Source organism: Lepisma saccharinum, chromosome 22 (assembly GCF_977018435.1).
Source record: "Lepisma saccharinum chromosome 22, izLepSacc3.1, whole genome shotgun sequence".
Taxonomy (NCBI): domain Eukaryota; kingdom Metazoa; phylum Arthropoda; class Insecta; order Zygentoma; family Lepismatidae; genus Lepisma; species Lepisma saccharinum.
In genome coordinates, this window is record NC_139250.1 from 21,721,571 (window position 1) to 22,805,372 (window position 1,083,802).

General features: G+C 38.0%; 10 protein-coding genes and 1 non-coding gene across 18 annotated transcripts; 7 read left to right on the forward strand and 4 right to left on the reverse strand.

Moving 5' to 3' along the window:
* The first annotated feature begins 78,306 nt into the window (after positions 1 to 78,306).
* Positions 78,307 to 230,211, forward strand: Oseg2 (intraflagellar transport protein Oseg2). 3 transcript variants are annotated; one of them, XM_083143793.1, is made up of 31 exons: positions 78,307 to 78,408; positions 85,029 to 85,128; positions 98,584 to 98,727; positions 100,407 to 100,519; positions 104,834 to 105,019; positions 108,180 to 108,267; positions 111,928 to 112,142; positions 115,145 to 115,312; positions 118,988 to 119,332; positions 122,131 to 122,246; positions 126,561 to 126,739; positions 130,306 to 130,449; positions 137,856 to 138,144; positions 141,982 to 142,128; positions 151,628 to 151,808; positions 154,193 to 154,395; positions 159,473 to 159,630; positions 163,423 to 163,567; positions 165,629 to 165,819; positions 167,326 to 167,508; positions 175,530 to 175,676; positions 179,250 to 179,404; positions 199,644 to 199,824; positions 200,778 to 200,969; positions 207,986 to 208,103; positions 210,989 to 211,133; positions 216,351 to 216,555; positions 218,293 to 218,466; positions 220,258 to 220,473; positions 221,434 to 221,658; positions 227,936 to 230,211. In XM_083143793.1, the coding sequence occupies exons 2-31, from the start codon at positions 85,090 to 85,092 to the stop codon at positions 228,194 to 228,196; spliced, it is 5,253 nt and encodes a 1,750-aa protein (XP_082999919.1). In that variant the 5' UTR covers positions 78,307 to 78,408; positions 85,029 to 85,089; the 3' UTR covers positions 228,197 to 230,211. The 3 variants fall into 3 exon arrangements, with proteins under 3 accessions (XP_082999919.1, XP_082999921.1, XP_082999920.1); XM_083143795.1 differs by lacking the exon at positions 78,307 to 78,408 and adding an exon at positions 78,475 to 78,676; XM_083143794.1 differs by lacking the exon at positions 78,307 to 78,408 and adding an exon at positions 78,475 to 78,656.
* Positions 230,212 to 230,436: 225 nt separating this feature from the next.
* On the reverse strand, positions 230,437 to 321,662 carry vir (VIR_N domain-containing protein). The gene is made up of 17 exons (XM_083143792.1): positions 321,592 to 321,662; positions 315,074 to 315,186; positions 303,094 to 303,229; positions 300,790 to 301,023; positions 298,862 to 299,014; positions 294,685 to 295,819; positions 270,240 to 270,541; positions 268,097 to 268,186; positions 266,186 to 266,429; positions 260,223 to 263,118; positions 254,730 to 255,144; positions 248,221 to 248,320; positions 247,687 to 247,844; positions 244,587 to 244,770; positions 235,726 to 235,916; positions 233,622 to 233,727; positions 230,437 to 231,474 (listed from the first exon to the last, which is right to left on the reverse strand). Exons 1-17 carry the CDS (start codon positions 321,646 to 321,648, stop codon positions 231,119 to 231,121), a joined length of 6,870 nt encoding a protein of 2,289 aa, XP_082999918.1. The 5' UTR covers positions 321,649 to 321,662; the 3' UTR covers positions 230,437 to 231,118.
* Positions 321,663 to 321,730: 68 nt separating this feature from the next.
* LOC146004968 (regulation of nuclear pre-mRNA domain-containing protein 1B) lies at positions 321,731 to 355,320 on the forward strand. Its single transcript, XM_083144045.1, has 6 exons — positions 321,731 to 321,904; positions 327,990 to 328,229; positions 334,252 to 334,457; positions 340,367 to 340,466; positions 350,912 to 351,087; positions 354,956 to 355,320. The coding sequence occupies exons 1-6, from the start codon at positions 321,754 to 321,756 to the stop codon at positions 355,100 to 355,102; spliced, it is 1,020 nt and encodes a 339-aa protein (XP_083000171.1). The 5' UTR covers positions 321,731 to 321,753; the 3' UTR covers positions 355,103 to 355,320.
* A 51,424-nt stretch (positions 355,321 to 406,744) lies between these two features.
* On the forward strand, positions 406,745 to 716,122 carry LOC146004954 (E3 ubiquitin-protein ligase ZNRF2). The gene is made up of 4 exons (XM_083144021.1): positions 406,745 to 407,269; positions 642,631 to 642,726; positions 700,724 to 700,829; positions 706,610 to 716,122. Exons 1-4 carry the CDS (start codon positions 406,900 to 406,902, stop codon positions 706,665 to 706,667), a joined length of 630 nt encoding a protein of 209 aa, XP_083000147.1. The 5' UTR covers positions 406,745 to 406,899; the 3' UTR covers positions 706,668 to 716,122.
* Prp16 (ATP-dependent RNA helicase l(1)G0007) lies at positions 456,617 to 856,630 on the forward strand. 4 transcript variants are annotated; one of them, XM_083144017.1, is made up of 24 exons: positions 750,045 to 750,160; positions 754,948 to 755,085; positions 760,287 to 760,438; positions 761,735 to 761,873; positions 762,599 to 762,819; positions 766,713 to 766,896; positions 769,789 to 769,923; positions 774,307 to 774,419; positions 776,392 to 776,606; positions 783,057 to 783,242; positions 787,033 to 787,191; positions 793,012 to 793,170; positions 797,376 to 797,618; positions 798,993 to 799,139; positions 822,849 to 823,059; positions 825,462 to 825,680; positions 829,061 to 829,220; positions 830,677 to 830,827; positions 831,643 to 831,814; positions 834,075 to 834,216; positions 844,109 to 844,269; positions 847,337 to 847,491; positions 852,355 to 852,572; positions 856,453 to 856,630. In XM_083144017.1, exons 3-24 carry the CDS (start codon positions 760,294 to 760,296, stop codon positions 856,532 to 856,534), a joined length of 3,717 nt encoding a protein of 1,238 aa, XP_083000143.1. In that variant the 5' UTR covers positions 750,045 to 750,160; positions 754,948 to 755,085; positions 760,287 to 760,293; the 3' UTR covers positions 856,535 to 856,630. The 4 variants fall into 4 exon arrangements, with proteins under 4 accessions (XP_083000146.1, XP_083000143.1, XP_083000145.1 ...); XM_083144018.1 differs by lacking the exon at positions 750,045 to 750,160 and adding an exon at positions 750,347 to 750,474; XM_083144019.1 differs by lacking the exon at positions 754,948 to 755,085 and having other exon boundaries at positions 750,056 to 750,160.
* Positions 720,190 to 720,260, forward strand: TRNAT-GGU (transfer RNA threonine (anticodon GGU)). The gene has a single exon. It is a non-coding gene; the product is annotated as a tRNA-Thr (tRNA).
* Positions 808,297 to 818,091, reverse strand: l(1)G0469 (lethal (1) G0469 NlpC/P60 domain-containing protein). The gene is made up of 4 exons (XM_083144023.1): positions 817,901 to 818,091; positions 816,282 to 816,463; positions 815,255 to 815,347; positions 808,297 to 809,703 (listed from the first exon to the last, which is right to left on the reverse strand). Exons 1-4 carry the CDS (start codon positions 818,046 to 818,048, stop codon positions 809,569 to 809,571), a joined length of 558 nt encoding a protein of 185 aa, XP_083000149.1. The 5' UTR covers positions 818,049 to 818,091; the 3' UTR covers positions 808,297 to 809,568.
* An 11,000-nt stretch (positions 856,631 to 867,630) lies between the features above and the next one.
* On the reverse strand, positions 867,631 to 940,305 carry LOC146005044 (uncharacterized). Its single transcript, XM_083144190.1, has 5 exons — positions 940,281 to 940,305; positions 909,542 to 909,650; positions 885,322 to 885,575; positions 882,096 to 882,275; positions 867,631 to 869,257 (listed from the first exon to the last, which is right to left on the reverse strand). The coding sequence occupies exons 3-5, from the start codon at positions 885,559 to 885,561 to the stop codon at positions 868,202 to 868,204; spliced, it is 1,476 nt and encodes a 491-aa protein (XP_083000316.1). The 5' UTR covers positions 885,562 to 885,575; positions 909,542 to 909,650; positions 940,281 to 940,305; the 3' UTR covers positions 867,631 to 868,201.
* Positions 940,306 to 940,542: 237 nt separating this feature from the next.
* On the forward strand, positions 940,543 to 972,936 carry LOC146005016 (uncharacterized). The gene is made up of 6 exons (XM_083144142.1): positions 940,543 to 940,695; positions 947,170 to 947,399; positions 952,608 to 952,787; positions 957,004 to 957,424; positions 966,989 to 967,184; positions 972,399 to 972,936. Exons 2-6 carry the CDS (start codon positions 947,199 to 947,201, stop codon positions 972,484 to 972,486), a joined length of 1,086 nt encoding a protein of 361 aa, XP_083000268.1. The 5' UTR covers positions 940,543 to 940,695; positions 947,170 to 947,198; the 3' UTR covers positions 972,487 to 972,936.
* A 9,453-nt stretch (positions 972,937 to 982,389) lies between these two features.
* On the reverse strand, positions 982,390 to 996,572 carry LOC146005004 (glucose-fructose oxidoreductase domain-containing protein 1). 2 transcript variants are annotated; one of them, XM_083144113.1, is made up of 3 exons: positions 996,420 to 996,572; positions 991,864 to 992,995; positions 982,390 to 985,457 (listed from the first exon to the last, which is right to left on the reverse strand). In XM_083144113.1, the coding sequence occupies exons 2-3, from the start codon at positions 992,962 to 992,964 to the stop codon at positions 985,437 to 985,439; spliced, it is 1,122 nt and encodes a 373-aa protein (XP_083000239.1). In that variant the 5' UTR covers positions 992,965 to 992,995; positions 996,420 to 996,572; the 3' UTR covers positions 982,390 to 985,436. The 2 variants fall into 2 exon arrangements, with proteins under 2 accessions (XP_083000239.1, XP_083000238.1); XM_083144112.1 differs by having other exon boundaries at positions 982,390 to 992,995.
* Positions 996,573 to 996,920: 348 nt separating this feature from the next.
* On the forward strand, positions 996,921 to 1,023,925 carry LOC146005003 (uncharacterized). Of its 2 annotated transcripts, XM_083144111.1 has the most exons (5): positions 996,921 to 1,002,792; positions 1,005,597 to 1,005,724; positions 1,014,879 to 1,015,008; positions 1,015,614 to 1,015,718; positions 1,019,255 to 1,023,925. In XM_083144111.1, the coding sequence occupies exons 1-5, from the start codon at positions 997,419 to 997,421 to the stop codon at positions 1,019,413 to 1,019,415; spliced, it is 5,898 nt and encodes a 1,965-aa protein (XP_083000237.1). In that variant the 5' UTR covers positions 996,921 to 997,418; the 3' UTR covers positions 1,019,416 to 1,023,925. The 2 variants fall into 2 exon arrangements, 1 of the variants encoding a protein (XP_083000237.1); XR_014443978.1 differs by lacking the exons at positions 1,015,614 to 1,015,718; positions 1,019,255 to 1,023,925 and adding an exon at positions 1,012,595 to 1,012,783.
* The last annotated feature ends 59,877 nt before the right edge of the window (positions 1,023,926 to 1,083,802 follow it).

The window sequence follows — 1,083,802 nt, forward strand, 5'->3', positions numbered from 1 at the left end:
ACCATGTAAAGGTATCAACAAATATTGATGAGCAACTGCACTAGGTTAAATCAGCCCTGGCCCAAAACCATGGTAACGGTTGAAGTTTTTGCGTGCGATGACGTGTAACCGGCCAAGTGAATGCATCACTTCAATGTGAAGTCACGTGAAATGATAGAACGACAGTGCTGCAGTATGCAGATATTAAACACCAGAACAAGAACAATGTCTAGATGAGGATGTGTACTACAGGCTGTGGAAAAGGAGATACGATAGCCACTAACGCCGTCAAACCGTTGGGCGGGAACTTTACGTCACATACCATGAAGAAGTAATAGGATCTGAGCTGATTATGTCCTTTGCGATTAGTCCACTCAGAAGTAGTTCACTTCATCAAATGATTTACTAAATCTCATCAATTTACATTGTCGAGTTCATTATTTGTGTTATTTTTGGTTTAGGTTAAACATCTTCTCCGAAGAGAAAATTATGCTCTTTTCTTTGTTTTCCTTGTCCCTGTACATCCAGGGTCAAGGAAGTCAGTAATAAGGTGTGTTACATACAGTGTACACCTATAGATTGAATTGTATCTTCTCCAACTATGATGTATAAAGAAACAAACTGCCGGATAACTAAGTAAGGTGAGTGTACATTTTTATATTACTATTATAGTTAGTGGAGCCACAAGCAAAGAAACCTGTGCAGACTCGCGACTCCTGTGCACCGTACTCCAGTGTGGAGGGGAGGGGAGAGTGGAGCAGCTCTCTTATAGCCCGAGTTGAACGGAAGATGAGGAACGTGCGCGGGGACTTTTCGACGAAGGTTCTTTTTCTTGTAGTCGCTCTTATAAGGAAGGGGAACTGTGATTGGACATTCATCTATTTTATCACTTCTTCATCATCTCAATTGACTTCAATGGCCGGAAGAGCAAAGTAAATTTATCAAATATAAATGCAAACACGTGCAGTTTAATAAATAACCAAAATAGAATGAAAAATTAGCAGTTTGTATTTTTATTGCTTTATGTGAATATGTAGAGAAAAACGAGAGAGAATTGTACACCAATGGCAAAAGAAATGGTAGGCGAATTGTCCATCAACATTTTCTTCCAGTCTGTTTTCCCCAATCTGGTGATCACAAATTGAAATAAGCAGAGGACGACACCTGCTTTCCATTATTTAAAACAACACAGGATGTAGAAAAAAATGAAAATAACGATGGACAATTTGCCTACTATTATCTATCTCTTCAAGAATAAAAATACATCTAAATTTAGAACCACACTAAGGAGCTTGCTAATGTAACATTTGTTATATAGAAGATTATTTGTGTCATATTTTCCATTAATGGACATTAACTTTAAAACTTTTTCTTATTATTACAAAATACACTACATTACTTCTTAACTTTCTTAAAGTATTATTGTTTTACTAACGTAATAGATAAAACTAGACTATAGGTTAATTTCCTTGTATTCAAAATTAGACATAAATATTATTGACATATCTCATATCATAGTGAAACTTATACTTGTATCATCAAGTGAATGGAACTCAATGAATTAATCTTTGTAGTTGGCTGTACGCCTTTAATTTTGTTTTAAATTAATGTTTCAAGAAAACTATATTTCTGCCCTGAAGAAAAAAGTATTGACGGATTGAAAGTATTCCAATCAAAATTTATGTGTCTTTACTCTTTACAATTCGTTTAACTCCATTACATGCCCGACTATTAGTAATTATCCTTAGGAGTGCACAATTCATCCACCTTTCTCCAATTCATATTTCATATGATTGTTAAGGACCGCTGCTGCGAGACTTCATATCGCTAATTATTCACGCTATCTATTGTCACGATTAATACTACTATTCATTTTCATTAATTTCTACATAATTCCCACATAGGTATGAGGATGAGTTTAAATAAATATACCTTGTATCATCTTAAACTTAACTTCTGACATGCAAATGAATGATACTATCATTGCTTCAAATGTTCAAGTTATGAAATATCAAATTTATTGCTTATTTGCACGGCATAAATATATGATTAGAGGACAGGGGCGGCGCCAGAAATTTTCGACCGGGTGGGCAGAAGCTCCTTATTGATAGATTAGGGTGGGCAGTATAAATGTAAGACCATACATAGTTTATATGTGTATGTAAGACTTATGTATCCCCCTTTCTCTTACACTCCAGATTTTCCTCTTACTTCTTTTCCCTTCCCTTTTCTTGTTTTCTTTTTTATTCTTTTCTAATCATATGTCGCATCTTGTTCCATTTCCTTTCGCTTTGTCTCTGATCGGCACAATTATTTCAAGGAAGTGTTTACCCATGCGCAGCCATATCCCAGTCATACATTCTAAATCACATTCTTTCATGCATGTTAATACAGTGAAATAAATGTGAATTAGGTTTAAGGTTGTGTTGCAAATACAAGGCACATACTTGATTTTATGTATTCGGCGACAATGATAGAAAGTGCGACGGTAGATAATCGTGAAGTTTCTCGTAATTTAAATGCATGTTCCTGAGCATAGTATTTTCATCGTATGAGTTTTTAACTGAAAGAGTTTTCTTACTCCTTGGGGGTTACTTTTCTTACCTTACAAGGTGTGTACAACTGAGAAATCTATCTGAATGTTTGTAGTAGCGGTGATTGGGTGCCAACATTTGAGGGGCAAGGACAATATACTTTTTCTTAGTAGAAAAGGCTTAGCATAAAAAGGCCATAGTGCGGGGGCAAAAAGTGGCAAAATTTGGCGAGGGAACTGCATCCCCCACTTCCCGGTCCTCCTAATCGCCGCCACTGAATGTTTGTATTAAAATGAACGTCTTATTAGGAATGATTTAAAACATACACGGAAATCAAATTCTTTGTTCATTGTCCATGAAGTACTCCTAGGCTAATGAAAGGCTATTTTGACAGAATATCACTCACAAACAAGTAAGGTCAAAAAATCTGTTCAGAATTGAAGAGATTGTTAGCTAAGTTGCTATTCGTTTTCTAAACTGTCATGCTACCAATGCGGAAGAAGCAATACACGTAGGGTTACATGGACATATTTTTTGAGGTAACAAAATTATTTAGGACACAAGGAATTCATCGAAGTTGATCACCGTGCCAGTAATAATTCATCTATTTTTCATAATGACTTGGGTTGCATGGCGTGACCATTTCGAACACACTAGAATGTCAACCTCTATCCTGTGCAGCACACCCTGGAAACTTGATTCTTTCAGGCAACGAGTCCCTGGTGCTTGGAACCACTGTCAAAGTAATAATATATGAGGGTTTGTATTTTAAGTGTCAGCTTGTGTTTGTTTTCACCCCTTCGTAACTTTAATCTAATCACCATTCAACCTTATCGTCGTCATTATCAAAATTAGCAGAAAAATGACTTTAACCTTTAAACAGCCAATGGGTCATATATGACTCATGGTGCCGATTACAACATTCACGTGCTTTTAGGACCTTCATACTTGTATGTGAGGTTGTAAACGCTGACAGATGTTGAGACAAGACTTTGAAATGTCATGTGGAAGAAAACCAACCCCCTCCCCCTCTCTCTAATATGGAAATTAGCTATTTTTAGCCAAAATGCAGGATTGTACATATTGGGTGATATTTCAGCCTGTATGAGCACTAAGGACTTGAAACAAGTTTCACTTTGTTGCAAAACGTCTATTCTTTGAAAACAATGCAAAAGTTTGTGTCCTTTTTCCAAAATAACGGGAGAAGAGGGGTCGAACGTGATTTTTTTATTGAAATTTGGGGACTTGGCCCTTCCGAACCCCGTTTTTCTCACTTGGGCTTTCTAAATTGTACACGGTCGCGTGCTCCGATGTTTTTGTTTTCAAACAAAAGTTATCCGAAGTAGATTACTCTAATAGTCTCCGAGATATAACGTTTTTTTTTCTGAAATAAGTGTAAAAAATTAAAAATCGCGCGCAAAGGCCGCGGCGAGAAAGGGGTTACTTTCGAAAACCGGCTCGGCTGTTTAAAGGTTAAATATAACAAATCAACCACAACTTACTCTTCCAAAAATGGAGTTGCATTAGTTCATACCTCTTAGAAAGTTGAGATGGTAGTTTCAATTGCACAGCGTTTCATTAGTGGATCAAGTCAAGGCAGCTAATTCCGTGAACAATGATATAGTTTTCCGAAAGTCTCAAATATTTGTCTCAAGCAATCACCCTCCTAAAATGGAATCATCTTCTGTGGTGATAAAGTGCCACGTTTGGTGCGAGTTCTTTCTGTATATTTTTCCCCAAAGGCATAACGCTGTCGCATTATAATGAAGACGTCCTGTGTTCGACTCCCCCTCTCCTCTGGTGGAAGCACAATGCACACTGGTTCCACGTTAAACTGTAGGTTTAGTCCCGATTAGCCTATCTGAGCATAAAAGTGGATTTAGAAACAAACTAATAAAATGATCTTCTGGATCCTTCGTGACATAACTTTTTTTCTTTACTTCAGCTGCATCTACAGATTCTGTTGACATTTTCGGCTGATTCATGTGGCAAAATTTATGTATGGAACGAGGATTTCTAAATAGGATAAGCCACTCATTAACAATTGAATAATTCTGTAGCTTTTTCCATACATAACTGGTTTATTAAAATATATTCACTGCAGTATTGTAGTGATTATTGTGATTTCTTCTTATTAGTAGAATGAATATAAAGTTGGTATTTCGCATACCATATTGATATTTGAAGATAACACGTATATAAAAATTGTAATGAAATAAAAAAGGGGACACTTCTGGAATTTTAATACAGAGCTAATTAAAACTATATTATACTCTCTAGCATAATTAAACCCGAAGGTTTATTGCTTCGGCAACAGAAGCCTTCCATCTGTCCCTATTCAGGGCAAGATCAATCCAATCTTTTCGATCCTTGCCGATTTCTTTTAGGTCCATCTCAACGTTATCCCTCCAGCCTCGTCTTGGCCTTCCTACTGGTCTCTTACCATCAGGTTTCCCAACAAGAATCCTGTAAACTATTTTTTCCTCTGCCATTCGTGTCACATGGCCTGCCCATCTAAGTCTTCTTGATTAAATTATTCTAATAATAATAATTAAAAAGTCAAAATAATGTATTGTGTTGCTGGAGGAAGTAACGCAAAGATGATGATTTGATTTGTTTATTTAGAGATTATTTTAACCATACCCAAGCCGGTATATATATACGCATGTGGAGGCCTGGAGCTGCAGTCCTCAAGTTCGACCTAAATTCTGATCTAACCTTGATCATACCCTGCATAATTTTGAGCCTCCTAAGCCTACTAACTGCTTTTAATCATGGAAGTATTCATTTGATCACATTTTTTGTTTCAATAGCTCTAGTATTTACTTTCACTATCTAATGACAAAATTTGCTTTTTATGGGTTGATAATATGTGAATATTTCTAGCATAGATAATATTCACAACTAAAATATACATGTTATGAACACCAGAATACACTTATTTATCGAATTATTGATATATCTCCAAGTATATGTACTTATTGAATTTGATTGGGTGGGCAATCGGGTGGGCACAGGAATTTTTGGGTGGGTGCTTGCCCACCCGGGCCCACCCCTGGCGCCGTCCCTGTTAGAGGATGAGAATGTGAATATATTTTACATTTTATAACAATTAACAGTTTGTCAGAAACATAAGTGGAATGCAAGTATCATCATTTGTTAAAATATAAACATGCACAAACATGTTGTGCACTGAGGAAAAAATACAAGTGCATAGCCTAGTGTAAATATAGCGTACATAAATGCTCATTTGAACTTTTCTTTTCTGGTATGCACAGCATATTATGTTCAACGTACTTGGAAGATGTATCTTGTGCTGAGCTAAAATAAATAATAATAACAAGTGGTGTGCGGTATCTCGAAACGTCGGGACCGGGATCGGAAAGAAAACTTCCGTCCCGATCCCGACTTCAGCAAATGACTTCCCTACTTTTCTGGATCCCGAGCAGTCGAGAAATACCGAATGGTCATTTTAAAACGATATTAATTCTTGACGTTTTCTACATTGCAAGTGTCTGGAACTTATGGGAAATTGTTAGTTTTCATTCCAGATATGCAAAGACAATCACTTAAGGTGAAAATGACGTGTAGAATTTGAGATTTCCAGAGCCTCGGGAAATTTCGGAAATTTCCCGTCCCGAATGTCGGAATTTAAAAACAAATACCGTTCCGATCAATAATATTCTGTCCCGCATAACAATAAGTAGCCATCGATATTTATTTTCAATTTGTCTGAAGCCACAAAATGTAAATGGGTGGAAATGCTCATTTTTGTACTCGATTTCGTGTGTCCAGTTTCTGGCATGGTTTCCTTTTCCTATCTGCATAGTGCAACACTAGCGCATAGATTTGGAATTCATTTCATGGATAAATTCACCTCTTACCGTCGTTTCGTCATCACGAGTAAACAACGGATTGGCCCAACCTATACTTCTAATAACCTTGGGTTAAATAGTCGAAATTTGCACACTCGTGGTTTTGGCATTGATCGACAATATGTGTTGCGTGTTGCAATATGTTCTGCATGAGGTTAATATATGATATAAGCGATTTGTTGATTTTATGTTGATATGATCGTAGGATGGAAATAAAAATGTGCAATGCACTTTGCTTCTTATGTTTTGTTCTTTGGCATTGTAATTCACAATTATGGAATTTTGTTTCATATAATTACCCCATAAATAACCACAATTTCTAAAAATCTGATGTAGTGAAAGCAATTTTGGTCAACTGAAGAGAAATTGTTATTCATTTCAAACCAATTGTATAGCATAGAATGTGATAATTGAGAATGAGAGTGGAACCATGATTGATATAATGGCAGAGTAGCTAGATATACATATTTTCTCTTTCTATCCTTCAGCATCAAATATAAAATAATGCATGCAGATGGGGGGAAGGAACTTGGAATTATGTAGGTAGGAATTGCTATTTTTGCTTTGTTGCATTACTGAAGGTCTGTCAGCAAATTAGTTTTCAAAAATTTCTCTTCTTTTAAAAACCTCATTCCAAATTGTGAGAAAATATTTACAGTTCCTTCTCGGAAATTCAAGTTCCATCTTCCTGTGGTTTGTTTTCAGTGAAACAGATGAGGGGGAGAAATTTTTGAATAGTACTTTGCTGGCATGTACCAAAGGCCCAGTGCACTTTTTTCACAGCAACATATTTCAAGCGAATCTTAAGGAGCTGCCGTGAGAGAACACCTTAGTGATCAGCATCTATGGTAATATATATATATATATATATATATATATATATATATATATATATATATATATATATTGCAAATAAATTCAATTCATGCCATAATGTTTGGTGTGAATAAACTGTAGAGGTGAGTAACATGAAATATCTGTATGAATTCTGTTTTGAAACTGCTACCAACTATGATGGCAAGTGCAGTTTCTCACACCTTGCTCATTTTGTGCAAATAAAATGTAACATTTCCAGAAGTACTGCATTGATTTTTGCAAGTGCAGTTGGATGTTCATGTAATTACAGGTATCAGTAGACAAGGGACGCAACTTAGTTCTCAATGAATTAGAGGTTAGAGATTTTTAAAAAAGGATTGAAACCTAATCTTGCTTAATACTTTACAGAATTTTCATTTCTGCCACATTTTATTTGTGAGTGCTTTCATGAAATGCAGTGATTTTCTTGTTATGAGCATGTTTCACCTGTCACAAACTATTGCATTGTCTCTTTGAGAAGCCATCATGGAGGCCAAATCTTGTGAACACACAGAATTCAAGCAAGTGGGCTGGAGATTTGAACCTTATTGATGATGTACTTGGTGCAATATTCACATTCTTGAATCCTGAATTCAATGCACTTTTCTGCCATTATAGTAATTATTATTCATTATATATAATGTTGTTCAAACAAGTTCACTATTTTTTCTTACACATGGCACAAAATTGGCCAGGAACATGGTGACTGTGCATCACAAGAAACCCACCTGTTGAATCCTGTAATTTTTTCATGATAGATTCTGCTAGTTTTTGCAACTAGTTTGATCAGAAATTGCATTCTGTTACTAACGTAATGTGATGGAGTCTCAAATGTTTTATTTTATAGTACAGTTCTGCAAACATACAATTATAGTCTGTACAGTTTGTTGTAGGTTTTATTTTTCTACCGTGTGTTATGAAGATACACATACTAAAGTTCAAAACTACGAAATCCATACTCTTGGTTAGGGTTGCCAAATATCCTTTATTGTGCAAAATTGTATATTATTTCAATGTAATAAGTAATGTGAATTTAAATGTATGAAATATATCACCTGTGTGTTAGTGTAACTGGTTTTTATGTACCCGTTCTGTGTGCAAAAAGAGAAATATGGCAACCCTTACCTTGGTGTATGTGTAAGTATTTTCTTCATCTAGAATATTTCTCGTGCAGAAAAAGAAAATTGAATACATTGTGAACAGAATTTTTCGGAGAAATTTAGCTATTTGTTTTTGCCTAAAAATGTATTTTAGGAACTCATTGAAGACAAAAGATTATTCTTATTACTTTTCACGAAATTCTAATTAGTTAATAAAAATAAATTTATTTGTCTAAAAGATAAAATATTGGCCTATTTCTTCGAACGAAAAAGGCTTTCTTTGCGAAAATGGAAACTCAAAGCAGACGATGGGTGGTTCTGAAAGCAAGCAGACGAACGGTGGTTCAGGGAATGCTGTGCGTTGCCATGGTAACGACATGACTGAACCACGTGACGTCACGCTCCCGGCGATACTAGCGCTGCGGCGACAGGCGGAAGAAGCACGCTAGCAGACGACAAATGATTTCCACGGGAGGTATAGGAACATTCCCATCTGTAAAACCTATTTCTAATCTGTGTTGAGTACACTACCCCATGGGAAGAAGATTTCCGCTTCTGTGAGTAATGATTCATTGACTTGCTTATTTCACTTTTTGGGCCACTTTTGGCTAATTTGCTAATGAGGATGAGTGATGATGATATGATGAAATTGATGAATGAACACTCACAAACATCCATGCTCAGGTCAGGATTCGGACGCAGGACCCTGGCGTCGTATCGCAATGTGCTAACCACTCTGCCATCTTCCTTGTATAATTATACAAATGATAACAGAAACCGCTTTAGAATTTTAAAAGTTAATGTATCTAAAGCGTGTAGTTCATTGTTAATAATTTAGTACATACCTCGTTATCTTTCATAAATGAGGGTTGGCTTATTCTTCATTATAGCCATGTGTTAGCGGCAGTCCCCCTCCCCCTGAAGTTTTATCTTGCAACATCTATCACGCACCGCACTATGACTGTCTCCGTAATATGAGACAGGAATGAAAATTGTTTCCAAAGAGCTCCGGAAGGAGTAACGTCGATCCCGAGGGACATTTGTTACCGCTTACCAGTCAATCGGCCGAATTTTGACCTGGCAAGGATGAAAAGTACATTTTCAAAAGACCTCCGAATTCCCTTAACGCGACTGGCTATAAGATCATTAGCGGCAGCTCCTGCGTTGCATCTGTTTTCGACAGGTAGGAAGTAGAAAAATGAGTGCAAGTCTTGCTTTGGCGTTCATGCCGCGGAAAATTTGGGACCAGTGTTTCAAACTGTAAGCAAAATTTACTGAAGAACAATTTTGCAATATTTGCCATTAAATCAAAATTTCCAGTAAAATACAGAAACATTTGCCGGGGCCACATGGGCGTTTGCGGGGGCCAGTGCCCCCTCGTGCCCCCCTCTAACGACGTCCCTGTCATCTTGTGTCACTACGTTTTTAAGAACCAAATTTCTTTAATATGATTCAAGGGGGAAAAATAACTGATTTGACAGTCTCAATGTAGTTTCTTATCGCAGAAATTCCGAAACTATCAGGAAATTGCAGATATTGGTCTGCAGTCCCATCTGGTGTGTGGAATTACGAAATTTCCTTCCCATCCGTATCCCGTCCTATACGTATCTAATTTAAGAGAATGAAATAAGTCCGAATTAATTTTTTATGAACAAGCGGAAAGAACAAGGAAACTGATAATTTTAATGAACCAAATAAAGAGGGGGATCGGACCCGTTGAATCCCCCTTAAATACGCCCATGGTTATACACATTATTTACTTGTAATAATTATACATAAACTAATTATAGATATGTACTGTGCAATTAATGTAATCTTCTCAGTGTATTTTCTCTTATCTGCACAAAAATATTTGATCATAATTTGCGCAATAGAAATGGAACACAAACTGAAATCGCTTTATGGAAAAGAAAGTTAAATAGGCTTTATAAATAAAGTGAAGAATGTGAAAATTCCTATTTTCCACTACATAGGTTACGGTAAATATAGATAAATATAAGTTTAAAAAATATTTTTGAGTGTCTGGTCAGCAACCAATTTTATAATCAATATTTTTCGCATGGCCTGAGAACACACACGCAGCTGAACCCTTTCATTTATCTTGCACGTGAGCAGCACGGATATTTCATAGAAGAATGATCATTACAAAGCATAGCTTTCCTTTCTCCTATCGCTCCTTCTTCCATTATTTAAATCGGTACAGATTTGTAAAACTGCTGCACGTATTCGCTCACCGTGGGCTACCCATCCGGAACTGCCGTAACATGGCGGCGGCGTGTTTTCAGCGCAACGCTAGCCTCGCAACTTTGGAAGTCTCGTTTCTGCCTTAAACTGGACGCAGAGAAACACGAGAACTTGCAGGGGTAATTTTTCCAGGGTGTAGTTTTTAAAATTGTTGTAAAAAAAATTGAGTGGAAATGTCCATTACGACCCTTGAAAGTAGGGTTCAAAATGGAAATTGTCACGAAATTGAATGCTTTACTTCCTAAACATCATGATGTCTTGTCTCTGCGGTTACTACAGAGACGAGATTAACGACTAGTGAAAGTAAGCACTCTATTACAATTAATAATAATTAATATCATAATATCTACACAAATGTAAAATACTGATTTTCTACCCTTTATAAAGTGGGAACAGACGGAAATCGTGAATGATATTCAGTTGTCATTTCTGACGAGACGGAACGGAAAGGTTCCAGATATTCACGAACCGGAAAGCAGTTCCGGTCCGCTCCGGTCCATTTCGAGCCCTGCTTGAAAGTCATGCTATATTACTTATAATAATAATAATAATAATAATAATAATAATAATAATAATAAATTTTCTTTATTCAGCGGGCGAGGTTCAGCCAAGGGCTGCTCTGCCACCTAACCCTTGTCAATATGATAATACATATGAGATTATTATAAACTTATGGAGCAGTAAGCTAAACGTAAAAAAAAAAAATAATGATAATAATAATAATAATAATACAAAAAAATAAAAAAATAAAAATGAAGAAAGAAAAAAAATACATAGGAATTAGTTGCATACAAAAAAAAGTGTAACTAGAAATACAAAAGACAATAGTAATAATAATACAATAATACAATTCCTTTTAGTGAGTGACTTAGGACCGGTTGCACCATCGCCACTTAATCTGCCACTTTACAAAGTGCTGGATAACGACAGGCGGGAGATTTAGGCGGCGGTGGGTTGCACCAAGCATTTTTATCCTCGGCCTTGTAAGGTGGAACTTTCACCTGCTTGCCGTACGACCTGGCAACAGAAACTGGAGAAAGTTGTGTTTTCGATTGTGTTTTGTTTGTTTATTACGTGCTAATATCTGGTTGTCAATTCCAAATGCATGCTTTTTAAACTGAAATATGTTTAAAAAAACTAAATATTTATTGCAATAAAATGAAACAGCTCATAGAAGTAGGTAATGCATGTGTCGTACTCTCATTTAATATCAAATGTATGTTATATGATACAATATAACCCGTAATCTTTCGAAGTAGTGGGAAGCTTACAAAATTTTCAATTTATTTTTCACGTACTCCAATTAACATAATGCAAAAAAGAATATTCCTCGTCTTATCTTTCAGTAAGACATACGGTCACTTTTTAAAAAATATTAAACACTACTAAACAGTGACCAAAATTTTACGAAGTCGTAACAAATGCAAGTTACATTTATTCAATTTTTAGTGCAAGGCTGACATATCTGAGTTTGTGTAAATATACGGAATGAGAAGAGCAATCTTCTATTCTGCTCTTACTAATTTATCATTCGTTTCTGTTAATAATTTATCAATCCGTAACCCCTTCTTTAGCGAATAGTATTAGTATTATCAACGTTGACCATCTTATAGGTTTCTTCTTTATTTATAATGCAGCTTTTGTGAAAGTTCGTTAACGATGCGGATGAAAATTAAATTTTTGTATTCAAAACAAATTCGAATAGCACAAAAAAATATCGTTAATCAACGGTTCCATGTACAAGGTACATTTTGGGAATTACTATCATCTTAGCACAAAAGGAAGAATCAAATAGTAATATAAAGTACCGTAGTACTGTATGTACGCATGTTTTATTCTTATTAAGAAAAAAGAAGAAACTCCAGGCTGTATGTACTTTCAGCTAGGTAGTTTCGTGCAACGTTATATGCTAGTGCAATGCAAGAACGTATATATTTCTTTACAAAAAACAGTAATATTCACCAGGAAAATATACATTGTACATACGTACAAGCTGTGGTCCTTTTTAGACGAGCGGATAGGGACAGTATTAGCACCTTGGGTAATACATGCTAACAACACCAAACATGGCCTGCCTAACCTATCCACGTATGTATATAATAGCTTAAATAAACAAATTATAATTTGCCAAACCTATTTACATGCTTATTTATGGTATTATATGCCTACGTGGATAGGTTAGGCAGGCCAGGTTTGGTGGTGTTAGCATGTATTTCCCAAGGTGCTAATGCTGCCCCTAGCCGCTCGTCTTTTTAGGCCAGTTATTTTGAAAAATCAAATACAAGATCATGTGTATTGCATATGAATGTTAAAAAAGAACAGAAAAAACTTGAGTGCACGTTTTATGCATCTTCAGGCATGTAGATTCGTGCAAGGTTTATTACAATGGTGCATTTTCTTTGTATCTACGAAACGTAACACCATTCGGAAATTGTTCCTTGTATATACGTATCAACGCCGTAAAGATACTGCTGTACCTGTCTCTATTATTATTATTCTTTGCCAGTTTTAAAGTTAAAGTACAAAATCTCGCACAATGTAATTAAAAATATGTTACTTCGTATAAAACGTTTCCTCTAAGTAGTAAATACCGAAAAAAAAAACTTTGGCATGTACGCTTATGCTCTCCCACGAATATTAGGGTAGGGTTCGTTAGGTTAGGTACAAAACCAGTAGGAAATTGTTCCTTGTACATGCATGTCAACATCGTAAGGATGCTTGTTAACAGTAAACTTTTTTTTTGCCAATTTTGGAAGTTAACATACAAAATCACACATATACAATGTATACGTTTCTTAAAAGATTGGTATTACGTCTTATGTACTACTAGGTAAGTAGTTTCTTGCAAGGTTATTATTGTAAATGTGTGTGTTTGTAAAAAACACACCACCATTCGGAAATTGTTCCTTGTACGTACATATGTATGAACTGGACGGTAAGAGTAGCTACTGCTAAATATTATACGTGCATTCTTTGCCAGTTGTTATTCGCAAACAACACATTACTTGTTTATTTGCAATGTTACATTCACACCAATGGCGACGGAAGTGACTCTAATAATATTACACGTGTTTTAATCTTAAAGATTACAAATTACCAGGATTGCGAAAAAGCAACTGATGCATGGTGTACATTTCGTGTATTGCGTTTGGTTGAAAAAAATTGTTACAGCAAACGCACATTCATTTATTTGGAACGGCATTTTAATACAATTTTGCAAGCATCAAACGCATTACTTTAACCTGGTTTTATTTTCTGTACCCTCATGCACTCAAATCCTACATACGAAATTACAGTGAAATTGCTAATGCTAATATCAATATACAACATTTTCGGAACACACACGAAAATGACCACCTAATATTCATTTTTACACATATATTTACAAACGTTGCTTTATTTATTGCCGTTTCTGGGACAATTAACAAATCCGCCTTTTTTTGCTGTTATTTGGTAATGCAAAACATGCAGCAAACTTTCGCAATTTGCAACAGCTGATCGAGACTTTGCCATTTTATCAACTATAAAAGTGTAAACACAGATTATACTAGGTGCTGCACGTATCTGTTGGCTGCACAGTGTACTGCTTTTCCATGTTTACCTGGCACTTAACGCGTTAGGCGGAGCCCCGACCGCCACTTACGTTACACGGAACTTTAAGTGCTAGGTAACGTTAGGCGGACATTGAACAACCGCAAAATGGTGTTAAGTGGGGGATAAGACGTTGAGCGGAGATGGTGCAACCGGCCCTTAATACCTTCAGTATGTGCCCCGACTCTGCATTTGTTCCATTAACAGCAGATCTTTTATTTTACCTTTGAAATATAATGGGTTGTTTACACTAGCGATATTTGCAGGCAATGCATTCCATGCTTTGGGAGCCGAAAAGGAGAAAGATGATTTGTAGGCCGTGGTAGAGTGATGGGGTAAATCGAAGTTGTTCCGCTTGCGGGTAACATACTGATGGATTTCCCTACGGGAATGCATCTTCTCAAACAGGTACTGCGGTTTACCTTCTGTCAGTATGCGGCGTATAAAACAGAGATAGTGCAACTTCCTTCTGTTTGCCATGGTAAGAACCTGATTATTATTTAAGAATGGAAGAATATGATCGGATCTTTTTGCTTGAAAAATGTATCGGAAGCAGGCATTTTGCACCATTTGTATTTTTTTACTGAGCTTTTGCGAGAGTTGAGGGCCGTAAACATTATCACAATAGTCGAACAAAGGGTAGATTAATGCTTGGATGAGTCTTAGCTTGCATTCCGCAGGGAGGAAGTCACGGAAACGATTCAGATTCCTAAGTGTTCCATAAGCTTTCCTACATTGCGTCTTTACATGTTCTGTCCAATCAAAAATTTCGTCAAAAATCAGACCAAGATTTTTAGCAGTGTTATTCCTGACAATGGGCAAATTGTTCATTTTGAGCTCGATCTTCATATTTTTAATTAACGACCTTGAATAATTAGAACCAATGATTATGAAAGTGGATTTTTCTGGATTTATTTTAAGACCGTTAGATACACACCAGTTACTGACGATGTTCAAGTCAGAATTTAGTGACTGAAGCTTATGTTCCAACGAAGCGTAATGATCTGAGAAATATAACTGGGTATCGTCTGCGTAAAAATGTGGAGTGAAGAATTTTATGACTTGCTGCAAATCTGCAGTGTAAAGGGTGAAGAGGAGGGGGCCTAATATCGATCCTTGCGGCACGCCTGCTTTCAGCGTTATAGGTTGAGACACGTGAGATGGTGAGTTATGTAATACGACCCTTTGACGTCTGTTAAATATATATGTTTGAAACCAGTTTAATGTTGAAGGAGAAAACTTGTAATATTTAAGTTTGGCTAATAATAAATCATGCTGCACCGTGTCAAAAGTCTTACTGAGATCCAGAAGTACTAAACTAGTGACTTGCCGTTTATCAATGGCATAGAGAATATCATCCACAACTTTAGCAAGAGCAGTGGCTGTGCTGTGTTTCTCACGAAATCCGGATTGCAGCGGGGGCAGTAAATTATTCGTGTTAACGTAGTTTAACGTCTGCGAATGCACTATTTTCTCGAGTACTTTAGATAGCACAGGCAAAAGACTGATAGGCCTAAAGTCATTGTAAGAAGTGGCGATCTGCTTTTTCTGAAGTGGCAGGATTCGTGCTTCTTTCCACATTTCAGGAAAGACGCCACTGGAAAGAGATGAGTTAATGACGTGAGTTAGCGGAGATAAAACATAAGGCAAAGAAAGTTTGAGCATTTTAGTGCTGATACCATCTACTCCAAAACTATTTGAGCGTATACTATAAATAGTTCTATGTACATCTTTTTCAGTTACCTCAGTAAAGCTAAAATATTGTTCAGCGGTGGAACAGGTTTTGTTCTCGAAATGCTTTATTTGCTGAGCCTTAAGTGGAGGAGGAATTTCAGATTCATTGCAAATTTTACCAAAATGGTCATTAACAGCATCTAAATCTTCAGTGGTACTTATGAGAGGGAATGTATTATCGTGAGACTTTTTATTGTTAACAATACCCAATTGTTTCAACTCATTCCATGTTTCTCTCCGGTTTAAATTTTTCCCGCCGAATTTGAAGGTAAGATAACATTTCTTTTCTTGTCTTATGACAGTTGTTGTAAAATTCCGGAGTTTTTTATATTGTTGCCAGTCGCTTGGATCGTTCGAACGTTTGAACTTTCGTAGCGCGTTATCTCTGATTCTCATCAACAATTTAACATTACTGGTGATCCACGGTGCATTTTTCTTATTGTGCTTTACGATTTTTAGAGGTGCGTGCGTGTCAAAAACATTTTGTATATTTGAGGTCAAAAACTCCACTTTATTATTAACATCATCAAGTGAGTAAAGCTTTGACCAATCTACATCAGTTATATCTTTTGCAAAACTTTCTTCGTTGAAGGTATTAAAATTTCTACAATAAACGTAACTCGCTTGAGGTTCCGGTTTCTGCAACAAGAAATCAGCGTACGCAACGCAGTGGTCTGATTTACCGATTGGGACAGTGACGTCAGTTTTAAACAGTAATTCTGTATTGTCGACGGCTATGATGTCAAGCAGCGTTTTACTTTTTTCGGTGATACGGGTTGGTTTATTAACTATTTGCGTTAGACCAAATGAATCAAAGATCGATCTTAAAAGCCGTGTTTCTGGTTTATTCGGGGTGAGATAATCGCAGTTTACATCTCCTAACAGGAAGAGATTATCAACTAGTGGATAGATTTCGGACATTAATTCTTCGAACAATGTAAGTTTTGTGTATGGGACATTGGGCGGTCTGTATATGGAACATACACCAAACTGTTTATTCATGTACTTCAGAATCAAAGTTAATGTTTCGATGCCTTCAGTATTTACTTTCGTCTCTATTGTTCGAACAGTTAAGTTAGATTTATGAAAAACTACAATTCCGCCACAGTTTTTCTTGGTTCTATTTTTTGTTAGCGTTTCATAACCCTGTATACTAATTAGAGATAGTGGTGTTCCGTCCTTTATCCAGCTTTCTGTAATGACAATCAAGTCGAAGTCTCCCTCTTTTACAACAAGCCGCAGTTCGTCCATTTTCGGAACTAGCGATCTGACATTCGCGAGAGCGACACGGAAAAATGAGTCATTGCTTGGCCCTCCCCTTCCCAGCAGCTGGTCATTACCAAGGAATATAGAAGGGTCATTACCTCGGGGGTTAACGGGAACCGTCCTCATATTTGAGCCCTTGCAAGGAATGCAGTGAAAAACTTTGGATGTTCTCAGGCTTACCTTGTCTCGTGGAACAAATGACAGGTCGGGCAGGTTGATATTTGGACACTGAGGTAACACGATTACACACATTTTCTTCATTACGTCACTCTTAATAGGAAAAGGAAAAAATATATATATATAAAAATAATATGTTGAATGATGTTCTTTAAAGTATTTTCATTCTTTAGCGACTACGGATTGATAGGATTTCAGGTTCGTTCCGTTCCTCAACTGCTTCTCGATATATTTCTCAGCAACCGGATACAAAACGACCTTATAGCGTATCTGCATAATCTGATGATAAAAAGTATTGCAGCTGAGATTGCGGGGAAGAAAGTGTCAATTAGAGCTGACGAATGACAGAACAAGTGACTCTGTGGACAAGGACACCATGAGGCTGTAGTTATTCCATCTATGATAGAACTGTCGAACATATCATGTCGTTATTTTGTTGTTGCGTAATTTAATGTGCTATTCTCTTTCAGGTGAGCAATTTCAAGGTAATCTAGTGAAGACTTCACATTCTTGAACATTTCTACATTGTGAAAACATGGGATATTGCCTTGCATCGTGATGTATTAGATGGTGGTCATGTATAATTGCTCATTAATAGTTATCAATTCCGCTTGTATTTCATACATGACGTCATTACTGTGTTTACTTCCGGTTTATGGGGTGTGAACGCCTACTTTGAAAACAGCGTATTATGTCTATGCAGCGTACCCTATATCTAATCTGTGCAGCGTACGCTGAACCTCGCCCGCTCAAGATATATTATTATTAGTAGTAGTACTGTACTGTGGTAAGTATTTGAATTTTTCATTTCTTAATTCGTATATATTTATATTGGCGTCTCGTGTAAATAGCCAGTAACATGTATTTTCGTAAATTTATGCAATCATATTTCCAACACCATGTAGCAATATGGTAGCATTGCTCTGTTCTAATTTACCTTGCACTTGCACGTAATTAATGACATTTATATATGTTTTGTATTCTGGGATGGAAAGTACAGTATTTAGAAACATTAAGACTTTGCGCCACAGAAATACAAATTATTATTATTGTTTTGGTAGTTCTTAGATTACACAGTTCTCAGCATTGTACATCCAACATCTCAAGCGTTTGCACGCCCTCAATATCCACTTAATACACAGATAGGTTAATCGGGACTGAACCTGCAGTTTAAGGTGGGTTCAAACCACTATGTGTCTCCACCAGGTATTGAACTTGGGGACCTGTTGATAATAAGACGATGGTGTTACCATTACACCATCACTGACGTGAGGCCTAGATTTACAGAGCCATTAACTTGTTGTTTGTATGTGAGTATAACTATAGGAGAAGAGCAGTTGTCTCAAGCAAGGAAGATAGGGGATAAAGGTTCTGAATTCAGTGCAGGGCATGTCATTCGATTTGTGCCCTGGGAGCAGAAATCTCTAGCTGTGGCTTTAGAGACAAGGGGACTAATGAATTTTAAAATTCAGTAAATCCTTTGTTATGACAGTATCAGCACCTCTTTCAGTGCTTGCCTGTTACATACGGTACCAGTTTCATAGATTGGAGACACATTAAAATCGGATATTTTGTTTCGCATGGTTCGTTCTTAGAGTCCAGCACACATATTTCTGCCGTGCGATGCGCGTCACAACTCAAGAAGCAGTGTTGCTAATGGAGCAGATAGAAAAATCGCTGCAGTGCACCGAGGCACAGTTATTACGTACAAGAAGAAAATTAGAGAATTCAGGTCTATCTAACATTGAGTTTTAAACGTCATACATTATACCAGGACTAGGATTAATATGTACTAACAAGTGGCTTTGTATGTAGATACATTCCTATGGACTAAAAATTCGCAAAATATGGATTAACACACACGTACAATTACCAAAAATGCTGCAAAGAAGACTTCTTCATAGTGATTCCTTATTTGAGTGATTTCAAATAAACACTTTATTATTTTCCATTGCATTAATGCACTGGTGGCGTTCTAACTGTTCACTCCCAAAACTCGTTTACACTGGTACGGAACACAGGCCCTTAGCCAGGAATTCTTTGTAGGGGGGCGAAGTCAATCCTAGAGGGGGCAAATTTTTAATATATTGTGTCGCATTGGCAGATGTAGCAGGGTACACAGAGGCACTTTTTTCCTTCCCCAAAAGATATAAGTATCAGAAAAGGGATGATGTCTTGAAACTGCAACGAACAAAAAAACAACCTTCCAGCAACATCAAATAGCAATATTTCCAGATTGCTAAACAATATAAAGTTTAACATAAATAGGCTAATAGGGACTGTATCTACTTGATATTTACCGGTCGATAATGGTAATAGGCGAATTAATATGTACTACCAACAGCCTTGGGCCTGTCTGCAACTGATTAAGGGAGCCCTGTATAAATCGTGCTTGATGATGTTTCCCTCTAGTTTCCAGTATGCAAGATTTTTACGCACAAAGGAATCTAACGAGAATCCAACAACACCATTGTGTTGTGTTATGCAAGGAAAATCAAATTAATTAAATAATAATGGTTACATATTATCTACACTTTGATGAATTGTGTAAATATTTGAATGCATTTTTTTGTACTTGCTAAAACATTAAAACATGGGTCATTAGTCCACCACGGACTCTATTTCCTTCAAAGGGAAGACTCTTGCATCACTACAGACAATGTTTGCCTACCGGTTACGTTAACCATTTTGCAAAATAGTGTGTAAATTGTATTACATTATAGTTGAAATACATGTTTTGACACCTGACAAACAAATATGAATCCTTTGATTGATCAATGACTTCTTGGATTACAGTGTCATCATTAATATTTCATATTAAGTTTAATAGAAAGAAATTGTTTTAATAGGGCCCAATAATTTACGGAGCGCCATGGTATTCTGTTTAACACTTTTTTCATATAGATCGTATGGCTCCCAGGGTCGACTCCCGCTGCCCCATAGCTTTGGCTCTGAACTTGGACTATAAGAAAATTTTACGAAATGTATTTTTATTTGTATAAATTTGAAATCGATAGGGGGCAATTGACCCTCTGTGCCCCTTGCAAGTGCCCTTGACCGTCTGGATGAAAAATGCAAGGAACACGTAAAAACTAATTGCATCATGGGTATCCAATTGTCCTGCTATTCTTATATTCTCCTAGTCTTGTTTTTTTACTTCAATGTTTGCTTTCCCTAGAATGAACTTCCGTCCAAAGTTGGGGGGGACAATGCCATCTGCACACCTGTGGTTGCGGCACTGTTTATGTCTCTTTATCAATTTCACGTCAATACTCATTGTTGCAATTAGCTAGAAGCATAGGCGCCGACTCCATGGGGCTTGGGGGCTCGAACTCCCCCCCCCAATGTTAACGATGTGGTGGCAGAGCCCCCCAAATAATTTTGCTTAAGAGGATCTAATGTATTATTTTGCTTCTCTTGTAAAGTTTACTTTGAATTGTGCCACATGAACTTAACTTTAAATACACATTTTAAATGTTATAGACCATCAACTTTGGGGGGGCTATGACCAGAGACAGCAAAACACATGACTTATTACTATATACTAATAGTGTTGCCCACGGGACGAGGCGGGACAGGCTTTTAAAAATTCGAGACAAGACGAGATTGATCATGTGCCCCTTTGACAAACGAATATTTTCGAGACGAGACAGCATTTCACAGCATTTCCACGAGACGAGACAGGCCAAAGTCTCGTCTCGTGGGCAACACTATATACTAAGTATATAATTGTAAGTATTGTTAACATTTTTACTAAAAAGAGTTTCAAAAGACGATGTGCATGAACTAGGAGAGTGGATGGGACGTTTGGACTACAAATGGCTCTCACATGACATTCAGAACGAGATAATTGATATATTAGAGAGATCTGTTTTGCGCTCCGTGGTAGCAGATATTAAAAGTCGGGAATATTTTGCTATTATGGTTGACGAAACTTGTCTTATCTTAACTTGACATATCCATCCGTAAACAATTGACATTTTGCATTCGAACTGTAAATAAAAATAATAATATTTTTGAGGAATTCATGGGCTTTTACGAGAGTCCGAACACTGAGGCCAAAACTTAAAAAAAGGAAGGAGTGAGTCATTCATTATTTTTTTCAGTGATCAAAGCCCCCCCCCCAAATAATTTTGATAACAACTGTCCCTGGCAAGAAGTGCAGAAAAAGCAACGCTAAGTAACAGAAATCAAATATCCACTCCCTCTCTCTACCACATGAATCACTATTATCAAAAGGTAGACTTGGGTAGACTTTAAGCAGTTTTAAGTTCATAGCAACACATCCAAGAAAAACATCCGAACACATTAGGCACCTTTAATACAAAAATACTCAAGATGCCACAACTGTTCTAGATACTGAAAATTGCGATATCATTTACCAAAGTCTGAATCTGGAAGGGAATCACCCTCCCCCCAGATACGACATTATACGGAATCCCATACACCCTAATAAATCACAAAATCTTTGTTATGTTGCTAGAGTAATACATGATATAATTGTAAAGATTAGTCAGAATTAGAGGTAGAAATGTGTTCTGTATTTTTCACAGGGGGGCAAAGCAGGCTCTCAGGGGGGGGGGCAGTTGCCCCCCAAGCAGTATTATTGCCTCTCTGTGATCGGCGACAGTCGGTTGCCTTTGTTGTACATTTACAAACGATGCCGGCTTCCACAACAATAACAAGTGTATACACTGCTACTAGACAATAAGCTGCGCGACTTTTTTTTTTTTTTTTTTGCTATGAACTTGTCACCCATCAAAGCATGGCAATTTTAACACAGAAAACAATATGCATCGCATTAAGCAGCAAAAATGACAGCCTCCACTACGCAATTTCTACAACAACACGTGCCGGAGCCAAGAGTTGAAATACTCATGGAGCCACATAATTTATTTCTTTTGAACAATTCCAAAATTATGAAATATGAACAATTTGTGAATTTCACGAGCTTGGCTATGCAAGGTTTTTGATTTCAACTTTGACAGAACTGGAGGCATTATGGAATTTAACGTTCATTAACAAACACACACTTTCACATACACACGCAATACACACACATAACGTCAAACCGGTCAAATATTTAGTATAAAATAAAAATATGGTGCTTCCAATCCAACAAAACTCACTTTCACTTTAACTGCCTTTCCCCTTCCGTGACAGAAATAGTGCTTCATTATTACAGTTGGCAACACTAGTTACTAGCTAGCCAATGAACATGCACTGCATAAAAGAAGCAACCACTACGCCGTGCTATATTGCCACATTACCGTCCCTGCCGAACGGTGGGAACCGCGAGCTGGAGCGCTATTCAATTGTTTTCAACGATGTTTGCGCGAGTGTGTCCAGGAATGGAATGACAATATGGCAACAATCGCGAAGGTTGGCGAGCAGCGTAGAACATGTGATGCTAAGAGAGAGAGGGAGACGAAACGAAAATTGGTTTGTGCGCAACGGCAAAGATATGTGTGATGCACTCTACCAATTGTGTATTGTGGAACATAGTTCAAGGTGCCATTATGCTTTTTACACGAAAACAAACGTAATTTTTCACATTCTGAGTGCTTTTTTTTTTATTTCTTTCTTCATTTCTGGAACACACAATATGGCTGGCACATCTTGAATCACGTGGGTATGCAGTGTTTCAACCTTCTTCACCGAAAAATACCTACTATCGTGTTCGTCACTGGTGGAAATTATACATTATGCACGGGTAGCTGATGGATAGCCCCACGAACCATTTCCGATAAGGTTAGGTTAGGTTTGGTTACGTTAAGCAAGCATAGTAAAAAAATGGGTTTGAAACACTGAATATATTTGACCGAGAAATCATGTATTTTTCAAGAGAAATATCTCACTGACGCACAATTGCCATTGCTTTCATTTGCTTGTCCTACGACAACCGGATGCTGCGTACGTTTGATGATGTAAGCCCCTGTCAGTGTTTCAAACCCCCTTTTTTTTACTATGCTTGCCTAACCTAACCTTATCGGAAATGGTTCGTGGGGCTATCCGTCAACTACCCGTACATAATGTATAATTTCCACCTGTGACGAACACGATAGTAGGTATTTCGTATTTTTCGGTGAAGAAGGTTGAAACACTGCATACCCACAACATGAGTCAAGATGTGCCCGCCATATTGTGTGTTCCGGAAGCGAAGAAAGGAATAAAAAAAAAAGCACTCAGAATGTGAAAAATTGAGTTTTGTTTTCGTGTAAAAAGCATAATGGCACCTTGGACTATGTTCCGCAATACACAATTGGTAAGTAAGAACCATGCGAAACACAAAATATGTGGTTTTAATGTGTCTCCTATCTATGAAACTGGTACCCTGTTACTGTTCTAAGTATGTATTATGGGATATAGTGTAATACACAGCCACGGACTGTCCACTAAGCTGGGCTTACACTTTATTAGTTCCAGTAAAATGTATGTATGCAATTATATGGCAAAATTCGTAAACAACTTGAAAGTTCAACTCTGGTCAACACCAGTGCTCGAGATCCTGTTTGTTAGATTGCAACACTTCAGTACCAGGTGGCCACGGGATCTCCCACCTTCTGCTTGTGTATTTTGTCTTTCAAATTGGTGACTGCGAAGGAGCAGGGCCTAGGCCTACCGTGTCGGGGAGCTTATTATTGAAAGTCAACATCTAGCTCACGAGTGAGTCTTCTCATTCGGTGGCCAATTCGGTTGCGTGCCGAAAGTCTAATTATTGAAACTGAACGAGTTGAGCAGCTAACGAGTTCGGGGTCTCGACTTGGATATGAGTGAAAAGTTGGTTGGCAAGAGAGGCTACTGTACCATTAGCCAGTGGCATTGCGACATTTTCCATCTCGGTCATCGCACAGCTGGTTGCGGACAATTTTGTTTCATCTGCAATGAAATACCCAATGCAGGTATCAAAGAGATTGACATGTTTCAATACTCATTTTCACGTATGATTTTAATGCACGGATGTGTTGAGTGTTAAATGTCGGTAACATCGCATACAATTAATGACCATGCTGTGCCATCTGGAAATTGCACTAAAACTCTTCCACGGTTGACAAAGATATGAAGAATAAGTGAAGTTCTGTTGCAGTGTAAAGGCAAGTATCCATTCTATTCTTAATATAAAAATAATTATTGTATTTGTTGAATGAAAATCACAGTGATGAGTTTATTAAAACCGTATGCACCATTCATAAGCAAGGATGTCATCGATCTAATCTAATTTAAATTGTTGCAAACATGGGAAATTGTGCGAAGACGCACAATCTAATAAAACGGTGCCTAGTGGTGAGAAAGTTTAGTTTGCTACACAAAAGTTAATCAGGACTGGATGTTGTGTTGTCAAAACATGCCCTTCAAGGGCCGCGTGCACCAACGCCGATTATTCCGAAGTTCAGATGAACGAGATCAATTTTAATCCACTCTAAATGAACTTGGTTTAAAGATTTGCATTGCACCAACGAAAAACGATGTTCAGGAGATTCCGTTCAACTGATCCGAGAATATTTTGTAATGCTATACCTGATTGGTTGGCTAAAACAAATGGCGCTGAACCTCGCCCGCTCAAGATATATTATTATTAGTAGTAGTATTACTGTAGTGTGGTAAGTATTTGAATTTTTCATTTCTTAATTCTTATATATTTGTTGTGTCGTGTAAATAGCCAGTAACATGTATTTTCGTAAATTTATACAATCATATTTCCAACACCATGTATCAATATTGTAAACATTCCTCTGTTCTAATTTACCTTGCACGTAATATATGACATTTATATATGTTTTGTGTTCTGGAATAGAAAGTACAGTATTTAGAAACATTACGACTTCGCACCATAGAACCACAAATTATTATTATTTTGCCAATTTTTAGTTTACATAGTTCTCGAATTATCAGTATTGTACATCCAATGTCTCTAGTGTTTGCACGCCCTCGATATCACTTTCCGCTGTTTTTATATTAAACAACTGCCTGCAGTTGAAGCGCCAGTGTCGTGAACCAGGATCAGACACCAAAATGGTGGTGAATGGCCGATCAGAAGATAAACTCATTTTGATGTTCCTAGATCGCGATCAAGTGTTGAACCATCTTCGTGCAATGGAATTTTCCAGTGATCCTTTTCCGATCCGAGTTTAAAATTTGATCCTCGTTCGTGCACACGGCCATAACTCATATTACTCACAGACCTCATTTCTATTATTGCTAGACACAAAAATACTCCAAGCAGAAAGTAACCACAAAAAAATACAACTTGTGCTTATGTGTGTGTGTATTTTTCTTCTTTTCTATTTTAAGCCACTTTTCCGCATTTTTAGCCTGATTTTCTTATTCCACTGTGAAAGCTTGTATTACTTTGAATCTCCACCTGTATTTAAGAATGATTTTCATTATTGTTACTGTGTTTTTCCAATTTTACAATTCCATTGTTATAATGATACACATTATTTTCTACTTGAATCGAATTCCGTACCTCACTATAAGCACATGTTGAACATGTTTCATTATTATTTAACTCGTTTTTATGTGCAGATCGATTTTTCAACATGTTTCTATAGGCTTACATCAGTAGGTTAGGGTTGGTGCCCTTAGTATTATAATTATACTCATATGTGCATACACATACAGTATTACTAATTTTACATTTTAAGTAGGTTTGGATATTTTAACATTACCTTGATGTGCTACACAAATGTAGAACATTTTTCATGCATCAGTGATTTGTGGCCGAGTAGCCTGCACAAGCTACTTTTCACAACAATTCCTCATGGATTAATGCATTCTTCATATTTAAAATGTACAAATTAGTTTCTCATTAACAGTTTAGTACGTATATCGGAGACACATTTAAATTGAATATTTGTGTTTCGAATGGGTCGTACTTACCAATTGTGTATTTGCCATTATGCTTTTTACACGAAAAGAAACACAAATTTCCACATACAGAGTACTTCTTTTGATTCATTTCGTCGCTTTCATAACACACAGTATGGTGGGCTGAGGTTGACTACCGCAGTGGGTATGCAGTGTTTCCAACCTTCTTCACCGAAAAATACCTTCTATCGTGTTCGTCACATGTGCAAATTGTACATTATGCATGGGTAGCTGACGGATAGCTCCGTGAACCATTTCTGATAAGGTTAGGTTAGGCAAGCATAGTTCAAAAAAATGTGTTGGAAACATTGACAGGAGCAATCATACACAGCATCCGGTTCTTGTTGGGGAAGCAAATGAAAGCAATGGCAATTGTGCGTTTATGAGATATTTATCTTGAAAAATACATGATTTCTCGGTCAAATATATTCCACGATGAAAGAAAATACCTCGACGAACGTTGTAAACCTTGAAGAAACTTATTTCCGTAAGTACCCTTGACCCTCTGTACCTGTGAAATGTTTTTCTGTGAATATTTTCAGTTGTTTTTATCTCTCAGAAACGTGTTATTGTGAAGTAAAGTACATTTGTTACTTTACTGTGAAGGAGCACAGCTTAAAGACTTCCCAGCCGTGAATATAGCACCCAACAAGACATTCCACAACTATGTTAGGTGCCTTAGGTTTGGAGCTTATAGAAAGTTCCATGTTTTTTCATTATTTTAGTGTGCATACAAGCATTTTTTACTAATAAGCAAAAGTATTCAGAGATGGCAGGTTTCTACTTGTGCTGGCCATAATTTGGGTTCAAATATCTGTTATTTGTGTTTTCTGCATGCAATAATCAGTTATATATTTCGTAAAGCCTCAAAATTTGTTGATTAAAGAGGAAAACATTAACTTTCGAAGGGATACAGTGGTTGAAAGTACATTTCTTATTATTTTCTGGAGACAATGGTTTCTGTAACAAAGCTGCCGTCATTCATTTGTTGGAACTTGAAAGGACAAATTATGTGGACTGTTCCTTTCAATTATAAGAAATGTTTCTATTTGTGCTTGAAAGTGTTTTAAATTTGTTTTCAAACACAACAATTCACAAGAAAAAATATTTCAAAGCTTTTTGCAACCCTTTGGCTGACATCCTATGGGTGCGGATGAAATATCTGCTTGGATGTCTTTGTGCTGCTGGCATGAGAAGTGAGACATTCGTGAATGCCTTTTCTGAAAGATCTGTGTGTTTCAAAAGGAGGGAAATGTACTTTACAACTAAGGTGCTGACATTTATCATAGATGAGCTTGACATACATGGTGAACCATTCTTTCGTTAGCTCTGATCAAGTCCTGGTCGAGCCTGCATTTTTCGCTTAACATTTTACTTGGTGAACCATCGTCTATCTGAAATGAAATTTCGTCCTAACTTGGCTACCAAAAGTTAATTCTGTCACCATTTCCCTCCCCCTGATACTCTTTATCAGTTAGCCTTGTTTACACAGCCACCCTTCTGTCTTAATGGTTGTGGAAAGCACCATAGAAGCTGGAGGGCTCTTATTTGGTTGTGAACAACTAAACGTAGCATATTCATAGGGTCTATTGAGAGTAAATGAGAGTTCTTGATTATATGTACTTGAAATTTGATTTGCATGAGGTGAATCGGTCACACAATGTATGCTGTATTCAGCAAAAACTTAATGCCACATAAACAGCACAACAATCACCTATGTCAACATCCCAAGAAATCTCTTCATCAATCAATCACCCATGTTGTTTTCTGTTATACATTTTACCTCAAACAGGAAGTTCCATGGTGATGAAAACTTTTCCATCTGTTCATAAAATGTGCCACGGTTCAGTTACTGCAGGATTCACCAAATCAAAACTGACAAGCAATTAAGCTTAACCTGCTGTACCTTTTTCATTGTAGGCAGCACCTTGGTCAATATTTTAAAAAGCAATACAGCAGAGCCGCTCTTGGTTACACACAACTAAACCATGACATTGATTGCCATGCTGGGGGCATATTTAAATATATTTTACAGAAAAAAACCTTACATTAGTGTGCAAAAGGCACCAATCACACTGCCAACCTCAACTTTTGTTAGAGTATTTATACTCTCAAGTAAAATTACAGATATTTTTACCAATCCAATATATCTATAAATAGTCTGTAATTTACTGCAAAATTCTGCCATTATATTATTTTTGTGAACGTATCTAAATTAATAGTCCTCCTCCGCAGCCATGCCATCTAAGGCACCTTGCTTTGGACGGCGGCTGTGGGACGGTATGGGTTCAATCCCGGGTTCAGTCTGGAAATTTTTGGCCTGTGTACAGGGCCGGTGGTAATCCACCATCATGAGGAAATTGGGGAGCTTTGAATGAGTAAGAGTAATCCGGTCGCGAAGACCTACTACAACGGCTGGGGATACGTCACACTGACCCCCCTGACTATTGCAATCCTGGTTGAAGATCTCCACACTTAGTGGTGATGAAGGAAAGTATGGGATGGAGAACGACAGCTGGTAGGTAAGCCAAGGCCCTTCATGGGCTATTACGCACAGGATTATTATTTTTATATAAATTAATAAATCCTACTTTTCTATAATAGTACTTTATTTGTATCCACAAATATTTCATCAGTATTGGTCCATCAGTATTATATATACGAAGAGACATATACACTTTCCAGAGAGAAAAAAATGACAATTATTAGAAATATTTATGCATATGGGACATGATAAAAACAATAACAAAAATGTTAGATATTCTCTATTGCCAAATATATACACTCCATCAGAACAGTTGATCTGTAAATGACCAAACTGCACCATACACAATAGTATATTTAGAGAATAGATTAGTCTGAATTCATTGCATGGGTTTAGCATTTCCACTGTTGTCAAAACAGCATTCCTAGCTATTCATTGACAAACAAAAAATTGTTTGCACAACACACTTGAAAATTTTTGTCTGTGTTACATCACCTGGTTTAGCACTGACAAATTGGGCAGGTATTGTTGATATCAGGATACTATATTTTCTGTGAACAAACAAACCTATCCAATCACCTGCTCAACTTGTTTTCTGAAATTTGCCAGTTTCCTAGTGTATTGCAGATAGAAAGTCATATATACATGACATTTGACCACTTGTCTACTATTCAGGATGCTGAACAACTCCCATGTGCACTCAACACATGGAAACTGCCTTTAAAATGGTCAACTTGCTGGGACCACTATAAAACTGCACTCTTTCTCCGCTCTCATTGAAAGTCTTCAGTAAAATTTGCCTTTGACACTTGAAATCCTTTGCTAGTTCCTGTAATCTGACATCACAGTGTCAATATGTTCCAGTGTCATGTCTGTCTGCCATGCAGTATATTAAATTCCTAAAAAATAAAGAATATAAATAGTACATGTATCACAAAGAGAAAAATGGAAAAAAATATATGGTTGGGGAGGACCAATGTGATATGCTCACGTTATCTGCTACTAATGCTTAACCATTAGGTCTGTCCCATTCGTAACAAACAGTGATTATAAAAATATATATTGTACACATAAATGGAAAAAAAGTTTAACCTGTGCCGTGGCGTTCAGTCTGTGTCATGCATTGGGCTGGGATGTGCATAGGTTTGGGTCTCCTGGGGGAAGTGTAACAACTTTTCCTGAGATTTCAGCCTGTGTATGGAACCCATGGCCACCAACCATCGTGAGGAAATTGGGGAGCTACGAAAGAGTAGCGTAACCTGCTCATGGAAACCCACGACAATGATCAGGGGTTCGTCGTAGATGGGACTGAGGCTGGCAGTCTGTAGATAGGCCCTGGGCCTCATGGCCCGTCATGCCATGGAGAAAAAAAAACTTTCCCACTTATCTCTGGATTTTTCATTTTTGTTTACACAGGATTATTAAAAAAAAGAAACACACACACCAGCTTGATAACAGCAGCATGTGAAATGATGGTTTTTACAGCAATAATGTCCTATGAATAGTATTCTGATTCATTTAGCAAAAAAAGTTATTTCACGCAACACATTACAGAGGTAAGGAAATTCTAAATCTAATGAATTACATTTCAATATGATGAAACCAACAAAAATAAGAACTTAGTTCGTTGCATTTATTATTCTTCTTCCCTACAAAATTCATACATGCTTTTCGTAGTTTGGATTTCATATATTTATAACAGATATTAGAAACTATTACTTCTATATGTAGAAATACTATGTGTCTGAAAACACTCCCCGTCAATGGTTGCATGGATCCCTGTTGTGCTCCACTGAAATGTGAGCTCCATAACAAGTCAACAATGGATATATTTCACATATTGGCTGAACAGACTTTCTGCACTCTTCCTCGAAGGTACATTGGGAGTCAAAGTGATTAGTGTTTCCAAACTACAGAAGCATGTGAAAATAAACGATACACTGGGAGTCAAAGTGATTAGTGTTTCCAAACTACAGAAGCATGTGAAAATAAACGATCCCCGCAACCACTGTAGTGTTAAAAAATCGATATTTTCAAAGATTTACTGGAATCATTTATGGCATAAGTTTGTCATTATGTACCAGAACAACAATTGTGGTCTTCTAAATCCATAAAACTTGACATCATAATATATATATATATATATATATATATATATATATATATATATACGCACATATCTAATATTGGCTTATTGGTTCTGTTTAATTGCGATTACATGCGCAGTAAATACAAATTGGATGATATTGTTAATGCAAGGGGAATTTATGTGTGCGTCAAGTTCATATGAACATAAAATCTTAAGATTGAATATAACTTAAGGACCTCAAAAGGGAAGTTACTTCCACAGAGCCATTTTCTAAATACTTTCTAAAATACTGTCATGCATTTCATCTCTGATATAATTCAGCAAGAAATTTGTTATTTAGAAGCAGATTTTTTTAGCAGCAAGGTATTGTGAGTATTGTCAGTTATAAACACAGCAAATCTAATCAGTGTTTATTAACTAACATGTTATGTAGCTACATTAACCATCCAACTGTCATGTTAGTTCAGTCTCATAGCCATAGTGAGAGAAGAGGGGTTCTCAGTATCTTCCAGTCAACCATGTTCTTAACTGCTTAGGATAAGTTCAGACATTGACGTTACCTTATCTCTTGTTTATTTTGTTTCTTAAAGTCTAGTGAATACTGGTGTCATGATTTATGTAATACATTTAATTGTAACTGCTATAGGTTTTAGTTTGAGATTGAGTTTTGTTTTAAGTTCACTTTTATGCACAGATAGACTAATTGGGACTGGACCTACAGTTTAAAGTGGAATCTGGAACACTATATGCCTCCAACCAGGTATCGAGCCTGGGATGCTTTAATTACAAGGCGAATGCATTACCGCTATGCCATTGGGGAGGCTGTTATGGGTTTCAGTGATGATGACAAGGAAGGTTATATTAATACAAGGTATATGTGTCAGACACAGAGGAATAAGTTGACGTTCCAATGTTTTGTTTGCTACATATTTTTAAAAATTCAGATTATATTAATACTTACATTACTGATGTGTAGTATATCTTTGTGTATATATTAATTTTGTTGGCCTTTGCCATTGTCAGTATAGGATCAATGGTTATAAATAGGTGGAACACCTCTAAATGTAAATTTTACCACATACCAATGAAAAATAGAATGCCTACATTCGCTTCCATGTGTAATAAATAAGTTTTTCTACATTTCTTTTGCAAAAATTACATTTCTTAAATTTTGGAAATCATGAATAAATGTGTTGAAAAAGAAACTCATCCTCTCCACTGTATTCTGCCCTGCTTGGGAGAAAGTCATGCTTGATGCAATTGCTGACTGTGATCTGGGAAATGGTAATTCTGCAATTTCTTGCCACTGCCAACTAGTAGCTGCCTGTTGCAAAAAAGCAAATATAAACATCACTAAAGCATGCTAAAAATGTTCGAATTTAGTTCTACATTACTATATTAATGGTACTCAGTAGCAAGAGTGTATACATTTGCATTTTACATCCATTCCATTATTTGAAAATTTCTCTATACATTTTGTAATTCTGATCAACACGAATAGTGCTCTTGTAGTTAAACATAATTCAGATTAGCTGATAGTGTTCTATTTCTCAATTATGACCTTTAAAGTGCTTCTGTATTTTCTTTTTAGTTTTGTTATGTCGTTTTTCTGCCATATGGCTCCATCGCGACAATAACTGCAAACTTATGACATATCCAGAGCATCCCCTGACATTCGCTACGAGACTCGGCATCAAGCGGGCCGGCATCAGCGCTTGTCTTTCCCGGTGAAAATTGTATGCACTATTATCTGAAGGAGCTTGACCTAAATTAGCAGATTAATGAAATCAAATTTTCAACTCGAATTATCAAAACTTTTATCTCAATGTACTATGTTAAAGTCTAATCTGACTAGCTCGCTCACTACAGCAACGACTGCAAGCACATTCCTTCCTCATCCATTGTGCCTGTACGAATGTTGCTTGACCCTCTGAAGTACTTAAGGCAGACTAAACAGACATCCGAGATAAAGATAGCAAGGAATTCAAGAGGATTAGATTCGTTATGTATCCAACGGCAATGTTCAAGTTGGAGAATATGTCTACGGCTTAGATAAAGTTATCAACAAATTTTCATCTAGGACTAATCGGTCTAAATAACTAAAAATTAAGTTTACTTATATGCAATGTACACAACAATATACATTTCATGGTACTACTTTCAATACGATGAAGTCCCACGTCTTATAGATACTAAAGGTGTACATTTCCTGGAACTTGGCTATGTAAGATATTGACTTGTTGAATCCCTCCTACCCGCCTCGCCTTGATAAAACATTTCCAATAATTAACTATTTTCATTATCATCGTCATCATCATTCACCAGTCTTCCAGAAGCTTGTATAGTTTACACATTCTCTGGGTGTTAGACAACGATGAAAGAAAACTATAATTTCAATCAAATGGCATTTGATGTAAAATTGAAAAAAAAAATAAATTATAAATCAATAAATTTCTCCAGCTATGTTTACGATTTTGAGTCCAGGTCAAGCCTGTTATCTATACTTGTCCCTTCACCAAGTTTATCTACTCATCACCTATTCTCATCGTCACGATTTACCAAAAGGTGGCAGAAAACGACATTGGGAAACAAAAGTACAAACGAATAACATTCGTCTAATGAAATTCGATGATCGCAGCAGATTATGGATGCACTCACAAGCACCTACCATTTTGTTATCATTAGTTTCTTTAAATTCCATAATTGCTGTTAAGGTTATTCTCACTACTACAAACGAGAATTGGACCACATAGTTGCTTGTGAGTTAACAACTTTTATTTGACTCATTAGTGCACAGAAAACCAAATCAACCGACTTTGAAGATAACCAACGAAATCTGGAATTTCAGAGGGAGCTAGACGGTTTTGTTTCAATGAATGTTTGTAAGTTGTGCCTGACTTTCAGTGCTTCAGCAGTTGGCGATCACGCTTTTACAACTCAGAATGCATCACTCAACATGGTGATAAAGAAACTGGAAGTACTCAAGTGACAGAATTTGTAACGAAGTTTAAAAATTTCATTATCATATTAAAGATAATATCCAATGAGATATTGTGATATTGACATCCATTGTGACTGTACGAATGTTGCTCGGCCCTCTAATGCACTTAAGACAGACTCAACAGACATTTGATATAAAGGTAAGAAAAAGATGAAAGGGACTACACTCGTTATGTATCCAACGGCAGAGTTCATATAAAAATTAAGTCAACGGCTTAGATTCTTCAGGTTTTCTAGAAAATGGTAACAAGAAATTGCCAAGGTTTGCATTCTTTTCAGATATAACGGCATACTTAATGTTTCACGTTATTTCTACAGCGTTTACTCAGTTTCAAGAACTGCGAGAGCAACATTTGTCCGCAAATCCCACCTCCTCCTAGTACGCCAACGAGTATTGCGAATTGGAAGTTAGCATTTGGATAATATTAGATTTTAAACTCGAATTATCAATGCCTTTGTCTCAATGTATGTTAATGTCAAATCTGACTAGCTCGCTCACCACAGCAACGACTGCAAGCACATTCTTTCCTCCTCCTTTGTGACTGTACGAATGTTGCTCGGCCCTTTAAAGCACTTAAGACAGACTCAACAGACATTTGAGATAAGGGTACGAGAAAGTTGAAGAGGACTAGACTCGTTATGTTTCCTACGACAGAGTTCAACTTATAAATGAAGTCAACGGCTTAGATTCAACAGGCTCTCAAGAAAATGATAACAAGGAATATGCAAGGTTTGCATTCTTTTCAGATATAATGGCACACTTCACCTTTTACGTAATTTCTACAGCGTAGACTCAGTTTCAAGAACTCAGAGAGCAACATTCGTCCGCACATTCCACCTCCTCCTAGTACGCCAACGAATATTGCGAATTGGAAATTTACATCTGGATAATATTAGATTTTCAACTCGAATTATCAATACTTTAACTCAATGTACGTTAATGTCAAATCTGACTAGCTCGCTCACCACAGCAACGACTTCAAGCACATTCCTTCCTCCTCCATTGTGACTGTACGAATGTTGCTCGGCCCTTTAAAGCACTTAAGACAGACTCAACAGACATTTGAGATAAGGGTACGAGAAAGTTGAAGAGGACTAGACTCGTTATGTATCCAACGGCAGAGTTCAAATGAAAATTAAGTAAACGGCTTAGATTCAACAGGCTCTCAAGAAAATGATAACAAGGAATTGGCAAGGTTTGCATTCTTTTTAGATATAATGGCACACTTCATCTTTTACCTAATTTCTACAGCGTAGACTCAGTTTCAAGAACTACGAGAGCAACATTCGTCCGCACATTCCACCTCCTCCTAGTACGCCAACGAATGTTGCGAATTGGAAATTTACATCTGGATAATATTAGATTTTCAACTCCAATTATCAATACTTTTATCTCAATGTACGTTAATGTCAAATCTGACTAGCTCGCTCACCACAGCAACGACTGCAAGCACATTCCTTCCTCCTCCATTGTGACTGTACGAATGTTGCTCGGCCCTCTAAAGCACTTAAGGCAGACTCAACAGACATTTGAGATAAAGGTACGAGAAAGTTGAAGAGGACTAGACTCGTTATGTATCCAACGGCAGAGTTCAACTTATAAATTAAGTCAACGGCTTAGATTCAACAGGCTGTCGAGGTAATGATAAAAAGGAAATGGCAAGGTTTGCATCCTTTTAATTTATAACGGCACATGTATGCTAACCTTTACGTTATTTCTAAAGCGTACACTAAGTTTCAAGAACTACGAGAGCAACATTCGTCCGCACATTCCACCTCCTTCTAGTACGCCAACGAATATTGCGAATTGGAAATTTACATCTTGATAATATTAGATTTTCAACTCGAATTATCAATACTTTTATCTCAATGTACGTTAATGTCAAATCTGACTAGCTCGCTCACCACAGTAACGACTGCAAGCACATTCCTTCCTCCTCCATTGTGACTGTACGAATGTTGCTCGGCCCTCTAAAGCACTTAAGACAGACTCAACAGACATTTGAGATAAAGGTACGAGAAAGTTGAAGACGAATAGATTCGTTATGTATCCAACCGCAGAGTTCAAATGAAAATTAAGTCAACGGCATAGATTCAACAGGCTCTCAAGAAAATGATAACAAGGAATTGGCAAGGTTTGCATTCTTTTCTGATATAATGGAACACTTCACCTTTTACGTAATTTCTACAGCGTAGACTCAGTTTCAAGAACTCCGAGAGCAACATTCGTCCGCACATTCCACCTCCTCCTAGTACGCCAACGAATATTGCGATTTGGAAATTTACATCTGGATAATATTAGATTTTCAACTCGAATTATCAATACTTTTATCTCAATGTACGTTAATGTCAAATCTGACTAGCTCGCTCACCACAGCAACGACTGCAAGCACATTCCTTCCTCCTCCATTGTGACTGTACGAATGTTGCTCGGCCCTCTAAAGCACTTAAGATAGACTCAACAGACATTTGAAATAAAGGTATGAAAAAGTTGAGGACTACACTCGTTATGTATCCAACGACAGAGTTCAAATTATAATTTAAGTCAACGGCTTAGATTCAACAGGCTGTCGAGATAATGATAACAAGGAAATGGCAAGCTTTGCATCTATTTAAGATATAACGGCACATGTATGCTAACGTTTTACGTTATTTCTACAGCGTAGATTCAGTTTGAAGAACTACGAGAGCAACATTCGTCTGGACATTCCACCTCCTCCTGGTACGCCAACGAATATTGCGAATTGGAAATTAGCAGATTAATGAAATCAAATTTTCAACTCGAATTATCAAAACTTTTATCTCAATGTACTATGTTAAAGTCTAATCTGACTAGCTCGCTCACTACAGCAACGACTGCAAGCACATTGCTTCCTCATCCATTGTGCCTGTACGAATGTTGCTTGACCCTCTGAAGTACTTAAGGCAGACTAAACAGACATCCGAGATAAAGATAGCAAGGAATTCAAGAGGATTAGATTCGTTATGTATCCAACGGCAATGTTCAAGTTGGAGAATATGTCTACGGCTTAGATAAAGTTATCAACAAATTTTCATCTAGGACTAATCGGTCTAAATAACTAAAAATTAAGTTTACTTATATGCAATGTACACAACAATATACATTTCATGGTACTACTTTCAATATGATGAAGTCCCACGTCTTATAGATACTAAAGGTGTACATTTCCTGGAACTTGGCTATGTAAGATATTGACTTGTTGAATCCCTCCTACCCGCCTCGCCTTGATAAAACATTTCCAATAATTAACTATTTTCATTATCATCGTCATCATCATTCACCAGTCTTCCAGAAGCTTGTATAGTTTACACATTCTCTGGGTGTTAGACAACGATGAAAGAAAACTATAATTTCAATCAAATGGCATTTGATGTAAAATTGAAAAAAAAATAAATTATAAATCAATAAATTTCTCCAGCTATGTTTACGATTTTGAGTCCAGGTCAAGCCTGTTATCTATACTTGTCCCTTCACCAAGTTTATCTACTCATCACCTATTCTCATCGTCACGATTTACCAAAAGGTGGCAGAAAACGACATTGGGAAACAAAAGTACAAACGAATAACATTCGTCTAATGAAATTCGATGATCGCAGCAGATTATGGATGCACTCACAAGCACCTACCATTTTGTTATCATTAGTTTCTTTAAATTCCATAATTGCTGTTAAGGTTATTCTCACTACTACAAACGAGAATTGGACCAATTGTTGCTTGTGAGTTAACAACTTTTATTTGACTCATTAGTGCACAGAAAACCAAATCAACCGACTTTGAAGATAACCAACGAAATCTGGAATTTCAGAGGGAGCTAGACGGTTTTGTTTCAATGAATGTTTGTAAGTTGTGCCTGACTTTCAGTGCTTCAGCAGTTGGCGATCACGCTTTTACAACTCAGAATGCATCACTCAACATGGTGATAAAGAAACTGGAAGTACTCAAGTGACAGAATTTGTAACGAAGTTTAAAAATTTCATTATCATATTAAAGATAATATCCAATGAGATATTGTGATATTGACATCCATTGTGACTGTACGAATGTTGCTCGGCCCTCTAATGCACTTAAGACAGACTCAACAGACATTTGATATAAAGGTAAGAAAGAGATGAAAGGGACTACACTCGTTATGTATCCAACGGCAGAGTTCATATAAAAATTAAGTCAACGGCTTAGATTCATCAGGTTTTCTAGAAAATGGTAACAAGAAATTGCCAAGGTTTGCATTCTTTTCAGATATAACGGCATACTTAATGTTTCACGTTATTTCTACAGCGTTTACTCAGTTTCAAGAACTGCGAGAGTAACATTTGTCCGCAAATCCCACCTCCTCCTAGTACGCCAACGAGTATTGCGAATTGGAAGTTAGCATTTGGATAATATTAGATTTTAAACTCGAATTATCAATGCCCTTGTCTCAATGTATGTTAATGTCAAATCTGACTAGCTCGCTCACCACAGCAACGACTGCAAGCACATTCTTTCCTCCTCCATTGTGACTGCACGAATGTTGTTCGGCACTCTAAAGCACTTTTGACAGACTCAACAGACATTTGAGATAAAGGTACGAGAATGTTGAAGAGGACTAGACTCATTATATTTCCTACGACAGAGTTCAACTTATAAATGAAGTCAACGGCTTAGATTCAACAGGCTCTCAAGAAAATGATAACAAGGAATATGCAAGGTTTGCATTCTTTTCAGACATAATGGCACACTTCACCTTTTACGTAATTTCTACAGCGTAGACTCAGTTTCAAGAACTCAGAGAGCAACATTCGTCCGCACGTTCCACCTCCTCCTAGTATGCCAACGAATATTGCGAATTGGAAATTTACATCTGAATAAAATTAGATTTTCAACTCGAATTATCAATACTTTAACTCAATGTACGTTAATGTCAAATCTGACTAGCTCGCTCACCACAGCAACGACTTCAAGCACATTCCTTCCTCCTCCATTGTGACTGTACGAATGTTGCTCGGCCCTTTAAAGCACTTAAGACAGACTCAACAGACATTTGAGATAAGGGTACGAGAAAGTTGAAGAGGACTAGACTCGTTATGTATCCAACGGCAGAGTTCAAATGAAAATTAAGTAAACGGCTTAGATTCAACAGGCTCTCAAGAAAATGATAACAAGGAATTGGCAAGGTTTGCATTCTTTTCAGATATAATGGTACACTTCATCTTTTACCTAATTTCTACAGCGTAGACTCAGTTTCAAGAACTCCGAGAGCAACATTCGTCCGCACATTCCACCTCCTCCTAGTACGCCAACGAATATTGCGAATTGGAAATTTACATCTGGATAATATTAGATTTTCAACTCGAATTATCAATACTTTTATCTCAATGTACGTTAATGTCAAATCTGACTAGCTCGCTCACCACAGCAACTACTGCAAGCACATTCCTTCCTCCTCCATTGTGACTGTACGAATGTTGCTCGGCCCTCTAAAGCACTTAAGACAGACTCAACAGACATTTGAAATAAAGGTATGAAAAAGTTGAGGACTACACTCGTTATGTATCCAACGACAGAGTTCAAATTATAATTTAAGTCAACGGCTTAGATTCAACAGGCTGTCGAGATAATGATAACAAGGAAATGGCAAGCTTTACATCTATTTAAGATATAACGGCACATGTATGCTAACGTTTTACGTTATTTCTACAGCGTAGATTCAGTTTGAAGAACTACGAGAGCAACATTCGTCTGGACATTCCACCTCCTCCTGGTACGCCAACGAATATTGCGAATTGGAAATTAGCAGATTAATGAAATCAAATTTTCAACTCGAATTATCAAAACTTTTATCTCAATGTACTATGTTAAAGTCTAATCTGACTAGCTCGCTCACTACAGCAACGACTGCAAGCACATACCTTCCTCATCCATTGTGCATGTACGAATGTTGCTTGACCCTCTGAAGTACTTAAGGCAGACTAAACAGACATCCGAGATAAAGATAGCAAGGAATTCAAGAGGATTAGATTCGTTATGTATCCAACGGCAATGTTCAAGTTGGAGAATATGTCTACGGCTTAGATAAAGTTATCAACAAATTTTCATCTAGGACTAATCGGTCTAAATAACTAAAAATTAAGTTTACTTATATGCAATGTACACAACAATATACATTTCATGGTACTACTTTCAATACGATGAAGTCCCACGTCTTATAGATACTAAAGGTGTACATTTCCTGGAACTTGGCTATGTAAGATATTGACTTGTTGAATCCCTCCTACACGCCTCGCCTTGATAAAACATTTCCAATAATTAACTATTTTCATTATCATCGTCATCATCATTCACCAGTCTTCCAGAAGCTTGTATAGTTTACACATTCTCTGGGTGTTAGACAACGATGAAAGAAAACTATAATTTCAATCAAATGGCATTTGATGTAAAATTGAAAAATAAATAAATTATAAATCAATAAATTTCTCCAGCTATGTTTACGATTTTGAGTCCAGGTCAAGCCTGTTATCTATACTTGTCCCTTCACCAAGTTTATCTACTCATCACCTATTCTCATCGTCACGATTTACCAAAAGGTGGCAGAAAACGACATTGGGAAACAAAAGTACAAACGAATAACATTCGTCTAATGAAATTCGATGATCGCAGCAGATTATGGATGCACTCACAAGCACCTACCATTTTGTTGTCATTAGTTTCTTTAAATTCCATAATTGCTGTTAAGGTTATTCTCACTACTACAAACGAGAATTGGACCACATAGTTGCTTGTGAGTTAACAACTTTTATTTGACTCATTAGTGCACAGAAAACCAAATCAACCGACTTTGAAGATAACCAACGAAATCTGGAATTTCAGAGGGAGCTAGACGGTTTTGTTTCAATGAATGTTTGTAAGTTGTGCCTGACTTTCAGTGCTTCAGCAGTTGGCGATCACGCTTTTACAACTCAGAATGCATCACTCAACATGGTGATAAAGAAACTGGAAGTACTCAAGTGACAGAATTTGTAACGAAGTTTAAAAATTTCATTATCATATTAAAGATAATATCCAATGAGATATTGTGATATTGACATCCATTGTGACTGTACGAATGTTGCTCGGCCCTCTAATGCACTTAAGACAGACTCAACAGACATTTGATATAAAGGTAAGAAAAAGATGAAAGGGACTACACTCGTTATGTATCCAACGGCAGAGTTCATATAAAAATTAAGTCAACAGCTTAGATTCTTCAGGTTTTCTAGAAAATGGTAACAAGAAATTGCCAAGGTTTGCATTCTTTTCAGATATAACGGCATACTTAATGTTTCACGTTATTTCTACAGCGTTTACTCAGTTTCAAGAACTGCGAGAGTAACATTTGTCCGCAAATCCCACCTCCTCCTAGTACGCCAACGAGTATTGCGAATTGGAAGTTAGCATTTGGATAATATTAGATTTTAAACTCGAATTATCAATGCCTTTGTCTCAATGTATGTTAATGTCAAATCTGACTAGCTCGCTCACCACAGCAACGACTGCAAGCACATTCTTTCCTCCTCCTTTGTGACTGCACGAATGTTGTTCGGCACTCTAAAGCACTTTTGACAGACTCAACAGACATTTGAGATAAAGGTACGAGAATGTTGAAGAGGACTAGACTCGTTATGTTTCCTACGACAGAGTTCAACTTATAAATGAAGTCAACGGCTTAGATTCAACAGGCTCTCAAGAAAATGATAACAAGGAATATGCAAGGTTTGCATTCTTTTCAGATATAATGGCACACTTCACCTTTTACGTAATTTCTACAGCGTAGACTCAGTTTCAAGAACTCAGAGAGCAACATTCGTCCGCACATTCCACCTCCTCCTAGTACGCCAACGAATATTGCGAATTGGAAATTTACATCTGGATAATATTAGATTTTCAACTCGAATTATCAATACTTTAACTCAATGTACGTTAATGTCAAATCTGACTAGCTCGCTCACCACAGCAACGACTTCAAGCACATTCCTTCCTCCTCCATTGTGACTGTACGAATGTTGCTCGGCCCTTTAAAGCACTTAAGACAGACTCAACAGACATTTGAGATAAGGGTACGAGAAAGTTGAAGAGGACTAGACTCGTTATGTATCCAACGGCAGAGTTCAAATGAAAATTAAGTAAACGGCTTAGATTCAACAGGCTCTCAAGAAAATGATAACAAGGAATTGGCAAGGTTTGCATTCTTTTTAGATATAATGGCACACTTCATCTTTTACCTAATTTCTACAGCGTAGACTCAGTTTCAAGAACTACGAGAGCAACATTCGTCCGCACATTCCACCTCCTCCTAGTACGCCAACGAATGTTGCGAATTGGAAATTTACATCTGGATAATATTAGATTTTCAACTCGAATTATCAATACTTTTATCTCAATGTACGTTAATGTCAAATCTGACTAGCTCGCTCACCACAGCAACTACTGCAAGCACATTCCTTCCTCCTCCATTGTGACTGTACGAATGTTGCTCGGCCCTCTAAAGCACTTAAGGCAGACTCAACAGACATTTGAGATAAAGGTACGAGAAAGTTGAAGAGGACTAGACTCGTTATGTATCCAACGGCAGAGTTCAACTTATAAATTAAGTCAACGGCTTAGATTCAACAGGCTGTCGAGGTAATGATAAAAAGGAAATGGCAAGGTTTGCATCCTTTTAATTTATAACGGCACATGTATGCTAACCTTTACGTTATTTCTAAAGCGTACACTCAGTTTCAAGAACTACGAGAGCAACGTTCGTCCGCACATTCCACCTCCTTCTAGTACGCCAACGAATATTGCGAATTGGAAATTTACATCTTGATAATATTAGATTTTCAACTCGAATTATCAATACTTTTATCTCAATGTACGTTAATGTCAAATCTGACTAGCTCGCTCACCACAGTAACGACTGCAAGCACATTCCTTCCTCCTCCATTGTGACTGTACGAATGTTGCTCGGCCCTCTAAAGCACTTAAGACAGACTCAACAGACATTTGAGATAAAGGTACGAGAAAGTTGAAGACGAATAGATTCGTTATGTATCCAACCGCAGAGTTCAAATGAAAATTAAGTCAACCGCATAGATTCCACAGGCTCTCAAGAAAATGATAACAAGGAATTGGCAAGGTTTGCATTCTTTTCTGATATAATGGAACACTTCACCTTTTACGTAATTTCTACAGCGTAGACTCAGTTTCAAGAACTCCGAGAGCAACATTCGTCCGCACATTCCACCTCCTCCTAGTACGCCAACGAATATTGCGATTTGGAAATTTACATCTGGATAATATTAGATTTTCAACTCGAATTATCAATACATTTATCTCAATGTACGTTAATGTCAAATCTGACTAGCTCGCTCACCACAGCAACGACTGCAAGCACATTCCTTCCTCCTCCATTGTGACTGTACGAATGTTGCTCGGCCCTCTAAAGCACTTTTGACAGACTCAACAGACATTTGAGATAAAGGTACGAGAAAGTTGACGAGGACTAGACTCGTTATGTATCCAACGGCAGAGTTCATATAAAAATTAAGTCAACGGCTTAGATTCAACTGGCTGTCGAGATAATGATTACAAGGGATTGGCAAGGTTGACATTCCTTTCGAATATAACGGCACACTTAACCTTTTACGTTATTTCTACAGCGCAGACTCAGTTTTGAGAACTCCGAGAGCAACATTCGTCCGCACATTCCTCCGCCTCCTAGTACGCCAACGAATATTGCGAATTGGAAATTTACATCTGGATAATATTAGATTTTCAACTCGAATTATCAATACTTTTATCTCAATGTATGTGAATGTCAAATCTGACTAGCTCGCTCACCACAGCAACGACTGCAAGCACATTCCTTCCTCCTCCATTGTGACTGTACGAATGTTGCTCGGCCCTCTAAAGCACTTAAGATAGACTCAACAGACATTTGAAATAAAGGTATGAAAAAGTTGAGGACTACACTCGTTATGTATCCAACGACAGAGTTCAATTTATAATTTAAGTCAACGGCTTAGATTCAACAGGCTGTCGAGATAATGATAACAAGGAAATGGCAAGCTTTGCATCTATTTAAGATATAACGGCACATGTATGCTAACGTTTTACGTTATTTCTACAGCGTAGATTCAGTTTGAAGAACTACGAGAGCAACATTCGTCTGGACATTCCACCTCCTCCTGGTACGCCAACGAATATTGCGAATTGGAAATTAGCAGATTAATGAAATCAAATTTTCAACTCGAATTATCAAAACTTTTATCTCAATGTACTATGTTAAAGTCTAATCTGACTAGCTCGCTCACTACAGCAACGACTGCAAGCACATTCCTTCCTCATCCATTGTGCCTGTACGAATGTTGCTTGACCCTCTGAAGTACTTAAGGCAGACTAAACAGACATCCGAGATAAAGATAGCAAGGAATTCAAGAGGATTAGATTCGTTATGTATCCAACGGCAATGTTCAAGTTGGAGAATATGTCTACGGCTTAGATAAAGTTATCAACAAATTTTCATCTAGGACTAATCGGTCTAAATAACTAAAAATTAAGTTTACTTATATGCAATGTACACAACAATATACATTTCATGGTACTACTTTCAATACGATGAAGTCCCACGTCTTATAGATACTAAAGGTGTACATTTCCTGGAACTTGGCTATGTAAGATATTGACTTGTTGAATCCCTCCTACCCGCCTCGTCTTGATAAAACATTTCCAATAATTAACTATTTTCATTATCATCGTCATCATCATTCACCAGTCTTCCAGAAGCTTGTATAGTTTACACATTCTCTGGGTGTTAGACAACGATGAAAGAAAACTATAATTTCAATCAAATGGCATTTGATGTAAAATTGAAAAATAAATAAATTATAAATCAATAAATTTCTCCAGCTATGTTTACGATTTTGAGTCCAGGTCAAGCCTGTTATCTATACTTGTCCCTTCACCAAGTTTATCTACTCATCACCTATTCTCATCGTCACGATTTACCAAAAGGTGGCAGAAAACGACATTGGGAAACAAAAGTACAAACGAATAACATTCGTCTAATGAAATTCGATGATCGCAGCAGATTATGGATGCACTCACAAGCACCTACCATTTTGTTATCATTAGTTTCTTTAAATTCCATAATTGCTGTTAAGGTTATTCTCACTACTACAAACGAGAATTGGACCACATAGTTGCTTGTGAGTTAACAACTTTTATTTGACTCATTAGTGCACAGAAAACCAAATCAACCGACTTTGAAGATAACCAACGAAATCTGGAATTTCAGAGGGAGCTAGACGGTTTTGTTTCAATGAATGTTTGTAAGTTGTGCCTGACTTTCAGTGCTTCAGCAGTTGGCGATCACGCTTTTACAACTCAGAATGCATCACTCAACATGGTGATAAAGAAACTGGAAGTACTCAAGTGACAGAATTTGTAACGAAGTTTAAAAATTTCATTATCATATTAAAGATAATATCCAATGAGATATTGTGATATTGACATCCATTGTGACTGTACGAATGTTGCTCGGCCCTCTAATGCACTTAAGACAGACTCAACAGACATTTGATATAAAGGTAAGAAAGAGATGAAAGGGACTACACTCGTTATGTATCCAACGGCAGAGTTCATATAAAAATTAAGTCAACGGCTTAGATTCATCAGGTTTTCTAGAAAATGGTAACAAGAAATTGCCAAGGTTTGCATTCTTTTCAGATATAACGGCATACTTAATGTTTCACGTTATTTCTACAGCGTTTACTCAGTTTCAAGAACTGCGAGAGTAACATTTGTCCGCAAATCCCACCTCCTCCTAGTACGCCAACGAGTATTGCGAATTGGAAGTTAGCATTTGGATAATATTAGATTTTAAACTCGAATTATCAATGCCCTTGTCTCAATGTATGTTAATGTCAAATCTGACTAGCTCGCTCACCACAGCAACGACTGCAAGCACATTCTTTCCTCCTCCATTGTGACTGCACGAATGTTGTTCGGCACTCTAAAGCACTCTTGACAGACTCAACAGACATTTGAGATAAAGGTACGAGAATGTTGAAGAGGACTAGACTCGTTATATTTCCTACGACAGAGTTCAACTTATAAATGAAGTCAACGGCTTAGATTCAACAGGCTCTCAAGAAAATGATAACAAGGAATATGCAAGGTTTGCATTCTTTTCAGACATAATGGCACACTTCACCTTTTACGTAATTTCTACAGCGTAGACTCAGTTTCAAGAACTCAGAGAGCAACATTCGTCCGCACGTTCCACCTCCTCCTAGTATGCCAACGAATATTGCGAATTGGAAATTTACATCTGAATAAAATTAGATTTTCAACTCGAATTATCAATACTTTAACTCAATGTACGTTAATGTCAAATCTGACTAGCTCGCTCACCACAGCAACGACTTCAAGCACATTCCTTCCTCCTCCATTGTGACTGTACGAATGTTGCTCGGCCCTTTAAAGCACTTAAGACAGACTCAACAGACATTTGAGATAAGGGTACGAGAAAGTTGAAGAGGACTAGACTCGTTATGTATCCAACGGCAGAGTTCAAATGAAAATTAAGTAAACGGCTTAGATTCAACAGGCTCTCAAGAAAATGATAACAAGGAATTGGCAAGGTTTGCATTCTTTTCAGATATAATGGTACACTTCATCTTTTACCTAATTTCTACAGCGTAGACTCAGTTTCAAGAACTCCGAGAGCAACATTCGTCCGCACATTCCACCTCCTCCTAGTACGCCAACGAATATTGCGAATTGGAAATTTACATCTGGATAATATTAGATTTTCAACTCGAATTATCAATACTTTTATCTCAATGTACGTTAATGTCAAATCTGACTAGCTCGCTCACCACAGCAACTACTGCAAGCACATTCCTTCCTCCTCCATTGTGACTGTACGAATGTTGCTCGGCCCTCTAAAGCACTTAAGACAGACTCAACAGACATTTGAAATAAAGGTATGAAAAAGTTGAGGACTACACTCGTTATGTATCCAACGACAGAGTTCAAATTATAATTTAAGTCAACGGCTTAGATTCAACAGGCTGTCGAGATAATGATAACAAGGAAATGGCAAGCTTTGCATCTATTTAAGATATAACGGCACATGTATGCTAACGTTTTACGTTATTTCTACAGCGTAGATTCAGTTTGAAGAACTACGAGAGCAACATTCGTCTGGACATTCCACCTCCTCCTGGTACGCCAACGAATATTGCGAATTGGAAATTAGCAGATTAATGAAATCAAATTTTCAACTCGAATTATCAAAACTTTTATCTCAATGTACTATGTTAAAGTCTAATCTGACTAGCTCGCTCACTACAGCAACGACTGCAAGCACATTCCTTCCTCATCCATTGTGCCTGTACGAATGTTGCTTGACCCTCTGAAGTACTTAAGGCAGACTAAACAGACATCCGAGATAAAGATAGCAAGGAATTCAAGAGGATTAGATTCGTTATGTATCCAACGGCAATGTTCAAGTTGGAGAATATGTCTACGGCTTAGATAAAGTTATCAACAAATTTTCATCTAGGACTAATCGGTCTAAATAACTAAAAATTAAGTTTACTTATATGCAATGTACACAACAATATACATTTCATGGTACTACTTTCAATACGATGAAGTCCCACGTCTTATAGATACTAAAGGTGTACATTTCCTGGAACTTGGCTATGTAAGATATTGACTTGTTGAATCCCTCCTACACGCCTCGCCTTGATAAAACATTTCCAATAATTAACTAATTTTCATTATCATCGTCATCATCATTCACCAGTCTTCCAGAAGCTTGTATAGTTTACACATTCTCTGGGTGTTAGACAACGATGAAAGAAAACTATAATTTCAATCAAATGGCATTTGATGTAAAATTGAAAAAAAAAAAAATTATAAATCAATAAATTTCTCCAGCTATGTTTATGATTTTGAGTCCAGGTTAAGCCTGTTATCTATACTTGTCCCTTCACCAAGTTTATCTACTCATCACCTATTCTCATCGTCACGATTTACCAAAAGGTGGCAGAAAACGACATTGGGAAACAAAAGTACAAACGAATAACATTCGTCTAATGAAATTCGATGATCGCAGCAGATTATGGATGCACTCACAAGCACCTACCATTTTGTTATCATTAGTTTCTTTAAATTCCATAATTGCTGTTAAGGTTATTCTCACTACTACAAACGAGAATTGGACCACATAGTTGCTTGTGAGTTAACAACTTTTATTTGACTCATTAGTGCACAGAAAACCAAATCAACCGACTTTGAAGATAACCAACGAAATCTGGAATTTCAGAGGGAGCTAGACGGTTTTGTTTCAATGAATGTTTGTAAGTTGTGCCTGACTTTCAGTGCTTCAGCAGTTGGCGATCACGCTTTTACAACTCAGAATGCATCACTCAACATGGTGATAAAGAAACTGGAAGTACTCAAGTGACAGAATTTGTAACGAAGTTTAAAAATTTCATTATCATATTAAAGATAATATCCAATGAGATATTGTGATATTGACATCCATTGTGACTGTACGAATGTTGCTCGGCCCTCTAATGCACTTAAGACAGACTCAACAGACATTTGATATAAAGGTAAGAAAGAGATGAAAGGGACTACACTCGTTATGTATCCAACGGCAGAGTTCATATAAAAATTAAGTCAACGGCTTAGATTCATCAGGTTTTCTAGAAAATGGTAACAAGAAAATGCCAAGGTTTGCATTCTTTTCAGATATAACGGCATACTTAATGTTTCACGTTATTTCTACAGCGTTTACTCAGTTTCAAGAACTGCGAGAGTAACATTTGTCCGCAAATCCCACCTCCTCCTAGTACGCCAACGAGTATTGCGAATTGGAAGTTAGCATTTGGATAATATTAGATTTTAAACTCGAATTATCAATGCCTTTGTCTCAATGTATGTTAATGTCAAATCTGACTAGCTCGCTCACCACAGCAACGACTGCAAGCACATTCTTTCCTCCTCCATTGTGACTGCACGAATGTTGTTCGGCACTCTAAAGCACTTTTGACAGACTCAACAGACATTTGAGATAAAGGTACGAGAATGTTGAAGAGGACTAGACTCGTTATATTTCCTACGACAGAGTTCAACTTATAAATGAAGTCAACGGCTTAGATTCAACAGGCTCTCAAGAAAATGATAACAAGGAATATGCAAGGTTTGCATTCTTTTCAGATATAATGGCACACTTCACCTTTTACGTAATTTCTACAGCGTAGACTCAGTTTCAAGAACTCAGAGAGCAACATTCGTCCGCACATTCCACCTCCTCCTAGTATGCCAACGAATATTGCGAATTGGAAATTTACATCTGAATAATATTAGATTTTCAACTCGAATTATCAATACTTTAACTCAATGTACGTTAATGTCAAATCTGACTAGCTCGCTCACCACAGCAACGACTTCCAGCACATTCCTTCCTCCTCCATTGTGACTGTACGAATGATGCTCGGCCCTTTAAAGCACTTAAGACAGACTCAACAGACATTTGAGATAAGGGTACGAGAAAGTTGAAGAGGACTAGACTCGTTATGTATCCAACGGCAGAGTTCAAATGAAAATTAAGTAAACGGCTTAGATTCAACAGGCTCTCAAGAAAATGATAACAAGTAATTGGCAAGGTTTGCATTCTTTTCAGATATAATGGTACACTTCATCTTTTACCTAATTTCTACAGCGTAGACTCAGTTTCAAGAACTCCGAGAGCAACATTCGTCCGCACATTCCACCTCCTCCTAGTACGCCAACGAATATTGCGAATTGGAAATTTACATCTGGATAATATTAGATTTTCAACTCGAATTATCAATACTTTTATCTCAATGTACGTTAATGTTAAATCTGACTAGCTCGCTCACCACAGCAACGACTGCAAGCACATTCCTTCCTCCTCCATTGTGACTGTACGAATGTTGCTCGGCCCTCTAAAGCACTTAAGGCAGACTCAACAGACATTTGAGATAAAGGTACGAGAAAGTTGAAGAGGACTAGACTCGTTATGTATCCAACGGCAGAGTTCAACTTATAAATGAAGTCAACGGCTTAGATTCAACAGGCTGTCGAGGTAATGACAACAAGGAAATGGCAAGGTTTGCATCCTTTTAATTTATAACGGCACATGTATGCTAACCTTTTACGTTATTTCTAAAGCGTACACTCAGTTTCAAGAACTACGAGAGCAACATTCGTCCGCACATTCCACCTCCTCCAAGTACGCCAACGAATTTTGCGAATTGGAAATTTACATCTTGATAATATTAGATTTTCAACTCGAATTATCAATACTTTTATCTCAATGTACGTTAATGTCAAATCTGACTAGCTCGCTCACCACAGCAACGCCTATTAAAGGAACCTTTATGAGCAAAATCTTTGCTGCAAATTGAACACATAAAATCCCACCTCCTCCTAGTACGCCAACGAGTATTGCGAATTGGAAGTTAGCATTTGGATAATATTAGATTTTAAACTCGAATTATCAATACTTTTATCTCAATGTACGTTAATGTTAAATCTGACTAGCTCGCTCACCACAGCAACGACTGCAAGCACATTCCTTCCTCCTCCATTGTGACTGTACGAATGTTGCTCGGCCCTCTAAAGCACTTAAGGCAGACTCAACAGACATTTGAGATAAAGGTACGAGAAAGTTGAAGAGGACTAGACTCGTTATGTATCCAACGGCAGAGTTCAACTTATAAATGAAGTCAACGGCTTAGATTCAACAGGCTGTCGAGGTAATGATAACAAGGAAATGGCAAGGTTTGCATCATTTTAATTTATAACGGCACATGAATGCTAACCTTTTACGTCATTTCTAAAGCGTACACTCAGTTTCAAGAACTACGAGAGCAACATTCGTCCGCACATTCCACCTCCTCCTAGTACGCCAACGAATATTGCGAATTGGAAATTTACATCTTGATAATATTAGATTTTCAACTCGAATTATCAATACTTCTATCTCAATGTACGTTAATGTCAAATCTGACTAGCTCGCTCACCACAATAACGACTGCAAGCACATTCCTTCCTCCTCTATTGTGACTGTACGAATGTTGCTCGGCCCTCTAAAGCACTTAAGGCAGACTCAACAGACGTTTGAGATAAAGGTACGAGAAAGTTGAAGAGGACTAGACTCGTTATGTATCCAACGGCAGAGTTCAACTTATAAATGAAGTCAACGGCTTAGATTCAACAGGCTGTCGAGGTAATGATAACAAGGAAATGGCAAGGTTTGCATCCTTTTAATTTATAACGGCACATGTATGCTAACCTTTTACGTTATTTCTAAAGCGTACACTCAGTTTCAAGAACTACGAGAGCAACATTCGTCCGCACATTCCACCTCCTCCTAGTACGCCAACGAATATTGCGAATTGGAAATTTACATCTTGATAATATTAGATTTTCAACTCGAATTATCAATACTTTTATCTCAATGTACGTTAATGTCAAATCTGACTAGCTCGCTCACCACAGCAACGACTGCAAGCACATTCCTTCCTCCTCCATTGTGACTGTACGAATGTTGCTCGGCCCTCTAAAGCACTTAAGGCAGACTCAACAGACATTTGAGATAAAGGTACGAGAAAGTTGAAGAGGACTAGACTCGTTATGTATCCAACGGCAGAGTTCAACTTATAAATTAAGTCAACGGCTTAGATTCAACAGGCTGTCGAGGTAATGATAACAAGGAAATGGCAAGGTTTGCATCCTTTTAATTTATAACGGCACATGTATGCTAACCTTTTACGTTATTTCTAAAGCGTACACTCAGTTTCAAGAACTACGAGAGCAACATTCGTCCGCACATTCCACCTCCTCCTAGTACGCCAACGAATATTGCGAATTGGAAATTTACATCTTGATAATATTAGATTTTCAACTCGAATTATCAATACTTTTATCTCAATGTACGTTAATGTCAAATCTGACTAGCTCACTCACCACAGCAACGACTGCAAGCACATTCCTTCCTCCTCCATTGTGACTGTACGAATGTTGCTCGGCCCTCTAAAGCACTTAAGGCAGACTCAACAGACATTTGAGATAAAGGTACGAGAAAGTTGAAGAGGACTAGACTCGTTATGTATCCAACGGCAGAGTTCAACTTATAAATGAAGTCAACGGCTTAGATTCAACAGGCTGTCGAGGTAATGACAACAAGGAAATGGCAAGGTTTGCATCCTTTTAATTTATAACGGCACATGTATGCTAACCTTTTACGTTATTTCTAAAGCGTACACTCAGTTTCAAGAACTACGAGAGCAACATTCGTCCGCACATTCCACCTCCTCCTAGTACGCCAACGAATATTGCGAATTGGAAATTTACATCTTGATAATATTAGATTTTCAACTCGAATTATCAATACTTTTATCTCAATGTACGTTAATGTCAAATCTGACTAGCTCGCTCACCACAGCAACGACTGCAAGCACATTCCTTCCTCCTCCATTGTGACTGTACGAATGTTGCTCGGCCCTCTAAAGCACTTAAGGCAGACTCAACAGACATTTGAGATAAAGGTACGAGAAAGTTGAAGAGGACTAGACTCGTTATGTATCCAACGGCAGAGTTCAACTTATAATTAAGTCAACGGCTTAGATTCAACAGGCTGTCGAGGTAATGATAACAAGGAAATGGCAAGGTTTGCATCCTTTTAATTTATAACGGCACATGTATGCTAACCTTTTACGTTATTTCTAAAGCGTACACTCAGTTTCAAGAACTACGAGAGCAACATTCGTCCGCACATTCCACCTCCTCCTAGTACGCCAACGAATATTGCGAATTGGAAATTTACATCTTGATAATATTAGATTTTCAACTCGAATTATCAATACTTTTATCTCAATGTACGTTAATGTCAAATCTGACTAGCTCGCTCACCACAGCAACGACTGCAAGCACATTCCTTCCTCCTCCATTGTGACTGTACGAATGTTGCTCGGCCCTCTAAAGCACTTAAGGCAGACTCAACAGACATTTGAGATAAAGGTACGAGAAAGTTGAAGAGGACTAGACTCGTTATGTATCCAACGGCAGAGTTCAACTTATAAATGAAGTCAACGGCTTAGATTCAACAGGCTGTCGAGGTAATGATAACAAGGAAATGGCAAGGTTTGCATCCTTTTAATTTATAACGGCACATGTATGCTAACCTTTTACGTTATTTCTAAAGCGTACACTCAGTTTCAAGAACTACGAGAGCAACATTCGTCCGCACATTCCACCTCCTCCTAGTACGCCAACGAATATTGCGAACTGGAAATTTACATCTTGATAATATTAGATTTTCAACTCGAATTATCAATACTTCTATCTCAATGTACGTTAATGTCAAATCTGACTAGCTCGCTCACCACAGTAACGACTGCAAGCACATTCCTTCCTCCTCCATTGTGACTGTACGAATGTTGCTCGGCCCTCTAAAGCACTTAAGGCAGACTCAACAGACATTTGAGATAAAGGTACGAGAAAGTTGAAGAGGACTAGTCTCGTTATGTATCCAACGGCAGAGTTCAACTTATAAATGAAGTCAACGGTTAAGATTCGACAGGCTGTCGAGGTAATGATAACAAGGAAATGGCAAGGTTTGCATCCTTTTAATTTATAACGGCACATGTATGCTAACCTTTTACGTTATTTCTAAAGCGTACACTCAGTTTCAAGAACTACGAGAGCAACATTCGTCCGCACATTCCACCTCCTCCTAGTACGCCAACGAATATTGCGAATTGGAAATTTACATCTTGATAATATTAGATTTTCAACTCGAATTATCAATACTTTTATCTCAATGTACGTTAATGTCAAATCTGACTAGCTCGCTCACCACAGCAACGACTGCAAGCACATTCCTTCCTCCTCCATTGTGACTGTACGAATGTTGCTCGGCCCTCTAAAGCACTTAAGGCAGACTCAACAGACATTTGAGATAAAGGTACGAGAAAGTTGAAGAGGACTAGACTCGTTATGTATCCAACGGCAGAGTTCAACTTATAAATGAAGTCAACGGCTTAGATTCAACAGGCTGTCGAGGTAACGATAACAAGGAAATGGCAAGGTTTGCATCCTTTTAATTTATAACGGCACATGTATGCTAACCTTTTACGTTATTTCTAAAGCGTACACTCAGTTTCAAGAACTACGAGAGCAACATTCGTCCGCACATTCCACCTCCTCCTAGTACGCCAACGAATATTGCGAATTGGAAATTTACATCTTGATAATATTAGATTTTCAACTCGAATTATCAATACTTTTATCTCAATGTACGTATGTCAAATCTGACTAGCTCGCTCACCACAGCAACGACTGCAAGCACATTCCTTCCTCCTCCATTGTGACTGTACGAATGTTGCTCGGCCCTCTAAAGCACTTAAGGCAGACTCAACAGACATTTCAGATAAAGGTACGAGAAAGTTGAAGAGGACTAGACTCGTTATGTATCCAACGGCAGAGTTCAACTTATAAATGAAGTCAACGGCTTAGATTCAACAGGCTGTCGAGGTAATGATAACAAGGAAATGGCAAGGTTTGCATCCTTTTAATTTATAACGGCACATGTATGCTAACCTTTTACGTTATTTCTAAAGCGTACACTCAGTTTCAAGAACTACGAGAGCAACATTCGTCCGCACATTCCACCTCCTCCTAGTACGCCAACGAATTTTGCGAGTTGGAAATTTACATCTTGATAATATTACATTTTCAACTCGAATTATCAACACTTTTATCTCAATGTACGTTAATGTCAAATCTGACTAGCTCGCTCACCACAGCAACGACTGCAAGCACATTCCTTCCTCCTCCATTGTGACTGTACGAATGTTGCTCGGCCCTCTAAAGCACTTAAGGCAGACTCAACAGACATTTGAGATAAAGGTACGAGAAAGTTGAAGAGGACTAGTCTCGTTATGTATCCAACGGCAGAGTTCAACTTATAAATTAAGTCAACGGCTTAGATTCAACAGGCTGTCGAGGTAATGATAACAAGGAAATGGCAAGGTTTGCATCCTTTTAATTTATAACGGCACATGTATGCTAACCTTTTACGTTATTTCTAAAGCGTACACTCAGTTTCAAGAACTACGAGAGCTACATTCGTCCGCACATTCCACCTCCTCCTAGTACGCCAACGAATATTGCGAATTGGAAATTTACAATTTGATAATATTAGATTTTCAACTCGAATTATCAATACTTTTATCTCAATGTACGTTAATGTCAAATCTGACTAGCTCGCTCACCACAGCAACGACTGCAAGCACATTCCTTCCTCCTCCATTGTGACTGTACGAATGTTGCTCGGCCCTCTAAAGCACTTAAGGCAGACTCAACAGACATTTCAGATAAAGGTACGAGAAAGTTGAAGAGGACTAGACTCGTTATGTATCCAACGGCAGAGTTCAACTTATAAATGAAGTCAACGGCTTAGATTCAACAGGCTGTCGAGGTAATGATAACAAGGAAATGGCAAGGTTTGCATTCTTTTCAGATATAATGGAACACTTCACCTTTTACGTAATTTCTACAGCGTAGACTCAGTTTCAAGAACTCCGAGAGCAACATTCGTCCGCACATTCCACCTCCTCCTAGTACGCCAACGAATATTGCGATTTGGAAATTTACATCTGGATAATATTAGATTTTCAACTCGAATTATCAATACTTTTATCTCAATGTACGTTAATGTCAAATCTGACTAGCTCGCTCACCACAGCAACGACTGCAAGCACATTCCTTCCTCCTCCATTGTGACTGTACGAATGTTGCTCGGCCCTCTAAAGCACTTAAGACAGACTCAACAGACATTTGAAATAAAGGTATGAAAAAGTTGAGGACTACACTCGTTATGTATCCAACGACAGAGTTCAAATTATAATTTAAGTCAACGGCTTAGATTCAACAGGCTGTCGAGATAATGATAACAAAGAAATGGCAAGCTTTGCATCTATTTAAGATATAACGGCACATGTATGCTAACGTTTTACGTTATTTCTACAGCGTAGATTCAGTTTGAAGAACTACGAGAGCAACATTCGTCTGGACATTCCACCTCCTCCTGGTACGCCAACGAATATTGCGAATTGGAAATTAGCAGATTAATGAAATCAAATTTTCAACTCGAATTATCAAAACTTTTATCTCAATGTACTATGTTAAAGTCTAATCTGACTAGCTCGCTCACTACAGCAACGACTGCAAGCACATTCCTTCCTCATCCATTGTGCCTGTACGAATGTTGCTTGACCCTCTGAAGTACTTAAGGCAGACTAAACAGACATCCGAGATAAAGATAGCAAGGAATTCAAGAGGATTAGATTCGTTATGTATCCAACGGCAATGTTCAAGTTGGAGAATATGTCTACGGCTTAGATAAAGTTATCAACAAATTTTCATCTAGGACTAATCGGTCTAAATAACTAAAAATTAAGTTTACTTATATGCAATTTACACAACAATATACATTTCATGGTACTACTTTCAATACGATGAAGTCCCACGTCTTATAGATACTAAAGGTGTACATTTCCTGGAACTTGGCTATGTAAGATATTGACTTGTTGAATCCCTCCTACCCGCCTCGCCTTGATAAAACATTTCCAATAATTAACTATTTTCATTATCATCGTCATCATCATTCACCAGTCTTCCAGAAGCTTGTATAGTTTACACATTCTCTGGGTGTTAGACAACGATGAAAGAAAACTATAATTTCAATCAAATGGCATTTGATGTAAAATTGAAAAAAAAAAAATTATAAATCAATAAATTTCTCCAGCTATGTTTACGATTTTGAGTCCAGGTCAAGCCTGTTATCTATACTTGTCCCTTCACCAAGTTTATCTACTCATCACCTATTCTCATCGTCACGATTTACCAAAAGGTGGCAGAAAACGACATTGGGAAACAAAAGTACAAACGAATAACATTCGTCTAATGAAATTCGATGATCGCAGCAGATTATGGATGCACTCACAAGCACCTACCATTTTGTTATCATTAGTTTCTTTAAATTCCATAATTGCTGTTAAGGTTATTCTCACTACTACAAACGAGAATTGGACCACATAGTTGCTTGTGAGTTAACAACTTTTATTTGACTCATTAGTGCACAGAAAACCAAATCAACCGACTTTGAAGATAACCAACGAAATCTGGAATTTCAGAGGGAGCTAGATGGTTTTGTTTCAATGAATGTTTGTAAGTTGTGCCTGACTTTCAGTGCTTCAGCAGTTGGCGATCACGCTTTTACAACTCAGAATGCATCACTCAACATGGTGATAAAGAAACTGGAAGTACTCAAGTGACAGAATTTGTAACGAAGTTTAAAAATTTCATTATCATATTAAAGATAATATCCAATGAGATATTGTGATATTGACATCCATTGTGACTGTACGAATGTTGCTCGGCCCTCTAATGCACTTAAGACAGACTCAACAGACATTTGATATAAAGGTAAGAAAAAGATGAAAGGGACTACACTCGTTATGTATCCAACGGCAGAGTTCATATAAAAATTAAGTCAACGGCTTAGATTCATCAGGTTTTCTAGAAAATGGTAACAAGAAATTGCCAAGGTTTGCATTCTTTTCAGATATAACGGCATACTTAATCTTTCACGTTATTTCTACAGCGTTTACTCAGTTTCAAGAACTGCGAGAGCAACATTTGTCCGCAAATCCCACCTCCTCCTAGTACGCCAACGAGTATTGCGAATTGGAAGTTAGCATTTGGATAATATTAGATTTTAAACTCGAATTATCAATGCCTTTGTCTCAATGTATGTTATTGTCAAATCTGACTAGCTCGCTCACCACAGCAACGACTGCAAGCACATTCTTTCCTCCTCCATTGTGACTGTACGAATGTTGTTCGGCACTCTAAAGCACTTTTGACAGACTCAACAGACATTTGAGATAAAGGTACGAGAATGTTGAAGAGGACTAGACTCGTTATGTTTCCTACGACAGAGTTCAACTTATAAATGAAGTCAACGGCTTAGATTCAACAGGCTCTCAAGAAAATGATAACAAGGAATATGCAAGGTTTGCATTCTTTTCAGATATAATGGCACACTTCACCTTTTACGTAATTTCTACAGCGTAGACTCAGTTTCAAGAACTCAGAGAGCAACATTCGTCCGCACATTCCACCTCCTCCTAGTACGCCAACGAATATTGCGAATTGGAAATTTACATCTGGATAATATTAGATTTTCAACTCGAATTATCAATACTTTAACTCAATGTACGTTAATGTCAAATCTGACTAGCTCGCTCACCACAGCAACGACTTCAAGCACATTCCTTCCTCCTCCATTGTGACTGTACGAATGTTGCTCGGCCCTTTAAAGCACTTAAGACAGACTCAACAGACATTTGAGATAAGGGTACGAGAAAGTTGAAGAGGACTAGACTCGTTATGTATCCAACGGCAGAGTTCAAATGAAAATTAAGTAAACGGCTTAGATTCAACAGGCTCTCAAGAAAATGATAACAAGGAATTGGCAAGGTTTGCATTCTTTTTAGATATAATGGCACACTTCATCTTTTACCTAATTTCTACAGCGTAGACTCAGTTTCAAGAACTACGAGAGCAACATTCGTCCGCACATTCCACCTCCTCCTAGTACGCCAACGAATATTGCGAATTGGAAATTTACATCTGGATAATATTAGATTTTCAACTCGAATTATCAATACTTTAACTCAATGTACGTTAATGTCAAATCTGACTAGCTCGCTCACCACAGCAACGACTGCAAGCACATTCCTTCCTCCTCCATTGTGACTGTACGAATGTTGCTCGGCCCTCTAAAGCACTTAAGGCAGACTCAACAGACATTTGAGATAAAGGTACGAGAAAGTTGAAGAGGACTAGACTCGTTATGTATCCAACGGCAGAGTTCAACTTATAAATGAAGTCAACGGCTTAGATTCAACAGGCTGTCAAGGTAATGATAAAAAGGAAATGGCAAGGTTTGCATCCTTTTAATTTATAACGGCACATGTATGCTAACCTTTACGTTATTTCTAAAGCGTAGACTCAGTTTCAAGAACTACGAGAGCAACATTCGTCCGCACATTCCACCTCCTTCTAGTACGCCAACGAATATTGCGAATTGGAAATTTACATCTTGATAATATTAGATTTTCAACTCGAATTATCAATACTTTTATCTCAATGTACGTTAATGTCAAATCTGACTAGCTCGCTCACCACAGCAACGCCTGCAAGCACATTCCTTCCTCCTCCATTGTGACTGTACGAATGTTGCTCGGCCCTCTAAAGCACTTAAGACAGACTCAACAGACATTTGAGATAAAGGTACGAGAAAGTTGAAGAGGAATAGATTCGTTATGTATCCAACGGCAGAGTTCAAATGAAAATTAAGTCAACGGCATAGATTCAACAGGCTCTCAAGAAAATGATAACAAGGAATTGGCAAGGTTTGCATTCTTTTCAGATATAATGGAACACTTCACCTTTTACGTAATTTCTACAGCGTAGACTCAGTTTCAAGAACTCCGAGAGCAACATTCGTCCGCACATTCCACCTCCTCCTAGTACGCCAACGAATATTGCGAATTGGAGATTTACATCTGGATAATATTAGATTTTCAACTCGAATTATCAATACTTTTATCTCAAAGTACGTTAATGTCAAATCTGACTAGCTCGCTCACCACAGCAACGACTGCAAGCACATTCCTTCCTCCTCCATTGTGACTGTACGAATGTTGCTCGGCCCTCTAAAGCACTTAAGATAGACTCAACAGACATTTGAAATAAAGGTATGAAAAAGTTGAGGACTACACTCGTTATGTATCCAACGACAGAGTTCAAATTATAATTTAAGTCAACGGCTTAGATTCAACAGGCTGTCGAGATAATGATAACAAGGAAATGGCAAGCTTTGCATCTATTTAAGATATAACGGCACATGTATGCTAACGTTTTACGTTATTTCTACAGCGTAGATTCAGTTTGAAGAACTACGAGAGCAACATTCGTCTGGACATTCCACCTCCTCCTGGTACGCCAACGAATATTGCGAATTGGAAATTAGCAGATTAATGAAATCAAATTTTCAACTCGAATTATCAAAACTTTTATCTCAATGTACTATGTTAAAGTCTAATCTGACTAGCTCGCTCACTACAGCAACGACTGCAAGCACATTCCTTCCTCATCCATTGTGCCTGTACGAATGTTGCTTGACCCTCTGAAGTACTTAAGGCAGACTAAACAGACATCCGAGATAAAGATAGCAAGGAATTCAAGAGGATTAGATTCGTTATGTATCCAACGGCAATGTTCAAGTTGGAGAATATGTCTACGGCTTAGATAAAGTTATCAACAAATTTTCATCTAGGACTAATCGGTCTAAATAACTAAAAATTAAGTTTACTTATATGCAATGTACACAACAATATACATTTCATGGTACTACTTTCAATACGATGAAGTCCCACGTCTTATAGATACTAAAGGTGTACATTTCCTGGAACTTGGCTATGTAAGATATTGACTTGTTGAATCCCTCCTACCCGCCTCGTCTTGATAAAACATTTCCAATAATTAACTATTTTCATTATCATCGTCATCATCATTCACCAGTCTTCCAGAAGCTTGTATAGTTTACACATTCTCTGGGTGTTAGACAACGATGAAAGAAAACTATAATTTCAATCAAATGGCATTTGATGTAAAATTGAAAAATAAATAAATTATAAATCAATAAATTTCTCCAGCTATGTTTACGATTTTGAGTCCAGGTCAAGCCTGTTATCTATACTTGTCCCTTCACCAAGTTTATCTACTCATCACCTATTCTCATCGTCACGATTTACCAAAAGGTGGCAGAAAACGACATTGGGAAACAAAAGTACAAACGAATAACATTCGTCTAATGAAATTCGATGATCGCAGCAGATTATGGATGCACTCACAAGCACCTACCATTTTGTTATCATTAGTTTCTTTAAATTCCATAATTGCTGTTAAGGTTATTCTCACTACTACAAACGAGAATTGGACCACATAGTTGCTTGTGAGTTAACAACTTTTATTTGACTCATTAGTGCACAGAAAACCAAATCAACCGACTTTGAAGATAACCAACGAAATCTGGAATTTCAGAGGGAGCTAGACGGTTTTGTTTCAATGAATGTTTGTAAGTTGTGCCTGACTTTCAGTGCTTCAGCAGTTGGCGATCACGCTTTTACAACTCAGAATGCATCACTCAACATGGTGATAAAGAAACTGGAAGTACTCAAGTGACAGAATTTGTAACGAAGTTTAAAAATTTCATTATCATATTAAAGATAATATCCAATGAGATATTGTGATATTGACATCCATTGTGACTGTACGAATGTTGCTCGGCCCTCTAATGCACTTAAGACAGACTCAACAGACATTTGATATAAAGGTAAGAAAGAGATGAAAGGGACTACACTCGTTATGTATCCAACGGCAGAGTTCATATAAAAATTAAGTCAACGGCTTAGATTCATCAGGTTTTCTAGAAAATGGTAACAAGAAATTGCCAAGGTTTGCATTCTTTTCAGATATAACGGCATACTTAATGTTTCACGTTATTTCTACAGCGTTTACTCAGTTTCAAGAACTGCGAGAGTAACATTTGTCCGCAAATCCCACCTCCTCCTAGTACGCCAACGAGTATTGCGAATTGGAAGTTAGCATTTGGATAATATTAGATTTTAAACTCGAATTATCAATGCCCTTGTCTCAATGTATGTTAATGTCAAATCTGACTAGCTCGCTCACCACAGCAACGACTGCAAGCACATTCTTTCCTCCTCCATTGTGACTGCACGAATGTTGTTCGGCACTCTAAAGCACTTTTGACAGACTCAACAGACATTTGAGATAAAGGTACGAGAATGTTGAAGAGGACTAGACTCGTTATATTTCCTACGACAGAGTTCAACTTATAAATGAAGTCAACGGCTTAGATTCAACAGGCTCTCAAGAAAATGATAACAAGGAATATGCAAGGTTTGCATTCTTTTCAGACATAATGGCACACTTCACCTTTTACGTAATTTCTACAGCGTAGACTCAGTTTCAAGAACTCAGAGAGCAACATTCGTCCGCACGTTCCACCTCCTCCTAGTATGCCAACGAATATTGCGAATTGGAAATTTACATCTGAATAATATTAGATTTTCAACTCGAATTATCAATACTTTAACTCAATGTACGTTAATGTCAAATCTGACTAGCTCGCTCACCACAGCAACGACTTCAAGCACATTCCTTCCTCCTCCATTGTGACTGTACGAATGTTGCTCGGCCCTTTAAAGCACTTAAGACAGACTCAACAGACATTTGAGATAAGGGTACGAGAAAGTTGAAGAGGACTAGACTCGTTATGTATCCAACGGCAGAGTTCAAATGAAAATTAAGTAAACGGCTTAGATTCAACAGGCTCTCAAGAAAATGATAACAAGGAATTGGCAAGGTTTGCATTCTTTTTAGATATAATGGCACACTTCATCTTTTACCTAATTTCTACAGCGTAGACTCAGTTTCAAGAACTACGAGAGCAACATTCGTCCGCACATTCCACCTCCTCCTAGTACGCCAACGAATATTGCGAATTGGAAATTTACATCTGGATAATATTAGATTTTCAACTCGAATTATCAATACTTTTATCTCAATGTACGTTAATGTCAAATCTGACTAGCTCGCTCACCACAGCAACGACTGCAAGCACATTCCTTCCTCCTCCATTGTGACTGTGCGAATGTTGCTCGGCCCTCTAAAGCACTTAAGGCAGACTCAACAGACATTTGAGATGAATGTATGAAATAGTTGAGGACTACACTCGTTATGTATCCAACGACAGAGTTCAACTTATAAATTAAGTCAACGGCTTAGATTCAACAGGCTGTCGAGATAATGATAACAAGGAAATGGCAAGGTTTGCATCTATTTAAGATATAACGGCACATGTATGCTAACGTTTTACGTTATTTCTACAGCGTAGACTCAGTTTGAAGAACTACGAGAGCAACATTCGTCTGGACATTCCACCTCCTCCTGGTACGCCAACGAATATTGCGAATTGGAAATTAGCAGATTAATGAAATCAAATTTTCAACTCGAATTATCAAAACTTTTATCTCAATGTACTATGTTAAAGTCTAATCTGACTAGCTCGCTCACTACAGCAACGACTGCAAGCATATTCCTTCCTCATCCATTGTGCCTGTACGAATGTTGCTTGAGCCTCTGAAGTACTTAAGGCAGACTAAACAGACATCCGAGATAAAGATAGCAAGGAATTCAAGAGGATTAGATTCGTTATGTATCCAACGGCAATGTTCAAGTTGGAAATTATGTCTACGGCTTAGATAAAGTTATCAACAAATTTTCATCTAGGACTAATCGGTCTAAATAACTAAAAATTAAGTTTACTTATATACGATGTACACAACAATATACATTTCATGGTACTACTTTCAATACGATGAAGTCCCACGTGTTACAGATACTAAGGTGTACATTTCCTGGAACTTGGCTGTGTAAGATATTGACTTGTTGAATCCCTTCTACCCGCCTCGTCTTGATAAATCATTTCCAATAATTAACTATTTTCATTATCATCATCATCATCATTCACCAGTCTTCCAGAAGCTTGTATAGTTTACACATTCTCTGGGTGTTAAACAACGATGAAAGAAAACTATAATTTCAATCAAATGGCATTTGATGTAAAATTGAAAAAAATAATAATTATAAATCAATAAATTTCTCCACCTATGTTTACGTTTTTAAGTCCAGGTCAAGCCTGTTATCTATACTTGTCCCTTCACCAAGTTTATCTACTCATCACCTATTCTCATCGTCACGATTTTCCAAAAGGTAGCAGAAAACGACACTGGGTAACATTCGACTATCGCAGCAGATTATGGATGCACTCACCAGCACCTACCATTTTGTTATCATTAGTTTCTTTAAATTCCATAATTGCTGTTAAAGTTATTGTCACTACTACAAACGAGAATTGGATCACATAGTTTCTTGTGAGTTAACAACTGTTATTTGACTCATTAATCCACAGAAAACCAAATCAACTGACATATAAATCATCACAAAGATAATCTAGGAATATAATTAATTATTCCCCTATTAATTAATATGCTACGACTACCTAATCGTTCATAAGTAATATTTACTTTGAAGATAACCAATGAAATCTTGGAATTTCAGAGGGAGCTAGACGGTTTTGTTTCAAGGAATGTTTGTAAGTTGTTCCTGACTTTCAGTGCTACAGCAGTTGGAGATCACGCTTTAACAACTCAGAATGCATCACTCAACATGGTGATAAAGAAACTGGAAGTACTCAAGTGACAGAATTTGTAACGAAGTTTAAAAATTTGATTATCATATTAAAGATAATATCCAATGAGATATTGCCCAATTACCCAAGAAAAAACATTCTAAGAAATACTGCTAGTTAGAGCATGTGAAAAATAGCATAGAATAATGAATAAGCGTTACAATATCATCCAAATATTGCTCACAGGGAACTAAGCCAATGTTGTATTTTCCTTTTTGCACCCAAGTTAAACTTTTCTACGGTTTATCACCTAATGGTAAAAATTTAATGCAAAATTCATTTTTATTTGAACTCTGCTTCTGTTGTAATATCTCCGAGTATTTTAAGATACTTGTTTTTCGACGAACTACTTCCACGTACCATTCGTCTGGCAACAGGACTAGGCTCTTGTTAAGTAGTATCACAACAATATTTGGCAATATCAATGAATTGTGATCATTTATTTGAACCACTAATTCTACTCGTACTGGATTGAATAAAATATTCAAATTGCCCAAAATGAAGAAACAAACTAAATTAAACGAAGGTGAAAAGAGCCTACCTCTGTAGCTGAATGATTAGCACAGCGCTGTAAGACGCCAGATGCCCCGGGTTCTAATCCCGGCCTTGGCATGGGTGTTCTTTGTGGAGTATCTAACTTATACTCTTCTTCACGATTAGCCAAAAGTGGTATAAAACGACGTTAAATATGCTAGGCTATGCGAGTTCAAATTTGGATAAATCAAACTTTTGCCTCATACCGTAACGTTTTATTTCTACGACTCAAATGTCATTACTTTAAAATATATGCCTAACATACATTACTTACCGCAAAGTATTCTCAATGCACAAAGTATACTTTGTACCACTCGATGTTCAACTTTTTCCTGTTTCCACCAACATAGTCTTCTATTCAGAATATCTTGTAGCGTTCCATCATAGCGCAATGCACTCATGTGGTAGTTGAAAAAGTGGCTTCAACTATTAGGAAGAGATCACTCTATACTACGAGTACTTCAGTGTGACTGCTTCCATTGCTTTCTACTTGTTTAAAAATCTAAACATACTTGAGCTCTTGTTTTTTCGGTGTGGCGATTTTCCATATTCTGCTTCTTTTATATCGGGGAATAAACAATGGTTCTAATGTTTGGGTTATATTCAACAATTGATTGTGAATTATGCTTAGCAACATGTTTTAACAAGGGCAAGTCATAACAGTTCCAACAATTCCAACAAATAAATGCAAAAAGTTAAATCAATCATACCGTTGCTACGGGCAGAATAAATACAAATAGAAATATATGTATGTGTGTGTGTGTGTGTGTGTGTAAATCTAATAGAGTAGAAATGATCAGGTCTCTACACTGTAATACAATGTTAAATGCCCAATTAGTTGGTTTGATTTGATTTGCTGTTTTTAAGTCTACTTTATGCACAGTAAGGCTAATCGGGACTGGACCTACAGTTTAAAGTGGGAGCCGAACCACTTGTGTCTCCAACGGGTATCGAACCCGGGACCCCTTGATTACAAAGCAATGACGCTACCACTGCGCAATGGGGATGCCCAATTAGGACGACAGTAGTGCGAAAGAGTAAATATCAAAACTAAAGCAAACCAAGACATGGAAAAAAAATGTAATGTTGCCGAAACTTCAGCAAAATGCAAACCATCCATGATTATTCCTGTTCTGTCCTATCCTAGACTGCAAGTGAAAAACAAAGATGCCTATGTTGTGGCTAAAAAATTACATATGCCTACATAAAATACAGTAAAATGTTTATGTTATATTTGACAATAAATTAAAATGGAAATCGTATGTATAAAAGAGATAGCGAAAATGGTGGAACTATTTTTATTTCGTTCCATGGCTACAAGAAAGTAGCGATGTAGCCCAAGTATCATCATTTATTTTTATAAAATTTATTAAAAATCAACAGTAGCATGCGGAATGATAGTGTATAACATAGCCTCGAAAGAAGTACAGTTGTATTACGAACACAGATAAACTATAATACGTTTATCTGTAATTACGACCCTTGAAAGTAGGGTTAGAAATTAAAATTGTCATGAAATGGAATGCTTTACTTCCTAAACATCGTGTTGTCTTGTCTCTGGTTACTACAGAGACGAGATTAACGACTAGTGAAAGGAAGCACTCTATTACAATTAATAATAGTTAATATCATAATATTTACACAAATGTAAAATAATGATTTTCTACCCTTTATAAAATGGAAACAGACGGAAATCGTGAATGATATTCAGTTGCCATTTCTGACGAGACGGAACGGAAAGGTTCCAGATATTCACGAACCGGAAAGCAGTTCCGGTCCGCTCCGGTCCATTTCGAGCCCTGCTTGAAAGTCATGCTATATTACTTATGTAATTAGTATATTCCGTTCGTTCCTCCACTGCTTCTCGATATACTTCTCAGCAACCGGATACAAAACGACCTTATAGCGTATTTGCATAATCTGATGATAAAAAGTATTGCAGCTGAGATTGCGGGGAAGAAAGTGTCAATTATACAGTATGTAACATTGTTATTCGTACACTAGAATTTCCGAGGGAAAAAATGTCATATCTACTAGTACACATAATCATTTTCATACAGTATGTAACATTGTTATTCGTACACATAGAATTTCCGAGGAAAAAATGTCATATCTACTAGTAAATATAATCATTTTCATATGTACCTGAAAATTAATGTTAATGAAGGTTTCATCAACAAATGTCAATAAAAATGTATGTTCAAAGTGTATAAACAGAGCATATAATTTGTGTGAAAAGAGAAAAACACGCTGTTTCATGCAACATTGTTATTCGTACAGGCAAGAGTTTCAATCTACCTCGCATACAACGTCACCACTATTCGAGCGATTTCGTGCAGCTTGCAACTTCGTAACAAGTTTGAACATGCAGGCGCGCTCCCCGTCAATGCTGACGGAATGCTGGCGTAGGTATTGTTGTAGGCCTATCGTCTATCTATCTAATGTGCAAGGTGAAGGAACTTGAATTATAAATTTGGCTCTTAGAGGTTATTCGTTAAGAAAAATAGGACAACAGTAAATAAATCACACTCCTCAGTTCAATACATAGTAAACAAATTTAGAGAGGAAGTTTCAACACAGAATTGCCGAGAAAACCAAAAGAGAGACGGTTGAATAAACGTGACGAACGCTTTATTTTAAAAAGAGTGCGAGAAAACTCCCGACTAAGTGTTCCTCAGTTACGACCGTTAGTAGAAAATGTTGCTGGCAAGATGATGTCCTATCAAACTGTCCGACGTGCCTTCTGGAAGCATGGATATCATGGCAGAATACTACGAAAGAGGCCGTATGTAAATAAGGTGAATCGCAGGAATAAACTTTCATTCGCGAAAGAACACATCCACAAGGACCAGGAATTTTGGAATAGTGTCTTATAGTCAGACGAGTCCAAGATTAATATGTACGGGTCAGATGGAATAAATAGGGTCTGGAGAAAATCAAATATAGACAATGATCACATTAACACAGTTCCAACAGTTAAACACGGTGGTGGGTCATTAATGATTTGGGGCTGTATGTCGTCCAAAGATGTTGGTACCATTCAGTTTATTGATGGTATCATGGATGCATATGTCTATTTGGACATATTGAAGAACAATGTAAAGCAGAGTGCCCAAAGAATGGACATGCCGCCTATCTACAGATTCCAACAAGACAATGACAGTAAGCATAAGGTGCGAATTAACATGAATTGGCTAATATGGAATGTGCCCAAACTACTACAAACACCAGCTCAAAGTCCAGACTTAAATCCCATTGAGCATTTATGGGTAATTTTGAAGAGGCAAGTCCCTAAAGCAGACGTCAAGTCCAAACAAAAACTGTCAGTCAATTTGCTCTGAATATACTTCTTTCTTTTATATTATTAAGTGTACGAATAGAAAAGTTGTACAAAAAATGGCATGTTTCTGTTTCATTTAATTTATTATTGTCATTAGTTATTCAGAATTTGGGCAAGATTTTATGTTCCTAATGGTATTAGTTATTGAATTGTAAATAAACAATTTCAAAAAAGTATATTTCGTTTCAGATATTAAAGCATTTTCTTTGAAAATCCGTGTCTACGAATAAGAATGTTACATACTGTAGCTGACGAATGACAAAACAAGTGACTGTGTGGACAAGGACACCGTGAGGCTGTAGTTATTCATAACTTGTGTGCTAACAAAATCGGCCTGTGGAACATTTTATCTACGTGAATCGCATAGGCGCTAACTTTAGGAGCGCAAGGTACTTTCTTCTTCCCCTCCAATTCCTCAAGTAGTACATACATAAAAAATATTGTTGTCAATATAACGTCCCCCGCCCAATATTTATCTGAAGTTGACGCCTCTGCTCAAGAGCCATCCAGCGGTAGATGCTAGTACTGTTTTTCATGCTATGTCGGAGATTGTTTTTCAAGTGAACTTTAGTTGGGAATTCATTTCCCGTAGTCGGGATCGGGACGGGAATTTTTTTTTCACGACCTTGGTACCCACTTTTCGCGGTCTTAACCCCCTAATCAGGGCTGTATAATATAGTTTGTAACTTTATCTCACTTGATCGATTTTCAAATAGACTGATATAGACAAATCCACATTTTTAATAGAATATTTCTGCTAAGTAAGAACATAGAATAGTTAGGGTATAAAAGCTTACCCTACATTTAAACCTCGCTGCGCTTTGAAATTGCATTTCCATCGGTGGCTAATAGATGGCGCGGCCGTCTTCTTTTGCTGTTTCCAGCACAAATTGGGGGGAGAGCTCTTTCGGTGACAGTCACGTGGGTTTCAAACGTCCTTATTGGTCAGATCTCTTGTATCCCAGCAAGGCTGTTACCAATGGCAAGGGCCAGTGGCGCCGGAACGTCTTTCATTTGGGGGGGGGTACAAAATTCAGCCTCCCATATATACTGTAAACACACATACTAATGCACCTAGAAATACATTTCGGGGGTCCAACCAAGTGTTGCAATAATAATAATAATAATAATAATAATAATAAATAATAATAATGATAATAATTAGAGTTAATTAAAATATTAATTAAATATGTAAGTTAATTAAAATTGTATTGTTGTTATTACGTGAATAGGTAAAAGATAGTAAACGAATAGAGATATAACAGCATCTAGCTTGCATATAGTTAAGATCGCCAAGATTTGCATAAAAACAACTGCCCTGGCAAGGAATTTAATGTCAAATAGAAAAATAATTGAATATTTATTGAATAATAAACAAAAGTTAGATCCAATTAACGAAAAGTAAAGTTTCTGATTAATATCTTATGGATATTATCATTAGCTGTGTGCGTAAATCTTTGGAACCTTTCAAAGCCGTATGAGCCAAATTCCTTGACTTCCAATAAGTTCAGCGGAAATAACCATCGATTATATAACAAATGCTAAACAATTATATTTTGATTATTTACTTTTACTTCTTGGTAAGTCTTTCGGGGAAGTGTCTGGACCCCCTCCTAAATACGTCCTTGATACTTAGGTATAATGTGAAGGCATGGGAAATATTCTATTTTAGAACAGCACACACAAATGTCCTGTTATTTAATGCAAAATTTGCATAACTATTTTTTTTCCTTTATTTTTCTTAGAATTTATGTTTCTTTAAACAGATTTAAAACCAGATAACAATTCTGAAACATATATAGCTCTGGACTTCGTTCTGGGCTTATTTGAATTTAACGGAACGGAAAATCAGGAGTTCGAAATGTGAAAATTGCGAACAAAGACACATCTATTCATTTTAATGCAGGTTGAGATTAAAGGGGGTGAGGAGGATCTTGAACCACCCCAACCAGGAATAATCATCTGGATATAGAAACCACATTATCAATATATCATACTTATAGAGTTCCACTTCAGTTCATTCTAATTTTAAATTCCCATACCTACGCATAAAAAATATCTTTAAACAATTTATGGCAGATGTGTACCACACCCAATGTCTTTTAGAAGCCATGTATTTGGTATTTACTCAGACATCTGTAATCTGAAGGGCGTTGTATTAAAAAAACAAAAAGACTGACTTGAGATGGTTCCCGATCAACTCGTAAGAAGTCTAACTTTGAAATATTTGTGAAACATTTGACAAAGCATTTACTTGTTATATAATTAGCGGTACCTAATGACACTCTTCAAGCACTGATATTACATATACTAAAACCGAAATTCTTCAGATCTCGGAGGAAGCAAGGAAAGCCATATGCTCAAAAGTTTTGTTTTCTTTTCAATCTTTGGTGGACCATATGAAAACCGGCCAAGGTTTCTTTTTGTATGTAGTGGTATTAAATGCAGATACATGCGTGTATTTTAGAGTGACATGTCAATATCTCGTTTATGTGAAAAGCTAAACTTCAATATAAGCAAAAGCATGTGCGCGTCACAGTTAAAGATTTTCGCATCTACAAAGAAAATCCAAAACACATTCCCACCTCGCCGGCCTCCGTGGCGGAGGGGTTAGCTTAGCGTGCTAAGACGCCAGAGATCCCAGGTTCGAATCCCGGCCTGGGCATGAGTGTTATTTGTGAGTATTCATCAATTTCATCATATCATCACTCATCCTCAACTTCGCGATTAGCCAAAAGTGGCAGAAATGAGAAGTAAAATAAACCAAATAAATCAATCAAACATTCCCATCTCACTCAAAGACCTTGCGAATCCAATCCAAAATCTACCAATAGAACCTGCAGTGAGTTTAGTTTATCTCTTGCATTCATCTGACTACTGTAATTTTCTTACAGTTTAAATTTAGGATATATCTTAAAATGGCGTTGTGTTTGTGTTACATTCGATATCAAAATTTGATTTTAAGTAATTAATGTCCAATTATAAGTATACCTAATACATAGGTAAAAATAATTCCCTCCCCGCTCCTCTGATAATATCGCAAATTGAACCCTGTTTAAATATCTAAGAAAAAAATTCATTTCACCTAGGAATGATATCGCGATGCGATGAGTCGAGAATTGTCACAACCTCATCTCGTCTCCTGTGTGGCGAGGTCCTTCTCGTTCATGTTTGTGTTCATTTTTGTTTCGGTTTACACTCAGAAGTTATTAAAACTTATTCTAGATTCACTTCATGCTCAGATAGGCTAATCGGGACTCTATTTTCAAAATCTCTCAATATATAGGTTTAAGTATAGTTTTCCGAACACCCCCTTACGAATTTATGAAAAATATGGGTGATGTACAGCAGTACATTGTACCCCCAAGTTGGTCTGTAGTGTCTCGTCTCGTTCGTGTAAGTATTTCGTTTTGGAAAATTCCATTTTAAATATTCAAAAGAAAATGGGATCAGTCATGTACTCTTCTCATGATGATTTGTATCTTATCTTCAAATCGACGCAACCACTTCTTTAGAAAAATGTACCCCCCATCCCCCTCCTTACGCAAAAGAGCATTCGTCTGCAGCTTGATTGTCTGAGAGCAAATCTGATTCCATCGTTCCACACACATTTTAAACAATCTTCATCTCCTTAAAGAGGTTTCCAAGAACTTATGTCAATGAACAAACTAGTAGCAACCACAATGTAGTAGAATTAGTTTACAATGGTTTGAATTTCTGTGGTAAGGAAGATAATGTTTAGGCCTATAAGTTATAAACAATATACACTTTTTTATTGAGCGAACTTAAAATAGGTTCTTTTAACAGTAGCACCTTGCGTCTGCTGTCAAATTAGCAAGGGGGTACAGGGGGTACAACTCGATTTACGGATTTAGGGGGTACAGTACCCCCCTTCAAAAAATTAGGGGGGTACAATGTACCCCTGTACCCCCCCCCCCCGTTCCTGCGCCACTGGCAAGGGCTTTGTTTTTCGCTGGTTCCCTTCCAAACACCGCTATTAGGGGTGGGGTGAAGAGATGGGATGGGTGATGCGTTTCCGTCACCGCAAAGTTCTTCGGAAGTTTTTACCCGAAAGTAAGGTTGCCTTTCCTATGCAATTGTTAACAGATTCTTTGAGTGTTTATTTGAAGGCGAAATTGGGAATGTAAAATGTAGGCATTTTCAACTGGCGCCTGAATTTTCAAATTCAGTTCTCAAAAAATTATTTTTTTAAAAAATATATATCATTTTCGCTTGTTGAAATAACGAGTACAGTGTGTTTTTTTTCTACATCGTGTATCATTAAATCAGAATAACAACCATACCAATAAATTCTTCAGATTTACTTGAAAGATGCCTCCCCGATGGCGCAATGGTAACGTCGCCTTGTAATCAAGGGGTTCGGGGTTCGATACCCGGTGAAGGCACATAGTGGTTCGGATCCCACCTTAAATTGTAGGTCCTGTCCCGATTAGCCTTACAGTGCATAAAATGAACTTAAAACACCAAATCAATCAATCAATTGAAAGTAAGACTTCGACCATATCATGGTTTCAAGTGCCGGACCCTGTGGCCGAGTGGTTGCCGGACCCTGTGGCCGAGTGGTTGTCGGACCCTGTGGCCGAGTGGTTACCGGACCCTCTGGCCGAGTGGTTGTCGGACCCTGTGGCCGAGTGAGTTGACCTCCGTGGCCGAGTGGTTAGCAGAGCGCGCTGCAACACCAGGGTTTCCTGGTTCGAGTCCCGGGTAAGGCATGGGTATTTGTGTCCGTCCAGATGATAAGAAATGAAAATTGAGCTAAAATGAAAAATGAAACACAGTGAATAAAAGTGAAAAACAGCGAAAACTACCGCTTAGGGATATTCCTATAAAAAAAAATAATAAAGGTGGTTATCTCGTCGCGCTGCAATGCTAGGGGTCCCGGGTTCGAATCCCGCTCGGGCTTGGATGTTTGTGTTTGTCCGAATAATGAGAACCAATGTAAATACAGTGAAACTTGACATGTGTAAAAGATTGTGAAAAATGTGTGAATGACGGGGGATACTGCCGATTAGGGGTATTCCTTTTTTTTTTTTTTTAAAAAAAAGTGAATAGCACATCGCGCTGCGACGCCAAGGGCATGGTTGTTTGTAAATGTCCATTCATCAATTTCATAATTCTATCCCTCATCCCCATCTTCGCAAATTAGCCAAGAGGCACAAAACGCGAAGTAAAATTTTAAAAAAAAACAAATGAATCAAATCAACCATGGTTTGAAGTGCATCGCCATTATTTTAATTTATCAGTCGTGGCGAAGTCTGAAACCTTATTAAAGGTAGTAACAGTTTTTTGAAGACACCCTTCTGACTTTTTAAAACATATATATTTTTTCCTTTTCTTCTAGCCTTTCGGAATCCCGATTCAAATTTACGAAATTTCCTTCGTTCCCTAGATATTTAATTTCTTCATATAATTCCGATTCTACGCATTTGCACACACTACTGTCTCAAACAAGAATGACATGAAAATTGTTGGCACTCTGGCATAGTTGTAAAATGTGGCAAAATGCCCCTTCCCCGTCTGCGGGAAACTTCATTATCCTAACCAAGTAATTTGCACTGGAATTCCAAATGATGAAGGCCCTCAGCAGCACTGAGCAAAAGGAAAAAATGACGATAACTCATAACTGAAGTACAAACTGGTGGCGGCGACCTCTTTCACCGGCGGAACAATCATTTATTGGCTGCAACAATCTTTACTCGCCCCGCCGCACAAGAAATGAAAATGAAATGAATAACGTGATTCACATAATTTTTGTCTCACTTTGCTCGAAATAAAATTATTTCTTTAAGATAGGGTGACCATTCGTCTCGTTTTGATCCGGACAGTCCCGTTTCATAGGCGTGTCCCAGTTGTCCCGTCGATATTACACAAAAAACACTATTTATCCCGTTTTTTAAAAGTCAAGGAGTTAGCTTGAAAACCAAGTTCCTGTGTCTTGACAGAAATTCAAAAGACAAATCCAGCGTTTCGTGTTAGATATTGATAAGTGATGCAACGTTTTTAGGGAGTTCTGCAAATACTTCTGGCACTCGTCTACTTCAGCGTAGGACTAACATCAAAGGTTGATCAGAAGAGTCCAGAAACACTATGTAGTCAAACCGGGATTATAAAAATTAATAGCTCTAGACAACGAGAGATCATATTTTACATATATATTGTTCATGATGTATCATTTATGTGATACATACTATATAAATAAAAAAAAGGTAAAGTGCTCCCCTGTGCTTTGCACCACGCCATGAATGCTTATAGGGGGTGTGGAGTTAGGGCCCCACACTTTCTTGATCTCGGCCGAAGCTTGGAGTGATGTGATCAGCACCACACCCCTGGCCGCCTTTACCCCCCAGAGTTTCCTCCAGATTTCCACTCTATACAACGATGGGTGAGCGCCGGAGCCTCATGAACAGGTGGAAAAAGTCCCGGTTATCCCCCACCGGGGATCGAACCCGGGCCTCTCGCATGGTAGTCAGACGCCATACGGACTTTTTTTATATATAATAAAGGAATACCCCTATTCGGTAGTCTCCCTCGTCATTCACACACTTTTTCTCAACATTCATACATATCAGTTTTTCCCTTAATTCTCGGTTTCTCTCAAACATGCAAGTCCTAGCTGGGATTCGAACCTGGGACCCATGGCTTCGTAGCGTGCTATGCTAACCACTCCGCGACTACCGACTGAGCTACCGCGGCTACTATAATAAATTATAATTATAATGATACGTTAATGACAATTAATGACAATAATTTTATAATTAGTCCTAACCAATTTTTCAGAAGGGGGTAAAGTGACCGCCTTGGAATGTCTCGTTCTTGGGTCAAAATATTACGGTAACCCTACTTTAAGAGCAACATCAAAACGTAGTTGACCATGTTTTTATGTTTAAATTTTTGCAGCTTTTAAAAATTACGATATACCTACTATTGATGAAATCCTATGAGCAATACTTGTAGTTTCCTCGACCACTATAAATTTTAATTCACCATACTCCTAAAAACTTATAAAAGTATTGCTTTTTTATTTTATGTTATTTATTTTCTTTTCTTGAAGAGTGTCAATTGTCAATTCAACCTGTATGTGGAGTGAGTTGACTATATGTTTAGGGTCGGTTGACAATACTTGTCAACTTACCTTTGAAATGCCTTAAAATTACAGATTGCAAAAATGTGATCTAATAAACAGCATAAATGTTCCAAACCAGGGTTCGAAATCCGGGGGGACGGGGGGGGGGAATTCCCCCCACCAACGATCTTGTCCTGAAATTTCCCCCAATTAGTTTGAGATTCGAATATACATGACTGGAATAATATCGAGAACATACAAAAAGAACTGACAACAAAGAGTCTCATCTCTAAGAACACTGAACCCAGCAACCCCCAGAACACAGGAATTGGACCGACTTGATATTTCTTCTCCATTTCTCATCGTCTTTCGTTAGCAACCACGAAGTATATAGATATATTAATAAAACACGTAATAGCATTTATATGTGAATTTTATACAGGCAACTATTATCTTAACATTTTGAATGAAAGACAGTATATTTTATAATATAATTTGATTACTTAATAATTGACACACATTTAATGACATTATATAGTATATTGTGTGTGTGTGTCTGTTTGTCTGTCTGCTCCTTCCCCCCCCCCCTACACCAATCTGCAGTGATTTCACACCCTGTTCCAAACTAAGGAAAAAATAACGATTACAGCTAGAAGTGTTTACTCAATTTTTTACCCAGTGTTTTGACGCATATTCACAGAAATCTGCAATGTTGCCAATTCTCGTCTGGTAGGAAAAGGACACAATTTGGAAACTCACCCCAGTCTCCCCCACCCCTACCTACTGATCGATTTCATTTTTGATTTTGATTTGCTTATTTTTTCTTCGCTTTTTGTGCCACTTTTGGCTAATTTGCGAAGATGGAGATGAGTGATGATGAAATTGATGAATGGACACACTGACTTATAGAAAACACTAGAAGTGATAATTAAATGAATGAGCATTTTCTGAAAAGGCAAAACTGTGAAATAATTGGTAATCATTTTTATGAAGTTGTTTCCTGCTATAGCTGTATTTATTACGAGACAAGAAGTATTCTTATCATTGATTATTAGTGTCAGTTATTAAATAATACCTCGCTGTTGTATCAAAACGACTCACAAAGAAAACATTACAGGAAAAGTTGTTCTCCTTGATGTTGCCTACGAGTTGAGAGAGTTCAGTTATGTTGTATTCTGGATACGTCGCTTAAACATAACTTTAAAACTAAACTAAACTTCGCGACGCAACAGCCCTGTACCCGGTGGAGTAACATAGTGGTTCGGATATATCTTTAAACCGTAGGTCCAGTCCCGATTAGCCTACCTGTGTATAAAGTGGAGTTACTCAAACTCAATCAACAGTTCTGCTTGGGCTATGGCTGCCAGGGCGTTCTTCTGTTCATTCGCTGATGCGTGGTCAGCTCATCGAGTCCCATCGCCGATGTTTCTGTGTTATATTATTATTAATAGAAAGCAATAGTTAAATAAAACCTAATTCTTATAAAAAACATTTAACCTATCGTTTGATTTCTTGACATTTTAAACCAGTTGCTAAAGAAATAATATTACTGATTTACATGAATAAATGTACGAAATTAATTTCTTTATAAATATTTAATTATTTAATAATTGATATATTACATGACTGTACCTATAATATACATAGTTTCGGGCTTGGCCCACCTCCTAAAAATCCTGGATACGGGCCTGACGTAACCCCTCCCTTAAGTAAATCCTGGGCACGCCACAATTCTCTACATTATGAAACCAAAATTCCTCAATGACTGCAATACGAAACCAACCATATAAGGGGGGCATTTAGCGTTCCACCCGCACCGCAAGGTCTGGTCCCTTTTCGCCACCACTGAGCAGAAGGACAAAAAGACTTTGATTTCTTTCTCCAACATCGGGCTTTTCTGCAACTGATGTAGGTCCAGCCAGTCAATGTCTTAGGCTTAATGAATATAATGTAAACAGGAGAATCCACTTCACAGCAGAATCGTTGCTAGGTCTTTTGCCAAAAAATTGCCTGAAGTACTTTCAACAGATAGTGTTATTTGTCCAAAACACTCAAAAAATTAAATGTAATATGATTAAAGAGATTCTGACAATCGGAATATATTTTACTGCTACTTTTCTTAATTTCTATTTGTACTTGTCTTGATCATAAATACACACGGGGTGCGACCGTACAACAGTGACAACTTTCACAGTGTGTAGATGATATGAAGGTCAAACAATTCTGAAAATGGCATTTTGTATCCCCCATGCATGCAATCCCATTCAATAGCTTCTTGGTTGCCACTGCCATTTATTTTTACTGTAGAATTAGATTCTAAAAGCGAAAATACTCCATGAAACGTTATTATGCCAACACACACACTGCCAGAAAAAATTCATTTACAGGGGTCGCACTGGCCTGAAAATCCTGGATGACTGGAGAAGTCAGGAAAACAAGGCTAGGAATGAGATGGTCATTGGAAACACAGAAAATTTATTATAAGCGTTCGGGACTCGGGGGAATTTTTATTGCCATATTTGGTAACCGAAAATACATTTCGTTTTATCTTACATAGTGATTAATATATTTACAACATTAATGAACATAATGTCCTTCTCCAGAGAAAATTTTTAAATTCCACCTATGGGTCTGCCCCCTCCCTCCAGAAAATCCTGGGTACGAGCCTGACCCGTGCCGTACCTACCAACTGACTGCTGGCCTCACTCCTACCAGCAGTTGGATATTATCCAACCAGTTACGGGGGGAGATGTGAATTGAAATTGAAATCGTGATTTTGGGTGCGTCAGCACTTAGGTTATTTTGCACCAATCACATTATACGAAGCCCAGCTCCTTGCCATATATAAAATATAACTAACATAACAATACTATAATGTCAGAGGACTAAAATATTTACTTGAGTTAAAACAGGGCAACACAGGATTTATACTGGCTGTAGGTCAGCAAAATGCGGTCCAGGGTATATTACGTGAAAGTGAGGTTGGCAATTGATCCAAAATGGCTGACATTGCTAAACGCATATCTTGCGTACATGCTCCCTGAACAACAAAAGACTATCGATGAGCGTTGTCGCGTCGGTCGCATTCCAAAACAAACAATTACAACTTGTGCCTTGGCGTTCGTTTTGAAGTTTATTTGTGTATTAGCCGATACAAAGTAATTAATGGTTCAGGTAAATTCTACAAATTTTACATAAAAGTGATAACATTCCTAGCTGTAAGTGAGTGTAAGGATTTTAAATAACAGTACAGTATAATTTTTAAGTGCAAGGGAGAAAACGTAGGAAGAAATAAAAATTAATGTTCCTGTGGACCAAGATACTGGGGGTACAGCGCCTTAAATAACGTAGTGTGGAAAACGACCCAAGAAACTAGTTCCCCAGACGGATGACAAACATAGATGGCAGTGCGATCGGACCAGGTGCTAATTTTGTTATGAAAGTAATGCGGCTTAGTTAGTTTTTGGAATATATTGTGTAGATTTGTTTGTCTAGAAAGGCGGTAAGTGAATTGATGGAAACAGTTATATTTGTGGAGTGATTTGCAGTCACGAAATGGCATTAATTAGGAAAGAAAAGTAAAATAAAATGAATAAATAAATAGCATGCGTGCGTAACACAATTAGAAATATTGCAATGTGATTCCGGACGTCAGGTCTTGGACTGTGTATTAGAGTTTATTTTTCTATGTTATTATAATATAAATAATATCGTGAGAGATATTTCATACCGAGGCGACAAACAACAAGTGTCGCTTGAAAGCGAGCAGTCGGAAATCAATGCAGCCTTTCGAACCGTAGGGACACAAGCTCTGACTGCACAGTTTCCTCAAGGAGATTTTACACCAAACCGACACGCGACAAACGATACGAGGATTTCACACCAAAGCAACATGGGTCATTCGGTCCAAGGCAACTTTCATACCGAAGCGACACATGTTGCTTGGAAAGGAGCCAATCAAAAGCAACATTTCACATCGTAGCGGCATGACGGGAAGCACAGACCAACGGTCGGTTGGTGAAATCCTCAAGCGATAAGTGTCGCATGCCGCTTGTCGCTTTAGTGCACAATCTCACTAAAGCAAGACACTCATTGCATCGCGTATGCGCGAACAACAAACCACGGTAACAGGTTGCAAGCTATTGAGGAAATGGCCCAGTTTGAGCGATGCAGAAGCGACAAAGCGACACATGTGGCTTATCGTGTCGCCTAGATCTGTTGTTGTAATGTGCGGTTTATAGTATCGCTTATCTGTTGTTCGCAAGCAACGCTTGCTAATAGACTGAAGGCACCATGTTGCTTGTCACTTAGTTTGGAACTCCCCCTGTAGCGCCTCGCTTCGGTCTCAGCATCCTTACTTTAAGGAGCTTTCCGACCGAAGTAACAAGTAGCATGCAAATACGCCATATGAACGTGTCGTTTGCTGTTTGGACCCTCATGTGCAATGAATGCTATTTTACAATCTGGAAGTGTGTGTCACTACTGTGACAGTGTGAACACCCCGTGTTGCTTGTCTCATTGGTTTGAAAGTTTCCTTACACTCATGTCGATGGCACTAAGAAAGTTTTGTGGGGTTCCCCTTGTCGTTTGATGCAATCATCATTATCATCATCGTCGCGATTAGTTTAAAGTGGAAGAAAAGAGACAGTAAATGTCAAAAATACAAATGCTTCAGTGTGTATATCTTTAAAAGGAATGATGATGATGATAATAATAATGAACCTAATTCATACACAAAAATTTAGTTGCCAAGAGCATTCCAAGCGTATTTTTTCTCCCGTATTATTAACGAAAGTATGACGATTTGGAGTGGGTATGCAGTGTTTCAACCTTCTTCACCGAAAAAATACCTACTTTCGTGTTCATTATGTCATCACAAACCATTGACAGATAGCCCCAAAAACCATTCACGATAACCCCACGGACCATTTCCGGCAAGGTTAAGTTAGGTAATCTCGTAAAACAAAAAAGGCACTTTTGGAAACACTGGCGAGACCTTGTGACTTTCGACGCTCGCGCCATCTGCAGGTAAATAATGGAAACAACGGCATAATGTTGTTCCTTTACAGAAAATGCAAGTTCCTTACATAAAAAGTGATTATTTCTTGTTCTGCAGCATTCTATGGTGAAGTTTTCAGTTTCTGCGAAAGAAAATACCTCGAAAAACTTCGACAATGCTACAGAAACTGATTTCAGTAAGTAGTTTCTCCTGTAAATTTTAAGAAATCCATTCGGGCGATATCGCATATTTGCCATCTTCTTCTTTCATCGTGGAATATATTGGACCGGGAAATCATGTATTTTTCAAGAGAAATATCTCACCAACACTCAATTGCCATTGCTTTCATTTGCTTGCCCTACAACAACTGGATGCTGCGTATGTTTGATGTCGTAAGCCCCTGTCAGTGTTTCAAAACCCCCTCTTTTTTTACTTTGCTTGCCTAACGTAACCAAAACTAACCTAACCTTATCGGAAATGGTTCATGCGGCTATCTGTGAGTGGTTTGTGGGGCTATCCCTGTATGGTTCGTGGGGCTATCTGTCAGCTACCTGGGCTATCCGTCAGCTACCCGTGCATAATGTACAATTTGCACAAGTGACGAACACGATAGGTATTTTTCGGTGAATGATGTTGGAAACACTGCATGCCCACTACGGTAGTCAAGATTTGCCCGCCATATTTTGTTTTATGGAAGCGAGAAAAGGCGTCAAAGAAATTACTCTCTATGTGAAAAATTGTGTTTTTTTCGTGTAAAAAGCATAATGGCACCTTGAACTATGTTCCGCAAGACACAATTGGTAAGTACGAACCATGCTAAACACAAAATATCCGATTTTAATGTGTCTCTGATCTATGAAACTTGTACCATACTGAGGCCCAGTACCCAGTATGCTTTTTACACGAAAATAAACACAATTTTTCACATTCTGAGTGCTTTTTTTTATTCCTTTCTTCGCTTCCGGAACACACAATATGGCGGGCACATCTTGACTCACATTGTGGGTATGCAGTGTTTCAACCTTCTTCACCGAAAAATACCTAGCCTACTATCGTGTTCGTTACCGGTGGAAATTATACATTATGCATGAGTAGCTGACGGATAGCCCCATGAACCATACACGGATAGCCTCACAAACCATTCACGGATAGCCCCACGAACCATTTCCGATAAGGTTAGGTTATGTTTGGTTACGTTAGACAAGCATAGTGTTACTAGACGTCCGGATTTTCCCAGACGTGTCCTACATTTTAGCCTTATGTCCGGCGTCCGGGAGGAATTTGAAAAATACCATAAATGTCCTACATTTTGAGCATCACATAATATTAATTAGGAAAATACGTAACAGAAAAAAGTCATGCAAATTACAAGTCTATGGACTGCGCTTCCAAACCCAATAGTGAAATTTATTTTGATTCGGTCATTGCCCAAAAAGAAAAAAGTTAGTCCTGCTATTAAACAAACGGGAGAATGGAAGCAATTAATGAACAAAGTTTTGGGACCACTTTCTGATAATGTCACTGTTTAATGCCAGAGCAGAATTTCTTGCCTTAGGGTTTATACTGATGGAACAAGGTGTTGCCCATTCTTATTCAATATAATTTGATTGTAAAGCAGGGGTATAGAGAACAAAGTTATTCAGGGTGTCTGCCAGTCAAGAAAGTCATGGAAGTCAAGAAAAAATAAAAAATCAACAAGTAGGTCAAGAAGTCACAAAAAAGGCAATAAATTATTCTTGTGGTCAAGAATTTTTGCTACTGATTGGTTGATTTATTTTATTTTACTTTACTTTTTTCTGTCTCTTTGGCTAATCGCGAAGATTGGGATGAATGATGGTAATATAAAATGGATGAATGGATAGTCATATACATATAGGGACAACCGACACAAACCCCACATAAGATTATACTGGCTGTGAGTCCAGATGCCAGAGCCTCGCTTGTCTGCCAAACACAGTTCAGGATGCATTAATACGAAATAGCAGATCTTATTCTCTTCTTAAATTCAGCTTCAGTTTTCATCTTAACTGGCCCTTTGGTAGGGATTTTCATTAAATAAATATTTATTTTCTTAATTACTAAATTCCAGTAATTATTTTTCATAAACTCTGTAAAATGTTTGGTATTGGTCCCTATAATTTCAACGAGTTTGACTGTCCACTCTAACATCAATATATAGTTTGACTAAACCTGAAGTTTTGATAAAAATTGTCTCTGAGAAGTACCACTTAAATCAAGTAGTAAAAGGTGCATTGATTAGTATGATTGCAAGTTGAAATTTTGCATTTAAACATTCGTTGGGAAATATTTTTTAAAAAACTGAAAAGTGTCATTTTTCAACTACTTCTTAATGTGTTCAAAGAAATATGTATTATTTATTGAGAATGTGTTGCATCCTACATTTTGACTTAATGTCCTACATTTTGGGACATCATGTCCTACATTTCCCTTACAGCGATCTGGTAAACCTAGGCAAGCATAGTAAAAAAAAGGGGGGGTTGAAACACTGACACGGGCTTATGTCATCAAATGTATGCAGCATCCGGTTGTCATAGGGTAAGCAAATGAAAGCAATTACAATTGTGCGTAGGTGAGATATTTCTCTTGAAAAATACATGATTTCTCGGCCAAATATATTCCACGATCAAAGAAAATACCTCGACGAACGTTGTAAACCTTGGAGAAACTCATTTCCGTAAGTAGTTTCTTGTGTAAAATTGAAGAAATGTGTCTCCGATGTATGAAACCCAAATTTATTTATGTGCGTCACTGGAATTCATCACAATCATCATTACATTCCAGTTCAGTCTCCCAATTACCTTCTATAACCTCTGCATTATAACAGACACAAACGAACGCTTATCACTGATGATATGGTATTCATTGCATTCTCTGTCACTACTGCAGAGCATGCAACGAATGAATTCAGCATTTTTCTGGATCCCAATGGTAAATTCTACAAGTTACCACTAACCCGAATGAAATTGAACGCTCTGTATCTCACAGGCACAAACAGCCTACTAAGTCCAGACACAAGGCATCTATATTCATGCAAAGAGGAAAGCAGCTGCTGGGAAGCTTAGAACTGCACGCCTAATCTTTTCCGAGAAAATAAACAAATTTAGTCGCATGTATCTCACAGATACAGCACAACCAATGGAGGATAAACAGATCATGATTGCGTTCAATTTCTCACATTATTGAACTGAACAATAGAGGCATTACATATATGCCATTTCACACATAAAATACAAGGTTCTAGACACGAGATTGGATTAAAATATTCATAACGAACTAATTTTATAGAATTAGAATTATGAAATACTTGCTGTTGTCTGCTAACAAATTAAAAAAAAAATAATATGATGACATAGCCTGAATGCATGAAAAGGATTAATGAAAATATGTTGTGTGTGTGATGCTTTAAAATGTAGCAAAGTTTCATTTCATTTGTCTGTGAAGCATATAGGCTAATAATTTTAGTTGCTGCAATATATGAATTATGTGCATTCACAATAATTTAAACCTTAATACAATTAAAAACAATAATAATTTCCAGAATAATTAACTTTGTTATTTACAAGGAGTAGTAAATAATAGTATTCCTACTTTGTGGAAATTTTAGTAGTACAATATAAAAAATGTGTATATATATATATATACTATGAAATACTTATGTTTCATGAGTATCTGTTTTACGAAAAAACAACGTTTCGGGATCCTGCTGTTCCCTTCTTCAGGTTTTCGTTAGGCCAGTATGATCACTACATAGCCACGTCAATTAAGGCAAGGATTGAGGTGATAGGTAAAACTGGTTAAAGAGAATGAAAAGTTGACTCCATACCAACTGACCCCATACACGTAAATCATTCATGTTCTAATCCTAACTTTAAAAACTCCAAATCTCAAGTCCGTAAAAAACTTTACACACAAAACACGTTAAAAACCCTTTCACACTGCCATGCTCTCTGTTACGAAGTATGCGTTGAATTGTAAGTATTTCATAGTTTATATATATTTTTTATATTGTACTACTAATATGCATAACATGCCTCAAAGATGAGTTTGTACTTTGTCGAATATCCCCAATAACATGTGTGAGGAAGGGATTAAAAAAAATATATAACTTTATTATTAAATATTTTTCTTTGGAAATATTTAGTTGTTTTGCAACAACAATAATATAAGCAACCACCATATCTGAAGTGGTGGGGAGAATAATGTATACTTCGAGTGGATGATTTGGCTTGTAATGACCCCAACCATTTTGAACTGTTTCCATGCAGTACATATGTAGTAACCACTAAATGACAAGGTATAAATTTGGTCACTTTGCTACAAACGCAAATAATGAAGAAGGAAGGAGTAGTGGGAAATGTTAGTGTTTGTTTAGTAACCAATCTGATTTCATAGTTTCCAAAAATTCACATACCTGCATGTGATGTCACATCTTGGTAGTTCTTGTGAATATGGAGTGAGCATAAAAGTGGAAAAGGGAAGGAAGTAGAAATTAATAGTAAACATATATTTACCGTCTTTACTCAGAATTTGTGTCTACTGCTTCCAATTTTGGTATTTTGTAGGTGTGACAGTGTTCCCAAATTCAGCATGAGTGTTTTCGCTGTGAATGGTGGATATCTTTCATTGTAGTAACTGGCAATTCTGTTCATACATCACGACAAGGTTAGGTTGTTATTGAGTCTGAAACCAACTTGACAATGCCAATTATATTAAGGCACCATTTTCTTTTTGTAAGGATCATCACACATATTTACTGTTTTTTTTTTCGTTGCAGAAAATGTTGTGAACATGCTTGCATCTATGAACAATATTGGTGATGTCCATGATTGGTAGCAATGCAGTTGAAGCACATAAGAAGTATCTTACCCCCTCAGGTATCTATGAGCAAGGTTGTTTTGAATGACAGTTTAGTTTCTGCTTGCCCTCTCCTCCCATTTCCTTCACAAACATACCCCTTAACACTGCAGGGCAGCTGTGGCATTGGTTCCTAGTTATTTATGAGTGGGCTCATTTTTGTGTGAAGTACGGAAATTGAGATTTTATATGATACTAGTTTTAGAAATGGACCAATATGAAACACAAGAATCTCAATGGTTCATTGATCTCTTAATAAATACAGGGTGTCCCAATAAAAGCGACGGATTTAATATGCTTAAGAAAAAACTGTATATTTACAAAATGGCAAATATGTTTACATCATTACAACGGGTAAATGTTTCAATTTAAGAATGAAAGAAGACATCTGGCATACGTCCCCCACGACTTGTTCGAGAGTGCAGCATTTTAATGTCTGCTGTCGAACCTGTTTCCTCAAATTTCTTGATCAACTTGCGAACTGTACTCTCACTAGGTGCACTGTCATGTCCAAGAATTGCACAAAGCTTCCTAACAGTCGCCATTCTTGTAATGAGTTTTCACTATCAAAACTCGTTGTTCCTTTGTGTAACGCTCCATGTCAACTAAGCTGCAACAATCACTGATATAGGAACTTGTAAGAACATTGTTACCAACCCAACCACAAGACATGTTGCGTAAAACAAACTTGGCATTCTTAAATCGAAAGTGTAACGTACAATTGTAAAGGGGATTCTTTTTGAATCTAATGTCTGTGAAATAGGGGGGAAAAGACTGATACTTGTAATGTAAAGCAATTTTGTATGTTTTATATGCATGTTATAATGGACAAAAAAAAGGATTAAAATCTGTTAGGTCCAAAAATAAATAATAAGAATAGTAATAATAAATCGGAACATTTACCCGTTGTAATGATGTAAAAATATTTGCCATTCTTTTTAAAAAATATATTCTATTAAACATATTAAATCCGTCACTTTTGTTGGGACACCCTTTAAATGTTACCAGATAACAATACAAGAGAAGCTTCATATTTAGACATTTTAAGAAAAAATAGTAGGGCATAGTATGTACACTTCGCAACATCTTATTTGACCGCCCCGAAATAATTCTAAGTCCCGAAATCGTAAACTTAGCAACATTGCACTTCAGCTCCAGGTGAGAGTAGCCAACTTTGAGTAAGTCCTTCCACTAGACGAAAAACGCTGCGGTGATAGGTTTTCAATTTAACACTTTCCATGAACTTAGAAACTATAAACCGCTATTATAATACACAATGAAACAGAAATAATAAATTGGAAAAATAACCTTGAAGGATATTTACGATTCTGCTTGCTCGACTTGAAATTTGGGGGGCCTGAAACACTGAATAGAGTTTTTCTCCACCTGGAGGAAATTGCCATCACGTTTGTGCAGAAAGAAGCAAATTTGTGAGAAGTTTATGCGACATTTTATTTACAACACCTTGCATAATATCGAACAGTTCTCAAAAACATATTTTGCACGACTTGTCGAGAAAATGTGCTTGAAACACAGGAAGGTGGGAGTCTTCATAAATGCCAACATGTTTTTAAGGGTATAACGTCATTGAGTTAACGTAGAGCAGTTGGTTAGGCGCTCCTATCCTTATTTTTCATCAAGCGTGAAAGGTAGCGGGTTCAAATCCCACCCTCTCCTCTTTCTTTTTTCTCTTTTTTTGTTTGCTGAACAGATACCGTTGATATTAGAATATTTAAAAATATGAATCCGATGCACACTGCGCATATTTCCCCTTAGAAGTTGGAGATTTCCAGGATTTAAAGTTAAAACTTTTCTTTTTAGTTATTGTTCATATGTTGTGTTAACACACACATCATGATTAATTCACAAATCACATATATGTATTCAGGATGCAAAATGTAATGTTATTTAAGTTATGTATTGTTTGTTCTTCACTGACACCTAAAATATTGATTACTTGATTTCGATATATTACTTGTTGAAGATCTCCACGCTTAGAGGTGACGAAGGAAAGCGTGGGAGGGAGACCGGCAGTCGGTAGGTATGCCTAGGCCCTTCATGGGCTGTTGCACGACGGATTATTATTATTTAAAAAAAGATATACAGTAATGTTAAGTAGTGATGTAGTGCAGTACTGTAACGAAGGAGAGTGTTTAATGAGTTCAAATTACTAAGATTGGTAATTTTATGTCCGTTCCTTCTTAATGACTGTTGTCAATACTAATTAACATAAATAAATTGTTATTGCGACGAAGGCCGATTCGATAAGAAACTACTAATAAGTATTTATATAGTGAGTGACAAACAAAAAATTCAAAACCTCATAATGATCGTTAATTCCTCACTGCTTTGTATCTAAAATGTTTGTCTTCTTTGAACAGAAAGTACGAGTATCAGATATAACAAACTTTCCGCACTAACTTTGCAATATTCGAAACCACCATTACAGACTTAGCTCTATGTAACTTGATTCTGCGCATTCCACGTGGCATGAGACTTCCTCCTATCATCGAAATAACTTTCTCTTACTATTTCCTTTCATCTCGTGAAATACAGAGACCAATGTTAACTTCTTAGCACGGTGGATAAACTTTACACCCAACGATATACTCCTGAAAAAAATCCTGCCTAGGTGGAGAATCGAACCTACGACCTCCCTCGTAAGAATCAAGCACGTTACCTTTTCTCCAGGTAGCTCATGTTAAAATTTGCTACCAGTTTGAAGAAACCAATTCACACATAATGTCGTATCTATAATTTCCTCATGGCAATTTTCATGAGGAAACGAATTCAGATAAAATCGAGAAACGCTGAAAGGGAAAAATGATGAACATATCTATTGTAGTTTTGTCGAATTTTGTAAATTGTGTAAAAATTAGGTGTTTTGAGAAGTATTTTGTTGTTTGTTTAAAGTAGGAACAGGAGAGCGAAAAGGAGTCATTTGAACCAGACCCCATTTGACAAGAAACTTCAGCTTATTTCCAAAGACTGTATGAAAAGAGATACGAACGTATGAAATATAAAATATGTGTGAAATTAAAACAATGGAAACCTTGAAAGATAATACTAACGAACTTCAAACTATGAAAAACATATTTTCGTGGTGGAAAACTCCAAGGCGTTTTCGAAATATGAACTTGATGTTTTTCTATATTATGAAGTGGAGATATGGGACGATACGATCCCTCAGCAAGAAAATTTTAAGTAAGCTACCTCCAACATTTTCAATGGTCATAATTACTAATTAGGGTCCGGAAGTTGATGAAAAATCAACTTTTTCTGACCCTTAAAAACAATGCTAAACCTGATATAATGTCCGTTTCCCTTCCGTTAGAGCCGGAAAACACTTTCAATTTTATATATATATTTTTTTTTTTTTTGCATTTTTCGACCTTTTTTGGCTTTTAGTTTATTTGTCAATATTTTTTACAGTTTTTGTTTCATTTTTACTTATTTTTTGAGGTTTATTTTTCTCCTCCCGTGTTGTTTCGTGCATTTTAAATGCATTTACTAGTAAAACTTACATATTTAGATTTCTTGACATGGTCCTTTTAGCAAATTCACCATGAATCGAAAATACGGTCAATGGAAAAGCATAATATTATTCTTAACTGAAATGTTTGGCAATGGATTAAAATACTTTGTGAAAATCTACTTTGACGTTCTTTTTCTGGACACTATTATCGCTTTAATCTGTAGTTTTAAAGTAAAATTAGTCACAATATTAAATGGAATTACACTCTGGTATACGCGAAGCAGAACTGTATTTTCGGATGCTGGCCGACTAATGTATCATAGAAGGAGATGAATTGGTTGATTTGGTGTTTTAAGTCAACTTTATGCATAGTGAGGCTAATCGAGACTGGACCTACAGTTTAAAGTGGGATCCGAACCGAGTGCATAAAATAACGTGAACCGTGTGGTGTAGGGGGGTCGTTTGCTTTTGGAATGGAAGGTCATGGGTTCAAACTTACTTTTTTGCAAAACCTTTTTCGGGAAGTAAACGGCTTTGGACGAGAATCCTTATCTACGTTTCTTTGATATTTCCGTTGATATTTATGTGATATATGTCCAGCATTTCCTAATGGAGAAAGTTGACATGTAAGTTCTTAATATGTGTTAACTTATAACAGCTGAATGAAAGGAAAAGTATTTCCTAAAATCCTGCCAATCACTGAAAGATTAAAAACACTAGTAGAAGCATTACTTGAGGCATGCACAGTGCCGATGATTATGGAGTGTGGAGGAGCAGATGACCCCGCACTATACTTAACATTATCTACCAAGGGAAAGGAACTGTCCTTGCCCCCGCCCCCGCCCCCAACCCAACCTTGCCCCATCAGTTTTGAAACCCAATCGCCGCCACTGAGCATGCATCGCATAAATATTTACAGTAATATCATATAATATTATATTACGTTATTACAACACTTCGTACTCGGTAAATAAAAAAAAATAATAAGGAAAGGGTGGGATTTGAACCTACGATGTTTCGATCTTTACGAAAACAGTAAAAAAACGAAAGTGTTGTCATCTAACCAACTACTCCAGCAGATTGCTAATAGAAATATGAGTAAAACACGTTAATCTCAGTTGAAGCAACCTTGTGCCGGAGTTTCGAACCATTTTTCGCAAGAACCAAGGAAAAGACACACTTTGCAGAATCGTTCGGTGTTGTGCAAGGTATCTTTACTAAACATTTCGCATAAAATCATCATAAATTTGCCTTCTTGCATTCAAATGTGACTGCAATTCTTTCCAGGTGGATGAGAACCTGTTCAGTGTTTCACAATGCACATACATTTTCCTATTTTCAAATTCAGAACGAAGAATCTTGAAATATTTTCAACATTCGTATTTCTACTTAACATTTTTTTGTCTACTGATATATTTTATTACTGCTTTAGGGTATCTTTACTTTATGGAATGTGATAGAATGGAAAAAAAATTACGAGCGTTTTCATTCAGGAAGAAGAAATGTTGCAAAGTTGGCTACTCTTAGTTGGCTCTGAAGCGCTATGCTGCCAAATTTACGAATTCCGGACTTTGAAATTTTTCAGGGCGGTCAAATAAGAAGTTGCGAAGTGAAGCATAGCGCTTCAGAGCCAACTAAGAGTAGCCAACTTTGCAACATTTCTTCTTCCTGAATGAAAACGCTCGTGAATTTTTTTTCCATTCTTTCACATTCCATAAAGTAAAGATACCCTAAAGCACTAATAAAATACATGAGTAGACAAAAAAATGTTAAGTAGAAATACGAATGTTGAAAATATTTCAAGATTCCTCGCTCTGAATTTGAAAAGAGGTAAATTTATGTGCATTTTGAAACACTGAACAAGTTCTCATCCACTTGGAAAGAATTGCCGTCACATTTGAATGCAAGGAGGCAAATTCATGATGATTTTATACGAAATTTTTATGTAAGATACCTTGCACAACACCAAACGATTCTGCAAAGTGTGTCTTTTCCTTGGTTATTGGCGAAAAATGGTTCGAAACTCCGGCACAAGGTTTCTTCAACTGAGATCAACGTGCTTTACTGAGGTTTTCGTTAGAAATCTCCTGGAGTAGTTGGTTAGATGACAACACTTTTCATTTTTTACTGTTTTCGTCAAGATCGAAACATCGTAGGTTCAAATCCCACCCCTTCCTGATTATGTTTTCTTTTTTTATTTACCGAATACGAAGTGTTGTAATAACGTAATATAAGATTATATGATATTACTGTAAATATTTATGCGATGCATACTCAGTGGCGGCGATTGAGTTCCAAAACTGATGGGGCAAGGTGTCAAAACTGGGGGTTTCCCTTGGGAGATAAGGTTTAGCATAGTGGGAGGGCAACTGTTCCTCTACCCCCCCCCCCCGTCTAATCGTTGCCACTGTGCATGCCTCAAGTAATATTTCTACTAATGTTCTTAAACTTTCAGTGATTGGCAGGATGTAGGAAAGACTTATCCTTTCATTCAGCTGTCATAAGTTATGTTAACACATACGCGTATTTTAAGAACTTATATGTCATTAATATATGTTCTTAAACAGGATGTTGTAATCAAGGGGTCCCGGGCTCAACACCCGGTGGAGGCACGTTGCTTCGGATTCTAGTTTAAAATATAGATCCAGTACCGAATAGTCTGTCTGTGCAGCAAGTAGACTTAAAACAACAATAGAGAAACATATACAAATCAGCGGCGTATACTCTGGGTCATCTAGGTAATAGCAGATGACCCGGCTGTATTTCTTTTTTTTTAAAAAAAAAATGTATATATATACACATTTCTTCCCAATTTTCTTCCAAACCAATTTCGATGCATACATTTCCTTGCTTCCAGCGCGCGAATACTTCCAATCGTTTGCCGCCGAATGTCCGGGAACCTTTCTCCAGCCGGTGGAATGTCTATAGGGAATCTCACCCTGACGTCATTCCTCCCGCTTCCCTTGCAACCCTTGGCGAGGAGGGAGGAGAAAGGAAAGAGGGGGAGGAAACATTGCTTTTCAGGTGCGGTGATTCCGTGCCCAGGGTAAGCTCCTTCTTGTGAGAGTCCACCGGTCGCACTCTCAACCTTCAGAGCCTCTCCATTCCCTCCGCTGAATAGGGAAAACATACCCGGTAGAGTGCGAAGAACAGGAAAACTGAATAACATGGGCAAACCAATTCTACGCTAATTTTCACTTTACATTTGCTTCTGTCTTGCTGATTTCTGTTACTTGAACATAAATTTATCAAAAGGGAAAAACTTAAATATTGAAGATGAAGCAAACTGAATTAAAATTCAAAGCTTAAGAAATTAAAGCACCTATTTGCTGACTCCCCCCAATCCTTGTATTTACAAAAATAGTGATTGTTTCTCCTCTCTAATCTTCAAAAGCAGCGAGAATACTTCTTTCACGGAACTGAATATTTTTTAAAGGGAAAGATATGAAAAATAAATTATATATATTAGTTAATTTAAGTTGCTATATTCCGCCTGTTTAGATTAATAGTGATGAAGATGAACGAATTAAACATAAACGAAAAAAACACATCAGGCACGTAACCAGGTGGAGGACTCGGGGGGGCTGAAACCCCCCCTCCCCGAAATCCTACAAATATCTAATTTAAAAAGTGTATAGTGATAATTAATTTTACTTCATTAGCAGGATTAAACACTTTCCATAATACGTTGTAATAATCTGAGATTCATCTTCAGGACTTCTAACCCCACTGTTTCAACTTTATGTGGCGGCTGCTAATAAGGGATGATTCTCATCCCGAAATAAAATTCTGGCTCTGACCTGCAATGATTCGAACTTTTAAAAATCTGTCATTTCGAGCTCGGAAAGGGATTTTTTTTTATCATTCATAGGGAATTTCTTTCTGAGCCAGGAGCACAACAACAGAAGTTTGGCACGTGAAACTGAATGCGTGTAGTCGTTGGCTTCGTGTTTATTATTTATTAAGGTGTTAGTGTTTGTCGTGATAGTGCTGTGTTAAAGGGTAATGGATGTGGTACAAGATTTGCTGGTGAAACCTTTTGGAACAAGATCTTTTCAGGAGAAGTTGCAAATTGTTAATACAGGTAGGCCAGTGTCATCGCTTGAACTTATTTCTACACACAAAGACAAAAATCGGGAATATGTGAGGCATATTCGCAAGCAAATTATGACAAAACACCATGGTTGACAGGAAGTATAAGTGTTAATAAGCTTTGCATTTTTGTTGGCCGTGCTTACTTTTCGGGGCTGAAAAGAATGTATGGACGCGTGGCTGATACTGTAATCTTTGCAACACTTGTGTCAAACATGAAAAATCCAAAAGTCACATAACTTCCTTTGTTAAGCTGCAATCTTTCGCAAAGACACGTATTGACGTGAACTGGACAAACAGCGTGCTTTGGATGTGGTACGGCACAAGTGATCGGGTCCTGGAGTAAGTTGAATTTTGCACTTAAATTAATATTGCGGGTTTTTATTTCACTAGTGCACGTCTTTCATTTTATATTTCACAGGCTGTTTTTTATAGCTTTATAATACTGTCTTGTTTTATTATTTGAAATTCTACTCGTATAGTAAACTGCAATAACGAGAATTAATTGATTGTGATCGTAGCAATAAGACAAATATTCCGACACAATATTCCTAAGTCCAATATGGAGCTTGACATAAATTGCACGGAAACTTTTGGAGTTTGAGGATCAAAAGGTCGGAGATTACCCACTCGTTAGAACCAGCATACACCACTGATACAAATAGAATGTTCTTTGCTTGGAAGTTACGAGTGAGTAGCGTAACCCGGTCATAAAAATCTTCTATAACGGCCGAGGGCTCCACGTGCTGACCCCACGTCACCTCATACCAGTTGAAGAACTCACACCTCTAGGTAGAATTGTGGGAAGGAGACTGGCAGTCGGGAGATAGGCCAAGGCCCTATATGCTCGTCAATACTCGTCAGAAATTCAATCAAATTCATTCAGCTGTGCGTCATAAGTTGTGTTAACACACATTATGAGTCAATAATAATAAGTTAAGAAATTGACAAGACGTTTCTGTACTGAAGGTAACTAGAGGTTGTTTTCTTGTAACGTCGTTACTGTGTCCAGCTCGGCATTGTGATTAAAATTACTCTATCTGCATGTTCACTTTCCTCTTACATAAGTTTTCCTTTCGCGAAAACATCGTTCCATAGTTTCCAGTTTCTCAATATATTTTTCTATGAAGTGTTGAATATAATTCTAGCCTGCTTTCCACAAGCTACACAACTTCTTCCTCTCTCTCTCTCTCTCTCTCTCACTCAGAGGTGCAATGTAACATAATTTAAGAAGGCCATTGTTGCACAAACGATAAACGAACATGTGTTAAATTCGGTAAGATCAGCAGGTAAGGGAAGCTCGATTTTAGCTGCAAATCAGTGCCTTCGTTATAGGAAAATCCCCAACAAAGCAAGGAAATAACTAATGAATGGTTAGATATGCTTTACGATCTTTAGGGTTAAAAATAGGTGATCTAAATCTTTAAAAGAAAACCGTTTTCCAGATAGAATAGGTGTATGCATGAATAGAAAACAAAAATTAAGATATTGTATTAGCTGTGGAGTTCATTCTGTTGTAGCTTTGTGGCACATCCGGTAAAGGCACCCATTTCCAGTTCCACTTGTGTCTTTGATTAGGGTTCGAGCCTCACTTCATCTGGATATTTTTATTTATATTGAGGCCTGTAAGACAATAATATATGAAAGGTTCCAAATTATTTCTTACACGAGTGTATTTTTTTTTTAATTTGTTAGTCCTGAAAAGGACTGTTTGGGAAAATTGAACATTTATTTAATATCTTGTCCAGTAGCCACCTGCATCTATGACATGTCTCAGGCGTCGAGGAACGGATTGCACAAGATGTCGAATATACCTGTGCGAAGTGCACACTTCATTCCAGGCATTGTTGACGTGGTCAAATAGTTCATCACTTCTGCGAGGTGGTGGATCGGGCCAGCTTTCTTTCAAACATCGAACGACCTCGGCCCACATATTTTCAATTGGGTTGATGTCGCATCCCATGGGTGGCCAGTCAATTAGATGTATGTCGTTTCGTTCAGAAAACCAACGCTGAACGATGGCTGAATCATGGATGGAGGAGTGGTCTTGCTGGAAGTCAATATTTCCCTCGGGATACAAAGCTCGCACGCCAGGAACCATAACATGCTCCAAAATGTGCACATACTGTATCCCGTTGAGACGTCCTTCTATGCGGTGTAGGTCACCTCCGCCACCGAGAGATATCCAACCCCAGACAGGCACGCTCACGCGTCCACGCCGACGTGAGTTAGCAAAAAAATGGGGATCAAATCGTTGTCCTTGACGCCGGTAGACCAGAACCGGACCATCATTTGCAGTAGAAAATACTTTCTCGTCTGAGAAGATTACTCTATCCCAAATCCTATCAATATTTTCTTCAGCAAATGCTAGCCTATCAGTTCTGTGTGCATCCGTCAAGACCTCCTTCTTTGCTGCCCTTCGTGCCCGTAAACCAGAAGCAGCCAGCCTCCGCCGAACTGTCTGTGGGCAACCAGGAAAATCGGCCCTTGCCTTGAGTTGAGTGGCTGACTGGAATGGATTGGCTTCACACTCCGCTATCAGCCGATCGTCTTGCACTGGTGTCGAAACACGGCCCCAGCTCTCGCGTCTTTTCCGTGATGCCTCACCAGTTTCTTCGTATCGAGCCCACCACCTCCTTGCTGTCCGTGCTGGAACGCCATACTGCTCGCCAGCTAAACCAGGTGACAATCCAGCTCCCTCGATCAAACCGATCACTCTTTCTCTTGTGGATTTGTTGTAGTGCTCCATTCTTCGCGAGGTTGAAGAAAGAAATGTTGCATGCCTCTGTTTAGAGCATAGTTCAAAGGAAATAAGGTCTTCTATTGGTATAGTTAATCACGTGATGCTGCAGTTGGTTCAAAGACGACTTCCAATTACATTCAGCCATGAAAAGTTTCGTACGAATTCATACCAGAAAAGGATGTCAAGAATAATAAAATAAATTTAACCATTATTTACAATTACATTACTTTCATTTAACAAATAAATAAAGAATAATTATGACAAATGTGCTACAACGAGTGCTCTTTACATCCATGTGTAAAAGTATTTGGTATTACTAAACACGCACACACGTTCGGAACATCTGTAGCGTAGTTGTAACGTTTCAGACAAGCATACATCTTCTTACGTTCATCTTTTCTCTTTGAGGTATTGGTTCAAACCCGGCTCAGCTTTCACGTTTTTTTTTATGTAATACTTAGTAAAGTTTTTGTCACAATTTTTTCGTCCACAAAAAAACAATAAAAACAATAATTAAACGATCTTCTCCCCAAAACAATAATTGCAACATCATATTTATTCACATAATAAATCTATTCCACTCATAAAATTGATTCCTTCGGGTCTTAATGCAACATCACCGAAACATTCAAGTTTCAATGTTCATGTTGGAAATTGAACAATAAACAGTTTTGGGGACACATTGCTTTATATAAAACCTCATGTTATTATAGAAATATACACAAGACGTCGAATGAAAGTATGCGTAAGGAATACTCTTGAAACTCTAGAGTTGTAATCATGCGATTTGTTTTTCATAGAGTAATCTGTTATATTCAAGGTTAATTATTTCAAATTTTTTGTATTCAGTAAATATCGTACTTCTGTGTTCACTTCAACAGAAAAGAAATTGAGCGGCTAGGATTTGAACCTGTGATCTTTCATTTTAGATAAAAAAAATACACGTCTTACCAACTGTTCTACAAGGAAATAGACAAAAAGTTTCCTAACATGGTTGCGGCAACAACCACCTGCCAGTGCTCCAAACATTTCTTTGCCACAGATTGTGGATAAGTTCCTCTCTACACAAATGCCCGGTATTTTGCAGTGTATTTTAGCTCAAATTTTGCCTAAACTCATGCGAACTTTGATGAAGAGGATTTACCGGGATATCAACGAGGTTATTTCTGGATAGGCTTCCGAGGTTTCGAGAGCTCTTTTATCTTCAGGGATTGAAGGGATGACGGATAACGTGCTTGTTACTGGCAAGCGTGGTCGTAACTGCGATTCCTCATGCTGCCGAATTTTATTTTCGGAAGGAGTATGGCATCGGACGTAAAAAATATATATACTGTTCTTGGATGATCTCTCTGTGTATATCAGGAGGTGGCAGTAATGATGAAGCGTTTAGAATTTTCGGAGACCATTTCAATTATATTACTGAATCACGTGCCACGTGGAATGGTAGAATCAAGTAACGTATAAGCAAGTCTGAGGGTGGCTGTTTTGAATATTGCGAATTTGGTGGAAAGTTCGATAGATATACTTTCTGTTGAAATAACAGTATTATTTTCTTGAAATTAGACAAGTATTTTGGATATAAAGCAGTGCCGAATTAATGATCATTCTCAAGTTTTGCATTTATTAGATGTCACGTAATATATAAATAGTTATTAGTAGATTTTTATCGCATCGGCCTCGGTCGCAAAAGGTATTTACTTACGTTTATTGGGGATTTATTATTAGATTTAGATGCATTGGAAGATCGAAGTGAGGGGAACAAGAACAGTCATTACTAAATAAACGACATCACATAACCAATCTTAGCGAATTGAATACATTAAACTCTCCCGTTCGTTACAAAAATTCAATACATCAATGTAGTGGATTATTTCCTATTATAATTGTGTGTGTTTGTGTGTTAGTATTTTGAAATAATTAATATTTTAGTTGTGGAGTGAAGAGCGTACACAATACTTATCTTAAATTCCATTACTTGATTGATGATTTGGTTTAATTTACTTCGCCTTTGTGACGTTTTTGGTTCATCGCGAAGATGAGAATGGGTGATGGGATGATGAAATTGATGAAGGAACACTTACAAAGAACACCCATGCCTGACCAGGATTCGAACCCAGGATTAAATACCATTACCTACAGCATCCTGAATGCATATATATTATATGTAAATTAGTCATAATGTGTGTTAACTCAGCTTATGACGAATAGCTAAAATACAAAAAGTTTTAACCTTAAATCCTGGCAAGCAACTGAATAAGCATTAACCTTCTTAGGGAGAAAATGTGCAGAAGAGACATCCCTTGAAGTGTGCATCGGATATTTTACAGTGTTGAAATATCAATTGTCTCTGTTTAGCACACACACACACAAAAAAAAAAAAAAAAAAATAGAGGGTGGGATTTGAACCCGCGACCTTTCAAGTATGTTGAAAAATATGGATACCAGCGTCTAACCAACTGCTCTACGTTAACTTAATGACAACATTCCCTTACAAACACGTAGATGTTTATGATAAAATCGATCTTCCTGTGTTCCAGCATGTTTTCTCCACAAGTCGTGAAATAAATGATTTCTTTTAGATCTGTTCGATATTGTGCAGGGCATTGTAAATAAAATGTCGCATAAACTCCTCAGAAATTTGCCTCTTTCTACTCAAACTTGATGGCGATTTACTCCAGGAGGAGAAAACCCCTGTTCAGTGTTTCAAACCTATGTGATATCAAGTCGAGCACGCAGAATTGTTACAATTTCGCACGATTCTCATTCTTATTCTTATTTCAATTTACTATTTCAGTTTCAGTGTGTATTATATTAGCGATTGATAGTTTATAAGTTCATGGAATGTGCGAAATTGGAATCCTTTCACCGCAGCATTTTTCGTCTAGTTGAATGACGAACTCAAAGTTGGCTACTCTCAGCTGGCGCTGAAGTGCAATGTTGCTAAGTTTACGATTTTAGGACTTAGAATTCTTTCGGGGCGGTCAAATAAGAAGTTGAGAAGTGTACCCGACATTATATTTATGGATATATATCATATCAGTAAAATTATCAATATATTAGCCGATACTGATAGAGTACAGATTAATCTCTCTCATCACTAAATTCTTTTAAATATCTTATTTACATAGGTAATTTTATGATTTTAAATTATATTTCTTTTTGTAGGATGGAGCAGCCAAGATAGCAGCAATTGCATGGTCACCAAACAATCTGAAGTTAGCAATTTGCTCAGCTGATCGAGTGATAATACTATTTGATGAAAGTGGTGAGAGGAAGGACAAATTCTCCACCAAGCCTGCAGATCCCAAGGTGAACCTTTGAATACTGCTGATCGTAGACATATTACAGAATTTTGAAAGACCCTTGTTTTTGTGTCCATATATTACCTAAAATAGCAAGAAGTATTGTCCATGTAACGTAACGTCCCTACAAACACTTGGCATATCTTCACTCAATAGTGCCCCTTGCAATCACAACAGAATATGCCACAGACGAGCACGAACTTGAGTTTCAGTTAGTTGGGTTTTAAAGCCAGAATCACACGGAACTGGATTTCCAGTAGGAATGCCCTAGTTGGCACTGGACTGGCTACCCATTTGCTAGTTTTTGCCTCAAACGGTATTTGTTACCATCCTTGTCAATAGACTTTTGTTTCCATAAGACATTGCGCAGAGCAGACAATGTAAAGATGGACGAACAATTTGAAGAATGTTGTAAGGGAATTACTGCTTTGTGCTTTTATTAAAAATTAATAAAGAAAAGTATGGACTAGAGATTGGCTCGAAAAAAATATGGTAACCAGTGCATACCGAACAAGCTTTTTGATGAACTCAGGTGTGCATAATCATACATAAGATTCGCAGGATTCATTCACAAATAAAAAAGTCAAACGTTTATTAATACACTTGTAATAATAAGGATTTTCATTTTCAGGTAATCATATTTGTCACGTACACATCTCATCGCTTTGCATAAATATCTAAATATTAATGAACTGAACACGAACGCACTGCATGTCATCTATTTACTTTTTCTTTATCGAGAAACGGAGAAACTAACAAAGGCAGCCAGCATGAAACCACAGACAAAAAACTCTACTTTCCAAACTGACAGAATCCAGCCAAGGAAAGTCAGTAGCAATTAGAACATGTCCTATTCCTCCAAACCAGTCAAGCAGGCAGCCATCACTTCTGGTCAGGTAGCCAGTTCAGTGCCAACTAACTGGATATCCAGTTCCGTGTGATTCGGCCTTAACTTCACTTTATGCACAGGAAGGTTAACTGTGACTTGGCCTACAGATTAAAGTGGGATCCGAACCACTATATACCTCCACCAGGTATCAAATGCTTTATTACAAGACAAGCACGAAGTTACCAGCAGTGATGTGTCATAAATTATTAGCCTACAGTTGTGTCGAAACATTGATTATCTCTCAGGGTAGAGCTGAATGTTACCTTAAATTCAGATATTTGCGAACTACTGATGTCTTTTGTTCATCATAAGACAAATAGAAGTAATGTCACCTCAGTGGCCAGAACACTGTTTGGTCAAGACATGAAGGATCTGTGATGGAGTTTTGGTGTGAGCATGTCTGTGTCACTTCATTAATTTAATGTAATCATCATTCATCTTCATCATTGTGATTAGCATAAAGACATAGGAGGGGTGTAAAATACAAGACATAAATACATACAATTCAAGCATGTGCTAGTAGTATATCAACATTATAATGGTACCTACATGTAAAAACTAATGCAGTGACACAGAGGTGAAAAACTTACAATGTGGGAACATTTTATAACATTTTGCACTGTTAGAACTATGAAGATTGAATGTATAATATGCGAAAACATGAAATGTAGGTAGATAAAATTGAGTTTCCACTGTAGTTGTTTTGCTAAAGCTAAAAATGTTTCTTAACAAACATTTATTGTTCTCAAGTGAAGGTGATTTGTTTCAATATTTTTTTTTTCATTATCTTATTTTAGTATGGAAAGAGAAGTTACACTGTGAGGGGTTTGGCCTTTTCTCCCGATTCAACCAAAATTGCAGTTGGGCAGACTGATAATATCATTTTTGTATATAAAATTGGCGAAGAGTGGTGAGTAATGATTCGTAGAGGTACATATTTTTGGTAAATAAAAAAAGCAAAATTTCGTTGTTACAGTGGTTAAAATTCAGGTCAAAATCAGTGTATAAAATTACATTTCGGCGTTAAAATGATGAATATAATCCATTAACTGATTAATAAAAATTATACAAGAATCATCAGATGGCTGAAAAGTACCCTTTATTTACAGGAACAATAATAAACCCAACTTGATTAAAATACAATTGAAAGCCAATCTAGGTATATACGAGAGCCATTTTTCATGTAGTGGCAACACTGTTTGTATATGCTTGTCAGTTGTTGCTGGGACAAAAGACGACCGGGTCTTGTACAGTCTTGTACTACGGATCGTGTGTAGGTGTTGAATAGTACTGTTGTGTGGTAGTTAGAAGACGTTAAAGTGAAGTGTGTGTATAATACCGCCCTGAACAATGTTCATGCGTGAAGAACAGCGGATATTCATCAAGTTTCAGGTTGCACGTGGAAGGAATGCGTGGCAAATTCGCAAGGGCTTACGCGAGGTATGGGGGGGACCATGATTTACCATATCGTACCATTTCCAGATGGGCCAAGGCATGTGAAAGTGGTCGTGAATTGGCTGCGAAAGAACATGGCGGCGGGCATCCTTGCATGGCAACAGATCCATATCACCTTTATGCACTTCGCAGATTGCTGGAGAATGATCGGAGTATTTTTGTATGTATGTACGAGGTGTTGGAACACCCCTTTATTCTTCTGACATGAGTCCCTGCGACTTTAATTTTTTTTTTCCAAGATGAAGGGACCGCTGAGGGGAAACACTTTCCAGGCCACAGGAGGTCTCTGTGCAAACTGGCACAAAGGAAAGCTATCAATGGCATCCAACGACTGCCAGATGTTTGGAAACGTGGTCATGCAGCAGGAGATTTCATTGATGGATTGTAATGATTCTAGCTATGTATCTTCTTTCATGTCTCTTTCTCATACATGTTGCCACTACAAGAAAAATGGCCCTCGTATTTAATTATCCCCCTGTTAATTTGATTTAAACACTGCACTTATTATACAAAATAAACAAATCCCTTCTTTTAATCATGTAGTTACCAGAGTATTAAGTTTATTCCTGTGTAAGGGAGTCCATTTTTGCTTCTCAAATATTTACAGCAGAATTTAATAAATTTTCCGTGAATTGCATAACTTACAGGATAATTCAAGCTTCAGAAGGTGTTGCGTTGCTAAATAAATTCTAAATTTCGTGTTTAAGAGTTTATTTCACATTTTGCAGTACATGGTGCATCGTTTTGTGACAAAACAGAGCAGTAAAATGCACCTCAACACCTTTTAGATACATAAAAAATGAACATTACAAGATGTTATTTCACATTTCGTGTTTCCGTCAAAAACGAAATATTCATGCCTCTAGGGACATGCAAACATATTTCATTTATTAGGCACTTGGCAATGATAACAATGCACTTGGTGCATCTTGGACAGAATTGGTATTTCAGAACCTGTACTAGAATTACAAGCAATCCGATATTTAAACTGGGACTGAACTTACACTGATGTTGATACCTGTAGATGCTTTTCCAGAATCTGGGTATATTTTATGCAACAATTCTATACTTTAATTATCCTGGAAATTATGCAAAAATGGTTCATTTTGTTTAAAGTTCTTAAATATTTTGAAGCAAAATGATGTAGTATAATTGTTAACAACTTTCTAGTTTTGGTATTGATAAAAATCTGTAAGAGTAATGGCATGGGTATGGATGCTGGTTGAAAGTGGTATTGGCTAAGTCCCAGTTTATATCAATTCCAATATTAATAAAATATGGTATGTTGTTCATAATTAATACAGTATAGTGTTGAAAAACTCAATATGCTGACCAAGGAGAAGCATCTTAAGAATAGCGAAGAATGCAAACAAGAAAAAGGAAAACACAGAAGAGGAAGGGATTATCTATGAAGTGAAATGTAAAGAATGCCAGACTGTGTACATAGGAGAATCGAAAAAGAGGATGAAAGACAGGTTAAAACAACATAGGGATGATGTAGGACTTAAGAGAGAAATGCGATATTTAAACACACGAGAGAAACAAGACATGACATAGAGTGGGATGAGGCTAAGCAGATAGAAAGGGAGAAGAGAATACTAGTGAGAAAATGGAAGGAGGCCAAGGAAATAGAGAGAAAGGTGAAGAAGACACAATGAACTGGAATGGGGGACTGAAGATAAACAAAGAATGGAAGAAGGTGTTAGAAAGAGTGGATAGGACAAGAGAGAAAGAGGAGAGAAGAAGGAAGAAGAATGAAGGAAAAAGAGCATGAGATAAAGAGTTCAACCACATTCTAGATGGAAGTAAATAAGTTTAGCCTTTTAGGTGAAAGTACAGTTGACAAGGGAAAGCCACCTGCTAGAATGTTCCAGTACAACTTTCTAATAGTCTGGAGGGGAGTAATGTTTGTCTATATATATATCGTCCTGTTTTGTACCTTGTTACATTTGTACTTGGTGCAGAGTCTGAAGAAGACCTTGCCAGAAGGTTGAAACGTTACGTTTAGTTTGTGTTTTATAATAAAATAAATTTCTGCCTTGGTCAGCATATTGAGTTTTTCATATCATGGAAACAAGGCTTAATGGTGTTATTGTATAGTGTTGTATATTTTGTGTCCTCCTCCATGGCCATGCTGTCTAAGGTATTGTGCTTTGGGCTCCAACTGCGGGATGGCATGGGTTCAAGTCCACCTGGGTTCAGTTTGTGGGTTTTCGGCTTGTGTATAGGACCGGTGACAACCCACCATCAAGAGGAAAGTTGGAAGCTACGAGTGAGTAGCGTAACCTGGTCTCAAAAATCTCCTATAAGGGCTGAGGTTCGACATGCTGACCCCACGTCACCCTATTATCGGTTGAAGATCTCCACATCTCCAGGTTGGATTATGGGAGGGAGACTGGCAGTCGGGAGATCAGCCTAGGCCCTTCAAGGGCTGTCGAGCCACGGGTTATTTTATTATTTATTATTATTGTTGTATATTATGTAAGGGAAAAAGTACCTAGGTATTGTATGTTTAAAACTTGGTTTTCTTTGAAATCTTTCAAATCTATCACACTTTTTTTTTGTATTTATACATAAATGTATTTATAATGTAAAGATACAAATTTTTATAACATTCATATTCAGAATACTGGAAACACCCCACTGTGTTTCTACGATGCAAACTATTGAGAAAATGATTTAGTCCAAGTGACATACAAGCGACAAGTGTCATGTGCATCTTATCGTGTCACTTCGGTATGAATGGTTGCCTTTATTTCTGAAGGTTCATTTCCAAGGGACATGCATCACATATCAACACTGTCTTATCTTAAGAAAACTGGAGTTGTACTTGTTTCTCCAAGCTCATCATAGAAATCAAACCATTTACAAACTGTAGCACAGGATGAAACTAAACTGGAAAGAAATGCAAAAAAAGTGTAAGGATTATTTCTTAAAAAGGCACACTTAAGTGTGTAATTTTCTGAACGAGTTGCTACTGGAAAATGTAGGTTTTTCTAGCAGAACAAAATTTACTGAAATAATACACTATTTTTTGTCTCCTGCTTCTTTTATGCAGTATTTTTTCATAGAATTGCTGTCATAGTTCATGACAAATGTAAATAATACAATTATACAACAATACATAGCATGTTGGTATGTATGTACATCAGGTTTATGCAGTATAAATTTTTCTGGTGTGGAAATCCTTGAAACAAGTGCAACTTAATGTCCACATCATGCAAACTTAATTTTTTGAGCCGTTTCGGTTTTCTAATACATTAGAACTACACCACAGGAGAGCAGGCAACTTTTCGTACATCTAACTTTCATTCTTCTTCTTCTTCTTCTGTTACTGTTTTTGTTTTTACTACAGCTAGCACAATCTCGCCTAACATGAATATATATGCCACCTGCAGTCAAATCTACTCGAAGCAAACACAAGGCCTTCTGCACTGCAACAGCACACTATATACATCATCCGTTAATAATAATCACTTTTGAAAATCTATATTTTTCCCATGGCTTTTCACCATTGCAAAAAGTATAAAACTGACCCTGTTTTATTAGAAACCATCATACCTGGCAACATTGCTGTGCCATCTTTCATGAACTTGTAATGTACTTTCACCTCATATTCATTCCTTTCTTTTATCCTCTTAACCAGGGTGCAAAATCCTTGAAATGACAGTAATTTTTTAAAGATTGTAATTTCTGTACTTTGTTATTTCTTATCCCGTTTTTAATACAAGTGGACGAGTTTGTTCTTACATGATTTATGTTTATTTAGGGGAGAAAAGAAGATAATATGCAACAAATTTGTTCAGCAGTCAGCTGTTACATGCCTTGTGTGGCCTACGGAAGGTTCTTTGGTATTTGGACTGGCAGATGGCAAAGTACGAACTGCCCACTCCAAGACAAACAAATCGCAAACACTCTATGCAACTGATTCGTATGTGGTTTCACTGGCTGTGAAGTAAGTAAACTTTTTCTTTAAAAATGTAAGTCATAGTGTTTTATTAAGATTAGGACTGAGTTGATACTGGTGCTAAGGTATCTCTGTGTATATGATATTTGGTTTATTTACACAATTTACGACAATAACGTTCTTCCGTTCAGTTCACATCATAAATTGTGTTAACACACATTATGAGGAATTTGTACATCATAAATATTCATTCTTAAACAGGATGTTCCAGGCAATTCTCATTAATGTTCATTGTTGTTAGTGCTCTTCACTGCACTGCACATCTAAAATAAATGTTGGATTTCAAGAAGACTTTGTGAAAATTACAACCAAAATCTTTCTGCTACCTCAGAATTTATGTTACTTCATGATTCTGCACATTCCACTTGGTATCTGATTGTCTACAATGATCCAAATGTTGTCTGGAAATTGCTGGAACTCTTTTAAACTGTTGTGAATTCCAGATATCAATGAAAATTTCACAGAAGTGTAGAAGAATTTGGCCTTCCCAAAAAGATTCTACCAAGAAGCAGTTTTGAACCCATGACTTTTCACCATTCCATTGATTATGGTCTCTCTAGACCAGGCTACTTAAGTTGAAGTAAGCAGTCCGTATGAGGGCTGTAATACATCCACATTTCTATTAGTGGCAGCACTTGAAGTGAAAAGTGTTGGATAGAGGGTAGTAGGGCATTATGGCAAGTAAATGACTTCGAGAATGGGCCATGGAAATTTTCCTTGTTTGGGTCAGGGGGAAGAAGTTCTAGTTCAATTATGTTAAAAAAATCAGATTGATGTTTCGAAAATATCGAAGGACAAGGCCTCTTTTTTTTCATGTCTTCCAACATGGCTGTGTGGTCTTAGGCACTGTGCTTTGGACTCGACTGCGAGATGGCATGGGTTCGAGTCTGCCTGGGTTCAGTCTCCAGGTTCTCGGCCTGTGTATAGGACCTGTGGCAACCCACCATCGTGAGGAAATTGGGGAGATACGAGTGAGTAGCATAACCCAGTCTCCAAATCTCCTATAACAGCAGGGGTTTCGACTTGCTGACTCCACACCACCCCATTACTGGTTGAAGATCTCCACACCTTTAGGTAGGATTGTTGGAGGGAGACTGGCAGTCGAGAGATCGGTCTAGGCCCTTCAAAGGCTGTCAAACTACGGGTTATTTATTATTAGATTTTTCACTAAAATGCACTTTCAGTCGTGCACCGTGGGTCTAAGGCATCATGCTTTGGGCTCTGGCTAAGGGATGCACACAGGTTCAAGTCTCCTGGAGGAAGCTTAACAACTTTTCTCTTGAGATTTTGGCCTGTATGTGTGTGACTGATGGCCACCCATCATCATTAGGATATTGGGGAGCTACAAATGAGTAATGTAACCTGGTCACGGAAACCCACAATAACGACTGGGGGTTGTGCTGACCACATGTCACCCTGTACGACAGTCGGTGTGTAAGCTCTGGCCCTCATGCACTGTTGCGGCACAGGTTGTTATTATATTATGCACTTAAAAGTTTTTGCATTGTTTTAAATAATTTCATGCTTGTCTTATTTATGTCAAGTTGAATCTTTCTTGTCTCTCTTCTTTTTTTTTGTCCTCTTTCCCTCTCCTTCTTTTGAATTTTTTTGAATTTTGAATTTAAAATTTTGGGTGCATCAGCACTTGATACGGGGTCCAGCCCCTTACCTAAACTAAAATGTAACTTATAACATACTGTGTGGTCCAAAAGTCCCGGAATGGTCAAATATCGTGAGAGATACACATCGAATCGGAAAACAAAAAAATACGTGTTGAATAAGTGAAAGAAAGCTATTGAATGATGTCACACTTGAAATTTTAAATGGAAACCCCCATTTTATATTGTAGAATTGGAAAGAGGACTGCATTCCGAGTCCAACAAGCTATCAACCATCCTCCTAGCTCAAATAGGAACGGAGATATGGCAATTTTAAATCTTGGGGAAAAAAAAATAATAAAAAAATATCATAAAACCCAAAATTTTTTCAAAGGGACGTATCTCTGCCCCTAATTGAGCTAGAGTGAAATCGATTGCAGATTCGGAATCTGCATGTCAAGACCTTTAATAGAGTATATGGAAGCGGGGGGGGGGGGCATGGTGGTTTACGATCAGATGCAGATTCCATATCTCCGTTCCTAATTGAGCTAGGAGGATGGTTGATACCTCGTTGGACTCGGAATGAAGTCCTCTTTCCGATTCTACAATACAAAATGGGGTTGCCATTTAAAATTTCACAGTTGCCTGCCCCCCCTGCCCCACCCCCAGGGGGCGGGGGTAGGGAATCAAATGTGATATCATTGAATAGCTTTCTTTCACTTATTAAACACGTATTTTGTCGTTTTCCGATTCGATGTGTATTTCTCATTATATGTGACCATTACAGGACTTTTGGACCACCCAGTATGTAACGTTGGGAGACTAAAATATTCTGACTTAGGTTAACAGAACTAAAATAAACATAACTAATGTCGTGTCGTAACTAAAATATTCTGACTTTGGTTAAAAGCTGAGGCTGTAAAGAGGGACTCAGCACACATAAGGACAAGACACAGGACGACACACAGAATTATACTGGCCAGGGCCAGTTGCCAGAGCCTCGTTCGTCTGCAAAATGCAGTCCAGGGTGTAGGATGTGGAAGTGAGATTGACAATTGATCATACTATGTGGAAGACCACCCCTCTCTCTCTCTCTCTCTCCTTCTGCCTGTCTGTGAGAAGAATCGCTGAAATTATTACAGTGGAACCTCAATTTTACATTTCCAGGTTTTACATTTTCCTGCATTATACATTCAATCTTGATGGTGCCAACATAACAAAATGTTATAAAATTTTCCTAAATTTTACGTTTTCCCGCATTTTAAGTGTCTTTAGCCTGGTCCCCTGAAAAACATAAGATCGAGGTTCCACTGTGTTAAAAAACTTATTACATTCAGAATCCTCAAAAATTTCATGTTTGTTCATTCCTTTTTTTTTATGACTTTGTTTACACAGTGTTCTTAAGGTTATTTTACCATGATGCCAGTAAAGTTATTTAAAATATCTAATTGTGATCATATTAGACATGGTCTCATTAGCATTTTACATTGTACTTTGCGAAATCTGTAGTTCATTAATTATATTATTTATGTATATTTCATTTCCTTCAGTTCACATGGAACAGGAATTCTCTCAGGTCATGCAGATGGGACCATTGTGAGGTTCTATGTTGCCGATGATCCTTCACCTGAGCCACAGGTAAGTGTCTTCGTTTTTATGTTGGGCAAGGGTAAATATTTCATATTGTTGGTCCATCCTTACTGAAAAGTGCAAATGGGACATATTAATTAGTACAGTAACCTGCCGAGTTACGTAAGTAATGCGTTCCGTAAACCTTTACGTAACTTGAATTTTATGTAAGTCGAATTTGTAAATTGCTTAAGTGTAACTTTGTAAGAGACTGCAATATTTATTATTATTATATGTATGTATATTATTTACACAGTATTATTTTATAAATGAAACATCATGCAGCAGTATTTACTCGGATATAAACTATAAAAGTATGAAAAATATATAAAAGAATATAAAAACAAACTGAAGTCACACTTTTCAAATAAAAAAATGTCTTGTGACTGCTACGTACAGTTGTTATGTAACTGTGAATTTATGTAACTCGTGTATTACGTAAGTTGGGAGGGATTACTGTACTCTGTCAGTATTGTCCTATACACACATATTAATGTTTCAGTTTATTGGTAAAATTACTGATAATTTCTAAAAATAGTCTGCAACTTAGTCACTGTTGTTACTATTTTCATGATTATGAAGGTGTAATTTATATACCCTTGTTCACCTTGTAATCAAGGGGTCCCCAGTTCTATACCTGGTGGAAGCACATAGTGGTTCGGATCCCACTTTAAACTGTAGGTCCAGTCCAGATTAGCCTTACTATGCATAAAGCTGACTTAAAGCACCAAATCATGAAATATATACCCTGGTTTTGTAAAGTAAATAAAGCAAGAACCAGTGAAATCACTTGATAACTTGATTGATTGATTGACTTGGTGTTTTAAGTCCACTTTATGCACAGTAAGGCTAATTGGGACTGGACATACAGTTTAAAGTGAGATCCGAACCACTATGTACCTCCACTGGGTATCGAGCCTGGGACCTCTTGTTACACTGCCACTGCACCGTCAGAGGCACCCTCACTTGATGACACACAGTAATTAAAGAGGTGAATAAATTATTCAGATTCTTCATGTAAGATGTGCAAATTTATTCCGGAGTGGTAGAATATTTGTTATTGTTTTTGGGAAGTCTTATATTTGTACTTTATTAGTATCAGCTCCTACTTAAAAGTGTCATACATTTCTTGCTACTAAAGGTATCAGTGGAAGAGTTGGAAAGTAGCTAAGTTGGTAGAGCATTAGCTAAGAACATCAGGGACGTAGGTTAGATTCAGTTTGATCCACATTGGCATGATGTAAAATTCTGATCCAGTATTTCACAAAGTTCATGTGGCTTCTTCAGGAATAAATTCTAAAATTGAAGCACGTACATGTTCGATAATGTACTGATAAAAATATTGTAAACCATAAGATATCCATAGGAATTTTCTTGGAGCTTACATATGGAAGGTGATGGCTAAAATGTGTAGTACTGCAACTATTTTTACTTTCATGTGGATATCCTTTTTAAATACAGGGAGTCCATAAAGTCCTGCAAAAAACTAAAACTCTCTAACTTGAAAACTATTAAGTTTATTAACAAAATATTTTGTGTGTACTTACAGCAAGGTTCAAAGTTTATTTCCTGCTTGTTAGGTTCATCGCCAAACCTCCAATTGTGCACCATCCACATCCAAACACTGTTGCAGTCTTTTTGTGAAACTGAGAATTGCGTGCTGACGGTGCTCTCCTGGGATATTCAGAATCACATCTCTTATTTTTTCTTTTAGGTCATCCAGATTAGCTGGTTTCTGTGAATACACCTCAGTCTTTATATGTCCCCACAACCAATAATCGCAAGGTGTCAAGTCTGGTGATCTTGCAGGCCAAGGTGTGGGCATTCTTCGGCCAATCCATCTTCGTCTTTCAGATCGTGTACAAATTTTAACTTGTAGGGCCGGGCCTCCACCTTCTTGCGTACGATCTTGTGTAATGTTGACTTTGGTATTTCCAGTTCCAGTGATCTTCGTTTCAGTGATTTCATTGGACTCCGATGCACCCTGTCCTGCACTGACTCAATCACATCGTCACTCGATCCTGGCCTTCCACTGCGTGGCAAATGTGACACACTTCCCGTTGCCTTGAACTTTTCATACCATCTCTTGATACTTGAATTTGCTGGGGGTGGTTTCCCATATGTTGTCTGGAACTTTCTCTGCACCGAAACACAAGATTTTAACTCTGCAAACCACAGAACACACTGTGTCTTTTCCTGGATGGACGCCATCTTAAGTCACATGGTCACGTGATTACCAGTGCAAGCGTCACTGAGCAGTGTGGCCAGAACAAAACTTTAAACTTCCACCCTTCTCACCCAATAAATGTGTAGAGTTTTAGTTTTTTGCAGGACTTTATGGACTCCCTTTATTTTTATTGCCACATTCTCGAACACTCCAGTTTTAGAATTTATCCGTGAAGATGTCAAGTTAATGTAGCAAAATGTTGGAATACAAGCTTTTATGAAAATAATATAAGGTATAAACTGTAATCTAGATCTGTTCCAAGAAATTGGGTTGGAAATTTAATAGTGGCAACACTGCTGTATATACGCCATGAAACGGAACCGGCGCTTCTCACTTATACCACATGTTAGTTTGATACCTAAGCTACCTCCCAGTAAATGGACTCTTCCTTCCAACACTAGGTGCATGCGCAGTGACGAGAGGAATAGAGTATCGTTGGAGTTGGCGGTCTAAAGTTGTGTAGTCAGAACCGCACTAATGTGAAAGTTCTGATGATACTTGCCATACCTCCAGGACAGACTGTCAATGAGGAGTATTACTGTACATTTTTGGAACATAACCTGTGACCTGCATTCTGAAAGAGGGGATACTTGCTGCTGAATCATCCCATCATTCGGCAGGACAATGCTCGGGTGAATGTAGCGTAACGTGTGGCTGATTTGTTAGCTGGATGAGGGTGGCAGGTGCTCTACCAGCCCCTGTGACTTTGATTTGATCCCTAAGATGAAGCTTCCAAACTGTTCCAGAGATTCTTCAGCAATAGACCGCTCCATTCAAACCATCAACAGAACAGGCACTGCTACAGAAATACTACAACTTCCACATCACTGGCAATGGTTGTACACATTGCTGGTGACTACATCGAAGGGCTGTAAAAGTTTCACAGAGATATCTCTTTCGTATCATTTGAGAATAAATAGTTGCCACTATAAATTTCCAATCCACTTAGTTTTTAGACTTATGCATAGGAAAAAAAGCGTATGCGTTTCATATTAGACGTGCATGTTACATTGCTTGTATATACTTTATGGATAGTACGGATTCATATATTGGTATTCACAAATGTATACAATATAACCGTGGTTTAATATACTATTTATTATGTGAATCATTATGCTGATTCATAATTATGATCTGTTTATCGATGTGTTGATTTGTCATTTACATGTAGACATGTAATTCATATGGCTTGAATATGTAAAATAGTCTAATTGCACAGCTTCATTTTCATCCACTGTAGTAACAAACATTAATTAAGAATGTTAATGGGCCATTCATGCATTCTTTAACGAATATTTATAGTCTTATATTAGATGGGTACAATATTGGTTATCAGTAAATTTTATATTAGTACTTCGAAAAAATTCATAGTTTTCTATCTCTAATACATTTATAATATATACTATTTGTACTTGCTTTTTAATTTCATACTTCTTTAATAGGGAAGAGTAGCGAAACATCCTGTTCCACCTTATGCTTTGGCTTGGCCTCTGGGTTGCGTGATCGTAGCTGGCTGTGACAAGAAAGTGCTCATATACAGCACAAGTGGACAAGTTTCGCAGCAGTTCGATTACAGTCGAGACCACACTGAAAAGGAATTCACTACTGCCTGCTGCAGCCCGAGTGGTCAAGCGGTGGCCATTGGAAGCTATGACAGGTAGGTAGTCTGTGCCAGGTGTTAGCATCTTTGCTTGAACATCTTAAACAACATTTAATGAAGTTACTGGTCGAACAAATCGTTCCAATTCCTACTGCTGTAGGTGATCCATTGATTGATTTGCTTTATTTTACTTCGCTTTTGTGCCGACCTTCGTGGTTAGCACCTTGCACTATGACACCAGGACTCCTGGGTTCGAATCCCAGTCTGGGCATGGGTGTGTGTGAGTGTCCATTCATCAATTTCATCATATCATGACTCATCCCCATCTTCGCAATTAGCCAAAAGTGGCACAAAAGTGAAGTAAAATAAAGCAAATCAATCGAACTCAGGACCCCTGGTGTTGTAGCACGATGTGCTAACCACTTCACCATGCGAGCCGGCTCGTAAGAGTTCAGTGTGGTGCTTTATGGGCTTTTGAGATCCTCGCCACAAATAAGACTGTATTTGTCAGAAAGGAAAGAATAAATATGTGCCAAGTACTGTTATCATTTTCTATCATTTCTCTTACAATCATCTTACAATAATGTGTTTGTTTCCTGTGTTTTCTGTGATTTGGGGGCTATACATAACAACCTGCTTGCTGTTATTACTCGCTGCTAACAAATGATGGGAAGACGGATGGAGAATGTCCAGGCAAAAGTTCTTCAACAACTTTCCTTGGGTGTCAAGTGGTTTATTGTCTGCACTTTTTTTTTGTTTTGTTTTGAGTGGTACTGGAAGCTGTGACAAACCAATAAGTGGTTTTGTTTTGGTGTGTTCCACAGGAGACTTTCAATGCTGGCTGGAACATTCTTCTGCTGTGTGCCGCGAGGAAACTCACACCGTACTATTAAATAGGGATTACCAATAACTAGGGGTGCATATTTTGTTTTTGACGAAAACATGAAATGTGAAATAACACATTCTAATGTTAATTTTCAATGTTTCTGAAAGGTGTGAGGTGCATTTTAGTGTTTTGTGACTAAATGATGCGAAATGAACTGCAAAATGCGAATTAGACTCTTAAACACAAAATTTAGAGTTTATTTACCAATGCGACAATCCTGTGAGTTATGCAATTCATGGAAAATTGATTAATTCTGCTGTAAATATGTGAGAAGTAAGAATGGACCCCTTTATACAAGAATAATATTAATATTCTGCTAAGGACATAAATGTGCTATTAGAAGGGTTATGTTTAGTATTGTAATAAGTGCAGTTTTTAAACCAAAAATTTGGATTATGTTCACAATTTTAGAACCAAAATGTCATTTTATATACTGCTTTTGATCTGTTTTTTCACTGCTGTAACACCAAAATTTTATTTTATTTACCGCTTTTGAACCCGAAATTGACTGTTTTCGTACCGAAATTTGGCTTTTTTATTTACCAAAGAAATGTTTTTTCCAGTTTTTGCATCATTCAATTTATAGTGTGCTAGAAACTGCTTGTAGCGAAAGTAGTCTGACAAGGACTATACATCATGTAAATACACATCTGGTTTTGTCTTCTTAATTTTCGGATCGACTTTGATCCTTCTTGATGAATAGGATGAAAGAAAGAGGCATGAACCAAGGTTAAATATGTGAAAAGGCCAACAGTTTGCTTCAGCATGTGAGGTTAAGGAAACCATTTCAAGCCATTTTAACCATCTTTTAGCCATGATCATGCTTCGGTTCTCCCATCCCTGAAGAAGATGCCAGGTCTATAGAGAAATTCGGGATACAAAAATGAAGTACATATTTTGATTGTATTAGTTCATGGCACAAGCCATGAAATATCATCTTTTTACATAAATATTATATCATCTCAGGCTGGCGACTCATAATGAGATGGAGTAGAAAGAACTGACAGGACACACTGCAAAGTCTTTTACCATCTGTTTTTCACTTTTTATTTTTAACTACACATAGCTTCACATGTGTTTAACCCGTGATAGGTCATGCTTCATAGTGCTTCACTTGCTTTCAATTTTAATGAAGCTGGAGTGTGGTTAGCACATCTATGATGCCAGGGGTCCCGGGTTCAAATCCCAGCCAGGTCATGGATGTTTGTGAGTGTCCATTCATCAATTCCATCATGTCATCACTCATCCCGTCTGCGCAAATTAGCCAAAAGTGGCACAAAAAGCAAAGTAAAATGAAGCAAATGATTTTTAAATCATTTAATCAATTTTACCATTTTAACAGTATTTATAATATTGGCCTGTGGTGCTCTCTAGCTGACGTTTAGAGTGTTACGTGTGACCTGATCACATTCTAATGACATAAACGGCAGCATGAGAGAGACCATTGTTGTTGAACAAGTGTTGTCAGATTGAGCGCAGAGCTCACCCACGACCAATTACATGACATTTTTTCTTGTTTAGATTTGTGCATTATTTAGTCAATAAGTCTATGCACTTTCTAGTGATTTTTCGTACCTTTATGTTTTTGTCGTGTTAATAGAAAATACGAAAAGTGTAAGGGCTTTTAAATTATATCAGATTTATGGAGCACAGAACTGGCCAGAGTTCTTCAGGGCAGATTTGAGGAACATGCACTTTTCTTTAGTGCTAAGAGTTGTTCGCTTCGATGATGTATTATTCTGTTTGGAAACAAATAAACCTTTTGAAACAAAAATGTAATAAAGAAGAAGGGAAATAATAAACAGATCATTAGAAGTACAAAAGAATAAAATTTTAAAAATTAAAATTGGTGGAATATATCTGAAAAGCAAGGGTGAGTGCTACAGCTGAGGATGTGACTAAAGCGAGTGTGACTGATTCTGGGTTAACTTGATTATTATATACACTCCTCATGGTGTGGCAAAAGTTTGAGTACCTGGGAAAGTAAGTACACATGCCTAAAGGTGAATGAGCTCCGTACTTAGTGAAATGATGACATGTGGTGTAAATTATGCCTTACCAAGTAATTTATTTTACGTAGTAAATGAAATATATGTATATATTTGTGACAACAATAAAAACAACAGAATTGTATGATCAACTGGTGTATTTATAGTATCTGTATTTTATGCAGAATACGAATCTACAGTTGGAACCAAAGGAAAGCTTCGTGGGATGAAAATCCAGCCAAGGAGATCCAATATTTGTACAGCATAACAGCACTGGGGTGGAAGAGAGATGGCTCACGAGTAGTTTGTGGTACTTTGTGTGGGGCGGCAGAGCTTTTTGAATCTGTTCTTAAGTGAGTATCACAAAAGATTAACTAATTTTGTGCCAGGTAAATCTTTTTTCAATGCTACTGCTGGTGCAGCTCTTACGTTTATAATTCAATATTTTCGTTTCATGACTTATTACTAGGGCTAAGTTGATACTGATATCTATACTTTACAGAATACCCCCAGTGTTCATACTTAAACATTGTAACAACTTAAGTAGTTCAGAGCATTTGTAAGTTTTAATATGCAAATAAATGAATGAAAGATTTAGTTTAATTAACGTCCCAGTTCTTCCACTTTTGGCTAGTTGCGATGATGGGATGATTTGTGCCAAGATGAAATGGATGACGATAAAATCACAAAAATACCGGTTGTTTCATAATTGCTTGAAGGGTTACAAATATTTATTGCAAATAAAGCATTGAACTTACATTAATGGAACCAGTCCAGAGAAGAAACTCAGTTTTTTTTAACACCTGCAAATGTTCAGGTGACACAGGTGACACAGTACGCAGCAACACGAGTCTACTTCTTGCAACACTTGCATCATCATGGGCCTGTCTATAGTGTCTATAACTGCAATGATTTTGCTCTCTTAGGGCTGCGATATCGTGCAGCAACAGTGAGACGAATACCCTGTCTTTGATGTAACCCCACAAAAAGAAGTCACACAGTGTAAGGTCCCTCGATCTTGAGCACCAATACATTGCACAAAACACTATGAGTGATGTGGGGGATGAAATCTCAGCTTAACGAAACGTGCACACACAAACTGTTTGTGTTCCTATTGTGTTGATGCCTTCTGTGTCACCCGTGGTGCATACATTGAACATTTCTAGGCATTAAAAAAAAACTGTTTGAGTTCCTCGTTTCTTTCTGGACTGGTTTCATTAACGAAACTTCATTAGTTTATTTGCAATAAATTTTTGTAACCTATGGTATCCTGGTATATATACGACACAACACAAGTCCTACAAAGGATTACACTGGCTTTGAGTGTCACTTTAGAGTATGTTTCGTGAAGGTCACCCCTTACACCTCAAATTTTAATAAGTAAGTATTCAGTTTCAACTATGTCATATGAATCCGTCACATGTGAGACAATCATAATAATCCGTGGCTCGACAGCCCTAAGGGCTTTGACCTATCTCTCAACTGCCAGTCTCCCTACCCCAATCCTAGCTAGAGGTGTGGCGTTCTTCAACCAGTGAATGGGCAATGTGGGGTCAGCACATCAAATCCCCTGCCGTTGTAGGAGATTTTTATGACCCGGTTACGCTACTCACTCGTAACTCCCCAATTTCCTCACGATGGTGGGTTGCCACCGGTCCTATACACAGGCCGAAAACCCAGGCAGACTCGAACCAATGCTGTCCCGCAGTCGGAGTCCAAAGCACAGAACCTTAGACCGCACGGCTAAGGAGGAGGACGACATGTGAGACAATCAATATATAGCTTTCATTTACAGTCGTATTTCGGTTGTACATTGGAGAAATGTAGAATCGAGGAAAATGTTATCTGTCCTATTGGGACCATGAGGATTGAATGTATAAAGCAGAAAAAGATTCTCTCGGGCTATCGACCAGGTGAGTTGTGGAAAGTCTAGCAAAGCAAACTCGAGGTTCCACTCATCATCATCATCATTAGAGCCCAGAAGTTCAGGCATTTATTTTCGTTAAAATAGGCAGGCAAAAAGGCATTTATAATGTGGAAAATAGGCACTAAAAATGAAAAAAAGGCAAAATAAACCGAAAAAAAGGCACATTTGGAAGTCGTTTACTTTTATCTATAATTTCTGGCAAAATGTTAAAATCTACATTGGGAAGAGCATTTCAATTTTCACCGAATTCACGCACGTAACCATGTAACTTACAACTTAATGGCACACTAAATTTCGGCATGATGACAACTACACGATCCTTTCCCTCCAAAGTGCAGAACTAAACTAAAGATAGAGAACTTGATTTTGGAATCCATTGAAAGGCCCTTGGGCATTAGTGCTCTTTCTTGTCAATAACGTCCTGACACGGACGCTGGACGTGATGACGTAATTGTGCAGATGTTCTGCAACAGATTTTCAGCAGTCAATCATTCACAAGGAAATGTTAACCGAAAGGCAATATCCTAACTCAGCATGAAATACTTTTTTCTCACACTTTTCTCCTTCAGCAATGTTGAAACATGCGTGAGTTCAATATTACTTAAATAAGGCGAAAATTATTCACATAATAAACGGAAGAAAAATAAATGCCAACAACGTTTTTTTGGGAGAAAAATAATTTATATACACACTTTTTTTAAAAAAAATGTTCCAATTTCATTGAAAAAGGCAAAAAAGGCATTATAATTAAAAATAGGCTCTGGGGTCCCAAATAGGCAAAATAGGCAAAATGAAAAGGCTCCTAAAACATTCGAAACAACATAAAAAACGTATATCCGGAAAAAATTATCCAGTAGATAAAAAGAGGCATTTTGCCAAACTTCCGGGCTCTAATCATCATCATCCTTCGAATCACAAAATAAATTTTGTGATCAAGGACAGTTTACTTTTCTTTGTAGACAAGGCTTAACATTACAAGGCCACGGTGCAGGGGTAAAAGTGCCAAAAAGTGGGGAGCAACCGCCACCCCCACATCCCTGAATTGCTGCCACTCGTGGGTACCATGTATTAAATTACATTTCATTTTCAGCAATGTAACTAATATAGTATAATAGCAAGATAACTACAGAACTTCAAACACATATTGTGCACCACCTGCATATTTTCCTTCAATTTGGATGTTGAGAGATGACCGCTTCTGCAAATATCTAACGCAGGCCCCGTAGTCGTCAGCTTGCAATTGCTGTTTCCGATGGTCTTGGCATCCACTGAAGTACGAGGTCCGTGAACACTCCACAACCATGTACGCCTCTGTACCACGGACTGCCACACTTTATAACGGAATGCCAGTGGGGCATACTCACTTAGACATTGGGTCATTATGGGCTGTTCTTGTCACTGTGAGAAGAAAGCACAAATTAGCAATTAAATTCTACCTGGCACGTATCTAGAAATTATAAAAAAATTAGTATTATATTAAATTAATAGGTAAAAGGTAAAAAGTCGGTATTCTAGTTTAACTATATAACTATAGTTAAGGTCAGCAAAACTTTTAACAAGAAAACAACTGACATGGCAAGGAAATTAATGTCAATGAATAAAGATTTGAATATTATTGAATATAAAAAAAATATGTTAGATCCAGTTGACGGAAAGTAAAAAAAAAATATGTTAGATCCAGTTGACAGAAAGTAAAGTTCCTGGTTATACTTTATGTATATTATTATAAGTGGTAATACATTTGGCATAAAACTTCTTTGGTACTGTCATTAAAGTCATATGATCACAATATAATCCTTGCCTTCCAATAAGTTCAGCGGAAATGAATGACCCTTGATTAAACAGCAAGTATATTTCCATTGTTTAATTTTATTATTTCATTGTCTTTCTTTTGGAGGGGTGGTCTGGACCCCCTGGAACTCCCTTAAATACATCCTTGCTCTTCAGGGATCACAGTGCATCTTGTTTCGTGCAAATACAGTATTATTTACAAAAGTTATAAGTATTTTTCAATGTGGAGTTGCTTTCCTGCCAACCTGTATGTATATTCCAGATATTAATGCATAGTTCTCAACCTTGTAACTTACTTTTTTATTTTCAGACGTACAATATATAAAAACAAATTTGAACTGACATATGTAGGACCCAGTCAAGTTCTTGTGAAACCTTTAGCCGCGGGAGTGAGAGGAGTTATCCTGAAATCACAGTTCGGGTATGAGATTGAAGATGTTCGTATCATGGGGCAAGAGAACTATCTCGTTGCCCGTACCACTGAAACACTCCTATTGGGTGATCTGCAGAGGAACTTGCTGAGTGAAATTCCTTGGAACAACACAGGCCACAATGAGAAGTTTTATTTTGAAAATCCCACTGTGTGCATGATCTTCAATGCTGGTGAGCTTACCCTTGTGGAATATGGAAAGAATTGCATCTTAGGATCAGCGAGGTTAGATTTTTTTAATTTCTCTATGAAGCAGTAATTTTTAGAATAAGAAAACATTCATAAGCCTAAGATATTTGAATTTGTAACTTAATGATAAGGTGCAGTTCAAATCTGTTTGAGTTATGTACTAGGTTGTATCAAAAAGTAAGGTGAATTTGTCTGTAAAACCCAGAGTTTTTTGTGTAGCTAATTAAATTTATTGTATGTGTGAGATACCAAGGTGATGCAAGTCTGATGGCAATTACAGTCTTCTACGTCAACCCGTCTGGTACCTAGAGCAATTCAAAGATGATGAAACGACTTGAATTTTCGATTTATTAAAAAACATGCATAGAAAAAAATATGAAACTGTAGTATGTTTGACACATGGTATCACACTAAAATTCAACATAGGAACCACTGCCTTCGTGGGCATATCATGTGAGGTGGGTCAGGGAAATGCCCATTCGGTGGTGTTTTTGGTCCTCACTCAGATTTTTGGGCACACATTTTCCTGAAGCCAAGTTGGTTATGGACGATACTCCTCACTGAACCATATGAGATGTTCAATCCATCAGCAATGTCATGCAACCTGACTCTTCTGTCTTCACGAATCATCACATCCACGTCTCACACATTGCTGTCGGTGATGGACGTTGCTGGTCTGCCACTTCTGTCATCGTCTGTCACACTACTCCTACCACTTGCAAATGAGTTACACCACACATACACTTGTTTCTACGACATAACACTCTCTCCATAGACCTCCAACAATTCTCGATGAATTTCAGATGGTTTGTTTCCCTTGACCCATAAAAAACGAATAACACTGCGCACCTCCTCCTTGGAGTAATGTTCAAGTCATTGCACCATCTTTGAATTTCTCTAGGTACCAGACGGGTTGACGTAGAAGACTGTAATTGCCGTCAGACTTGCATCACCTTGGTATCTCACACATACAAAAAATTTAATTAGCTACACAAAAAACTGGGTTTTATAGACAAATTCACCTTACTTTTTGATACAACCTAGTACTTTGATTCAGAGGTAAATGTGCCTTGCAGCTTCTCCTTGAAATGTTTATGAATTTCATATTATAATGCATTAGGCCTTAGAAAGAGCGTTTTGCGGGCTAACAGCAGACGTCGCTCGCACACTATTGCCGATACTCTCGTGTCGTCTGCTCCTCAGCCGAACAAACAGGCCGAGGTAGCAAGAGGCAGAGGTCACTCACCCTTCCAGAAGGGTGCAGCGAGAGCTAGCTGTGGCAACCGGGCTCGCTCATTCGCGGACCTGATTGGTTCTCGCAGACACACCCCCCTATTGTTGTCTGCTGTAAGCCCGCGAAGCGAACTTTCTAAGGCATTCTGCATTATAGATTGATCTATTACTGGTATCAGTAGCTACAAATTTAATAATAGTAATTTTCCAATATTGTAATCAAGTTGAAGTTATTCACATCTTTAATGATGTAACTGCCCTGTGGAAATCATGTGTGTATATTGTAAAGAAATATTTATCAAAGACGGTAAAAGGAAACACTCACCGGACAGTAGAAAAATTCAAAATTTTCGCTAACTTCGTAGCATCATCGGTGTGAGGAGAAAGAGACGGAACCGGAAGTTGGGGCCCTGCAGAGTTGCCAGGTCCCCATCGAAGAAGAAGTGGTGCGTAGAACGAACCAGGCTCATCAGAAACTGTGAGTGGGCGGGATGGGTAGGGAGAGAAGGAGGGATGAGGTATGTTGGGAGGGTGGGATCAGGTGGGTTAAGGTAGGGACATTACTGGTTGGCCTTGTTCAGGCCAGGTGGAGTGGTTGCACTCGTGGCCGATATATATGCCCTCTCCCATCTTTTGTGAACAGAGGTGTTGGCTGTTTGGGGTAAGAGATGGATGATCGCTACCCAGAAGCAGTCATTGAAAGGGATGTTGTGGTGGTTGGTGTGGACAGCGTCAGTGAAGTCCAGGTTGTGGGTGGAGAAGCGGTGGTTATTGATGCGGAGGTTGAGGGCAGTAGATGTTTCCCCCAGGTGAAAATCATCACAGATTTGTTATACATGGTTATTATTATGTCTATGAAAGAACTATGCACCAGCGTAGTTGCGAAAACAGTCCTTAAAAACACTACAGCTGTAGTCATGGTGGAAGACCAGGTTTAAAAACATTTTATATGCTTCAATTTGCCCACAGCCAGTCAACTGTAAGTGTGCAACAAACTTTCTGTACCAAGTACTGGTAAAATCTATGAGCGGACAATAGTATAATGAAGTACAGGAAATTTGAGGAAATGGGTTTGTTTATGCGATGCAAAATCTTTGGGCTGATCTGGCATATCAGAAAAGATAGTGTGTGACAAAAATTTTGGAGAATTTGTCTTTTATTTGGCGTATGGTTCACTACATGTGACCGCCGGTTCCCGTGGCGGAGTGGTTAGCACATCACGCTACGATGCCAGTGGTCCCAGGTTCGAATCCCAACCTGGGCATGTATGTTTGTGAATGTCCATTCATCAATTTCATCATATCATCACTCATCCCCATCTTTGCAAATTAGCCACAAAGGAGCACAAAAAACGAAGTAAAATAAAGCAATTTAATCAATCATTACATGTGACCGAACTGTTTCATCGTACTGGTTTTTAAAAATCTTTCATCCTCCACAGGCACACTGTATTGACCATGAAACCCCCCATAAACTTGTATAATCAATTTTTTATCATATTCATAGCTTATTAATATTTTATATTGGAAGTGCCTATGTATAAATATTAGGTAATAACTAATAAATAATGTGTTGAATATGATTTATTTTCTATTTCATAGAACTGAGTTCATGAATCCTCATCAGATAAGTGTGAGAGTTAATGAGAGAAAACAACATGGTGTGGAGGACAATAAGAAATTGGCCTATTTATTGGATCTGAAAACAATTTGCATAGGTACACATATATTTTTCTTATTTTAATCCTGCATTTTGCATTTATCTGTATAATGCAATAGACTTTATGTGCAATGTTTATGTATTGTTTTATTACTTTTCTAATACTTTTCTCCATGCGAAAATTGCAAGAAGAACTAATATTCAAACACCATTGAGCATTGTAGATTCCAGTGGCACCTAACCTCATCACATTTTATATTTTTCTCATTGCTTCATTCATTAACCTATTGCAGATCGCCGCTTCTGACATTAAATTGTGAAAAAGTTGCAGTGCTTATGTATGTTTCTTCTTCTTTGATTCAATATTTCATTTCAACACTTTACACATTTGCCTTCATCAGGAACTTCATGCATGTATGTTTAAACACTGGGTATATATATGTCATCCGCAGTGTACTGTTGTTGTGTGGAAGGTGTGTATATATGCACTTTGTGTTTGCTTCAACTAGGTTTGACTGTAGGTGGTGCATGTATTCACCCAGACATTGAGAATATAACAATCAGGGTAGGTGATATTGTGCTAGTTGTTGTAAAAACAAAAACAGTAACTGAAGGGGAATAAGATGAAAACGAAAACGAAAACGAAAGAGAGTATAAGTTAGACGCAAGATAAGTTGTCTGCTCTCAAGTTCATGCGTGAAGAAAAACCGAAATATGACTCAAAAACGAAGTTTGTGTGATGCAGACATTGAGTTACACTTTCTTCAAAGACTTCCACACTGGAACCTGAAGTACATACATGCTGATATTGTATGTATTATTGTATAATTATATTTGTGTATTATTACACTGGTCAAAACAATTAGGGGAGCAAGCAAGAAATCCCAAAACCAAAGTTGGAAAGTCAAAAGTAGCAATGTATGTTGATGAAGTGAGTGTGTCCTCAACCAGTACAATTCATCTGTGATGAATCATTAGCATGAAGAGCTCTCTAGTGACACCATAAGGCACGTGGCAGAATTTGTGATATGAGGAGCAATCACGAGGTCACTTGGGAACACCGGTTGTTTGGTGCTGGCAGACCGTAAGTGCAGGTGGGATTCAGTTGAGTAGTGTTGAATAGGAACGATGGCAGAACAACACGATTTAGGGGAATCTAGCGCATGGAGAGCCATTGGGAGGATGGAAGCAGGGCAAACACAACGTGAGGTGGCTGCAGCCCTTGGTGTGTCACGCAGTGTCATTTCCAGGTTGTGGACACGATTTCAACAGACAGGTAAAGTACGAAGGAGGCCTGGGCAAGGTCGCCCACGGTCAACAACAGTTAGGGAAGACCGGTACTTAGCATTGTCAGCTCGCAGGAATAGGCAGCAAACTGCAACTGACTTGCAACGCGGCCTTGTTTTGGCAACAGGACGAAGAGTCTCGGGCCAAACTGTACGAAATTGCCTGCGGGAAAGGGGTCTTTATGCAAGAAGACCAATGGTGTGTGTCCCTCTGAATGCCCAACACCGTAGGGCCCGCAGACAGTGGGCTATGGAACATCGTGAGTGGGGACATGGAGAGTGGAGTTCAGTTCTCTTCTCGGATGAGTCGCGTTTCAGTCTCCAGTCAGATAATCGACGCATTCTCATCTGGAGGGAACGTGGGACTCACAATTATCCCGCACATGTGCGCGAAGTGTCTCAGTATGGTGGCGGTGGCTTAATGGTATGGACAGGGATCAGTGTTGGTCGACGTACCCCCCTGCACATTATCCGGAACGGTACTTTGACAGCCTTACGGTACCGGGATGAGATCCTCAGGCCTCATGTTGTCCCAATGGCTGCAGATATCGGTGATTGTTTCATTTTTGTGGACGATAATGCCCGACCTCACCGAGCACGTTTGGTTGACGCCATGCTACGGGATGAGGGTATCGAACGAATGGTATGGCCAGCATCCTCCCCAGACTTGAATCCCATTGAACATGTGTGGGACACACTCGGAAGACGCATTGCTGCTCGGCCAGCGCCGCCTACAACTCTGCAACAGTTGGAAATGGCCCTTCTGGAGGAATGGGTGAATATCCCGCAGGCTGTCGTTGATAACTTTATTGGTTCCATGCAAAACAGATGTGCAGCTGTCATAGCAGTTCATGGCGACCACACGCCTTATTAGAGGTATGGATCTGTTGCGTATCTGTCCATTTCTGTTGTCTTATCACCGGTGCTGTTCTCCTGATTTTGTGCAGTACCTTGCAGAAATCACCCCTAGAACTCTGTTGTGCTAATGACTCAATAGACATGTATTGTACTGGTTGAGGACACACTCACCTAATCAAAATACATTGCTACTTTTGACTTACCAACTTTGGTTTTGGGATTTCTTGCTTGCTCCCCTAATTGTTTTTGACCAGTGTATATTATCTACATTTGTCATGGAATATGGATGTAATTCTATTAAAAAATACTACATAAAAGAAGGCAGGAAAATACTAGTGTTTTATGTCAGTTAATTTTGATCAACAGAATGCTGTTAAGAAACTATGTTTTCCAGTAGCTAGTTGATAAGAAAATTACTGACTTACGGGGTTAAAGAAAGGTTAAAATCAGGTTAAGAACATGTAAAATAGGAAGTCATGACTGTTTATTATTCACTATACTGGAAAATAGTAGCACTTATATACAGATCCAATACAGATCCACACTGGAAGAAACCTGAAACCATTTGTGTTTCAAAGGCAACAGATCCCATTGTGGTAAGAATGACCGAGTCATTACCACACAGGTATAATAGCAGCAGTGAAAGAACTGGCAAAACCAGGGGTGTCTTGGTAGCTAAGTTAGTAGTGTAGTGGCATGATATGTCAGAGACCTGGGAATAAGTCCTGATGAAGGCTGCATTTCTTGCTGAAATGTCTATGTCAGTCGTTCCCAAACTTGTTCGCTTCACGGTGCCCTTACTGTTTCAAGATCTCTCTGTGGCACTCAAGTCAGAATGTAGGCTTTATCTAACACTTGCAATGCTCAGTTAGTGTCAGGAGCCTATATTCCAGGCTAGCTAGCTAGGCTATCTGCGAAGCCTGAAGCCTAAAAAGTAAAATACTGAAGGTAATGGCGATTCTGAAGTTGGCAACCTGAAATTCTTATGAGTTGGCAACCTGATTTTCGTTGGGATGGCAATGTGGCTTCCTTCAAGACCTCAACAATGAGCCTAGTCTTCTCTCCTCCTCCATAGCCTAGGAACAGGTGTCATAGTGAGCTAGTCCATGTCTTAGAGTCAGCATACGCCACTAGTTTAGCTAATCTATGTCTTAGAGTCAGCATACGCCACTAGTTAGTGTAGTAAGGTTGCTTGCTTTAAGTTAAAAAATAAACTCACTTCAAATTCAGAAACATTTTATGTGTAAAAGGTACTAAAACTATGCATAGACTAACAAGCAGGGATGTGCCGAAGCTGATTACAGATGTATGAAAATCGGCAGAAATTGACATATCGAAATCGGCAAAAATCCGATATTTAAACCGGTACAGATTATACTAGAGTTTACCTTCTAATAAGTTTTATATTCTAGTTTTGTAAGATTTATTGAAAATTTGGTTATGATTCGTCATTATTGTAGAGTTTTTGTAATAAAATTATTGCAAACTTGCATTCAGAGGATCAACCTAACTATAAGTCGGAAATAAAACAGTTCATTGCTGAACCAGGATCTGCTGTTGTATTGGAAATTCAAACATGAGTATTCAAACCTGAAGCAAGTGCTGAGAAAATACTTGAGCATACCTGCTGCATCAGTATTCAGTGATTGAGTGTTCAGTGTTGCTGAACAGATTTGCGGTAAGAGAAGAAGTAGGTTACTTCCTGAAGTGCTTCCAAATCTCGTATTTCTGAAGTTGAATCTGGCAGAGCAGGAATTCAGTTTGCATTTCAAAGAACTGCTTGTTAAGTCTGTAGGTTCACATAACCTTTTGTATTTTGTAGATGCAAATGTACATTCGCAACTCTTGAGAATATATATGTATATACATATGATATGCAATAGAAATGTACATACCAAATTTATTTTTGTCATGCAGAAAATAACATCCCATTTCTGTTTAATAATCTTATGTATCGGAATCGGTTAAATTTTGGCATTGGTATCGGTTCCAAAAATTATCAGTGAGTACATCGGCATCGGTAAATTTTCAGCTTCGTCACATCCCTACTAACAAGTAAGTGTGATTTCAGTGAAAATTTTGGAACATTTCACGGTGCCCCTGCAAGCCAGCCACGGTGCCCATCGAGGCGCACACTTTGGAAACCACTAGTCTATGTAGTATCGGTACCAGCAAATATTTCATATTGGTCTATCTCTAGCATGTAATAATCTGAGTTTATATTTCAGTGGATTTGGCAGTTGGCGTTGCCCTCAGTCAAGTAAACCACGAATCGAAGATTGATTGGTTGGAGTTGAATGAAACTGGTGCAAAGCTTCTTTTCCGAGACAAGAAGAGCCGACTCACCCTTTTTGATGTCAAGAATGATCACGGGACTTCTATTCTCAACTACTGCACATTTGTTCAGGTATTGCCCATTGATATGATTTGATCGAAACTATAAAACATCAAACTTTATGACTCACAGGTACTATAATCTTCATTATAGTAGTATTTATTTAGTATGAAACTTGATGCATCGATCACAAGTCATCCAATGAAAAACGACCTCGGCTCTCAATGGACTTTTGCGTATAGGACACAGCCATCTAACGGATGGTCACTTGCTTCAAGGGCTGGACCCTCCGATGTGTCGTGTTTGTAACATTGTTTTAAGTGTTCTGCATATTCTTATTGAATGTGCCGACGTTGCTATCCTCGGACAGACTTTTAATCTTCCCAGCTGTATGTCATTCCTGTTGGGTGATGACAACAGTGTTTTATCAAATGAAGGGCTCTGTTGTAAAACATGGTAAGTGACATTTTGGTCATTTTTGAGTTACTAAGTAAAATGTGCCATCATTCAATTTTTGAGTGAAATTGCCATGTCATACAATTTGCATTGGACTCAGTGAAACCTTCTGAAATAGGTAAACACAACACGAAAACAATTTATGTATAGTGTAGCTTCTAATAACCTTTCTTCTTAATGAACTCAGAAATAATAAAAATGTCACCATGTTTTACACCCGAGCCCTTCAAATCCTTTTAGATTTTTCCGAAGAGCTGGTCTCTTCGTCTGTGAGGAAGCTTTTATTAACTTCTGACTTTTTAATGTGTTGTGTTTGTCTTGTGCAGGTATTTTTACAACCTTGCACTTTTAATTTTTCCCAATGAGCTTTTTACACCCCTTGTTTTAATCTCTTAAGTCAGAATTTTACAGGGTGGATTCTCACCGGGAATTCCTTGAATTCTGGGAATTATGTGTGAATTCTATGTGAATTTTCCTCCATAGACGTTAAAAATTGCAACTTTTATTAATCCAAATCACATTGAGTTTATTCATATTTATAAATACATTAAGACAATTTTTTCACATTTAGCTTGTATTTTTATCGAGGAAGGAAAATAAAAGAAAGCTGCGTGGAAAATAAATCAAAATTCTCTTAATCTGTTTCCTTCATTAGTGTCCTTTGTGGAACAATAAACTATATGACTGATGGAAGATTATTGCAAAATAATATAATATCTTGAATTTGATTAGGTAAATTTGATTTAGAAATTCTTATTGGACATTTACGTATATTAGTATATCCTGTAACATTTGTGACTTATGTTTTTAGATGGGGTGTAAGGGGTGACATTCCATGTAGTGCACCCAAATGTCAACCTCACTTCCACATTAGTACACCCTGGACTGAAGACTAACAAGGCTCTGGCGACTGGCCCCATGGCCAGTATAATTTTGTTTGTATTGTCCTGTTGTCCTTACGTGTGCAGAGTGCCCATTTAAAGCCTCAGCTTTTAACAGAAGTCAGAACATTTTAAGATTTTTAATTATGCAACGTTAGAGTTGTTCTTTGTAATGATAAGGGGCTGGCCCCCGTATAATGTGACGGGAGCAAAATAGCCTAAGTGCTGACACTCCCACAATTTTAAAATCAAAATTATGTTTTTAGATGTATTTCAAGTCTGAGTATGTGAAATTGCACTGAATTTTGCCAGCAACTGCACACCTGACCTGCTCTCAGGTGGGTCTGGAATACAAGTGAGCTTGCACGCCATGCTCAACACATAATAGGCCATCTGAAAGTCCCCTCTGTGACGTCACAGCCTTAACTCTTTCGCTGCAGAATTCTCTGGCACACAATATCCCTTGGCTGCGTAATTAAATTTAAAAAAATATTTTTTTTATAAACAAATAGTTTTCACAATTACATTGCGTTATATATGAGAGAGAACTTACAAAATTCATTCTTGCACTGGAATACCATTCTGTAGTCCCTGGTGGTATGATATTTTGAAAAATTTTGAAATTTTGAAAAAAAAAATTTAGAATGAATAATTTTAAAAAATTACATTGCAAAATATGTTATAGAGAAATTACAAAAGTCATTCCTTGCACTGGCAAACCATTCTGTAGTCCCTGATGGTATGGTATTTCTCAAAACACGGGATGACACAGAGTGGTTGAGCGGCGTGGAAATTCGTAAGTAGTATCAAGATACTGGGTGGTGAAAACTTCAGTTTGTTCTGCTGTGTGTTCAAATACTGAGCGGGGGAAATATTTGATAAAACAAGAAAATGGTGTGCTAAATACTGTACTGTCACCAAGTAACTTAGCACTTGCCTGTGTCGAACTTCCCGCACCTAGATCAATGCTGCTTTGCACTCTGCTCCATGATGTTACGGGCGGCGGTACAAATTCTTCATCAGATACTACACAATCACTGTCACCAATTGAAGTCTCATAAAAACTGTCGCTATTATCGTCACAATTTTATTCACCTGATTCAACAGTTGAGTAACATCATTATCAGACAAGTGTTGACGACTTGACGAAGCCATGTTGTTTACATTCAAACATGCATTTGAAACTGACATGTCAGAGCACTCAACGCTCGTATTCTAAATGGAGGCGTAATTAGCGACATCATATGGATATAAACAAAACTACAAGTTCAAATAGTTCCAAATAGTATCTACAGATGTCTGAAGGCTACTAAAAGCGGAAATGCGACACCCGCAGCGAGTGGAAGTATGAACTCGCAATAATGCGACTTCCGCAGAGCAAGGCACCTGGCGTGCTGTGCATAAATGCGACGACCGCAGCAAAAGAGTTAAAGGCTTCTCATTGGCCAGCTGGAGTCCTCTGAGACTTTTCCTTGTCTGTGGGAGTTCCACTTTCTCCCACCAGATGGCAGAGTTATCAATTCCTTGCAAAGTGTAAACAAAAAGTTTTTTTTCACCTTTTCTGGCTTAATTATGCTAGATAATTGCAAATGAATGTACTTTTCATAAATTAGGCATTATTGTACCTATGGGTAAGTGTTATCTTTGATTTTCAATAAAAGATAAACTATTTAATAAATATGTAATTTGGGGCACATGGTTTTTGGTATTCAAGATGGCTACTGTCAGCCTAAAAATTGTTGTTTCTTTATAAACAAAGCACTTCTACCCCTCCCATGAGTGTAACAAATGGTTTGTAAACATTACCCATGATTCTAATTTGGGGGGGGGGGGTGTAAGTCTTCGGAAAAATAGCTCTCGCAAGCTTTTTCTGATGCTGACCTGATGGCCCCATGTACTTAGGTCATGGTCTGTGGTTATTTGTGTGTGGGCATGTATGCCCAATGCTGATTGGTCATACATGAACGTAGAATGGTCAACCTGTTTTAGGTAAGGGGATATTTCCCCGAATATATTGAAGGGTGCTAAATGGCCTGAAGTGCCGACGCACCCAAAAATTTTAATTAATTAATTCATTCATTCAATGCACAGTTGCGCCAGGAAGTTTAGTTTAGTTTAGTGTACTGTATATGGAATAATATACAATGAATATTTTCAGTAACATTATGGATACAGTAAGTTTGAGAAAATCTTATAGTATTGAAGTTGGGTGGATGCATCACAATCTCAGTGTGCGTGTATGTATATATGCAGAAATTATAAAACATAAAACTTCAATGATCAATTTTCTTTCATCTATAGTGGATACCTGGGAGTGATGTTGTTGTGGCACAATCAAGAAATACCCTCTGTGTATGGTACAACATCGATACACCGGAGAGGGTAACAATGAACCAAATTAAAGGTGATGTTGTTGATGTTGTAAAAGAAGATGGAAAAACGGAGGTTAGTTGTAATATTCTTTTTGAAGTGTTGATTCATATTCTGAATTGTGGTTCTGTGCAAATGAAATAAAATGCACCACTAACAACTTGTGGTAAAATTTAAAGAGTGCTTCAGTATTTTCTCTTTGAGTGTAAGGACCTTCCTTGTAGTACACCCAATTGTCAACCTCACTTCCACGTAGTACACCCTGGACTCCATTTTGCAGACTAACAAGGCTCTACAATTCTGTGTGTTGTCCTGTTTTTGTCCCAATGTGTGCTGAGGGCCCCTTTACAGCCTCAGCCGAAGTCAGAATATTTTTAGATTTTAGTTCCACAACATTACAGTTATGTTATTTTTGTAACGGTAAGGGGACCCTGTATTCTACCAAAATGAATGGTTATTATTCAAATAAGCAACTAAACTATTGATAAGAACTACTATTTTAATTAGTATATCACTATTAATCTTGTATTATTATGACAGTAGAAAACTTCTTATTTCACGTGCCGGCAACATATTTGTTAAAACACCAAAATAACACACAAACAGCTTCCGAGCTTTCGACTCCTTCACGGACAGAGTCGAAAGCTCGGAAGAACTCCTAAGTGTTTTTCATTGTGCTGTTTGTGTGTTATTTCAGTGTTTTAACAAACTTGTATTATTACTTGCGAACCTCACTAACAGCAATATTAAAAAACCAATATATGAATTATTAATAATAAACCACTAAATCTAAAAGAACAAGTACTATAAGTAATTACAATTTTCGTATCAATTTATAGAATTTAATGTAATGGGTGCATATAGTCTAAGTGCTGACCACCCAAACTTTTAAATTGAAATTCAAAGTATTTTCTTTTGTGTTACTGATACATCAGATACTTTAAGCTTTTTACATCATATAAAATACACAAATTAACATAAGAAAAATGTTTACTTTATTTCACTAATTGAATGAAGCATGTTGTAACGGAACTTATAACAGCAACAAATTACCTTCTAAAGATATTTTACTTTTGAAGAACTGCACTTACTTTCAAAATTCTGAACAGTTATTTGCTTAGAATTATGGGCAATTCCATTGTGACAGATGTGACATTCAGACAACTTTACATTCATTTTAAAATTATTTTATTAGCACCTTCAAATATGTAACTCTATCACTTCATGTAGTTTCATTTTGCTTGAAGAAAGTTATTTAATTTCAGCATATTCCTCAGCCATCTCAATTTTCAGCTACAGAAAATACATTTTTTTTGTAATTATGACGGGTGTGACACTTCTGAGACTTGATTCTTCGGGCCTTCCTCAGTCTTTCAGAAATTTCTGTAAAATATATGGGTTTACTGAAACAATTCTACTTTATTTTCAAAAAGTAAAGTTTACTCGACATTTAGATACTTTTAATTTCTATAAATATTACTACATATTTCTTTTGTAAAAATTTTTGCATCTGATGGGCGTGACAAATTTTGTGATTGGTGTGACATAATGCACATGTAGGATTATGGAACAATGCAATGGCTATGAAAATTATCATAAATAGATTCTTAAGGTTTGTTTCAGAAATGAAGTAGGATAGAAACAATCAAAGACAATTAGAACAAAATTAGAATTAATTTAATTTTCTTAAGGTATAATAATGTATCATAATGAAACTAAATTAAGTGGAAACACCACACATAAAATTCTATTTCTATTATAAAAGCTAGGGATGTGCCGAAGCCGATTACAGATGTATGAAAATTGGCAGAAATTGACATATCGGCAAAGGCAAAAATCCGATATTTAAACCGGTACAGATTATACTAGAGTTTTAACTTCTAATAAGTTTTATATTTTAGTTTTCTAAGATTTATTGAAAATTTGGTTCTGATTCTTCATCATTGTAGAGTTTTTGTAATAAAATTATTGCAAACTCTCATTCAGAGGATCAACCTAACTCAAAATCAGAAATAAAACAGTACATTGCTGAACCAACTAGTCCACGTGAACAGGATCTGCTGTTGTATTGGAAATTCAAAAATGAGTATTCAAACCTGAAGCAAGTGGTGAGAAAATACTTGGGCATACCTGCTGCATCAGTATTCATTCAGTGAACGAGTGTTCAGTGTTGCTGGACAGATTTGCGATAAGAGAAGAAGTAGGTTACTTCCAGAAGTGCTTCCAATATCGTGTTTCTGAAGTTGAATCTGGCAGCAGTAAATTTCCAACATTAAGAATAGTAATTAATTTTGCATTTCAAAGAACTGCTTGTGTACTAATGTTAAATCTCTTGAGAATCTATGTTCTTCTATAAGGTTCACATAACCACTTTTTGTAGATGCAAATGTACATAGCAAATTTATTTTTGTCATGCTGAAAATAACATTCCATTTCTGTTTAATAATCTTATGTATCGGAATCGGTTAAATATCGGCATCTGTATCGGTTACAAAAATTGTCGGTGAGTACATCGTTATCGGTAAATTTTCAGCTTCATCACATCCCTAATAAAAGCAACAGGTTTGAAACAATATGCTATTTAAAACAGGGTGTCTACCATTGAGGAATGTCTAGAAAGTCAAGAAATCAACAGGTAGGTCAAGAAAGTCAAGAAATTATGCTTTTGGTCAAGAAATTTTGCTATTTTTTTTACAGTATAGTGAACTTATTACATTGTTACATACCTGTACTGGGATTTGATAAAATTGAATATTTGGAAATTTAAAATTGTATTGAGCTGTTGTTAAGATTTGTTCACTTTGTTTCTTAAGAATTATGTTTTTGTATGCTTGAAGTTTTGTAAAAATATTAAATAAAGTATTGGGTTGGTGCAAATGAAATGTCAAGCCCAGGTGTGTCATTGCCAAAGATAAAAAAAATCAAAACTACAATACCTGGTTAATCAAAATAGTCGCCGTCTGCAGCCACACACTTTTGTCATCGCTCAGCCAATAATTGGATTCCATGGCAAAACAAGTCTGGAGTCTGCGACGCAAAACACTCCTCAACGGCATGTTGCACCGCCCGATCATCAGGGAAGGTCTTCCCTGCCAGGAAGTGATCGAGATGTCGGAAGAGATAGTAGTCAGTGGGAGAGAGGTCGGGAGAATATGCTGGATGAGGAGGGGTTTCATATTGCAACTCATGGAGAGCCTGCACTGTCCTTAACGCGACATGTGGCCGAACATTGTCGTGCAACATGAGGACACCATGTCTGTGGACCTTTGCTGGATGCTTGCGGAGAAGTTTGCGGTGCATTTCATGGAGTTCAACACTGTAACGATCTGCATTGATGGTTTCAACTCGCCTGAGAAAGTCATGATGGATCACACCCACCATAGATGACCATACCAGCAACAACACCTTCCGTGGGTGGAGAGGTGGTTTCGGAAACCGCCCTGGACGTTGATCACGATCCAACCATTGTCCTGATCGTTTATGATTGTCATAGCAGATCCATTTTTCATCTCAAGTGACAAACCGGTGCATGAAACCATCCAGGTTATCCCTCCAGATGGCGAGTCTTGTTGGCTGGTGTCAAATCATGTGGTACCCATGAGTCCAACTTTTTCACTTTACCGATCGCACGGAGCTGCCAAACGACAGTAGTATGGTGTATGCCTAACTCGTCTGTAATGGACCAAACACTTTTCCGAGGGTCCGCTTCCACAGTGTTCCTGAGGAACTCATCCGAACATGATGTTGATCGATGGCCACGGGGTTCATTTTGCAATGCTGTGTCACCGGAACGAAATTTGACATACCAGCGGCGAATGGTGCATTCATTTACCATTCCTGGCCCAAATGCACTTGTTAGTGTTTTGTCGGCATGCTGAGCAGAATGTCCCAGTTTGAATTCATCAAGACAAATCACTTGCAATTGTGTGTTCTCCATGGTACACTTTCAGACGACCCTGTTCAGCAACACACTGCCTCCTGACTGTCTGGGTGCTCCAGCCTGTTTGCTGGACGTATACAGAGTTTATGACGTTAGACCCGTGACCTCAGTCAATCCCTGTGTTGTGTTGTTGAGGTGAGTTTCCCACCAGACGTCAAAGCGGACATTTCATTCGCACCAACCCAATAATATGGCCATTCCCCATCCAGGATGAAGTCTAAAGAATTAATTTCTACATGCATTAATAATGAAAGTAAGTCTAACTCTCTTGTTAAAATACAGCTTCAGTTTTCATTTGGGTTTATTCTTAACTTCCAACTATACCTAAATAGGAGACTATTAAATAAATACAATATTAAGAAAAAGTCATGAAAAATTCAAGAATTTTGGATTTGTTATTTTGGTTGACAGAAAGCCATGAAACTAATGTTTTTTTTTGTTAATGATCCCAAATTCTGCATAGATTCCTCTTTAATTTCATACATAATAACTGATACTTTCAATTAAAATAAATTAATGTTGTTTGTCCAGTTTCACATGGAATAGCTCTTATATGTAGTCATCTCATGGCTCTTAAACTTATTTGCTATCACAGATACTTACACGATAGTGAATGCAAGCCAAAGTTTTACCTGAAAGCACATGCAAAGGATCTTGTAAACAATTTGAATGTCTGCATGTTGTTTAAACTATAGACATTTACAAGAATATCCTTGCTAAGGTAGTATCCAGGCCCAATAGACCTTTAGCTTCTATGCTACAATTATAATTAGCCAGAAATAACTACCATCATCAGTCGAAGAAAATGCTACCATGCAGAACAAAGCTTACTATAAAAATGGAATGTTTTGAACTTTTTTATGTTTTCTCTTGTGTTCTCGCAACCTTGATAGTTGAGAATGTTGACTGCTTGACTCGTGGTACCACTATTGAAAGTGTGGGTGTTTGTGGTATCTCCTTGTTAGTCTCAACTGATTGTCAGTCATCCTCAAGAGAGACAGAAAAGTCACTTAAAATTAGGGATGGAACAAATTAATTGGTACGGTGAATCGGTAAAATTAACGATAATTTTACCAATGCAAAATATTTATAAATATTTTATAACTAAGTGCAATATTCTGCCATTTTGTTTCAATTTTATGGTTTTAAACACATAATCTACATGTCCTAGTTTTTTAGGAGTAAATGTCTAAATATATAGCTTCTTTGGTAACATGGAAGCATGTATTAATTAGGTCAATGAACCATTCAGGTTCTTCAAGGACTATTTGGAATTTTATACCAAGTCAGTAGAATATTAGTTATCAGTATCAGTACTTTATAAGTTGTAAGGGGTGACCTTTCATGTAGTACACCCAATTGTCAACCTCACTTCCACATAGTACACCCAATTGTCAATCTCACTTTCACATACGAGGGCCACTATTTATATTTTGAGCCTTGGCAACACTGATTGAAGTTAGGTGCGATTTGACGTTTGCACGGAATCGTCTGGCATTATTGACCATAACATACTTCAAATGTTTTGTCAATAGCTTGATTTGTGTTGTTTATGTTGCCTTGGAGATTGCGCGACAACAATAAAATGGAATTAACTCGTGAACATTTCCGTGCGATGATTTTTTACGATTTTCGACGTGGATTATCAAGACAAGAGTGCATCGATCAACTTACTTCCACATTTGGCGATGAAGCCCCATCCTTTGCCACTGTGAAATGCTGGTATAACGAATTTAATCGTGGCCGCCATTCGCTCACCGACGAGATTCGCGAAGGTCGTCCAAAATCAGTTGTTGTTCAAGAAAACATTGATGCTGTGCAAAACCTAATACTGCAAGATCGTCATGTGACATACTGTGAGATTGAGGCAACCATAGGCATTAGTTCCACCAGCATATATAAAATATTACATGATCATTTAGCTGTGAGAAAGGTATGTTCTCGTTGGATCCCACACAATTTGACAAAAACTCAAAAAGACGCTTGTGTCAATTGGTGCAAACAAATGCTCAATAAATACAATCGTGGTGCTTCAAAAGACGTATATAAGATTGTAACAGGTGACGAATCATGGATATATGCATATGAGCCGGAACGTAAACAGCAGTCGACTGTATGGGTGTTTCAAGATGAACCCAATCCAACAAAAGTTGTTCGCGCTCGAAGCACATCGAAACAAATGGTCGCCTGTTTTTTCGGGAAAACTGTTCATGTGGCAACTGTGCCTTTAGAGGAACGTAGAACGGTCAACTCTGAATGGTACACAACAATTTGTTTGCCAGAGGTCTTCGGTCAAATACGGAAAACAAACAAACGCCGTCGGATGATTCTTCATCAAGACAATGCCAGCTGTCACACATCTCGTCTAACAACCGACTTTATGAACAGTCAAAAAATCGAATTGATGGGTCATCCGCTGTACAGTCCTGATTTGGCACCCAATGACTTCTTCTTGTTCCCGAATGTCAAGAATAAATTGCGTGGACAATGATTTTCGTCGGCGGAAGACGCCGTTGATGCGTTCAAAAACCATATTATGGAGGTGTCTCAAGAAGATTGGAAAAACTGCTTTGACAAATGGTTCGAACGAATGCAAAAGTGTATTGACCATAAAGGAGAATACTTCGAAAAAGAATAAAGCAGTTTTCAATGCCAAATTCCTGTTTTTTCACTGTTAGGCTCAAAATATAAATAGTGACCCTCGTAGTACACCCTGGACTGCATTTTGCAGAGTAACGAGGCTCTGGCATCTGGACCTACGGCCAGTATAATCTTCGTAGGACTGTGTGTATGTTGTACTATTTTTTGTCCTAATGTGTGCTGAGTGCCCCTTCACAGCATCAGCTTTTAATAGAAACCAGAATATTTTCATATTTTAGTTCCACGACATTAGAGTTATTTTAGTTATGATAAGGGGCTGGACCCCGTATCATGTGATGGGTGCAAAATAGCCTAAGTGCTGGCGAACTCAAAATTTTGCTGGCCCCCGTGGCAGACGCCAGGGGTCCTGGGTTCGAATGCTGGCCTGGTCGTGGATGTTTGTGAGTATCCATTCATCAATTTCATCATATCATCACTCATCCCCATCTTCGGAAATTAACCAAAAGTGGCACAAGAATCGAAGTAAAATAAAGCAAATCAATCAATCAAGGAACCAAAATTTTAATTTCAAATTCAAATTCAAACTTTATCAGTATTGGCCAAAATTTCGTATTGGTCCATTCCTACTTAAAATATAAATAATAATAATAATAATTGTATGCTGCTTCATAATAAGTAAATTCATGGTCTTGTGCAGCAAGTGTAGTGAAAATATTGCATACGTAAAATTCTGTATTTCCATGTTGCTCTTTTTGTTGTTGTCTGATTGGCAGATTATTAAAGGGCATAGATGCCAAATGCCACAACCTATGTTAATGAAGGCATTGGTCCTTAACCATAAAAGGACAGTTCTACATGCAGTGTTGGAAGATATTTATTGAGTTGTTGTTATTAATATTATTGAACTTTTCTACAAAGTTATTATTTTATCATCTTGTAGGTAGTGGTTCAAGAGGGTCATCGCCAAATTGGCATTGAGCTAAACGATGGCTTAATACAGTTTGGCACTGCCATAGATGATGGGGATTTTGTTCGAGCAATAACATATTTGGAGAGTATTGGCAATACCCCGGAAGCAGAAGCCATGTGGCGCACTCTGGCCAATATGTCGTTGGAGTTCAAGCAGCTACGAGTGGCAGAGAGGTGCTTTGGTGCTCTCGGGGACATTGCAAAGACGCATTACTTAAAAGAAACAATAGAAGTTGCAGAAGACTTTGCAATAAATTATGGTAATTTTGTAGAATGATTTTTCTATATTTTGTTTATTAACCCTAGGAAGCTAGCATGTCCTGTGCGAAATATTAAAGCTAACCATTCGTCTGTTGGCCTACTGATTTCTTCAGAGTTAAAATGCAGCCTAAATTTTGCAAAAACTTTTTTATTTACCACAAAAGTTAGTATTGACTTCCAAAATACATGAATAGCATGCCAGGAATGAAAAATTACATTTTTATAAGTCTTGTGCGCACTAAAAAGAACACTTTGACTGGTGTTCACCACACATAGCTTTGGATGCTCAGCATCCTCTTGCTTGAGGAACAGATTGCACAAATTTTCCATCCTTGTTGTTGAGCATCTGCATTAGTTTTTTGCATTTCCACATTTAGGATGATAGCATGTTACGGAAGTTTTGGTGTGAGTAGACACTAATGTTTCGTCTGCCAGAGGACCGCAAAATTAAAAACCGTTAAAAGCTGACTGAAGCAATGCCTGTAAAAGGGTACCAATACTTCCCTGCCAGTCTCTCCGATGCAAATGATGGTAGACAGGAGGGGGAGCAGAAGATTTTAGTGGAAGGGTGTGAAACAAGAAAACGGCCCCATCAGCATAGTCTGCCAGATGACACGTTAGGTTTCTAGGGTTAATACAGTGTAACCTTGATTTTTCAGTTTTTCAGCGAACAAAGGTTAAAGAAGTTAAAATGCAGGAAAATTGAAAAACTGGGAAAATTTTGCTCCATTCTCTCTCACCCACTCACTCATCAGTAAAGCCCGGATTTCTATGTAATTACATATTTTTTCCTTTATATGTACAAAATATATTGACGAATTACGTCAGTAGAGATGTCACAGTGAAGTTTTATATTACATATTTTTACATATTTTACTAAATCTTACATAGTCCTAACATATGAAATATTTTTTACATAAAACAGTCCTTAAGAGGAAAATCCAATGAACTTTTGGCTTACTAGTTAAAAAAGTATCTTCTCACTTCCCCTCCCCATTTCCAGGTCTAAAAAAAATATAGTAACTTAAAAGTGCGATTTGCCTTCGTTGTACGTACATAGCAGTTTGTTGATTCGCCGCATCGTAACAATTACATCAAGATTCGACAGTGTTTCAGTTTCCAGTTTGTAACATGGAGCGGCAAGCAACACACAGCGAACGAAGAGAACCAACAATGGAAGGCGGCAAGTACAATGCTGAGAGGCACTTACCTTTCATCCGTACATTGTTGTGATCGTTTTGATTTTTGCAGCCGGCGGCGACAAATCTTGAATGAAGTATTGTTAACTCAACCGTAGAATTTCGTATATATATTTCGTCGCCTTTTCATTTTAACCATTGGAGTTTTAAGAAGAGCTTGCCTCAGTATTTAAACAGTGTTTTAGCTGTAGAAAGCTGGAATGGCTCCGCCTACCTCCTCGTTATCTCAAAAGTTGCGATCTTGGATGGCAGTCGATGATGCATTTACTACGGATGGTAAAGTTATTTTTTGTCGAGTGTGCGATAAAAAAGTTGGGTGCACTACGAAGTCTCAATTAGACCAACATGTTCGCACTTCACTTCATGTGAAAAACAAACAGCTACGGAGTGAAAAGAAGCAAGTTTTACTAACCCAGATGCAAGAGGATTCTTCATTCAGTGTGTTTTACAAGGAAATGTGCGAAGCAATGATTGCAGCAAACATCCCTTGGTATAAAATTCAAGTACCGAAGTTCCGGGATTTTCTGGAAAAATATTGTGGCCGTAAACTTCCTGACGAGTCAACCCTTCGAAAGCGATATCTTCCACATTCCTACAAAGAAACTTTAGAATCAATTAGGGCAGAAGTAGGCAGTTCCTATGTGTGGATTTCCATCGACGAAACAACTGATGCTTTGGGACGGTATGTAAGTAATTTGGAACGCTAATTGCTGATTCTCCATCTACACCACATCTCATTGCATGCAAAGTTCTAGAGCGTACTAATCATTCCACCATAGCACGATTTGTGAATGACAGTCTTAAATTGTTGTATCCGGATGGCGTACAAGAAAAGAGAGTTCTTCTCATGTTCACAGACAGTGCGTCATACATGTTAAAAGCTGCTACGGCACTTAAAGTGTTTTATCCTAACTTGATCCACTTTACTTGCTTGGCACATGCTCTCCAACGCATTGCTGAGGAGGTGAGAGGCAATTTCCCGGAAGTCAACCAACTTATTTCTTCCACGAAAAAGGTGTTTCTGAAGGCACCACAACGTGTGCAAGTTTATAAGGAACAATTGCCAGATGTACCACTAACCTCCGGAACCTATTCTTATTAGATGGGGCACTTGGATCCGGGCAAGTAAGTTTTACAACGAACATTTTGAAGAAGTGAAATCTGTGCTTGACTCATTTTCAGCAGACTCAGCTGTATCGGTACGCACTGCTCAAAATCTCTTCAAGGACACCAAACTTGCTTGCGATATGGCATACATAAACAGCAATTTTGGTTGGATTGATACAAGCATAAAAAAACTTGAAACTGTTGGGCTTCCTCTCCTGGAAGCCATGGATATATATGAGGATGCAAGAAAGAAACTGTCTGCTGTTGGAGTAGATGTGGGAGAGAAAGCTCGAAGAAAATTTGACGCAGTGACTGAAAGAAACCCAGGTTACATCAGCTTATTTACAGTGAGCCGCATTCTCTATGGTGAAACAGTTAACCCTCCCAATGATATTTCTCCCGACCACATTCACCTCCTGAAGTACGCTCCGGTTACTTCTTGTGATGTGGAGAGAAGTTTCTCTGCGTACAAGAACATATTATCTGATCGGAACATTTGGAAATGTACCTGGTAACATATTGTAAGTTAAATAATTAAATACAGTGCCTGCCCCAAGATCAAAGGTAACCTGAATTTTTGTAAGTGCTTTTTGAGTGAAAAATTTGGGCAACGAAAATTTACTACTGAACATTTTGAATGGTACCTGGTGACATTGTATATTAAATATTGAATATATTCAAATTGTGGTTAATATTTTTGCTCTATAAGAACATAAAAAATACTTAATGTAAGCATTGTAATATTGTAACTTCAATTTTTGTAAGTCTTTTTGAAATAAACATATCCCTTTGTGAGCAAAAAATGTAACAAAAATAGGAAGTAACGTTTGGAATAAATATTTATAGTACATATTTCATTATGAATGTACATATTTTTTACATATTTCAGACATTTTTATTACATATTTATGTACATATTTTAGGGGTTGATATTACATAAAAATCCGGGCTTTACTCATCAGACAGTGAAAAGGTTTAATTTTTCGTGGCTGCATCTTCAGATATAGGTAAAAGATGATGGAAATGTAAGTAAGTGTTGAACCTGCAATGTTGCCAAGTCCAGAGTGAAGATACGGTTGGCACAGAAAATGTAGTTCTCTTGTCAGGCTTGTTGAAAATTGTGAGTGATATGTTGGGTGTGGTGCATATAGAGGGGGGGAGGTAATGTGGAGGGAAGGGGGAGAATTGAATTTTAATTTTGAATTGTTATTTTAAGACCACTTTATGAACAGATAGGCTCTTCCACCAGGTATCGAACCTGTGACTCCTTGATTACAAGTTGGCGATGTTACCACTATGCAGTTAGGGAGGCCTTGGTGGACGTTTGAGAATGGAGATGAGATTGGGTTTGGAAAGTCACTATGTGACCTTATTCATTGCATGGGGTGTAGTTTCACTTGTGGCTTATGTGTAGGCATGTAATCTCCCTTACAACTGATTGAAGTGCAACTTTTGTTTCACCAATCACCAATATGTCTTAAGGACACTAATAAAACTGCGTAGTTGAGCACATACCTTTTCGTTTTCTAGGTGGCAATGGTATGGATTGCCCAGAGGTCTATGCTAGATTGGCCATACTGGACAAGCAATTAAAAACAGCAGAAGCTATTTATCTGGACCAAAATCAGTTGGATAAGGCCCTACAAATGTACCAGAAGTTACATAAGTGGGATGAAGGTAAGTGGAAGTGGTTCTTAGTCATGGTATGGCTGCTTACAATAACAATAAATAGAAATGGGACAGATTAAACATTATGAGAATATGACAATACAATTTCCGAACACATGTGATTATTTTGTGTTGCTAAGTAATAGATACAGTTGAACCTGAGTTATACGCATGTCAAGACGAAGGGAAAATAATACATCTAAGTGAGAATTACTAACAAATCAGATTTAGATACCATGTCATATCATTAAATTCTGTTGTTGTATTTATTTTGAGGAATAAGATAAACATAATACCTGTTATTTCTGTCATAAAGGTACAAATTAACGAATCTAAAAGTTTGATTCTTAAGTTTTATGTGAATTAGTGTCCACTTCCTGCATAAATTTTACTTTCTGGTCAAGCGTGTAACTTTTCTTCTTGCTGTTCTCCATGGCCGACCAGTAGCTACTGAAAACATTCACTGAAGGAACCGCTGTTCTATTTTTATTATGGAACGCAGCAAACGTCAGCTATCGGCATCTTTTTAGTGTGTGTTCTTTCATATCGTTATTACGTAGAAACGAAAATGGTTCTCATGTTCTACACAACTGCTGCAAATCATCTTCCTCTGATTTCATGCCTCTCGCTGACAAAAAATATATACTTCTGTAGCATTGTACATACAAATCATCTGTATTTTATTAAAATTAGTTCGTACAACACCGAATTACCTATAAATGCATTACGTACAAATACAGTTTGATTAACATGTTTTTAAATTATATTTTGCCGGGACGTACAGTAATTTACGTATAAAACAGAATTACACAGAACTGAGTTATGTATAAAGCAGCCTCTTGCTTTCTTGGCCAATTTAGTATTCGTATCTACACATAAGGAAATGCAAAATCCCCTCCATTTAACACCCTTACCATATATCAGTAAATTGAAAGGGTATGAAGAAGCAGGAAATGTATAGATTTCAGTCTGCTCATTGATTATTGTTTGAACTAGTTGCGCCAGTGATAGTTGACCAATTTTGATATGTTTTGAGTTGCTGTTTTAAGTCCAGTTTATGCACAGTAAGGCTGATCGGGACTGGACCTACAGTTTTAAAGTGAGATCCGAACCACTTGTGCCTCCACCGGGTATCGAACCCTAGACCCCTTGATTACAAGGCAATGATGCTACCACTGCACCATGGGGGAGGCCCAATTTTTTTTGTGTATATCGTCTTTCCAATGCCAAAATCTCAAATGTGCTAAATCTTACCTTTGAGATGAAAGCATTTTAATATTCAATATCCCGGAAGAAACAAGTTTTATATTTGAATAAATGTTGTCATTGCTAATATACGAGGTTTGGCTAGAAAAAAACCAGACTGATGCTATGAAATTGTAGCGACAGCCACTGTGGTGTAGCGAAAGCCGCTGACTTTTGCTGCCACCTAACAGTGGGAGAAGGAACTCCTTCCGCCTTACCAGACGCGAGGTCTGGAAGTGACCCCTGGAAGCAGGGGTGAAAGACAGGGGACGAAAAAGAGCATAGAAAGACTCAAGGCATCGCGGAGACAACGACGGGAGCGGTCTCCTTCGGTATTACTCAGTGTTTGTAGTGTAGCTGTAGTGTTCATCTAGAATAAACAATAAGGTAAGACAACATCCTTTGATTTGGTGATTCTACCCCAAAATATCTTTTATTCGGCATTTTGTACAACAGGAACTTTATCTCCTTGAAATTACTCCCCTGCACGATCTGTACACTGCTCCATACGAATTTTCCATTGCTGGAAGCAGTGTTGCCAGTCATTTTCGGAGATCATGTTCATTACATCCGTCGCTTTTCTTTGCACAGCTTCTAAAAAAAAAAAAAAAGGTAAAGTGTTCCCCTGTAAAGTGTTCATGGCGTGTTGCACCACGCCATGAAGGCGTATAGGGGGTGTGGGGGTAACGCCCCACACTTTCTTGATCCGGTCGTGAGTGTGGGTGATGTGATCAGCATCACGCCCCTAACCGCCTTTACCCCCCAGGGTTTCCCCCGGGTACCCATGTTATTCGACGCTGGGTAGGCGCCGGGGCCGCTTCCACTGTTAGAAAAGTTCCCGGATTTGAATGCACAGCTTCTACTGTCTCAAATCTGGTTCCTTTTAGGGTGGACTTCACTCTGGGGAATAAAAAGAAGTCACAGGGAGCAAGGTCCGGCGAATACGGCAGATGTTCTAACACTGGGATTCCATATTTAACCAAAAATGTCTTCACTGACAGGGCCGTATGGACAGGAGCATTGTCTTGGTGCAGAATCCATGACTTCCGTTGCCACAAATCAGGTCGTCGTCTTCCTACTCGCTCACGAAGGGTTTTCAGCACATTAATGTAATGATGTTGGTTTACAGTTTGACCCTTCGGGTACCCAATGAACGTACACAATGCCTCGAATGTCGAAAAAGACAATCATCATGGCTTTGAATTTGGACTTGCTCATGCGAGCTTTCTTGTGACGTGGCGAACTCGGGGTCTTCCAATGCATTGATTGGCGCTTTGTGGCAGGGTCGTATGTGAAAAACCACGATTCATCACAGGTTATCACTCTCTCTAAGAATATATGGTCTGTTTCAATGTTCTTCAAAGTGTCCGTACAAATGTTCACTCGAGCTTCCTTCTGTTCCAATGTCAGGTTCCTTGGCACGAGTTTTGAACACACTTTACTCATGTTCAAATTCTCGTGTAAAATTTGTCGAACACTTTCTTTGTCTATTCCTGTGATTTCAGCAACTGCTCTAATGGTCAATCGACGATCTTTTCGAATCACATCACTCACTTTTTGAATGTTTGTTTCCGTTTTCGACGTGCATGGTCGTCCTAAACGTGGGTTGTCTTGGATCATTTCCTGTCCTTCTTTAAACCGTTTAAACCACTCAAACACTTGTGTGCGTGATAAACACTCATCCCCGTACACAGATTTTAACATGTCGTACGCTTCTGTTGCGGATTTCCCCAGTTTGTAAAGTTACTTCATATTGACACGCTGTTCCATTTTAATACTCAGCATTTTTCCGACGGAGCACAGACGCACGTTCCGCTTTGTCCAAGTGCCACAGCGAAACTGAGAGGCCTGCACCCAGGGCAATTAGTCATTCTGTAGGCAGGGTATGGTAGTATAGAATCATGCATTGCTCAACCTTCGCGCATTCGTTGTTTGCCAATAGCAACATCAATCCGGTTTCTTTCTAGCCAAACCTCGTATGTAACTACTTATGACTGTTTATTAGGCCATGTAAGTTTTCGTCCGAATATATCCAAACAAAGAAGAAGAAAATAGTTTGAAACTGCACTAGGTGAAAAAGTTAAAATTTGCATATTCGTGGTTTTGGCATTCAAACGACGATATGTGATTTTTACAGCCAAGATTCTTCTCTAAATGTCTATTTAGTTCCTGTAAACAGATTCGTAGACATTCAATACAAAGTTCCTGCATCTGTACAATGGAACCTCATTTTTAATTTTTACATGGGACTGAGGTGAAAAACTCAAAGTATTCAAGAATGCAAAGTCTGAAGTTTTCCCGTATGTTGATTTATTTGGACCGTGAAAATTGAATGTATGTATAAAATTTACCGATACCAATAAAGTACCGATATCGATAACCGATATTCTACCAATCCGATATAAAATTAGAAGTGGTACTTGAAGAACCTGAAATGTTCATTGATCTCCTTAATAAATGTATGTTTCGAGGTGATTGTAGTGCAATAGAAGTTGAATATTTAGACATTTACTTTTTTAGAAAGCAGGACATCAAGATTATTCATAAAAATTACAACAAAATTGCAGAATTGTGCACTAAATTATAATATATTTATCGATTTATCGGATTGGTAAAATAATTGGTAATTTTACCGATACACTGATATGCCTATGGTCCCATCCCTAAAAAATATATAAACTGGGAATGTAAAATTGCGGTTCCTATGTGTATTCTGTGGTGCTAAAACTGACTATTTTAACTAGGGTTGAACTGATACCCTCACCGATACTCTTATAGGTTCCCACTGATACCGATACCAATGCTTCAAAATTATAATAATTAAAAGTTGCTCAAAATATTGATATTAGTTTGTAATTATGCTGCTCTAATTATACGAGGGGGTATCAAAAAGTTTTGCCTGTTGAGGTATAATTGTTTGATAATGGAAAGATTGAAACAATGAACATACCTATAGTTTGCCTCTAGTGTCCTCTACTCAGAGCTACCGTTTCAGACAGTTGCCATCACGTTCGATGCAGTTGTGCCAGCATTTTATCCAGCCCTCAAAACCAGTTTGGAAAAATTCCACAGAACACTCGCTGCCCCACCGTTCAGAGCTGTTTTAAGTTCCTGTAGGTCATCGAATCTCATGCCACGAAGAACAGACTTAGTTCAGACTTAAGTAGTTAAGTTCAAAGTGGGAGAAACTGAAAGTGTGGACATGACAAGGAGTGGCAGGCCATCAACGTCGTTGACCGACGACAACCGCCACAGGGATGATGAGCTCATTCGAGAGGATAGATGCATGACCATCAATACAATTTCTGATGCAGTGCACATGTTCTATGGGTCAGCACATGGGATACCATAAAGTCTGAGCTAAGTCTATGCTTTGTGACATACGTTTCGATGGCCTACAGGAGGTTAAAACAGCTCTGAACAGTGGGGCAGGGAGTTTTCTGCGGAAATTTTCCAAACTGGTTTTGAGGGCTGGATAAAACGCCGGCACAAATGCATCGAACGTGATGGCAACTGTGTGTAAGGGTAACTCTGAGTAGAGGACACTACAGGCAAACTATATGTATGTTCATTGTTTCAATCTTTCCATTATTAAACAAATTATACCTCAACAGACTAAACTTTTTGATACCTCCTCGTATGTATCAATTTACCAAGAGTTTTGCTTAGAAACATTCAAGAATTACATCTTCAAAATCCAGTTTTTTTTAACACAAATTGGTGCAAAATTAGAAGAAAATTGGAATTTTGCGTGATTTCCAGTGTAATTAGACCCTGTGAAACTGTTGTATGACATTTTTGTAGATCCCGTGAAAGTGTAAAATCCCGGAGAATTATTGATCGGTATCTGTAAGTAAATTACAAACTATACTTCCCAATACCGAAACATCAGCATCTGGCTCAGCCCTAATTTTAACTGTTTAGTACCTATAACTGCCTAGAATCTTTAAAAGGAGGGAACACAGTATAAGGTATCAATAGAGGCACATATTTTTGGTAAATAAGAAAGCAAAATTTTGGTACAAAAACAGAGTCAATTTTGAGTTTAAAAGTGGTAAATGAAATAAGTTTTTGGTGTTTTAGCAGTGAAAAATTGGATCAAAAGCCATATATAAAATGAATAATAGTTTTTCTTGTATGTACGCATTGCTTGCATTGTAGAATTATTTTCCTGTAGTTTATGGTTATTACAAACATAAGAAATCAGTTTTTCATTGTGACGTTTCAGGAGAACACACCCTCCCTTCATTAGACATTTATTTTCATTTTGACTAAGGATATAGTTATAACAATGGTTAGCAATTTTTTAAACAAAAAGAATCCATTATATAATGGATGTTGTCAATGTTACATTGTTGTAATATTATATCAACATAACTGTGAAAGGAAGCAAGCAGTCTGTTTTATTTTTATTGCAGATAAAAAATGCTTGATCACATATTTTTTTATTTAAAATTATGAATCCCAAATATCATCAGGTAATTCAAATTCATCATTGTTTTCACAAAGTCTCTTGATGTTTTCTGTTACATTAAATTTTAAAGATGGTGGCTTACTCCATTTGTGAAAAAGAAAACTCCATACTGGATCTATGTTACCATTTTCATTATTTAATTTATTCCAGTGTTCTGCAATGAACGAAGCTTCCCAGACATTCAACTTTATGTTTCCCGTCAATCTTTTTAAAACCTTTCTCTTTTTAATCAAATGCTTCTCATCAATGGTGTGAGCTGACAAACCTGTTCTTGGGTTTAGATTTATAATGTCCAAATCGTGTTCATGCCATTTTCCTTGCTGTTTGTCCCACATAATCTTTTGAACATGAACAACTTATATTATATATTCCTGTGGTTTCCACATCTGGTAGAGTGTTTCTCATTTTGAATTCATTAAATGTACATTCCAAACTTCTTGGTGATCTCAAAACAATTTTGAAATTAAATCTTATAAAAAATTTTGCAATTTTATGTGAGAATCCCTTGTGGAATGGAATGCACACAAATTTCTTTTCAACAGATGAAATACAGACAAAGATGAAAAATCTGATGAAAAGAAATTTGTGTGCATTCCATTCCACAAGAGATTCTCGCATAAAATTGCCAAAATTAAGATTTAATTTCAAAATTGTTTTGAGATCACCAAGAAATTGGCTTATTACTGCACTTATTACACAAAATAAACATATTCCTTCTAATAGCACATTTATGTAGTTACCAGAATATAAAAAAGGTAAAGTGCTCCCCTGTGCTTAGCACTATGCCATGCAGGCGAATGGGGGGTGTGGGGGTAACGCCCTACAATTTCTTGATCCGGTCATGAGTGGGGGTGATGTGATCAGCATCATGCCCCTGACTGCCTGTACCCCCCAGGGTTTCCCCCAGGTACCCATGTCATTTGACGCTGGGTGGGCGCCGGGGCCGCTTCCAATGTTAGAAAAGTTACCAGAGTATTATGTTTATTCCTGTATAAAGGGATCCATTCTTGCTTCCCAAATATTTGCAGCAGAATTAATAAATTTCCCCCGTGAATTGCATAACTTACAGGATAATTCAAACTTCAGAAAGTGTCGTGTCTGTAAATAAACTCTAAATTTCACGTTTAAGAGTTTATTTTGCATTTTGCAGTTGATATCGCATTGTTTCGTCACAAAACAGGGTAGGAAAATGCACCTCACCTTTCAGAAACATGAAAAATTAACATTACAATGTGTTATTTCACATTTTGTGTTTTCGTCAAAAACTAAATATGCATGCCTCTATGTATCAAATATGAATTGTGTGTTTTTGTGCTGTCGTATTGGGCACTTAAATGTTACAATAACACCATCGAAGTACCAATTTTTTGTAATGTTCATGTACTGCAAATCAATTACTTCGCATCATTATTAAATTCGTGTGCCAACACTGTGGCCAAGCACATTTAGTGCTCAACTTTTGATCTCATCACTGAAGTTCTCAGGTTCAACTCCCAGCCAGCGCATGGGTTGCCTTTGTGAGTGTCCCTTCATCAACTACATCTGATGTGTATGTACGCAGAGGTTAATGTATGCACCCACCTAGGTACTTTATAATATAATGATTATTACGAGATTTTAAAGAAAGTAACGGTTAATACTAAACTTACAAAACCATTTCTAAGATTGCTCAACTTAGAATTTCATGACTTTCATATTTCTATGTGCGAATTACTCACAAGATATTACAATTTTACTTACTTTTTTTGCGAGTATGATACGTTTTCTTCAATAACGATGTTTTGAGAGATAACTTCTCTCTTCTTCAGGTTTTGATGTTATAAGCAATTCATAAAGTCATAGCTTCGTGAAAATGTTTCTTCAATAGTCAACAGGATCAAGGGTTAGGTGAAATGTAAGCGGGGAAAAAGTATAGGTTATTTTCGTGGGTTATCAGAAAAAATGGGAAAAATAGTAAAAGGATATGGAATTAAATGTGGAATGAGGGCCCCTAAAACTCTAGAAAAACATTTCACGAAATATAAAAAAGGAGATAAAGGAAGGAAGGAAGATGGAGATTTGAAGGGAGTGTATGGAATAATATGCGAATGTAATAAAGAGTACATCGGCCAAACGGGGAGAAACATGGACATAAGTTGGGGGGAACATGATAAAAACATAAGAGAAAAGGTTCCCAAAACTCGTTTGTCAGACCATATCCTCGAAGAAGGCCATGTAATTGTGGAGTGTAGAGTTTTAAGGGAGGAGAGTAAATTAGGAAGAAGGAACGTTTATGAAGGATCATATATTTGTAAAGAAAAAGAGAACAAATTAAATAGGGACGATGGGAATATACATGAAGTTTGGACAGGAATGTTTAAAAAATGGGATAAGAAAGAATATAAATGCCTTGGATTCCAGGTCACCCCAGAAATTTTGCACAAGGCTTCGAAAGAGGAAGATTTTGAACTGGATATGATGTAATCAAGAGGGGAGGGAGGGGAAATGATGAACAAAAGACAGCCGGTTCGACTGCTTCCACATTCGCAAGGGAAGCTCATTGCAGACAACTTGACTGAAATAGTGGACAGTTTTTAGAATTTTAAAGCTTTTTATAGTTTTTAAAAATTTATACAGGAGGACAAATAAGTTTGTATAATAGGTTTTAACTTAGGTAAACGACGGCTTTAAAGCACGTAAATTGTCAGTGTGTAATCGATCTTCCTATACTTTTTCCCCACTCACATTTCATAACCCTTGATCCTGTTGACTATGGAAGAAACATTTTGACGAAGCTATGACTTTATGAGTTGCTTATAACATCGAAACCTGAAGAAGAGAGAAGTTATCTCTCGAAACGTCATAATTGAAGAAAACGTATCATACTTGCAAAAAAAGTAAGTAAAATTGTAATTTATATTATTAGAATTTCATAATAAACAACTTTACAAACAATTGAATGTTGACTCAGATATTATGCACACTTAACAACATCTAATCATCACTCATCCCCATAATCCAGATTTTCAAGAAGTAGCAGAAGTGCAACATAAAATAACAAAAATACAATGCAACACAGTATTCATATTTTGGGAAGTGAGAGACGTGGTAGCAGATAGGAAAAAAGAGTTGGTTAACATTATTTGTATTCATGTGCAGATATTTTTAGAATCATTAAATCAAGAAGACTTAGGTGGATAGGACATGTGGCACGAATGGGAGAGGAAAGAAGAAAATTCTTGTTGGGAAACCTGATGGTAAGAGACCTGTAGGAAGGCTAAGACAAAGATGGAGGGATAATGTTGAGATGGACCTAAAGGAAATCTGTAAGGATGGAAAAGATTGGATTGATCTTGCCCAGGATAGGGACAGATGGAAGGTTTGTGTTGCTGCAGCCATAAACCTTCTGGTTTACGAAGGCGGAGAGTTAGTTAGCTAATAGAACATAACAAAAAAACAGTTTTGCAGATAAGTGAGTACTTCAAATCTTTATATCTACAACACAGTAAATTCCCACTTTTTTTGTAGCTTGTGATATGTTAAGTATCCTTTTAAGATCATTGGTCATGAAGTCTTATGGTTAAATTATATATTGTGGTAAGCTTGTCTGTTATTTGAACAGTGGAACCCTAATTTTATGTCCCCAGATTCTACATATTATACATTCTACTGTCATTTTTTCAAGAGAGTATAATGTCATAAAATATTCCCACATTTTAAGTTGGTGTTATCATTGTCCCCTAAAAAACGTAAAATCAAGGTTATTTATAAAATATCAAGTCAGCAAATAATTAACTTCTTTTCTTGCAGCTTTAATCCTAGCCCAGGCAAAGGGACATCCAGATGTAGAGCTTCTGAAAGAAAACTATATGAAATGGTTGACGGAGACTAAACAAGAAGAGAAAGCGGGGGAGTTGAAGGAGAAAGAAGGTGATCACCTTGCCGCTCTTAATTTGTATCTGAAAGCTGGATTACCCACTCGTGCCTCAAGGTAAACCATTGCCGAATCTCACTTGCTGTAAACTTGATGCACACGTTCTCACCTTAAGGATTTTTTTGTACATTTTATTAGAACTGGTCTATAAGTGAATATTTACAATTCTCACTGACCTGGGAATTCCAGAAAAGTTCTGGAAATCAACTTATGTGCAAAAGGCCAGGCTATATTAATGAATTTTAATAGGGACTTTTTGTTACCTGTATTATAATATTACGAGGATATCAAACCACTGTGACCTGATGCTAATCCAATGCTGATACTCCTACAGATCCTCACCAATATGATACTAATTTTTGAAAATTGAAACAATTTAAAGTCAAAATATTTAAAAATTTTGAAATTGATTTTCATTGGAACTCCCAGAGTTTTGCCTTAAAGTATTCACAATCACATTTTATAATATTATTTAATCCATTTCCCTCCACAGTGTTGTTGCCAAAATAATGAAAGTTATGCATTTTGCATAATTTCTAGGATATTTCAACCCTGTGAAACTGTTGTGCTGCATTGCAGACCCCACGAGATTAATTCTGAATTAACCTATACATCAGCACCAGTATTGGGTCATTCCAACTATTTACTCTATAAGTAACAATGTTCTAATCTGGTCGAAAACCATCCACCTAAGATGATTGATTTGGTTTATTTTACTGCACTTTTCTGCCACTTTTGGCTAATTACGAAGGTAGGAATGAGTGATGATATGACAAAAGGACACTCTCAAAGAACACCCATGCCGAAGCCAGGATTCGAACCCGGGACCCGAACCCGGGACCCCTGGCATCAAAGCATGATGTGCTAACCACTCTGCTATGGAGGCCTGCTGAACAACTACTTGAGTAGCTCATGACTAGAGGCACATATTTTTGGTAAATAGAAAAGCAAAATTTTGGTACAAAAACGGAGTCAAATTTTGGGTTCAAAAGCGGTAAATAAAATAAAATATCAGTGTTATAGCGGTGAAAAATTGTATGAAAAGTGGTATATAAAAAGACATTTTGCTTTTAAAATTGTGAATTTAATCCTAAATTTTATTTAAAAACTACACTTATTCCACAGAATTAACATTTCACTTCTAATAGCACATTTATGTAGTTATCAGAGTATTAAGTTTATTTCTGTGTAAAGGAGTTCATTTTTGCTTGTCCAATATTAACAGCAGAATTAATAAATTTTCCGGGAATTGCATAACTCTCAGGATAATTCAGACCTCAGAAGGTGTCGCGTCGGTGAATAAACCTTGAACTTCGTGTTTAAGAGTTAATTTCGCTTTTTGCAGTTCATTTCGCATTATTTCGTGACAAAACATGGTCACAAAATGCATCTCACACCTTTCAAAAACATGAAAAATTAACACTACAATGTGTTTTTTCAAATTTAGTTTTTTTGTCAAAAACGAAATATGCATGACACATATTGAAATTGAAAATCATCATCATCCTTTGCTGTTTCCTGCCTCTGGCTGGGTTGGCATAGAAGTCAAACCTCTCCATTTTTTCCTGGTCTTCCACCACTCCTTTCTTTCCACGATGTTCCAATCTTGTCCTCTTCTCCTAACACTCTCCGCTATCTGCTTTTTCCACCTACATCTTGGTCTCCCCCTTGGCCTTATTCCCACTCCTTGTGCATGGTAATCTCTTACTGGTAGTCTTTCTGCATCTATCCTCTTCATGTATCCGAACCACCTTATCTGTGCCTGATCTATCCTGTCCTGAAGCTTCACCACAAACATTGAAATTAATGTATAAAAAATGTTCCAATAAACTCAAATGAAGCCGTGATTGCATTACATTTCATAAAGTTATTTCCATGTGACCTATGTCTATTATGCTATTTTTTAGGAATGGGACCGATTAATCGGTACTCTATCGGTATCGGCCGATATAGGCATATTGGTGTATCAGTAAAATTACCGATTATTTTACCGATCCGATATATCGATAAATATCTGATAGTTTAGTGCAAAATTCTGCCATTTTTGTTGTAATTTTTATGGATAAATCTCCATGCCCTACTTTTTTAAAAAAGTAAATGTCTAAATATGCAATTTCTCTTCCACTGCAGTCACTTTGAAACACACATTTTTTAAGGAAGGTCAGTGAACCTTTCAGGTTCTTCCAGGACCATTTCGAATTTTATATCGTATCGGTTATCGGTATCGGTAAATTTTATATCAGTACTTTATCGGTATTGGCCAAAAATTTCATATCGTCCCATCCCTACTATTTTTTAAACTTTAGTTTAGGAGAGACTGACAAAAAAATCATTACTGATTCTGCAAACATTTACAATACTTTTCTCTAATGAACAAACAAAATGAAATGCATGTGATGTGGGTTGAAAACAATTCCTTGATCTGCTCTTTGTATTTACAGGTTAATACAAAGCACTCCACACATGCTAGACAATCAGGATCTTGTGGCCAAAGTTGCTTCTGCTCTGTTGAAAGGAGAATTCTATGAACAGGCAGGGGAGCTGTATGAAAAGGTAAACAGCACAGACCAGGCTCTGGAATGCTACAAGAAGGGCCAAGCGTACAACAGGGCCGTCGAGTTGGCAAGGATTTCGTTTCCTACAGGTAAAAGTTTTGTTTTTGTTTGAATTGCAATGATTCCATATGGCAAATTTACCACAACACCACAAGAAAGGTGGTGAAATCACTCACAGTAATTTAGTGGAACCACAATTTGACATTCCTGGATTTTACATTTTTCAGAACTGCATATTCACGCAGCAAGTAGTTAAATAAAAAAAAATCCTGATTTTTCATTTTAGTTTTTTCACCTTGCTCCCTGAAAAATGCAAAATCTAGGTTCCACTGTATATTTTTTATTCAGAACAGTAACAATAAGAAAGCCAAATTTTGCACTAAATTACATGTTATTTATAAAAATATTAGATCTGTAAAATTATCAGGAAGTTTACTGATAAATCCAATACACCTATTAGAAAGGTGATATTTCATGTCATGTGCCATCAACATAGTAATAAGTGTTAGACAAAGTGACAGCATGTATGTTTACTTTCTTGGTATTCCTAATTTTCAAATGTACTTTGGTTCTTCTTCAGGAATGGAAGACAAGTACAAGGCACAGTAAAAAGATTAAAACATGGTTACAAATGACTTAATGTATATTAAAGGGTGTAAAAAATTTGATCCCATGATCATGTTGGTGGAAAGGGCAATTGTTGTGGAATGATAACTGCTTCACCTATCAGATGGCATTTTCTTTTTCCTCTTATTGTTTTTTAGAAGCATCTGCACCTGACCCCACTTCAATGTTCTTTCCTTTCAGGTCCAAGATGTGTTTTTGTAATCCTGGCCAAAATTTTTGTATTGTGCCACCGTTGTCATTAACGATGCTTGTAGTTTTATTGATATATAAAGCTTCCTTTTTAATTATTTCTGTAAATGAGTTGGCATTGCTTAATCTTTTTAATCTCCCATACTTTAATGACATGTCTCAATTACATATGTAGCTAGTGCAGATTTTTTTACCATGCCGTGTACTTATCTCTCATCCATGAAGAAGGATTGAGGACTATTGTTACACCAGTACTGCTTAATATATCCAATCTCAGATCACAATATTAAATATAACTTTTACTTCATTAATGAGGAGCTGCAATGGTCTAGTTGGTAGAGCGCCTGACTGCCATGTGGGAGAGACTGGTTTGATTCCCAGAGTGAATGATCTAAGTTTGGATTTTTTCAGCCTTGTCCCTACATAAAGTAGCTCCGGGGTTCACCCAACCTCAAATAAATAGGTACCTGGTGGCAACTGTCGGTGGTAAAGGCAGCTGGAGCATGGTGCTGATCACATTATCTCCAAAATGACAGAGACCAAGAATGTGTGGGGTCATATCCTCACATCCCCTAAATGTTCCTTCATGGCATTGTGCTACATAGGGAACTTTAATTATAATGTCTAGTTTTGCCACCAATTTTGGCATTTACGTAATGAAAATTCTACATTTTGCACAGTTAAAGAGTGTAAAAACTTGATCCCATTATCATGTTGGTGAAGAGGTCAACTGTTTTTCATGCAACTTTGGTGGAACGGCAGCTGCTTCAAAAATTTGAAATCCATGAAAGGATCAGGAGGGAAATTACCCATATCATGATGGACACCGATAAATAGTTGATTTTACAGCTAATACCTTACTCAAAATTCTGTCTACTGTTTTCCGTAGATCTATAGGTGTTTTCAGTAGCTGAACTGTACTGCTAATGTTTTCTACTATTTTTGGTAGTCCTACTGTGTCTACTGTCTTAAGTAGCTGACTGTACTCTTAATGTTTCCAGTAACATAAATGCACATTAAATATTTTTTTATTGTGTTCAGTATTTTGCTATGTGAAAACAGAACTATTATCAGCAATGAAAAATTTATTATCTATACAATGACGAAAATAAATGTATGGTAAAGCCTGTGGAATTTGCAACTTAGGAATACTTTCACACAACAAAGAAAATCAAATATAGTGAACCCGTTTTTAAGTGTGTAGCTTCATTGTGGTAACACACCTGTATAAAATTGAAAACATACTGTTTTATTCATAAATTGACATGTTGATCTTCCTATATTCACACAAAAACAGCAAAAAATTAGTTTCAACAAAGCCTGACCATCAATGCTTGAAAAACCAAAACAAACAGACACTATTGAGTACGTTGATCAAAAGATTGCTCCTTTCTGCAATTGCATTACACAGATATAATAATAACCATGGAAATTCGATGCTGGAAGAAACAAAAACTGATGTGATCATGTATTCAAACTACTATCTGCGTTAAGGTTGAGTTATTTCTTAAGGAAGAGTTGTATTAACTCACCCCCATGCAGATATGTAATGAACTTGGAGCTGAACGACATTGGGAGTGTCACTATTCATCTTAGCAACCCCGAAAACTATGGATTCCACACTAATATCGGTTGTTTTCTCAACACAAACTCATATCAGCCTGAATGTTAGACAACCCGAGAAACACTATCGTTGTGCGGGATGCATACAGTCACGGCTGATTTGTGCGTAATTTAATATCTGTCATTTTCTATTATTTTTACATGTCACCACTTCCCACCCCCACCCCTATGCGTGCCAGGGGTGTCTTACCCTCACAGTATTTCTTTCCACATTGTAAGTGATATGTGTACCAAGTTTGGTTGAAATCGCTCCAGGGGTTCGAGAGTTATGGCGGAACAAACAAACAAACAAACACACACACACACACACACACACCTCTACCTCTACATATATATACATACATACATAAACATACATTTTTATATATTAGATAGATTAGATTGTAGCAAGTATTATGCATTGTTGGTCACATTGTTTTTTTTCAGTACAGTAGCACTACTGTACAAAACAGTAGACTTACAATTGAATTTCAGTGCATTTCATGGTACACAGTAGAAGGCATTTGAAAACAGTAGAATTTTGTAACGTCGTTCCTTGGCGTACTCATAATAATAATAATAAACGCGTGTACTGGGTGGGCTACCATATGCAGAGTGCAAATACCGTGATGATATTTCCGACGAGGAACAAACAATTACATTTATACTTTCAAAAGGGATTTTTGCTGACAAGAAAATATCATTAATTTTTCCCATAAGCAACCGAGCGAAAGGATAAACTTATTCACACAATCCCAACAAATCCACTGTTATGCATCCCTTGAACAAACTACATGTACTAATTGTACTGAAAGCAAAGAATTTAAGGTATAGTGAACCAAGCAATTTATTCATTGATGAATAACTAGAGGCACATATTTTTTGTAAATATAAAAGCAAAATTTCGGTACAAAAACAGAGTCGATTTCAGGTTCAAAAGCGGTAAATAAAATAAAATTTCGGTGTTATAGTTGTGAATAATCACATCAAAAGTGCTATATAAAATTATATTTTGGTTTTAAAATTGTGAATATAATCCTAAATTTGATTTAAAAACTGCACTTATTACACAAAATAAACTTACCCCTTCTAATAGCACATTTATGTAGTTATCAGAGTATTAAGTTTATTCCTGGGTAAAATGGTCCATTTTTGATTCTCAAATATTGACAGCAGAATTAATCAATTTTCCGTGAATTGCATAACTCACAGGATACTTCAGACTTCAGAAAGTGTCGCGTGTGTATATAAACGGTAAATTTCGTGTTTAAGAGTATATTTCGCATTTTGCAGTTCATTTCGCATTATTTTGTGACAAAACTGGGTAGCAAAATGCACCTCACACCGTTCAAAAACATGAAAAATGAACATTACAGCATGTTATTTCATATTTCGTGTTTTCGTCAAAAACGAAATTTGCATGAAATTGATTAATTCTGCTGTAAATATTTGAGAAGCAAAAATGGACCTCTTTACACAGGAATAAACTTAATACTCTGGTAACTACATAAATGTGCTATTAGAAGGGATAAGTTTATTTTGTGTAATAAGTGCAGTTTTTGAATCAAATTTAGGATTATATTCACAATTTTAAAACCAAAATGTAATTTTATAGCCTATAGCACTTTTGATTTGATTATTCACTGCTATAACACCGACATTTTATTTTATTTACCGCTTTTGAACCCAAAATCAACTCTGTTTTTGTACCGAAATTTTGCTTTTTTATTTACCAAAAATATGTGCCTGTAACGATTTAATTGAACCTGCAATGATCATGATTATGCACGTGCTTAATTTAAGTCAAAATTCTGTGAGTTTCAATGTAGCACCAATATTTCACAAATTACGTTCAATATAACAAGGTTCACGTATCGTAGCACAAATGAATAAATGTGGCACGCACTTTCAATAGTAACCTTTCTTTCGGTTGGTGCACAGTACACTTTATTCATCACAATAGCACACATTTACATACCTTATCAAATCCATTGTGCAGATTTTTTTATAACCGAAGCACACACTTCAGTATTCACATTAAATCCAGACATAGAACAATCTTATGGTCCGTCGTATTTCACTTGTCTTAGTTCGAAGTTGAAATATCGTATTTCGGCATGGCAACTAATGTACGTTTGAAAATTCTTACAAGTGCCGAACAAAATCCATTTCTATCAAGAGCACAAATAACGATTCGCCAATTTAGTTACTTCCTTGTTAATGTACATAATATGCAGCAAAAATTATAACAATATATAGTATGAATTCAAGGCAATATAAGTTTTATGCAAGTTAAAATTCACAAACTTCATCGTAAAATGACAACGCAGAATGCACTTGAATCACAGACTAAACACATTGCGATCGACAAATAAAAATTGCACGATGTTTGAGAATGGACAAACGGTGCGTTTCTTATACAGAAAGAAATATAAAAGTGTATGTTATGCAGAGCGATGTTGAAGAAGAACTGCTGCGCAACTTTCAACACAATGATAGGTCTGAATACGATCACAGCACCATCTATCAGGAGATTTCAGAAAACAAAAACAAAATTAACCTCGAGTGAATATTCTGGTGGGAATTTTTACCTGAGGGAAAAATTGAATTACGTGTATCGTGATGACGTAAATAGCGAAATTTTAGCTATGTTTGTCATCACGTTACAATTTGTGTACTGTAAACAGTAGAAATTTCCAGCAGGGTAGTTACACGTGTATCTAAAATATCATGTAATTATTGTTACAGAGGTTGTGGTTCTGGAGGAGGAGTGGGGAGATGAATTGGCCAGCAATAAGCAACTGGACGCAGCCATCAATCACTACATTGAGGCAGGTAAAACAATCAAAGCATTGGAAGCTGCAATGAACGCTCGACAATGGAAGAAGGCTGTACAAATAATTCAGGTAATGTTAGAAAAACTAATTTCTACTTCACTCGATTTGTTATAAATAGGGTTTGGAAGTTAATGACCTAAGAAATCTCAAGAAATGACCTATACATAGTGACGTGAAGTTTTCGTTTTAACGATAACACTGAAAAGTTGAGGAAAGCAAAGTAAAGTGTTTAAAAAGTATTTGCGTAGGTTAAGGAGGCAAGTGTTAGGTGTTTTGGAATCGCGAAATAACGTGAATTATGCCAATTTTCAGAATAACACCGAATTTTACACTTTAACTTGAAAAATGTCATGAAATATGCAATATAAACTGGGGATAACACTTCTTCTGTTCAAAAAGAAGTACCCGGAACACTATTCTGTCATTTGTAGTATAGCTGGTGATAGTTCGATTCAAGAGATATTATCACACTTCATTTATTGCAGTTTCGCGCAGACATCTCTGACGGTGTCTAACCTGAAATAGAATTCGCCCCTGGAGGGGGAGGGGGATCTTCCCAGAAAGGAAATTTTGTAGGTACGGGAAAATTTTCAGGGAGAATCACCTGTTGATTTTGGAGGGAGGAGTGAGGCACGTATGTGTGTGTACACAACCAGTATTTTTGAGGTCGCAGAGGGATTTGTTTGGCATTATTATGGAAATGTGATGTGTATGATAGGGAGACAAATTTATGGTAAATAAAAACTGAGGAGAGCGGTAAATAAAATGTTAGATCAGCGGTGGAAAAAAAACAGACTAATCTTTTCGCTGCTACAGCTAGCAAGTTTAATGAAACTGGAAGTTAAGTAGGCATTCGGGGGAAGAAATGAATGCAGCTTGACAGGGAGCGAAGTTTTCGAACTGAGATTATGTGCATGGGAAATCCCAATTTGCAGCGTCTTCCTGATGTGATCGAAGATAAAACGTTCTTCAGCTGCAAGTGGTAGGAAACTTTAGGCAAACGTTTCGTTACAAATCGACAGTTTGCGCGCCCAATTCCGATTGCCGGTTTTTGCATGTTTTCTACTTAATTTGATAGTATTTCACGGTTATTTCGCGAAAAAGCATTCATTTCGTGGAAGAGCACACATTTCGCATTACTTTGTGAATAAAACTCATGCAGCATTCGGAGTGTAGTTACGTCCAGAATGTTCAAAATTGCATATTTTTTTCACATTTCACGATTTCGCACATCGCGAAAATTTAATATCCCTAATGATAGTGTTCAAAGATTTGGGTGTTTTATCATTCAATAAACATTTCATATTTAGTGGCTGATGAGATGAAATAGTTTCCCAAATGGAAGAAATTTGGTCATTTCTCACAAAGGTAAGCCATTTTTTTTTGTCATTAAAACTAAAATTTGTAACACTGTTGAGCCTTGTTTCCATGTTAATAAAACATTAAAATTTATTGTGAATCTTCGTCTGAAGAAGATCCTGTTAGAGGGTGGAAACGTTACGTGTTTAGTGTATATTTTTTTATATACAATAAATTTTGCCTTGATGAGCATTTTAATGTTTTATTAAAATTCGTCTCAATTTTCAAAAACTAAATCAACGTGAAAACCTTAAGCATAGAAGGAACAGTAAAAATGCATGTAAGAATAACACCAGTTTTAAATTTATAACACCAAATTTTACCCTAAACTGTGAAAAATAACACCGAATTGCAGTAGAAAATAACATCGAAATTTAGGGGAAAATAAAATGAAAACTTCATGTTCCTACCTACAGAATGACCTTAATATTATTAAAATACAGGGTGGTGCAGAAGTCAGTTTACTCATAAACAAATTCAAGTTTATACACAAGTATACATACAAAATACAAGTAGATACACAAAATTGCAGTTTCAGTGGTTTTCTTCAAAGTGTCTTCCATTGTTTGCAATACATTTTGTTCAACGATCCAACAGAATTGCAAATATGATGCAGTAAACTTGTATCATTGTTGATGACATAAAACACATTGATAATTGAGTCTTTCAATGCATCCAAATCTGCTGGTGATGATGAGTGTATCATATCCTTAACAATTCCCCACAAAGCCAAAATTGCATGGCGTCAAATCACAACAGTTTCACAACACAATCGCAGTTTTCAACACGTCACAGACCAGAACTTGCTTGCAAACAACAAACAACCACACTACAACAAGCCGGAGACTCAACTGTCGACAAAAGAAGAACAACACGACAATGTTACCAACTGTATACCTCAAAGATATTACTTAGCACAAGAAGCACATACACTATCGTAATACTATTATCAATGTGCTTTTTGGGTAAACTGACTTTTGTGCCACTCTGTATAACTTTAAGATTTTTAAAAAAATGTAGGGATGGGACCGATTAATCGGTACTCTATCGGTATCGGCCGATATAGGCATATCGGTTTATCGGTAAAATTACCGATTATTTTACCGATCCGATATATCGATAAATATCTTATAATTTAGTGCAAAATTCTAACATTTTGTTGTAATTTTTATGGATAATCTCCATGCCCTTCTTTCTAAAAAGGTAAATGTCTAAATATTCAACTTCTTTTGCACTGCAATCACCTTGAAACACGCATTTATTAAGGAGATCAATGATCATTTCAGGTTCTTCAAGGACCATTTCTAATTTTATATCGGATCGGTAGAATATCGGTATCGGTAAATTTTATATCGGTACTTTATCGGTATCGGCCAAAATTTCATATCGGCCCATCCCTAAAAAAATGAACTAAAATTTAGTTTAGTTGTGCTCTTAAATTCGTAAATTACAAGGGAGTAGTTGAATAATTTGATAAAACCCATTGTTTGATGGTTTAAACTACCAAATCAAAAAGAAAAAAGGCAATTAAGTGCTAATCTTTATTTTCACATAAAGTTTACATAAAATACACCAAAGGTATTTTTCTGAATAAGTTATTCACCTTCTTTTAGAGTGCATCTTGGTGAGCATCTGAAAATACAGTTGTGTTTTGCGTGGATCAATTGTTTATGTTGAAACTAATTTTACTTTAAATTCAAAGATTAAAGCGACAATAGTTGCCAGCATGAGAACCTCAAAGGAGGCTTCACCCAAAGTATTTTAAGTTTGCTGAAGGAAAAATTAATTATTTAATCCATTGTCAAAGATTTCAGTTAATAATCTTGTGTTTTTGCATTGACTATATTTTTGATTAATGGCATGTAAGTTATACTAGAAATTGCATGTAAAATCACAAAATAACAGGCAAGGTGGAAAAAGAAACTTCAAAGATGATCAAAAATGGCAAAAAATTCTGAAAAATAACCTAAAGGCCGAAAAAGGCCAGAAAATGCCCAAAAAACCTGCAAAATCAAACAATGTTTTCGGGTTCTAACTGAAGGGAAACAAACTACTATAAGGTTTAATATTGTCTTAAGAGCCCAGAAGTAAATATTATTTTTCATCATCTTCTTGGCCCTAGTTGTGAATTTGGTTAATCATCACTGTTAACTCGTTTATCTAAATTAAGGCTAAACATCACATCTTTAGCTGAGCCTATTTGATCTAGAACTGATATCAATGCCGATACTGATACTGGGGCCGTCACCTTGTAATCAAGGGGTCCCGGGTTCAATACCTGGTGGAGGCACAAGTGGTTCGGATCCCACTTTAAACTGTAGGCCCAGTCCCGATTAGCCTTACTGTGCATAAAGCTGACTTAAAACACCAAATCAATCAATCAATCACTTATACTGATACTGATGCTCTTATTGATTCCCACTGAACAAATTAGAAGAAAGGATAAATAAATACATTTTGTTGTTTTACATTTCTCGCAGTGCATGTATTTTTACTTTACAGGTGATTGAGGATGCAAGTTCCGTTTCTGCATACTACCAGAAGCTAGGCCAGCATTTTGCATCTGTTCAAGATTACCAGATGGCGGAAAGGTTCTTCATTGAAGGTGGAATGCATAAGGAGGCGATTGATATGTATAATCAAGCTGGTGAGTTATGGTACTACCAGTTTGACTGATGTTCTTTACTTTTTTTCCATTTTTATTTTGTGTCACTCTTCTACATTTTCAGTTAATCGTAACTATGAGGATAGGATAAACACTGACATATCCATGTCTTACCCAGGATTCGAATCTGGAATCTTTTGTAGCATGTTAAGTCTGTCTGTCTGTTTGTCTTTCCATCTCTACCTACTAGTTTTCTTCACTTACGTGAAATTTAGAAGATTTCGTACTTCCGCGTTGCACAAATTAATGGTTCAATCCTATTAATTTCGAAGATCCACTGTCTTCATTCACAAAAGGGTACGGCGTTTGAAGCGCGCTTTTGTGAATGAAGACAGTGGATCTTCGAAATTAATAGGATTGAACCATTAATTTGTGCAACGCGGAAGTACGAAATCTTCTAAATTATCTAAAAATCTTCAATTTCACGTAAGTAATTTTAAACCGCGTTTACCGCAACCACCATGAATAGTTTTCTTCAGTCACCTGCATTTCAATACCAATTACAGAAACATTTGAAGAAATATAAAAATGCATGTTATGAAAAAGGCATTGTTGTATCTTTTTAGAAGTGCTAATTGTCTGAAAACTTACGAAAAGGTAGGGTGACCATACGTTTTGTTTTGACTGGGACAGTCCCATTTCAGAGGCATGTCCCGATCGTCCCATATTATTAAAAAGTCACTATTTGTCCTGTTTTATAAAAGTCTATGAATTATCTTGGAAACCAAGTCTCAATTTGAGACACATTTCATGCTAAAAAGTTGCATTGTTTTGTATGTGTTTCGTTATTTGTAGAGCAAAATAAGCATGCAGTTTCTTTACAGAATTGCAAAAAGAATTTAAAGTTCCTGCATCTTGACACAGGATATGTATAGTGTATAAAGTTTTCAGGGAGATTTATAAACGCTTCATGAAGAATAAAGCTGCTCTCAAGAAGGTTGATTCTTCTGCTAAATCTAAATACTTCTGGCATTACTTAACTTCAGTATAGAACTAACTTCAAAGGCAGATCAGAAAGGACAAAAAATGCTATGTAAATCATACCGGGATTATAACAATTAATACATTTTGACAAAGGGAGATCATCTTTTATTTATTGTTTATGATGTATCATTTATGCGATCCATTCTTTAATAAATAATAACAGTATGTTAATAATAACAATAATTTTATAATTAGGTCTAACCAATTTTTCAGGAAAGGGGGTTCATCTTCTTGGGATGTCCCATTTTTGGGTCAAAATATTATGGTCACCCTATGAAAAGGTGCAGTGCATATTTAATTCAGATGTGACATGACATATTTTACGATGCTATTTATTATTGATGCAATATATTAAACTGAATTAAATATTAGAATAGCTTGGCACACAGAAGATTTATAAAATTTGAGACTCAACTAGGAATCAATCCTGCATCCATTCTGTGCCAATACTCTATCGCTGAGCTAAGAAACCACCCTTGACTTCACCCTAATTTCACAGCTTAGGTCATTGATTTGGTTTATCTTACTTCGCTTTTCTGCCACTTTTGTCTAATCGCGAAAATGAGGATGAGTGATGAAATTGATGAAAGGACACTTGCAAAGAACACACTTGCCCAGCCAACTTCCATGGTAGAGTGGTTAGAAGAGCATGCTACAATGCCAGGGCTCCCGGGTTTGAATCCCAGCTTGGGCATGGGTTCTTTGTGAGTGTCATGAATTTCATAATATCGTCACTCATTCTCATTGTCGCGATTAGCCAAAAGTGCCAGAAATGTGATGCTAAATAACAGAAATCAAACACCAATGCCCAGGCAGGGATTCGAACCTGTGACCCCTGGCATCCATGTAATTGAATCAAGACTTACATAATGATAATTGAGATTGAAGCCAGAGATTGGCTTGGTACCGAATACCAAAGATCTAGGTGAGTTCCTGGTTTAGCCTAAAAGTGTCACTAACTGTTCAGTAGGTTAAAAATGTATTTTACTTCTTTGCATTTGCATTATTGGAATTGTAAGATACATTGAATACATTTTATTGCTGCATAATTTTTGGCAGGTCAATGGGAGAAAGCACACAGGCTGGCCAGCCAACACCTTCGAGCAGAAGAAGTTTCAGAGATGTACGTGAATCAAGCTCAGACTCTGGAGGACCAAGGGAAGTTTAGGGAAGCTGAGAAACTTTATATATCTGTATCAGAACCTGATTTGGCGATAACTATGTACAAGAAGAACAGGCAGTATGACCAGGTATATTTTTTACCCTTCGCGCAGTTTCAGTGTACACTGAATCTGGAGTCACTGTGCACTTAAAATATTTTTAGTTGCTTATTCAAAGAAGTTCTAAGTGCCATACAACCTCTTATCAAATGAGGACATCCAGGTAATGGCAATTGCAATACAGTGTTGATCATATCATGTAGTGTTGGTAAGCTTGTGAGGAAAATTAACATCCATTTTGACAGCTATAAGCTGTATGAGGGGAGAGTGAAAAGTTTTGAGCCTCACATGGAAGGGGTAGGTAGTTAAAATTTTGGAGGATGTAAGGTTTGAGTTTTAGGACACTGTGCAAACTTTTATGAAATTCACATCTTTTCTTTTATTTTTTTGTTAGGTTGGAAATGAATGAAGTGTAGAGAAGAGAGGGCCGTGATTAGGTACCTCTGTCAGAAAGGCCTCAGTGCACAGGCTGCTTTGGTCGAGTGTGGCTTCACCGCACTTCCCCATCCACCTTATTCCCCTGAACTGCTCCTGTCAGAATTTTCTCTTTTCGCTGCTATAAAGAATTCATTTCGAGGACGTCACTTCCACATGGACGAAGGCAGTCATTGAGTGTTGTGAGACTCAGGACAAATCATTCTACCAGACGACTGTAAACAAAATTGCAGCATAGAATGCATAAGTGCATTGATCTGGAGGGAGGGGTAATTATAGAGATTATGTGATTATGTAGAGAAATCATGATGAGAAACAACCCTTCCCTGTGAAGCTCAATACTTTTCACTCTGCCCTCGTACAATGGAGTACTGCATGGGACCACTTTCGCTAGCATATGCTCATTTGAGTCTCCCACACCCAATCGTTTACAATGGAATATCATTTTAATATGACGACAATAATCATAGCCGCATATATGTAAAATATCCACCCTGGCCGTTTCAGCCCACAATCATCTATTTTATTTTCATGTATCACTGTATTGGTAAGATAGACCAAACTACAATTTAACATGGAGTTGAGCATATACCACTTGTTTTGCCTGTTCGAGCATTATTTGCTCGAGTGGAAAAGCCATCGATTTCGTATGCTATTTAACGTCAAAGTGCAAATTATCTGGAACTCGAGCGAAATGCTCTCCATGCAGCACTCTACTGTACAATAATAACTCACAATGAAAAGAAAATAATTTGACGTCATTTAATCAGATGGACTTATAATTATTCCAATTCTGATTCAAATCATTTATGTTCTTTATTCTTTTATAAATAATTTTTAAAGACGAGTGCAGGCTTTTTTTCTCAAGAGATTTAAACTGATCCATTTTATGTGTTATGAGAAAGATGCCAACATGTGGTGTTGAAATGTTGAATGAATAGACAAAACCAAATCACTGAAGAAATTGTCCCTAAAATTTATCAAGAGCAAGTCATATACCAATCCCAGTTTTGTGATTCTGTGCACAGAGGAATATCTTTCAACTGGTGTATTAAAATTTGCATGCATGGTAAACAGAGATGTGTATCTATAAACTTTCAGATGATGCGTCTTGTAAGCCAGTACCATCCAGATTTGGTGCAGACGACTCACCTCCACCTCGCCCAAGAGCTGGAGGCTGAAGGCAATTGGAGAGGAGCAGAACAGCACTACCTCCAAGCAGGAGATTGGAAAGGGGCAGTTAACATGTATCGTGCAGCAGACATGTGGGAAGATGCTTATAGGGTAAGTGAAAACTCAATATGCTGACCAAGGCAGAATTTATTTTATTTTAAAACATAAACTAAACGTTACGTTTCAACCTTCTAGCAAGGCCTTCTTCAGACTCTGTACCAAGTACAAATGAAATAAGGTACAAATCAGGAAGATATATATATATATACAGGAATAGGGTCAGAAATGGTGCCAGAAGGGCGGATAAATACAAATTATGAAGGAGACAGTAAACACTTACCACACGAATAGAAATAATTCAATATTTCGCGACCTGTGTCGCATTTTCAAGAAGGAAGATAAAAGATCGACGACACTTTGAGTAGAGGCACAGAATATTGACCGTAGCGTCTCTACGGTCAGTGTTGCCAGAAATAGTTGATAGGAAACACGAAGTACTTTAGCCAGTGTTTACTGTAAGGTGGGTGGGTAGTTTCGGGGAGGAGAGGAAAGAGTTACTGGTTGGCTAGGTTGAGTCCAGGGGGTATAGTGGCGTGCATGCCTGCTATATAGGCCCTTTCCCATCGCCTGCGGAAAGATGTGTTGGGGGGGGGGGATTAAAAGATGGATGATGGCAACACGGAAGCAGTTATTGAAGGTGGTGTGGATGGCAACTGTGAAATCGGAGTTTTGGGTGGAGGAACGGTGATTATTTATCCTTACATTCAAGGGAGTGGAGGTTTCGCCTAGGTAGAAGTTGCCGAATATTTGGCAGATGAGGGTGTAAATTAGGTTGGATGAGTGGCAGGTGCCCTTAGGGTGAAGGGTGAACTCACCTGCCACTGTGGGGATCAGGAGGGTGGGGGAGGTGATGAGTATGGGGCAGGTCTTGCATCTGGGTTTGTTGCACCTGTGGGCTGGGGGAAGTGGTGCGGAAGGGGTGGGAGTGTTTGGAGGTTGGGACCAGAGACATCTTTAGGGATAAACCTAGGGTCATCTTCTGTCGCCCCCCCCCCAACCTCCACAACATCTTGGCCCGAAACACTCCCACCCCTTCCCCCAGCCCACAGGTGCAACAAACCCAGATGCAAGACCTGCCCCATACTCATCACCTCCCCCACCCTCCTGATCCCCACAGCAGCAGGTGAGTTCACCCTTCACCCTAAGGGCACCTGCCACTCATCCAACCTAATTTACACACTCATCTGCCAAATCTGCGGCAACTTCTACCTAGGCGAAACCTCCACTCCCTTGAATCTAAGGATAAATAATCACCGTTCCTCCACCCAAAACTCCGATTTCACAGTTGCCATCCACACCACCTTCAATAACTGCTTCCGTGTTGCCATCATCCATCTTTTACCGCCCCCCCCCCCGACACATCTTTCCGCAGGCGATGGGAAAGGGCCTATATAGCAGGCATGCACGCCACTATACCCCACTGACCGTAGAGACGCTACGGTCAGTATTCTGTGCCTCTACTCAAAGTGTCGTCGATCTTTTATCTTCCTTCTTGAAAATGCGACACAGGTCGCGAAATATTGAATTATTTCTATTCGTGTGGTAAGTGTTTACTGTCTCCTTCATAATTTGTATATATACACACACACACACACACACAAATCACTCCCCTCCCCCCCCCCCCGACACAAGATTATTAGAAAGTTGTTTATCTGGAACATTCCTTTCCAGGTGTTCCAGCAGGTGGCCTTCTCCTGTCAACTGTTGTTTCACCTGACAGGCGATTTAGATAAACATTTCCTTTTATCTGGAACTTAGTTGGACTCCCTTACCCTTTCTTAACAACTTGATTAAGTATTAGAAATGACAGTAAAATTTAAATCTTTTTAATTCTTCTTATTATTATTCAGTATATAATAAACAATAACTTTATACAAATTTTGAATTTACCAAGACTGACATCAGTGCTTGAAGATTGTAACAAATATTCAAAATATTGATCAGTACAGATATGTAAGTACCCCACTGTGTCCTGTTATGTAATGAATTCATTAAAGTTTTTAAAAAAGTCTAAAGTTAGAGATGTTTCGACATTCATAAACAAACTTACAGAATGCCTTTCCACCCAAAGTCAACACCGAATACTCATTCCTCTCTTTTTATACAACGGTTTTGTCAAGCTAGGTTTTCTATGTATGGACAATTAAAATTTATACGTTGTGATTGTTTCTGTGCAACATTATTTTTTATACATTTTAGTACAACTCGACAACTGTCATAGTAACAATGAAAGCTATTCGAAATATTGATCAGTATTAATATGTAAGTATCCCACTGTGTCCCGTTCTGATCCCTCACGAAAGCTACTTCTTGGTTTTTAATTTGAAATTTACTTATTTTATTTCATTTTTCTACCTCTTTTAGGTTAATCAATGCGATGAAGCTTAATAATGATCAGGGTGGCGACAGACCTGGAAAACCTGGAAAACCGGGAAAAGTCAGGGAATTTGAGGTGTCAAAAAAAGTCAGGGAAATGTCAGGGAATATCGTCTTCATTGACTTCGAACATTGTTATAACTCGGGCACTATGGGAGCAATCTACTTCGGATAACTTTTGTTTTGCAGCTAGAACATCATCGCATGCAATCTTGTACAATTTAGAACACCGGACCGAGGAAGGGGGCTTGGGGGGCACGTCCCCCGAATTTCAATGGGAAAAACAAAAATCTGAAGTTTGCGCCCTCTTCTCCCGTTATTTTGGGGAGAAGGCACAAACTTTAGTATTCTTTTCAAAGAATGGACATTTCTCAAGAGAATGAAACATGTTTCATGTTCTTGGTTTCCATACAAGTTGAATAATAAGCCAAAATGTGATTTTTTTTTAACGAAAAATAGGTAATTTGCATTTTTGGAGGAAAATTGTTATAACTCTGACACTATGGGAGCAATCTACTTATGATAAGTTTTGTTTTGCAGCTAAAACATCATAGCATGCAACCGTGTACAATTCAGAACGCCGTACCGAGGAAGGGGGTTTGGGGGGCGCGACCCCCGAATTTCAATGAAAAAACCATAAAAATCTGGAGGTTGCCCCTCTTCTCCCGCTATTTGGGAAGAAGGCGTGAACTTTAGTATTCTTTTCAAAGAATGGACATTTCTGAAGAGAATGAAACATGTTTCATGTTCTTGGGTGTCATACAAGTTGAATAATAAGCCAAAATGTGATTTCTTTTTTTTTTTTTTTTACGAAAAATAGGTAATTAGCATTTTTGGAGGAAAATTGTTATAACTCGGGCACTATGGGAGCAATCTACTTCGGATAAATTTTGTTTTTCAGCTAAAACATCGTACTATGCAACCGTATACAATTCAGAACGCCAAACGAGGAAGGGGGGGGGGGTTGGAGTCGCGACCCCCGAATTTCAATGAAAAAAACATAAACATCTGGAGTTTGCCCCCTCTTCTCCCGCTATTTGGGAAGAAGGCGTGAACTTTAGTATTATTTTTAAAGAATGGAGATTTCTGAAGAGAATGAAACATGTTTCATGTTCTTGGGTGTCATACAAGTTGAATAATAAGCCAAAATGTGATTTCTTTTTTTTTTTTTTACGAAAAGTAGGTAATTAGCATTTTTGGAGGAAAATTGTTATAACTCTGGCACTATGGGAGCAATTTACTTCGGATAAGTTTTGTTTTGCAGCTAAAACATCATAGCATGTAACCGTGTACAATTAAAATCGCCGAACCGAGGAAGGGGGTTTGGGGGCGTGACCATCGAATTTCAATTTTAAAAAATCTTTAGTTTGCCCCCCTCTTCTCTCGCTATTTTCGGAAGAAGGCGCAAACCTTAGTATTCTCTTCAAAGAATGGACCATTCCAAAGAGATTGAAACTTGTTTCATGTTCCTGGGTGCCATACAAGTTGAATAATGAGCCAAAATGTGAGACACTTCGGAAATGTGTCATGGATATGTTGCGGAGCGGGGGGAGGTTGGTCATCAATATGAAATTACCCAGGCTTGCTCCAGAGCTGTGTCAGAGTTTCAACTCAAACAGAAGAGTTTGAGGGTCCAAAAAGCACATTCATTTCGTAATCTGCACCATGATACCATATGGTTTCATCGGGCCAGAACGACCTTACTCTGATGATACCATATAATAACATCGGGGGAGTAAAGGTTAAGCCTCTAAATATTACGTGGAAAATGCATTGAATTATCATTTTTTCTTGTCCATATGGGAGAGTAGTAAGGAGACCGAACTGTCAACAGATGGAGGGGATGGGAGCGGGTGGCGCCGTCCGATAGTTGTCGGACGTCGTAGTAAGCATTTTGTTGGGCAAACTGAAGGAACATGGAAACAAATAGGTTCCATTGATACATACGATTTTTGTCGAATATCGCCACCCGACAAAGTATCTCACTACAACATGTGACAGAAATTGCATGCATGGGACTCTTATGATTTTTGTTCGATGTCTTCGGACTGTAACATCCAACAAAAATCGTATGCATAAACAAGAAGAGCTTTAGACTGCAAATATGCTGCTGGAATTGTATTACTTTTCTGGCTTGCTTCACCTTGTTTAATGTAGCAATGCTTACAAAGGTTTTCTTACATCATCCTGATGTATGCATGTATGACATTGCACTATTCTTAGATATCAAGAAGAATCCAACAAAACTGGATATATATTGAATACTATCACGAAAAAGTGAAACATAAACCTGCATTGGTGAACGTTATAAAAATTGGCAAGTGCATGCTCCCAACCTCAAATTTACTGCAACACTAGTATTGCAATGAAATTAACACCATTCTCTGCCCTGTCTGTTTAAACTCGTGAGAGATGGTCATTAATCTCTCACTGAGTAAGGTTAATGTCCAATATTATGAAATAAAATACTAGTAATAAATACGTAAATATTTTAATATGATATTTACTCGAATCATTCAATCATGAAAGCATCACTTTCTTCAAGAAATGACTTTTTTCTGCCAGCCCTGCTAAATTTTCACTTTCCATCTACTGATTTATACGAGGGGTGGCCAGAAAGTAATTTCCGATTGATTTTTCGCAAACGCCAAAACCATGAAAAATGGTAATTGCTGCGAAGTTATGTTTAGGAATGAGCAGTGATGTCTGGACACATTTTTCGCCCTTTCTAAATATCAAAATAATGCGAATTTGGCATAAAACGTGAATTGTTGGCGTTTTTATTGATTTTTTTTAAAGAAATGACCTAAAACAACAAAAAATTCCATGAAATCCAACATTCTTGTCTTTTCTAGGCCATGTTTGTGTACATAGAACATGCAAGTTTTCCAACATTTTACTCAAGAGTAAACTATTGAGTTATACTTACATGGAATAATTCCGACAGCCACATTAAATCATGTATTTCCCACGATTTTTTCAACTTCTATCAAAACCATTTGCATCACAGCGAAAAGTGGCAGGGTTCTAACAGGAGATCGAGTGCGTATCTACTGTCACACGGGATCCATATCCTCATAGTTGTCGCACGAGATATGTTTTCAATGTCAATGTCGATCTCCTGCGGGGGAGAACCGGGATGTTTTCCACCTATTCAAACTGCTTCGGCACCCACCCAGCATCATATGAAGCTGGTACCTTGAGGAAACTTTGAGGGATAAAGGTAGCCAGGAGCATGGTGCTGATCACATCACCCCCACCTTTAGCCATGATCAAGAAAGTGTGGGGCCCACTCCACACCCTTATACACCTTCATGGAAAAGTCCAGGGGAGCACTTTACTTTTACTTCCTCAAAAATCTGTTCCAACATATCAAACTGTCACGAAAATACATAGATCATGTGATCTACAATTTTAAATAATCGTTTAAAAGCACAATGGAGTATTAAGTTTCGGTATATTTGGCAGATAAATGTTCTAAAACAAAAACGCGAATTTTGGGAAATGTAATACTGACAAGTCAAAAAAATGATAATGCCAATTTTTGGTGCCATAATATATCGGTATCTGTCACGTGAGATTGATTGATTTTAATTTTTTGGGTACATCGCCACTTATGGTCATTATCCACCCTTCAGTATATACGGGGGAAATTCCATTATCTAAAATCCTTACCTTAAAATTTAAAAAAAGGTGTATCGAAAATAACTTTCCCAAAAGAACTTTCAAGATCTCAAACTCTCACGAAGAGGCGTAAGCCATGTGACTTACAATTTGAAACAGTAGTTTAAAAATACCATGAAGGAATAATTTCAGATGTTTGCCAGAAAATGCGCTAAAATGAAAATGTGAATTTTGAGAAAAATAACACCGTATAGTAAAAAATAAAAAATAAGAAAATACACCAATCTTTTTAAAAAATAACAAAATATCAAGGTCCCTACCGATTAGGTATAAATAAAACATGAATATCAGTTGTAATTTATTGCATTAGTAACAGTGAATCTTAACCTAATTTTCAGCATAATCACGACCGTTATTCTGGGATTTGTAGTAGCATGCCACTAAATTTTGTATGCCCATGGTATATGTGTCGGACAGCAAAGACTGGAACTATCTCTACCTCAGTGTAGCTGTCAAATCCTTACCCTGCCAGAAACCTCTTTAGTTAAAGAAAGAGATGAAAGTCGGTACATTCAAGGCCAGGGCTGTACAGGGAATGGTCCAAGATCTCTCACCTGAAGTGATGCAAAGGGCCCGTGTGTACTCAGCTGTATGGGGTTGTGCACATTCGATTGGCCTTCCGTGAATTGTCTGCACCATCGTCTGACCATACACGACGTCCTGTCTGCACACCTCACACAATTGCTGGTGGCTCTGTGCCAAATTCTGAGTGTACATTGTAGGCTAGGCTCGGTGGGAGACTGTATGACAGGTGCAATCTTTAACCTAGAACTTTCCTAAAACGGCTGCATTGCAACTGTACCAGATTAGAGCTACATGCCACTTCTTCCTGCCTGCATGTGTGTGTGTCGCTCTCCGACCACTAGTGCTGCGTATAGGGGTCATTGGACCTTTTTTCAGGATGCCCCTCGTATATGAACTTTCAGAAGCTTTTATTATTAGTGTGTTCCTGTTTTAATGTGTGGTTAGCTAAGTCAGGTACCTATACAATGAAATTCTATAAATTGCTTGCGTTAAATTTCTAATACCTACATACCCTTTTCGTCAGCATTAATGGTATAACTGCATGTAGTCAGTTTCACAGTACTTAACTTGGATATACTGTACTGAAGCAGAAATCCCATTGATAATGTAAGGAAATATGACACTTTATTTTATTCGATTCAATTGTTTCACTTACATGCAAGAGTTAAGTTGTTTGCTTTACAGAGAAGAGAGCTTTATGCATTGAAAAATGAGTCCGCACTCATGGTTCTTGCAAGCAGAGGGTTCCAAACCTCAGTGAAAATATCAACATATAGTACCGAGAATGTATAAGGAGACTGATAAATTACAAATTGTATTTCTTAAATCAATCACTCTAATTTCATTTAGTCGTAACTTTAAAAATAATCAAGTATTTTATTTTAAACTTACTGCGTATGACGAAATTCCGTAATCCTTCCCTAGCTTGTGAATTGTAATAATTTTCCAAATTCACTATTTTGCAGTTTGAATTCAAATCATAGAGAATAGAGAAATTAAGTCAATTTCATAGAAGATAATATTGGTACTTAACAAATCCATACCTGGATCTGTATGAGTTTATTATTTCCATTTGCAAAAACATCGATTTAGTTTAGTTTGTAATTGTCAGGGAAAAATGCAAATTTTTGTCCTGGAATACCTGGAAAAGTCAGGGAATTTCATTTCTGCTTGTTTGTAGCCACCCTGATGATTAGCTTAAATCAGTGGAGAGGCAAAAGAAAGAAGATAAGGAAAAAAAAAAAGATGCAAGACTAGAACTTAACAAGGCAAGGTATTGAGTCAACTCCTCAATGTGCTTAGACACTGAGGGGTCCTCTTGTTGATTTATTTATACTGGTACAACAACAGGTCAATGTTATGGGTTCAGACATGTTAAACACTCTCCCAATGCACAGCAATGTGAGCCAATATATGTTGTTTTCCTCGTGGAATCATTTTCTGCAGTTTATATAATTGACATTAATTTATGTGTTTCATTTGTGCAGGTGGCAAAGAGCAGTGGAGGACCGCAAGCTGGACGACAAGTGGCATTTTTATGGGCCAAATCATTGGGCGGAGATTCAGCAGTCAAATTGCTTACGAAGTTTGGGCTGTTGGAGGCCTGCATTGACTATGCTTGTGAAAGCTACCAGGTAATGTACACATATATATTCTTTGAAACATCATATCTATGTTGGTGTTTTTTCACATTTTTTAATACTAGTTGAGTTTCAATTTTTTACGTAGTTTATATTTTCTTTATTGCATGTGTACGTGTATTATGTTACTTATTAATCATCATTCTAGGCATGTTAACAGTTGTTTCTAAAGGGTGTTCCGTATAGGATGCCAAATTTGAATCGAGTGCTATTGTTTTGTTTCGAGGTTGGCAGATCTGTTCTTACCAATGTTGTCATCTGTTGTCATGCCGATTAATGTAGCCTCAATTGTTTTGACTCATTTTTGTGCTTATGATATGGAACAGTTTACGATTGACCAACGTGTTCTCATTGTGGAGACATTTTACCAAAGTGGTGACCAGGAATGGCCGGCAAGGTCATGTGACCTTACACCCTGTTATTTCTTCTTATGGTTGTTTGGGAAATCACAGGTGTACGCCAACAAACCACGAACCCTTTTGGAGCTGAAGGCGGAAATCATACGGGTGATTGGAGGCATCGGGACAGACATTTGCGAGAGGGTTATCAATAATTTTGTGGAGCGTATAAATGCATGCAGACTCAGTACGGATGGACATATCCCGGACATTGTCTTTCATACGTAAATGGGAGATGTAACTGCTTACATTATATGTGAAATATAACTATTTTCATGATATTTTCCCCATTTTTATTTAATTTTCTAATTTGCCATCCTATACGGAACACCCTATATTTTGGTTAATTTACATTGCCTTTCTACCTCTTTGGTTTATCGTGAAGAGCTTGAATGATGAACAGATGAAAAAGATGATGACAGAAGCATATATTCTAGGCTAGCTAGGCTATCTGCGAAGCCTGAAGCCTGGAGAGTAAAATACAGGAGAAAAATCTATTAGAAACTTTGAATAAATTTACTCATTTCATTAAGAAAATATTGGTGATTCTGAAGTTGGCAACCCGAATTCTTTGGAGTTGGCAACCTGAAGTCTTAGGAGTTGGCAACCTGAAGTCTTAGGAGTTGGCAACCTGAAGTGTTAGGAGTTGACAACCTGAAGTCTTAGGAATTGGCAACCTGAAGTCTTAGGGGTTGGCAACCTGAATTCTTAGGAGTTGGAAACCCGAATTCTTAGGAGTTGACAACCTGAAATCTTAGGAGTTGGCAACCTCAATTCGTAGGAGTTGGCAACCTGAATTTGTAGAAGTTGGCAACCTGAATTCGTAGGAGTTGGCAACCTGAATTTGTAGGAGTTGGCAACCTAATTCTTAGAAGTTTGCAACCTGGCTGCTGTTGGAATGACAACGTAGCTTCCCTGAAGAAGTCAAAAGCGAGCAAAATGTGTGTCTAACCACTTATACCGGGGATTTATGCGAGCCAAGTCTTCTCTCTTCCTTTATAGTCAAGGGCTACGTGTCATCTTTGGACTCAGCATACACCACTGGATGATGAGAGAAACACAATTATGCCTTGGAAATGGTTTGAGCATGGAATCTGTGGCTTCATAGCCTTTTCATATACACTATGTTGCCATTCATCACCGGACACCCCTCAAAAAGTGCTTGGGATCGTCTGTACACGTCATACAATCTATAAAAGGCATTGCCGGTTGAGAATACACTCATACCAGCTACAGCAGTCAATATGGACAGACGATACGAACTGAGTGAGGCAGAAAGAGGGATGATCATTGGAGCCCACAGGTTTGGGCATTCGACCCGTGAGATTTCCAACAAATTTCAGATACCCCGGTCGACAGTGAGTGATGTTATCGTGAAGTGGAAGCGAGAGTGGGTCATGACATGCCGACCCAGACCCAGTAAACCGAAAATAATAACAGATCGTGACCGTTGATGCTTGAAACGTGTGGTGAAGTCAAACCGGAAGGCGTCGTTACAGATGGTGGCACAGGAGTTTCAATCGGCTTCCAGTAGTGCTGCAAGTGATCGTACTGGCCGCTGGGAGATCATCACACTTGGTTTTCATGGTCGCGCAGCAGTTCACAAGCTGCATATCACAGCCCGCAATGTGACCAATTGGTTACAGTGGTGCAAGGAGCGCTACCAGATTTGTTGGTCCGATGGACGTGTGTGGGTGTGGCATATGCCCGGTGAATGCTGTTTACAGGACTGTATTGTACCCACAGTGAAATTCGGCGGAGGTGGCATCATGGTGTGGTCTTGGTCCTCTTGTTTTAATTCGGGGAAACATGAATGCCGATGCGTACCAAAAAGTTCTGGACAATTCTGCGCTACCGACATTGTGGAAACAATTCGGTATTGGCCCATACCTGTTTCAGCACGACAATGCTCCATGTCATACCGCAGGCATTATCAACACGAAGTTTGAGGACATGGGTGGGCAAAAACTTGATTGGCCAGCCCAAAGTCCAGATATCAACCCCATTAAACACCTTTGGGACGAGTTGGAGCGCCGCTTTAGAGCCAGGCCATGCCGCCCAAAAAACACCACTGAGCTGTTTGCTGCTTTGCAGGAGGAATGGGGCAACATTCTCGTCGACGTGTATCACAAATTGGTGGAAAGTCTTCCTCGAAGGGTTGCGGACGTCATTGCGGCGAATTACACGATACTGATGTGGTGCTGCGACCGGATTAACGTACTGGTATGGGGTGTCCGGTGATGAATGGCAACTTAGTGTATTATAAGGATGCTCAAAACATTCTTCTGACTTGCTGAAAGGCATTAAGGCAGTAAGAAACACAATTCAATTGATACGCATACTTTGTAACCAAGGTGGTTTGATTTAAATCATAAAGATTTAAAACACTTTAAAGAAATAATTTATAGAATAATGTACATAAGGAATATGTAGATATCAGAAAATCTCGTAACCAGTGAATGGTGATTATTAGGCTCTAAGAAAGAAAAAGAAAGGAAACAAAATATATGTGCTGATGGAGTGAAGCTCATACGAAAGGAAATGTAATATGTAAACTGTAAACACAGTTAAATTTCTCATGATTTAAGATTCAATCATTTTTATAGGCAAAAATAGAATAATATACAAAATACTAATCATGTTAAGCAGTAAATAGTGTCATTATCATTAAATTGTAAATAAACATGGCAGTTGATATTTTGCGAACTATCATTAAAAAAAATGCCAAAATTCAGCTACAAAAAACTATAAAAAATATTTTAATTTTAAATTATACAGTACACCAGAATGTTTTATTTTCACTATAAGAAAAGTTACTGAAATTATTATAGCTTCATTAACACCCTCAACAAATATTTCTATAGTTGGTTCGTATACACAGTATCAGGAAAAGAAAAAAAATGTATTTACATATTAATTCTTTATTTGCTTTAATAAACTTTCTATAAAAGAAGCCTTTCTATATAAAAAGATAAATCTATGTGTATGGTGCCAAAACATATAGGCAATTTTAAGCATGTTTTTGAAAAATTAAAAGAAATCGATTTACATAAATAAATCATCAAAAATGATTTTTTTAAATAAAAATCTTGTTTTTTTTTCCCACCCTGTCTGTAACTCATACACAGTGTTAAATTTATTTCCTTCTAATATTTGATATTATTTTCAGTTTGAATTTGCGTTTGACCTGGCTCGAACTGCAATGAAGCATAAGATGTCGGACATCCATTATAAATACGCCATGGCTTTAGAAGATGATGGGAAATTTGCTGAGGCTGAAAAAGAATTTATAAAAGCTGAGAAACCAAAGGAGGCTGTATTAATGTAAGTAAACTGAAAATTACTAGCATTATGAATACAGGGTGTTCATAAAGTCCCGGTACCGTTACAAAAGCATAGCTTGGAAACTACATGCAATAGAACAATGCTGTTGATTGCAAAATGAACTACAACTCTCTACGTTTATATGCCACACACCTCAATGTGCGCCCCACTAGTTGCTCTCAGAACATCAAGGCGGTAATCCACTTCTGCCCATACACGCCCCAGCATAGTTTGGATTCTCTCCGTTATTTTTCTTCGAAGAGTAGCAACATCTGGAACAAGAGTGCGGTAAACACAATCTTTGACATACCCCCAGAAGAAGAAATCCAAGGGTGTGATATCGTCTAAAGTCTAAGATTTTAGGGATCGTAGATGGGCTATGTGAGAGCCTGGTATTCGAAGTTTATAGGCAGCGAGAGCTGGGTGGGTACAACTCTGAAGAGCAACATCAACACTCAAACAAGCAAGGGGGCTTGCCCAGTGAATTAAGAACACATGCACATTTATGTAAAACACTTCACTTGACCGAACAGGCGGGGTGAGGAAAGACATAGGAGATGTTCGTTACCTGTAGCCGTTTTGAAAGATCTTGTCCTTGGCGGTCCTGACTTCGACGGGGTCCTAACCTGTAATAAAATGCAACTAGGGAGCGTAACTCGGTTTCTGGCAAAACTGCTCTAACGTAATCCTGATATCTAAACGATCACTTTCGCTTGTACTTCTCTCCTTTCCTTTTCACTTCTACTATTTAGGAGCTCAGTTACTAAGACCTAATTCAATGTAATTACTGTATTTGCTGAAAATCTAAAGGCAACTAAGAACAAGCTTTTCTCCCACGGACTATTTATTTGGAATTTGAACATTCGATCGTTAACTCAGTTGACTTCAGCGCATCCTTTGCCAACCATGATTTCTGAGGATAATGCTGATTTACCGATTTTCCTATTTTTCTGGTGTAGTGTTATATCAGCGGAACTTCCCAACTGCGATCCGCGCAAGAGACAAAAGACAAAGACATAAAGACAGACGATGGATTCGGGAGTTGAATGGCTTTGTCTACGCGGCTGGTCCAGGGATACGTGCCTCCAGGTTATGTTGCCGAACAATAGGATAGGCTAACCTAACCTACTCACCCACTTTGGGCTTGATTGAACCTATGAAACTACTCTGCTGTGCAACCTGGACGCACCCATCCCCATGCAGCTCTATGCTGTCCTCCAGTGACCATTAACATGGAGGATGTCCCCAGTAGACCAGCATCCATTCCGAGGAATGATTGCTGGTGTATCATAGGGACTTTCAGCCTAGTTATTCCGGAGCGAGAGGTACGCTTCCCGGACTTACCCGCCCAAATATGAATTGATAAATCAAGATGTTGGAAAGACACATTTAATATTCGGGGTACTAATACATTTAACTATATACAAGCACTGCACAAACTTATAAGATTGTTTTTACAATTGGAACCAACAAAATGGGTAATAAAAACACTGTACTTACATATTCTGCATTCACCTTACCACACCTGGGCCTTGTTGCACACTTGTCACTCCAACTATAAATGGGGAGATTTTTTGTGGGTCTGCACTAAAAATATAGCGGTATCTTAAGACATATGGGTATTGTCTTGCAAATGAACGGTTTCAGGGAGCTATATCACAAAGGATGTGCCGATTAATTATGGATGTCTTTGGATACAAAGCATCATGGTTTCCTGGAGGCTCATTGTCCTCACCATGTGCTTTTGAGAATTTCAGAATTTTCATGGATATTGGTTCCATGCACTTTAAGACACTTCCAGTGCTGTAATTCGTTCATATTATACCCTACAGGACTATTCCTAAGCCCTTATTGGATATTTCACGCACTGGTGACTCCATTGTCCTCTCTCCACTGGCCTACTCTGGCCCAAAACTTGGAGCGATGTTAACTGTACCAACTGTTAGCAAGAAGTGAGATCAAGATGGCTTCCTCACATGTTAAAAGCTATCACAGACTCATTGTCTGGTAGCCACGCCCATGAGGCCATCTGATTGGTCCACAGCACCTTGGGTTACTTGCCTTCATCAAGTACCTTGAGAAGCCCAATAGATGGCAGTCTAGTCAGGGCTAGTTCCACTGACTCTCACCAGATGGCTCTGGTGCTGTGAGACCGATTGTCTTTTGTCCAAAAACATCGATTTTTTGATGTTTTTGTGGTTTGTTTGCACATATAAGTGTGACTTGGAGTTATTTTCAGGGAAAGCAAGTTAATTTGTGCTTGCACAAATATTATCCTGAAAATATCTGTATTAATAAAAAATTTGCATGAAAAGTAACATGTGCTCTCTGAATTCTCCTATCAACAAAAGGTTGTTTCTTTGATAACCAATGAATTTTGGTCTGGGGCTTATTAATTACTTAATATTTTGATGTTTTATCATACTTTTACTAATTAGGCCTAATTTCTGTTAATCTTAACATATCTGGGAATGTCTATTCCTATTAATTTTACCTGAATTGAATTGGCCTTGTACTTTGGTTGGAGTGGAGTGCTGCCTGTATGTATTGGGGATGTATACCCAACCTTTGGTTGGTTATACATATCCCGGGCCCTCGGGAAAAGAAAAAGGATACGTGAAGCGGATCATTTTTCTTTACCCTTTACTACACTATACCCAAATACATACACAAAATATTTATATACACACTGAATTGTTAAGACCATGCTGGTCCGAAAAGAACATATACATGAAAGAAAATAAATTTGCAATTATTCTTGCCCGTCACTTGGATCTATGTTTGAGATATTGTTCTGTCCGATATATCGAATGATTTCCTAGACGGTATATACATGGTTAATATAACACACTTAAAAGTTTTCAATAAATGATTTTAGTCATTCATGTTATATCTGCTTATTGCCGCACTGAATACAGTTTTTGTATTCGAACTGCTTAGTAGTTTTTAGGTACGTATCTAATGTCTCTGCCCCTCATTCACTTGAGGGTGCAGTACCTTCAAAAAATGTTCAGCATACACCTTGGTATGTTGTCCACATTTGATCACCTCACAATTGTTCTTCAATATCTCCTTAGGTGGAGATAGCTGTCGCCTGGCTTTGTGCACTTTGCGTGGCCATCAAATGTTTTTGTTGCTCGCTTGGCGGAACAATGCTTCGACCTGGCTGTCCATTGGGATTGTGTACAATCTGTGGAATGCACTCATTTTGTGAAGTCTGTAGGATTGTCATGGTGGTTCGTTTCTGGATGTCATTGTTCGATTACGAACCCCTGACACACTCCCTGCTTCCCCATATTGTTGGAACGCTGAAAAGATTGTCTCTAGTTCCTGGTATAATATGCTTGGGGGTCTGCTGCTGCCTATGACACCATGCACTTTTGTATGTTTGCTCCGGGGTTTTGTGGTGACACTGAGGGGGAGTTGGAGTGATGTACTCACTGGCCCCACTTCACATGCAGGCTTTGACCTTACCCTTGTTGGTTTTTGGGTTGTTCCTTATAAACAACCCTATATGTTTGGGGGTGCTCGCATATTTTTATTACTGCTAACCCTGGTTTGGTCGAACCCAACCCATCGGTAGTGCAAATACCCAATGATTGCTAAGCAATATTTTGCTTGATTGGTTGTGAGTGATCTAGCATAGATTTGTACTCATAGGGAAATAAACCTCTATATGATGGTTGGACTCACTTTTGTGTCCAACAAAGAAATGGTCTGGGTAGACAACAATGAAATTACCCTTTATACCACAATGAAATTGCCTTGGCATATAATACTGAAGGAATACTTTTGTATACAACAATGAAATAATACTTTTGTATACAACAATGAAATTGACTCTTACACTCAACAATAAAATAGGCTTTTGTATATAACAATGAAATACTCTGGTATACAACACTGAAATTGACTTTTGCATACAATGATAAAATAATCCCTTACACGATCTTGACAAAAAATTTCTACCCTATGTACAAATGGGTGAATGTCACAGACCAGACAGAACCTCATCCACAAAACCTCTGACCTTTAACATATATTAATACTAGTGTTCGAAAAATGTGTAGCTTTTTCTCCTCATCTTGTACCTGTTGTACACTCCTATCCGTGCGTCTTACCCTGGATGCGCTAGAGGGATACCAATACCTCTTATGCGACTAATACTATAGCGCAGGAGCCGTACCGTCGCGTACTTCTCTCCTAGGTCCTACTGATATCGGGTTTAGGAAGAAACGTAGAGCTGACGAGCAGACATCTACAGTTTCCATGGGGAAGTATCACAAGGGTACGAGGGTGGAGCCATTTGTGCGCAGTTACTCGTCTTACCAACAGACAAAGCAAGTCGTAGGGAAACGGCTGCACCCCGTCGGGATTGAGGTTGAGTCCTCGTTGAATTCAGAGGCCCCTTGGCTTGAATTAACTTCTTTGAGGTACTCTCGATGCTAACACCGGATGTAGTAGTCTGAGCTTCTCAATGTAATGACTATACACCTTATAGCTACACCTCCACAACTTCATGTTATTGACATGTTGGTTGGGTAGGCTCTTACCGCTAACACAATGAACAAGATTAAATATGTTATCCGTCACCTGATCACTACAAACTAATGGACCGAAGAAGGTGTGGAACAATTTGTGGGTCTGTCCCTCTAGAGCTTTGCTTTGGAGATGGGATTTAAGAAAAACTAAGTCGTACACTTTGATCACAGTTCTGTTTTGCTGTGATTCATTTACCTTATTGTTGGCTTTGTTTCGCCTTTCGGCCGTCCGGGATACAGCCATGAACAATTGCTGATCCCATTCGGTTTGTTCACCTGTCGGAATATGGAAGTGTTCCCCTGAGTGAATTGCTTGGCCCTAACTGGGGACCATTATCTACTATGATTCTTTGAGGAAGTAAAAATTGTACAAAAATATAAATCAATGAGTTTCCTCACTATTAAATTCCATGCTTACTAACCGAGTAGGAATTGTTACACCCTGGCCACCATCACCCCCAGCGAGAATAGCACAGGCTAGTTTCCCGAGGGTTGCTCATAGGGCAGAATGGCATTCATCTCACTCTGTTGAGATTCCATTTGTTTACCCTTGGGTGTGTGACCTGGTTTGGTGAACCATTTTACCTCATCGAGTGCATTGAGTATGGCATCCATACCTCGTGGGCTGAAGTGAACCAGGTCGGGTCTCATGTTTTGACCGTAACCCATGGTTTCTTCGAACAGCGACATGTTCATTTCTTGGCCCTTGTGCACAAATTTCGATGAGGAATCCAGAACCCTTACATTGCTATTATCATCAAGGGATAATATTTTTGCAATTAGTGAGTCATACATGGCCCAGAACCTGTGTCGGTTCTCATTGGCTAACCTGGGAACTGGTGGAGGAGTCAGAACAATGACCTTCTGAGCACCTTTCCTCTTTAGGGTGTAAATGATATCCTGGAGGTTCCGGAACACCTGGTTGGTGTCCTTCCCTCGGAGCATATCATTTGTGGATACCATTAATAACACATTTTTATGAAGACACTTTTCCCTTCTCAAAGCACTGAGCAACTGCGCTGAGGTTTGTCCAGATATGCAAAGTCCGATGTGGTAATTACCATCACTGTCTCTTTGGACAGGATACCCGAATTTTCTTTGCGCAAGACGTGACAACATTGAATCACCCACTGCCTGATATTGATTTATCAGTGGAGTGTGCTTGCATGAATCTGAACATTGTGGGACAGGTTTAGGTTTGGCATCGCCCTTCCCCACGTCAGGACGTTGCCTACCTAGTTTCCCTGGTTGTGCACATTTGGATGCACCTCAGCGAGATGCTCGGAAGACCCGTGTGAGCTGGCGGAACTCTTACGCTGGGACGTTCCACCCTTTCTCCGGTCTACCTTGGTTCTGTTTGGGTACTCCTTAGGCCGGGAGCCCCTCGCAGATTTGCACATGTGAGCGTCCTCCTTTTTGGATGAACCGCTCGCTTCACCCTGACCACGACTCACATAGGTCCGGTTAATGCGAGTCGTAGTTTTCCCGTAATTGGGTCGTGCTGGCCTTGCAACTTCCCTCTCAGGATATTGTGGCACTTGCACACTCTCATACCGAAGTATGGAGTTGGCCACCTCCTGAAGAGAGACGAAGGGAGCCAGGATTAACTGGTCCTTCAAGCTGCGCGGCAGCTGTTGCACAACGTGGGTGAAAACCTGGTTGTCGGCGATTTCTGGCAACGCAAGCCTAATCATTTTGACTTGGCGCCAGAAATATTTGTGCACTGATCTGTGCTGGGATGGGTTATACCTTTCGTTGAGAGCCTTCGCAAGGGAAGAAGCTCTCCACCCATCCCCTTGGAAATATGAGAGGAACTGCCTTTTGAAATCCGAGTAGGACTTGAACTTTCGTTCGTTCCTCTCGTACCACTGCCCTGCCTCGTCCCGTAGACAGAACGAGATTATTTGGAGGGCATCCGCCAAATCTACCTCCAGGAGAGTGAGATCTCTCTCAAACTCCTGCACGAAATCTGAGGCCAGCCTGTTCCCCTGCCCGTTAAAGGTTGGGAGCTGTTTGAGATCAGCAAACCTAACCCTAGGTTTGCTCTTGTTCCTCCTCCGATTCTTCCTCTTCCTCTGGCTGCGGACTTCGGCATCCGAGCTTTCGGAATTGGATTCCGGGGAGTTACCAAGTGGGTGGTACTTGTTAGGGGGAGACACATAGCCACTACTCTGGTCAGAGCTTTCGTAACCCTTAGGTCTTCGTTTGGTTTTGTGCAAGGCATGGTAGACAGACACATTCCGTGCAGGTGAGACGGGCATGGTGGCTGACGTAAGTGGAAGGGCGGACTGAGTTATTCGTCTCTCCATCCCTTCCAGGCAAGCAAGAATCCTCATCAGGCTTGCATCGTCAGACCTTTGTTCTGCTGGCAGCTGCTCCTCACCAACCCTTTGTTGTGAGGAGGTGCGCTGCTCAGTGACTTGGCCCTCGGAAATGCATACATGCGAGCTGCGGCCTTCCGCCTGACAGTTCGGCATTTCCTTCCTCACTTGCTCGAGAACCCTGTTCTCGATCGTGACCATGTGGTCACTGCAAGTGAGCTCTCTGCATATGTTTTCTAGGGCATCCAACCTCCCTAGAATCTGAGCTGTGGTGGTCTGATTGTCACCGCCTTGCACTTCGCCAACGAGTTCCCTCAGTTGCGAAATCTGGCCTGACACTTGTGTAAAATCCCTACCTAATCTTAACTCTAGGTCATTACATTGGACCTCTATTTGGTTAATTCTATTGGTGTTGGTCGCTACTTGTTTAGTTAACAATTCTGAGGTCTTCGTGGTGGCATTGTGGATGGAGTCCAGTCTGGCCTGGAATTCCGTCCTTACGGCTTCAAGTTTCTTATTTACTTCAGCCGATGCCTTGGCAAATTCCCTCCCCTGAACATCAATTTTCGCCTCAAGTTTCTGACTAACATTTTCAGAGACTTTCGCTTGCTCCTGGAGCATTGCCACAATGAGGTCAAGTTGGGGGTTACTACTGGTACTTGCACTACCGTTGGGTGGGAACCCACGACCTGCTGGCCGTTCCAACGACCTTGATCTGGTATTCATATTTGGGGGGTGCCGGTACTGAGTCTCATAATCTTGCGATCCGCGCAAGAGACAAAAGACAAAGACATAAAGACAGACGATGGATTCGGGAGTTGAATGGCTTTGTCTACGCGGCTGGTCCAGGGATACGTGCCTCCAGGTTATGTTGCCGAACAATAGGATAGGCTAACCTAACCTACTCACCCACTTTGGGCTTGATTGAACCTATGAAACTACTCTGCTGTGCAACCTGGACGCACCCATCCCCATGCAGCTCTATGCTGTCCTCCAGTGACCATTAACATGGAGGATGTCCCCAGTAGACCAGCATCCATTCCGAGGAATGATTGCTGGTGTATCATAGGGACTTTCAGCCTAGTTATTCCGGAGCGAGAGGTACGCTTCCCGGACTTACCCGCCCAAATATGAATTGATAAATCAAGATGTTGGAAAGACACATTTAATATTCGGGGTACTAATACATTTAACTATATACAAGCACTGCACAAACTTATAAGATTGTTTTTACAATTGGAACCAACAAAATGGGTAATAAAAACACTGTACTTACATATTCTGCATTCACCTTACCACACCTGGGCCTTGTTGCACACTTGTCACTCCAACTATAAATGGGGAGATTTTTTGTGGGTCTGCACTAAAAATATAGCGGTATCTTAAGACATATGGGTATTGTCTTGCAAATGAACGGTTTCAGGGAGCTATATCACAAAGGATGTGCCGATTAATTATGGATGTCTTTGGATACAAAGCATCATGGTTTCCTGGAGGCTCATTGTCCTCACCATGTGCTTTTGAGAATTTCAGAATTTTCATGGATATTGGTTCCATGCACTTTAAGACACTTCCAGTGCTGTAATTCGTTCATATTATACCCTACAGGACTATTCCTAAGCCCTTATTGGATATTTCACACACTGGTGACTCCATTGTCCTCTCTCCACTGGCCTACTCTGGCCCAAAACTTGGAGCGATGTTAACTGTACCAACTGTTAGCAAGAAGTGAGATCAAGATGGCTTCCTCACATGTTAAAAGCTATCACAGACTCATTGTCTGGTAGCCACGCCCATGAGGCCATCTGATTGGTCCACAGCACCTTGGGTTACTTGCCTTCATCAAGTACCTTGAGAAGCCCAATAGATGGCAGTCTAGTCAGGGCTAGTTCCACTGACTCTCACCAGATGGCTCTGGTGCTGTGAGACCGATTGTCTTTTGTCCAAAAACATCGATTTTTTGATGTTTTTGTGGTTTGTTTGCACATATAAGTGTGACTTGGAGTTATTTTCAGGGAAAGCAAGTTAATTTGTGCTTGCACAAATATTATCCTGAAAATATCTGTATTAATAAAAAATTTGCATGAAAAGTAACATGTGCTCTCTGAATTCTCCTATCAACAAAAGGTTGTTTCTTTGATAACCAATGAATTTTGGTCTGGGGCTTATTAATTACTTAATATTTTGATGTTTTATCATACTTTTACTAATTAGGCCTAATTTCTGTTAATCTTAACATATCTGGGAATGTCTATTCCTATTAATTTTACCTGAATTGAATTGGCCTTGTACTTTGGTTGGAGTGGAGTGCTGCCTGTATGTATTGGGGATGTATACCCAACCTTTGGTTGGTTATACAACTACACTGAAGCCGCTGGCAAGATTTGCTTTTAAGAAGCTCTTTTCCAGCTATTCACTGGGGCCCCTTTTTATGACGTGATTAGCTTATTAATTTATGATGCTCGGGGTCCTGGGTTGGACTCACGCCTGCGGCGTGATACGGCTCACCGGCCTGGGGCAAAAAATTGGTTCACGAAGGGTAGTTATTTTTTTGTAAATATGCTGCTAGAAAAAAAATTGTCACGGGTACCCAGCCTGGTCAGTCAAGGGTAGAAGACAGTATATTTGAATTAAAAACAAAACAATTAAAAGGTAAATGGAGGTATTCAACAAAAACAAACCCATACACTGAATATTCAAAACATGTAGAAGTATAAACAAACAATTAAAGCATGCGTATGCTGAGAGGTCAGCCAATGGTGACTCGCAAATTCTCATGGTGTTGCCATAATGGCTGTTTATCACTGAACACACACACGGAGCACACGAAAGCACTGTAACACACATATAGTACGGCGGATATGTGTAAAATTGTGCAATTTAGTGATAAAAGCATGAAACTTGGAATGTAGTTTAATATCCATCTTAATATCATTTTAAAGATTGGAGGCATTTAAAATATCTTGTTAGTCAGCAATGGTGGATGTTTTCAAAATAGCGTCAGATTTATTTGTACAGTAGTCTCGCTTGTCCGACATAAACGGGCCGGCAGAACATCGGATAAGCGAAAATGTCAGATAATAGGGAGGTGTTAAGATAAAGCCTATTAAACGTCAAACTAATGTTATATTTTACACATTATGAACCTAATACAGTAATCATGTTTTACAACAAAACAGAAAAAAATAACTGGAAAAATGAACTTACAGTTACAGAATTGTCTGAAGTTAAACACAGTACGTACGTAGAGTCGGGAGAAACTAAAAATTAGGGATGGGACGATATGAAAGTTTGACCGATACCGATAAAGTAGCGATATAAAATTTACCGATACCGATAACCGATATTCTACCGATCCGATATAAAATTAGAAATGGTCCTGGAAGGAACTGAAAGGTTCATTGACCTCCTTAAAAATGTGTGTTTCAAAGTGACTGCAGTGGAAGAGAAATTGCATATTTAGAGATTTACTTATTAAAAAATAGGGCATGGAGATTATCCGTAAAAATTACAACAAAAATGGCAGAATTTTGCACTAAACTATCAGATATTTATCGATATATCGGGTCGGTAAAATAATCGGTAATTTTACCGATACACCGATATGCCTATATCGGCCGATACTGATAGAGTACCAATTAATCGGTCCCATCCCTACTAAAAATAGACTACGCTCACGCTTGCAACTTGCAGTTCTTGTTGCCGATAGATGATTTTTTTATTCCTGTGGTATGTCTGATAATACGGAATGTCGGATAAGCAAAGGTCGGATAAACGAGACTCTACTGTATATCTTTTGACACAAAGGGTGTAAACAAACTTTTATTGGTCCTGTTTGAAGATTTATCTCTGTTATTGGTCAGAGGAATGGAAAACTTTCCAATAAGACCTACAATAGCATTCTGCAGAGGTTGTTCGCTTTATATCCGACCATTTTCGATTTGGTGGTGCCACCTGGCTTATCATGCTGGAACTATGGGTCTGCTGGCGGGAGCAGTGTTCTGTCTGACCTTGTAGGTGCGTGAGTGTTGGTAGTGAATGTTATTAAATGACGGCGCCGAAAATCAACCGGTATGGGAGGATTACGTAATGGCCCTTTTCCATGCTAAGTTTTCATACGTACGCATTGTGAAACAGTGTCGTGAGAATGGGTTAACACTCGGGGTGACTACTGCGAAAGCTATTGTGGCCCGTTACACACAACAGGCTCTCCTTGCGAAACATTCACCCACGAAAACCACCAGGAGAAGAGCTGCAAGCAAAGTGTCACCCGTAGTGCGAAGGGGGATCCGTCGATTGGCATGCCAAGAAAATTCCCCGACTCAACGTGATATGGCCCACAGATTTCACCTCGCACCGTCAACTGTGAACAAAACAATTCGCAAGCGTCTCAGGTTGAAGTATGTGCAGAAGGTCCGTGTTCACCACCTTCTACCGCGTCACATTGCCGAACGTAAAACAAACTGTAGGAAACTGTATGAAAAGTACCTGGCGGGGTCCAAATGGAAGAAAGTTGTCACAATGGATGAATCATATGTCCATCTCACTGCTGGTGGTCTCATTCGGGCAATCACATACCGTGACAGTTGTTCCTCAGTTCAGGGAAAGTTTCCCTGGTGGCTTTATGGTTGTGACGGGATTCGGATATGAGGGTAAGTTGATGATACGCAAGGTGGACAAAAACGTGAAGGTGAATGCCAGATACTTCCAAGACTCCATTCTGACACCTATCTATCGGAGAGACATCCCACAATTGTATGGGATGGACGCAAACCAGGTGATGATCCATATGGACAAGGCTTCGAGTCATACCGCCAGAACATCACTATGTTTTTATCAGGAAATAGCAGAGAAATTAGGAATTCGTGTCATTCCATTTGAAGACTTTCCTGTGAAAAGCCCAGATGCCAGTCCAATGGATTTTTGCGCATTTGGACTGTTGAAACAACATCTTCAACATCGCCGGAAGTGCACCCTGGATGGTCTATGGAACGCTTGCAGGGAGGAGTGGGACAGAATTCCCATGCCTGTCCTGCGCCGGAGCTTGCTGCAATGGAAACTGTGATGCCGGGCGATAGTCCACAATGCTGGGGGTCCAATAGAACATGATCGGTGGTGGCGGCGCGGTATCTCTTAAGGTAAGTACCCATCAAAAATGATCGGATATAAAGCAAACAACCTTCTGTAAATGCATATTAGTGTCGAAAAATACCTTGATTGCCTATGTTTAGGGGACACGTTTTTTCAAGATTGTTTATAATAGCAAGTTGCTGTTCAAACCACTTCAGTTTTGAAGTCTGAAGGTTGGAGGCATTGATCATACCCCATAAAGGGAGGGGGGGGGGGGGGGGTGAGGGAGCATTTTCCAAATGGCCGTCATAGGGATCCTCAATACATCATATGGGCTACATTTTGACACTATCGTCACTTCTTTTATATTGTCGTCTCGGAAAATAGTGCAGGAGACTTTATAAAAGTAATAGTACATTTTAGCAAAGACTTCTGATAAAAGGCAAATGCTGATTGTTTAATTTACAGGATCTATACTTGAACATTGATACACTATGATTTGCCTGCGTCATAGAACAGTTATATCTGCATAGTTGAAATTTTAAAAATAAATAAAAGGTTCTTTTATGCCAGATCCATTGAGGTTGCTTCAGCGAAAAACCCTATAGCAAAATAATAACGTTATAATCAACCAGCTATATGAAACCTGCAGATTCTTGTCTTGATGTCATCGATAACTAACAACACCTTTATAGTATCACAATGAGAGTAATATACAGGGTGTTTCGTAAGTTTGTTTACAACGCTTGGGAGGTGATTGTACGAGTGAAAATAAGGTGGAAAGTTCATGTAACGAAATTCCGGAAACGGCTTTGTTGCCGAGTTATTGACGTTTGGAAACGTGGGAAAATGATTTTCCGAAGTGAATAATGGCAAAACGGGTGGAGAGAAGGCGTCAGTGTTGGGCGGTCCACTAAGAAATTGGGTACGCTCTTGTCAAAAAATCACGCGGCAATGTTGTGCAATGTCGGCGCAAGGGATTCCCCAAAGGATGCGAACGAAGATGTTGACGGGAGTAGGGTGGGTGTGCATTCTGCGTGAGCTGGTATCGACGAAAATTGGCATGTGTTGAATGGCACAAAAAAACAAAAAAAATTTCCTGAGCGAAGGGCACCATGGCGTAAAAACAAAAAAAATAACTGTCATAGGTTGCATACCCTGAAGGGCACACAGTATGCTTAATGGAGATGTGAAGGAAACCTCATCACAAACGGTTTTCAAAGTGTCCACCATGTACTTCCAAGCAGAGGCGACAACGGCAAATCAACGATTGTCTAGTGCGACTCAACAACCCCGGTGTTTCTGCTATCGATGCTGCAGCTACATTGATACGGGCAACGAGGTCCTCGGCTGACACGACAGGTGTTTCGTAAATGAGGCGTTTCATATCTCCCCAGAGGAAGAAATCCAGGGGCGTAATATCAGGCGATCGAGGGCCATGCCCTCCCCTGCCAATGCACTGGTTGTGGAATACGGTATTGAGGAAATGGCGCACATTCCGATCGAAATGTGGGGTGCACCGTCATGTTGAAACCACAGTCTTTGTCTCAGTGCCAAGGGCACGTCCTCTAGTACTTCAGGCAAAACCTCACTGAGAAGTGCTTGATAAGTGGGTCCACATAGGCAAACAGGGAGAATGTACGGTCCAATCAAATGGTCATCCAGTATCCCGCACCACACATTCACTGCAAATCTGTGCTGATGATGTGCCACTAGCAGTGCATGTGGATTTTCATGTTTCCCACACTTGACTGTTTTTACTATTGAACACACCAGATTTCGTGAAATAGCCTCATCAGTCCATAGTACCGTATTCTGAAAATTGGGGATAGTTTCAATTTGATGAACAAACCATTGGCAAAAGTCCTCACGTGGGCCAAAGTCCTGAGGTAAAAGGTCTTGCACTTTCTTCAATTTGTACGAGTGCATCCCTTCTTCTGCCAGGACTCGCCACACATTCACATGGGAGGTGTTTCGTTCGTGGGCTAGTGCGCGCGTACTGGTGCCTGGATGAACCATCACTGCAGTTATCAGATCTTCCACAAACCGTCGTGTTCGCACACTTTGCGGTCGTCCAACTTCTCGACGAGGTGGCAACACTGATCCTGTTTCCCGAAGTCGAGTGTCAACAGTTTGAAATAAGGTGTGCGATGGTAACACCCTCTTTGGAAAACATGCCCCATACAGACGCTTTGCAGCACGGCTATTACCTCCAGCCTCCCCATAAATCAGATGCATGTCCGCCAGCTCTTGGGACGTGTATGCAGCCATCCCTTACACCGGGCTACAAGTGTTTATGGCCGTTAACACTAGTACACTTCACACGAACACGATGGGCTGTGGCTAAGAATTAACACGTAACACTGCTAGGTCAAATGTTTGCCCAACACTACTGTCCAAGAACCTCACGTCTTTCCATTCAACCGTGAATGTTTAACAAACTGCTGCTGGCACAGCACCTGAAGCACGAATGGTACAGACACGTGCGCTTCTTCATGAGGAAACCTACATTGTTGGCGCCCCTAGCGGGAAATGTGGTACTTAACGTCAGATCACACGGACACCCATCTGCCCTTCAGGGTATGCAACCTATGACAGTTCATTATTTTCTTTTTTACGTCATGGTGCCCTTCGCTCAGGAAATTTTCTTTGTTTTTTTGTGCCATTCAACACATGCTAATTTTCGTCGATACCAGCTCACGCAGAACGCACACCCACCCCACTCTCGTCAACATCTTCGTTCGCGTCCTTTGGGGAATCCCTTGTGTCGACATTGCCACGTGATTTTTTGGCAAGAGCGTACCCAATTTCTTAGTGGACCGCCCAACACTGACGACTTCTCTCCACCCGTTTTGCCATTATTCACTTCGGAAAATCATTTTCCCACGTTTCCAAACGTCAATAACTAGGCAACAAAGTCGTTTCCGGAATTTCGTTACATGATTTTTCCACCTTATTTTCACTCGTACAATCACCTCCAAAGCATTGTAAACGAACTTACGAAACACCCTGTATAGCATCACCAAACCTAACGCCTGGTGAGCTCTATAGTATTAGCAGTAATTACATCTGCTTTGAATCATGTTGAATCGAAGTCATTATATTTGTTTAACGTTTTATGTGTTATTGTACCTCTCAGGGAGAAAATTACTACAAACATTGACAGAAACACATTTTGCAGACTTCTTATATGTAGATTTTACACTTTCCTGGTTTTCTGTCGAAGGAGGAGGAGATTTATTTGAAAGCTTCTTAAGTTTTCAAATATTAACATCACAGTTATATACATACAGAGCAGAGTAAGATTTGGTTGAGATTTTCAAACAATTATGCCAAATACGCACATAAGTATCTTAATTGAACTTTAACCCCTTGAGATTCCACTGGAGTCCAGTGGTGAATAAAGTTAATTGTAATACTTAAAATATGTATAACGTAATTGTGGCCTCCATTGACGGTATTTTACTTCGGGGTTAAGTCCCCGGAATTTGGTCTTTTTTTTCCGGGTTGTAAGATTTAAGGTCAATTAAGGGGCCCCCTTAGATATTCTCTGTTAAAAGTTAGTAAACACTTTCTCTCAGGGTTATTATTATTATTATATTTTCTTTTAGGTTTTATTTTCAATCTCAAAGTTTTATTGTTTATGAGTTAACCTGAGAAAGCCCATGACTTTATTTCTGTGAGTTTTGTGATCATATTAACAGTGTTTATTGGTTTTGCATCAAAATGGAATAAAATGAAGAAAAAATAAAGATTTTATTATCCTGCTCGAAAATACAGGGGTGTCACCTGTAGGTGACATTGGGCATTCAAGGTACCAAAATGAACATAACGTGAAACTTACACCATGGAACATCTCTGTTTTATACCTCCCTTTTCATTTTTATGTAACACAGATGATATTAACAATGTCAGAACTTGACATAACACTTTACACTTTTTCCTGTTCCTGTATGTGCATGAAATTCGTACCAACAGTGTATGTGTAATGCTACATCGCACCTCATACATATTATCCGTGTCCTCTTGTGGCAGTGTTCACATCTTCTTTGAGAACACTCTATCTGTACATGTACTGCAATGTTGATGTCTTGTCTGACTTCATTTGGTACACGCAAGGACACAGAACCAATTTGGGGACTTCTGTATGGAGGGTTTCCATGTAAACTGCAGTATGATTCCACCAGTGATCGTCGGAAATCACAATATGTCACATTTTTGCCATTCACTTTCTTGAAAATCAACCATGCATTGTGGCATGCTGCATCTATTCCAAAGGCAAACAAGGAGAACCACAACTTTTTACCCCTGAAACTGACCCTCAAGGAGTGAATGTTCTGGTCGAAACGATCGATACCACCCATGAACATGCCCTCCCGATTCGACTAGCATCAATTGTTGTCTCTTCAATTGTTGCTGTCTCTTGTGAATCATGATAACTCCTTGTGACAACTTCCGCCTCGGCGAGGAGCATTGCTTGACATCTGTGCAATTCTCATCCCCACAGTCTTCATCTGTGAATCCATCATCATCAGGTGGGAAAAGAACCTCATCAATGTCATCATCATTTTCTTCAATAAGTTGTAATGCTTCATCCAAATTCAACCTGAAATGTTAGTAGATTCCAAGTTCAAAAATTTATATTATTATTGTTTTATTAGTACTAGACTGTAATACACATACCACAACATAACAGTGTATATCAGAATAAGATACTATAGCATTGTTTTACCTCCAAGGTTTATCATGATTATTGATGAGGAAAGCATTTTCTTTGTGTTTATTTTTCAAGTCTCGATGTTTTTATTCTTGTTTTTACAATAATTATAAATCATGACTCACTGGAGGACTAAAATTATTAAAATCATATTTTATTATTGTTATTATTTTTACATCATTGTTACAATATTATATTGTAATTATATTATTACTACAATTATAATTATTAAAATTAACGCTAAAATGCAATTATGTCCTAGTCCTTTATACATTTATGACTTCCAAATGTCACCTACAGGTGACACTACAAATTTAATCAACAATTACACCAACTTATTGTTCAGGGAGAAAATTTATATTTACCAGGCATAAACCTTAAACCTTAAAGAGTAAGTAAAAGTAATAAACTTCTAATCATCTTACCATTTTGATGTCTTTGAATGTCCTTCTCCAGGAGCAAGTGATGCGTCGTCCTTCCTAAGGGCAGCCATCTTTACATCAATAGTTCAAGAAAGTTCCACAAGATGTCCCTCAGTTCAAAATTGCAAAAATTCAGTTGAGAAAAAGTGAATGAACAGTTTGACATAGAATAAATATATACCCGGCCACAGCATACAATAAAAAAAATATCTTAAAAAGCTGTCACCTACAGGTGACATTGGGCTTTCTCGGGTTAATGAAGAAGGTTATTTAGGTTTTATTTAGATTTTATTTAAGTGCATTTATCTTTTGTCGATCCTTGTCAGGTAGTCCTTGTGCCTGAAAAGTTAAAAAGGAAGAGAAATTGAACATATTTCCTCTACAACTTCATCTTTGAGTAGCCTGCCATGCTGGCCAAGAATGGGGTTGAGCCCTAGAAAAGTCTAGAACTATTCATGCTTGTTAAAGACTGCGAATGGAAGCTGAAATGGCTAATACTGCCACCAGAGAGTGAAACCTGGGAGGAAATTTTGAAGTGTGCCTATGCTGATAAATGTGCAAGTGATTTCCCAGCAATGACCCGATCCTCACGACGTTCGAGCTCAGTTGTGAGTTCCGTAGCCTGAGCTTTATGGAGTTTAAGAGCAAGTAGCATAAAGTGAACGTTCGCGTGGTCGATTCCTTGATGCGACTTGTCCCCCTAGTCTTTAAAGCTTCACAAAGAGACCAATTCTATCCTTTTCCTAATGATTCCCTGTAAACCTTCCGTGTAGCCAAGTATGCAGATGTGGTGGCTGTTACGAAGGAGGAGACACCCTTTGAAGATGTCAGTTATGATTTTGTGATGTTCCTAAGAGCATTTATTGATTGTATTCATATTTTCTCAGGTACTGATTATAAGCAATAATTTAAAAGGATAACATTTAATACTGTTGTAGATGTGCAAGAGACTCTTTCAGGTTGCATAAAATGGTTCAGTCTTTGTGTTTTTGCACCTGGAATTTATATAACCCATATATCCACATCCGTGAAATATGATAATTAGTATCTAAAGTGCTGATAATTAACGATTACACTTCAGACTTCAAAACCGAAGCGGTTTGAACAGCAACTTGCTATTATAAACAATCTTGAGAAACATGCCCCTTAAACATAGGCAATCAAGGCATTTTTAGTCACTAATACGCATTTAGAATGCTTTTGTAGGTCTTATTGGAAAGTTTTCCTTTACTTTGACCAATAACAGAGATAAATCTTCACACAGGACCAATAAAAGTTTGTTTACCCAGTTTGTGTCAAAAGATATACAAATAAATCTGCCGCCATTTTGAAAAACGTCCGCCATTGCTGACTAACAAGGTATTTTAAATACCTCCAATCTTTAAAATTATATTAAGATGGATATTAAACTACATTCCAAGTTTCATCCTTTTATCACTAAAATGCACAATTCAGTCAAATATCTTCACATATCGGCCGGACTAGTAAGAAAAAAGGTATCTTCGCTTCCTAGGCAAGATCAGTTCCATTGCACACAGTTCAGAAAACGCGGAGATTGTTTATACACTTTTAACTAGTAATGATGCCTGTATGTCCTAAAAAAACTTGGTGGCAAGACCCAAGAAAAAAAATGTAAATGCAATAAGATACAGAAGTAGAGACCTGAAAGGTTCACCTGCAGAGTGTCTCACACATACACAAATACCATACACAAACAAAGTAAAATTGAAATATTTGATATATGTACATGCGGCGAGTTGCCCCCAAGAACCATTGTCTGTTTATTTGATACACATAATTTAAAAACAATAATATTAGTGGCAGAAATTTACGTCGAAAGTTGTTGAAGTCTTTCTGATGGTCAGAAAAAAAACTGTTCCCCGATGTTACACTGCAAGTTTGTGTTTTTGACATGGAGTACTGGCTGAAGATGTTGGGTGGCCAGTGGGAAATAGAAAAAAAGACACTAGTTAGTGTTCTTTGTTCACTGACGTAGGGTGCTCCATTAGCAATCGCGGTGGTGAGCGTTCATTGCTAATGGATATAAGGTCCGGCAGCGGGAAGTCAAACACACAGACACATGAATCGACGCGAACACACGCACTCACACAGATGAGGTTCCGGAACTGGAGACAAGACTATGAGTCCGGAAAACGTTACCGAGAGGCTATTCCTGGAAGAAAGTTCTGGCTCGCGTACAGTGGGAGTCCGTAGGAACAGACACACGAAAACGGCACTGCTAGATCATACATTTTCACGGATTTCGGTTTGCAGCATGGGATGGGTGCATGAAAGAGCCTTCTAAGGCCCACCGTCAAGGGCCGTAAGAAGATTAAAGGTCGGTGTATGATGAAGACTGGCGATCTGAAAGGGGGGGGGGGGTGACACTGGCGACTGCAGAACTTGGTGCTGTCCTCTGGATTCGAAGTTGAGAGATATCAGGAGAGAGTGGTGGCCAGGGTAATGTAATAATACTGGGACTTTATGAACACCCTGTATATCCACTAGGTCTGAACCAATACCAGGCTAATACTTCTCCAGAGTCCATAAAAATGCTGCACAACACTTTCATGGAGTCCAAGAATCCTGGAAATTATTCAAATGCATAATTTTCATTATTTTTACAACACTGTGGGAAGAAAAGCATTTTATGATTAAATGATTATCTCATTGCAGTTAGGAGTATTTTAAAGGAAAACTTTCGTAAATTGCTATGAAAAATTTGTGTATTAAGAGTTATAAATATTCTGGACTACTTTGATGTATTAACATTGATTTATCTATTGATTATTAAGTCCACTTCATGCACAGAACTCTGGAAAATTATTGGTCAATATTAATGAACAGTTCCAACCAATACTTCCCAATGTCAGTCCAGTACTGATACAGTATTGGAAAGTACTGATACAGTATTGGAAAGTACTAATGCATTGTTATTGGCTCAGCTCTATACAAAAGTACTAGTGATATAAGTGGAACTTTTTTAGTTTTGAATAGTCAGATTTTCATATCAGCCATAGTAAAAACTTTTTTTTACCCATATTATCATTTAGCAATATTTTAATGTAATATTGGCTAGGAGTTAACTCACTACTGAGAATATTTGAAAAATAATCATAGAATTGACATTGAAATCTAGGTAAAAAGTATCTGTTGTTTCATTGTTAGGTATGTGCATAATCAAGATTGGGATGGTGCGCAGAGGGTTGCGGAGAACCATGATCCTGACTCTGTTGCTGACGTTCTCATTGGTCAAGCCAAGGTTGCATTTGAGGAGAGAAACTACGCACGGTTCGAGGCACTTCTACTCCGAGCTGAGAAACCAGAACTAATTGTTAAGCAGTATCAGGTAATTAAACCCAAAGCATTGGTATACAGTGAAACCCTGATTTTATGTTTCTGGAATGTACATTCAATCTTGATGGTCTCATAAAATTTTCCTCGATTTTACCTTTTCCCACATTTTAAGTTTTTTCAGCTTGGTTGCCTGAAAAACATAAAATGGAGGTTCCACTAAATTTTCTTGATAGGGCTGTGACAAAGTAGGAAATGTCTGATTTTGCCAGTATCTTTTGGAGCGATCTCGGGTACAGAAACAGTTCTCACATGTTTATGAGAAGGAATAAAGTGGAGAGATTTGAAATCATTATGAGTGAACAGAACTTCAAATACACAGTTCTTGGTAATTCTTTTCCTCTAGAGAACAGTACAGCACTCTACTGAATATAATTTTTCCAAAATACAGGATGTTCTCTATGATTAAAATTTATGTGAAACTGAAAAATCAGAGAAAGCCAGGGCTGGCTAGGTAGCTCACTTGGTAGAGCATTGGCACGGTATGCCAGAGACTTGGGTTCGAGTCCTAGTCAAGACTTCATTTTTTAATGAAATTTGTACATAGTACATCTCCAGTGTGTGCCTAATCTTCATGAATTTACATTCTTTGCTGGGAGGAACCAGGCAACGTCGGCGTCTACAGTGTTTCAAATGCAACAGATCCAGTTGTGGTAGCACTAGGAGAGATGATTCCAGCGAATGGTATGGTTTTCAATGGTTTGAAACAGTTCAAATATGGTGTAAAGAACATGATCTACTTTAAGCATCAATAATTACATTTATTAATAATTACAAAATACATTTTCGCACATTTTAAGTTTTTTTTCACCCCGGTTCTGAAGAACACAAAATTGAGATTCCACTGCATGAATTCCATTTCCAAAATATGTCATGTAGAATGATGAGCTCTACATATGAAACATACAGATCACAAACATATATTAATTTGTAACTTTATATTTTCAGGATATAGGGATGTGGGTGGAGGCCTTGAAAGTTTGCAGAGAATACTTACCTCACAAGTTGCCTGCACTGCAAGCAGAGTATGACAGAGAAGTTGGTTCCAAAGGATCAAGAGATGCAGAAGGCTTGATTGCACAGGCTAGAGAATGGGAGGATAATAGAGAGTACAAATGTGCTATTGATTGCTATATGAAGGTGAGGCTGTAACAAAATCAACATCATAGCATGTGCTTACCTTGCATGGAATCTAACAAAAAATATATATATTTTTTACTGACACCAGAGAGTTGTTCTACTTTTATTTGAAAATGCATATTCTGAAGAAGCTTATAATTATTGCAGTGTAGTAGTATTTTCATAACATTTACAGGGGATTGACAAAAATATGGAACACCATGACATCGGAATGGGTGAAATTGATACAATTTTTCCACTTGAAATCAGACGAGGTGCCATTGTTTTGCACAATGAGATAGGATCCTGTCAGACCAGTAGGTGTCGACAGTTGCACTGTAGACAGCGTGAAGTGCAGTTGATGCTGAATCATGTCCAGGCTGACAATATTTCAAAGAGGGCAAATTGTTGGTGCCTGCCTCTGTGACCAAAGTAGCCATGTTATTTGGCATATCGAGAGGGACTGTATCCAAGGTTATGATGGCATAGTGTGTGTCCGAAAAGACGTCGTCAGATAAACACCTGCGTGGACAAAAATGTACACTGAGTGACAGAGACAGAAGGACACTGAGGAGGATTGTGACCATCTCTTGCATGAAGAATGGTGCAAGATCCCCTTATCCACCATCCAGGACTTGTATTTATCCATTCCTCGGAGACTGCAGGCTGTTTTGGATGCTAAAGGTGGTCCTATGCCTCATTAGCTACAGCATTCCATCTTTTCGCAGGTGTTTCCATATTTTTGTCCATCCCCTGTATGTAAAACACCCAAATGTCAACTTCACTTCCACATAGTACACTCTCAGCTGCATTTTGCAGAATAGCGAGGCTCTGGCATCTGGGCCCATGGGCAATGTAATCCTCTATGGAACTTGTGTGCTGTCCATATGTGTTTGTGAATGTCCCTTTATCTATTTCATCTTATCACCTTTCATCCTCATCTTCGCAATTAGCAAATAGTGGCAGAAACACAAAGTAAAATAAATCAATTCAATCAATCAAAAACATTGTTTCAAATATGTGTTAATAGCACAGTAATTGTCTATAAGTGCATTTAAAAGAAAGAGAAGCTATATCCTGTGTGAAGTTCAACATACCATGAATGCACATGGAGCTGTGTAGTTAGGGCCTCAGGCATTCCATAGTGAAGGTGATGTGATTAGCACCATGCTCCAGTCACTTAAACCCCCAGAATTGTCAGGAAAAATTCCATCCCAGGAATCGCATCGGGGTCTCCTAGATGGTGGCCAGATGCCCTATTGGCTGAACACCATGGCTCATTATAAGTATACATATACAGGGACCACAGAAACGTATAGAGGACATCAAAACAAACAACTTTTCTCAGTAATATTTTTCTCGTTGGTGCATCGTTTCGGCTCTACAGTCCTTCAAAAAAGCCCACTTTGCCACCTGAATGCTGGCAACCGCACACAACATTTGATCGCATCTATGGCATCATTTCCTGCACGGCAACAGTGCATGGCAGTGTTGCAAGGAACACACAAATTCTGGGCAAAATGACATACTACCAACCACATTCTGAGCTCTAAAATGAAGATAGGAATGCTTCCAGTAGACCGAACATCTATGGAAACACAGCCTACCTGTCAGAAGACGAGGGGAAGGGCAAAGTGAACCAACGATACGAAAAATGGTAGAAAAACAACGTATTCAAAATAAAGTGGCAATATCGAATTTTGTCTCTTAGCCTATGTCAAATATAATCAACAACAATAAATTTTTTGAACTTACAGTTTAAATCTGGCTGTTTACGCCCAGCTACATGTCAAATATTTGCAAATCTCGTTGCAAGGTTGATATCTACAGGTTTGTATATCCATTTGTCCTGATACATGCATTGTGGTTTTGTGGTGCTGATAACGGAAGTATCCAAGGTTCACGTTGTTACATTATGACTGAAACACGTACAACCACAGCAACAACCTAATAATGAATCAGCAGCGAATATACTGCCATATTCACAGTTGCAAACTACTGTATTACATGTGTATCTGGTGCATAGATAAACACAGTCGTCGGAGAGCTTGTTTTACTACTATTTATATCTCTTTATTTTCAACCATTTTTGTTTGCACCTTGCCGCATAATGCCGTGAACATGCATTACATTGCATGTTACTTACCTTTGGAATTTTGAGTTCTTTCATTTCTGTTATGTCAACTGTTCAGTGTGTCACAGACAACCAGTATCAGAAGGATGAAGTGGATAGACTAAACTGTAGATGACAACTTGGCAACGAGATTTGCAAATATTTTACATGTAAGCTGAAACAAAATTCGATATTACCACTTTCATTTAAATTCCTTTCTTTTGTACCATTTTTGGTATCGTTTGGTCACTTCCTGTTGGGTTACAGAGCATCTTTTCTCACTTTGTTTTACGGTACGTAATGTGGCTCATTGTAGCTATGTCATTTTTCACAGAATATGTGTGTTCTTGGCAACCCTGGAAAGCATCGCTTCGCGACAGGAAATGACGCCTCAAATCAATCAACTGTTGTGTGTGGTTGCCAGCATTCAGGTGGCAAAACGGCCTTCTTTGAACGACTGTAGCGCCGAAACAACGCACCAATGAGAAAAAATGTTTCTCTGAGAAAAATTGTTTGTTTCGGTGTCCTCTATACGTTTCTGTGGTCCGTGGGCACCATTAAAATGATACTCTGTATATTATTGCTAGTGTAATAGTGATTTCCAGAAGGCATCATGCAAAATAGTAAACAATCAACTGTAACATGTATTATTCACTTCTTATATAAAAAGAAACAAAATCCACTTGCACAATACAGTCTGTTTTTCACCTGTCTATTTTGGTGACTTGTTTTCACCAATCAGAAATAGTCTCTTTGTTTTGGACCTACTCTATTGATTCAAACAGCCTTTTCATGAATGGTGGCATTGAGTCGCTCAAATATACACAGTAAAATCACATTTTAACATTCCCGGATTTTACATGTTCCCACTATATACATATATATTCATGATCACAATAGAGTAAAGTGAATAATAAATTCTTGAATTTTACATTTTCCAGCATTTTGAAAAATGTACAGTTGAAGATCCACCTTGTATCCATGTGTAATTAATTAATTTAAAGAAATTGGAAACACCAGATACGGAAAGAAGTTTCAAATATTCATGGCTGCATGCTACATCATCAGGCATTGGCAAAAGATGCTGTACACAGAAATCAGCATCAGACCTGCAATGTTGGCAGGTCAAGAGTAAATATAAAACTGGTACAGAAAAACATTTCCTTTCATCAGGCTTGTTGAATGTGTGAGGGGTTAAAATTACTGGACGATCTTGTTCAGTCCTTTTCATACTGAGATGTTGGTGGATTTGGGTGAGAGATGGACGATCGCTACCTGAAAGTAGTCGTTGAAGGTGGTGTTATGACTTGGTGTGGACTGCAACAGAGTAGTCCCGAGTTTTGGGTGGAGGAGCATTGGTTGTTTGTTGATCCTGAGGTTGAGAGCTGTGGACAACAGATGTTCCAGGCCAGGATGTAAATGAGAATGTAATAGAAAAATAGTCTTACACCAAAGATGGTGAAAATTAATCTTCAATCGGGGTGTCTACTCACCTGGGAAACCTGGAAAATGCCTGGAATTTTACCAGAAACCTGGATTTTTCTCAAAATTACCATTTTCACTACATATGTCCACTTCACTTAGGGTCTTATGTTTTGTGAGTACGTGGATGGCAACCACGGGGATACCTCAGCAGAGTCTGTCACTGCCTCCACTTGAATTTTGGGGGAAATGCTGCGATTCAAGGGATTTATTCGTTAATTTTGAGAAAGTCAGGGAAAGTTTGGTCCTGGGTATGACCAAGTTTGTATGAGTATGAGTAAAATTTGTAAAAATAAAGTAACTGGCCATTCGCCATCCAAGAAGAATATGCAGTAACATGTAATTATATAAATTAACGTATGCTTAGAATTTAAATTAATAATTTTTAGAACTTTTGTAGTAAAAACAAAATGTGAAAAATATACTACTAGCAAGGGATATGAATTGCACGGCAGTTAAAGGCGAGAACTCAGCTTGCTTTTGTTAGTTAGTGCAAATTTTTCCCAACTGGCCTTCTGGTAGGGGTTATCAACAATAACAACTTTTCTTTGTTTAAAAAGATATAGACCTGGAAAATAATATAAATAGACCTGGACAAAGCTGGAATTTAAAAACAGACATTTAGTAGACACCCTGTGTGTGAAATCAGTATTGACTTGCCTTTAATATTTATTTACAGCTGGAGTATGTTCACTTCTTTGATAAATACAGGGTGATTATAAAGTCTAAATATTTTACTGATATCGTGACAAAATACATTTCTTTTGCATGTTATGTGAAGTAATGCTAACCGTAGAAGAAAAAACAGTGTTGTTTCTATTTGTCTGTGTGGAATGACACATGAACAGGTGCGGATGGACTTTGCCCAGAATTTAAGAAAATCAGGTCAAACCAGGCTGGGCATCAAGAACCTGGGTAAAAAATTTAAGCGAACTGGTACTGTTGTGGATGAAGGGCATCCTGGTAGAACAGTCATAACACCACAAATTGTGCAAAGCATACAGAATGCGATCACACGTAGATCCACCACATCTACCATGAGACAGCATACTTAATCCCATCAATGCCCAGCTGTGGCTCAGAGCATGGTGGATTGAGGAACACTACAAAACATCTTATTTTCTAATTGTACGAGTTACTCACTTATGATAAATATTAAAAAAATATATTTTTTGATAGAATTTCGAAACTACATTTCGGGGTCGGGGTTCAACTGCCCCCTTCTTCAGGCTCTTTTTCTTCTAGGCACAAATTTGGAGGAAGGATGGGTGAATTTTTTTAAAAAATGGGATAGAACAAAGAAAGAAGATCGTAAGATAGGATTCCATGTCACTCGGGAAGTGGTCCGTGCGGTTGAGGTAGAACGAGAGTTTGAGTTGGATTGGTGACGCAGGGTAGGGGAAGGTGGAACAGCATAGGAGGGGAAGTAACCATCATGGCTTCTCGCTCAGGAGTAGATCGGCAGAGCAAGCAGAACAACGGAATGTGTTTAGTCAATTTAATAGGATCCCATGCAAATGAGGTTTGACGGAGAATGGGGAACACCTTATAGCAAGATTTTTAACTGGGGGTTTTAATTGAATGGTGACCTGTTTTTAATAAGTGTTTTTCAACCAAACCTTTTAACCTAATCCTTTTAACACTCTTGACGCAGCATAAAATGATTTGTGCCTAGAGGAAAAAGAACCTGAGGAAGGGGGCAGTCAAACCCCGAAACGTAGTTTTGAAATTCTATACTCACTCACGTAAGTAAGTCTATTTTGTACAAATTTTGTATAGTTTATACAAGCATCTTTCTGTGCACCAACAGAATGGGGCACCACCCCCTTTTGCCATTGTCTGCCATCACCTAAATGAAATTTTCCATGGTAGATGGATTGGTCTGATTCGCAATGGGGAGTTGTATCCCCTCCCTCTCGACCTGCTCACCTTAGACATTTCATCTGGGGGTTATCGTGTCTAGGATATACATGACGAAGATCCACAGTGCTGGCCAGTTGAAACAATGCATTACGGCCACAGTTGCTGAGATTACACCAGCTATGTTGGAGAATGTGTTTCAACCTGTGGTGGATCACTGTCATCTGTGTCTAGTCTTCAGGGTGGTCACATTGATTTATACTGATTTTGTAACCTACTGTGATGTATGTTTCAGTACATATTGTATTTTTTGCACCTGTTCATGCAGAAATGTATAGTGTGTTTATAACCACCCTGTGGTACTTTTATGAAAAAAAGATTCATATCAGTTTTGGTTACCCACTGTCACCATTCACAGAAGCCTGTTGATCAGTTGAGGCACAAGACTTTTTGGTTGCAGGTGGGCCACTAGATGGTTTTCAAAGATGTATGCTGTTGATTGACATTTTTAAATATATGACCAATTTTGCCCCAGTTTTGCTTCTTGATATCAGGCTCTTTCACTAGATGTCACTTGTGTATATGTTGAAATTCTTTGTCGTCTTAGTTTGTACAGCAAGAAAGCAGACTCAATATACTCAACAAACAAAATTAAAAGAAACATAGCTAAAATGAGGCTTCATTTATCACCCCGAAGTAGTGAATAAATTTTCATGGTCATTTTAGACATGTATCAAAGAAACCTTTGAGTTTTTGTTTTTAGGTCCACTTTATGCACAGATAGGCCAATCAGGACTGGATCTACAGTTTAACGGAACTACTATGTGCCTCCACTGGGTATTGAACCCAGGAGCCCTTGATTACATGGTGACAATGTTACCACTATGGCATCAGGAAGGCATTGCCAAAGAAACCTCAAAACCAACTTCCATGTAAAGGACAAGAATTGAAGACAAATGGTTGTGGAGAAAATGAACACTGCAAGTGCAAATGATGTGGTATGCAATTGTAATCAGCATTACCTGACCCTCCTTCCCTCTCCCCATTGGTAGAACCACCCTGGACAGAAAACTTAAAAGAAACAGAACTCTCAAAACACATTAAGGCATTAGGACATATTATCAACATCAAGATTTAACACAGGGGTGACATGTGAACCTGATGTGTTGTAAGAGAAACATGTGAATTCCTACCCAACAATTCAAGCCTGATGAAAGATAGACCCACCAACTTTGGTAACTAATTTCAAAGACAATTACAAATTAGCAACATAATAATTTCATCATAAATACAAGTGACATCTACTGAAAGGACCTAACATCACGAAACACAACTATGGGCAAAATTGGTCATATACTTTGTCTTATTTGTCTATTATAAAATTATTATAATGTGAATTAGTAGCTTTCAGTGAATCACCGAAATCAGCAGGTGAATGTGTTAAGTTCTGCACAAAATCAACATGAAATTATTATATATTTGTGTGAAAATGTGAATTTCTACTGTGTTGTGCAATTAATTTAAATGTAAAATATTGTTTGCTTATGTTTCAGTCAATAAGATAAGATAAAATTAATTTCAGATAAATACCTCCAACACCACTGATCACAATATTTTGAGAAAGGCCTGGCAGAAAGCAGCTGATTTGACTGTTAGGTTTCTGGATGGGGACCAGTCTGTGGAGGTGACAAAAATTCTTGGTAAGTTTTTTTGGTAATTATGCGATATCGCCCGAACACCTCTCACTCGTTTATTTAGTTAATTTTAGTATTGATACTTACCTATTCTGCATTGCGGAAGATTCTTTAAGGTGAAGTTATGCCTCATTGCGGAAGATTCTTTAAGGTGAAGTTATGCCTTTTCCCATAAAATAGTGTCAACTTTTCATATTACGAGTCATTATTTGTCTTCCTTGTTCCGCTTGAGTAACAGACAATATGGCATGCACTCGTCATGGATCATCGTGTGTCGTGCTTGTGTTTTGTTGATTTGGAGTGGGTATGCAGTGTTTCAACCTTCACCGAAAAATACCTACTTTTGTGTTCTTTATGTCATCACAAACCATTGACGGATAGCCCCTAAAAAAAACATTCACAATAGCCCCACAAACCATTGACAGATAGCCCCAAAAATTATTCACGATAGCCCCACGAACCATTGATGGATAGCCCCAAAAACCATTCACGATAGCCCCGAAAACCATTCACGATAGCCCCAAAAACCATTCACGATAGCCCCACGAACCATTGACGGATAGCCCCACGAACCATTGACAGATAGGTCCAAAAACCATTGATGGATAGCTCCAAAAACCATTCACGATATCCCAAAAACCATTCACGATAGCCCCATGGACCATTTCCGGCAAGGTTAGGTTAGGTTAGGTAAGGAGAAAAAATTCTCGTAAAAAAGGCACGTTTGGAAACATTGGCGATGCTCGAGCCATCTGCAGGTACATAATGGAAAGAACGGCATAATGTTGTTGCTTTACAGAAAATGCAAGATCCTTCCATAAAAAGTGATTATTTCTTGTTCTGCAACATTCTATGGTGAAGTTTTCAGTTTCCACGAATTAAAATACCTTGAAGAACTTTGACAATGCTACAGAAACTGATTTCAGTAAGTAGTTTCTCCTGTAAATTTGAAGAAATCCGTTCGGGCGATATTGCATATTTACAGTTGTTTTTTTTTTAAAAAAAATGTTTTATACGAAGATTACAGTTATAAAATGTAACTTTACTAAGGTTTAGCTCATGGTACTATGAAGTAATACCAATTCTGATGTCAGCCCTTTCCTATAGCATAGTGCCTAATGATGCTGCCCTTTAATCAAGGGCTTCTGGGTTCAATTCAAAGTGAAGACACATTCTAACATTGGTTTGGATCCCACTTTAAACTGTGGGTCAGTCCTGGCTAGCCTGCCTGAGCATAAAATGGGCTTAAAAACAAATTGACCAATTCTGATATAGATACACTCAGTTATTTCTTTTGATATATGGGCATTATTTAAAATTATTCATAATAGTTTTAAAGGCTTGAATATTATTTTTGGAATGGAACAGATTAAATGGTCCTCTATCAGTATAGGCCAAATATTAATTCGTATTTGGGAAATGAGAGACATGGTGGTAAATAAATACAGCGAGCCTTAGTACCTATGTTTTCCACGAAGCTGCTTTTCGTACTTCTATTAATTTTGGTGGCCACTGCCACCATCCTCATACGGACTCCAGTTACCGATAATTTTTTCAATTCAATATATCCATAAAGTCTTATAATTTAGTGCAATATTCTGCCATTTTGTTACAACTGTTATGGATATAAACATGTTGTCTCCATTCCATAATTTTTTAACAAAGTATTCACCTATATATTATTTTGCATTGTAGTCATCCTGTAACACACATTTATTAAGGATGCCAATGACTCATTCAGATTCTTCAAGGACCATTTGTAATTTTACATCGCATCGGTAGAATATTGGTTATCGGTATCGATAAATTTTATATTGGTACTTTATCGGTAGAGGCACATATTTTTGGTAAATAAAAAAGCAAGATTTCGGTGCAAAAACAGTCAATTTCGGGTTCAAAAGCGGTAAATAAAATAAAATTTCGGTGTTACAGCGGTGAATAATCACATCAAAAGTGCTATATAAGATGACATTTTGGTTTTAAAATTGTGAATATAATCCTAAATTTGATTTAAAAACTGCACTTATTACACAAAATAAACTTATCCCTTCTAATAGCACATTTATGTAGTTATCAGAGTATTAAGTTTATTCCTCTGTAAAGGGGTCCATTTTTGCTTCTCAAATATTTACAGCAGAATTAATCAATTTTCCGTGAATTGCATAACTCACAGGATACTTCAGACTTCAGAAAGTGTCCTGTCGGTATATAAACGATAAATTTCGTGTTTAAGAGTCAATTTCGCATTTTGCAGTTCATTTCGCATTATTTCGTGACAAAATAGGGTAGAAAAATGCACCTCAGACCTTTCAGAAACATGAAAAATGAACATTACAGCATGTTATTTCATATTTCGTGTTTTCGTCAAAAACGAAATTTGCATGCCTCTATTTATCGGTATTGGCCAAAATTTCATATCGGTCCATCCATAATAAATATTAGATAGCAACACTTTATCATGCCCCTGTTGAGGTCTTGATCTGTAAAATAAAATATTTATTTTCAACATTATTTCGGTATTTAAAAAATTAAGACAATAATTTTAAACAAGTTTACATTTGCCATTTTGTCACAATATTCATAAAGGTTATTGCAGTGTGTACAGGTTATCTGGGATCCGAAATTATATCAGATGATATTTTTCTTACCTATCAAGACCTTAAACATGGAAATGTGATACCATTGTTTTTACATTTTGAACCAATGCCTTTTTAATACCTACTCTGTGATAATGTCTGCTCAGTTTCATTCATGAAAGGATTGTCTGGGGTAGAACTATAAGAACTACTTGTTTACTCAAAACACACCGTGCGCAGAATCTACAACAAGACATCATGTCAAAATTCACATTTTCCGTAAATTATTATACAGATTGTTTTGGATATTTGCAGCTCCAAGATTGCTAGATATAGAGGAATATGTTGCTGCAGCACAGTTGTACGTAGGAGTGGACATGATCAAGGAAGCCATAGACGCATTCATAGAAGCAGGAGAGTGGGGCAAAGCAAAGAAAGTAGCCAAAGAATTAGAACCAAGGTAAGGCTTTGGAAATTTAATGTTAAAATGGAATGCTTTCAAACTGCAGTTAATATAATTTAAATGAAATTCTGTACAATGTGTAGTTTATTTATTACAGCTGCACCCAGTGGTATGGGTATCAGAAGATATCAATAGGAATTCAATCACTGATATTAGCCGATACTTTTAGAGAGTCCAGAAATTTCACAGGTCCTCAAAAATGCTGCGTGACACATTTGCAGAGCCTAAAATCCTGGAAATTATGAAAATTACATAAGTTTCTTTATTATTGCAGTGCCATTGTGGTGAGAAATGGGTTTTGTAAATAACTTATTACTTCATGTAACTGAAATTAGAACAAAGCTCTGATAAATTGCTGTGGTGGTTTCCAATGGAAAACATATACAGCATTTACTCATGTATACTGTGCAGTTTTTCCAAAATTTTTGCCCCCAAAACTGTGGTGCATATTTTGCACAAAATACTTTGGACAGCGAGGATTAAAACAACGCATGTTTTCACTATGGCACTGCATATAACATGTGTATATCAACAGGCACAATACCAGGTTGAATTTCTTTAGTAATATTAAAAAAAGAAATAAAAAAACACTGTAAAAAGTGAAATGGCCATTTCCCATGATTTTTCATATTGTAACTGAAGTTGTTGCTACACCGAGAAAAGCAGCGCCATTCTGGCAGAATTTGAGCATGTATCTCCTGTCACATGGGATGCATATCAGCGGTATTTGTCAGGTGATAACTTCCTGAGCACTGCAGATCCATAACATATTTTTGATCTTGCTTTCTTCTACAGAATAAATAAGGTGGTTACAGAAGTGAAAGCATTGGGATGCTAAACACAGTAGAGGGAGAGACTCATTGAATAGGCATGATGTAATTCACTCTTTGATCGGCATAGCAACAGCTTTACGACCTACAACTAAGAATGAGCCTGAATTGTAGTATGCATTATATGCAAGATATAATTGCTTCGTGCTTTTCCCCATCAAAAACCAGGGTGCACATTATAAACATACACACATTGACATTATACACATATTATACATGTGTGAATATGGTATATTAAAATTTACAAAAATTCTCAACAACTTTGTATTGTTACAATTTTCAAATACATCAACATCATTATTAATGGGAATCTGTAAGACTATCAGTAATATCATTGGTATGGGTTCAGGTCTAGCTTATAAAGGGTGTCTCAGAAATATTTTCGTTTTTAAAACTAGTAAAGTAAATACTTAAATTTTTTGTAGATAAATTTATTACCAAAAGAAAGCTTAAACATTAAATTTTTATTTGTGGAAAAGAGTATTGGACAAATGGTGATCGTTAATGTTTTCACATTCAATCATTCTAGAAATAAAGTTTTTGATCACTCGCCGAAGCATTGCACGAGGAATAGCATTGATTTCATCTGTAATGCTTTGCTTCAATTCTCTCACATTTTGTGGCATTGGGGTGTATACCTTACTCTTAATGTAACCCTATAAGAAAGAATCTGCTGGTGTCAAATCGGGACTTCTTGGTGGCCATTTAATGTTATTGTAACCATTGAAGTGATCTCTCATTGTTCTACAGAACTCTGATTGATTGGCCAGATCTTGTGGTTTTAATTCTTGTGTAATAACAATTTTGTATGGGTGGAAATGTGTATCCTTGTGAATAATGCGATGAACTATCGACTTATGCACATTTAAAGAAGCTGCATGCAGTCTTAACAATTGGCAAGGATCCTCACTAACAGACTGGCGCACACGGGCAACGTTTCTGTTCGATCTTGATCACCTTGGCAGTTTACTCGTCATAGTGCTTCCAGTGTTTTCAAACTTTCTCACCCAATATTTAATTAAATTTGCACTTGGGACGTCTCTCATTCCTGCCAGGTAATAATGATGCTGGTACAAACGAAGCACAACAACATAAAATCATTATTTTTATAAAATGCACGAACACAAAAAGCACGTTGCTGCCCCATAAAATGCTCCATGGCAAATTAAATATTAACAAGGTTGCGTTCTATCTCATTTCTCCGTAATGTGCAAATTGCCCCAGAGGGCAGATTCAAAAATGAAAATATTTCTGAGACATTATTAGGGATTGACTAATAGGAAATTTTAACTGTCACTGATACTAAATTTACTCATACAAATAACCATTATTCAACTGTGTCTTCAAAAACGAAGGGTAATACATTAATTCTTAATACACATAAAAGCAATAACTCAGGTTATGTACAGAAATATCAGATTAATAAAATTATCAATAGTTTAACAAAAACATTTGCCTTTGTTGGGCTATACTGTTACATGAAATTTGTAACAATTCCAAGTAGTTCAGAATAATTCTTTATAAATTTTCCAGTGGAACTACATCAGCAATCTACCAGATTTTCTGCTTTAAAATATTTGTAATCACACATGAAATATTTTCTTGTAGTTTACGGTTATTACAAGCATAAGAAACCAGTTTTTCATTGTGACGTTTCAGGAGAACACACGCTCCCTTCATCAGACATTTCATCAAAAAACAAGTCGCAAGAAAACTAAAGGAAAAGAGAAATACAGACAAAGATGAAAAATCTGTTGGAAAGAAATTTGTGTGCATTCCATTCCACAAGGTATTCTCACATAAAATTGCAAAATTTTTTAGAAGATTTAATTTCAAAATTGTTTTTAGATGACCAAGAAGTTTGGAATGTACATTTAATGAATTCAAAATGTGAAACTCTCTACCAGATGTGGAAACCACAGGAATATATAATATAAGTTGTTCATGTTCAAAGGATTATGTGGGACAAACAGCAAGGAAAATGGCAATAAGATGGCACGAACATGATTTGGACATTATAAATCTAAACCCAAGAACAGGTTTGTCAGCTCACATCATCGAAGAGAAGCATTTGATTAAAAAGAGAAGGGTTTTAAAAAGATTGACGGGAAACATAGAGTTGAATGTCTGGGAAGCTTCGTTCATTGCAGAAGAACACTGGAATAAATTAAATAATGAAAATGGTAACATAGATCCAGTATGGAATTTTCCTTTTCACAAATTGAGTAAGCCATCATCTTTAAAATTTAATGTAACAGAAAACATCAAGAAACTTTGTGAAAACAATGATGAATTTGAATTACCTAATGATATTTGGGTTTCATAATTTTAAATAAAAAATAATGTTATCAAAATTTTTTATCTGAAATAAAAATAAAACAGACTGCTTCTTTTCACAGTTAGGTTGCTATATTACAACAATATAACATTGACAACATCCATTATTTAATGGTTTCTTTTGTTTAAAAAATTGCTAACCATTGTTATAACTGTATCTTTAGTCAAAATGAAAATAAAATGTCTGTGTTGTCCTGAAACGTCACAACAAAAAACTGTTTTCTTATGCTAGTAATAACCGTAAACTACAAGAAAATAATTCTACAATGCAAGCAATGCGTACATACAAGAAAAACACATGAAATAACCATCTAATCACAAAATCAATTTCTTCCCACTTTCAGGATGTTTAAACTCCTGTTTAAAGTGTCACGCTTGATTTTTGCAGACTCCCTGGAACACATGGACTCAGTATTAAATTAATATGGTATCGGCATGAGTTCACCATTATACCGCGTGTGTCAGAAGTAATTGAAGGGGGTGAAAATTTTATTGGAAGTAAACTATAGAACTTACGTTAACGAAACCAGTCCAGAATGAATGAAGAACACAAATATTTTGTGTATGTATGTTTTGTTAAGCTGAGAGTCCACATTTCTACTGCTAGGCGACACTCAATCACAGTGTTTTGGTCTCCAAAATCACGGGACCTTACATCATGTGACTTTGTTTTTGTGGTGTTTCATCAAAGACAGGTTATTCGTTCCACCGATGGCACATGATATTGCAGATCTAAGGGAGCGTATTATCGCAGCAATAGACACTATCGACAGGCCCATGTTGATGCGAGTGTGGCAAGAACTAGATTTTCATGTAGATGTGTGCTGTGTCACCCATTGTGCACACATTTGTAGGTGTAAAAAAAACAACTATGTTCCTCGTTCGTTCTGGACTGGTTTCATTAACTTCAGTTCAATACTTTACTTGCAATACATTTTTGTAATCCCTCAATTATTTCTGAAACACCTGGTGTATTATTACCTAATAAGCTGCTTTTAATTTCATATTTAACATAATTAAATTTGTTAATACTGATCCTAAGTACTTTTGAATTTGGAGACTACTGGAGTTTTCACCATCCAGCGCAGCGATCAACAGTACTCTCGACATTGTTTCACCGAGCCATCACCATCAGCGACACAGAGCACCTTCAAGAGGAAGCAAGACACCTGCACACAGCCTTCAGACGGAATGGATACAGTGAAGGCATTATCAACAAGACTCACAAGAACAACCAACAAACAAACCTGGATCCACCAGATGACCAAGAAGACCCCATACACCTTTCTGCAGTCATCAGCTGCATTCTTTCAAAACACAACATCAAGACGATCCACAAACCGCCATCGAAAGTCAGAAGCCGACTTCGAAACCCCAAAGACGACCTAGGACAGAAAACACTGGGGGTTTGCCGTATCGCCTGTGCCTGCGGTAAAGCGTACATTGGACAAACGGGGAGGACAATCGAACAACGCTGCAAAGAACACGCCAGCTACATAAAGAATTTTCATCCGGAAAAATCAGGGTTAGCAGAACATTCAATCCAGGAGGGTCATAGAATTGACTTCACAACCACCGAGAACATCAATAAATCATCAAATTACTGGGACCGTCTCATCAAAGAAGCAATAGCCATACACGGGGAAAAGGACAACCTCAACAGGGACACTGGACTCGAACTGGACCCAGCCTGGTTAGCGATAGTGACTGGGAGCGCAGACGTCGGAGAAATGCCACCTGATTGGCCAGCCACCTACACCGGACCCCTACCACACCAAGTACATATAACGTCATCCTGACTTATCTCTGCACTTCATTCCCTGAAGATGAGAGTGACGTTAGCTCTCAAAAGCTCGGAAGCCTTTCCGGAAATTACCTGACTGATTGCACGAGGAAATCGCTTTAATATTCGCCACCAGGAAAGCTTCAAGTTGTTATGAATCATTAATTTTCTTTTGGTAAAAATTTCATATAGGGATCTTTCCCTAATTTGTATTTAGTATGAGGTGAATTCACTTACCAATTCATGTTTTTCACTGCATTACAGTTTTGAACCATATGTCGACAATGCTTACAAAGAATCATTACGCAAGCAAGGCCGTGTCGATCAACTAGCAGACGTCGATATCATTGGAGCCCTGGATATGTTTGTCGAACAGGGGCAGTGGTCCAAGTGCCTCGACACTGCTCAACAGCATGGTCCCCAGGTGTTGCATAAGTATGTTGCACTTTATGCAAGCCAGTTGATTAAGGTTAGTGAAAGTATGTTTTATATGAATGCTATGTGGTAACGATTCAGAGAGAGTAATGGATGTAATCATATGATTATTCGGAATCTACATTATGTTTTGCCACACACAGGAAATGCAAGGAAGAATAGATTCAGTACTAAGTTATCTTTCATCGGCATTTTAAATGCTTGGATTTCATTTCTACACCAGAGAAGTTCATTAATTCCATATATTTAAAATTGTGCTGAGATTTAGTAGCATTCCTGAAACATTCAATAGAACACAAGACAAAATAATAGGAATACAAGGTCTGACAATTAAGTTCGCAAACTTATCCTAGAAAATATGCCTTATTGCTGAATAACGTGTGGTCACCTACAAAGTACAGCCCATCGTAAGCTATACACCGATGCCAGCGCCTACTCCACCCTTCGAAGCAATTTTGGAACTCTGTTTCTGGAATGGCCTTAAGAGCTGCCGTCGCATTAGCCTCAATGTCATCAAAATGTCTTCCTTTCAAAACTTGTTGGATCTTTGGGTAAGGAAAGAAGGCATTAATGGGGGCAAGGTCAGGTGAGTATGGTGGGTGGTCTATGAAAGTTATTTGTTATTTGTTGTTTTTAGTTTTGTCTACCCCTGAGTATACAAGGTCTGACAATTAAGTTTGCAAACTCGCCACCATTTAGTGCTGAAGGCAGCACTATACAAACAGCTCTGTAAGATTTTGTAACCTTGATAGTTCAGTGTTCGCGTGGCGGATTTCTGCTGAGTGGCATGCATTGTTCCCCTGTGGAGCATGGTGCCGATCACATCACCTCCAAATATGATCGAGATTGCGCATATGCAGGACCCTACCTCCATATCTCCAGTGCAATGAGCACAGGTTAACTTTACTCTAAAAAATCATGATATATGTATATATATGAATTTTCATATTCATTAAAACAGTGGAAGAATTTTTCTCACAATTACAGGCTATTTATAGAAATGCTGAATTTGTGAAATCATTGGAAATTTTATGATAAATCGACACACTGATGTGCATGTATTGGCTGATACTGATTGAGTTGTTTAAGTCCACTTTATGCACATTAAGGCTAATCGGGACTGGACCTACAGTTTAAAGTGAGATCTGAACCACTATGTGCCACCGGGTATTGAACCCGGGACCCCTTGATTACAAGGCAACGATGCTACCACTGCATCAGGGAGGCCATGATACTGATTGAGTGCCATTTAATCTGTCCTGTGACAAACAATTATTTTAGATCAGAATATAAAAAAAAAAACTGCTGAAATATTATAAAATTAATTTTGAAGGAAATATAACCATGTAAGTTGGTTGTACTACTTGTTATCATTCATGATATTGTAAAAATTTACTGGAAAAAAATTGAGGTAGGTCCAGGAAGCAAAGAACTATGCAAAGGGGATAGAGAAGAAGCCATTGTGTTGTATTTCACATCATGGAGTGAGCTTACACATCTTGTGTAAGCTGATCTTTATTCTTCTGTGTTTGTTTGGTGCAGAATATATTAGACTTTTGTGCATCTATAGGCTGTTATTTCTTGTGACTAGTATGTTCCATCTCACTCTTCCCGAGGTGTCATTCCAGTAGCTTTATTTGAACATTGCATTTGTACACCCCATAATCTGGTCACAAAATTACATATATCTAATTGAGATGCAGTCTCAGATACATAAAATATGACAGTATTTGTAATTTTTGTTTTGTGATGTTTCTTTTTTGTGCAATAGGAGGGTCATCCGCTGGAAGCCTTGCGTTTATACACAAAATATGGTGCACCAACGTATTCTCAGAACTACAACATCTACAAACGCATTGTTATGGATGTGTTTAACATGAAGGGGCTGTCCAATGCTGATGCTTACAAAAGTTGGGCACAGTTAAGAAACATGCTGTTTGATTTGGTAAGTTGGTATCACACTGTGCTATAATAAGACAATAGCAATTCATATTTTCTTACATTTGTGGACATTTGTTTTTATCTATATTCCTGACACAGCATAATTAAAATTAATTTCTTTGTGTAAATTAATAATAATTTCATATTGCTTGTAAATAAATATCTCATTGCTCAATGATTTAGGTTACCCAGACACCATTCATAATCAAAGAAGTGGAATAGTTGTAATTTTAAAATATGTTATTAGAATGTATTAGAATGCTAGAGTAAAGGTAAAGTAAAGTGTTCCCCTGTGCATAGCACCACGCCATGAAGGCGTATAGGGGGTGTAGGGGTAACGCCCCACACTTTCTTGATCCGGTCGTGAGTGGGGGTGATGTGATCAGTATCACGCCCCTGACCGCCTTTACCCCCCAGGGTTTCCCCCAGGTACCCATGTTATTCGACGCTGGGTGGGCGCCGGGGCCGCTTTCACCGTTAGAAAAGTTCCCGGATTTGAACCGGCCGGGGATCGAACCCGGGACCTTGAGCATGGTAGTCAGACGCGTTACCGACTGAGCCACCGCGGCCTCTATTAGAATGCTAGAGGCTAGACAAAAATATATATACATTTTATGTTGTTGGGTAAATGCTCAATCGATAGAACATCTCCCCGAGATATGATCGTCACCATTTCAAGGTCAGCACGGAGTCATATAGATCGCTCATGGGCACAAATGTTCAATGTGACGCACTCTGGCAAGTCTAGCAGTGTACGCCTGGCAGTCAACATGTGGACTGGATCTGGAACTTTTGTCCTGTACACCATGTCCTTGATAAACCCACATGCAAAGAAGTCCAGCGGCTTCAGATCTGGAGATCGAGAGGGCCAGGCAGAGGAACCTCCTCTTCCGATCTAACGCCCAGGAAAAGTGGGATGGTCCACATTCCATTCTCTTCTTGCACGTTGCTGAACACATGTTACCGATTTGAACTCTGCTAACCATAGCACACACTGCACGTTTCGTTGTGGCGTCCACATGTTGACTGTTAGGCGTACGTTGCTAGACTTGCCAGAGTGCGTCACATTGAACATTTGTGCCCATGAGCGATCTATACGACTCGGTGCTGACCTTGAAATGGTGAAGATCAAATCTCGGGGAGATTTTCTATTTATTGAGCATTTACCCAAGAACATAAAATGTATAGTTCTTTATTTATAAGCATATATTTTTGTATACCTCTAGCCCAGACACCCTGTATTGTAGAAATTTTGGCTGATAATGATCAAGTACCGATATAAAATTGCAAATGGTTCTTGAACCTAAATGGTTCATTGACCTCCTTAATAAATGTGACTGCAATGCAAAAGAAGTAGCATATTTATACACTAAATTTTTTTAAAAAGTAGGGCATGGAGATTATCCATAAAAATTAACAAAATGGCAGAATTTTGCATTAAATGATGATACTTATGGATATATGGGATGGGAAAAATAATCTGTAATTTTGCCAGTAAACCAATATGCCTATGTTGGCTTATAGAGTAAATTATAACTGAGCCAATACTGATGCTGAAGTATCAGTATTGCTATCTGATAGTATTGATTCAAATTCAATCACCGGCCAATAGTTTTCCGTAGCCTTGGAATTTCACAGGTTCCACAAAAATGCCATGCCACACTTTCATGGAGTCTAAATATCCTAAAAATTATGCATAATTTTCTTGTTGTTTTGCTAATCACATTGTGAGGATATAAGAACTTTTCCTTTTTTCTTAGTGCGTATTAAATATCTTGCTTTCTTCTTATTGTAGACAGAAAACATGAAAAAATCTTCAGATGCGGGGAGTTCCATCCATGACGAGTTTGACCTTCTTCTATTAATTTGCCATTATTACGCTACACGCTGTGCATGCAAGGGGACAAAATCTCTGGAGAAAATAGCTGCAAAGATATCAGTCTCTCTCCTAAGGCATACGGATATCATTCCAGCAGACAAGGGGTTTTACGATGCAGGAATTGATACCAGGGTAAGTGTGTTTCTCAAGAAATGAAAGTGTTTCCTTGTGTAGATTCAAAAATAATTACAATGTAAAAATAGATTGTGCATTGTTTTCAGAAGCAGTGAAATGTTCTCTTAAGTGTGAGTGCATGACAACTATGGAAGTAAAGTAACAAAAAATAAAATAAAATAGTTCTTCCTTTGTACCAAGCTGTAGCAGCTTGTGTGTGTGGATATAGGGCTTCACACATTCTAGATTTTGTCCATAGTGGGGTATGATTCACATTATGCTCTAGGATATCTATTGATGACAGGCTGTGTTCTTGAACCCCAGAACTGCATCTACAATAGGGATAAGAAAGATTACTCTATACCCTATTGGTACTAGCCATTATAGACATTTTGGTGTATTGGTGACATTATTAATATTTTACTGAATTGTTATATCTATTGTGGAATGACTCAAGGGAGAATCTGTAAAAAGCTAAAATCTCTCCAGAAATCGGTATTCGACCAAGCCACAAAAACACCACACATTAACATTCCAGCAATAGCGGAAGCACATGATGTCAGGAGGCACTACATTCTACTGCACTACCGGGTTCAAACCTGTCATCAGCTGGCAAATTTGGAAGAGCTGAGCATGCAGCTAGGAAGTATTTGCTAGCAGCTTAAATGAAGGTATCAACGACAATCAGGGGTCATTCATTCACTCATTATTCTTGGTTCGTGAGCCATCGCTCGTCAGCAATTACCAATTCTCTGAAACTTCAAGTAAACAAGTAAGTAAACAATGTAAACAAAATATATTTTATAAGTGGCCTTGAGTACATATCTATTGCCCACAATTTTGCAGATTAAAGAAATACAATACAAATCAAATACAAAATCAATTTAAATTCAGAACTGTTTTACTCCATATGTCCACTTGTTATTTTTGTTTCAAAGTGTTTTTTTATTTTCCTAATTTGTTTTATTGCATCTTCAGGAAGTTGGTTGGGAGAGCATGGCATTTGTGTTCCTAAACCGATACCTTGATATTTGTGAAGCGATTGAAGAGGGGAATTTGGAACTTCTGGATAACACTGATTTTGCTGGCACTGATATTCCGTTTGAAGTTCCTTTGCCTTCAACGCCCTATCTAGATCCAAGCGAGCACGAGGAAGTCAAAGAATGGGTGCTAACGGTTTCAATGGACCAAAAAGTAGAACAGGTCAGTTCAGTAGATGCAAATTATATGTACAATAAGTATTATCGTAGGCTATTCAGAAATCAACCATTTTGCTGGCACGTGTGCATGGGTTACTGCATGTGCAGAAGTAATCGGTCACGTGTTGGTTCACATCACCCCAAGTGGTCTGTTACTGCATTCAGTGCTTAAGTGTGCAGCGAGCGGAGAACGATGGCTGGTGTAATCACTGCTCCCGCCAAAGGTGAGGTTCGTAGTGTGATCTGCTTTCTTCAGCCTGAAGGACACACAGCAGGTAAATTCCATCTCAGAATGAGTGCCATGTTCAAGGAGAAGTTCATGAGTGAAGGTTGTGTGAGGGAATGGTGCCGGAAGTTTCGAGAGGGAGAACCCGATGTGCACAATGAAGGTGGCCAGGGAAGACTGTCTATCATGACGGATGGCATTGTGCAACGTGTGGACAGTGATTCGTGAGCACCGCCGCTTCACGATATCGGACTTGTCTTCTGAGTTTCTGGAAGTCAGGCGAACAACACTTTACGAGATTGTGACTGTAAAGCTGGGTTGTCAAAGAAAGAAGTCGAAACTGGATGCATACGAACTCGCCAAACCAACCCAAAATGGTGCGACCAATGTTGTCCAAGAAGAAGTGTTTTGGGACCGACAGGGGGGTCTTGCTGATAAGACTTTATGGAGCCTAGTACGACCATCACTGCGAAAGTGTACAGTGAAACCCTTAAAATACTTCGATGGAACAAGAGATGAGGCATGTTATCCTCGGGGATTGTTTTGGTTCAAGATAATGCACGCCCACACACAGCCACAGTCACACAAGCCTTGCTTCAGAAATTTCGATGTGAAGTGTTTGACTTGACCACCCTCCCAGCGACTTTCATTTGTTCGCAAAGATGAAAGTATGGTTGGGATCAGGAGCTGATGGACGGGGTTCGGGAGTGACTGAGTAAATAGCACATGTATGTATGCAACGTTTGTGCATAATACATTTTAGTTGCCTTTATATCTGTGTTATTTCATGCCTCCCGGAGGTTGATTATCGAATAGCCCTTGTAGTACCGAATAATTTTAATTCAGGATATATGAAGCAAATGTTACATAGTGATTTGTTCAGTTGATAACAGTGTATTGATATCAGAACATATTAGTTGGAATTTCAAGTTCTATAAAAATGCGACACTTTTTGCAGAGTCCAAATATCCTAGTAATTATGCAAATTGCTGCAAAAAGAGTTTTCATTATTTTTGTAACAGCATTGTGTGGAGAAATTAATTTTGTGGTAAAATGATTATCTCATATGGAACTATGTATATTTAAAAACCGCACTAAGCTAAATTGATAAAATTTATAAATATTTCAAACTAAAGTTCAAATCACAAACCCTGAGACCTTCTGTAAACAAAACCACGTGCATGCAGAAAGCATTGCAAACTCATAGAAGTAAAATAATCCACACGAAAATCCAGCGTTGTTACAGGATTCATTACGTAAGGTAAAACAATGGCCAATTTGTAGTATGGGATACGCTGCCGCAAATGACATCTCACTTTAAACCCAATGATCTTTCTTTTGTACTTATTGCTTCACCTTTATGGTTAACTCTTTGCACCAGTAATCATTTCCCATAAATTTGGCTTCTTTCTTGCATGTGAATTGAATATATTTTACTTGCATTTTTTTAGACAAAATGATATAACATGGTAATGTATATTTCTAAGGATGATATAGATAGGAGTGTATTTGAAATTTGTTTGTAGATTTTATGTAAATAAAATATATAATGGGCATAAACATACATTGCTGTAAGTCCAATAAATATATTGATGATGATGATCAAAACAAGACAAGAAGTTCGTAAATTTATTGTGGTTGGAAACTTTGACAAGCATCCTAATAACGATTTTTGTTCCGCCAAATATAGTGCACTTCGTAAAATAACTTGGTGACATGGCAAGGCAAGATAAGTGTGAACATTTTGTAGTAATATGCATTGTAACTTTCAATGAGCTTAGAGATTTGTGTACATAATGATATTTTATAACATTGGTTATTTTCTAAAAATAATCATGTGAACAGCAAGGAAGTAGTGCAACTTAGTAATATTGCCTGACTTATGCTTAGAAAAATAACATGCCGAGTTCTATGCATGCGGGAAAGTCTCCTTGTTCTCTGAGCTTATTTTCAAAGCACCAAAGGGGCGAGAAACAGATTGTACTCAATATTTATGTAACGTTCTGTCAGTGGTATCCTGAGAAACCAGTAAATGAAGTGGTTAAGTTCGTATCCCAGTGCAATGGTGTGTCAGTGTCTGCAGTTTTAAGGGTTATGAAAGAGAGAATGACCGGGAGAGTAACAATGTATGCGGCTGCATATTCGTTTGATGTTTTGAGAGCGGGTTCTCACATTCAGAGGCTCTTATATAAAATGAATAGGTGCGGCAAACTATGAGTGTAACAGCAGATGATTGTGGTCATGAATCAGCTGACGCGGAGTGATACATCGAATCGGCGAGACCATTTGTTTACAGAAGGTCTCAGGGTTGGTGATTTACACTTTACTTAAAATTGTTGGAGTTTCAATTGTTGTATTATCATTGGTGTCAGTTTAAAGTGGTCTCAACTCAGCTCTACAATTAATCCATTGCTAGATGACAGGTAGAAACAAACGGGTTATACAGGCAAGAGAAAATTGTCATTGTTATGGAATCATTAAAACATGCCCGAAAATTCTAATAATTTGTGTCCTTTTGTGATTAAAAAAAACATCTAGGCAACCGCACAAGGCAAGATATTGTTTTTTAGGATAAGGTGGGAGTTATAGGAATTTGTGTCTTTTTCAATATGTACTTAATAGCAGTTTACTCCGGACAGTATATAGAACTATGAAATTAAAGCTCTCGCCACGAAAACAGTCCAGTCAAGGTCGGAGCATCCCCTTGCCCCATCCACACCCCTGCCCCTCCAGGGTTGCCACACTTCTTCTAAGCTGCTCAGTCGACACTTCGTGCGTTGTATATGAATGCTGTTGATTTTGTCGGTTGAAAGTGTTGCTTATTGGCAACATTGTAGTGGTGTGACCTTGAGTGGACCGTTTTCGTGACGAGAGCTTTGATGCTATACAAATTGTTAAATTTGAACTTTTTTCATACTTTTAGCAGACAGAGCCTTGCATGCGTGTCTAGCCTCTCCAGACCACAATGTGGAAAAAAACAAACTAATTGTCATAGAGAGATTAAATTAGTTTTGTTTTCTTTTGGAATTGCAGGGCTTTTAGCAAAGAAGAAATTTACACATTGTACCTCCCAATAATGAAAGTTAAAGGAGGATGAAAAAAAAAATTGCATTTTTTTAAAAAAAATGATATTCGTCATGCCCTGTAGCTACAACAATCGACCAAAGTGAATGAAAAAAAAATGTATGTTGCAGTGGTATGCTCCTACAACTATGCAGTTCTAGTAGACCTATCTTCAAGGAATATTTGTAATTTTATATTGGATGGGGAGTGTCAGTTATTGGTCAATCACTGTTACTAGTAAATTAATTACCTCCATCCCAGCATGGATTCAATCAACATTAGTGATGTGACGAAGCTGAAATTTTACTGATGCCGATGTACTCACCAAAAATTTTTGGAACCAATACCGATTCCGATACGTAAAATTATTCAACAGAAATGGAATGTTATTTTCAGCATGACAAAAATAAATTTTGTTAAAAACATATCTAATTGCATATTAAATATACCAGGTGTATAATCTTAAATCTGCTGTTTGCTCATAGATGGCGTTAGTGAGCATATGAAGCTACCATGGGCACGCCATACCTGGTGTTTGTATGAGTTGGACATCTGCCAACACGAATCAGTGCACATCGTCAGCACGTGCAGACAACAACAGACAGTGTTCCTGTGGTAAGCATGTCTAGTTTTGTGCCAGACAAAGAGTATGCGGGAAGCTCTGCTTTTCTGCTTCCATTTGAAGAAATCGGCGGCTGAATCGCATCGAATGCTTGTGGAGGCCTGGTGACAGTGCTGTATCGGAAATAATGTGCAGGGATTGGTTTCGTCGGTTCAAAGACGGCAATTTTGACCTGAGCGACAAGAAGCGTGAAAATCGGCCCAGGAAGGTTGAGGACCATCAATTGCAGGCACTTTTGGAAAAGGATGCTTGCCGAGCAATTGGGTGTTACTCAAGCAGCCATTCCCATGCATCTACGTGCCATGGGAAAGGTTCAAAAGATCGGAAAATGGGTGCCGCATGAATTGACCGATCGGCAGCTGGAGAGACGCCAAAACACATGCAAAATCTTGCTTGCCAGACAAAAAAGAAAGTCTTTCCTGCATCGGATTGTGACTGGCGATGAAAAGTGGATATCTTTCGAGAATCCTAAACGCAAGAAATCGTGGGTTGATCCCAGCTAACCATCAACATCTTCCTCGAGACCAAATCGCTCCGGCCGGAAGACGATGCTGTGTGTTTGGTGGGATCAACAGGGTATCCTCTACTTTCAGCTGTTGAAACCTGGTGAAACTGTCACTCCCCACTGCTACCACCAACAACTGATCAAATTGAACCATGCTCTGTGTGACAAAAGGCTGGATTATCAACAAAGACATGACAAGCTGATTTTCCTCCATGACAACGCCCCATCGCACACGTCAAGACTGGTCCAAAACTACTTGGAGACATGCAACTGGGAGGTGCTACCCCATCCTACCTATTCACCAGACCTGTCCCCTTCCGACTACCATCTGTTTTCATCGATGGGCCACGCCCTCACTGAACAGCACTTAGATTCGTATGCAGACATCCGAAAATGGCTTGATGAGTGGTTTGCCTCGAAAGAGAATTAGGACTTTTTTTGGCGTGGTATCCACAAATTGCCCGAGAGGTGGGCAAAATGTGTAGCTCGCGAGGGCAAGTACTTTGAATAAATTTCTTGTTGCTTTCTATGAACAAACCATGTGTTTTTCTGACTACAAAACAGCAGATTTAAGCTTATACACCTGGTATATACTTATATATTCTCAGAGATTTAACATTAGTACACATGCAGTTCTTTGAAATGCAAAATAAATTCCTGTTCTTACTACAAATTGTAAATTTAATGCTGGCAGATTCAACTTCAGAAACATGGGTTTTGGAATCACTTCTGGAAGTAACCTACGTCTTGTCTTATTGCAAATCTATCCACATTCACTGAATACTGATGCGTTAGGTATGCACAAGTATTTTCTTGCCACTTGCTTCAGGTTTGGATACGCATTTTTTAATTTCAAATACCACAGTGGACCCTGGTTATGTGGAATAGTCATTTCAGCAATGTACTGTTCTATATTTGATTTTGAGGGAGGTTGATCCTCTGAATGAGTTTACAATAATTTTATCTTAAAAGCTCCACAGTGATGAAGATCCATTAACCCAATTTTCAATTAATCTTACAAAATTAAAATATACAACTTACTAGAAGGTAAAATATTCAGTATGGTCAATAAATAACCGGATTAATGCCGTGAAAAAGCGAAATAAAGTGACAAGAGCGATGAAACTTACGGGATATGTAGGCCAGCTTGGGGTACGCCACATGTCTGCGAGACGAGTTCCAGACTGCATCGCTAGGTGGCAGCACTGGCAGGGAAGGGAGGTTGTGTATGTGCATTTGAATCCAAGGTGCCAGTCGGTCATTCAGTGAGGCGAGGCATGGCATTCACAGTGTCAGGTGCATCAACAACACAGGGGAGTATGCCATTATGGATGAGTCCATTTCTGACATTGATGACCTCATACGGGAGTGGCGGGGGATTAGTCTGAACCACATTGCAACCAAACTCAGCATTAGTCATGGTACAGCATACACTATTGTTCATGAACACATTCCCTATGCTGGTGCCTTCTGCCATCAAAAATTGTATCATGGATCGCTGAACGTCCTTTGTGGCATTGGACACTGAACACCATGACTCACCTCATAATTGCACATACACAACCTCCCTTCCCTTCCAGTGATGCCACCTAGTGACACGGTCTGCAACTCGTCTCGCAGACATGTGGTGTACCCCAGCCTGGCCTACATATCCCGTAAATTTCATTGCTCTGTCACTTTAATTCGCTTTTTCACGGCATTAATCTGGTTATTTATTGACCCTACCAAATACTAGTATTATCGGTACTGGTTTAAATATTGGATTTTTGCCGATGCCGATATTCATACATCGGTAATTGGCTTCAGCACATCACTACTCAACAGGTTGACCGAAAGTGTATAAATATTTCACTCATCTTCCTCAGGTCCTTCCTGTTGATGAGCGAATGGTGTATGAAGCCTCACTGAAGACACCTGATGACAGGACCTCTCTTCCATGTGTTATCAGTGGGTATCCAGTGCTGAAAAACAAGGTTGAATTCAAGAGGCCTGGCAAGGCTGCTTCCAAGGAAGATTGGAACAAGGTCATGATGGCTACAAAAATGTCCCCCGAAAGTGATCTGCATGATGTCCTCAATTTCATTAGCAACTGGTGTGGAGGAATGCCGAATTTCTCTTTCCAGTAAAGGTATGCTGCTTTTTCGCACTTCTTTAACAGAAAGTATGATAGGAGAAAATGCACACTCGGCCTTCTGAGGATATAATATATATATCTCGATCTTCACCCACCTTTTTTGTTTTTTCAATCTCATCAGTATTTGGGCTATTCTTGACCCATGCTAGTCATGTTGTACCGACACAGTGCTACAAGGTAGAGGGAAAGAAAATAATATAATGCCCTCAAATTAAGGGAGAATTCACACCGAAGTGACAAGTGACACGTGTTGATTGAGGATTTCATCTATTAGCACAGGCATGAAACATTGAATACTGATTGGCTTGACACGTTTTGCCTTGGTGGGGTTTCTCCCCAAGGGAGTTTTCACACCGAAATAACATGTGTTGCATGTCATGCAGTTGTGGTGTGAAATTTGCTGCTAATTGGTTCATTCCCTAGTGTCACATATCACTTGTCACTTCAGTGTGAAATCTCCCTAAGGAAGAAAAAAAAAAGTGTCCAGTGCCTTTCCTTCCTTTAATCTTGGTAAAATATCACCACTGTTTTGTAATAAAAATAGTTGTACAATGTAATACGTAATCTAGACATCACCAATTGGAGGAATAGAAACAGAATATTGTAGATTATTTTCCTCCATATAGCTGCCTTATAATAAAAAAAATGTGATATTTGATATCCGTCCATGACAACTACATATTTTTTTTAGATGTGAATTATCAATGCAATATTCAAATCTGATATTGCATATGTATAACCTAAAAGTTTCTTAATCTTGGAGAATGAATCATCACTTAATTAAGTTCTTGTGAAGTATTTGAAGCATTATTTTTAATGTTACTCGCATGTTCTTTCTTGTAAAGATTATTATTACATAAATTCCATATTTGTTATATTTTCATAAATGAGGCAGTGTTAAAGAAAATAAGTCACCAAAGCTCATACAAGAAATAACTTGCTTAAGAATATGTCAGGATAATAATAATAATAGTGTATACATTATTGTTATGCACCTGGCAAAATGTATGCTGTCATTTACACATATTGTGACCTTTTTCTCTAAATTTTCAAAGAAAAATCAAAGTTATGCAAGGAATTAACAAATAAGAACTTATCAACTGCAGTTTTCAAAGTGTAATTTCAAGCAAATCTGACAGATTGATTAACAGTAGGGTTTCCTAATGTTGGGATTATTATCAATTGAATTGTGTTTTGTGATGTATTGGAAACATTATTTTTAGTTACTGTCATGTTTAAGCAGACTAGAACTGCCACTTACAAATTATCACACCTAATAGGTTATTTTTTTTAAACATCTTCAGAACAGCAGCATTTATGCACTGAAGAGGTAATAAAAGTTATAATTTATAGATACTTGTACAGTATGTGATACTAGTATATTTTTAAAATAAAATTACTACTTTCATTTGTATTCATGAAAATATGAGAAAGATTCAGAAGCCGCCTTTTAATTCATGGTTTACGTTGTGAAACAAATTTGAGCTTTGTTAATGAAAACTGATGATTATAAGACAAACTTGTATAGTTGTTTGAATTATTAAAACTAAGTTTGTTGCATCTTATGAAATAACTTCATGTCAGTTGCTGGCAAATTTGAATTTGCCACAATATGAATTATTCAAATTATGAAACCATGTCATTGAGTTTTGTGTGTGTTGAAATTTATTTTTAAATTACGATCTTACAAGCTGTACCGAAAAAAAAAGACACTATGAAATTGTTTTATCTAGTCATTTACACCAATGTTGTAATTATAGCTCCTTTCCAGTCTTACGGCGGCTGCCCTATAAACTGGCAAGGGAAGCGACCAATTGAGCGCAATAAGAAACGCAGCAGCCTGTAGAATTAGGTTCACGTAGTACTTTTTTCTGCCTCGTTGCTCCTCTTGCCAGAACTAGGACTGGAAAAGACCTTTAAAAATAAATACTTTATTTTGAGCAAATTTTGCATTTTTAGTGATCTGAGTAACAATAAATCAATTTCCTTATGTTTTATTGAAACAACTGGAAGATGTTACTTTACAAAAGCTTACTGAAACTGTTAACTGTTTCTTCAATAGGTTGTAATAAACATCCATCACTCCTTTTTCCTGATGGGAGGTTGGTTATCTTGCATGTTATAACAACAATGCAACAGAATTGGTACTAACACTACTCATTTGCTATTTTTTAAAAAAAAACCACATAAGGTAGTTATGGTAAATTATAAAAATGCACTTAACTATCATATTTTTTTAATTCTGAGAACACTTTACTTTGGATGTCTACATCATACACATTAATTACTTGTACTGAATTAATCTGAATGTTTTTTATTTGCACTGTGTAATCTAAAAATGCATTTGCTGAAGCAAAAATTCTTCAAGCATTGTTTTGTGCAATCGCAAACGTCACTTTTTAAATGCATTTTATATTATGTCAAAGATGGAATTCGTCACTTTGTAATCAACAACTAAATATCCAACAGACTTCACAACAGTCTTCAGTGTCAAAACCATAGAAAACAAAAATTAACACAATTCGCTGTGTTAAGGCTTCTTGCTACTTGTTCACTGTCTCCGTATTATTATTACCAGGAATATTACAAATTGGCTCCTTTATAGAGTACATATAGATATTATTCACTAAGCTTTCCTTTAAAAAAAAACTGTACAAGTCATTACAGAAATAAAATCGTTTTCACCGTAAACACAAATACTTTTCACTGCTTAATTTCAGACACCAAAATGCAGTGGCAACAATAAACACTTCATTGAAGAAAAAATAAAATCCATTACTACATAATTATATTTCTGCAGGAGTAGTAAGTGCATTAACATTCATTGCAGTACAGTCTGTAGTAATGACACTACACAGAATGAAGGATATTACAATTTGATTTCCATGTCTACATAATTTGAAAAGAGTTTTGCTTATCTAGTGAATGAGCGAGCATGACGGTTACCATCTCGCCGCCCTCTGTCCATCGGACGAACTGGCCCACCGAAACGTTCCCTGTCCTTTCCTCGCATAGGTCCATTGGGCCCGTTCCAACCTCCTCTGCCACGGCCGCCAAACCTACCCATTCCACCACCTCCGGCACCTTGCCCACCAGCAGAGCCACCTCCACCGAATTTTTCTTCCGATCGAGTCAACGCACGCATCTCGCGTGCTTCGATTCTATTGTCAGGAGTCCTAAACGAATGCTGGTTCATGCCAGATTCGTTGCGAAGTGGCCAATTTGATGCAGCCCCTCTACCACGGTTCACTGGGTTGCCACGTGCTGCACCTACAGATTAAAAGGAAAATATGTAATGTTTGTCACTGTTAAGAGAATTACTACTCTCTTACGAAACTAGATACATTTAGTACTAGATTGGCAAAGATTGGTTCATAGCTAGTAGGGACCTTGATTTTTTGCACATGCAAAACAACAAAAAATGTTAATTGTTGCAAAATAACATGTGGCTTTTCACGAAATTCAATAATTTATGCTTCAAAAATTAAAAATAACATGAAAATCCAACCATTTTTACATGTATAACATGCACATTTTCTATATTTTTATCCCCCTCCCCCCCAAAAAAATGGTGTGCATTATACATAGAATAATTCATGACAGTTAAACCGTGTTTGGTACGTCCTGTCACGTTTCACGTGCTTGCACCCCGTTGGCATTTCTAGCAGAAACCACGTGGCATTGCCACTGTAGACAGAGTGAACCCTATGTTGGGGGAAGCCGATCGTCAAGTTGTGCATAAAATACGTGGAAATGCACAAATTCAACACCACACTTATAAATCAAGCTTCTCGCTGACACAAACAAAACATGTGAGAGTTACACCACAACGAGGCAACAGCATCTGTGTAAGCGCCTCTCTTCTGGTTGCCATTTGCTTCTCATTGCCCAGCAGACAACTCTTTTCTGGTTTCTCATTGGCATCGAGATTGTCGAGCAATCGCTAGTGTGGGAAATATTACAGGTTGTAACAAACGCGGTATACATGAAACCATGTGTAAATGTATGTTTCTCTTGGAGAGTTTTGCATCACCGAGCAAAGTAGAGGGATTTTACAGGAGATTGTGTGTGTACATAACATCAAAAGGGAGCCGTAACATCGGTATTGGTCTAGCAAGAAATATTTTAGTGCACTGAGCAAAGTGGTGCAATTTTGGTGGAGATTGAGTGTGCATCTACTGTCACACAAATATCGGTATAATTTGCAGAAAAGTGTGTGCTAAAATAAAAAAAGGAATTTTGTGTATAACGCCAAAAAATACAAAAAACAATACTGGAAAATCAAGTTCCTTATTCATAGCCGAAGCTATCTGGTAGACCAAGTTCCAAGATGCATGGACAAAAATTCTCCACTATTTTCAATTGCTCACAACTCTCAGGCATTCCTAAATCCAAAGATTTATTGCCATGGCAACATATGTCTGCCATCTATCAATACTCTGGCAAGATTAGTTTCACTCTTGACCATCTTTATACATACACTAGACTCGTCCAATCTTGCTTGGGCGTACCTAGAGACTATGATGCACATTCTGAATTAATAAGGTTAACCAAAATTGCTGTAAACCCACTTTATGTTTGGTTCAAACCACCGTATTACCTATTCTTTGCATCAAAAGAGCAATGAATCTACGAGAATATTATTTGTATCTTTCAAACGATCTCTGCCTGGTATCTTGTAATTTCAAATTGACCACCCTTGAAAGAATCCAGGTTTCCAGTCATTTACTACTACTTGTCTATGGGTGAAAGTTACCACAAAAATTCTCCTGCTGAAATTACTTCCAGACTTCAGAATTACCATTTTAATCTTCTAAGAATCCACTAGAACAATGTTTAAAAATGGGGTCAATTTTAGGAAGGTATTGGGTGCTATTTTTCAAATCAAGATCCTTGTGGGGGAATGAAAATATGAAAAGGGAAATTTATGATTATAAATAAGTAGGGATGGGCCGATACCGATAACCGATCCGATATAAAATTAGAAATGGTCTTTGAAGACCCTGAAATTTGCATTGATCTCCGTAATAAATGTGTGTTTCGAGCTGAATGCAATGCAAAAAAGTTGAATATTTAGACATTTACTTTTTCAGAAAGTAGGGCATGGAGATTATGCATAAAAATTACAACAACATGGCAGAATTTTGCACTAAATTATAAGATATTTATCGATATATCAGATCAGTAAAATAATTGGTAATTTTACCGATACACTGATATGCCTATATCGATAGAGTACAGATTAATTGGTCCCATCCCTATAAATAAGTGAATTTTTTTCCACCATGAGATAGAGCTTCTACTCACTGATGGATTATAGGATGTTGACTGTGGAATCATTATGACTTTGTGAACTGTGTACTTTCTGCCCGACATCAATCAATAAAAAAATTATATTCAATTTGACAAGAACTTACCTCGCCCTGTTTCTCTGCGATTATACTGTCCAGCAGATCCAAAAAATCTGCCCCTGTCTGAACCAAAGCCACGTCCACGACCTCGACCTCTTGTTGCCATCATCTCCTGCAAAAAAAAGTACAAAAATTACAATCCTCACTATAATAATAAAATATTGGTGCTAATTACTTACATATAGGTCATGCATATTTTATTCTTTATGGAAATATGAAATGTGTGATTACACACTGAAATGCTAATTTTTCTAACAATCTAATGAAGATGAAGGAAAGGGGACGGGGAGGAATCTGCTGCTAATTAAGGTCTGAAGGTCCAGCGGAACAAGGAAATGGTGAAGGGGGAAAAAGAACTGTTTAGTCTACTCTATTTATTCATGGTGGATGCAGTAAGAATCACTTGCGTGAAATTTCGTATTTCCACATTACACAATTTAAAAAGCAGAAGCCCAGCTCAGACACCCATGAGACAGATAACCCAAACCAAAAGTCCAAACCCAAATGGACCACCCCCCAACATCAGGCAAATTATCCAAGGCCCTCAAACCCATATCCCAAATCGGAAGAGCACTACCAACTTCAAGAGATACTACCTACCCAAACTTGCATCCCCTGGTGTATGCCAATGCCACATCATCTACACTGGCAGAACCATCTGCACTGCTCGAGACCGGATTGATGAACACGTAAAAGATGCCAAACAGGTTCTCAACAACTCCAATCCACAAACTACACCATCCTTCCACATCCGTCATAGAAAATTCCGTCAAAGAAACCTATGCTAGCATCCAACAGAAACCAGCGCTGAACCTGGACAAGCACACCCGACTTGGTACCCCATCCTCCTAAAAATCCCAGACCACAAAAATAAAAGATGCAGTGCACCTACTTGACACCCCCCCCCCCCCCAGCCACACGAAGAACAGGAGCTACACCACACCAAGCAAAACAATGCAAGCCAGGAAACACAACAGCGCTGCCAAACAGGAGAAAATTCAACTACCGCCATCCAGGAACTAAGAAAGAAGTGACGCTGTACCCTTAGTGAAAGAAGGCAGAGAGCCTTCGAAATTAATCAGAAATAACATTAAATTGTGCACCATGGAAATACGAAATTTCACATAAGTAATACTCTATTTAGTTTAGAGTACTTATCTCCGCCTAACAGATATCTTTAGATACAATGAGAACTATTTAGATAAAAGCCGCACTAAAAAAACATTTAAAATGTGAAAATTTCAAGTGATGTAAACAAACACTTTGGAAATATTAACTTTTTGAGCCCCAATATCTTCCTTGTTACGACTGTCATTTATGAAATTCTAGTTTTAAAACAGTGATTGTTCATCTACAGTGTTCCTGCATCAATCAGGCTAAAATCAAACTAAACATGCAATTTAATATAACACCAACACATCCTGCAGCAAACTCCCCAAAGGAGAATAGTTGCCTGCCTCATTAACAAGGACAAACCTATCATGCTGCCATCTGCAACCAATTATCTGTTATAATTTACATTGTTTATATAACTCTTGAAAGAAAGACATGTGGAATTGCAAAAAACACCGAGCAATAAAAAGTTTACTCACTACAAAGAAAAATATAATTTTAATTACTACTAACAGGGGCAAATTTCATCAATATATCAGCCCTAAATAAGAATACTAAATACTAGGGATGGGCCGATATAAAATTTTGGCCGATATCGATAAAGTACCGATATAAAATTTACCGATAACCGATATTCTACCGATCCGATATAAAATTAGAAATGGTCCTTGAAGAACCTGAAATGATCATTGATCTCCTTAATAAATGCGTGTTTCAAGGTAACTGCAGTGCAAAAGAAGTTGAATATTTAGACATTTACTTTTTTAGAAAGAAGGGCATGGAGATTATCCATAAAAATTAAAACAAAATGGCAGAATTTTGCACTAAATTATCAGATATTTATCGATATATCGGATCGGTAAAATAATCGGTAATTTTACCGATAAACCGATATGCCTATATCGGCCGATACCGATAGAGTACCGATTAATCGGTCCCATCCCTACTAAATACTAATGTAACAACATACTATAAAATTCAAGAAACAATACTTCACCTTTGCTGCCCGCATTGATATCTTGTTGTATCCAGTTGGCCCTGTGGGCTGTTGGCCTGTAATTTCAAGAGCAACAAAGTCATCCACATGCAGGGAAGGAGGCCTTGAAGTATTGGGTGGTCTTGACCTAAACAAGTCACCTCTGGAACCTGCTAATGACCTCTGGAAGCCTCGACCTCTTGATGGTGCAACTGTAAAGGAATTTAATTACATGTTAAATCGTGCAAAGTATGTGATTACTATAGTTTGTTTCCTATGAATTGAATGTACAGTGGGATCCACTAGTATTGCTTGTCAAATTGTCCATGACTATTTTCATTAATTTTTCTCTTACATCCTGTGTGTTTTAAAGTGATGGATTTTTATGTATGCTTGTGCAGAAATGGTCAATAGCTTGTTTTGAGTTTTAATTCTTGAAGCTCTTATTGGGTCAAATAAAGTGCACGAACATGATGGATAATTTGCACGGTAATACTCATGGATCCCATTGTACATATGCTTAACAATTAAAAAGTCAATTCGGTTTTGATACAACAATGAAGATCTCCATACCGATGTTCTGGACTCTTAAACCATCAGGTATGCATCCATATTAATATCGTCACGATATTTGGCGATATATCACCATAATATTTTAGCAATATATCCACAAAATTTGGCAATATATATCATGTTGGTGATATATTGCCATAATATTTTAGTGATATACATTGTGTCAGCAATATACATCGTGGAGACAATATATTGCCGATATCACGGCACAGAAAAAATATGGTATTGTATCATCTGTGATGATATTTTCTTGACGATATATCATGATATCAAATTTCCGATATCGTCCATCCCTAGTACATGTCAAGCATTCAACCATAAGCATTGTAACCACTCTGTACAACCATCTAGCGGTCACACAAGGTTATACTACATGAAAAGCTAGGCTATTATATTGCCTGGATTTCTGAGCCATTTTGTTTCATAACCCAAAAGAATATCTGCTGCATGTTAACACTGAAGGTCATATAGTTAACCTCGTTCTGTTATCGAAGTCACTGCAAGTTGAACCTGTACATTGAAAGCAAAAGGGTGATATTCTATATTTGTTTATGTACATAAATTGTTAGCAATGCTCTTGTATCTTATAATAATACGAGGGGATATCAAAAAGTAATTGAGCAAAATTTTTACAGCCAAACAGAAATGTATTCACAAAAACTGAAATATACATTGGAAGTAAATGTATTTCGCCACCTTTCACGAGATGACAGGTGTGTGAACCTCACGCACGTCAAGAGGCAGTTGTTTCAAAATGACAGCTACGCTTGAGACGTTTGACACAGTTGAAGTGCGGAGTGTGATTCGGTTTCTGTGGTCAAAGGGACAGATACCACCTGAAATCTATCGTGAGTTGTGTGCAGTGTTTGGTGACACGTGCATGACATTCACAAATCTGGTGTGCAAAGTTCAACGCAGGGCATGTAAATGTCTTTGATGAACCCTGTTCTGGACGCCCCATCCAAAAAATGCAGGAAAGGTTTTGCTTACCGTTTTCTGGGGTTAAAAGGGGCAACTGTAAATGCTGCTGCATATTGTGCCACACTGCAACATCTACGAGGTGCTCTGCACCGTAAACATTCAACAAAATCTCTAGAGGAGGTCATCATTCTCCATGACAATGCTCGTCCCCATGTGGCTGCATCAGTTACGCAAAAAGTCAATTCCTGTGATTGGGAAATTTTCAAGCATCAAGCATACAGTCCAGACCTTGCCTCATCAGACTTTCATCTGTTCGGCGCACTGAAGAACACCTTGCTGGCAAACATTTCAGCTGCGACACTGAAGTTGTGACAGCCGTGTGTCGTGGGTTACGCTTTCAGCCGAACGATTTCTACCGCATGGCCACCGAAAAATTTGATGTCACGGTGAGACAAATGTATAAATGTGAATGGATGTTATGTGGAAAAGTAGAGTAATGTTCAACCTTCAAAATGTATATTTTAGTTTTTGTGAATACATTTCAGTTTGGCTGTAAAAAAAATACTCAATTACTTTTTGATATCACCTCATACATTTTTTCATGACATTTTGACGCTGTGTCTAAACACTGTCTCATATCCGAGAGAGGAGTCTGTGTACTTTAGTGAGTCTTGTCCAAGGCTCACTATATTAGTTATTTTTAGGTAAAGGTGAAGGTACCCTGTACTCATTGCAACATGTCATGAAGGCACATAGGATATGAAGATTGGACCCCACACATTCACGATCCAGGCCATTTTGGAGGTGATGTGATCATCACTATGCTCTTGTCACCTTTACCCTCCATATACCCACTTATCAGAAGCTTGGTGAACCCTAAGAGCTACTCAATGTATGGATAGGGTTGGAAAAATTCCAAACTTAAATCACCCACACCAGGAATCAAATCTGGGTCTCTTATGTGGCAGTCAGAAGCCCTATTGATTGGATCACCACTCTAAGTACTTTACGTATATTGTACTAAATATAAGCAATTGTACTAAATATAAGCAATTGTACTAAATATAAGCAATTGTACTAAATATAAGCAATTGTACTAAATATAAGCAATTGTACTAAATATAAGCAATTGTACTAAATATAAGCAATTGTACTAAATATAAGCAATTGTACTAAATATAAGCAATTGTACTAAATATAAGCAATTGTACTAAATATAAGCAATTGTACTAAATATAAGCAATTGTACTAAATATAAGCAATTGTACTAAATATAAGCAACAACTCTATGTTCGTGTGGAGTATAAGGGACATCCAAATGTCAACCTCCCTTCCACATAGTACACCCTGCACTGCATTTACCAGACTAGTAAGGATCTGGCATCTGGAATTACAGCCAGTATATTCCTCTTGTGGCTCCTGTCGTGTTAACCCTTCATCTATCTAATCACAAGTCATCCTCTCTTCGCGATTAGCCAAAAGTGGCACAAAAGGAAAGTAAAACATAGTACCGGTAAATCAATCTACATTCATGTCAAAGGTATAATTCATATATACCCTGGTTTGTCAGGCAACACATAAGAGCAATGACTGAACCACCATAGTGTGATGGTTGTTCGTAGAGGACGGACGTGTTTTTCCTTAGCTCCGCGTGCAGGGGTGAACAAAATGTGGTGAAGTGATTTTCTGAAGGGAGTGAACGTTGTGCTGCAGTGAACGTGATTTTTTTTTGTGCATGCAAATCTTTGCAGGAGCAGCCATCGGTGTTTGAGTGTTTAAGTGTTTAAGTGTTTGTGCATTAATATTTTTCGCGCAACATGGGCATCACAAAAGGTGAATGGAACAGAATCGAGAGCACGATGGAAAGGGTTGTTGCCAAAGAACTGAACTCTCAACTGGGGGATCTGGACGAGAGGATAGCCCTGGCCTTTGTTAGCGACAAGGTTCAGTCGCTAATCAAGAGCTCCCTGACTCAAATGATAGCCGAGGCGGTGGAGGAAGCAGTTTGTAAAAGAACGGAGAAATACGATGCCGAAATCAAAGCTCTTAGGTCGACGGTGAGTACATTACAGTTGCATATAAACTCGATCGAACAATATGACAGAAGACTGAACCTCGTGATCCATGGCGTGGGTGAATCTGAGGGAGAGAACTGCGAGGTGAAGGTGCTGGACATCCTCCGGGACAAGGTGCAGGTTCCCGTCGATGCATCCCAGATCCAGAGATGCCACCGCCTGGGAGCGAAGCGGCGCGACGGGAGGAGCAGGGCGCTGATCGTGCGTTTCGTGTCCTACAGGACTCGTCGGTTGGTGCTTCAGAAGAAGAAGATCCTGAAGGATTCCGCACCCCACGTTTCCATCACGGAAAACCTCACCCGGCAAAACCTGCAGCTGTTTCACCAGGTAAGAAATAGTGGAACTTTTCAACGCGTGTGGACTTCGGATGGCAACATCCTGGCACTACACAACAACGCCACAGTTAAAATAGACAGCCTGGATGACCTAAACAAGTATGGAAAATGACAAACTCTGCCCTCGGTTGGCACTCGTTGCATATATTAACCACCGTAATCATTCACTCACTTCAATCATGTGCTTCTGAATCTTATATTTTTTAGTTTTACCTTTCTTCTTTAAATAATTTAATTTTTGTCTCACATATATTATTTTTTTTTCAGTCATTTTATTAATAATGAGTTTCGTTGTTTCAAATGTAGGAAGGCAAGAGGTCAATGTGCAGTGTCAGTGCCAGATAGTTCGTTGGACACCCCTGAAAGATGTTCCCTGATATTTGCAAGAATGGTCACTCTCTCCCTTCCCCCCGAGGCCAAGGTCGAGACCACAATGCTGGGGCTGTAAATAGTTTTCCTCCCTCCCCGCCTGGTAACGAGCCGCCACCCCCCGTGACGTTACACAGGCTGAGCGTGGCAAACCGGAGATTCCTTGCAAACTTGTATCCGCACGTAGAAGACCTTGCTTTCCCCGAAAACGCAGAAAATATCACGGTGGGCCACGTCAATATTAACCGCATAAAGAACAAAATAGATGAAATCGCAGCTTCCCATATAATAAACTTCACATGCGTTGCAATCACCGAGACTTGGCTCGATGATTCCATTCCAGACAAACACGTTGAAATTGAAGGGTTCAAAATGTACAGACTTGATCGAGACTATCCTAAGCAAGGGGGAGGTATTATTGTTTACGTAAAAACAGCTGTAATATCGGAACTTATATATTCTGTGTCAGATGTAGACATTGAAGGATTGTGGGTGTCTTTAAAACTCAAACAGAATGACAAACCTTTAATTCTAGGATGCGTATATAGACATCCCAAGGCCCCCGTCACTTTTAATGAAAAACTAGAAAATATTTTGCAGTCATTTCCGGCTTGCCACGCTTCGGTTCTCGTTGGGGATACAAATCATGACGTCATGAAACCAACTGCAGCGGACAATGCATTTTTCGATACGATGGAATCAGCGGGGTACAAGCAGCTCGTTCGCCTGCCGACACGCGTCACCGACACGAGTGAGAGTCTCATAGATCACATTTTTACCAACAAGAAAGAATTGCATGATAAATCCGCCGTAGTAATGCATGATTTAAGCGATCATTTTCTGATATACACCTCAATTAACCTAAGGCCACAAAGATCTCCAAGAATACTCGTAACTAAGCGTTCTTTTAAAAATTTCCCTGAACAACAGTTCGTTGATCATTGTTCTTATCTACCCTTTCACAAAACAACAATGATGTCGGATATAAACGATAAGGTGACATATTTGCAGTCATTAATAACCGAAGCTCTGGATGTCTATGCGCCAATAAAAACGTTTCGTGTTAGGGGCAACAAGCGTCCCTGGATCACTGGCGGTCTTCTTAGATTGATATCACTCAAGAACCGGATGTTTAAGCGCGCACGTAGTCCAAATAATAATAATAATTACACGTGGGAACAATATAAGACCATAAGGAACTATGTAACAAAAACAGTAAAAGATGCGAAAAGAAATTATATCCTTACGCAGATCTATTCCGATAAATATTCAGGCAATAACAAATTCAAGATTTTCAGGTTCTTAACTGGAAATGATAGCAAAAGCCAATCCATCGCATCTATTGAACATAACAATGAAACAATTACGGAAGATGCGAGGGTGTCGAACGTCCTCAATGACCACTTTGCTAACGTCGGTAAGTCAATATCCAACACATTCACTAACAATTTAAGGGCGAAGAAAAATGAAAGTAGCAAACAAAATGAAAAAGACGCTAAATATCAAGAAACCAGCTTCAGTTTTAAGCCCGTCTCAAGTGATGACGTTATGAAAATTCTTCAAAAACTTAACCTCAGAAAAGGTCCAGATTTCAATGAAATAAGTAATCGCATAATATATCTACTCGCCCCATGGATTGTCGAACCTCTCACAGATATAATTAATTCATCCTTAAAAAGCGGAATCTTTCCTAACACTTGGAAACACGCAAGGGTCACACCTATATTTAAAGGGGGGTCCCCGACGCAAGTTAATAATTATCGCCCCATATCAATTACTTCCTCATTAAGCAGGATTCTTGAAAAGGTAATAGACAAGCAATTAGAACAATACTTACATTCTAACAATCTACTGACAGATAGACAGTTTGCTTTTAGAAAAAATCGCTCGACAGAATTACTCGTGCACGAACTGATACATAACTGGAGAAATATATTAGATCGTAAAGGGAAGCAATACATTGGCATTATTTCTCTAGATATCAGTAAAGCATTCGACAGTGTTCAACCAAATTTATTAATACAGAAATTACATCAGCAATTTAATTTCTCTGCCCTTGCATGCAACTGGATCGAAAGTTATTTATGGAATAGGAGTATCGACACAAAAGTAGGCAACTCGATTTCAAACCGTGTAAATGTATCTTTCGGTGTACCACAGGGATCTATTCTAGGTCCTAAACTGTTTAACATGTTTGTGAATGACATCGCAGACAGGGAATTTGGGTTTGAATTATATTTGTACGCAGATGACTGCCTCCTGTACTGCGCGTCAAGCAAATTAGAAAAAGTAATTTCAAATATTGAGGAAAATATGCCCGAAGTTCTTGAGTGGTATCAATCTAACATGTTGAAAGTGAACGAGTCTAAGACGCAAGTATTAATACTATCCAGTGAAAATAATAACAATACGCTAATTGACAACATTAAAATAGGAAATTTCAATATAAAACCATGTGAATCTCTAAAATATCTCGGTATGCACCTAGATAAAAGTTTATCCTTTTCACAACATGTAAAAAGAATGTGTTCACGCGCAGCACCTAGAATCAAGCAGTTTCAATTTGTCTGCAAATATGTACACCTTGCCCACAAATTAGCGTTCTACAAAGCATTTATTAGGCCGTTACTTGAATACTGTTCCTCTGTACTTTATGGGATTAATAGAAATAACACCACGAAACTAGAGAAAATGCAAATTTGGGCTATTCGTAGCATAAGAAATACAGCGCACACGACCTCACGTGCAAGCAGAGAAGAACTCCAATTACCCACGCTGGAATCCAGACGAAAATATGCATTTCTACTAAAAATTCACCAGGCAATTAACAAGCACCACCACTTATTAAAGGACAAAGTAATGATATCTAGTAATAGAAATTATCCCAATCTGCGATCCAACAACACCAACAGTATCCGAGTACCAAAATGTAACAAGGCAAGATACGGATCAAAATCCCTGTCATCACTGGCAAGTAAAGCGTGGAATCAACTGCCTGTAAATTGCAGAAAGGAGAGAAATTTGGCCACATTTAAACAACAAATTAGGACATTAATTTATGAATACTGACACTGTGCCTATTCTACCTCATTTCTTCCTTCATAAAACGTAGCTGCAAAAAATGTTTATTTTAGTCTATTTCTTATATTTTTCAATTATATAAATTTATAATATTCCATTGTATGTATACTTATAAACAAATAGCATAACTGTATATTAATTCATGTAGGGCAAAAAGCTGTTTTTGTTGTTCGGAATCAATGTAAAAAAAATGTAAGCTTAATTGTAACCCTACTTTAATAATAAATAATAATAATAATAATAATAATAATTCCGTTTCTTCATGGAACAAATGGAATTTCCTATCAGATCATTAGAATATCAAGTAATTTATAATACTGCACAGAGAAAGGCAACAAAATTCTCAATACAAAATATACATGTATCACTGGAGAAAGAGGATGAACATTACCAGTGCTTGAAAAATTTTCTTCAAAGCTAGGTGCCAGCTCTGAAAATCAGGCATCAGGAAACCACCTACTAGCAATTGTGCATACTACATTATGTTTCAAAAGTCGCGCAATCCAAACTTTTAAAATATATATCATGAAAATCGTACGAGATATTTACACCGGGTTTTCTGCACTAAACTAATCCTGTAAGCTATCACTGGGTTCATAAATTTATGTTAGCATTTACCTAAATAAAAGCAATTACATTATTTAAAAAAAAAACATTGTTAATTTGACATCTGACAACTGATTTTCAACAATAAATACCAACTCTTACAGTTACTTTGTGAGGAACAGCAGAAGCAGGGCATTTTTATTTTTACGATTTTTCACATAAATGTATAGCCAATACTTAAAGACACATGTTGCGTGCAACTGTTGGCAATATTTCGACCTGCTAGTGTTGCCATATACAGAGTTATGTCCCAAAAATGGCACTTTTTACTCAACCCATAAAATCGCCAGTCAAAATTTCATCAAATGTTGCAGATGACCAATATTGGTCGGAAATGGTGGACTGGCATGGCATCAGTCCTCAAATGTCTAATTATGACCCTTCGATAATTTCTTACACATTTTTTCTTACTCAGAAGTTCATTTCTGAAAGAATTTGAATGCTGCTTTCCGTCAGTTATTAATTTATATAATTTTCTGTACGGAGTCAACTGATAATTTTAAGCATTGAAAAATATCTCAATGGATGATGCTTTATAATGCAGAAAACCCGGTGTAAATATCTCTTACGGTTTTCATGATATACATTTCCAAAGTTTGGGTTGTGTGACGTTTGAAACACTCGGTATAAGTTGCTGAGCATCATGTTATTCAAAAGATCGCTAAATTATTTTAGAAAGCAGGAAATGGTGGACAAAGGGTAAGAAATTGTTACTGACACTATGGAATGTTTACAACGTTGATAAAAAAAAATTACGCTGTACTGCAATTTCAACTTAAAATCATCAAAATTTTGTACATATTACAGCAAAAGATCAGTCGCCAGGCTGAAATTTTTAGTCGCCATGGCGACCGAGATTTTTCGAGCCCTGAACATTACCCCACATGAAAATTTCCAATGTACGAGAAAGAATAAAACTTACTGAAGGGCTTCTTGGTCTTCTTTTCCCGGGTAATATATTTGCTGAATTCTTCACCTCTCTTCAGTTTCTGTTCCGTCTCGTCAATCTCCCCACTTAACCTTATGCGGCACACACGCTCCACCTCCAAAGGCAGATGGAAATCAGGTAGATACGTCCTCGTCACTTCCATCAGGTCACAATTTATCTGTGCACAAAAAAATCAGATCAGTACTTTACTTCTACTGCTTATTAATTCTTAGGGATGGGCCAAAATGAAATTTTGGCCGATACCTATAAAGTACCGATATAAAATTTATCGATACCGATACCCTTCCAATCCGATATAAAATTAGAAATGGTCCTTGAAGAACCTGAAAGGTTCATTGACCTCCTTAATAAATGTGTGTTTCAAGGTGACTGCAGTGCAAAAGAAATTGCATATTTAGACATTTACTTTTTAGAAATTAGGGCATGGAGATTATCCATAAAATTTACAACAAAATGGCAGAATTTTGCACTAAATTATCAGATTTATAGATATATCAGATCAGTAAAATAATCGGTAATTTTACCGATACACCGATATCGGCCGATACCGATAGTGCCGATTAATCGGTCCCATGCCTATTAATTCTACAATATTACAACATACAGTAGAACCTCGATTTTACGGTTTTCAGAGGACTAACGTGAAATATATATATAAAAAAAAAAATCCCCGGCCGGTTCAAATCCGGGAACTTTTCTAACGGTGAAAGCGGCCCCGGCGCCCACCCAGCGTCGAATAACATGGGTACCTGGGGGAAACCCTGGGGGGTAAAGGCGGTTAGGGGCGTGATGCTGATCACATCACCCCCACTCACGACCGGATCAAGAAAGTATGGGGCGTTACCCCCACACCCCCTATACGCCTTCATGGCGTGGTGCTATGCACAGGGGAACACTTTACCTTTTTTTACCTTTATGTTGCGACCACAAAAATTGAAAGAATAATGTGGGAAAATGTAAAATTGAGAACATATAAAATTGGGGTTCTACTGTATGCATATTTTTTATTGAGTTTGGCCAATATCGATGTGTCTATCGGTATTGGAAAGTACCAGTTATCTCACATTTTGATCTGATTATCCTGGAAATTATGCACAATTTGAAGTTCCCATTTATTTTGCATCAGCACTGTGTGGAAAACATACATATTATGCATAAAATTCTGATGTAATTCTTTAAATATTTTAAAGCAAATCTCTTGGTAAGATGATGCATACAACTGGAGGGGAAAACTAACATGGTATTAATTAATACATGTACAGTGGACTCTCTTTAATTCTAACTTCAAGGGAACATGAAAAACATTCAAATTAACAAAGGCATGCATTATTAAAGAAAATCAATAAAACAAAAATAATTAGTAAAGACCAGATTTTAAAGGAAAGTCCTTTTTTATTATTTTTTAACAACAGTGTTGATAATTATCTTCCACCAACAAGATTACATGGTTTTGCCTTCCATTTTTCTCCCTCTTTTTCAGCCCATATTCCCTTTCTTTCCCTTTTTTAGAACATTTTCCTTTTTGGTCTCTTTATTGACTAGTTTTTCAGCCTACATTCCTTTTTCCCCCTTTTTAAAAAATAGCTTCCTTGGTCCCTTTATTGACAAGATATCAAATATTTTGTAAGACTGTTCTTTCCTGAACAAAACATTCAACAATTGTCTATTTGGTGCAGTTTAGAGGAAAGAAAGAACAAGCCCTTTCTACCTTACCTTCCCTGCATGAGTGTTGGGAGTATGTTGCAGAGATTGTTGAAACAATGCAATCTGGGCTTATGTAGCAACAAATGCATTGTAAGTGGCATGCCTCTTTGAGTTGAAAGTAAAAATCTGCGATTTTAAATCAAGATTTAAATCAGGTGATTTTTTTTTAAAAAAAAATCACTGATTTATATCACTCTAAATTAATAATTTTTAGAATAATATACATAAGGATTTTGTAGATATCAGAAACACTTTTGGTGAAAGTACATTGATCTAGTTTACTAGAAAAAAAACATTCTATAAAGAACGTATATCTATGTGCATGGTGCCAAAAACCATTGCAAGCAAATTTAAGCATGTTTTTTTAAAATAAAAAATCCAATTCAAATAAAAAAAATCAACAAAAATGATTTTTTAAAAATAAAAATCATTATTTTTATCCACCCTGGTTGAATGTGTACTCATCTGCTAGATTTAGACTTCTATTGTGGAGCTTTTTTAGAAGAGTTTTAACTTTACTGTGCAACAGCGATGACAGCATTGAGTGTAAGTGAAATGGCGAAGACAGGTACAAGTTGTAGCAAGCTATGGAATGCGGTAAGCTGCTCCAAGGAAGATTTTATCGAAACTGATTGTAAGATTATTCGCTGTTCTTTACGTTCAAAAACAGGAAATGAAAAGGACTAAAGTTTATTTTTGCACTCCACTAAAAATATTATTTTAAATGAATGTTATATATTTCGCTTTCATTTAAAATAATTCCCACTTTTTTGGCAATAATTTTCCCTTTCCTTTGTCCTTTTAAGAGGAAAATTTTTCCCTTTAAAATCTGGTCTCTAATAATGAGCATGCAGTGAGTGAACCCTTCCCTAACATTTACCATATAACATAACCTAACACCTCTTCTCTAATTTTAAGCTAGTATATGCTTAACATTGCAAATAACAAACCCTGACTAATCACAACTGACGGCAGATAAGTAGACTTTCACAAATCATTGGGCTACTGGAGGAGGTGGTTAAAGAAAGAACACTTGCACATAAAAGGGGTGGGAGGAGAGGGACGGTGTTATCGAGAAGAGGGTGGAGGCTGCATACCAGCAAACAGAAACTTTGTCTTTCCTACGGCTTTCTCTGGATAGCTGCCTTTGAATTATCCAAAGGTTTGAAAATTCGAAGTATGTATCAATTTTTAACATCGGTTTTTAATAGTAATTTAAATGGGAATAAACTTCTTACTGAATAATTTGAATTATCCAATTTGGAATTAAAGAGTCCGCTATATTTGTTAATGGTTTCTAAATCCACCATATTTACTGTGTTGAAGACTCTAGATTCATATTTTCAACAACAAAAATGTAAGATCTAACCTGATCTGTTTCTTGATCAGCCTCATCAACAGGAGGAGGTGACAGCCAGTATGTTGAGGTGAGCCTTTCATCTTCAACATCACCCACAATAAACACAGGGCGAGCAGAGAACTGTACAAGCAGGGGTTCAGCCTGCGGCAATACAGGTTCAGAAAGTTCTATAATAAAAGATAAGAATAAGTTAAACATATATACACACACCAGGGATGAATACAACAATGAAATATTTTTATAAATAGTCTTACAACTTAGTGCAAAATTATACCACTTTGCTATTAGTAGAGGCATGCATATTTCGTTTGACGAAAACACGAAAATGTGATTGCAATGTTAAATTTTTCATGTTTCTGGCATTTTCCTTTTTCATTTGCCACGAAATGAACTGCAAAATTTGAAAGAGACTCTTAAACATGAAATTTAGAGCTTATTTACAACAAATTTCAATTTATGAAGCATTTAAACTGTATTTCTTTTAGGCTAATCCTGTACTTTAATTCAAACGGTTCAGTTGGTGAGTACTGTAAAGAAACAAACCTTTAGCTTCAATTGCTCTGCTGCCCTCATCTTCCAGGAGACGAACCAACTGAGAAACACTCGCCTGGAGACTTCTCAATGCTTCATCTTCAGCACAATCCTACAATATCAGGACATAATAGTTAGTGGGAATAACCAAATATACAGTACAGTGGGACTTTGATTTTATGTTTTTCGCAAAACCAAGATGAATAAACAGGGTGGCCACTCTAGGACCGGGCTAAAATTCAAGTATAATTCCCGGTTTCTCAAAATTCAAGGGGAAAAAATATATGTTTTCTCCATTTCAATCTTACATATTACCGCATCTCACCACCCACACACACACAAACATATATTAACAATATAAAGGGTCTATGTGATTCCAGTGTATCCAAAAATTATTAAACGGTACAGTATATACATTTTAAATATTTCATTTAAGGTTCATTTCACATACCCAGACTCGAAATATATCTTCAAGCAAAAGTCACAAATGTTACAGGATATACAAATCTATGAAAAATTGTTAATTGTATAAGAATTTCACTCAAATTTACCTAATCAAGTTCTAGATATTTTATCTGCAGACTGTCAGATAGATTGTTCTGCAAAGGACACTAACAAAGTTGAGAGATTTCTGTTTTATTTTCCATGCAGCCTTATTTTCCTTCCTCAATAAAAATAAAAAGTAAATTTAAAAAATTGCCTCAGTGCATTTATAAATATGTATAAATTCAATGGGATTTGGTTTAATAAAGTTGCAATTTTTCACGTTTACGGAGAAAAATTCATGCAGAATTCCCGAATTCCTGATCAGTAGCCACCCTGAAAAACTTAAATGAAAAATCTAGGAAAATTTTGTAACATTTTTCCCTATTGGGACCATGAAGATTCAATGTATAATGCACGAAAATCTAAAGAACGTAAAATCAGGGTTCCACTGTAGTTTCTAGACATATACTAGGATAGGACACATCGGGAAAAAGGAAAAATTTTGTACACAAAAGCTGGTCTTCTGTGTTGCTCAGGTCGTCTTGCTTACCATTTGAAGCACGTTATTCAGACACTATTTCAAGGACCTCAACTCATATGTCAGGTTAACTTTTCTGATCAAGTTTCCTCTTTTTTATCCATTTTCTTTCAGGTTGAGCCGATACCACTTTCAACTTATACTGATGTGTGTTCCCATTAACACTAATATTCATACTTAAAAATTGCAATAATTCCAAATATTTTATATTTACTAAATTCCATATCACAACAATCTACTAGGTTTTGCTTTAAAATATTCATAATTTCATATGAAATAATAATCACAAAACGAAGTTATTCTCTGAATGTTATTGCAAAAATAAGAAAACTTGGGAATTTTGTATAATTTCGAGGATATTTACCCTTGTGAAAGTGTCATGTGGCACTTTTTTGTGGGCCCTACGAGAGACTTCGGAAAAGTTTCAGCCAGTATTGGGGATTAAGTTCCTAGTAATACAACTACAATTATTTAAAATGATTCATTCCTGGAATTCCCCGATGAAGTCCAGATACAGGTCAAAAATATTGGATAAAGGAACAACAACCTTTTTCAAGCTTCAAGACACACCCTATTCTGGTTCCAGCATATACCAGGTGTGCAAATCAATTCATAGTGTTTCTGAGTCCAATGTTCACCCTAATGACACATGTTGACTACAAGTAATTATCCTGTGAAGTACAGTCCATTATATTCCATAGTTCTTTTCCAACAGAAACATTATTTAATGTACTGAAAAGTAAATGTACAGGATGCTCCAGAAACATATATAAAAGACATAGGTTGAGGTTCGAGGACCATACATGCCACACTAATAGATAAGAGAAGAGACAATTCAGTGTGTGACAGTTCAAACATTTATTTCTAGTGAACTTCTGTACATATCACTACCTATTTGAGGAAGAGGTGCAAGAACCTAATCTACCAACTATCATATGGAGTTACGTGTGTCTGTGTCGAGTGAGACAATACATAATAAATGTGAATTTAGAAGTAAAAGTCCTATTCAGAATGGAAATATTTGTCCAAGATCAACCGAGAATGACATGTGTATCTTTTACTTAAGCATTTAGCAAAAACACTTATTTCCTGTAACGTAAAACGATTATATATCTGATTTCAAAAATAGGAATTGTAGCTTTCCTGGTGACGTGATTCGAACAGGTGGTCTCGGGTTACCAGCCAGGTTAAATTGGGAGTTAGCTTCCAATGTTTCGAGCACATACATTGCTCTCATCTTCAGAGAATGTAAAAATGGAGACCAGTGTAAGATTATATACAGGGGTTGGACAAAATAATATGAACACCAGATTAGATGAGCCCCATTTTTGGATTTTTTGCTGACTGCACTGGCATGCACGGAACGCGTTGTTTGTTTTCTCTGTGTCCTATGATCCCTCTGCTAGAGGTATGAGCCACCAGTAAGCCTGTGAACGGATTCGTGTTGTGTTGCACTACCATTATGTCTGACCTTACAGACTTCCGAGGGCAAATTATTGGTGCCCAATTAGTTGGTGCATCCATAACAACGGTCGCAAAGTTAGTAGGGGTATCGCGAGTTACTGTATCTACAGTCATGACAGCATACAAAGTGCAGGGGAAAACGACGTCTGCGAAACAAAATAGTGGTAGAAAGATGAAACTGACAGAGAGACAGGAGGGCATTAAGGAGGATTGTTGGCTCTCAGAGGAAGACCACCGCAACCAAAGTGACTGCTGAGCGGAATATGAGTGTCGAGAATGCAGTGTCAACGAAAACAGTGCGCCGAGAACTGCCCTAAACAGAATATCCATTGTCAAACCTCTTGTAAAGCAGGACAATGCCAAACAGAGGTGTCAGTGTTGTCAGGAGCACAAAACCTGGACTACCGACCAATGGAAACATTTCATGTGGTCCGACAAATCAACCTTCACACTATTCCCCAGCAGTGGATGTGTTTACATATGGTGAACACCGGCCGAAGCATGTCAAATATTGGTTTGATGAGCACGATGATGCACTTACACATCTTCCCTGGCCTGCACAATCACCTGATTTGAATATTATCAAACCAATCTGGTCAGTATTGGAAACCAGAGTATGAGCCAGTTTCCCTCCGCCAGCCAATCTCAAGGAATTGCAGCAGTTTCTTGTTGAGGAATGGTATAGCATCCCACTGACTACCATCCAGGATTTGTATGCATCCATTCCCAGGAAGACTGAAGCTGTTCAGCCAAAGGTGGTCCCACACCATATTAGGTGGATGTTCATATTATTTTGTCCAACCCCTGTATATATGACTATGATGTGGTGGAGCTTGGATGCTGCCTTCCTATCAGGACTGGGCCTACAGTTTAACGTGAGATCCAAGCCACAATGCACCTTCACCAGGTACTGAACCTGGAATCCCTTGATTACAAAATGATGAAATTACCATTACACCGCCAGGGAGGCAGATTTTATTTAAAAAGCAGCTTTATTATTTTAGTTAAAGCATGAGTTTGAATTTTTGCTTTAAGTCCACTTTATGCACTGATAGGCTAATTGGGACTGGACCTACCGGGTATTGAACCCGGGACCACTTGATTCAAGGCGACGATGTTACCACAATGCCACTGGGGAGGCCCAGATGGTTGCTACTCTGGGACCATGATAAAATTCAAGTATAATTCCCAGTTTTCAAGGTGACGTTTCCAAAAATTCAATAGTAGAAACAGTTGTTTTCTCTATTTGAACCTTATGTATTACCGCCTCTCACCACCACTCCACACACAATAATATATTAATACTAAAATTGTTATCTGATTCCAATGAATTCAAAAATTCTAATTCAATTCTGTGAAACGGTATATATACACTATTTAAGGTTTGGCGTTTACATTTGCAATTTGACAAACTCAGGCTACGAGGATCACTATTTATATTTTGAGCCTTGGCAACACTGATTGAAGTTAGGCGCGATTTGACGTTTGCAAGGAATCGTCTGGCATTATTGACCATAACGTACTTCAAATGTTTTGTCAATAGCTTGATTTGTGTTGTTTATGTTGCCTTGGACATTGTGCGACAACAATAAAATGGAATTAACTCGTGAACATTTTCGTGCGATGATTTTTTATGATTTTCGACGTGGATTATCAAGACAAGAGTGCATCGATCAACTTACTTCCACATTTGGTGATGAAGCCCCATCCTTTGCCACTGTGAAACGCTGGTATAACAAATTTAATCATGGCCGCCATTCGCGAAGGTCGTCCAAAATCAGTTGTTGTTCAAGAAAACATTGATGCTGTGCAAAACCTAATACTGCAAGATAGTCATGTGACATACTGTGAGATTGAGGCAACCATAGGCATTAGTTCCACCAGCATATATAAAATATTACATGATCATTTAGCTGTGAGAAAGGTATGTTCTCTGATCCCACACAATTTGACAAAAACTCAAAAAGTCGCTCGCGTCAATTGGTGCAAACAAATGCTCAATAAATACAATCGTGGTGCTTCAAAAGACGTATATAAGATTGTAACAGGTGACGAATCATGGATATATGCATATGAGCCAGAACGTAAACAGCAGTCGACTGTATGGGTGTTTCAAGATGAACCCAATCCAACAAAAGTTGTTCGCGCTCGAAGCACATCGAAACAAATGGTCGCCTGTTTTTACGGGAAAACTGGTCATGTGGCAACTGTGCCTTTAGAGGAACGTAGAACGGTCAACTCTGAATGGTACACAACAATTTGTTTGCCAGAGGTCTTCGGTCAAATATGGAAAACAAACAAACGTCGTCGGATCATTCTTCAAGACAATGCCAGCTGTCACACATCTCGTCTAACAACCGACTTTATGAACAGTCAAAAAATCGAATTGATCGGTCATCACCATACAGTCCAGATTTGGCACCCAATGACTTCTCCTTGTTCCCGAATGTCGAGAATAAATTGCGTGGACAACGATTTTCGTCGGCGGAAGACGCCGTTGATGCGTTCAAAAACCATATTATGGAGGTGTCTCAAGAAGATTGGGAAAACTGCTTTGACAAATGGTTCGAACGAATGCAAAAGTGTATTGAATACTTCGAAAAACAATAAAGCACTTTTCAATGCCAAATTCCTGTTTTTTCGTTGTTAGGCTCAAAATATAAATAGTTATAAATAGTGACCCTCGTACATCTACAAACACAAATCACAAATGCTACGGAATATACTAATCCACGAAAAATTGTTAATTGTACAAAAATTTCAAACTCAAATTTACCTCTTCAACTTCATGATGTCTTATCTTGCAATAATCTGCCTCTCACATAGATTGTTCTGCAAAGGACACTAACAAAGTAAACGGACTGAGAGAATTCAGTTTTATTTTCGACAGCTCTTTCTTCTTTTTCCTTTCTCGATAAAAATAAAAGCTAAACTGCGAAAAACTTGCCTCGGGGCATTTGTAAATGTATGAATTTATTTGGATTAATAAAAGTTTCAATTTTTTACGTGTACGAAGGAAAATTCATGTATAATTCCCAGAGCCAATAATTCATGCATAATTCCCAGAATTCCCAGTGAGTAGCCAACCTGGGCCCAGTTAAAGCATGATTAATTTTGTGCACCAACATAATTTACTTTAAATAACGATATATACTAACAAATAATGTAATTTGTTATTATTGTAAAGATTTAAAAATATACTACCACTTAATGTGCTGATATAGTTCTTGTCACAATATTTCAACTGTTCCAAATATTCTTCCTAAGGTCAGACATTAAACCGATTAAATTGATATATTTTTTCTACCTTGTAATTTTTAAAATTCTTTTCGCAAAATTTCGATTTAGTTTCTCAGTGACTAGCAATGTAAGGTTGAATATACAAGGGCTGATTTTTTAGTAGTGGCAAATATTTATTTTCTACACACACAGCATACATATATGGTTCTAAGTTTTAAAGGCCTTCGATGTAGTCCTAGCATTCCGTACAACATGTTGCCAGCAATGTGGAAGCCGTTGGATGCCGTTGGCACTACCTAATATGTTGATAGTGTGAAGAGAGCGATCTACTGCCAGAAGAATGTCTCGAACTGTTAGGAAGCGAATCGCACGAAGTGGTTCCTTCATCTTAGGGATTAAGCCTGTTGCAGTCCATGGTGACACTTTCGTGCTGTGCGACCTCTAGCACATTCAGTTCCTGCTTCGTAAACATTGTGACTGCAGTCTGCGACCACTCATTCACAACTGCTTTGTTCTTGTTGTCACGCGCACAGGCATGGAGTGGAAAGAGTGAGTTCATTGGCTCTGAGGGAGGGTACGCATGTATAAACGACATTGCCTGGCTCTGTTGCATGGCGTCGCTACAGCATAGTTGCCACTATTAAAAAATTCAGCCCATGTATATTGGTTGAGGAAGTTCCTGGTAAAGTGAAATCAAATGTCACCAAAATAATAAAAACCACTTTCAAAGTAAGATAAACTGTATTACTTTGCAATATGTAAACGGTTATGAAGAACATTTTACATAACTCACCTGCAGAAGCTTTTCCAGAGACAAAATCGGATGCTTCCTCTTCGGAGAACCTTCTTCAGCATCTTTCATCTCCACGTCATCGTCTTTTTGTTCTACTGCTTCTTCTTTTTCTTCCTTCACACCATCTTCCATTGCTTCATCCTCCGTGGCATTTTCAGTTTCTTTACCTTCTTCCGCAGAATCACCTGATGCTGGTTTGTTCCAATTTAACACCATGGCTAATTCCGGCACTGACATTGTAATAGTTCTTGGTGGCAACCCTATCGGCTCGACCTCTTCCTCCAATGAAATAAATTCGTGCAGCAACTCTAAGCTGGTTGACAAAGTGGATAAGCAATCGGAGCTATCCTTCATGAATCCTACACAAAACTTGTTGAACAGATTGTAAAGAGTATCGGTCTTCTTTTCCAAGCAACTAAAAAGAAAATTTAACATGATGGTAACTGATAATAATAATAATCTCACATATGCACACTGTTTATAGACCCATATAGATATGTGAATAATGGAAGCACAGAGATGTGCACATAAAACATAGTAGTTATGCTGATTACCTGTACACTCACCTTGATTAGTAGCATCACAATTTGCTTCTTTATACAACATTTTGATCCGAGATGCAGTTTAATTGACATTGCACAAAAATTCTGTGTAAAGAATGTTTTTCAGCATTGCTCTTCTGCCACTTTTAACTAATCACGATGATGAAGATATGATAAAATTTATGAAGGAACTGTCACAACGAACACCCATGCCCAGACTGGGATTCAAACCCAGGGCCCCCTTATGATAACCACTCAGCTACAGAGGTGGGCCATCAGGTTCAAATCCTGGCTTGGACAGGAGTGTTCCTTGTGAGTGTCTCTTCATCAATTTTATATCATCACTCATCCTCATCATTGCAATTAGCCAAAAGTGGCAGAAAAGCAATCTAAATAACAAAAATCAAATTATCAATTGAACTTGGGACCCCTGGCATCATAACATGCAGTGCTAACATTGAGGTTGGCTACTACTGGGGCAAGTATACAATCAGAATTATATAGCACTCTTAAGAGATTACTGAAACACATTGAAATTACTACAATTGGTACTTTTGTACTGAAACTCAACCTCTCAAAGTACATTACAGTGACCTCTGCCATTTGTATTTGAATTTTTACATTTTGTACCAAATAATCCCAAACCAAATGTAAATAAACTAGGGATGGGACCGATTAATCGGTACTCTATCGGTATTGGCCGATATAGGCATATGAGTGTATCGGTTTATTGGTAAAATTACCGATTATTTTACCGATCCGATATATCGATAAATATCTTATAATTTAGTGCAAAATTCTAACATTTTGTTGTAATTTTTATGGATAATTTCCATGCTTTCTAAAAAGTAAATGTCTAAATATTTAGCTTCTCTTGCACTGCAGTCACTGCACTCAAAACACACATTTTTTAAGGAGATCAATGATCATTTCAGGTTCTTCAAGGACCATTTCTAATTTTATATCGGATCGGTAGAATATCAATTATCGGTAAATTTGATATCGGTATCGGCCAAATTTCATATCGGCCCATCCCTAAAATAAACTATTAAACACAAGTTTTAGAGTTTAGTTACTAACATGCTTTCCTAAATCTGATTTTTTCTACGAGTTATAGGCAAAATCTCAGAACACTGAATGATCATGCAGTAAAATGTACATGTAAACAAGGAGAAAAAAAAGTATTATATACATAATATTTTACATTAAACTCATCTATACTAACATAGTAAAGCATTATGTTCTCACATATATAACTATTTATCTTATTAAAATTGCTGAGAAATGTCAAAGTATGTATTTTGTATGTACACATATCCATGAGGATTGCAATTTTGGGAGGTGTAAAAAGAAAATCTAGCAAAGTTTATAAATTACACACAACTAAAAAGTGAAAACTATGAAATTTCAGGATATATTATTTATAATGGCCTCTTGTTTATATTTTTAGTACACAATGACCTGAAACATTTTCTATTTCTTGTATTCACTTAAAATGTACACAGTATTTCGAGCCTTGAAATGATTTTAAAATAAAACTTGGCATAATTTTGTTATATTACCCAGAAAAGATTAATCTTTATAGAAACAATAATGCTGTACCCATTTGCTGCAAAATAATTAATTAAAAATATCTCCCAAAAATATGTCCATGAATCAGTCACGGGAGTAAAACTTCATAACCCACAAAAGTATGAAATTGAGAAAAATGCAGGAGAAAGTTCATCCATTACATTGTAGCTTATGGGTTGGGTTACCCAGATGTTCCTGTGCATTTCTGAGCATAAAAGGCTACTGAAGGAACTTCAATTCACTATTGTACAGCAACTTTAGACTGCATCAACTGAATCAAATGTTAACTCAATTTCACTCTCGAGCCGCTCACTCATATAAACAAATGGGTGTATCAAGGTGATCTCAAATTTCTTGGAAGGTATCCTCAGAAACTATTAGGAACATTTTAACCTGCTTGCCCAGAAACACAGCTATATTAAAATGAAAAATGTCACAAGGATAACATGCCTCTTTAAAAAATTGCAATTGTCAATTTCTGTTCTGCTGGTTGTCACTTAATTTTCTGAGGAAATTGTTTTCTATATATGGGTCATTTCATGTCAAATCAACGAATCCATGATCTGGACATTAACATCTCAGAAATTGATATTTTTTGGTACAGCATTAGTACCAGTAAAGTGGACGAAAGCTGCCGAATTTCAGATTATTTGGGTAGTTAGTTTTTGAGTTATTGGCTTTCAAAAAATCCCAAAATTTGATGACATTTTGAAATCTTTAAACAGCTGTAGATCAAAAACTAATTGACCTACAAAGCTCAAATTGGTGTCATTCTGTTCTTCTTTTAATGGGCTTTAATTTTTAATACAACATGGTTGTGCTTTTTCAATTTTGTAATTTTTGAAAAACTCGAAAAGTACATATTTTTTTAAAAATCTCAAAAACACCACTTAATTTATTTTTTTGAAAAAATGTGGGTTTTGAAGACGTCGATTGACTATTTGTGTGCAAAATTTCATAATGAGATGCTATGGGTTCCTATGGAAATTAATTATTTTGTGTCATAATGTGTGGGAAATTTACTAAATTTGTTGACTTCCATGTTAAAACCGTAACTATAAGCTGAGTGATTGATGTTGAAGTCTTCATGTTAGTCTATTTTATAATTTTTGGACTATATATAATGTAGAAATACCAACAAATTATCACTTTTATTATCAGGTAAGCAAAGTAAAAACTGTATATTTGGTTTACATTTTAGAATAGGATAGAAATAAAAGGTCTTAATATCGAAAAAATAGGTATAGGAATACTTAAAATATCTCAGGTCTCATCAATCATTATGTTGTATTAAAGAGGCATGATTTAAAAACTTTTTATTCTTCAAATACCTGTAAGGGGGATCTCAGACTGAAACAGCAAATGGCAAGTGACAAGCGACATCAAGGGTTCACACCAAAGTGACAAACAACAAGCAACACAGGCCCCATCAGTCTATAAGCAAGCATTCGCCGTGCATGCGTGAACAGGCCAAGGTGGCATGATGCATGTCACTTTGGTCTGAAAGCTCCTCAAATGGTAATAACATCATACATTTATATATTAAGGTTGTGTTATACCATGAGATTTGTTTAAGATTGATTGCTGTTGCATGATAACCCACTTTCACACTGTGCCTGTGAATCAGTTTCTGGTCTCAAAGTTGATCTGTGTGATGGAACACCCTCCATATTTGCCAGATTTGATCCCAGTTGACTTTTTCCTCTTCCCGTCCCGTAAGTCAAGTGCCACAAAAAGGGAGCCTTTCAGCTCCATTACTGACATTCTAAATGTTGTAGCACAGTGACTTGGGCAGATTCTATTACAGGACTTCCATAATGCCTTTGACCAGATATATGACAGATGTAATCATTATGTGGAGCCTGAGTGGGGACTACCATGAAAAATGTAATTGGCATTTTCATACACTGTTGTTTGTTTGCACATACCAAGTGCAGTCTCATTACTTATCAAGCAGAATGTGTAAACTGTATCACTCCTGTCTTGTAAAATGACTCAATGGTACTATGCTTTTTCTAAATTAAAACTGACAGTCACCTGGTTCCATAGGGTTTCTTCATGGAGAGTTTACAATTTTATTTCAGATAAGTATCTGTACATTTTGTACCAATATTTTATCACATATACAGGGTGTCTCAAAAGTAATAGCACAAACTGACACAGGTGAAAGTACACGATAATAGAAGCAAAGAAAGTCTCAGTAAACATGGGTCTGCAAACGAGCCGTTTTCGAGATAATTGCGAATGTGTGATTACAAGCTGCCACCAACTTCATTGTTTGTAAACATCGTCCTAGTTGGTAAAATGCTAATAATGTGTGCGAATGTGTGGTTAGAAGCAGTCCACTGATTGCATTTTGTAAACACCGAGTGCTTTACTCCTTGTGCGTTCCGAGGTTTGCTCTTTGATTACAAAAGAGAACATTTCCGAGAGGTGGCGTTGTAATCAAACAGGATGGATACCCTCAGTACACAGTCTAGCAATGAGATCTCCAATGACTTTTCTTACTGTATTTTTACCATTTTACCAACTAGGACGACGTTTACAAACAATGAAGTCAGTGGCGAATAGTAATCACACATTCGCGATTATCTCGAAAACAGCTCGTTTGCGGACCAATGTTTACTGAGACTTTTTTGCTTCTATTATCATGTACTTTCTCCTGTGTCAGTTTGCGCTATTACTTATGAGACACCCTGTATATAACACATACATGCCAATAATTACATACGGAGCAGATACTTGGACAATGACAGAGAGAGACAAGAGAAAGATGCAGGCAGTGGAGATGAAATTTTTAAGGAGTATATTGGGGAAGACTAGAAGGGATAGAATAAGGAATGAGGAGATACGACAGACAGGGGGGGTGGTAAAGCTTCAGGACAGAAAAGATCAGGCACAGATGTGATGGTTCATACACATGAAGAGGACGGTTGCAGAACGACTACCAGTAAGAGCTTACGATGCACAAGGAGTGGGAATATGGCCAAGGGGGAGACAAAGATGTTGGTGGAAACAGCAGATAGTGGAAAGTGGAAACAGCAGATAGTGGAAAGTGTTAGAAGAAGAGGACAAGATTGGAACACCGTGGAAAGGAGTGGTGGAAGACCAGAAGAAAATGGAGAGGTTTCACTTCTATGCCGACCCAGCCAGAGGCAAGAAACGGTGAAGGATGATGTTGAATTTATCAGTATCATAAAAAACTAATATCAGTCATTCCATAAAAAAATCAATTCTTACCACAGAAAGAATGTTATTTAATGCACAAATCATTGTTCACAAAACCTACAAACACAGCTAAAAAAGATGTATGAAAAACCAGTGTGGGTAATAATGAATTATATCAAATAATTAAGATGTAAGAAGATATTGAACATACCTCTTGAGATGGTAGAAGCCATAATCGTGTTCTGTGAGCATCAGAAACGTCCTCATTGTAGGAAGCAGCGTGGTGAAACTGTGATCACTGTTTGCTATATGCTCAAGCAACACTGTGCACATCTGGATGAGAAGGTCACGAGAAGGTAATGAATTGGCAAGGTACACTTCTAACGACACAGAATCTGCTGGTATAAGTGTAATTTCAGTATCACAGAGTGACTGAATTACAGACACAATACACTCCTGTGCTTGAATGTGGGACTGGACATCAGACGGAGACTCGAGAATTGCACTTAACGATGACATCAGTCCGAGATACTTTTCGTCGGATTTTACGGAACCTCGTAACAGGTGGAGCACAGCAGACTTCACCGATGCATGAGTTACTAAGCAGGCCAGGAAAGTCAGAAGGCGAGCCGTGTGACCTGAGCAAAGCCCCGGTTTAACTTCGGGATTGTCTTGCGAAGCTACGGAACCATTTGCGGCTCTCTCGGATTTAACGCTCGCCTTTTCTCCCTTGTCCATTTCCAAGCTGGCGAGAAGGGTGTCCAACACTCCACGACTGACGACCAAAGCAGTGGGCGATGCCAGATCCGCCAGCTGAACACACACGCGGCGAAGAAGCTGCAGCAAGGGTTGGAAGCTGCTTCCGCTTATGGTAGCTATGAGGTCCTGGATGCTCGGTGCTAGCGAATGTAAATGGGCACTCCACAATTTCCTCCCGTTCACTGCTCGTGTCACTTCCTCGTCGGGCAACTGACCTTTAGTCTGCATGGGTAGGGGCAGAGGTAACACTTCAGACAATATCAACAGCCCCGGCACGAATGTAAAGGGTCCCGTCGTAACATACTTAACAACCTCTGACATCATGAGCGTCCACAAACTTTTATTCAGCATCTCTGATTCTGAACTATCTATAATTGGTTGCGTATATGCAAGCAATGTTTCCACTATTTCATGACAAACATGTTGTGCCTGTTGATAGAACAGTGCCGAGGTAGGAAAAGCATGCATAAGAGAATACGTTTGTAAAAGAACAGACACTGCCGTAAGATCTTTGAACTCTGTGTTACGGCAGTGAATCACATATGTTAACATCCTCCTTACAAGCTGCACAATGGGAGATACAAGGGATACTAATATTACTCCATGTTGGCCTACAAAGCTGGCCGAGTGAACAGCAGGTTGCTCGTAGAACTCGCACAACTTCTGAAGAATGGTCACAAAATTAGATACTCCTTCTGAAGCGTATAATTGCAAAATAACATACTTGTACTTCAGCTTGACATAGTCTTCGTCACTTTCACTCAAAATATCTTGCTCTTGGGATGGAATCCCAAGAAATTTCAGTATCCTGACAGCGGTAATTAATTCCGCTGGTAACGAAGGAGCATTTTCAATATTATTTTTCACAATCTCACACAAGTTTCCTATATCTTCATATAAAAACACTGATGTATTTTCTACAACTTTTATCCATGGCACTATTTCAAAAAGCTTACAATTCTCGTCAAGCACTGAAACATTCTGAAGCTCCTTTCCAAACTTCTGCAAAAATGGAACATAATCTGAATACTTTACTGTTAACACCACTAAATCCACAGCGTAACTCCTACCAGGAGATCGTTTCAGTTTTGGATCATTTATATCTCGATTTTCAATCCTTAAAAATGGCAGAAGGGCTTTCAAATTTTCTCCTCTACTAAGCACATGGACTATGGACAGTTTACCCACAGCCGAGAACACAAGACAGTAAAAATTATGCAAAGCTTCTACCGCTTCAGGATTATCCATGTCAAATGCAGGGCTACTGGTTGCATCCAAGAGGAAATCAATCTGCTGTAGAGCGAACATGCAATGTGCCAATTGCAATCCTAGTTGCTGCATAGACGAACTGTCGTCCACACCTTCGTCAGCTCGACCATCCTCGGAGACCTGAGACTGAAGCAACACCCGTAATATAGCATTTGTAGCACTTGCATTGGAGGCTAGGAAATACATTCCTAGATCGGACTCTAGAAAGACACCAATCACTTCCTGCACCAGGCTGATAATAGTCGTGCATGTTGCGGTCAATGGGCACGACAATAACAACAATAACATTTCTAAAAACTTCTGGCAAGTGTAGAATGCGTACAATGCTGGATGTGGATCGTACGGGCACGATTGTATTTCGAACTGTGCACACACTGGTAAAAATCTTTTCGGTTGCGATATCATCAACGGAGCATTCCTATGCACTTTCAGGATATCTTCCAAACATGTTACGATAACTTCAGCATCTTGATCAGACAGCTCAGCACCTGGCATCCTTTCTGGACTTACCTCGTTCGCCTGCCTGTTAACACCACCATTTACAAGACTGGAACACTTCAGGGAATCCAGCATGCACCTCACCGTTTGTCCAAGCCTTCCAAGCACTTCATACGTGTGAAGCTTTCTCAACAAGGAACTTATAGCGAACTTCACTCTAGCCAACTCCTTCCCCTGTATCAATTTAACAAGAATCTGATAGCCATTAATTCCACTATCACTCACTCCTACTATCTTACAATTCCTTTCGTCACTTGATTCTTGTCTCACTTCACAGAACTTCGACCGATCAAGAAAACGTTCCACAGATTTCTGGCATCGTAAACTGGAGTCGACAGCTTTTAGAATCATTAATTTGATTGACAAGGCCATGTAATCTTTCTGGTACAATTCCAAAAGTCTCCTGTGAATATCTTCGTTTAATAATCGTTCTATGATCTCCTCTCCACACAAACACAGGCTCTGAACAAGCCTGATTCCAGCTTTAATGTGTCTTACTTTGTACCCTGGTTGCGGCTGGCTGAGGGCCAAATCGAAGTTTAATCCAATTCTCACCCACTGCATCAACGTACCTACAGCATCTGAAAGACATTTAAAAATGGCTGAAGTTATCTATTGTCAATACACATCACATACAAAATAGTGCTTTGAATTGATGCTGATATTTGTAGGGAGCTTTCAGACCAAAGTGACATAGACTTCCTTCAGTCTGGAAAAAAGCATTCACTGCACATACACAACGTAAGACCTGAGGCAACATGATAGATGCTATGGAAAATACGGCTGTCTGATATGTGCAGCTTGTCATGTCACTTCAGTGTGAAAGGTTCAATTTATTTCTGAAGGTTTATTTCCACGTGACAATTGTCACTTCTCCCTTTGGTCTGAAAGATCCCTTAGGTCACTGAATGGTGGCTTTCAATGGATCGTTTGTGGACTATTTGTGAACCATGTTGAGTGAGCATAAGCTACATTGTACATGTTTCAAAATGATGTGAACGATTTCAACTCGATATATTTTATTTATAAATTATCAAAATAAGATAGAATTTTACACATATGTGAAACTGTTCAGGTTTAAGTGCCAATGGTTATAGCAAAGTTAACTCAAAAATGCTCAATGTGAGCAGCCTTCGCTACTCTGCACACTTCAATACGGTAATCTAACTCCATCCAGACACATTTCAGCAAGTTCTCATCAATGGTTGCACCGCAGCGACGCGATAAGAGTTGTTTGCTGGTGGATCTTTATGCAACCGTGTACGAAACCGACGTTGCACTCTCACAACCAACCTACTCTCGCAAAATGCTTTCTCCTCAACACTGACAAACATTTTACAACTGGTCAGCCTGGCACCTGGCAGCAGAATTTAGAACTATTGGAACCCTTTAAAAAAAACCTTAAGGATGAGTTTGAATGTATTTTACGGGATATTCGATCACTGATAATGTTGTATTGCTAAAGGCACATATTTTTGGTAAATAAAAAGGCCGAGTCTTCTGCCACGCACGTGTCAGCAGTAAGAATAAGCATCAGATTTGTTGCTGCCACGAAATTCGTCTGCTAAGAGGATGTTACAAATCTTAAGAACAGATTAAGACGAGAGAAATGCAAGTTTATGATTAGTGGGAATGAATGTACAGGTAATTTAGAACCTTTTTCTTTAGAAAGCATTTAGCGATATTATTTTAATGCTAATAGAACTTAAGCTAACTACGAGAGCATATAGGTTTATTATTAGAAGAATGCTGAGGGACCTAATCTTAAAACATTTTTGTGAAAGTAATCGCTACAACTTTACAGTGTTACAGACGTAATTGCATACATAGCATGATGAAATCACGATAAAACAAAGACTGAGTCTACTGCCACGCGCATCTTTTTTGAGGTTCCAGCAGAAAAAGAACGTGGAAGCAGACACTGCCAAATAAAAAAGCAAAATTTCGGTACAAAAATGGAGTCAATTTTGGGTTCAAAAGCGGTAAATAAAATGGAATTTCGCCGTTATAGCGGTAAAAAAGCTGTATATAAAATGACATTTTGGTTTTAAAAAAGTGAATATAATCCCAAATTTAATTTAAAAACTGCACTTACTACACAAAATAAACATATCCCTTCTAATAGCACATTAAATTATTACCAGGATATTAAGTTTATTCCTGTATAAAGGGGTCCATTTTTGCTTCTCAAATATTTACGGCAGCATTAATCAATTTTCCGTGAATTGCATAACTCTCAGGATACTTCAGACCTCAGAAAGAGTCGCGTCGATATATAAAAAGTAAATTTCGTGCTTAAGGGTCTATTTTGCATTTTGAGTTCATTTCGCATCATTTCTTGACAAAAAAAGGTTGGAAAATACACCTCACACCTTTCAGAAACATTAAAAATTAACATTACAATGTGTTATTTCACATTTCGTGTTTTTGTTAAAAACTAAATATGCATGCCTCTATGTATTGCTCATGGATAGAGGCATGCAAATTTCGTTTCTGACGAAAACACGAAATATGAAATAACATGCTGTAATGTTCATTTTTCATGTTTTCATGTTACAGCACTTTCAACTGATACCAATATCGATGCTTGAAAATTGTAACAATTAAAAGTTAATAAAAATATTGATTCATATTAGTGGGTGAGTATTTCACTCCAATTATTGATTTACCAGAGTTTTACTTTAAAGTAGGGATGGGCCGATATGAAATTTTGGCCGATACCGATACAGTACCGATACCGATAACCGATATTCTACCGATCCGATATAAAATTAGAAATGGTCCTTGAAGACCCTGAAATTTTCATTGATCTCCATAATAAATGTGTGTTTTGAGCTGATTGCAATGCAAAAGAAGTTGAATATTTAGACATTTACTTTTTCAGAAAGTAGGGCATGGATATTATCCATAAAAATTACAACAAAATGGCAGAATTTTGCACTAAATTATAAGATATTTATCGATATATCGGGATCAGTAAAATAATCGGTAATTTTACCGATAAACCGATACACTGATATGCTTATATTGGCCGATACCGATAGAGTACCGATTAGTAGGTCCCATCCCTACTTTAAAGTATTCAAAAATTACATCATAATATAAAAATACCTATGTAATAACAAAATTGAGTTTTTCCACACAATATTGGAAGAAAATTAATGGAAGCTTTGGATTTTGCATAACTTCCAATATGGTACTTAAGACAGTGTAAGTGTCACGTTTTTGCAAACACCACGATCGAAGTGCCGGACAATTATCAACAGGTATCAGTAAATAAAATCCAACCGATACTTTCTGATACCAATACATGAAAACGATTCAATCATTTTAGTACACTTCACACAATTGCAAATAAACTTAGATGCAAAATAATGTAACAGTTATTTTTAGTGGTTATTATTTTATTTTATCTGCTACGTTTCGTTCTGGTTTCCCAGAACTTTCTCAAGCTACACTAAGATATAGATACAAAAACCCAACCTCACATGGCGAGTCATTCTACACTTCTAAGGAAACCAGAACGAAATCTTACAGATAAAATAAAATAATAACCACTCAAAATAACTGTGTTAGATTATTTTGCATCTAAAAAAAGTGGTTATGCGAACCTTTAAGAAGAACAGCGAATAAACTTTAATTACTAACCTTCTTTGTCACTAACATGTGCCAAGCCTTTTGTCAAAACATGTGGGATCTGTTCAATAATGTCGACCCAGTCTTCCTGAATCTGAAGTGTTCCTCCCTCTCCTTGAAGGTTTAATCTACCTTGGTCAAGAAGCTCTTGAAGTTTCTGAGCTTCCGCAGAAAGGGACAAAGACTTTTCTGCAGGAAGACTCCGAATGTGTTTTAATTCTGCTTCGTATGATGAAAGGGCAGGACTTGTAATGTACTGCAAATAACACAATATTACTTATGTTACTGGCAACACTAGATTAATGCACAGGTGAAGTTCTGTATTTCAACGTTGCAATGTAAATCCATCGATTAATTCGAAGGACCACTTCCTTCTTTAACAAAGTTTACAGCATCCAGGATAGGGATGGTAGTCCATCACTGCTTTGTTTATTCCCAAAACCATCTTTGTACTAGATGCTGTAACCTTTAATAACAAAGACAGTGGTCATTTGAAATTAATAAGAAAACCAATTCAAATTTCAATGTGGAATAAGGAACTTCACCTGTGAAATACTAAAACCATGTTTAGTCATTTAACACAAACAAAATAACATCCTCAAAAATAAAAATGATGCAGTAAAAAGAGAAAGGGAATGGATGATAGCCTAAGTATGTATTTCTTAAGCTAGCCCTTTGCCATGTTTGATGTAAATGAAATTATACATGGATGGGGGTTAAGGAAGAATTATACTTATTGTGGTTAACTTCAAATCTATCTTGCAATATTTCGTAAGTGTTTCCGGTTCCTTCTACTTGGATGTCCAGGTATTTAAAAAAAAAAAAAAAAGGCATGGCAATGAGGCACACATAAGTTACCTTGACCCAAGCGTTGAGGTCATTGTTGATAGTCTACATATCCTACACCAAATCATAAATAAGGCTACCTCATTTTAACCTTTTTTCTATGTAAATTCCCACAAGGAATTGGAAAAAATCTGAACTGGAATGAAGATTTGGATTTCATTCCCTTGTTAGTACAACTTTCTTTTTCTTCACATTTTAAAAATGTGTTTAATCTGATTTACATTATCTTCAGTGTTTATATACAGATACAAGAGCTGAATTGCTCCTCTTCCATATCTTCTATATGGTAAAAAATGACAGTGGCCACACATAAGACGATATTTGAAACTTAAGTATTTATACTCAATAGTATCGGAACTCTACTTTTAACAATTATGAGTCCCCCACTGGGTATTGAATCTGGGACCTCTTGATTACAAGGTGACGTTAAAACTACACCATCAGTGAGGCTACTCGCAATTTCAAAGCAGCAGTATAATCTGTCCTCTTTCCCATCTTGATCATCTCTTCTCAAAATAAAAAAAGGTGGTCCCAGAAGTGATAGCTTATAGATGCTGAACATGGTGCGAGACTCATTGTACATACCTTGATCCATATAGCTACAGATTTACGACAAAACCAAGAAAAATCATTCTTTGAACCTAGTCAGCATGTTATCCTGTATAATGATTTGCGGCTTTTCCCTTTCAAAACCTGGGTGCACATTATACACACACACGCGTCATACATGCATAAGTAAATACCATAAATGTGCAAATAAATTGTTCAAGGGAAAACTACTGCAATCACTTGATTAAAAATATATATTAATTAACAATATTAATTAAGCAGACAGGATCTTCTTGGAATATTGCCAGTATTGGTTATCACAGTGTGGGTAAATTCATACTGGTCCATAACACACATAAAATATTTACAACGTGATGTTCACAGTTCTTACCGAGCCTAGACAGAAACTGTTGACAACAGATGGTGTGAAGTTTCTTCTTTTAATTCACACTAATGACATACACTAATATTTTCTTCACAATATTTTGCCTATGACAATCAGCTGATTCAGATTTTTTTTTAACTTACCACAAGTTTCTGCAGCTCAAATGTATATGGGTTGAAAGTTCTACTTATGTCTTCACAGTAATCTGGCACTTCAAATTCCATGTCTTGGTACTATGGCATAGGAAGGGAAAAGAAGAATTAACATTTATTAGCTACACAACAATTCTTAAAATACAGGGTGCGGAAAAAAGATCTGATGGTTTGTAAGTAAAAATAACGAACGTATTACACAACATTTGTATATGGCTATGTATTCAACAGATTGGGGTGCATGTGTCATTTAACAAGCAGTAAAAAATATCTTTAAAACAAAGGCTTAGGATTTGAAGATGACGTCATCCAAGTGGTGTCCATTTCTCGCCATACACTCTTCAAGTCTCCTGCCAAAGTTGTCTAAAACAGGCCCGAACATTTGATTTGGTACGGCAGCAGCAGCTGATCAAGTCACGCCCCTTCCCCCCCAGACACGTCCTCGCATTGCTGCGCACCAATGAAAACTGGCAGATCATTTTGCTGCATGCATAGCGAGAACTGGACACCACTTGCATGACGTCATCTTCAAAACCTAAGTCTTTGTTGAAAAGATTTTTTTTACTGCCTGTTAAATGGCACATGTACCCCAATCTGTTGAATACATAACCATGTACAAATGTTGTAAAAAAAAGCCCTCGAGTGAACAAATCCACTTCGAAAATGACTATATTTCTTGAAAAAGCGAAAATATGCTGAATATGACCGAAAATCCAAAATATGCTCTAACGTGAAGAAATGGGCAAATATGCCCTTATAAAGAACCTTAATTCAATTACATTCTTCACAATATGAATTTCTATATATTTAGGAAACACAGGAAAGCTTCAAGTATTACATCACCCTTACGAAAAAAAAATATATATGCTATGTCATGAAAATTCTAGCCCTAAATATGACCAAAAAAAAATGTTTTCTGGTTCTAACTGAAGGAAAATAGATTCATATCAGGTTTAGCATTGTTTTCAAGGCTGTGATAAGAATATGATTTTTCCTCAACTTCCAAGTCCTAATGATAAGTTTCAGATTTTATTTTTTCACTACTCAATCTATTAAGCATTCGTAGGTCATTTGGTTTCCTGCATATGGATATTATTAACAATTTTCCAGAAAGACTAATTTCAGTCTCTTTGTGTACCTCACTGTACTATACAGGGTGTCCGAAATGGGACTGACGGATTTTAAAAGTGTGTGGTTTTAATATGGACAGAGATAGGGAAGAGAGAAAACATACATTTTGAAGAAAACTCAAAAGGTTTTGTTTAGGAAATTTTCATAGTTGTACGACTACCGGTGACGGCGCTAGTATCGCCGAAATAAAAAATGGCGTCGGTATTCAAAAAAGCGCAATGCGTGTGGTGGTTTGCAGAGACAAAAAGTGTTGTTCAAGTGCAACGAAACTTTCGACGTGTGTACCACAAGGATCATCCATCAAGCAACAGTATCCAGGCGTGGAAGGACCAATTTTCATCGACAGGGAGTGTAGTGAAACCTCACAGTGGTGGTAAATCGCGTGTGTCAGACGAACGGGTGGAGTCAATAAGTGTGTGTTTCACACGTAGCCTGAGGAAGTCAATTCGCGCAGCGAGCAAGCAGCTGGGAATTCCAAGGTCAACTGTGCAGGATGTGATACATGAACGATTACGTTTGAAATTAAGCCTAACGACAAGCCAAAAAGATTAGAATTTGCCAATGAAATTCTACACAAGATTGATAATGACCATAATTTTCGTTTCGGCGATACTAGCACCGTCGCCAGTAATCATACAACTATGAAAATTTGCTGAACAAAACTTTTTGAGTTTTCCTTCAAAATGTATGTTTTCTTTCTTCCCTATATCTCTGCCCATATTAAAACCACACACTTTTAAAAACCGTCAGTCCCATTCCGGACACCCTATCCTTTTATATTTTTTTCAGATAGCCATTTGTTACAGTACATGGATATCATCCATCGGCATAATGTATAATTTCAGGTTTATCACACATCTTAGTATAATATAAAACTACCCATTTCAATTCCACCTCCAAACTCCCCCTCCTACCCAAACAACCAATTTGGGCATTAGCAAAGATAAGAAACTCAATTTTCATACATGCACTAAACATCGCCAATGAAAACTTCCATGCTCACCTGCCCTTCTGTTTCGTCCATATCTTCGTCGCTGATCTCTTCAAATTCTTCCACATCAAAATTTGCATCTTCAGCCACAGGTGGCACAATTGTGACTGGACTTTGTGTTACATTTGCTGGTGGTGTTTGTGCAGGAATGGCAGCAGGTGCAGGCGCAGGAGATGCTGCTGCCGTTTCCGGTTCTTGTTCAGGTTCCGGTTCCACAGCTGGTTCCGGTTCTGGTTCCATTTCTGGAATCTCACCATCTGATATAGCTTCAACATCTCCTGGTGACAAAGGCTCAAACAACGGCGGGTTTATATCTGTAACAGCAACACATACCTGTTATGAATCTGAGTTATAGAACTTTCTTTTAAAACATTCGCAACATCAGAGTAAATAATATAACGAGCATTAGTTATAACACATCCTAAAAATACAACTGGTAATTTATTAGTATCAGCAATATCGAGGACCTTTACAAAAACAAAAAACAAATGAAAAACATTGTTTGGAAAGATATTCACATTAGCATTTAAGACCAAGAATGCTTTCATAATTCCTGATGCTCAGAACATGCTTGATATTTTACAATACATTTTCAATTAATTCACTAGCATTTTTTTTATGAATGGAGAACACTTACTTTAATAAATTTAAAACAAAATAAACTAGTTTGGTTCCTAATACTTTACATGACTATTTTTTATTCTCTCACTTTCTCACTATCTCCTCTCTCTCTCTCTCTCTCTTTATACATCTATAAATTTGCACTACAAAATAACAAGCAAGAAAATTCTGATGAAACAAATATTAGTCTTAAGATAAGCTTTTGACCTGCACGCTAAAATTAAACGTAAGAATCTTTACTTCAACAAATGATTGTTAATCAATAGACTAAGCACTAAGAAACAGCCTCGGTACCCTTGACGCTCTGTACCCCCTAGAGAAAGTCAAATAGCTTGCATGGTTTACGAAGATTTTGTTGTTTATGAACGTTTTCAGTTGATTTAGCTCTCGAAAATGTGTTATTGTGAAGGAAAGTATGTTTGTTATCTTAGCATGTTATTTTAGCCCAAAAACATTTCCACAGCAGCAGCTATAATTTTATGTGGTTAGGTTAGGATTGTTAGGTTTGGTACTGATAGATATATTCGGCATGTTCTTTCGCTATTTCAGTGTACATACGAACAGTTTTTACTAACAAAAACAAGCGAAAGTACTCTGAAATTGCAGGTTTTAACTTGCATGGGCCATTCTTTGGGATCAAATATCTCTGTTATTTGGGCTTTCCTAACGCTGGAATTACTTTTACATTACGTAAAACATTGAAATCTGTCGATTAAAAATAAATTTGACGTAAATAGCCCCACAGCTTCTTCAATTAGCAAAAAATAAGTTATACAGATTTGGAGATTATCTATATAAGAACAAATACATATAAAGAATTAACTGTTTGGTCATACATTTATTTAAGACTGATATCAAAGCCTTGCAGTATACTGAAGTGATGTAAGTGATTAGAGAGAGGAGAGAGAGAGCGTGATACTTTTGAACCCTACCATTAAAGATATATGATAAAATTTAGAATATAGAGAATTTCTAATTATATGCTGGTAGAAGACATTTCACACACAATCATGCTCTGTGGCACATTTCCAACCCTTGTCCTCCGCAAATATATCTTCCCCACTGTTCCTATACCAGTTCTGGTCTAACATGAAGACCTTCAAATTTCATTTAAACTACACACATGAATATTCCAAATACTCTATCAATATACTATTCTGTAATCTCTCTCCATCTATATATAGCAGCATAACATGGCAAAAAAAAAATCCTTACAGCTAATTCTCCAATTTACATAAACATTTCATTCTTGCGTCAACTGGCTTGTTTGAAAAGAAAGAATAGTAAATGCATATTTCTCCAAAATGTAATCAAACCCTGAAAGAAAAGTGAATGAAGTATCAATGATTGTTTTGTGGAATTTAATCCTGAACAAAACAATTCCTATTATCCTTCCTGATATAAATATGCCTACTCTGACACGAATGTTGAAATGCCCAGCTGAAATTTGAACATAGAAAAAAATCATACTTTGTTGCTTCAAACAACATTCAATAGATGAACCTCAGGTGAGAAGTAACAAAACAAGGCAAAAACTATGAGAAATGGATGATGAAAGTGTTATGTTCTGAATGGGATGCATTCTTACATAAGAAGAAGTCGCAGTAAACTTGTGCTTCACTCATAGCGTGCATACCAGATGACAAAATAATGCTTTAAAAAGGATGGGATTTCAAATCATAGTAACACTGTGAATGAAGTGCCTCAGTGAATAAATTTTTGAAAGTAAAAACAGGTATTTTTCTAGAGCAAGCACATGAGAAATTGCACACTAAGAAAAACATTGGATAGAAATTTGCTGAAATAAAAAAGGTGAATTTTGACTGAACAATTATTAAAGTTATGTAAGTTTCTGAAATCCAGTAGTACAAAATGGCAAACATTTATAGACGTTGGTCGACAAACTCGCCTAAAAAATAACACTAGGAAGCTTAAAAAAAATAGTGTGTTATCGTCCTAAATTAAATGGCTAACTTGCACACTGTAAAAAATAAATCAAATTAATAGTCCTCTCATCATTATATTAATGAAAATAAAATGTACGTATTGCACGAACTGAAAATCAAATTCAGTGGTATATGATCTAGACTGCAATGGCAGATAGATGAGATGGAAATAAATATGCAGTGTTAAATCAAAATCATCTCACAACATATGTTGGTTAAAATAACAGAAAAGGAGATCAGTAAATGCTTCATGTAAGATTGAAAAATGGTACAAATATATAAGCACACTGGACAAAAAAAAATTGACCCTCTGGGTAAACACACAATCTTTATATTTGCATTGAGGAGATCACTATGAATGGCAGTCTATTCAGTCAATAAACAGGTTGTGAGGTGACAATTGTATCTGTGGCAAGCAGATTTCTGATGTGCGTTTTTCCTGTGTTCAGGATGGGTCAGAAGGTTTAACCTGGCACAACTCCCGCCAAAAAACTTCTTTGTCGTCAGCCACTGATTTCGGCGCAAGCAAGCAAACGTGGCGACAGGCCATGCTGCAAGTAGTCATTTGGGTATGCAAGCACAAATGTCTCCACCAGCAAAACATTCACGTCAATGGCAATGTGGCAACAAAGGACTGAGATTCCCCACGTGAAGGAAATGGTAGGCAAAGGACAAAGCACGTGCTGTCTCCAAAGCATCCGCCAATGGCTGAAAAGGCACACGTGATGATGGGAAAGTTGGCTTGCAGAAAAAATTCTATGGTTTGACACCAACTCAAGGTTAAACCTCCTAGCCTATGGTGACTGGCCAAATTAAGTCATTGCATTCCTGTACACAGTGTACAGGAAGTGGCAGAAATTGCTGGTTTCATACAGTGAAACTTGTTTTACGCATTACACATAATGCAGGCATGCGAACAACGATAAAAAAAAAAAGTGCTCACAGACAGGAATCAACAGTTAGTGTGACAGCTCATGTCAACCAATTGTTTTGCAACATGGCAACAATTGCTCCAAAACATCAACGACAGGCTCAATTTTGGAACATACGCTACGAAGGGAACTCCATGTCGTGAGCATCTGGAGTACAGTAGTCTGAAAGAAGCCAATGCTTACATATGAACACAAAACAGCATGACTGCGATGGGAGACTCCACAAGAACTGAACAGTAGCGAACCGGAAATGTATCATATGGTCCGACAGGTCCAGTTTTTTTCCTTTGCAGCAATGATGCCCAACAAAAAGTGCACCGCCGAGCACAAAGATGTGGGTCTCTGATGTTCCGGGGGTGCTTCACCTACCAGAATTGGGCCCTTTTGTTGGAACCAATATTGACTTAAACAAGCAGGGCTACATTTGACTTCTGGATAAATAGAGGCTGCCTTTCGTACAACACCTCACTCACAACTAGACCTCAGATTTTAGGTTTGTAACCTATTTTTTTCTTTACAGGTCTTTACAGTTATGTAAGAAATAATAAGTTATGTCAGCATTTCGTTAAAAAATGCAACAACTGATGAAGTTTTTTAGTGCCTAAAAGAGCCTATTTTGCTTGTTAGAACCTATTTTAGGTTTATGCGCCTAAATCAAGCCTTTTTTTAAGTTTTTATATGTTTTTAAAGGTTTTACAGGAATTGTATGTCACATTTGCTTTGTTTTGTCACGACAAAATTCCATGACGAACGTGTTTGAAACGTACTCTCTGTCGATTTCCCTTCCTCAAAGTCCATGGTGATTTTTCAAAGCTCTAAACAAAGCAAAATGTCGGGTGCCACTGTTACATGTACAACCAAAAGTGGTCTGATCTGTGTTGTCTTGCTCACTTTCACGTCACTTCGGAGCTTTGTGGCATTCACGCTTTGCAAACTAACATTTCAGCATTGAAGTTTGCACCATTGACTATGTTTTGGTTGAAAGATTATGTTTATTACTTTTTGTCTGTGATCCTCGCAGACAAAATTGTGGAGATTGACTGTGGATAACATGAAAAAAGATTTTTGCCTAACTATACAGAGAAGAGTGGATTTTAATAGCACTTTCTAATGGTAAGTTCTGCCATTGCCGTAGGGTTAGGCAACACACATAACATTATGCAAGATAGTGTGTATTTCAGGATATAGGTGTCCCAATTTCATTGCCGGTGACTATACATAATCAGCATTTTTCAGGAATTTTGAACTATTTTAAGTTTTTTTGAACTCACTTCAAGATTTTTCGAGCCTAACTTAAAATTTTTAGGACCTATTTCAGGATTTTTAGGACCTATTTTAGGATTTTTAGAACCTATTTTAGTATTATTGGAGCCTATTTTAGAAACCTAAAAGCACACTTTTTAGAACCTAAAAATCCGAGGTCTACTCATAACCCAACTTTGAACACACACATTTTTCAAGATGATAACTGTAGAGTGCATCGGGCAAAAACTGTGATTCATTTGATGAGTTCTTTCCTTCTTCTCTGGGCAGCAATGTCCCCAGATCCGAATCCTATTGAAGATCTGCGGGACTACTGGAAACCACAGGTCAAACGGAACAGGGATATCCACAGAACGCTGCTGAACTTAGCATGGGAGTGACTTCAAATCAAGGTGAGCCACATCCTCAGACTTGTAGAGTCTATGCCATGGGCAACTACTGCTGTCATTCGGTCAAGGGGAGAACCAATTACATATTGAATACAATATCCTATAGATAACTATTTTTTTTGTCCAGTGTGCTTATAAAGAAAATTAAAATACAAGAAAGAATGACTGAACATATGGTATGAAGTTTCTTCATTGTCTGAAGTTTAAAAAGTACTAACGAACAACAACTTAACATTATTACAAAACCGAAAGACAAATTTCTGCAAAAACGTTTCCACTGTGAATTGCAAGTACACATGTAAAAATTCGAAAGAAACCACTGACAAATTATAATATATCATAGACTTCTTTTGACATCACATTGCTTTTATTGTCAACAGATAAATAGTACATGGCATTTAGCATTTGGTAAGAAACTACCGTTTTAAAAACTGTATGCACAAACGAAAAAATGCACTAGTAAACACCTTTTTCACTTTTTTACACTGAGCACAACACTTTTCATGGCAAAACTTGCAATCTCTTCTTCCTTAAAAACCAGACTTCATGTTTTTGGTGAAGACAGAAAAATAATGCATTTTCAGCTTCACGGCACATAAACAGCAGCACCTGCACACTTCACACGTGAGGTTATTTTTCATCTTTCCCTCTTCGTAAGCACAAACGTCAAAGTAACTTGAGACGTCTCGATATGTTTTAATCATTGTTTACAAACGGATTCCAACATGATACAGCAGGTCGCTTAATGGTTAATGTTTTTAGTTTGTGGTTTTTCCTTTCTTCCTCATGCTGCATACCTAGAAATTTCTTTAACTGTCTAATAATACTTTTATTACTCTGACACAATAATGTGAAGCATTTCTCAGCATCTCTATCACACATTATATAATAATTGTAATATGCAAGATGTACAGTCATGGACACAAACTCAGGGATTACAACACATTAGTGTTCATTACTGTACATTAAATACTGCCTGCTTACATATGATGTATGCATATAATTAACACACAGAATTATCTCCTTCCTGATATAAGTTTCTCTTAAGCTAAATGCACCTGCCTTAGATCCAGATAGCTATTAAAAACTTAGAAAAATCAGCACATAATGAGAAATGTGATCCAAAAGCAAACGAAAGATAGTCTATCATTGACTAAGCAGCACCAGTTTATATTGAACATGAAATGTAATTTTATGGCCTCATTTAGTTTTATGTATGCATGTGAATGAATGAAAATTAAACCAAATCAGCACTGTTATGCTTGAACTAAGTGAGAGCTGACCAAAAAATCACTCTGTAGTTAGTTCTCTAGTTCCACACAAAAATCTCTTTATTTATCTGCATTGACCGTTAAAAACATGCAAACAAAACGTAAGTAAGAAGAGTGCTCAACGAATGAAGACTTATATCCAGTTTAGACCTTGTTAGTCAACAAAATATATTTAGAAATTTTGAAAATGGCATCAATGGCTTCCTAATAGACTGGAACCAAGATGAAAGATGTCCAAAAACAATCACAATTGGAGAAAAAAAATTCACGAAGACTGACATAGTGCTGTTGTATTAAAGGTGGTACCCAGTGCAGATTTCCACGCATTGAAGAAGATTGATTGGTTTCATTTTACTTTGCATTTTGTGCCACTTTTGGCTAATTTGCTAAGATGGGGATGAGTGATGATGTGTTGAATGGACACTCACAAACAGGCCCAGGCCCAGGCCGGGAATCGAACCGGGACCCCTGGCGATGCAGCACGATGTGCTAACCACTCTGCCACGGTGGGCGACACGTTATATGAAGAATTGAGATACTTTATAGATACGGTACCTTAGAATGCACCACAGTTAATCTGTAATTTTGCCATGAATGGACCCCAACAAACCTTAATAATAGCTATCGGAAGACACTAAAACATTCCCACAGAAGATGAAATGTGGGTCATGTTACTTGAGACCACAATTTTCTCCATCCCTTCAGCACTCAATAGAAAATTATGGTTGAAAATATACACAATTCCCGAGTCATACTACTTTCAGCAGTAGCACTCAAAAGTTTTAGAACACTACGAGAATAACTGTTAAGTCTACATCCAGAATCATCTTTTTTCATTGTATTATTATTCTCAATTGACAACGTGAAAGTGATCAATTCTTTCGCTGTATTGATCATATTCAATGCAGGCACACGTGGTGTTTTTTCTTCCCCCAAAAAGGAAGAAAAATGGAAGGAGAGCCATTTTCAGACCAGGATGCAATTTGCATTGAAGTACTCACTTCCTGAATTTCCAAAAGCGACTGCTTTAAGTTATGAAAATTTAAATGAATAGATGGAAAATATTTTGAAAAGTACTACAACAATAACGATATTTTACACAGAACTTTTAGAGTATCTTTTATCATCATTAAATAGTTGAAAAGGATGATACCCCGAACGTTTGACAATTTGCCTTCCAGATGTAAAAACACATTTGTCAATTTGCAATTTTACTATATAACATAATGTATTACCATCATTTTCAAATTTACAAGAAATTAACAATGCACATTTCAATAATTGGTAAGTGCCTAGTAGTTTGAAAACTAAAATATTTACAATTAATATTCTCACAGAATACTAAGTATTAAGTACTGTCAATATAAAAATCTATGTCCTAACTATATTAATTTAACATTAACATTAATTTGTCAAATAAATAATCAGCAAAAAGTGCTGACGTTCCCAAAAAAAGTAAGTCTGATTCACATACTTTATAGAGGAAATTTGAAAAAAAAAAACGTTCCCACTGATTAAATACATTTTATGAAACAATAATGCATACTTCTTTTACCTATCCCATTCCTGGAAAAATATGTCAATTTCAATTAGATTTGATAGTTTTGTTTCTATGAAATTTATAATGTCTTAAGGAATGCTCAGTAATGATTTATGTAACTAAGTTACAATATGTTTCTAAATCAGACTTCTATATATAATGAAAGAGCTGGTTTGAAAAACTGCAACCAGATAATACCATTCTAAGAATGTAAGTAGGGTCTTTTAAAAATTGTGCATCTAGCACAATGTATAGCGACAAACAAAGTGAAAATTTAGAACATATAATTTTAAGATGGACGCTGATGATCTGAATGAGATATTTTTATTTGAACAGAAAGTAGAATCTTTGTATGTTCTACTTGTCAACTACAGTCTACCATCAGAGTCTACCATCAATCTTTTATACAGTGCCATGGTAATAATGAAAACTACTCCTATATTCTACCATTTCTTGATAACCTCGCGTAATACTCCTTGCATATTTTGAATAATCCTGTTCAAGAATCGTGTTCATCATATAGTAAATTACAACACAGAAATATACTCACACCTCTCAAGGAACGGAGCTCTTTAGCGTGTAAATATACATGAACATATAGAATAAAGCAGATGTACATTAACACAAAGAAAAAAATATTCTCACGGAAGTCGTAAGAAAAAGATTACAACCTAATTCCTGCTCTTCGCATGAGTAATGGAAGTTTTGAAAATTGAAAAATCTATTGAAGAATTTTTTCCTAAACTCTCACTGCAGATGGGAAACCCCCTTTCAAAATACAACTACTAAATGCTTCATGAAAAGTTGTAACTTACCAGACATCCAGTAAAACCAGGACCTCAAGGTCATGTCTCACCCTCTGGCAGTAAGCGTCATCAGCCACCAGGTACACCCAGCAGCGTGATGGGGAGATTACGAACTTATATGTACGCATGAGGACAGAAGACTGACTGCACCAAGAAGTGTATGCTTCCAAAATAGCAGAAAGCTGAACGTTTACCTTGCGAGATGACAAATGCGTTTCTATTCTCTTCTTGGATTAACACAGGGTAATGCTTCCATTTTCAAGCGATGGGAAGAATACTCAAAATGGTGCAATCTTCAGAGAATTCTTCTGTATCACTTTCATTATAGCATGAGAAGTAGGGTGTCATTCGTAGGCACTATCTAACTGGAGGACGCACCAGGTATGCATTTTCCCCTCCCTCTTTTCACTGTCTAAACACTTACGTTCATTTTTAGAAAAATAACTTGCCATAATTCATTTTCCACTTTTAAAAAAGGACAACAACACAGCCGAAACATCAACCAATGGGGGACGCACAAATATACAACATCTTCACAATGATAAAGGATGCACTATATGCTCGCTGCATCTTCATTATTTAACTGGATCAAACTTGTGAAATATTGATTAAATCCTAGAAATAAGAGAATATGCACTGAATGCGAAGGTCCACTGTTTTTTTCTAAAGAATGCACTTCACTTTGGATTTTACTTATCCACCACACTAGACAACTCTCACACACCACACAACTCGGTAAGATACAATTTACTATATCTTCAAGCATGAAGGCAAAGCATATGTGATGCCAGAATAACGTAACATATTACTCTAGGAACTAAATGTGAAGAAAAAAAAGCTCCTGTAATTCATTTGTCAGGATGGAAACATACTTAATGGCTATTAGGTATCAATTCCATCCTCAATGTGAGAACACCTTATGAGATTCTCTTCAATATTTGACAGTAGTGCAAGTTTTATACATTAACGCACACAAACCAAAGGTAAAAGATCACAAACAATTAACAATTGATGTCATCTTTCCTTTAGACAAGTGGGATCAAAAATTTCCACTGATAACATCATGGGGTTTTTAAAACAGCAAAAAAAAAGTGCTTTCTTTTTCATTTTGCTGTGACTCTTACTCCTGTTACCTTTCATCTTACTACTTGTTGTACATTTTGAGTAATAAAATATCTATTGCTTATTACTAATACATGTACACATGTACATACAACTACACAATTATGAGAAATTTCTTGAGCTGCAACTAACTATATATTACACAAGACTAGATATAAGGAGAATGATCTCTCAAGGTCAAATTTTTGAAGTCACAAATGGTGAAAATATCATGATGATTCTGGAACTTTGGGAGGGGTACTTTTTAGTCCATATGATATGGCAAATGTGTATGCAGAGAATGAGAAGTATAGAGTTTTACATTGAATTAATTGTGAACCGGTATGAAGATAGATGACCTAAGCAATTACTCTGCCAATCTTCATTCTAAGTAAATTAAATAAGTAAGTGGTTTCTACCTTTTGGGTTAATTGCAATGATGAAGATGAAATGAGAAAATGATACATCTATGCCTTACCCAGGGTTCGAACCTGGGACCTTTGGCCGACCAGGCCAGCAAATGTTTCCAATGATGTTTACAGTTTGAGATGTGAAAATGAACATAAGGTTCTGATATACAGGGGAAGAGTAAGACTTAAAAAATAATTGAAATTACTAGGGGGAAGTTTCAGTAATTGTTACAAAATGCCAAAACTTCTTATGATGCAGAAAAGAACAAAAAAGATTATGTAAAAATAAGTGAAAGGGTTTTCCACCTATTCTTACACAGATTTTCACAAATTGTACAATTTCTGCAAAACAAATGTACACATTTTAATGAAGACTAAAGTTAACACTCAAATCACACTGGAAAAATAGACATTTTCCAGTACGAATGGGAAAATGTTATATCATATACAACAGGAAAATCAGTTAAACAGATTTCTTATAACTATAATAAACCATATGCTTAAAACTCTTCACATGTTTTGCCACAACCTTCAAAACTTTGTTATGAATGTGACGATGTAAAATGGGGTGGGTATCTTGGATGTGCGCTGCTAGCTCCTTGTAGATATGATTCCTTATACCGATATATTTCTTCACTGCATCTTCATTCCAAATGCATTCACAGCGAAATATAATGCATTTTGTGGGTAGTAATCACAGGGGACTATTTCAAGAAAAGCTATTAAGCATCACTCACATAACACAGATTGACAGAACTTAGCTGAACTTGATTTGCTTTAAATAGAAGAAAACAATATATCTTCACCACAGCCGATCGCTAAGCACTTTCACCTTAGTCGAAGCACTGAAGATTCCAAACGCAAATATTTTTCAGTAACTCCTTCACTAACACTACAATAGAATTCATTAAGTAACATCCAATGGCACTTAGCATTATACGTATATATAATTAAACATATCAATGCTTGTTTCCTTTAGGAAAAAAATATATTAAAAAAAATTACATGATGTTCTTTTGTGAGCACCTGTATAAGGTTCTATTTTAGATATGATTAAAGATTACGATTAAAGATTACTTAAAAGAGAAAATGCCAGTCTGTGTGGCAAAGTGGTTGGTGTGACACAGCACGAAGAAAGAGGTCCCAGGTTTGCTAAAATCGCTACACAAAGGCCCCAGGTTTGCACAGTGGGTACAGTATGGATACTGGGTACTTTCCCATTATTACGAAATTTGTAATAAATTGAAACATTTAAGTTTCAAAATATAAAATAGTCTTGTCTTACTAGTTGCTTGGAATTTTTAACTTCAGTGTCTTTGCCCCTTAACTATTTGCAGTCACATTGATATTGCACTAATTAAATCTAGTGCATTTAATTAATAACATTAGTTACCCACTTCATCAGCTCATCTTTCATCACGATTAGCCCAAGAGGCAGAAAAGTGATATAAACAGTAGCGGCTTCTGCCTATTCGCACATGCACACCAAAATAGTTCTGTAATACAAATCATTATAATACTCATTTAGTGATGCTGATCACATCACCCCCACTCACGACCGAATCAAGAAAGTGTGGGGCGTTACCCCAGGAGAAAAAGGTGGACTATGAAGAAGTTATATATGACATCGAGGAAACAGTGCTCCAGATAAAAGAAGAGGCAGAAAGGGACAAGATTAGAAGATAGCAGCTATATTGAAGAAAGAAATTGAAAAGCAGAGAATATTAGATAATTTAAGTCAGAAAGAAAGAGAAGGCATGAAGAAAACCAAGGCAAGAAATTATATTGTGGTGAAGGCAGATAAGGGAGGAGCCGTTGTAGTTATGGAAAAAGAATGGTACGAGAGGAAGTATGAAGATCTAAGAGGACAGCTACGAGGAGATTTGTGGATCAGAAGAGGATTTAGAAAGTGCATAAAGGAGGCAGGAAGACTACCAAGTTTGAAAGACTTTCCCAAGATACACAAAGAGAAGATAAAATTGAGACCAGTAATGGATTGCAGGAACAATGTTTTGGAACCCTTGGAGAAGAAGTTAAAGACTATAATTGGAGTGTTAGTGAAAGAGCAAGAAAGCAGAGCAGTGAGGAACAGTGAGCAGGTGGTGGAACTTATAAAAGGACTGGAGGTGAGTGGGGACAAGACGACAATGTTTAGTTTAGATGTAAAAAGCATGTTCCCGAGCATCAAGAGGGGACACACAGTGGAAATTGTTACAAAGAAGATGGGACAAGAAATAATAGGAGAATGGGACGGAGAACGTGTGAAAGCTCTGCAAACTGTTTGGGATAATGGTTACTACAAAGTGGGGGATAGAAAAATGAAAATGAGTGAAGGCCTAAATATAGGCTCTTGTTTAAGCCCAGTGTTAGCAGAATTGGTAATGAAAGAGTGGGAAAAGAAGGTGATCGAAAAAGAAGGAGGGGACAAAATAATTCTGTTCTGCAGATATGTGGACGATTGTTTCGGCATATGGAGGGGAACAAGGAGGCAGCTGGACATATTTGTCAAAGAAATAGAAGAGGAAGCACGAAGAATATTACTGGAGCTTGAAATACGTAGAAGAGGAAGAGAAGATAAGTTTCCTAGATACAATGATGAAAAGGGAGAGAGGAAAGAAGATTGAGTGAGACCACTTGGCATCAGAAAAAAGTGTGCAGCAGGGGTCTTCTGTCACAAAAGAAGTGATGTGAGTGAAGGGACAAAAATAAATTTTATAAAGAATATGGAAGACAAAATCAGGAAAATAAGCATGAAAGAAGAAGAAAAAGAGCAAAATAGAGAGCCTATGGGAGCAGCTAGAACAGAATGGGTACAAAAAGGAAGACAGACTTGACGTAAACAGAAGAAGAAGGAAGAAAGAAGATAAAGACACAGGAGAGGGGAAGAGAAGGAAAAAGAGAGGTGGTTTCGTATAATGAGTATGGGGAAAGCCACAGAGACAATAAGCAAAGTGCTTAGAAAAGCGGGCATAAAACATACAGAAAGGGAGGCTGCAGCATTTTAGGGATTACGAACAAGAAGAAGGAAGAGGAGGGGATTATATATGAGGTTCAGTGCAAGGAATGTGATAGTGTGTACATAGGGGAATCAAAAAAGAGACAAAGACAGGTTACGGCAACATAAGGATGATGTAAGATTGAAGAGGGAGAAAAATGCTATATTTAAGCACACAATAGAAACAGGACAAGACATAGAATGGGAAAAGGCTAGGAGGATAGGAGGGAGAAGAGAGGAATAGTGAGAAAGTGGAAAGAGGCAAAGGAAAGAGAGAAAATAGGAAAAGAAGAAATAATGAACTGGAATGGAGAGGAGTGTTAGAAAGAGTAGAAAGGATGAGAGAAAGGAAGGAGGAAAGAAGAAGAAAGAAGAGTGGGGGAAGAAGTCCAGGAGATAAGGAATCTGTTTAGGTCCATTAGTGGAGGAACTGATAACTCTCACCAGGTGCCTGTCAATCACCTGTCAGGAGATTTCACACTCAGGAATTCCTGACAGGAAATGTTCTTAAGATAAAGACTGGTGCCTTCATCTTGTTTTGTGTATATATAAGATGATGTTTTGTAATTTTCATCATTCTAGTGTGAATATTCGTCTAAAGAAGACCCTGTTAGAGGTTGGAAACGTTACATTTTTAGTGTATATATTTTCTATACAATAAATTCTGCCTTGGTCAGTATTTTAATGTCTTATCAACCCCCCTATATGCCTTCATGGTGTGGTGCTAAGAACAGGGGAGCACTTTACCTTTTTTTTTTTTTACCACCATCTCCTCCACAACACCAAATGTTCCCATGTCACTTCACTTGCTTCACTTCACCAGCGTCTGCCTCGCTTCTCGCATAGACTGTAGCACAATCGCACAATTCAAATTGTGTTAGCTCCTACATTGTTTGCAGCATAGAAAGAAAACTGATTGGCTCGCACAACAGCTCGTGTGTTACTATCACCAGCCATGCGCCACAATGTACTGTTGCAATCCCACTCCATTTGAGGCAAACCATACATCATTTCAAACCAAGGGATTTTTTAGTAAAAGGAAATTTCAATGGTATCTTTGCCATCTCACCCTGTTCAGAGCAAGGCAGGGGCAAGAAAGAGGGAGGGGAAGGGAAACCGATGTTATAAACATTGTTTTGCATTGCATACAGTGAAGCAAGGAAGGAAAGTTAGCTACAAAGCATGCATCAACTGCAGTAATAATATGAATATGATTGAGAGAAAAGACAAATTCTGAAGTACAATGCAGGCTGAGTGGAATGTCATTTTTGTTATATAATTATTATTCTCTTGATAGTTTACAATTGATTTTCTGCATGTGGTAGTCAAGTTGGTTACCTTGTTTGATGTATGCAAATATTATTATTCTTGTTCCGTATTATCAGTGAAGCGAGGAGGAAGTTTTTACTAAATACAAATCAACAATAATATTTATATTGTAGATCAATATTTCTGTGTTTAGAGTAATTTTGTAAGGTTATTGAATGATGAATTATCTACAGCCCAATAACATCTATCTTCTCATGATGGACGGAAAAATCACTGAGGTATTTCAAATTTGTAAACAATTCATATTTTAAAATTTTTCATTAAATACAACTCTGACTCAGGTGGTCATAACTTGGGTTACCAAAACATTTAGCATCATTATATACACAAAAACTGGTATGGTATGTAATTGAGAGGAGTGCAAGAGGTCTGGATATGAGGCTGAAGTGCACATCCATGGAGCCAGACCAGCAGCCTCCCCTGGTCTGCAATGTATCTTGAGGGCATCAAAGAAGACAAAATAATTCAGGTTACATACACAGCCAAGAAAATTATGACTACTATACTATATATACAAACAAAAACATATGTTTTACCTACCATAAAAGTGACTAATTCACTAATTAACTGCATTAATTTAATTAGTGCAATATCAATGTGACTGCAAATATTTAAGTGGCACAGACACTGAAGTTAAAAAATGTTAAGCAAACAACTAGTCATACAAGGCTATTTTATATTTTCAAGCTTAAATGTTCCAATATTATTATAAAAACATAATAGTCCTAGCGTATGGAAACAAGCATTGAGAGAATACTTTTATGAATACTAGAAAACTGGGGTACACTAATAGGTGTCTAGTTGTGTTCAGAAGTTGTTTATAACGTGATGTAAATTGAAGCATAAACAAAGTTAATTTGCCTTCATGGTAAACATTGTTAACGAAATATTCGTTACCATTAGGCATGCATAATATATATGTGCATGCTTCAAAATACATATATCTTTCAGTCAAGATACACTGGAAAATTTTATTCTTATCCCACTGTAATGTTACACTAATGCACTGTTGTAAGAATGTTAATGAATTATAAAACTTCATATTACTCACTCATTTTGTTGTCACTATTATAACTAAATACCAACTTGTACAAAATGCATATTCCTTAATTTTCCTAATTTTCAAATAAACCTACGTACTTCCTCAAAACAAAGAAAAATAAAATATATAACAGCATCAAGTTGCTGGATATTCATAAAAACTTGCAACTATAACATAACAAGTTAATAAGTATTCTCCTTCATTAAAACAAGATTTAATGTAAGGTTAAGTGGATATTCTGGTTTCCTGTGCCTCTGAGGAAGAATGCAGATGTCTTTAAAACTTTCTTCAGGAGTATCAAGAAAAATTTTTTGTACAAATTGGGAAATTGGCAATAACGCACAATGTTGGTTCATTTTCAGACTCTGTTGATGTTGCCCAAACTCACTTCCAAAATTCCTGCAGCATATGTGACAGTACTTTATAAGAAACTAACAATCAAATGAAATTTCCAACAAAAAAATTATCATCGGAACCACATCTCGCGTACATATTATTCAAAATATGAGTTCAAAAATAGTAAAACTTCACCACTGGGCTGGCATAGTTGCAAAGTATGCATTTTTTTTTTGTTTGTCACACACTTCTGAATCCAATATAATACAATAAATAATGCAAATATATTTACCTTTGTGGGAAATCTAACATCACAGTACGAAATGTACTCTTGAATGTTCTATTGTGTTCAAAATATATACTAAAATATAGACATATAAGTAAAATTGAAGAAAATTTTCTGATTTGATATTTATATAAATAAGCATACAAATGAGTGTAAAATTCTGTCATTTGGTATTTATTTTATGAATATGAAGGCATAATTTATACAGAGTTACCATAAAAGAATTCCACTTTGAATGACATATAGAATCAGAATTGTTACACTGATAGATGCACAACATGCATAGCAGCACAGAGTTGCGATGAAGTTCATTCATGACATTAACATCATGTGCTAATTTGAGTGCAAATTGCATAATTTGCTTGGAATAAGTAAGTCTATGACTTCAAATTATTAATTATTCAGGTTCAGAAATATAATTTTTTTGTGCAGAGTAAACAATTGCCCATTCCACAACCTTGAGAATGCACTGGCAAGAAGATCGCAGTGGTAAATTATTAACTCATGTTCCCTTGCACAAATGAATGTCTTTTATTTTTTCAAGGCCATCACTAGCAGTAATCTAAATGCTTGTTGTGGTAGAATGGAACATCACGAGTTCTATTCACAGACTTAAAAGTTTGACTGTCTGTCCCATGCAGTTTAGGTACAGTTTTTAACCAACAGCTAATTTCTGATTTAATTGTAATCAGCCCTTATCACTGGATTCCAGTTGCTGATCAAACCTGGGATCTCTTGCATTAAAAGGAAAAGAGCTATTATTTTCACCATGATATAGTGTCCTTACCCCCTTCCCTCTTCTTGACAAACCCACAAGTGCCACGGTTGACAGTCGAAAGCACTGCCACATCTTTTTACCTCTTCTCGTCTATCAGTAACCAGCTCTCCTCTGGGTATGGTCCCTGCATCACCCAGCGGCATGTATAGGAGTGAGGGATGAAGACAAGAAGGTTAAAAAGAAAGGGACCGAACTGACTCTTTCACGACTCTCGAAAAATGCTCAAAGGAGCAAGGGAAGAATGTCCACCTGCACCACCCTCTTCCTGTCCTGTTTTAGGGGTAGGGGTGAGGGGTGCAAGATGCTTGGTGACTCCAAACTAACCTTTCTTTACCAGTGTGCATTACACACCTAGATTTATGGCTGTGGTTTTCCCTAAGATTGGGGAAACGAAGGATGCTATACAGTGGGGAAGAAATTAACGATTCAGTTGCATGGGAGCCCACCAAATATATACGTGTCTAAGCACTTAAGTAACTATCTCACACAGCAAGCTCCTAAATTCAATGGTGCACCAGTCCTCTCAGGGTAAAGCAGCTTTTCATGGGGTTGGTGAGTCCCATTGCGACTGCTTTTTCCAAACCTTCTATGAACCTTTATATGAAGCAGTAATTATATATGTTCATTGTTCTATATTAATTCACTACATACTGTTTATTTTGCTACTGATAGCTTTTAATAATTAAACTATTAATTTCATAATTGGGAGAAGAGACACGCAGTAGTAGATAAATACAGAGAAACTAGTACTCACTTTATCTGCGAAACTGTTTTTTCTTCTTTTTCACAAACAAAAAAAGAAGAAATTAACAGTTTTGTGGATAATGTGAGTACTAGTTTCTCCGGATTTATTAAACTATTAACATTTATTTAAAACTCAAATGAAGGGAGTTATGGGAAAAAAAAGCATTAGTAGAGTGAAAAGTAACACCCATGAACATGCAAACAAGTCACACGAAGTAAAGTGTAAGTTCTTTCTTAAGGGCTTCACAGACCTTCAAATCTACAGGAAATCATGGCTTCACTACTTTGACTTACACAATATGTTCTGTTTTCACTTATTTCAAGTTACTATTTAAATAATATTCACACGTTTCCCACAATACCCCAGTACCATCAGTGCTTCTGCAAGATTCTGGCATGTTGGAATGTAAGTTACTATACTATTTTTAAGCATGTTATATTAGTGTACTACATAAGAAAATTAATATCGAATGTATTCTACTAGATTTAAATGCAGGAAAGGACTGGCAAGTGGAAGAAACAATCAAGCACAGTCTTTTAATACTTTGCCATAGCCATCCTGTTTAACAGCTATGCAAGCCGAGGGAGAGAGTTGGAATGGAATAGTGCTGCTTTGCATAGTTAGAGAACCAGATAGTTAATTTAACTATCCTACCTAGATGTTGCCTAATTTTGAAGAACCAGGAAAAGGTTTCTATATATCATGGTTTGACTCATTCTCACCCAACAAGTTGGAAGGTACCAGGGCTTGTGCTGTGTTGGTATCTCTCCAGAGATAGGGTCTGCTCAAAATGGTTTTAATGTAAACAATGGACAGGAAATCTTCAATTTGCAAGTTTAACTCATGAAAGGATAACCTTTGCTGTCTATAATATGGGCCACTTATGCTCAGCAACTAACACTGATGTAGTGCCTGTCACTCTGAACAGGTTCTCTCCCAATGCCCAACAGTAAAGGAACTTTCACACTGAAGTGGCAAGCAACACGTGACAGGTGTGAAGTGTCACTTAGAAATGAAACTTCAGAAAGAAATTCAACCTTTCATACCAGTGTGACACAACATGCTGCACATATTGCTTGTGTTACTCAGACTGAGTCATTTTGTCAGTAGCATGCATCACGTTACCTTGGTTTGTTGGCAACACATGAGCAGCATGTTGCTTGGCACTTTGGTGGGAAACCAACATGCCACTTGTTGCTTCAGTCTGAAGGATCTTTGCTATGTTGTTCCTTCTTTCTTTGGTGATTCAGATCAAAAAGCAAATATCATCAAAATGCAGAAACTTCATGCACTATCCTACCAGATCCTCATGTGAGAACCTGAGAAGCGTAACTACAAAAATGCAGTGTGTGGTTTTCTTAACATATCTACTCACGTCATACTATGGGAATGAGAGACACGGCAAGGTATTCCAATGAGTGCAGTGCGGCCATAAGTTCCTGTATTGATTTTTTTGCAGCCTTTCCATGAACCCCACCTAGCGGACGACTGTTGAACTATGTAGTTTTAACCCTTTCGAAAAGCAATGCTGAGAGGCATCAGTCTAGCCATTGGTGTTGAAGAGTGCAGACGACTGATATAACCTCATGTTGTGTGTGTGTGTCAGACTTGGGAGATGGACGAGAAGGAAGAACAGCGGGTAGCAATTAAATTTTGCTGCAAAGTTGAATTTTCAGCGACAAAGACATTGGAACTGATTCAGAAGGCATACAGTGAGTCAGCACTGAGTCGGACAACTGTTTTTGAGTGGCACAAACTTTTTCATGAGGGCAGGAAACAGTGAAGGATGATGAACGCAGTGGTCGGCCGACAACAACTCGGACCAACGAGAACATCGCAGCTGTTGCTAATTTGATTCAGGAGGAATGGAAAGTGATGTCTCGGATGATAGAAGAAACACTAAACATCCCCAAAACAGTGGTTTTGCGAATCTTGCATGAAGGTTTGAAAAAGCGGAAGCTCGGACCTCTTCACCTCTCGTAATTTTTTCCTGATGTACGACAATGCCCCGGCTCATTCGGCAGCAACAAATCGCCAGTTCCTCGATGAAAAGCAAGTCTCCACATTGCACCATTCAACATATTCACCAGATTTGTCACCTCCAGACTATTTCCTCTTCCCAAAACTGAAAATGCACCTGAAGGGTTCAAGATTCGACTCAATTGAGGAGATCCAGAAGGCTGTAACCGACAAACTCAAGACAATTCCAAAAGAAGACTTTTCTGAGGCCATGAAGAGATTGAAAACTCATGCTGAACAATGTATCGCATCAAATGGATCCTATTTTGAGTAAATAAAGTCAAAACTGACACATCTCTGACTTTGAATTTGTTATTGCCTTAGTCCGAGAACTTATGGACTGCACTGTGTATCTCCATATCTTCTTCCATATCATCTTAAGAGTCAATTAACTTATGTTTTTTGGAAGATACATCGACCTGACTCCATATAGAGTTGTGTTGTTGAGTTGGTGTTTTAAGTCCGCTTTATGCACAGTAAGGCTAACTGGGACTGGACCTACAGTTTAAAGTGAGATCCGAACCACTTGTGCCTCTACCGGGTATTGAAACAGGGACCCCTTGATTACAAGGCGACGATGCTACCACTGCACCGACTCCAAATAGAGCTCTTTACATTGAGTAGATAAATTATAAAACTAAACATCGCAATTTTGCAGCCACGGTACCTGTCATTATCATTAGGGTATCTGACTACCATGCAAGAGACCCAGGTTCGATCTCCAGCGGGGGAGAACCGGGATTTTTTCCACCTGTTCAAGCAGCTCACGTGCCCACCCAGCATCGTACAAAGTGGGTACCTGGAGGAAACTCTGGGGGTAAAGGGAGCCAGGGGCATGGTACTGATCACATCAACACCACCTTCGACCATGATCAAGTTGTTTTTTTTATTATTATTATTTTTTTCTTATTATTATTATTAAATATATAGTGTGTAGTCTTACTTAGAAACTAGTTACGTGCTGGAGGGACTCTCAAAGTCCAGATCTGAGTAGTTTAGTCCGTACACCAAGCAATGTAGCAAGTGTTCTGGACCTATATATTTTAATTTATTCTTATTTATCAATCAAGTTTCTCATGATGAAAATTATTGATTTTTATTTGTATTATGTGATACTGTACATCATAGCTGCATGCTCACAGAATCTCTAATAATGTGGAAGGAACTGTTACTTATTCCCTTTCTTAGATACACAAATGGTAACTGACATACTTACTTGGCTACTGAACTTAATGCCTCAAAAACAATCTGTTCACCATTCCTTAGTCATGGGAAAAATACGAATATTTACGAAGATATCTAGTACAAACATTACACAAAATATTGTTGTGTAGAAATCTTGTTATAATTAGAAATGCAGTGAAATATTAATTATAGACACTTTAATATACTGACAAGTCTTCGAAATGCACTTCAAATTATGAAAAACGTACTTCCAAAGGTACTTTGTTCATGCTATGTAGTAAGCAAAGTGTAATGTCTCTTATTAATGAATAGGAATTAAGCATTATCTGAAAAGAGTACAAAAAAATTGAGTGTTGTGAAAAGTCTCAGCATACGTTCAACAAAAAAATTGAGTGTTGTGAAAAGTCTCAGCATACATTCAACTACAAAAAAATTGAGTGTTGTGAAAAGTCTCAGCAAACGTTCATAGTTAATACTAACGAAGATGGATGCATGCCAGATGTGATTTGAAAGCAAAGATGTTTATGCAAGGATTTAATTTCATTTCTGAAAAGATGATAGCCAATGATTCGATTTTTTTGCCAAACAAATGTGAATAATATATTAATTTTTGAAGAGTATACAGTTTTGGAGCCTCAGTTTTATGTTTTTAGAGGACAACGATGAAAAAAATAAAATGCAGGAAAAAGTAAAATTTTATAACACGCTCCTTTGTTGGCACGATTACATATTTACTATTTGCAGTTTTTTATTTTTAAATTGTACTTCACTTACGGGCTTCTCTAGGTCAACTGCAACAATGATAATAGTTTGAAAATTGTAGTAAAGGGGCACTTGCGAAGCAACACCTACACACAGGTTGGGACTCAAAGGAAAGGAATGGAGACGAGCATGTTTAAATCAGGAAAAAACAAGAGGATGCTGAAACTTCAGCAGAATAATGGGTGAAACCTGAGATTAAAGTCTGGCATAGAAGAAAGATTTGAATACAACTGTGTGATAAACCTAAAGAAAGGTTTAAAACATCTTGACAGGAAGTAAGTATTTATGGACACTTTTTTTTAAGGGGTGCTGATTGTCCAGATGGAAAATAGGCAGAAGTCTATAGGTGCCAGCATAAGATTATGAAATCCATACATATTTTGCTCTTCTCATTCTTATTGCGATAATTATAGTACTTGTAATTCTTCCATCATTAAAGCAAACTACCTTAGATTAGTATTGTTAGGTGAATTATGAAGATATGTTTAAATACAGTGAGTCGTGTGTACATTTTCTTGCATTCTTAGTTCTCTAGAAAAAAAGTTCCCGAAAAATATATGATTAAAAAGTTTCACTGTATATGGCCTTCCCCACATCAATTCCACTCTGAAGCAACAAATGACTCCCCAAGCTGCACATGCCAGACAGCCACTTCATTATCCGGTTTAGAAAATGTGCATATATGTATTTTTCAGCGGAATCAAAGTAAAGAACATAAAATGCAGATAAATATGGAGAAACTAGTACTCACTTTTATCCGCGAAGCTGCTTTTTCTTTTTCGATTAATTTCAATAGCCACTGCCACCATCCTCGTTGGAAGTTGCTGTACTACTGTTACGAGGCTTTTCTTCCGACACTGGTGGTGTGTGGGGTCTCTTTGGCGATCGTGGCATGTTGGCATGATAAGCAACAGTACAGCAAGTTCCAACGAGGATGATGGCAGTGGTCACTGAAATTAATCGAAAAACGAAAAACAGCTTCACGGATAAAAGTGAGTACTAGTTTCTCCGTATTTATATACTACTGTGTCTCTCTCTTCCCAATTATGAATAAAATGCAGCTTGAAAATTCACACAAGATGCACATACCTGTAAAGGAGAAACTCGTAGTTCTATTCATCAGCTTGCAATTTTCTTTTACACAACTGATGCAAAATGACCATGTGAGCTGACGAACCCAAAAATTTAAAATCAATCACTCTTTTATTAGACAACTGGATTCAACGATATGAGTAACATTGAACTTGTGAAGTTATACCCAATCCTCATGCCTTGAAAATTGTCAAACATTGTGAAATAAATATGTAAATATAAAACGCAAGCTTATATTATCGATACATACATTTCTTTAATGGAATGTCAAATAATTAGATGCAAGTAAAGAGCCATGATGGTCCAGTTAGTATTTGACTTATGTGGGAGACCCAGGTTTGATTTCCAAGATAGTAGGTCTCAAATGGGAATTTTTCAGTTCATTTCCCCTTCATATGTAGCTCTGGGGTGACCCAGCCTCTCATCTTAGGGTAAACATGAGGAGTACTGTTCTGATCAAATCAGCACTGTGACTGATGTTAACAATGTGTAAGGTCCTAACTACTCCTACATGCTGTCATGGCACACGGTTTTCTCTTAATTTTTCCAATATACGTGTCTGTAGCCTTTTAAACAAGAAAGAGCATCTGGATGTAGAGACAAGTAACAAGTTATTATCAACAACAAATGTGATGGCATTTTAGTGTAGACAGGTCCTCTTTCAGAAATGTTCATATTTCTTCGTGGGTGTTGGGATCTCTTCAAATCCCTACATACAAAGAATATTTTTTGCCCAAATGCCAAGTGTTTTAGCGCTGTATATCATCAGAATATACAATAAATATACAGGATTATACAAAAATAACTTGGCAACATTGCAGGAAGTTATTAATTGCTTTTGGATTTCTTCCTTTAGGGTTTTGTGAAAACATTAGTGCTTGTCCCACTCCTACCGGCTGCCTTGGGAGGATTTACAGCAAAATATCATTGTTAAGTAAATTCTCAATATGTAAACTTTCACTTATTTCTCCCTCTCTCTTCATTTAAAACTTTGATTACAATAAAAGTTTAGATTTGTTGACATCATTCTGTCTGTATTACTGTAACTATTATTTTTCCAATGTCAGCATAAAAATTTCAAAATGTATACTACTTTATACATGCATGCTTTATATGGAAAACTCCAATAAGAAAATCTTAATACAACAATCACAGAATCTGAAATAAAAGGAATTTGTCTATAAACAATTTCTAATCTTAATGAAACAATGCAGTTCTTGCCACAGGAAAATATGCTTCCTGTATCCTTGATTTCCTTCACCAAATATTAACCACTAGTAACTGTCCCTTTTGACACAAAATAAATGACACTGTCAGAAGGAGATATTTAACACAAGAAGTTTCCAAAGTGACTTTCCTATTGTTATTTTTCTGATTACACTCTTATGTCACTAGATAAAATGTAGTACCACTAGCCTTTCCTTCTAGCACTTTTACCCTTCCATGTTAAAATGCTTACATCAACAGTGCCTGCAAGAAAACCAACATTGCGGGAATTCTTGATTGGAGATAAATGAAGAATAGAAAATTTAAATAGAGAAAGAAACATTTTGACCACCATGCTTATGTTTTTTAAAGATAACACTGATGTCAACAACAAATAATGTACCTTTTTTCACTTCTCCTTCACTTCTAGGAGATGAAGAGGTCCAACGAGGCTTTTCTTCTGACACTGGTGGTGTGTGGGGTCTCTTCGGCGATCGTGGCACAGCAGGATGTAGCCTTTTCCGTTCTTCACGCTCCTGTGATAAATCTCTCGACCGTGACCTTTCCCATGACCTCTCCCAGGAACCATCACGAGACTTGTCCCATGCACGATCCAGATTCTTTTCCTGCGACCTGCTCCTGGTTGTCTCCGAAGCAAGCCGATCACGAATCACACCATCACGTGGCGGGATGTCTACATTTCTGTCGTGTTGAGGTGCATCCAGCGATCTCTCACGGGAAGATGTTTCACGTGGGGGAACATCAAGGGGCTTTTCACGAGTGGGCAACTCCAACGATCTTTCACGATGAGGCAACTCTAACGACCTCTCACGAGATGGGAGTTCTGCAGATCTTTCACGCGGAGGAACGTCCAACAACCTTTCACGAGGAGTCAATTCTATAGATCTGTCTACTGGCCTGTCTCTAGAGTTCACATCCCTAGATGAGAGATCTAGTGATCTATCTCGGGGCAGTCCATCCAACTGTCTATCACAAGATGGTGCTTCTAGCGATCTATCACGAGCAGGTCTTTCCAAACTTCTTTCTCGAGGAGTGCTTTCAATTGACCTGTCACGCCTACCCCACCCACGTTCCCGGTCCCACTCTCGTTCGAAAGATACTTCTCTATAGTCTTTTCTATCTCTGTCTTCCCTTCTAGTCCTTTCCTCCCAATCCCTATCTCTATCACGATCTCTATTATCTCTGTCACGATCCCTCTCCCTGTCTCTATCCCGATCACGATCTCTTTCACTGTCTCTGTAGCCATCCCTATCTCGTTCTCTGTGCCTCTCTCTATCACGTTCTCTCTCACGCTCCCTGTCTCGTTCTCTATCTCTCTCCCTATCACGATCAGTTCTATCTTTATCACGATCTCTATCCCTGTCTCTATCCCAATCCTTATCTTTCCCTCTATCCCACAACATTTTCTCTTCAGATGAGTTGTTCCACGCTATATGTTCATTTTCATATGGAGCCGAATGGGAATCTTTTGTCTGGTTGTAAGAATCTGATGGTCCACGAGCCTGTAGTAGTGATGGCTGCAAAAGAATAATCAATCATAAGTGCATTTAATCTAGCAAAACGCACTGCTATAAAATTATACATGCCTAAGAAAAATCACTGAGAAAGCCATTGGGCACTCAAAGTTGATCATGTCTAAATTATACATTCTTTCTTATAAATTAACATGCATTCACTTTTCTTTCAAATAAATCACAAAGAATTTTATTTAAAGTAAACCAGGAGTCTTTTGAGAAATAGCTCCTTTCCTTTGTGATTGTTCTGATGTTATTTTGCCCGTAAATATACTAGTCGTAACTGTACAGTTCATAATATAAGATCCCAAAACTTTTATAGAGAGAGATTTTTAAATTTCTCATTTGGGTTTATCAGTAGAGAATATGTTTGTATTGCATTGGTTTACAAAGTGAAATTCTTGAATAATAGTATTGGTTATTACTTACGTGAAATTTAGAAGATTTCGTACTTCCGCGATGCACAATTTAATGGTTCAATCCTATTAATTTCGAAGATCCACTGTCTTCATTCACAAAAGGGTACGGCGTTTGAAGCGGAGATGGTACCGCGTCACTACATTGTTTGTTCCCCGGTAAACGCGGTTTAATATTACTTACGTGAAATTTAGAAGATTTCGTGCTTCCGCATTGCACAATTTAATGTAGTGACGCGGTACCATCTCCGCTTCAAACGCCGTACCCTTTTGTGAATGAAGACAGTGGATCTTCGAAATTAATAGGGGGAACAAACAATGTAGTGACGCGGTACCATCTCCGCTTCGAACGCCGTACCCTTTTGTGAATGAAGACAGTGGATCTTCGAAATTAATAGGACTGAACCATTAAATTGTGCAACGCGGAAGTACGAAATCTTCTAAATTTCACGTAAGTAATATTAAACCGCGTTTACCGCAACCACCATGAATAGTATTGGAATCTTCCATAGACCATACAATGGTTCATATCACTGAAAATGCAGTGCTGACAGAATGTGCATGTTTATATTAGGGCTGGGCTGATACCAATACCAATAATTCATGTGAAACATACTTGAAAATTAAACAATTTTGTACTAAAAGTAAGCCTTGAAGCTTTCCTAGTGACAATGATGAATAAATTCTCTCGGGCTATCGACCAGGTCAATCCTGGTACAGTTTCCAAGCTTTTCAGAGCTAACGTCACTGTCCTACCAACTCTGAAGATGAGAGTGGCGTTAGCTCTGGAGAGCTCGGAAACTAATCCAGAATTGACCTGGTCAATAATCAGAGAGAATTTATTCATTAATTTTATACTAGTTTAGAATATTTGTAAATTTAAAAAAAAAAGCTTTTAATTGAAACTATACCATATTAATCTATCAGAGTTTTGCTTAAAAATATTAATGATTTCAAACAATATTATTATTTAATAACAAATAGTATTTCTCTCCTACAATGATTTGGACTCCATGAAAGTGTTGCATGGAATTTTTGCAGATCACACGAAAAGTGTCAGTATTAGGTGATTATATTCCAACCAATACATTTTAATACTGATACATCGGCATCAGTATCGACACAGCCTTAATTTATGTACACTCCTCTTCAGATAAAGTGGCACATGCTTTTCAACACTTTATGTGAAAGGGACTGTACCTAGGTAGTTTAAGAGGTGATATTTGGAAAGATTATATACTATAACAGAAATCAATTCTAGAAAAGTGTCGAAAATGTCATCAGGAGGATCCGAGGCCAATGACTGAAAGGCTACTTGTAAGTAGTAATTTTAGAGGCCAAAATAAATTCATTATGGAGTGGTATCATGGGCAAGAGAGGTTCCTTTATCACTGAATAATTTAGCAATAAATGAAAAGTGCACTGAGCACTTCTTCTTTTGAGGTTATGAACTCTTATATCTTACCTCATAGGTGGAGGCATGCATATTTTGTTTTTAACACATCCGCATACCTAGTCGTCGAATCGACGGCCTGTCTGGACGTTCGCTTGTCATACGTAGTCATGGCAGAGGTTGTATGATCTTTCGAATCTATGACATTTATGTTTGTGCTGCTAAGTTTTTCATACCATTTCAAGCATGTTTTGTTCAGTAATTTCTCATGTAAACAAACCTTCATTTGTTACATCTTGCAAACATGTCGCGTAAGAATGATGTAGAAGATTTGCTTTTCGATAGCGATGAAGGGGAAAATGTGGATTTTGGAAGTGGAGATGAACACAGTGATTCATTTTGTGTTAGTGAAAGTGAAGGATGTAGTGAAAGTAGTGAAAGTGAGGAAGAGGTGGCTGGAAGGAAAAAAAACGAAAGGTTGAGGAATGGAAATGGACAGATGTGTGTGTTCAAAACTATTAGGTGAGTTTCTATTCATTCTTCAAGTAAACTGCATATGTTCATACTTATTACTGTACTTTCACTTCAATATATAAAATTTTCACAAATTGCTTGGATAGTTTTTACAATATTTGACATCTTGTCTTGCTGTGCAACCAACACGGGAGATGGCCAAATTTAAATGGTATTTCATAGCAAAAAATTTGGCATTTAAATGGTATGCGGATGGGTTAATGGAAATACGAAATGTTAAATAACACACTGCAATGTTTATTTTCTATGTTCTTTAAAGGTGTGAGGTGCATTTTGCTACAATGTTTTGTCACGAAATGATGCAAGATGAATGCAAATTGTGATATAAACTATTAAACACAAAATTTAGAGTTCATTTACCGACATGACACTTACTAAAATCTGAATTATCCTGCAACTTATGCAAGTCACAGAAATTTGATTAATTCTGTGGTAAATAGTAGAAAAACAAAACTGGACTCCTTTACACAGGAATAAACTTACTACTCTGATAACTATATAAATGCGCCATTAGAAGTGAAATGTTAATTTTGTGTAAAGTATAGTTTTTAACTCAAATTTAGGATCATATTCACCATTTTAACACCGAAATGGCACTTTATATATTCTGATGTGTGTCCAGTTTTTGTACCGACATTTTGATCTTCTATTTACTATATATATGTGGCTCTACTCATAGGTGAAAAGTCGTATTTAACTAACCTGAGATTGCGGCTGCCAGTCATCTGGGTATGAACGAGGATACTCCTGCTGGTGATAAGTCTCTCCACCATAGCTATTTGCATATGGGTCAGATGTGGAAATATTGGATTCAACCATGTATTGCCTGTCCACTGCAGGAGCTAAATCTGCAACCTATATATAACAAACACATGCATATTTAGTACCAAGGCCAGCAAACAAATATATACAATATTATATTTCTTAAACTAGATAATAGACATATGCTAGTAAAATTCTGAGTGTGTGTTAATATCAGTGACATTGTTACACCAATTTTGCGTTTTGTATGGGAGCACATGACTCACACCCTAATTTCCTTGAGTGGCAATTTAACCCTTTTTGATTCTATGATGGACCTAGTCTGACAATATGATTTTCCTGTTCCGCTCCGATGTCGGAAGAAGCCCAGCACTTTTTTTTTTTGTGGGGGGAGGGAAGTAGGGTATTTGTTTGCCCCGTTCCACTGTTGGAGCATGTCCAATGGGTAGTATGGACTCTGGCCAACATATGGCACAGGTTTTACTCTTTTTGTTTCTCTGCAGGCCATACGTTTCATATAAACATATGATTGTGTGTTGCATTCATGCGGCAGTGCTACATGAAATTAATTAATCGCAAAATCATCATGTAAACAGATGATTGTGTGTTGTATTCACGTGGCAGTTCTATATGAAATTAATTAATCGCAAACCATTTCTCTCCAACAATGCTGGTGGTAAAATAATGTAAATTATGCACTTGGCCTGATTTCCATGATATTTCAACTTCATGAAAGTGTCTAATGACCGTTTTGCAGACCCTGAAAGATTCCTGGACTATGGAAAAGTATTGGCTGGTACTGGTACTTAAATTTGAACCAATACTTTCAGATACTAATACTAATGGTAATGGTTGTCCAATACATGGACATCAGTATCGACTCAGTACTACTATGCATAAGCATACAAGGGTTTGTAACTGAAGAACAACAATCATATAAAAATAATTGCTATTGGTAGGGCTGAGCCAATACCGCATTCAACAAATACCAATGCTTGAAAATTATAATAATTAAAAGTTATTAAAAAACAATAGTAAAGTGCTGCCCTGTCTTTGTACAACACCATGAAGGAGTGTACGGGGGGTGGAGTTAGGGCCCCATGCCCCTGGCCACCTTTACCCCAGTTTCCTCCACGCAACCACTTTATACGATGCTGGGTGGGCACCGGAGCTGCTAGAAAAGGTGGAAAAAATTACGGTTCTCCCCCGAGAGAATAACATTAATGTGTAAGAATTCCAATGTACATCAATTTACCGAGAGTTTTAAAATATTTCAGAATTACATCTGAATATGAACTTACATGTTCTGTTATCACAAAATTCAGTTTTTTCACACAAAACTGGTGCAAATTAATCTTCAAATTTTGCATAATTTCCAGGATAATTAGGCATTCCAACTGATTCCAATAAATTCCAAACGATACCAATGGTAGACCTAGTTATTGGCTGCTATCAACAACACAATGTCTTGTAGTTCGTTAAAATAATGTTGCCTATTATCTTTTATTACTGACATTATATTTCAATGTATTCTTGGCTCTTGATTCAGTGTATGTCTTGCTTTATTTTACTTCACGTTTTGTGCCACTTTTGGCTAATTTGCGAAGATGGGGATGAGTGATAACATGATGAAATTGATGAATGGACACTCACAAATATCCATGCCCAGGGTGGGATTCGAACCCGGGACTCATGGCATTGCAGCGCAATGTGCTAACCACTCCGCCATGGGGGCCGGCTCTTGGCTCTTGAGGAAGATGCATATGCTGAACATCGAAACTGTGATTTCAGAGACTGAAGGAACAAGTGTTTAGTTTTCTTAATATTTACAAAAAAAAAAGGGATGGTCTCGAAATAACTTCTCTTACCTGTGCATGCTGTTGCACCCATTCCGCAGTTGCAGAATTTGGAACTGCGGCTTCTGCGACTCTCGGTTCTGTTCGAGCTGGCGTAGGAACTGACGACGCAGCCGGGGGCCGTGTGTTGATGATGGGAGGAGGAGGTGGTGGCGCTGGTTCTTGCAGGGCTTTTGTGAGTGCACCGTAGACAGCGAGAGTGATAGTTGTGTACCACCCCCTCAACACAAGCCCATCTGTAGGAATCTGTCAAATCAAAGACATAACACAATTACATCTAGTACATATGTATTTTAATCTTATGGACAAAAATCACACTACGGAATTTATGGGCCTAGTGAAAAAGAAAGGGGGGGGGTGATATCAGCACAGCCGAAATGTAGGTAGTGATGTAATATGTATGCTCACACTAACTGATAGCAGTTTAAGGAACAAGCAAAGTATGCAACAGTGTTAGTTTGTATCAAGTACTGGTGTCAGCTGGTTTTAAATACTGGTGCCAATATGCTATTTGCCACCAATTGGCACTATTCCATGCTTTACTCATTCAACATTCTGCTAGCAATTGGTATGAGCATACATACAAGGGTCGTTCAAGGTTGACCAGGAATTTTATTTCTAGACAGGAAATATACATACATAGAAGCACCAAACTATGTCAGTTTTTCAAAGTATTCCCCCTGAACATCCAGACACTGTTGCAGTCGTTGTGGAAGTTCCTTGATGCCTTTGGCGTAGAAAATAGTAGGTTGGTGTCGTAACCACTGCAGGACAGAGTTCTTGAGTTCCTCATCTGTCTGGAAGTGCGTCTCGCCCAAATGCTCTTTAAGTGCCCCAAACAAGTGGAAATCACTGAGGCATAAATCTGGACTGTAAGGACTGTGTGGTAAAACCTCCCAGTGCACGCTGGCCAGTGTTGTTTGAGTCAAATGGACCGTGTGAGGCCTGGCATTGTCATGGAGAAGAATGACGTGTTTCAACAACATTCCAGGTCTTTTCTTCCGAACAGCCCCACGTACAGCACCGTGAAGCAGTGTTGACTAATACTTGGCATTAATTGTGGCACCCTTCTCCACAAAATCCACATGGATAACACCTTTCATGTTCCAGAAGACTGTTCCCAAAATCTTACCGGCAGACGGCAGCGCTTTGCTTTTCTTGGGTGGAGGGGAACTTTTATGACACCATTCGTACACTCTTGCCCGTGACAGTGTTTGTTCACCATACTGTGCTTGCACTCTACGCCAAATTTGAGCAGGTTTCACCTTCTCCTTCACGAGAAATTTTATTATACACCGCTGTTCCACAGCAACAGATACACTACTTGCCGCCATCTTTGTTTACACTACTGCGCATGTGCCAAATGTGTCGCAAAGGATCATGGTTACTCGCAAGGAATCATGGTCTGTCCTGCCCTAGTAATGCAGCGCTACATTGATTCATTAATATTTTACGCACGAAAGTCCTGGTCAACCTTGAACGACCCTTGTATTACATCTCTACCTACATATCAGGTCTGATGACGGATATCACCCTTTTCCACAAAGGGCTTCAATTAATTCCATCCGATTTGCCACATTTAGGAAATGTTCAATTGTACAAATTTCAACTGAAATATATGTTAATCACAGTCATTGTTTTTCCATTTGAGCTATTGCAGTCCTGGCTTCACCTAAATATCTGCAAATCAGCTTTTGGGGTTCCCAATTTGAGATTTGACTGATATACGAATACATACAGGGTCCAAGTTCTGATTGTGTAACAATTTTTACAAGGTGAAAATGAAGAAATGCTGAAGTAAGTATGAAGTTTGGAGATAGTAACGTCTGACTTTAAAAATTGCAGAAATTATTAATTTATGAGAAATATGTCATTAGAAGTATGCTTTTTAAATAACCAGCATACAATGTGTTTTTTTTGCATGTAAAATGTTGTACATTGTGGATGGAAGAAACAGGCAGAAAAGGCATGAAATGTAACAGTCCTTCAATGACTGATTTCATTTTAGAAATTGCGATAACGAGGAGTTCCACAAGCTACTATGCCATAGGTATATCTTATGTATACTAATTTCTTAACCAATTAGATAAGGTAGGAGTAAGTGGAACAAATCCTTGTACAAACTAGAGATAAAACAAATGTTTCAATGACTATATTGTTACCCAAGAAAGGAAAAAAGTATATATATCCTTAATTATTGAAAACACCCATGTATACTATATTGCATGCACTAATCTCCAACACCAAAATAACTATTTAATCATAGAAGCTGATAAAGTCTGCACAAAACTTTGAATTTTAAATTTTAAGACTTACTCTCTTTTCACATTCCAACTGGATGTTCACATTTTGTTTGTATTCTAGGCCACCGAGGCTTTGAAATGTTGATGCTCCAGGCTTACTAAGATCATTTACAAAAAATTCTATTTCAAACTGTGATGGATTTGTGGCGCTGAAAAAGAAGAAAAATCTCAATGAATAACTGAGATGCGACATTAAAAAATCACACAGTAAAATTACTGGGTTAGGTGAAGAGAAGGATTTCAAAATCAATTTTTATAAACTTCATCCTAAAACTTACAAATTGTATGATACATAGAATTTCTGAAATTCCATGACCATCTGTTTTCTTGAAAGATGTGTGTACTCATGTGGTTACTTAACTACCGAAGCTTTGCCCAAAACCAGATAAAAACAGCTTTATAAATGTCTCAGGATGGACATTTTAACAATGCCAAAACAAAGAAATTAGCAGATATCAACGTATCTTAAAAATTACAAACACTTATTGCAAAACTGGTATGTTCGTCTCCTTAATCAATATATATCACCACAAATCCTAACATCAACAGCTTCATTCTCAGAAATAGAAATACAATCTTTACAATTTTCTCGACACAGGGAGGTGAGATTCATCACATTGTGGTACTTGACCTTGATACTCTATCATGTGTGTGATAAATTCCAACTGTACCAGGTGGCTTCTCCACATTTTCACTTTGTGTGCAAGAACCACAGCCCTGATTTTGCTCTAAATGTCTATTTTGATGCTCTGATCGAATTCGTCAGCATTCACCAAAGACGTTTGTGTTAGGCCAGGGGCTGATAAAATTAAAAATGATGCAGGTGCCAGCCCCTGTATCTCGGTTTTTTTTTTACGGGCTAAGAAAGTTATGAAATGTGATCTTAAAACATTTGATTTATTAAGTAATACAAGATTGGATTAAAAGTTTAGAAGTAATTAATTCTTGCACCGAAGTGGCCTTCATAAAGAACTTGTAACTGCACGAATAACTATGCAATACATTCTAATATATGGGCCATCTCTACCATTTAACTGCAGATTTTAAAATTTGACTAACAACAGTGCAAAAATTTATAATGGCACGTTTATTATTCTGCTTTAATGATACACACAATACACAAAACACAAACATTTAAAAACATATACTGTACTCATTATTTACGAAAAAAAAATAATGGAAATTTCCATTAGCAAAATATTTAAAAAAAAATTGTTTAGAACTGCATTTAAAAATTCAGTCGCCAGGTGAAAGTTACAAGCACTTTGGTGACTAGGCCCCCTGTATTTTTATAACTCCTGTGTCAGGCTATAAGTGCGGAAAATGCTCTAAAAGAGGTGAAAAGTGTATAATGGTGCCCAGCTAATTTGGTTTTACCACGGATATAAAAGAATATCAAAAAGTTTGAGAATATCCCAGGAAAACTAACTTAATAGTTCTTTAGAAATTGCTAAATTAAATAGTTGAGAGGACTGAACTAAGAGGCACAAAAGATTTAGAATTCCATAGTATTTCACAGCACTACATATTTTCTATTATCTAAGAACGTTTAGGAACAGAAAATTCTCCAGTTTTTCTATTCTATTATATAAGACCAATAAAGAATGAATACAAACATGCACATATTATAGGAATAAGACTATAACATTTGAACTGATTCCCAATGACGAAACTTGAAAATAGTAAAAGTATTCTCAAATATTTATGAATTTTAATAGACAACTTATCCACTGCAACTATATACTACGAGGGAGTCGGAAAAAAAAAAAGTTTCCCATATGTGTAATTCCAGAAAGTGTGTAGATTTTGGGTTGGTAATATGTTGTGGTTATTTGGGCAATGTCCTTTTTTTGTTGTCTTGACGCATCACCATTTCCTTGCAGAGTGTGCCAGCATACTGCTGTGTTGAAGATGGGAAGAGTTGAGAAGTGGGTGACTGCCCGGCATGGAGAACAGAGGCGTGTTGCAATCGTGGACAAAGGATGAAGTGCGAGCTGTTGTTCACTACAAATGGGACGCAGGACTTTCTGTAAATTGAAGTGTATGGGCCTCACGTAATGTAAAACCAATGGAGTGGCAATGGTGTTAGCAGTTTCGAGGATGGCCAAGAAAGTGTGATGGATGATGCTAGACCTGAATGGCCATCCACAGCCACTAGAGAGGACATCACAATACTAGTTTTTTTCATGTTCTGAAGAAGGCACTGAGAGGGAGGTGTTTCACCACAACAGCAGATGTGGAAGTTGTATGCAATTTCATTCGTCAATAGGACATGCAGTTTTACGAACAGGATTTCTTGAAATTTGTGAAGCGGTACGAAAAGTGCCTCAATATCACTGGGGACTATGTGGAAAAATAGTGTAATGATGCCTCTTTCTGCTCATGTCATGTTTTCTCTCCAGAAGAAAACTCTCTGCAGATGGCAGACTAGCAAAACTTTTTTTCTGACTATCCCTCGTAGATATTGAACAGACTTTAGCTTTAAAATATTCATAATTTCATACAAGATAATCATTAAATCATAAAATATAATTCCTTTCACAATGTTGTTGCAAAAATAATGAAAATTAAGTATAATTTCCAGAATATAATAAAACTTCGCGAAAAGTGCCAAATGCTATCGTTGCTGGCTCCTTAAGACAATTAAAATGTGTACGATAACACATTAAACCTTAACAGTGTGAACGACTGTAGACATGTTCTGCTCATCAACATGAATCGAGCCATTGCAAACATACCACCCACTGGATACATACACACTATGTGTCAGAATGTGAAGAAAGTTACTCTGCACACAGAGAATCTAACACAGTAATTTTGCATGTACAAAAAGTGGTTATGCGAACCTTCAAGAACAACATTGATATACTGGAGTGAAAGCATTATCATTATAAAGGCTTTACCACCCTCCCCAAAAACACACACACATATAGGCACCAGGGGTTTGCAAAAATATCTAACCATGATTAACCAAGAAAACTGTATATTTCTAATAACTTTCCATTTTTCACTATCTGCTGAAATAAGGGAATTGTTCTATTATATCAGACTTTTGAATCAGCCTGTGCATATATAGTAGAAATGTCAAAAGACCATGGACTTAGTCTAGCACTAATTTTTGTACCACCATTGAATTTTGGAACCTCCAAAACACAGGGATTGATTCAAAAAATCACTGTATACGTGAAATGCTTATTTTTAGATTTTGTTGGTCACATTTACCACCATATTTAATGCTACATGATAAAGGTGCCTCTTTTTAATTTCTTATTTTCATAATAGAATTTTAAACTACAACTTATATGAAAATAAGATGCCATGAATGATAAATAAAGTAACAAGAGATCATGGCTGCCATTTTGATGAACGAGAGCTTCAAGACTTTGGGTTTGGAGCATTTTACATTCACGAATAAATGAACTATGCCCACCCTAAATGGCATATTCTCCACCAGAAGTGGAACAATGTACAACTTTGTCCTTATGTTTCAACAACACTAGTGAGGCTGTATACCAGCAAGCACACAATCACTACATTACATCAAAGAATTCCCTTATGATTAACAGTAGAAGAAAGATACAGGTACCGTTGTAAACATCTTAAAATGCTCTACTATTGTTTAATAGGACTTTATAATTATTAAGTAATTTACACTAAACATTAAAATAAGTAATGTAAAATATTTTCCCTCCAGTTTTTGTTAATATTTAATATATTTCATATATTATATTATATACTTATGTACATATTATATACTTCATTCTCCAAATTGTAAAATTCATTTCCTTTAATATGGTGCAAAAATGAAGAGAGAAATTACACACCTTTAAAGACTGCACTACAAATTCATTTCTCCAAAATTCGCAACAGGATTCTTTGGGACTTTTTGTGACAAATACAACTCAAGTAGTACTACATATTCCAGCAAGTTTCATTTTTTTTTAATGTCCAGGTTGATTACCAAATATAATGGGTGTTTCACTCTGGGCGGAGCCCTGTATTTCGGCCATAATTCGGACACTGATAAAGATATTGCAACAGAATTTGGAGTGGACTTACCTCCGTTCATGCAAAGTCGGGTGACATCATAAGAAGTGCTGGAAATGTCCACCATTGGCATCCAGGCAGCAAAACATTGTGCGACCTGGAGTAGCAACGGCCCCGATGGAATTATCCACTGGTTATTTCCAACAGGATGGAGCAACACCACACACCTCCTGCGCAAGCATGGCCAAAATCCGGTCTTTTTTCGGCAACCGGGTCATTTTCAGGGGACTTTGGCCACCGCACTCACCTGATCTCACGCCGCCTGATTTTATTTTTTTTATTTTGTGCGGACATTTAAAGTCGCAGGTTTACGCCAACAAACTGCGAACCATAGAGGCCTTGAAAGCAAACATCAGTGTGGCCATCCCAGCAGTGACACCTGATGTACTGAGACGGACTTTCCACAACATGGAACGCCGTGTTTAATGCTGCCTGGATGCCAATGGTGGCCATTTCCAACACTTTTTATGATGTCACCCGACTTCGCATGAACAGAGGTAAGTCCACTCCAAATTTCGTTGCAATATCTTTATTAGTGTCCGAGTTATGAACGAAATACAGGGTTCCGCCCCGAGTGAAACACCCGTTACCTAATTCAAGTGTAATCCCCAGTTTTCAAGGCAAACTTTCCATAAAAACTCAAAAGGTACAACTAGATATTTTCTTTATTTTACCCTTATGTATTACTGGCTCTCACCACCCATATACATATGCACACAAATATAACCTGGGGGGGGAGGCACTTGCCACAGTGGCTCGGATCCCACTTAGTCCTGATTAGCCTATCTATGCATATAATGAACTTAAAACAACAGATCAAACAGAAACATATTAAAAGGGTCCGTGTGATTTCAATGTATCCAAAAATTCTAATTCGATTGAATTAAAAAGTTCAGTCTTTCCTCTTACTCTGATGATGCAGCGATAAAGTCTGCGAAAATTCAATTTTTTTCACTGTCTGGTGAGTGTTTCCTTTCTCCTTCTTTGATTTTTATTTAGCCCGTTTGGTCCTCCTTGCTTTTATCCATATATATACGAGCTGGACCATCTGGCTGAGTAGTTAGCACATTGCACTGCGATGCCAAGGGTCCCGGATTTGAATCCCGCTCTGGCATGGTTGTTTGTGAATGTCCACTCATCAATTTCATTATTTCATCACTCATCCCCATCTTCGCAAATTAGCCAAGAGGCACAAAACGCAAAGTAAAATAAATTAAATCAATCAACCAACCACACACACACACACACACACACACACACACACACACATATATATATATATATATATATATATATATATATATATATACAAGGGCTATTTTTTTCAACCTCTGATAGGGCATGAAATCAAAACCACAGTGCATAGAAAATGGGTTTATTGACAAAAGTTACATACACGTATAATCTACTTTTCAATGTAATCAACAAGAAGATTCAGACATTTATCGAACTGATGCACCAGCTTTCCAATACCCTCTGCAAGAAAAGGTGCCGCCTGTCTGTTGAGCCAGGTCTGCACGGTGTCCCGAAGCTTCTCATTGGGGTGGAAATTTTGTCCTCCCAACAACTTCTTCATTGCCAGGAAAAGGTGGAAGTCACTCAGTGCCAGGTCTGGGCTGTAGTTTTTTTCTTCTTGTATGTACTATTGCTTGCATTCTAGAATTATTTCTCTTGTAGTCTACGGTTATAACTGTATCTTGAGTCAAACTAAAAGTAAATGTCTGATGAAGGGATCGTGTGTTCTCCTGAAACGTCACAACGAAAAACTGTTTTTATGCTTGTAATAACCGTAGACAACAAGAGAAATAATTCTGGGCTGTAGGGAGGGTGATCAAACACTTCCCAGTGGACAGTTCCGAAATTGTGAACCGATGCCTCATCCGAACCACTTGATCCACATGCTGCACGAGTTCATCTGAGCTTGCAACAGACTTTTGTCCCTGACCTCCTTCATCGTGAATGTTTGTTCGGCCATTCGCGAACCACGCCGTCACTCAGAAAGTTTTCAAGGGTCATTCGGCTTTGAATTTCTGCTGCATTGTGCCCCTCTGCCATTAGAAATCGTATCACACTATGCACCTCACACTTGGCGGGAGAGTCGATTGTAAACAGTCATCTATACGTGACTGAAGTGTTGACCTTGGTAGTGGTGGTGGTAGTGACGGGGGGGATGCCAAACACGCTGCGTGACACCCCGCTTCCTAGCGCTTTACGGGCCACCTGGCGGCGACATCGGTTGAAAAAAAATAGCCCTTGTATAACTAGGTGTGTATATATAGGGGAGAGTGGGGGAATAAGAAAAACATGGGGTAATAAGAAACATGAAAATTTAACATAGCCAACAATTTTAAATTTCTAGCATTGGTAATTATTTCTTGCATATTTGGTAATCCAATGTACCCAGAAAAAAATAATGAGCTCAGTTGTGCAATAAAATGAGCACACAAAAATTATAAAATAATTGACAAATTTTTTTCACCTTATTAACCCCAATAGGGGTATTAAGAAACAAGCTATGTATTTTGATGCATTTTATCTATTAAACTGGCTGGAGTAAAAAGATACACTCAACATGTCTCTCTTATTTACCCTTAAAATTTTGTTGCATATTTTTTTTTAATACAAAGGAATGAAAATGCTAGAAAATAAATGTAATGGCAAAAGTTTTGATACAGCTTTATATTTTCAAAGCAAAAGCAACTGACATCTTCAAATGCTTATTTCTAATAGGTTTTATATTAAATTAACAAAGTAAATCATATTTGTGACTTTATAATGTCCTTTTTCTTCTCTGCACAGTGTTTTGATTCTAACTAGGTCTGAGCAGCTTAAAGTAAATGGTCTGTTTCCGTTTAAAGATACAGTCTTTATGTAAACTTTGCATGTTGTCATAAGAAGGCCAATTAAAAGTACCCAAAGATTATTTGAGGAACTTGATTATGCCGCTGTCTTCTTGCACTTTAGTAACTCGTCCCACATACCAGCTGATGCCATAGTAAATGGCATAGTATTGTTCTGGCATAATAGTATCTGTTTCACTATCTTCTTGATCTTCATGAGATGACTTCTGCTTGCCATGATGAGAAATCAAAGTGTTACCCCCAAAGCAAGGTATCTTATTACCCCATTTGCTTTTCATATTTGGGGTAATAAGATACATGACAATCACTCTCTATTTTTGTGACAGAAAATTAATAAAATAGGACCAGAAAGTCCTATCTTTTGTCCACAGAATCACGTAAAAAATATCAAGAATGAATCTGTATTTACTATAGAAAATAATATTAGTGTGAAAATGCTACTTTCCGATGGGAAAGTTTCACACAAGCATAAACAAATGGAATAATCTTAAACTTAACCACAATCTTCTTGATGTTTTTTTTACAGTGATAGACAATTAATTTGGCTAGCCTGTGAATTTATTTCAAATTTTTACTTTCACAAATAATGAAAATAAAAAATAAGTTTCTTATTATCCCTGTTTCTTATTCCCCCACTCTCCCCTATATTTAAAATACTTTTAAGGTGTGGAGTTTCCATTTGACATTGCACAAACTCTGACTCAAAATACATTTACAAAAACAAGTCAGAAATGTTACGGGATATACTGTTTTTTATCGGAATTGGTGAATTGTTAATTTTTAACATTTCCCCAGAACGTATTGTACTTATTGTACTATTTTCCAGCAGTTTTTCATCCATGTTGGGAGATGTTTTAACTTTGTATTTTTAGTTTTTTGAGAATAGCGGGCCTTTTTTTACTCTCTTTGAGGAATTTTCAAGTGCTTCCTTACATTTTTAATGTGTTGTGTGTCATGTGTAGGTCCCTTTGAAACTTGCACTTTTAACACTCTCGTGGAGCTTTATAAACCCCCTTTTTAACTTAGGAGGTTAGGATTTTAGATAATTGCTTGAATTTAAAATTTTGGGCACGTCAGCACATAGGCTATTTTGCACCTGTCACATGATACGAGATCTAACCCAGTACCTTATTTAAAATATAACTAATAACACAAATGTACCATCGGAGGCTAAAACATTCTGACTTCAGTTAAAAGCTGAGGCTGTAAAGGGGCACTCAGCACAAACAAGGACAAAACAAGGGACAACACACACACAGTCATACGAAGATTATACTGGCCGTAGGTCCAGATGACAGAGCCTCGTTAGTCTGCAAAATGCAGTCCAGGGTGTACTATGTGGAAGAGTCGCCCCCTTACACCCCAATTTTAGATAAGGGGATACTTTCCCTTATACATTGAAGGGTGTAAAATGGTCCTAAGTGGCAAGGCACCCACCATTTTTAATCCAATTAATCAATGCAACTTTGCACAACTGCAGGAATATAACACTGCTACATACAAGATTTTTCATTCACTTTCCTTTATTGTGGTAGTTAAGAGGCCTGCATGGGGACAACTTATGCTCGCTCATACTTGTTCAAGTCTCCCACCGTCAAGAGTGCTACTTTTTTCATTTGGTCATTTACAGAGACGGAACATACAAATCAGCACTTTGTCGATATGTCCTGGTTATGAGTAAAATTAGCAATATATTATCAATTCATTGCAGCTTGTATGAAATAGTTTATTATTTAGTGCACAATGCTGGAGTTTTGATCTAATTTTTGTGAATATAAACAAGCAAATTCTTTGTAAAAATGTCTAATTACACAAATGATTTACCGTATTTACTCATGTATAATGCACACTTTTCCCCAAAATTCTTGGCCGGTTGGGCTTTAGAGTGTAGATTTTTTCTCATGTTACATCAGTGAGCTAGAGTTTGTCAATAATATCATCACTAAAAGTGTTTAGACTCTCGTGTATCTCTCATGAGGAATGAAAATGCTCTCTCTTCAAATTTTCGATAATCAGAGTAATGTTTTAGTACATTTCATAACAGATATACCACGTAACATGTTCCCATAGCACTTAATAATATTTTCATAAGCACATACGTAAAATTCCAGCAGACAGGGTGGCTAAAAATCGCACTCACTTGGCATGATTCATGAACAAAACTGCATTTCCCATCCTTAAAATCTACATCTAGTTCCAATTAGCCATTCTATTAATAAGGTATGTTAGAAAAATCCTTTTTTTTTTTTTCACAAGCAACTCCTGGAATTGACTTTTCATTCCAAAGATTCAAAATTTGTTCGAAAATATAAACATGCTACTAGGTAATTTGCATGGGATTTGGGAAGAAGTTTTTGATGTACAAATTAGTACTAAAACATTCAAATGCTGACAAAGGCAAAATTTATAGCATAAAAAATATACACACTAAAAACGTAAAGTTTCCACCCTCTTAATTCCAAAAATGTTTTAATTGTAAATCTTTGTCTGAAGAAGACCCTCTTAGACACGGTTGCACCATCGCCACTCAATCCGCCACTTTACAAAGTGCTGGATAACGACAGGCGGGAGATTTAGGTGGTGGTGGGTTGCATGAAGCATTTTTATCCTCGGCCTTGTAAGGTGGAACTTTCTCCTGCTTGTCGTATGACATGGCAACAGAAACTGGAGAAAGTTGTGTTTTTTCGATTGTGTTTTGTTTGTTTATTACGTGCTAATGTCTGCTTGTTCATTCCAAATCCATGTTTTTTCAACTAAACTAAATATTTAATGCAATAAAATGAAACAGCTGATCGAAGTAGGTAATACATGTGTCGTACTCTCATTTAATATCAAATATATGTTATATGATACAATATAACCCGTAATCTTTCGAAGTAGTGGGGAGTTCTTCTTGCAAACTTTTCAAATTATTTTTCACGTTCTCCATGAATTAACATAATGCGAAAAAAGAATATTTCTGGTCTTATCTTTCAGTAAGATATACAGTCACTTTTTTTTTTAAATATTAAACACTACTAAAGAGTGACCAATCTTTCATGAAGTCGTAACAAATGCAAATTACATATTTTAAATTTTTAGTGCAAGGGTGACATATCTGAGTTTGTGTAAATATATACGGAATTAGAAGAGCATCTTCTATTCTGCTCTAATTTATAATTTGTTCCTGTTAATAATTTATCAATCCGTAACCTCTTCTTTAGCGAACTGCAAGTATCAGTATTATCAACGTTGACCATCTTATAGGTTTCTTCTATATTATAATGCAGCTTTTGTGCAAGATTAATATTGGAAGTTGGTTGAGTAATATAATAACTATGCAAATGAAAATTAAATTGTTGTATCCAAAACAAATTCAGATAGCACAAAAAAATCGTTAATCAACGGTTCTGTGTACAAGGTACATTTTGGGAATTACTATCATCTTAGCACAAAAGTAATAATCAAATAGTAATGTAAAGTACCATGTATTGTATGTACACATGTTTTATTCTTATTAAGAAGAAACTCCAGGCTGTATATACTTTCAGATAGGTAGTTTTGTGCAACGTCATATGCTAGTGCAGTGCATGAACGTATATATTTGTTTACAAAAAACACTAATATCCATCCTGAAAATATACCTTGTACCAGGGCTCGAAAAATCCCGGTCGCCAGGTCGCAATGGCGACTAAAAATTTCAGCCTGGCGACTGTGATCTTATGCTGTAATATGAACGAAACTTTCATGATTCTAAGTTCAAATTGCAGTACAGCGTAAGTTAGCAAAAGATTTTTTTTTTTTAAAAAAAAAACAACATTGCGAACATTCCAGAGTGTCAGTAATAATTTCTTATTCTTTGTCCCCCAACACCCCATTTCTTGTTTTCTTGAATGATTTAGCGATGTTTTGAATACAGTGATGATCAGCTTCTTACACAGAGTGTTTCAAAAGTTGCACAACCCAAACTTTGAAAATGTATATCATGAAAACCGTAAGAGATATTTAAACCGGGTTTTCTGCATTATATAGTCTCATCCATTGAAATATTTTTCAATGCTTAAAATTATCAGTTTTCTCCATACAGAAAGTTTAGATAAATTAATAAGTGGTGGAAGGCAGAGTTAAATTTTTTCCAGAAATGCACTTTTGAATGAGAAAAATACGTAAGAAATTATTGAAGGTTCATAATTAGATGTCTGATGCCATGTGCCATGTCAATCTATCATTTGCGACGAATATTGGTCATGTGCAACATTTGATAGATTTTTTATTGGCGATTTTATGGGTTGAGTGAAAAAGTGCCATTTTTGGGACATATATGGCAATGCTAGCAGTTCGAAATATTGTCAACAGACGCACGCCACATGTGCCTAAGTATTGGCTATACATTTACGTGAAAAATTATAAACCAAGATTTTGTGCTGAAATTGGACTCTTGTAAGAATCCTGGTCTGCCTCTGGTTACACTGAATTCTCTTTGCCCACTTTCGACGCTACTATTCCTGTTCTTTTAATTGATTCAGCATGGTGTATTCTTTGGAGCAGCACGTGTGCATTGCTGAAGACTGCCAGTCGGTACGTAGGCCCAGGCCCTCAGTGGGTTGCAGCACCACGGGTTATGTTATCTTATGAATATAATGCATAAAAAAATTCTACTGCGCTAAACAAATATGAAAAATGCTATATGTTTACACGATATACACAAACAAGAAAAGTGTAAATTGTTAATTTTGATAAGTATTTGCTCCAAAAAGGTATGTTGCGGAAATTATTATGTTCATAAGTTGTACTTTGACACCTTTCGTTCATGTTAAAAATTCAGAAATACTCTGAATATAACCAACCCTAGTCAACATGATAAAAACACTAAACTACTCATGAAATCAACCAGCAATCGGTAGCTAAACCATGAATTATTCTGGTTTATATCTTACAATAAGTTTATCACTATCACTACACTCTTTATGTTTCCACTAATTCTGTTAAAGAGGTGACAATCTTAAGTACCAAATCCACTAAATTCCAATGTTGAAATATCAAACACAATACCAAAACATAGCTGTGTAAATTGAAAGCGAGATGATAACAGAATAGGACACTTACCCTAATCTTACTCCACCAGGAAAGTCTGCTTGTACACGAGCACCAAGGGGTATGATCCTTACTTCACTTATGAAAACTGGCTTAGGAAACTGAACGAGGTCCAAATTTAATTCCTGAAATAGAATACAATGTTCAACCTAAACCAACACAGAAACAGCACGTCAAAGTAATAAACAAGGAAGCCACATACATGAATTAAAATAGATGAAAATGGCAGAGCATTTCAGACTCAATTTTCTGACCCTTAGTCTCACTCACTCCAGGCCAGTGATCGCCAAATAGTGAGCAACCGATAACTAGTGAATATATTTTCATTAGCTCATTAATGGTCAGATGGACTGAATGCAATCTCGAGGGAAACTTTTTTAACACTGCGTCTTCAAGCCGGTTGCACCCAAGGTCCATCGACCGCTAGTTTTCCCCCCTCTTGAAGGTCTGGTATCATAACACGGCTTTTTTTAAGCCCCTTGTTTACAATCCAGGCAGGTTTTCTGCCACATCACCAGGATGAAACTTCTCTGAGTGTCTGGTATTTCCAGCATTGTAAACCACGCAATGCTATTGCTTTTAAGGGGATAAACACATATTGAAGAGCATGGCAACACAACTTACACAGAATACATGAATGTAATTGTGTATAGAAAAAATGTAAAAATAGCAGCTCTAGAGCTATTGTGCTTGCTTCATGGTATTTCTAATTTTCAATTTTTGAATCCTGCCGTTCAGATATCAAATTCGAAAAAAAAAAGTTCTTGCTTTACAAACAGTGGCGGCGATTAGAAGTAGTTCCCTCCAATTTTTGCAGTATGGCATCTCGGTGCTAAGCATTGTCTAACAAGAAGAAGTAAATTGTCCTTGCCCCCCAGTTTTGGCACCCAATCACCGCTACGAAGTACTTCCTGTAGTTTCGTGTTTATGATTGTTTCGTTTTCTAATGATCAATCAAATGACAAGAATGATCAAGATTTTTGTTCTTGAGGTTCCAAGCACACTTACTCAGGGCAGACAGAACGTCCTTCCTAACACATCTTGCTTCACACTACGGATTTTCTTGGATCCGGATATTTTTGGCCATCCGTAGTGTGAAAGCAAGATATGTTAGGAAGGAGGTTCTGTCTTGAGTAAGTGTGTTTGGAACAAAGCTGTTAATGTGCTGTATTTTATACTCCGTAGTATTTTTGCTGCTGTGGAAAGTAGTTTTGGGTGCTTTATTCACTTGTGCGAAGTCTTCGGGCTGTTCATTTTTGGTCAAGCCCAGAAAGAAAATAGTAGTGTATCCAAGCTAAGATAACTAAACCTAACAAGCCTAACCTAGCAAATGAAGGCATTCCGAACGACATCAGAACATGATGTTGGTTGTCGCTTGCGTTATGAGTGAGACCCTGCGCAAAAGTCTGGTGGCAAACAAAGGAATCCTATGGGAGTAAAGGGTAATTCCATACAGAAAGGGACGGTAAAAATTTACTATCCGTCTGACACCTATAACTTCTTCGTTTCATCAATTTTTGACATTCGTACATACCTATCTGCTTCGCGGAACATTCCTTAAGGTGTATTGACGTTTTTTTGATGAAAGTAATTGCAATTTTTCACATTACGAGTACTGCTTTCTCGTACACCTTCCTACATAATCGTGCTTGTGTTTTGTAGATTTTTATTCGTTATGCAGTGTTTCAACCTTCGGAACCCAAGAAATACCCGTGAACAATGCTCATCTGATCCAATTTTTTTAAAAAACTTTTTCACATTGTTTTACGAAGAAAATTGAAATGTTTTGTGGCGCTATCCGTCCCAGAATCGGTGGGAAATTTAAACTAAAAAATTATTTTCGTTTGAAATTTTTGAGTCCAAATTTCCCGATTCCAGGCTCCGCCCCTGGGGTAATTGACCTACCACCCCCTACTGCTACCGTGGCCCTGCCTCTACTCCGGCTACCCGACTTTCCCTATACAGTCACTGTTAAAGGCATGTTAGAAATAGAGTCACCTGCCCCCAAATGAGCCCCAAACTTTTAAGAAATCAGTTTCCAGGACATGGAAAACTTACCTGAATTTCACCACGCATCCACGACAGGTCATATTAGGCATATACCCACATTTTCGACATTCCTTTCCTTCCTTCACAATCCCGTGTTCAATTAAATTAAAAAATCCACTGGATCTTCCACACCTGGTACAAATTTGACCATGTATCCACGACACATCATGTTTCTAACTTTCGTTGCAAACACAGACAGTTCGAAACACTGGATACCCAATGAACATGAACAAAACACAATCACGACGTGTGATGATGTACGAAGATGTACGAGCGCCAAAGACAATGCTACAGGAAGTTATTACCGTAAGTAGTTTCTTGTGTAAAAATGAAGAAATCTGTCCGATGAATAGAAAATTAGTACCAATGTTTTTCTTCATTTCAATACATAATGATATTTAGTATTTAGGCTTTACCAAGTTAATTGATAGCTAATTTGCTTCAAAATTTAGTGGTGCTAAATGTAATATTTATTGGAAGTTATCTAATTTAGCAGGTTTTTGTAGGTAGACTAGCTTGTAACTTAAGTGACCAAAAAAATTGATAAGTTTTTGTTCTGATAATAGCAATGAAAATATTAAGCAAAAAATTTATTCTCTCTTAGTAGGCTATGAGTGAGTGATGAAAACAAATTAGCAGCTTACTGCAAGTAACTAATATCTAGTAACGGTAAGCTGAACTTGTGTAACGTGAATGACCAGTACTTTTGTAATGTAAGTGAACAGTACTTTTGCAACTTAAGTGACTTGTTTTACAAAATAATATGTTTAAAATGATATAATGAGCCATCTACATTAATTTAATTAATATTTAAAAAAATAAGGTCACACTCTTATGTTAGTAGATTATCATGACATTTTTTGATAGAAGGTTCCCTTTAGAATCATGAATGGGCCTCTGGAGTTGAAAAAAGTAATGCTGTTGCCTCTCCTTCTGCTTCAGTTTTAGTGCCAGTGTTTTTCAACCACCGGGCTGTAAAAGGTCCGTTGCACTAATGGGTTGACGACTAATTTAAATGTAATTTTATATTTGACAGCAAGTCTATACATAATTGAACTATGATTATGCCATACTTGATATATTAATATTAATTAAGGGTACATATTAATTTCCAGATAAACTTTAAAGATCAGAAATGTATTTATGAGTGAAATTTTTGGGTTCAGGGCATCTACTTGCTAGAAATAAATTTACTGGGCTGTGGTCTCACAAAGGTTGAGAACCACTGCAACAAGTAGCCCAAATACACCACTAGTTGCTCCGTGACTAGCTTTAGCAGTCATTTAACCAAATTATACATAATTGTATAATTTGGATAATTCGAATAAATATTATATTTAGAACTTCACTACATTTTGATGCAAATTAGTCATCAATTAACTTGGTAAAGCCTAAATACTATATTATGTATTCATGTGAAAAAAAAGCATTACCTGATAAAAGAAATTCTCTTGGAAACCAGCAGTCACTTTACAGGGAACTTATCATAGCTGCCATCCGGAAAGTAGGGAATGCTGGGTAATTTTACACTGTTGCCAAACGACTAAAGTATACTATTTACCCATACAGATAACATTTCACTAGATGTATTTTCAAAAATTGTTTATTTTGTCCCTTTTTGTATGGAATTACCATGGGGTAATTCCAGTCACTTATGTTTGACTTTTTTAGGTACTACTTATAGGGGAAACACCTATAAATAATTTATTTCGCACTTTTTTACATTGGTAATGTACAATTCTGCATTGTGGAACATTTCTTAAGGTGTAATAATGAATTTCTAATGGAAATAATGTCTATTTATAATGTATATTTCTTAAATTTACGAGTACTTACTGTTCTCCCTTTTCTCGGTTCTGTACAACGCAATATAGAGATAGCGTACTGAGTCATCGCACATTGTGGCAGTGTTTTGTCGATTTGGAGTGTGCTTGCAGTGTTTCAACCTTCTTCACTGAAAAATACCTAATTTCGTGGCCGGATTCGAAATTATGCTAATACCTCGTTAGCCCAAAAAACAATTGACGTTTGCCCCACAAACAATTTCCGGTAAGGTTAGGTTAGCCTAACACAGTTCTGATTTTCGGAGATATTTTTATAGAAAAGAAAAAGATTTCATGCTAAAAAATATTACACGGCACAAGAAAACACATTGAGGAACTTAAACGATGATACAGAAAGTAATTTCCATAAGTAGTTTCTTCTGTAAAAATAAAGAAATCAGTTTCCCCTGTACGAAAGTGTTACCATTTCTTATTACTCACACACTAATACCCTCTTCCTAATTCGGACTGATAACGTAAGTGACCATTTACTGTAACGTAAGCGACTATTATTTTATGTTTTTCTCTCTTTACACATGAGTATATTTTTAATACCTCATAATGGTTTTGAGATCCAACACACTATAGCTAAGTTGACACAAAGTCATATTTTTCAAATCGTAAAAACAGAACAGGACTAAAATTGCAAGTTTACTTTTCACATATTACTGTCACGTTTTGTGTAACATAAGTGTCAGTTTTATTTCATTTTTCTTTCATTATACCATGAATAACATTGATCAAATTTGAGTGAGAAAGTTGAATTATAATTTAATTAAGCTAAGGAAATTTTTAAACTGTGGTAAAAGTAGTAAATTATTGTGAAATCACATTTCAAATAACTTTATCTTCTCTGAATGTAACGTACATGACCGTGGAATTACCCTAAACGGAAGTGAAAAAAACATTCTCAAGATAACACGCAGTAAGTAATCGTCGATAGAACTTCGAAGTATGTGTTACCAGAAATAAATAGAAATCGAAACATGTAAAAAATAAGTGTGGTAAATGTCTGTTATGTTGGAGACACATTTCTTCATTTTTACATTAGAAACTACTTACGGAAATGAGTTTCTGTAGCATTTTGAAAGTTCATGGAGGTATTTTCTCACCGTAGAATGTTGCACAAGAAATACGTACTTTTGATATAATAAACTTGCATTTTGTGCAAAGCGACAACATTATGCCATTGTTTCCATTATGTTCCTGCAGATGGGGCAAGCGTCAAAAGTCACGCGGTCTCGCCAGTGTTTCCAAACTTGCCTTTTTTTACGATATTTTTTTTTTAAACTATGCTTACCTAACCTAACCTTGCCGGAAATGGTTCGTGGGGCTATCGTGAATAATTTTTGGGGCTATCCGTTAATGGTTCGTGGGACTATCATGAATGGTTTTTTGGGTTATCCATCAATGGTTCGTGGGGCTATCGTGAATGGTTTTTGGGGCTATCTGTCAATGGTTCGAGAGGCTATCCGTCAATGTTTCGTGGGGCTATCGTGAATGGTTTTTGGGGCTATCCGTCAATGGTTTGTGATGACATAATGAACACGAAAGTAGGTATTTTTCGGTTAAGAAGGTGGAAGCACTGCATACCCACTCCAAATCGACAAAACACAAGCACGACGTGCGATGATCCACAGCTGTGCGCGCCATATTGTATGTTCCGCAACGGAAGAAAGGAACCAAAAGAATTACTCGTAATGTGAAAAATCGAAGTTATTTTAGTGTAAAAAGCATAATGGCACCTTCAACTATGTTCCGCAATATACAATTGTTAAGTACGAACCATCCGAAACACAAAATATCCGATTTTAATGTGTCTACGATATATGTGTCACCAATGAGTTAAGCATGATGAAATTGCAATTAAACAAATGGAACTTGGGCAAAATGCATGTCACTTATATGAAGATAATCACGACGATGAAAATGAATGATGATTACATGAAATTGATAAAGGTACATACTAAAACCAGGGCTCGAACCTAGACCCTTCGGGACTATATTGGGAGATGACCATCCAAAGAGCTTGGCCACCAAATCAGCTGTAAATGCCACCCACAACCTTTGTTACTGCGTTCATGAAAATCTTCACTGCCTTCTCATTAGAAATCACATACTTCCACAATGTAAACATGTAATACCCATCCTATTAACTAGAAACAAATAGATGAAACAAGAGAATTCGGTATCTAGCTTGGAAGACCTGTGATGGCGGAATCCTAAGTCGAGGAATAAACTAGGGTTCCTTTCACTTGTAGTCAATCAATCAAGCTATCGAATAAGCTATGTTACAAAACAATTTACAGATCCCAACTTCGGTACCCTTTTTTATCATCACGAGCAGAATTCATACGTCTGTATTTATTTCGTGCTACTATATGTCTAAACTAAAATAAAGGTTTAAAAATATTAATGGATGTCTATCATTCTTATAGGAATATAAATTGTGATGGATACTACGGCCACAAGTAAACTTATCTTCGTGTTTTGATTTTCATCAAATATTTGTCTGCGGCACGCGAATAGGACGCACAAATTAATAACATCAATTTACGCTGCATTACTAGTTGCAGTGTTTCAAAATGTGAATTAAAAAGTGTATTACAAGCATATTTTAATTTTTCTCAACATAATAAGCAATTGGTATTAACTTACCTCGGTATTTTCGTGTGAAAATGTGTCAAAAAACAATAGCTCTATATTTTCCGCCATGACAGTTTCCCAGTTTCTTCCCCTGTGAGATTTCTGCCCCCTACTGGCAAATATCAAATCATAAACAAAATAGAAACGAAAATCATTGGCGAGGCGACCTGAAAAATGGCAGGATTTTCAGAAAATGCTCTATCCAAAAAGCTTGCAGACCTCAATAATTCGCAACAGAGCATTCAAACTCTCTCGTTGTGGCTAATACATCATAGAAAACATCATGCTGCCATTGTTAAAGTGTGGTATAAGGAACTACTGAAAGGTAAGTTACGTATTATACGAATGTGTATGGTGGTGCGTTCTGTTATGAAAAATTGTTAACATCATTTTAATGACATTTATTTGTAAAAATCTTGTCTTGGTGACCAGACAAATAACCATTGTCATTCTTATAAGGTATAATTACCATCTACGGTGAGTTTGACCACTCCTTTTGGCATCTCTTGTTCGTAAGTAAGTCACAACTTTGGAGATGCATAGATGTTACAATAAACATAAGCCGTTGTGTAAATCTGTAGTGAACAGGCCTCAACCCGGCAAAGCACCATCCAGAGGATTTTATTATGGCAGTACATTGGCACTACTAGTTTTCACTATACTAGCTACATCTACCTATTAATTTTATCTTTACTAGGCTAGTATCGCTGTGTGAAATCGCCAGTACGACCCTCGTATATTATTTTTTAAGCAAATAAAACAGTATTTTTACATTATGTTTGATATTAGAGAATTTTTGATGATGCCATGACTCACACTGTAAGCCAGCGGTTCCGTAACTTTTTCATTTCACGGCACGCTTAGTGCTGCAAGTCCAATGTGCCCAAGTCAGAATGTAGGCCTATGTAACACTTGCAACGCTCGGGTAGTGTGGTTAGGTTGCTTGCCTTAAGTTAAAAAATAAACACATATTTCAAATTCAGAAACATTTGACATGTAAAAAGTACAGTAAATATGCAGTATCGCCCAAACGGATTTCCTCATTTTTACAGAAGCAAAGGAGCAGTTTCTAACCGGGGATACAGCATGGTAGTATGACGTGCACCTGAAATGTTTTTTAGATTTTTATTGTTTTTTAACCACACACCTTTTACCAATCCTATATCCTGTACCTATGGAGAGGTCGGCGTGGTTATGATTTATACATAACCTAAACGTGAACAGCCTGAGGAAGGGAGCAGTTGCGTCCCGAAACATCGCAGGAGTTACCAAGATACTCGCAAAACGTAAGTTATTAATATATTTATATTAAATTTGTGAGTAATTCTCACAACTTTCTTCATGAATTCGAAAACCATCTGTTCGACACGTAGTGGCTGTTTATGTCGTTATTAAATTTGTGAGTAATTCGCACAACTTTCATCATGAATTCGAGAACTATCTGTTCAACACGTAGTGGCTGTTTAGGTCGTAATCCATTGTCACTGTTTTTTTAACTGTGTTTGTCTAACCAAACCTAACGTTATCGTGCATGGTTCATTGAGGTAAGAATCATGGAAACATGTAAAAAAAAATCGGGTAACACTTTACTATACCTGAGACGGATTCCTTCAAATTTACAGGAGAAAGTACTTACGGAATTCATTTTCTGGAGTGTTGTTGATGTTCCGGAATGTAGTTTTGGTCCATTTTAATGCGAATCCATGTGGTTTTATACGAAAATCTCTCTCCAACGTGCTATTTCTGCTCCCGCCATTTGCTCTTTACGAGAGCACAATACGCGATATTGCTGCTGCTACAAGCCGATGTTGTCCGTATATGCTAAATTGAACGAAAGGAGTGCTAATGGAACCTAACCTAACTGGCCTAACCTAACCTAGTAGGCATACCTCGTCCCCGTAAGTAAGTAAAAAAGTCAATTTAAAATTTCTAAAGTGTTTTTAATTTTTAAAAAATTATTTCCGACGCGCTATTGCGATCAACGGTAAGCTACCGCCATGTTGTGTGTGGAATTAAACAAGAACAGTAAGTACTCGTAAATGTAAGAAATAGGCTATACATTATTTTCGTTACGAATTCCATTATTTCACCTAAATAAGTGTTCCGGAATGCAGAATAGTACGTTAGCAATGTAAAAAAGTGCGAAAGGAATCATTTCCAGGTGTCTCAGGTATAGTAAAGTAGTACCAAAAATCGTAATAGTACGTAATTTTCAGTCATTAAGGTTTGAAACAATGATTGCGCACTGCAAATCGACAAAACACAAGCACGACGCACGATGATCCATGATGAGTGCATGCCATATTTTCTGTTACACAACCGGAACAAGGAAGACAAGTAATGACTTGTAATATGAAAAGTTGACACTATTTCATGGAAAAGGCATAACTTCACCTTCATGAATCTTCCGCAATGCAGAATGTGTAAGTATCAATGCTAAAATTAAGGAAAGAAACAAGTGAGAGGTGTTAGGGCGATACTGCATAATTACCAAAAGTACTAAATAAGGACATATTTGGATTGGTGCAGTGGTCCGATTTGAAAACCATGCATGGACTAACAAGTAAGTGTCATTTCAGTGAAAATATTGGAACATTTTGCGGCACCCCTGTAAAGCTAGCCAGGGTGCAACGATGCACACTTTGGGAACCACTGCTGTAAACTATGATATAAGTGCAACTAATTCATTACCTCGGATGATGCAACATTTATATGGGAAGCGACCATACACCATTGTGACCAAATTGATACGAGAAAATTAGAAGGTAACAGTTTATTATCCTTCGGACACCTATAACTTCTTAGTTTTGTCAATTTTTGACATTCGTACTTATCTATCTGCTTCGCGGAACATTCCGTGAATGGTTTTTGGGCCTATCCATCCCAGAATTGGTGGGAAATTTAAACTAAAATATTACTTTCGTTTGAAATTTTTGAGTCCAAATTTCCCACTGATTCTGGACTCAGGGGCGTAATTGACCTACCGCCCCAACCGCTAACTCGGCCCCGCCTCCGCTATGCTCCGCTCCAGCTCCCTGGCTTTCTCTATAGACTCCCTGTTAAAGGAATGTTAGAAATTGGCTGGAGTCACCTGCCCCCAAATGAGCCCTAAACTTTTAAATTTGAAGAAATAAGTTTCCAGGATACGGAAAACGTACCTGAATTTCACACAAAACACCTTCCCACTGTGGACTTGTCTTAATCCTGTATGTGCTCTCCCATATTCACATGAGCCAATTAAAATTTTACCTGTGCCCATGTGAAAGCTTTGCTTTCATTATTCTCCTCATTTCTGATTATTCACGTACACTATATTTGTATGTACACAGTTTGTTCCATTTGAACTTCCATATTTAGAAAATCATGAATCAAAAGGAAGGACAGCGATGCAAATTAAATTATGTATTGTGTAGATACAACTTCAAAGGTTTGTTGAACACCCGTGATCTGTTTGGAGGGCACACATGTCCAACCGATATTCAATTTCAATTACTCCCGCAGTTCTAGATGGTTAGCCACCTTGCCTTCTTTGTGGATAGGCTTGGGACCACTCCATATTTCAGTCTGCTAATAGTACAGCAGACTCTAGTCTAGTGATGGTTAGTGTGTCACTCAACAAAGAGCTGCGTGGTATGCCTTGGCCCACAGAGTGGTTTTCTGTCTATTCAGTTTCATGCTACTATTGACATGGCAATTAGTGCATTCCGATGCCATAGTGTAATGGTATTAGCGTGTAATCAAAGGGTCCCCTGTGGAGGCAATTTTCACAGTGTTTCGGAGTCTGCTTTAAATTTTAGGCCCAGTTCCAACTACTCTATCTAAGCATAAAGAGAGCTTAAGACAACCTTTGACTTCTGGCATGTCAATTGTCACAGTAGCAACTGACGATATCAGAAATTTGATATTGTGATATATCATCAAGAAAATATGGTCACAGACGATACAATGTTTTTTCTGTATCATGATAACAGCAATATATAATCCCCACGATATATGTTCCCAAATATCATGACGATATAATGCTGACATGGTATACCTATATTGCTAAAATATCATGATGATATATCGTCAAAATATCGTGATGCTATATTGTCTCGTTGATATAGCCTGGAAGATTTTTTCAATATCGCCCAACACTAGTAGCGACCATACCACAGGCATACCTAACCCAATTTAACTCTGAGTTAAGTGTTAGTCCTTGTATCTATGTATTGTTTGCATTGTTGAATTGTTCCTCTTGTAGTTTACACTTTTGGTAACGGTTTCATACATCGGAGACACATTTCTTCAAATTTACACAAGAAACTACTTCCGGAAATGAGTTTCTCCAAGGTTTACAACGTTCGTCCAGGTATTTTCTTTCATCGTGGAATATATTTGACCGGGAAATCATGTATTTTTCAAGAGAAATATCTCACCGACGCACGATTGCCATTGCTTTCATTTGCTTGCCCTACGACAACCGGATGCTCCGTATGTTTGATGACTTAAGCCCCTGTCAGTGTTTCAACCCCCCCCCCCCTTTTTACTATGCTTGCCTAACGTAACCAAACCTAACCTAACCTTATCGGAAATGGTTCGTGGGGCTATCGGTCAGCTACCGTGCATAATGGTTCGTGGGGCTATACGTCAGCTACCTGTGCATAATGTAAATTTCCACCGGTAACGAACACGACAGTAGTTATTTTTCGGTGTAGAAGGTTGAAACACTGCATACCCACAAACTGAGTCAAGATGTGCCCGCCATATTGTGTGTCACGCAAGCGAAGAAAGGAATAAAAAAAAAGCACTCAGAATGTGAAAAATTGCGTTTGTTTTCGTGTAAATAGCATAATGACACCTTGCACTATGTTCCGCAATACACAATTGGTAAGTACGAACCATGCGAAACACAAAATATCCGATTATAATGTGTCTCCGATCTATGAAACTGTTACCACACTTTTTAGAAACATTTAAACATTTTCTCCTGATGTGTTACATCAAGAAGCATGTTTAAATGCTTGTAAGGTCCATAAACTACATCAGAGGTGTTCCTATTGGAAGTCTGACCATTGAAAGTATTGTCCATCTGCACCACTGCATTTGTTCCAATGCCTAATATTGCAGGAAGCATTTCTTTGGAAGAAACTACTGTTCCTTCTACAAAATCGCACCTTTGGAGTAGGGAATAGGTAAAATTCTGCAGGTACCAGCAGTGGTGCCCATGCTATTTGAGCCCCCCCCCCAGATCATGCCATAATCCCCATAAACGTATTTAAGACATTGTACTACTACTACTACTATCCTATTACTAAAAGTCACTCCTTTTTAGCTTTAATGAGCACTGTACTTTCTCTGTCCTCATAAAATTCTTCCTTCTCTTCATCTAATGGATTAAAAGCTTAGGTTAAGGAAATACTCATATATTCTCCCCCTGCCTCCATCACACATATTGCAGTATAGTGCCAAACTGTAATCTTTGTAAAATTTTAGAAAAATATACATATAGGCTACATATTAAATTTTATATTATTTTAAAGAAAACATCCTCCTCCCCTAAAGTTTTGATGATGCCGTTACTAGATCAAGTAAGTAAGGTGGCTGCTATGGGAGTGGGGTGTGTTTCTCTACTAGAAACTTTTTGTTACATCTATTTTTAAATTGGGATTCATGGTGGTGTAGTCACTAGGGTGTCTGACTGCCATGTGGGAGAGACTGATTCGATTCCCAGGGTGGGTGATCTTGTTGTTTTATTAGTCAAATTGGATATATTATACAATGAAAGTTCATACACATGTAAACCAGAACGACAGAATAAACACATACATGTGTATCCGTTGTTCTTCTAGAAAAAAAACCAAGATACACAGACCATAGACTATGCACAGACTAACAAATCATGGTAAGCTACATGAAGTGTCTCATCTCTTGACTTTGTGTGTTGTTGCTATATACCAACAGATCTAAGGTCTGGCCCTGTCCCCACTTGAAGCAGATCTGGGGCTTACGCAGCCTCAAATAAATCGGTACCTGGGAAGTAAAGGCAGTCAGGGCATGGTGCTGATCACAGCACCTCCAGAATGTCTTAGAAGAATGTATGGCACCATTCCCCCACATTCCCCTGTATATCCCTCGTGTATGCTGCAAAATCCAGGAATATTTTACTTTTACCTATGTTTAAATTGCAACAGAGGCATATGACAGTGCCTCTGAGACATCCTCAGTTTGCCTACTTTTCATGATGGCCTTTTAGGTCAGTACAACACTAGTACTACATCACCATTCTGGGGGCTTTTTGATAATACCTCAAATATTCAAGGATCAATACAACTGATATTGACAAACACTAGTATTTTGTTATCAATATATCTTAGTTATGAGTGTGGTATTTTTTTTCTATTTGTAATGTGTGTAATCTTCGATTTCAGCCAAAGAACATCGGAAATTAACATTTATGTACTTAGCCAATGATGTCATTCAGAACAGCAAAAAGAAAGGACCTGAATTTGGAAAAGAATATGGAGGTATCCTAAAAAAAGCATTTGAACACATGGGATCAGTACAAGTGGATGATAAAACAAAGAAAGGTCTGAGTCGACTGCTGCACGTATGGGAGGAAAGAGGAGTGTATGAACCCAAGTTAATTAAGGAGTTAAAGAAGGGGTTAGGTAAGTTGTCAATATTTGGTTCTTTTTTTATGTTGAGATTTATGTTTTATTTATTTGAACACAACAGGTGAATACCCAATTATAGTATTCCATATTTTCTGATAAACATGAAGTATGTCAATGCTAAAGTACATTGTAAATGTACACAAATGAAAGTATAGTTACTAAAAACAAAAACATTAATATAATAATATAAGTATGATTGAATGTTTCAGTTCTGAACCACCACATACAAAACATAATATAAAGAGATACTTACATATATATATATATACCGATATTAGTGTGGCATCCATAGTTTTTGGGGTCGCTAACATGAATAGTGACTCTCCCAATGCCGTTCAACTCCCAAGTTCATTTTACACTATAGTTAGAATTCATTATATTCCTGTCTAATAGAAGATTGGGATAAATAAATACCTGGGCGATCAGCTAGTATTAACATAATTTTACAGTCCCTTTTTATTAATTTATAAATCTTACAGCAACAATTTACAGTAATATTTATTTATTCATTGACCACAACAGGCTAATGCCCAATTACAGTGTTCTACATAAGTGAGTATAAACTACGAAAGAAATATAGATTTATAAAAAAAACGTTCATATTTACATGGTTGACATTTATTCTTCCATCCTTTGAATAGGGTGCAGATTTATAGGCACTAAAACCTCTCAGATAGGCACCAAAAATGATTAATATAGGCACTGAAAAGGGAAGTATAAAATAAAAAGGCACCCTAAGATTAAAAAAATTGAATTTGCTAAAAACTCTGTTTTTATAAAAGCTGTCACTCTTTTGGGAGCCTTTTTTTATGTGTTCCTTATTTTACATTTCTTTTCTGACATTTTGCCTAATCGTGACAATGAGAATGGAGGACGATTAAATGAAAATTGATTGACAAATGGAACACCCTTACCCAGCTCATGAATAATAATAATAATAATAATAATATCGTCTTTATTGAGAGGGCGTGTTTCGGCCTCGCGGGCCGTTCTTACAACAAACCCTTAAAAAAAACACATATTACAATTGACACTTTAACACTTCTTGAAAATCATTGTTCGCAGTAGAAAGAATAAAAGTAAAAAATAAAAATAAAACATTCATACCTATAATGTAAAACAATTAATGTACTGAAAGTACAGACTTAAATCTAAAACCACAATTAGAATAGAATTATTACAGTTAATACTAAAACCAATACCTCATTCCTATTCATTACAGAAAAGACAAATCCTGACACTATTGTTTGGACAGTAGATGTTTCTTTAGATTTAATTTGTGTGTTCCAGGGTGAAGCTCCCCTGAGGTCAGTGGTGGGGGGAGGTCATTCCATTCTTTTATTGCGGTGACTATGAAAGTTTTTCCATAGAATGTTGTTCTGTGTACAGGAATCGTGAATTGTGTTTTTTGACGAAGATTAATTTGTTTTCCTCTCTTCCTGTACGGAGCAATTTTATCATATAAATATCTTGGTTCCTTATTGTACAGGATCCTGTACAATAACGACAATGCCAAAAATGTTCTCCTATTCTTAACGTTTAACCAATTAAGTTCCTGTAAGTACGGGGAAATATGTTCTCTTCTTTTGACATTCAGTATAAATCTTATGCAACTGTTTTGAAGTTTTTGTAGCTTGTAATTTAGGGCACTGTTGATATTCATAAATACGGGGGAAGCATAATCAATTTTTGGCATTACAAGTGTGTTGACTAGATGAGTTTTCGTTTCTTTGCTTAGCATATGTTTGAATGGAAAAAGTGATTTCAGTTTGGCTATCGAGTTTTTAATTGTGTGCGTGACATGAGGACCCCAGTGTAGATTCTCGTCCAATGTTATGCCAAGGTTGCGTGCTGTTTCTACTTTCTGTACTTTGGAATTATTCAGTGTAGGGAGGGGGAGTTTTAATTGTTCTAACTTTTTGAGGTTACTCGTTGTGCCTAAAGTTAAAATGTAAGACTTGGATGAATTTAATTTGAGTGCATTACATTCAGACCATTTAGATATTGAATTGAGGTCCTGTTGCAATGCTTCTAGGGCCATTGCACTGTTTCTTAATGGTGTTTGTATATATATTTGTGTGTCATCCGCATACTGGTGGTATTTGCAGTGTTTTAGTGCATCATTAAAATCTTTGATGTATAGGGAAAATAGGATAGGTCCTAGAATACTTCCTTGTGGTACTCCTTGTTTGATATCACACATGGAACCTTCTGTGTACTGATTGACTTGTGCAAGTATGAATCACGAATCAGTTTTCTAATTTGCTCATCCTGATTAAGGGATATTTGAAAATTCCAAAGATTTGACATCCCTTGCAACCGTCAAATATGGCAAATACCAGATTGCAGTCAGTTGAACACAAACAAAAGCTTACCTCAAGATATGCATTTATAGGCACTATAAAATTGTTTTTTCAGACTAGAAACACCATGAAACGAACTTAAACATTAAAGCCTATGTTTTACTACAAAGGAATAAAACAGGCAAATAGGTAAAAATTCATACCCTAGTAATGAAACATGTATGTCAAACATGCCACATTTTACTCTTTACCCTGTAGTTGATAGAGAAGTAAGAAGTAATGTGACAATGTAGTTTACTCAGTCCAACATGATCACCATTGTTGATGTTGCCAGGAGCCATTAAATTTCACGTATGGAGAAATTTCAATTTGTTAGCCACAGCTGCTCTGAGAGTATAAAACTGTTAGATTTCGTAACTTTTCAGTGTATGTATTTTTCCATAAGAATATTTTGTGATTGAGCACCTTTAAATATAGGTTTGGGTGTTTATCGTGCTTTTCTGATCTTCAAATCTGTAGTTGTAAGAGATTAACCCCCCCCCCCTGTATTACCGCCAGGAAATATAGCTTGGATGGCTGGGGTTTGAGCTGTAAAAGAATGCATCTTTCTTACTTAATACTAAGTAGGAAAACCTGTAAGGTATAGACATAATTAGGCACGTAAGTAATGATTAACAATAACAAGATTTATTATAAGAAGAATAGTGATTGATATATGATAGGTTTCTCTACCTAAGTGTTAAGGTAAGGGAGCTGCTTGGAGAGAAAGGTAGATTAGCGATACTTAGTGAGCTGAAAGTGTAGATTTTGGTCCATCTTCTAAGTGCCTGAAGACAGCCTGGACTTGGCTGAGTGAATGGTCATCTTGGGTCAGAGGCTGGACAGCATCTCCGGTCGCACTTCAGATCTGCCACACTTTTTACCATTTTTCTGCGGTTATTATACTTAGATGGTGGGCTTCAACTATTTTTGTCGCCTCCTGTCAAACACAGGAAGTCCCATATTTGATGGTGCTTCTTATGGTCATGGCTAAGAAGTAAACAATCCACACTTTCTTAATCGTTTTGCCCTTACTCCAAATAAGGGATTTAGAGGACACGAAGACATCTCATCGAGTGCTCTCCGTCGAAAATCACACTCAAGAGCTAATGTAGAAGTAAAGTCAGGAACATGCTAAAACTTGTCCATTACAAATCGTAAATCTTCTCTTGGTTTGATTTTCACTACTTATTTTACATTGTTTGTACATTAATATATGCAGATACGTCAGCACTGCTGGCTATTTGCACCCATCTTAAGATACAAAATAACTAAAAATTATTTTACATCACCTTACTCTACAACTAGATAACTTGCAACAATGTTAGTGACCAACGAAGTGTTGAATCAGATGAGAATACTAAAAAAAAGTCTCCTGTATGGAAATTACTGATTTTTAATGAGAGCTTTCATGGACTTCTGTACTATAGTGTTCAACATAACATATCAAAAATGTAGTGGTTGAAAAGTACTACATGAACTGGGGATAAAATTTCTTTCAAAATGAAATTTACACAAAACAACCTATTTTTATACCCTAGAGGGGATAATAATACTTAGTCATGTACAGTCGCCGCAATGGAAATCTTTACTTGTTTATCGCGCGCACCAACTGTGCCATTGTTATACTCCGAAATGAACAAGTGGGAGGGGTCTATAATCTTGTGATTGTTCAATGAACAACAGCGAACAGTGTTGTGGTTATGCTTTGGCTAACAGTCTTTACAAGGGGGCCATAGAAAAAGGAGTCCCGGTTGTGGTTTTCAGTGCAAACAATTTCTCTGTGTTACAGAAGTGTGCAGTTTCATCATTTCGTTGTTTCTGCCTAAGAAGACAATGGGGAGGAAGAAGTTGACAATGGAAGAGAAGTGCCTTGACTTCAGCAAGATATGCCTGTGATTCGTGTTGCAGCTGATTTGTAAGTTTCAAGACAGGCTATTTACGACCTTGGCATCGTAACACCTAAATGGAAAGTAAGCTCTGGGGGTACCAGAAAAACATCACCACGAACCGACAAGATTTTGAAATGTGAAGTTATATCAAATCCATGGATTACGGCCACACAGTTGAAGAAGAAGCATCTAGATCTGCTAAGTGATGAATCCATCCGCACCATACAATATCGACTACAGAAAGACCTTCACTTACCAGCTCGTCGTGCTGCCAAGGAACCGCTTGTAACCTCTCCTATGAAGTCAAAAAGGCTAAATTTCTGCAGAAAATATCGACACTGGACATCAGAAGACTGGCGACATGTAATGTTTTCTGACAAAAGCACGTTTACACTTGTTAGATCAGTTTCAAAAATTGTGAGAAGATCGAAAAATGTGTCACGGTATGATCCGAGGTAAACTGTTAAACATCCAGCTAGTGTGATGGTGTGATGGTATGGGGTGCATTCAGTGGTACTTATGGGGGGCTGTATTTTCTCCCCAAGAACGTAACCATGACAGGGGACCAATACATAAATGTATTGGAAGAACACATGTGGACATTCTGGGCAATTCATGAATGTCTGTACTGTATGCATGATGGTGTGCCAACTCACAGGAAGAAATCAGTTACAAAGTGCTTGAATGACAATAACATACCAGTTCTTGAATGGCCTGGTAACTCACCCGACTTAAACCCAATTGAAAATGCATGGAATCAATTAAAGAAAGAATTTGAAGAAAAACAACCATCTACCATCGCAGAGTTACAAGAGCTGCTGAAGAAGTTGTGGGTGCAATGGTCAAAACTTATTTTGAAAATTTGGCAGATTCAATGCCCAGAAGATTACAAGAAGTTGTACATGCTCGTAAAAGATTGTGAAATTTTGAAAGCTATAAAACAAAGAAAAATCGGACTTTCCTTGTTTTTGTTGCTTTTTTTTTGTACTTACGTAAAGATTTCCGTCGCTGCCACTGTATAGTATAACTGTACAGAAACAGGCAATTAAGCAACAAATTTGGATATTGAATTGACAAAATTGCAACACACTCAAAGAAACTGTAGGAACATTTTTAAATTAACTAGTGTAATATAGAACCAACCATCACCAGTTACATAATGGTCGAAAATTGTATTTACTACAGAGAGTAAGTTTGATACCTGATGGAGGCACGTAGTTGTTTTAATCTGTCTTTAATCTGTAGGTCCAGTTCCAATTAGTCAATCTCTGCATAATTTGGGCAAAACTGAACAACAGTGTATACTTTTCATTAATACTATCTCATTGAAAAGCATAATATCTTCTTGTATACTGATGTGATGTAAGCAGATGCATATGAGGTTGAACCAAGTAGCATTTTTTTTTAAAGTTATTTAGTATCGCTTTTATGCCACGTTTGACTGACTGTGATGAAATTAATCAATTGTCAAATTAATTTGAGTTAATTTATATTACTTCCCTTTTTGTACCACTTTGGGCTAATCAGGAAGATGAGGATGAATGTGATGATATGAGAAGGATGAAGGGACAATCACAGATACATACAGACAGCAAACAACCTTGTTAGTCTGCAAACTGCAGTCCAGGTTTTAGTACATGGAAGGAAGGCTGCATTTGGGAATCGCTTGTCAAAATGCATGAGTTGCTAGAGTAGGTTCAAGTTGTCTTTTTTCATAGTTTACATGAGTACTAATGTGGTAAAGCAGACAGAAACTTTGATTCTATCTTTTCATCTTCACAGATGGAGGAGGTACAGGGGACCCACCGAAGAAAAAACCCAGGATAGAAAGGGTTGAAGAAGAAAAGGTAAAAGAGAGAGTAAGGAAAAAGTCTGAGACTGAAGTGGAAGTAGAGATTGATGGAACTAAAGAATTACACGTTACCTTGTCGCCTCGTACTCCGGCAGGTGATCCACCAGAACCAGAGGAACTAGTAAGAGCGCTAATGGTAAGATTGTTGTTATTCTTTTCGGTTGGTCGGTGGTTGTGGGTCATACTGTATTGACCTGATTATAATCCATAAATAGACTAAAGATAATATGGTTCCTTATGCTTTCTTATTTTCTCTGCCAGACCAGAATTGAATTTATTTAGAATTCCTGGACCTTAAATTTTCAGGAACTCATAAATTCTAATGGCTTCTATTGGGTTTCATAACAGAACCGGACCCTTTTTTCTCGCACAATTTAAATTCGGTCCAAGTTGCACATTGTTTCATTTCAATACTGAACTTGGACTGTATTTAAATTGATCCAGAAATATTTTCTGGGACTGAAGTATGTGCTGTTCTGGATACCCAACAGGGAGAATGTTTAATAAATATTCTGTGGATTATTTTTTACGTTTTGGCACTTTTTCTTCATATGAACAGGACGTCATCTGGATATTTTTATTTGATTCAGATACGTTGTGAATAAGAAAAGGATATGCTCTGGACACTTACAAAACATCATTTGGATATTTTTTACATACAAGAGCTATTCGGAAATGTGTGACTGCGGCTGTGTGTGGGCGTGCAATATCGTAAACCAAAACAATCCCCGAGCACAACATTCCTCACCTCTTGTTCTGAATCGCCCATCAAAGTTTTTTAAGGTTTACACTGCCACAGTGATGGTCGTATCAGGCTCCATAAGACCCCCTTTGTCGGTCAGAAAACACTGTTGCCATAAGTTTGTTCTTTAACAACATTGGTCGCACCATTTTGGGTATGTTTGGTGAGTTCGTATGCATCCATTGTTTCGACTGTTCTTTTTTTTTAAACCTTTTCAAAGTGGACCCACATTTCATCACCTGTCATGATCTTGGACAGGAAAGCATCATCATTTGTTTGATAGCATTCCAGAAACTGCAATGCCGACCCCATGCACTTCTTTTTGTGCCCCTTGGTGATTCCTTGGGTATCCACTTTGCACAAAACTTGTGATAACCCAGCTTTACAGTCAATCTTGTAAAGTGTTGTTCGCCTGACTTCTGGAAATTCAAAAGACAAGTCCAATATCGTGACGCAGCATTGCTTGCGAATCACTCTGTCCACACGTTGCACAATGCCATCCATCACGATAGACGGTCTTCCCTGGCCACCTTCATTGTGCACATCATTTCGTCCCTCTCAAAACTTCCGGCATCATTCCCTCGTACAACCTTCACTCAGGAACTTCTCTCCATACACAGCACTCATTGTGCGATGGATTTCACCTGCGCTGTGTCCTTCAGCCTGAAGAAAGCGGATCGCACCGCGAACCTCACATTTGGCGGGAGCAGCAATTACACCAGCCATCGTTCTCTGCTCGCTGCACACCAAGCACTGAAAACTGGGGGTGATATGAACCAACATGTGACCGCTTACTTCTGCACATGTGCCAGGATGTTGCAGTAACCCATGCGCTCGTACCAGTGAAACGTAGGTTGATTTCCAAATAGCCTATGTATATTTTGTATACAACATTTGGATATCTATCTCTCTCTCTCCCCCCTCCCCCACACACAGATCTGAAGAATATTTATAGAAACACACACATTAAACATGTAGAACACGTAACAATGTCCTTAGATATGCAATAGGGAAATAAATATTTGGTAGCAGTCATATCTCTAATAATCAGAGCTTTTTCTATCACATGTAAATACTGCAGCATCATCGATGCAAATTGACATGGGATGCAAGAATGCCAGCCTCTGTCTACATGCATGTGTCACTCTCTGGACTAGACAATGGGCCTATGCACAATGTTTTCGGGAGATGTTTTGCCATTTCTGATTTTAGACACTTTAGTAACACAATGATGGGACTGTATTTTTTCAAGGTTGTTAGCATAATATATAGCTGCTGATATCCAGGTTCCCCATCTCGTCAAGACTGGTTGCGGAGGTAAACTAAGCTCAGGTGCAACTTCCTGAAATTTTCGGGTTCAAGTGAATTAATTTACGGGCTCTCACATAGCTAAATGGGTCGATTCTTATGGGAGCCAACCAAATTTTGGTGTTGTCCCAGTAATGCGAGAACAAATGGGGACCTACTTGACACATGGAAACAGTTGGGTTCTGCCATTGCCATAGGGTTAGGCAACACACGTAACGTTATGCAAAATACTGTGTATTTCAGGATTTAGGTGTCTCAGCATGTGTCAACAGCCAAGCATAAATCTGCAGCTGCTACACATGTGATTGCCTGTTGGATGAAGTGCCCACTGTTGAAGTTAGGGTGAGTATGGCAGATGTGGTAGGCACTTGAAGCGTAGGTCATCGATGGTTTTCATGTTTGCACGAGCAGAATGAGGACTGGCGTTATCATGTTGAAGCAAAACACCTGCACTCAGCAAATTTCAGGAAGTTGCACCTGAGCTTAGTTTACCTCCACAACCAGTCTTGACGAGATGGGGAACCTGGATATCAGCAGCTATATATTATGCTAACAACCTTGAAAAAATCAGTGAGGTGATCGATGCTCTTCCAGAAAATGAAGCGGCTTCAATTCGTGAAGTGAAAAAAAACAACTCCTGTGCTATTCAGAACTGAAGAATGAACTGTCGTTTATTTTTTCACATTATGGTGCATTGGCAGAGACATCCATGAAAATCTTCGAGGAATCTATGCAGCAGATGATGGACGTGCCAAGAGAAAAGGGGTCAGCTGTTGCGGAAAAGTGCAAACGGGTAGTGAGTGCAAATGTGAACTTGAAACAATTGAAAACAATTTGTGATATTCTAAAAGGTGAAAATGCTGTTACCGAAATGAGTCCAGCTACATTAGCTTATTTTATGTATGCTCCAATAATTTCTGTCGAAGTAGAAAGATCATTTTCTATTATGAAAAACATTCTCTCTGACAGACGACTATCAATGAATGTTGAGAACTTAAAAAAAACACCTTGTAGTTACGTGCAATCAAAATGGAGAAAAATGAAATGCTCTTCCCAATGTAGATTTTAACATTTTGCCAGAAATTTTTTAAAAAAATGAGTGACTTCCAAATCTGCCTTTTTTTTCGGTTTATTTTGCCTTTTTTTTTCATTTTCAGTGCCTATTTTCCACATAATAAATGCCTTTTTGCCTGCCTATTTTAACGAAAATAAATGCCTGAACTTCCAGGCTCTAGTAATGGTTTTGATACGATACAATACAACAGTTGGCCAAGACTCAGTCTCGAGTTCTAAATGACTCGTTATAGGTCTCCACTAGATTTGTAAACACCAGTCTAGGTCTTGACGGCAAGTATCAGCCTCATCCCGATTTAGTGTAAACAGCATGTCGCAGGATTTTTTTTGTAATAACATTTTTCTGTTCGAGGCACCATTTTGACGCCCAAGCAGTGTCAGTGTCAGAAGAGGCAGGGTGACCCCCCTCCCCTGTTGGCCTGTCTCCCTCTCTCCTGGCAAAAATGAAAAAACTAAATAAATTAATTAATGTTGTTAGTCTAAATATAATTTGGTGCATAGTGTTTAGAAGTTTTTTTTAAATATAAGCCACTAGCCTTTCCTCTTTCTTCTTTCATTCATACACTTCCTATCAACAGCCTCTTTCCAGATTACTTTTTTTGTGTCTGTCAGATTCAGCTTTCTTTAATTTTTTTTTCTTAGTATCATATTTCTTTCTTAAGATAAGCACTCTCTCACAACCACAGTTCCGCAAATGTGGCTTTTTGGCACATACATTTTTTCACACCATGTAGCCTGTAGGTATAGCTGTCGTGATCTTAGTGACAAAAGTAACTACAAACGAAACGGTAATACATTATAGGTGTCATTATCGAGTCATTATTAATCATAAATTTCATAACAGTATAGGTACGAGTCAACATTTGTATTCTTATTTATGATGTTGTTAATGCAAAATAAGAATTTGCCAAGTCCTAAGAAACCAGGATAAAATAATCTCTTACAATAGTGATACACCACCAATAATTGGCTTTCTCACAGATTTCTGAAGAGAGTGCCACACTGCCATGTATTGAACGTTCCTTTTTCTTACCAAAGCTCGACAAAGGGAAAGGCTATAATTTCCATTCTGCTTCTACTACTGGCTGAGTGTGAGTACGGAGAAGTTTGGACCTACAGGCTTGTGAAGTGACGTGGAAACCGAGCAGGGGCGAGTGTAAATTCTGTACTGTTTTGTGCTCTCTGCTGTTGCAAAGTACCGTTAAGTGCAACAGATTGCATGTACAGACTAACATGTATTTTAATACCGACAAATTTAAGAGCAGCAATGCCTACATATCGACATTGATATTTTTACGATATCAATGCTTCGATATTTTAAAAATATCGACTATACCGATATATCGCACAGCCCTATGTACCAGAGTTACGATTCAAAATATTCAAGATTGCAACAGAAAGTGAAAATACCTGTTACGTAATTTTCCACACAATATTGTTTAAAAATTAATGGAAACTTCAAATTTTGCCTGATTTACAGAATCATTAGACTCCACGAAATTGTCGTACAGCATTTTTGCAGATCCTGTGAATGAGCAAAATGCTGGAAAAAGATTGGCTTTGATCTGTAAATGTCAGTGGTATCAGCCGATACAGTTATATCAGCATTCGAATTGACTCGGCCTGTATACGTATATCTTACTTAACGATTTTCATGTTGCAGGACTTTAGGCACAGTAAGATATTAATATACACACGATACGTGACATCTGTTGTAGAATCCAATCCAAGTACAGCTAGCTTCGCCCAACTTCCGGTTCCTTGACGTCATGGTGACGTATCAGGCTTACTTGGCTCTTAAGATTTGTAAGCCATTCTCGATACAACTGAGTTGGCTGACTGCAAATGAAAACTAAGAGAAAGCACGACACAGCAGCTTTCAATGGACGGTAATCATTTACTTGATGGCTTCGTAAATCAGAAAGACAACTGAAGGAAAAGGTGTAGTTAATATTATTTTATAATTCTTTCCGTAAATGTATGTGTGGGAGAAATATGCAAAAACTGGTATCCGAAGAGAGAAAAGTATCGTAACGAACCTTAAAGTTCGTGGGATCTTATGAATACCTAAACTGTTAACCAATTAATCAATGGGTAATGTAAACTACTCATCATTCATCCTCTGATGAGACCACTCGTCATTGGGATTCATACGGTATAAAACAATGAAAAAAGTAGTTTTTGATCTGAACTGCAATGAAATAAATATTGTTTAAAAGTAATTTCATTTGCCATAATTCAATGTTATTAGTTGGTGTTAATACACAGTACACTAAACTAAATACACCAATCGATAAAATACTACAAAAAGAATTATTTTTGATACGTAGACATAAAGTTATTTATTGATTTGATTTTTTCGGTTATTTTTTGTGCCAATTTCTAAAAGTTGTCAAAATCTTCTATTCATTGTTACTGTAGCCAGAGCTTTATATAGAGGTGAGATTTAGTTCCATTTACACCTAATACTACTTTCGACAGTAAGTCAATTGCTTTCAAACGTGCATCAGCTCAAGAGTCAAGCAGACGAACCACCATACCATATTCCACTTTGTTCGTAAACTGCAGTGTGGTACAGCTTCGCTAGTGACGTCAACATGAGGTTTCGTGTGACGTCTACGTAAACCACTTGTAAGACCTGGGCTGAGTTGACTGTAGGTTAGGAACGACAGTGTGCTTAAGTATGCACGTACCTGTTTTAATTTGTTCGATTAATTTCGGGGACCACTGTCCTCATCCAACAAAGTAAACAGGAATGCAGATTCTTAAGTATGTTTCATGCTTATATTGTTATTGTTTTCTTCTATTCCATAGAGAGTCGTGGTATCATTTTAATGTCTATTGTTATCTTACTAGTACAATTTTCTTATTAGCCCACTTCTAATTGTTAGTAGTTTTATGAATTACTTTTAATTCTATAGGATCTCGAGAATTCTGCCTCAAGTGATGCAGCAGTGAGAGAAAGGATAGCAAGTTTACCTCCTGAAGTATCAGAAGTTTCTTTATTGTCCAAACTGCAAGGTTAGTAACAAATTTAGTGTAAGGCAGACATTTGCAGCTTCTTCCTCACAAGTGTCCTTTTTCTCTTTTGAGAATAGAAAGTGCTTGGCTAATTATAAACAAAAATTGCTTATGAGGACCCAACTGTGTCATGGAAGAACTTGTAAATGTGGCTGACAGTTTATAATGCAAAATTCTCACTAAAAAATGGAAAATATTTTTTTTCTTTGTTTTGTCTAGAGCAAAAATTGTTATTTTAATTGGAAAAATGCAGTGGAACCCTGATTTTACATTTTTCTGCTTACATTAAATATTTATGCTCTCAATATAGCAAAATACTATAAAATTATCCCCCAATTTTACATTTTATGTTGTCTTTTCTTTAACCTTGGTTCCCTGAAAAACATAAAATTGAGATTGAACTGTATTTTCTGCTTTTTCTACTTTTAAATTGTTGTATTACTTTTCGGTGAAAAGGTGTTGCTGATTAACGTATTTACTCATGTATAATGCACACTATTTCCCAAATTTTTGCACCCAAAAACTTTGGTACATATTATGCACGGAATATTTTTTTCATGTTTACAGAACCCTATCATGTTATATATTGTTGTAAAACTTGAATTCTGTAGTTTCTGAATATGGCAACAGTATCCCATTCAAGATGACGACATGAATGTGAATGCAGTTGAAATAAACTCATCACAAAATGAAGGAACATTCTGATTTTCATGGTACTTTGGATGAAAGAAAAGATAAGGAGAAGGAAAATAATAATTAAAATGTATTACTGTTCAAATAATATAACATATATGGAGTGTGTAAATGCCTTAATGAAAGAAATTTTGTTCTGCTAACTGCTAGTTTGAGGGTCCTGAATGGGCCTCTTATAAATGTTATGTCAGTCATGAGAAAAGTATATATTTTGAAGGGTTTCTTTTTAGTAAAGAGAAAATTAGCAAAACCACGCATAAAAGTTTAAAGGCCATTTTCCACGATTTTTCTCTTTGTAATATAATGTTCTGCAACACAAGAAAAGCAATGCCGTTCTGACAGACTTCGAGCATGCACCTCCCATCACATAGGATGTTTATCAGCGGTATTTGTTGGGCGAGAAATAACAGAAAATAACTTCCTGAACACTGCAAATCCATAATGTAATTTTGATCTCCCTTTCTACTATTACAGAACAAGCAACGTGGTTAGAGAGTGAAAGCTTTGGGATGCTAAACACATTGAAGGGAGAGGGGAAAGGTGGCTTGGGTTGGTGACTTACTATTTACACAAGAGGATATTCTCCTCTTGGTCCACGTAGCAACAGGTGACTCATTGAATAGGTATGATGTTACTAGCTCTTGATTGGCATAGCAACAGCTTTACAGCCTACAACTAAGAAAGCCATTTCTTGAACCTGGATTATACTGCGCATATACAAGAGATAAATTTTTTTGTCACTTTTCCCCATCAACAACCAGGGTGCTTATTATACACGTGTAAATATGGTATTTGAAATAATATACACGGTGATTGATAGTTGATTGTCCAAACTGTAAGGGTGAAAGTACACTATAATAGGAGCAAAAATAGTATCTGGAAAGCTTGGTTAATTGGGAATTTATGAATGTACAGGGTTAGCCTAAATGATTCATCGGGTTGCAAATCACTGTGTATTTACAAGTATACGACATACAAAGACAGGTGATACATGAAAAGATAGATACACACACCAAGTTTCTGGTACATTCTACAAATACAAATGTTCAATGTGTGCACCCTAGGTCACCCGACACACATCCAAACGGTAATCCAGTTCCCTCCATACATTCACTAGCATGTTTCCGTCAATGTACGTCACAGCGGCTGTGATGCGTTCCTGCAGTTCTTGCAGTGTTGTTGGCCTTGGGGGTACATAAACTTTGTCCTTAACATAACCCCACAGGAAGAAATCACATGGCGTGAGATCTGGCGACCTGGGGGGCCATGGCAACAGAGGAACATCACCTAAACCAGCACGCCCTATCCAGCGATGTGGCAGTTCTCTGTTGAGAAAGGCGCGGACAATTGTGCTCCAGTGAGGGGGAGCCCCATCCTGTTGAAAGATGAAAGTCCAACAGTCAGTTGTGGCGACAACCTCAACTGCAGCATATCCAGGTACATGGAACCTGTCACCGTCTGCTCGGTGAAGAAAAAGGGGCCATACACCTTTGTCGTGGATATGGCACCGAAGACATTCACTTTTGGCGAATTCCTTTCCAACTCCACACAGACATGCGGCAATTCAGTACCCCACACTCTCACATTGTGATGATTCACCTGTCCCGACAGATGGAAAGTCGCCTCGTCGCTGAATATCAATGTTCCCGCAAAGTCATCATCATCTTCCATAGCTTGCTGCATTCGGGTACAAAACTCCAATCGGCGGGCATAATCATCTGGTGTCAGGTGTTGTAACAGTTGCACACGGTGGGGTTTGAAATGCAAACGCCGCCGCAAAACATTCCACACTGTTTTCTGCGGAATGCCCAGTTCACGGCTTGCACGAACGGTTGATTTTTGTGCACTGCGCACAAAACTCTGTCTCACGCGCTCCACGATTTCCTCAGAGACACGTGGTCGCCCCGTGCTTTTCCCTTTACACAGACAACCAGTATTACAAAACTTGCGAAACCACCGCAAAATGCTCTGCTGACCAGATGCAGCTTTTTCGTATTTGCGTTCGAATGCAGCTGAATTCTCGTAACTGATGAACACTTTGCATATTCTAACACACAAAAAATCTTCTCCTGCATTGCCGCCATCTTGTAGAGTGCCATCACAGGCCTTTCTTCTAGCGTGCACACGAGCCACGAGGCGGGCTTGTACAACTTGGTGAGTGTATGTATCTTTTCATGTATCACCCGTCTTTGTACGTCGTATACTTGTAAATACACAGTGCTTTGCAACCCGATGAATCATTTAAGCTAACCCTGTATTGTGATGCATGATGGTGCACCGGTACATTTTTCTGTCATTCTGCGATGGCATCTAACTTGAAGATATGGTCAACAATAGATTGGTCGAGGTTGCATTCACCTTGGCCTCCCATATCATCTTACTTGAATCCTTTGGATTTTTTTTCTGGGGTCATCTGAAAAGCATAGTGTTCAGCTCTCCTGTTGAAACAGTTGCGGAATTGTAGCACCAAATTGAGGATACCTGTCAAGAAATGAATGGGGTGTGTTTGAAAGAGTACAATGTTGCTTGCAGATGGAAGAACAATATTTTGAACACCTTCTGCAACACAGCATGTGATGTGTCTTCCGTTGTACAATACTGTGCACTTGAAATTGTGTTAACGGGGCAAACACCATTTGTAGAGATATTTTTTTTTGGGGAGGGGGTAGTTCTCCCAACAAATACGTCAGTGATAAGCATTCTATTGTTGATATTTAGTTCTCCACTAATTTCAACAGTATTACGTCATTAATATGTGTGTATTTGTATTTTAAAAAGTATAATCGTTCAGCAGTATTAAATAGAATTTCTTATAATTTTTTACTTGTAGATTTTCAGGTGCCTCTTTTGAAATCTAGAAGATTAATAGCTCAGTATTTTAAACTTAATGTTAAGCCAAAAAAATTTAGGTGTTTGCTTCCTTTTTTTATTGATAAATCGAGAAACAGTATACATAAATCTTCAGTTGTTATCAGACTATGCACAAATTATAACAACCTTGTTCAAAAGGGAATTAAAGTAGACTTCGCACTTCCTTTTATAACATATAGCTCAATAATAAATATATATATATATATTGTCATTGCCTAATCATTTAAATTCACAGTAAATTTGATTGAAGCTGTGTTTGTATTATATTATTTTTATCGATACTATGTATTTAAAGTCATGCCTTATTTACTCTCATATGGATGTGATATTTGTACAAATTGTGTAATTAATCTTAATCTGAAAGTATTTAGCAGTACTCTGCTGTCATTGTACTATATTGTGTTTCTATTTTGTTCTGTTACTTTGTGTAACATACCTACTGCCATTTTTATCTTTTGCTTTGAATTTTGTAATATTGTAATTGTGTATTTTTGTAATTTTTAAAATGTATATTTAATCTCTTATTATAAATGATTTTAATATGATCCTTTGTAATTGGTACTATTGGTTCTATTAAGGATCTTTTGCTAAATAAATAAATATAGTGGACAAGTGTACAAGATAACAGTACACAATGAGCATGGGTATAAATAAGCATATCGGTGATGCATCCTAACAATATATTCCCAATTATCTTGCAAATGGTTCATTTGCAGGCCATATTAACAGATATTTTTTTTTTTTTTGCTTCCACTAGTGGGAATCAGTTTATGAATCACGTTATGTATCTTTTCTTGCTCTTCGAAGATATTTGTTACTTTCTGATACTGTTTTTATTCAAGAAAATGCAAAAGTGGCAAAAACATGCACACTATAATGCTTACCTTTTTAGAACTTTTGGAAATATGTAATAATTTTTTGTGTCAAGTCAATTTCTTACTAACATGGGTACATTTTGTTCATTAGAAATGGTGTGGTTAATGAATTTTTATAGGTTTCTGAATATGAAGATTTTTTTCTAAATTTTATTTTATTATATAAAATTAATCTAGTGCTATCAATTTTGGAAGAGTTGTTAAATGCCTGATGTAAATCCTACCCTCTGTGATATCCTGAGAAAGATCCCAAATGTTTTGTCCCACCTAGATAATTTTTTCCATGAAAGGTGTTCTTTCACAGTTGTACTGGCACATTACACCATTGTGGTGTACCGTTACTGTTGTAGGAGACCAATTGTTAAGAGCATTTATACACAATAGAAGTACAGTACCATTATGCCATATCAGATTATCAGTTTTGCTAAGAGTATTCGAAAAATTCACTTATGAAACTGGACCTCCCTGATAGCGTAGTTGGCAACATTGTTGCCTTCTAATCAATGCTTCCTCACTCGCCCTCTAGAAAATCCCAGAAACCTGGTGAAGTTCTGTGTTCTGTTACTTTGAAAAATTATTATCTTTCAGGTTTCTTTTTTTAATCTCTTACATTGACAAGTAATTTTAGGTGTATAATCTAGCACTGTTTTTCAGCAAGAGAGTATTAAAAATTTGTTTTTGAACATCTCTTACTCGTAATCTTCTCAAAGTACATATTTTATTTCTCTCTCATTAGCCGCAGTGGCTCAGTCGGTAACGCATCTGACCACTATGCTAAAGGTCCCGGGTTCGATCCCCAACCAGTTCAAATCCAGGAACTTTTCTAACGTTGGAAGCGGCCCCGGTGCCCACCCAGCATCGAATGACATGGGTACCTGGGGGAAACCCTGGGGGGTAAAGGCAGTCAGGGGTGTGATGCTGATCACATCACCCCCACTCACGACCAGATCAACAAAGTGTGGGGCGTTACCCTCACACCCCTTATACGCCTTCATGGCATGGTGCTAAGCACAGGGGAGCACTTTACCTTTTTTTTTACCTTTACCTCATAAATATGAAGTAACTTGATCTGTACTGGATAACTCAGAACATACGTACTAGATGCAAACATACTTTTTGATAGCATAATTATTTCCATTATTCCCAAAATGGCATTCTGTTTCTGCACGGTGGCATATATCGTATCTACCAATGTCAGTTGACAGCAGTCTGAATTCAAGTGCATGTGCACAGGATTCTTCCATGATTAGGCAGATACAAGATTCTCTGTCAGTAATACCTGAATGAGGTCTGCTCTTCATTTCCTCTTTAATATAATTTTTATTTTACTATTACTCCTAACTAACTCTCTAGCCTTCTTAAACCCGAAGGTTTATGGCTGCAGCAACACAAGCCTTCAATCTGTCCCTATCCTGGGCAAGATAAATCCAATATTTTCCATCCTTACCGATTTCCTTTAGGTCCATCTGAATGTTATACCTCCCATTTGCCTACAGGTCTCTTACCATCAGGTTTCCCAACAAGAATCCTGTAAACTCTTCTTTCTTCTCCCATTCATGCCACATGGCCTGCCCACCAAAGTCTTCTTGATTTAATTATCCTAATAATATCTGGACATGAATACAACTTATACAGTTCTAAATTATGTATCCTTCTCCACTCACCTGTCTCCTCATCCCGTTTAGGTCTAAATATTTTTCTAAGGATTTTATTTTCAAATATTCTTTCTATCTCTTTTTATGTACAGGACCAAGTTTCACATCCATATAATACTACAGGCGAAATTACTGTTTTGTGTATTTTAACTTTTAGTTTCTTAAGATATTGTATGAGAAGATACAAGTTTAAGGAGAATAAAAGGTAAAAAAAGGTAAAGTGTTCCCCTGTGCATAGCACCATGCCATGAAGGCGTATAGGGGGTGTAGGGGTAACGCCCCACACTTTCTTGATCCGGTCGTGAGTAGGGGTGATGTAATCAGCATCATGCCCCTGACCGCCTTTACCCCCCAGGGTTTCCCCCAGGTACCCATGTTATTCGACGCTGGGTGGACGCCGGGGCCGCTTCCATCGTTAGAAAAGTTCCCGGATTTGAACCGGCCGGGGATCGAACCCGGGACCTTTAGCATGGTAGTCAGACGCGTTACCGACTGAGCCACCGCGGCCAAATAGCAACGTGCATTTCCTGAATTAAGTCTGCTTATCATTTTCATTTGTTAGTACTACTCCTAAGTACTTGAATTTGGAAACTGTTTCAAATTAATTGTTATCTATAAGAATGAAAGAACTAGGGAGGCAGTGAAAAACAAAAATGATGCATTTAGAAAATGGTTTAAAGTTTAATCACAAAATGCATGAAAAGAGCACATGGAAAAGATGAAAGAGGCAAGAACAGTAGTAAAGGAGAAAAGAAGAAAGGGGATGGAAGAATGCACCAAAGTACTAGAAAAAGATTTCGAGAAATTGCTAAACGTGAAAAAAGGAACATGAAGAAGTGAAGGAAAAAGAAAACAGGAAGCAAAATTGAATCTCACATGGAAAGAAGTGGAGGCAACAGCGAAGAGAATGAAGAGAGGTAGAGCACCTGGAAATGATACTAGGATCAGGAGTGATTGCTGTACGGTGGCTGTACAGCATAGTGGCAACAGTGTAACTTGCAAGAGAGGGAAGTGCCAAGAGATTGGACTAAGGGATATAAGGGGTGGTGGTGTTGAAGTTTGTTGTTTGTTTTGGTTTTGAATATACACTATATCAAAAACAACAAAAACAGAAGAGAGCCACGCTTTACTCGGCCACACGCAGACCCTATTCCACGTGTGGTGTTCCGTATAATAACAGGTATCCCTTGAGGTACCTGTTAAGCAACAGATGAACTTTAGCCTAAATTTAATAATCAGTAACCAGGGGAGCCCTTGGTAGGCTTGTGATTCACTTCAATGATAAAAGGTCAGACACCTTTGAACGACATATTTATTCATAAAAAACACCGCGTGTGGCATAGCTACCACCAAACATGAGCATTTCACTGTACATAACACACAAAAAAGATATACAAAAGATTCTGTACTTACATACCAGCCGTTTTCACACTATACTATTCATACCTGGGGACGTACACACACTATTTCACCCTTCATAGCCACATCCCGACACATGGGCAATTTTGGGGTACACAACACTAAAAAATGGTAATTCATTCCTCCCTTGGTGTAACAAAGGCTTTGGTGGAACGAGGGATGAGTTTTTCTGGATTTTCTTGCATGGATGGCTGAGAACAACTTGGATATTAGCTGATATCCTATGGATGCTGTTATGGTGTGAGTTCTGCCGACCATGTGGTCTGGATTTCCACTTTGGATGAATGACACAAAAACAATATCTCACTTGGTCACACACACTTAGGTCCATGTTTACTATAACTGGACCTTAGATCCCTGTTTCCCTTATGCATCCTTTGTTGCTGGCACAGGCGGCCATTAACAGCCTGGATTCTGCCAGCAACTGCACAGGTGACCTGCTCTCAGGTGGGTCTGGAATACAAGTGAGCTGATACACCCAGCTCAACACACAATAGGCCATCTGAAAGTCTGCTCTGTGACGTCACAGCCTTGAAGGCTTCTCATTGGCCAGCTGGAGTCCTCTGAGACCTTTCCTTGTCTGTGGGAGAAGTACCACTTTCTCCCACCAGATGGCAGAGTTATCAATTGCTTGAAAAGTGTAAATAAAAGTGTTTTTTCACCTTTTCTGGCTTAATTATGCCAGATAATTGCAAATGAATTTACTTTTAGTAAATTAGGCATTATTTTACCTATGGGTAAGTGTTATCTTTGATTTTCAATAAACGATAAAAGATTTAATAAATATGTGATTTGGAGCACATGGTTTTTGTTATTCAAGATGGCTACTGTCAGCCTAAAAATTGTTGATTCTTTATAAATAAGGCACTTCTGCCCCTCCCATAAGTGTAACAAATGGTTTGTAAACATTACCCATGATTGTAATTGGGGGGTATAAGTCGCTGGGATAATAGCTCTCTTAAGCTTTCTCTGATGCTAACCTGATAGCCCTTGTACTTAGGTTATGGTTTGTGGTTATTTGTGTGTGGGCATGTATGCCCAATGCTGATTAGTCATAGGGTCTAATAGTTCCAATATTCAAGAAGGGGGACAGAAAGGAATGTAAAAACTACAGAGGAATAACACTTACGTGCCACTCAGCAAAGGTGTAGTTAGAGAAGAGAATAAGGGAAGTAACAGAGCTGAACATGAGAGAGGAACAGTATGGCTTTAGAAGAGGCAGATCAACAGTAGATCTGATATTCACCATAAGGCAATTACAGGAAGGCATTACGAGTATGGAAATGATTTGATTATGGCATTCCTAGATATAGAAAAGTTATGGACAGAACAAAGATTTGGAAGTCTCTCGGAAAGAAAGGAGTCGCGGAAGAGATTGTGTGTAGAGTGCAGAGCACATACAAGGCCAACCAAAGCTGTGTGAAGATTCCAGTTGGAAGATCGGAGTGGTTCAGTATAAGTAATGGACAAAAACAGGGAACTGCTCTTCCCCACTGCTCTTCATAATTACAAAGGATGTAATTAACAAAGAGGTGGGGAAGAAGATAGGAGAGGAAGAGATAAAGGCCCTGTGTTTGAAGATGACATAATAATTTGGGGAAATGGTGAAGAAGAAGTACAGAGACAGCTTGATAGTTGAAATGAGGAAATCAGAAGAGCAGGAATGAAATTCAGTGCAGAAAAGAGTGAGGTGCTAATAACAACAAGAAACAGAGCTAGAAATGTACCAAGAATAAAGATGGACAGTGAAGAGTTGAGGGTAGTGGATAGCTTCAAATATCTAGGAAGTATACTTGAGAGAAGTGGAAGAATAGATGAGGAGGTAAACAGAAGAAGACAAATGGGAGGTGGACTATATCAAACTATTAGAATATTAATGTGGAACAGAGATGTACCTGTGAAATGCAAAGAGGTAATATATAACACATACTACAGTATGAGCCAATAATTACATACCGAGCAGAGACTTGGACAATAAAAGAGAAGAGACTTAAGAAAGATGCAGGCAGCGGAGGTGAAATTTTTAGGAAGTATATTGGGGAAGACTAGAAGGGACATAATAAGGAATGAGCAGATCCAAGAGACCGGGTGGTTGGTGAAGGTTCAGGTGAGGATAGATCAGGCACAGATGAGATGGTTGGGACACATGAAGAGGATGGATGCAGAAAGACCACCAATAAGATATGTCCAAGGATTGGGAATAAGGCCAAAGGGGAGACCAAGATGTTTGTGGAAAGAGCAGAAAGTGGAGAGTGTTAGAAGAAAGGACAAGATTGGATCACCATGGAAAGAGAGGAATAGTGGAAGACCAGAAGAAAATGTAGAGGCTTGACTTCTATGCTGGCCCAGCCAGAGGCAGGAAACTATGAAGGATGATGATGAAGTAGATTTTGATTATTACTAATGCTTGGTTTCATCCTATAAGCATATATTTAGTTTCTCTGTCAATCACTAATTAGAATAAATTAGGGATGGGACGATATGAAATTTTGACCGATACCGATAAAGTACCGATATAAAATTTACCGATACCGATCCGATATAAAATTAGAAATGGTCCTGGAAGAATCTGAAAGGTTAATTGACCTCCTTAAAAAATGTGTGTTTCAAAGTGGCTGCAGTGGAAGAGAAATTGCATATTTAGACATTTACTTTTTAAAAAAGTAGGGCATGGAGATTTATCCATAAAAATTACAACAAAAATGACCGAATTTTGCACTAAACTATCAGATATTTATCGATATATCGGATCGATAAAATAATCGGTAATTTTACCGATACACCAATATGGCTAGGTCGGCCGATACCGATAGTGCCGATTAATCGGCCCCATCCCTAAAATAAATACATTGAAAGTAGGTAATTTTTAAAAGGTATATTTCAGATTTGTCCTTCACAAAGTTTACATTGAGCTTTTGTTTGTTTTCTTCAGATAAAGCCTCCGCAGAGAAATTGGCAGAGCAGGTAAACGAAGCTGTCCAGTTGTTGACAGAGTATAACACTAGATTATCAGCTGAAATGGAGGATCGGAAGAAGCTGGGGTCAATGTTGCAGGATTATGTTCAAGCACAAAAGGATCTTCTTATGCAAGCGGAGGAAAGGCTAGAAGTAAGTACAAATCATAATTATTAGAGTAAAAAAGGGGAAAGAGACCCAAAAAGTTAAAAAGTATGTCAAGTTGCCGGCCCCCGTGGTGGAGTGGTTAGCACATCGTGCTACGGGTCCCGGATTCTAATCCTGGCCTGAGCATGGATGTTTGTGATTGTCCATTCGTCGATTTCATCACATCATCACTCATTCCCATCTTCGCAAATTAGCCAAAAGTTGCACAAAAAGGCGAAGTAAAATAAAGTAAAGCAATCACAATCAATCAGTCCGGTATGCAAAGGAAAACAGTAAATTCTAGGGATTGTACAGATCATTACAGACATATTGGTAGGGCCTCCCCGATGGCGTAGGGGTCACAGGTTCGATACCCGGTGGAGGCACATAGTAGTTCGGATCCCACTGTAAACCTTATTTCCAGTCCCGATTAGCCTTTCTGTGCATAAGGTGGACTTATTGCATAGATGTTCGTATTTTTTCTGCATTGCGTTCAAAGGACCCCTGCCTTCATTAACCCATTAACTGCAGCAGAGTTATATATTGGGCTTTTTTTGCAGAGCATCTATACTATATTATTTCAAGATTAATGGTTCTTGTATTGCAGCAAGTCATTTTAATAGACACCAATTTTTCATGCTATTATTAGTCTATGTGGGCTATTGGCAATCAAACAATCCATTGTTGATGCTTTGTCAGTTCCTGAAAAATATTTTTTTCGCAATAAGGAACTAGAGTCATGGTGGTGTAGTTGGTAGGGTGTCTGGCTGCCAAGCGGGAGACCTGGGTTCGATTCGTAGGGTGGGTGTTCAGAGGTCTGAATTTTACCGGCCTAGTCCCTGCATAAAACAGCTCTGGGCCTCACCCAGCCTCAAATCAATATGTACTTGGGAACAACCCTGGAGGGTGAACGTGGCTGGAACATGGTGCTGATCACCTCCAAAATTGGCCAAGATTGAGAATATGTAGCGGGGGTGGGGGTCCTTCCCCCCTCCTTCCACACACACACACACACACACACACAATCCCTAAATGTGTGCTGCATGCATGGGGAACCTTACCTTTGACCGTACCCAGTATGGAATGTTTATTTGCGGCAAGACTTCTTATAGTTAGTTTTTGCATTATTTACGATGACACAAATTTGCAGTTGCATCTATATATATAGATGATTATTTTTTTTGGTCGCACTTCTCTTCAACGTTGCCACAGGGAAGGGGTTAACAAAGGTTATGGCATCTGTGATGGAAGTGGCGGTGCATCACTCCTATGTTTGTTCCCTGGTGGCATTCTGTCATCTAGAGGGTACTGATTGGCAAGTTGGGCTGTCTGCTGCATTTTGCTGGTTAATGTGTCATGATTTCCAGGGCTGTCAGACAACAGAAACCAAAACGACAGACAGTAGGAAGCACAGCAGTTGACTCAAGCTAACACCAACACCACTTGATGGGAAAGTTTTGAACTACCACCACTCAGGAACAAATTTCTATTACTGTCCTAGTTGGCATAACCTTTGTGTTAATGAAGGCAGCAGTCGTTTGAAATTAATAATAATAATAATAATAGAATTAAATTTGCAATGTGGCCACGGTGGCTCAGTCGGTAACGTGTCTGACTACCATGCTAAAGGTCCCGGGTTCGATCCCCGGCCGGTTCAAATCCGGGAACTTTTCTAACGTTGGAAGCGGCCCCGGCACCCACCCAGCGTCGAATGACATGGGTACCTGGGGGAAACCCTAGGGGTAAAGGTGGTCAGGGGCATGATGCTGATCACATCAACCTCACTCACGACCAGATCAAGAAAGTGTGGGTTTTTACCCACACACCCCTATACACCTTCATGGCGTAGTGCTAAGCACACTGGAGCACTTTACCTTTTTTACCTTTTATGTTGAAATACAAAACATCACCTGTACAATATTAAAACCGTTGGTAAATTTCTTATCTCCGGAAAACGGTTGAAAATTGCTAGTTCATTTAATTTCAATATTCGTACTTACGTATTCTGCATTGAAAAACATTGTTGAAGTGGGCATTTCGCTTATTTCACGGAAATAAGCTCTATTTGCGACATAAGTTTTCTTCGTTTCTTTTTGCCTTTGGTAACATGCAAAACGGCGTACAGTGTTTCCTCCCACTGCACCCAAAAATACCTACGTAGCCCCACAAACCTTTGACGCATAGCCCCACGAACCATTTCCGGTAAGGTTAGGTTAGGTTGGGTCACGTTTAGCTTAGAATAGTTAAAAATTGGTTTCGAAAAAAAGGCGTAGCCCCACACACCATTCTCGCATAGCCCCACAAACCATTGACACATAGCCCCACAAACCATTTGCGGAAACGTACCTTCTTCAGTTACAAAATCATGTTTGGAAACACTGACCGGTATTAACCGTGATTACGTCATCACACACAGGCAACATCCAGCTGGAAGGAACAGCTTTCGTGCATCGGTCACACATTTATATCAAAAAATAGATGATTTACCAGCAAAATTCAATGAACGATGCAAGAAAACACTTCCCCGAACTTCCACAACTATAAAGAAACTGCATTCGGTAAGTCATTTCTCCTGTAAATTTGAAGAAATCCGTTTTCCGGATATAAGAAATTTACCAAACCGTGTTTACCACACCAAGCATTAATAGTCTGCCATTTTGTTATTGTGTGTTAGTGATTGTAAAGGTAGCATTCATACACCTTGCTTTTGCAAAGTAAATTTCTAATATGTAGTTGGTTTTCCTAAGGCAACACATACTGCGGTCACCTAATTACATACATTAAAATTGTGTTATTAATAGAGCCTGGATTTCTATGTAGCTAAAATAGGTAGAATTAATCACTGATATCTAAAAAAAAATAAGAAAATATGAATAGTATATCAAAATATGAAATAATATTTTTCATAGTAATGGTGATCTAGTCTGTAGGGTGTCTAACTGCCATAAGAGACCTGGGTTTGATTCCCAGGGTGAGTGATCTAAGATCGGAATTTTTCTGGCTTTGTCCTCGCATAAAGTGGCTCTGAGGTTTGCCCGGCTTCAAATCAATGAATACCTGGGGGAGGTGGGTTAAAGGTTGGTGGAACATGGTGCTGATTACATCACCTCCAAAATGGCCGAGATCGAGAGTGTGTGGGGCCCTACCCCCCACATCTCCTAAGTGTTCCTTCATGGCACAGTGCTATATGCACGGGGAACTTTATCTTACATACAAGAATCTTATTCTTAGTTCCATATCCGTGCTTGATTTTTTGGTTCTGGATCTTGGTATCCCATTTTGGATCTGGATCTAGGTATCAGATTTTGGATCTGGATCTAGGTATCAAATTTTGGATCTGGATCTAGGTATCAATTTTTTGTTCCAGATACCAAATTTCCAGTTTGGATCCAGGGACCTGATTTTTGGTTCTGGACCCAGGTGTCTGGTTCTCACCAGATCTGGCTATTTTGGAAGGGCATAACCCAGATCCAGAAATTCTGTTCATCCTAATTAAAATGTCTTCTTAGATTTCTAAACAATACATATACAGTGGAACCCAGATTTTACGTTCTTCGATTTAAAATTTTCCCGTGTTATACACTCTATCTTGATGGTCCCAACTTTACATTTTCCTGCATTTTAAGTTTTTACATCTCAGTTCCCTGAAAAATGTAAAATCAAGGTTCCACTGTAATTGTCTATAGTGTAGTGGTAAAGTCGTTGCTTTGTAGTCAAGGGGTCCCGGGTTTGATACCCATTGGAGGCACATAGTGGTTTGGATCCCACTTCAAAATGTAGGTCCAGTTCCAATTAGCCTATCCTGTACATGAAAGTGAACTTAAAACAAAACTCAAATATAATTTTCTAATCTGTATGTACTTTATTGTTTCAGGAATACAAAGAAAAATTGCTAAGGGTTTACCAAGTACGACAAGAATTGAAATCTCATGTGCAGAATCTTCCTGATCTTACAAAGCTACCAGATGTTACTGGAGGCCTTGCCCCTCTCCCTTCAGCCGGTGACCTTTTCAGTATCTAATAACAATAGTGACGATGGGACTTGTCAAATGACGTAAATATTTTACTATCAATGAACACAGTGAAACTCCAAATACGTGTAATTGAAGAGCAACACTCTTGTGATATGTGTAATTACATATTGTAAATAGCTGCTGTACTATGTAGATGACATTTTGCATGGTAACATGTACTACTTGCTAGTTGAACAATAAAGAGAACATGATTTTGTTTTTAAAAGTTCGAAAATTGCATTGAATATTGTTGCAGTAAGAAATATCTTCAAGCATACCAAGAATTATATAGCTCTTATGAGACAAACAAAATGCAGAATGACTTGTTCTATAAGTATTGACTATTTATTAGTAATTCATGAAAGGTTTAATTGTGTGATTTCAAAATAATGTTGTTTTTCTCTTGCCTTTTTTTCAAGCTGTTCATAACATGTATATAACAGGAAATTAGAAAGATTGTTTATGAAAAAAAAACACAAGTGACCAAGTACTTGCTTACTCCATAAGCTTCACAATATAAGATATTTTAAATAGTCTTTTATCCTTTCTTCTCCCATGCCTGAAATCAGAATTAATGTTATGTCAGATGTGAAAGGAATGTTTAAAGGGATTAGTATGGATGTGTGTGAGGGATACTAGATAGCAGAGCTAATAACAAAACTATATGTTTAGTGACTGAATATTTTGCCGCAGCCTTTCTCAAGAACTGTAATATTTTAGGTCAGAATCTTGAGCAATTAAAAAAGACGTCACTAAATATGCACTTTGATTGTTATCAATTCTACTGTGAAACGATCTGCAAGAATTTAAAGAAAGCAATAAAGTTTTTGCTTTAAAATCAAAATAACAAAAATGTATTGTGTACGAAGTAATTTTGTTTGAGATGTATAAGTGTGTTGATAAAAATATATTTTCACAAGTTCAGCGTAAAAATAAAATGGAGAAATGTTGATTCCAATGGAACAAATTTTGCATGTCCGTGATCTTTGTTTTGTTACATGGATATTATTATTTTACAATTCTAAAGCTGTCTGCCTATTCTAAAAAAATAAATGACAGTTTTTTTTTAAATATTGCTTTATTTTTGTCTTATTTTTTACATGTTTTGTTTTGTATCAGTTTTATATTTGTGTATGCAATACATAATATATAGGTGAAAAAATAGTAAAGCCGTGGCAGTCTTGTCTGTAAAACATCTGACTGCCATGTGGGAGACCTTGGTTCAATTCCCAGGGTGGGAGATCTAAGGTTGGTTTTTTCGGCCTTGTACTCACATAAAGTATCTCTGGGGCTCACCCAACATCAATTGGTGCCTGGGGCAACTCTGGGGGATAAAGGCAACTGGCACATGGTGTTGATCACATCACCTCCAAAGTGAGGCCCCCACATCCTCTAAATGTGCCTTCTTTGCACGGTGTTATATCACGGGGAATTTTACTTTTTTTTTTGTTCCTTGCAGCATATCATGAAGACACACAACAGGGGTGCAAGTAGAACCCCACACATACTCGATGTCCACTTGAGGTAGTGTGATCAGCATCATACCCCAGTTGCCTTTACTACCACGGGTACCCATTGATTAGAGGATGTGTTAGCTCCAGAGACTTGGTCGGAAAAATTCTCACCTAAAATCAAACCTGGCTCCCCTTGTGGCTCATGAAGATCTACTTACTTGGCCACCATGGTTCCAAATGAACAGAACTAAGTAGTAATATTGACTGTCACTGTTTTAATACAATTTTAGAACTATGTATTAATCAAGGTTTCCATGGAAATTCTAGAAAAGTCAGGAAAATCAACTTAGCAGTGAAACACTCATGGAAAAGTTAACTAATTTTCTAACAACATTCTAAATCCTGAAGCAGGCTGGAGAATTTTACAGTAATACGTGACTAGGGAACGGAACTTTATGTGCTAAAAAACTCAAAAATATTTATTTTTTATGTGTCATAAATGTTGAAAATATGTGACATAAATAAAAACATTTGGTAACAAAAACAAACTACTATAACATGCATTTTAAGCACCTCAAAGCAGTTTCTTAATGATTACCTCTTAGTGAGCTGTTTTTTTGGGAGAGTTGCACTGGATCACCATAGCTTTTCTCAAATTCTCCATTGTAAATCTATGACGATTATCTCTAAAAAGCATCTTATATTGTGAGAAAGATCGCTCCACATCACAAGAAACAATATTTGCATATTTGAAGCTCGAAATGTCACTAACGCTGAAGTTTTCCAAAGCTTCCTCTTCCTCACCTTCCAAAACACGTGCAATTTGGCACAAGGTTTGAAAACCTTGGTTTTTCCCCAAAAAATCTGTACATTTAGACATTTAGACTTGTGCGTTAGATCCAGTGAGTTCTTTCAGTTTCGTTTCTACTATACGGACTTCACCCACGAAAGCTACCAAAGTGTTCACGGACGATTCAAGCTTTCATATGGAATTAGAGAGAAAGGACAGGTTTGCTGAGACGTATGCCAATTCAATTTTTAAGGAGGGATCCTTCAACAGTTCTTGCAGAATTCTTCTTTGTCGAGATCATTTACAACATGTACAATTTTTTCAAAGTTCTGGGCATAATATACAGCTGCATCCAACCAAGTGCCCCATCACATAACTACAGGTGTAGGGGGAAGGGGAACCTCAGGACATTTTTGTTTAAAAATGTATATTCTTCTAGGCAACTTGATAAAAACTTTCTTCCCATTTGAAACCAGTTTATCGACATTGGGATAAAGAGCTCTTATCTTTTCACATATTCTATGCAAGGCATGAACCACACATGTAACATGCACCATTTTCGGGTAGCTAACGGCATGGCCTACTGCATCTTTTTTCATGTAAGCTGCAGCATCTGTCACGAGAAGAACATTGTCAAATTTTATGCCTTCCGGCCACAATAGCTGCATTGCTTCGTTAAAAAGCCTTGCTATCGTTACGTGTAGCCAGCTCCATGCTACTTACAGCTATTTTCTCCCAATAGGATCGTAGGCGAGGTGCCAGAAGTCTGCCAGCGAGCGTGTTCAAAGACAAAACAAACCTAGCACTCTCGATATGAAAGAGGTGCGGAGAATAAACATTTTTCCTTCGAAGATTTCAAGGTAGCTGAAGTCAATGAGCGATTTTATGTATTTAAAATGAAAATTCGCAAAATATGTATTTACATACGGAAATCTGGAAAATATGTGTTTTTATGTAAAATAAAATTTGCTGTGTTGACATATAAGGCTATGATCAGAATGTTGGCAAACATGAGGTCCTTAGTAATGACTTATGTAATACGTAACTTACGTAAAATCACAGTTACGTACTGTCGCAAGACATTTTTTTTATTTGAAAAGTTTGATTTCAGTTTGTTTTTGTATTCTTTTATATATTTTTCTTACTTTTTTACTTTATATCCGAGTAAATACTGCTGCATGATGTTTCATTTATAAAATAATACTGTGTAAATAATATACATACTTATAATAATAATAATAATAAATATTGCAGTTTCTTAGGAAGTTACGCTTAAGCAATTTACAAATTTGACTTATGTAAAATTCAAGTTACGTAAAAGTTTACGGAACGCATTACTTACGTAACTCGGGGGGGGTTACTGTATTTGTTTATTTCTTGCTTTCCAAGTTTGGAAACTTTTTCCTCCTAACTGGTTCCTTTTTGGATAATAATCACATAAAAATGCTCTTTTATTTTATTTTGTGGTACTTATTTTCAATACTGTTGAATAAACTTTATTCATTTGATTAACATGAAGTGCAAAATGCACAACACTTATGTTTTAATGTGTTAAATCATTATAGACTTGTCTGGAAAGATAGTCTTCAAGACAGTCCATGCCCCTCTACAACCCCCATCTCAACAGCTTCTGTAGATATGTTGTTTTCTATGAGGATAAAATATTAATTCGGAATCTGATGAATAACAAGCCAGTTCAGCCTCATTAAGTGCTTGGTAGCAAGGACCTTTTTTATGTATATCTTTAACCTCTCTGCCTGGGATTTAAATCTTCTGCCTGCTGAATCACTCAGTTTTTGCATTTTCTGGTTATATCAAACAATTTGTATATTTTTAAAACTAGAAAATATATTTAAATCAAATATTCAGAGTTATTCACCAACATGTTCTCACATGAAGAGGGTGATTTTTTTTTATGCGTGCATTTTAGGTGCATTGTGAGTTCATGACTGTAATATTTGGAAGTAAGTAACATTTTCGCTCTTATAACAATTTTTATAACACCAACATTAAAAATGATGAAAGCTAACACTTGTCATTACAAATACGAGGGCTATCCAGAAAGTCACTCACGTTTCGGCGGGGTGCAGCTAGGATCAGGGCAAGCATTGCGATTTTGTGCAGTGCGCATCCAGCTGTGGATGTGTGAAATTCGTATCACTTCTGCCCTGTTCATAATACATTGTCAACATGAGTGCTCCAATTGAAAATCCCGCCAGTTGTGAAGTGAGGTCGGTCATACGATTTTTGTTGGCGAAAGACACTAAACCGATTGATATTCATCGACAACTGTGTGAAGTTTACGGTAAAGATGTGATGAGTGAAAGTGGAGTGAGGCATTGGTGCCTCATGTTTAAAGATTGCAATTGGCCAACCGGACGCAGGAACTTTTACAGGCCTTTCATTGGGAGGTTTTCGACCATCCGCCATATAGCCTGGATCTCGCACCGGTGACTAACAGTTGTTTCCGCACATGAAGACCTGGCTAGCAACGCAGCGCATGGATGACGACGCAGACCTTTAGGCTGGCATGCAGAAATGGCACAGGCGCCAACTTTTTATGACAATGGACTTTGTAAGCTTGTTCATTGCTATGATAAGTGCCTAAACTTGTACGGCGACTATATCAAAAAGTAGTGTAAGTGTGTCGCTTCAAAATATATACAATATAAAATGTCTACTTTCACTTGTCTTCTTTTTATTCCAAAACATGAGTTACTTTCTGGATAGCCCTTGTAACTTCAAAAATTACTTTACATTTGTAGAGGATTGTCATTTTCGAAAATTTTACAATTTGGGTCTTTCTATGGTATTTTTCCACATCGCTTACCAGTTGGGCCAACCTGGCCATTGTTGAGGTTTGACTGACATAAACAACATTGTGCAAGTAGTTTTCTTATTTCCCTATAGATAGCAGTAAATACTAACACCTTTCTGGTCAACTGGTAAAAATACTTTGTCTTCCGCCAGTAAATGTCATTTTTCAGCAGTTTGACGTCAACTATGCAACAAACGTACCTTGAGAGTTAAGTGATTTGGCTATTTGTTTGCTTCAAAGCATTGCACAGTCACAGACACTTCGGGATTGTAACAACTCGATTGAAAGTTAATGAGGTCATTACAACCCATAAGTGTATGTAACTGTGCATGTATAATCTATACAGCAGGTAGTTTTTTTTTTCATATATTTTTCCTTGCCTAAAGAGTGGTTGTTCCCAACGGGTGGAAGTCGATGTCAGACTATAATTTTCTCCCATTCAACATCTTGCAGACTTGCTTTAGATGTGAAGTTCTATATCCTCAATCGAAATGTTCACCTGTTCACCCTCCTCCGAAGAAAAAAGTACTGGATATGTTCATGCTGAGATGGTTCCAAATTGCTAAAGATTTGAAGACCTACATGTAAGGAATGGATGAGAAGTAATCTGACATTGTCTACTTCAGTTCATTCCTCCCCACTCAGCCACAAAATTCTTGATTTGATGACATCAGTTTTTCCTGAACCTGAATCTTTTAAGACAGACATTTCCTCCACTCCACCTCATCCACCGATTGGACAATATTAGTGTGATGTCATGAGTCCAAACAAAGTTAACAAGTGTTTTTCTCCTATCCAAATCAATTGGATTTTCCATCGGAAGGGGTAGCTTTAATTATTGTGACAGCAGTTATGAAACAAAATTATGATGCGTATCGTACATCAATGTAAAGATGAGATTTCGGAGAATACATCTATGTCACATACCTTACAGATGAGAATGTAAAGAATAAATGGAGTAGGAAATCGAGTAAAGCGAATGCTCCAAATGGAACCCGATCCGGAATCGTAGCCAAAGGGCTCCGCTGCTTCAATTGCCTGAGGCTGCTGGTTTCCCATCATCCATAGCGGCAGTGTGACCGACTTGATATCGGGTGAGCTTCGGGTCGGCTTCGGCTGTGTTCGGAACTGGAATGTCCAACTTTTGTATAAAAATGCATGATTTTCTTACTCTGGTTATTCTTTACCTTATTCTCTAAGGTATGTGTGATAATGTAGACATATTCTCCGAAATCTCATCTTTACATTGATGTATGCATCATAATTTTGTTTCATAACTGCTGTCACAAAAATTAAAGCTACCCCTTCCGATGGAAAATCCAATTGATTTGGGTAGGAGAAAAACACTGCCCGTTGTTCAGACTCAAATCCTGGTTTGTCGTCTGCTGTGACGTCACTACTAATATGATCCATTGATCTGCATGAAACTCTTTTCCTTTGCATAAAATGGTATGAGACACCTATTCAAACTCATTCATGGAGGGTGATACCTGAAAAATGTTACCCAAGATAAGAAATGTTCAAATCAAGAGCTACAAAAGCTTTCTGATGCCCTCCAACATCTTCATCTACACCAGTGGCGGAACCAAAAGTTACAGTTGAGAGGGGTGAATTCAGTCGGGCTACCTCACTTCACCAAGAATCAATTCTAGCCTAGGCTTGCACTGTTTTGCATAAGTAATATACATGGTTGCCACAAAGTATTTCCAACATTACAAGTATTTTTTTTACAAAGAAACTAATACAGTTACAACTACATGGCTTGTGACGAAAGGTCGGTATTGCTGCTACAACCATTTTCATCGTCTTCTATGAGAACCAAAATCAACTTGCCTAACCTAATCACCTCAGATTATTTACTACCCCAAAAAGCTACCAGCCAATGGCATTGCTTGAAACAGTTGTAGCAGCAATCACTACCGTGACAAAAAAGAAAAGAGAAACTCATAGTTTTCCCCTTTGTTGTAGGCGATCTCCAGAGCATTTTAGGAGAGAATATGGACAACCACCACCTGATTTCAATAATTTCGTTGTACACCAATCGGTGACTTCGACTCATGATATTGATGCTATTTTCAGTTCCAGCGATTGCAGCGTCCCCTATACGAACTCAGCCTCTACTTAGAACAAAGGGGAAAACTTTATGAGTTTCTCTTTATTTGCCACAAGCCATGCAACTGTAACTGTAAAAGTTTCTTTGTAATAAACGTTTGTTTAATGGCCAGCCTGTATAGTAGTGTAAACAGGAACCAAGCTGACATCCATGTTCTAGAGATTACTGTGGTGCAAACATAGGGGTCCAAGGCTGGAATAGATTGTTATTATTGGATGTGGTTATTATCATAATTCATCCCATTGCCACTGCAAACTGAACGATCAGATATGAGGAGTAAAATGAATAAACAAAGAAAACAAAATCACATTGTCTGGAGTGGTCTTGGGTTCGATCATCTTGAGGCATCTTGCAGAGTGGTTCGGATCCAAATATAAACTCTACTCGGGAAATAAATGCCACAAGGAGCAGGTGGAAACTGTGGTGAATAGTGTTCTACCGAAGTATGCTTCTCTTTCTTCCTGTAAAGCTCATGTATGCTTTCTGACTTGTAAACATCTCGTAACACCGTACTATATTTGTTCGCTTCTACATCCTACACATGATCTAGATTGTGTAACAGTAGTATAAGCCGGAGACACATTAAACTCGTTTATTTTCAAATAAAAATCATTGCTACTTGCCTCATATGCATAGCGGAACATTTTTCAAGCTGGGGATCACTTTTTTTCCATGAAAAAAGCGTTATTTTTAATATTATAATCATTTAATGGTCGTTGCTAATTCGGCGGGCAAATCTTGACTCACGTTGTCTGTCGTCAGCTGATATGCAGTATCGTCAGCTGATGTGCAGTGTTTCCAAACTTATGAACCGATAAATGCCGCACAAACTATTCACAAAAGGTTTTTAAGCGAAAATTGAGGTTAGACTCTACTTTACGTCCTTATCTGCATGGTGATTGCTTCTTTGCGTTCGCGGTGCACGATCGTGGTGCGGCACCCGTCATCTCTTCGGGTAAGTACCTTTTTCTTTTTACACTTTCTGTTCACGACAGCTCCACTATCCATTCACGGGGTCGAGGTATGCCTACGAGGTTAGGTTCCATTAGCACTCATTTCACTCCTAAATATGTGCTTCATCATCTAAAAAATCCCTCAGTACGTTCAATTACGCATATCCGGACAACATCGGTTTTTCTCGATTCACTCCTTCAGGAAATTTTTCCTCGCTTTGGGATTTACGTTGTTGAATTCCTTATAAAATAAGCTTTCCAACGATATATGACACGTATTGCTTAGGAAAAGGACGTAAACTAGAGTCTTACCTTAAATTGGAAAAAAAAAAACGCTCACACGTCATCTTGTAAAACTACCGCGTGGTTGCTACAGTGGGTGCGTTCCGAAAGTCTTAACGAAACGAACGCATTCAACAAAAATAACTGGGCTCGTGAATCTGGTGAAACCAGTTATTTTACGGACTTATGGGACACACTAGGCGAAAGCGCAGGCGCAGCGTTTTGTTTAGAGAAAGTTTCCGCATGGCGTCAGCGGAAGGAATGTCCTTATGGCAAAAATAAACTCTATTATGGCCACTGTTACTCATTTTAATCACATTCTAAGAACGGTCAAGGCATACTTATCTTGTGCATGTTGCTTCATATTGCTATCTGTTAAAATTATAATACATATTCCGAACTAGTGCTGTTTGAATCCATCAGCACGCGCTTTGTCTGCAAGGAGCAGACGATTTTCACGGAACAAACCAGCATCCTGGCCCGTGCGTTTGGTGAATCTCGTTCTTGCACTAAACGCACGGAATTCGATTTGGGACAGCATAATGAAACTCACGAAACGCACGGAAGCAGTTATGGAACGGCCAGTTACCATAACTCGTTTAACGCGTTAAACTCGTGCGACTTTCGGAACGCACCCACTGACAGGAGGGGATTAGATGATCGAACGCACGGAAAATTTGATTCACGTAGTCGACGGTAATGGCGGCACGAGCTATCGTACAACGGAGATGCATGAATGACGAAAAATACCTTACTTACAGGCCAAATAAGTTGCACGATTCGAAAACCATTTTCCCGGGTTCAGAAAGTCCTCAAGAACGCAATTCCGTAAGTACTTTCTCGTATTTTCTCCTGTAAATTTTAAGAAATCCGTCCCCGGCTTATACTATCGTTACCCTAGATTGTTCATACATTCGACAGTACCATACTCTGCCCCTTTCCATTTTGTATATTTAGGATTTTCGTACCGGTCACACATTCTCGCGAAAAAAAAATAGTTGCCATGACTTATGCCTCAACCCTCGTATATATTCAGTATAAAGTGTCGTTTTCGAGGGTTCGTAGCGTGAAAATCGGACATCAAAAAGTAAAAGGTGATTTAATAGTCTTTATAGAACGTGAACGTCTGCACGATGGCCTGTTGTATGTAGGTGTTGTGACTATATACCGTGACGAGACGAAAACGAGACTAACATATACAACTCGAGACTAGGTCGAGACCGAGCCTATACCATTTCTAAGCTATTACTTCATTTCTACTTACGAGGGTAAGTCACTAAGTAGGTCACAAGCATACATATAAAAAATACTAGGTGAGATATTGACTTGAAAACAGTTTTTATTTTGCACCATAATCTCCATCAGCATTGATACACTTATCCCATCGCTTTATCAGTCAGCGAAAACCTGATGCATAAAAGACTTTGGGCTGCTGTCCCAGCCACAGTTGCACCTCACGTTCAAAATCTCCATCATCCTCGAAACGTTTGCCGCCACCGTGCGCACACTTTTCCGAAATGCAAACGATCGTACATTAAGCCGTAGGCTAAACAATGAGAACACCTTATTGCAGTTGCTATGCAGTCTGTCATCGCCAGTCAGCTCGAATCATCTCCACGTACAATCATCGAGCACGGTCGCCATTATAAAACTGAGCTGGCCATGCGGGTAATCTGTGATGCGGGCGTCTGCTATTTATCGACTGCTACGAGGGTCACTATTTATATTTTGAGCCTAACAATGAAAAAACAGGAATTTGGCATTGAAAACTGCTTTATTGTTTTTCGAAGTATTCTCCTTTATGGTCAATACACTTTTGCATTCGTTCGAACCATTTGTCAAAGCAGTTTTTCCAATCTTCTTGAGACACCTCCATAATATGGTTTTTGAACGCATCAACGGCGTCTTCCGCCGACGAAAATCGTTGTCCACGCAATTTATTCTTGACATTCGGGAACAAGAAGAAGTCATTGGGTGCCAAATCAGGACTGTACGGCGGATGACCCATCAATTCGATTTTTTGACTGTTCATAAAGTCGGTTGTTAGACGAGATGTGTGACAGCTGGCATTGTCTTGATGAAGAATGATCCGACGGCGTTTGTTTGTTTTCCGTATTTGACTGAAGACCTCTGGCAAACAAATTGTTGTGTACCATTCAGAGTTGACCGTTCTACGTTCCTCTAAAGGCACAGTTGCCACATGACCAGTTTTCCCGAAAAAACAGGCGACCATTTGTTTCGATGTGCTTCGAGCGCGAACAACTTTTGTTGGATTGGGTTCATCTTGAAACACCCATACAGTCGACTGCTGTTTACGTTCCGGCTCATATGCATATATCCATGATTCGTCACCTGTTACAATCTTATATACGTCTTTTGAAGCACCACGATTGTATTTATTGAGCATTTGTTTGCACCAATTGACGCGAGCGTCTTTTTGAGTTTTTGTCAAATTGTGTGGGATCCAACGAGAACATACCTTTCTCACAGCTAAATGATCATGTAATATTTTATATATGCTGGTGGAACTAATGCCTATGGTTGCCTCAATCTCACAGTATGTCACATGACGATCTTGCAGTATTAGGTTTTACACAGCATCAATGTTTTCTTGAACAACAACTGATTTTGGACGACCTTCGCGAATCTCGTCGGTGAGCGAATGGCGGCCACGATTAAATTCGTTATACCAGCGTTTCACAGTGGCAAGGGATGGGGCTTCATCGCCAAATGTGGAAGTAAGTTGATCGATGCACTCTTGTCTTGATAATCCACGTCGAAAATCGTAAAAAATCATCGCACGAAAATGTTCACGAGTTAATTCCATTTTATTGTTGTCGCGCAATCTCCAAGGCAACATAAACAACACAAATCAAGCTATTGACAAAACATTTGAAGTACGTTATGGTCAATAATGCCAGACGATTCCGTGCAAACGTCAAATCGCGCCTAACTTCAATCAGTGTTGCCAAGGCTCAAAATATAAATAGTGACCCTCGTAACTGAATATCATCAAGCTGGTTTGTGCTACCACCTAATGACAAATTTAGAAACTACTAAATACTATTTTCAGCTATCCCACATCAGTGGAACCAAACTTTCAGGTGCTTTCAAGATATCATCAGGTCGTGTTCGAGAAATTATATTACGCGAATTGTATTGTGACGGGTAGATTACCTGTTAGTACATTCTGTATGTTCCACGTAACATGTTTTGTAGAGTACCATTTCAGACTTTGCCAAGGAGCCCAAAATTCGTCAAGAAATGTTATAGTTCGTTGATGGGGATAGTGCGGCGGAAGGGGATTTTAACAAAGATGAAGTTGCCGTGCACTTCGCGTTTTGACTTCGACAACACAGCATCTGGGGCAGACGGAAGATAGCCAGTGGGCACACAGGAGGGCAGGGGGCGTTACCCCCCCAACCTTGGTCGAAAATCAATTCAATAGGCAGTGGCGGCTCGTCCCTTGGGGCTTCCGGGGCTTAGCCCCTAAAGAAAAACGGACGTATTCACGTAATTATCAATCACCTTAACGCATAACTATCACACAGTCTTTTAAAAGGCGATTTTACCCACGTAAATTCATCGTTTGTTGCAATGGATACGACAGCGCTCCTAGCGGCATTGATGTCAATTATCGCTTTCTTGGCACTTGCTTACAATAGAGATAGAATACATTTCAAACATAGAGGGCTTCAACAAAAAAGTAATAACAACATTTGCTGAGCAGGAGAACAAGGGTCAACGTTCGTAGAAAGGTATGTTTCACAACAATACCTGTTTCTTTTGTAATCATGTGAATTGTCATTATATTTTAAATTCTTTTAAAAATAAGTCCAGTTTTGTAGTTTAGAAGATAAATACCCGTTTCTTTGTAATTCATGTAATTTGTCATTACATTTTAAATTCTTTCAAAAAAGTAAGTCCAGTTTTGTAGTCTAGAAGAAAATATACCTATTTTTTGTAATTCATGTGAATTGTCATTATATTTTAAATTATTTAAAAAATAAGCCCCAGCCAAATTTGAGGCCACGAGACGCCACTGTCTATAGGGGAGTAAGGGGGTAAACATCGAAGTCAAGAAAATCAAGGCTAGGAGATTCTAAGAGTAGCAGGACAAAATTATACTCAAGATGGATTCTTTATTTTTTCTTCCAGACGGCCAAGGGCACCTGCAGAGAGGCAATTGTCATCCTCGATTTCAAATTTTATGCAAATAAAAATGCATTTCGTAAATTCGTAAAAGTTCAGGAGGCGGCGAACAATCTAAATTAAAATGTTATAAAAGAGAGAATGCAGAGCTCTATTAAATTAATATTGTTTTTAATTTGCAATAATTTGGATCTAAAAATTTTCTTCCGAGCAAAGCGAGAATTATCATTCTTTTCTGTAATGCATTATAAATGATCAGAGACAGAGGTAAGGCCAATTATGTACGAGGTGCACACCAAAAGTACGTGCCGTTTTGTTCTGAAGTCAACATTTCTTCTCTTTTCAGGGAAATAACTATGGCATCGGAGACTTCCATCCTTCGTCTTCAAGCAGTGTCAGTTTTGTGTTCTAGGTGGCAGTAGTTGAGTGACAGTGCCTGAAGGAGTAAGACGTGTTTCTGATACTGCCTGGGGAAATGGAATTTCCACTTGAAGAGCAACGGGTAATTGTGAAATTCCTTACCGCAGCTGGACGTTGTGCAGCCGATATTCATCGCCAACTGGAGGCCGTGTGTGGTGATAGTGCTCTTGCAGAAAACACTGTTAGGAAGTGGGTGCGTGAGTTCAAAGATGGACGAACGAGTGTGAAAGACGAGCAGAGGTCTGGACGTCCGAAACAGCATCAACTGATGCTAACATTGACCGTGTTGGACATTTTATCATGGAAGATAGGCGTGTCACCATGCAGGAGATTTGTGATACCCTGGGGCTAACAATGGGAACAGTAGAACGAATAATCACCAAAGATTTGTGCCTAAAGAAAGTTTCCTCTCGCTGGGTTCCACGATTGCTTAGTGACGATCAAAAAGATGCTCGCGTTCGTGCTAATGTTGTGACCTCATTCTTGGCTGACCACGGTATTGAACTTCTGACACATCCACCATACTCACCAGATTTAGCCCCGAGTGATTTCTGGTTGTTCCCAAACCTCAAGAATTCTCTTCGTGGACGCCATTTTGCCAATGGATTATCCCTGGGAAGTGCTGTTTTCCAGTATCTAAAACATACTTCCAAATATGACTATGCCACATGCTACACAAAATGGACTGAGCGATGGCAACTATGTATCAATAAAGAGGGAGAGTTTGTTGAAAAATAAACACAGGTTATTTCATTGTATTTCATTTTTCTTGAAAATTAGAACGAAACGGCACGTACTTTTGGTCTTAAATGCATGAACAATTGTTTGGATGAAAGGGAGCGCGCACATTTGAGAGATTTATATATCATTTTTGCTCTTGGTTTGTTACGAGGCAAATTAATTGATTATGTAATGTATTTAAATAATATGTTGCATACATATATGTGTATTAGCCTAAAGAAACTTTGAATACTTACACAGTTTAGTGTTAACATGTTGCACGAGTATTTTCTTATTTTACGTTGCTCCATGTTGCATATGTGTAAAACATATATTGTACATTAAATTTATCCATGCCATGTACAAAAAAATATTCGTCATGCATTTTCTGTATTTCAAAAATACAGTTTACTTGCTTGTTTTCCATTATTGGCTAATGTGAAATTGAACGTGTTGAAAAAAAAATATTTCAAATTGTTTGTTCCAACCAAATGCATTTAGCACAGACTTCTACCGCCTTTTTTGTATGATTTACGAGGATAATAACGTCATTTACTACTACTACCAGTAGCGAAAGCAGGATTTTATCAAGGGTTGTTATTTCTAAAACTTTCTACAAATTCACATTACCATTGTTTTATTATACTTTAATTAAAAAATAATAATACTCATAATTAATTAAAAGTACTTATAATTAATTAACTGAATTACTAATAATAATAATACTAATACCACTACTCCTGTAGTAGAGATTTACATAAATACAGTACTTATGAAAGCAATAGAACGAAAATACTTTCAAGTCATTCGATTTTTATCAAATTCTGGGAGCATTTTTTCTTCTTTTTTACGAAATAATTGTCTGGTCAACGAGGTGAGACATTTTAAGTGTGAAGGAAGTCCATAAAAACAAGAAAATATATTAAAATAAATTTAAATAATCAAAGTATGGAACTCATCCAAGGAGCTGCGAAGGTCTGGTCGGGTTCGATTCCCGGAATTCGTTGGAATTTTTTCTGGCTTCTTACCTGCATAAATGTCCCCGATAATTCACATGTGGATTGTCTCCCTGTTCTTACCAACAAAACATTTTACAATAGTTAAGCTTATTGTCTTTTGAATAATTGTCTAGTCAACAAGGTGAGGCATTTTAAAGAGAGACATTCAAACGTGCTGGGTTAACAATGGGAAGGCAGACTGTTGACTGTATTCTTGTCCGCCTAGCCTTTGTCTATACATTAGCCGCTTACAACGAACCAAGAATTTTCTTTAGTTAATTCTCATTGTTCAGGCAAGAAAATACATGTTCATTGAACACAGGCGTACGTAGAGGGGTGGCTGATGGGGTTACTGCCCCTACCGAAATTTTGAGAAAATCACAATTTTCAAATAAGAATCCGTTTAGAACTTTAAAAGATCAAAATGTAATTGAGTCCCGATAACCATTTTTGTCTTTGAATACAATTTTAATAGACTGAAAAGCTCCAAAAATACGAAATATTTTATTATGCATCCTGCCCTCCAAAACGAAGCCATGTGCTATCCATATTTACTATTCCAGCCCCTCCCGAAAAAAAATCCTGCGTACGCCAGTGTATTGGACATTGTTGCAACTGAGATACGAAGCAACTTTTTTCTCTTAAATCATAGTTGCACTCATATTTCATGTTTATTTTCAAGGCATTCACTCTGAAAGACGCGTGTGTTTGGAATTCTGTGCTTTTCTCCGTGCTGCGTGGAAATAATAATTCAAATTATTATTATTAGTAGTAGTAGTAGTAGTATTGGTAGTAGTAGCAATAGTAATAGTATTGTCCCAGATCTTTGACTGTGATAAATTGGCCATTTAATTTTTTTCCACAGTATTTTTTTAATATTTTAACAATCTCAAGGGGGTCGTTTAAACTCCGTAACCCACCCTTGCGTACGCCACTGACTACTACTGCTACTTCTACTATACTACTAGCCTACTAATAATAATATTGTCATTATTACTCTTATTATTGGCACTTTTATCCTGGTACTTGCCCCCCCCCCCAGCCAAAAATTCGTGGTTGCGCCTCTGCTAAAACATGCATGCATATTTCATGCTTTCTTTATTTTCAACATCGCACCCCTTAAATTTTATTCCTCCAGCACCCCCAGATGATTAATCCTGGCGCCGCCACTGCTTTGCATACAGCACCCAGGAAAACAGGAAAAATGAACGGATGAAAAATATCACAGTGGACAAGTATTCGGCATGAAAGGACTGGTGTTTATGTAATTAGTCGTCCAAGTAAGTGTGGAAGTTAACTGGTGCCATGTTTTTTGGAGGTTTCACCACTATTCTTGAGTTGGTGCTTTTCTTATATCTCTCAACCAACCTATTTTCTACCACAGAATAACTAAATTCAAAATCGTCTCCCGTGAAACTCGGAAGTAAGGACGGTGCGACGCATGCAGTCGAGAGTCTCATGGGTTAATAATAATCGCGTGTCCCTTCCTGCTCGTGAAATTTACAAATCATTGATCTGGCAGTGAAACCATTGCTCTTGACACTGACTCAGTATCTTTTCCGTGAACGTCGGTGGAAAAGTTTTCGTAGCCATTTAACGAGTCACTTTTAAAGAAGGAATGATTGCCGTGTGCATGAAGCAACGTTGATGTTATACAGGGTGGTCCAAAATTACGTTTCTCTTTTCGTTTCACTGTGGTGGTCTATGTGGTTCGGTTGGAGGGTTCGTTCCATCGCTGAAATGTACCATGTTCCTTACCATAGGCGCCAGGTTGAGCGTTCTGCACTGCCCTTTCAACATGTTATTTGGCATTTCCCATTCTCCTCTTGAATTGCCGGTTCCATAGCGTTCACATCTGGAGTTTCCTGGTAAGGCAGCCCAAGATAAAAAATCCAATAGTCTTAAGTCTGGCTTCTTTCCGACCACTCAACATTCCAACGATGTTCGAGCAGTCGTCCAGGAAAAGCATCGGTAACCATGCCCATGTTATACAGAATTAGTGCAAAATGGGGTGGTGCACCATCCTGCATGAAGTGTGTATTATCGGTGTATCCTCCCAGGTTGATTCGATGGCATGGACGGAATTCTCCAGCATATGCATGTGTTGCATCCAAGTGGCAAATCAGGTACAATCAGTCACCGACATCTTGAATGTTACTTTCAGTCACCTAATATTAACAAATGGCAAGGTATGTAGTACATTTCAGCAATTCAAGTTTTTCAACCTAAGTAGCTAGACCACCACAGTGAAACATAAAAGTGGGATATATATTTGCATCATCCTGTGTATTGCCGTAACTAACTGAAAATGGTAAACAATTTTCTTACGACGCTATCTCACTTTATCTCAAAATGTATTATTTCTGTGTTATTAAAAGGCAGCACCCCAATTTTCATGACACCCTCATCAAACATTTCACATTGGCCTAGTTTATGGTTCTTTTGTGCAAAATTCGTCGTTACGCCACCATAAAAGCGCATCTACATTCCACTTTAGATACTCAGACCTTCATAAATTCTCGACATTGCCGCTGGAGCCAATCTCCCTGGTGGAGTGGTAAGCACAGCGCGTCGATACGGCGGTAGGGTTCGAATCCCGACCTGGGCATGGGCGTTCCTTGTGTGTGTTCCTTCATCAATGTCATCATATCATAGCTTTTCCTCATCTTCGCGATTAACCAAAAGTGGCAAGTAAAATAAATCAAATCAATCAATCAAAGACATTGCTCCTCGATATTTTTATTAGTTTCGTGAGTTCCACTCGTAATTTCAGTTTGGAATTGGGGATATCCTGGAGCAACTCGAGTCAAATGCAAAATTTCGAATATTTCCCTCATACATCGTGATTTACGTTGCTCCCTCGTTGATTCCCTTTTAGAGCGTGTTTCGTTGATTTGGATACAACTTAACCTCATGACTCGTATCGATTAGACGCTGTTCATTCACCTGTATTCAATTTAAATGGCAGCCATTTGTACTTACTTACTTAGTCGCGTCCTCTTCTACCTGCCGGTGTCGAGGGGTTACAGAGAGCTCTCCAGACGTTTCTGTCCAACGCCTTTTCCTGTGCCTCTTTCCATCTTATGCTTCCTTTCTCCAAAATCTCTTTGACACTCATATTCCATGTCTTTCTTGGTCTTCCTTTTGGTCTTGTTCCTTGTGGACGTGCTTCCCATATCTGCTTTGGCAGTCTCGTCTCACTCATTCTGCTCAAATGGCCGAACCATCTGAGTTGATTACGTTCAACTGTTTCTTGTAGTGGCTGAGCATTTAAAGATTGCCGAATGGTTTGATTCCTTATCCGATCTTTCCTGGTTTTCCCACTTATTCTTCGAAGGTACCTCATTTCCATTGTTTGTACACTTTGCAGGTGTTTTCCAGTCATTGTCCAATTTTCACTGCTATATGTAAGTGTTGGTATATAAATTGTTTTATATACAGTGAATTTTGTTTGGGTAGATATTTCTTTTTTGCCTATAAATCCTCGGTTTATCATTTGATATAGCCATTTGTTTACGTTCGTTATTTCAAATATAAATACTCGCCGTAGATAACATAGAACGCGTTTTTGCGAGTGCTTGAGGTAAAATACTCGTATTCTAGTTCGTGTCTCTAACCCGGACACTTGATGTTTCCTTCAGTGCAGTAGCGGCTTCTGCCTATTCGCACATTCGCACGTACACACCCAAATACATCTGTAATGCAAATAGGTATTATTATGCTTATTCAATGAACTCTATCTCCTCCAAAACATCAAACGTTCCCACGTCGCTTCACCGAGAAAGGTGGTGGAGAAGCGTGCGATCAGTGATATCAACCCGTGTAGACCATGGCCCACTCGCACAAGTCGAGTTTTGTTCACTCACGCTCGCGTAGAGAACGCTGATTGGCTTTTCTGGCTTGGGCGCTATGCGTGGGGATTTAGGGAACTCGTGAGCGCAGCGGTTCGGGTGTTAGTAGCAGCAGTCATGCGCCGGAGTGTAGTGTTGCAAACCTATTCCATTCGAGAACGTGTGACGGAGTCGAGGCAATCATTACAAATTGAGGGATTTCTTTTAGAAAAGGGAAATTTTATGATATCTTCGCCCACCCTGTTCCAAGCATGGAAGGGGGAGCAGGGGGGGTCTGTCAGTCACTAGAAATAGACAACTGCTAGATAGATTACAACTGATTTACTCGATGTAGTAGCTGGATCGGCTTCTTTGGTGTACGCCAATGTTATCATTCTCCTTGTACACTATTATCAGTGAGGCGAGGGAGGAAGTTTTTACTAAATATGTCTTAACTTGACAACAGTATTGAAATTGTAAATCGGAATTTGTATGTTTTGAGTGATTTTATCAAGTTATCGAATGCTGAATTATGTATAGCACAATAACACAGCTCTTCTCGTGATTGGCGAGAAAATTTCCAAGGTATTTCAAATTTGTAAAAAATTCATATTTTAAAAATTGTCCATGAAATATAACTCTGCCATAGCCTCATTTTCAGTGAAAGGTGGTCATAACTCGCGTTACCAATACATTTAACATAATTATGTACACAAAAACGGGTGTGAGTATTTGAGAGGGGTGATAACACTTCTGGACGCGAGGCTGAAGTGCACACCCATAGAGCCAAACCACCAGCTGCCACTGCTTCAGTGACTTCAATGAAGATCAAGAATAGTTCCTGTCTCCTCCTTGTCGCTTTCCTCTCATCCTACACCGTCTCCCCTCCGTCGTGGTTAACTCAACAATAAAAATAAGCGACGTTAATATAAACAACCAATCAAAGCGGTGGTGGAACATGTGTCATAGCTAGAATGAAGCAAGCAAAATAACACAAGGTTTTTATAATTTATGCACCCTGCGACTTATGCAACCAGCTCAGCTCTACTGTAAGGTGTGTTGCCTACAAAGTGCTGGTTTTATTTCCGTATTGCCGGACACTCTTGTCAAGGGTCTAAAGAAGACGGGACATTTTGTAACGGAAGTATAGACAAGAGAATGAAAAGTTACAAGAGATTTGATCATGGAAATCAATAATGCAGATAATGCCATTACATAATTACATGCGGATGAAGAGATGGGTGGGTTATGCCTTGATGATGACTTGTTATTGTTGTTCACTTGGTGTTTTGAGTCCACTGTATGCACAGTAAGGCTAATCGGGACTGGACCTACAGTTTAAAGTGGAATCCAAACCACTATGTGCCTCCACCGGGTCTTGATGATGACGTTCATTAGATGACTGCCTTTTCTAAGCAACCATTCCCGCTCGGTGTAACATGTCCACAGGAATCCTGGCGATTTCCTCACAAATTCTTTCGACTCGCCTGCTACAACTAAAGAATCGCTCAGATTCCTGTAGACATGTTACGTCAAGTTATGCAGAATGTCCCTCGACGACTGCAGGAATGGTTGCTTAGAGAAGGTTGACATTTACGGACGTCTTCATCAAGTCATAAAACCTACTTATCTCTTCAGCGGTACGTAATTATGTAATGGCATCCTCTGCACTACACATTTCCATAATTAAATCTGCTGTAACTATTTATTCTCTTCTCTATACATCCGTTTCAAGATGACCTGTCTTTTTGAGACACCCTTTACTTCAGTATATGAACCCACGTTTTGTTTATGCGGCACCATCAACAAGAACGCCTACATGAGCTGGTATGGTCACTTATCATGCAAATAAAAATGTTTCGTGTTAACACCGGTGGATTTACAGGCAGTAAACCACAAGTGGAATGTAATGAATTTAAAGTTTGCACGAATTGAAATGCAGGAATTACAGAGTGAGTTGTTGGAAGAATTTTAATCCAGTGCATCTTCCGTTGGATCGTATCCAACGACGCTAGTTTTAATTAAATCGTTATTTTCCGTAGATGGCTCGGAAAGGAATTTTCCAGCAGCGGAGAAAAATGCCAGGATAGCAAAATTGAAGCCAAGAGGGGATCTCTCCCTCTTTTTTTAAATAACAAACTGTTCCAGGGCCATGGACATTTGAATGAATAATGTTTCCTCATATGAACCTTTATCTTTCCGCATGAAAGCAATAACACTAAGGTAATGCAAGTTAAGGATATTATTCACGGACGCAACCCTGGGAGGTAAAGGCGCCTGGAGCGTAGTGCTGATCACATCACATCCTAAATGGCCTAGGTCGAGAATATGTGGGGCCCTTCCCCCACATCCCCTAATGACACGGTGCTCTATGCACGGCGAACTTTACATCTCTACAGGTTACCGAATTATTTGTGTTCCATTCGAAATCAAAATTAGATTTTGAACATTTAAAGGCCGAGTCTGCGGCCACGCACGTGTCAGCATTAAGAATAAGCGTCAAATTTGCTACTGCCACGTAATTCGTCTGCTGAGAGTATGTTACAAATCTTAAGAACAGATGAAGACGAGAAAAATGCAAGTTTATGATTTGCGGGAATGAATGTACAGGTAATTTAGAACCTTTTTATTTACAAAGCATTTAGCGATATTATTTTAATGCTAACGGAACCTTACCTAACTACGAGAGCGTTTAGGTTTATTATTAGAAGAATGCTAAGGGACATAATCTTAAAACATTTATGTGAAAGTAATCGCTACAACTTCACAGTATGTGTTACAGACGTAATTGCTTACATAGCATGATGAAATCAGGATAAAACAAAGACCGAGTTTGCTGCCACGCGCATCTCTTTTGAGGTACCAGCAGAAAAAGAACGTGGCAGCAGACACTACCACATTTAAATCCAATTACAGTAGAACGTTGTTTATCCGCACGTCAATTTTCCGCAACGTCAGTTATCCGCACACTTAAAGAAACAAGATACAGGTACAGTACTGTAATTTAGGCACGTATAGGGTATATTACGAGTGTTTTCTCACTTTCTCATGTCTTTTGTTTTCTTGTACTGTATACGTATGTAGTACTGTGTACGGTATGTATAAAATAAACCTGTACTGTACGTGCTTTTCTTTGTTAATAAACACATGGTTGATTATCAGCAAAAATTGTTATCCGCATCACCTTCGGTCTCAGTTAATGCGGATAAACGACGTTCTACTGTATAAGCATACATTGGTGCCTGTTTGAGTTTTGGTTTTGAGGTCCACGTCATGCACAGGAAGGGTAATCGGGACTGGACCTAAGGTTTAAGGTGGGATCCGAATCCCTTGGACCTCCACCGGTTATCGAACCCGGGACCCCTCGATTATAAGGCAACGACGTTGTCACTACGCCATCGGGGAGGTCCATATAAGCATACTTAATATATAGGTAAGGAAGATACTGCATGCGAGGTTTAAATTAATAGAAACACGCGTTTATGAGAAACCATTGGAAAACCTCTCCAAGGCTATTCACATAATGAACTTTCTACGTTCATCCCTCTCCGATAAAATCACAGTTCGCACCCTGTTTTTTAATGTCTAGGAAACATCGCTGCTCCATTTCAATTAGGAATCGTATCCAGATGAGACGAGTCGAGACTTGTCAGCTCATCTCGTGTAGTCTGTGCTGAGGTCTTGCTCGTTTTAGTTTGTACTTATTCTCGACTAGGTTTCGACTCAAAACTTTGTTAAACATATTCTAGATTCACTTTATGTTCAGATAGGTTAATCGGTACTGGATCTACAGTTTGAATAGAAATAGAAATATTCGAAAATAACATATCTGATAAACGTATGACATTATCAAGATTTGTGTATGCATAAAATGTGGAAAATATAAATTCTGCTTATAGTGATAGAAGTATTTGGTTTAGATAAACTTTATTTGAAAAATTCGAAAGGGAAGAAGGTCAGTTGTATATTCTGTTGTATCTTTTCAACCAATCGACTACATCTTTAGAAAACCGATGGAGGCACATACACACGGATGCCACTTTAAACTGTAGGTCCAGTCCCGATTAGTTAGTAAAAATATACCCTTTCCTTTACACACAGAACATTGGCCAACCTCTACAGCGTGATTTCCTGAAACTAAACTTTATTTTATTCCACTGTTTCACATTCATTCTAAACAATTTTCATCTCCTTAACAAGATTTCAAAGAGCACAGATGACGTGAAGGAACTAGTTCCACAATGAGGTAGAATAGGTTTACAGTGGTTTGAATTACAGGGTTATTAAAAAAGAATTGTACAAAAGTAAAGTTAATTTATTTTTAAGTGAAAAGAGATACAAAAGCAATTCTGGTGGGAAAGAAGGTTTTAAATTTACCTGGGCATTTACAAATGTTGGATATGAGCACCCTGGGTAATACGTCAGATGTCAAAACGATAATCCATTTCTTGCCAGACGCGTTCCAACATATCCTCGGTTATCAGCTCCACTGCATGAGGGATTCGCTGCTTTAAATTATCCAGGTCCTGTGGTAATGGAGGAACGTACACAGTGTCTTTCACAAACTCCCATAAAAAGAAGTCGCATGGACTAAGATCTGGGGATCGTGGAGGCCAGGTATGCTTGCTCTACCTCTACCTTCGTTGTTGCCATTTTAGCTATCAACAACAAGTAGCGCTTCTAGCGGATTTTCCGTCAACTACAACCACAGGCTATAAATTTACAACCTTCCTTTCTTCTTTCCCAGAATTGCTTTTGTATCTCTTTCCACTTAAAAAAAATTAACCTTACTTTTGTACCATTCTTTTTTAAAACGCTGTATTTTGGAAAGTAAAATAATATTTGTAAACAATATAATTTTTTGTGTTGAACTATTACAAAGCAGGTTCTCTTAACAGAATCACTTTGCATCTCTCAAATTCAAATTATATTAGGGGGTACAAGTGGTACAACTTGGATCTTCAGTTTTATGGGGGTACTGTACTTCCCCATTCTTGTGCCACTGTGTCTTACAATCCAAGAAAATCCATACAGTACAATCACATAAGCACAACATATAATCAATAGTCACAAAATTCAGTAATGGGAGCGAGTTAAGAAAATACTGGTAGATGGCACCACAGATTCACTGTGGTCGGAAAGTGGAAACTTTGGAACATAATTGGATAGATACATCGATTTAAAATTGAAGACTAAAATTGGTAAACGCTGTAAGTGCCACAATAATTCAAACACCGTTTTCTACGTTAAACTGTGAAATGTGCCATGCCTTATAATGTGGTAAATGTGAAATGTGGCTGGTAGCCCTCTAAGTAGTTCAAAAGGCGTGTAAAGAGGTCTCTAGTGTGCACGTTCTTACGAGCTGATGTGCTGAACGATGCGATTTCCCAACACTTTTGCTTTTGGCACTTACAACGTTTACCATTTTTAGTCCTCAATTTATAAAGTTGTTAGGAACTAATATATCACATTACAAATAAAATACAGAAGTTGGTAGGAAATAAAGTAAAGGATTAATAAAAAGATAAATTATATATTAACGCAAGTGGAAAGTTTAGTTTTGTGATGAAATAAACGGTAACAGATTGTAAGATATTGCTTTCCTCGGAAAAGTATTTTCGTAGCCACCATTAACGGACGCCGTTCTTCATCCCCCAAAGCGCTGTCTTATCGCCGCTTCTAATTGCGCTCTGCGGTGCTGATGTCCCGATTCCTGACAAAGGCCTATTGGCTACAAATTATATGCGGATGACACTGCTAAGCTTGTCTGGACTCGCCGCCTTCTGACACGTGAGAAACAAATGCAGAAGTACGTTCCAACCTTTGAGAAGTGGTCCCGGAATTGGAAGATTCGAAACAACTCAGTTAAGAGTTTTGTGACGGTCATCGGATTTGAATCTGTACCCAACAAAGCGCAGGTTTCTCTATTTCAACGAAAAGTGCCAAATGAGGACAGGGTAAAGTACCTTGGAGCGAGTTTCATAAAGGTCCAGGAATTTTAAATAAATTCAATTCCGATCCAGGAGAGAAAATCAGTAAGCGTAAATGGGTTCTGGACCGTAAAGAACCTTTTTATCTAAAGTATTTCAATTCGGTCCAGGATCATTTTTTTTAAAATCAATTTAAATACGGTCCAGGAACCTTTTTGCAATGAAACAATATGCAACTTGGATCGAATATAAATTGTGCAAGAAAAAACGTTCCCGTCCTGTTACGGCCAAAGATAACCCATTAGAATGTATGGATTTCTGGATCCTTAACAATCCTAGGGTTGTTAATTTCCAGAAATTGTAATGAATACAATTCCCGTCCGGAGGAGAAAATCAGCAAGAGTAAATGGATTCTATGGAGTAAAAAGAAACATTTTTATGTATAAATTATTTTAATTCGATCCAGGAAACTTTTTTCAGGATGAGTTTAAATACTGTCCAGGAACCTTTACTACGGCTAAATTTTTAAATCTTGTCCAGGAATCTTCTTCCGGATCAATTTAAATACGGTCCAGGAACCTGTTTTCAATGAAACAATACGCAACAGGGAGATGCTATCCTAGGGACACCAGGATTCTTCAGATTAATGAGGCCCTTCAATATTCCATGCTACAAGAATTAATTTATTCTGCCAAAAACAGTATCTGGGCCAAAGTCCAACCACATCCGAACCCATTGATTGACTCGATTGGCCAACTCCAACCTCGGAGAAACATCGTCTCCCTACCAATGCCGGATCTACGATTCTTGCCCCCCCCCCTGCAAAACATTACCAATATTACACACAGATACACATATACCTACACATATGTAATGTGTGTGAAATTCTTGATCTCATGTTGACAAAGTCACATATAAGGGCCTAGAGAGTGATTGAAATGTCCCTTCACCCCCCCCATAAAAAGTAAAGGTGCCAGGCTGGGTACAATTGGTCATGATAGAAACAGGCTATGCTTAGGCAGAACCACAACTCAAAAATTTTAAATGGGAAGGAGGTGATATGATATATATATACACCGTGTTCCAAAATGAATATCGGGGTTTTAATTAAGTGTATCTTCTATTACAGAAATGAAACATACCTTAAAAGGAAGGGTAACTCAAACAGTTTTTTGTCACAAGTTACAAGTGTTCAATGTGGGATCCCCTTGTGACACGGCACACATCTAGTCTGTAGGCAATTTCTTCCCACACTGAAGCTAGCATGTCTGTTGTAACAGAGTCCACAGCTGCATCAATCCCGCGTTGCAATTCAGGGAGGTCGGCATGTAGCGGTGGCACTTATACACTGTCCTTTACATACCCCCACAAAAAGAAATCGCAGGGGGTGAGGTCGGGAGATCTTGGGGGCCATTGCAGAAGAGCCACGGCATCCTCACAATGACGACAGATCCATCGTTGGGGAAAAACAGCATTCAACCAATTCCGTACTTCACGATGAAAGTGAACGATCCAGTTGAGGGTAGAACCATTGCTGGAGCATGTCCAAATACGCAGTACCAGTGATAGTGTTTTCCACAAAGAAGAAAGGTCCATACACTTGTTCTTTGGATAGAGCACAAAAGACGTTCACTTTTGGCGAATCCCTCATGTGCTGCACTGTTTGGTGTGGATTTTCGTATTCACTCGTCCACTAAGATGAAATGAGGCTTCATCACTAAAGATCACACTTGCAAGAAAATCATCTTCCATGTCCAGTACATTTTCGCAGAAGTTGGCACGGGTCACATTAACTTCAGGCTTTAGGGCCTGTAACAGATGTAGACGGTACGGGCTCACGGGCAATCTCTTTTGTAACACCCTCCAAACAGTGGTGGACGGCATTGACAGTTCTCGACTCACCCGCTTTACAGATTTCTTGGGACTCCGACCGAAACTTGCTCTGACCTGTTTCACTTGCTCATCTGGTAGACGTGGTCTTCCGGAGCTCTTCCCTTTGCACAGGCATCCCGTATTCTTAAATTGGTTGTACCATCTTCGGATGTTGTTATCCGATGGGGGATCACATCCATATTCCCTCCGAAAAGTACTTTGCACTCCAATTGCTGAGTTACACCTTGCGAATTCCAATAGACAAAGGCTTTACGCTCAGGAGTCATCTCCATCTTTACTACTAGCGCCGTGCTGCGGCGGAGTTACGAAACATCACCTGCGAAGTAGAGACAAAAACTGTTTGAGTTACCTTTCCTTTTAAGGTATGTTTCATTTCTGTAATGTATATGTAATAGAAGATACACTTCATTGAAACCCCGATATTCATTTTGGAACACCCTGTATATATATATGACACTGTTTTCTCACACCTAGAAAATGATACATCTGATACAATCATGCTTTCGTAACTTTTTCTGATTAAAGATAAGTTGAAGAAACCTTCACCACTGCATTTCTCGTGAAAATCTAGCGTGATCCGATTCTATTCTGACTGTCACGCGGAAAACCTGGAGTGGCTGATCTAAGGTCGGAATTTTCCAGGCTTTGTCCCCGCATAAAGCGTCTCTAGGGCCCAACCTGCCTCAAATCAAATTAAAGACAACTCTCCCTTAGAGCCGCCGCTGGGTTCAACTGACGGTCTGCACCAGGGTGTCCGACTCGTGGTTTCTCCCTCTCGGCAAAAAGAGTTCGCCGTGTTACGGACACAAATACATGACTTATTGTGTAAAAATGTTAGCGAGATAATGTTAAAAGGTAAATACATTGTTTATTGTTCATTCTCGAGGTGATTTACGTATATTACTGGGGGTTCACTGATCCTTTGCGCTATAGGTTGTTGGTACTTCTTTCAGTTGGAACAAGTAGTGGCTGCGAAAGGGTGCCAAAATCGGGGACAAGGAAAGTAAGAGTAGTACTTCCTCTTGATAGACAAGGCTTAGCATCAGGGTTGTTCAATTTCCAGGAACACATATATTCAAATGGGTTCTATTGGGTTCCGCTGCAGGAAACTTTTTTTCTCGCACAATTTAGATTCGGTCCAAGTTGCTTATTGTTTCGTTTCAATATGGAACTTGGACCCTATTTAAACTGACCGGAAAAAAAATTCCTGGACCGCATTTAAATTGATCCGGAAAAAAAGGTTACTGGATTGTATTTAAATTCGGCTGGAAAAATGTTCCTGGACCGAATTGAAATACTTTACAGATGAAGAGGCTCTTTACGGCGAAGAACCCATTAACGCTTGCAGATTTTCTCTCCTGGACCGGAATTGAATTTATTTAAAATTCCTGGACCTTTAACAAACCTGGTTTACATTACAATGCCACAGTGCAGGGAGGAAAAATGCCGTCACTCGGTACAAGAGTACAGCGCCTTGAATAACGTAGTGTGGAAAACGACCCAAGAAACTGGTTCCCGAGACGGATGACAACATAGATGGCAGTGCAATCAGCACAGCTGCTAATTTTCTTATGAAAGTAATGCGACTTGGTTAGTTTTTGGAATATATTATGTAGAATTGTTGGTCTTGAAAGGCGTTACGTGAATTGATGGAAACAGTTATATTTGTGGAGTGATTTGCAGTCACGATATGGCATTAATTTGGAAAGAAAAGTAAAATAAAATTAATAAATAAATAGCATGCGTAACACAAGAAGAAACATCGCAATATGATTCCGGACGTCAGGTGTTGGATTGTGTACTAGAGTTTATTTTTCTATGTTAGTAGAATATAAATAGTATCCTGAGAAATATTTCATACCGAGGCGACAGACCACAAGTGTCGCTTGGAAGCGAGCAGCTCTGACTGCACCGTTCCCTCAAGGAGATTTTAGATCAAAGCGACACGCGACAAACGATACGGGGATTTCACACCAAAGCGACACGGGTCCATCTGTCCAAGGCATCTTTCATACCGAATGACACGTGACACATGTCACTTGGAAACGAGCCAACCAAGAGCAACATTTCACATCGTAGCGGCATGACGGGCAGCACAGGCCAGCGTTCGGTTGGTGAAATCCTCAAGCGATAAGTGTCGCGTGTCGCTTATCGCTTATCGCTTGTCGGTTTGGTGCGCAATCTCTCCTTATGACATCTTTATATAATACAATATACAACTTTTGACTTTTAACAGCCGGCTGCTTCCTCCTCCATCTGACATCCTTTATGCTACTAAAAAAAAAAAAAAAAAGAAATCTCGACTTACTCCAACCTAATTAAGATTACAAAATTGACCGAGATATACATATTAGTAGATCAACATTTATGCACGGTTTCTGGTCCTTATCCTATATTGACATTAGGTCCATTTGTTTTCTTAACTATATTGATAATCAACCTTATGTGTCCGTGACTGTACATTAACACCATATGATCGCACTCACTCAAATCGGTCGAAATGTTTCTCAAATCGATTCAGCTGCCATAATCCGTAATCAATTTGAGAAAACATTAGTTATGGAAAGTGTACACTGTTTCTGTAATAACAGATGTTTGATAAAAAAGATCGAATATCTCAAAATATTGAAATAATTGATATAATCGATTACATGATTTCGATTATGCCCATCACAATATCACACTGCTTTCGCAGGACTGTTGACAGACCATTTTGTTTACATTTATAAGAACAATTTAAGTTTCCGCATATTCATAAACAAAATCCACATGACAGCAGGTTAGGGATCGTGGAATAGGGTTGGTAAGGATACAGTTATCAAGGGCGCCCGCTGGTGGGCGACAGATATGGCAGTTGTCCCCTCCCAAGACTTCTTGGAAGAGTTCATACAGGGTGCAAAATCCTGGGGGGATTTTCCCCACCAACAATCTTGGTCTCAAAAATTCTCCCCACCAAAAATTTCCGGGGGGGAGAGAGTTTTTGTTATAACAAACAAAAGATAAGCAATTACTTTTAATTTCAAATATACTTTACTAAGAATAATATCGAAAACACACACAAATTAGTGTAGTTGTGAGTATTGAATGCATTCTCTCTCAAGAGATCGTTAACAAATCTACATCAATACGCACAATAAAAGTAAAACAAGATTGTAAGACAATAATAACTATGAAATCTGATTTATTTATCATAAAGCACAAACTACTAAACAAAAACTCACACATAATAAAACCACTTGAACTATTTCATAATTTATTAACATCTTTAAAGGAATCAATTAGCTGCTTTGCAATATCTGATATGTATAAAAGTAACAAATTAATTTCCTTTATGTATAATCAATAATAATAGTAATAATAATAATATATTTTTAATTGAGTAATTTATTTATACTTTTAATAACATTACAAATATGTATCGTATAATTTACACATATGTTTGTGGGGGAGGGGGTTTGTAGATGAAGAACTTTCTTCCCCCCACCAGTTTTCAATGATTTCGCACCCTGAGTTCATGTAATTCGAAACTGATTTCTGTGATGTGCAGGCTATAAGTTACAGAAACATACTGCATGTCCAACAAAATAACGATAGAACGTTTTTACCAGAAATATTAGAATCATCTTGACTACCGTAACTAGGGGTGTGTTTTTCGAAATATAATCGCGACGACAGAGGCGTGGCGTGTATGTAGCCGGTGTTACCGCAGGTAACAGCAAAATCTAAAGAATTAAAAAGTTGTTTCAATAAAATGACAACATTGTTAAATACGTTAATGAAACTGTTCCCGACGAGTAGATATTGCCTAGGACATTTTTTCTGCAGCCGACAGAAGCGAAGAGGGAGGCCGTTCCGCTACCCTGAAGAGGCAACAAGGGAGAAGGGGGCGCAAGGAAAGAGCGGGGAAGGACTTTATGGGGTTATTCATATGCCTGTTAAGGGGCCCTGTTTCCGTTCAGACCTACCGGGGCAGCCAGTGTTGTCACATCGGATTGGCAGAGAAAAGCTAAATCCCTCCTAAAATAGGAATACAATTTCTGTGAAGCAACTAGAGGTAGACTGCAGAGCCAAGACTGGATTGAACTACAACTGAGACCAGTTAGGTAATAGACGAAATCCTTGGTGTGATTGATTCGTGATTTGGACAAACCTTGCTCCAAAATACTAAGTTGGCAACAGTAGTACGTATACAGCTGGGCTTCCTTTCCACAAAGGAGAGGAGTTCTGTCGTCTGCTCAGTGCTCACCACACAAACGTCAAACTGACCCGAGAAAAGTGTGTATCTTCTTTTTCCCCTTCGCAGCTCATTGCAAAGAAACGGAGACAGATGAAGAATTGACAAAGGTCTACCACTATTCATTGGATTTTTGTGTTAACTGTCTCGTGAGTGGGTAGTTCTTTCTAGGAGTGTTTGTGGCTAAATCACTGTGCTGATTGCAAAACAAGAACGAAATGAACAAATATCTAGCTCGACGACATGTTTTCTTTACCGAAAGGGATGGGGGGAGGTGTAATAACGTCTAGCAGGCATAATTGTCGTACTGATTGATAGCCGGTAACACTTTTTAAAAGTCACGCCACACCACTGCGCGACGATAAAAATAGCAACGCACTTACGGAAATGCTGTTCTCTCAATTTGCACGTGTTTATTATTTCCAAAGAGCACTACCTGGAATTCTCACTAATCTTTACAATTATATTATGTATTACTCTAGCAACATAACAAAGACATTTATTGATTTTATGATTTATGAAGAAGTGTGAGATTCCATATAATGTCCTATCAGGATTGGGGGGGGGGGGGAATCCCTTCCAGATTCAGACTTCGTGAAATGATTTCGCAATTTTCAGTATCTAGAACAGTTGTGACATTTTGAGTAGTCTTGTATTAAAGGTGCCTAATGTGTTCGGATGTTTTCTTGGATGTGTTGCTATGAAGGTTGAACTGCATAATTTTTGTTTCCCAAGTCTACCTTTTGGTAATAGCGATTCATGTGATAGAGAGAGGGAGTGGATATTTTATTTTGTTACTTATCGTTGCTTTTCTGCCACATCTAGCTAATCGTGACAATGAGTGATGATGTGAAATTGATGAAGAGACACTCACAAACAGTGCTGCAACCACAGGGGGCCAGGGGCATTGTCCCCCCCCCAATCTTGGACGGAAGTCCAATCTAGGGGGCAAACATTGAAGTAAAGAAACATGACTAGCAGAATCTAAGAATAGCAGGACAAATGGATACTCAAGATGGAATTAGTTTTCAAGTGTTTCTTGCATTTTTCTTCCAGACGGCTAAGGGCACGTGCAAAGAGGAGCAACTGCCCCCTCGACTTCAAATTCTATACAAATAAAAGTACATTAGTAAAATTTTCTTGCTCGCAAGTGTTAACCCTGACTGTTTCTAAGATATCGTTTCCATAGCATCTTATATATTGCTCTCAGAATTTTTAACGGCAGTAAAAATAAATGACATTTGCAACTGCGAAGCTATCAATAGGATTGCACATACATTAAGGACAGAAGATGCCATATTTCGATTGCTTGTAACATCGAAAGAAGAATTATACGAGCAAATAGTGACTGAGAAAAGTTGCTTGCCTTGATGTCCTGTACATGCTGTGAAAGTTGTCGGTGCTATCAGACGGCACCCTATGAATATGGGCTCAAGAAAATGACAGACAATGCATTGTGCCTGTAGCAGACGTCTGTTAAAGTACTCAGGCACAACCTCATTTTTTGACAAATAATTATGTCAACTCTTCTGCTATGGAGTGGATTCTCCTAATTTTATTCACATATCTTAAGCCATTCTGTGACTGGCATCAGTATCAGCATAAAAGAAACCCTGATATTTGGGGTTTGTACGCTTCTGCTCAAAAAAGTGATGGCGATAAGCGGCCCAGAGACATCGTGCCGCGGAAATGGGGTAAGGCGAAGGAGGACTAGTGTTGCCCCAGAGACGAGATGAGACGAGACTTTGGTCTGTCCCGTCCCGTCTCGTAAAAATGCTGTCTCGTCTCGAAAATATTAGTTTGTCCCGTCTCGTGTCCCGTCTCGAAGGGTTCTGTCTCGTCTCGTCTCGTCCCGTCTCGTTTTGTCTCGTCTCGTCTCGTAAAAGTGATCCGGGATCTCATGCCAACAAAAGTCAAAAGTAGCAGAAACACAATATTTTTCCGGAAAGTGGGATAATGCTCCAAATATTTTACCCATTGCGTGGTGAGAATAAATAAGGTTCGTTAATCATGAGGACATTAATATTAAAAATGCAGTTTGTTAGTTACTGAGTGCTAGGTATCATATGAAATCTACCTTGTGGTTTTTCTCGCTTCATACAACTGTCTATCCATCGTACATTTATACCGAGTTTGTTAGAATCTGTCCCGTTTTCAGCGCTAGCGATCGCTCTACAGTTTTGGTGCCAATGAGAAACGAGAAAAAAGTCGTCTGCTGGGCAGTGAGGAGCGAATGGAAGCCAGAAGAGAGGAGCTTACGTAGACGCTGTTGTCACGTTGCGTATTTTAATTTGCTGCCTGGCTTTGGCTTTCCCCAGCACGGAGTTCAGGCGGTCTTCAGCAGCAACACCGCTTGGTTTATGCTAGAAAAGCTAGCGATCAGCTAGCGCGGGAAGCCGGACAGGTTGTAACAGACACGGTATAAGTGAGTGCTCTTTTTCATTACTGCTATACCTTTTGGAAGTCTTGAAATGTTTTCCAATAGACCTTCTTTCTTTCTGAATGTCGAACTTCCGTGCACTATGAAAATTCTAAGCTTGGCGCTGGGGAGCAACAATTTTTTTTTTAAATGTGTAGTACGAACACAAAAGACTATTTAAAATTTAAATATTTAGTATATTACAAATAGAAAGCATTTATTGTTCTTAATATTGTTAAACATCTTCTACTTGTATGACATAAGTTTCAAAAAGTGTTTCTTTGTGATATTGTGCTGTTTCTTATGTTCAGCTTATGACGCACATACTTCTTTGTTTTCCCTTTAGCCACTAAGTCCGGTACCACCACCGCTTGATCTAATTTATCCTTCGGCAGGCACGCATCTAGAAATATATGTCGGGGGAGAGCCAAGTGTTTCAGAAAAAAATATAATAATAACATTAACGACAACAATTAAGCAAATGTTTAAATTAATGCATTAATAGTATAATTCATAGGTCTATTCCCTTGAATATAGAATAGAATAGAATAGAATGGTCTTTATTTAAGCAGGCGTGTTTCGGCCTCATGGGCCGTTCTTACAACCAACCCTTGTCAAAGATACAATAAATGAATAAAAACAAAAAGAAAATTAATCAATTCTATTATTGTTATTGCATGAAATGTTACAAAGATGGTAGAAGAATAGTAATATAACAGCACGAATATTAGCTAATATCTAGCTTACGTGTAGTTAAGATCGTCAAAATCTGCATAAAAACAGCTGTCCTGGCAAGAAAATTAATGTCAAAAAGGTGATGAATTGAATATTTGCTGAATAACAAAAAAAAGATGTTACATCCAGTTGACGAAAAAAAAGTTCCTGATTAATATTTTATGCTCATTATTATAAGTAGTAGCGTACATAAAACTTCATTGATACTGTCATTCAAAGCAGTATGATCCCAATAGAATCCTTGTTTTCTAGTAAGTTCGGCAGGAATATGTAACCCTCGATTATGCTAAACAAATATATTTTTTGTTTAGCTAGAGCAAGGCCCCAGGAGGATGCAAGAAGCCTTTCCTGCAAAAGTGTATGTTTTACGAAGCGAAGAAACGTGACAAAACCACCACGTATGGAAGGCAAACCTGCATTAATTTTATATCGCACATTTACAGAGCCGTACCTCCTGAAGTTATAAAAGTCCCAACTTCAATGATTCTTTTAGACATGCTATAGTTGAAAAACAAATATGTTTAAATGCACCCAAAGTACATAATTATCACATTATGCATATAACGTGTTATTGGAATCAACATATTTGTGTAAATTGGGTGCCTCCCCGATGGCGTTGTAATAACGTCGATGTCTTGTAACGAAGGGTCCTCGCGTCGATACTCAATGGAGGCACAAAGTGGATCGGATCGCACTTTAAACTGTAGGTCTGTTCACGATTTAGCCTATTTGCGAATCAAGTGGACTTAAAAAAACAACAAAAAAAAACAATATCAACCATAAGAATATTAGAATCCACTAATTCACCCGCAGGTAAGTCAAATTTCACATATCCTTCATCCTCGTTCATAGACTTCCTGCAATACTCTTGTGTTGCATCCCACCAGGTGCGAGAAATGTGAAGTTATTATTTCCCCGTACTGCGTTATTTCTTTTCATAACAGTAAGGCTAAATTCTCGTTTTATCTGAACTTTTAAAAAAAGGGGAAAATACGTCTCTATCTTTAAACAACCACCCTTTCCCATGTATGTGTAAAATAATCCCACTCTGTCTCAGAAAACCTCTTCCTACGATCAAATGAAGGAAACAACTCTCAAGTCTGAACAATTATAAATTTTTGCTTAAATTTCCTATAATTTATACAAACAGTAGCACACATCACGTCCTTTGGTGCAACACTGTCAACAGCTAATGTTACTTTCCTCGTCCTAATAAATTTACTTCCAACCAGTGACGGCGCCAGGGAAATGTGACTGGGGGGGGGCGGAAGGCTGGCAACAAAATATTGTAAGGGGGTAGTCACATTAAAACGCCCGAAAACATTACACATATATATACTTATATAATAATACTTATAGTAATAATAATAATTATTATTATAATTATTATTATATTCATGTATGGTGTTTTGTGTTTGTCTTTTATTTAGAGTGGACGTTTACTGCCTAAATTTACTTCTTGATTACGAGTTACCCGACGCCTAAGTGGGCATAAGGGAAAAGAAGAAGAAGAAGAAGATTACGAGTTTATCTCCACATGATTCGTTTTAATAAAGACATTAATTCTTTTTTATTGGTAAGTTGCGTTGTCTCTAGTGGCCTATTTCAGTATTGAAAGACATTCATAACTTTATAATTCATCGTCTTTCTTGAGATGAAACTACTGATATAAATATTTAAGTTATAAGATAATAATATAAATGATGAAAATAATGCTTCGAAGAGTTTAATTTTCTTGCAAAATAAACGTGACGTTGGAAGAAATAAATCTTCTTAAGTATTAGAAACAATGTGAGACACTTAGTGAAGTGCAATTCTCCTGTAGGAGAATTCTGCTCTATGTGCTTTGGAGAACACAATGCGCACCTTTGGTACGTCCAGGACTTGACATTTCTTCTCAATGGCAAGAACAGCCAAATGAGGCAGTTTGCATCCAGCATCCTGTTTCGAGCAAGCCTTTTCAAAGATTTTAAGGACAACCATCTTCGTAACGCTGAAGAGTTTTGGGCAAAATTTGTGTTTCACCTTTCAGGGAAATGTTATCACAGGATAAAAAATCAGACAAAGCTTACAGTTATTTCATAATTCAAGAAATATTCTGACTCTGGCAATACTTACTCTTACTCTACCACTCCAACGTATGCCTGTGCTACCCAACTACAGGCACCTCTGGAGTTCGTGGGAAGAAGTTCTTCGATTTTGATATATACGAGAAAGAGCGAACCTGCATCTAATGATTGAAGAGTGGCAAATCCTAATAAGCGTTCTTTTACCTGCCAGCGATATGTTTTGAATCGAATTTTAAGTGTAATTTGCATTTTAAGGTTCACGTTCAATACATTTTCAGATAATATCACCTCATTAGCTTCAAGAGTATCGAAGAAATTCCCTTTGTTAAGGTTTCCTCAGACTCATCATCTCTGAATAGTAAGAAATCGCGATGAATCCACAACAACTGACATGTAGTGTCGGGTTTTCTTCGATCACCTTTGGTCCTGGGTTCGATACCCAGTGGAGGCACTTTAAACTATAAGTCCAGTCCCGATTAGCCTTACTGTGCATAAAGTGGACTTCAAACACCAAATCAACCAACCAACCAAATCTTGAATCAACTTTGAATATCTTTTAATAATTAGCGTTGTCAGCCCGTACTATAGATGATGTCTTGTGGTCCTGAAAATATTCGTGATGTTTTAAAACCATCCACATTCAACACTTTTTCCCAGTTCTTAAGACTGGTTAAAACTTAGGTTAATCTCGGCTATTACAGGACATAAAAGAATTAGAAATCACCTATGCCCAGGTCGGCGCTCGAATCTTGGACGAAGCAAATTAATATTTGTTAATGAAGTTGGTATTATAAGCAGGAAAGTGATATCATGCAGAATACACCATTTTGAAAAGGTGAATATCGTCATACTCTTATAAATGAACTCTCTTATTATTCGATATTTAATTAACTTCAGATGGGAGTCCGGGTGGGGGGGGGGGCGAAATGTCTGACTTGGGGCGTCCCGCTGCCCCCTCTGGCGTCGCCACTGCTTCCAACCCTCTAATAACTTCGCTGCTGATAGCCTCACCTTCGAAATGGAAGCTTGTGTGTCGGCGAATAATACAAAGAACTTGTGTTCACTGTCCCTCTTTCATTCAAAGTCTGCCGTTTTCCTTTTCAGCTTTTCCTGCAAAACTTCCTGTCAGCAAGCAAACCAAATTACAGAATTTTTATTGCCCCTACCTTGCATCAACTTTCATTCCTACTTTAGGCCTGGATTTATGGCACGTACCCGCTACTGCAGGTCAACCTCACCCTATGTTTGGTGTTTGCCCCCTGAAGTAACGGTGTCCATTGTTCAAAGCGAAAGCTCTGTCAGTGGGGAACGGCGAAAAATAGTCTCGGAATACACCCTGGTCGTAAACAGGCTCCCGCCACCCTAACATTGCTGTCAGCTTCCCTCTGAAGTTCGATAAAACTATTTTGTGAAATGTGTTTAGTAACGAGTGAAAATGTAGACAGTAGATATTACATGTATTTTGCTCATAAACTTGAAGGCTAAATTTACAGAAAAAAAAGAACAGCTACAGTCACGGACAGTTCTGGATTGTAACGATTCCATTGAAAGTAAATGAGATTATTACAACCCAGAAGTGTCCGTGACTGTACAACATTCCTTCATCTGATTTACAGAAAGTCTAATCGGGACTGGACCCACAGTTTAAAGTGGGGTTCAAATCACAATGTGCCTTCACCGGGTATCGAACCCGGGATCCCTTGATTACAAGGCGACGACGCTACCACTGTACCATCGGGGAGTCCCCTCATAGGACAAAGTTTCCTTCTACGACGATTATACAGAACTTAGTGCACTTCCTTCATTTGAAATCTATTCTATATCAGCCTCAGTTTTTCGTTATTACAATCCAAGGAATAGTATTCTCCTTAAATAAGAAATAAAGAAATAAAAAAAACATTGGAAATAATCTTCAAACGGACGTAAAAAAAATCAAATCCAACCACCTGCAGAATGCCTGAGGGAAACAACAAGAATTTTCTCAACAAAGACATCCGAAATTTCCATAACATTCTAATAATTTCGCAACCCTTGCAAATAATCATATGGTAAAATCTTGTCGTGGTTCCCTGTAAACACTTAAATCACCAAATTACTTCTTTCCATATCTCCCGTATTTTCTCCTCCTCTTTAGCTCTCAGCTGTTCGGAGTGGGATAATACAAGATTATTTGTCCCTAATTATCTCCTTCTCTTAGTCTTGCTAATATCTTGGACTCCTTAATAACTTTCCCAACAACTCCTTATCAATTTGTACTGCCATGTTTGCTACAATGCTTTTCCTACTTCCTAATAACAATCACTTCTGTACACCCTTTGATGTAAAAATTAAATAATAAAAATAAACCATATCCGTCGGTCCGTTTATCTTTCCAACCTATAGAGCTGAGACTATTTTTACAAGATAAATCTCGGACACAGACATTCCACGGTCTTTTGGCCCCTACTTCCACCTTCTCTACCTGCGATTTTACTTGATGTTATTCTGAATTGTATTAGTATCTGGAGTACTATCGTAACATAAAGTTATTAACCTGGAATAAATTTTTGAAAAAAAAATGGGGAGTAACGCTGTGTTTCGAAAGAGTATAGGAAATAAGTTTAGGTATTCATTCATGCCTCTCTCTAGAATAGTCTTCTTATTTTGACTTAATACTCACTTATCAACGTTTCTAATTAAAATACTTTATTCCAAGCAAACAAGTATTTGCAACTGATTAAAAATTTTGCTTTTATTTTTTCGAGACATTCGAGACGAGACGAGGCTTTTCAAAAGCCGTCCCGTCCCGTCTCGTGTCTCGTCTCGAAAACGAGACGAGAAAGGCATTCCTTCTCGTCCCGTCTCGAATTTCAAAAGGCTTGTCCCGTCTCGTTTTCGAGACGAGACACGAGACGAGACGGGACATGTCCCGTCCCGTGAGCAACACTCGTTCGGTTTCGTACCATAGTTAGTCGTTAAGGAAGGTATTTTTCATAATGTAAAGAGGATACAACATTTCCCTCTATAAAACTTGATATGAAATATTAATGATGACACTGTAATCCAAGAAGTCATCAATCAAGGGATTCCTATTTGTTTTTCGGGTGTCAAACACATGTATTTCAACAACACAATATTTTGCAAAATGATTAACGTAACCAGTAGGAAACCATTGTCTGTATTGATGCAAGAGTCTTTCATTTGAAGCAAATAGAATCCGTGGTGGAGTAAGGGACCCATGTTTTAATGTTTTAGTAAGTAGGCCTACAAAAATGTATTTAATTTTTTCACAATTCACCTAAGTGTAGATAATATGTAACCATTATTATTAGAGCCCGGAAGTTCAGGCATTTATTTTCGTTAAAATAGGCAGGCAAAAAGGCATTTATAATGTGGAAAATGGGCACTAAAAATGAAAAAAGGCAAAATAAACCGAAAAATGGCACATTTGGAAGTCGCTTACTTTTATATATAATTTCTGGCAAAATGTTAAAATCTACATTGGGAAGAGCATTTCAATTTTCTCCGTCTTGATTGCACTTAACTACAAGGTGATTTTTAAGTTCTCAACATTCATTGATAGTCGTCTGTCAGAGAGAATATTTCTCATAATAGAAAATGATCTTTCTACTTCGACAGAAGTTATTGGAGGATACAGAAAACAAGCTAATGTAGCTGGACTCATTTTGGTAACAGCATTTTCACCTTTTAGAATATCACAAATTGTTTCCAATTGTTTCAAGTCCTTATTTGCACTCACTACCCGTTAGCACTTTTCCGCAACAGCTGACCCCTTTTCTCCTGGCACTTCCATCATCTGCTGCATAGATTCCTCGAAGATTTTCATGGATGCTATAAGAGTCTCACCTCTTTTTTCTAGCTTTGTAATTGTCTCTGGCAATGCACTATAATGTGCAAAAATAAACGACAGTTCATTCTTCAGTTTTGAATAGCGCAGGAGTTTTTCACTTCACGAATTGAAGCCGCTTCATTTTCTGGAAGAGCATCGATCACCTCACTGATTTTTTCAAGGTTGTTAGCATAATATATAGCTGCTGATATCCAGGTTCCCCATCTTGTCAAGACTGGTTGCGGAGGAAAACTAAGCTCGGGCGTAACTTCCTGAAATTTTCGGGTTCGAGAGGGAGATTTCAGAAATATCTTCTTTGTGTTCGAAATCAACCTCTCCACTTCAGCAGTCAATCATGCACAAGGAAATGTTAACCGAAAGGCAATATCCTAACTCAGCATGAAATACTTTTTTCTCACACCTTTCTCCTTCACCAATGTTGAAACATGCGTGAGTTCAATATTACTTAAATAAGGCGAAAATTATTCACGTAATAAACGGAAGAAAAATAAATACCAACATTTTTTTTTAAAAAAATGGTCAAATTTCATTGAAAAAGGCAGAAAAAGGCATTATAATTAAAAATAGGCAGTGGGGTCCCAAATAGGCAAAATAGGCAAAATGAAAAGGCTTCTAAAACATTCGAAACAACATAATAAACGTATATCCGGAAAAAAATTTATCAATATATGTAATATAATTAAGCCTTGTTTCCATATTGAAACCAATAAGTTGCTGACCAAGGCAGTTTATTAAGGTAAAAACACTTAACACGTAACGTTTCGACCCTGTATCAGGGTCTTTCTCAGACGAAGAACTAAACTAAAATGATGAAATAAACTACACACAGAAAGATTACATACACATAGCAGGGTCACAAGCCACACAACAACAAATCAAGTTGACAGTCCTTATCTAGGAAGATTTCTACAAAGGAATTAAACATATCACCTCCTGACAGTTGTTGACTAATGGGTCTACTACACTGACAGGTGATTGGCAGGTCAAGATCAGCAAGAGTCTAAGAACCACCTGCTCACCACTCCCCCACCCCTCCTGCCTTTCTGGTTATGGGTGAATACCTCCTCCTCTGGTCTTCTTCATTTCTCTTCTTTCTTCCTTCTTCATACTTCTTTTTTCATTTCTTTTCTTCATCCTTTCAACTTTCTCTAACACACTCTTCCATTCCTTGTTTATCTTGAGCCGTCCATTCCAATTCATGATGTCTTCTCCTTTCTTTTCTATTTCTTTGGCCTCCTTCCATTTTCTCACTAGTTCTCTCTTCTCTTTTCCTATTCGCCTAGCCGAATCCCATTCAACTTCATGTCCTGTTTCTCTAGTGTGTTTGAATATGGCATTCCTGTCTCTCTTCAATCTCACATCATCCATGTGTTGCTTTAACCTGTCTTTAAGTCTCTTCTTCGTTTCCCCTATGTATACACTTTCACATCCTCTGCACTTCACCTCGTAGATAACCCCTTCCTCTTCCTCCTCTCTCTTTTCTTCATTCTTCTTGCTGGCTATACTTAAAATACTGCGTCCTCCCTTCCTGTAAGTTCTTATACCCACTTTCCTCAGCACTTTGCATATCTTCTCTGTGGCATCGCCCATACTTCTTATACCAAACCATCTCTCTTTTTCTTTTTCTTCCTTCTCTTCCAGTCCTCTCTCTTTTATCTCTTTCCTTCTTCTGTTGATGTTGTGTCTGTCTTTCTTTTCATAGCCATTCTCTTCTAGTTGTTGGGGATAGTGGCTACATGGTATCAAAAGAAGTGTTCGGCAGGAGTGTTCTGCCACAAAAGAAGTGATGTGGGTGATGGAACTAAACGTAATTTTATAAGGAATATGGAAGACCGAATAAAGAAGATATGCACAGAGAAAGGGGAAGAAGAAACCAAGATTAATAGCTTGTGGGAACAACTAGAAGAGAATGGCTATGAAAAGAAAGACAGACACAACATCAACAGAAGAAGGAAAGAGATAAAAGAGAGAGGACTGGAAGAGAAGGAAGAAAAAGAAAAAGAGAGATGGTTTGGTATAAGAAGTATGGGCGATGCCACAGAGAAGATATGCAAAGTGCTGAGGAAAGTGGGTATAAGAACTTACAGGAAGGGAGGACGCAGTATTTTAAGTATAGCCAGCAAGAAGAATGAAGAAAAGAGAGAGGAGGAAGAGGAAGGGGTTATCTACGAGGTGAAGTGCAGAGGATGTGAAAGTGTATACATAGGGGAAACGAAGAAGAGACTTAAAGACAGGTTAAAGCAACACATGGATGATGTGAGATTGAAGAGAGACAGGAATGCCATATTCAAACACACTAGAGAAACAGGACATGAAGTTGAATGGGATTCGGCTAGGCGAATAGGAAAAGAGAAGAGAGAACTAGTGAGAAAATGGAAGGAGGCCAAAGAAATAGAAAAGAAAGGAGAAGACATCATGAATTGGAATGGACGGCTTAAGATAAACAAGGAATGGAAGAGTGTGTTAGAGAAAGTTGAAAGGATGAAGAAAAGGAATGAAGAAAAAAGAAGTATGAAGAAGGAAGAAAGAAGAGAAATGAAGAAGACCAGAGGAGGAGGTATTCACCCATAACCAGAAAGGCAGGAGGGGTGGGGGAGTGGTGAGCAGGTGGTTCTTAGACTCTTGCTGATCTTGACCTGCCAATCACCTGTCAGTGTAGTAGACCCATTAGTCAACAACTGTCAGGAGGTGATATGTTTAATTCCTTTGTAGAAATCTTCCTAGATAAGGACTGTCAACTTGATTTGTTGTTGTGTGGCTTGTGACCCTGCTATGTGTATGTAATCTTTCTGTGTGTAGTTTATTTCATCATTTTAGTTTAGTTCTTCGTCTGAGGAAGACCCTGATACAGGGTCGAAACGTTACGTGTTAAGTGTTTTTACCTTAATAAACTGCCTTGGTCAGCAACTTATTGGTATCAATATATGCAGTAAATAAAAAGAGGCATTTTGCCAAACTTCCGGGCTCTAATTATTATTTAATGAATTTGATTTTTCTTGCATAACACAACACAATGGTGTTGTTGGATTTTCGTTAGAGTCCTTTGTGCGTAAAAATCTTGCATACTGGAAACTATAGAGGGAATCATTATGAAGCATGATTTATAAAGGGCTCCCTTAATCAGTTCTGCAGAGAGACCAAAAGCTGTTCGTACATATTAATCGTCTATTAACATTATCGACCTGTAAATATCAAGTAGATACAGTCCCTATTAGCCTATTAATGTTAAACTTTATATTCTTTGACAATCTGGAAAGGTTATTATCGAAATATTGCTATTTGATGTAACTGGAAGTTTTTTTTTGTTCGTTGGAGCTTTAAGATATCATCCGTTTTCTGTTACTTATCTCTTTTGGGGGAAAGTGCCTCTGTGTACCCTGCAATATGTGCCAATGCGACACAATATATTAAAAATTTGCCCCCTCTAGGATTGACTTCGCCCCTCCCCCAGGGGCGGAGCCAGAAATTTTCGACAGGGTGGGCAGAATCTCCTTATTGATAGATTAGGGTGGGCAGTATAAATGTAAGACAATACATAGTTTATATGTGTATGTAAGACGTATGTATCCCGCTCTCTCTTACACTCCCGATTTTCCTTTTACTTCTTTTCCCTTTCCTTTTCTTGTTTTCCTCTTTATTCTTTTCTAATCTATTGTCGCATCTTGTTCCATTTCCTTTCGCTTTGTCTCTGATGGACAAAATTATTTCAAGGAAGTGTTTACCCATGCGCAGCCATACCCCAGTCATACATTCTAATCACATTCTTTCATGCATGTTAATACAGTGAAATAAATGTTAATTAGGTTTAAGCTTGTGTTGCAAATACAAGGCACATATTTGATTTTATGTATTCGGCGACAATGATAGAAAGTGCGATGGTAGATAATCGTGAAGTTTCTCGTAATTTAAATGCATGTTCCTGAGCATAGTATTTTCATCGTATGAGTTTTTAACTGAAAGAGTTTTCTTACTCCTTGGGGGTCCCTTTTCTTAGCTTACAAGGTTTGTACAACTGAGAAATCTATCTGAATGTTTGTAGTAGCGGCGATTGGGTGCCAACATTTGAGGGGCAAGGACAATATACTTTTTTCTTGGTAGAAAAGGCTTAGCATAAAGAGGCCATAGTGCGGGGACATAAAGTGGCAAAATTTGGCGAGGGAACTGCATCCCCCACTTCCCGGTCCTCCTAATTGCCGCCACTGAATGTTTGGATTAAAATGAACGTCTTATTAGGAATGATTTAAAACACACACGGAAATCAAATTCTTTGTTTATTATCCATGAAGTATTCCTAGGCTAATGAAAGGCTATTTTGACAGAATATCACTCACAAACAGGTAAGATCGAAAAATCTGTTCAGATTTGAAGAGATTATTAGCTAAGTTGCCATTCATTTTCTGAACTGTCATGTTACTAATGCGGGAGAAGCAATACACGTATGGTTGGTTACATGAACATATTCTTTGAGGTAACAAAATGATTTAGGACACAAGGAATTCATCGAAGTTGATCACCGTGCCAGTAATAATTCATCTATTTTTCATAATGACTTGGGTTGCATGGAGTGACCATTTCGAACACACTAGAATGTCAACCTGTATCCTGTGCATCACACCCTGGAAACTTGATTTTTCAGGCAACGAGTCCTTGGTGCTTGGAACCACTGTCAAAGTAATAATTTATGAGGGTTTGTATTTTGAGTGTCAGCTTGTGTTTGTTTTCGCCCCAACGTAACTTTAATCTAATCACCATTGAACCTTATCGTCGTCAGTATCAAAATTAGCAGAAAAATGATTTTAACCTTTAAACAGCCAATGGGTCATATGTGACCCATGGTGCCGATTACAACATTCACGTGCTTTTAGGACCTTCATACTTGTATGTGAGGTTGTAAACGCTGACAGATGTTGAGACAAGACATTGAAATGCCATGTGGAAGAACCCCCCCCCTTTCTCTAATATGCAAATTAGCTATTTTTAGCCAAAATGCAAATTGTACATATTGCGTCATGTTTCAGCTTGTATGAGAACTAGAACTTGAAACAAGTTTCACTTTGTTGCAAAAGGTCTACTCTTTGAAAACAATGCAAAAGTTTGCACCCTTTTTCCAAAATAACGGGAGAAGAGGGGGGCGAACGCGATTTTTTCATCGAAATTTGGGGACTTGGCCCCTCCCAACCCCGTTTTTCTCACTTGGGCTTTCTAAATTGTACACGGTCGCGTGCTCCGATGTTTTTTTTCAAACAAAAGTTATCTGAAGTAGATTGCTCAAATAGTCTCCGAGATATAACATTTTTCTGAAATAAGTGTAATAATTTAAAAATCGCGAGCAAAGGCCGCGGCGAGAGAGGGGTTACTTTCGAAAACCGGCTCGGTTGTTTAAAGGTTAAATATAACAAATCAACCACAACTCACTCTTCCAAAAATGGAATTGCATTAGTTCATACCTCTTAGAAAGTTGAGATGGTAGTTTCAATTGCACAGCATTTCATTAGTGGATCAAGTCAAGGCAGCTAATTCCGTGAACAATGATCTTGTTTTCCGAAAATCTCAAATATTTGAGGCAATCACCCTCCTAAAATGGACGCACCTTCTGTGGTGATAACATGCCACGTTTGGTGCGAGTTCTTTCTGTATATTTTTCCCCAAAGGCATAACACTGTCGCATTATAATGAAGACGTCCTGTGTTCGACTCCACCCTCCTCTGGTGGAAGCACAATGCACACTGGTTCCACGTTAAACTGTAGGTTTAGTCCCGATTAGCCTATCTGAGCATAAAAGTGGATTTAAAAACAAACTAATAAAATCGTCTTCTGGATACTTCGTGACATAACTTTTTTCTTTACTTCAGCTGCATCTACAGATTCTGTTGACATTTTCGGCTGATTCATGTGGCAAAATTTATGTATGGAACGAGGATTTCTAAATAGGATAAGCCACTCATTAGCAATTGAATAATTCTGTAGCTTTTTCCATACATAACTGGTTTATTAAAATTTATTCACTTCAGTATTGTAGTGATTATTGTGATTCCTTTTTATTAGTAAAATGAATATAAAGTTGATATTTCGCATACCATATTGAAATTTGAAGATAACAAGTATATAAAAAATGTAATGAAATAAAAACGGACACTTCTGGAATTTTAATGCAGAGCTAATTTAAAACTATATTATACTCTCTAGCATAATTAAACCCGATGGTTTATGGCTTCAGCAATAGAAGCCTTCCATCTGTCCCTATTCGGGGTTAGTTCAATCCAATCTTTTCGATCCTTGCCGATTTCTTATAGGTCCATCTCAACGTTATCCCTCCATCCTCGTCTTGGCCTTCCTACTGGTCTCTTACGATCAGGTTTCCCAACAAGAATCTTGTAAACTATTTTTTTCCTCTGCCATTCGTGTCACATGGCCTGCCCATCTAAGTCTTCTTGATTAAATTATTCTAATAATAATAATTAAAAAGTCAAAATAATGTATTGTGTTGCCGGAGGAAGTAACGCTAAGATGATGATTTTATTTGTTTATTTAGAGATTATTTTAACCATACCCAGGCCGAGATTTATATACGTATGTGGAGGCCCGGAGCTGCAGTCTTCAAGTTCGACCTAAATTCTGATATAATCTTGATCATACCCTGCATAATTTTCCTAAGCCTACTAACTGCTTTTAATCATGGAAGTATTCATTTCATTTGATCACAGTTTTTGTTCCAATAGCTCTAGTTTCTTTTTAATGACAAAATTGGCTATTTATGGGTTGATAATATGTGAATATTTCTAGCATAGATAATATTAACAGTAAAATATACATTTATTTATTTATTTATTTATTTATTTATTTATTTATTATCCTGCGCACAACAGGCATCTGCCCTTTTACAGTGCACAGTAAATGTCTTACATAGGATTTATACACATCAAAATAATATTTATACATATTTCAGATATAAAAAAAATACATACAGAGGTTATATATATCGTCCTTAAACATTACCGTGGATAAGAAATTAATCAAACCTTACACAATTACATTCATATATGTATGGGTATATATATATACACATAAAGAAGGTAAAAATAATAATAGTAATAATAATAATAAAAATAATAATAAAAAATTAAGCAAGAATGTTGTCCATTAAATAGCGTTTATACTCAGAAAATTTAGCAAATATGTCCAAGTGTATGACCCTCTCTAACCATTCATTATACAAGCTACACATTCTTCGCAGGGGAGCCATTTCTGCGGATTTTGTACGGGTGCGGGAAATTGCAAAGAGTTGTTTTCTTGATCGCAACTTTGGATGGGGGACATAGAAAGCTATTTTTGAAAGCAGAGAGGAAGAATCTAATTTGTCGTTAAGAAGTTTGAAAAGAAAAAGGAGCTGATGTATGGTTCTTCTGTTTGCAAGGGAGGTAATGTGTAATTTAATTAGTAATTCGTTATAAGGTGTCATCTTTGGATATGCACCATCTATCCTAAAAACTATATAGCGGGTGAACTTATTTTGAACTTTTTCAATAAGATCTATTTGTTTATTGGTTTGTGGACTCCACACTATAGATGCGTATTCTAATTTGGGCCTAACGTATAGGTTAAATAATGATAACAACGTTTTATTTTCATTGAATTCTTTTGCAGTTCTCATAATGAACCCCAGTTTTCTATGCGCGTCATTAACAGTCTTTGTGATATGTAACTGAAACGATAATTTATCATCGAACACTACACCAAGATCTGTTATTGAGTTTGCCCGGTCTATTTGTGTGTTTGCTATTTCGTAGTTATAGTGTATTGGGGATTTCAATCGGGTAAATGTTACGGCCCTGCATTTCTTATGGTTTAGATTAACTTTATTTGCTTTACACCATGCGTTGAGATTTTCGATATCCTCTTGTAATTTGATGGAATCTTCTTCATTGTGGATGCTCCTATAGAATTTTAAATCGTCAGCGAATAAGAGTTTCTCGGAATTTCTAAGCTGTTTTGGTAGGTCATTAATTAATATTAAATACAACAAGGGACCAAGATTAGAACCTTGAGGCACGCCTGAGCCAGCTACAAATTCATCGGAGCAGCAACCTTGATAATTTACGTATTGTTTTCTGTTTTTGAGATAGGAACACATTAAATCTACGAGGGAAGAGGAGAAGTTACAAAATGCTAATTTCTTCAAGAGAATATCATGGTTTACAGTGTCGAACGCTTTGCAGAAATCTGTGTATATAACGTCTACCTGACCTCTGTTGTCAAGTTCAGTGGAAATGAAGTTTGAAATTTCTACGAGGTTCGTCACGACAGATCTCTTTGGTACGAATCCGTGCTGGTGCGAGGAGAGAATTGGTTTTACGTGAGCAAAAAAGTGTTTATAAAGAATCTGTTCTAATAGTTTAGCTGGCGCAGAGAGTATCGCAATTGGTCTGTAGTTTGAAATTTGAGATTTATCTGATGTTTTTGGTATGGGACAAATTTGGGATAATTTCCATTTATCTGGAAATCTCGATGTTTGTATTACAAGGTTGAAGAGTATATGTAGCGGATATTTTAGACTTTCACCACACCCCTTGATTACGTAGGGGGGGATGAGATCAGGCCCTGCCGTTTTTTTAGGTTTAAGGTTCTTTATTGCTGCTTCTACTTCAGCGATTGATATATCCTGTAAATTTAGAGAAGATAGAAGGGCGTCGGTTTCAGACAGAGGGGTTGGTGGTTCGTAATAAGATGGTTCCTGTACGTAAACAGAGTGAAAGTGTTTCGCAAACGCTTCCGCAATTGAGATGTTGCTGTCGAGTTCTTGATTTTCATTACAGATAAGTTGTGCGTATGATGGTCGTTTTTTATTTCTTATGAAGGACCAGAATTGCTTCATGTCCCCTGTTTTAACACTAGCTTCAATGCTTTTCAAGTAGTTTGAGTACGCATCCTGAATATTCTTTTTTAGTCTGGTTCGTATATTTTTGAATTTTGTTGCATGCATTTGAGTATTCCCTACGTTATACTTCATTTTACGATGATGTTTTGCTTTGGATGCCAGATCCCTTATAATCTGTCGCGTGAACCAACAAGGGTAGTGGCGGGAGGAGGGGGTTGAAAGAGGAATGCAATCATCAAACACGGAGGTGACGATCTGATAAAATTTTTCAACGGCAATATTAACGTCTGAGCACAATTTTAATTCTTCCCAATCTATCGAAGTAAATTTTTTATACATACTGTTAAAAATCAGCTTTCCTAAAATTGTAGCGTTTCTCGTTTGGTTCCGGATTTCTTGTTTTACAACGTACATGACTTACTTTCAAATATAAAGTAGGGTGATGCTTATCCTCAGGAACGGACAGAGGTTCTTCTCTGGACAATTTTATGTGGTTCAGATTTGTTAGTACTAGGTCAAGCATTTTTCCATAATTATTCCTAATATTATTTTTGTTTTGTAGACCAGTTAGTTGGAGAAAGTTACATAATGATTGACAGGTTTTATTGTTGTTTAATGCTTTGCAATCTGTATCGCGAATTTCCGGAATGTTAAAATCACCAATTATTAGAATCGGACTCCCCGGCGGGCAATGCATAGTTATACAGTGGAAAAGAGCATCATACAGGGCAATATCAGAATTAGGAGGTATATAAATTGCACACATATATATATAACTACCAGGAATTGTTCGAACTTTAACTATTATAATATCAATATTTGGATCATCTATTAAACATTCTACTTGAAATGCAATAAGTTCGCTTTTGATTCCAATCATTACACCCCCTCCCAGGTTTTTGTTAGTTTGCAACGATTTACGATCGGCTCTGAATACATTGTACCGGTCATCAAAAAGTTCAGAACTGTTATGTGTTGAATTCACCCACGTTTCGGTACAAATGACTACATCATAGTTATTGGCGTTTATAGCCACGTAAAAATCTTTAATTTTAGTACGTAAGCCACGAACGTTCTGGTAGACAATATCCAACAAGTGTTTTTCAGGACGTGTGTCATTATTCTGGCCGTCAACAGGGTTTAGAGAGTGTATATTTCTATTCGGTTTATTTTTGACACAGGAGTTGAATCCAGGTTCTGAACTGTCACTCACTGATAATAACTTACCGGGTTGTACCTCCTGGGCATGGCTACGTTGACCATCTCAGCGGGTGGAGGGGGAGGTCTCCGAATTCTGCGAAGTTCCATGGTTCTGGCGGGTGTTCCACGGAGAAAGGAGGTGGAAAGAAGGCCGATGACCTTCAGCGGATGCACTTGGGGATGGCCCATTTGGTTCTTGGGGGGGAGCAGGTGAATTGTCCTCCAGATCGCGTAAGGCGTACTTCTTGTTGTTCACTACTAAATGGCGAAAGCTCAGATGTGCCCTGTGTCCTTGTCTCCGTGCGTCGTGCATGTACGGCAGCAACTTTTCTCTTTCCCGCCGAACCGACGAAGAGTAATCATTGTCAATAAATATTTTAGTTCCTTTCAAGGTTGACCTATTTCTGATTATTTCCTCTTTCTTCTTGTATCGTAAAAAAGGACACACTATGGGACGGGGCCCACGTGATCGCTGAACGTTCACACGATGCGCTCTCTGGATATCATCATCATGGAGGGTCACTTTGCGTTTGCTTTCGACGATATCTTTCACCTTACGTTCCGAAGCTTTCCAGTCCTCTCCGGCATCTTCCTCCACACCAAAAAACACGAGGTTCTCTCTCCGTCCTCTGTTCTCCTGATCGTCGATTCTGTGTTCCAACCAACTTGTGTAATCGCTCAGGTCGTTCACACGCTTTTCTAGAACATTCACACGGTTTTGCATGTTGTCCACCCTCAGCAATATCTTATTTAAAGTGTCCCCAAGTTGGCAAACTTCGTTGCTCAAACTCTTGTTGCTCTCTTGAAATTCAGACTTAAGATCCTGAATCAAACCTTTGAGCTCTTGTAGATCATCTCCAGGCCCTGGATTTTGCTCGACACCTCCCACAATGAGTAGGGTTAGCACCACAACACCATACGCAAGATACACTTTCTGAAGACCGCAGTTCTGTTTTGCTTTCGACACTTTCGGGCGCGCTCGGGTGAAATACATGCCTATAGCCAGGCGCCACTGAACGGTGCACACACCCATTGTCCCCGGACACTTCAACCAGCGGAGCTCAACAATAACACGTCCGTCCTCAACGACTTTCACATGTTATGAACACCAGAATACACTTATTTATCGAATTATTCACATATCTCCAAGTATATGTACTTATTGAATTTGATAGGGTGGGCAATCGGGTGGGCACAGGATTTTTTGGGTGGGCGCTTGACCACCCGTGCCCACCCCTGGCGCCGTCCCTGCCCCCCCCCTTACAAAGAATTCCTGGCTACGGCCTGGCTACCAGCCAATGGGAATGATTGAAACAGTTGTAGCAACAATCACTACCTAATATTTTATACTATATAATATAACATTAGACGCAAATCACGTTTAATTTTTTTGAAGTGAAACTTCATAGATGATTCGGATGTTTGCAGAGACGAATAAATAAAATTCAGGTTCCTGCTAAATTATTATCACTTCATTAAAATAGGCCAACCCAAGTGCCGATGTCACCGCACGTCACTGGACCCTGATTGGTCTCGTTGATTATGGTAAACAAATGTGCTCGTTGAATGATGTCATGAAGTAAAAAAATACGTTTGTATAATTATCGGATAGACAGCAAAAAATAACTGCCGCTAGGGTGAATAAGCTATTTCTCGCAATTTTCTATTTTCAAGGGCAAGCGTAAATACGTAATCATGGGAAGGGGAAGGACTTACAACATAGAAAATGCATAAATTTCTGTGGGAGTAGTAAACATGATGTGTACGAGAGATGTACCATTCCTTCAATAATTTAGATTTGTAATAAATACTCTCAGAAATTTGCTTTCAATTTCCTAAACACTCGTATTTACCGTTGCGTCCGCGACATGTTTGCGCAAGCCGAATGTCACTTGTTTCATGTAGAGGTCGCTGTGAAAGTCATCTTCAACATGGCTGCGGGCCGTTGAGTAATGTTTGCGCATTTCACGGTGGTACTACTATGATTCTTCGCCTTCGAGATTTCGGCACTTAAAGTTTGCAGGAGATTTCACGTATTTGCCATACAGTTGTTCATTTTCGTAGGTTGTGATGGGTGCTAAATCAAGTACAGCAAATGGGGGAGGCAGTAGTCCCCGAACGCGAACTTTTTCTACAAGTAGCAGTTCAGATGTTGTTGGTGGAGCTACGGGATTCAGCCTCCTTCGTGCTATTCCAGGTGCTGTTTCTAGTGATCGACAACGAGCACGTTCATTATCAAGTGTACCGGACAGTCACCACTCAAGTCATGAAGCAATTGGTATACCGAACTCAAGTGGAGCTTATGACATTTCTGAATCCCCAGAAACTGATAGTAGTTCCCCAGATGAACATGTTTTAGATAGCCCACTAGCTGCCAATATAAGCCTTGGAAGGGTTTATGCTGCTCACTCTTTGCCATCACATATATGGTCCTTGAACGGTGAGTAAATGAAATTAATTTATATATGCTGTCAGTGTGTGTAGTTTTCTTGAACTTAATATGGCTCGATATGCGGTTTAAGGCGCAAGTTACACATACAAATGCAGATTTTTATTTACTTTAAATTATGGGAACGTTCATGCGAGTTTGTCACCAGTTTCTCACCAAGCTAATTTCGTATCCACGCACCTTACTTTGCCCTGTCAGTTCGTTTTTAAATAAATGCATGCTTCTTGAAACGTCAAATGTTACGTATAGGCAAGGCTCGACGGTCTTGACAGTTCTTTCAGAGTAATTATAAATCGTAAAATTGCAAGTACAGTGGATAGATATATTGTAGTGTTCAAAATGAGATCTTGACGTTTATACACAGTTTGGCTTCTAATTCATGGAATTTAGTCACCAAACTGAAAAGTTAGTTGCCAAATTATTTCTCAATTTAAAAAGACAAAATACGAAGGTATGAAGAAACATGAAACCTGTTTTTTTCTCTTTGGTATGGATTTAAGTAATGAAAAGTGATAGCATTTACAGTTTATTAGAATTATTGCCTGTTTAAAAGTGCAGAATATGATTTTTCCAGCCTTTTAAGTTGTTAATGTGTACATTAGAAATATTTCAAGTTATATAGTGTAATTATGTTTCAAATAGGCCATCTAACCACATTACTTCTGTACTGCACATGAGAAACATATGTACTAGACACACACCACCATCATTTTACTAGCCCCATCTCTTACTCTGAATTTTTTGACACTTAGTGCAGGTATATCTCTGTGTCAGACTGGTGCAAGGAAATTACTTTCAACCGAGTAGACAAATAATGATCTTTAGGGTTAGAATATTTAACAAATGCCTGTCTGCTGCTTTAAACGTTCATTTGATTAGATAGCATGCACCATGTGATCATGCACCACACACTAAACTGCTCAAGAATGTAGTGCAAATGGTGTTGACAACAAATCATTTTAATGGGTGGGTAAGAGGTAGGGGTGCTGACCAGTGAAACAACTGAGGAACCACTTTTCCAGTAATGTGAGTTTTTTTTTTTTTTCATTGTATTGCCAAATTTGCATTCTGGAATATCTGTTTTTACCAACATCCTTGGTTCAAATGTTAGTGTGTGCTTGATGGATTCAGTAACACCAGCAGAGGTGTTGAGTAAGAATTTAGCAAGATAGCTTTGGTAACTACTATCTGTCAAATGCAGCCATTGTTTAATTGCTAAAAGTGTCAACATGTAAGATCAAAAATTCTAGTATGATTTAGCAACTTGTAGCTGCCTGTAGTATCTTGTGCTAGATAGTGGAGCCAAAGTTTTTTTAGCTTAGTTGCGATTTCATCATGCTACGCATGCATTTTTTACATGGGCCCCAAGTTCCTTTTGTTTTATTGCAATTTCATCAGGCTATGAATGCAATGTTTACATGGTTTGATTTCGATTTATATTTGTTAACATACTGTGGAGTTTCAGTGATTACTTAAGATTTTGTTCAATATATGCTTTCGTGGTTAGGTTAGGGATATCAGGTTTGGTTCTCTTAGCACAAAGAAAGCCCCTAAATGCATTCTACAAAGGTTCCGATTTACCACTACATTCATTCCTACAAGTGTACGATACTTACTGTCGCTTGTCGATGGAGAATATGTCCATGGGAAGCATGCATGCTTACGTAAGGTAATTTTTAAGTTGTTTTTTCAACATAAATAACTTTTTTCGAAATCCGAACAGTTGTCATTACTTTAAGGAAGGCTCAAATTTCTTGTGACCACGATTCCCAAAATTATACTACGGTAATTAGTCTTTCTGCTAGGAAAATTTGAAAAGAAAAAAAATCCTGAAGCAATTGGAACCCTTACCTTTCGATGGTTCGATTTTTGTTTGTTTGTTAGTTCATACTTTGGAGTTTGGTGGTTACTTATGGCGTGTTTGCTTGAGAATGGTAAACTCTGTATACTGCTATATAATACTTTTCTTGCCACCAGCTATTTGTTTACTGTTGTTATTGGTTAGCACAAGGCACTATGATACCAAGGGTTGAATACCAACCTGGGCATGGGTGTTCTTTGTGAGTGTCCCTTCATCAATTTCATCATATCATCACGTATCCTCATCCTCGTTGCAAGTAGCCAAAAGTGTCAGAAAACCAATGTAAAATATACCAAATCTATCAATCAATCATTTAATAATAATACATTTTCAAACTATTTTCCCTCTACTGGAAGAATGCATGTGTAGCAAAAATGATGATTGTGTTTTTTGAAAGTTGTGAATATTGCAGTTACCCCAGGGAAAGGGAGTGGAATTGTGAAATTAACTTTTCAGTGTATTTTTATTGTGATCATGACCCATTGATTTTTTTTTAAAGGTGATGTCAAAAGTTTTGTGAGGAAACTTGGATATACATAGCTATTTACATTTGAAGATATTATGAAAAGTTGCAATTTTCGTAGTAGTTAATTTGAATTATTTTATTATTCCTGTGAAACTTCTACATGTTACATGCATTGCCGTTAGTTTTAAGTGAATTTTACAACCTACTTTTCTCGACATAACTTCTAGTTTTCCTGTTTGCCAAGTGTGTTGAGCAGTCAACAGGTGATCTTCCCATCAAAGGTTATGGTGTTTAGTTCTGGCCTGAGTATGTCTCTTTATCAATTTGATCTAATCCTGAATAAACTTTGTGATTAATCGGAGGAGGCTGTAACATTACATAACATATGACAATTCCAATGTTACTCACTTTCTTATTATCTGTTAAAAATACAGCAGCTATTTTCCAAGTTTGGCTGTGTGTAATCAGTTACCTAGAACCATACTGATGCCGCCATATGTTAACCTTCCTAGTGTGAAAAAATACTTAAAATAAATAAAGAGTACATTTTGACCAGCAAATTGCACGTAGCATGATATGAAGACTCGTTAAAGGAGATTTCATACTGAAGTATCATGTGTTGTCACTCGAGATTTCACCAATCAAATGCAGCCTTGTGCATGCTGATTTTGTATAAAATGTTACTCTCCAAGTGTAACACTTGCCACTCTGAAAAATCTCCGTAAGAGTTAGCCTGCCCAAAATATGTCGACTTGCAGTAATTTGAGTACTTCGTCAGTGCTTATCAAAGCTTTTTATTATTATTCAGTGTCCTTTGCACGTCAAATTTTTTTCATGGCATCTTGATTAAATCTGTTTGCATAATTGAATGCCATTGTACAGTAGAATAGGTAAGACAAGAAACTCCTCGTAGCCTCACGCCCAAGCCATACATAGGGGAGGGATGCACAGAAGCAGGGTTGTAAGTGCATATGGCCAAACTGTCTAGACAGAATGAGAACACAAGAAAAGTAAGAAAGAAATTGAAGTTCATTAAAAAAAAAAAAGTTTTTTACAGGTTAAAAATATACAAGAAGTGAGATGTTAGGATAGTGAGTTAAGATAGAGCATACCTGCACTATAAAGTTTAGTCGCTATTGGTTATGTCTTCCATGCCACTCATTTCATCCTCGTTGATGGGACAATATTCCAAGGGACTGTCAACGTCAGAATCACTGTCGTTGGCAATTGTTGCACTATCGATTAATGTTTCTGCCTTAGATATTCATCCTCAAATTCTTTAACTTGATTTGATACTTTTTCACATGCTGAAATGATAATGTGGTTACAAATTCTGTGCACAAATTAGTAGTTAATTCCACAGTAAATTTAACGTTCTTTTTCGAAATGTATTGTTTCATGTCTGCCCATACTAGTTCTATCGGGTTAACATCTGGGTGGTATGGCGGTAAACATACAACGGAATGACCGTGTTCTCCTAAGATGGAATGAATTTTGAACATCTTCAAATGGAGTTTGTTAATGAATACAATTCTGGTTTGGACATGTGTGCGTCAAAGGGGATGTTGTTTTGAATGAGCCACTGAATCATAGTATCTTTTCGGGAGGAGGAAGAAGGCGCAGGATTTATTTGTACATTATGGTGTGAGGTGTTGTCAAAAACAACTACACTGTTTGGTGTCAAATTTTTTAGACACCGGTGCTTTAACGCCAACCGCGGTTCCATCCACCCAAGCTTCTTTGTTGTCGAGCTGTGAAAGTAAGTCTTGTTAACATAAACAATGAGTCGCCCTTGTCGACGAACAATTTTTATGGCTTTGAGGTAGTACGATGAACGTAAACTTCTTATTTCGTCCTTTTCTATAAGCAATTTTCTATTTTCTGCTTTTTTCCACTTAAACCCTAGGTCATGTATTATCTTGCGCACACACCAGACACTGCCTTGGAACTCTATTCTTTGTTTTAAAACACTTCTAACATCCTTTCCCCGTCCATAAGGTGAAATTAGTGCACAACATGCCTAACAACACACTTATCAAACTCGTCTGCTATCACTCTTGATTTTTCAGCGAGGTCGTGTTTTATGGGGCATATGAAAGTGTTTCTTCAATGTAGTGCATGCTTTACTTTCTATTACAATTCTTCTGACACTGCTGAATGAAACACCACATGCGTGGCCACCCTCCTTTTCAACTGTTTTTTGGACATACGAACTCCCACCTCTTCTTTCATAAATGTATATATATATTATATACAATTTCTCGCCGTTGCTGTGGATTACTTTCGGTCCATGAGTTTACTTGCTTTCTCTGAACTGCAAGCTTCCATGCTAGCAAGTACACTGCACACAAAACAAACACATAGTTTAAATGAAGACAAGGAAGTCAATCACATTGTTTCTTTGTGCTCACGCAACATTTATGATGTTCGGCAACCCTGCCTGTGTGCACGATAAGGGAAGTTCGTGCATGCGCTTGCTGCATTTCTGACCTAGCACACCGGTGGGAGAATTTCTTGTCTTGCCTCTTGTACTGTAAACGACAATTAATTTTGCTAACATCCCTAGTACAGAATTCAACACAATTAAATCAAACATAAATTGTTTTGCTTAATATTGTTTTAGCTTTGACTAAGCTTTCATCAAGCCATAAGATTGGTATTTTGAACACTGAGTAACATGATTGATGCATTATGTACACCAGCTAACAAGCTTTGTAAGTAAATCTGAAATGTTGCTGCTTATTGCTTGTTTCTTTTGTATTTAATTCAGTATTAAGTGTAAATTGAATTTGTTTTACAATATCAATATATATTTTTCTTTAAACTTTTCAAAAAATTATTGTTGTAGATTTCTGCGTCTTGTGTTATGCTACTCATTCATATTTCTCAAATTTCCTCACGATGGTGGGTGACCACCAGTTCCATGCACAGACTGAAATCTCCGGAGAAAGTTGTTACTCTTCCCCCAGGAGACTCGAACCTGCACGTGTTCCATAGCTGGAGCCTAAAGCATGACACCTTAGACTGCATGTCCACAGGGTGCAATTAATGCTTTATTAGAAGTTTAAAATATGTTGGGCAATTTCATAAGACTTTTCACGAAAAGATACAAGACACAAGAAATAAGTAATTTTACTGGAACTTCTCTCTCCTTGAACATTTTCCCTGCATTTTGCAGTTTACACATGAGCTTCTAAATCTAACGACCATTTGTTCACTACTGGAACGTTGATACTGCCTGTAAACAGTACTTTCTGCTTCAAATTAGTTATGTCCATTTCGAAGTTAGCTGTTTCAAGTTCATCTGTCAATTTTCATTTTGGCATTTCTATTTTGTAGTGCCACTATGAAAACAGAACAATGCATGCTAAATCAACTGGTGACTACACCATACATGTTCGGATGATTCGAGTTGAGATGGTGTGATGAGCAACATCGTGTGTGTAGATTTCTGATGTCGACCTGTCAGCAACTATTGACAGTATTGATTTTAGCATTGATTCTGCTTTGACTTGAACTAGTGACTTCTAATGAGCTTGGTTTGATTTGCTATGCTTATTTTTTTTTGTTAAGGATTGCAAAAAAATTAGAACTTTACTCTGAAAAGGGAATCTGTTGGAATGCCGTTTTTATTACCTTAAATGATATGATAGTTCTGCTTACCTCTTATCTGTACCTGTATGCTAAAGGCACATCTGCAGGTTATATTGTATTTACATACATCTTTCTTAACTACACACGACTACCTCAGTTCTGTCAAAGAAGTTTGATTTTTTTTAATGTGAACCTCTTTTCTTTTTACACATTCTCCTTGTGTATTAATGTGCCATACACACTATATTCAAATCCTCAGTTTATAATATTTAAATTTTTATCTGTTTGGTGTTGTGTAAGAATTTCTTATGGTGTGCACTTAAGTCTTAAAATTGTATGTGCTTTTATTTGAGGCAGAAGCCAAAGGTCATGTCTTCAAATGAAGGTTAAGTATGGATGTTTCTTTGTGTTCATTCATTCATTCCTCTTTAGTGTCACATTAAGACAGAGATCTGGATTAGTGATGTAAAACACCTGAATCTCAATTGTTTTGAGCTTCAGATTGTTTCTTCATTATTAACGAACATGTTTTAATATTAGCATAAGTAACAAGATTGATTTTTTTAATGACTTCTATGATTTTTCGTAAGCATCGAGACAGTTGTTTATTTTTGTAGCAATTTTCTTTTCAAATTTTTGTTGCTCTCTTAATGCTATGAGATTTACCCAGAAAATTAGTTGTGAAGGCTTGTTAAAGAAGATAAGAATATATTTACAAACCAAATATATTAACATTTGATGTGCGAATCGTACACCACTTTTTGACCTAGTTACCACAATTGTTGAGGCACTTGTCATACCGGAGCAATGGTATCGTTGAATGATGCTGCCTTCATTGCATGAGCTAATGGCTTCTTCCCATTGTCATCTTAGAACAGGTGATCAGCGATAAAGGATTTCCGATGCATGAGCATATGGTAATCGCTTGGTGCTAGGATCTTCTATAGGGAAGAAGATCAAATTGTTTTTGATTAAATATTACGAGAGCTTGCATTGCAGCAACAGTGTGTTTGGATGTAGCCATGAATCCACAACACTCTCGCTAAGCATGCCATGGCACTTATTCTGGGTCACACAACAGATTTTTTAAAAGTTTGTCACAGTAGACACCTGCTTTGACTGTGGAGCTTTGAGACAAGAAGTCCACATGCAGAATGCCTTTTTATGTCCAGAAACACTGTATACATGAACTTCCAAGTGGTCTGTTTGAACTTTGTCTTTGTTGGTAACAAAGTGTGCTTCCACTCCTGTGTGTGGCACTAATATTTCGTCCTCTGTGACTATACAGTTGAAGAAGCCATTGCCTTGCTCTAGTGGCATACCAAAGGGGAGGGGGTGGGGAGTTTGGTGAGGTTCTACCCTTTAGGCCCAGTATTCCTAAAAAAAGAATGCCCAAGGCAGGAAAGTATGACAAAATGAGGGCTGAGTATTAAGAAAAAAATACATGCATAACCCCTCCCTTTCGAAAATTCTGGGCATGCCACTGCCTTGCTCACTTCATCATGCCAGAAAGTCCATCCTGCTGTTTCACTTGTGGCAGGCTACGTGATACTCGTAAACATTATAAATAATATAAATGGCATCTATGCCTCTCCAAATAATCAACAAACTGCATGCATGCAAACAGCTTTTATTTTCAGGATATCTTCCATATTTGAAAAGTGATTAAAGATGATCTGATATTGATTCTGATGTTGAACACTCCAGCAATTTAATTCAGTCTTAGTATATCATTGTAGTTGGGCACTATGCCAGGATAAAATACCTTAGGACAGTGGTTCTAAACCTTTTTCAGTCCGGGACCCACCTTAGATTTTACACTTCATTGGACCCATGAGCATGGACATCGGCAGAATTACTTGTACACAGTTTATAATCATATTTTTGCTATGCTTGCTTACACAAATTACACATTCTAGAAAAGTATTTATTTATTTAAAAAACTAATATACAAGGTACTCTAGTCTAACATCTGTAACGTATACATACATGCTGAAATTGAAAACAATTTTTTTTATACTCGCCGAACTAATGTGATGGTTGGGGCTGCCAGGGGTATGTTGGGTTCAATGATGGTTAACTTAATTTGTAAATTGGAGTCACGTCAAGTCTATTTCTGTACTTGCTTTTAACTTGAATCAGAGATGAAAATTCCTTTTCACACAGATATGAGGTGAACGGCATCAGCAAGTTTAATGCCTCATCCGAAAGTTCAGGATGTCCAAAACTTTGTTAAGTCTGAATCTTAGTAATTTAAATGTAATAGGCTTTTAAGACACAGTAAATAATTTTTCAACCCGACTTCGTGACCCACCAAATATCCCCTCGGAACCCAGCAATGGGTCATGTCCCATAGGTTGAGAAATGCCACCTTATGGTCATTCCATGTCAGATCAACCAGGGCTTTTTTTAAAATTGTTCATGGGATGACCCCTTTGTGCTGAATGCATTAGATATTTTATACAGTGATGATTCCAATGACCTTATCAGTGTAGTGGAAATGTGAGGCAATGATGGTGAATGTTGGCCTGCCGCAGACAATATCTGTCTGATACTTCTCTGAGAGCTGTGTATCACCAGCTCCAAATTTTACAGAAAATAATGTCCCACGTCTCATAAATTTGCCTTTGTGGCACAGGGAAAGAAAATTCCGGATACTTTGGAAATAACGTCAGTAGCAGACATATTCCAAACTGATAAATTTGAATAGTACGTTTCCAAGCAAATTAATCTAAATGCAGAGCAAGGAATTGCTGATGGTCACATCTTTTTGATCGAGTCACTACTGTAATGGAAAAATAAGACACATTATCCGAAAATGTAGGGCAGTAAGTCAAAATGTTCGACCTAATCTTATTTATAGTAAATATAATAGGCTATATTGTTTGTATATATTAGCGAATAAAGAAAAAAGTGACAAATGTTGAGTCCCAAAATTAATTTTTCGATACTATTATGAGTACAAAATGTAAAACATGTATTGTGTAGGATGGAAAATAATAATAATAATAATAATAATAAATTTAGAAAAAAAACAACATTCAGGCCAGAAAGTGTTTAGTTTCCAGACTGTGAAAATCTTGAATTTTAAACACTAATGCTCCGTCAGGTGACTGTTTTCACTTATTTTGGTAGACACAATGACCCTGCTGTTTAAGCACATTTCTTTGAGGTGTCAATTTTTTTAAATGTTTCTGAGTTTGTTTCCCCATTATGCTCAAAATGTAGGATTCATCCCTCCCCCACCCTCAAATTCCTTGTAGATGTGAGATATAAGTTTAAAACGGAAGACTTGTCTGTGAAAAAGAGGATACCTGGTAGCTCTAAGCAAATATTTCATTGTTCAGACTCAGGTTCCTGTCACGGTGGAGGAGCTACGAACATTTGTAGGACTTGTTTGTTAGCAACAAAGTAGCAAACATAGATTGTACAAGTTCAGACTACAAATGATCAGTATTCTATGGTCTGATAGCACTGCGTGCTTTGAAAATAGACTGTTTAACCCTGGCAAAATTACTAAATATGCAATATTAATCAGAATGGCATGTGAATACTCTGCCACTGTAAATTGACAATTTATTATGAGAGTGGCTCCGGTGTCCAAGACACTGTTAATCGGGTTCAGTGTTATTTTAGAAGTTACAAATTTTATCAATTTAATCATCATTGACATGGACAGGCCATTTAAGTATCCTTCTTCAAGTTGAGGTTAATATATTAATCTATTAGCATTTAATTTAAAAATATTCATAGACTGTTCACCCCTTTGAGATAGCTGTCATTTACCCAGAAGAAACTCATTCTTGCCACCACATGTTGGCATATAATTAATTAAAATTGTACTTATTGCATGAAACTTTGGTATTTTGCAGACCCTGAGAAATATTGGCTGGTATTGGTAATAACATTCAAACTGATACTTTCCAATACCACTACGATTTTTTCAAAAAATATTATCACGTATAGCTAATATAACTTAAATGAATGTTGAATGTGTGTCTACTACAGTGTCATATCTGTTTTCACCAATATTCCGGGTTTGTTCCACTGTTACACAAAGTATTAACCTTTAGCATTTGTAAAATCAATACTTCAAGTGCCAAGGTTAAACAAGATTTCATGATACAAAGCTTAAACAATAGTGTGCCTAGTTGAGGTTTAATGGGGCAGGGGTGTATTTGATGGGCTAAGATTTTCAATAATAATGTTGATTTGTTTTTACTAGTTAATTTTGATTATTAAAGTTTAGCAAGTTACGTCAATGATTTAATTTTGTATTCCATGGCTTCTGAGCAAGAGGAAGTACGTACGAAGTACGTATACAGGCCACAAGTGATGTATAATTCATAGCATATATTCATTCTGCTTAATGAACTGTTGGGGAAACCCAAATGCAACACGCAATTTAAAGTATGGGAAATTAGATGCAATTGTCTATGCATGCATAAGTATGATTTTTTTTTTTCATCAGCCGTCATTATGTTAATTCAATAGAAGTTGCAACTCAACCATACATTTTTTTTCAAAACCCGTGGTTCAAGAGCTCGTGAGGACCAAGACCTGCCGAGATGGGAGATGATCCAACCAGTTATGCGGTGACGTGTGGTCAGAACGACGAACCCCCAGTCATTGTTGTAGTTTTCCATGACTGGGCTACTCAATCGTAGCCCCCCAATTTTCACAGGATGGTGTGTGGTGTGTAGATATGCTCGGGCAAACGTGGGACGTAAATGCAGCCAGACCATGATGCTGATTGCAAAACTTCCACATATGAAATTGTGAATATGAGAGACCTTACCCTCACACCATGTATGCATCTTCATGTCAAAATGCACAGGGGTAGGTTTACACCCCCCACATGTATCTATATTTTACTACATAGAATGTTAGAAAATTATTGTATAAAGACCTGTGAATGAAGACCAAGACCTCCCCCATGGTATAGTGTTAATGTTGTTGCCTTGTAAGCAAGAGGTCCCGGATGTGGAGTTGAAGTGCTTTGGATCCCACTTGAAACAGTAATTAAAAAATTGAACTAATGAAGACTGGGTGATGGCTTCTCCCTTAAGCCATACATTGGTTCATGCTGTATTAAATGAAGCCAAAATGGATATATTTATAGAATAACGTACATAAGGATTTTGTGGATATTGGAATCACTTTTAGTGAAAATACAACATTGTACATTAATCTCGTAATGATTTAATAGTGTTTGACTCTCTAAGTAAGGAAACAAAATATATGTACTGATGAGGTGAAGCTCATACAAAATGAAATGTAATGTGTAAACACACTTACATTTATCTTGATTTAAAATTCAATAATATTTATAGGCAAAAATAGGAAACATTTTGTGCAGAAAAATGTAAAAATTACTAATCATGTTAAACAGTAACTAGCGTCATTATCATTAAACTGTAAGTAAACATGACAGCTGATATTTTGCAAGCAAAAATACCAAAATTCACTACAAAGACTTTAATAAATATTTTAATTTCCAATTATAGAGTACATCCAGAATGTTTTATTTTACTGGAAGGAAAGTTACTGAAATTATGTATTATAGTTTCATTAACAAACACACTCAACAAACATTTCCATAGTAGGTTCATATATACACAGAAACAGAAAAATGTATATTTACATGTAATTTAGTTTTTGTTTTAATCAAACTGTTCAATTATTTTACTGGGCCGTTTACTAGAAAAAGCATTTCTTTAAAAAAAATATATATATATGTATGGTGCCAAATGCAAAAAACCATACCACCAATTTTAAGCTTTTTTTAAAAAAAATCGATTTAAATAAAAAATCAAAAAATATTTTTAAAATAAAAATCATGATTTTTATTCACCCTGAATAAAACTAAAACATGGCGATTAAGGGGGCGGTTGCCCCCCCCCCCAGTTTTCGCCACTTTTGCCCTCTCACTATGCTAAATCTTATATACAAAGGAAAATATACTGTCTTTGCCCCCCTAGTTTTTGCACCTCCGGTTTTGGGACCCAATCACCGCCTCTGAACTAAAGCATATGGTGGAATGGAGGTTGGAGAATTCCAGTTGGTGTGAATAAATCTTATATTTCGTATCGAAACCTGGTCCATATATCTGTGAATATATCTCTTCTCCTTGCCCTTTTTCCATTACGTACACTACTTTTCAGATTTCTTCATCCATTTTTTGTGTGGTGTTCCCGTACAAATCCTTTCCACATAGTCTTCATACGGAACTTGTGGTAGGATTAACCTAGAAGTAGAAAAAAACATTATTTTTAACTATACAGGATGTCAATCAAAAACACTATCATTTTTTATATATACATCCTTGGCACCTTCATTCGTTTATTGTTGAATGCTAATTTTTTTTGAGAGGATAGTGAATTACCGATGGCAGAAGTCCAAACATTTGCAATTATTATGGTATTTAATTTCTGCTAAGGTTTAGCCTGGTTCTTCGTTTGTATTCGTATCTGATAAATAATGGGAATAATCAAGATAAATGTGTACATTTATCACATTAACTGTTAAGGAATAGAGGGAGGAGGTTAACTTGAAAATTGTTGGTGGAATTGGCAATGGAGATCACCAGTTTACAAAACATCACATGAATTTCATTCTGTGAAAGAGAACAAAGCAGAACAACTCAGATAAAAATTTCATGAAAGGTGATAATTTAAATTCGAGTATTTTTATTCCTTTGTTTAATTTTGAGTTTCTAAAACTTGTTTAGTCACACTGCATGCTTTTAAAGAGTGGTTGTAGTAAAAATTAAATATGGTAGCAATGATCTTCATTCAGTGGTATGCATTCATTATTGCTTTTGTCCCACCTAACCATCTAAGAAAAGAATGAATTGACTTTTAGAGCAATTTTCTAAATTAAATTTCCAAAATACTCGTTTGTGTCATAATATGCTAGTTTTGATGACAATGAGAGAAATGCTTCTTGTACTAATTTATTACAGTTAACTTGACATGTTTATGTTGACATTTTGCCCATATCATGCTTTCATTCCCGTTTTGATTACATACATTGTGCCGTGTTTTCATATGTTGGAATTTTACAAATGCTGGTATGTGATTTCCAAAGGCGTGCGCATTTTGTAACTGAGCAACTTGTTATCGTCATACCCGGCAAATCATTTTTTTCCTAATTGTTCATAATCCCATGGTGGTCCAGTTCGACGGCATGTGACTGCCTTGTGGATGACCCAGGTTTGATTTCTAGTTACCCCAGGGTACAATTTCCCCATCACACACACTAACACACACACACACATATATATATATATTTAGTGCGTATATATTTGAGACTCCACCTCAGTTTCTCAGAAAGTAATACTTGAGCGATGTTTAAGGGCAGGAGGAACAGTTTCCATGTCCAGTCAGACGCGAGGACCCTAAACTGCTCTTTCCCCGCGGCGAGCTGAGAGGGGCCTGTGCGCTGGATTGTTGTAGGAGGGGAGAAAACTTAGCATTACATTTATGGGAGTATTATTTTACTTGTTCTCTTGGGAATATCAAACATTCGATGGCGTAGAAAAACACATGAACGGAAAGAGGACAGGTTGAAGATTTTGTTTGCTTTGGGGAAAGTTGAAACTTCCATTTGATTAGTTAATTTGAAGTTGTCTATAAGGAATATATGGAAGTCGGTAAATAATTATTATTCCTCATATTTTTTACGGATCATACCTAGCTTGATAAAAACAGCTTTTACTTGCAACACTGGGAGAAATTCATACTCTATTGTGCTGGTTTTTTTTTCGTTTTTTTTTCAGTAGTGCCCATTCCGACGATATTGAAATAATGCATAACTGTCACTCTTCTCCTTAAGGGAAGAGCGATTGGAGCATGGTGCTATTCACATCTTCACTATGACTGGGATCTAGAATGTGTGTAGTCCTATCCTCCCACTTCCATGGAATTTTAATGGAATTCCATATTTGTGGTTTACACCTTCCATCATGCTACTACTTTTTTTCAGCCTGTGCCGACTACGTTAACCTTTTTCGAGACTGCAGCTCCATAACACTGTGAAGCAGTTGTAAAACTAGACAAACCAATTCACTCGAGACCTGCCTCCCCATGATTCTTTTAGAAAGTCAAAAGTTATTGATTGACAACTCTCGAGTTTTATCCATGGACTTACTCTTTCTGGTTTTAGGGTGGGGGGACTTGGGAAAGTCCCGATCAATATGAATATCATCTCAGGATTTTGTTTTCGCCGTAAATTCTATTAAGGAAGTTGTTAGACTGAAACTTATGAGTTCGTAATATTCGAAAAAATTATTAGAATGATTTCAACAAGCGGCTTTATTTTACATAAAATGAAGTAAAAATATAATTAATGCTTTATTTAATTGATCACTACGGCTCAAAGAAAGGTCTAACAATATTGTAGAACTACGAACGCGAGCGTGATTGGCTGGTTCACATCCAATTACTGGTTTGCTAAATGAGGAGAACTATAATTGAACTCAATAGGGCAACAGTCCTGTAAGGGGCAGGGCCTGCCAGGCGGATATTTCATTGGGTACACGTTGGTAAGCACATTGAGTGCCATCGCCGCTGTTTTCTGGCTTTAGAGACTGAGCTCGCTACTTCTTATATTCAAGTAGCTCCTTAATTGCCCTCACGATGCTGGGTCAACACTGAAATTTTGCAGGCTCGCACCGGGAATCGAACCCAGGACCTCGAGCACCAGGGGAAAGAGCGCTAAGCATTTGGCTATACAGGAGATCCAGTTGGACTTGAAATAAAACTCAAACTCGAAACTCGTATAATTTTCAAATGTAGACAAAATTACAGAATTACGTGCAACATTAGTAAAGTAAATCGAAAGGAAACTCACCACTCTCGGTGAGGTTTGAATTTCTATCGCTGATGGCAAACTCTTAATGAAAGAGCTTTCTTTTAATTCGTTAAGTGGCTTGTATGTGGTGGTTGAGTGGTGAGCGCAACGCACAAAATCAGGGTTCCCATGTGAAAACTCTGTGTAACTCGGTTGTTTATCACCCATCAGTTCATTATTCGTAGACATACGGGCATGTGAATACATACGAAAATAAACAGTGACCAAATACTAGGGGAAAAAGATATAGAATTTCACATACACTTACATTCAAGAATATGCACGTTATAAATAATATCAAACATAACACTGATCCCCCTGGTGGAGGCATATAGTGGTTCGGATACCACTTTAAACTGTAAGCCCAGTCCCGATTAGCCTTGCTGTGCATAAAGTGGACTTAAAAAACAAACTCAATCAAAAACTACTTACATCTCCGGTTCGAATCCTGACCTGGGCATGGGTGTTCTTTCTGAATGACTCTTCATCAATTTCATCTTCATCGTCGCGATTAGCCAAAAGTGGAAGAAAAGCGACGCTACATAATGAAACTCAAAATCAGATCAATTACTTAGATATTATAATTTCAAGTTCGACAGAAATGTAGAAACGCACACTCATTGAGAGCATTCCAGACAACCAACTTTGATTGAGTGTCTTAACTGCATCACGGTTAGAAAGCAAAGAAGATAAAGCGCTTAGTGAAGGTGGGGTAAATAACCTAAGTTATGGCGTACTAGCAATCTCGTAAATCAATCAATCACAACTGTCATCTGTTTGTCATTAGTGAAAGACCACACCTTTAACCTTTGTATCTGCTAAGTACTTTTTATTTTAAGGCAATGAATTGACTGCGCTTAGTAACGGTTTGAATCACCTTTGTAGGATCCTACGTTAGTACACAAAAGCTCTAGAATAGGAGACATCAGCTGTGCTGCACATCAACTACTTCACCGATAGCATATGACAGACATTTTATTGTTTCAACAGCCTACGGTATGTGGTGTTTAGTTGTTTTTCGGTAGTAATTAGGCGGCGTCAGCTTTCATTTCGGCGCGAGTAATGGCATCAAACTTTTGCGTCACGCTCATTAAGTTCGACTTCATTTTCCTCCATGCGGAGGTACTAATTCATCCATGTCAACAGCCAGTCTCGTCTGTTGCGTGGGTGATGGATTTCTGGATCGTACAGTAAGGGAGGAAACTCATTACGAACAGCACAGACCGGCACTGGCTGACTGATTTAAAGTAAATCAACTACGGCTCGATTAGATTCGTTCAGTTCGCGCATGAGCTGGACGGCCAGAGTGCTTCCCAGAGAATTAAAACCGGTCGTGAACGGCCAGTGCCACCCAGACCTCGCTGCTGCACTCTCTCTAGTATTGCTGTGGGAGGTAATGAACAGGAAAAATGAGAGAAGAGAATCCAGAGTACGCACATGCTTCCAACTGAAATCGAATTCAGGATCCATTGATTGCAGAGCTACACCAGTGATGCGTGAATGTGTATTAACAAAAACTGAGAGGAGAAAACGGTTCGACACTCGCAGGGGAAGTCACTGGATTCCTCCTGTATACGTATCTGTATTGTTTTCTCACCTTTTCCTTTTTCTTATATTCGTAACTGTATAATTTTCACCTTCTTTTTCTTATATTCTTAACTGTATGATTCTCTCGTCTTCTCCTTTTTCTTGTATTCGCAACTGTATTATTCACCTTCTTATATTTGTAACTGTATTGTTTTCCCGCCTTCCCTATTTTCTTGTATTATTTTCTCAGCTTCTCCTTACATTCGTAACTCTAATATTTTCCCACCCTTCGTTGCCCGGGTATTTATTTGTCCCAATCTTGTATTAGACAGGAAAATAATGAATTCTAACTATAGTGTAAAATGTAACTAATTTTAAATGTGATCGTGAATGTCACCAATTAGCTTAGCGACTCCGAAATCTATGGATTCGACACAAATTTTGGCATTTTATTTTTCACCCCCATGGCGATAGGTGATGAACTTGGAGTTGAACCGCATTGGGAGTGTCACGAAAACTATGGATTCCATTCGCAAGACAGCCTGAATGTTAGACAACCTGAGAAACACTATCGTTGTGCGGATTGCATAGTCACGGATGTCTGTTTGTGCGGAATTTAATATAGGTGGTTCTCGATTATTTTTACATGTCGCCCCTTCCCACCCCACCCCACCCCACCCATAGGGGTGCCAGGGGTGTCTTACCCCCACAGTATTTATTTACAGGATGTAAGTGATACGTGTACCAAATTTGGTTGAAATTGCTCCACGCGTTATGCCGGAACAAACACCCCCACACACATCCATCCATTTTTATATATAGAGAGATTATTTTCTCAATGTCCAAATTCTTATCTTTTTAACATCATTATTTTCCTCTCCTTTATTTCCACCTTATATAGTTCCCCTTTTGACTTTTAATGTTCAGAAGAAAAACGAAACTTTATTCAACTGATTAGTCTTCAAAACGAACCTGAAAATACCGGGAATGTTCCTTCAATGAGTGTTTTTATTCCGCTTACTCGTCCCTACTTTTCATCCCTTCGCCCTACGGAGGGCAATATTACATGGACCCTTGGTCTCAAGCGTTTACTTTGGATAGCACCATGAAACCGAAGATATTACATTCAGCAACCATACACAGATTCATGGTGATGTCTGGATTTGAAAATGTATGCAATCAGCACAGCTCCCTTCCACGTTATCTAGGAGTGTAGGTTATGCAGTTCACTATGATGTAACATCCTATCTTCTCCTCCTTCATCCTTTTTTTTTGTCTGAGTCTGCAAATATCTGGGGATTTTATTTTTAAAAGTCTTAAGTTCGTTCCTCTTTCAGCGAGAGGAACCATGCTTTTCATTCATATACATAATAGTAATAATACTACAGGAAAAATATTTTTCGTATATTTTAACTATTATATTCTTTAAATTGATAAGGTGATAGAAGGTTATGAATGACCTGAATTAAATATGCTTTTATTTTCCTCTTGAACACACCTAAATTTGGAAACTGTTTTAAGTGAATTACCATTCGATAATTAAATTTGTTTAGGTAATCAAAACATGTTAATTGGAATCAAAAATTTCAAATTGTTTGATCCGTAGTGAAATCACGAACAAGGCATGCTTCAGGCTTGTAGGCCTTATCTAATCATTGGAGCAAAGGTTAGTCATTTTGTATTCGTTTTATTTGTAGAAATGCTCCTGCGAAACGAGTTCGTCCAAACAGACACGGTTGTTTTCTAGGAGCAGCACGCACATTGCTTTCTGGGCTGAAAATGTGTTTTACGTAATAATGAGTTGCGTAAGGAAGACGTATCAGTACTTTTTTTTGTCTTACTATGCGAGAAAAGTTACTGGATTTAATCACTCTTCCTCGTTTCACGTCGCACGTTCTTGTGCAATCCATTGTAGAAAAGGTCTCGTACAGTTCCAGTCTGTGATTTTTCACTCGTTCTCAAGTTAAGGCCCGAAGAGTAAGGGGAAGAACTGGGTTCAATTCCCACTTCGTTTTTAAGTACACTTTATGCACAAAATAGGTTAATCGGGATCGCTACAGTTTAAAGTAGGTTCCGAACCGCTATGTACCTCCATCTTATTACGCCTTTGTGCATTTGCGTAACATTTACAAAGAAATGTATACTACTAAAATGTTATTTAGGAATTTTAATGTTTGATAACGTCGTAATAACAGTTGATGTTAATGTACTGGGTGGCCAGAATTAAAGTTACCCAACTCGGAGCCCTCTGTAGCCTGTTTGAGGCATTGTAGAACTCTGAAATGTGGTGAATCCACTACGCAGACCATGGGGAAGAGGATGGCGGGAAAGAAGTTCAATTTTCCGCAACCAGGTGAAAATGTGGCGCTGTACTTCCATAACTCAGCTAAATCACGCGTCCAATTGTTTAATTAGAAAGACATTTGTTAGTGGCTGGAAGTTGCGAGAAAATAATCTCTCGTTTATTGCAAAATTGCAAGGTAAAGGCAAATCCACAACCAATTGGAGTAGTTTACGTCATTACAACCCATCATGGAAGTACAGCGCCACATTTCAACCTGGTGGCGGAAAATTTAACTATTTTCTTTATCGCCACCCTCTTCCCCATGATTTGCATATAGGCCAGTCAACAAGATGGTTTTGGGGTCCAATAAGGAAAAAAATAAGGAAAGCTGGAACAAATGTTATTATCTTCCTAAAAGGGTTCTTAACAACATATTAATTTTCCACCCCTGTATCACCCCTGTTTTGGCCGCCAACTTTGAAAAATGGCGCCCAAAATCATTTTTTTGCTAATATCTCGCTTGGAAAGCACTTTACAGCAAAAAAGGATATGAAAAATAATCCACATAAAATTCTCTACAAAAAAGGTTATGTGCATTTTTGTTCAAAGGAGCACCGTTAGGGTGCTAGAGGAGCGAGTAATTTCACTTATTTTTCTCCACTCTATTTTGCAAGAGCGAAAGACAAGGAAACTTTCTTACAAGATAACTTGAGGGCTTATTTCTTATTATAATACCTATTCTAAATGTATGAGCCGCGGTAGCTCAGTCCTGTCGACCTCCGTGGCGGAGTGGTGTTCACAGCAGGCTGCAATGCCAGGGATCCCAGTTTCGAATCCCGGCTAGGACATGGATGCTTATGTATGTCCGTAATGACAAAAACATACCTCATCAGCTACAACGGGTATGGGACAGTTTGTACTCTGAATAGGTCTTGTGATTTTTAGCAAAATATTTTTTTCAATAAAAACTCTGCATCAACTGGATTCAATACATCTCTGATTTTCACTTCAGAAGTGACTGATCCAGTGATTATCTCTATTATTTCGTTCAAACTTGACATTTGCCAAATACTCAACATTGAAGACATTCTAACATCATAAACAGCCGAAGGATTGGTTTTCTTGTTTCCTGTTAATCCTGTAATTATTGACTTTATACCATCAAAACCAGGGAATGGTGGGTGAGAATCAGTGACAAAAGAACTGGAAGTCTTTGCTTATCCCTTGATATAGGAAACTTTCCTACATCGACATGCAGCTCATCTATTTTATCTGTGAACTAGTAGGCATGCCAAAAATCCACTTGGTTAGCATGGAGTCAGTCACTTCTCTGCCATCCCCCACAACTCTTCATGGGGCACATCACGGCTCAGTCGTCATATCTGACCAGATCAGAGACCAAAATTTTTGTGATCGTGTTATTGTGGTTTGAATTATTGTTTTAAGTCTACTTTATGCACGAATAGGCTAATCGGGGCTGGACCCACAGGTCAAAATGGACTGCAAACCACCAAATGTGCCTCCACCGGGTGTTGAACCTTGGACTCCTCGATTAGATTGGCGTTTTATTGTTAAATAGTCCTTTCGGACAAAGTCAACATGTTCCTTTGGAGATACCTTGACTTTGCAAGGAAAGCAAGCAAAGCATAGGGAGCACTTTACCTTTTTTTACCTTTTCACACACCAAACTATTTCCTATCAAGTACTGCATGCAATGATAAAAGCAGTTGAACCATAAATGACATTTTTAAAGAAAGAACAAATGTAATAAGTCCAGTTTTATAGAAGAGATATACTGCAAAACATCATGTAACGGGTGCATCCTTGAGTTCCGCGCTTGCAAAACGGGACGGGAAAATAACCTAAACCTTCTCGTTCATCTAGCACCCAAACGAAGCATCCTAGAAGAAAAATGCACAATATTTTTTGTAGAGAAATTTATGTAAATTATTTTTCATCATAATCTCTTTGCAGTAAAGTGCTTTGCAAGCGAGATATTTGCAAAAAACTGATTTTGGGCGCCATTTTTCAAAGATGGCGGCCAAATCCAGGGTGGTACAGTGGTGTAAAATTAATATGTTGTTAAGAACCCTTTTAGAAAGATAATAAAATTTGTTCCAGCTTTCCCTAATTTATTCTTATTGGACCGACCCCCTTATTGACTGGCCTAATAATGGATACACCAAATTTCACGATGCCTCAAACAGGCTACAGAGGACTCTGAGTTGGGTAACTTTAATTGTGGCCACCCGGTATTGAACGATATGTAATTCACACCGATTTCCGTGGTGCAATTGTCAGCACGGCGCGTTACGATGCCAGGGGTCCCGGTTTGTAATCCCGGCCTGGGTGTTCTTTGTGAGTGTCCCTTCATCAATTCAATCACTTATTCATTGTTGCGATTAGACAGAAGGGGCGGAAAAACGGCGCTAAGTAACAAATCAGATATGTAATTCACCAGTGCAGGAGAAAAGTTCAATGGCACAGAACCCTAATATATAAATGAAACGTAATAATTGTTATTAACTGTTTCAAGAGGAACGGTTTAAAAGAAACTGCAACCTTTTAGGACAAATAGTTTGCGTACACGAGCCATTTTTGTATGAACAAGTGGAAACATCCAATATGGCAATTTTTTTCAAAATGGCGGCAAGTCAGCAACTGAATTGTTTGGGTCTTTTTAGGGAATGAACAGGAGACCCGCATAAACAAATAACAATCGGTATTTTGTTAACTGAAATCTAAATTCCAATGTAATATAGAGTGGATTGTGTAAAACTGATTAAAAAATCCCTCCCCCCAGTTTTTGGGTCTTTATTCGGTCCCTATTCGTATTCCAATTTTAACAACCCTTTTTTAACTTTAAGGTAAGGGTTTTAGATAAGTGAATTTTTCCTCTTATACTTAGGAGGATGCAAGATTGCCATACGTGCCGATGCACCGGAAACTTTTAATCCACTCGATCAATAAATATATCTAATAAGCATAAAATGTTAAGAAGCAAAGTAGCACAATATGGTACGTACATACAATACATTTCTAACAATATATTCTGATTTTATATTCTCAAAGCAAATTAATAAATGTATAGTTTTGTACACAAAATGAAGACAGTGCCTACAATTTATACAGATTAATATTTTTAAAGTACGAAGCAATTTTAGTTGGCACAATGCGAATTCTAGGACTAGGCTAGGTAAATCTACTATCCGCATAGGTTTGTTTGTTTGACATTTATATATTTATTTTTTATAACAATACTTTACTTTTATAACTTGTTGTAATCGAGTGGCTCAGGATATTTCGGATCTCGCTTGATAAATACACCTCTGCGCATAAAGTCGATTAATACTCTTCGGGGAAAGTAATAGGTGAAATTACTTATGCTTACAATTATGGTTTAGCTTTCGTATTTTGACATATTTGCTTTGTGTAGCGAGTACTATTTTCTTACGGGTGCACTTGTGTTATAAATCAATATACGGATAGGCGTGTAGACCTTTTTTTTTGGCACATACTGGAGCGCGAGGAAATTACATAGCTGTAATATATCCTAAGCTGAGTGCTTGGAGGTGAGAGGTCACCAATAAAGCCAACTGAACGATTGTGCTTCCCACATATTTAATAGCTTTCAAGCGATTGATTATCGATTTGGTCACTGCAATAATTTGCCTCGTGTAAAATTTACTTGATACGTTTTTAACAAGGGTCGCATGTCTGCCATTTCTTGCTGGATTACATTTTTTCCGCATTTCATAAGTAATTATCCCTTTAATGATATTTTGATCATGTTAATAGAGAACAGATTAACAATTTTTTGCTTTAAAGAACATCTGTCGTGCTTACTACATCTACAAGTACATGTCCACTCGCCTCGTTTAGTACTAGGGCAGTTTGTTCCTTCACACAGCGTAGATGCAAGAGATCCAATTCAACCTATGTGATTGGATTGCATTAAGGCTTCTAACTGTGTGTACAAAGAGTGAAAAATATGTATATCAATATACACAGCATAAAACAAAGCGTAAGGTGGCAAACTTGATACTTTTTTGAACTAGTACTGCTGGTCTAGGCCAGCGTACGAACCTCTTATATTTATATTTCAGAAAATTATTTCAGTGTTTCAATTAGAGGATCAAGTAATTTTTTTATGTGGGAGTTATTTCTTATGTAATTATGGCGCAGTGGTAGCGTCTTCGCCTTGTCAACAAGGGGTCCTGGTTTCGATACCCGGTGGAGGCACAAGTGGTTCGGATTCCACTTTAAACTGCAGGTTCAGTCCCGATTAGCCTTACTGTGCATAAATTGGACTTAAACAACAAATCAAATCAAAATTTCTTAAGTAATTCTTTGAATATATTTAATCTACGAAATAAATGGTCTTGTTATATATTTCTAAACTGAACGTTTGGGCTATTATTGAAAGATAAAAAGAACTGAGTTTTCCAATATCCATGGTAAAGAATATGGTAGTTATTCAATGTCTTTAATTCGATTGATCCGTGTTAGTTTTTAAAGTGTAATGCTAACTATTTGCCTGGGGAAGTAACGAAATCGAGTAACAGGTCGAGCCTGGTTACTCCCCTGAAGAGCAAGTAAAGCATAACAAACCGTACATTTTATGTGTGAATGTCACGCACTTTAAGCTTGAATGCCCCTGTTACTGAATTTGTGAACACTGTACGACTCCAAAAGGCAGCGTTACCACTGTTATGGAGATCATACAAAACCCACGAAAAGTGGTCCTACTTCATGTAAATAACAAAATGAACCAATCTGGAAATAGTTGCTTTTAATTGCATTAAGATTTAAATGTTCCTGAATACATCTAACTTGGATATTTCACCAACAAAAATTATCAGCATCTTAGCCTATGTACTTCAGACAAATGAGCTACAGTACAAAGCGTCACACACGTAACACATTTTCGTTAATGCTTTTCATGCATTCAGGTTATTTCATCATTAGAGCTCGGAAGTTGATGACCTAAAAAAATGTCAAGAAATTATGTACAGAGTAACCGTAAAATTGTAAAAAAATGTTCGCTCTGAAAATAAGAGCTTGATTTTTCTCGATAATTCCGTTGTTTGGTGATTTAAACTATCGAAGCAAAGTGATAAAATTAATGAAATGCTAATGTAGTTTTCTGTATAAGCCATTCACCTCCTTCAGAGTGGAACTTCCACGATACAGTGGTCGGCCAGCATCTGAAAATACAGTTGTTTCCTGTACATCATATTGTGTATATTTTTTATATTGTGACTAATTTTACATTTAAACTACAGATTAAGGCGATAATAGAGGCCAGCAAGGGAACCTCAAATTAGATTTCACACAAAGTATTTTGAGTTGAGAAAAGGTAAATTTACAACAATTAATTATTTAATGCATTGCCAAACATTTCAGTTAAAAATAGTATTGTGCTTTTCTTTTGACCGTATTTTTGATTAATGGTGAACTTCGTAAAAGGACAATGCAGGAAATTGAAATCTGTAAGTTATGCTAGAAAATGCATTTAAAATTCACGAGACAACAAGGGAGGAGAAAAATAGCCTCAAAAATAAAGAAAAATGCAACAAGAACGGAAAAATATACTGAAAAATGATCTAAAAGCCAAAAAAGGAGCTCAAAATGCTTTCTGGTTTTAACTGAAGGGAAACTGACTGATGTCAGCTGTAGCATTGGTTTCAAGGCTCAATAGAGATGATTTTTCATTAACTTTCGCCAGCCCCCGTGCCGGAGTTGTTAGCACATTGCGCTAAGACGCCAGGGGTCCCCGGTTCATGCCTGGGCATGAATTTTTGGGAGTGTTCATTCCTCAGTTGCATCATACTATCACTCATCCCCATCTTTGCAAATTAGCCAAAAGTGGCACAAAAAGCGAAGCAAAATATAGCAAATCAATCAATTTTCATCACATTCAAGGTTTTTCATTTATTAACATACGTCACAAAGTATTCCATATTTCTATTCTGTGAAATCAGTTCATTGTGAATATTTTAATCCAGTTGCTTGTCTAGAACCTTACATTTTATGTGTGAATGTCACGCACGTAAAACTGGAATGCCCGTTACTAAAATTGTGAACACTGTACGACTCCAAAATGCAGCGTTACCACTGTTATGGAGATCCAAAACCCGGAAAACTCAGACGTAAATGCGAATTTACTTGCTTCAAATGCGAAATGTTAAAAAGTAATATTGTCCTGTGCCCAGTAAGGGATGAGATTCATTTAATTCACACCACGCGGGGTAATATACGTACTTTAGTTTGTGTCGTGCGGTCCCCACCACCGCCAATCTGTAGAAGTAATGTTCGTCTTGATGATTACACGGGCCTCCGACAATGCGTGTAAGTGGAACCAAGTATCGCGGTTGCTGGAACAAGCCAAGCCAGCGATGTACAAAAAAGCTACAGAACTACCACAACAAGACAAGCCGCTGAGGTCAAGGTCGTCACGACTGGGGGAAATTACTCCGCCGCCTGAGGTTGTCGTTGATTCACTTTCTTGCACAACCAGCAGAGAAACACGAGACCGGCTTTGTGAGAATAGCGTGAGAGGAACGCACGAAGTAAGCCGTTATTGCTTTCAATTTCCTTGAGCTGTGCATTATGCTGTATTTTTTCTTAATCAGATTTCCAGCTGGCACCAGAACTTGTCTACGGAGATCATTTGGTACCGGGGAGACTTTTTTAATTCGAAGTCTAGGGAGGCACGAAAAAAAAACCGAATTATTAAAGAAAATCAGTGGACCTTATCGTAAAAATTGCCGTATTTCGAGGGTGGTCCTGCCAAAAAACAAGAACAGGAAACAAAAACAAACAACAATCGGATTGATTGATTGATTGATTTAGTTTATTTTACTTCGCGTTTTGTGCCTCTTGGCTAATTTGCGAAGTTGGGGATGAGTGATGAAATGATGAAATTGATGAATGGACATTCACAAACAACCAAGCCCGACCAGGATTCGAACCCGGGACTCTTGAAACAACAATCGGAAAGTACACAAAAATCCCTTTCCTCGCCAAACTTTCAGATTATCTTTACAAAACGTTCTCTCTGATTGGCAGTTACCACAGCATCTAGCAGAGAAGCCAGTTGAAATTAGAACACTGCTTCATCACCATTCATCTCTATCGTCGCTACGACGTCAGGGGTCTCGGGTTCGAGTCCTGGCCTGAATATTTGTGAGTGTCCATTCATCACATCATCACTCATCCCCGTCTTCGCAAATTAGCCAAAAGTGGCACAAAAAGCGAAGTAAAATAAAGCAAATCAGTCATCTCTATCGTCGCGATTAGCCAGCCCAGCAGTGGTAGAGAGCGGCGTAAAATGAACAAAATATCGAATGCGGCCTAAGCGAAGATTGAGTTGTACGGGGGAAACGTATTAGTAAGCTGTTTGCAGGTGCTTTCAGTACCGTCCATTGAACATATGAGTCATATCCTTTTTTTACACAACCTTAAGGCTCCTGGTACGCATTTCTGTGCAAAGCTGGCGTCGAGCGTGAAAGTCACATTGCATGATAATGAAAGCTATTATTCTGTAGTAATGCTCGTCACTACACCTGAGGCAGCAAACTGGCCATTCTAACTGAACATCAGGTACAGGAAGTTGTTATTATGTAAACAGTATGATTCATATATCCTTCCTGTAGCGATAGGAAAGTTCTCCTTCGATCTTGAATTCACTTTCCCTATGGAAAACAAAATTGCTGTCGGAAGCTAAGTATTATTGGTAATACACACATACTACTAAGAACACACAAAAAATATATCTACTCAGAAATAATAATAATTGGACGATACTCTACGTGATGCACCGGACATTCGCACATGGTTAAATGAGTCTGGTATGCTGGTTAATTAATATTGCACTGATCTTTCATGTTCATTGTGTAATACTGGGTGGTTGCTTACCATATGCCAAGAAATAAAATCCTTTCTCAAATTAACAATGCAAAATTAAGTAAAAGAGCTGTGTGATGCACGGGACTCAGAAAAAAACATGTGAGAAGCACATAGTTGTTTTTAATTGATTGTTTCAGTGATTTGAAGAAGTTTCAGGGCACCATATTTAAACACAGTTTGCTAAAGACTTTGTACTACAATATGCGATAAACAACATTTTTATATTTAAAAAACAAATTCTTAATATTTTCTTTCCTATTGTGACACACGTGACATTTAATGTGATGCACGGGACATTTCTCTCCCTTATGTTGTCACTCCACTGCAGGTGATGTCTGTCTCCATAAACTCTCTCAAAAGGTGGCAACACTATTTTTAAAGTGTATCAAGGACAAAAGATTTGGTATTTTAAGCCTTTAAGAAAAATTACCTCATAAATATATTCAACTATATGTTATTCAATTCTGCATAATGCTATTGCAGATTTACAAATAACAGTGTAGGACTAAACTCCTGTATCCTAAGGGCCTTCCCGATGGCACACAAAAGCTTGTTGTTCGATATAAGTGCCTTAATATGGGTGGCAATTATGTGGAAAAGTAGATAAAAGTGTGGTCTTTCATGTAACGATAAAATTGTTACAAAAAGTTTACTTGTTTTTTGTACATATCAAAACGGTACGTACTTAAAAAATACGCCTCGTATTTTGCAACTTCACATGGGAAGGGAGTAGTAGATGGAATCAGCGGACAAGCAAAATCAATTATTCCTACTCATGTAATGAGCAGAAGTAAATCTGCACCAATTGAACAGACTACTTCAGATTTTTCAGAAGTAATTAGAATCTCATACTAAAGTTATTTTGATAAATGAAGAAGCATTTCACGAGAGAGAAGTTGGGATGATGCTCAGCCAATTGGGGGCAAACTGTATGAGGATGGCGGGTTGGAAAGGAAATATATGATTAACGACTTGCGTTGCAATATAGCGTAATTACGGAATAGAATGAAGTAAACGAAAGTAATGTAATATTCCAGTTTTTATAATTGTATTCAATGAAAATGTTGTTTATTCCAAGAAATAATAAATATTAAATATACACCGTAGTTTTGGAAAGTTGTGGAAGGATGTGAAAATGAAAATTTGGACAGTTTTGTTCACGTCTATTTCCATAATTAACAGCTTTTCAAACACTGAAATCTTATCCACTCGATGCAGCCGCATTGATCACAGATTCGAAGGCACTGATATTTTGATCAATGAGCACACAGCGTCAAGTAAATGATCTTGTTTGCTCAACGATCGAAAATCTTGCTCAGCGAGCATCGCTCAGATACTTGACGGGCCCCAGATGTTTGAAACGTGTTCACTCAGCAGCAGGAGATTACATTGAAGGATTGTAAATGATGTATCTTCTTTCATGTCTCTTTCTCATACATGTTGCCACTACAAGAAGAATGGCCCTCGTAATTGATTCAGTGTTACTTAGATAAAAGCAACAAGCATTCGCAGTTTGACTTATCTGCCTTCTCCCGAACACCCAAGAAATTGAATGTTAATTGCAATTATTTTTAAGTTATTCTTATAATTACTGATAACTAGAGCCCATATTTTTATGTAATATCAAAGTACAAAATATGTACATAGATATGTAACAATAATTGATAAAATATGTAGCTAAATATGTAGTATCATAGAATATGTAATATTAGTAATAACCGAGTATCCAAGTAATTTCAAGAATTCTGTTCCATATTTATTTTATTTGAACATATTCAACGTAATTTTAAAGGCATAAGTTGTTCAAATTAAAATTTTACACATATTTAAGAGACCAATTTTGTCAACTATTAATTTCTTTTCACATCGCAAGTTATTGTAGAATACGTAAATATGTACGAGAGCTCTTCGTAACTTTCGAAACAAATTGTAAAAAATACAGTCTACAGAAAAAACAATCGATTGAGACTAATTTTGTAGTTTTTGGTACAAGGAAACATATTGTGTAACTCACTACGTATAGTAAAGTAGCGATGCCAAGTTTCTATGTGCTTTGCCTAAACCTAAAAGCGAAACGAAAATATGTAACCAGAAAGGGGAGGGGAGAGAAACTCCGGCATCTTTCGATAAATAAGTTCGTTTTTTTTTTTTTGGAGCCCGTCTTCTATGCATCTCATTGATAGGAAAATACGACATCACATGAGAAACAAATTTTCTTCATGTTTCAGAGATCGAAAATATAGGAAAGAATTGCCGAGATATGTTGTTTATGTAAAGTAAATTAGCAAATATTAAAATATGTAATATCCTGGCAAATATGTAAAAATATGTAACTTTAAACTTATGCAAAATTGTCAGTTACATAATTCGTTGACATTTTCGTGTTCAAGGTATGTATCTAGAAAGGAATAGAATATTTATAAATGTAAGCAAAAAAGCAGAATTTTGTATTACACTATGAATCTGCCAGAAAATGAAAAATGGTGAACTTTTTCTGTTTTTATATTGTGGAGATCTGTTATTTTGAAATAATGTACCTGTGTTACCTTAGCCTGAAGGCTAGATGCACGTGATTGTAGCACCCAATATATTTGATGTCGATCGTAATTTTACATTTTACTCTTCGAATTTTCACGTGTTCTTGTGTGTGTTGAATGAAATTTGCTAAAAAAAAAATGTAAAAGTGAATATTCATAATAATTAACGTATTATATATTTAATTGAAAGACACAAGGTTCGAAAGCAAAGATCATGATGACAAACATGTCTGGTAAAATTTCATTTTTGGACTGGAAAATTTGTCAGGGAATTTCATAAATCGTAACAACAACAATGGCCGCAGTGGCTCAGTCGGTAACGCGTGTGACTACCATGCTCAAGGTCCCGGGTTCGATCCCTGACCGGTTCAAATCCGGGAACTCTTCTAACGTTGGAAGCGGCCCCGGCGCCCACCCAGCGTCGAATGACATGGGTACCTGGGGGAAACGTTAATTGTCCATCGGTAATGCCATCTCTCTTGTTTTTGAACTGAGACAAAAAAACTGCACTCGTACTGTACCTTTTAGAAGACGACCATGCAAATCCTGAAAATCTAATTGATACTGCCTTTGTAAAGAAATTGGTTTACCGTTCTAATATTTTCCACAAATGGAATGTTCTGAATGTATCTGTACAAGGTACAAAGGAATTCTGCACGTATCAGTCAAGGTGTCAGCCTTCAAAGTTGCTGCTTTGTCAGAGAAAGATTGAAGATGAAAGCATTGGTGGTTGCTTTCGTGCATTGAGCAGGTTATTATAAGAAACAGATCTATAGTTAAATGAAGAAATCCAAACATTGGTGTATGCATGTTTTAAACATTTATTATGCAGCTTTTTTGTCTTGTGAATATCGTATTGCGACACCAGCTTATAAACATTAAAAATTTTTACACCACTTGTATGAATCACACACATTATATATTAATTACTTGCATATGTACCAACTGTAAATAAACACAAGAATAGATTTCGTGTTTATCTTTTATGGTCACATGACGTGTATTTAATATTTATCTATTACACTGTGGAACCAAAAAATATTTTATTTTGTGGCATAAAGTTGAGTAAGTTTCAGCACACAAGACAGCTGTGCTTGCCAATTGTATGATTGATTCAGTTGAATTGACTCCAGTTATAAAAATAAACACACCATGGAAAATGTAGGAGATAAAATTACTCCAAGCTTTTCTTGGTAATATCAAAATTTGATAATGGGCTGAAATTCCCATTAAGAAACTTATTTATTTATTTGTAAATTGTTGCTAGGCAACTTATTAAGCATTGCTAGGCAATATATATCTTAATGTTGAATTTTGTAGTATAACTAAGCGAAATGCGTTTAATGTGAATACATGGGAAATATGAGTTCCTCACGTAGTAATAACCCAAATGTATTTTGCTATATATGTGGAATATATTGTCTACCATCACAGAGAAGAAATGTAATGATTGTAATCACAAAAATAAATATGAAATTGTTGTTGGAAGTTCATTTATATGTATGTCTTATGTTTCCGCCATTTTGGTTTAGTTGCATTTATTTCATAAATTGGAGCCAATTCAGGAAATATATTATTATATCATTATTGAGCAGCATGAAATCGCCCTAAATTAGCTCTCAAACACTGTGCCGCAATTTCACTGTTCCCCAGTGTTATCATTGAAGGGAGCCGCGTGCAGATTTGGCAGCAGAGGGGAGCCTAAAATCCCTGCACTTGACAATGAATAATGTCCAATTAAAATTGCATGCTAATTGTAATAATGTTTATATTGTAAATATATAGGACACCTGCCATCAGACTAAGGAACAACAATTTCTCAGAGCTCCGAAAATGTTGGTTATAGGTTGCCGCACCCACCTGCCGGTGTGGAAGTGTCACAGTTCCTTCCCCTCACTTCAAATCGTATGTTTTTTTTTTCTGCAACAGCACAGAATTTGTTGTTCCGTCAGCAATGTAGACAATACCGAACAACATACCTCACAAAGATAACACAACCACCCCAGCGGAGACAATTATCGCAGGAGAACATCAGTTTTTCAAGCTCTGCTTGGCTGGATTAAATCACGTAAACCACTCCGATCTAATCCGCTTCCCCTTGTTCAGCGTTGTGTTCGGTCGCTAAGACAAGTTTAATGATTACGGGAATGATAACATTCCTTCTCTTTTCAAGGACTCGGCCCTTTTCTTCCGACTCGTGACGCACGTCGACAAAACGGTCACAAGATTAACTCCTGCCCACGTCATCTCGCATGGATGTTTACCTAGTAACCATGTCTCAAGCCTGAATATGTGTACAAAAGATACCAACTTAGCTGGACTGCCGTATCGATGGAACTGGCAAGGTCAGGTTTTTATTCAAACCAAGGAAGTCAATTGGGTCCATAGTTTTTGTTGGCTCGTGCTGTTTCTTGATAACATTGTGGTTCTAGCACTGGTTTCAATTGCTAACTTTGAGCGTCATTAAGGCCAGTTTCCAAGTGATGTTGCAATCGTTTAAGTCTTAAGTCCACTTTATGCACAGAAAGGCTAATCAGGACTAGACCTACAGTTTAAAGTGGGATCCGAACTACTATGTGCCTCCAGGAGGTATCGAACCCGCGACCCCTTGATTACAATTCGATGACGTTACCACTGCGCCCCCCTGCAATCGTGTTATCAACAAGGAAGGGGGCCCGATTTCTATACAGTGTGTTGGATAGTTGGATAGATGATAACGAATTATACCTACCACAAAATTTATATCCGCTAATGGCAATGTTTGGTTAAGCCTTTTGGAAACCTTCAAGACAAAAATTTGGTAGCCTGTGTCTCCATACTGGGAATGTCAACTTTCCGACTGCTAAAATTTACCGATTGCGAACTCTCATGATCAGATGGAAAAATCTGGTGGGGGTCAATCCATATGAAATCATACAACCTGGTTGCTTGACCATTTTTAAAAAAGTTTATTTTGTGAGTGGTGTGAGCCTCATATATTGACAGTTCAGAACCACTCTTATTTTATTTTTACTATCACCGATTTGAAGATGGCGGGCATTTTTTTATCATGGCGCGCATAATTTTCTCCATTCGTAAGCATCAGCGGCAACTTTTTTTTCTCAGCTCTGGTAAGTCCTACGACAATGAGACAAAATCTGTGATGTTAAGCACATTATAAGCTACAATTATATTTCTGTGTAATTTTCTAAATATTATTCCTTCATAATAAATTTTAAGGTTAAAATTGTGTATTTTAATCGCTCAAAATGACATTTTCGGACATTTTTTTGAGGGGGAAGGCATTTTGCTTGACACTTGAATTTTTTTGCGCAAGTACCTGTGTACCAATAGAGTACGTCAAAATTATTTGAAGCTTGAGACTTTAATATTTGTTTTTCTACAGGGTCATAAACATGTACTTTTTGTTAAAAAAAATCCAAGTTCAGGGTTAAATATCTCTGGTGGGCAGTTGTTTAAAAATCTGAAATTTGTACACAATACAGTACTTCAGGATAAGTAACTTCAATAAAAATTTTGAGTTTGAGATTTAATTGGTTTAGGAGATACAAAACTCGTGAAAAATTCAACATTTTGCATTAAATATGGCATGCCTAATTTCATTTCTTATTAACATTTTGTGTTGAAATTCTGCAAACTGTAATTTGGAATGTCAATGAACAACATGACAATCCTGAAATGGCTCTGCAATAAAGTATATATACGAGGGCGTGCTGAAAAGTAAAGCTTCCTATGTTTTTATTTTCTTTGTTACCTTGTAAACGCATTTTGGATTTTGAGCAACCATACATTGCACTTATAAGACTTTCCACCTTCTCCATTGAAGGTTTCAAACTTCTATCGCCAGGGGGTGCTGAACTATTGCGAGGAAAATGTCAGCATGTGACCATGCAATGTCGGTGGAACACCTGAAGTAGCGTGCCGTGATCGAGTTTATAATCGCAGAAGATGTGCTACAAATTGACATTCATCTGAGACTGGGGGAATATTATGGGGATGAATGTGTAGACATCAGTACTGTGCGATCTTCAGTTTATCATGCTCTTAAAGAAAACCCTCAGCTGAAAAAATCTCAGCTATGTGAGAGAATGGAGTGAAAGGCCAGGAACTAGAACTGATGGAGGTCATCGGAATCGTGTTTAGCTGTGGTCCAGATTCCCAGAGGTCCCAGATTCGAACTCCTAGGTAAGATTTGGATGTATCATTGAATATGTTCCAGCATCCATTTTATTAGTACACCATTCATTCTCGTCGTCACGTTTAGCACGAGAGGTCGAAACAGGTCTTAAAATAACCTTGGTGGTTATCACATCACGCTATGACGCCAGGGGTACCGGGATTGAATACCGGCCAGAGCATGGCAGTTCTTTGAGAGTGTCCGTTCGTCCATCAATTTCACCATATCACTCACTCATCCTCATATTCGCGATTAGACAAAAGTGGCAGAAAAGCGAAGTAAAATAAATCAAATCAAAGTAACAACCAGGACCATTCTCAATGTCATGTAGAGCTAAACCTTAACAATGACGATTGAGTAGCAAAAAGGAAATGCTTAAATGTTAGTATCGGGCTTCGAGGAAAGGCAAGTGATTGCTGCTTTGTTATGCAGGCTGGGAAAATTTTTACACCTTCGGCAGCTGCTGTTCTACACCAATAAAGTTGTAATTTCTGATTTACAGCTTATTACCCTGTTAATTGCCATCCAATGACGATCGTTATAGATTTCCAATCAAGGTACATTTTAACACACGGGAGGCGGCTGTAATTACTTTAAAATTTTATATCCTCCACTCCTCTTTCACTTAATGTCAGAACTACACGGTGTTCCTAAAAGAATATACTCTCCCCGATATTACCATTGCATGGACACACACATAACAAACACAGTTACCGACTGAAAACATTTCACCAGCGTATGCGCACCAGTCTTGCAAAATTGCGCCAAACAAACAACAAAAGGCGTCTTAGATGTAGTTCAGACGACAAGGCCCCGTAGAGTCTGCAGAAAAGCATGCACAGCGTATGGCGTGTCGCTTGTAGTTTCGGTCCGAAAGCTCCCCATTAGGTGCCTTCAAAGATATGTTTAGCTTTAGAAACTTATACAACTACTGCAATGAAATTTGTGTGTTTTAGGGAGCTTTCAGACCAAAGCAACAGGTGGCACGGGACACGGAGGTTTTCACACTTCCGCGATATGGCCAGTTCGAGCGACACTCTTGCGACAAGCGACACGTCCAGCTTGTGTCACTCCCATACGAAAAGTTGCATTCATTTTCAACTGGTGTCACCTGTCGCATATCACCTTTGTCTCCCAAGTTCCCTTTATAGCCTTCACGCCCTCGGTGGCCGAGAGAGTTGTGCACGTGACTCATGATCTCCTAACTGTAGATTGAGAAGTTGATTCCAGGTCAGGATGTGGCTATTTCTTTGGTAGTGTATCTTCATTTCCATATAATCGTTCATCCTCATATGCCCCGCCACATAAGGGCTTAGGCATTTCCCCCTCCCTGGCTTTTTCCTGAAAGTTCCTTCTTGATTCTGCAAGACAGGGAAAAAGCACACAACAAATTTGCAGAGATGTACGTTCGAGGTGAACAAATTTCTGAGCACATTGATGTTGTACCAAAACGATCTCGCTGCACTTCACGGCAACAGTATCGTGAAAATTACCCATCAGAAAGTGTACCAAGTACTTTCGTCGCCAAATATTTGTGCCATGCCTTGATTCACTTGCTGTTGCCTTGGATCTACCGTTTTCACCCGAGAACCAGCATTGTCGGGAACTGTTCATCCCAAAAATACATCAGACTATTCTCATTCGACGAGTGCAGCAAGTTGGTAACAAAATTGACAACTGTGTATCTCTACTCGATAATCTGGAGGCTGGGCTTACAAGCTGTTTTTTCTTTTTTAAGTGGATCAATGCAAACAAAGATTCCCTCATGCCCGTCAACATTCGAAAACGTGATTCATACCCTTCAATGTATAGCTCTGTAGATACTGCCGCAAAGATTGCAGTGACTTTATTTACAAGCTACAACGTGCTCTATCCAGAGATCTTACAGCACAATACGACGCGTGAAGACATGGTTAATAACCATGTCGCATGATCGACTTTCAGGATTGTGTATGTTGAGCGTTCACCTACTAAAAGTGCAAAGTGATCCAAACTTTCATTCTATAGTGATTGACTTATTTGGCAGAGAGTTGAATAGCTGTGTTGTGTCGCATTCTACAGGTGAAGAAGTGATAAATGCTCATTTTCTTAATAATGTGTTTAAGTGTTTCATAAATGAAACGTACCTGCTTTTCCATAAGTTTTCTCCCTCCTGCCAAGATTCCTAACGGCGCCCAAGTGTGCTAAATGCAAATACAAACAAAACGTTTCAGTGGCTATTATCTCTCTCTGTAGGTTTGAGTCCGCGTGAGTCAGCCATCCATACTGCGTGAACTTTGATAAACCGGAAAATACTTTAGTCACAAAGATAACTTTCGTGGGTTTGTAAACGCTAGACAATATTTGCGTAAATTATTTGAATTTGTCTTCTTGGGGTGTAATGCGTGATCTTACGTGAAGGCAAGAACGTAGTACATTCTTTATACACAGCTTTATTTTTTTGCAAAATGACCATGATCTGACGCCTGGACCCATATCCAGAATAATTCTCTGTGAGACTTGTAACGTTCGTATGCGTTTGTCTATCACCATTTATTGCAATTGCCGCGGTTAGCCAAAAGTGGATGGAAAGCGGGGATCCCCACAAAAGGGGGGGGGGGCGCATCGAGATTTTTTTTTTTTTACCTTCAATTCAATTCATATTACTATTAGACTGTTTCAGAAATTCTGGTGTGGGGACATAATTATTTGTTTTGGAGGAAATATCCACTCTTGAATATAAACAGAAAATCTAAAATTGACATGGATATTTTGGTGGTAGTATTGAGTATTATATTTAAGGGGCCTTGATAAAATGTGTAATATTAGATTGTCAAGGGATTTCTGTAGTGGAGGGAGAGTTCGAATACAGTAAAAACTGCATATCCCGGGACCTCTATAAGAAGGAAACCTGTAAATACGGAAGAAAAAAAGTCCCCAAAACGGACCGATTTTATACCTGAAAATGACCTGCTTAAGGCGGAAACCTCCTTAACGCGGAAACGGAACACCATTTAGAGATGAACGCGATGATGTTATTCTCAGTAAGACTGAAATTTCTTCCTATATTTTTTCGCTCGCAAGGAAACAATGCAATACTGTTAAGTGGAACACGCCTTTGTTGCCACTCGCTTATCGGTAACATTGTCGATATGAAAGAATGCTCTACAATACTCATAGCTGTTACGATTCTGTTTCTTTCTTTCATCTCTTACCCTCTTTCTCCACCTTTCTTTGTCTATTTCTCCTCTGTTCTTTCGTCATCTTTCTATTTTTCTTGTTATCTCTCTTTGTTTCTTTTTTCTTCACTTTTATCTCAATCTTTCTTCACCTCTCTTATTCCATCTTTCAATCTTTCTCTTTCTCTCTATGCACATCGCGCTACGACGCCAGGGGTCCCGCGTTCGAATCCTGGCATGGGCATGGATGTTTGTGAGTGTCCATTTTACTTCGCTTTTTTTTGCCACTTATGGCTAATTTGCGAAGATGGGGATATGATGAAATTGATGAATGTATCGCATTTTATTCACGTACGTACATGCATTAGTACTCTACATTACAAGTAATGCGAAATGTAAATCTGTCTTTCCTTTATTTCCTGCAGCTCTCTATACTGTATTTAAAGTCAACCCTGTATAAGAAGGAAAACTGTTAAGACGGAAAATTTTGCTCGGAACCATCATGTTTTTCGGCGCCGAACGTGCGAAAAGAGTAAATATCACGAGGTCCTAAGAAAGTATTGACACCCCATTAAATTAATATTCTTGAAAGTCTGCAAAGAAATGGATGTAAAAATTTTCTTCCTCGCTTCGCTCGCAATAATGTGTTACGAAAATGCGTGCTTGGCGTTTTACTGAGATGAATGTAAAGTTTTATATTACAAGACATGAACAGTACTCTCGATATTGATTAATAACATAACTTCGATTTGGAAAGGGGGGGGGTTAATGCATCCACGGGCTTGAGGTGGTGCGCACCTGTGTTTAGGAAGGGGGGCCAGGTGAAGTGTAGTGTTCAGTAAAGCTGAACGTATGAAAGCTCTGCCGTATGGACTCACGTTTAATTCAACCATACTGGTGATTTCATACCGAAGTGTCGCATGTTGTTTGTCTGAAGACGACCAGTCGAATGCAGTCTTATACAGCATATAAAGATTCCCCAGAACATGAGAATTAATTTAAAGATGGTAACATTGGAAAGAGTTTAGAATATCACTGTTTATACTGTACTTTGTCATTATTATGTTGGGAGGTATCTTTTGTTGATTCTAGGGCCTCCTCGATGCGTCGCCTTGTAATCAAGAGGTCCCGGGTTCCATACCCGGTGGAGGGACATAGTGGTTCGGATCCCACTTTAAACTGTAGGTCCAGTCCCGATAAAGTGGACTTAAAACACCAACTCAATCAAATCTTTTGTTGATTCTAGTTTTTTAGCTTTGCTTTTCAGCCACTTTTGGCTCATTGTGACGAAGACGATGAGTGATGGTGTGAAGAAATTGACGAGAGGAGTCTCTTAAAGAACACTCAAGCCCAGGCCTGGATTCGAACTCTGAACCCCTGGCCCCGTAGCACGCTGTGATAACCACTACGCCACTGAGGTCGGCGTGAGCTATTTGGTGACATGAAGACTTTCGTAATATCTAAACAATAAAGTAAAGCTGCTAGTGCAAGACATTCCGGTGTTGAATGGAAATGCTTATTTTCATCAATATGTAATTATCATCTATAATATACTTGCGTGCTCTCGTGTGTAAAAATATGATGCACCTCCTCTCACTAAATTCCCTTCTACGTAATATGAAATTCTTAGTCTGAAAATGTCTTGTTTTTACGGCGGTTGCATTTGCACAGAACCATGTGTCTAAATTTGGAACCAAGGTGTTTTCCTTTTGCGTTAGTTGTTTTGCTGCCGTTGTTCTCGGCTTTTTACACGGATGAAAGTAACGCCCGCTTGCTCGTTCGTGAGTGCTGTTTTATCTTTTTATCCTCATATTCGGCCGCTCATAAAAATCGTATTAAGGCCACCTTTCTTCCATGCGGGGGCGATGTTATTGTTCCAGAAGATGAGTTGGTTTCGGATCGTCATAAAATGTTAAGCTTTTTGTTGCGGGGAGCCAGTCTGGCCTCTGTCCTGCCGTCAAGATACCGTTTCACCTGGAAGTGGTTATTAACCCTTAAGTGCTTCTATTTTTCTAACCTAGCTGCTATCACGTGGTCGATAAAACCTCCAAGTTTGTTCTGTAGAATAAACTGGAATTTTGTTGAAAAACTATTATTACACTAGTTTTATTTCAAAAGGATGTAAATATATTTTCACGAAAAATACAAAATATGCACAATGGTAGCGTAATTAAATTATATTTAAAGTAAACAATTTATTCCGTTATTATTTTATTATTACTGTAGTTGGATTGTTATATTTTGAAGTAATGTGTAGTTCATATGGAATAATTTTAAGATTCCGCTAAACACTTAAGTAAAAAAGAAATGTAAGTTTACAGCAGACAGACTTTTATGTTCATTCTTTTAATAGCAAACATTGCAGATACGATATATAATACATGTTGGATCATCACATTTTAGACTCTTTACAGATGCCCAACTTAAAATTATACTTGCAGTATTTTCTTTAATTGATTGAGTGAGACTTGGATGAAAGCAACAGGTAATCGCATTTCGTGATGCAGGTTACTGTATCCAGTACTGAAATTGTACCAAATACTTTATATACAACCTTTGTCAGAACAGTTCCAGGACTGATTTTTTTATTCTTTACCTGTGATATTGAAACACAAGAAATGGGTGCTGTTCAGTCACCTAATATGTGTTCTGAATAGAAATGGCCTTGGAAGTGTTTCCATGTAAACACACTAGGTGGCAGGGCTGTACTTAGCAGCCCACTGTTTGGCTTGTTGGCGCATTTAGTTGGAAGTTACACAAGTGTCGTGATGGACGTGCATTCCGAGCAGAGAGTTAACATTAAGTTTTGTGTTAAGCTGGGAAACCCCTAGCGAAACATGGAATATGCTACAGCAAGCATTTGGTGACAAGGCGTTATCGAGAAGCCGTATCTTTGAACAGCACAAAAGGTTTCGGAAGTTCAGAGATTCAGTGAAAGATAATCCAAAGACAATGTTGATCCCATTTTTTCATGCTAAAGGTTTGGCGTACCATAAATATGTGCCTGAAGGACAAACGATAAACGAAAACCTTTATATTGACGTCCTGAAACATTTGCGTCAAGCAATTCTGCGGCGCCGTCCTGATTTGTGGGCATCTGGGCAGTGTTTCATATTGCACGACAATGCAAGGCCACATACTGCTTTATCACTCCAGGAATATCTGGCCAAGCATCGTATCTCTGCTCTACCACATCCCCCATATTTACCCGACCAGTTACCGTGTGATTATTTTTTGTCTCCCCGTGTGCAAACACTGCTGAAAGGGAAGCGTCATGAAGATATTGGTAGCAATCCAACCGGTTTGTGACATGTGCTATGAAGCATCCTAGATGAAGCTTTCCCTGCTTGCTTCCATGACCTCCAGAAACGGTGGCAGCTGTGTATAGATAGCCGAGGGAACTATTTTGACCAAAACCTAGGACCATTAGTTCCTGAGTTGAATCAATTATTTTTTACGAGCTCAGTCCTGGAACTTTTCTGACGAGGGTTGTATGTACATATTATTATGTATTATATTCCTGAAAAAACTGGTTTCTATCAAGGTCGGTACGACTAGAGGTGGCCGAGATATTCCAGTTTCCGCAAAGTTCTGAAATGAGAAAAGTTTGCGTGCCTGAGAAAGAGAAAAAATGTCCGGCACTTGTAAATAAATGATGGGACTGTTGTTGCGACTACTCCCGTGACGCTTCTGCACTATTTTTCTAGCGCTAGAAACATCAATATAATTATAGCTGTATTATACTTGTTATATTCTAAACCTACTGTATTATGTACAACGGTGCTCGGCTATCCATTTGAATTCAATCTTCCTTCACACTTGGGTGACTATTTTCCTGTGACTATTTTGCTTTTTTTTTATTAGAATACGAACGAAGTATAGTCCACGCGTTTACTTCGTTAACGTCCAAGAACTGAAGGAAGCCGCCGTCACAAATGTGGGTGGGGTTAAACAGCGTGCGAGTTGTTTTCGTCCAATGACACTCAACCTTCAGCCAATGGGCGCAGCTGTCATTCTGCTTGTCTACTCCACGTGGAGTGTCACATGACTGCGGATACGCTGTTGCCGTACTTTGCAACTTCAATGTGGAGACCGTGGGAAGGTGCTAGTGCGGGGGAGGAACAAGGTGGCGTAGATTAAATGTGTGGCAACACTGTGCGTTGAATGTGATTGTTACAGCTGATGGGCGCGCTCCGTGGACTCCAAGGTCAGCCGGTCGTTAACGAAGCTAGCGCGTCGACTATACTTTTCGATTGTCTGTCTTTTACTCCGTCCTAAAATGTGTCATCCGGGTTCTTCCAACGTTCAAGTTTCCATATTAAACACGGTCGCTATCTGCAATCTGTCCCAGGAGTCTGGAGCAACGTCGCGCATAACGCCAGGAAGGGGGGCAATGCAGTGCGCGCTGCTGCAAACTGCTGGTAGCTGCAGCCGCGTTTTACCGCCATACAATTCCTTTCCCTTTCGAGTCATTACTTGCGCAGATGACTTGTTTTCGTTCGCTTTCTCCAGACTCGTTGAACAGAGTATATGAAAATGGGGAAGTCGTTACGTGTAATATCCCCACATATAAAGCTAGATTTACGTAGAAATTTTATTGGAAAATGTAGACTCGACCAGTACATTGTGTCATAGCTCTACCAATTGAGCCACCCAGTCCGATACAGTGTCTCAGAGACCGAGGTTCGAGTCCCGGCGGAGCCCGCATTTTTCGCTGGAATTCTACGCCGTACATATTCTGTGCGTGTCAAATCATAAGGAAGCTAGAATTGAACGTCTATTGTGCTTTATAGCTAAAATATCTACACCGTAAAGGGAATTCCTGAACTGGCTTCACAAACGCCACGATGGAAATAAAGGGTTAATCGTCGCGTGACGTATTCTTTTCTTGGATACCGGGCAGCGATGGCAATAGCATTGGTTTCGGACCACGTTCATGCGATCGAAGTTGCCTGCCGCCAGGCTGTCGTGATGCGGGGTCCTTGCGATTCGTAAGTCTGTCTCCTTCTTTTAGATGCCAGTTCCTCCCCTCCCCCTTTCCTCTTTCATTCGGGAGTCAAATGTTAAGTCAATTGCCTCTCGTTTATGGCACAACCGATTCTATTTGGACCAGGATCCGCAATGTCACGATAATTTATTGCATTGGAGAAAGTTGAACGAAGCCAATTTTGGTTCTAGCTTAGTTCCTCTTGACTCTATAGCTTAAGGTCCATAAGTGGGTACATTTTTCCTTCGTTTTGTAGGGCAGTAATGCGACTAATGCAATTTTTTTGTGTGCGCGTCTGGTAACACTGGTTCATTTCCTGTTTGTTGAATTGTCTAGTTTTTAGTATAGCTGACCATTTAACTTTTTCCCAAACCCATGGTTGAGTGATTGATTTGGTTTATTTTACTTCGCTTTTCAACCACTTGTGGCTAACCGCGAAGAGTGATATGATGATATTGATGAAGGGACACTCACAAGGAACACCCATATCCAGGCCTGGGTTCGAACCCGGGACCCCCTAAAACCCATTGCATCAATCACGAAACTTCGAAATATGACCCCTCGAAAATAAATAAATAAATAAATATATATATATATATATTTTTTCCTTCTCACCCGAAATTAGTATTCTGGGAAATAAAATCCACTACCTGCTCACCTGCTCCATTAATTTATTTCTAGATCTACTTTAATATAATAAATTGTCAACTTGAAGCCTCATCCTCTTTAGCATATCTTTCAATACTTTAAGTAATAAGTAACCCAGTGTAAATATAACGTACGGCTTTCAAGTGATTATCGATGAAGGATACTGTTGCCCGACGTTAAAAACACACTGCATATTCAAACACCTGGAGAGGCTGGGGATATTAACTGCTTTGTTTTTTTTGCAATTGCCAGGATCAGTGAATGAAAACGTGTTTATTTTTTCCCCAGCCTCTTGAGATTTTTCATGTGAAAATGTTGTTATATTTTGACTAGTTTATTTTGAACAGTGTTGAATAAGCTTACGATTAGGTACGCAGAGTAGATGTACGTACTATCTAGAATTTTAACGGCCAAAAATGCAGGCTCAACCAGGACTTGGAACTTTGATATGCAGAAATCATGAGTCGCCCAACCAACGTGCTCAGCCAACTTGAATGTATCGATATTAAGACATAATCTCTGTCTCTCGCTCTTTCGGGCTCTGCAGACCTTGGTGGGCCTTGGCCTCCTCTACAGTCAGCATCCATTCCACTCTGTCATCAATTCTTCTCCATCCTTAATTTTCATCGTCCACAATTTTGCAGCAACGTCGTCTATCCATCGAAGTCGTGGTCTGCCCTTTCCTCTTGTGTGGTGAATCTTTTCTCTCAACATTCTTTTTGGCATCCGGTCTTCCGTCTTAACCACTTTATTCTCTGAGCTTTGACAAATCTCACTATATCCTGGCCTTTTATTAAATCATCTAGCTCTGCATTATATCTTATTATTCAGTCATCTTCCCTCACAGGTCCTTAATATCCGTCTCTCAAATATTCCGAGGGCATTTTCATCTGATAATTTCAAGGACCAATTCTCTGATCCATAAGTAACAACTGGTATCTTATAAATTTTAAGCTTTGTATTTCTTGTAATCAGTCTACTACTGAACATCTGCTTATTTGCAAAATATGCACGATTGCCTGCCTGCATTCTTTCCTTTATTACTTTATTCATATCATTATCGTTATATACCATTGTCCCCGGATATTTGAATAAGGGACTCCCTCAAACTTTTTCTCTCCAATTGTCAGATCTTGAGGTTCTCTTCTGATCTCAGAGTTAAGACATTCTCAAATACTTAGTCTTCTTTTCATTTACAGTAAGTCCAATTTTTATTTATTCTCTTTCCATTTGCTCATAAATTGAACGATTTTTGAGCAATTAATACATATTACTCTTGTAATATGTTACAGGCTAAAGTATAGAAGGACGTATTTAATGACTTTAGATGTATTGTTCACTGCGTGATTGAGGATGGAATGCGAGTGCGCAGAACTGAAAAGTAGCTTCAGACATACGGGATTACTGTGGCTCGCAACATCAATTACATTGTGTGGATTGCAATCAAGGAAGGTCCCTCCGGATTGCACCGCACTGCACCACTTAATTAACTAGCTAATTATCGTCACAGAAGTAACTTGATGAGTTTTTGAAGTTGACTTTCTGCGACAGACTCATCTGATTGTACCGAATGTGTGGGATGTGATTTGCTTGTGGAGGATTCTCCTTAGGCTGCACCAAAGATCTTTAGGTCTGGTGCCCTGATTTCCTACTCTTATTACTCTATTAGCATAATGTGGGCTTAACACTTTTACCAGATTCTGATTCATAAGCGTTGGCTTTATTGCACAGCCCCAGTCACGAAATTAATCATCCGCGCAGGAGTGCTTTGGTGTCACATGTGAGAAATTGAAATCGAGCGAAGGCCAACAATCACTGATTTCCTCCAAGGCTCTATTACGTAAGTGATATAAGGTTGATTCCACGTCAGATCGTTGACTTGTCGAATGTCTACCATTTTTGATGAACGCGTGTGGATCCAATTTTATATAAAGTTATCTACAAGGGCTTTGAATTTAAAAAATAATAATATTTGTGTTGTTATGGATTTAGAAAAAACAACTTATTCTCGGGAACAAAGGGACATGGAATCGGTTTAACTTTGAAAAGATGGAGTCAAATGCCCCTTCGTACCAAGGTATTGTGTGTATCCACAAGTAGGATCCTAGTTAGGACGAGGCATGGGTTTATTTAGCTTTTTTATTCTAAGAGTATCATAACATTTCTAAAGATAGATAGATTTGGGTGAAAACAATACATTTGTAAAAATAAAAGTAGTACTAGTGTGGAAAATTTCAGGAGTGGCTTGGGATATGTAGATAAATTACTGCTGAATTTTTATTTAAGTTTACGCAAATATAGCTCACATGCGAATGCAATTTGTTCCTTCCTGAATGTTCCCTGCCAAGATGTCATACAGTAAGGGACCAAATAGGTTAAGTGGCGGTGTATCCACTCTGGAGTTGTTTGTAAATTGTTGTCCGAGACAGAGCTGCGTTTCAGAATGAATAGCTCCATGTATCGCGATGCACAGTCCAATGTACCCACAGTTGAGAACTGTCGGTTCGATATATGCCCTTTTCAAAATATATTTTCTCTCCCCAGCACCAAATTTTAGTAGGATCGGGGTGGCTACTGACTGGAATTTCTTGATTTCCGGGAATTATGCGTGAATTATTGGCTCCGGGAATTATGCGTGAATTCTACGTGGATTTTTCTACCTAAACGTGAAAAAGTGTAACTTTTATTAATCCAAATGAATTCATACATTTACAAGTGCCCCGAGGCAAGTTTTCCACCGTGTAGCTCTTATTTTTATTGAGGAAGGAAAAGGAAGGTGCGTGGAAAGTAAATAGAATTCTCTCAATCCGTTTACTTGGTTAGTGCCCATTGCAGAGCAATCTGTCTGACAGGAGATTATTGCAAGATAAGCTATCTTGAAGTTGATTAGGTAAATTTGACTGAAATTCTCATACGATTGTCAATTTTTCGTAGATTAGTATATTCCGTAACATTTGTGACTTGTGTTTGTAGATGTTTTTCGAGCCTGAGTATATAAATAGTACGTGATACACCGTTGAATTGAATTAAATTAGAATTTTTGGGTGCATTGGAATCACACAGACGCTTTGACCGTAATAAGCGAGGTTGAAGTAGAAAAAAACATCTACTTGTATCCTTGAATGTTTGGAAAGTTCTTGAAAAGCGGGAATTATACTTGAATTCTATCATGATTTTAGCTTAGAGTAGTCATCCTGAATATGTAAAAATGTTCGAAATACCCACTTGGCCATACAATACACATATATTGTTGACCTTTATCTGAAAATAAGATCTGGTTTCATCTTCCTAATTTGTTCCTTTCTCGATCCATTCACTCATATACACTGACTTACTTCTTGATGAAGAGGAACAGGTGACCAAGAAAGGTCTGTCCTTTTGTGGTAGTGCGCTGCAGTCTCCAAATTGATCGCAAATCTATGTGGTGTGGACTAGGTCGGAAAGGGGCATTTCAGCCAGGTACGTTTGTTAGTTTGCTTTGATGTTGGTTGCAGAAAAAAAGGAACCTACCTTAATTCGATCGTGTTTACCATATGAATTCAAACTTTGTACAGTCACGAAAACTTTTGGAGTGTAATGATTCCATTGAAATTTAATGGCCAGAAGTGTACGTGACTGTACGTCGTAAAATATGTATTGCATTTCGAAGCAGTGCTGTAACAAATCATACCGCACAAGGGTAGTACCAAAAATTTGATTCTGGTCAAGGATCCCTTAAAGATGCACCACCCTCTGAAAGACCCTCGGTCATCGCGAAGAATTGACGATCGCTGTGGAAAATAATTCCTTAACGTGTCACGAACATTCACGTAAGCGCTGAAACCATTCTTTTCCATCTGCTTCAACTGGAGAAGTCGTGGAAGTTCGGTGAGTTTGTCGGCGAAAGCAAGCAAAAGCTGACCATCTGCCCGTCACTGCTTTCCTGTCACAACATTGACCCGTTTTTTTGGATTGTTGCCGTGTGATGAAAAATGGGTCCAGTAGGTAGGAGAGACTGGCGAATATCCCGGGAAAGCGAAAACAAATTTCGGAGCTGACAGCAGTGGTAGAGCACCGCAGATGCTTTGTCAGTCTGTATTCGAACCATTCATCAGGTTCTAAAAATTCGGCGTGAAAACGTTTGTCTAACTCGTCGAAGAGTAATTTTTCTCTTCAAAAGTTGTAAGATAATAACAACCACGTAGAAGGTCAAGAGATGAGTGTGATTATATAATATTATTGCGTATGGATATGTTTGCGTGCTATCATTGTGAAACGTTGTATGTATGAGCTTTCCCTATGATGCGTGGATTTCTCTTGTCATCCCTATGGAGGACATTTGAACAACACTTTCGGTACATATGTGAACCGCACTCTTGGGGCACGAACAGTGACCAATGTTCCTCATAAGTTCATCATGAAAATATTAACTAAAGCATTTCACACCATTTTAAATGGTGAACAGTCCACGTATCAAGAGACATGTAGATATAGCAAAGGATAACTAAAGCGTGTTCCGTATAGGACGCCGAATTTGAATCGAGTGCTATTAATTTGTTTCGAGGTTGGCAGACCTGTTCTTACCAATGTTGGCATCTGTTGTCATGCCGATTAAGGTAGCCTCAATTGTTTTGACTCGTTTGTTGTGGTTTCCTTCCGAAAATCCTCGAATAATCCAGGAGCGTGAAATCCATCCCAAGGTAACTTAATATATAAGGTACCGCCATCCGAAGATTGCCGATAATGCAGGAGCGCGTGACGCCATAGTGGAGGCTCGGGGCTTAGCCGAAGCAAACGGCCACTATCTATTTCTAACCTGTAGCTCCTATCATTTCTATGCGAGGTTCAGAGAGGGAAAGTATTTTTTTACTTTGAGGGGGAAATATTAATTATCATACTTCGGGATGGTATTGAGGTATTCCTTTAATGATTAGTAACATAATTAAAGATGCTACTTTTAAAAGGGGGAATTTACACGTACAAACGTATTGTAAAAATTCATGGTTCTGAAACCTGATCGATACATTACAAAGAAATTTGTCTGTGTTCTCATTAGCATTTCAGATTTCATTATTTCATAAATCGTTTTATGATTTTAATAAACGTTGCATGCTAAAGAAAAATTGCATAGTGAAAGAGTTAAAAAGAAATAATTGATTGACAGATTTGGTTTATTTTCGCTTTTCTGTATTTTTTTTATATGAAAGGAAAACCCATAAGCGGTAGTTCCCCCCCCCCTCGTCGTTCTCTTTCTTTGTTTCCACAAGCCTGGCTCGTTGCGGAGTGGTTAGCACATCGCGCTTCAACACCAGCTGTCCTGGTTTGAATTCTGGGCTGAGCATGGATTTTTGTGAGTGTCCATTCATCAATTTTATCACTCATCCCTATCTTCGCAAATTAGCCGAAGTGGCACAAGAAGCGAAGTAATATAAAGCAAATCAATCAATCGATCTTTGTTTCAACATATATATAATCACATTTACTAAATTCTCAATTTTCTCATTGAGGACAAATCGATGTCTTACCCGAATGGATTCGACCCCGGGACCCCTGGCATCGTAGTGCGCTGTGCTAATAGCTCCCCCACGGAGATGATCATAGGCGTCCGAGTTATTACGGGCCTAACAGAACGTCACAGGAATACTATCGGATTATAAATTATGGATACTAGAGTTTGGATAATAAATAAATAAAATATATAATATATAAATAAAAAACACCCGTTTTTTTATTTATACAATTTCAAAGAGAGCAATAGTTTGCCAAACTAAAAAAAAACATTTTGTTCTCACGACGATAAAAATAGAAGGCATACTCGAAAAAAAAAGTGGTAACTATAGATTGACACAGAATTGAATAAGCTGAATTTTGATGTAACTCGTTCTTATGTGGTTCTTCTGGTTAACTTTTAATTGGAGTTCAAACTTGAGTATCCGTAATTTTTAATCCAATAGTAGTCCAGTATAATCTGTTTACAACATTTAACACAACGCACTACAAAAGCCTAATATTTAATTTTCTGACTGAATCGTTCTTTCTTATTCATTCAGAACGTTGCCATCACTTCAAGAACATTTCAAATTTTACATAACATCAGAAAGTACTGAAATAATACTGATATAAACTTAAAATCCAATCTTTGCCGTTCTCCATAATCTAAATTTATTTTTCAAATTATCAAGGGAAAGAAGCAATATACAAGCTAGATAAAATTTTACTCTGCATTTGAAACTTACTCTAATTTTGCAAATAATTCCCAACCTTCATATATTTATTTACTGTACAATAATTTACGGATCAAAGTTCCACATGCAAAAACATTTTGGAAAGTTTTATGTGGAGTAAGAATGAGGAAAGAATTTGTAAGATAGTAATTTCTGACTTTGAAAACGCAATTCCAGTTTGTAATTTGCAGATATTTTAAATTTCGCTGGTTCAAATTTGGCTGCAAGTTATAGTTGTCATAGTTCTAAAAAGTATTTTTTCGTATTAAGAACTTGGCATTCTCACGTGTGCAGAAGACGAGCCAAAGTGTACAAGTACTAATTTAACTAACTTAACCTACTAATTCAAGCCTATAGAAATAGATTTACGATGACACGGAAAATGAAACGCTTTGAGAATATCCATGAAAATAGTTCTTAGTTTAATTAAACAATAAAGGAGAAAAGTTACATGAACTCACAATGATTGACCGTGCAAGTGTACGAATCATTATTCGCTAAAGGACTTTGTCCGCAGATTTACATGTGCGTCTGAGTTGTATAACCGGAAAACCAAGGCTGATATGCGACACACATTTGTACATGTAGTTCATTAACGAATTAACTTGCATTGCACTAATCATAGATCTTGCTCTTTTTGACAGAAACATACTACAAAGAAATAACGTAGCATCCATTGGTTTATATTGAGTACAAGGGTACAAAATTATCCACAATGTATTTGTGAAATACCAAAATTGAACAGTTGCAAAAATTTCATTGATGAGTGTAATATTCACTCATGCAATGTTTGCCATGTGCATACAACGCTATGTAACTGGAATTGAAGATGTAAGCGAATTTCATTTCCAATAGCGTGAAAGTCAATACGCGATCTTTACACTTCGAAATGCACATTTCCGACAACGTTTTTCACAATAATGTAAACATACAAATCACAATTAACATCTGTTTGTGTTAAATAAATCAATTTGTTAGTAATTACAAATCCGACATACATGAAATCTACATAACAAATCAGTTAGTTCGCCCTAGTTGAACACATTTTCAAGATATTGGTGATTTTTCTTGTAGTGTTGGTTAGGTTACGTTCTAGATTTTGAACTTTCTTATTTGGTTAAAGCAGGTTGAGAGAGGTTGTTTGTAATCTTTAATTTATTTGCTTCATTATGCAGACGTGTGTTTCTCCTTTGTAAACGATCGAATATGTTTCCCAACAACAAAACATTGCTTGCAGTTTGTGTATACACCTACGTCTATATATTTTTCTCTTTTAGGCAGCATAGTCTTTAACCTGTTTAGGGCACGTTTCCTTATTGCATTCCTCTCGTAGCGTACATCTCTGCAAACCTTATCACCACGTCCTAAAAGCGAACCATATTGTGAAGATAAGTGTTTAGGAGAACTACATCATTTCCTCGATTATTTGTTACTAAAGTGATTGGGTGTAATTTTAGCGATGGCACTGCAGTTGACTTCAGCACGTTCTTTGGTGGAAAATTTGCATCTTTTACATTTCGTCTACAAGCATGAATCCACTGTTTACTTACGCAATTAACGGCTGGAAATCTATGATATTTAATGTCAGTTCCTTTAGTTTTATGGTTATAGTTTTCATAGCTTTCTACAGCACAATTAGACATGATTGCAGTCTACAAGACAAAAATACAATATAAATAAATCGAACGCTACAAAATCAACAACTGGCTTGTTCCGATTTTCGTGACGTGTTACCAGCTGAATGTGCCCCGCACCAAACCCAATTCCTCCCAGATGACGTAATGCATCCACGGAAGACTGCGCATACGTACTGCACATAGGAACGAGTACCCCCCTGATCCATCCATACGCTGAGAACGACTGTGTGGTGTGGGTTTTGGCAGGTGGGGTATGATCTTATATCTTGTGATTTTTTCTTATGGGGGGTTTGTAAAATCACAGGGGTACGCCAACAAACCACGAACCCTTTTGGAACTGAAGGCGGAAATCATACGGGTGATTGGAGGCATCGGGACATACATCTGCGAGAGGTTATCAATAATTTTGTGGAGCTTATAATTGCATGCAGACTCAGTAGGGGTTTACATACGCCTGACATTGTCTTTCATACGTAAATGGGAGATGTTACTGTTTACATATACGTGAAATATAACTATTTTCATGATATTTTCCCTATTTTTTATTTAATTTTTTAATTCGGTGTCCTATACGGAACACCCTATATTTTACTAATGGATAGCCACTGAAGCAATTCCACTCTTCATGCTATTCTGTTTGCGATAGAGCATGGAGTAGTTCTAGTAACATTTTCCTCATTAAACGCATCGAGTCCAGCCACTAGAGGTTGGCGTGATAGGTCTCTAAGGAAAAACCAATCCTGGAAAACACATACGCGTAACTATTCATGATCTGGTATATTTCAGAAACCCAGTCTATTTAACTTTATATACGACGAAGAATACAAAATTGACATTTGCATCGTCTCGAGACACTGCTGCAACTAACAAGAAAGTGAAGATCATATAAAGTAATACTACATACATAAACATTTGGTTTACAATAAGACTAGCGGCTGGCAGCTAGTATGATGGGTAGTGCCAACGTGATCAAGAAATCGAAAATTTTTTGCTAGCATATGTCAGAAATCGAATGAAAAAGGTAATTTTAATGGAACTTTGTTTACTAAAGTTGCAGACAAAAATTCAGAGTTCCTAAGATTGGTTTATTTTACTTCGCATTTGTACTACTTTTGGCTAATCGCGAAGATAAGCATGGGTGAACACTCACAAAGAACACCGATGGCCAGGCGGAATTCGAACCCGTGATCCCTGGAGTCGTAGCATGATGTGCGGATGTCGGCCGGAGTTTCTAGGAAATAAATGCGACTATTAAAATTTCGACGCCTGTCACCTTTACCATTATTTTTATATATTTAAATAGAATTGTTGTTAAATCTGGCGTGGGACAGTCAAGTTGTTTAATTTTTTAATTTAATACCGTATAGTACCTTGGAAAACGGTGCATGTAATAATGCTCTAATCTGACTCATCTTTACTAACTACCCTTCCTTTCACACACCATCGGACACTTTCACTTCACTAAAAAGATAAACACTGAACAATTAGATACACAGAGTCGACCACGGTATTCTCGCCTTGCTTTGTTTATAATTTGCAACCCCAGCACGGCAGACGGTACATCAACAATCGGTGTTACTAACAACTGAAATATGATTATCTGCTATATGAACTGTAGATCTACAATTTTTAAAATTCAATGCAAGAAATTGAATTATATCTCCAAGTGAAATTCTTATACTGATAGATTTTCCGTTTGATTTTTTACAAATATTAAAGTAAAAAATCCCCTGGTGATGTGAATTGCCTTTGATATTTAGGCAATTCTTTTGTACAGAAAATTTATTCAATATTGTCAACGTCAGTTGCAACCCATGAGTGTCTGTGTGCGTGAGAGCAAGGGATATATCTTTTCTTAAGGAAGATATCGATAACAAAATAGTTGGATGGCTCTTTAGACGCATCTATCTAAATGGTTATATAAATTTGGGGAAGATATTACGTTCGTTCTTGCCAAGTATGCAGGAAAGTATCTTTCTCGCGAATTACTTCTCCAACGAGTATTACAAATCGGTCAGGATTAGTCACTTCTCTGTGAAGTTTGCAACTATGTCAACACAACGCGAAAGCTCTCGCGTCGTGCCAGCCGAAAAGGGGCACGGCTGGTTGTCTTATGGCTGGCTACCACTCTGGGCTACCACCTCCTCGCTCGTTAACTGCGGAGACTTTTTCATGCCTCTGCGCACAGGCCAGACTATGATGGCCCAGCGCAAGTGAGAGAACAGCTGGGGATGCGGCGCAGGAATTGAGGCGGCCGTAAGCTGGAACGCTTACGAGATTCGAATCTCCTCGTCGTAAATGTATTCATTTAACTATATTTTGGCAAAGCAAGTGCTTTTTCTTTTTCTGAGGGTAGATCCATGGCACTGCGGCTCTCCCCTTAGAGCCGCCGCTGCAATAAGATGAATAAAGACAAAGCATTGTTCAAAAGTGTCCCATGTGTGACACTGGGGCAGATTTGAACATATTACTGATGTTTCGTTTAACGCATTTAGCTTGCAAAATGACTGATATTTGTGTGTAAAAATGTTTACATGTACTAGAAGGCTACTTTTGTTCATTTTTCTATTAGAAAGTAATAAAGCAATGAAATTGGTAAAGCGTTCAAATGTGCCCCAGTCTCCCCTACTTCAGCGACAGACCCACGTCTGCAAAGCCTCATTACATCCGAAGAAGCTCCTGCTGTGTTTGGTGGACTGCAGCTATTGTACACCACGGGTTTCTTCCCACAGGGCAAATAATTACGGCTGCGGTCTGCACTTGTCAAGTGCAACGTGTGCAGGATGCATTGCTTCGGATGCAGCCAGCACGGGTGAACACACAAAAAAGTGGCTATGCCAGACCACATCGAGACAAAGGACATAATATGATTACTCTTTAGGATGGGGACTGATGCCTCACCCCCTGATATTTCCCCAAGTGACTATCACAATGCACAATCGTCAGTTCAGAAATGAAGATCTGAAATCGGATGTGGCCGGCCACCTTTTGGTTCTCAGGAGCAGACATTTTACGGAAGGGGTATACATGAGCTTGTATTTCGTTGGGAAAATGTCGACTGTGATATTTCCTATTTTGACGAATAAATAGCTTTGTACTACTGCTGCCGTGTTTCTTTATCATCCGACAGGTGACAAGAACTTTTATTGGTTATCTGATACGTGTGTTACCAGTCCATACATGGTGTTACTCATTTTCCACAAGTTCAAATATTTCCAACCTTTGATACTGATGAACATACATTGTCAAATAATGGACAGTGCTAATGGTTCTTTTACGAAATAACATTATACTGAATATTGCGAGTTGTTTTGCAAATTATTACATAAAGCGCAGTAAAAAAGTAGTAATAAAATCAATGCACCTTCAGTGGGTTAAATTTATATTGTCAAAGTGTTTAGGTCATTTCATAATTCATTCTCATCGTCGCGATTATCCAAAAGTGTCAGGAAAGTGAAGCTATACAAGAAAAAAATACATAAATAAAAAGCAGCAATGTTCAGAATAGAAACCCATTTTGAAACGATCGCCCGAGTCAATATTATAGTTTGTTCATGTTCCATGCGGAAAAGAAAATACTGCACACACTTTACACACGTGAAGATTTACAGAAAAGTGATTTCAAATGGAACGTCATCCGAATTACGATGCTGGAGAAAGTGGCGGCCATTTTTGAATAGGACTGTTATACGAAATTGAAACCTCTATATGTATATACTATTAGTGTTTTACGGGGTAGAAACCGGCTCGTCTCCTTTTACCAAAAATCAAATGCTGAATGTGAAAAATTCAATTTTGAATCTAGTTAGTTTATCCCTGGCCACTGATAAAAAACAAAGTAAAACCACATCATTACCCTTATGACTCTCACGTATCTTTGTGTACTAAATTCCTTGCAAACTTATTTGCCAATTCACATCAATACATTAAGTGTGACCATGTGGACATGGTCGTAAGTAATGCTACAAATGATTATTTTTATTAAGCATTAGGCAGACTTTTTTTAAATTGAATTTGCGATTATGAAATCTTTACTTGTAACTTCCACTGGATATAGAATTAACTGACTCCAGTTATATTTACATCTTTGATGAGAAGCACAAGCTGCTAATGTGTTGTTGACAAGCAAGTTAGCGTTTCACGTATGTCCTTGAGTTTCGCTTTGTTCGTGATTATTGTCACACAACCTTTTGAGTTGTGACGTGCAAGCGAAATCTTAGTAGTAGTGAGTATTTCACGTGCTGATAATTGGCTTAACTGCGGAACAACCCTTTGCGGAGGAGAATGACGCCAGGAGATTTAAATTGGGAACAGCAGTGTCATTTTGCGCATTTAAAATCGCACCGTCAGTACCAAAAACTTTTGATATCTCAGTTACGGTGAGAGTTATATTAAAAGGCCATGTTGTTTTACGGAGAAATAAGCAAAAACCTAATCATTGACTTGTGAAAATGATTTCTCTTCGCGGTTATGTATTAGGTTGAGTACTCTTTATGTAGTTGAAAGTGAGACATCGAGAAAGATGCAGGAAGGTGCATAAAATCATCAACTGATGCATTAAAGTGCATCCCCTACAAAAGGAAATTCTCACTTGGATCATATGATGCACTTTGGTGTTACCTTTACGATATATAAAAATGCATCTATCTATAAACCTGATTCTTTTCAGAAGCCATAAAACCCACTTTAGTGCACCAATCTATGCGCATCTGGTGCATCAGATGCACTTAGTTTTCTCTGTGTAGCGTGAGCTCCCGCATAGCCGAATGGTTACCGCTGTGGCATTTGGTGTCGATTCTAGTTTCGAGTACAAACATTTCGGTGATCTCGGTTTCCCAAACTCCCAGCCAGAAAACAGCGGCGATGGGATTCGATAGGCTGACCACGCGTCACCAATGAAAATATCTTTATATGCTTTAGCCGTGATAGGGCTGTGGCGCCCATGGAATGAACTGTTTAGTTAGAGAGGGAATGCTTGACTTTTATATATCATTTTGGTATAACAGCAATATACTTGCCCAAATCCCTGTTCTGAAGCTACTCGGGGACCCAAGGCGTCACAGCATCTTTGACAATTCTAGATTCGAGATTAGATTAAGACATGCTTTTGTTGTTTCAACTATTGTATGTAATCATAATATTTCAGCGTTATGATTTATCTAACAGACAGAGCAAAACCGACATTAAAACCAAATCTTTCATATTTTGTAGCTCCTGTGGCATGAAGAAGGATAACTATGCTATTGGTAAACAATTACAATAATTAGGTATTTTAATTGGGAATTGGCATTGTTGCAAATTTCCTAGTTACAAAGTAATATTGTTCTCGATGATGCTTTGTGGTTAATTGAGAGTTTCTTTTTTTTCTGGAAAACCTGCAAATGTACGTTAATTGCTACTAGGGAAACCAGCTTGGTTCGTAAGTAAGGGGGCACAAGGTATATTGTCTCAATTTATTAACCTTTTACCTTTTTCATTTGCAGTAGCTAGAACATTAGTTCGGTGGTATTAATGCAATCATCTTGATATAAAACATGTTATTGATTCCAAAAGATCAATATTCGTACATTCGCACAGATAGTCAGGGACGATAAAACTCCTTAATATGTTGACTGTATTGACATTGATTTGAATAATAAGCTGATCTATCTATATTTTCAACTTTGAGTTAGTGCCTGTATACTTTAAGAAGAATAAGTCTTTGGGGTCCACGTGCAGACACTTATGAGCCACTACGAAGGCCTTTCCACCCATCTGCCCTCGAACAGAGGCCATTGTCGAACTTTCTCCTCCATTGGTAAACTTGCTGGTGTGGTAAGCATGCACAGAAATATTGAATTTTCATTTGCCGAGAAATTTCTGTAAGTTTTAATCTAACAGAGGGTAATAAACCACTCCTCTTCACTGGTGCAAGTGTGTATAGGAGGCGCCATCTTTAAAATGGCAGAAATGACGTTTTGAAGCTTACTTGATTAGTGTTGCACCCTTGAGGTAAACAACAGCTGATGTAAATTTGAGCTGTATACAGTCTGCCCTACAATTTTTATTGGACTTCTAAGGTTTTCATTTGACTCTTGTAGTAGTAGTTGCATATATGACGAAACCGAATAGAGTCAAGGGTGCGTTATTCTTATTTCTGAAACGTGAATCCACGGATGTAATATCTTCGCTTTCGTCTTTTCTTTAAATGTATTTATTAAACCAGGAAGGACCGCATTTGCCGGCGTATAAGAAACACCCCCATTTTTGTACACATTTTTGAGTAAAAAGTTTATGACTGAATTTATAATTTACAGTATTTCAAATATAAAGTAACATGTAGGTCTACTTTCAACAAATAACTTCCTAATGTAACTAGGAAAGAACGTATTTTAATCTTCTTCGTCACACACCTCAAGGAAGCAAGTAAATCAGAAGAGAGAAAATTTCTAGAAATGAAGGTAATAAAAAACCAAGTATCGTCATATAAGACGCACCCTGTTTTTCGGACCTATTTTTAAAGGGAAAAGTGCGTCTTATAAACCGGCAAATACGGTAATTGAAAATTGTATGATTACGAAGTGATCGTTGCGTGGCTTATAACTTCTTTTGCACAGTTATATTGTAGTAACAGTCCTGCCTTTTTACTGTGATGTTAATATCAACTCATCAAATAAAAGAAGAAAATTCATCTGAGTAACGACGGGAGCTTGATCGATATCCAGCTTCTCACAAGTCATTGACTTTACAAGGATGTTGAAAAGAGCAGGCGTGTCGAAGCATGTGATTGCTAATTGGAAACGCAAAGCAACTCGTTCAGTACTTTTTAGATTCGATTAACTTGGAGGAGTTTTCTACCTTTGGCAAGTCGGTGAACTCGAGAAAACACAATTATTGCATGCAGCATTCGTTAGCTAGCACGGGATTCCATTCGGGATCATTGAATTTTATTGGTGGAAGATCTTAGCTGAAAGGCGATTGATAAACTTTGTGTTTTTTGACACGTCAGTATTTCGGTCAGGGTGTCTACCAGTCTGGTGAACCTGGAAATCCTGGAAAAGTCATCGAAATGTAAGGGAAATGTTTCTGGAAAAATCACATTTTTTATGTAATGCACTAAAAGCAGGTTTTTGAACAAAGAAAAAATCAGGACAAGTAAGATTTTTTAAAGTTGGTGTGGACAAACTATAGTAATATTACCGGCAGTTGCATTAAAATTGTATATGAAATGCTCTAGGTAAAGGTAACTTTTTAACTGTTTAAGTTACTATTGGAATTGAACACTTACTTGTCCCAATTTTTGGCGTGTGCTTGGTAGATATTAAGATTAATGTATATGTGTGTGTGTGTGTGTGTGTGTGTGTGTGTGTGTGTGTGTGTGTGTGTGTGTGTGTGTGTGTGTGTGTGTGTGTGTGTGTGTGTGTGTGTGTGTGTATATATATATATATATATATATATATATAATTTTACGACTTATACATATTTGTTATTTATACTATAATTAGTGTTGCCCACGAGACGAGACTTTGGCCTGTCTCGTCTCGTGGAAATGCTGTGAAATGCTGTCTCGTCTCGAAAATATTCGTTAGTCAAAGGGACACATGATCAATCTCGTCTCGAATTTTTAAAAGCCTGTCCCGTCTCGTCCCGTGGGCAACACTAACTATAATTATGACTTATAAGAAAGAAATTCTGTGTTAACTATAAGCCAATCCTGTCCTTATCACTTTTACGCAAGAAGTGAATATTCTAACAAATTGGTTAAGTGGGATTCTAAATGTGGTGTTAGTTAAAATACAGGGTAATTTAAAATTAATGGTGCAACTTTACACAGTTATTATGATGTTACTATTTATTATAGAGAATCAGACAAGGTATCAATATAAAGAAGAACTCTGGAAGTTTTACTCACATGACTCACATTATAAAGATTGAACATGGGAACCACGTGTAACGCGGAAAAGGTCCAAACAATAATCAAGTACTTGCTATGCACGAGACAGCAAGTCGTTGTCAACGGTTTCGAAGGCACTAACAATTCGGAAGGTTGAAACATATGCATTACTACCGAAAAGCATGCGGAAATGTCTTTGCACCATTGTGATTGAATCCGTTCTCCAACACACAATACAATACGCCTTCTACTGCTCATTAGCCATTTTGCGACACTGGCGATCCTGGTAGAGCATCGGCTAAGCAGAATAAGCACGCTAAGTGGGAATAAAACTTGCAGAGTTTCCTTTATATTGATGCCTTGTCTGATTTTCTATCATAAATAGTAACGGCATGATGACTGTGTCAAGTTGCACCATTAATTTTGAATTACCCTGTATAGTGACTTTCTTACACATGTTTAAATTACATGAATTAATTTCCCTAATGACTTTAGTCTTGAAAATTTTGGTTCTTGGTTTGGATAGCCTGGAAATGTCAGGAATTTTGTTTTTTATGAAATGGTAGACACCCTGTTCGGTTATTATATTGAAAGTCAGAATTTAAGTCCATTTTATGTTCGAATAAGCTGATCAGGACAGTTTAAGGTGAGATCCGAATCGCTGTGCCTCCACAGGGGGCACTGTCCGCATGAAACTCAATATAAAGGAACCTGGGGCATGTGACTGTCAAAGGACATTACACCAAGGTGTTTAGGTTCTAACAATTTATACTAAATATTTGGAATGCATTTATTTTTGTCGGATATGCAGAATCTATGAGATGGGTGGAGCCCACAAACAATTTGCAGAAATAAGCAAACAAAGTGTACAGACTTGAAACAAATACAATGAATTGAGGGGCTGTTCATCAATTGAAGTACTCGGGTGTAAAACATGGTAAGTGACATTTTGGTCATTTCTGAGTTCATTAAGAAAGAAGGTTATTAGAAGCTATACTGTAGATAAAATGTTTTCGTGTTGTGTTTACCAATTTCACTGAGTCCAATGCAAATTGTATGTCATGGCAATTTCACCCGAGAATTGAAGGATGTCACATTTTATTTTGTAACTCAAAAATGACCAAAAATGTCACTTACCATGTTTTACACCCGAGCCATTCAATTATTAGGCTATTGATATTTTGTTTTGAGAATCAAAAGGTAGGTGCGTATGTGTGTAAAATTAACGTTATCATAGTTTTACGTGTTGCTTTCTGCGAATTGACATTATTTTCTTTTTTCTCTCCATAGGTAAGTTATATCTTCAGTTATCAACTCGTAAGTGCAGTCAATTCTTATACCTTCAAACAATAGGTAAGTGAACCCTGCCGATTCTCTCTCCTTTCTCGCCCCCCCCCCTTGTTAAGGATACTTAAATAACTACCCAGTGTTCAACATGCAAGAATCAAGAAAATGACATCACACGAAGCAGGTTCGATTTTTCGTACGAGGCCTGCGAGCATCGCCTTCAAAGTGTAGGAAATGGTCAGAACAGGAAGGTAGCTTTAAATACAGTATGAGATGTGTGACAACCTTTAGTTAAAACTTTAATCTGAGTGTCTACTGGTGGGAAATTCCTTGAATTTTTCATGATTTACTTGGAATTCAACGTGAATTTTTGTTCACACATGAAATTTTCAGGATTCCGAGAAGTTACCCCAAAATTGTTGAAGCTATGATCGTAAGTTTCGAAAGAGTTTTTTTTTTAAATGTAGAGTGCTAAGAAAATATTGTATACCCCCGCTCGTATCACAGGGATACAGGTATTTGTTGACAAAACTCAATTTACTATAATTTTTCGGCAATGTCGAGGATCCAGAATGGGTTACGTACAACAGCTTCGATATTCGTTGTCAATCGTTATTGAAATACCATTGCAAGTGGAAGTGAATTTTTACCATATGAGCCTTTAAGTAATTGTATTTAAGAACCTGGAATCAATTAGTTGCAATGATAAGCTGATGATGATACCAGTATTATCTTGTTGTTACATGTAATCTCAGTATAAGGGATACAGTTGTGTACAATGTAAAATTTGTCTAGGGATGTTACCGAGACAGCCTTGTAAAGGATCGAGACGAGAACGAAATCATACCTATCGAGACGAGACAAACTCAAGTGTCAGAGACACTCGTTTACGTCTAGACTTCAGTCTATCTCTATGTGGCGGAATGCTTGGCTCAGCGCACTACGACGCCAGGGGTCCCTGGTTCGAATTACGACCTGGGCATGGGTGTTCTTCGCGAGTGTCCCTTCATCAATGTCATCATATCACTCAAAGGTGGCAGAAAAGCGGCTCTAAGTAAAACTAAAATAAAAACAAACTTCAGGGATGATATCGGAAAATTTACCAAAACCAACAATGTGGCTTTTACCAAGGGAATATCTGATTTTTTATATACGTGACATATTTTGTTTGGTAATTACTGAGTCAACCCACTAGTGATATTTGTGAGCGTTTGGTGCGTGTTTGATTATATTCAGGGTAAAAATCAGTTTTGAGCTGCTAAGTCCACTTTGTGCACAGTAAGACTAATCGAGAGTGCACATAAACAGTTTAAAGTGGAATCAGAACCACTATGTGCCTCCACCACCGCTGTGTTGTTGTTTAGTCGAAACGAGAACGAGATTTGCCCTTCGAAACAACACGAGAACGAGATGGATGCTTGTAAATCGAGGCTAGACCGAGAACGAGACAGTCCACTTTCGTCTCGATACCATCCTTAAATGTATCGTTTTGATTTAGATTTTTGTGGAATTTCTGAATTTTACTCGAAACTGTTTTGTCTAAATTTTCTGGTGGTGGTTGTTTCCTTAGAGTCATCAAGATGCATTTGAAAGTTTTGCAACAGCTTTCCGAAAAATAGAAAAGGAATTGCAAATACCATAAACATTAGCTTTGGAATTTGGAATTTTTTTGATGGAAAACTAAGAATTGAGCTTTGGGTTGTAGGCTGTGTGCACAATTGATTCATTCAGCTTTTATGCTCAGTTCTTAGTGTTAAGGAAACAGAAAGTGGCGTGTAATTTTTTTCAGTTGGCAAAGATTACTCTCGTAACTAATCTTGTATTAATCTGTGTGATGTACTTATAACTGTGGCGTCATGGAATATTCACCATGTTACTTCCACTAACGCAATTTTACATGTTCCATGCGCATGTGAGAATTGCGACAATAGAACTGAGTTCTGAATCATTATTTGATAGTGTAAGGTGGTATGCTTCATGCAATGTAGTTTAGGTGCCACATTTAGTACTCCCCCCCTCCCCATTCAAAGTTATGCAAAAATGGAGAAACAGTGTTTACTGTTGTGCATACTCATGCGTCCACTATGTTTAACTGTTGTGCATCAATGCGTCCACTATGTTATAGTGATTACCAGTACCTCTTTATACAGTGAATGGGTGATCGGTTGGATTTTTTCAATGTTTGGTCGGATTGGAGTAGTCTTGACTAAAACCAATATGGAATTGATCCAGAATGAATTACATGTAGGAAACTGATTACATTAGTATTTTATTGCTCGTAATTACATTCATTCATTCATACTTTATTGGTTTTAGCTGTTATACCAGCTCTACACCAAGTGTCCTAAAAATATGCCATATGTGATACTGTTACATCAAATTACAAATTTTGAATATATATACAGTTTTCATGTACATCATATCATGCAAAATCTAAAATTGATTATAAATACAAATGTTATATCTCGTGACTATATCAAGTTACACATTTTGAATATTTACAATTTTCATATTTCTATATTAATATCATGAAAAATCTAAAAATGATAAATACAATTGTTACATCTGGTGACGATATTAAAGAGGCTAAAGAAGTTGGGAGAGGTATTCCTTTTTCTATTAAATTCTTGAATAAGATCTCCCCTTTGAGTGGTATAAAGTGGACATTGAAATATAACATGATTAGCATCTTCCTGGTCTAGATTGCACTTGCACATAGGTGAATTAACTACATTACATTACACGTATGTGATCTGATCTCAATCTTAGTATTAAAACTAAAAATGAACACGATTCCGATGACCTCCATCAGTTGCAGTTCGCGGCCTTCCACTCCATTCTCTAATATACGCTGAGAATTCTTCATCTTGGGTTTTCTATACGAGCATGAACAGCCCAAGATCGCACAGTACTGATGTCTACACATTCATCCTCATAAAATGTCTTCAGTCTCAGATGAATGTCAATTTGTAGCACATTTTCTGCTGTTAGAAACTCGATAACTGCACGCTACTTCAGGCGCTTCACCAACATTGCATGGTCACATGCTGCCATTTTCCTCGCAATAGTTCAGCACTTCCTGCTGATAGAAGTTTGAAACCTTCAATGGAGAAGCGGGAAAGTCTTATAAGTGCAATGTATGGTTGCTCAAAATCCAAAATGCGTTTACAAGGTAACAAAGAAAATAAAAACATAGGAAGCTTTACTTTTCAGGACGCCCTCGTATATATACTTTATTGCAGATCCATTTCAGGATTGTAATGTTGTTGATTGATATTCCAAATTACAGTTTGCAGAATTTCAACACAAAATGTTAATAAGAAATGAAATTAGGCATGCCATATTTAATGCAAAATGTTGAATTTTTCACGAGTTTTGTATCTCCTAAACCAATTAAATCTCAAACTCAAAATTTTTACTGAAGTTAGTTATCCTGAAGTACTGTATTGTGTACAAATTTCAGATTTTTAAACAACTGCCCACCAGAGATATTTAACCCTGAACTTGGATTTTTTTAAACAAAAAGTACATGTTTATGACCCTGTAGTAAAAAGGATTAAAGTCTCAAGCTTCAAATAATTTTGGCACACACTATTGGTACACAGGAACTTGCACAACAAAATTCAAGTGTCAAACAAACTGCCTTCCCCTAAAAAAAAATGTCCAAAAATGTCATTTTGAGCGATTAAAATACACAATTTTGACCTTAAAATTTATTATGAAGGAATAATATTTAGAACATTACGCAGAAATATAATTGTAGCCTACAATGTGCTTAAGATCACAGATTTTGTCTCATTGTTGTAGAACTTACCAGAGCTGAGATAAAAAAAGTTGCCGCTGATGCTTACGAGTGGAGAAAATGACGCGCGCCATGATAAAAAAATGTCAGCCATCTTCAAATCGGTGATAGTAAAAATAAAATAAGAGTGGTTCTGAACTGTCAACATATGAGGCTCACATCACACAAAAAATAAACTTTTTTTAAAAATGGTCAAGCAACCATGTTGTATGACTTCATATGGATTGACCCAATAGCAATTTTTATTTCCGCAATTTCCGTATCTAGGGATATTGCTGAAACAATTCTCAATTTTGTCTCTGTTGCTCGTTTTCATGGAAACTTCTGTTGTAAATAAATCAGACTAATTTTCAAAACGCACAAATATACATTTGCCGCAACAGAAACTGAGTCAGCAAAGGTATATTTGTTCACTATCAAGATAAAGGATAATTTTTCATGTAATCGATCAAGTAAGTAATACATTATTATTAAGTATATCCTAATTAATTAGGTTACTCAAAAAATTATTAATATTATTATTGTGAAATTGTTAAAATCCGTTTCCTAATCTAGAATATAGGACCTGAATTTTATAGGAATGGTATTTTTTTTTAGTCTCAATTAGTATAAATTAGCCACAAATAATAGCCAACGTTAAGTTAAAGAAATTTATGTGTTTATACAAGTACAAAATTTGATAGGTATTATCATTTCGCTTCCTTCTTGGTACGAAGGTTTCTGGGGAATGTCCTCTTTTCTGGGATCACAAAGTATATTTGACTTTTGCGGAAAGATGTGACCGTGCACAGTACTAGTGAATACTACCTATATTACAAGATGCCATCGAGGACGTGAAATGTTGTCCAAAGAGATGTTGTTGCTTTTCGCCATTAGAACCGCTTATTCTACCCGAAGATTGAAATATCACATTTTACCACACTTCCCATATCCATCCGACTTTGCACATTCTGACTTCTTCCCCTTTCAGTAAGTGAGTGAACTGTTTGGCAAGCGTTTCCATAACAACCAACGTCTAATAAGTGGCTTCCCAAATGGCTCGACGCCTTGCAATCAAAGGAACCCGGCATCGAAACCCGGTGGAGGCAAACAGTGGTTCGGATTCTACTATGGGTCCAATTCCAGTTATCCTATATGTGCATAAAAGTGGATTTAAAACAGAAAATATATACAGGGTGATTTTTTTTTACAAAGACGGGATCCGTAAATTTCGTCATAGATGGAAGACGTGTGTAGCTCTAGAAGATGAACAAGAAGAAAGCGACCGACCGTGCGGTCTAATGCACCATCCTTTGGGCTCCGGCTACGGGACGTGGGCAGAAAACTTCGCCTGGAGTCCTGGTTCGAATCGTGGCCTGGACATGTGTTTTCTTTGCGAGTGTCCCTTAATCAATTTAATCGTATCACTCATCCCTATCGTCGCGATTAGCCAAAAGTGGCAGAAAAGCAACGCTAAATAAATCGAATCATGCGATTTTTTTTGGACGCTCTGTATAGTACGCTTGTATTTCAATTCCATATTTTATGCGTGAAGCGTATTCGTAGGCGATGGGAACATAATCAAGGTCTTCGCATGGCGCAAGATGGAAAGAAATTCTCGAGGTTCTCACGAGAATAGAAAGGCATTGTATGAGAATTGATAATGGTCTTTCACGCCATAAATCTTCACGTTAATCTACATGCATTTTTTTCTTGTGTTTTTTCTTTGCTTTCCCATCCAAGTCACCATCGAAATGCAATATTAATTTAGTTACAGGCTTTCGCGGCATGAATCAGATGTGAAATTGTCATAACATTTGCTGATTGTCTGTTTTTATGTGACTTGTGCGAATATGCAATAAATATAATGTCAAATGCTAATGCCGGAAATTCATGTAAATTAAACACACAGTTTTAAGTATTTCGTCTGACCCAGCATCGTTACTTAGCTTTAATGTTGTGCGTTAGTTAGGCTCATAGTGTCCAGTCCTGCCTTCCAGGACGATCTGCCACATTGCATTAAATTCTGGTTTGATTCCTGTGGAAATTGATTTGGCTTGCGTGCTGGAACAGATATATTATGATCATTTGCGTCAGTTAACTATTCTTCCTTGTAATTCTACGTCGCTTTTCTGCCCTTTTTTGGCTAATCGCGACGATGAAAATGAGTGATGATTACATAAGATTGATGTAGGGACACACACAAAGACTATCATTGGTCAGGTTGGGACTCGAATTCGGAAACTTCGGTGCGGAAATAGAAAGCCGACCCCATAAGGCGTTCGGCTCCTGTTAATATTGATAAATTTCTGTGCTTGCTGCCCGTTAATGTTGTGCTTATAGTTCTTCGCCATCCTTCAGTTTCCGGGTTTGAAGCCAGACCTAAGTATGGGTATTTCTTTGTGAACGAGTCGCCTTGTAATGAAAGGCTCCTGGGTTCGATATCCGGTGGAGGCGCAAGTGAATCGGATCTCAATTTTAGCTGTAGATCCAGCCCCAATTAGCCTTACTGTGCACAAAGTGGACTTAAAATCAAAGCTCAAACAAACTCACTCATTGTTAATGTTCCTTCATCAATTCATCGTCATAGTCGCGATTAGCTTGCACACTAAAAAGGTAAAAAAAGGTAAAGTGCTCCCCTGTGCTTAGCACCACGCCATTAAGGCGTATAGGGGGTGTGGGGGTAACGCCCCACACTTTCTTGATCCGGTCGCGAGTGGGGGTGATGTGATCAGCATCACGCTCCCGACTGCCTTTACCCCCCCCCCCCAGGCTTTCCCCCAGGTACCCATGTCATTCGACGCTGGGTGGGCGCCGGGGCCGCTTCCAACGTTAGAAAAGTTTCCGGATTTGAACCGGCCGGGGATCGAACCCGAGACCTTTAGCATGGTAGTCAGACTGAGCCGACTGAGCCACCGCGGCTTAGCTAGCACACTAACAAAGGAAAATGAAAACATTCACCATACTTCAGTAAATTAATGTAACCTTTGTATTACATTGAAATAATATGTTCCACGTAAGTCCGGATATTTGTTAGATTTTGATATATTCAACAGTAATCATTCATTTATTATCATTGCTGCTGTCATGTACCCCCCCCCCTCTTCCCCCTAGATAACCTGGAGTTGTGTTTGAGAAGATAAACCGAGTCCTGGAATCATGATATTTAGTGCAATAAAATACCAGTCTTGCTTAGCATTGCCTTCACAAAATATCAGCCCAGGCTAGTAGACAAGATGATAAAGCTGTTTGTTTGATCCAGCAACATATCACTGCCGCTCTCCCGTCACCCAGCGCGCTCCCACAAACGCACACATGAAAAAGAATGGGCAACATTGGTGATGTGCGTTCAACGTGCTCTCTGCATTTCACAATGATGAACGCACATGTTGTGGCACACATTCTGTGGTGATCACCGTTCCAAGTTCATTCCACCTATGAGTTGCCGTACGTCTAGTATGAAAGAGTGATAAGGTAAAATTTGTGGTAGTGATGAATCTGCAGTAGGTACATCACAGTGGTGGACTTCCTTCATTGTTAGAATGTGTTTTAGGAAATTTATGTTTGGTTTCTGTATTTAAAATGCTTTAAGCAGCCAGAAGTGTTAAATTTTCCTTTTTGGTTTGTATGTTAGACTTTTTATATGGTAATCTGTGTGCTGTTGCAAGACAATAACTTTGGCTTGTTGGTACTGGCGATTTAACTGAAGGGAAAATAGATTTCGCGTTTTCATTGGAGAAAATACAGATACAAGTGGTATCCTTTTGGATTCTTTCAGAGTGGACAATATGCACGTGATAAAGAAATGGTCCGTGACTGTTCTGTGTTGCCTAAGATTTGTATTCTGAAGCTAGGAATCTATTACCTGAGCCCAAAGCAGAATCAACATAAATGCAAATGTGTAGTGTTTTCAAGATTCATATGCCCAAGTGCCACGATATGTGCGAAAGGGAGTGCCAAGACAATAACAATAAATACAACCCAAGACATGAAAATAAGGCCAAAACTCCCAGGGCAACGAAGTAGTCGAAACTTAAATTTACTGGTACGTCCAACAAGACAATGGTCAATGAGAGAAGGTGCTAGTGTCGGAAAGCAAGTAAATTGTAACAACGGTTACCTATAAAAATATGAAGTCGGATCGAAAGACACACTTCACGATATGGAAATGGATGCAATACTAATGTAGACGGTGGATATCCCTTGGAGGTGTTGCGAATATCTCGCATTCCATCCACGAGGCCCGTTGTCATTTGTCCTGACTGACTGCGAGGCCCGTTTGCTACCCCTTAACTTCCTCCACGAGCCTCACTGTTCTTCACACACTGAGTAGTCCTTTAAGAATAGTAATTTTATACCTGTTTTTAAAATATTCTGTGCTCTGTTGTACTTTTTTTGACATGTTGTACGAGTATTACAAAATGTTTTCGTAGTCTGTTTCAGTATAACTAATTAGGTCATGGACGTAAACAATCATACTGGAAATGAGACCATGCGTTTCATCAATCCCCGTTGTCTGTGACACCCTCTAAACAAGTCCTTTGATGAAAGAAAAGGCTTATCTCTGTGGCTACAATGAAAGACATGGTTTTCTATTCCTCTTTTTTCAGAAAATTTGAAGCAAACTTGGCTGAATCTTCTAACCTAAATAGGCTGAAAAGCGGCGTAAAATATGAGAAATACAAATGCATGAAATCCAAGATTTAGCAGCATATAAAGTGATGGTAGTTGTGAAATATATTTACCCGCTTTGGTACGCTTACTTATTATTGACCTTAATACATAGTTTCTCAACCTGTGTGGCGCGACCCATTCCGTGGGAGCGTTTGGTGGGTCGCGTAGTGGGGTCGAAATTTATTTACTGTGTCTTAAAAATCTGTTACTTCGTAAGATGTATTGTGTTAAGGATTTAAATTCAACCCTTCTGTGAGTATTTTTTTTCAATTGCAGCATGTGTGTTTAGTTAGATGTTAGACTACAGTAAATTAGTCTTTCAAATTACATATTTAATTTTCTAGAATGAAGTATGTGTAATTTATTTAAGCAAGCGTAAAATAGGCCTTCTCATACTCTATGTAGCAGAAATATTATTACAAACTGAGTGCATGCCCCTACAAGTAATACTGCCCGAGCCCACGCTTATGGTTCCCGTGAAGTGTAATATCTTTCAAGGTGGGTCCCAGACTGAAAAGGTTGAGAGAACCACTGCCTTAATATGAATATTTTGATAAATTTACTCGTTGTTATTTTGAGGTTGGCCTATCAAATGACTGAAGAGGAATTGTACCTTCCTCTTATCAGAAGACTCCGCTATCCCAGAAGGAAGAGTAAAATCAGGAGGAACTTGTAGGTATATTTCTCGTTCCCAATTCATTTGAGATTGGTTATCTTCAAGATACATCTCGGACCGAAGCAACAGGCAACAAGGGGATTTCAACACGGGGCTCACTCAGTCTGTATAAAAGCATTCACTGCTCAATCGCTACCAACATACCGAGGCGACACGATGCACGATATTGAAAAAAAAAACTGCGACACGAAGGCGACTTGTATTGTGTCTCATTTCATCTTATCATTCATCCCCATCGTCGCGATTAGCCAATCTAAGAAGAAAAGCGACCTAAAGTAAGATCGAGAACATTTTTTTTTAAAAAAATAATAAATAAAACTGGCGATTGTGATCGATATAATAACAGAACCGGGTTTTGTAATTTGAACAGTAAAAAAGGTCGAAGAAACGAAACTGTTCCAAAGATTTTCATAATGAAATCCTATATCCGTATAGGATTCATTGATTGATTTGGTATTTTCAGTGCACTTTATGCACAGTAAGGCTAATCGGGACAGGATTTCAGTTTAAAGTGGTAACCGAACCACTATGTGCCTCCACCGGGTATCGAACCCGGGACCCCTTGATTACAAAGCGATGACGCTATAAATACGCTATCGGGGAGGCCCACATATGTATAGGATATCGAAGTTTGAGTCTGTACAGAAATTCTAATTTTTTTCCATGCTTTAGATATCCTGCGAACAATTTAATTATACGCTTCACGCATCTCAAATGCTCAAGGCCTTGCTCCCCCCCCCCTTTTGATTTGAACATACCCTCTGAGATAAATTGTGGCTTGAACCTCCCAGTGAGAGAAAAGTAAATTATCTTTGGGAGACAGTGGCATTTAAGGGTGACGTCATTGTTAACCGTTCTCAGCAGAAAGGTATGGCCTTGAGAACTTCTGACTCGACTCGCAGGCTAGAATCTTGCGGAACAAGATGATATAAAGAAAACCATGAAACAGCAGTATCATCTGGCTATCGCTGCTTCGAGTGTTAACAGGCGCGATAAGTGTATTCCTTATGCAGTTATTTCTCGTCCTTCATGCCTTAATATGTGCATTTCGTGTAGGCATGAAACCTATTTTACGGAGGTGACGTAGTACAATAACAGAAGATTGCAATTCTGCAAATTATCCTTGTTGACAAGTCATGTTTTAAAATAAGCATAGTTATTTGCTTACTTACTCAGAACAACACATGCGCCGGCCCCTGTGGCGGAGTGGTTAGCATATCGCGCTACGACGCCAGGGGTCCTGGTTCGATTCCTGGCCTCATGGATATTTGTGAGTGTCCATTCATCAATTTCATCATCATCACTCATCCCCATCTTCGCAAATTAGCCAAAAGGGGCACAAAAAGCGAAGTAAAAGAAAGCAAATCAAATCAAATCACAAATCACAAAAAAGAACAGCAATTGCATGTTAAATGAACCGTATTTTTGTCTTCAGCACGTACACGTGCATTTCCGTACTTGTTGTATCTTTCTATCTTCTTCACTTTCTCTCTCCCTGTTTCCTTTCTCTTTCTTTTATTTCTTCTTGTCTCTTTCTCTATTTTCTTGTCTTTTCATTTTCGTCTTATTCTCTTTTTCTTTCTCGTCTTCTCTCTTCCCTTTTTCTCATTCTTTTTATTCCTTCTCTCACCTCTTTCTCTCGTTTCTCTCTCTCTTCCTTTTTCTTTTCTTCACTCATTCTCTCTCCCTTTTCCTTTTCTCTTTTTATTCCTTCTCTCACCTCTTTCTCTCGTTTCTCTCTCTTCCTTTTTCTTTTCTTCACTCATTCTCTCTCCCTTTCCTTTCTTCACTCTTTCTTTCTCCCCCTTTCCTTTTTCGCTCATTTTATTTTATTCCTTCTCTTTATCTCTGCCTTTTTTCTTCACTTTTCTTCCAGTCTCCCTCTTCCTTTTTTCGCTCATTCTATTTTATTTCTTCTCTCTTTTTCTCTGCCTTTTTCCCCGTCTCCTCTTTCTTTCTCGCTCTTTCCCCTTTCGACCTCTCCCATTCTTTACTTATTTTCTCTCTTCTTTTTCTTTTTTCTCAGTTATCTCTCTCTCTCTCTCTCTCTCTCTCTCTCTCTCTCTCTCTCTCTCGATCACTCAATCTGTCTTTCATTTTTATTTGTTTCGTGTTATTTCCTTCATTTATTTGTTTCGTGTTCTTTCCTTCATTCCTCTTTCTCACTTTTCCATTCCTGTCTCTCTCATTCTTTTCCAACGCAATATTGCCATTGCTTTAAGATATTCGTAGCTTCACATGACAATCATTTAATCACCTAATTCATCTCTATTCACAATGATCCAAAAGGTTGTTTATAAATAATAAAAAATATTCATTTTGCATAATTTTCAGAATATTTAGACTCCGTGAAAGTGTCGCGCGACATATTTGCGAAATCCTTAAAACACCCAGACTCCTTAAACGGGTGTGATTAATTATATTTCAAGTCGGTGTGGCGTATTGAAGGCATAACTCTCGAGAATGAACTCCACAATATATAAATCCGTGGGGTGAACTACAGCATCAAACTTGTAGTTCCTGTCTGAAAACCAACTTATATTGTGAACCATGATTCCATATAGTAATAATTTTTAAGGCTTTGTTGTTACTGTTTTTATTTATGTATAAGAGGACAATATTTGTCAATTTCAGGAAAATTTCTGTTCATTTTTTATAAGTTTATTTTTGTTTTTTAAGAATTTCTGTTGGCATTTCCTGCAGTATGTTGTAATTTCCGATTCTCGTCAAGAATATCAGAATCAATATTGTCTCATTGCTAATTCTTTTCGATAACTAAAATTTTCACTGTCAAAGGACTGGCCCGTACTGTGGGATGCACAAGTATTGCGCGGGAACTTGTCCAGGTCTATTTTCATTAATTTTTCTCTTGCATTGTACGAAAAAGAATTTTAAGTAGCTATGCTGGTGCAGAGGCTGCTAGGAGTTTGGCGTTTTTTTCAATTATTGAAGCTCACTGGGTGATACTTATACATCCCACTGTACGTCCATACGGGAAATGAAACTACCGTCAGGACTGTACAGTTGGCAACGCTTAAGCGGAGATACAAATATTATGGTGATCAATAGTGAGTCGTGATTACTACGCAGGAGTCTTGGGTTCGATTCCTGAGTTGGGTGATTTTTTTAAAATTTTTTGTCGTCGTCGATGTCCCTGTATAAGTGACTGAGGATCAACAAAGTTTCTCATGAGTGGGATTACGGCCTAGTTTAATATGTACGAAACCCTGTCTCCAAACCCATAATATGCCTCCATGTTATAAAACGACGATTCTTAACCTAAATAGCTTTTATACTTGTGACGACGTGCTCATGAAAATACCGCCAGTTTTTTAATAACTGCTTGCTGCAGGTGAATGCGTGACAGTCCTTCTTGTATCGATTTTTATTAATCTTAAAGATAATTTATAAAACAAACTTATCAAAATGTACAACATATTTGTCAGCCAGTATTAAGACAGTTATTAGAATGAGTTCGTATGTCGCACAGTGTTGCTCTACAAGTGAACAAGAACTCGACACAGTTAAACGCACGGCCATGAAATTAGACGGGAGGAAGAAGTTCGCGCTGTTGCCACGTCGGAGCACAACCCCGTGCGTTCGGAGGTTTAAGAGAATGAAAGATCTTGTAGAGTTGATCTGTGTAATCCATGTGATACAAACTGACAGTATTTGCTCGAAAGGTCAGGGGTGACAGAAAAGTGTCCCGGAGAGAGGTCGGTCTGACGCTCGAACTAGGCAACGCAGCCCGGTTGACGTTGCCACACAGTGCGCGGGCACCAGCGACTTTTGTCCCACTCTCGCTTTGTTTTTCCCATATGTGGCACCAGCGCAATTCTACCCAGCCGCCTATTTTCATGTCCGTGCGTGTAAGCAACCTTGATGTGGTTATTAGATATGCGCTCATGAAAAATATTGTTAAGTGTTCAGTATTAGTATTACAATGAAGTGTGTATTTTTAATAAATTGCAATAAAATACCCTTGACCCTTTCATATTTTATATCTTCTACTTTGAATGTATCTCGGTTTGTCGAAACTGTCAAATCGAATATATCATTCAGCTACTGTTGTGTATGATTGGTGATTGGGTGGGGGGATTATTTTTGCAAAAACATGTTCCTTCATGAAAATTCAAATGGCTATGGGCATATACATGCATATTTTATCTTTACGTGTTTAAAATTGCACATAATGATGTTATTTTTTTACGCAACATTTATTTATTTTCTAGACTTTACTGTGTTGGGTTCTTTTTTGTAGCGTATCAATCCATGGGATTATTTTTTATTTTTACTTTCTCTAAGCTTCATTTCACCTAAGTTCATTCACTTGTGTACACCAGCTGTCCATTCCTCTCGGTATTTGAATTATGTACAGTCGAGTGTTAAGCAGATTTCCAGTTCCTGATATATTGAGGCTGCAAGGTTTACAACAGGTAAACAAGGAATAAGCAGCTTGCAATAATAGGAAGGTAAAAACTCACTGATCAGCGTATAGGAAGTTTTGAGTGAGAGGTGTTGAAAGGGGCGGACGGACTGGGAAGGAAGTCACTTTGCGATTGGATTGAAAACTGAGAAGAGCACCTTTGGGGAGGGATTAGAAGGAGGAGTTATCCTGACTTAGGTCAAGAAGCGACGAATCCTAGAGAGAGCTCAGTTTTATTTTACTCTACGTTATAAATTCATCATCATTCTTCTAAGTGTAGACGGGTAACTATCCTAACCATTACATGCATGATTCAGGTTCAAAACTTCACAAAATCGAACGAGTGACTATTTGCCATTTCTAGTTTAAGGTATTTTATTTCAGTTGTGCCTTTTGCTGCCAAGCATTTAACTTGTCTTTATGAGGATGAATGATGATTAGCTACATCACCCATTGGGAGTGGCAGGTTCGATCCCATCATTCATTAGAATGATACGAATTAACTTAGGTGAAATGAAGCTTAGAGAAAGTTAAAATAAAAAGTACTCTTACTGATGTAATTTGAGAATCACGTTATTTTTTGTGGCTTTATAACGTTTCTTCTTTTTTGTTCATATTTTGGCAGTTTTCCAGTAGGATGCAATTTCTCGTAGTCGTCGAATCGTTGACCTAAATAACTCTTGATGATAAGGATAGTCCTAGGGTTAGCCAACCGAGCAACACAACAATCGTGGCGACAATGTATTTTTCATTGTTTTGTAATTATTAAAGGACATGCTAATGTTTCTATAATTTATATTCCTTTGGACAGACAACCCAAATATTGGTGCAAATTGATGAGTGGGGGTCGGCGATTCTGCTAGACTCCAAGCAACAAATGAAAATTTCTCACACGTGCGAGGGGTGAATTTAAACTCCCACCAGTCAAAGATAGATGCTCGTAATTGATGAGGTGGTGGAAGTCCATTCAACAATCGTGTAGTATTTTTCATATAATTGTTAAAGCTTCATTCAAGACGACTTCGAAAATTAAGTTGTTTATGCAGTGCCGGATCTACAAGACTGCCCCCCCCGCAAAATATTACCCTCTACCTACACCCACACACACCCACCCAACTCAAAATTTTTAAATGGGAAGGTGTTTTCTCACACCTGGAAAATGATACATTTGTTACAATCATGCAGTCGTAACTTTTTCCTGATTAAAAATAGGTTGAAGAAATCTTCACCCCTGCATTTCTCGTGAAATTCTAGCCTGATTTGATTCTAGTCTTGACTGCCACCCGGGCAACCTGGGGTGGATGATCTAAGGCCTGGTTTTGTCGCCGTATAAAGGGTCTCTAGGGCCTACCCAGCCTCAAAAAATCAAATGGTATCGGGGGGTAAAGGCGGTCGCAGCGTGGTGCTGATCACATCACCTCCAAGATGGCCGACATCGAAAAAATGTGGGGCCCTACCTCCACATTCCCTAAATGTGCCTCCATGGCTATGTGCACAGGGAATTTAACTTTTCGTTTACCTTGTATTCGTTCCTGTACCCCTGAGTAACTAAGTTTGTTTCTTACACACGCATATCTATACGAACCCTCTACTATGTCGATGGCTGAGGACCCCCTGGCTTACTTGTCTCCACCGCCCCCCCCCCCCCGAACTGCGGATTTTTGCGGCTTGTAGATCCGGCACTGTGTTTATGTTGTGTCCCAGATAAGATCTTTATCTCACTAAAGTGATGGTAACTGTTTTAGTTCACATTATCATTATTTTCGAATACAGGTATAGAACAATCGGATGAATATTATCAATGGTGACGTCGTGCTTTCTAATCAATAAAAAGGGAAATTCCGGAAATGAATATATTTAGATCAGCAAGCCAACTTTTTTCGAAGTTTCGTAGAAATTCTATATAGTTACCCCTGGATTCCTCCTATCGTAATTTTAAGACTTTTCTATTATGTCGGTTTTCTGTATATGTTTATTACACAATTAATAACAATAGTTTAACCATTGGAACTTATTAATTCTCAGCTTTTAAGCTAAAGGCAAATATCGAATAAATGTTTTTTGTTAAGCGAGAAACTCCGCGGTATGTCATAGAATAATGAATAACATAATTCTTTTCAAGTTAAGTAACAACAACTGCAAGTATGTTCATTTTTACCAGTTCATGCAATAACAATAATAATGATTATTATTAATAATCTTATTAACATATTAATCTAATACGATTTCTTCCGTTGTCTGTAAGGAAGCTTTAGTGTATTTTTACCTTTTAACGTGTTGTGTTCAGTGTAGGCCCCTTTACAATCTATTACTCTTAACATTTGACTTTTTCCACCCCTTTTTAAATTCCTAGGTAAGGATTTTAGAAAAGGGGACATTTCCCCGTATACATTAAAAACGTGGTTTTCTAATTAATTGAAATCCACAATTTTTGTTTTTAATCTCGTTGCTAGAAATTCCGCTGACGGCCACAATGCGTTTGACTTTCCTTAATGTTTTGCGGACATGAGATGCATTGTTTTTGAACAATTGACATCCACACAATTTGACAACTGTTCATGCTATCCTCCTCCCAAATGAACAAGATTTTATGTTTACTGTTGAATCAGCTCATTATTCTGCAATACGAATGGCGGGGGGGGGGGTGTCGGGGTAACGTGTTGTCATGTACACCTAACTTCAAAGGAAATGGGAGGCGAATTCGCCGTTACCATTTTCAATCAGTCTGGAATAAAAAATGTCAATGAGTGGAGGCCGACGTCTAATACAAATCAAAGAATTTCTCTCCTTAAAACAACACCGGAGTGAGAATTAAAATGAATGAAAATAGCGATGGAGAAAATGCTACTATTAATTTTGCCGTTGGCTGTACAAGCCTCCGTCCATTCTGCCCGTTACAAATCGTGGAGTGTGGCAGCCAGATGAAGTTCATCGATTACTCCATAGATGGCGTGGAAAGCGTCTTCGGAGTTCCTCGGTCGAGTCGTATTCAATGAGGTGCATAGAATTCAGGAATATCGCCCTTGAATGGCCATGTTCTCTCTTCAGTTCACTGTTTATTATTCTTTTAGTAGCAGGAAATGATGTTAGCATGATTAGAGTTTGGCATCTTTTAACATAAAGTTCAGACGTGGACCATCCTTGCAAATTCTTTGAGTTTATGAACATACCATATTTCGTTATCAATTCAATGTGTACCGTGTCGCAGGAATGTGTTACAGGGGTCCATTGGACCCAATAAATTTTTTGGGTTTGGTACAATACTCCCTAAATCTCTCGATCTAAATTGTACTCCCTGTAACACGTTCCAATAAAATAAGAAAGGCTCAAGATGATGTCGTTCAAGGAATCGTTCTTGTTTTGTTTTTAGTAGCTAAATTACTTTATAAAAATTAAATATATATCTCCCTTCCAAAACAAATCAAACCACCGCGGTTTGAATTACATGACCTTTAAAACACGTTTCTTCTATTTTATATTTTTGTGTACCAGCACTTTCGTGAAGAGTTAATAACATTATGTACTGTTGTTCTTGTTATTAATAATGTGTGTGCGAGCACGTGTGCGTGTTCACACCTAATTACACCATTTTGCACTTGCATATCCTGATGTAAAATTGATTCTGTATTTTTTGAAGTAAATCTATAAAAAGTGGTAGTATGCTGCAAGGCTCATTTGCAATTCAGTATGAATATTAAGTGTACCTACAAAAAACTGAGAGCAGGTAGAAACAATGACGTTGCAGTACGCCTTAGGGGATAGAATCAAGATATTCATGTGTGTTAGTGTGAGTGCAAGCTCTTTAGGAGAGCCTAAAATATAGATCATGCTCTAACGACAATGTTGCCCTCTCAGAACAAATTATTATTAAGAAACACTCGTATGGTTTCTTATTCATTTTTAATTCTGTTTGAAATTCAGTACGTTGATGACAGGGATTTGCAGCTGTTTCGCGTACCTGAGCAGTTTTGGAGGGCCGAATACTTTCACTAGACTATCACAAACAACCTACATACAAACCATGTCTTACAGTGTAAGTTCATATATACGTTTGTATCATTTGATAACAGCGTCTATGAGACGAAATACGAATATAATATGTTATTTCATTTGATAACAGCGTCTATGAGACGAAATACGAATATAATATTTTATTTGGCGTCTACTCGTCTAGGAACACGGAGAAAATGAATACAGCTGTGTCTATTTTATTTATATTTATTGAAGACCTTTATAATGATGAATACACAATATTCCTCAAAACACACTTTACACTGTTACAAAAAATACAGAAAACTCATTGAAATGTATGATTAAAACCACAAAATAATACACACACAATAATATTACATGATCAAATTTAGTCAAGTTTAGAAAACTGAAATAAAGGCATGTAAAGGAGAATTTCGTAAACACAAATATTAAGTATTAAAATTTATTTATTGACCTTTAGAATGTATACACACATACATATTCATACACATATACATACACATATACATATACATATCTAAAGGGGGAAACCTCCCGAAGTAGCCCGCCTCCACCCGCGTATTTTCGAGGGTATGCTCTTAATGTCCTGGTACCTTTAAATAAACCAGGACGTTAGTTTCCTGGATTTAAACGGTTCCCCCGCCTTTTTATCCTACTTCTTCTCATCTTTATTTTCATACATAAAATACAATTACAAAAAAAATAAAATAAAATACATGGAGATTCTATACATAGCTACATTTAATAATTTTTAGTTTGTATTATTTTAATAGACCGTTCTGGTGACCGGAACAAGTCTTAAAGATTTCTTGGAAATTTACTGTGCATTTGTATGATTGGTAGTTAATTAAACTTGTTAATAGTAGTTATGGATTAGTTTATGTTAGTTTATTGGTTAGTTTTAGTTATCGTATAGATAGTACTATAGGAAATGCTATGTACAGGAGGGACAACCATTCTGGTATCCAGAACTGTTTTAAGCTTGAGGGGAGAGTATGATGGGGTGAGAGCTTAGATTGGGGTGAATGATTACTTGGATTAGTCTGCACGGACGCAAGTTCCCTGTCTGGTTTCCAGATCAGGCTTTATTGTAGTGTGTGGGGAGAATTTGCTATTTGGAAGTTAAATGCACTGAAATACTGGGCTAGTTCATTAATTTAGTGGATGTCGATTCCTAATATATACTTACTATAAGAGGTTTTGTAGTTCCTTATTTATCTCGCCGTTGTTGCATTTATGTGTTGAGGACACACGCCCGATAAGATACCGGCGTCAGCACTCCGTGTCAACTTGGTTATGCTACATGAAGCTGACTCTGCATTCCACGGGAGCGACAGTGGCCGTGCGAGGTTCAATGTCCGTGCAGACTGAGGCTGCTATGAGATCTCAGAATGAAATCACGGCCGCACAATTTAACGTGAATTAACGGGTACTAAGTTTTGATAGAATGCTAATTATGCGGAAACTGTAATTGTTAGATATGTAATAGATAAATAAATATGACATAAAATACGCAAATAATTATATGTAGACTTGATAATAATAATAATAATAAAAATTTAAAAAGGGAAAAGATAAACAAACTTTTATATTAGATTATATTAATTAATAATAAGTATATAAAATATATGTTCATGGTTTTTACTACACTTACATTGTTAAAAAATTAATTTTAATTTAATTTGTTTGTTCGAAATTTCCTTTTATATTAAGTCTCTTTGGTGCCTACTGGATTCCAGCAGATTCCAAGTCTAGCAATTTTCAAGTTAAATTTTTAAGAGTTTAGGGCCCCTCATCTTGGATGTATTATTAAAGAAACTTTAGTCAGGAATTAATGTGGGGTTCTGATATTACTTTTAAAGTTGTTGTTGTTGTTTTTTTTTTTCGTTATTATGCTATTGTATTATTTTATCCCTAGAGATGGTTTTTAGGTCATTTTCATCTTCGACGACTTCTCTCCGGGCAACCTTCATGGCTCTCTCCAGGCTGATTGGACGGGGGTAACCCTCTCCTGGCGGCGGCTCCTCGTCTCCCAGTGGACACTCTGAAGTTTCTCCTTCGGGTTGAATCTTCCGGTGCCGACTCTTCTTCTTCCTGTGGTATCTGCTCCCGACGCGATTGTGACGGTCTCCGGGGAGGGGGTGTGGGTACTTGGTTTCGTATCCTGCTGCTTCTGCGGGGCTCCTGTTGAGGAGGGGGGGCTGGTGGGCGCCGGGTTTCCGGTTCCGTCAGGTACCTCCGCAACTCGATATTGGACACTAAATCTGCGAGGTCGCATAACTTCTTTAAATGTTCGCTCCTTATCAGTTCGAAGATGTTGTTATTCGGCAGGTCTCTCCTGGCCAATATTATCTGTTCATCAGAGGCGGGGCAGGAAAAAACTCTATGTTCTGGCGTCTCTCTTTCCATCCGGCAGTCTCGGCATACGTCGGTTTCCCTTTTACCTATTTTTGTGAGGTAACTCCCGTATGGTCCGTGCCCTGTTAGAAGATGTATCAGCCCTCTGGATGGCGTGGCGTCCCTGTTAAAAACGTTCTCCTGCGTGCAGGGGAGGAAGTTATACAGTCTTCTACCCTTCTCACACTCGTCCCATTCTCGCTGCCAGTCTCGATGAATCTTCGCCTTGATCTCCTAGACGGTGGGGAGGAATTCTCCCATTTGTTCGGTTATCTCCCTCTCGTTCCCACGTTTGAAGTGATAAGTCATTGCCCTCAGCTTAATTTGATAATCAATTGGCAAAGTTCCCATCATGACAAACAGCGCTTCCGACGAAGTAGTTTTGAAAGCCCCGGTAACTCTGAGAATTACTTTCCTGTAAGAAGATCTTAGCTTACGAACGTACGTTATTTTATGCAATGACGATGAGGCCCACGCCGATGCCCCGTAAGTGATGATTGAAAAGTAGATGGACACTAGATAAGTTTTAATAACTGACGGAGGAAGTCTGTAGCTGTTGGATGCAATGGTAGCTATTTTGTTCAAGAGAGCTTCCCCTTTGGAGGTTATGTTCTCAATGTGGCTTTTGAAAAGTAAGCCCTCTTCCAGCGTCACTCCCAAGTATTTAATCTCAGTTACCCTTTTTATTGATTTGCCTTTCATTCTTATTAATGGATTCCGATGTTGGCTAAATTTTCCTTTCAAAACTATGTATTTGGTCTTTGTATCCGATAATTTTAATTTAGCTTTATCACACCATTGTGTCAATTTTTGTAACGCGGTGGTAGTATTTTTCTCGATTTCTGCTCTTGAGTTTCCTGTGGTGATAATTATCAGATCATCGGCGTAGGCTATGCACTTAACTACTTCCAGTGTTTCTTGCAAGGTCTTGATGCAAGGTTCGAAGTTTACGTTCCATAGATGGGGTCCCAAAACGGAACCCTGTGGGCAACCCTTTGTCATTGTTTTAGCGATATATTGGTCCGGAATATGTAGGGTGACTTTTCTATCCCTGAAATAGTCCTCCAGAATTCTATACAGGGTGCCCGGGCATTTCATTTCTCTGAGAGTACAGAGTAAGTGAGGCCACCACAGATTATCAAACGCCCCAGTTATATCCGCTAGTGTTGCCACCACGTATTTGTTTTCGTTCGAAGCGACCGTGTTTAATAAAGTATTTACTGCATCCTCCGTGCATCTCCCTTTTGTGAAACCGTATTGGAGTCCTGTATTTGGTTTCAAAGCAAGGAATTCTAATAATCTTTTTGTTATCATTTTTTCAAAGACCTTTCCCAGAACATTTATGAGACAGATTGGGCGGTACGATCTCGACTGCGTTTCGTCACGATCAGCATCCTTTTGTATTATAATAACGTTAGCCTCCTTCCAGGGCGTGGGAAATTTTTGAACTTCCAAGCATCTGTTAAAAAAGGACGTTAGGTTTGGAATGAGCTTCTGCGCCGCCATCTGGATTATTTCTGCTGGAATATTATCCGGACCCGGCGATTTTTTTTCTTTTCAACGTCATTATCTGGAGAGCTACTTCTTCCTCCGCGAAAGGCAGAATTGGATCGTTGTTGTAAGTCTCCTGGAGTTTCAATCTTGTATTTGTGTGGTATTCGTCCTCATTCTCCATCGCATCGTCCGGCAGGAGTCCATGCAGTAATTGTTCTGCCGTCTCTCGCAAATCTATTGTGTGTGTTCCATCTTCCTTCTCTAGTGTTGAGAGAGCTTTTCCTAATTTAATTTTCCCAGACGCGATTTTATACGGCAGTCCCCATTTATCAATTGTTAATTTGTTTGTAACGAAATTTTTCCAGTGTTTACATTTGTAGGATCTTAGTTCATTTTCATATCTTTTTTTGGCCGCCCTGTATAATTCCAAGTTTTTAATTCTCATTTCATTAATGTTTGTTTTTTGATAAATTTTCCGTGTTTTTCTCATGAATGCTCTGAGCTTAGTTAGCTTCTTGTTCCACGGCTTGTTGTTATGTTTAATCTGTTTTTTAGGCGTTGCAATTTCTATTGCGTTTTGTATCGTTTCTGTCACCACTCTTGCCCATTCGTTTATCGTTTTCGTGGAGTCCGCCTGTTGGGGGAGGTGTATTGATTCAATTAAAAGTTGTTGATTTGTTCTTCCCCAGTCATATCTTATTTTTGGTGATCTTTCTTCTTCAGTTGAATTTTTGGATATTTTAAAAGTAATCACATTGTGATCGCTGGTAGTTTTCATGTCATTCACTTTCCATTCTTTTACTTTTCCCAGTAATCTATTGTTGGACAAAGTTACGTCGATGTTACTGGATGCCCCCGCCCTGCCTCTATAAGTTGGAGGATTGTCTGGTAGATTCTCCACAAACAGATTATTTCCTGCCACGAATTCCTCCACCAGCTCCCCGTTGGGATTCGTCTCGCGCCCGTGCCACCACGGGGAGGAGGAATTCGCATCCATTGTTATTAGGAGACCTTTGTTGCTATAGACGTTGCACGCGTCGCCCATTTTTTCCAGAAACTGTTCGATATTATGGCTATATTGGCAATAGCAGTTTATAATTATGAATGATAAATTTTCCAAGGATAATTCTACACAGTTAATGTGACTGGTAGAAAATTGAGCGATTTTGATTGGTACAATCTCTCTGTTTAGAATAACTATTGCAGATTTGGCATTTTGATGATGCATTATAATTCTCGCCCCTATCGGTGCAGATGGAATTTTGTTTTTAAAAATATATGGTTCCTGCAAGGCCAGAATATCTAGTTTTTTGTTTTTAGCGAAGTCAAAAATTTCCGCGGTTGACATTTTGCCCCCATTAGGTTTGCCTGTGCAACGCTTACGTACCTTTCCATTAAGGGTGTCTCGCTATCTGAAAGCACTGCGGCCATTCTGTTCTTGGGATAAACACCACCCTCCCGTGAGCCCTCGCGAAGTCTGAGTAAATTTCGTTTATATCCAGGGAGACGCCTCGGCGAGCAAAAACTGTTTCCAACAATGATGATAATTCCTCCGTTTCGGTAGGAATATTGTTAGACTTTAGCGTTATCATGTCGACCGCCTCCGGGTACGGGAAGGTGATAGATTTTCCCTTTTCGTGCTTATTTCTAATCAAAATCCTCAAAGCCGTTACCAAATTTTCTTTTTCCTCGAGCCTGCTTAGTCTCAGCGCTTCTTCAAAGTTGTTGTAGATTTTTGCTGGATTTATTTTACATTTCTCTTCCATACCAGACCCGAAGGCGGTTCAGCACTCGCCGGAGAGAATGGCGGATGAAGAGTCTGCGGTTTACTGAAATTACTATACTTGATCTCCGGATGAAAGGCACGGGCGTTCGGATTTAATTTCGTCGTTTTCTTCTCTGACATGTTAGTGTAAGTGGGGCCTGCGTCGCTCACTCCTGGATGTTGATCTCTCTCTGTGCTTGTTACTATTATTTCCTCTTGTATCCCACTTTCAATTTCGTTTTCAATTTCGTTATTGAGCGGGAAGGGTGGTTCGGGAACTACTGGGTATCTAAAGAGTCTTTCATTAAGAGGCGATTCTGGGGGGGTTACAAAGGGGTTGTGCAGAGTTATGCCATCAGGTAAATAGGTAAAAACACTTGGGGGAAGGTTGGGTATTTTTGAGCTAAGTAGAGGCTGTGATGGCTGTACTGGTGTTTTAATGTGGTTCGAATCTAGATATATATTTTGTTCTTTAATATGAAGTTTATGGTTCTTTCATTTCCCTGCGTCGTGAAGGCAGAAGATTCTATATGTTCGAAAAACGTTTCTGGTAGTTTTATGTTTTGATAATTGTCCATTTTATTCTTCTCAATTTTGGCTAGCAGTAGCTTAATTTCCTTTATTTTCCTTTCCCTGTAAGCTGCTGCTCTAGCCGCGTCGCGGCGAAGACGGCTGGGAGTTTTCCTATTTTTGTTTTTCTTTGTCGTTCTAAAATTCACAGTCGATTTACAATCCATAATCTGTCCTTTCTATTAACCTTTGTAACTGTAACTTGTAAGTGGGGCAGTCCTTGCCATTACATTTTTTTCTTTTCATGCAAGGAATGCATATCTTTGGACCATCTTTTTTAGGACATTGCTCCTCCTTAGAATGGCTTTCCAGGCCACACTGGGCGCAGATTTCCTTTCCTTTACAAAACCGGCTCAAATGTCCATAGTCGCAACATTTATTACACTTTGGGACGACAATGTAATCTTTAAGGGATAAGGACAGGAATGCGACGAAGATTTTTTCATTTTTCAAAATGATTTTTCTTAAATCTGGAGCCACCTCGAAAACACAGTGGCAGGTTGCCCTATTTCGTGGACCAGTCTTGAACTTCAAGTGAAACTTTTTAATGAACTCCTCCCAGGACATCTTGTCTTTTAAGTTTAATAAATATATCTCCTCGTACAGATCAGTTTCTTCCTTTTGTGCAGGGACTTCGTACAGTATTAATAATGGGTGCCTTTTTTTGGGGAGCTCTGCCCTGATTTTATGTTTGGCTAGTTCCCCATGGTTAATTATTTTGTCCGCCTCCTGTTTTGTATCTGTCTCCACAATCAGCATTTTGTTTGTTTGTCTCATTTGTTTAATCCTTATCCCGTCTCTGATGGGATTTATCACTTTTGTGAATGTTTCTTGAACCTTTTTTGCATCTTTATTTCTGTTCTCATCTGAAATGAAGACAGTGTATTTCAAATTTTGAACAGTTTTTTGAATTTGAGCTGCCCTTCCTGTTTGCACGATAGCTGGTGACGCCGCTGTTTGTGCGTAGGATGGTTTAGCGTTACCTTCTGTCTTTGTTGCACTTTGAAGTAAGTCGCAGGCGGTTTTTAACGATTTGTTTTCAGCCACCGTCTCTTGATGAACCTGACCCATTTTGGCTACTATTTCGAGGATTGTTGATTTATTTTCAGGAGGAATGTTTCTATGTTTAGCTATAATGGTATTTAATTCGAGGGACAGCTTGATAAACAAGCCCAGTTGGATATCAGCTGTATCTGGAATATTATCCATTGCAACGTTCATTGTATCTTGACCAGCAGGAGCACCAGCACTTGGGGAAGTATTAAAATATGCCTCCATTCTTTAGTAGTTATTGAGTAGAAAAATTCTGCTTACATTATTATATAGTTTGCAACACTGTAATTGGTCGGTACGCCACATATGGAAACCTTGACATCTAATTGAGAAATATCAGTGGGAAATGAAGTGTCATTAGGAAGAATTTAATGAGTTGTTACAAAATAGGAGAAATGTTTTTAAATGTCATGCAGTGTTTCCACATATTATTACATCATTAACTAACCTCTCCAATAGCGCAGTGCGGGGCCTCCTCGATGGCGCAGTGGTAGCGTCGTTGCTTTGTAATCAAGGAGTCCCGGGTTCGATACCAGAATGAGGCACATAGTGGTTCGGATTCCACTTTAAACTTACTGTGCATAAGGTGGACTTTAAAACTCCAAATCAATCAATCAATAGGGCAGTGGTATCACCATCGCCATGAAATCAACGGGTCCTGGGTCACAATGTATAGTGGTAAAGACCCCACTTCAAATCCAATCGGCATAAGTAGGTTTAAAACAAAGCTTAATTTCATTAAAACCTTAACGAATCACCAGACTTCCATGTAATTCTGGCGAGTTTAAGAAATATCAGAGAATAGTGTTGGTTCTAATTATACTACCGAGACCGCTTCCAGATTTGCTTATAGAGACCATTTCTACTTGGGCAGTTGAATGTTGCAGCATATTTGAATGAAGCTGGGCTCCTTCCAAAAACTCGGACGTCTGCGAGTCTGTTACCATTGACTACATGTGATAAGGGCAATACTGTACTTGAAATTACAGCTAACCTAAGTTTTATGGCGAACATAAACTTAACTAGATCTAGCGTGTTTTACTGTTTCTGCAGTTATTTCGTATTCATTAGACTAATGTATGTATATGTGGTGTGGTATAAAAGCAGGCATAACTAACACAAACGCATTTTTGGAAGAGACTTGAGAGGGGAAACCAGATAATGGAGAAGGGTTATATAGATAAAATGTGACTCGTATTCTTCTCAGTTGAAACGTATTCAGGAGCTGGAAACATTTCAAACTCTCAATGGACATATGAAGAAGGTTTCGTTTGTTTCCGTAATTCCTCTTAAAGTGGAAACTTTACCTCTTATTAAAATAGATCCCAACTGTCAGGATCGTTCCGTTTACACAATTCAAAATGAAGATCTTGGCAGCATCCTTAAATCCTTGGTTTGCGTCAACCTTAGAACAAAACATTTAGTCAACGGTACTGTCTTGTTGGATCTCCACGTCGTAATCAAGAAGATGTACGTTTGATTCCGGTCTGTGAAGTCGGGTTCGATACCCGCTGGAGGCACATTGCACAGTGGTTCGGATCCCACTCTAAACTGTATGTCTAGTCCCTCCCGATTAGCCTCTCTCTGCAAGAAGTGGACTTAAAACAAAAACTCAAACTCAATCAGGGGTAATTGGGTAATTCTGTGCAGTGTTGTTAAGATCCAGGAACTCATAAATTCTAATGGGTTATATTGGGTTCCGATGCAGGACCAAAACCTTTTTCTCGCACAATTTAAATCCGGTACTACTTTCGTATTGTTTCATTGTAAGAAAGTTTCGTGGACCTTATTTGAATTGATCCGAACAAAGGTTCCTGGAGCGTTTGATCTGGAACGAAGGTTCATGGACCGTGTTTAAATTAATCCGGAAGGAAATGTTCCTGGATCGTATTAAAAATTCAGCCGGAAAAAAGGTTCCTGTACCGAATTGAAATACGTTACATATAGAAAGGTTCTTTACGGTCCAGAACCCATTTACGCTTCCTGATTTTCTTTCCTGGACCGGAATTGAATTTTATTTCAAATTCCTGTACCTTGAACAACCCTGATTCTGTCGGTCTGGTTCAGTTTTAAACTTGAGGTCTAGACCCGGTTAGCCCATCTGTGCAAAAAGAACCTAGACAAACTTCACCGCAATTTTTGTTCCGAGAGTTTCCACTGGGTGTTAAATAATCCAGGAACCGTGAACACAATTGCACGTAGGTTGCTCGAGAAAATACCATTGGGGCAAATGTCCCTTGCTTCCATAAGGAAAAAGGATGCTTTTGAGACAAGTAAATACCACGCATTTAGCCGCGGACGTTTTATTTAATTACAAAGAGGCAGCGGGAGTCTCGCAAAAAACTGAAGAATGAGTTCAAAGGGCAGAAGAAGCCTCCAATTAAGAAGATCCTTTGAGTAGAAGGGTCGTTTAGGGCTTTGCAGCAGCATAATCTCGAAGGCGAGCTGCGGAGATACAAACAGATGTGGGCATCGCTGAGAGAGTGATCGATCCGACTCGCAGGCTGAAAGGCTCCCCAGGGATCCCTGACCTTCATAATGCCACCACGTGATGATCCATAATACCAGAGAGATCCGAAGTGGGATTTTCGTGCAGTTTCCGCTGCGCAAATCTGTTGGTTTGTTCGCCTGCAACGTGACATTCTCACCAGTGAGGCGTGAAGTGTATGGGGAGAAAACATCGATTGCAACCTGCAATGATTTCGTACAGTCATTTTCACGGCATTATCATCAACCTCAGTTGATTAGAACTTGTGATGATTTCGTTACCTTAATCTTCACGGCAATATCTTCAGCTTCAACATCATGATCCTACTGACTGGAACCCGCTGGTAAAGATTTCGTATCGTCGCCATAATCATTCACGGCATTATCTTCATCTTCATCGTCGTAATCTTACTGACTGGAAGTTGATCGTAATGATTTCGTATCATCAGTCATCTTCACGGTACTATCTTCAGCTTCAGCATCAAAATCTTACAGATGGGAACCACCTTGTAATTATTTCGTACCGTCACCTTCACAGCATTATCTTCAGCGCCAGCATCATAATCTTACCGATTGGAAGCTGTTGTAGTGATTTCGTATCGTCACTGTCATCTTCACAGCAATATCTTCCAGTAGCGAAGCGTGACATTTTTACGTACTCATCGCAAGACTTGCGAAACGTCATGGTAAATCTTTCAACCAGGGGGGTGGGGGGGGCAATATTTCTCCACGGTAAACGCCAAGGTCATGCGATATGTTATGAGATTCATATTCTACTTTCTGAATAATGATAATATTTCACGATGCTGTACGCACATGTCCACACTATTTCAAGAAAACTACAAATTCTGAGTTTTTTTACCATACATTTCCGTCCGATGAGGAGTTCCGAAATTGGAAAAGAAGATCCTATCGAAAATACAAAATTTCAGGTTGCTATTATTTTTTTACTATAATATTACGAACGTGACTTAAAATCAGAATTACAGGAAGTACTTCGTGTTTTGTAAAACAAGATTTTTTTTTTCCGAAATCCATATTTGAACCTCAGGATCCAAAAAATTAAAAGGAGAAAAACTTTGAAGGAAATATAATGGACCCAGAACTGCTTTTTTCCCAGTTCTTTCCAGCATGAACCGTGGGTAAATTTATGCTTTTGCTTACGTGTATTTTTTCTATGCACAATTTCTTTAATGTATTCTGTGTAAGTTGTATTGCGAAACTATTAATTAAGTGTTTCTCTTTAAAAACTAGGTCGTTGCATGCTTTACTGTGCTGGGAATAGCACACTCTCGAAGAAGTTTCATCTTGATGACGTCACAGAAACCCTGCCGTGGTTGTAAACATAGGGGCTGTAAAAAAAAAAAGGTTTTATGACCAGACCTTCAAGAGCGGGGGAACGGTCAAAGGACCTTTGATTCGCACAATTCCTGCGATGACCTGGGCCGCCGGACACCACTGCACTCAAACAGGAAACGTAGCGGGATGGTTGTGCACGGGGAGTAAAACCGCGCTCTCGTTTCGATGCGCTAAACTTAGCGAATCTCTTTCGTATTTCTAACAGTTTCATGGTGTCACGTGACTAATTCCGCGCAAATATGCTATTATTCTGACTTATTTTTTCACTTCTCTAAAATATTTAAAATGCATGACCGGACGCCTGCTCGCCTCTGGAGTTTCACCATCATAATCTTACCGACTCGTAATGATTTCGTACTGTCACCTTCATCTTCACGACACCATCTTTAGCGTCAGAATCATAATCTTACTGACTGGAACCTGCTTGTAATGTTTTTAGTATCTTCATAATCTTCATACGAGGGTCGTTCAAGTCAAACAGGTACTTCCGATTTTTCAGAATAACAACACAATCAGACATTTACTTACACAAGTGTCTTACTACATTAACGCGTGGAGCGCTAACATCGCGATCAACGCGAGTCACCTTTTAAACAAGAGGGCGGGCAAGCCTGTGAGTGCAAACGAGGAACAGCTTGTTGTGATGAAATTTCTTGTGAGTGAATGCTTAAAATCGAGTGAACTTTACAGAAGACTTGAAGCATGGTGCGGCGATGGGACTCTTAGCCACAGTAAAATATTGGGATGGTGCATCGCCATCATTGCCATTGACATCCTCTCCCCTTCACCAGCAAATATTCAACACCTCCTTCTCCTCACCTTGGGTTTCGATCATGTACAAGTAGATAATGTTATTTATTCATTGAACGATACCATTTTGAACGGTTCTTCTCATTCCATTGCACAGAAAATATGGAATGAAATGTTTGACATTGAAACATCCTGGGGAAATTTTATCTGCAATTTGTCCGGGTTAAATAAACAAATTGGAGTGTTATGATGGCAAATTATATTATTTGCATAATTACGAATTTACTTGTGAGTTGTACGTTTGTAGCGGCGACCATCGACGCAAGCGCGCATGCGCCAACTGGACGAGTTATCAAAATTAATGAAGCAAGCTCCATATTAATAATTTCATGATGAAACACCGGCACCAAATTTCAATACGAAGTAGAAAGCACATCAAAGCTCAACTTAAAGGAAAATGAGCAACGTCGGTTGGGGTCTGGGCTGCTATTGATTTTTTAACATTTTAGCATCGAACGAGTGGTCGAATGTATTATTGACTTTATCATATTCAAAATAAGGCTGGTTTCATTTTTCTAGCTTCTTTCCCGAGATATGTGCATTTGAAAATACTGTTTTGTATATAGTCGATTTTCATAAAAATGCCTAAAAATCCAACAATTTTAACTTTTATCCCAATCCACTGTAGAGGATTTCATAAAAATTGTCAAAATCGGAAATCAAGGGTCAACACCTACTTAATTTAACGTGGAAATTGTATCTTTATATTTGCTTTAATTTTTTTTACCGAAGAAGGGGCAAACCAAAAATTTCTCACTTAAGCCGTTCGCTTTTTTTTCACTTGCAACAGTGGAGAGGTTTAACGGAATGTTGTTATTTATCCATATTGATCCGTTTTGGTTTTTGACCCGGTTTATATGCATATATTAAGCAATCCCTGTAGATTTTTTCTACCATCTCCAAAGTGAGCTCAGGTAAATTCCATGATATTGCTTGTTTCCAAGAGAATTAGCTTATGCAAATTGTCGACAAATTCTAACCATTGAGTGAGCAGCAATGAGGCAATGAATGCAAGATTCCAATTTTTTGACGAATTTATGTTTCGGCAAACTGTACCATTGCATCTCCTAAACCAGAATATTATAAATGTGCATTTTTCGTAAGGATCGCAGGAAGAACAAATGTAGCAAATTTGAAAAAAACATCCGAGATGGTGCATTATTATTATTTTTTTTTTTTACTTTTTCTGTATGGTGTGACACGGCATTGCCTTTGCCCGAAAATAAGCGTCACTTGAATATTTCATGCCAAATTTAGTCTATCAACAATAGCCTATCAGTCGGACTCAAGAGCATTATCGGTGTGGATTTAGAGATAATATTGTTTAACTCCAAAGATTACAATGTTCAGATTGACTCAGTACAATCTCTAGGAGTATGACTACAAGCATACACTGTTGACGAAACTAAGGCAATCCGTAGAATACTGAAGACTAGGTAACGTTAACGAAGAGCAACTGCTTTCAGTATTGACATAATGTCATTTACCATCTTCCTTTCTGATATTGTAATGTATTGTTTTTAATATTAGCATTCTCATATTCAGGAGATCGAAGTTTTTTTGCGTAGTTTTGCGCCCAACTACTGAAAACTATACTGAACGCGACAACTCCAAATGGGGTTGACCTTGATGGCTTTTTCTGGCCCTTTCTGTCCCCTAATAATTTTCAGGGGCGTGTGGTCTGATGGGTGTCAACAAACTCGGTAAAAGCTGAAGGGGTCACATCGCTCTCCCGAAGCAACGTTGCCAAGCGTACTACTGATTTTGCCAGTTGTTATATGACTTGTGTGTCCGCCTGCATTCCGACCTGTGGGTGGTCGTTCCGGAAACTTCAGGATCTCGTGTGCAGTTGTACCATCAACCCCCGCTGATTTCTGGTGCTGACAATACCGTTGCCCCAGAAGACTTTCTCGCCTTACGGTACGTTTGGCAACATGTGGTGTACCCAACGCTCATTTGTTTGGTCCCGCGAACAACGTTCGGTGCCTTGTGACCAGTGTTGCCACAATATAAGGGCACAATTTCCCTTTCTAAGAGTCAAAATGTCCCTTTTCGGACTAATTTTTCCCTTCACCTAAAAATATCAAATAATAATAATAACAATAATAAAAAACTTGTAGCAGCAGCAGTTGCAATTATTATTATTATTATTAGTGCTGGTGGTGGTAGCAGTAGTAGTATTTACGTTGGTCAATCTCGAATAAATAGAGTATATTAAACAAATTTTTCACATAGGCCTACATGTCAGCTTCATCGCTTTTTTGCCAGATGTCCCAGATTTGAATCCTGGTCAGCAACCATTAAATCGTTAATCCTCATCGTTACTATTATCCGAAGATGCATAAAAGCGACTACAGGCTTATATTCAAAGGATCAGAATGAGAAGGAACAGAAAAAAGTGAAAAATATTAAAATGTGAATATGAAATTGGAAATTAACATAAAACTGTAATAGTGTAGAGTCAGTTGTCGTAAAATTTCCCTGAAATTGTGGTATTTTTCATAAAAATTCTCTTTTCCCTTTTGTCTAAAAATTCTGTCCGAATTTCCCTGCAAAAGGGAAATTTTCCCTTCATGTGGCAACACTGCTTGTGACTCGAAAATACCCGCTGTCAGTCGAAGAAAATTCAACTGATTGTCGATTCGCTGTTTCCCAGCCGCCAGTTGGAGTTGCGTTCAGTATAGTATGGGCGTGCACCTATTTTGGGTTCTATTCTTTCCATGTGTTCTTCTGACAGTGAGTGTCCTTTCATAACTTTTATCCAATTGCCTATCTGAGCATAAAGTTGACTTGAAAAGAAAATCTTATCTTTTATAAATTACCATTCATTTTCATTGTCGCTCTTATCCAAACGCGGCACACAGTAAAACAAACGAAGTGTAATGAATTTCCTTCGAGCAAGGTCATCGCACATTAATTGCAATAAGTAAGAAATTTTAACTACGTTATGAACACTTATGCCTATTTTTATTAATAAAAATGGTCCATTACAAGGGGATCTGACTGATGCATATTACAATAAGGGATAATCTAGGATTGTTAGTACAGGATTGTATAGGATTAGTAGAGTTATTACTATAAGATTGTATAGAATTTACCAAAACTTGTTCAGTAAGAAATAACTAAATCCGAATATCACAAAGTTAAAGTATTTTGACAGGGGAGAAGAGAAATAAATAGAGGAAGAGAAGGAAAGGAGAGGTGGTTTGGCATAAGGAGTACGAGAAAGACCACAGGAAAGATATGCAAATTGCCTAGGAAAGTATGCATTAAAACTTACAGGAAGGTGGGGGGGGGGGCAAGCATCTTAAGAATAGCGAAGAATGCAAACAAGAAAAGAAAAAAATGGGAAGAGGAAGGGATTATCTACGAAGTGAAGTGTAAATAATGTCAGTGTGTGTACACAGGAGAAACAAAAAAAAAATGAAAGACAGGTTGAAAGAACATAAGCGCACGAGAGAAACAGGAGTTTCACAGGAGAACATAGAGTGGGATGAGGCTAAGCAAATAGGAAGGGAGAAGAGTACTAAGACCCGCGACAAGTTAAGTTTGCAGCAACTTTTCGCATATTTAGGCCCCAAACGTGCGCGCAGAATATAGTTCCGATGCAATACTGTCGATTATCTCACAGTCTGTGATGTGAACAGTTCGGCGGTTGGGGCAAGACTGGCACGGGAGATGCTCAGCCCCTTTGTCGCGTGGATTAATACATGAGACCTGCTGCAAACTTAGCCTGTCGCGAGGCTTAGTGAGAAAATGGAAGGAGACCAAGCAAATTGAGAAGAAAGGAGAAGACAATGAACTGGAATGGGGGAATGAAGATAAACAAAGAATGGACGAAGGTGGTAAAAAGAGTGGAAAGAACAAGAGCCAAGGAGGAGAAGAGGAATGAAGAAAGAGAGGATGAGGAAAAAAGGAAAAAGAGCGTGAGATAAGGAGTCCAACCACATTCCAGATGAAAGGAAATGTTTATTCTAAAGCGCCTTTCACGTGAAACAACAGTTGACTGGAGAAGGCCACCTGCTGGAACACCTGGAAAGGAATGTTCCAGATAAACAACTTTCTAATAATCTTGTGTCTGGAGGGGACTGAATTTTGTGTGTGTATATATATCTTCCTCTTTTTTTTTTCCTTATTTCATTTGTATTTAGTACAGAATCTTAAGAAGACCTTGCTAGAAGGTTAAAACGTAACGTTTTGTTTATGTTTTAAAGTAAAATAAATTTCTACCTTGGTGAGCATATTGAGTTTTTGGTTAAACTCCTTCTATTTCTGCGCTTGTATAAAAATAAAATGTGAGCATATTGAGTGTTTGGTTTCTATGTCTGCGCTTGTGTAAAAATAAAAAGTCCAAAAGAACGTTAATGAAGACACTGATGCATTTTTATGGGTGTGTATTTGTTCCATGCGCTTTCCCTATAATTTCTCAACTATCTCAACAAAAAGATCTAACCGTGAGATGAGTGAATTTCTTCAAAATTGCTCTAAGGCGATGCGTGTCTGATAGTCGGAAGGCGAGCTTATTTGCCTGCAACATAAATTACACCATCTCCACTGTTATTGGTCACGAATGTTGGCGATGTCTCCGGAAACCTTCGTTGTCAAGGGCTAAAAATATGATCGTTCCTTGTTGTACACCTGCAGTGATTTGAGATTTGCTGCAAAAAGAAATCGACGCTTGGACTAGAATTTTAGCAGTGAAATTCATACATGAGGAATGAAGTTCCATTTTTCCGGGCAAACATGAAAGGAATGCAGTTAGATAAATAGCAGTTGCAGATTATTCAATCTTTTCTTTAAGGGAAATACAATTGCAACAAATTTAACCCTTGTAATTACATTGTCATTTTCCTGAAACCAACTGCGCAAAGGTGATAACTGCACCTTATTTTTTCCTGGGAGTTAGCTCATTTTAAGTGCATATTTAATTTAGGGGACATGTTAGTGTCTTACGGGGCCAGGTCAAGAGAGTGAGGTGGATGATCAACCACTTAAAGCCTAACTGGTGGTCCAATTTGTGCATTGTAAGTTTCACCGTGAAACAGGGAGCATTGTCTTGCGCAGAAACAGTTTCTTCGCCAGTTTTTTCACACAATTTCGTTACAGTTTACTCATTACATTTCCTTTCGTATGAGCTTCACCCCATCAATACATATATTTTGTTTCCTTTCTTTTCCTCTCTTGGAGCCTAATAAACACTATTAATTGATTACGAGTTTAATGTACTTTCACCAAAAGTAATTCTGATGTCTACAAAATCCTTATGTACATTATTCTATCAATTTTTTCTTGAAAGTGACTTAAATAAGAGATTAAAAAAAATCACCTGATTTAAATCGATCCACCTTAGGAATCAGCAGAATTCAGAGACGACAGTCATTTGCGAGTCATCAAAACCCATGTCGACCATTGTAATCGTTATTATCATATGTTTATATTTGCTCCCATTCCACTTGATATGTAACTTTGTACAGCTTTATAAAGTAAATCGAAAGTTGCAAGTTCATCATTTCAGTCTAATTATTTTCTCACAGGCTCGTCAGCACACTTATTACTATATTTTTACCTGGTATCCTTAGCCCGCCCGGAAAGGTTCTATTATTGTGCTGCAAACTTATTAGTAATTAGTAGGACCCTGATAATTATGTACTATATTATATACCCTATGTATTACAGCCACCCTGTCACCCCTAGGGATGGGGAGGGGGCAAGGGAGAGAAATAGAGAAAGCACAGAGAGAGGAAGAGGAGAGGGAGAGAGAGAGGGGCTGAAGAGGGAAGGGAGAAAGATACACTTGTTTCTCTCTCTGTTCTTATCCTTTCTTTCTCTCCTCTTTCAGCTTATTTTCTCCCTCTTCTCTTCCTTTTCTCTCTCTCTCTCTCTCTCTCTCTCTCTCTCTCTCTCTCTCTCTCTCTCTCTCTGTCACCCCTTCCCACTGTCCTGTCCTTGCCCCCCCCTGGGTGGGAGTGGGAAGAGGGTGACCCTCCGTCCCTGCCTCCACCCCCTCTTCTTCCTTCTTCTCTCCTCTTGGGGACTTGGCAGGAAAAGAAGATGAAAGAAGGAGATGGTAAAGAGTATACTCTCCATTTCTCTCTCTCAAAAAGATAAGAAAATTTACCTAAACTATCCAAGAAGTAAGAAATATGTAACATCAAAAATCATATTACCAGTATTTCCGCTTTTTTTTTTTTTTTTTTTTTTTTTTTTTTATATATATAGCTCAAGTCTGACAAACCAACAGAAATGCAATATTTAACACAATATTTCACACGTTCCCGATGCTTTTCCAATACATCATCCCTGTAACAGTGATTGATTGATTTGCTTTATTTTACTTCGCTTCTTTGCCGCTTTTGGCTAATTTGCGAAGATGGGAATGAGTTATGATATGATAAAATTGTAGAATGGTGAATGGACACACTCAAGCATTCATGCCCAGTCCAGGATTCGAACCTGGGACCCCTGGAGTTGTAGCGTGATATGCTAACCACTCTGCCACGGGGGCCGGCTTGCAACAGTGAGGAGCAACAAATTTTCAAATATGCAACCACTCCCCTGTTATCGCGTAAGAGGGATTTGTATCGACTAAATGATTTTCCTGACGAAGTAAGGGCCATTTGGGACGTGATTGTGTTTGCTGGGATGCGCTAGAATCTAGAATTTAAGATCTTTGCTTTATCCAGGCTGTGCTTGTCCCTTTTCCGGTTTCTGTGTCCTGCCACTTGTCGCTTCGGTGTGAAATCTTCCTGTTACAAATATTGGAAACAATGGCATTTACATACAGTTAAGAATTTTATCACATACCTCGGTATAATGTCGCCACAGAATATTACAAGGTTAGAGTAACCGGCATTGTGAGTGCTCCTTTGTTCATTTCATCTAATCATCATCCTTATCATTGCGATTAGCATACAGAGGAAGAAAAGACGCATAATAAGGACATCCAAAAAATAAAAAATTAAGGCAGGTGCATTAAATAGGTAAAATGCGTGGACTACTTCCGCACGCGTACACACTTGTATATCAATGTGTGTTTGTGTGTAAGAGTGTATACAGATCTCTTTATCTCTGTCTCTTGGTTTTAGCTGTAGCATGTAGTGTACCATTGGGGAAAGAAATTAAATAATTACGTTAGAAATATTGTCGCAATGTGCTTTTGGAAGGCAAAGAATGTTGCAGATTCTGGCGCGGTTAAGCGTTGAATTACCTACAAAGCGAACACAGGAATTTTATTCATTCGTTGTTAGCTGGTTTGAGGAATTCTTGCTTCACGAGAACTTTATTTTCCGTCCTTGAGTAAAGTATTGGGTTTAGTGTTTTTCATTTCAACTTGGTAGGTACATTTACAAGAATTTAGTTCTCTCTGTTCATTTTGTTCTTTCCAGTTTTATTTCATATCAACGTTTTCTTTTTGCGACCTATCTTTTCACACTAAATTAAAAAAGAAAAATCTTGTTTCATTTATCCCCTTTTTTATCCATCTTTGATGCCTTAGCATCTTTTGCCTTCCTTTTCTTTCATGCTTTGTTAAAAAATTGGACAGAAAAATATATAATTTTCACTCTTCTTGAGCAACTACATAAAGTCCTATAGTATCATTCTGCAGAGTTTTAAATATAAATTATACCATGTTTAACATAAATGATATTATTTGCTAGAGTGTTGAATAAAGAATGTTAATGTAACTGGTTTAGACCCGAAAGAAGGCATTTCATCAGCACCTTTTTGAAAACATCATCAGAACCTTTTTTCCCCTTTCCCGACCATAATTTTCCACCTTAAAATCCCTTCCCTAGTCATTACACATACAATTCATTTGGCATTACAATGGAAATATGCTATACACCTTTAGAGCAAGCAACTCAAAAATACCAGGATGCAAAGCTTTTGTACAGAATAAACAAGCAGTGATGGGAAAAGCGATGTAGTTCTATCCAATATGTATGGTTGATATAAATTGTTGTTTCCAAAGATATCGAGCAATAATAGCTAAGTTGAGGCATTTAGCACATCTTATCAATTCTTTCATTTTTTAACTGCAATGATTGCTAAGATGCCAGTAACTGACGATAATAAGATACAATCATTACTTTATTTAGCTTTGCTCCTTAATTAGGTTGCATTATATATATATATATATATATATATATATATATATATATATATATAATATACATACACACACACACACATTATTTCGATTTGCCATCTAAAGTTCACTACCTACCTTAACTTAGATAAAAATAAATCTTGCCCAGTTTATTCATGGTTACTTCCAAATTGTGTGGAATTTATAATTTCCCACGAACATGCCTGCTGCTGGTTAATTTGTACTAAATGGGAAAAGTCAATAGAATGACAGAAATTTAGTTCTCCTGTGCAATATCTGGTCTCCTAGGAATGCTCGACTCACGTTCTCATGCGCGAAGGTTCCGGGTTCGAGTTCCGTTGCTGGTGTGACTTCGTCAGCTTCACCTAAGCCGCATTAGGTACAACCTGTCACGCTTTCCGCGCTTCCCGATCGTTTGTTCTGGCAGAAATCACGCGGCGTTGCCGCTATCGACCGAGTAAGCCGGCTGTAGCCGGGGCCAGCCTGCCATTAAGATACGCGTATTAAGATAACACCACACTAAACAGCACTACGCTTACAAAACAAGCTTCTTCAAGAAAATACGAGCAAAACACGCTAGAGTTAGACTACAACGTGGCAACAGCGTTTGCGTAAGCGCCTCTCTTCTGGCTCCCATTGGCTTCTCGCTGCCCTGCGGGCGACTTTTTCCTCGTTTCTCATTGGCACGGCTTTTTCCTCATTTCTCATTGGCACAAAAACTGTCGAGCGATCGCTAGCGCGGGAAACTTGACAGGTTGTACCAAACGCGGTTTAATCAGCCATTATCCTCATCGTCGTTATCAAAAATTGGCAGAAAAGTGGCGTTAAATAAGACAATACAAGTAGAGCTGTGTACTATGTAACATGCTGTCGGGAATTCCATAGCTCTCAACCAGCCGTACATTCGTATTGAATAACAGGAGAGTGGGACGTGAACAGAAGATTTAGTCTAGTTTTGTGGTTTTCTGTATATTGAACGCGAACTTTATAAAAACTAGGTGGAGATACATGGTAATGCTTGCAGCTGTCTGCTGCTACGGTTTCTAACAGTGATGTTCAGCGCCGCAAAGGAAATCAATCATCAAAATTGCAAATCACATTTGAACAGGTAACATGGAAACACAATTATGCATTCTGGTTCTCTCGCTCGCTGCGAGTGTGTGTCGTATTTTATAATTTCTTCTTTTACTCTTTTTTTTTCACTTCAGTGACTAATTGACAACGATTGTGATTGATGACTAGATGGAAGTGATGAAGCGACAATCACAAAGGAATGCCGAAGGAAAGACTCGAACCTGGACTCTACAGTGGCTAGATCATTATTGATTGATTGATTTACTTTATTTTATTTCCCTTTGTGCCACTTTTTGGCAAATTTGCGAAGATTGGGATGAGTGATGAAATTGATGAATGAATGGACACTCACAAAAATCCATGCCCAAGCCAGGATTCCAACCCGGTACCCTGGCGTTGTAGAGCGATGTGCTAACCACTCTGGGCTAGATCATGAATATATTGCTTAACGACTGTAATATTTAAAATATTATATTGTTAAAGTTTACAATTTACAAAAACGGACGCAACAGTTTTTATTTAAATTTGAATTTACCGACCTCCTTTGCAGAATGGTTAGCACATCGCGCTATGACGCCAGGGATCCCGGGTTCGAATCCCGGCCCGGGCATATGTTATGAGTGTGAATTCACTAATTTCATCATATCACTCATCTGCATCTTTGCGATTAGCCAAAAGTGGCACAAATGCGAAGTAAAATAAACCAAATCAGTCAGTCAATGTATTAATTTCGAACATTTTATCATGCAGTAAAATGCATGATAGTGCACCACAAATATATTTTTAGAAACTATATCAATATATTGGGCTCCTGCGTAGTCAAATGGTTAGCGCTCTCTGCTTTCGTGCCATCAGTCCCGTGTTCGTTTCTCGTTGGGAGTCTCCAAAATCTGTGTTCGCAAAGCATCGTCAAGCTGCTTGAAAAGAAGTAGCGGACTCGGAAGCCAGAAAACAGCGGCGATGGGACTCAACGCCACGCGTCACCTAATGAAAAAGCCGCTGCGGCAGGCCCTGCCTCTCAGAGGGCGCCTGCCTCAGAGGGCTGGTGCGCCACGGAGTTGAGTTTAGAATCACGAAAATTACATTACTTAAGTTAACTCTGTAATGGCCGTGAATACTTTGAAACTGTCACGGTCTTTTTTTTTTCTTCCAGAGTTGGATGACAACGGAAATTGACTTTATATAGACCGTTATTTACCTTGCCAACTGTTTCTAGTGAAATACAGTATTGGCCATATTAACTAACTCACTAGCCTTCTTAAACCCGAAGGTTCATGGCTGCAGCAACACAGGCCTTCTATTTGTCCCTATCCTGAGCTAGATCTATATACTATTTTCCATCCCTACCGGTTTCCTTTACGTCCATCTCAACGTTATCTCTCCATCTTCGTCTTGGCCTTCCTACAGGTCTCTTACCATCAGGTTTCCCAACAAGAATCCTGTAAACTCTTCTTTCCTCCCTCATTCGTGCCACATGGCCTGCCCACCTAAGTCTTCTTGATTTAGTTATTCTAATAATATCGGGACATGAATACAAATTATGTAGTTTTAAATTATGTAACCTTCTCCACACACCTGTCTCCTCGTCCCTTTTAGGTCCAAATATTTTCCTAAGGATCTTATTTTCAAATACTCTCAATTTTTATGTTCCTCTTTCGATGTAAGGGACCAAGTTTCGCATCCATATAATAATACAGGCAAAATTACTGTCTTGTATATTTTAACTTTTAGTTTCTTAGATATTAAACGAGAAGACAAAAGTTTATGAAGAGAAAGTAACGTGCATTTCCTGAATTAAGCCTGCTTTTTATTTCCTCTTTAATATAATTTTCATTTGTTAGTATTACTCCTAAGTACTTGAATTTGGAAACTGGTTCAAACGAGTTATCAATAATTAGATAACAATTGGCCATATTATTTGACTCATTAGTTTTTGTCAGTTGCTGTTATTAGTTTGTTGTTTGTGCAATGTTTGGATGCTTTGTGTACCAACTTTCCGCGCTTTGTATAACTTTTATCCAGTAACGGCGCTGTTCAACTCAAATCTCTCCCTCTTTTTACAGTACGTTTTTCAACATCCTGCGTATGCGACGCTCATTTGTTTCGTCCCGCCAGCAACTTTCGGTGCCTCGAAAAATCCCGATGTCAGCCGAAGAGAAGTCGGCTGATCGCCGATTCCCAGCCGCCAGCCGGAAATGCGACCAGTATAGGCACGGTGCCTGCAACTCTAGTATAGGGCAAGGATGGCTCTCGATATTGTTCCCTCGTGATTCCCGACACTTTAGTCCCCTTCATTGTAAATTTCTCCGGATGTGATTCCCTTGTTCTGCTCGCGCGAGAAATATCGCCATCCACGTTGTTTTCCAGTAAATATTTTATCACTTCCGCAGAGCACTGTCATTATGGGAAAGTTACCGCATGGGTTTACTTTAAAAATTCACACGCGGAGCATTTTTGTGATTGAAAATAGCGATACGGCTCCCGTCCTTATCTTTCGGGTCACGCAAGGAGCCGAGCTTTTTCATACTTGGAGCAGCACAGTCTGACAGAATAGAATACAATGTTCCGCTGGGTTTACATTTCCCTGTTGACTGTTCTGTCAGCAGCATCGTCTTCCAAGTGGACGTGACCAGTGTTGGAAATCCTCGGCTTAACGACAGACCCCACCCCCCTCTCCACTTCTTTTTTTCGGTTCTGATCGATAAAATGTCCTTTTCAGGCCAAGGATATTGAGAGCGAGCTTAGGAGGTTGTTTCCCTCTCGGTATCAGCTCTGGCTCGACCAGATCCATATTGCTCTGGTTTCTGGTAAACTGTCCGGACATTTTTTGATTGTGTGGAAAATTGATTCCAAGGCTTTGTGTTGCATGTTGGTGTAAACAGACGCGCTTGATTTTTTTTCTATGTGGCGCGTTAGGAGTGGATTGAACAAAGCATCTTACTTCGGCAATTCACGTCATCATTATTATTTAAGAAGCATTAATTTTTTTTTGGTAAGACTGCTTTGTAATGAATTTCATTCTCCTAACTTGGAACATAATTATGAATAGAATAGAATTTATTTCAAGTATGAGCCTTTCCTACATACCATACAACGATTAAAAATTTTAGTACAATTTTCCTACACCCTTCCTCCTCTCAGTCTACTTACACATTCACACTGATTGGGAGTTCACAAACACTATTTCATTTCAACTCTTTCACTACACTTGCACTGTTACCTGAGTGATTCCTACATTTTCTCACATTATTTATTTATTTAGTACCCTCCCCCCCCCATTTCACACATGTTCGCTATCCCCACTGAGCTTCTTTGCTTTCTTTGCCCAGACTTATTGTAGCAAAGTTCCCAGATTGTCTTTATTTTCCCCAGGCACCTACTAAAAGCAAGCCTCGAAATATAAATATGGAATTCGTAAACTGTTTAATTATCCAAGATATATATTTTTCTTCACGTCGTTTTGGGGGTGTGTGTGTGTACAGTTGTGAAAATAAATACTTCCCCCCTACAAGACTACTAGTAACAATGCTATATGGGGGAAAGTACTTTTTTCAGTGACTGTATATTTATTATTCTTTGTATAATTTCCGATTTGCAAATTTGTTAATATGATTTTAAGTAAGAAATGCAGTAAAAGTGTATAAATGAATTCGTGAATTAAATTGTTACTCACCCTCTCTCGCTCGTTCGCTCTGTTGGATAATTCCAAATAAAACAGAAGATGGCAACCTCCGTGATGGAGTAGATAGCACAGCGGGCTAGGACGTCATGTGTCCCGGGTTCGAATCCCGGGCTGGGCATGGCTGTTGTTTGTGGGAACCAAATCAAGCATAACAATTTTATCATAACTTCACTCATCCTCATCTTCGCGATTAGCAAAAAAATGGCTGAAAAGCGAAGTAATGTCAATAAAACCAATTAAATCAATGTAGCCTATGTTTTGCTGTTGTATCAAGCCATGGTATGTAAAGGTAAAAGTGTTCCCCCTGTGCATAGCACCACGCCATGAAGGCGTATAGGGGGTGTGGGGGTAACGCCCCACACTTTCTTGATCCGGTCGTGAGTGGGGGTGATGTGAACAGCCATGGTATGTACACTTTATTTTGTTCCATTTGTTGAACGTTGTAGCTGTAAGTGCGCGACCGCTTTCGTTTTCATCTGTTCCAGCTGCTCTCGAGATTCATTTAAAGAAGAAGAAGAAGAAAAACAAAGTGTGTCGGAGATGCGACGCCGACCAAACATAAAACCCTCCGGAGCGAATATGGTCTGAGGGGGTCGTTGTCCTTGTTTGGTCTTCCCAAGAGGACTCTCGTTTCCTTTTTGTGATTTGGACCAGAAGGAACAGATGCTGGTTTACTCTGCGACGTTTGGTCGAGTCCGTTCAGAATTCAATACTTGAGCCAGCAAGTTCCCGTCTGTAAGAATGCCTGTGCCATTGCTTTGTCTCGTTTAGACTCCTTCCTTCTTTCTTTATAAGTTGTAGATCTATTTTCTTAGTAAGAGATGACCAGGACTGCGAAGTGGGTGAAGAAGATGTTTTCTCGCGATATCAACCAGAAGATTTCCGGATAGGCTGGGTGACTTAAAGCGCTTTAAAAAATTACATAATATTATCTTAAGATATTAATAAGAAACCTTGATTTTTTAATGAGCAGGGAGTTGTAGTTCTTTAATTTATTCGACACAAGCGAATATATGGTGGTTTAAACTATCGATGCCGAATATACCTTATTTATGCTGTGCTGGTTATTTACAGCTGACTACAACGTTACGTATTCGATTCCTTCCTATCTCTGTCCTTATTTGCTACCCGGCTCCAAAAAGGCACCTGCTTTTTCTCTGTTAATTGATTGATTAAATTAGGCTATTTTACGTCGCTTTTCTGCCACTTTTGGCTAATCGCGATGATGAGGATTAGTGATGATACGATTAAATTGTTAAGAGACAAAGAACACCCATGTCCAGGCCAGGATTCGAGCCCGGGACCCCTGGCGCCGTATCGCGCTGTGCTAACCCCTCCGCCACGGTGGTCAGCGATTTATTTTTTTTATTATTGTTATCTTAATAGGGTTACAATTAAGCCATACAATATTTCATTTAATACAGCATAATACAAATAATGACTTTGTGCCCTATATAGTAAAATTGCCTATATTAGAAACACTACGTCTAACGAAAATGAGACTATTCATAATTTTTACCTGATTGTTAGAATGTATAGCATTGAAAAGAAATCGGAAGTGAGGGATGCGTGGTGGTGTTAATGAATGAATGGAATGAGATTTATTCTCTATTGTAGAATTTTCATGAAAGCAAACTCGAATTAAATGCAAGAAACTACAATGAAAGGATGAATAAATGTATACACTCTTTAAAAACATGTCATCCATGCGATACGCTTCAATTCGCATTAGCTACGGATTCAGAAACAGCAACAGATAAGATAGCGTTAGTGTGCAGCTACGCGATGCGCTGCGCAATACGATGCGATAAGTTGAGATGCGCAAACACGGCTGTCATTCGAAGCGCCGATTGAGTAACCGCCCCGTTCGCCTGATTTAACCCCCCTACATTTTTACTTGTGGGGGACCGTCAAGGACGTTGTGTACAGAAAGAAGCCACGGTCTCTCGTGGACCTACGCCATGAAATTGAAATGGCTTGTGCAGCAATCCCTGTGGCTACTCCGGAACATGTCATTAGGAATGCACAGCAGCGTGTGCAAAGGTGTTTGCAGGCCGGTGGTTTGCAGTTTGAGCACTTATTGTAAATGCACGCAGGCACTGTGTCTATGTTGTAACTTTTCCCTTTGTATTGTTCTAATACTCACAATAATATAGCAGCTGTTCCATTTTAAAGTGTGTATATATTATTTTGAACACCCCGGTACATAAAAAAAAAGAATGCCATTAAAACGTTCCAAAATACGGAAAACCCAATAAAAACCTACCAATTTAACGGTGACATCACTGGCATTCAAGCAGCTAGTGATTTGAACGTGAAATTGCGGCCAATTTTTGACAGAATAGTTACTTAATGAGAATAACTGATTTCCAGTTACTCATGAAAAAAGTACCTGGTTACGGTTACTCGATAAAGAGAGTATTTTCTAAACACACAAGTTTTTACAAACCCGAAATGAAATTGTACCATTCTGGAATCTTTGTTGCTTGCGTTAGACTAATCAAATTGCCAGCTACTGGTAATGCAAGCTTATCCAACGACGTCATCATGGCCTTCTCATGACGATGCAAGTGCGTTACAACACCGCTTGCATTTTACTAACATTAGAGCCAGAATTTCCCATCGTTAAGCAATTTTCAAGGTAAGCCGGAGAATAATGACAAACAACATAGGGTAATCACTCCTTTAATTAGACCCCACTTAGTCTCTTATAGACAGTATTCGTGTGTGAAGGTGAGAAGGAGAATGTTCCAATGGGATCGTTACAATGCAAAAGCGTTGGCGACTGTACCTTTTCTTTTATTCATTTCTATTTTTAGTTTGTACAAAAACTTTTTTTACACCTTCGTAACCGTTTCCGCATACTCAACGTTCATGTAAAGCATGCTTTACTTGTTTAATGTTTCAAAAATATCCACATGGACAAAGTTAATACCAGTGCAAGTTTCTTGTCTCTCTCCCTTTTTGTACAAAGTCACGGTTCCGTGACTTTTTGGATACTCTGTAGAAGGACCAACATTATATACAGAAATTCTGAGATACCTCAAAGACCTCTGATTCGCCAGACTCTAGGCGAAGGCCAATGGTGTGTCCTTTCGTCGACGTAACCCAACCTTGCACAGTTATAGTCCTTGCATTTCCGTAGGCAAGTTCATTTCTCATCGATCGTGGCATACTAATAAGCACGAGTCGCTCACGCGATTCGATAATTAACCGATAATGATTGCGGTCTTCGCCTCACCCTATACCCCAGAACGGTCTTTATATACAACGAGCGCTATAGCAGGGTGTCTACCAGTCAGGAAAGTCAAGAAATCAACAGGTAGGTCAAGAAATTATGCTTTTGGTCAAGATTTTTTTTTATTATACAGTATAGTGAACTTACATTGTTATATACCTGTACTGGATTTGATAAAATTCAATGTTTGGAAATCTAAAATTGTATTGACTTGTTAAGATCTGCTCACTTTATTTCTTAAAAATTACATTCTTGTATGCGTGAAGTTTTGTAAAAATATTAAATAAAGAAATGCGACCATTCCCATTCAGGATGAAGTCTGAAGCATTCATTTTTATATGTATTAGTAATTAAATCAAGTCTAAATCTCTTGTTAAAATACAGCTTAAGTTTTCAACTTAAGAGGCCTTGTGGTAGGGTTTCTTTCATGATTGAAAAAATATATTTTCTTAATTTTGCAACTTTACCTAAGGAGGGGGCGATTATAAAATATTATAAGAAAAAGGGAAAAAGATCAAGAAAAGTCATGAAGAATTTCGGATTTGTTATTTTGGTAGACACCCTGTATACGCACTGCACTTGATTGTGCACAGCCAAAATAAAATTGTAGATGCGTGCTCTGAACGTTGATTGTTTACAGTATAGTTATTTGAAAGTTAAGCCGGTTATGTCCGGACGTACAGTCGCGAACACTTCTGGGTTGTAGCGACCCTATTGAATGAGCATTGAAGTAAACTCTCGATGTCGAACCACCAAGCGCCTTGTATATAGACAACCCAACCAACATTGCAGTTCTGCGGCTTGTATACCAATCACGGGTATTCATTCATCCCAGCAAATTGAGAGGTGATGATGCCAAAGAGAAACGCGAGATGTGTCGTGTTCTCAAGATGGAAGAATACGCGGTTCAAGTTGTGTATACAGGGTGTTTCTAAAGGTCGTTTACAACGCTTGGGAGGTGATTCCTCACACGAAAACAAGCAAAAAGTCTAAGTTCCATTTTTACGACTGAGGCTTCGTTTCCGAGATAGGAGCCTCCCAAAAGGTGACAAAGTGAACGTCACATCTGACTGGGACGAATACTATAACAGATAGAGAGGCGGTTCCAAGGGAATCATAAAGGAATCGTATGTGCTCAGTCCGGAAGTCACTATGAAAAGTTCACTGCACGCATGCGCAATGGAGTCCTCAAAGGAATTGGGGATTTCCAGCAAGAACAATACATGGAAAGGGTATGTAACGCAGCCAGAAAGACCGTGACAATGAGAAATGCGTTAAAGACAACACATCCCGACCTCAAACATCAAAACATGAGCACGGAACACAAAATCCGAAAAGTTGAGCACGGTTGCATACCCCAGTTACACGCGAGGAATGAACGAATCATGTCATGTGACATACGAGAGAGACATTACTCCACCAGGAGGAGGGAAAGAAAAACACAATATCAGATGATTGCGACAACGTGTATTTTTACACGCGACAACTACGTAATATACCCCCCCCACACACACACACACAACAAACAACAAGTGCTCGAAGGGTTGGTTCTCTCCGGCAGTCGTTCCAGTCGTGTTGCAGGTGCTGGGATATGATCAGCAGTTGTGTTCGTACGGTGATACGGCCAATTTGTGCAGTGGGCCAGTGTTAAACAAAAACAATACTTTGCAGTTCCAGCTCCCTATTACACAGATGGCTGCGTATACGACCCAGCAGCTAGCAGACATGCATCTCATGTATGGGGAGGCACGTGGTAATAGCCGTGAGGCAAGGCGTCTTATGGAGAACGCTTTCCACATAGACGTTTACCGTCTCACACTTTCTTTCAGGTAGTGGACAGTCGACTGCGTGAAACAGGGTCAGTGTTACCACCGCGGCAAGAAGTTGGAAGACCCCGAAGTGTACGCACACATCAGTTTGCAGAAGATGTGTTAACAGCGGTCGCAGAACATCCTGGCACCAGTACGCGAGTGCTCGCTCGGGCACGAAACACGTCTCATGTGAATTTGTGGCGAGTGTTGTCAGAGGAAGGAATGCACCCTTTTAAACTGCAGAAAGTACAAGAACGGTTACCTCGTGACTTTCGCCCTCGTATGGAGTTTTGCCAATGGTTGTTGCATCAGCTGGACACAAACCCTCACTTCGGGGCAAACGTATTGTGGACAGATGAAGTCATTTTCACCAGGATGGATGTCTTCAATAGTAGAAACAGTCATGTATGGGACTTTGACAACCCACATGCACTTTTTGTGGCCCATCACCAGCACAGGTTTTCAGTGAATGTGTGGTGCGATATAGTACATGATCATTTAATTGGACCATACATTCTCCCTGTTCGCCTGAATGGTCGCACGTATCATGCATTTCTTAGTGAGGTTCTGCCTGAACTGTTGGAGACCGTACCTTTGGCAAGAAATGTGGTACCAACACGATGGTGCACCAGCTCATTTCGATTGTAATGTACGACATTTCCTGCATGACGTGTTTCGCAATACGTTCATTGGTAGGGATGAGCCTGTGCCTTGGCCACCGAGGTCGCCAGATCTCAACCCTCTTGATTTTTTCTTCTGGGGAGAAATGAAAACCCTCGTATACGACACACCTGTCACATCAGCTGAGGACCTCGTTGCTCGCATCAACGTCGCCGCCGCGACGGTAGCAGATACACCTGGCTTGTTTGCTCGTACTCGACAATCCTTGATTCGTCGCTGTCATCTCTGCGTAGAAGTAAACGGCAGACATTTTGAAAACCGTCTGTGATTATTATCCTCGGCAATCTCAGTGAGAACACTCTTGGTATTGCTCCCCACCCCCTTTGTGTGGTGAAAGTGACATCTTCAGTTGGTGTACAGTGACAGGACTGTCTGTGCGTAAGATATTGTAGCATTTGTTGTTTGTTGTGTGTGGGGGGATATTACGTAGTTGTCGCGTGTAAAAATACACGTTGTCGCAATCATCTGATATTGTGTTTTTCTTTCCCTCCTCCTGGTGGAGTAGTGTGTCTCTCGTATGCCACATGACATGATTCGTTCATTCCTCGCGTGTAACTGGGGTATGCAACCGTGCTCAACTTTTCGGATTTTGTGTTCCGTGCTCATGTTTTGATGTTTGAGGTCGGGATGTGTTGTCTTGAACGCATTTCTCATTGTCACGGTCTTTCTTGCTGCGTTACATACCCTTTCCATGTATTGTTCTTGCTGGAAATCCCCAATTCCTTTGAGGACTCCATTGCGCATTCGTGCAGTGAACTTTTCATAGTGACTTCCGGACTGAGTACATACGATTCCTTTATGATTCCCTTGGAACCGCCTCTCTATCTGTTATAGTATTCGTCCCAGTCAGGTGTGACGTTCACTTTGTCACCTTTTGCGAGGCTCCTATCTCGGAAACGAAGCCTCAGTCGTAAAAATGGAACTTAGACTTTTTGCTTGTTTTCGTGTGAGGAATCACCTCCCAAGCGTTGTAAACGACCTTTAGAAACACCCTGTATATATATATTTAATGCTGTTTTGGTAAGGAACCTGACGGACTTGCTTTATATTTTCACTTCTTGCATTACTGTAACTTCCATATTTTACAAATGCAGTTGAGACTGCTTTATACGTAACTCAGTTCTGCGTAATTCTGTTTCATATGTAAATTACTGTAGGTCTCGGCAAAATATAATTTAAAACTGTTTTAATTAAACCTTATTTGTACGTAATGAATTGTCCGTAATTCGGTGTTATTCGTACTAATTTTCATAAAATACAGTTATACAGTTGATTTGTACATAACAAAGCTATAGCTAGGGAGCGGAAGTTGATGACCTAAAAAAATATAGGAATATGACCTATAGAATGTCCTAAAAATGGGAAAAAATGACGTAAAAAATTACCATTAAATTTGTTAGTTTCAGGTTAAAAATTGAAATGAAAAGGAAATTAAACAAAATGTAATGTTGGTTTTTAAAAAAGGCACCAAATGATACCACATGCACATTCTATTAAAATTTGCAATGAGGATTTCCTATGGAAACAACCGAATAATTTTAAAACAATATAATGATATACCGAGGGGTCCAAAAAAATGTACTCACTGTTTGTAATGCAATATTTTCGAAACAAACAGACATAAACGTACTAATCTCATGTGGACGTGTAGTGTAACTGTTTAACTTGTCGCGGGTAGGTGGCGCTGGCAATTTGCGCCACGCATGCGCGAGTGTTGGAACGATCACGCCAGTACAGCGGAAGACAGTCGAGTAGCAACAATGGCTGCGGTACGGTTATCATTTGTGGAACGCAAAACTGTATTGAAATGGTTCTGGAAGTACGAGAACATTCAAGAGGTTCAACGGCAGTGGCAGAATGAGTTTGGAACACGGCCTCCAACACGACGAACAATAGCCCGTATTTGTGATAAGTTCTAATCCGACGGAACTGTTCATGATGTGCACAAGGCAAGATCCGGTCGACCACGAACAGCTACACGTCCAGAGTCCAGTGCTGCTGTGTTGCAACATTTCACCCGATCACCTCAAAAATCAGTGAACCAGGGAGCGCGCGAAAGTGGGGTGAGCCGGTCTAGCGTAAGACGCATTCTGAAGGGTGCACAATGGAAAGTGTACATTCCAAGACTGCTACACGCGATCAACGAGGACGATCCGGATCGTAGGGTCGAATACTGCGAATGGTTTCAGCACATGGTTTGCGAGGATGGGGAATTTGCAGGGACAGTTGTGTGGTCTGACGAGGCGCAATTCAAACTTAACGGTACTGTGAACCGCCACAATTGTGTCTACTGGTCGCCCGTCAATCCTAACGTTTATGTGGAGAAGGCGGTGAATCTACCGGGGCTTAACGTGTGGTGTGACCTGTCATCGCGTGGTTTGATTGGTCCCTTCTTCTTCGAGGGTACCGTAACCGGTGAGGTGTATCTCGAAATTCTTCAGTCAAGGATTTTGCCTGCCATCCGAACCCTATTTGGCGATGAAATGTTTTACCTGCAGCAAGATGGAGCCCCGCCTCACTACCATCGCGATGTCAGGTCGTACCTGGATGACACTCTCCCCGGACGGTGGATAGGTCGACGCGGTGCTATTGATTACCCACCTCGGTCCCTTGATTTGACACCACTGGACTTCTACCTGTTGGGGACCGTCAAGGATGATGTGTATCGACAAAAAACAACTACACTCAACGAGCTACGTGAAAAAATAATAGCATCATGTGCTGCCATTATGCCAGATACACTGACGACCGTAGTACGGTTTGCAGTTCGGCGCCATCGGAGTTGTTTACAAGTTGCTGGTAATCATTTTGAACATCTAACATAACTCTCTCTGTGCCAAAAATTGTACCCACAAGTCAATTTTGTCAGAAGATATGGACTATCAAACAGTGAGTACATTTTTTTGGACCCCCCCTGTATATAGGTCTACAGGGTGGCGACAGACCTGGAAAACCGGGAAAAGTTAGGGAATTTGAGGTGTCAGGGAAATGTCAGGGAATTTCGTCTTCATTAACTTGTTTAATTTTTTTAAATTTATTTAAAGATATCGTTATGGAACTCTGCACGGGAACAGGAAATCTCGTTCGCAAGTTTCGGCCTCAACCTTTAGGCCCCTTTTATGCGCAACACAACCACGGCGCCAGAAACCAGTGATGGCAGGAGGAGGGAGAGAGAGAGAGAGAGAGAGAGAGAGAGAGAGAGAGAGAGAGAGAGAGAGAGAGAGAGAGAGAGAAATTTCTCTCGCCTTGGCTTCTCGGCGGGAATTTTAAATTCGAACACTCTTTGGAGGAAAATTGTTCTAACTCGGGCACTATGGGAGCAATCTACTTCGGATAAGTTTTGTTTTTCAGCTAAAACATCAGCACATACAACCGTGTACAATTCAGAACGCCGAACCGAAGAATAATAAGCCAAAATGTGATTTTTTTTTTTGGTAATTTGCATTTTGGAGGAAAATTGTTCTAACTCGGGCACTATGGGAGCAATCTACTTCGGATAAGTTTTGTTTTTCAGCTAAAACATCATAGCATGCAACCGTGTACAATTCAGAACGCCGAACTGAGGAAGGGTGGTTTGGGGGCGCGACCACTGAATTTCAATGAAAAAAAAACAAAAATATGGAGGTTGCCCCCTCTTCTCCCGTTATTTTGGGTAGAAGGCGCAAACCTTAGTATTCTCTTCAAAGAATGGACGTTTCCAAAGATATTGAAACATGTTCCATGTTCCTGGGTGCCATACAAGTTGAATAGTGAGCCAAAATGTGAAACTCTGTTCGGAAATGTGGCATGGATATGTTGCGGAGAGGGGGAGGTTGGTCATCAATATGAATTTCCCAGGCTTGCTCCAGACCTGTGTCAGAGTTTCCACCCAAACATAAGAGTATGAAGGTCCAAAAAGCACATTCATTTCGTAATCAGCACCATGATACCATATGGTATCATCGGGCCAGTACGACCTTACTCTGATGATACCAAATTCCAAATTCACTAATTTGCACTTTGAATTCAAATCATAGAGAATAGAGAAATTAAGTCAATTTCATAGAAGATAATATTGGTACTTAACAAAACCATACGTGGATCTGTGTGAGTTTATTATTTCTATTTGCAAAAACATCGATTTAGTTTAGTTTGTAATTGTCAGGGAAAAATGTAAATTTTGTCCTGGAAAACCTGGAAAAGTCAGGGAATTTCATTTCTGCTTGTTTGTAGCCACCCTGGTCTATGTTCACCTTGGTGAAAAGACTCAAGAATATTACCAAAATGTAAGAAGTGACAAAATATGACGAAACAATATACCGAATATTGCGAAAAATGACGAAAATCGGGAGAAATGACCTAAAACCTGAAAATTGGCAAAACATGCAAAATAATGCACTTTAAAATTTAAAATTACCTTTTTTGGGTTCTAGACGAAGTGTAATATTGTGTATATTTAATGGGTATCGTGTCCGAGATGTCAGAAGAAAGATGACATTTCATCAACCTCCGCCCCTAAGGTATAACCAATATCACAGAAGTGGCCGTTTTCAGTTGTTACTGGTCGGAGAACAGGAAGAAGAAAAGTTACACGCTTGATCAGAAAGTAAAATTTGTGAAAAGTTGACGCTAATCCACAAAAAAACTAAAAGTGAAATAGCTGCAGAATTAGGTATCGTTTACACAACACTTTGCACAGTCATTAGTGAAAGAGATGCTATTTTAGACGACCTTTTAAAGTTTGGCAAGAAAACTATGAAACTACACGTGGTATCTACTGTAGTATTTCAGTATCAAAATGTTCACTAATAAACTGGCAAATGTAATGTATTTAAGAGTCAAAGTTTTAGATGCGTTAATTTGCTACTTTATGACAGGAATAATCTGTATTACGTATATCTTGTTCCTCAAAATAGAATCAATTACAGTATTTTAATAATGATATGACATGGTATCTAAATCTCAACTGTAAGTAATCCTCAGTTTTACGTATTGTTTTCTCTTCACCTTGACATACGTACTCAGGTTCAACTGTATTATAATTAATTGGACGAAAATAATACTTGGAGAAAGATCCAACACACTTGCATACAACTCTTCTCACACACACGCACATGCAAATAATAATCATACAAAGCTAAGTTTTAACTTCCAAGTGAATGTTGCAATAACATTAAATGGAGAAGCACAATATGTGAAACGCGATTTTTTACAGAAAGAAATGAAGCAATTGTGAGATAAATGAAGATGCCTCTAAAAAATGTTAAAAAATGTAGTTGAGCCAGTGTTGCAGTTGGATTTCAGACGTGGTCCGTGAAATTGTTGTCAGTTCCTAGCAGCGGGACCCGATATCGACGAAGAGGAATGTTTTGTTTGGACGAGAACCTTGGATCCCTTTCGTAGCTAAAAGCTTCTTGGCATTTGCGGAACGAACGCGATAAGACACCGGCAGGCAGTGACGAATTGCTCTCCCCCGAGTGGGAACCTGGAGTTCATTTCCCGGGGACACGGAAAAATAGATCTTCCGTAATCTTAAACACGTTGAATCGCACAGGTGCATTTGTCCCGTGGAAACGCGACGGGAGTGAAGCAGAGGGTTCCTTACTTGCAAAATTAATTTCCTTGTCGAGTTTATAAAGAGAACAAGATAAAGCTACGTTTCCATTCTGAGAAGTTCCAGACTCATGACGCGTCACCTGCGCCGGCGCACGTTGCGCGTCATTTAGTGCACTGTATCCAATTCCAAACTACTGCAAAATACACCCGCAACAACACTGTAGTGCAGGACACCGCAGTGTAGCGTTGTGCAGTGCTTTAGAGTAGTTCAGTGTTTCTTCTATTGCATTGTAATAATTTGGTGGTGATCTAACTCGTGTAAAGATGGACAATACAGCTATGGCGGGTTTTGTGGTTATGGCAGGCGCGTACCATGAACTTCTAAAAAAGAGGCGAAAACGACCTAGCGAAAATAAATTCGGAAGGAGAATATAACTCGTTGATGAGAGACTTGCGTCTTCAAAGTGGATACCAAAACTTTGTAAGAATGACTGCAACTGATTTTGAATTGTTATTAAATCTTGTTGTACCAGAGATTACAAAAAAAAACAGTACATCTCGAGGACCAGTTGCTCCTGGTGAAATGTTGGCGGCGGCATCGCCCCTACAGTTTGAGTTTTTATGGTTCAAACTTGTGACATTCCACAACACTGACTCCTGTTCATATTGCTCTATAAGTTTTAGTACTTTATCTTTCAATCACTCCATATTGTCCACAAAACAAACACTCGCGTACAACTTGAAAACCAACTACAACAACTACACTCAAATAACGACGTTGCGTCGTGACGTCGTAGTCGCGTCGTCTGTTTCTACTCTAGTGCGCATGCCCGTGTCCCAGGAACTTGCTGCAGGCTGTTTCCATTGTCCGCGGTGCATGCTGTGCGTCAAAATCGTTCCCCAGCACTTGCGCCGCGGCATGTTATAGACAGTTTCCATTTCAACAAATGCTTGGCTCATGCCGCGGAACGGCAAATTTGTGGTAATGGAAACGGGACTTGCGGCTGTATATCCTGTTCCAACTATCTCTGGAACAGGGCCACGCATAGCGGCAGAGAAGAGGGAGAAATCGAGTGGGCAGAGCGAAGCAGTACACGCTGCTGAGAAGGCTGGTAGCAGCAGTCGCTGTCCCTTAACGCAATCCCATTCCTCTCACGTGTTTATTGGTGGAGCCATCTCGCGGCACTACTTGCGCAGAGATTTGTTTTCGTTCGCCTGCTCCAGATATACTGGGTCTGATTGTAGAATTCTGTGGCGTAACGAATTATGTGACGCGTTGTCACTGTGATATCTGAATTCGAATCCTTGCACTGTTATTTACTTCATCAATTCAACTTTTGCGAATTAGTGTCAAAGATTGACATGAGGATTATAATTAACGTCTTAATTGTCGCCTGACAAAATGTCACTACTCACTACCTTAAGTCATGCTTATACATTGACAATCATTCACGATATTCTCTCTCTTTATTAACATTCAAAGTGAAAATATGCAACAGACACGCATGTGCCGGTACCATTATAAAAAGAAACATAGCTCGGAAACTACATGTAATAGAACAGTGCTGTTGATTGCGAAATGAGCTACAACTCTCCACATTTATATGCCATACACCTCAATTTGCGCTCCTCTAGTTGCTCTCAGAACATCAAGGCGGTAATCCACTTCTGCCCATGCACACCCCAGCATATCACCAGTAACAGGATTCTCTCAGTTATTCTTCGAAGAGTAGCAACATCTGGAACAGGAGTGCGGTAAACACAATCTTGGACATACCCCAAGAAGAAGAAATTCAAGGGTGTGATATCAGGAGAACGCGGTGCCCAGGGAATAGGTCTTTTATAATGGTACCGGGACTTTATGAACACCCTGTACAGTCACCATCAATAAAAATGGAACACCTAGACCTTGCTTATCGCCGTAGAGTTAGGCAACACTCGTAACTCGTTGCAGTGAAGCGAGTAGTCCTGCTTCTGATGCTACTTCTATTTTTATTGATAACTGAACATTGGCGGCAAGATTACAGCATGCATCATTTAGGGAGGAAGGAATTTACAGTCACGTTATCAGTAAACATAGTACGACAGAACGATACTCAAATCAACTTTACACGATAATTCAAAGCTATTCTGTGCCGGAGGAGAATGCAGTGAAATTTTGCACTGTTAAGGTAGTTCATGTTTTGTTATTATTCTTCAGTATTGTGTAGATTTGTAAGACTTTAAAGAGCTTGAGATTTGTATGCCTTTTCTCTAATTATTTTCTTCTTTTTTCTTTGTAGGTAAGTTAAGGAAATACAGAAGAAATATGGTACCATTTGTATATGAAAGGTATCTTAAGCTGCAGGTACTGATAGGTACAGTGGGTGCAAGAAGTTAATGCAACAAAGGACAATGACCATACGCAACCCACTTTCTCATAGACAGCCATTCCAGGTGATATTGTAAGTATACTATATTTGGTACCGTCTCAGAGATAAAATAATTATGCGTTATGTTTTGTTGATGAAAACAGCAACTATTATGCTTACTAGTTACCAAACTGGAAATTACTTATTACTGTCTTTCCAACGGACTGTCCAACTAGTTTCGCCAACTAGATCATGCCCTGTTTTCGCTACTGTTTTCTTTACCCATTGCTGAAAACGATCGTATGGGAACAAATGTTAAGTATTAGTATGTATATCGAACATTAGTAGTCAGGTAAGTGCGAGCCAAGCTGTATGGTACTTTAAATTTTAGTAGGATTTGCAGGATATGTTTCAAATTAGAATACGCCGGACCCTCTGGCTGAGTGGTTAGCACATCGCGCTGCGACGCCAAGGGTTTCGGGTTCGAATCCCGCTCGGGCATGGTTGTTTGTGAATGTCCATTCACCAATTTCATCACTCATCCTCATCTTCGCAAATTAGCCAAGAGGGACAAAACGCGAAATAAAATAAAATAAATAAATAAAAAAATCAAATTAGAATACGTTTGATTTTTAGTGTGTTTTTATCCTAAAACGAAAAATCTTTAATGGACGAACTGAACCAGTATTAATATTATTACTTGTGTGACAACTAATTTTATCTGTCTTTCGGGACCGTGTATAACCGGAAATAGCAACGCCTTATTCCTATTTTTCAAGAGAAAAAGCAGTTTTCAGTTCTTCCACTCATTTCAAGGACAGAGGTCGCTAATGATAATTGTCCCAAATAATATTGAAGTTTCGCTATAATGGACATTAGTGAAACTCGTGGATTCAATCTCCATTTTTAATCCCATCATCCTTCCTCCGATTTTCTCTTCCATTGAGATGATTTTTCTCGTCTCCATTTCTTTCCTCTCGGAGAACAGAACTAATTCCATATGCCATTATCTGGATGGCCATTATTTCATCCTCCAGAAAACCATGGCAACATTTGAACTTTCAGTGTGTGCCGCCTACTCACTTGATTTAATATTAAAGGTCACGAGATCTTTTTCTAGGCTCTCTATATATAACCACCAGTTTCGTTCACTCTCTTCTAATACCCAGAATGAGATGTTCGATTGTACCGAAGTTTTGCTTATCTCTTACCATTTTTGCTTTTCATGTATTGACACTGTGGGTGGTGACGTGGCGGAACAATGGTATATTGACAAGTCAGTATGGTTGTCTTTTCTAATCTCGATTGAATCGAGGATGATTTCCTATATTGGTTGTTTTACTCAGAGTTGTTAACGGTCCAGGAATTTTAAATACATTCAATTCCGGTCCAGGAGAGAAAATCAGCAAGCGTAAATGGTTTCTGGACCGTAAAGAACCTTTTTATCTGTAACGTATTTTAATTCGGTCCAGGAACCTTATTACCAGATCAATTTAAATACGGTCCAGGAACCTTTTTTTCGGATCAATTTAAATACGATCCAGGGACCATTTTTCAATTAAACAAAACGCAACTTGGATCGAATTTAAATTGTGCGACAAAATACAGTAGGTTCCCTTCCTGTTAGGGAACCAAGAACCCATTAGAATGTATGGATTTCTGGATCCTTAACAATAACAGGGTTGTTCATTTCCAGGAATTGTAATTAAATTAAATTCCGTCCGGAAGAGAAAATCAGCAAATGTAAATGGGTTCTAGGCCGTATAGAATTTTTTTTATGTATAAAGTACGTATTTCATTTCGATCCAGGAACCTTTTTTCAGGATGAATTTAAAATCGGTCCAGGAACCTTCTTTTTCCGGCTCATTTTAAATACGGTCCAGGAACCTTTTTCCGAATCAATTTAGGTTCTGTCCAGGAACCTTTTTCCGAATCAATTTAGGTTCTGTCCGGGAACCTTTTTCCGAATCAATTTAGGTTCTGTCCAGGAACCTTTTTCCGAATCAATTTAGGTTCTGTCCAGGAACCTTTTTCCGAATCAATTTAGGTTCTGTCCAGGAACCTTTTTCCGAATCAATCTAGGTTCTGTCCAGGAACCTTTTTCCGAATCAATCTAGGTTCTGTCCAGAAACCTTTTTCCGAATCAATCTAGGTTCTGTCCAGGAACCTTTTTCCGAATCAATCTAGGTTCTGTCCAGGAACCTTTTTCCGAATCAATTTAGGTTCTGTCCAGGAACGTTTTTCCGGATCAATTTAGCTTCTGTCCAGGAACGTTTTTCCGGATCAATTTAGGTTCTGTCCAGGAACGTTTTTCCGGATCAATTTAGGTTCTGTCCAGGAACGTTTTTCCGGATCAATTTAGGTTGTGTCCAGGAACGTTTTTCCGGATCAATTTAGGTTCTGTCCAGGAACGTTTTTCCGGATCAATTTAGGTTGTGTCCAGGAACGTTTTTCCGGATCAATTTAGGTTCTGTCCAGGAACGTTTTTCCGGATCAATTTAGGTTCTGTCCAGGAACGTTTTTCCGGATCAATTTAGGTTCTGTCCAGGAACGTTTTTCCGGATCAATTTAGGTTCTGTCCAGGAACGTTTTTCCGGATCAATTTAGGTTCTGTCCAGGAACGTTTTTCCGGATCAATTTAGGTTGTGTCCAGGAACGTTTTTCCGGATCAATTTAGGTTGTGTCCAGGAACGTTTTTCCGGATCAATTTAGGTTGTGTCCAGGAACGTTTTTCCGGATCAATTTAGGTTCTGTCAAGGAACGTTTTTCCGGATCAATTTAGGTTCTGTCCAGGAACGTTTTTCCGGATCAATTTAGGTTCTGTCCAGGAACGTTTTTCCGGATCAATTTAGGTTCTGTCCAGGAACGTTTTTCCGGATCAATTTAGGTTGTGTCCAGGAACGTTTTTCCGGATCAATTTAGGTTGTGTCCAGGAACGTTTTTCCGGATCAATTTAGGTTGTGTCCAGGAACGTTTTTCCGGATCAATTTAGGTTGTGTCCAGGAACGTTTTTCCGGATCAATTTAGGTTGTGTCCAGGAACGTTTTTCCGGATCAATTTAGGTTCTGTCCAGGAACGTTTTTCCGGATCAATTTAGGTTCTGTCCAGGAACGTTTTTCCGGATCAATTTAGGTTCTGTCCAGGAACGTTTTTCCGGATCAATTTAGGTTCTGTCCAGGAACGTTTTTCCGGATCAATTTAGGTTCTGTCCAGGAACGTTTTTCCGGATCAATTTCGGTTGTGTCCAGGAACCTTTTTCCGGATCAATTTAGGTTCTGTCCAGGAACGTTTTTCCGGATCAATTTAGGTTCTGTCCAGGAACGTTTTTCCGGATCAATTTAGGTTCTGTCCAGGAACGTTTTTCCGGATCAATTTAGGTTCTGTCCAGGAACGTTTTTCCGGATCAATTTAGGTTCTGTCCAGGAACGTTTTTCCGGATCAATTTAGGTTCTGTCCAGGAACGTTTTTCCGGATCAATTTAGGTTGTGTCCAGGAACGTTTTTCCGGATCAATTTAGGTTCTGTCCAGGAACGTTTTTCCGGATCAATTTAGGTTGTGTCCAGGAACGTTTTTCCGGATCAATTTGGGTTCTGTCCAGGAACGTTTTTCCGGATCAATTTGGGTTCTGTCCAGGAACGTTTTTCCGGATCAATTTGGGTTCTGTCCAGGAACGTTTTTCCGGATCAATTTGGGTTCTGTCCAGGAACGTTTTTCCGGATCAATTTGGGTTCTGTCCAGGAACGTTTTTCCGGATCAATTTGGGTTCTGTCCAGGAACGTTTTTCCGGATCAATTTGGGTTCTGTCCAGGAACGTTTTTCCGAATCAATTTGGGTCCTGTCCAGGAACGTTTTTCCGAATCAATTTGGGTTCTGTCCAGGAACGTTTTTCCGAATCAATTTGGGTCCTGTCCAGGAACGTTTTTCCGAATCAATTTGGGTTCTGTCCAGGAACGTTTTTCCGAATCAATTTAGGTTCTGTCCAGGAACCTTTTTCCGAATCAATTTAGGTTCTGTCCAGGAACCTTTTTCCGAATCAATTTAGGTTCTGTCCTGGAACCTTTTTCCGAATCAATTTAGGTTCTGTCCAGCAACCTTTTAACAATGAAACAATACGCAACTTGGACCGAATTTACATTGTGCGAGAAAAAATGTTCCGGTCTTGCACCGGAACCCAATAGAAACTTTTAGAATTTATGGGTTCTTGGACCTTTAACAACCCTGGTTTTACTCTTCTTATGCGTCATTCATTACTAATTCGCGAGAGAGTGATTAATCTACAACGGTGAAAATGTGATGCTGAGGATCTAAAATACCAGAAATACAAATATACGTAGTTGTATTAAGGCTTGACTGGACCTTTGGCAGCCATCAGGGCGATTTTTTTTTCAAATTTTCCTCTCCATCCGAAGAACCGCTTTGATGCTCCAAAATCTGAAAAATTACTTCAGCTTAGAATTGCTTGTAGAGCATTGACGTGAATTTTCGTGTAGTGTGCTTTCAATGTTATCTATATATTCTCTACAGTTTCGCGATTACGTAAGTATTTTAAACTATTGATAATATCTAGTTAACAGTGAAAGCGAACTTCACGAAAATTAACGTCAATGCTCTAGAGGGAATGATGTAAGGAAGGAATGTAAGGTGATGTAAATTTTCAGATTTTGGAATATCACGGCGGTTTTTCGGATGGAGAGGAAAATTTGAAAAAAAAAATCGCCCTGATGGCTACCAAATGTCCAGTCGAGCCTTAATGTTTGAATGCATGTACGGTACGTGGCCGTAAGGATTGTTATGAGAGATCTAACTAACTAACTCTCTAGCCTTCTTAAACCCGAAGGTTCATTGCTGCAGCAACACAGACCTTCCATCTGTCCCTATCTTGAGCAAGATCTATATACTCTTTTCCATCCCTACCGATTTCCTTCAGGTCAATCTCAACGTCGTCCCTCCATCTTCGTCTTGGCCTTACTACAGGTCTCTTACCATCAGGTTTCCCAACAAGAATCCTGTAAACTCTTCTTTCTTCTCCCATTCGCGCCAATACAAATTATGTAGTTCTAAATTATGTAACCTTCTCCACTCACCTGTCTCCTCATCCCTTTAAGGTCCAAATATTTTCCTAACGATCTTATTTTCAACTACTCTCAATTTATGTTCGTCTTTCAATGTAAGGGGCCATGTTTCGCATCCATATAATAATACAGGCAAAATACTGTTGTATATATATTGAGAGATCACCCAACAATATTCCTCGTACAACAATCTGTAAACTAAGAAAGATACAGTCTAACAATCACACAAGCCTTCACAGCTATAAGTTTTGTTTTTAGAGTTGTTACGGAACCATGAAAAGTAAAAATCTTACGATGTATATTCTTTACTCGCCAACAACCCAAATAACAGGAAAATAATCAACTATGCAAGATTGTTTTCCAGTAGGGTGTAAAATTGTAAGAAGCTCGTTGCGTGTTTTAATTACTCCGCAGCATCTAAATTTCATCTTTATTGTGTGCCTGTAGATTTCTCGGTAAGTGCCTGGTGTGTGTAGGCGCCAGAGTAATAATTTTATTCAGGGTTTAACGTCCTATCGTTTGGCTTACACACTGCGGTTGTGTGGTACAATCATTGGAATTTTAAGAGTTCCGGCACACAATTCAATGGTTCGAGTTCAACCCACAACTGTACCGCCGCAAAATATAAACCATTAACTATAAACAAGAATTTATCCAAAAGTGAATAGCCAATGGTGTCACACATGTGCCTTTTATCTAGTGTTAAGCTACATCGTGTCGATTTGCACGAATGCGGGAAGTAGGTAATCAACGAGAAAGTTTGTGTCTGTCTCGTTTCGACTTGGACGTGCCTGTCTGGATCTCGTGTCAACGTGCCCATGTTTGGCTCGGTCACGTTTCGACTTGTTGCATGTGCCTCCTTGTCTCGTCTCGACTTGTTACACGTTCCTGTCTGTTTCACTTGCCTGTCTGGGTCTCGTCTCAACGTGCACAGGCCTGTCTCGGTCTCGTTTCGACTTGTTGCACGTGACTGTCTCGGTCTCGTCTCGACTTGTTTCACGTGCCTGTCTCGGTCTCGTCTCGTCTCGACTTGTTTCACGTGCCTGTCTCGGTCTCGTCTCGTCTCGACTTGTTTCACGTGCCTGTCTCTATCTCGTCTCGACTTGTTTCACGTGCCTGTCTCTATCTCGTCTCGACTTGTTGTACGTTCCTATCTCGGTCTCGTCCGACTTGCAGAGTTGTCTCTTGTTCTTGATATCTTCTCGAATTGAAATTTTTGAAGAGACATTCCGAATGGAGCACCAGCACCGAACCCAGTACTCCAATCTCGGTGGCTGATTCTAGTGGAAACAGCAACGACGCTCCGTAAAGTTAACCATCCCAAGCTCAGGGACCAATTTCTGATGCAAGGTCAGCAATACAGCATGATACCAATATCCTTCGTTACCATAGCAACGCAACGTGCGTGATTGGTTCAGAGGTCATCGAGATCAGCTGCGGAATCCAAGGGAAGAAATGCCAAACGGCCCACGAGAGCTCAGTCCCAATTAGGGATTGGCAAACAAAAGTCCTTGTGGTATTTATTTGGTAACAGCTATCTGAATATATGGCCATTCTAATACCGGTTTGTTCTAGGAGCATATCATTATGCTAGAACTAGATTTGCATTTGACTATTCCTCCCGAATATCATTACGCGTACGTGGGTGGTTTGAATTAATGTTTTACTATATTTGTGTGTGGGTGTAGCGCAGTTGTGCAGTTTAACATAAATGCTTACTGTTTTAAAGTTTAGTGTTCTTTGAGCAGTACCTGTCACGGAACTTGCATCCTCATCTGCGTCCACTTGCAGCCATTACCCATATACGTGTGTTCAATATATAATGTCACGGCTGACCAGACTGTCCATATTAGAGTACTGCATGGAACTACTTTCGCTCGCTCGTACTCGCTTTTGGAATATCATTTTAATGTGACAATAATCGTAGCCACATATAGCTATGTAAAATTTCAGTCGTAGCAGTTTCAGCCTACAATCATCTGTTTCATTTTCACATCACTGTATTGGTAAGGCACACTAAACTATTGGTCGGTGTATAAGTTCGTAGCGTTTTATAACATACGTTAACAGGAATACAATAATTAATTAACACAAGTACACAGGTTCTAAGATGAAACATTGTTATTGTAGCCTTAACAATACACAGTCACAAGAACACTCAGTCAGTAATATAGTCGTCTTCATTGTTCATAACATCTGCCAACGTTTCGGAGGAGTTCGATGCCTCGCATTGCATTGATGCTATGCACAATACTGCAACCATTATTCGTTAAGAAATAAAGCTAGTCTAATGATTAATTTGGATTAAATGGCTAAAAGCAAATATTGGATCGGTTATTATTGCATATCACTTGGTGTGGTAGTTCGGGGCGCAAGCTAGGTCTATATGATCATAGGCATGCCGATAGCCACGTATTGAGTTTATGCGTTTTAGTTGAGTCAATTAATTCATCGACATAGCGAAATCCTCGCCTTCGTCTCAAGTATATTCGCATTATATTTGCCATAAATAAAGAATAAAATCTTTTAGTTGATCTACTGCAGCAATGTAGTTTTATTTCTCTGTGCTGTGAATATTGTCTTTGCCTAACAATATCCCTACACCTGAGAGGAGTCTGTGTACTTCACAGAGTCTCATCGTTCTTCGCTGAGTATTATTAAGTTATTATTAATGAATATAATAATACTTGAAATAAATCTATGAACGTACCAAATATTGATATGCATACCGGAGTTTTTTTCCCATACTTTTTTCTTCAAATTGCTCGTCCACCTTTAAGCTGGCTTTAGACGAAAGCATTTCCTTTTAACAATTTTGTTAGCATAAATGCAATTAATTACACCATCTATGCTGAGTGCACGGTGTTTACAATTGAAACAATTAAAATATTGTTCCATACGTGTTAAGCAACCTTTTTAAAGTGTGTATTTCAGCAGTGCCATTGTTTTATACCTAATAACGTTTTATACGAAACGTTATTCCTCTCGGTTCAATAGTTATAGGCTTTTAAAAATGTGAAGTGATACGTTGTTTACATCTCACGCGGTCGCCATTACATTTCACTCGTCTATCGACAAGTACGCGGTGACAAGTATCGTGTGAGGCGAAAACTAGCAAATGGGTAGCCAGTCCAGCGCCAACTAGGGCATTCCTACTGGAAATCCAGTTTCGTGTGATTCAGGCTTTAGCCAAGTTTCAAGAGCAGCTTCATTAGGAAAGACTTCCTACTGCTGCACTTGATCCTCGGTTAAACTCGAAGAGCAGAATGTGCAGGAAATGTTCAACTTTGTCCACTTGACACTCCATTTTGTTTCGTCCGCAAAATACATAAAATGGGCTCGGAATTAGAATACACTGTGTTTTCACGAACACAAAACTACAAACTAAACAATAACAATGGAATAACGGACAAGGAACTCTTGGCAACGCAGTGTTTCCAACCCATAACAAGACGCTACGAACTTATGCACCGACCCAATACATTTTAACATGGAGATAAAATGGCTATGTTTACTTAAGTTGGAACTTAACTGCGTCTTTCACCTGACGATATTGGAGAGCCCACTACCACAGACAAATTACGGTTACACGTGTACTACTGGGCTTCGAGCGTATACCGCTAACTGTGCTCATTCGTTTGAGCGAAGAACCTCTCAATTCCGTACACTATCTAGCGTCTTCCGTGCGAACTACAGTAAATTCTCGTTGACACGAATCCCAAGGACCGAAAAATCAAGAGTTCGTGTTAAAAAAAATCATGCTAACCGGGGACTCAAATTTTATTGTTGCAATACAGTTATTTCTACACATTAACCATTTACAATACGTATTATGTCTGTCATCATAGAAAACATTACTACAGTACTACAGTAATTAACTTTTAAGAAAAGTGCTCACAGATCATTTTCTGGTGAAAAATTCCTATATATTGCGCTGTCGCAGACGGAATCGCAAATGGCTGGTAACTTCACGGCCAACTGTACTCATAGCTTCCGTAAAACTAGCGGTCAATTCGGATCGAACTCGTACTGGCTACGTTTTAAAGAATAGAAAAACACATCTGAACACACAACTGAATTTGTTAGTTAAATACGTATAAGCTCATTGTTGACGGGATGATCGTGATTGTCGAGCAATTGCACCCAAGTTTTAATCTTGATGTTACTCGTACTGGCTGTTTTAAAGAATAGAAAAACACATTTGAACACATTGTTGATCTGAATCTGTTGGTAACAATACTGTATAAGTTGATTGTTGACAAGATGATAGAGATTGTTGAGCGATTTCTTACATACCTAGCAGAGGAACGACAGAGGAACAACAGAAAAGATATGAAAAACTTTGAAAGTTCGTGTTACATGAGATCCAATGACGCAACGGACTAAAAAATAGTTCGTAATTAGTGGTACCAAAATTCGCGTTAACCGATAAAACTTTCCATAAGATATAATACATCCCTGCCGGGACCAACATTTTGTTCGTGTTAACCGAGTGTTCGTCTTAAGCGAGTTTGTGTTAACGAGGGTTTACTGTATTTGATGCTCGAGCGAATGCTCTCCACTCTATTTAATCTTTATCTTAATGTTGTCAATTTTCCAAGTATTTCGTTACTGAAAAAAAGTAAAAAAAAAGTAAGTCTCCTTCCATCACGACAATTTTTATATTCGGTTCTTTCCCAATAATTTAAGTAGTCAGCGGCGTCTCGTTGTAATAGAGAGTTGCAGGGTTCGGTTCCAGATTGGGATCCTAGTTCAGATTGCCCAACTAACGCATAAATTTAAATTAAAACAAGCATTGCATTCTTATAATCGATAGACTTCTATAGAAACACCGAAGAAAATCGACCGCCAAAAATGTTTCTTGAAACCTCCTCACCCAAATCAGGCCGAAACCAATTTGGCCATGAAGAGTTGCGTGACTCAGCTTGATCATAGCGGCCTCTGATATCACAATAATGTAAGGTAAACCTCAGCCTTCAAAGGTTTGCATGTCTAAATACGGTTGAAAACTTTGCACGACCTTGTCTTTCTTTTTCGCTTTCTTTCATCTTGAAGAGAATATGCATTTTCATGACTACAAAAAAAAAAGTGTCCCGAAACCTCCTTTTTGTATTTCAGCGTGCATACTAATTGGTCGTTTACCGTCACACTAAAATGCATGATGCTGCATTTTCCTCTCATGTCAGGTTGGGGTTGGGGATGATGATAAGCCACTGTAATTTCCTGGAGTTTCTCACTTGCTCCGTTATTTCATGTTTAAAATGCATTTTCTCTGTTTCAAAGTTGTGTAAATGAAATTAGGAAAACTTTTTTCTTTTCTTCAGAATTTGACAACTTCCTAAAACGGAAGATTTATCCACAGATTTCAAGGAATATATTGTACCCTATAGTCACACAGATCCGGTATCGGCGGAACTGTGCGTGTTTTGCCATATTTAAGTGAAGGATGTTTTGACGATGTGCTGGTCATATAGAATCAGGAATGTATCGAAATGTTATTGCTTGAAAATATATTGGAAAAATATATTGGAGTTGGTTAACGATAATTGGATGTTTTTTTGTTATTTGTGCCTATATTTAGTACCGATAAATTGTAGTTAGTGTTTTCAATTTCACAATTTTCAGCCACAGTTTTCTGTCAGAGTGTGAATCTTTTATTTCCCTGTCCCCTACACAACGCAAGAAGTCGGGTATACACTGTACTACACCTCTGACTAATTGCAAGGGTTGATTGATCGATTGATGTGATTTATTTTACTTCGCTTTTGTACCACTTTTGGCCAATCGCAAAGGCAAAGATGAGGATGAGTGATTGTTCGCGCCCGTCATCCAACAAGAAAACACCTTTCTTGTTTCGGTCGCTTGTTGTAGCATTTCCAGGAAGGTACTGGTGCTGTAGGTAGAATAATACACATAAATGAAACACTCATTTACATCGAACTGATGTATTCGTTGCAAATCTACATTATTTGCAGCCAACCTGCAATACATCTCTGGTACAGCGTCGCTTCTCTCCTCACAGACTATTCACTCTCTCCCTTTCAGGAGGCACTAGTGTCCAGAGAATAACATGGCGGCCATCTTGGCTCCAAAAGCACAACGTACGGAACAGTGATGATATGATGAAATTGATGAAGTGACACTCACAAATAACACCCATATCCAGGCCGGGATTCGAACCCAGAACCCCTAGCGTCGTAGCGCGTTGTGCTGCCCACTCCGCCACGGAGGTCGGCTAATTACAAGGGATCCCGGGTTCGGTACTCGGTGGAGGCACATAGTGGTTCGGATCCCACTTTAAACTTTTAAAGTCCAGTCCCGATTAGCCTATCTCTGCATAAAGTGCGCTTAAAACAAAAAATCTAACTTCTGACGAATTCGGCTGAAACAAAACAAAATAATTTGGTTCCATTCAATTCGGTGAACGTGGAAACGCGACAGTGCACGCAAGAATATTTTGGCCCAGTGTGACAGCTCACACTTATTTACATTGTGTTGTTTGTTTGTTCAGCTGTGTACGCCAGTATAAAGTTTAGCCGTAATCGGATTCAGTGTGATCATGCCCTTAGAAGATAGTGATAATAGTTTACTTTACGGTACTCATTTATCTCCATAGGATATTCGGGACTATATCTGTTGGTGGTACACTCATGTATTGTCGACCAAATTACCACCCTCACTCATTCTTCCTTTGTTTCGAGTGCCTTCGTATTTATGGAAGAGAGGCTAAGGAACGGGTTCATTTTATCTGCTCCTTACTTTGTTGCATTTCATCACTTTTTCCTGTCTTCCGCTATCTGAAGCCCGCTTTAGGCGAAAGCATTATCCTTAGCATTTTTCGTAACATTTATGCCATGACCAAAATACTGCCATGTAAAGTGAAAAATCTTATGGCATCTTTCATGGCATTTCTCAAGGATAGAACCCGTCCTATTTTCTTAGCATAACCAATCAGAAGCGAGCTCTAGGTCACGAGTGCAGTTGTAATGGCGGCCGCGTAAGATGGAAACAACGTATCACTTCACATTTTTAAAAGCCGATAACTATTCAACCGAGAGGAATAGCGTTTCGTGTAAAACATTATTAAGTACAAAACAATGGCGCTGTTTAAATACGTACTTTACAACGTTTTAGTTGTTTCAAATGTAAACACCGTGGACTCATCATAGATGGTGTAACTCGACGTGCCTTTCATGCTGTATATGTTATACATTGCAATCGCAAAATCTGGCTGAAAAGTTACATGAAATGCTTCCGTGTAAAGTATAATGTGCTATGAGATTTTTGGAAGCATTTACATAGCATTTATGCTAACAAAAATGCTAAAGGAAATGCTTTCGTCTAAAGCCGGTCCTAATTTGTTTGTAACTTCAAATCTTGGGTAAGTTGTTTATTGATTTTTTTAAATCTTACTTAGCTTTTCTGCCAGTTTTAGCTAATCGCGAAGATTAGGATGAACGATGATAAAAAGAGATGGATGACTGGACAATCACAAACGGACTACACAACATGGCCCACAGGCCACAGGGGATTGTCTCTGAGTCGAGACACCAGAGCCTCGCTGTACTACGTGAAAGGAAGATGGTAAATGGGGATACAAAGTAATAATTTTAAAATTAAGGTTTTTTCAGAATTCAACTTCAGAGTGACCTCTCGATCGACTCGAAACGCTCAATTGTTCCTTAACTCTACCACCAGGCTTTCTCTTATACAGCGTTCTCTGTTCTACAGGCTGCCCCAGTTCTACAGGGTGGCTCAATAAGTCACTTAACACCCTCAGTACAAGGCCACTGCGGCATGGAATTTGAAATTGGCGATGACCAATCGTTATCTGGCTAAGGAGGAACCACATTGACGCCACCCACACGGTCGACGGCCATCTTGATGTCCGCCATCTTGAATTCAACTTCAGAATTATAAATGGGAAGGGGGTCGTGCGATATATCAAAATGGGCTAGAATTTCACGAGAAATGCAATGGTGAAGGTTTTTTCGACGTATCTTTAACCAGTAAAACGTTATGACTGAATTCTTGTACCAATTTGCTCCTTTTAGAGGTGTTAGAAAAATGCCTTAAAATTTGTTTAGCGCTTCGGTAATGCATCGAGATCAAAGTGACGTCTATGGGGAGACGTTCGTATGCCATTTCATATTATTTTAATCGGATACATCCATGAAGAGCTATGCATTATGAATGGTTGTCGCGAACAATTTACAGTGTGACGCTTCCATTGAATTAAAAGTCCTTCACAGTGACAAGGCTAATGTTTATGTTCATAAGGAAGTTTATAAACATAATATGTGACCCTTGGCATCTGATAACTAACTTTGGACAAAAACTGGTTCATAACGTTCCCATAAGTGTTCTGGTGTTCTTCCCTATTGAAAAAACTCTGTAAAAAGTACCTTCTTCCATAAGCAAGGATGAAAAAAACTGTTTATTTAACAAATAAAAGTAGCCCTAAGCATTTAAGGTTCCGTTGATGGAAAATTGACGAACCAATCGTGTTCCACACAGCACGCCAAACCATTAACTTACCAACACCAACCATTCAGCTTTGATCTGTCGAAAATGGGTTATCAGATAAAAATCATCGAATATTCTGTTTATGAACTTCCTTATGAACATAAACATTAGCCTTGTCACTGTGAAGGACTTTTAATTCAATGGAAGCGTCACACTCTAAATTGTTCGCGACAACCATTCATAATGCACAGCTCTTCATGGATGTATCCGATTAAAATAATGTGCAATGGCATGGGAACGTCTCTCCATAGACGTCACTTTGATCTCGATGCATTACCAAAGCGCTAAACAAATTTTAAGGCATTTTTCTAACACCTCGAAAAGGAGCAAATTGGTACAAGAATTCAGTCATAACTTTTTACTGGTTAAAGATACGTCGAAAAAACCTTCACCATTGCATTTCTCGTAAAATTCTAGCCCATTTTGATATGTCGCACGACCCCCTTCCCATTTAAAATTCTGAAGTTGAATTCAAGATGGCAGACATCAAGATGACCGCCGACCGTGTGGGTGGCGTCAATGTGGTTCCCCCTTGGCCTGATAACGATTGGTCATCACCATTTCCATGTTGCGCGCTGCAGTGGCCTTGTACTGGGGGTGTTAAGTAACTTATTGAGCCACCCTGTATAATAAACTATCCGTAAAAATTGACATTTTCTCACCAGAAAGCACTTCCCAATCATCACTAAAAATGCATCTGTAGACCTTTTATTTATTTTTTGTTTGTTTTGTCATGTTTGTTTACCTTTCTTGTTTTTACCTAAAACCATCTTGTTTTTGTTTATCTATTACAGTTTCAGTGCAAAATGGCTATTACAAGTGCTGTATCTGAGACTTGAAATAAATAAATAAATAAATGTCATTCTCGACAGAAGAAGATTACATTCGAGGATATAATCCAGTGCCATTAAGTCAAAACGAAAAAATTTACACACACCCCATTTAAACCCTAAAGGTCCCTAAGCGGAAACTTAACGTCCGAGGCAAGGTGGCAAGCATCTTTAAATCTGTATCAGACATTCGAATTCGACTTGAAAATCTGTGAAGGAAATAAACGGCCAATTCAATCTTTCTGCTCTGCAGTAGAATGCCACATCAAAGGTAGACGTTGAACTGCTCGGAAGAAGGGAAGAAATTACAAGCAAAGGAATTATCTCTCACCCCGTGCTTTAGTGGGCTATAAATCTTATTGATGACTGACACTGCGGATAGCTTTCTTGGCGACAATTCATTGATTTTATCAAAACCTTCACAAACTCCCTCCGGGCTATAAAAATCAGGGAGGTAAACATGGAAGGTTAGCAGAAGGCAAAAGACGTACAAGAGCAGATCTGCAGCTGCTGGGCCTCTGAAATTGCGCATATTTCACCCTCCCCCCTTCTCCAGGACTCTTTGTAGCAAAATAGGAGTGATACTTTTTTGGAGACTTCCAAATGTCATCGTCTCTTCTACTTACTACACCCTTGCAGACTAACGAGGCTCTGACGTCTGAACTCCCAGCCAGTATAATCTTCTGTAGGGCTCGTGGTTTTGTCAATATATGTTTGTGATTGTCCCTCTATCTATCTCATAATTATTCATCCCCTTCGTCGCTATTAGCCACAAGTGGCAGAAAACGATGCAAAATAAAGTCAATCAATCGTAGCAAGATAAGAAAGAATTGATGTTATTCAGGTAAGAAGTTGGTTTTTGGATTCTGTTGTGCATCAAATGCGAAATATTTTCTCACGACGTAACATGTTTCGGAACTAAGTTTACTTGTTGGAACGAAACAGATTCCGAACGTTGGAATAAAATTATAATTTTCATTAATGCTCGCTTTATGCTCATACCAGGCTAATCGGGACTGGATCTAAAATTTAAAGTGCAATCCGAACCACTATACTCTTATCCCGAGAATCTTTGGAGCAAGCGAACTAGAGCAAGTCTCTTTGCAAGTAGTGACTCGAGAGAGCTCGACCAATGAACACGCACGAGGTAACAGGATTGCGTGGAGGGTGGAAGCGACTGCGGCTCCCAGCATGTACTGCTTTGCTCCGCCCACCTTATCATTTTGTGCAACTTTGCTCCAGAGATTCCCGGAATGGTGTATAAATTCTCTACCCTAACTTAGATCTAACCCGTGATCCCTTGCTTACAAGGTGATAGTTTTACCTTTACGTCAACAGGGACTCGCAAGGTGGGGGCGAGCTGGTGGAAATTAGATGTGGGCTGTGAGAGCCAGTCCACTGTCAAACTTCCGACTATTTCGTTTTTTGGAAAATATCTCAGCCTTAGAAATACGCATACCGATGTCTTTCCCCTACAAACATTCACACATGTCTTTTTGGACTTTTAACTACTGTATTAATTAAAGATTTATTTCAGTTGTTAAAAGGCCAAAACTCAGAATGTCTATGGTAATTTTCGCGGCTGAGGTCCTTCTCGAGATAGTTTTGATGCTTTCGTCACAAGCAAAATCGTTAATCCGTCACTTATTCAGCGGAGTTCCCAGTATTGCTAGTAAGAATAACAGACAGGACATGTACGGCTTCGCAATTCTCAATGTAAACCCAAACAGTTTTTTACATTCGTGAAGGCCACAGGTACTGTAACTGCATCAAATTACACCCTTTTATAATGTCAAAACGTGAGATGAATATTTAGAAAAAAATGCAAATTCTCTGTGGTATAAGGTAACAAGAGTATTGTTTATTTGCTTCCATTTCCCAGAACCGGGAACTATGGAAGTGATCGGTATGCAAGGAGTATTCAGTGATATTGGCTTTCCAGACCAACGGTTCCCTGGTACGACCCCGAACAGTGTGGCTGGTATCGATTCCCAGACCTCGTAATGTGGAATGGAAACATTGTCTGGTGCTGGGCGGTAGGGTAAAACGTAGAGTGGAAGTTATATTGTGGGTATTCAATCGTGCTATATTATTATTATTTTGGCTAAAAATTACGTTGACGCAAAAGATTTGCCGATGATTACGGGACAGGACACCAATCTGATTTAACGAGGGTAAATGGGTAGCTGAGTATTTGTCCACCGTGTGTGCTATCGGAGAAAGGGATGATCAGATGTTTTTTTACTATTTTGAAACGCCATTAAATATTATTTCTAACATACTATTTCGATGTTCGTAATTTACGTTTTAAGTTATTAATTCTATAAAATGTTTCTGAAAAAGTGACGTACTGCTAAAAATTATTGTGCATTTATATGTACACGTACATTTCAACTTAAGATTTATTTTGAGTAATTTGTGTAATGATTCTAAGTTGTAAAAGCTTGTTCGACTTTTCATGGTTCACACTAGTCAGAAAGTCAGTTTGAGACAATATCAAACAATGAAAGTTTATATAAATGCAGTACCTTTCGTTGTGCTCTCTCTCTCTCTCTCTCTCTCTCTCTCTCTCTCTCTCTCTCTCTTTCTCTCTCTCTCTTTCTCTCTCTCTCTCTGTCTCTGTCTCTCTCTGTCTCTGTCTCTCTCTCTCTCTCTCTCTCTCTCTCTATATATATATATATATATATATATATATATATCTATATATATATATATATATATATATATATAATCCCCCTCCCTATCCCTATCTTTTTCTGTATCTCGTTTAGCATAGCACGCCAGGGGTCCTGGGTTCGAATTCTGGGTTCTTTTTCAAGTGTACAGAAGGTTGTTCGGGATCTCTGGTGACGATTTTGAAAGCCGCTGGCGGCGCTGTTATCAACGTCAGTCCGTCCAAACTGTGCATGCTGAGTCAACGTCAGTACCGAGAACGCGTGTGCAGAGTGTTGTGCCATTTACCTACAACGATGCCGAAGAAAATTGAACCATACTGGGAGGGCTACATAACAGCCCTTTCTGATGCTAAATATAGCTATTCGGCAATCAAAGGAATGTGCAAGAAGCGTGGTTTTGTGATATCGAAGAACGGGATCGCTGCGGTATTGAACAAAAAAGGCAAAGGCCGACTGGGCCTAATTCCACAGGGGAAGAAACAGGCAGATCCGCGAGCAGCTACGAGTCGTACACGGGACATAGTGAGAAAAGTGAAGGCCCTTGCGTCAGGTGGTAAACCGGCCCCCTAAAGGAGTATCGCACCTAAGTTGGGGATGTGTGTGTCAACAGTGAACATCATAATGAAGAAGGACCTGCAACTAGAAATGCGGCATAAGCGGCGAGTTCACAAGCTGTTGCCTCGTCACATTGCGGAACGTCGCACGAACGCTAGAAAGCTCTATGAGACCTATCTTGCAGGGGAGAGATGCAAAAATGTGGTGATATTAGACGAAGAATATGTCTACCTTAGTGACTGTGACAAACCCCGCGCCATTTACAACCGCCCTCGCGACAAAAACAATTATCAAACATTGTATCGAGAATGCCAGGAAAGTTTTCCACGGGGTTTCATGATCATCGCTGGATACTGCTATAATGGCAAGCTTGCAATTCGCCGTGTAGCTAATAATGTGAAGGTGAACTCCACGTACTATCAGGATGAGGTTTTAACACCCATTTATAACATAGATATCCCGGCACTGGGGTGGGGGGCAAAAACTAGGTCTGGGTGCACCAAGATAAAGCATGCAGCCATACCTCCCGTTCGACCCGTCTGTTCTTACAGCGAATGGAGGTGGAAACTGGCATCTGTGCAATTCCTTACAGCGACATTCCGGTCAAGGCGCCAGATGGGTCACCCATGGACTTCTGTGCATTTGGACTCCTAAAACGGCCCTTAGGAAAGAGACGTCCACGCACTCTCAATGGCCTCTGGAAAGCCTGTCAGGAGGAGAAATCAGAAATATTTCAAAATCAGAAATATTTTATATGTAAAAAGTATTAAATAAGTACACATTTGGATTGATGCGATGTTCCGATTCTAAAACCGTGTGTAGACTAACAAGTAAGTGTCATTTCAGTGATAATAAAGGAATATTTCGAAACGCCCCTGTAAGCCAGCCGCGGCGCACAGTTTTGGAACTATTGGGCGAGTCTTTTAAAAGAGGCCCCGTGGAAAATGTGCTCCTTGCTTGTAGGCAACCTTGGTACACCGAAGAGAAGAGCGGGGCAGAGAACAGTCCAGGATACGTCACGTCATGTCATGTTGTCGAATATGCTTGGCACCGATATCCTGGACTGTTCTCTAACCCGCTCTTCTCTTCGGTGTACCAAGGTTGCCTCCATGCAAGGAACGCATTTTCCACGGGGCCTCTTTTAAAAGACTCACCCAGTATAAGGGATATGTTAACGAACACTCCCAAGCGAATGTCAGCTTTCATTCCCTCGAACTTTTCCCTCTTTCTTTTCTCATCCTGTTGCTATTTTCTTTTCTCATCCTGTTGCTATGTTCTTTTCTCTTCCTGTTGCTTGTCTTGATTTCTCTTCGTTTGCTCTTTTCTTTTCTCTTCCTTTTGCTATTTTATTTTCTCTTTCTTTTGCTCTTTTCTTTTCTCTTCCTTTTGCTCTTTTCCTTTTATTTTGCTCTTTTCTTTTTCTCCTTCCTTTCGTTTTCCTTCTCTTTGCTTTCCTCTTCCTTTTTCTTTTTCCTTTCCTCTTCCTTTTGCTCTTTCCCTTCTTCCTTTTGCTCTTTCCTTTCCTTTTGTTCTTGCTCTTTCCTTTCCTCTTCTTTTTGCTCTTTCCTTTCCTCTTCTTTTTGCTCTTTCCTTTCCTCTTTCCTTTCCCCTTCCTTTTGTTCTTTCCTTTCCTCTTCCGTGTGCTCTTTCCTTTCCTCTTCGTTTTGCTCGTTCCTTTCCTTCTTCCTTTTGCTCGTTCCTTTCTTCCTTTTGCTCTTCCCTGCTTCCTTTTGCTCTTTCATTTCCTCTTTCCTTTCCTCTTCCTCTTTCCTTTCGTCTTTCCTTTGCTTTTTCCTTGCTTCTTCCTTTTGATCTTTCCTCTCCTCTTCCTTTTGCTCCTTCCTCTCCTCTTCTTTTGCTCTTTCCTCTCCTCTTCCTTTTGCTATTTTTCTCTTCCTTTTCCCATTTCTCCTTTTTTTCTCTCTTACATTTGTTTATCTTTCTTTTATGCTCGCTTTCTCCTGTTTCTTTTTCCTTGTTTTCTTGGTTAGTTTCCGATTTCACCATCCTGAGTTTGTTTTTGTGGTTTTTCGATAACCTCAATGGAATGGTTTTACGTCACCTTTTATCACTTCTTGCTTCTTTCATCGGCCTTTCGCATCCAGCCGCAGTCAACTTAATGATAATAGAAATAAGCGACCCTCATTAAAGAAAGGATCCGTTGGCGCCCCTAGCGAAGCCCAGAGAAGCGAGAACTGTATATAGATGCTGCACAATCAATATCAGATCCCAGCCACATATAGCCTGCCTGCACTTGTCTCTTTATTTATTTATTCCGTGTCGGAGTTGCAAAATGTGCGAACAAGCTGTCCTTGAAATCTTCAGTGACCTTGTGACGTTATAATGCATTTGTACTCTCGTATTGTAACTTATTGATCTATCGCAGTTTCCGCAACCTAGCTTCGTGCTATGTTGTGTCCTGCCGGCATGAGAATCTATTTTTGTATACTTGACATTCGCTCGTGTCACGAACTCAACCCTTGCCCTTTTGGGAATTCACTGCTTCGAAGTTCCTGAAAGTTTTTTTTTTTTTTTTTTTTTGGTGCGACAAAAACATAGGAGGCCCACCGTGCCGAAACTGCGGGAGTTCTTGCGTAATCGAGAGTGCCTGGAGAGATAGCGTAGCTGAAAATAACAACTCCCCTAACTCCGGAGTGATCCAAAGAACGGGATGATTTAGACATTGGCTCATTTGGGTTTGTCTTAGAGCGTTTCTAACGAACCTCCTCAGTGCCACGTCGAGCCACACACACAGCCACAAAATGTTTCATATCTGTTTGGAAACATTGAGAAGAATGGTTGCCTCTTAAGTTGTTTAGTTTAGTTTTACGTCGCTTTTCTGCCAATTTTGGTTAATAGCGACGATGCGGATGAAATGATGATCAGATGGATGAAAGAGCATTCAGTAACTTGTACAGTAACCCCCGAGTTACGTAAGTAATGCGTTCCGTAAACCTTTCCGTAACTTGAATTTTACGTAAGTCGAATTTGTAAATTGCTTAAGTGTAACTTCGTAAGAAACTGCTATATTTATTGTTATTATATGTATGTATATATATATATATATATATATGTATATTATTTACACAGTATTTTTTTATAAATTAAACATCATGTAGCAGTATTTACTCTGATATAAACTATAAAAGTATAAACATATACAGGGTGTCTCATAAGTAATAGCGCAAACTGACACAGGTGAAACTACACGATAATAGGAGCAAAAAGTATCGGTAAACATGTGTCTGCAAACGAGCCGTTTTTGAGATAATCGCTTATGTGTGATTACAAGCCACCACTGACTTCATTGTTTATGAACGTCGTCCTAGTTGGTAAAATGCTAATAATGTGTGGGAATGTGTGGTTAGAAGCCGTCACTGATTGCATTTTGTAAACACAGAGTGCTTTACTCCTTGCACGTTCTGAGGTTTGCTCTTTGTTTACAAAACAGAACATTTCCGAGAGGTGGCGTTGTAATCAAACAGAACATTTCCGAGAGGTGGCGTTGCAATCAAACAGAACATTCGCACACATTGTTAGCATTTTACCAACTAGGGCGACATTTACAAACAATGAAGTCAGTGGCAGCTTGTAATCACACATTCACGATTATCTTGAAAACTGCTCGTTTGCAGACCCATGTTTACAGAGACTTTTTTGCTTCTATTATCGTGTACTTTCACCTGTGTCAGTTTGCGCAATTACTTTTGAGATACCCTGTATAGAAGAATATAAAAACAAACTGAAATCGCACTTTTCAAAGGGAAAAAAAGTCTTGTGACAGCTGTGTACAGTTATTACCTAATTGCGAATTTATGTAAGTCGCGTATTACGTAAGTCGGGGGTTTACTGTATAACTAGACTCCATGGCTCAACAGCCAGGGCTTTTCAAACAGCTTTTCATTGAGTGACGCGTTGTCAGCGCATCGAGTCCCATCGCCGCCGTTTTCTGGTTTGAAGGCAAGGGCCCGCTACTACTTCTTTTCAAGTAGCTCCGCCGAAGTTTTGGGGGCTCCCAACGGCTCTCCTAGCAAAAGTCACTCACTTAGCATTTCCCGTATGATGTACAAGCCTTTTCTATCCAGTCGCCTATGTCAGTATTTCTGGCATTAATCTACACCTTTGATCGAGGTTCACTTTACATTGTGTCAATGAGACATGGCTTGCAAAATGAAATTACATAATTCGTCGTAAATCCAAGAATTCGATCTTCTGTTTTGTTAGCGTATCTCATCTGAATAGCTCTTTTTGGAGTCTAATTGACACATCTCCAATTCTAATCCTTAGCAGTAAGGTGGAGTCAAGTATCTCCAATTTACTGACACTCTTTTTAGAGTCAGACAAATTCCTAAGAATACATTATTTCCTTCCTCTCTCCTATAAATTGGATAAATTGGAGCTACGTCCCTCTGGTTCTCACAGAAGACGAATTGTAAACTAAACGTTTTTAATGTAAATAACTGACAATATCAAAAGACACGCGCAATACTTTGAGTTTGTGTTTGATATCTATTACCGCCTAAAATTTGGAATGAGTACTTCCACTACTATAATAAATTAATTGTTGAAAGTCACACACCCTGTAATTCATTGGTTTGATTGTTGATTTGGTTCATTTTACTTTTCTTTTGTGCCACTCTTTGCTAATCGCGAATGTGAGGATGAGGGATGATATGATCAAATTGATGAAGGGACACTCACAAAGAACACTCATGCTCAGCCCGGGATTCGAACTAGGGGCTGCTAGCCACTCCGCTACGGAACCAGACTATATCATTCATTGGTTCACTGAACTAGATTTTATGTACGAAACTATAATTAGATTAATTTTAAGGTAAAGGTTTCCGAATAATGATTGAAGCTCTTTTCCAGAGTCGGAACTGAAAATTTCATGTGATTTCATAAACTTTCCACCCAGTTAATGTCCGACTCTTAGATACTTCTTGTTTCAGGGTGTCATTGTACGCCGCTTTAATCACTTCACTCTAGCTTCTCGTTTTCCCGGGCTGCATCGAAACCTTCAAAGACCCGACGCTCAGCCATCTTGATTGTCAGAAACTTCCTCGTTAGATGTGGTTAATAAGTAAACGCGCTCTCACGCAAACCCTGCTACCGCCACAAGGCATGACCTTTTGACTTCTGACGGGAGCGTTTGCAGCTTCGAGACGTTGGAAATAGAGTTGTAGATGTTCTCTTTTTCTCTTAGATGTGTGTGTAGTGCGCTCCACTGGTCGCATCGAGTAAGTGGATGTTCCTTCGGTATTGATGGGGCTGTGGGTTTTAGTGCGGATCCAGTTTCCTTCACGACGCTCGAAGAGACGAGAGGGAGAGAGAGCTTCGAAATCGTTGAATAAGCCGGAAGTATTCCTCTTTTCAAGTACTATACGAACATTTTACTTTTGGCATCTGAGAAGATACCAAAACAGTTCTCTGATCAGTTGAAGAGCAAGCGTTTTTCATTCTCCGTATAGATACATGGGAGCCGAAACACGTTTATTACTGATATAAGTTTTACCTAGCTTAATGAGCGACTCAAACGACTGTCACAACCGTAACGTGAGGAGGAATAAATGGAAGCTAGAACTTGCAAGCATTTTGACAGAATTGAATCGTATACAAAAGTGCGCTTCGTCCTATTCAATTCCAATTATCTGTATTTAGTAGAGTCTCTTGTGTTAAACCTTGGTGCTTTGATTCTAATTTTCTCGTCATGTGAATAACGATATATCTTTCTTGGTTTTATATCGTATTGAGGATTCTCGCCTCGCTACTGACTCGTGTTGAACAGTCCTCTCTCGACGACTCTTGTTGAAGATTCTCTCCTCTCTCGACGACTCTTGTTGAAGATTCTCTCCTCTCTCGACGACTCTTGTTGAGGATTCTCTCCTCGCTCACGACTCTTGTTGAGGATCCTCTCCTCGCTCACGACTCTTGTTGAGGATCCTCTCCTCGCTCACGACTCTTGTTGAGGATCCTCTCCTCGCTCACGACTCTTGTTGAGGATCCCCTCTAGGCTCACGATTCGCGTTGAGGATCCCCTCCTGGCTCACGTTTCGCGTTGAGGATCCCCTCATCGCTCACGACTCTTGTTGAGGATCCTCTCTTCGCTCACGACTCTTGTTGAGGATCCTCTCCTCGCTCACGACTCTTGTTGAGGATCCTCTCCTCGCTCACGACTCTTGTTGAGGATCCTCTCCTCGCTCACGACTCTTGTTGAGGATCCTCTCCTCGCTCACGACTCTTGTTGAGGATCCCATCCTCGCTCACGACTCTTGTTGAGGATCCCATCCTCGCTCACGACTCTTGTTGAGGATCCCATCCTCGCTCACGACTCTTGTTGAGGATCCCATCCTCGCTCACGGCTCTTGTTGAGGATCCCATCCTCGCTCACGGCTCTTGTTGAGGATCCCATCCTCGCTCACGGCTCTTGTTGAGGATCCCATCCTCGCTCACGGCTCTTGTTGAGGATCCCATCCTCGCTCACGGCTCGTGTTGAGGATCCCATCCTCGCTCACGGCTCGTGTTGAGGATCCCATCCTCGCTCACGGCTCGTGTTGAGGATCCCATCCTCGCTCACGGCTCGTGTTGAGGATCCCATCCTCGCTCACGGCTCGCTTTGAGGATCCCATCCTCGCTCACGGCTCGCGTTGAGGATCCCCTCCTCGCTCACGGCTCGCGTTGAGGATCCCCTCCTCGCTCACGGCTCGCGTTGAGGATCCCCTCCTCGCTCACGGCTCGCGTTGAGGATCCCCTCCTCGCTCACGGCTCGCGTTGAGGATCCCCTCCTCGCTCACGGCTCGCGTTGAGGATCCCCTCCTCGCTCACGATTCGCGTTGAGGATCCCCTCCTGGCTCACGACTCGCGTTGAGGATCCCCTCCTGGCTCACGACTCGCGTTGAGGATCCCCTCATCGCTGACGACTCGCGTTGAGGATCCTTTCATCGCTCACGACTCGCGTTGAGGATCCCCTCCTGGCTCACGATTCGCGTTGAGGATCCCCTCCTGGCTCACGATTCGCGTAGAAGATCCCCTCCTGGCTCACGAATCGCGTAGAGGATCCCCTCCTGGCTCACGATTCGCGTTGAGGATCCAGTCCTGGCTCACGATTCGCGTTGAGGATCCCCTCCTGGCTCACGATTCGCGTTGAGGATCCCCTCCTGGCTCACGTTTCGCGTTGAGGATCCCCTCCTGGCTCACGACTCGCGTTGAGGATCCCCTCCTGGCTCACGACTCGCGTTGAGGATCCCCTCCTGGCTCACGACTCGCGTTGAGGATCCCCTCCTCCCTCACGACTCGCGTTGAGGATTCCCTCCTGGCTCACGACTCGCGTTGAGGATTCCCTCACGGCTCGCGTTGAGGATTCCCTCCTGGCTCACGGCTCGCGTTGAGGATCCCCTCCTGGCTCACGATTCGCGTTGAGGATCTCCTCCTGGCTCACGATTCGCGTTGAGGATCCCCTCCTGGCTCACGACTCGCGTTGAGGATTCCCTCCTGGCTCACGGCTCGCGTTGAGGATCCCCTCCTGGCTCACGGCTCGCGTTGAGGATCCTCTCCTGGCTCACGACTCGCGTTGAGGATCCCCTCCTGGCTCACGGCTCGCGTTGAGGACCCCCTCCTCGCTCACGGCTCGCGTTGAGGACCCCCTCCTGGCTCACGATTCGCGTTGAGGATCCCCTCCTGGCTCACGATTCGCGTTGAGGATCCCCTCCTGGCTCACGATTCGCGTTGAGGATCCCCTCCTGGCTCACGTTTCGCGTTGAGGATCCCCTCCTGGCTCACGACTCGCGTTGAGGATCCCCTCCTGGCTCGCGTTGAGGATCCCCTCCTCGCTCGCGTTGAGGATCCCCTCCTGGCTCACGACTCGCGTTGAGGATCCCCTCCTGGCTCCCGACTCGCGTTGAGGATCCCCTCCTGGCTCCCGACTCGCGTTGAGGATCCCCTCCTGGCTCACGTTTCGCGTTGATGATCCCCTCCTGGCTCACGATTCGCGTTGAGGATCCCCTCCTGGCTCACGATTCGCGTTGAGGATCCCCTCATCGCTCACGATTCGCGTTGAGGATCCCCTCCTCGCTCACGATTCGCGTTGAGGATCCCCTCCTGGCTCACGACTCGCGTTGAGGATCCCCTCCTGGCTCACGACTCGCGTTGAGGATCCCCTCCTGGCTCACGACTCGCGTTGAGGATTCCCTCCTGGCTCACGGCTCGCGTTGAGGATCCCCTCCTGGCTCACGACTCGCGTTGAGGATCCCCTCCTGGCTCACGACTCGCGTTGAGGATCCCCTCCTGGCTCCCGACTCGCGTTGAGGATCCCCTCCTGGCTCACGACTCGCGTTGATGATCCCCTCCTGGCTCACGTTTCGCGTTGAAGATCCCCTCCTGGCTCACGGCTCGCGTTGAGGATCCCCTCCTGGCTCACGGCTCGCGTTGAGGATCCCCTCCTGGCTCACGACTCGCGTTGAGGATCCCCTCCTGGCTCACGGCTCGCGTTGAGGACCCCTCCTGGCTCACGGCTCGCGTTGAGGACCCCCTCCTGGCTCACGGCTCGCGTTGAGGATCCCCTCCTGGCTCACGATTCGCGTTGAGGATCCCCTCCTGGCTCACGATTCGCGTTGAGGATCCCCTCCTGGCTCACGTTTCGCGTTGAGGATCCCCTCCTGGCTCACGACTCGCGTTGAGGATCCCCTCCTGGCTCACGTCTCGCGTTAAGGATTCCCTCCTGGCTCACGGCTCGCGTTGAGGATCCCCTCCTCGCTCGCGTTGAGGATCCCCTCCTGGCTCCTGGCTCGCGTTGAGGATCCCCTCCTGGCTCCCGACTCGCGTTGAGGATCCCCTCCTGGCTCCCGACTCGCGTTGAGGATCCCCTCCTGGCTCATGTTTCGCGTTGATGATCCCCTCCTGGCTCACGATTCGCGTTGAGGATCCCCTCCTGGCTCACGATTCGCGTTGAGGATCCCCTCCTGGCTCACGATTCGCGTTGAGGATCCCCTCATCGCTCACGATTCGCGTTGAGGATCCCCTCCTCGCTCACGATTCGCGTTGAGGATCCCCTCCTGGCTCACGTTTCGCGTTGAGGATTCCCTCCTGGCTCTCGATTCGCGTTGAGGATCCGCTCCTGGCTCACGATTCGCGTTGAGGATCCCCTCCTGGCTCACGATTCGCGTTGAGGATCCCCTCCTGGCTCACGATTCGCGTTGAGGATCCCCTCCTGGCTCACGATTCGCGTTGAGGATCCCCTCCTGGCTCACGATTCGCGTTGAGGATCCCCTCCTGGCTCACGATTCGCGTTGAGGATCCCCTCCTGGCTCACGATTCGCGTCGAGGATCCCCTCCTGGCTCACGATTCGCGTCGAGGATCCCCTCCTGGCTCACGATTCGCGTCGAGGATCCCCTCCTGGCTCACGATTCGCGTCGAGGATCCCCTCCTGGCTCACGATTCGCGTCGAGGATCCCCTCCTGGCTCACGTTTCGCGTCGAGGATCCCCTCCTGGCTCACGACTCGCGTCGAGGATCCCCTCCTGGCTCACGACTCGCGTCGAGGATTCCCTCCTTGCTCACGACTCGCGTTGAGGATTCCCTCCTGGCTCACGACTCGCGTTGAGGATCCCCTCCTCGCTCACGGCTCGCGTTGAGGATCCCCTCCTGGCTCACGACTCGCGTTGATGATCCCCTCCTGGCTCACGTTTCGCGTTGAGGATCCCCTCCTGACTCACGATTCGCGTTGAGGATCCCCTCCTGGCTCACGATTCGCGTTGAGGATCCCATAATCGCTCACGATTCGCGTTGAGGATCCCCTCATCGCTCACGATTCGCGTTGAGGATCCCCTCCTGGCTCACGTTTCGCGTTGAGGATCCCCTCATCGCTCACGACTCGCGTTGAGGATCCCCTCCTGGCTCACGATTCGCGTTGAGGATCCACTCCTGGATCACGATTCGCGTTGAGGATCCCCTCCTGGCTCACGTTTCGCGTTGAGGATCCCTTCCTGGCTCACGTTTCGCGTTGAGGATCCCCTCCTGGCTCACGGCTCGCGTTGAGGATTCCCTCCTGGCTCACGGCTCGCGTTGAGGATTCCCTCCTGGCTAACGGCTCGCGTTGAGGATTCCCTCCTGGCTCACGACTCGCGTTGAGGATCCCCTCCTGGCTCACGTTTCGCGTTGAGGATCCCCTCCTGGCTCACGACTCGCGTTGAGGATCCCCTCCTGGCTCACGACTCGCGTTGAGGATCCCCTCATCGCTGACGACTCGCGTTGAGGATCCTTTCATCGCTCACGACTCGCGTTGAGGACCCCCTCATCGCTCACGATTCGAGTTGAGAATCCCCTCCTGGCTCACGATTCGAGTTGAGGATCCCCTCCTGGCTCACGTTTCGCGTTGAGGATCCCCTCATCGCTCACGACCCGCGTTGAGGATCCCCTCATCGCTCACGACCCGCGTTGAGGATCCCCTCTAGGCTCACGATTCGCGTTGAGGATCCCCTCCTGGCTCACGTTTCGCGTTGAGGATCCCCTCCTGGCTCACGTTTCGCGTTGAGGATCCCCTCATCGCTCACGACTCGCGTTGAGGATTCCCTCCTGGCTCACGATTCGCGTTGAGGATCCCCTCCTGGCTCACGTTTCGCGTTGAGGATCCCCTCATCGCTCACGACTCGCGTTGAGGATCCCCTCATCGCTCACGACTCGCGTTGAGGATTCCCTCCTGGCTCACGACTCGCGTTGAGGATCCCCTCCTGGCTCACGACTCGCGTTGAGGATCCCCTCCTGGCTCACGACTCGCGTTGAGGATCCCCTCCTGGCTCACGACTCGCGTTGAGGATCCCCACCTGGCTCACGACTCGCGTGGAGGATCGCCTCCTCGCTCACGACTCGTGTTGGAAGATACCCTCCTCGCTCACGACTCGTGTTGGAAGATACCCTCCTCGCTCACGACTCGTGTTGGAAGATACCCTCCTCGCTCACGACTCGTGTCGGAAGATACCCTCCTCGCTCACGACTCGTGTCGGAAGATACTCTCCTCCCCCCTTCTCGTATTGAAGCTTCTCACCTAGCTCCCCCGATTTACGTTTGAAAGTTTATTACCTAATAAATCTCATGCGCTTATGTGAAAGCGCATTTGACAAGCTTCACGCATTTCAAGTGATTTAAAAAAGCATTGTACTAAGTGCTCGCAAATGATTCTATAGCATCGTATATCAACTGCTCTACCCCTACCCTCCTGCTCTTTTTTAATATCCATCTGCTGCCTTTACGAGATGGCTTCCTTTCCTCTGGGTTCCAGGAGAAGATGAGAAGTAATATGCCGCAGTTTACTGCATACAGATTTTTCCCCAAGGTCTGACTGAGCAATTTATTTAGCATACACAAAAGTACACCGCACTGCTTCTCTTTTAATAATTTCGGTGTCCCGCGCCTTCGCAGTGCAGGCATTCCCCCGAGAAAACCCATTACAGTTTCAGCAAGGATATACACGCAACATTGCTAGAATCTTTTGAATGAGCATTTTTTAAATGTAATTTTCAAATGTAAGGAGTAACGTCTGTGATTTAGTTGGCAACATGTTTTAAGACTGCGGGATAAGATGAGAATATGTTTTATGAATTAAACTGAAACCATATCAATTGTTATCTATTTGGGCACCTACTCCCTCAGTAATGGGCATGTTCTCGCGGTTGATAAAGAGCATATTCTCAGAAAACAAATGCTTGCTACTAATATATACTAGGAAGTAAGTAGTTTGGAATTAAATAGGTACTTGTACGGAGTTACTTCTTAGGAATTCTAACTCTATCTAGTAATTTCAAAAGTAAGTAGCTGTAACCAGTGGCGTGCCCTGGGGGAGGGGGGTTTGTATGGGTTACAACTCCCTTCCCCCCTTTCCCAGGTATTCCTAAAAAGAAGAACGTCAAAGACTGGAAAATATGTCACAATGAGGATAGACTACTAAAGAAACGTATACGTAACCCCTCTTTCGAAAATTATGGGTACGCCACTGTCTGTAACTTGGTTACTTCTTTGCTACAGAAGTAACATTATTATCCTTGTGAACCTTGCCCAACCTTGTAAAATTTGCCACTTTGTGAACAGGAGTGTACGTTCTCAATATCGTGCAAAAGTTTCGAACGAAACCGAGAGCCTCGGTCTTGTTTCGATTTTAGAGGACTGTCTCGATCTCGTCACAAGAAGTCTTGAAAGGTCTGGGTTGTTTTTCAAAACTGTCTCAGTTCTATCTCTGAAGTAAATGATGGCAGTGTATGCCAATACATTAACTGGATAATGTGGTGTACTAATTATGAACCCGTTAGCACCTGAGAAAGGGGCTTGCAAAAAAATATTGTTGTTATTAATTTGCCAGAAATAGTGTAACTTCCACATAAATGTATACAATGAATCATGTTTTAGTGCATACCTTGTCCATACGGAGCCAGTGGACTCTCTTTATTTTTTTTAATTCGAACTTCAAGGGTCACGAAAAAAGTTCGAACTATCCAAAATTCGAATTAACAAAAATATCACGTCATTATAGCTGTTTTCAAGGGGAATATACTTTTGTTCGAATTACCCAGCAATTCGAATTATCCAAGTTCGAATTAAAGAGAGTCCACTGTATTTTGAAATCTGTCGTCCTGGATACCGGCTTTCGAATTAAGATAATGTTGCCTTGCTCTTATGAGGGGAATCATGTGTATCTCCACAAAGATGCCGTGCGTTCTTAACCCCCTACTTACCTTCGCATAACAAAAGTGCATCGATCCATTATGGACATCATGTATATACCAGGTGTTTCAGAAATAATTGAGAGGTTACAAAAGTTTATTGTAATTAAACCAGTCCAGAACGAACGAGGAACGCAAATATGTAGTTTGTGTGTGTATGTTTTGTTAATCTGAGAGTTTACATTTCTTCCGCTAGGTGACACTCGCATCACTCACAATGTTTTTCTCCCCAAGATCACCTTTAATCAAATACAGGGTATTCGTCTCATCGATGCCGCGTCATATCGCAGACCAAAAGGAACGTATCATCGCAGTGATCGACACTATCGACAGGCCCATGTTGATGCGAGTGGGCAAGAAATAGACTATCGTGTTGATGTGTTCCGTGTCACCCGTGGTGTACACATTTGTAGGTGTCAAAAAGAAAAAAAAATGCTTTCCTCGTTCGTTCTGGACTGGTTTCATTAACGTAAGTTCAATATTTTACTTGCAATAAATTTTCGCAACCCCTCAATTATTTCTGAAACACCCGGTATAGTACGTTCATTTAATCAGAGCAGTGATCTTGTCTGCGAAACCCCGCGCTAACTCTTAAAGAGGAGACATTGCCCCCTAAAGAATGTGTTGGCACAGACATGGTGTGCAGAGCCCTGATATCTAGAAATAAGGAATGCTGACCGAAGAACTCAGACGCGGAAGAAGGAAGCTGAGAGAGAGAGAGAGAGGTGAAGGAGAAAACATCTGGGCAGTCTGTAGTGAACAGCGTGATAGGATGGCTGGTACGGGGAGATATTCGCATCTTTTCATTTCCAAGAGATGGCGAGGTCAATCGAACTGGACAGGTAACAGACTGGCTTATACATTTTTCTAGATTTTAGACAGGAGACAGACTTTATAAGTGTGCGTTATGATGTGTTCGTTAGTAATCACTTCCCAAACTGGCATCTGTAGCTTTGGTAGTCAACTCGCCATATCGCCTCCGACGATTAAAGGTTCGAGTCTCGGCGTGAATGTTATTATCTTTTTAATTTAATCTCACTTTCATCTAATCACCACTGTATTTTCTGTCAGCTGTGGATAATTCGGGACGATGAGAGTGAATGGTGATGACTGATGAGTGAAGAAGGGGATACTCGCAAAGGAACACCCATACGAAGGCATAAACAAGAATCCAGAACCTTCCATGCGAATAAGGAGACTCAACCACTCGGAGCGCTTGGTCACCGATGTGCGTTTACATGTTCTGCTCCATCAGACCGCTCTTTTTTTTTTGTTCCACTATATAGATCCAGTTGCAATAACTGATAGTCTCCATATTTTGCCTATCGAATATTCCGGCATCAGTAACTGATAGGAAATAAAAAGTAGGCTTAATTCAGGAAATGTATGTTACTTCTCTCTTCATAAACTTTTGTCTTCTCGTTTAATATCTAAGAAACTAAAAGTTAAAATATACAAAACAGTAATTTTGCCTGTAGTATTATATGGATGTGAAACTTGGTCCCTTACATTGAAAGAGGAACATAAATTGAGAGTATTTGAAAATAAGATCCTTAGGAAAATCTTTGGACCTAAAAGGGATGAGGAGACAAGTGAGTGGAGAAGGTTACATAATTTAGAACTACATAATTTGTATTCATGTCCAGACATTATTAGAATAATTAAATGAAGAAGACTTAGGTGGGCAGGCCATGTGGCACGAATGGGAGAGGAAAGAGGAGTTTACAGGATTCTTATTGGGAAACCTGATGGTAAGATACCTGTAGGAAGGCCAAGACGAAGATGGAGGGATAATGTTGAGATGGACCTAAAGGAAATCTGTAGGGATGGAAAAGAGTATATACAGGGAGGTTATTTCAGTCGTTCACCGCCAGAGTGACGGCCGTTCCGCGGACTCTTCATGCAACAGGTCCCGGCAAATTGCGTTCAGGAAGTCCGTAACAGAAACCGCTTGTTTTGTAATGTTTCCACTTTTCACAATTACAGTTACAATTACAATTGAAATAAGCACGTACCTTGTCGCACGGATGCAGGAAAAGGTGTCCTCCCAAATACAAATATTTCTGGCACCTTATTTCTGACATCTAATCTTAGATTAGACATCGCTACTTTATCCTCAGTTGACAGAAAGGGAAGACAGCATCCCGGCGCATAAAGCAAACCGAAAGCGTAAAATGATATTTAAAAGTAATAATAATGATGATCACTAACCTCCTGTGTTATAAGAGATGTTGAAAATGACTTCCTTCAACAGCAATACAACACGTTTCTTAGGTTCAAGAGATCCTGTCTATCGTAATCCCTGACCACTTTTCTGCAAGAATTCGTTTTCACGTAATTATCGTACATAAAAACTCTATGTTCAAGACTATATTTGTTTAACGACATAAGTAATGAATGAATAACAATTAACACACAATAAAGCACTGGCCATGAGTAGCACATTACAATAACACAGTATAAGCAACACGCGTACTGTTGAACGCAAACAGAATTGAACATGAACGAACACTGACGTCTGGTAGCCGACAGTGTTGCTAACCATTTTTCGGCAATGTCCCTACAGACGTAGTCAAAATGTCCCTACAACTGACCAAATGTCCCTACGCCAAGTAAAGTGACTAAAAAAAAACACCTCATGAGCATGCAAACAGAAGATAAAATATACACATTTACTTACCAAATCTTTCTGCTCGGTGCTTCCACAATTAATGAAGGAGCGAATTTACAATACAGGACCTCTCCCCGATTTTTTGTAATATTTCGCATACTCACTAATTGAGGCCTCCTAATCACGAATTTGAAGTTAAAATTTGGGGGGTCACGTGTAGAAATTGCAAAATAAGTGACATTGAGTGGTCCGCGATCGGCACGATTGCTTATTATTTACCGGAAGATTTTGTGTTTCCAATACTTAAAAAACGAAATATACATTCCTGATATTACTACGACCCCAAATTTTAACTATGTTTGCCTATCCTAACCTAACCTAACCGTACCTGAATGGTTCGTGGGGCTATCCGTCAATGGTTTGTTGGGCTACCCGTTTTTCGAGCCCAAATTTTAACTATGTTTGCCTAACCTAACTTAACCTAAACTTACCGAGAATGGTCAGTGGGGCTATTCCTGAATGGTTTTGCGGTAATTGTGATTACGAACCGATAAAAAATATTATTTTCGTAGCACTTTAACGGCAAACGTTCATCATCGAAGACGCCATTTTCGTATCCTGCAATTTTATGATTGATGTACTGTTGCCAAATTTACCTGTAATCAAATCAGTTCTTCTACATCGTGATTGTCGCTGTCACATGTAAGCACGTTCTTTGGGCAATATACTGAAATCCATAAGTTTATTAATTAGCCCACAGCCATCCTCCTGCACACTCCACCTAACAATCTGTACAACATTAACAACTTTTTTACTCTTCTCTTCCGCCATTCTTACACGATCCATGCTCTCCAAGTATGAAATCAACAGTGTGGCAACGCTGTAGACAGCGTAACTAATTTTAATTTGTTCATATCAACAAATATGGCTACCATACTTGTATACGGAGAATCATTGCGAGAATTGAAAAGCTTATTTTACAACTTCTACGCGTTAATGAACATTTTTTCCCCCTCACCCCAACATGTTAACTAGAGATAAATAATCACGAATAATTATTTCGTGAGTATAAGACGTAGCATAGAAATTACAGAAGGGTCCGGTATTGTAAATTCTTGCCTTAATGAATAATAGGGGTGTGCTGGACAGAATTTTTTGGGTCGGGACGGGATCGGGACGGTAATTTTTTTAAATCCCGACATTCGGGACTGAAAAATTTGCAATTTCCTGGACGGGAAATGTTCGAAATTTCCCGAAGCACTGGAAATCTCGAATTTTACAAGTCATTTTCACTTTAAGTGATTGTTTTTGCATTTCTAGAATAAAAACTTACAACTTTCGATAAGTTCCAGAAACTTACAAGGCAGAAAACGTCGAGAATTAACGACTTTTTAAAGTAAAGAATCCAGCACACCCCTAATGAATAACGTTGAGTCGTTTACTGTTGATTATGTTATTTGAAGTCATACATGCTGCTGCTGTGAAGAGCATGTATGATGCTGTATTTCCTGCATTATTTAACAATTTTGGTCCCATTTTATTTCCCTTTTTTGTTTTTGTATCACTTAACATTGAAAATATTCTTTCCGTTTCCGCGTTAGAATGCGGCAATGTTAGCACTATTTTCGCGAGAGTGGAAATGTTTTCAAAAAGGAACTTGCCTTGAAAGTTTTTGGTAACCGATAACATGTTCCAAAATTCTGATGGAGATCTGTTAGTTAGTTCTTTTTTCTCCTCCTCGCTAAAGTATCCAGATAAACTAATTCATAAAATGTAATTTACGAAGATTGAAAAAAGTACCTACGTTTTCCCTCATTTGGCAAAATCTGTCCCTACGTTCCTACGCGGGCGAAATTTAGTGAAAAGTCCCTATGCGTAGGGACATGTCCCTACGGTTGGCATCACTGCCGACACGTGCAGTATGAAGCGCCCTCTCGCGGCTGACAACTCACCCAACCCCCGATAAGCTGCAGGCGCTGTCGCGACAACTGAGAATAAAGTAGCGATGACTAATCTAAGATTAGATGTCAGAAATAAGGTGCCAGAAATATTTGTATTTGGGAGGACACCTTTTCCTGCATCCGTGCGACAAGGTACGTGCTTATTTCAATTGTAATTGTAACTGTAATTGTGAAAAGTGGAAACATTACAAAACAAGCGGTTTCTGTTACGGACTTCCTGAACGCAATTTGCCGGGACCTGTTGCATGAAGAGTCCGCGGAACGGCCGTCACTCTGGCGGTGAACGACTGAAATAACCTCCCTGTAGATCTTGCTCAAGATAGGGACAGATGGAAGACGTGTGTAGCTGCAGCCATGAACCTTCGGGTTTAAGAAGGCTAGAGAGTTAGTTAGTAACTGATAGTCAACGGTTATATTGCCTAGAGTATATTCCTGGAGTAGTAAACGGGTATTTTGCCTACCGAACATTCCGGTACCAACAAGCGATAATCTACATGTAGTTTGTCGAGAAACATTCCGGTAACAACAACACATAGTCTGTAATTATTTTGCCTAAGGAATATTTTCTGGAGAATCTGAATTCTATCTTCCCTTTCTTATTAATTGGGGTTCGGCCAGGTTATCTGTGAGTTTTGCAGTAGAAATTACAAAGTTATCTGAGATAAACGCAGCTTCATGGCGAAGTGGTTCGCATAGTGATCTACGAAACCAAGGACCTTGATTCGATAAAGCACAGTAAAAATTATGTTCTTTCCCCCATCTGCATCATCAGTTTATTATTCATCCATATCGTCACCATAGAAACAAGTAATAGGACGTGTATTTCAATTTGAATTATACTTCTATATTAATGAGAAACTTTGGAAAATAAACGAATTGTGTATGTAATTTTCAATAAGAATAGCTGATCGTTAACGTTTATGTGCACATTTGTAAACGTCTAGCCGTTAGTGTTTTTGTGTGAAATGCTTTTACTATGGAGTAAAGGTAAATTTGGCCCTGCAGCTTACTTTATCCCTAGGTTTGTGAAGAGCCTAGAGTCATTTTATGCGGGACAAGATTGGAAGAATTCCCACCTTACCCAAATCGCCCACCGCAAGAGTCGAACCCTTCCTTCCCGCATGCCAGTCAGACTTACTACCGTCTAGATCACAGCGACTTCTTTAATATGGGGTTGGAATGCATTTTGAAACTTAATCATATTTCTTACGGATTGCAAGAAGAATCGGATTTTTACGATATCCGGGTATCTGCTAGCCGGATAAAAATATTTGTTCTGTGTACCTGTTGTGTGAGTAAGGTTAAGGAAAGTGAAGTCAGTGACCAGCTTAATGCTTGGAAGTACTCCAAGTGTCGCCCATTAGTTTTAAGCTGTTAACAAGGCGCAGACATGCCTTTTCGAACACTACAAGTGGACTTCCTATTTTTACTTGTGCTCCATGTTACATTGTAGAATGGCAGTTACCTCACATAAATGGTGATGTAATAAGTCGCTAAACGTTCCGGTTAGAGTTGCCAATTCTTGTCGAGCAAAAGTATATGAAAGGTAGTTTTTCGGCGTAGGCCTTAAGTATTGATATAATTTCATGTCTGTTTGGAATTCACAGATGGAAAAGTTTTGTTTGCGGGGGGTGGGGTGTGGTAAATGTTAATTTAAGTTCAGAATAACCGTAATTTGGCCCATTCTTTTGTCTTCATAACGGTTATGAACGACAAGAACACGATTATGTAGTCTTTATGTATGTCTGTGTGGTGTGTTTGAATGAATAATATATATAATATGGGGCATTCCATGTTACAGTTCACCTGAGCCTCAATTTTTAAAAATAAATGCAATGCTGTAACTTTATCCTGTCTTGCGAGTGAACAATCTAAAATTGTCATTTGCATAAAAATTCAAGTATTATTCATAACTAGGTGATTACCCTGCGTTGCCCGGGTATTTATTTATCCCAATCTTGTATTAGACAGGATAATAATGAATTCCAACTATACTGTATTTATTTATCCCAATCTTGTATTAGACAGGATAATAATGAATTCCAACTATAGTGTAAAATGTAAGTAATTTTAAATGTGATCGTGAATGTCACCAATTAGCTTAGCGACTCAGAAAACTAAGGATTCGACACTAATCTAGGTCTGTGGCATTTTATTTTCACCCCCTCTCACCCCCCATACCGATAGGTGATGAACTTGAATTTGAACCGCATTGGGAGTGTCACGAAAACTATGGATTCCATTCGCAACACAGCCTGAATGTTAGACAACCCGAGAAACACTATCGTTGTGCGGATTGCATAGAGTCACAGATGTCTGTTTGTGCGGAATTTAATATCGGTGGTTCTCGATTATTTTTACATGTCACCCCTTCCCACCCCAACCCCTAGGGGTGCCAGGGGTGTCTGACCCCACACTATTTCTTTCCAGGTTGCAAGTGATACGCGTACCAAGTTTGGTTGAAATCGCTCCAGGCGTTCGAGAGTTATTTCTGAACACACACACACATATACACATACATCCATTTATATATATATATATATATATATATATATATATATATATATATATATACAGGGTGTTTCTAAAGGTCGTTTACAACGCTTGGGAGGTGATTCCTCACACGAAAACAAGCAAAAAGTCTAAGTTCCATTTTTACGACTGAGGCTTCGTTTCCGAGATAGGAGCCTCGCAAAAGGTGACAAAGTGAACGTCACACCTGACTGGGACGAATACTATAACAGATAGAGAGGCGGTTCCAAGGGAATCATAAAGGAATCGTATGTACTCAGTCCGGAAGTCACTATGAAAAGTTCACTGCACGCATGCGCAATGGAGTCCTCAAAGGAATTGGGGATTTCCAGCAAGAACAATACATGGAAAGGGTATGTAACGCAGCAAGAAAGACCGTGACAATGAGAAATGCGTTAAAGACAACACATCCCGACCTCAAACATCAAAACATGAGCACGGAACACAAAATCCGAAAAGTTGAGCACGGTTGCATACCCCAGTTACACGCGAGGAATGAACGAATCATGTCATGTGGCATACGAGAGACACACTACTCCACCAGGAGGAGGGAAAGAAAAACACAATATCAGATGATTGCGACAACGTGTATTTTTACACGCGACAACTACGTAATATCCCCCCACACACAACAAACAACAAATGCTACAATATCTTACGCACAGACAGTCCTGTCACTGTACACCAACTGAAGATGTCACTTTCACCACACAAAGGGGGTGGGGAGCAATACCAAGAGTGTTCTCACTGAGATTGCCGAGGATAATAATCACAGACGGTTTTCAAAATGTCTGCCGTTTACTTCTACGCAGAGATGACAGCGACGAATCAAGGATTGTCGAGTACGAGCAAACAAGCCAGGTGTATCTGCTACCGTCGCGGCGGCGACGTTGATGCGAGCAACGAGGTCCTCAGCTGATGTGACAGGTGTGTCGTATACGAGGGTTTTCATTTCTCCCCAGAAGAAAAAATCGAGAGGGTTGAGATCTGGCGACCTCGGTGGCCAAGGCACAGGCTCATCCCTACCAATGAACGTATTGCGAAACACGTCATGCAGGAAATGTCGTACATTACAATCGAAATGAGCTGGTGCACCATCGTGTTGGTACATTTCTTGCCAAAGGTACGGTCTCCAACAGTTCAGGCAGAACCTCACTAAGAAATGCATGATACGTGCGACCATTCAGGCGAACAGGGAGAATGTATGGTCCAATTAAATGATCATGTACTATCCCGCACCACACATTCACTGAAAACCTGTGCTGGTGATGGGCCACAAAAAGTGCATGTGGGTTGTCAAAGTCCCATACATGACTGTTTCTACTATTGAAGACATCCGTCCTGGTGAAAATGGCTTCATCTGTCCACAATACGTTTGCCCCGAAGTGAGGGTTTGTGTCCAGCTGATGCAACAACCATTGGCAAAACTCCATACGAGGGCGAAAGTCACGAGGTAACCGTTCTTGTACTTTCTGCAGTTTAAAAGGGTGCATTCCTTCGTCTGACAACACTCGCCACAAATTCACATGAGACGTGTTTCGTGCCCGAGCGAGCACTCGCGTACTGGTGCCAGGATGTTCTGCGACCGCTGTTAACACATCTTCTGCAAACTGATGTGTGCGTACACTTCGGGGTCTTCCAACTTCTTGCCGCGGTGGTAACACTGACCCTGTTTCACGCAGTCGACTGTCCACTACCTGAAAGAAAGTGTGAGACGGTAAACGTCTATGTGGAAAGCGTTCTCCATAAGACGCCTTGCCTCACGGCTATTACCACGTGCCTCCCCATACATGAGATGCATGTCTGCTAGCTGCTGGGTCGTATACGCAGCCATCTGTGTAATAGGGAGCTGGAACTGCAAAGTATTGTTTTTGTTTAAGACTGGCCCACTGCACAAATTGGCCGTATCACCGTACGAACACAACTGCTGATCATATCCCAGCACCTGCAACACGACTGGAACGACTGCCGGAGAGAACCAACCCTTCGAGCATTTGTTGTTTGTTGTGTGTGTGTGGGGGGGGGGGGATATTACGTAGTTGTCGCGTGTAAAAATACACGTTGTCGCAATCATCTGATATTGTGTTTTTCTTTCCCTCCTCCTGGTGGAGTAATGTGTCTCTCGTATGTCACATGACATGATTCGTTCATTCCTCGCGTGTAACTGCGGTATGCAACCGTGCTCAACTTTTCGGATTTTGTGTTCGGTGCTCATGTTTTGATGTTTGAGGTCGGGATGTGTTGTCTTTAACGCATTTCTCATTGTCACGGTCTTTCTTGCTGCGTTACATACCCTTTCCATGTATTGTTCTTGCTGGAAATCCCCAATTCCTTTGAGGACTCCATTGCGCATGCGTGCAGTGAACTTTTCATAGTGACTTCCGGACTGAGCACATACGATTCCTTTATGATTCCCTTGGAACCGCCTCTCTATCTGTTATAGTATTCGTCCCAGTCAGGTGTGACGTTCACTTTGTCACCTTTTGCGAGGCTCCTATCTCGGAAACGAAGCCTCAGTCGTAAAAATGGAACTTAGACTTTTTGCTTGTTTTCGTGTGAGGAATCACCTCCCAAGCGTTGTAAACGACCTTTAGAAACACCCTGTATATATATATATATATATATAAGATAGATTAAGTTGGATGGTAGAGGGTATTTTACATATTGCTTTCATATTTTACACATTTTAACTTTTTGATTCACTTGTGTTTTGTATCGTGTCCCACCCTTGACACCAAAACAATTAATTTCTCCTTTAACTGTTACATTTTCCCCTTAACTCTACTAGAGTATTAAGAGATAAATTACCTACTCCCTTTGTCTTAATGAATTTATTATCATCACGTGACAATTGACGGAAATTAAAATAAACTTCTTCTTAAGTGAAGAGGCAGTGTTTTCGTCTGGCACGCCCGTGACACAAGATTGATCACTTGTAGCTACAAATCTGGGAAAGTATTTTAAGGGTAGTCATGTTTAATCAACAGTGTCAAGTTTCGTATTTCATTGCACTAACTAACTAACTAACTCTCTAGCCTTCTTAAACCCGAAGGTTCATGGCTGCAGCAACACAGGCCTTCCATCTGTCCCTATCTTGAGCAAGATCTATATACTCTTTTCCATCCCTACCGATTTCCCTTAGGTCCATCTCGACGTTATCCCTCCATCTTCGTCTTGGCCTTCCTACTGGTCTCTTACCATCAGGTTTCCCAACAAGAATCCTGAAAACTCCTCTTTCCTCTCCCATTCGTGCCACATGGCCTGCCCATCTAAGTCTTCTTGATTTAATTATTCTAATAATGTCTGGACATGAATACAAATTATGTAGTTCTAAATTATGTAACCTTCTCCACTCACCTGTCTCCTCATCCCTTTTAGGTCCAAATATTTTCCTAAGGACCCTATTTTCAAATACTCTCAATTTATGTTCCTCTTTCAATGTAAGGGACCAAGTTTCACACCCATATAATACTACAGGCAAAATTACGGTTTTGTATATTTTAACTTTTAGATTCTTAGATATTAAACGAGAAGACAAAAGTTTATGAAGAGAGAAGTAACATGCATTTCCTGAATTAAGCCTACTTTTTATTTCCTCTTTAATATAATTTTCATTTGTTAATATTACTCCTAAGTATTTGAATTTGGAAACTGTTTCAAACGAGTTGTTGTCAATAATTAGATTTTGATTATTACCTAACACTTGGTTTCGGCCTGTAAGCATATATTTAGTTTTCTCTTTGTTAACTTCCAAACCTATCTCTTTAGCAGTTTTGAAAAATATTTTAGCATTATTCTTAATTGTATTCACATCATCCCCCAGTAAGTCTACATCATCTGCATATGCTAACAACTGAGTCACACCATTTAATTTTAGTCCTTCTTTAGTTTCTTTTACCTTCCTAACAGCATATTCTAAGGCAAAATTAAAGAGCAATGGAGATAATGCATCTCCTTGTTTTAACCCATCATGAATTGTGAATTTGTCAGACATATTAATACCCACACGAATTTTACTTTCTGTTTCACTGGTGCATATTTTTATCATACTAACAAGCTTCTTAGGTATTCCAAACTCTACTAATATATTATATAATTTATCTCTTTTGACCGAATCATATGCTTTTTTGAAATCAATGAATAGCTGATGGACATTTTGATTATATTCCCACTTTTTTTCAAGTGTCTGTCTGATGTGAAAAATTTGATCTGTAGTTGATCTGTTGCGTTTAAATCCACATTGATAATCACCTATAATTTCATTAGCATATGGGGTTAGTCTTGTTAAAAGAATGTTAGATAATATTTTATATGTTGTTGAGAGTAGAGAAATTCCACGGTAATTATTGCAGTTCATTTTATCACCTTTTTTAAACACAGGAACAATTATGGATTCTTTCCACTGTTGAGGGATTTCTTCTTTATTCCATATTAAACAAATTAATTTATGAATTTGACAAATTAATGAATTTCCACCATATTTAATTAACTCAGCTGGTATTAAATCAATGCCAGGTGCTTTGTTATTCTTTAGCCTTTTAATAGCATCTTTAACTTCAGTCAAGTTAGGTTCTGGGACTAAAGGTTCTGCTGTGTGTACTTCATTCACTTCTGATTTATCTCCTACATGGACATTTAAAAGGTCATTAAAGTAGTTCTTCCATCTATTTAGAATATCGCTTGGGTCAGCTAGAAAATCACCGTCTTTATCTTTTATCAAGTTTACTTTAGGTTGCCACCCCTTTCTAAACTCATTTACACCTTTATATAAATCTCTGATATTTTTATTTTTGCTGTTTGTTTCAATTTCGTTAATTTTGCTTTTCAAGTAATCTCTTTTTTTACTTCTAAACGTGCGGTTAACTTCTCGCTTTATTCTATTATAATTGTTTAGATTTGTATCATCAGAGTTATTTAACCACCTAAGTCTAGCCTGATTTCTTATTTCTATTAGATTATGACATTCATTATCAAACCATGGCTTACTTTTTCTCGGTTTATGGTATCCTATACTTTCTTTAGCTGCTGATTCTATTGCATTATGTATGTGCTCCCAATTCTTATTTACGTCTGTTTCATTTATATTTTCATCATCATTTAAATCCTGCAAAACATCAAATCTATTTGACAGTTTAATTTGGTAATCTTTCTTAATTCTTTCATCAGTAAACTTTCCTGTATCAAATTTTAGAACTTTTAGATTTTGTTGCTTATGATTTATCACTGAGAGTCTTTCTCTTAATTTAGCAATTACTAAATAATGGTCACTGGCACAGTCAGCACCTCTATGTGTACGAACGTCAATTATACTAGTATGCCTTCTCTTATCAATGAGAATATGATCTATCTGATTATGAGTTTTACCATCTGGAGAAGACCAGGTATATTTATGGATATCTTTATGTTTAAAAGTGGTACTTTTCACAATTAAATTCTTTGAGGTTGCAAAAGTAATCAATCTTATACCATTATCATTACTTAATTCATGAAGACTTTCTTTACCAATCGTGGGTTTAAATGTCTCTTCTTTCCCAATCTGTGCATTACAGTCACCTAACAGAATTTTCATATCATACTGAGAAAATTTATCAAAGACCTGTTCTAACTCTGTATAAAAATCATCTTTAGTATTATCATCTTTATCTTCCGTTGGTGCATGTATGTTTATTAAAATAATTTTACACCACCTACCCTGTAAAACTGCATATGATATCCTATCATTAATAAATTCTATTGTTTTAAGAGCCGAGATAATTCTATTATTTATGAAAAAGCCTGTTCCAAAATTATGATTTTCAGTACCACCATAGAAAAAAGTATAATTTTTAGTTTTACAATTCCCTTCTCCTGGCCACCTAACTTCCTGGACAGCTACTACATCTAATTTATACTTGACTATCTCATTAACTGTACACTGAAATGCCCCAGGCCGGTAAAGGCTCAGAACATTCCAGGTGCCTAATTTAATATTTTTCTTATTCCTAACGTAGATCTTATCCTTAGTCCAGGGACCTCCCAAAGTAGTCCCCACCCGGAGATCCGAACGGGGGACTATTTTACCTCCGGAATATTTTACCTTGGGAACATCCATGGCCTTATATTGCTGATTCTTGACATGGCTTTTTACAGTGCAGAGTTGTCAGCTCTACGCCTAACCCCCAATATGAATGGAGGAGCTACTACACAAGACAAACACAAACACATTAGACAGCACAACTACTACACAAGACACACACAAACACTTCACAACTATAACACAATATAAATACAAACATTAATATAATTGTAAAATATGGAATTTACTGTAATGCAAGGAGTGAAAATATAAAGACAGTCCCTCAGGTTCGTTCCCAAACAACATTAAATAATGGAACGTAACGTGGACCGAGTATTATTCCATGTCGAGAACATGAGACATTAGGATCGACAATCTTCATCTCGTATTTCTCGTGTTACTCTGATGAAAGCAAATGTACTGAAAATGTACTGATCTTTTTATTATTGAAAAACACCATATGAAATTTGGAGATTACTTTCTTTAATTCTCTCTAAAATCAATAAGGAATTGAGGATAGACTTTATTAACAAGGTCAAAATTTCCATAATCGGTATATATGTACAGATGTATAATATCAACTCAGTCAAGTATTTATCAATGAGAAATCTCGAATTTTACACATTGTTTATCCCTGAAGTAATTATTTTAGCACTTCTGGAATGAAAATTGTCATCTCCAAGAAATTTCTGACTTATGTGTGACTCATTGAGTATAATTTCTGACTAAAATGCATAAAAGTGCGATAATTATAATTAACCATTTCTAAAAAATCTGTTCACGAGACATTATTCTTCCCTTAAAATTAACACACACGTTTTTCCTAGTACCTATTGTGAAACTTGTGCCACTTTCAATGAATGAGTCTCCTCTACAGCTTTTTAAAAATGGTTATATAGCCTATCTAAAGTCATGCAGATTTCTTGCTCGCAATGGGATAAAATACGTTCTTCAAGAGCATTCAAGTGTATGTGTTTCACTTTAAACTTTAGGTCCAGTGCAGATTAGCCTGTCTTTGCACAAAGCAGACTTCAAACATTCAAATGCCAAGTTATGTTTCATTGCACAGAAACTAAAAATTAGGGCTGAGCCGATATCGTAACTGCCTGGTGGTCAACGCTAGGTGGAAATAAAAGAAACCATTCATTGCAAATTCTTGTTTGCAAACTCGTAGGTTAAGAACGCATCGTTTTCAAAATCAGCATTATTATAATGCTAGGCTCATTCCAGAGTTCCTGGGAAAGGGATGAATGTCGCTGTGGGAGGGAGGGTTGCGGATTTCGAAACTGCAGTGATATTTTTTCTCCCAAATGACGTAGAGCAATAGACAGCCGGTCATATACAGAACTGCCAATTCAGCATTAAATATACAGATCTGTATTTATGTATATTTTTCCGTCGTTTTCCTCCCTCTCCAGGTTAATCAAGCGATAAGAATGTTTACATTTGTATTTGTTTTGCATTCCTTGTGCAAGCTGTACGATATATGCACTACATACATTTTACTTTACACGAGCTTTCTCTTCTCTTCAAGACATGTATAATGAAATTGGGGATCATGAAATGAAGCAGGGACACTTATAATAATTAACCGATTTTAACAATGTTCGCAACATTTCAAAAACTTCTTCTTTTTGCATCCTCTGGGGGTGGAGAGAAGTTCACATGAAATGTCACGGGACATTTTAAGTGATATAACGGTATATGAGAATAATTTGGGAGTATTTGATATCATTAATAGAATGTGATGTGATGGGTTTTGTGACTCGGTAACTAGTCTTTGTTATTTTACTTGAATTATACAACTATCGGTATCGGTTAAGGTATCGGCATCGGTATCAGTTGGAATCGGTTAAAGTATCGGAATCTGTATCTGTTGAAATCGGTTAAGGTATCGGCATCGGCATCGGTATCGGTTAAGGTATCAGAATCGGCGTCGGTATCGGTTAAGGTATCGGTATCGGTTAATGTATCAGAATCGGCATCGGTATCGGTTGGAATCGGTTAAGGTATCGGCATCGGTATCGGTTGGAATCGGTTAAGGTATCGGCATCGGTATCGGTTAAGGTATCGGAATCAGCATCGGTATCGGTTAAGGCATCGGTATCGGTTGGAATCGGTTAAGGTATCGGTATCGGTTGGAATCGGTTAAGGTATCGATATCGGCAAATGGTGGTATCTGCTCAGCCCTAGGAAAAATTGTTGCTTAACTATCAGTAGAAAGGTTACTTTAATATAAAAAATGTAGTCCGCGTGTCCCACCGGTGACAATGGAATGCTCCATATATTACTGTCTGTTACTGAGGTTCCGTAGAAAAGTCAAACCTATGTTTTTACAACGTAAATGAGAGTTAAAGTACGTTAAAACATTACAGAATGGTCCGAAGATTTACTTGAAAAGACTTTAAAAAAGAAGGGACTTTTTTCCCGATGAGCTGAAACCCTGATTAACATATCCATTGGTGTTAAGTTACTATCAACATCCGCATTTGGAGTTTGTCACCTAAAAAAAAACTAGACAAACCTTTTACGGGGATCAAGTAATTTTGCTGAACGCTGTGGGGTCTCTTTTCCGGGACATTTCGCTCACCGGTTTCCTCGTGCCTGCATGTCGTTCGGTTCATTTAAGAGAGTAGACTGTTGCTTACTTTCGCCGTTAATGGCTTCTAAGTGTGGATTCAAGAAGAGCGTTTCGTAATCAGGTTTCGGATCGTCACCGTTCTCACTTCTTTTTTTTCCGGGAGGAGCGTTTGTGTTCGAAACGCTGGCTGGAAGATTTCTCCGGGCATCCCTGTTATCGATTCCGGGCACGGAAAACTCGTAACATTTCAACATCCGATCCAATCCACCGAAACAGAACCCTTGCCACTAAGAGATTTCTTCCCGTCGCGTTTCTCTAAGACAGATTTACTGCTGATGAAGTTCGTGTTTGTATTTTGCTTGCTCTAATGAAATGAGATATTTGTGGCTACGGCTCTGAAATTGCTGTGTGTGTGTGTGTTTGAGATCTGAAATTTTGATACCGGTGGAAACTTTTGTCAATTGTTTTACGCTCTATGATACAGTTAATTAACCCTTCGCTCCCTTGGTCCAAGAGCTTGTACACTCGAATTGACCTGCACAGAACACTCGAGGCAAGGCATATACGAAGCTAAGTTAACCATACAGGAAACGTACATGGTAACCTTTTCTTATTTTTATTGGGTTTAATTGTTGAAACTGCGCTTGAGGGAATACAAAGACATTTCTGTTTAAAACACAGTAAAGGAAAGGATTGTGGGAAACAAGATTATATCGAAGCAGACAAACAGTTTATTCCCATAGAAGTAATAAAAATCGTGTTTAGTTAAAACACTTTCAAAACAAGGAAATGTGCTTCGTTTTTACAATGAGTCCAATAATTTGGCCAATACTGTAGTATAGTTGGCCATATAAGTAATTAAAAATCGTCAAATATATTTAGTTAGAACACTTTCAAAACAAGGAGATGTGCTTCTTTTTTACAATGAGTCCCATAATTTGGCCAATACTGTAGTATAGTTGGCCATATAAGTAATAAAAATCGTCAAATATATTTAGTTAGAACACTTTCGAAACAAGGAAATGTGCTTCTTTTTTACAATGAGTCCAATAAGTTGGCGAATACTGTAGTATAGTCGGCCATATAAGTAAGCCTTCTTTAGGAATACCACTCTGTTGCAAGAATTACTTACTTTTTATCCAATCTTGTATGCATTAATTAATAAATGTTATAAACTCATATTTCAAAATGTGTAGATTTATCTAAGTTGCATTTATGGCTTTCGTAGGCCATATTTGTCCAAGAAAAGCTGGCTCTTGCGAAAAGAATAGGGCTTGCGCCTGAATTAGTTGGTTTTTCAACCCCTTTCCATGTATATGTGTATATAAAATTATGCATTTAGTTCCGTCAGCGCCAGGCTATTTTTTCTCATTTGAATAAAAAACAACCATACGTACTCGCGTGTTAATTAGGAAACAAGATATCAACGAAATCTCAATTTATAATTCTGTTGACAGAACCCGAATTTGAAACTCGCACTCTTCTATCACGCTGTTACTGTATAATCTTTCAATTTCCTGCGCGGAGAACATAAATTGCCCTCCGGATCGATGAATCCCCAGTTTTTAAGGTTACACTAAATGCAGCGTTCTTTTGATGAGGTCTCTATGGTGATATTTTCGCCTGTGAAATGAAAAGTCAGTTTCTAAGGATGTAAGCGTTGAATGTAGCGAGTGTCTATTTGGTCCCTATCCCATCCAAAATACCATATACAAAGAATTCTGCCACAATTTTAACCCGTAAACTGGAACATGCGGATATGGGGCATTTTTTACACCACGATAAAAAAAAGTGATATTTTCAAATCTAAGTGGATTATGGGAACTTAATGATATTAGCAGTACAACTATTTCAACATTTGTGCCTCCCCGATGGAGGAGGATCCGAACCACTTGTGGCTTCACTGGGTACAGAACCTAGAACCCCTGGATTACAAGGCCACGACTCTACCACTACGCCATCGAGGACGCCGGGTAGGTCTGTATTATACAGGGTGGCCTAAAAGTAGGTATACAGTACCACTAACTTTATTCATCAATGTCCTCCATCAACAAGTTATGGTAGTACTACGACTGTGTACTTTCAAATTACCATCCATCATTCATAGTATCAAGATATCTGAAAAGGATAATGAACTTCCAAACAACAATGCCAGGCCGACAGTGGTATATACTGTATACCTACTTTTGGGCCACCCTGTATTTTATGTAGCAGTTTCTGAGTAATCGGTAGGTATCCATGACATTCAATTATGGTCTAAAACAGACAAATTGAGTGGCAAGTATACATTTTGTGTATGTGTGTGTTTATGTGCATATATGAGGTTTCAAACCATCAAATTTTATAAGTTGTAGCTTGTAGTTTGAAAGATATTCCAACAATGAAAATAATGTTGGTTTTAGAATTATTTTACTCGTACTCTCATACGTGAACAGCCCAATAGAAATATTTTGTTAACTTGAAACAACTAGCATTTGTTAGCACTTCAAGTGTAGAAAATTTTGGATCTTCACATTGACACGTGCAGACTTTCAGGTAGACGGACTCGACTGTGTTGCCCAAAACATCGCAAACATATTTTTGTCGTGAAGACATGATTTGCTCAAGTTTCATTGTCACAATTCTTCAGGGTCTTTTGTTATCGCCTGTACTTAATGCAATGGATCTCCTTGCATAGCCTGCGATGTGCAAAATTGCTGTGTGTTTCGGGTTGCCTGCCTGTCTGGGAGACTGAAATCCACTTTTGTTAGCGAGTGTACAACAACATTGCTAGCTAATTCATTCACATTTCTGGCGTTGCTGTCTTATTTAATTTGCACATGGAGGGGCATTTATCCGAAGAAACGTAGCTTGGGCATTTTGGGAGAGAGGGAGGCGCATGTTGCTTTCGTTAAGGTGAATCTGCAGTGTCGTCATTAGTCGGGCGAGTTTTGTGACGACCTCGATGACGTCTACATCGTTGCATCGTTCCGTGCACCTGCGGGGGTGGAGGAAGGAAATGACGTTTGGCCGCCGCGGCGCCGCGCATGAGCAGTACCTCTGTTTGCGATCGATTCACGAGAGGCGTCTGGCTGGGCCCCGCTGAAGCCCGGGCAACCGTGTTATCCAGTGCGAAGTTGACGGTGCCTAAATTTGGCGGTCGTTTTTCGTCGCAGAGACTGTTGTATTGGGGTGTGCTCGGTGCTGAGGCGGCCGGGGGAAAACTGGTGCAAGTGACGTAACCGTAGTGCAGAGCGTGGTTGCCGATTGTGTCGAGTGTTTTCTCCGGCCATGAAGCAGCTCGTTGGTGCGTCAGGGAGGTAGCGTGCGTTCGGTACTGCTGCGAGAGATCCGAAAGGGGACGCATTCTGTCAGCAGCATATGCTTGAAGCCCGTGCGAGCGTGCGAAGCTACGCGAGGGTGGAGGAGCGGCTGGGAATACGATGTTGTGGTGGACGGGAGGCAGCAGGGGACGACGGTCAGCAGTTGGGAACGACGGAACGCTGGTGAACCGCGGCTGTAGTGACCATGACGCCTTTGAGGACGACGACAACGACGACGGATTGTGGCATCGCGGTGCTGCTACCCGAAGCGTGATACTTTTCGTTATCACGTGACCCGAGTGACGATTGTTTTCGTCGTGTTTGTTTTGGACACTTGTGTTTTTCTAGCCTTTTTTTTTTGTTTACCTTGTGATCGCCGGAGTAACGTGCGTTCCGGACATTGTTTTTCATGGACATGGGTATCATCATAGGGTCGTGTGTTCCCCAGGAACCTGGCAGAGAACCTGAACCAATTCCTGCGCATGCGCAGTTGGATCAGCGACACTCGGTGAACTCCCGTCCCGTGTTGGTACCACGGCCCGCTGTGCCCGCTGGTATGCCTACACTAACCCATCTACTAGTTCCCGGTATTGTCCAGATACCGGGACAACCCCCTCGGCTAAGACGAGTGCTTTACGGTAAGCATACATTGTCCGCACTCTACATATTATTTTTAACGACCACAATCCAGTAATATGTGTTTTAATATATATATGTTTATGTACATGCATAATTCATTCTGTTTCAGAAACCTACTACCCCCTACCCCGATGACGTTTTTACATCCACTGATCAGAGTCCAGGGGACTTGTCTGTAGGGGCGCGGTTGTTTCTTGGCATTTATCCAGACATCCCGCTCAGCAGTTATGTGGGTGTGGAAGGCTGCCTCCCCCTTTCCAACGAGTCAAGAGCACTTTCACTTTGAAGAGTTCTTTCCGCCTTCCCGTTTAACATTTTGCAAAGGCTCAAAGTTCACATGATAATTTGTCCACACTTCTACCGTGTGGGGAATTGCTGAAACAACATTGTCAGCCGTACTGTCCTGACCGTACGTGTACTGTAATTCCATGTTTCATTCGGACGTTCAGTCCAAACCTTGATCTGTGCTCAGTGTACGATCCTGTGGAGAGTTTTGAATATACTGAAAACAATTATCCATTGTATTATTGTGGATAAGCTGGATGGGAAACTTGGTCCCTTACATTGAAAGAGGAACATAAATTGAGAGTATTTGAAAATAAGATTCTTAGGAAAATATTTGGACCTAAAAGGTGAATGGAGAAGGTTACATAATTTAGAACCAGATATTATTAGAATGATTAAATCAAGACGACTTAGGTGGGCTGGCCATGTGGCACGAATGGGAGAGGAAAGAAGAGTTTACAGGATTCTTGTTGGGAAACTTGATGCTAAGAGACCAGTAGAAAGACCAAGACGAAGATGGAGGGATAATGTTGAGATGGACCTAAAGGAAATTGCTAGGGATGGAAAAGAGTATATAGATCTTGCTCAGGATAGGGACAGATGGAGGGCCTGTGTTGCTGCAGCTATGGGGATAAGCAGCAGCAATTCCCGTCATGTTTGTTTGGTGTCTAAGGGGCGGTCTTTTCTGGAAACACTCAAATGTCGAATCTCTTTCACTACATCCTGGCTACATTTTGCAGGGTAGCGAGGCTTTGGCGTCTGGACTCCACAGCCAGTATAGCTCTGTGTGGCTTGTTTGTGATTGTCCCTTCATCGATTTCATTACGATTAGCCAAAAGTAGCAGGGAAACTGTAAAATTAAGGAAATCAAACCAAAATTGCAAAAACCAGCAACTAATATAAGGTATTCAAAAAACATCAAACCACAGTGCGTAATTTACAGTTTGTCTTCTGGCAACAATTGCAAGGTTGCACACCACGTATACAATTCACGATCGATAACAATACTTTCAAAAGACCACAAAATAAATAGAGGGGCACTGCAGTGGAGATCGTAATAAGCAGGGAACTGATTTATATGTAGCAAAAATATGACAAATATGTAAATACATATTTAGTTATTTTCGCAAATGTGGAATTAAATATGGACAAAATTTTAAAAATTTATCTTTTTAATAACGTAAGACACTACATGAGCTACATAAAATACAGTATGTTTACATTGACATTAATTGTAAAACAACACAAAATGTGTTTTCATTTTGTTTCCAAAACAATGAATAATGAAATTTTGTTGTAACGGTTCGAACGTGAATTTCCTTGTGTTGTCTTTTAGAGATAGAGTTTAAGATGGATTTATATTGACTAAGTGATGGATTTGTCAGTTATTTGCAAGAAATTAACCCAGCTCTTTCGGTCACAGGGGGACATTTGGGTATTTTGCGAATATGGAGTATATGTTCAGAAATGTCCTGAAATATGGAAATAATATGTAAAAATAACTGAAATATTTAAAATATGAGCCAAACGTAATTTATGTACAAATATGTAAAATGAAAACTGAATTTTTCGAGTCTACATGCCATGATGCGCAAAGATAATACAAAATATAACTGATTTCAGCTTCACATATAAATATGTACGTATTTACATATAAATCCGTTCCTGGTAGTAAGGTTCGTTTGATATTCGTGCACGGTCTTGACGCGTGAACATGTTTTCAATTCTGCGCTGAAAAGAGAAATGTTAAGTCATCGCCACGAGATTGACGACGACATCAGTGGTGTCATGTAGCTTTCATTTAAAGGGACCGCATGTTGACTTTGAAAACTTGCTGCAAGTGAATTCAGGAATGTTAAACTTTCAGTGTAAACATGGGGTCAAAAATGTAAATATAGAGTTGCTTCACTCGCAGGCCTCTCTAATCTAAATTTGTTGACAACAAAGGCTAGTTCAATTGCAAAGAGTTTGCAAGCTTTTGATGCCGGTAATGGCACAACTGGAACAAGTTGGTTCGACTCACTAGATTATTAGCTTCCATAACCAAAGCTACTAGTCGTATTGGTACTCGTGCAGATAGAGAATCCCTGCCTCTTTACCGTGCAGTACTATTTTAGCCCTTTGACACACATCATGACATCACTATAGATTTTGTAGTGCTGATGCGACCACACATTATCAATACCTGACTAGCACACACATACGGCGGACACTCATTTGTCGTTCCACGTCAGTGTTTGGTAGCTTGTAGAGTCAGTATCTTGGGATGGGTCATGCGATAACAGACAATAAGCGAGTCTTTGATAGATTTATCAACTATCCAGATTTTCACTTTAGAACCCTTCTAGTTTCAACGATATGGATATTTCACACCATCTCAGAAGGGTCCTTATTGTTAATATTGCCTTCTCGTTCGTTTTATCTGTGATGTCTAGGGCTAGGATTTTCATGTACATATATATATATATATATATATATATATATATATATATATATATATATATATATATATATTTGGTAAGGGTGATGTGTTCCCTAAATATATAGCAATTCATATTGTGAAGAAACTAATTGAATTAAGGTGCTTAAGTGCTTATTTCGCCATTTCTACTTGATAGTACTTATTTCGATGGATTTTTGGTCATATTCAGCATATTTTCGCTTTATCCAGAAATATACAATCATTTTCGAAGTGGATCCGTTCTTACTCCCGTATTCACTTTTTTTTTTATTGCAGCAAAAATCTTTCATTTTTATTTAAAGATTTATAGAAAGTGTTCATTGTGCATTGCAACTCAGGGTCCATAAGTGAACTCAAAGTAGTACATATGTGAAAATATTTCAGCATGTTAGATATTGACGTTATAAGGACATATTTTTCAAATTATAGTGCATATTTTGTAAAATTGTAGGTAACATTTTATTTGCATATTTTGGTGATTTGTAGGTCATAAAAATCCTAGCCTTGTTGATGCATGTAAGACCTGTTAAAAATGCAGGTTAGCGCCCGTAAACACACTGTGCGAACCTTTTTTCCTGATAAATTTATATCCGGTCCAGGAACCTTTTTATCCGGGTCAATTTAAATACGGTCCAGGAACCTTTTTTCAATGAAACAACTTGGACCGAATTTAAATTGTGCGAGAATTCAAACGTAACATCCATCTAGCCTACATATAAGTTTATTGTGAACACCTTTTAACACACGTAAAATATCAGTACTATGCCATGAAAACTTAAGCTGAGAACAGCTTGCTTTTTGTCTCGACTCTGAGAGGTTGATCAGGTGCAGAGTCGTGTCTGACTTAATCCACAAGGATGCATACTTTTCGGCAGGGAAATCTTTGATGACCGTACCATTAATGGACACGGATGAATTTTAGTGGTGTTTGTTCCATTGTTAAGAAATAGTATACTACTTATACGCTTTCGATTCAATTTTCTTTGAGGGGCAGGGGATAAGAACATTCCTGGCTGGGATGGAAATAATTTTATTTTGCTGGGGATTCTCGGCATCCCCCCCCTTTAATTCGCACACTGTGTAAACACACGAGTAAACAATTAAACCATGATGCTACTTACGAGTAACTAAGCTATGCCTTCTACTAGAAGCTATTTTATCAACAGACAGTAACTCGTATCCAATTTGCTTACTTGTTCCTGTTCCCATGTGCGAGCTCTTTAAGCAAGGACGTAGCAGGCTGATGTGTTGAGGGAGGGGGCAAATGTGTGTGTATATACACAGTACAGTATACGCCAAAATATACAGTACTGATATTAAAAAGACGAACATTTCCTTGTTGTCATCCGTGAGTTTTTCTCCTGAAAGAAACTAACATACACACTATTAGCGTGTGGATTTACCACGGTAAGCGTGATAATTACTACTGAGAACACGTGCACCTGGAGCTATGCCCTTCGAGATGCGCGAGTTTCAGTACTGTATATGTTGACGCATACCGCTAGCGCGCGTGTGTATACAGGGCTTCTATAAATGATTCATTCCATTTCAAAACACTATTTTCCAAAGTATTGCACATACAGATATGAATGACACATGAAAATAACTGTAAACTCGCCAAGTTTGCATCACGACACACCAGTTGGCAGCACGAGTATAGTACCTGTACAAAATGGCGACAAACCGAGAAAGGAGTTTTTGTGTGTTGGAATATGAGAGATGTTCATCTGTTATTGCAGTGCATCGTGCATTCCGAAGAGAGTACAGAAAAGAACCACCACGTAAACAGAGCATTTGTTTACGTATCCCCACTGCCGAGACCACTGGTAGAGCTCAGGGAACGCATCAATGCTTCTCTGATGACCATTGACAGGGGATTGCTACAGAATGTATAGGTGGATGTGTGTCACAGAACATTTGTAGAATGTGAGGAAAACTTGATGAGTTTAGTTATTTGCATGTATCATTCATATCTGTATGGGCAATACTTTGAAAAATAGTGTTTTGAAATCGAATGAATCATTTATAGTAGCCATGTATAGAGGCTATACATATATAGAATGTATATATTGCACAGTATGTTAAACATGCAATTTGTGTGCCATATGAAGTAATGTTAGTACATAATAGTTTTGTGTGTGTGTACAAAAAGGTAGAGGCAGTTCGAGAAATTAAAAAAAAAGAGAAGCTTTTGCTGGCATGAGAATGAAGCTTCGTTTAATAGTCTGTAAACTTTTCAGCTGAGCCATCACTTTTTGTGAGAATGAACCTTCAGTACCAAACGTAACGAAAATATCTTCTTTCCCCTTTTCCGTTGCTGCCTGGACGGAAATGAGCGCGATTATCTTGGCTCTAGGCCACATATTTTCAATCTGAGGGAGTCTGTTGTGGTTATGCTGCCTCGTATTTCAATGGGAACACCACCACAGCTTGCGATTGCGTCAAGATCATTGCTACATAGTGTGATTCACGTGCAGTACTCCTTCCTGTAGGTCTCCTACTCATTGTAGAATCATTAAAACGTTCTATTGACGCGTGCTTATGGTGGCTACTTTTGAAAATCTTTAATGTCCGATAACGATGTCATCAGGGCCCTACTGCAGACGAGTAGATCTGTGGAATATATTTATCAGAGGATACGCTAGTTGTGATATGACCACAGGAGATCAAAGATAGGGCTGGATAACTAAGTATTTTTTTTTAAATACATATCAATTAACTTCGGTAATACGATATTTCGGATACCTTCATTGAGGAATGTCAACCCAATACTATATGATATTCTGTATTCTCATAATGGAGCTGCTGGGCAAAGCCTATTTAAAATGGCAAGCAGGCGAAATGGCAGTAAATGGATTTCATACCACTTGTGTGTATCCATTAAATAGGAATATATTTATTGATGCTGACTTCATTGCGGTTGATACAGACGGAGATAACCAGATTTCTTCTCCTCGACCGGCAAAAAGTGTGTCTGCAGCTCCACCAAATTTTCTCCATGTTTGTTTGTGTTGCTTTGTAATTAAATTCCTTCTTTAAACAGGCATGTCTGTTTAGGAACCCATTTTCTCTGATGTCATAATGGTACCTTTCGCGAAGAAACAATTGTGAATCAAAATGTTCTTGTAATATATAGACATTGTTACACAGCTTACATGGGCATGGAATTGATGTACACATTGATGAATTCTTCTTAAAATTCCTCCTCTACTCTGAGTAAAGAGTAAGAAACAAAATATGTCAGTTTTGGTGACTTTCCTGTGTTTAATTGTGTGTATGTACACTACGATTTTGGAAATTTAGGAACTAGACTCGCAGGAATGAAGGGCATCATCATCTTGGCTACAATGTAGCAACAAGAACAAAGAAATAACTAACCTAAGTGACGCAAGGCCGGCTGCATGTCGATAAATATTGTGATCAGGTTAACTGCTGGATATTTAAGAGTTCTTAAGCTGAAAGTGTTGTAGCCTTTGGGAACTATTGAGTACTGGTCTGGTATTTAATTTGAGCGAAATCTGTCGACACTTTCAATGTAGTTGACGAATAACCCATGTTCCTATGTTTTGTGTGTTCCCGAATTTTCAAATAATATTCGTTTTCCTAATTCTGTAAAAATTATTAACATTATCTTTGTGTATATTTTGTTCAACGTAAATGGGACTTCGGTCCTCTGATGGGCAAATAAATGAAATGAAATGGAGCGATATTGAGCTGCAATTCTCATGACATCTAGACTTTTTGAGTTCTGTGAAACCTTTCAATACATTGAAATTTATATCTACCGTAACAACATTTTTGACTATATACATAACGCAGTTGTTGCGCCGAATAAGCGTTTAAATATTACAACAAACGATAATAGAGAAGAATACTTTACTTCTGTGACATCTAACACCCCCAGGTTTCATTTCCGGTTAAAGATTCGGAGTTTATGGAAAACTGCATATTGCCCGTTATATTGTGCTACTTTGAACTCTATTAGTTTCTTGTGAAACCTTTCGACACTGTGATAATTATCGGATTCGGTGGATTTGAAAAGAGGATTTCCGACTTACAAGGATGCTGAAATGAGTCAAAATACCTGTAGCAAGAAATTAAAATAGAAAGGAGAAGAAGACTAATGAATTATTGTGTAGTGCATGGCTAAGAATCATTCTCAAAACGCGTCCAACGCACTGGGTGAAATTATACCTTAAATAAAATAACTTGAAAGATTAATTTTCAATTGTTAATCAGTAAATTTGTTTCATATAGGAAGTGATTGGAGGGAGCAGTAGAAGGAATTTGTATTTCTGAGAAAACGCACATGTAAAATGATATGCTACATAACCCCCTTCCCATTTGAAAATCTGGATGTAATTCCAAGATGGCGGCTTTCAAGATGGCCGCCATGATACACACTAGCCCCATCTGGTGTGCCCCCACCCCAATTACCCATGTCCGAAATTAAAAGGTGTTGGCGGACTTTTGCCTCACCCTGTAGATATACAAGGGGGAGAGAAATGAAAACCTTAATTTGTTTTAGTTTTTTATCCGGTAGATAGGGTTTGCAGAAGTTTGCTGCATTTCTAGCACAGACGTATTGATCATATACATATTTTTTCAACTTTGAGTTACTGCCTTTATACGTACTTCAAGAAGGATAGACCTTTGGGGTCAACGTGCAGTAACTTACGAGCCACTGCGAAGGCCTTTCCACCCATCTGCCTGCGAACTAAGGCCATTGTCTAACTTTCTCCTCCATTAGTAAACTTGCTGGTGTGGTAAGCATTCACAGAGATATTGAATTTTCATTTGCGTTCATATTTCTGTCAGTTTTAGGCTGACAGGGGCAAGAAACCACTCTTCTTCACTGAGCCTTGAGGTCGTTTTGTAAATAACAGTTGACACCTCATGTAAATTTGAGCTGTAGACAGTCTGCCATACAATTTTTATTGGACTTTTAAGATTTTTATTTGATTCATTTCATAAATCAACGAAGTGTTATTCGAAAACCGTGAGCATGGGCATTGAGAATTCTCCTAGAGAAACTTTGGTTCAATTCCTGTGTTGGCTGTGAACGTTTCATTTTGTTTGCTCTTCCACCAACTCACCATTCATCTTCATCCTTGTGATCAACCTAGAGAAGTAGAAAACGAGAATTTTTCTGCAAGAACGTCTTGGGAAGATTCGAGGGAAGAAAACAACTTATGTGCGTTATAGTCGACGCGCTAGCTACGATAACGACTGGCTGGCTTTGAAGTCGACGGAGCGCACCCACCAGCTGCAACAATCACATTCAACGCACAGTGTTGCCACACATCTACTCTACGCCACCTTGTCACTCCGCGCACAACCACCTTCCCACGGTCTCCATATGGAAGTTGCAACGTACGGCAACAGCGTCTCCTCAGTCATGTAGCTGAGACTCCACGTGGAGTAGACGAGTAGAATGACAACTGCGCCAATTGGCTCAAGGACTCCACGTGGAGTAGACGAGCAGAATGACAGCTGCGCCAATTGGCTCAAGGACTCCACGTGGAGTAGACGAGCAGAATGACAGCTGCGCCAATTGGCTCAAGGACTCCACGTGGAGTAGACGAGCAGAATGACAGCTGCGCCCATTGGCTGAAGGTTGAGTGTCATTGGACGATAACAACTCGCCCGCTATTGATCCCCACCCACGTTTGTGACGGCGGCTTTCTTTAGTTCTTCGACGTTAACGAAGTAAACGCTTGGACTATACCAGTAGACCTTTTCGTATCGGAAATAACATAAAAATTAGATTAATAGCAACAGAAGGAAGGGCTATAGTTCCTTCACCATCCGATGGTTGTTGGCCTGTTTTTTTTTAATATCGTGGAGATGGCACCGGAAGGGAGAATAAGTGGAATTTTCCGTGACGGTTTACTGAATTGGTTAATTCTCTGTGAAAATGTACAGGAAAAGCAGAGGTGTTTTAGCTTGTGTGATATGGAAATGTGGCATGTCTACTGCAATGCGGGCAGAGAGATGCAATGGAACAGACATTCAGTATGCTGAAAAAAAAAGAGCTGAGAGAGAAATGTTAACATTAACCAATTCAAGTAAGATATGCATGGAAAGTCGAGTGTTGCAGGCGTTTCAGCATAACTGCCATAGGGGAAATGGGTAGGAAAAAAGGGGGATACTATCTCATGCTCACCACACACAGCAAAATTAAAGCCCTTTCTTATTGACTTACATTCTGGCCTTAATTGCTGTAATCTGTTTGTAATTAATGTGTTGATGGGTCAATTTTTTGGTGGTCTCTTTTCAAAGGTTGTGCGAGAAGGTGATTAAACACCCTTTGACTGAGCTGTGAACCCACGATTTTCATTGCATTAAATTAATAATAAAGAGAACACAAAATAAAATTTATCACATGTATATATGAAAACATGAACTAAATTAGGTATCGTTTAGTAAGTTCATAATTTTAACTGCATTAATTGGCAACTCTTAACAAGAGACTTATATATAGTAACACCATTAAGCCTTGTTTCCATGATAACCAAAAACTCAATACGCTGACGAAGGCAGAATTTATTTTATTTTAAAACATAAACTAAACGTTACGTTTCAACCTTCTAGCAAGTTTCAACGGTTTATATATATATATATATATATATATATATATATATATATATAATAAATAAAATGAATTCTGCCTTGGTCAGCATATTGAGTTTTTGGTTAGAAATAGTGCCTATGAACAATGATTTGTGTGTCGATTATTCAAATAAATGATGCTTATTTGGTTATTCCCAATAAACGTTTCTGTGCATGTACATAGCCGAATGGTTAGGGTTTCTATCTTTAGTAAACGGCGGCAGCGCCAGAATTAATGATCTAGGGGGTGCTGAGGGGGTTGCGGAATGAAATTTAGGCGGTACGATGTTGAAAATATAGAAAACATGATACATGCATGCAAGGCCGACTGCTGTTTTTTTTTTCTTGAGGAATTTTTTTCTCAGTAGGATTTCATATATTTCCAGGAACTTATATTTTACCTTTATCATTGTTGCTTTTGTTATACAAATCATTAAATTGAAATTGAATTGAAAATATTGTGGCGTTGGTGCGAAGTTCAGGCTTGAGTCCACTATTTAAATGAAACTGGATTCATCTTATATCCTTTCCATAAACATCTATTTATTATTTTATTAACAGTTCATTGTCTTTTTGTACTTTTTCATGATGCACAGATATCAGAGACCGCTGCTGAGTGTTCAATTTCTGTGCGTTGGGTAAAAGAAAATCACTATGCAACCTGAAGTACTACTACTACGTATTTGCGAATAGAATAACCAGTAGCTACAAAAAATACGAAATCACGTAGTCAGTTTCAAGTAATTATCAGACTGCTTCCCTTGCACAGGAGTGTGTATAAACAACAACAACGAAAAAAGCAACCATCACGAAACAACTCGCGTTAAAAAAAATTCCCGGACACAACCCGATGGTCTACTGGAAGCAACTGAAGTTTTTCTTTCGGTGCGATTTTGAGAGTAGATGAAGAACAAGAAGGCGGAAAATAGAACTGTTTCGTATCAACAATGCTTAAGAAAATTGAAAACATGAAAGAACTCGCACTGAGCTGTAGGTAATTATCGAACACGTTCCCGGAAGAAACAAAAGTACAAAGAATTCTTAACAACAATGGTGGTAAAAGAGAGGAGACAGTCGATGATATTGATATAGTTGTAGATCGCCGCCACTGCAGGAAAGTACATGCGATTTTTCTTTCAGGCCCAATGACTTGCCTGTTGAATACAATAATACCGGTATTACTTCAATACCTAACATTCTACGCTCAAAGTGACGACATTGTTTTAATAGCATAACGTAATATAACGTTTCATTAAGTTGAAAATAAGTTCTGAAAAGGGGGTGTTGAAGGAGGTGTGGAAGAAAAGTCCATTCGCACCCCCGCTGGCGTCGCCCCTGTTAGTAAATGAGAGAGTGGGTGATGGTGTTTAATGGTAATTGAATTCGTCATTCATGCGTTGCGTGCGTGTTGAATTACTGGTTTTGTATTATCTTAATTCCAAAAACCAATGATTTCGGAAACATCTAAGGCAATTAACACACAACCCCCTTACAATAACAGTGGTTTGTGTCTTGTTCCTTTCGGTGACTATATTAGCTTTTAAGGACCACTATGAACATGTAGTACCATTGCAAAGGGATTGGTCATTACATCAGAAATTGCAAGATAAGGTTAACATATTTTAAAAGAAGTGTGCGTAGGAAAGAATAACTCCGGTTCAAGCGTACTTGTGCAAAGATAATGATAGTCAAATTTCTCATTTTTATTCATTTCCATTTCACATCTTGTTTTTTTTAAGGAACGCAATGGTTGTGCTTACGTCATTGATACATGTATAACGTTGTATCAGATGAACACATCTTGCATCAAAGCGCAATATACATTTTATCAGTGGCGGCCGGCGGCAAGTATGATGAGTAGTGCCAACGTGATCAAGAAATCGAAAAAAAAACAAAAAAAACCTCCGCAATACCCCCGCTCCCTCCTTGAGGTTGCCCCACTGGCCAAGATGTTTATCCTCGTTTGGTAACGTGGAAAACAGTGTGGGTTTAAGTAATAACACACTAATACGATTCATCTTCACTCACTAACCTATTGTTTGAAGTTACCTTCCACGTATCAACACGAAAGAAAACTGGCATCTCTGGGTATGACGCCCTATTGTCTATCTTACCAAGGGGCTGGATCTACGGATATAGAAACAAATTCGCATATGATATAAGTCCTTTAATTCACTTGGTACTATATAATAATTAAATGCGTTTGCACACTGAAATAATACAAAAGGGCCCACATCCGATCTAGCTGAAATGTTCTCCCGCTGCAGCGAGCCGACATGCACCATGCCTCTGTATTCGAATCACACGCTCCCAGCATTCCGCGTTCTTGCCAGAAGCTCCCAGCGGGAGTAAAATAAAAACAAATGAGGAGCGGAAGGCACTACTATTTACAATCTTCAACATTCTCCCCCCCGTTGGAATGCACAGCATCCAAACTAAATCATGGAAGTTTAATTGATCTTCCCATCTGGAAGAGGCACAATCTTACTTAGAGCCCTGCGGTACACTCCATCCTTGGTGCGAACCACGGCTACACGAACTAAATTGTCTTTCCCTGGAAACACTTCTTCTATAATGCCCATTTTCCAAGATAATGGGGGTAGGTTGTCTTCTTTCAGAAGCACAAGTAGTCCTGGTTGCAGGTTGGGCTGCGTGGTTGTCCACTTCTGACGCTGTTGCATACCATGAAGATAATCTCGGGACCAGTTTCTCCAAATCCTTTGTTGAAACTGTTGAACTCGTTGCCACCTGGAAAGTCTATTTTCCTTGAGATCAGTTAAGTCTGGTTGAGGAAAGGAAGTTAGTGGACCACCAATAAGAAAGTGGCCTGGAGTGAGGTAATTAAATTCTTCATGAGAGTCAGGTAAGGATGTAAGGGGTCGAGAGTTTAAGCAAGCTTCGATTTGGCACAAAAGAGTTGACAGTTCTTCGTATGTCAGTACAGCATTCTTGGCGACTCTGCGAAGATGGTACTTCATAGATTTTATGGCGCTTTCCCAGACACCACCGAATGTTGGGCTACGTGGGGGTGAATTTTTCCACTGAAAGTTTTCTTGTGCTGCATACCTTTGAATGTCTTCACTGAATCTTTGCGATTGAAATAGCAATTGAAGTTTCTGAAGTTCGTTCTTCGCTCCTTGAAATGTTGTGGCATTATCGCTGATAATGGTGGAACACTTGCCTCGCCTTGCTGTAAAGCGTCGCAATGCTGCTATGAAAGCTTCAGAAGTAAGGTCTGTTACTAGCTCAAGATGTATTGCTCTCGTGGCTAGGCACGTAAAAAGAGCTATGTAGCATTTCTTTGTGATTTTACTCCTGATTGACCCTACTTTGATGACGTATGGTCCGGCATAGTCTATGCCCACATGATTAAATGCCTTGCTAGGTGTAACTCTGATGGATGGGAGCTGTCCCATTAGCTGTTGTGCTGCAGATGCCTTCAAACGATAACAAGTTAAACACTGATGAATGATTTGCTTAATAACTTGTCGTATTCTAGGTATCCAGTACCTTTCTCGAATGGATGAGATTAACAATTGGGGTGCTGCGTGCATCAATCGTTCATGCTCTGATGCAATTAGTAGACGGGCGAAGTGACTTTTTGGATGCAAAATGATTTGATGCTTGCTGCTGAATTCCAAGTTGCTATTTTCTAGCCTACCTCCGACACGAAGAATTCCCTGATTATCCAGAAAGGGGTGTAAGTCTTTAAGGATACTTTTGTTGGATACTTGCCCTTTGGCAGTGAGATCATTTATCTCTCGATGAAAGAACGAAATTTGTGTCATAACGACGCACGTTTGAGTGGCATCTTCAATGTCAATTGAAGTAAGTGGATCGCATTGTTTGTTACTTGCATTTTTACAATTGCGAATGAATCTTTTACAGAGCGCTACAATCCTTAACAATTTGAAAAATGTAGAAAAATCGTTTATTATTGCCTCTGATTGCAGATGAGACACCAGTGTGGTTACAGGAAGCTTTCGTTGTTCAGGAACATGTTTGTTGTTAAGACTTGTGTCAGATGATGATGATGGCCAGCACGTTTCATCTTCTTGCAACCAAGCTGGACCATGAAACCATAGCGAATGATGATGAATATCTTGAGGTTTAACTCCACGGGAGATTAAATCCGCTGGATTATCCTTGGACGAAACATGTCTCCATTGATAAGTTTGAGTAAATTCTTGAATTTGCGCTACTCTGTTGGACACAAAAGGCTTCCATCTGCTTGCTGGCGATCTGAGCCATGCTAGAACTATTTGTGAATCTGTCCACAAATAAACATTGTCAATATTAAGTCTCAAAATTGGGAGAGTCTTGTTGAGTAATTTGGCCAATAAGACTGAAGCGCACAGTTCCAATCTAGGAAGAGTGGTTTTCTTGATCGGGGCGACCCGTGATTTTGAGCACAGTAAGTGAACTTCAGTGTAACCTTCTTCGTTTGCTGAACGAACGTACAAGCAACTGCCATAAATTTTCTCCGATGCATCGGAAAAGCCATGGATTTGTATATTCTTGACACAACCAGGTGTTAGGATGAAACGTGGTATTTGCATTTCACTGATGACTGGTAGCTGAGAATGAAGATGAACCCATTCAACTTGCAGGCTTTCTGGAAGTGGATCATCCCAGTTTATGTTGTGAAGCCACAACTGTTGTAAAAAATACTTATACATTACAGTTACTGGTGAAAGTAGTCCAATTGGATCAAAAATCTGGGCAATAACACTGGCTACTTGACGTTTGGTTGATTTGTGTGACATCATGTTAACAGACTTGGCTCCAATGTTAATCATGAAAGTGTCTGCCGAGGGGTTCCATGAAATTCCTAGAGTTTTAACACCTTCGGTATGAAAATGAATTAGATTTTGAGTCTCTCTCAGTGATTCTGGAATAGCGTTGAGTACTTCAGTGCTGTTGGAGCACCACTTTCGTAAGATGAATCCTCCTCTTTTCAGAAGTTCTGAAAGATCTTGATAAAGTTGTAACGCACCTTGCACGCTACTGCTTCCTCCAACGTAATCATCAACATAGAAATCACGCTGCAACACTTGACATGCGTGTGGGAAGTTAACTGCTTCATCTTCGGCTAACTGCTTCAGACATCTGGTTGCTAAAAAGGCACTTGATGTAAGCCCATACGAGACCGTATTGAATTGAAATACTGTTATGAGTTCCTGAGGAGAGTTTCTCCACAGAATGCATTGCAGTGGCCTGTCATCTGGATGTATGTGTATCATTCTATACATCTTTGTTACATCAGAAACCAATGCCACCTTGTGAGTTCGAAATCTTAGAACAATGGAAAACAAATCTTCCTGTATGGTAGGTCCAACCATTTGTATGCTATTTATTGATTCACCGCTTGTTGATGGCGAACTCCCATCAAAAACAACACGTATTTTCGTTGTACTGGAATCCTTGAAAACACAATGATGCGGAATGAAAAATTTTGTGGAGTCATTTGTTTGTACATCATTTAAATTCCCTATGGGTTCCATGTGTCCCAACTGGTAATATTCTTGCATGAATTGTGTATAATCAGCCTTTAATTGTGGTTGACGTTGAAGCCTCGTTTCTAATTGGTGAAATCGAGTTAATGCAGAGTGTGAGGAGTCACCTAACACTGAACGCTCCTTACATAATGGCAGCCTGACCGTATAACGGCCACTTTCATCTCGTGTCACATTTCGCTGAAAATGTTGCTCGCAAGCAATTTCTTCTGGTGATTGCAGTTTCGTGTGGATCTCCTCTATGATCCAGAACTGTTGGAGCTGCGAGCTGAGAGAATCTTCCTTTCTCGTGAAAAATGACCTAGTAATACTGTTGCTAGAAGATGTTGCTGGAATCTTCCCTGCAATAATCCATCCAAACTCTGTGTCTTGAAGAATGGGGAAATTTCCTGGTTTTGTTCTCTTTTCAGGCTTCATGACGGTAAAGAAAACCTCTGCACCAAGAAGAATCTGTATTTTGCCCGGCGAACAAAAGTTTGGGTCTGCTAAACGAATATCTGTTGGAATGTTCAATTCAGATGCATCAAACTTTTCTGAAGGCATTAGTCCTGTAATGGTTGGCAACACTGAGCACGAAATACTTGTCGTAAAATGGCTATTATTAGATCTCAGACGGATCTCTACTGAATGACTCGATTCAGCTGACGAATTGTTGATTCCCTGAATGGGAACTCGATGCTTTACCTTTCTAAGACGATGACTTTGAACAAAATCTTCAACAATGAAATTATTCTGACTCGCAGCGTCCAAGAGAGCACGACAATTGACCCAATTGCCCGCTATATCTTGTACTTGAACAATTGCTGTAGCAAGTAACACCTGTGAAGTACTTTTCTGCTTAATTGAACAATAAGAAACCTGAGGTGCTTGATCTGAATGCTGTGAAGAATCGCTTGTATTGTTTAACATCGATGTGTTCACGTGACCCCCAGATGACATTTCTCGTTGCCGGTTTACATTGGATGTACCTTCACCTACATGAAGTAAAGTACTATGCTTCTGTTTACATCGCTTGCACACTCCATATTTACACTGTGCCGAAACGTGATTGTTGCTGCTAAGACAGTTAAAGCATACGCGATTTTCACGTAAAAATTTATACCTTTGTGAAATAGAAGCTTTCTTAAAGGCTTCACACGAAAATAAGCGATGTTTGTTTGCTTTACAAAACATGCACAATGAAGAATCTGTTGTAACATATGACTTCGAAGATTGTTGACATTTAGCACTGTACTGTTTGTGCATATTTGTAGATGATTTTGATGCTATCTTGTTACCTTCACTCGTAACTGGATTAATCTTTTCAAGAGCCTGGCATCTGTGCTCTAGAAAACTAAAGAGCTGATCTAATGTGCTAAATTCAGTATCATTACTTTCTAGTTCAAATGCTCTTCTCGTTGCAGGATCGAGATTCGAAACAAAATGCTGAACTAAAATTATATCAGTTAACGACGTGTCTTCAGCTATCATTTTGAGCGCTGAAATAGAGCTAACTGCAGTGTTTGTAAATGCACGAAGTTCCTGACAATTCTCCTTTACAACTGGATTGATATGTAAAATATCATTTACATGTGACACCGCTATCAACCTTTTATTGTCGTATCGCTCATTGAGTTGCTCCCAAGCAATAGCGTAATTTGCTTCTGTCATTGGCAAATTTTGAATTAGATGTAAGGCCTCGCCTTTCAACGATACGCGCAAATACTGAAACTTCTGAACATTTGAAATATCTACATTGTTGTGTATCAGCGACACGAACGTGTCCTTGAAAGACACCCACTGCGTGTAATTACCGCTAAAATGTGGTAATGCAATTGCCGGAAGTTTCACCTGCGTACTTCCTCGTGATACAGATTGTTTAGTTTCAGGGGAAACTGGCTTTGTGACATGCTTGTCAATCAAAGTTTGCATTCTTGTTTTCAAATCAAAGTACATACGTTCAATTTCTTCTCTTGCCGCGTCATGTTCACCTTCGACTGATTGTAGTTCAATGCTGTCTTGAACTTCCTCTAATTTTAGCCAAACCTCGTTTAAATGCTCCAAGCGAGTCTTGATTGTTAGAATGTTGCTTGATGCTTCATCGTAAGTATCAACATACGAAGCTATACGTTTGAGTTTGCGCTTGCATGCATTTCTCTCTTTGATAAGACGCTGAATGTCGGCCATGGTTGCAAGGTAAGGAAAATACAAGGAAGGAAATGTAAAATAAACCAGACTTACTCACCGATTGGCTTCTTTGATGCTCGCGTAGAAAGTCAATCCCTCCTCCCACGACGGTCGTGAAGAAACAGAGAATGCATCATCCTACGACGAAACAACTGATTCCACCGTACCGTGACGATTAATGCTACTGGAATCGCAACCGAGTTCAAGGTCACTGCAAAATGCGTTCAAACAATGTTCGTTACGAAAGCGCGGAAAACATGTATGCGTGCAAACCAAAAACACTGTTTGTTCTGTAAAACTGTCACAATTAGCACTGTCACAACTGATTATCACTGACCTGCACGAAACAAACTGTCACTATATCCGGAATGCGGAGGACCAATAATGTTTGAAGTTACCTTCCACGTATCAACACGAAAGAAAACTGGCATCTCTGGGTATGACGCCCTATTGTCTATCTTATCAAGGGGCTGGATCTACGGATATAGAAACAAATTCGCATATGATATAAGTCCTTTAATTCACTTGGTACTATATAATAATTAAATGCGTTTGCACACTGAAATAATACAAAAGGGCCCACATCCGATAGGCTAGCTGAAATGTTCTCCCGCTGCAGCGAGCCGACATGCACCATGCCTCTGTATTCGAATCACACGCTCCCAGCATTCCGCGTTCTTGCCAGAAGCTCCCAGCGGGAGTAAAATAAAAACAAATGAGGAGCGGAAGGCACTACTATTTACAATCTTCAACACCTATCTTTATACACTACAGGACACTTCACTAAAAACACAATTACAAGAGGGAGGGAAAACAAATCTTCTCACCTTCTCCTCCCCCATGCACACGTATTCCAACTGGATGGTGAAAATATTCTAGACATTTGATGTAAAAAGAAATTGTCGAAATGCCAAAGAAAACTCGCATCACCATATATTTTTAAAAAGTCTGGATGGCCCTCTAGGCGCATCTATCTATTATCAAAATGTTCATTTAACTTTGGAAAAATACTAGGTTCGTTTCTTCAAAAGTTGGCATAAAAGTAGATAGTACCTTTTTCAAGAATTACTTCCCCAACGGGTCTTACAAATCCGTCGTATTTAGCGACTTATCTCTGAAGATGGCAACTGTGTCAACACTGCGAAAGTTCTCTCGCTTTGCCAAAGCGAAAACAGGCACGGCTATTGTGTCTTATGGGCTAACCCCATTGGCTAACACCATTCCCCTGCCACCTTCTTCCCGGCTCATGGTGGAAATATTACTCGCTGAGACTTCTCACGTGTTTCAACTTGGTTAGACCAGCTCCTGGGTGGCGCGGACCGCTGCCTCGGCGAGGGTACAAAACAGCTGGCGATGCAGTGAGGAGGTTGGGGCTGTTCATATCTAGTCTGTGGTTGGGCGGTCGTCACGTCAGCCTGACCGATTGCAAGATTCGAATCTCCTTGTCTGTAAACTATCAATGTATTAATTTAACAATACTTGGGCTATGTACGCATTTCTTCTGAGGGTAGTGCCATGGCAGGGCGGCTCTCCCCCTTGAGCCGCCGCTGCATTTTATACATTGCGATGTTATGATGAGCTTCTCATTGTCAAAATAGATGCGGTTTTTTATATTTCATATTGATAGGTGAGTTACTATAATAATTTTGCTGTTAATAAAATCCATGTACAATCATAAACATCTGATCGTACAGTCACGGATACTTCTGGATTGCTAAAAACCCACTGAAAGTCTTTGTGTTATTGAGGCTAATCTAATAGTCTCTATAAGGTTGTTCCATCCCAATAATGTCCATGATTGTACCATCTAATTCCTTGAACCTTGCTTAAAACACAGTGGATGAATATATCGATAAACGATTTGCTTACAGTTTTCCTTGCGCACGATTGTACAAAATTTGTTGCATTCAAATAACAATCATACTACTTCTTGTATCACAAAGTGCCCTGATAAGGGTAACAATGCCATTCATCAGCTACGTCCGTTATTCGCCTGTGTTGGCAAGTTGACGTTCGCATTCGGAAGAGAGAAAAATTCTGCTAGGCGTAACATAGCAGCTCTTAACAATAGACAAATTTTATGGCCCCCCGTAATGCAAGGGAGATGCCGTTCGCTTCAACAACTAGGAATCTTCAATGGGTTATAAACTTGAGATATCTGGCCCAGCGGAGTTGTAACTCGCCAGCCGATCGTTTCAGAATTCCTTCCTCTTGTTACGACTACAGTCTTCATTCTACTGTATTTTTCTTTTCTCTAGATCTCCACGTGTAAGATGGGAGATAAAAGAAGAAAGGCGCAAACATCTTACTGTTCAGTTAAGTGAAGTGCGCATGTTCAATATTCTTGCAATAGTATTACCGGGGTGTAAGGTGGTGGTGTTTTCGGAAAGCACCCAAATATCAACTTCTCTTCCCTGCGCTGAAATTTGCAGACTAACAAGGCTCTGGCGTCTGGACACATGAGCAGTGGTCCTTGTGTTATGTCCTTCCGTAAATTTCATCTTATCACCTTTCATCCTCATCTTTGCAATTAGCCAAAAAATGGGAGAATAGCGAAGTAAAAGTTTTAGATAGAAAAATCAAGTAATTACTAAGTAATGTGGTAATTGGACTAAGAATCCAAACCAAGGATTGTCTTGGAACTACACAGTCTCAGTTCAACTTGTATGGTGTGTCGAAAGGATAATAACGACCAGAGATGGTACCGATTCGACTCAGCAAAAAATCGAGACGAGACCGAGACTTATTTTCCGAGTCTCTCGATCTCATTCGAGACTTTGGTAAACATGAACGTATATCACTTAGGGAATTCCGGGAGAGCTAAGAAAAACGTTATGTCTGTTCGAGCACCAAGATTTGGCACAATGTTCATTCAAGAATAACAAAAATAATAAATATCCAAAAATTCCATTCAGTCTTATAATCGGGTGACCGTGGAGTCCAGTTTATCGATATAAGAAAATGCTAAATACTTTTTGAACACCGTGCACAGTACTATCTTTTTACATGCCTTTTCCGTTGACCGGAATTTATCTTGCGTTTTACCATAGCTACAGTCGATTGATTTTGAGGACGCTTATTTGTCGATGACTCTGGCACCCATTACGAAAGCCATACGTAACATAAACTATTTAAACTGTCAACGGCAATGCATACAAACCGAAAGAGAAGCTTGAATAGCATTAGACTGCATATTGTCCCTGACCGTGGTATCTGCCGTCTAGACTTTGTGGCTTGTTCTTATTGATTGCGCACAACTCATGACTTTAGCAGGGAATTTTAGGTGATGTAATGGCGGGGAAGTTTATGTTACGCAAAAATGCAATTACAGTAAAGCCGCGTTAATCCGGACCCCGATAAGCCGGACTTCGCTTAATCCGGACACGCAAAAGGCAAGATAAAAAGCAGAAAGCAAGGTTTTAAATGTGGTTAGAAGTCAAAAAGAGAACTTCCCAAAGAAAAGGCAGTCAACCACTGATGAAATTCTGTTTCCCGCAGACTTTGTACTGTACTGTATAGCGTATTTAGGCCAATCCCCTTTAAATACACCTTAATAAACGTGTTTTGTTGCTATAAGCGGAGTTTTAATGCACTTTCTACTGTTATTTTAGGTTATTTCAGTTAATCCGGACTTTCATTAAACCGGTTAACTTACCCCCCCCCAATTAGTCCGGATTAACGAGGTTTTACTGTATTTCTATCGCACTGGGTATGCTGTTTGCATAACGGGAGTAGCAGAATAAGCAATAATGGTTTGTAACATCTCTGAAACGAGATTTCTGGGTGAAAACATGGCGTACATTGTTCTTTATAATAGCTTTTTGCCTATAAACGCACTATTTATGCAAACATCCATTTATATATTTTTTGCTTTATCTTGTCTCTTTCTATGATTAACTATATTTTCTGTGCTGAGCGCACGTTTCTTAGTTTCTTAGCATTTGTGTGGTATGTTATGAAAGTTATTCAGAGGCAAATAGTCATACGAGATGCGCAGAATGCTTGTATAAATATCCAGCAGCATATGTTGATACAATGCATAATCGACACAGTTACATAATAAAAGGTTGTTTTTTTTTTACACAGAATCCATTGATTAGCTCGTGTAAAGTTCCTTCTAGAACGAACACATATATAATACAATCTTCTATATATTTCCACGTTCTTCGAAGTTCAAATTGCGCAACAGTGTATTTGCATTGCAATCCTACCCTTTGTGTTTACCCAGCTTAATCATGTTTGTTCATATTTATATCCTTTTGTATAAGTTTGCTATGTGTGTGTTCTTGTCCTTCTTCGTGTTTTTTCTCCTGTGTGTGTTCAATGGATTTTGCTGATAAAACAGTCACAATAAAGATGAGTTTGAAATTTAAAAGTCAACACTGTCTTCAAGTTTCAACAGTCTTTTTTAAACATATAAGGACATTACGATATGGTAGAATTATGACGACTTCTACAACTTTAGTAGGCTACATATTACGATCATGATATCAAAATAAATTCAGAAACTGCAATTATTAAGATAAACATTAGAAACAAAGTGCAGGTAATGATGGACAGATTAACATAATTGTTGTTAGGCATTGTGCTATGTAGTACGGATCTGCAATTTTATCTGTATGCATCGGTAGGTGGAAAATGTTGAATAATGCCAGCAAAAGTAAAGTTTTTCATCTTAGTGTCTAATGTGTGAGTTGATTCTAAATGGCCAGTAAAGCCAGCATTTTTTATGTTCATGACTACACTGTGTGTGTGGATGCGGTTGACTCGCGAAACGTAAGCAGAATATTAAACACACACACACACACACACACACATTCCCTTATACATGTTATATTCAGTTTGTTGACCTACATTATGCCTCAATTCTATACTGTAGGCTGATAAATTCTATATAACATGTATAAGTGTGTGTCTATGTTTAATATTCTGCTTACGTTTTCGCGAGTCCACCCGCCCCGCCCCCCTACCCACACACACAAAGCAGAATATTAAACACAGACACACACTTGTACATGTTATATACAATTTATCGGCCTTCAGGATAGAATTGAAGCATATAAAAATTAAATTTGAATGCCTTGTCTTGCACGTAGACAGTAATTAATGGTTTGATGCAAAAGTTGGTAGCGTTTGTGTTTGCTATGACAACACTGGAGGGTTAGGAGTTTGTTTATCGTTTAATGTTCATCAATTGAAGTGGCATTGTTCTACTTGTGAATACGCATTGAATTGTACAGATATGAAGAAGGACTGTGTTATTTATGGGCTAAGGAACCATAAGTGTCCAGTGGGGAAAATGAAAAGATATTCTGAAATATTCTTCTGTCAGAGTTTGACATAGGGGCAAAGGCAGCAAAGGCTGCTCGAAACATGGCAAAAGCTGCTATCCATAAGCTTGGTTGGGTAATATTCCACATTCTCCTTATTCCTCCCGATCTTGCGCCCTCTGATTGCTGCTACCTTTTCGGCTCGCAATCCATCAATCTTCAAGGAAGCTCCTTTGGTGACGAAAATGCTCTTCAAAACTTGGCTTGATGCTTTTAACGAATCAGCGTTGAATTGAAAACTACCCTAGCGTTGGTAGACAGTCATAGACAATGAAGGAAAATATATTACTGATTAATGTATGTCTTTTGTTAATCTGAAATTAGTATGAAATAAAAATAATTTTCACACGGTGAAAAAAACAAACTATGAACTGATCATAGTTTTTTTTCACCGTGTGAAAAGTATTTTTATTTGATACTAACTGATGCATATTTATTACAGTTGTGTGCACCATATATTTAAAAACTGAATCGTTAAAATTAATAAGGTTATGTAATACTCGTTAGTGCTTTCAAACAGTCGTGGTGATTTTTCGCGATAATTGGGTGGCAGCAGAAAGTGACTGTCCTAGAGCGTCACTTTTCCCCGGCGAACTTGTTGTGGTTAACCACTCTCTAGTACCTAGGCATGAACATTGCGGTTTGCTAGCGTGTTGGTGAGAGACACTATTGTAGAGAGCCATAGCGACAAGTGCATGCTCAACTAGGACTCGCACCCAGGTCTGGCGCACTGTGTCATTGCTGTATCTAGCGAGACAACCGAGCCAGTAGCAGCCGGGCTTCGATTTTCCGTAGCGCTGCTTAACCCGTGCGGAAATTGTCCAGGTCAGTGATGCTGCAATGCAATTTGTACCTTTGATTTAGTGGTGACGTCATTGTATCTCCCAGCGCTGAGCTGAATATTACATTACGCCTGGACAAACGCGGTAGCTGAACTGTTGCAGAAGCTTAGCGATTTAGTAAGAGGGCCATGTTTTCTTAAATATAATGTAACGCTGTACTATTTCCTTACTACACAAATATGATAAACAACAGGTGTGTACACATTTTTCCGAGCAGTGATTATCTAAGAGATTGATGTTGGAATCCGATCTGGAAGCGAAGATACCACACCGTTCCGGACTATGGACGAGCAACGAACATTGCTTGCCACTATACTCCCATACGTGTCTCAACCTGGGAGCCCCCAAAATTTCGATGTTGACCCAAGGTCGTGAGGGAAATTGGGGAGCTATTTGATACTAAAAATAGCAGATTCCGGTCTCGAAAGCCAGGAAACAGCGGCGATGGGACTCGATACGCTGCCGCTCTGGGAGGCCTTGGTTTCTTAGATGGCTGTAGCGCCCATGGACTTTCTTTTTAGTTTTAGGAAATCATAGGCCAAAACAAATGTAAGAAAACATTACAACCCTCTTGAATGACTTTTTGTTTGTTTACAAATACTGTCAACTTGTTTACAAATATGGCAACCTTCTGTTTTATACCAGGTGGTTATAATTAAAGTGACGGTGTTCAGAGTGGTACAGCACGGGCTGTAATGAGAGTAGCAGTGTGAAACTTCGTAGATATGCTAATGAAGCAATGCGCTCGCGAATTATGGGGGAACAAAATAGTTCCAATTCTCGTCACCAGGGTAAAAATGGCGCTGTAAGCAGTCAAAACGTGGTGTAGTTGTAGGAAAAAGGCACTATAAATCGCAGAAATCAATACTCTTTGTAATAAAATATCGCTACAATTTCACCATTCGAATTACATGAACATTACTAAAGGAAAAAGCAACAAGCGTCACCAACACCAACCAGGGAGCTCACACAATGGTTAGGCAATATCACCGACTTTGACGTCAGAGTTGCGGAAAATTCCACGTTTTGACTGCTTACAGCGCCATTTTTTACCCTGGTGGCGAGAATTGGAACTTTTTTGCATAATTCGCGAGCTTCATTAGCATATCTACGAAGTTTCAGACTGCTACTCTTATTACAGCCCGTGCTGTACCACTCTGAACACCGTCACTTTAATTACATACAATAAATGCAACAGGTAGATAAACTATATTAAACCTGAAAATGCGTGCAATTAAAACATTCCTAATATGTGTATGTTTGTGCAGCTCGTAGGTGTCCTATAATGTAGCATGTAACGAAGCCCAACTTCATTGTCTTAGGTGATACCATGAAAATCCTTTCACCTTAGAATCCAGCGAAAACACACAGTTGGAAACTGAATTGCTAATTTAGCTCTTCCCCACGTTACAAAGTTTCAAGTTAAAAATTTAAGTGTAGTGAAGTAAGTGTATACGTCACTATTGATAACATTACTTCTATTGCAAAAAGAAAGTAGCCGTCAGTAAAAACGTGTAACATAAACATAACTCCATCACGGCACGACAATTTTTAATTTGGGTTGGTTCGGTGATTCGGTCGATCCCCAACTTCAGTATCTCTCCGCCGTCTTGTTTTGTATTACACACCTGGGACAGTTGAGTTTTATGCGATCCGATGTATCCAATTGCATCGTGACTTGTAGCTTGGCTTGGTGCCATCAGCTATACTGGTTGCCATGGGAAAAACCAGCGTCCCTCCAAGCAGGTTCCTCTCTGGTAAAAGCCAATATCCTACCATGCGGAAGCCCTCTTTCACATATGGCCGTCCTCCCTGATTTATGTTACGGGGTTAGGAACTGAGCTGCTATAACGTTAGCTATCCGAGATAAGTTTTTGCAGCATCAAAATTCGTTCTTGCGTAGCGTGGAAGTTGATGGGCAGTAATAAATAATATATAATCAGTGAGGAGCAGTCTCTCGTTATCCGACGCACGTTATCGGATTGTTTACAATTGACTGTCTCGTATGCAACCCAAATGGCTCCGGTGTACGCCGGGTTGGCGTGCTTTCAGGAGATAATAAAATAATATTTGAGACTTTCACCTGTTTTTTGAGAGCGGATATGTTGCTGTTGAACGTATATAAATTAGTCATCGTAATTGCTATTTATTGGCAGAGTGGTTGGCATAGCGCGCCACAAAGTCAGGCGCCTTTGCTTATATTCGAATCATAAGTACAGATTGTCATTCAACTGTTTTTTCACTTGTCCTGGTTGTTGCCTACTTACATGTTTACATAACATTCAATTCTGTCGAGGTATGCAAGGAAATGCGTCGTTATGTCAGTTCTATGCCTTAACGCCGACATTCATAAAATATGAAATCACTTTCGTTTATCGTCCGAGGACAAATTACTTGATGAGAAATTCCATAAACGATTGCTTCTTATTAACTAAATGTATATTACATTCATTGTACTTTGTATATTTTTTTAATAGTTTCAAAAGCTTTTCTGTCTATTGTTGTTAGGTGCGCGTATTCCATGAAATTTTATCAGTATTGCTGTTAGGTGTGTATAATTGACACAGCGAAATACCAGATTACAAAAGTCGGCTGAGCGCGTTGAGGGCTGGCCTCACGATTTCGCCAGTGAAGGTCACAGGTTCGATTCCTGGCGTACGCGTGGGTGTTTTAACGGCAAGGTATCTTCCATTATCGATTTCATTTAATAAACACCATCCACCCTCATCGTCTCGATCGTGCAGGAGTAGTAGAAAAGCGACACTAAATGAAAATGCAAATATGAGATAACGAACGACGTTGTACGGTATATACTCTACCTGTAGAGACTTCGGTACAGCCTCTTTAAAGCCTACTGGCTATTCGTCTAAGGAAATGCCTATTTTCTGTTAAGAATACGATTAGATTAGAAGGGCGTAAAATAAGCAGATGGCTAGTGGAGAGCGACTACCAGTCATGACTGTCAACAAAAAGTAAAGAAATCAACAAGTAGGTGAAGAGGTCAATAAAAAGTCAAGAAATTATACTTGTGTTCAATAAGTTTTGATATCACAATGACTGATTGATATAGTTTATTTTACTTCACATTTATGCTCATTTTGGCTAATCGCGAAGATGAGTATGAATGGTGTTAAGATGGATGAAGGGACAATCACGAGCCCCACATAAGATTATACTGGCTGAGTGTCTTGACGCCAGAGCCTCGATAGTCTACCAAATGCAGTCCAGAATGCAAGATAAAGCAAGTATAATTCTCTTCTTAAATACAGCTTCAGTTTTCATCTTAGCTGGCCTTGTGGTAGGGATTTTTCATTAAATAAATATTTTCTTAATTGCTTATTTCCAACTTTACCTAATCAGGGGTCTAATAAATAAAGGTTGACAAAAACGAAAAAAGTCAATAATTTTGGATTTGTTTTGGTAGACACCCTGTAGTAATACCACTTTTTCATAGCGTAATAAAATACTTTGGAAGTTGTGCTGGACGTATTAGAAGCATGGTGAGAAAACAGCCAAAGATAAATGAAGAATTGAAGACAGGAAAGATTGCACAAGTTCAGACGCTACAGATAAATATGGAAAGGTAAGAGCCATGTAAAGCATGAATGAAGAAACATTAACCAAGATGATGATAGAATCGATATGATACCAAATTTCCTAAATAAAACCTAGATTAATGTGGGAAGAAAAGTTGGAAGACGAAAAGTAGGTACCGGAACTGAATATGGTGAAGAGCTTTATTTACCAACTTGCTTGAAAGTTGTTCGCGCAAATATATGATTGCTATGCATTTTGACGAAGTTAGTGATAGGTGGATAGTAATTATCACGTGGGAACTAGTTGCATTACGTATCGACCCCCTCGTTAAGATTCTGTTTTAATGATTGCATGTGGAGAGAAACGTGATTTATGGTAAAGGTATTGATTGCACATGAAAAATTGCTGCTAATGAAAGACTTTGCAAACATCAAGAAATTATTGATTTAGATGAACAGCCGCACATCAATTGCGACCATTTCCTTGTTTGCGCAAAGAAAAACCACGTGATCAATATCCTAACCTTTTAAGAAGACTTTGTTTCTAGGATTATATCTTCAAAGGAAGTTCTGGAACCGGAATATAGGTGTAAAACGAAAGTATTATTCAACAAATCTGTACCGGAATAACTCGCCTCGGAACAGCGCGTAGGAAGTGTATGGCGAAAACATACACTGACACAATGATGAGGAAAAGCACTTAGTCACAAGAAATAACAGCGTATGATACGGCAAAGATTAATATATTCTCGAATAAAGAAACAAATGTAATAACGTCAGCTTACATGGTATCTTATACATAAATACCTGCTTATGATGGAAAATCCGCGACACGAAATTCAACACATTGTCTTCTCTGTCCTCAATAACCAACCTCTTTTTGCCAGGTCCTATTTGAAACTCTTTTCTCCTATACCTTTACAACATTACGAACATTAACGATCATTAACCTATCTGGTTATAGTTCATGTGTATTATACCGTATCATGGAGATACCTATGCAGGGTGTTTACCAGTCAAGAATGTCGAAGAAATGAACAGGTAGGTCAAGAAATTATGCTTATGGTCATTAACTTTTTGCTATTTTTCATAGTGAATTTACATTGTTAAATACCTGTTCTGGGATTTTATAAAATTGAATATTTGGAAATCTGAAATTGTATTCAGTTTGTTTCTTAAGAATTATGTTCTTGTATGCTTGAAGTTTTGTAAAAATATTGAAGTAATGTGGCCATTTCCCATCCAGGATGAAGTCTGAAGCATTAATTTTTACATGCATTAATAATTAAAGCAAGTCTAAATCTTTTGTTAAAGTACAGCTTCAGTTTTCTTCTTTACCGACCTTGTGGTAGGGGTTTTTCATTGAATAAAGATATCCATTTTCTTAATTTCCAACTATACATTAGTAGGGCGCGATTAAATAAATGTTACGTAAGAGGAAAGAAAGGTAAAAAAAAAAGGTCATGGAAAAACTCAAAAATTTGGATTTGTTATTTTGGAAGACACCCTGACATAGGATGTCGAGAGAGAGAGGGTGAGTCATTCGTAAATTCCAATTCAACAAGGATTTCTCCAATGATAGTCGAACACCTTAACACTATATTTTTTTCTGATCAATACTAAACGACACTCCTCCTTGCTACCAAAGCACCACGCTACTTTAATAATATCGTCAACATAAAAGTCAGTTACTGTAATGACTTACTGTAGCCGATTGACACGTGCCCACTATTACGTTCAACTTTTTTGACAGGAAAATCATTTAAATGCCTCATTGCCCATAACAGAACCAGCTTCGAGCTGTTAAGCCCACCATTGGTGGACGACCGTCGAGAAATTGTTCTAACTCGGCTTAATATTGGACACAGCAGTCTCACACAAGTCCCCTTGCTGCTTCAGTGTGTCGTTTCTGTGATGTCATTTTAATTGTTCGATTTCTTCAAGGTGCCGACTTTGCTTCCCCCTGCAGACTTTTAATCTTCCCAACTGTTTATCATCCCTGTTGCGAGATGAAGTGGTTTGTTACTGTTTTTACCTTTTTGAGAAGACCCGATCTCTTCCACAACCGCTTAACCTTTTTAACGTGTTGTGTTTGTTTTGTGCAGATTTCTTTACAACATTCCCCAAGGAGCTCTTTACACCCATTGTTTAAACTTTTAGGAAGGAATTTCAGATAATTTGCTACTTCCCCGCATATATTTTGAATAGTGCAAGAGAGCCTTACGTTCGACGCACCCAACAATTTTAATTAATTCATTCAATGAAACTTCACGAAAAATATTGAGACCATTACGTCTTCCGCGAAGAAATTCTAGACCCCCTTTCCCAACTAACTACCGCCATCACTCCTACACATGAACAGCCGTAAAGAACTCAGTGACGTTTCTACTGCTAGAGACCCGTAAAAAATAATTCGATCTGCACCGTGTGTTCCACTTAACGTATGATTCCCTTCCCCTTCCTCTTTCGCCCGACCGAAACTGGAAATCTTAGAACAGGGCAGCGTTTTCCGCAGCAGCTGGACCAGTCCCCCGAGAATCGAAAATCAATTTACCCCGGTTGATGGAGCTACTGCAGTTACTGTGCCTCTCGGAGGACTATTCCGGGCGACAAACTACTCCACGTTTGCCCCATTGGCTGCAACTTCGGGAGAGACCGAGAGGAGAAAAATCAAGGATCTATGGCTGTTTACGGTTTGACTTAACGCTTTACCCTCTTTGAATTATTGATGCATCAGGTGCTCTTACCTTCCAGATATTCTCGTGTAAACTTGAGGTACTTTCAGGGTAAATTGTGCCGCGCACTTTGCCCCGTCGGTCGCTGCTAAAATAAATTGCCTTTGTATGTGTCCATACAGAAATGACAAGCAACGACGAATTACAAATCTAGGAACAATATACGTGATAAGCACCCTTCGTACCTTTAAGTCACCCTAACATCCACGTAGTACACCCCGGTAAACTGCATTGACTGGCTAACGTAGCTCTGGCGTCTGGTCCTACATTGAGTATACTCCTCTTTATAAGATGTTTTTGTTCAGTAAGGAAAGATAGGGCTATACAGATTTTCTTCTAATCAGGGTGGCTACTTACCGGAAATTCCTTGAATTCGGGCTGAATTTTTTGGCCCGGGAAATCTACGTCCATTTTTCTCCGTAGACGTGAAAAATTGCAACTTTTATTACTTTTTTTATCGAGGAAGGAAAAGAAAAGAAAGCTGCGTGGAAAATAAAACAGAATTCTCCAATCCACTTATTTTGTTAGTGCCCATTGCAGAACAATCTGACACATGGAAGATTATTGCAAGATACTTGAAGTTGATGGGTAAATTTGAGTTTGAAATTCTTATACAATTTACAATTTGTCGTAGATTAATATATACCGTAACATTTGTGACTTGTGTTTGAAGATGTATTTCTATTATGAGTACGTGAAATGGCAAATGTAAACTCCGCACCTTAAATTACGTAAATATTTTAAATATATACACCATTTAATTGAATTGAATTAGAATTCTTGGATAAATTGGAATCGTACAAACCTTTTATATATTGTTAATATATTTGTGTGTGTATGTGTGGGTGGTGAAAGGAGGTATTACGTAAGGCTGAAATAGAGAAAACATCTGGTACCCTTGAATTTTTAGAAAGTTCTCCTTGAAAACTGGGAATTGTAGTTGAATTTTATCGTAGTCTTAGAGTAGTTACTCTGTTATTTTGACCTCTCCCACTCGGTAATATCGTTGTTAAGGCCTTTGTCTTATCAGTGTGTCCTCGGTGGAGTCAGATAGGAGTTGGCATCCTACTTTGAACTGGAGATATATATTGTGGAACGATTCAAGGGAGACTCTGTAAAAAGGTACAATCTCTCGCCAGACATCAGTGCTCGGTCAAGCGACAATTTACAACACAAGGCAACATTCCACAAAAGCGGAGACACGGGTTCAAGCCCGTCATCGGCTGGCAAATACGGAAGTGCTGTCCAAGTAGCGAGGAAGTGCGTATTTGCCAGCAGCTTAAAAGAGCTAAGTACCAGAATTCGAGGGTCAGTCAAGTCTCAGAACTCGGAGGACCTCCAGAAGAATACCAGCTACCAGGCGTAGACCTATTCAGTCTATCAGGTCTTAAGCCCGGATCGGGATACCGAACGTTAGCTAGCGCCAAGGCAATCGCTGACACACGTACGAGTTGGCCATCTTCGGTACCACGGCTTGTAAGTCGCAGCTGTAGGTCAGCCAGACAGTCATTCGAGTAGTCTTCTCGAGGGCTACCTCACCAAGATCGGCGTGTGCTTCCTCGCCAGCCACGGGCAAGAAGACCGTGGGCCGTCGAACTCAGGACTCCGTGCTCTGTCGCCTGACATGTACACTCAACCCCTTGGCCGAGAGGTAAGATGTACTTCATCATATCCCTTGAAATCATTCCACTCCCTGCCAGAAGCCTGTCAGCGAGATTGTATGGGGACCATCTGACCCCTAAAGCGTTCACAGTAACGATCCCCGTAGTTTAAGTAATTGAAACCAGTGAACGCATCAATATATATATATATATATATATATATATATATATATATATATATATATATATATATATATATATATATACACACACACACACACACACACTCACTCACTCACTCTCACTAGTAGACAAGACTAAAAATAAATCAGAAACCATCCTTTTTTAATGCAACTAAGATAAAGCTATACATTTTGAAACGTGATCTTATAACATGTAATTTATTAATTAATATAAGATCGGATTAAAACTAAGTAATTCTTGCACCGTATTGACCTTCTAATTAATGCTGAACCGATAACACCATGAATAACTATACAATACATTCTAATATATGGCCGAGTACCATATCACCGCAGATTTTAAAATTCGATTAGCAACAGTGCAATGTTGGCATTTTATTTTTTCTGATTATATGATACACGTTATTTAGAAAACACAAACTGTGTGCGTTTTTTTTTTAAAAAAAGAAAGGTAATGGAAATTTATATATATATATATACCGCGTGAGGCACCTAAAAGTACCACCTGAAATAGCGAAGAAACCAGAAACAGTAGCGATGTGAGGTTTGCGGGAAACAATAATATCAAATGGGGCTCGTAAATCGGAGGTATGGGGTGGGTCGAAAAATATCGACAAATGGGGCATCTGGAGCAAAGTCATATTTTTTTTAATGGAACGATATACAATAACATGCATAATATAAAAGAGCACACGCAGAGAAACACAACGCCGTTGGTCTCATGCATCTACTGCACATAGGAACGAAGATATGGCCATGTGAAAATATGTAAACAAACTAACAAGTGGCCCACTTGACCGTCAGTACCACGGCATGTAAAACTTCTCAGGTGCCTGACCGAACTGCCTTTACGCAGAGCAAGTTTTGATAGCAGGTCCACGAGATCGTGAGCAAGCAGTCGTAGAGGTAAGAGCGAAGATTATGGTGTTCACAAACATAGAAAAAGCGGACATGATCCTGATTTATGGGGAATGCCGAAAGAATGCCTCAGAAGCCTACCGTGTGTACGCAGAGAGATATCCGGACAGACGATAGCCATCTCGACGTCTGTTTGGTAAGTTATTTATTAAATTAAGAGACACCGGAAGTGTAACACCACGAGCACGTGTGCGGAACAAGCAAACTACAGGTGAGGCAGGTGCAACACATGTTCTCGCCGCTGTTGCTGTGAATCCGCACGTTAGCTCCCGTGAAATTGCCAGGGATGCTGGGATGAGTCAGCGAAGTGTATTGCGCATTCTGCACACACACAAGTTTCACCCATATCATATCTCCCTCCATCAGGAACTTCACGGGAATGATTTTGTGGACCGTGTTCGGTTTTGCACATGGTTGTTACGACACGACACACCCGATTTGTCACGTATCCTCTTCACTGACGAGGCAACTTTTACCAATCATGGAAATTTCAACCTAAGGAACATGCACTATTGGTCGGTGACAAATCCACATTGGCTTCGCCAAGTGGAACGCCAGCGCCCATGGAGTTTGAACGTGTGGTGTGGTATAGTGGGTGAACATCTCATTGGCCCTTTTTTTATACAAGGGACACTGAATGCTGACCGATACATACAGTTTTTACAACATGAACTGCCTGTACTATTGGAGGACATACCACTTCAGACAAGGAGGGACATGTGGTACCAACATGACGGGTGCCCAGCTCACAGTGCAAGACGCGCTACAGCATGTGTGGAAAATACATTTCCAAATCGTTGGATTGGACGTGGAGGGCCAGTCAAATGGCCGGCTCGTTCCCCAGATTTGTCACCGTTACACTATTTCCTGTGGGGAACGCTGAAGGACATTGTCTACCGGGATGTGCCAACAACTCCAGAGGATATGCAACACCGCATTACTGCGGCCTATAGGGACATTCCCTACGAGATGCTACGTTCTGTGCAACGATCTTTGCGTGGGCGCCTCGTTGCCTGTATCGCAGCTGACGGCCACCACTTTGAACACACACTTTGACAGGTTTTCGCTTCTTACGCAGTGGTTCTTCGACATACTGTCATGGTCATTTTCATTATGCTGTAACACTATCAAATACATGGTGCTGACGATGTCTACTGTATTTCTTCTTCCTTTAACACGTTCTGTCTTCATCTTGTCCAATGGCTTCCGACATCTCATACTTGTACATGCCGTGGTACTGACGGTCAAGTGGGCCACTTGTTAGTTTGTTTACATATTTTCACATGGCCATATCTTCGTTCCTATGTGCAGTAGATGCATGAGACCAACGGCGTTGTGTTTCTCTGCGTGTGCTCTTTTATATTATGCATGTTATTGTATATCGTTCCATTTAAAAAGATATGACTTTGCTCCAGATGCCCCATTTGTCGATATTTTTCGACCCATACCATACCTCCGATTTACGAGCCCCATTTGATATTATTGTTTCCCGCAAACCTCACATCGCTACTGTTTCTGGTTTCTTCGCTATCTCAGGTGGTACTTTTAAGTGCCTCACGCGGTATATATGTGTATGTATGTGTGTGTGTAAAAAATGAACTGAACCTTGTATTTTTCTACCCCTGTGTGTCTATGTATTATATATATATTATATATATATAAGACACACACGCAGTAGAGAAATTAACGTATATTTCTCGCTTACTCGATGATTCCGGCAATGTTAACAGCAAGGAACAGGGCCTTCTGCCACACAAACCTTTCGGAGAACCGTACTGGAAGATCGTCACTCACCAGAACCACATTTTGCAAGGTCCTGCCGCCGCACATAAGCAAGCTCACACCAGCAATCTGAGAGTCTGCGGCTTTCTCCGTGAATTTCGATCGTTACCCGCAGCCGTCTGCGTCCATGCTCTTTGTGGGAGTTAAGTGGCTCGGCATTCACTTGATGAGAAAATATTGAACTGGTTAGCTAAAGAAACGTCGCATTCTACCCTCTTGCTTTTCACGAAGTTCTTGGGCTATCTCAAGAATAATTGTCGTAATGATTTTCAGCTTATATCGTTGATCTGCTTTTCCATAGTTCTTACCGTTGTTTCTATTTAACCTTCATCGTACAGCCTCCTCGTTAACGTAGTAAGGGTTCATGCTGACCTCACAATACTGGATAAGTCCAGGAAATCAACCTATTGCTAAAAAAAAGTAATAAAGTCCTAGACTATCATTAAGATTGATTGATTAGGTGCATTTTACTACGCGTCTCTACCACTTTTGGTTAATTGCGAAAATAAGAATTAATGAATTCATAAGATGAAAGAAATGAAGGGACAATCACAAACATATATATACCGGCAGCACACAAAGTTCCATAGAGGATTATACTGGCCATGGATCCAGACGCCAGAGCCTCGTTAGTCCACGGTGTATTACGTGAAAGAGAGGTTGACATTTGGGTGTACTACGTGGAATGGTCACCTCTTACACCTCTGCCGGACCCTGTGGCCGAGTGGTTAGGGTCCCGGGTTCGAATCCCGCTCGGGCTTGGTTGTTTGTGAATGTCCATTCCTCAATTTCATCATTTCATCCCTCATCCCCATCTTCGCAAATTAGCCAAGAGGCACAAAACGCGAAGTAAAATAAACCAAATCAATCATTCAATCAATCTTACACCTCTGGAATATCATTAAGATATTCAAGAAAACTGCAAAGTCAGGAGAAAACAAATTTGTTTTTGTAGTCGTGAATGAGTTTTGAAAACATGTTTGTAAACACTAATAGCAGGACTACATTACGATTATAAGTAAAATGAAAACCTTAATATGTTTTTGTTCCTTATATAGTAATTTTTACATGTAGGTGTGTACTGCTTTGTCGTTTTTCACCATAGCCTCATTGTTGACAAACATATATTTACAAACGCCTGGTTATCTCAGGGAAAAAATTTCATATTCGAGACGGTCCTGTAGTTTATTACGCGCCACTGCGAAAGTCTTTCCACCCGTCTGTCTGCGAGGAGATACCACTAGCAATATTTCTCCTTCATTTGTATGAAAACATGTGACAGCATGTCATAACTCTTTGCCTTCTGTGTGTTATCACTCCACTCCCCAGATAACCTTGATGTAAAGGCAAAGTTTTGATAATTTTTAATATTAGGATTTTTACTATTAGAAATAACAATTACAGTAATTCTGATCTAAATTAATAATAATGATGATAATAATTAAGGATATAATAATAACACTAACTAAGTTATGTAAATATTTTAATAATTTAATTGACAAGTTGGATGGTATTTAACACCATTACTGGAGTCAATTGGCTATTTGCCCATCGTTAATGCCGATACCTCTGAATTAACAACTGAAGTGCGCAGCTGTGAGAATGACAGTAGCAGTCGAAGGACAGTGTAAGAGTTCATTGAGGAACTTGGGCAAGTGGTACAATGCCGCTAAAGTGCGATTTACCTGAATCATTGGCGTGGAGAGCTATAGGAAGGATGGAAGTTGGACAGACAGATCCTTTTGATTTTTTGTTTCTTGGATGCAAGTTCGTATTATTTCTGTTAAAAGTCCGTTTCTAGCATGATTTGAGAAAAATATCCTGAAAAAACCCACTGTGACTTGTACCACATTAATTATTTTGAGTATTATAAGCTTGGCTAAGCTTTTATTTTACAAGTTTTCTCAAAATGTTGACAATTCTAGAACCTTACAATTATTTAATGCAATAATTTTCAACATTTTCTGAAAAAAAAAACCCACCATTTTTAGTTGGATTTTTGGTGGGTTTTCCCGAAAAACCCGCATGGGGAAAACTGGGCTGAGCCCACCCGGGCCACCTGTTCTGCCATCAGTATTATTTAGGAAGCTATCATGTAGGAGACAAGCAGTTCTTGTGAAGAACATACTCGTTTGAACACCTACCTTTCAGAAACCAAATTATCTTCAGAACAATACTTCTAGCGAGGTTACAGTTCTTATACGGTCAGGACCGTATGGTTGGCAATGCTGACTGCAATCTACATGCAGTCGCAATCACGTGTCATGTTTCCACCCATAATGTGTTATCACATATTCTACAAACAAAAGATTCCATTCACCCCTCCAAGAGTAAAAGGAAAAGAGCTCTAGAGTGGTCTGCTTGATCCTATCCATTTGCATTGAAAATGTATAGGAAAGGGATAAGTTTTGTTCCAGTGACAGCTGTTAGCAAGCGAAATAGGTGTATCGCACATCAGTGTAAGATTCTGATGAATATATAGATATTAGGGCTGGGCCAATACCAATGGTACTGGTTGGATTTTATCTATCGATACCAGCTCATACTTTTCCGGCATATTGGTGTTTCACAGGATTCTGAGTAAGAAAATTTTGAAACCATAAACTAAACCGCGCACGTTTTTCATGGTGTGTCGGTTGCAATTCTTGACCACATGACACGCGGTAAGAGTGTTTGTTTTTTTTAATTCCAGTAATCGCTCCTTTACATCCTGTTTTGTCTCTTCAGACATTTTTGCGGCCTCCTGAATGCTGTGTGACAAGACTTCCCGTTGTGTCTAACTTTCTTACCAATTTCTGGATACAACACTTTGAAGGTACACGTCCCACACGAAATTCAGTCTGAAATGCCCTTTGACATGCTTTAAATGAACCAGTTTGCCAGTAGTTACAAACGAGGAACACACGCTCTTCGATTGTGTACATTACAATCCCTATACATTCGAGCCAACACTACCGAGATGCATTGTCGTGGAACAAAACAAATGAAGGTCACTGGAAGAGTCCAAACCTATTGCGAGGGTTTAGATCCTGTTTTACATTGTTCAAGGTATGTGCATACAAAATTTCAAGACATACTTTAAGTAAATGTCAGTTTTATAGACAAAAGTTTGGGGCCTCTGGCGAGGGAATCACCCGATATAACTTCAATTTTAATATTCTGATGTAATTATTGAATATTCTAAAGCAAATTTCTTGGCAAATTGATGCATATAATTGGAAAAGAATATTTTACATACCAATATTTTGAACAAATTTTAATTATTGCAATTTTCAATTATCGGTATCGGTGGGAATCGGTAAGAGTATCGTCATAGGTATCGGTTAAAAGGGGCATCGGTTCAGCTCTAAGAAATATTTTAATAATTATTTACATATGAGGCGTTAGGCGTTAATAAAAAAATAACAAGGTATTTAAGATAATATTTACACATTTCACGTAAATCACAATATAAATATTTCAAATATTAGCGACTTGAACCATCTAAATGTAAGAACGTGCATCTCTTTTCCAGAGCATCCAACATGGTTTATCACTGTGTTTTGAACTTTAACCCCTTCATCACCAAGGGAACGGAGATTGACCTGTTACGTCTTTTTAAGTAGCCGACCTGCAAGATTCCCCAGTGACAGCCGAGGGATGGTCGTTAACGCCCATTGTGTGCGGGTTGGAGGTTTCAGATAGGTCATTAAGAAGTAATTAGACGCGCACGAGAATCTCCCGAGCTCTTCATTTGTTTTCATCAAAGCAACGAGGTGGCTAATGTCGGTCATGTTTCGGGAAAGAGTCTAAAGACAGTAATTGCCAAAAAAAAGGATAAAACAACTCTTCGTATCACGTTCAATATATAATAATCTGTCAGATGCATGACGTCATTTTAATCAGCACCAATTATACGCTTCCGAGTTCGTGGAAGTATCCTTGGAAGGATAATATGCTGTACAGTTGTATCCACTAGTATTGCTCGGCAAATTATCCATGACTATTTTCATTAATTTTTCTCTAACATCCTATTTGTTTTTATGCGATGGATTTTTATGTATGGTGGTGCAGAAGTTGTCAACAGCTTGTTTTGAGCTTTATTGGTTCAAATAAAGTGCACGAACATGGTGATGGACAATTTGCACGGTAATACTCATGAATCCCACTGTACATGTAGCGAAGGCGTCCCCGATGTATTGCTCAGTGTAAGGCAAAGGCGTTAACAACTACAATATCGTGGGGAAGGGGTGCACAATTAGAACAAAATCAGCATCAGCTCTTTATCTCCTTACGAACAAAATCAGGAGGGTAACTTCGTTGGGTTTAATTAATTTCAATAGTCTTGCATTGTCATCTGAATTATTTACCTTTATAGCGATACGTAATTTGGTGGTATCAGTCTAATAGAAACACCAAATTTCTTAAAGGTTTAATTTTGACGAACCAGAGTGAGTGAGTGAGTCAGTGTGTGTGTGCGAGAGATTTTATGATATGAGTTATCCAGAAATCACAAAACCATTAAAACACACATACTGCACGCGTACCAAGCCTGATGTCCTGGATTCGAATCCTCGTTAAGACAATCTTCCGTTGTATTTTTTTCATCATTCATCTTCAACGTCGTGATTAACACAGTAGTTAGAAAAGCGTTGTAAGATAACCTTAAATACAAAGGACAGAGAATGTATGGACATTTTCTTAACGAACCCGGAACATTAAAAATATATATTTATAATAGCATGTTTATTATTTTTAGTACTGCAGTGAGAAAGTGTAATATCAAGCTACTAGCAGAATTTTAAAATTCATCCTGTGGACCTACAGTTGGAAGTGGGATCCGCACTACTGTCTGTCTCCATCGAGTAGCGAACCCGGGACCCTTGATTTCAAGGCGACGTTGCCACTACGCCATCTGAGAGGCTGAAACGAGGGAGAGATAAGTTTATCTAGCAACAGTGCTGTCGTATGTGTGACGCTTATTGCGTAAATAGTCTGTATGGTTTGTAAGACCTTTGAAGTTGTCAAGATGTGGGTAATAAGAGATTATGTTTTGTCTTGTATAAATTGAATTCATTATAGTTTGTTGAATGATAATTTGTGGTCTATTAAATAATGTTGAATTATGCGTGCATATCATTTATAATGTATTCGACACCTTGTGTGAGATCTACATGTGTTCCAAATACACAACAAGTGCAAAAATTTATAATAGCAATTTTTTTAAAAAATAAACAAGTCCAGTTCAGATTACCCTATCTGTGCATAAAGTGGATTGAGAAACTCAAATTCTCGCCTCTCTCTCTGATTTAGGTACGCGTTATTATTTTTTTAAAAAAAGATGAATCGCGATTAGATGAATGAAGGAACTTTGTAAAGAAACACTCGTGCCCAGAAAACGTTTCGTGGTAATGATTTTGCTTAAAAGTACACCGCACGCCCTTTCCTCATTTCGCTGCGTATGCAATTCTGTCCACTATGCATGCTGTTAATTGCTACCTCAAACAAGCAAATTGCAAGTGCCCACTGTCGAGGATATGAAAATTATCGCACGCCGGAAGAAAAAAGGTAAACAAGATGTCTCGTCCCCAATGGCCGTGAGGTGAACACAAGTTTTGCCTTTGAGGTTTATCACGCCGTGGAAGCGTCTTGTGTAACTGGCTTGTGCAAAGTTTAATTCAATGAACATTCTACCGAATGGCACGGTAATGATCAACTCCTTGTAGAGAGGATCTCATCTCTAGAGTGGAGACATGCAAACATCGTTTGCTCAGGGAGTTATTGCTGAATCTCGAGCCGAAATGGTCTCTTAACATGTAAGTAGTTCCAAAGAGACTTCGTGTTTCATCGTTGAGAAAGTCTGGCGATCGGATTTGTTCGGTCCAGAAATCCAGCTCGCAGTATTATTTTCTGAGCGGCCTTCTTCTGTTTTTCCGTTTCTGCCTTGTACACATGTTGTTATAATCATAACAGCCACGTAACCGTATGGCACATCGCCGAGAAGGAAAGCACTCTGCACTCCTGAAATAATTGACGTCATGTTAAATTGCTGTCGGTTGCGAAGAAGTAAACATTTCATACTTGTTGGCTATGCAAACTTTTCTTCACAAGTCGCAAGAAGCTTGTCTGCAGTTATTGCATATGACTTTTGATTATGCATAGAAGTTTTCATAATCGGAAACAGTCAAACATATGAAAGTCCGGCGTTTCAATGAAATGGTTCTGGAAGTCCCGTATGCGACAAAATGTACAGTACTGAAATAAAAAGGTCTCCCTTCACGACCACTTCCGTATGAGCGGAAACTCAACTATGAATACTTTTTCATCCGTCGAGAGACTCGTTTCCAACAGCCGCACAACACAACTTCCTTTTCACTACTGAGAACACGTGCGACTGAAGCTATGCCCCATCGACAAACACACATGCGCGTTTGAGATGCGCGAGTTTCAGTACTGTGTATTTAGGAGACATTGTCTCAACGTCAGTTATAAAATAATAGATTGAATATTAATATTAATGAGAGTAGAGTGGAGAATATTTTTTTCCGTACACATAACAGAAGGGTACTGAAATATCTAGCTGCAACTATGCCTTTCTCCAAAAATGTTAATGTTTAAACCTTTTTAATAATCTTAGAAAATAGACCATTAACTATACTGACTTGGATTATAGTCAACAGACTGTCATTTTGAGGGCAATTAAAATATCTATATATGTCACTGAGAGTTTATTTCAGGGAGTCGTAACGTAACGAAATGGAACGGTATTTTCAATTACGGTTTCCGTTAAGTTACAACCAGAAACAGAATAACTTTTCTCGTGAACAGAAACGTTACCTCAGGTATATGAACATTACGTTACAGGTGTGCATAACGGTACCGAAGCATAACTGATCTCTAAAGGAGTAGGTCTTCACGTGACACTTTAACGTTACATCCATTGCCGGCAACCAGTAACGTTACAGGGTAAGAAAGAGGTTCGTCACGTATTGCTAGTAACTTTAGTGTGTGTGGAAAGTGATAGTAACGTTACAATTAACCAGTAACTTAATTGAGGTCACGGCTGTAAAAACGTTACACTCGTTTTTTTCAAAGCAACAACGTTATTTATAGCTGGTATCATACAGACGTTCCGATGTGCAATACCGTGTCCGATGCCGTGTTCCGAAGTGAATAACATAGGTCTCTCGTATAATTGTGCTCGTTACTTTTGTAACGTTACAGTTCTTTTCCTCCACAAAAGTCTGTTTCGAAAAGGTGATACACATATCCGTTACGAATAGCAAATACCGTTATCGAAGGCGTTTTCGAAGAAGCCTCATAATTATGATCGGCAGCATACTAACATTACAGTACTTTGACCCCTTGAAAGTCACTAAGTTATAATACGTATTTTCGTTTTGGATGTCAGTGAAAAAATTAAATTGTAAAACAAAACGTTTGAAAAATCTGTAAACAAGATTCGGCGTGACAAAAGTTCTGGTTACTGGAATTTACTTATTAACTATGTATTTATCACAAATATATTTCTTTTCTGCATACTTAATCGCTTTATGTGAATTTGTTCTAATTTGATTATTTATGCTAGATGAATTTTAACATGTACGTTCACTTTATACGATAGCAAAGCAAACGTTTGTTGAGGAAAAACGTTTATATCTATCTATCTATCTCTCTCTCTCTCTCTGTTTACATGTATTACATCATTTTTTTAAAAAAATACAGTTGATTGGCGATGAGAATGATTCGTGCTTAGATTAAGTTGCTGAAGGACGAAAAATAAAGGACCAACCATGGTCGAGCCAAAAAATCATCTGTGCCACGCGTTCGTCCACCTAAGCGAGAGGCAAGCTTTCTCCTATCAGAAGACGAAAAATAATTGCTTGTTGCGCGACCTTGAGAAGGCGAACCGAACTGATAGCAGCAGCACCATGCAAAATCGGAAAATCTGAATCCTGAAACTTTGTACACGTGACCTTCGATCACGAAGCATCCGAGTAGACAACGCCCTGAGGCGATATGAAAGGCACTTTTAGCCAGTGGCGGCCGGCGGGTACTGTCAACGTGATCAAGAAATCGAAGAAAAAAAACCTCCGCAATGCCTTGGCCCCCCTCCTTGAGGTTGCCCCACTGGCCAAGATGTATATCCTTGTTTGGTAACGTGGAAAACAGTGTGTTTAAGTAATAACACACTAATACGATTCATCTTCACTCACTAACCTATCTTTAAACACTACAGGACACTTCACTAAAAACACAATTACAAGAGGAAGGGAAAGCAAATCTTCTCACCTTCTCCTCCCCCATGCACACGTATTCCAACTGGACGTTGAAAATATTCTACATTTGATGTAAAAAGAAATTGTCGAAATGCCAAAGGAATTTTTACTTTTATATTTTTAAAAAGTCTGGATGGCCCTCTAGGCGCATCTATCTATTATCAAAATGTTCATTTAACTTCGGAAAAATACTAGGTTCGTTTCTCCAAATGTTGGCAGAAAAGTAGATAGTACCTTTTTCACGAATTACTTCCCCAACGGGTCGTACAAATCCGTCGTATTTAGCGACTTATCTCTGAAGATGGCAACGGTGTCAACACTGAGAAAGTTCCCTCGCTGTGCTAAACGGGCACGGCTGGTGTCTTATGGGCTAACCCCATTGGCTAACACCACCCCCTGCCACCTTCTTCCCGGCTTATGGTGCAAAGGTTACTCGCTGAGACTTCACCAACCCTCTGCACGCGTTTCAACTTGGTTAGGCCAGCTCTTGGGTGGCGCCGACCGCTGCCTCGCCGAGGATACGAAACAGCTGGCGATGCAGTGAGGAGGTTGGGGCGGTTCATATCTAGTCTGTGGTTGGGGCGGTCGTCACGTCAGCTTGACCGATTGAAAGATTCGAATCTCATTGTCTGTAAACTATCAATGTATTAATTTAACAATACTTGGGCTAGGGGCTAGGTATGCATTTCTTCTGAGGGTAGTGCCATGGCACGGCGGCTCTCCCCCTTGAGCCGCCGCTGCTTTTAGCAAGTAGAAAATACGTATAAAGGATGGAATTTGTGTACGAAACAAATGAAACCGCGTTTGCGCAACTGGTCTGTAGCTAGACAGGGCCTTTGGACTCTGAAGTAGGCAACAATTGTATGGAGAGTGATTCTCAAAACTAAGCGAATAAAAGGACAGTACACGTATTTTACAAGGGCCCTCATCTGCTTACAATTTTGAAAATTACTTTCAGTAATTCGTGCCTTTTTGGACAGGAGATGAATTAAACTTTGTGGTGTAGAAACAGACAGAGCGCCTACCACGTTTGAAAGAAGAGCATAGGCAGACATTAAAGTAATTTTCAAGAATGTAAGAACGACAGTCGACATGGACATTGAGCAACGTGTGACTGAGAAATACAATCGGAACAAAGGACAAGATTCTTCAAGAAACAGTAATTTTATAAAACTTCCTATCATTAACTAAGTTCATCCTTTTATCCTCTTTTGTTTCTTCTACTTTTGTATTGTTCTTGTATCGCTTTTCTGCCACTTGTAGATAATCGCGACTATGAACATTAATGATGATCATATTAAATCTATGAAGGGATGGTTACCAAAGAAAACGCTCATGCCCAGGTGTCTACTCGAACTTGAAATGTTTGGTAGAGAGTTTATGAGTGGATCACTCAACGACTTCGGCTTCGAGGATACTGTTTCAGTTGCAACATGCAGTATAATTACGTTTCTACTACTCTCAATTGACCCAAGCATGTGGTATGTGTCCTTCATTTTACTTAAAAAGCCCCCTTGATACATGAGATACTGCAAATAATTTCAGGCATGCCGTCGAATTCACATTGCCTGGCACTTTTTTTAAACTAAGTAATGAAGTGACGTGTATATTCATATTACGACTAGCTCGAACTAAAAACTCTTGTGGAATACTGTGTATATGTTATCCTTGTTGAAGTGAGGAACTTCATATTTTGCTAAGAAAATATGTATGAAAAAATATGTTTGTAGCTACTAGAAGAATTCAAATTATTATGATGGAATTTCAACTTGCGTATACTCTTCATATAACGTGGTATATAGTTATCGCAGACGAGGTCTTGTTTCGCAGTCAATTTATTTTTAGTTGAGGAACTCGAGAGTAAGTTGCAAATATTTAATGACCCACGTTGTGGTGTGCTGTTCGATTAAGCAGAATTGGAGTGAGAGAAATCATTCAACACGTCAATTTGTAACTGTGAATGCAAGTTTTCTTTGATTTAGCGGGAAATCAGTCTGCTATTGTTGTAAGTAATAAATGGAAACATATACATTTTCTGCTCGAGTAGGAATCCACAGGCGTTATCCAATCAATCAGTTTCTGTGTTTGAAACTTCTGTCTAGGAAAGCTACATAAAATTTGATTTTAATAACAGCAGCTTCAAAATAACCTATCCATTCTTGTCATGCCAAGTAATGTTTGATTTTGATTTGTTATATTTAACTTTGGTTTTCTGCCACTTTTGGCTAATCGCGAAGACGAGGATGGGTGATGAAATTACAAAATTGACGAAAGGACATCACAAAGAAAAATGAAAATGATGCATAGGCTGGGATACGAACTCGGGACCTGTGGCGTCGTATTGCGATGTGCTAACCGCTCCGCCACGGAGGTCTGCAAAGTTGTATTTGACCATTGTACATTGTTAATGAAATAAAAACATTACATATACAGTGGCTCACATTAGTAACCGAAACGTAGCATTTTGTTTCATTTCTTCACAATATTTCACAATTAACAACATGTACATAAATATAATCCATTGTGAAATATTTATACGCATTTATTAAAGCTATATTCCCTGTTACGTTTTTCTTTTTTTTTTTTAATTTTGGGTGTTTCAGCACTTAGGCTATTTTGCACCCGCCACGTTATACTGGGTCCAGCCCCTTACCACAACAAATAACATAACTGTAAGGTCGCATAACTGAAATATGAAAATATTCTGACTTAGGTTAAAAGCTGAGGCTGTAAAGGGGCACTCAGCACACATGACAAAAAGCAGGAGAACATACAGAATTATACTGGCCAGTCGCCAGAGACTTGTTAGTCAGCAAAAGGCAGCCCAGGGTGTACTACGTGGAACTGATTTTGACGATTGGGTGTATGTACTGCGTGGAAGGTCACCCCTTACACCCCTGTTACGTTTTCAAATCTGAAATTAGTTATTTATATTTGGGTGTGAAAAAAAAGATCACTTTAATATTCAGACAAATCTTGAAAGCCTTCTGTTACTGTTACATAGTTTTTTACCGGTCAACTACAATGCGGGGAAAGAACAATTCATGCTACTTCCTGACTACATCTGTTATGAGTAACTGCATTGATCCCTGACTGAAGTACGAGAAAAATGGGTAACAAAACAAAAAAACAACATTTGACGAACGACAGCTATTTATATTTGCCGTATCTAACCAAAGGGTGTCGGTACGTGCAAGGAAATTGAAAATGTTAAGTACATGTAAGCGTACCGTGGGTAACGCAATAAAACGTAATGAAAAGCAAAATGAGGTAAATTCCGTATCTCAGAAAATTCAACCAAGATAAATGGGAGAAAGAAATGAAGGAGCTTCGGTATGAAAAATCAAGACCCTTTCCTCACCCCCACCCCCTTCTCAAACCAAGGGCTCTGAAAGCAGCTGTGCAACTTGGAGCAGACATTGGGACTGCTTTACAGACGGGATAAAATGAAATGTACTTCCGTTTTCCTACCAACTCAGAAGCGAGTTGGAAACTCTTCATTGCTCCTGTATAGATAAGAAAGTGGGGGAGGGCAGTAGCAGACAAGGCCACCACGGAAACTTGTTTCCAGCAAGCTTTATGTTGGAGTCTTGGCAGTTTGTGGAAGGATTTTGTGTTCTGCCTTCCCCCCCTCCTCTCTCTCTTTGGATTGAAAAACAGGGTGCGACGATTATGCGATGAAATACGGTAATATATAACGATAAAGCTTTATTTGATTGAAGATGATGATAATAATAATAATAATAATAATAACCCGTGACGCAACGGTCCGTGAGGGCCACGTCCTACCTACCGACTGCCGGCTTCACTTCCACCTGCCGAGGTTGGAATTATGGGGTGACGCGTGGTTAACAAGACAAGTCTTCAGCTAATCTGTGGTCTTCAGTCTTTGCAGGTTTCCATGGCCGCGTCACGCTACTAATTTGTAGCTCCTCAATTTCCTCACGACGGTGGATGGCCACCAACCCCATACACAGGCCGAAATCTCAGAACCAGGGGTTCCGGGTTCGAATCCTGGCCTGGCCATGAATGTTTGATCTTTGCAAATTAGCCAAAAGTGGCACAAAAAGCGAAGTATAATAAAAGAAAATCAATCAATAAATTGTTTATTGTTGGTTGACGTGAATTGTTAATATGCCTAAACTATTAAAATACTCTAATATCAGGTTTTCTGTTGCAAATTATTATTTGAATTTTGAGGGCATCCATGACGAAGTGCTTTGCATACTGCTCTATGAAACCGGAGACCCTATGATCGATTGATTGATTGATTTGCTTTATTTTAATTCGCTTCTTGTGCCACTTTTGGCTAAACGCGACGATGAGGATGGTCGATGAAATGATGAAATTAATGAAGGGACACTCACAATGAACACCGAATGAACACAATGCCAAAGCCGGTGTTTAAGCAAGCTGTGCTAACCACTCTACCACGGAGGCCGGAATCCTTCTTAATGTATAGGAGAAATCGTTCTTTGACATCGAACTAAGAACAGTTAATATGCGTCACCTCGGAGTTATTATATTTTAAATTTCGAACAATCAATTGAGATTTATTCTTCACCATTATTTTGTCCACATCAAAACTTCCACACAATAAGATCAATTACACTAAGGACAACAGCATTAGAGTCTATGCTTTAAGGAATGATTAAGCACACAACGATGACGGAAAATAATTCACATGATTAAAGTGATGCATTACATCAGTGAAACATAAATTTTCGGTCATGAAGAAAGATTGAAAAACGCAGGGACACAATAATCGATGTGTTTATTTATTTTATTTCGCTTTTCTTCCACTTTTGGGTAATCACAAAGATAAGTATGAAAGGTGTGTTAAGATGAAATTTGTGAAAGGACAACTACAAACGTAAATGGATAGGACACAGTCCAAACCCCACAGACCATTATACTGACCTTATGTCATGACGCCAGATCCTCGTTAGTGTGCAAAATGCACTCCATGGTCACAATGACGTAAGCATTCGTAGAATTGATTTGTATATCATTCTTTCTTTTTTTCAGAAAAACGCGAGCTAAACTATTGCGCGTTCTGTGATATGTTCATTACTTCTCAGGAACACTCGCGGCCTTCAACCAGTTTTATCCTTAAACAAAATTGCGGGTTAGGATGTTAACAGATACTTCAAAGACAATATCCAAAAAATTACTTGTCACATACGCAGAATGTAAAACATTTTTATTTTCTCGTTTCTTCTACATCCTTGGGGAGTAAAGACGGCTGGAGCGTGGTGCTGGTCATATGACCTCCAAAATGTCCGAACTCGAGAATATGCGACACCCTACTGCCACAAACCCTTAAATGTGCCTTCATGGCACGGTTCTATACGCACGACGAACTTTACCTTACCTTTACTACTACTAAGTACTCATGCCCGGAATTTTTGTATTTTTGATCCCTCATTATGTCTCCATTGCTAACCTGTTTCATTTCCAGTCATGACAGCAATTAGTCGATGCAATAAAAATACGTCAAACTTAAAATGAAACAGGTGTCGGCGCGCGCACACACACACACACACACACACACACAAACACAAACTCAAGGAGAGAGAGAAAGGCGGGGTTGGGGTGGGGGAGGAACACAAAATCCTTCCACAAACTGCCAAGACTCCAACAAGACGCTTTGCCGGAAACAAGTTTGCGTGCTGGCCTTGGCCTTTTTCACTTTCACCAAAAAAGTGTTCTGCTTTCTCATATTTGTAGCATTTGCCTAGTTGATGAAAGCTTGATAATATAATTAATTCATACTATTTGAAAAATATTTTTAAGAATTTTAATTCTATTTTGGGTTTGAAACAAATGTCTTGAAAATTTCAAAAATCAAGAAACAACTTATCAATTAAGGATGAAAGCAAATTTTATTCTCTGCAGGTTTATCGTGAACAAGGAAGGTGTACGGAACATGCTATTCAGTCAGGCCCAGCAGATCAGAGAAACAATACGCGGCGAAATGGAGGGAAAATTGATACATCTAAAAGTTGATTCTACTTCGAAAAATGGACGATCATTCTTTGGTGTCAACGTTCAGTTTGTTGTAAATGGGGCTCTCCAATTGCGTACTTTGTCAGTTCAAGAGTTATTTGTGTCTCAAACAGGTAGCAATTTGCGTTACGAATTGTTGAACATTCTGGATAAGTATAATGTGCCCGTGGAGAATATATATAGTTTAACTACAGACACTGGAGCAAACATGATTAAAGCCGGGAAACTTATTGGGGAAGATCAAGAAACACAGATGTCTAATATTTCTCAAGACACTTACGAAGATGAAGATATTGAAATGGAATTGACGAGTAAAGATTATCGTCTCCAATCCGTTCGTTGCGCGTCGCATACTCTTCATTTAGTCGTGAATGATGCTCTCAATTCCATTCCTGAAGTTAAGGATATTATTGTGACATGTCAAGCAGCATGCCGTGTCTTACGATCGCCTACAGCACGGCGTCAATTGAATGCAGAATCACTGCCGGTACCATCCCTTGATGTCCCGACAAGATGGAACAGCACAAATGATATGCTCCAGTCACTTTTTACACTTAAAAAGTTCATAGGGGATTACTATCAAGAGCAAGTTAAAATAAAGCAAGAAGACTGGATATACATAGAGGCTATTTTGACGTCACTGGAACCAGCCAAAGTAGCCACAAAGAGGCTGCAAGAAGAACAGATTCTACTTGGCGACTTCTACGGGATATGGCTGGAGTGTCGCCTTAAAACATCAACAATCAACACAGACCTTGCACGCCACATAGTAGAGGGCATGGACAAACGAGAAAAACAAGCATTATATGTCAATAACGAAGAGAGACTTCCATCATTATTTGAGTATCCAGGATTTCTTGCTTCTATTTACATGGATCCCAGGTACTTTTCTGTTTTAAGTGAAGAAAACATCCATGTGGCGAAGGTGTATCTCCAGAAGTTGTGGTTAAGACTTGAACACATGAAATCCTTATCAGTGTGTGGAGAGGTAAAGAAACAAGAAGATTCCAGCACTGAAGATGATGACAGTGACCATGTCACAAACTACTTAAAGAAACAAGATTTATTGCGGCGGAATACCATATCTGCACCAAAGTTTAATATTGCGTCATTCTTGGACACTTACTTTGTTTCAACTCGAAGACTGAAAAGGACTGAAAATGTTCTAAATTTCTGGGAAATTAGAAAATCAAGTTGTCCCGAATTGTACATTTTGGCTTGTATTGTTCTCTCTACTCCTGCAACACAAGTTAGTGTCGAGAGACTCTTTTCATCTCTGAAATTCATACTAAACCCACTCAGGTGTAATATGGCAACCGAAATTATTGATGACATACTTGTTATTAGAAATAATTATATTTTCATGAAAAAAAATCTAACTAAATCTTCATTAAAAAGCAATCTCAGAAATAGCAGCACAGAATTGACTACAAACATTGTAGCAAACTTTGTGGAATCCAATGATACACCACAGAAAGATCTTGTACAACATGTTGAAAATGTGGGGAATATTACTGTCTAGATTAATAATGTATATAATTACTTGATTTTTTTTGTGATCTTATAGTTCATTATACATAAGTAGCTGTAACCAAAGAAAATCTTTTCAGAGGTTCCATAAGAAGTAATTTAATTAAAAGAACAATTTTGCTCGTACTTGTTTAATGTTTCCTAGTAATTAATAAATTTAGTTTTGAGTAGCTGTCTTACCTGTTCACAAAATTGCACAGATATACTGATGTTATACAAGAGTATGAAATATATTTTTATTCATGTCAAATTTGTGGAATTCTGTTTAGTTTTAAATTGACACCTGAAGGAAATGACAGTGTATTTGCTTTGTTTTGAAAGATACAAAATTTCTCTAGTTTTTTAAGTAATATGGTCTTTTTTTTCCTTGTTTTAGAATTTACCTTGGAATGATTAAGAGAATAATAAAGATATTCAACAAAATTTTAAAAACTGTTTCAATATATACTTTTCAGAACCTCCGTTCTATTCTTATGCTTATACAGTACGAATGCATACTTTAAATATATGTATATTTACATTTTTTTAAAAAAAATTGAGCTTCGATGTTGTAGGGAGTTGAATATATGGCAAATATTGTTATTCCTTGGTTGGTGAACAAATCCTAATTTTTTTTTATTGTATTAATTCCCATGATATCTGTTTCTTTGTGAGAGATTAGTGTAAATTTTTAGATTTTTTATGATAAATTTGACAGCCATTTTAGAATGTACCTCAAAATGTAACATTTAGAGCACATTACTCAGGAACACCACTCAATAACAGACGTTACTGTTAGCCTCCTAATATGTAACCTAAAATCAATTCTTGTTTTTCAAACACGCTACTTCCTAAGGTTAAGTTTAGTTCTCTTGTTATAAAATTCTCTTAATAAAATATCAAAAAATGGCAACATCATTGTCATTATCTTGTCTAAGTAATTATTGCATGGCATCTGATAAATTATCAAAAGACGCACGCAAATGCAAATTAATGTACATTAATTACCTTGATGGACGCACGTGTCTGCCTGTGTGTGTATCCAAATCAGCATGTTACTTTCTAATGTTCTGGACAATGAGTTTTTGAAGAATGGAAACCGAATAGTCAATCACTCTACTACCAAATCATCCCGTGTAACAGCATGGAATGTAAATGGAGATGACAAATAGCATCCACATATCTTTTGAACTTGACTCATTTTGTTAGAATCAGTCGTTCCACATGTCTTATCGATACCTCAAAAATACTGAACCCACAATTGTAATATTAAAATGGGCTCCAATAACTATCAAAGTTTAATTTTTGCATGGCTGAGTTGGGGTCATGTAAATTCTTGTCCTCGCTAAAGTACAGTATGCGTACGTTGCACAAGACTATATAAAAACAAAGTAAATTTGTTACACACACATAAGTGCGCGCCCGCAATTGCATAGCTGAAAGTCTACTGAACACACACACACATCAACTTTCGAGCACTAACGATGACCATTGCCATAAGCACAATCTCTGGCGTGTGTCCAAACATGCACTTCTATGTTCACTATCTAGTAGTAGCAATTTATGGTAGAAATCAATGGTCACTAAAAGTGCATGTTACAACGTCTGCCCACACCTGGGAGTTAGGAATGGAAGACATCGCCATTATGTTATTAAGTGTCCTGTTCAAAATGTCCTTACTTTTATTTTTAAGAAATTTGCCAGAGAACGAAGCGCGATAGTTTTCAATTACATAGAAAATGATGCACCCCCTCAGAGGAGTAACCACAAATTCTTGTCTGCGGGGGGAGTACTTGGATAAACTATTAATAATAGTAGTAATAATGGCACTATTATTATACGTACACAATTTATATAGCCTATATTAATACATTACATAATGAATTCATTCGCCCCACAACAAAAAATATGCCTCTGAAATGTGTGCGCTTCTTCTCCCCCAAACAATTGTTCATACATTTAAGACTCAACTGTTTGTAATAGTCTGACGTACTTACTTATTGTTACTTCTCCCTCTGGTAATTTACAATGCATTACAGAAAATAAATTGCTAGCGAAGCGATCAAGAAAACTTTTAGATCCAAATTTTTGCAAACTGAAAACAATATTGATTTAATATGGCGCAAAAAAATCATGGAGGCCCATGACATTCTCTTTTACATTTTTTTTTCTATTTACATCGTTCGGCGTCCAGGGCTGACTGCCGCCGTCCCCTATACATCGACCACAAGGAAAAAAACCTTGGGACGAAAAGTCCCCGCGCAGCTTTCCCTTCTTCCCTCCACCTCGGGCCATAAGGAAGCATGGTCCACTCTCCCCCTCCCCTACAAGCGGGAGTATGGTGTACAGGAGTCGTGGGTCTGCGCAGGTTGTTTTGCTCATGGTTCCACTATAGCTAAGGGTTTGAAATTGACAAGACTGTAAGAAAAGCAGATATTGCGAGCGAAACGAGCTAGACAATTTTATATAACTTTATTTACATTTGTATAAAGATATAAATCGAAAGGGGGCAATTGCCCTTCTGTGCCTCCTTGCAGATGCTCTTGACCGTCTGGAAGAAATAATGCACGAAAGACGTGAAAACTAAATCCGTCTTTAGTATCGTTTTGTCCTGCAACTCTTAGATTCTGCAACCTTTCTTTCCATAGTTCAATGTTTGCAACCTTACCCCTTACAATTGATTTCCGTCCAAGGTTGAGGCCCAATCTCCCCCCCCCTGTGGTTGCGCCACTGCACCTTCTTTAGCCGTAGTTGTTTTGTGAACTTTCATTGGCTTAAAAATACTTCATTTTCTTCAAGAGCATAATATAGTTTAATAACCGGCGATAAAATTCCTCTCCCCTAAATTTCTGGATTAAAGTATAATAATATAGGGGCATGGAAATCTGAAAGGGGGGTGCGGATGGCCACCTCTCTCCTTTAGAAAACGAATGTCAGCTAAAAGTATATATTTCACACGTATAATTTGATTCCAGTCATAGTAATTTACATTAATTATTATAATGGGTATGCAGGAATGCGATAATTTCGAATTCAAGTGGTGTTTCTTGAGGGGGCAACACTATTATCGGGGTAATATGCCCCATGGAAAAATACCTCGCTTCTCCCTCCGTCGAAAATATCTGCAGACGTCCATGATTAGGGCGGGGCATTAACCCCCCCTTTGGACTTCGTGCGCACGCCTATGGCTACTCATTTCTACACTACATGGAAGGTTTATTCAATTTCGAGCCAAAAGTGTAATTTTCAAATCAGGGTTTTTAAACGTCCACGAACCCATCAACTAATGGGTTCTATTGGGTTCCGCAACAATACCGGAACCTGTTCTATCACAGTGTAAATTCGGTCCAAGTTGCGTATTGTTTCATTTCAAATATGGAACTTAGACCGTCTTTAAATTGATCCGGAACGAAGGACCCTGTGCCGTATTTCAATTGATCCAGAAAAAAGGTTCCTGGAACTTATTTAAATACCTTAAACATAAAAAGGCTCTTTACGGTCCAGATCCATTTATGCTTGCTAATATTCCCTGCTGAACCTGAATTGAATTGATTTAAAATTCCTGATCCTTTAACAACCCTGGTGGAAATTCATTAATTTACAAACAACCATATTTTTAACGAAACATTAATCCCACACAATATACTGAGTTATTTTTCGCAATGTTCCAATGAATGGCAAGAGATTTGGGCTATTCCTTTTTCTTCCTTGATGTTTAATAGATTATATTTGTCACGCACCTATAACGTTACTAGCAAACATTTGTGAATTGTTCTTTCCTTGTAACGTTAACATCTACCATACTGAATTTATTTACGTTCCTTATGCAGATGGTATGTACCCAACTGCATTTTGTTCCGTTCCGCTACAGTGGTTTACATTTTGTTACATTCCTATGTAACGTTAATTAACCATATTGCCTTTCACTTCGTTCCGTTACGGAGGATTGCATTCATTACGTTCCTATGTACCGTTATTTACTACCATGTTGCATTTCGTTACGTTTTTTTGTAACGCTAGTATATACCACAATGCATTTCGTTACTACGTTCCTTGTATCCTTGTAACGGTAGTATATACCATATTGCATATTACGTTATGTTCCAATGTGCTCATTTCGTTCCGTTCCTTTATAACGTTAATATCTACCATAATACATTTTGTTACGTTCCTTGTAACGTCACTCTATAAGATATTGCATTTCGTTACGTTACATGGGTACCAGCAGTTGAACCATACTCTTCCTCCTACAAAATGGAACGTACCGTGTAACGCAAATTGGGTACGTTACGACTCCCTGGTTTATTTCCCCAATTGCAGATAATTCAGTTAGCGTCGTGTGCCTTTGTTATTTATATCTTCTACTCTAATCATGTGACATTTTTATACAACTTTGTTACAGTTGAATTTGCTTAAAGTAGTCTCTCTTCCTCCTTGCAAACTAATCCTTACACAGCTCACTAGCAAATAAGTTTACTACAGTGCGTTAAACTCAGGACATATTTTTTTAACTTAACTATTCTTTTTCATCATATTTGAAAACCTACATATGTAATATAACATCAGTATGAAAAATATTGAATTGGATGTATGTATCTCTTTCTAGTTTGGCTTCGTCGTTTCCTCTTAACGATCATGCTCTACTATGTGTGTTTGATTCTCTGAAATGGTACAGCCACTATTGCTCTGATTTATTTCATGTTCATATCCACAATAAATTGGGTGCAATGTAAGGGATTCGGCTGGTGTTTTATTTTTAGATCCTGAATTAGCATTTTTATTTTATGTTTATTAGTAAAAAAATGTTCAAGATGAAATTGCATACACATGTTTACTTTCCTGTTAATAACCCGCCCTCTGTTTTAGTACCAATGTGTGTAAATTTTTATCTACATTTTGAGAGCTGTCGAAATTTCTGCTTGTAGTGATAATTCTGACAGAAAATGTGATACCTTCACACAGAGAAAGAATGGTGGCCAGTAAAGTACGCAAGGAAAGCTTATGAAAAGTCTGTAGACTATTGCGAAAGCGGGAACGGCTATGATCAAAGGCATTATTGCTAAAGCATGGCGTAAAAAAGGTAAAAAAAAAAAAAGGTGAAGTGCTCCCCTGTGCATAGCACCATGCCATGAAGGCATATAGGGGGTGTGAGGGTAACGCCCCACACTTTCTTGATCCGGTCGTGAGTGGGGGTGATGTGATCAGCATCACGCCCCTGACCGCCTTTACCCCCCAGGGTTTCCCCCAGGTACCCATGTTATTCGACGCTGGGTGGGCGCCGGGGCCGCTTCCATCGTTAGAAAAGTTCCCGGATTTGAACCGGCCGGGGATCGAACCCGGGACCTTTAGCATGGTAGTCAGACGCGTTACCGACTGAGCCACCGCGGCCACATAGCATGGCGTGCTATGTTTGTTTATTATTGCAAAATTAAATTTAAAAAGTAAAATATTGTAGCAAGAACAAAAAAGTAAAACTATTTGCCTGCGATTTGTGTTAGCATTTATATAAATAATTAAATAAAACTGTTAAATATTGTAAATATTCGCTATTTTTATGTACGTCAACACTAGGGTTCTTTGCACCCGTCACATGTCCTTTCTTTACAACTCTGTTGCGGACATTAAAACACACCCATGCCCTCGCCGGGACTCGAACCCGAGACCTCCGGATCAAAGCGAGTTGAGCCGACCACCCAACACGCTCGGCTACCGAGGCTACCATAAAACTGTTATGTTGGCCTCTTAATGTAAATATATAGCCTACTTTTCAATAAAAATGTTATCTAAAAAGCAAATGAGCAGACACACGTTTTTCATGTTACATTTCATTTGCATGAGGAATATAATAGCTGCTTAAAAACTGCTATTCGAAGACGTAATTTTTATTTTTAAAAAATGGAGGGAGTGAGTCATTCATTCATTTATTTATTTCAGTGATCAGAGCGCCCCAATAATTTTGACAAGTCGGCGCCCCTGGTGCTTGCACCAAATTAGCCTGGTACCAAAATGCTCGACTCCCAAAATGTGTGTGAGATGGACGGGTTAAAATCCAGCAACTTTCATCTGAAGCGACCAAGTGTCGATTCGATCGAAGAGCTTGTTTTCCGAGTGAACCAAGCAGAGGATTTGGGAAGGTAAGCGTGTTGTTGTAAGCTTATCGTCGTCCCATTGAATACGTGCGTATTTGACTCTCGTGGGCATTCCCTACATAATATGCCTCGTGGGCCGGCGGTTTCAATGTGCGTGTCTTGCTTTGCTGTCGATATCGACCGGTTATGTTATTTGCGTGTTCTGTGTTCTTCCGCCAGGAAAAGGAGACAGCTATTTCTTCTGTGTTTGTATTCCAACAACATACTTGCTTTGAATGTCCCTTGGGGTCGATCCTTTATTAAAGGATGAAGCATTATTCTTTATACTTTTAGATTACAAGTCGATTTCGAATGGTTAAAAGCAAAACTTCAAAATACACAACACATTAGGTATAATTGTTTATTACACTTACGAGCCTGCATTTAAGAAAATCCACATCAGATTGTATCTGAAACATCGAGTTTGCTATTATCTCTTAACCGCGCGACAAGCCAATACATGTATTAGTGTTGGATTTTTCCCAACAAATGCCTCAAACTGCAGATAAACTGTGCATTCATTCTGTGGCCAACAAGGAACTATCTAGCTTCACACAGAATCTGGCAACTTCACATTTCATCATTAAACCGATGATTCGTAACTAAATTCATGTTTACTGAAAAGACATTTCAAAACCTTTTTTTTTTTTTTTTTTTTTTACTTTGACGAAAATGTAGTTGAAAACATGTTTCAGTTTGTTTTTGAGCACTTTATTTACCGAAGGCAAATCGATACTACACCTACAGTTCAAAGTGAGATCCACCGCATATCGAACCCGGGTCAGGAAGCATGTTCATTTTGCATATTTTGGCAACCTTCGCCCTGAAGGCATAAGATTTATTTTGCACATAAAGTATAATCGATATCGACCAAATTATGTTATTTGCTTGCTCTTCCACCAGGAATAGAGAATTTATATAATTCTACAGGATCTTTACATGTTTTGGCAAAATATGAGACTTTTCCGGATTGCAAACTATTTTGTGTTCTATCACTATCCTGTTGATCTCCGTGTGGAAGTGGTTAGCACAGTGTGCTGCCACGCCAGGTGTCCCGGGTTCGATTCCCGTGCTGGGCATGCTTGTAAGTGTCCCTTCATCATTCATCTTCATCATCGCGATTAGCCAAAAGTGGTAGAAAAGTAATATTCAATAAAAATTAAATCAAAATTCTATCACTATAAGAAGGTGTATCTTCTTAATAAATCCGAGCGACCACAGATGAAGAGAATTGGTATATTTAAGTCGTGAGAGATACCATAGTTTTAGCTCATGTTAAGCACTAAATGAATTAATGAATTAGTTTTAAACTTGAGTTTAAATTTGTTAATCATTCGTCGCTAGGAAAGCTTCAAATACCTGTACGGGGAGGAAATGCTACATCGCATCAAGAAAGCGAAACTACTATGAAGCTTAGCTTTCGTACTGAGATGCAGAGACAAGAATATCATCCCACACTAAAATACTCCCAAGAATCCAACTACCAGCGAGACACTGAGACGCACCAGCATGACGCTGGTAAGGGAAAGAGTACACTCCACACGCCGTAAACTTGAGCACGGAGACAGTGAATGGATGGACTCCACCACCAGAGCCCGCATGAAACTACAAACAAACAAGGCTACTGCCAAGCAAACAAGAAAATTTAGTCATCTAGAAGCAGCCAGCCAGAATTTGTTCATCATTTGTCGCCAGGAAAGCTTCAAAATTTAAGTAAGGAAGTTTTTAAGACATATTTTCCTTTATTTTGAGGCTCTGTCCTCAGTTATGTTATACTTAAGGGCTATCCTCGTATTGTGTGTAACGGGCAAAAATAACCTGAGTGCTGATGTGTCCATAATATACAAAATCCACGAACAATTGGAACAGATGCACAAAATAAGAGACGGCAGGCATTAAGTAGCCTGGGTTAAGAGAGGAGATGGAACTCCGAGAACAATGAGCAAGAAAATTATTTCTGAAACACCACCACTGAGATTACTCACGCATCTACGAGAGATAATTTCTCTGAATTATCCTGTAATGCCACCAAGCTGGCAAAGTGCCAGATCTTTCCCTATTAACCAACTACATTAACGTTTTCCTTGTATCCCACGCGATCTTCTTTCGGTGTGTGTCTGCATTAAATTCCAGAAAAAGATTGGCCAAATGAGCTTCGATCGTAGGAAATCTTAAGGGACACGCAAGGTGACATGTCGAGTGCAAACTGTCACCGCTGTCTGAAATTCGACGCAAGTGTTTGTAAATATTCATAAGCTTCCTAGTTTGAGGAAGGCCATGCTATCGTATTACTATTGTAGGGTTTCCATAGATAAGGAAACTGAAATTGCCCGCTTAAAGGGAATATTCTGAGCTTAGAAAGGCCACATTGTTTCTAGGTCCAGAAAATTATTTGTGTATTACTTGTTCACATCTATAGTCGGTATCCTGACATTTGTTGGCAGTTGCAACTAACTTAACAGGGTGCATAAAAATCATGGAAATGTTTGTTGGGAGTATTAATAATTTCAATAACTTTTCTTCCAGTGAAATTAAAACATTCTGGATGTACTATATAATTGTAATTTTAAATATTTCCATAGTCTTTAACAATTTTATTTAATGATAGTTTGCAAAATATCAGCTGCCATGTTTATTTACACTTTAGTGATAATGACGCTATTAACGATTTGACATGATTAGTATTTTGTATATTATTCTACACAATGCGTTTGCTATTTTTGCCCATAAAAATTGTTGAAATTTATATCGAGAGAAATTTAAATGTGTTTACAGTTTACGTATTACTGTATATTTCCTTTCGCATGAACACTCCATCAGGACATACACAGTCCATCAGTTTGAAATCTGGACTGATGCTGTAAAAAATAAACAATTCTTCATAGAAAGTTACTTATCTTGGATCATTCAAAGTAGGACCCTCCTGCATCCACACATCGTAGCGCAATGCCTACCTGTGCATGGAAGGATTGCTGGAATTAGTTTTGTGTAACGCTTTTTAAAATCATGTCGTAGCCTTCTTCATTGTTGGTACATCATAAAAGTGGGAACGTTTCAGTGCAGATTTTGGTTTAGGAAAAAAGTAATCACACGGAGCCAGATGCGGTGAGTAGGCAGGGTGTGACAACAGTCGATTTAGGGCCAAAAAGTTCTTCGCAATCACAGTCTTGCGACTTGGGACACTGTCATGAAGCAGACGCCAGCTGCCATAATCCCGATACTCGGACCTCACACGTGTTATTACTTGCACCAAACGTTTCAGTACCTCTAAGATAAAATGCAGCAGTAACAGTCTGTCTGAAATTTCAGTTTTCAATAATGATTCTCCTGACTTTCTCAACCAATTTTGCTGTTCTTACCGTCCCTGCTACACCTGGATGCTCGTTGTGTTCAATTGGCTCCCGTCCTTCACTGACACGCCTGAGCCATTCAAATACACGCGTATAGGATAAACAATTGTCCCTATAGACTTGCTACAACATGTGAAACGTTTTCGCAGTAGTTTTACCCAAGAGCGCACAAAACTTGATGTTTGCTCTTTGTTCCATGTTGAAATCACGACGCATTTTCACGACACGTGCCCACATTCAACAACGCCACAAGCGGCAATGTCGCTCAAGGTCAACAAGCTCTGCGTCGATTACCCGTTACTTGTTCGCACCACAGAACGCTTGCACAGTGGCACCATCTGCCGAAAAAATCAGTCTCTATTTCAAATTGTTGCACTGTGTATATGTTGTTTCCTTTTTCTTTCTCATAGCCTAATAAACACCGTCAAATAATTACCAGATTAAAGTACATTCACTAAAAGTGATTCTGATATCTACAAAATCCTTATATACAGTATTGTGTAAATGATTTCTTTAAAGTGATTTAAGTCAATCCACCTTGTAACCAAATATCTTGGCTTGATTGTAAGGATATTATTCTTGCATTACGTTTTTCAAGGCGTCCCAGATTCAAAGTATAAGTGACTTTATGTCCGTAAAAGATGTACATTTAAAGTGGGATCCGAACCACATGCGTAGTCTCCGCCCCTTGATTGGAAGGCGACAACGTTCCCAGTACGTCATCACAGAGGCCCCGGTCCCAATTAGCGTATACTAATATAAAAAACTAAATATGCTGACCAAGGCAGTAATTTATTTTATTAAAAACATAAACTAAAACGTAACGTTTCAACCTTCTAGCAAGGTCTTCAACAGACAAAAGTAACAAGATACACAAAAAGGGCATTATATATACACAAACATTACTCCCTCCAGACTATTAGAAAGTTGTTAGGAACTTTCTAGCAGGTGGCTTTCACTTTCCAACTGTACTTTCACCTAAAAGGCTAAACATAATTACTTTCATATAGAATGTGAAGAGATATTCATATAGAATATCTCACGCTCTTTTTCCTTCATTTTTCTCCCTTCTCCTCTCCTCTTTCTCTCTTGTCCTTTCCACTCTTTCTAACACCTTCTTCCATTCTTTGTTTAACGTCAGTCACCCATTCCAGTTCATTATGTCTTCTTCACCTTTCTTCTCTATTTCCTTGGCTTCCTTCCATTTTCTCACTAGCATTCTCTTCTCCCTTCCTATCTGCTTAGCCTCATCCCACTCTATGTCATGTCCTGTTTCTCTCGTCTCCCATTATACTGTAACCGTTATTCCAAATGGTTTCCAGCACCTTCACTACCCTTTCACTATCCCATTCTCCTATAATTTCTTGTCCCATTCTCTTTTTAATAATGTCCAAAACGTGTCCCCTCTTGATGCTCGGGAACATACTTTTCACGTCTGAGCTAAACATTGTCGTCTTCATCTTATTTAACTTAAGTCCTTTTATGAGGTCTACTACTTGTTCACTGTTCTTAATTGCTCTGCTTTCTTGCTGTGTTACTAACACTTCAATAACTTTCTTTAATTTATTTTCAAAGGGTTCCAAAATATTGTTTCTGCAGTTCATTACTGGTCTTAACTTTATCTCCTCTTTGTGTATCTTTGGAAAGCCTTTCAAACTTGGTAGTCTTCCTGTCTCCTTTATGCATTTCTTGAATCCACTCCTCCTACAGTCTTTAATGATTCTTTCTTTTATAGTTTGTTCTTCTCCTGTTCCACAAATCTCCTCATATCCATTTTCTTTTAGGTCTTCAAACTTCCTCTCGTACCATTCTCTTTCCATCACCACAATTGCTCCTCCTTTATCTGCCTGCTGTATCACCACAATTGCTCCTCCTTTATCTGCCTGCTGTATCACCACATCATTTCTTTTCTTGATTTTCTTCATCCCTTCCCTTTCTTTTTGACTCAAATTATCTACTTTTCCTTGTTTTCCCATTTCTTTTTTCAGTATGGCTGCTGTTCTTCTTCTAATCTTGTCTCTTTCTGGTTCTTCTTTTATATGGAGCACTGCTTCTTCAATGTCATATATAACTTTAGCCTTTTAGGTGAAAGTACAGTTGGAAAGTGAAAGCCACCTGCTAGAAAGTTCCTAACAACTTTCTAATAGTCTGGAGGGAGTAATGTTTGTGTGTATATATAATGCCCTTTTTGTGTATCTTGTTACTTTTGTACTTGATACAGAGTCTGATGAAGACGTTGCTAGAAGGTTGAAACGTTACGTTTTAGTGTGTTTTTAATAAAATAAATTACTACCTTGGTCAGCATATTTAGTTTTTCATAATCATGGAAACAACGCTTAATGGTGTTATAAACGAATATAAAGTGAACTTTTAAGAAATATATTTTTTTCGTGCCTTATTGAAAGTTGACACAGTCGGAATGATATCGACAATTTTGGCGGATGCACTGGAGCATGTACAGTCTGGACTGTAATAATCTCATTGATTTGCATTGGGATTGTTACAACCCAGAAGTGTGTCCCTGACTGTACATGCAAGAGTTTGAGTTGTTGTTTTAAGTCCACTTTAGGCACAGATAGGTTAATCGAGACTGGACCAGCAGTTTAAAGTCGTTAATTCGCCAATGTGTGTGTACCTCTAGTTCAGAAGTTTTTGCATTCAATCGCTCTGTTTCTTCTAGGAATGTGGAAAATTGTTTGTACTACCGTCTAAGATAATAACAGCACACTTCCATCAATGTTCAGAGACCTTAATTCCAGTTTCGGATCTGCAGTGCCTGGAGAATTCCTAAAAGATCTTCCTTAATCGTAGCCGGAAACTTTGAGCAAATTCAGGAGTATATCACGGATAAAACAGTACATCCTATTGATTTTCTGTCAAGTTTCCATCGTTGCAACGGCAGTGGGAGGACGTTGTCTTGGAGGAAATGGAACCTTACTTCGCTTTTCGTTTTAAGCTAATTGCCGGCATCACTTTTTGTCAGGTGCGTTGAATAATGGATTGCCTTTCGACCGTTGAGAAAATCCTATCGGATTTCATTTCCCAGTCGGAGCCTGGCGTTAATATTTCGATTTAGTTCCACCGTATATTATTATCCTGTGACAAAGCATATTTGAGGATTTAATACTTTTTTTTTTTTTTAGGGCTGAGCCGATACTACTTTGAACCGATACCGATACTTGAAAATTATAATAATTAAAAGTTCTTAAAAATATTTATTAACAATAGTGTGTAAGTATTCGACTCTTAATTATATGCATCAATTGCCCAAGATTTCTGTTTTAAAATATATAAAAGATTACATTAGAATATTAAGTTACACGTTATGTTTTCACAAATTAAGTTTTTGGACACAAAACTGGTGAAAATTAGGAGAAACTTCGAATTTTACATAATTTCCAGGATAATTGGAAAAATATCGGCCGATATCGGTAAATAAATTCCAAATGATACTTTCCGATACCCATACAATTTTTTTTATGCTGTTGTGCATTGCACCGTGCATGCTGTGCACATTTCAAATGAAGCTACGCTTAGTTTGTTTCGTCTCGTGCGAGGTTTTCCTCGATCTCGTCCTGAGTCTAGAAATAAATAATAATGCGCGATGCGTGACTCGAACCCGGGACCCCTGGCGTCAAAACTCGATAGGCTAATCTCTTCGTCAAGGGGTCCGGTTGAAGCGCTGGAAACAGCGTCTAATAAGCACATAACACCGGCAATCTTCAGCGGATCTTGAAAAATCCACTGACACGGATTCTACCAGAAATCGTACGAAAAATAAGTAAACTCAGCCTTTTGCTAAAAGCACCGTTAACGGCAGACGCGAACTCGGCAACGGCTCTAACGATCGCAAAAGGTTCATGTAAGTCACTAGGAGAAATACATTTTATTAACCTTTTTTCATTTTGATGCTTAGTTTAGACGCTACGGATGAGTTAAAAAATTTTGGGTGCTTCGGCCATTTTGCACCCTTCAAAGTATACGAGAAAGACATCGTCTTATGTAAAACCCTTACCATAATGTTGAAAACGAGGGTGTAAAGAGCCCCTTGAGAAGTGTTAAAAGTGCAAGATTGTAAAGGGCCCTGTACAGGACAAACATAACACATTAAAAAAACATAGGGACACACTAAATACTTTGTCAGAAACAGTGTAACAGGCCCGTTCTTCTCAAAAACTTATACAATTGTTAAAGCACCTTCATCATCTCCCAACATTGAATTTAAGCAATTTAGAAGATTAAAGACTCCGTCTGAATAGAGTAAAATCGGCACATTCAATAAGAATTTGCCGAATTCTTAAAATGCTTTACAAACTCGACCCATTGGAGGGTGCAGCCCTTTCAGCAAGTGACCATGAGCGAAACGGCTGTGCCCAATACGGAGCCGGTTTAAAATGACTTCTCGACTTGTATGAGGAACGCCATACTGCAGTGGTGGGCTTGATAGAACGAAGCTTGTTTCCCGGTACCTCATCCCACATTCCTGGCGAGCGTCAAGAAGCAGCAACGATTTCTAGATGTATTCAACCACACGGTACGGTTGACATATTTTAACGAACTAATAATGATAATTTATATTACAAAAGTTTTGTCTCAGTAGTTTTTCTAATTTTCTAAACTCTATTTCTATTCGTCCAGGACGTGTTCCTGTAATATTTTTACATCCGACAGACAGACGGGCATATCGACGGAGACATTAAATTTACCCATTACCTTTTCTCTTTCGTTTTAACTTTGCGTTGTTATTTGGAAGGTCTGTCTGTCAGCCCACCAAATTTTGTTTCTATAGCTCTTGTAGTTTTAGATAGCGATGGACAGGGTCCTTTTTTTAATACTGGTTAGTACCCTAAGACTCTTTACCTAGTAAAGGTACTGCTCCACATACAATCTTCAGAGTAACATTAAACAGGGTGTCTAGTCAAGAAAGTCATGAGTGTCAAGAAGAAGTATTTATTTTATTTATTTATTTACTCCGAGTTTCAGATACAGTCTTATTTGGCCATTTTACACTGAAACAGCATAAAATACAAGGGTTGGATAAAAAGTAATGGCAACACTGGCATAATTGCTACTTGACTGTATTGGCAGAGGAGCACGTGTTACATTCCTTCAATGTAATCGCCCCCCCCCCATCTCTACGACCTTCTGCCACACGTATGGAAGGCGTCGTACACCGTCAGCGCGTCCATCTCTGTCGATGTCCCGCAGTGACCGCCCTATAGCACGTATGATGGCTTCGCGCGTGTCGTAGTGCTTCCCGCCCAGTGGTTCCTTCATTTTGGCAAAAAGGTCGTAATCACACGGTCTCATACCGGTGAATACGGCGGATGTTCCAGTACCTCCCACTACCAGTGATGCAGGAGCGCCGTCACAGTGTTCGCAGTGTGACACTTTGCATTGTCAAGCAGGATGATGGGACACCGTGCCAGAACGTGCCGTCGATTCCTTCTTAATGCGAGACGAAGGTGGTGTTGCAAGAAGGTGCAGTAGTAGGCTGCGTTAACCGTCTGCCTAAGAGACGTTGTTCTTCTTGCCTAACCATATTGTTAGGGCGCTTGCACTCTCGTCCTCTGCTTCAGAGCACTGCTGTTTGTGACTGAATAACATACAATCGCACCCTACTCACTATACTTCCTCGTCTGACATTCCTTTATCAACCACGAAACGGTTGTGGCGCTGTGACTCGCCCCTTTCACGGGACAGCAGTGTTGCCATTACTTTATATCCAACCCTTGTAGAAACGAAAGATAAAAACAATAACAAGATGGGATAGATTTACATGTTCTTGGTCAGTAATGTTAAGAAAATACTCTCTGGAAGGAAAATATCTACATCCAGGGGAAGTTTGTTGTAGATTTCTGGCAGCCTGTAAAACAAGGAGCGTTGTAGAAGGGATAGCCTAGTGGTTGGGTTATGGAAGAGTTGCAGGTTGCGCGTTTGCTTTTGGGGTACCCTAAGTGTAAATTCACTGATTAGGAGATCAGTTCTAATTTTGCCATTTTTATCTTGTACAAAAATTTCATGTCGGCTAGATCACGACGAAAGGATGAAGAGTGAATATTCAGAGCAGCCATGGTGTTTGATTTGGATACATGTCGGAAAGAAGGTATACAATGGCAAGAAAGTAAATGAGAACAGAATCTATTCTGGTAAGATTGGTTTTTGAGGCCATTGTCCAAATAGGGGAGCAGTATTCAAGGATGGGTGAGATGAAAGATTTAAAGAATAAGGCAAGAGATGGTGGGTTTTGAATTTCACTAAAGAAATCAACAAGTAGGTCAAGAAGTCAATAATAATAGTGTTAAGAAATTATACTTGTGGTGAAGAATTTTTGTTGTCACAATGACTGATTGATTTAGATTATTTTACTACACTTTTATGCTCCCTTTGGCTAATCGCGAAGGTGAGGATGAATGGTGGTAAGGGATAATCACAAATATATAGCGACGACAACACGAGCCCCACATAAGATTATACTGGCTATGAGTCCAGACGCCAGAGCCTCGCTAGTCTGCCAAATGCAGTTCAGGATGCATTAATAGATAAAGCAAGTCTAATTCTCGTGTTCAATACAGCTTCAGTTTTCATCTTAACTGGCGTTTTTGTAGGGTTTTTTCAGCAAATATTTGGTTACTTAATTGCTAATTTCCAACTTTTCCTAAGTGAGGGTTGAATAAATAAAGATTAATAAAAACGAAAACAAGGTTAATTAAAAGTCATGAAGTTAAGCCGACCTGCGCTACGACGCCAGGTGTCCCGGGTTCGAATCCCGGCATGGGTGTTTGTGAGTGTCCAATTTCATCATATCCACTCATCCCCATCTTCGCAATTAGCCAAGAGTGGAAGGAAAGCGAAGTAAAATAAACTAAATCAATCAAATGAAAAAGTTGAGAATTTTGGATGTGTTATTTTGTTAGAAAGAATACTCCTTTTTTTTTCAATTTTTGTGTGACATGCTTTTATCAACTCCGCTGGTCATCTTTTCACTTCCTGACACATGTCTGGGTCTCCAGCTTCCTTCGAGAAAAAGATTCCAGGGCTAGAAGAGAGGAGCAGTAATGGAATCTCTCCCCCCTGAACAATGGTGAAGTGATGGTTTTCTTCCTTTCTCCTTAAATAAAGGAACACTTCCTTTGCCGGGCTGTAGTTATCCTGTTGCCAACTCGCTGAAAGCTTAGATGGAAGAATGATGAATGCTCGGATCCTGTTGAAAGAGAACTGTAATGGCTGCCTCTGTCCGAGAAAGACCCTCCCCCCTTTCTTTTCCTCTCTCATACTAAAAACCGCACGATTTCGATAGACTGGAGAAAACACGAAGGGGAAGCGTGCTGCACCAACGACATGAAAGAATTCGCAGTGTGTTTCATTTTATCAGAGGCTTAAAGCCTCTCGCATTGCTGTGACAGATCCAACACTCTGCAGAAAACACTGCATTTTTGAAGAATCAAAATTATAATTTTCTCGTTGGTACACCGTTTTCATTATATACTCTGTCCCAGCTAACTGTGGAGCAGGCGAACGAAAACAAGTCTCTGCGCAAGTAGGGACGCGAGACGGCTCCAGCAATAAACACACGACAGGGAACGGTGTTGCGTGAAGGAGAGGAAAGTGGCTGCAGTTACCGGCCTTTCAGCAGCGTGTACAGCTTCGCTCTGGCCACTGTATTTCTCCCGCTACTCTGACGCAATGCGCGGCCTTACTCCAAAGTTAGCTGGGACAGGGTATAGTCTATACAAAGTTTTGTGGTTGCCGAAGATACAATGGTTGAAGTTTTGTCGATATTTCAGTATTTCCTGTAGGAATTGATAGTAGGAATGACCAAATTCGGATATTCTGATATCCGAATTGTCCTGATATTCTGATTATCCGAAATGATTGGATATTCATATTATTCTAAATGTCCAGATATCCGAATGTGTGCATAATCCGGACAGTCTTATTGTTTGATATGGCGACCGAACGTACCACCGACAAAACGTACCTTTCACCTGAGCGGCTACCTGCGAAGGGTGTTCTAATGAGTCTAAAAATATTTGCGATGCGACAAAACGTACCACTTGATGGGACGGCAACAAAATCATTTACCGAAATTAAGATTTTCTCTAGTTTTGCTGATTTCCATCACACGTTATCCAGGCTTTGGACTGGCAAAATTACTATATAATGTATATATAGCTATTTTGGCGTGTTTAAATTCAGCTGTGGTTAAGCTGTCGTCCACATTTTTTTATCTTTTCGTCTTTTTTTCGATCTTTATTTCAGTTGTCAGTTCTAACCTAACCTAACTCCACAAACGGGTGGCAGGTTGCGCACCGTATTGGAATGTCTGACATGTTCAAGCGTTTTCCTTGAGGTGGTACGTTTTGTCGCGGAGTAAATATTTTAAAGGTAGGTGTTTATCTGAGTGGTACGTTTCGTCGCGAAAACCCGAGTGGTACGTTTTGTCGCTGGTACGTTCTGTTGGGACAACGTATTGTTTATCCGTTTTACGGGCTATCGACATACTCTTTTATTCGTCACTGGACGGATTTTCTACAAATACTTCATCAAATCTGTAGGCTTGATATTTGGTTATCCGGGTTATCCGTTGCAACCGAAACGGATAATTCGGATATCCGTTATCCGGATTTTGTATCCATCCGTAGTTCTTACCGAGCGAGAGATAGATAGCTTCTTGTTAAACCGAGACGATACTTTGTACGACCCCCTGGGTGTCGTTCGAGACTTCAGTCATAAAGACGTGGATATTTGTCACAACAATAAATATATCCACAATTATAGTTATTTCATGAAGGCAAAAACTATTTGTATTGAGTTTAAGGAATTATTCAACGTCCTCAGATTGTACACAAAATACTCTGTGGAATTGGTAGCGTCATGTTTTTCTAATGCTCCAATATTTCCTTTGAAATGTGTGTGCATATGTTACCTCACTCGTAATAATCAATGTTCATTGCCTTATGACCTTGGCCGATAGCTTATAGAATCGATTCACCCGATGCTCAACTTCAGCTGTATAAGTTGTTGTAAGTGGCAACACTTCATAGTTGAATTCCAGCTAATACACAAAGCAATGGATTATTTTATAGGAACCTGTTATAGATGTAACAAGGAACAGAGTAAACATGTGGGGAGCAAATATTTATTTATTTCCAAGTGAATAGGAGTTTCTTTGTTCTTTCATGTAATTTTCATTCGCTGCATCGTCGCCACTAATGTAAAATGTAAAGATCGATGTTAAAATAAACAAATACTCGTGCAAACAGAACGTAAAGAGGCGTGCAAACAGTTCAATTGTAATAATGATATCACCTGTTACAAGTAAAATACGCAGCATTAATTTGCAAAGTTGTACAGTCACGGACACTTCTGGGTTGTAGCAATTGAGTCAATGGAATCGTTACAACTCACAACTCTCAGCCTTAATTCTTAGTTATTCAGAAATCAAAACATAATTAGTAGTGGAGAAAGATGTCCGTACTAAATAGGTAAATTGTACAAAAATGTTTTACCTATTTTCTAGCATAGTTTTATAGTCTCGAGCACCCCTGGCTTGACTTTTAATAAGGTCGTTACAACCCAGAAATGTCCATGACTGTACGTATTGATCAATGTAATGAAAGTTACATTAGCAAAAAAGAGGGATAATAACCATGACAAAGTTCAGAAAGATTATAGGCGGCCCTTCCCGATGGCGTAGTGGTAATTAAGGGGTCCCGTGTTCAATGCCCGATTGAGAGACATGCCACAGTGGTTCGGATCCCACTTTATACTGTAGGTCCAGTTCTGATTAGCCTTTCTGTGCATATAGTGGACTTAAAATAACAAATCAACCAAACAGAAAGCTTATATTGTGATAATGCATTCACTTGGTATCAATCATTCAATTCATGATTATTATATCAACAGTATCAAGGCACAAAGTTTTGACTCTTAGAATAATTTGTCCTGTAAGTAATTATCATCTTGCATTAACAAGAACTAACATTCTATTGACTTGTAATTACGTTTCTTGGTGCGCCAACACGCAATTTGATTGCCATCACCTTTATATACATACCGTGGCTTTAAAAAGTCACTTAGCACATTAAGGACCAAACACAGGACAAAATATAACCCCACTGATTATTATCGCGACTGTGAATCCAAGCAACAGAGCATCGTTAACCTGTAATAATACCGTTTCCAGCTTGCGCTACCCGAAAAAGAGGTTGACACATGGCGTCTTCCAAACAGGTCACACGTCGCCTTGTAATCAAGGGGTCCCGGGATCGATACCCGGTGGAGGCACATAGTGGTTCGGTTCCCACTTTAAACTGTAGGTCCAGTCCCGATGAGCCTTACTGTGCATAAAGTAGACTTAAACACCAAATCAATCCAATCCAAATAGGTCACTCCTTATACACCCTAACATATTTCGGAATAAAATGTGAAATTAATCAAAGTAACTGCAAAGTATCAAGATCCCTCCTTTCTCTGCCTCTATGCGCGGCCTAGCTCCAGAGATAGCCGGAACAGAGTATAGTGCAGTACACTCTATTTTCAAGTCTATATTCACACGTATATTTGCATATTTTTGTTTGAAGGGAGATTTTGAATGCTTTCATTTCATGACTTTACTGGGGCGGAGTGGCAAGGAATGTGCACCCAAGATATTCTTTTTCACTTCACATAAACGTACGGCAAGAATTTGCCACACAAAATTGTCAGCTCCGGGACTTGAAAGCTTTGTTGTTGTTGTTGCTCCAATTCGCTGTGACCTCTGTGTTGATACATAAAACGTGCATTATCGTTTAAATTGTCACAACATTGGATAGAGTCATGGACGTAATGGCTTCAATGGGGTTGAATTTTGCGATAAAATCAGTAAAGATTATGCACTTTGTAAGCGCATTTATTCTGCATAATCGCGATCCTCATTTGCAATTCAAACAACGAGTAAACAAGAACAGAGATCAAATTAAACCGCCTCGCACAGATTTGCAGCAATTTGAAAGTTCATAAATATTATTTTTTGGACTAGAAGTAATGTGGAGAGTGTTGTGTGAAATGTGGTTTCGCTGTTTGGCTCATGTTTTCGTTTTATTTTTTACAGGGATAAAATGTCCTGTGTGTTCCAAATTTGTGTTGCCGGACGACATAGAATGCCATCTTGTTATGTGCCTGACGAAACCCCGCCTCAGTTATAACGGTAAGTGTTTTATAAGTTGTTCTTTACTGCACATACAGGTAAGAATGTGACTGTTGCGCTCATTTTAAAGTGAGGCAATGCCACTCTCACCGTACGGTCTCTAGAAGAAGTGCTTTGGAGTTCAAATATAAAAAGGAAAGCTGAACTTCCGCGTCGCACAACGATTTGGCGCATTGCTGGCTTTTTCACCACGCCATGAAGACGTATAGGAGGTGTGGAGTTAGAACCCCACACTTTCTTGATCACAGCCGAGGTGGGGGTGATGTGATCAGCAACACGCCCCTGGCCGCCTTTACCCCCCAGGGTTTCCTCCAGGTACCCACTTTGTACGACGCTGGGTGGACTCCGCAGCCGCTTGAACAGGTGGAAAAAAAATCCCGGTTCTCCCCCGCCGGGGATCGAACCCGGGTCTTTCGCATGGTAGTCAGACGCCCTAACGACTGAGCTACCGCGGCCGAGAGTAGCAAAAACTTTTTTGACTGATTAAATTATACCTCGGATTTTAGGTGTTAACCTATTTTTTCCTTTACAGGTATGTAAGAAATAATAAGTTCTGTCAGTTTTTCGTTAAAAAAAATGCAACAACTGGTGAAGTTTTAGTGTCTAGAAAGACTATTTTGCTTGTTAGAACTTATTTTAGATATATGCACTTAAATCAAGTCGCCTTTTTAGATATTTATATACTTTTAATGGGAGGCATTTCCTTCGTTTGGTCACGAAAATATTCAATGACGAACGTGTTTGAAACGTACTCTGTCGATTTCTCTTCCACCAAGTCCATGGTGATTTTTTCAAAGCTCTAAACAAAACAAAATGTCTGGTGCCACTGTTACCTGTACAATCCAAAGTGGTCTTCCTCACTTTCGCGTCACTTCGGTGCTTTGTGGCATTCACGCCTTGCAAACTAACATTTCAGCATTGAAGTTTGCACCACTGACTTATGTTTTTTTTTTTTGTGTTTTTTTTTTAAGATTACTTTCAGCATATAAGATGATCCTCACAGACAAAATTGCGTAGTTTGACTGTGGATATCATGAAGAAAGATTTTTGCCTAGCTATACGGAGAAGAGTGGATTTTAATAACAAATTTCCAATGGTAAGTTGTGCCATCGCCGTAGGGTTAGGCAACACACATAACGTTATGCAAGATAGTGCGTATTTCAGGATGTAGGTGTCCCATTTCAATTGTCGGTGACTATACATAATCAGCATTTTTCAGGAATATTGAACTATTTTTAAGTTTTTTATAATATATCTCTTTCCTGCCACTTTGGCTAATCGTGACGATGAGGATCATTGGTGATATGATGAAATTGAATAGGGACACTCGCAAAGAACACCCATGCCCAGGTCGGGAATCGAACCCGACACTCCTTTCACTACTTTCATGTTTTGTCATCCTCATCGTTACAATTTATCCCAAAATGACAGGTGACAAGACAAACACAAAATATAAGACCTTACGCAGGATTCGAATATGCCAGCCGCTGTTTTGTAGTGCGTTCGCGACATTCTCCAGAATCTCCCATTGTTACTGAACGCGCTCTGTAATGAAAGTTGTCCAGAGTTCTAACCCCAGTAAACGCACATAGTGAACCGGTCCCTCTTTATGTGGATCCAATCACGATTAGCCTGTCTATGTATAAAGTAGACCTAAACTTCAACAGCGAATCATTCCACAGCAGAGTGGGGTGCATAGAGAGGAAGTAGTTGTCAGCTTCCGTGATAGAAGCCTAGTGCGGCATGGATATTACATGCTTTCATGAGGTCTTCCTCATCGTCCAATTAAAACGGTGACGTAAGATAACGGAAATGCAATTACACAAAGAAAAATACCGTAATGAGAGCGAGGGGGCGTGAGCGAAGCCGTAGGTCAACGAAGGAAGTGGGCGTTCCTGTATTGGCTTAAAACTAAAAATAAAACTCTTGTGGAGCTCCGCCCCTGCAATTAAGCATTTACCAGTATTGACCGACGCTCTGCTGATTCCTAATTTGAACTCTCGGACATCTCCGTACATTTCCGTCCCTTTAGGGGGTGGGGAAAGTCCCAATAATTGTCACCAGTGGAGTCGCCATCGATAAACTGTTAGTGGGCGGAAGAGTGTGGAAGGGATACATTTGCGTGTCCTGTTTGCTATTTTATCTGCAGTACCATATACAAATCTTCTGTTCGTGGAGAACGGTATCTGAACAAATGAAACGTGTACATGATGGCCACTCTTCTCGGTCTTATCAGCATTAGGAGCTGCAATTCGTTGATGCAGAAGAAAGTGGTTCAGAGGGGTGGTGGGAAACACGAACCAAATGTACCGATACACGCTATATAGGAAAACGGGGGGGGGGGAGGATTTTAGGGTATGTTACCAACATAGCGGTCATCTTTGAGACAACTTCATTTTTGCCGACCCCCATGGCAGAGTGGTTAGCACATCGCGTTACAACGCCAGGGGTCCCGGGTTCGTGAGTGTCCATTCATCACTCATACTCATCTTCGCAAATTAGCCAAAAGTGGCACTATAGGCGAAGTCAAATAAATCAAATCAACTTCAGTTTTTTAGAATGGTGGTACCGTTGCATATATATAAAAAATAGTTCCCTGTGAAATTTGCACCATGCCATGAGGAATAGCTACATGTATGGGGGAATAGTGTTCTTCACATACTTCAATATCAGCCATTTTGGAGGTGATGTGATCAGTTCCACGCTCCGGCTGACTCCCCCGGTACCTATTTGATGCTGGGCGAGCCCCAGAGCCGCTTTATGCGGGGACAAGCGAGACAATTCCAACTTTAGATTACCCACCCCTAAAAGTTTTTTTTAAAGGAAAAACTCCCTAAGCGGCAGTTTAACCCACCTCAACATCGTATCAATATAACTCATTTTGTAAAAGACAAACATCCGTGTCTTACCCAGGACCCCTGGAGTCGCGGCTCTCTATGCTAACCACTCCACCATAGAGGTCGACATCGACTAGACCACCGACCACCGCGGCTCCATGGAATATCAAAGTGGGATAGAATTTCACGCGAAACACTTTTGTATGCATATCTTAGAGGTTTTTGTACAGTAGACCAAAATTACCCTTCGCCTATTCGTAGATAGATTTTACAAGTGGTGACTGTAAAGTCATTGATATATTTTACGTAATAAAATATAAGGAAATCACTTATAATTCCTGACTATATTGTTTGCGAGTAACCTGCACATATGGATATTACCGAGACTAGGCCTTCCGAAAACGAGACGAGACCAATACTCTCCGTCTCGTTCTAAACTATGATGCGATATTTGAAAAAGTATACATAAAACAAATTTACTTCAGTATGAGAGTTCTTCAGACGAAAATTTTAAGTGAAGAAAAGTTGTCTTAATGACCTCTGTACGCTGTGAAAGTTTGGGCGGTGACAAGCTGTGTGTGTTGTATGCTTTTGATTTCGAAACCAGGGACAACCCAGGGACTCGAATAGCTTACTTTGAGCAACTTTAATTTTATAATTTCTTGTTTTAGGGTTCACATTTTTTTTAAAAATTTTAGTCAGAATTCAGAATATGCTTGCAAGACTATTAATTTTTATTTAATAATTCTAAATCTTGTACTTTTGAAGTAAAATCACACTCCGCAAAGAAATTTTACAGGCTGTCCGAACTCGTCATGGTATATTAATTTCTGGGAAAGGATAATTTATTGTCATTCAGAATTTAAACAATAATTTGAACACCCATAGATCAATTCAGATTAACGAAGGGCAATCTATATTTTTTAATTATTAGGATTTTACTCGGATTATTGTGAATCAACAAATATTACATACTAGGATATTAGCTTTAGAACAAGTAAAGATGAGGGAAGTTGAATTATCACTTGATATCCCTAAGAATTTATCGATTCTTATCTACCAAGTCTCTTCTCGCGTCGATACCATCTCTACCTGCACGCATGAAGTTTGAACCATTCACTTCAGAAGTCCTTTAAAATGATATTAATGATTTGCGGACAGTAGGTATACAGGCTATCTTCCGCTTGACCAAAATAAAAATTCCACTGTTGCGCTGTAGTGGAATTTTCAACCATAATCGAGCGGATGGAGCGTGGGCAATGTAATCAGCTTCTTGCATTGTTCCAGTGTTCCCGCGATGACAAATTATGCAGTACTGCCAAAAGGCATGAAAGAAGGAAACGAGAGGAGAAAACAAATGACTCTGCACTTTAAATCCTGGGAATTATGCTGGGATTATCGGTACCACGAATTCTTACTGATTTTTATCAAGGAAGGAAAAGAAAGCTGCGTTCAAAATAAAACATAATTCTCTCAATCCGTTTATTTGGTTCGTGTCCTGTGCAGAACAATCTTACAGGCCGAAGATTTTTGCAAGATAACATATCTTGGAGTTGATTAGGTAAATTTTACTTTAATTTTTTTTAATTTAAAAAAAAATAATGGATTGGTATATCCCGTAACATTTGTGACTTGTGTTTGTAGATGTATTTCGATTTGATTTGATTTATTTTATTTTACTTCGCCTTTTGTGCCTCTTGGCTAATTTCCGAAGATGGGGATGAGTGATGAAATTTATGAATGGACATTCACAAACAACCATGCCCGAGCGGGATTCGAACCCGGGACCCTTGGCATCGCAGCGCGATGTGATAACCACTCGGCCACATTGTCCGGCTAGATGTATTTCGAGTCTGAGTATGTGAAATGTCAAATGTAAGCTCCTCATCCTAAATTAAATATTTTAAATACATATACACTTTAATTGAATTTAATTAGAAATTCTGGATATATTTGAATCACAAATCTTTTGTATTGATTGATTTGGTGTTTTAAGTGTACTTTATGCACAGTAAGACTAATCGGGACTGGACCTACATGTTTTAAAGTAGGATCCTAACCACTATGTACCTCAGCCGGGTATCGAACCCTGGACCCCTTGATTACAAGGCAAGGACACCACCACTGCTCCATCGGGGAGGCCCTTTTGTATTGTTATTATATTTGTTTGTGTGTGTGTGTGTGTGTTGGTAGTGAGAGGCGGTAATACATAAGGTTGAAATTGGGAAAACCTCTGCTTATACCCTTGAATTTTTGGAAAGTTCGCCTTGTAAACCGCCAATTATACTTCAATTTTATCATGGTCCTAGTGTGGCCACCTTAAGAAACAAAAACAAAATTAAGGCTTTCATTTGACTCTCCCTTGTATATGAATCACCACCGCTATTGCAGAGAAATCGCATTAATTAGAAACAAAAAAGAAAGCGACGTCGTCTTTGGTGGAATCGATATCGCTAGAGGGGGGAATTGAAACCTGACTCCTGTTTAATTGCAGCCCCTCTTCCGGTTCTTTTGTGCGAGATTGTAACGCTTATAACCTATGATTACGTGCGATCATACCAGAACCTTTCCGCGTTTAAATGTTTTTTCTACTTGAATCAGCGTGATTTCATTTGTAATTACTGTTTGCCAACATCAAAGGGTTGCGTAATTTCCCGGTTTCCCTCTGTCTTTGTGGCCGAGGCAGATCTCCCGGTCGCCTCCCTTCCTGACAACCGAACTTGTAATTACTGAATAGATCGTCAGGTTTCCATGGGAATGGAAAAGGGTTCTTTTCTCCCCCAGATGATGCAAGGTCTCACCTTTTGTTAACTGGTTTACACAAGCATTGGAGGCAGGAGGACAATAGGTTTCTGCGGACAGCAGGTGAAGAACTTTTTTATTTTCGTCAGTTTTACATTCGTTCGCAGGACAATCACGCCTGTGTGTTAACTGCTGCTCTGCATGCGCCGTGTTTCAATAATGTCATGTGTATTGCGTGGTATTGTTGGCTCTTGGGTTAGGGAAGTATTCGAATGAATGATTGAAGTGAAATTCTTCGGTATTCGGGGGGAAAACACTGAAGTACAAAAAATGCAATTTTGCAGTAAACAGTTTATTTTTATTCTTTTAATAGCAAACATTTCAGATATGATATAAATTTTGGATCATCATTGTTTAAAATTTTGACACATACTCAATATAAAATTATTGTAATATTTTCTTTAAGTCGGTGAGAGTTAAATGAAAGCAACATATTTATTTATTTATGTATTTGTCTCTTATTTATTTGTGGCGGAGATTAAGCCTCATGCCTTTTCTTACACTCAACCACATACAAAATTTCATAATATAGAACATATTCATAAATTGATTCATGTATAAACATTGCAAATAACGATCACACATATACCTTTCATGTCAAACCAACAGCGGTAAAAAGATGTAATTCAAAGAAATACATAAAACATATATATACACACATGTACACACACACTCATACGTAGGTTTATATACATAACAGGCCACTACAAATATTTATTAAACATGTACTAATTTGACAAAAAAAAATCACTCCATGAAACTTTCTCTTAATCTTCTTTTGAAGATACCTATGGAAATTGATTTTCTCATTTCATGTGAAAGTGCATTCCAGTCCCTAACCACTGATACAGTAAAAGAGTTACTAAAAAAAATCAGTTTTGTGAGTTTTAATTGTCAGAAGATTGGAACTTTGGGAACTTGTGTATGATAACTCTCAGTATGTGACTTATGTCCATTTTCCAGAACACCTCATGCGCCAAATGTCCATCGGTACATATTGCCATTTTGCACCCTTATACAGTGCACGAGAAGAAATCCTCTTAGATGAAACCGTTACATTAACGTTTAAAGAAAGGGAAGTAAGGATCCCCTTCAGAATGTTTAAAAGTGCAAGGTTGTAAATGGACCTCCACGGGACATACACAATGCATTAAAAGGTAAGGAGAGACCAATAACTTCTTTAGAATCACGGTGCTCTTCTCAAAAAGGTAAAAGCATTTGTTAAAACACTTTAATCAAGTCAGTTAGGATCTGACAACATTGTTTTTCTTGTGCATTTATCTACATTTTTTCGCTTCTTGGACATTTTCAGTATTTTTTTCCAATTTTTATCATTATGACGTTTCAATCGTTGTCGCTTCGTGCATTTTATTCATATATCAGTCATTTCAAATCCATTTTTACATGCTGCTCAAGTGTAAACGATAGTGCATCATTTTAGATAATGATAGAAATACAGGAATCCATGATTTTAACGTCGCAGGCAGCTGCAAATGAGAAGTTTAATAACTTTTTCCTTAACGTCACTAATCTAAGTGGCAAGCATCGGGTTGGGTGTAATTGGTGGACTACTTTTACAAGTACAGTTGGAAGCAAGAACGTTGCTCGGCAAATTGTCCATGACTATTTATTATTATTTATATCGACCATTACTTTTTTGTACCCTGCATACTTTTAAGGAATGGATATTTACGTATGCTGCTGCAAAGGTTGTGAACAGCTTGTTCGGCGTTTTGTTCCATTCTCGCGTAAATCAAGTAGAATAAACTTGGTTATAGACAATTTTTGTGAGAATACTTACGCATTTCACACTCTAAGGACTTATTTGCCATTGATGAAAATTTTCAAGCTTATAAAGTCACGATAAGGATGACTGTGTGCTGTTGTCGTCTATGATTAATTATTTGTGTACTGTTATTAAATGCAAAATATCTTTCACCATTTTGCGAAGGCGAAGAAAAACTTCTGTGGGCTGATTACATATCTAAATTACCTGAATATTAGCATAAATGGAAACGCAACAAATCACTTTTTGGTAGAATTTTTTTATCACAAAACTTCACAACTGTTACATCGAATTCTTGACTGTTATCTCTGTTACCATAGCAACGACAATGTTGCCAAACACATTAACGTTGAACAATTTAACATAAATAGAAAACAAACGTTATTAAACAGAGACTTGAACATTAACATTTGAAGTTTGAAGTTAAAAATAGATAATTATAATTGTACATTTACAAATGAACATAAGAAGTAAAACAAATTTGTGCTGTAGAGAACAGTCACAACTGATAAGATGAAATTGATGAATGGACATTACAAAGAACACCCATGCCCAGGCGGGACTCGAACCCAGGAATTCCAGTGGCGAAAACCCTCAAAAGCGTGTTGCACATATGAGGTCAGTGACTATGTAACAGCTGACTTACCTGTGTTCCAAAACCACATAGTAGGCCACGTAAAAATATCCCAAAGTGGTAAATTGACGTACGGTGTACAAAAGAGACATAATGAAGGTCGAGCAGCGTGTAAACAAGGAGGGGGAGATTGTTTATAGCTTTTTCCTAATATAGGTGTGGTTTACACTGGAGAATTAGCCGGACAAACATGACCGCGGATTACTTTCGCTAAGCAGTCTCTTAGCCCAGCGACAAGGGCAACACAAATTCTTGCAGACAGCAGAGTACAGTCCAACATAAGGTTATTCCCTAAAAAGCATTCTAAACAGACATACTTATGAGAAGTAGAATATGAGCGTTCTTAGAAACGAATGGGATTTTTGAAATATCTAGTTGACACGCAAAATTGATTATTTTTTTATATTTAATTCTAGGCCAGATTCGTTATTGAAGCTTGATGAGCAAGTATACCGACAAACTAACGGGAGATAATCGGCAGTGTGAATTACAGGGTGCGGCAGCAAAATCCGGACAAAGCAAACAGTGTATTTAGCAAGTGTTTGACCAACAAGCCTTCATACGAGGGTTACGGCAAAAGTCGTGGTAACCATTTTTTCCACGTAGATGGCAGTGGCTGCCAAGACATTGAACTGAGGGAAGTGGGAAGTCGGTGCGTGTTTAACAGTCGTCCAGGATGAATTTGACCCGGCCTAAACAGCGTTCTTATATTAAAATAGCAGTTCTCCGTGGAAGCACTGACCTTGTGGAAGCTTTAGGAAACCTATGCTCTACCATACCGAACTGTTGCGAGGTGGGCATCACCATTCGGGCGTGGAAGAGAAGCAACTTCCGACATGCAACGTTCAGGACGACATTTGTAACGAACGTTTGATGTTTCGTATTTTGAATTTTTCTCTGTACTGATACAGATCTCTATGTTGTTCAAAATTCATACATTAAACGTTAGCATATATCGTGACCTTCCAATTGCATATTTTACAATTTCTTGCCTGACCCGCATTATCGTGGAAAAAAATAGTTGCCATAACTTTTACTGTAACCTTCGTATAACACTGAAGGTATCCTTCCAGAGTCCTGTTATCCAATGTAACCTCCTTGCGCTTCAATCCCTGTCTCGATTATCTACCTGAAGCGCGAGCATACAGTCTTTAACTGTCCTTATCTGTCCAAATCTGCGAATGTTGCCTCAATAACAAAGAGATGTTGCCTGGCCTTGTTAGTAACCCTTTCAACAACGCTCCACACTTAACAGCCCAGAGGGTTTAAATCTGTACCATTCAGAGGTCAGAATTCTTTGGAAGAAAACATGTCCACAAATCAAAGGCACGAGCCAGGAAACTAATAAGATGTCTGACCTCCCTTCGCTATTATTACAGCATTTACTTCTGGGCAGGCTTTTCACTATGTTCTGGTATATTGCTGGTGGAATTTGTTTGCATTCGTCCTGTAGCCTCGTGAATAGTTGATGGGTGGTTTTCCGTCGAGTGGATCTGGCACGCAACCAACGCTCCAGTTCATCCAAATGATGTTCAGTGGGGTTCCAGCTTGGGCTTTGAGCGGACCAGCGAAACACATCCACCCGATTGTCCTCAAATCACGAAGCAATGGATCCTGCTTTATGGACGGGCATTATCGTGCTGATAGAGAAAAGGGCTCATTCCAAACTGTTGCCACAGTGTGGGCAGCATTCTATTGTCTATAATGACCTCATAAACACCACTGTTCGTGTTGCAATTGACCACAACTAATAACCCGAGCCCACATTCATTTGGGTGCCCGGTGACTTTTGGCTATATAGTGTATCTCAGGTCCTCTTTGTAATCCGACGCATAGTTGTCGCCAATTTCTTAAGCAATATCCCTAGTTCTTACAAAATGTGCTCTGGGACCCTTTGGATATCTGCCGTGGTCTCTGCCGTCTTCTCCAAATAAATTTATCTCACCGAGTTAAAGATACTTGTGTGCAATGTCGAATACAGTCGATCTCAGGTACCCGAAGAACCTTATGATTTCAGTCGGCCCCATTCCAGCGCTAATACCTTCAATAATCGCCGCTTCCCGATTATATTCCGCACTCGACCTCACTAACTCTGCCATTGCTACGTTCTGTACACTTTAAACACACACATGGTCTCTAGACGCGTCAGCAACCAACTACTACTACATATAATTATATGCATTATTAAACTACACTTATATCATTTGAATACGCATAGTAATTTGTAAACCGGGGCTGCCCAGGACTACCGAATAGCCTCGGTACTTGGTACTTGATCCTGCAGAGTGTCTGCACAAGACACCTGTAGAATCAAGACAACTTGTAAAATTTAAACAATAAAGAAGATAAAAAAGGTGGAACCGACATTCATGTAAATGACGTCCTGGTCTTTTTAGGCATCAGGACATAAGAGCATACCCTAGAATGTATGCGGGTGGAGGCTGGACATTCTTCTGGAGTTTCTCCCCCTTTTTTGTAGCTAATCTATTATGAACCAATGTGAAAAGAAATGACCAGAACTGAACGAACTCGAGTGCGCCATCTCTAAAGAAACTTGCATTCAAAAATTAATAACCTTATTAGGGCGAGGAGAACCAGTAACTTCGTTAACTCAGCCAGAAATTACCTCTTCCGAAAAATAAGAAGCAAGTTTCGTGAGTTCGTAATTGTAGGTGAACTCTTTGAGTGCGTTTCGGTGTATCGTTCCCTCTGCCTCCAGGAGTTCAAGAGCCGAGATAAGGTGCACGGGTTTCAGTATCGACCTTAATCGTGCAGAAGGGGTGGTACGGTTATTTTTTTTTTCGCGTGCGGAGGCTGCTGCATAAATAATGGAGCGATCTTGAGATATTCACGTTAAGGAGAACGTTTCGTATTATTCAAGACGCGAGCGATAAGCAGTCCCTGACCCCTTTCTGTCAAGAGAAATCTGACGGTGAATTTCTTCCCCCAGAGCAACCCATGCTGCTTTTCTGTGTGGTGGGTTGCATAGAAACACGGCGTTTCTGCTGGTATGGTCCCGCACCGTGGCCGTGCTTAACGCCTACTGAGACGCGGAGAAATGTCTGCTTCTATTGGAATCAAATGGTGTAACGCCCACTACATAGAAGCGCGCGGAACCGAAACGGGAATTTCGTCATGTTTGTAACAGTAGTCTGCATAGTCTGCAAACTGGGTGGAGAGAACCGTTTCAGAATAAATCTTTGGATGTATATGTTTCATGTAGTCGACATAGCAAGAAGATATAATCTGGCGATATTACCTGCGCCACATTTACAACCCGATGATGTTACGCTCTTCCTGCTTATAAATCTGCTGAAGGCGGGATTGTAGTCGAATTTTACAGTAACTGGAAATCTGTCCGGTTAACTAGTTTGTTGAAACTTTTGATGTAATCGCCCCCTCCCTCCCGGTTGCGAATTAGCTTTGGGTATTGTAGGAAATTATCCTCTTTTTTGAGTCATCTGAATACATAATATTAGTAGTACAGTAAAACCTCGTTAATCCGGACTAATGGGTGGGGGGATAAATTGACCTGTTTAAGGGAAGTCCGGATTAACTGAAATAACCTAAAAGAACAGTAGAAAGTTCATTAAAACTCTGTTTATAGCAACAAAACACGTTTATATTATGGTGTATTTAAAGAGCATAGGCCTAAATACAAGTCTGCAGGAAACAGAATTTCATCAGTGGTGGACTTCCTTTTCTTTGGGAAATTCTCCCATGGACGTTGTACGTGTTCTTAACCTTTACGGAGCAATATGACGAATGCGATTGTTGACGTCTAGCCACATTTGAAACCATTTTTATTTCCAAGTAAAAATATAGTTATATAGTGGCTACTACAATTTACCATTTTCTTGTTGAAATTTGTTGGTATTATGATTCGTAGATAGTTATTAGCATTGATACATATATTGCTATATTTTACTAACATTATAATGCACTATAATTAGGATTTTTATATAAAAAAATTCTTTGTTAGTCATGAGTTAATATATTGTATAAAAGCTCACCCCTAATGCTCCTATCCAACAGTCAAGTTCTGTTCAGTTCTCTTGTCGTTATTACTTTGGAGATAATATTCTAAAAAACTTGGTTAAGTGGCATTATAAGTGTGGTGTTTAGCTGAAGGATGGTGACCTTCTTACACGTCTTCTTAAATACATTAATTGCTCTAATGACTTGGGCAGAAAATTTTTGGTTCCTGGTATGGAATGGTCAGTGAATTTGTTTTTACGAAATTTGACACACCCATTAGTACTTTTACTAATTTTGTCATGCTTACCTCTCCTTTCATCAGGTATTGCTATTCTTTTACTGGCTGTACTGAAGACTTGTTTATTTTTCATCCGTTATTGCGTTTGCAAAAACTTAAGAAAATTATATTTTGTTCCTTGAATATTTTATTCTAGCTCTGTACACGAGTCTCCGAAAACATTTTATCAGCTCGTTCTTAGGCAATCATTTAACTTTGTAACGACCGCCATGTTAGGCAAATTTCAGTCATATTATGGAATTTATCTTATTCGTATGCTTTCAAGTTAATAACTTGCATTAAATTATTTATACTTGTTTTCATAATTCATGTATATATTAATGTTTTGTCTTATGTTATTATATTATTCGCGTATTTTTGCAACATTAATGCATATTTTATAGACTATTATTATTCCTAGTTTATGCAAAGTTTTCATTATTTGTGAAATCCAAGATGGCTATGATTATTTACTTTCACGCAAATGTTGTTGTTTAGGCACATGTTAATTATATTTATACCTAATATCGATATTTGTTCAACAGTAGACAAGATCAAAGTAATTTAGTCTTAGTTATAAATCCGTAAACTAAATCTTTATTTAATCATTTTATGTGCAAGGGCAAATGTGAATTACTTTATAAAATAAGTTTCCTTATTTCTGTCTGGTTTTTTCCTTATTTCTGTCTGGTTCAATATTATAACATTATAGCAAAGCAATTCTCTCTCTCTCGCTTTCAATAATACAACTTTATCCTATTGGCTGTTTGTTAGGAGTGGGGAATGACGCTACGTGTATATGGCGACGTCAAATGTTCCACGTTGGCATTCTTAATTGTTGCCAATCATAACCAAAGCTTACTATCGCTATTTAGCATTAATCTGACATATACATGTACAACCTTTGTCAGAATAGTTCCAGGACTGAGCTCGTAAAATATAATTTATTCGACTTAGGAACTAATGGTCCTTCCTAGGTTTTGTCAAAATAGTCCCCTCGGCTATCTATACACAGCTGCCACCGTTTCTGGATTTCATGGAAGCAAGCAGGGACAGCACATCTGTCACAAAACCGTTTGGATTGCTACCAATATCTTCATGACGCTTCACTGTCAGCAGTGTTTACACACGGGGAGACAAAAAATAATCACACGGTAACTGGTCGGGTATATAGGGGGGATGTGGTACAGCAGAGATACGATGCTTGGCCAGATATTCCTGGACTGATAAAGCAGTATGTGGCCTTGCATTGTCGTGCAATAAGAACCACTGCCCAGATGCCCACAAATCAGGACGGCGCCGCAGAATTACTCGAAGCAAATGTTTCAGGACGTCAATATAAAGGTTTTTGTTTATCGTTTGTCCTTCAGGCAGATATTCATGGTGCACCAAACCTTTAGCATGGAAAAATGCGATCAACATTGTCTTTGGATCATCTTGCACTGAATCTCTGCCCTTCCGAAACGTTTTGTGCCATTCAAAGACACGGCTTCTCGATAATGCCTTGTCACCAAATGCTTGCTGTATCATATTCCATGTTTCACTAGGGGTTTCCCAGCTTAACACAAAACTTAATGTTAACACTGCTCGGAATGGACGTTCATCATGACACTTGTGTAACTTCCAACTAAATGCGCCAACAAGCCAAACAGTGGGCTGCTAAGCACAGACCTGCTACCTAGTGTGTTTACATGGAAACACTTCCAATGCCATTTCTATTCAGAACACATGTCAGGTGACTGAATAACACCCATTTCTTGTGTTTGATTATCACAGGTAAAGAATAAAAAAATCAGTCCTGGAACTTTTCGGACAAAGGTTGTACATTATTACCTTTTTTGTGTTATTTTTTTTTATGTTATGAGTTTGTAGGATTGTAAGCTGTGCCTCGCGTCTGAGGTAGCAGTTGATGTTTTGCTATTAACGGTGAAGGCGGTGCGTGGATTCTGTCATCATAAGTAAGTTACTCATCACTGCCTACAAGCGAGCAGGACCCAACACATTATATTTTTGACTTGTGCGAATAAGTATGTACGCGCGCGATCTTTGATTAAACTTTTGGACATTTTAATTATAAAGTATTTGAATATTATTTGACGTGATGTGCTTCTCGGTTGTTACCTTCCTGGTAGATTGGGGTTCGCCTTAATACGATCCCTGGGTGAGAACTGATGCTTTCAACTGTCTAGCCGGAGCAAAAAGCAGAGTGTTGCCAATTCGTGGCTCCATACCCTGGAGTTATGATTGAGGTGGCACGTTGCAACTTGCAAATAACAAAAAGAGAATTCTTCGTTAAATTCATATAATTTACACGTCGTTAGACAATTATAAGAAAAACGTAAAGTACTACGTAGAAATACCGTGCCATTGCTCTATAGCAGAGACCCGGGTTCGAGTCCTGGTCGAGCCTGCATTTTTCGCTGAAAATTTCTACCTAGTACATCTCCTGTGTGTGCCTAATCTACAACGTAAAGTACTGTTCAGTATAACTTGATAATAAGGGAGCCGCGGTGGTCTTATATGTAGGGCGTCTGACACACGGGTTGGATTCGCGGGCTGATCTAAGGTCGAGATTTTTCCGCCTTGTCCCCGCATAAAGCGGCTCTGGGACTCTCCCACCTCAAATCAGTGGTTACCTGTGGGGTAAAGGCGACCGGAGCGTGATGCTAATCACATTTCCTCCAAAAATGACCGAAATTGAGAATGTGTGTGACTCTACCCTCACATCTCCTAAATGTGCCTTCATGGCACGGTACTAGGGGAAACGGGGGCTAGTTGCAACAGGGGTGGGTTGCAACACTGTTAATATCTCTTCAACGTGAAGAGTTACGAGAACGAACTTGCCCTTCGCGCATGCGCATTTTGAGGAGGAAGAAACGTTCTAAATTGTTGGTGCACGCGAGCTGATAACAATTACAAGAAAGAAGAATTGTTGTTTTCAGATCAGGTGATTAAAATTTGAAGAATTTATTTTGAAGTGACTGGCGTCTAGGACAAGTAACTGTCGTTGCTATTAATGATACACTTGTACTTTCACCTGTAAAAGAATAACAGCAATGTTTACAATGAGATTCATGTTGAAGACATTTTCGTCCTTTTGTTAAGTGGGTGAGGGGTAAGTTGCAACAGGCATATGAAGATGATGGGAGTGGGTACAGTGTATAGAGTGTGACGGGTGGGCACATTTCAAGAAATGTGCGAAAGAAGATGCCTTTTATGTCTGTCATCATTTTTTCTCAGATTAAAGAAAGTGTTGTTTTTTTGTTTGTTTTTTGTATACTCCTTTATCTACATTTGTAAACCACAAATATGCTAAATTTAGGTCTAGGCCTACTTGAAGTTTAAAATATTGTTACAATGTCAGCATACGTTGAACAGTTTCTAACATAATATTCATATCGTTTTTTGTATCATTTATTAAATAAATTAAGATTTACGTTCTTACTTTCATTTATGTTTCCATGTGTTGCAACAAAAGTTAAGGTGCTTGGAAATTTTAAATTTCCAAGAAAAGTACATGAGTGTCGAGGTTCTTAAATTTTCTGTGCAAGTGGAATGTATCCCGCCTTTCAACTACAAAGTTTCGTGGACGTATGTTGAAAAGCAAAAATTATACAATTTTTTGAAGTTGAAAATTTGAAGTGTTGCAACTAGCCCCCGCCTCCCCTATGTGCACGGGGAACTTTACCTATATGTAGCTATTGTCAGCAAAGTTTGCTGTAATGTCATTGATGGTGATTATTGCATTTGAAATGAAGTTACTCCACGAACAAGTTTACATTTTGGAACTATATCGTGTTATTATTATTATGTTCGAGGGCGGTGAATTCATCCCTGGTAACCTCCCTTCCCCCATCCCCAAGCGCAGCAAGTCGGCTTTAGTTAGTACTTTTTTACAAAACGAAAAATGCATTTAGCTTTTCTAGAAAGAGAAATGCATGCTTGTGTTTTTTTTATGTCGAAAGTAGCAGATGAAGGTTTTTGGAAACGGGAGCAAGCAAAACCTCACAGAGAGGAAAAGGGTTGGGATTGATCGTGGCTTTGATGTTTGCCGACCGAAAGAGAGAGAGAGAGATTAATATCGCGTTCTAGGTCGGGGGTGGCAGCTTAGATAGCTCTCCATCCATTAATTAGCAGAAGATGGAAACGCTGAAGGCAGATCCATTCGTGGATTTTGTTTCCCAGAACGAGAAGAGTCGTAATATTTTTTTTCTATTTCTCCCGTCTTCACCTGAGTAGAAGTGTGTTGCCTAGCAACAAAGGGTATTGATTCACAACCACGAAGAATAAAAGCATTTGACGTCTATTACGCATGCGCAGACATTTGATTGCAAATAAAGCGTGTTTTTGTGTGTTTTTCTCCTTCTGCGTCCTCTCCCGGTGATGTGCGAGTGTGATTACGTATCACCACCCTAGTTTATTCGTGGAGCTAATTTTTGTTCGTCGATGCACGAAGAAACAGACGCATGCTGAGTTGAGCATCCGGTGGTTATGTCAACATAACAAACGACCTTGTTGCTCGTTGCTATGGCAGCCTAAGAGCATTATATTTTTTATATAAGTGTTCGGTCGTTATAATAAAGTTCCGAGAAATTGAATTCTCAAAGCTTCGTTCCGTTAAGCGCGGAATGAACCATAGATTCGGACTATGTACAATTTATGCCCATTGAGTGGTTCTATGGATGCGGGGGGAGGGGAGGAGCCGGAAAATTCCAATATTTCTGAAGAAAAATGCCCCCCCCCCCATCCCTCCCTGGACAACAGAGTACAGGACATCGTCCAAATACACATGGAAATGATCGCAGGCATGTTTGGAACAAGAAAATAATTGCACTATTATCATATGAGCAATAGAACACGACTTGTAACCCCCAAACGACATGTCTGTACGCCACTGACTCAAGCCTCGGGATTTCAGCGAAATGCAGAGTTACCTTGAAAGGACTGTATATTGGCAGCTAATTGCCCTAGACGGATGAATCCAGTACCGTTATGCGCGGAATGAACCCTAGAATCGGATTATATACAATGTATGCACATTGATTGTATCTATGGATGCGGTTGAGGGGGAAACTTTTCCCAACTTCAAGTACGTCTACATTATTGTCGTGGAACAAACATTCCGACCTTTATTGTGCACAGTTTTTTTTCCCAAAGAAAGCCGCAGTTTTCCCGCTTTTTTAATGGAATAACAATAAATTTCCAGGAACGTGCAACAGTCCTTACGCCGACATATATATGTTAACAATAATATTAAAAAAATCGCAATTCCAGCGAATAATAGCGACATTATGACGTAAAACCTACGAGCATGACAGCGTATCTATTTATAGATACGTGGTACTATTTATAAATACGTGGTAAACAAAATATTAACCTTCACTCCTTTCGCGGAGAACAACAGCCTACTCTGAGACCGCCTCAGACGTGGGACAAACCTTAAAGACATTGGATGAAATATCATAAGCATCCACTCTACCTTATATGTTCTGTCAGTGAACATTACAGCTTTCACCGGTGTTAGTTTCATGTAACTTACACTTAAAACACTGAATCAGGTAATAACTAGAGCCCGGAAGTTAAGGCATTTATTTTCGTTAAAATAGGCAGGCAAAAAGGCATTTATAATGTGGAAAATAGGCACTAAAAATGAAAAAAAAAGGCAAAATAAACCGAAAAAAGGCACATTTGGAAGTCGCTTACTTTTATCTATAATTTCTAGCAAAATGTTAAAATCTACATTGGGAAGACCATTTCAATTTTCACCAAATTCACGCACGTAACCATGTAACTTACCACTTAATGGCACACTAAATTTCGGCATGATGACAATTACACGATCCTTTCCCTCCAAAGTGCAGAACTAAACTAAAGATGGAGAACTTGATTTTGGAATCCATGCAAAGGCCCTTGGGCATTAGTTCTGTTTCTTGTCAATAACGTCCTGACGCGGACGCGATGACGTAATTGTACAGATGTTCTGCAACAGGTTTTCAGCAGTCAATCATGCACAAGTAAATGTTAACCGAAAGGCAATATCCTAACTCAGCATGAAATACTTTTTCTCACACTTTTCTGCTTCAGCAATGTTGAAACATGCGTGAGTTCAATATTACTTACGAGGGGCGATCAGGTTGCTCTGACCCTAACATAGAAAGAGCGGCAATAGGGTTTCAATTTTATTTTTATTTTTCAACATACTCCCCTGCAACTCCAATGCACTTCTCCCATCGGTGCTCCAACGCGTGGATACCTTGCAAAAAAAAATCTTCCGACTGGTCCTCCAACCATGAGTCCACAGCCCTTATCACCTCAGAATCATAAGAAAATTTTTGACCACGAATGTCATTCTTCAAATGTTTGAACAAATGGAAATCACTGTGGGCCAAATCTGGGGAATAGGGTGGGTGGGGCAGCAATTCGAACGATGCATGTGCGATAGCGGCCCTCGCAATGCGTGATGTGTGGACAGGTGCATTGTCCTGGTGAAGGAGCACACCACGGGTCAACATCCTACGCCACTTTTTCTTGATGGAATAACGTAATTTCTTGATTAGGTCACTGTAGTATGTGCCAGTGATGGTTTGGCCTCTTTGTAGATAGTCCACAAGAAGGATACCCTTGCAGTCCCAGAAAATTGAGGCCATCACCTTCTTGGCTGACGTTTGCACCTTGAACTTCTTCGTTGGTGGAGAATCTGGGTGTTTCCACTCCATGCTTTGTGATTTTGTTTCTGGGTCGAAGTGATGGACCCATGTTTCATCCATAGTTACAAATCGGGCAAGGAAATCGTCTCTATTAGCACGAAACTAGTCAAGAAGTTCTTGACTGATGAGCACTCTGGTGAGCTTCTGATCTGGGTTGAGGTTTCGAGGGACCCATCTTGTAGCATTTTTTTTCATTTGCAATTCCTGGGTAATTATGTTTTGCACAGTGCCATATGACAGGCCACACATCTCAGCAACATGACGGATAGTGACTCGACGATCCTTCAGCACGACATCGTGGACTTTGTTAATGTTTTCGGTCGTCATGACAGTTTTTGGTGCTCCACCTGCATGTTCATCCTCACACGACTCTCTCCCACAATTAAACTCACGACACCATCTCTTCACCATACTGTATGAAGGAGCACTGTCCCCTAATGTATCCACCAAGTCCTCATGAATTTTGGATACCGTCCACTTCTTCTTCACAAAATATTTAATCACAGCTCTCACCTCAGTTTTCTCCATTCTGGCACATTGACACAACTTCACTCAGTTAAACCCCTGTAAAAAGAAAACTGTACGTTACTTAGACTTGCAATTCAGATTGAAAGCATATAAAGGATCACTAAACAATAACAAAATAAAAAATCAATCGTGACGTCATTCCTTCTATGTTAGGGTCGGAGCAACCTGATCGCCCCTCGTAAATAAGGCGAAAATTATTCACTTAATCAACGGAAGAAAAATAAATGCCAACAACGTTTTTTGGGAGAAAAATAATTTATATACACACTTTTTTTTTAAAAAAAAATGGTCCAATTTCATTGAAAAAGGCAAAAAAAAGGCATTATAATTAAAAATAGGCAGTGGCGTCCCAAATAGGCAAAATAGGCAAAATGAAAAGGCTTCTAAAACATTCGAAACAACATAAAAATTGTATATCCGGAAAAATTTTATCAATATATGCAGTAGATAAAAAGAGGCATTTTGCCAAACTTCCGGGCTCTAGTAATAACATTTATCTCGCAAACTTTTCTTTCAATTACACTTGTCAAAATCCCACAAAACAGAAACCATATATCTTTGAATCGGCATGCATCATAATCTCTCTAAACAACTACCATCTCGTAGCAACAGGAAAGAGACTTACAAATTATTCAGTAACAATTAGGTAGGATTACAGAATGGCGTCATAATATGAGAAAAGTATTGTTTTTAAATTTAACAGTTTACATGTCGTAGTACTGAAATAGGCGACGGGTTAACAAGTTAAAGACCAAACACTTAATCTATTAGTATGTGAAATGAATGTAGAGTACTTTTGAAAGTTATTTAATACTGAGAATTTGGTTTTATAAATTTCATGTGAATCCTGTATGCCATATTGAGTGATTTTCGGCCTCCCCGATGGCGCTGTGGTAGAGTCGTTGCCTTGTAATCAAGCGGTCCCGGGTTCGATACCCGGTGGAGGCACATAGTGGTTCGGATTCCACTTTAAACTGTAGGTCCAGTCCCGATTAGCCTTACTGTTCATAAAGTGGACCTAAAACACTAATTCAATCAATCAATATTGAGTGATTAGCACAGTAAGGCTAATCGGGACTGGACCTACAGTTTAAAGTGGGATCCGAACCACTATGTGCCTCCACCGGGTCCGAACCTGCGACCCCTTGATTACAAGGCAATGACGCTACCACTGAGCCATCGGGGAGGCATTCCGTTCATGTATGAATCTTACGAAGTTTCAATTTTGTATATATTAATTTTGCTACTCATGCGGCATAAGAATCACGCTGGAAACACGAAACCAAGGAACATGCATTTAATTGATTTCCCCGCTACACGATTGTTTCTTCAAACTTTGATTTCTTGCAGCATATTTTAATTTCAGTTCGTGGTACAGTTATGTAAGAACTCCTGTTGACCTTGGAAATATCGTTTCAGAATTCTGCTAAAGTTGTTGAATAACTCGTGCGGTCTGCATACTGTCTCTTTGCTCTCTTTCAAGCTACGCTTCTATGTAATCCTCTGTAATAACACTTTTTAACAGTTTTGCCATTACGTAATGTGAAACTTCTTGGTTCTGTAGTAGAAGTTCGCATGGGTTCTCCGTGGCGTTGCGTATTGAAAATTTGACAATTTGCTATGTGTATTTTAACAGTCAGGATTTTGTTATTTGAAGTGGGTTCGTGTAGAATTTGAACAATTTCACATGAAATGTGTGTATTGTTTGTGGTAATTTTGTTTTAAATAATATCGTCACGTTTATGAAAACGTTACAAAAGTTAAATAGAATACAACAGAGACTCTATGAAACCAAATACCTTCCTGTGAGAATAATGTGTGAAAGACAATTTCTTCCTATATCTCATTCAAAATTTAGTTCATTTAACAGTGAAGTGTGTTTGTTATATTGGATAGGTCATTTCTGAAACAACCACATTAAAATATTCACTTTTTAATCCTGGTAAAAGAAAGGTAAAGTTCCCCGTGCATATAGCACCGTGTGAATATATATAACCACATGTGAATAGCACCACGTTCTCGCCGCCTTTACCCCCCAGGTACCCATTTATTTGAGGCTGGATGAGCCCCAGAGCCACTTTATGAGGGGACAAGACCGGAAAAATTCCTACCTTGGATCACCCACCCCGGGAATTAAACCCGGGTCTCCCTCGTGGCAGTCAAGATACCCTAACGACTAGACCACCAATCCTGGAAAAGGTTTAATTTAAGACCCTGTGGAGCCGATTTCACTTGTATGAAAAATCAGTTACAATAAATTATAAGCTAACCATAACGACAGACAGTCTTTATACCGTAACCGGACATTCAAACAGAGATGTTTTTGTCTTTTCTCTGCCAGTAAAGATTCTCCCAAATTTATTGACGGGGGGATGTTCTCGCTCTCTCGCTCTCTCGCTCGCTCTCTCTCTCTCTCTCTCTCTCTCTCTCTCTCTCTCCCCTCCCCCTCCCTCCCCCCGCCTCTCGTGCTTCGCCACGGTAGCAAAAGATCTCACCACCCAAGGATTGGGGCTTGTACCCCAATCTCAGCATGTGTGTTTTTGTAAATGTCTCTATCAACTGCATATGACCATCATTTATCATCATAATTATGGAAAGGATTTTAAGGTGCAAAATTGTGGTCGGGAAAGGGAAAAGAGATTCTGAAAATGTTTTCAAGAAGGTCTAAACCAGTTACCTTAACATTCTTCATTCAATACTGTAGCAAATATCATAATTAGTGATAATTACATTAAGTAACCAGTATTTAGGAAGCAAACGTGACCTTTACTGGGTTTCAAACAACTTGTTATACTGCATTACACTCAACATTTATGTTTTTTCGAATTGAGGCTTTGAGCTCATAAGATCCTTATATGTAGAGAAACTACATTATCTTGAACTATTGGGGCTGTAATGATTATATTATACCATTTTTATAGCTCTCGTTCTGCTCTACAAAATGAGACCTTAGGATTTTATGTACCTGTTCAAGAAGAGTGAAAATCATTTATTTTTCTGTCCAATTTTTTAACAAAACGAAAGAAAAGGAAGGGAAATGGTGCTGATAAAATACCTTCGTTCAATCCTCTCTCTCTTTCTGCGCCACCTGTATATAACGCGCGCGGACCGCAGAGAGAACTGTGGTTCTGTCGAATAGGTTTTGTTGAAGTTTGTGTTTTGTCTCGCGGGTTTTGCTACATTATCTTGGGAACTATTGGGGCTGCAATGATTATATTATGCCATTTTATAGCTCTCGTTTTACTCTACAAAATGAGACTATAGGGTTTTATGTAGCTGCTCAAGAAGAGTGAAAATCATTTATTTTTCTGTCCAATTTTTTTCACAAAACATGAATGAAAAGTAAGGAAAGAGGTGCTGAAGCATCAGAGGGGGTGTAAAAAGGGGATAAATGTGCTAATCTCAAGAAAAGGTGCAACAAAATGTGTTCATTTTACTTGATTTCATGTCCTAAAATACATCACAAACGATCGATATGAAAACAGCTATATTTTTGGATAGGTGCTGCACCTTTAAAATCCGTTCCCTAATCATAGAATTTTATATTTGTTCCTGAATTGTTTGCAGTATGCGTAGACAGATAAAGGTCGTATATAACGCTCTTGAAACGCAAGACCAATTGAACATCCGCATACATGTTTTGGATGGTTGTCAACGAATAAGTGTTATTATTCTGAAAGCCTGCCTGTTCCTGTACACGGCCGATGACTTTTCCAAGCTCCTCAAACCACATAATTTATCAAAATATTGATTCTGTTCACATCTTACCCTGCACTCGCATTAGATTCATGGACATTCGTTAGTTGATTGCTTTTCATCGGTTCAAATGAAAGTGCAATCCGTAGGCAATTGTTCGGATTTCCATCAACAAGAGTAGCAGGTGCTATGAATCTTTAGAGTTCATCGCCGAAGGAACGCAAACAATTTCCGTGTGGTTCAAAATATGTTACAAGCTGTTTTGAAGAGTTACTTTGAAAAAATAACTCACGTACAGATTAGCTGCAACTGGTGGGAGAATTGAATACAACTGTTCATTGTTCATCGTACAGTTTCCTTGCCAATGCTTGGTGCTGGTGACCTTCTAAAAGTAGCAGTAAGGTAGCGTCGTCGTCTTGTAATCAAGGTGTCCCGGGTTCGATACCCGGTGGAGGCACGTAGTGGTTCGGATCCCACTATAAACTTTAGGTCCAGTCACAATTAGCCTTAGTGTGCATAAAGTGGACTTAAAGCACCAAGTCAATCAATCAATAAATTACAACAAACTTCATGTGTTTGAATATGAAAATATAGTGTTAGGAACTGGAGTAGAAAAATACAGGGGCGCCTTAAACTTTTAACCTGGCGCCTAAATTTTAAAATTCAGTTCTATTTTGTTTTCTTTTTTAATATTTCGAGTTCGGTTACGGGAATAACAAAGTACAGTATGTGTTTTATTTTAATGTTTGTGTGTTTTCTGTATTGCGTGCATCATTCAATCAGAATAATAAACATGTCATTACAGTTTTTTTCACTGTTGCTAGCCTAATTTTAAAATGCAGCGATATGATAGAGTTGGCCATATATTACTCGTAGAATGTGTTGCTTAGTTATTCGTAAATAGGAATTGTAGAAATCCTGGCGACGTGATTCGAACATGTGTTCTCGGGTTACCATAGTTATTCGTTCCTGTTGCAACTCAGAAGTGTCCGTAACTGTACAACTTTTGTTATTCTCTCTGTCTCTGTCTGTGTGGCTGCCTGCCTGTCTGCGCGCGCGCGCATGTGTGTACATTCCGTACTTTCCCTACATCTGACAATTTAGGTTTATACATGATGACTCAATATTCATCATAACTTAATCATTTGTTTAACGAAAAGAATTAAATGTGTATTACTTCAGCAAGTACACCCGTTGCAAAATGACTTCGGACCTCATAACAAAAGCACAAAAATACAGAAAATTCGTGTGAAAAGCTATTATTTCGGATTCCATAAAAAAAATTCATTCCGTCTCCAATATTTAGGCTTCGTTTCCATGGAAACCTTTGTAACAATGGAAAGTTGAATCTCGTTTTTAGGACTTAAATTACTTCCGAAGTCTTAGTGATTCCATGCCAAAGCGCATCCAAATGGTTCTTAAAAGTAAAGGCAACATGACTCCGTACTAATGTATGCATTTTTTGCTGCATCTAATAGCGTAATAATAGCTTATCACATGAATTTTCTGTATTTTTTGTGCTTTTGTTATGAGGTCCGAAGTAATTTTGCGGCGGGTGTATATAATCAATAGTATATTATGCTAATCGTAATATTTAATGTGATAATTTTTAATAGTTTTGAATAGAAATGTTAACTTGCAAAGCACTGGTAGTACTTTCTTTCCACATATTTACTTCTTAAGTTGCTTTTACGGGTCTCCCCCGATGCCGAAGTGGTAACGCTTTGTAGTCGATGGGTCTCGATGGAGGTAAATGACACAGTGGTTTGTGTCTTGTTTTGAACAGTTTGTGAAGTCTGGATCGCCGTATCTGAGCATAAAGTGGACTTAGAAATAAACCATGACTATGAGATTCAAAGATTTGTATTAAGTATTTGCTTCTGTCGTGTCTAGATTGTCTTTTAATCTGATCTGTCTCGTTTTTCAAAAACAGAATCCCAAAAAAAAAAAAAGCGATGGAAACGAGGCATTTCGTGGCATGAATTTTCTTCTACCTAGATTTCATTAAGTGCTTTCCAGTTTTTGAACTTTGCGTAAACTAAATCCACTCGAAATTAAAAAAAAGCTTAATTGAATGGCTTTTTGTCTTAAGAGGACTCATTAGGAACGCTTAGTCTCAACGAGTTTTTGTTCCTTGAACTCAAGATCGTACGGATAATACAAGCTTTGAATGAGGAATTATGGAAATGTCTATACAATTCTGTGAATGAACTCTCACTAGAATTTTTTTCGATGGCGATTTGATAGCGAGAACTTGCCATCAGAGAGGAAAATGATATGAGTGTAGTCCTTTATTTCCACACATTTACTTAAGTTGCTTTTCACTCAATTTCATCTTATCACCCATCTAATTGTCGCGATTGTTCATAAGTGGCAGAAAGTAATAATAATACAAATATAGATGTAAACATGATGCATGTGTGAGATATCTCCAAATAAATAATAAAAAGTTAAGGGATCGCACTGGTCCAAATGTTTTTACATTAACTTTCAAGGTAGTACATTACTCTCTTAAGAAGATCATTTCTGATTTGCTGAGCACACGCTACACGTCATTCTTGAGTGCTTGATTGCTGCACCTTCGAATTATACGAGGAAATATTCCCGCATCTAAAACCCCTGCCTTAAAATTAAAAAGGGGATGTGGAGGCCCCCTCGACAAAAGTTAAAAGTGCAAGTTTCCAAATGACCTGCACAGGAAATACACAACAACACAATGAAAAAAGGTAAGCATAGTCTAAAAACATCCTCAGAAACAGTGGATAAGGTCTGCTCTTATAAAAAACTTAAAAGCATTTGCTAAACGTCTGTTACCCAGCCTCAACATGGATGAAAAATCGTTGAGGACATTAAATACGGCACATTCTATAAGATATTTTCTACTCTTACGGCGGCCGGTCCTACTGGCAAGGAAAGTGGGGGAGCGGATTACGCCGCAGACCAACCAGACAACAGCTGTGGCGCCGAGAGTTACGACGCGGCGGGAAGAAGTACTACATGAACCTCTTTCTTCTGGCTGCTGCATTTCTTATCGTGCTGGATTGGTCGCTTCCCCGCTCCCCACTTCCCTTGCCAGCATGAGGATCGGCCGTCGTAACAGAAGAAAACACCTATAGAAGAATACTACTCTGAGCTTGTTTCAGTAAGAAATGAGTTTGTTTCTTTGCTTGAGTTCATCTTTTAAGTCCACGTTTTGCACAGAAAACTAATTGGGACCGGACCTACAGTTTAGTATACGATCCGAAATATGTGCCTCCACCGGGTATCGAACCCGGGACCCCTTGATTACACTGTGACGATGTTAGAAAGATATGAAATTGAGGTATTGCATGTACACAAATTTGAGTACGCGTAAATAGTATCGTAACGTACTCTGAGTACGTGGGATATAACCAAGAACCTTAACCATTGAGGGGGGTGATGTAGCTCGCTTAATCATTCATCCTCCTTATTTGAGCACTCGCCCTTCAAGGTAAGCCTAATGGTAATGGGCGAGAGGTACTAACTACACACTTGGAAATGGCAAAACACAAGCTTTCGGATTTATACCTTCAAGTCTAGATCAACATGGTTGGAAGTAACAATACCTGTCTGTCTCTGATGATACAATTCCCCGCTGATAGCTGTTCATATCGAAACGTGTTCGATCGCTCAATCTTCTCAGTTCCTTCTTGTTCGGCGATTCCAGGCAAAAAAAAAAAAACACACCACGCATTGGCCTCTGTTTTGTTCTCTTTCCTCCTTCCCTGGTCGTTGGCCTGAAATACCAGCTGATCAGCACCTTAACTCCAATAGACCAGGAAGGATTTGTAAATTACTGGTGTGACATTCTTTGAATGCCTGAGAGAACAACGGCTGGCGACAGGGGTTATGAATTCAGAAGAAGAAGTAAAGTGTTCCCCTGTGCTTAGCACCACGCCATGAAGGCGTATAGGGGGTGTGGGGGTAACGCCCCACACTTTCTTGATCCGATCGTGAGTGGGGGTGATGTGATCAGCACCACGCCCCTGACCGCCTTTACCCCCCAGGTACCCATGTTATTCGACGCTGGGTGGGCGCCGGGGCCGCTTCCAACGTTAGAAATGTTCCCGGATTTGAACCGGCCCGGGATCGAACCCGGGACCTTTAACATGGTAGTCAGACGCGTTACCGACAGCCACCGCGGCCAATTCAGGATAGCTATAAATCTCAATTTAGAGGAGATTGATACGGTATATAAAAATATATAGGATCAAAGTAAACGATATAAAGGAGGTGACGGCTCGGGCCTGAGTTTGAATGCCTGCCGTGGAAGATGAATCTGGAAAGCGTAATTGACTCTGATGATTAGGTAGCTACGCCTAATCCACCGTTAGGAACGCTGATTTGTTCCGGCTTCTTTGACAGCGACGCTCTGGGACCAAGATGATTCTACACCTGGCTGAACCTTCAGAGCTGCAGGGCGATCCCATTAATCGAGAGATTGTGAACTGTTACCACCACATCTGTCATAGAAATTGTTTACCCCGCGTATCCTTTTCAACGGTTCAGTCCATTATGAGCTCATACCAAATTGACATAAGCCCCGGACCGTGGCCGTGCCGTCTAAGGCTGTGGGCTCCGGTTACTGGGCGCGCGCAGGTTCGTGTCTCGGGGTCTTGAGATATCGGCCTGCGTATAAAACCGGTGGCCACCCACCATGGTGATGAAAATGAGTAGCGTAAGCCGGCGATGATAACCTGCAAGAACGACTGGGGGTTCGTCGTGCTGGTCACACGTCATCCCGTAACTGGTTGGATGATGTCTCACCTCGGCAGTCTGTAGGTAGGCCCTGGCCCTCACGGGTTATTATTTTTTTATATATTATTATTATTAATCAAGAATGTTCCGGATTCAAGTGGCGATTCATTTTTGTGTCCAGTTCCCATTAGCTAACTTGTGCCAAACTTTGTTTTATTTATTTTTTTTGTCTAAAAGTATATTGCGTTAGAAGGCTAATGAAGGATTCTCTACGGAACATTGATCTCCTTTGGAAATAATTGTGTCTTGACTTTTTAATAATACTTAGTCACAGTGGCGACGATTATGGGGAGGGGGCCGAGGGGTCCGTTGTCCCCACTTTTCGACACTTCCCCCCCCACACACACTATACTACACCTTATCTACAAAGGGAAATATACTGTATTTGCCCCCCCCCCCCTCGGTTTTGGAACCCAATCGCCGCCACTGCTTACTCGTGTCTTTTGGTAATGGCTAGGGCTCTTAAGTTGAGGAAAAATCCTTTTTTTTTTCCTAGTGTCCGAAGACTAGGCCCAACATAATATATGTTCATTTTGGGTCATTGTAGTCCAGAGAAAGGTGGGTTTTATTTGTCCTTTTTTGCCTTTTTCGGCGTTTTTTGGCTTATTGGTCCTTTTTTAAGGTCTTAACGTTTTTTTTCACCTTCATTGGACTACGTTTTTACTTCCCATTCTCAATTCGAATAATCATCAATTCACTACCTCTTAAACATCCTTTCTGTAATAAAGAAATAAAAGAAAGAAATATATTTGAACCATTCCTGAAACTAGAAAAAAACATTTTTGGACGACTGAAGCAGGTACGGTACAAGGTCCTTGAACCGTAACTTGTCTGGAAGGTCGCCCTGTAAGTGGCAACTTTCTCTTGTTTTGAAGCTTTCAGTTTTTTCGCAGTGTGTGTTCCATACCACCAGAATTTTTTTATTCATTAAATATGTAATTAAACCTGAAGTTATTAATTAATTTGGATCACATTTATATGTCATTTTTTCCGTTTTTATGTCCTTTTTTGTGATATTTTTGGCAATTTATAGGTCTTCAACTTTCGAGCCCTAGTAATGGCACATGCCACCATGGCCCACTAAACCCACCAGTTACTTGTCAGCTGATTTGCATGTAGAAAGGAACTTCAGGTGCTAGATTCGTGTGGTGCTTTTACTACACTCGAAGCAAGATAGCGCGCAACTACAAATAGCCAATGCACGCAAGAAGTTACCGCGAAACCACTCATCTTCACCGCTGGGAATCGCAGCCACCCACGTCCATTGTGCCCGCTGCCAGAAATACGAGTTGGAGGACAGTCAAGTCACCGCTGTTTAACACGATCGCTTGACGTCAGACGTGACGGCAGTGTGGCTATTTCCTTACCGCGTGGATGCCAAGTGACCGCGTGACGTGTTCTTACCTCCTGGAGATGGCATGTGGAGCCAACTCGAAACAAATATTTAGTATTTAGATCGGTCAAATGGGTGCCAAGAAGTGTGGCTTGACAAATTCAGGGAAATGTGTCTTGTGGGCTTGTGAAGACTATCGCAAGATGGCAGTTCTTATTTGCGGCAACACGTGTTCCTGAGGTTATCGACTTCTGCATTCTCTGGATCGTTTGCTGTTTATACTGTTTTCCCAGGGTAGCGAAGGTGCTTGTGGTGACCAATTAAGCAGCGCTTGGAAAATTAACTTTTAACAGCAACAGCGTTACAGTACTTTTGTCAGAGTAACCCCATTACGGTTACTACTCTGTTTTGAATATTAACCATTACAGATCTCAGTTTGAGAGGTAACTCTGTTACGGTTAATCTCTTTAAAGGAAACTCCCTTATGGTTACTCTTTTTGAAAGACTGCTCCATGACGGTTACTCTGTTTGAAAGGTGGCTCCATGCGGTTACTCTTTTTGGAAAGGCTCCGTTCTGGTTACTCTTTTTGAAATGTGATTCCGCTACTGTTACTCTTTTTGGGAATGTGATTCCGTTACTGTTACTCTTTTTTGAAATGTGATTCCGTTACTGTTACTCTTTTTTGAAAGGTAACTTCGTTGCGGTTACTCTTTTTTGAAAGGTATCTCCGTTTATCTTTTTGAAATGTGGTTCCGTTACTGTTACTCTTTTCGAAATATGGCACAGCGACGGTTACTTTTTTTTAAAATATGGCTCCGCGACATTTACGCTTTTTTGTAACTCCGTTGCAATTACTCTTTTTTGAAAGGTAACTCCGTTGCAGTTACTCTTTTTTGAAAGGTAACTCCGTTGCAGTTACTCTTTTTTGAAAGGTAACTCCGTTGCAGTTACTCTTTTTTGAAAGGTAACTCCGTTGCAGTTACTCTTTTTTGAAAGGTAACTCCGTTGCAGTTACTCTTTTTTGAAAGGTAACTCCGTTGCAGTTACTCTTTTTTGAAAGGTAACTCCGGTGCAGTTACTCTTTTTTGAAAGGTAACTCCGGTGCATTTACTCTTTTTTGAAAGGTAACTCCGGTGCATTTACTCTTTTTTAAAAGTTCCGAAATTCTAGATGAGGCCGATACTTGCCTCGGGTGTGTGTGTGTAAGCTCACAGACATTTCTGGATTGGCATTGTGTGTGTACGTTCACAGACATTTCTGGATTGTAATGATTCCTGCCTGATCTCGTCTCGTCATGGCACCATCCCTGAGCGAGTAGGAAAACTCCAGTGAGATTAAGATGTAATCCAGAATCCCTTGTGTTTGTTGGTTGTAGCTGGCTTCTGTCGTTTCGACAAGTCTGGACTCCGTTCCGTAGAGATATAAATTTTCACAAATTGCATGCTTGGCTTCGTTTGGTGGATGCACTGGGTTCCGTGCCAGAAGAGGATATCGATCCGCGTTGTAGCTGAAGGCCAGCCCGAGGAGGTTTGTTTTCTTCTAAACTTTCGCCTCTCCCGTGTAAAAATCTCCGTCCCTGTGACGTTAGTCAAACGCCCGACTTGGAATTTTGTCTGCACAGTTTTATGTTTGAGTTCAGAAATATTTGGCCTGTGCAACGTCAACTTTATGAAACTGTGGGCCTCGAACCCACACAATATTTTTATTATGATTGGAGTGGTAGACTGCTTGTTGAAATAAGGTATTTTACCAACACAAATCTCGGTCACATTTCGAAATTCGAGATCGTAACTAACCGCGGTGGAATCGAGGCGAGAACGAGACTAAACCTGCGGGATCGAATCGAGAACGAGACCAAACCTGCGGGATCGAATCGAGAACGAGACCAAACCTGCGGGATCGAATCGAGAACGAGACCAATAACCTACGGGATCGAATCGAGAACGAGACCAATAACCTACGGGATCGAATCGAGAACGAGACCAATAACCTGCGGGATCGAATCGAGAACGAGACCAATAACCTGCGGGATCGAATCGAGAACGAGACCAATAACCTGCGGGATCGAATCGAGAACGAGACCAATAACCTGCGGGATCGAATCGAGAACGAGACCAATAACCTGCGGGATCGAATCGAGAACGAGACCAATAACCTGCGGGATCGAATCGAGAACGAGACCAATAACCTGCGGGATCGAATCGAGAACGAGACCAATAACCTGCGGGATCGAATCGAGAACGAGACCAATAACCTGCGGGATCGAATCGAGAACGAGACCAATAACCTGCGGGATCGAATCGAGAACGAGACCAATAACCTGCGGGATCGAATCGAGAACGAGACCAATAACCTGCGGGATCGAATCGAGAACGAGACCAATAACCTGCGGGATCGAATCGAGAACGAGACCAATAACCTGCGGGATCGAATCGAGAACGAGACCAATAACCTGCGGGATCGAATCGAGAACGAGACCAATAACCTGCGGGATCGAATCGAGAACGAGACCAATAACCTGCGGGATCGAATCGAGAACGAGACCAATAACCTGCGGGATCGAATCGAGAACGAGACCAATAACCTGCGGGATCGAATCGAGAACGAGACCAATAACCTGCGGGATCGAATCGAGAACGAGACCAATAACCTGCGGGATCGAATCGAGAACGAGACCAATAACCTGCGGGATCGAATCGAGAACGAGACCAATAACCTGCGGGATCGAATCGAGAACGAGACCAATAACCTGCGGGATCGAATCGAGAACGAGACCAATAACCTGCGGGATCGAATCGAGAACGAGACCAATAACCTGCGGGATCGAATCGAGAACGAGACCAATAACCTGCGGGATCGAATCGAGAACGAGACCAATAACCTGCGGGATCGAATCGAGAACGAGACCAATAACCTGCGGGATCGAATCGAGAACGAGACCAATAACCTGCGGGATCGAATCGAGAACGAGACCAATAACCTGCGGGATCGAATCGAGAACGAGACCAATAACCTGCGGGATCGAATCGAGAACGAGACCAATAACCTGCGGGATCGAATCGAGAACGAGACCAATAACCTGCGGGATCGAATCGAGAACGAGACCAATAACCTGCGGGATCGAATCGAGAACGAGACCAATAAACTGCGGGATCGAATCGAGAACGAGACCAATAAACTGCGGGATCGAATCGAGAACGAGACCAATAAACTGCGGGATCGAATCGAGAACGAGACCAATAAACTGCGGGATCGAATCGAGAACGAGACCAATAAACTGCGGGATCGAATCGAGAACGAGACCAATAAACTGCGGGATCGAATCGAGAACGAGACCAATAACCTGCGGGATCGAATCGAGAACGAGACCAATAACCTGCGGGATCGAATCGAGAACGAGACCAATAACCTGCGGGATCGAATCGAGAACGAGACCAATAAACTGCGGGATCGAATCGAGAACGAGACCAATAAACTGCGGGATCGAATCGAGAACGAGACCAATAACCTGCGGGATCGAATCGAGAACGAGACCAATAAACTGCGGGATCGAATCGAGAACGAGACCAATAAACTGCGGGATCGAATCGAGAACGAGACCAATAAACTGCGGGATCGAATCGAGAACGAGACCAATAACCTGCGGGATCGAATCGAGAACGAGACCAATAACCTGCGGGATCGAATCGAGAACGAGACCAATAACCTGCGGGATCGAATCGAGAACGAGACCAATAACCTGCGGGATCGAATCGAGAACGAGACCAATAACCTGCGGGATCGAATCGAGAACGAGACCAATAACCTGCGGGATCGAATCGAGAACGAGACCAATAACCTGCGGGATCGAATCGAGAACGAGACCAATAACCTGCGGGATCGAATCGAGAACGAGACCAATAACCTGCGGGATCGAATCGAGAACGAGACCAATAACCTGCGGGATCGAATCGAGAACGAGACCAATAACCTGCGGGATCGAATCGAGAACGAGACCAATAACCTGCGGGATCGAATCGAGAACGAGACCAATAACCTGCGGGATCGAATCGAGAACGAGGCCAATAACCTGCGGGATCGAATCGAGAACGAGGCCAATAACCTGCGGGATCGAATCGAGAACGAGGCCAATAACCTGCGGGATCGAATCGAGAACGAGGCCAATAACCTGCGGGATCGAATCGAGAACGAGGCCAATAACCTGCGGGATCGAATCGAGAACGAGGCCAATAACCTGCGGGATCGAATCGAGAACGAGGCCAATAACCTGCGGGATCGAATCGAGAACGAGGCCAATAACCTGCGGGATCGAATCGAGAACGAGGCCAATAACCTGCGGGATCGAATCGAGAACGAGGCCAATAACCTGCGGGATCGAATCGAGAACGAGACCAATAACCTGCGGGATCGAATCGAGAACGAGACCAATAACCTGCGGGATCGAATCGAGAACGAGACCAATAACCTGCGGGATCGAATCGAGAACGAGACCAATAACCTGCGGGATCGAATCGAGAACGAGACCAATAACCTGCGGGATCGAATCGAGAACGAGACCAATAACCTACGGGATCGAATCGAGAACGAGACCAATAACCTGCGGGATCGAATCGAGAACGAGACCAATAACCTGCGGGATCGAATCGAGAACGAGACCAATAACCTGCGGGATCGAATCGAGAACGAGACCAATAACCTGCGGGATCGAATCGAGAACGAGACCAATAACCTGCGGGATCGAATCGAGAACGAGACCAATAACCTGCGGGATCGAATCGAGAACGAGACCAATAACCTGCGGGATCGAATCGAGAACGAGACCAATAACCTGCGGGATCGAATCGAGAACGAGACCAATAACCTGCGGGATCGAATCGAGAACGAGACCAATAACCTGCGGGATCGAATCGAGAACGAGACCAATAACCTGCGGGATCGAATCGAGAACGAGACCAATAACCTGCGGGATCGGATCGAGAACGAGGCCAATAACCTGCGGGATCGAGGCAAAACGGACAGAGGCTCAAAATTTCAAATTTTAATTATAATTTTGCGCACTTAGCGTTGTCGAAATTTCGTGACCTTCCTCAGCACTTTCTTCACCCGCCACTTCGCCAAACGTAGTATTTTTCTGAGCTTTTATTACCAAATTGTAGTCCAAGTTGTGCCCTAAAGGTACTGCGAATTTTCGTAGCCGATCTCCGAAAGTGTAGTCGAAACAGATTTCCAAATATCTGAAGAATTTGATACTCTCGCGACGTATAGAAAATTTCACGTTTGAAAGATTTTCATCAGTCAAGCCATAATACAGTGGTGTATAATTTTGCCACAGATGTTGGAAATGTTTTCCTTGTGCTGCCACATATTTTTCACATCTTGTGAGAAAGTTCAATTAAAAATCACCTTCTCACGCTTCTGCACGTTGTTTGTTCTACATGAAATGTACGTATGTTTTTCATCCATGTTCGAAGATGATAACAGTGTTTTAGCAAATGTGTGTAGTAGCTTTTTGAGAGAAGCGGGCCTCTTACACTCCTTCTGAGGTAGTTTTTAGACGTTTTTATTTTGTTATTTCTCCTGCTCAGGTCACTTTATACATTGCACTTCTAACCTTTCCCAAAGGACTTTTTACACTCCTTTTTTAACATTAAAGTAAGGGTTTCAGATAAGGGGATGTTTTCCTCATACTTCTTTTTAGGTTGTTAATTGAAACAGGCGCATGCCCAAATACAGTGTTTACTATTGGATGCCACCATTACATTACCAAGATCATAATAAAGATAGTTCACAAGAAATATGAATAACGTAATATACGATTTGCGTTAAATAACAATTGTGCAAAGAATTTAATTATTAGATTATAGAGACAAAAAAGCACAGAGGTAATACAATAATAATGAAATTAAATTGTGGGATATGACCTTACAAGCTAATTGAAAACTGAAATTCTGTGAACAGAACAAAATATATAAAAATTCAAAGATTAGATCTAAAGTTACAATTACATTCAAATAAGTCTATGCTTGGGTTATTCTTCGAAAATGAATTAAATAACTTGCACATTCCCCTCAGGGGTTCAGCTTCGGTCATTTTGGTTCTTCCTAGGGGGGTTTGAAAGAGGTCAGTTCTGGGCCTTAACATACAGTTTGGTACGTAAAAGGTTTAATTCGACAGCAGATTAGAAGAATCTATTTTATCATTAATAAGTTTGGAGAGGAAAGTTAATTGACTTATTTGCCCTCTTTCTTCAAATGACGAGATATTAAAGATTTACTAAGAGTGAGTTTTGGATATGTATGTACCATCAAGTGATGACCTCATCGCCAGTGGCTTGTTCACTTCAGTTATTCAACCAACAGTGAAATGGTCAACATTTTGCTCTGTTGGGATTTACAGAGCTGTCCTGTCATGGCTCTATGAGCGTCCCACAATCGGCAGAAGTGGGGTATGGTTGGTGGACTACAATGTGATCCTCCCAGCTAGATCCGAGGGATCCGCTGACCAACGACAGGTGCGGTCCTCCATTCATATTGAAGGTTAGGCGTAGAGCTGACAACTCTGCACTGTAAAAAGACATGTCAAGAAACAGCAATATGAGGCCATGGATGTTCCCAAGGTAAAATATTCCGGAGGTAAAATAGTTCCTCATTCGAATCTCTGGGTGGGGACTACTTTGGGAGGTCCCTGGACTAAGGATAAGATCTACATTAGGAATAAGGATATTAAATTAGGCACCTGAAATGTTCTGAGCCTTTACCGGCCTGGGGCATTTCAGTGTACAGTTAATGAGATAGTTAAGTACAAATTAGATGTAGTAGCTGTCCAGGAAGTTAGGTGACCAGGAGAAGGGAATTGTAAAACTAAAAATTATACTTTTTTCTATGGTGGTACTGAAAACCATAATTTTAGAACAGGCTTCTTCATAAATAATAGAATTATCTCTGCTCTTAAAACAGGAGAATTTATTAATGATAGGATATCATATGCAGTTTTACAGGGTAGCTGGTGTAGAATTATTTTAATAAACATACATGCACCAACGGAAGATAAATATGATAATACTAAAGATGTTTTTTATGCAGAGTTAGAACAGGTCTTTGATAAATTTTCCCAGTATATGAAAATTCTGTTAGGTGACTGTAATGCACAGATTGGTAAGGAAGAGACATTTAAACCCACGATTGGTAAAGAAAGTCTTCATGAATTAAGTAATGATAATGGTATAAGATTGATTACTTTTGCAACCTCAAAGAATTTAATTGTGAAAAGTACCACTTTTAAACATAAAGATATCCATAAATATACCTGGTCTTCTCCAGATGGTAAAACTCATAATCAGATAGATCATATTCTCGTTGATAAGAGAAGGCATACTAGTATAATTGATGTTCGTTCACATAGAGGTGCTGACTGTGCCAGTGACCATTATGTAGTAATTCTTAAATTAAGAGAAAGTCTCGCAGTGATAAATCATAAGCAACAAAATCTAAAAGTTCTAAAATTTAATACAGGAAAATTTGCTGATGAGAGAATTAAGAAAGATTACCAAATTAAACTGTCAAATAGATTTGATGTTTTGCAGGATTTAAATGATGATGAAAATATAAATGAAACAGACGTAAATAAGAATTGGGACCACATAGGTAATGCAATAGAATCGGTAGCTAAAGAAAGTATAGGATACCATAAACTACGAAAAACTAAGCCATGGTTTGATAACGAATGTCATAATCTAATAGAAATAAGAAATCAGGCTAGACTTAGGTTACAGCGCCTTGAATAACGTAGTGTGGAAAACTACCCAAGAAACTGGTTCCCCAGACGGATGAGAAACATAGATGGCAGTGCGATCAATGTCGGTGCTAATTTTCTTATGAAAGTAATGCGGCTTTGTTACTTTTTGGAATATATTATGTAGATTTGTTTGTCTTGAAGGGCTGTACGTGAATTGATGGAGACAGTTATATTTGTGGAGTGATTTGCAGTCACGAAATGACATTAATTTGGAAAGAAAAGTAAAATAAGATTAATAAATAAATAGCATGCGTAACACAAGAAGAAACATCGCAAAGTGATTCCGGACGTCAGGTGTTGGATTGTGTAATAGAGTTTTATTTTTCTATGTTATTAAAATATAAATAGTATCCTGAGAGATATTTCATTCTGAGGCGACAAACCAGAAGTGTCGCTTGGAAGCGAGCAGTCCGTAATCAATGCAGCCTTTCGAACCGTAGGGACACAAGCTCTGACTGCACCGTTTCCTCAAGGAGATTTTACACCAAAGCGACACGCGACAAACGATACGAGTATTTCACACCAAAGCGACACGGGTCCTTCGGTCCAAAGCAACTTTCACACCGAAGCGACACATGTTGCTTGGAAACGAGCCAATCAAGAGCAACATTTCACATCGTAGCGGCATGACGGGAAGCACAGGCCAGCGTTCGGTTGGTGAAATCCTCAAGCAACAAGTGTCGCGTGCCACTTGTCGCTTTGGTGCGCAATCTCCCTAAAGCAAGACACTCATTGCATCGCGCATGCGCGAACAACAAACCACGGCAACATGTTCAAGCTATTGAGGAAATGACCCAGTTTGAGCGACGCACAAGCGACAAAGCGACACGTGTGACTTATTGTGTCGCCTAGATCTGATGTTGTAATGTGCGGTTTTTCGTGTCGCCTCTCTGTTGTTCTCACAATTAGCAGCGAACGCTTGCCAATAGACTGAAGGCACCATGTCGATTCTCACTTAGTTGGGTACTCCCCTGTAGCGCGTCGCTTCGGTCTGAGCACCCTTCCTTTAAGGAGCTTTCCGACCGAAGTAACAAGTAGCACGCGAATACGCCATATGAACGTGTCGTTTGCAATGAGTGCTATTTTACAGTCTGGAAGTGTGTGTCACTAGTGTGACAGTGTGAACATCTCGTGTCGCTTGTCCCATTGATTTGAAAGTTTCCTTACACTCATGTCGATGGCACTAAGAAAGTTTTGTGGGGTTCCCTTGTCGTTTCATGGAATCATCATTATCATCATCGCCGCGATTAGTTTAAATCGGAAGAAAAGAGACAGTAAATATCCAAAATTCAAATGCTTCAGTGTGTATTTCTTTAAAATAAATGATGATGATGATAATAATGAACCTAATTCATATACAAAAATTTAGTTGCCAAGAGCTTTCCACGCGTATTTTTTCTCATGTATTATTAACGAAAGTATGACGATAACAGGACGTGGTCGACTGTCTAGAATGTTCGTTAATATCTTCGCAACCACTGTACCAAATATCATAGCAATTATCACATTCATAGAAATGCTTCATGTAAAAGAATCAGACGTTGCAGCGAAAACTCCATTTACTTCCATTATAAGCAGACGAATACCAAGCACCGGGTTCAACACCAGCGCCTCTAGCGAATCATTTTCGAGTGGAACCAGCCAGAGCGCGCAGAACTGTGCCGTTTTCCACACTACGTTATTCAAGGCGCTGTACTTAAGGTGGTTAAATAACTCTGATGATACAAATCTAAGCAATTATAATAGAATGAAGGGAGAAGTTAACCGCATGTTTCGAAGTAAAAAAAAAAAAAAAGAGAGAGATTACTTGAAAAGCAAAATTAGTTAAATTGAAACAAACAGGAAAAACAAAAATATCAGAGATTTATGTAAAGGTGTAAATGAATTTAGAAAGGGGTGGCAACCTAAAGTAAACTTGATAAAAGATAAAGACGGTGATTTTTTGGCTGATCCAAGTGATGTTTTAAACAGATGGAAGAACTACTTTAATGACCTCTTAAATGTTCATGTAGGAGATAAATCAGAAGTAAATGAAGTTCACACAGCAGAACCTAACTTGACTGAAGTTAAAGAATCCATAATTGTTCCTGTGTTTAAAAAAGGTAATAAAATGAACTGCAATAATTACCGTGGAATTTCTCTACTCTCAACAACATATAAAATATTATTTAACATTCTTTTAACAAGACTAACCCCATATGCTAAATTGTAGGTGATTATCAATGTGGATTTAAACGTAACAGATCAACTACAGATCAAATTTTCCACATCAGACAGTCACTTGAGAAAAAGTGGGAATATAATCAAAATGTCCATCAGCTATTCATTAATTTCAAAAAAGCATATGATTCGGTCAAAAGAGAGAAATTATATTATTAGTCGAGTTTGGAATACCTAAGAAGCTTGTTAATATGATAAAAATATGCACCAGTGAAACAGAAAGTAAAATTCGTGTGGGTATTAATGTGTCCGACACATTTACAATTCATGATGGGTTAAAACATCTCCATTGCTCTTTAATTTTGCCTTAGAATATGCTGTTAGGAAGGTAAAAGAAACTAACGAAGGACTAAAATTAAATGGTGTGACTCAGTTGTTAGCATATGCAGTGATATTAACACTCAATTGCTCCCCCCCCCCCACACACACCCCATCCCCTTTTGCTTCTCTAGTTTAAAACACCAAACATAGCTTTTTTCTAATTATTCAATTACTCTTGTAATTTATGAAGAAATCAAGCTTTCATTCTACGGTCATTTTTTAATAATTTTAAGGTAATTCAAATATTTTTTTTAGATCATCAACTTCGGAGCCATACAGATCACCATTCATCCTCACCGTCGCGATTATACAAACGTGACAGAAAGACGACATAAAATAAGAAAAATCGCAATTATACTTGCTAACGGTTACTTTAACTCAAATAATTAAATTTTGAATATTTATTTTTTAATCCGCTGCTAAATCTGAAGGGAATGTATTCCCCCAAACGTTGTTTTTTTTTTCCATAAAATCTGGCAAAACGCCTGCTACAAACAAATATAATTATGTGATGGCGCTGAAACGATGCGAAAATGTTTATTTTCTGTGATTGTTAAATGTTATCGCATAATTAGCAGCTTGGCTCATTTTATCTCAGCTGCTGTTTGCTCGTTCTTGGCTGCGTCTTGTGAAGGAAACGCGGTGTGCCCAATTAAACGAATCTCCCGAGGTCCCCCATAATTACTGCAATAACTAAAAAGTATACGGTTATCTTTCCAGCGCTTAGATGCAGGTTCCCTCCTCCCGTTGTTTGCTCTCGGCGCTATGAAATTGTGTAATCAGTTCCTTGATTGTTTACATTTTTAGGTTGCAGCCAGCACATACCTACAAAAAAAATCGGGGGGAGGGGCCCAAACTAAATGTCTCAGAAACAATAATAACTGTAATGTAAATGTTTTTAAATTAAAATAATTATATTAAATTAAAATATGTAAATTAATGTTGCATTGTTATTATTACATGAATAGATAAAAATAGTGTATAACAGGGTGTCTACCAAGAAATCAACAGATAGGTCGGAAAAGTCAAGAAATTATGCTTGTGGTCACGATTTTTTTATATTGATTTTTACAATATAGTGAATTTACATTGTTATATACCTGTACTGGGGATTTGATAAAAATTTAATATTTTGAAATCTAAAATTGTATTTGTTGTGGTTAAGATTGGTCCGCTTTGTTTCTTAAGAATTGCATTATTGTATGCGTGAAGTTTTGTAAAAATATTTAATAAAGTAATGTGCCCATTCCCCATCCAGGATGAAGTCTGACGATTTTTTTTTTACATGCATTAATAATTAAAGCAAGTCTAAATCTCTTGTTAAAGTACAACTTCAGTTTTCATCTTAACCGGCCGTGTGGTAGGAGGTTTTCATTGAATAAAAGTATATATTTTCTTAATGTCCAACTATATGTAAGTAGGGGTGATTAAATAAAATTAAATAAAGAAAAAGAGGGGGTGCCAAGAAAATGGAAAGAAATGGGATTATTTGTTGTGGTAAACACCCTGTATAAGAAGTGAAGCCGCGGTAGCTCAGTCGTTATGGTGTCTGACTACCATTCGATCCGCGACCGCGTCCACCCAACGTCGTATAAAGTGGGTACCTGGAGGAAACTCTGGGGGCTAAAGGCGGGCGGCCAGGGGCGTGGTGCTGATCACATCACCCCCAACTTCGGCCGTGATCAAGAAAGTGTGGTGCCCTAACTCCACACGCCTTCATGGCGTGGTGTAACGCACAGGGGAGCACTTTACCTTTTTACCTTTGCCCTGTATAAGAATAGAAATACAGGATGATGATGATACAGGTGAGTGGAGAAGGTTGCATAATGTAGAACTGCACAATTTGTATCCCTGTCCAAATATTATTAAAATAAATCAATCAAGAAGACTTGGGGGGGCAAGCCATGTGGCACGAATGGGAGAGGAAATAAGAGTTTACAGGATTCTTGTTGGGAAACCTGATGGTAAGAGACCTGTAGGAAGACGAAGATGGAGGTATAACGTTGAGATGGACCTAGTGGAAATCGGTAAAAGTGGAAAGATTGGATTTTTCTTGTCCAGTATAGGCACGGATGGAAGCTTGTGTTGCTGCAGCCATAAACCTTCGGATTTAAGAACGCTAGAGGGTTAGTTAAGAATAGAAATACGGGACGTATTCATTATCTACCTTATTTGTTAAGATCGCCAAGATTTGTAAGAAAACACTTGTTCGTTTGAGTCGTTGTTTTTGAGTTCACGTTGTGCACAGATAGCCTAATCGGGACTGGACCTACAGTTTAAAGTGGGATCCGAACCACTGTACAAAGGTGATCCCGAAATTAATGTCTCCTCTGCTGTAAATAAATTATGTGAAGGAGGAATAATTGCAAAGTGTGTGTGAAAATAAATACACATGTTGGATACCTATTAAGCCTATTCAAGATACTGTCCTTTGCTTCCATACATTTCTGCCACCGTTCAATCCAATGCCGATATTCACTCGGGTAAAAAGTCTGAGGTCGTGTTTTGACCCATGCATTCACGGCATTTTCCATGAATGTTGTTTTTGAGAGGGGCAAACAAATGTAAGTTCGATGGTGCTAAATCAGGACCGTAAGGGGGTTGGGGCATTACTGACCACCTTATTTTGGCTGTAACGTTTTCATTGACACATGGGGACGGGCGTTATCCTCGTGCAAAACAACACCACGAAGCATAACTGCTCTCTGACAACATTGCCCAGTTGGAATGTGCTTTCTTTTTCGTCGAATGACGTCCCTCAATTTTTTAAAACCCTGCACATACTGCAGATATGCCACTTCGACGTTTATCCGCCACCGTCCCCCGATTTCTCCCTCTCGGAACTTCTTCATCCATTCTCTAACATTGCTGATGTCAATTGCGTCCTCTCCTAAGCTGCAGGTGCTATGGGTCTCGGTGCCGACAACGTTCTCGGTGCCAGACAACCTTCGATTTGCAAGACTCGATCAGTTCTTTGTTTGTCTCTGCTATTCATGGTGTTTATTTACTTACCTGCATTTGAAAAAAAAAATGTGTGCATCAGTAACATATCGCATTATATGTGTGTGAAGTTTCATTGCAATCCGATAACAATATGAGGAGTTATTAAGATGGAGGCATTAATTTCGGGATGACCTTTGTAGTAGTGTGGTACTATCATTCAAGGACGTATGATCCCAATATAATCCTTGCCTTCGAATATGTTCGCCGGAAATAACCATCGCGACAAATGCTAAATTTTCATTATTTATTTCTTGTACTTATTAAGTCCTGCGGGGGGGGGGGGCGGTTGATACATCACGCAGTTAAACGTGTAATATTTTTGTTTTAAATGAATTTGCTAGCATATCTTATGTGTTTAAATTTACTGAGATTCTATTAATTGAAATTACGGTCAATGGAAAAGCGCAATATTTTTTTTCTCTGAAATATCTGACAATGGATTAAATAATTAGTTACGGTAAATTTATTTTTCCTCCAGCGAACTTAAAATATTTTGTGTGAAGCCTGCTTTCATGTTTCCGTTCTGCCCACTATTATAGCTTTAATCTGTGGTTTTAAAGTAAAATTAATCACAATAATTGTAGAAATATATAGCCTGATGTACGCGAAACACCACTGTATTTTCAGATGTTTGGCCGACTACTGTATCATGGAAGGCTCAGTTTGAAAGGAGGTGAATGACTTTACAGAAAATCCTTGCGGTGTATTGTATGTAACCTTGAAGTAAACCAAACAACAGGTTTTAACTAACTATTTTCTTGAAATATATGAAAAAATCAAGTGAAAATTATTTTTAGGTCTTTTTAAATGTTTTTTAGGTCATTTTATAGGTCATTATTCCATATTTTGTAGGTCGTCAACTTCGGAATCCTGATAATAATAATGTAAAGGTACTTGAAATATGGAACTATCTGCAAGACATAATGTTTGCAACACTGAGCGTAATACATTTCGTGATGGCGGTCTAATTAGGCAGACTAGTAACAAACATGTGCCCAGATTGCTGTGAGGCAAAAAGGCCTTCACGGAACGCCATACGCAAGCCAGGCTCATATTTTAAAAGTTAAAAGTTCAAGATCACAAGGCGCTAAACTTGACAAAGGAAGCAACTTGCATATTCAGAATGACGTCATGCCCCTTATCTTTCCGGGAAAGCTTCTTGGCAACAGAATGGCACGAGTTTTGTAGGTCGCTTGCTTTCGTAGTTTGCGTTGCTTTTCTGTCACTTTTGGTCAATAACGTGGAGCTTGTTAAAGGCGCATTCACAAAGAAACTACCACGCCCAGGCCAGGATTCGTACCAGGAACCCTAGATACGAATTGAATTCTCGGAATTTTGCAGACGTGGAGAGTAACAGTAAACCCTGTACTTTCTACGTGTAGCTAAAATTACACGAGTAATTGTAACGGACGTTCCTTGTACCTTATTTACACAACGCTGGTTGGACAGTAGCTGTATTCGCGATTAAAATTACCACCTGAGCGCTAGTGTCGCTTCCAATATGGCCGCTCTACGTAGGATAGATCTTTGTTTACATTCAGTAGTAGTACGTAATAGCAGCGTGTTGTCATTGCTGGTATGGAAGAAACGTTTAAATTACGCGTTATATTTAAATATTGCGAATGCGATGTGAATTCCAGGAACTATAACGAAGGTAAAGCTGTGCTGAGACCGAAGCATTTAATTATGATAATAAAAATAACACGGGAAACGCACACGAAACTAATGTATACGCACTGGTTTTTCAAAGCGGTGCTGTTTCATCTGCACTGCACCTCGGTTGTAACTGCCTAACTGGGGCTCTCAGAAATGATTTGAAAATAAAGCAATTCACCTGTATTGCAAAGCTTGGGAGGAAATAAATGAAAACATGCTGTTACAGTTTGTTTTCTTCCCCAAAGAGGCAGGTTGGTTTAATAACAACACCGGATAATGATAATAACAATAACAACAATTTCATTGAGGCTATCTTCAGTCGTCACTAAAAATTGACTAACTGAATGAAAGAGCAACATTAGCATGTCAATTATGTTTTTCTGGCTTACTTCTATGATTACGGACATTAATTAATTCTGAAACTATTTTCATCTTCGCACTTAATCGACTTGCACCTGTTCCAAATTACATACATAATACATTGTTCTCGAAAAAAGAAATGTTATATTCATAAAGAACAATTTAAAACTTACTTCATGGCAATAAAATCATCTTTCCGAAAGATTATTTCTGAAAATAGAGTGAACAGACTCGTACATTCTTCGTAATTTCCTTACCGCATTTAAGTTATGCCAATCTTGTCAATCAGTTCTGTTTTCCCTGATTTATTTAAACATTTCATTTTGTTGACTCCACGGGGTGGCAAACACATGTAAGCTTTTGACTTGTCCTGAACCATAAAACGATTTAGAGCAAAAAACTGAACAGTATACCCTACTTTTTCGCATGTTCCCCATGCTTTGAATGGCTTCAACACGGCGAAGAGCAGCGAGGTGTCCTACGTGGATTGGTTCCTGAAAATCTCACCAGATGGCATATCGGATAATTTTAATCGCGAATTGTCTGCCAGCAGCTGGAAAGACAGTTGAAGGTGGGCAAGCTATACTGGTCGCATTTCCAGCTGGCAGCCGGGAAACAACGAATCAGCGATCAGTTAAATTCTCTTCGACTGACATCGGGCCTTTGCGTGTCACTAGGCACCGAAAGTTCTGGCGGGACGAAACAAATGAGCGTCGGATACGCAGCATATTGCCAAACGTATTGTAAAATGAGGGAGAGATTGATTTGACCAGCGCCGTTACTGGATAACAACCTAATAAAAACATACGCACACTGGCAACGTTGTTACCCGTATGCAACTGAGGTTGTTGACACTCATCAAGCCACACCCCCCGAAGACGATTGGTGTACAACTAAAGCTATGTAGGTCAGTCGCCAGTTGCGCCCGCGGTCAGTATAGCATCCATCTGAAAAGCTTTGTCAATATGTCCGAGACGAGAAGAGTTTAATCCAAATGAAAAATTTTGGTAGCCCCAGTTGTATGCAAGCTTTATGTTCATTTCGTGAGACATGATCAGGGAAGGCTCAAGGGTCGGGCAATTGTCCGGGTCGCCAAAACCTTATTCTGATTATGAGCGTGGCTATGTTTAAAAAGGTTTTCGCAATTAGCCAAAAGTGCCAGAAAAGCGAAGTATAATCAAATCAATCAATTGTTTTAAAAGGTGTTGGATTTGTATAGACAAAAATAATTAATTGAAGGTACTACTGTTGTTACACTGTGAGAATACACACTACAGAGGACCAGATGTTATACTTGTGTACAATGGCGTGCCCAGGATTTTCGTGTCTTTGATGCCAAAGGGCGGTTATGGCCCTCACCAAGCTTCCTTGGGCACGCCACTGCTTGTGTGACAAAGTAACGGTAAAACGTTATTTTTTTCTATTAATTTTACCCAACAGGCACGCCATCGAAGTTCCCGGGTCTAAATCCCGTCCTGGACATGAGTGTTCTTTGTCGGTGTTACTTCGTCAATTTCATCTCACCATTACCAATCCTCGTCGTCGCAATCAGCCAAAAGTGGAAGAAATGCAACGTAACAAATATATTGATTTTTTCCCAAGGTTGCAAAATAGTCTCTCTTGAAATATTCGCGTTGTGCCATAGCATTACCAGCACCAACATAGATCGATGCGTTCGAACAATATCTGTTCATTAAGTGGCCGTAAAAATATCGACCTGAGAAACTGCAAAAGTATTTTCCTGCATGAGAAATCGTGCTTGGTGCAACCTGGAACGGATTTGGTCACCCTTGCCTAAAATAAGTTTGCGAGTGATTCACTAAGCAACCAAATACTTCTTTCGAACTGGGTTCTGTTTATTGGTCTTTCCAAAGCCCTCTTTTGTTGTTTACATATTCGTGTGATTATTTATGATTTCCTACTGCGTCCTTCCGTGCTTCTCTTATAGTCAAAGCCTTCCTGCATCTTTAAGCCAGTCTCGCACGGCAGTTAGGTACGTCCTCACTTCGCGATCGACTTCTAGCTTCCTTACTTAACGATCGTGTGAGAACTTTATCTTATTCAGTTCCCGACAGAAATAGAAACGTCTCTAAATCCATCGTTAATACCATAGAAATGATAGAACTACCACCAGAATTGAGGAGCCCACTGGCCAGCTGAAGTTGGAAGTAGAAGAAGAAAGGCAGTAGATGTTCGACTGTTTATTCGAGGCAGCTTAAAGAAGAAATAAATTCGACCATGATTGGGGCGAATATTTTATTTGTTGAATAAATTACTAATTATTATTGTTTTAAATAAATAGTTCGTATGTCTAAATTTCCTACTGTGATACCGACGCGAATACTATTTTGAAGTAAACAGTAAACAAACACTGAACAGCCACATACGTATGTATGTACTCTCTCGTTTGTTGGCTGTAACAAATAGACTGTCCTTTGTGTAGCATCGCAGTAAATTTATCTGCTAATGTTATAATGATATATAAATTATGAATTGTAATTAGTTCTTCATGGACTTCAAAGTAAATTTCACAAGAAGTATTTTAGGAGCGAAGAAGTGTCAATGAAATATAAAAAAAAACACATTTAACTGTTTTCTTCTTTACTGTCAAAATAAGTCACCTTGTGTACCATGTGACTGTTTGTCTGTTCATTAAAAATTACAATAGATGGGTCTCTTAATGCTAAGTCTTGTCGACATAGGCTCTGTCCGAAAGGTACAATGTACATACTTGGGAGTATGGTCTTGGCGGAAGTGACGTCACCTAGTACAGTTCGAAAGCGTCAAGTTCACAAGGTATCAAGACCACAGTACAGAGCACGCCAAGGTTGCAGGCTCGGTCACGTGACAAGTGGACTTTTTCATTTGTTTGAAATCGCGGAGGTAGAAAGCCAGCAAGTTGTTTGTTGTAGTTCTTCTAATGCGTAGAAATGTACGTATAAGGACATTTGCAAATGCTATGTGATTTCTGTGGTGAAAAACAAGTGTTTAAAACGTGGAAAACCAATATGTCCTCAGTTATATCTACTGATCGTATTTGGCGCTGCATTCGAAGTGCAGTTCGAAAGATTTTCACTTCCAGTCCACGACTTCAAGACCGCACTTCGAGACCATTCTCGAAGTATGCCCGTTTCAAGTACGGTCTTGCTCCTTTCGGACACGGCCATAGACACTTGTCCTTCCGTGCTTTCCAGAATCCACCGTTGGGCGCGCTGGTGCACTGCTGATGCACGCTTCGGATTTCCGTATTTCACCGGTGCGCACCAGGTTAAACCATGACGTCATAAATTTACACCAGCCTGAAGAGCTGGGACCCGTTCAGAAAGTCACACGAGTTTAACGCGTTAAACGAGTTATGGTAACTGTCTGTCCCATAAGTGATTCCGTGCGTTTCGTGCAAGAACGAGATTCACCAAACGCACTGGCCAGGAGGCTGGTTTGTTCGGTGAGAAACAGGGCAACTTGCCACTGTGTGCTCGAAGTGGCGCCTGATTTACGGAAAATATTGCTGGAAAGCGAGAAAATTTTTCTCCCATTTTTATCCCTGGATATGAAGGATTACATTGTGGTCCCTAGATGTAGCAGGTGTTTTGATATTGGACATGTAAGCCGATATTGTAAGGGAAGCGAATTCTGTGCACACTGTGGACAAGCTAATCATCATAAGAAAGACACATGCCCAAAGATCAATGAATCCAGAGTATGTATTCCCTGCATGCGAAGAAAAAAGGACTGCAATGGCGAGGACTGTCCAACCCACAAGTTGCAACTACAAAGACTGATTGAAGGGACTAATTATGGACCTTAAGACAAAAAGGAAAAATAAAATAAGGAACACTCCCAGCCGTCTCTGCAGAAATGCGACGAGAGCGGCTGTTTACAGAGAAAAAAAATCAACGAATTGAAGCTGTTGCTAGAGAGAACTAAAATAGATAATCTAAGGAAAAACCAAAATCTTAACTCCTTCATAGCATATCTTGAACTTCCTGACCCCACTATCCTTCCCGAAGAAAATAATGAAAAACCTTTAAACTTCATACTAAAGAATAGCCTATACCGAACAGAACAAGTCCTCTCAAAACCGACACAACCAATCTAACCTGTCCTTGGCTCGAATATACCCAGCCTTCCTCTCAGCATATTCACTAATTTACCTGACAGTTCCATACCGATGAACGCCCCGATATCTCCCCCAGAAACGCCTCCTAACGAAACCCTATTCAGTTATCACACATCAACCGATCCTACCATCCCGCAGCAAGACGAAATAAATAGCCGGAAAGACGAAGAAGAAACAGAAACTGCTATTGAATGATGCGAAGATCTCGAAGCAAGCCCCCCTTTTCCTGCCTACTTCCACCACCCCAGAGCACCAAACGTCGGAATTGAATCCCAATGCACGGGACTTCTTCCCAACAAGAGATTACAGCAATTTCAGCTACTTCACCCTCCATCTACGTCGCCGCGCCTCGACCCGCCTTCGGGTTTAGGAGGAGAAGAGAGCCGAAACATAAATCCAAAAAACATCTACAACGACTTCGAGAAAACCTTAAGACTGAGTAGATTGGAAGAGAAGGACAACTTAGTTACGCCCCTGCGACTCTTAAGAGGGCGGTGGAGTTTGGCGAAGGTCGCCGTGGAAAGAGCTTAAATTTAACATGGGCTTTTTTGCATTTTGTTAAATATAACGTTTTAGGACAAAAATTTGCCGGAAAACACGAAGTAGATGTGAACTTACTTTATGAAACTTTTAGTACATGACACATTTATTCAATTTCAGTTCGATAAATGTGCACAAATTGCATTATTTTTTTTTTCAATTTCCCATAAGGAAATACGTAAACAAGCAGAGAATGATTATACGATTTGTGGGTAGCACAAACTAAAATGGCCATTATGATGCATACTAACGTAATGCTCAATCCTTTTATGACTAAGCTAGGGAGGGCTTTTCTTTCAAAAGTCACTTGCACAGCCCAAAATGATTGTTTAAAAATGTCATGTATTATCGACGACGAAAGATACGGCCGCTTCAACCGAATTTCATCCATCATAGTCCGAGAAGAATTCCTAGTTCCCTGATATGTCGCTAGGTGTGTCTGTATCGCACCGGGGCAGGAAAACTCTTTTGATGCCAACCTCCAGGCCACTCTTAATAAGAAATAAACACGAAAACGGAAGATCGATTACATTTCCGTACCCCGAGGCGGTGGATAAAATCATACTCAAGTCAAACAACATTCCAACGAACATAAATGAGTTATCAGCGTTATTGGAGACTGTGTTTACTTTCGAGGTGAGTCCCTCGACATTAATGAGATTTATGCTGACTGCAAAAGCACACGGGAGGGTGGTTTTCATTCATAATAAAGAATGGCCACAGTGCTTCCAGGTAGCAAGACTCCCATAGACAATCAATACATAAGAGTTGCACAAGTAAATCTCAACGACGCAAAACTGGCCACTAAGGAAATGTTTGATTTTGCCCAAAAAAATGACATTTTAGCATTACAAGAACCATTCACATACAAAAATAAAATCCCATTTGCGCCGATTGGGGCAAAAATTATTCAGCACAACGTAAATACAAAGGCAGCTATAGTAATACTAAAACTGGCCACTAAGGAAATGTTTGATTTTGCCCAAAAAAAATGACATTTTAGCATTACAAGAACCATTCACATACAAAAATAAAATCCCATTTGCGCCGATTGGGGCAAAAATTATTCAGCACAACGTAAATACAAAGGCAGCTATAGTAATACTAAAACTGGCCACTAAGGAAATGTTTGATTTTGCCCAAAAAAAATGACATTTTAGCATTACAAGAACCATTCACATACAAAAATAAAATCCCATTTGCGCCGATTGGGGCAAAAATTATTCAGCACAACGTAAATACAAAGGCAGCTATAGTAATACTAAAACTGGCCACTAAGGAAATGTTTGATTTTGCCAAAAAAAATGACATTTTAGCATTACAAGAACCATTCACATATAAAAATAAAATCCCATTTGCGCCGATTGGGCAAAAATTATTCAGCACAACGTAAATACAAAGGCAGCTATAGTAATACTAAAACTGGCCACTAAGGAAATGTTTGATTTTGCCCCAAAAAAATGACATTTTAGCATTACAAGAACCATTCACATACAAAAATAAAATCCCATTTGCGCCGATTGGGGCAAAAATTATTCAGCACAACGTAAATACAAAGGCAGCTATAGTAATACTAAAACTGGCCACTAAGGAAATGTTTGATTTTGCCAAAAAAAAATGACATTTTAGCATTACAAGAACCATTTACATACAAAAATAAAATCCCATTTGCGCCGATTGGGGCAAAAATTATTCAGCACAACGTAAATACAAAGGCAGCTATAGTAATACTAAAACTGGCCACTAAGGAAATGTTTGATTATGCCAAAAAAAAATGACATTTTAGCATTACAAGAACCAGTCACATACAAAAATAAAATCCCATTTGCGCCGATTGGGGCAAAAATTATTCAGCACAACGTAAATACAAAGGCAGCTATAGTAATACTAAAACTGGCCACTAAGGAAATGTTTGATTATGCCAAAAAAAAATGACATTTTAGCATTACAAGAACCAGTCACATACAAAAATAAAATCCCATTTGCGCCGATTGGGGCAAAAATTATTCAGCACAACGTAAATACAAAGGCAGCTATAGTAATACTAAAACTGGCCACTAAGGAAATGTTTGATTTTGCCAAAAAAAAAAATGACATTTTAGCATTACAAGAACCATTTACATACAAAAATAAAATCCCATTTGCGCCGATTGGGGCAAAAATTATTCAGCACAACGTAAATACAAAGGCAGCTATAGTAATACTAAAACTGGCCACTAAGGAAATGTTTGATTTTGCCACAAAAAAAATTGACATTTTAGCATTACAAGAACCATTCACATACAAAAATAAAATCCCATTTGCGCCGATTGGGGCAAAAATTATTCAGCACAACGTAAATACAAAGGCAGCTATAGTAATACTAAAACTGGCCACTAAGGAAATGTTTGATTTTGCCCAAAAAAATGACATTTTAGCATTACAAGAACCATTCACATACAAAAATAAAATCCCATTTGCGCCGATTGGGGCAAAAATTATTCAGCACAACGTAAATACAAAGGCAGCTATAGTAATACTAAAACTGGCCACTAAGGAAATGTTTGATTTTGCCCAAAAAAAATGACATTTTAGCATTACAAGAACCATTCACATACAAAAATAAAATCCCATTTGCGCCGATTGGGGCAAAAATTATTCAGCACAACGTAAATACAAAGGCAGCTATAGTAATACTAAAACTGGCCACTAAGGAAATGTTTGATTTTGCCCAAAAAAAATGACATTTTAGCATTACAAGAACCATTCACATACAAAAATAAAATCCCATTTGCGCCGATTGGGGCAAAAATTATTCAGCACAACGTAAATACAAAGGCAGCTATAGTAATACTAAAACTGGCCACTAAGGAAATGTTTGATTTTGCCAAAAAAAATGACATTTTAGCATTACAAGAACCATTCACATATAAAAATAAAATCCCATTTGCGCCGATTGGGCAAAAATTATTCAGCACAACGTAAATACAAAGGCAGCTATAGTAATACTAAAACTGGCCACTAAGGAAATGTTTGATTTTGCCAAAAAAAAAAAAAATTGACATTTTAGCATTACAAGAACCATTCACATACAAAAATAAAATCCCATTTGCGCCGATTGGGGCAAACATTATTCAGCACAACGTAAATACAAAGGCAGCTATAGTAATACTAAAACTGGCCACTAAGGAAATGTTTGATTTTGCCACAAAAAAAATGACATTTTAGCATTACAAGAACCATTCACATACAAAAATAAAATCCCATTTGCGCGATGGGGCAAAAATTATTCAGCACAACGTAAATACAAAGGCAGTTATGGTAATACTAAATAAGGAAATAGTTCTCGCAAAAGTAGCCCAATTCTCTAATATACACATTAATATCGCACAAATCTCATTAGAAAAATTCTCGTTTATATTGATCAACAGTTACTGTCAATATAGCTTCAATATAGAACAGTTTTTGGAAACATTTGGAGACGCGTGTAATACCTACAATAACAAAGGCATCTTAATTACAGCTGATGCAAATGCCGCCTCGCCTTGGTGGTACAGGCATGGGACGGAATCGAGACATCATCAAACCGGATACGTAAGTGGGATAAAACCAATAAGCATCTACTGATCGATTCTATTGATCTGCCTCAACAAATAAATTCCAACAAATCGCTTGATGAATGGGCCATAGAGATTAAAAAAAACACTACAGAATGCAATCAACAGAGCGACACCAATCATACAAATAAAGCAAAACATCAAACCCTGGAACAGAAATTTAACCAAGCTTAGAACAGCCATGAGGAAGGCACGCAGACTGTACCATAAAACAAGAATTCATGAATTCAGATCAAAAAATTTAGATATCTATCGAGCGGCTAAAAAAGAATATGAAAATGAATTAAATTCTTTTAAATCAAAACATTGGTCAAATTTCGTCACCCAAAAATTACAGCAGGATAAATTGGGACTCCCCTATAAAATTGGGGTCTGGAAAATTAAACTAGGGAAAACATTTTCAACGTTGTTAAAAGACGACGGATCGCACACAAGAGATATAAACGAAACTGCAAATTTTCTGCTGAATGGACTCCTTCCAGATGACACACAGGAAAATGAAACTGAATGTCATAAAAACGTAAGATGTGAGAATCCCGACAATTACAATAATTTACCAATTTTACCTTTCACAGAAGAGGAAGTGGCCACACTGATAATGACATTAAAGAAGAAAAAATCACCAGGACCAGATAATAACCCCTTGGAAATTATTCAGATGGCGTCCAAGAGACACCCCCATCCTAACCTCCCTGTACAACGGCTGTCTGGCAATGATAAAGTTTCCCACACACTGTTAAAAAGTGTCAAACGTAATTATTATAAAGAAAGATGCTGTTCGTGACGAAACCCAAATTAAATCTTATCGCCCGATCTGCCTCATAAATGTTCTTGGGAAAATATTAGAAAAAAAGTTAACAAAAAGATTGTTAGAAAAAACTCCCGTCATTGAACGCATGGATCACTAATGTGATCCATAAAATATTATCGTTTTTATTTATCCATTATTTCTCAATATTTCTCTGGGTTTATAAAAGGGGTGTGCGGGATCCCGAAAAGTCGGGACCGGGATCGGGAAAAAAAAATTCCCTTCTCGATTCCGACTTTTCGGTATCCCGACCAGTCGGGAAATACCGAATGGTCATTTTAAAAAGTTGTTAATTCTCGAAGTTTTCTGCATTGCAAGTGTCTGGAACTTATCGGAAATTGTTCGTTTTTATTCCAGAAATGCAAAAACAATCACTTGAGTTGAAAATGACGTGTAGAATTCGAGATTTTCTGAGCATCGGGAAATTTCGAACATTTCCCGTCCAGAATGTCGGGATTAAAAAAAATTCCAGTCCCGACCAAAAAAATTCTGTCCGGCACACCCCTAGTTTATAACGATAATATCCTTTTTTAAGTATTGTGGTTCACTTAACAAAAAATCATGAGTGATTTCAAGGAAGGAAGTTCTAAAGCTAGTGCCTTACATTTGGATGTGATGAAACCAAACAAAATTACATATCTTACAATCTTACTTTAGAAATTTTTCGGAAAGAAAATAAGAAAAATAGTTGTTTTTTTTGGCACATCCACCTCATATATTTATAACAGATTTTTTAAACAAGTATATATGTGTGAGTGTTTGTGCCATGGATCACTATTGTGTGTATGTTAAGTAAGAACCTCGAATATTTTATGTTTCCAGAGAACTGCAATCTGTTAAGAGCACATTCTCTCATTGTTGACTTGAACAAGTGTGAACATGGCAGAGCCTTGGCCACAGTCAAGTCTTCATTATTTAGTTCTACACCCCTTTATGGGTTTTAGCATGCTGGGTGGTATTGTGCCAGAGTGCTCTCTCTCTCTCTCCTTTTATTCTCCAATTCTTCACATCAATTTTTTGTACTTCTGCTTCCACTACATCTTTACATCTTAACTTTTCTTTTCCTTCTGGTCTTCCAGCTAATTGTTTTCCATTTAGTTTGTGTTGTTTTGTTCCCTCCCATAGTTCTAAATGTCTTTACCTCCTGATTCTTTGCGGTCTTATAAATCTTTAAGTTTATTTGTCCCATAGTGTTTCCAGTCCCTCATTTGGTTTCAAATATACAATATTAGTATTGATAATTATAGTTTGAATATTCTATGCTTAATTAAGAGAAGATATGAGTACGCATACTAAATAAACTGAATTTAGTAAGCCTAATTATTGCCTGTTGTTGTTCAGAGTACTCAGACCTATATGAATAGCACTTTCTTTACTTTCAAGCTCTTTTCTCCACTTAGTATGCAAATAGGTCCATTCTTCCAAGGAAGACCTCATAACTTCATTCCTTTTATTCAAAAATATTTTTCTCTCTGGTTTATTAACAGGTTCATCTCCATGAGAATAGCCATTGTGTTGTTGGTGACACGTTTGCTCGTATGCACTGCACTAGACAAGTAATTTAGCTTCAAGGAAGTGAGTTAATAAGGTGTACAGTCACGGACACTGCCGGGTTGTAACAATTGCATTAAAAGTCAATGTATTCACAAACCCAGAAGTGTCAGTGACTGTACATAGGAAGACATCTATTTTCAAATGTTAGACGTGTATGCATGGATGGTAGTTTTCAGTGCTGTGAAAGTAATATTTTACTTTGCACTCTAAAACTATAAATCAGTACATCTTTTTTTTCTTCATAATTCAAACAGTTAAAAATCATTGCATTACCTTCAAATGAATGAAACTTCATTACTGCTAAAGTAAAATTTTGCTGAGTCTATACCACTTTCAACTGTTTTCCACTGATATTTGAGAATTGTAACAAGTCAAATTACTTCAAAATATTTATAAATTTGAATACATAAATGTCATTGCAACTAGATATGATAGCGATCTACCAGAGTTGTGCTTGAAAATATTTCTAATTTTTCTTGAGAAAATAATTTAACACAGTGGTGGTGTTAAAATAATGAAAATTATGCATTTTGCACAATTTCTATAATAGTTTGACTCCACAAAAGTGTTGCTCGACATTTTTGCAGACTCCTCGAGACACTTCAACTCTTGAAGTGTTTCATCCTGTATTGGTGATTAAATTCCAGCCAGTACCCTCTGATACTGACTTCAACTTAAGCAGTTTTTATAACATACTTAACCACGTGTGAGGAACGTGATTTGTAGATGCAACTACATGTAGTGTACCATATATATTGCAAGGTACAAGATGTCCACAATCACAGATGACTATATTTGTACTCCAAGCACTAATGAATTTCAACACTATTGTTATACAGGGTGGAGCATTTTCGGCTACCTATTTTATAATGAAGACAGATGATTTGCTGATTACATTTACTTTTCTTTTTCATTTCTAGAACAAACATTGCACCTTTGGACTACATAAAATGTATACATGAACAATGTGCACACAATTATTTCATGAAAATAAGATCTTTCAAATGACATCCCTGGCAGGCAACACATTGTGCAAGACTGTCTTGAAAGCTACGCATGACACGTGCAATAACATCTGGATTAATGCGTGCAATCTCTTCTCTGATTCGTGCCTTCAGATCATCAGTTGTCTCCGGTCTGTTTGCAAGAACTTTCAGATATCCCGAAAGGAAAACATCTGGGGCAGTTAAGTCTGGTGACCGCGAAGGCCATGGAATGTCACCAAATCTTGAAATAATGCGACCCTGATAAAACTGATGTAGTGCACCCATATGCAAGATCCTTTGCAGGCTTCGACGTGTTATTTGTAATGTCCAAGCATGACGCCTTGCCAAACGCAGAGGACTGCGAACCACAGCAATGCGCACACGTTCAATGTTCTCTGGTGTTCTGACTGTTCTTTTTCTCCCATGCGGTTTATTTTGAACACTTCCAACTTCACCCCATTGTTTCCACCATTCATTGATTGTTTTCCTGTTAGGAACTCGTCCACGGCTGCACCGCTACAATTGACTCTTGTCAACATGAACTGCTCCACACAAAATGTACATTGCTGTAGAGGACAACGCTCCATTGCTACTGAAATCCAAGGTCACAGTGCACACAAGGCAGGAGGAAACCACCCTCCCAATGCATTTGTTTTGCAGTGTTGCCAACCTCAAACTGTGTAGTCGAAAATGCTCCACCCTGTATAAACAAAATTTGATTTAAAATCCATAGTTTTAGTTTTGATCTCTCAATTTCTTCCCCATAAAAGTGTACCATAATAATTCGTAGGATTTTTGTCACCTGTAATCAACTATTTTCTGCTTGTTTTTCAAGACTTTTATTGAGCACATACTGACAGGTTTTCATTGCAGTTAATTCCAATTTCAATTTTACTTTGTCTCTAATAACAGGCAAAGTGTAAATTTGTGGAAATGACATTGCTTTGAATATATTTAAATGTAGCTTTTCTGTTACTCATGAACTCATCTTCACAAAGGAATAATAGTCCTAAAAAATGGTACTTTACTAAAGATTCCTGTGGCATTCTTTAAATTGCTACTCAAAGATATGTACCCTACTTAAAAAGAAAGTATGGAGTATAATTATTCATTATTTCTAAAATATAATTATTCATTATTTCTTTAATATTATTTTCTAAATGTCTATACTTTTTGTTGGAGCTGACATAATGTATCCAATAAATTTGGAGGATTTCCATAAACTTATTTTTACACGTTTTTTGTGGAAAGTAGACACAGATGTCACAATTAGTAAGAAGACAGAGTATGTGTTATTCCGAATATTTAGGGTCGGGAACTTTTTTTCTATTTATCTATGAAACTTTAATTTCTATAATTATATGTATAATCCATACATATTTTGATGGAGAAATTTAGCAGCTTACAGATATTTTCTTTGGCAACCATGCCTGCCTTTGGGCTGAGTTCGAAGTGGAAATTCCTATCTACAGGGATGCTTGGTGGGGCTCGGGGATAGGCACCAACATTCATCACTTTGAGAACTGCTTATTGGATTATTTGTAAATTCCTCAATTGAATTTAAAATTTTGTAATATTTGCAGTTTTGAAGAAAACTGGTCAAAAAGTTGTATTTTTTTATGCTTCCATTGTTTAAAATATTAAATTACTTTGTATTCATAAATGTTATTTTGTTTTACAGAGGATGTTCTAACAGAGGACAAAGGGGAATGTGTAATTTGCCTAGAAGAACTTCAGCAGGGAGACACTATTGCAAGGCTACCCTGCCTTTGTATATATCATAAAGGGTAACTATTAATGTTTTTAAATTTAAAATTTTAAAATATAGAGTAATTACATTATAAATGGGTTGCCCAAATGAAAGTAAGACTCAAGAGCTTTGTCTTCGCTCTGATAGGCAAACCTGCCCCTGTATGTAAGAAAGCATACATTGTATGCATACTTGGTATTGTCGGACGGCGCAGGGTGTTGTTTACATGTGCAAAAGCACGTTCACAACATGGATTCGTCCAAATGGGCCCAGCGAGCAGTTATTCACTTTTTGAAGGCAGAAGGTGTGCCATGATCTGCTGCGTCTTTTATGCTGGTAAGTCCTCAACTATCCTCCTTACAGCCTCGATCTCTCGCCCTGTGACTACCACATCTTCGGGCCATTAAAAAAACATCTGAAGGGCCGCAAGTTTGCCAACGATGCTGAGGTCCCTGACACCGTTGAAGATTGGTTCCGCAGTAATCACGCTTCTTCGCTCAGGGTGTTCATACCCTTGTCATGCACTGGGACATTTGCTTAACAGACAAGGTGACTATGTGTAGAGGATATGTCACCCATGGATCTTACTTCCTGTATGTTCATGTATTCCAACCAATAAATCATTACAGAAATAAATCAAGAGTCTCACTTTCATTTGGGCAACCCTTATACAAATGTATTACATGCAGGCCAGCACTGTCAGTGTGGCTGTTCTGACAAAATACCAGAAGGCCATTCTCTGCATGTAAACTCATCCCATATGTACAGACATTTTCATAAAGTTGTCTTTTGAATGCAGATCAGATTCATAAAGATTATTTAACACATAAATTAGTGCAAAACAAATAAGTTACAATAAAAAACAAGAGTCAGTAACACTGCATGCATTTTTTGCTATTTTGCAGAAGATTTGCAAACTTTCTGTTCCACCAGAAACTAGTTTGTAAACTAATTTTGAAGGGGAGAACATGTTGTTGTTGCTATTATTATTATTGGTGGTGGTAGTAGTAGTAGTATACAATGAGTATACAATGAATATTGTAAACAGAGAAGTGCAAATTGAAAAGAAATGAAAATTGTTAATTTCAGAAATGCCAGAACAAGATTTTAATTTCAGTCCATTACTGATTGCATGTTTCTGTGAATCTGCTTTCATAGTAATGTCTTGTTTCTTGGAAATCAATATATTTATATAATGTGCTCAAAATAAATTTAAAAGTGTGATTGTTATTATCATATCAATTTTATTTGTAACCTCAGGCAAACCTCAAGCACTTAGGCAAAGAAGGAAAAATACAAACTCAAAAATTAAAAGTTATCTCAATTAGGTGAAAATTCAATGCAATAAAGCATGCTGTTTCACTTAATGTTTTCATGTTGATGACAATCTCAGTTCAAATTTCTTAATTGCTGTTACAAAATGACAACACAATCTGTTGATGTTTTATTAATTCATAGCAAATTTTATATTAATACTAATTTTTTTTACAGGTTAGAAATTGAAATTGCTATTATTAAGTTCTAGAATGAATTGAACATTTTTTAATAACTGTACCCATGGGCAGGCATGTCTTGCTAATGCAATGGTTTAGGATTCACAACACTGTTTAATGTCACCTATTTACATTAACTGTAGTAATGGAGATAAATGATTAAATATGAGACGTACACCCGCCGTAAAATGACTTCGGACCTCATAAAAAAGCACAAAATGTACAGAAAATTCATGTGAAAAGCTATTATTAAGCTATTAGATACAGCAAAAAATGCGTACATTAGTACGGAGTCATGTTGCCTTTACTTTTGAGAACCATTTGGACGTGCTTGGGCATGGAACCACTAAGACTTCGGAAGTAATTTAAGTCCATGTCAATTCACCACATTTTCACCAGTTCTGTTTGGAGGGTCTGTAGGTTCTGAATCGTCTTGCCCAGGAATTGCTTCATACGATGCCAACAATTTTCAGTTGGGTTGAGATCGGGTCTATTCCCAGGCCACTCTAACATCTTTATCTGTTGTTCCTGAAGCCATTTCCTTACCTTCTTAGCCGTTTGACAAGGAGCATTATCATGCATGAAGAGATCACACTCGTGGATCTAAAGTATATCCACTAAATGGTCCTTAAGAAGGTTGATATATCGGTCTGCGTTCAGTCACGTTTTGCGGTAAGAAATATAAACCTGCCCTACCCTTTTCACCTGAAAAACACCAGACAACAGACTGGGAGTGCCTAACGGTCGGAACTGTATACTTTGGGTCGTATCGATCTGAAGATGATGGACATCAAACCTTAGCAGCTCCTATTCGGAACAGTTGGAATGAGTTTCATCGGAAAACATGACTTTCCTCCACTGTGCATATTTCTTTGCAAAAGCAAGACTGTCTTTCTTCATGCAGGCGGTGAGTAGTGGCTTCTTAGCAGCAATACAACACGACAAATGCAAGTCTTTCTGTAAACTGTGCTGGATTGTGTGAACACTAACGTTTTCCAGCAGACCCGGGTGCATTTCTTAAGTTCTGACGCTGTCAGTCGAGGGTTTTTCTTTATTTCTCTCATTAGGAGAGCGTCTGTAGATTTGGTCGTTTTTCTTTGCCTCCCACCACCGAATTTCTGCTTTGGAATGACAGTCAGAGGGAGTCGTCTACCGGATGCCAGTATCTTCACTATGGTTGATTTTGCACGACCTCTTTGTGTACAATCATCTTTATCGGGACGTTTTCACTTCGCCATTCAATAATGCTGCCTTTTTCCACAATACTACAATATTTTCCTGGTATATCACAAATATACCTGTACAGTAGTCAAATATCCAACACAAATACGGTAGGAAAATATCCAACACAAAGTGCACCACACAAAAACACAGCAATTTATCACACACACACTACAGCAGAAAGTCACCCTTCCTGTGTCATCTCTTATCAGCAGTAATACACTGTTGCCAGATACGTTCATGCAGAAACAATTCAGTGTTCGAAACAGAACAACACTAGATACAAGGCTACAAAGTGATAGACCGCTTACTATGGCAGATTCCACATGAGGTCCGAAGTCATTTTGCGGCGGGTGTATATGTAAGAGCATGCACTATGTGCACACGTCTTTGAAGGGGAGAAGAGGGTTAGCAAGACTCCCCTCCTTCCTCAGTTTCTCAAGAGCGGCATATATGAAATCATTTATGTTCATCTTATCCCCTTGCTTGATTCAGCACCTCATGCTACTGGGTGTTCCACATACTCACATGGATAATGACTTGTGAGCTTTTGAGTTATTTTGTCTCAAAATAGATGCTATTATGTATTGAAATCATTGTTACTTTTTCACAGTTTAGTGCAACAACCAGCATTATTAATTTCGAAGCATACTAATTTTCAGATTGGATAAAATGTTGAAAAGTTAGACAAATCTTCAATTTTGTAACAGACTTACCTCTGTGACAATTGAAACTACATACATGCACTTAATTCAACACTAAATATGAAATACTAACTGAATAATACCATGTAGCTCTTTGAAGACAATTTATGCGTGTTACCTTCTCAGAAAACAAAATCACAGACAATAAGATTGATGTTTTTTCACATATCATTGTTAAATATTAATATTATTCTTCCTAAACATTTGGTGCTCGCATTGTTATAGTATAGTTTTTTTGTGTGTTGGGGGGGGGGGTTAATTTATGTGTTAATGTGTAAAATTCAGTGCTATTCTGATAACTGCTAAATTTTCTTTCTGACTCACTGAAACCTGCCTCCATAATATTCTCAAACATATTTCCACACTTTATTTTGCTTTACACGACGTTAAACTGTAATGTTCACGTCCATACCTATTGCTATATTGCAAGACTGATCATTTGCAACCAACCATAGCTGCTTGTGTTAGTGGATTGATTATGAGCACTGGCCACCACCATGGTCTTATCAGTAATTTTCATATTTTAATATTTTTCTTCTAATGAATATGACTAAAAGCCAGTATCTATTTTTTTCTCTTCATTCTACAGTTCCTTTCAACATCAGATCCTCATCAATACCCATGCCTGGAAAAATAAAATGCAATTATTCACATGAAAGTTTATCCTAGTCTGCTTTCGATCCTCCCCCACCAGATCCTATCTCCCCAAACACCATAGGCACGGTTCTCTACTTACCAGTACAGAACCATGTAATTAAAAAACAATTAAGAACTTGAAAGTTGCAACATATTTTTTTTAATCTTCTTTGTTGAGAAAACATCAGTGTCATTTTTCTTCTGCCTCCATTGTTAAGCAGAAATGACTGTAATTTGTAAAGTTGGAAACGATCTGGTGCTCAGGAAATTTTTCAAATTGAAATTCTTTATTTACATGGGCGAGATTCAGCCTGACTTAATATGTTATGAAAAGGCAGGCAGAAACATCATATTAAATAATTATCATGGGTGCAAAGATTCCATATATTTAGAATCTTTAATTTTCTGTGTATCTTGTAACATTAATTTTTATGGATAGATAAAATCGTTGTGAAGAAATAAAAATATGGTTGGTAGATCACATGTAGAGTATGCTCATTAAAGTCCACCATATTTTGCTTCATATTAGCTTGGCCCAATACGTTACAAGTCTTAGATTTGATTTTTTTTACCATTTCCCAGAATACAACTCTTCGGAACCATTGCATTAAATAATTACAGCACATAACAAAATAACAAGATGATTTTACAATTTCCCAGAATACAACACTGACATGTGAACATGGCCTTTGTGAGTGCAATGGGGTAAGTTCCAGCCTATACTGGAAATTAACATTTTCCATGTGATTGTAGAATTGCCACCTTAGAAATGTTCATCATAGCAACTACTTAAATACCTCAGAAGAACTGAAGAAAATTTTGAATTAGCTTTAAAAATAGAGTGCAAGATACAGAAAATAGGTTTCCATATCCAGTCGCTCAAGATAGTTCATGTTTAAACAGACATTGAGAAAAATGAAGAAAACAAATTGCTCCATGACATAGTTTTCCAAATTTCAAACTTTCAGATTGTGTGGAAGATTTCTCAATTTTAGTTGTGAGGTTTTTCCATAAGTTGCAAAGGTTGTGTTTGATTGAAATGGAAATGTGAGAATTAGTGTGTATTTCAGTGCATTACTTACCTGAAATATGAAAAACTTTGAAAAAGAAAGCAGTTGAATTAGTGTTTGCTCATTTGATGTATCTAATACATTGTGCCTTACCAAGACTACTAATAATATTTTATTCTTAATTATAACAATATACAGTAATATCCAGTCTTGATGGCAGAGTACCTTGCAACAAACCAAGGAAAGGAAGGTGGTCATGCATTCAAATCCTGTTTCATCAATTCTCCGTTGATCCTCCTCATTGTGATTAATGCAGAGAAATTGATGAACATTGTAAAATAACTAACGTAAATAATAAATTATTACTAGTAATAATAAAAATATATGTTCCTGCATACATGCGTAAGTACTAATAAAATATAGAAATGCTTATAAACACTCCAAATGCAGAAAACTATTACTTCGATCAGCTTGTTCTATTACTATGTTACTGGCAAAAACCATTGTAATAGCAAGTCATGAGCCAGAAATAATGTTCATGAACCTTATTGACAAGTAACTTACGAGCATGCCTGTTCTGCTATTTGCACCATACTGTTTTCCTCAACATCCTTGTGCCAGACTTAGTCATGTTTCCTTTCGATTGCACCATCTCCTTTGTCAATCCCCCCACGATTACCTTCCTCACAGTGAACACTGTTTACGTTTGTTCAAGTATTGCTTTCAGTAAAACCCAAAAAACTCTCTTTGCAGTTGCATCGATAGGTGGTTTGAAGTGAACCGTTCTTGTCCTGAACATCCTGGCGACTAGCTGTTGATAAAATGGATGAGTTCGAGTTATCATTACATAAAGGCCTCATCATTCCATCCCCAGACATAGATATGGACATTTGTGGGAGGAAGGTGGCCGTACCGGGCATCCTATGGATGAGACTGATGTGTTAGTGTCCAATATATAGAAGCTCACAATGCTTAATTAATTGTTGATGAACAATATTAAGAAATGAAAAGAACACACGCAAATGAAGAAACGTGATTTTTAAAAGAAAAAAAATCATTGAAGCTTTTGCTATGATTTCTGTTTATATTTTAAGAAACTACAGCAAAGAAAAGTCTGATAGAATTGGAGTTAGGTGTGTTTTGATGTTCTTTGAATGATGGATTTTATTGTTGATGATGTAAAGCGAACAGATTGTAATGTGGCACCTCACAAACATTTTGAAGAGGCTTTTTTTTTTTTTTTGTTTTGAAGCCTGAAGTATAACTTTATGAAGAATTTGTAAACTTTAGCATCAGAAGAACTTGTGACAGGCATGACTTTATCTTTTTTTTACCTTCAGTCTTATTTCTTCTCCAGAACTAAACCCCCATCCCCTATTTCATCTATTTCCCCCCGTTGAGTTTGAATGCGTAATGCAAGAAAATTATACCTTGTCACTGTATTTTCATATAGGTTTGTTTGTGTATAGTTTGTTATATTTTATGATGAACCCTATATCTGAAAAAGAGTGTACTCAAAGTTGAAATGTTACCTTATTTGTATAAAATTAATCTCTTTCTTTTCCTTTTTTTCAATAAAGAATTTTACGTTACATGATGTACAGTAAACAGTGACATTAAGGGGAAAAAATTCGAAACTTTAACATGTACATGCAGTGCAATGTTGAAGAGGGAAAATCCTTTTTAATATATAATAAGTAGGCTTTAATATTTTTGATACTTTCATAAAATATGTAGAAGACCAGTACTCAGGATGTCTCCAAGTTCATGTATTGAATTGCATTGTAATAGAAACCAAAGATCTTGGGAGTTTGTTTCTTAATATATTATAGTACTAAATGTTTAGAATGTGCTTCTAATGTTGCATGTTTGGAAATATATCATTTCAACATGAATGTGCAAATTATCAATTATTCTCAAGTCGGATTTCACAAGAATTACTTTTATGGCATAATTAAAACAGGCATAAAAATTTTAATGCCTGCTTGACATCACATTTATTAATTTTGGTCCTTATTTTTAATTATTAATGCATTGATTGTTAGAAAGGTATTTTGTCTTGTGAAGGTTTTCAGTTACTTGAAAATCATATATTATATATACAAATGTCATGAATTAATTGAATACATGAATTACCAAGAAAATGTAATTTTGTAATCCTTAAGTATTTTTTTTTATCTCCCTTAGTAAATTTTGTATTGGGTGCATGACTAACATTTGTATTATTATAATCTTTCTCTTTCTGTTATATCCCATTTCAATATCTCTTATATTGTTAAACATTGTTAAAAACATCTTGACCAACAGATGAAAAAGTTGTATATGCAAATGGGCAGAAGTTTTCATATTAATCTCTAAGGCAGTAATTTATCTTCCAAAGTAATAAGTTCATAATTTACACTTGTCTCATGCTAGATTTCCTCTGGCGTTTACAGGTTAATTGTAACTGTGTAATTTATAGAATGTTAGACCATACTGTCAGTAAATAGTTTTACAATAAAGTTAACCTGAAGCAGAATATCATCCTTGAATTAAAAGTTTTGTATTCTTTAAAACATCTGTGTCTATGCATATGAGGCTTCTTAAGATTTACTGATATCTGATTGTTTAGAATATGCCTAATGGCAGTAGCCAATCAAACATGATGTGACTGTCAAATACAATTATGTAATTTTGGAAATTAATTTTTTAAAAAAATACAGTGAATGTTTTAAGTTTGTCAGATGATTGAGAATGTATTGCTTTTCAGAGGATCGTAATTGCTCGTATTCCATGACAATATAAGAGTACTGTTTGCAAAAATGACTACATGTCAGTGCAATCCAGTGTGTTTGTACTTTATGATCAAATATTACACACTTGCTAAAGTTTGTTAATTTTTTAAGAGAATACTTAATTTGATCCTAACTTCATACATTTTGTTTTTTGCATATTCTTGAAAATGAAAACAATTTTGTTAGTATGTCACTAATTGCATAATTGAATATTCTTCAGCTTCACATGTTGTAACAGTACTAGTCTTTTAAGTTGAGAACTTGTATTTTTTTTGTGCAAAAGTAATTATGATAGTTTTCCATTCATAATACTTATTAATGCATTGACTTTGTATTTTAGGTCACATAAACAGAACAAAATATAATTTCAGTGAATGTGTCTTGCCAATGTTTATAGAGATTTGCAGTGTAGTGTTAAACTAAAATCATTGGAAATATTTTTGTTCATTTAATTATTATATTGGGGTTTCCATATATGAGCCTATAATTGAAAAATGAGGAAGATATCTGTAAGATGAAGTTTAAGGTTTTAATTCAAAAGACATCATTATGATAATACCAACCAGATGGCAAATAGGTTGATATTTTATCACAATGAAACATCGGTTCAGTTCCTGATGGGGACACATTTCAGTGGTTCTACTTTGATTTATATATCTAATCCAAATAAACCAATTATTTCTTTCAGTGGACTTGAAATAGGGTATATATCAGTCAGGTCAATCAATGATTGAAAACTAACAAGTGTAGTATAAGATGATGCCTTCCTCTCGACTCTGATTATTCCAGAAGTTACCTGGTCAGTAGTCTTAAGATTTTCTACGTAACACGTGAAAATTGTAGTCAGATAATAAAACTACTTCTCAGTTTTCTCCCGTAAACTTATTGCAAATATTGATTTGATCTTATTATAAACCTTGTGTTTACTCAGAAGTGGCATCAAAATACATTTTCATACACATCTGAATTTCCTATGCACATTCTTGCGAGAGCATGAGAAGTTATGAAATCTTCGTTTTCAGCCTTAGTTCTAAAAATACTGCACAGTACTGTAGTGAGGAATAGCATGCATTGAGCTAGAGAAATTATTAATATGTTCAGCCTAAATACACATCAAGTTATTTGAAGTTGATTTGAGCTTCACATTAATTTAATGAACTAGTGACAGTCAAGTTTCTGATCTTTTATTTTAATGCATGTTTGTAATTTTGCACTTCAAATAATTATTTTCATGCTGAAAACATAAGCAACCACAACGTTGAAACTACTGAAAGTGATCCAAAGTTCAATACATAAGCATTTTTAAAATTGAATGGTATACTCTTAAAACAATGTCTTGTGCAGTAATCCGTAACTTATGCAGACCAACTGTTATATTTATTTGAGAAAGCAAATTAGGTTAACACTTATTTATAATTGCTTTAAAAGCGTAGAAATCTGGAAAGTATGGTATGCTGAAGTCAAGTGTGTCGTAAGCATGCAAATCGGGCAAAATTCTGCACGATAATTTTCTGAATGTTAGTGACAAAGGTTATACATTAGCATGCAATGTTAATTGGACATTATCCATTACATAGTGCTGTTACCTGTACTTTAGTCCTGCATTTTGAGAGAACACCTTTTGTCGTCAGGTGAACAAATTCTTATTATCAGTGGTGGGGATCGAACCTACAACAAACATGAGACTTTTCTACCAATCTGGTGCACTAACCACCTACTCCATGGCACCCCCCAAAATTTTGTAGTAATGTTTGCTTCACTTACTAATAGTATAAACAATTGTATAGAATAGTAGAAAACAGCTACTATTTCTATAGTACGTATAACACTAAAGTAGTGTTAAGATAAGTATCGTTAAAAGCACTAAACAATGGATAATATCTATTTAACATTGCATGATAAATTTCTACCTGGCCTTTGTCATTGAATGAGTTCTCTCTAGTCTAGTTTGCCCAAAGTTAGTAAGCGAATTTTAAGTCTTTGACAGGCTTTCACTAGTCCACAAATTGCACAGTCTTTTTCATGTGCAGAAAACTTGTAGACCTTCCTTCTTTCCATTTACACTTGGCTATTTTGGATTTTGTGAGATAAACCTTTCAAGGGATATATACTGAAAAATTGTTCATTGCTCAGATGAAAAAAAGGGGAGTTGATTTTAGCAATCCATTCTTTTTTTTAAATTTGTTTCATACTTTTTTAATGTGGCAATATCTGGTCAATTATAAAGCAGCTTATTCAAGAAGAGCTATTTGTATGAAAGGAGTAAATTCATGTCATATTGTTATTTTTCAATTTTAAAACAATTAACCTATGAAATGTCAGATTCTCTGAAGTTAATGGATAAGACTGCAACATTGCCTGTTATACTGTATGGTTGTGAAATTTGGTCCCTTACATTAAAAGCAACAATTAAAAATTGTTTGAAAATGAGATGGCTAAGATCATTTTAACCTAAAAAAAATTGAAACAATATTTGTAAAAGACTGCAAATTAAACTACTCCATAAACTATATTTGTCCCCTGGTGTGTAAATAATTAAATGAAGGTTTAAAAGTGTGGTAAAACTTGTGGTACATTAAGGAAATGTTTAGAAGTCCTTGTTGGTAAACCTAGTGATGTGAAAAGTCCTTTGTATAAATCAAGTCGATATTAAAATTCGGTACTGCTTCACAAAGGTCACATGGCCATGGTTTGGTGTGGTGTGGGGGTAAATTTTAGCAAGAAATGCAAGCTTGACCAGGGCTTGAACCCAGATGTTTGGTATACTGTGTCATTGCTCTACCGACTGAGCTACAGAGCCAACCCTAACTTCGCCTGATTTTTCACTATGTGGAGGTTATAAAAAAAGACAGGCAGACAAGTAAAATGAACTTGATTTTATTATTTGAGTTACCTGCTACTGAAGGTTATAATTCTGTAATGATGATTCTTCATATAATGCACAAATGTCATGTGATAAATTGGCATCATTAATGTTGGAAAACTAGTTATTTTGTTCTATTGCAACAGTTAGGGTTGCCAGGTTTCTAAAATAAAAAGAACTGGACATACAGATTATATAGACATGGATATAGTTAAATTGATTCTTTATAACATTTTTAAACATTACTAATTGCTGTTTAAAGCATTGTTAATCCCTAATTTTTAACATTTTGACAAAATATATTAATATTTGAGCAAACTCTTGGCGTCCTTTAAGAGGACCTTTTTTTCCAATGCATTACTAAAAAAATCAGAACATGACTTATTCTCATTCACTAGAACTTGCAATATGCTTTCCACTGTCGTTAAGTCCATACGATTTTGTTCTTTGGTCCACTGAACAGTCGTCATAGAAATGTCATGTCGAAAATTGACAATAAGCAGTTCTTCGTCAATGTTAATATGAGGATTGAGTGGTAAATGGTAATTTGTATCCAATTAGGTTAGTTATAAATTTGTATTAATTTCTTGTTGTATAAAATGATTTCGAAATTTGAATTCGTTATTTCTTTAGCTAAATACGGGACAAAAGGGTGTCCCTAGAACATTTTCTGGGACACCGGGACATTTCTTTAAAAAAGGGGACAATCACACAGACGTCTGGCAACCCTAGCAACAATAATATCACAACAGTTGTGTTTTGTGTTGGAAGTTACACGTGACAACATATTGCAAAATGGAACATTGTTAAACATATTTTGTTATCCTTCTGTTCCATTTACATTGCACTTTCTGAACAGTTTCAAGCCTCAGCTACACCAATAGAAAATTCTATTCATAGAACACACTTCGCATTTTGTTAATGAAGTATGGCTTTTGAACCACCTAAAGAACCTTCACAAAGAGACTTTTGAAATGGCCAGTTATCACTTAGTTAAAATGCATGAGAAATACCCATAATTTTGATATGATGTTCATTTTATAATTCGAAGTAGTACCATATTCATAGAGTTACACGTCAACACTTCATATTTTCCATCTTGGTAAATGTCCTATGTTCTTTTGTCAAGTAATTATGAAACTGACCCCAAAACTATCATTTTTTCTGTATCATCATATCAAATCACAGTTCAAATATTCAGAAATATCTTTTCCAATATGAAGTATTTAGTGGTATGATGTGACATGCATCATTTCTTAATCCACTCCCCAATATTAAGTCTAATTTGAAATAAATATTTCGTTAATTAATTACATTAATTGCTATCATTTACTCTAAAAATGAATGCTGCATAAGAGCCAAGTAAGCTGATATTGCCTTCAATATGAAAATGCTACAGGTTTAATATTGCATGGTGAATATTAAACAAGTGGATGGACATTTCTAACAATACTTATCTTGATAGATTTAATAATCCAAGTAGTGTATCACATTCATACTTCCTAATGCTGGAACAATAGTTTTAAAGCTCAGGAGTGAGATAGTGAATGGCTTCTTATGTGCAACGGCAGAGCCTAAAAATGTTGAAAGTAGCTGGGGAAGAACTGGCGCATTTAAAATTGTTTTAAAAAAATGCTCTCAATTTGTTAAAATATTGAAAAGAGCTATTCAAATGTTTTGTTTCCAAAATATCATTTTTTTTATGATGATTTGCTGAAAACGCACACATGATTGTATCCAACTGGAACCCAAAGAAAGATTATCTTAATTTTGAAATTTTACCCTCTCACGGTAGTGTAGGGGTTTTGTTTTTTTCTATGTAAGTTGTGCATAGAACATACAGACATGCAAATAAGGTACTGCTTATATACTCTCTTATTGTATGTAAGTAAAAGCTAATCTTGAAATTAATGATTATCTTGAAATTATGTGCCAGTAGAATTTATTTCTTGATCTGAAATTTCTGTTGCTACATTAATTTAAAAATGAAATAAATCACTTGTTAAGAAAGTAGTTAGATAGTAATAACAGTCAAGATACATTCACTGCAACCCATTTAACAAACCTAAAGGGACCATACAATACATTATCTGAAATTACTATATATGATTGAGAGTGTACATTGTCAAGTTTATCGGAGGAAATACTGATATTTATTTGTTACATCTACGTTTCCTTTCATTGTTGTTATAAAATTCATGTTTTTGATTCATGAATTTGAATGAACTTGACAATTACTTTCAAAGAGTGCTTCAAATGCTACAGATTTTTCTCCCACAATCTTGTAGATCATAGCGAACGCAAACACGAAACTGAAAGTGAATTCTAGTCTATATATTTCTTTATTGTTGAATAAAATGTTTGCCACACTTTCAGGGTGTTAGCTTAGCTGACGGGAGAATAGAGATAAAGTATGTTATTTACTTGATAACATATGGAACATTAAAGAGAAAATGTACATAAACTGAAGTTGTCAAAACTTGTTCAAACTCGAATGGGGTCTCTGTTCCAAAGACTTTGCTTGCTTTGGTCAAAAGAGTTTATTTAATGAGCAAATTTGCAGAGCGTAAGGTCAGTAAATGAAATTATATTTTATTTCGAAGCAATTTTTGCTGGTTGAGAAATATTTTATGTTCTAAATGTGAGCCAAGATTTACTTTTATAAAGTGCAATTAAGAAATTTTTGACTTTATAGATATATATATATATATATATATATATTTCTGCAAATCAGTAAAGCAAAATTATAGAAAGTATGGTAATCTGATATTAATCTTGCAAAGGTGTAAATCTAAAAGTTGTGTTCACTGGTGAATGTTGATATAGAGCAGAAATAATATTCATTACTGAGAAACTAAAAATGCATATTCATATTTTTCTCACTGTTTTGGGATCAAAAAGATGTTCCTATTGTATGTTTTGTGCCATATTAGTTAGTTCTGTTATTTTTTAAAAAAAATAATGTGTATGTATGTTTCAGTTAACCCCTGTCCTAATGTATGGTCTGAAATATATATAAGTTATTATTAACAATGTTCATATAACTCCATTTGATGTCTGTATGCATTCACCAGTGTTACCTAATGTAAATGTATATAGGAGTGTGTATGAGTTGTCAGCAGTTAAAAAATCTATTTATGTGCAAACAAATCAAAGGAAATCAGATTAAGGTGGTATCATTATTATTTGCTTATTTATTTATACATGAATGAATTCAAGATTTGTAATAGATTCTAAGAACGTTACGTTGATTACTGAATTAATACAAAAGTTTTTTAAAAATCAGATTGTGCCTTTTTTGTGCATATATTTTTATCTAAACTGTGTACACTTGTGATTAAAGACAGTTTTTCTGTACATGCAGAGCAAAATAATGTAACTAAAATTGATTTTCTTTTTACTAATGTGAATTAAAGTAGATTCAAGGAAGAAAAGATGCATGTAGCTAATTCAGTTTTAGACAGGTTGTAGCTGATAGTGAAGTGACAAGAAAACATTAACAGCATACAAAATGATATGGATAGGAACATATCACCTATGTAGAAATATGCAGGAAGATATATTTGTTAATACAAAAACTTCTCGTATCCTGATTTCCTTGGTTTTGTATTAGTAATTTTTTTTCCTTTCAAATGGAGTAGATGTTGGTCACAGAATGTAATTACATTCATATAAATTACAATATTTTGAAGTTCGTTCTTCATACATATTAGCTGAAGAGGAAAAGAAAGATCGTGCATTCATACATACATAATAGGACTCATAATGAAGCTTTTCAGATCTACTTAGAAATATTTGCCCACAATAATATTGTCTATAAAAGCTGAGTGAAATCAAAGCAGGCAAGGACGAGTGTATAATGCAGAGCTGCCTATGTACAATTTACTTGTAGCTGTGTGAGAATTAACATTGTATATACCATGGCTTGCTCAATATGTTTCTCAGTTGTATGGGAAGGTGTCTGTGTATGATGAATAGGCATTTTTTTCTTCCTTCATCACAAATTCAAATTTTTATGTAACAGGAATAATTTTTACCTAGAAGAAATGTTGCTTTATGCAAAATGAGTAATGTATCTCAATACCTTTCTCTAATGTTTTATGGCATATCTCTTAAGAAACTGTTTGACTAACATAAATTTTTGTGTGCATTTTCTTTACAAAAATGCATGATTTAAACCTGAGTGCTTTGTGTATATTTTCAAGTATGAGTTTTAATATGATTTTCCATGCATTTTGGCATAATTGTAAATCTTGTTCCAAATATAGTGGAGTATTTTGTATGCGAGTACATAAGTATACAGCCTGTACACACAATCACACACACCTATATACTGAAACTTGAATGCATATAGAAAAGTACATATGTTTAACATATGTTATTTTGATACAATATTTTGTATCTTAACGAGGAACAACACCATATAGCTCTGTTGCAAACATCCCGTAGTAATTGGAAGTAAATAATGAACATGTTTTGATTTAACACAGTTAAATATTGTGCAAAATGTCCTGCTGATTGAAGACCTTCAAATGCAATATGGTGCTACATGCAGGCAGAGTATGTAATAAGATGTTATCTACAACTGTGATTTAAAGAAAAAAAAGTAAATAAAGAAAGTTAACTGTGTATTTGGTATTTTTTATGACCACATCTTATTTCTAATGTTCTGGTTGGAAGTTGGTGAGAAGTCATCCCTTTTTGACTTTCAAGTTGATGTTAGCCTGTAACCATTCAGTTAGAAGCAGTTATTTTGCATTGTTATAATTTTCGAGATTCATCAAATGCATTTTTCATTTAATTCATTTTCGTCTTAATTTGCCTCTCCCAAAGGCGTACAATTGAAAATTCATCTTTTATAGCATGTCTGCCTTGTTCGACAAAATAACAAGCTTCAAAATTCAATTTTTGTTTTTTCCCTCGAAAGCCAGGGAGGGTCACATGAACCGCTGAACCAATCGGCTTGGTCCAGTTGCTGTGGTGACAGGAAATTCTCATGGTATCCTGCGTTACCAAATTTTTAGTTTCGAGTTGTTTTCGAAACAGGTGTCACCCTCAACAAGCATGGCAAATCCTAATGGTTTCCACTGCGTAGCAAGCGAATGGTTCTCAGATTCCGTGACTTTTCCTGAAATGCTAGCGAAGGGGCCATGCTGACAGCAGCTGGCTCCCGTGGCAGAGTGGTTATCATATCATGCTGTGATGTCAGGAGTCCCGGGTTCAAATCCCAGTCTGGGCATGGATGTTTGTGAGTGTCCATTCATCAATTTCATCATATCATCACTTGTCCCCATCTTTGCAAATTAGCCAAAAGTGGCACAAAAAGTGAAGTAAAATAAAGTAAATCAATCAATCATGTTGACAGCAAAAGGTGTCGTGTACAACTGGATGAAAATCAGGTGTGTAGCAGCATCGCTTTTCCTCCCTTGAAACTCCCACAACTGGAGGTGAAAGGTCTGGGTTTCCTGAAGTTTGTTCTTTGGTGGGTCGGACTTAAGTTTTGACCATTGATGCCAGTGGTCTTGTGCTGACTGGATGAGTCCAGTGGAAAATGAAATAGGGTTGGAACAAATATAAGTAAAACATGTTCCATGAAAATTGTCTGCTGAAGTAGGTGAGAATGTAGGATGATGCTATTCCCCAGTTAAGAAAATTTTTATGAAGCATCCCACAAGTTTGGATAATTTGCATAGACGTCCCTACTGCTTTGTCTCCATGTTGATCATACAAGCATCTCCCACCTATCCTGAAACTCGACCAAGCATAACCCCCAGCTAGTAATTTCCACTTTGATCACTGGTTTCATAGGTAGTAACATTGCCAGCAAAATATGGTAAGAAGTGAATTAAGAGTTATGAAAACCACAACAAAGCAACAACAAAACGCTGATCTCGAACATACAGCATTCTCTCGTGCATGTTTCTGCCTATTCCCCCTGTAATGTATACTATTGGATTAAAAATTATGGATACTAGAGTTTGGACCACCAATACACCTACATAAAAGTCAGTTACATCAGAATTTACCTTATTCAATTCTGCGTTAATCTATTCTAATGGAATTTTTTTTACGAGTATGGCTTCATTTTTTATCGTGAGAACAAAAAAGTTTTTTTTTAGTTTTGGAAACAATCGCTCCCTTTGAAATTATATATATAAAAAAATGGGTAGTCTGATCATGATGGAAAATTAATATGGTGCAGGCAGGAAGGTTGTAAACACAGTTCTTAATTTCAGATTTTTAAAATTGATTTGTATTCAACGGAGTAAAGATCCATGTGAAACGTGGCTACACTGCACACAGCAATATCGTTTGAACTGTGAAAACTATGGGCTGTCGCTTGAGTCTGTACTTGTGGTGTTGCCACGTTCCATGTACATATTTAGTCTGTTGAATAAAAATCTGTATAAAATCGGTTTTGCAATGTGAATTGCAATGACAATGTATTTTAAAAACAGGTGCAAAGAGCTTCAAAACAAGACTAATATTGTATTTGCAGGACTACCAATACTAAGAAAAAGTTGTTTCACAAAATTGATAAATGGTTTTTTGACCAATTTTAAAAATCTGAAAATAAGAATTGTGTTTAAAACCTTTGTCTGCACAATATTATAATTTCATCAGATCAAACCACCCTTTTTATTTATAGAATTTCAAGGAGAGCGGTCGTTCGCAAAAAAAATTAAAAAAAATAAATAAACCTTTTGTGTTCTCAGGAGGATAAAAAATTGAAGGCATACCTGGAAAAAATGTTAGCATAGATTAAGACAGAATTTAATAAGCTAAATTCTGGTTATTATTTTTTTTTAAATTCTTGTCCAAACTAGAGTATCCATAATTTTTAATCCGATAGTAGATTCATCCTCTCAATCTAGTCTTGTCTTCCTCAATTGGACAGTACTTAACTTCAAATGGAGAGAGTTAGCAGGTGTCTCCTTAGTGCCTGGATACAGAATGACAGGCAGTCAAAGACTTGGGAGCTTTCAGACTAAAGTGACAAGTGACACACGACAGGAGACAAGCAACACTGGCCCCTTCATCACTATGCATGTGGGAACAACCCAAGTAACCAAATAGGTTGGCCCAACGTTCGGCCAACCTTACTAAAGATGGTTGGACAAATGTAAGAACATGCCATTGGACAACAGCAATTTTAGCCTTGGTTCCAATATTAGGACAACGTTCTGAAACCTAAAGTATAGATAGGTTTGTGTTGTGATTATATAAGGCACGTCCAGAAAGTAAGTTCTGTTTGCAATTTATGCCGCAGCTGCACTGCAATCGCAAGAGTGGGCATGGACACAGAGTAGTTGGACCTATTGGCAAGACAGAGAAGTCAGTGTTAGAGAAGACAGAAGTGCAGACGCTTCGTAGTGGGTTGCGATAATGTTCAAGAAAATCGAAACACCCGCCACGTGTGAAGTGCACTCAGTCATACAGTTTTTGAATGCACGGAATGTGTCAGCAGCTGAAATTCACCATCAAATTGGTGAAGTTTATGGTGAACAGATCATTAGTGCCTCAATGATATGGAGATGGGTGCGACAGTTTAACGAAGGACAGAACAATGTGCATGATGAGGAACACAGTGGGCGACCGACCATCTCTGGTGACAGACGAATTGGTCCATGATGTGGAAGAGAAGATTAAAGAGAACAGACGATTCACCGTGACAACACTGTCTGTGCATTTTCCACAAATTTCCCGGTCGCTGCATCATGAAATTGTGTCAGACAGACTGCATTTCCGCAAATTGTGTGCCCACTGGTATGCTTATCAACAAAGGCAGCATCGTTCTTCGATAAGGGGAAACAAAATATGGTGTCTCGTTATAATAAGTGTCTCAACAGGGATGGAAATTATGTTGAAACATAGTCCAAGGCCTGTACTTCAGTATGCAATAAAGTGTTTTGTTCCATTACATTTTGTGTTTTTTTAATTGGCCAACGGAACTTACTTTCTGGATGACCCTCATATATATCATGGTAGGACAAAATACTTTCTATGTAGATAGTTTACTTAGTTTCACGTATTTCAGGGAATTTAGTCTGCACATAGTGTAGTTATTTTATATGTACTGTTAATGAACAACTTTCACGAATATCTGTAACAACGTTCTTGTTCTGCTACAGCTAATCCAACAAGCCATAAGCTATTCCCAACACAGAAATATCTTTCATCCATTGTGGCTGAGTGACTACAAGTTAAAAATAGCTTGTATTTCATATACAAAATATTATATTTTCAGTGTAGATTAGGCACACACAGGAGATGTACTACGTAGAAATTTTCAGCAAAAAATGCAGGCTTGACTAGGACTCGGACCCGGGTCTCTGGCATACTGTGCCATTGCTCTACCACTGAGCTACCGAGCCAGCCTAGTCTCGCCTGATTTTGGCTATCACTGTTTTACCTGCGTGGAATCGACTCAGCTCGGTGGTAGAACAATAGCACGGTATGCCAGAGAACTGGGTTTGAGTCCTAGTCGAGCCTGCATTTTTCGCTGAAAATTTCTACGTAGTACATTTCCTGTGTGTGCCTAATCTACAATAATTAACGTCTCTACACTGGGAGGAACCAGGCAACATCGAAGTCTACAGTGTTTCAAAGGCAACAGATCTTGTTGCGGTAGCACTGGCAAAGACGATCCCATGCAGGTAAAACCGCGAAAGCGAAAAATCAGGCGAGGCCAGGCCGGCTCGGTAGCTCAGTGGTAGAGAAATGGCATGGTATGCCAGAGACCCGGGTTCGAGTCCTGGTCGAGCCTGCATTTTTCGCTGAAAATTTTTACATGATATTTTCAGTATGTGCTGTGACTGAAATGTTCGGAAAGAAACACCATCATACGTAGAGGCATGCATATTTCGTTTTTGACGAAAACACGAAATGTGAAATAACACATTCTAATGTTAATTTTTCATGTTTCTGAAAGGTGTGAGGTGCATTTTCCTACCCTGTTTTGTCACGAAATGATGCAAAATGAACTGCAAAATGCGAAATAGACTCTTAAACACGAAATTTACCGTTTATATACCAACACGACACTTTCTGAAGTCTGAAATATTCTGTGAGTTATGCAATTCATGGAAAATTGATTAATTTTGCTGTAAATATTTGACAAGCAAAAATGGATCCCTTTATACAGGAATAAACTTAATATTCTGATAATGATTTAATGTGCTATTGGAAGGGATATGTTTATTTTGTGTAATAGTGCAGTTATTAAATCAAATTTGAGATTATATTCACATTTTTTAAAACCAAAAGGTCATTTTATATGGTGCTTTTTCACCGCTATAACAGCGAAATTTCATTTTATTTACTGCTTTTGAACCCAAAATTGACTGTTTTTGTACCAAAATTTTGCTTTTTTAATTACCAAAAATATGTGCCTCTAATCATACGTTATTTATTTTACACACTAGAATGTACATGATATTCTTGAATGTTGTTTTAAAAACTGGTTTTAACAAATGTTTTCATAGTTGAGCAAGCATTGGCAACAACTGATGGCCCAATGTAAGACCAACTTCAATTTACCAAGCAATGTAAACCCAATCTTTCCCACATAAAAACTCTAGTTGGCCCAACAGTTCTGGTTACTTGAGAACTGACCGAGCTGGCACGATTCACAGTATTGAGAAATTGCAGCCCGAGTGACACAAGCAACAAGAAACGTATGCAGTTTGTCATGTCACTTTGGTTTGAAAGGTTGCATTTATAAATGAGGGTTTGTTCCAAAATAGCACTTGTCGCTTCAGTCTAAATACTCCCTTGGCATTGCAGGCAGCTACAAATAAGGATTGGACATTTTAATCAGATTGTAATGGAATCTGCACAGACTTTAGGGGGATAAGGCACTTTCTGCCTCCCACAAATCCTCAAGAAGTATATAAAAAAATATTGACATTCTCTCTCCCCCAATAATGGTGCCTCTGATGATCCTACTTTCGGAGTTGGTACTGTGTACACAGTTTATTTCATTTGTTGGCCTTGTGTCGGGCGAGTAGAGAAAGTACACTGTTCGGAATCACACTAGTTGTCAGCTCCATTCTGCCTGTGAACATTTGAAGTAAGTATTTTCATATAAAAATCAACATCGTTTTATTTTGTAGATAAATCATTATATCACACTGTTAAAAAATGCCTTCGTATGATGTTGAAAATGCAAAATGAGGGGTTAACGATTTTTACTCAAGTCATGTTAGCACTAGGTGAGTACGTCTCTAACACATAACAAAAGACATCTTGAACAAACAAGGTTTACCTCAGCGATGGGAGAAAAATACGGGGTTGAGAAAATAATTTCCGAAATTTAGCCAGAAGGGTCCGCCCCCTGCTCTTCCTCTGATGTCATCATTGGTTAACTTTTCAATTGCCTTCACAGGCCGCAAATAAGTGAGGGTCGAGTAGTGCTGTCACATGTAACACAAAATCTGCTTCATATGTACAATTATTGTTGGTGTGGATTATTTGTTATTTTAGTACACTACTTGTTTTAATGTAAACAATAGAACAAGCACTTCATATAAGCAGTGTGGTATTTGAAAAAATGCAGTGTAAGATAATTTCCAGTTACTTCTTTCAAAGCATTGAGGTATTATGCAAATGATTGAATATAATAGGTATGTAGCATCCTCCAAAAGATTTACAACCTATGATGGGGATGCAGTAATGAGAGAGGAATCCCACCCTGCCTACATGTCAAGAAAAAGCAAATATTCTTTTGCATGAATTTAAAAACTTACTGAAATTATTCCAGAAGGCATCCACATATGGTGCTATGCTCGTGTACTCATTTTAATGTTTACAGACACAGCACAGTGTTTGAATATTAGCTTGTTACAAACGCTGGAAGTTTTTTTTTTTTTTTGGCAGAAAGTGCTTGAATTAGATTTGCAGCAATAGGAACAACAAGATGGAGAAGCAGAAGTGATGAAACGATAAAAATATTTGGTCGTCTGCATTACTGGACTGAAGATCATGAAAATCGAGAGAGGATACATGACAGTGTGTTCTGTCAGCTTGTTGCAATGCTTTTTCTAATGAATTCAACATACAATTGTAAAATGATGTCACATCACTTCTGAACAAGTTTTGACACAATCATTGTTGTAATGATTGTGTCTACAGATTTTTAAAATTACAACTCCCCTCTCAGATTAGCAACAAATGAAGAGGAACTTGGATATCATTCAAGCTGGGTGATATACGCTATCTACCAAAAAGTAATTGGGCACCTATGATGGTGGTTAATTTAGTATCTAATTTGAATCATTTAGTATCATTTAGTGGGACCACTGGTGGTTGTACGTGGCACAATGAACTCACAGGCATACTGTACAATACTAGACAATGAAATGCTCCCAACCTTGTGGCATTTTTACGGAATGGACCCCTGTTACTTCCAGGATGACAATGTTAGGTGGCATGTTTCGGAGGCTACTATGCAGTGGTATGCCGACAACAATGTTCACCGATTGGTCTGGCTTGCACAGAGTCCTCATCTCAATCCCATAGAACACCTTTGGAAAGCATTGGACTGGCGGGTGAGGTCTCGGGAGATGTGGCCAAATTCCATTGTCCAACTGAGGGAGATCTTGCAAGAGGAATGGCGACACATTCCAATGGACGTCCTCCACAAACTAGTCGAGAGCATGCCTGACAAGAGTGGCTGCTGTTATAGCAGCAAGAGGTGTCTCCACGAGGTTCTAACAGGGTTCGCACCACCAGACAACCATTTTGTACACGTGCCCAATTACTTTTTGGTAGATAGTGTATTTCTACTGCAACAATAGATTTGAAGACTTTAAGGAATACCTCAAACATCTATCAATCAGGCTGCCAACAAGTTTGTTGCTGTCATGTCAATAAACATTGATGAATAAGGGAGAACTTTTGGGTTTTTCTATTGAACAGCTTAGCTCCGCAGGGTTTGAACAAATTTTGTGAACTAGTACCCAACTGACAAGAAAAAGACTGAAAAAATAACTTATGTCATTTGTTAGTATCTGACCTTAATACACATACAGTCAGTGGAAGAAGATTACCATCTGATAGTGATGATGAGTTGGTGAACAAATAGAAATTTGAATAAATGAATCAGGTAGAAATAATAACTGACTGCGAGAGAGGAAGTGTGTAAGTAAAAGATGCAAGAGCTGCATCGAGTGTCCATACAGATGTTATTCGTGAGTACAATGTGTATTCCTTGCAATACCCTTGAACTACATAAAGTTTATAACATCTCCTTTCAATTCCACTCTGCAAATAAGCTGCGAAAGCTTTTTTTTTTTTTTCAAATTAAAGATAATAAAAACAAGGCAGCATAGCTAATAGTCTATCCAGTGATAATCTTGAAGCACTCTTCCTCAAGCAATGTGAACGAGACATTTTCGTTGCTATTGATAATTATGAACAAATTTTGTTGTGATGAAACACCTTCTTTCACTGTAAAATATAATTTCATTTCTGGTTCGTTTTAATACCAATGTGATAAAAAAAAATGTAACTTATATTAAGGGAAAAGATTATACCTGAAATACAGGGGTGCCCACAGGGGGGATTCTTGACTTGCTTGCATCATGTGAATTTTTGGGGAGGAGAGAATTTTATAACAATTCTATATCTCATGGACAGAACAAAGATTTGGAAGGCTCTAAGAGAGAAAGGGGTCGAGGAAGAGATAGTGTGTAGAGTGCAGAGCACATTCAACGCCAACCAGAGCTGTGTGAAGACACCAGTGGGAAGAACAGAGTGGTTTAGTATAAGTAATGGACTAAAACAGGGAAGTGCTAAAGTACCCAAAAGTAAACATACAAGGGCTGATATTTTAGTAGTGGCAACTATGCTATAGCGACGCCATGCAACGGATCCAGGCAATGTCGTTTATACCAAAGGTTAGTTACATGCGTACCCTCCCTCAGAGCAAATGAACTCACTCTTCCCACTCCATGCCCGTGCGCAGTGACAACAAGAACAGAGCAGTTGTGAGCGAGCGGTCGCGGAGTGCAGTCACGATGTTTGCGAAGCAGGTTAAAAATTGAATGTGCTAGACGTCGCTCAGCACGACAGTGTCACAAACAGTGCAAAACAACCTGCGAGCAGCTCTGAGAAATGAAAGGCGACACTTTATGTATAACCCACCCATCATTCTGCATGACAATGCTCGGGCACATACAGCAGGAGCTGTGGCTGATTTGTTCAATCGCTGGGGATGGGAAGTGCTCTACCACTGCGACTTCACCCTAATCATTAAGATGAAGGAACCACTTTGTGGGATTCGCTTCCAAACAGTTAAGAGACATTCTTCTGGCAGTAGATTGCTCTCTTCACACTATCAACAGATTAGGCAGTGCCAACGGCATCTGATTGCTTCCACATCGTTGGCAACATGTAAGCAAAGCTGGGGGCCACATCGAAGGCCTATAAAACTTAGAACCATGTATGTATGCTGGGGGCCACATCGAAGGCCTATAAAACTTAGAACCATGTATGTATGCTATTTGTCTAGAAAATGAATATTTGCCACAACTAAAAAATCAGCCCTTGTATATTGCTTAAATATGTCTGTATTATATTGACCTGCAAATTTTTTCTGACCAAAATAATTTGGCATAAAGGGGGAACAGGGAGAGTGGCCATAAAATACCTTTTTATGTGATGATGCACATTGCGAATTTGTACTGTACAGTACGCCATGGATCTCGATATATACTACAGTGGACTTTTTAATTCGAACTTCAAGGGAATACGAAAGAATTCGAATTATCCAAAATTCGAATTAACAAAAACGTGTATCATTAAAGATGATTTCAAGGTGAATAAACATCTGCTCGAATTACTGTATAATTCCAATTGTCCTAGTTCAGAATGAAAAAAGACACCACTGTGTATTCAAATTTTATTATTGGGGTTAAATCGATGTACGTTTGAACTTTAGTTGTTTTGTTGTTATCTGTGTTGGTAATAACAATCTCTTGAATTTCTTAGGCCTACTTTTAATCCTATATAAAAAGTGTGTTTCTAAATTCAGTCTTTACTGTAATGATAGGCCATTAATCAATTATATTTTGAGGCGCCCTCTTAAAGAAAATTGCCAACGCTTATTGGCAGTTCCAGTCCGGCCCTGCCTATAGGTATCAGTAACTTGTATCCATTGCTACTTTCTCCTCTCTCCCCTTGTTGAGCTTCCACTCCATGTGGCCTGTCTCTTGTTTTTCTGCCAGCTGTCTGGTGGAATTGTAATATTCTTGGAAACAAGAAAAATGCTTCTGTGGCTGTAAGTGTTGTTAATAAAGCACTTAACCAACTGTGTATAAGTGTCTTTTATTGACTGAATATAACACAATAATATAAAAATAATCTTTTTTTTTTTAAATCTTTATACTTTGTGTTCCTAATTTTCAGGTCTTGTTGCCACCTATTGGAGGGGAATAGAGGGTTTGTAATCATTCGTCAGTGTGATGGTCACATGAAATTCTGTAGCAACTATTTTTAAGTTTAATACTATATTCCAGTGAATTGTAAAATTGGTCATTTGATTGTGCATGCACAATTAGACACGATATACACAAATGAATCAAGTGAAAATTGCTGCTATGCTAATGGCAACACTGTTGCTATTTCACTGTGTTTGGAGGGGAGACAGAAAGAAGGGAAAGAATTGGACCAGGATGGGAACTAGAAGCTTAATATTGAAGTGCTTCTACTTGCTTAATGTAGTAGAGTTGCATGCCCAGAAATATAAAAGTGAAAAGATTGAGACAATACACATCTAATGGCAAGATTCATGCAGTTCAGTGAAACATTTTGTTATTTTTTAACATACATTTGCAGTCCACGTTCCTCATGATTTGTACTTTATGAACACTCATGTGTCTAAATTTTACAAATGTTATGTTCCTACCACTGCGGGGTGTGGGTGACTCAACACTGTATCTTGACAGACACACGCAGTGATAAGATCTGAGTTAATGACCCACAGCTCCTGTAGTCAGCAACATGAGGACTCCATCAGTCCACACTAGAACCATCTCAGGCGGGCAGAAGAAAAACTCGAACCAAGAGATATGAATTTTATCTAGTCTTTATTGATGTAAGTTCATACAGAAACTAGGAGCGCAAGCCTAAGAAATCGGGCCCTTTCGGATTTGGAACCACGATCACAATTTCCGTTTCTTTGATATCCTACTGAGACCATTCAAGGGAACTTTGCTCAGTTTTGCAGGGTGTGAGAGACTCAACACTAGGCCTGGTAACAGTCCCACGCAAGATCTGATATCAAGAAACCACTAAATTTTACCATGAATTGTCGTCGTATTTATACCTGATTTCTGTATTCTCGAACCCCTGACTAGTAGGTTATAAAGACAAACTATTTATTCATTTACATTATAATGTGTATGGATACATCTTTTACTCTTAACAAATACTTACACATTTATATTAAATAATTATACATTGATAAATCTAAGATTAAAAACTTACGCCATTAATTTATTACATCAACATTGTCTGAATTTTGATAGGTGTTCCTTCGATTACGTCATAATGTTTTATTTATCGGAACAATCAACTCTACTCTTTTTCATCATAACTAGAGCCTGGAAGTTCAGGCATTTATTTTCGTTAAAATAGGCAGGCAAAAAGGCATTTATAATGTGGAAAATAGGCACTAAAAATTAAAAAAAGGCAAAATAAACCGAAGAAAGGCACATTTGGAAGTCGCTTACTTTTATCTATAATTTCTGGCAACATGTTAAAATCTACATTGGGAAGAGCATTTCAATTTTCTCCGTCTTGATTGCACATAACTACCAGGTGTTTTTTTTAATTACTCAACATTCATTGATAGTAGTCTGTCAGACAGAATGTTTTTCATAATAGAAAATATTTCTACTTCGACAGAAGTTATTGGAGCATACATAAAACAAGCTAATGTAGCTGGATGCATTTCGGTAACAGCATTTTCACCTTTTAGAATATCACAAATTGTTTTCAATTGTTTCAAGTCCTCATTTGCACTCACTACCCGCTTGCACTTTCCGCAACAGCTGACCCCTTTTCTCCTGGCACTTCCATCATCTGCTGCATAGATTCCTCGTACATTTTCATGGATGCTACAAGGTGTTTTTTTTTAAGTTCTGTAATTGTAATTGTCTCTGGGAATGCACCATAATGTGCAAAAATAAACTTGAATAGCACAGGAGTTTTTTCACTTCACAAATTGAAGCCACTTTATTTTCTGGAAGAGCATCTATCACCTCACTGATTTTTCAAGGTTGTTAGCATAATATATAGCTGCTGATATCCAGGTTCCCCATCTGGTCAAGACTGGTTGCGGAGGTAAACTATGCTCAGATCCAACTTCCTTATTTCGGGTTCTAGTGGAAGATTTCAGAAATATCTTCTTTGTGTTCGAAATCAACCTGTCCACTTCAGCAGTCAATCCTACATAAGGAAATGTTAACCAAAAGGCAATATCCTAACTGAGCATGAAATCACTTTTCTCCTTCAGCAACGTTGAAACATGCATGAGTTCAATATTACTTAAATAAGGCGAAAATTATTCACATAATAAACGAAAGAAAAATAAATGCCAACAACATTTTTTGGGAGAAAAATAATTTATATACACATTTTTTTTTAAAAAAATGGTCAAATTTAATTGAAAAAGGGAAAAAAACATTATAATTAAAAATAGGCAGTGGGGTCCCAAATAGGCAAAATAGGCAAAATGAAAAGGCTTCTAAAACATTCGAAACAACATGAGAAACGTATATCTGGAAAAATTTTATCAATATATGCAGTAGATAAAAAGAGGCATTTTGCAAAACTTCCGGGCTGTAATCATAACCTATCCTTTAATTTACAATCCTTAACTTTTTACGTTATACATTTTCTATTCCTTTCTTTATAAATGTTGAATAAATTTATCAAAATAAGCAAGGCGTAACACAAAAAGATTCAACATAACTTTTGAAGGGAGGAGGGTGAATGAGTATATCATAACTTTTCTTAAACACGGCACAGTATCTTGTAAAATCTCTAGCTTGCTTTTGATTGGTTATTGTATCTGGCCTTACTGGTACAAGAGCATAAGGTGTGCATTTTCTCCTATTCGGCGCCGACCTCTGTGATAGAGTGGATGACACAGCACACTGTCACTAGGCATCCCAGATTTGAATGCTGGTCTGTGCTTGGGTGTTCTTTGTGAGTACTCGTTCGTCAATTTCATCATATCATCACTCATCCTCTTCGAAATGATTAGCCAAAACTCACATACCAAACCCTTTTCTATGTAATTCAGACAAGTGAAATAATATCCACAGTATATTGCGGAGAGAGCTGCAACTGCGCAAAATCGCATCGCAGTGGGTACCACATGCACTGACGGAAATTCAACGGTGAATGCGATATGCAACATGCTCCGACCACCTAGCATGCTTGCAACAGGACGGCGACCACTTCCTGTCACGAATAATCGCCATCAATGAATTTTGGGCCAGGGCATATGAACCGGAACTCAAACGTCAGTCCGCAGAGTGGCGACATGCCGGATCGCCAAGGCCGAAGAAGTTCCGTCAGAATCCTTCCCCCATGAAATTGATGGTGATCGTCACGTATGACGTCAGGGGTGTTCCACATGGCAGAACAGTGACAGCAGAGTACTACAGGAACTTCCTCGTGCGACAGGTATGACGTGGCGTTCGGGAGAAACGTCCGGAACTTCTGGACAGTGAAATCATCCTGCACGACAACGCTAGACCACATAAAGCAGAGTGTGTACGGCAGCAACTGCAACACTGGGGATGGGAAGAATTGGAGCACCCGCCGTACTCTCCTGACATTTCGCCCTGTGACTTTCATCTCATACGCAAGGTTAAGGAACCACTACCTGGAAGGCGGTTTGCGACACGAGAGGACATTGCCAATGCTGTGCAACAGCAGATGACCCGATTCACACATGGTGCGGCCAATGGTGACGCAGATGGTATACCGAGTCTCCCACATCGTTGGCAGCGTGTGGTGCACATGGCAGGTGATTACTTTGAGGGCCTTTAGCCCCAGTTTTGTTCTGTTAACTGTAGAACAGGTATGTAATTGTTTTGCACGATCAAACCAGTATTGTCCTGTACACTATTGTAATAAATATGTGAGGCACAATGTTCGCATGTTTTAACTGTCCCCACATGTAGTTCCCCCCTCGTCCTTTCATCTGTATATGTCGCATTTTCCAAGCGGGCTGGTATCTGCAAGAAAAAAAATAGTTGCAATGACTTTTGCCCCAACCCTCGTATATATATATATATATATATATATATATACAGGGTGTTTCTAAAGGTCGTTTACAACGCTTGGGAGGTGATTCCTCACACGAAAACAAGCAAAAAGTCTAAGTTCCATTTTTACGACAGAGGCTTCGTTTCCGAGATAGGAGCCTCGCAAAAGGTGACAAAGTGAACGTCACACTTAACTGGGACGAATACTATCACAGATAGAGAGGCGGTTCCAAGGGAATCATAAAGGAATCGTATGTGCTCAGTCCGGAAGTCACTATGAAAAGTTCACTGCACGCATGCGCAATGGAGTCCTCAAAGGAATTGGGGATTTCCAGCAACAACAATGCATGGAAAAGGTATGTAACGCAGCAAGAAGGACCGTGACAATGAGAAATGCGTTCAAGACAACACATCCCGACCTCAAACATCAAAACATGACCACCGAACACAAAATCCGAAAAGTTGAGCACGGTTGCATACCCCAGTTACACGCGAGGAATGAACGAATCATGTCATGTGGCATACGAGAGACAGGAGGAGGGAAAGAAAAACACAATATCAGATGATTGCGACAACGTGTATTTTTACACGCGACAATTGCGTAATATCCCCCCCCCCCACACACACACACAACAAACAACAAATGCTACAATATCTTACGCACAGACAGTCCGTGTCACTGTACACCAACTGAAGATGTCACTTTCACCACACAAAGGGGGTGGGGAGCAATACCAAAAGTGTTCTCACTGGTATTTGCCGAGGGCAATAATCACAGACGGTTTTCAAAATGTCTGCCGTTTACTTCTACGCAGAGATGACAGCGACGAATCAAGGATTGTCGAGTACGAGCAAACAAGCCAGGTGTATCTGCTACCGTCGCGGCGGCGACGTTGATGCGAGCAACGAGGTCCTCAGCTGATGTGACAGGTGTGTCGTATACGAGGGTTTTCATTTCTCCCCAGAAGAAAAAATCGAGAGGGTTGAGATCTGGCGACCTCGGTGGCCAAGGCACAGGCTCATCCCTACCAATGAACCTATTGCGAAACACGTCATGCAGGAAATGTCGTACATTACGATCGAAATGAGCTGGTGCACCATCGTGTTGGTACCACATTTCTTGCCGCAGTGCCAAAGGTACGGTCTCCAACAGTTCAGGCAGAACCTCACTAAGAAATGCATGATACGTGCGACCATTCAGGCGAACAGGGAGAATGTATGGTCCAATTAAATGATCATGTACTATCCCGCACCACACATTCACTGAAAACCTGTGCTGGTGATGGGCCACAAAAAGTGCATGTGGGTTGTCAAAGTCCCATACATGACTGTTTCTACTATTGAAGACATCCATCCTGGTGAAAATGGCTTCATCTGTCCACAATACGTTTGCCCCGAAGTGAGGGTTTGTGTCCAGCTGATGCAACAACCATTGGCAAAACTCCATACGAGGGCGAAAGTCACGAGGTAACAGTTCTTGTACTTTCTGCAGTTTAAAAGGGTGCATTCCTTCATCTGACAACACTCGCCAAACATTCACATGAGACGTGTTTCGTGCCCGAGCGAGCACTCGCGTACTGGTGCCAGGATGTTCTGCGACCGCTGTTAACACATCTTCTGCAAACTGATGTGTGCGTACACTTCGGGGTCTTCCAACTTCTTGTCGCGGTGGTAACACTGACCCTGTTTCACGCAGTCGACTGTCCACTACCTGAAAGAAGGTGTGAGACGGTAAACGTCTATGTGGCAAGCGTTCTCCATAAAGACGCCTTGCCTCACGGCTATTACCACGTGCCTCCCCATACATGAGATGCATGTCTGCTAGCTGCTGGGTCGTATACGCAGCCATCTGTGTAATAGGGAGCTGGAACTGCAAAGTATTGTTTTTGTTTAACACTGGCACACTGCACAAATTGGCCGTATCACCGTACGAACACCACAGACCAATTGTTGCGATACTTGACTTGCCCACTCCACCACGTCAACTTCTTTCAATGCAACATACTAGTACTCTTCAATGCGTATGACAACCTAGAGCGAACTGCTGATCATATCCCAGCACCTGCAACACGATTGGGACGACTGCCGGAGAGAACCAACCCTTCGAGCTCCTCTCGCGGGAACAGCAGTCATGAAGGTCAAACGTAGACTACGAGAGCCAGACTTGCCTGTGCAGCGCTTCCAAAACTGGTCTCTTTTACGTCACAATGATCGCGTGCGAACACTTTTGGTATTGCTCCCCATCCCCTTTGTGTGGTGAAAGTGACATCTTCAGTTGGTGTACAGTGACACGGACTGTCTGTGCGTAAGATATTGTAGCATTTGTTGTTTGTTGTGTGTGTGTGTGGGGGGGGGGGGATATTACGCAATTGTCGCGTGTAAAAATACACGTTGTCGCAATCATCTGATATTGTGTTTTTCTTTCCCTCCTCCTGTCTCTCGTATGCCACATGACATGATTCGTTCATTCCTCGCGTGTAACTGGGGTATGCAACCGTGCTCAACTTTTCGGATTTTGTGTTCGGTGGTCATGTTTTGATGTTTGAGGTCGGGATGTGTTGTCTTGAACGCATTTCTCATTGTCACGGTCCTTCTTGCTGCGTTACATACCTTTTCCATGCATTGTTGTTGCTGGAAATCCCCAATTCCTTTGAGGACTCCATTGCGCATGCGTGCAGTGAACTTTTCATAGTGACTTCCGGACTGAGCACATACGATTCCTTTATGATTCCCTTGGAACCGCCTCTCTATCTGTGATAGTATTCGTCCCAGTTAGGTGTGACGTTCACTTTGTCACCTTTTGCGAGGCTCCTATCTCGGAAACGAAGCCTCAGTCGTAAAAATGGAACTTAGACTTTTTGCTTGTTTTCGTGTGAGGAATCACCTCCCAAGCGTTGTAAACGACCTTTAGAAACACCCTGTGTATATATATATATATATATATATATATATATATATATATAACACAGATTATTTAAATACATTACATAATCAATTCATTAACCCTATAAGAAACCAACAACAAGAATTATATAAATTGCAGAGGCGAAGCGTTTGGTCATCGGGAGATGAGGCGATGACTAAACAAGATAATAAAAATATTGCATTTTAAATATTTTAGAGAAGAAGTAAAAAAGTGAGAATTCTAGTATATTTGTGCGAAATAAGCCAAGCGACAGCATGAAACAGCTCGAAATACGTAAGAGATTCGCTAATCTTAGCGCATCGAAATGTGGGCCCAGTACTACCCTTCGCGCCGAACCCTCCCGTCACGTTGGCAATGGTGTTAGAAGCCTCCGCTCATTGCAGAAATGGTGCGAATCCCTCTGGTCGACAACAGCCGAACACTTCCGAACAGAGAGACCTGGGTCATAACAGGCCCTTTTTTTAAGCCCCCATCCCCGTGTTTACAGTCACGGCAGGGTTTCTCTGGACTGGAGCCATCAAGATTATTCCGCCTGTCCAGTGGCGTTAACCACTTGTTAAGAGGAAAAGCTGGTTTTCTTTATCAAAACAACAACTGGAGACGGACCATAAAGGTTTTTATCTTTAAACGCGACAATTGAGGTGTTTGCATTTCAGTTTCAATCATATTTAATAATGGGATAGAATTATGTCTTTTATAGTCGTAAGGTCTGTGGTGTGAGCTTTTACATTGAATTTGCAGTAACCTTGGGGTTTATCGCAGAGGAATATTGTGCCCCCCCCCCCTCTCCGTTAAAAGATCAACCCTGACGTTTGGCAAATATTGCGATTACTACGTAAAACTGTCACGCTTCGCCACTCATAAATTGTCTCTGAAATGTGCACGCTCCTTTTCCTTCAAACCACTGTTATAGCAGTAACTGTCTGAAGTACTCTCTGATAATTTACAATGAATTACAGAAAACAAATTGCGAGCGAAACGATCAAGAAAAATTTCCGATCCAAATTTTTGCAAATTGAAAACGGTATTGATTTAATAGGGCGCAAGAAAATTCATGGTACGCCATGGTATTCTCTTTTACAATTTTTCTCATTCATATTGTTTGGCGTCCAGAGATAACTGCAGCCGTCCCTAGCTACGGCTTGGAACTTGACAAGACTAAAAAAGCTAAAGAGGCAGAGGTTGCGAGCGAAGCGAGCAAGCAAATTTTACGAAATATATTTTTATTTGTAGTCGAGGGGACAATTGCCCCTCTGTGCCCCCTGCAGGTGCTTCTGGCCGTCTGGAAGAAACAATGCAAGAAAGACGTGAAAACTAATTCCAACTTGAGTATACTTTTGTTCTGTTACTCAGATTCTGCTAGTCTTGCATTCTTATCCTACAATGTTTGCCCCCCTAGAATTGACTTTCGTCCAAGTTAGGGATGAGGCAATGCCCCTGTGCCCCCTTGTAGTTGCGCCACTACACCCCCTTCACCCGTAGTTGCTTTGAACTTTCATCGGCTTTAAAATACTTTATTGTCTCCTATAATATAGTTTAATAACAGCGATGAGATTCCTCTACACTAAATTTCTAGGTGAAAGTCAGGTCCGCAGCCAGAATTGATCTCCAGGGGAGGCTCGCAGGTTATCAGGGTGGGCTTTGTAAATCAAGTCCATTTTCCAAAGTTTAACAGTGTTAAATGAAGGTAAACTATGTGTGTGTGTTTTTTTTGGGGGGGGGGAAGGGGCGGTTCATTAAGTTACATAAAGTTTGGAAATATCACACAAATACTACATTTTCTATATCTTTTAAAATATCAGTTCAGGTGTTAATTGGCTGCTACTGAAATCATCCCTTACTACACACTCCATACGTTTGATGATACAGATATTTATATTACACAAGAAAAGATGGACAATATTCAATCATAGAGCCTACCGTACATTCCACTCCCCGGCTAAACAATAAAATCACCCTTCGTTCCCAACACTTGGGATCTGTTAACCTTTGACGCAGATGCGGAGGAAATTTGCATAATGATATCAAAGTCACAGATTTCTGTATAAATGGGAGGTCGACACAGGGGCAACGAAGGTACAGATAATATGATTGAATTTGAATTTAAAATTTTGGGTGGTGCGTCAGCACTTAGGCTATTTTGCACCCGTCACGTTATGCAGGGTCCAGCCCCTTACCATAATATGTAACAAAACTATAGTGTCACATAATTAAAATCTTAAAATATTCTGACCAGCTAAAAGCTGAGGTTGTAAACGGCACTCAGCACACGTAAAGACAACAAACAGGACAACACACAGAATTATACTGGCCATAGGGCCAGTCACCAGAACCTCGTTAGTCTGCAAAAAGCAGTCCAGGGTGTACGAGGGTCACTATTTATATTTTGAGCCTAACAATGAAAAAACAGGAATTTGGCATTGAAAACTGCTTTATTGTTTTTCGAAGTATTCTCCTTTATGGTCAATACACTTTTGCATTCGTTCGAACCATTTGTCAAAGCAGTTTTTCCAATCTTCTTGAGACACCTCCATAATATGGTTTTTGAACGCATCAACGGCGTCTTCCGCCGACGAAAATCGTTGTCCACGCAATTTATTCTTGACATTCGGGAACAAGAAGAAGTCATTGGGTGCCAAATCAGGACTGTACGGCGGATGACCCATCAATTCCATTTTTTGACTGTTCATAAAGTCGGTTGTTAGACGAGATGTGTGACAGCTGGCATTGTCTTGATGAAGAATGATCCGACGGCGTTTGTTTGTTTTCCGTATTTGACCGAAGACCTCTGGCAAACAAATTGTTATGTACCATTCAGAGTTGACCGTTCTACGTTCCTCTAAAGGCACAGTTGCCACATGACCAGTTTTCCCGAAAAAACAGGCGACCATTTGTTTCGATGTTCTTCGAGCGCGAACAACTTTTGTTGAATTGGGTTCATCTTGAAACACCCATACGGTCGACTGCTGTTTACGTTCCGGCTCATATGCATATATCCATGATTCGTCACCTGTTACAATCTTATATACGTCTTTTGAAGCACCATGATTGTATTTATTGAGCATTTGTTTGCACCAATTGACGCGAGCGTCTTTTTTTGAGTTTTTGTCAAATTGTGTGGGATCCAACGAGAACATACCTTTCTCACAGCTAAATGATCATGTAATATTTTATATATGCTGGTGGAACTATTGCCTATTGTTGCCTCAATCTCACAGTATGTCACATGACGATCTTGCAGTATTAGGTTTTGCACAGCATCAATGTTTTCTTGAACAACAACTGATTTTGGACGACCTTCGCGAATCTCGTCGGTGAGCGAATGGCGGCCACGATTAAATTCGTTATACCAGCGTTTGACAGTGACAAAGGATGGGGCTTCATCGCCAAATGTGGAAGTAAGTTGATTGATGCACTCTTGTCTTGATAATCCACGTCGAAAATCGTAAAAAATCATCGCACGAAAATGTCCACGAGTTAATTACATTTTATTGTTGTCGCGCAATCTCCAAGGCAACATAAACAACACAAATGAAGCTATTGACAAAACATTTGAAGTACGTTATGGTCAATAATGCCAGACGATTCCATGCAAACGTCAAATCGCGGCTAACTTCAATCAGTGTTGCCAAGGCTCAAAATATAAATAGTGGCCCTCGTACTACGTGGAAGTGAGATTGACAATTGGGTGTACAGTAGGATCCATGAGTATTATCGTGCAAATTGTCCATGACTATTTTCATTAAGTTTTCTCTTATATTCTGTATGTTTTTAAGCAATGGATTTTTATGTATGCTGATGCAGAAGTTGTGAACAGCTTGTTTTGAGATTTCTTTGAACTCTTGAAGTTCTTATTGGGTCATATAAAGTGCACGAACATGGTGGTGGACAATTTGCACGGTAATACTCATGGATCCCACTGTACTACGTGGAAGGTCACCCCTCACACCCCGAAGGTTAGGATTTTTTTGACTTGATTCATTTTATTTTACTTCGCGTTTTGTGCCTCTTGGGTAATTTGCGAAGATGGGGATGAGTGATGAAATGATGAAATTGATGAATGGACATTCACAAACAACTATGCCCGAGCGGGATTCGAACCCGGGACCCTTGGCGTCGCAGCGCATGTGCTAACCACTCAGCCACAGGGTCGGGCGAAGGTTAGGATAAAGACGCTCCCCTGTGAAGAAATTTTCTGAAGTCTAGAGAAGAGAATCTCCTAAATACTTGCCGCTACTTAAGACTTCTTCTTATAAATAAAATGAACTAATGTAATAGCTGCTGTTCATGCTCCCTGAATGTATCCTTCACGAAAGTTGTGAGCAAAATAATATCTGCTGTCTACATTTTCACTTTTTACTGCAAACAAATTACACAAAATAGTTTTACCTAATGTCAAAGGGACTGACCTCAGTGCCAGGGGGGCTGAAGGTAGTTCCAGGGGGACCTCAGCCCCCCCTTGCCTTTGCTTGGCTACGGGCCAGGTGAAAGTATAATAATGTAGGGCCATGGAACGTCTGGAAGGAGGGGGGTGGCAAGAATGGCCCTCCCCCTTCGAAAAAGAATGTCATCCTAAAAGCATATATTTCAAGTATAATTTGATTTCGGTCATAGCAATTTACATGAATTATTATGGAAAGGGGGGACGCAGGAATGTTATAATTTCAAATTCAAGTGGTGTTTTTTTGAGTGGGAAGCACTATGCCATCGTAGAAAAAAATCTGTGAACGTTCGTGATTAGGGGGTCAATTACCCCCCAAACGCGCGCACGCCTATGGACAAAATACCATGGGTAACCTAATTTCCGTGGGGATAAAGTACAGTCACGAACACTTCAGCATTCTAACAATTCCATTGAAAGTAAATGAGATCATTACAACCCAGAAGTGTCCGTGACTGTACACTGACGTAAAATGTCTCCCTGCTGATAGACACGCCTATCTATGAATGCACATTTCCACTACTATTTTTAAATATAATTTTTAAAATCTACACCATCGACAAATAACCCCTGCAATTTCCCACGTTCATGTGCGTTCGTTTTTAGGTAAAAAAATTGAGTTTTTAATTTTCGAGCCGAGCGTTGCGCGCAAAACACACTTGCGCCATGTTGTGACGTCGTCGTTCGGCTCGTTCTGTCGTCTGCACTTGGCTTTGGCTGCATTTCGTGTTAGGACGTGTCTGTGTTTGCTATGAGATAATGGATTGAAAAAGATACGTAACTACTAGAACAGGAAATGGTCGTTACCACTAAGCAAGCACTACGTCAGTGCTTTACCACAGTTTTCTCTGCTGAGTTAACATTACAAATAAAGCCCCTATCACACGGAACTGGATTTCTATTTGGAATGCTCTAGTTGACGCTGGACTGGCTACCCATTTGCTAGTTTTCGCCTCACACGGTACTTGTTATACCGTACTTGTCGATAGTCTTTCGTTCCCATAATGGCGGCCACGCGAGATGTAAACAACGTATCACTTCACACTTTTAAAATACGATAACTATCCAACCGAGAGGAATATCGCATCGCATTAAATGGTTTTAGGTAGAGAAGAACGGCGCTGATAAAATACGTACTTTACAACGTTTACTATACACGTATGGAATAATATTTGAGCTTTTTCAATTGTAAACATGCCTTTGGTGTTGTATGCACTCGGAAGCCACAGACAAAAAAAGGCTACTTCACAAACTCACAGAATATCTTCACATGGCCAAACTTTGCTCTGATTGGCTGTTCCACAGAATCTAGTCGAAGAAGTGAAGCCCCTATCACACGGAACTGGATTTCTAGTTGGAATGCCCTAGTTGGCGATGAACTGACTGTCGAGGTAGAAATTATGGCCGCCTGGCTGACTGCTTGACTGGTTTTGAGGAATAGGACATGTTCTAATTGCTACTAACTTCTTCGACTAGATTCTGTGGAACAGCCAATCAGAGCAAAGTTTGGCCATGTGAAGATAATCTGTGAGTTTGCAAAGTAGCCTTTTTTGTCTGTGGTTTCCGAGTGCATACAGCGCGAAAGGCATGTTTACAATTGAAAAAGCTAAAATATTCTTCCATACTTGTATAGTAAACGTTGTGAAGTATGTATTTTATCAGCGCCGTTCTTCTCTACCTAAAACCATTTAATACGAAGCGATATTCCTCTCCGTTGAATAGTTATCGTATTTTAAAAGTGTGAAGTGATACGTTGTTTACATCTCGCGCGGAAGACTATCGACAAGTACGGTGTAACAAGTACCGTGTGAGGCGAAAACTAGCAAATGGGTAGCCAGTCCAGCGTCAACTAGAGCGTTCCTACTAGAAATCCAGTTCCGTGTGATAGGGGCTTAAGTTTTTTGTTGCCTTGTGCCGAAACAAGTTTCCATCTTGTGAGTTTTACAAGAGCAGAGCAGCCTGAATTTTATAGCTGGTCAGTGTTGTAGATATCACAGTGGAAAATAAAGATTTCACCATTATGCACAAATACGAGTACCAGATGCTCCAATATGATATTTCCTCAATGTACCCACGAATGAAAGAAAAAAGGCCGAGTCTGCTACCACGCACGTGTCAGCAGTAAGAATAAGCGTCAAATTTGCTCGTGCCACGTAATTCGTCTGCTAAAAGGATGTTACAAATCTTAAGAACAGATGAAGACGAGAAAAATGCAAGTTTATGATTAGTGGGAATGAATGTACAGGTAATTTAGAACGTTTTTTTTTTATTTAGAAAGCATTTAGCGATATTATTTTAATGCTAACGGAACCTAACCTAACTACGAGAGCATAGAAGAATGCTAAGGAACCTAATCTTAAAACATTTATGTGAAAGTAATCGCTACAACTTCACAGTATGTGTTACAGACGTAATTGCATACATAGCATGATGAAATCACGATAAAACAAATACCGAGTTTGCTGCCACGCGCATCTCTTTTGAGGTTCCAGCAGAAAAAGAACGTGGCAGCAGACACTACCAAGAAAAAAAACCGAGGACTTGTTTGTATGCGATTTACATGGCGAGGCCACATGAATGATAAGCTACAAGAACAATGAAATTGGTCTGTGAAAGTGCAAGTTACTAAAAATACAGTTCTATTTGATTACATTGTAGTGCATTACCATGGGCGTAGCCAGAAATTTTTGTACGGAGGTGGGGGTTCAGGCTCTGATAAAACTTAAAACATTAAAAATAATAATAATGGTTATGATTGTTATTGCACAACAATAACTATTTTAAACTAATAAAATAAAAGTTTTTATTTCTATAATAATTTTATTACATCACTCCTTGGGTAGGCTGTTCTATTCAGTCCACCAGATGAGCGAATATGCAGCGCAACTATTTTTTTTTTTACATTTCAAATACAGTCAGTGTACTGAAGTGCAAAGTGCTATATTTTGTTATTTACATTCACACACCTTGTTCAAGAAAAAAATAAGTTAGGAGTAAATTTTAGTCATATAGTGCGACCTCTTACATAAGAAACCTAATTTCTGGAATTTTGAAAACTTGAACCACCTATTCTTTGGATTAAATAATAAAAATATGGATCCTGCATTTTACACTCAACTTTTCGATCTCGCGCATTTTTTTTACTTTGATTAATCTGTTGGAATCATGGGCGTCGAAAGAAGGGGAGTAGGACAACCCCCCTCCCCCTTTGGAAATTGGCATCGTTCATTTCAAGTAAAAAGAGAAGAAAGCTTATTATTTTTATTGTTAATAGGAGAAATAAAGATCATTTAGTTAGTATTTGAACAGAATATAGCGACAGTAGTGTGTTAGATCAAAAAAAAATAAAGAAAAATATAGGAACCAAGTTGTATCTCCATGTTCTACCATTTAATCCAAGAATAAATGGTTCCACAATATTCCAAAAAATATAGTTTTATGGGAGAGGTCACAATATAAACCTTATGAGTAAAATTTTCCCCTACCTTTTACAGCCTTTTCGCGAATGATGTATGCAAAAGTTAATAACAAATACAATAACTGTGAATTTTAGTACATTGAGTGAAATGTGAACAAAAAATGTAGGAAATAACTTTGTACTAGATATTCACTTATCTGTTTATTTTCATTAGTAGGTATATAATACTTATCATTGTAAAATAACAATTTTCCCGAGCTCCAGCAAGAAATTCTGGCAACGCCGATGGTTCGAATAATATCTCATTGAAATGTATTTCTGTTATTATTATTTGCAATAAAAATAATATACTTTCTGTTTTTTGTAACTTGAAATGAACGATGCCAACTTCTAGGAGCTGATCAACGGACCAGTTCGAACCCCCGCCCTTCCCGACGCTCATTTGCATTACATACATTTATTTTCATACACAAGAAAAAGAAAAAAAACTCTGGTTTATACCGTCGTGCAAAAAGACACTGACATTTTTCTTCAGGTAAACTTATTGTACTGCAGTAATAGAGCACTACTAATAATAACTGAAAATTAGGAATGATTGCTACTGAGAAAAATCTTTCAACAGAATAATATTAAATGATCTTGAATAACATGTCGATGAAAGTAAACACCATGTCTAATTTCCCTTGCAAAACTTAACTCGTTGCTTCCGTTCCTCTTACCTCTGCTCCATCCAATTTCAGTTGTGCAAAATATGGAGCTACCGTGAATGCATCTGCACATGTTAGATTGCAGGAATTGGCTTTCTTACATCTCTTGCATGTCGTAATCGAAACGTTAATTTCGAAAATCAAAGAAAATCCTCTTCAATATTCAGCCATGATTAGGGTGACCAGACACACACATTCAAAAAGAGGACAATACAATACAATACAATATATTTATTCATCGTTAGACATTGTACAATGCAATAGATGTCGTCAGTTATTGGTTACATATTTGTTATTGTATATATGTAAATATATAATTATATATAGAGAGAGGGATTACATGGAACTCCAATATGTTATAGATACTAATATGAGAGTATATGCATATATAAAGTAAGAGTACATAGACATTAGACAATTATAATATTAGTTATGATGAAATAATATAAATATGGCAGTGGCAATATACATAACAATAATTCATAAAACAGGAAATAAACAATACAATACATTCTAGAATATTAAATCATTTTTGGGATGGATTTCGAATTCTTCTAGATTGTAGAAGACCTTTTCTTTTAACCAGGGTTGAAGTACACTTTTAAATTTTTTAAGAGAGACACTGTGAGCAGCTTCTGGTAACATGTTGTATAACTTAATTCCTAAATACTTGTAACTATTTTGCGTTTTACTTAATCTGATTGATGGTGTGTCGAGCTTGTAACAGAATCTTGTATTGTGTCTGTGCACAGTGTGTCTTGCGTTATAATTATGTACATTTTCTTTTGTATACACTAGACAGGTAAATATATATGAGCTTGGCACAGTCATTATCTTTAGTTCTTTAAAGAGATTTTTACAGGAAACAGACTGATCAAAGACTCCTGCCATGCTTCGTAAAGCTTTTTTCTGCCAGATAAATACATCCCCAGCACCAGATGAGTTTCCCCACAAGAGAATTCCATAAGTCAGAAGGCTATGAAAATATGCATAATATGATTGCAGCAACAAGTCCTTGCTAATGCATGTTCTAAGCTTTTTAAGTAGAAATACCACCCTGGCAAGTTTGGAACATAGGTGATTTGTTTGCGACTCCCAAGATAGTTTGGAGTCTAAGTGTAAACCAAGAAGTTTTACAGAAGTCCATTCATGGCCATTTCCTAATGTAAAAAATATTTTCTCTGTTTTATTTTCATTAATTGTAAGTTGATTTGTTTCAAACCAAAAAGTGGACCTTTCCTCTATTTCCTTATCAAGCTTCTCAACTGTAAATTTGTCACTGCCCACTGTAAGGAATGTGGTATCATCTGCATATAAAACAGTCTTATGAGGAATAATATTAGGTAAGTCATTTATATAAATATTGAACAACAATGGGCCGAGGACAGAACCTTGTGGAACTCCATTTTTTATATTTAAGAATTCTGATTTTATGTTGTCTACAGTGACCATTTGTTGTCTATTTGATAAGTAGGATTTTATTAGAGCAAGTTCAGTTTCTTTGATGCCATAGAAGTGTAATTTTTTTATTAATATTTGATGGGAAACAGAGTCAAAGGCTTTACTCAGGTCGATAAGTGTTGCACTTACAGAAAGTTTGGATTCAAATGCATCTAACACTGTGGAAACAATGGTTTCATTCGCTTTCACAGTGGATAAATGGGCTCTGAAACCATATTGTGCACTTGTATATAAATTATTATTTGTGAAATAGCTATCGAGTTGATTATATAAACAGTGTTCTATAATTTTTGAGACAATGGGAACAAGTGATATAGGACGGTAATTGTCGGGGCTCGATTTATCACCCTTTTTATACACGGGTATGACGACCGAGAGCTTGAGGCAGGAAGGAAAGTGCCCACAATACATCATCCAGTTTATGAGAATGCAAAGTGGGTACTGTAGAATATCAATGATTCTTTTTAAAATAAAGTTCGACATTCCATAAAAGTCTTCCGATTTTGAATTATTTAGGTTTTGTGCTGCTTTTAAAATATCAGCAGGTTGGGTCTCATGCCACCGGAAGTCAGTCAAAATGTTACCGATGTTTTGTGACATGAGATTATTATATTCATAATCAAATTGATTCATAGAATTGTGGTTTGTATCCAATTTGTTACCTACTCTGACAAAGAAATCATTAAATTCGCTTGGAGTAATCGGAACATTTTCTTTTCTTCTGGGTTTCCCTCTGCTTATACCGCGTTTGGTAGAACCTGTCCCGCTTCCCGCGCTAGGGAGCGCTCAACAGTTTCCGTGCTGGGGAAAGTCAAAGCCAGGCAGCCAATTAAAATACGCAACGTCGCAACAGCGTCTACGTAAACGCCTCTCTTCTGGCTTTCATTCGCTCCTCGCTGCCCAGCAGACGATTTTTTCCTCGTTTTTCATTGACACCGAAACTGTTGAGCGCTCCCTAGCGCGGGAAGCGGGACAGGTTCTACCAAACGCGGTATAATTCTGCCTTAATGACATTCCAAGCTGCTTTGCATTTATTATTGGAGTTATTAATAAATTTATCATTTGCTGTGCATTTAGCTTTTCTAATTTCTGATCTGTAAATATTTCTTAATTTGATATATCTGTTCTTATCTGCGTTACCATTTTTAAATCCATTATAATACATCATAAGCAAGATTTTTAATTTACTCAAGTGTGGATTATACCATTGACCTAAGTGTCTTTGTTCGCGTTTAGCTTTAATTGGTTTCTCCTTTTTTTGGACTCTAGGACAGCAGTCGTTACATATATCAGAGATGGTGCTCATAAATTTCTCAATTAATGCATCGACATTTGCACTTGAGAAAATTAAATGAATCCAATCAACGTCTTTTAATTTGTTTCTTAGTATATTCAGCCTGTTATCATTAATTAGTCTAACAGATTTAATTTGTTTATGTATAGTATTCAGAGGTATATTATTGTTCAATTTTAACCATAAGCCTTTGTGGTCCGTTAAATAAAATGTATTGAATATCCCTATCTCATAGCAGTATTTATCTAGGTTTGTTAAAATGTTATCTAGACAAGAGTCTAGTCTTGTTGGCCTATTGTTTGCGCAGTAATAGTTGAAAGATTTTAAAATATTTAGAAGATGTATTTGCTTAGGGGTACTGTTTCGAATGTCAAAATTGATGTCTCCAAGAATAATTATTTTATGTTTGTTAAAGTTTTTGTCTAGGTACGAAATAATATTTTGCACACACTCGATAAAAAATTCTACATTACTTTCAGGTGCTCTGTACACTGAGATAAGAATTGTTCTTAAATTTGGCAGTGACATAGCAGCCACTTCAAAACACCATTCTATGCAAAACTGACTAACATCTAAGATTTTAAAGCTGGTATCTAGGTTGTCGCTGATATATAGTGATACACCACCATGATTCATATTTGATCTGCAATAGCCAGTAATTAACCTGAAACCTGGAGGTACATATATTTGCAATTCTTCATCCCGTAGCCAGTGTTCGTTTATGCTAAAATACAGTTATTTATTCCCCCCATTAATATTTCTAGTTCATCTAATTTATTTCTAATGGATCTAATGTTCAGATGCAGTAGTAAGATATCATTTCCATTACAAGGTGGTATCCCTAACTTGGCTTGCCGTAATAATCGTGTTTGAATATTTTCGTGGATTAATCTCGCATCATAATTATGAATTGGATTGTCCACCACCCGACTCTCACTTACCATAAAAAAGAGTCCCTTAGTTTGATTGTTTTTTTTATATTCCTTTTCAGAGGCCTGTCCGTGACACTGACACTAATTTTTTCTTCAACTTTTACCGTATCATCATTTTTGTTTGGAGTTACGAGGTTAGTATCACACTGCACTTCACACACTTCACTTTCTGGTTTTTCCTTAAGAGGGTACACTGATTTCTGCGAGGGTGGTGTATTAGTAAATAGTGCATAGAGATTATCACACAGAAGTGTTTTCCCTTTCCGTTCAGATGTTGGCCATGGTTTGTGTGGCCATCTCTTCCAATTTCACTAACGCTTAGCATTTTTGCTGTGGGAGAGGATTTACACACTTTGTAAATTTTAGAGTTCACACTGTTAATTTGTAAATTTACACAGGAAGTTGGTATTAGATCGTATCTGTGTGGAATGGCAGTAATGACGACGTTGGTATGTTTTGTTGTTTCAAGGCAGTTTTTAAGTACTGAGATTACCAATTTTCCTTCATTTCTTGATATATCATTGGAACCACCCATTATGCATGGTCGTTTTTTCCATAGTCCTTGCACATGTCAGGTAATGATTTAACAACTTCTGTCAATGGGGCGCCAGGTTTAGTAAATCCAGATACATTGTATTCACTACACTTCTCGCCCAACTTAGAAGCAATACCACGACTATGGCTATCACCCAAAATTAAGACATTACCTTTGTAACTTTTATTGACTAGAGCGTTTTGGTCGTATTTTTTTGTGTCAGGACGTTTACTTGTTTTGTGTCGATTTCTCATTTTGTGGAGGACAACGCCATAAAAAAGAGGACACCGCAAAAAATGGCAAAACATTTGCCATTACTCATAACTTAATCAATATAAAAAAAATCTTACTAACATTTTGCTCACAGATACTTTTCAGGTGATCTCTTTCAATAACTTCCTCTTACCTTTAAGCAAAGAAAGCAATCACCTAATCAGTTATTTAACAAATGACAAAGAATATCTAGGATTTGAAGCACAGAATTTTACTCCACCCACAAGTGAATGCAAATGTAACAAGTAAAGTTCGCTCTAACTTATTTCCAAAAAGCGTATTAAAATTTTGGGTAGTTTAAATTGGATAGAGAAATATGATTTTAATGCCACGAACATTTCTAGCTCTCTTTCAACAGCACGGGAAAGTGACAGCCACCGTACACTTCATCTCATATTCGTTTCTTCCATCCTTTAAAAGCTGGATATTTTCTGGCAAGATCATTGTTGAATTTACACTTTCACTTCGTTATTTCATGAAAGAAAATATTACTTATAAATCAAAATTCTCCCTACGCGTTTCTGTATCGCCTATGCATAACTCGAAAATGAACTGGCTGACCTCCGTGGCGGAGTGGTTAGCACACTACCGCGCCACAACACCAACGGTCCCGGATTCGAATCCTGGCCTGGGCATGGGTGTTCTTTGTGAGTGTCCTTCATCAAAATCAAAATATCATCGTTCATCCTTATCTTCGCGATTAGCTAAAAGTGGCAGAAAACCGAAGTAAAATAAACCAAATCAATCAATCGAAAAGGAACTGCACAGAATACGTGCGTTTTAGCCCATTCAGTGGGCGAAGCAACGAGTTACATTAATACTAATGACTAGGGTGCGGAATTTTGCCTATTTGCTTTTTATATTCCTTTGTAGTAAAACATAGGCTTTAATGTCTAAAGTTCGTTTCATGGTGTTTCTAGTCCGAAAACGCATTTTTATAGTGCCTATAAATTCCTATTTTGCTCTATCGTGCCAAAAAATGGCTCTTCTGCAATGTTTGCATACTTCAGCTTATTTTACGTTCCTTTGGCTTTCCCTACATTGAAGGATAGAAGGCTTTGTTTATGTTGTACTGACTGAAATCTGGTATTCGACAGATTTGAGGGTCTCAATTGGAACATTGTTTAAAATATTTTTTTTCTTACAATTGTGCAAATTGTTTTTTCATCAACTGTTTAAATTCGCACAGTCGTTAGCACAAGCTCTTTTTGTGAGAATTACTTTAATTGACGATTCCCTGCAAATGTGAATTTCGATCATAGTTTGTCAATCGTTAGCCCACTTTTATAATGAACTGAAGTGCTAATACAGTATAATTGTGCATTGTAAATAGAAAATTGAAATAAGTTCACATTCATTGTCTGTTTTAATGTCTTTTTTAAATTTCAGGGTGCCTATTTTCCTACCTTTTCTAAATTTATAGTGTCTTTTTAAGTGCCTATTTTCATCATTTTGGTGCCTTTATCAGAGATTTTTAGTGCCTATAAATCCGCATCCTATTAATGTGTCAGTTAGGAAAGTGATCGTGTTCAGCTCACAGATGCTATTTGAGCATTGCTCGAAAACTTAACTCACCTCAAGTAATATGCCTTAAATGATGATCGTTATGTGTGGAAGCATTCTCTATGCAGCACATTTGCTATGGTCGATGGTTTGCTCTTTCCAGAATAGGAGGACATTCTAAGAAATCCGCCCGGACGCCGGACAGACACCTAAAAAAGAAGACATGTCCGGATAAAAGAGGACGTCTGGTCACCCTAGATGCAGCGTTTCAAACACAAGGAGCAACGAATGTCTTCGTGCATGGATTTCTAGAGCGCTAAGCAGACTACCGAGTTCACTGCCGAACGAGAACGTCATAACTGGAATATCCAATCAGAGGCCGTTCGGTTTCAATTTGGCACAACTTCTAAGGCCAGTTTCTCGCAAACTATTTGGAATTAACACAAACTATTTTGCACAACGTTAGTATAAAATGAATGGCATGCAGTGATACAGTTAAAATCATATTTTAGGTTAGAGTGGAAATGTCCATTATTGAACTTGAAAGGGGGGTGAAATACCATGTGTTACCTATGGTACAATTTCCGGAGGGATAAAGTACAGCTGACCGCTCAGGAGAAGATCCCTGACGGAAGTGAAGTGACGTAGCAGCAGACGACTCCACTAAACTGCCGTACTCTTGTTGTTACATGGCAGTGGAGAAGTGAAAGTCTGTCGATCAGCTATCTGAACCATGCCAAAATGCAAATGTGTTTTTAGTGACGTCTTACAAAAACGGTTTCCTGACTTTAGGCCTGGAAGAAAAAAACTCCGAGGCAGAATGTCAATTTATGTTATTCCTTTAAAGTAAGAGACCAAAGCATAGTGAATAAATATTAGAATATTCACACATTTGCCTACAACGAGGCCTATTATTAGTTATACGGAAACGGTGTAAAATTATTTTACAGGGGTGTGTGATCTATAAGCCCACCAAAACACCAGTAAGCACAAAACGTGTGTCTTCGTCTAAAGTTAACAACATTTTTCAATCTAAAAATGCCTTCATTTTTAAAGTTTGTCATCTGGTAACCCTAAAGCCGTTGTCGTTTATTCTCTTTAAACAGGATAAGCAATACAAAAGTATTCTGGCCACTGAAAGAAAAACAGCAAACCGTTGCTGCGGACACACGCTCTGCGTAATCGACGCAAATCAACTCCCACGCACTTCGAAAAGGCGCAGCGGAAGGCTTTCTGCTAACCCTAAAATCTGCAAATGGACCGGTCCTTCCCTTCACCCCGTCTCCCCTCGTTTGGGGATCTTCTCGTGAGCGGTGAGCTGTACACTGATGTAAAGCATCCCCCTGTCGATAGACAAGTACACTGATGTAAAGATTATGAATTTGAAGGGGGGGGGGGAACGAAATGACATGTGTCACCTATGGTAGAATTTCCGGGGTGATAAAGAACCCTAATGTAAAATGTCCTGCTGTTGATAGACAAGTCTAGGGGAAGAAGGATCACCCCTTTTGATAGATCAGTATATGTATGAATTTGAAGGGGTGGAGATAATACCATATGATAATACCATGGTTCACCTGTGGTAGAAATTCCGGGGGATTAAGTACACTGACGTAAAACGGCCCCCTGTTGATAGACAATCAGATCTAGGGGGACGAAATACCATACATCACCTATGGTAGAATTTCCGGGGGGTACACTGGTGGAAAACGTCACCCTGACCATAGAATCTATGCCCTGACGTGAATTTCAACAGTATTTGAAAGATTTTCCTCAAGAACCAAAACATAATTCACAGAGATATTTTGCACATTTCATTCATGTGGCCGCGGTGGCTCAGTCGGTAACGCGTCTGACTACCATGCTAAAGGTCCCGGGTTCGATCCCCCGGCCGGTTCAAATCCGGGAACTTTTCTAACGATGGAAGCGGCCCCGGCGCCCACCCAGCGTCGAATAACATCGGTACTTGGGGGAAACCCTGGGGGGGGGGTAAAGGCGGTCAGGGGCGTGATGCTGATCACATCAACCCCACTCACGACCGGATCAAGAAAGTGTGGGGCGTTACCCCCACACCCCCAAACGCCTTCATTGCGTGGTGCTAAGCACAGGGGAACACTTTACCTTTTTTTTTATTCTTGTATCATAATCATAAGCGTTTTTCATGTAGGCTTATTAGAAATGAAAATGTCAATTTTTCGTTGATTCATCGGCCAGTTTTAGATTCTTTCTTCTTTTGGACATCGAATCATAGTGAAGTATTCCTGTAACGTAAATAAACAACTTAACTGGAATACAAGTACAATAATCCTTTTGATAAGTTAATAGTGATACGAGTTATAGAGGCTAATTATTCTATGCTGTAAAATGCACATATATTTCATGCCCGTTTGAACGTCCAACCAAAGAATAAATAATCTCAAAGCGTCTATCCACCTATTAAGCCATAGCAGAGTATCATGTCAATTAGGTAGCAAGTTTGGCGACTCATGATTAGTCATGCCATTGTGAGGCAGATCTGGAGCGGCCCCCCCTCCCCCATCCCTACACATACGTTCTTACTAAAGTAACAAATGTACTAAGACATTGTAGTAGAAATATTATGTAAGATAACCTCGTTTTTTTTTCCGGTCAAATTCCATGTGTCGTACTATAAAAAACTGGGGAACTGAGCTCCGTGTAGAGCACTTCAGCCCCCAAAGCCCCCTCTGCGAGAGACACGAAAGAGCATACCAAACAAGGAACAAGGACAGGAATTGCAAATCGTTCATTTGGTTGTCAGTTGTTTCAGACAAAAGCAATACGAAATGCACACTTAACGTGTTCATATGGAAAACTCGTTGGATGTTATGTGTTCATACGTATAGCGTATAATTAACATTGAGATTTTTAACAGGTAAGGAACTTTTAGCATTGAAGGTTAGATGTTTATGAAACATTTTTTGTATGAATAAACGTGCAAACACTTCATAAGGTTAACCGTGCTAACTTGCATGTAGTGCACGACACATCAGTGTCAGAAGTGTCAAGTACGTTCATTGCAGTGTTTATAATCAAGTCAACTTTATGAACAGGAGGTACGTGATTGCAGTGTTTATAATCAAGAAGTCAACTTTATGAACAGATGATATTTTTTTCACGTAATTTAAACCAAAGAGCTTCCAATGGGTATAGAACATATTGATGAACCCATCATCGTCAGTAACGCGGGTAAGTGCAGATTAGTATAATTCCATCAGACGGACCTGATATTTTCAGTAGACCTAAATATCTGTTGAGCCATGACTTATCGAACCTTTGCCTATGAAATACCATAGCCTATGTTTATTTAATTCAAAACTTGGTAACAGTTTCATAGATCGGGGACACCTTAAAATCGGATATTTTGTGTTTTGCATGGTTCGTACTTACCAATTGTGTATTGCGGAACATAGTTCAAGGTGCCATATATGCCTTTTACACGAAAACAAACACAATTTTTCACATTCTGAGTGCTTTTTTGGTACTATTATCGTATGGGTGAAACACCTACGAATCATATATTTCGGACTTCTTTACATTGCTAACGCGTTGCGGAACATTTCTTAAGGCGAAATAATGCATTTCTAACTAAGATAATGTTTATTTTCTCTATTTACGAGTACTTACTGTTACTTGTTGTTTCGAATCTGTAACACATTATGGCCGTGATAGCATACTGGTTTAGGGGGCGTTCTGAGAATGTTTTGTCCATTTATGCAGTGGTGCAACCTCGTTCACCGGAAAATATCTACTTTCGTGCCCCTATTTGAAATTATGCTAATACGTCGCATTTACGTGTAGAACTTGTAAAATAACCTTGCGATTTACCACGTTCATTGTCCATACACAGCAATTCGGAACCATCTTTCTTTCGCAATTCGTTAATGGTCTTCCTTTACGCACAACTCTCTTGCAACCTTGAATATTGACGTCAGACGAGGAATGCCTACGTGGTTAGGTTAGGCCTGTTAGGTTAGGTTCCATTAGCATACATACAAAGAAAAAAATAATATTTTCGCTAAGAGACGCGTTACCTTTGTATTGCCTAACATGAAAAAGGTCTCTCCTGTGACGTCAGAACACAATGTTGCTAGAGTGTTGTGCGATAAGTGACACCTATTCGGGTCGGAACCATCTTTCTTTCGAAATTGGTTAATGCTCTTCCTTTACGCACAACCATCTTGCAACCTTGAATATTGACGTCAGACGAGGAATGCCTATGTGGTTAGGTTAGGCCTGTTAGGTTAGGTTCCATTAGCATAGATACAAAGAAAAAATATTATTTTCGCTAAGAGACGCGTTAGCTTGTATTGCCTAACATGAAAAAGATCTTTCCTGTTACGTCAGAACACAATGTTGCTACAGTGTTGTGCGATAAGTGACACCAATTCGGGTCGGAACCATCTTTCTTTCGTAATTCGTTAATTCTCTTCCTTGCAACCTTGAATATTGACGTCAGACGAGGAATGCCTACGTGGTTAGGTTAGGTTCCATTAGCATAAATACAAAGAAAAATTGTAAAAACAGCTCTCTCCTGTGATGTCGGAACACAATGTTGCTACAATGTTGTGCAATAAGTGACACCCATTCGGGAAAAATGGCTTGTTCCGAACTCGACAGGTGGTTCTAGTGAAAACACGGCGAGGCTGAAACACTGGCTACGGGGTTGCATCGTCTTAACACACGGAACATTGCACTCTCATGCAAAAAGCAAATGGCGGAGCAGAAACAGCATGTCGGACAGAGATTTTCGCAGAAAACAACACGCATTCACATTAAAATGGATCAAATCTACATTCAGGAACTTCCAAAACGCTCAAGAAAATGATTTCCGTAAGTACTTTCTCCTGTAAATTTGAAGGAAATTTGAAGGAATCCGTTTTACCCATACGATAATGTTACCGCTTTTTTTTTTATTCCTTTCTTCGCTTCCGGAACACACAATATGGCGGGCACATCTTGACTCACTTTGTGGGTATGCAGTGTTTCAACCTTCTGCACCGAAAAATACCTTCTATCGTGTTCGCCACTGGTGGAAATTATACATTATGCACTGGTAGCTGACGGATAGCCCCACGAACCATTCACGGATAGCCCCACAAACCATTATGCAGGGTAGCTGACTAATAGCCCCACGAACCATTTCTAATAAGGTTAGGTTAGGTTTGGTTATGTTAGGCAAAGAAACTACTTACGGAAATGAGTTTCTCCAAGGTTTACAACGTTCGTCGAGGTATTTTCTTTCATCGTGGAATATATTTGACCGGGAAATGATGTATTTTTAAAAGTGAACATGATTCCTTATTTGCTTGTCTCAATATGTATTGCATCAACCTGGAGAAGTCTGCAGAGATCACAAGTACAAATAGCACTACTATTTCAAAGCTCAATATTTGTGTTTGTTGCCAACAATATAATATTAAAAAATATATTGGCATGTCTTAGGGTTCGAAGGGTGTTTACCAGTCAAGAATGTCAAAAAATTATGCTTGTAGTCAAGAATTTTTGCTATTTTTTTACAGTATAGTAAGTTTACATTATTATATACCTGTACTGGGATTTGATTAAATTGAATAATTGGAAATCTAAAATAGTATTGAGTTGTGGTAAATATTTATTCCCTTTCTTTCTTAAGAATTACATTCTTGTATGCATGAGGTTTTGTAAAAATATTAAAGAAATGTGACCATCCAGGATGAAGTTTGAAACATTAATTTTTACATACATTAATAATTAAAGCAAGTCTAAATCTCTTGTTAAAGTACAGCTTCAGTTTCCATCTTAACCAGCCTTGTGGTAGGGGTTTTTCACTGAATAAAAATATATATTTTCTTAATTGCCTACTATACCTTAGTTGGGGGCGATTAAATAAATCTTAAGAAAAAGGTAAAGAAAGTGTCAAGAATTGAAATTTGTTATTTTGGTGGACACCCTGTGTAATCTTAAATTTCACCAAATTCACTTTAATTCTTCAGGGATACATTCTAAAACATGAGCATTTATATGTTGGAGATTGTGGTGGTAAAAATAGGTGTCCATAAGAAGTACTACATGTAAAAGGCAAGGGTTAAAACATGTGCTTGAGCCACCCTTCTGTAGGAACATGTTTTAGCTTTCACTGCAACAATTTTAACATTCGTATAATAATAACCCATGATGCAACATGGCCTACCTAACATCTGCGAGCCTCACTCCACATGCCTCAGCTGAGATGGGAGATCATCCAACCACTTACAGGGTAATGTGTGGTTTGAGCAACGGACCCCCAGCCATTGTTGTAGTTTTCCATGGGCGGGTTATGCTACTCATTCATAGTTCCCCAATTTCATCGTGATGGTAAGTGGCCATGGGTCCCATACACTAACTGATATCTTTGGAAAAAAGTTGGGTACCAGTTCGTTATATCGGAGACACATTAAAATCGGATATTTTGTGTTTCGCATGGTTTGTACTTACCAATTGTGTATTGCGGAACATATTACAAGGTGCCATTATGCTTTTTACACGAAAACAAACACAATTTTTCACAAGAGAGTAGTTTTTTTTATTCCTTTTTTCGCTTCCTTAACACACAATATGGCAGACACAGGTTGACTACCGCTGTGGGTATGCAGTTTCCAACCTTCTTCACCGAAAAATACCTACTATCCTGTTCGTCACGTGTGCAAATTGTAAATTATGAACGGGTAGCTGACTGATAGCCCCACGAACCATTCACGGATAGCCCCACAAACCATTTCCAATAAGGTTAGGTTAGGCAAGCATAGTTAAAAAAAGGGGGGGTTGTAAACACTGACAGGGGCTTACGTCATCAAACGTGTGGAGCTTCTGGTTCACGTAGGAAAGCAATGCAAATTGTGCGTTTCTCTTGCAAAATACATGATTTCCTGGTCAAATAGATTCCCCGATGAAAGCAAATCTCGACGAATGTTAGAAACCTTAGAGAAACTCATTTCCGTAACTAGTTTCTTGTGTAAAAATGAAGAAACGTGTCTCCGATATACCGAACTGTTACCAAAAGTTGTTACACTTCCTCAGAAGACTCGAAACAGTGTGTATCCCATCGCTCGAGTCTAAAGCCTCACGTCTTAAACTGCACACCCAGGGTGTGGGACTTAGCCTTAGTATGGTTGATTGATTTGTTTTATTTTACTTCACATTTATGACTGTTTTTGGCTACTCGCGAAAATGATGATGAGTTATGATATGAAATTGATGAAGGGACACACGACACACAAAGAACATCCATGCCCAGACCAGTATTCGAACCTGGGACCTCTGGCATCATAGCATGGTGTGCTAACGATTTCACCAAGGAGGCTGCTATTAACCCAAATATGGATATATCTTTTTTAAATGTATTTTTGTCACCACTTTCTCCAGTATGTATGTGCTCCTGTTTTAGAAATTATCCCTAAAGCGGTCAAGTGAATTTGGTGAAATGTAAGATTACAACGTTACGAAGTGCAAAGGTGAGTACTTTTTAAATTAATGTAGATTTTAAGCATCATAGCCTAACATTATTTCTTCAAAATGCACTGTTAGTAGCGTTGGTTGCAGAATATTGCCAAAAATATTCAGTAAATACATGAAGCATACAGATACAGTGAACAATGTGTGGTAGGAATCATTAAATATATATATATATATTTTTTATTGCAGGATTTTATATACTGGAAAGAAAATGATACAAGAAGGCATGTAAGAATAATTCAGCTAGCTTTATTCATGTTATCAGGTTTAAAATCAAGCAGACTGCTGATTGCAAGCAAATGTAAAGTTGCAAGTTTCTGAATATAGGTATGTTTTGATTTTAAGTGTTATTTTTAGCACATGTATGCGTAAAGTAGAATATCTCCTAATCTATTTTTTTTGTGGAGGTGGGGGAGGGGGGCTGAAAATATCATCAATCAATACTGACTGTTTGTTTGAGTTTGTTTTAAGTCCACTTTATGCACAGATAGGCTAATCAGAATGGACATACAATTTAAAGAGGGATCCGAACCACTGTGCACCTGCTCCAGTTATTGAACCTGGGGTAAACTTTCCGTATCTGGAAAAATGTATTTCTTAAAATTTACAGGATAAATTACTTACCGAATACAGTTTCTTTAGACTTGTGGAAGTTCGGGGAAGTGTTTTCTCGCATCGTTCATTGAATTTTGCCGGTAAATCATGTATTTTTCGATATAAATGTGTGACCGATGCACGAAAGCTGTTGCATCCATTTCTTTCCAACCGGATGTTGCCTGTGTGTGATGACGTAATCCCGGTCAGTGTTTCCAAACACGGGTTTTTGTAACTGTAGAAGGTACGTTTCCGCAAATGGTTTGTGGGGCTATGTGTCAATGGTTCGTGGGGCTGTGTGTCAATGGTTTGTGGTGGGGCTATGCGAGAATGGTGTGTGGGGCTATGCATTTTTTTTTCTAAACCAATTTTTGACTATTCTAACCTAAACATGACCCAACCTAACCTAACCTTACCGGAAATGGTTCGTGGGGATATGCATCAATGGTTTGTGGGGCTACGTAGGTATTTCTGGGTGGAGTAGGGTGGAAACACTGCATGCCGACTACGGTAGTGAAACTGTGACTGCCATTTAGCATGTTACCGAAGGGAAAAAGAAACGAACAAAACTTCATACGTCGAAAATATAAATTATTTCCGTGAGAAAATCATAATGCCACCTTCAGCAATGTTTCTCAATGCAGAAGACATAAGTAGGAATATGGAAAGTGACATATATATCGAGTTTCAGGCATTTTCCGGATACGGAAAGTTTACCGAACCTGGGACTCCTTGATTACAAAGCAATGAACTTACCACTACATCAGGGAGGTCCTAAACAATACTGTGATTGTGCTATTTCCTTTACTTTTCCATATTGATCTTTTGAGCCAAAGGTGGTACCGATGAAACATTTCAAATTTTGAACAGGCCATTTTATATTGTAATTGAAATTTTTAGTGTACTGAAAGACTTTATGAATACAGGTTGTCTATAAATGAAGTATCTATTTTGTTGAAATAGTGATTTTACTTGCCATGTTTTTCATGGTATATGTTTGTTACACATTCTTTTCAACATGTGCATCGTCCACATCACGACACACTTCGCATCTGTCGCCAGTGGCACAAACTTTATTCCGGATAATTGCAGGTGTTATGGCGGCAGCACCTTGTGTACTGCAGTTTCGGATCATTGTCGGTGAACACCCATCAGTAAGATGGTGGCCTTAGATGTCCGAACGTTCCAGAGTGCTCACTTTCCTGGGAGATGGGTTGGGTGCTGGGGAACCCTGATGTAGGCAGCACGTTTCCCTAACCTTATGTCTTTGTGTGGGGATTTATTAAAGCATGTGTGTTCACCATGTGTGACCCATTACCACATTGGGGGAGTTCCGAAACTGCATTACACAAGCTGCTGCCGCCATAACACGGCAATGCTCCAGAACGTTTTTCATGCCACTGCCGACAGATGGAAAGTGTGTCATGATTTGGATGATGCACATGTTGAACGTAATGTATAACGAACATATTCTATGTAAAACCGTGCGAGTAAAGCCACTATTTTAACAAAATAGTTACTTAATTTGTGGACACCCTGTACAACAAAATCATTATAACCTTAGGTTTATACATTTATTAAAATTACATTTAAAGCTCAAATGATTGTGCTAGAGATCCAAGAAAGGTTTCAATCGAAACTCCTTCTTTAGGCTCTTATGTGATTTGTGACGCTGTAGGGTTTGTAATGAAAAAAAAATATTTCCAAAATCAATATGAGAATTTCAATTTATCTCAAAGATTTTTTTTTAATTGTGAGAACATTTTCAAAAACTGTTAATAATGTTGTTAATTGTCACCAATGTTTTACTTTGGGCCAAGAATGAGTTTTGTGTTGAAAGTTAGAGTGTACTACGTTAGTTCCATAAGGCTACTCCTCTGTTTTGCTTCTCAATTGTCACAAGTTTTAAATGATGGAACATTAGATGGTACAGTGTTAGATTTATTGGAGTATGAAGTCTCTCTTTAGTATTATCTTCAAAAGTCTTACTTTCTAATATTTGGGTTATTTTTAATACGGGTGTGACCTCAACCACCTCTGATGTAGAAGCCCGGCTGTGAATATGCTTCATTGAAATGCACAAATGTACGGAAGGCATACCAATCACTGCTATGATAATTTTGAGAAATGAGCTTCTTGATTGACATTAAAAAAAGTTAGGAAGTGGCACCATCATTTGCTTCTTGCTGTCCAGCAGACACCATTTCCAATTGGCAGGGGAACTGTTGAGTGATTGTTAGTGGGGGAAAGGACAGGTTGGAACAAATGGAATTTATAAACATTAGTGCAAAAGAACCTTTGGGTTTCGACCAGTCTCTTCTATGGTTACTTGAAGACAAGGTGGACTGATTTAAATCAGGTGATTTTTTTTTAAAAAATCACCGATTCAATTCACTTTAAATAAATGATTTATAGAATAATGTACATATGGATTGTAGATATCATATTCATTATTGATGAATGTATATTAATCTCGTAATCATTTACTGGTGTTTATTAGGCTCTAAGGAAGGAAACAAAAAATATATATACTGATTGGCTGAAGCTCATAAAAAGGTAAGGTACTCCCTAGTGCTTTGCACCATTCCATGAAGGTGAAGCTCATAGGAAAAGAAATGTAAACTGTAAACAAACTTGAAATTCTCTTGATTTAAAATTCAATCATTTTTGTGGGCAAAAGTTGCAAACATTTTGTGTAGATTAATATACAAAATACTAATCATGTTAAATCATGAATAGTGACGTCATTAAACTGTAAACTGCAGCTGCTATTTTGCAAACTATAATTAAAAAAATTCCGAAATTCAGACTACAAAAAATATTTTAAGTTTATTTTGCCCAGGATATTTTATTTTCACTGGAAGAAAAGTTACTGAAATTATTATAGTTTTATTAACACCATCAGCAAACATTTCCATAGTAAGTTCATACATGAGTATCAGAAACAGAAAAATGCATGTTTAAGTATAATTTTTTATTGGCTTTAATCAAACGGTTCAAATACGAGGGTAATTCGGAAAGTAACCACCATTGTGGTGTGGCGCTAGTAGTAGTGGGCAGAGTGCAATCTGTGATTCAGTAAGCTTCCCTCTGTGCTAGTGAGAGCATCGTAGTGCCACGTGTGTGCTGCTTATAATGTCAAAAAATGTATGCTGCCATCGAAAATTCTACCAAATGCGAGGCACATGGAGTGATGCTAAGAGAATCTTGCTTGTCGAAATCATGGAATGTGGTACGACAATCACTTCTGAAGTTTACTGAGAAGAGCCATCCAGCACAAACGACACGATTTGCTGACATCTGGGGTTGTGTTCACACTGCTCGGCGAACACAAGACCTTTTGCGCCAATTCAAATGGGACATTTTTGATCATCCCCCATACATCCCAGACTTGGGTCCTTCTGATTTTCATCTGTTCACGCATATGAAGAAGTGGCTTAGGGCACAGCACTTTGCTGACGATGAGGATCTTCAAAATGCTGTGACAGATTGGTTGAATTTCCAGGTGGCCGAGTTTATGCAGAAGCGATTGGTAAGTTGGTGAAACGCTATGACAAGTGCTTGAATTTACATGGCAACTATGTTGAAAAATAGGGGACAGCTGTACCTTTCAGATGTAAAGCAAAAATGTGGTGTATCTATGAACATTTTTTGGTTACAGTCAACCGGCAGTTACTTTCCGAATGACCCTCGTATTTTGCAGGGCTATTTACCAGTAAATAAATAAAGAAACATATATCACATCAGACAGACACTTGAGAAAAAGTGGGAATATAATCAAAATGTCCATCAGCTATTCATTGGTAAAAAAAAGCATATGATGCAGTGTGACTGTATCGGTGTGACTCAGCTGTTAGCATATGCAGATGAAGTAGACTTATTAGGGGATGATGTAAATACAATTAAGAATAATGCTAAAAAAATTCAAAGCAGCTAATGAGATAGGTTTGGAAGTTACCAAAGAGAAAACTAAATATATGCTTACAGGCCGAAACCAAGTGTTAGGTAATAATCAAAATCTAATTATTGATAACAACTCATTTGAACCAGTTTCCAAATTCAAGTATTTAGGAGTAATACCAACAAATGAAAATGATATTAAAGAGAAAATAAAAAGCAGGCTTAATTCAGGAAATGCATGTTACTTTTCTCTTTAAAAGTAAAAATATACAAAACAGTAATTTTGCCTGTAATATTATATGGATGTGAAACTTGGTCCCTTACATTGAAAGAGGAACATAAATTGAGAGTATTTGAAAATAAGATCCTTGGGAAAATATTTGGGCCTAAAAGGGATGAGGAGACAGGTGAATGGAGAAGGTTATGTATTTCAGAAGTACATAATTTGTATTCATGTCCAGATATTATTAGAATGATTAAATCAAGAAGACTTAGGTGGGCAGGCCATGTGGCACAAATGGGAGAGGAAAGAAGAGATTACAGGAATTTTGTTGGGAAACCTGATGGTAAGAGACCAGTAGGAAGACCAAGACAAAGATGGAGGGATTATGTTGAGATGGAGGTAATGAAAATTGCTAGGGATGGAAAAGAGTATATAGATCTTGCTCAGGATAAAGACAGATGGAAGGCCTGTGTTGCTGCAGCCATGAACCTTCGGGTTTAAGAAGGCTAGAGAGTTAGTTAGTTAGTTATAGCTATATGTATGGTGCCAAAAACCATGCAAGCAATTTTAAGCATACTTTTTTTTAAATCGATTTAAATAAATAAACATCAAAAATATTTTTAAAATTAATTTTTATCCACCCCGCTTGAAGGTAAAGGTCACCATATAACATTGACTTATATCAAGTATTCTGACCTACCTCCACATACACATGTACTGTGTAACTCTGCAGCAAATTGCAAGATACAGGGATTATTTTTATTTTTACTTGTGTTGATAAAACTTTATTAATTTGGTTGGTTTAATTCAGGTTGATTATGGATGGACCATCCGTGTATAGACTGGAGGGAAGCTGTGGTGGCCCTGGAGGGCTCATCATTAAGAAGAAGCCAGATGATGGTGCTGGAACGTTTAAATCTCCAACTCCCAAAGCATCCCTTCTTGGACTGGATAAATTGGCAGGTAACAATATATGGCTTATTTGCTGATGCCGACAAATTACTGACATACAATTTATTGATAAGAGTAACCAATCTGACGTATAACACAAATTATTGCTTTAGAAAAATTCTTCATATTTAGACAGTTGCACCACAACACCAGGATATATGAATTGTAGTTTTATGTTCCTAAAAAATAACTGTATGGTATAATTTTATGTATAGAAATATCTATGGCTGAGCCGATACTACTTTGAACCAATACCCTTACCGATTCCCACCGATAGCAATACTTGAAAATTTGTTCAAAATATTGATCAATATTGGTGTGTAAATATTCTTCTCCAATTATATTCATTAAATTACCCAGAATTTGCTTTACACTATTCAAGAATTACATCAGAATATTAAAATAGATGTTATGTAATAAAAGAACTACAGTAATACTTGAAGCTTTCCTGGCGATGAATGACGAAAACATTCTCACTTGCTATCGAACAGTTGAGTTGTGGAAATGATTTCAAGCTTTCACTCTCATCTTCAGGGTAGAACACTTCTGATGCTTGTTCGGAATATGGTGTGGAAACTTGTAAGGAGTATGGTGTGGAAACTTGACATGAGCCAGGAGGTTAAGAAGTGGGATGTGTTCAGAGCCATGGGAGGAATTGTCACCAGTTGGAGGGCTGTGAACCTTGAAGTGATCGCAAAGTGCTTCTGACATACCCACTTCGTCCTACCAGTCGGCATAAGCTTGACAAAACTTGTTTCGAGTTCAGTTTATGCTGTTGGGCTAATCAATACATATGCTGTTTAAAGTGCGATCTGCATAACTGAAATATAATAATACACAACCTTAGGCGAATTGGCAGAGACGGACAGAAAAAAACGACAACATACTAACGAGAGTAAGACTTACTAGCGTGAAAGTATAATTGCGATTTCACTGTATTCAAATTACGTAACGTATAATTTTGCATGAGAGTCATTAAAAAAATAAAGGCCTAAGCACAATTTTAACACTTTTTTGCATGTGGGTGGTTGGGGGTGGATCAAAATTGGTGCAAATTTCAATAACCCCTTCAAAATAACTATCTTTTTCCCAGGAACTGTGAAAGATCGCAGTATCGAGAGTTGACTGTATTTACTTTTCCGTGTAACTCTTTTTATGTGAATCTATGTATTAATTTCTGTGGTCACCTTCTCCATTCTCATAGGAACATGTTGATTCCAGTGTATTAATTTAAGATATCAGTTGTTTGTGATTTAGACATGTTTGTAAGATATGTAATTTATCTTCTGTTTTCTCTTTTATATGCAGCAATAAGAAGAAAGGAGAAAGAAGAAGAAGACGAACTTGAGATTAAGAAATCAAAGGTGCTTTCGTATACAGACGAAGATGATGAAGGGCAGGATGTGGAAAACCGAGATCAGCTGAAGGAAGGAGGGAAGCATGAAAGGTAAGTCTGCTGGATGCATAATATATGTTTTTCCATAAACAAAATATTGAAAGAAAGTTGTTATGCTTTTATTGTGACTGGTATAATTTTTATTGAATTTCTAAAATGTTTTGCTATTTAAATTGAAATTTATTAGAATATTAATTAGTAGGTTTAACTATATATTCCAGCGATCCATTAAGAAATTGCAAGTGTTCCTTGAATTTTGATTGCCTTGTGTGAATGTTCCTTGAATGTTGCTTTTCTGCCACTTTTGGCTAATCACAATGAGTGATGATATAATGAAATTGATTCAGAAACAGTCAGGAAGAACACCCATGGCCAGGCTGGGATTCAAACCCAAGACTCCACGCTCTAGCTAACATGTTTTGGAAATGTGTGAATATTTTGTGTCCTACATTTCCCTTATAGCGATCTGGTAACTCTAAACCAGGTGACTGCAATGAGTCTTGCTTGGAAAAGTTGTGCGAGATCATTATTATGTTTCAAATTTATATGTGTTCAGACACGAGGTACAGGGGCGGACCTCCCGATAGTGCAGTGGTAGCGTCGTCACCTTGTAATCAAGGGATCCCAGGTTCCATACCCAGTGGTTCAGATCCCACTTTAAACTGTAGGTCCAGTCCCAATTAGCCTTAATGTGCATGAAGTGGACTTAAATCACTAAATAAATCAATCGATCTAGGCACGTGAATAAATGAATAATGCGTACTTATCAATTTCAGACACTACCGATCCGTGCATGTGGAAACTCCTTCACATACAGGAGGACTTTCAAAGGAGGCAGAGAAGAGGCTGTTTGAGAGAATGTTGAAGGAGAGAGAGAGGGGAGTTTATGCTTCATCAAAGGAAAAGAAGAGGAAGCACAAGAATAGAGACGACGAAAGGGACAGAGACAGGCATAAACATCACTTGTATGAGAGAGACAAGAGATCCAGATCTCGTGGTAAGTATTTCTCCAATTGTACACGTTTGAGTATAATGCATTTACGCACATATAACATGTACTGTTTTCGAAAATTTTTGACTTCAAAACTGTGGTGCATCTTATGCATGGAATAATTCCGACAGCTAACATGAAACCATGATTGTTTTCACTATGCCACTGTGTATAACACATACCTATCAACAGGCATTTGTGCCCCATTCTGGCTACGATTAGAACATTTTGTGCCCCATTTTTGTGGCGATTGAGTGTACACCTCCCGTCATTGGTAATTTTTTTTGCACTAGAAATAATGGGAAATAACTTCCTCAATATTCGTTTCTACATTACAAGCTCGTCACACACAGATGCTATCAATTCCTTGTCGGTGCACATAACATACATGAATGCAAATTACACCCACAGGTTTTTCAATATTCACAGGAAAATATCGTAAAGAACTTTGTTAAGAAGTTCTTCCGTGGTGTAAAATTTTACTGTCAAGTGTTTCTTTTTTTGTAATCTTGTGCATGTACATGGATTATTTTTTAAGTAAGGTCCGTTTTGCAATTAAAACAAACTAAGTAAATGTTTTCAAAAAGCCACTTATTTCCTGAATTTACATACACTTCTCTGTTGTTCTACATAATTTCCTTGCCAGTTTAAACATTTATCGTAACGAACTACGAGTTTTGGATACCCTCCTCATAGAACTCTGCCGCCTGTGATGATAGCCAGTTAGTAGTAGTTACTAGGCTCAAGGCCTGTTTGTGAATACTGTTTTGAAATCGCGTGTGCGCGTGGGAATGAGTGCGTACGCAGGCTACCGGCATTCGTTGAGCAGCATCCGACGCCATTTGCATTCACGGCTTCAGTCTGTACGCTTCGTTAAAATGTTTAAGAAAATCGAACGCCCTGTCAACTGTGAAATACGGTCAGTCATCCGATTCTTAACATCAAGAAACATGAAACCTGTGGATATTCATCTCCAGATATGTGAAGTTTACGGAGACAATGCAATGAGTGACAGTAAAGTGCGAAAATGGGTGAGATTGTTCAAGGAAGGTCGGGAAAATGTCCATGACGAATCGCGTGCTGGTCGGCCATCTGTAATCACTGACGAGTTGGTGCAGGCAGTTGACACCCACATTTACGCAGACAGGAGATTCACAATTTCCAAGGTGTCATCGGAATTTCCACAAATTTCAAGGCCAGTTTTGTTTAAAATTGTGTGTGAGAACTTACAGTTCAAGAAATTGTGGTCTCGATGGGTTCCTAAACTGCTGAGTGAGGAACGCAAAAAGAAAAGATTGGCAAGTGCTTTAACATTTTTGACCCTCTACAACGAGGAAGGTGATGCGTTTTTGAATCATATCGTCACAGTTGATGAGACGTGGGTGTCCCACGTGACTCCTGAGTCAAAACAACAATCGATGGAGTGGCGACACACATCATCACCGGTCAAAGTGAAAGCAAAACACACACTTTCAAAGAGCAAGATCATGGCAACTGTATTTTGGGACAGGCAGGGGGTTTTGTTAGTGGACTTTCTGCCGCAAGGAACAACAACTAACTCAGCTTCCTACTGTAAGACCCTAAGAAAACTTCGTCGTGCAATCGAGAACAAACAGGGTGGAATGCTGTCAGCCGGTGTTGTACTGATTCATGACAATGCAAGGCCAAATGCTGCGGTTCACACTCAAGATCCGATCGAATCTTTTGGCTGGGAGGTATTCGATCATCAGCCATACAGTCCAGACCTTGCGCCACACTGATGAAGAAGTGAAAATGACCGTGAGTAACTGGCTATCATCACAGGCGGCAGAGTTCTATGAGGAGGGTATCCAAAAACTCGTAGTTCGTTACGATAAATGTTTAAACCAGCAAGGAAATTATGTAGAGAAATAGAGAAGTGTATGTAAATTCAGAAAAGAAGTGTTTTTTTAAAAAACATTTACTTACTTCATTTTTATTGCAAAACGGACCTTACTTAAAAAATAACCCTAGTATGCTAGGTTAGGCAGTGAGGTTATATTCCTTTAGCATTATTATTATTTTTTTTAAAACACAGACACACAGAAGTGAAATGGCTGTTTCTAAAGATTTTTCACCTTCTATTGGAACGTTTTTACATTAGCAAGCAAACTGACACGATTCTGATGGTGCTCAAGTGCACACCTCCCATCACACGGGATCCATATAATTGGTATTGTCATGTAAAAAATAATGATTGCCTTTCTCGTACACTTGTCTCATAAATGTTGAACTTTCAAGCTGCAGTCCTGTTACCATTTTCCTGCTCACACACAAATTTTCAATTTGAAAGCAGTAGTATAACTCGCGCTCTTTTCATCTGATCTATCTTTTTTCCTACTACAGAATAAACAAGGTGGTTGCAAGGGTGAAAGGTTTGGGATGCTAAACCTGGTGTAAGAAGGGAGAGGGGGCTTGTGTGAATTGGTGACTTGTTGTGTACATGAGAGGATATTTCATCTTGTCCACATAGTAACAGGCGACTCATTGCACAGGCATGATGTTACACTCTGAATCGATTAGAAACAGCTTTAAGACTTACAACTAAGAGATACTTTTCTTCAGCCTGTATTATGCTGCACATTATATGCAAAATATAATTTTGGTCGCTTTTCCCTATCAAAAGCAGGGGGTGCATTATACACACGTAAATACGGTAATTCAGGGCATCTATTTACTGTGAATTCTTACAATTCTGTCATGAGGAATTAACCATTCTGCTAAAATTCTCTTTGTTTACTACAGTGGGTTTTGTCAGACAACCTACCAACTTTTAACAGTTATTGTAATATTTTGATGATTACATGCATGCCATTGCAAATATTTTTGCACCAATACTTTATTAGATTGGCATGATTGGCATAGTAAAGTTTGCAATGTGTAATTTACAATTCTGAGCCAGTACTAATACTAGCAGACATCCATAATGGAGTGGTTATCACAGCATGCTACGATATCATGGATCTCTGGTTCATATCCCAGCCTGGGCATGTGTGTTCTTTGTGAGTGTCCCTTCATCAATTTCATCATCTCAGCACTCATCCTCATCATTAGCCAAAAGTAGCAGATAAGCAAAGTAAACTAAACCAAGCAAATTACATTATTTTGCAGCAGTATTGTGTTTCTTTAAATTAGGCACACACAGGAGATGTATTCGTAAAATTTTTCAGCAAAAATTGCAGGCTCAACCAGGACTCGAACCTGGGTCTCTGGCATACCATGCCATTTCTCTACCACTGAGCTACTGAGCTGCTTGGTCTCGCCTGATTTTTCACTATCGCTGTTTCACCTGCATGAAATAGTCTGTCAGTGCTACTGCAACGGGATCTGTTTCCTTTGTAACACTGTAGACGTCGGCGTTGCCTGGATCCTCGTAGCATAGAGATGTTATTTCTTTAAATTAGGCACATACAGGAGATGTGCTCGTAGAATATTATGTTTGTGTGTGTGTGGAGGGAGGGACTTTTTTGATTCAATTATTATCATGGGAAATTATAAATATTTTAAAGTAAAACTCTGCTATGCTATGGTATTAAAATTTATAACCATTCTGATTTTACTTTGATCTGTTACAATTTCCAGGCATTCGTATTGGTTCAAAGTAGTATCATCTCGTCCCTAGCAATTTATATCTGGAATTTTAAATTAGTGAATCCTTTTGTTATTTGTGTTGGGAAGAAGTTTTAAGATTTTTAACATTGGTATCACTTCAAAATCACACTTTACCTCTGAATAATTTCCAATTTGCCAAAATTCCATAGTATCTGGTTTACTCTTGACAGGATTCACAGTTAATTTCACATGATATTGACTGGGTTATGGTATCTAATAAAAACAATTTGTGTGCAATAAAATACTGATTCTTATATGTGTTATGTTAGACAAGGACAGAGAAAGAAGAAGAGAAAGTGATAGTGAAAGAAGAGATCGGAATGGCGAAAGGAGTAGTAGGAGGTCCGAAAGAAGGCACGAGTCACATAGAAGTGCCCGTGATTGGGACGAGACACCAAGGTTTAAGGACGAGCCCCTTACGCCAACCATCAAAGTGAAAGATACACCTTCAAGGTAAGGCCTCTATGACGTACTGCTGTGATCACTATTAAATTTCCAGCTCATGTATTATTATTTCCCCCTCATATTATGGTGTTAGGCCTGAGCCAATGCAGATGCCAGTGTGTTGGTATTGTCCGATACCTAGAGGCATGCATAGTTAGTGTTTGACGAAAACACGAAATGTGAAAAAATACATTGTAATGTTAGTTTTTCATGTTTCTGAAAGGAGTGAGGTGCTTTTTCCTACCCTGTTTCGTCACAAAATAATGCAAAATGAACTGCAAAATGCGAATTAGACTCCTAAACATGAAATTTAAAGTTTATTTACCGAGGCGACACTTTCTTAAGTTTGAATTATGTTGTGAGTTATGGAATTCACGGAAAATTGATTAATTCTGCTGTAAATTTTTGAGAAGCAGAAATGGACCCCTTTATACAGGATTAAACTTAATATTCTGTAACGACATAAATGTGCTATTAGAAGAGATATGTTTATTTTGTGTAATGAGTGCAGTTCTTAAATCAAATTTAGGATTATATTCACAATTTTAAAACCAGAATGTCATTTTATATACCACTTTTGATCCGATTTTTCACCACTATAACACGAAAATGTAATTTTATTTACCGCTTTTGAACCCGAAATTGAATGTTTTTGTACTGAAATTTTGCTTTTTTTATTTGCCAAAATTTTTTTAAACAAAACTGGCAAATTGATGTCTATAATGGGAGTGGAATATTTACACACTAATATTAATATTTTGAACAACTTTTAATTGTTACAATTATCAGGCATGAGTATCAATTATCAGTATCATTGGGAATTGGTAACAGTATTGGCCTAGTTTTTGTTCTTTATTTTTCTCTTTGTTTAGGATGTTTTGGTTTGTACTGCAGGGTAGGGTGCAGTTTAGTAAGAGAATCAGTTGAATCCTTTCTTATCTACACTTGTGTTTAAATTGAGTTTTTTTATCAAGGCAAAATCTTTTATTTCTCAGTGAATAATTTGGATGTAATGTAAATGGTTGCCTAAATAGTGAATTACAGGGAATGTTTTAAGATTGAAAACGAATAAGGAAAATTGACCTCATATCCTTTATTGAACCAGTTACACACTGATTTCGAATGACTTTTTCTTTCCTTTTTTACACAGTCATTATAACATGAAATTACACAAAGCATATAACTGGCATACAAAGAATAGTTTTCACGTATTTCCTTTACTTGAATTATATGGGACATGGATATTTCGTTTTTGATGGCAACACAAAGTGTGATGTTAAACACAATAATGTTCATTTTTGGAGTTTTTGAAAGGTGTGAGGTAAATGTTTCTTGTCATAAAGTAATGCAAAATGTGAAATAAACTCTTAAACATGAAATTTAGAAGAGGTTTCCTTGGGCAATCAACCAGGTGATTTCCGAAGAGACTTCCGAACTTTTGAGAGCTAACGTCACTCTCATCTTCAGGGAATGATGATTCCAATCTTACGCACCACTGTTATAACAATCTCACTTGGTACCCCGTATTCAAAAAGATCCCCGACCAAAAACAGAAAAGATGTGGTGCGCATACTCGACCCCCTCCGGCCACGTGGAGAACAGGAACTGCACCGCACGGCCCAGCCCCCCAACCACCATCCGATAGCGCCACCTGACAACAGGAAGCAGACGATGCAAACCAGGATATACACGCCAGCACCGCTGAATGGGAGAAATTGCAACTACCGCCGCCTGGGAACAAACAAAGCAGTGACGCGGTACCATCTTCGCTGCAGACACCATACCCTTCGTGAATGAAGACAGAGGATCTTCGAAATTAATAGGATTTAACCATTAAATTGTGCAACGCAGAAATATGAAATTTCTAAATTTCACGTAAGTAATTTTAAACCACGTTTCCCGCATTCATCATGAACCTGGTTGATTGCCTGAGAAAATCTCTTCAGTATTTGCTGCCAGGAAAGCTTGAAGAATTATTTATAAAGAGTTCATTTACCAACACAACACTTCCTAGAATCTGAATTATCCTGTGAAGTATGCAAAATCCTGGACTATTTGTCATCTCTGTCACAATTGGGATGGAAAATTTGACTTCTTCAGGAATAAAAGTTCCAGTTACTGCATAATTGAATAAAAAAGTTATTTTAGAACAAAACTCTTATAGGATTTTTCCTTCTGTCACTGCTATGTAAGAGCTATTTTGAGTCCCCCTCCAACATTCCTTTTAAGCAGAAGTTCTCAGCACCATGTACTGTACTGCCAGACACCACTTAAAACTAGAGATTAGAGAGTGAAGCTTTTTGCTTCCTTGCATTTCACCTATAGGTGAATGTTAGGACTGTGCTTTTTTTTTGTATAATAAATAGTTTTAAAACACATTGGAGATTTAGCACCCAATAACTTCATCCTGTCTCCTCAGATGAAGAAACCATTGTTGGGTAGGTGTTTTGACATTGGCAATGATGTCACTAAAGAGGTAAGTATTCATTTCAATCCTGGTCTGTAGAAGGCCAAGGAGCTTTTGGTAGAAGTGTGTGATTTTAGACGGGGCTATGAAGAGAGGGGCTAGTTCCATCAGGGTTTGTTTTGTTCTTCCCCGAATTTGTATTGGTAGAGGATTAAAACTATGATATCACCTTGTGCAAGTCTCCAAAATGTCGGATTAAATGTAGAACAGTGAAATCTAAATAGCATCCATATGGCCTTGAACATTTTTTTTAGAAGAAGAGACGATACTATTGTCCTTTCCGTCGTGATAATAAGTAACAAGCTGTGCAATCAATTGCTTTGTGTATTTGTTTCATATGCATTCCTTTCATAGAAACTCTTTCCTTACTCCTTTCTCTTGCTTTTTGAAATATAAACCTGGTATTATAAATATTTTCTCAATAACATTTTCAGATCAAGTTGGGACGATGATGATCCGACACCTTCCCGGAAATCAAGTTGGGATCTGCCTACTCCAGTACCTGGAAAAACTGATATCCAGTGGTCTCCAAGAAACCCAAATATGCATTCCAGCAGGCATTCAGAAAGGTGAGTAGATAATGCAAATGTGTTTAATTACATTTAGGTATATTTATGATTGCATGAAAGAAGAAAAGGTGTCCTGTATGAACGTATGAGGTGTGGACATGTTGGGCTGAATTTCAATGGAAAAAAACATAAAAATCAGGAGTTTGCCCCCTTGCCCCCTCTTCCCTGCTATTTTGGAGAGAAGGCGCAAACCTTAGTATTCTTTTCAAAGAATGGACGTTTCCAAAGAGAATGAAACATGTGCCATACAAGTTGAATAATGAGCCAAAATGTGAAGCTCTGTTCGGAAATGTGGCACGAATATGTTGCGGGGAGGGGAGAGGGGTGTCATCAATGTGAATTTTCCAATCTTGCTCCAGATCTGTGTCAGAGTTTCCACCCAAACATAAGGGTATGAAGGTCCAAAAAGCACATCCATTTCGTAATCAGCATGGTATCATCGGGCCAGTACAACCTTACTTTTGATGATACCATAGGGGCCAGTAAAGGTTAAGAAGAACCTAGATATGGCATCATCGGGCCAATAAATGTTAAGAAGAACCTAGATACACAATTCTGACTTTGTGTTTCTTTTTTGGCTTTTGTTAGTTGCTGCTGGATTCTTTTGTTATGAGATGTGAAGGATCTGCCAATGTAGTATGCCTTGCACTGTCACTGCAATGTATGCACATGAATTGTCAAAGGAGGGGAGAAAAGGTATTTGTTTTGCTGAGTTTGTCGGCTATTTTGGCAATTATTTTCTGAACTACATTAGTACTGTATGGCAGGAGGCCTTTGGTTAAGTGGTTTCATGTTGCAGGATGATAGAGGAAGTCAAATCACTTTATTTTGATGCTGGGTTCTGGCAAAAACATACCAGCAATAGCACTCCAAGTACATGGTAGCTGTAGCTGTGGTCACTGTAAGTAATAAAACACGCACATACAAATGAACCTCCCTGATGGTAGAGTGGTAGTGTTGTCATCTTGTAAGCAAGGGGTCCTGGGTTTAATACCCAGTGGAGGTACATAGTGGTTCGGAATCCACTTTAAACTGTAGGTCCAGTCCTGATTAGCCTTACTGTTAATATCAAACACATACAAAAACATCAGGGGGGGGAGTGAGGCCAGCAATATGTAAGTAGGCCCGTGACCTCAATGGGCTGTTGTGCCACCCGTTATTACCGTATTTACGCGTGTATAGTGTGCGTGCATGTATAATGCACACCCTGGTTTTTGATGGGTAAAAGTTACAAAAAATTATATCTCGTATATAAGGTGCAGTACAATCCAATTTTAAGACATGGCTTTATGTCGTAAAGCTGTTACTATGCTGATCAAGAGTGAATAACATCACCTATTCAATGAGTCACCTGTTGCTATGTGAACCAAGAGTAGAATATCCTCTTGTGTAAACAATAAGTCTCCAAGCCATGCCACCTCCCCCGTCTCCCTCCACTGTTGTTAGCATCCCAAAGCTTTCACTCTTTAACCATCTTATTTATTCTGTAATAGTAGAAAGCAGGATCAAAATTACATTATGGATTTGCAGTGCTCAGGAAGTTATTTTCTATTATTTCTCACCCTACAAATACTGCTGATATGCATCCCATGTGACAAAAGGTGCATGCTCGAATTCCACAAGAGTTGCACTGCTTTCTTTGGTGTTACAGAACATTATATTACAAAGTGAAAAATCTTGAGAAATGGCCTTCAAATGGTTTTGCTCATTCCTTTTTTACTTTTTCTAAAATAACCAAAATATATACTTTTTCCGTGACTAATGTAACACTTATAAGAGGCACATTCAGGACCTTCAAACTAGCAGTTAGCAGCACAAGATTTCTTCCATTAAGGAATTTACACACCATATGTATATTATTATTTGGCCAGTAATACATTTTAATTATTGTTTTCTTTTTCCTTATGTTTTTCTTTCATCCAAAGCACCATAGAAATCAGAACGTTCCTTCATTTTGTGATGATTTTTTTTAAACCACTTTTCACATTAGTGTAGTTATCTTGAATGGAATACTGTTGCCATATTCAGAAACTGCAGGATTTAATCTTTACAACGATATATAACATGATAGGGTCCCGTAAACATGCAAAATCAGTGCAAGTGTCCCTAAATCATGGAATGACCCTGTACAGATTCATGTTGGCTGTCTGAATTATTCCGTACATAAGTGCGCATTATACATGAGTAAATTCGGTATTATTTTACAAAAGCTATTTTCTGAATAAGCGAGTACTACATGCTAGTGTATTAATAGTAATACATTCTACTTAAATCTATAGCAGCACAGGAGTGGTAAAGATCGTGCAGGTTTTTAATTTTTTGATTTGTGTGTGTGTCTTGAACATCATTCCTATTCATGCCAAACACACTGGAATGATGCCTCTGTGACTGCCTCCAGCCTGCCATCTTACTGTTCATGGAACTTAACTCTTATTGTCAGCTGTTTTGGATTTTAATACTGTTCTCAATATTTGTCATTCACTACCACTACGGGCAGCACCTCCCATTGTACTGCTAAATGATTTTGACATAATCAAGGTAAAGTCAGTTCTGTCACCACCATCATAAAAACATTTTCTATTGGCCTAAATGCGATTACGCCTTGTACATACGAAGCGCATCCAGAAAGTAAGTACCGAAAGTGCCCCAAGATGGCACAATGGTCAGAGTGGGATGCGCTTATGCAGGAGTGGAGGAGGAACACGTAGCCATAACCTGGCACAAGCACAGTTGTGTGGAGTCAGTGGTGAGAGAACTGTAGTATGGGAAACATGGCTGTGTGCATACAGTCTCCCGCCAAGTGTGAGGTATGTGCGGTAATCAGGTTTCTCCACGCTAAGAAGCCGTCGGCATCAGAGATCCCCCGGCATGCATGGTGATGCCTGAATTGGTGGAAAGTGTGCAGCAAGCAATGATGCAGAACCGGCGGTTTACAATGTCCAAACTCTCATGTCAGTTTCCGCAGATCTTCCGTTCCCTGCTGCATGAGATCATCACCCAGCGACTGCAGTTTCTCACGTTGTGTGCACGATGGGTTCGTCGTGGCATTTTCCACACCATCTTCGGACAATTCCTTCACTAATGTCATTCTTTCCATACGCTTCACACAACTGCCGGCCGGGGGGGGGGGGGGGGGGGATCTCTGATGCAGACAGCTTCTTAGCGTTGAGAAATCTTATTACCGCGCATACCTCGCACTCGGCAGGAGACTGCATGCGTGCAGCCATGTTTACAGTTCTCTCACCACTGACTCCACACGCATGTCCCTCTCTGACCACTCGTGCCATTTTGGGGCACTTTCGGAACTTACTTTCTGGATGCACCTCGTAATTTGAAATATCAGCTGGATAAAAATCATAACACCATTAAGCCTTGTTTCCATGATTATGAAAAACTAAATATGCTGACCAAGGCAGTAATTTATTTTATTAAAAACATAAACTAAACGTAACATTTCAACCTTCTAGCAAGGTCTTCTTCAGACTCTGTATCAAGTACAAAAGTAACAAGATACATAAACAGGGCATTATATATACACAAACATTACTCTCTCCAGACTATTAGAAAGTTGTTATGGAACTTTCTAGCAGGTGGCTTCCCTTGTCAACTGTACTTTCACTTAAAAGGCTAAACATATTTACTTCCATATAGAATGTGGTTGGGCTTTATATCTCATGCTATTTTTCCTTCATTTTTCGTCCTTCTCCTCTCCTCTTTCTCTCTTGTCCTTTCCACTCTTTCTGACACCTTCTTCCATTCTTTGTTTAACTTCAGTCCCCCATTCCCGTTCATTGTGTCTTCTTCACCTTTCTTCTCTATTTCCTTGGGCTCCTTCCATTTTCTCACTAGCATTCTCTTCTCCCTTCCTGTCTGCTTGGCCTCATCCCATTCTATGTCATGTCCTGTTTCTCTCGTGTGTTTAAATATCGCACTTCTCTCTCTCTTAAGTCGTACATCATCCCTATGTTGTTTCAACCTGTCTTTCAGCCTCTTTTTCGTTTCTCCTATGTACACACACTGACATTCTTTACATTTTATTTCGTAGATAATCCCTTCCTCTTTAGTTTTTGGATAAAAATCAGTGTGCTCGCAGTAAATGAACAAAGTGTTTGTGTTGGTAAGGATATTTTGACTTCACTGAGCTTGTAATGTGATTGAGACATTAATAATTCACCAGCCTCCGTGAAAGAGTTTGTGCAAAGCCAGATGTCCGAGATTTGAACCCTGGACAGGGCATGGATGTTCGATTACATTTGTTCATTCATCCAGTTCACCTGTCTGTCTCCATCCGTATCATTACAAATAACCCAGAAGGTAGAAAAGTGACAAAGAACCAAATAGAAATAGAACCTTGTTAATATTCATACAATTAATGGTTGACAGGTCTGATCGAAGGCGTAGAAGTGACAACACTCCCCTGCCAACCCCATCACACAAGTTCAACACCTGGGCAAAGGACAGGAGGAGCACAGGAGCCACACCACTGCCAGGGAGAGGTGAGTATAAAATAGTCCATTTTTCATTCTTTTTTTTTTTTAAAGAAAGTTCATTGGTTAGCTTTAACAAGCATTGCCCATTTGTATTAATAAAGAAGATATGGAAAAGAACAGAATGAAAAATTGTAATGACGTAGTAGGAAGCACATGTGGGCTTTGTTAAAGGTACAACAGCTTTTGTCTTAAGTTACTGAGGAAAACCATACACAAAACTCAGGTCAGAATGCTTAACCAGGGATTTGCATTTTTGACCTCCAAAATTTCATGGCTTTATGAAGACCATTTCATCAAGAATTTTTGCTTGTAAAGAATTGTGAAAGGTCACAAATGCCTACATTAACACCATGCCATTATTCCGTAGAAATTTTAAAACATGAATTACATACCTTGTTAATTTTCACTTAATGTTTGAATATAATGATGTATTGAAACAGTATTGTTCAGTTTTTCAACTTGTATCTTTGTTGGTGTTTAGAAAGTATTGATTGGTGGTTAGCATAGGTAATGGTAAAAGTTAAGGTAAAATTCTGTGCATGACACCATAGGGAGCAGGGTGGCTGATCTCCATGGATTCTTGATCATGTCCGTAGTTGAGGCTGTCATCAGCACCATGCTCCATTGAACTTTATCACAATGGGTAGCCACTGGTTCACATTTGTGAGGGGTTTGGTGAACCCCACAGCTGCTTAATGTAGAGAAGTTAATGAGAAAATTTATGCCTGAGATCACCCACTCTGGATATGCGTAAATGTAAGGGGGCTTTTGGACCAAAGTGACAAGCAACAAGTGACACGTGTGTCTCATCAATAAGCATTGTACCCCCTTAGTCTGTTGGTTGTGCATGAACAATCACTGTTTTTTTAAAAAAAGAAAACTGGAGGGGCTTGTTTCACTTGTAATTTGTCAGTGTGGTGTGAAACTCCTACGTCACGTTACAGTCGTTGTAAGTTGCCATTCCTGTCTGAGCTCCCTAAAAGCTTTGCTGACATTCTCCATTCTGCAGCAATCATTGTCAACTAAACCTATCTGTTAACAACTGATATTGAAATGCAGTTTGATTTCCTTAAATGTATTGAAACATCGAAGGATAAACAAGGTGTATAATATACATTTTTAGCTTACACACTACATACTAGATGGACATTTCAATCTTGTTCTACACTTTAATATCTTTGCTTCTAAATTCTTTCTATTTCTGAGTGGATGGAAATAAAATGTGAAGTTTCAGAAAGTGTGCTGTTTCCTATATATTTGAAGAAAAATGATTTTCGCCATGAGGCATGAAGTATGTGATGTTTAATGAAGTTTAAATTTTATTCAAACTGAATTAGGTATTTTTTCTTGTATGTACGCATTGCTTGCATTGTAGAATTATTTCTCTTGTAGTCTACAGTTGTTACAAGCATAAAAACACACTGTTTTTTTGTGACGTTTCAGGAGAACACACGCTCCCTTCATCAGACATTTATTTTTAGTTTGATTAAAGATACAGTTATAACAATAGTTACAAATCTTTAAAAAAGAAGATGTTAACGAAGTAGGTAAAATAGCTTGTGACTGAAGATTATAAATTATACACTTGTTGCAAAGCTAGGGGAATTGTGACTCAACCTGGGTATTGAACCTAAGTCTTGGCATTCTGTGTGAATGCTCTACAAACTAATCTCAATCTCTGCCGTCACCGGTCAAGAATTTGTACACAGATCTAACTCCATTAGTACAGTAAATAGTACTTAATTATGATACATTTTGCCATCGTCATTCATTTGCACAGTGTGCTAGGAAGCTAAGGGTTTTAGGTTTAAGTCCTGGATAAGTTGTAGATGTCCCATTATTCCTTTATCTATTTTATTAATTCACAAATAATCCTCATCATTGAAGTTAATCCAGAAAAGTAGAAAAACTATGTAAAATAACCAAAGATATAATACGAATGCATTTTGCCATAATAGTTTCTTAATATTATTTGTAGAGGAAGATGTTCGTTGGTCTCACAGTGGTGATAAAGAAATGTGGGAAGAAGAACAAAAACGCCTTGACAGGGAATGGTATTCTATGGATGAAGGCTATGATGATGGCAATAACCCATTTTCGAATCTCAGTGAAGATTATACAAAGAAGAAAGAAGAGCAGCTTGAACAGAGGAAAAAGAAGAGAATGTCTGCACAGCAAAGACAGATAAATAAGGTTAATTTTTATTTCTGTACGGTGGTGTTAATTAGTGCTGAACCGATATTCTTTCTGATACTGATACTTGAAAGTTGTAACAGTTTAAAGCAGTTCAGGATATTTGTAAATTTGATTACCGTATGTCATAATTGCACATTTGTTGCAGATTTTATGACAATTTTTTCTTACAAATAGACAGGGTGTGACAATTATGTGAATCCTTTTTAAAAAAATTAGTCCCACACCGTCTAAGGACTTTGGCTACGGGATGTGCGCAGGTTCGAGTCTCCTGGGGAAAGCGTAACAACTTTTCTCCTGAGATTTCAGCCTGTGTATGGGACCGGTGGCCACCCACCTTCGTGAGGAAATTGGGGAGCTATGAACGAGTAGCGTAACCTAGTTATGGAAACGTACAACATCGTGCAGGCCACACATCACTCTTCCACGCTAAACCCAGAAGCTCCCCCCTTCATGTACCCATATAGCACATACTTCAATCCCCCAACCCTTCTCGACCTCTCTACTGAACCGTCCAACCTATCGGAGAATATAAAATTCACTACAAACACCCATTCCATCCTCAACGACCCTTTTCCAACACCTTCTGCCCCAATTGAGGTAATAAAACCCGCTCTGACACGAACACCTACATCTGACACATCATCTCACACCCCTCTCACATTCAAGAAAATTGAACTCACTGCAGAAGACACACTTGACTTATATGACACCGATCTCGATACTGACTCGGAACTTCCATCACCCTCGCCAGAACACTCATCCCATCCCTCGGATCCGTACCTAATATATAGAAACTTCGAACACAACTTGAAACTTTCATGCCTAGAAGAGATAGATATTCTCATTACTGCACTGAGACTACTAGTCAGGAAGAAGCATAGCAAGGGCAAAACTATTACCTTCCCCATACCAGAAGCAGTGGACAGGATAACGTTAAAAACTTACAACCTTCCTACCGACACAGAGGAGCTGCTCCGGCTAACCGAGACAGCTTTCGGACGTCGCGGAGAGTCCCTGGTACTTGATGATGTTTACGCGGACTTTGTAAGGGCACACGGGAGAATGGAGTTCATAGCTACAAACGAATGGCCCCGATGCCACCAATTAGTACGGCACTCATAGATAACGACAAGATACGCGTTGCACAGATCAACACCAGAAGAAGCAAGCTTGCAACACTTGAAACAATCAATTACTGCAAAGAGCAATACATTGACATAATTCTCATGCAAGAACCATACACATCCAAAAACAAAATTCCCTACATACCACTCAACGTTCACACAATTCAGGACCGCAATCAAACCATGGCAGCAATAATTAACCTAAACAGAAATCTAACAATCACCAAAATAGCACAATTTTGTGACACACACATAAATTGCGCTCAAATATCTTCCGAGCATGGTTCTTGGATCCTAATAAATAGTTATTTTCAATTCAGCCATGACATAGACCCATATTTGGAAAAAATCGATCTGATCTGCAATGCGTACAAAAACTACAAGATCATAATCACAGCTGACACGAACTCCTCCTCTCCGTGGTGGTACAGCCAAGAAACCGACACCAAGGGGGTAGCCATGGAGGAATTCATTTCTGAGCACAACCTACAAGTCGAAAATCAGCCAGATAATCCCCCCACCTACAGGGGAAGGGCGGGCGCCTCAAGCAACATTGATCTAACACCCACGAATGCAAGGGCCTTGGGCGATGTCCAAAACTGGAAAGTTATAGATCTCGCCACAACAAGCGACCACAACTTAATACTATTCGACTTAATCTACAGGCAACATCAGCTTGAACAGACAAACCAGGAGAACATATTGAACTGGAGAAAAATCGATCATCAAAAATTCCTAGAAAAGCTCATTATCCCTGAACAATTGGACCAACAAAAATCACTCAACACGCTCGCAGAGGAACTCTCTGCAAACATCAAACAAGCAATTGAAAATTCATCACCCAGAAATAACCAAAGGAAAATGAAGAGGAAGCCATGGCCAAAGAAATTAACCAACCTTAAGAAACAAATGCAAAAAGCCAGGAAACTATATCAAAAATCCATCATCGCACAATACAGAAATGCCAACCTCCAGATTTACCGTGCCAAAAAAAAGCAATACGAAACCGAGCTACTAAATTATAAGACACAACAATGGAATATCTTCATCGAAAAACATCTGGAAATAAATAAATGGGGCACCCCGTATAAAATTGCTACCGGCAAAATAAAAAAAACGCAAACCATTTCCACCTTAATTAATGACGAGAACAACACGAATATGACAAAGGACTTGGAAGAAACCATCAACTTCTTAATGAAGAATCTCATACCAGACGACAAACCTGAAAACGACAGCGAGGAAAATAAGGATACAAGAAAAATCTATCACCAGCCATATCCAGAATCACCAATATTACCTTTCACTACCCAGGAAGTAGAAAACGAAATAAGCAGCATGAAAATGAAGAAGTCCCCGGGACCAGACGGAATTCCTGTGGAAATAATACAAGAAATCACCCCAGTACTTACGCCTTACATTACTCAACTATTTAATGAGTGCCTTGTTCAGAAGATATTCCCAGAGACCTGGAAGGAAGCAAACTTAATAATCATCAAGAAACATCCAAATAAAGATGAAACCAGGGTCAATTCATACAGACCAATATGCCTTCTCAACGTTTTGGGAAAACTCTTCGAGAAACTTATCCTAAAAAGACTCAAAGAATTTCGCCTGCTCAAACCCATATCAGGGATACAATTTGGGTTCACGAAAGGTAAATGCACTGACGATGCATTACGCCTGCTATCGTCTACAACACAAAACACTCCAAACAAGTACATGGTTGGAATCATGGTGGACATCGCCGGGGCATTTGACAACTTGTGGTGGCCCAGCCTTTTTCAAACACTTAAAAATATGAACTGCCCAGGTACACTCTTCCTACTTCTGAAAAGTTATTTCTCTAACAGAAAAATTAGCATCAAATATCCGGATCTACAAATGAGTAAGATCACGTCAAAAGGTTGTCCTCAGGGATCCATTCTGGGACCCGAGCTTTGGAATACTAACTTGGAGCCTGCGCTTATGAAACTACAAGACCATCCAGACATAGACCAGATCATAGCTTATGCGGATGACATTATCATGCTCACTTCTGGTAACTCAAGAAGGGAAATCGAAGATAAAGCATCCACTGCAATCAATATGCTATCCAATTGGTGTGATCATGCTAAACTCAAAATAGCTTCGGAAAAGACTCATTATATTATCCTTAAGGGGAAGTTACAAAGAAACCCTCAATTCAAACTCAGAGAAAGAAATTTAAAAAGAGTAAGAGAAGCTAAATACCTTGGCATTACTCTTCAAGAGAAGATGTTTTTTAACAGACACATAGCCCTGGCAACAACCCAGGCCGAAACAACTATAAACAGTCTAGCCACATTGAGTTCAGCAAACTACAACCTTCCACTATCACACATAAAAACATATCTCATTACCATATATAATTCTATTATTTCCTATGGCTCGCCCCTGTGGGCCATGGAAACCAGTAAACAGTACATTAAAAACAGATTGAGATCTTCACAACGCAAAGTGATACTTCGCCTAACGGGTGCATTCAGAACAACCTCAACCCTGGCTCTTCTCATGATTGCGGGCCTACAGCCTATTGAAATCGTTATTAAAACTAGAGCATCAAAGTATTACTTTAGAAATGGACAAGAGGACGAAATCTATAAACTAATTGGAATACACCCTGCCACGGTACCAGAAATTTACAACCACTTGTTTAGCGTCTGGCAACAGGAATGGACACAAGCTACGCAAGGAAGGAGACTTCACAGCTTCCTTCCAAACATAAAAGAACGACTTTCGATGGACCATTTCCATCCCACGAGAGGTCTCATACATTTCCTAACGGGACACGGTCCCTACGGTCAACACCTAAATAAGCACAACCTCAGACAGACTGATAAATGCCTGAAATGTAAAACCGAGACGGACACACCGGAACATAAAGCCTTCTTTTGCCAGACATCAAACAAACAAATCGAAGATTTAAGACAAAAGCTACCAAACTTCAACACGTACCAGTTAATAAGAAATCCCGAGCACTTTACGTCACTAAACGACTTAACAAACCTGGTGTCGTAAGAGGAACATTCCCTCTTCAAATCCGGCATCACTCACCTCCCCATTCAACCCCTACCTCCGGAATGTAATATCCCCCCCAGAAGATCACAAAGAATCCACCTTCGACAAACTCAACAACAGGACATCCCTCCTTAGGACTAAGATCACCAAGAGGATAATGAAGCAGAACCTCCCACAGGAACATCAAGAAGGAGACACTAATACAGAAGACAGTGATACGCCAAAACGAAAAAAGGTTACGTCTCCCCGGAGAAAGGCAAAGGATAACACTGCAAGGACTCGACCTAGGAACCAACCGAATTTAACCAAGATTCTTCTTTTTCGTTTCTTTCTTAAATTGTAATCTTACACCCTCTTATTTATTCTCGTTACTAAACACACTGCAAACTTCTCTCACTGATTCTTGACAATTCTCTATATTTCCACTACCGAACGTACTAATGTACCCGATACTTCCCAGGAAATCCCTCCCTACTTCTTCACTTCCTGATAATGTCCCGGGTACCAACCGTCGTACCGATGTTCATCCCAGTCCGACCAACTCTTGCTGGTCTCCCGCAAGTCTCCTTGCATCAGGTACCACTCGTTCTTTCATATCTCTTCCTACTATTAATACGTACATCTCAAAGCCAATAATACTCTCACTATCTCAAACATAACATACTAGAACATAGACCCTGCTTAACATTCATAGAATCGTGTTAATGTCCATTCCTCATCTCATCCATCAACACTAATGCACACGACACACAATAAAACTTATCCTAAGAAAACATTACCCACCCAATTACACACTTATGTAATTTTGTATCTGTGATCATAAATAATATTAATGCTAAACACTAACACTTATTTACTTCCTACTATTTCTAACCTTTATCTTAATCTTCTTACCTTGTAGAATGATGTGAAACCAACTTTGTTCAGGAAAACCGAACAAATTTGGTTCTTCACACTGGGACATTCTTGCCAATGTCACAGTGAATTATTGTCATTAAAAAAATAATGGAAATCAAGGATGAATCAAAGAAAAGCGGGGGAATCCGTAAAAAATTCACGGAACTGACGCCCTGGGTTAATTTTCAGGTACCAGGGCATAAGCACATACCTCCGAAAGTAGCTTGACTACTTTTATCCGTATACATAAAAAAAATAATTATCACCCTGTAACTGGCTGGATAATCTCCCACCTCGACAGGTGAGAGTAAGGCCGACAGTTTTTCAGTAGGCCCTGCCCCTCACAGGCTGTTGCATCACGAGTTGTTATTATTTTTGAAAAATAAAGTGCTGTATCATCAGCACTTATCAATAATTTATTACTAAACTGTCTTTGGTGTAAAATTAGGATGCACGGAATACTCGTGAATGTACGTTAAAATGTAATGTACTCCAAATAGAAATACATGATTTCTTCATGACAGTTTAGCAAACATTTTTCCAGTCTGAAAAAAAATAGCACATTAGTTGTTGTTGTTGATTTGTGCATTATAGTCAAAATATTACACTTGAGAAAATGTAGTAGTGTTGCAAAGTAAGGATTTACAAAATTTAATCTTCTGAGCCTGAAGTTCCTCTGCCTATCATTGGTTCCGTTATCTGATGTGATGATTGCGTGATGCAAGGTTGTAAACCAATGTTTGGACTGAAAGAAAAACAGGTTGCGATGATTATGTGATGGCAACGATTATGTGCTGAAATACAATATATAAGTTTAGAATTATACCATATCAATCTACCACTGATAATAGATGATACTGAAGCTGATGTATTGGTATTGGCTAATACTTTTCTATCTTTTTGGTCCTACCGAGTCCCCAAAAATGCCACACACTATTTCCATGGTGAATTTTGTGATTACATAACAGGTATATTAATATTATGGTATAATCCAATATCTTAAAGCAAAACCCTGGTAAATTGATGCATATAATTTGATATTAATACTGGATTCAAAGTGGTATGGGTTCAGCCTTAATCGTAACTCTGTAGCAATGCTGTTTTTTTTTTCTTTGCAGAATATCAATTATATTACATGCATACATTTTTGTCTTATGAAAACATCTCACTGGTGAAATTTATTATTGCAAGTATGCTATCATGGATCTGTATACTCCTGCATCTTACTAAATCTGTTGAACCAGCCTTCTATGGCCGTGCAGATTGCTTGGGTGTTCCTGGCCTTCTATGAGTAACTGTTGACAAAAGAAGGACAAGAAAAGCTGTTCTGGATCCTTTAAATATAGGTCATGATTTTGACTAATAAGTAACGCTTTTATTCTTTCAGGATAATGAACTGTGGGAGAGGAATCGTATGTTGACGAGTGGAGTTGTACATTCTGTTGATGTTGATGAAGACTTCGATGAAGAGAATGAAGCCAGGGTTCACCTTTTGGTTCACAACATTGTGCCTCCATTCCTTGATGGAAGGATAGTGTTTACGAAGCAGCCAGAACCTGTAGTGCCAGTAAAGGTATTTCAGTGCATCAGTATCTCAGTATTTATATGTAGAACCTTAGCTTTCTCATTACTAAATAGCAATACATTTTTCTGTTGAAATGTATTTAACTGATTCCAAAAGCAGTATCTTTTATTTGAAAAACCATGCTCAGCCACATCGATAGTAGTGTGCATTGAGTCCTAGGCCCACAGTCTGGCCAATGACAGCCCCCGGTTTGAATCTCGGCATGGTGAGTGTATCTTCATCAATTTCATCTAATCACCATTCATCCTCATTGTAGCGATTAGGAAAGAGTGACAAAATAGTGACACTATATAACAAAAATACCAGGTTGCGTTTCGTGAGCAATTAATTAATAAATTATATTTAAAGAAAAGCACATATAAAAGTTTTAACCCATCTGCATACCATTTATATGCAATTTTTTTTTTGCCATGAAATACCCTTTAAATTTGGCCATCTCCCCTGATGGTTGCACAGCAAGACAAGATGTCAAATATTGTAAAAACTATCCAAGCAATTTATGTGAAAATTTTATATATTGAAGTGAAAGTACAGTAATAAGTATGCACATATGCAGTTTACTTGAAATATATCGATATTGAAAATATCAATGTTGATATAGATATTCGATATTGATATTCAATATGTTGATGTCTACATTTGATATCGATATTATCAAGGTATGCTGGTGTTGCATTCCTTGCATACAAGTTAAGTCAAGCATAAGGATGTTAAGAGAAGAAGGAATGCGCTCGCCACGTGGGGACAGAACTTGAGAGGTGAATGATGATAGATTGCCTCTGATTAACATGGAAAGCAAATAAGTGCAACAACCAATAAAAAGAACAAGGTTCCTACTTTGTAGAACTTGCTGGTTACCCATGTGTGCCCAAGTATAGGGTGGTATCGATATGATATGAGACAATACTTGGCAAAGACTCGGCAAGTTTTAAAGGATTGTGTCGTTCTTGGTCTTGCCTCGATATGCACAGCATAAAATATTTTGTAATAACATTTTTCTGTTTGATGCGTTTCGACGATATGAGCAGGGACAGCTTCAGAAGAAGGCAGGGATGAAACTTCAAATTGAAAGATATAGATGTGTCATGATCGTCGATATCATTATTGTCTGGATCGTCGATATCTGTATTTTCAGGTGCATTGATATCGGTATTTTTGGTAGCATCATCGATATCGGTATTTTCGGTATCGTCGATATCAATATTATCAGTATTGTCATCGATATTTTTGATATATCGACTTGACAGCCCTAGTCCCAGGTTTAATACCCGGTGGAGGCACGTGGGACAGTTGTTTGGATCCCACTTTAAACTGTAGGTCCAGTCCCGATTAGCCTTCCTGTGCATAAAGTGGACTTAAATCAACAATCAAGCAGATTGAGTTCACAGTGAATACACATGTAGAATGGTTTGTTTGACACTTTAAACTGTATATCTAGTCCTGTTTAGCATAAAGTTGGGTGTAGAAAACAAGCTGTATCAGTCTTCCTAATTTTTGGATGTAAAAATTGGGAGTATTATCATTTACTGTCTTGTGGAGAGCAAACACTTTTTCTGCTAATAAGATTCGTGTTTTTTTTTCACCAGTACGTTGATCCCTTTCTACATTAAACATTGTGTGATTTATTTTGAGCATGTTAATTGTTCTGAATAAGAGCAGCAATTATGTTATATTTAACATTGTGTGAGGATGTGGCAGGACCATGATTAAAGTTGCTGACTTATATCTTAGTGGTTCAATTATTTCTGGTAACGTTACTAATCCAATATATATGTATCTATAAATAGCCAGCAAAATACTAAAACCCATGGCAGTCAGCTACTTAAGGATATTAATGAACCAGTCATGTTCTTCAAGGAACAATTTCATAATAATGTCTCTAAATTTTATGTTGGTACTTTATTTAATATTGGTTAACGTTTTGCATTGATCCAGCTGTGATAAAAATAACAAGAAGATTGCAGAATTTTGCCCTAAATTATAGGTTATTTGTAGGAATTTTGGATCACTAAAAGGGTGTCTACCAGTCAAGAAAAAGTCAAGAAATTATCCTTTTGGTCAAGAATTTTTGCTGTTTTTTTACAGTATAGTGAATTTTTATTGTTATATATGTGTACTGGGATTTGATAAAATTTAATATTTGGAAATCTAAAATTGTAATGAGTTGTATGAAGTTTTGTTAAAATATTAAATAAAGTAATCTGGCCATTCCCCAATCAGGATGAAGTCTGAAGCCTTAATTTTTACATGCATTAACACTTAGAGTGCTAATCACGTATATATACGGAGTTCCCGAACTTCTCTAGTGTGCGGATCAGGTATATATACGGACTTGAATTCAAAATTTATTTCAACGGTCATTTGCTGTACATTTACGGAGTTAGCAATTCTGAGTAATGTTTGGACATCGTACTGTCACTAGATGGTGGGCAACTGCTTATAACGGTTCTGTTCGCATCGTTGTCGATTGCAATATGCTTGCTTCCCTTTTCTACAGTGCAGGCGATTAGGGCCCCCCCCCCAATTTTTGCCCCTGCACTATGCTAAATCTTATCTACAAAGGGAAATATACTGTCTTTGCCCCCTAGTTTTGGCACCTTGCCCCCCCCCCCCCCTTAGTTTTGGAACCCAATTGCTTCCACTGCATGTCATATATCTTGTCAACTTTTTATTTTTAGTACATTTCATATCATATATGATGAAACGTCCGAGGTAGCCATGTGGTTATAATGTAACATATCATAAAGGGTGTTTTTTTAAGAGTGATAGAACTTTCGATAGGGATAGCTGTCATTTGTTTTGTTTTGATGACATGTTGTTTTGACATTTCATATCAGGGAGCATTGGGAAATGATCATGGAAAGACTGACGCCGCAACAACGTTTACAAATTGTGGAAATATATTTCCAAAATCAATGTTCTGTTCACCAAACGTATAGAGCACTTCAGAAATATCGGTGCTGTCAGTGAATTGGCCTCACAAGATCATGGGACCTAACGCCACTGGATTATTTTCTTTGGGATATCTAAAGTCTCTGGTTTATGCTGATAAACCAGCAACAATTGACACTTTGGAAGCCAACATAACTCGTGTTATTAACGACACACGTCCCCAATTACTTGAAAAAGTGGTTCAAAATTGGACTGATCGAATCATCTCAACTAGTCGTGGTGGACATATGCCGGAAATTATTTTCAAAAAGTAAATGTCAGAAAGTTATCTTTCAAATGAAAACACAATTGGCTTCAAACTTATTTTTTTATGTGTTTTATTTCAATTCAAAGTTCTATCACTCTAAAAAAAACACCCTATATATCAAAATAAAGATAAAGAATCAAACTTTTCAACAGTGTATGGTACATATATTTGACATTTTTAGTTTTTGAGATATGATTTTTCAAAAAGTAGTGAAAATGGTCAGTATTCTTGGGACGGAAATCGACTTAGAGGTGAGCACTCTAACTGTTAATAACTTTAGCAAGTCTAAATCTCTTGTTAAAGTACGCTTCAGTTTTAATCTTAACCAGCCTTGTGGTAGGGGTTTTTCATTGAATAAAAATATATATTTTCTTCATTTCCAACTATACCTAAGTAGGGGGGGGGGGGGTGATTAAATAAATGTTAAGAGAAAGGAAAAAAGGTCAATAAAAGTCATGAATTTTCGTATTTATTTTGGTAGATACCGTGTAAAATTATCAGCTCCTTTCGTATTTTATTTGAATGTGTATCTATCATGGGAAAGTCATTAGTTACTAACATAGTGTATGAATATTTCAGGATCCTACCTCAGACATGGCAATGGTGGCCAGAAAAGGGTCAGCGTTAGTCCGGACGTACAGGGAGCAGAAGGAGAGGAGGAAAGCACAGAAGAAGCATTGGGAGTTGGCAGGAACTGCTATAGGAAACATAATGGGAGTTAAGAAACAGGAGGAGAAGGTAAATTCTTGTTTCTAGTTAATTGTAATCATGTGATTCAGAGTAAAGGAGGTGAAAGTAGGTGTTGTAGCTGCTATGTGCATGCAGGTGTTCGGATAATGGAGTCCATTAACCATACCAGGGGCAGTCACTGGAAATATGAACACTATGCGATATCTCTCTTGTGTGTTTGTGTGAAACTAACAACACATAACTGCTAGATTTAAAAAAAGATATCAAAACAAGTACCAAGCATTGAACTCCTTCCCAGACTCATCATTAAGGAAAGTGGTGGTTGCAGGGAGGCTACTTTCCGGGAATTCCTTGAATTCTGTGTGAATTATTGGCTCCGGGAATTATAGCATTTTGTAGGTTTGGTGCGTATTACTCACAATTCCAGAATATAAAAAAAGGACGTTAAAAACTGTATGCGAGTATGTTGTTCCAATATTTCTTACTGTAGAACGACGTTTCGGAGATTAACTATCCTCTTCTTCAGGTTCGTATGAAAAAACTAGGTACTTAGCATAGTACCACATCGAAATGTAATATAAGGATTGTGGACAAGTTTTGGTGTGGATACATTTAAAATATTATATCCTCGCCCTAGAGGTATATAAAAAGCTCGTCGTTCACTAAAAAACTTGCACAATAAACCTATTCTCATGTTAAAAATGTTAAAAAACTAAAAAAACCTGCATGTATCACTATACAACTTGCAGGTTCGGCCATTCCTACCCAACTGTGTGCTTTTTATATACCTGTAGGGCGAGGATATAATATTTTAAATGTATCCACACCAACCCTTGTCCACAATCCTTATATTACATTTCGACGTGGTACTATGCTAAGTACCTAGTTTTTTCATACGAACCTGAAGAAGGGGATAGTTAATCTCTGAAACGTCGTTCTACAGTAAGAAATATTGGAACAACATACTCGCATACGTAAGTACAGTTTTTAACATCCTTTTTTTATATTCTGGAATTATGTTTGAATTTTTCTCCGCAGACGTGAAGAATCGTAACTTTTGTTAATCCAAACCCCATTGACTTGAAACATATTCATAAATGTTTTGAGGCACCTTTTTCCCCAGTTTAGCTTTTATTTTTATCAAGGAAGCAAAAGAAAGCTGGGTGGGAAATAAAACAGAATTCTTTCAATCCGTTTACTTTGTTAGTGTCCTTCGCAGAACAATCCATCTGACAGACGGAAGATTATTGCAAGATAAGTTATCTTGAAGTCTATTAGGTAAATTTGTGTTTGAAATTCTTGTACAATTTACAATTTTTCATGGGTTAGTTCATCCTGTAACATTTGTGACTTGTATTGGTAGATGTATTTTGAGTCGAGCATGTGAATTGGAATAGAATTTTTGCATACATTGGAATCACACAGACCCTTTCTAGAGCATTCCCTGATATTCGCAAGCGGCCCGGCATCAGTGCTTGTCTTTCCCGGTGAACGGGTCCGCAACAGTCACACGCTACAGTTGCTCTCCCTGCCTTCGCTCTCCTTCCCTTTCTGTTGACGTTGCAGACTGACGCCAGTATAATCTTCCCTTGGAAGTTGTGTTGTGTCGTGTCCGTGTGTTGAAGATTGTGGCTTAATATGGCAGCACAAAAGTTTACATTGCAACAAAGGATTTATCTTATCGAGTGTTACTTTGGAAAGAGGAATTGTGAAGAAGTGCGATGACGTTTTGCAACGAAATTTCCTAGTGTTCCCGTTCCATATAGGACCACTATGTTAAACCTCGTAAAAAAGTTTAGAGTAACAGGCTCAGTTCTGAATAAAAGTGGAAAGAAAAATGGGGAAATCTAAAAAATAAAGTATACAAAGACAATCCGCACACCATCCGTGAGTTAAAAAGAGAGTATTGTAAGAGAAATCTGGAGAATTACAGTAGACGAACTTGCACGTGTAAATGCCAATTTCCTTGGGAGATGCCAGGAATGTGTTGCAGCAGAGGGACATCATTTTCAACACCTTCTGTAGTCAAGGTTAGTACACAATATGAAAACTGTAATATTAATAGTATAGACTAGCGACTTTCGCGGATCCGTTCACCAGGAAAGACAAGCGCTGTTGCCGGGCTGCTTGCCACCGAGTCTCGTAGCGAATGTCAGAAAATGCTTTGTATATCTTGAGGGGGAGGGGGGGGGAGAAGTGGTAATTATGTATTGAAGTGGAAGAAAATATCTGCTTATACCCTTGAATTTTTGGAAAGTTCGCCTCAAAAACCGGGAATTAAGCGTGAATTTTATCATGGTCCTAGAGTGGCCACCCTGGGTTGGGAAGAAACAGGTGCAATACTGTCACTACATGTAGCCACATCTGCTGTCTTACCCAGCTCCAATAAGTTCCCCGATGGTGACTTAGAAAGAAGTCAAATGCTCTGGACCAGTTTTGAATATTTTTGTCCCACAAATATATCTGTATTACTCGATGAAAACCAGAGAAATAACGAAAAATTGCTTTTTATGTAAAAATATTTATTTTGAAGGGAAAATATGTACATTAAATTCAAGTATATTTTTTCTAACGTTGTAATTCACATTTGTCATTTTTGATTGACTACATGGAAAGGAAAGAAAATGTAATTAAGTAGAAATTCAGGCCCTATTGATGGGCAATGGTCAGTTGTGAAACCCCAAGCTCAGTAGACAAACTACATGTGTGGGGTCGGTATTTCATGAACAACATGGAGTGGTGCTAGACTGTCAGTGATCAATGGTCTTCCAGACTGTCTCGTCTCTCAACTTGGTATTCTCATCCTTGAAGCATCAGGATTATTCTGCTGTAGTAGATATGACCACCATTCCTGGACCTTGCACTAAAGACTTGTTTTCAATGTCTAGAAATGCCTTGAATGATAATTTTTCATTAGTCATTCCAAATTGCATGGAATCTCAAGATATTAGATGATGAACACAAACATATTGGTAAACAATTATTGGCTGCATAACGTACATGAAATACACACACTCTTGTTATTTTGACACTAACTAACTAACTAAATCTCTAGCCTTCTTAAACCCGAAGGTTCATGGCTGCAGCAACACAGGCCTTCCGTCTTCCCCTGAGCAACAGCTATATACTCTTTTCCATCTCTACCAGTTTCCTTTAGGTCCATCTCAACATTATCCCTCCATCTTCGTCTTGGTCTTCTTACTGGTCTCTTACCATCAGGTTTCCCAACAAGAATCCTGTAAACTCTTCTTTCCTCTCCCATTTGTGCACATGACCTGCCCACCTAAGTCTTCTTGATTTCAACATTCTAATAATATCTGGACATGAATACAAATTATGTAGTTCTTCACTCATCTGTGTCCAAATATTTTCCTAAGGATCTTATTTTCAAATACTATCAATATACTATCAATATATGTTCCTCTTTCAATGTAAGGGACCAAGTTTTGCATCCATATAATAATACAGGCAAAATTACTGTTTTGTATTTGGTCTAGGAATTAATTTGTGCGGTTGTTACGCACACATTGAAGCTAGTTCAAACACAAAATACATAAATACCTTAAGAAAAATATTGTCCATCGCGAGCCACCACTTTCGCCCATCTGTCAGGCAAGTTACGGATTCCGTGGCGAAATAAGTCCTCATCCTTTGAAGCGATCCAGTCAGAGACCCATTTTTCGATATCTTCTGAAGAAGTGAACCGCTGTCCAATCAAATCGTTATTCATGCAATCGAACAAGTAGTAGTCCGAAGCAGCAACGTCTGGTGAATACGGCGGGTGGGGTAAAACTTCCCATCCGACATTTTGTAAATAGGTTTTGACCGGTTTTGCGATATGTGGGCGAGCGTTATCATGTTGAAAAATAAGTTTATCATGTCTGTTCTCCCATTCTGGTCGTTTCCTGGCCAGAGCTTGCTTCAAACGCATTAATTGTCGTCGATAACATTCTCCATTAATAGTTTCACCCGGTTGCAGCAGCTCATAGTACACCACACCTTTCATATCCCACCATATGCACAGCATAACCTTTGCACAGTGAATATCTCGTTTCGGTTGTGATGGACTTGGTGCACCTGGCTTCACCCAGGCCTTTTTTCGTTTCGGGTTCTCGTAATGGATCCACTTCTCATCGCCAGTAACAATGCGATGCAAAAACCCCTTTCTTTTCAGTCTTTGAAGCAGCAATTCGCAAATGGTTTTTCGTCTTTCAACGTCTCTGTCTTTCAATTCATGTGGAACCCAATGTGACATCTTTTGAATCATTCCCATGGCTTTGAGGCATTTGGAAACTGTTGTTTCATCATCGCCTAATGCTTCTGCAAGTTCTTCCTGCGTTTGACACGAATCCTGATCGAGCAATGCTCTCAATTCTTCGTCTTGAAATTTTTTAGGCTGTCCAGGTCGCTCTTGGTCTTCCAGGCCGAAATCACCACTTCTAAACCGTGCAAACCACTTCTGACACGTTCGCTCAGCTAGCGCATGGTCACCATACACTTCCACCAAAATACGATGACTTTCGGTAGCACTTTTCTGCATGTTAAAGTAATGAAGCAGAACACCCCGCAAAAACACTTTAACTGGCACGAACTGCGCCATGTTCAGTTGACTACAAAATGCTGTTGTTGACGCGTCAATCAACTGTCCTATACTACGAACGATGCATGCTGACAGGAGTTTTCAATGCATGTGTGGATACACGGAACTGTGGGACGATACGCTCGTTACGCCATCTCTTGTCCAGGCGCACAAATTAATTCCTAGACCAAATATATTTTAACTTTTAGTTTCTTAGATATTGAACGAGAAGACAAAAGTTTATGAAGAGAAAAGTAACATGCATTTCCTGAATTAAGTCTGCTTTTTATTTCCTGTTTAATATCATTTTCATTTGTTAGTATTACTCCTAAGTACTTGAATTTGGAAACTGATTCAAACGAGTTGTTATCAATAATTAGATTTTGATTATTACTTAACACTTGGTTTCCGCCTGTAAGCATATATTTAGTTTTATCTTTTTTAACTTCCAAACCTATCTCTTTAGCTGCTTTGAGAAATATTTTAGGATTATTCTTAATTGTATTTATATCATCCCCTAGTAAGTCTACATCATCTGCATATGTAACAGTTGTAAGAAAGTAGAAATATGGATACAGTGGATCCTGGATTTTATGTTTTTCAGGGGACCAAGCTGAAAAAAAACTTAAAAAGTGGGCAAGATTGATTGTATAAAGCAGGAAAATGTAAAGTATACTTCCATGTTAACAACTTGAAATGCATTTTTCCTAAAGAATGAAGCTGCAATCAGTCTTAAGATGCAGAAATGTATACCACAAATGAAAGTAATCTTTCACGGAAAACTTCTTTTACGATTTAAGGAAGCTGAAAAATGTTTTAATGAAATAAAATTATTGATGCGTAAGATTACCTTTTTTACAGCTTTCGTTGAAAAAAAGTGACATCAAAAAATTATTCTTAATTCTACACATTGCTTGGTAATTTACTTACTTGTGTATTGAAACCATAAAGATATTTGAAGAATGTCTTAAAGTTCCTGCCAACGAATGATGAAAAGATTCTCTCGGGCTATTGACCAGGTGAGTTGTGGTAAGGATTCCAACTGTCGCAATAGTCAACCAGCAGCGCGGACACCTCAGACATGATTACCGATTGGTTCACCATCTTTACTCGGAACCTTCCTCTACAAACACATATACACCGAGTTGTTACTCAGGACAGCACTTGTACCCTGAAGATGAGAGTGACGTTTGCTTTCGAAAGCTTGGAATCCTTTCCACAACCCACCTGGTTGATATCCCGGAAAATATTTTCATAATAAAGATATTGTAATTTTTTCCCTTTTGTAGGATGAAAAAGTAAATGAGAATGATGAAACTGACTACAAGACAGATCAAAAATTTGCGGAACACATGAAGGATGTCAGTGTTGCCTCTAGTGAATTTGCAAGGAAGAAAACAATACTTCAACAAAGAAGATATTTACCAGTGTTTGCTGTTAGGCAAGAGGTAGGTGGTTTTATTTATATTTTTTCTTCTTTTTGTAGCTGCATATTGTCTTAAATTCTACATTGATGTCGTATTTGACGAGATAGTTTTTACTTTCTTAAATATTTTTCGAATGTACAGAGTGATCACAAAGTCCCGTTACCCCCTATGTATTACATAGATGTTAGTGAGAATAAAGTCCCAACAGAAGGTTGCTGCCACACATTACGAGACAGTTGACGAACTTAAGGATGCTGTTCGACTTGCATTTACTGCCATCACGAGAGCAACGTTGAGGAGAATTTCCCATCGTACATGGCAGAGAATCATACTCTGTTATGAAAATGGTGGTGTACACACAGACACTCTGGACTAAATCATAACGAATGGTCACACTACCTCCGAGTTGTCCTCTGCCATGATCTCACATTAATACAATGCAGCCATCTATGACGATGTGGACACGCGATAGGGGGTAACGGGACTTTGTGATCACTCTGTAGTATCAGAAATGACAAGGTCACGGTTTTCAAAACTTACCCACCATGCTTCCATCATGTAGGTGTCATTTTGGCTCCTAATGCATGAAACCTAATTACCAAAGTTCAAGACTTCCTTACCAAGCTGAAAAATTATGAAACAAATCCTCAAGGAAATTGTTTTACCAGGATGGCCTTTATGTCGAGTTGAAACTAGGGAATGGACTAATATGAAATATCCACCAAGAACAATAAAGTATAAATATAAATTTAGTGATACCGATAATATATATTCTACTGATCCATTATAGAATTTGTTGACAAGAATAACGTCTCACGTAGTTATCTCTTCATGTACAACATTTATTTACACTTCTACCCATCGCCGTATCTACATCTTTTCATAACAGGTCCAATATCAACTGCTCCCGGTTGCCTTTTGTCCCAAAACATGAAGAATCGCACTTCTCAGAACTTCACTCTACGAGCACACTATTTACCATAGCGCTAACCTGCCCCCACAGTTTATCACGCAGAGGTCCCTACGCCATCCTCGTATTAAGTGTAGTACAACTTATTAGAGCTACGAGCGCACTATTTACCATAGCGCTAACCCGCCCCCGCAGTTTATGACGCATAGCTACGGCGCTTACACTGTGTGTATCGCTGCATCCAAAACACTGTCAATCCATTGAGGGACGGCCACTTTCTGCGATCTGTGAGCTTGATAATTTGAGAGCGTAAGAGAAACTGTAATAAGAAGTTGGAACCGGTCTTTATACCTCCGACAAACGACCCGCCCCCAAACCAACGGGGCAAGGTCCTATTGTTACCTTTAAAATGGGGAAGCCATTGAGGGAACCCAACCATTGGCTTCCACGACTACCTCTCGAAACCCTATAACTAAAATAATAAATGAGGTAAAGAAAGTAATTGAAAGCAGTATCACGATACCAAGAGAAATGAAGAAAAAACTCATTGTCAAAAATTCAACCCTGCCGATTGCCTTTGGACTACCAAAAACTCACAAACCGGGAACTCCAATACGACCCATCATTGCAACTTTCACACATCCTGCATACAAACTATCCAAATATTTAGTTGAAAGACTTGCTATAATTAAACAACAAACACCATTCAGTGTTAAAATGCATATGAAGTGAAACAGAAACTAAAAAATATTGTTTGGAATAATGAGTATCGTATTGCAAGTTTTGATGTTGAAAATTTATATCCTAGTGTCCCAATAGAAGGTGCCACAGATGCATTACACAGATGGCTTATTGAGATGAAGGTTAACCCAGTAGAGTCATGGGAAATAGTTCGATGGTTTACTGTATGTGCAAATTACAATTACTTTATATTTGATGGCAAAATCTATCAGCAAAGTAATGGTCTATCAATGGGAAACCCAGTATCCGGAATCATCTCCAGCATTTTCCTTCATTACATCGAATCTCCAATTGTTAATGTGATAGGTGCGGATATCAAACTCTACATCAGATATGTAGATGATGTGCTAATTATTGCTAAAAATGAGAACACCATCATGGACGTATTTAAATTGTTAAATGAATCACATCGTCGCATAAAATTCACTTGCGAACCCATGAATAACAATGTAATTTCTTTCCTTGATCTGCAAATTAAGACAACTGACTCAACAATTCAAACATCAGTCCATAGGAAAAAATTAGCGGGGGGGAAAATACATCCATGCCAATTCAGAACATTCGCAGATAACAATGGATAACATATTTTTTATTTTTTTCCTGAGAGCACAAAGACTATGTTCTAATAATGAGGATATCAAAAATGAAGAAGAAAGGCTCTTTAATATAGCAAAAGAAAATGGCTTTCACACTAACAGAATAAACCAAATCAAAAAACAAGTCGCAAGAAAACTAAAGGAAAAGAGAAATACAGACAAAGATGAAAATTCTGTTGAAAAGAAATTTGTGTGCATTCCATTCCACAAGGGATTCTTACATAAAATTGCAAAATTTTTTAGAAGTTTTAATTTCAAAATTGTTTTTAAATCACCAAGAAGTTTGGAATGTACATTTAATGAATTCAAAATGTGAAACTCTCTACCAGATGTGGAAACCACAGGAATATATAATATAAGTTGTTCATGTTCAAAGGATTATGTGGGACAAACAGCAAGGAAAATGGCAATAAGATGGCACGAACACGATTTGGACATTATAAATCTAAACCCAAGAACAGGTTTGTCAACTCATATCATCGAAGAGAAGCATTTGATTAAAAAGAGAAGGGTTTTAAAAAGATAAACGGGAAACACAGATTTGAATGTCTGGGAAGCTTCGTTCATTGCAGAAGAACACTGGAATAAATTAAATAATGAAAATGGTAACATAGATCCAGTATGGAGTTTTCTTTTTCACAAATGGAGTAAGCCACCATCTTTAAAATTTAATGTAACAGAAAACATCAAGAGACTTTGTGAAAACAATGATGAATTTGAATTACCTGATGATATTTGTGATTCATAATTTTAAAAAAAAATCTGAAATAAAAATAAAACAGACTGCTTTTTTCACAGTTAAGTTGCTATATTACAACAATGTAACATTGACAACATCCATTATATAACAGATTCTTTTTGTTTAAAAAATTACTAACCATTGTTATAACTGTATCTTTAGTCAAAATGAAAATAAATGTCTGATGAAAGGAGCGTGTGTTCTCCTGAAACGTCACAAAGAAAAACTGTTTTCTTATGCTTGTAATAACCGTAAACTACAGGAAAATAATATCAATAGAGTACCGATTAATATGCTCTGTATCTAATACACGTATATGCAGATTCAGTTTCATGTGCTGCATTTCTTTCATTTCTCTATGTAATTTTAAAAATGTAAAATAAATGTCCAAACGTGCACTTTTTAAAAAGCAAAATAATACACTGCTATCATCTAGTTACAGCCATTTATTAAAGAGTTTAATGATTTATGTTCTTCAAAGAACATTTGTACAATATTATATTGAATTGGAAGATTATCGGTAGAGCCACATATTTTTGGTAAATAGAAAAGCAAAATTCCGTTACTAAATCCGAGTCAATTTCGGGTTCAAAAGCGGTAAATGAAATAAAATTTCGCTGTTATAACGGTGAAAAAGCAGTATATAAAATGACATTTTGATTTTAAAACTGTCAATATAACCCAAATTTGATTTAAAAACTGCACTTACTACACAAAATAAACATCCCTTCTAATAGCACATTTATGTCATTACCAGAATATTAAAGTTTATTCATGTACAAAGGGGTCCATTTTTGCTTCTCAAATTTTTATAACACAATTAATCAATTTTTCGTGAATTGCATAACTTTCAGGATAGTTCTGACTTCAGACTGAGTCGTGTCGATAAATAAACTCTAAATTTCATGTTTGAGAGTGTATTTCACATTTTACAGTTCATTTTGCATTATTTCGTGACAAAACAGGGTAGGAAAATGTACCTCACACGTTTCAGAAACATGAAAAATTAACATTACAATGTGTTATTTCACATTTCGTGTTTTCGTCTATAACAAAATATTGGTAAATTTTATAGAAGCTCGTTGTCAGTATTACCAAAAGTTTCATATTGGTCCATTCATAGTTAAAATATTGCAAAATTGTTTTAAGTTCAATACGTGTCATGCTTTAATGAATAAATATCTCTGTATGCAGAGGCTATGCACAGTTCACTCATAAAATATTTCATTTTACTTTGTAGCTTCTCAACGTCATTCGAGAAAATAATGTGGTGATTATTGTTGGTGAGACTGGTAGTGGTAAAACGACTCAGCTGACCCAGTATCTACACGAAGACGGCTACAGCAAGTATGGCATGATTGGCTGTACTCAACCTCGCCGAGTGGCAGCCATGTCGGTGGCGAAAAGAGTATCAGATGAGATGGGAACGCAGCTGGGAGAAGAAGTTGGATATGCTATACGTTTTGAAGATTGCACCTCGGAGGTAAGTTCCACTTATCTTCTCAGTTAATATCATTGAGAAGTTAATTTTTTATGAGAATTTGCTACAGTTTGAAAATTAATTTATTTCATTTGAAAGTTATTTAATAGGATCCAGTCATCTATATACAGTGAACCTCGATTTTGCATTTTTCAGGGAACCAAGCTTAAAAGAAGGAAAAGGGGGAAAATGTAAAATCTTTGCTATGTTGGGACCATCAACGCAGAAATGTCAGAAATGGTGACAAGTGATGGATAATCTGTTTTTTTTTGTAGAAATTTCCTCCCAGGAGACAAAAATTGACCTTCTCTCAAGAAAAATTCCCTCACTATTACCTGCATGTTATTAACTTATTTCTTTATTATTTTAGTACATATTGTTTATTCAGATAGATTAAAACAATAAAAAGATTAAAACAATAAAAAAATATGTTCCTAAGTAAAATCTAAAACTAAATAGCTTAGTTACAACAAATTTGAATCATAATACAGTAAAACCTTGTTAATCTGGACTAATGGGGGGGATAAGTTGACCAGTTTAACGAAAGTCCAGATTAACTGAAGTAACCTAAAAGAACAGTAGAAAGTGCATTAAAACTCAGTTTATAGCAACAAATCACGTTTATTATGGTGTATTTAAAGGGCCTAGACCTAAATACACTATACGGTACAGTGCAAAGTCTGTGGAAACAGAATTTCATCAGTGGTTGACTGCCTTTTCTTTGGGAAGTTCTCTTGCTGACTTGTAGCCACATTTAAAACCTTGTATTCGTTTTTTTTTTTGCCTTCGGATTAAGTGAAGTCGGGCTTATCGGGGTCCAAATTAACGAGGTTTTACTGTATGTAATTGTATTGATATTCTATTGATACAAGCTAATATATGGGCATCGGTTTATCAGTAAAATTACTGATTAATTTTTTCAATTCAATATATCGATAATTAACCTTTAATTTAGTGCAAAATTTTTACATTTTCTTATTCATTGGTGCAACAGCTCTCTAATAGCCAGAGCAGCTATTTGCATTGGGTGACACATTGTCAGCTATTCAGGAGCCATTATTTTTATGAATATAAACATATAATTAATATCCCTTGGTTTTGTAAATTCCTAAATGGATTGTTCTTTTTCAAATCCCATAAAGTTACCTAGTTATATACATTTAGTTACATTCATTAAGGATGTTAACTATTCATTGAAGGAACATTTATAATGTTATGTCCGTAGTTTAACAGCATTGGCCAAATGTATTTATCAGTTCAACCCTATTGTAGTGTTAGTAACAGTGTTGATCATAATAGTGTTTTTTTTTTTTTTCAGTTTATATCTTTATAAAATAATGTCTGGAAATGTTTAACATCATCTTTTTTAATTTTCAGAATACTATTATCAAGTACATGACAGATGGTATATTGTTGAGAGAATCACTGAGGGAATCTGATTTGGATAACTACAGTGCCATTATAATGGATGAGGCTCACGAGAGGTCTTTAAGTACTGATGTGCTCTTTGGATTGTTGAGAGAGGTATTGTGACAGTTTTTCTCATAATATTTTAATTAGAAAGGATATGATGTTCTTTATAATAAGGTATGGTATTAGAGCTGAGCCAATACCCAGTGTATCCGTATTGGCTAAGACCAGTGGTATCGAAGGCCTCCCCAAAGACGCAGTTGTAGCATCTCCGGTTCGATACCTGTTGGAGACACAAGGCCTCCCCAATGGCGCAGTGGTAGCATCTCTGGTTCGATACCTGGTGGAGGCGCATACTGGTTCAGATCTCACTTTAAACTGTAGGTCGAGTCCCAATTAGGCTTACTGTGTGTAAAGTGGACTTAAAACACCAAATCAATCATCTAGTCATATTGGCATTTTATTTACTGATACCAGCCAATACTTCTCTGTCATTTTGGTCTTTCATGTACAGGAAAATGTCATGCTGCACTTTTGCAGAGTCTCTTGGAAATTGTGCAAAATTCAAAGTTTCCATTTAAGTTTCACCAATTTTGTGTGAAAAACTATTTTGTGATTACATAACAGGGGTTAATATGATGTAATTCTTGAGTATTTTAAAAGGGGTGTGATAGGGGATCTAGCAGTGTCTTTTTTCCACACATGGGAGCAATCTTTCACCATGGGAGCATTCTTGGAGGTGCGTATCTGTAATTTGAAGATGAAAGGAATGAATTGAAATGGTCATGAAGTGTTGCTAAAAAAAAAAAAACAACCCTGTCATTCGACAATGTGATGTCGTCATCAGAAGTTGTTATCGCTAGAATTGGAACAGAAAAAGTCACTTTGTGCATGAGCCGTGTTTGGTATAAATGTGCTTTGTGCTGTGTTCTCATTGCATTTGTGTACTTCGGCTCCGGTGTCAGGAAAAGATGGCTGGATTCTTAAATTTTTATGAATTTTTTTAAAATTACCTTCATTTTTTTCAAGATGTGGTGAGATATATATATATATATATATATATATATATATATACACGGTAGTATCGAAAAGTGGTTTTTCGTTGTCCATTTCTTCAAACTTTGTGCATCCGGCTTCCACGGGCCGATGCTGGAACAGATTTTCCATAAATCTATTCTGTAACATGGCTACACTGATTTATTTATGTATACAGTGGAACACCGATTTTACGTTCCTGCATTATACGTTTTCTCGCTTAATATGTTCAGCCATCCTGGACCTCCCCCATGACGCAGTGGTTGCATCATTGCCTTGTAATCAAGGGGTCCCGGGTTCGATACCCGGTGGAGGCTCAAGTGGTTCAGATCCCACTTTAAACTGTAGGTCCAGTCCTGATTAGCCTTACTGTGCATAAACTAGACTTAAAACACCAACTCAAACCAAATGTTCAGCCATCCAGATCCAGCCAAAAGGCTATGTTAAATAATAGGACATTCACCTTGATCTTACGTTTGCCCTAACTCTCGTTTCATGTTTTATATGTTTTCCAAGCCATGTCGATGTCCTTAAAGTTTGCCAGAAGGCTACTCTGTTGGCCATGCAACTTCTCTATCATTTTCCTTGTTTTTGCAGTTGTTTCATTCACCATGCGACCTGCGAGATAAGGGAGCAAAGAGGCATGGCTGGGGGAGGAAGGGGCGTACAAGTTGCTTTGTCACACATCCCTTCACGGACAGGAAGGGAAAAAGTCATTTTTTGCAATTCTCGTCAACATGATCCTTTTGCCTCACAATTGGAGAACAAGCACACTGTTGCCAAACCGATTCTCACTAAATCCTTGCTCTCGCTAATAAAGAGTTTGGACACAATGAAAGTGCAACTGAGGTGTTTTTGTTTGCTCTTCCCCCTCCACAAAAACACTAGTGGAAAATACAACAGGGCTCGATCACCATTCGCTTATTTACCCAATCATTTACGCAATACTTCCTAGTTGACGGGGACGAAAGGGGAGGGGACTAGTTTGTGAAAACATTTTCTTTCTTCTTCTCTATGTTGCTATCTTGTGGTACGTAAATTCAAGAAACTAAGATGCATAGCCTTTTTACTAGAACTAATGGACTATTTATGAATAGTTGGCTATTTTTTTGTCATTGCATAATAATATATTAATTACTTTTTAAAGATAAACTATGGAACAATTTTCAACTATACTTAGCACAATTGTAGGTACATAGTGCTACATTTTGGAATTTTTTATTACTTTTGATTAATGTGGGGGCTGCAGGGGAATTTCTTTAATAAATTACCTTTCTTTTTCTTCTATGTGCACTTGTATGAAGTTGGAGTGTCACCTTTGTACTTCCTGTAAATGTGCTAGGAATCTCAACCAAAATAGCTGGACCCTGTGGCTGAGTGGTTAGCACATCGCACTGCGATGCCAAGGGTCCCGGGTTCAAATCCCGCTCGGGCTTGGTTGTTTGTGAATGTCCATTCATTTAATCAATTTCATCATTTCATCACTAATCCCCATCTTCGCAAGTTAGCCAAGAGGCACAAAACACGAAGTAAAATCAAATCAAATCAATCAATCAATCATCAAAATAAAACAAGCTTTAACTCCTATAAGGAATAATTCTAATTCCTTGAATCAGGGTGGCGACAGACCTGGAAAACCGGGAAAAGTCAGGGAATTTGAGGTGTCAAAAAAAAGTCAGGGAAATGTCAGGGAATTTCGCCTTCATTGACTTTTTTTTTTTAAAAAAAAAAAAATACTCTGCACGGGAACAGGAACAGGAAATCTCGTTCGTAAGTTTCGGACTCAACTTTTATGCCCCTTTTATGAGCAACACAACCACGGCGCCAGAAACCAGTGATGGTAGGAGGACAGAGAGAGAGAAATTTCTCTCACCCGGGCTTCTCGGCAGGAATTTTAAATTCGGACACTTTTTGGAGGAAAATTGTTATAACTCGGGCACTATGGGAGCAATCTACTTCGGATAACTTTTGTTTTTCAGCTAAAACATCATAGCATGCAACCGTGTACAATTCAGAACGCCGAACCGAGGAAGAGGGCTTGGGGGCACAACCCCCGAATTTCAAAAGAAAAAAATATAAAAATCTGGAGTTTGCCCCTTCTTCCCCCGCTATTTTGGGGAGAAGGCGCGAACTTTAGTATTCTTTTCAAAGAATGGACATTTCTTAAGAGAATGGAACATGTTTCATGTTCTTGGGTGCTATACAAGTTGAATAATAAGCCAAAATGTGAAACTATGTTTTTTACGAGAAATAGGTAATTTGCATATTGCTCAGAAAATTGTTATAACTCGGGCACTATGGGAGCAATCTACTTCGGATAAGTTTTGTTTTACATCAGAGCATGCAACCATGTACAATTCAGAATGCCTAACCGAAGGGGGGGAGGTTTGGGGGGGCGCGACCTCCGAATTTCAATGAAAAAACATAAAAATACGGAGTTTGCCCCTCTTCTCCCGCTAGTTTGGGGAGAAGGCACAAACCTTAGTATTCTCTTCAAAGAATGGACGTTTCCAAAGAGATTGAAACATGTTTCATGTTCTTGGATGCCATACAAGTTGAACAATGAGCCAAAATGTGAATCTCTGTTCGGAAATGTGTCATGGATATGTTGCGGAGGGGGCGAGGGGGGAGGTTGGTCATCAATATGAATTTCCCAGGCTTGCTCCAGACCTGTGTCAGTTTCCACCCAAACATAAGAGTATGAAGGTCCAAAAAGCACATTCATTTCATAATCAGCACCATGATACCATATGGTATATCATTGGGTGAGTACGACCTTACTCTGGTGATACCATATGGTATCATCGGGGGAGTAAAGGTTAAGACTCTAAATATTACATGGAAAATGTATTGAATTATCATTTTTTCTTGTCCGTATGGGAGTAGTAAGGGAACTTGTCAATGGATGGAGGGATAAGAGCAGGTGGCGCCGTCCGATAGTTGTCGGAAGTATTAGTAAGGAATTTTGTTGGGCAAACTGAAGGAACATGGAAACAAATAGGTTCCAATGATTCATACGATTTTTGTCGAATATCGCCACCCGACAAAGTATGTCACTACAACATGCAACAGAAATTGCATGGACTGCAACATCCAACAAAAATCGCATGCATAAACAAGAAGAGATGCTGGAATTTTATTACTCTTCTGGCTCACATCAACTTATTTAATGTAGTGGTGCTTACGAAGGTTTTCTTTCATCATCCTGACGTATTACTGGTTTCGCACAAGTTAACATACGTTTACAATGGCACTGCACTATTCTTAGATATCAAGAAGAATCCAACCAAACGGGATATATGTATATTGAATACTATAACGAAAAAGTAAATATAAATCTGCATTGGTGAACGTTATAAAAATTGGCAAGTGCATGCTCCCAACCTCAAATTTACTGCAACACTAGTATTGCAATGAAATTAACGCCACTCTCTGTTCTGTCTGTTTAAACTCGTGAGAGATGGTCATTAATCTTTCACTGAGTAAGGTTAATGTCCAATATTATGAAATAAAATACTAATAATAAATACGTAAATATTTTAATATCATATTTACTCGAATCATTCCATCATAAAAGCAAAACACTTTCTTCAAGAATTGACTTTTCTCTGTCAGCCCTGCTAAATTTTCACTTTCCATCTACTGATTTATACGAGGGGTGGCCAGAAAGTAATTTCCAATTAGTACGGACATTGATTTTTCGCAAACGCCAAAACCGTGAAAAATGGTAATTGGTGCAAAGTTATGTTTAGGAATGTGCAGTGATGTCTGGACACATTTTTCGCCCGTTCAAAATATCGAAATAATGCGAATTGTTGGCGTTTTTAGCGATTTTTTTTTAAAAGAAATGTCCTAAAACAACGAAAAATTCCATGAAATCCAACATTCTTGTCTTTTCTAGGCCATGTTTGTGTACATAGAACATGCAGTTTTCCAACATTTTACTCAAGAGTAAACTATAGAGTTATACATACATGGAATAATTCAGACAACCACATTAAATCATGTATTTCCCACGATTTTTTCAACTTCTATCGAAACCATTTGCATCACAGAGCAAAGTAGCAGGGTTCTAACAGGAGATCGAATGCGTATCTACCGTCACACGGGAGCCACATCTTCAGATTTGTCGCACGAGATATGTTTTGAATTACCAAGCTAAGTGCGCACAATCAGCATTTGTCGAGCGAGCAATAATGGAGCTCAGTCGTTAGGGCATCTGACTACTATGCGAGAGACCCATGGTCGATCCCCTGTGGGGAGAACCGGGATGTTTTCCACCTATTGTAACTGCTCCGGCGCCCACCCAGCATCATATGAAGCTAGTACCTTGAGGAAACTTTGAGGGATAAAGGTAGCCAGGAACATGGTGCTGATCACATCACCCCTACCTTCGTGATCAAGAAAGTTTTGGGGTCCGAACTCCACACCCCTATACACCTTCATGGAAAAGTGCAGGGAGCACTTTACTTTTACTTCCTCAAAAATCTGTTCCAACATATCAAACTGTCACGAAATTACGTAGACCATGTGACATACAATTTAAAATAATAGTTTAAAGCACAATGGAGCATTAAGTTTTGGTATATTTGGCAGATAAATGTTCTAAAACAAAAACACAAATTTTGGGAAACTTAACACTAACAAGTCAAAAAAGGATAATGCCAATTTCTGGTGCCATAATATATCGGTATCTGTCACGTGAGATTGGTTGATTTTAATTTCGCCACTTATGGTCATTATACACCCTTCAGTATATACGGGGAAAATTCCATTGTCTAAAATCTTTACCTTAAAATTAAGAAAGTGGTATGAAAAATAACTTTCCCAAAATAACTTTCAAGATATCAAACTCTCACGAAGAGGTGTAAGCCATGTGACTTACAATTTGAAACAGTAGTTCAAAAACACCATGAAGGTATAATTTCAGATATTTGCCAGAAAATGAGCTAAAATGAAAATGTGATTTTTTAAAAAATAACACCGTATAGTAAAAAATAAAAAATAAGAAAATACACCAATTTGAAAAAAAAAATAACAAAATATCAAGGTCCCTATCGATTAGGCATAAATAAAACAAGAATATCAGTTGTAATTTATTGCATTAGTAACAGTGAGTCCTAACCTAATTTTCGGCATAATCAACACCGTTGTTCTGGCATTTGTCGTAGCATGGCACTAAATTTTGTATGCCCATGGTATATGTGTCTGACAGCAAAGGCTGGAACTATCTACCTCAGTGTAGCTGCCAAATCCTTGCCCTGCCAGAAACCTCTTCAGTTAAAGAAAGAGATGAAAGTCTGTACATTCAAGGCCAGGGCTGTACAGGGAGTGGTCCAAGATCTCTCACCTGAAGTGATGCAAAGGGCCCATGTGTACTCAGCTGTATGGGGTTGTGAACATTCGATTGGCTTTCCGTGAATTGTCTGCACCATCGTCTGACCATACTATCACTCACGACGTCCGGTCTGCACACCTCACACGATTGCTGTTGGCTCTGTGCCAAATTCTGAGCGTGCAATATAGGCTACATCGCAGTCGGTGGGAGACTGTATGAGAGATGCAATCTTTAACCTAGAACTGTCCTATAACGGCTGCATTGCAACTGTACCAGATTACAGCTACATGTCACTTCTTCCTGCCTGCATGTGTGTATGTCGCTCTCCAACCACTAGTGCTTTTTTCAGAATGCCCCTCGTATATGAACTTTCAGAAGCTTTTATTATTAGAGTGTTCCTGTTTTAATGTGTGGTTAGCTAAATCAGGTACCTATGCAATGCAATTCTATAAATCCCTTGCGTTAAATTTCTAATACCTACATACCCTTTTCGTCAGCATTAATGGTATAACTGCATGTTGTCAGTTTCACAGTACTTCACTTGGATATACTGTACAGAAGCAGAAATCCCATTGATAATGTAAGGAAATATGACACTTTATTTTGTTCGATTCAATTGTTTCAGTTATATGCAAGAGTTAAGTTGTTTGCTTTACAGAGAAGAGAGAAGTAGCTTTATGCATTGAAAAATAAGTCCTCACTCATGGTTCTTGCAAGCATAGGGTTCCAAACCTCAGTTGAAATATCAACATATAATACCAAGAATGTATAAGGAGACTGATAAATTACAAAATGTATTTCTTAGTCAATCACTCTTCACTCTAATCTCATTTAGTCGTAACTTTAAAAATAATCAAGTATTTTATTTTAAACTTACTGCGTATGACAAAATTCTGTAATCCTTCCATAGCTTGTGAATTGTAATAATTTCCAAATTCACTATTTTGCAGTTTGAATTCAAATGATAGAGAATAGAGAAATTAAGTCAATTTCATAGAAGATAATATTGGTACTTAACAAAACCATATGTGGATCTGTATGAGTTTATTATTTCTATTTGCAAAAACATCGATTTAGTTTAGTTTGTAATTGTCAGGGAAAAATGCAAATTTTGTCCTGGAAAACCTGGAAAAGTCAGGGAATTTCATTTCTGCTTGTTTGTAGCCACCCTGTTGAATTTTTAAAAGCACATTTCCATGCATTTGAAAATACTATGCTTTAAAATTCTTATTTTCCTGTAGTTTACGGTTATTACAAGCATAAGAAAACAGTTTTTTCTTTGTGACGTTTCAGGAGAACACACGCTCCTTTCATCAGACATTTATTTTCATTTTGACTAAAGATACAGTTATAACAATGGTTAGTAATTTTTAAACAAAAAGAATCTGTTATATAATGGATGTTGTCAATGTTACATTGTTGTAATATAGCAACTTAACTGTGAAAAAAGCAGTCTTTTTTTTTTTCACATCGTCGCATAAAATTCACTTGCGAACCCATGAATAACAATGTAATTTCTTTCCTTGATCTGCAAATTAAGACAACTGACTCAATAATTCAAACATCAGTCCATAGAAAAAAAAATTAGCGGGGGAAAAATACATCCATGCCAAATCAGAACATTCGCGTATAACAATGGATAACATATTTTTAAATTTTTTCCTGAGAGCACAAAGACTATGTTCTAATAATGAGGATATCAAAAATGAAGAAGAAAGGCTCTTTAATATAGCAAAAGAAAATGGCTTTCACACTAACAGAATAAACCAAATCAAAAAACAAGTTGCAAGAAAACTAAAGGAAAAGAGAAATACAGACAAAGATGAAAAATCTGTTGAAAAGAAATTTGTGTGCATTCCATTCCACAAGGGATTCTCACATAAAATTGCAAAAATTTTTAGAAGTTTTAATTTCAAAATTGTTTTTAAATCACCAAGAAGTTTGGAATGTACATTTAATGAATTCAAAATGAGAAACTCGCTACCAGATGTGGAAACCACAGGAATATATAATATAAGTTGTTCATGTTCAAAAGATTATGTGGGACAAACAGCAAGGAAAATGGCAATAAGATGGCACGAACATGATTTGGACATTATAAATCTAAACCCAAGAACAGGTTTGTCAACTCATATCATCGAAGAGAAGCATTTGATTAAAAAGAGAAGGGTTTTAAAAAGATTAACGGGAAACACAGAGTTGAATGTCTGGGAAGCCTCGTTCATTGCAGAAGAACACTGGAATAAATTAAATAATGAAAATGGTAACATAGATCCAGTGTGGAGTTTTCTTTTTCACAAATGGAGTAAGCCACCATCTTTAAAATTTAATGTAACAGAAAACATCAAGAGACTTTGTGAAAACAATGATGAATTTGAATTACCTGATGATATTTGGGATTCATAATTTAAAAAAAAAAAAAAAAAAAGACTGCTTTTTTCACAGTTAAGTTGCTATATTACAACAATGTAACATTGACAACATCCATTATATAACAGATTCTTTTTGTTTAAAAATTACTAACCATTGTTATAACTGTATCTTTAGTCAAAATGAAAATAAATGTCTGATGAAAGGAGCGTGTGTTCTCCTGAAACGTCACAAAGAAAAAACTGTTTTCTTATGCTTGTAATAACCGTAAACTACAGGAAAATAATTCTATCATGCAAGCAATGCGTACATACAAGAAAAACTATTTAAAATTCTTAACCAATCAAAAATTAAGCTTGCTTTTGGAAAGCTTCCATTCCTCCTTTTCCTTTGAAATTTGAGAATGTGATGTGTATGGACTAAAGTTTATGATGTTTTGCTGAGATAAAACAAACAACAGGAATGGTCATGTAATATTCAGAATTGTCTTCATTAAAAATTAAATACTATACAGTAACAAAAATTGAATCCGAAAATTAGGTGTTAATTTTATTTGTTTTTACCACATACATACATGTTGAAAGACAAATAAATAGTACTAGAAGAGTAGGTGTAACATGCCTTATACACATATCCTTTCCGTTAGCGTCTTGTTGCACATTAAAGCTTTTGTGGATATCCACTTATGAAGTACAACTTTCAATATTTTTATATGTGTAGAAATTTGAAATTTCTGGTGTTTGGCTCCACATTTGTCAGATAAATTAAAAATTAAATTAAACCGGAATTGAATACATACACCTTTAATTTATTTGCAATATTTAAAAAATAGTAATATTTGTGTATTTTTGGGCACATGTCACCCTTATTACAATTCGTATAAATCTATAATTGTCATTACTTCTGACTATGGCTGGTATCAATACCAGTGGAGAGAAATGGATTCTGAGATAAAATTATTCTCTCATATTTTAAAGGAAAACCCTGTTAAATTGATATGGCATAGTTCAAATAGAAAACTTACAGTACATTAAAACTTATAAGTACTCTGAATTACAATAGAATACAATAGAATTTTCAAGTCAATAATGATGCAACTGACCAAGAAAATTAATAACATCTTCGTGTTCATTCTCTATATTGGTAAAGTAAAGGTGTCCCTGTGCATAAAGCACCATGCCATGAAGGCACGTTTAGGCGATGTGGGGGAGGGGAGTTTGGGCCCCACACATTCGTGATCTCGGCCATTTGGAGGTGATGTGATCAGCACCATGCTCCAGTCACCTTTATCTCCTAGGGTTGCCCCCAGGTACCTATTGATTTGAGGCTGGGCCCCAGAGCCACTTTATGCAATGACAAGGCTGAAAAAATTCTGACCTTAAGTCACCCACCCCCAGGAATTTAACTTGGATCTCCCACATGGCAGTGTGACCAGCATGGCTCTATCTATATTTGGTGTTTTTTTTAATTTAGAGTCACTCTTTAAGTGCCTATTTTACAAGTGTTCCTCATCCTACTAAAAATGAACTATTTACACCCATATTTAACACTAATTGCATTTGATGTAGAATCTTACTGGGTGAATATGTATAAAATGAAATTTTGAAAGATTCAACGTTTTCACTGTTACTCAACAAGCTTAGTAAATGATTAATGTTAATAAGTTGTTTACAGAGTTATTAATTGCATTCTTGTAACATCGTCGTATACTTTAACGTAACATCGTCGTATACTTTAACGTAACATCGTCGTATACTTTAACATAACATGCATTACCAGTTAAGTGAGTTACTCATAAATTTAAAAATTGACAGACATGTATCTTCTTCTTCGAGATGGTTCACTTTTTGAAGAGTCAGACCTCTCTCTCTTAGACATAACCATCCACAAACCTGCACTGGCTGATAGGCTGCCCCATTTTGTAACATCGCTAACCTTGAAAATAGAAAGCAAAATGTGATACATTTACAAAGCTCTATATTCTCCATGTGAATTTTAAGTTACAAGAACTTGCACTGCTTTCAAAATGACACAACTACCATTACCAACAATTATTGTCCTAGTCATGAACTTGAAAACAAGGTCCGGTGTAACAGTATTGGCTGAAACCGGTGATATAGGTGTAGTGCAACCACAAAGAAAAGAAACTTCAGCCAGAAGCCTTCCCCTCCATCCCTTCAGCTCAGCCCAAGGTGATGCCTGCTCCATGCTGCCCCTTCCCTACTCTCACAGAGTCGTCAAACAAAATTATCCATTACAGACACCAGCATTTCGGTTGGAATTGGCTGCACTTCTTCCCTTCAGGGTCTCTAAGTTAGGAATACCTGTTCAAAAACTCTGTTCTAGAGGTATCCCCAGAGAAAGAAATCGTAGGCAGTGAGATCAGGTGATCTGGGAGGCCATGCTATGTCCCCAAAATGCGAGATGATTTGCCTGCGAACACATTACATAACGTTGCCATCGTTTCTCATGTGGTATGTTTAGTTTGCTTCATCTTGCTGGAAATAGCTGGAAATAAACTACAGACCTCCATATTGTATGTTGTTCTGGTACTCTTCCATGGCTCCCAGTGTTAAACTGCTGTTGAAATTTATGCTGCAGAGCTACCATACAATGGTTACTTTAAAATACATCTCTACCACAAAAGCACATTGTTTAGGGGTCCAATGCTCCATTGCTACAGAAATAGCATCCCTATTGCTCTTAGTATGATCGGTCTCATCCCTACTGTGGGGCTGTAAGGAATACCAACCCTTGAAAGCAGGAGATATATATCACTGAACCGTGTACTTGCAGAGACTGTGTTGACAGTTGCCTATATTAAGCTATTATATCGTAATTGTGTACTTAATTAAAAGTAAATTGTTCTTTGCTATCTGAAAAGATCCAGTGTTTTATTGCCATTTTCGAGCTCAGCATGTCAAATTAATTAAGAAATCACTATTTTTGTTTCTGAAGCAAGCAAAAACTTAATTTTTGAAAACCACTGCTATGCTTCAAATTCTATTTGACAATTTGTAACCATCACTTTCTTCTTGTCATTTGTTTAGGTTAGAATTTTTCCTCTTAAATAAGCCAAATCGTAGCTAATCTTAATCTTAAACACAATAAATGTATCGAATGTCTGGTTTCTCCAAGTCATATTTCATTGCTAATCTTATCTCACTTGTCCAAGTCACCAATCATAATGATGTAGTGCCGTATTTATGATTTTATTTCGAACAGACTAAGGATATTTTTAACTGATCTGATAATTATTTTTTGCCATTTGTATACTCCACAATGCTCTGGGGATGTTGATATTAAACCAGCGATAGCAGTACTTTAGAACATATGAATTTGTAACTTATATGGAAGAAAGATTTACAGTGAACAACTGATGACTGCCAGCCAGATTATTGCATAAATGAATATTTCTTTACCTTCATGGAATCTACATGCTTGAAGTATATAAATCTATTTCAGTCTCTGTATCATGTTAACAATATTTCATATAGTGTATATATGTTATTTTTATATACATAATTTCAAAATGTGGGAATAAAATTTACACTAACATTAATGTTAAGTCCAATTTAATATTTTTTACGTGGTATTTGTGTGGATGATAGACGATAGACTTCCAGAATAAAATGTTTCGACAGAATTTCAAGCCTTGAGTAGTCAGCAGACTGGGAATCTTGGATTTGTGATCAATTGTCTGAGAATATCCTGATAAATATAGCAGATTTTACTCGTGTCACAGTCAGTCACCTCGATCCTTCCCATGTTCTTTGTTTACCACCAAAATCGAATCAAATGTTTCAGGACAGGTAGTGGGCACCAACTAGGATGACCAAATCTCCCATATTTCCCAGGATCTTCTGTATAAGAGCTTATTTCTTGGGATCCTCCCAGTTTCTGTATTGACATTCTATTTCTCCTGTATATTTCATTAACAACCATGATCGTGAAATTTCAACTCATTCCAAGTTCAGCGAGCAATACACATCTTCAAGTCGACAAGTTCAAGATCTTGCACGTTTAACGTTTGGTGGGCGGAAGTGACGTAATATCTTGTAGTAATTGATTGATGCTTAGTTCTGTTGCAGCAGTGGACAAATACATAGGGGTTAGGAGTAAGAAACATGCAAATTTTGATCTGTATATTATATAAAATATAAATTAATTCTTCTGTTCAATAGTATCCATTCCATAAACATTTGCTGGAGAGATGCCATGCTGCTAAAAAATGCACAAAATTTGTCACGACAAATCTGTAAATTTAGTGTCGAAAGTTGGAAATCTCCCTTAAATTCATGATCGAAAAAAGGGTCACCCTAATACCAACACAGAGTTTTGTTATATTTGTTAGTTAGTAATTTGGTATTTCCATCCATATGAATCTACCGTTTGATAGCATGCAAAAATAATAATTTGATTGACATTTAGCACATTTCAAACATGATAGTTCCCCATAGAAATTTTCAGCGATATTTCCCATATATCACTTGACAAAAGGAAAGTATGCAATACTTCTGATGCATAAGGCATCCCTTGGTTAAATTAAGCATAGAAGGGTTACATTAACACAAAGAAAAATTTAGGATGAAATTTGATTTATCCAACCTGAAAAAATGGCATCTACGTTTCATAAAAGAGGAAGTAATATAGTGAGCGATTGCACTTAACACACAACAAAATGTCTGTGTAGACCGATATAGCATCAGAAAGTCATCGAACAATGCATTTAAATTAAAACTCATAGTTATCAACAATTATAAGCCATGGTAGCTAATTCGTTAGGGTGTCTGACTACCATGTGAGAGACCTGGGTTTGATCCCTGGTGGGGGAGAACTGTTTTTTTTTTTCACCTGTTCAAGCATCTTCAGTGCCCACCCAGCATCGTATAAAGTAGGTACCTGGAGGAAACTTGGGTGGGGGTTAAAAGTGGCCAGGAGCATGGTGTTGACCACATAACCCCTATACGCCTTCATGGCGTGGTGCAAAGTGCAGGGGAGCACTTTACTTTTTACTTTAGTCGTCAAGAATTAAAGAAAAGAGAATTACTTATACTATTGAATGTTAAATTATTACAAAAATAAGGATAAGAAATTTTGAAAATTGAAGTAAGGTTTTTATTACATTATTTATATTTTGACATATTCAGGAGAAATACATAGTGTAGAAGCTTTGAAAAAAATCTGGTCCAGTCAAAAACTCAAAACTGAAATTGTGTACGGTGCCGTTGCTCAAGAAACTTAACCAAGGTAGCCCACCCAGTTCGTACAAAAATCTTTGTTTTAACATTAAGTGTTAAATTAATTAAATTTAGACATAGAACCAAACAATATTCCACTAGATTGTTACTAGTAGTGTGAACCAATACTGATACCAATGTATTGGAATCGGTTGGATTTTATTTACTGATATCAGCCAATAGTTTTCCAGTATTTTGATCATTTAATGGGTCTGCAAGAATGACAGAGTGTAATTATCCTGAAAGTTATGGAAAAATTTAAGTTTCCATTGGTTTTGCATCAATATTACGTGAGAATATTGTATTTTGGAATAACAAAAGAGGAATTTTCATATTCTGATGCTTTTTTTTTTAAACATATTAAATCAGAAAACTGGTAAATTGATGCTTATAATTGGAGTGGAATACTCGCCCACTAATATTAATTAGTAACAACTTTTAATTTTTACAATTTTCAGCATCTCTATCAAAGAAATTAGAGTTTCGGTATTGGTTCAACTGTAATTACAAGTGTGTTTAGGTGGCCTTTGTGGCTAAGTGGTTAGCACACCGTGCTACGACATCAGAGGTCCCGGGTTTGAATCATGGCCTGGGCATGGGTGTTCTTTGTGAGAGTCCATTCATCATACCATCTTCGTGATTAGCCAAAAATGGCAGAAAAGCGAAGTAAAACAAACCAAATCAAACCAAACCAGACAAGTGTCTTTAAAATCAGAATTAAAGTGGTTTAAAGTATTTTGAATAATCGTTGGGTCACTTGTCATATTTATTTTTGGAAATGAAAAAAACATGAGTATATAATATTGATCATCCTCCACATTTCTCTTTTCCATTTGAGAATGAAAACAGAATCATTGAAGCCTTTTATCTAATCTCCAGCCTGATAAAAATGCAGTTATGGAATTTTCACACAGAATCACTGATGTAATCTCTCCCATTCCCCTCACAAGAATCAATAAATAGAGATAAGGGAATTTGAGGATGACTAGTCATTTGCACGTTCGTAGAAAAGAAATATAGCTGTTACCCTTTTTATCCACATATTACGCATAACATTGGTTACATTATTCATAGAGATTACTACATCACTTGAAATTGTGTTTTGAACTAATCTGGTCTCTTATCACTGAATGGTGCAATCTTAGGTAATCTAATTGTGTGAACGTGTATGTTCACACACATACACAATGTATATAAACATGTATCTGCAGGAAAAAGATAACAATATTTACCAAATCTCAGAGCTTCATTGAAATACAAGAAGTTTCTGGATCAATTCTTCCCCTCTGAAGAAAGTGGGAAATACTGGGGACTTAACCATTAGAGGTCTGCACGGGCCTAAATTGTAAGGCCCGAGTCCGGCCCGGCCCGAGGAAATGAAACCCGAACCCGACCCGAGTCCGATAATAAGTAAACATGAGCCCGGCCCGAGCCCGAAAACATAATTAAAATTACTTTCCAATTCAGCATTTGAAAAAAAAAATGGGCACTGTTGTACTTCATGCTCCTATTCTCATTCTCGAAGTAAACCATAATTTCAATAATTAAAAATTATTTTTCGATGACAATATTCGCTAACAAAATAGCCACGAGGCCCGGGCCCGACCCGAGCCCGAGAAGTTCTGGTTATTTATGGCCCGAGTCCGGCCCGCGGGCCGGGCCGGGCCTAGGCCCGAGGGCCTGGCCCGAGCCCGTGCAGACCTCTATTAACCATACCACTTCATACCCTTAACAATTTGTACCGATGCCACTGCATACCCGTACTGATTTCTGCCACTACCAGTTCATACCCTTATCAATTGCCACTGAAGCAATTCTGATATTTGACCATTGTAGCATTTGTAAATGTTGGAATATAAGTAAGGGAGGTTCTGCTTAAATGTTTACCAAGTCCCAAACTTCCCGGGACTTGCCTGCAATGACTCAAATCTTTAACCTAACCTTTAGCGGACAGAGCCTTGCACGTGTGGATAGCCTCTCTGTGTGGGACTTTTCAAGCATGCACTTGCCACAATGTACTAGAAGAAACTCTAGCTCAAGAACTAATTGTCATAGAGATTGGTATTAAAATTGCTTTAATATTAGCACAAAATATTCTTTTTGACACCATATTTGCATCAAGCTAGTGAAAATTATGCATTTTTGCATAATTCCAAAGTTTTTGGCTTCCAGAAGAATAGCAGCCCCAGAAAATACCAAAACCCACTATCACTATAATAATAATAATAATAATAATAATAAAATACCTGTCTCTGTCTTGCAATCTTGTTATCTCCATGACGACACCAATAAGCAAGATGTTCACAATTGTGCCACTTCCGGGTCACATTAGAAAGTGCCTGAAATAAAGAAAATCAATATTCACTCAAGAACAAATTTATAATCAAGGATGCATTACATTTCATGCAAGACTTTCTTCATGTTGTTACTCATTGAAAGCTAATTGTCATAAATATCAGCAGTACTATTATCTAGAAAAGCGATCTGTATCATTTGATTCAAGGCCTTAGTGTTTCAAGTAATACCATATTCTCCTTCAGTAAGTGGTGATCATTTCAACATAGAAAAGAATTCTTCCATGGGGCCTGAGACACCCTAAACACAATTAAGAAAATATTCTCAACAACCGAAGTAGAGTTTTCGAATTTTGGTGAAGAATGTTTTTTATTCCATCTTCACACTTTATATGTACCAATGTGCTGAAGAAAGTTGCTTATATGCTTAGTCATGTTTCTTGTATGAAGTTGCATGGAAAATGTTAGTGGATGTGACAGAAGAGTAGGGTCACAGGATCACTGCAATCTAAAAATAGGACATACAGGGAGAAACTAGGAACCATTGATCTCAACAGTGTTAGACACATCTCATTACGGAGGCCTCCCCGATGTCGTAGTGGTAGCGTCGTCGCCTTGTAATTAAGGGGTTCCGGGTTCGATACCCGGTGGAGGCATAGTGGCTCGGATCCCACTTTAAACTGTAGGTCCAGTCCTGATTAGCTTTTCTGTGCATAAAGTGGACTTCAAACAACAATTCAACAACAACAACATCTCATTACGGGAATGCCAACAGAGACAGTTCTTCACAGTTGAAACAGTGTCAGAAAAAAAGATTGAACAACATAAAACTATGGTGGTGACTCACTCATCACCATACTTTTTGATGGGCAAGGACTAATAAGACAGTGTATCTTAGGATGAGACCTTTGCTTGTTGTCAGTAAAAATATTGACACACAGACAAATCTAAAAATATATATTTTATTATTGATACCTACAGTTTGTATTTGTTGAGTGATTTCTGCTTCACTGAGATGTGACATGTTACGATCACTGCCATTGTTTATTCGTATCTTGCTTTTTGGTGTCCAAAATGTATCCAGCCCTTCACAGACAACTTTTCCATGTTTTCCTATTTTGTGGTCCAAATTTACGATCTGAATGATATCATGTGTGTGATCTGTAACAATATATAAACAACAATTACTATTTTCTTAGCGGAAAATACATGCTGATTTCTCCTAAAAATTTCCGTAACAGTGCATATTTTGTAGTTAGTCTTGTTAATGACATTTTCTTGTACATAATATTTTCCCTTGGTTGTGCACATTATTTGTACGTGATAATAGATAAAACACAGACATGAATTACAAAATGATATAAAAATTGTCTTATCTTTGAGTACATTATCTCATATTGTAAATTGTGATTAGTTGGTTCTTAACATGCATTCAAGTAGCATTGCATTTACTCTATCAGGTTTCCACTGAACTAGAAATTGTTAAAAATCTGGAGAAGTTAGGAAATTTGTGAACCCTCTTCAGGCGTGGATATATCATTGTGTTCGTCCCATCACTAACGTTTATCACTCATCCTATTATTGCGAGGTAGAAAAGCAACGCAAAAATAAGCAAAGTGAATTAGAATAGAGGTGTAAGGAGTGACCCTTCCACATAGTAGACCCAAATGTCAACCTCACTTCTACATAGAACACCCTAGATTGCATTTTGCAGACTAACGAGGCTCTGGCATCTGGACCCACGGCCAGTATACTCTGTGGGATTTGTGTTGTGTGCCATCCATGTGTGCTTATGATTGTTCCTTCATTTACTTCATCTCATCCTCATCTTTGCAATTAGCCAAAACTGGCAGAAACACGAAGTAAAATAAACCAATCAATGAAGTTGAATAGCATATGTGCAGGTATTATTGTATAAATGTGTGGCTCAGGTCCTCTTCAAAGCACTGGCCCTCGTGGCAGAGTGGTTAGCACAGGGTTTTCGGGTTTGAATCCTAGCCTGATCATGGATGTCCATTCATCAATTTCATCATGTCGTCACTTATCCTCATCTTTGCAAATGAGCTAAAAGTGGCACAAAAAGCGAAGTAAAATAAAGCAAATCAGTCCTTTTCAAAGGAAAATGTATTGCAGTCATCTAGTGACATATATGTATTAGAAGGTGAATGAATTATCCAGGGTCTTCAAGATTAGTAAACCAGTTACATGTTTTGTACTTTTATAGTCATTAAAATAATAACAAATGGCAGAATGCACTATGATATGAACTATGGATACATAAAATTATTGGTAATTTTATTGAAAGTCAATATCTATATCAACTGATACTAATAGGGTATCAATTATCTGCATTGCCTTTTTATAATGAAAAAATATGTAAGAAACACAACCAGATGGAAAAATATGAAAATAATAATGTACTTAAATCGTGTATTTTTATATTTCATACTTTCCTTTTCTCTATTTCAACTTAATGTTTATGATAATTTGACAACAATATTCTTTCAGTTGAGAAGTTGACAAGCTTGTGATTTATTAATTGATAACCTGAAACATTAAACATATATATACAATACTACTAATATTTTGTGCAATTACCTTTGCTTGATTGTCTCATTCCTACACCCCAGTGATGGTATTTATCATGTTGCAGCTCTATCAGATCTCCTGTGTGTACCACATCAGCAAACACTTTTTTCTCACTTTCAGTAAACCATTTTGAGACGGTCATCACAGAGAAATTCATATCTTCCTAATAATAGCACCTTCAGACTATGACAGATCTTGTATTGGCTTTGACTTTACAGCCGTATGAAAAATCCTCTTTATATAAAATTCTGGTATCAGAAGGCTCTGTGATAAGGGAAGTGATAACTTTTTATCAACTGTCAAGGAAACTAATTGTTACTTACTGATAATTGAGAAGGAGGTGATGAAATGTTTACAAACCTTGTTGAAAAGCTCATTCGAATTCAAATCAGAAATTAGTGTAGTGATGTTAGGATTTTTAGTTATAGTTTTAACTATGTCCCATTTTTATTGTTATAATTTTTTGTTGAATATTTCACAATCTGTACCTTAATTTCAATGATGATGAACTTGATGTAATACATGAAAGAACAAACACATAACTGTTACTTCAGTGGCTAAACATTTTGAGTGGTCAATTCACAATCTTGCCCGATGGCATGGTGACGTCCTCAAGGGGTTCTGAGTTCGATACCAGGGGTCCCAGGTTCGAATCCCAGACTGGGCATGGCTGTTCATAGTGAGTGTTCCCTCCTTTCATCATTTCATCACTCATGCTGGTCTCCCCGATGACGTAGTAATAACGTTGTCGTATCAAGGGGTTCTGGGTTCGATACGCAGTGAAGGCACATTGTACAGTGGTTCGGTTCCCACTTTAAACTGTAGGTCCAGTCTCGATTAGCCTATATGTGCATAAAGTGAACTTAAAACAACAATTCGTCATTCATCCTCATTGTTGCGATTAGCCAAAAGTGGCAAAAAATCGATGCTAAATAACAAAAGTGAAATAAAATTAAACCAAATGTTGAGTTTGAATCCCAACCTTGGCATGTGTGTTCATTTATGAGCATACTTTCATTAATGCAATCTGATCATCATGATTAGCCTAAAGAGGCAGAAAGGGGATGTAATAAACTGAGTGTTTGTGTCTTTGTGGCTTAACATATTGAATGCAGGACTCACAATTTCATTGCTACAGATTTTGGGTTCTAGTTCCGAACAAGATGGAAGTATTTCATTGTGTTCATTCCTTCTTCTGCTGCATCCACTTTCATTTTTGTGATAGTTGCTAAAAATTAAGCTAAAAAAAAAAAATATATGAATATAAAACTACATTTTGTTGAAGATAACAAAAACGGAAGATTAAACTGAATTCCATAATGTAACAGCTGGTGAGAGGTAGGCCTTCTAAGTGTTTATTATTATTATTATTTTTTATTGGTGACGCATGTTCAGCACATCAAGTTCTATCACCACTGTTTCCTGTCTTTTGAGAATAGAACCCTGTTATTTTTCCTCAATTGTCTTAATGATGCTGGGTATAAAATTAGGGTCTCTCGCTGGGAATTGACACTGTAACCTGCTTTCAAAATTAATCAGTTGCAGGAAAGACAGAAACACTGTATATTGTCCATGCCGTACTTTCACCTTGTTTATTGTGCCACACCATGAGAACAAGAACCCAATAGCACTGTGGTTTACCTTCTAATCAAGGGTTCCGGGATTTGATTTTCATTGGGGGCATGTAGTGGTTCAGACTGCATTTAAACTGCAGAGCCAGTTGTGATTGGCTTAACTGAGAATAAACAAACATGATCAAGAAATGGCATAGGCATTGTCTTTTGCTTCAATATTTTATTCACTCTATTTTAATCATCTCACAGTGGTAGCATCGTTGCCTTGTAAGCAAGGGGTCCCGGGTTCGATACCCGGTTGAGGCACCCCACTTTAAACTGTAGGTCCAGTCCTGATTAGTCTTACTGTGCATACAGTGGATTTAAAACATCAAATCAATCAATCATCTATTAGGCAAGATGATGATGGATGTACATGTATGTACACACATCCCCCCCCTCTCTCTCTCTCTCACTCACTCACTCACTCACTCACTCACTCACTCACTCACTCACTCACTCACTCACCCACCCACCCACCCACTCACTCACTCACTCACTCACTCACTCACTCACTCCAATGAAACGATCTTCTTAATATACGAGGGAGAGTCAAATAAAAAACTCAAAAGTCAAACAAAAATTACAGGACAGACTAAACAGCTCAAATTTTAATGAGGTATCGACTGTTATTTCAAGGCTTCGGGTGTAAAGCATGGTAAGTGACATTTTGGTTATTTTTGAGTTAGAAGGTAAAATGTGCCTTCAATTATCGAGTGAAATTGCCATGTCGTACAATTTGCATTGGACTCAGTGAAGCCTTCTGAAATTGGTAAACAGAACACAAAAACAATTTATCTACTGTATAGCTTCTAATAACCTTTTATTTCATAATGGACTCTGAAAAGACCAAAGTGTCACACCATCTTTTTACACCTGAGCCCTTCATTTACAAAATACCTCAAGGTTGCAACACATCATTTTTGTCATTTTAAAGATGGCACCTCCTGCATACACATGCACCAGTGAAGAGCAGTGGTTTCTTGCCCTCTGGAAGCCTAAGACTTATAGACATTCCATGGCAAGTGGAGGAGGAAGTTTGACAATGACCTCAGATGGGCGAAAAGACCTTCATGGTGGCTCATAAGTGACTGCACATAGATTCCAAATATTCTTCTTCTTGAGGTATACAAGCACTAACTCAGACTTGAAAATATCTGTAGATCAGCAATGGGTCTATGTTAAACTACAGCAAACTTGTGAAACTTTACATTCAGAAATCTAATAGATAAAAAAATAAAATCCAAACAAATTATGGTTTTTCATTTGACTGTCCCTCATACCTTTGCTGCTTCAATATAATAACATATGTTACATAAATAGAGCCCGGAAGTTCAGGCATTTATTTTCGTTAAAATAGGCAGGCAAAAAGGCATTTATAAAGGCACTAAAAATGAAAAAAAGGTAAAATAAACCGAAAAAAGGCACATTTAGAAGTCTCTTACTTTTATCTATAATTTCTGGCAAAATGTTAAAATCTAAATTGGGAAGAGCATTTCAATTTTCTCCGTCTTGATTGCACATAACTACAAGGTGCTTTTTAAGTTCTAAACATTCATTGATAGTCGTCTGTCAGAGAGAATGTTTTTCATAATAGAAAATGATCTTTCTACTTCGACAGAAGTTATTGGAGCATACATATAACAAGCTAATGTAGCTGGACTCATTTTGGTAACAGCATTTTCACCTTTTAGAATATCACAAATTGTTTTAAATTGTTTCAAGTCCTCATTTGCACTCACTACCCATTAGTACTTTTCCGCAACAGCTGACCCCTTTTCTCCTGGCACTTCCATCATCTGCTGCGTAGATTCCTCGAAGATTTTCATGGATGCTATAATTGTAATTGTCTCTGGCAATGCACCATAATGTGCAAAAGTAAACTTGAATAGCACAGGAGTTTTTTCACTTCACGAATTGAAGCCGCTTCATTTTCTGGAAGAGTATCGATCACCTCACTGATTTTTTTGTAGGTTGTTAGCATAATATATAGCTGCTGATATCCAGGTTCCCTATCTCGTCAAGACTGGTTGCTGAGGTAAACTAAGCTCAATCGCAACTTCCCGAAATTTTCGGGTTCGGGAGGGAGATTTCAGAAATATTTTCTTTGTGTTCGAAATCAACCTGTCCACTTCAGCAGTCAATCATGCACAAGAAATGTTAACCGAAAGGCAATATCCTGACTCAGCATGAAATTCTTTTTTCTCACACTTTTCTCCTTCAGCAATGTTGAAACATGCATGAGTTCAATATTACTTAAATAATGCGAAAATTATTCACGTAATAAACGGAAGAAAAATAAATGCCAACAACGTTTTTTGGGAGAAAAATATACACTTTTTTTTTAAAAAAATGGACAAATTTCATTGGAAAGGCAAAAAAAGGCATTATAATTAAAAATAGGCAGTGGGGTCCCAAATAGGCAAAATAGGCAAAATGAAAAGGCTTTCAAAACATTCGAAACAACATAAGAAACGTATATCCGGAAAAATTTTATCAATATATGCAGTAGATAAAGAGAGGCATTTTGCCAAACTTCCGGGCTCTATACATAAATAAGCATTTCTTGAATTGGTGACTTGTTACTTGTAACATATGTGTGGATTGATAAAAATAGAGTATGTATTGGAATACCACCAATTCAAGAAATACATGCAAATTTATGTGACATTTGTTATTTTATCAAGGTTCAGTGAATATTCAAGAAAATTAGTACATCTGATTAAGTCCTATTGAGTGAATAATCTAATCCATTAATGTCAGTTTGATTCATATTGAAATCTTTTGTGTGCATCAGTAGTTAAGTCATAAGAAAATAAGATTATTTGTAACAATTGGTGGATAATACAGTAAAAAAAAAAAAAGGTAAAGTGGCCACGGTGGCTCAGTCGGTAACGCATCTGACTACCATGCTAAAGGTCCCGGGTTCGATCCCCAGCCGGTTCAAATCCGGGAACTTTTCTAACGATGGAAGTGGCCCCGGCACCTACCCAGCGTCGAATAACATGGGTACTTGGGGGAAACCCTGGGGGGTAAAGGCGGTCAAGGGCGTGATGCTGATCACATCATTCCCACTCACGACCGGATCAAGAAAGTGTGGGGTGTTACCCCCACACCCCCTATACGCCTTCATGGCGTGGTGCTATGCTCAGGGGAGCACTTTACCTTTTGCTCCCCTGTGCTTAGCACCACGCCATGAAGGCGTATACAGTGACCATTAGAATTAATGGAAGTCACAAAACTTAATACATGGACACTCTAAGTCTTGTTATGTATTTCTCATTATATTGCTTTGTGATATTATTCCATAAACAATTTTTAACAGAACATTATTTTATTTCCAGGTTGTCGCCAGAAGACATGATCTCAAACTCATTGTTACATCAGCGACAATGGATGCTACGAAGTTTGCCACCTTCTTTGGTAATGTTCCATCTTTTACCATTCCTGGGAGAACTTTTCCGGTGGAAATTTTCTTCAGCAAGAACCCTGTGGAGGATTACGTGGACTCCGCAGTAAAGCAAGCTTTGCAGATACACCTCCAGCCTACAGACGGTATGCTTTAGATTAGCTTGCAGATGTTTGTTTTTTCTATGAATTTTTCTCTTATCAGGTAGAATTTAATCACTTATGTCTATTGATACCTTCCCTGTCACAGCAGTATTATTATCGTGGGTCTGTAAAATGCCATGCAAGACTTCCACAGAGAGTAAACATCCTGAAAATCTGCAATTTTTATGTATTGTGCATCAGCGTTGTGTCATAAGCAAAACTTGTGTAGATTGGTATGGTGCAGTTTCAATGGAATACATATATATCTTAATATTTATAAATATTTCTGACCAATTTTAAATCGTTACAGTGTTCAGCTATGGGTGGAAGTTATTGAGAGTATTAGAAGTGAATTTTGGCTCGATCTTTGTGTCTACTCTTCTCTCAAAGAAAAAAATACTTGTAAAACTGTCTTTGTATTTATTTTGGCAAAAAAGGAAAATGTCAAGCTCCCATTGCTGCATGTCGTTTCTCGTCCAGTCCCTCCTGTCGAGAAGAAGATTTTCTAACTCGACTCAGGATTTGACACAGCCAATGTTCACTTGCTGCAAGGGCTCCAATGTGTGTTGTGTCCGTAATGTCATTTTATTTTCATACTTTTTCATATTTTTTTTTTCAATGTGTCGATTCTGCTCTTTTCAGGCACACTTTTAATCTTCCTAGCAATTTATCATCCTTGTTGGGAGATGATGACAGTGTTTTAACAAATGTTTTAACCTTTTTTCAGAAGAGCTGGTCTCTTCCACTGACTATGAGGAAGTTCTTTTTGTCTATACTTACTTTTTAATCTGTTTTGTTTTTCTTGTGCAGGCCTCTGTACAACTTTGCACTTTTAACTTTTCTCAAGGGGCTTTTTACACCCTTTTCTTAACTTTCAAGTATTTTAGATAAGGGGATATTTCCCCATATACATTGAAGGGTGCAAAATGGCCATATATGCTGAAGCACCCAACAATTTTACTTCATTCATTCTGAAATGTTAACAATATAAGTTTCTGCAAACAAGTGTTCTTGTGAAATTGATTTGGTTTATTTTACTTCACTTTTCTGCCACTTTTGGCTAATCGCAAAGATAAGGGTGAGGGATGATACGAGGGCTATTCAGAAAGTAACTTATGTTTTGGAATAAATGAAACCCAAGTAAAGGGAAACATTTTTTATTATATGCATTTGAAAGTCAAAATCTTACACTATTTTTCAACATAGTATTCGTCCAAATTGAGACACTTATCATAACGGTGCACCAGCTTGTTAATTCCATCGTCATAGAATTTTGCCGCCTGGGACTTCAACCACTCATTCACGCGTGCCTGCAGTTCCACGTCGTCGTCGTCGAAGTGCTGTGTTTCAAGCCAGGTCTTCATGTGCGGAAACAAGTGATAGTCGCGTCACAATCTCATACAACAGACTTCATGAAATTTGAGGAAACTCGCAGGAGCTCCGTAATTGTGAAACGACGGTTTTCATGAATCTTTGCATTGATTTTCGCCACCAGTTCATCAGTCACAATGCTCGATCAGCCACTTCGCTCTACATTGTGCACATTAGTGCGGCCATTTTTATACATATTGCACCACTGCCTCACTCCGCCTTCACTAATCACATCGTTTCCGTACACCTCACAAAGTTGCCGGTGAATTTAAATTGGTTTGTGGTTTTTCGCCAACAAAAATCTAATCACTGACCGCACTTAACAAATCGTGGGATTTTCGATTGCAGCACACATTTTAAACATTCACAGTGAACACAGCAGAAGCAACACGAACCGCACGCTACCACAGCTAGATGCATACTGAGTAAGGGGAGGGATGCTCTGAGACCAAGATGACAGCATTAGCCCCGATCCCTCGCCCCACTCCATCAAAACGTAAGTTACTTTCTGGATAGCCCTCGTATGATGAAATTGATGAAGGGACAGACCGGGATTCAAACCCAAGACCCCTAAGTTCTCGGGAGATAACCAGGTTCACATACTTATAACGAAACATTCGTAAATTTTTATTGTAAAATATTAATACAAATTCAGTTTTGTAACAACAGTTGTTACAACAAAACAGCAACTGCTATTTTTCATCTTAAATTTTTTTTTAAAATTTGCCTTGCAAACCTGGAATCATACTTCTATTTTATCTGGTAATAAAGGAACCAACCTGGTGTACAGAGGGTCTAACTAGTGGAAATTTAAAGTGAAGCAAGAAGTTGGCTCAGTGGTAGAGCATTCGTAAGAGTCAAAGGCCCAAGTTTGATTTCTTGTTGAGCATCAATTTTCCAGCTTTCCACAAGCTTTCCAGTTATTTAAGATTAATCATCTGTAGCCTCTTCTAGTAGCAGAGAAGAGCTTGTAGTAACTGTAAGTGTGTAGAAAGGAATATCTTTCAGTTTGATGTGGATTAATCTTGTTTCAGGAGACATCTTGATCTTCATGCCTGGTCAGGAGGATATAGAGGTGACTTGTGAAGTCCTCGCAGAACGTCTCTCAGAAATCGACAACGCTCCACAGCTGGCTGTGCTTCCTATTTATTCACAACTTCCATCTGATCTTCAGGCAAAGATCTTCCAGAAATCCCCGGATGGATTGAGGAAATGTGTGGTGGCTACAAACATTGCTGAAACTTCGCTCACAGGTATGCAGCATTATCCGGTGGTGTGATCGGTTAATTCACTCTGCACATGGTGGCACTTATTGTATCTACCAGTGTCAGTTGTCAACCCTAGCCAAACGTATGTTTAGGCAGTTGGAAGGCTCACAGTCAGTCTACCACGGAACATTGACTGGTTCAGACACAAATCATGGCAGTGGAAATGTTTATCCGAGATGCGGCTGGCACTGCACAGAGAATATGCCTTCTTCGGTCTGAATACTTCTGTTTCTGCACACTACTACTGGCTCTTCATTTTTTGACCCACCTCATCATGCTGTACTGCTCTGACACAGATTGATGTCAATCTTTATTGGACCATCGCAGTCCCGCATCTCGTGATTGGAACCTGTTTGTTGAATTCACGTTGAACCAGTCAACACTCCATGGCAGACTGGTTGCAAGTTTTGCAGCTGCCCGTGCATGAGAGACTTCCATGCATGCATGCCTGCATTCGAACAGATATGGACACTACCCTGCATATATAGCCCAACTATTGTGCTTTATGCAACAAGAATTTCAATTTTGCCATTAATGATAAGTCACAAAAAATTAGGGATGGACTGATATGAAATTTTGGCCGGTACTGATACATCGTCATCATCCTTTGCCGTTTCCTGCCTCTGGCTGGGTCGGCATAGAACTCAAGCCTCTCCATTTTCCCCTGGTCTTCCACCACTCCTCTCTTTCCACAGTGTTCCAATCTTGTCCTCTTCTCCTAACACTCTCCGCTATCTGCTCTTTCCACCAACATCTTGGGCTCCTCCCATACTGGTACAGTACAGATATAAAATTTACTGATAATTATAACAGATATAAAATTACAAATGGTCCTTGAAGAACCTGAATGGTTAATTGAACTCTTTAATAAGTGTGTGTTACCAGATGAGTGCAATGCCAAAGAAGCTGCATTTTTAGACATTTGCTTTTAAAGGAAATGGAGATTATATGTTTATATCCATAAAAATCATCACAAGCTGACAGAATATTGCACTAAATTATAAGATATTTATAGATATATTAGATCGGTAAAATTATTAGTAATTTTACTGATAAACTGATACACCGATATGCCTGTATCGACCGATACCGATAGAGTACCGATTAATCTGTCCAATCCCTACTAAGAATGTTTTTTGCTATTTATTTCACATTCTAGTGTCTCTCAAGTAGCATAGTGATTAAAACTGTCTTGTAATCAAGGGGTCCTAGATTCCATTCCCAGTAGAGAAACATTGCACATTGGTTTGGATATCACTTTAAACTGCAGGCCAAGTGCCTAATAGTGTATCTTAGCATGAAGCAGACTTAAATGCAAACTTTAAAGGTCAATCAACAGCCTTCTGTAAATGGTGGCAGTTATGAATTGAAATCGATATGTTTTGTTTACAATTTCATGGAATTATTATATATTGGGTAAATATAAGAAGCGAATTTCAAATGCTGTAAACTTCATAATGATATATTACAATTGTACCCCGTGAAAAGTTTGCAAGCAGCTTTCTTTTAATTTGAATTAAGTAAATGTAATTTTTATTGTTAGCATTCAAATATTGAGATCAATAGAAATGTTTCTGAAATTGAACAAACTCCTCTGTGTGCATCTTTCAAGTTTTGAATCTTTACAGCATTTTTATTTTCGTTGTTTGAGCCTTGTATAAAATTGTAAGATCATCCCACTCCCATTCTGTTTATTCAAGAGAAGCAACAAATTACAATTTGGTGCAGTCACTAGGACTTATCGAATAGCACTTTGAACTGATACCTTTGCTGGTGATGGCACTCTTACAAATTTATACCAAAAACGATGCTTGGTTAATATTAGTGTTTATTCACCCATTATATGCATCAATTTACCAAGACTTTTGCTTTAACATATTCAAGAATTATCGGAATATTAAAGTGAAGAGTGTACCAAAAGAAACGCAGGATTTAAGAAACATTTTATTTATTTATTAGTTGGCAAAGTTATTACATTATTTAAAAGGGTATACATCGTCATTTAAAGTGGATTAAGATATCTGACAAATTCAGGATCACTTTTTCGCATAATTGCTGATCATGCCGTTGATGACTCTTCGAATTTCTGCTTTAAATTCAGGAATTGTTCTTATTTTCGCAGCATAAACTTCGGACTTAATGAATACCCAGAGGAATAAATCGCACAGTGTGAGGTTGCATGATCTTGGTGGCCAATACGCTGTTGCTGAGTTGCCCATTAAATTTCTGCCGCAACATTCTCCATACGTGTAATGAATTTTAACTATCGTCACTCACTCCTCCGTCATGTAGCGCTCCATATTGACTAACCACAATGTGTTTACTACAACATGTGACCTTGCAGAATGCTGCCAACGATGTGGAAGAAAATGGCGCATAATTTAAATCCTGTGTTAATTTTGGGACACACACTACATGTTAAATAATTGCAGAGTTTTCACAGAGTACTGGAGCAAAGTAAATGTAAAATCAGATATTGCATACTTTCAAGAATAATTAGACTGTGAAAGTGTCATGTATAGAGGCACATATTTTTGGTAAATAGAAAAGCATAATTTCGGTACAAAAGCAGTATCAATTTCGGGTTCAAAAGCGGTAAATAAAATAAAATTTAGCTGTTATAGTGGTGAAAAAGCAGTATATAAAATGACATTTTGGTTTTAAAATTGTGAATATAACCCTAAATTTAATTTAAAAACCGCTCTTACTACACAAAATAAATAAATCCCTTCTACTAACACATTTGGGTCATTACCAGAATATTAAGTTTATTCCTGCATGAAGGGGTCCATTTTTGCTTCTCAAATATTTACAGCAAAATTAATCAATTTTCCGCGAATTGCATAACTCACAGGATAATTCTGAATTCAGACAGAAAGTGTCGTGATGGTAAATAAACTCTAAATTTCGTGTTTAAGAGTCTATTTCGCATTTTGCAGTTCATTTTGCATCATTTCGTGACAAAACAGGGTAGGAAAATGCACCTCACACCTTTCAGAAACATGAAAAATTAACATTAGAATGTGTTATTTCACATTTCGTGTTTTCGTCAAAAACGAAATGTACATGCCTGTAGTCATGTATAATTTTTGTGGGACTTGGGGGTGGGGCATCTGCCCACTTATCCTCCCCCCTGATCTCAATGAATTGGATGTAACTTATATTTTCGGCCTCCCCGATGGCGCAGTGGTAGCGTCGTCGCCTTGTAATCAAGGGGTCCCGGGTTCGATACCCGGTGGAGGCACAAGTGGTTCGGATCCCACTTTAAACTGTAGGTCCAGTCCCGATTAGCCTTACTGTGCATAAAGTGGACTTAAAACAACAAATCAATCAAGCAACTTATATTTTCATTTTGTTACTTTCAGTGGATGGAATTATGTTTGTAATTGACTCAGGATATTGCAAGCTGAAAGTCTTCAACCCCCGTATCGGAATGGATGCTCTTCAGATTTACCCCATCAGCCAGGCCAATGCAAACCAGAGAGCAGGGAGAGCAGGCAGAACGGGTCCTGGTCAGTGCTTCAGGTTAGAAACACAAAAATGTTTATTTTTCATAGTGTTATTCCTAGTTGAACAATGTGTAGAGGAACACTGATATTATGTTTTCTGAATTTATTTTCCTACATTATGCATTTCAATCTCCATTGTCCCAATAATGTAACATGTACAATTTTCCAAGATTTTACATTTTCCCATATTTTTTCTACCTTGGTCCTCTGAGGAACATAAAATCAAAGTTTTGCTGTATATTTTGTGCCATTATTATTATTATTATTATTATTGTTGATGGTGTTATTATTATTGAATGTATGTATGTAGAGCCCACCACTCAGGAGAAGATCCCTGACGGAAGTCAAGTGACGTAGCAGCAGACGACTCCACTATTAGGGTTGGGGGAGTGCACCCTGGGTCAGAAACAAGCGCTGTGGTCTTGCTGTAAGCTTTAAGGCTTGATTCACATCTACGCTCAAATCACTGTCCATGCACGGTCAGGGGGTATCCACATTAGCGGTAAAGGTATGATCATCGTCAATCTAGTGTTGATTTCTCGACAGAGTACACCAATTTTTATATTTTTTTTAAATAAAGAGCCTGCCGATTGTACTAACTACAATCTTTAAGATATTTTCAACGACGGAATTGTCTGTTACAGTACTGGCGTTCGAAGCAAATGGCAAAGAAAAAAAGATAAAAAGAGTTGCGAAAGCGGAGAACGTTTATTTGCACTTACAATGTGCAAAGCTACAAATGTCAACAATGGTAAACATTACTTTGTCGGTCTAGGTTTGGCATGAAAATTCTCGGGATGATTGTTTCATATCGACACTGTTGATCATTTCTTTTATTCGAACGTTTCCGACACAACACGGCTAAATAATGTACAACTACAATAACTCTTACAACACCACGAAAACCACGGAAAATCCCAAAGAAATCACAATTAAACACCCGCGCAGAAGCACTTCCACAACGACAATGATCGCAGCGGAAGACTTCCTTCTACCCCTAAAATCTGCAAATAGACCAGTCTTCCCCTGTCCCTCTGCATGCCCTCTCCCCTCATTTGGAGATCTTCTCGTGAGCAGTGAGCTGTATGTACCTAATCACATTTTGACGCCACATAAAATTACCACTTATTTTGAAGCCAGTTTTCTCTCTCTCCTTTTCCCCCTACCAAACAGCCAATCACTCTTCAGTTTCTGTTCACATTATTACCTTTACATATGAATTTAATTTTCTGAAACTTGAATAAGTGGGGTTCTAAGTGTGTGTTTTTAAAGCTCTAATTTTCAGACCTTGTTGGTCTGAGAGAGCTGGAAAAATCAGAGAATTTTGTTTTTACGAAAGTGTAGATATCCTGACAGACAGCCGAATACATCTTGATTGGTACTTGGTTTATACTCAGCATATGCTACTGATAGACCTTGATTGTCAAAACATTAACTCCCTACAGATTTAGTACTATGTGTCTTTTTCACAGGTTATACACCGAACGACAGTACAAAGATGAACTGCTTATTACAACAGTACCTGAGATCCAGCGAACAAATCTCGCCAATACAGTATTATTGCTTAAATCTCTCGGAGTGCAGGATTTGTTGCAATTTCACTTCATGGATCCTCCACCTCAGGTAATAAAATTTTATTTTTAATTATTAATGTATTGATCACTAAGACAGTCATATTTCAGATGGCTAAATAAATTGCATTACATTATTTTTGTTACAGTATTAGAGCCACATGTTTACGATGAATAAAATATCAAGATTTCTTTCGAAAACATGAAAAATGAACATTACAATGTGTTGTTTCACATATCGTGCTTTCGTCAAAAACAAAATATTTTCGCACTTTTTCCCACTTCAATAAATCCGAATGGGTGCCGTTTTCGGCATTTCGTCACATGAACTTCTGTGTTTGTTTTCACTTGTAGAGTCACCTCCTATGGTTTGAAACGAACTTTAGAAACACCCTGTTTAGACGATTTCCTTTTAGTCGCACTTACCTTAAAGGTCGCAAATTTTTTTCTTCAGTGTAGTTTACATTGTCTACTCATAGTCCATGGCAATATCACTGGTTCACTGTCATATTGTTGGCTGAATGCTGTTTGTCATGTATCCACTTTTCGTTGGAAATGAGTTGACAACGTTATCGTGTTCCGTACATGTTAATGTGTCATTTTCCGAAGCAATGTAACTGGGTGCTAAGTGATGTGAATTGTAAACAGTAATAAAATGTTTGTGCTAATCTTGTACTTTATTCGAAATCCACATACGTCAAACTTCAATCGGATCACTTGAAAAAATGGACATTTGAAAAATAATATTCAGACAGTGATATTGGTACTATTGTAAAGAGGAAATTATCTTCAGGATATTTCTATTGTGTATATTTCTGCATTGCTTGTTCATAAGTATATGATTTCAGCCTGTGTTTTCTTTTTTAGGATAACATTTTGAATTCCCTGTACCAATTATGGATCCTGGGAGCACTTGATAATACTGGTAATTTGACACCTCTGGGCCGACAAATGGCAGAGTTTCCCCTGGATCCCCCACTGTGCCAAATGCTTATTGTTTCTTGTGAAATGGGCTGCAGTGCTGATATCTTAATTATAGGTAAGTGATTATTATAGTGATTAAAGCAGGATTTATTGCACCTATTAGTTTGTCAATAAGAAGTTCACTTCATTGCATTGTACCATATTTAAGAGGTACAGTAAACCCTCGTTCATACGAATCCCAAGGGACCAAAAAAATCAAGAGTTCCTGTTAAAAAAAAATTGTGCTAACCGGGGACTCAAATTTTATTGTTGTAATACAGTTCTTTCTACACATTAACCATTTACAATACGTATTATGTACGTCATCATAGAAAACACTACTACAGTACTATAGTAATAAACTTTTATAAAAAAGTACTCAGATCATTTTCTGGTGAAAAATTCCTGTATATTGCGCTGTCGCAGATGGGAACACAAATGCCTGGTAACTTCACAGCCAACTGTACTCATAGCTTCCGTAAAACTAGTGGTCAATTCGTACTGGCTACGTTTTAAAGAATAGAAAAACACATCTGAACACACAACTGAATTTGTTGGTTAAATACGTATAAGCTCATTGTTGACAGGATGATCGTGATTGTCGAGCAATTGCACCCAAGTTTTAATCTTGATGTTACTTGTACTGGCTCTGTTTTAAAGAATAGAAAAACACATTTGAACACATTGTTGATCTGAATCTGTTGGTTACAATACTGTATAAGTTGATTGTTGACAAGATGATAAGAGATTGTTGAGCGATTTCTTACATACCTAGCAGAGGAACGACAGAGGAACAACAGAAAAAAAAATATGAAAAACTTTGAAAGTTCGTGTTACATGAGATCTAATGACGCAACGGACTAAAAAACAGTTCGTAATTCGTGTTAACCGACATTTGTGTTAACCGATAAAACTTTCTATAAGATATAATACATCCCTGCCGGGACCAACATTTTGTTCATGTTAACCAAGTGTTCGTTTTAAGCGAGTTTGTGTTAACGAGGGTTTACTGTAATTTGATCAGCACCATGAGGAAAACTTCTGATTTTGCATAATTGCCAGGATAATTAGAGTGCCAAAGTGCCACACAGCATTTTTGCAAACTCAACCAACGAGATACTCAAACTCCAGTGAAGGATTAGTCATTATCAGTGATTAATTTCCAATCAATACTTTCCAATAATGATTCTACCGGTATTGGATTTTTATGAAGAGGAGGATAATATTTATTTTGCAATAATTGCCAAATGCAGTTTGCTTGTAAAAATAACAACATTTGTGGCCACTTTATTTACATTTTAATTTGTTACCTTTTCATTGTTACCAGATCAATGCGCAACCAGTTGTCAGTGGAAAAATAAACTTTCACAATTAATACTTTTGATTTAACAACTACTACTGAAGCAATAAGTTATAGCTGATAAGAAGAAGATTTTTTCTTCTACACTTTTTAGCAACTTGTGATTTTGAATACATATAGATACAGGGTGTCTATAAAAGAACTCTGGAGTTTTAAACAATGATAGGGTGCAAATGGTATTAGGTAACTCAGGTTAGTTAATTACTTTGAAATCAGTAGCTCATCAAGTTTTATTCACGTCGTTTGGAGTTTATTCCAACAAAGGATGGCAACGCTGCACAGCATTGACCTTGAAGTGGCAGAGCCGAGCCGAGCCGAACACAGTCAATGCAGTTCAGTGCAACGGCGACGCCACAACAGAAGGCGCAGTGTGTGATATGGCTTGTAGAAACTGGATCTGTTATTACTGTACAGCGAAACTTTCGATGGGAGTATGGTGGTGTTTAGTCTTCAGACAAAGCCATCCGTCAATGGCTTAAGGTGTTTAAAGAAACTGGAAGTGTGGATTGGAAGGAAAGGATCTATTCCATGGCCTCCAAGAAGTCCGGACCTTACTCCCTTACACTTTTTCCTATGGGAACATGTGAAGAACATGGTTTATGCGGAGAAAATTCAAGATGTCAACCATCTAAGGCAAAGAATTATCGCTTCTGTGGCAACCATCACTCCAGACATGCTGGCCAGGACGTGGCAAGAAGTTGATTATCGTTTGGATGTGTGCCGTGCTACAAACAGGGCACACATTGAAATTATTTTACTTTTTCCTGAGTTTCAGTTTTTAATAAAATATTTAGCTTCAAAACCCTGGAGTTCTTTTATAGATACCCTGTATTATTGAAATACTAGGTAATGAACTATCCTAATGACTATGTATCGATACACTATTTTGTTTAATTTTCTGATGCCAAGTGCTTTGAGTAAGTTTATCATCTAGTAAATGTTCTTTAATTATTACATATATATTCTCTTATTTCAGTGTCCATGTTGTCTGTTCCATCGATTTTCTATCGTCCAAAAGGAAGAGAAGAGGAGGCAGATTCCGTGAGAGAAAAGTTCCAAGTTCCTGAATCAGATCATCTCACGTATTTAAATGTCTACAACCAGTGGAGAGGCAATGGGTAAGTCTTAATTCTGGGCTAACTAACTACCAAGGTTGAAGAGATTCTCTCGAGGTATCAGCTAGGTCTGTTCCAAGCTTTCGAGAGCTAATATTACTCTCATAGCCTTTGAAGCCTGTCCAGAACTGACCTGGCTGTTATTTCAAGAGAATCTCTTCATTATTTGCTTCCAAGAATTATTTAACTACGAGTGTACTGATGTGATTGCTACTGAATAATATAGGTTTGAATTTAACCACCAGCTGCCAATAGGCTATGGAAAGGGATCTATAGAGGTTGTGATTCTATGAATATATACTCCTCACAGAAAGTTTGGAATATTGTTATATTAGGCAATAGGTGATAGGCATGGGGGAGGGGTGTAAGGGGTGATCTTCCATGTAGTACACCCAATTGTCAACCTCACTTCCACATAGTACACCCAATTGTCAACCTCACTTCCACATAGTATGCCCAATTGTCAACCTCACTTCCACGTAGTACACCCAATGTCAACCTCACTTCCACATAGTATGCCCAATTGTCAACCTCACTTCCACATAGTACACCCAATTGTCAACCTCAACACCCAATTGTCAACCTCACTTCCACGTAGTACACCCAATTGTCAACCTCACTTCCACATAGTACACCCAATTGTCAACCTCACTTCCACATAGTACACCCAATTGTCAACCTCACTGCCACATGGTACACCCAATTGTCAACCTCACTTCCACATAGTACACCCAATTGTCAACCTCACTTCCACGCAGTACACCCATTTGTCAGGTCAACCTCACTTCCACGTAGTATGCCCAAATGTCAACCTCACTTCCACATAGTACACCCAATTGTCAACCTCAACACCCAATTGTCAACCTCACTTCCACGTAGTACACCCAATGTCAACCTCACTTCCACATAGTATGCCCAATTGTCAACCTCACTTCCACATAGTACACCCAATTGTCAACCTCACTTCCACGTAGTACACCCAATTGTCAACCTCACTTCCACGTAGTACACCCAATTGTCAACCTCACTTCCACATAGTACACCCAATTGTCAACCTCACTTCCAAATAGTACACCCAATTGTCAACCTCACTTCCACGCAGTACACCCATTTGTCAGGTCAACCTCACTTCCACATAGTACACCCTGGACTGCATTTTGCAGACTAACGAGGGTCTGGCATCTGGTCCTACAGCCAGTGTAAACTTCGTAGGACTGTGTGTTGTCCTGTTTTGTCCTTATGTGTGCTGAGTGCCTCTTTACAGCTTTAGCTTTTAACTAGGGATGGGACCAATTAATCGGTACTCTATCGGTATCGGCCGATATAGGCATATCGGTGTATCGGTTTATCGGTAAAATTACCGATTATTTTACCGATCCGATATATCGATTATTATCTGATAATTTAGTGCAAAATTCTGCCATTTTGTTGTAATTTTTATGGATAATATCCATGCCCCACTTTCTAAAAAAGTAAATGTCTAAATATGCAATTTATCTTGCACTGCAGTCACCTTGAAACACACATTTATTATAGAGGTCATTGAACCTTTCAGGTTCTTCAAGGACCATTTCTAATTTTATATCGGATCGGTAGAATATCGGTTATCGGTATCGGTAAATTTTATATCGGTACTTTATCGGTATCGGCCAAAATTTCATATCGACCCATCCCTACTTTTAACCGAAGTTAGAATATTTTAATATTACAGTTACACATTACAGTTATGTTGTTTTAGTTATGGTAAGGGGCTGGACCCATATAATGTGACGGGTGCAAAATAGCCTAAGTGCTGATGCACCCAAAATATTAAATTCAAATTCAAGATATGTCAGCGAAAAGACGAGAACGTCCACCAGACAGATACCATGTGTTGTTACATTACAAGGCCTTGTGTATCACCTATTGTCTAACACAATAATATTCCCAACTTTTTGTGAGGAGTATATATTTTTTAACCAAAACTGTGGTAGAATGATATGTATCATAGGAGCTGACACTCACTCTGTTCAGTGCACATTGAATGTCAGTTTTAGGCTCCAGGGAAGAGAATCACAATTTATTTACAGTAATTTAGTTAATGCTAGATTTTTCTCTCCTAGGAGGGGAAGGGGGAGGCATCACAACACAATGTGGGAGACACCCTAATACCATCAGCCTCACCATGTGTGAATTGGAATATCTCATGTTTCACAGTGGTGACAATGTCCTCTCATCTGAAACTGTCTCCACAGATTAGTTCCTCCACTTTGGGTATCAGGTCAAATTCACACAGACACATCCAGCAAGTATGGGGGGTGATTCAGTATTTTCTGTTCCCAGTCCTCAATTAGCTGCTGTACAGACATTGCTGCATGGAGAACAGTGTCATTGTTCAGATCAGAACGTTTGTCCCTAATGGCATAACATGAATGTTTCTGTAGGTATGTTCTGTTGCAGGCAGCTGTCACTGTTGTGCCATGTGGAACAATGTGACACACAATCACACCCCTGGCATCATGAGCCACAATGACCATCACAGGGACATGAACACGAAACTTCTGACTGGGTGGTATTCCTGCTCATTGGTGTTGGAGCTCTGGTTCGTAAGCTCTGGCCCAAAATCTATTGATGGCGATGATATTCACCAGTATGTGCTCTCCTTCCTACTGGTAGCTTTGCAGGTGGTTACAGTGTCCACTTTTGAAATTCAGCGAATGCATGTGGCACCCACCTTGCTGCAACTTTACACAGGTGAAAGTCTTCCCATAAAACCTTATGGATGACTCATTTTTCAAAGCCAGTTTCTGCCTCTAACTCAAGCATCATCCATTTTCAGGGTGGCGACAGACCTGGAAAACCTGGAAAACCGGGAAAAGTCAGGGAATTTGAGGTGTCAAAAAAAGTCAGGGAAATGTCAGGGAATTTCGTCTTCATTGACTTTTTAATTTTTTTTATTTAAAAGATATCGTTATGGAACTCTGCACGGGAACAGAAAATTGTTATAACTCTGGCACTATGGGAGCAATCTACTTCGGATAAGTTTTGTTTTGCAGATAAAACATAAGCGCATGCAACCGTGTACAATTCAGAACGCCGGATCGAGGAAGGGGGTTTGGGGGGCTCGACCCCCGAATTTCAATAGAAAAAACAAAAATCTAAAGTTTGCCCCCTCTTCTCCCACTATTTTGGGGAGAAGGCGCAAACTTTAGTATTAGTTTCAAAGATTGGACATTTCTCAAGAGAATGAAACATGTTTCATGTTCTTGGGTGCCATACAAGTAGAATAATAAGCCAAAATGTGATTTTGTTTTTTACGAAAAATATGTAACTTGCATTTTTGGATGAAATTTTTTATAACTCGGGCACTATAGAAGCAATCTACTTCAGATAAGTTTTGTTTTTCAGATAAAACACCAGAGCAAGCAACCGTGTACAATTCAGAACGCCGAACCGAGGAAGGGGCTGGGGGGCACGACCCCCGAATTTCAATGAAAAAACATAAAAATCTGAAGTTTGCCCCCTCTTCTCCCGCTATTTTGGGGATAAGGCGCAAACCTTAGTATTCTCTTCAAAGAATGGACGTTTCCCAAGAGAATAAAACATGTTTCATGTTCTTGGGTGCCATAAGCCAAAATGTGAAACACTGTTTTTTACTAAAAATAGGTAATTTGCATATTGCTCAGAAAATTGTTATAACTCTGGCACTATGGGAGCAATCTAATTCGTATAAGTTTTGTTTTGCAGCTAAAACATCAGAGCATGCAACCGTGTACAATTCAAAACGTTGAACTGAGGGAGGGGGGTTGGGGGGTGCGACCCCCCGAATTTTAATGAAAAACTATAAAAATCTGGAGTTTGCCCCCTCTTCTCCCGCTATTTGGGACGAAGGCGCGAAGTTTAGTATTCTTTTTAAAGAATGGACATTTCTCTAGAAAATGAAACATGTTTCATGTTCTTGGGTGCTATACAAGTTGAATATTAAGCCAAAATGTGATATTTTTTTTTACTAAAAATAGGTAATTTGCATTTTTGGAGGAAAATTGTTATAACTCGGGCACTATGGGAGCAATCTACTTCGGATAAGTTTTGTTTTGCAGATAAAACATCATAGCATGCAACCGTGTACAATTCAGATCGCCGAACGGAGGAAGGGGGGTTTGAGGGTGCGGCCACCGAATTTCAATGGAAAAAAACATAAATTTCTGAAGTTTGCCCCCTCTTCTCCTGCTATTTTAGGGAGAAGGCGCAAATCTTAGTATTCTCTTTAAAGAATGGACGTTTCCAAAGAGATTGAAACATATTTCATGTTCCTGGGTGCCACACAAATTGAATAATGAGCCAAAATGTGAAACTCTGTTCGGAAATGTGGCATGGATATGTTGCGGAAGGGGGGAGAAGGGGGAGGTTGGTCATCAATATGAATTTCCCAATCTTGCTCCAGACCTGTGTCAAGAGTTTCCACACAAACATAAGGTCCAAAAGGCACATTCATTTCGTAATCAGCACAATTATACCATATGGTATCATCAGGCCAGTACGATCTTACTCTGATGATACCATATGGTATTATTGGGGTAGAAAAGGTTAAGCCTCTAAATATTACATGGAAAATGCATTGGATTATCATTTTTTCTTGTCCATATGGGAGTAGTTAGGGGACTTGTCACGTAGTAAGGCATTTTGTTGGGCAAACTGAAGGAACATGGAAGCAAATAGGTTCCATTGATACATACGATTTTTGTTGAATATCGCCACCTGACAAGGTATCTCACTACAACATGCGACAGAAATCGCATGGACTGCAACATCCAACAAAAATCGCATGCATAAACAAGAAGAGCTTTAGACTGCAAATATGCTGCTGGAATTTTATTACTCTTCTGGCTCACTTCACCTTATTTAATGTAGCAGTGCTTACGAAGGTTTTCTTTCATCATCCTGACGTATTACTGGTTTCGCACAAGTTAACATACGTTTACAATGACATTGCACTATTCTTAGATATCAAGAAGAATTCAACCAAACGGGATATATATTGAATACTATCAAGAAAAAGTTAAATATAACTCTGCAATGGTGAACGTTATAAAAGTTGGCAAGTGCATGCTCCCAACCTCAAATTTACTGTAACACTAGTATTGCATTGAAATTAACGCCACGCTCTGTCCTGTCTGTTTAAACTCGTGAGAGATGGTCATTAATCTCTCACAGGGTAAGGTTAATGTCCAATATTATGAAACAAAATACTAATAATAAATACGTAACTATTTTAATATCATATTTACTAGATTCATTCAATCATAAAAGCAAATCACTTTCTTCAAGGATTGACTTTTCTCTGCCAGCCCTGCTAAATTTTCACTTTCCATCTACTATTTATATGAGGAGTGGCAAGAAAGTAATTTCCAATTAGTAGGGACATTGATTTTTCGCAAACGCCAAAAAATGGTAATTGCTGCGAAGTTATGTTTAGGAATGTGCAGTGATGTCTGGACACATTTTTCGCCCATTCGAAATATCGAAATAATGCGAATTTGGCATAAAATGCGAATTGTTGGCGTTTTTAAAAAATTCCATGAAATCCAACATTCTTGTCTTTTCTAGGCCATGTTTGTGTACATAGAACATGCAAGTTTTCCAACATTTTACTCAAGAGTAAATTGTAGAGTTATACGAACATGGAATAATTCCGACAGACACATTAAATCATGTATTTCCCACGATTTTTTCAACTTCTATCAAAACCATTTGCATCACAGAACAAAGTGGCAGGGTTCTAACAGGAGATCGAGTGCATATCTAGCGTCACACGGGAGCCACATCTTCGTATTTGTCGCACGAGATATGTTTTGAATTACCAAGCTAAGTGCGCACCATCGGCATTTGTCGAGCGAGTAATAATGGAGATCAGTCGTTAGGGCGTCTGACTACTATGCAAGAGACCCGGGGTCGATCCCCTGCTGGGGAGAACCGGGATGTTTTCCACCTATTCAAACTGCTCCGGCGACCGCCCAGCATCATATGAAGCTGGTGCCTTGAGGAAACTTTGAGGGATAAAGGTAGCCAGGAGCATGGTGCTGATCACATCACCCCCACCTTACCTTCAGCCGTGATCAAGAAACTGTGGGACCCTAACTCCACACCTCAAAAATCTGTTCCAACATATCAAATTGTCACGAATATACGTAGACCATGTGACCTACAATTTAAAATAATAGTTTAAAATCACAATGCAGTATTAAGTTTCGGTATATTTGGCAGATAAATGTTCTAAAACAAAAATGCGAATTTTGGGAAACGTAACACTAACAAGTCAAAAAAGATAATGCCTTTTTGGTGCTATAATATATCGGTGTCTGTCACGTGAGATTGATTGATTTTAATTTTTTGGTGCGTCGCCACTTATGGTCATTATGCACTCTTCAGTATATACGGGGATAATTCCATTATCTAAAATCCTTACCTTAAAATTAAAAAATGGGGTATGGAAAATAACTTTCAAGATATCAAACTCTCACGAAGAGGCGTAAGCCATGTGACTTACAATTTGAAACAGTAGTTTAAAAACACCATGAAGGTATAATTTCAGCTATTTGCTAGAAAATGCACTAAAATGAAAATGTGAATTTTGGGAAATAATAATAAAAAAATAAAAAATAAGAAAATACACTAACTAAAAAAAATAACAAAATATTAAGGTCCCAACCGATTAGGCATAAATAAAACAATAATATCAGTAGTAATTTATTGCATTAGTAACAGTGAGTCCTAACTTAATTTTCGGCATAATCACCACCGTTGTTCTCGCATTTGTCGTAGCATGGCACTAAATTTTGTATGCCCATGGTATATGTGTCTGACAGACAAAGACTGGAACTATCTCTACCGCAGTGTAGCTGTCAAATCCTTGCCCTGCCAGAAACCTTTTCAGTTAAAGAGATGAAAGTCGGTACATTCAAGGCCAGGGCTGTACAGGGAGTGGTCCAAGATCTCTCACTTGAAGTGATGCAAAGGGCCTGTGTTGTGCTGTATGGGGTTGTGCACATTCGATTGGCCTTCCGTGAATTGTCTGCACCATCGTCTGACCATACTATCATTCACGACATCCGGTCTGCACACCTCACACAATTGCTGGTGGCTCTGTGCCAAATTCTGAGCGTGCAATGTAGGCTACATCACAGTCTGTGGGAGACTATGATAGCTGCAATCTTTAACCTAGAACTGTCCTAAAACGGCTTCATTGCAACTGTACCAGATTACAGCTACATGCCACTTCTTCCTGCCTGCATGTGTGTGTGTCGCTTTCCGACCACTAGTGCTGCGTATAGGCACCATTGTAGCTTTTTTCAGGATGCCCCTCGTATATGAACTTTCAGAAGCTTTTATTATTAGTGTGTTCCTGTTTTAATGTGTGGTTAGCTAAATCAGGTAACTATACAATGCAATTCTATAAATTCCTTGCGTTAAATGTCTAATACCTACATACCCTTTTCGTCAGCATTAATGGTATAACTGCATGTTGTCAATTTCACAGTACTTCACTTGGATATACTGTACTGAAGCAGAAATCCCATTGATAAAGTAAGGAAATATGACACTTTATTTTGTTCGATTCAATTGTTTCATTATATGCAAGAGTTAAGCTCTTTGCTTTACAGAGAATAGAGAAGTAGCTTTATGCATCGAAAAATGAGTCTGCACTCATGGTTTTTGCAAGCAGAGGGTTCCAAACGTCAGTGGAAATATCAACATATAATACCGAGAATGTATAAGGAGACTGATAAATTACAAATTGTATTTCTTAATCATTCACTCTTCACTCTTATCTCATTTAGTCGTAACTTTAAAAATAATCAAGTATTTTATTTTAAACTTACTGCGTATGACAAAATTCCGTAATCAATCCTTCCCTAGCTTGTGAATTGTAATAATTTTCCAAATTCACTATTTTGCAGTTTGAATTCAAATCATAGAGAATAGAGAAATTAAGTCAATTTCATAGAAGATAATATTGGTACTTAACAAATCCATGCCTGGATCTGTATGAGTTTATTATTTCAATTTACAAAAACATCGATTTAGTTTAGTTTGTAATTGTCAGGGAAAAATGTAAATTTTGTCCTGGAAAACCTGGAAAAGTCAGGGAATTTCATTTTTGCTTGTTTGTAGCCACCCTGATTTTCTGTCAGCTTCTATGCAGTGGGCAATTACTGCATATGTTGTCCTGACCATTACCAGTTGCTTTGTGTTGCCTCTGAAATGCTGCTTCCCACGTCACAAGAGTTTGGTATGGTACGGCATTATTCCTCACAGCTTCCCTGTGGCATTCTCCCCTGAAGTTAGATATACAAATGCTGTTCACACTAGGTCTCGTCGCTTCTACAGTGCTTTTCACGGTCCAGTTACCTGTGTAGTGGCAGCTAGCATGCCAGGCAATGAGAGTGCATGTGCCAGTATTTAGACCCCACACCTTTACGCTGACGTTGGCACTGGATCCATCAGTATCCAGATGGGATTGGTGTCCAGTTTGTGAAGTGTTAAGTTGTTTTCAAGTGTTTCAGATTGTTTTGTTTTAGTTTACATATTACTGGTGCTTTTCTCAAGTCTAATAATGCCTTGCTATTCATACAATTTAAAACATTTTTTTATGTATGACTCTTACGTCATTATGAATTCTTGTAGGAAAGTTAGAAGGCATTTTACAGCAGAATTCCCAGATGTTTCTGCACACAGAGACAGTGTTCAATGATTGATTGATTGATTTGGTGTTTTAAGTCCACTTTATGCACAGTAAGGCTAATCGGGACTGGACGTACAGTTTAAAGTGGGATCCGAACCGCTATGTGACTCCACCTGGTATAGAACCCGGGACCCCTTGATTACAAGGCGATGACGCTACCACTTCACCACCGGAGGCTTGAGACAGTGTTCAAATACTTGTAAACAAATTTATGGAAACAGGGTCTGTTCTTGATAAGAAATGAAGGGTAAAATGATGTGTGCTTACTAAGGAGAAACTAGTCGATGTGGGAGCATGATTGGATTGGAACATGCTCCTCAAATATCCCCCCAATGCCTTGCACAAGAAAGACATTTCCATGATGTCTGCGTGCCAAGCTACCAAGCTATTAAACCTGAAGCCATACGTTAGAACAGGGGTTCCAAAATTTTTCATTTCGCGGCAGCCTTATTTTTTCAAGATTTTTCCACGGCGCCCCAGTCAGAATGTAGGCCTATCTAACACTTGCAACGCTCAATTAGTGCCTTAAGTTAAATAAATAAACACATATTTCAAATTCAGAAACATTTTATGTGTAAAAAAATACTAAATAAGCACATATTTGTAACAATCATGTCATTGATTGAACATATTGGAACAGTCACGGTGCCCCAGGATGCTGGGGTGCACACTTTGGGAACCACTGCATTGGAAGAATTGAAAAAAAAAAAACATCGGGAGAGAAATTGAAGCAATTTTGGAAGAGGAACTGATACGTGTTGGTGAAAATTTCCTAAAAAAATGTGTGGAAGCTGGGAACAACATTTCCAACACCTCTTGTAACAAGGTACATGCTCATTTTAATTTTAACTGTCCATGTAATTGTATGAGCTTCTTTCATTACATAGCTTGCAGTTCCAGTTACACGGATGTTGTATCAAGTTTGCCGGAAAATGCGCTAGCTACCACTCCATGGGCAACTTGACTGTTAAAAAGCACTGTACGTGTGGTTGATGCACCAATAAATTACCACCATTCCCTCTGCATAACTGGACATGCCCTTGAACTATGGGTGTCATGTTCTCCTGGACATGTATTGTGGTACCATTGTTTAACTTCAATGAAAAAATACTTACCCTTGTACATGTCCATAATTTTCAATCCTGAAATTGTATTTATTGTTCTCTTCCTCAGTTATTCTGCTGCCTGGTGCAATGAGCATTTTATTCATGTGAAAGCTATGCGAAAAGTGAGAGAAGTTCGGCAACAACTAAAAGACATCATGATTCAGCAAAAGTTTGAAATTTCGTCGTGCGGAACAGACTGGGACATTATCAGGAAATGTATTTGCTCTGGTAAGTGACAGCATTTGACAACGTAATATTATTAGCACTTTTAGATGCTGGTGTATTGAAGCCTGTTGATATTGGTACCAGAAAAGAAGTAACTGTTCAAAATTTAATCACATATACTAACTTCTCATATTTCTAGTTTTGGATATTCTGTGTGGTATTATTTATTAATGATGGGAATTTCCCACCTCAGATCATCCATCCCAGGAATCGAACTGAGTGGGCCATAACAGCTCACCAATGCTACATAATATATATTTTTAAATTGGAGATATCTATGAAATAATTACATCTTACCGTATGCTATGTTTCACTCCTACACAATAAGTGCATGTCTACAATTTGTAAACATGCTTAAAAAAAATTGTAATAGTTAAAGTTGTTCAAAATATAGATTAATGCAAGTATTTAAGTATTCCACTCTAATTATATGCCACATAGTGGTTGGATCCCACTTTGAATTAAACTGTAGGTCCAGTCTGGATGAGCCTTTCTGCACATCCAGTGGACTTAACATTGTTTTCCATAGATGCTCCTTTGTTCACAAGATCAAAACCAAGTTTTTACTTTATTTGCCTTGCCTTTTTGTTTAACGAAAAGGTTCTGAACGTTGTAAAAAAAATTGAGTAGAAATAGATGGGGATGAGTGATGATTGTTGAGGAAGTGAATAGTCCACTTTATGCTCCGAATGACTAGCTTCTCCCAGGAAGGAAGAGGTTTTAGAATGAGAAAAGATCTCTCTAAACTTTTTTTAAATGTACAACTTCAAAACTTCAAAAACATCAGATGAACCTATATGAACATAAAGAAACAACAATAATAATAATAAAAAAAGTACCTGTCTCCTCTTCGGTGATTATGGGGCTGTCCGTCCCAATTTCCATGTTGTCCTAGCTAGTACCCTCCAATCGACACACAAACTCTCTCTCACACACAAGATGAGAAAACATGTGTGTTTCCGTCACAACGAAAAGCAGGAAGAAGAAAATTGAAAGAAGTTCAACTTTCTCATTTTGACAACAGGAGGCACAGGAAAAAGAGAGAGAGAGATTTCAAATAATCTCCATGAAAACAAAAATAACTGAGAGAAAGTGGAAGGAAACTGTTCTGGGGGGATTCTGAATTAAACTGATTAAATTGATGAAGGGATGCTCACAAGGAACACCCATTTTCCTCCCTCCTTCACCAGTCTTAAACATTCTTCTGAAAAAAAGTTTGAAGTTAGGTTGCATTCGAAGATGGAAAACTCTTTTTTTTTTTTTTTTTTATTTGAGCAGGTCGAAATGTCAGAATTAATAAGCAACAACAAAAACTAATAATATATGCATCAATTTACGAGGATTTTTGCTTTAAATATTTGAGAATTATTGTCGCGAGGCATTTTCGTGGAGTTTATGAAAGACCAAAATACCTGTAAAGTATCAGCAGATATCGGTAATTAAATTCCAACCAATACTTTCTGATACCACTGGTATAGGCCGATACTGATACATCTGCATCGGCTCAGCCCTAGTAACTACTATATTTTCCTAGAGATTAGGAAAAGTAAATCGGTAAGTAAAGTTTGTTGATTTTATTTGCTTTCAATTTTTCTGTCACACACACAAAGAACACTCATGCCTGGGTCAGGATTCGACCCCTGGTGTCGTATTATGCTGTACTAACCACTCTGCCACTGAAGTTGGCTAAGTAAAGTTTGTTCATTGTCTAATGTAATAAAGAGATGTACTTTAATTTTTACGGTAATTATTATTATTAGAGCCACATATTTATGGTGAATAAGAGATCGAGATTTCGGTACAAAACTGGGCACATTGCAGAATCAAAAGCAGTATAATAAATGGCATTTGACTTAAATTAGTGGACTTGACTTAAAAACTACACTTATTACACAAAATGAACATTTCCCCTTTTAATAGCACATGCATGTAGTTATCAAGAGTATTAAATTTATTCCTGTTGCTTCTCAAATATTTCTAGCAGAATTAATCAATTTTCCTTGAATTGCATAACTGGTAGGATAATTCAGATATCAGAAAGTGCTGCATCTGTAAATACCATATTTACTCATGTATAATGTGCACTTTTTTCCAAATTTTTTTGCCCACAAAAGCTGTGGTGCGTATTGTGCACGGAATAATTCAGACAGCCAACATGAAACCGTACAGGGTCATTCCATGATTTTGTAACACTTGCATTGATTTTTCATGTTTACGGAACCCTTTCATGTTATATATCATTGTAAAGCTTGAATCCTGCAGTTTTTGAATATGGAAACAGTATTCCAATCAAGATAACGACACTAATGTGAAATGTGGTTGAAATAAGTTCATCAAAAAATGAAGAAACTTTCTGATTTTTATGGTACTTTCGATGAAAGAAAACATAAGGAAAAAGAAAACAATAATTAAAATGTATTACTGGCCAAATAATATGACATACATGGAGCATGTAAATTCCTTAATGGAAGAAATCTTGTGCTGCTAACTGCTATTTGGAAGCTCCTGAATGTGTCTCGTATAAATGTTACATTAGTTACGGAAAGAAAAAGTATGTACTTTGAAAAAGAAGCAATGAGCAATTGAACAGGTATGACATCATTCACTCTTGATCAGCATAGCAACAGATTTACAACCTACAACTAATAAAGCCATTTCTTGAAACTGGATTTTACTGCGCGTTATATACGAGATATAATTTTTTGTCACTTTTACCTATCCAAAACCAGAGTGCGCATTATACAAGCACGTGCACAATACATGCGTAAATACGGTAAACTGTAAATTTTGTGTTTGAGGTTATTTTGCACTTCATTTTGCTTCATTTTGTGACAAAACATGGTAGGAAGATGCACTTCATACCTTTATGTAGTGCATGTTATTTCATATTTTCGTCAAAAACAAAATATGCATACCCTTAATTATTATTAGGATCGGATACAGTTGACATTGTAATTGTTCTGTCTGCAAGAGATATAACAATGAGTAGATGTTACTTGGAAATGGTACAATTTTTTAAAAACCTCATGATGTTGTGGGACTGTTTGCATAAGAATTATGTATTTTTTAGCGTACTTCCATCAAGCTGCTCGACTGAAGGGCATTGGAGAGTATGTGAACTGCAGGACAGGGATGCCTTGCCATCTGCACCCAACATCGGCACTCTTTGGTATGGGATACACCCCAGACTATGTTGTCTACCATGAACTCATCATGACAGCTAAGGTAATTTTTTTTCAAGTTTAAATGGTGTAGAATTGAATTGATTTTTTTTTCTTTTTTAATTCCAGGCTGGGCTATACTGCACAATCGACTCTTTGTGTTTTACCATTTCTGCGTAAAAAAATATTATGTTCACTCTTAGTACTTAATTCAAGCTTCGATTTGGCACTGTGTATTTTTCAATTAGAAGTTCCTGTTCTGTGAAATACGAGGGAGAGTCCGAAAGTAAGTTTTCCCTGGCGACTGTGGACAGAGATGGGAAGGAAAAGCAAAAAACGTAAATGGGAAAAGGAATAGCATACTTACTTTATTTTTCCACATAGGAACCTCGGACATTCAGACATTTGTCATACCGCTTGATAAGCTTCAAAAAACCCTCTTGGAAAAAATGAGTGTCCTGTATACGGAAGAAGTGTTGCACGAAATGTGTCACCTCAGCATTGCTTCCAAAGTGCCTTCCTCCGAGAGCCTTCTTCAAAGCCGGAAACAGATGGAAGTCACTCGGTGGAAGATCGGGACTGTACGGCGAATGGGTAAGGCGCTCCCAACCAAGGGTTGCAAGATGGTGTTGCGTAGCCCTCGCAGAGTGCAGTTTCACATTGTCAACCAACAACAGCACACTGAATAGCCTGCTTCCATTTGGACAGGGTGTGACAGTAACGTGCAGTGTTGATGGTTCCTTGTTCCAAAAAGTCCAGCAACAAAACACCATGGGCGTCCCTAAAAACTGAGAAGCACCTTACCTGCCGAGGCAGTTGTCTTGAACTTCTTCCGGACAGGAGATGATGGATGTTTCCACTCCATTGATGCGACCTTCGATTCGGGTGTGCTATGGTGGACCGACCTTTCATCCCCCGTCACAATCCGAAAGAGAAACTCATTTCCTTCCCAGTGATAACGCATGAGATGCTCCATATCTGCCGGGCCACGACTGAGAGGCATCTCCCCTTGTTTGCACACACTACGCTCACGCCACCTGTTGGATCACGGGCGTACATCACCCACTGTTGTGTTCCAACACGGCCTGGTTTCCCCCATTGCTGTACGATTTCCCTGGCAAAACTGGGGGGGAAACTTATTTTCGGACTTTCCCTCGTAATACAAACTTTCTTACATTACTTACCATAGCTTTTTTCCTGTATCCACATTCATGTTGTAAACACAAGTATTGCCAGGTCGAACTTTGGTTTTTAACGTGGATATATATGTTAATTTCCACTAGGAATCAACTTTCTTTATATCGTTTTTTCATCCATATTTGGATATTGAAGTTTCTATTTTTTAATAGCTGTAAATTATTTTCGTTATTTTAAATTGTTTTTCTTAAATTTGTTTGGCAAATATATGTTTTTTGGTTATTTTATTGTTCAAGGTTGTCTGATCGTTGTGCGGTAAGGGAGACCCTGACTTCACTTGTCTTGCTTATGTGAGGACAACCTTGCGTTGTGACGTTTCTGAAGGAATGCCTATGTTGTTAGGTTTGGTTCTCTTAGCATAATAAATGCACTGTAAACGTTAGGTAATGCTAAGATAATTAAACCCAACAACCCTTACATAACAAATTAGGCATTTCACTTGCATCTTCATGCAAATTAGTCTCATTACATTGCATTTTTAATGGAGGTTCCTCAAATTTTAAACTAAGTTTTTTTTCCATTTCCCATTGTTTCCTCACCATAAATCCTACATTTCTGGAATCCTTGATTCATTCTCTTTCTAACGATGTATCATACATATTTCTGTTAGAAAGTGTTGATTCGACATCCTTTCCCTAAGCTGTAAGGGAGAAAGCAATAAAGTAAAAAAAAATGCAATTTTACATCAGACAGTTTTTTATATTTAGCGAATATTACAGACATGATATCATGTTGGACCATCACTGTTTAGAATCTGTACACATGCCCAATGTAAAATTATACTAACAATATTTTCTTAATTGATTCAGTGTAACTTAAAAGAAAGCAACAGGAAAATTGCTGCATGTGACTTAATAGACTTACGGATGAAACTGTTGAGAATATCTAAACAACAGAGAAAGCAAACCAGACGAAGAGTCACGTGGATGTTTTAGAATGAAATCTAAGCATATGCAATTTTTAAGATTTTGTAATTTGGTGTAAGCCAACTGGTTGAAATTTCCTCTCAAAGCACCAAAGAAAGAGGTGAGGAAGGAGAAAGATTAAAAGGTAAAAAGAAGCAAAGGTTAGTGGACTCAAGGGGTCATTGCAAGTTGAAGACTAGATTTGAAAGGAATAATATTTTCATGTTTATTAGGAAAAATATCAGTGACAGTGATGCAACTTTTAAAATATATTATATGAAAGTTGTATTTCTTGCATGTTGTTGCCTCACTTTACATGTTCTTCCCAAAAACTGTGAGGGTGGCATATGAAGGATTTCCTGTCCATTACAGCTGAATACTAACACATTCTTCAAAGAATCATCATACAGTGGAAAGGCAATTTTATACAGGGTGTCTATAAAGTCACTTAACATTTCTGCATGAACAGGATTTATGGTACAAAATACAATATGTACTGAAACATATATCACAGTAGGACACAAAATCAGCATAACTCAATGTGACCACCCCTCAAGTCTAGGCACATATACCAACAATCCATCACAGCCCATAACACCTTCTCCAACATAGCTGGTGTAATCTCGGCAACTGCGGCCGTAATGCGTTGTTTCAACTGGGCTATGCTGTGGATTTTTGCCCCGTACACCTTAGACTTGATAAACCCTCAAATGAAAAAGTCTAATGGGGTCAGATCGAGGGGGAGGGGGGAGGCAACTCCCCGTTGCGAGACACGACCAATCCATCTACCGGACAAGATGGGGTGGTGCCCCATCCTGTTGGTGCATAGTAAGAAGCTTGGTGTGCTATGAGCCACAGTTGGTAGATGCTGGGATTATGGATACTGAGTTGCGTGGTCGATGCGGTGGAGCTACGTGTGATCGTGTCCTGTACATTTTGCACAATTTGTGGTGTTATGGCTTTCCTACCAGGACATTCTTCATCCTCAACACTACCTATTCACTTGAATTTGTTGACCAGGTTCTTAATAGCCAGCCTGGTGGGGCCTGGTTTTCTGAATTTCCAAGTTAGTCCGTCCGCACCTGTTCATACGTCATTCCACGCAGACGAGCACAAACAACGGCTATTCTCTCTTCTATAGAGTACATTTTATCAGATCACTTGGAAAAAAGAAAAGATTTGTCATTATTTTCCTGTAGTTTACGGTTATTACAAGCATAAGAAAACAGTTTTTTCTTTGTGACGTTTCAGGAGAACACACGCTCCTTTCATCAGACATTTATTTTCATTTTGACTAAAGATACAGTTATAACAATGGTTAGTAATTTTTAAACAAAAAGAATGGTGCTATGTTCTAATAATGAGGATATCAAAAAATGAAGAAGAAAGGCTCTTTAATATAGCAAAAGAAAATGGCTTTCACACTAACAGAATAAACCAAATCAAAAAACAAGTTGCAAGAAAACTAAAGGAAAAGAGAAATACAGACAAAGAAAAAAATCTGTTGAAAAGAAATTTGTGTGCATTCCATTCCACAAGGGATTCTCACATAAAATTGCAAAAATTTTTAGAAGTTTTAATTTCAAAATTGTTTTTAAATCACCAAGAAGTTTGGAATGTACATTTAATGAATTCAAAATGAGAAACTCGCTACCAGATGTGGAAACCACAGGAATATATAATATAAGTTGTTCATGTTCAAAAGATTATGTGGGACAAACAGCAAGGAAAATGGCAATAAGATGGCACGAACATGATTTGGACATTATAAATCTAAACCCAAGAACAGGTTTGCCAACTCATATCATCGAAGAGAAGCATTTGATTAAAAAGAGAAGGGTTTTAAAAAGATTAACGGGAAACAGAGTTGAATGTCTGGGAAGCCTCGTTCATTGCAGAAGAACACTGGAATAAATTAAATAATGAAAATGGTAACATAGATCCAGTGTGGAGTTTTCTTTTTCACAAATGGAGTAAGCCACCATCTTTAAAATTTAATGTAACAGAAAACATCAAGAGACTTTGTGAAAACAATGATGAATTTGAATTACCTGATGATATTTGGGATTCATAATTAAAAAAAAAAAAAAAAAAAAAATCTAAAATAAAAATAAAATAGACTGCTTTTTTCACAGTTAAGTTGCTATATTACAACAATGTAACATTGACAACATCCATTATATAACAGATTCTTTTTGTTTAAAAATTACTAACCATTGTTATAACTGTATCTTTAGTCAAAATGAAAATAAATGTCTGATGAAAGGAGCGTGTGTTCTCCTGAAACGTCACAAAGAAAAAACTGTTTTCTTATGCTTGTAATAACCGTAAACTACAGGAAAATAATTCTATCATGCAAGCAATGCGTACATACAAGAAAAACGATTTGTCATTAGTTCATTGAAATGTTAAGTGACTTTATAGACACACTATAAAACGTTCAGTGATCCAGCTCCCTGTAAAAGGCCATGTTTATTAATAGGAAGTTTACCTTCATCTTATGTTTGCCATAATCACTGTTCCGCACTTTTTATGTTTTCCCAAGTTGTGTCATTGTCATAAATTTTGCCAGAATGCTGTGAAAACCCCACCCCCTCCCATGGCAGTGTCATTCACCAAGCATCGTTGAACTTTCCTGTAATGTGTGAGGAAGCCCAAAAATGAATCATCATTGTTTACAGTTTTTTTTTGTTTTTTTTTTAATATTGCATACACAGATAGATTCTGTTGATAAAGGTATGGTGTTCCCGTTTTTTGTTTTTTTCTATAATTTTGGACTGATTTCTGTTGGTACAAGGTTGTAATTTCACCATGCTGTTCTTCAGGAATACATGCAGTGTGTGACTGCAGTGGATGGGCAGTGGCTTGCAGAACTTGGGCCAATGTTCTTCTCGGTGAAGGAAACTGGCAGGTCGAGAAGGGAGAAGCGACAGCAAGCACTGGAGCATTTGCAGGAGATGGAAGCTGAGATGAAGAAGGCACAGCAAGAAATTCAGTTGCGCCGTGAAGAACAAGAGAGGAAGGAACAGGCTGGAGCTAGGAAGTAAGGAAAAATAGTAGATTCTATCACACAGTGGCGTATTCTGAACATTTGTCCTGGTTTACTGCAACAGCTCTTCTATATATTTATTATATATTAGGGATGGGACCGATTAATCGATATTCTATCTGTATCGGCTGATATAGGTATATCGGTAAAATTACCGATCCGATATATCGATAAATATCTGATAATTTAGTTCAAAATTCTGCTATTTAGTTGTAATTTTTATGGATAATCTCCATGCCCTACTTTCTAAAAAAGTAAATGTCTAAATATGCAATTTCTTGTGCACTGCAGTCACCTTGAAACACACATTTATTAAGGAGGTCAATGATCATTTCAGGTTCTTCAAGGACCATTTCTAATTTTATATATCGGATCGGTAAATTTTATATCGGTACTTTTATCGGTATCAGCCAAAATTTCATATCGGCCCATCCCTATTATATATTAATTAGATATAATAGAAGTGAAACACCAATGCAGGCATGCTAGTAAACAAACACAGATGTCCAACAACTTCAAATTTTCCGGCAATTTCTATGTACAGGGTGTATCATAATAGAGTAAATAACTTTAAGAATGTATTTCGACTAATTGTATGTAATACAACAATGATTTGTTATGTATCAATCGGTAACACTACAAGTTTGTATGAATGTCTACAAATGTTCAATGTGCCGGCCCACGTAGTTAGCACATCACACTATGATGCCAGGGGTCCCAGGTTCGAATCCCAGCCTGGGCATGGATGTTTGTTAGTGTCCATTTATCAAGTTTATCAGTTCATCACTCATCCCCATCTTAGCAAATTAGCCAAAAGTGGCAGAAAAAGCGAAGTAAAAAATAGCAAATCGATCAACGAATGTTCGATGTGGCTTCCACCAGTTATGCGACACACATCTCAAAACTCCTCTTCTACCAAAGCAAAAGCATTTCTTATTCTCTCCTCCAGCTCTTGCACATTCTGTTGCGTAGGTGGCACGTAGACTTTGTCTTTCACAACCAAATGTCTTATGGATCTGTAAAAGTTTGCATTTTCTTTAACACTACACCAGTGCCACAATGATCATGTTTACAAAAGTCCAGCTTATGAAAATGAAACTTGAAGATTTTCTCATTGTTATACAACAAACCTCATTGTTGTGTTCCAGATATATATTTTTTAAGCAATAAACCTCATAAGTTGTTTACTCTATTATCATACATGCTGTACAGTCACGGACACTTCTGCGTTGTAGCGATTCCATTGAAAGTAAATGAGGCCATTGCAAGCCAGAAGACTGTACATGAAATACTGGCAGTAAACCACACATGGGAGAATATGCCACTGTGAAGAGTCATAGTAATGGGTTATAGTGGTGTTTTGGGGGATTACTACTAACCATTTCATATTGCTCAAAAGTCAGGGGAGGAAAAGGTATTTCAATAATTATCTTATAATTTGGTGCAAAATTCTGCCTTTTGTTATAATTTTTATTGATAATTTCCATGCCCTAATTTTTTAAAAAGGTGAATGTCTAAATATGAAACTTCTTTTGCTCTGCAATCAGCATGAAACACACATTCATTGAGGTCAATGAAGCATTCAGATTCTTCCAAGGATCATTCGGAATTTTATATCGAATCTGTAGAATATCAATAAATTTTATATTAGTATTGGCCAAGCCCTATGAAGAGATACATAGGAATATTAAAATAATCTGCCGTTCCATTATTATTATTATTATTTTTTACACGTTAGTTTAAAATAAAGGAAAATGAATTTTACATAATTTTCATGATATTTAGACTAGGTAAGAATGTCATGTGATATATTTGTGGACCTCATGAAACACCTAAACTCCAAAGTGTTAGTTAGTATCGGTGAATAAATTCTGACTTTCCAGTACCCTTATATTGGCATCAGTTCACCCCTAATGTTGAATACACTTGATTCGTTTAAAATTAAGAGGAGAAATTTTAGCTGATAACGATAAATTACCAACATAAAATTTACCAATACTGAAATAAAGTTATAAATGTTCTTTGAAGAACATGATTGGTTCATTAACCTCCTTAATCTTTATAATTAAGTGACTGGAAGGATTTTTTCCTTCGAAAACCAAATTGCATATTTAAACTGTTACTTTACAAAACCAAGCCATATGAATACAAGTTTATATTCATAAAAATAACAATAAAATGGCTGAATTTTGCACTAAATTACAGGCTAGTTATAGATATCAGATCTGTAAAATTATCGGTAATTTTAATGGTACACTGATGTGCTGCAATTGGTTGATGCTCTGACAGAGTACTGATTGATATGTTCCAATGATAGTAATTAGCATGATGTCACCTTGTGACTTATGTTCTTTTTTTCTAGTATCCAGCTGCTGTTAGATAAGAGGATTAAGTGGAATTGTTTGTAGTAGTGTAATTTGAATTAGTTGTTTGCATATAGTTCTTCTAATACACATAACCGAATTACTAAATTTCCAGTACCAAAGTTAGTAATTCCAGTATGTGTATTGATTGTACTACCATGTCTTTTATTCCTCAAACATGAACAGTTCTTTGGTGGAGACACATAGTGGTTCGGATCCCACTTTAAACTGTAGGTCCAGTCCTGATTAGCTTTACTGTGCATAAAGTGGACTTAAAAAAACCACCACATCAATCAATGAACAGTTCTTCTAGTTTATGGTTCACACAAGCATACACATTTTGGTTTAATGTTTTGTGAGCACACATGTCCATTCATCCGACATTTATTTGTAGTTCGATCAATGTTACAGTTATAACAGGAAGTTTTACAACGAATTTTGTCAATAATGTTAGATGTGCTCAAATTTTCATTATGAATCCTAAATACAATCAGGCAATGCAAAATCATCTTTACAGTTTCCTGATCTTTTTGGTCAGATTAAATTTCGAAGGCGGTGACTTACCCCACTTGTAAAATCATAACCCTATAGTGAGTCTAGCTGTGTCCCAACATAGCAAATGTTTCCACTAATTGTACATTTTCCTGCATAATTATTTTTTTAGCTTGGGCGTAACATAAGAATTAGGGATGGGACTGATTAATCGGTACTCTATCGGTATCGGCCGATATAGGCATATCGGTAAAATTACCAATCCGATATATCGATAAATATCTTATAATTTAGTGCAAAATTCTGCCATTTTGTTGTAATTTTTATGCATAATCTCCATGTCCTACTTTCTGAAAAAGTAAATGTCTAAATATTCAACTTCTTTTGCATTGCAATCAGCTTGAAACACACATTTATTAAGAAGATCAATGAAAATTTCAGGGTCTTCAAGGACCATTTCTAATTTTATATCGGATCGGTAGAATATCGGGTATCAGTATCGCCCAATCCCTAATAAAGATTGATTACCTATGTGAAGTTTTGTGTTTCACGTTGCACAATTGGATATTTTTTCGGATTAACTTTGAAGGCTTACTGTCTTCATTCACTAAGGGTACGGCATCTGGAGCCGAGATGGTACAGTGTCACTTCTTTGTTAGTTCCCAGGCAAATTAAGAAAGAAGTGACTTGCTGCCTTCTCTGCCCCAGACCCCTTACCCTTATTAAATAAAGGCAGTGAGCCTTCAAAATTAATTGGAAAAAAATATCCAATTGTGCAACATAGTATCGGTAAAATTACCAACCTGATTTAGTGCAATATTGGGTCATGCTGTTATAATTTTTAGGATACAAACACATATATATATATATATAAAATTTGCAGCTTCCTTTGCATTGCAAAACTCGGTTCATTTGGTAACATACATTTATTGGTCAATGAACCATTTGGAATATTACATTGGCTCAGTAGAATATCAGTTATTTTTAATTGTGACACTAATTGTATTATTATTTTCCAGGAGCGAAATTCTAACTCCAGGCGCAAGAGATCCAGGAACTCCAGCTAGTCCTCGCAGAACACCAGCCAGGCTTGGTTTGTAATAGAAAATGTTTCTGTAATAAAGGGACCACGTGTACAGATCCTGTGTATGTACAGCATGTACATATTTTAAGTGTACAAAGTAATTAAACATTTCAAAACAATTTCAGCTCTTGTTTCTATTTAGTTACTTTTGTAAAAGGTGAACATAGTGAGCTCATTACATAACATGCAAGAGCCGGACCCTGTGGCAGAGTGGTTGGCACATCGTGCTGCGATGCCAAGGGTCAAAACCCCCAAGGGCTTGGTTGTTTGTAAATGTCCATTTATCCATTTCATCACTCATCCAAATCTTCGCAAATCAGCCAAGAGGCACAAAAGGTGAAGTAAAATAAACTAAATCAATAATATGCAAGGTTTCACTGTTGAAGATCATGTTAAAAAAAACACACACACAAGATGAAGTCATACATGGACATGGCCCAAGTCTAAAAACATGAAACAGGCACTCTAGGCCTCCCCCATAGTACAATTATTTTTCTTGTGGTCTACGGTTGTTACAAGCATAAAAACACAGTGTTTGTTGCGACGTTTCAGAATGCACTGGAATAAATGTCTGGTGAAGGGAGCGTTCTCCTGAAACGTCGCAACAAACACTGTGTTTTTATGCTTGTGACAACTGTAGACCACAAGAGAAATAATTCTACAATGCATACACATCAGAAAAATTATACTAAGTACAATTGGTTGGAGGAAATCATCCTAGTAAGGTGGTGGGGAAAGCTCAGTCCGTGGTTTAACCTCCCACTTGGCTACCAAATTAACCCATATGAGATCAAGATGCCATCATCTCGATTAAACTTATCAATAAGATGCTTTCCAGACATGGAGAGCATGCATTTTACTATTGCCCTTGAATTGATGTGGTGTTTAAGGAAGCTAACAGGTTCCAAAATGCCAGTTTTTGGGTCAGAATTCAATGTTAATTGGGCATTATCCATTTCTAGTGTTTTAAACTATACTCATTCTAATACTACATTTCGCGAGGGTGGTGGGGATTGAACCTATGACATACTGTGATCTTGACTACAAAATGGTGCTATCAACGGCATGCTAATGTAGAACCACTGTCACTAAGATTCATAGAATTATTAGTATTTGGGTGCTCCTTTCCATTGCCATTATCATGCTCTCTTGGTTTGCTCAACATATCAACAGCTTCAAGCAATACAATAAATTGCCTTGCCATTTGTCTCATTTTAAACTCCGATAAGGTTTTTTTCCCAACGTACAGGGTGGTTTCATTGCTACTATAATCCTAAAAACACAAAATTATTGGAACCTTGCAGAAAAGCCCCAAACTTAAGAAATGTCATAATCAAGTGTGTTCTGCATCTTGTATAAAAGGCTGCTTCTAATAGAGAGAATTTCTTCTTTGAAATCAAAGAGAAGTTGAAGGATATGCCAACTCACTAATGTAAGTGAAACTTGACTATTACGGATATTACACAATTTTTCCACAATGATCACATCAAGTGAATGCATTTTTTAAAATAATAATAATAAAACATTGTGAATTTTCAAGTTGACACAATTATTATGAGTCCACATTTGTTAATCCAGAATAAGGCACGTAAGTATTTTCACACCTACTTCAAATCATTATTAATCATCAACGGTGAATAACGATTAAAAAAGTACAGAAATCGATACATGATTAAAATCTTTTTCACAAAAGACCTATAATTTTTCAACATGTGTGGTTTGTGTTCCTTTTTGCTCTTCTGCATGAATTTGTAATATTATAAAAGATACTCACTCATCTTGGCATGTCTTAAGGTTGTAATCTTACAGTTTGCCATGTTCATTTGGCTTCTTCAGATATAGAGTTCAAAACAAGACAAGTGAACTTTGTGAAATACAGGATTACAACCTCATGACATGCTATGATGCATACCTTTTATATTATGATGGCATGGGACATGAACCAAGCTTTTATTAATATTGTAATTTTTCTACCTCTAACAAGAGAATATCGCAAAGTGGCATCCGCTGGCTATGGGACATACTCTTCAGGATGAGTAAGGAGAAAAACTGAGTGGTGGTAGATTTTTAAACTGTTTCCATGTGATTTATGGTGCATAGGCAACATGCACAAAATTATGTGCCAGAGACTGCCGATAAAGTAGTGGTAATATAGTTGTAAAGGGATCTCAGATTCGAACCAATAAGTACATTCCACAGTGATGCAAATCCCACTTTAAACTGTAGGCCCAATCCTCATTAGTCTAACACATAAAGTGGACCTAAACCAGAATATTACAACATTCTAGTGTTAATTATAGGAAACTTAGTACCTGCATTTTCTGTGAAGCTGTTTTTAGTTGTTCTATTAATTTTGGTGGCTAGTGTCACTATCCTTGTTGGAACTTGTTGCACTATTGCTTGGCATGCTTCTGTTGTTGAGCAATAGTTAGAGGCACAAATTTTTAGTAAATGAAAAAGTGAAATTTCGGTACAAAAACAGTCAATTCCAGGTTCAAAAGCAGTAAATAAAATAAAATTTTGGTGTTATAGCAGTGAAAAATAAATCAAAAGTGGTATATAAAATGTAATTTTGGTTTTAAAATTGTGAACATAATCCTAAATTTGATTTTAAAACTGATTTACTACACATACCCCTTCTAATAGCACATTTATGTAGTTACCAGAGTATTAAGTTTATTCAAATATTACAGCAAAATTAATCAATTTTTGGTGAATTGCATAACTCACAGGATAATTCTGACTTCAGAAAGTGTCACATCAGTAAATAAACTCTAAATTTCGTATTTAAGAGTCTACTTCGCATTTTGCAGTTCATTTCGCATCATTTCGTGACAAAACAGGGTGCCTTTCAAAAACATGAAAAATTAACATTGCAATGTGTTCACATTTCATGCTTTCGTCAAAAACGAAATAGTGCAACAAGTTTCAATGGAAATTAATAGAACTAAAAACAGGTTCGTGGAAAATGTGAGTACTAAGTTCTGCTGTAATTATTTATTACCGAGCCTATCATTTCCCAAAATATGAATTCTAGTGTTAATTGATAATGGGTAGAGGCATGCAAATTTTGTTTTTGACGAAACTACGAAATATGAAATAACATGCTGTAATGTTCATTTTTCATGTTTCTGAAAGGTCTGAGGTGCATTTTTCTACCCTGTTTTGTCACGAAATAATGCGAAATTGGCTCTTAAACACGAAATTTACCATTTATATACCGACGCGACACTTTCTGAAGTCTGAAGTATCCTGTGAGTTATGCAATTCACGGAAAATTGATTAATTCTGCTGTAAATATTTGAGAAGCAAAAATGGACCCCTTTACACAGGAATAAACTTAATACTCTGCTAACTACATAAATGTGCTATTAGAAGGGATAAGTTTATTTTGTGTAATAAGTGCAGTTTTTAAATCAAATTTAGGATTACATTCACAATTTTAAAACCAAAATGTCATTTTATATAGCACTTTTGATGTGATTATTCACCGCTTAACACCGAAATTTTATTTTATTTACCACTTTTGAACCCGAAATTGACTCTGTTTTTGTACCGAAATTTTGCTTTTTTTATTTACCAAAAATATGTGCCTCTAATAATGGGCATAAAGAACAGGTACACTAAGAAATGTAAAGTACTGCAGAGAAGTTTGCATGCAAAGGTGCCAAGGATGTAGAATCTGCACACAGCAATAGAGTTATTGCGGGAAAATGTGTTCATGTGATTTTTGTGGTGGTATCTACCGACTGTGCCATCAACTTGTGACAGTTAAAAGAAGAAAGAGTACATCCAGTTCGGACCATCCCAGAACCAGAGAATAAAAAAATACATGACCAAATTCAGACCTCCACTGATGTATGGCATGATCACACAACAGAAAGTACATCAGAGATTGATTGATTGATTTGGTGTTTTAAGTCCACTTTATGCACAATAAGGCTAATTGGGACTGGACCTACAGTTTAAAGTGGCTTCCGAATCACTATGTGCCTCCACCGAGTATCGAACCCGGGACCCCTTGATTACAAGGCGGTGACGCTACCACTGCACCATCAGGGAGGCTCAGTACGTCAGAGAATGTGAAACACCTGAACGTTGGAGACGTTAGTTTGATTGATTTGTTGTTTTAAGTCCCACCTAATGCACATATAGGCTAATCGGGGCTGGACCTACAGTTTAAAGTGGGGATCCGAACAACTATGTGCCTGGGACCCCTTAATTACAAGGTGACAAGTTACCATTATGCCTTCAGGGATACTTGAAAAAGTTAGAATGACACTGTACTGTATCATGGAATATCATCCTACGAATATAGAAAATATTTCTATTTTCCGAACAAGTGTTCTTGGATTACCAGCCAGGTTAAATCGGTGCTAGCATCCAGTGTTTCAGTTAGGAAGAACCTAAAATATTTTCCATGAAACACCGTGTGGCTGCCTTCTGAAGAGGAACAGAATGTTACTACATGGCTGTCAAGTCAGAACATGGTGTACAAATGATGCCGGCACCTTAGAATAGTTTTTACCGAGGCCAATGTGTCACGAATATATTGTTACACGACATCCGTCAATGAAACACCAGGGTCCAGAGTGAACCAATAACAAGACAAGCGCTGCCCCATCACACTGATATTCAAGGGTTGCAGCATAAGTCATGACAACTATTCTTTTTTCATGAGAACACAGAACCGCATGGAAATCCGAAATATACAAATGGAAGGGAGCATTGTGGAATACACGAGGTGTGGCTAGAAAAAAACCGGACTGTTACTACAAAATCTTTCATTGGTTATTTTGTACAATATGAACATTATCCCCTTCAAAGTACGCTCATGCACTATCGATACACCGCTCCATACGAATCTTCCATTGCTGGAGACAGTGCTGGAAATCATTTTCCCAAACCATGTTCATGACCTCCGTCGCTTTTGTTTTCACACATTCTACGGTCTTAAATCTGGTTCCTTTCAGTGCTGATTTGACCTTTGGGAATAATAATAATAAAAAAAAAGTCACACGGAGCAAGATCCGTCGAATAGGGTGGATGTTCTAACACTGGGATCGCATACTTGGCCAATAAAGCCTTGCCTGACAATGCCATGTGGACAGAAACATTGTTCTGATGAAGAATCCATGACTTGATTTCCACAAATCAGGTCGTCGTCTTTACTCGCCCAGAAAGGGTCGTCAGCATCGTTATGAAATATTGTTGGTTGATAGTTTGACCTTCGGGTACACAATTCGAATCAATTCACCGACATTTGCAATGTTTGATTCCGTTTTTGACGTGCAAGACTGTCCAGGACGCTTGCCGTTTGGAATCACTTCTCGTCACTCTCTAAACCTTTGAAACCACTCAAATACTTGAGTGCGTGATAAACACAAATCTCCGTAGACTTCCTTCAACAAACCATAAGTTTCTGTGGCAGATTTTCAGAGTTTGATAAGAAACTTCAGATTGATACGCTGTTCCACTTTCACACTTAATTTCTTTTCCGATGGAGCACAGATATACGGTTCACTTCGTCCACAAACTACAGAAGAACTGAGCGCTGCACACCCTGGGCAATCACACAGCCGGTAGGCAAGGTATCACGTTATACACCCATGCACCGCTTATCCTTGACGCGCTTGCCGTTTGTCGACAGCAACATCAATCCGTTTTTTTTCTAGCCACACCTCGTATGAACAATGCAGGTTGTGCCAGGTGTAGGTTAGGCAAGCGAGCAAAACATCCTTAAACATGGCACTGTGCCACACATGTTTATAAGTCAGAAAGCATACATTGGAATTACGGGAACAAACGAGATACATACTACGGTATGACATTATTTCCCACAGTTTCCACCAGCTCTCTGTGGCATTCTCTGACATTTCTTCCTCGAAGAATGGCTGTTTTATTACACAAACACTGTTCATGCTGGGCAATAGCAGTTATCATTGCCCTCTGTGCAATAACCATTCATCAGAATGCCAACTAATGACACATTGCCCTGGACATATGATTATTTTGTGTACCACTGTTTAACGTTGCCATGACTTATGTCCCAGCCCTCATATTTAATCTGATACTGGTCTTGCAAGTCTACTTTCCCTACAAATGAGAGCAACGTATGTACTCAAAACGTTGGATGCTAACACAGACTTAACCTGGCTGTTAACCCGAGAACATGTCATCAGGAAAGCTACCGTGCGTCCATTTCGATCTGCAGCCGAGAGATCGGGAGAAGCGTGGCGGGCGGCACTGACGGAGATGCCGACATTTGCGGCCTGAAATGCCCGCTTATTTTTATGGACATATGCAGACATTTATATAAATATTGCAAAACGAGCACTAACCTGTGTTATAAGAGTATGGTTTTAATTTTAGTAGCTTAGTGACTGTATGTGCCGATGATTTTGACACGCCCACCTCTTGTGAAACACGGCGTAGAGGTTTGTTTGGAGAACGTTCTAACGCTGCACCAATATCATCGAGTTTTGCTTCGGTTAGAATCCGTCGTTTTTGCTTAGGTGTTTTAAAATTTAACGATACAGTTTCTCGTAATTTAAGGACAAGATATCTAACCGTATCTCTGTGTGGAGTTGAAACGCATGGGAATTTCTGTACAAATTACCTACACACGTTCTCTACACAAGTTTGTTTTCACGTAGGTACGTGTTATACATAAAAAATCTTTGTTCTAACGTGAATCTTGCGGCTGGCATTCCAATCGTCTGACTGACACGTCACACATACACTCTACAATAACACAAACAAGTAACTGCATGTAACCAAGAATAACACTCTTGCGCACAGTACGAAATTAACACGCTCTTGGTTTACATTGCTCGCCACTATATTTACAACTCTGTCTTCATCTAGTCGCGAAGGAACAAAAAACTCGAGCTCGGATATTTCGGATTACGAGGAAGCTCACGAAAACCATTCACTTTTATCGGTTTCATCTGCAGTGTAATCTTGATACAGTGTTGCACATTCGAAACCTCCAAACGATTCCCATCGCCACAAAACTCTTTCAAGGATATAAACTTAAGCAGGACGTTACTGATCCAAACCATGATTAAAATGCTTTTTTATCTGTGGCTCTTAACATCGTTTCTATAGCATATGTATTTGTGTATATAAGAGCAGAACTTGGATGAATTACAGAAGAACTTTTGCGTGTTATAACACTTGTTAGTGATCGTTTTGCAATATTTATATAAATGTCTGCATATGTCTATAAAAATAAGCGGGCATTACAGGCCGCAAATGTCGGCTTCTCAGTCAGCGCCGCCCGCCATGCTTCTCCCAATCTCTCGGCTGCAGATCGAAATGGACGCACGGTACAATTGCTACATTCTCCTCATTATTATTATATTAATTGTACAAACCATTCTGGCTTGCATAACCATATCAACATTATTAAAATCCATTGCACGATCCCACATGTCAATCTTTCAGGTGAACGTATGTGATTGCAAAATCCACCACTTAATAGTTTTCCTCCAATTATCCAAGAGAAAATAAATATGTTTAAGGACAGGCTCAGCGTGGTGACCCTACCTTCTTCAAGAGGCAGAAAAATAACTGTAATACACTATTCACTCTCTTAAGTGAGTGCGAAAAAAGTTCACATATCAATTTCTGTACTGGTTTTTCACTATTCACCACTGGCTTGTCTTCAGCTTTTTGAAATACATAGGTCGGCATAAGTCAGTTTACCGCTGCAACCTACGACGTAACGGACCTTCACTCTTTTAAGGGTACAGTGACCTCAGAAAATTACGTGTGAATCCTACATGAAGTTATTGAATTCGAGAACAGTCTTGTTTTTGAAACATACAGCCTTATTGTACAGAAATTTTTAAATTAGCACTTCAGGGAGTGGATAGAGAAGATGTACTATGGAGTGGCCTGCAAGATCTTGTGGGAAATTCTGAAAGAGAACGTTTTTGCAGTGAAGTCGCAACATTTGGAACACTTTATAGAAATCATAGAACGTAATTTTTCACAAATATTCACACCACAATGGACATTTCCACTTTGACATGAAAAACGTTTTAAATCCATTCATTTTACAGATAATGACACAAACATGAAATGTGCAAAATATCTCGGTGATATTTGTTTTGGTTCTCGAGAAACATGCCTTCAAACACCGCTGAAATTCACCTCCTACGTCACGGATTTGAAAACGTCCTCTCCACAGACACGAGGTCCTCTGATGTCATCACATAGAAATGCATGCAGGCAAGGCTTCTGCTCGTCCCGTCATGAGCCGCAGAAGGGACAGTCAAGTCGCTTGTTACTGTGTAAAACAAGTATCTTGTAACTTCCAGTGCAAAAATCTGTGCTCCCTTTCTTGGAGATGAATTATGCCCTAGAAGTATAGCAGTATTGACTATAATTCAGCCACTCGGTAGAGGGTTTTCCCATTAGGGTGACAAAGCAAAGCTTGTAACAGTCAATGGCTGAACACGTGAACAGCCATGTTCAATGCGAATACATAGGTTGGTTCTGACTGGCAAGAACTTAATGTTATAGGAATGCCTTTTCTGGAATTACAATTATTTTCATCATAATATTTTCTTTGCAAATTTTAAGATAATAAGTTTAGAACACTGGTTTACACGCCAATTTCTGCAATATAAGAGGTGATACGGTATAAAAAGGTACGGGGAGTTTTTAAATTTCCTGCAGTAAATGAGTTTTCTTCAGTTAATATATATATATTGCAAATTTTTGTATTTAGCCTACTTTTATGTTGCTTTTCAGTCGCTTTGTTTAACCGCAACGATAAGAACGCATGGTTAATTTAGTATGTATCTTCTCTAACATCACATTTCTTCCCACTTTTGGCTAATCACTACAATGAAGATGAATGACTACAAGCAGTATTCGAAGTCGGGGTGCAGTAGAACACCCCCCCCCACACACACACACTACCACCACTACCAACAAGCACAATCTAGATATCACCCAACCTGCCACGATACAAGATGAACTTTTTCTTCTGACCCATTTCATTTCGAAAACATTTATTTGTACCATCTCCTTTTATGAGAAGAGACGCAAAATGTCTCGTCTCGTGAGCAACACTAACATTAACAATAGAAGCGTCCCCCTAGCTGTCCCCAAAGTCTCGAGCAAACATCCTCCCATGTAACAATTTCCAGTTCAATGAAATGTCACTCACAAGGAAAAAGTCATGCCCAGGTCGAGAGTCAAACCTGGAACATGCGACTTCCTCAGATAAATTATGAATTTTGTGTATAATAATTACAACGACAGTTCATTCCTGGTAATTCTGAATCTGTGGTTTGGTTTGCATATATAAGCAGGATAATATTCAGTTTTCGAGGGCTCGTACCGTCGAAACGAGGAGAAAGGTTTTTTATAATGATAAGCCTTTGCATACTTTGTTAATTCTATATTTTTCGAGACTTGAGACGAAAACGAGAATTGACCTCCCAAACCGAGATGGATGTTTATAAATTGAGACGAGACTGTCAATGAGACATTTACAACTCTCAACGAGAACGAGACCAAGGCTGCCATGTCTCGTCTCAATACGATCCTTAGTGGTGAAGTTGTGAACTGACCAATTAATGCATTTGGGGTAACAAGATGAGGCAGCTTTTTTCGCAGTACAAAATTCAAAATATATCGTACCATTTCAGTATGTGATATTGTTATACACATGGGCATATATATAGTTCACGTGGGGGGGTGGATCAACTTTTGGTATGATTAGGGTTGCTTTATTTCGTAAGTGAAAATCCAGGACACTGCTGGCCAGAAACTTGTTGGGGAGCAGGTGGTGCTGGACCCGACAAAGTTGTGTGTATGTAGTCACGAAGTTATGAGAATTGATAGTTTTCTGTTCATTTTGTGTCACTGCGTTTTAAAAAACCAAATATATTTAAGATGACTCGAGGGGGAAAAATAACTGATTTGACAGTCAGTCTCAATGCAGTTTCTTATCGCAGAAATTCCGAAACTATCAGGAAATTGCAGACATTTGGTCTGGAGTCCCATCTGGAGTATGGAATTACGTAATTTCCTTCACATCTGTATCCTATCCTATGTCTCTAATTTAAGAGAATAAAATAAGTACGAAGAAATTTTTATGAACAAGCGGATGAACAGGTAACTCTGGTAATTTTACTGAACCTTAGAGGGTGGACCCGTTGAACCCCCCCTTAAATATGCCCTTGGTTATACACTTTATTTCCTTGTATTAATTATAGTTTGATTTGCTTTCTTTTACTTCGCCTTTTGTGCTAATTTGCGAAAATGGGGATGAGTGATGATATGATGAAATTGATGAATAAACACAAACATCCATGTCCAGGCCAGGATTCGAACCCAGGACCCCTAGCGTCATAGCACGATGTGCTAACCACTCCGCCACAGGGGCCGGCTTGTATTAATTATACATAAACTAAGTATTAACATGTACTGTGCAACTGATCTAATCTTCTCAGTGTATTTTCTCTTAATTTCCCAAAATTATTTGATCATAACTTGCGCAACAGAAATGAAACTCAAAGTGAAATTGCTTTATGGAAAATAAAGTAAAACAGACTTTATAAATAAAGTGAAGAATGTGAAAATTCTTATTTTGCACTACATAGGATACGGTAAATTTCGATAAATATAAGTTTAAAATATATATATTTTTGAAAGTTTGGTCAGCAACCACTTTTAGAAGCAATATTTTTCGCATGACCTGAGAACACGCACGCAGCAGAACCCTTTCATTTATCTTGCACGTGAGCAGCAGGGATATTTCATGCAAGAATGATCATTACAAAACATAGCTTTCCTTTCCACTATCGCTCCTTCTTCCATTATTTAAATCTGGATTTGTAAAACTGCTGCACATGTTCGCTCACCGTGGGCTACCCGCAGTAAACTGGATGCTCGAAGCAGACGACAAACGAGCTCTCCCTAAGTCGTGACGTATTAACATGACGGCGGCGTGTTTTCAGCGGAACACAAGCCTCGCAACTTTGGAAGTCTCGTTTCTACCTTAAACTGGATGCAGAGAAATCCGAGAACTTGCAGGGGTCATTTTTCCAGGGTGCAGTTTTTAAAATTGTTGTAAAAAAATTGAGTGGAAATGTCCATTGTGTAATAGCATCTGTAAATCAGTATGAAAAAGGTGTAATAAGTCCATTGCAAACAATGGTAGCCATTTTGAGCAGTTGTTGTAACAGGTAATTTATATTTCCATGTAAATACACACAGTAACATTTTCAGTAAACTGACTTATGCCAATCCCTGTATATTGTAAATCACCCTGGTCATGTTCCAAAACTTTTTAACAAGTTGTACAATTCACAGAAAGATAACTGGCCTAATGATCTTGATGAAACCATCTACACTCACTATTGAGACTGTTTATGAAAACACATGGGGATCAGCAGCAAGATTAAAATGTGATGCAGACATTACACTATTCGTTGCACTATCAGATTCTGATGATCACTGCTTCTTTGACACTCCTGTACTTGAATCAGGACACACAAGACATGTTAGCGTTAGTGGAAATTTGTCTTGAATTTCCCTAAGATTTCTTTCTTCCAATATCCCCACCATTAGACACTACCTTCAATATACAGATGATATCTTTTACATTTACAGGATTACTTGCAGTTTGCACTGACTATTGTTCCGATCCTGTACCTGCACTAAGTAGACTGCTTATTGGTGCGTGAGGAGGGTTGAGATGTTGGGTTAGAGAGAGAGCTTAAAGAATCAGTCACTGATATTTTAATGGCAGTGGAAGAAGCAGACTTGCGTTTTGAAATGCAAGTAATTAAAGGAATGGCCATCTTAGATTTACTTGTTGAAACGCGTGTAATTACAGGAATGCTTTTATTTGATCTGACTCTCGAAATACGAGTAATTACGGGAACGTCTGCACTTGAACCCAGGGAATTGCAGTTTTGATTTGCAGTTGATCTGATAATTACAGGATTTGCCAGATTTGAATTTTGTTTTGTAAATGCTACAAGCTGTTGTGGTGCTGCTGGGCTAATTATTATAGGATGTGAAGGATTTATTTTTTGATTACCAAGCTGTAAAGGTGGAATTTGCCCAATTGCAGGATTTGAAATATTTGACTTCTGACCAGAGAATGCAGCAACTTTCTCAGTGTGTGCAGACAATTTTGACTTGGGTAGTGTAGTTTCCGGAGAAGCTACTGCTCTGGACTCTATTTGTGAAGATATATTATTGAGAGAATCATATGAATCAAAGAGTTGGTCATTTAGATCATTAAATATATCAACATCATAATCAGACAATACACTCAATAAAGGAGATTTGGTAATGTCTGGGACTGTGAGTCCATCTGAAGACTCTTCCAAACGAACAATTTGAGATTGAATTTGCCGAAGCACTGGTGGTTTGTTTGGCAGTTTACTTGAAGGCTGACCTTCTACGCAATGTGATTTAATGCTTGTAGACTTCGTAGCTGAGTCTGACGTGTCTAATGAACACTTTGGGCTTGCAGTGTATGAATCTTTCTGTTGAAGTTCCGATGGCTCGTTTTTCAATATATTTGTATTCTTAGTCTCATCTAGCACGTCATGAGTCTTGATTACATCTTGAGTCTCTCTCCGAATCTTTTTGCATGGGATGACCATGTCCCAGTCTGAAGTCTCTTCAGAAATCATTTCAGTTGATGCTTGGGCAACTGCTTCTCCAGTCTTATTTGATTCACTTACCTCCTCGGTAGCATTCTGTAGGGAGAAATAAACAAATATTAGCAATCCATATTTTAATTTAGCGAAACCTGTTGCAAAATTATTTGACTAACATAAGACTTAATAAAATACGTGGGTTGGAGATGAAATAGCGGCAACTATTTATTCTCAACAAAAGATATATCACTGTGAAACTTTTACAACCCTTCGATGTAGTCACCAGCATTGTGTACAACCTGTTGCCAGCGATGTGGGAGTCGTAGTACCTGTAGAGTGCCTGTTCATCTTAGGAATCAAATCAAAGTCAGAGGGGCTGGTAGAGCACCTGCGACCCTCATCCAGCTAACAAATCAGCCACAGGTTGTGCTACATGCACCCGAGCATTGTCCTGCCAAATTATTTGAGAATTCAGCAGAAAGTGTTGCCTCTTCTTTCGCAATGCAGGTTGCAGGTTATGTTCCAAAATACTGCACATTGAGGGTCTGTCTTTGAGGTACGGTATGGGTTAAGATAACACCATCACAGTTGTACACGAGAATTACCATTTTCACATTAGTGGGGTTCTGACTACACAACTACTGCCAATTCCAACAATACTCTATTCTAGGACTCGGGACCTTTGCACAGTGATCCAGAATGACAAAAAAATCGGCAAAAATCAGGAGCTCGCTATCTGACCCCTAAATCAATACAAATGTGTAAGATTAGCATTTTAAAGGAAAACTTGACACTTTGGGTCCAGAGAATTCACGAGATTGATTATTTATATTTTTATACAGAAAGTATAATTTTGACCTATTTCAATACACACTTGGTACCGCAGTAATACTAAACAATACACTTGGAAGACTGACATTCTCAGAAATACATTAAATAATAATAACAATAATGATAAAAATGATAATAATAATTACTATTATCATTATTGTGAAAGTGAATTTATGCACAATAAATGTTTAACACCAGGAAAACAGAATTTCTATCAAATCAATTTCAAGAAAACTTTGTGTTTTAAGGCATTAAATAATATTTATTCACTAGTTCCATGCCCTTCCTTATTCTTCCTCCATTAAATGTGCTTTGGTTGCAGATGAGAGTTCCTTAGACGTATTTTCCCGGCAAAGTTCTTCAGTTTATAGCTTATTATTTCTGCCACTACTTTCTTCAAAACTGACAATCTGCTTTTGAGAGGCACCCAATTTTTTAAAAAGCCAATTGAAATTATTTTATAGAAATTTATCTTCTATTTGGCGACAATTTTAATATCCTTAAAAACTTAGCTGCAGATTTGCCACATCAACACTAATCTTCTTAGCACAATCTTCAGAGATATTGTCACTATTTATGGCATCTAAAACAAATGGTTAATTTTGATTATTCCTATCTTCATCAAATTTTTCATGAAGAATGTTTTGTGGATTTCTATGATGCACCACCACCATTAAGCCGTAAGGGCATGTGATTGGGTAAAAATGACCCAAGTGAGTTTGAAATATTTTTCATCTTTAACAATGAGTGTGTGAGGCTTAGTACTTTTCCAGTGAATCCATTCAAATGTACTAAGCCATGGGGTTTCATTAGTTCTCCTCACTGGACCAAAGAAACACTGCCTGTGTAAATTTACTATACGTGCTCTCCTGTGTTTCAGTTTGGTAGTTCTTTTTTTCTCATTTTTATAAATTGAGAAATACAATAAATATGTTCAAAATTATTACAATTAGTTTAACCAATAAAGGTATTGTTTATCAAATGCTTTAAAGTAGGGATGTGCCGAAGCCGATTACAGATGTATGAAAATCAGCAGAAATTGACATATCGGCACCCGCAAAAATCCGATATTTGAACCGGTACAGATTATACTAGAGTTTTAACTTCTAATAAGTTTTATATTTTAGTTTTGTAAGATTTATTGACAATTAGGTTATGATTCGTCATTATTGTAGAGTTTTTGTAATACAATTATTGCAAACTCTCATTCAGAGGATCAACCTAACTCAAAATTGGAAATAAAACAGTACATTGCTGAACCAGGATCTCCTATTGTATTGGAAATTCAAAAGTGAATATTCAAACCTGAAGCAAGTGCTGAGAAAATACTTGGGCATATCAGTATTCAGTGATTGAGTGTTCAGTGTTGCTGAACAGATTTGCGGTAAGAGAAGAAGTAGGTTACTTCCTGAAGTGCTTCCAAATCTCGTGTTTCTGAAGTTGAATCTGGCAGAACAGGAATTCATTTTGCATTTCAAAGAACTGCTTGTGTACTAATGTTAAATCTCTTGAGAATCCATGTTCTTCTTAAAGGTTCACATAACATTTTGTAGATGCAAATGTACATTTGCATCTCTTGAGAATATATATGTATATACATATGATATGCAATAGAAATGTACATAGCAAATTAATTTTTGTCATGCAGAAAATAACATCCCATTTCTGTTTGATGTATCGGAATCGGTTAAATATCGGCATCGGTATCAGTTCCAAAAATTATCGGTGAGTACATCGGCATCGGTAAATTTTCAGCTTCGTCACATCCCTACTTTAAAGTAACTGTAAGTCGGACACTTACGAAGTAATTTTGCTTGTGGGTAATATTTACAAAGCACGAGTCTTTGTGAAAAATTTTAGGGAGGGTGTTGATGAAAGTTTGGGGGGTGTTAGGGGGTGTTTGAATAAATCACTGTTACACTGCACTACTGCTATATATATGTATTAAGCATCAGCTGATGAAGAAATTGGACACCTCCCATTCCACAGTTCATGCACACGTTCACAAAGAAGCTACATTTGTCCACAGTAGAAAAACGTCTCTCCTGTACTGTTTTCACAATACTTTAAAGTATCCTTTGCTTTAGAAATCGTAGTGGGAATCAGCAGGGAAAGCTGATATAACTCAAGATAACCTTTGTATTTTAAAGTAAAAAATAAAAACATTATATTTTTTTTTAATTCAAGTGTGTTCTTTTTCTGTGCATTACTGAGAAGTTGTGACCCTATCTAGCACAATGTTATTGTCCGGCAAAAAAATATTGCTACAAGTCTTACAGATAAGTACAAAATATAGTCCGAAAATTTCATTTTCACGAACCACCATTTTGAGGATCAAAAACAAGAACAAATAATCGATTTAGAGAGAAATTTCTCTGGCAGTTTAATGGCCCATTTAGATGTTCAGAGAAGTGTTCATGTTTTATCCCCTTACCGAAAAGTGAAAATTTTGATTTTTGCCAACTTTTCTGGATCACTGTGCTCTGATGCTATAGCATGCTGTGATCATTCTGCCATGGAGGTCGGCCCAAGCACTTTGCTTGGTGATACAGAAGGTTCCATGCGTGACACCATAATAAAAAAATTACCCGTGGCTCGACAGCCCTTCAAGGGCCTAGGCTGATCTCCCAACTGCGAGTCTCCCTTCTACAATCCTACCTAGAGGTATCCTAGAGTAGATCTTCAACTCGTAATGGGGTGATGTGTAGTCAGAACATTGAACCCCCAGCCATTGTAGGAGATTTCCGAGACTGAGTTATGCTACTCACTCATGCCTCCGCAATTTCCTTACGATGGTCGGTTGCCTATACTCAGGCCGTGGACCCAGAGACTGAACCCATGCAGTCCCAGGGTGGCAAGAGAAGTTAACGTCTTTTCTGGGGGACGGTTGATGTGCGTTGCAGAGAAGACAGTCGGGCTCAAGCATTGATACGGTTAGGATCTGTGTTACATTGGTTATTGATTTCGCGGGCCAAAGAACAAACTGTAAGTGAACTAATGGCAATGATCTCAGCTGGAAAGAGAGATAGTGTCTAAATAACAAAAGTGAACTAACGGTCATGATCTCTTGCCGTAAAGAGAAATAGTGTCTATAGAATAAACTGTGAGTGAACTATCGACCTGTGCAGTATCTCTACCAGAACCTGAGAAAAGGTTACTAAAGAAGAGAGGCTACATTTTTATTATGAACCAAGGACAGGAGGATTAGAAGATTGAAGACGTCGAACTTGATATCAGCAAGATTTGTGCTTTCCCCCCAACTCCCCCTAAGTGTTCACCGTTAGTGTTTTTCAGCGTGTTTATCGCCAAGTGAATTGAATACCTAAGCAGTTACATCGAAGACGTAAGTACTCAGTGAAGTAACCACTAAGTTTGGTCTAATATCTCAACAAATTCACACCGGAAGCTGACTAATCTGTGTATTCCAGAATCATTTGTAAACCACAGACGTCAGGTGCCTGGGCCTTTAATAAATATTAATACTGTGGTGTATAAATACTTAGATAGTTAAATATAAAAATTCACTGCTGATCTCCTTTTGTGTTATTGGCGCTGTTCGACGGCAGAATATACATTGCTCTACTAAAAGCAAAACCAAAGAAAAAACATTATAACCGTATGGCCTAGGAGGAGGATGTACAACACCATAGTTTTGTTTAATTCATAGATTGTTTTTAACAATGTTTTATTGGCATTTTGGTCTTTCATGGGATCTTGCAAAAATGCCATGCAACACTTTCACAGAGTATAATTATCCTGGAAATATGCAAAATTCAACGTTTCCATCTATTTTGTACTGGTATTGTGTCAAAAGCTGTATTTCGTTATTACATAACAGGTAGTTTAATATTCTGATGTAATGAAGGAACATTTTAAAGTGAAACACTGTTAAATTTATACTTATAATTGGACTGGAATACTCAGCCACCAATATTCATCAATATTTTGTAGAACTTTTAATTCTTACGATTTTCAAACATTGGTGTAGGTGTCAGTTCATCCCTACCTGTAACATGAATTGAGAGTTGTTCTATTTCAAATGCTGGAAGTGCCTTGACACACACCTTACAAACTTTGTCTTCGGAATTTCCACCATTATTAGGAAAGTTACATTCTAAAAGTACACGGCACGTACTGAAAGTCGTGATCCTTGTTCGATTACTCTCAGGCCTTGACCATTTCTATTGAAATTGCTGGCGCATGCGCACTTTCACTGTCAGTGCTGTTGTTGGAAGAAAAGTGGCGTCCACAGAAAGTTCGTTTCGTCAAGATGCTCCCGTGGAATTTCTTGTTAGTGAAAACATTGGAACCGCAGAAATTCATCATCATTTACAGAACTTCTATGGAGATGCCTGTATAAATTACAGTACAATGAAAAGGTGAGTGAAACATTATAGAGATGGTAACACAGACATTGTTGATAAGCCTCGTAGTGGCAGACTGAACACAGTTTCCATGTGCAACAACACAGACCGGATTGACAAGCTTATACAATCTGACAGGAGAATAACTGTATGAGAAATTGCACATTATCTGAACATTGGACACAGTGCTGTACAGCAATTCATGATAAGTGCCCAGGAGCTAATGCCCAACCCTCCCTACATCCCAGACCTAGCTCCATCTGACTTCCTTAGATTGTTTAAGAATGTCATTTGGGGTACCAAGTTTGACAACAATGACAAGGTGAAGGATGAGGTTCGCCGGTGGTTACATTGTGCAAAACGGACTTTTACAAGAGTGGCAATTTCCAGCTGCCGTTATGGTTGCACAAATGTGTTGACTGATCTGGATTTATGTGGAAAAGTAACAACAAGGTCCAAATTATATATTAGCATAGTGTTACGACCTTGCTTATTTTGTCACTTTGCAATTCCGTGTTAAAAGAAAAATTGATATAGTGTTACCTCAAGTCCTTGTTAATGTCCGTGATACTACATGTTGTGACGCAAATATGAACGCGCCAATCAAGGCGTTGTTGAACTAATGTATTCACCTTTCTGTAACTATCTAATTAAGTCAGCTCGCTTAAGACAACGGGAATTTATTATGATGTAAATCTAGATTTGCCAATCAAAGATTATCAATGTTTGATGAACTAACCTAATTGTAATTAAATAATGGCGGAACATTTAAATTTGTATAATTCCAAAATGTAAGATTTTATCAACGTTAAAGAAATAATTGTTAACTCAAATGAATATGTAAACTTTCTTTGTAAATTATTAATTGCCAAACTATGTATTTTTCAAATATCTTTCTGTTGTAATTTGGAGTATTGTAATAAGAAATTACCTAAAGACAGGTGTTCGAGGCTGGAACTTTGGGTATAAATACGAAGTAGTTTGGTCCGTGAGGAGGTCTGTTCTGGTGTCAGTCTAGGAAGAAGTGAATAGGTGCAAGCCGCTCTTCTGTAAAACCTAGACTGGCCAAATAGGAACGGTCTAATCTAGGAAGAAGTGAATAGGTGTATGCCGCTCTTCTGTAAAACCTAGGTTAGCCGAATGGGATATAAGTTCCAATTTAGGAAGAAGTGAATAGGTGCAAGCGGCTCTTCTGTAAAAACCTAAATTGGCGATCTCGGGTGATAACTCCAAGTCTAGGAAGAAGTGAATAGGTGTATGCCGCTCTTCTGTAAAACCTAGGTTTGGGCCACCCTAGTTTGACCTTTCTAGTAAGTTTGAAATTATCTATTAACAATTGATCTCCGAGTTCCAGTTATGAATTACCTAACCACTGGCTGTAAGTACTCAAGCAGTAAATAAACATTTCATTAAAACTTCACGACGTTGGTTGGATTTGTTCTGCACCTACCCTGAAGATAGGTTTCAGTGTAGACCCTTAGAGCCTCAATGCTCCCGGCTATAGGAGTAAAGGGTGAGGAAAGTTGCTAGGAACGTAACAGATCCTTTTTGGCGCCCAACGTGGTGCCCACGACAGTATAGAACTTCAACCACCAACGTTGCATATCTAACAGATTCTTCTTGGCGTACAACGTAGAGGCTCGACAATTGAAGAATTCAGCCAGACGACTATTACGGAAGAGGTCATCGCTAGAATCGAAGTTGCAGTAGCACCGTAGAAGCTGAAGAATCCTGACCACTACAGTTGAAGAAGATGACCAACGATGAGTGGAAGATTCCTATAAGAAACAATAACTTGAAGACTTCGTTAGTTTGATAAGGTTCTTCAAGAAAAAGGACTTACATTTTAAAAGTGTGAAAACTCAAATATTAGTATTTAGTCGTGTCAAAAAGGTATTTAAGGGGGGAACAAAGAAAATTAACCATGGTGACCTTCAAGTGCTGCTCTGATGACTCCAAGTCCGAAGAAGGAACAGTCAAATGTCAAGGATGCGAGTGTTTGTTCCACTTAAGTTGTTTGAATATGGATGCCCCGAATGAAGATGTTGACAGAACTAGTTTTAAATGCCAAGGTTGTCAAAACAAGTCTGAATCTGCTAACCAAATGATAGATTTATTGAAAACGTGGAGACAAGAAGATGAAGAGAGAAGGCAGAAAGATGAAGAGAAGAGGCAGAAAGAAAGAGAAGAAGATAGTAAAACGATGAGAGAATTAATAGAGGAAGTAAGATTAGAGTGTAAGATCAATAAGAATGAGTTACAAAAAACTGTAGAAGAATGCCAAAAGGGAATGAGAGTGGAAATGGAAGAATTTAAACAAGTAACGAGTCAAGAAGTGAAAGATCAGATAGAAGCAACCCAGAAAGCCTTATTGGAAGAAATAGATGAAGAAAAAAGTCAGAGGAAAACAAAAGAAACTGAATTAACAAGCTTATTTGAAAGTTTAAGGCTTGAAACTACCAAGAGCTTGATGGAAGAAAAACAGCAAAGAAGAAAGGAAATGGAAGACGAAATAAAGGAAGTACAATGGCAATTTCACAAAACTTCTAGTGAAATAGATTCTTTAGCCATGAAATTAGAACGCCTACCTTTGAGTGCTAATTCAGTAGACCAAAGTCAGAGGATTCACTCTGCTAATTTGGCCACTCCTATCGCTAGTGTATCTAAGAGGAAGTATACTGAAAGAAGTAACCTCTCATCCTCTAGTGCTACGTCCGACGAAGGTTCGGAGTTGAATGGAAGCCGACGCTCGAAGAAAGTGAAGAAGTCACAAGAATTCTTCAATCACCTTTCGGATGAAAAGACTAACAACAGAGTTAGGAAATCCAAGTGTCAGAATTTTAGACTGGCAGATATAAAAGCCTTAGAGAAGTTTTCTGGAGAAATAAATTCAGTCTCGACCGAACGATACATCGAAAGTTTAAAAACCTATCTAGATATAATGGAAGTTTCAGAATTTTATAGGTTGAAAATTTTACCTTCCTTAATGACAGGAAAGTCCAAATCCAGGTGTATAGCAAATGAAAGGAAGTGGAAGAGTTTTGATCAGTTCTGTTATGCATTTCGAAAGCAGTATGCTTCTTTAGAGGCTAAACAACGAGAAATGCAGCTGTTAAGGAATAAGAAATTTCAGAGGTCCCTTGGATTAACGTTAGAAGAATACTGCTGGGAAGTCTATGGAAACTACTGCAATCTGGTGGAAGTAGTAAATCAAGGTGAAGTCTTGCATTTGATAATCAGCCAACTTCTGGTGAAAGTTCGACAACTGGTATTGACTCGAGACCCAAAAACCATGGAACAACTAGCAAATTATCTTAGTCGATATGAAGCCTCCGAACAACTGGAGATAAGTAGGGGAGATAACCCCAAGATAGAAGACTGAAGGCAATTTCAACCCAGAGTTAGGCAGACTCAAATAGTTTCGTCTAGATTTAACAACGAAAGTGAAGGAGCGACCAGAACACCTCAGAATCCTAATAGGAACAATAATAGAAACCAAAGGGGTTACCAAGGGCGGAATTTCTATAGCAACGGCAATAGAAGTCAACCATATAGACGACCATGGAATCAATCCTGTTTTCCCAACAACCACTTCAATAGAAATTCCAATACAAAGGAAATCTCCTGCCAAACTGAAGAAGTCCCGACTGAGTTAAATCCAGCTTGGGAAGGTTCACTGCTCCTAAATCAAAATTTAAACAAACCCTCATTGTAAATGAAGCTCTCTCATTTACAACGGAAGGGAAAACTGTATCGGAGAAAAATGAGAGTACCGACAATTTCTCACCGAAGATTTTTTAGAAGTATTGCATTTAGAATTAGAAGTCGAAAATGAAGAATGGAAAAAGATAGAAGAACCTGAACTTAGGGGAATATTGTTGTCCAGAAAACCAGAAATTATCGCTCAAATTTTAGGATTGAAAATAAAGTGTACTCTAGATACAGAGAGTGAATACACTACTATAAATTATAAAGTCTGGCTTAAGTTGCGAGACAGATTACCAGGACTTAAACTTAAAAGATGTTCTGAAGAAATGTTGAATTTTACTAGAAAGGGAAATTCTAGGATAATGGGATATAGGCAGATCAGTTTTAAAATACGAGAATATGTATTCGAAGACTCAGTATATATAGTCCGAGATTTGGACAAGGACCTAGTATTGGGAAAGCTGTTCATGAAAAGGCACATGGCGAGCTTAGAAGCAGGAAGACAGAGATTTTACATAATAAAAGATGGACAGTTAGTAGAAGAGGACCTAATAGAAGAGAAAGACCTTATAAACAGATCCCAGGGAACTGAGGATGTTTCCATAAGCCGAGTAAGCGTTATTGCTTGGTAAGCCAAGGAAAGGCTACCAGGGGAAAGGGTTGATTCCCTTACTCTTCGAGGATAGAAGAGAAATTGTTGTAACAATTTAAAGAAAGAATTTGTTATTTAAGAGGCTGAGTCCTCATAATGTTAGCAAAAATGGCTTAAATTGTAAACGTTTATAAGAAAGGTCAGATTTGATATAAAGAATGGTTTAATGTTCAAGAAATGTGAGAATCTCTAAAATTACTGTTGTACAGTGACATTAAAGAGTCTTTAACTAATACTGAATGGTCTAGCCTGTAAGAATGAGTATATATTTGATGTTAGCCTACTTTTGTGCTACGCAAATAAAAAGGGTCAAAAATGTTATGAGGGCTAAGTCTTGAGAAAGGAATAAGAACTAATGAGAGAATTAGAATTTCCTATTATGTAAAAGATAAAGTTTGAGATGATTACCAGATCAAAGGTTGGGAAAAGAATAATTCATAATTATTATGTGGATAAACTGAAAAGTATGATATTTAAAGCCAAATTGTTTATTACATAAACAAGATTAGATATTCAAAGGAAATATTTGTCCTATTTTTCTATTAAGAAGTTGAACATGTAACAAAGAACCTTTATTGTTTACTGTAAACTTCTCATAACAAAGATGATTGATCTGTAACTGATATGACTGAATAAGTTAACATTAATTTCTGTGTTATATTCAATAATTCGAAAGGTTTGTGATGTTGGATTTGTTTGTTAAATCATTAAAACTGTTGTTTTGAATTAAAAACTAATTTTCTAATTATCCCAAGTGTGTTAAAGATTTCAGATATGGGTTACTAACAAAAGTTTATCTGAAAAGAAAGGAGAAGAGAGAAAAGTTGTGATCAAATATTTCTCTTTCATGTAATAACGTTTGAGAATTGTATGATATGTTGATTTAATTGTTCTATTTAAAATTTGGATTTAAGAAATGTACTTAATTGAAATCTAACCATATGATTTCTAGTGAGTTGTTATAAATGTTGATAAAGCCTTAATATTTGGGAAACAATATAATTATTAGTTCTACTGAACTAATCATTTAATTTGAAATAATAAACCCAATTGCTATATGTATAGCAATACATAAATAACTTACATAAATGTAAGTTTATTGGGATTAAAAATAAAAAATAAAAAAAAATGTATAAGAAAGGCAAAGAGTTTAGAGAAAGAAAAATTTGTTTCACTTTCGTTTCTCAAATTTTCCTTTAAACTACAGAGGGGGAACCTGTTACGACCATACTTATTTTGTTACTTTGCAATTCCGTGTTAAAAGAAAAATTGATATAGTGTTACCTCAAGTCCTTGTTAATGTCCGTGATACTACATGTTGTGACGCAAATATGAACGCGTCAATCAAGGCGTTGTTGAACTAATGTATTCACCTTTCTGTAACTATCTAATTAAGTCAGCTCGCTTAAGACAACGGGCATTTATTATGATGTAAATCTAGATTTGCCAATCAAAGATTATCAATGTTTGATGAACTAACCTAATGGTAATTAAATAATGGCGGAACATTTAAATTTGTATAATTCCAAAATGTAAGATTTTATCAACGTTAAAGAAATAATTGTCTAATCTAGGAAGAAGTGAATAGGTGTATGCCGTTCTTCTGTAAAACCTAGGTTAGCTGAATGGGATATAAGTTCCAATTTAGGAAGAAGTGAATAGGTGCAAGCCGCTCTTCTGTAAAAACCTAAATTGGCGATCTCGGGTGATAACTCCAAGTCTAGGAAGAAGTGAATAGGTGTATGCCGCTCTTCTGTAAAACCTAGGTTTGGGCCACCCTAGTTTGACCTTTCTAGTAAGTTTGAAATTATCTATTAACAATTGATCTCCGAGTTCCAGTTATGAATTACCTAACCACTGGCTGTCAGTACTCAAGCAGTAAATAAACATTTCATTAAAACTTCACGACGTTGGTTGGATTTGTTCTGCACCTACCCTGAAGATAGGTTTCAGTGTAGACCCTTAGAGCCTCAATGCTCCCGGCTGTAGGAGTAAAGGGTGAGGAAAGTTGCTAGGAACGTAACAATAGACAGAATAAATATAGTGGTTTCTGACTTCGAGTAATATCAGTTGGCTCATTACTTTCAGTACATACCGTGTAAATGAGTTATAATTTTTATTGTATGTACGCTTTGCTTACATCGTAGAATTATTTCTCTTGTACTCTACAGTTGGTACAAGAGTGACGTTTCAGGAGAACACACGCTCCCTTCATTAGACATTTATTTTTAGTTTGATTATAGAGACAGTTACAACAATAGTTATTTTTTAAACAAAAAAAAAAAATCAGTTAAACAATGGATCTTGTCAATGTTACATTGTTGTTGACACCAAAAAAAGCAGTGCCAATCTGGCAGAATTCAATCGTGCACCTCCCACATGGGATGTGTATCAGTGGTATTTGTTGGGTGAGAAATAATAGAAAATAACTTCTTGAGCACTGCAAATCCATAAGGGAATTTCGATCTTCCTTTCTACTACTACAGAATAAATAAGGTGGTTTAAGAGTGAAAGCTTTGGGATGATAAACACAGTGAAAGGAGAGGGGTAGTGGCGTGGGTTGGTGACTTATTGTTTACACAAGAGGATATTCTCCTCTTGGTCCACATAGCAACAGGTGACAACTCATTGAATAGGTGTGACGTCAATCTTGATTGGCATAGCAACAGCTTTACGACCTACAACTAAGAAAGCCATTTCTTGAACCTGGATTGTACTGCACATTATATACGAGTTAAACATGCAAAAACAAGTTATAATTGTTTGTCACTTTTCGCCATCAAAAACCACGGTGCACATTATACACGCGTAAATACGGTATCTACCAAAAAAAACCAAAGGATTGAAACAAGAATGTGGGAAACTTTAATAGCCACTCAGTATAGTAGATTTCAATCTGAAAATAGTTCAAAGCATGGCCTTTCCTAGAATATTTATTATAAATTTTGTAACTACCATCAATACTCAATATGTCAAACTGAAATATAGTTTGTCCACAAATTTAAAATTTCTTGCTTGCTATTTTTCTCTTCCAAAACCTACTTCTAGCACATTACTACTACAAAAATGCTGCATTTTTCCAGAAACACAGTGAATTTCCCTGACTTTTCAAGGATTTCCAGACTGGTATACGACCTGAGATACTAGGAAGGCGTCTATATTTTTTGGAATTTCAATAGTGTAAGTCTAATTCAATACATGCATATGCAGTGAAACCTCGATTTTATAACATTTTGAACATTGCGACCATCAGAATTGAATGTATCACGTGGGAAAATGTAAAATCAGGGTTCCACTGTAATAATAATAATAACTTCACAAGAAAAATGCATCAAATACTCAGATCATTTAAAACTTTGTTCACAAGTTGAAATATACTTACTTCATCTGAATTTTCTCCAGTCAAAGCCTTGATCTCCAGTACATCGGCAGCTTTTAGGAAACTCATCATGTCTTCTCCCTTGATACTGACTTCACCTTCGTACATGAACTGTACAATTGCCTCTAGATCCTTGTAGCGCATGTCTTTTAAAATCACAATGGGGTGTTTACAGGGGTTCACCTGAAGAAAAGTAAAAACACAAATTTGTTAAATAAGGGATCTTTCAGATAGAAGTGACAAGCTACATTTTATCAAGCTACATTTTGATAAAACAATGAGTGCTACAGACAGAAATGTCCAACCAAGATTTAGGAGCAAATACAGGAAGGAAACACCAAGGACGAAGGCAATCTACAATTGGCATCAGAAATTTGTTACAACTGGGTGCTTGTGTGTGAAGGAAAGAAGTGGTCAGCCAGATGTGAGTGAAGATGACATTGAACGAGAGAGGGAAGGGTTAGAATTCAAATTTGAATTAGAAATTCTTTATTCATGGGCGAAGTTCAGCCTGTGGCTGCTCTACCACTTAACCCGCAAAATCTAGTACACTAAAAAACAAAATACAATTACTACTATAACATAAGAATTCCATTACATTTTCACTTCTAAATATTTCAGTAATTAACACACTAAAAAGATAAAAAACAATTTTTCTTATTCACACACATCAAAATGTTCGTCTTGGGTTCAAATCTGCTCATTTTTTGTTTTGATTTCAACGTAAGCATGCTGAATCTAGTCATGTGTGCTGAGGCTTTGTCCTTGCTCATGTAGAAGTACTTTTGTTACTGCCCTTTTAAAGCTGTTGTATGTCGCACACGAGGTAGCATCTGGTGGCAGCGCATTCCAACAATATGCAGAAGCAGCTTTGAAGGATGACAGGAATATGGATTTTGAAAATCTGTCCAGATTAAGTTTCTTAGAGTGTCGAGTCGTGTAGTTGTGTATGTCGTGTCTAAATTGGAGTCTGTCGTATAAGTATGTCGGTGTTTTTGTTTGCAGAATTTTGAATATCGTGCAGGCCAGATGTAGTTTTCTGCGTCGTTGTCATATTCAGCCAGAGCCCTAGGAAATCTACACGTAGAACTTTATGTGAGCTGGGTATGTCACCAATAACTGTATGGAGTGTCTTGACTTCCTGCTTGCTGCTTCTTCCCTGTATTTGTGCCAAAATATCCGTTGAGCATTTGTAGCACACTTTGATTTATCAAAATGTGGCACACAGAAAAAATTAGCTCCAGAAAGCATCATCTTGAATTTGCCACCATCTAGCAGCAAGAAATGGAAGTACAGGAAACAATTGCAATACAAAAAAACTGGTGGCCAGAGCATGTTAAAGATAACATCACCTCCAAAAATGGCTGAGACCATGAATGTGTGGAGTACTACCTAGACCCCACAAATATTCATAGCATGTTGCAATGAGTCAGGGGGTAGCTTTACCTTTTAGAGTATCTTCAACTTCAATGTTATAACAATAACATTAATCGAACAAGAATAAATATGTGATGAAAGGAGCACGTTATCTCAAAAGTTACATAAACAATTGTGTTTATGTGCTTGCAAAAACTGTAGGGATGGGCCGACATGAAATTCTGGCTCATAACGATAAACGTTTCGACATAAAATTTACCAATATTAATATATAACTAGAAATGGTCCTTGAAGAACCTGAATGGATCATTGACCTCCTTAATAAAGGCATGTTTCGAGTTGACTGCAGTGAAAAAGACGTTACATACCAGCCGATACTTTCTGGCATTTTGGTCTTCCATGGGCTCTGCAAAAATGTTGCACGACACTTTTGCTGGGTCTAATTATCCTGGAAATTATGCAAAATTCAAACTTACTTTATACTTTGCACAAATTTTGAGGTAAAAACAGAATTTTGTTATTACATAACATGCATTTTAATATTCTGATTTAATTTTTTAATATTTTAAAGCAAAATTCTTGGTAAATTGATGCATAAAACTCAAGTAGAATAATTACTCTAATATTGATTAATATTTTGAAAAGCTGTAAATTATTACAATTTTCAAGTATCGGTGGGAATCAGTATCAGTATCGGCTGAGCCCTAATATTTAGACATTTACTTTTTTTAAAAAGTAGGCCATGGAGATTATCCATAAAAATTATTACAAAATGGCAGAAATTTGCACTAAATTTAAGGTATTTATAAATACGAGGGTTATTTTTTAAGTAAGGTCCATTTTGCAATAAAAACGAAGTAAGTAAATGTTTTTCAAAACACCATTTATTTTTCTGAATTCACATACACTTCTCTATTTTTCTACATAATTTCCTTGCTGGTTTAAACATTTATCGTAAGGAACTATGAGTTTTTGGATACCCTCCCCACAGAACTCTGCCTCCTGTGATGATAGCCAGTTACGGTCGTTTTCACTTCTTCATCAGCGTTTCAACGCTTGCCACCCAGGAAGGTCTTGAGATGGCGGAAGAGGTGGTAGTCGCTAGGTGCAATGTCTGTTTGTGAATACCGTTTGAAATTGCACGTGGGAATGAGTGTGCATGCAGGCTCCCGGCATTCTTTGAGCAGCATCATGGCAACTGTGTTTTGGGCCAGGCAGGGTGTTTTGTTAATGGACCTTTTGCCGCAAGGAACAGCAATTAACTCAGCTTCCATGAGTAACTGGCTATCATCACAGGCGACAGTTCTATGAGGAGAGTATCTAAAAACTCAAGGCCAGGAAATTATGTAAAAAAATTGAGAAGTGTATGTAAATTTAGAAAATAAATATTTTTTTGAAAAACATTTACTTACTTCGTTTTTATTGCAAAACAGACCTTACTTAAAAAATAACCCTTGTATATCGGATCGGTAAAAATTGGTAATTTTACCAATAAACTATATTGGCCGATTCTGATAGAGTACCAATTAATGTGTCCATCCCATAAAAGCTGTAAACTACATGAGAAATTATGGCATCAACAGTTCAACAAAGAAACATTTGTCAATCAAGATAAAGTTCTCGGGACTTTTACCTGGTTTTCCATGTTTGTTGCAACTCTGAAAGAAACAACCACATCAAGATTTGAACCTATCCATTTGTAATGAAATATCATGGCTGTGACTAACAAATGGAGATACAAAACAACTTAATAACTTGTAGAACAATTGACAGTCAAAAGAACCTTTAGGCATGCACACACTAAATTATGGCTAAATGATTTCCGAATCTATTACATAGTGTTTCAACTTACCTTGAATAAAGTTCTGAAGTATGGGCTGCCCATTGACAGCACTAGCTTGTGAGCTTGAATATACTGGCCTTCGCATGCCAACGTAACATCCTTCATAGATTCTTCCTGGAACATATCTTTCAACCCAGATGCAAGGCTGGTGTGGTAGTCATACCACATCAACAAGAACTGTCCTGTCTTGCTTTCCTCAAGAGACATTGTTAATTGGTAATTGTCTTGATTCTTATTAGTAGACTTCATGATTTTCAAAAACCCTACAAAAAAGAAGTCTTGTTATTATTTTGTGTTCAGCTACTATGAATGCTAAAAATGTGTCTTATTCACAAACGTTACACTAAATTTCTACCTTCCTTTCTTGTGTAACAACATGAGACATTAACCAAGTGTTAAGGGATACACAATATTTGCTAGTCAACATCAGTGGCAGCAAGGGGGGGGGGCAGTTGCCCCCTACTTTTCGCCACTTTTGCTCCAGCACTATGCTAAACCTTATCTACAAAGTGAAATATACTGTCTTTACTCATTTTTGATTATTTTTAAAATTTAAATCGATTTTTTTAAAAGACACATTGCTTGTATGGTTTTTGGCACCATGCATATAGAAATTTGTATTTCTCTGGGAAGGCTTTCTGATAAATGGCCATGTAAAATATTTGAACAGTTTGATTAAAGGAAATAAAATATCGTATGTAAATATAGATTTTTCTGATAGTGTACATATGAACCTACTATGGAAATGTTTGTCGAGTGTGTTAATGAAACTATAATAATTTCAGTAACTTCCAGTGAAAATAAAACATTCTGGATGTAATATATAATTATAACTTAAAAGAAATTCTATGGTTTTTGTAGCTGAATTTTGGAAATTTTTTAAATGTTAGTTTGCAAAATATTAGCTGCCATGTTTATTTACAGTTTAATGATGACTATTTATGGTTTAACATGATTAGTATTTTATTATTCTACACAAAGTGTTTGCTATTTTTGCCTATATAAATTATTAAATTTTAGTATGTTTACAGTTTACACATTATATTTCCTTTTGTATGAGCTTCACACCCATCAGTACATATATTTTGTTTCCTTTTAGAGTCTAATAAACCCTATTTAATGATTACTTGATTAATTTACTTTCACCAAAAGTGATTTTGATATCTACAAAATCCTTATGTACATTATTCTGTAAATTATTTCCATAAAGTGATTCAAATCAGTAATTTTTTTTAATAAAAATTCATTAGTTTCATCATATCATTACTTATCATCACCTTTGTGATTAGTCAAAAGAGGCAGAAAAGTGACGTAAAATAAGGCAAATCAATTCATACTATAAACTTGACAAGAACCGAACATGATTAGAATGATTAAATCAAGAAGACTTAGGTGGGCAGGCCATGTGGCACGAATGGGAGAGGAAAGAAGAGTTTACAGGATTCTTGTTGGGAAACCTGATGGTAAGAGACCAGTAGGAAGATTGATTGATTTGATGTTTTAAGTCCACTCTATGCACAGTATGGCTAATCGGGACTGGACCTACAGTTTAAAGTGGGATCAAACCACTATGTGCCTCCACCGGGAAACGAACCCAGGACCCCAGTAGGAAGACGAAGAAGATGAAGATGGAGGGATAACATTGAGATGGACCTAAAGGAAATTGGTAGGGATGGAAAAGAATATACAAATCTTGCTCATGATGGAAGGTCTGTGTTGTTGCAGCCATCAACCTTCAGGTTTAAGAAGGCTAGAGAGTTAGTTAGTTAGAAACGAACATGTAAGGAGAGGAGAATTCTGTCAACAACTTATGACCCACAATCAGAGTGGTTGTTAAAAATCTGCGCAGGATTACTGTCCCCATGTGCAGCAAGGCTCACACGTTTGTTTTTCAATCAATGAAAGTATTGTCCCAGTGGATAAGTTTCCAGGTATGTACAAGAAGCCTAAACTGGATAATGCAGAACTCAGTATCCAAGACAAACTAAAATTGAAGTGCACAAAATATGATGAAATGAAAGGTATTTGGATTTCAGTTTGATCGGTACTAATGTTGATAAATGCACCTTTGAAAGGAAGTTACTGCTTTGGAAAAGAAATACTGATGATAACATTATTGGTGATTGCTCTCCTACATGCGTGCATGTTAAAGAAACAGAACTACAATCAAATGTGTATTTGTGGAACACTTTCCCCCACTTCAAAAAGCACTTTCAACGGGACACACAGCAAAACTAGATCAGGGATCTGTTCAACAGACACACCTCCACCAAATTTTATCACAGCAGCAAAGAAGCACCCTATTGATCTTTCTTCAGACAACACAGTGAAGACTATGGGGTGTAAAGTGAGTGTGACCCTTTCCAAAAAAAACACAAATGACCCTACCATCCACATAGTACACCCTGGACTGAATTTTGCAGACTAATAAGGCAGACGTCGGATAACCAGCCAATATAATCCTCTCTGGGGTTTGTCCTGTGTACTGTCCTTATGTATATGTGATTGTCTCTTCATCATCATTCATCCTCATCTTCCCAATTAGCCCAAAGAGGCAGAAAAGTATAGTAAAATAAACTAAATCAACATTCAAGACAACAACACTATCTGAATTCCAGAGCTCCATGAGGGATACTACTTTCGTATAGATGTGACACCTATAAATCATTTATTTCACACTTTTTTACATTGCTATCCTACTATTCTGCATTGCGGAACATTTCTTTAGGTGAATAATTTCTAACAGTACTTACTGTTATTCGTTATTTCGATTCTGTAACACACATTATGGGTATAGTGTACTGGTTTATCGTGCATTGTGAAAGTGTTTTGTCGATTTATGCAGTGTTGCAACCTTGTTCACCGAAAAATTCCTACTTTCGTGCCCGGATTTGAAATTATGCGAATACCTCGCAAACCAATGATGTTAGCGTCACAAACCATTGACGTTAGCCCCACAAACCATTGACGTTAGCCCCACAAACTATTCACATTAGCCCCACAAACCATTTTCCCGTAAGGTTAGGTTAGGTTAAGTTAGGCAAGCATAGTTTAAAAATTTTAAAAAAAATTAAAAATACTCGACACGTCATGCTATACTGAAAACACGGCGAGGTTTGAAACACTGACTACGGGATTTACATCATCTAACACACGGAACATTGTGCTCTCATGCAGAAAGCAAATGGCGGCAGCAGCAACTGCGTGTCGTACAGAGATTTTCGCAGAAAACAACATGCATTCGCATTAAAATGGATCAAAACTACATTCACGAACTTTCACGCTACAGAAAATGATTTGCGTAAGTACTTTCCCCTGTAAAAAATAAGAAATCAGTCTCACTTACATGAAAGTGTTACCCCATGAGGAATCTGGAGTTGCAAAAAAGCTGGCTTTTTTCCGATAAAAAGCTGCCTTTAAAAAAACGGAAATCTTAGCTTTTTACTAATTTTGGGTAACATATTTAACTTGCAGTGTCAGTTAAGAGTTTTAAAGGTTCATGAAGTCATATTTTGGAGCTTCACAAATAATTTTACATCCAAGATACACACATTATCCATTTCTGCTAGTTACTAATTTGTTTTTGCTGCATGTGAGTTTGTGTATTAGCTAACCATTGGCATAGTGGTAACACTGTCTGATAATCAGGGGGCACAAGGTTTGATCCTCAGTGGAGACATATTGCATAGCGATTCGGATTTCATTTTTAAACTGTAGGTCCAGTCCTGATCTGAGCATAAAATGAACTTAATAAAACTTTCATGTGTTTATGTCATCATATCATTGATCTTTTATAAACAAAATGATTTGGTTATACTCAAGTTGCATTCCTGTGATGTCACAAAAAATGAAGCAAATGCTAATATTAAACTACTAGATGTTTCACGACAATTAAAAACTACTATTCACAACACGTATGCAGAACACCCAGTGGTCGGAAGTAGCATGCTACTTGTAGCGTCGCTACTGTAGCTAGCTACAAAATTTGTAGCGGCGCTACATGCTACATTTTTTAAATTGTAGTTGGAGCGGTAGCGAAGCTACAAAATTCCTGTAGTTGTAGCGAAAATTTCGCTACAGCTACATTTTTCTCAGCATTTTGAGGTAATTTTTGAATGTGACAAAGGCGTGAAAAATAAATGACAATATTGCTTACTTTTGCAAGAGACTCAAAAAGACAAAGTCCATTACATGCAAATACAGATAATCTAGATTATAAATATCTTTATATCGCAGATTATAAATATTTGCATAATTTATTTCATTAGCATCTGCATAATTCTAATATCCAGATAACTAACTGGCATATATGAATATATTCCGGCTAATAGCCATTTATTTTAGCTGCATCACTATTTTGGGGAGAATCATGCCTCATTTGCTACACCGCGAGGAAAAAATGCCCCGTTCAAATCCTGTGGATATCGATGGCGTAACAGACAGCAAAATATCGATATTTACTGTGTAAAACCCAATTTACAGTGCAAGAATGGGCGATCCATTTTCTACTAATCTGACAAAGCAATAGTGCCAGCAATCAACGATTCAGTTCGTTAACAGCATTGATCATTGTCAGTGTATAGGATCACCCTGGCAAGAAATTATTGTTACAAGAACGATAGTGTTTCTGGAATTACAATTATTTTGGTCATAATGATTGTTCGCAAATTTCAAAATTACAATATGTTTAGAACACTCGGGTTTACACATCAGCTTCCTCAATATATTTTATCACATTGTAAAATAACGTACAAGTTATTGACTTTCCTGCAGAAATGACTTTTTTTGTTAAAATACACACTTTTCAAATTTATGTATTTTTCCTACTTTTGCGTCCCTTTTCTGTAACTTTTTCTAATCATGGCAATGAGGATGCATTATTTATTTAGTTATTTTCTTATCTTTGGCATTTTCTGCCACTTTTGGCTAATTTTGAGAATGGGGAAGAATGATTGATTAGCAGAGTGGGGAATGGAGGAGCAGGATGATCCCATCTTCCTAACTATAGTGGAACCACAAGCAAAACAACCTGCGCAGACCCGCGACTCCTGTGCACCGTACTTCAGCGAGGAGGGGATGGGGAGAGAGGACCATGCTTCCTTATGGCCCGTGTTGAAGGGAAGAAGGGAAAGCTGCGAGGGGACTTTTCGTCCAAGGTTTTTTCCTTGTGGTCGATCTATAGAAGTCTTTCCTAGTGTTTGTTTTGAGTCCACTTTATGCACAAATCAGCTGATCGAGACTGATATGAACCACCATGTGCCCTCTGCCGGGTATCGAACCTGGGGCCCTTTGAATACAAGGTGACAATTACAATTTCCACTGTGTCTTCGGGGAAGCATTTCCAACAGAAAAGCTTACATAAAGCATTGTTCCAACTGTTTCTCATTTATACCATTAGAAGCATCTCCCAGCTATCCTCAAGGTTCGAGCAAATATCCGCCATCCCCCAAATAACATTCTGTTTAAGTTAAGAAAATTAAATTGCTAAATATCACATATTTATCTTATTCCCATTTTGTGCAACATGTTCTAGTTAATTTCGATACATGTAATATTCTTCCAATTAATTTTGAAAAGAAGTATATCACATAAATATTTTTTTCAAATGACAGTAAGAACATCACCGATACGTGTAAGAAATAGTTTTTTTGAATTGATATGCCACTTAAAAGGGTATTTTATTCTCAAACACTTTATTAAAAATATGTATTAACTGAAGTAACACTGCTATAAAAATTATAGAATGAAGGGAATCATGGTAATAAATAACAGAATCTATTTTTCAGTACGTACAACTATCATACTAGGGCTTCTTTTGAATAGCCATATAGTTGGTTAAGTTTTTAATACAGAAGTAGCGCAAAAGTAGCAAAGTAGCGAGTAGCGAACAGGAGTAGCATAGCGAGTTACTTTTTGGAAAATGTAGCTGTAGCTGTAGCAAAACTACATTTTGGAAGAGTAGCTGTAGTTGTAGTGAAGCTACTTATAAAATGTAGCGTTCTGATCACTGTATATACCCCATTTAATACTTAATATCAGTATGTTACTACAAGTGAGATTTAGAACACAAGGTTACTTACAAATGCAAGTACTGTTGTTGGAAAATAGCCACATTTTTGATTGAATGTTTTATACAAATAAAATTAATATATGAATAGAATTCATAGGTCTATTCATAATGCACAAATTAATTAATACAGTATTGTTATTATTACATGAAAAAGAAGGTATAAGAATAGAGATATAACAGTACATATTAATTATTATGTGTAGTTAAACAACCAAAATTTGTATAAAACAACAGTACAGTTAAGAAATTTAATGTCAAAAAGACATAGAATTCAATATTTATTGAATAACAAAAAATGATGTTAGATCCAGTTGATGAAAAGAAAATTTCTAATTAATATTTTATGCACAAGTAGTAGCATGCATAAATCTTTGACACTGTCCTTCAATCAGAAACACATAATCACTTTATTTCTCTTGTAGTCTACGGTTATTACAAGCATAAAAACACAGTTTTTCGTTGTGATGTTTCAGAAAAACACACGCTCCCTTCATCAGACATTTGTTTTTAGTCGACTAAAGATACAGTTATAACAATGGTTAAGAATTTTTTACATAAAAAAGAGAATACAATGGATGTTGTTAATGTTACATTGTTGTAATATAGCAACATAACTGTAAAAAAAAAAGCAGTCTGTTTTATTTTTATTTCAGATAAAAATTTTGATCACATTGTTTTTATTTAAAAAAAAAAATATTATGAATCCCAAATATCATCAGGCAATTCAAAAATCATAATTGCTTTCACAGAGTTACTTGATGTTTTCTGTTACATTAAATTTTAGAGATGGTGGCTTACTCCAATTATGAAAAAGAAAACTCCATAGTGGGTCTATGTTACAATTTTCATTATTTAATTTATTCCAGTGTTTTGCAATGAACGAAGCTTCCCAGACATTCATATCTATGTATCCCGTTACTCTTTTTAATCAAATGCTTCTCTTTGATGATGTGAGCTGACAAACATGTTCTTGGGTTTAGATTTATAATATCTAAATCGTGTTCGCACCATCTAATTGCCATTTTCCTTGCTGTTTGTCCTACAAAATCCTTTACTGACAAAGGCTGTCACACAGCATACAGCTTTGTGCTTATTGTTTACATTCTATTCTCAAAAGTTTTCAAATAGTATGTGTTCCGCAAATTAACAATGGTTTCAAATTTCCTTTAATATTTCTAAACCACTATCATTGAACAGCCTTGAAAATTCTATGTTTAGATAATAATATATATATATATAAAAATTAAATGATACGTATTAGCAATTATTATTATAATAAAGAACATGTCTAATTTTGAGTTAGCAACAATATATATATATATATATTTCCATGACTGAAAAACCCGGTACAGGGATTATAATGAATGGACAGTCCAAACTAAATTGGGGCATGTGGTAGCCATGCATCAATGGTTGTACAAACTTAAACTACCAATATTGCAGACTTCTCGAACCTGCTTCTCTACACATCAAACATATTAACTTGTGCAAGGACAAAATCGATCTTTTTTAAAACTTGAAAACTTGTTGATGTTATTTTTGTGGCTCTTTATAGGTTCACATTTAAATATTTCACAGCTCGATAATACCATTAGATTCTATTTGCAATACATTCTTGACCAAAAATGGTATGACCCCTGTTTCTCGCCCCCCATACTCACCCGACCTTGCCCCATGCATTTTTTTTTTTGTTTCCTATAGTCGTTTTCACGTTCAGAAGACACAATGGGCTCTTATGGACAATGCTTTTCTTATGGGTAATACGAGCGTGCTGTTGTGAAATTTCTCGATTTACAAATTTAGCTTATGTAAAATCGGTACCTGCAGCTTTGCAGGAAATTTTGTAGAGAATACGATGGTGAGCACAAAAAAGTGGTAACTTCTTTACATATTTTTAGATAAATTAAAAACTCAAATTTTCTGTGAAAACACAATTTTTACATTGTTTTCATTCCTAACGTTGAAACATGCCGTAAAATTGAAGCATTCATTATGAAAAAAATTGACACGGTTTTCCAATTGTCATAGGTGATGGTGGTGCTCAGAATTTATCAATACTTTAAAGCATATTCGCATTAAAAAATATTCAAATAAAGTATGTGGAGATTTTTTATATTCGTGCAGTAGAAAATGTCGTCGCTGGCCATTTTTTGTTCTGTAATTCCAAGTAAAAACTTCCAGCGACAAAGTTGTGAAGAAAATAATGAAATTATTTTTTATAACCACTCAAAGGTTCCCAGAAATATTACTTCCATGCATTTGGAGTTTCTTTTTAACCCGAACCGCGCGCAAAGTAAGGGGACGGTGTCTGGCCATCTTGAGCCGACTCACCGCAGCATTCCGGCTAATCACCACCAAGTTTTCGAGTTGTTATTTTATTTCCATTCAGTAAAAATATTAACTTCATTCAGTTTGTTATAATAGAATTGCAATTACTTTAATTTAATAATTGACAATTATTTCCAATGCTGCTGTTGTGAGCAACATTAGTGCTGTCGCAAATATACTTTGTTTTTGTTTACATTACTGTCGACATTAATACTGAAATGAAGATCACCTTTCAGTTTCCAACGTACACATAAATTCATAGACTATATGTAACACATTACCATATCTCAATGTTATTCTATGAAATAATTACAGAGAAAGGCGAATGAATATTAAATGTGCCTGTGTATTAAATTAAATCTAATGGGAAAATGACATGCTAATGAACTGTAATGTTCACAGTATAATATTAATATTTACATATAATCATCATTATATATATAAAATATGTAACACCTACATTGTGAAGGAAGCTCATCATTTCCCGGCGACATGAGCAAGCGCTGTATTGGCAACACTGTACGGTTTCTCCATAAGCGCTGTTGTGTCTTTTGAACGTGAAAACGACTTTAGAATGAAAGGACACATGAAAGGAAAGCATTTTGCTCATGTTGCTGAGGTGAAGAAAAAAACGACTTAGGTGCTGTCATGCATCACAAAAGATGACTTTAAAAAATGTTTTGAAAAATGGAATCAAAGATTGGACACGAGTCTTTATGCAAGTGGAGAGTGATTTGAAGGGGACTGAAGGTTTGTACTTAAATTGTGAATAAATAAGTTCACAGAAAAATTAGTTTGGTTTATTTTGGGTACGCCCACATATATATATGCAAAACTACTCAAGTTATCTGAGTGTGTGTATATATACTATGTACATGTATTTAAAAACCTACTGAAACTTGAAGATAACTTTTGGAAAAACTATTTATTAAAAAAAAAGCAGTCGTTTTTTGCAAACTGCTTATGTCTAGAAAAGAATTCCATGTTGAAAGGTGTACTTTAAATTAAGATATAGGCATCTTTTTACAGTAGAGATATAAATGAAAGCTGTGAAATAAGATATATGCAGCTAAGTAATGTATTTTCATTGATTTGAAACACTTTGGGGGAAAAAGCCGAAAAAAAAAAACCCAGCCAAAAAAGCCACGTGTCACTTCATGTCACTTGTCACTTCAATGTGACCCCTCCCCCACACTGTCATGTGTTGCTTCGGTCTGAATATTCTCTATTAATAAGATTGTTAGCTACTTCATCAGAGATTAAGATTTCATTTAGCCTGTAAATCACAGAGAACAAATTGCAAGTACTGTTGATGGAAAAGGCCTGCTTTTTGATAGAATGTTCCTTTTATAATAATGAATGAGCCTCTGGAGTGGAATAAAGTAATGCTGTTGCCTTGTAATAAGAAGGGGTCTGTGGTTCAATCCTCAGTGGAGGCAGAGGGCTCCGGATCTCATATCAAACTGTAGGTCCAAAAAGTCTATAAGGCTTTCATTTTTGCCATTTGTGGCCAGTCTTATTTGCAAAAGTTCCGTTGCACCCAGAGGTTGATGACAAATTTAAAACTAATTTTATATTTGACGAGAAGTCTATACATATTTGAACTATGATTATGCCAAACTTGATATATTAATATTAATTAAGGTTGCATATTAATTTCCATATAAACTTTTAAGATCAGAAATGTATTTATGAGTGAAATTGTTGGGATCAGGGGATCGACTTGTAAGAAATACATTTACTGCTCTGTGGTCTCACAAAGGTTGAGAACCACTGCAACAAGCAGCCAAAGTACACCACTAGTTGCTCCGTGACCAGTTGAGCGGCCATTTAACCAAATTATACATGATGTACTGGAAACCAGAATACAAATACGTATATATTACTGAACACAAAATTTAATGTACTAGATTTTCAAAACACACATACAAAACTACTCTAGTTTTGCACGTGCCACGTAGGCACATTTAGAGGATCTCTGCCATGTTGGAGGTGTTGTGATCAGCACCATGTTCCGGTTGGCTTTACAACCCCCACCCCTGCAGGGTTGTCCCTAGGTACCCGTTGATTTGAGGTTGGGCAAGAACCGGAGCTGCTTTATGCGGAAACAAGGCCAGAAAAATTCCCACCCTCGGAATCGAACTTGGGTCTCCTGTGTGGCAGTCAGACTAGAGCACCACAGCTCCGGGAAGTTGGCATTTCATTCCAACTGTGCAAATTATTTTTCAAAATATGAGAAAAATAAAATTAGGCTCTCGGCGGAAGACGCTCACGACACCTCCTCAACTAGCTTCAGAGGGAAGGGGTTAGTCTATTTTGAAACATACAGCAATGAGAAAGTGAATATTATAACCTTTTTTTTTATGATTTTTAATCGTGTTCAGTTTCTTCACATAAACCAACATTCCAAGCTGAAGCAAGAGACTACGTAGGTCAGGAAACCACATTCACTTCACCAACACAGTAGCCAAGGACTCTTCAGGAGCAGAGCGGTTTCGGATCAAGATCCATATCCTGACCGCTTCTTAAGTCTTTGTGGAAATAATCCCTCATTAGGAACCCCGCAGTCATTGGCCGTGCAAGAAAGAGTGCCCGCCTCAGACATAGTACATAGCATATTCTTGGAAATTCCAGTCCCTTCCCCCATTCCATTTTGGTCAGCTGGTACCAGAGGCGCAACCACAAATTTGTGTCTGGGGGGGGGGGCAAGTACCAGGATAAACATACAAATAATAATAATAATTATTATTATTATTATATTGTTATTATTGATTTGTTTTATTTTACTTCACTTATTGTGCCACTTTTGGCAAATTTGGGGATGAGTGATGATATGATGGCAAGTACCAGGATAAACATACAAATAATAATAATAATTATTATTATTATTATATTGTTATTATTGATTTGTTTTATTTTACTTCACTTATTGTGCCACTTTTGGCAAATTTGGGGATGAGTGATGATATGATGAAACATCCATGCCCAAGCTGGGATTCGAACTTGGGACCAACATTATTATTATTAGTAGTAGTAGTAGTATGAAAGACGATATTACCCTTGTAAATTATGCAGAAAGAGGGTAGAATTTGGTGCTATAGCATTTATGTTCGAACAAACAATTTGAATTATTTTTTAAACATGTTCAATTTCACATTAATGATGGAAAACAAGCACACAAACTATACTGCTGGACAATGAAAACCGGACACTTTAATATTTGACATCTGAATTGCAATAACAGCTCGCAGGTATATTACAGAATGTTCGGCAGATCATGTAGTACCATATGCACCATTCATAGGCTCGGACTTTGTTTATGCATTTGTACTTAATTCAGTTTCTGCAACATTTAGTTAGCCCTTGTACCAGAGCTTTTATCGACCCATTGCGTTATCACAAAAAATGCAAGTGTCCGGTTTTTTTTGTCCAGCAGTATATTTTCGAAAGACAGAAAATGCTTGATAAATGCATTCCAAATATAATTCTTTTTTACATTAACATGTATAACTTCGATGCACGATATATGTTTCACATTATTCAACATAGAGCGACGTGGAAGTTTCTTTAATGCATGTATATACAACATATATTATTTAAATACATTACACAACCAATTCATCCATCTCACAATAAACCAACAGCAAAAATGACATAAATTATTTCCCAAATGTGCACGCTCCCTCTCTACCAAACAATTGTTCATACACTTAAAACAAAATCAATTAAGGCAAGTCTTATTTCTCTGTCTGGTAATTTACAATGCATTACAGAGAAGAACATTTTTGAATCCAATTTTTTTGCAGGCTGAAATCAATATTGATTTAATAGGGTGCAAATAATTTCACGGGATGCCAATGCATTCTCTCTTTTACAACTTTTGTGCCTCCGCGAATGGTGTAATGGTAATATCGTCGCCTTGTGATCAAGGGGTACTGGGTTCGATATCCGGTGGAAGCACATGGCACAGTGGTTCGGATCCCACTTTAAACTGTAGGTCCAGTCCCGATTATCCATTCTGTGTGTAAAGTGAACTTAAAACCAGAAATCAATCAATCAATTTTACAACTTATTTTCATTTAGATCGTTCGGCACCTAGCAATGGGTCTAAACTTGCTAAGACAAAGAAAATCTTATGAAAAGTATTTTTATTTGCATAAAATTTGAAGTTGTAGGCGGTGATTGCCCTCTGCAGGTACATTTGGCCTTCAATATTTGCCCCCTAGAACTGATTTCTGACCAAGGTTGGGGGGCAATGCCCACCTGCCCACCCCCGTGGTTGCACCAACCTGGCTGGTACACTTATTGTCCAGAGAACAGCTGTATTTTGAATGGTCGAGAGTACAGGAAAAGTCACGTCGGAAGATCACTGTACTCTTTCACTGCACTGAAGTCAGTCCCCTGATATAGAAGCAATAGACTAGACTGGTAAGTTACTTCTCTCCTTGCATTTTATTGATGTTTTCTGTGTTGAAGGACAGATAAGGACGAGATGAAGTACCGTCTCAATATATCATTCTTTCTTCCTGCTCTGTTTTTAGTGCTGCAAACTTAAGTGTATATTTTTTTGTTTATATTCCAACCTATAGTAATGAGAAACAGAAAATTCAGATATGAAAAAATATTGTCATTATTTTTTTTTTTTAATACTAAAGACAACACACCAAGCACTTGTGACGTGAGAAGAGAAGAGCGGATGTCTTTTTTTTCCTTTTTTTTTTTTTTTAAATTCTCCTGTTAGTTTTGAACGTCGTGTCTAAACGTGGCTGACTGATCGCTTAGTTTTAGTAGTATCGTAATTTATGTTCACCGGTCAACTAATTTTACTTCGAGAGACTGATTTTGTTTTAGATCTCAGTTGAGGGGGGTTCCATATGATTCTCATGAAAATTTTATTTCAAATCTGAAACATCTGACTGAAGAGTTATTGATTTGTGAAGACTTGTGAAGTTGAGAGGGATGAAAAACACCACCTTCTGGTGCAATTGATTTTTTCACACTAAGCAATGTGTTTGACAGCTAAAACAATATTATATATTATTTTGTGTGGATAATGTAGATGACCTATGAAAGCGAAATGTGACTGGGAATAATGCATACTACAGAGGAAGTTCTGCCAGACATAGTTGAAAATACACAGAGTTTGAAGTGATAAATTTCATATTTTTATATCGTTATCATGGCACATTCATGACGACGATGGATTTTTGAGTGCATACATTTTCATCAATTTACGCTTATAGTATTAAAATCTTTATATGCTCAGCATTTCGATTTTGTGGAGAAACACCACAGTGTTACTCCTGTAACTGTTCGTTACGAAAATCTACCCCATAGATTCAGCTTCCATTGAGACCCTGTTTATAATGTTGACTTTGAATCTAATTTTTGCCACTTTATTAATTTTTTATAACACTACCACAGACAATATTTACCTAAATTTTTCAGTTTTCTTTAATAGGACAGTTGAGGTCTTCACACACTTTGTGATAAAAAGAATTGATTTAGTTTATTTTACTTCGCTTTTTTCCACTTTTGGCTAATCGCAAAGATGAGAATTAGTGATGGCACGATGAAAAGACATTCACAAATAACACCTATGCCCAGGCCGGGATTCGAGCACGTTACCTCAGGCTTTGTAACGTACTGCAATAACCACTACGCCACGGAGGTCGGGTCGGCATGATGAAAAGAAGTAAGATGTCTTAGGAGCGGAAGAAGTTTCTTGACACAGTTATAGTACCTGCGCAAGGAGAGATTTTTTTATCCACCCCTGATCTCTACCTTTAACTCAAATAAATGACATTAATAAAAATCAACAGAGCATCGAATAGTGGGTTAATTTATTTATTGTTGTTTGTCAGAAACGCATACCTAATAATTAGCTATATAAAAATAAATTACAATATATTATGTATTAATAATTATAATTATATATATATATATATATATATATATATATACATATATATATATATGTGTGTGTGTGTGTGTCGAATGATGTAATGGTACCAGTTTGATATAGGGAAAACACATTTCACTCGTTCATTTAGTCATTTTTTACATTCGTACTTACCTATTATGCATTTCAAAACATTCTTTAAGGTGGGATTTCACTTTTGTTACGAAAATAGCTTCAATTTTCCACATATTGAGTAATTATTGTTCGTTCCTCTTTCGCTTGTGTTACACACAATAGGGCAGGCAAATCTTGACTAGCGTTAGCCCCGTCTAGTTGGCTGCACTTTTGGAATGACTTAAGATGACCGGACCCCTCTCCGATTTTCTTCATATTTGGCATACTCACCAATTGAGGCCTCCTTACAAAATCTGAAGTTAAAAGTTGTCAGAAATTGCAAAATAAGCAAAAATAAGGCGTTAGTTTTTGGGGAATGGAAACCATCAATATTCGCGAAATATTTTATTTCACAAGGAAATATATATATTCCTGATACTACCACGAGACCAAATGTTAACTATGTTTGCCTAAACTAACCGAAACTAACCTAACCACACGTCAATGGTTCGTGGGGATATCGTCAATGGTTCACAATTATTTTGCAATTTCTAGATGTTTCCGACAAATTTTAACTTCAGATTCGTCATTAGCAGACCTCAATTAGTAAGTATGCCATATATGAAGAAAATCGGAGAGGGGTCCAGTCATCTTAAGTCATACCACACTTTTTGACTCTATTTGACTGTTTGCCCCGAAGCGTCTAGTTGGTTGCATGGTGCAACACTGAGTCGTCTAGTTTGTTGATTTGGAGTCAAGTAGTGTATTTGGTGTCTGCACCGTCTGCACTACCTTCCGGACTGGTGTATGTTTGGTGTATGGTAACGTGGTGCATGATAACTAATCAAATGACCGTTTGACCTTTTGCCGCCCAAGCGTCTCGTACGAGATACCCAAATGTAACTCTCACTGTCCCAAGCATCTCGATCGAGACGCTGTGTCAAGGTTGTAGGTTTTACGTTATAACTTTTCTATTTTTGGCTAGAATTTCGATTTTATTTTTTTATATTGTTCCTAACACATGTTTTTAACCTTCATGCGGGCGCGTAGGCGGTAGTTTACCGCCCACGGCACAAAAACAGGAATATCTACAGCCTACCAGTGTCCCGAAGCACGAGAGGTATTTGTATTCTCTATTTACTCTATATTACGCAATATGGCACTGAAGTCACTTGTCGGATCGGCATATCGCGCGTGCCAGTCATCATCAAAAGGTGGAAGGGTGAGGTAGTCGGTAATCTACTGCCGTACGCCCGGTACTGGGACAATTTCTCCGACCTTTCGAAAAAAATGTGAGTATTCAATTTCGCTTTTTTTCTTGTTTTATTGCATGTACGAGTATAAGCAATAATAAACTATAGTTTTACAGTGCTTTGCACCATACTAGGGCCCAACAGGATCACAATTATTATGTGCTATCACCAAGAGTTTTTTACCAAAATTACATTCGTTCTATCGTCAATTTCATGTTTTTCTCTCATAATTTTCATCTTCTTTATTATTCATTTATTATATGACTCTCTCCCAAGCATTACCAATTATTCATTATAACAAAATAATGACAGTATAATAGTTAGGACCTACCTACCCAATAATTATTGTAGGTAGTACCTTTCATACCAAATATACTTACAGTAGGTAAAATTATGTTTTTTCCCATATTAGAAAAAGTGTGTTTATTTTTTCCACTTTTTCAGGGCACGCTTCACAAACCCTGAAGATGTTCGAAGAATCCTCCTCGAACTGGACGAGGAAGATCAAGCTAATGGAGTTCAGGAGGAGGAAGTGGACTTCCCTGATGATGTTGATTACGAACCCCAATTTGTTGAATATGGTACCCACAACAGTGACACCGAGGAAGAGTTAGAAGAGGCAATGGAAGACGACAACCAGAGTCTTGAGGAGGGAGAAGAAGACGACGAAAGTCCAGGTTTGAGATTTTACATCGGAAAGAATGGTGATACGATTTGGGCAAACAAACCTCTCACACAAACCACTAAAACTAAGTCTGCAAACATTATAAAAACTCTTCCGGGTCCCAAAGGGGAAGCTAGAAAATATCAAACAAGGCTCAAATGTTTTCCGACACTAATTTCTCCACAAATGATCGATGACATTGTCAAATACACTTATATACACATTGCTGAACAAAAGACTGAAAGGCAAAATCTGTCTAGCACCAACTTTCGGGACAGGGATTACAGGCCCACCTCAAGAGCAGAAATAAAAGCAGTTTTTGGAGCTCTGTTCTTGATGGCACTCAAACGTGGAAACCGCGCAGATATTTCTGAGTTTTTCACAAAAATGGGACTGGTTTGATTATTTTGCGGGCTAATTTTAGTGAACGCAGGTTTCGAATGTTGCTAAGATCTCTTCGTTTTGACGACATACATTCTCGTCAAGTGCGATCTGCTACCGATAAATTAGCTCCTATACGTGACTTTCAGACAGCCTTTGTAGCAAATTGTCAAAGAGCCTACAATGTTGGTGAAAGTGTAACCATCGACGAAATGCTGGTGGCTTTTCGTGGTCGATGTAGTTTTATACAGTACATGCCGAATAAGCCCTCAAAGTATGGATTGAAAATATATTGTGTATGTGATTCTCAGACATATTATACTTATAATATGATGATTTATTGTAGAACCCAGAGACCTGGCCCCTACAGCTCAACCTCCAACAAGCCATTTGATATAGTGACCAATTTGTGTGATCCATTGAAAAAAAGTAGTCGTAACGTTACTACAGATAACTGGTTTAGTAGTTACCCCTTGGCTGAACATCTGTTATCGGTTGGCTTGACTTTCCTTGGGACTTTGAGAAGCAATAAAGCTGAACTTCCGCCCGAATTTGTGAAACAAAATCCCAACCTCGTCCCTGGCCATCATTTATTTGGGTGTAACGACGTCGCAACTTTGATCTCGTATGCTACCAAAAAGAAGTTAGTTTTGGTTTTGTCAACATTGCACGATCGACATGAAATAGATGAGGAAACAGGCAAGCCAGTGCAGATAATGAATTATAACGCCACAAAAGGAGGGGGTCGACACCGTTGATCTGATGTGTTCACGGATTACGACATCCAAAAGAACACAAAGGTGGCCAATGGTAATTTTCTTCCGAGACCTCGATATTGCTGGGATAAATTCCATGAGGATATATGAAATGAATAATCCATTGAAATCCTTTAGACGGCGGCAGTATATTTTTGAGTTGGCACTGGAACTGATGGAAGAAAACCTGAGGCAACGAGCAAATGTGAATACACTTCCCAAAGATCTGGAAATTTTTCTAACCCAGTATCGAGAACAAGGAACTACCAGCATTGAGGTTGTGAATCCAAACAGACGAAGTTTCTGTTATATTTGCGGTTCAAAAAAGAACAACATAACTAAATTACGTTGTAGTAATTGTAACAAAAGTGTATGTAAATCACATTCAGTACCAACATGTGTTAATTGCCTCAGTAATGATTCATCCAAATCAGATGATGAATAGTGCAATATTTTACTTATTTTGATGTACTTAGTACAAAATTATAATAACGCTACTTTCATTTGACTGTTTTTTGTTTCTTTTTTATAATTCATGGAGATATGCATCTATTATTGATTGTGTAATGAATGCCTTCCTATTTTGATATACCTAGTACAACATTATGTTACTTGATTAAATTAGTGAGACGAATAACTACTTTCTTTCAATGTTGAATACTTTTGTTACCTAAATACTTAAAAGACTGAGTGATAATTTTAGTTCCTGCTGTAAGATAAAATAAATTGTGTGCTGTGAGAGAGTTTAAAAACCTCAATGAATATTGCACTTTATTTTATATATTGATCAAGTTTTAATAAATGTTTTCATGGTTAAATATGTGTGTTCACGATTCTATTAAAAATATCCCCGATTACAAAGGTTTATGGTGAGATATAACCGGTAAAATACGTGAAAACGAGGTAGCGGTAGATTACCACCCCGCGCCCACTAGTGTTTAAAAAAAGGCGCGCCCCCATGAAGGTTAACAGAAATGTTTTTTGCATTTTTTTTTTGTCTTCATGAAAATGGAGGGGAAAAGGCAGGAAAAGGTACTTCTTTTTGCGGCTCTTTTCAACGTCAAATTTTTGCCGATAAAGGAAGACAGGCTTTGTTGTTCTAAATCAATGCTTTTCACTCCCGTCTGTTAACTGCATTCGAAGGAAACTTGTTTATCAGTATCCGATGTCAAAATGAAAGTTTTTCGTGAGGGTGCATGCAGGGGGTGTGGGGTGGGGGAGGGGGAAGACTGGTTGTTGAATCTGCGTTGTGAGAATGGAATTTTGAAGCATGCTGAATTTTTTAGCACAAGTGTCCACAAGTTGCAACAGGGGTTACCCTGCATTGTCTAAAAATAGAATTTCAAGCAGCTGCAAGAATCGCCGCTCATTTTTCACTGCGTTCTAGCTTTTCGTCCGTGAATGTTGTGCGTAGGTGTGTGTTGTTTAGTGCCCAAGTGCGAGGACATTTTTTGGGTGAAGTGACATTTTTTTAAATTAATTTTTGGGGGTTTTCTCCCTTCTCCCTCCATATATACGCCAAATTTGCATAAATTTTGCATTTTGACCTTTTTTTCGGGGGGCGGGGGAAACACCATTTTTTTAAAGAAAAGTATTTTTGAGGGGATTTCTCCCCTTTCCCCTCCATAAGTACGCCGAATGTGCATAAATTATATATCGTCTGAATCTGTGATTCATTCTGCGTACAACGGTATATCTTTCATATCTCTAGGGCATTTAGTTTCTGAGCTATAGTCATTTCAAGGTACCACTGCATTTTGAAGCTTGAATCAGTAGCGTGCCGACCATTCCTTTTGGGGGTACAACTCAAGTTACATTGGTCATACGACAATGATGCAAATATTTTTGTTTCTTACATTCCAGCGATAATTTCTATGTGCATTTTGAACTTTTCATATCCTTTTTTTCGGGGGGGGGGGGATGAAACCCCATATTTTCAGGGGATTTCCCCCCTTTCCCCCTCCATATATACACCGAATGTGCATAATTTATATATCGTGAATCTGTGATTCATTCTGCGTACAACGTTATATCGTTCATATCTCCAGAGCAAATAGTCTCTGAGCTAAAGTCATTTTAAGGTACCGCTGCATTTTGAAGCTTGAATCAGTGGCATGCCGACCATTCCTTTTGGGAGTACAACTCAAGTTACATTGGTCATATGATAATAATGCAAATATTTTTGTGTTCCTTACATGTCAGCGATCATTTCCATGTGCATGTCAACACTGTCATGTACTTTTTTCTTGGGGGGAGGGTGGGGGAACCAATTTTTTTTTTTCCGAAATTTTGGCACTTTGAGAGTTAGCCCCATCCCCCCGCCACATATACGCCGAATTTGCATAAATTTTACATAGTCTGAATCTCTGGTTCATTCCGCGTACAACGGTATATCACTCATCTCTCTAGCACAATTAGTCTCCGATCTACACTCATTTAATTGAAACTCTGCATTTTGCTCAAAATCGGCTTGGTACCGAGAGGCTTACATGTGAAAATGGCCTTGGGCGCCAAAAGGTTAAAGCAGCAGGCAGGCATTTGTTGAACATTCTGAACTTCAACACCACTTTCCGTTATATGCTTGCACCAACCTGACACTGGATACACCTGCACTGCACAGAGTGTCAAAAAGTGCAGCCAACTAGACAGGACTGTTGTCTATCTACAGTGCATATGCAGTGTGTCCAACTCTTCACTGAAAAATTCCTACTTTCGTGTTACTGATTTTGTATTCTTTCCGGGTTAGAAAACCCCACGAACCATTCACACGTAGCTCCACACACCATTTACGGATAGCCCCACGAACCATGCACGGATAGCACCACAAACCATTCATAAATAGCCTCACGAACCAAGCACGGCAAGGTTAGGTTAGGCAAACATAGTTAAAATTGTCGTGTTCTGGCAAAACAATGGCATGGTTGGAAACACTAACCGGGGGTTACATCATCAAACGCACGGAACATTTGGTTCATGTAGACGAAGGTAATGGAGGCAAGAGCTTTTGTGCATCGGAGAAACATTAATGTCGAAAAATATATGATTTACCGCCCGAATAAATTGAATGAAGGGAGAAAACACTTCCACGACATGTCAAAAGTCTACTGAAACTCAGTTCCGTAAGTACTTTCTCCTGTAAAATTGAAGGGTAAAATTCAAGTTTCCCCGAAATGCATTTCTTCAATTTTACAGGAGAAAGTACTTACCGAAAAGAGTTTCTGTATATTCTATGAAGGTCTGGGAAGTGTTTTTTCGCCTCGCTGAATGAATTTTCACGGAAAATCATATATTTTTTGAACATTAATGTCTCTCCGATGCACGAAACCTGTTCCATTGATGTCCTCCTACTACGTGAACAAAATTTTGCATGTGCTTGATGACGTAACTACCGGTCAGTGTTTCCAAACATGCTGTTTTCCTACTGTGTAACAGTAGTGTAACGTAAATGAATGTATGTAACTGTGCATCATTTCTGAATACGAACTTGTGAGAAGATGACGTGCACAGGATGCGTGGTGAAATTGCACGGTGTCAAAGATCCAGTTGAATTTATTCTTCACTATTTTAGTGGGTTTATTACCCTGGGGTAATTGACCTACCGCCCCCAACTGCTAACATTGACCACCCCCCCCCTTACGCTCCGGCTTTTTCTACAGACTCCCAGTTAAAGGCATGCGTAAAATTTTCGGAGCGAATTTACATTATACAGGGTGGGAAATAACCTTTTGCTAGGGGTCCACAGTAAAAAGTAACAACAATTATGGTAATACCAAATGTTTACTACGACAATTGTGGTTACAAAAACAAAATTAAAAGTTAGTATGTCCGCCGTTTGCTTCTCTCACAGCACGAAGACGATCAGGGTAGGAGCTCAGAAGATTCGCAAACAAGTCTGTATTGCATTCCATGTCACGGAGGACTTGTTCCAGATGTGCAAGGAGTGTTGCCCGGGAATAGCGGTCCCGTCCGCGTTCCACTATCATCAAGGACTCAACTGCGTCCTTCAGAATAGCCCCAAAGTGCTCCGCTGCATTCAGGTCCGGTGATGCACCCGGCCATTCAGAACTGCATAAGTAGTCAATGCCACTTCACCGAAGAAGGTCTTGGGTAGCATTTGCCTTGAAGCAAGGTGCTTTGTCGTGAACTAACTTTTAATTTTGTTTTTGTAACCACAATTGTCGTAGTAAACATTTGGTATTACCATAATTTCTTAATTGTTGTTACTTTTTCCTGCAGACCCCTAGCAAAAGGTTATTTTCCACCCTGTAGAGAAAGTCTCCAATTTTGTTAATTTTCGGTATACTAACTAATTTTGATCTCCTAATCACGAATCTGTTGAAAAAAAAAACGGGGGTCATGTCTGAAAATTTGAAAAAAAGCAGATTGAATTTTTTTTATATATAGGTGTATATGCGTAGTTTTACGAACAAAAATGTAATCTCCTGTCATTGTGTCCAACCACGCCGTTGTTTTACAAGAAAATGATTTATGATGTTCAATTCTAGTACGATCCCTATTTTTTCGATGAATTTAGAGGTGAAATGAGTGCTAATGGAAACTAACCTAACAGGCCTAACCTAACCTCGTGTGAATGGTTTTTGGGGTTACCCGTGGATGGTGTTTGGGGCTAATGTCAATGGTTTGTGGGGCTACCTGTGGATGGTTTTTGGCACTAACAAACATTTTTTCATCAAAATGTACAATTTCCAGACGTGACCCCCGGTTTTTTACAACAGATTCATTATTAGGAGGCGAAAATTAGTTAGTATACCGAAAATTAACGAAATTGGAGAATTTCTCTATATTGTAAATTCTTACCAAATTTTCATATCCGCAAAACATATTTATTCAATTTTACAGGAGAAATTACTTACCGAATGCAGTTTATTTAATTAACAGTTTCATGCATCGGAGACACATTTAAATCGGATAATTTTTCTTTCTCGTGTTTTGTACTTACCAATTATGTATTGCGAAACAGTGGAAGGTGCCAATATGCTTTTTGCACGAAAACAAACACTTTTTCTGCTAAAATAAACCATTTTCCTTAATGCTACGGAAAGCACGTCACGGTGCGATATCGCTTGCTTTGCGAATTGTAACGCTTCTTTTGTTTTCGAATATCAATGTTTCCAACTCTGTTGTGCATGAAAGTTGTAAAAAACCGGGGATCACGTCTGGAAATTGTACATTTCGATGAAACATTGTTCGTTAGCCCCAAAAACCATCCACGGGTAGCCCCACAAACCATTGACGTTAGCCCCAAAAAACATCCACGGGTAGCCCCACAAACCATTGACGTTAGCGCCAAAAACCATCCACGGGTAGCCCCACAAACCATTGACGTTAGCCCCAAAAACCATCCACGGGTAGCCCCACAAACCACTGACGTTAGCCCCAAAAACCATCCACGGGTAGCCCCACGAACCATTCACATGAGGTTAGGTTAGGCCTGTTAGGTTAAGTTCCATTAGCACCCATTTCACCCCTAAATTCATCGAAAAACCATTTACCTTTCTCGACAAAAAACTGCCCGTTTCTCGAAGAAAGAAAAAAACTCGCGTTTCAAAACTCGAAAAAAAAATTGCGCGTTTGGAAACCCTGATTCCACTAGCGAGATCGCGTGACTTCCGACGCTAGAGCCATCTGCAGGTACATCTTGGAAACAACGGCATGATGTTGTCGATTTTCACAAAATGCGCAATATTATTACATGAAAAGTGATTATTTATTGTTCTGCTGCATTGTAGGATGAAGTTTTAGGAAGAATATATATCGACGGAGGTTATAAACCTTGGAGAAACTCATTTCCGTAAGTAGTTTCTTGTGTAAAATTGAAGAAATGTGTCTCCGATGCATGAAACTGTTACCGTTTATTTATAATTGTGGAAGTTCGGGGAAGTGTTTTCTCGTATGGTTCATTGAATTTTGCTGGTAAATCATCTATTTTTCGATATAAATGTGTGACCGATGCATGAAAGCTCTTGCATCCATTTACTTCCAGGTGGATGTAGCCTGTGTGTGATGATGTAATCCCGGTCAGTGTTTCCAAACACGTGTTTTTGTAACTAAAGAAGGTACGTTTCCGCAATTGGTTTGTGGGGCTGTGTGTCAATGGTTCGTGGGGTTATGCAAGAATGGTGTGTGGGGCTATGCATATTTTTTCGAAACCAATTTTTAACTATTGTAACCTATACGTGACCCTACCTAACCTAACCTTACCGGAAACTTTTCGTGGGGCTATTTATGAATGGTTCATGGGGCTATCTGTGCATGGTTCGTGAAATGGTACCTTCCAGAATCCTTAGGAATGCAGAATACGTCAGTACCAATGTGAAGAAGAAGAAAATAAAGAAATTCCAGCCGTTTCAGGGATACTTAACATTTAATAATTGAAGAAATGTGTTTTCCCTATATCGAACTGTTACCTTGTATACATATGTACACTCCCCACTCCATATATATATTTATATACATGGGGGGAAAAGAGATTGTCAGAATCGGTTGGTAAATTGGAACCCCCACTCTTCAATAAGTTCCGACGTCCTTGGTTCAAGATATGTGCCGTGTCAAGATGTGTCTTTTTAAAAATATAAATACCAACGGTAAATACAGTTTTATATGTTATGTTATTGTGCATTAAAGTAGTTTTACATGGTTAGACATAAAAATTATATCGCTGATATTCTACGTGAAGATGCAGGTTAGAAGCATTGCTTTTCTTCTAATTATGCTGTAAATAGATTTGAGAGAGGCGTTTACCTAATTGTGTTTTGTTGCTCTAAGATGTTAAAAATTAAAAATTCTCTCCCGAGTTCCAAAGTCGAAGAACTTTTTGGTTGCATCAAAAACCTGTTGGAGAAACGTACATCTTCTTCTTCTTCTTCTGACCCTGTCAGACAAAACACTGTCGACTTTGGCCAATGTTTCTGTATTTATACTATGGGACAGCCTGGTATGGGATTTCTGTTACACAACTTTTCCTTACAATACACAACAGATGACACTAAACAATCTTCAATTTTTACGCTTTTACATTCTATGTTCTGTTTATAATTCAATTTGACATTTTCGAGCGTATCCATATAAAATCCAAATAATTGGTATTGATAAATCAGATAAAAGACAAAGTAAAGATATAGGAAATGGAATTTTTAATCTTATCAGATTTTTATATAATATATTTCGTTGGTGAGAGAATTGATCACATTCCAAAAATAAATGTTGGGCATCTCGATTATCTTTACCACATGCACAATTTTGTTGATGTATAATTCGCGATTAAAATTAACCGATGTGCCATCTGGTGGGATTTTCAGGAATTACTCTAAGTAGGATACGTTGTGTTGAAGTCGTTTAAAGCATTGGGAACGATTGGGAATCTGCGAGAGAGTAAGGTCTACTGTTCAGTTTTTTCCTCCTCTCTAAATCGTTTTATGGGTCAGAACAAATTAAAAGTTTTCATGTGTTTCCACCCCGTGGAATCAACAAAATGAAATTTGTTAATAAATCAAGGAAAACGTAATTGACAGAAGATTGGTATGAGGGATATAACACTGTAATTCGGCAAGGAATTTACGAAGAATGCACGAGTCTGCTTACATTATTTTTTCTATATATATATATATATATATATATATATATATATATATATTTTTCATGAAAGTAAAGTTTTAAATTGTACTTTATAAATATAGCTTTTTTTCCCGAAAAATCATGAAGCGTCTTACCCAATGCGTCCATGTATTACCGGTATTACGTATGTGTGAAATTTGGAACAGATGCAAGTCGATTAAGAGAGATGAAAATAGTTTGAGAATGTAACCAGAAAAAAAAGTGGACATGCTAATTTTCATGTTTCATTCAGTACGATGTCCTTTTTCAGTGAGTATAGCCTGGTCATGAAATCGTGAATATTATTATTAAACCAGTCTTTCTCTTTCGAGAAAGAACTGCAACGATATGTTCGCAATTTTCTCCTGTCCCAGCTTTTCAAGTACAGGTCAATTTCAATTCCTTTATTTTCAAATAATTTCTGAGAACCCCAGTTACAACATGACGTGCAGATGATACAGCACTGCTTTGGACAACCAGTGCGTATACATAGTTTCGTCTGCATTTTCCGTGTTATTTTTGCCTATCATAATTAAATCCTTCATTCTCAGTACAGCTTCACGTTTGTTAGAGTACCTGGAATTCACATCGCATTTGCAATATTTAAAAAGAATGCGTAATTTAAACGTTTTCTACCATACCAGTCATGACAACACGCTGCTATTTTGTACTACTGCAGAATGTAAACAAAGATTTGTCCTACTTAGAGCGGCCATATTGGAAGCGACACTAGCGCTCAGGTGGTAATTTTAATCGCGAATACCTATTTTCGCTAAATGTGCTGGTGTACGTACATGACCAGTTCGCAATCTATTAATAAAAACTATAACCTGTCTTGGAAGAGGACATCTGTGGAACCATGGTTGACTTGCATCAAATTCCGCCAGCCATCTATATGTATGACCTACCATCGTCAATTGTTCCTTGCACCAAATTTTCCAGTGATTTTTTATTTTAATTTTAACTCTAGGTAATAGATCTGTATAAGGGAGTCTGATGAAAGATATTTGAGGTAAATCCCTTGCTCTCTTAGCGTACATATCTGCCACATTATTACTCTGGTTAATGTGATGTGCTTTGACATATGTAAACTGAACAGTAATATTTTTGGATTGTGCTTGTTGAGTTAATTGTATAATCAATATAATGAAAATAGATTGACGACATAGTTGAGGATATGATGATGTTAGTGCCTGTAAGACACTTAACGCATCTGTTAGAATGAGTATTTTTTTATAGTTATTTTGTATGGAATAAGTTAATGCACGGTAAATAGCATAGCATTCTGCTGTAAAAATTGTAGTGTCTGCTGGTAACCTAAATATTTGGTGTTGATTCATTTCAGGAATATAAAACGCACAACCTACATCCTGAAATTTTTTGGAGCCATCAGTATATATGAAAATTAAATCTGGCCATATTTCTCTATACCGAGCGTGCTGACCATGATCTGAAAATTGGACGTTAGCCTGAGCATAAAGAGGCAAATCTAATTTATATACTGGAGGTGAATGATATGTGAAAGAATTTTGGTACGCGTCAGGATCCATACAATAACGATGAAGAAAATAAAATTTCGGGTTGATCGGATCTATAACATTCATAATTGCCCACTGTTTTTGTGTTTCAAATAGCAAATTAAATGGGTGATTATGATTCTCCCAGGTTTGAAAAAGAAATTTATTTGTTAATTGTTTGCGCCGATGAGATAGAGCCATCTCTCTATTTTCCATATAAACACTTACGTTTGGACTAGAATTCATCAATCCAGAGCAAATTCGTAATGCTTTGCGTTGTAGTAAATCAATTTTTTGTAACTGTTTTGAGGACGCACCACCGTAACTGAAAGCCGCATACTCAAATAAGGAACGAAAGCAGTTTCTGTAAAATAGTAACATAATTGTGGGTTGACTACCCCACTTAGTAGTTGCCAATCCACGAAGAATGTTTAGGACAGATTTCCCTCTATTTATTAAATAATCTATATGCAGTTTCCAATTATTTTTACGATCGAAATCAATTCCTAAATATTTACATGTAGATACCACTGGGATGTCAGAAATATGATTAATATTATTAGGAAATACATTTTGGCTACGAGAATTAAAAATCATAACTTGAGATTTATTAAGGTTGAAAGATAAACCTACTTCATAAAACCATGCTTGAAGTTTATGTATTAAACGTGTCATGTCTATTAATCCCTGTGTTGCTTGTGGAGTAATTCTGTAAAAACAGAAATCATCTGCATACTGAATAAGTTCAAAATCCTCCAATTGTTTATTGTGTAGAGACTGTGTATATATATTAAATAGTATAGGACTGAGTGGAGCTCCTTGTGGAATTCCTGTGGTTGTGAATCTAGGCCCCTGGATAGAATTTTGAAACCAGCCAAAAAATTTTCGATCAGCATATAAATTCCAAATTAATCTAGGAATCATAGGAGATATATCTTGTAGAGATATGGAGATTATTAAACCGAGAAAACCTCGTCATGTTAATATTCACACTTGTTTATTTCCTGGACTTGTCCGACCAGCGAGCGATCTCAAGAATGCGCTAACTTGTAACTTCCGTAAAACAAGGAACTGGAAAGGCAAACGCGTGGATCTAAACAGGATCTACCGCGTTCGAAAGGTTTAACAACCTTCCGACGCCTAGAATGATAAAAGCAAGCTCCGTCCCGGAGCTCGCTCTCTTTTGGATTCTGACACTCATCGACGCTACATGGATAATTAGTCCGATACTTTACAACACATTACACTGCTGAACTACGACGATGGAACACGGAGTTACCGCTGCCTAGCATGCTACAAGGCGCAAGGGATTGCTCGGTTTGGTGAGCTGAGGGTCGCTGGATAGAACCTTGGCAACTGTCACGATTCGGTCTGCAAGGAGCATCAGGACAAGACAACACACACACCTACCAGGTATGAACAAGCGTGAATAACCTTTACACCAACTTTCCATATCTCTACCCTCCTAATCGGAGCAGGTTCAGCCACAGATATTATTAAGCTCTACCTAAATGTTTAAATGAAACTTCCCTGTGACCTCTAACCCCAGGTAAACGGGGTTACAACATGGTGGAGGTGCTTCAGGCCCTTTTTTGCAATTAAGTACCCTCCTGTACGAATTGCTTTACATTAAATTATTCTCTCCCCCCTCCCTCCCACTTTGGGAGCATTTTTAAAGTAAGTTTTTAGTAATTCCAACTCATACTCCCACAGTACGCTTAAGATGCGTCAGACCCAGTGACAATTTTGTATATTACCCTATGGAAAACAACCCCTCTTTTTCTTTTATGCCGAGCCCCCACCCTTTTTCAACAAAATCTAGTTCTTCTGCATAACATGTATTCAAGCATCATTCACACAGGAATGAGAACACTTGCTTATACTTATTTAACCAGCGATATATTCATGACATAAATAACTGTATACCCATACTTTCATTTGTTCTTTGGTCAGCACGACGAACCTTCGTTTATGAATACGTCACAGATAGCGTTGCACGAACACCTAGATTCCTCCCTCGACCAAATCATAGAGTTAGCAACTGCAATCACGGCAAATCCAATAAATTCACGACCTTTATCCCAAATTCCCTCCCCTCCACTAATACGGTTAAGGTCTGCTAATAGAAATTACCCTCAATTTGTCCTTGGACTAGCAACACCCGACAGAAACCGACCCCAACCCTTAGCAAGTACCCCAGATCCCGTTTCAACTCCCTCTAACACTGTTAATAGTTCTGGTAACGTAGCTGTACAAATTTCCACCACTAACATGGCCACCCCAATCCCCACTGCATTATACCCGGCACCATTTAGTGGGAAATGACCCTAAGGACATTGACTCATTTTTCCTCAAGTTTCAAAATGTAGCACACGCCGCAGGATGGTCGGAAGCTAAGCGTAAAGAGATGTTACCTTTATTTTTGACGGACACCGCTTTAACTTATTTTCATGACATACAGAAACGACCCAATTTTGTAGACTTGACATACACCCATATCAAAGACGAGCTAAGTACGCTATTTAAGGGATCATACCTATCAGCAGATCCCGTACAGATAATACTCCAAAGAAAACAAATGATAACCGAACCCATTCACACCTACGTTATTGCTAAAAAGGCATTAGTCCAGCAATACTTCCCGAACGCCACTGAAGAACAAACGCTCTCTTACATCATCACGGGACTGCGAGCCAAATACATTGGCTGTTTAACCAACAAGCATTTCGCCAAAACAGAAGAATTAATTGCCCACCTACAGAATTTCGAACGCCAGCAGTCATTGATTAATTCACGTATGTTGGAGGAGAAATTGGAAATAGATCAGGCGATCGCTCAGGCGAACTTGCCCCAGACATTCACCCCGTCACCACTTCACAGCTGTTCGCATGCACAGGTCTACTCCCCCCTCCCCAGTAATCCATTGAACCCGAGTCAGCACTTTGTACCATACAACCAGTATCCATCTCCTTTTCTCCCACCATCGACTCATCAAGTCCAAAGTCTACAATCCAATCCCGCTCCCAATAACTCCCACGCAATGTATCAAGGAATGTATCATGTACCGAGTTCTGATAGTGCCCGCTGCGCGGCGACACCAGCCGTAGCCAGAGTGGAACACGCTCAAAATGCCGCCTCTGGTGATGAAATAAATAAACTTTCGTCACAAATGTCGAAAATATCCCTCTTTTCGGAAGAACAGATGAACGCAAGTTCTCTTTTTAATTTTTGTTCAAATGTGTTAGAATTTGCGAAAACGGCTAATCAAAACGCACAGAACAGAGATTTCAACAAGGGGAATAATAACTCCTCTTCTTACAGGAATAATAATAATAGAGCTAATCACAGAGGTAACTTTCGATCGAACTCTCGAGGCCAGTTCAGAGGTAATAGTAACAAGAGGTTTCAACGTCGAGATCAGGCTAATCGCGACGATGCAAATACCTCAGCCTGCAGGTTTTGTGGTCGTTACAATCACGAGAGCGATAAATGTTTTTACAAGCCACAACGAGACAGTGGTTTAAACTAAAATCGTCTTCGACTTGCAGGAACGAAATCGAAGATAATAGCAGATTAGATAAAGTTCCTATCATTGAGAGAAATGGCCTATCCTCTATTAATAGTAGCATACAAGGGAAACAGGTAGATTTACTTATTGACGTGGGTTCCCAAATCTCAATTTACCCCTCCCATCTTCTACCTACTGAAAGAAAAACATACAAGGTACAATCCACAATCCAAGGTGTGTCCGGATCGAAACTGAGTGTGTCTGAAATTGTAGTTCTTCCAATCATAATTGGAAAGCGTAAATATTCGCACCCATTTAGAATAGTAGATTCAACTAATGTCCCTCCCCTTTTAGGAAATGACTTTTTGAGAACGCAAAGGTGCGAAATGTCGTTGAAAGACAACACAATAACTCTTTATCATTTAGGACGTACTCCAGATTATAGTATTTTAAGATCAAAGTACAAGACTCACCAGCTGTCCCATGACATATTCACTCAAATTGAGAATGTAAATGTGTATGAGGGAAAAGCTACCCTTTCAAACACAGTTCAGTTAAGTCCACGAACAGAAACTTATATCAATTTGAACATCACCACTACGACACCTAATACACCTACGCCTGTACTTTTTACCCCATCTGCTTCCCTTATGGCCCAGCATCCAGTAGTCCATCCCAATGATACAGTAAACACTCAGTCACCTGTAATTCCCAAAGACAACCCTATAGAAAAGACTAATCTTGACAAGAAAGATGATGATGATGATGATGACTTGTTCTTTCATCAAGTATTTCATGCACAAGCAGCAGATTTTGATATTAGTTCAGAACAACGTAAAGACCCTTATTTAAGAGACATTATTCACGTATTAGAAAACAAAGACAAACCTAGTAATCCAAAGCTAGAGAAACTTTCGTATTCTTATGTACTCAAAAATGGAGTCTTATACAGGACTAATAAAATCAAAACTGGTAATCGGGATAGACTTTGTATTCCCCATGCATTAAGAAATCAAGTTTTCGATCTTATTCATGCACACAAAATGAACGGAAGTCACCAAGGTGCTCAGAAGACATATAATTTAATGCTTATGCGTTACTTTTTCCCTAATATGAAGAAATTTGTGTACGATAAGGTTAGACATTGCATCCCTTGTCAGATTTCAAAGAAACCACAAGGTTCTAAACCGCATACGCTGCAAACATTTCAACCAGCCCAAATTCCTTTCCAACGAATTCATATTGACGTATGTGGTCCTTTAGTCTCTTCTAAAACGCACAAATACAAATATTTCCTATCAGTAGTTGATAGTTGTACTAGATACGTCATTACAGCTCCTTTGGCTAATCACGATGCACAAAACATAGCAACAGCTTTAGTTGAGAAAGTCTTTTTAGTTCATGGAATCCCGGAAACGATCTATTTAGATCGTTCAACACCCAATTCAAGTTTACTCTTACGAGAGTTAGCTAATATCACAGGTGTAAAACTAAAATATGTAGATACTTGTGCACATTTCACGAATGGTTTAGTTGAGAGTTCATTTAGTTACTTAAAGAAAGTTATGAGAGTTTTTGTGTTAGAAAAGAAGGCTTCATGGTGTGACTATTTAGCTAGCGCAGCGTTCAGCCACAACGTTACAATCCATTCTGGATCACTCCAGAGCCCGTATTTTACTTTATTTGGCTACAACCCAAGGATCTTAGCAGACGCTGTCCTTCCTTCGAACCCCGACAATGTTTCCCAGACGAACGCACAGAGACTTGAACTCCTGACTTCCATACGTAAGACAGCACATGACAACCTGCATAAGCGTTACGAACAACAGAAAAAGTACGCAGACCGCACTTCTAGGCAAATACAGTACTCACCAGGACAACATGTATAGATTCTAGATGCAACTCCAACTCCAGGTGTGTCAAAAGCTTTTGCGTCCTCTTATAAGTATAAAAGAACTATTCTTCGCAAAGTTAATGAGAATTCCTACGAAGTAACTTTCATCGACGGCAGGAATAAACAAAAGACTGACACTATTACTATTTCTAGACTCAAAGCCCGCTACGACTAGTGCCATGAAAACCCCACTAACATTCATTAACACGCCACTCCGTTGTCACTCTCTTTTGCCCTCTCGTTGCGTACATTGCACATGCTAACATCCCATGATCCAGCATTTTCTCACGCTCATCCAACCCCCCCCCCCCCTTCTCTTCACTTCCCGTGCTAGCACTGCATTTCTGCGTTAGAACGAACTCCTTTTTATTTTTAACAAGACCAGGATTACAGAATGCTATCTCAATCGTCGGAACATTTATAATACATCTCTTGCTTAATAATTTATTTTTACTGATATTTTAATGTTATTGTATAATATGCGATTAAACGCATAGTAATAGTCAGAACATATCACTTAGCTGATTTGACTAATAAGTACTTAGTGTGTTTATGATTCTAACTAGCAAATATTTTTTTTCCCCATTTGCTGGTACATATACGCTCAAATGAAGAAAAAGTACAAAGACATAAAAAGAGAAAGAACTAAGATAGAACAAGATCAATGATTTAAAGAACAAATGAACTGCGTAGAACTTGCTTGAACTTTTGGCTTTTTGGCCATAGCAATTTTTTTTATTTACGCTCAGGTGTAACGCGAACTGCTTCTTTGAAAGCTGCAATGCACTAAATATGTTAATAAAGCATATAATAAATATAGGCAAATGTTCCCACTCTCTCTTTAATTTTATAGTTCAAATATTGATAACATACAACATGGTATAGCTCATATCCCATGAAATTAAAAACCTACTCTATTTTTTTCAATGAACTATTACACAAATATATTACTTACTCTTTCTCACTTCTTTTTCAATTTTTTTTTAGCAGCGAATCGAAGGCGCTTAAACCTTTGTCCACAAGACACGTAAAATTCTAGCAATTGCTTTTATAAACGACATTTACACATATTACAGAAGGAAATGTCTCGTAATCACTTAGTTCGTTCTATTATCGCTGAATTCTCCTTTCTTTTCTCATTTCATTCCCGGCTAAGCCGACAGTAGTATCTGACTGAGCTAAGGACACTTTTCTTCGTGGGTGGTCCTTTATTTGCACGTACTTATAACTAATTTGCACGTACTTATAACTAATTTGCACGTACTTAGAACTAATTTGCACGGGTTTTAATTTATTTGCAAGTACTTAGAATACTTTACATTTATGTATTTGCATGTTTATAACTTTTTATGAATATATAATTATTTATTTTATGAAAAATATGTATATAGAAGGTAATTAGAGGTACTAAACGCTATGCATATGTTTTTATATTCATTACTGCAAAGTATGTAATGTATAAATCGATAATATTAATGTTTATAATATTGAAAATAAGAGTTTATGGTTTATGAACCGCTATGAACGGTGGTAATGGGTGTAGGTACAGGTCCAATTACGATTGGGGACGGTCCCGGTACTCGAACCCGCGATATGTAATATTATTAATTAGTACTATGTAATAATTGCATTATATTATGAAACACGGTGGTGCAACACGCTAGACAGAAGACGGTGAACTCCGCGCTCCGCGCTGAGGGTAGACGAGAAAGGAATTTGGGAGATGTGCGGTCAAGGTCAAATGACGTCAGAACGTCAGAACAAAGAAGGAATCTGAATCACCAATCAGAGAACGCGTCGGTAGATTTTAGAACCGGTTTTTTCAAGGTTAACCAGTACGCAAGAACAGGGGAAAGCTATGCAATGCCGTAGGGCAGGGGAGGGATTGAACCAGACAACAAAGGATGTCTGAGAATGCGCAGCAATGGTCAAATCTCTGAAGCTATGCGGTTTCCGCCGCCAATTAATATTCCGCTCAGGTTTGCCTCCAAGGCACAGGACGCTTTAGCGCAGGGTTTTTTTATCTGTACTATGAAGAAGGGAGAGCTATTAGGGACGGGGCCTACAGTTTTCACCATTTGCTTTTATCACGGGGTAACGAACCTAGGACCCTTTGATTATTGATTTAGGTAGTAAATGTATGTTACTGTGTGTTATTTAACTTAATTTTAAGTTTATTTTTTACCAAACTTTGACTTTATGTCAAACATTTTCACAGCTTATCCTTATTTTTACCAAAATAACACTATTTGTACTATTCAAGCAACAATTTTTATTAAATTTTGCACTCACAAAAAACATTTTTTCAATTTTTAACTTATTATTTTACAATTTTAAGTTAATTTTTTACCAAAATAACACTATTTGTACTATTCAGGCAACATTTTTTATTAAATTTTGGACTCGCAAAGACATTTTTTCAACTTTTAACTTATTATTTTACAATTTTATGTTAATTTTTTACCAAAATAACACTATTTGTACTATTCAAGCAACATTTTTTATTAAATTTTGCACTCACAAAAACATTTTTTCAATTTTTAACTTATTATTTTACAACTTTAAGTTAATTTTTTTTACCAAAATAACACTATTTGTACTATTCAGGCAACATTTTTTATTAAATTTTGGACTCGCAAAGACATTTTTTCAACTTTTAACTTATTATTTTACAACTTTATATTAATTTTTACCAAAATAACACTATTTGTACTATTCAAGCAACATTTTTTATTAAATTTTGCACTCACAAAGAGATTTTTTCAATTTTTAACTTATTATTTACAATTTTATGTTAATTTTTTTACCAAAATAACACTATTTGTACTATTCAGGCAACATTTTTTATTAAATTTTGGACTCGCAGACATTTTTTCAACTTTTAACTTATTATTTTACAACTTTAAGTTAATTTTTTTCCAAAATAACACTATTTGTACTATTCAAGCAACATTTTTTATTAAATTTTGCACTCACAAAAAACATTTTTTCAATTTTTAACTTATTATTTTACAATTTTATGTTAATTTTTTTACCAAAATAACACTATTTGTACTATTCAGGCAACATTTTTTATTAAATTTTGCACTCACAAAAAACATTTTTTCAATTTTTAACTTATTATTTTACAATTTTATGTATTTTTTTTTACCAAAATAACACTATTTGTACTATTCAGGCAACATTTTTTATTAAATTTTGGACTCACAAAGACATTTTTACAACTTTTTAACTTATTATTTACAATTTTGTACCTATTTTTAACCTAAATAACACTATTTACACTATTCAGGAAAGACTTTTAGTTACATTTTCGGCACACAAAGTGTGTGTTCTCAACTTTTATTTGTTTATTTCTCAAGTTTAGCCTAATATTTACTCAAATAGCACGATTTGATCGTGTCTTTTATTACATTTTGGACACACACACACACACACACACACACACAGAGAGAGAGAGAGAGAGAGAGAGAGAGAGAGAGAGAGAGAGATTTTTTCCAAGTTTACAGGATTATTCTCTAGTTTACTCAAATAACATAATTTAGATGTGTTTTGAATTATATTTTGGATGCAAAAGTATGTTTTGACAAGTTCTACCCTTTTATTTTACAAGTTTAGGCTTATTATTACTCAAATAACACAATTTAATCCAGTCAGGAAGGATTTGTTATTATATTTTGGATGCACAAAGAGAGGTTTTCAACTTTTTTATTGATTTTTTGCAGGGTATGTATTAATTTTTATTTATTTTGTTTTGTGTCATATATACATTTACAAATTTTTAACTTAGAGTTTAGTATTTATTTAATTTTTTCAAAAACACTAAAAAAAAGTACTTTTAGCTAAAATGTAAGCCACAGAATATATTATTATTATTATTATTATTAGGGTTTACTGATTTCCACTATGCTATTTTTGGTTCTGTATTTCTATATGTATTTATTTAGGGCAGGTTACGCCTGCCACGTAGGAAAGTTTGTTTGTTTTAGAGTTTGCTGAGTATTTTGTTACTGCTATACTAGGTAAAAGTTTTCTAAATATACCAGATAGAGCTCTATATACTTTTGTTTTTGGTATTTTGGAGATGATGCGATCAGCACCACTCTCCATCTGCTTTTTATTTTATGTACCCAATATTATTTTGAGGCTTAGTGAATTCTAGAGCCTATTTATGCAGGAGAGAGGAGAGAGGACTTGAAAATTTTGATCTCAGATAACCCACAACTATTTGTCAGAGTATTTTAAAGGATATTTTATACTTATTATGTGCCACTAGAATATCAAAGCTTGCTTAATTTTTATGTCTGTAACGCATTTATTGTATTTCTAGCTAAGGCTTACTGGATAAAGTACACGAAATGTTTATCATTTCAACTATTTGCTTTTATACGAAGCCAAATTTTTAGTGTAACGAAAATTATTGTGTGTCTATAAAGACTGAAATCCCTTTCCCGATGGGTCCATAACTGGACGCTTACGAACATTGTTCCTTTTATTTTAAAAAAATATAACCATTTATCAATATATTGACAATTCACAGGACAAGACGAAGTTAACAGACGGCTTAGGGGCCTAGGTCCACTTTCCAAACTTTTTTACTATTCTAGAAGAATTATTTAGCTTTATAGCCTTTTTCAAGGTATTTTTGAAGTATTACTGGCTTCTTTGGGTGCATCAACATTTGGGTTATTTCCATTTGGTTTATTATACGAGGTTTATTTTTTACTCTAAGATCAATATATGTCTCCGAGGACTAAAATACATTTATTGAAGCTAAAAGCTTAGGCTGTAACTAGGGACTTAGTATGTGTATAACGACAATTTATAGGACAACACGAACTTTACAAAGGATTGTAGGTGATGTAGGCCCACACGCCAGAGCTTTGTTAATCTGCAAGAAGCATTTACAGCTAATGCTACGAGGAAATGAGGTTGATTTTTACTGTTTCAAAAGAATGCTATTTTTTTATACACCCAATATTTGCTTTTTCAAGTAACTACATGTGCCAGAAGCACTTACAGGCCAACTCTAACTAGACTTCGATTTATGTAAATGTAGCAAGAACTATATTTCTGAGGAAGCACGCAAAAGCAGATTACCAGATTAAAGTATCTGAAAAACAGATTTTTCTATGTAAGTATATTTTTATTGACTGGATTATTTAACAGATCAAACAGGAGGACTGCAAAATTCATTAAATGTAGTTCTATAGTATAGGTGGTTTCAGAGATATAAAAAAAAACAAATATAAGATTTCGCTTTTTTTTGCTTCTGAGGCTAATCGCGACGCTAAGGGTAAATGGCGAGGAAATGTAACGGAGGAGAAACAGTCCCAAAAGTTATGGGCTGCATGTAAGTTAATACCACAGAGATATTACAGTAGGTGTAGGTTCTACCACCAGAACTTTTCTATCATAATAATAATGGTTATGCTGTACTGTTAGCTAAAGATGCTGATATTTGAGAAACTTAAAAGCTTATTTGCAAAATTTTAAGATAAATAATAATCTGTTAGACTGTAAACATATTTTATATCCATTCTGCGCAAGATCCGATGACAAAATTTAAAAATTGTAATCGCCCAGACAGGGACTCGAACCCTGGACAGATAGGTTAAAAGCCTAATGCTATACCAACTAAGCTATCTGGGCACAAGGTATTCTTTTTTTGAAAAGTTAGTTATGTTAAGAAATATATTGAAACATTTGAGAACACTCTTGGTCTGGTTCGACAGAGAAGGAGACAACATTTCCAAATTTTTACAGACTGGGTGTATTTTTCCACTATAGAGGCCTTCACTATATGTAATTCGAAACGCTAAAGTTCAGCTAGCTTCCAAAATTAAGGTAAAGATTGTGTTTGGCGAGATTAACAAGTTACAATTATATCCAGTTACGGACAAATAAAGCTAAAAGTCTCAGATTTACTGTACTAGCCAAGTTTTAGTAACATTTTCTTCACTTTAGTACAAATACCAAAGAAATAGGTATATTTTATTTATAATTTGACAAAATGTACTAGTATTTAATTCACAAAGTTAGGTAAAAAGCAGTATTTTTTAAAAATATTGTTACTGCCTTCAAATTTTATGTTATTTAGCCACTAACAACTGATTTACACTGTTTGGCATCCTTTAAATAGGAAAAGAAGGAATTATTTGTTTATTATTTTTACTACTTTATATTTATTTAAGAAAACAATTCTACAGTTTAACTTAATTTTAACAAATTGTTACTAATTTATATATCAAAGTTATGTTATTTAGAGTGTATCAAGGCGTATAAAGTTAATATTTGTACTTATCAGTTCAACTAACAATTATATTTTACACACAAAAGATGATGTTTACAGTTAAATTACTTGAATCAGAGAATAATATTTTACAGTAATTGATTCATTCAGCACTAGTCAGTACTTTTATGTTTCAGAAAGTTTTTTTAATTTTCTATTACGCATGCTATTTTGGGCTATTTTTAAAATGTATTTCAAAGGCAAACTGGTTTAATTTTCTGCTTATAATGCAAAGTTGACATAGTTTTCGCACAATGCATTGTACATTTGTTATATTCTCTACTTACAATCCAAATATTATGCTTATTTAATGTATAACTAACTAACTCTCTAGCCTTCTTAAACCCGAAGGTTCATGGGTGCAGCAACACATGCCTTTCATCTGTTCCTGTCCTGAGCAAGATCTATATACTTTTTTCCTTCCCTAACAATTTCCTTTAGGTCCATCTCTACATTATCCCTCCATCTTGTTTTGGTCTTCCTATTGGTCTTTTACCATCAGGTTTCCCAACAAGAATCCTGTATACTCTTCTTTCCTTTCCCATTTGTACCACATGATCTACACACCTAAGTCTTCTTGATTTAATTATTCTAATAATATCTGGACATGAATACAAATTATGTACTTCTAAATGATGTAACCTTCTCCACGCATCTGTCTCCTCATCTGTTTTAGGCCCAAATATTTTCCTAAGGATTTTATTTTCAAATACTCTCAATTTATGTTCCTTTTTCAATCTAAGGGACCAAGTTTATTTACTGTATTTAACTTTTATTTTTGTAATTAACAAAAATTAAAAGCTTATACTGTAGTTATTATATTTTTTTCTATCAGCTTATTTTGAAATTAATATTATTAGGTATAGCCTTTGATTTATAACTATATTGCTTTTTTTATCAATTTATCTAAGAGTACACGCAGACAAACACATGTGTACACACTTTTATGTAAATAGATATGCCTTTTTTCAATATTTTAGTATGAAGATTGCACTTTAGCTATTTAAGCAAGGGTAGGAAAGGTAGGATTTCTGAGAATTTGTTGCAGGATTTTGTTGTCCAAGTATAGATGAGAACTGAGCTGGGAGACTGTTTTGAACCTTTTCATGAGAGTTTGCATGTGAACTGTATGCAAATTGAGCACTATTGACTGTGCATGCTTCTAAGTTTTGCTGTTATTTTACATCAAGTCTGTGAGACTGTAGTCAGTTTTCCCATTTCAAGTAGTTTTTATTGATTGTATTTGTATATGTTTTGGGGACTTAGCAGTTTTATGTTATGAGTCAGTTTGTTGTAGAATATTTTTACATGATTGTTTTGAGATATTGAGTGTCTGCTGTTTTACTTGTAATTATTTTTCTTCTTGTGTTGTGTATTAGACTATATTTTGTCCAAGTTCGTAGTATTTAGAATAATTGTTATTGACTTGTAGATGTAGGGAGTAATAATCCTTTGCAAGATGCCCTATACTTTAGTCTGAACATTATTCTTAGTGTTCACTTTTGAAGCCTTAGTATTCTGGTAGTATTATTAATGTAGAGGTAAATTAGGCTGAAATGTAGGCATTTTTCTGATAAATTATACTCACTTAGTTGTTTCAGCAGGTAGAAGTTGCATGATGGTTTACTGCTGATGATGTTAATTTGCTCTTCTTATGTACTACGTATGATGTAGCTTACTTGAGTAATTGGAATTTTCTACTGAAAAAGGATTGCTTGTCTATTTTATTCCTATGTTGTTGAGTTTGTCCATAAGCAAGCCATGTTTTTACTCTATCCTATGCCTTTGAAGAATCTAGATATATTGTGTTTGCAGTTTTATGTTTCTCTAAGATTTCAGCTATGTAGTTTTTTAAACTGTGCTATGGCTTAACTATTGATTTCTTTTTCTGGATACTATTATAACTTTTAATTTTAGAAAATTGTATTTTTAAAACTTTAACTTTGAAAAATTGATTTTTAACACATTTTGACTTTAACAATGTACTTTGATTTTTTTTATGTAAAAGAATATTAAAAAAATTAAAAATTAAAAAGTCAAATTCAAGCAGCAAAAGGAATACACAGAAACCAACATGGCATCCAGAAAAAGAAATCAATAGTTAAGCCATAGCACAGTTTAAAAAACTACATAGCTGAAAGCTTAGAGAAACATAAAACTGCAAACACAATATATCTAGATTCTTCCAAGGCATAGGATAGAGTAAAAACATGGCTTGCTTATGGACAAACTCAACAACATAGGAATAAAATAGACAAGCAATCCTTTTTCAGTAGAAAATTCCAATTACTCAAGTAAGCTACATCATACGTAGTACATAAGAAGAGCAAATTAACATCATCAGCAGTAAACCATCATGCAACTTCTACCTGCTGAAACAACTAAGTGAGTATAATTTATCAGAAAAATGCCTACATTTCAGCCTAATTTACCTCTACATTAATAATACTACCAGAATACTAAGGCTTCAAAAGTGAACACTAAGAATAATGTTCAGACTAAAGTATAGGGCATCTTGCAAAGGATTATTACTCCCTACATCTACAAGTCAATAACAATTATTCTAAATACTACGAACTTGGACAAAATATAGTCTAATACACAACACAAGAAGAAAAATAATTACAAGTAAAACAGCAGACACTCAATATCTCAAAACAATCATGTAAAAATATTCTACAACAAACTGACTCATAACATAAAACTGCTAAGTCCCCAAAACATATACAAATACAATCAATAAAAACTACTTGAAATGGGAAAACTGACTACAGTCTCACAGACTTGATGTAAAATAACAGCAAAACTTAGAAGCATGCACAGTCAATAGTGCTCAATTTGCATACAGTTCACATGCAAACTCTCATGAAAAGGTTCAAAACAGTCTCCCAGCTCAGTTCTCATCTATACTTGGACAACAAAATCCTGCAACAAATTCTCAGAAATCCTACCTTTCCTACCCTTGCTTAAATAGCTAAAGTGCAATCTTCATACTAAAATATTGAAAAAAGGCATATCTATTTACATAAAAGTGTGTACACATGTGTTTGTCTGCGTGTACTCTTAGATAAATTGATAAAAAAAGCAATATAGTTATAAATCAAAGGCTATACCTAATAATATTAATTTCAAAATAAGCTGATAGAAAAAAATATAATAACTACAGTATAAGCTTTTAATTTTTGTTAATTACAAAAATAAAAGTTAAATACAGTAAATAAACTTGGTCCCTTAGATTGAAAAAGGAACATAAATTGAGAGTATTTGAAAATAAAATCCTTAGGAAAATATTTGGGCCTAAAACAGATGAGGAGACAGATGCGTGGAGAAGGTTACATCATTTAGAAGTACATAATTTGTATTCATGTCCAGATATTATTAGAATAATTAAATCAAGAAGACTTAGGTGTGTAGATCATGTGGTACAAATGGGAAAGGAAAGAAGAGTATACAGGATTCTTGTTGGGAAACCTGATGGTAAAAGACCAATAGGAAGACCAAAACAAGATGGAGGGATAATGTAGAGATGGACCTAAAGGAAATTGTTAGGGAAGGAAAAAAGTATATAGATCTTGCTCAGGACAGGAACAGATGAAAGGCATGTGTTGCTGCACCCATGAACCTTCGGGTTTAAGAAGGCTAGAGAGTTAGTTAGTTATACATTAAATAAGCATAATATTTGGATTGTAAGTAGAGAATATAACAAATGTACAATGCATTGTGCGAAAACTATGTCAACTTTGCATTATAAGCAGAAAATTAAACCAGTTTGCCTTTGAAATACATTTTAAAAATAGCCCAAAATAGCATGCGTAATAGAAAATTAAAAAAACTTTCTGAAACATAAAAGTACTGACTAGTGCTGAATGAATCAATTACTGTAAAATATTATTCTCTGATTCAAGTAATTTAACTGTAAACATCATCTTTTGTGTGTAAAATATAATTGTTAGTTGAACTGATAAGTACAAATATTAACTTTATACGCCTTGATACACTCTAAATAACATAACTTTGATATATAAATTAGTAACAATTTGTTAAAATTAAGTTAAACTGTAGAATTGTTTTCTTAAATAAATATAAAGTAGTAAAAATAATAAACAAATAATTCCTTCTTTTCCTATTTAAAGGATGCCAAACAGTGTAAATCAGTTGTTAGTGGCTAAATAACATAAAATTTGAAGGCAGTAACAATATTTTTAAAAAATACTGCTTTTTACCTAACTTTGTGAATTAAATACTAGTACATTTTGTCAAATTATAAATAAAATATACCTATTTCTTTGGTATTTGTACTAAAGTGAAGAAAATGTTACTAAAACTTGGCTAGTACAGTAAATCTGAGACTTTTAGCTTTATTTGTCCGTAACTGGATATAATTGTAACTTGTTAATCTCGCCAAACACAATCTTTACCTTAATTTTGGAAGCTAGCTGAACTTTAGCGTTTCGAATTACATATAGTGAAGGCCTCTATAGTGGAAAAATACACCCAGTCTGTAAAAATTTGGAAATGTTGTCTCCTTCTCTGTCGAACCAGACCAAGAGTGTTCTCAAATGTTTCAATATATTTCTTAACATAACTAACTTTTCAAAAAAAGAATACCTTGTGCCCAGATAGCTTAGTTGGTATAGCATTAGGCTTTTAACCTATCTGTCCAGGGTTCGAGTCCCTGTCTGGGCGATTACAATTTTTAAATTTTGTCATCGGATCTTGCGCAGAATGGATATAAAATATGTTTACAGTCTAACAGATTATTATTTATCTTAAAATTTTGCAAATAAGCTTTTAAGTTTCTCAAATATCAGCATCTTTAGCTAACAGTACAGCATAACCATTATTATTATGATAGAAAAGTTCTGGTGGTAGAACCTACACCTACTGTAATATCTCTGTGGTATTAACTTACATGCAGCCCATAACTTTTGGGACTGTTTCTCCTCCGTTACATTTCCTCGCCATTTACCCTTAGCGTCGCGATTAGCCTCAGAAGCAAAAAAAAGCGAAATCTTATATTTGTTTTTTTTATATCTCTGAAACCACCTATACTATAGAACTACATTTAATGAATTTTGCAGTCCTCCTGTTTGATCTGTTAAATAATCCAGTCAATAAAAATATACTTACATAGAAAAATCTGTTTTTCAGATACTTTAATCTGGTAATCTGCTTTTGCGTGCTTCCTCAGAAATATAGTTCTTGCTACATTTACATAAATCGAAGTCTAGTTAGAGTTGGCCTGTAAGTGCTTCTGGCACATGTAGTTACTTGAAAAAGCAAATATTGGGTGTATAAAAAAATAGCATTCTTTTGAAACAGTAAAAATCAACCTCATTTCCTCGTAGCATTAGCTGTAAATGCTTCTTGCAGATTAACAAAGCTCTGGCGTGTGGGCCTACATCACCTACAATCCTTTGTAAAGTTCGTGTTGTCCTATAAATTGTCGTTATACACATACTAAGTCCCTAGTTACAGCCTAAGCTTTTAGCTTCAATAAATGTATTTTAGTCCTCGGAGACATATATTGATCTTAGAGTAAAAAATAAACCTCGTATAATAAACCAAATGGAAATAACCCAAATGTTGATGCACCCAAAGAAGCCAGTAATACTTCAAAAATACCTTGAAAAAGGCTATAAAGCTAAATAATTCTTCTAGAATAGTAAAAAAGTTTGGAAAGTGGACCTAGGCCCCTAAGCCGTCTGTTAACTTCGTCTTGTCCTGTGAATTGTCAATATATTGATAAATGGTTATATTTTTTTAAAATAAAAGGAACAATGTTCGTAAGCGTCCAGTTATGGACCCATCGGGAAAGGGATTTCAGTCTTTATAGACACACAATAATTTTCGTTACACTAAAAATTTGGCTTCGTATAAAAGCAAATAGTTGAAATGATAAACATTTCGTGTACTTTATCCAGTAAGCCTTAGCTAGAAATACAATAAATGCGTTACAGACATAAAAATTAAGCAAGCTTTGATATTCTAGTGGCACATAATAAGTATAAAATATCCTTTAAAATACTCTGACAAATAGTTGTGGGTTGTCTGAGATCAAAATTTTCAAGTCCTCTCTCCTCTCTCCTGCATAAATAGGCTCTAGAATTCACTAAGCCTCAAAATAATATTGGGTACATAAAATAAAAAGCAGATGGAGAGTGGTGCTGATCGCATCATCTCCAAAATACCAAAAACAAAAGTATATAGAGCTCTATCTGGTATATTTAGAAAACTTTTACCTAGTATAGCAGTAACAAAATACTCAGCAAACTCTAAAATAAACAAACTTTCCTACGTGGCAGGCGTAACCTGCCCTAAATAAATACATATAGAAATACAGAACCAAAAATAGCATAGTGGAAATCAGTAAACCCTAATAATAATAATAATAATAATATATTCTGTGGCTTACATTTTAGCTAAAAGTACTTTTTTTTAGTGTTTTTGAAAAAATTAAATAAATACTAAACTCTAAGTTAAAAATTTGTAAATGTATATATGACACAAAACAAAATAAATAAAAATTAATACATACCCTGCAAAAAATCAATAAAAAAGTTGAAAACCTCTCTTTGTGCATCCAAAATATAATAACAAATCCTTCCTGACTGGATTAAATTGTGTTATTTGAGTAATAATAAGCCTAAACTTGTAAAATAAAAGGGTAGAACTTGTCAAAACATACTTTTGCATCCAAAATATAATTCAAAACACATCTAAATTATGTTATTTGAGTAAACTAGAGAATAATCCTGTAAACTTGGAAAAAATCTCTCTCTCTCTCTCTCTCTCTCTGTGTGTGTGTGTGTGTGTGTGTGTGTGTGTGTGTCCAAAATGTAATAAAAGACACGATCAAATCGTGCTATTTGAGTAAATATTAGGCTAAACTTGAGAAATAAACAAATAAAAGTTGAGAACACACACTTTGTGTGCCGAAAATGTAACTAAAAGTCTTTCCTGAATAGTGTAAATAGTGTTATTTAGGTTAAAAATAGGTACAAAATTGTAAATAATAAGTTAAAAAGTTGTAAAAATGTCTTTGTGAGTCCAAAATTTAATAAAAAATGTTGCCTGAATAGTACAGTGTTATTTTGGTAAAAAATTAACATAAAATTGTAAAATAATAAGTTAAAAATTGAAAAAATGTTTTTTGTGAGTGCAAAATTTAATAAAAAATATTGCCTGAATAGTACAAATAGTGTTATTTTGGTAAAAAAATTAACATAAAATTGTAAAATAATAAGTTAAAAATTGAAAAAATGTTTTTTGTGAGTGCAAAATTTAATAAAAAATGTTGCTTGAATAGTACAAATAGTGTTATTTTGGTAAAAAATTAACTTAAAGTTGTAAAATAATAAGTTAAAAGTTGAAAAAATGTCTGCGAGTCCAAAATTTAATAAAAAATGTTGCCTGAATAGTACAAATAGTGTTATTTTGGTAAAAAAATTAACATAAAATTGTAAATAATAAGTTAAAAATTGAAAAAATCTCTTTGTGAGTGCAAAATTTAATAAAAAATGTTGCTTGAATAGTACAAATAGTGTTATTTTGGTAAAAATTAATATAAAGTTGTAAAATAATAAGTTAAAAGTTGAAAAAATGTCTTTGCGAGTCCAAAATTTAATAAAAAATGTTGCCTGAATAGTACAAATAGTGTTATTTTGGTAAAAAAATTAACTTAAAGTTGTAAAATAATAAGTTAAAAATTGAAAAAATGTTTTTTGTGAGTGCAAAATTTAATAAAAAATGTTGCTTGAATAGTACAAATAGTGTTATTTTGGTAAAAAATTAACATAAAATTGTAAAATTATAAGTTAAAAGTTGAAAAAATGTCTTTGCGAGTCCAAAATTTAATAAAAAATGTTTCCTGAATAGTACAAATAGTGTTATTTTGGTAAAAAAATTAACTTAAAGTTGTAAAATAATAAGTTAAAAATTGAAAAAATGTTTTTTGTGAGTGCAAAATTTAATAAAAAATGTTGCTTGAATAGTACAAATAGTGTTATTTTGGTAAAAAATTAACATAAAATTGTAAAATTATAAGTTAAAAGTTGAAAAAATGTCTTTGCGAGTCCAAAATTTAATAAAAAATGTTTCCTGAATAGTACAAATAGTGTTATTTTGGTAAAAAATTAACATAAAATTGTAAAATAATAAGTTAAAAATTGAAAAAATGTTTTTTGTGAGTGCAAAATTTAATAAAAAATGTTGCTTGAATAGTACAAATAGTGTTATTTTGGTAAAAATAAGGATAAGCTGTGAAAATGTTTGACATAAAGTCAAAGTTTGGTAAAAAATAAACTCAAAATTAAGTTAAATAGCACACAGTAACATACATTTACTACCTAAATCAATAATCAAAGGGTCCTAGGTTCGTTACCCCGTGATAAAAGCAAATGGTGAAAACTGTAGGCCCCGTCCCTAATAGCTGTCCCTTCTTCATAGTACAGATAAAAAAAACCTGCGCTAAAGCGTCCTGTGCCTTGGAGGCAAACCTGAGCGGAATATTAATTGGCGGCGGAAACCGCATAGCTTCAGAGATTTGACCATTGCTGCGCATTCTCAGACATCCTTTGTTGTCTGGTTCAATCCCTCCCCTGCCCTACGGCATTGCATAGCTTTCCCCTGTTCTTGCGTACTGGTTAACCTTGAAAAAACCGGTTCTAAAATCTACCGACGCGTTCTCTGATTGGTGATTCAGATTCCTTCTTTGTTCTGACGTTCTGACGTCATTTGACCTTGACCGCACATCTCCCAAATTCCTTTCTCGTCTACCCTCAGCGCGGAGCGCGGAGTTCACCGTATTCTGTCTAGCGTGTTGCACCACCGTGTTTCATAATATAATGCAATTATTACATAGTACTAATTAATAATATTACATATCGCGGGTTCGAGTACCGGGACCGTCCCCAATCGTAATTGGACCTGTACCTACACCCATTACCACCGTTCATAGCGGTTCATAAACCATAAACTCTTATTTTCAATATTATAAACATTAATATTATCGATTTATACATTACATACTTTGCAGTAATGAATATAAAAACATATGCATAGCGTTTAGTACCTCTAATTACCTTCTATATACATATTTTTCATAAAATAAATAATTATATATTCATAAAAAGTTATAAACATGCAAATACATAAATGTAAAGTATTCTAAGTACTTGCAAATAAATTAAAACCCGTGCAAATTAGTTCTAAGTACGTGCAAATTAGTTATAAGTACGTGCAAATTAGTTATAAGTACGTGCAAATAAAGGACTACCCACGAAGAAAAGTGTCCTTAGCTCAGTCAGATACTACTGCCGACTAGTCCACCTATTCCCCCCCATTCCCCCCCGGCGAACTTCCCTCATGTAAACCTGTTAATCATAAACAGGTCCCCTTAAAAACTCTACGTCATATAAGCAACAACGCCCCTTCGCCGTCATTCAAATTAGATATTACCTCCCATCCCCCCCAAAATAATTCTCCAGTTTTAACTGAAAGTCCTTTTTCAATTGATTTTATAACCCGTCATCATTTATTGTAAATCTGCTCCACTACCTTTTGCTTTTTCCTAATTTTTCCCTTTTTTGCGCTTGTTTCATTCTCATCGCCACGGATGTTACCGGACCCATGACGACCACCGGCTTGTACCATCGAGCGAGAGACCTAAGCCAAGCGTCAGGTTAACCTTGCAGCAGGTTTTCGCATATGTAGATCCAAACGTGCGCGCAAGAATATAGTTCCACTGAGACGGGTTCTATTCTGACACAACTGCATACTTGCAAGAACAGAGTTATTTGATTTGTAAAATACAGACAAAATAATACATCCATTAGCAGGTGTGGACTTGATCGGTTGCAATCACTGTGCAGACGAACTTGGATCCGCAGATTCGCCAACTGGAGTTTGTATTGAGCTCAGGAATCCCTGAAGCCCAAGTGCGAGTCGAGCAAGACTGAATACGTTGCAGAGCGCGTGGAATCCGTGAAACCAGTGTTGCACATCCCACTATTTTAACCCTATGTTTATTGTGATTAATAATCGTGCTATACAGCGGCGAGAATAGCTGAATCAAGCAAGGTTTCCTGTTCAGCGAGTGTTATTGTGGGCTTCATCCGAAGGGAAAAGCTCTTCAAATCAAGCAAGTTGTTTAAAATGCATAATCCTCCTTACGGAAACAAGATCAAAGTAAAACAGGCCGTGAGGTGATTTGCCATCAATGGGCGCACGAACTGTATCCCGGGTGTTGAATGATTTGCGGTTTGAGTTTAGGAAGAGGAAACGATTGTTTGTTGTTTGACTACAAAAGAATGTCCCCGGTATTAAAAGATATCACCGTGAGAAGAAACATGTTTATTATTTGGACCAGACGTGCTTTAACTCTGGGAGGGGCGTGGGCGTTATATTGATTTTTTTTATTATATATATATCACCATGCAAAACCACCGCCAGGGCTGAAGAAACCGACGAGAAAGGGAGAGGGGAAGGGGGAGGCTTATTGTTTCACCTACTGACGGCAATGACGTCTTTGTTGAAGGCGCATATATTTACTGTTCCGTGCAAGGAAAGGGATGGATGATTAGCAAGAAATGGACAGACCAAGATTTGAATCCTGGTTTAGTGAAGTGATTCATAAATTGTAACCAGAATAATAGCAGCAGACAATGCACCTGATTGTATATATCCACAATAACAAATCATACTTTTTTTTTGCTGGTATAACTTGAAGTGCGTGTGTCTTACAGTAACAAAGGTTTTCATAAACGTATTTTTTTATAAACCAAAAACAATAATTTGTCATTAAATTCAAGAGGGCCTGTCGTTGTTTACTTATATCTTTGTTTATTTTTTATTTTTGCGTGCTCGAAATATACACACATGCTCATGGGCGTCCGGAAGGAGGGGCAAGGGGGCCGTTCCCTCCCTGGAAAATGAAAGTCAACCAAAAATTATGTATTTCACACATATAATTTCATTTTAGTCACAATAATATGTTAATTATTGCATTAACACAATAAATTCAAATTTAAGCAATGTTATTAGGGAACTACACTCTTTAGGGGGAAATGTGACTTGTTTGCCCCCCTGGGAAAAATACTCTCATGTTTCGAAGATATTTCGCATTTATATTAAGTAATGACACATTTTTTAAAATAATTTATGCGCCGAAAGTACTTCTAAAATGTTATGTTTCAGGAGACAAAAAGAAACACAAATATATTCCGCTTGACATGCATGCGGGTTTTGATGTGTTGTGCGGTTGGCAATACTGTAGATTTTCTCAGTGTCTGCGATGTAAGCAGCTCGGCGGTTGAGGCAAGACTGGCACGGAAGATTCTGTGCTCAGTTCCCGCGCGGATTGATACATAAAACCTGCTGCAAGGTTAACCTGACGCTTGGCTTAGGCTCATCGCAGAGACCGACAACGATTTTGTGGAGTTCCAGCACCAAAGGACCCGTTCCCGTCTGGACCACATGGCTGATTTTCCATCTCCCAGGCCGCGACACAGATGTGGAGCGCTTTACTCAGGACGTCTCTTGACCCAAAGCGCCATCGCAAACTTGACTTCCAGACTGCCCTACCATGACGTCACGGCGATCTACATCGACAAGGCCCCGCCCACTCCGTGCGTACTGCCCGTGTTTACTGACGACACATGATACTTAATGTTATTTTTCATCGGCTAAAAGTGTTCCGCTGCTCAGCCACTTCAACTACCGTCAGGCACGCGCAATTAATACACACGCATGTCCTTTACAGTGCCAGAAGTTTGTGCCCATGGGTACTGCCCATACTGGATTAGAGATACATCTCTTTCTTTTGTGTTTTTTTTTCGTCAGCTGCAAAGAATGTCCAGCCTATAGCGACATGAAGTTTACAGCGTTGCCATGGCAACTCACCTCAAGGCTCCGCCCCAGCATCGTGTGTGATATGCCGAGTGTACTTTGAACTCAGCAAACAGTAAATACAACCGCGTGCGGTTTCCGGCGTTTCTTCACACTGTGCTGACATGTGTTTTTTTTTTATTCTCGTGTTGTCATAATTCATTCAAAACTGGTTCAGTGTCACACTTACGTAATTATTTATACCCATGCCTCAGAACTTAGTTATTGTGCTCGTACTTTTTGAGTTTATAAGAGGCTATAACCTACAGTTTTCATTTTTTTTTCTCTACGTGTTTTTATATTTTTCTCAACGGTGTTTGGAGCTACGTTATTTTTGATGATATGACTATTCTGGTGATTTCAATTTTTTTTATGGTGATGTGAATCTTCTGGTGATTGACTTGCTGTATTGGTTTTCTAATAAATCATAATTTTTAAATATAACCTACTCCGGACGAGGTAGTCGACCATCACAGAGTGGTTCGATTATTTCAACAAGGGGAATGTAGAGATATGGAGATTATTAAACCGAGAAAACCTCGTCATGTTAATATTCACACTTGTTTATTTCCTGGACTTGTCCGACCAGCGAGCGATCTCAAGAATGCGCTAACTTGTAACTTCCGTAAAACAAGGAACTGGAAAGGCAAACGCGTGGATCTAAACAGGATCTACCGCGTTCGAAAGGTTTAACAACCTTCCGACGCCTAGAATGATAAAAGCAAGCTCCGTCCCGGAGCTCGCTCTCTTTTGGATTCTGACACTCATCGACGCTACATGGATAATTAGTCCGATACTTTACAACACATTACACTGCTGAACTACGACGATGGAACACGGAGTTACCGCTGCCTAGCATGCTACAAGGCGCAAGGGATTGCTCGGTTTGGTGAGCTGAGGGTCGCTGGATAGAACCTTGGCAACTGTCACGATTCGGTCTGCAAGGAGCATCAGGACAAGACAACACACACACCTACCAGGTATGAACAAGCGTGAATAACCTTTACACCAACTTTCCATATCTCTACCCTCCTAATCGGAGCAGGTTCAGCCACAGATATTATTAAGCTCTACCTAAATGTTTAAATGAAACTTCCCTGTGACCTCTAACCCCAGGTAAACGGGGTTACAACAATCTATTCTTTCTAGTAATTGACAAAGTTGCATCAGTGGTACAGCATCATAGGCTTTTTCCACATCGATAAATAAACTATAACAATAGGAATTCATGACAATGTTATTTTGAATTACAGCGTTGAGAATTGCAATGGCATCTTGACTACTATGTTGTAATCTGAAACCAATTTGCGTAGGGGAAAAGAATCGTTGTTTTTCTAAAGTCCACATAAGACGTTTTTGTAGCGTGCGTTCGAATAATTTTTCCAATACTGAAATTAGAACTATTGGTCTGTAGGAACGGGCATTTGATGGTGGTTTATTCGACTTTAATATAGGAATTACTACATGTGTTTTCCATTCTGAAGGTATACTACCCCCGGTATATGTTTTATTGTATATAGCGACTAAAATATCAAATCCCCTTTTAGGTTAGCTCTTTATAGCTTGGTATGGAATTCCATCCATTCCTGGTGCTGAATTTTTAACTCTATGTAGTATATTATGTAATTCTATGACAGTCACAGCTGGAAACTCTCTTGTAAAAATTTGTTGTGGAACCAGAGGAGGTTGATATTCTATATTTACTGAAGGAGGCGCAATCATGGAGAGAAATTCATTTTGCCAGGTTACGTCAATCGTCTGTTTCCTGCTTAGTTTCGGGTGTCTTAAGTAATTATTTTTTTTCCAGACGAGTTTTATAGGTTCAGCATTTCCTAGAGTGTTACAATAATTTATCCAGGCTATTTTTTGGCTTTTTTGAAAGCTTTTTTAGCAAGAGCCTGACTTCTCTTCCAGGCAATTTTGTGGGTAATTGTGGGTCTGCTAGCAAATGTTTTCTCATCACGTTTACGGTTCTGTTTAGCAGTCTCGCATTCTGGTGTCCACCAATATAATTGTGGGAATCTATGTATATCTTGCCCTTTTGAACGTACACCTACGATATCCAGAGTTTTTGTAATTAGTTGTATAAATTGAGAATACGAGACATCAGTATTTGATCGTAAATTTTCTGATAATATCAAGGAGTCAATTGTTGTGGAATACAATGACCAATCAATAAGGTTAGTTTTCCAGCGTCTAAGAAGAGGTGTATTTCGCGGGATCTGTACATTATACATAAATCTTCCTTGAACATGTATGGGCAAGTGATCACTTCCACGCATATCCTCATCCACAAACCAGGTAAGTTGGGGGAAAATTTCATCAGACACTATGGTTAGATCTATCACAGAAGGATTATTTCCGGATCGAGGAATATGTGTTATGGAACCATCATTAAGTATGATAAAATTATTATGTTCTATCCAGTCCACTAAAATCTGGCCTAAATGATCTGATCGTGAACCGCCCCACATTGGATGATGCCCGTTAAAATCTCCTACACAAATATAAGGGCCTGGAATATTGTCCAGAACACCTTGAAAATCTTGTAGTTGTATTTTTTGAGATAACGAATTCGAAGGTATGTAAAAATTAATAATACTGAAATAAAAGTTTTGTATTTTTATGCGCACTGCTATGATTTCTACATGATATCTGTTTACTATATTAATTTTTGGGTATAAAAAAAGAGTTTGGTGGGGCACACTCTCATGAATGTGTATGCTCACACCTCTTTCATTGTGTTGAAATGGCGGACCTATAGTATTATAATATTTTAGATTGTAATTCTCGTATTGCTTTCCTTTAGTCTCTTGTAAACAGAGAATTAAAGGATGGGATTCCTCAATTAGTTTATTTAATTCGATTTTACGTGCGGAAAAACTATTTATATTCCACTGAATTAAAAATTCCATTCCCTACAATATACTATTAATTTTTTCCCCCTTTGATTCCTGGATTTATGAAATTAAGTTTTGTAAAACAGTCAAGAGATTCCCTGTTAGCTCATGAATATGTTTAAGTAGTGGTTGTTGTCTTCTAAGTTCTGATATATTTATTAGTGCCGACCACAGCTCTGGCAAAGTTTGCATTAACGATTTATACAGTGCCTGAAGATTTTCCGCTGGAGGATTTGAAATGATCTGTCTATTTGATGATCTATGCTCATGTGGATGTTGCTCAATGTGATTGGATCCAGACTGGGGTTGCGCATTTCGTCCAATTGAGGGTGATGGCGTTTTCTCCTCGTCTTCGGATAAACTGTCAAGTGATGAAGATTCATAAAATAGCTCTTTAGGTGGTTTTGGAGTTTCTCGTGTCCATATATTGCTTCTACGTGAGTGCAGCCCATCTTTGCTCACACTCGTGTGATTTTTCTGTTTTCGCATTGAGGGTTGCGAGGATGTAACTATTTTAGGAGTTATTGACTCTCTAGTTGTCAGAGATATTAATGGACGTGCCATTGTACATTCGATGACCTCAGCGTGAGAGGGGAGCGGTGGAAATTGTTTAGCAGTTAATGGAGGTGCCAAAATGTCTCTTCTGGTTAGAGGTGGTTTATATGTCCCCAATATTTTTGCCTTAGCTTCAAAATAAGATAAGTTTTCCTCCGCCATCCGCGTCTGTATTTGCTGTTCTATTTGTCGTTGAGGGCAATCTGGGGATGTAGCTCTATGATTACCTCGACATATGACACAAATAGGAACTTCTGTGCAGGAATCTCCATGTTTTTCTTTTCCACAGTTGATGCAGATTGCTTTTGAACGGCAGTTCTTAGTTTGATGCGCATAACGGAAACAGTTTTGACATTGTAAGACAGACCTCGTTCTAGGTCGGACCTCGAAAATTTCACTGTTTACTAGTATTCTTTCTGGTAAGACATTACCCTGAAAGGTTAGGCATATTAATTTTGTGTCTCTCAGATCGAAAGAACCCGTATTATTCCATACTTTCTTCTGCATACGCCTCGCACTGATGACTGGGATCGCCGATTACACTCCATCCATAACGTGTTGTACACTGATATCTATGCCAACTCCGAAAATAAGACCGTCTCGCTGTACAAGAGCTTGAGAAATTCTAGCTCGAACCTGTAAATCCTTATGATACATTTCGTTTTGTGTGAAAGCATTTGCAGCTTTTGCATTTGGAAAAGTCACACGGACTCTATTTTTACCACACTGTTCGATCAATTCTATGTCTAGTCCTGCCTTTCGAAATTTATTCCCTAAACTGCCACCGGACAGTTTTCCTATATTTTTTCCTGTTCCCTCTAACAGTACTATATATGGACCTGATTGTGCATTGTCATATGTGTACTGTCGTGATGGAGAATTTTCATTCTCGTTCGATCGAATGATTTTATCTGGTTGGGCGGTTGATTCTGAATCCGCCGATCTCTTTTTTGGACGATGTTCTTGTTTTTCTTCCACCCCTTTCATGATAGCATCCTCGTCATTCACTCTTGATATATTAGTCTGTAGAAAGACGGGAGTTTCACCACCGCTTAATGCTAATAGGGTATCAGCAGCACATAGGGTTGCTTCTTCCCCCATTACACTGATTAATAGCGTTCAGGTGAGTCAGTTTATCGTTACCACTACTATACTCTTATTTACACAAATACACAAACTAAGTTAATAAATCCAAATTAATTTTCACTTCGAATACCTCAGAAGAGGTATTTTATAGTCAAACACGTAATAACTACGAAATAAAAACCGGATAACACAATCACGATCCGAAAAACCTCGTAGCCGAACACAAGCTCCGGAGAAACGTACATACACTTCCATTCAAATAGAACAGGATGTTGTCCGGGGAGACATATTTTTACTCTCATTCACATGATTCCTCTAGACACCCTAATCTGTGCCTCTAGACTACGCAATTAAATCAAATCCACGTCTGGCCGCAAGGAATAAGGAAAATATGTATAAAATAAATGTTCTGTAGAACCAAACGGAAACCCGGAGATTATGGTGACACTTTGGCACAAGAGGATTTATATTGAATTTGTTTGGCAACATTGATCATATTGATGATCACGGATGTTCTTACTTCGTTGCATGCTGGGCGCCGATTTAAAGCTTTCGTTAAATTGTTATAAATTTTACGTATACAACTGTCAAAATTTTCAGTTGTAGTGTTTTTAGGAAATTTACGTTATATAAAGTTTGCATCAGCCGGAGGAATCGAATTTTGGTAAGTTGACGCAATCCATACAAGTGAAAAACGCATCTGTCTTCAACTCCTTATTGTACAACGAATTTCCAAATTATTAGTCGGTGGTGGAAATTATAGACCCGGTATCAGATAATTATGAAATGAACTGTAAATATACAAATATATATTATTGTTTCTTTCTATATATCGTGCAATTCAACTCGATAAACCAATTGTTGCGAGCAACATATCGCAGCTTTTTCAATGTTATGTAGCATTTTACAAGTAAACAAAATGTACCTAGGAATCTAAGTTGGAACAAGGGCAAATATTCTCGTCTTTTTTACACCGTGCAGCAATAAATACCTTTAAATTTTTTGACTTATGCCAACTAGCACAATCCATAACAAGAAAGGCTTCTCGTGTCCCTAAATATTGTGACATCTGTTCAAGAAAAATGTTCATACAATCAGTATACAGTGTGGTTTGTTAGCACGCTATGTATACAGTGTGACTTGTTAGCACGCTATTTATTCTCAGAATGACCAAGTTCCGAACTTTCAGTGAACATTTGCCAGTTTTGTCGGTGGGTAGAAAGAGGGTGTGTTGGCCTTTGAACCAGTTAAGGATGGTTCCTTAACATTGGAAATGATTTGTTTTATGTTTTGTAATGCATTCCAGCAGTTTACAATAGGAGGTGGATAAGTTTATTGAATCTCTTGCTTTCCTGACCATCTTGGTTGAACTGCAAAGGTACACCAGTTATTGAGGTACTACTTTACTATACCGGAGACACCTATCAATGATTTATTTCGCAATTTTTTACATTGATAACGTACTATTCTGGGTAAATTTCTCGTATGGGACAAACAGCTGAAATTTGCTAGTTTATTTAATTTGAATATTCATACTTACGTATTCTGCATTGAGAAACATTGCTGAAGGTGGCATTTCGCTTATTTCACGGAAATAAGGGTATACCGAAATAAGCTCTATTTGCGACATATTGAGTAAGTTTTCTTCGTTTCTTTTTGCCTTCGGTAACACGCAAAATGGCGATCACAGTTTCACTACCGTACTCAGCATGCAGTGTTTCCACCCCACCGCACCCAAAAATACCTACGTAGCCCACAAACCATTAACGCATAGCCCCACAAACCATTCATACATAGCCCCACGAACCATTTCAGGTAAGGTTAGGTTAGGTAGGGTCACTATAGGTTACAATAGTTAAAAATTGATTTCGAAAAAAATATGCGTAGCCCCACACACCATTCTCGCATAGCCCCACGAACCATTGACGCATAGCCCCACGAACCATTGACACATAGCCCCACAAACCATTTGTGGAAACGTATCTTCTTCAGTTACAAAAACACGTGTTTGGAAACACTGACCAGGATTACGTCATCACACACAGGCTACATCCACCTGGAAGTAAATGGATTCAAGAACTTCCATGCATCGGTCACACATTTATATCGAAAAATAGATGATTTACCGTCAAAATTCAATGAACGATACGAGAAAACACTTCTCCGAACTTCCAGAAGTATAAAGAAACTGCATTCGGTAAGTAATTTCTCCTGTAAATTTGATGAAATCCGTTTGTCCCTTACGAGAAATTTACCCTATTCTGCGTTGCAGAACATTTCTTTAGGTGAAATAATGGATTTCTAACGAAAATAATGTATATTTCTTACATACGATAGTCCCTAGGTTAGGTACCATTAGCACTCCTTTCGTTCAATTTAGCATATACGGACAATATCGGAATTACAAATTCCATGGCATCTTCCACACCCGGCAACAACTTCACGATGCATCCTCAACAAATCATGTTGTAGCAGCAGCAATAGCACGTATTGTGCTCTCGTGCAGAAATAAATAGCGGCAGCAGCAATAGCACGTCAGAAATAGATTTTCGTAGAAAACCACATGCATTCGTATTAAAATGGATCAAAACTACATTCCCGAACATCAACAACGCTACAGAAAATGATTTGCATAAGTACTTTCTCCTGTGTATTTGAAGAAATCCGTCTCCGGTATAGTAAAGTGTTACCGTTTTTGACTGACGAAAGTATGGTTTATGACTGGGTAAAGTAAGAAAGCGAGTGCCTAAATTCAGATTTTTTTTAGTTGTGAACTAAATCATGGTACACGCACACATTCTTAAGCTTGACGGCAACTGAGACCTGACGAAACATGGAAGTATCAGGCTACAAAACTGGGTACTTTAGTATTACACGGACTACCTCTAATTAGTATACTATACGTACCTGACCTAACTCAACCTGGTACCAGTTAGATATAGTGAAAAGTCATTTAACTCGTTTATTTCCGAATTATTTACATTTGTAGTTACCTTATATGCATAGCGGGACATTTTTCAACTTGGGATTATGTTTTTGGTAAATGTCTGTTATATCGGAGACACATTTCTATCGGATATTTTCAGTTTCAAATGGTTCGTACTTACCAATTGTGTATTGCGGAACATAGTTGATGGTGCCATTAAGCTTTTTACACGAAAATAACTTCGATTTTTCACATTACGAGTAATCCTTTTGGGTCCTTTCTTCCATTGTGGGACATACAATATGGCACGCACAGCTGTGGATCATCGTGCGTTGTGCTTGTGTTTTTTCGATTTGGAGTGGGTATGCAGTGTTTCAACCTTCTTAACCGAAAAATACCTACTTTCGTGTTCATTATGTCATCACAAACCATTGATGGATAGCCCCAAAAACGATTCACGATAGCCCTGAGAACCATTGAGGGACAGTCCCAAAACCCATTCACGATAGCCCCACAGACAATTTCCAGCAAGGTTAGGTTAGGTTAGGTGAGCATAGTTTAAAAAATAATAGCAAAAAATTCTCTTTAAAAAAAGGCACATTTAGAAACACTGGCTAAACCGCGTGATTTTCGATGATCGCACCATCTGCAGGTACATAATGGAAACAACTACATAATGTTGTCGCTTTGCACAAAATGCAAGTTTATTATATCAAAAGTGCTAATTTCTTGTTGTGCAGCATTCTACGGTGAGAAAATACATCCACGAACTTTCAAAATGCTACAGAAACTCATTTCAGTAAGTAGTTTCTTCTGTAAAAATGAAGAAATGTGTCTCCGATATAACAGACATTTACCATGTTTTTTTTTACTGAAAAAAGCGTAATTTTTAACATTACAAGTATTTATTGGTTGTTGCTAATTCGTTTTCGTTACACACAATATGGCGGGCAAATCTTGACTCATGTTGTCTATTGTCAGCTGATATGCAGTGTTTCCAAACTTATGAACCAAAAAATGCCGCACAAACTATTCACTAAAGGTTTTTAAGCGAAAATTGATCCACAAACCATTCACGGAAGGTTAGGTTCAGTTAGGTTAGGCAAACATAGAAAATTAAATTGGAAAAAAAACAAACTGCTCACACGTCATCTTGTAAAAATACTGTGTGGTTGCTACACTGACAGGGGGGGTTACATAATCGAACGCACGGAACATTTGATTCACGTAGTCGACGGTAATGGTGGCACGAGCTATCGTGCAACAGAGATACATTAGTGTCGAAAATTACATTATTTACTGGCCGAATAAGTTGCACGAATGGAAAAAACACTATTCCCAGCTTCCAAAAGTCCACAGGAACTCAATTCCATAAGTACTTTCCGTCTTTTCTCCTGTAAATTTGAAGAAATGTGTTTTCACTATATCTAACTGTTACCCTCAACTTAACCTAACCTTCATATCTAATTAGGTTGGGTTCTTATGGGGTACTAATTAGATATGAAGGTTAGGTACATGTAGTGTACTAATTGGAGGTAGTCCATATGATAATACTAAAGTACCCAAAACTTGTTTGCTTCTATTGAAATGAAATGGTGTAACATCCACTACAAGGAAACGTGTGGGACTGAAGCATAGAATTTCCAGCTAGAAGTCTGCAGGTTATCGCCCCGGCATCTCAGTGGACGTCAAGCTTTAACATAGTTCTATTTCATTTTGTGGCTGAACACACACGTTTCATTGACTTAGTGTGTTTTCTGGGGAATGTAATTTTTCCTGGGGCCGTTGACCCACTGTACCCCGTCGATAATTACGCTTAACTTTATTTTAATAGACAGGTTTTGATTTTTGTGTAATATAAAATTGGTTCCAGCATACGGAAGACACAATTAAGAGAGATATTTGATGCCACAGTATAGCCTGCGTGGCATCTTGGAGTACTTTCGCCGATTTTTATTAGTAAAAAAACTGTTGTATGCACACTCAAATAGCGAAAGGACATGTGTTAAAGATAACACCATCAAACTTAGCACTCCTAACTTAACGATGTAAAATTATAAACACCAATAAATCTAACATTTGTAATGCTAATTTTACTTCTATTTTGGTTTCACAAGTTTCATTCGTTCATGTTTTACTTTATATTTTTAATAATTTTATGAAACAGTTATGCAATGTCATGTTGGGTGCTATGTTTGCTTGTGTGATGCCCTTGGGCTGTTCTGCTTCATGCTAGGGGCCGGTAATTTATTTACTTCACAATAACACATCTCTGCAAGCTAAAAACAATGGAAAACGTTCATAACATAATCTTCATAAACCATGCAAAATATTTTACTTTCTCGAGGGGTACAGAGCGTGAAGGATACATTTTTCATTTTGCTTAACTCTTAAATGATTGTTTGTTTGTGAGGAGCCATTTGTTTACCGTCACCTAACCTACTCATCTTTTTGTATGGCACATTTCAACTCTTATTTCAGAGCATTGATTCAATAACATAGGCAGATGTTGGGCACACCTTGTACTGTCCTCTGACACGACATATGTTGCCAGTACACCTTGTACTTAAAAAAAAAAAAAAAATTATGAATATGCCATAATTAACCCCATAAAATTGTGTGTAATGCATAAATGCGTAATAATTTATTATTCTTTTATCATTTTGATAAATACGCTTGATACACATTGAAAATTATTGCAGGCGACATTTATCACTTTTTTGTTGAAATTTTTTTGTTATGTTTGACATTAGGATTAATACATGTAATAGGCCTATTAAATTTTACTATTATTCTGTATTAATTATGCTATAATTTTTGTTTTTGATATATAATTCTTCATTTACCATTAGTCAATAGGTGCCAAGTATTATGTAAAACGTAGTGATGTTCTTACACACATGTTTAAATACGTGAATTGTCCTAATGATTTGTCTGGAAAAATTTTGCTTCTTGCACTGGAAAAGTCAGGGAATTTTGTTTTTTGAAAATTGTAGATACTGTGATATATATAATATCCCAGTACTTCAAAATTTCCAGATTTCAAAGCTTGTTTTAAGTGTGCTTTATGCTCAACATGTTACGTACCCAATGGGACCAACTCATGTAAATGGTTTGCCGAGGTGGAATAGAGATGACAGCACAAGGTGTGCAAGATTGAAAAAGTAGACGAGATACGTGAATGGCAGTGTAAATAAGCGCAGAGTAATTTGGAAAGATGAAAAACAATAATAGAATCCATTATAAGAGGATGAAGGAAATATATAAAAACAATAAATTAATGTAAATACTTAATAAATTAAATTGGTGCTCATACGTAAATATACCGGAAAACTAAAGAAGTGAAAACACTGATACAAATTCGTGTCTTTTAACAGATCCCGAATCTGCTAGCTTGATTTACCATCTCCTTAGTGGAAATTTTGATTTATACGAGGGGCGGTACGTTCCAGTCGCGAACCACATTACCTTTGGTTGCGTATCGCAGCCGTTGCACCTACTTGGATGCACGTTTCAGTCGTCTGGCACCAAGTATACGCTTTGTAGTACTTATTTAGAGTTGGCACGTTCCAATCGTTGCCTCAAGGGAGGAGAGTAGGATAATGACCAAAGCTCGAGGTAAAAGAGCTGGGAAAAGAATAAAGGAATTCCTCAATCATCAAAGAGCAGAAATAGGTGGCGTAGACATCAACCCTCACCCTCGAATTCGTAACCCTCAAGGACTTGGTGTGAATGAAGAAAAAGTGAGGTGTTACCAGCTTGTGAAAATAGAACTTAGTGAAGAGAGAAACATACATATGAAAATACCAGAGGAATTGGAATAAAGGATCCACGTTCCATGGATTACATAAGAGCCCAGAAGGAAGTCCAGAAAGAAGTACAAAAGAAAGCATATATGGAAGAAGATTATACAAAATATGAAAGAAGAAATAAATTTGTAAAAGAATACAAATTGAATGTAAATCAGAATCAGAGCAATATTTAGCTTATTATGTAAATATCCTTAATCCATGTATCCTTGTTTAGATAATATAATTATTTAAACGTCTCCATTGGAAGGCTTCCTGTCCAGTTTCATTCTCAAAAAGAACCCTACCCTGAAGATAAATTAGCCGTGGTTTAATATTAAGATTTATGTACCTTGCACAAATAGAGGTAGCAAACATCATAAATATCACATTTCAATGCTTATTTTGCCTTTTTTTTTTACAGGACCCAGTAACTAATTTTGATAGTCAACAATGGCAGGATCAGGAGATAATAAGACAGAACAGCTTATTCTGCTGTGGAATGATTATCACGCTAACTTCTCAACTGGGCTTCGTGATTTGTTGGAGGTAGAGGAATTAATGGATGTTACATTGGCATGTGATGGCCAGTATGTTCAGGCTCACAAGCTGGTGTTGTCAGTGTGTAGCCCATATTTCAGGTCTTTATTTAAAGTGAGTACAATTATTTGTGTTTGTTGTGTATGGTACATGGAAATCCTAAAATTATTTGAATAATAACTGGTTATATTTGGTATTCTCTGTGCTAGAGATGGACTCTTGTGAAAGATTGTTTGATATTAACTAGTACTCGTATACAGAGAACCTATTATTGTTATGATCCAATATAAAATTGCAAATGTCCCAAATTGAAAAACCTAAACTGTTTATTTACATCATTAGTTAGTGTGTGTAAGCAGGTAACTGCAATGGATTGAGTTGATGTCATAGGTTCCAGGTTCTAATCCAGGCCTGGGTCTCTGTTCTTTGTGAGTGTCCTTGACATCCTCATGATCGCAATTAGCCAAAAGTGGCGGAAAAGTGTCGCTGAATATCAGATCAAATCAAGCAATGGATTGAGCCTTATGAGAAAAAACTGCATATTTAGAGACCTACTTTAAGAAACCATCATGTTTAAATTGTGCTTTTGTTACCAGAATCAAATAAAAACGTTAAAAAGTCCAATAAAAATTGTATGGTAGACTGCATATAGCTCAAATTTACATGTGTATCAACTGTTACAAAATGACCTCAAGGCTGCAACACAAATCAAGTGACCTTGAAAATGCCATTTTTGTCATTTCAAAGATGGTGCCTCTTGTACACACTTGCACCAGTGAAGAAGGGTGCTTTCGTAGCCTCTGTCAGTCTAAAACTTACAGCAATTTCTTGGCAAATGAAAATTCAATATCTCTGTGCTTGCTTACCACACCAGCAAGTTTACTAATGGATTATAAAAGTATATTAAAAGCTTACGTTTTTATAATTATAATTGTGAGTAATTCGCACAACTCTCATGATGAATTACTAATGGAGGAGAAAATTCAACAGTAGCCTCAGTTTGCAATCAGATGGGCAGAAAGGCCTTTGCAGTGACTCATAAGTGACTGCACGTGGACCCCCAAAGACTAATTCTTTAGGTATACAGGCACTAACTCAAAGCTCAAAATATAGATCATCAGTAGGTCTATGCTAAAGTGTAGCAAGCTTGTGCAACCCTACATACAGAAATCTACTAGATAAGAAACAAAACCAAATTAAGGCTTTCATTTGACTCTTTCTTGTACATTCATTAAATTAAATAGCAGAATTTTTCACTAAATTACAGAATATTTATGGAAATATAAAATCTCCAAATTATTGTTGCTACATTAACCAATGTTGATAAAGTAACGAAATGTCTATCCCATTCTTAGTATACGGAAGTTTTAATTATGCACTTAATAATATCATGAAGCATTATCATGTGAACATCAATTAGACATAATTCAAAGAAATGTAAGCATATCAAAAGGGACACCGAGCTGTTATATTATTATGTAAACTAAAGTTATAAACTTCACTGGTGTTTCCATTATGAATGTGTGTGTATCTGTAGCATAAGGGTTGATCATTATCACAGTGGATAAATAAACAAGACAGGCATTGACTTTTATTTTAGTTTTCTTCTTAACATGCTTTCTTACTATTTCAGTGAACTTAGAGTTCAAAAGTGACATAAGCAGCTGTGGTGTGCCAGAAATGCACAATTTGCAGTGCAAATATTCAGTGTTTCAACTAGCATTGTTGTTAAACAAGGGAAACTTGATAAAGTTTTGTTGAAATGAACAATGAGGTGGAGATCAGATTGCTTTGTTTTGAGGTTTGAGGTATACATTTGTTGACAGTTTGATACAACGCACAGAATCTATAGAATTTGATATTTGAAACATTTAAATTATTATAGAATACAAGATATTTATTACTATCCCTGTGATGTAGCAGCAAATTTCAAAAGTTTTATTATTAAATGATGCTGCTGTTAATGTACCTATTCATATCATAAATTCTGTTACAAAGTTTGACAGGGATGGCAACACTGTTTGGCAATGTAACTCCACAGTGTTGGATCAAACAACAACCAGTATCATTGTGTGTTTGGCTGTGGTAGCGGAGAGGTGAATTTCACTGTGAGTCGAATTGAGTATGCAAGAACCGTGTGGCAGTAATCGCACTGCATGAAGTTGGCAAATCACCATCGGACATTTTCAACACTTTGAAAAAGCTGTATATCAGCAGGATGTTCATGCATCGGACCATCAACAGATACTGTACACGGGGGCAATGGAGGACCGCCCCAGGAAGGATAGACCTCGCAGCGTGAGGAGCCAGAAGCTCGTGAAAGCAGTGGAGGCACAGATTCGACGAAATCCTGTCAGGAAACAAGCAGTGATGGCTCCAGAGCTGAACATTTCGAAAATGTCGATGTCGCGTGTGCTCTGAAGTGACCTAGGGCTCCGTGCTTATCAGCGAAGTACTGGTCAATTTCTCACTCCACAGCTTAAGGTCCAGAGGAAGCAGAAAACAAAAATACTCCTTCAGCGTTAAGCAAATCGTGGCCACAGGAGGATCCTTTTCACGGACGAAAATTTTTTCGATTGAAGAGTCTTACAATCATCAAAACGACCGTATTTATGCCTCGACATCCCAGGAAGCTCGTGAAAACATGCAACGGATCCTCAAGAGGCCATCATCTCGCTTCAGTAATGGTTTAGTGGGGGGTTTTGTATGATGGCACAACTGACCTCCACTTCTGTGAACATGGTGTGAAAACATCTGCAAAGTGTACCAAGTGACAGTGTTGGAGCCACTTGTGAAATTGTTGACCCACACCATGTTCAACAATGAGCCGTGGAGCTTCGAGCAGGACTCAGCACTGGCCCACAAGACAAAGACCACACAGGAGTGGCTTCAGAGGAATGTGCCTGTTTTCATTGCTCCGGCTGATTGGCCCTCCAGCAGCCCATTGGACTACAGGTTGTGGTCCATTTTGGAGGGCATGGTCTGTAGGAAGAGGCATGTAAAACTTTGCGAGTTTCAAGCGTTCTCTTGTGAAGGCAGTGGTGGACTTTTCTCTTGAGACCGTGCATGCTGCGACTTAAGACTGGCCTCAGAGACTTCGGGCTTGTGTGAAGGCCAGAGGTGGCCATTTTGAACAGTGATTGGTGCTCTGTGTTGGCAAGACCTGTACCTTTGTAACATCCAAATATTAATACATTAGCTTGCTCACTGTGCCTGTAGTTCATTATTAACTTTGTAACAGATTTTATAATATGACTAGGTATGTTAAGTATCCATTTTTAACATATAAACATGTTTGTAAGTGTGTTTCTACAGTGCCTTTCACAATCAAATCATCTGCCAGCAAGTGTAACTGGAAACTCTAGCTTTGTAATGAAATAAGATCACACAATTAGAATAAACATGTACGTTGTTACAAGAGGTGTTGGAAATGTGCTTCTACATCCACACATTTACGGTATCTTTTTATCAAATTTTCACTAACATGTATCAGTGTCTCTTCCGAAATTGCTTCAATTTCTCTCCTGATGTTTTCTTTCAATTCTTCTAATGTATGGCTTCAGGTTTAAAAGCTTGGTAGCTTGCCACACAGACAACTTAAAAATGTCTGTTTCTTGTGCAATCCGAGGGAGGGGGGATTTTTTAGAATTATTTTCCAATCGTGCTCTAAAGTCGTCTACGTTCTCCTCAGTAAGCATGTCATTTCACACTTTGCTTCTTCCCAAGAACAAATCCTTTCCCTAAATTTTTTCGCAGGTTTTCGAACACAGTCTCTGTGTGAAATAGGAACATCTGAGAATTCTGCTGGGAAATGCCTTATAACTTCCTAACCCTACAAGAATTCATAATTACTTAGAGTTGTACCTAAACATTCGTTGTTTTAAATTGTATGGATAGTGTGACATTATTTGACTGCAGAAAAGCACCAGTACCTAACGCGTAAAGAAAACAAAACAATCTAAAACACTTGTAAACACCTTAACACTTCACAAACACGTGCAAGGTCGACATCAGCTATGTGGATACTGAAGCACAGCAGTGCCCAGTGCCAAGGTCAACCTACAGCTGTGGATCTAATTGCTGGCAGATGCGCTCCTGGTGAGCTGACGCCGCTCTGCAGACAACTCGACTGTGAATGGCACTGTATATTGATTCAGTACATAGGCTAGGGGCAATATAGTAAAATATCAAAGGTGAAACATTGCTGATAAGTAGAGGCACATATTTTTGGTAAATAAAAAAGCAAAATTTCGGTACAAAAACTGAGTCAATTTCGGGTACAAAAGCGGTAAATAAAATAAAATATCGGTGTTATGGCGGTGAAAAATTGGATGAAAAGTGGTATATAAAAAAAAAGACATTTTGGTTTTAAAATTGTGAATATAATCCTAAATTTGATTTAAAAACTACACTTATTCCACAGAATTAACATTTCACTTCTAAGAGCACATTTATGTAGTTATCAGAGTATTAAGTTTATTTCTGTGTAAAAGAGACCATTTTTGCTTCTCCAATATTAACAGCAGAATTAATCAATTTTCTGGGAATTGCATAACTCTCAGGATAATTCAGACCTCAGAAGGTGTCGCGTCGGTGAATAAACCCTAAATTTCGTGTTTAAGAGTTAGTTTCGCTTTTTGCAGTTCATTTCGCATTATTTCGTGACAAAACATGGTCACAAAATGCATCTCACACCTTTCAAAAACATGAAAAATTAACACTACAATGTGTTTTTTCAAATTTCGTTTTTTTCGTCAAAAACGAAATATGCATGCCCCTACTGATAAGTATTCTCCATCCGCTGTGAGAATGAAAATATAAACAAAACAATGTGACTTCTGAGAAAAGTACATATATTTTACGGAACCTTCAAATTTTACTCTTAATACATACCTGCGTATTTAGTGGAAAAGAGTTATTGAGTAGTGGGTGGAGTCATAAAATGACCCACTAATAGTAATAATTTAGTGTAAAATATTACTCATATTATGAAACGTGTGTACAAAAGTGGAGGTGGTTGAGATTATGTCCACACACAGAAAAATTAAATTTATTTTCTCTTGTGAATTTTCAGAGAAATTGTGGTGTTTTTAAAACATGACCCCCTGCTCACTAGATATGAATCTTGTAGCAATGACAACTTCTGATCTTCACCTCTCTGATGTCAGCTTTCTAGTGATAAGTACCATGTTTTGTTACTAGATCAGGCTTGATTTATTTTCAGTATTGGTATCATTGTAGTGAGCTAGTTAGAAGGAGTTTCCTAGAAAATTATGTAGAATTCTAGATATATGTTTGAGACCGACCACATTGTACTTTCAGGCAAACCCCTGTAAACATCCCATTGTAATTTTGAAGAATGTACTCTACAGAGATATCCTGGCAATATTGCAATTTATGTATCGAGGTGAAGTCAGCATGCGAGAGGAAGAACTGCCTGGTTTTCTCGAAGCTGCTAAAATGCTGAAGATTAATGCCCTAACGGATCAGAATAATGGAGGGGTAAGTTACATGTTTTTCAGTTAGGAATAAATTTAAAACAGTAATGCATTTGTTTCTTTGGGTTTGTTGGCTTAAAATTAGCAGAGGATTTCTTTGTATCAACATGCCACGACTTAAAACTTTCATGCAGCTTATTGCTGACTTAGGACATTTTCTGAAACTTGTGCAAATGCGTGGACATGTACTAGATGCACAGAATGAAGAGAAGGTTTGTTCCGAGAATATCATCTGCTACCTGCAGGCAATGGCCATACATGGTTGCCTCAAACTGCACTAGTTTGCAAAATATCCTGCAAAAATCAAGGAATTTATTTTTTCTGGAAATGTAAGGGAAATTAACTGTTTTTATGGGAAAAATCAACATTTTTGTAGGAGTGCACTAAAGGTAGGTTTTTGAACTAAGTGAAAAAGGACAAGCAAGACATTTCAAATGGTTGTTGACAATATATACTTCAGTTTGATATACTTAGTATTACCAGTAGTTACAGTAGAAAAGTGGGAGAAGGAGTTATATTTTGAACTACTTCCATGTAGAAATCTACTATAGTAAGTGGCTATCACTTTCAAGTTGAAGTTTTTGGTTTGCATTTTTTAGACATTATCAGGGCTCGGAAAATCCAGGTAGCCATGCGACTGCGATGTTTTGCTGGTATATTTTAAAAACACTAAGATGCTGACCAAGGCAGTTTATTAAGATAAAAAAAACACTTAACAGGTAACATTTCAACCCTGTATCAGGGTCTTCCTCAGAGGAAGAACTAAACTAAAATGATGAAATATACTTCACACAGAAAGATTACATACACATAGCAGGGTCACTAGCCACACAACAACAAATCAAGTTGACAGTCCTTATCTAGGAAGATTTCTCCAAAGGAATTAAACATATCACCTCTTGACAGTTGACTAATGGGTCTACTACACTGACAGGTGATTGACAGGTCCAGAAGGAGATGGAGGAGGAGGTATTCATCCACATCCAAAAAGGCAGGAAGAGTGGGTGAGTGGTAAACAGGTGGTTCTAGACTCTTGCTAATCTTGACCTGTCAATCACCTGTCAGTGTAGTAGACCCATTAGTCAACTGTCAAGAGGTGATATGTTTAATTCCTTTGGAGAAATCTTCCTAGATAAGGACTGTCAACTTGATTTGTTGTTGTGTGGCTATTGACCCTGCTATGTGTATGTAATCTTTCTGTGTGTAGTATATTTCATCATTTTAGTTTAGTTCTTCCTCTGAGGAAGACCCTGATACAGGGTTGAAATGTTACCTGTTAAGTGTTTTTTTATCTTAATAAACTGCCTTGGTCAGTATCTTAGTGTTTTTAATATGGAAACAAGGCTTAATTATATTACAATTGGTATATTTTATGTACGAAATTTTTAAGATTCTAAGTTCATATTGACGTACAGTGTAAAAGTTGTTTTTTTTTCATCAATGTTGTAAACATTCCATAGAATCAGTAACAATTTTTTACTCTCTGTCCCCTACTCAATCTTCCCGCTGTCTCTTTGCAAGCACTTTGTAATTAAATGCTCACATGATTTAGCCATATTTTGAATTCGGTGATGCTCAGCTTCTTATAGTATGCACAATTGTTACTAGGTGTTTTCCTGGTGCCTAGCTCTGAAGAAGATTTTTCAAGCACTGGACATTATGATTAATATGTATGTTACTAAAGTTTATGAAATTATGTATTAGTTATGCCATAATTATATTTTTTTTATTAAAAAGTAATTGTTAACTATTATATCTGAGCTTGCCCCCAATACCTGTATCCAATTTCTATTCAGTTTCCCTTCTTGTTTTTACATTTAACATGTGAAGTGAATATTCTAAAATTGTGGGATTCTAAGTGTAGTGTTCAGTTAAATATATAGGGACCTTGCATATGTTTAAATACATAAATTGCCTCAATGACTTGGTGTGAAAAACCTGGAAAACTCTGGGAATTTTGCTTCTACAAAATTGTAGACACACTGAATATAATTTGTAAAAAAACAAGATGAGTGTGCCTGTACCCTAAGCTGATTAAAATATTCAATAACATCCTCAATTAAATTTCTGCCAGAACAGGGTGTTCTTTCCATAAACAACATGAACTGAAGAGGTCATCAAGTATGGTTTTCATGTTGTCTAGGTTTCAGAACTGTCATTCTCTAAGGTGGTTGTCCAGTGAATAGAGCAGATGGTAATCGGATGGTGCAATGTCTGGGTTATAAGGTGGATGTATCAGTCTTTCCATCCAAGGTGAACGAAGAATGGTGCGACACATGTAGCCTTGCTTTATGTGCTAAGTAGAGCACCTCCTTTGTGATTTACAAGTGTTGTCACATTTTTCAGTTTCTTTGGAACATGTTCCAGGTGTTCACGATACACAGTTGCATTGATTAGTTCTCCAAACATAGAGCATATCATTCTTTTGATGCAGTGGTGGTTTCAGTTGATTTGGAACAGGCTCCTGTGAAGAACCTACTTCGCCACTCTGTCCAGAGAGGGACCCTTCTTCAGACGTGACAGCAAGGAAATAAAGGCATCTGCTTGGAGCTTACATTTGGGACACATCGACCTTCCTTATACAGCTTGCCAAGATGATGGAGGTGTTGTGGAATGGTTTCTGCACTGGCATGAAATTCTTCTCCCGGTCATCTCGTGTTAGACCATTGTTCACTTCAATTTCTGCTTGCAGATCATCTTTTTCTGTGGCTGTTGTCTTCCAGCACGTGTTGCATCTTCGAGGATTGATTGCCATCCTTGAGTCTTCTAAACGATTCACCACATTCATGTACGTGGTACATTTTCTTTCCCACTGTGTTGAGATTGCTCAAAGTTTAAATTCATACAGCATAGAGGCTTTTAAGCTGTTTGCAATACCCACGCCTCATCTGTCCTCACTGATGTTCAACTTCATCAACCAAACCTGCTGGTCAAATTCATATAGGCTCACCAACAATGATTATTGTCTTATCTGTCTAAAGTTGGAACTCTTAGTGTGAGGACATGGTGGCTTCTCACCGGGGTTTCTGCGTGAATGTTTTATCCGTAGACGTGAAAAATTGCAACTTTTATTAATCCAAACTCAATTGAATTTATTCCTATTTATAAATGCTCTGAGGCAAGATTTTCAGTTTAGCTTTTATTTTTATTGATGATGGACAAGAAAGCTGTGTGGAAAATAACAGAATTGCCCTAATCCATTTACTTTGTTAGTGTACTTTGCAGAACAATATGACAAATGGAATATTATTGTAAGATCAGATATCTTGAAGTTGATTAGTTAAATTTGAGTTTGAAATTCTTGTACAATTAACAATTTTTCATAGATTAGTATATCCTCGTAACATTTGCGACTTGTGTTTGTAGATGTATTTCAAGTCGGAGTATGTGAAATGGCAAATGTAAATTCTGGACCTTAATTTAAATATTCTAAATATATCTATAGCCTACCGTTTGATTGAATTGAATTAGATTTGGAATCATACATACCTTTTATATTAATATATTTGTGTGTGTATGTGTGTGGGTGGTGAAAGGCGGTACTACGTAAGGTTGAAATAGAGAAAATATCTGCTTGTTCCCTTGAATTTTTAGAAAGTTCGGCTTGAAAACTGCTAATTATAGTTCATTCAAATACGTTCAAGTTTCATTTTTCTGTGTTTGTGACATGTACTAATTCTAACAAGTTCAAGTTTCATTTTTCAGCGCACTTTAGCCACCTGTCTGATTTCTTTGTCAGGCATGTAAATGACAAAGCCACCAGACTGGTGACAAAATCTATCACGAACAAAAAGTGCATGGAAAATGAAACTTGAACTCTCATTAGAATGAATTATCTATCTCCGCGTAATCACCAAGCACATATCTTTAGATACAATGGGAATTATACTGTAATTTTATCATCATCCTAGAGTGGCCACCCTTGAGGAACATTTGACATTGTCGGAAACTGACAAGAACTTTCTTGATTACATTTGTATTTGGTGGTTACGAGAATATTTTAATACAGAGTATCCCTATTTTAATTTGTTACCACTAAAACTAATGCACCTGAAAGCAATGAATATTCGAGAAGGGACTGTTGAAACAGAATAATTGTAAGATGTGGAGGTTCCTAGTGAGTTTGCTTTTCATAGAAGCATGCAACCTGGTTTGTTAGATGCATAGATCAGCAAGATAACCGTGGCCACTCTGCAATAAAACCTGTACTTCTTTTGAAGGATCATCCAAAGCAGAGGTCCCATCATGAAAAAACTGAAGATCGACCAAAGCCGATGCAGTCGGCCAATGAGCTGCAGATGCCAAAACTAACCCAGCAGCAAAGTCTTTCTGTTCCCAGCAAGAAGATGAAGACGGACTCCCATGCTAGAGGGTCAGGCGATATGGATTTTGTCAAAGTGACCAAACAGAAGGTCCTCTCTCAAGGACTTCCTCATAAGAAATCTTTCGAAAGAGTATTGAAAGTTGATAAAACATCTCCAAGGGCCGAAAAGATGTCAGATGTAGCTGGAAGGTCAGGAAAGAAAATTGCCCGGCTGTCAGTGAACAGTAAATCCTCAACATCTTCACCACAGAGTTCGACATCAGTGCTTGAGCCGTCTGTTCATCTGCAGCGTTTGGTGTTCAGTTCAGGAATTCGAGGTTTGTAATTTCGTGTGTTAAATGTGTACGTATAATAATAGTGGAGATTATCTAAACAATCAAAATTTACCTTGTTGAAATTGTGAAAAATTCTGCCGTGAGGGGATAATGGATGTTATTTCTGTGGTCAGCATTCAAAATATTTCCAGAATCACTGAAACAACCAAGCTTACTATTTTTTTAAAAAAATTCTACCAGTGTAGTTGGATATTTACTACAAGTGCAACAGATCTTACTAAAAAAATTAAATAACATATTGTAGCTTGGTGCGTATTACTCACTATTAAGTAAAATAAATATTGTTAAATTGTATTAAGTTAAGTTTAACACTACTTACGTGAGTGAGTATGAAGCTTTTTGGAACAACGTTTCAGGGTCCAACTGCCCCCTTCATCAGGTTCGTAAATGTTTTCCTAAGCACTGAACATAGTGCCACGTTGAAAAGTGTTAAAAGAGGATTAGGTTGAGGGTAGGGTTGAAAACATTTAACACTATCCCTGACACATTCCTAATTCAAAAACTCCACATATTGTGGAGTATATTGGTCAGACGGGAAGAAGCATGTGCGCGAGATGGGGGGGGGGGGGAGATGATGACATCAGAGAAGGAGTCCCCAAAACAGGGTTATCAGAACATATTATTAAAAGTGGGCATAAAATCTTACAGAGAGGTCATCAGGAAAGAGGAAAATAAATTAGGTAGAAATGTTTATGAAGCCGCGAATATTTGTATAGGGAGGAGTACTAAACTTAACAAGGATGATGGCAACTTGTAAGAAGATTGGGTTAGACTTTTCAAAAAATGGGATAAGGCAATGAAAACAGAACCTAAGATCGGCTTTCATGTTACTCCGGAGGATATCCGAGCGGCTGGTGAGGAACGAGAATTTGTGCTAGAATGGTGACGTAATAGGAGGGGAAGCAGCTTTCACCTCATATCAGATTGGTGTTGTTCACCAGTGCTGGCCTTGCAACTAACGTGGGTTTTTATCGATTTCATGTGTTCCAGTTTTTAGTGGTTTCAATCAAAATAGGTGTTGTTTTTTTTACGGGATTTTTAATATGTGGAGTTTTTTAATTAGGAATGTGTCAGGGATAGTGTTAAGTGTTTTCAACCCTACCCTGAACCTAATCCTCTTTAACACTTTTTAACATGGCACTATATTCAGTGCTTAGGAAAATATTTACGAACCTGATGAAGGGGGCAGTTGGACCCTGAAACGTTGTTCCAAAAAAGCTTCATACTCACTCACGTAAGTAGTGTTAAACTTAACTTAATACAATTTAATGTTGTTTATTTTACTAAAAAAAAAAAAATTGCAACTTTCAAATCCGTTGTGTATGGAATACAATATTTACCAGCATTTCATTCTCAATTTTATGATTTAAGGATGGGGTCATTCCATGTCAAATCATCCAGAATTTTGTGAAAATGTCACCCACCATCTCCGATTTTGATGAAATTCAGTATACTTATAGAACTTTTCATGCTGATTACAAAAATGACAACTTTTTTTAGATTGGTCAAGGGGTTCAGAAATTACGCGATTTTAAAATTCTCCCTGTACGCTACTTGCGGCTCCACTTTGAATGACACGCATTAGGCTATAAATTATAGTATCTTCTCTCAGGTTTGCCGTAGAAACTTCAAGTTTGATTTCTTTTGCTCAGGATAGTGTAAGCTTTCATTTAAATAAGGTTTCTGATCAGTGTATCAATAATCATGTATTTTATGTATAGTTTCATGTATTTTTTTAGAAAAATAAATGACTAACTTCAGGAGCGAATTTCGTGCAATGCCCCCCCCCCCTTCAATTTCCCCCAAATTTTATATACAGGTAGCTGAGAGTGGGTACTAATGCTTGATGGAAAAATTTGGATGGGCGGTTCAGAGACAGGGTGATAAAAAAATCATTTGCATTAAAAGTTAATCTTATTAAAAATACTTATGTATTTAGCACAAAGTCTGAAGTACAATATGTTTTGAGGTATAACATTCAAAATTTCTGTTCACTATGTGTGAAGGTAATCATAGGCGTAACTTGGTGGGGGCAAAGGGAATCATTTTCCCTATCCAAAATTTATAGATTAATTAAAACCTACAAATAATAATTGCAGTGGAACCCCGATTTCAAGTTCCTCGATTTTACATTTCCCTGCATTTTACATTCAATATTGGTGGTCCCAACATAGCAAATTTTCCTCGGTTTTACATTTTCTCGCATTCTAAGTTTTTTCAGCTTGGTCCCTTGAACAACGTAAAATCGAAGTTCCACTCTATCTAAGTTAGTTTCAACTGTCTTCAATTTCTAAAAAATATTATAACTGTCTTCAATTTTTTAAAAATATTATAATCATAGTCATTAGCATTCCCAAGCTTAGCAAATTTTCTTCAAGAACATTCTTCTTTTTGTGCATTTTATCTCAATATGGAATTTTTTTTTTATACTCTTCACGGAGATACGTAATATGAAGTAAGAATTAATAATACACATTTGTGCTGATTGAAGTTTTTTCCAAATGGAGCTTTTCTTGCCACATACCACAGAAAATCTCCTTGTGATGGGGTGGTTGGAACACTTAGAAGACTTGTATAGACATCAACAGTATCAAGTAACAAGTTCAGCAATGAAGTACCAATTCCATTGAAATAGTATTCGAGGCATAAATGTCTTATTAATCACGTAAGGTGAAATGATAACAACCCGCAGTACAATGTGTCAGCGATTGGAAAGTACTATACAACAGCACCAGGAAGATTAAGTATGCACTGTTTTGAACTTAGGCTACATGTTATTTACAGTGTTCGGTAAGTTACTAATTTAAAAAGTAACTCTGTTACAGTTACTGGTACTTTGAAAGTAACTGAGTTACTTTACAGTTACTGTGAAAGAAACTTACAGTTAATGATCATTGATTTGTGTAAAAATTACAAATTGTGTTCCTAGTACATAATCCGTATGTCATCATAAACCTACATTACTACTGCAAATAAATGATGAAACACAGAATCAACTTTGCGTGAACGATTTTAATTAAGAAATCATTTGAATGCTGACCACGGTATTTTGAATATGGTGTCATTGATTCCACTTTCACCTATTTCTTTCTCCTCCTTTCCCTCCTTTCCAAGTTCAACAAAATCCAAAGATCCACTCCTTCAACGATGACTGTTTCCTAGCTCAACAGTCCACCTAAAACACTAAAGTTTTCACATACAAGTAGATATGAATTGAAGTAAAGCGTGGATGAAGTTAGCATGCAACAAAGCATAGCTTCCTTGACAGGCCAGCAATTCCAAGAAAATCCTTTTACGTAGCATCCAGAGAAGATACAGATATATATTTTTTTTACAGTTGGGAACAGAAAATGTGAACGGCACAATTTGTAGTGCATGAAATTTTGGCAATGCATAGAATACAATCGAGTTTTCGGTACTATCTTCATGGGCGTAACTTGGGAACTTGGGAACTATCTTTGGTTGAGAGAATCAAAGTTTTCAGTCCCATAGAAATAATGTCAAAGATTATTTGCTAAATACATTTGAAAAATCACAATAATTACTGCAACGATACTTCACACTGAATATATATTGTACGCGAAGGATGAGCAGACTAACACAATTTTAGAATTAAATTGCAAGTCCTCAGCGCTCAACTGGGTTTCATAATGTTATTATACTTACATTGCAAGATTTAAGCAACACAACTCAACTTCCAAAATATTATTTCACTTTATAACATTTGATATAAACTCATTTTTCGATTTTTAACACAAGACATTTTTAATTCAATCTTCTTACATATATATCAAAAACGAATCGGAATTAACAACTTAAAACAAATATCGACAATGATACAGCGTTCTTAATCTCAATAGTTCCCTGTTAATTTTATAAACTTGTACGCAATCGAAATAAAGTAAATATTGGTTATTTGTGAATGTAGAAGACAGTCACATAGTCCCCCCACTCTGTATAGAAAACTACTCGAGGGATCAAACATTTTATGATCACCCTGTATGTTATCTAAAATGTGCAGATCACAAGGAGTTTTCTCAAGACATAAAAATTATGGGTCAAATTATGAGGCATATATAATTCACACATACGTGAAACAATACTTAGTAGTAGCCTTGCGGAACCCAATCTCCTTGTTGGCTAAACTACTTAATATAAATAAAATACAATATGTACAGTCATAACACGACTCATCAGTACATTCATTATTGAATTATTACACATTCAGTAAACAACTTGCCTCAAACTATCATTATTTGATCCCTATATATAACTTCATTAATATTATTTACCTGAACAAAGCTGATCTCTGCATAACATTTAGATATACATACGACAAGCTTACTAATAAATACTATTACTCCTGAAAGTAACACATTTCATAACTATCATGACTGACTTCACACATCATTCTACAGATCACAGTGAAATTAATTCCTTTCATTTCTACAATAACATTATTAACTTCAATTAATTATATTTCAAACGATGTCAATAACTGTCATTTCTTTCCCTCATAACAGTTAAAACATTTCAAACTATAGACATTCTGTAATGTATCACCTTTCGTGTACAAGGGCAAAATTTTCTTAATACTTAACTGGAACGATTCATAATTTGCATAATGCCATATACAAAACATTACATAGTAACTTATAAATTTAATTGAGATTATTCACAGCAGTTTTTAATTATGCTTCCATTCCTGACAACATAATTTGATTTAATTGTCTCTCCCTTGGATCAAATGACACTGCATTTTCATTCAGCCCATTAGTTAAAGTAACATTACTGTTAGGGGAAACGAACGGTCGTTCACAGGGCTGACGACAATTAGAACATAAATTTACATTACTGTCGAAAACTGTACTATTTTTCGGTGAATTAGGAAAACAAGCCACATTATGATCTGAATTGGACCTCGTTTGTAGATAACCTTGCCTTGTATTAGAACGTTTATCATTCTGTGGTGTCGCACTGTCTCGTCGAAATTGGGTATTGTTATAACTTCTGTTATTTGCATTTAAGTTTCTTCTAAAGAACTGTTGATTGCCATAATTATTTTGATTCCTCCTTCTGAATGTAAAGTCCTGACGCCGATCAGAATTGTCATTCACATCTTGCCCTCTATTATACGAGCTACCACCGGATGTAGAACCAAAATTAGAATCTCTATTGTTGCGAGAAAACTGTCTATTATTCCTTTGATTAGGATTTTGCTCGCTGTTCCTTGGTTGTGTGTTAACTGTCTGAACTTTGTACTTTTGTTTATCTCTGAAATCTGACACATTTGAATCCTCAGTAAACCTGGATGTTCTCACTTCAAAATCACTAGGCAAATCACACTTCTTACTAGATCTGGTCTCTATCAAATCCAGTCTCTTCAGTAAATTAATAACGTTGTCAACCTTAGTTAAGCCAGCACCTAATATCGTCTGTGCCGTAATTGATGGAAACTGATTAATCAAAATGTCTATGACTTCTGCATCTTTAGGACGCTCTACCAAATTATAATATGTTGAATAAGTACGAGTGGCAAACGCCTCCATGCTCATGCCGCTATTTTGATCATACTTTCTGTTCCTCAATTCTGACAACTGAGCCTGCGTCAATGAGTATGAAGTGTACTGGTTGAGAAACTCATGTACAAAATGTTTATATGTCATAAAGGAATCCACGTGCGTATTGTACCATCCCTCGGCTGGTCCTTGAAAACAATTCCGAATACATTCCAATCTCTGAACGTTTGGAATCTGAAGCAAATCCAAATGTGAAGTTAAGGTTTTAATAAACTTCCTTGGGCTAGATTTCTCTGGATTTCCAGAAAATTTAGGTAACATATTCAACTCATTCAACCGTAGATACTTTCGTGGCTGTTCCTTAGAAGTAGATGGTTTATTTGTATCAGAATCAATGATAGTAGCGTGCTTATGATGCTTCGTGTTGTAATTAGGTTTAAATCGTTTGCCAGAAGTTCCTTGCGAATTATATCTAGTTTTGTTTACTTCAGACATATCAGAGTCTATATTGCTAGATTCTGCAGCATTATTTGCTGGATCAACAAGACTAACATGTGAAGTTTTATGAGGCTTCTTTAATCGAGAATTTCGCACATTAACTGGTGAAGTAGGAGCTGACAAATTAGATTTAGGATTTCCTGTAGATTTCCGTTTTCCTGGCATATGCAATGGAAAAGATTCATCTTCTGAAGCACTGGAAGATGACAAGGATAAAGATACAGGATGCTCTGGATTACGTGAAATTTCAGTAAAGTTGCCATTGTTCCCTGCAGCTTTATGGATTGTTGAAGTATTAGTCATCAGCAGTTTAGCTGTTACATCACTTAATCGTGCTTCACAGATCTCAACACGTTGAATTAAACCTTCATTATTATTTTCCCTAATCTGGCTGATAACATTCCACTGCTCGTTTACCTGCAAACCCAATCCAGCAACACTATCTTCTAACTTACGAATGCTGTTGGTATTCGCTTCACCAGATATATTCAACTGTTGGAAATTTTCATCCAACACTTTAACGTGTCCCTTTATTTGATCATTTGCTGTTTGGCAAGCTTCAGCAACCTGCCCAATCTCCATCCGGAGTGAGTTGCCCAACTCCTTAACAGTGTTGTTCATATTTTCCATACACTTCACCGTTCTGTCTTCAAGTTCTGCAAACTGCTCTTTCTGAGATTTCTCATGCTCTGACAATTGCTCTCTCTGAGATTTCTCCAGCTCTGACAACTGCTCTTTCAATTATTTTCCTGTAGTTTACGGTTATTACAAGCATAAGAAAACAGTTTTTTCTTAGTGACGTTTCAGGAGAACACACGCTCCTTTCATCAGACATTTATTTTCATTCAACAAAAATGAAAATAAATGTCTGATGAAAGGAGCGTGTGTTCTCCTGAAACGTCACTAAGAAAAAACTGTTTTCTTATGCTTGTAATAACCGTAAACTACAGGAAAATAATTGTATCATGCAAGCAATGCGTACATACAAGAAAAACTGCTCTTTCAACTGCTCTCTTTGAGATTTCTCCAGCTCTGACAACTGCTCTCTCTGAGATTTCTCAAGCTCTGACAACTGCTCTTTCTGAGATGACAACTGCTCTTTCTGAGATTTTTCAAGCTCAGACAACTGCTCTTTCTGAGATTTTTCAAGCTCAGACAACTTTTGCCTTACGCTGTCATTCGATTCCTTCAATTCCCGAAACATGACCAATAATTGAGCATTAAAATCTGAAGTACCCGTAGGTAATGGCACGATAGGAACATTCTTCGTTGTCATTGCACTAATTTGTATTCACGACAACAGAACGAAAATATGAAGTACACAAAGAAAGGGACACTAATAAGTCTAAAATTTATAATTCTTCAGTGTAACAAAATCCCCGCACACTGGCCACCAATTTCTTGCAACGATACTTCACACTGAATATATATTGTACGCGAAGGATGAGCAGACTAACACAATTTTAGAATTAAATTGCAAGTCCTCAGCGCTCAACTGGGTTTCATAATGTTATTATACTTACATTGCAAGATTTAAGCAACACAACTCAACTTCCAAAATATTATTTCACTTTATAACATTTGATATAAACTCATTTTTCGATTTTTAACACAAGACATTTTTAATTCAATCTTCTTACATATATATCAAAAACGAATCGGAATTAACAACTTAAAACAAATATCGACAATGATACAGCGTTCTTAATCTCAATAGTTCCCTGTTAATTTTATAAACTTGTACGCAATCGAAATAAAGTAAATATTGGTTATTTGTGAATGTAGAAGACAGTCACATTACTCTTTTTTTTGTTTGTTTCTCAAGTGCCAGGAGGTTCACAAAATATATTTAACTTGTAGGTTTTAATTAATCCATACATTTTGGATAGAGAAAATGATTCCCTTTGCCCCCACCAGGTTACGCCTATGCTTACCTTCACACATAGTGAACAGAAATTTTGAATGTTATACCTCAAAACATATTGTACTTCAGACTTTGTGCTAAATACATAAGTATTTTTAATAAGATTAACTTTTAATGCAAATGATTTTTTTATCACCCTGTCTCTGAACCGCCCATCCAAATTTTTCCATCAAGCATTAGTACCCACTCTCAGCTACCTGTATATAAAATTTGGGTGAAATTGAAGGGGGGGCATTGCACGAAATTCGCTCTTGAAGTTAGTCATTTATTTTTCTAAAAAAATACATGAAACTATACATAAAATACATGATTATTGATAACTGATCAGAAACCTTATTTAAATGAAAGCTTACACTATCCTGAGCAAAAGAAATCAAACTTGAAGTTTCTACGGCAAACCTGAGAGAAGATACTATAATTTATAACCTAATGCGTGTCAGTCAAAGTGGAGCCGCATGTGGCGTACAGGGAGATTTTTAAAATCGCGTAATTTCTGAACCCCTTGACCAATCTCAAAAAAGTTGTCATTTTTGTAATTAGCATCAAAAGTTCTATAAGTATACCGAATTTAATCAAAATCGGAGCTGGTGGGTGACATGGCCTGGATGATTTGACGTGGAATGACCCGATGGCATTTTTGTTTCTTAAAATGCCTTTGAAATGTATTTTTCAACAGCAAGGCCATATGGTCATATCTTGAACTCTAAGTTTCCCTGTTTTTTTTTGTAGACGTTAATGATTTGGACCTGTTCATTTCAAGCTAATTGTTTGAATTTCCATGCCATTATGACGTGTTATGCACTTCACACCATAAAAACAATATGCATTTTTTTAAAACAATAATTCACAATACTAGCTACCCTGATATTAGTTTATAAGCTGGGGAATGTAACAAATTATTTAGAGGTGCCCCATTAGGAAAAATTTTAGTATATAATTTTTTAAGCAACGAGGTATTGTTGGCATAATGCATAGAGGCACATATTTTTGGTAAATAAAAACAAAATTTTGGTACAAAAACTGAGTCAATTTTGGGTTCAAAAGCAGTAAATAAAATAAAATTTCTGTGTTATAGCGGTGAAAAATCAGCTCAAAAGCAGTATGTAAATATCAGATTTTGGTTTGAAAATTGTGAATATAAGCCTGAATTTGACTGCACTTATTAGACAAAATAAACATAACCCTTGTAATAGTACATTTACGCAGTTAACAGAATATTAAGTTTATTCCTGTATAAAGGGTCCATTTTTTCTTCTGAAATATTTATAGCAAAATTAATCGATTTTCCATGAATTGCATAACTTGCAGGATAATTGAAACTTTAGAAAGGTAAATAAACTTTAAGTTTTGTTTTTAAGAGTCATTTCGCTCATTTCACATCATTTCGTGACAAAACAGGGTAGGAAAATACATCTCTCACCTTTCTGAATCATGAACAATTAACATTACAATGTGTTACTTCATATTTCGTGTTTTCATCAAAAACGAAATGTGCATGCCTCTAATAATGCAATATATTTGTTTTTGAAGGTATGCAATCTGCATATTTTGATATTTTTAAAATATATGTTGCTGCATTATTGGTAATTGATGATCTCTTTATAGGTAGAAAACGATCCACCAGTGAATCAGCCTTTGTATGTTCAGTATGTGACAAGTCATTTACAATGAAGTTTGCTTTGAATGCACACATGAGACGTAACCATGACAATGATGGAGGACCCTTTGTGTGCCCACTGTGCGAGGAAATGTGTGAAAACAGGGTCAGTCTTAGTTGTCACATGCGCAACAAACATCACAGGTAAGTCAGCAATATATTTTGCTGTCATAAAGTTTGATTTTAGGCTCTAAGGTATCCACACATGGCCCGTCTCGGGCTCATGGCACTTGTCAATATTGTAACATTGTTTTCGTATATTTTGCGTAGTTCTCTTGGCTTATTCAGAGATAAATAAGAAGGCTGTAATTTTGCATAAAATTCTGCCTTTTAGTTATTATTTCTGTGAATACAAATGTATTTTGGGTGGGTTACCCTATTCTACACCCTCGAATTTTCAAATTTTTTTTTCTTTCATTATGAAGATTATGTGATCCTAATTGTGAATATAAAAAAATTGGAGCACGGAAAGAAGTATTTACGACTGTACAGCCGTTTATATTTGAGATTTTGTCGTTTGAAATTGTTGAGTCCAAATTTCCCACCGATTCCGGGCACCGCCCCTGGAGTAATTGACTTACCGCCCCCTACCGTGGCCCCGCCTTTATCTATAGAGTCCCTTTTAAAGGCATGTTAGAAATTGGCCAGAGTCACCTGCCCCCAACACTATTTCTCACTGTTTTCCACATTGTCACATGAAGATACCAAAAATGAAGGCTAAAATTAAACCTAAGAAGGTAACGTACCTCATTTTTACCAAGTCCAGGTATTGAATTGTGGGTCGAAGTTCAATTTGTAAGTCCAAAAATGAAGTAACTCCTACGTTGAAAGTCCTTGTTGTCCTTTTCCACAGAATACCACCCTCCACTCACTTCCCATCATAAAAATAAGAAGTCTCAAATTATCCCATCTAGAAAAACAAACCTCCCATTTACGGTCTGCAGTTGCCAAAAAGAAATAATTATTTCCAATTACTGAAGTCGCATAAATGAAATCAAATGTCTGAAATGTCCAATATGCCAATATATCACACAAATAACATATCGCAATCGCAAATGTTCCCATTGCACAAGTCAATCATAAGAAGAAAAAGAAAAAATCAGATGTGCGCCTGTGACATAAATCGATCATCCAAAATCTTCAGACTTGCACCGTGATGAAATCGCTGCAAAACCGTTTTGACGTTACATAAGGAATGGAAATATTGAAAAACATAAGTTTCCTAGCACGTAGATCTAAAAAAAAATACTTTCCGCGCTATTAAGAAACATTGTTTCGTATTAAGAACTAATTTTTGTAACAAAAACATTCGAAGACTGTGGAAAATCGAGGGTGTAGAAAAGGGTACCGGAGCCTGTATTTTCCCTGGTTTAAAGTTTAAATGCAGTGTTTTTTCTAAGGCAAAAGCCCATTACAGTCACCTGGCTGCATACGTTAGCATTTGTGTTCTTCCAAGAATGTTTACAATTTTATATCGAATCAGTATGGGTTCTTGATTCAGTGGAACCGTGGTAGTCTAATCAGTAGGGCATCTGACTACCACATGGGAGACCCAGGTTTGATTCCCATGGTTGGATTTTTCCAGCCCTGTCCCTGCTTAAACCAGTTCTGAGGTTTCATCCAGCTTCAAATAAATGGGTACCTGGGAGCAACCCTGGTGGGCAAAGGCACCCAGAAGATGGTGCTGATCACATTACCTCCAAACTGGCCGAGATTGACCTAAACATGCCTTCATGGCACTATGTTATGCATGGGGAACTCTTATCTTACCTTACATTACTTGATCAATGTAGGCAAAAATTCATACCAGTCTATATATCCCTAAAATATGTAGCGAATCCCATCAGTTAGTCTAATCATGTAGTTCTTTAAAGGTCCTGGAGAAATGAATCTACATCAGGTTTAGTTCTTTCTGGGACAATACTGCATGGTGTACAAACCTCATGCTCGGTAGCCAAGAAGTTGATATGCATTGTGCAACACTAGACTGTACCATTTACATCCTGATTATAACCAACTGGTGCAGCAGAGCAGGATCTAGCCAATGGATGAAATATGGCCCGAGTTTTCACTGAAATGTCAGGGAAATAAAGTTATGAGTGAAAAGGTCAACAAAAGGCAGGACTTTTTCACCCTAGATCACTACCGTACGTAAAATTTACATATGCTTCGTGCTCAATTCCCTCCCCTACCTCCCACATCGCACCCACCTACCCCTCTGCCTATGGTATTCCTCGGACATTCTGTCAGGTGCGTGACAGCACTGTGGTAAGGAGGGTGGAAGCAGTGAACGTCTTTAGTTTGTGCGTTATGTGGGACTCTGTACATCAATAATACGTAGCGATAGTAAGAGAAGAAAAATCTTGCATGTAATTTTGACGTACATGTAGTAATAACAGCATGTGTATTCACGTAAGATTTTCATGCCGGTAGTAATACGCGTAGTGAAAATGTCTGACAACTGATAAAATTTGCGAACTTTTGGTCGGAACAATAAAGAAAAATAAACGAGAACTGCCACCAGAGTTCAAAGATTTAGATTTTCAAGAGAGAAAGACTGGATCAAGCATATTCCTGTTTCACGACGATGTAACTGCAGTATCATATAAGGCCAAACAAAACAAAATCGTGGCTTTAATTTCAACAATGCACAAAGATGCAACAATGAACAGTGAAAGTAAGAAACCCGAAATCATTTTGCCCTACAATTCTACAAAAGGTGGAGTAGACGCTTTTGATCAAATGTGCCAACGAATAAAACTAAGCGATGGCCCCTCTCATTTTTCTATAATATGAACATCACAGCGATCAATGGATACATTATTCACACTCACAACTTCTACAACAATCAGGGCAACTCAGAAAATAGACAATTCTCACGAATTCAGTTCATGCTTCACCTCCATGAGAACTTGACCAAGATCTGGCAGGAGCAAAAAAAAGACAATTTTGAAGGTACTGGGGAAGGAAGAGACAAGTACAGTAGCAGCCACATCACAAGGGAACTGAAAGTATTGCAGATTCTGCAACTACAAGAAAAGGAGGATGACAACTACATACTGCTCGTGTGGTGAGCATCAAAAGAAAAAGACTGTGGATAATTCCATAAATGCACTATTTTTTTCTAAGGGATGTTTTTATTCCTTGTTAAGAATGTTATAATTATTTGCAAAATTTGTTTTCATTGTGTATTTTTCGCATTAATCCTTAATGTACATACGTACAAGTTTGTCAACTAATACATTATTTTCATATATTCTGTATTTATTAAAGCCATGCTCATATATTTTATAAAGAATAAAAACTCCAAAATGTAGAAAACAAACAAAATAATATTAAAAAAATATTTGTCACTTTGATTTTATAAACTAAGGTATATGTTAAAAATCATTCACTGCATGTACGTAATATTTACGAGGGACGTTCATTAAAGATTTCCCCTGACCCAGTTCCTATGGACGGAGGTAAACGAAAATTGGTAGATACATTAGTCCTTCTCTACATAGGAACCACCAACGGTCACACACTTTTCCCATCGCTTTATTCACCCGTGGAGACCTTGTTTGTAGAAGTCTGCAGGCTGCTCCAGAAGCCATGAGTTGACCTCAGATATCAACGTTTCATCGCCGTGGAAGTGCGTTCCCTTCAGAAATGGCTTCATGGTTGGGAAGAGGTGGAAGTCTGATGGTGCGAGGTCAGGAGAGTATGGGGGATGAGGAATAATTTCATACCCGCAGAACCGTGCTTCTGTCTGGGCAACATGAGAGTTGTGAACTGGATCGTTGTCTTTCAGGATGCGGACGCCTTTGGTCACCATGCCGCCACTCTTGGTTTTGATGGCCTTCCGCCATTTCTGCAGCAGTAAAGCGTAGTATGTCCGTTAATTGTGGTACCCTTCGCCAAGGAATCCATCATAACTATTCCATGCTGGTCCCAAAAAACCGTGAGCATCACTTTGCCCGCTGAGGGTTGGACACGGGCCTTCTTTGGTGGTGGTGAGTCAGGATGCTTCCATTGCTTTGACTGGGCCTTGGTCTCTGGGTCATAGTGATGGACCCACGTTTCATCCTGGATGATTCGTCTGTCAAAAAATTCCTTCTGGTTTTCCTGGCACATGGTCAAATTAGCCTGGGAGCACGTGACTCGTTCCTGCATTTGGAAAGGTGTGAGTAGCCGAGGAACCCATCGGGCAGACACCTTCCGCAGGTGCAAATGTTCATGAAATATTTTTTCCACAGACTCCACACTGATCTTGGCATCTTTAGCTAGTTGGCGAACGGTTATGCGGCGATCCTCCAAACTGGCGGCTTTCACTTGCCCAATGGTGTCTTCGTCAATGGCTGACTGGGGTCGCCCGGGAATGGGGCTGTTTCTACTGAAGTCCGACCACACTTGAACTGATGATGCCAGTGCTTCACTACGTCATACGATGGGGCATCCTCTCCATAAGTCTCTTTCATCTCCTCAAAAGTTTCCTTTGGTGTGCGGCCTCTCAAGTAAAGAAACTTGATGACTGCTCGGTATACCACTGGATCCATCATTACACATGGCCTAAATTTAGTGCCTGTAAGACAAAAACTAAGAGGAGTTCAGAATTGCAAATTACCTCATGACCTATGCACATATGTATCATTACACATATAAAATTTCAGTATTCTACATTAACTAAAACTGGGTCAGGGGAAATCTTTAATGAACGTCCCTCGTACGTAGCGGTAGTTATACAGTAATATGGGAACGCGGTAGTGTTCTAAGGTTAAAAAAACATTCAAAAATCTGGAAAAGCTAAAATTGGAAACTGAAAACACATTTCACTTGTCCTTCCTAACTGGTTCCTTTAAGGGGGGGGGGGAGATTTTGTATAAAAATGTTTCCATTTTATTTTTTTCATTAATTTTCATCAATCTTTTATTCCTTTAGTTACAATATTTCAGGGCCTACCTACCGACCTCACTACCACATACCTCAGCAGAGGTGGGAGATCAGCCAATCAGTTACAGGGTAATGTGTGGTCAGCAAACTAGATTCATGCTCATATTTTAATTCCCTTTGTAATTATTGAGAAAAAAGTTTTTTTTTTTTGTTGGTTATAAAATACAGTGAAATCCAGATTTTATTTTCCCAGATATTACATTAGATCACAATGTAAAATATTCCTGCATTGTAAGTTTTTCACCTTGGTTCATAAAAAAAAAATGTAAAATTGATGTTCCACTGTATATAAATTTGTTATAAAAAGATATCAACTAATTTGCCGCTAAAGGTTAAATAATATTAGACAAGCATCAGTAAATTTTCTGCCCATTGGTATTTTAAATTATATTGCATGACAAACTTTGTTATTTTCTCTTTTTGCAGAAGAGTTAGCAGCAAGCTTCTACAATCTGTTATGGCAGTGTCAGCAGAAAGTAAAGATGCAGAAATGATAATATCTTTGTCGAGCTAAATACCATAATTTCTGGTGTAAATATTAAACCTAGCTTATCCACCTGCCGGGCTCGCCACCTGTTTTTTATTTTTCAACTGAACACTTTTTATAAAAAATGAAGATAAATGACATTGTTACTGTGTTACTTTTGTTCATAAAATCATAAAGGCAGGCAAAATTCAAGGTGTGGGCTGGCATGACTGAATAATTGGTTCCTGTTTTTTGTTAATGATGTTCTTATAATTATTATAATTACTATATAACTGTACCTATATAAAAAAAAGGCATTGATGCAAAATTAATACGTTTTCGAGTTTTAGTCTATGTTAAATGATGTGTGTCGCACTCATGCAAGTAACAGTAAATAATTGCCAACCAAGATTCGAATCCCAGTCTGGGCATAGATGTTCCTTGTTAGTGCATCTTCATCAATTTCATGATATAACTAACTCATCCTCGTCTTCGTCATTAGCCAAAAGTGGTAGAAATGCAAAGTAAAATTGATTGAGTTGGGGTTTTAAGTCCACTTTATGCACAGAAAGGCTAATCGGGACTGGACCTACAGTTTAAAGTGGGATCCGAACCACCATGTGCCTCCACCGGGAACAAAAAAATAAAATAAAAATATTCTTGTTTCTTGTTAATAGTGGTAACTTTTGCAATTATTATATAACTGAACCTATATAAACAACAAAGGAAGCAGTGATTCAATAACAAAGTGGTTTCTTTAATTTTAGTGATAAAAAACGTGCCCTCCTATCAGCGAAATAAGTTTCTAATACAGCATGGGTGAGCTAGGGTTAATATTGTGAAACTGCATTATGTATACAATTGCATAACAAATACTTATCTCCTATTCTTGACGAATATAATGAAATGATGAACATTTTACTCTACTGTACAATTTCTACATATGTTTTAAAATATTATTGTGCATAATTATACTAACAGTACATTGATATTGCTGGTGAAAACAGTAGAACATTTCCATTTTATTTTTTGTTCATTTGTAAATAATGACATTGAGTTTCATATAAAATATTTTCGTAATAGTAGAAAATAGTAGTTGTAGAACTTATTTTTGTGAATTACTTTTGATTCAAACTTGGAAGCATTATATTGTGTGTAACAGTGACATTATTTTGAATACCATAAATAGATGTGAGCATGTTTATTGTATTTCTCCTTGTCCAATTATATTAAATAAATAGTTATTTCAGTACATTCATGTGTTAACCTTCAAAACTGAATGAGCAATTGCACAGGCCGTGTGTCTAAGCTCATGTCCCCAACCCCACATACACATCCATATAGTATAAAATAACATAACTATGCATATGCCGATTTCTTCTGATATTTGGGAGGACTACAGCTAAGCAAAACATAAATAAAATTTATTTCCATTTGCCATGGAGGAGGGTTCTTTTTTCCAGTAGTACGGACCCAAGAATAAACACACTTGAGAAAAAAACCTTTGACAAGTTGCAATTACAATTAACTAGCTCTGAAAAAGACACAAATATCTGATTACATCAACTTTATTAGTTGAACACAAGAAATCACAATATTTTGATTATACAGGGTTTCTATAAATTAGTTATAGAAAAGTAACCGTTTATTGTGAAGAAAGTGTATTTGTAATAAATGTTTTATACATCAAATCTTAAAGTTTCCCTCTACAAGTGTTCAATATGTGATCCTTTCCTCACACAGCAAATGCCCCAGCGGTATTCGATTTCCTGCCTTCCATTCCATGATGACTGGCCCAATACTAGATAAGCAAACGCTCATGCCTCCAGTGGCGGTGTCTGAAACTAACAACTGGAAGCAAATGACGTGTGACAATAAACTTGAAGATATGCTGTATTCATTGATGTATAAACCATTTCTGTTACACATGCACTTTCTTCACAATCAACGGTTACTTTTGTATAACTAATTTTTAGAAACCCTGTATAATTATGCAACAGAATGCTTTATATGTAACTTTTGATTGAGAATTTGACTATCACATTCTGCTTATGATACTTATTCCCAATGTCCTTTATTGCTGTTTAATATCTTCATACGTGTTCTCACACACACGCATGCATGGCTGCATAGTTTTAAGGATGTTAGTTACGCATCATATAAATAACACTGCAATTTCAAGAAGTAGCACAGACATGTGTACAGGTAAAATTACCAATTCTGCTTAAATAAAACAGTGGCATATTTCAAAACAGAATATTTTTCAACTTCTACTCGACCTTTCCGAAAGTGGTACTTCTATCCAATGTTCAATGAAATGGAAATCTTTTACGATCTCTTTAGTGTTAATATTATCCAGTTTATCCTTATGTACTGGACACAGAGTTGGGTAAATGCACTTCGTAAATAGTTCATGAGGAGATGCAAAGCACAAACTATGTTCAGCCTTTTAAGAAGCAGCAGGCAGTGTCGAAAGCCAGGACACTGGCCCCTCTCATTGTCTAATAACAATAATACAGCAAACAATATAAAATCCAGCAGGAAACTAACAATAAGCTGCAAAATGACTATGGATAAAGATGGAGTGGGCTTAATGGAGAAAGTTATATCCTTCCCGGAATAATGGAATCCATAAAGACTGGAGGGGAGAATTTTATTGGAAGCTCCAGTAAAAAGTAGATTAAATTGGAGGTGAAATAATGTATTCAAACCAATATGAATAAAATTTATGAATATATAGAGGGATTATCCTGACTTATGGTAAAACATGTACATGACTAATACTATTTGCTAATATATAAATTATTAGACTGCATGTGAAAATTGTGGACAAATTACTTAATCTTGCCACTTTTCATACAGAAACAGAGATTTTCTTTCCAAGAAGTAATGAAATATTAAATCTTGAGTATTCTTGCCCCAAATGAAACTATAAAGCTTAAGAATTTACATTTTAAAGTTATATGTATTATGTTAAAATAAAGTTTATGTAAATACCAAACTGATATATGTAAAGCAACCTTGATGACAGTGCACTGAGTGAATAAGTCACTTTCTCACCTCCGAATGTTATGGATTCCAGTTCCTGTTTGTTAATGAGTATTCCTTTCATTAATGTAATTTCATCATCGTGAATAATCAAATGAGGTAGAAAAGCAACAAAAAATTAGAAAGTAAAAGTAAATAACTTTAAACATGATTATCGTCATTGCAGCATCGTCAAGAAGCAGCAAACGATGAAATAATAAATAAACTGGACACTGTAATTAGGCAAGATATATTAAATATAAAATTAAAATATTGAAATTTGTCCCAGAAAAATTATGACGTAGCCATCAGTTTTAGTTAACATCAGAGCACATGCTATTTATTTGCCTAACTGCCTTGAGCGAGTGTTGAGTATTCATATTGAGATTTGAAGATCGAAAGCTGAAGAGAACATATCCTGATGAAATTCAGGATAGTCAGGTGCATAGCTTAAATATAGAGATATGTCTTGATGCCTGTTTGCTTTCATCAGACAAGTAATATTTTATTGCAAAATGAAATAAAGTTGCTATTTCAACTATGTATGTAGCTCAGCACTCTCCTAAATATGCACATAACTACTTATTTAAAAAAAATAGTAAAAAGGGTAGCAAGTAAATGGGTGTACTTATTAGTGGTTGCACTGTAAATTTTCTCTCCAACAGTTCAGAATTGTTTCATGTTCCCTTATTGGGATGGCCAAGAAATACGGCATTACAAGTTGTTTAAATGCTTTAAAAAAAACCACTGTCTTAATTCCTGGCTATCACCGAAGAGGGGACCAAAAACTGTTCTGAAATGGTGGAAAGAAAAAAAATAAGATCCAGCGATGCACCCTTTCCAGTGTGTTGACTAACCACGCATCTCAATTCTTGCATTATGGTCGAGTAATCATTATTTGTTGAACATGGCACGGATATGGCTGCCAATAAGAGCAAGTGTTGCCAAGGACATGCTCTAGTGTATTTGGAACAAGGACCATCAGATTAATATTTGTCATGTGACAAAGTGGTCATACATACAGGGTGTTTAAAAAGTAACATGTATTTGTTCAAATGTAAAATAAAAGTACAACCTTTGTCAGAAAAGTTCCAGGACAGCTCGTAAAAAATAATGTATTTAACTTACCAACTAATGGTCCTAGGTCTTGTCAAAATAGTCCCCATGGCTATCTATGCACAGCTGCCACTATTTCTGCAGGTCATGGAAGCAAGCAGGGAAAGCTCATCACATCTGTCACAGCTGTTTGGATTGCTGCAATATCTTCAGGATGCTTCCCCTTCAGTGGCATTTTTACATGGGGAAACAAAAATCACACGGTGACAGGTTGGGTAAATATGGGGGATGTGGTAGAGCAGGGACATTGATAAAGCAGTACGGGATATTGCATTGCCTTGCAATAAGAACCACTACCCAGATGCCCACAATTCAGGACAGCGTCATTGAATTGCTTAACGCAAACATTTCAGGACATCAATATAAAACTTTTGGTTTATTATGGTGCACCAAATCTGGGATCGTCTTGCACTGAATCTCTGCCCTTCCGAAACCTTTTGTGCCATTGTAAGATGCCGCTTCTCGATAATGCCTCGTCATCATATTCCATGTTTCACTATGGGTTTTCCCTAGCTTAATGTTAATTCTATGCTCGGAATGCATATCGATGATTGTCACTCATGTTACTTCCAACTAAATGCGCCAACAAGCCGAACAGTGGGTTGCTAAGCACAGCCCTGCCACCTAGTTAGTTTACATGGAAACACTTCCAAGGCCATCTCTATTCAGAACATAAATCGGGTGACTGAATAACACCCATTTCTTGTGTCTGAATATCACATGCAAAGAATAAAAAAGAAAATCAGTCCTCGAACTTTTCTGACAAAGGTTGTACATGTAAAGCAACTTATGGTATAAGAGTTTTATGCTCATGCCATCCAGGAACGTGCATGGTGCGTGGAACATTATTTCCGAACTTACATGACAGGATGGAACGGTGTGCCTTCCCTGGCATCCGTATCAAGCAGGTTCCAGGACCTGTTCCATTAACCTGCGGGACCAAATAAAACTATCCTTTCATGGGTGAAAATGTTCCGGCAACGAGAGTCCATGGATAATCATAATAAAGGATGTTCCGGCAGATCCCGCTACACCGAGGAATGACAATTTCGGGCGTGTGACGAACAAGGTGCTTCGATCACCAAACAAGAGCTTGTGGTCCATGAGACTTGGTGTTAGTGCCGATTTTCAGTTACAACTTTTTTTAAACACCCTGTAGAATATCTCACTAATACTCTGGTTCCTATGAAACATTGAAAAAAGAAAGTAACCCTGAATAAGGGAGGAAAATATAAAATTGAGGTTGCACCAACACACACATGTACGAGGGTTGGGCATGATAATTTTTTTTCGCAAGAATGCAGGACTAGCACAGAAATTCAAAATAAACAAATGGAAGAGGGCAGTGCATGGTATTGGATAGGGAAGTGAGCCAACATCCATAAATGACAGTGTTACATGTGTTTATTAGCATACATTAACATTATAAGAACAAAAGAGATGCACATGTTTGCACTAGGGATGGCCAAACGGATCCGGATCCAGATTATTCGGATCCGGATCCAAAAGTTTCGGATCTGGATCCGGATCCGAAAGTTTCTGATCTGGATCCGGATCCGAAAATTTTGGATCCGGATCCGGGTTCGAAAGATTCGGATCTAGATCCGGATTCGAAAATCCGGATGTGGATCCGAGAGTTTCGTATCTCAATCCCATTATAATATTACCACACCTTAAAGGGTATTATGATCTTCGATTACAAAGAAATTTTTCGTTAGTTCTACAAGAATTTTTTTCAAGTGTTGTTCCTACAATACTTTGCTACGCATCGGCTAACACACTCGTGCACACATGTCAGAGGTGATTTTGTAAATGCCATTGAAACGAATATGTATTCATTCGAATGTATTGGAAATGAAAACACACATAAATGTGAGACATTCCATTCCAGGATGAAACCTTTAACACATATAACAAGATAGAAATGTTATACAAAAATTATACAATTGTTCTACAGTTACAGTTCTACAAATTAAAATAAAACATTACAATATATGCAGTGTTAAATAATTACAAAGTGTAAGACTAACAAGGGAGGTTATCTAAGTGTCCCCCTCCGATTTCCATGAAACTTGGCAGTATAGTGGTGCCCAAAGGAAGAATTACGTGTTTTTTTGTTTCAGCTAAAAAACAGTTTTAGGGGGCAAAACCCCCTCAAATGTCAAGATGAAGACAAATTGAAGTGAGGATCTGACCCCTGTGTCCCCCTCCGATTTCCATGATACTTGGCAGGTGTATAGTGGGGCCCAATGGAAGAAATACGTGTTTTTTTGTTTCAGCTAAAAATCAGTTTTAGGGGGCAAAACCCCCTCAAATGTCAAGATGAGGACAAATTGAAGTGAGGATCTGACCCCTGTGTCCCCCTCCGATTTCCATGATACTTGGCAGGTGTGTGCATAAACGGGCCCAAATGAAGAAATACGTGTTTTTTTGTTTCAGCTAAAAAACTGTTTTAGGGGGCAAAACCCCCTCAAATGTCAAGATGAGGACAAATTGAAGTAAGGATCTGACCCCTGTCCCCCTCAGATTTCCATAAAACTTGGCAGGTGTATAGTGGGGTCCAATGGAAGAAATACGTGTTTTTATGTTTCACCTAAAAAACGGTTTTAGGGGGCAAAACCCACTCAAATGTCAAGATGAGGACAAATTGAAGTGAGGATCTGACCCCTGTGTTCCCCTCCGATTTCCATGAAACGTGGCAGGTGTATAGTAGGGATGGCCAGATCCGAATCCTAGCGGATCCGAAATCCAGATCCAGAAATTTTTTATTTTAATTTGTAGAACTGTAACTGTAGAACAATTGTATAATTTTTGTATAACATTTCTATCTTGTTATGTGTGTTAAAGGTTTCATCCTGGAATGGAATTTCTCACATTTATGTGTGTTTTCATTCTCCCCCCCCCTCAAATGTCAAGATGAGGAGAAATTGAAGTGGGGATCTGACCCCGAAACCACGTAAATATGGCATAGGAAGAAACAAGGGGCATACGGCCTCTCTATACACCTATCAAATTTCATGAGAATCGGAGGGGGACACAGGGGTCAGATGATCCTCACGTCAATTTGTCCTCATCGTGACATTTGAGGCAGGTTTTGCCCCCTAAAACAGTTTTTTAGCCGAAACAAAAAAAACATGTATTTCTTCCTTTGGGCCCCTCTATACACCTGCCAAGTTTCATGAAAATCGGAGGGGGACACAGGGGTCAGATCCTTACTTCAATTTGTTCTCATCTTGACATTTAAGGGGATTTTGCCCCCTAAAACAGTTTTTAGCTGAAACAAAAAAACACGTAATTCTTCCTTTGGGCCCTTCTATACACATTTGAGAGGAGGTTGCCCTCTAGAACAAATTTTTTGCCGAAACAAGAAAATACGTATTTCTTCATTTGGGCCCTGCAAGTTTCATGGAAATCGGAGGGGAACACAGGGGTCAGATCCCCACTTCAATTTGTCCTCATCTTGACATTTGAGAGGAGGTTGCCCCCTAGAACAATTTTTTTGCCGAAACAAGAAAACATGTATTTCTTCATTTGGGCCCTGCAAGTTTCATGGAAATCGGAGAGGAACACAGGGGTCAGATCCCCACTTCAATTTGTCCTCATCTTGACATTTGAGAGGTGGTTGCCCCCTAGAACAAATTTTTTGCCGAAACAAGAAAACACGTATTTCTTCATTTGGGCCCTGCAAGTTTCATGGAAATCGCAGGGGGAGACTTAGACCTCCCTTGTAAGTGTATTAATTAATTACAAATTGCGCACACACACTATATATATATGTGTGTATGTATATTATATATATATGTATATTAGCAGGTAACAATATGTTATAAGCACATTCTTACTTTCCAAAGAAGCGCATGTGGGATGGCAAAACGGATCAGGATCCGAAAATTCCGGATCAGGATCCAAAAGTACCAGATCCGGATCCGAAAGTTTTGGATCCGGATCCGAAAGTTCTGGATCCGGATCTGAAAATTCCAGATCCACGGATCCGGATCCGAAAAATTTTAGGATCCGGATTTCGGATCCGCCAGGATCCGGATCTGGCCATCCCTAGTTTGCACATGTTAACCATTCCTCCTCATGTTTGCGATTAGCGAAAAATGGCAAAAAAAATTGGAGTAAAATAAATCTATTAAAAACCATTCTGCATGGCGGTTGTCTCATCACTGAATTTCCACTGCCCTTTGTGCGACAAATGTACATCACACTGCCATCTAGTGAAGGCTCTGTGTACTATGGGTGCTAAGTTATGACTTATGTTCCAACACTCGTATTAGTAGTAAATTTTTATATCTTTTTACACATTCTATGCCTACAACTGGAAATAGTGAAAAAGGTTGATGATTATTTTCCATTGTAGGCCTCTGGCATGGTTCTTGTACAGGGGATGGAGAAAAATATGGAAACACCTGCAGAAATGCACATTACCTTTATTAATATCGAGTAGGACCACCTTTGGCACGCAGAACGGCCTGCAGTCGACGTGGAATTGACAAATACAGGTCGCGTATGGTTGTCAAAGGGATGTTGTACCATTCTTCCTCCAAAGCAGCTGCAAGTTGTAGAGACGATGGTGGTGGGTAGCGGGCTCGCACCTTGATCTCCAAAACCGACCACAGGGGCTCAATAATATTGAGGTCTGGCAATTGTGGAGGCCATCAAACCAGTCCTTCACGATGTGAGCTGTATGAACAGGGGCTCTGTCATCTTGAAACACGGCATCACCATCTGGGAACAAAGTTTGCACCATGGGATGCAGCTGGTAACTCAAAATGGTTACGTAGTCCCTGGCAGTGACATGTCCATGCAGGGTGATGATGGGTCCGGCAGAATATCAGGAGATGGCTGCCCAAATCATCACCGAACCACCGCCATGCTTCACTCTCGGTAACACACAGTCTGTATCGTACGCTTGTGCTGGCATTCTCCACACGTACACTCGGCCAGCAGTTGGAAACAATGTAAAGGATGACTCATCCGACCAGATTACAGTCTTCCACTGCTCCATTGTCCAGTTTTTATGAGCGTTGCACCACTGTCTCCATCTAGCAGCGTGGTCAACAGTCACGAGTGGTTTGGCAATTGCAGATCTGCCATGAATACCCTGCTTGTGGAGTTCTCTTCCGACTGTTTTGACGCTAACAGGGTTTGTTAGCACTGTATTCAGCTCAGCAGTGACTTTTCGAGCTGTGGTGATCTTCTGCTTGGTCACAATCCTACCCAATGTGTGTCTATCTCTGTCACGCAACACACCCTTGCATCCATGCTGGTGCTTCGCTGATGCAGTTTTTCCAAAGTCTCGTAGGCAGTCATGATCTTCGAGACTGTGCCTCTTGCACCAAACATTTCCACTACTTTCGTCACGGAAGCTCTCACCATATGCACACCCACAATTTGCCCTCTTTGAAACTGTCAGCTCAGACATTATTCACGATAACCTGCACAGACCGGTCGCTGAACTGTAACTGGCCCATCTGTCAGGTTGGCCAGGGTGTATACCTTGCAGGAAGTGCCAGTGACCACAGCGCCATCATTCAGACGCAAATCGTGTTGAAATGACTATCTGTTTTATACCAAGTGTTTCCATATTTTTGTCCATCCCCTGTAAGTCTTCAATACAACTGTGGGAATAAACAATGGAATCTTCAAGTTATGCTAAAACTTAAATATTTTCTGCCTACAAATCTGGTATCACGTTATTTTTGTTCTTTCTCTACATTATCTGAATTCTGAAAGAAAAGTAAACTAAATAAAAAAATTCAATTTTATTTTTACATTCAAATTTTGAACACATCTTTATTGAGATTCTACAATTTTTTTCAATAATAATTGATCCTAGACAAATTTAGTAAGAATTTCATAGACATTTTATAGAATATCGTACGTCCTATTTACACCTGCATAACACTTCAAAAATTAATGTCACATCACTACAGCATTATACAATAGGAAAGTTGAATTCTACAATTAATTGGCACTTCAAATTGGGCGCTTACATAATATATTATTGCAAATAAGTCTATCAATGAAACCTAACTGGTAGTATAACAATTGTATAGTAACATATTCTCAAAGATAAGTTCAAGCATGACTCCATAACATATCACAATTTTCATGCCTCATTTGGTCAAAATTTTAATTAATTTTTCATAAATGTGCCTGAGTTTTTTCCTCAAATTTTATTTTCACACGAAGGTGGAAAAAGAATAGTTAAACCTTTCTTTATATTAAACATAACAAATGAAATGAAGATCTTAGAAGCTATAAGAAAACGGTAAAGGTATGCATGTGCACAAATGCTATAAAGGCATATGAAGTGATCAACATCATGCTGGCCACTTTTACCCCTAAGGTAATAATAATTTCATTACGTCCCCTCCCTACCCTCCAAATAAGCATGTAGGTGAACTGCTAAACTATTTTAAACTACAACATTAACTACTTTAAAGTAACTTAAGTGTTTAACTCTTCTTATTTCATCTCCTGAATACAATGAAAAAAAATTGAGGTTATACCCTTCAATACATGTCTATTCTTAATTAATTATTATTAATTCTTAATTTTGAAGTGTGATGTTATAACAATCATTGATGTATATCACAAACACATTTATACTTTTCCTTCAAACATACTGAAAAGAAAATTATCAAAATATTACAAAACAGGAAAAAAAATCACAACCAAAATCACATACACTTAGGAAAATATTATTTCTAAAAATGGAACTTGAAATATTACACTTTTAGCAAAATATTACAAAATTCTCATGTACAACACACAGTTTGCATTGTTCTTAGCACAAGCTAAGCAGCCACTCAGGTTCTAAGGGACTAAGTTGGTCATCTTACTAATTTTGTGCTCATTTTCTGAAGTGCACAAGAGAGGAAATAATATTTTTACCATGCATACACTAGCAATCTTTTTTCTTTTTAAAGAATGAATTTGTACCTATACTGCAAATATGCAGAATACACACACACATTCGGTACTAATTTATTCACAGAGTAACCTATTAATATTCAAAATTATTTTAGAAAGTTCTTGTATAATACATACACACATTAATGTATGCACATACCCAGAACTAGCATCTTTATGTTGTAATAAATCATTAAGATTTCATTTTGCTCTTTTGTCCATAAAATGCATACAGGGTGGCCACTCTAGCACCATGATAAAATTCAAGTATAATTCCCGGTTTTCAAGGCAAACTTTCCACATAGTACAAGCAGATTTTTTCTCCATTTCACCTTTCAATATTACTGCCTCTTACCACACACACACAAATATATTAATGTATATATTTCATTTAAGGTGCAAAGTTTACATTTGCCATTTCGCATACTCAAGACTAGAAATACATCTACAATCAGGAAATGTTATGGAATGTGGTAACCTAAGAAAATAGTTAATTTGTATAAGTATTTCAAATTTACCTAATCAACTTAAAAAAAAGTTATCTAGCAATAATTTTCTAGCTGTCAGATAGATTGTTCTGCAAAAGGACACTAACAAAGCAAATGGATTGAGAGATTGTTTATTTTTCAATAGCTTTCTTTTATTTTCCTTCCTCGATAAAAATAAAAGATAAACTGTGAAACCTTGGCTTAGAGCATTAATATGCATAAATTCAATGGGATTTGGATTTATAAAAATTGTAATTTTTCACGTCTACAGAGAAATATTCACGCATTATTCCCAGTGAGTAGTCACCCTGGTATAGCGCATATAATTGGTTGTCTATGTCTCTTCGTATGGCTGTGGTGATGATACAACACCGAAGACTTAGCGTGGAGAAGGTGAATAACTTTTCTAAGTAACAATTTGCTTGTTGAGTTCTTAACAGCCCTTAAAAAAATGGCATTGCCTATCCTGTATTCATGCATACATGCAGGACAGATTCTTGCCACTGGGATTTTATTTTTAATGTCAGAAAATGACACAATTTTTGGTATGCTTATGGTAAACCATGTCACCAATCCTGCCAAAGGGCAATAAAACATGTGAAGCTCTTTTTTAATACAAAAGTACAAAATAGAAAAGTGCAACATAATGTGTGATTTAACAGGATAAGTTAAACCACGGAATTTCACAGAAAAAGTAAATGCAACCAGTGAGAACCATGGATCTTTACTGCATGGCTCCATACATAAAAGATAGAAACGTGCCATTAATTGAGGGCTCGTAGCATTGAAATGGGTAAGACGTAACTAAGACGTTTGTTTTGATGTCTTCTACATACTATGCCAGTTTGTCTGTACGTAGTACACACACATACACATTAATGGCCATTATTTTGTGCGCTGCATCATGCACTTAAGTCATAAAAGTACATAATTTCATCAAGCACATCATCAAGTCATACCCTTCGAAACACAATATTTCATATAGCCTACGTAGCTATTGGATAAAATTAAGCACGTCAAGTCTTTGTCTTCTTGCACGTTACAATGCAAATTTACAGATTAATAACTTGATTTTACTATCTTTACATACATATGTAAACTTTAGGAAGCAGTGAGCATAAAAAAATGAGAAAACACAACACTATATAAATATGACTTAATATAAATCAAAATATAATTCTGTAACTTTTTTGCACAATGAATATATAATTAGCAAAATATATCACAACCACCTATTAAGTGCTGCCAAAACAACCTTGAAAAGAGTGTCAACTTTTACTTGTATGCCTATGGAAATGCTTCAATTAACCTTATGAATATCGTAGTACTCTACCATACAAGCATTTGGCAGTTTAGACCTGGTTTCTAAATGACATGTCAGTAAATATATATCTCAAGTTATGGCAGGATCTGAACTTCAAGTGCAAAAAATAATGACCTGTGTTTTTACCACTTCGAATATGTCACCTGAAATATAAAAGACAAAAAACTTAATATGCATAGAACAAACAAATATACATGAATATATCAATTTGATACTGTGGCCTACTAAACACACAATGTATGAATATAAGGAACATTTCAGACTAAAGATTCGAGCATCTCTTTAACACCAACCCTCAAAAACAACCTTTCGAACTAAAACAACATGATAAGCTGCACAGGTTGCTCGTACTGGGCCATTTTCTCAATAGTGTGTCATATAGTTTCAGTTTGTTGTATGTGCAGGCATGATGAATGTCCTTAAAGACTGAAGAGGCCCGTGTCACTTGCCACTTTGGTGCAAAACCCCCATGTCTCTTAGGTCTAAAAGCTCCGTAAGATCATGCACATCAGTAATTCACACAGTGAATGGTAGTACCAGCTTAATATATTCATTGGCTGAGTTTGATCAACTTAAATGTTATTATTTTCTTGTAGTTTACGGTTATTAAATATGCTACCATAATAATTATTTTACCTCTAAAAAAACTTTAATAAAAATATAATGCCTTTTGTTTTTATGAATACATAATTAAAGATTTGTGACCACACAGATTCAAATTAATGGCATTTCGGCACACCGATTATTCCAGAACATTCTCTATGTCTTCACACAATAACTATCATTTTTCGGAACTAATCTAGCTTTCCTTCAATTCCAGATTTCATAGTAAAACATCCAAAAAGAGTTAAAAGGGCAATGGATACTTCAATTGTTTGGTAGATATTACTTAGCAAGTATGAAAAGCCTATCTTGGTATGTCATTTTATGTACTTTATATTGTATTGTGAAACTTCACCATCCAAATAATTATTTTCATGTTCTTATCACCTACTCATATAGGGAATAGTGCCAAAGTGCCAACTGATACTACAACACTCGACATGTCTCTTGGCATCTGAGTGACATATCACTTGAAAACCAAAATTCACAAATACATACTTTTATGGAGCTTTCAGACAGAAATGACAAGTAACGCTTGCCACTTGGCAATGAACTCTCACAAATAATTAAAATAGTACCAGAGAGACACACACATGTAACCCAGATCCGGCCATTTTCTCAATACCATGTACCTTGTCGCATCAATCTTTTGGTCACACATGTAGTGAATGCTTTTTAACAGACTACAAGGACCCATGGTGTCATTTTGGTCTGAGAGCTCCCTTACCCAGGAATGCTCCCTGTTTGAGCCAGTGTTTTTTCCAACTTAATGTAACATATGGTCACATGTGCAGTGAGAGCTTTATCCCAATTATACGTACCATCTGGAAGAGAGACCAATTGATACATATCTATGAAACATTGAGACCTCGAGATTAAGTTTCATAAAGCATTAAACTAAGAACTTGTTCATCCAAATTTAATGGGACTGTTAAGTTTCATAAAGCATTAAACTAAGAACTTGTTCATCCAAATTTAATGGGAATGTTAAGTTTCATAAAGCATTAAACTAAGAACTTGTTCATCCAAATTTAATGGGACTGTTAAGTTTCATAAAGCATTAAACTAAGAACTTGTTCATCCAAATTTAATGGGAATGTTAAGTTTCATAAAGCATTAAACTAAGAACTTGTTCATCCAAATTTAATGGGACTGTTAAGTTTCATAAAGCATTAAACTAAGAACTTGTTCATCCAAATTTAATGGGACTGTTAAGTTTCATAAAACATTAAACTAAGAACTTGTTCATCCAAATTTAATGGGACTGTGCCAGATTAAGAAAATCTGGAATTATTGCATGTGTTAAATATATACTCTGCATTAAAATTAGTGAATATGATCTAACAATAAAATAATAAAGTAAAAAATTTCAAAGGTGAAAGTTCGTTTTAAGTCTGCTTTATGGAGGGATAGGCTCAGACAGGTTGACACTACTGTCAGCACACTTTATATTAGATAAACCTATTTTGTATTCTCATTTGTTTGCAGCGAAGAATGAAAATGTAGACAGCAGATATCATTTTGCTCACAACTTGGTGAAGGATAAATTCACAGAACATGAATAGCAGATATTACATTCGTTCATCTTGTTTATGACCCAAAGTCTAAGCAGCGGCAAGTATTTGGAAGATTCTCTAGACTTTAGAAAGTTATTTTATATGGGAGCTACTATATCTTCGCTGTCCCTGTTGCGGCTTCCTGTTTAGTCAGAAATCTGTGACTTTGAAGTCATCATTCACATTTTTTCACATCTGTGTCAAAGGTCAACATGATTTTCTCACATGATAAAAATATCTGTATCATCAAAAGTAGTATGGAGTGGTTGGTAAGGGATGATGTTAGTAGCAGTCAATTAATACTACAAGAGATATTTTAGAACATTTAAAAAAACAACTAGTATTTGTATGGCATTTCCAAATTTTATATTACCTTAATGACCCCCCCCCCCAACACACACACAAATTATCTTCATTTAATACTGTTAAACTTATAAAGAATGGACAAAGCCCTTCGCTGATAACCTGTGAGCCCCTTTGGAGATCAATTCTAGCTACGGGCCTGGATAGGCTAATCGGGACCGGACCTACAGTTTAAAGTTGAATACAAACCACTATGTGCCTCCACTGGGACCCCTTGATTACAAGGTGATAACATTATCACTATGCCAACGAGAAGAAAATTGTTAGTAACAGAGTTACAGAATATACATATATGCTTGTGTTTACTGTTAAATATTGATTAAAGCAATGTAAATATGTTTTTGCGTATTTTTGAAATTTTCTTAGAATCATTTCAGATAAATTGGATTTTTGGAAAAATGACTTACGTGTTTAATTAGTTAGTTAGTTCAACTGTTTGAAACTTGAAATATAATGTTCATTCTGCTTAAGCACTTACAACTGTGAAACATATTCTGACTCTTCTCATGGGTGCATTAAAGACTATAATGGCTACATATTTGCAAATGCAACGCAAGTTCTTGGTGCAAATGGTAAACGATCAGAATGTGCTAACTGGATTGAAGCTGCATAGGAATTATGGGTAGTTCCAATACTGCCTCTCAGACATGATGTTTTTCACGTTCTCTTTTGCTGATCATGAAACTAATGAGTGCAATTACATCAGTCATTATTTAATGACATCTGCTAGTACCATGTGTCACCTACCACTTGTTGTTTCGGTGTAAAAACTCCCTCAGGAGGTAAATACCCTTACCAAAAATACTTGCTTACTGCTTAATAATGTTAGTATGTTAGGCCTTAAGTTGCATGTTGTGATATGTAAACCATGTGTTTATATTTGATAACAACTTACATCATGCAAGTTAACAAATAAACATTTTATGTTTTATCAATACAAAACTAGCGTTTAACCAAAATGTATAGTTCAAAATGTTCAATCTATTTGTTAACTCATCTTTACCAAAGCAAGTAAATCAGGACAATCACAAGAAAATACACTATAACAGATGTTTCATTTCATAGTGCAGACAAAACAAAATACAATCCACTGCTCTGTGTTAATTATATATATCATGCCCATGCTATAAAATATATCAAACCCAATTGAAAATGTGCATAGCATTGTATATGCAAACTGACTATAGTATGACTCAAGCCAAAGTTCAAATTAGTATTATCAAAAAAACACCTCTTCAATGAATGATTATGACAATAAAAACTAACATTTTGTGTTTTGTAAGTGACCAATAATACCAACGAGATATGTTTACAATAAATTATGTCTCAAAGATCAAACACACTCCATCAAAGAAAGAGTACAAGACAGTACTTGTTCATGACGTACATGGGGCAGCACAGTATTTACTGACGCTTAGTTAGAATATAATCAGCTTTACAAGCAAGTTTCGTTACCAACATACTGAGTTTTAATGTTTACAATGAGATTGACTGAAAATCAGGAGAACTATATTTAGCAGCTGTCTAATTTTTGGTTGACAGTAGTCAAATTGGAAATACAAAGCACGTCCAGAAAGTAAGTTCCATTTTATGTCGCAGCTGCACTGCAATCGCAAGAGTGCTCATGCACGTTGAGTAGTTGGACCCATTGGCAAGACAGAGAAGTCAGTGTTAGAGAAGACAGAAGTGCAGACGCTTCATAGTGGGTTGCGATAATGATCAAGAAATCGCAACACTCGCTACGTGTGAAGTGCGCTCAGTGATAAGATTTTTGAATACACGGAATGTGTCAGCAGCTGAAATTCACCGTCAAATTGGTGAAGTGTATGGTGAACACATCATAAGTGCCTCAATGGTACGGAAATGGGCGTGACAGTTTAACAAAGGACGCGACAATGTACATTGATGAGGAACGCAGTGGGCAACAATCTCTGGTGACAGATGAATTGCTCCATGCTGTGGAAGAGAAGATTAATAAAGAGAACCGACGATTCACCCTGACAACACTGTCTGTGAATTTTCCACAAATTTTCCAGCCGCTGCTTCATGAAATTGTATTGGACTGAACTTTCGCAAATTGTGTGCCCGCTGGGACCCACGCTCGCTTACAGAAGCCAAGAAAAAGAACCAAATGGGAAGAGCATTACTGTTTTTGACACGGTACTGAGAGGAAGCTGAAGACTTTTTCAATTGCATTGTGACTTGGGACCAGACATGGGTGTTTGCATGAGACTCCGAAAAAAAGAAAAATGACAGTTCATGGAGTGGAGGCACACGTCCTCGCAAAGGCCTGGATTTCAGTGTACAATATAGTGTTTTATTCCATTCCATTTTGTGTTTTTTTAATTGGCCAATGGAACTTACTTTCTGGATGACCCTTGCAATATCATAAGCTCATGCAAGTTTCATCTATTTTTTGTAATAGACTTTGTGACTCTGCAACTTCTTTGTCCTTGTTGGATAACTCGAACTTTATTTCTATTGCAATGTTCTAGAATCTTAGTGCAAAATGAATTACAAATAACCAAGCCTGAGACACATTTGAGAAAAGGATGCCTTAGTGAAGAATACAATGGACTATTCACTTTAAACTAATTGTAAAGCATAAATAAATCTAAAGAATTTCAAGTGTTAATAATTATGAAGAAGTTCAACTTTGCAGAATTATTATCAATACTGAAATAACTATATCACAACCATAAATGTAAATGAAATTAAATGTGAACTACAAGCATATATTCTGCTCGTGATAGAAGCATATGTTACTGTGGATATAAGCGTATCTTAGGGAGCTCTCTTATCACTCTAGTCACTTGAAAAGAAACCTAGAGAAATAAATAAAATATTTGTAGCAAAGAGAGTCATTGAGTCATTTTTGCTTTAATCTGTTGCTCATGCATGCACAGTGAATACTTGTTTGTCTGGTCTGAGAGCTTACTTATTGGAAATTTGAGAGAAGAATCTTTTTGTGTCTTTTAGATTTGAAATGAAATGTTTGCATGTCGGTATTATTTTGACTTTTTCATATTGTAGTTGTGATGTATTTACAACCATTAATGGGGCAAAATGTAATATTCACTTTACTTATTAAATTTCCATCTTTCTTCACGATATCATACCTGTACATGCTACAGTACCATCAATTCCACAACACATTTTGGTCAGTTAAATGTACAATAGTTCCCATGTTATACAGAATGATTCAAAAATTGCCATAATATATATATCACACTAACTGATTTTTTCTTTCAGGGAAAGTGACACATTGGCAATGCCGATGGATGAATGCATAGATATCATCCTTCGAGCAGGGTCTGGCAGTTGCAGGAAGGTCACTGAGGATCACAACAGGCAGCATCTCCGAATTTAACACTGCTGGATTTTTATCTGTACGGTCACTTCCAAGGCGATCGTGTATCTGGATATTACTAGAGACGTTGGCTGCATGTTCTAAGATCTCCGTCAAGATACAGCATGCAGTGCAAGCTGTGTGGGTCAACTGCATTGACATGTGCATTCACGACAACGGGGGTCATATTGAGCATTTTGCGTAACCTCCAAAATGCTTTGTATGTTATGTGTGACAACTTCTGAATCATCCTGTATATATGCAACACAAATGTTAGTGAAACGTTTTAGTTCTACATGCATATCACAGTATAACAAAACAAATTCAACAGCAATTATGCACTGTTAGAAGCAAATTAACTACATGTTAAATACAAATGTATTGATCAGTGTAAATGGTGCTTATCTTCGGTTAATCAGCACAAAATTACTGACGATCCAGATCATATAACATTTACAACTCTACATTAATCTACAACAGTGAGAAGAGAATACCACTGTGAAAACTACATACTATTTTTGGTGCATGAAAATTACATTTTCCACAATAATTATCTGGATTATCAGTAAATTATTATGGTTAATACTTGCAGTCAGCATGTCACATAGAAATTGCACTCCTGCGTACAGCCGCACTAAGCAATGGATTAGGATCAGGCTCTTCTGTAATGATATTCACCTTTACCCACTCCTTGTTCTTGCTAGATTTCTTCAAGGCATCAATCACTGCTTGAACGTACTGACCATCCTCAAACGTGGCGGCCAGAGCGACCGGTTCCTTTATCCAACCTTTCTTATCCTCAACACACTGAAACGCTTCCTTCAGTGCACCGATCATTTTAAACAAGCCTTTCATGTACGGACGCGGGAGAACATTAGTCGGCGGAATGCTTCCGTTCGAACTTGGCGGCATCTGTTGCAGGTCTTCCACGTCGAGGTATATCACTTCCTCCTTTAAATGAATGGATTTTCGTCCGTGGAGATCACCACCCCGCACAATAAGGTGTCCTTTGGTACCACAGACGAGAACTTCCTGCGTAAAAGAACCGGGAAGATGGTTGTTCAACGTGGCAGTCACTAACGCACCGTCACTCATCTCCATTTGGAAGCTACAGAAGTCCGCACTCGAGATCTGCCGAATGCCTTTTATTTGATCCGTGGCTTTTATGAAGGTTCGCACCACGCCGTGCACCTTAACGGCTTTCTGATTAGTAAGATAAGTTATTATATCAATAATATGGCTTCCTATTAATGTCAACACACCGCCACCCATAATGTCATCGCACAACCAATTGTACGCATCGTCGATAAGACTCCCCATCTGAACTCTGACATCACACACCGTTACCTCACCCACATACCCATCTTGAATAGCACGTCGCATCTGCATGAAGGCTGGCAGAAACCGAAGACTGTGATTGAGTATCGAGATGAGCGAAGGATAGTATTGAGAAGCATGCACCATTTTAAGAGATTCACTTTGACACAAACCAGCAGGCTTGTCACACAAGACATGTTTTCCAATACCAAGTGCCTTAACAGCAATTTGTGCGTGAAGATTGGGAGAACAGATTATGAAAATTAGATCTACATCTTTCCTCAAAAGTACATCATCGATTTTATTTGTGTAGAATGGTATACTCAATTCCTTGGCAACTTCCTCGGCAGAATTTAATGTCCTTCCCCAAATGGCTTCTATTTTGAACCCCTTTGCTCGAAGAAAAGGTACTATGACTTTCACTACATTCCCAGTCCCAAAAACTCCTATCCCTGGAAGCATACTTGCTGCGGAACATTCACTTTTGCCTTACCTAAAAGAAATATATAGAAATAAATAAATATTACACACACACTAAAATGACATGCAGCAAATATAGGATTACTACAAGTGTGAAGTAGGGTATTATCTTTAATTTGCTTGATAGAATATCCGGCAAAATATTTTTATGTACTACATCTGAAAATCATTACCACACTGTTTTCAAAAGTTATGTGAAAAATAATTTTCAATTGCACAGTTCCAGCTGTACCAGGAGAAAAAACCCTCGGGCACTGTCATAGAGTTTTCAAATCTACACGAACAGCAGGAGAGTGAATGATGTGATCAGCTGCCTCTGCATTGCCAAAATGTGAAAAGCTCGTTGCCTTCATCTTTATCCGGTGTAAATATAAGCACACTGGACAAAAAATTAGACGCCTCTAGGTGAACACGGAATTGTTCTGTTCACACTGCCAGTATACATTACGCGTGGCACTCGCTGCAGCTGATAAGCAAAGCGTGAGGTATGTGGCCCACAGTATCTGTGGCAGCCATGGTTCCTGACAAGTGTGTGTTTCCCACGTGCAGGATGGGTCGGAAGAAAAATGTCATTGCATTTGGGCATTCAAAAGGATACAGTGTACAGGAAGTGACAATGGAGTGTCACACAGTACAGTGATACGTGTTTATAGGCAGTGGAAGCAAACACAGTCCAGCACGTGAACAGTGGTAGAAAGAAAGTGCTCACAAACAGAGACTGCTGACGAATGTCATGTCTTGTGTCAACAAACTGTTTTGCAACAAGGCAAAAATTGCTGCAACTCGCTACATGCCTCAATTTCAGAACGTACACCGCGAAGGGAACTCTACACCATGGACATTTGGAGTAGAGTACCCAGGAAGAGACTACTGCTCGCAACTGCACACAATAAAGCATGCCTTCAATGGGCTAAACACCACTAAAACTGGACAGTAGATGTCTCAAAATGGGCCATCTGTTCTGATGAGTCCCGTTTCGGCCTTTACAGTAACGATGCCCGACGTAGAGTGCACCACTGACAGGTGTTGTCGTTTGTCCAACATCTCACCGATAATCCAACTGAGGATACACCAATTTTTCAGGATTACAACTGTAGCGTGCATAGGGCCAAAACTGCTACTGTATGGTACGACGAGTATGCAGAGGAGCTCTCTCATCTTCCCAAAGTCCCCAGATCTTACCTTGATGCCTTTGACGTAGAAATAAGTAGGTTGGTGTCGTAATAACTGCAGGACAGCGTTCTTGAGTTTCTCATCTTTCCGGAAGTGCGTCCCACCCAAATGCTCTTTAAGAGCCCCAAATAAGTGGAAATCACTGGGGGCTAAATCCTATTGAGAATCTGTGGGACCACTTGGAATAACGGGTCAAGCAGAGAAACAGACATCCACGGAACCTCGCTGAGCATCGTGACCAGTTGATGACCGAGTGGCTTGCACTTGATGCGACCCATATCCACAGACTTGTAGAGTTCATGCCACGCCGAACTGTTGCTGTCATTTGCTCCAAGGGAGGGCCAATCAACTATTAGGTGCAATTTCCTTCTGGGGTCTAATATTTTCTCTGGTGTGCTTATGTATAATGTATAAATAAATTATACATGTGTTCATTACACTTGCATACAAAACATGGGACACACTCTCATTCCTTGAGACATTCGATTGTAATAAATGTGGCAATACAGAACACACAGGAACAAAAGGGAAGCAAGAAAGAAAACAAAAGAATGTCCATTCTAGTTTGTTAGGTTTTTTCTTCTTGTTAGAGGTGTATGTCGAATAAAGTAATGATGAATATACAAATTTGTAAACAAAATGCATGCATTTTATGCTAAATTCCAGTTGTGAATCATTCCCCACACAGTCCTGGAAGTTCAGGAACAATTCTAGTTTTATTGACCATCCTTCTACCTTGTTACATTTTACTTAAAAAAAATACTGCTACTATTAATTTTCCAGAAATTTTATTCAAAATCTCTGTATTCTTTCTAAATATGTATCTTACCAAACAACTTAAAAGACACGGTAAAACTATCATATGCGGGAAATCGCTCTAACTTGTTCATTCTCTACTTTTTTTACATTCGTACTTACCATTTCTGCATTGCGAAACATTGTTTAACAAGGGATTTAACATTTTTTAACGAAATTAGTATCTATTGTCAACATATTGAGTAATTATTGTTCATTCTTTTCTCGCTTCCTGAACACGCAAAATGGCAGGCAAATCTTGACTAGCGTTGTGTTTCAAACAGCAAAGCAGTGTTTCAACCTTCTTAACGGAAAAATTCCCGCATAGCCCCAAAAACCATTCACGCACAGCCCCAAAAACCATTCTGGATCGTATAACCATCCACGAATAGCCCCAAAAACGATTCACGTTAGCCCCATGCACCATCACTGTAAGGTTAGGTTAGGTTGCTTTAGGTTGGGCTGTGCGTTTAGTAACACTTGCCGGGGATTACATCATAAGATGCTCGCAACACCCGGTTCAGGTACATGGATGGGAATGCAAGCAACAGCTTCCGTGCATCGGACGGACATTATTATAGAAGAATACATGATTTAGCGGCCAAATACATTGAAAAATGCGAGAAAACACTTGTATGACCTTCCGAAATTACACAGAAACTCAATTCCGTAAGTACTTTCTCCTGTAAATTTGAAGAAATCCATTTCCCGGTTATGACATTTTTACCAAAGACATCATAGCGTAAATATTTATCGTGAGAACTAAGTAGTTTCTGTATTCTTTTTTTACTTTGGTTGATTTACATTGCTTTTCTATCTCTAAGGTTAATTGCGACGATAAGAATAAATGATGAAAAAAACTCGAGTGTGTCTTCATAACTTCATCTGCACCATCGTGATCAGGCAAAGTGCCAGAAAAGCGACGTTACATATCAAAATTACAAATACCAGGGTTTGAACCGGAGTCCTCTGGCTTCGTAGCACGTTATGCTGACAACTCCGCTACAGTGGCCGGCATTTATAGGTTTGCTTGTAAACAAAATATACTGCACGCACTTACTGCTAGTTTCAAATCGTAAAATTATGGTATGATAGAATAGAATACAGAAGGGTAGCTACTAGACAAAATGTTGTCACATTGCTCTCGTCTCTATATGCAACAGTATAATTTTCAAATTTCCTTACTGCGGCTTATCAAGAGATGAAATCCTTCATTAATAAACAAAGGCAATTAAGAGACAATAGAGACTCTTTATAAGCTATAACTTTATTCACAATTTATACGACCTTCAAATTCAATGTGATGTCACACGAAAGTCTGGCAACTTCGAACTCCTCAGTCACGTTATTATGGCTATCTCATTAAAAAGAAATGTAAGCTATTTGGTGCTAATGTTTTCGTTCTTTGGCTAATTGCTTTTTATATTTAAAAAAAAAAACACTAGCAGTGTTCTATTAAAAAAAATTACCTTATTAATCCGGGAAATCCTTTATTATATGTGTTCACCGCTCAGCTAATATCTATTCTTCTTTTACAACTTTATATAAGTTGCTTATCATTCGTCAATGCGCATTTCCATAACAAATTAGGATATGGAAGTTTGTTCGTCAGTTGCCATGACACAGCCTTCCTTTCAGTGATAGTGATAATTATATAACCTCATCCGTCTGAAATGAACCTTTTCCTTCCAATTAAATTTCCCATTTCGCCATAGAGTACTCTATGGTTGATCTTCCAGAAATGGAAAAAATCTGCACGACGTATGTTAGAGCATTTCCTCTTTGATTTCAAGGCTCTCGATAACTTCTGCCATTATCTGTATTTTATTTCTTCTGTTTTCCTCAGGTAAAGGGAAATATTGGAAAAGGGAAAGAAGGGAATTATTAGTGGTTTTGTTTCGATAACTCTTCTTTTATAATCTGTGTGTTGTGTTTACTACAGCTGCTACTGCTATAACCTGTGGCGGAGTGTTTACATCGAAAATGTTGCTCGAAGACTTTTGCTTTGTTTGGGGCCGGTTCATCTTTAGTCCTTGTTAATCAATCAAATATTTTCGTGCGTGAAAATCTACATTGTTTTTTTCATGCATTCAATTGTCGTAGTGCAAAACAGCTATTTGCTAGTTTTAGTGAATTGAAGGTATAGCTAGTTTCTTTTATTAGATACATTCCGTCAAGACCATTGAGTGAGATCAACTGTAATTTTGTTGAATGTGCCACTAAAGCTGAGGATGATAAAGATCTAGGCACATAAAGTTAAAGTAAATATGTATATTTTTGACCATAGTCCCCAGTTCTAATTACAGTGCAAATAATGCATTGTTTGCAGATGTTGTTTGCAGAAGTAGCCTTAATGCAAGTAAAGATTTTATGTTATGTATTGCTTCCAGAGACAAATATGCAATTTCTCCTCAAATAGAAACATTCTTGCAGTGGTGAAATGTGACATAATTTAATGGCCCACTGCAATGGATCGTTACATAAAGGAAAAGCGAATTGGTGAAGGTTCATACGGCACAGTATATCTAGTAAAATCCAGAGGAACAGGTGTCCGATATGTAATTAAGGAAATAAATATTTCCCGAATGACAGGCAAGGAAAAGTATGAAGCCAAACAGGAAGTGCAGGTACTCTCACAAATGCAACATCCAAATATTGTATCCTACAAGGAGTCATTTGTACAAGGTGGTAATTTATTCATTGTAATGGATTTCTGTGAGGGTGGCGATTTGTACACCAAGATTCATGACCGTGCACAGCTTGGAACTTACTTTTCAGAAGATGAAATACTAGATATATTTGTTCAAGTTTCTTTAGCATTGAAACATGTACATGATAGAAAAATTTTACACCGAGATATCAAATCTCAGAACATTTTTCTGACCAAGGGAAACATTGTGAAACTAGGTGATTTTGGCATTGCTAAGGTGTTAAATAGTACAGCTGAATTAGCAAGTACATGCATTGGCACACCATATTATTTGTCCCCTGAGATATGTGAAAATAAACCATACAATAACAAGAGCGACATGTGGGCATTGGGTTGTGTTCTATACGAGCTTACAACCTTGAATCATGCATTTGTAGCAGGAAATGTGAAGAGTTTAGTATTAAAAATTATTAGGGGTTCTTATCCACCGATACCTGCATGGTACAGTTATGAATTAAGAAGTCTTATAAATCAACTTTTTAAGCATGATCCAAAGCAAAGACCTTCAGCCAACACTGTTTTATCAAAGCCATTTATTGTGAAGAGAATTGATAAGTTTCTTAGCAAGAAACAGAGAGAAGAATTCCTGAAGAAAGACTGCAAACAGAGTTCATCAAGATCATTAAAAGCACGTCAGAAGTACTTAAGAAGAAAGTTAAAGACTGACATAACTGATCCTTCAAGAAAGTATGGAATGTCAGTAGCATTGAGAGCTCATTTTCAAAACAAATCTAATCCAAATAAAAGCACAAAGTCAAAAGTTACACAAAATAAACTGGGAACAGCAAAGTGTGCTGACATGAGTGGAAGTGGTAAGGATCTACAAGTACAAGCTGACAATACACGAAACCATTATGACAATGGAAATTTTACAGAGCAAATAAGAAACAATGGCAGTAAGGAAGAATTTGAAAACAATCTTCCTAGTGATTATATACCCAAGAAAGTCGATCTTGATAGTATTATCTCGTTGTATGGAATGGTGTTACAAGAGATGAAAACTAGGTTCCAAGACATTTTTTGGGAAGATTATCAACCATTTAATATAGAGAGTATTCGTTCAGCTTATCTGAAATGTGTAACAAAGCCTTTCTTTCTGATTATGGGCTTGAATCTGTTTCAACCTGAAAAAGGATGCATTTTAGAAGATGTAGTAAAGAAGACAATGCAAGGTCAAAAGAAAGATGCAAGACAAGATTCATGTGAAATTTTAGAGGATTTGCATCGGTTACATGATGGAATAGTTCAGAATGTTGATGTGCTGAAGAGAGATGAACTTTGTAATGGTTCCGAAAGAGACAAGATTTTGTTTTCACACATGAAACATTTTTTGGGGGATTCAGATTTCATGTTGTGTCTGTATGGCATTCGGATCCAGAACATAAAAGAAAGGAAAGATTTCATTACAAGGAAGGAGGATGAGGCATCAGAGAAAGATAAATGTCAAAATTACAATCAAAGTGACATGTTGAAGGAGGAATGTTCAAATTGCCATGCAATGGAAGAAGAAACCAATGAAATTTGTACTGGTGGTGCTACTCCACTTGAGGATGATAATTCTGTCATCAAGAAAACTCGCAGTGCAAGGAGTGATCTAAAACTGACAGTCACAAACGTTGAAGACAAGACTGATTTATGCTCACTCAAAGCAGAAGAAAGTTTTGTAATAAGAGATTATGAATGTGCTGCAAGTGAAAAAGGAAAGGGTTTGAGAAGTGGAGAACTGAAAAAAAAAGTTGTTGGAAATATAAGTTCATCATGTGATGTGGAAGCAGGTGAATATATTTCGTGCTCTACAGTTCCTATAACTTGCTCAATGAAGTTTAGTCATAAAAGTAAACAGAATTTTAGCACAAGCCAGAGTATAGTAGACACTGAAAATCAGAGAAAATTTGTTGAATCTAATCTTGCAGATAACAAAAGTAATCTACCTAGTGAAAAGTCAAATCACCCATTAAAGCGTAGCTTAGCTAGCAGCCTAAAAGCTAGGATAGAAAAAAAGAGAGCGGAGGCATATGAAAAGGCAAAACAGACTATAACAGTTTGTTATAGTAATGCAGTTTCACAAGTTGATATAGACCCTCACGATGTAAAAAATGCAGATACTGGCAGTAAGGAAGCCTCGTTTGGTACAATGCCACGTGAACAGCCATCTGCAGAATCCACCAAGCCAAATGTGACTTCAAGTGAAAATCAACTCAGTCATGGAAGAAGTAAATGGGGAATTTGTGATGTAACAGATCTTGCCGAGATGCCATTAGAATCTACTGGTACATCAATGGATTTTACTTTACCAGTTGATGTTGTAACGAAGTATGCAAATCGAAAACAATGGTCCAATCCAACCTGTGTGATGGAAGATAAGGAAATTATTGCAAGCCAGGAACATACATTGAATTCGAGCACTTTTCATACAGTGTGCATCAAGGACCTTGATGCAAGAAAAATGCACACCTTTCCTGGTGGCCATTCAAGAAATAGTTTTGATGGGGTGTCGAGGGAAGTGGATGGTACAAAGCATCCATCTAGAAGTGCTAGTTTAGGAAATCTCAGAGAATTGAAGAGTTTTGCGAATCTAACAATTGAGCAAAGTATGGAGACCAAAGATCAATTTAGAAACACCAAGATGGATGAAGATTTCTGTTCGAAATTCTCTTACGGAAGTCATTCTGAATTTTTTCCAAGTCTCAAGAATGATAGTGAGGAAAATAATTTTCCTTTTTGTGGAGACATGCCAAGTGAACAGAATTTGGCAGTCAAATTAGATGAACATGCTGAAGAAACCTGCAAAGAACACTCCATACAGCAGACAGCAAGGAATGAAGATATCGAACAATCCGCTGCAGAACAAAATGAAGGTGAGGAATGTTTTGAAGAACCATTCTTAAAGCAAATTGTAGGCAAAGAAAATTGTGAGGTATCAACTGTAATATGTGCAATAGAGGAAGAAATATGTGAAGAACTGCCCATAAAACAGTTGATAGAAGTAGATGAAGTTGAAGTCTCAACTACAAATCATATGATAGTCGAAGAAAGTTGTAAAGGAACTTCTACAAAACATGATGATCCTTTCTCAAAGCATATTGCATTGTGCAGTTCTGGAACTATGGTTGAAAAAGAATGTGATAATCCAGTTATTGATCAGAATCAGAAATCATCTCGCATACAGTTAAAGGATACCAAAGATGGATATTTATGGAGAAAATTTCCTTGTACTCCAAAGTTATATGGAACTATTGATATTTTGAGCAGCTCCGAGAATTGTGATGAAACAAATGCAATGCAGAGAGAGATTGAGGCTAAGGAAATGCTATCTATGGTTTCAGATATGAACTGCCAGATGGATAACCCAGATACCTCTAAAATATCCTTGGCTGAAATCAGTGGTCAGGATTTCAGTGTGAAGAATGGTCATGAGGCCATAGCCTTTGGGAATTTGAATTATGTGCTTAGTGACAAAACAAACACGGATAATAAAATGTTAGAAAGGAATATGATCAAAAATGTCCCTTTTGGAAAAAGTTGTAGCAGATACCGCAAACGGAGAATTAAAACTTGTTTGTACAGAAGACATACTAAGTGGAAATTCAGTGCAAAGAGAAAGTTCTCTTTCACATTGCTAGGAGCAGAAGTTGTGGATATTCCTACAGAAGTAAAAACAGTTAATTGTGATTTAGTACATGATCCTACTTACGGGCAGTCAGAACAACATAAGACTACAAATGATGTGCCATATGAAATAAGTGAAAATAGAATTGTTGGTGCCGAAAAACATGAAAATTTCTGTACGAGTTGTAGTCTTAATGGTACTCAAACAGTTAATAGGGATGATTGTGGTAATAAATATCATGTTGCTAGAAATTATGATGCATATAGCCAGGATTGTAGGAAGAAAATGTATGCATTGCCATGCCAGATTGACAGGAATGATACCAAAGATGAACAGGACTCTCTAAAAGTAGTTTCTTTTAAAGCCAATAGTTTGGACCATGAAGTGAAAAAAGAAAATGCCATTTTATCATCATGTGATAGGACAACGCAATATCGAGACCAGTTCAGACATAGCTTAGACATTAATTCATCTTGCTGTGAAGGTATTAAGAAAATGTCGTACACAACTTGCACCCTACCATCACTCAGCATACAACAATCCCATGATTTTGTACCCCCACGTTTATCAAGCACTCAACTAAACAAAATTTCGTCTTCTGCCTCTAAGTATCAAGTGACAAAACCAGTCTCTGTCAACTTCCACAGTCAATCCTCTGAAGAAGGTAACGCACATCGATACGGATATAGTAACCGTGTAGCAATACAGAAACAAACTCCCATGTCAAAACCAGAATTCTGTTCTTTTGCAAAGGATGTGCTAGTTCAAAGATACCATCAACGTCAAATGAAAAAGCAGTTTGAGAAGAGTAACTCTCAAATTCCTCGAGAGGAATCTCTCACATATTATGCACATCAACATGTTAATGAAGCCAAGATCAACCACAAAAGCTCATTAACAAATAACAAGAGCATTTTCCAAGAATGTAGAACTATTAGGAAGTATATAGCAAGTGGAGACGAACTGCATCATAAAACAGTTAACAACACTGATATTTCTAAAGTCTTGATTGGAGAAGATTGCAATTTATTCAAGAGTAACATCAGTGGTAGCACTATGGACTATAGTGTGGGGAACAAAAATAAATTTAAGGTACACATAAACAGAAATCAGCAGCCTGGTTATGATGTGAAAGTCCCACTCGTAAGAGAAAGACAGCATATGAAAGTTACCAGAAATCAAACAAACCATTACAGAACCACAAGTGCTACAATGAAATCTCCAAATTTGTTTAGAGATTGTGCCAGAAATGATTATTATTCTGGCTCACCGAAGATATTAAGTTGTAATACTATGTCTAGTAGTGAGAAATTAGAAACATTGTTATGTGAAACAGAGGGTGTTTTACCTAACAAGTTGCATTATAAGATCATTAATACTGAAACAGATAAAATTTATGGTGCCCAAAGACATAAGGGTTTATGCCAGGATGAAATTAAAAGTTGGCAACATCCTACACAGAAACTACTTACAGAACGCCTGAGAAAACATTCTGCATTTGGATTTGAAAAGAAATTACAGGGTAAGTAATGGATGTTTAACTTTTAATTTTAATCTTCTGGGTACTCTCAGCAGTGTCACTTATTCAGCAAATTAAACCATACCTAAATAACTTCTATAGGGGTATATTTTAAAATATAAATTATCAAGTCTTGTATGTTTCCTTGTAAATTAAACAAGATGCTTTTAGTTACGAATTATTTGTATTTACAAATATAGGTGAATTATTTTTTTCCATTATGAAATACTTGGCAACGTATTTTTATCTATCAGTTACACATGCACATCTGGAAAATAATAATAATAATCTGTGGCGCGACAGTCCTTGAAGGGCCTTGGCCTATCTCCCAACTGCCAGTCTCCCTCCACAATCCTACCTAGAGGTGTGGAGTTCTTCAACCGGTAATGGGGTGACGTGGGGTCAGCACGTCGAACCCCCAGCTGTTATAGGAGATTTTCGAGACCGGATTATGCTACTCACTCGTAGCTCCGTAATTTCCTCACGATGGTGGGTTGCTACCGGCCCTATACACAGGATGATAATTCCCGGAGACTGAACCTCGGATTGAACCCATGCCGTCCCGCAGCCACCGTCCAAAGCAAGGTGCCTTATACCGCACGGCCACGGAGGAGGACATATCTGGAAAATAGGATGACGCTTTTAATGGTTTTTCAGAAGATAACCATTCACTCAAATATCAACCTCTCTTCTATGCAGTACACCCTGGACTGTAGTTTTTGCAGGCTGATGAGGTTCTGGTACATGGACCAGGATCTTCAGTGGAGTTTGTGTTGTGTTGTATCCATGTGTGCTTATGATTGTCCCTTCATGAATATCATCCTATCATTGTCACCATTAGCTAAAAGTGGCTGAAAAATGATGCAAAATAATATATTTTGCAGTAATGAAAGATATCTGATCAGAGCCCATAGTGATTCAAAATATGGTAATGGTTCCGATTGTTTTATGATTTTTTTCAAATTCTTCTAGCAGAAAGACTAATTATCGTAGAATTTTGGAAAGCATTGTCACACGAAATGTGAACATTCCTTAAAATAATGAGCACTGTTTGGATTCGAAAAAAAACAAACTTGAAAATTACCTTACGCAAGCATGCACACTTCCCATGTACAATGTATTTTCCATTGACAAGCGACTGTAAGTATCGTAGACTAGTGGGAATTAATGTAGAGGTAAATAGGAACCTTAGTAGAATGCATTTAGGGATTTTATTTTAATGCTAAGAGAACCAAACCTGACCTGACCTGCCTAACCTAACCATGAAAGCATATATTGAACAAAATCTTAAGTTATCACTAAAACTCCGCAGCTTGTATTAACAGACATAAATCGAAATCGAACCATGTAAAAATTGCATTTGAAGAATGATGAAATCACAATAAAACACAAGGAACTTGGGCCCAAAGTATTTATGGTTTTCTTTGCATTCTAGGCTAATAATTTTATTTTACCTTTTGTACATAATATGAAATAGATTTGTTTTTTCATCTTTTGCTTCTTTTATTTACTTATATATCTTTCTGTTTGTCTTGTAAGACATTTAACCATATTGAAACTTCTTGTTTCTTGTTTGAATTATTTAAAGATAATGCACCTGTTATTATTTTTTTAAAAAAGGTACTAGTTAGATATAGTGAAAACACATTTAACTCGTTTATTTCCGAATTATTTACATTTGGTAATTACCTTATATGCATAGCGGAACATTTTTCAACTTGGGATTATGTTTTTTCACTGAAAAAAGCATAATTTTTAACATTACAGGTATTTATTGGTCGGTGGGCAAATCTTGACTCACGTTGTCTATCGTCAGCTGCTATGCAGTGTCGTCAGCTCATATGCTGTGTTTCCAAACTTATGAACCGATAAATGCCGCACAAACTATTCACAAAAGGTTTTTAAGCGAAAATTGATCCACAAACCATTCACGGAAGTTTAGGTTAGGTTCAGTTAGGTTAGGCAAACATAGAAAATTAAATTGAAAAAAACAACAAAAAAACACTCATACGTCATCTTGTAAAACTACCACATGCTTGCTACACTTACATGGGGTTACATAATTGAACGCACGAAACATTTGATTCACGTAGTCGACGGTAATGGTGGCACGAGCTATCGTGCAACGGAGATACATGAATGTCGAAAGTTACATTATTTACCGGCCGAATAAGTTGCACGAATGAAAAAAAACACTATTCCCAGCTTCCAAAAGTTCACAGGAACTGAATTCCATAAGTACTTTCCTGTCTTTTCTTCTGTAAATTTGAAGAAATGTGTTTTCACTATATATAACTGTTACCAAAAATAAAAAATACTGGCTTGGTGGAAGACTAGTAGTTTTCTTTCGATTCACCTAAATTCACAGATTCGAATCCCAGCCAGGGTGTGTTATTTGTGAGTATCCCTTCATAAATGTCATCTAATCATCACTCATCCCTTGTCACGCTTTGTGATTAGGAAAAAGTAGCAGAAAAGAAGTAAAATTAACCAAATGAATCAATCATCCCTCGTTGCTATTATCCTAAAGTGGCAGAAAAGTGATGCTAAATTAAAGCACGAATACATGCCAATATACTGAAATGAAATGAAAATATTGTACCATATTTGAGCACAAAAAGTTCCCTAGAGAATGGTGAGAGTGGCCACTGTGATACATGTCTGGCAGGTGTTGAGCATTTCATGTTTTGTGTATCTTGTTTTTTAGTGATTTAGTCAGAAATTTCATTCTGAGTAATGTTAAATAGTTGAACTATAATTTTTATCTGCAGGATATATTAAATATTTGTTGTGGAAATTCTTTTTAGAATGGAAACCTTTGGCAAGAACTGCATCCATGCCCGAGTTGACCCAGCTGTTCGTTCTAGGCAGAGATTCCGTGCCACACATGATGATACAGAATACATGGAAAGATAATTCTCTGATACAGAAGAAGGTAATCTTTCAGTTATATTCCCATTTTCCATATTACCGGTATTTTCTCTTTCCACTTACACATCATAAAATTTGCCACTTTAATAAATTCTGTACATGAGGCACTCCCATTTTTAAAATTAAATGCAATGCTGTAACTTCATCCTATGCTGTGAGGGAACAATCTAAAATTGTTATTTGCATAGAAATTCAAGTATTTTACATAATTAAGTAAGAAATTAGAAGGTATTTTACATATTATTAGTTATTTTACATTTTTTATTTACTTGTGTTTTCGATTGTGTCCCACCCATGACACCAAACTACAATTAATTTATCCTTTAACTGTTGTATTTTCCCCCTCAACTCCACTAGAATATCCAAACAGTGGCATGCCTAAGGGGGGGTTGGTGGTGGTCATAACCCCCCCCCCTTTTGGCCCAGAATTCCTAAAAAAAAGAACATCAAAGGCAGGAAAAGATGGTAAAATGAGGACTGACTGCTAAGAAAAGTACACGTAACCCCCTCCCTTTCAAAAATCCTGGGCACGCTACTGTATCCAAAGGTCAATTACCTTTTCCATCTTAAATAATTTATTTTTCATCATTTGACAATAATAATAATAATAATAATAAATTTTCTTTATTAACCTTTTGGAGACCAAGGCCATTTTCACAGGCCCTTGTTACCCGAGCAGATTTTGAGCAAAATGCAGTGTTTCAATTAAATGAGTGTAGATCAGAGGCTAATTCCCCTAGAGAGATGATTGATGTACTGTTGTACGCGGAATGAACCAGAGATTCGAACTATATAAAATTTATGCAAATTCGGCATGTATGTGGCAGGCTGGGAGAGGGGAGAACCCCCAAAATTTCAGAAAAAATGGAGATCCCCTCCCCAAGCAAAAAGTACATGACAGTGTAGACATGCACATGGAAATTATCGCTGGCATGTAAGGAACACAAAAATATTTGCATTATTATCGTATGACCAATGTAATGAGAGTTGTACCCCCAAAAGGAATGGTCAGCACACCACTGATTCAAGCTTCAAAATGCAGCGTTACCTTGAAATGACTGTAGCTCAGAGGCTAATTACCCTAGAGAGATGAATGATATACCATTGTACGCGGAATGAATCACAGATTCAGACGATATAAAATTTATGCACGTTTGGCGTATACAGGGTGTTTCTAAAGGTCGTTTACAACGCTTGGGAGGTGATTCCTCACACGAAAACAAGCAAAAAGTCTAAGTTCCATTTTTACGACTGAGGCTTCGTTTCCGAGATAGGAGCCTCGCAAAAGGTGACAAAGTGAACGTCACACCTGACTGGGACGAATACTATAACAGATAGAGAGGCGGTTCCAAGGGAATCATAAAGGAATCGTATGTGCTCAGTCCGGAAGTCACTATGAAAAGTTCACTGCACGCATGCGCAATGGAGTCCTCAAAGGAATTGGGGATTTCCAGCAAGAACAATGCATGGAAAGTGTATGTAACGCAGCAAGAAGGACCGTGACAATGAGAAATGCGTTCAAGACAACACATCCCGACCTCAAACATCAAAACATGAGCACGGAACACAAAATCCGAAAAGTTGAGCACGGTTGCATACCCCAGTTACACGCGAGGAACGAACGAATCATGTCATGTGGCATACGAGAGACACATTACTCCACCAGGAGGAGGGAAAGAAAAACACAATATCAGATGATTGCGACAACGTGTAATTTTACACGCGACAACTGCGTAAATCCCCCCCCACACACACACAACAAACAACAAATGCTACAATGTCTTGCGTGTGCGTTTCACTGTACACCAACTGAAGATGTCACTTTCAACATACAAAGGGGGTGGGGAGCAATACCAAGAGTGTTCTCACTGGGATTTGCCGAGAACGATAATCACAGACGGTTTTCAAAATGTCTGCCGTTCACTTCTACGCAGAGATGACAGCGACGAATCAAGGATTGTCGAGTACGAGCAAACAAGCTAGGTGTATATGCTACCGTCGCGGCGGGGACGTTGATGCGAGCAACGAGGTCCTCACCTGATGTGACAGGTGTGTCGCATACGAGGGTTTTCATATCTCCCCAGAAGAACAAATCGAGAGGGTTGAGATCTGGCAACCTCTGTGGCCAAGGCATAGGTTCATCCCTACCATTGAACCTATTACGAAACACGTCATGCAGGAAATGTCGTACATTACGATCGATATGAGCTGTTGTCCCATCGAGTTAGTACCACATTTCTTGCCGCAGTGCCAAAGGTACGGTCTCCAACAGTTCAGGCAGAACCTCACTAAGAAATGCATGCTACGTGCGATCAATCAGGCGAACAGGGAGAATGTATGGTCCAATTAAATGATCATGTACTATCCCGCACCACACATTCACTGAAAACCTGTGCAGGTGATGGGCCACAAAAAGTGCATGTGAGTTGTCAAAGTCTCAGACATGACTGTTTCTACTATTGAAGACATCCATCCTGGTGAAAATGGCTTCATCTGCCCACAATACCTTTCCCCAGAAGTGATGGTTTGTGTCCAGCTGATTCAACAACCATTGGCAAAACTCAATACGAGGTCGAAAGTCACGAGGTAACAGTTCTTGTACTTTTTGCAGTTTCAAAGGGTGCACTCCTTCTTTTGACAACACTCGCCAAACATTCACATGACACGTGTTTCGTGCCCGAGCGAGCACGCGCGTACTGGTGCCAGGATGTTCTGCGACCGCTGTTAACACGTCTTCTGCAAACTGATATGTGCGTACACTTCGGGGTCTTCCAACGTCTTGCCGCGGTGGTAAGACTGACCCTGTTTCACGCAGTCGACTGTCCACTACCTGAAAGAAGGCGTGAAACGGTAAACGTTTATGTGGAAAGCGTTCTCCATAAAGACAACTTCCCTCACGGCTATTAGCACGTGCCTCCCCATACATGAGATGCATGTCTGCTAACTGCTGGGTCGTATACGCAGCCATCTATGTAATAGGGAGCTGGAACTGCAAAGTATCGTTTTTGTTTAACACTGGCACACTGCAAAAATTGGCCGTATCACCGTACGAACACCAAAGACCAATTGTTGCGATACTTGACTTGTCCACTCCACCACGTCAACTTCTTTAAATACAACATACTAGTACTCTTCAATGCGTATGACAACCTAGAGCGAACTGCTGATCATATCCCAGCACCTGCAACACGATTGCGACGACTGCCGGAGAGAACCAACCTTTCGAGCTCCTCTCGCGGGTACAGCAGCCATGAAGGTCAAACGTAGACTACGAGAGCCAGACTTGCCTGCGCAGCGCTTCCAAAACTGGTCTCTTTTACGTCACAGTGATCGCGCGCGAACACTCTTGGTATTGCTCCCCACCCCCTTTGTGTGGTGAAAGTGACATCTTCAGTTGGTGTACAGTCACACGCACTGTCCGTGCGTAAGATATTGTAGCATTTGTTGTTTGTTGTGTGTGTGGGGATATTACGTAGTTGTCGCGTTTAAAAATACACGTTGTCGCAATCATCTGATATTGTGTTTTTCTTTCCCTCCTCCTGGTGGAGTGATGTGTCTCTCGTATGCCACATAACACGATTCGTTCATTCCTCGCGTGTAACTGGGGTATGCAACCGTGCTCAACTTTTCGGATTATGTGTTCCGTGCTCATGTTTTGATGTTTGAGGTCGGGATGTGTTGTCTTGAACGCTTTTCTCATTGTCACGGTCCTTCTTGATGCGTTACATACACTTTCCATGCATTGTTCTTGCTGGAAATCCCCAATTCCTTTGAGGACTCCATTGCGCATGCGTGCAGTGAACTTTTCATAGTGACTTCCGGACTGAGCACATACGATTCCTTTATGATTCCCTTGGAACCGCCTCTCTATCTGTTATAGTATTCGTCCCAGTCAGGTGTGACGTTCACTTTGTCACCTTTTGCGAGGCTCCTATCTCGGAAACGAAGCCTCAGTCGTAAAAATGGAACTTAGACTTTTTGCTTGTTTTCGTGTGAGGAATCACCTCCCAAGCGTTGTAAACGACCTTTAGAAACACCCTGTATATGGAGCAGGGAGGGGGAATCCCCCAAAATCTCTTTTTTTTTTAAAAAAAAAATATTTGGGGTTCCCCCCTAAAAAATGTCATGAAAAGGTCAACATGCACATAGAAATTATCACTGGCATGTAAGAAACAGAAAAATATTTGCATCATTGTCATATAACCAATGTAACGTGAGTTGTACCCCGAAATGAAAAGCCTGGGCTCCACTGTCTCAAGCTTCGGATTTCAGCGAAATGCAGGGTTACATTGAAATGACTATAGCTCAGAGGCTAATTGCCCTAGAGATATGAATGATATATCATTGTATGCGGAATGAATCACAGATTCAGATGATATAAAATGTATGCACATTCAGCATATTTTTTTAAAAAAAAATTGGGGTCCCCCCGCCACCCCAAAAAAAAGGAAATGAAAAGGTCAACATGCACATAGAAATTATCGCTGGCATGTAAGAAACAAAAAAATATTTGCATCATTATCATATGACCAATGTGACACGAGTTGTAACCCCGAAACGAAAGGTCTGCATGCCACTGTCTCAACCTTCGGACTTCAGCGAAATGCAAAGTTATATTGAAATGACTATAGCTCAGAATCTATAGTATTCTATTTTTCAGAGGCTATTCTATTTTTAGACAAAGCAGGGTAACCTTTGTAACATATTAATAACATATTGTAGCTTGGTGCGTGTTACTCACTATTAAATAAAATAAACAACGTTAAATTGTATTAAGTTCTGTGCTTAGGAAAATATTTACGAACCTGATGAAGGAGGGGTAGGCCTGAAACGTTGTTCCATAAAAGCTTCATACTCACTCACGTAAGTAGTGTTACATTTAACTTAATACAATTTAACGTTGTTTATTTTATTTAGGTAACCTTTGTAGCCACATGTGAAACACTTGTGCTCAAGAACAAAGGCTTTTCTTCAGCGTGCCTCAAACTTCCATTCTTACGATGCAGTTTCAACAACCCCTCTTCTCCCTCCCCCAACTCCCCCCCCCCTTGCGCCCACATGGAAACCATTCCTTTTGACCTGGAGTACCGATAAACAAACTTCCATCCAATGCAGTTTCCAGGGGTGAGGGAAACGCATTGCTTTAGAACAACAAAGCCGGCCTTCCTTTGTCGGCAAAATTTTTCCCTTGAAAAAAGATGCAAAAAAGAAGTTGCCTTTTCCCTGCGATTTTCATGAAAAAAACGTGCAACAATCATTTCTGTTAAATACATGTGTTAACAACAATATGAAAAAAGAAAATTGGAATTCTAGCCAAAAATAGCGAAGTTATAACATAAAAACTATGACCTTGACAAAGCGTCTCGATCAAAACGATCGGGCACTTAAAGGTTAAGCAGGCAAGGTTTAGCCAAGGGCTGCTCTGCCACCTAACCCTTGTCAATATGATAATACATATAAGATAAGATAAACTGCATATGGAGCAGTATGCTAAATGTAAAATAATACACAGATACAAGAAAAAAAAGAAAAAATACATAGGAATTAGTTGCATACAAAAATAAGTGTAACTAGAAAACAAAATACAATAGTAATAATAATACAATTCCATATAGTGAGTGACTTGATACCTCTGCCATTGTTCCATTAACAGCGGATCTTTTACTTTACCTTGGACATTTAATGGGTTGTTTACATTAGCGATGTTCACAGGCAATGTGCAATTCACAGAAATTAAAATAAATTTCTTATGAAGTGAAGAGGCTGTGTTTCTTCTGTCCCACTAGTGATACAAATCTGGGAAAGTATTTTAAGGGTAGTTATGTTTAATCAACAGTGTTTTTTCATATTTCATTGCACAGAAACTGTAAGAAAAATAATGCTTAACTATCAGTAGAATAGTGACTTTAATATAAAAAATGTAGTCTGCATGTTCCACCCGTGACGATGGATTGCTCATGTTAGATAGTAATCAAATAGTAAATTTTATGATAGAAGTGAAATACTATCCCTGATCACATGCAAAATAGCGATAAATATTAAGAAGAGAAGACAATGATGTGGGTAGTGTTTTAAAGTTGTTTTATATATAGACAGAGAATGATTGAAATAATAAATAAAAATTACAATTGAAATTGAATGAATTATTAGGATAATTTACTGCATGAAGATTAATATACCTCAAAGATAGTGAAATTCGAAGCTCAACATGATATTAACCTGGGTCTTTCTCATACCATGCCAATGATCTATCACCAAGGAACCACAACAAAGCTCTGGTTTCACCACTTGCTTCTCTGTGAGAACTATGATAATTCTACATATTTATCAAGTTGCCCTGTGTCTATCTTTAGACATGGAACAACTAGTGCATTATGTTTGTTATTTATTATATTTTTTTGTACAGGAAGCACTTGATGTTAAATTTGTGGAAAAAAATGAATTCATGTTAGTTTCTGTTTTTAACGCACAGGTAACTTTATTAAAATTTATTTTTGCATATATTTAAACATTTTCTTGCAACATTGAATGCTTTTCAGTGAGATCAAGGTTCATAATTTGATACTCATACTATTTTTTTGTAATTATACTTGATCACTGCACATATCTACAGATATTATTCATTTTTTTATAACTAGTGTGTTAGAAATGCATTTCTCTAATACATACCAGTATTAGAAAACCAGATTTACTTGCACAGAGAAACAAAGATATGATAAAATAATGACTCCACAGAAGACAGTGAATTGCAAAGTGGGCTTTTGCAATTGCTAAATGGAATTGTTTTTCGTAATTGTTTCTGTGTTTCTTTTTTATTATAGCACCAGTCATAATTTAATTTTAGTTATGCACACATTATGTTTTTATTTGCTAGATGGGAGAATGCATTGGATTTCTGCACATTGGTTGGTGTGAAATGGCTGATGGACATGTCAGAGTAGGACATATTACACTTCTGCACCTAAGGCAGCATGGAAGATAGCTTTAAGTTCTTTTGAAGCTTCAAATTGATTACTTTTCATTATCACTAGTACAGCAGCAGTTATATCAGGCAAAAACAAAGGTACTCATTTTTTTTCTTTTATCAATGAACCATAGAACAGCAACAGGGTCTCATACAGCAATTTATTTGCATAATTTAATTGTGAAAGTCTTACGGAGAGAAGACAAGTATTGCTGCATGTATTTTATGTAAGACAATAACTGGTATGTTAGATAATAGTGTATAGATCTGGACAGACATTTATCTTCCTCACAATCTTGATGAGGTGTGAAGAGTCATGTGGTCACTACATGTCATTCCAGTGGCCTCATGTCTCTTCACACCTTTACAAGATGGTGACGAGGCCCAACTTTACCCTGTCAAGATGCATGCTCTGCTAGAATGCAAGAACTTGCACAGGGTAAGTATTAAAAAAAAAAGATTCTTGAGTCCAAATTGTAATTGTTTTAAAGCATGTAAATAAACTAATTTTATTAGATTACGCAACTGACGAATATGAGTGAACTGAATCGTTTGAGTGCACATGTGAGTGAAATTTACCCTGGCAGTACTTGCACAGTCCTGAGATCAGAATTAATGGAGTCTCACAGCTGATTCAAGGTCCCCACAATCTGAAGAGTTCACTGGATAGGTACTGAGAAGAGAGGCCTCGGGCACTCCTTGGAAATGATCAAAAATATATTTCAAATTTGTTACAGGGTAAGTGTGTCAGGAATATTATTTCTTCAACGAGTACAATATACCACAATGAAATGTAATTTAAAGTCAAAGCAACAAACTCAGTTTTTACCGTACAATTATAGCACCATGTATTCAAATACGTGTCCTGCACCGCAATCTAAGGCATCATGCTTTGGGTTCTGAGTCTTCTGGGGGAAGTACATCTGTATAACAGCTATTCTCCTGAGATTTCGACCAGTGTATAAGACCGGTACCCACCCACCATCATGAGGAAATTGGGGAACCACGAATGAGTAGGTTAACCCGGTCATGGAAACCTACGCCAATGACTAGGGGTTTGTCGTGCTGACCACACATCACCCCATAACTGGTTGGTTGATCTCCCACCTCGACAGGTGGGATTGAGGCCAGCAGTTGGTAGGTAGGCCTTGGACCTCTCTTGCTGTTACGCCCTGGGTAAGAAAACAAGAGAGACCCGGGTTTGTCTCTCTCTGGGTGAGGTACAGGAAGGAGGGGAGCAATACCCGGCCACTCCCATCATCCACAGAGAGAGATAGGGAAAGAGAAACGTGGAGGTGGCGAAGGGAAAATAAACTTCTAATTCCCTTCTCTTTCTTTTCTTCCCATGTCCTTCCCCTTTCACCATGGACTGAGAGAGAGAGGGATATATCGGGAGCAGGGGTTGAGAGGTTATTTCCTTCTTTGGTTCTTCTTCCCCTTGGGGTGGGAGGGGAGTGGGGGGGAGTTGTTCACTCACGGGTTCTACCCCCCTCACACCCTCCAGATGTGACCCCTCTCTCCCTCATGCAGGGGAGAAGGCTTGAAAATAAGTCACCCCTTAACAAATGGAGAAGGAGAAAGCGGTTTGGTTAGGAAGAGGGAGGGAATAAAAGACGTTTGTTTCTCCTTTCTTTTGCCTCCTCCCTCTATATCTCTCTCTTTCTCTACCCTCTTTTTGTTTCTTTCTTTCTCTCTCTCTCAATCCTTTCTCCTTTCCTTCTTTCTCTCATCTTATATTTTTCTCTCTCTCTCTCTGTCTTGACCCCTCTCTTTCCCCGGCGGAGTTGTTAGCATGGGGAGAAAGAAGAGAAAGAAGAGAAAGAGAGAAATATAAGTCAAATGCGTTATTATATATATTGAGAACGAACATATAGAAATTATGTAGTTACTATATAGGGATAATTAATCGTAAAGATTTCTGTTGACGATACAACATAAATAAATATACAGTTAAGTGTAGTATCTGCATGTAGACTACTTTTTAAAAACAAAACAATTGTCTTTCATTTTCACCAACACTGAAGTGGATAAAAACATAGGCTAATTATTAGTAACAAGTGGAATGCTTATACCATGAAAAACCTGGAATTATACTTGAATTTTGCTTTGTCGCTGGAGTAGCCATCCCTTGAAAAATTTTCCTACTTCTTTACTTAATTTTCAAGACTTGCTAATTATATCTTTCTTTATGTAGGCTAATTCCAAGCTTGCAGAGAATGTGGTGAAATTTTCCTCGGAGAGGGAACTTGAGAAATTGATCTTTAGGAAGGAAAGTAGCCGAGAGGGCAGAAGCAGAAAAGTTTTCAATTCTACCTGGCATTTAGGTAAGTGTTTGCTTAGGGTGTCTACAGATCAAAATTTCCTTTAATTTGTGGCACCAGGAAGTAATCACAAGTTTGGAGGGAATTTTCACAAATACGAACAAACCAATGAAACTGAGAAATCATCATAAACAGCAGAAACTATACACTTGAAAGTAGTGGTTCCCCAACCTTCTGTGTTTGCAGAACATTTAATGTATCTGGATATTATTATTATTCTTCATGGTGGTGGATACAGGTATTTTCTTTGTGCCCTAAAGAAGACCGCATATAACATTTAAAGTAATGTGATTAACTTATGTAGAATAATTTATGCAATTTTGTGCCTTGTATGGAATTTTTAATGAAACGTGTGTTTTATCATAGAATATTTAACATACAAACACTTAGAATGTATTTCTATTATGGATTTATTTTCCAGGATGCATGTGCTTTTTTTTCACAGCCACTTTTATTTCTACATGCTCCTTAAATTGTTGTTTCAGATAATTAATTCAAAACAGAAATTAATAGAAATTAACTCAAAATTTGTTTTGTGTTACCGGAACATAAAATTTATTTTATTGTTATTTTTTATGTGAAAACAATATTTTGTTCACTTATTTTAGATGATCTGGGCCACAGCGTTGAATATGATAACTCTTTGTTTTCCAACCTTGAAGAATGGAGGATGCAATTGGAGCAGATTCTTGGAGTAGATGTTTTTCTCAAAGGTAACATAGTGACACACAATTCTTTGTTTCTATTTTGTTTGCTTTATGTAGCTTTAGGTTTTTGTCACTGATAATAAATCGTGATTAAAAGTAAATGAAAGAAAGACATAATGGAGTGGCCATGGCTAGGATGGAACTTGAACTTATAATCTTTGTACAGTGAATGTACATGGGATGGACAAAAATATGGAAACACCACGACATTGGAACGGGTGATATCAACGCAATTTTTCCACTTGAAATTGGATGCGGTGCGACATTCTTTTGTTTTGCGCCGTGAGATAGGACCCCTGTCCGACTGGTAGGAGTCGACAGTTGCGCTGTAGATAGCGTGCAGTGCAGTTGATACTGAATTATGTCCAAGCTGACAGTATTTCAAAGAGGGCAAATTGTTGGTGCCCGCCTTGCAGGTGCCTCTGTTACCAAAGTAGCCATGTTATTTGGCGTATCGAGAGGGACTCTATCCAAGATCATGATGTCCAGAAAGACATCACCAGATAAACACCTGCGTGGACGAAAATGTACACTGAGTGACAGAAGGACACTGAGGAGGATTGTGACCGTGTTTTGCATGAAGAATGGTACAAGATCCCATTATCCACCATCCACGACTTGTATTTGTCCACTCCTAGGAGACTGCAGGCCATTTTGGTAGCTAAAGGTAGTCCTGCACCTTATTAGCTACAGCATTCCGGCTTTTCTCCGCAGGTGTTTCCATATTTTTGTCCATCCCCTGTACCTTTATGTACAGGGCTTCCATTTCTGGTTTGAAACACATGTATCTCTCATTTAGTGAAATTCAGATGCATAAAACTGGTTCCATTGGAATGCTAATTATGTAAAATAAATAGAAAGTTTGAATTTTGCAAAATTTCTAGGATAATTAGTCTTTGCGAACATGTTACACAGCATTTTTGCGGATCACATGAAAGACCAAAATGCCAGAAAAGTATTGGCTAGTACCGGAAAATGAATTCCAACCGATACTTTCCAATACCAATACCATTGGTATCGGCTGAACCCTAATTTATTATCCGTCATTCATTTCATCTGTTCATTAACACAAGCAGTAGAAAAGGAAAGTAGAATTGAAATAGGAACAGTGCCATATATAATGTAGTTGTAATTATACTTACAGTTACAGACACTGACGATGGACCAGTATTAAGTTTTCACCAATAGGATTCAATATAAAAATTTACCAATTGTACAGATTGTGTATATATTTGACAACAATTTGGAAATAATTTGTGAAGAAAGTAAAGAAGACTCTTTAAATAGTGTATTTAACCAGATTTCTTTATTGGGTTTTACCTTAGAAATTATGCACTCAATTGTAGACTATTTATAGCCAGGGGTAGAAAAATGCAGGGTGCTTGGTTGCCATGGTGCCTGAAAATTTTCACTTAATTTTCATATTTTTTTAGTATTTCAAGTTCACTTATGGAAATTTCCTTTACTTTAAAAAAAATGTAGTGTGTGTGTGCTTTTTTTAATGTTTGTGTGTTTTCTGTATCACATGTATTAATATCATTAAATCAGAATAATAAAAATCCATTATACATTATTTCACTGTTGCTAATCAAAGTTTGAAATTTGCAGAATCGGCCATATATTAGAATGTATTGCATAATTATTCATACTGATCTTTAGGAAGGCCAATCTCGCGCAAGAATGAATCACTTTTTAATCCAATCTTGTTTTATTTAATAAATTATATGTTTTAAGATCACATTTCAAAATGTGTAGCTTTATCTTATTTGATTTCGACTCTATTTGCATAATAATAATAGTAATAGTAATATAATTTTTGAAAAAATGGAAAAAAGAGACTGCCACCTGAAATATTTTTAGTTTTGTCTACCCCTGTTTATAGCAATAGCAGTTTGCTATATTGGATTCATTTGGTTTATTTAATTTCATTTCCTGCCACGTTTGGCTGAGTGATTGTGATGAAGGACACTCGCAAAGAACACCAATGTCCAGGCTGGGATTTGAAACCATGACTCCTGGCATGCTAGTACACCATGCTAACCACAGAGCTCGGCAGCAGTTTGGTAAAATATTAATGAGCTATTGATGATTTGTAGTTCATCTTATTTACGGATATGCTGATATCAGACATTACTGATAGCATACCAGTTGCCGGCTTAGTGGCTGAGCATGTTGGTTGACTTTCAGTCACACAACCAAAGTTCCAAGATTCAAGTTCCAGCTTGGACATGGATGTTTTTGTGATTGTCCCTTCGCAAATTCCATTAATCATCACTCATTCTCATCATTGCAATTATTTAAAAGTAACAGGAAAACATGGTATATAACAGGGGTTTCCAACTGGCAGCCCGCGATGCCTTTTTTTGCAGCCCGCAAAGCCAGTTTGCAAAATACATTAATTTTATGTATTTTCATTAAAATACGTTCTATTTTTTGCTGAAGGAACGGAAGCTCTGTGAAGAAAGACAATATCACAGGTAGAATTTATTTTGCAGTCACTAATGATCAACAGAAGAATGTAAAGTGACTTAACTTTCTCTTCACACCATGCATTCCACCTCTTCGCTATGCGGAATGAACTCGGCCGCTTCCACGAAGGCTTCACTCTTTGTCTTTAGAAACAAACTGCAGAGTGGCGCTATACAGATCTGTTTTACTACGCATGAAGTATGAAGAGATTTCCAGTGTTCCAACTCTGATTGTACTGTGACTGTTAAAGTTTGTGCAAATATCGAAATGAACCATATGAAATGAGCAGCATTCAGCTATTTAGCAATCCTCTTGGCGTTAACATCGAAGAACAAGAAGCGTCTCTCCAACTTGAATTGTGTGATTTGTAAGGCGATGTGTTCCTTCAAACTAGGCTTGAAAAGGGGCCAGAGTTTTTCAAATACTTTTCAAAGGAATGCTTTCCAAACCTTCGTAGTTTTGGGCAAAGAATAACATCAATGTTCGGCAGCACATACACGTGTGAAAGTGTTTATTCTTCAATGAAGTTCATTAAGAACCGCTACAGAAGCCGACTGGCAGATTCTTCACTGCTTCACCTTCTGAGACTTTCAAATACAGATATTGAAGTGGACATTCCAACTTTAATAAAAGAAACATATCGGCCTCAATTTTCACACTGAACACTTACTATGAAGGATTCTAATTTGTATGGTGTGTTTTTCATTTCTTTCAATTCATCCATAAGTATTGGGTTTTTGTGAAATAAATTGTAATTATACAATTTTGATTTGTGATTCCATTGTTTTTATTGCCTCATTTAAGAAATTTAGGTCATGTGAAAGTACTTCATTTTCAGTTGAGTACTTACAATTTTTGTTATTTTCAATCCCCCCTCCCCAAAAAAAATGTGGCCTGCCAATCAAATGCTGGATATAATATTGGCACTCGGACTTTTTGAAGTTGGAAACCACTGCTATATAACAAAAAATAGAAATACAAATGTACTAGTTAGTAATTCGTCCTATCCATATTACTACTATTAACATGTTAATGATTACATATTTGTTGAATCCATTTTTTTTCTTCCACAGCTTACAAGGTACTAGAAGCAGTCTATTGCTCAGATGATGCTGATTTAGAAGCTGGTTTTCTCAAGGTAAAGCAGTTGCTGGGGTCACAAAATCAGCATCTCTGTCGAAAGGTGTTCCAGCTAGTGATAGCTGATGGTATTTATAGTGAAGATCATATGTAAGACACACATGCATACATGTCATTGTTATTTGTAAGCTGTTCCCATCTATTTAAAAGTGCTATACTTCTTTCGTGGATACAGACCACAGTTGTTTATAACCTGTTCCTATCTATTTATAAGAGCACAAACAAAGGTTTGAAACAAACACTAATGGCTGTGAGTTTACACATCATTCACTAACACACTAAATATTTCTTATTGTATATATATATTTTTTCAAGTATTCACTTTATTTGAACGTTTTACATTGTGTGTTTTTGTCATGAATGCACAAAATAAAGATTAAGGAACATAAGAAGTTTGAACTTGAACTTGCTTGGGATGCACGAACTATAATTAGAAATTGCAGAAATTAATTATCAATCTAGTATCAGTAATTCCCTAAATAAATAAATAAAATAAATACGTGATTGTACCTGCAAAATATGTTTGGATAGTGCTGTGGGGAATATTTGTCAATGTCGCGTGCACTTCGTACATAACATGTTATGAACGCTACCTACAATAGCAATTAATGATGGAACATGGTACTTCAGTTTTTTCTAAGTACAGTATTATCATTTGAATTTGGAACTCTTATTGAAACAATGTTCTAATGTTATTTATTACTGATCTTTAACCAAATGAAGAGCTCAGGTGTAAAACATGGTAAGTGACAATTTTCGTCATTTTTGAGTTACAAAGTAAAATGTGCCATCCTTTCGAGTGAAGTTGCCATGCGATACAATTTGCATTGGACTCAGTGAAACCTTCTAAAATTGGTAAACACAGCACAAAAACAATTTATCTACAGTATAGCTTCTTTTTAACCTTTTTTCTTAATGAACTCAGAAACGACCAAAATGTCACCATGTTTTACACCCGAGCTCTTCATCTACATGCTATTATTATTATTATTTGTAATCTATTATAAAATCTTGAATTTAGAACACAGATTTCTACAATGACTGCATATTAATGACAGATCAGGTTTATTGTGCTTGGTGTGGCACTACTTGTTTTTTTGTGAATAATGTGGTTTCAATCATGTTACTATTAACTCTTAACCAAATACATGCTTGTCAACCAAGACATGAAAAACAAAAAAACAAAAAAAGAGAAGACAACAGAATTGTTGAGAAAAAAATCAGTCATGGTGATGATCTTGTTAGCTTGTTTAACAACAATGTGGTTTATTCTCTGAAGAAACTAAGCCAACAATCAAGGAATACAGCACATGCTTTTCAGTATCTTGTCAATTGTTGAAAATCCATGAAAACCAACTCTGTTACACTGTGATTTTTATATTCTCTCACATTATTTCTTAATTAAATACCAGTTATCCGTTTGAGATGTCAGAAAAGTAAACCTTCATACACAAGAGGTTAATGTATGTATCTCCAAGCAGCTTGTTGTAATATAATCAGAAATGAGTGGAGGTTTACTGACTTCAGCTGTGTGGCGGCTGTAGCATGCATGTAATACTCGAAAATTTCGGATACCACACGACAGACTGTGTGCGCTGTTGTGACGTGATAACCACCTTTGTTACCATGCACAGGAGCGCCGCCATGTGGCTGAAGTCTGTAAACCTCCACTCTTTCGAAACTTACATCCTCTATGCTTATATTACAAGCTGCTTGGAGATATGTACAAGACTCATTCAATATATAACCGGAAATATGTTGCAAACAAATATTTATTACAAGCACCAAAATAAATGCAGTGCTCTGTTGTAACATAGTCCTCCCCTAGTTCAACGCACCTACGCCATTGCTTGATAAGGGCACTGATTCCATAGGAAGAAAAAAAAAAATTGGACGCTTGCGTAACCACTCATGCACAGCTGACTGGACTTCGTCGTTATTCTAGAACCTCGATCCACTTAGTGCATCTTTCAGTGGGTCAAGGGTAGGAAATCAGAAGGTGCGAGATCAGGCAAATATGGAGGGTGGGGAAGAACTCAAACTTCAGGTCGTCGATGGTAGACAATGTGACATTGGCAGTGTGTGGTCTCGCATTGTCATGGAGCAAGAGCACACCAGTGGAAAACAGGCCATGTCATCTCTGCAGATTGGCTGGTTTCAGTTTTTCGCACAAAGGTTGATATGGTGAGCTGATCCTACACTTATTTCCACCTGGGAAGCAATTTCACTGACAGTAATACACCGGTTCTCCCATATCAAGTTCTCCACTTGAGCAATGTTGCTTTCATTGACTGCAGGGACACAGCGATCTGGACGCAGAGAATCTTCAGCACTGGTTGTGACCTGCTTGAACTTCTCAGCCCACTCGCACACTTGTGATCGACTCATACAGTTGTCACCGTACTGAACTGTCGTGCGGCGATGAATTTCTATTGGTTTCACGCTTTCACTCAACAGAAATCACAGGACACTTTGCTGCTCCAGCTTGGAGCACTCCTGTAAGGGTGCCGCCATCTTGTGTAACTTTTTCCCAGCGTTCCGTGCACGAGGCAGGTGTGCCAACCCCAGCTATGAATAGCTTACATATGCCTTCACAAATTAACAAACATATAACAATCACGGCCGTATTTTAGATTTTTTATACTAGTTTTCCAGTTATTTATTGAATGCACCTATACATTAACCTCTTGTGTATAAAGCTTTACTTTTCTGACATCTCAAACGGATCACCCACTATGTTTCTTGCACCAGAGTCCACATATTACAATATGTAGAGCACACCTTAGCAAGTTAGTCCCTCTTCAGTGTTTCATATCTATACATTAAAGGGGAATGGTGGTAGAATTAAATAGGTATTTGAATTGCAATTTACAAACCATAGGTATTATATATGCATTCCCAATTTTCAAGCAAATGTTTATGTAGTGATTCTTGTTAAGTTTTATAATTTTAAAATAAGATGCTGATGTTCAAATTGTAATGGAAATATATATTTTCATTTTATTAATGAAACACAACAGCGAACAGATAATTCAACAAGGTGATTTCTGGACTTCCGAGAGCTAACGTCACTCTCATCTTCAGGGAGTGAAGTGATATTATATCTTCCATCCCTGAAGATTAGAGTGATATTAGATATCGAAAGCTTGGAAGCCTATCCGGAAATCACCTGGTTGAAATCCTGAGAATACCTCTTTATCATTACTACCAGGAAGTCTTCAAGAATTATTTCAGATAATTCTTAATTGTATTTATTGACTTATTTCAATTAATTGTTTTCAGAATTGAAATTAATCACTAAGAAAATCCAAGCAAATACCTGTTATTTTTGTTGGTTGTTGGAAGTTCATAGCAAATAAATTTCAGTTTTGAAATCGGTCAAATGTTATTGACAGAAATTATATCATCTCACACCGTGTGTTGTCAAGAAAATCAATATTATTTAATTACATCAAATATTTTCATGTTCAACATTTTGAAACTCTTAATCTGGCAACACTGGCCACGTGCATTTTCTGTTGATTCATTGTTGCATAGTTCCATGAATGGAATAGGAGCAGCACTAGGCCTCTTTTCTCCAGTTCTCCAGTCCAGACGATATATCTTCACGATATTTTGGCGATATATATATCGTGTCGGTGATATATCATCACAATATTTTGGTGATATATCTTCACTATATTTGGCAATATATGTCATGTTGGAAATATATCGTCACGATATTTAAGCGATATATATCTTGGGGATGATATATTGCCGATATCACGATATGGAAAAAATATTGCATCGTATCGTCTGTGACAATATTTTCTTGATATCAAATTTCCGATATCGTCCATTCCTATTTATAATCCTGACAAGTCATGTGAAGTTTAATCTTTTTTATGACAGTGTTATGTGCCAGAATAAAATTATATTTTTTATGTCTTTGGACCAGTGCAGGGAACGTGAAGTGTTAGAAAATTTGTATAATTCCCAACTAGGTACATGTCAAGTGACATCAACGTCTGTAGAAAAGTTCTACTTGTTTTGTCCCCATCTGCTTCCACGTAGTAAACCCAAATGGCAACCTCACTTCCACGTTAGTACACCTTGGACTGAAGTCTAACGAGGCTCTGGCGACTGACCCCATGGCCAGTATAATTTTGTTTGTATTGTCCTGTTGTCCTTATGTGTGCTGAGTGCCCGTTCCAGCCTCAGCTTTTAACAGAAGTCAGAACATAAGCTTTTTAATTATGCAACGTTAGAGTTGTTCTTTGTAATGCTAAGGGTCTGGCTCCCATATAATGTGATGGGAGCAAAATAGCCTAAGTGCTGATGCTCCCACAATTTTAAAATCAAATTCAAATTGAAATGCAACACCTGAACTTATGTATCTGACCGCACATTAAATGAAAGCATTGAATTCAGCATTGTGAAAAATGATCTTGTAGTGTTTCATTAATAAATTGAAAAATTGTTATTTTTCTTGTTTTCAAATACTCTACATTTCAAATTGTAAAACTATTTTTGTATACATGTCTTGTTAAGCAGAAATAATTTATATTTTCTACATGTTCTGAAAATCATATATACTTATATCAAAAATTGCATGTGTTGAAGATTGTCTGTATTTTCATAGAAATAGAAATAAATTATTTTCTGAATTAACACCTTGTGCATGTATATATAAGTACCCTGATTATGCAAACCAATTCTTGTGATTTTAATTGTGCTGATAAGCAGGAAACGGATTTATGTGTAGTAAAAATGTGCTAAATATATAAATACATACTTAGTTATTGTCACCAACATATGGAGTTAAATATGTACTTAAAATTGTAAAAATTTACCTTTTTTATAATGTAAGACAATACACGAGCTACATAAAATACAACATGCTTACATTGACATTAACTGTAAAACTGATTTTCTGTTTCCAAAGCAATGGGTATCAAAATTTTGTTATAAGTGTTCGAACGTGAATTTCCTTCTGTTGTCTATTAAGATGGATTTATATTGACTATTACTTATTCATAATTGGGAATTACTTAGTTCAATATCGCAAGAAGTAATTGGAGTGTATTTCAAATTTGTCAGTTATTCACAAGAATTACACCCAACACTTTCGTTCTCGTGGGGACTTGTAGTTATTGCACGAATATGGAGTATATGTTGAGAAATGTTATAAAATATGGAAATATGTAAAAATAACTAAAATATATAAAATATGACACAAGACCTAATATATATACAAACATGGAAAATGAATTTTTTGAGTCTACATGCCATGAGCTGCAAAGATAATACAAAATATAACTGATTTCAGTGTCATACATAAATATGGATTTACATATAAGTCCGTTGTCTGCTGATAAGTCTTTAGCTTTACCTAGAAGAAGTGAAATTTGGCAAATGGTGTTGAGGTTTTTATTCAACATATTCTCCGTGGAGACTAAGGAATTTGTGCAACCTTTCTCACAACTTTAGAAGACCTAAAAAGATGTTTGATTGCTCCTGAAACCACACATTTACAGCTTGGATGATGATCCCAGCAGTGGTTGACAAAACGAGCCTCCTTCATGATTTTTCTTTTTAGATTTGGGAAGAGGTGGTCATCCAAAGAGGCTAAATCTGGAGAATACAGTGGATGGCCCAGCATTTCGAATACCAGGTCGCCAAATTTCTGCATTGTGACAGTAGCCTGGAGGGTGATGACTTGTCTGGACAAGTTTCTGTGGTGTGTTGACGTGAATTTCTGCTTCTGCTGATCGAGAAGTGATGTGTAGTATTCAGATATAATACTGAAGCACTTCTTGAGGTTGTCAACTAACAACACACCATCCTTATCCCACAAGACAGTTGCAAGAACCTTGGCATCTAACTTGTGTACCCTGAACTTCTGTGGATTTGGTGAACCATTGTGCATCCATGCCAACACCAACAGATAACTGTTCTTTTGTTTTGGGATTATACAAATAGATCCAGGTGTTATTGACCATTACCAATTGGGCCATGGAACAATTACCATTACAGCAAAATCGCTGAAGAACTGCTTTGGAAGCAATGACCCGAGCATGCTTTTGGTCTGCATTGAGAAGTTTCATGATACGTTTCACAGAAAGCTTCCTCATGCCAAGGTGGGCATGAATAATTACACCAACTCTTCACAGGGGATGTTCAAGGTCTCATCTATCAGCTTAGTTCACAACTTAAGAACACGAAGATACAGCGTGTCCACAATGAGACTCCAACATTTTGAAAGTATAACTTTTTCATTTTAAATTGTACAGCTGTGATTCCGGAAGCAGCAGAAGCAGAAACTCAAAAAGTTTATGCGGTAACGTTTTAGTGCGCGCAATAGCCGTAGTGGCGCTGCAGCACTCGATTGTTTGAAAATGGAGATTGTAAACGAGCGTGCACAGGTTCATTCGAAAGGAGTCCACAGATGTCAGTAAGACAAGCAGTGAAGAACTGTGTGAACTGTCGACCGTTTCATACCAAGTTCTCTCGCTGCTTGTCTTACTGACGTCTGTGGACTCCTTTCGAATGACCTCCGCACATTTTCTACAACCTGTTCCTGGATTCTGGGTTTACCACCACAGTGTCCTTTCAAAACATTGCCGGCCGCCAAAAACTGATCATACCACTTCTTTATAGTCGTTAATGTCGGAGGATCCTTATTGTACACACGACGAAAGTTTCGTTGCACTTGAATAAGTGATTTCGTTTCTGCACACCACCACACAACCTGTGCACGCTCGTTTGGAATCTCAATTTTCAAACAATCGATTGCTGCAGCGCCACTACGGCTATTGCACGCACTAAAAAGTTACCACATAAACTTTTTGAGTTTCTGCTTGTGACGTTCCTTTCTGGTGTTCGCCAATGGATCACGGATCACTACGTCACGGTAGCTACCCAATATCCCTGCGCGGCGGAGTTATGAGACTCTCCTTAATGTTATGCTACACAGCATTCTCAGGACGAAACGATTTGAACAAAAAAAATAGCTTCTTGCTATTTTACAAATTTAATAACCTATTTTACCTTTAAACAATCACTGCAAAATAACAACAATATTCACAAACGCAATCACATTTGAATTAAGTTGCAGCTTTTCCTTTAAAACAGTGTTTTTCACAAAATTAACATCATCTCACGCAACTCAACTTACTTTTTTCTTTTCACGCACTGTTGTCCCGGCAACGGAATCAATAAAAGATTGGACAGTTCTACAAATGTTTATAAACCGGAAATGACTTCCGCTTCCGATATTGCGTGTAACAAATATACAGCAAAAACTACAAATTTAAATCAACACAAACAACAGCATTGAAACTAACAAATAAATCAAACAGATTTCTGTGAAATTAACAGAAAACAAATAACATATTACATATCGCCAAAATGGACAAGGCGTATCAAGTTTTCCTCCCATACAAACAAAGAAAATTGAGGTAATGTTCATGTACGAAATTTTCTTTGGTACGAAAATTAGTCCTTTTTGGTCTGGTAATGCCATCTTTGCAATAATTCCTGTGTTCTTTCGGGTGAACAATTAATTTTTTTCAGGTTGGAAAAATTTTCCCTTCCTATTAATTTTTCCTTCCAAGGATCCAGCAAGTTAGCTGTGTTGTGCTTAACATCCTCGACTACATACGGGCCAACGAAGTATTCAAAGAACTTGGATATTTCTTTATCTTTAGCTGACCTTAACCTGTGATTCCTTTTTAAAACCAGGTCTCCTTCTTTAAGTGTGTACGAATGGGGATTGATCCGTAGGTTCTTTTTGTTCTTCTGTCGGTTGTTTCGCCTTTGTGCGATGAATAATTTGGTTTCCCAGGCTAGAGTCTTCCACTCACTGTCTTCAGGCCAGTCTAATTCCTGCAGTAATTTAGCTGCTACAGGTCGATTATAAAATAACTCCACTGGGGCATAACCGGCAGCCTTGGATATAGAATTATTGATGAGCCAACAGACAGTCCTCACTTGTTTGCACCAGGAATCGTGTTTCCGATTGCAAAACGTCCTTAGAAGTCTTACAATCTCCTGATTGCTTCTCTCAATCGGATTGCTTGCTGGGTGATAAGGAGTGGTCCTAATGGGTCTAACCGAATGGTTTTCCATAAATTGTAGCCATTGCTTGGACAGAAATTGGCTTCCTCTGTCGGACAGCACATACTTAGGTTTCGGATAATGGGTGAAGTGTCCCTGCTCTAACTTCCTAATAATTTCACTAGTAGTGGCTGTTCGTAACGGATAGGCTGTTAAGTATCGGGTTCCTACATCAATCAAGGTCAGGATATAGTAGAATGATGAAGACTTAGGTAGTTTGCCAATGATGTCTATTGACAGAATTCGTGTGGTTTCTTTTGGGTCGTGGTCAATCTCTCTCTACACATCCCAAGCTTATCGGGCTTGTTCTTTGAACATATTAAACACTCTCGAATATATCGTGAAATGTCCGACTTCATATTATTCCAGAAGTACCTTTTTCTTACTCTCTGATAAGTTTTTGTAAACCCAAAATGGCCAGTGTTATCATGTTCAGCCTCCAACACTTTATCCTTTAAAATTTGCGGAACCACTATACAATGGAATTTCTTTTTACCTCTAGAATTCTTAAATAAGAGGTCTTCCCTCATAAGAAAATATTTAGCCTCTTCATCTCCATTATTTAACTTGTCTGATATACCTTTACACATTGGATCTTGACTTTGGGACTCCTTCCACAGTTTGATCTCCTGGTTAGGTACGAGAGTTTTCTTAGCTGACCACACCTTTAGAATGGTACGAGTGTTGCCTTCTGTCTCCAGAATCCCTTCCACCACAGGGTAACGGCTTAGCACGTCAGCGATCTTATTACTCTTTCCTTCCACATGAATGATCTCATATTTATATTGCTGAAGTTTCAGAGCCCATCGCGTTAATCTGCCATTCCAGTTACGACTATTTTCTAACCATATTAGACTTTTATGATCAGTATAGATGAAAAATTTCTGACCATACAGATAAACTTCAAAATGATCTATCGCAAATAACACAGCTAAACACTCTAGTTCTTGCACTGTATAATGCTTCTCATGGGGCTTTAATTTTCTGCTGGCATACTGAATAATGTGAATTTCGGTCAGTTTTATTGGAGTTTCTTGGTTTCCTTGAAATAGAACCGATCCAAGTCCTAACGAAGAAGCATCACACATTACGCAAAACGTCTTAGAAAAATCGGGTTGCGCTAACGCCGGCAGTTGCACTAGTTCCTGTTTCAATCTTCTGAAACAGTTTTCTCTTGTGTTGGTCCATTCCCATTTAACGTTCTTTGACAACAATTGTTCTAAAGGGGCAGATTTTTGTGCCAAATTCTCTACAAAACGACGTCTCCAGTTAATTAATCAGCCCGAGAAATTGTTGCAAATCCTTCTTGTTCCTGGGACCTGGAAATTTCAAAATGGCTTCGTTCTTCTTAGGATCAACCCTGATGTATGTTCCGGATATAATATGGCCTAGATATTTAATTTCTTCCTTTCCGAATTCACACTTCTTAAGTTTCACTGTAAACCCTTCCTTCTGAAGAGTATCCAGGACTAATGACAAGTGCTGAAAATGTGTGTGAATAGTTTCATCAAATATCAAAAGATCATATATAAACTGTCAAGAATTTCTCAGTAGATGGATTAAACAAATTGTGCATGGAATACATAAATACAGCTACAGCATTGGTCAAACCGAAAGGCATTCTCGTAAAACACCAAGATCTTCCGTTGTATGTAAAGGCTGTGTATATTTGATGCTTCTTACTAATTGGAATTTGTAAATATCCTGAAGCAAGATCCAAACAGGAGAAATACTTCTTCCCTCTAAATTTCCGTAAAGCTTCCTGAATTTGAGGTACTGTACTCCTGGGAGCTACAATTTGTTTATTTAGTTTTCTAAAATCAATGCAGGGTCTAACTGACCCGTCCAGTTTATCCACTACCAATAAGGGATTTAAATAGGGTGAGTTGCAGGGTATAATTACTCCCCACTCTTGCCACTTCAATAATTCTTCTTCTAACTTTTTCCTCTTGGACAACGGAACAGGATAAGGATTGGAGAAAACAGGTTCTTCACTGGTCAGATTTATTTCGCAGATAGAATTCCTAGATAATCCTGGCTTATCGGCGAATATTCTTCTATATTTCAACAATAAATTAAATAGCTGCTCCTTTTCCTCAACTCTCAAAACATCTGAAGCAAAGGCTTTATCTCTTATGTCTGATTCTGTTGCAGTCCACTCATCAGCGTAAGCTTCTTCCTCCGCTTTCGTACACTGTATTAAGGCTGTCTTCTCCCGCGACTCGCCCTTCTCTGAATCTCCAGCGTTAGGAAGTAAATATTGCTCTACTGTGTGTCCGCCATTGATCAGATACAATTTTTCAGCACCTGCATCCAGAGTGGCTTTGTATCTTCGAAGGAAAGGATAACCAAATAATAAATCAGCTTCTAAGCACTTGACCACATATACCAAGTCTTCAAATATGAAACCTCCAATTTCAAAATTAATTCGCCTACAACCAGCTATCCGCGATCTTTCTTTTCCAGCAAAATCTTTTAATATTACACCTGGACACTTCTGCAATTTAAGACCAGGTAATCGCTCTCGTACTTGAAGCCAAATATTATAATTCATAAGGGTGCATTCGCTACCCGTGTCCAGAGTGCACTTTATCTGGATCCTAATACCTCAACTAAAATTTCAGGTTTCTTCACATTATCCCTATCTTGTTCCATTATCGTCTTTCTAATTTTTAAATAATTTAGAGGAGTGGCTTCGATATTCAAGTACAATACTTCTAACGGATCTTCTGTTAGGAATGGGTCTTCACTCTCGTCGCTTTCTTGTTTTTGCTTTCCCTTCATTGCAAGCGTAAGAGTACCGCTTACAACGGGCGCTGGGCTAAACCCAGGACTTCATTGCAGTTAATTTCCCATGGCGACGCTGTAACTCTAAGATTACTGGAAGGTAGCTCTTCCGTCTGTATTGCACACTCTTTTCGTTCTGGAGCTCTTTCATCCCTTCTCCAACTATTTGTGTACGGCGTAGTCCTTCTATAAAGCCTGTTACTGGTCCAGTTTCTATTCTTCCACCGTCCACTCGGGAATCGCTGTCCTTCTCTGGTGACTGGTTCCTTCTCATTTCCGCTCTCTGCTGTGAGCGATCTTCCAGGATTCCTAGTAGTAGTCGTCATCTGTACTCTGCGAACCCAAGGTTGGTTAGGTCTCCTTTCTTCTGCTTTAGTTACGTCGCCTCTCCACCCATCTATCTGTTCTGAGGCTTCGTACTTCCTCAAGAAATTGGTCAACTGGTCAATGTTTCGAGGATCCCTTGTTAATACTAGCTGCCGTATTCTGTATGGGAGCTGATGAATAATTAAACTTAACACTTCTGTTTGGTCCACACGTTCGACCAAGTTACAGTATGACCCATAGATGTCCAAACAATAATCCTCCATAGAAAGACCTGAGGATTTGGAATATCTTCTGTTTCTTAAAATCTGGATCTCTCTCTGCTTCGCTTCTGCAGAAGCATACTGTTTTTTAAACGCGGCACAAAACTGTTCAAAAGACTTCCACCTTCTCTCGTTGGCAATAAACCAGGCTGTAGCTTTCCCTTTCATTACAGAAGGAAGCACCTTTAATCTGTAATGCATAGGCATTCTCATTATGTCCATGGCCGTTTTCAGTTCTTCCAAATATAGCTTCGCTGATATTGAATTTATTTCTCCGGTAAATTTGCTCAGAGAGTTAATATCCGACATTCTAAAAAAATGTCCAGTGTGAGATGGACTGTGAGAAACATCAGGAGATTTATCAATATCTTCTCTGGATATCCCTTTTGTACTTTGGATACGTCTCCTCCTCTTACGGTTCCTTTTAGTCAACAATTCAGCAGAAGATACAGATTCTGTTGAGGATATACCGGAAAACAAAGGGCCATTATCATCTCTCACCTATCGAATATTTTCCACAGATCTGTCAGTATTTCCAGCAGTCATTCCTGGATTTCTTTGCAGAGATTCTAAATGTAATATCTCCAACTTCCCTAAAGGAATTCCTCCATAAAATAGAACTTCTGGTTACTTTCTTTATTCATCTTCTCACTGTCCTGCATACACAAATTCCTTGAAGTACCTTGCTGATCCACGACGGATTCTATCCTTGCCTTCACGGTGTCCAATTCATTCATTACTTTTCGTCTGTCTACTTCCTTGACTTCTTCTATCTTATTTAGTGCATCTCTCCCTTCATCAATTTGTTTTAACAAATCATATCGCACAACTTCCAATTCTTCTTTATTTTCTTGTAGTCTGTCTTCTATTACTTTCATCATTTCATTTTTATCATCTTTCCGCTCATCCTCAATCTTCTTCATCAATTCTTCTCGGTCTGCTTTCATTCTCGTCATCATTTCCTCCTTATCATTCCTAAATACCTCCTCTAAGTTTCTGAAAGCTACTTTACTTTCGTTTCTTCCGTCTTTAATAATCTTCATCAATTCCTTCTTATCCTCTTTCCGTCCTTCTTCAATTATCTTCCTCAATTCATTCTTATCTTCCAGCCTTCCTTCTTCCATTTTCTCAAAGCTCTTTATCATTTCATTCTGATCTTCTAGCCTTCCTTCTTCCATTTTCTCAAACCTCTTGATCATTTCATTCTGATCTTCTTTCCTTCCTTCTTCAATGATCTTCCTTAATTTGTTACAAAGTACCTCCATATTTAAAGTAGCACTAATCGATTTACAATTTTTACAAACTAAGTCACCATCAGGAAGAAATTCTCTGGATATTGGCAAATTTGCACGCCCTAAATGGAAATACGCCTCGCATTTCCTGCACTGAAATATTTCGTCCACGGGCTTATCTTTATCATCACAACAACTCAATTTATCCATTTTCTTCTTGCTCTGGCTTCTCAACATTCTCCTACTCATACCTTGATATCTCTGCAAAATCAATCACATGACTTACATCTATGTGTTATCAGACTTTGTAACGCTCGACAATTTCCTCATGACTTCACACTGCACAAAACACACGTTTTTACACACGATATTACAGTTACATTTATCCTTTTACATCATCGGTGCCTTCACGTTGGTCGCCAAATTTACCTGTGACGTTCCTTTCTGGTGTTCGCCAATGGATCACAGATCACTACGTCACGGTAGCTACCCAATCTCCCTGCGCGGCGGAGTTATGAGACTCTCCTTAATGTTATGCTACACAGCATTCTCAGGACGAAACGATTTGAACAAAAAAATAGCTTCTTGCTATTTTACAAATTTAATAACCTATTTTACCTTTAAACAATCACTGCAAAATAACAACAATATTCACAAACGCAATTACATTTGAATTAAGTTGCGGCTTTTCCTTTAAAACAGTGTTTTTCACAAAATTAACATCATCTCACGCAACTCAACTTACTTTTTCCTTTTCACGCACTGTTGTCCTGGCAACGGAATCAATAAAAGATTGGACAGTTCTACAAATGTTTATAAACCGGAAATGACTTCCGCTTCCGATATTGCGTGTAACAAATATACAGCAAAAACTACAAATTTAAATCAACACAAACAGCAGCATTGAAACTAACAAATAAATCAAACAGATTTCTGTGAAATTAACAGAAAACAAATAACATATTATATATCGCCAAAATGGACAAGGCGTATCATGCTTCTGCTGCTTCCGGAATCACAGCTGTACAATTTAAAATGAAAAAGTTATAGACTTTCAAAATGTTGGAGTCTCATTGTGGACACGGTGTATAATTATGTTAGAATGCTCATGTTTGGTCACAAGAAACTACAATGATGACAGTTGAAATCAAAACAGAAGAAGGCACAAAGTGTAAGGACTTATCAGCAACAATGAACATTAAGAGTAAATTATGGTGGGATCTCTAATTAAGTACCTATTTATAAGAAAATTGAGCCCAAAGGCGTTGTGGATCAAGCACCTTACTCTGATTTGAAATCCCTGACACATATAGTGCTTCAAAAAAATGTACACACACACACACAGACACACACACTTCAGGAGAAGAATAAAATGTTAAAACGTCTTCATACAAAGATGTGTATTCACCTGAAAGTAAGGTTGCAAGTCAGTTTGAAGATTTCAATGCACTTTCTGGGCTAAACTTTTACAATAAATGCTCAAACTGATGGCCTTCAGAATCATTACATTTCTGAGTATGGACCACTACAGCTTCAGTAACACTCACCACAGTTCGTAGTGGGATTTCTGCACATGCTGCTTTAATCTCGTCCCAAAGTGTATCCAGGTTATCTGGTTTCTTGCGGTACACCTTATCTTTTACTGTTCCCCATAAGTAAAAATCGAGGTGTGTAAGATCTGGAGAGTGCGGAGGGAATTTGATGGGACCCCTGCATCCTATCTAGTGGCCGGGTTAATTTTGATCAAAGTATGCTCTTACATCCCTGTGATAATGTGGAGGATGCCATCTTGTTGGTAATAAAACTTCTCAGTACCGTACACTTCAATTGAGCAAACATCACACTACATTTCTACCGTATTTTGTCCCCCCCATGTTTTAAAGTGTGTATACATTTTTTTGAAGCACTCTGTATATACAACATCTTCACTCTGAAATGTATTGAAAAGCAACATGTAGAAAATTTTAGATCTTCGCATTTGATAGATTCCGACGTTGTCATCTTGTAATCAAACGGTCCTAAGTTCGATACCCGGTGGAGAGAAATTGTGATTTGGATTCCACTTGAAATCCTAGGTCTCCAGTCCCGATTAACCTTTCTGTGCAAAACGTGGTGTTAAAGAATCGAAGAAGCTAGATTCAGATATATCCACAGGTCACTTTTGCTTGATAGTTGCCTTTGAAGGTCAGACGACTGGCTAATTTATTTTGTTTTTTGCTGTGTTGAGATATTATTTCATACGCATATCAGTTCCCCAAATTTTATTTTTGTACTTCCTGTAGTTTCTAAAATATCCACAGTTGACATGGACAGATGGACGGACACAGTTTATGCACGAGAGTACTTTTATTCTGCTTCACTAATTAGTACCGATCGGGCAATTCCATTGTGACGGGTGTGGCATTCAGACAATTTACATTCATTTTTTTAATTATTGTCTTAGCACCTTCAAATATGTAATTTCCTTTTTCTTGATGAAAGTTATTTAATTGATCCATATTTCCTCCCCCCACTCAATTTTCAGCTACACAAAATACATTTCTTGTACTTGTGACGGGTGTGACACTTCTGAGACTTCACTTTAGGACTTTCCTCAGTCTTTCAGAAAACTCTGTGAAATATATGGGTTTACTGAAACAATTTTACTTTATTTTCACAAATCAAACTTTACTCGACATTTAGATGCTTTTAGTTTCTAAAAATATTACTACATACTTTATTTATAAGCATTTTATGCCTGTGATGTGTGTGACATTGTACATTATTTACTTTGTAGGATTATGGAACAATGCAAAGACAAATGAAAATTATCATAAATACACTCCTCACAGAGAGTTTGAAATATTGTTACATTAGACAATAGGTGATAAATAGGGCCTTGGAATTCAACAACCCATGGAATCTGTCTGGTGGACGTTCTTGTCTTTTCACTGACATACACAGTGCGGCAATTTGAAATCAAGACTAATGTGCAAGCCAAACGTCAAGCGTGGATTAAATATTGCAATTCAATAGACATGCAGGAATCATCCCGAAATGTGTGGCATAAATTTAATTCCTTACGTAAACCACGTCCATCTCGCAAAAAAACAATAGATAATAGTTGGCAATGCCAATTTTTAATGCATTTGGCTCCGCTATCAGTACAACTTCCATATGAAAAATTGGAGGAAAATAATTCAAACTTTACACTTGAATTTCCTCCCATTACTACAGAGGAATTAAAAAAAACATAATTAATAACGTTAAACCCACAGCACCAGGTTTAGATGGAATACCTTACGTATCAAGCTATAAAATTTTTACCGAAAGCAGGTTTAGATATACTTGTATCATAGGTATTATAACAACATATTCCGTACCGGCATAGTACCGAGGGAGTGGAAAGATTATATAGTTCTCCCAGTTCTAAAAGCAAATAAACCACCACCTTGCGCTACATCATACAGACCCATAATATTAATTTCAGTCTTGAAAAAATATTCGAACGAACGATATATCACAGAATTACCTGGACATTAGAACGTCACAGTTTCTTTTATCCTACTCAACTTGGCTTTAGAATCAATTATGACAGTCAAGATGCAATAGCTATCCTAAGCACTGCAATTCAAAATAGCAAAATTAGTCAATCATACTGTTATAGTCTTTTTATAGATGTAGAAAAAGCATATGATTCAATTAATTTACATATGCTCTGTTACAAATTAGAAAACCTTCACATTCACCCCCAACTATCGTTTATTACGTAGTATATGGAACCTATATTCCAACAGAAAGATATATGGATGGTTCTCAGAGAAACTTAGTGACCCTCGTTTCACTTCCATGGGAATTCCTCAAGGTGCACAATTGAGTCCTTTATTATTTAATATTTACACTAATGAAATTCACTCCTTACCTCTTTATCCATTCCAGATAGTACAATACGCAGATGATTTCTGCGTTTACTGTACTATAGATGATGCGACCCAAGGTGTAATAAAAACGCAGAGATTAATCAGCACCATACGAGAATGGTTTACAATGCAGGATTAACTTTTAGTGAAAACAAATCCAAAATTATTGGTAGTTATCCCAAAAATATTTTACAAATTTCTGACATCCCAGTGACAGATACTCATAAATATTTAGGTGTGCATTTTGATAATTTTACATGGAATACACATATTTCATATTTATTAAACAAAGGACAAAGTTTTCTAAACATAATTCGTAGCATGACAACAACTAAATGAGGTGGTCACCCAAAAATTTTAATTCTTTTTTATAAAAATTATTTTCGTTCATTTTTCGACTATGCAGCATTCATTTACGGGGGAGCAAAATCCACTCTACTAGACAAAATAGATATATTAAAAAGAAAAGCATTAAGAATTTGTCTAGGTCTGATGCAATCAAGCCCCAATGTAAGTGTTTATATGGAGAGTAAAGAAACATCTTTGAGACACAGGCGGATTTAAGTAACAATAACATTTCTCCTTAAATCATGGGAAAATCATCCTCATCCATTTAATAAATTGTTTGAAATACAAAAACAATGGGTTGAAGCCGATGTAATAAAACATACCACCTCATATTTCTTTGTGTACTGTCATTACTTATTTCCAGAACTTCTATCCAAGACTTTCACTCTCTTACATCCTTTGATTTATCAACTGGATATTCCATTATATACACAATGCTCAATTCACTTCAGAAATCTAGGACTACATGCATTGTACAGAGAAAAATGGCCAACACATGTAATGATTTACACCGATGGTTCAAAGAATAACAAAGAGGTGTGATGTGCCTATTACATCCCAGAGAAAAAAATATATCAACAGTTTAGATTACCTATAGATAGGGACTTCAAGTTTTCGTTTTATTTTCCCCTAAATTTCGGGGTTATTTTTTTACTGCAATTCGTTGTTATTTTTCGCGGTTTAAAGCAAAATTCGGTGTTATTAATTGAAAATCGGTGTATTTTTACATGCGTTTTCACTGTTTCTTCTAGGCATAATACATTTGCAAATTGCTTTAGTTATGAAAAATTGATACAAATTTTGGTTATAAAGACGAAAAGAAATGACCAAATTTCGTGCATTTGGACAAATATTTCATCTCATCGGACACAAAATAGAAATATTTATTGAAGGCTATCACCAAAATCTTTGAACACGATCATATTTCCAACTTTTCACTCTCACGGAATAAAATTTTCAAAACTTATTTTCTTCAATTCACTTTTTAGATTACAATAATATTGGTGATTTTCCATGCACAGATGGTGTGTAGTAAATATTCACAGTATTCACTCACAACACTTCCTTGTCAAAACGCACTTATAAATAGAAAAATAGCACTTCTTTCCATTTACTCCAATGAAATGATTCCTTTAACAAAGGTAATTCGTTGGAAGTGCAATGTAGTCATTGTCTTCTTTCCTTCTTTTAGGCTTCTCGAAGCCTTCAACGACAGAAAGTTGCCGGTTTGTTTCACTCGATTTAGTTTTCTTCTCGGGACTCCCCCACGGCGTATTGGTAACGTCACTGCCTTGAAATCAAGCGGTCCCAGGTTCGATATCCGGTGGAGGCACCACGAAGGTTCGAATCCCACTTTAAAATGTAGGTCCAGTCCCGATTAGCCTTTATGTGCATACAGTGAACGTAAAACAACAATTCAAACAAACAAACTTGTCTTCTCCATGTGCCTCTCACTTCCATTGCGCTTAATCAATAAATCCTTCCGCTCCCATGTTATTTTGCAATTCAATGATTACAAAATATCGTAGTTCTATCTGAAGCGTAAAGTCTTTCAGAAGCAAACTAATGAATTTACTGCTGGCTTTGGCTACAGCGAAATACATCACGGGAGGAAAAGGAAATGCAGGACGATGCCAAAACTATGAGCGTCAGGGATTCTGGCTGACTGAAATTTCCTTAACAATGCCAAAAAATCCCTCTTAACACCTCAAAGTAACATTTTGTGTACATACATACATCTACACCTCTATCCACCTCCACTGCAACACAACAGGTTCTTCTCCCTGAAAATTGTCCTTACCTCTGAAACTTCCCTTCTGAGGAGATCCCCGCAGCGAATTGTATTTCAAGACGAGGTTAAACATTGTCAGTCATTTCTGCGCCAAACTGCAATAAATGAAGCATGGCAATCTATTTCGAATCGAACTTTCACTAGCTAGCCTAGAAATGATAGATCTCGTAGCACTTCAGGTAGTGTTTTTTTAAACAAAGGAAGTATTATGCCCAGTTTATATTGCATATTTCGCGGCGTTTTTCGCTTTAGAGTGCAAAATACGGTGTTATTCTGAAAAAAAATGGCGTAATTCGCGTTATTTCGCGATTTGCAAACACCAAAAACTTGCCTCCTTAACCTACCCAAATACATTCTAAACACTTTATTTTGCTTTCCTCGACTTTTTGGTGTTATCGTTAAAACGAAAACTTCATGTCCCTACCTATAGATTCATCTATTTTTACTGCGAAAAGTTACGCACTATACAAAGCCTTACAATGTGGAATAGCCGAAGGTTTGTCACGTGCCAGCTCCGAAGGCACAATGAGAAATGCAAGGATGAAATGTTTCCCGAGAGCGACGACAGATGGCAGAACGCCATATAAAGAAGAGAGAGTTCATTGTAGAAACTTGGAGCGGAGAAGAGCGATTATATATACGTATTATAGTAAATGAAAAATACACTGGCTGACAAAAAAGTGAAGCACCCAGAAGGAGTGGTCGAAGATTACCCCATTTCGGTATACCTGCATACCATTGATGTATGAGTAAATGATTAGATGTACAAGGATCTGTAATGTGTAGAACGCCCACCAGAGGGCATTTGTGACGTCACCTCCTGTTACTGATAAGGTGGGACCAGTCACCTGCTGTGAGTCAGACAGTGCAGCACGAAGTTCAGAGAGGAAAACGAAGCACCGGTGATGCCTCGCAGACGCGTTAGACAGCCGATCCGGCAATTGACAGCATTTGACAGAGGCCGCATTGTGGGACTGCATGAGGCGGGTTGGTCGTATCGGGCAATTGCCAGGCATGTGGGCCATTCAGATGTCACAGTGGCCCGATGTTGGAATCAATGGGTACATGAGGGCACCCATACACGTCGTGCAGGTTCAGGTCGACCAAGAAACACCACCCTGAGGGAGGACCGTCATATGGCGCTCCAAGCAGTGCGGGATCCCACAACTTCGGCACCCGTCATCCGAGAACATGTACTGGACACTCTACAACATCCTGTGAGTTCCCGCACAGTGTCTCGACGACTCGCATCCGCCGGATTCGGGTCCTACCGCCCCATGCGCCGGTTGCCGTTGACACCACAACACCGACACCTGCGGTTGGTGTGGTGCCGTGCTCGGGAGGCATGGACAGAGGACGAATGGCGTCGCATCATGTTCAGTGATGAGTCCCGCTTCTCCATGACCTCCGATGACCATCGTGTGCGGGTGTGGCGGCGTCGAGGGCAGAGGGCACATTCTGCCTACATTGTGGAAAGACACACAGGTGTGACCCCTGGCATCATGGTGTGGGGAGCCATTGGATATGCGTTCAGGTCACCTCTAATAGTGCTTCGGCAGACTTTGACGGCACAGCGATATGCCACAGACATTCTGCGTCCACACGTCCTACCCCTTATGGCACAGCACCCTGGGACAGTGTTCCAACAAGATAATGCACGCCCACACACAGCCCATGTGTCTATGGACTGCCTAGAGCATGTTGAGGTCCTCCCGTGGCCAGCACGATCACCGGACCTCTCCATCATTGAACATGTGTGGGATGACATTGGACGGGGACTCCGTCCTAGTGCCAACCTGCGGGATCTAGAGGGACAGCTGCAACACCTGTGGACGAACGTGCCTCAGGAGAGGATCCAAAGGCTGTTTGACACTATTCCGAACAGCATAAGGGCATGCATTGCGGCCAGAGGGGGTGCGACACCCTACTGACCTGGCACCACCATTCCACCTGTAACTGCCAACGGGCTTGACTCTTGCATCCTATATTGTAATCAGTTCAATAAAGGTACATGGACTTTCAGCATATGTAGTTTCATTCACGTCCAACCACTCCTTCTGGGTGCTTAACTTTTTTTGTCAGGCAGTGTACATAAAGGAAGAGTATAAAAATTATAGAAGGAGTGAATGAAATGTTGTATATAGCAAATTAAGATAATTAAGAATATGCTCATATATGAAACAATTAGGAAAGTTAATAAGTGAGCAAATGAATTCAGAAATGTATTTCTCTCTCCTTTTTGATCCTAGTGATCAGAATTTGATTTAATACCTCTGACGAGGAGAATATCGTCAGCTTTTGTATTTGTCCGTCCCTCGGTGGCGCTGTGTTCAATTAGACGCCCCGAAGCACTTACGGTTGCGCTTTTTATTAGACGCACTGGGCCATAGGCAGCGCTTGCTGTTAGCGATCCTGGGCTATTCCCCTTTTGGTCGTTACATAGGAGGTGGCGCTATTGTCAGTTTAGACGCCCCTAATCTTTCTATAAGTATACCTTGTATCGTTTGCCAAAGAAACGGGGAAAACGAGCGCATATATGTAATAAATAAGATTATGCTTTAAAAGGAAAGACAATAAATTAGAAGAAAGAAAAGAAGAATAAGCCTTCTAAAAAATTAGAAAGAAGAAGAAGCCCTTTCCTAAATAGAAAGAAGAAGAAGTCTTTTAAAAAAAATAGAAGAAAAGAAGAATAAGACTTTTCCAAAAACAGAAAGAAGGAAAGAAGAATAAGCCTTTTCCAAAAGTAGAAGGAAGAAAAGAAGAAGCCTTTTCCAAAATCAACGATATAAAAGAAGAATAAGCCTTCTTCAAAAAATAGAAAGAAGAAGAAGTCTTTTCCAAACATAGAAAGAAGAAAAGAAGAAGAAGTATTTTCCAAAAGTAGAAAGAAGAAATGAAGAATAAGTCTTTTCCAAAAGTAGAAGGAAGGAAAGAAGAAGCCTTTTCCCAAATCAACGATATAAAAGAAGAAGAAGCCTTTTCCATAATCAAAGATAGAAAAGAAGGAGAAGACTTTTTTCCCAAAATAGAAGGAAGAAAAGAAGAAGTCGTTTCCCAGATCAAAGATAGGAAAAAGAAGAAGCCTTTTCCCAGAAATTACGAGAATAAAGAAGAAGAAGATTTCCCTTAAATTATTAATATATGCATAAGAAGAATATAATCGACGTAGATTTGTAATCAGCATATATACAGGGTGGCTCAAAAAGTCACTTAACACCCTCGGTACAAGGCCACTGCAGCGCGCAACGTGGAAATGGTGATGACCAATCGTTGCCAGGCCAAGGGGGAACCACATTGATGCCACCCGCACGTTCGGCGGCCATCTTGAATTCAACTTCAGAATTTTAAATAGGAATGGGTTGATATGATATATCAAATCAGGCTAGAATTTCACGAGAAATGCAATGGTGAAGGTTTTTTCGACATATCTTTAACCAGTAAAAAGTTATGACTGAATTATTGTACCAATTTGCTCCTTTTCGAGGTGTTAGAAAAATGCCTTAAAACTTGTTTAGCGCATCGGTAATGCATCGAGATCAAAGTGATGTCTTGGGAGAGAAATTTGCATGCCATTACACACGATTTTAATCGGATACATACACGAAGAACTGTGCATTATGAATGGTTGTCGCGAACAATTTACAGTGTGACGCTTCTATTGAATTAAAAGTCCTTCACAGTGACAAGGCTAATGTTTATGTTCATAAGGAAGTTCATAAACAGAATATGCAACCCTTGTCATCTGATAACTAACTTTGGACAGAAACTGCTTCACAACGTTCCCATAGTGTTCTGGTGTTCCTCCCTATTGAAAAAAACTCTGTAAAAAGTACCTTCTTCCATAAGCAAGGATGAAAAAACCTGTTTATTTAACAAATCTAAGTAGCCCTAAGCATTTAAGATTCCGTTGATGAAAAATTGACTAACCAATCGTGTTCCACACAGCACGCCACACCATTAACTTATCAGCACTAACCATTCAGCTTTGATCTGTCGAAAATGGGTTATCAGATAAAAAGGATTGAATATTCTGTTTATGAACTTCCTTATGAACATAAACATTAGCCTTGTCACTGTGAAGGACTTTTAATTCAATAGAAGCATCACATTGTAATTGTTCGCGACAACCATTCATAATGCACAGCTCTTCGTGGATGTATCTGATTAAAATCGTGTGCAATGGCAGGCAAACCTCTCTCCCTAGTCATCACTTTGATCTCGATGCATTACCGATGCGCTAAACAAATTTTAAGGCATTTTTCTAACACCTCGAAAAGGAGCAAATTGGTACAATAATTCAGTCATAACTTTTTACTGGTTAAAGATATGTCGAAAAAACCTTCACCATTGCATTTCTCGTGAAATTCTAGCCTGATTTGATATATCATATCACCCCCTTCCCATTTAAAATTCTGAAGTTGAATTCAAGATGGCGGTCATCAAGATGGCCGCCGACCGCACGGATGGCGTCAATACGGTTCCCCCTTGGCCTGATAACGATTGGTCATCACCATTTTTATGTTGCGCGCTGCAGTGGCCTTGTACCGAGGGTGTTAAGTGACTTTTTGAGCCACCCTGTATATATATATATATATATATATATATATATATATATATATATATATATATATATATATATATACAAGCTTCGCTGTATATTTTCTCTGTATTGTGTAGAGTTTCCAGAATATAGATCCACATTTAACTATATCCTCTTGGCTATAAAACGCTCTCTTATTTGGAATTCTCGAATAAAGAACCTATCCCCTGAGATTAAGATATCTGTAGCCGTGGTATAAATAACATTTAAGTACGTAACCCCAAAGGGCGTAGCATAGTGGCGCCCATAACGTGGAGCTTTACCTTACCTTAACTTACCGACGAATGAGATGTAGCAGGTTTTAAAAAGAAATCTTCTGCTTACAGATGCACTGAGTGCATTACAAGCATTATCTACATCTCATCCCAAATTATGAAATCAATCTTATCTTAATAGTTTAATTATTTAACAAGTTCAATTTGCTTGCAGAAGAAACATTGACATTCAATTAAGTTATGTTTAAGCACATAATATTAACGTAGGAAATGATCGAGTGGACTTATATGCTAAGCAGGCCAGAGATTTACAACACATAGGTTTCAATAGATTAATGCATACGGATTTATTACCACGAGTGAAAATAAAACTCATGGGTCAATGCAACAAATGGTGCAAGGAAAAATTTAAGGTTGTGGGTAATACATATAGATGGATAGTAGACTTTACTACAAATACCCATGGTTCTTTTTATACACGCTCCCACGGCAGGTCATAGTTTTCATCAATAGGTTAATGACGGGACACGTGCATACACCAGCACATCTAGCAAAAATAAACATCAAAGCTCAAGAAAATTGCAAATGTGGTAATGAAAATCCTGATGCGCAACATTTATTTCTAGAATGTCCTATTTTCTCAAATCAACAAATCACACTCTATGAAGGTATACAACGTTTAAATATTTCATTTCGAATATCACTCTCTTTCCTTCTATCAGAATTATCTCCTCCACTAACATGGTTTCTGTATGCATATACTCGAAAATGTAGGCTTAAATTATGATTTTTATTAAGAAGAAAAACAGCAAAAGGATAAAAGTGATTTATTCATACAATCGTATATGATACTGGTGAACTAGATTGACTACTAACTTTAAACGAAAAACATTAAAACAAATTCAATAGCAGAAACGATGTCCAAAGTCGACAGGATTTTGTTGACAGGGTCATGATAAAGAAGAGGAACAGTATCGTAACGCAAGTCCCATGCTGCGTGTGGAACGAACCAAGAACCTCTAGATTGAATTGGGTGATGTAGTTATTTCTCATTCATCTCTGCAAGAGGTTACATTTAAAGGAATGGCGATAGAAATTAACTTAGGTTATATATGGGTTTTATACTCTCCATGACTGAACAGATATGGATTGGTTTAGAAAAGGATATTACTTGCCTTACAAATAGATGAAGATCATTCCTACACTTGTCCTCTCAAATGTCACTTGTCTGACCTCCCTGTCAGACATGGATTCAATCACACACCATCGTCCAATAATCGTTCTCCACTTTGCTTCTCTCACAATCCGCAGACCTTACTCTCTCTCGTATTCTCGCCAACTGATCACACCTCCTGACCATTCCAACACTCATGCCACACACGCCTTCCAAATCAATCACCCGATCTTTGCCTAGTTGCTTAGTCAGCATTCCTTTCTCTGCTTCCTGCTATGCTAAGACTTTATACTTCTTACCCAATACCTTGAGTACGATACGGTATGTACAGCATATTTATATGTTCGAGGTGAGAACGAGACTTGCTATTGGAGACTGAGGACGAGATGGGTCATTAACAACTTCAGACAACACAGGACGATACAGACAACCTCGATACATCCCTAATGTGGTTGGCAAAACAGTTCTCTAGGCCCAGTTTTGTATCCAGTTAAGCTCCTAATAGTGAGCGTAAATAAGAACTTTATTTTTAAGTCAATCGTATTAGTAGTTGCAAATACTGCAACCGAAGGTCTCTCAGTGCCTTTCCACAGCAGTTCTTACATTTTCACCCTCCATTAACCAAATGGGAATTAGAAAGACTTGCCGGTCCCTATGAGGGAACTCTTCATCTGGATGAGCTGCGAGATTTGCTCCACTTGAATTCATTTCGACACCTGCGTTACCGAAAAAAGATTGAGTTGGTACGTGTTCTTCCGCAGATACCTTCATTTTGCTCGTTCCAGCATAGTATAAATCTCCACCGCTTGAAGACTTGTCTAATGCGGTGGAAGCTTTCCAATTCCTGACTGTTGACTTGGAAACTCAAGCTCAGAGCAAATTTCCCAAACGGCACGGGCAAATTGGTGACCATAATTTAGGGTGTCTCAAAAGCTTCGAGTAGAACAAACATTTGATAATAAGTTGATGCATTCTTCTCCCATGTCGTCGGAAGGTGATACTTCGCTGTGCGTTGTGTTGAAGATTTTAATTGGCTTCTGTATAGTTTGCTAAGATGATAAGTGATAAACCGATAAGTGTTGAGTATTGATAAGGGTAATTAGTTTTGATATATTACAACACCATAAGTTCACTTTAGAACTAAGAATGCTCATGTACGATTCTTATGTAAAAACAAATTTTTGCACAAGTGTGAGGAGACGATTTGTAAATGAACTTTCTCAAGGAAAACATTTCCAATATCATCTGTGACAAAAGTACGTGCTTACTATACTTGTAGTTATGATATATTTTGAATGAAAATAAACATATGTGTTTGAGTTAAGTGATTACACACATCTGATTTCGCCGGCAAGCGGCGTGATTCCGGCCGCTACAAGGGCACAATAATTAAATGAAGGCACTGTACATTTGAGTATGTATGTACAGTCGTGGAAAGAAATATTTCTCCCATAACGCCACTGTTATTAAGGCTCTTTCAGGAAAATATTTTTTCCATGACTGTACATTGTTACCGAAGTGCCGATTTCAAACTCTGAAAATATTTTTGTCTTATCCTTTTGCACACATATTAACGTTAGCCACTGGAAACTCGTATCTATCTATCTGAGGCCTTGCAAATTCTTTACAGAAAATGCACTCTACGTTTTTGAGTAGCATTTAAAATTCAGCAGTTGATTGAGATCTATAGCAAGTCTCTCGTACTTCTTAAGCAAGGTGTCAACACATTGATTGATGGGTCGGATATGACCCTTATAACAGAGGAAATTGATCGAACAGGCTCCTTCTCTGAGAAGTTCTATGGCAGGGATTTACGACTGGTGCTTCATCTTCACTTGAACGAACGGGAAAGAGACACTCGTTGTTACATCCAGAAATGACTTTCAAATATTCCCATCTGAAGCATCCTTCCCCAACACACACACACATACACACACATCTATCAATGATAGAGCTAAAATTAAATATGACCGGAAAATGACAAAAGATTTTTCTAAAGATAGTAATATTTCTTGAAAATACGACTAATTAAGAGGTAATAGAAGGGCAGTTGAAATTTTGTCGCCCACTAGTTTAGAAGTTCTCAAATCATATAGATTTCTTGCTCTAACACAGGACAACACACAGTCATGCAGGGGATTATACTGACTGTAAAGCCAGACGCCAGTCTCGTTGGACTGCAATGTGGGTGTACTATGTGGAAGTGAGGTTGACTTTTGGATGCCTTCTGTAAAAGTCAACCCTTTCACCCCTAGACAGCTCATGTGTGACCATGCAGCTTTAAATTTTGAGCACAATTGGCTCTAGCACGTAAATGCTTAACAGTATTTTGACTGTAAAATACTCCAAAACACGAATTTAGTTCAATGTGAACTTCAGTAAAGCTTATGAATTTGAAAATGATATAAAGTAAAACATTGATGTGGCATGTTCAGAGAAGACCGTATTATAAGCGTCTACTCTGGGTGGGGTGGGGAGACAAGGTACTTTCTTCTCTCCCAAATTCACGTAGAGGGACAGCTATTATATATATTTAATTAATTAACCCGTGGCTCGACAGCCCTTGGCCTGTCTCCCGACTGCCAGTCCCCCTCCCACAATCCTACCTAGAGGTGTGGAGATCTTCAACCGGTAAAGCGATGTCGTGGGGCCAGCACCTCGAACCTTCCGTCGTTATAGAAGATTTCCGAGACAGGGTTACGCTATTCACTCGTAGCTTCCCAATTTCCTCACGATGGTGGGTTCCCATCGGTCCTATACACAGGCCGAAAAACCTAGAGACTGAACCCAGGTGGACTCAAACCCATGCTGTCCTGCAGTCGGAGCCCAAAGCACAGCGCCTTACGGCTACGGAAAAGGACATTATATAAATTTATATGTATAAAACATTGTAAAATATTAACTCCAACCTTGCCCCACCCAATTTATTTTAATTTGGCGCCTCTGGACCGGATACTGTTTCAGCGGAAAAGTATGTACAGTAAAACTTCGTTAATCCGGACCCCGATAAGCCGGACTTCGCTTAATCCGGACAGGCAAAAGGCAAAAAAAAGCTGAATGCAAGGTTTTAAATGTGGCTAGAAGTCAACAAGAGAACTTCCCAAAGTTAAGTCAGTCAACCACTGATGAAATTCTGTTTCCCGAAGACTTTGTACTGTACTGTATAGTGTATTCAGGCCTATGCTCTTTAAATACAGCATAATAAACGTGTTTTGTTGTAAAAAACGGAGTTTGAATGCACTTTCTACTGTTCATTTAGGTTATTTCAGTTAATCCGGACTTTCGTTAAACCAGTCAACTTATCCTCCCCCATTAGTCCGGATTAACGAGGTTTTACTGTACATGAAAATATTGAATAGACACGAACACGAAAGTGAAGACTGAAACATTTCCCATAACGCTAGATCAATCTTGCGTTCTGACGTCAGACGAGGAATGCCTACGTTGTTAGCTTAGACATGTAAGGTTTGGTTCTCTTAGCATAAGTACACCGCAAATTTATGCTAAGAAAACTAAACCTAACAACTTAGGCATTTAGCCTAGAATGCTCTCTGCGGTGACATCAGAACGCAAGGTTCTTCTCGCGTTGTGCGATAAGATAGACCAAAACAAAAGAGAGGAGGAAGAACTCTATAAGAAACCCAATATTGATTCATGGAGAATGGACATCAGAATTTGTGACGATAGTTTGGAACCATTCTTTGCTTGCTTGCAGTCGTAACCATTTCCTATTTGAGTCATAAACTGAAATGTTCGGTGCATCATTTTCTGCAAGACCACAAATCTCTGTCCTGCTTTAATGTCCCAGGTAGTTGATTCCAATCTCCCACTCCGTTTGGGTCCTGATGAAGGTATTGGAGGTAGCTCCTTTAATAAAGCCTCTCCGATAAATTCCTGAACTGTCGCCAGAGGGTGCAGCGACATAATTCACGTGGATAAAGTGTCTCTGTAATGGCTGCATATTCATTCCCTAAGGTTTGTAGGGAATGAAAAGCAGGGAACGTCTAAGATTGAAGCACGTTTCACGGAAACGCATCGCTAATGGTCTGCCCTTCAACGCAACGTATCTTTGAAGTAATTTCCTCTCTAAAGTCTCAATACTTCAAGAGAGAAGCTCTTCCTTGGGATTGAGTTTGATCTCTGATTAAAAGGAAAAACTGGAGATAGAGGGAGGAGTGCCCTTCCGTTACCTCGTCTTAAAAGAGGCTACTCTATTAAAGTGATGATTTATTTTATTATCAGAGCCCATTTAATTCATTCAATTTAGTTTTCATGCACCTGCAGTGCTGCGCTTTAAATACAGGGGGTTTCCTAAAGTCCATCCCACATTAACATTCGCTATAACTTTGTAACGATCAAAGATATTTTAGTGAAATAAAGTTTGTACTTCGCAGCAGTTTTTAAACTTTACCTGATAACACTGCATATCTGCTGTCTTCATCGCCCTGCCTCCAATAGGGCACTACTCACGTCGATGCATTCCTGCAATATCGTCCTGAAACCCAGATTTGCTTTCCGGCGCTGTTCATCCGCAATGCCCCGCGATGGGTGCAGATGTCTGCTTTGAAGTCATCCAGATCTCTTGGCTTTTCCACGTACATTTCCATCTTGACATGCCGGATCCTTTGGCCGAGTGGTTATCACATCGCGCTGCGACGCCAAGGGTTCCGGGTTCGAATCTCGCTAGGGCTTGGTTGTTTGTGAATGTCCATTCATCAATTTCATAATTTCATCACTCATATCCATCTTCGCAAATTAGCCAAGAGGCACAAGACGCGAAGTAAAATAAACTAAATCAATCAATCAATCAATCAATCCATCTTGACATATCCCCCAAAGGCAAAAGTCACACGCAGACATGTCTGTCGACCTTGTGGGCCATGATGTGGATATTCTGCGGCCAATCCACCTGCCTTCAAATTCTTAATCCAGGAAGTTTCTGACTGCAAGAACAAAATGTGGAGGTGTTTAGTCTTGCTGGAAGTGCACGTTATCCTTGATAACAAATGCAATCAGCTGGGAAAGGAAGAGCATTTGCAGCATGTTGAGGTCGGTAGCGCCGGTCACGATATCTGCCTCTGAGAAGAAAGGTCCGATAAGGTGATCCGTAGACACAGAACACCACACGTTTAATTTTGGGCCATCCTTCTCGTAAGTTTGTAATTCGCGCACTAGAACGCACGATTTCAGCTCTGCATACCACAGAAAGCACTGACTTCTCCTGAATCGACACCATCTTGCTATGACGTGATCCTCTCAAGATGCAGATTTGCCAGGTAAAACTTTAAAGACTGCTGTTCAGTACACACTTTATATCACTGAAATATCGCAGTTCGTTACAAAGTTATAGTGCATTTAAATGTGGGTAGGACTTTAGGAAAACCCTGTATATAGTCTGAAAAGTGACTGCTGCAGAGTGAACCATTGTGAGTTTCAACATGTGAAACGCGTGATACGTTTTACAATGTCGTTTTAACGATTTTTAATTCTTTACATTGACAAAGGAAAAGTATTATTTTCAAATTTGTATAACAGTAGGCCATAATACAGAAAATAGCCAATGGAGACTGGCAGTTACGTATAAGATGCATTGCGATCATTTCGTGTATGCAATTAATGCCACAGCTGATAAGGGTTATAATCGGATGAAAGTGTTGCCGCTCAGACTACTTTTATGTGAATGTTTTCTGGATTATATGGATATTAATGACTAGGGATCGGAAGTTGAAGACCTATAAATTGCCTAAAAAGGCCTATAAAAAGAACTAAAAATATAAAAAAGGACCTTAAAAACGAAAAAAGGACGTATAAATGTGATCCAAATTAATTTATAACTTTAGTTAACTTCAGTTATCCTTATCTGACTTGAGATCCTTGCAGGCGCGTGCTGTCTGGTCGTATACTCCGTGCTGAAAGCTTCAAAACAAGATAAAGTTTCCACTTACATCTTCCAGACAAGTTACGGTTAAAGGACCTTGTACCGTACATGCTTCAGTTGTCCAAAAATATATTTCTCTCGTTTCAGGGATGGTTCAAATATATTTCTATCTTTCTCTTTTTTATTTCTTTACTAGAAATGATTTTTAAGAGGTGATGATTCGAATTGAGAATGGGCAGCAAAAAAGTAGTCAAAAGAAGGTGAAGTTGCAAGAAAAAGCCTTTAAGATCTAGAAAAATGCTAAAAAAGGACCAATAAGCCAAAAAACGCCGAAAAAGGCAAAAAAAAGGACAAATAAAACCCACCTTTTTCTGGCCTACAATGACCCAAAATGAACAAATATTATGTTGGGCCTCATCTTTGGACACTAGGAAAGAAAAGGATTTTTCCTCAACTTCCCAGCCGTATTAATGAGTAAAGCATTAGTTAAATGATTGATTTAATAATTACTGCAGCTAATTTGCATAAATATTTGCTAATTTACATAAGCTCTACGCAACTACAACTATTTACGAAAATCATTTGAATCGGAAAATAAAATAGAGAATGGAATTGCCGGACCACATTAAGAAATTCAATTTGATCCACCTTAAGGCACGATCCTACGGGAACTAGACCTAAATCTGGTCGTGGTTATAGTTCAATAAAAACACTATCCTATACAGTGAAATTTTTTCTTTCCTTTACGTCACTCGTCTGCCTGTTTACGCTAACCGTGACTATGAAGATGAAGAAATAAGAAAAGTTATACACATGCCTCCTCGATGGCGCAGTGGTAGCGTCGTCGCCTTGTATTCAAGGGGTCCCGGGTTCGATACCCAGTGAAGGCACATGGTGGTTCGGATCCCACTTTAAACTGTAGGTCCGGTACCGATTAGCCTTACTGTGTATAAAGTGGACCTAAAACACCAAATTAACCAATCACATGCCTAGGCCAGGGCTCGAACGTGGAACGTCCAATGGTGACGTTGCATGTAAATATATTTCTTTGCTGACTGTGTGATTTAAAAAAAATGCACTCGTTAATTCTCAAAGGTGGATATCCGAACAGTTATAGATCTAAAAATTCTTAACTATGGGATGTGTCTATTTCTATATTTAGTTCGAATCCAAATATGGGAAGATAGATATTTGCTTGGTTCTATCTGAGAAAATATTCTAAGAACAAATTTGATAAAGTATGAAAGGAAGGAAACATAAAAGGGTAAGGGAATTTATAGACAGGTGAATCGAACATGGGCTTCTGTAGGAACCATATTGGGGAGAGATGCCACATAGAAAATACAAGGGTATTTATTTGTCCTGAAGAACATATCATACAAGCGAATAGCGGAGAAAATATTTGAAATGCAATGTGTCTGTCTCTGGACGCTATGATATGATCCTTCCCATTCCACGACTGAAGCTCTCTGCTTGAACCTCACGCCAGATCGGTCTGTCCCCCTCTCCCTGCCGATCATACGGGGATCGAAAGAACACCAGGGCGGAAAATCTAAATTTCCTCTCGGGCAGGAATTTCCATTGAGGGAGAAGAGAAAAATGTCGCTCGTGGCAAATATGCATCAATAAAATTGTTGGAGAAGTGTGTGAATACACACACAAGGCGTTTCTGTATTTTTAGTTCATAACTGAAATCTCTTTTCGTATTTTTTCTATATATTTATTTTACCCCTTTTTATTGGCAAAGGAAATGCAAAGGAGATGAAGATGAATTTTATTTAGGATATCTGATCCTGTATATTTGTTCCCTTGTGTTTTCAGGTTTACCTCTTATGAGAATACACAGCGTGTTCTACTTGCATGTGTCTAATTCCAAATAAATGGGGAACGTTAACTGTTCTAGAACCAATGAAACAACAGGCCTTAACTGAAAAGAGAATTCATGAAGCTGTACATAATATTTCGTTTTTCTCCAAAGGATAGGGAAGCGCTCGCATTCAGAGGTTCTCTCACATTACTTGTGGCCACAGGAGAAGGCATGGGCGATGCTGCGCTGAGCTGAGATGATTACCGTTATCGAATCATCTATTTTGCCAGTTCTTGATTCATCGCCGTCGTCGTGATTATACTGCAGGAGGCCTTAGAAAGAGTGCTTCGCGGGCTAACAGCAGACGTCGCTCGCACACTGTTGCCGATACTCTCCTCAGCCGAACAAACAGACCGAGGTAGCAAGAGGCAGAAGTCACTCACCCTTCCTGAAGGGTGCAGCGAGCGCTGTGGCAACCGGGCTCGCTCATTCGCGGACCTGATTGGTTCTCGCAGACACAATCCCATATTGTCGTCTGCTGCAAGCCCGCGTCGTCTGCTGCAATAACCAAACTAGAAACAAAGGCTCTCTCACCGAAGCAACGTAAAACAACCAAAGTAGAAATATAGTCTAAGAAAGCAACGCAAAGTAATCAAAATATAAATAAATGTTCACAAAATCAACGTAAACAAACCAAAATAGATACAGGCTTACAAAAGCAATGTAAATGAACCAAAATAGAAACATAGGTTTAAAAAGGAAACGTAAAGTAACCAAAATAGAAGCAAAGGCTTACAAAAGCAACGTAAAATGACCAAAATAGAAACATAGGTTTAAAAAGGAAACGTAAAGTAACCAAAATAGAAGCAAAGGCTTACAAAAGCAACGTAAAATGACCAAAATAGAAGCAAAGGCTTACAAAAGCAACGTAAAATGACCAAAATAGAAGCAAAGGCTTACAAAAGCAACGTAAAATGACCAAAATAGAAGCAAAGGCTTACAAAACCAACGTGAAATGACCAAAATATAAACATACGTTTAAAAAGGAAACGTAAAGTAACCAAAATAGAAGCAAAGGCTTACAAAAGCAACGTAAAATGACCAAAATAGAAGCAAAGGCTTACAAAAGCAACGTAAACTGAGCAAAATAGAAGCAAAGGCTTACAAAAGCAACGTAAAGTAACCAAAATAGAAACAAATGCTCAAAAATGCCTCGTAAAGTAATCAAAGTAGCAATACAGGTTCAGAAGGTGACGAAGTATTAACACGCTACAATATCGTGCGGTCCTGTGTTTGCATTTGTGTTAAGTGCTCCGTTAGAACCTCAGTTTTTAACTATGGCATGGAGATGTTATCCTCAGAGACAGTGTAGCTTTAGTAGTCTACTACATTCTTAGTTTTAGCAATGTATTCAGGAAGTTTTTAGTATATTTTTCTTTTAAGCTTCGGTCTTCCTTTTCATTTATTTAGGCGGCTTATTCCCACATTGCGTGACGAGTACAAATAGCCTATGTGCTGACGTGACCATAATTTTACAATCAATCAGTAAAATCAATCAATGTGTCATCGATTATCATTAAACTGCGATTAAGCAACAGTTGTAGAAAAGCAACATCAAATAACCAACCTGCCACTACCAAATTTTCTGCTCGTGACACAAAATTACATACTATCCTGTAGGTCATGCAACCCACCGTACAGTAATGCACTTTAGGTTGCGCACTATCAAGGCGATCTCTACATTACTTTCCCTTTGCAATTTAAAACCACCACCTTTCCGAAACAATTAGTGCATAATAGATCTAAACGGCTCCTTAAAACGTGACAGAGTTGAAAAAGGTATGGTGGATGTTGACATGTCTCTCCCAATTTCTCATGGAGTCTGACAAAAGAAAACGAAGAAGTAGTTTCGAATGCTGAGAGAGTCTGTATCAATTTCTTCCTTGTTATCACATACTGCTGTATGCTTCAGTTGTTTCTTTCACTGGGAAGGAGAAACGTTAGAGGTAGCACGGCGGAAATAATCATTTTTCTAGAATTTCATACCGAAGGCGAATCTGGGCAGAGACTGACTTGGAGTATGAATAGGGTATGGGATAGTTTTTGTCAATTGCAAAGGTTAGTGTGGTACACAATCATGTACTACCATGTACAGATATTTTGTCTGCAATCATGACATATGGCCTGTGTGATGTATAAATCCAAGATGGCTACCGCTTCACGCAACTAACTAAGAATTTCAATCATAGCTCCTTTAATAGTTATTTTTTACAATTTTGTATAGATACATGTTTTGCTTAGAATTGAAATAGGAACAAAAAAGGTTCTTTCAGTTTTATTAATTTATCGCACTGTTATGGAGATTTCTCAAGTGAAACTATTTCACACCTTTTTTAGCAAGGATTCTAAACAATATTTAACATTAGTTGTTATTCTGGCAAATAAATGGAAGGATGAGAACTGGTGATACATTGCTAATGCTGCAATTGTGGAGCAAGGTCTATGTGACGCCATAAATTCAAGATGGCTGCCGCTTCTGACATTAATATAAGAAAAGAGACCATAACTACCTTGACCAATTTTAAGCTTGTTGAGTTTTTGCTGGAAGGGAAGACGTGAGTATTCGCTTTCACTTCGATGGAAATTCATTCTTCGAAGGTTCGACCAAGATAGATGAAATCTAGATTTTTCACACTGCGTTCCTTCGATCCGCATGTGTTCGAGGGGAATCTGACATGAGCCTCAAGCAGGGAGATTCAGTCGTGGAATGGAAAGGATTATGCTACAGCGTTCGTAGGCATTGCGTTGCAAATATTTTCTCTAGCATCAGCCTGTATGACATATCGTCGCTCTAAATGTCAAACCAAGAATAGCAAATTTTAACTTTTTCACGTAGTGCGTTTCTGGCTACTTTTTGTTGATAATTCCTATGTTAACATATATGACTTAACAAACAGTCATGAGTACGTACATATTTTACCTATGACAACATTTATTCAAATATAAAAACAGGTTTTCCCCTGAATATTAAAACGCATTTATCTCAAAGTAAAAATTAGCATATTCGTTGTTTTGACACTGGAACAACAATATGTTATTTTTCGGGACAAACAAATGTCTTCGACTTTTGTATGTGGCATCTTTCTACCCAATATATTTTCTACAGAGCCCATGCCAGGCGCATGCGTCTTTATACGGGGTGGGCCAAGATAAACCGAACCCAACCAAGTAATGAACATATAAACTACAAGGCTATTTTATTGTATATTTTTATACAATTAGATTACAGACAGAAGCCTACTCACATGCATTTCTCAGTCTCTACAGGTACTGCTGGAAATGTTGACCACCATGGTCCAGGCACAGAGTGGCCCGATGGATCACGTTCAGTACGACTTGCTGTAACTCGTTCAGTCGGATGTCAGCAATGGCATTGCGTATGTTCTCTTTCAGTGTGTCAATAGTTCGTGGATTGTTGTGGTACACCTTGCCCTTCAGGTGGCCTATCTGAGCATAAAGTTAATCTATCCAGTTGTGATTTTTATTTGTCTTACTCCTTCGTCAGCTGCATTTTTGTGTCTACACTGGTGATTAGCTTTACCTCTATTGTTGCCTTCACACGTGTAGGTTTACCCCTCCCTGTGCCCTTCCCTCTCTCCGTTCAAAGTCAATGTGCATCGTTCACAGGTCCCTATGTTGAAAACTTAATAATAATAATAATAATAACAACAACAACAACAATATTATTATTATTATTATTATTATTATTGCGTGTTGCTACATCGAATATGTTCTCCCATGTCGGGTTCGGTTTATCTTGGCCCACCCAGTACATGTTATGGTACACATGTTCTCCATTGTTCATACATTGTTCAGTTCCATACAGTTTCTTCTTCCATTTGTATATTTCGAATTTTTGCTCCGGTCTTGTGAACTGCTGTGGAAATAACATTTCAATGATTCAGAGCACCTTTCAAATGAAGCTTTGTTCAGAATAGGTAAATTGATCAGGCAAGACCATTTGTTCTATGAACGTTTTATGATTTGAAGGTGTTTAAATTTTCTTCTTTGGATGCCTTGATACGTTTTGATGTTAATATTCGCATTTTCAGGAGGATTACTTAAGTATTCCTAACCAACCATTTTCACGTGAAATCTTTTCTTTATATATATTTTTCATTTTCGTTCATTGATTGCATTAACAATACGGCGGTACCGGTAAATTCGAAGCAACAGACGTCCTGCGTTATAGTTAAGGCACCAAGACGCACATTCCATGACTTCCTGTATTTCCTTTACTCGTTCCTTTATTTATTTCTTTTTCTTTTCTTTCTTTCCCTCTCGCTTTGAATCTTTCATGCGAATGTAAGATCGAGTGAAACTCCCTTCGCTCTAATACAGCCTCTGGAATTGACAAGATGTGTCCCACACGTTATTGGTATTCCCAGTCAGTCTTCGCTACGAAACTTCGCAGAAGAATGATTACGTCCACTGTACCAGTTCTACAGTTTTCTCTTTCCCTTGAAAGAAACAACGGAATCATTTACAGGGTGTCCCAAAAGTCACTGTGCACACGCGTTTCACTGCCCAGAGATTGTCATGGAACAGATAATCCAGGACATGTGAACGTACCGTGATGGTTAATGGTGCGGTGACTACAGGATATGTTGGAAATGGTGACCAGCGACCTTCAAGCAGGTGTGGACACGATTCTGCATGTTCGTAAAAACGTAGTGGAGGGTTTCCTGGGTGATGTTCTGTATTGCGGTGGAGATTGCATGTTGCAGATCATGAAATGTTTTTGGATAGTGCGCATGAACATGCCCCTTGAGATAACCACACAAAAAGGAAATCTGGTGAAGAGAGATGAGGTAAGCGTGAAGGCCAGATACCACAATAGACAAGAGATTGCCCAAAACGGAGCACCTCAACCAGGAACACTCTCTCTGCTGTTGTCAGAACCATCCTGTAACCTGTTTCGGACAATTACTCCTCTAGTGCTGTTCACTAAAAAACTACAATCAAGTTTGACGTCTGTTATCGTCATGTTTTCTATCACTGCTACTCTACACCTATTAGGTCCAACAGATCATACTTTTGGGACACCCGGTAGCTGTGTGCGGCAATAATGGAGAAATTGGTAGACTCCCAGCGTTCGAGACTACTGCGTTTCCTTTTGGCAAACTCCTGAACTCTTCTCTACTCAGACACTTGCCTCGTGTAGGAACTCTGCCAAGAAACGTTCTTGTATTGCGGTTAGGAATCTGAACAAGAGAAGCGAAGGGGAAAATCTTGTGGTTCCTATTCGAATTGTCTTACAGATATGTGTTTCAAATGAGACAAAGCATAGTAGTTTCTTCGAAGTTTTAGGATAAGTCTTATCCTTAGTAGCATTATTTGGAGAGACGTACACATCCACCACACCTTCATTATCTCGGCCATGTTTTAAGGAGCTATTTACTTCTGTTGCACAAGTTGTTTCGGAAGATGGTGGTCTTGAATTGCAGAGGTTGTTTTTAATTTCCTTCGTTTTAATTTGTTTCTCTGCCAGTTTTGATTTATTGATTGAGTTATTGTTTCAAGTCCGCTACATGCACAGTAAGGCTAACCGGAACTGGGCCTACAGTTTAAAGTGGGATATGAACCACTATGTGCCTCCACCGGGTATCGAACCCGGGACCCCTTGATTACAAGGCGACGACGCTATCACTACGCCAATTGGGAAGCCCTCAGCTGTTTTGACTAATCATGACGATGAGGAGTGATGAAATCATGAAGATGATGAAGGAAACTCCCATGGAACATCCATGCCCATGCCGACATTTGAACCCGGGACCCCTGGCGTCATAGCGCACTGTGTTAGTCTATCTGCCACGGAGGTCGGTTAAATTGCAAAAGGAAATTGTAGAAATTGGAGAAATACATAGAGATTGCCTTGATTGTAAGCAACCCAACGTACATTAGTGATTGGTGGCTTGCATGATCAACAGGATATTATGTATTGTAGGGTAGAAACATGGGTATAGTTTCTGCTGCTAGAATTCGATGCACACACTACGCAATTAATTTGTTTTATATGAATTTTAAGGTGAAAACCAACAAGTATAATATGTCAAATTGAAGCTAAGCGTTTACGTTGCAATGTTTGTTTGGAACATTTTCTTCTGAGATGCCTATATTATTAATAAATTAATGATAAACATAAAATTAATACTAAAAAATACGATTTGTTTTTACTAATCCGTGATTAACTACTTAACGGTTGCTTCTATCAAAAAACTAAAGATAACATTAAATATGGAACACATATTATGCGTTAATTTTTAAAAAAAGTTAGTTGAGATCGGGCCGTTGGTTTTAGAGACATAGTTATTTTTTTTTCAAATGTCAACATCCGCCATCTTGGATTGGCCGTCATTTCTAACAGATACCAGCTTGAGATGGCAATCATGTTTTTTTTGGCATCCATTCATAACCATGTAACTGTGGCATAAAGGAAAATTAGTACCTCAAATTATACCGAATTCTTGGCTGGTCCATAGAAACTAAATCGCACCTCGGTAGATGCAGTTTGTTGATTGGTTTCTTGATTGATTTGGTTTATTTTACTTGGATATTCTGCAATTTTTTGCTAATCGCGAAGATGAAGTTGAGTGATGAAATGATGAATTAATGAAGAGAAACTCACAAGGAACACCCAGACCTGGATTCGAACCCTGGACTTCTGGTGACATAGTGCGCTGTGCTCACCATTCCGTAGCCGCATACCATAAAAACGGAGGATAAGGGAATGGAAAAAAAATCTTGAGAAAATCACAAGAAATCGAGAATAAACAGTGATAAATATAAAGTCTTCTTAAAACGGCCCACCATTATCATTTTGTGAATTACAACTTTTAAAACGAATGCAGAAAATAGTTATTAAGAAATATTTAATTGTGTATCCGGCCCCTACCTAGAGAACAGCTTTGTGACCTCCACTTCTACAATTACAGCGGCCAGTGTTAGCACAGCGCGTTACTAATCAGTTTCCTATATTATTACTAGACCCCTGATATTTATGTAATATCAATGTACAAAATATGTACACTTCTCCAAACGTTACTTGACCGCTCTGAAAGTTTTCTAAGTCCAGAAATCCTTAATTTGGCAACATAGCTCTTGAGCAGCAGCAAAGAGTAGTCAACTTTACTGCAGGTCCCTCTACTAGGCGAGAAATCCTGTGGTGAAAGATTTACATTCTCCTTAATAATATGAAGTCAGAAACTATAATTGATCAACATATTAATAGAGAAAAATACGGAAAACTCAAGTATGAGGAATAATTTAAGAGAATAGTTGGGATTCGGCATGTTAAAATTGGTATCAGAGAAACTTTTGTGAGGTTGGAAACACTACACTCGCTCGTGGTACACCTGAAGGAAATCGCTGTCAAGGTTGAACAAAAAAGGACAAAATTACGAATAGTTTATGCAAATAAAATATAACAACACCTTGCAAAGCGCTGTGCAATGAGCGAAAATTAATAATTCTCGCAATTTGCAGCGAAAATCTTTTCGTCGCATGGAAAAGTGGTATCTTGAGGAATCATCAACACGTTACAATGCATTTGCTATAAGCAATATTGTAGAGTGTTGGTAAAGTACTCGCCTCACAAATGTTTTTTCCTAAGTATCAAATCCGGGAACTTTTCTAACGGTGGAAGCGGCCCCGGCGCCTACCCAGCGTCGAATAACATGGGTACCTGGGGGAAACCCTGGGGGGTAAAGGCGGTCAGGGGCGTGATGCTGATCACATCACCCCCACTCACGACCGGATCAAGAAAGTGTGGGGCGTTACCCCCACACCCCCTATACGCCTTCATGGCGTGGTGCTATGCACAGGGGAACACTTTACCTTTTAAGAATTAAGGGTCACGGGTTCAGATCCAAAGCTTTACATTTTTTTGGTAAGTATGGCATAAATTGAGCATGGAGATTAGTAATCAAGTTCAATGATTTTGTTTCAGAATGTTCGCAAAAAATAATTCGGTGTTGAAATCGACGAATGTTTCCAGCAGCTCAATGCATTTGTTTCTTCTTTCTGGCACTAACATTCATCAATTTGGATCGAAAAATACCTAAATTGTTGTCGTATTCCAACAGATAGTATTTGGTCAAAAAAGGAATAGGCTGACTATGGCTCGGAAGTTGATGAAGAATTATCTTCTTTTCTAAGCCTACACAACAATGCTAAACCGAATGTCAGTCCGTTTCTCTTCAGGTAGAACCAGAAAACATTATTTCTTTGCGTTTGTCGGCCTTCTTTTGGCTTTTATGTGATTTTCAGTAGTTTTTGCCCTTCTTGTTACATTTTACTTAATTTTATGGCTTATTTTTCTCCTTCCTTGCCGTTTCGTAAATTGTATATGTATTTGCTGGATAACTTGTAGGTTTAAATTTTCTGAAATAGTCCATTTAGCAAGTTCGTCATTAATAATGGTAAAGCACAACTATCATTTTCAAGTTTGGCAATGCATTAAATAATTAATTGTGATAAATTTATTTTTCCCACACCAAACTTAAGATACGTTGTGTGAACCCTACTTTGAGATTTCCTTGCTAGCCTCTGTTATCGCTTTAATCTTTGCTTTCAAAATAAAATTAGTCACAATATTAAAGAAGATATAATCTTATGTACGCCAAACACAAATGTATTTCAGTATTTCTTTTGTATCGTGGAAGATTCATTCTCAAAGGAGGTGAATGATTTATACAAAAATGTTGCAGTGCATGTTATGTAAGCTTGAAGTTAAAATAAAGAAAACTAAATTAGTACTTAACTGTTTTTATCCCTTTTCTTCAGTAGTTTAAACCACCAAACAGGGAATTATTCATAGACTCTCTTTTAATTTACTTAAAAAAATCAAGCTTTTATTTTCAGCGCAAAAAGTATTTTAGACCATGTTTAAAAATGATTTTTAAATTATTCTACAAGTCATCAACTTCCCAGCCCTAGCGATGACTAATCTATGCTTTCTATCTTATTTCTGCCTCTGTCACGTGGTACCTGATTGTCTGCTTTAATTTAGATAGCTGTCTGGAATTTATAGTTTCCAAGTCTTGGAAGAAATCAAAGTCAATCATGAATGTGAAGAAATATTTCGTGAAACGCTTCTTGCCTTCTGAAAAAGTCTCTGCCATTGTTCGGCACCGATCTGAGGACGCCTGTCACACAAGTAGAGTACGTTACCACTACACCACAGATGCCACTAGTACTGAACGTAAAGTTCAAACAATGACATTCCCACACCATAAATCTTTTGATTTAACAAATTCTCGTATCCTTATTTCTCAAATCACGCAAAATGAAATTGTAAATACCCAGCTTTATTTGTGAGGTGTCTTTCTCTCTCCCAATCGTGAGATCAAAAAGCCTTGTGCTTGGCATCTCTTCATTCTGCAACGTTTCTCAGGACTTTGAACTTCTGAACACACAAACGCACTACGTGCACATCCATGAGTAATTCCCCGCACGTTTCACATAACTAATAGTGATTACGAATACGAGATTTTGTTAAACAAAAATACCTAAATAGTTGACTTTCATATTTTAAATTAATGTTGAGTACAAGTGGTTACTGTGGTGTACTGGTATGGTGTGTGACAGGGGTCTTATGATCGATTCCCAACCTCAACAGAAACTATTTCTGATGGCGAAATATAGAAATGAATAATGGTTTCTGGTTCTAGCTGAAGGCAAACGGACTGATATTCGATTTAGCATTGTTGTGTAGGCTCAGAAAATAAGATGATTCTTCATCAACTTCGGAGCCATAGGCAGCCTATTCGTTGTTTGACCAAATACTATGTGTTGGAATACGACAACAATTTAGGTATGTTGATGAATGTTAGTGCCAGAAAGAAGAAACAAATACATTGAGCTGCTGGAAAGATTCGTCGATTTCAACACCGAATTAGTTTTTGCGAACATTCTGAAACAAAATCATTGAACTTAATTACTAAACTCCATGCTCAATGTATCTGTTACCATACTTACAAAGAAAAAGGAGAGCTTTGGATTTGAACCCGCACCCCTTAATTCTTAGGAAAAAAAATTGTGAGGCGAGTACTTTACCAATACTCTACAACATTGATTATAGCAAATGTATTGAAACGTGTTGATGATTGCTCAAGCTACCACTTTTCCATGCGACGAAAAGAATTTCGCTGCAAATTCCGAGAATTATTAATTTTCGCTCATTGCACAGCACTTTGCAAGGTGTTGTTATATTCTATTTGCATAAACTATTCGTAATTATATCCTTTTGTGTTCAAACTTGACAGCGGCCGGCCCCTGTGGCGGAGTGGTTAGCACATCGCGCTACGACGCTAGGGGTCCCGGGTTCGAATCCTGGCCTGGGCATGGATATTTGTGAGTGTCCATTCATCAATTTCATCATACGAGCATCACTCATCCTCATCTTCGCAATTTAGCCAAAAGTGGCACAAAAAGCGAAGTAAAATAAATCAAATCAAATGAAATGAAAACAGACTTGACAGCGATTTCCTTCAGGTGTACCACGAGCGAGTGCAGTGTTTCCAACCTCACTAAAGTTTCTCTGATACCAATTTTAACATGCCGAATCCCAACTATTCTCTTAAATTATTCCTCATACTTGAGTTTTCCGTATTTTTCTCTATTAATATGTTGATCAATTATAGTTTCTGACTTCATATTATTAAAGAGAATGTAAATCTTTCACCACAGGGTTTCTCGCCTAGTAGAGGGACCTGCAGTAAAGTTGACTACTCTCTGCTGTTTCTCAAGAGCTATGTTGCCAAATTAAGGATTTCTGGACTTAGAAAACTTTCAGGGCGGTCAAGTAACTTTTGGAGAAGTGTACATACCGTATTGGCCGCACATTTTATCCAAATTGCAATTGTAAAAAATTAGGATGCGTCTTATATTCGCGACCTTAAAAAAATATGACATTTCGTCAAATCATATGCTGTTAAAAATGTGCCGATTTCTCATTTAAAATGCAACAATAGCATTGTTAAAACTGGCCGCATTGTAGATACCATAATGTTATCCAACAATACCATTGTTGTTTCTAACTGAAACAATAGCATTGTTGTTCCTAACTGAGCATTGTAAAAACTGTCGGCATTCTTGATAACGTACTCTTTGATTTTATTAAGATTGTGTTTGTTCTTCTCTAAGCTTATACAGGTATTCATTTCTACTGAAGTGGATCTGCAGGTTTGTCGCCAATATGAACGATCGTGTGGAGAAGAAAGCATCATCAAGCCTTGAAATAAAGCGTAGTTGCGATGCAAGTTTCAAACTTGCAGTTGTTCATTACGATAAAGCAACAAGCAACAGAGGGGCTGGAAATAAATATGAACTTGACGAATCTAATGTGCGACGTTGGGTTGCTGCTGAGCCAAAACTGAAAAATGCACTTTCAACGAGAAGATCTTTCAAGGGACCAATTTTCTTCTCTTCCCTCGACTTATATTCGGGTATCATCTTTCTTTTCTTTTTGGTCCTTCAAATTTTAGGGTGCGGCTTATATTCGGGCCAATACGGTAAATATGTAACAATAACTGACAAAATATACCTAAATATATGTTATATATTCAACATAATTTTAAGGACATAAGTAGTTCAAATTAAAATTTGTATTACATTTATGAACTCAAAAAAGCACAGTAACGTGTACATATCTATGATACCAATTTTTCAACTATTAATTACTTTTTACGTAGCAAATTATTGTAGAATATGTAAATATTTAAATTTGTAAGAGAGCTCTTCGTAACTTTTGAAACAAAATTCTAAAATAGCGTGTACAGAAAGAACAATCGAATGAAAATATATACCTAGGTATCTACGTTTGTACCTTTTGTACAATGGAACACACTGTGTAACTCACTACATACAGGAAAGTAGCTTTCTTGTCCACTGATTCCAAGTTTCTAGATGCTTTGCCTAAATCTAAAAGCGAAGCGAAAATATGTAACCAGAAGAAGGGAGAGAGGGGAGGGGTGATAAATAAACGTTCCAGTATTATTTGCCTTTAACCTGTCTTTCGCCTTGGCTGTCAATTTTAGGTGACCATAAGCACAATATATCTCATTGATTAGAAAGTACGACATCACACGAGATACAAATTTTCTTCATCATGTTTCAAAGATCGAAAATATAGATAAGAGTATGAAGGTGTGATGAAATTACCAAAATATGTTGTATTATGTAAAGTAAATTAGCAAATATGTAAAGTATGTGATATCCCGGCAAATATGTAAAAATATGAAACATAAAACGCATGCAAAATCATGTCATTTATATAATTCGTTTATATTTTCCTGTTTAAGGTATGTATTTAGAAAGAAATGGAATATGTAATTACATACAAATCTAGGCTCTAATCATCATTGATCTTCTTCGTCGCGGTTAGTCAAAAGTAACAGAAAAGCGAAATTAAAAATAAAAATTCCAATCCACTCCGATACAAATCACGACTACATTAGTGTTTCAAGGAGCTACCTGTTTAGAGTATATGGAAAACACACCAACAAGGCTGGTTCGAATATTGCACTAGGAGACATTGTTTTGTCTGGTTTATGTTCATTGTAGAAGTTAGAAAAATAAAGAGTCTATAACTTGGAGAGAACAAGAACAGAAGAAAAAAACTGTGTAATTCAGTTAATCCCTTCACAGTAGGGGGGAACCACTAAACAACGAAGTTTGAGGTCAACAATGTTTCCCGAAAAACTTTGTTCATCACAATCTGGAAAAACCTCCGCTCTCCCTCACAACACTTCCACACCCAGCAGCCTGTTTTGGCAAGGAAGCTTTTTCCGTTCACCAGGAAGTAAAGTGGTTGGGTTAATGCGGGCGGAAAATGAGGGAGAATTCTGAGTAACAATCAAGGGCTGGTCTCTAAAGTTTCGAACCTGTTAACTCTGGCATTTTGAAGGAAACATCCATGGAAAGGGCAGCTTTTGTGTAATAAAGAAATTATTTCTATCCGAATTTAGCAAACTTTAAAGAATTTCCAGTTCTTTTTAATGGCGCCGTTGAACTGCAAGTTAACATTCAATCAAAGGATTTGCTAATAGATATTGATTTTCATTAATGATGTGGTTTAGTTAGAGCAGCAACAAAAATGTGTGCACTTTCAACGGACAATTTCATGAAAATGAAATTATTTTTCAGTGTGAAATTACACTGAAGATTATAACAGTTATTCTGAATTTAGCAACGAACTCACTGAAGAAAACTTATACAATTTCGTAAATGTTACCTGGTAAATTTGTGACATTAAAACTTGACACCAAAAATGAAAATAAGGCTAATAATTGTTATAATTAGGCCTCTCAGCTAGAATATAATAATATACCCCACCTTTCTGAGTAAATTATGCAGCTAATACATTTTCTAATATACGTTGTAAAGACTATTCTTTTAAATTAAATAGAGAATCAACTAATATACACCAATAGTGGAAGAAGAAATTTACATTCAAAACAAAAGTTTCAATAGATATTCTTCATTCTACCTACAGGAGTATTAAAATATCCTAGACGTATCAAAATGGATACAGCAAAGAATCCATGTTAGATATCAATGAGAAAAAGAGATTAGAGAAAGCAAGAAGAGGGAAAGATACATAGAAGAAGAGATGGAAAAACGTGATGGAAGTAAAGAAGGGAAAAATGAGATATACAGAAAATTGTGTAGAAGACTAAGTGTCAGAAAGGAATAGAATGAAAAACAGAGGATAATAAAACGAGAGAAGAATAGAGCTTTTATTGCTGATGCAAGACGCTCCGACAGAAGGTGAAAATCATGGGAAACACCCATTAAATCCACTTAACCGCTGTTTTATGTAGCTCTCGGAATTATTCCATGAATAACAAGAACCATAGACTTTGGTTTTCATAAATACACTATCTACCAAAATGTAATTGGGCACCAATGATGGTGGTTAATTTAGTATCTAATTTGAATCATTTAGTATCATTTAGTGGGACCACTGGTGGTTGTTCGTGGCACAATGAACTCACAGGCATACTGTACAATACTAGACAATGAAATGCTCCCAACCTTGTGGCGTTTTTACGGAATGGACCCCTGTTACTTCCAGGATGACAATGTTAGGTGGCATGTTTCGGAGGCTACTATGCAGTGGTATGCCGACAACAATGTTCACCGATTGGTCTGGCTTGCACAGAGTCCTCATCTCAATCCCATAGAACACCTTTGGGAGGCATTGGACTGGCGGGTGAGGTCTCGGGAGATGTGGCCAAATTCCATTGTCCAACTGAGTGAGATCTTGCAAGAGGAATGGCGATGCATTCCAATGGACGTCCTCCACAAACTAGTCGAGAGCATGCCTGACAGAGTGGCTGCTGTTATAGCAGCAAGAGGTGGCTGGCTACACGAGGTTCTAACAGGGTTCGCACCACGAGACAACCATTTTGTACACGTGCTCAATTACGTTTTGGTAGATAGTGTAGTTTGGAAAACGTACTCGTTATACACGTGTAAATATTACATTCTTTTAAAACCCTAGAACAAAATACATGTTGAAAATTGGCGGTATGTTTAGTTTATAACACAAATTTAAATCGCGGAAAAACGGCCACAATTCTCATCATATTTCAAATTCGCGTTATTTCTCGATTTAGAATGCAAGAAGAAATGTGTTTAGAAAATGTCACTGTCCATGTATAAACATTTTTTGCAAGAATTAATATTTTTCGGTTCTATCGCATTTGTGAGAAACCAAGATCCCTTGTTATTGAACACGGGACTGTGTAACTAGCAAGATTTCATCTGTTCATTACTTTAATTGATCGAATATGAATGAGAAAGTAAACAGAAGAAGCATTTCCATTTAGGCAGATGGAAAATTATAATGGATCCACCTCTGCAAACACACGCTGCTATTTTTAATTCGTTGCCTAGCAACGTAATATCGATCACGCAACTAATTTGCATGCATACTATACGCTTTGGAATACGTTATAGCGGAATGTACACATAATTTACTTTCTCCAGTGGAGATAATTCACTGGCTTCTTCAGTTGGTCATTGCATTAGCTTACGTACATTAGTTGGTCCGTGTTCGTATGTTCCTGTATTCAAACGTTATGAAAGCCAAAGGGAGTATTCGATTAAGCAATATTCACATCGGTAATTATGAAACTCGTTATCGCCTTGTGCTAGGAATTCTCGGTTTCCCCACTGATAAGGTTTGGAGTAATTGAAGTATATATACGAGGGTTGTTAATAAATTATTGTCATTCGGTGTAACGAATGAATGAATGGGTTAACATTTTTTGGGTGCGTCTGCGATAACGTATACGACAAAAAATATCTTATATAAAAACTTAAAGTAAAAAAAGGTATAAAATGTATCTCGAGAAAGGTTAAATGTACAAGGTTGTAAAGAGACCTGGAGAAGACATACACAAGAGATTAAAAAGGTAGGGAGAGACCAAAAAACTTATTCAAAAACAGTATAACAGGCCTGCTCTACTCTAGAGGCTGAAAAGAAAATGTAATTCTTAAGTCTTTGTGAGATTAAGTCCTCTTTTAAGCGAACAACCATAACTTCTTCAAGATGGCGGGTAAATAAAATATGGCCCATTAAACATTAGCTACGTGGATGTAACAGAACACATTGCACTTGGAGGGATAATAACAATGACAATGTGAACTGCTTTTAGTATGGCAGATAAAAGTGAATGACAGATCAGGTGCATAGGGTAAAAGTGTTCCCCTGTGCTTAGCACCACGCCATGAAGGCGTATAGGGGGTGTGGGGGTAACGCCCCACACTTTCTTGATCCGGTCGTGAGTAGGGTGGTTCCTGAAATTATTCAGAAACATCTTCAGAATAAATTGTGTCAATTAGAATCAACATTGGTCAAAAATATTGTGGATTAATCAGAGTAATTTGAGTAAAAATACGCAGCAACTGAGAAGTCGTACAGTAAGTGGGAAGAGGAAAGAGAAATTCCGAAGGTAATAGCATATGATGGCTGTTACTATCAAGAAGCAAATAGTAAAGTTAGATTATTTCGTTTTTGATAGAAAAAAGAAAGGAATATTCTTATGCAAGCATCCTACAAGACTTCCCTGTGCTAGAACCATCAAAAGGAGCGTCTTCCTATGTACAGGCTCCAAGTTCAACAATCACAACGGGTAATAGATATGACTCAATTTTACAATTTGAACAATTATGCTGAGCGAAAACAGGAGACGCTATTTAAAGACAAATAAGTTCAGACAAATAAAGGCAGACAAAAATTGAAGCAGTAAGACGAGGCTAAAATAATGGAGGCACAAGATAGAACAAATCATATTTTGCCAGATTCCCAAGTTTTTTCAACCGCTGTTAAAACAACGAAATCAACAACAAAATTACAGGCAAAAATATGCTTCAGTATGAGTCTAAAAAACAAATTATGATTGGTTTATTACAAGTAATGGCGAAATTAACTTCGAATATATCCGTGGATGACAAACTCCAGATAATTAAAAATATTCTTGTGGATGGATCGTGCAAATATAGCGTAACAGTTATTGAAATTAATTTGAGATCTTGCATCACCAGATGCTCAATGTTAACTACTATATTCAACGAACATTATATGAGAAATATGTTCTTGTTTGTACAATGAAATTTATGCTCGTTCCCTTCAAGAAAATTAAACTCATGAAACTGATAGAGGATCATCATCCTCTCATGGGGCGATAGAAGAGTTTCTATTGAAATAAAATAAAATATCATGCAATACTTAATCAAAAAGGCGGAAAGAAAGTAGGTTTATTTGTACATTAAAATCTGGCATTTCAACCCATATCATTCAATCCCAATTTAGTGATTTTTCGAGAGTATCATTTGGAAGTAGTGGGAATTCAAGTGCAAATTTTGAATAAAACATTTACTGTTACCTTGATTCATATACCATCTTCTTATACATCGCATAAAATTACAGTAAAGCAATTAAGGTCTATATGTACTCCATTCGACTCCATTGATCACAACTGGAGATTTCAATTGCCACCATCCATTGTGGGGTCGACAGGCAGCAGATAAGTTGGATCGGACTGTTGTTGAATGGATGGAGGTGGAGCAGTTTACTATAATAAATTATGGATCACCTACTCATATTCCTCGCAATGGGAGTAATGCCTCTTCTATAGACTTAATATTAATTTCAGAAAAGCACTGTGCAGATTTTACATGAGAATCTGATATGGATCTGAAGACAAGTGATCATTTCTTATATCATGGCTTCTTGTCATGCAGCAAACGAAAGAATATTAACGATTCGTGAATGGAAAGTGTCCAAAGCTAATTGGTCTAATTATAGTAAATGTTTACAGATTTATTTCTCAGAGGATGATGGATTACATCCATATAATATTACATATAAAGATGATGTTAAAATTATCTCGGCTGCGATGGACTTGAGTTGTCCTCGGGTGATAAAAAGTAGTCAGCAACATTTCCCAAAGATTTATTGGTGCACGAAGTGTGTGCTGAAGCAAAATTACGTCGAGTCCAGTTAACAAAAATATATTCAACTCATCCAACTCCAGAGGCCTGGAATCATTCAGATGCGCTATTGCCAAATCAAAGAGGATATGCATAAATGCAAGGAGAAAATAATAGAAAATGTTTTGCGAAAATATACATGCAAGCATGAAACTAGGATATTTGCGGAAAAACATTCGGTCGCTTAAAAATCCTCGCACACCAAATTTAGTTCCTTTGAATTCACATTTTAATACTGAATTAATTCAAAAAGTAATTGAAGCACCAAATGAATTATATAGTGACACATCAAAACTACCTTCAGCGAAAGGTTTTACAACACGGATTTCAAAAGAAAAAATCTATGAAATTATCTGCAACAGTAAAGATTCTGCACAAGGGATGGATGGGATAACATCAGAGGGGGCCACTCCGCGACTTGCACGTTATTGGCTACAGCTTGTGACGTCACCAAGAGGACACGAGCGGAAGAAAGTTATGCGTAGAATGTAGTAGATGGCCCATGAAACTCTGTGTTTTCATACATCTTTTGATATTATACACCAAAAGCAAGGACGTATTTAGGGGGGTTCCATGGGGGCCGGACCCCCCAAAACACTTACCAAGTACAAAAATTAAATAATGAAAATATGCGTTGTTTAACAATTCTTGTATAATCGAGGGTTATTTGTTTCAATTTATTTGAAGGCAGTAAATATTTAGTTTTTACAATTTCTTTATTTAACATTAATTTGATGTGTGTGTATATCTAAACAAAAGCTAACGCAGTACAATGACTCTTTTGTTGCATAACAACAACATACTTATTTTGTTGAGAGACGCTTGACACTAAACTATCCTACCACACTGACAATAACATATTTAGGGGCGAAGCCCCCGCCGCAAGACTTACCAAGTACTAACACCAAACAATTAAAATATACATATTTAGCATTTGCTGTATAATCGAGGGATATTTCCGCTGAACTTTGAATGACAGTACCAAATATATTAATGTGAAACTTTAATTTTCGTCAACTTGATCTAACATTCTATCTTGTTATTTAATAAATATTCAATTCTTTATCTATTTGGCACTGATTTCCTTGCCAGGGCATTTGCTTTTATACAAATTTTAGCGATCTTAATTACACGTAGGCTAGATAATTAATACATGATTTTATATCTCTATTCTTACACCGATTTTTACCTACAATATTAATTTAATATTTATTAATTAATTTTATTTTAATTTAATATAATAATAATATAACTATTTTAATTTAAACGTTTATATTATTATTATTTCTGAGACACTTGGTTCGGACCCCCAGAAATAAATTTCTAAATACGTGCCTGACCAAAACTTTTAATTTAATTTGATAACAAGAGATGAAATACGCGATAGGAGAATACATTTATTCCAAAACAATGCATAGTTTTTATTTCATCAGACATTATTTTGCGTGATTTCTTGTCGATGTGGTCCACTGCCGACTTTTCTTTGCTGCTGACCTATTTATTGCATCTGTTTGGAGAGACTTATTTAAATGTCTAATTCTAATGAAAGTTCTTGTCGGGACATATTCTGATATAACTTTTTCGTGAATATCCTGGAATTTTTTTAATATCTTGCACAACGAAGTCATAACGCTGGGAGCATTTGCATATATTTCTCCGTGGAAAAGTGCAAATGCAATCTCAAACTGTTTTATGGTGTCCATCCATTGATCTGATGGAACTGTAAGCCCTCCACGAGATATAATGGCTATCCAATCACTGTCACTGGAACTTTCGTCAGGAACTGGAAGTGTTGTGCCTGGCTTTCCCAAATGTTTGTTGATATGGCGACACTTGTATGCGATATATCCACCAAGATAACGCAATGCATCCAAATTAACGTCTTGATCACATTGTAAAGTTGTCAAGTCTACATGTAAGGTCTCATGTTAAAGTAAGTCTAGATCTACTGTAATCTGTGACGTGTTCTGAAAAGGTGTTACATTTTTCTCATCAACAATTTCTAGGAAAAGTTTATTAGTTATAATATCTTTTAAGTTTCCTTCTTGATCTTCAGTAGTTTCTGCACATTCCTGGCGTTGTTCAGAAGCAGAAACTGGAGCACTTGTAGAGAGGGGAATGGCGTAAGCATTTCCTGTCATAATGAGCAACCGAATTCTATTGTGCACCTCGAAAGGTGACGGGCAATTATGAAAAATACCAAGACCTCGGATTCGTGAAAACAAGTTTTCCAAACAGTCCTGGTTCAGATGGGGGGTAAGAATATATGGTACGTTGAATGCTTTGACTTCGATATATCAATACACAATTCCTTCACCACATTGGCATTCTTTCCCCCCATATCACACGTGACTGCTACAATTTTCAATCCTGATTTCTCACATTCTTCGATAATATTTTGAAGCAATTTACTTGTCATGGTTGCATCAAAATCATAATACACAGGTTGCTTCCACTGAACGCACAAACCTCTAAGCATGGCTGCTTGGACATTATTATGTGGTCCAAATATTTTATCATCACACGAATCGTAGCAGATGCGACTGTCAATATTCATTTCGTCAAACGAAAGAACAGTAAGGCGTCCATATCGCTAAAATAACTTGTTTTAGCTTTCAATAAACATAATACTTCATTTAAAACTCCAGGGCTGCATTTAAATGATTTGGTCCACTTTTGAAGTGTTGAACGTCCAGGAAGTGGAACGTTACGTTTTCTTAAAAATGCATATGATTTTGTTGAGAGAGTCCTCAAAGCTAATGCATTTGCAATGTCTTCTGAATTCCACCTCACTCGTTTCCCTTCACTTAACAAGCACTTAACCTGATCTTGCGTAAAACACCTAGACAATATTTTGTATACTTTCTTATTCATTACCTTGTTTTTATAAGTCTTTGTCAATAGCACTTTCCGTGCATTCTTCACAGAACCTAAATATTTTGCTTTCTTTAAAGCTGCATCGTGTTTCTTTAATGCCGTGTCTTTCGCTGCATTAATCTTCTTTAAACGTTCGATTTAAGATTTTAATTTGTTAATTTCCTCACAAGCTTCAATAACTTCGTGTAACTTGATGATAGGTTGAGTATTAGTCATTTGACTGCATTGTAGTTTCATTGGTGAGAGTCCCTTTAGCTTCGACATTGCCCTGCTTCTTTTCTTCTTGCTTCAACCTAAAAAAAAGACAATATTGTAAGTATCACAATAATTACTAAGTTCATGGTGGGTGAGAAATAACTCTCTATTAAAACTTTAATGACCTCATATTCATGCAAGATGGTGCCCTTTCGTATTTTGCACGCACTGTTCGTGACTGACTCGACATCAAATTACCGGGACGTTGGCTGGGTTGTCGCGGTCCACATGAATGGCCAGCAAGAAGCCCTGACCTCACCCTACGTGACTTTTACATGTTGAAGTGGGCGAAGGAAGAAGTTTATAGAACAAAGCCAAAGACTTTGGATCAGTTGGAGAATTGCATTCGGCATGTTCCGGCACATGTGGAATTTTAACAATCGTGCCTATGTGAACTTCTAGCACTTGTAAAGTTGTACCATTCTACTGTGCGATGTATAACTCGTTCCATTAACATCGATCAATTGATATTAAGGTTATTAAATATCTCTAATAGCGAGTTATTTTTCACCCACTCTGTAGTTTATTAAAACGTTCAAATTTACAGATGGTATGTATTTGTATGTTAGCTATTTTACGTTACTTCAGATTCTCCAAGTTGATTGCGATTAGGATGTATTTGTGTTTTTGTTATTTAGCATCTCTTTCCTTCTATTTTGGCTAAGGATGAGGATAAGTGGTGATTACATTAAATTGAAGACGGGACACTCACAAAGAACATCCATGCCCACGTTGGAACTTGAACTCTGGAACTTCGGTAGAAAGTTGAAAAATCAGGTCTTCAGCGTTACAGTCAGACACCTAACCGACTGGACCACCGTGGCTCATTTGAGTTCATATAAAATAAATTAAATTAAATCCAGCAACACAAAGTATTAGATTTTGTATGGTGTCTTTAAATTAGATATTTATTTATGTTATGATAAATATATATTGTAATGTGACTGACTCTTTAAGCTTTTGGTGCTTGTTCGCCTTCCCATGACAATAAATTGTGTTATAATATTAGAATAAAAATATCATTGATAGAATTTTATTCTTTTTGATACTTATGCATTACAATGATTCGCTTCTTTAGCTATTATCTACACAACCTCAATGTTTGATGAGAATGTTTAAAGGATGTGCAAGGGCAAAACGTCTGTTTTATAAGTCGTATATTACATTTTCTCAACTATTTGTGTAATACAAATTTGTCTACAAACGAACACAAAGTGAATACAAGTGTAAATTAAAATTAGTGTTGGCTATCCACGGGATATTCAAAGTATTTATTTCTCGGTGATGTTTGAGCTTCAAAGTAAAAGGGTCTATATTACTCTCGATATTTAGTAAAGAAATAACTAGAAACTAAGTTTTGATCGTGTAGTGTTTTTTAAAAGTTACACATGTGATGATGTGGAGGGCGTTTAGAGTAATGTGTAAGTAAGTCTGAAGTTTGGAGAAACAAATTGAACCTCTTTAATTTGAATAATTTATGAAAAATTATGTCGTGAAAAGTTAATTGTGCAACTCGTAAGTTGCTGCTGTCTAAGGCATTTTAAAAGCGTGCATAATAATAAGGCTGTTAAGCGTAACATTTCCAACCCAGTATTAAGACCAACACTAAGTATATCAACAATAAAATTGCAATGACACGAGCACCATTCTTGACCTATCTCACAAGGGTAAGGGCAAAGAACCATTACACAATCTAAACTTAACATTGATTTGATTTACAGAAATGCATTACTTACCGATTCTTGTGATGTGCTTGACGTTCCGTGCCAATTAGGAACGTGCTGACTTGGAACTGCTTCGGCTCGAAGTTATTTTTTCAAAGGCAATCCTAATAATTCATTTTTCAGGTCTCTTTTGTAATCTTCAGGTAAAAAGTGAACCGAACATACACGTGAATTGTTAACATTAAACTTCTCTCTTCGTTTGCAACGATTCACCCATTCCTGCTGCAGCAACTTAGTTTTTGGGAAGCAATGGTATTTTATTCCAGACGATTTCCTTCCATTATTTTTGCACGTGGTGACAGAACAGACAAGGTGATTTGTACTCATTATACGGGCACTTCAAGAAAAGGTGCGTACACATAAAAATCGATCCATATATGGCAAGCTTCCGTAAACGCTAACGAAGTAAGTTCGAATCTGTCCTCTTAATGACGTCATAGCGCGCACAGAATCATGGGAATAAATCTCGGAACCTCGGGAATGGCATACCTAATAAACTTACCTTGGGATAGCATATTCAATGATTACGCGTTAACTGCGATTTTCATAATTTTTAACATGGAAAAGTATGGAAAAGTACCAGAAGATTGATCCATACAGTTGAATATTCCAATTTCAAAAAAGGCAAAGACAGACTCTCAGGTAAGTAAATCTTATAGACCTATAGCTTTGACGTCAGTTATAGGAAGGATATTTGCGAGACTGATACCAAAAATAATATAATTGTTTTTAGAAAGCCAAAATATATTTTTGTTCGATCAAATAGGATTTGGAAAGGAATTAGGACGCCAGGATGGAGAATGAGGGCCAAGCTCAAACTTTCGGAGGCACAACTTCCAAGCTCAAACTTTCGGAGGTACAACTTCCAAGCTCAAACTTTCGGAGGTACAACTTCCAAGCTCAAACTTTCGGAGGCACAACTTTCAAGCTCAAGCTTTGGGAGGCACAACTTCCAAGCTCAAGCTTTGGGAGGCACAACTTCCAAGCTCAAGCTTTGGGAGGCACAACATCCAAGCTCAAGCTTTGGGAGGCACAACTTTCAAGCTCAAGATTTGGGAGGCACATCTTCCAAGCTCAAACTTTAGGAGGCACAATCTCCAAGCTCAAACTTTGGGAGGCACAACTTGCAAGCTCGAACTTTGGAAGGCACAACTTGCAAACTCGAACTATGGAAGGCACAACTTCCAAGCTCAAACTTTGGGAGGCACAATCTCCAAGCTCAAACTTTGGGAGGCACAACTTACAAAAAAATTAACTCATTTTCAGCATGTCTCTTCGCCTCTTGAGCTACAAAATTAGCAGTGTTGCGAAGTGAGTTCTAAGAGAGATTTAGTGATTTTCTTAACTAGCAGTCTTGTTTAGATTTATTTTCGAAACCATTCAGTCTCGATGCCGCCGACATACCAGGTTCAGTACAGATGAATCTGCTTCAACTTCAAAACAACTCTTCTTTGAGAGAAAAATCTTCAAAGTACCTTTGCTTACATTTCTGAGGACGAATTCCTTAATCTTCGCCAACATGCTTTTAAAATGTGTGCTTTGATAAGAAGCACATACTTATGTGAGCAATTCTCCTCCAGAATGAAGCATGTGAAGTCCAAGACAAGAAGTCACATTACGGACCTACATCTTCGAGAATACTATCCCCGTAGCATCATTCAACATTAGTGCCAACATCTACAGACTGGTAAAGGGAAAGCATTGTCAAGTTTACCACTGACATTGTAAATTCTCTTAATTTATTTTGGTAAGTGTTTATTGTATTTTCTTATAATACATATTCTGCATTGATGTTTTTACTCAATCCGGTTTTATGTTAAGTACTTAATTTTTTTAAATAGCCACGGGCCACAGCAAAGGTCACCGCGGGCCAGGGGCTGAAGTTATATCTGACCAGGATGAAAAGGAAATTAATTCCAACAGTCAATTATCTGCAATATGCATACATTATAGGCATTTCCCAAGTTGATGAATGTTGAAAGAAAGTGGCGTGTGTTCCAAATATTACGCAGTTATCTTTATATTAAACTGATCTGTGCCTAGAGTGAGAAAGAAAATTTTGAATGACTGGTTTGATTGGTGCCGTCATGAACTAGTAACAGTAGAAGAATCACACAGATCATTTGTTGAATTCAAGCCACACAAACCATGGTTTCATCATGTCAGTGGTACAAGAAATATAATTGTGTTAATAAACAGATTGAGATCGGGACATTTATGTACTAAACAACATTTATTCTGAATTGCAGTAGCGAATAGTAAGAGATGTGAATGCGGCTGGGAAAGTTCAGATGTTCATCACATGATACTGAAATGTCCAAAATATAATACGGAAAGAAATACATTATACAAAACATTATATAATTTAAAAGTTCAATATCCTATAAACTTGATGAGTTTGGTGGCCAATCCAAATGTTCAAATGGGATATAGTTTGTTAACATTCTTACGAAAATGTTACATAAAATTGTAAATTATTTTACTTATGTTCTAAATAGTTCTAATGCAACTTCTGTGAAATATTGGGGGGAGATATAATGATAATTTAAATATAAAGTAATTATATGTGTTCCAAAAAGAAATGATGGCCAAAAAACGGCTTAAAAGCTGTTAGGTACAAAATAAAGATTGATTGATTGATTACAGAAACCTTGTAAAATATGAATATTTCTTTGGGTTTCATCCTTCATCTTATGGACCCTTATGGGGGTGTTCATCTCAAGAGAGAAGAATCAGTGACGAACTATAGCTTCTCAAAGAAAGGAAATCGCGTGCAATTAAGTTATCTGGTATGATTGATGATCTTTTTTCAAAGTTTGACAACTCACGACTCAAAGGAGACAAGCTCACAAAACTAGATTGCCAAACTTTTACCAGAGCCTGAAATATATTACATTGCTTCCTTCGACTTCAGAAGTAATCGTAATCTGAAGATTGATTGAAGAGCTTTCAACAGTATACCATTCGAATGGCAAACATGTGAGGATTTCCTGGCGCAATTTAACTTACTCATGGGCTAGTGGCTCTCAGACAGAAAATGTTAATTAGGGATGTTATTAGTAATTTCAGAAACTGGAAGCCAGTTCTGAGTTCGTTGGGAACGCACGAACACAAAAAGCACTTTGCTGCCCCGTAAAGCGCTCCATGGCAACTAAATATTAACAATGTTGCCAAGCGTTTGCGATCTATCTCATTTCTCTGTAATGTGCGAATTGTCTCAGAGGGCGGATTCAAAAACGAAAATATTTCTGAGACACTCCTTATATTAAGAAATTATTTGAAGTAGAAACGTCTGCATGTTGGCAATTGTATAAGACTGAAAAGATTAAAGAGGGTTTCTACGTGTAATCTCCCTAACAAATTCACTACTAAACGAAACTTCCAGTGCATCTGGGTTCCATTCATATTCATGAGTCGAAACGCAGACTTAGCTCTTGGAGGATATCCTTTCGAATGCCAAGCCATGAATAAAAGTCTTATTTCTCAATTCGCACACAAAAGCTTGCTGTAAATGGAGAGAAAAAGATATAAGCAAGACGAATCGAGTACGAAAGAGACAAATTCAAGAAGTGGTTTTACAGAAGAAACAGCAACATGGGTTTTTACGACAGCGACTATGAATAATTTAAGTTTTGCATTTTTGCTGTTTAGTAATTTTGCAAGTGCAACGGACTAGTCAGAAGAGAAGGAACTCTGATGGTATCAGTACTCTGTCAGTTCAGCAACCCTCAAAAGAGGACATGAAGAATAAAAAAGAGAAGTTCTGGTGGAGGGGCCGGTGTTGGCTGACAGCCAGTCTGGAGACGTCGATTTGCAGTAGAGTAAGAAAAAAGGATTTCTCCCGAAGCTAAAGAGAGAAGAAAAGCCTCTGGGTTTAATGCTGAAGCTCGCAGATGTGTCTTCTCGTCACCATCTCTGCAGTGGCGCTGAAAGCCAGAGAGATTGATGGTCAACAGAATGGATGATGGGAACTGATGTAATTAAAGGAAATAACACATTGACCTTCACAACTCGATTTATCACCGCATTGTATATTTATCTTCTAATGGCCTTTTAGTACAGGAAGTGTACAAAATGCAGGCCCCGTCTTTCTGATCTGGATGATGCCGTAGACTGAGCTGGTGGTTTACGTTATTGTTGCATGTAGTACTTGCACCCATGTTGAGTACTGTGTCTGTTGTTCTCCAATCAACTTGTGAGTGATTTTGGCCAAGTGGAATGTTTTATTACTCCCACGTTCAATTGCTGTCCTTCGCTAATTTGAGAGGCAAATGCGTCAACTCTTCTATATTCTTAATCCTAAGTATAGCAGCTATCTTTGTATGCAATTGTCAAGTAATGGATGGAAATACGTGAGAAATATTTATCATGAAAAAATAACTCCTAGTGGTCCTACAGTGGGACCCTTGTCTTGTTGTGCAACAAGCTTCATTCATTCGCTTACATTCTAATCATGGAATTCTGGTACAGGTTCCAAGAGAATAGATATGGCAAGAACAGGGGAGAAACTAAGAAGGTGGAATCAAGTTAAGAGAGCCATATAGATTCTATACGAAAGAAAACGACAATCTTGAAGAAAGCTTGTACTACTGTGTGTTTAACATTTCAGAAAACGTTTAATTTAATCCACGGTCTTTCATACTTCGTATTTAAGCTTATATCACTATAATTTATGCTGTTTCTGTTTATAATTGTACTAAATATAAGGGGGCCCATTTTAGGAACGTTTTTCTCTAATCTTCCAAACTGCGCCTCTTAAAAAAATAGGATTTTCACAATGAAGCCATTTTTTTCCTCGCTACGGGAGGATACTGAATAAGTACATAACGTACTATTTCAGGCTTTAGTACGCTTTATTTTGGCTTCATGGTTTCTTTGATATGCGCCTAAAACAAAATGGGGGTCCACATTTGGTACACTTCCTCTACCTATAGGGACGACCTCCGTGGTAGAATGGTTAGCACAGCACGTTACGACACTATGGGTCCTGGGTTCGGATCACGGCCTGGGGTTGGGTGATCTTTGTAAATGTTTCTTCATCAATTCAATCATATCATCACTCACCCTCAGCTTCGTTATTAGCCAAAAGTGGCAGAAAAGCGAAGTGAAGTAAAACAAACCTATCAAGGTACAGTCCTGTTAGAAAAAAAAATCGCATGGAATTTGTCTAAGTCCATCGTCTTTCCAAATTATGTCGGCAGCTCTGCAACAAGGAAGTGTTGTGAAATATACGATCCTCCAATCAGAGTGAAGTTCGCTTCGGAGGAGCAGGAGGCGTGATTCACGGTCATGTTCACAGGAAGTTCAACCAATGCAGGACTGTCTCTACAGTGTTAATCGCAGAGAAGAAGATGAGAAAAACACAGAACCAGGCAAATATCGAAGACATAATCACGACTCGAACCCAGAACGCTCAACTCACTCCACCACCTAGGAAGCAAATGAATTGATTGTAATGTTTACCAGGAAGAGAAAAACCATCTGGCGCTCTCGCCGAATTTTCAATCCTAAGCAAGGGAATGAAGTGTGGGTGATGCAATCAGCTGCTTTCCATGCAATCATGATCCAGAGTTGCCAAACTTTGCTGCGTTCTTGAACACTTTTATCCACTGTTTTGCATCATCATCAGAGAGAAGTAACAAGCTACACTTGTCACTTGGAAACGAACCTTCAGAAATAAAATAACCTTTCGTACCTAAGTGGCACGACAAACTGCACATGTCACTTGTCGCATGTGTGTCGCTGGACTGGGCCAATTTTGATCAAATCGCATGCACGTATCATCTCGGTTTTCTAATCGTACATGTGTTATCACTGCTTTTTTACAGACTAGGGATGCCCGTATTGCTTCTAACTTGTCGCTGTAAAACCCCCGTGTTGCTTACCGTTTGTCTCTTTGGTGAGAAACCTTGATGAAAAAGTGTCCACATTTTTATAGATTGATTTTATAACGTGCAAAATCATCATTATAGTGTTCAGTTTTCCTGTAATATATAACAGTTATTATCTTACTTAAGTTTACTTTACTTCGCTTTTCTGACAACTTTGGCTAATCGCGAAGATGAGGATGGTTGGTGATAATATGAAAGATGAAGGAGCAATCACAAACACAATGATCAATACCGTACAACGACAGCCCTTACGGGGTGTAGCTCAGATGGTAGAGCTCTCGCTTGGCCTGTGAGAGGTACTGGGATGGATACCCAGCATCTTCACCATGCAACGCCCTTAGGGTGTGTAAGGATCGACGATAGGGTGTGATGTCAGCTCATAGCTACTCGATTATGCTTTAGCTTCATCTGGAGAGGCACCTATATAAATATTAATCTATACAATTCTTAAATGAATGGCAACACACACATTTTAAGTTAAATGACCTTGAGACTGCATCGGCAAGGTTAGCATTAGAAGGAAAGGATATTACCTGTCTCGTGCTGGAAGAGATGATCGATAACTGTTCCAAAGTTGAGTCTCACTCTCACACCCACACTTCTCCTGAACTACTCGCACTGTACTCCTATCTCCTTCTCCCAATAACTCTCCACCTCTGTCTCCCCAAAAACCAAAGTTCATCTTTCAAGCCAGAAACCGACTGTCCAGTCCAAGACCGAACTTTCATCATCCAAAACCAGACTCCTCCTACTTTTCTTCTCCTCCCTCCGTTATACCCTTCCTGTAGCTGGAAATGCATTTTGCTGAAGTAAACTCATTCTTTCGTATTTCCTGCCTTCTACGTACAAAGGTAAGTTTAACTCGTAAATGAGAGGTACACTACGATACACAACAAGGTCCCATAGAGCAGGGGCTCCCAAAGTTTTTTTCCGCGGCTCCCAAGGCAGAATATAAGTTAGGCTTATCTAACACTTGTAATGCTCAGTTAGTGTGGTTGGGTTGCTGGCCTTAAGCTAAAAAATAAACACATATTTGAAATTCAGAAATATTTTATGTGTAAAATGTACTAAATATGCACATGTTCGAAATAATCATATCATATCATAAAAGCAGTGTAATTTCAGTGAAAAAATTGGAACATTTCGCTGTGTCCCTGTATGCCAGCCACGCCGCGGTGCACAGTTTGGGAACCTCTGCCATAGAGGACTATACTGACCATATATCCATACGCCAACGCCCCGTTAGTCTGAAAATTACAGTCCACGTACAGCCTGTCGTCTCGTTTCAATTTCATTGCTTACGTCATCTACGCTTGCTTGTGTTGCTGGTTTTGAAACCTCGGAGCGACTCCATACCAAAATCTTTCTTTGTTTCCTTTCCTGGCAAAAAGGTATCGACTGTCAGTGGCGTGTCCAAAGGCGCGGAAGGGGGGGGGGGGGATGGTGAGTTGATGGAGGTCATATCTTCTTCGCAAAAATGGAAAAAAAAAACAACACAAGTCATGTAGCTGTTTCCAAGGTGTATGATACAACTCAGGATTCGAATTATGTAAATGAAGAATTTCCAATTTGAATTCTGATTTGGGCGGCATATTGTCCGTAAGTGATTTAAGGATAGATAGAATGCTTGTGCCTAAGTAAAATTCAGAGAAAGCGTTTTGTAATAACAAGTCTAGTTCACGGTTATTTTACTTCGTGCATTGCATGTTCACACTATCTTGCTTGAAACTTTTCCACCGAGAATTGGTAAGGAGTCACAGCTTGGACATAGGAAATGATTTACTTTTGTTCTTTCGCCTTCTCTATTTATACACGATATACATATCATTATTAATTCTCAGCATTGCGATCAGCCTAACGAAACAGGATATATAAAATGAGCGATATCAGTAAAGTTATATCTCTATCAAAAACCGGAAAACCCTTTAACACTGTCGCCGAAAGATCAACCATAAACGAGCGAAAGGAGCGAGGGTGATGCAATCAGCTGTTTACCATGCTCCTAAAATGTTCGTCGTTAAGGCTCGGCAGAATCTTTGGCAGCCGAATGGGCGATTGTTTTCAAATTTTTCTCTCCATTCGAAAAACCTGTTGGATATTTCAAAATATGAAAAATTATATATGCTTAGAATGCCTTCTAGAGCATTGACTTGAATTTTCTCTCAAGAGAGAGAGATAGGCACAGAGGAAGAGAGGAACACAGAGAGGGAGAAACAGTGAGAAATTGAAGTATGAAGAGTGATGAGATATATGGAGAGAGAGAGAGAGAGAGAAAGAGAGAGAGAGAGAGATAGGCAGAGAGGAACACAAAGAGAGAGAGAGAGACAGTGAGAATTGAAGTATGAAGAGAGTGATGAGATATATGGAGGGAGAGGGAGATAGGCAGAGAGGAACACAGAGAGGGAGAGACAGTGAGAATTGAAGTATTAAGAGAGTGATGAGATATATGGATATATACTGGGTGAGTCTTTTAAAAGAGGCCCCGGTGGAAAATGCGCTCCTTGCATGTAGGCAACCTTGGTACACCGAAGAGAAGAGCGGGTTAGAGAACAGTCCAGGATATCGGTGCCAAGCATATTCGACAACATGACATGACATGACATATCCTGGACTGTTCTCTGCGCCACTCTTCTCTTCAATGTACCAAGGTTGCCTACGTGCAAGGAGCGCATTTTCCACGGGGCCTCTTTTAAAAGACTCACCCAGTATATATATATATATATATATATATATATATATAGAGAGAGAGAGAGACTTGAATTTTCATGTAGTATTCTTTCACTGTTATCTAGATATTATCAAAAGTTTAATAGACTTACGTATTCGCGAAACTTTTGATAACATCTAGACAACAGTGAAAGCAAACTACATGGAAAGTCACGTCAATGCTCTAGAAGGAATTATAAGCGTATGTAATTTTTCATATTTTGGAATAAGGTCCAGTCAAGCCTTAAACACATTGTCGTCACCTTAATTTAGTGCCATCATGACGGGGAAAACCGTTCTCTGCGAAAACAGAGCCGAAATATTTAACGTTCATGAATTAATTCTCTCTGGCTATCGGCAACTTCTACCTTGAAGATGAGAGTGACGTTAGCTCTCTTAAGCTTGGAAATCCTTTCAGAACTTACCTGGTCGATAGCTCGAGAGAATTCATTCATCATTCGTCGCCAGGAAAGCTTCAAGATTTACTTCATATTTAACGTTGTTTGATTTTTTACAACAAGGCAGGGGAGGAAAGTAACGTACAGATATGACAGCAAGGGGCTACAAGCGAGAGGAGTAAACAAATGACTGTCGAGTTTAGTTCGCGAGTTGACCGCGGCTTTCCTCTTTTTGGTACGATGGTGACGTCAAACGTTAATATTTGGACGCGTGTTTCAATTTTTTTGGTAAAATTTAGCAACCACGTATCCTTTCTTTACGAAATTTAATATTTACAGTTTAAATTCTGTATTCGACAAGACAGATACGTTAATATTACGTGAAACATTCAACACACTAATTTCACAAAAAGCACATCCGTGACTTTCCATTTTCTTCACCACAGAATACAACAGGTACTACAACACTTTCCCGATCTCTTCAATTTCCCAATTCTACTTCAACATTCGTATAGTCAACATTAAAATTGTTTAGTTACACAAATACGGGTAATTACACATAGCAACTACTCTTTCATATTTAATGTATGGATACATGGAAATATATATAGTATATATTTCATGCGATTGATAGCATACAAAAGTTTGTTTC

Coding starts and splice junctions, on each gene's coding strand:
- vir (XM_083143792.1), bottom strand. CDS start 321,648: ATGGCGGAAAATATAGAGCTATTGTTTTTTGACACATTTTCACACGAA. Junction 315,187..321,591: donor TTTCACACGAAAATACCGAG/GTAAGTTAATAC, acceptor ATTCTATTTCAG/GAATTAAATTTGGACCTCGT. Junction 295,820..298,861: donor ACTGGCAGCCGCAATCTCAG/GTTAGTTAAATA, acceptor ATTCTTTTGCAG/CCATCACTACTACAGGCTCG.
- LOC146004954 (XM_083144021.1), top strand. CDS start 406,900: ATGGGTGCTAAATCAAGTACAGCAAATGGGGGAGGCAGTAGTCCCCGA. Junction 642,727..700,723: donor ACCCCGCCTCAGTTATAACG/GTAAGTGTTTTA, acceptor TTTGTTTTACAG/AGGATGTTCTAACAGAGGAC. Junction 700,830..706,609: donor CTTTGTATATATCATAAAGG/GTAACTATTAAT, acceptor CTCTCTTTGCAG/TTGCATCGATAGGTGGTTTG.
- LOC146005004 (XM_083144112.1), bottom strand. CDS start 992,964: ATGCTTCCAGGGATAGGAGTTTTTGGGACTGGGAATGTAGTGAAAGTC.
- LOC146005016 (XM_083144142.1), top strand. CDS start 947,199: ATGGCAGGATCAGGAGATAATAAGACAGAACAGCTTATTCTGCTGTGG. Junction 957,425..966,988: donor GTTCAGTTCAGGAATTCGAG/GTTTGTAATTTC, acceptor ATCTCTTTATAG/GTAGAAAACGATCCACCAGT. Junction 967,185..972,398: donor ATGCGCAACAAACATCACAG/GTAAGTCAGCAA, acceptor CTCTTTTTGCAG/AAGAGTTAGCAGCAAGCTTC.
- Oseg2 (XM_083143793.1), top strand. CDS start 85,090: ATGCAGTTGAAGCACATAAGAAGTATCTTACCCCCTCAG. Junction 151,809..154,192: donor TTACCCACTCGTGCCTCAAG/GTAAACCATTGC, acceptor TTGTATTTACAG/GTTAATACAAAGCACTCCAC. Junction 211,134..216,350: donor GCCAAAGAATTAGAACCAAG/GTAAGGCTTTGG, acceptor ACTGCATTACAG/TTTTGAACCATATGTCGACA.
- Prp16 (XM_083144017.1), top strand. CDS start 760,294: ATGGATGGACCATCCGTGTATAGACTGGAGGGAAGCTGTGGTGGCCCT. Junction 760,439..761,734: donor TGGACTGGATAAATTGGCAG/GTAACAATATAT, acceptor TTTTATATGCAG/CAATAAGAAGAAAGGAGAAA. Junction 766,897..769,788: donor GTGAAAGATACACCTTCAAG/GTAAGGCCTCTA, acceptor TAACATTTTCAG/ATCAAGTTGGGACGATGATG.
- LOC146004968 (XM_083144045.1), top strand. CDS start 321,754: ATGGCAGGATTTTCAGAAAATGCTCTATCCAAAAAGCTTGCAGACCTC. Junction 321,905..327,989: donor GTATAAGGAACTACTGAAAG/GTAAGTTACGTA, acceptor CTTCGATTTCAG/CCAAAGAACATCGGAAATTA. Junction 334,458..340,366: donor AACTAGTAAGAGCGCTAATG/GTAAGATTGTTG, acceptor TTAATTCTATAG/GATCTCGAGAATTCTGCCTC.
- LOC146005003 (XM_083144111.1), top strand. CDS start 997,419: ATGGATCGTTACATAAAGGAAAAGCGAATTGGTGAAGGTTCATACGGC. Junction 1,002,793..1,005,596: donor ATTTGAAAAGAAATTACAGG/GTAAGTAATGGA, acceptor AATTCTTTTTAG/AATGGAAACCTTTGGCAAGA. Junction 1,005,725..1,014,878: donor ATTCTCTGATACAGAAGAAG/GTAATCTTTCAG, acceptor TTCTTTATGTAG/GCTAATTCCAAGCTTGCAGA.
- LOC146005044 (XM_083144190.1), bottom strand. CDS start 885,561: ATGAAGTCTACTAATAAGAATCAAGACAATTACCAATTAACAATGTCT. Junction 882,276..885,321: donor ACTTCAGAACTTTATTCAAG/GTAAGTTGAAAC, acceptor ACTTTTCTTCAG/GTGAACCCCTGTAAACACCC. Junction 869,258..882,095: donor CTGGAGAAAATTCAGATGAA/GTAAGTATATTT, acceptor TTCTCCCTACAG/AATGCTACCGAGGAGGTAAG.